The sequence below is a fragment of the Leptinotarsa decemlineata genome, unplaced genomic scaffold (genome assembly GCF_025532065.1).
Source record: "Leptinotarsa decemlineata unplaced genomic scaffold, Ldec_3_MD MMD2_tig00026328_RagTag_RagTag, whole genome shotgun sequence".
NCBI lineage: Eukaryota > Metazoa > Arthropoda > Insecta > Coleoptera > Chrysomelidae > Leptinotarsa > Leptinotarsa decemlineata.
In genome coordinates this window covers 8,852,845-9,876,308 of record NW_027412688.1, presented here as the reverse complement: position 1 = coordinate 9,876,308, position 1,023,464 = coordinate 8,852,845, and the positions used below count along the sequence as shown (strand labels likewise).

Genomic DNA, 1,023,464 nt, shown 5'->3' with positions numbered 1-1,023,464 from the left:
GAATGGAAAAGATCGGTCCCATTTCGATTCAAACTATCTAATGACTAGAGGAAACTTGAACGGATGTGCGATAATGAATTATCTGAAAGCAACGCCCTCGACTGATATTTAGGACTAGTATTATGTCCGTATCATTTTAATTTTCAACGGCCGGCTTGCAAAAAAATTAAAGTACCTACAATTTAATGTAGAGAACAGTGAAACAGAACGTTCACACCAAAATATATCAAACTAAATTTGGATCACTTCCGAACAAGATCAAGGGTCAACTTAACCTTATCTTCAATACCGAGATAAAAACTCATTAATTTGTTCTAGTCAACCATTCTTTCTGTTAGTTCTGTGGTTCGTTTGGGAAAATATCGTCATGTCATCAATAATAATTTGGTGTAACCGAATAGTTATCACAAAAGGTTGTTGATATCATTACTCTAAATATATAAGAGTTCAATGAGCTATCATTTCTCTCGAGCAAGTCTGATCGTTTTCAAAATCGTCTTTTCATAATAAGAATATTGAATTCATAAAAATCAATAACTAATATAGAAAATAATGACCAAGTATAAAACACAGTGTGCTGTTATGATAGTACTTCGATACTATTATTTAGAAGTAGTTACTTATTCTAGAAGATTATTCTAGGAATCTAAATATTTTTGAATAATCTTCTGTTTTCCTCCAGTAACAAATTGAAAATGTTTTATTCTATTGTACGCCAATAAGCATATTTATTTTCATTGATTTTTGTACGAAAAGTTCAATAAATAATATAACTACTAGATATTTAGGGTTGTTGTGAATGAATATTCAATATTTATCGAATAAAAGCAAAATTAAGGATATAAAGATGTGTTTTCTGGGTCTTTTTCAAAATAGGTTATCCATAAAATATTGGGAAATTATCAATGTATCAAGGATCAGCTTTACTTAAAGTTTAAATAAACATTGATTTGAATACAAAGTTCACCCCACTACTACAATTCGAAATTAACACCAATTCATTTAGAATATCTTAGAGACCCACAATAAAGATGTACGTCAGATATACAGGGTGGTCACTTTTTTAATGGGATTGTAATTTGTGTGTAATTTGTTTCAACGGAACAAATGACAAATTCGATAATAGCGATTCCTCGTAAGAAGATTGAGACTGCTTTGGATGATATTCAAGGAGACGAAATAAGCAAATGTTTAACAAGTTTGAGTTCCAGAACCGCAAAGTGCATTTTACAAAATGATGGACATGTCGAACTCTTACTTCACTAATCTTTATTTATTTTCGAACAATCATTTGATTTTCCTTTCAAATAAATGATAGTTTCGTTAGATTATTATGAATTATTATGTTTTTCTCCACTTGAAAATATGTAAATAATTATTACTTGTTTCTTGCTTCGATTCTGATAAATTCCATTCAGTTTAAGATGAATAAGTGTCAAAATCGCCTGAAAATCAACTTTGAAAGACTTTGTATGATATATCATTGAATTCAGCGTAGAAAGTTATTCCGTATTGAAAAAAATTAGGTTGAGGGTGCCCCAGAGAGTACGAAACGTTAGATTCAAAATCTGATTACGTCAAATTGGGGAAAATTTACTATCAAATAAAAAATGCCTGTAATATTTTTTTGATAGTTTTTGAAATAACGTGGGAAAAAAATAAAAATGACAAAATTTACTTTCATTATCATATCTCAATAACCGGCCCTGATAATGCAACTTTTTCTTCATTTGACCGACCTTCTAACTCTTATTATTTAAAAGTTACCAATACAATCCCATTTAAAAAGTGACCACTCTGTATATGTACGATAGTTTCAACTTAATCTATAAAAATTACGTTTTTAAGGCTTTTTTATGATGTGAACAGTTTAAAAAATATTTTCGAGAAATGGTATGTAGGATTTTGCAAACTTTTCAAAAACTTTCAAAGAATTGAAGTGGGGAAAATTTACAAAACAAAAAGTTCAACCTACTGAGAATCTATCTCTATTATTTATAACTTTAATTTAACGTCGAAAATAGGCCTCCCCGGGTGAATTTTGGGATGCGGATGCGACATGTAAAGCGAGTACGTCACAAAAATGTTTTTTTTAACTATTAAATATTAATTTAAAAATTTATAAAAGTTAGGGTATATTCAGAATACTATAAAAATTAGAAAAAATCTTGAAGTGAATTATTAAAAAACTAGGTGATTGTCAATTAACAATATTTTACCTAAATTGCGTCTCTATTGAAGACCACAAAAAAAATTTAAATAATATTCCAATCTGAAAATCAATGAAAAGATAAATTGATAGCGAATCTGCTGTCAAAGAAAATATAGCTGTTTCCAATTGAGGCGTTGTTAACTGGTGAACTTTTTTGGATTTTGATATCGGAAATTGATTATTTTCTGAAAATTCAACGTATGAACTAGCCTATTATATAGTGAAACACGTGTTTCTGTTTTGTAAACTGTTCAGTGGATATCTGATAATGAAGTCGTACTTGACTACGTCAATACTGTAACTAATTGAATAATTAACTGTCTTGAACAAATTCATTTCCAACAATATTTCACTATCACAAACTAATTAAAATTCAACACTTGATTTGAATTCCTTGTTCAATCACTCGATTCATTTTCTGAACTCAACTTCTCTTTTAGGACGAGAAGCCGGCCTTATATATCGGTAACGACCGTTCTAGAATTCTGTAGTCGTTTCGGTACTCAACTAGAGTTTTATCGGCGGTTGCCGACTGCATTCTTTTTGTGGTGATGTCATGTGTTTGTTCGCTGGCCGACATATCGGTCAGGGGCGGCTTCAGATTGGTTACAATACTATCAGTTATTCTTGATATTTCTTTGAAATACCTACTATCATGTTCAAAAGTTCAAGAAGTTCAAAACTCTTGACTTTTATATGGTGTTCGTAGACGCGCATATAAATTAATCACTGCTGGATGGTTGAATATGGAGAAGAGAAGACCTTTTTATTGTGCTTGTTTGTTCCACAAATCTATAATTATCAAAAAACCCTTGTATTTACAACGTAAAACCTCACTTCGCTTTGATATTCATAATGTGAATGAAACATTCAAAGGTACACTAACGCTACCAAAATTCACATATACAACTTTTTACTCGAACTCAAATGTATATCTTTAACAAAATTCAAGATGAAATACAAGAAATACCTTTTTGGTCAATCTCAACTTTTTTATTATTTTTTCGTATTTTTTTTTCCTGGAAGGATTAAAGAAAACGCGTTTGTTCAAAATTAACTTTATTCATCAACTTAATCTCCATTAAGAGCCACACAATAATTTTAGGGCCGCTCTAACATTTCAATACCACTTTTGTAGAACGATTTATCTTTTGCCTCAAAAAAGGCCTCATTTTTTTTGAGGTCTGCGAACAGGTCTGGATGTGGGAGCCATTCGAAGCTCAATTCATGTAGTTTTGTCTTTGTATTGATTGACTTGTGACAGGGTGCTTTGTCTTGATGAGACAAATTTTTTTTCTTTGCCATATGCGTTCGTTATTTGGCAATTTTAGCCTTCACATGATCCAATAATGGTATATAATATTCATTGCTGGTAATATTTTCCTTCTCAAGATAGTCGATGAATACTACATCACGCACATCCCAAAGTACCGAAGCTACCTTTCCAGCCGATTGATGTGCTTTCGGGCGCTTCGGACGAGGTTCACCAGTTGCTCTCCCTTCAGATGATGATCGTTTTGATTCCGGATTGAAGTGATGGATGCATGTTTTATCCATTGTCACATATCGATGCCAAAATTCCAGTTTGGTATCTTTAAACATGCCCAAACACTGCTCAGGATCTCCAAGACGTTCTTGTTTGCGGTCAACAGTGAGTTGGCGCGGCACCCACTTTGAACAGAACTTTCTCATAGTCAAATACCAATGCTATATAAAGCCAATACGGTCTTTCGATATCTTTACAGTGTCAGCTAATTCACGCAACTTCACTTTTTGATCAATCAAAACGATTTTGCGGATTTTTTATGTTTTCTGGTGTTACTGCCTCATTTTCTAGTGTTACTGCTCCATTTGGACGTCCACTGCGTTCTGCATCATCAGTGTCTCTACGACCACATTTGAAGTCAGCAAATCAATGTTTAATTTTTGTTTCTAATGGAGTGAAGTCCTTATAACACTTTCCAAGACATTGCTTCGCTTGAACGGTATTTTTCCCATCAAGAAGCAGTGTAAAATTGAAACACGAAATTGTTTTAAAAATAACAAAAGTAGTGTCATTCTTAGCACAATAACTCATAAAACTTATGGGTAGAATACCATGAAATTTCAACAACTTCCTTTCGAAGGTTAGTACTAACTGAAAAGACGATAAATGCAGTAAGACAAGCGACATCTATGTGTTAGGTCCAGGACTTTACAGTTCATGTAGTATAATGATGCTAATACTTCGATGAGGTTAATAAAGTTAGGACAGCATTTTTGAATCAGAGTGCAAAAATATTTCAGTGGTCTCGTCTCCAAATGAATTGAACTCCGCCTTTTTTTCTTGTTCATCAGTTCATGGTCACAAATATAAATGGGCTTGTTTCACGATTTTTGGTTTAAAGTTCATTCGGTAGTAATTTCAAATTGAAAAATAGTGTACTTTGTTTCAGATCTCTAAATAGCGTTGTTTTCCCGTAATTCATTGTTAAAAATCGGAATTTCTAGGCCCGTGACGTCACGGGCCTAGTCCCGCTTCTTGTTAGATTGATCAATAGGAACAATACAAATAATGAACATTACCAAACTGTAAAATTCACGGAGCGTATAAACAGTTTTTGATTCATTAGTGATTCAAAGTAAAATAGCTAAATCTTAGATGAAAGTGTGAGAAATGCATTGGAAGGGAGAATTGATTATACATGGGACCCAAATAACACAAAATGCAATAAAAACGTTATTTTTGAAGTATCTCCGGAAGCAGACATTTTCCTGTTGATATCACAGAAATTTGAATAATGGAAGTGTATATAAACCCGTTAACGTTTAAATTAATGAAAAAATTCTCCATATGAAATAAAATGTACTCGAAAACCATGGTTCCAAATAGAATTTACCAAGCTATATTTTCAAATGGGTCTCAAAGGCTCGTGAACCCTAATAAAATGAATCAATTATGCATTCATGCCACCCACTAAAAGTAACAAATTCAACGTTATATATTAGCCATACTGCCACCCAGTCAGTTATCTCTTGAATGTATGAGACAATGTACTCTTTTTAATGTTTCATAACTTAGTATTTTTGTTAATATAATTGACACTTGGCAACACCCCTGTAGACACGATCAATTTTATTGGTCAACAGACACGCTGCCAATTTAAACTCTTGCTTCTGGAATGTTTCTTTTGTCTGCAAATATAAAGATTTATTGCGACCGATTAGGCTGAATAAGTATAATATATCCCGAACTCGATCAGTCTATAAGCAAATCAGTATAATTTTCAATTGCATGAAACATGCCCTTTGTACAATTTATGTGAGAAATAAAGGCGATCATTAGTATCATTATTATCATTGATTTTGGTTATTCTACTGATGCCAGAACACCAAAAAACATCACTATTGAATCTCCAAAAATTCTTCGAAATTATTTATTGCATTTTATTACAAATACAATCGCTGTTCTCAGTTCACAACTGAATCCGCCTCTGGCCCATTCAAAGAAAAGAATAATAACGCCGGCATTCAAAAATATGTTCTCTTCGTTCGTGCGGACATCTGGATCTTTCACAGCATCCCAGCTTTTGCTCTGCAAGCATCTGGCCGCACATAGTTTAGTGTGCAGTGTAGTTCAGTAGTCTTTTAGTCGCAAAGCGCGATTGAAGACCGACTTAGTGGGTTATGCGCCATTGTCCACTGCTCAAGAATAGGTCCATTTAGAGAGAATCTTCGCTTAATAGCCAGCTCGGCCAGTTTCTTCGGCTAATCGATTTCGAAAATCTCGAGAATGCGTACATGAGGACGTTATTATTGGTCAGGTACAGTGCTGGTATTCTGTGTGAATTGTGCGAGCTTTTAAAATGTGGATTTTCGCGGCTTTAAGTGTGGTGTCACTTATTTTCAACTGTGTTTGTCAACAAACCCCTGCCATAGGAAACAGGGGGACTAGGTGTTATGACAGTTTCAACAGGCCGCAGGTAAAGTATTACGAAAAACCCCAAAACATTAAATGCGTTTCTGAGAATTATTTTATCTTCCACAAAATATAACGCCACATGAACCTCATTTATCAGAAGTCTGGTTCTTGGCTATGGAAATAGATCGTATTTCACTGAGGGGGTGTTCATTATTCACTGTCACGATAAAGAAGATTTGAAACAAGAACTGATTTTTGTATTTAATATTCGAATTTCTCCAAGAACAAATGAACATAAGTAATGTCAGTTTTTTTGAAAATGGGAACTCCAGTACCGGATTCAGGGGTAATGAATCCAATCGTATTCCGACAATATAACATTTTTTCACGACAATAAATTTTTGAATAACTCTTGGTGAAAAATAAAATTTAGGATTTCACCTTTACTCACTCAAACCTTTCGTAATCTACATTGTATTGAAAAAATATTCAACTTCAACTAATAACAAAATTGTTTGAAATAAAACAGAATGTAGAAAATTATTTTTCGTATGATTCAGCCTTCATATAACTAAAAGTATTTGTTTCGAAAGTCTTTTATTATTTCGTGTAATTCAATGTTTATATGAAAATACCTGTTTTGAGAAGGTTTTTTTTTCTTCCAATTTGTGTCTAATAGTTACTTCTTTGCATGATCTACGCATCTTTGTATATAAAGTTAATTTTTGAAATTGATTGCTTCCCTACTTTATTTTCTTTTCCAAATAACAGTTTACTATGAGATTTTTTCTCAACATTTTACAAAACAGCGACACGTGTTTCACTTAAGAATAACTACTACAGGAGTGTTCAATATATGCAACTTTTGTAAAGTGTTTGAGATGCTTGTTAGCAACATTATTAGCCCCAATCAACACGGTTTCATGAAAGGACGTTCAAACGTCACCAATCTTGTAACAATCACTCGATGTATTGCAGAGGGTATTGATTGTCAGTCTCAGACTGATCTACACTGATTTTTCTAAAGCGTTCGACAGACTTGACCATAGTATCCTGCTCAACAAGTTTCCGACTTTTGGGTTATCCAATGAATTAATTACCCTCTTCAAATCGTATTTTTACAACCGTAAGCAGTACGTCCAACTCATTGGCCTCAAGTCTATCGAATATATAGCCACATCTGGTGAACCACAAGGATCAAATCTAGGACCCCTACTGTTCAATATGTTTCTTACTGATATTGGAGCTGAGATTGATGTCAATTTCCTTTTATACGCAGATGACTTGAAACTCTATCACAATATAACATGTTCTAACGATTACGAACGTCTCGCCCTGAATTTAAATCACGTTGCTACATGGTGTCGGAAGAATAATCTATCTCTCAACATATCCAAAGTAATGTAATGTCTTACTCACTGAAAACGAACATGAATTTATACAACTACGTCATAAACAATCAAGTTCTGGAGCGTCCTGACACACTCACTGATCTAGGTGTTACTTTTGATTCATCCCTCTCTGTCAAGAAACATATTGACACTACTCTAACAGCAGCTTATCGCATGTATGGATTCTCAGTTAGAAATACAAAAGACTTCAAAAAAGCTTCAACATTGAAATTACTTTATTTCACTTTTGTTCGATCTAGGTTGGAATATGCATCTATCGTGTGGAGTCCCTACTATCAGGTTCATATAAATGAACTAGGAGCCCTACAGAGGCGCTTCCTAAAATATATGTCTTTTAAACTTGAAGGCACGTATCCTACTGTAGGAATACCCTATTATGAATTGCTTGAAACTCACAATTTTTGTAGTCTCGAGGTGAGGCGTAAATATTATTCATTTCTTTTTTTATTCAAGGTCATAAACAATATCATGACCTGCTCTCAACTGTTACATATGGTGAATTATTGAGTTCCTAGATGGCCATCTAGGAATAGCGTCATATTTTATCTCAACACCCTGCATACAAATATAATAAAAAATCTTCCAATTTATACAATGTGCAATACCTCTAATTCTGTAGTCATGTCCTAGATATATTCAACTGCCAGATTATACAAATCTAAAGACATTTCTTACCTAACTGACAGTTGTTTTTAATTTTTTTTATATAGATTCACAAACTATATTATGTACATACCACTGTTACTCCCTATTCTGTTATTGGGTTCATCCTGTAGAATAGTGTATGAAATAAATAAATAAATGAATGAATAAATATATAAATATTAACTGTAAAAAAATTGAGCCGTCACGGGCCTGGCAGATGTGAAACAACGGAATTATTCTGTACAAGTAATATGCAGGAACTAATATGGCATAATGTAAGAATAAAATATTACGAATTTTTTCCAGCAATATATCACTAAAGATCTTAAATTATAAATAATAATAAAGCATTTTTCAATATGAATTCCACTATCATTAGAAAATTAAATATTACATACTTCTTCAATTGAGTATTTTAGTGCATTAGTTTTCATTAAAAAAAAAAATTAATGAATAAATAATTTAAAAATATCCTATGTTATGAAAACTGTAAATTTTAATCTACCAAGAGAGTAGATTTTACATTTACTGTGCCATACTGTGATTTTCCTTTTTTTGCAAGAACCTGCTCACTTTCATTTTCTAAATTATCACTGTCAGACATACTTTATTTTTAATAATTTTTAATAATTACTCATTTAGTAAAACACAGGTTATGTATACTGTAGTAAATACAACTGTATACACAATAGGTATCCGAGCCCAGTATGGCGAGGGATCGTAACGCTATACCAGTGGAAAGAGAATCGCACAGTCGCTTGCGCATGGCGGCCCGACGCCATGCCAGCAATCGGTTTTACGTACGGCTATAGATGTTTCACATCAAAAATTCATGATGAGATTCATTTCGATTTTCACTATAAAAGGTTTAAACGTGTTTCGCTAAACAATAGTTTTCTCAAGTAAGATTTAATTGAATTTAGGAAATGATTTGCTTCATCAATTTTGTTCAGAATTTCGAGCAAAATTGAAATATGGAATGATATATAGGGTGTTCTATTAAAGAAGAAGCAACTTTATTTCTTCAAGACTTTTTGACTGATCCTGTATAGTCAATTTGTATTAAGTGTGATAGATTTTGAAAAACTCTAAAACTTTTGTGCCTTAACATTTTTCGCTAGCTATCTTACTTTAGATAATCGACCGTTTTCATACATATCAGCGACCATGTATACAATGAATTATATGACTTTCTAATGACTAATAATCCTTCCTCAGTTTGGGTATGAACTAATTTAAAATAAACATTATAAAAGAAATTTCACCAACATTTTGAAAGGAATCATTGAACCAATTACCACATTGGAAAATAGATTCAGAGGGGACATGGTCAATCATACTTGGTAATTCACTAAATTTTCAAAATTCTTGAATGTGATCATTTCTAAACATTTCAAATATTTCTCTGTCAAATGGAATTCGTCATAATTGTTGTTGAACTTATGCTCCTCCGCCAAAAATTGGTTTGCAAATGTGGAATTGGTCTTCGCGTCTTCTATGTTCTTTTATACTTTGGGAAAATGTTCTTCCCGTTTCGCCAATATAATATTTTGGGAAAGATCCACAAGCCTACTTTTATACTCCTAATATATTCGACACTGTCTTTCAAATACTCGTAAATCTGCCTAAATTATTAGTTATTCTATAAGCTGCGGCCAAGTCTCTCGTTTTCAAAAAACGAGAGATGTTACTGGTGAGTTTAGCAAAGTATGTTAATGTCCTACGACGGTTATTATCGTTTCTTGAAACGGAATAGACTTGGTAAATGACTCGTTTTCGTTGTTTTTTGGGAAGAATGAAGTCAATAATATCTATCTTGTAACCGTTGCTTAGAGCAATATGTTTGATAGAACTCAGTTGCATCTAAAAATTACTTTATGGTAGTTTGTGAAGCAAACTAATGAATTCTGCTACTTTATGCTACTAGGAATGTGTCGAGGAATTTTGTATAACAATTTACGTATAAGATGATTTGTGAAAAATTGCAAAATTAGTTTACTAGTGTAATAGTCAAATCTGGAAATTTTATTGAATTATTCTACTTCACAGGGGTGAATTTGAATTGATGGGTGAATAGAATTGACGAATTCGATAATCTTTGCTGCCTGAATGAAACATTTTATTGAAATTGAAATAATTTACAGATAGGCAAATAGTAAGTAGATCCAAAATTTATTGTTTTACTACAAAATTAACATGGTTTCTGCTGAGGGGTACTCAATCAGCTCACTTGTTTCAATTGGAGGAATATTGGGTAATGAATTTTGCACACCAAACGATACAAACTTGCATGTCTAGTATAAATCTCACAATAAAATGTTACTTAAATACGTTATGGATTTTCATCAGGTATCGACCGATTCCATCACATAACGAAGTAGACTATACCTATTCAAAGAGGATTAGAAATATCTTCTTAATATTTGTAAGTATACTGCTTTATCATCAATTGTAGTGAAAACCATTAAGAAAGGTGTGAATTAAAACCTTGAGTGTGGTTTTAGTAAGATCAACCATTTAAGTATATGACAATCATCTTTGGAATGATTCAATCAAGAGGCACATCTGTTCTAGATCAATCTTGCAGTGTGCAAGGAAGCTTCAAAAGTCAATTTTTGTTATCTGCTTTTCCTGCTGAAGTTCAGTGTTTCTCATACAAGTTAATGTTCCTTGCACACCAAGTTACATTAAGCATGTCACGTTAGCTTTACTTGGTGACTAGATAACCGGTTAACTACATTTTCTATTATGTCAAAGAACCTATTGTCCATCAACTTACGTTTCCCTTCAAACTCATCTCTCGAGCAGGATTGTAGCTGTACATCTTCGTAATTCATTCGAACTTGATGGAGACATCTGCAGTAGCTCACGACTTCTAATGTGACTTTAGTACATAATTCAACGATAACAATGAGTTCGTATAAACTACTGTAGGGTCGTCAGATACCTACTTCGTGACATAGGTGAAACGACATAAGTTGGATACGTTGTTATCCTAGTAGAAGAAAATTGCTGCCGGGTATTCATGATTATTTCTAATGAGAATTCAGAAAAAGCCTACCTGACAACATCGAGAAGAGCCAACTGCATTGCAACATCATTTATTTCTAGTTTTAACAGCTTCAAGTATCATAAAATGATGGAAAATGGATTGGTAGTACAGTTTCCAAACATTTAAATTAAATATTATTGTGTTCTCAAGTTACAACTGAGAACTGAAACGAAAAAATGTGTAATATTCCTTTAGGATATCTAGAAATCAAGGTCAGAAAAGCATGTGAATAAGAGAGTCATCTTTGAAGAAGAGGTTAAAGAAAATTCCCTACTTCGAAACTTATTTAAATTAAAAAAAAGGTCTCTTCTAGCAGGTGAATTCAATTTCCCCCACAAAAAACTGGTTTCCGGTTTCCTCTGGTTCATCGAGACAGTCTAAAGCCGCGGTCAGCAACAAGCGGACCGCGGTCCGTAAACGGCCCCAAATATTGTATTACATACCAAGTACATATAAACATTCGTGATGAGGTATACCATACCTCTATCAATTAAATTAACACAAATAAAATCTAACTTAGTAGGTACTAGTAGCCTAGTTAACCTGTTTTACCAACCACTGATGAGTTTCCTAACTAGCCTGTGCGTGTGTGAATCAGACTGATGCGATTTGAATATTTTCAAATCTCTGTTATGCACACGAAACATTCATAGATTGAACTTCGTACCATTTTTTTGGAAATATATGCGGGAGTATTCTACAGCGCACATCGTACTTACCTTACTTCAGCGTGCTTGCTCCTGTTTTGTTTTGTTGAAACAAGCACGAGCGCGTATCGAAATCGATAGTGGGGGAATGGAAAAGCACTGAAAGCAGACTGCCAGTCATCAGTCGCAACACAAACAACGGAGTAACCGGACATTTCTTTTATGATTTCTGTCGTTTTCATTCGTATGATAAAAAATCTCTCTATACCTACGTTGATATGGACACTAAAAAACGAAAAGTCGACAGTGAAAATAGCAGGTTTTTGGCAGAATGGATTTACGCTGCCTGATATACCTCAAGCGGTTCCGGTGTGCAATAAAACTGTCGCTATTGTTAAAAGTGGAAATTTGAACGACACTACCAAATAACTCATCAGCAATTCCTTAAAAACTTTCCTCTTGGCAGTTAGGCTCGTAAAAAAATTCAGACATATCTCAGTTGTTACAAAATTACTAGTTCGTTGCATGAGCGACCAAGAAAAATCCACAGAAGCAGCGTTACTGTGCTGGACGCATAATAAACACCAGAAAACAATTTCAGATTCTGAGATAATAAAGAAATGTATGTTGGCAGTAGTTACGTCACTTTTTGAAGAACAAAATGATGTCTCTGAAATTCAAAGTATTCCATTGTCAGCGAGTAGTAAAACACTCTTCTTGAACTTCTGCAAAAAGCACCTTGGCTACGCCATAGCACTTGATGAATCATGTGACATTGTTGATGATGAACAAATGTCAATTTTCGTAAGATTTTTAGACATTGTTTCAGATTTTTAGGGAAGAGTTGCTAGCAATATTCAAGGCCATTGATGATTTTATTACGAAATATAACATTATTTATGATAAAATGATTTCGCCTTCAAATGAGAAAAAGGTGTAGTAAAGAGAATCAGAGATAAAAATTCAGGTCTGATATCGTATCAGTGCTCAATTCATCAGGCAGCCCTTTGTGGAAAACTTAGTGCTATACTGAAAGAAGTGATGTAGAGCCTGGTCAAGTTATTAATTTCATGATATCTCATTCTATTCTTCAGGACCGATATTTCAAGAAGTTTCTTTCTGGCAGCGAATTCCGACTTAACTGCAACACGACAAAATGTTCGTTGGCTAAGTAAAGGTCGAGTTATTGAAAGTTTCTGGCTGATAAAAGAAGAAGTAACCTCCTTCTTCCAAAACTTGGGTATGAAGGGAGCCAGAAAGCACTTTGGGTTAATAAAAAACGATCGAAAGATGCTGGTTGTGGCTTTTCTGGAAGATATTTTAAAACATTTGAATGTGCTCAATATAGAGTTACAAGGAAATGGAAAATTAATAAGTGATATGATACAAAGCGTGTCTGCTTTTCGTTGTAAGCTGGATATCATTGAAAAAGATATCGTTAAACAAGAATTTATTCATTTTCCGACATTGGAATTTAAAAAGGAGACCTCTGATGAAGACATTTCAGAGTTTGTAAAATTCCTGGCCGATCTTAAGGACGAATCCAAGACTATGCAGAGATAAGTAAGCTATCTCCGTTTCTTAAATCTCCATTTGAAATTGATGCAGCAGCAAAATGGACAGATGTCCCAGGAAAATATAAAAATTGTAGAAGGCTAGCTATCAATTTGGCCACTATGTTTGGCTCGACATACATATGTGTAACATCCTCAAAGATGAAATTTTTTAAAAACAAATATCGTTCGAGATTAACAGACGCTCACCTAGAAGACACACTTCGAATTTGCTGTTCCTCTGGAGAACCAAACTATAAAAAATCTGGCTCAAGAATGTCGGTGTAGTTTCTCTCATAAGAGGTCTTGTATTTCTTTTATAATTGAAAATGTGATTTGAAACCAAAATAATATGTAGCACTTTATTTTTAATATTTGTTTTTTTTTCTTGACCCTGTTAAAATTTTCCCACAGTATCCGGACCCCACCTAAAACTACTTGCCGACCCCTGGTCTAGAGGTTGTTCTTTTCAATTGATGGTCTCATTTCATGACGTCTGTGGTTGAGAAACCGTTGATCTGAGAAGTCAATCGAAAGTTGTCAATGTTGAAGGTGATACTGTTTGAATAGATGAAAATCTTCTGCCTGGTGGTACATTTATCGCGTTGTCGCGTTTTTATTTTTCTAGATATCCTACAAATAGAAGAAACGTAGACCGTTCCATTCAGAGGACGCGTTACTATTATCAATCAATGACCCCACACCCGCGTAGAAAGTGATCATTCGATTCTGGAGACGTGTTTCCTAGTACAATATAATCTCGGATATAATGACTTCTGTATTTATACAACCAAGGAAATTAAATATGGCTAAAGTGCTCTTCAATTCTTTACCAATCTCTGGACCACTGTAGATATTGTACATTTCATTCCACAACACTTTAAGGAAGATTTTAGGCGCAGACTTCAAAGTCAATCAAATTAAATGAATGATTGGTTTCATTCATCTAATCTCGGAGGGTACCTCAGCCCTTTTTCAGATTTTTTCCAAGCTCAATAGATGTGTTTGTAAAACATCGAAATTTGTTATGTTATACATACTTTTCGAATATAATCGCTGAAGTTTGCCCCATAGAGCGATGCCACATCTACACATCCCACCATTTAAAGCTGGTGTTTATTTTGGTTCGGTTTGAGTATTAGGGTAAAAAAGAGCACCTTTCGGGCTGGTCGCCCGTGGTCGTTATAAACTTGCGCCAAACGTTTCGTCGGCATGGTACATCTTTGGTGGTGTAGGGGTTGACTGCTAGGACGAAATTTGGCAGAGAGTCTCAGAAACGGCTCAGTCGTTTCGTTCTGCCACAACCTACCAGCCCGGTTTTTTTTCTTTCCAATCATGACTCCGGACATGACTATGTTTACATATTTTTCTGGGTATTGCTAAAAGTGTAGGAGTTTTCATCGCTCAATAAAAACAATTTTTCTTATCAACCTCCCCATTCAGATATAATGTACATTCACCTCTGAAATTTTTTTTTCAATGCCTCTAGGCTTAGCATGTGGTGAAATAACTGGTCTTATATTGATGTGATCAAAACTTGCATTTATGGAGAGTCCTACGAGTTCCGATTGTCTACACATCTCCCACCCACATCAACAATACCTGTTCCATTTTCAAGACTTTATTAGTATGCTATGGAGGAGATTCAGAGGAATTTTTGTGAGAAAGAGCTGATTCTGAAGTGAAAAAAAGACATGTTTCGAGGTTTGGTCTTACTATTCTGATAAAGTAGAAAGCCACATCTTAGCTTACCTATCCATTCAACACTTCTGCATCTAGTCAGGTAGGTAAGCAACACAACTGTAACATGTAGTCATCTAGGCCGGAATATGTAGCTCTGGAACCGTACATGTGGACCCTCTATAATATCATATATGAAAAAAAAACTAATTAATACAGTATAAATTATAAATTAAATTAATTCAGTATAAAGGGTTTTACAAAATCCGCGACACGTGTTTCGCTATACAACAGCTTCCTCAAGCGTAAACAGTGTACGCTTCCTCAAGCGTAAACAGTTACATAGCTTCCTCAGGCGTAAACAGTTTACGCTTGAGGAAGCTATTGCATAGCGAAACATTTGTCGCGGTTTTTGTAAAACCTTTTATAGTGAAAAGCATACAATAAACTGTATTAATTAATTTTAATATGGATTTTCATCAAGTATCGGCTAGTTCTATTCAATTATATCATATATGGCCTACTGAAGAGAGTCCGGTTTTTTGGTCAATATTGAGGATGACGAATGTTCAAGGTGGTTCAAAATTTCCGCCTGAATGACCACAGTAACCTTCCTATATGAAAGCATCTGTAAGTCTTCATGTAATACTTCATTAGTATGCTATATATATATATATATATATATATATATATATATATATATATATATATATATATATATATATAAATATATATATATATATATATATATATATATAAATATATATATATATATATATATATATATATATATATATGTATATGTATATATGTATCGTTTATTTAGCACAAGCTAATGCAGTTACAATATTAGTCTTAATCTAATTTAAAAATTTAAATGTCACAATTAAAATTTAAAATTTAAAATCATGTACATTGAAACATATAAATAAAAACAGCACAATGAATAAAATAAAAAGAAGAAAAAAAACTGTATTAGCAGGTTCCTATACTAAACACTTTGTAGGTCTAAAAGGTGCACTTTTAATTTTCTTTTAAATATATTTAGAGAGGTAGCATTCTTAATATCCTCCGGTAGTTCGTTGAATGCTTGAACTCCTTTAATGAAAACTGTATTATTTGAATTGACATTACTAGTCTGACGTATATGAAAGTTATTGCATTTCTTGTATTGTATTCATGATATTCAAAGTTATACTTTAATTTGTCACGTAGATATACAGGAACATCACCAGTTTCAATTTTAGAAATAAATATTAATGCTAAATAACGAAAGTGCAGATTCAGAAGGATTTTTGTGAGAAAGCGCTGATTCTGAAGTGAAAAGACGACATGTTTCGAGAATTGGTCTTACTATTCTGATAAAATAGAAAGCCATATCTTAGCTTATCTATCGATTCAACGCTTCTGCATCTAGTCAGGTAGATGCAACACAACTGTATGGTTTGGAAAGTAGATCCCCTGTGATTCTCTCAAGTAACATGTAGTCATCTAGGCAGGAATGTGTAGCTCTGAAATCGTACATGTGGACCTTTTGTAATATTATATATGGTCTACTGAAGATAGTCCAGTTTTTCTGCCGATATTGTTCAAGGTGGTTCAAAATTTCCACCTCAATGACCACAGTAACCTTCCTACATGAAGGCATCTGTAAGTCTTCATCTTCTTCTCTGATTTGGGAGCGTTTGGTGACCTACTCAGTGGTAGTTCGTTTCCGTCGCTGATGCAGATTTTGCTTCTGTTGATCAATAATTCGGAGCAAAGCAGTTTTATAGGATTTTGAGGAGGCAATGACTCGCTTCCTGGGTACACCACTTTACTGCCTAAGTTTGTTAGTAGACAGAGTTGGAGAAACCCTTGCTCTCGATCCGATGTTACATGGAGATATATGGATCGTTTAGTTGACGTCTATCTCCTCTACAGACTGTAGGTCGGATTCTTCGGTCCATATAGCGTTCCACAGTAGCTAGAAAAAGGAGGTTCATCTCTACCGGTGAGAAAGTTATTAAATTGCTTGAAAATATAGTAGTCGGTTGGCAAGAGGTCTAGGGAGTATGGTGGGTGAAGCAGAACTTCGACGCTCAATTCGTTTTAATTTTCGGACGGTGATTTGTGGAGCAGGATCGGATCTCTTCTGTTAATTAGTGCCGGCTGCTGCTAACGAAAAATTTGGGTACGTTCCTCAGAATAGGACTCTGCTGTTTGACCCGATTGTAGAAAGTTATAGTGAATCACACCAGCCGCTGACCACCATACAGAAACAATGTTTTTTTTTTGTAGGTTTTCACCTTTGGGAAGTGCCTGGGAGGCTCATCGGTGGCCAACCACTGTCCTGATCGTCTCCGGATGTCGTAGAGGATTCACTTTTCAACACATGTAACGATCCGATGCAAAAAAGGGTCGTTTTGGTTGCGAAAAAAAAAATAGACCTCGCAACGTGATCATTTATGTCGCTTTTAAGCCATCAAAATGCGCATGGGATCTGACGCTCTGTTCTTCCACCATCCCATTCACTATTTGTGATGGGTCAGTCTCCACCAGGATCGTCAAACCCTCGTTCTGGATAACTGCAGGTTTACCACTTCGTAGCTCAATTTTAAGGCTAAAATCTTCGGAACGAAATTTCGCAAATCTATACTATCATTACCAAATGCCTGGTTAATTTTTCGCCCTATTTCAGCAGCGCTTTGGTTTAATTTGAACTCGTAGAGAAAAAATAGAAGGAAATCGATTAACGACATTACACAGTAATTAGCTGAAAAGATTTAAACAATCAAAATTTGAAAAACTGAACAGCGTCAGTATATATCGATCAGTATACACCACGACACAGTAGAATGAATATTTATTGAGATATGGAACTACAAAAACATATGACACTGAAACGGACAAAACTTTTAAAACTTTCTAATTACATCATACATCCTTCCTCACTTCCAAATTGAAAATCCAATTATAGTAACAATGAACATAACCAAAACCATATTTCCAAAAGATGTAGGTCGGTAACCGGCCGGTTCGACGTGGGTGTTTTGTTCACTCGTTCAATCGACCGCTGTGTGAGTCGGTCGTTCAAGCCTCAGACTGAACGATCGATTTTCACTTGCTATCGTCCAATTCGTGTTAGGAATCACACGTTAAAACCTCGCACAAATTTCGACTTTTGAGGGTTGTCGTTCGTAGGGGTGCGATAGCTGGTTAACGGAAACAACATATTTTGAGCATATTTTTTTAAATGTTTTTGTAAGATCCGCAAACGATAGTTGTGATGAGTTTTTAATGTCTTGTTTTTGTATGACTGTACTAAGAAATAAGTCGTTTCCGCAACATGAAACTAATTTTTCTGCATTACAGTCATCAATGGATAATGTTGTTTTTATGGTTGATCCTCCGGTAAAAAAAAATCACAACTGTTCGTCCTGTGCCAATTCCTCCCTGGACGTTCCTCATCTCTTTAGGTCTTGTAGAAATGGGAAAAACTGAAATATAATTAAAATGTAATATAAAATACATTTATGCTGATTGCAACGAATAGGAATATTTGCACGTGCAATGAGGTTTTTGACCTTTCATATAGTGTACAGTCGGGATAAGCACTTAAACTAACTACTTCTTTACAATATCGTTATCGATCAACAAACACCATACTGTTTGTATCCAATTTCAGTGGATAATTAAATTTGTTTAGACCCTGTACATATTGTATCAGCGACATTACCTAATTCAATAATAAAACATATATTTGTGCTGGAGTGATTCTAATTTCGGATCATGTGTTTCTTTGTTTTATAAATAAATATTTGATCACATCCTTGTGTGAATGTTCTCCAGATTCTTCTGTTTTAATAACTTGTAACTAATTGGTGTCCGTTTCTGACAAATTGTGAATTGTAACCAGAATATAAATTAACGCATCAGTTAGCTCTCAATTCACTTAAGTGAGTTATTTATATTTCATTATCATATCTTCGATGATATCTGTTTGGTTCTTGATGCCTCATTTGAGAAATAATACATCTCAATGAGTAAGTTTTACTTCTTGAAAATGATGTTTTCCTAATCAGCTGTTCCTTGCTTTCTTTCTGACAATGAAAAAAGATTAAACATACGGTCAATGTCACCATCTTGATATTCAAGGAACAGCTGTTATAATCGTCACTTGGGTTAACATATGGACATTTTACGACTCAACTACAAATATAGCTACATGGAAAACTCTTCACATGATCATCTGAAATTTTATAACTGAGATTCACAAGTGATTATGAAAATTAGCCTTAATACTTTTGAAAATCGTTGACAGTAGTGTCAGCGTAACGTCGTGAAACATTCTCAAATGAATGACTGTCAAATTCTAACTACAGATACAAAAAATGATATAGCCTGAGTCGAAGCTTTTTGCCGGGTTTGTTGACCGTAGTCTGCGGGCTGTTATGTATGACTTTTCGTCTACAACTGCGAGAGACACTTTCAAAGACGATCAAGTATTCAAAGATGTGCTTCAGTTATCTTCCCAATTCATACTGTTTTGTTCTGGATTCGAGTCACCAGTTGTATTTCATTCAATCCAACATTTTCTGAAATATCGAACTAACAGTGAGAATCTGTCATCAGGTTCGAGATCTATTCAAACTTATTGAAACTTTCAGAAAGACAAAGGTTTGCCTAATGAGATGAAATGTTTGTTATTTCCAAAGAATGAAGAAACTGCGACATGGTATAGTTCAAAAAAACTTTATAGTGCAACAACAGCTCCCCTTTAATGATATAGTTAGGGAGCTAACTAACTAAATAATTCCTCTTCCATATTCTCTGTTTCACTCTAGGTATTTGTTAAGCAATTCCACTCATCTTCTGCTCTCCATAAGTGCTTGACGTTTGTTCATTATTTTAAATCTAAATCCTAGTTTCCTTATCCAATTCTGAAGAGTTTTGTCTTCTTCCTTATGATTTCAGTTGAAGGAATCTCATTGCTTTTGTAACAGTCGTATACTGTTTTTTATTTCACTGATTTTATTTGATGAACATTTGAAGGTTTTGGTAATCCTGTATCACACTGCGTCTTGCGTTCATAAGATTTGTTTTTGACTATTTTACGTACAGTTGAGAAAAGAATTTCGGTCAAATCTGATGTTGCTTGTAATAGTTTGTTTCCTTCGAAACCAAACTTGAGATGTAGATCCTTATACACATTGAAACATACTCTCTGCGTTTCAACATTCAAATGCATCCGAATCTTATTCACTGGTATCTCTTTTTCGCGTTGTTCACCATCGCTATTGGAATCACTACACTGGAAACATTCTGCGTTGCTATCACACTCGTTATTACTATTAGTACTTGTCCAAGGATACCACATTTTAAACAGATAACAAACATTTTGAGTAATTATGACTGCACCAATATCGAATTTCAACATTCAAATCGCGATCAGTTCCGGCGATAACCATCCCCGTATTCCCGATTTCTATTCGTCACGGTAACATGACTTCAAATTTAATTTTATGACTTTTCCGCCAATCATAAAACTTGGTTAGCAAAAATATTCAATACGATCCGCCAATTCTGCAGTCAACGTGGACTATTTCGCAGCCGGTTCATTTCTATGTGTTTAAATATTCACAATATCGTTCACTTCGACTATAGTAATGCTATTCTACAGGTTAAACTCGAAGAAAAACATAGACTTATAATACACACATCGGAAAAGTCTAGGGATATTTTTTAAAATGACAATACTTTTTTTTAGATCGCTTTAGGGAAAAAAAGTTGACGGGTGATTATTAAACGAATGTAACTTACAACAAAATTTATTAAATGGTCAAAAATACTGAGTGCGCATATAAGCAAAACTAAAAAAAATATGGCTCTTCTTTGGCACCCCGAAAAAAAATCATAATACAAAAAAAATTGGAATCAGTACAAAGTATGGCCTCCACGCTGGTTTATTACGGCCCTACATCTATCGTGCATCGACGAAATGAGATTGTCAATGTCTTGTTGAGGTACATTTGCCCATTCAGCGATTAAAAGCTCTCTCAATTGAAACGTTGTGTGAATGTTCCCCATATGCGGAGTAATTCTTCGTTGAAGCATGTCCCACACATGCTCGATGGGATTCAGGTCCGGTGATTGTGCTGGCCATGGCAATACATCAACTCCTTCGTTGGTGAGCCAGTCAGTCACTAGACGCGCGACATGTGGACGAGCATTATCGTGCATTAGGTGGAAGTTTTCACCAACAGCACCAACAAACGGACGGACGATAGGTAGAAGAATGGTGTCGAGGTACTGTCGAGCTGTGAGGAAGCGATTTGGAAAAACGAGATCGGTTCTGCCGCCGATCATGATTCCGCTCCATGGCATTACTGTACCACCTCTGTATGTGTGGACTTCCTGGACGTGTCTCAAACGTTCATTATTTCTAGGTCGTCTCCACAGTCTTACTCGACGAGAATCTGGATGAAATCCAAATCTGGATTCGTCTGTAAACAAAACTGTGGCCCAATCATTTGCATCCCAGTTTTGATGTTCTTGACACCACTCTAATCTTTTACCGCGATTGCCTCTCGACAAAGGTGGACATCTAATTGGCCTTCTGTTGTGAAGATCTGCTTCATGCAGTCGATTTCTGGCAGTATCATGACCAATGGTTACCTGGTGCGTCTGCTGCAACACGTTAACCAACTCAGGTGCTGTGATTGTCGGTTGTCTTCTTGCGGTTAAGACCAAAAATCGGTCTTGAACTGCAGTTGTACCGCGTCCTCGCCCTTAATGTTGTTCGGCTGGACTACCAGTTTCACGGAAACGCCGCCATAATCGACTGATAACACTTTGGGAAACCCCAAACGAAGAGCTACATCATTTTGTCGCATTCCACCTTGAAGAAGCCCTACAGCTGTATTCATCACAGCCAATGGTAAGTGATGGAGTTCCATGTTAAAGCACAATATTTCCAGTTTAATTGCTGAGCAAGAGCTGCATAGAAATTACAAACTCGACACCTTCAGATTATTAATTTTAGCCGAAAACCTACAGTTTGTAAAAAACTTGATAAAAGATTAGTTACCGTTTTTGCAGGCTTTGTTCAACCCATAGAAATCTACAGGGTGGTCGAGTGTACCAATTTAATCGAAATTAAACGACTTCATGCATTTATTTTTATGATATTTAGTATGTTATAAAAATATCCCTAGACTTTTCCGATGTGTGTATAATGACTTTACTCGTAATAATAGTTGATTGAAGCTCTTGAAAGATAGCTTTAAATAACTTTAAATAAAAATTATTTTGGGTGTTCTTTCAAAAATCCATGATCTGCAATAGTTGTGAAGAAATTTTTGACTTCTTTCATTCGAGTATAAAATAATTGAGGGTTATATTCCTAGTGTACCAAGTTTATTCGGTTGAAATTTGTGTTAAGTAAATAACGCATTACGTATTTAAAAAACGCACTTTAAGAGATTTTCACTTGATAGTTTACAAAACCGCGACACGTGTTTCGCCATAGACAGTATCTTATAACGTCTCGTGCCAGAAGACGCCATCGCCATCGCTTTCAAAGGCGGTACATTGCAAAGCGAAGCTTTGAAATCGATGGTGCTAGACTGTTTTGGGGCTTTGGTTTCATCTAGTTGCGCTGCAGTGAAAGCTACAGTGAAGAACAGAGAACGAATCTTGTTCGGTGGTCGATGTGGAAGCCTCGTTTATGTTGATATTAGTGGATTGAGTTTGTTGTGATCCCACATATGGCGTTTCCGTACGGAGAGGTGTCATCGCTACTACTAACTCAGGTTTGACCTACAAGGATAGTTTGTTCCAGCAGTACATTTGTGGTTTGTTTGAAGGTGATTGACAATGTTTCATTATGAATTTCATTAGTTCGGACTTCCTTTTTCTGATATTATTTAAAATGATTTGAAATCCCTGAAATAACTAAAAAAGAAAAATTAAAAATGAATAGCTGAAAATAACAATTATATTAAGGAAAAAACCGGAAATGAAATAATAGTGAAATGAAATACAAGTAAAAATAAAACAATTGAACAAAAATAAAAATAAAAAGTTCCAAGAGAGATTCCAAGCCAAGTTACTTCACGACGTTTCGATTGTTAGTATCCACAATCGTCTTCGAGTGATGCCTGGACTGATTCCTCCGAGAGATGACTATTTATTGGTCATTCGAGTACTTTAACTTTCTCCGCTTCACTGGTTTAGTGGTAGATGATCGTTTGGCGGGAGTTGGCCATTTTTCGCTTGATAATGGGTTTCCATATGTTGCGTATCTCTACGCTAGCTTAGCTGAATACGTTGTTGGACAACATATTTGAATTTTTTCCTAGACCAATGTTCCTCTCTGTGTACGATCTCAGCTTGGGACCACTCGATGTTATGTTGATGGGTCCAAACATGTTCTGCTATTCCTGATTTGCTGGTTTCCCCTCGATGTGTGTGTTTTTTGTGCTCGGCAATGCGAACATTTAATGGCCTCTTAGTGTCACCAATATAGGATTTTCCGCACTCACAGGGTATACGGTAAATGCAATTTGGTGGCCTGCTTTTCGTGAGGCTGCTACGTTTAGTGTTTCCGAATCTGAAACAGGTTCTACACTGGAAACATTCTGCGTTGCTATCACACTCGTTATTACTATTAGTACTTGTCCAAGGATACCACATTTTAAACAGATAACAAACATTTTGAGTAATTATGACTGCACCAATATCGAATTTCAACATTCAAATCGCGATCAGTTCCGGCGATAACCATCCCCGTATTCCCGATTTCTATTCGTCACGGTAACATGACTTCAAATTTAATTTTATGACTTTTCCGCCAATCATAAAACTTGGTTAGCAAAAATATTCAATACGATCCGCCAATTCTGCAGTCAACGTGGACTATTTCGCAGCCGGTTCATTTCTATGTGTTTAAATATTCACAATATCGTTCACTTCGACTATAGTAATGCTATTCTACAGGTTAAACTCGAAGAAAAACATAGACTTATAATACACACATCGGAAAAGTCTAGGGATATTTTTTAAAATGACAATACTTTTTTTTAGATCGCTTTAGGGAAAAAAAGTTGACGGGTGATTATTAAACGAATGTAACTTACAACAAAATTTATTAAATGGTCAAAAATACTGAGTGCGCATATAAGCAAAACTAAAAAAAATATGGCTCTTCTTTGGCACCCCGAAAAAAAATCATAATACAAAAAAAATTGGAATCAGTACAAAGTATGGCCTCCACGCTGGTTTATTACGGCCCTACATCTATCGTGCATCGACGAAATGAGATTGTCAATGTCTTGTTGAGGTACATTTGCCCATTCAGCGATTAAAAGCTCTCTCAATTGAAACGTTGTGTGAATGTTCCCCATATGCGGAGTAATTCTTCGTTGAAGCATGTCCCACACATGCTCGATGGGATTCAGGTCCGGTGATTGTGCTGGCCATGGCAATACATCAACTCCTTCGTTGGTGAGCCAGTCAGTCACTAGACGCGCGACATGTGGACGAGCATTATCGTGCATTAGGTGGAAGTTTTCACCAACAGCACCAACAAACGGACGGACGATAGGTAGAAGAATGGTGTCGAGGTACTGTCGAGCTGTGAGGAAGCGATTTGGAAAAACGAGATCGGTTCTGCCGCCGATCATGATTCCGCTCCATGGCATTACTGTACCACCTCTGTATGTGTGGACTTCCTGGACGTGTCTCAAACGTTCATTATTTCTAGGTCGTCTCCACAGTCTTACTCGACGAGAATCTGGATGAAATCCAAATCTGGATTCGTCTGTAAACAAAACTGTGGCCCAATCATTTGCATCCCAGTTTTGATGTTCTTGACACCACTCTAATCTTTTACCGCGATTGCCTCTCGACAAAGGTGGACATCTAATTGGCCTTCTGTTGTGAAGATCTGCTTCATGCAGTCGATTTCTGGCAGTATCATGACCAATGGTTACCTGGTGCGTCTGCTGCAACACGTTAACCAACTCAGGTGCTGTGATTGTCGGTTGTCTTCTTGCGGTTAAGACCAAAAATCGGTCTTGAACTGCAGTTGTACCGCGTCCTCGCCCTTAATGTTGTTCGGCTGGACTACCAGTTTCACGGAAACGCCGCCATAATCGACTGATAACACTTTGGGAAACCCCCAAACGAAGAGCTACATCATTTTGTCGCATTCCACCTTGAAGAAGCCCTACAGCTGTATTCATCACAGCCAATGGTAAGTGATGGAGTTCCATGTTAAAGCACAATATTTCCAGTTTAATTGCTGAGCAAGAGCTGCATAGAAATTACAAACTCGACACCTTCAGATTATTAATTTTAGCCGAAAACCTACAGTTTGTAAAAAACTTGATAAAAGATTAGTTACCGTTTTTGCAGGCTTTGTTCAACCCATAGAAATCTACAGGGTGGTCGAGTGTACCAATTTAATCGAAATTAAACGACTTCATGCATTTATTTTTATGATATTTAGTATGTTATAAAAATATCCCTAGACTTTTCCGATGTGTGTATAATGACTTTACTCGTAATAATAGTTGATTGAAGCTCTTGAAAGATAGCTTTAAATAACTTTAAATAAAAATTATTTTGGGTGTTCTTTCAAAAATCCATGATCTGCAATAGTTGTGAAGAAATTTTTGACTTCTTTCATTCGAGTATAAAATAATTGAGGGTTATATTCCTAGTGTACCAAGTTTATTCGGTTGAAATTTGTGTTAAGTAAATAACGCATTACGTATTTAAAAAACGCACTTTAAGAGATTTTCACTTGATAGTTTACAAAACCGCGACACGTGTTTCGCCATAGACAGTATCTTATAACGTCTCGTGCCAGAAGACGCCATCGCCATCGCTTTCAAAGGCGGTACATTGCAAAGCGAAGCTTTGAAATCGATGGTGCTAGACTGTTTTGGGGCTTTGGTTTCATCTAGTTGCGCTGCAGTGAAAGCTACAGTGAAGAACAGAGAACGAATCTTGTTCGGTGGTCGATGTGGAAGCCTCGTTTATGTTGATATTAGTGGATTGAGTTTGTTGTGATCCCACATATGGCGTTTCCGTACGGAGAGGTGTCATCGCTACTACTAACTCAGGTTTGACCTACAAGGATAGTTTGTTCCAGCAGTACATTTGTGGTTTGTTTGAAGGTGATTGACAATGTTTCATTATGAATTTCATTAGTTCGGACTTCCTTTTTCTGATATTATTTAAAATGATTTGAAATCCCTGAAATAACTAAAAAAGAAAAATTAAAAATGAATAGCTGAAAATAACAATTATATTAAGGAAAAAACCGGAAATGAAATAATAGTGAAATGAAATACAAGTAAAAATAAAACAATTGAACAAAAATAAAAATAAAAAGTTCCAAGAGAGATTCCAAGCCAAGTTACTTCACGACGTTTCGATTGTTAGTATCCACAATCGTCTTCGAGTGATGCCTGGACTGATTCCTCCGAGAGATGACTATTTATTGGTCATTCGAGTACTTTAACTTTCTCCGCTTCACTGGTTTAGTGGTAGATGATCGTTTGGCGGGAGTTGGCCATTTTTCGCTTGATAATGGGTTTCCATATGTTGCGTATCTCTACGCTAGCTTAGCTGAATACGTTGTTGGACAACATATTTGAATTTTTTCCTAGACCAATGTTCCTCTCTGTGTACGATCTCAGCTTGGGACCACTCGATGTTATGTTGATGGGTCCAAACATGTTCTGCTATTCCTGATTTGCTGGTTTCCCCTCGATGTGTGTGTTTTTTGTGCTCGGCAATGCGAACATTTAATGGCCTCTTAGTGTCACCAATATAGGATTTTCCGCACTCACAGGGTATACGGTAAATGCAATTTGGTGGCCTGCTTTTCGTGAGGCTGCTACGTTTAGTGTTTCCGAATCTGAAACAGGTTCTGATGTTGTACTTGGAACCAATTCTTCTTATCCTTTCCAATAATCCTCTGATGTAGGGAAGTGCAAGCACAACCAGGGCGTTGTCGTGGACCAGAATAGAACTTCTTCTGTTGACCAGTGCCGGCTGCTGCTGATGAAATTCCCAGTACAGTTCGTCGATTTCCTCACAATAGGACTCTGTTGCAGAAAGTTGTTGCACCAAAAACCATGGACTTTTTTTGATAGATTTTTGCCTTCGGGAAGTGCCTGGGTTGATCATCTGTCTTAAACATCTCCTGTTGTCATAGAGGATCCACTTTTCAACTCACGGACGATCCGATCCAAAACAGTATCGTTTTGGTTGTGCAAAGAAGAATAGACCCCAAAACGTAACAATTTCTGTCGATCGTTCAAATCAAGGGGCACCCACTTTTTGAGCTTGTTGACCTTTCCAATATGTTTTGCACTATCAAAAACCGCATGGGAGCTGACGCCCAAGTTCTTTTGTCATCCCACGTACAGTTTGTGATGAATTAGTCTTCACAAGGATCTTCAAATCCTCTTCTGGATTTAAAGTATAAAATTTTCTATCGAACAATATATACCACGAAACAGTAGAATACATATTCAATGAGATCGGGAGATACAAAAACAAACGACATTTAAACGGATAAAACTTTTTAAACAACCCAACATTAGCTTTTTGCAAAAGTGATGTATTTCTGATGAATCTCGGGTCTTGGTATTTCACCTTGATATACATATATTTCATAAAACTTATTCCTCAGGTTAACTGCTGAAATAATCATAAACGAACATGATTTTGTTCCAGAGGTGCATACCGGAGTTCGAAAATGCAGCTTTCGGAGTCTTGATGGAGGCAACTAACACCTGCGGACAAAATGGTGAAATGGAATATTGTGTACAAACAGGAGTAACAGGAATTCGAAAGTCCTGCGAAATCTGTTATCCTGGTCAACACGATGCTCGATTCCTTACCGATTTCATGCACCCGGACAACCCGACTTGGTGGCAGTCAGAGACCATGTTGGAGGGGATTCAGTGGCCCAATCAAGTTAATCTGACACTGAAATTTGGTAAGAATATATATTCGTGTTCACCGTTTGGTTCTCTTGATAATGTTTAGGATATATTTTTGTGTTACAGATAAAGCATTCGATATCACTTATGTGAGACTTATATTTTATTCACCGAGACCGGAAAGCTTTTTCATTTCTAAGAAATCCACCAAAGATGGTCCTTGGATTCCTTTTCAATATTACAGGTGAGTTTGTACAGTGAGTTATGGTTTCATATATATAAAACTATAGCGCCGACAGATATGACCATAATATCGCACATGTTCGAAGTTACTACATTTCGTTTTACAATCTGACTCTTTCCTTATTCTCAATGTATCAGACTCTTTATAATTTTTGTAGGGAAATGGATATGTAACAGTTTACAAAACTTCAGGCGTGTTTAATACTAACGGCCAATTCCATCACATATCACAATGTATTCATCTTCATCGAATTTCGAACATAACCCCGTCCTTCTGAAGATGATTTTCCTTTTCAGCCAAGTTTGCTTCACTAGAAAATACTATTGAATTAGTAGTCCACTAAAAACTGAAATGAGAATATTGAAAAACCATCTAGATCGCTCAATGTTTGGCATTACAAATCTGCTACATGGTAATATTTTCAAGACCTCTTCCGAGCTTTAACCTGGCTAAACATGTATTCCATCAACGTGTGCCATCAACGAACCTGGAAACAGTTCAACGTCAACCTGGTAAATAAAGGCGTACTTACTAGATGAATACCAACAAACCTTCTGGTGTTGAAAAAGTAACTGTCATCGCATTTAAAAATGCCCCAACGAACTTGCCTCAGTATTTCTGCAACCTTTGACATGTCCTATAAAGACAGTTTTTTTTTCTTCCTAAGTAAAGTAGTTATGTGAGAGATATTGAAGATCGACAGGTGGTCTTCATTACGTCACCTATCTTCAGTATGATGCAATTAAGTCACAAGAATAGTCTTGATGTTACGCTTGATTGTTCCAATGTAAGTAGAGGCAGTGACATCTTCCAAGGTTTTTTACGGTGTTTGACATGAGGGTTTGTTAATTAAACTTCATTCCTCACAAGAGGAAATTTCATTGTTGGGGATTGATATTGTCTCCAAACATTCCATTTTTCTATTGCACATCAACGAACAATGGAATTATCATAACACTCGCTGAGGGTAGCTCTCGTGAATTTATACAAGCTACCCCTAAGTAAAAGTTTTAAATTTTAATTAGGACTTGGTAGGCAGTAACTTAGGTGGAAACTCCTGCGTCGATTAATTTGATAGTTGCCAATATGTCTTCAAACAATCACGTTTCAGGAGCGAAAGCAGCAATTTTAATGTAGAAATGATCTACCTCAGCAACTTCGAAGTCCTGAGGAAGCTCAAGTAAAGCTCTTAATATTGTTACATCCTAAACAAAAACCCACTTGGTTAAATCACAAGCAACTTTGATAATCTTGAACATCATAGGAAAGTTAGTCTCTTTACGGTGCATCCTCCAACATTATCAAAACTGCTCCTATCCGTTGATTTAATAAAACTATTGTTTCGCAGTTGTAGATCATCTTCAGTATCCAAGGGTTATGTTGACAATTCAGTGAAAAATAATAAAACCCTCCATATGTGAGTTGTTGAAGGTCGTGAAATTCAAGTGATATAGGCTTGTTATACTCTTTTTTAAACATTCATAAATTCAAGACACAATTATTGATGTTATTAATATTGGCACATCAACATTTTTGACAATTACCATAAAAAATACTGTCTGTTCTGTTTTGAAATATGTGGTTTTTATGATCTATAAGCCTTGGTCACTACACTATAAGCAACAATTGTTTACATTTCAATTAAAGCACTTGTGTGAATCACGTATAATTTTTATTTGATCATTCATGCAGAAAGTCAAATCCACAAAGAATTAAAGCAACCACAAATGTCTGAAATATCGCCCTGATAAGGGGTCTGAGTGCAAGTCACAAAAATCTCCATTGAAAGGCAAATCTAAATTCTCGAAAGGTGCCGTTATGTCACTGACCTTTAATCGCAATTCTTTCAGTGCCACCTGCCGAGACACCTACGGCCTACCTGACATGACCCACACGACCAGAGGCGAGGAAACCAGAGCCCTTTGTACTTCCGAATATTCAGACATCTCGCCGTTGAAAGACGGTAACATCGCCTTCGGTACCCTGGAAGGCCGCCCGTCCGCATATAATTTTGACAGCAGTCCTGAGCTACAGGTAAGCACCATCGTTTTGTTATAATCAGAAGCAGTACCGGATTAGCCATTGAATAAAAATGTAAGCCACCTAGTAACGCTGGTTATTATAATTGTATAAGTATATACAAAACTTGAATGAGAAATTCCTTAATAGGGAATAAGATGTCTGTCGCAGTTTTCACAAATCGTTTCGTTTTCTTGTGCTTTCCGTTGCAAAAATTAATATATTTGAACTATTCATCAGTTTCTCTTGTCTATAATAATTCCACCAAAAAACTTTGCTTCCAAAAATTCAAATTGAACAACTCAAATCACTGCAAATCCTAATAAACAAAACCTATGTTTCAAATTCCGTTATTTCGTAATTTACCGTTCAAGCAGCGCCATCATCGGTAAAAATCCTTTCCTTTAGTGATTCCGATTTAATGTGTTTGTAATACAAAAATTTTACATTCAGCTGAGAGTCACGGTGTCAAATCATGTGAGATCATGTATAAACGTATGAATAAATTAAATAAGTTCGAATGAAAAAGAAGGAATTAGGAGGGCTGAAGGCTCGCTAAGCCGGTATCCAGGCCGGATGTCAACGGATTTGAAGAATCTGTCAGTGCCTTGAGAAAGCGTATGGAAGTTATAAAAGAAAGCAATAAATTGAATGTAAAAGTAGTGAAATGAAGACGACAAAAGGAGTACAGTTTTGCGTAAAGCAATGTGCTACCCGGATAAGTTTTCATTTCATTAAGAGAGGTACTGTTCATAATGGCATCGATAGGAAACTGGGTCCATTAATTGAAAAATCAAGCAAACTAATTTGCATGAATCGACCATGTAGAATACTTTTGAAATTGCAGCCCAATATTTTATGTAAAAAATACAGCGAACGGCAACTCTTTAACGGCGAGCAAGCACTATGGGCTCACAACTAAAATTTAAGAAAATTGTATTTGACCGTTTTGAAATCGAATACTAAAATAGTATGTATTGAATATATGTTCAGCTACGCTGAAGATCTATTAACAATAAATAAAATAAACATTGTGCTGCAAATATATTGTTAAAAAAATTATAAAGTCGTATAAAAATTTGAAATGGCAAGTCTGAATGTATACAGCAATAATGTGTGCAGCACTGTGGAATATCAATGGAAAATTAACTTTCTTTAGTAAAAGCAGGATACCCTAATTAATCACCTTAAAAAAATGGATTCTACACAATTGCATACGCAGATGACATAGTTATCTTGCAGACCGGCAAATTTGTAAACACACTGTGCGATAGAGTGCAGGATGGGCTCAAATTAATAGAAACATGGTGTAAGGAACACTCACTGTCAATCAATCCCAAGAAGACTGAGATGGTCCTTTTCACCAGGAAAAGAAGTTTAACGGGCTTAAAACCTCTCGAAATCTTCAAAATCAAACTAAACTTCTCTGAAGAGGTGAAATACCTTGGTACTATCCTCGACAAGAAGCTAACATGGAACTCTCATCTACAGAGTAGAGCAAAAAGAGCATACGTGGCTTATGAGCAATGTCGGAGGACAGTGGGACGCGCATGAGGTCTTTCACCCCGTGTGGTCACCTGGATCTACACTGCAATAATAAGACCTATGTTAACGTATGGAACCATTGCATGGGGACCGAAAGTTCTACAAGCAACGGCTATCCAAAAATTATATCAAATACAGCGACTGGCTTGTTTAAACATCACAGGAGCCATAAGAACAACACCAACCGCGGCAATGGAATTAATCACGGGTCTGACCCCTCTGGATCTGTACGTTAAGGAGGTTGCGTTAATGGCCATGGTACGATTGCGCACGGCTGGTGTAAACCTCGAAGTAGGAATGGGTCAATTGAGGCTGGGCCTATGGCGGGAAGCGCTCAACCTCTGCTGCAGGCAACAAGTGATACAATTGAACCCAAGTTTGTGTTTAATAAACCCTACAAAATACAAATTGATCAGAACACAGAGTCAGATGCTACAAATGCAATACGGATTTATACAGACGGCTCAAAAACCAAAGAAGGCTCAGGATGTGGAGTGTACTCCAGGTCACTAAGCCTAAGGATTGAGTGGGGAATGGGAAGAAATACCAGCGTGGTCCGAACAGAACTGGCTGGTATCTCAATCGCCACAAAAGAAATAACCAAGAAAGGAATTTCTGGCAAAAACATAACAATCTGCACTGATAGCAGACAAGCACTATTAGCCTTGAACAGACAGCGTGTTACCTCAGGGCTAGTACTAGAGTGCCACCAAGATTTAGCCAAAGCCTCGGTAGATAATAACATTATCCTGAGGTGGGTTAAAGGGCACGACAAGAGTAAAGGTAATCGCATTGCCGACTCTTTAGCCAAGGAAGCGGCTGGACTAAGAATTTTAGGACCCAATGGCACCCATGGCCTGATGACTTCGACAATTGCGGAACTAGTCAAATGTTTCACCCATGCTCAATCCTTAAAGAGATGGGATGAAATCAAAGGATGTAATCTTGCCAGGATCACCTTGGGCGACCCTGGGAAGCTGGCGCCGAAGAAATATCTGGCGATGACCAGGAAAAATCTACACCTTACAGTAGGATTTCTGACTGGCCACTGTTAACTAAGGAAACACCTCCATAATATGGGGCTAGTAGACACACCTCTATGCAGGATGTGTGAACAGGAAGATGAGACTGTCAGGCATGTCCTGTGCGAGTGCCCGGAGTTATCGTCAATAAGAGAGTGTGTGTTCGGCGAGTCTTGGCCTACACCTGCCGATATAAAGGAGATGTCTCCCAGCGACCTGTCCACCTTCCTGGAAAAGACAGGATGGACGATGACCTAGGAGGACAACTCCTCGAGAGGATGTACAATGGGTCACATGTGGCCTAAGTGCGTGGGCTTCCACTCACCCTCCCTACTCTACAGATACAGATGTGCCTCGGTAAAACTACTATACATGGACCCAATCAAAAAATATGTAGAGATAGGAATCCATTAGTCAAATCGAAGATTAAATTCCATTTTCCAGTTAATATAATCATAAAACCACGAATAAAATAATCAGCAGATCAGGAAATTTTGAAAAATTCAGTTTTCCTTCATCCAGAGGGAAAAATTACAATTCTTCATGAATGTCCTACGACTTCTGTACACAATTTCGGGATCGTAAAAAAAGAAAAAATCGAATAACGGTATTTCACGGTAATTAATAACTATTTAACAGTTAACATGATATAATCTTACCTTCTATGAACGGTGTACATACAAAATTAATTACGACAATGAAAACACTTACCTTTTCTTTATATTTTACTTTAACTTTGAAAAAGTTGTCACAATATTATTAAATGGAAGCATTCATACACCACCCCTTTTTTTACGGAAATGTTCACTAAAATATATATGTTTTTTCTTGTTAACCAGCTGTCGCATCCCTACGAACGACAACCCTCAGAAGTTGAAACTTGTGCGAGCTAAAGACTAACGAGGTCATACCTTTTAACGTGTGAATCCTAACACAGGTTGGGCAATAGCAAGTGAAAATCGTCTGGCCTGCGGCTTGAACCACCGACTCACACATCAGTCGATTGAGTGTGAACAAAGCACCTACGTCGAACCTACCGTCTACTTACCTACCAAGCACTACAGGAAAATCCTTACGGGACTCTAAGAGCGGTACATGTGCAAAAGTAGCGATTCTCATTGGATTTGAATTGCTGGAGAATAAATCCATTTGGAAAAACGTTCTCAGAAAGATCATTCCACATAAACGCAGTTCTCCAAAGTAAAGAGTTCTTAAACAGTCTACCGCTCTAGATGGAATCAAATGTGCAAAGTCACTTGAACACTTTCTGTAAGAGTACCTATAGAAGAGAGACAAATCTCCAACCTTTCTTCGATGTTCCAGGCTATCAAGGTTGCACGTTCGCGTCTCCAATCAGGCAGGTTGCTCTTTTCTGGATGGAATCCAGTAGCTTCAGAATATGCTTACGGGCGGAGGTCCATACATGAGACAATACTCCAAAGATGGTCTGATCTGAGCTTTATGAAGCATCAAAAGTTGCTGAGTTTTCTGGTTCGGAACAGTGTTCCAAGTTTTTGAGAAACAGCCTTTGCAATTCCAACGACATGATTGTGCCAAGACATATTAGTGTCCGTTTCAACCCCCAACAAACTTATCGAAGCAGAAAGCGGAATTGTCCGTTCTGCTATTATATCCGGTTCGAAGACATTTATCTTTTTGGAGAAAACCGATGCCAGGGTTTTTGTGGCATTAAATTGAACTTGGTTAGTTTCACCCCAATTCGAAATCACTTCTAGATCCTCATTATGATATACAATAAAAGGAGAGATGGAGACAATATGGATCCCTGGCGATCACCAGCATTGATGGTAAAAGAGATATTCATCGACGGCCACTTGCACTTGCTCCACTTGCACGGAGCGTTCCTTCAGGAAGCTGGTAAGCCATACACAAAAGTGATCTGTCAAGCCATAGCATAAGGGTGGTATATGAACGATCCCATTGATTTACATTGTGACAACTTCCTTTAAATAACAGATAAAATAAAAAGTTGATGCATGAATCGGCCATATTGAGTTCAGATACTCGAAAGTTAGGATTTAGGAGCCGTTATGGGCTTGGACCATCGATATGATTTACTCTAGAGACATCCGGAATTTCACATGAAGGATTTATTAGAAATAAAATGGGCTAGTTCTTCTTTTCCAAAACGAGGACTAGTTTAAAGACGTGTCATATCTTTTCCAGGCTGGTCGTGTGAATCCTTTTGTCTTTCTTCCCGTTATCTAGGAAATATCTACCCTTTCAGATATTTCTTTAGTAACCAATCGGAACTAACGACTATTTGAATTCCCCTGGGAAACATTATTTTTTCTGATCTGAATTTGAAGGTACTACCTTTGTAGATAGTCTGTATACAAAGGTACGACTGACTGAACATAGAGTGTACACCAAACGAATAAAGGTTACTATATACTAACGACGTATTGATAACGCCCACATCTAAGAGATGTCGCTAGTGGTATGAATATATGGCAGACATGGTACTTATAATATATTTCGTTACTTAGGGAAGCTATGGATTATGCTGTAGATGACCCCTTCTGATACAGAAGGCCCCGACACTCTGTCGAGTGAGGCCCTCATGTCCTCCGTTAAAAAATGAACAATATCTTCATCCAAACACCCCAGCCAGCTACAGGTTCACGTGAATGGCGGTACTGATATCTGAGGACATTCATGCCGCCATTCCATAAATCAGTCTTGACCCGTTTGTCTCTCTGACGAACACCAGTCAAAAGGGTAAGGGGCCTGGCACCAACCTGTTTCAAGCCATGATGACACGAACAAAATTCATTCCGCAAATGACGAACACATTCCAAAATTAAACAAAAAAAAAATTTGGAAATAAATAAAATGGTGTAAAGAAAGTCATGCTACAAAATCGATACCCTGATATGTTCAGCACGTGGGGTAAGTGATTATTGGGTCCGAGAATCATGTCCCCCAATGAAACGTAGTCCACCAAGAATGGCAGCCTTGTGCACTTGTCTGGCTAAGATTTCTGCCTTAATGCGGCAAGCCCGCATTATTTTGAGATTCGAGAGGGCATCATCCCACCAAGGACTAAAATATCAAAACAACTATCAAGACCGAGTGGTCTGTATAGAGTCTGCGGAGTTCGTAGAGAAAATGTCGATATTTTATCAGTTTTTCCTCCTCTTTTCGGACAAGAGCTGAAAATTCCACGACAAATATCATTTTGCTCTGGTGGTCAAGAAAGACTACATCAGGCTTATTAGCTTGTATGAGCCTGAGGATGGGGAACGAATAGTTTCAATGAATGCAGCACTTCTCGTTACCCACAAATATTCCCCGGAGCATAAGGCAACACCAATGTCTTGTCAATTCCGTAAAAGTGCCGTAAGTGGATATAAGCTAAGACCACATTATGCTGGCCATGCCCAAAGCAAGTGTATTATGGTCTCAGGGCTCAGGCGCTTCTCGGCAGGCCCTACACATTGTGTCAGGAACCTCTATTCTATACACTTACAATTATTAACATCTCAAAGGCCAACTTAGAATGGTCGATCTCTAAATTTTTGTTGTCCAAGATGTTCCCCTCCATTGTTAAAGTATGGCAGTGATGGCAAAAAACTCTCTTGGTGTGTCTCTGATTCACTAGTTTTTCATTAATTTCAATAATCTATATTTATTATATATAAAATTGTTATAGAAAGAAATCGGTTAAATCTTTATTTCATTGAGATAAAATGAATTTATTCACTTTCAGACAGCATTTAATGACGGTCGAACATAAATCACAATCCCACATTACAAAACAATTCACAATTTATCGTATTGCCCCGACAAATACGAGTAGTCCAGATTCTTCAAATGGCCAAACCGAAAACGGTAACAACGCAATACATGGATTTGTTCTCCCACCTCACCGTACAAGTACCATCGGTGGCACTATCCCAGTAACAAGAACTAGCCGTGTGCAATCCAGCGCCAGTTTTCTGCATAATCGAACAGGTCACAACGTATTTGAACTGCTTCTTCATCTTGCTCAGGGCGCTGAGACATTGCTCAGAAACGGTGGCGCTCCACTGGTTTACCTTCTCTTGCTGATACGAAGTACCGCTCAGAACTGTTTCTATCGTGTCTTTAACGATTTTGCTGACGTCGTCGACGATGAATTGGTTTTCGTCATCATCCATTTTGATGACGTTCGGACTGTCGTTTTTAGTTGACAGGTGACTTTGAAATCCGAACATGTTGACTCGATTGCTGGTCTGGGGGTGGATCATGTAACAAAGTAAAGTGAATTCAAAATGTGTTGAAAATAATGTAACTACAGCATGAGAAATAAATAAGTACCTACAACTAGTATTCATTATAAAGTTTCATTTATTTTTATATTTTCAATACTATCTTCGAGAGGTCAAATCTCAATAAACTTCTTTACAATTTTCGGCAATGGACATTTATTCACAAGTTATACACAGCTCCATCACATTCATCGCTGTTTTTCAAGGAATTAAACCTTTAAGCAGCACCGATACGGTAGCGGTAACTCGCTGGGAGAGGAAAAATATACTCCTAGCTTCATTTTGTCTCTCTCTATCTTGGAGGGTAGAAGACTATGGAAGTCGGTCTTTCAGGGATACAGACAGAAACTCAGATGAATCACCCGGGTATCAGATGATACAGTCGACACAACACATTAGAGAAGCACAAAAGTAAAACCCGGCCTTGGAAATGGTCCGAAATGTATTGATGAAGACCAAGAAGTTAGGAGATTCCTGAAATATTTCAAAGATCAAAGGATACTGGATCCAGTATCGAGAGGACTCAATCAATATGTGTACAAATTTCAATTCATTCTAACCAGAAACATGTGTCGAATAGCTTCACGAAGGTCATGTCTCAGATATTTTAGATTCATTGTACTTTGATAAGTGTGCGAGAGAACTACCAGCCTTTTGTGATCAAACATTTTGTGGCCCAAGCTTCCAAAAAAGGCAAAAAATCTGACGCAGTAAAAATATTGAAGCAGTACCTCACTGGTAGCTCCTTTGTCGCAGATGTACAGAAACCACTCAATATTGTGATAATGGAAGCTGCCGTTCTCGATGTTAAAGGACTCAATTTTGGAAGTCTTGTTACGTTTCGTAGTTTTTGTTAAGTTGCTGTGGATTCTGTATCAGGTCATTATGTTAAATTTCGACACATGTCGTTCTGGTTCTGGTATCTGTGGAGTAAGGAGGGTGAGTGTAGACTCATAGCACTTATGCCACATGTGACCTACTGTACATCCTTCCGAAGAGCACCCAGAATATGGATCTGAAGGAAAGACTTTGACTGACAAAGCTGTAGTTCACTACCGTTAGGATAAAGATAATGTTCGATAAAAAATTGATATCAGTATACTTTGAAGAAGACTATACACTGTGCCTTCACCAAGGGCTATGTAAAAAAGTTTTCAGGTGTTGAAGTCCTAATTAGAACAAGCCATAGCATAAACAGATTGAGTCCTTATACTAGCCATGATCCAATCCATTTATATTTTGGATGATACTTCCATGGAGAGATTCAATGTTTTCGAATCAAGGTTGGGGTTGAGATTGAGGAATTGAAGGTGGATGATAGAGGTTTAAACTTTTTATATATGGGATAGATTAGAATAATTTCTGTATGATATGACGAGGTCATCAATCAATCACATATTTGAATCTGTGAGACAACGAGACGAGGCAGAGGATAGGACTAAAGCAAACTAGAGAAAAGAGTAGAAATCAAAAAATCTTCAATAGATATATGACAATAAATTTAGATTCAGGGGAAAGACTACGACTTTTAAATCGAAATGTGTCAGACAAAAAAATGTTGTGAAATATTTAAGATTTTCACGGACATATCTAAAAATTTCAATGAGGTTTTCCTTAGAAGAGATTGATTATTCTGGACCCTCTGACCCAGTTAATAACGTAATCATTTGAACTTTTTTTAAATCGAATTCAAAGTGACACCTCTTCTGAAATACTCATGTTCTATAGATTCTAGTTTACCTTCATTCAAAAAATGTTTTTACGTGAGTAATATGCTGTCTATTAAGAAAATAAGGTGAATTTAAATTTTCTCATGAAGTATTTATTTAATAATAATAAATGCTTTTATTGAAATGTTACTCAGTACAAGAGATACCAATCTAACCTAACAAATGGCAGAATTCAACGCCTGCGCATGATACGTCAAGGCAGAAATTGCTCTTCCATCCAACCAGAAATAGATAACTTATATAAATACCTACACATTATTTGCAATCGAACTTAATGAAAAATAGAAAAAAAAAGGAAAAAGGGGAGAGAAGCAGAAGAAAAAGACAGAAGCAGAAAATAGTGGCAAAAAACGAATAAATGAGAATTTGATGTTTTTTATGTGAAAACTCATGATTTCTACATATTTATGGTGAAAACATATTATGTATTATAGGTGTCTACTAATCAATGTTATAAAAGAAGAGAAACGGTTTGCAGCATAAATCTCTTCAGATTTTTCTTTAAATTAAGTAGTGGTAGGGATTTCAATTCAATGGGTAGCCGATTATATAAGGGTGTAATGTTATTAGAAAAAGATCCTCGAAAAAGAAAAGTTTTATGTTTAGGTGCAGTCGAAAGATGTTTAAATCCCAAAATTTAGATTATGTATATCGGTTCTAAAGGACAGTTTCGTGAATAGGTAGGCAGCTTTTCCAGTGGATATGAACTTATGGAATAAACTAGAAGAATGCAGTGTGCGCCTAGCATCCATGTTCAGCCACCCGAGTTGTTCTAAGTATTGACATACATGCTCACGTCTCCTTACACCAATTTCTATTTCTTCTCTTTCAAAATAGTCCCTCGCAGGTATAATACACTTGTGCCAGCGTTTTTTCCATTCGTCGAAGCAGTTCTGTCTCAAAACACCGTCCTTTGAGAAGTCTCTTCAATATTGTGAACAGGAAAAAGTCACATGGGGGCAAATCTGTTGAATACGGTGGCTGTGACATGATTACGGTGTTGTTTATTGACCAAAAAATTACGAACAAGCAATGACAAGTGAGCAGGTTCAATATCGTGATGCAAAATTCCTTGTTTTTTGAACGTGTCCTTAGCATTGCGGCGCATAATTTCAAAATAATACTCCCTAGTGAGCGTACCATATGGGGACCATATGGCAAGAACTCGCCGTGCATTACGCCATGATAATCGAAGAAAATAGTGAGCAAAACTTTGACATTTAACGATTAGACTTTGATTTCGATGTAATAACCAGATACCCACGATTTGTCACCAGTTATAATCCTTTTAAGCAAATCTGAATATATGTATATACCTTTAATATGGCGTTCTAAAAGCTGTCTCAAAAGTCTAATAAAATGTCGTGTCTGTACCGGAAGTTATACGAGGTCAAAGGTAAAAAATAACAGTTTTTCGCGGTTATCTCAGTTTCTATTGCTCCAATGATGTTAACATCTATTATAAAAATTGTATAGCATAAAATTTGGGATAAATTTTATTGAAGCCTTTTTTCATGCGTTCAATCGTTTTTGAGAGGGCGGTAAACGCGCAGCGCTCTGTTGTGCGTATTGTAATCCAAGGTCAACCGTGAATATCTGTGAATATTATCTTCAATTTTGAATAATTTGAAATAATTATCAGTTGATATATTATATTTAACAACATTTTACAATGCACATATATTAATATTATAATACTCACCTACTTTGTGTAATTAAAAATTCATTATCAAATAATTATTGTACATTTTATTGTATTGAAAATACATTTGAAATATAAAAATAATCAGGTATTTTATCTTCAAAAGGTATAAATTTTTTGATGTTAGATAATATATTATAATTATCACATTATTATATATCTTTCATTTATATCAATTTATTCAAAGGAAATTTTAAGGAAGGGAAGTGAGTTAATATATTTCGATTTTATCTTTTTTCAACAGCGTACATTTCTGACAATTGAAATTCAATTTTTTTGAAAATCTTTAAATTTTTAATAATGTGAAAAAGAAAAGTCTTAGTTTTTTTCTTTTTCATCTTCTGGGCATTCAGGAATTTCAGGGTTAAATGCACTTCCTTTTCACTGTCACTTTGCAATGATAAAAGGTAATAAATGTTTTTAAATAATAATATATTAACTGATGATAAATAATACAAATTATTCAAAATTGAGGAAAATATTCACAGATATTCACGGTTGACCTTGAATTACAGTGCGCACGGCAAAGCGCTGCGCGTTTACCGCCCTCTATCTCAGGTTCCCCTCTATCAAAGGTTCAAATAAAATTTATCCTAAATTTTATGCTTTACAATTTTTATAATAAATGTTAACATCATTGGAGCAATAGAAACTGAGATAACCACAAAAACTTTTTTTTTTACCTTTGACCTCGTATAACTTCCGGTACAGACACGAGATTATATGGGACTTTTGAGTCAGCTTTTAAAACGCCATAATAAAGGTATATACAAATATTTAGCTTATTACCTCTCATTCCGAGGTTAACCCCTTTTTTATGCTAAAGTGACTGGTCTACTATGCCTTTCACCAACAAACTAAACATGCTGAACAGCTGAAACTGTGAATATATGTTCGAGACGAGTGTACCAACATAAAAAATCGCTAATCGAATATACGTGGCCCGCGAAGTTTGAACATTCACCTTATTTGCTGAACATTCCACGTATAAGTATTGTTGTTACTGATCCATCCATTGAATAGTTTTCAATATAGTTTCAATCAGGGAAAATTTACCTTCAGCAAAATTCAATATCTTCTACACAGCCAAGTATTGAATTTCACTTTCACTCACTCACCTTGGATTTTTTCAGTTCTGGTGTAGTTACTCTCGTGACTAGTGAAAGAATGAGCTCCGAATCCTAAAAAAGAAATGCACCGACATAATATTTTACAAAACTAAGAAGCGCCTCTCATACAAAACTCCCACAGTTATGGCACGCGATACGTTTGTTCCATTCTATCTAGAGCTCTATAATAAAGTTTCCGATGGTCTGATATGAAGCATTCGAGAGAGCTGAAAGTTGGATGGAGTTCGGTGTGGAGTTTAGATAATTCAAATTGATTTACGATAAGGTTTCAGAACCTAGCACGCGTAGTGTTGGGATTTGCTGCTGTCACGCACGTTATAAAATGTTGATGTTGCACTAATGTAGGTATTTTAAATTAAATTTGTAATAGGATTACTTGATTTTTCACAGGTTCAATTCAAGTAGAGATATAGAGCGTGGTTCCATTCTTTTGGGAAAAAACAGAAGAATGAATTGACGCTACAAATATCGAGACTATATTTGAAAAGAAAAATATTATACAGTGAATCACCTGTATTGCGTCAAAATATTACAGAAGTCGAAATATTACAGAAGTATTTCGTACATTTTAAATTATTTTTCATAAAAACTAAAGGTTTGTCAAGGGAAGCAACAACACTCAAATTTTCAAAATCTGAAGTAATGGGTATCATATTTTATTAAAATAAGTCTGATGACTGTTTCAAGGAGAGATACATACGCATTAATGTAATGAATATTTGGAAAATGCCAGCAGGCAAACACAACTACTTACCCGACTGATAATAAGATGGACATTGTAGGAAAACTGAATTATTCGGTTGTTTGTAAAGGTATTCACATTCTACAATAGTCTTTCTCAAAGTGGGCGCTGGAGGTCTAAAAGGGGGGCAGTAAAGGGCACAGAGCAGATTGGGAGGCGTTGAAGCGGTATAGAGGGACGATGGCTAATTTAAAAATGTGTTTTTGCTTTCAACACAAACTTTACCGCTCCTTTACGCTTAACGCGCGTTTCCTTGTGTAACGCCATCTAGGGGCCTAGACAGTAACTATTTCCTGTCCGATAGTTGTCAAACTGTACAATAGATGGCGGTAAACTTCAATGCAAAGCGAGAAGTTTCTAGTCTCCATTGTCGAAAGTATTAGGCCCGCCCGCTACCTCATATAAAAGTGCGCGCGCCATCCAGCCAGTAATGTCATTCGACAATATTACGAAAACAAGTGAATTCAGTTAGCGACTAGCTAGGTAAAGTGTTGTACGTGCGGTGGTGAATACTGTGAGTGTTGTCATTAGCAAGTTTTTAATACTCGATTCTTTACTTCGGCATTTTTGAAGACAAAATTATGTCGGAAGCAAAAAAGAAGAAATGGTAGTATAGCGCGGAATATATAAAATATGGATTTATTGAAAATCCCACAAATCCATCTTCGCCTATGTGCCCCTCAAGGCTACAAGATAATTTGAATAAAATGCATTCAGATAAAAAAGACAAACGTATGACTTATTTTCAAGAACTGAAAAAAGAAGCACTCAGCTCAGCCAACTGTGTCAAAACTTTTTTCAGCGGCTTCTAAGCAAGACACGACAGACTCCGAGCTTCCTACAATATCTCCTTGCTAATTGCTCAAACAGGTAAATCTCACAACTATTGGAGAGGATTTAATTTTACCGGCAATAAAAGAAATAATAACTACTGTGCTCTATAAACCAGCGGCAGATATTATCCGAAAAATACCTTTGAGCAATAGTATCGTGCAAAGACGAATTGATGAGATGGCTGAAAACATTGAAGAGTCATTGTGTAATTATCTGAAGAATTCTAAATTCTCAATTCAGTTAAGTGAATCCACATGAGAAAATATATCAAGAACTACTATTCGCCAAAAATTTAGAGACCGATACAAAAGAAAAAACCATATATAATACACTGGAAAAAATTTTGTGATGAGAAAGAAGTTCCACTGAAGAATATTATATCAGCTGCTACGGATGGCGCTGCGGCTATGACAGGACGTCACAAAGGCTTCATAGCGTACTTAAAAAATAAAATTTCAGATGTGATCGCTGTACATTGCTTCATTTATGGGCAACATTTGGTTGCGAAAAATTTGAGTGAGCGCCCCTCTCAATCACTGCAATATATCATCAAAGCAGTCAATAAAATCCGAAACAGCTCTTTAAATGACAGATTATTTAATCAGCTTTGTGTTGCTAATGATGAAGAATACAACCGGTTGCTATTTCACACAGAAGTGCGTTGGTTATCAAGAGGTAACTGTCTGACTCGATTTTACAATCTATTTGACTCTGTTCTTGGAAAACAAAGACAAAGAATTGCACGACAATCTCATCACTTCAAAAAATGATATTGCGTACTTGACAGACGTGTATAAATTATTTAGTGATGTCAATCTCAACTTCAAGGTGACGACTTGAATCTGATTTAAACAAAAAATGTCATTGCTGCTTTTGTAGCCAAATTGCTCTTATACAAAAACAATATCGGCAGACGTGAGTTTCGCAATTTCCCTAATTTGTCAGCAGTATTCTTCAACAACGACGACTTGCTTGTTTACTGCCAACATTTGGAGAAACTCCACAGTGATTTCGCAGAACGATTCCAGAATATTTTAAAATTGGAAATACCGGACTGGGTGTTGGATCCTTTTTCAAATGTCAACACAGCAGGATCACCCCAGTTGGAAGAAGAACTCGTAGAACTGATAACAAACGAGGAAATAAAAATAAAATTCAAAAATGGATATCAAGAATTTTGGCTACAAAAGCCAATCCCGCAATTGTACCCTGGATTATGATCCTTCGTTCAATGATTTTTGATAGCATTCCCATCATCGTATTTGTGTGAACGTGGATTTAGTGCTGTGGCAACGTTGCTAACTAAAAAGAGATCTGTTGCAGATTACCAGACGCGGTGACTTACGGCTGTGTTTGAGTAAATTCCAGCCTAATATTAACAAACTTGTTAAAAATCATCAAATTCATCCTTCACATTAGATCAGTTTTAAAATTCAAATTGAAATGTCTGTTTCAATGACATGAATAAAAGTTTTCCTAATATTACAAAATGGTGTTTTACATTACCCTCATTAGAAAGTCTTATTTTCACATGACACAGATAATTTAATTATTAAAATAATGACTGCAATTGTGATTCTTAAGATGTATTGAAGTAAAAAAATTTGGGGAGCGCTAGAAAAAATAGACAAAATAAGTTTGAGAACTTCTGTTCTACAATGAATTATCGACTCACAACTTCTTTCACAACTATCTTATAAAATCTCTTATAAAACAAAAAATACACTGAGATCTATACTCACACATACAAAACCCAACAACACAGAGAAATGAACAAAAAATTGCATACTAAAGATGCCTTGTTCTTGGGGAAAAATTATATTGTTGAAACTTCAAGACTATTAAAAGTGTGTGGGAATAAACATCGACAAAAAACTATTGCTCACGATAAGCTACTGAATATTAGTTTTTTTTTCTATATTGAGTAGTTTTCATCGTTTTAGTTTCACATTTCATATGGCATAGTATATGGGACAAGTGAATCGGAATCAACATGTATTCCTCAGAATAAGGCATTGAGAATACATTTCGATATTGGACCTTCATCGGATATGTATTAAACTACATAAAGAAGCATATATATAATACTCGTAATTGCAATTTGATTCAGAAAAAAAATTAAGGCTGGTAATATGACCAGAAACTCTTGCGTCACTTTTCTTCATCCCCTGAAGACGCCAACTTGGTTGGTGAAACGCGCTTCGGGAGGAGTATAGCATTTCTGGTGATTGAGGAAAGAGCTCGTTTTTTATTGTTTCTATGCCGCAGGTTCCAGGTTTATCTTGTATCAAAAACTCTTGCTTTAATTTGTACAACCACCTACCTGACAATTTCAAAACTATGAAATCTCATAGTTTCTGTATAATTTCTGAATATATATTTCATTTTCGAAATACACTTTTTTATAATATAGTAACTTTGTATATATTTTATCTTTTTGGTCGTGAGTTCGTAAGAAAATGATAGGGATCCGACCAGGATCCTTACGAATAACGAACATATGCCTATTTTTTTCTGTCACAGTGTCACATCAACTTGTCTATACAGAAGGTTCCTGTGTTTTACCTAGAAGATGTCCTATGAAGATATAAAGGTTAGCAGTTTCGCTATCTAGAGAAGTCTAGAACAGTCAAGAGTATTCGAAAGCATTCCAAAATATCCCAGAATATCCTGGAACACCCTGGATCGCTTTGAAATGTTCGGGAATAGACTGGAACGTTCTGGAACATCCCGATATGGAACATTCTAGAACAGTCTCGAATGCTGTGGAATGTTCTGGAATGTCGTGAAGCCTTTTTGAATAAGTGATGCTACTCATTAGTAGGGATATACAAAACAAGATCTGTCGAACTCTTATACTTTGAATTGTATTCCAACTACCGCATAATATCATTTCATCTTCCTGAGAAAGATCGGGTATCCCAACTACTTAAAAATATGTTGAAATCTGTTTTTCCATTAACCAGCTGTCGCCTTGCTACGAACGACAACTCTCAAAAGTCGAAACTTGTGGCAAGGACTAGCGAGGTCTTGCCTTTTAACGTGTGATTCCTAACACGGGTTGCACGATAGGAAGTGAAAATCGATTGTCCGGCCTTGCGGTTCGAACTACCGGTTCGCACAGCGGTCGGATTGACTGAGTGGAGCTGACCACCCACGTCAACCCACCAGGGTACCTTCCGAGGCTACCAAGCTACCGTAACTAATTATGGTGACCACAACCACACAAACAAAAGTATGTTTCACTATCAATTTTGATTTTGAAATGAGTGAATACGTATCAATCTAAAAACAACACAAAACAAAAATGGAACTTAAAGTTCAAAAATGATTCGTTCACAACATGAAACGAAATCGACGCAATTGAATTCATTTTCTCGGACCATAGTTTTAATTTCGCCAATAATTATTTGAATTGAATGAATTCATTTGATAAGAATTAATATCGTAGCCGTATAATTACCACAATTATCAATATTACCAGAGTTTTTTCCCAGCACCAAATCGTTATGTTCAACACCTCGACATGTGTTTCGATCACCAAGTGATCATCTTCAAAGAGGAAGATTAAAACTAGACACTAACGTGAAGCTAACCCTATTTATGCTATATAGATATCCCATCCAGGTAAACCATCCAGGTGTACCACCCATACAGGTATACCCACCTAAATTAATTTTTCCTTATCTATTATTTTACAATATATGTTATAGCTGTATATAAAACAATTTTTCAGCTATATGAAAATTAATTTCACAATATTGCCTATCTAAATTAATTTTTGCAATGTGTCCTTATGAAGTAATCCGTAAACCCAAAAATATTATTTCAACAAGCTATATAGTATGCTCTTTGGTATAGGTCCGTCATCGTTATTCATAATATTATTGCGTTTACTTATTATAATAATATTATGAATCAGTAAACCCAACAATATTATTTTAACAAGAGCATACTATATAGCTTGTTAAAATGATATTGTTGGGTTTACTGATTACTACACAGAACACATTGCAAAAACAAATTTAGATAAGCAATATTGTGAAATTAATTCTTATATAGCTTAAAATTGTTTTATATACAGCTATAACAGTTAAACATATATTGTAAAATAATAGATAAGGAAAAATTGTAAAATTAATTTAGGCTGGTATACCTGTATGGGTGGTACACCTGGGTGATTTACCTGAATGGGATATCTATATAGCATAAATAGGGTTAGCTTCGCATTAGTTTCTAGTTTTAATCTTCCTCTTTGTAGATGATCACTTAGTGATCGAAACACGTGTCGAGGTGTTAAAAATAACGATTTGGTGTTGGGAAAAAACTCCAGTAATATTCATTACTACACCAAAGATTCCAAACAGTGCATCATAACCACAATTATCAATTGTGTGTGTGACTATTATTTTTAAACATGGAAATCGGCGTAGTTAAGATAGACATATGCCATCATGTACCTTTTTATAGACCTTAAATAAGAAGAACAATATGTTGCAATTTGTTTTCTTTTTTCACAAGTTTGTGTAGATTAAATCGTGAGGTGTACTTTTTGAAATTACTATGGATCTTCATCAAGTAACAGCCGAATCAATCAGAATTTTTTTCTCAAAGGGATAAGGCAGTGTTTTCGTTAAAAGCTCCTACGAATCTTACAAATCATTTGTGCTAACAAATTGATACCAATAAACCGTTAAAATTGTAAAATTATACCTTATTACTAGAAAGGGCATTCTCTATGGTTCTGTGCTTGAATATGAACAAACTATGGGCTTTGGCATAGTGGTAAAATTCAATGTATGTGCACTGAGCTGCATGAGTTTGTTTGTGAACAAAAAAGTATTTTCAGATATCACAGCGACATGGCAATGATAAATAATGCTTCCAAATTGTTTCCTATTTTTCTTTAGATATTAACTTCCTTTGATAACCACACTTTTACATGAAACTGCATTTTCCAACGCTACTAATTAGGGTTCAGAAGGTACATATTTGATACGTTTTCCATAAATAGGACATGCGTTCATGATTTCTTTGAAAGGAACCGATTTGCATTCTGATATTGAACAACAATAGTAGCGGTTAGGCTTTGGATGGTTCACGTTTTGGCCCATTGATGACAGTGCTCCTCCGCATCATTCTTTTATTTTCTTTGAAGTTTATATCAACATTTTCCATAATACTGGATTTGGCATAGTGTAACCTCCAGGGTTACCAGATTTGTTGCATATTGGTTTTGTTTGTAGTGATACCTGAAAAGTAGAAACATACAACCAGAGCCTTCAAAACATTTGCATCAAAAGGTTGGTAAAGCACTCTGGAAATATGTAAGAACATTTCGTACAAAATCTTATTGTATGGAGGCGGATTGTCATCAGTTTGAACACTTGATCAACTGAATAGTAATGAAGTAGTAAACCATTTCAAAATTGAAGACTACCGTGAAAAAAATTTATGAGTAGCATGCAACAATCAAGAAGTTCACATTATTGAGAATTCAGGTCGATAAGTCCTGATTGTGACAGAATTGTGACAGAAAAAGTTGAAAAATGAAGGTGAAAGAAATGAAACAACCTTTTTTTTTCAGAAAAAGCAGGCCAAATTATTGACATAGTAATATTCCGAACAATTCACTATACTGAATTATATCCCAATAAAATCCCATAAGGGACGGCGCCATGGGGGGATGGGGGGAGATTGAAAATAATAATAGTAAAAAAATAAATAAAAATTTAAAAAATAAAAATGAGACAAAAGAAAGGAAGAGGTAATAAGAAAAGGAAAAGAACCAGGAGAAGGCGGGGGTTTTCCTACATGCATAACTTGGAGATGCCAAGTTGTTTGAAAACTTCAAAAAAGTTTAGTTTCTCCCAAGTAAGAGAAGTAACAGTCCTGATCAGTCCACAAATTTTTAAGTGACAATTTTACTACATTCCCAACTTTTCGCTGTTTTTTCGACTTGGAAAAGTTGAGAAATTTCGGGTCGTGAAGATAGAAAAAATAATACTAGAAAACAATAAGCACAATATTATTTAAGTGTTGTTTCCTTTCATTTGTTATGAATATTCCTATACATGGTGGATATGGTGAAAGACCAAGGACCTTGGTCCAAAGTAGAATAATTCCCATTATTATTTTTATAATTAGCAAAACAAAATTTTTGTGCATTCCCTAACGGGCATAAGCATTCAGCCAATTTTTGGATAGCTAAGTAAGAATATTAGTATATTATAGTAGTAACTAATCCCTCGGCTTTCATTTTTTCGAAAGTTGGGAAATTTTATTGGTGGGGTTGGGAAAATTTAGATTCCCTCCCCCTCTGGTTTTTCTTTTCGCTACGGTCCTGAATCCCATAACACTGTATATCAGCATATCAATATTTTTCCGGGCATTTCGGGTAAAGGTTGCGTGCGAGCAGGAAGCACTATTTTTGGAAACGCTGTTTCAGCTATTTCGCTAACTGTCGTTATTATTTTAAAGCTTCCTTTAGACATATTTCAAGTGACAAAAAGTAAACTCTGCGTTTTTATGTGAAACGCATGCAATGCCTGGCACCGTTTTATTGATTTTTTAACGTTTGCTCTGCCTTTGATTCATTACATTCAATTTCTTTCGTTAGTGACTATGTAAAAATAATTCACTGTCAATAAAAGGAAACATAACGATCTGATTCAAATACTGTTTGTCTTTCAAGTGAGTGAAACCATTTCAATAGCGATTTGTCAACAGTATTATTAATAAAGACCGCATGGTAAATTTTAAAGCTGTTATAGTGGATATCTCGGAGATTCAAGAAGATATCAAGAAATGTCAAAATCCATTGATTTAAATTTGGAGATATCAACCTCTCACTCTTTCAGTCCCATCAACAGTGTGTTTCGTACTTTTAGATTTCAGATTACTTCATAAGAAAAATCTAAGAGGATCAACACTGGAGATCTTGGAGGCCACTTGATAGATAAAAAACAATCTCATTGTGAAATTGTAAAACAGCGATATATAACTAAAATCCTGAGGCCAAACACAACGCATTTGTGATCCAACACTGGACGGCGCTGTTTCGATCCTGTGTAGTGGTGCTAGGCTGAATCGCAAATGCATTACTGGACTCAACTGTCCCTGAAGAACAAGCCTGTGTAAGTAAGGGCAACATCTTTTTCCCTTACAGAGGTTGTTCTTTGAGGGCAGTTGAGTCTAGCAATTCATTTGTGATTCAGCCTAGCACCACTGATGATACTTACGGTGGATTGACACAGTTGGAATTTAAATGTGGTATGTTTGGGCTCTAGTTTTCAACTAAACTAAAATTCCATAATAGAAGGCATTGAATTCTCAGAAATATTAATGCATTAGAACGAAAACATTATTGTTAGGTTGTGATTCTATATATTTTATCATCTTCTATTCAAATCATATACACGCAGCTAAATGATCATAGAATAACGGACAACGTGTTTTATTTGTTGAAGAAACTTCCTGTTCCTGCTAATGAAATGTATTCAACAACATCAACGTTTATTAAATCAGTATTAAAAATTTGAATTATATATTCCGTGTTAGGAATCACACGTTAAAAGGTAAGACCTCGTTAGTCGTTAGCTCACACAAGTTTCTCAACTTCTGAGAGTTGTCGTTCGTATTGAGGCGACAACTGATTGACGGAAAAAACAGATTTTCAAACGACTAAAATTTATAAATGGCAACCTTGCGTACACAGAGATGTTTGTGGGACGGAAAAAAAGGCAGAATAAATTTGCCATAAGATAGAGAGAGATATGAATATTGGCCCATCAGCTGAGCGCGGTTGGGTTAACATTCGCTGAATAATACGTAGAGTGAATATTATTTTTATTTTGATCTGTTATTATGATAAAAATGATATTTTTGTATAATACCTACCATAGATAAACATAAAAAAGGAATGATACACTTTCTATAGATTTAATCCATTCCTAAGAAGTTATAATATAGTCGACGTCTCAATATTAGGAATAGTATTTTCATTACCAATTGGACAGCACAGATAAGAATTCCCGCCCCGACATAGGCGTCGGCATATTATTTTTCAGTGGTACTTTTTCAGTTACTTATTCTTACAATCATAGCAATTGATCACCCCATGAAAAAGTTATCTCAACTGAATTTTTCCACCATGGGTAATTATGAAAAACTTCAAAATTTAAGGTAGTTGATTTCCGAGTCGAAAACAAATGATCACACCAAATTCTCGTCAAACATATATTTACAAAATGATAGAGGCCAACAAAATTGCTAGAAAATTCAAAATTCTTCTTCGCTATATTCGGATGAAGTGGAATCATCGTCGGGTTGAATAACGATCGGATTTATGGAACTTTGCACATAATATTTGTTCTCTTCTTTTATAACGTGGGCCACACAGTTCTTCCACACATCACTATTACCTACTTCATTCACCACTCGCCTTATATTGTCAAGCAATATAGCATTCAAAATCGGTGACTGATTACATTTCCGCAAGCTTTCTTCCATTGTGGCCCAAACCATTTCAATTGGATTGAACACACAATAGTATGGAGGCAAACGTAAGAGAATATGACCACGTGTTTCACATATCGAATCAATAATATACTCTTTTTCGAATTTACGTTGTTTTATGGTCGCCAGTAATACCTTTTTCGGGTATTTCCATGTCATGATTTCGCATGAAATCAATAATATCTGCTTTTTTTGTGTTATTGTTTGGTATTGCAGTCAATAACCGAGAATGATACGAAGCGTTATCCATAACAATAACCGAGTTTGGAGGAATATATGGGAGAAGCTGCTCACTGAACCAGGTTTCGAATAAAGCCGCAGTCATATCTTCGTGGTAATCAGCAGACGAATCTTTTATATTTTTGGCCGACAGAAGCAAAGCGTTAGGTACGAAACCACTTTCATTCCCGGCATGCAAAATTATAACACGTTTTCCCCTTGAAGAAGGTGTGTTCAAAGCACAATACTTGGTTTCGTCTACCCAGCCATATTTGACCACATCATGGGTGTTAAACCAAGTTTCGTCGAGGTAGATTATATGTCTGCTGGATTCTCGGTAGCTTTTCATTCGCCTCAAATATTCTTGTCGGAGTTGAACAATGCGTGTCGATTCCATTATGACCATCCGATTGTTCAATTTTTTATAATTGAAACCACAAGACAATAAGACACCTCGTAGAGTTTCTAAAGATTTATTATACCAAATTATTTCCAGGGTTCATTTTTTTGGTATATATAAATTGTTCGCCGAATCACATCTTTTGTAGCACCATCAACGTTTGCGAATTTTGTATTCCTTTGTTTTCGTTTCATTGCATGGTCAATGACATCCCCTATTTTAATGACTCGAAGAACTGTCGAACGAGGCTAACAAGGTTAGCATCTTCAGGAGAAGCAAATTGATACTGAATCTAAAGACAAGGGTTAGCTGTTTATATACCTGAAGTTTTTTGGTCCGATGTGGACTTTGTTTGTTGAATGATGATTATCCTAATTGATTTTTCGGTAATTAAGTAGTGGAACCACTACCTGCAAATTAATTTTTCCGCTTTTTAATCTATTGTTGACGTGCGTCGAGTGCAAAAATATCAGTTTGGTGTTAGGGTAATTTATCTCTAGAGAAAGTTTTCAAAAATCGGTGTGCAAAACCACTCACTACCTCACCTAACCCCACGAACACACGGCACTGATAAAGAAATATTGTGAAACGGACAAAAAATTAGTATTCAGCCAGTCCAGCTAGCCGAGCCTTTATTCCTCAACTACATTTTATAGCACGTTTACTAACTATCTGGGCGACTAGGGGCCACAGGCAAGAAATGTTTATGACTACTCTTATTTTTATTGCCGTTCCAATTGGGAATGGATAGACTATATGTATATTTCTAGTAAAATAATTAACAGTGAATAAAAAATAAATTTTATATCAGGTAAAAACAAAGGAGTTTATTCAAGGACTGAAACAAAGGAAATATGATTATAAATCAGTTTAATTTTTTGCTGTGAACTGAGAAAGATGAAAATGATGAAGTATCTGGAGATATTGAAACTTGAGGAAGAAATCAATTTCAGCTTGATGATTGCACCAAATATGCTATTCGTAGGAAATTTCATTTGTTCTTTTTCCGAAATGAAATCCCAACCTTGAGAAAAGTCGCAACCGAAATAAGTTCCGATGAATCGATACTGTAATAACTGACATTACTCTATTATTTTATTAATAGAGATCCAGGTCGATCACCCGGTTCTTCGGATTAGATATTTTCCCAGTTGAAAAAGCGTTTAACTACTTTATGACTTCGAGTGTCGTTGTGTTCATGTTCAAGTGGGGCTAGACTAAACCAATGTATACACAATATATATTACATCCTGCCGATGATCATACGCTTAGGATGGTTAAAAACGCTGAGATGAGGTTTTTTGTGGCTAGCTTTGCTGACACGAGAGATTCGGAGTTTTTTGCGAGACACAGAAAAGTCGGTCACCCGAGCCCGTCGAGACGAGTTCGGGGGTCTCATCCCTCAGCCTTCGAGGCTGAGGAAGGTGGCCTTAATAGGGGAGTTATTTTGTTTCTAAGCGCGTGGTTCGAAGTTTGAGAAAAATCGGTAGTGAAATCGTAAACCGGTATTGGGTATAGGGAAGTTGAAAATAAAAGTGTTGGTGTTGAAGACACACCGGGTCAACAGAACCTATGGTTGACCATGAACCACCAAAGAGGCGTTATGTGAGTGTTTGTTTTTCTACTAACCACTTGATATTGAGAGAGAGTTCACATATTTTGTCTGAGTTCACTTCCTCTTTGCGAAGAGGTTATAAATTGATGGGTTCCTAGTGCGGGTTGTTTAGCTAGTTCATGTTACAATTTCAAAAAAGGGCGTAAATTTAAAGTTATACACCACTCTCCCTAAAGTAAAACTGAAAGTAATTTGTACTGAGTTGGTGCGTTTGCAGTTGTTTAACAGGTTGAATTATTAGTAAATAGCATGGTCAAATTAGAGGCATTTCCTTTGTTCTATTTTATTTTATTTTATAAAATTTACCATTTTTTTATAAGATTTTACACCTTGTTACCATCCTCGTAGAGTAAGATGAAGTTAAGAAAACGAAAGCAAATTAAAGACTTTTTGTCAATCTATTGAGAAGAGAATAATAAGTGAAAAGCATTTTAACTGAGATTGAAATTCAGTTATGGAGCCATATAATGAGAAAGAGTATAAGTAGGTATATCAAATGATCAGATTTCAAAAAGACCGGCCTTTGTGCGATCGGCACGAAGCCTACAGCTTTTTCAGAATTGCTTTAAATCCAAATTTTGATGTGGAGAAATCTGCATCTGCAAATCTTGCATACATTAAAGCAAATGAACATTAAATTTATGAAAAGAGATAGGGAAAGTGTTCTTATAGAAAGAGAAGAAATTGTTTTTTGTGGCGAAGAAATTACTTGAAAAAATAGAAAGATTTATTATTTAGAATTTTTAGAATTTATTGATTCAAGTCCATACTGTCTGAAAGGTACGGCAAAATTTAGAAATAAAAAGTTGTCGGCCAGCTTGCATTAAAGGCCTCTTAGCTTTTAAAATTGATGAAAAAAAGGCATACTAGTTACTACGATAGAAAATGTTGAGTTATCTGTCGATTCCACAGAGAGTCCACGATTGACAGATAAGCTAATCACGTAACTTCTATTTTATTGGTCATTTTTTATCTTAATTAAAGCAAAAATTGATGCCAAAGTCAAGTTTTGGATAACGCCATTAAGCCACTAACGGTTTCTCGAGGGGTATTGTAGATGACATAATAAAGAATAAGTTTAGGTTAAAAATGAACGAAATCTCGACTTTTGGAAAGGAAAAAAACCAACATAAATATATCTCAGTTCCGTACCACCAATACACGAAGAACTTTGGAAAGATTTTCAAGGAACTAGGCATGAAGGAGGTTTTTAAAACATACACTACAGAGCCTTTTGGGAAGTCCAAAAGGCAAAGTCGAGAATTCGGAAAAGTCTGGAATTTACGAAATTGAATGTAAGGACTGAGATGCAAAATATTATGGATAGACGAAAAGATCTATCAAAATAAATAATGAGGAACACTTAGCATACTCAAAATATGGAAGACCTGAAAAATCAGCAGTCGCCTATCATATTTTGCAACAAAACCATTCCATAGACTTCAGTTCATTAAGATTAGTTAGACAAGTTAACAACAACAGGCATCTAGATGCCTATGAGAGTGTAGAAATAAGTAAACATAAGAATATTATGAATAACGATAGTGGACTAATACCTAATAGTATACTATATAGCTTTTAAAATTATATTTTATTCATTAGATTTACCTGATTATTATATAAGGACACATTGTAAAATTAATTTAAGACAAGTAGATATTACAATACTGTGAAATTAATTTTATATAGCTTGTTCAAGTCAGTCTCGGATATACCTACTCAATAGGTTGAATGGACTGACGCCTATCAGAAAACAACTACTCCACTGGCTAATACCACGAACGGCGTTGGATCTTCACAGAAAATTTCCTGCATATGCAATTGGCAATACAACTGAAAAAGTTGACCTTCAATTTTGGAACGGGCACACTTGCAGACCGGTTTCGGGCTCCTTAGCCGCTCGTCAGTGCAAGATAGTGATCATCATCGACTTAAATTCAATGATATTCCTTAAATGAAAATGCATATGCAGGAAATTTTCTATGAAGATTCCTTCACTGACGCCTGTCGTGGTATCAGCCAGTGGAGTAGTTGTTTTCTGATAGGCATCAGTCCATTAAACCTACTGTGTAGGTATATCCGAGACTGGCTTGAACATTCAAAGTTCATTTCTTTAGATTTGTTTACTGCCTGTCTTCAAGAATAGCCAACTGACTTTAAGACTAGTAGATAAGGCAATATGTGAAATTAATTTAAGACACTCAAGACACACCTTGAACAGGTAGATACATGTATCTATGTATGGTATACCATACATAGTATGGTGAGCTGTATGGTGTATAAATTAGGATAGCTTTGCAAGTATGATTAGTTTGGTCCTCCTCTTGAAGATGATCACTTGGTGATCGAAACACGTGTCGAGGTGTCAAAATAACGGTTTGGTGTTGGGAGAAAAACTCCAGCAATATTTAATACCATTAATAATAATAGTTTCCATATAATACTAGTCACACTGTACATGAAAATATTGAAATAGATATCAAATATCTGAGATTCTCATGGTTGACCATACATTAGACTTATGCATGTATACCGATAAGGCATTATTAATCGTATTGTATCAACAATCTCCCACCTCCCCATTCTTGTTTTTAGTGTCCATATTCTACTGAATTTTCGATTTGATTTCCAGGAATGGGTTACCGCCACCGAAATCATGGTCACTCTCGATCGACTCAACACCTTCGGGGATGAAGTCTTTGGCGACGATCAAGTACTCAAATCTTACTTCTACGCCATCGCCGACATTGCCGTAGGTGCAAGATGCAAGTGTAACGGGCACGCTTCCGAGTGTATCGCCTCCACGGGGGTGGATGGGTCAAAGAGGAGGGTTTGCAAGTGCGAACACAACACCGCAGGTCCGGACTGCAACGAATGTTTGCCCTTCTACAACGATGCTCCCTGGGGCAGGGCCACAGCTCAAAACTCGCATGAGTGCAAACGTGAGTGATTTATTATTGTGATACATGGGATATAGTGGAATTTTGGGTGTCACAAATTGTATTCTATGATTATAAATCGCGCTCCTTACCTATTGAGCGTTGTGCCCCACAGGGTAGGTAGGTAGGTAGGTCTAAAATGAGTGGGTCTATTCGACCCTCCACCGCAACCCATAAGGGTTTATTGTGGCTCACATCTATTCACACTCGGCCAAATCAACCCAGCTTCTTAACGAAGCCGATTAGTTTGTATGGTGAGTGGTATTTCAGGTCAGGTGGTGAGAGTACGGATCTGCCGAACTCAAAGAACCTGATTCGGTCCCCAGCGGGGCAGGCACAAAGTATATGCTCTGCAGTTTCATCATTTTCCAGACACACACTGTCTTCCGACAGTCCCAGTCTCTGCATGTGATGATTCAAATGACAGTGACCTGTAAGAAGGCCTGTTAGACATCGTAGTTCATCCCTACTGTAGTCCAACAACTGTTTGGAATCAAGCTTCGAAGGGTGAATAAATGCCTTGGAGTGAGCCAATCCTGGAAGATACTGCCAGAAGTCCATAACTCTTCTTGCCATCCAGGTGTTAAGTGTTTGTTTGGCAAAGCCCCAGCGATGCCAATGACAGGTTCTGGTCCAATGATGCCGCTTGCAGCACCCTCCTTTGCAAGAGAGTCAGCAGCTTCATTGCCTTCCAGGCCAGTATGGCCAGGAATCCAGACCAGAGACAATTTGTTTAGTCTTCCTATCGAGGAGAGTCTTTTTTGGCAGTTTGCTACCAATTTAGACGTTGCTCGGTGGAGCCATGAGCTTCCAACGCCGCTTGACTGTCCGAGAATATTTTTATTGACTTGTGAGTGAGGTTGGATTTATCCAATCTCTCCGCACACAATTCAATAGCGTAAATTTCCGCTTGAAATACAGTCGCATAAGTTCCTAGGCAGGTAGATAACTCTGTCCTGGGTCTGCGACTGAAAACACCTGCACCAGAACCGGAAGGTGCTTTTGATCCATCTGTGAACCAACAACTATCTGCTCTTAATATTCCCACAAGGAACTATACTGGGACTATTGTTTGTGGTGTGTACGCTTTTACGGTCGATACCTAACAAATTGTCCGATATTTCCGGGTTTATTAGCCATGGTCTGCAGGATTTTATACCTTACGCTTCGTCTGCTACTGCAGCATACATTATCAAAGGTGATGTGTTTGTACTTATGATGGGACTCAGTATTGGACGGCCTTGTGCTCTTGTAGTTGATTGGTTCGACCCTTTTTCAATTATTGGGCGAATATTTCTGTTATAGGACCGGTATCCATGTCTTATTGATGTTCAAGCTCTCTTCCTTACGGTTGAAATTATTCTTATGTGTATGCATTTCTATGGCCTCCCTGAATAGTATCGGATAGTCGCATAGTATCCTCTAGTTTCATCAACAACTTGCGTGCGCTCGAAGGCAACGTCATGGCTGCCCTGTGAGAGAGCGTGTTGAAGCTTTTCGTGGTTCCGACGTACAACGAACCACAACTACACGGTTTTCAGTATACTCCTGGGGTACTTAAGGGATCCCGGATCTTTTGCTGACCTAAGACTATTGTCTATCGTTCTCACGGGCTTGAAAATGGCCTTAACCCCATGTTTTTCGAGGATCCTTCCAGTTCGGTTCGTCGCGTATGCAGTGCAGAGTTTCTGTATGGGTAGTGAGGCTCAGTTGATTTCGGCTTCGTTAAATCCGTTACCCAGAAACGCATTCTTCAGATGACACATCTCCTCATGTAGCTCTTCTAGTTTACAGATACGTCTTGCCCCCTCTACTAGAGTCTTAATAACCCCTCTTTCGGTTTGTTCGAAGCGACAATGTCTCTTGTGTTCAGAGAGACGGGTACCTTTACTTCTTTTCCTGACTCCAATGTAGACTGACCCGCAGCTACAAGGAATCCGGTATATCCTGGGTGTTGCTAAAGGCTCTCTGGGATTCTTAGCTGACCTTAGACTTTCTCTGATAGTTTTCGTTGGCCTGAATATTGGTTTCACGTCGTGTTTCTCTAAAATTGTTCCAATCCGGTCTGTAACATTTTTAATATAGAGAAGGAAATATTTTCCCGTAACAGGACTAACTGAGGATACACAGTTCTAGCACACACATCTGTGTTTGTTAAAAACCAACACAAACACAAGCAAACAGGTACCTGTTACACTGTTACACTATTGACGATAAACTGACCTGGAATAACTCTGAACTCCTCAATAGTGGAGGTTGGTGTAATTTACTCTGATCTCCTCAATGAAGGTGTTCGGTGTAATCTTTCTCATTCGTCAACTGAGAAATTTTACTGGCTTTTCCAATCTGAAATCAGTTTACTTCTGATTTTTCCTTTCACTTGTCAGTTACGAAGTTATATTATGTGGAATTCATCTGGTACAGCCACTACTTACAAAAAATAAAAAAGGTTCCCAGTCAATGGAGATGAAAAGTACTGTGGAAAGTGCCGGCCAGACTTTAGTGCTCAAAGAATAATGAACCTACCGTGCATTTGCATTTTGGGGGTTCTATGACAACAATTTTATCACGAAGGCAGATCCCCAAACTTACTCAGCTAGAATCGCCAACTTGATTAAGTTATCACGTTTGCGCTTGACCAAGTCTTTCAAAACTTTTCTGAACGTCAAACTTCATAATATATTACCTAAACCAAACATAAAGTGAAAATTTATTTGCTAGATCTCTGCTTTCCCACTGAAGAAGAATTTAATTAAATTCGAAACATCACCAAAAAATAAATTCTTTTTAAAGAAAAAAATGATCCTGTTACCCAACTCAATTCAGGATATTTTCGAGTAGCAATATAAAAAAAGTAGAAAAATTGCTAATCACGTATACTGATTTCGGGGATATATCTAACAAGTCTAATGATTATTATATCAAGTTATAATTTTAACATGTAAAAACTCTTTTTCGGTGAGTCATTTAATTTCATCACTTCTCACAAAATTAAAACGACAACAGTTATAAAGTTTATGGCAGGTATGGTTTATAAAATCCATTGTTACAGAGCCTCGAAGAAAAATTTAATGAAATTTGAAACGTTGGCAAGAAAACAGTTGTCTTTCTGAAATAATTTATTCATGTTACCCAAAAAAACCTTTTTTGAAATAAGTATTCAACATTTATGCCCCAAATTTCTCAAAAATATTCGTGACAATCAATAACGAAATTGATGTTAACATAATTGATGATCAACATAAAATAGTTTGTTCCCCTTTGTTGCGCCTTGTGAAATTTTTTGTGTGAAGTTTCAAACACCTATTAGCAAATGTTCAAAGATTTTTAACGTTTGTCTCAAGAAAAATTAGGCCCAACTGCATTATCTGTCTACAAAATGATAAAACGCTTTGGCTGCTTTAACGAAGTGGATCTTCATGTCTATAAACTTGAATAAATAATCTCGCGTCTTCTCAATTTTCGTTATTTGTTCGAGGCCCGTCTGAAGAGCCGCTTTAACTTCGTCGTGCCGAGAAATGCGTAGTCGTTGGTCCCAACTTTTTTATCCCATCGTTTTCAGTTAGTTGAATAAAATAAGACAACTGAGAGAATGCAAAGTTATAGAGAAAATGAAAGTTGAAAATCTGTGGTATTTTTGTGTTGTGACCAGTTGTTATTTTTCACTGTGCGCAGCTTGGGATGGAATGATTCCTTGGTATACGGGAACAAGTAAGTTATCATAATTTTATAGTTTTTTCTTATCTTCGTTTTTAATTTTTCTGCAGTAATGTTCACATTGTTTTCAAATAAAAGCGGTATCTGGTCAAACCCAGGTGATGTTAAAAGACAAATTAATATTATTGAGTCATATGCTTATAGAATGTGAAACTTTCTGTACACAAAATTTGAAGAATTTTCATAAGTGTCGAAGATAATTCGATTTCTACGATTTTTCGATGCATCAAAACATCGATACATGGATTTAAGTTCAAAAATTCTGTAGTTATGTTATATTATATAGATAATGTTTTTATGAACAGTCACACTGAACTCTGTCACCGATTTGGAACCCGTTCAGCAAAAATCTCATATAAAAGCCGCAGACAGAGATCACCTCAAACACAAGGATAAACCAATGCATGGGGTCTTCTTCAATAACATTAGAGACCTTGGCTCATCAAAGCGCCTGACTTTCGCTTTCCTCAGGTCGAATGGGTTGAAGTCGGAAACTGATGGGTTCATCATGGCTTGCCAGGATGGTGTCTTCAACACCTTAGCCTACCCCAGTCGCGTGATGGGTATAGAAGTTCCTGACACAAGGTGCAGGGCCTGCCGCGAGGCGCCCGATACCCAATGCACTTGCTATCAGTTTGTCCAGCATATGCGGTCTCGGTCTACATCCATCGACACAACGCGGTCATAAGAGTGCTATATTACCATCTACGGCACTCTTACGGTATTGGCGAGACACCGTTGTTGCCCTACACTCCGGAGGATATTGAATCCGTTGTGGGGAACGAGAAGTGTCGAATTTACTGGAACTATTCGTTCCCCATCCTCAGGCTCATACAAGCTAATAAGCCTGATGTAATCCTTCTCGACCACCAGAGCAAAACGATATTCGTCGTGGAGTTTTCAGCTCCTGGCGAGACGAGTATCGTCAGTCTGGCGCGAACGTGGTGTGGCGCGACCATGAAAGAGCAGTAATTGGAGCATTTCTCTTTAGGGCAGCTACCCGAGCAGCTGGTGAACTCGGTTTAGTTCTCGTCATTAAACGAGGTGATCACAACTCTGTCACCAAGTTGGATCCCGTTCAGCAAAAGACTCATATAAAAGCCGCAGAGATCACCTCAATTCTGCGGCAACACAAGGATAAGCCAATGCATGGGGTCTTCTTCAACAACATTTAAGACCTTGGGTTATCAAAGCGCCTGACTTTCACTTTCCTCAGGTCGAGGGGGCTGAAGTCGGAAACTGATGGGTTCATCATAGCCTGCCAGGATGGTGTCTTCAACACCTTAGTCTTAGCCTTTATTAGAAATATTCGTGCCCCACCCTCAGTCCTGGTGTAGTCCTTCTCGACCACCAGAGCAAGACGATATTTGTCGTAAAAGTTTCAGCCCCACTTAGGCAGAAATCTTAGCATGACAAATGCAGAAGGCTGTTATTCCTGGCTCAATGCGCTTGCGCAGGGCATATGATTCTGGGACCCAATGATCACTTACCCCACGGTGTGGGGAGTGGCCCTTGGCTGATAATGCTGAATGTATCAGAGCTTCGGGGGATAGGGCCTGACCAGCGCGAACTTAGGTTGGAAAAAAATGAAAAAAGAATAATAATAATAGCTCATGATAAATTACAAGCATTTGTAACTGCTGACCTGAGTTATATCTATGATGCATTCAACCAAATGAGCTTAGTAAATCTAAAAGGCCGTATATGTTAATTCTCGAGAAATGGGTTGGCCTTTTATCATCGTAATGGACGTAATATATAAGCTGCTCCCACAAATTCACTGCCCACGCACATTTATACATTATATTTCTTTCCTTGGGCTCTCAGCGTGTGTTGTACCTGTCTGAAAAGATACAAGTAACAATTCTCAATACTCTTCACGGATTTGTAGACAACCATTTATTATACTTCATTTTATTGGTATGGGAAATGTTATTTCACCTGGTTCTCAATGTAAAACCAGCTGAATCTGTATATGTATTTTTCAATACTTTGTGTGGAATGAAGTCGACTACATCTGAACTCGGAGAAAAGCATTCTGTCGCCTTTAAGTAGGCGCCTTTAATTAGGTCCTTTATTTGGTTCTTGGCTTTCCAAACAACTAAAACATAATCAATGTACAGTGCGATAAAAAAAGTCGGCACTATTGCTAACTTTTTCACTATTGAACATACGGGTTCGGAAAAAATACAGAACCAGTAGTGTTTTTCCGCTAATCAACGTAGTACTAACACAAAAACAACTGAACATTGCGTTTCCGATGCATTTCAAAAATTTCAATTCTTAATGAGACACCCTGTGATCAATTGCCAAGTCTTGAAGGTCATTATGAATTTTATCCCAAAAACAAAAATAACGTAGTTGTGTGTCTTTTTCATTTTTCATCAAGTTTGCAATGAAATTTGAAATTAAGACAAAATAATACATATCGGTTGCAATATTCATTGTTTGAATTATTTCATAAAATTAAATTCACACAACTTGCTCAATACATTTTTGGGCACACTTGAAAACCTTTCTGGTAGCCTTCAAAACGGTATGGTATTTGTTTATTCTGGAGAAATAAAATCCCCCGAAATATAAATCAATAGGTGTAATTTCCGGGAAACGAAAAGGCCGAAGAACTGGTCCTCTAGTAGCAATGAAACGATCATTGAAAAGGTGAATTGAAAAAATATTATCGTTTGAAGTATTTATAAATGCGTGTATTCTTTCATTTATTCATATCCAAACAGACCCAATCGGTTTCATTACATGGATAAATTAAATCTAACTTGAAGCTAACAGAAAACCAAAAAGCATTGTACACTCATATCCAAATATGATACAAGGAAAAGCTTCTAAATTCACTTTGTGAAAAAGTCCAATACAAATCAATCACTGCATTGAAGTGTTGGCAAGTCGACCATGTTTCGAGTTGTTACCAAGCGAGATGTATGGAACATAGATAGTGTTCGAGTTCTACGAAGAGGTACATTAAATTTGATTAAAGATAACAGTTCAGGAGAGTTAATATATTGCTTATGATTTTGTAGAGAAAAAAAACCATGCAAAGGGTAAGCCTATTTTCCAAAGATAAAATTTTAAATTGATTTCTTAAATTAGTTGTTCGTGCTGTATTATGATCTGTTCTGTTATGATATAAATACATGTATCTCAGAAATTTGTTTTATATTTTCCAACCTTCTGAAGTATTGTCCGAATTTCTCTTTACCATAATTTTCAAGCAAATTCTAATTCAGGTCTAACCAGTGTATAGTGAAGACACTTGATTGCAAACGACAAACGTTATTATACGTTACACCTAAACCCTTGACCTCTTGGCAGCTCTCAAGAGTTTCTCCATTCATTATATATTCAAATTCAATATGGTTTTTCATGCGTAATATAATCATTATAGTACATTTTTTAATATTGGAAAATAACATTTTCACAGCTCGACCTATGAACATCATGTAGATCTTTTTGTGATGCAAACTCTAACATTTTTCATGTCTTTGAGAATCTTCAAGTTATCTGCAAACAGCACGCAATCTGAGTAATGAAGTAGCGAAGACAAATCATAATGAAAAGGAGGGGTCCAATATTGGGGCCCTGAGGTATCCCGGGTTGACACCAAGCCTTTTAGAAAAATCACCATCGTGTTCAACAATGAAAAACCTATTTGTTAAGTAATTTTTTATCATTTCGAGAAAACTATCCGCCAACTCAAAACTATTCAATTTATTGAGGAGAACATCATGATCTTTATCAAATGCCTTTTGAAAGTCTGTGAACACTATATCCAATTGTGACTTGCCATATGCACGATTCCATATGCACGATTAGTAAAAAGAAATAAATTATCGACTAAAGGCTTGCCAGGTACAAAACCATGTTGTTGGGGAATAACATATTTCTCAACATGCTGATACAATTCAACGTGAATTAACTGTTCAAATAATTTAGATGGTGCACACATAATAGAAATGCACCTATAATTTATTATGTCTATTCGGGTTGCAGGCTCAGGTATTGGAGTGACTGTGGCCGTCTATATCAAAAGAAACACTTTTGTAGTAAAGGTTCACTCAACCACTCGTTGCAAGCTTTAAGAATATATGGTTGTATAGTGGCGCACCGTCTTGCTGAAAAAACAGTCTTTGGATATTAGCTAAGTTGAGATTATCAAAAAACTATTCCAATATGGTTTCAAGAAACTCAAAATAACGCTCACCTGTTGAAGTAACATCTTGAAAAAACTGGTCCAATGATTTTTGAATCATTAAGACCACACCATACATTTATGCTGAAGCGTATAGTCGAAGTAAACGATATTGTACATACTTAAAGTTAGGCACTCTCAAAGGCCAAAAAAACCAATACATAAAAATGAACCGGCTGCGAAATAGTCCACATGGACCGTAGAATTGGCGTTTCGTATTGGATAATTTTTACTAACCGAGTTTTATGATTGGCTGAAGAGTCATAAAATTAAATTTGAAGTCATGTTATGGTGACGAATAGAATGCGAGGATGGTTATAACAGTCGCTGTAGTGTTCAGTTCAGGAACTGATTGCGATTTGAGTGTTGAAATCCGATATTAGTGCAGTTATAATTACTTGAAATGTGTGTTATCTGTTTAAAAGGTGGCGTCCTTGGACAAGTAGGTACTAATAGCAATAACAAGTGTGATAACAACGCAGATTTTTTCCAGTGTAGTGATTCCACTAGCGATGGTGAACAATGCGAAAAAGAGATACCAGAGAATAAGATTCGGATACATTTGAATATTGAAACACAGAGAGTATGTTTCAATGTATATAAGAATCTACATCTCAGATTTGGTTTCGAGGGAAATAACTAGGTATTACAAGCAACATCAGATTTGACCGAAATTCCTTTCTCAACTGTACGTAAAATATTCAAAAACAAACCTTATGAACGCAAGACGCGATGTGATACAGGATTAACAAAACATTTAGATGTTCATCTAATAAAATCATTGAAAAAAACAATATACGACTGTTACAAAAGCAATGAGATTCCTATATTTTTTTTATTCGTTTAAAAAACCTATCGATGCCATTATGTATGGAATATAAAATTCAAATATAACACCCACAAGAAAAAGTCTAACGGGGTCAAATCGCACGATCTCAGTGGCCATTTCACATCACCACCACGTGATGTGATGTGTGACGTGATGACCATGCCCTCTAATCGCTCGTGAAGAATATCCAATGTGGCATGAGCTGTAGCGCCGTCCTGTTGAAACCACATGCCTTTGGTGTCCAGATCATTCAATTCAGGCCAAAAGAATTATAAACCATCGACTTAGGCCTCTTATATTGCACGTGCAGTTGTGCGGCTTGCAGTTCAACGGCAAAAAACGCTCCAAAATTATGTATGTAGGAGCAAATGCTTCCTTTTATGCAGTTGCGGTCAAGAAATTTGCGGTCGGATGTGGCAAACATGCGGTCGTCCATCTAATCATGCCGTAGATTTGAACCGCAGACGTCCGACCACATTTTGTGGTTATACATTTTTAAATACACGTACCCAGATGGAGGTTATTATGCAGACGTTCAACGTTTTTGTTGGCGCCAACTGTTGCTCTCCCCCAATTCCGACTGAATAGTTTTCAAAATGAGTACAGATGGGGTACACGTCAACACAGCAGTTTATTGAGGAAATCAGATTTAGGACGGCTATTTGGGATGTATGGTCCGAAGATTATAAAGATAGGAATATCAAAAAGAATCAGTGGATGGAAATTTGTCTGATATTTTATCTAGATTTCGAAGAATACGACGCGAAAAAGAAATTAAACTTTTGTAAGTATTAACATGTGTATTTTACATTACCTACCTGATACCTACCGGATACTTTACTGTTCATGTAATTTTCATATTTTTGAATTTTGCCAGGGAACTGAACCAGCAGAACTTACAAAATATTCTGTCAAATCTTGTCTACCACTGTAAGCTTTTTTTTTCTCGGTGCAACAAGAAGTCCTCAACTGTTATCGGTGTCATGTACTCCAACGATTTCCAGTGTATCCTCAAATTGCAAACCGTCTCTGTTTCTAACAAAGTTATGCAATGCACAAGTTGCTTTAACAAAAACAATACAGTTATTTACACTCACGTTCATTGCTTTATGCGATATTCTCCACTTATTTGTGAGTATTCCAAAGGTACATTCTACAAATCGTCTAGCATGGGACAATCGTTAATCAAAAATTTTCTGGCTGTGGTTGAGGCACTTTCTTGAAAATGGACGCATTATGTTGAGGGATATTCCAAAAGCTTCGTATGCAACAAAAACGTAAGGAACAACCTTCGAATCTTCGTTAATTTTTGCTGGCGGTGGGATATGCAACGAACCAGATTCCGAAGCGTTTCCAAAAGAAGACCTCTCAATGATTGTTGAGTCTGCATCTTTCCCATGTGCACCAACATCATTATATATAAATTTATAATGGCTATCAGCAACAGCCATTAAAACGATAGAGGAATTATTCTTATAATTGTAGTACAATGAACCAAATTACTCAGGTTTTATAATCCTTATGTGCTTGCCATCAATAGCTCCAATGCAGTAAGGAAAATTAGCTCGTGCTTTGAAATCCTATTGCCATTTGTTGCCAAACTTTTGAAAATTGTGCTCGCCGTTGACAGTGATGGCCTGGCCAACGAAATATGGACCGATGACACCGCCAGCCCCAAATCCAAACCAATCAGAGACTTTTTCGGGAAGCATTGGATCTCATGTGGATTGGAATCGTTCCAAATTCGACAATTTTGTTTGTTCACATACCCATTCATCAGAATTAGGCCTCATCGCTGAAGATTAATTTTCGATTAAAATTAGGGTCAGTTGACAACTGCTCCAGAGCCCATTCAGTGAACTCACGTCGTTGTCTATGGTCTTTTACCTTCAGTTCCTTGGTCAGTTGAATTTTGTATGGGTGTAGGCCCAAGTAACGATGCAAAATTTGCCAAGTTGTGTTCTGGGAAAGGCCGAGTTCTTGTGAGCGACGGAAAATCGACTGCCTCGGATTCTCCTGCACACTCTAACGGAGGGCGGCGATGTTTCCGGCAGATATTGCGTTTCGTCGACGTACGGGTGTTGGTCGGTCGTTTACTAAACCAGTGGTCTCAAATTTATCTACCGCACTGCGAATAATCCTCTCAGTAGGACGATTATGGCGACCGTAAAATGGGCGAACAGCGCGATACGTTGCCAAAACAGAACACTCATTTTGATAAAACAATGTTATTATTTGCACGTGTTGTTAAATGCTGCATCCATCCATGGTGATTTGGCAAAACAAATTAAAAACATGAGAACTAATTTAACAGATGTAGCTTTAACAAGATGGCCGTTATCAATTGTCAAAGTTCAGAAGTCCCTGTTGGAAGACCTTATAGTTCTATAATATAATAATCTCCGCACTGAATGTTGAAACCTCAGAACCTCATGATATTCATTGGTGCAGATGTTATGGCATTATTTAATACACGGGAATATCTTCAAAATGTTTTACGACTACTAAACGTTACTATTCACTTATTGATACAAATCAAAAAATTATGAAACGACAACAAAAATTAATTGGCGCTCCGGGGTGACTTCATTGAATCCAGTGGAGCATTTGCTTTTTCAGCTGCAGGAAAAACCTGCAGTACCACATCATCTGAAGATCTTCATCTGCCAATGTCATCTCTTTCATAAAACAAAATGTAGGGTGACTCCAGAGGCTCCAATAAATTCAAGACATCGTCAGAACACTTAGTGACACGACTATCGTCAAACATAAACCAGACCGATTCGTCTTTGACCAATGCGTAATAATGACCAGATTCAACCACAGCGAACAATGATTGTATGAAGATTATAATAGTTTAAAATCTGTTTTTCCGTTAATCAGCTGTCGCCCCCATACGAATGACAACTCTCAGAAGTTGAGAAACTTGTGCGAGCTAGGTCTGCTAGATTGAAGTGTTCATCTATTTCGAACCTTCGTAAGAGTTTGGTGCTTCGGTCAGAGATTGAGTCATGTATGAAGATCAGTGTTATTATTAGATTGACTGAGGCCTCAGCAATACTTATTTTCTTATGATAGTCAGTTAGTTTGGCGCATGTTTGGCAATACAGTTGATCATCACCCGTTAAAAGTTCCATTTTCAGATGATTTAATGATAAGCTTTGCACGGACTGGTTATCAGTCATATTAGGAAACGCTAGTTGAAGTTTCACAAAATCACATACGTTTTTGCAACTTCTTAAACATTTACTACAAAGTAAACAAGTGAGGATTTTTCCTGCAAAAGATCTACAAACACAAAACGACATACACTGTACGTAATCATTCAATCCAGAGCGATCAGGAGTATTGATTCTGAAATATTTTTACTCACGAGGAGTATTCAATAAGAACTCCAAAACTCCAGGAAATCGGTTGGTGGGAAAGATAATACATTCTTAAGAAACTGCAACTACAGGAACAATTGTTTGAGTTTGGTGAATAAGTAGGAAACATTATCGGCTCTGTTTTTATTTGTTTTCAGATATTTTCATCCATACTGATATTGAGATGACTTACTCAACTAATTATTTTTTTACAGAATGTAACTGCAACGGATATTCCAACCGATGTTATTTCAACGAGAAACTTTACGAACAAACAGGACATGGTGGTCATTGTTTGGACTGCGCTGCTAATCGGGATGGACCCAACTGTGAAAGATGTAGAGACAATTACTACATGAGGGAAGATGGTTATTGCATACCGTGTGACTGCCACGCTGTCGGATCCAGAAGCCTCCAATGTAACGCAGAGGGAAAGTGTCAGTGTAAACCAGGAGTTAGTGGAGAAAAATGCGACAGGTTTGTAACGCTCAGTGGCATAATTTTCATTCAATGTGGAATTTGATATGCAGGACGAAAATTGAAGACAATTACAATATCTTCCTCATAGACTTCCAGTTTTTATTTGCATTTTTTAAACTCATTCTGTTTTGAATCTGTAGGCATACCATCGTTATTCCACTCTAATAAACACCTTAATCTAACTTGATAATTCACAGATGATATTAAGATGTTTCGGTCCCACTTTCAAAACACATCATCTCGTTTATTAAAATTCATTCCCGAATCGTCTAGATTGGGCTTGAGCTGTGAACTAATTAGATGAAGGGTTGAGTCAATCTGAAAAATAGTGATAATGAAAACTAAAAGAAAAAAATTAAGACAAGATAACTCATTTAAGTGCTGGTAGAAAATCAAAAGAAAGACAAAGAACTACTGAAAGAAAAGTAGAAGGAACGGAAAGGACTTCTGCTGATACAAAATCAGAAAGAAAACAAAGTAATACTGCTACAGAAACAATGAAGACTAGATACTTAAATATTGTTGACGAGTAGAGAAAATATAATAGTATGTTGGTTTAAGAACTTGACTTCACTAACCTGATAAGTAATTGAGAGAAAACTTGAAATTGTGGTATTCAATAAACTAATTATGAAACTAATTATTTTCAACAGTTCATGATTGGAGCTTTCGTTTTGTCAAAGAAATCAATATTAAAATTAACACCGCTTAGTTGATAGAATCACCAAAAACAAGTAAAGCAGAAACAGGAGTTAAAGAATTACCAAAAACAAGTAAAGCAGAAACAGGAGTTAAAGGTTCTGAAAGAACATTTTGAAAGCGGTTCACGTTTATTAACATATTTCAGATAGTGCAGGCAAATTTTGATTTCAATTGCTTCGTGTTTTTTTTTTCTAGTTTAGATTGTTTTTATGGCGGTGTTTTGCAATCTGTTTCTTGATGATGTTCAAAGAGGTCATAGTAACAATGAAAATAATTTTGATCTAGCTGATGTTCAATTATTCCTTGTCGAGGTATTAAAATAACGGTTTGGTATTGGGAAAAAACTCCAGTAATATTTATTCTGTTATTGTATTGCTTACTTCACCTTTGTCTTGCTTCAAAATTCCTTTCACTTTGTATGAAATTCATTAACAGTATTTTTGTTGAATGTTATAGCTTCAGACATTTGTCTAAAAGTTTCAGTCTTTCTGATATCATATCAAGTCATTTCCCGATACTTCGATTGCTAATATCCATAATCGCCCGTTTCCCGTTCAAGGCACTGCAACCCGTTTCCCCATCTAATTTAGAATTTCCACAAAATCCGGATCTAAAGGCAAACTCAGCTGAATGTATCTTTTTTCAATGTATAAGTGGCGTCTTCGAAACAGTATTTCTCCCTATGGATAATCTAAGTTTCAGACTTCTGTCAGTTGTATTAGTAGTTTTAGACGTGCTCCGCTATTCCAGACTTTGCTGGTTTACCTACTTTACTGGGCGCTTCATCAATCCTTCAATAGAAAACATTCAACCCTTTAATAGTAAACATTCAATCTTTCAATAGTAAACACAATTCTTGGAGTTTTTGCTAGCATTACGTGGTTTTTGGCTTTCGTAAGGCTGCTAAATACCGATTTTGTGTTCGAAGCAGATTCTAATATTGAAATCGTTTTCTGTGTACTGTTACTTTGTACTGTGGTACTTCTGTGGTACTTTTACATAAGAAAAATACCATCGTTTGTGATCCTTTTCTTTTTTGGTGTTCCTTTTTTCTGACCAATATTTATTCTACTGGCTTCTTGGAAGTAGTCGAACAAGTAATAGCCTAATCATGGTTCTCTGCGAAGACTTAATACTTAATAATATGAGTACGTTTGCAATACACAGACGTTTCTCACTCACTATCGAAATTCCTCACTTTCACATCCACTTCATGAAAAGCTATTGAGGTGTAGTAGAAATAGATTCAGTTCTGTGTCTCTATTGATCCACCCTGTAAAGGTATAGAGATCCAAAATATGTGATCCTAGTGGACCTAGAAGTAGTTTCGAATCATCAGAAAAAAGTCAGTTATCACCAGAAGATCATTATGGGCACTAACATTTGGCCAGATCATAATCCAGTCATCCTGATGCTGAGTGATTATCCCCCTCCCCAGGATTATCGCATGAGATCATCCACGGATTGGGAAGCCTTCACTAGGCTCACCTAGTGGAGACACGTACAGACCATGAGGCGCTTCAAACTCGACGTGGCAGTGGCAGATTTCGAATTGTCTGTGAACAACGCTTTTCGCGCAGCCACAACCAGCACAGAGTGTCCTTTGCGGAACTACAATGAGTTTCCCTCCGGGATAAAGAACCTTATTCGAGAGAGAAATCGACTCAGATGAGTTTATCAGCGGACTCTCTACCCTGGAGACAAGGTTGCGGCTAACAGGATGGCCAACCAGGTTAAACAGGCAATCACTGACTATAGAATTGAGAGATGGAGCGAGTGTTTGGAATCGCTCGAACCTGGGGGTGTCGAGCTCTGGCGAGTCATCCGCAGACTCGAGAAGAGGAAAACCACTCCCTACCCTCCTTACGGACAGCGCGGCATCTGCTACTCCCCCGCCAAGAAGGCGTTGGCCTTTGCAGACACAATAGAGAGTCAGTTTCAACTTAACGTTGATCCGGATGAGGATATTCACCGTGATATCCGACTGGAACACCGGGTTTGGCGCATCCTTAGGGAAAATGATGACGACGTGATCCGTCCAGCTTCGGAGGAAGAACTGTGGGGGTACATTATGGCCTCCAAACCAGAAAAAGCTCCGGGAATTGATTCAATCAACAACGGGGTGTTGAAGCAGCTCCCGGAGAACTTCATCAGATTCCTGCTGGACATTATCAACAGCTCAATCACTCTCAGATACACCCTTCGAAGATGAAAGCATGCCATAGTTTTCATGCCAGAACCCGCTGTTTCCCCAGAATCATCATCCGATTAGTCTGCTTTTTTCAACGGCTAACTTGGCTGAACGTGTTGTGCTGCAAAGGCTAACAGAAGAAGTTGAAGACCGAAACATTCTACCTGACGAACAATTCGGCTTCAGGAGGGCACACTCCACCGAGCTGCAGGCCCTGAGACTGGTCGAAAATTCCATCTCAGAGCTGAACAACAGGAAGACAGTCTATCTCGGCCTCCTGGATATTTCGGAAGCCTTTGACCGAGTCTGGCACGAAGGCCTGCTACACAAAATGCTCAATTTCGATCTGTCTCGGGGTCTGGTCCGGTGGATTAGGTCCTTTCTGAAAGGCAGAACATTTCAGGTCCGCGTTGAAGGAACCCTGTCTCCCGTCAGGGAAATCCAAGCTGGAGTGCCTCAGGGAGCTGTGCTGTCTCCACTACTGTACAGCCTTCACGTGAGCGACCTTCCGAGGTTCGATCACGTGAAGGTTTCCCTTTAAGCCGATGATACGGCTCTCCTCGCTTCTTCCACGGGTCGGGCGTTGGCGGTCGTCTACATGCAACGCGCATTGGACGACCTCGAACGCTGGTACCTTGATTGGAAGATTCGGGTGAATCCAGAAAAAACTCAGGCGATAGACTTGGGGAGACGTAAAGTTTCTCCAGACACAAGGGTCACGATTTCAGGCAGGGAGATCGAATGGCAAACGCGAGTCAAGTACCTAGGTCTTTGGGTAGACCGCCGACTCACCTGGGCAAATGACAATGATTATATCAAGAACAAAGTGCAGATGAGGATAGCTAAACTCTATCCTCTGGTCAATAGAAATTCAAAACTCAATCTTAAAAATAAGATTTTACTATGCAACACGATGTTCAAGCCTGTCATCATGTATGCTTCAGGTGCTTGGGGACAAACCGCCCCGTCAAACCTCTCCATTTTGGAAAGGTTGCAAAACAAACTTCTCAGGATGCTGGTGAATGCTCCGGATGCTGGTAAATGCTCCATGGTTCGTGCGGAATGAAGCCACCCATAGAGATTTGAAGCTGTTAACTATACGGCAGTCCATTCAGTCGAGGAATCAGAGAGTTTTCGAGTCAGCGGAAACTCATGTTAACCCATTAGTTAGGGAAGCTGTAGATTACACTATAAACAACCCCACTCGATTCAGAAGGCACCGTCGCTCGGCTGAGTGAAGGCCCCACGACGTCTGTTAAAATGAACACTGTTCATCAAATACCCCAGTCAGAAGGGGGTACACAAGGCCAGAGCGGCCTAGAGGTCATTGTCCTTTATGTCGCCACCAAAAACCCTTACGTTATAATAATAATAATAATAATAATAATAAATCTTTATTTCCCGTCGACAGTTACATGTATGGGAATTGTCCAGACTAAATCTAAGGATTCTGTTAAAAAATATAAATATATATAAAATACAGATACAAGATAAGACAGGCACATGCAATGATTTTAATTTTGTGTTAAAAATTCAGAAAGTGAATAAAAACATTTGTCTAATAAAAATTGTTTCAAGTCTTTTTTGAAATGTATCACATTTTTATGTTGTTTTATGGTATCTGGGAGTGTGTTAAAGATTCGTGGCCCCATGTAATTGGGAGCAAAATATGCAATATTCACTTTCGCAAATGGAATGGACATTAATTGTTTACTACGAGTGTCATAACCATGAACATCTTCATTCAATTCGAAATATGGTCTACTTTTAAAAACATAAACAGCCATTTCAAAAATGTAAATGCATGGGAGAGGTAATATTCCGCACATTTTGAAAATAGCTTTACACGAGTCCCTAAATGAAATATGTGCCAAAGTACGCAATATGCGTTTTTGGCTAATGAAAACATCCGATGCCGAGGTGGAATTTCCCCAGAGACATATATTATACCTCAGCCTAGAATCAATTTGGGCGTAGTAAAATGCCAGTAACTGTGCCTTATTGAGAAAATCTCTAAGATTCAAACCATTCGTACTCCTGACGAATCTCAGTTGAAAGGGTAAGGGAAAAAATTCCAACCTGATGAAAATGAAGATGACCAAGAACTAACGTTTGGAACTCTAACATTCATATACTTTGTTAGCGATTCTGAATATCCGCTCAGAGAAATGTATAGATGTAAATAACGAATCAATTGGAAATTAATAAGGAGCCCAGGACTTGGTACAATTGCTGTAGAGATGAACAGGTTCAAGTTATCTCACTCTTGAATAACTCAGTCATCAATAATGAGAATATTCGAAAATGACTTCAATTATAGCTGAAAAAAATGTTTCCGATAATTAGTATGAGTGAAGGAATGGTAAAAAAAGTGGTAAGAACAAATTTCAGTGCTGACTTTATGTTAAAAAAAATGTTATTAAATAATGTTCACGTCTATAAATGTGCATCTCTGACTAGTGATTTACCCTAAGATGTCATTTTTATTTTGGTAACGAAATTTTGTTGGTTTGTAGGTGCGAAGTGAACTTCTACGACTTCTCATCGAACGGTTGCAAAACTTGCGGCTGCCACGTTTCAGGATCTCTCAACAATGAGGCCAACTGTGATCCCATCGACGGGATTTGCCAGTGCAAGGAAAATGTTGAAGGAAAACAGTGTAACGAATGCAAACCAGGATATTTCAACTTGAACTCTGAGAACTACTTCGGGTGTACGCCATGTTTCTGCTACGGCCACTCCGCACAATGCAGTTCCGCTGCCCAATTTTCCAAATACCTCCTAGAATCGTCATTCTCCAAAAGCTCAGAAAGATGGAGCGCAGAAGATGAGTTCAAGAGAAAAGTTGAAATCAAGTACGATCCCCTTACCCAAAGCATCGGCGCGCAGGCTTTGGGTGACGAGGCTATTTATTTTGTCGCCCCAGATAGATTTTTGGGTGATCAGAGGGCTTCCTACAATCAATTGCTGGAGTTTTCGCTGAGGATTGGGGATAACAGACCCGTACCAACTGCTACTGATATCATCCTGGAAGGAGGAGGAGGTGTATCTGTGACAAATACGATTTTTGCCCAGAAAAACAGAATACCTACGTTACAGGTATGTTATCCTCTCAGACAATGAAATAAATTCGCTAATTTTACGCTTGTTCTGTTTTAAATTTTCATCAACATCTCATTCAAATGAAGAAATATCACTTTTGAAATAAACTTGGAATGTTTTTAAAAAGATTGATTATATTTGAAAAAATCACAAAGTATCGAGCTGCAGACAGTATTATATATTTTAATTCCACCGTATAAGAACGATCACCAACTGGGATTTAGGTTACCAGTGTTCTTAACTAACTCGAATTTTAATTTTTCTCTGGATCATTGTCTCATCTTCATTGTGAAAATATGTATTGATATGTATTGATTGATGAATTGATATGATATGATTGATTGATTGATTTGTAATGAACTCCTACTGGCCAATAAATTGAAATCAACATAATCATTTTTCTCCGCTCTACCGATTGTCATGACTACCTAACAATAAAATCCTTCAAAAACTTTTAAACAAAACTTTTGAACAAAAATTTATAATAGCTTGCCTGATATAAAAAACATTATTTTTTTTATTGAACTATATGCCGAAGAAAATAATTTAATGAACATGAAACACATTTGAATTTCATTTAGTTCTACTGAGTATCAATAATTTTTTATAGTTGTTACATATTATTAATTTATCGTTTTTCATTCCTATGCATGTTTTTGAAATTATTACAGTTATTATCATTAAATGTTTCAACTATGGCCAATTCAATAAAAAGTTAAATCATCAAGAATGATATTACCGTTAGTATTTGTTTATTTCAATTTAGCCTCAATTGTACAAATTCCGTCTACACGAACACCCCGATTATGGATGGCAACCGAGACTTCCAGCAAGATCCTTCATTTCTATTTTGACCAACCTGACCGCCATCAAGATAAAAGGAACTTATGCTCCCGAAGGAGTTGGATTCATTGATGACGTTAAACTGGAAACTGCATCCAGAGGAGTGGCTGGAACACCAGCATTGTGGGTAGAAGCGTGCGAATGTCCTTCAGGTATTGAAATTTTAGTCGCTTAATGAGTTTACTTTGGAATGATTCACATTATACTATATTCAACTACAAGGCAAGCTCCGTTATAACAGAAACAAGCTTCAGTTACGTGGACATAAATTAGCCAATATTAACTTATCGCAGGTAGACACAACTCAATTATAAACAATGCCAAACTACATATTCTAATGACGAATCGACACATCTTCTGATGACGCGTTCAGCACTGTTTCGTTCGAGCTTGCGGTGAAAACGAATATAGTATAGATTATAAATCTCAAATGACACATTTCCACTATCTATTGTTTTCAGGTTACGTTGGCCAATTCTGCGAATCATGTGCGCCTGGTTTTAGACATACCCCGGCTTTAGGTGGTCCTTTCATGCCGTGCATTCCCTGTGACTGTAACAATCACGCGAGCATATGCGATTCGGAAACCGGCAGATGTATATGTCACGATAACACAGCTGGAGAAAATTGCGAACTTTGTGCTAGAGGATTCTATGGAAATGCTTTAGGAGGTGAGTATATTTTATCACTGTTTTTTTTCTTGCGTAATATAATAAGTTATGGCATGACAAGGCAATCAAATTTAGGAATGTTCAACTGTTAGCTATCAATAAAACTCCTGGTTTGAAAAGAAATCACAGCAACAACTGAATTTAGGTTCTAAATATCCGAATACATTCTTCAATATTTGCAAATATTGACAATTCACATAATATTTGATAACTCCTGAGGTAACAAGTTCATCAGTAGTAATAAAAGTCACAATTACATTCTCTCGTTGAATATTTAAATTTTTTGTTTCAGGAACTCCAAACGATTGTCTTCCATGTGGTTGTCCCGAAGGTGGTGCTTGCCTGCAAGTCGACGAAGAAAACATCATGTGCATCGAATGTCCGACTGGGTACACTGGGCACAAATGCGATTTGTGTTCGGACGGGTACTTTGGAGATCCAACGGGAAGACTCGGGCAACCAACTCCTTGCAGAGAATGCAAATGTAACGGCAACGTCGACTTGAATGCCATCGGCAACTGCAACACCACGACTGGAGAGTGTCTCAGGTGCATACACAACACTGGTGGGAATCAGTGTGAAGTTTGTTTGCCAGGTATATTATTGAAAATGTTATTTTGAGACTTCTTACCTTCTGTATCTGTAGAGTAGGGAGAGTGAGTGTAGACCCACAGCTCTTAGGCCACATGTGACCCATTGTACATCCTCCCGAGGAGTTGTCCTCCTGGGCCATCGTCCATTCTGTTCTTTTCAGGAAAGTGGATAGTTCAGTAGGAGACATCTCCTTTATATCGGCAGATGAAGGCCAAGACTCGCCGAACACACACTCTCTTTGGCAACCTTGAGGTGTCTCACGGCGGCCTTCGTGAAGGTTTTGGAAGGTGCAGAGACATTACTGTTATTGCGCGGCTTCTTCAACCTTCTTGGGATTCCCTCCGTGGAGGTGCTCAAGTAAGGGAGCTTTCCTGCAGGGCCACCCGCCGTAGAAAGTGTCCTTGCTGTTGGAGGTGGAGTGGGGAAGGAGGAGAGTGCACTTCTAGTTGCTTCCACTCCTGCCCCCTTCGCTGTCTTTCTCCTTTTGGCCTCGGCGCCGCAAATGCGCTTACGCCTTGGCCTTTGTATCATATCATATCACGAGGTGATCTGCCATGTTCAGCCTCATTCCAAATGGTGGACATTTCAGTTCATCCCCAGCCACCGCCATATATTGAGGTGAGCATTTCTGTCCAGCCTCGGGATCGGTTTTTGTTTATTCAGTGTCTGTTTTTGTGTTTGTTTCATTCATGTGTGTTCCCACGAGTAGCAGGGGAAGAGTTGGTCACTCTGGCAGAACCCCGCATTACCAGAGGAAGGCTGATTAAAATGAGGTATCCATTTGTATGTAGAACCAATGGGAAGATTTCTCAGCTCTGTTGTTGCAAATTTCTTTTGCACCGCTCCACGTAAACCAATCTGTTAGTTTCGCTACGTTGGTGACGAAGAAACTGTTCTCCTATCTAAAGCAACACATCACCACGCATGACTCCATAGAGAGGCCATTAAGATGTATAAGCATTCCAACAATGTCAACAGAAAAGAAGAAGAAACGAGGGTCAATAAAACGTGGTATCCAGTAATCAAGAAGGCCAAAAATGAACTTGAATACAACTTCTTAGCGACATTGCACCATTAGTGTACCTGTCAACTTTGTGGACCGATCGGAACAACGCAGTAAAAGTGCGGACAAATCATGAGTGAGCATTCGCAAGGACTCTCCACTCCCACCAACATCCCCAGCATCACTACCACCGCATTCTCATCATCGCCCCTACCACCCTCAAAAATTATGAATACGAGCATAACCTACAAAAATAAGGAAACTATTCTCTCTTTTTATAAAGTCATTCGCTCAGCCTAATATACGCGGTAGTTTACGATCACTCAGCTTATATCTATTTCTACCATCTCACTGAGAGGATGCTCCAATGGATAGTTTTCCGTGAGTAGGTCACTTAGATTCTTCTGATCCAACTCTGGAAACTCTTACCTTATTTGTCTCGTCGTTGTAACTCGTCCTCCATATAGCTTTTTGGCACTACTCAGAATGGTGCGGCCTCAAAAAAATAAATAAATTCAATCAACATTTCGTTATCATTCCCAGTTCCACGATGGGGCCAATTTCAAAAACTTAAAACTCACTATGAAATACTGAGTCTTTGACTTTAAAATTGTTTTTTGTAGGCTTCTTTGGTAATGCCATGGTCCTTCCGAAGGGTGACTGCAAGCCATGTACGTGTTATTCTGTTGGCACTGCGGAAGATCCTTCGGGAGCTTCCATCTGCGACCAAACCACCGGTACCTGCACCTGTAAGGCTCACGTAGTCGGCAAAGATTGCGAACTCTGCGAAGACGGTTATTACAACTTACTCAGCGGAGAAGGATGTCAAACTTGCAACTGCGACCTCGTCGGTTCTTTCAACCAGAGCTGCGATCTACTGACTGGGCAGTGTTACTGCAGACCAGGAGTTACTGGGTAAGATTCCGATAGTGGCTCGACTAATATTAGCATTTGAAACAATGCTGTGACTCATCATGATATGTACATCATTTCTCTTTTACTTTTATTCCAATTCTTTTAAATTTAAAACAATTCTCGTTGTGATTTCAATGATATACTATCTAGCATAAGGAGATGTATGATCAGTATGATATCGAAGATTAGTGAGGGTTAGCTTCTTTCAGGGATTTTCCCAAACAAAAAAACACTCCAGATAATGGATAGCCGAGAACGACACAATGTACCTACGAGAATCAGTCTATATAATCGCCTCATCCCATTGTGTTATTCCCAATTCTACACTCACTGGCTAACCTTATTTATTATTTTTGGAAAATCCTCTCCTCCAATTTTTTTCTTGTATTATCACTTTCTTTGTTCCTGTCAGTCAGCTGTATTTCTACATGAATAATGAAGCACGATAATGTCCAAAAAATCTATATATTGTAGTAGAAAAATATAAAAGCTAAATTTAAATGTCAGTTCAAAAAGAGAAATGAAATGGAAGCAAAGTGAAAGTAGCTTTACCCAAAATTTTGTCTAAATAGCTAACTATCAAATAATATCGATAGTTAAAGGAATGTCGAAGAATTCATTATTTTTTTAAATCAGTTTTCTGTAGAACACCAATAGTATATCATCTAAGCCAGGGGTTCCCAAACTTTTTTAGACACTGTACCCCTTTTTAGCACCAAAAAATTTTAAGTACCCCTTCTCAGTGGTATAAAATAAAACTATATTGAAAGCTTTAAGGTTTTCTATTAAGTATACATTTAACCTTTGTAACTCAATTAGAAATGTTTAAATAAAAACAAAGATTTTTTGGGAAAGAAAATTTTTGGCTTTCTACTACTCCATCTGATACAAAAAAATGGATGAGAGAATCTTCCAAAGAAAGGAAGGATTAATCAATTTGAAAATAAGTAACTCTATACATGGAAAATTAATGGTAATGAGAATACATCGTATAATTACCATTCATTCAAAGTAGAACTCATGTGAATGATATCTGATTCTTATTCCTCCACAGATGTTCGATATACAAACTGAATAGAGAAAAGTATCTTCTGTATAATTCAGTGTTCATATAGAAGTATTTGTTTCGAAAGAATTTTTTTCTTTCGTGTAATTCAATGTTTATATGAAAGTAGCTGTTTCAGGAGGACTTTCTTTCAGTTTGTGTCTGAAAGTTACTTCTTTGCATGATCTACATATCCATGTATAGAGTTACTTATTTTCAAATTGATTAATCCTTCCTTTCTTTGGAAGATTCTCTCATCCATTTTTTTGTATCAGATGGAGTAGTAGAAAGCCAAAAACTTTCTTTCCCAAAAATTAATCACTCCTAAAAATATAACCCTTTCAAATCAAAAACAAAGAAATTTTGCTTACGTAATTTATATTTATACATTTTATACATATTTATATAATTATATGTATACCCATTTATATAGAGATTTATACATAATTTGATTTTGATTGCATTTAAACAAACAAAACAAAATAAAAATATCAAAAAGCGCTTAATTTCCAAACAAAAATTAGTGAGAAGGGTGCGCTTATTTCTGTTTGCATAGATGTTCAATATTGGTTTCTAACTTGGTTAAGTACAATCTCAAGTCATCTTCAACATTTAATTTATGATTTTATTGGACCCCACAGGACATATTTCGGTGTATTCTTTCCGAAGCTCTGGTCTATAAGATATATACTCCTCACAGTCGTAGGGGGCTGTAGATAATCAATCATTCCTCAGAGCCGTAGGAGACTGTGTGGTATGGTCAAGTAGTTAGAAACTCAAGTTTCTAAATGCATAAAATGGAAGTTCCGTTTAAATTATTTCTGTATTTAGTTTTAAGATAAGTTAAACTTGAGAACCCTTTCTCACATAAATACGTGGTACAAAACCCAACAAGAAAATAGCAGTGTGAGACAGTTCTTTGCGCTCCCTCCCAACACAGATCCAAAAATCTAACAATGTAGTTTACTAGGTAGGAAGAAATTTCCTTTTGACGTTCGATCCCCCCACCTCGCCCTTACTTCTCAATGCGCACCTGCTCTTTCCTTCACTTTTCACTATTGAGACTTGAACTCTGCGCTCCCGTATCCCGCTCACATTATAATAAAAAATAATTGTTCTTTTGGTTTTCGTATTCATTTCATTTTATGAATTTATTTTATTTTGATTTAGTCATCATTAAAATGGAAAACAAAAATTTCAGCAAAAACGAAAGGAATGTAACAAAACATATGCTGGAGGTTTATCAAAGTTTTACTTAGGGACACGTCCACCTTGCGTATGTATACCTTAGATTTCAGAGTTTTTTTTTCCTCTATTAAAATTTAATGGTTTGTTGGCCAGCCGCGTACCCCCTAGAAATTTTCGCGTACCCCCATGGGGTACGCGTACCCCAGTTTGGGAACCACTGATCTAAGCAAAACACAATATTTGTAATCGTAGAACAATTAGGTAATTTATATAGGTCACTAATGATATAAAGAACTCTAAATAGAGCAAATCGAGTTTAGGTCCTATGCTGAACTAAAATTTAAACCAAAATAACTCATAGTGGTTTATGCAACAATACCTAAGAACTAAATACAATAACTAGAAACTGAGACTATACCTAAAGAAAGTTCCCAATTTATGGCCACGTTGATATAACCACAGTTATATTTCATTCTATATTTAACTTGAATTTTTTCCATTATTGTAATAGCTACAAATTATAAATAATATTTTTGAAATGTCTCAGGTCAATGACAGTTGTGAATATTTCAATTTGGTGCATGCTCATTTTCGTTTTGACCTAAGCTTTAAGTTAAATGTTGATCAACTTTCTAGGCATAGTTCTTAGTTCAAGTTTCCATGAACGTTCTCGTTGATTTGTTTCTTTGTTCTTAGTCTTACGAGGTGTGTGGCATAAACCTGCTATTACACAATAAAGTTCAAACGGCCTTTTTTCTTACAGGTTGAGATGTGACCATTGCGAAGCCAGAAAATATGGTTTCTCCATCGACGGTTGTAAGGACTGCGAATGTGACGTGATCGGTTCTAAAGACTTGCAGTGTGACGCCTTTGGCCAATGTCCTTGCCTGGAGAACGTCGAGGGCCGCCGCTGCGACAGGTGCAAAGAAAACAAATACGACAGACACCGAGGCTGCATCGACTGCCCGGATTGCTACAACTTGGTACAGAATGCCTACAGATCCCACAACGACAAACTGAAGAGGTTGAGTGAAATTTTGGACGAAATTGAGAGACGACCGACAGTCATAGCTGATGACGAGTTTCCCAAGGAACTGGACAAGCTCAGGAGTGGGATAAGCGAGTTCTACGAGGAAGTGAAGAATGCAACGGGGGATAACAGCGTGTTCCAGAAGGTTAACGACATAAGTGAAAGAGGAAAAGATATAACTAGAACCCTTTCCGAAATTGACGAGAATATCTATCTCGTGGGCGATAAGAGCCACAACGTTGAAATGTATCTAGATCACATCGAAGAAAACTTGGAAGAAGCAGAAGTGAGACTGTCCGACACTGAGCTGGCTTTCGATGCACAGGCCAAAGAGGCATTGGAGAGTGCTTTGCAGAGTTCTCAGAAGGCTGGACAACAATCCGAGAAAATGACCAAGATTGCGCAGGAAGCTCGAGAACTAGCGGATCGACTAGAGGAAGAAGCTGAGGAAATCGAGAAGGTTGCAATGGAGGCTAAAAACAAGTCGATACTGGCCTACAACATCGCCAAAAATGCTACTTTTGATCAAACACTGGTCAGTGAGAAGGCAAGGAATTTGCGGCACGGCATACTGGATGCAGAAAATAAACTGAATAGAACTAAAGAATGGATAGAAGAAGTAGTCGAGCTCTCCTCTAGATCAAAGACTGACGCTCTGAACTTATTAAATGAAGTTAAGAACCTAGAAATTCCACAAATCAACATTCCAGAGCTAAAAGCTAGATCAGAACAACTTCAAGACGAAGCCTATCGCTTGGCCAACCAGACCGATGATTTGTTCAGAGAAACGGAAAGTTTGAGAAATGCTGTGGAGGAGAAAAATCAAGTAGGCAAGGAGTTGCTAGAAAAGGCATATGAACAACAGTACGAGACAGATGAGTTACTCAGTGGAATCTATGAAACCAAAGAAGTTACAGACAAATCCATCAATCGTTGGAACACCATTTTAAATGAGACTGAAAGTATTTACAAGGATCTTAAAGGTTAGTACAATAGTTTATCTACAAATGATCGCTAGTATACATTAGCTAGAAATCAGTCCAAGTTACCAGAGAGCCGCCAGATCTACGCCATTTCAACAAAGCTAACATTTTGTTAATAACCGAACTTACATAAAATTCAAGTTTATTTGCAAAGTTGAGGGACCTTGCACAGTTATCTAGGATTTTTTTTCACGTCGTCATATTGAAAATGTGCACTTGAATTTGAGCATTCTAATGTCATAAACCGAAAAGTAAAACTGGAATTTCTGACATATGATGAATCTAAAACAAACACTGCTCCCAAACACACTAAAGGCAACCCTATTCTTGACGCGCGTTGAAGACGCCAACTTGGTTGGACAAACCTTTGCCGAGAAGATTGTTGCTGTTATCTCGTTTCGACGCAGTGCTTGTTGTCGATTCTAATGTCAGATGAATAACATGATCTTCAGAATAGGACAAAATTCAATGGAAAGGAAATCAGTATCATGACCGAGTTTCAAGACTAAAAAAATATTTCAATAAAATTCAAAACACTCACGTCTAATGGCATTCCTACTAGTTTTGTGACAGAGGATGCTTCTTTCCTGTAGTTAAAATGGCTCCAGTTTCAGAAGAAGGTTTCATACTAGCAGTGGACCTACGATAAAATATTTTCTCATGTACGACGAAGAGTAATATTGTGAAACTGTAGGCGATCTACTTGAGTGATTTCAGTATGGGACTGCTACAGGATCTACGAGAAACGTCCACAAGAATTTTCTCTTCGAGGAAATTTATACAGATATCTGTGGGATGTATCCCAATATATGTCCTGGTATTGGAAAAGGAAGTAGTTATTTCCCGAAAGGCATTTGCCAGATCCTATCGTGTAGGAATGTTGAATGAAAAAACTTATAAAGTTGAATATTTGAAAACGCTAGAAAATATTGTTTATTGAGCTAATTGATGTTTCGGTGATAAAGAATTCGAATTTAGGCACCAATTGCTTGGATTTATATCTGTTTTCAACATATGCATTTAATCATTCACATGTTATGTAAAATATGTCATTATTACTATTTATTTTCTGAGGTTAACTAAGTTTATTAATTACAACTTCACAATTAATCTACGTTACAACACCACATAATTCATATGAATCTTCATTATTATTATTATTATTTCAACTGCATATTCTATTTTTTTTCTGGTTACATGAAAGAGCGGTTTCAGCCGAATATCGCCAAGATATTCCATAAAGATTCCATGAAAATATATTAAAATTATTATTGTCAAAGTACAGATTGAAATGACTTGGTTCTGGCAGCTCTGGGATCTCGAACCATCCTACTTATTTTACACTTTTAAATTTTTGTATTAGATTTCGACTCGGAAACGCAGAAGAGTAAGCTAGAAGCAGACCAAGCTCTAGAAACAATCAAAGACATCGAAGCCATTATCATGGACAGCATGTTGAAAACGGCTGAAGCACAGCAATCGCTAAAAGAATCGACTGATAACGCCAACAGTGCTCTGGAAAAGGCTCTGCAAGCTGACGTCTTAGCTAAAAACGCATCAAGTGCCGCAGAAAAGGTGAAAGAGGAAGCCGGTGTATTACTCAGAAATGCAACCCTTTTGAGCGAAGATTCTGAGCTCATGAGGGACAGAGTTCAGGCCACGGAGGATAAACTTCAAGGACTATTTGACTACACTAAAACTAATGAGTCACTGGTCAACGAAGCCAAGGAAAAGGTAATAACAGTTGTTTAATCAACTAACATAGCAAAATTTTCAAGAGATTTTGCAAGGTTTTGAAAAAACTCAATAATACTAACGTTCATTTGAGAAGTAACAGGACAGCCAAACATTGGCAATATCATAGGGTGTCAGAAACTCCTGAGTAGTTTCTGAGCACTGTATGTGAAAGAACATTAGAACTTCGGCTTTTGATCAATAGATGTCGCTTTTTGTGTATAAATTTTTTATCAAGTATCTGTCAGTTTCATCACATATTTGAAATAATATCATATTTTTTCTAGTTCGGATGAGATTAACTTTTTTTGAATCATTGCAGTCGTATAGTCGATTTCAAAGATATTTATTCAACTTGTAGTTCTGAGATATATGAAATCAATCATAAGTTTGATTAATTACTCCTTACTCGTACATTAACCAACTTATATAATATGATGCGTTGAATTGAATAAATCTGATGATATTGCGTTATTTTCAGGTTGGAACGGCTGGAAAGGACACGGACGAAACTTCCCACAAAGTCGTGGAACTGTTATCAAGTGTCCAGAAGATTATGACGGAACTGGAGAACTCACCAAACATCGATGACGGAGAAATAAACAGGCTGGAAGAAGCTTTACGGTTGGCTGAGGAACAATTGATTACATCCAAACTCGAGCAAAAACTTGCCGATCTTCAGAGGGAGCACTTTTCTCAAGCCAATTTGATTGATCAGTACAAAAACGACATAGTTACCTTGCGGGCCGATGTTGAGAACATTGAAGATATAGTAAACGCACTTCCGGAAGGATGCTTCAGGCGGGTTGAACTAGAGCCTTGAGGTACATCGTCTCAGAGTTTTTTAAATTTTATACCAAAGATGGAAATTCAGTTTTTATTTATTTCAATTTTTGTAAATATTCTTCAATCGATCAATTTTCATGTAGCAATGAAACTGAAAACTTCCATGTTCCTAATGATTAAGTACTTACTCTCTGCTGTTCACGTGGAATTTCATATAAAATATTGAATTTCAAGTTGTGTTTTATTGGCCCCCAAACACTATACTTATTGAGGAAATCGATAAAGAAATATAAGATATACTTCATGTGGTGTTTGACCGATATGTTTTACAACGATTTCCACATATTTTTTTTCACAAAATTCCTGCAAAATAGTAAAATAACAACCGTATTCTAATGATGAAAAATTGATTAGTAAACCATGCCTTGTAGAAGGTTTCTCATTGTTACCTATGTGAAACACCTACGCGCCTCTTTTTAAAAAAAAAATGAGTTGGCAGATAATGTAAATGACGTGATTAGTTTTTAGTTATTTTTCATCCCGACTGCAACAAAAATTGATGCCAAAGTCAAATTTCAAATATTATTATTACACATTTATTCGACGAAAATAAACAACTTACTATAAGGAATGTTACTCAAGAAAGGAACAATGAAGGGCATGAGAGTGAAATGTAAGTAAATAATGCTGTAGATATGCCCTAAAGGCTATTGTATAGCGAAAGGCGTGTTGAACTGTTCAGTCAAAATCTTATAATCAAGAATCATTTGAATAAATGAAGTATAATAAATTCACTTAATTATTTTGCAATAATTTAATTTTGTCACTCATCCTACAATCCTTATTTTTATGCTGTGGTCTGTAATGACGTTTTTCCGACACTTCCGGTTATACCGGAAATAAGCTATTATTGATTCATCAAAATACTTCATTCCATCCTCTTGCAGGAGAAACATTTCTGAAGATATAAAAATGGGGCATAACTCAATTTTTTTTTCAAATGGAACACCCTGGATTTCAGAATAGTTTCAAAATTGCTAGATGGTTTTTGACTCATTTTCATAATACATTTCCTATATCAAAAATGAAACTTTCACGAGATAGGTACCTATTTCAGTTTTTCTTGAAAAAGGTGTAAATCTTCTTCATACACTAATACAAAAAAAAACTAGTACCCAAAGACCAATACGGTTTTTTAAAAAGATATATGAAGTAAAAATAGCATTATAATAATAGCCTTTATATACAGAATAAAAGACTTATAGGCGCAAATATATACAGGAGAGAGATATTACAACATGAGACAATACAAGAAAAGTTAAAAATTTAAAAAATGCAATATAACATACTTTGTCGAAATATTACAATTATTATCTAATAGTGAGTAAGGGCAATGAAATATACCGTTACGAAGATGCCATCTATGGGATCGACAGAGAACTTAATCTTCGAATATCAAAGATAATTGAGGCTTCCCAAGGCGGTCAGTTGTAAAGCCAAGCTTCGAGATCGACTGACGACGAGATTCGTCCTGTCTTCCATAGCAAAACAACAAATTGCTGAAAATCAGAACGCAAACACAACGCATTTATGATTTAACACCAGACAGCGCTGTTTCGACCCATCATACATCTCATCAGTGATGCTAGACTGAACCACAAATGCATTGCTAGACACAACTGTTCTTATGAGACAAGCCTGAGTAAGCAATGAAAGACAAAGGACGAATATCATCGGCGGTAAATGTCGAAGCTTAGTTTTGCAACTGGCCGCCTTGGGGAGCCTCGTTTATCTTTGATACTCTAGAATTGAATCTCTTGTCGATCCCATAGATGGCGTCTTTGTAATGAGAGATGTCATCACATTCACGTATTCGTTCTGGACAGTTGAATCCAACAATGTATTTGTGGTTCAGCCTAGCAACATTGATGAGACCTAAGGCCATAGTATAAAAATAAAGCGGGTCGAATAGCGCTGGCTCCAAAAACTTTTGTAAAATGTATAATAGGGTCTACTAGGTACTACTAATTTGAAATATTCGATGTGAAGATATTGACATTGTTTAAACTAGGAACCATCAACTGGAGTGATCAGAATTAGTCGTAATGTATAATGTATAAGTCGTAATGTATAAGTTAATGTTTATATAGCTTTAAATAAGAATCACTTAGTCTATTCATGATAAGTATTAAAAATGTTCACAACAAAAACTCAATTTCCAATACATGTTTAATTTCAACAGTAGTTTCTTCAGTTGAACTGGTACTGTCAGTTAATAATTATTATCATAAAAAGTGTTATTGATTTTCACCAAGTAACGTGTCAGTGTATTGAAAAAACATTTCAAATAAAACCTAATTTGAATAAACAGTTACCAAAAGCATTACCTCAAATTGGAAATACTTTCTTTTCATCTTTTCCTAATTCATCGGATAGAATCAATGATATGCTACCATTTTACCACAAGTAACTTATTGTATATAGACATTATACACATAATTACACGACCAGATAAAGAGATAATTTTCACATACGAAAGTGTAATTTGACTAACTTTTTGAAGATTTTGTTAAACAAGGATGTTACAAATACAGTAAATTTCCACAAATTCTTAAGGACGTTAAAAATGTGTTTCAGTTTAAAAAAGAGTTGACAATAATAATAATAATAATAATCTTTATTGGTTTCAAAGACCTTAAAGGTATGAAACAAGTCAAAAGAAATTTGAACATAAATAAGGCAAACAATACATGTACTTTAATAGTTATTTATGTATCAAGGGAATTAGGAGGGCCTTAATTACCGATGGCAAAGTTTGCTTCCCGAGGGCCTCTGGCCCGAGGGACAGCAATTGCCTGAGGTTATTAAGGCTCATTAATTCCCGTGGTACATAGATAATTTTATTTCTGACCGATTTCAATAAAATTTTGTTCATTTTTGAAACGGAAAAATGTACCAATTCATTACCTTCCCGGTATATTTGAATCAGGTACCGTTGATTATAGTAGAGTTTTCTTGTTGCTAGGTTGTTGCTATGTTACTTGTTTATAAACAGAACTTTGTTATCAAGCTGTGTTTGCGGTGAAAACGTGTTTTCTACCCCAAATATAATGGAGGATATTTTGAAAAAAGCTGAACAAGCAAGAGAATCATTAATTCCATCGAAAAGTGAAGCCGTATACCAAAAAGCTCCAGCCATACAAAAGAAGAAATTGTTTCCAGTGGCGAAAGTAATTTTTAGGGAACATTTCAAAATTGTACATTTATTATTTGTAATGACGTGAATAAATAAAATATGGTTCAGTTTTCATTTCTATTTATTTTTACTTGTGAAAGGTAGAGGGAATTATAAAATCTATAATGTTCCAAGGGAGTTATGACCCTCTTTATTGATAGCGTAACTATGACGATATAAGCTTATAATATCCCGGTCAGAAATAAAAGCTATTAGTAGCACAGTTCACTACGAAAATAAGAACTCGCCCATTGTATAATACGAGTTATCCAGTATGTTTTCAGCGTTTTTCTGAATTTGAAGTATAAGATACCTACTTCCTGATCGATTTTTGTCAATAAATGGTTGTAAACCCTAATTCCATTGGAAATAGGGCCATACAGGCATATATTCAACTGATTTTGTGGTGTGTAAAGATGATAACTGAATCTTATTGTTGCGTAATTGTGTGTCATTATGACAGGGAATTTTGTTTCTGTTTTTATGAATATAACAGAAAGTTCTATCAATGATACCAATACATCATAAGTCGCTTTTGTAATAACTTTTTCAGGTTAATTATGCCACATACATTTTTTAGTGTAAATCATTGTGATATGTCAGTTACATACGCATGTGAATCCACTTGTTTGTGGATTAGAATTTTCTAATTCATCATCATTTATCTATTTATTCATTCACATAAAAACACAATTGGAATAATAACTGGAACATTGATGAGGTTTATTAGTTATATATATGAATGGTAGGATCCACGGTTTTCTAGTGATAGGAGTGAAAATCTTTCAACAAGAGATCATTTGCAATGCTCCGTTCGAGATAAACTCCATCAATATTGTAATTGATATAATTCAAAAAATATCTTTCGACTAATTCAAACAAGTGTATGCGAGTCGCATATATCGGGGAGCAGATCAGCGAGCCCTACTAGAATTGTGACCTTACATATGAGTTAATATAGCGATGAAACTTTAAGCAATGTTGAAATATTCACAGCTTTTGAAAATCCATTCCAGCCATGGAATTAGAAGCCAAGGGAATAAGTACTCAAATCACCGAGTGACAACTGAAGTATGGTAAACTTGTGTTAAGATAAATTGAAGCGTGTCAGAGTCTTCTGAAAAGGTATTTAACGTGCGGTTTACGAAATCAATATGGTTCAGTGTTCTGTTTTAGTGTTTTAATGATGGTGCAAACAAAAATAAAGCGTTTTTTAGTGTGACATTTCATGGGTAAGTTAATAAAATATTCGTATGTTTACGTTCGAGGCCATAAAAAGTTATAGATAGTATGGACCGTACCCGCTCGAAGTTATATTTCATTATTTTATGCAATATAACTCTGAAATTACACTAAATAACTTAAGTATGCGCACAATAAATTGCCATAATAATAAATTTAGTGTTATATAATCAGCAAAATATTCTCTATTATTTTCTCAAAAATGAATTTCACATGGAAGTAGTGTTTCCATGGAAGTTTATATAATTTTCGCAATAGGTTTATGTATTTGAAATCTGTTCCCGATACTTTGAATACAACAACAAAAATTTCAATAGATACAATTGGAACCTCTGGCGTTGAATGAATCTATTGAATACACTTTTCCCACACCAGAACAGGGGTCTCCAAACTACGGCCCGCGGGCCAAATCCGGCCCGCCAGTGTCATCAATCCCGCCCGCGAAAGCCAATGATTTACTGTCATCAATCTGGCCCGCGACAGCCAATGATTACCTAATTGTTATTACTATCGCTGTGATAAGTTAAAGAAGAAAACACAGAATGATAATTACTCGGTTTTATTTACTTGCAAGGTAAAACTTAACGACAGAAATGATGACAAAGAAAACTTACCTTAAGTATCTAAGTTTGAGCATATTAATAACTAACAAATAATTGAAATGAATCACAGTAAAACAAAAACACTAATGAGATTTATGTAATTGTGATTTTCCACCGATAATAATTTGTAGTTGTGGATCAATTTTACCTACTTGTACCAATTATCAAAAGAGATTTAAGATGCTCATCGGTTAATTGAGATCTGTAAACATTCTTTGTGTACTTCATCTTGGGAAACGTTTTCTCACACAAGTATAAGTAGTACCAAAAACAGAAAACAACCTACGAGCAAATTTATGCAAATTATCAAATTGTTCCAGTGGAAAAGACTCTTATAAAATTCCAACAAAGATGAATTTTGATATTTGTTCTTAAGCATATCACTGCACCGTAAATCAATAATTTCCATTTGGACTTCCGGAGCCAGGGTTTCAATGTCAGAATCAAAAAGATTTTGAAAAAGCTTAATTTCATTCGCAATGACATCAAAATCTAAAAAACGAGTATCAAAATTTATCTTCAAAGCACTCAAAGTTTCGATTGCAAAATTGACGGGAAATTCAGTCTCTGTAGTGTGGCTGAATATTTCACATATTTCAAAATGTGTGAAACATTTTTTTACGTAATTGCGATTGAAATAGTAATATTTTCTGCCTGAAGGATTTGATATTGGTGTATAAATCAGGGAGAAGCTGACTTTCTCCTTGCAATCTCAAATTCAGTTCGTTCATATGATTTGTCAAATCGACATAGAAGGCTAACCTCTACATCCACTCACTATTTTCTAAATCGGTAAATCAAATGGTAAATCATTTTCTCCAATCTGTTGAATAAACTCGCGGAATTGTCGGTGATTCAGCCCAGTGGATCTGATGAAGTTAACAACTGATATGACTTGTTTTAGAACTTCAGACATATCCAAACATTTTCCGCACAAGGACTGTTGATGGATAATACAATGTAAGACTAATGGTTTTGAACCACCATCATTTTCTACAGCCTTTGACACAAGTGCAACCACTCCTTTATTTTTACCATAGATATTTTTGCCTCCATCAGTTGTTATAGATTTCAAATTTCTCCATTGAAAGTTTTTATTAATGGCATTTTCAACTCCCTTGAAAATATCTGCCCCATCCAGTTGTCGTGCCGTGAATACTATCAATATCAAAAAATTCTTTATACACTTCATAGCTTTCATCTACTCCGCGAATAAAAATCAACACCTGAGCAGTATCTGACGCATCCGTTGACTCATCCAATGCTAGAGAAAACCACTCATGATGTCCATTTTTGTCAGACAGTTGAGATGATATATTTTCTGCGATGTCTTGCACCCTCCGAGCCACGGTGTTTGCTGACAAACTGACACTTTAAAATAAATTTACCTTTTCGGGGCATATTTCTTCGGCTACTGCAATCAAGCATTCTTTTATCATTTCTTCATCGATGAATGGTTTGCCATTTTCCGATTTCAAGAGCCATACGAAAGCTGGCGCCAGTTGCAGACTCTTGTTCAGTATTCGCTTTGGTGAACAAAGATTTTAGTCCGCGTTTCAAAGCTTCAAATTTTTCCTTCCGCAAACATCCTGTATACTTGGAGTAACTTTTAAGATGTTTCGATTCATAGTGTCGTTTAATGTTATAGTCTTTGAAAACAGCTATGGTTTCATTACAAATTAAACATAGCGCCTTATTACTGGACTCAATCACAAAATACTGAAAGTTCCATTTTTCTTGGAACGTTCTGCATTCACTGTCGATTTTTCGCTTCTTTTCCATACTAACAAATCACACATAAAGAAAATAAGTCAAATCTAAATACTTTTATTGACGGGTGTTACTTTATTTCACAATAGACAGTTTCGCTTCCTTCGCCTTTCCTACGCAGACTAACTCGCAGTTGCGCCGCTATAGCCTTTTTATATGCAATTATTACTGCCATCTCGAGGTGATCGGAATACACTAGCTAGAACCAGAACTTTCTCGAACCAACGCGGTAATTCCAAATATTTAATTACGCCTAATGCCACCTAGCGGGTAGCTGAAAAAGATAGTACCTAGTACCACTCCTCGCCACTAGATGTCGTTAAGTGTCACAATACACAATAATAATTGAAATGCAAAACAAGCGTAAGTTTGCTTAGGTCACGCACTTTGCGACTATCCTAGTCTAGAAATATAGTTAAGGGCAGAAATTGGCCCTTGGAACAAACTGAAAAAATCATTATGGCCCGAAGGCTTCAAAGTTTGGAGAACAAAAATACGGACTCTCGACGCGCCTTTCGCTAACCAAGTAAGCATCATCAGTTTACTAAAACTAAAATCTACGGTATGTTAATGTTTTCAATATGTATGTGGACTAACCTTTACCCACCACTGTTTTATGAACAGCGACAAAGGTCGCTGTTCATATAATCTTATATGTAGTAGGTAATCCCACATAAAAACCAGGTAAAATTAGAAAATGTAAGGGATAGAGTGAAATACCTAAACAATATGACACAAGTATATCATTATACCTACGTATAATGATATACTTGTGATGCACTGTTTGGAACCTTTGGTGTAGTAATGAATATTACTGGAGTTTTTTCCCAACACCAAACCGTTATTTCAACACCTCGACATATGTTTCGATCACCAAGTTAGCATCTTCAAGAGGAAGACCAAACTAAAAAACTGTACACTTTCTGTACACTATCTGTATACTTTTTGTGATGAAAATTAACAATTCAGCATTTACTAAACTTTACTACCATCTACATTTTACTATTAGACTACTTTTTGATGTAAATTAATTGAAGCTAATGGCTATTGTTACCCCTAATTAAGGGTTAGAACGGTACCACCTAATATTCTTACCAGTTCTAGTCAAACCATGCATCTCAGTATAGGCGTACTAATAATTACTTCTGTTAGTTAAAACGCTTTTTTTCGAGAAATGTACATCAAAAAATAATAAGTCAGGGTACCATTGGAAGCAGAATTGAACTCCAATCAAACTGATGTGCCACTTGGCCCCCACTTACCATTTAAAATTCTAAGGGTAGCATCTACCTCTTCTAGGGATTGAACCACGAAGGCTACAAATAGTCCTTGAAAGTGTCCCCCCATGACAATAAAATTAACCTGTTTTTTCGATTCTCCATATTGTTTACTGGAAGGAGGATATTAAGGGTGGGAAGTAAACATGGAACGGGAGCTGGAATATACCGAGCGGATAGAAACCTAAACTACAGCTATCCGCTAGGACTATACACATCCGTCTTTCAGGCGGAAGTGTATGCTATCTTGCAGTGTGCAAGGCTTATTAAATTGAGACCTCAATGAAATAAGCGGATCAATATTTTTACAGACAGCAGGAGCGCACTAGGGGCTCTGACAGACCCGAAGGTGACATCAAAACTGGTCTGGGAATGCCATGAAGAACTGAATGAACTTGCAAAGAGGAACAAATTAACTTTGTACTGGGTGCCAGGGCATTCAGGAATCACAGGTAATGATAAAGCTGATGAATGCGCTAGACGCGGATCATCAACTTCATATGTAGGTCCTGAATCAGCTCTGGGGGTACCAAAATCATTGGTACGAAACCAGATTAGGACATGGACCAATAAGAAGTACACAGAGTACTGGACAAAAGTACCTGGCAACAAACACAGTAGAACCTTCATTAGGGAACCGTCCGAGAAAAGAACCGAAGAACTACTTCAATATAGTAGGGATCGGCTCAGAATAATTACAGGGTTACTAACCGGTCATTGTCCGCTTAGAGGACACCTGAATAAAATGGGGCTGTACAACGCAGCCGCAGATTATGTATGCAACGAAGGGATAAAACAGCTCTACACATCTTATGCGAATGTGAGGCACTGAATCACAGGAGGCAGGCAATATATGGACGTACAAAATTACGCCCAGAAGAATATGACGAACATCCAACACGGAACCTGTACAAATTAGTACAGGGAACGAGACTGATGGAATGGGTGTCATGAGAAGATGGGTGAATAAACGCAATGAGCCCAAGAGGCTGCAGTGTTTTCTGGAGACTTGGACTAAATGGACAAGTCAGACAGCTCCCAAGGTACAAAACAAAGGGTGGGAAGTTTTCAAATTGACACCCTGTATAAACACTTATACATACCATAGATTTTAGTTTTATAGTCTATTTCAAGAATAAGGTAGAGTAAATTGTCATCACATAAAGACCTGACAGATACTAATTTATTAAATTATCTTTTGATGTAAAAAATTCAGCAGAGATCACCTTGAATTATTTTTCGGAAACGTAAGATCGCATGGGGAATGCAATAATAATCCAACTATGAAACAGTTCAAAAGTATGTACAGGAAAATCGTGAGCCATTTGGAATTGAGGAATAGTTTTAGTGAAAATTGTATACTTTTCCAACAAATATATATTAAATTATTCATCTGCCATACAATGACTAAATAAAACTACAAATAATATTAAATATATTTTAGACATAAATGGCTCTAGTTAATTTAAACCACCTGAGATTTTGACAATTTGTCTGGAGTTGGCAAACAAGTTATTATTGATATAGCGGGATTTATTAAGTCTTTCAAAATTTTTACATTGTCATCAGTGCATTGACAACTTGTTTTCTAATAAAACCAATATGGATTAAGGACAAGGATAATTCAATTTATCCCTCTGAAAGTGTTGTTGAAATTTGTGAACTATGAGGAGGAAAAATTTCGAATGATCTAAATAAACAAAAAATGTTGTATCAAGTGAATATTTAATATAAAGAATATTGAACCTGATTCTATATTTGTATTTGAACTGAGTGTAAGTACAGATTTGTCTTTGGTGCTGATACCCTCTACTGCAATTCAGCTTTTACTTGTATGTGCCTTAGTTTTATTTATGCACAGTCCATTGGTTTTCACTTCCATGATTCCAACATTCTCTTCAATGCCAATAGTTTTGCTTATATGAGTTAAAATTGACAGAATCTAATATTAAGAAGTTGACGAAGAGATATTAAACAGAAATATTAGACAGTAACGGAAGCAATATGTATCTGAAAGTTTATTTGATCATACATAGCAAGAAGGCAGTTTCATCGAATTCAAAAGAGGGATAGAAGGTGATATGATGTGATAATTGTTGAGGGATTTATAGAAGTGGAATTGACATTCATGAATGGAAAAAATAAAAAAAAATATTTTATTTATTATAATTATCAAAACTATTTTATCCGGCATTACATAAAAAAATATGATTAATTTTGCATCATTCACAAAATTTACTGTAGCTGAAAAGCAGTTATCAAAAATCAACACGCTCGAGGTTTTGATTTGAGGATCTTCCTTCAAAAAAATATCAATAACAGCCATGTTTTCAACTCATCAGTAATAAATACGTAGTCATCAATAATTACAAGATATCAACAAAATTTTCGAAAGTATATTGCTAGGTAATGACATGTTGAAGAAAATTTAAATGAAATTAGGAGTAGTCAAAAAAGTTTTACAAAATATTTCATCAAAACCTCCAATAACTGATTTTGAATACACTGCCACATTACTTGGTGAAAATCAATAACACTATTCATGATAATAATCACAGATGTTCACAATATACACTTTATTTCCAATACACGCTTCACTACATAGTGGTTTCCTCAGTTGGACTAGTACTCTACTCTACTTTACGATGTCATTCATATAAATTATTCACCTCAATTAATAGAGATTACTAATTGAAAAAAAGGGAGTTTTTGATTTATTATTATCATGAATAATGAAAATAATACAATGTACACAAGAACGTCATCATTATCTAGGGCAATTTTGGCTACATAAGAAATGTGATAATTGGATTTATATTTCAGAACAAACAATTTCTAGATCACCTTTGATGACAGCTGTATCTCTGATACTTGGAAAATAATACTTAGTGGTAGTAGGTATAACCTTAAGATTAGACAACCTACCCTCTACATTTATAGAATTGGTTTAGTTTCAGTTCTATTTTATCAAGATAGTTGAAAATTTGTTTATTTGCTAGTTATTTAAAAAAATACAAATAATTATTGAACAAATTTAATGTTTGTATAAAGGATTCTTGATAACGTGATCATACCCGTGATACTCAATTTGCTCCACCATATATTTTCTATGTACCCTACAATCAGTTGAACACTTCATTGATTCGCACTTGGGACATTCAAAAAAGCATCCCACACAATCCTCATTCAGACAGTCACAAAGGTCGACTCCAGAACTGATATGGACACCGTTTTCATCGTATATTGCTCCCGCAGGTCTCCTCACGTTGCTAGGGGGGTGAATCTTCCTACTGAGTTTTCTTTTTTCTCTCACACTTGTCTCAGGATTGAAATTTGCCATAAAATGGTCTGATGTAGCTCGCAGGGCCTTCGATGCATTTCTGGCTGCCTGTCTTCTGGTGGAGTAGGGTTGTGTTGGTTGAGACACTGATTTTCGAGCTGTACGATGTTCTCGAGCAGGTGTAGGGTTGTATTCATCGTCGCTGGTTTCGGAACTCATTTCTGAATCTTCCGGAGAAACTGAAAAATATTGAAGGTATACAACCAATACATGGAATAATACACAAGTCCAGTCAAAATATACAAGTTCAACCTTCCTTTGACCCATTTTTATGATAACACTTACCGTTAACGAAAAAAATGCAAAATAAACAGATATTTTTTATCTTTTAGTGCCCAAGTCTGAATGGGGAATTTTGATTTTATTTGTAACAAAGTCTTTAATAGCATAACAATTTTCAATTCTGCAAATTATTGGTAGTTTGCTAATTTTGACTGGATTAATATTTTTATTTACTGAATAACTAACCCATAACTCACTGAAAACAATACAAAAAAAAGTATCAAAAAACTTGCATAATCACATGCAGAATAACGTTCTGCTAGAGAGAATTTGACTGGTATGATGTTAGAAATCATAAATAAGGTTCAGCCTGAATCTCTATTCAGCTAGATTGAGGCAATTGGGCACTAATATTCTATGCAATTAGCATTAAAAGTAAGTTCTTTTTGATTCAAGCGTTCTGAAATATGGACATTGACACGGGCCATATTGACAGTTGACTTGATAATAGAAGTGTTCGTTAAAATCTCAGCGTAATCAATTTGTTACTGTGAGGTTAATATATCTGAGCCACAGTATGATCTTTTAGCATTCTACTGTGTCTGAACGAACTTAATCTTTTAGATCGATTCGCTATACTATGTGTTCGGTAATGCAGATCTGTTGTCTCCGTTACATCTGCTGTGTGCTCGGTATTAACGAGAGCGAGGAAAAAAAATGTAATTGATTAGCTCCGAGATCAACATTATTAGGACCAGAAACGTTTTTTCTTTGACACTTGTCATATTTTTAAAAATATATTGAATTTTAGGTATTTTTCCGAAATTATGGACTTTATTTCAAAAAGGAAATTATATGTTACAGTCTATTCTGTAGAAAAAACCTTTACCAATTATAAGGTTCGTTCCAACCTTGAGTCACAAACAGATTTCCAACTGTTTGTAAATCGTTGAAAACGCGCATGTCTGGTAAATATTGGTTTCTGATTAATTTGAAATTTCTGATTGGAACAGCTGATAGTTCAACTGAAGTTTGGCATGGAATTTCAACATAACCTATAAAAATAATTTGGGAAAGAAAGTTTTTGGATTTCTACTACTCCAACTTAATACAAAAAAAGGGGATGAGGGAATCTTCCAAAGAAAGGAAGGAAGTAATCAATTTGAAAATAAGTAACTCTATACATGGATGTGTAGATCATGCAAAGAAGTAACTTTCAGACACAAACTGAAAGAATGTCCTCCTGAAACAGCTACTTTCATATAAACATTGAATTACACGAAAGAAAAAAAAATCTTTCGAAACAAATACTTCTATCTGAACACTGAATTATACAGAAGATACTTTTCTCTACTCAGTTTGTATTTCAAACATTCCACAACGAATGTCACTTCTAAAAATATAACCCCTTCAATTCTTTAAAAATAAATCTAATCAAGTGTATTTCTGGAGAGTAAAAGAAGGTTGCAGTATTTTATATCTCTATTCTATTTACTTATCAACATGGAACTGGGAGGTCACCGCCATAATTAATTTGTGTAATTAAAGATGTTCATATTATAGGTTCACTTAAAGAATTTCCAATTTTTCCTGCGCCAGCAAATACATAATTTATTTTATAACAATTTTTGCAGGTTATGTTGTTTGTAAGTTGCATGAACATAAAACAGAAACAGTAATACGGAATACGCATGCGTCAGATTGATGGTTAGAAGTAAGATGTCTAAAAACCCTGGTGCATCTACTCATACCTGCAAAAGTTTGGGGTAAAATGAGGGATTTATGGCTAACTTGATTAGCAGAGATCAACGCCGTTTACGCCGTTTTAGATGGCGCAAGCAGTCATTACAGTAAACTGTAATCATAAGATCACACAGGGTGTATTTGTATTTATATTTAATTCCACATTAATTTTTCATACCTACTGTGCTTTTAGGATAACTTAAAAAGTGAGTTAATGAATTTTTTGTGTTTTAAGTGTTATTGACGAATTGTCAGTACCTATTAAATTGAAAGATAAGTGTCCAAGTTCTGGTGAATTATTAGTTGAAGTTTCAACCCAAGCAAAGTTTTGAAGAAATTTCGTGTAATTTTTTGATATTTCAACTCAAGAAATGTTGGCAGATGTTATTATGTAGTTGATATTGGTTGTTTATCGGAACGAATTCCGCAAAACAGGTGGCAGGTGGTAAGTATAAAGAAAATATACTTGAATACATGTTTTTAGTATGGTATTGGAATGGAAAAACAACTGAATAATTCACTGAATTACAAAGAAATATTCCCAGTTAATTCTTTGTCGAACTTTTCGATTACCTGTTAAGAGATCATTTTAATAAGCACCAACTTTTAACCGGTTTTTTTAAATTAATAATAAAAAAAGTTTCCTCATTGATGCATAAAATTTGGAATAAGCGGTTTATATACGAAGAACAATGTAATAACAATGTAGAAACACAGCTGTTTTCTAATAGATATTCAACCAAAATACATCTACTCATAGTGACTATGGATGTAAGTGTATCCCACCTAGCAGTTCTACTCATGAATCAGGACATTGATTTTCTTATACATACACATCTTGTTAAGTACACAAAATCACTCAAGAGAAATAGCACTACAGTCCCACCTTGAACTCGTCATGCAAGCCTTTGGGTTCTGCAAATAACGAGAGAAATTACAAGGCAAAATTTATTAATTTACAATAGATGTAAGATGGTCAATTACCTTCCGTTGATCATCAGATGTATTGAATAACTTCTTTGGTTCAGAAAGAATGTGAACTATTTATTGTCTGTAAAAGTATATTAAAGTATAAGATTTCTGTATTTATAATTATTGAAATTTACAGTTCCAGCATAAATTGAACAAAGTTTAATTCAAATATCTTCCATTATTATTATTTTAATTTGATTTCATTGAGTCATATTTTTTGCTATGATTGCATGTGCAGGTCACCACTGATAGACCAATTTGACACTTGACCCCCATGCCAATTAAAATTTTGAAAAAAGTTGAAGTCCTCCCCCAGCCATCCATCGAGCAATCACAGTGTTTTTTTTTTCAAAAAATAGTATCGGTAATAGCCCCCAAACGTTTTTTTCATGTTTCTACGTCAAACCGTTCAAAAGTTAAGTTAGTTTTTTATCAGTCTGAGGTGAAATTGTATTTAATATCCTTACCAGTGGTAAATTAACTTCCCAGTTTCCTTGTGATGGGATTTCTTTTATATTCAGGTTTCCACGAAAAGTAAAATACCGTAATGTTCAGAGAACACCATGGTTGAATTTCTGCAGACTGCATGAAAGTAGTTTAGTGTCTTTTAGAATACAAATACAAAATGTCTTCTGATATACTTTAATTGCTTACTACAACCTTTTACATTGAGCGTGTAAAAGAGTTCTTTTTTTCAAACAATGTGATCATCAATTATGACATATTCACAGAAATAAGCAAAAGCTTCATCAATACCTGAGAAGTCCTCTTCAATTTTGGAGATAGTTTCTTCTATTTCAATATAGAATATAAATTTTTGCTGTTTTTCTTTCAGATCTCCAATATGAAGAAGGGATTTTTCATCATTTCTCCTCCACTAACATTACTTTCCCTGGGCGGTTTTATCAGAGAATAGAGGGACATTAGGCGGAATATTTGTCCAACTTGAATTGACTCGGGATGAGTATTGCATCCACCTGCAGCTCTCATCATCCCAAAAATGCTGAAAATGATATCAACAAAGTTGACTGGAATTGTTATGGATATATGAACATTATCACCTCCAAATGATTGAATACTGCTAGAATTTGCCAATTGATGTTTTGTGACTGAGTGTGAATCGGGTAGAATACTACAGGATGGACTAGGAAAAACGTTTAGTGGAAGTTCAGGAGCGGTTTCACTGAGAAATAAAAAATATCAAAATACCTATTTTTATTTTAAAAATGACTATCACGTCAATTTCACAATAGAACTTGTCTAAAATCTAAATTTTTCATGATGATCTTCTACCACATAGTAACGGCTATATATCCATCAATTTACTTGTCTAAAACATGTTTTACCCTTTAGATCAATAAATGTTATTTAATTAAATTAATAAAACTATATAAATAATCACACAATCCTTATCAGATATTTGGCAGAAGCTTTATCAAATATTCTTTGAAAAAACTGATCACAGAACTAAATATAGGAATTCAAGTATTTCAGTTGTTCATGTTTCAAACGGAGTTTTTTCCACTGGGTAATCCAACTGCAAACTGAAAAATAAAACCAGTTATAAAAAAATGAAAATCAATCTTTGAATCTGGGAAAATTTCAGCATCCTTCATCAACAATTTTCAATAGCTCATGTAGTATGATTTCATGACTGACTTCAATGTTTTGGTTGGTTTTCGGGTTTTGCTGTTGTCTTCTTTGGTAAACTCCAAACGTTTCAACTGCAACTACGACAGTCAGCGGCGTTGACGAAGTACTCCTCATAAGATATTCATTGAAACTAATTTCAGTATCAACTTTATTCTCTAAGATTACTTCATCAACGCAACTGAATATGATTGTCTCAGTTGCAGTCAAATATTTTTACTGAAAATGATCAGGGCAAAGCCAGGAAACTAACTATTACGAAATTATACAGGATGGGTTTATACATTCAGTTCGATTTTAGAAATATTTCATGTTGATTTCAGAATCGAAGTTACACTAAATCATTATTTTATCTATTCAAAATTATATCTGGTTTCATTGATTGTCCAGAAATTCTCTCCCTTATAACTTCCAACGTTCCATGGAGGTCCATTAGACAAATAAAGCTATTTATTACACCATATCACTTAACTAACTATTGGTATCATTCTCCTTTATCTGAAATGTTGAGACTTGAAAATAACTACTCTGATAAAATCAATTTCTTCTGTAATAATGAAAATATTTTTAAGAATCTCACTCTTTGCTCATGTAAATGTTTTTCATTACTTTGATTGTCCTTCATTCAACACACATAAATGTGTCTATAATAATTATACTAGTAGTAGTATAAGTGGTTACAGTACAAGCTGTCTTTGTTATATAATTTATTGTAAACAAAAATTGGGGTTCACCTATATACAAATGAATAAATTGAGATCCCTGTAAATAAACATGGACAAAAGACTAAAATGGTATTTGTTAAAATTTGTTTTTCTGTTAACCAGCTGTCGTTCCCCTACAAACGGCAGCCCTCAGAAGTCGAAACTTGTGCGAACAGGGATTAACGAAATCTTACCTTTTAACGTGCGATTCTTAGCATGTATACCTAAATATAACCCTTTGTTCGATAACAACTTTTCCATTAATTTTTTTTATACCTACTGGCATTTCATTATTCCCGTCTCACAAGAAAGATTCTAAAAGATACACCTCTTTTTGATTATGTTCTCAGAAGAGGCTGTTTATAATAATGATATCGTATTTATTATTTTCATGTGTAAGCAGGATGCTTACACAGATATTGACAAATATGAAATATCAGGAAATACAGGGTGAAGTTAATGAAGTTAATTTTCTGTGAATCAGGCATTTGTAGAAAATGTTGTTCAACTTTCTTCCACTATCACCTTTTATTATATTAGCATCTATTAGCCCGTATTGAATAATGATGTACTTTTATGAAAGGTATGAAGGGAAAATATGATGTAAAATATTGAACAAAACAGCAGCTGCGATCATTGAAATGAAAAATAATATGAAATGATATAACTAAACTCCACACATTCAGACAATTTGTGACATATCCCTTTTTCAACATGATTCAATTAAATAATTGTTAAATAAATATCTCTTCTCATATTATGTTATCAATAACTTTCTTTAAAGTCCGTTATGAGCCTTATATGAAATTTGTAAAAGGACATTGATATGCTTGAGTTGAACTGAAAACAACAACAATCTTTTATCTTCAAGAGAAATGAATGGCATAGAGTGTTTGTTTCCAACTGCGAACTTCTCAGGGTTACCGTTAGAGAACAGCCGGTTGAAAAGAACCTTTTTTTGTAGATAGGTAAAGCTAGAAGGGGTTATTTATCATTTCATATATGAATAATTTGATATTTATCATTTTGATAACACCAAGTGTTCTCTCTTGATTTGTATGTGATCAAATTTGCTTTTGATACCTTATTCAACGGATACTTTCCAACTATAGAAATTATTAGTAAACTGGTTCTGGAAATGGTGCACGTTTTCTTGAAATTCGTACAATTAAGTACTTCTCTATAAGTGCACCTTGAAAAAATATACAAATCTTTGATAGGATTTATAGGTAGTGCTGTAGAAACTGAATACTCACATGCATGATGGTTTGGCACCCTTCAATAGTTTTTTCTCACCAATGAAATGGATGGGAAAATGCTTTGAGCAAATAAAAGCACCATCAGGCAGATATTTCCTAACAGCATCCATCCACAGTTTCCTCTTGTTTTCATCCTATAAATTACAGTTTCGATCAGGTACAATGCACAAATAAAACCATTCAAATCACCAATTGAGAACAAGTAAAGTTAAAAGAGCATACTGTTTGGTTGCTTGGAATTCTATATGCTAACAATTACTACGAGTATATATTTAAGAGAGCATTAGGTTTCTCATCATACATGAGTAGTCTTTTAACCACCCAATAATTTTTTTTTATACAAGTCCACAGTACAACAACACCCTCGAGTTCTACAATAATTTTCCACAAGATTTCAAAAATATACAACATTCTGTTAGGCTTGGGGAACTATTTGTTTGACATGGAGCCCTACTCAGTCAGTGATTTTCAAACTTAATCTATGATTTATTAATTGTTGATATAGATTTAATTTTTTATTTGTTTTAAATTTTATGCTGATATTAATATCATGATATTTTAAATGGATGTTAAATTTCATGTAACTGTAAACTTACTTACTTCTCATAATAATTCTGTAGAAATGCAATAAATCTATCTGCATACTGTAATATTCATCTGTAGGTATCTATGATTCTATGAGTAGACTTTTCTTGCAACTAGGTATTGAGTTGTATTTAAAAAAATTTAAAAAAATCATAAGTAAATGTTTATTTTCAATTTGATATTATGATTAAGAAAATAATGATACTCTAGTAGCAGAAGGTGGATTTGAAAGGGTGAAGGATTATTCAAAATATAAAGTTGGTTTTTGGTGTAGGCTGATACAAACTTAGTTTATCCGTGGTGGATTGACAGTAATTATAAAATGTTTCATTTACCTTTGGCACTGAATACAGATGATTACTCGAATTTTTACACTGTCCACACATTTATTACTACTGAAAAATGTATCCAAACTAAAATAACTGAGAACTAACGAACGAAAACTATAATAAAAAATGTAATGTAATGTAAAGATTGGGATGACAAAAAATATCAATTTCAAAATACCAAAAGTTGAAAATTCTTTTTGACAATGACAGATAATAATTAATTTGACTGATTCAGCGGGGACTCGAACAGTTCAGAATAGCGCCATCTTGGGAAAACTCTCGTAAGTGTTGTTAAAAGCAACAGGTGGTTCCTTCAAAAAGTTCAAAACAAAATCTAAGCGTTACCAACACCAGGGTTTCTAGGAATCTTAGTTAGAAGATAATCCTCAAACCATTCTGATAGATTTCGAACAGGTTTGAATCTTGGATGGAACAGAAAACTGATAGTTTACTAATGGTTGGAAACTCACGTTGGAACGCAATCACATTACTGCGCAGAATCCTGACTGTCAGAAACTGTTTCTGACGCTGGTTGGAACGAACCTATATTAACTGAAGTTAGATGTTTTGTCACAGAATACCTCCCAGAAGGGACACTCAGCACAGAACAGAAACCATGAACTATTGAGAATCTCTCGGCTCTGAACCTAAAAATTTCGTCCAATGGTTAGTGAATTCGAGCATGGTAAAATTAAGCTAGTCCGATTGAAATTGTCGAAATGTTGGCCTTACAACCTGCCAAGATGACATCGTCATAATTCCTCGACTACAATCTAATTATATTTCTGATAAGTTTCAAATAATTTGAACTTACCGTTAAAAATGACATTGAACACCTCAAACACAGAATATAGGTCACAGAAACTGACTGCTAAAAAGAAGAAATCAGAAATGGAAGGTTATGGTACAAATTATTTTGCAAATGTAAACAATTTCATAAGGATATAAAACACCTGACAAAAACAATCAACATTGCAATTATCATTTACCCCCACCAAAGAGTGAATGTACTACTATAATAATACAATGAACATAATGATATAATGATATTAATAACCATATGTGATACTCATTGAAATATTGGTGTTGTTAAAGATTATGAATGAGATGGAAGTCAAAAAGGAGGATGAAAATTCAAACAGAATCCTGTTGGAGGAAACTTTTTACGTTCTGACAAAGAAAAATTGCGTGTTCAGAGTTCGTTTAACAAGAAAAGGCTTATGTTTAATAAAAGAGAGTGAACATAACATCAAGGAACAACTGATTCCAATTCGCGACATAATCGGTAGCAGGTGTTTACGTAGTAAGAAACAATCGAGACAATGTGTGTGCCATTCTATTCCACGCTCAAGTAGTTTGGAAGTTGTCGAAGAGAGCTCACTAGAACTGGATGACTCCGATTCCAGTGCCTACTTATACATCTACGCCTACATATTCCAAAATTCTAAAGCCTCAAACAAAAGAAGGGAGCGAACTATAATTACCTTGAGGTTCAGATCCTTCGATAAATATGAAGACAACAACAAAGAAGCTCAAAGATGGAGAATGGTGTTGAAAAAATTAATAAGAGGAGAAACAATTTCAAATGCCAGCATAGCAGGTTTCACTCTAAGCCATAAACATAAGGAAAACAAAAGACTGTTAGTGTTATGCAATCCCAAAAGTGGGAAAGGGAAAGGCAAACAAATATTCCAGCAGAAGGTGGCTCCAGTTCTACAAGAAGCGGAAATTCCTTTTGATTTGTACTTAACAAAACATGCAAATTTTGCCAGAGAGTTTGTCAGGACAAGTAACCTATTTCAGTGGAGTGGAATACTTTCGGTAAGATTTAGAATTCACTAAAATGTAATAAGGATGATATTTCTTTCAAAAATAGTATTCAGAAACAATTAAAACATCATGGATTGTGAAATGAAAAAGAACAAAGCACTCAAAAAGGAATACCCAAATAAATAAATACAGAACAAAATTACTGTAAGTATATTTTTGTAGAAATATAATTAAAGGCTGATATATATGAAAAGAATTACAAAATTCATAATTTCATTATAATTCCAACTCTAACATTAATAATTATTTCAGAACACAGAACATAATGAACATAACACACCAGATAACAAAATATTATTGATTGTTGAGGATATTCATAGTAATGTGCCGACAATTTTCTTCTAACACTGGCTTGATAATTGGTTTTGCCCTTTGTATAATAATTTTTATTTATTTGTGATTTACTGCTACAACAAACAGTATTTTGTTCATTATGTGATGAAACGGCCGATACTTGATGAAAATCCATAACTTATTCAAGAAACACTTGCTCATTGATGTCAGGTATCATATCCGTTGTAATTATTTCAAGAATTGATTGGAAATGTTCATTCGTAAGTCTTGTGCGATGTTTGTTTTTATTTATTTTCACGGGGGAAAATATCTGCTCACATAAATAGGTACTACCAAACATGCACAGAATGCGTGCTGCATGCTTTTTCAATTCCGGGTAGTTATCCAAACTCTTGAAATATTGTGTATAAAATGTAACAGTGCTAACCTCTTTGAGTTCTTCTTTCAAAATACTGTCCGATTGAAGATCTATCAACTCCATTTGCAAATGTACTGGTGCCTGAGGAGCATCAAAATTCAATGGAGTGTTGAAAATTGGAAATTCCATTTCATTCATTTTGTTGAAGTCTTCAAAACGATTGTTGAATTCTGTGATCAGATTTTGCAGAAGTTGAGAATATTGATCCATTATTTTTCAGTGATTCCAGAATGGTTTCAACATGAGGATATACATAACAAATATATTACCAAACAGAAAAAAGAAAATCATTTGGAAAATATTTATTGAATCTTTCAAGGATGGTGGAATTTTTGGGAGCTATTCGCTCTTGTTAAGTGGTTGTGGATTTGAGATTTATTTATACAGAATTCTTCAAAATAAGTTGGAAGCAAGTTATGTGTTAGTTTGAAAATTAATATCATTGCTAACAAATACAGTCTCTGAGTCTCTGGAAAACAGACAGCCACTGCAATGTAATTAAATGTTTGATATACTGGATTACCTATTCAATTTTTGAGTACATCGAAAGCTGAAATGAAATTCTTGAGAAAAAATATATTTTTTCAGTAATTTTTTTGTATATATACTTAATCAAAATGAGCATGAAGGAATAAACGATTATCCACCATGAAACCTAAGTATTTGAATTCACTTACGAACTCTATTACATCACCTGCAATTTGTAATCTTATGTTGTGTTTGTTGATGAGTGATAGCTTATAATCAGTTGATAAGATCTATTATTTTGTTATAGAGGTGTTGAGTTTTAGTTTATTGTGATTTATGTACTTGAAAACATTTCTTAGTTCTTTATTCACTTGATCAGCTAGTGTTTCTGTATTTCCTGAAATTGATAACAAAGTGTCGTCTGCAAAAAGGTTCATGAAATCACAACCATGGATGGTATCAATATCATTCAGGTAGATTAAAATAATATAGGTCCCAAAACACTTCCCTGAGGTACCCCGAAAACAACATTGCAAGATGATGACACTAAATCTTTTGTTTTGGTTACCTGTTTGCGTTGTGATAAATAATCAGTCAGCCATAAGAAAACAGTTTCCCTGATACCAATACCTTGCAGTTTATTTAGTAATATGTGGTGATCAATTGTTTCAAAAGCTCTTTAAAGATCTAAAAATACGGCTATAATATAATGTCCCTTATCTATTGATTCTTTCCATTTTGATATTATGACTTGTAATACACATGAATGATGTTTTCTGAAACCTGACTGATATTTTAGTAAAATATCTTTATTTTTTAAATATTCAATGAGTTGATTATAATCTGCGAGTTCTAATATTTTTTCAATACAAGGCAAAGTGTTGATTGGTCTAAATTCCCAGGATTTATTTGTGTTAGGGACTTTGTGAAATGGCACAAGGACACTGGTCTTGAGCTCCTTCCGGAATATGCGAGTGCTCAAAGATGTATTTATAAGGTGCAACAATGCATGTCCTATAACACCAAAAGTTTTTTTTTAATAAGTTTGCGATTAAGTATCTCACTGCTGTATTTCATTTCCACTCCGTTGATCAATTTAGACAAATCTGCTAACTTCAACACTTTGAATTTCGCGAAGGAGTTGTTAATCGATATAACATTGTTCTCATGAAGTGAATCAGATTGATCAATAGTGTGACCATTTATTTTGAAGAAAATGCTCTTACGATAAGAACGCCGGTTGATGAAATACTAAGAGTTATATCCGTTATGTAAAAAATTTTAATTTCATTTCGATTTCTTGCACAAACAATCGGTGAAAAATTTATGTTTCTCACGACAGATAAACAAATTCATGGCCTTGGCTACTTTGATTACAATAATATAGCTGCGGTAGTGAATCTATTACTTCTCCTAGTTGAAATATTTTACAACTAAACCTCACTTGACAAAATCACTGTATTTGTTAAAAAAAATTCCGATATCATTTGTTACTTGATTCTATTGAATAAAGTTTTCCCACACCAGACATAAATATTGTCTGAAGACATGCGTTTCGCTAAAAGTTTTAATCTAAATTTGATTAGCAAAGAGTGTGTCGTGAGACATTATTTTTGTTCTGGTGAGGGATAATTGATATTAATATTTGTCATAACTTTTGTAGATGCTGTGAAATCTGCTCAATTTCCAGGTAGGTGGTGACGGAATACTGTTCGAAGTAATAAACGGCATTTTTGAACGGTGGGATTGGTCTGAAATCATAAAATCTATCCCTGTGGGGGTAGTACCCGGAGGTTCCGGCAACGGTCTGGCCCGTAGCATTGCTCACTATTATTCGGAGCCATACTTGCCAACCCCATACCTTCCATCAGCACTGGCAGCTGTTCGCAACGATTATGCCCAATGGATTTGGTGAGGGTGGAGACCAATGTTCAAATCATGTTCTCGTTCTTATCAGTTGGATGGGGTTTGCTGTCGGACATTGATATTGAGAGCGAGAGATTGCGCTTATTTGGAGGACAGAGGTTGGTGACATGTTCGATTGTCAAAAATGATAGTAACAATAATTTACTTATTTATTTATTTATTTGACACTTTGGTACATTGAGTACATGTGCTAAGTCATAATTAAAAAACAAAAATAAAACTACATAAGTTGAACAATACAAAAACAATAAATATGGTTCACGTCCACAAACTTTCACAACATAGAAGTATTATATAAAAAATCGGAAAAGCTCTAGCAAATACTCTCAAAATGTCATGAAAAAGTGTCGTGCAAGAATTCCTCAAGACTGTAGTAACACTTCTGTAAGAGAAGTTTCTTCACCTCAATTTTAAAAAGTTTATCTGACTCGATTTTCCTAATAGATGCCGGCAAGTTATTATAACAGTTTGTTGTATTAAATAGTGGGGAGCATCTAAAGTGAGCCGTTTTGTATGAGGGGGTTCTTAACAGTTTCCCATGACGGGTGTCTCTACCATGTATATCCGCATTTGTGACAAATTCAGTTATATTGTTACGGGCAAAAGTGACACACTTCAAGATAAATAAAGAAGGTGCCGTCAAAAGGCCCTCTCTTAAGAAAATTGGTCTACAACTATCTTGAAAATCTATATTAAAAATTAGTCTGAGCAATCTTTTCTGAGCAACAAAAACTCGTGGAAATTCCCTTGCACATCCCCAAGAAATGATATTAAAGTTATTCATTATTAACTAACTCATTATTTAGGTTTGTCATTTGGTCCATAGCCAGGCTAATTGGACTCCGAAGTTATGGTGGAAAATTATGGTACTTGCCCTCCGATGTTCCTCCAGCCAGCACGAGAGATTACCACTCGTCCACGTTAAATATTGGCAGTAATTTGGATCTACCTGCAGAAGTCAATTTGGAAACTCAAACTGGTAAGTTGAAATATAAGGTGTCAACAAAGTAAATTTTTTATAATGCTATAAATTCAAAAGTTAGAAACATACATAAAGTATCATAAATCTTCCTAATTCCTTAAACATTTTAATCAAAGGAAAAATTGGATAAAGCACATACTTTTATGTAAATCAATCAAAACTCATTTGTTACCTTTTCATCATTGTTTCTCCACACTGGTATATTTTCGGAGACTGATTTTTTTTATATAAGTTAATTTTATACTGTAGATGTGCAATAAGAAATGATTTTTTAATATTCCAACTGGAGCGCATCTATAAAACACAATTATCTTTTCATCACTGTTTCTCGATGCCCTTCCGATGGGTGGATTTATATTTAGTATCAGCATTGCACCGTGCGGAGCTGGGGCGGATCGCTAGAATTTAGAATTTTATTTATTCGTCACTGAAGAATTTACATATACATACGAGAGAATACATAGATTCATGCAAAAAACTTATCGAACTAGTCACAACGCAAAAAAAGTCAGAAATATACAATTTAAAATATGAAAATTATACATACAGTTGGATCAAAATTGTCTACAATGTAGCGTCTAAAAACTCTTCAATGGAGTTAAAGGATTGATTTATTAGATAACGAGTCAGATTATCCTTCAACACATTTGAACTCGCTGAGCTTAAGTGCGGGAATATATTTATAAGTCGGTTGAAGCACCTGATTCCTTGGTATATGTGAGAGTCCTGACCAATGCTTAATCTTGAGTATGGCTGGTGGATGCTCTCACTATTTCTCGTACTGTATTTGTGTAGATCACATCTTTCACTCAGCTTTTCTTCTTTTATTGACATTGATGGTAATCAAAACTATGTTTAAAAAAAAAACTGTTTTTCCGTTAACCAGCTGTCGCACCCCTACGAACGACAACCCTCAGAAGTCGTAACTTGTGCGAGCTAAGGATTAACGAGGTCTTACCTTTTAACGAGTGATTCCTAACACGGGTTGGACGATAGCAAGTGAAGATTGATCGTTCAGACTAGGGCTTGAACCACCGACCAACACGGCAGTCAATTCGAGTGAGTGAACAAAGCACCCACGCCGAACCGCTTGGCTACCGACCGTAAAGTGAAGGAACTGTTTAAATAGAGAGTTGTGTGAATACACCAGCCATACATCTGATATTTTCTTTTGGATGATGAAGACTTTATTCATGTGTACTGAATTTCCCCAAAAAATCAGTCCGCAGCACAATGCAGATTGTACAAGTCCAAAGTAAGCTCATTTTAGTGTGTCTAACGATATTGTGCCTTGGAGTTATCTGATAATGGAGCAAATTGTACTCATATTATTTGTTAGATTATTGATATGAGGTTCCCATGTCATTTTCTGATCTATTTTGACAACCAGAAATTTAATGAAATTTACCTGTTCTACCGATTTATGATTCACTCGTATTAAAAAACTCATATCACGATTTATATTTTTTGTTGTGAATACCATAAAGGACCATAAAGAATGTTTTTGATAGGTTAACTAATAGTCCATCGAACGAGCACCATTTGTGAAAATCATTACCACAAATGCTTGCTCTGCTCACAGCATTTTTCAATTTATTATCTGATATGAGAATATTAGTGTCATCAGCATACATGTCAATTTTTCGAGCATTGGAACATGAGTACACCATATCATTGATAAAAATTATAGTAGTAGTAGTAATCTTTATTATAGGATACATCCTAATCTTACAAGACATAATAACTAATTAACAATTTAAATTTCTACAGTGCCAAAAATATTAATAAATAATAATGAAGATAAACTAAATAAAAAGATGATAATAAAAAATATACAATTTATAAGACCCAATATTGAAAACCAATATTGATATAGTAACATACATATAATATACATATTTTCCAACTAACAAACGCTCTAGGTATTTCAATAATTTACTTTTAAACCCTCTTACAGTATTTTCCTCTTTAATGGCATTTGGTAAATTGTTAAATTCCTGTAGTCCCTTGTAGAATAAGTTTTTCATTCTGCCACCAGTGTGAGTTCTAAATATATGAAAATTATTATAAGATCTTGTCTCATGTTCATGTATTTGATTATTGAAAACCAAAAATTCATTAAAATATGTTGGTTGGAGACTTTTGGTTATTTTAAATATAAAAACCATTGTTAAAAAGAATAATCGAATTGAAATCGACAGCCATTGTAGTATATTTAACATGTGATCAATGGAAGTATAACGACTGCATCTTAATATAATTCTCATGCTCCTATTTTGGAGTTTTTGAAGTTGGGGAAGCCTATTTTGGTTTATTAAATGCATTAAAGTTGGACAGTACTCAAAATGAGGTTTAATTATACAATTATATGTTGATATTCTGGAGTTAAAAGTCAAATTATTTGCTATCCTAGAAAAAAAATTTAATTTTTTTGAAATTTTTTTTATAACGTATTCAGCATGACTGTTCAAACTTAAAGTGTTGTCTACAATAACTCCCAGATACTTTATTTCAGACACATATTCCAAGGTAGTGTTACCAATTTCAATTTTTATTTCATTATAATTAATAGAGTTCAGTTTATATTTAGTTGTTATCACCAAAGCTTTTGTTTCATCTGCATTTAATTTTGATTTATTCATATGTTTATTCATTCATTTCATTTATTCATATTATAAAGAAAACAGGTCCCAATATTGAGTCTTGAGGGACACCAGTATTAACCACAAGTGATTCTGTCATTCCCGTATCCAGCGGGGCTACGTGGAAGGGCATCCGATGGCCGGTTTGCTCAAACCCCACATCCCAAGCCAATGCACTGACCAAAAACAGCATGCACAGTGGTTCAGGCAGTGAAAGATGAACAAGGACAGCCAACCCGCCACGGAAATACTAACAAGGCCTTTCATTTCTCCTCTGCAAATCAATTTCTAAATCAGTCTTTTAAGATGTTTACAGCACATCGTTTCATAATTTTACGGGCTACGTACATTCGATTAGCGATTTTTTATTTTATATGTTGGTACACTCCTCTCGAACATATGTTCACAGTTTCAGGTGTTTAGTCTGTTTAGTTTGTTGGTGAGAGGCTTGAAAGTTGAAAGGGTTTTGCGTGATTGGCGATTTTCTGCTATCGAAAAAAATGGATCAGAGAATGTGCATAAAATTTTATGTTAAAAATGAAATTAAGGGTTCAAAAACGCTTGAAATGTTGACAGTGGCATACGGTGATTGTACTCCAAGTCAGAAAAATGTTTAGAAGCAATACAAGCTTTTCACAGAAGGTCGAGAAGATGTGAATGACGACGCTACCCTGGACGCTCCAGCACATCAACAACCGTTGAAAATTTTGAGATAGTGTAGAAAATTGTTATGGAGAATCGTCGAATCACTATTAGAGAAGTTGCTGAGGATGTCGGCATATCGGTTGGCTCATGCAATGTAATTTTTTCGGAATTTTTGTGCATCAAACGTGTGGCAGCAAAGTTTGTTCCAAAATTGCTGATTACATGGCATCATCTCCTCATGATGATTGTTTGGTGAAACACGGAGCAAGGAATGTGTATGTTGTTGGATATGAAAACAGTTTATATTGTGTATAGTTTTATATCTATTCAATTATTAAAGGATTCACCATTTAAAATAAATTGACTATAAATTGTATGGGAACAAATGTCATAAATTTAATACCATAGTATTAAATTAGTATTAGGAAATGTGAATTGGTCAGTATTATTTATATAATCCCCATATTGTATACGTGGATTATTGAAATCTGTTATGATAATGAGGTCAGGAAAATTCAGTGGCCTTGAACATTTGATATCTTATCTTTTTCACTTTACCATTGAACGATATACAAATGAAGGAATAAATTATCCAAAATATTTTCATATGTCAATAATATTCTTCAATTTACTATTATATATTTCTAGGTTTTTTAAAAAATGTAACATTTCATAATATTTTATCTTTTTCACTTTACCTTTGAACGGTATACAAATGAAGGAATAAATTATCCAAAATATTTTCTTATGTCAATAATTTTCTTCAAATTACTATTATATATTTCTAGGTTTTCATAAAAAACGTGACATTTCACAAATAAATAATTTTATTCAATTACTCAAAATATAAGTCAGCATACTGAGCTAGCAATTTTACAACTATTTTGAAGTTAGAACTCTGGAACCTTTGGCACCTGGACCTGGCGTCATTTGGAGATGAATTAGTTCATCTCTTGATGACTTGGTTGGTGAAACATGGTCCGAGAAAAGAGTTGCAAGTCTGTGTTTGGAAGCAGTGTCTCTTTGGGATTACATTATTTTCAAATTCGTTAGTTAATTGTAATAATGAGTTGGAACCAATGTGTTTTACAAGTAAAAATTTGTGGTTCTTGTAGTTTTGAAAATGAATCTTCTTGGATTATTGAATTTTCTCCTTCCACAGATGGAGAAAGGTGGAAATGTTCGGAAAGGTTACTAAAAACAATTTAACTTTAATTACTTTATAGGAGAAGTTGTCAATAATATATAATTATTATAACAAGGTAGTTGAATGAATTCAATTGCTACTTTCAATTTTCAGGACAAATTAATTATAGAGGACAAGAGGTTGGATGATATTGTAAATCAATTATGTGATGGAAATAGCCAATACTTATTAGAATCTACGACTAATTCAAGTAACACTTCACTATGAAATTTTCACTGGACAGTTTATAAAACCGCAACAAGTGTTTCGCATACCGACTAAATTCTACTTAATTTGTTCTTTATATAATAACAATTTGAATCATACGACCTTCTTCCTACGTAATGACTAATAATTTTACCTGGGTTAAGGTAAAAATGAATTGAAATTTTTTATGAATTTCACTAGTTCGGACTTCCATTGTCTACTATATAAAATGATTTTAAATCCCTGAAACAACTAAAAAAGGAAGAAATAAAATGAATAGCTGAAAATAACAATTATATTAAGCAAAAAAACCCGAAATGAAATAATAGTGAAATAAAATACAAGTAAAAATAGAACAATTGAACAAAAATAAATAAAAATTAAGAAATGAAAAAAGAAATCAAAAATAGAGAGTTGAGAGATTCCAAGTCACGTTAGTTCACGACGTTTCGATTGTTAGTATCTACAATCGTCTTCGGGTGATAACTGGACTGATTCCTCCGAGAGATGACTATTTATAGGTCGTTCGAGTACTTTCACTTATCCCCGTTTTCCATTTTCCGCTTCACTGGTTCCGTGGGAGATGACCGTTTGGCGGGAGTTGGTCATTTTTCGCTTGATGATGGGTTTCGATATGTTGCGTATTTCTACGCTGGCTTGGCTGAATACGTTGTTGGACAACATGTATGCGGCTTCCTTGAATTTTCTCCTAAACCAATGTTCCTTTCTGTGCAAGATCACACTCAATGTTGTGTTGATAGGTCCAAACATGGTCTGCTATTCCTGATTTTCTGGTTTCCCCTCGCTGTGTGTGTTTCTTGTGCTCGGCAATGCAAACATTCAATGGCCTCTTAGTTTTATCAATATAGGATTTTCCGCACTAACAGGGTATCCGGTAAATGCAATTCTTGGAATCGCAGTCTGCGTTTGGTGGCCTGGTTTTCGTGAGGCTCCTACGGATAGTGTTACCGGATCTGAAACAGGTTCTGATGTTGTACTTTGAACCAATTCTTCTTATCCTCTCCGATAATCCTCCGATGTAGGGAAGTGCAAGCACTGGTTGTGACGGCTTCTCTTCCTTGCGAGGCTCCTGCTGTCTTTTAGCCAAAGTTTTTTCTACCATCGCTTTGGAGTAGCCATTCCGTTGAAGATCATTTTTGATGATGTCTAGTTCCTTCTCGAGACCTTCCTTCGTATTACAGAGCCCTCGGGCTCTCAAGAAGAAACTAGACATCATCAAAAATGATTTTCAACGGAATGGCTACTCCAAAGCGATGGTAGAAAAGACTTTGGCTAAAAGACAGCAGCATGAAACATTGTCAATCATCTTCAAACAAACGTTGACATTTTTTATAACAGAAAATTTCACCAACCATTGAATGGACAAGTCCTAAACGAATTACAATTTGTGCTTTATATAATAACAATTTTAATAATGATATGACCTACCTACTTAATGACTAATGATTTTACCCGAGTTTGCGTGAAAACCATTAAAAATTTGAACATTATAGAAACTACTCCTATGCTCTTTTATTCTTTGGAAAAAAACATTCCCCGTTTGGCCAATATAAAGTTTTGAGCAAGAACAAGTAAACTTATATACTCCTGATATTATTGGTGGTACACCAAAGTGTGTCAATGACGCTGATTATTGTTTATTGAAGTGGGATAGACTTAATAATTTCTAGAGAAATGAACTGAAATATTGTGTTCAAGTATATTAATATGTATATATGTGTATAAATACTAAATTTACATTATATTTTGTGACGAGTCCGATAAGTTATACATTCTGTTCTCTTTTTTGTAATAATTCTAAATGACTTGATTCCGCTTTTTTTTTGATAATATCTACCGAATGAATATTGAATATTCCACTGTCAAAAAGTATTTTTCAGAAAAAACTGAATTTTATCAAACAAATCGCTGTCAATCGTAGCTGCATGGAAAACCATCATATCCAAAGCCAAGGTCAGTACACAATCAACAGCGAACGTATTGCCCGGAACAATAATCAATGTGCCTCCAGTCGAGCGAGACACATCACACCACTCATATACCTCTCTCTCTAAGCAGGCAATGAAATTTCTTTCTTCTTCAATTGGGACCTATCACTACATTCCAGATAACATAAAGTATTTTATTGCGTGAACCATAAGATTCTTTTATGGAAACTCAGTAGATACGGTATATCTGGAATAAGTCTCAAGTGGTTTAAGTCATACTCCTCAGATCGCACCCAGATGGTCAAAACCACTCCATACTAAAATGAAGGCAAAATTACTTGAGGCGTCTCACAAGGTTCGATTCTGGGCCCACTTTCATTCTTAATTTACATTAATGACCTATCGTCTATTAACATCCAAAGTAAATTTTCTTTATTTGCTGATGAAACCGTAATTTTATTGAGAGCGACATCACGAAAGTGAAAGACTGGTTTGACTCAAATCTCTTGAGCTTGAATTTATCAAAAACAAAAGTAGTGTCCTACCGTTACCAGATTCCAACTGTACATTTAAATAATATTCAAATTAACAATGTAAACACTTCTTAGCACGTTCGATGATAATAATTTGAAATTCAACAAACATGTAGATAGTTCGAAATTGAAGCTCTCATCAGGATGTAATGCAATAGGAGTAACTGCATCAGAGCTCGGATCTGCAGTAGCTAGAATGGTTTATCCCATCTTCGTTATGATATTTGACTTCGGGGTGTGTATTCTACCACTTGCTTTCATTCAGTATTATTGGTATAAAAACGCACAATACGGTGCAAATGTAAAGCCAAACCTAAGGACCCTAGTCGGCCTCTTTTCATCTCTAACAGAATCCTAACTGTGGTATCCTTATTTATATATGAAACGATCTGCCTTCTCTTTAAAAATAGAAACTTGTTTAACAACTTGGACGAGCCAGTGTATAGAACCAAGCAAAGATTTAGCTTAAAATTACCGCTGCCTTCTTCGACCCTAGTTAAAGATTCCATTATTTATAACGGTCTCAAAATGTTCAATCATCTTCCTCAAGCTACAAGAACCATAAATGACTTTAGCGCTCTTGAGAAAGGCTTGAAAGACTTGCATTCTGTGAGACCTTATTATAACTTAGCAGAATTCTACGATGATAATTTTAATTGAGTATGATTAACTGTAATATTTACAGTATTTTATTGATTTGATTCAATTTAAATTAATTTATTTTATTTTATTGGCCATGTTCTTATATTCTGAACGTTTCTATTGGATTATTTTTATTTACAGGTCTCTTTTCAGTGCATGTTAACACTTACTTTTTGTGTATTTACTTTCTATGACTTCATTTATATTCTTCACCAGGCTTTGTCAATAAGAATTCATTCTTCGGACAATAAAGTATATTTTTAAATAAATTGAACATGCACTATTTCTTTTGTCAATGTTCGAATATTCTTATTTTCAGGAAGACCAAGAGTTGACTCATGGTACAGCGCCAATTCCCGCAAGAGCGCATATTTCTCAACCACTTGCAGCTCCTATCAATCAACCTCGGACAGCGCTGCGGGGGATGTCCCAGCCGCTACAGAAAAACCAAGAATGTACGGCCCCGCCCCTCAGATACCATGCCTACCGGCCCCTTTGCCTTCCACGTGGAAGTGCATCTCGGGGCGTTTCGTCATGGTCCACGCCTCTTACCAGAGTCACCTAGGAGAAGATTTATTCTTCGCCCCGGAGGCCACTCTGAATGATGGAAGAATATGGCTTCTGATAGTCCACGCAGGCGCAACCAGATCTCAATTGTTGCACTTTCTACTAGGCCTCAGCACGGGCGCTCACGCGGTGTCGAAGTCGCAAGAGGGGGCAATCGAGCTCCTACCCGTGCGGGCGTTCCGGATTGAACCGGACGAAGGAGAGACAGGCTACATGACGGTGGATGGCGAGCAGGTCGAGTACGGGCCAATTCAGGCCGAGATTTTTCCTTCTCTAGGTAAGATTATGGTTCCTTGATCAAAACATTCCTCGAGCAATAACGAAAGCTTGAAAAACAAATCCAAGGTTGTGATTCTGTCAACTTTTGAGCCTCTAATTGTTCGGCTCGATAGTATTTAGCAACGTTTCTGTGATCCCGGCATATTCTCTAGAATCAAAATATTGTTGAGTTAGAATTGCTCTCAAGGTTGTGAAGTTTTATTTTATTGTTATAAGTTGCAAATAATTATAAATTTTTAATTTTGGTATAATTCGAGAAAGATACCCCTTTCTTTAAATATTTTTAATTTTTGTTGGTTGATAACTCAGGGCTGATAAAATTGCATCTGTCCATGATAATAATTATACAATTTCCACAAGACATGTTTTCTTACACAATAGCCTCATCAGTTCAACAGATTAAGCTACTGCGAAAATTGTATATAATTATCATGGATAGTGTTATTCATTTTCACCCAGTAACGGGTCATCGTATTAATAAAATTGCAGCTGTCTCAATTTTTTATGATGGGCAAAAATTCCTGAAAAGTTTAAGCAAATTCTACTGTTTCAAATGTTTCATTATCTCCAAAACTATCACCAATATGATAAAATCAGTTGTTAGCTTTTTTATTATAATATTCTCTACAGAAAAAATCTATCTATGCTTCTTTTTTTGTAGAAGTCACCGTTTCTCAAAAATTTGATGTTCAGATCAAAAGATTCATTCGTTATATAAAAATATAATATCTCTGAAACTTCTAAGTTGCAGTAAGACTCCAGTTATCCAAACTATAAAAGTATACTTGTCAATGGAAGGTAAGGTGATGTACTCCGAATACCATAAAGAAATGAAACATTATTTATGCTGTTTCATACCTGCAAGTGATGTGAACCCTACTGCTACGATAAATCAATGCTACTATTACTGTATTTGAAAAATTGTTGATTGTCCTAATTCTATGCAAACAAATGACCATTGAAAATGTAGGTCTAAATGTCATTTCGGTTTTACAATATTCTCATAGAGGGCATTCCTATGAACATTTTGAATTGTCATAAATTCGGGTACATTTAAGATAAAAGAAAAAAAATTCATATAAACGAGATGTGTGGACTTGAATCGTAAAATATAATACTGCAATGTTAGTAATTTCGTCTCATAAATCTCTGAGAACCACACTTTTAGAATTTTGAAAATTATCAACAAGCAGCAACTTGGAGAGATCTTCATAGAATTATTTATGCAGAATAAAATAAATATTCTCATTCAAGTGTAGCTGACAGATTTCATCTATCATTCTTAGTTTTTGAATTAGATCCTAATTTGACTTCACTAGACAGCATAAAAAAATTCGTTGGAAAAAACAGTTTACATATTCGTATTTTTCACTCAATGTTTAGATAAGTATGTCAAATCCTGAAGCATTTAGAGTTGTTATTCTCTGATTGTAGTTTTCTCCATGGTTTCAATTTGAACTGATCTTCATAAAAATTCAGATTTAGGGTAATATAAAATATAACCAATATAACCATTTTGAATCGACAGAAATTCGCATCCTTTCCCTAAAATTTTATTATCAACTCAAAATGTTTGTTTGAGAACCCTCTATAAGAACATGATAAAACTAAAATGACATTCGGAAGAACATTTTGTTTGTCATATGTTTGGGTACAATTAAAAAAATTAAAGAAAATGGGAAAAAATAATCATTTTGGCACAAAGCAATTTTGGCAGAAATGCTCATTTACATCGGATTCTTGCCACTAATCACTAGAAGAAGGAAAATTTTATTAGGCAGAAGACACGCGTGCTTTGTGATAATAATTTAGTCAGGAAAATGAATGAAAGGACAGTTGATTCAAATAAAGTTCACAATAAAGGTTAGTTTTGAATGGATGAATGCTTAATCAGTGACGGCTCATTCATTGGAGAACAGGGGAGGCTTAAGTCATATAGACTGTATACACACAGAAAAGCTCGCCGGAGGCGCGAAAATTTTTATGTTGTTGCACGCTTTGCCTAATACTAAAGTTAGGGCATGGGCATGACAATGCGTAAAAATTGCATGAGGAGCTACGGACTTTATTTTAGTTTGTAAACCATTTAAATGGCCGGCCACGACCGCAGTCCCATCATAGGTTTGCACAATTAACTTTTACCTAAAATTATAGGTGTCAGACGTACGAATTAAAAAATTAAACAAATCGTCAGCTGTGCGCCCAGATGAAACATCATGAAAACCCATAAAACGTTCTACCACATTACCATCTTTGACATATCTAAAAACGATTGAAAGTTGTGATGTGCAGGTAATATCGGTAGTTTCATCAATTTCCCATGCAAAAAAAGAAACACTTTCAATCTCCTTGCTTATATTTTCCTTAATAATGTATGCCTCACTGTCTATAATAAGCTCATTTTGGATGGTTTTTGAGGTGCCCGAAAAAACGCTACCGTTTAAAAAAGTGCCAAATTGTGAATCATATTTGCCCCATAACACGAGGTAAATTTTTTTAATCGGAGTATCCTATTTTAGACCACGTTTGGTATTCGGTATGTACGGAAAATAAAGGCCAACAAAAAGTTTTTCTTGTTTAATGGAGCCGGTTAACCAATCACATTTATCGTACCAATTAATATTAAATCTACGATTTTGTCGATTATCTGACGATTTAATTGAAATCAAATTTAGTTGAGGCCTTCCCAGAGTTTTAATAATGTAAAATTTATTATCATAAGATAAAGACTTAAAATTATTTGTCAGCAACCAATCGACTATATCGTCTGATTTTTTAATTTCGTCTAACTTATCCATAATAAATGAAAAAAAAAACTTACCGAAAAGTGAAAACTTGAAAACACCTTGAAATTGAAAGAAAACACTTTAAAAACACATTAAAAATATTACCAAAAAGCACTGCTATTATATAATACTGCCTGTTTTATACACAAATAACAAATATTATCAAGAAACACTAAAACAATTTACATTTACAATTTAGAAAAAAAAAATCATAATTATTTGTCAATACCTTTTAATTTATTGCGATGAATAGCCTCCTCTGACGAGCCGCCGCTGAATGCTTTATTTAGAACTAGGATCATCCTACTATACATACATTTTTGATATTGTCAAAAAAGTAAAAATAATTCAGAACATCAAACGTTTTTCATAATTCAGTTTTACAGATATTTTCAGTTGATAGTAATATATTTGGATGAATTTTTTCACTTCAGTTGAGAGGGTATTGAAACTATTTAGTCACTTGAATAATAATGATTTCATTGAGTTTGTATTACGCGCTTGAACTTTTGGGGTAAATATAGGCGCCACTATTATAAGATAAAATTCATTCCCGTTTTTCATTTTATATGATTTATCTGTTAGTCAAGCAGATCTGTATGAGACTAAAAAGTGGCAGTAGGTAGACATTTGAATCAATTTTGTAGAAAACTTTTCTTGGGACATTTTTTTGGTAGAATTTAGACAGTATAAACGATTTTTCGTTATTATATTAATTTCAAGATAATAGACTTAAATCAAAAGCAAGGGTTGTTCAATTGAGATCAGCAAGGGGAAGAGTCATAATAATTGTAATGAAAGTCAGGCAATGGTCTCAATTCAACCTGAAAATTTTCTTTGACTTGCCTCAAGCAAATTTCTGAGGAAGTAATCACAAGAAGAACGGTTCAACTCCAGAGGAGCACTGACATTGTAACCCAATAGCAAACAGCTGATTCAGGATTTTTTATTCTAACGGCACAAAATAAACTTTGCATAGATAGTAATCATAGCTGGTAATCATCATCGGTCTAAGAGGAAACCTCTTCCAGTTCTGTAGAGTAGAGAGGGTGAGTGTAGACCCACAACACTTAGGCCATATGTGACCCATTGTATATTCTTCCGAGGAGTTGTCCTTCTAGGTCATCGTCCATCCTGTCCTTTCCAGGAAGGTGGACAGGTCACTAGGAGACATCTCCTTTAAATTTGTAATAAAGTATATCTTACATTTTTATTTTAACATAATATATAAGTTCTACAAACATTTTGCACCCTCAACAACAAATTTGCTTGAACTTTTCAGGGGTGGTTCACGATAAAATAAAGAGTTAGTGAAACATTTAGAAGGCTACATATGGGCCTCTAGTCCCCTGTGATAATTTGGTATCATTGTCAGAAGTTAAGCTAAATGCTTCCTTTCAATTCGGATTAGCAGGTCTGTAAGAACTTTGTTGACAAACTACTTATTATTTCTTAGTAAAATATAAATGTACCTGTATAGAGATTTGCCAACTTGGGATGATCTTCTTCTCTAAAGCATTGTGCAAAACAGTTAAAAAAATGGAAGCTTAATGGTAACTTTTCGGGAAGGTATTTCTTTAATAGTTTAAGATAAGTGAGACTAAAGACTCATTAAAGTGATTGAAAATTTTGTCTTTGTAAATAATTTTCAACAAAGTCTTTGTTAATTGAATAGAACTGGCCGATACTTGATGAAAATCCATATTAAAAAACTAATCAATACAGTTAATTGTATGATTTTCACTATAAGGGTTTTACAAAAACCGCGACACGTGTTTCGCTATACAATAGCTTCTTCAAGCATAACTAAGAGTTTTTTCTAAATTACACCATTATATACTATAACCTAGTACCTATTCGTCTACCTAAATAATAAATCTACCTGAAAAAGACAGGTATCAATACATTTTTCGAAAGTCTACCTGTAAATATACTATATAACTATTTTTACCTCGCAGGTAGTTATGCTTGAAGAAGCTATTGTATAGCGAAACACGTGTCGCGGTTTTCGTAAAACCCTTTATAGTGAAAATTTTACAATTAAGTGTATTGATTAGTTTTTCAAAGTCTTTGTTATTGTAATATTGCAATCGGACTGGTCTTAACTTAATACTCTTTGTCTGCCTTCTAGATGAATCCAAGACTTTTTAAAAACATGATCCGAAACACTTTCTTGATTTTTATTATTTTTGATAATCAAGCTGTTGTTCAATTTCATGAAAAAAATCCTAATATCTTGTCAGGCGTCTTCAATTACCATGTTTCGTTACAGTAGTTTTTAGGAAAAGACTAAATTATTTTTATTGCTTCTTACTCTTTTTTTGGGTATGTAACCTTCCACAATCTGAAAAATGAACAAAGCTAAATCAATAGAGAAACTGTTGAAGTCTAGAAAATGGCAAACTAGTTCACCCTGAAAAGTTACTGCGTAATATGAGCCACTGAAGAGTCCACATAGTCAGTGATTTGTCTTATTCATAAATTTTACTTTTAGTAGTCAACGTTTTGGAAAATAATCTTTTCCTGTTTTCAAAACCAAAAATTCACTTCAAAACTTCCGCTTCAATTGTGAATAGCTGTATTTCTTGTGACATACGTCAAAAGAATGAAATGTCCGTATGTCACATGTAATAGTTTATATGAATAAATATACAGGATGTTTTTGAGAATTCAGTTGCGATCAATATTTCTGTTTTGAACCTCTTAACAATGGTAACTAGGTACGGTCCGTTTTCATAGGGCTATTTGTTTCTTTATGTTTGTTACATCAGGTGAATGAAGACTTTTATTATCATTAAATATACTTGTTACCTGCTGGAAGAATATATGTGGATTCTTTGAGTTTTCTAATTTTTTCATGAGTTTCTTTGGTTATAATTTTTGTTCCACTCCATTTTATAGTGTGATCACTACATGATTTTATAATATTCTCCACTATCCCCGATCCTGTTATCTGTCTTCTTATATATTCAATATATTCATTTTATCTCACATCTAAGGGTCTTGAGGTTTCACCTATATTACTTTTTCCACAGAAACAAGGAATATTGTAAATATACTCTTTCGTTTTTTCAGATATACTTTCGGGTTTATCTTTCAGATTGTGGAGGGTTATATACACAACAAAACAGTCTTTATACACACAAAAAATGTCTTTGTTGTATGGTGGGATGTTGAAAAAGGGTAATTGATTTACTTTTTTGATCACTGTAGTACTCCATACTTGACTGGGCATACTCCAAATATGTCGACTCAATTTGTGAAGAATTGGCCAAATTTCGGATTTTTGGTTGGTTACCTCGTTCACAGGCAGATGGGGCGATGACAAACATGTTGTTTGTCATTCACTTCAGCCTAGTTCGAAGAATGATATTCTGAAGGAATTCAATTGTCAATTATCGGAAATCATCGACTTTATGTTGGTGATAGACACTTGCACCGACGAGTGGCCAAATAGCCCGAAACCGGTCTGCAAGTGTGTTCCAATAATTTAAAATTGATTGCAGCAGTTTTATCGTCAACACCATATGCAAGAATAACTTCAGTGAAGAATCCTGCACTGACACCTGTCGGATATAATCCAACACCCTTCGTAGTATTAGCCAGGGGAGTAGTTATTTTCTGATGGTTTCAATCCATTGACCTATAGTGTAGGTGATTTGGGACTGGCCTGAATGAATTGTTCTTCAAGCGTGCCCACTCAATTTGTGAAAGATTTTTAAACATTTTTCAATATAATACTGACAATAATGATTCCAAGCTTTCAGAGAGAGGGGTTTTGCATTTAAGGCTCAAAGTTTATTATTTTTTAAGAAATCCCACTTCAGTTTTGTTCTGAAGTAACTGATACGTTCTTGCCACGATTTTATTTTTTTGTTGAAGTGTGAGACATTTAGCCATGATTGTAAATAAAGTGTAAAAATATTGAAATATTCTACTTAAATCCTCATCAAATGACAATGAAATGCATGACACAAAATGGGGTGAGCTCTTTATTTTCAATTGTGGTATCATTTTTTGTTGATGTATGTATTCAGAGTTTGTTATTGTAATATTGTACCTATTCCTCAGTCGATAATGAAAATTAATTTGTTCGATAATTTGAAACTTCAGATCAAATTATAAATCTGTTGAATTGAAAAAACTTCTATTAACATTTGTAAGATTGTGAGATCTAGTCTAAAAACCTGTTGCGAATCGAAAATGAACAAAAGCATGTGTTTTCACTTCGTTAAATAACAGGAATGTTCGATTTCATGTCAACAAAATTTATTCAAACATTATTTTCTGTTAGTTTAATAATTTTTGTGAAAATACATGATTTTTTCATAACGTTTCAGTTGTATAGGATAATATAAATTTGACCTAAGTTTTTATCTAATTTAGAAATAATGAAGCATTTTTAACTCTTGGGATAATTTTCTATGACAGGTAATAATGAACTGATTGAAATATGTAATTGAATTTATTATTGTGGATTAATATTTCTCAACTTATACTCAACAATTTGTCTATAAAATTAAAAACATTTATCAGAGTACAGTTTTTGGGGTTTGAAGTTGAGTTTAGTTCACTAATAGATACAAAAATTATTTTATATAGTTCCTAATTCTTCCACCCATTAGTATTATTTTTATTATTACATGGTTACTACTTTCATTCATATTTTGCCGTTTTTGGCACTTAAAAACTACATGTACCATCTCATTAAGTTCATTTTTTGAGTAAAATATTCAAATAAATCTTAACATAGGTTTGATTATGATATTGGAAAATTTAGTGAAATTTTGAATTGAATATCACCGAAAATTGAGTTCAATTTCAAAGTTATATAAAATGTCCATAAAACTTTATGAAAAAGACATTACAAAGAAAATATATGCAGTCCTAGTAGGAAAGACATAGCGAGGTTACACGGGTCCCAGCACGGAACTATGTATTCCTTAGAGACTGCACCTTTACTTGGTGATGTCTATTTCTCAGAAAACCGATATTATTTTCAAATATTTGTAACAGATTGATGAAAGGGCTTCTCACTGGCCATGAATCAATCCGACAGCTGTACGTAGGTTCTTTTATCAAAAACTTTTTTGAACAAAACAAAGATACTTGGTTGTCGAAGGCTCTCAATGAACAAAACACCATTAAGAAAATCAAATCATATAGTATTCCTCCAATTGAAGTCACTAGGTAATAGAATCAAATTTTTTTCTCAGTAAGCTTTTTACTTTTTAGAATTCTCTAACCTATCTCGTATATACATATACAAATATTGTGATAATTTGTGTTGATTGAAAAACCGATCAGAAAATTGAGGGAGCTTACATTGGCTTGCCAACCCCAAACTCCCAAGTTTTCGATTTCAATGATGAAGCACAATGGTATCAGCCCAGTGATCGATGGGTTTTTGAAATCCCAGTTCTGACACTAAATGAAACAAATCAAAATAATTTCTTTTCATACTTGAAACAATTCGTGAGGAATTGTGTTACACGATATTTCAGTGAATAATCCATTTCTGTTTTTCCGTTAACTAGCTGTCGCTCCCTACAAACGACAACCCTCAGAAGTAATAACTTGTGCGGGCTACGGATTAACGAGGTCTTTAATGTGCGATCTTAACACGGTCACCGACAAATAACTCATCCTTCAACATCACTTGTCATGCTACTTATATATTTCACATTTCTTTACACTCTTATTATTAATATTGGATTTTTAAAAGGAGTTAGTGATGTTTTGGATTCTAGGAACCTTATACGAGGTAGGTCTGAGACAAATCGAAGACAGTTGTGAATGGAGGTGAAGCTGGTAGATTTTCCCAACACCAAACCGTTATTTTAACACCTCAACACGTGTTTCGATCACCAAGTGATCATCAGATCATCTTCAAGAGAAAGATCAAACTGTAGTAGATCTTGTAACATTACATGTAATTCAAAATTCAATGAAGGGTATGTTAGCAATTGGGATTTTTGTATTGTTTTTCTGTCCCTGGTTTCAAAAGGTTCATAATAAGTCATAATGTGCTCAAAAACTAGGCAAATAGTTTTTTTGTATTTTGGCACTATCATTATTAAATGGCTTTTGAAACATAGAATTTAATTTTATCAGAATTAGTGGAGTCGACAATAATAGAAAGCGTCACTTATATTTCTTGAAATTAGATTTGAATTAGACCAATAGTGCTTTTGGATCTACATCTAGCTTTTTAAATTAATTCAACTAAGATTATAAGGTATTTCACAGAAATTAAAAACTTATCCAAAACTTTAATGTGTTATATCATCGTTAATAATATATTGATTGTAATAATAATGAGAGTTGATACTGCTTATTCTTACAAAAAAAATCGGGGAAGACTTTCAAATGTCGCTATAAAGTACAAGTACGTCAGCCTTTACAGAAATTATTATAAAAACCTTTATTGTAAGAATGGTTGGAGTCTTGTATTATAAAAAATCTTTTGATAACCATTGAACTTGATATACTTCAAATATTGGGGAGGGAAATTTTATACCAATACCAATACAGTTTTACCCTTTGATTGGACTAATGAAACAATCTAAAGATTACTATAAGGGATTGCAATATTTCTTTTTTTTTTCAAGAATATGGTTTAAACATTGTTTTATTATCAGGGTGTATGGTTTTTTCGATTTCTTGTAATATAAATTCATAGAATTCTGGATATTTTCCAGCATACCTTCCATTATTTGTGCAATAATACAATGAATGTCAGTTAGAGATGTTGGAAGGTAATTGGCATTAACTGGATAAAACTTGACATTGTGAATGAAAAACTTTTATTAAAATAGGACACCCTGTATGTTATAATCAAAAAACTTTAATATTATTCAAATTTGGCTATCCGTAGCTCCTGTTGTAATATTTGTAGACATTTTGAATATTGTATAGATAGAAATAATCAAAACTATAAAAACATTGTTAATATCCTATTGACGTATTATTTGTTAATAAATATCTTCTTTTGGCATTTAAGCTTTTTCATTTTGAGTGACATCCTCTTCAACTATGAAGTTTTTGACATCAATCAGATTTAAAGAAAAAAATCATTACAAAATTCCTTGTAACTTCATGGATTCCCAGGGTGAATTATCCATATATTTCTGAGGATGCATATAAATTCTTCAGAGATTAGCAATAAATATTTAAGGAAAAGAAAACAAGTTGTTTTTTTCAAGACATTATTAGAAAACAAATTAATGATGTTATAAATTTATGATGAACATGAATTTTTATACTTAGCGACATTTTATTCAACATGAGAGACAAGTTCATTTCCTTCATTATCCTGTTGCCTTCTCACAACAGAATTTGTTCTCATCTTTAGTCAGTAAGGTAGATTAAAAAATTTTGGAATGGAAATTGTTACAAACCAAATAAATTTTTAGATATTACACAAATTATTAAGTGAGAAGAACTACACAGAGGTTCTATGAAGTAATGATTCCTAAGTTATATAACATTAAAAAACTTTGCAAACATGGTACATGTACGATACATTGAAACTTTGGATAACACAAGGTCTCATACCTATTACGAAGTCTGAGAAAAACTCTAAATTAAATCAGATGAACTATAAAAAAGTCTGTCAAATTTAAACTATAATCTGGCCAATAACAAAGACAAGACAAAGCTTTCCATGTTTTCGTGAAAATTGAGAAATAATGCCATGTGAACATTTTTTCAATGATAGTAATATCAGTTCATCAATATTTCTTGAGGCTATATCAAACAACGAAATAACCATTCTCATATCAAACTCAAAAAATAACTTTGTTCCAGGACCAGATGAAATCTTCACGGCTATATTTCTATTTTTTCAGAACATACCATGAATCTGTTTTTTGGACAAAATGCCTGGACAGTAAAAACAATCATCCCAATATTCGAATCTGATATTCAGGGCGAACATGCTAATTAAAGACTTAAAAATTGCACCTAAATTTTAGTCATTACCTGATAATGGTAGGTAGGTAAGTCTAAAGTGAGTGGGTCTATTCGACCCTCCACCGCAACCCATAAGGGTTTATTGTGGCTCACACCTATTCACACTCGGCCAAATAAACCCAGCTTCTTAACGAAGCCGATTAGTTTGTATGGTGAGTGGTCTTTCAGGTCAGATGGTGAGAGTACGAATCTGCCGAACCTGATTCGGTCCCCAGCGGGGCAGGCACAAAGTGTATGCTCTGCAGTTTTATCAATTTTCAGACAGAGACGACACACACTGTCTTCCGACAGTCCAAGTCTCTGCATGTGATGATTCAAATGGCCTGTTAGACATCGTAGTTCATCCCTAATGTAGTCCAACAACTGTTTGGAATCAAGCTTCAAAGGGTGAATAAACGCCTTGGAGTGAGCCAATCCTGGATGATTCTGGCAGAAGTCCATAACTCTGCTTGCCATCCAGGTGTTGAGTGTTTGTTTGGCAAAGCCCAAAGCGATGCCAATGACAGGTTCCGGTCCAATGAAGCCGCTTGCAGATTCAGCAGCTTCATTGCCTTCCAGGCCATATGGCCAGGAATCCATACCAGAGATAATATGTTTAGTCTTCCTATTGAGGAGAGTCTTTTTTGGCAGTTTGCTACCAATTTAGACGTTGTTCGGTGGGAGCCAACGCCGCTTGACTGTCCGAGAATATTTTTATTGACTTGTGAGTGAGGTTGGATTTAACCAATCTCCCCGCACACAATTCAATAGCGTAAATTTCCGCTTGAAATACAGTCGCATAAGTTCCTAGGCAGGTAAGTAACTCTGTCCTGGGTCTGCGACTGAAAACACCTGCACCAGAAGGTGTTTTTGATCCATCTGTGAACCAACAACTATCTGCGCTTAATATTTCCTTCTCCCGCAGAATCCAGTCCTCTCTACTCGGGAATAGTACTTTATGAGGCAGTTTGTAGTTGACAGTTGGAGGCATAAAGTCAGAGGTCATTTCCAGAATGCTGTGACTTCCAATGTCAACCGACAGTCTGTTGCACTCTGCATTGAGTTGATTTGTGCAATTGGCAATGTGCACAAGTCTGTATGCAGTCCATCTAGCCTCTCTTTCCAGAAAAATGTGGAGAGGAAGTAGATCTAGAAGGATCTCCATGGCCGCTGACGGTGTGCTACTGATGGCACCACTGATAGCCAGACAAGCCTATCTCTGTAAGCCAGAGAGCTTCGCTTGGGCCGTTTTCTGTAAAGCCTTCGGCCACCAAGCAATTGCACCATACATGATCATTGGTCTGACAATCATCACATAAATCCAATGGATTTGTTTGGGACCTAAACCCCAAGTTTTACCACAAATCCTTCAACATGTCCATAGAGACAGTCTGGCTTTGTGAAAAACTTTTTCCAAGTGAGCGTTCCAAGCGAGTCTTTTATCAAGGACAATGCCAAGATCTCTGTTTAAAATCTGTTTTTCCGTTAACCAGCTGTCGCACCCCTACGAACGACAACCCTCAGAAGTCGAAACTTGTGCGAGCTAAGGATTAACGAGGTCTTACCTTTTAACGTGTGATTCCTGACACGGGATATTTCACCTCCGTTCCAAATGGAATGACAACACCATTGAGGGAAAGTGGCGTTAGATCGTCCAATTTCCTTCTCTTGGTGAAGGGGATTAACACAGTTTTGCTGGGGTTAACAGACATCTGCTTCCTCAGGCAGCAACTGTGAACAACGTCCAACGCGCTTTGGAGGATATTACAAGCTACCCTTCCCGACGTGGACCTTGCCAGGATGACAAGGTCATCTGCATAAGCTTGCAGATCAACTTTTGTTCTGTCGAGGGCATCAAGCAGACTATCCACCAGGAGCGACCACAGAAGGGGGGATAGTACCCCACCTTGAGGGCAGCCCCTGGTGACCCTGGACCTGATAGCCTCGCCTTGAAGAGTCGTAGTTGCAGGTCTGTTTACTAGCATGGCATAGATCCAGCCAGTTATGGTCGATTCTATACCCTTTCTAGCCAGAGACAATCCTATAGATTTAGGTAGTGCATTGTCAAATGCTTCTTCAATATCAAGAAATACAGCAACCGTAATCTCCTTGTTGTCAAGGGATTAGGAGATTTTCTCAACAAGGTTGTTTATTGCTGAATCTGTCGATTTGTCGGTTTGATAAGCATACTGGTGGTTATTCAGTGGGGATGCATATAATGCTACCCTCCTGATACGTCCGTCCAGTATCCTCTCAAGTCCTTTCAGCAGGAAGGATGTAAGGCTGATTGGTCGTACCGATTTGGGGTGTGGGTCTCTCCAGCCCACTTTAGGTATATATACCACCCTTGCTGCCAACCAACTGGGTGGTATATAGTTCCACGCCAGACTAGCTCTATACAATTTTGTGAGAATAGGTAAAATTATTTCCAGTCCATTTTGAAGAAGAGCTGGAAATATACCATCCTCTCCGGGAGATTTGAAGGGCTGAAAAGACTTGATAGCCCATTCAACTGCCGGTGCTGTGATAACCTTTCTTGCGACGTCCCAGTCGTTCTTTTTTGCCCGTTTAGCGCCCTCAAAGATGGCCGGTCTGTTGTTATCAAGAGTCAGATTTCCAGGAAAGTGAGTTTCTATCAAAAACTCTAACGCTTCTTTACTAGAGGTCGTAAATGTTCCATCGGGTCGTTTAAGCGACCCAATTTCAGCAGTCGGCTCTCTTTAGAGAGAATATTGTGAATTCTTGTGCTGCGAGGTAAATCAGAGATACTCTCACAGAACTTTCTCCAAGACTCCCGTTTTGCCTTTCTAATTTCCTTGTTGTATGACGTTAGAGTGGTTTTATAAAGCTCCCAGTTACCCGACTCTTTAGCTCGATTGAATAGTCGTCAAACTTAATTTAATTTTCTAATTTAGGCAAGGGTATTGAGCAATGCAAGAGTACTAGGCTAGATACAAGGCAAGGGACTAGGCAAAGGTACCTTGCCTAGTCAAATATCATCCTAAATTAGAAAATTAATTGATGATAATTTATTGCAAACAATTTCCCACACCAGGACAAATGTAATGTCTCTCGATGCAGATTTCACTATATTAGCATCATCACCTAATCTAACTTGGTTAGTGAAACTCTTCATCAGGACTAAGACTCCGAGTTATCTCCTGATGCTAATTTGTTGGCGAAACCGCGTAGAGAGACAGTATTTTTGTTCTGGTGTGGGAAAAGTGTTTGCAATAGATTCATATTATGCAATCAAAATAGAATACACATTTTGAATAATTATAAGTATTATTATAATTATTTATACTCATATGGGTTAGTCATCATATTGGAACTTTGGTTCATTTTAATGATTGTGGGGTTTGGAAATTTGAAAACAGAAATTTTAACCTGACAAACAAAACTTTTGTATTGATACAAATGTTTACACAATCAAAAAGTTTTAAAAATCTTTACAATTCTTGTTGCAGTTTATACTTTAAAAAATCAGATGTAAACGAGTTCTCAAGTTCCTAAATATTTTGTAAAATAATTTTATTTCAAGAAATCATCAATATAACAGGTTATATAGGATTCTAAAGGAAATATACATAACAATTTAAGGATTAAAAATGAAATATATGATAAAAACTCAGCATTCACATCATTTTTATTGAAATGAAAACTAGCATCATTCAAATAATACACATTCTGAGATCTAGTCAATATCAGAAAATACTCATTTTCTTGACTCAAAAATATACTATAAGTATAATAAGAATTATAACTCCACTAAAATATGTACAATTTATTCCACTTATGAAAAATCCGTTAATATAAAAGCTGCCTATATAAATAAAACTATATGACTTTTGAACTTAAAATACAGTCCGAAATTATAACTCCACTAAAATATGTACAATTTATTCCACTTATGAAAAATCCGTTAATATAAAAGCTGCCTATATAAATAAAACTATATGACTTTTGAACTTAAAATACAGTCCGATTTTTTTGTAGGACAAACAGTTTTCCATTGATTCAATGAGTAAAAGTATTACAATTTTTTCTTACAAAATGTGAATCAAAACTTTCTATGTTATTATACTACTTTGTGTTTGTAACTAACGTTACTACAGTTTTGTCCTACAAGAACATTTTCAGATGAATACGCAGGACGAAACTGCAATAACGTTAGTTATAAATAAAAAGTGGTAAAAAATCATAGAAAGTTTTGATTATCATTGTTCATGATGGTGTCCTACCACGTAGTAAGGGCTACATTCATCAATTTATTAAAATTCAAGTTGCCTACAACTTGTAAAAACCATGTGAGCTCGTAAATAAAGGTATTTCCTAACCGTACTCATTTCTTGTAAATCATCCAGTAAAAAAACTCTTATAATTTCTCAATTTCTTCCAATAAATTTGCTATTTGTTCCTCCACAGCTTCATCTGGGCCAGAATTCAAAGATAGTTTCATCATTTGTAAATCGTCAACATCAGAACTATTCATTTTCTCCATTTTTTCTTCTATGCCTCTCATCAGTATGGATAATAATAAATCTACCACCTGAAATTATTCGTATTCTAAAAGGGTTACAAATCAGTGTAATTTTGCTAGATTGAGAGAAACATAGTAATTTTCCAGTATCAGAGCTCATTAAAAAAATGGTCAATTTGTATATCGAGCAAACAATGAGTTTGCTGATTAACATGATACAATCTTAAAATTAACATTATCATCCTAGCTGGTTATATATTGAATTCTATTGCTACACTGTTCTTTGAAAGTATTCAGTGAAATTCCTGTAATGTCCAAATTAAGACGGTTGCTTCTCGCATAAACCTTGACATGGTTGAGAAATATCCATAATTAATATGGTGATTAGGGACAGTAAAAAGATCCTTGTTCCTAGTTGAACGAACAGGTACTTGGAATGAGACTTCACTTCATAAATCATTACAATTATTATCACCTGATATAATTTTGAATAAGCGAATGATATCGTTATTATAGTTCTATGAAAAGAAATTGTGTGTCGCAATATCAAGTATAGACAAATAATTATATTCTCCAACTGTGAGGCCAGATTTGAAGGCAACAAGTCTGAGGAATCTATTTTCCACTGCTTCATTATTTATATGTACAGTATAATGAGAAGACCAGACTGGTGATGCATACTCCAAAACAGATCTTATATAGGCTAGGTAAACAATTCTGGTGGTATCCACTGTTAGATCCTTACAATTTAGGAAGACTAAACCAAGAAGTTTGAGTGCTTTGTTGATGTGGGTGGTGAATCAAAGGTTCACGTCAAATATTATACCCAAATCTCTTATCTCATTGAGCCTTTTTATATTGACATTGTCAAGAACATAGTCGAAGACGATTTTGTTATTTATTCTAGCAAACGTTATACAGAAGAAGGTGAAGAGCTGGTGATATTATTAAAGTTGGATGATATTATTTTATTTTGCTCCACTGAGTCTTTTCATTCCACAATATTATAGTATCATCCGCGAATAGAGTGAAACTACCAGTTATGTCAATCATAGAGATGGCATTAATATATAGCAGAAATACAATAGGGCCTAGCACTAAACCCTGTGGTACACCAGATTCAAGTGTTCCGTTGTCCTCATCATTTGACTCCGTCCTGAAAGGTACGATTTGAACCAAGTGTTCGTCAAATCCATATTTATGAAGTTTTTTTGATAAAACTTTATGATTGATGAAATCAATCGCCTTTGAAATATCGCAAAAAGTTGCGGCGGCTACTTCATGAAATATCACAAAAAGTTGCGACGGCAGCTGGTGAAGTAGCCAAAAATTTCATAAATATGGATACAAAGGGGTAACGAACACTTGGTTTGAGTCGTACGATTCGACGGAGTCAAATAGTGAGGACAACGTAACTCTCAGAGAACAAGGCCATTGAATCTGATGTACCACAGGGTTCTGTGTTAGGCCCTATTCTATTTCTGTTATATATGAATGACATCTCTATGATTGACATATCTGGTACTTTCGCTATATTCGCAGATGATACTACAATTTTGAGGAATGAAAAAAAAACTTAGTGGAGCTAAATAAAATAATATTATCCGACTTGAAGAAGGTGAAGAGCTGGTGCGATGCCAATTTACTCTCTCCCAATGCATCCAAAACGAATATATCATTCAAATGTTCGCTTGATGAAATTCCAATAGATGCTGCCATATTACAAAATAAATTAAACACAAAATTTCTCGGTGTATGTATAGCAGGTTGAAATTTGATAAACACCTTAAACAACTAAGAGTAAGATCTCCTCCGGATGTTATGCAGTCAGAGTGGTTTCAAATGAGTTGTTTCCATATAGCTAAGACCGTTTACCATACACTTATTGAATCTCGACTATGTTATGGAATACCTTTTTGGGGAGCATCCCATCTCTCTTCTGTATTGATATTATATAAGAGAGCACTGAGATGTCTCTGTAAAATCAAACTCAGAGAATCGTGCAGGAACTTGTTCACTGCCAATAAAATTTTAAAAGTCATCGCATTTTTCATCCTACAGACGGTTTGCCTTATTTATAAACATAAATTGAAGTCCAATTTTGCATCTACTTCTTATGCTACTCGTAACATCAATTATACCTTTAGACTTCCATGCCAACTTTGAATTTAATCAAGGATTCCATATACTATAATGGTGGTAAGTTGTTCAATAATTTACCATTAGACATGAGATCTGCAAATCTAAGCAACATTGATTTCAAAAAGGTGGTGAAAAACCTACTTGGTAGACCCTATTATAGTTTGAAAGAATATTTTAGCAAATCCTTTTAACAATAAATCAACAGTTCATTCCTTGAACTATGATTTTATACATGGTGGTGTTTTATCTATACATTTTTAGAACTTTTTTTATATTTACATTTATACATTTTTGGAACTTTTTTTTATCTTTACATTTATACTTTTTTAGAACTTCTTCTATATCTACATTGTAAATGTTCGGACAATAAATTTAGAGATTTAACAACATTGTTTTCAGAACAAATATATAGAGAATTGATATCATCCTGTATCTTATGACAATCTTCAATACGTTTGATAGGCAAATATAGCTTTAGGTCATCAGAAGACAGCAAGAATTAACAGTAATGAACTGAATTGTCAACATCATTTATAAATAGGGTAAACAGCAGGGGTCACAAATGAAAGCCCTGTGGTATCTAGTATAAACTGAATCTGAAATATGAGGAAGCAGATTTGACATTTCAATATTTTAGCATAGAACATCATACTGGTTTATTACTACAACTTACTAATTCAGATTATTTTTTCAATGGTGGAAAGTACTTTTGAAGTGACAGAAAAAAAGGGCACTTCTCATCTTCATTTTCAACAGAAAGGAAGGTGGTATTTCTCAACTATTCGATACTCAAAAAAAAAAGTGTTCATACAATAACGTAAATGTTTATTTATTCTCGCAAATGGATGCAACTTGTTAATTCTACTTCTTTAAAAGTTATGAAAGGAAAAATTTAAATGACAGAAAAGAAGGCAACATTTCTCGTCTTCTTCAACCTTAGTTGTTTGTTGAAAAAAAAAAAATTTCTTCATGAAAAATATAGAAGTGACAAGTGAATAAAGGTCCATAATATGTGATAGTAAAAAATGTCATTTCACGAGCTTTTATCATGAGAATTGAGTTCCTGAAATAGTCAAAAGTAGACCAGAATGCCGCAGTTCAACTTCAGATTCATCCATTGAAAATTATTTACATGGAATAATTACCACTAGGACAGAACAAAACAGTAAAAACGAAATGAGACCCAAAACTGTTTTTTTTTTTGATATTCTGGTACACTATCTGAAAAATTTCATACAGAAACTGAATAAAAAAAAATAAGTAGCAACCAACCAACCTGTTTCATTTCTTCTCTCAGTTTTATCATCTCAATTGTTCCTGCTCTCCAACTACTTTGTAGCAGTTTCAACTTACTCGAAGCTAATTGAAAAGCAGTTCGTCCATTATTATCTAGGCTACTCACATCTGCATTTGCGTTTATAAGCATGGATATAATTGAAATGTTATGAAGGCAAACCGCTAAGTGAAGAGGAGTGTTATGTATCATATCCTTCTTGTTTGGATCTGCACCATATTTGAGCAACAATTCCACAATGTCAGCGTATCCTTTGCTGACAGCTACATGTAATACACTTCGCAATTCAAAGTCTGTACTGTTTGCACTTACTCCTTGTTGAAGCAGGTTTTTAACTTTCTCTACATTGTTCAATTCAACTGCTTGAAAAAGCCTGTATGTTTTACAGAATTCTTTTTGTATCTTCTGTATTTCTTCGGGAATTCTTAATTTTCTTTTTGCTTTGAACTCAGCATGAAGTTTTCTGAGACTATGTCTTGAATCATCTTCAGTTTTATTGCTACTGTGAGACATCATGAAATGTATTCTTATATAAACCTACGACTCAAAAATTCATACATTCAATAATTCATTATTTTCTCGGAATATATCTCTTGGATTATCTATTTTAAAAAACAAAGAACAACAGTACAACTGCGTATGCGTAATTTACCTATCTGTTCTCTATTCTCTACTCTTTGACTGGACAATTTTGACAAGTATCGCAGTGTGCCACAGTAGTGACTAGTGACACTTTTTGGTAATGAACACAGACCATATACCCTAGACGGTTCACGTAGGTTATTTCACCTTGAATCCCTTTTTTAGTACCGATACAAATCTTAAGATGGCACTATAAATTTGTTTTTTGGTTTTATGTCACGGACCCACATATATTCTTGTGGTTTGTGATGTATGTCAAAAATAAGAAGAAGAACATGTGCATAATTTTACAATGGTTTAACACAACAAATGTTGCGTTCCTTATTGCAAAAGTATATCTAGTATAAGACATGCGTTCCCTAATCCAGATAAAGATATAAACAGGTTCAAGAAATGGATACTGGTAATTAATAACTTGGAACTGATGGAAATGGACCCAAAAGAAGTTTACGGTTCTAGAAGGCTGTGTGATAGTCATTTTGAGGCAAAATACATTTCTGCTTGGTCTCACAAGTTATTTGGGAACGCTGTTCCAACTCTAAATCTTCCTGGTGAGTACAAATTCACCATAACAACTATCACACATAATTGGTGCAAGCGTGTAAATCAAATTATACAGGGAAAATCGAAATTGTATACAGGTACAAATGTAATTGAATTACAAGCCAATAAAATTCGTTTGAACAGAATAAAGAAAAAGAATTCATATAATCACACAAAATGTTTAATGTTGAAATGTTCTGAATAAAAAATCTATAATAATTCAGCTGTTTTTTTTAAACCTCATTGCCCTGCAACATAAAGCAGTGGTTAAGAATTTGTTCTAACTATAATTTTTACATTGTTTATTGGAAATTTCAGCGTATTTTTAAAGTCCACACAACACTCAATATAAAGTGTAGTTTGAGACTCTAAACAATACGCTGAAATTTCCAAAAAACATTTGAATAAAATGAATATTTCAACTATATACAACATTTGAATATCCCGCGTCCGTCACAATGGTACTGATACAAATCTTCAGATGGCGCTTTTTTCCGTCTCTGTTGTTTAGCATTGCCGTGAACCGTCTAGGGCAGTGGTCGCCAACCTCTTCAATGTGTTGAGCTACTTTGTTAATTTTGGAATAAACAGCGAGCTACCCACACGGAAGCCACGTAACGCAACGTAAATGAAATAATTCACAGTTAATTTATCATTATATGTATTTATTTTACTATTTAACTGGTAATACATAGGTACTAATAATAAACTAATAACAAAATAACTAATATTACTAGTACGTACGTAAAAATAGTTAATAATAACAACAAAAAAGTAACGCACTATCATGAACATAAACATTGAAAAATAAAAAAGCACGTTCAATGAGAAGGCTGACACTCAGACTCATCGATAATTTTTTTAATGTTTGCAGTATAATTTGATGCAGCCATTCGAATACAATTATCCAAATGTTCATCTGTAAGTCGATTGCGATATTTGTTCTTAATAAACTTCATACTGGAAACAGAGGATTCACACAAATAGATTGAACTGAATAACGCTTTCACTCTCAAGGCAACACAGCATAGAACTGAATATTTGTCTTTACTTACAATAGGCCAAATACATTCAGTACTTGAGACTAACTAAGGCTAAATCATTTTGAAACTCAATGACTTCCATTTCTGTTGCAGCGATGTCTTCGCCAAAGTTCTGCATAACACAAGTTGCAAACTGTTGGATATCAATTTCCATAAAGGGTGAAACAACAAACTGCGCTACTAAAGACATTTCATTGAAATCCTTAAAACGATTTTTGAAGTTATTCTTCAGGGTAGAAATTATTTCTACATGATATTTATTGTCATAGGGTTCTAATGGATTTTGAGATATTTTTTCTGAAAAAATAGGAAAATGCTTGGCATCGCTGTTAATTAGGTTTTGTTCCCAAAATTCCAGCTTTTTGATAAATGATTTTATATCAGAAATAATTTCCGCTAGTTCTTTGTATCTTCCCTGGAGCTGCAAATTAAGTTCGTTTAATTTCTCTGTAATGTCCACGAGAAAACCAAAATCTCTAAGCCAGTTTGAATTTTCTAGTTCCGGAGTTGGTTCATCACGTTGTTTGAAAAATTGAACTATGCCAGATAGGACATCATTAAAACGTTTCAGCACCCGTCCTCTACTTAACCATCGGACTTCAGAGTGAAGGAGTAGGTCCCCGTATTGACAGTCAACTTCATCAGCCAATGTTCTGAATAATCTTTTTTGTAACGCTTGAGCTCTAATCTTGTTCACAATTTTTACCACTAGTTTCAGGAAATTTCCACATAATGCTTGCTGATGGATAATGCAGTGGTAACAGAAAAATTGCGGAAAAGTTTCATCTTTACGACATAACGCCACGAGACCCTTATCACAACCCACCATAGCTGGAGCGCCATCGGTTTTCAAGCCTACCATTTTCGATATTGGAATTTTCTCGGAAGAAATAATATTTTTTAAATGAGAAAACAACTCATGTCCAGTAGTGTGTCCTTTCAGTGGAATGAACTTCAAAAGATCTTCTTTAATCGTAAAATCACTAAAAACCATCCTGACGAACACGGTCATCTGGGCAGTCAAAACTATATGCTATTATTTAAATCTGTCAAATTTGGAAACACTCATAGTCTGCATTTAAATTGCATAATGACTGGGTAAAACTTTTGAGGTTAGCAGAAGAGGAAAGTTTGTTGATTGGTCAATTTGAAAAGCTTGTATCATTAGTATTTTATTGAATATAATATAAAACTTATCGCTTGAAAGCTACAAGTTTTCGTTTTTTTTATGAAAAAACTTCATTTTCACACTATGTGACCTATATTGTGTCAAAAGCAAAAAATGTCTTGGATTCCTCATTCTACATCTAACATCTATATTTTAAATCTTTTGTGACTCCATTTTTAATGACAATCACAATGTTGCCATTGAATGAAGGAGTACGAAATAAATTATTGAGATGAATATATCTTTTATCAAAAATGATTATAACATCTTAAAAACTCCTTAATTTTAATATATTGAATGAAGGCAAAGAAAATTTAATATTTATATTCGAACTGATAAATGTTTAGATTATTACGCCTGTAATCCCAAAAAATATCCATTTCTATGTTCCCAGTAGAAATTTGAAGTCTAAAGATTTGTTTCACATAAGGTTCTATACAATAATTGAATAATTCTATGAAAATGTCATTGAATTACGAAGTAATACTATTTCAAAAATTATAGATGCAGTTCAAACATATGACAAATACAGGAAGTGACTGGAATTTGACTCACCAGATTTTTACTAAACATCAGATAGTCAGGGGGGCCCTAAAATATTGAAAATTATACAGTGGAAAATAGGAAGTATTAACGCTTATTATCATTACTTGATAATTATTTGAAAATTCAATTCACATATCAAACTTTCAAATGAAACATGTCTTAAATAAACTCAAACATTTAAAGTAAAAAAATTAAAATATCATTTGACAAGATAGAGAAGACGGCTACGGAGGTATAGCCACAGTATGTTTTTTTTTTCTCACTGTCATTGATGACAGTTTATTTCACGACTTGGCTCTTGGATCACAACTTGTTGTGAGTTGGTGGTCTGTGGTTTAGGATTTGTGTTGATTATGTCTATGATGCTGATATTTTCCTCTGTGATTATTGATAAGTCGAATTACAATATCTAATCAGTATTTTCATGACGACGTGTTTTATTCTAATTAGAATAAGAAATGCAGCACCAGTATTGGGTAACAAAAAAGAGTGTTCTACGAAAACTAGGAGGCAAAGAAGATGAATGTATTGTGTCCTCAGATGCTGAATTGGATGCTAAACTTGAATTATTCAAATCCATAAATGATAGTTGCAATCAGTTACAAAGAGTTATCGATTTGTATCAAGAAAGGCTATGTTATTTAGCTCAGGAAGAAAATGCTCTGGGTAGATACTTGAAAGAATGCGGCAAGAGTGAAAAAAATGTCTCAGCAGGTCAAATAATGTCCGTATCTGGAAAAGCTCTTGCCTATACTGGCCATCAAAGATTGACAATAAGGCCTTCACTGGTTAGATTACATCATGAAGTAGAAACATTCAGAGCAAGAGCTATAACTGACACAAGAGCGACAGTTGCTGAAATGGAAAAGACAAGAACCGAATACAGAGCAGCTCTCAGTTGGATGAAATCTGCTTCTGCCCAATTGGATCCAGATACTGGGCATGGATTGGAAAGGTTCAGGAAAGCCCAGTCTTATGTGAAAACTACCAAAACTAAATTTGATAGGTACACGCTGGCATGCCTACAAAAAGTCGATTTATTAGCTGCAGCAAGGTGTAATATGTTCTCTCATGCTTTAGTACCATACCAAAATTCAATTGTAAACTTTTCCACAAAATCTGCAGAAACTTTGGGTATAGCAGCTGCTAAATTAGAAAGTGTTCAACCATTCGATACCACAGCAATACTGGAACTTGCTATACCGTACGAGAGTGACAAAGACAAGAAAACGTTCTTTAATGCTGACTATTCAGATGAAACGGCAAAAGAACAAACAACAGCAGGAGACACGTCAAAAGGGTAATACTTTTGAATATTTTTGTAATTGCTATAAGTTGAATATAAGAGGTTTGATATTTGACACCCAGTGGATTAATTTTTTTGAATAAATAACAGTACTTGTGATATACATGACTTAATATCCAGATGAGCCCAGAACCACAAACTCATTAATCAACAAGATTTTTTCAAAGAGAATATTTTGCAGTTTCAAAAGTGTCAATAGTGATACCCTTTCAAAACAAGCACTACTTCAAAACACCAGAACTGCAACACTGTTCTCGACGCACATTTCACCAACTACCTTGGCATCACTTCTTTCTACTTACCCTTATTCGAAAAAGATTCTAGATCTTCAACAGATAATAAGCATTTAATTAGCATTATACCTTGAATGGTTCTGCTTCAACAATTCACAGTATGGTTTGCAAAGAAATGTGTCAACTACTCGAGAAGCTTACAAACTAGAGTCGGACATAGTCGATGTGTTGGTAAATGCATTCGACTGTGTTTTCACATACTATTTTGATGTAAAAAATGAGCTAGCTACCTCTGTGTCCAGGACACAACTCTAAAGCTCTTATTTTACAAAGTGGTACCAATATGTTGAAGTAATAAACTGTTGAACATCAAAGAAACACCTGATAAATTAATTGAACTTCGATCTATATAATCATCTTCAGCCATCTGTGAAGTCACTAAACCTTGAACAATTTAAACTACTATCAAAATTTCTCTCCTCTTACGCTGTTTTTATTACATTCAGGAATTAGTTGATGTGGCGGAACCACCAAATAATCTCTTTCAAAACCTATTTTATTGATTTCATATTTATGATTTTAATTGAACCTTTATTATTTTGTAGTAGATGATTTTATCTTGTAACTTGGAACAAGGAATAACTTGCCATAAATGTACTTTAGTAGGTAAAACGGTTGAATAAAGAACTCTACTTCACTCTGTGTTGTGTAATTTGAGATACTGTTCTCCAGAGATGAAAAATATCAAACAACTGTTACTTTCTGTACATCAATAATAATAATAATGAACATGATTAATTGTCTAAAGATTAATATTACTGACACTAAGGATAATGATAATTTATTAAAATTAGTCATCCTCGGGTATATAATGAGTAATTGCAAGGTATATAAGGAAATAATATGAAGAAAGTCAAAATAACATGAAATGTAAAAAAAAACTGTTCTGTGCCAGAGCCACCACACATCACCCCCGACCCTATATTTTTGTCAATTGGGTCTAATTTTGCCACTTTCAATTTTTTTGGTTATGTTTTCAAAATATTAATTTATTAAATAATATAAGTTTATTAACGGTTTGTTTATTCTCTTGATTTTTCAGGGAGAAAACACAACCCTCACCTGAAATACCAAACCTCCTTGATGGAGATTACTCCACCCCACCTACAGAACAACCCACGTCAACAGAAACTGACATTGCAAAACCCAGTTCAGCTCTTCTGGATCTGAACTGGTCGACGAATTCTGACTTCCTTGGCGGTGACTTCATGCCTTCACGGCTCATCCAGGAAGGTTCTTTCAGTTTTCCTACAGTATCTCCCAGCAAAGAGGAATCTAACCAAGAGAAAGTTGATAACAGTGCTTCTAACTCCGCATCACATGATAAGCAAGTGTCTTGGCTTAGTTTATTTGCTGAGCTGGATCCGCTTTCTGGTGCTGCTAATGAAAATGCAACGGCTGGCGACCGGGCATAAATAATGAAACTGGAGAGGTCAGCAAGTGATGTTTGAATAGGTGAAAACTATTTTTGCTTAATCACCTAAGAATCTTAGAGGAATATGTTATTATTAGCGACTCAATTCATTAATAAAAACAATATTTTATTTAGAATAAACTATCTCGAATGTTTTTCAAATACTTGCATTCTCCAAATTATACCACAGGAAATTATTCTGCTGGCCTCCAATAATCAACTTTTTTTTACATTCCCTATCAATACCAAAGATTTTTTAAATTTATATTTGTATTATGTATATTTCATGAAATGAAGTAAACCCAGCTTTCCATATCTCCTAATTAATTATTTAAATTTTAAACCAACCTAGTATAAAGAGGGATGAAAATCTTTATGATTATTCTATGAATTTTGTTATTTTTATCTGCATTTTTCATTGATTTTTTAACTGATAAATTGGCTCTTGCGTGATTTTTCCTCTTAGTACCTTGTGAGAGGTTGTAAACAACCATTCACATATAGATGGGAAATTTAGATTATCTGTTATTGGATCTGCATTACAAGTTACTCTGGAATCTCATAAGGACCAGTTCATCAGTGGAAGACAATGGATTATTTATTAATTTGCTTATAAAAAATTGTTTGCTATAAAACCAAAGATAATTTTAAATAGGAATCTGTAATTGTGAAGAAATTATTTAATTTTCAGTGTGAGTCTTTAAAGACATTGTGTTTGTTAACAGGAATTTTATTCTTAAAATAAAAAATATAATATCTATCAATCATTCTTAAATCTTTGCTTTACTTTCATAGAGAATGGACTATAGTTCATATCAACTAATTCAAGTAAATTATAGTCTTTTCAATTTTGTATCGTCTGTAATCCATTAAAATATAATTTTAGATTCAAGAATATATTTACCAAAGAGTGAATTTTGCTAGACGTTTTTGTCAGTAAATATAATGAAATACATTTATAAATGCACTAATATGTTTTTTCTTCCAGTTGATCATATGCTGTATATAAATAATTTTATCAATTTTTTTCCATAAACATCTGAAGATAACATTATTTCAAATTAATATTGTTTGGAAACATTTGGCTTTCCATAATAAATACTTCAACCGCTCCACAACTGGAAACATTTTTCTGTATTCATTCTATGCAGATTGTGTCAATTGTTATTTTAATTTTTCCTCTTGCTGTCGACAAAAAGTTGCAGACTCTACCTAGACCATCATGTTCTGTAATTGGAGTCCAGAAATCCAGTCGGAGAAATGCAGAAGGCTCGTTGCATCTGCTCTGGGCACTTACTTCACGATGTGAGAATAATGAGTAAAAGTAATTGATATATATGATCGACATGGTACATCAATACAGTTGGAAACTAGATCAAGTGGAAAATAATTTAAATATATTCATGGTTCAACAGCATTTACTCAATTCTTGTGATGAGTTTATGAATTTAATATTGACATACATTCAAAAACTCAAAAGAAATATTTGTCGAGTGACACCTTATTTGAGAGATCTTTCAATTTTGTACGTAATTCCAAAACATTTTTGACATTACAACGTTGAACAATGTCAGATTTCAAATTGGAAAGTGAAACTTCACAGAAAAATGACAGCACCACTCTCTTGAATAAAGTAGTATAATCAAGGGTGTAGCCTATAGCACTTTGTAATTTCTTCCCATAAATTATCTACAGTAGTTGGCCGTCTTGAACATTTTTTTATTTAAAGACTCTCCATAGAAAAAAGTCCAGTGGAGTCAAATCAAGGTATCTGGGTGGTCATTTTGTAGAACCACACCTTCCAATTCATCAGCCATTTTGCAATAAATTATCTAACTGGATGGTGTTGTTAATGTTTGGCTTAACTTTATTCAGCATTTCACCTTTTAGGTTTGCTTCCAAAGATACCACTCAAACTTAGAGTAGAGCCTAGATGATGATAGTACGACCAGCTATTGAAAGCGCTCGCATATAATTAAATAGAAGTTATAAAGCTTCAAATCCTTTTTGTGACTTACATTAATATTAAAATACTGAAAATAAAAGAAAATGGTTGCATCATTCAAAATATATCTATATATAGGAATCACACGTTGAAAGGTAGGACCTCGTTAGTCCTTAGCTTGCACAAGTTTCTCAACTTCTGAGAGTTGTCGTTCGTATGGGGGCGACAGCTGATTAACGGAAAAACAGATTTAAACAGATATATAAAGCTGTAACATGCTTGCTAATGATATTAATATGTCTTGTTATTGGGATCTATTTGTTTAAACATTAAACAATTTTTTTTATTTGTTATATATATATTGTTTGTTATTAATGTTATCAGTTTTCATTCGCTCGTAGTGAAATTCTCAAACGGAAAGAGTTTGTAAATACATTTTGTCTATTTTTTTGAACAACTCCAACATGAGGGAGGAATTTGATGTTCTGAAACATTTACTTAGCCTTTTATTTTTATAGGCGAGGTGTGAAAAATTCAATGAAGGACGAAAGGAAGTTAGCAATGAAACAACAATAAATAACTGGTATAATTAAAGTGCGTGATGAAATATTTAACACAAATATAATCAAACAATGCACAAGGTACTACAGTACTTTCAGAACTCGATTTAAACCTAAAACTTAACTACGCAGATCTTTGAAGGGTTTAAATATTTGTTACATTTCTCAGTCTACAGCACATCACATTGAATTATATATGGGGAGTTTCTGAAGAATATTTAAATTCATACATCAGCGAATTGGGTGAGGGCTGCTTTCACCCTGAAAAAGAAAATGTAAACATTATTAGTAATAGTTAGTCACACTTACACCGATTTATTTTTTACTATTAACAAAACAAATTGTAATTTCTACTTTCCCATTGGCGAAACTACATAGCCCTGAAATTTCAAACTGGAAGATCTGATAATTATTATTGGTTCAAAGAATTATTCATTAATTGTAGAATGTCTCTTCAACCTGCTTATTTTCTGGGAAAATAAATTTCATGATGTTTTCAAGGAATAAAAACAATGATTCAAATTCGGTACAAGTTCACTAAAATATTCAAATTGTATAGAAAAAAAAACACATTTGAATTTACGTTAGCATTTTTTGGAAAAGTTCATTTTCTTTAATGTTGTATGTGATGGAATTGGCTTATAGAATCTCACAACATGATTAATTTCAACACGGTTCAACTACTGCTAGATGAACAAGAAACATGTGCGAGACTAATCTCTGTGATATAATTCAATATCCAGCGTGGTATTAGCCGGAAAAGTAGTTATTTTCCGGCAGGCATTTACTAGAACCTACAGTGTAGGTAGTTGGGAGAGATGTTTATGTCAACAGAGAACATATAGGTTGTGACTCATTATATAGTTCTGATCTGATTGCATTCAATAATTTGCCAAGTCATATAAAAAGCTGTGATTCATGAAATTCATTCAAAAGAAAATGTAGTGAATATATTTCAAGTAATTGTCATCAATAAATAATTTGTCTTGTTTTCTAGTTTCTTGTTTTTAAAATGTGACGTCTGTAATTTTATATATATTTTTTATTGTTTTGTATTTTATAAGTGACTGACGAATGTACTATGAAGAGCATTATTTGCTAATAAAGAGTAATAATAATAAAAATACCCAGTGTTCTAGGGGTGTATAATTTTTTGAATTAAAGATAAAGTGTTTGTTGGTTTGAGTTGTCTTGCAAGTGCACAATGCAACTTCTTCAGTTAATTTTATACCCAAGCAGTTTGCTGTTTGAATCGAATCTTTCCTGCACTGATGAGGGGTAGATCCCCGAAACCACTCTGTAGGTAATCTACTCATTTGATATCAGCGTGGTCCTACTGATAGACGAACGACAAGCATCTGCAAGACTGTCCTCTATCAGGTTAATTGCATAAATGTCTGTAGGATATAATTCAATATCCAGCGTGGTTTTAGTCAGGGAAGTAGATCTTTTCTGGCAGGCATTGACCAGAACTTACGATATAGGTAGTTCGGAGAAGTGAACTTAGAAATTTCATTTCGAAATGTTTATTTTCTAGTACGTATGTATCTCTTCTTCATACAGTCTTCAAACACGGTTTGATCTAACAAAAAATGTTAAAGCAGAAGCTATCACAATTAACACTTTGTACAAAATTGTTTATGCATATAAAAAAAAGGCAAGTAAACAATAAGAAGGTATCAGTAACAATATGTTCCAATTATATAGACTTACCTGTTGAACAGTATCGTATCAGTGGTACTCAACAACTGCTGTAATATATTTACCACTCCCATCTCCTTTAACCTCGTTTGACGTTCAATGGCACCAGGTTCACCTCTCCTTGTCAAATTATTGATGCAAAATACAGCAGATTCTTGAAGGCATGGTGCTGGGTGGGTCATATAATCTGAAAGAATTACATTGATGGATATATGAGAAAAAAACTAAAATAATATTGATTATCATCAAGAGCAATTACCATTTCCAATTCTGAATTCCATAACAAAAATCTTCAAATTATTGAGAATTACCTAGTGAAAAATAATTTTCCTAGAACTCTTGTTAGGAAAATAATTAAAGAACGAAGTTTCTCCTCCCAAACTACAGGTGTGAAACCCAAATATAACAAAATTCCATTTGTGGAAACTGTATCTGATAAACTTGGAATGCTACTCAGTACCGAACAAATAAATGTGGCCTTTTCAAATGAAAATACAGTTGGAAAGCATTTTTTCTCGAAACAAAAAAATACAATCCAATATAGTGTACAAATTGAACTGTGGAAGCTGTCACAAATGTTATGTTGCTCAAACCGGACGGTATCTTAAAACACGAGTTTCAGAACACATGAGAGACTCTAAGAAACTGAATATAAAAAACTTCACAGCTCTCATTGAACATGAAAAAGAATATGGACACATTTTTTATTTTGATCATCCAAGTATTCTAGATGTTCAACCATATTTATCAAAAAGATTTTTGAGCTAAATAATATTCTCAAATGTGATAGTGTTAACACTAGGAGAGATGTCGATGGCCTTAATACTGCATATTTGAATTTGATAAGTAAAATACCAGAATAATTTACCCTTTTTTCATTCTTTTTTTTCTGCCATTGATTAAAAAACAGAATTCACCTTATTAGAATCACAGATAAAACCATAAGTTTGTTATGTCGTTTTGTGTTGGTGTTGTCTCCGAAATTTTGGTTGTTTGCAATGTTTTTTTATTTTTTAAATATGTATCTAATATGTCTGATGGTTTTTAAAATAGTAATATTATCAATACGAAAAAACTACTTTTCGGAGAGTAATTTAATTAAGAACTCATTATATTTTGTGAAATTGAAACGATAATAATCGTATAAGTTTTGTGGAAGGTATGTTTATGAAAATTCATTGTTACAGAGCCCTGAAGAATAATTTACTTAAATTCGAAACGTCTGCAAGGAAAAAAATGATCCTGTTACCAACCAACCTTTTTTCAGAAATATTAATTATAACAATTTGTTTTTCCCAAAAAACATACAATGTTTATACTTGAGTAAAAAGAACAACAGCAAAAGAAACTTCAACTAATTGGCTTTAATAAATGTATGAAATATATAAAATATTGATAGCAATATAATAGTTTATAACAGAAGATCCAATATTGGATCTAATACTTGAAATCCTTAGATTTTTTGAATGTCTTGGTGAATAGTTATGTTGATCACTCTTTATTTCAAAAATCAAATTTAAATGTTTCAATTGGTTTTTCGTCAGATAAATAAAGATGCAAAATTTGAGTTTCTATGACTCAATACTTTTTTTCTTATAATCCAGTTCAAAAACACATTTTGTAACTTAATTTTGCAGGATTTTCAAAGGTTTCAATAAAGCATTTAATGATGCTCTCCAAACTGATATCAAATACTGCAGTTTTTCACTGCAAACCCAGTTCTAAAAATCTCTGTTTTGACGTGAACGATGAACTGATCTCCATACTCTCCTTTCAAATACATGTGTCATGACAGGGGCCCAGCCGTACCAGCAGTAAAATATCAAAACAGCATTTTTTAATCCCCAATAAACTTGAACCGAGCATCGAGAGGACTTCTTACCAATATGAAGTTTCTTCAAACATGTGAATAGTAATTGACATTATGAGCTAGTTTTGCATTATTTATAGGATATTTCACATAATTTAATTGTTTTATAAGGAAATTACAGCATTACAGACTTTCTATGTATTGAAACTAAAAAATATTTTTGGAAAAAAACTTTTTGACTTTCTAGTTCTGTCTTCGAACAAAAAATTCCTGAAACTTAGAAAGAAAAAAAGAAAGCAATTGAGTTGAAAATAAACTTTTATGTAATATCATTGACTTTAGGTCGATGATGGTCACTATCATTGCAACTGACGAGTGGCTAATGAGCCCGAAACCGGTTTGCAAGTGTGTCCGTTCCAAAATTGAAGGTCGACTCTTTCAGTTGTATTACCAATTGCATATGCAGGAAATTTTCTGTAAAGATTCCTGCACTGACGTCTGTCGTGTATAATCCAACGTCCTTCGTGGTATTAGCCAGGGGAGTAGTTGTTTTCTGATAGGCTTCAGTCCATTCAACCTAGTGTGTAGGTATATCCGAGACTGGCTTGAATGTTTAAAGTTCATTTCTTTAGATTTTACAAAGATGTGTAGTTCGTGCACAGATAGTGCTAGTCTAGCGAAGTTTTTCATTACCTGCCCTCATATTTTTCATGAATTGCCTTACTCAATAAAAAAATTAAATCTTGATACTGTTTTCACAACCCGTCAAGAATTAATTATATAAACTCCTAAAGTAATTTTTGATAAAATAATCAATAAGTTAATTGAATGGTTCAATTTTTCAACAAATAAATTATTATGATTGTTTATTGTCACCAAAATTTTAATTTATTAATATCTCCATCCCAAGTATTACTTCGTGAGGTGTTTTTGTTTGTTCATCCCACAGTGTTAGTGTATTATATATAAACGTACATAATGTATAAGCTTTATTATCATTCATTATCATTTTTCTATCATATCAGTAAAATATTTATCCGCCCTATCTACATACCTATGAGTTTCTTCAGAACATCCTCGTTGGACATGATGTGATCCCTGGCCCTCTCTCCATCAGCAATATTTCCAAGAATGCACAAAGCCTGTTCCTTAACATCCGGCATGTGGGGGCCTTCTAGCACCAGCACGACCCCCTGCATCACTTGCGGACCGTGCAGAGCCATCATAGTATCGGTGTGCATGCGGGGAGAAACCAAATTTCGAATCAGACCTAGAGTTTTCATGATAACCTAGTTGAAAACAACTCAATTAATGATTAACTGTAGCGATTGGTGTAGTAAAAATTAGTAAATTAGGAAAAAATATGTGTTATTCAGTTCTGACAAAAAAATAATAAACAGGAAATCCATTTCATTAATAAGAGTAAGTCTTAGCAGTACCGAGCAGATGGATGTAACTCAATTTTTGGAAGTCGCATTAGATAATATAAATACTGTTGAAATCCAGAAACTGGCATAATATGGATTGGTTCAATTAAGTTAAGGCCTTAAAGGATGGTTGGAGTCAAACCCAATACATCATTGTCACTATTTTCCAGGTTTAAAGACCTTAACCAATACATCATATAGCTTTTTCATTTCATCTTTTTGATGATGCACTTATTATTCAAATAGAATTACAATTGTTAAAGAATAATGAAATCTTAACCCTTCTATGGCTGTATACAGGGTGTCCCTGGACTTCCTCTTTTCCTCTCGGGAATGTATAGATGGGGTCAAAATATCACCAGTACTTCATATAACTTTTTTTCCTAAAAGTCTTCATAACCAAGTTACGGGCCCTCGAAGTTACAAAATGAAAAATGTTTTTCTTTGATAACTTTTCAAGTGAATATTCAAAATCATCCAAATTTTGGTAATTGACTAAACAAATGAATTCCGTCGATGAGCTTTCATGCAGGAGTCAGTTGTTTTGCTACAAAGTCAGGAACGGACTACCCCCGATGGTCCACACCCCAAAACTTTGAAATGACAGATATTTTTCAACAAAATAAGGTTACTTGGACAATTTTATGAATAAAAGTACTCGTGTGGAAAGTCGATCGGAGCAACGAGTCTTGATAAAAATGTAGTTCTACTCGACGACATCAAACCCGCTCGTCCACCATTATTTGAAATGAATAATTATCAAAGCAGAAATAATAATGATAACGTTAATTCAACAACATTTATAACAGGAATAATACAAAGTATGCTAAAATGAAGTCGTAAACAAAAAGTACAGTACCTATATGGAAGTTTAAGTCACAATTGTGATAGCAGATATTTTTTCAAAAGAAATATCAAGTTCTGTAGATTCGTGGTGTTTTTAAACTAACAAGCTACTCTACTATGAAATATCGAATTCATTCCATATTTTGTATGTACATAATACGTGTGGAATAATCACGTTTCGTGTTGATCAGTTATCTGAATCTCATGAAACTCAACATTCGAATGTTTCAAATTCTTCTTCACAGCTAAACTGTTGAGGAGTTTCACTGATAATTATAATTTTATGGGAGAAATTCTTTAACACGAATCTAAATTTAGCTGAAAAAACGCACATCGGAAAAAATATTTACTATACTAATAAAAAGCAAACGAATGAACTACAAAAACGGCTGCACATGATCAGGTGAAAAATATCCAGGGAATAATTATGTTCCATTTCTTTCACAGATGTTGACAAAAAAACCTTTTAGAAAGTTTTGATAAAAAATGAGAAACTGGAATGCGATTTTGTTTTGTTGAGTGGTGCGTTGTCATATGACTATCATTGTATTGTCAATATTCTATAGGATATTTTGAATTTTTTTGATATGGCCGAACAGTTTACATTCAATGAATATGCAGATATGCATGTATTTTATGGACGAGCATTTTGTAATGCTGCAGAAGCTCGTCGTCTGTATTCCGAGCATTTTCCCAATCGAACGGTACCGTCAAGAGAAACATTCGAGCGTGTCGATCGCAGCTTGAGGGAGACAGGTATGTAATAATTGATAATTAATTTGAGCACGTTGTTTTATTTCGATATTATTGTAGGTACAGTTTTGCCAAAACGAGGTGGTGAGGGCGCTCCTAGGACTGTACGTACCGTTGTATTGGAGGAAAATATTTTGGAAGCCGTCGCTGATGATCCTTCAATGAGCATCAGAAATCTATCAGAACAGTTCCATACATCCAAGTCCACTATTCATAGAATAATTAGGGAACAACTGCTCCACCCATTTCACATCCAGAAGGTACATGCCATGACACCTCAAGATTTTCCAGCACGACTGGAATATGCCAATTGGTTCATGGATAGGCAAAGAGAGGATATGACTTTTATTAATCGAGTTTTATTCGCTGATGAAACAGGTTTCAGTAGAGATGGAGTTATCAACTCTCATAATCTCCATATATGGGCCGATGAAAATCCCCATGGGATATTGCAAACCAAACACCAACGGAAATTCAACGTGAATGTTTGGGCTGGTATCATAGGAAACCATCTTATAGGACCATTCGTTCTACAGGACCGATTGAATGGAGAACGTTATTTGGAGTTCATTCAGAACGATTTGAATGGACTTTTGGAACATGTTCCATTGCAAACCCGAAGAGATATGTGGTTTATGCATGATGGCGCTCCTCCTCATTTTAGTTTGATTGTGCGTGACCATCTGAACCATATTTTCCACAATAGATGGATTGGTAGAGGTGGGCCATATTCATGGCCATCGCGGTCTCCGGATTTAAATCCATTGGATTTCTTTATGTGGGGGCATCTAAAAAGCCTTGTTTACGCTACACCTATTCACACAAGAGATGCATTGTTGAATAGAATAACATTACATTGTGAAGCCATACGAAACGACCCTGGAATGCTATTTCAAGTACAGAGAGGATGTCTTTGCAGACTAAGAAAATGTATAGAGAGAAGGTGGTCATATCGAGCAGTTTCTGTAGCGGATTTTTCATTTCTGTTTGCTCTTGAGGCTCTTGAGTTTCGTTAGTTAAACGTGTTTGCATTATAAAAATTCGTTATGAACATTTTACCTATCATTTCCATTTTCCTTAAAAACTAATATTTTCGAATAATGGTAGACATCTCAGGATAAATGTTGTTGAATTAACGTTATCATTATTATTTCTGCTTTGATAATTATTCATTTCAAATAATGGTGGACGAGCGGGTTTGATGTCGTCGAGTGAAACTACATTTTTATCAAGACTCGTTGCTCCGATCGACTTTCCACACGAGTACTTTTATTCATAAAATTGTCCAAGTAACCTTAATTTGTTGAAAAATATTGAAAAATATCTGTCATTTCAAAGTTTTGGGGTGTGGACCATCGGGGTAGTCCGTTCCTGACTTTGTAGCAAAACAACTGATTCCTGCATGAAAGCTCATCGAAGGAATTCATTTGTTTAGTCAATTACCAAAATTTGGATGATTTTGAATATTCACTTGAAAAGTTATCAAAGAAAAACATTTTTCATTTTGTAACTTCGAGGGCCCGTTACTTGGTAACGAAGGATTTTAGGAAAAAAAGTTATATGAAGTACTGGTGATATTTTGACCCCATCTACACATTCCCGAGAGGAAAAGGAAGTCCAGGGACACCCTGTATATTTGAAGTTAGAATGGCATTTCAACCAAATATAAAAAAACCACTAAGAATCAAAACATTAATTTATTGGAGCCTCTGGAGACACCCTACATTTTATTCTATGAGAGGACATTAGCAGATCAAGATCTTCAGATGATGTGATGCTGCAGGTTTTTCCGGGATTTCCTGCAGCTGAAAAAGCAAATGCGCCACTAGAATCAATCAAGTCGCCCCGGGGCGCCTATTAATTTTTGACGTTGTTTCATAATTTGTATTAGTTCAATTTAAATATATCCAAGAAGTGAGGAAAAAACATACATATTATGGTTCTAAAAATACCAATAATGTATATGAGTTACTTTGTAAATAAATTTTACCTAATTCTTTTTTATATATTTACAGGGCTATTAAAATTCACGACTTTCCATGAGACTCTTATAAACAGAAGAGATGAGAGAGGGTAAAGTTTGACTATTTAAGAATATTATTGCATGTCATCCAAAAATTGAATGTATTTTGGAGATGTACAGAAATTACCAGAAAATGCGACATTTCATTGGTTTTTTCATTAATTTTAATTTGCAGACTTATTGGTAATCTTTTCAAACTTTGCCATACGAACTTTCAGAATAATGAAAAATTATTTTATTTAAACTTTGTTAAAACTACCTAAGTTTTGACTTCAATTTGCAAATGGATTTATTTTTCCTAATTTGAAGCTTACATGAAGTTACTCATAAAATGTAGAATGCAATTAAAAAAAATAATAAAAAACATTCTGATAATGGATACATCCATTTACGGTACTCTTCCTCAAAGTGGGCGATTACGCCTTCTTGTGGGCGCTGGAGGCCTATAGGGGGGCAGTAAAGGGCACAGAGATTGAGGGGCGTTGAAGCGGTTTGGGGGGAGCGTTGAAGCGGTTTGTGGGGGGGCGATGGCTAATTTATAAATGTTTTTTGCTTTTAACACAAACTTTATCGCTCCTTTATGCTTAACGCGCGTTTCCTCGTGTAAAGCCATCTAGGGGACTAGACAGTAACTATTTGCTAACGTTGCTAACTAAAAGAGAAATGGGTTGCAGATTACCGAACGCGGTGACTTACGGCTGTTTTTGAGTAAATTCGAGCCTGATATTAACAAACTTGTTAAAAATCATCAACTTCATGCTTCACATTAGATTAGTTTTAAAATTGAAATTGAAATGTTTGTTTTAATAACATGAATAAAAGTTTTCCTAATATTAAAAAAAGGAGTTTTACATTTCTCTCATCAGAAAGTCTTATTTTCACATGACACACATAATTCAATTATTGAAATAATGACTGCGATTGTGATTCTTAAGATGTAGTAAAGCAAAACAAATTGGGGGCGCTAGAAAGTAATTAATTATCGAAGTAGGCGGTAGAGAAAATAAGTTGGAGAAACTCTGATTTACGGCATAAGGTGAACCTCGGCTCATTTTTTTTATGAAAGAAGGCATCTATGTCTAATATATAAAAAAGTTGAAACATCTGGTCATGCTAACTTCAGAAAAATTACAGTGCTTTCTGCCTTCTCAAAAATACTAGAAAAAGTATTGTAAATTATTCTGTTGTTTTTTTTTAGATTTTCATAATATACTCAACACTAATATGACTTCAGAATAGGGTTATCCAGCACAAATGCCAAGGTTTTCCTTGGCATTTGTGCTGGATGGTAGAGATGGTAGGATGGATGGTAGAGATAAGGATTAGCGTTCCTGTGTGTGAAAAAGCGTCCGTTAAAATGTGCTAAATAAGGGTGGTGCTACAGTAGCCACATTAATAAAATGATGTTAAAATTAAGAGAGATCCAACAATTGAAAAAAAAAATTCTACACAGCAATTGAAAGAAAATTTTCCAATAGTAACTATTTTAAACTTTATTATTATAAAAAATTGTAAAAAATTATTAAAGAGAGAGAGAGAGAGAGAGAAATACGTTTATTGTCCTAAGAAAGAGTTCTTGTTGACAAACGATTATGAACTATGTCAAAGTAGCAGGGGGAAGTCTGATCAAGTTAGCTTGACGTGTATTATATGTGACTCGTTTACATCATCATGAGCAGATATATTTTTATGAATCAGACTGACTGTTTCAAAAATGAATAGAGATATTATTGTCAGAATTCGTTGTTCAATGAATAATGGTTTGCAGTGATCTTGAAACTTTGTCCCGCACACATACCGGGCAGCTCGCTTCTGTAAAATGAAAACAGTCTGCAGCATACTTTTGCTGCATACTCCCCAGAAGGCAATACCATATCTTCTATGTGCATCCACAAAGGCAAAGTGCGCAGATCTTGCAAAGGTTCTACCCAGTTCCTTCGAAACTGACTTCACTACAAAGCAGCCAGATGCAAGTTTTTTATTCAACTTGATAATATGATCCTCAAATTTAAGCTTATTATCAATGTGAAGTCCTAAGAATTTGGAGGACACATACTGTTGACTGGAAGTACGACAAAGACTGACGTCGATCATCATTTATATGTTTCAATTTACGCCCACTTGGACAACTTCTCACTACGCAAATTTTGCCCATTATTGCTTATAATTTATTACAATGTATTATAACAGTAAGCACTACAAAATCACAAAAAGTGTTATAAGAGCTGATAATAAAATTCAATCGACCTCTCCACATTTTACCACAACAATAAATTTTGGTTGTATTGACGAACTTAATTCATATCATACCCTGAGCCTATGCTAGCGGCATTCTGGAGGGTTTTTGAACTGTTATTTAGTCTGAAAGTTGGATACTTTTTCAAGCTTCCACCCATATGAGAAGGTTTTCCTTACCTCTACCCTCCATACAAAATATATTGAGGATTGTTTTGAAATTGAAGATGAATATCTGGGAATCTTTACTGATTTATCTGCTGATTTGACTTTCAAATTAGGTTTCAAATTTGCAAACCATTGAAGTACGATCCTAAGTGACTCAAAAATAAATTTGGCCAACTACAAACAAGCAAATACCTTGGTATCGGAGTCCGCCAGAAGCCTGAATATCTGGTCGGTGCCCAGAGCAGTGAGAATTTGTGATTTTAGCCTTTGTTCTGCCTGGAAGGCGAGGTTCATGAGAGCCCACACTCCATTCAATCGAAGACTGGGGCTAGGTTGCGATGTAATCGTTGCCAGCAGCTGTACCACTCCTTGTTGTATCATGGGCTCTTTCGCAGGTGAAAACTCCAGCAGCAGGTTGCAGAGCGCAGAAGACGCCGCAGTCAACAACTCGATGCTCGGGGAATCTTCAAAGAAACGACTCATCAAACAGATGGATAATCGGGATTCTGAAAAATACCTGTCAGTAATGCCATCAGGGGTCGCCACACAGAATGATCCTGGAAGGTAGTCCGAAGTTGTTGCACGGATCTGCTCAGAGAATGGAGACATCTCACGGCAGCTAATCTTACTTCTTTATTTTCTTCACTCAAACCAACCACCACCCTTTCCATCAAAAACTTTGTGTCTATTATCCTTTTTCTGATATCTTCATCATTGGCACCCAAAGAAGCGAATGCCCTACGGAAAATAATAATACTCTGAGAAATAGAAAGATTATAGGTCTGGAGCATTAGAATGATGTGTTTGTATAATAAATTGGCATTACACCATTACTACTCCACAGGAGGAGAGGATGATCTGAAAGAAAATATTAGATAGATAGATAGATAGACTTTATTGGCACAGTGGTTTACAGCACGTCACATAGTACAAAAAATATTGAGAGACAATATGTAAAAATGTAAAAACAATCAGGTTATTCACAAAAACTTTTTTTTAATTACATTAAAAAGAATAATTCGAAAATTCTTCTACACTATAAAAACAATTTTTTAGGAGTAGACATTTCACATTAGCCTTAAAATGTCTATCTTTCGGGGAACGCACTTCTGAACTCAACTTGTTATAAAGTTTCAAATTGAGGTAATTTGACCCCGACTTATTTAGGCTGAAACGTTTTAGTGCTATTCTGCCGTGCTAAGGAAGAAGGTCATAACTGCCAATTTGATCATTTTAAGACTTATTTCAATGCCATCCACATTTCTGATAGGAGATTGATTATTCTCGGGGTGGGAGTACATATTGGTGGATGCTATTTTTTCAGTTATATTTCGTTGTAATATTTCAAAAAATTTAAAAATAAATGCAGATACGACTTTTTTTTATAAAAAAATTTGAAAAGTACAATACAAAATGTCGTAAGTAAACACAAATATACAGCGTGACTCACGGTCGATGGTAGGTTAGACGTTTCTGGAAAACGCAAAGCATGATTATTCTGAAAATTTCACCTCTCAAATTTCCTTACCTGTTCTATCGATCTAAAATATTTTCAGCATTGCGGCGTTGCCACTTCTATCAAAAAGTCCTAGCGATTATATTTTTTTAAATGGAACACCCCGTATATTAATACATTTTTGGAATCGCTCTAGTATTTTAATACTTTTTTGTTAATAATGTCCTATACCTATCTCTATCTGTTTCCGAGATGAAAAATAAATTGTGCTAAATATGGTCCAAAACATAGCCTTAATTGAAATTAAGTACATCAGTACTCTCAATTCATGAAAAGTTGATATTATGATGATAGTTTGGAAAAACTCGAAATATTCAAATAACACCAAGAAATCGACTCCATATCATACAGGGCGTGCTAAAATTACTATTATTTCCATTGTGCTTAAAAGTAGTCGAAAGTTCATTTTTTCAAATGAAACCCCCTGTATATTACTCGATAAATTGAAAGATGGTGAAAAATGCTTCAAGGTGATATACATGTCCCTATACGTGAATCGTCAAGTTTTCTTAATAAAGCCGTTTTTGTGGAAAAATAGTTATTCACGTTTTACCTATAAGTGTTGAAAGTGGCATTTTATTTTGTGAGTGGGGATTATTGCAAAACGAGCGTCAGCAAGTGGAGCAAACTCACGAGCAAAATAAAATCACTTTTAACAAATGTATCATACAAATTTTTTTGTATAACGTTACTGCAGATAATAAAAAAAATTATAGGGTCCATGGGATTTGAACACACGATCTTTCGATTACAAGGCATATGTTACAACTACATACGCCAACTCACGTTATTTTAAGGAGGATTATTGGTTAGTCATGAAGGACTTTCTACAGTTGGACTGAATACTACTTCGTCATCGTCAGTAACTTCACAGGGATTTAATATTACCAATAGCACGAACTGCATGTGTGAACTTTTACAAATGATTTTTTGGTAGGTGTTCTGATTAAAGTGTTTCTATCAAAGAGATTTTCAATAACAGTTGTACAAAAATAATTTTTAAAGAATTTTATTTCTAGGTAGTCGTGGAAATATCAAGCTTATGACAGTTTGGTGACTTTTATAAGTAATTGATAAATAGTTATTGACGGTGTTTCAAAAAATCGCCAAAAATGAATCCAAATATTGATTATTCAAACGAAGTTCTTATGAAATTATTTATTATACACGGACAGTGTGATCAAATCATTGCCAGAACTTGTAGAAAATTCAACCAATAGTATCCTGAATTAACACCAATGAACGAGAGGAAGTTTGTAAGATTACAAAATAATTTCCTTAACTATGGCTCCATGTTAAAAGCGCCTTCAACAATATCAAAACCTGTTACTTCAAATGAGGACAATTTGGCATATTTTTTTGCATATCCAGAAGCTTCCATTCGCAGTGCAGAAAAAGATTTAGGTGTATCACATGCTTCAGTACAACGAATTTTGAAAAATCACGGAATGCATCCGTATAAATTTTCCAAAGTTCAAGCTCTAAAAGCAGAAGACTTCGAACGTAGAATGCATTTTTGTGAATCCCTTTTGATTCATACACAGGAAGATCGGGAATTTTTGTCAAAAATAATTTGGAACGACGAATCAAAATTTACGAGGGATGGTATTTTCATAGAAGGAATAAACATTTTTGGGCTGATCATAATCCTCATGTTACAAAAGAAATGGGGTTTCAAGAAAAATTGGACCTGAATGTTTTCTGTATTCTGAAGAACAATAAAATTAGCTTTTTTATTTATGAAGACACACTGAATGCAGAGAGATATCTCCAAATATTAAGGACGACTGTAACCGATTTTCTTGAGAATTTGCCTTTAGAGGAATATAGGAATTCGTGGTTTCAACTGGACAGAGCGCCAGCTCATTCCACCCAGGAAGTTTCCAGGAAACTCGACGAACTCTTCGACGATCGTTGGTTTAGGCGTTTAGGGCCGTGGGATTGGCCACTGAGATCACCCGATCTCACGCCACTTGACTTTTTTTATGGGGTGTTTTAAAAGAAAGGGTATACAGTACTCCAGTGCTTACCAAAGAAGAATTGCGACGGCGAATAGTGCGGAGTATTGAAGATCTGGATCCCCAGGAAATTGAAAAAGCAACCACAAGTCGCGTACAAAAAAACATTTTAAAGTGTTTAGAATGTAATGGACAACATTTTCAGCATTTATTGTAAAAATGTGATATTTTGTTATTCTATTATTTGTTATTGTCTGTACTTTAAGTCTGTAGTTAAGGAAATTATTTTGAAACCTTACAAACTTACTCTCGTTCATTGGGGTTAATTCAGGACACATTTGGTTGAATTTTTTACACGTTCTGACAATGATTTGATCACTTTGTTCATGTGTATAATAAATAATTTCATAAGAACTTCGTTTGAATAATCGATATTTGCATTCATTTTGGAAGATGATTCGAAACACCGTCGATAACTCTTTGTAAATTACTTATAAAAGTAACCGAACTGGTATAAGCTTGATAATTCCACTGCTACCTATATCCAAATTCTAAAAAAAAATAATGTTTCTAGAAGAACAGACTTTATTGAGAAAACTTGACGATTTAGGTATAGGGACATGATATATCATCTTGAAGCATTTTTCACCATCTTTCAATTTACCGAGTAATATACAGGGGGTTTCATTTGAAAAAATGAACTTTTGACTACTTTTATGCACAATGGAAATAATAGTAATTTTAGCACGCCCTGTATGATATGGAGTCGATTTCTTGGTGTTATTTGAATATTTCGAGTTTGTCCAAACTATCATCAAAATATCAACTTATCATGCTTTGCGTTTTCCAGAAACGTCTAACCTACCATCGACCGTGAGTCACGCTGTATAGGGGATAAAATGAAACATAAATATTATATTATTACTGCTCATTATTATATGCATATATGAATAAAAACTAGTGAGAGGATGCAATTTCGGTTATCATGGAGTTATTCATTATCAATAATACTACTCTCCTCCTAGTCGCCGTTCGCTTCAGGAAAATTTTCCCAGAACTGTCGCCTGGTAACAGCTTTTATTTATTTATTATATTATTATTTTCATTTATTTCATACACTATTCTACAGGATGAACCCAATTACTGTCAGTTAGCTAAGAAATGTCTTTTGATTTGTATAATCTGGCAGTTGAATATATCTAAGACATGACTAACAGAATTAGAGGTATCGCACATTGTATAAATTGGAGATTTTTTCATTATATTTGTACGCGGAGTGTTGAGATAAAATGTAACACTATTCCTAGATGACCGTCTAGGAACCCAAAAATTCAACATATGTAACAGTTGAGAGAAGGTGATAATATTGTTTATGACCTTGAATAAAAAAAGAAATGAATAATATTTACGCCTTACCTCGAGACTACAAAAATTGTACAAGCACTTCATAATAGGGTATTCCTACAGTAGGATACGTGCCTTCAAGTTTAAAGAACATATATTTTAGGAAGCGCCTCTGTAGGGCTTCTAGTTGATTTATATGAACCTGATAGTAAGGACTCCACACGACTCCTCTTAGCTTTTTTTGGGAGAGGGGCAACTCAGATCACTTTTCATTTGATTAGCTTTCAGAAAGTTCAATGTGATGAAATCATCTGCAAAAGAATTTCGGTATTGTAAGGTCTTCTCACCCCTTTTTAGCTTCAAATGTACGATATCAGACATATATGGTCTAGGATTCGAATTTTTCAGCTTTGTTAAAGATGTGTGATCTGGCCAGTCGAAAAAGTTTTCAATACTTCTGCTCATGTCGATCACTTTTGCTTTGGGATGAGCATTTTGTACACACTCTTTGAAGTCTTAAAAATCATAGACCTATTTTTTTTCTTTTCAATTGAGTCTGTCGTATCTGCCAATGTATTCGAAGATTACTAAGCAAAATCGTCAATGTTATCGTAGATACGATAATTTTGCTTAGTAATATCGGATACGACATTTTTGCATTGTAAAGTCAGTATAGTTTGTAGATACGACAAATTTCAAACTGAATTTGTGTCTTCAGCTGAATAGCTACGGTATCCAACATTTCTCAGAAGTTGCGTTGGTGGTTGCAGATGCCAAAAATGGCAGTATTTCAATTTTGATGAAATTGTCAGTTACGACCTTCTTCTTTAGCACGGCAGTATTTGGTTTGCTGATCTCGTGTCGTATTTGTGAAGATCTGACGAAACAGTATAGTTTCCTTTGTTTGAGTGTATTTCACAAAAGGTTTGATATATGTAAATGCATGGTAGTGTCATTATTTTCATGTCAGTAAAGAGGGGACGACAGTGTTCTCTTAGTCCGACTCCAGCCAGAAGACGAAAAGCTTTCTTCTGTGATCTGAAGATGTTTAGCGCAGCAAAAATTTATTTACTATTAACACATTTTTTTCTACATATATATTTTTTACATTTGATATTCGATTTTTATAATTTTATAAGAACTCCAACACCCATAAATACGTTTCACTGTACTATAATAATAATAATATTTATTTCTCATGTTGAAACGCATACAATTTCAATTACAAAAAAAATATCTTTTGAAGTTTTAGAAAGTTTTAGAAACGAAAAATAATATTATTGCAACATTAACAAAGGGCCCGGTAGTTAGATAAAGTTGAAGTATACATTTAGAGCAAACTAGAAAGAAGAGGGAGGATATAAATTATTTGGTATTCTTTTGGATGACTTGAACTTTCAACATGAAGTGGAAAATTTATGTATTGTTAGAATTTTTTATCGAGATATTCAATTTGTTGCAAATTTTGGGTCCAAGATACAGGTGACATTATTTCTGATATTGAGTGGTTGAATGAGGACCAGCTATCAATGTATATTATTGGAAATATAAATACAATCCAGCACCTGTGAGATTTTCAGTGACTTATAGGAATTATGATTGATGTCACTCTAGACCAGTGGTCCCCAAACTACGGCCCGCGGGACAAATCCGGCCCGCCAGTGTCATCAATTCGGCCCGCGACAGCCAATGATTTGCTGTCATCAATCCGGCCCACGACAGCCAATGATTACCTAATTGTTGTTACTATTGCTGTGATAAGTTGAAGAAGAAAACACAGAATGATAATTACTCGGTTTTATTTACTTGCAAGGTAAAACTTAACGTCAGAAATGATGACAAAGAAAACTTAACTTAAGTATCTAAGTTTAAGTAAATTTGATCCACAATACTTCGTAGTTGTGGATCAATTTTACTTGTACCAATTATCAAAAGAGATTCAAGATGCTCATCGGTTAATTGAGGTCTGTAAACATTCTTTGTGTACTTCATCTTGGAAAACGTTTTCTCACACAAGTAAGTAGTGCCAAAAAAAAAATCTACGAGCAAATTTATGCAAATTATCAAATTGTTCCAGTGGAAGACTTATAGAATTCCAACAAAGATGAATTTTGATATTTGTTCTTAAGCATATCACTGCACCGTAAATCAATAATTTCCATTTGGACTTCCGGAGCCAGGGATTCAATCAGAATCAAAAGAATTTTGAAAAAGCTTAATTTCATTCGCAATTACATCAAAATCTGAAAAACGAATATCAAAATTTATCTTCAAAGTACTCGAAGTTTCGATTGCAAAATTGACAGGAAATTCAGTCTCTGTAGTGTGGCTGAATATTTCACTTGTTTCAAAATGTGTGAAACATTTTTTACGTAATTGCGAATGAAATAGTATTATTTTCTGCCTGAAGGATTTGATATTGGTGTATAAATCAGGGAGAAGCTGATTTTCTCCTTGCAATCTCAAATTCAGTTCAGTTCGTTTTCCACATCCATTCACTATTTTCTAAATCGGCAAAAGGGCGCTGCTTCTCATTTAAAAAATTTCGATCTCTGCTCGATGATATGATATGATATGGTAAATCATTTTCTCCAATCTGTTGAATAAACTCGCGGAATTGTCGGTGATTCAGCCCAGTGGATCTAATGAAGTTAACAACTGATATGACTGGTTTTAGAACTACAGACATATCCAAACATTTTCCGCACAAGGGCTGTTGATGAATGATACAATGTAAGACTAATGGTTTTGAACCACCATCATTTTCTACAGCCTTTGACACAAGTGCAACCACTCCTTTATTTTTACCATACATATTTTTGCCTCCATCAGTTGTTATACATTTCAAATTTCTCCATCGAAGGTTCTTTTTATTAATGGCATTTTCAACTCCCTTAAAAATATCTACCCCAGTTGTCGTGCCGTGAATACTATCAATATCAAGAAGTTCTTCATACACTTCATAGCTTTTATCTACTCCGCGAAAGAAAATCGACACCTGAGCAGTATCTGACACATCCGTTGACTCATCCAATGCTAGAGAAAACCACTCATGATGTCCATTTTTGTCAGACAGTTGAGATGATATATTTTCTGCGATGTCTTGCACCCTCCGAGCCACGGTGTTTGAATCAAGTATTCTTTTATCATTTCTCCATCGGTGAATGGTTTGCCACGTTTTCCGATTTCAAGAGCCACATGAAAGCTGGCGCGAGTTGCAGACTCTTGTTCAGTATTCCCTTTGGTAAACAAAGATTGCTGCGATTTGAGTCCTTGTTTCAAAGCTTCAAATTTTTCCTTCCGCAAACTTCCTGTATACTTGGAGTAACTTTGAAGATGTTTCGATTCATAGTGTCGTTTCATTACAAATTAAACATAGCGCCTTATTACTGGACTCAATCACAAAATACTAAAAGTTACATTTTTCTAGGAACGTTCTGCATTCACTGTCGATTTTTCGCTTCTTTTCCATACTAACAAATCACACATAAAAACAATAAGTCAAATCGAAATACTTTTATTGACGGGTGTTACTTTATTTCACAATAGACAGTTTCGCTTCCTTCGCCTTTCCTACGCAGACTAACTCGCAGTTGCGCTGCTAGCCTTTTTATATGCAATTATTACTGCCATCTCGAGGTAATCGGAATACACTAGCTAGAACCAGAACTTTCTCGAACCAACGCGGTAATTCCAAATATTAAAATTACGCCTAATGCCACCTAGAGGGTAGCTGAAAAAGATAGTACATAGTACCACTACTCGCCACTAGATGTCGTTAAGTGTCACAATACACAATAATAATTGAAATGCAAAAGGTCAAGCACTTTGCGACTATTCTAGTCTAGAAATATAGTTAAGGGCAGAAATTGGCCCTTGAAACAAACTGAAAAAATCATTATGGCCCGAAGGCTTCAAAGTTTGGAGACCCCTGCTCTAGACCAACAACAATGCTGACTGCATATTTCTGAAGAACTTGGCAATTTCTTTGTTAAAACAAATTAATCAAACGATTTGTATCAAACTTTCTATAAAAAATAAAATAACGTGTGTGAAATATTAACAAAGGCCTATGGTGAGTCTTCTATGAGTACAACCTGAGTTTACGAGATGTTGAAACACGTCAACAACCGATAAAAATTTGGAAAAAGTGATAGCAGTAATTTGAAGTTGCTCAGGAGTCACTAAATAAAATCAAGGAAGAATGACTGAACCATGGGTTTACGTATATGTAGCTGAAACTAAAGCTGTATCATCCCAGTAGAGGCATTCTGGATCTTCAAAACCGAAAAACGCTCAAGTGCGGTCAAACGTGAAGATAATGCATGCTCACAGTCATTTCTTGTTTGTGAATTTTTGGGCAAAACAATACTATAACGAAGCCCCAGCCTTCATATTTCAATTCAAAATCAATTCAAAATATACTTTCTTGTCTGAAGAATGAATTCTTATTGACAAAGCCTTGTGCGAAATATAAATAACATATATATAAAATCACAAAAGTATCACAAAAGTAAAATCACTAAAAGTAAGTGATAGCATGAACTGAAAAGGGACATGTAAATAACAATAACCCAATAAAAACGTTCAGGATATAAGAACACGGTCAATAAAATGAAATAAATCAATTTAAACTGAATTGAATCAAATCAATAAAATACCATAGTCAGTCAGACTCAATTAAAATTATCATCGTAGAATTCTGCTAAGCTATAATAAGGTCTCACAGAAAACAAGTTTTTCAACTCTTTCTTAAGAGCACTAAGGTCATTTATGGTTCTTATAGCTTGAGGAAGATGATTGAACATTTCGAGACTGTTGTAAATAATGGCATCTTTAACTAGGGTCGAAGAAGGCAGCGGTAATTTGAAGCTGAATCTTTATCTGGTTTGATACACTGGCTCGTCCAAGTTGTTAAATAAGTTCCTATTTTTAAAGAGAAGGCAGATTATCTCATATATGAATAAGAAGACCACAGTTAGGATTCCGTTAGAGGCAAAAAGAAGACGACAAGAGTCCCTAGGCTCGGCTTTGCATATGCATCGTATTGCACGTTTTTGTATCAGTAGAACACACACCCCAAAGGCAAATATCATAACGAATATGAGATAAACCATTCTAGCTACTGCAGATCCGAGCTCAAATGCAGTTACTCGTATTTCATAACATCCAGACGAGAGCTTGGATTTCAAACTATCTACATGTTTGTTGAATTTTAAATTATTGTCGATGAACAAGCCAAGGAATTTAGAAGTTGGTACGTTGTCAATTTGAATATTATTTAGATGTACGGCTGGAATCTGGCAATGATAGGACACTTCTTTTGTTTTTGATAAATTCAAGCTCAAGAGATTTGAGTCAAACCACTCTTTCACTTTCGTGAAGTCATTCTCAATAACTTCATACAACGTATGGTTGTTAGCAGCATGCCATAAAATTGTGGTATCATCAGCAAATAAAGTAAATTTTCCTTGGGTGTTAATAGACGATAGGTCATTAATGAAAATTGAGAATAAAAGTGGGCCCAGTACTGAACCTTGCGGGACGCCGCAAGTAATTTTACCTTCATTTGATTATGAAGTGGTTTTGACCATCTGGGTGCGATTTGCTAAGTATGACTCAAACCACTTAAGACTTATTCCAGTTATACCGTATCTACTGAGTTTCCGTAAAATAATTTTATGATTCACGCAATCAAATTAATTAATTAATTAATTAATCTTTATTTAATCTTTAGAAACACATACAGTTTATCGATACGTCAACAAAGTATATCTGAAATAGTCTAAAATTAAAAACATTACAGGTTATTAGCTTAAAATTGAGTAATTAAACAACATTAACATTAACACGCAAGTTAAAAATATCGACTTTATAGACTTGTAACAATATTCATTCAGTCTTTAGGAAACATAGTCAATACAGGATAACATAAATTCATTATTACAATAATAGCATTACAATTGAAAGATATCACGTCAGTTTAATTTTCAACTTAATAATCTAGTAACTATCACATGCTATATATAGCTTTCTACTTTAGGCAATCAATTCGAACAAGTCTCTAACCTCCCAATTACATCAGAAAATTCATTAATGTTATAAATAGGGTTTGTACTCAAAATATTTTTTAACTTACTCTTGAATGTTTTGCTTGGTAGTTGACGAAACTGAGGTGGTAGTAAATTGTATAGCCTGATACCGACATTATCAGTTCTCTTCAATCTATTTAATTCCTGTACAAGATCTGTTTTATGTCTTGTATTGTAATGATGTATGTCTGTGTGCATGGTATGTTTATTTAAGTTTTCCTTAATGTTTAGCAGATTTTCAAATACAATAACTGAATATAGAGTCATAATTTTCATAGCTTTAAATAACGGTCGACAGGTTTCACTGGGTTTACTCGAGGTTATGGCTCTCACGGCTGCTTTTTGAATAATAAATACTTTGTCTAGATGAGTTTTAGATGCTGAACTCCAGCTTAGAATCCCGTATTTCAGAATTGAATGAAAAAGGGAATGATATGTCATTAGTGCTGCATTTTGGTTTATAACTTTTTTTATCACTCTTATTGCATAAATTGTCTTACTTAGTCTATTGCACATATTATTTATATGTTCTGACCATCTTAAATTTGAATCTATATTTACCCCAAGAACTTGACCACCAATCAAATGCTTTGGCTATATCACAGAAGACCGCAGCCACTGTTTCTTTGTCATTTATGTTGGAATAAACATTGTGAAGAAATGCCAAACATGGCTCCATGTGACATTTCCTATTTCCAAAAATTAAGTGAACCTGGAAGGGTCATCTTCCCATAAGCTTGGATGACAATTAAAACGTGTTGCTGAAGGGCTGAAGGCTATCCTAAACATCGAGTTCAAAATGTGTTTTGAGGATTGAAGAAAGGGCTGGCACAAGTGCATAATATTCAATGGCGACTATTTTGAAGGCGACAACTTTAATGTAGATGATTAATTGAACAAGATCCGGTGCCATGGTTTCTCATAAACCTTAAGGACTGACAGTTATTTTCAATTTGTTACAAAATGGATCAGAATGAGAACTACATACGCATGTAGTATCTATAGTGAGACCAATTATTTTTTGTTGTTGGACAAAACTTTCACATCTTTATTCTCAAATATTTGGTGTTAGCAATGAGAATTTGAAACCAAAAGTGCTTAAATTTCAAGCCCACTGAAGTCACAAGGATGCAGGTTAAGAATCACTCAAAAGCGAACAGGGCAGATGGTATGCACACATCAACAGTGTGGGGAAACTATCTTTGGACACTCAACCATTATCAAAAATATCACCTTTTTTTAACATCAAAGATTTCAAGTTGAATATTACAAGACTGAAGTCATGACCGTAGCTACAAACTAGAAATATTATCTCATCAACTTGATACAGTGAATGTTACAATTTTTGGTGACTCAAATGAAATAGTTGAGCAATATAAATATTTGGGTTCCCTCAACAATACTCTAAACTGCAAACAACAATTCCAATATTAATTTCACAATTATTTTTCTTTACCCGTATCAGAAAATATTCAGTTTTGAAATATCAGTTACAGTTTTAAAAACAATAATTCAACCTCACTGCGAATATTGTCTTACATTATCTGTGTTTGATGCTAACTTTTTAGCGTCACTGCAGAAACTGCAAACTGTTTTATTGCGAATACTTTTGAGGTATGATATTCTATCATTACATTAATGCTTCAAGTGTTTCAGTAATAGACTGGCCGTTTTATTTTTTAGTGATATTCATATTCAAATATAAGGACTAACATCTCTATACTTTGACTAATTTCTTTTATTCCAGCAAAATGTTCATAGCTACTTTACAAGAAATAGTAACAGATTACGTATACCCCTTATCAATTGTTCAAGAACAATGAATTCTCGATTCCATAAGTTTTTCCAGAGCATAATAAACTACCAGCCCAACTAAAATAATGTAATACTTTGTCTAACTTCTAGCATGAGAAAATAAACTTCCTTAAATTGAAGTATAATGATTGATTATACTTTAGTGGAGAAATTATCAAGTTTTTAAATGTTAGCACCTAGTAAAGAGTCAATCTATTCCTGTCTAAGGTTTCCATGGCTCCTCACGGGATTCCCAGATAAGTATCAATGTCACTTTTCGGATCACCAGTGCTACAAGCACAGCAGAGGTGTCTGTGAAAATATTGATCCATTCATTTCACTGAAGCCAAAAATTAATGTTCTTTGGACATTGCAAGATTGCATACAAAGTAGGCATACAAGTAGGTAATATGTTAGAGTATGAAGTAGGCTTGGTAAGCTATTGTATAGCGAAACACGTTTTACAGTTTTTGTAAAACCCTTTATAGTGAAAATCATACAATGAACTGTATTAATTGGTTTTAATATGGATTTTCATCAAGTATCGGCCAGTTCTATTCAATAGATTGCATACGTTGGCATGAAAACTTTACTGTCTGTTTTACTGGTACAGATAGGCAATTAGGCAAATTAATTGAATATGTCGATTCCATCCACCCATCAATAAAATTCACCACTGAGAGCGAGGTAAATAATTCAATAAATTACCTTGACTTAACCATTACGAAAATAACAATAAACATGAATTTGCAATTTTCCACAAACCACCTTACATGGAAAATATCATACTAATTCCTCCACACACCCTTACCAGCATATAGTTGCTGCATTCAATAGTATGCTTCACAGACTATTGAATATTCCACTGTCTGAGAGTAATTTCCAGAGAGAGCTGAGTTTGATCAAGCAAATCGCGGTCAACAACGGTTATAAGGTAGATATTATAGACTCCATTCTTTCTAAAAAACTACAAAAGCAAGCCATGGACCAGGTCTACCCAAATTCAAGATGCGATAACGTCATTTATAGGACATTGTCATATTTGGGTGAACCAACCAATAATATTGCCTGTTTTTTGAAGAAAAAATGCGTAAACGTAGCTTACAGAATGAATACTAGTCCAAGTAAATTTATTGAAAACAATAAAGACAAAACTTCGGTGTCGGATAGATCAGGAGTATATAAGATGACTTGTGACTCTTGTTCAAAACTGTATATTGGCCAAACAGGGAGAACATTTTCCCAAAGATTATGGATAAGTTTTGTAAATAGAAAGATCAATTTCACATTTGCAAACCACCTTTTAGCAGAAGGACATGAGTTCAATCATGAATATGATGTGTTACATTTAGAAGAGAAGTGTTTGAAACTCAATCTTCTAGAATGTTTAGAAATCAATAGATTCAGAGTAATTCATTGAATGGTCAATTAGAATTGAATAACTCCCCATTACTAGATATTTTTTCAAATATGGAAACTGGGACATAAGCTCAGGTAGTTTAATTCATTACACACTTAGGTAAAAATCAAGTACTTGAAATATAGGTATTGTAATTGTAAAATTATTTGTAATTGTAAAATTGTAGAATTAGCCGGGCGAAAGGACTTCGGTCAATAGCCAGTTGAGCAAAATTGTAATTTTGTTCAATAAATTACAATTATTATTATTGTAGAATTAGGTATATTAAGCATTGAATATGGAGAATATATTTAGTAAAGACACACGCCATTGTATGGCGAAACAGGTGTGCGTTTTTGTAAAATTGTTTAGTGAAAAGTCTCACAATAAAGTTTTTTTGAATACGTTAGTTATGTATTTTTATCAGGTGATGGGCAAATCCATCATATGTCAAATGGCTAATGTCCCATATTCAGTGAATTAAAAAATCGTAAATTATCCAGCAAACTACATAATACTATAAATACAAATAAATGCAATCAACAGTTTCAACTTTTCAGGGGCTGTATCTTCAAAAGTCAAAAGTTTTGACTTCTGGTTCATGATTAGGGAATAAAAATACATATTTGATTATAAATACTCCAAAAACCGGAGCGAATGTGAAAACAAAATATTCAGTAATAAAATGTTTTTTTGGAAGACACACTTACTTCAAAGCAGCTCCTCGAGCTGAATCACTGGGGCAATTCAACAAATCCACTAAAGCCTCTACAAGCTGATTACTAATGGCTGCTAGTTGCTGTAAATCGCTGTCTACTTCAGTTAAATAAGCCAACGTGTCAGCAGCTATGGTTCTATGAACTTCCGAATACTCTATCTGAAAAAAAAAACAGTCACGAAAAATTGGGGATTAAAAAAAAGCAATCACCTGGCAGAGCCTCACTAAGCAAGGAAGCGTGCGAAAGAGAATCGTTCGATCATATGCTGATATTGCGCCTGCTCGATGTAGATTTGTCATACATTTAGATGCACTCAATTGTACGTCAATAGGGTATTCTCTGGACATAAAAATTATTAGGTGATGGGGAATTATCTTTTGATTATGAGTTGTGTTCTTTATTTCATTTGCAGCAAGAGGGTTATTCAAACACATTGCTGCTAAACAAGTGACTACAGATATCCTCAGAGAGTTATTGGAAACATCCAGTAGAGCCCCTAAAACTGCAGGAGCACCAACAGAGCACACTATATTTTGATCTACTGCAGTTTTGCAAGCAGATGTGAGAATACTAGCAACACATGATTGTCGTTGTAAGCTTTCTTTGGGAGAAGCAAACGTCAGGAGTTTTTGTATATTCCTTATGGTATATTTGACATCTGATGGGTTAGAATGCTGTGACAGAGAGCGGAGGCAACACAGAGCAGCATCAATTAGTCGAGGTTCACTTTCTTCCAAGATATCAAGGAGAATTTGAGAGGTTCCCGAGTGTAAAAGAAGTTCTACATGGTCAGCAGTGCCTTTGGCTAGAGATCCTATTGTTACTGTTGCTTCAATTCTAACTTCTATCTTTGTGTTTTTATCCTTCAGCAGATAAATTAATCGAGGTACTATACCCTGTGCAATTACGCTCCCTTTCTGGCGGTTGGAGCCAATTACAGAATTCTTGATGCATATTATCGAGGACAAGCATTTGTTGGGATCTTGGGAATATAAGTCGTCCATATACGACCTAGTACTTTCTACATTCTGTAATAGAAGACATATTTCTACAGTTAAATGAATAATGGATAGATATATTCAATTCTCACCATGAAGGCTGTGAATGACTGCATCTCTAATAGCATACTATGATTATAAGAATATCTAAGTGATAAATTTCGTACGATGATAAATAATCAACATAAAAAATAAACAAAAGACAAGTCTTCGGCTATTTAAATTATCCAAATCTTTATAAAATAACTATTTTCATATTTTGACAGTAATTGTCAGTCAGGTTCCCTTACTCATCTTCTTAATTTTTCCTATTCATTGAATGTAACGTAGATTAGGTTATGTTATAGATTGGTTTCGAACGATCTTAATAAATTTGCCATGAAAATAAGTAATATGCTGACATCCATTGGGCAGAGTGTGTATACGAGGAATTTGCATTCTGCACATGATGGTCATGATTTAGAATTTTAAGTGCGAATTCCCAGTCGTAACTTTGAGTCTGTTAATTTACAGTTTGTAACTGAGAATTCAGAAGTGTGAATTGTGTAGAAATGATATCGCAAATTAATAGTTATCTTCCTTAAAAATCCAAAACCTTTTACAAAAAATGATTCTTCTAAAAATATACCACTTTTAATTTGAAGTTGGATCTATGAACAAACTTAAAATTATCCATATATACAGAAAAGCAGAAGGGCCATAAATTTTTATTATTTGTTTTTTGGAAGTTAAGAGTTTGGATCTCGTTTTCACTTTAATCTCGAAATTTCGATTTTGAACTCTAAATTACGACTTTTCAACTTCAAATTACAATTTCAGGCTTGAAATTACAAGAATAAAGTCGAAATTTCGAACTTAAAGTCGTAATTTCGAAATTACGAGATTAAAATCTAAATTTCGAGATTGAAGTCAATCTTTCGAAATGAAAGTTGAAATTTCTATTTTCAAAGTCGTAATTTCCAAGAAACAAATAATGAAAATATGTGGCCTTTCTGCGCTTCTGTACATACATAATTATCAAAATATTTTAGAAGTCATGTCTAACCGGACCAATGAGCCTATCGCAAAAAAGTAAAATAAGAAATGGTAACTTGAGTTTGGTTAGAATTTAGGAACTGTCAGAGGGACATCCTGTGATTTGTCAATTTATAATAGATTATACCTGTATACAATGAAAGCGTAGTAGGGCTACAGAAATCTATATTGTAATGAATCTGAAGCCGGCCCTGACCGGTTCCCAGTATGACGCATACCGCGAAAATTTCGGATGTGTCCCGAAATCCGCAGAGGGATCCGGAACGTTCGTTGACGATATTAAAACGTCGCTAATCGTCCCGAAGAGTAGTCTGTACCAAGAAAGCGATTCGAGCGGTTAACAAACGGTGAAGATAAATTAAGCGTTAGTTACTGAGTGGTGTAAATAAATTAGTTGTGATAGTGAAGTATTGTTAAAATAAATTTGTTTAAGACAGTTAATTCTTTAGTTCGTTACAATATTATTTTTCTCCACGGTTATAGCTGTGAATTCACAGTTAAAACTGTGAATTGACAAATTCACACATACAACTGAATTCACAGTAACAACTGTGAGTTATGATCGGCGTCTTCCTCGCATATACACTATATACTGTATATACTCGGCACAATAGATATCAACACGGGCAATATCTAGGGATTTCATTGTTGAATTTTAAATTTTATTACATGAATCTGAATGATGACATACGACTCATACGAATTACGACTTTTAAGACCAGACCCCATCATATCAGAAAATAGGACTAACAATTTTCTCAAGTTTTGTTTAATAGGAGCGTGTCCCCAAACCACGTATCTTAACGTTACTGCCTGCAGGGACGAGAGGTTCTTTTGCAAAATGAATTTTCTTTAATGAGGGGCCAACCAAATTCAATAATTTATTGAATAATGAGAGAGTGAGCTGAAATAGTTGAAATATTTCTCTGGATCACTTATTCTCATTTATTTCAGCCACAAGATTGTGATATTCTCCATAATTTCTTCTATTTTTGAAAATATTTCCCACTATAAAGACGGGGTTTTCTCAATGAAGCTTTTTACGGTGAATTTGATATAATTTGAACAACCTTACACATTCGTCCATTTCGGATTCAATTTCGATGTATGGGCTTTGAAAAACGAGAGTCAAAGCAATATAACTTTGTATGTTGATGTATAACATTTTGCGGAAATCGCACAAAAGTTCAATTTTTTCAACTTTTTTACAATAAACACGACGCCATTTTGAATCGCACTTTTTATGCGATGTTCGTTCCAACACGAACTAACCTTAATTCTCATTTCAGCCACAAGGTTGTGATATTCTCCATATTTTCTTGATTTTGAAAATATTTCTCGCACTATGAAGATGGGGTCTTCTCGATGAAGCTTTATATATACGGTAAAGTTGATATAATTTGAACAACCTGACACATTCTTCCATTTCGGATTCAATTTCAATGTATGGGCTTAAAAAACGAGAGTCAAATAAAATAGCAATATAACCTTGCAGAAATCGCAAGTTCAATTTTTTCAACTTTTTTACGATAAACACAACGCCATTTTAAATCGCACTTTTTATGCGATGTTCGTTCTAACATGAACTAACCTTTAAACTAGCCGAAGTAAGATTCAACTAGTGCAACCACAGGTGCAACTAGAACATAGAAAGCATTGGGAAAGAAAGTTTTTGGCTTTCTACTACTCCATCTTGATTAAAAAAAAAGGATGAGGAAATCTTCCAAAGAAAGGAAGGAAGTAATCAATTTGAAAATAAGTAACTCTATACATGGATGTGTAGATCATGCAAAGAAGTAACTTTCAGACACAAACTGAAAGAAAGTCCTCCTGAAACAGCTACTTTCATATAAACATTGAATTACACGAAAGAAAAAAATTCTTTCGAAACAAGGTTTCGCAAGAATTTTTTTTTTTGTAAAAAGCCAAAAACTTTCTTTCCCAAAAATTAATCACTCCTAAAAATATAACCCCATTAGTTCAAATAGAAAGCATATTTGATTTGTCTTCATTATCCTCAGAAACATTAAATGTTTATGAATAGGGATTAACATACTGATCACTATATGAAAGATTATTGTTTTCCAAACAATATTTTATGCATTAATTGTTCTAAAATATTGGAAAAAATTGATAATACTGAGATTGGGCGGTAGTTGTGAGGATCATTTTTTTGCCATTCTTATAAATAGGTGAAACCTTTGCAATTTTCATATTGTTAGGTATTACAGCATTTTCGAAAGATTTTGAAAAAATAAAGAATAAAATTGGTGGGATTTCAGTTCTGACTGCTTTAACAATATTTATACTAATATCATCAAAGCCAGAAGCTTTTCTTGGATTCAAATATTCTATCATTTTTTCAATTTCAGTTAAACTAAATGACATAAAAAAATGACCTAAAAACGGTTGAATATTTTTTAGATCGTCTTGAAATATTTGGGATGGTAGAAGACAATTTTTTTCCAATCGCAACAAAATAATCATTATTTCGCAAATTTCAGATGAATCGTCAGTTTTATGATCATTCAAATTTTTATTTTTTATATTTTTATTATTATTGAAATTATTTATGTTGTGTAACAGTGATTTTATACCATTCCACATTTTTTTGAGTAGTATTTGTGAATTGTTTTTGATAATACTTGATTTTTTTCTCTTTTAGTTTTTTTTACCATTTTATTGAAGTTAGATATTTTTCATAGATGAATTGTGGATTGGAAAAATTTTTCGAAAAAAAATTTATCACGTTCTTTAATTAATTGTAATAGTTGACTATCAAACCAAGGTTTGATTTTTTTTCTAAATTTCTTATGAAAAAAAAAAGAATCGACAGTGTTTATTAATTTACCATTTGCCTCATATCACCATATCATGACATCTATTATGTCGAGTGCGAAGTGTAGATGTGAAGAGATTCCTGTCTAGAGACGCTTGTCCTAATTTACAGTTATGATTGTGAATTTGGCAATTTACACGTGTAACTGAAAATTCACACTTATAATCGTGAATTCTTACTTATGACAGAGAATTCACAGTTATAAGTGTGAATTCTCAGTTGAAGTTGTTACAGTTGTTACTGTGAGTACATAGTTATGAGTGTGAATTGAGGGAATATATTATTATGGATTCTTGTACGCTTTTTTAGTATTCTATTCACGTATAATGAATTGAACGCGTTTTTGCTTATTGGTTGTAACATTTGCATTCTTTTTCTATCTTCTTGGCTCTGCTCCCTTAGGGTGCTCACTGGGAGGACTACAACTAACATTTATATTTCATCACGGTGTTTACGGAACCTCACGGAACACAACCACTCTATCTAAGATAAAAAAGAAGATGATCTTGTCAAGGTTACTAATGATTAAATGTAAGGTTACTAATCATCTAATCAACAATTTCATTTAATTTTTGTATTCTATGATTTCCGATTGCAATATGATATTGATACAAACTTGAACGAAAAATCAGCGTATTCCCCTGGGAGCTTACGATGAGATCATTTTAAAAAAATATTAAAATATATGAGTATAATTGCTTGAAAATGGGTTCGGAAAGCGACGATCTTCAAATTGAAGATTCCGATGAATCTTTACTGGATCTGAAAGAGGTTTTATTTCATATTTTCGTTTTTTTCATTCCTATTTTGTGTATATGTTTCAGATCAACGATCTAGAATTCGATATCCCCCAAGTTGCTCCCCCATCCCTTGAAAGCGTCTTGTGGGACATGGAATCGGAAGCAAGTGATAATGCTTCCTTGCATTCATTCCAGAGTATGACGAGTAAATTCCGTTCTATGCTATATCACTGTATTTTGAAAGGTGTTTCATCTCAGATCAGCTCAGCAGGGGTAAATATTTAATAGTTGCAGTAAGCTCCCAAAATTATCAGGCTCATAATTATATGTTTCAATGACAAATTAAAAAGTAATTGTTATTAGATTTTCACATTTTTGCTTGCTGATCATGACTCTGAAGTTGTCTATTCGGGGAGATACTGTTAGTCGAAAGTTGAATCTGTTGATTCAATTGGATTTCTTTAATTCGAAACTGTTTATGCTCAAAAGTTTATAGTGGCAAAACATCTAGAAATCTCAAAACCAGAATCTCAGAACACAGAAGAAGTTTGGAATTATAGAAAACCAATTTAACCTATGCACGCCATTTGTTGGAAAACAACTACAACTTTGACATAAACTGTGATATATTACATACAGAAAATTAAAGACAAAAATTAAACCTGCTGGAAACCCTGGAACTCAATAAACGTAAACAATCATATTTCCTGTCAAACGATCAACAATAAGTAAACATTTTTATTTGTGAAATTATAAAACAACGATAAAAATAAAAACAAAAAGTTGAATTTCTCATCACTTATTTTCATGAAAAATTTCTTGGGATTAGTCGAATCATTAGTAAAAATAATTTTATCTGACATGCTGGATACTTGTTCTTAAAACTGCTTATTTGCCAATTAAGGTTGATATATTGTAAAAATTGCATTGTACTGTGGAGTACCGGTCCAACTGAGGTCACTACTATGTACTGAAACACTTATTGGAGATGTATTCCATATCATATATATATATATATATATATATATATATATATATATATATATATATATATATATATATATATATATATATATATATATATATATAATCAGCAAAGTTTATTTGAATCTGTAACAATGTAAATGATTTGGGAATCGAATAATTTCAGGTTATTCAGAAGGACCCTTAAAAAAATCTTTCCTATTTTTCAATGACAAAAGTCTGTGAGAGATCTGTTAAGGTCTTTTTTTTGTGGGGTGGTTTACACCGTGATATGATGATAATCACTGAATTTGGAGCACTTTTTAATATGTTGTTCATATTTTATATTCCTGAGCGTCTTCTATATTCAAATTTTGTAGACTTTGTTTATAAAAGAACATCCTAAGACAAAGTATATTTTAAGTGATTGATTGAAGACAGCCGTCTTTAATGTGAATCACTACATAAATAACAAACTTGTAATCAGTGATGGAGAATAAATTTTCTGAAAGATGAAAGTGGCATTCCTTGCCTTTTCAATAGCCATTTAAATTCGACGACAGCCCTTTCAGTTTTGGTGTAATTATGTAATACTTCCAACATAAACAACAAAACATTTCCTTGTGAAGTTGTCATTTGGTTTTATAAACAATTATGATGTAAGAATGTAAACTTTCATGGCCAGAGATAACTGTCAAAGCTCTTTTTCGGGTTTTTTGACCATAGTATGCAGGTTTTATGCCTGTCGTTTTGTCTACTATTGCGGTAGACATCGAAGGGATAAACTAAAGGTCGAAGTGCTGGAGTTGTTCTCAACGTAGAGAGTTGTAGTTGAGACTACTCAAGCATTGAGATTACTTGAGCTTTGAGAACTACTTGAGCACTTAATTTTTCTCAAAATATTATTTTGGGAAAATTGAAGGTATGGAAAGAAGTGAAAGGAGCAAGTGGAGCAACATCCAGAGCATCTCAATATTTTTTGTTTTTGCAGCATCTATATCTCAAAAAGTAAAAGTGCAAAGTTTTAACTTCAGATTCATGATAAGAGGACAAAAATACATAAGCCTTATACACTTTTTTCCAAGAACAGCGCAAGCTATTAAAACGAATTTTGTAATTGTTCTGTTTTTGTCGTGGAGGAGAGAGTGAATGCTGGGTTACCAACAGCTGTAACAAACAGCATAAAATATATTGCTGTTGGGACATCCCATGGATATATTCTAGCCTTTGACTGTGAGCAGAACTTATGCTGGTGCTGTCATGATATCACAACTTCTGATCAAGGTGCTGTTTCAGCTTTGTCTTTCAATTTGGAATCCACAAGACTTCTTGTAGGGTAAGTCTTTGAATATAATATGTAGGAGTTGTGATTTTATTCTGACCTCAAAGAGCAGTCGAAGTGCAATTTCAAATTGGGTTTAAAAAATTACAAGAGTATTTTTCCAAAACTTAGAAAACAAAATATCATTAAAAAGTACATTCCAAAATCCACTTCTGTAAATTTATGATTCGTATTAACTTATCCTCAATTTTCAATATATATTATAGACGTTTATTCAGCGATGTTTAATTCACATTCAGTACTGAATGTACCAGTTCCTTTTGATATCATTGGGTTGACTACAAAATTTCAGTAAAATTCGTTGTTAGTTTATGTTCAGAAAGGCTCTGGAATTAGTTGTTTTTTTTGTATCATTAGCATCAACTGATATGGTAGTTAGCCTCATGTTCTGAATATGCAATGTTAATAACTTCCCAAGCCACCTAGGAAACATCTTAGCTATTTGCAGTCCTGTCAACAATTGTAACGTTGCTGAATCAACCTAACTTTATCTAGGAAAAATCTCAGAAAAATGTCTGCTCAAAGTTAGATTCTAACCAAGAACAGATTGTAAGTTGGGCATAAGAAAAAAAAAACCTAATTAATAAAGTTTATTGTATGATTATTTCTATAATTCACATTTATAGTGAAAATCATACAATAAACTGTATTAATCAGTTTTTAATATGGATTTTCATCATGATAAGAGGAATCACACGTTAAAAGGTAAGACCTCGTTAGTCCTTAGCTTGCACAAGTTTTTCAACTTCTGAGAGTTGTCGTTCGTATGGGGGCGGCAGCTGATTGAAGGAAAAACAGAAACAGACAGATCAAGTATCGGCCACTTCTATTCAATTATGGGCATAAGGAATTGGGTGTTGAATCCGTTGCTGGAAAGGGTGAATTTGAGCACGAAATATATTATTAATGCAAAGGCATTATGATGCCTGCCAGGAGTTTTTTCAAAAAGTTATTGAAAAAATATTATATCCCGGAGTTGGTTCATAGCTTATAACGTTAAATGGGCAACAAATGCGATCTTTTAATGAATATCACAAAAGAATATTGCCATTTCATTCCAGCATTTGTAAAACATCACTTGTGGAAAGGACAGAATATCTATCTTGTAGGAAATATCTATTGGGATGTTTTTCAGAATGTTAAATTTTCTCGAATGGGTGCAAATCCATATTTTTTTAAATCATCATCGACGTCTGACATCTGAATATTCAAAAAGGTCAATAAAAAACTGATTTTCTTCAACAAAAAATGACTTTCTTTCAATAAAAATTTAATTTGTTCATTCCTTTCAGCTACGAACGGGGTTACATTTCAATGGTTGATGCCTCCTCGGGCGACGTGTTGAGGAGACTTCCAGACGCGCACGCTCCTCAGACTGCTGTGCTCTATTTGAGGTTCACATTTTTGAGTAATCTTGCACTTTGCGGAGATTCCTCGGGTTGCGTGTTCTCTCTGTCATTCAATAGAAGACTAGGCGTTCGATCCTGGGATTCCAAATGTCTCTTTTCCGGGGCTCGGGGCGAAGTTTGCGTTTTCGAGCCGCTTGTGAGGGGACACGACATAAATTTTCTCAGTCGCAACGTTCTAGTAGCGATGGCGACGTTATCCAAGGTAATGAAAGATGTTTTCAGTAACTTTGTAGCTGTTGCTAATATACTCACCTAGTGTAATTTAATATGACTGTTCAAATTTTGAAGAGAGAGAGGAATACGTTTATTGGCCACAAGAAAACATGTTCCTGTTGTCAATTGTTTTAGTATTATGTTAAAACAATGTAATAGTAATTACTATATTCTCATCTACATGTAGTAGATTACGTCATATACATTATAGTTAAACAAATTGTCAGGTAATATTCAAATTAAAACTGTCTTTCAAAATATATAGGTATCACCTTATACAAAGATACTATAAGTCAACTATACAATTCATGAAATGACTCGTCATTATAAAATTCATTTAAATTCATTTCTTCTTGAAAATAATTACAGAGTTCGACTCACACGACTCACAAAGGTAAGACCTCGTTGGTCCTTAGCTCACACAAGTTTCGACTAAAGTTGTCATATTTGAAGGGAAAGACTTATTTTTTTTTAACTGTAACTCTTCAGGTTTATCGGCATTTTATGGTACATTTTTATTCCATTATACATTAACGAATCTTTACCATCGTAATCGTGGGCAGGGGAAGTATGATCAAATTAGTATGTGTTATACTAAAGTGCGACTGGTAGGAGTTATCAAGAATAGATATATTTATATTTCACTATTTCAAGGATCAAAAGAAAAATTAACAAATTTTGCAAATATTGTATCTTGCTCTCTCAAAACTGACTAGATAACGAAATAGCCAGATGCAAATGTTTTCAGTGTTAGAATGCAACTTTTTTAATCACATTGATTATATGCTTCTTAAATCAAGTGACCATCAGTTGAAGTATGTGATTGAAGTTATTTCTGTAAGTGCATCAATCTTTCACCATAAATATGTTAAAAAAAAAGAGAGGAAGATATTGCAAAATTTATAACAAAAAGAATTATGTTGAATTCTAAAGGATATTGTTATGTAGGTGATGGTGGAAATAAGGCTGTTGATATTTCGGGTGGATATAGGTTTATTGACATCGATAATATCCAGAGATATTCACACACATATATACACATCAGGTACGACCATGTTTACATTGTTTGCTTTATACACTTCATAGATACAACCATTGCCGCCAATCAATACTGACCCCACCATTTCCTGATCTGAAGACTGTTCTCAGGGCATGCGCCCTTGGCCCTATACCAGCGGCGTAGCAGCCACATACATTACAGATATAATGAAAGTCCTCTGAGAAATACACCGAATTCTACAGAAGCATTAACTTCATTTCACTTGAATTTTACCGAAGTCGTCAATGAATGCTTTCCCATTGAACAAACATGTATTTTTGAATGTTCTTAAATGTGCAATATATGTGTGTATATACACTCAAGAAAAATTAAATCATAGACACTCGATAATACCTTCTCTTTTATATATATATGTACATATTGGTATAAGTGTATAAATGTGTAAGTATAAGTGTTTGTATTTGTTTGTATATATTATGTTTTGAATCTGTTAAAGCGACAAATTTGTATCATTTTACTTATATGATTTTTTTCTTGACGTGTCTCATAATTTGTAAAAATTTTTTTAAATGGGCCAATAAATTCTATCTATCTATCTATGTATGGAATATAACATCATTCAAATGTCTGTCACGACTTCTCTGGGTGGAGCTCATCCGAAACGTACAATTATTCATGACTCTGGTTCATAAATCAGGCTGCATTTGACCGATGGTGTGGGTTATGTTGGCTTTGAGGACTGTCGTGGTTTTTAGCTTATTCGCATACATATGCGACTTGAGAAAACTCCACAAGGAAAAGTCGGTTGGCCAGTTCACATCATCTCCACGTGAAATGACCATGCCCTCAAATCGTTCGTGCAGAATATCCAATGTGGCATGAACTGTGTGGCACGTAGGACCGCTCCGTTGAAACCATATGTCGTTGGTATCCAGATCATCCAATTCAAGCCAAAAATAAAACAATTTAATTATTTGCACGTGTTGTGGAATGCTATATCCATCCATGGTGATTTTGCGAAACATACTGAATAAATGACAACTAATTTGACAGATGTAGCTTCAACAAGACAGCCGTTACCAATTGTCAAAGTTCGGAAGTCCCTTCTGGGACCCTTTTATGCTTTACGAGGATTTTGAAAGAGCATGGTAGGCCATATGACCAACACTTTTATATACATTATCTTCAATATTTTTAAGAGATACACACAGATAACTAATTTGTTTCTGACATTGATTTTATGAGCCGTCCATGTCAGCTTACAATCTAATGTTACTCCCACACAGTTCACCGGTATTTTGTCCTCCAGAATTGGGTCGTGATTCACAGTGAAGAGTAACTTTAATGTTTTATTATTATTATTCTTATATTTATGAAATAATTCTGAGAACTTTTTGTGTTTGATTTAATATTCTCAAACTGATCAGTTTTCTATTGAAGCTAATAATGTTGTATCATCAGCATATTCATCGTGTTTGGACAAGTATTGAGTAGCGTTATTAATATAAATAATGAATAGTGTGGGTCATAGAATTGATTCCTAGGAAACTCCCCATGTGATTTTCTTTTTGGATGATACATTTCCATTTGAGGAGATACACTGATAACTTCCTTTCAGGTAACTCTAACCTAACAGATCATCAACAAATAGTAACTATTAACAAACATGGTCAAACATACAAATCTGAGAATGCGGCAGTGAAAATAGGAATACCCCAAGGAAGCATTGCGGGACCCTTGTTATTTATTATCTACATAAACGATTCATGTTATAATTCAGACACACATAATTCAATTACAGTATTTGCTGATGACACTAATTTATTAATAGGCCGTGAAACATACCCTGAAGTAGTAAAAACAGGTATGGAAAAGTTTAATGATATAAAAGAATGGTTCACTAGGAATAGGTTAATTTTGAATGAATCTAAAACTAATCTTATGCTTTTTAGAACTAATCAATTACAGATAGAACCACCTCAAAATTTGAATATTGAAAACATTACTATAAAATATTCAGAAAACATCAAATTTCTAGGACTTCATATTGATGAATTCTTGAAATGGAACAAACGGATTGATTATACAGCTAACAAATTGAGCAAAATTTCGTATGAACTAAGGGTGGTTCATAAATATCTCAACAAAGAATCGGTAAAAATTTTATATTTTTTCCAATTTCGAGTCTGTAGCTAGATATGGAATCATATTTTGGGAAAGCAATAGTAATATAAATAAAATATTTGTCGTTCAGAAAAGAGCAATCAGAATGATGATTAATTTGAAGTATAATGAATCGTGTAGATATGTCTTCAAGAATATGGGATAATGACGATATATGCTCTTTATATCTATGGATGCTTAATGTTTGTATTAAAAAATAGGCATCTGTTCTTTAACAATATTAATCAACATTCCAATGGAACAGGAAGAAATGAATGATTTCGTGCTCCCTATATATATATATATATATATATATATATATATATATATATATATATATATATATATATATATATATATATATAGGTTAACCATAACAGAAAAAACTCCTCATTACATGTCAATGAAGCTGTACAATAAATTGCCTAATCGAATCAAAGATTTGAGGAGCATAAATTGATCTAAGAAAGAAATAAAAAAAAAGTTTAATAGATTTAGAACCATATAGTCTTAGTGACTATTTAGACCATACCGAATTATAGAAATGTATGAGTATATGTAGTTTTCTTTTTTTTGTTGACATTATTTCATTCTATGTTGTCTGTGTACAAGCTGTAATAGTCGGCATATTTATGAAATAAAGATTATTATTATTATTAACTGAATAAAAGAAACAGTATAACAACAATGTTTACTATTTTTAAATTCATTTACATTAATAATTATTATACATGTATCAATCAGGGAGAGATCAATTTTTTGGTAAGAAGCTTTAAGGCTTTTTGATTCTTCATCATTAAACAAAAAAATGTGGGAACTTCATTTGTTAAAAATATGAAACTTAGACAATATTTGTTTATTTATATTTAGTGAAAATCTCATAATAAAGTGTTTCTTGAATACAGTTTTGATGATAATGATGCTGTTGACGACGAAAATGATGATGATTATTATTATGTATTGTTTCAGGTTATAGTAATTTCTGTTCGTCCCAAACTCAAAGTACTCTTCAGCCAACAACTGCCAAAAGTATCAACCTCTTTACCTCTGATTTCCTGGCAACTAGTCTCCGTAGGCAAAACATTCCAGCCTGTTCTGGCTTGGGGAAGAGGTCACGACCTTAACTACACCAGAGTCATCACCCACGGTTTCAACAACAACCGGATCAGGTTGTTACCTCTCAGGAGCGTACAGTTGCCTTATATTATGACGGCTCTACATTGGTTAGGAACTCGTCATCTCGCAATACTGGATACCAGCGAGAATCTGAGGCTCGTGGAAGTCAGGACGCAGCGAGAACTCGAAGTGTTGGAAATAGCCAATGCGGGGCTAGTTTATAGTTCAGCTCACTTCAAAGCTCTCGCTGTTGGGGGTGGGGTTAGTGAGGCATTTGCTCTGGCAGGTGGGTCAATCAAATATACAATAGAATAATTTATGTGTCACTCGAAATTTTTAGAATATATAATATTGAATTAAGTTCATTCATGGATGAATACAATAATATTTTAAAATATATACTTTACTAAGAATAAATTAATGTATGCACCTTACGAAGAGAACTTGTTGTAAGGTTAACTCAAAACTAAAAATCAGAACATTCTTTAATTTATAAACATTTGTAAACGTAGAATTTACACATTCTTTAATTTGTTTGAACATTTCAAAAATACTTCGATTTTGGTCATTCAGAAAAATCATAAACAAATTTTCTAGAAGTATCAGTTATCTATTTCTTATTTTTTCTTAAGATATAAAATACGAAATTATATGCACGAAAAAAAATTATTTGACTAGTCAAAATACAACAGTTTAAAATGATTCAAATTTCTCCAGAGCATGTGTAAACATGTATAATCAATACTGAAACATATTTGTCTGAGAAATACATCAATGAAAAGGTATTGTCAAGGTATACTATCAATAGCATTGGACCAAGTACTGAACCTTGGGGTATATCATGCTTAATTTTGTAATCATGGAGTACATACTACAGTATGTACTGCTGTTTATTTGTCAAAAATGTTTCAATAAAAAAAAAAACTGTTAATGTATATCAGTTTGTAATGTATTAACAGTTATACAGATGAAATTCCCTCTGTTTTAATAAAGGAATTTGGTAAAGATATAGTAGGTATTCTAACCCATTTACTAAACCATTCATTTGCATCGGGCATATTTCCAAACTGTCTTAAATCAGCAAAGGTAACTCCAGTGCATAAAAAAAACGAAAAAACTAACATTAATAATTACAGACCAGTATCAGGTCTCTCTCCTTTTGCAAAGGTGAACGAATATTGTATGCTAGACAGACTAACTCCCTTCATCAATAAATACAGACTCATACCAGACCAGCAACACGGTTTTCGGAAGGGAAAATCCACAACAACTGCAACAGTTGACTTTTATAATAATGTATTGTCCGAGATCAACAAAAGAAACTCCCCTGTTGGAATTTTTTGCGACTTAAGTAGGGCCTTTGACTGTATTCCTCATAAGGCACTGCTACAAAAACTTTGGCTTTGTGGCATTCGAGGAATTGCAGCCAAATGGTTTAAATCATATCTTTCTGATAGAAGTCAGTTTGTCCAAATTTGTTTCAAAGAAGTTGACGGATCTATTAGTAAGCACTGCTCAGATGCCTCGCAACTGGAGCTGGGAGTGCCACAGGGAAGTGTTTTGGCCCCATTACTATTTTCTTTATTCATTGCTGACATAGTGGAATTTTTACCTGAGTATAACATCACGCTGTATGCTGATATCTCATCTTTTCTTGTCTCCCAGGAATGCAGTGAAATGACCGAACAAGCTTGTAACCATCTTCTTGGTAAACTAGGTCTATGGTTTTCAGCTAATCAACTACATTTCAATACAGAAGAAACTGAGTATCTAATCTTTCACACCAGACAAAGACTAATAAACAATCCACTCTCGATCAAACTGAATGACTTAAATATTAACAGAAAATCAACAACAAAATTCTTGGGATTAACCCTAGAAGACGATCTCAGCTGGAATGAGCATATTACAGCAACTATAAATAAATTAAATACAAAAATATATCAAATTCGATGTATGCGGAATGTGGTTGATATCGGAAGTTTGAGAAATTTCTACTTTACTGAAATCCAGTCTATTTTACTTTATGACATTTTACTATGGGGAAACTCTCCGGCTGCACAGCATCTATTTCAGAAAAATGCAGTAAGAACTGTAAAAAATGTATCACCCAGGAATTCCTGTAAACCATTGTTTGCCGAATTGAATATTCTTCCTCTGGCCTGCCTGCTACATCCATAAAATAAAAAACACTCTTCCCAGGCATTCGGACATACATGTCTACCAAACCAGAAATAATCAGCTAATCTATCCAAATCATAGCAATCTCCAAATAACATCAAATGGACCACTTTCAACAGGTGTGAGAATTTACAATAAATTATCCACTGGCATTAAAACTCAGCTTACACACTTCAAATTTCGAAACTCCATAAAACGCTTTCTGCAAGAAAATTTATTTTATAGCATTGATGAATTTTTATTGTAACTATTTAAGCAAATAACTTATATCGATGTTCCTTTTGTTGTCTTGTAGTTATGTATGTAGTCTTTACTATATTTATATACATGCACTAAGACATTATATCCTGACATGTTCTATACTCTAATGGGTCCTTTGAATGAATAAACTGATTTGATTCGATTTGATGAATAAAATATTTTATGAGACACTATCGAAGACCTACGACCTCTAACTTAGAATGGGGCACGCAGGAAACATAGATAGTTGATTCCTCTATTTAAAATTATCAACGGACTCAGTACCAGCCCCGAACTTCTCACCAAATTATCTCTACCTGTCCTTGGTTGTTCAACTAGGCAGGTGCAAACCTTTTATGTTTTTTTTTCACAGATTCAGTTACTCATACAACAGCTTTAATCCCAGAACTCTTCGATTAGCTAACTCCTTGTATAACCTTCAAATCTTCAATGAAGACCTTCAATGAAGAGTCAACCCTCTTCAAAAACCATATTCATTAATGAGTGAATTTGATATAATCAAAAGCAGGGAATATTCATGGACGAAGCACTCAAAAAAATAAGCAAACCGCAGACACATTGAACTGTCATCTATATGGAATACCGAACCTGGTTGTCACGCAGGTAGCTAAAGCTGCCTCGTGGTACTTATGACAGCTAATGAGCCTAACACGTGTCTGCGGTTTGCTTATTTTTTTGAGTTCTTCGTCTATAAATTTTCCATGCTTTTTATTATATCAAATTCACTCATTAAAAAATTATCATTACATAAAATTTACTAAGATCCTCCATTGCATGAAATATATGTGACTAAATTGTTCCATCTCAGTACTTTCAATTTGTATACTGTATATAAGTTTTTCAAGATAGAACTTGATAAAGTGAAGTATATTAGGACTCTTTGTCTTGAGAATACCATGGTTTCAAAGGTTTAATATTGATTTCCTGTTTCACACCACTGCTGACTTTAGGATTTTAGATAATTCTCAAATTCCTTTTTCTTGAACTCATTTTAGCTATGTTAGTTGTATAAAAAATTTGGGTAAAAAATGTTTTGAAATTATTACTATTCACTTGGTTTGTTATATACTTCAACAAATTGAAGACACTTCATATTTTCATTTTATAGAGCTTTCTATTGTATTTTCAATCAATACTTTGTTTTTTTTTGAAAACTAGCTGTAACTTGGTATATTTGCTTGTCATTCGCATAAATTGAAGAATAATTGATGGGCTAGATATTTCTAGGCGAAAGGGCTTGCTATAATAGTCTGTCAAGTCGCGGTGACCAGCTCCTCATCTTGGGTACTAAAGCTGTCCACATGGTCAAATTGCGAACATGGCCAGAACGACTGATGTATCTCAGTGACCAAGGTAGATGGGCCGAAGCCCTCAATCTGGCAGCTGAAGAAGGAACCAGCAAGGAAAGGTTCACGTTAATATTGCTGAACAGGTATTTAGAGAATCTGAATCAGAACACAGTCGACAAAGACAGTCTTACAGCTGCCATTAACTGCTGTGTGAAATTAGGTAAAATGTAAGTATTATTTGTATCAGTAATATACTCAAAGAAACACTGTTTATTGACTGATTAATCAGTTTTTTGACTGAGCATAAAACAGTAAATAGTAAGCATTTTGGAATGGCACTTTATAAACTTTGGATAATTTTTAGGAAAAAAGTTTTCTTTTTACTTCCTCATCTTGAAACAAAATAATTGTGGATTTTTTTTATTTGACTGTCACGTCACACTGAATTTCCACTTTTTATAAGAAAACAATAAAAGTTTTGTATCGTCTTTCATATGACAGACACTCCAACGAACCAGGTATACTCAAGTACAAATTCATTTTGGAAGGACAGACTCAAAAGTGCATATTTGATGATCCAAAAAAAATATAATCTTACGTTAACATGGAATTCAAAAGGCCATACTCGTGAAACTAGGCAACTAAATCTATTTAATATCGATGCTGCAAGCTCTGTAGTTGGTTAAAAAAAGATTAACACATGATTCACTTTTCGCTTTCAATAAATTGTCTGAATAAATAAAAACTTGTAATAACTTCATGATATTCAAAATATCATTGAAGTGCTTTGGGCAATAATATTGTAAGAAATTAAAGAATTAACTGTCCTAAACAAATTAATTTACAACAATATTTTACTAATCACCAACTAATTTATTTACAACACTTAGCAACTAACACTTAATTTATTTCCACTATTTGAATATTATCCGCTCGATTCACTCTCTGAACTGCCCTTTTGGGTCGGGAAGCCGGACTTATATCGGTAACTGTCCTTTCTAAAAATTTGTAGTCGGTTCGTTTCTAGAGTTTTACCGGCGGTTGCCGACTGTAGTGATTCGCGGTGATGTCATGTGTTTGTTTGCTGGCCGGCATATCGGCTTCGTTACAATATGTTTATTATTTATATTGATTTATAAACGAACATACATGAATACCAGTATAAATGGCGGATTTACCACCAGCCTGAGTAAGCTTGAGCCTAAGGTGGCAGATTTTTGGTGCGTCAAATGAAAAATAGGAACTTGGCACAAAGTCCTTAAAGCTTTGGAAACAATCAGGAATGATTGCACCGAAAAGCATGTCACACGAAACAAAGCAACGGGAATTTTTTCAAAATAAAAAAAACTGGAAATGGCGTTAATGGTTGTTGTGTGGAATATTTTTTTTTAAATAATGAACAAAGTAAATGTTCAAATTCAGGGTTCTACATTTGATTACTGTAGCTGATCTTTATGAATCTCTTTGCTAGTTTTTCGTAGATCATCGAGAAAACTTCGAGTGTTTCGAAAAAATGGTAATGGAATTAAGTGCGTCAAAGCATCTGGGAAAAGGCAACCGAAAAGAAAAATATTTGCTGAAATATTAAAGAAAATGGGTAATGAGTACGACCATCATCAATTTTCATTTCCTACCAAAATGAACAAATATTCATCATCAACCTTTACGAAAAAGGCTCTTTCCTTTTGAAGAAGTGTATCCTAATGATTTGGAGACTAAGTTAGTTCAAGAATGCATATATTTTTGAAGCCACATGTCTTCGCAAAGCAGTTTGGTTGAACCAGATTCTACATCATTAGAGAGTCTATCTTCGTTTTTGAGAAAACAGAGTTTGCATAACGTTTACCCAAACTTGGACATAACCCTTCGTATGGCCATATGTACACCAGCGACGAAGCTGTTGTACATATGGCCATAGAAGCGATAGAAGCTCTTCTTGTCTAAAAACGGTGAAAAATTATCTGAGATCGACCTTGCGCCAAGTAAAATTAAACGCTCTAACTCTTTTGTGCATAGAGTCGGAATCAATGAATATTACTTACGACGATATCATCGATGATTTGGCCAAAAAAAAATCGTGCAAAAAGGTATTGTAACGAACTTTTATAATTCGAATAAGTTGATTATTCTCAACTGTTTGTAGGCACAATAAAGATGATTTATTCACGTTTAACAAAAGTACATTATTGTGTAAGTAGCATACATTACTCTGCTCGAACATGACTGAACTTTGATTAGCTCAAAAATAGACTCAAAAATTATTTTTCGTGCAATTTCAACGAAATTGTTGGATGGTAAAAATAATGTAGGTCATGACAATTGTGGAGGCAAGGGTGGCAAAAACTGTACAGCCTATACCTTAAAAATTTGTAAATCGGCCACTATAATAATGTAATGAATAGTTTTCGCCAAAAAAAGTTCTGCTTGGTGAGGAATGAATCTTAAGAACATTTTTAGTTTTTGACAAGTCGGCATTGACACAGAAGCACAGACCGTTTTCTTCTTAGGTTTAGTTTGGATGACTAAGTGACGTAATTCTACATTCAATATGGTGGAAAGCCCAAGATGGTGGACTAGTCATTTTTTACGTTGAGATTAAACAAAATATATTGCATTAACTCATAAATGAAATTTATGAAATATAATAATACCTTTGGTCTACGAACAATAAATTTATTCAAACTACCTACGATTTCTGAATTCACAAGAAATAAAGAAAACAATCTATTTTCTTGAGTTTAAAATAATGACTGTTCCATAATTTCTCACCTTGAACTAGTTTTCTCATCAAATTTTTGATATACAGGGCTATTCAAATTCGTTTCTGTACATGGGGATCTCGTAAACGATAAGAGATAGAGTGTCCGTTAAATTGTGGCAAAGTTGCGTATTTTAGAGACCTATTCAATGATGTGAAAAAAATCGAATATAGCTCTTTTGGTTCTGTAGATATATAGGAAAAACCAAAAAATCCCAAATTATTTTTTTGCCTATATCTTCTTCATTCGCAGACATATTGAAAATCTGTCGACATTTTACTATTGGCACTTGATGTGAGCTATCAGAATATGTCCAAGAATCTTTGATATAGGGTGTCATCTGACTTGGGCCACCCCCATCTTTGAATTTTTAAATACGGACCTGTATTTTTTGTTGTAGTTTTTGGATCGTAGACGTTCACTTCATACTGAGAAATTGAATTTTATTTTATATTTGAGGATGTTTCGGTAATATTTGATTATAATTGAGTGAATTATTCCCTTTTAAATTACGGTCCTGAAAATTGGTTGACTGAGTTAAATAAAAACACATTAGCAACTTTTACGTCTCCCTATGTACCATAGAATTTTTAGAGAGTTTTTTTTCATTCTTATTCATATTTCCATTGCTCTGAACGCTTTCTACAATGAACTTCGAATAACAAAACCTTTTATGATTATCTGAAACATATCTACAACAAAAATATATAATATGTGTTTTGATAGGCAGAAAAAGAAATGATAGCAATAATAACATCCAAAATCAACACTATAATTGTAATGAAAATTGAAATGAAGTAATTTATATACACAAAAAAATTAATGGTCCAATAAATGTTCGAATTGGTGTCCTTCCATTTCGAGACAAATACTGGGCCAATATAATGGCCTGCAGGATCACCAGATCTTACTATTTTGGACTATTTTCTATGGGGGACAAAGAGATAGAAAATGTGGAAGACTCGAGATTGAGGATTTTGAATGATTTCGCAACAATGTAGCAAATAAGTGTCTTGAAGGTAATGGCAATAATTTGAAAAACCGAGTTCAAAAATGTCTCGAAATGGAAGGACTCCAATTCCAACATTTATTGCGTCATTAATTTTTTTGTGTATATAAATTACTTAATTTCAATTTTCACTATAATTATAGTGTTCGTTTTGGATGTTATTACTGCTATAATTTCTCTTTCTGCTTATTAAAACACATATAATATATTTTATGGTACATAGGGAGACGTGAATGTTGCTATTGTGTTTTTATTCAACTCAGTCAACCAATTTTCAGATCCGTAATTCAAAAGGGAATAATTCACACAATTATAATCAAATATTACCCAAACATCCCGAAATATAAAATTTAATTTAATTTCTCAGTATGAAGTGAACGTCGACGATACAAAAAATACAACAAAAAATACAGGTCCGTATTTAAAAATTCAAAGATGGGTGTGGCCCAAGTCAGATGACACCCTGTATAAAAAATTCATGGACATATTCTGATAGCCTACATAAAGTGCCAATAGCAAAATGTTGACAGATTTTCAATATGTCTGCGAATAAAGAAGATATAGGCAAAAAAATAATTAGCGATTTTTTGGTTTTTCCTGTGTATCTCCAGAACCAAAAGAGCTATATTTGATTTTTTTACATTATTGAATAGGTCTCTAAAATACGCAACTTTGCCACAATTTACCCGACACTCTATCTCTTATCGTTTACGAGATTCCCATGTACAGAAACGAATTTGAATAGCCCTGTATAATGAACAGAAGTGTACGTTCCTTTTCATAAAGTAATCTTAAAAATATCCTATCTAACATTCAGTTCTTAATTTCCTTTCATTTCATTTAGTGATATTCTATGTAACGAGTTATTAGAAGCCATAACGACTGATGAAAACAATCAAGACTGGTACTATACATTATTGACAGACCACATTTGTACGGGGACTCTGTCCGAACTGAGGCCTTCCGTGGCTCAAACTTTGGTAAAGTATTTAGAAGAGAAAGACCCCTACTCGCTGGAGAAAGTCTTGCTGTCACTAGACATAGCCTGTCTGGATCTGCACCAGGTCCTGAAAATATGCAAGGCTAAGAAATTGTACAACGCTTGGATACATATAACTACGAAAACTCTGAAGGATTTTACCAGCCCTTTGGCAGAATTCGTGGGTGAATTAACTCCAGACAATCACAAACTAGGTGGGTACTATTTTTTATAAAGCAGTATGTTTCAGTCATTTTTTCTTTCCATAATTTTTATCTATTGTTTAAGGAAACATAATGTTGGTGTATGTATCTTCCTGTCTAGCCGGTCTGGGCTATCCTACTGGAAACATACCCGAAGAAGACATTCCGAGAGTGAAGCACGACGTATTAAGGTGTTTAGAAACGGTTCATTCAATTAATTGCCGACCAGATGAACCGACATATCCCTATTTGAGAGCTCTTCTTAAATATAACATTAGGGAATGTTTGAATGTAGTAGAGCTGGCATTTACCGAAGCGGAGTTTGCTGGCGAGATGGGTCTTTTGCAAAGGCAAAGACTTGTGCAGATTCTGCTTCAAATTGTAACCTCTGAAGAATTTTCGGTGAGTTCAAAATATTTTTCAACTACCTACTTTTAAGGATTTTGAGAAGATGAAATAGAAACTTGATTGTATGTGAAGAGATGTGAGAGAGCCAAAGAAAGAGAGAACAAATTGCACTACTTGAACAGTGACAGTTGATTATTTTTCCACCAGTCAAGTAGTTAATAACTCATTTCCATTAGTTATGCCAAAAACATCATCTAGATAGATAGATTGTTAGATAATTACATTCATAGCTTTGATCATAATTTACAATGACATGTTGGAGTCACAATACTTGTCACGCAGGCGATTACTTAATATAAATGTACAGCATATGAAAACATAATTCAAATATAATAGACCTTCACACTTTCCTAAAAAAATGATAAAATCAATATTATCTGTTAGTTCTATAGGACAACGGTTCATTCATCGGGAAGTAACACCCACATTTTTCTATTTCGAAGAAAAATATTTCAAAAATAAGTTTTAAGTCACTACAATTGAGACACCCCCCTCCCTTTTCAAACCATGTTCCAAAATGTATATGATTTTCGTAAAACCGAAAAAATTAATGAGTGAATATACAACATAACTATTGAATTAGTACTACTCAGTCAAATACCTCTTCAACAAAATTTGAAATATAAAGTTGTTGTTTCATAATATGAAATGCTTAATCTCGGACCTAACCATTATGTCGACTCCAAAAACAAGTTGGCAATGTCGCACGTATAGTGAGAATAACAAGAATACAGAAAGAAGAAGATCAAACTATGTAATGTGAATAAGTTTTGCGGTGTTGTCAATTTTATATCAAATGTTAGTGACGTCACGACCATTGTTTTTACTCGATTTTGAAAAACTACTGACAAAAAATTTAAAAACAAAACGAGGTACTATTATACATTGCAGTTATACCGAAATCAGTGTAAAAATCTATTTAATTTCACAATCTCATCTGTAGACATAATTCATGAATACTAAAAAATATATATCAACATTAATAATTTCGCTAAAGAACCAGTATTTAAATTTATTCCCTTAGGAAATTTCATTTCATTTATTCATTTATTCAATGCATACTTGTACTTCGAAATTGGGAGATCCCATGACATGAGATTCTGAACTTGGTCTACTACTGCGTAACTTGAAAATGAACTTTTAATTTTCTGTTATTCAATTATTCAATTTTTATTTTAATTTTCACTTCTCGTAACCTACACTCAAATGAATGATTTTAAAGGAATATTATCCACAAATCCAGTGGCGTAGTCAGATTTTTATTACAAAACGATTGCACCACAAATCTCTCACATTACCATATTTTCAGGAGTTATAACTGTAGAACGCATTGAGCTGTTGATTTCGGATTTTCACTGTACAAATTCACTGGTGTTCTACTTGGTGATGACAGTGTTGTCAGATCTCAAATATGTCTATAATCTGAATAAAAATTACAAACAAATACTTTGTTTCCAAAATTGAAGTTGTTGTAACTTCGTTGTTAACAAATATTTTTTAATGAAAATTTGACAGTTTTGATTTATAACGACTACGAATCCAGTGGTGTAGTCAAATTTGAAAACAAAAATTGCCTAATAAACTTTTGCCATAGACCATAGAGTGCCTTGGAAATGAAACTAAAATTGTGAAAGTTAGTGTCAAGATACAGTTTTTCGTGCTTAATATTTCAATAAAAAAAATTGAGATTGATTGAAAAATGCACATTCTACAGGGGTGGTTCCATTTTAAATGGGTCACACTGTATATATATATATATATATATATATATATATATATATATATATATATATTTGTTCATTGCATATTGGTCAGCCCGATATATGAACGGGGCGTTGGTCCACCCAGCACTTCCCGAATATATTTAGGTATATACTTTTCGGAATACTCTTCAGTGATATGATTTTATTAATAGGCCCATCAGAGGGGTAGATTTTTTCTGAAAATAAAAATTTTACATGTCCTTTAAACCTTTGTCAGCCCCATGCTGTTGGTCAGCCCATAGTTATACAAATCGCTCTATGAAGAGCATCTTGGTCAGCCCGACAATGCTGCCACATCGAAGGGCTGACCAGGAACGCGATCCATTTCAGTGTATCATTGGATTTCATCGTGAGGGTATTAAGTGTTTTTAAAATCCTGGCAAATCTAGTTTTTCAGAGGTAAACTATGTGTTAGTTTACCGGAAAAATATTAGGAAAAGGAAAAGATGCCGTTACTATTGATTATTTATGTTTCATATAGTTTCTGTATTATGTATGATTAATTACTTGTTTATTTTGTGGTAATTCATTATCACTTTAATGAAATGAATAAAAACACTTTTGTCTAAGTACCACTAGTTGATTTTATTTATACGACCAGTTTCGGGTTTGACCCCGCATTATTAAGTATTTTTTCAATACTTCAAATCAAATCAAAAATCTTTATTTCCGTAGACCTAGGGACGGCATGGAAAAAGTCACATAACTCAGTACAATTACAATGAGGTCACAATCATAAAACAACATAATTATATGATATATTACATAACATCCAGACCATAAAAGGGGTACAAAAATTTAAATTTAAAATTCCAAATCAGACTGGAAAAATTCATCAAGCGAATAAAATACCTTTTCACATAATACTTTCTGAACTTTTTGTTTAGAGAGCTTTACACTAGTTATTTTTTAATGGATATTGGGAGCTTGTTGTACAGTTTTTTTGACATGATATGAGGTCCATTAGTCACCTTGGCTAACTTATGACTAGGAATTAAAATGTTATAGTTTTTTCTCAGGGTGAAGCCCGAAAGAAGACATGTACCATCTCTGTTCTGAAACTTGGTGCAATTTGATTTAACGTAGATTACGCAATTAAAAATATACATGCAAGTAACACTTAATATATTCAACTTTGCAAATAGTGGTTTACAGGAATCGAGTTTTTTTTTAAACAAATTGTTCTAATATTTTTTTTCTGGAAAATTAATAAGTCACTGAATCTATTGCAGTTGCCAAAACAAATAATACAGTAATTGAGGGCAGAGTAAATATATGCATAATAGTAACTTTTAAGAATTTCAATAGACACAAAATTACGCAGATTCCATATAACGAAACAATGTGTCGCTAATTTCTTCAGTATGAAATCAACATGATGATTCCAATTGAGTTGGGAATCAATAAAAACTCCTAAAAATTTTTTATGGTTTACCTGTTCAATACTTTTAATCTCAGACCTAACCAATACACTACAATCAGTTTCCTGAATTGTAAAGAAAATGGTGTTGGTTTTAAGATTATTTAGAATCAAGCCATTCTTAGAACAATAATTTTGCATGTTGGATACAGCATCATCTGCTCTTACTGACAATGTTCCACATTCCGAACCACTGACAGTAAAAGATGTGTCATCAGCAAATTGTATAGAGTACTGTGGATGATTAATTTTTGAAAGGTCAATAACAAATAAAAATAAATAGTGTAGGCCCCAAAACACTACCTTGGGGCACACCTGTAACAACGTTTCGAAATTCAGAGAAAAATGACCCAGTCTGAAGCCTAACTTTAACAACCTGTGTACGACCAGTTGAATAGGTTTCAATCAATTTCAGACTTGGACCACGAACGTCCATGTCAAACAGTTTATCAAGAAGAAGACCATGATGACTGGTATCAAACGCTCGTGTCAAGTCGAAAAGAACACTAAGTGATTTTTCATCGTTGTCGAAGTTTGATAATACATGATCATGTAGAGAAAGGATGGCATCCTGGGTTGACAAGCCCACTTGAAACCCATATTGGTTGTCAGATACGATATTGTATTTATTTAAAAAGGACACATGTTTTGATATGATTCTTCAAATATTTTCGAAAATGGAGATAGTAAAGCAATACCTCTGTAGTTCGACATTACATGCTTATCGCTTTTTTTATAGACTGGGACGACCATTGCTTGCTTAAGTCGCGAAGGAAAAATACTTTCAGAGAAAGATAAATTGATTAGATAAATCAGAGTTTCCATTATTTTCAAAGCAGCCTTCAATAAAACATTGCCTGGCAATTCATCAACCCCACTGGAACATGCGAATTTAATTATTTCCACGAGTTCAGTTTCATCTATTGGATAGAGGAAAAGACTCTCAGTTTTTACACAACGATTTTCAATGCCACCCACTGAATCGACAAAGTAGGTAACTACTAAATGCTTGAGATATACCGGGACCATCGTCAACAAGTACACCATCGCCAATGTCTTAGATGAATCGTTTATAATAGTATTTTTCCTGATGATAGACCAGGCAGCTTCAGATTTATGTTGAGCCTTGAGGAATTGATTATTAAAATATTGACTTTTTGAGAGTACAATTTTTTGTCTATGATTTTTTAAGAGTTGCTTATATTGACCCAATAAATGTACATTGGTTTGGCTCTTGTTCAAATTATAAATATCTCTGAGTGATATACCTTCTTCAACGATATCCTTAGTAATCCATGGTTTGTGTCTACTTGAATTTTGATTTTGTTTAATTTTTTGAAACTGTTTAGGAAAGGATATATCAAAAGCTTGAAGAAAAACATCATGAAAATGGGAAAATTTAGTATCGAAGTCAAATATAGTGAAGTATAGAAAATTCCACTTTTCATCCGATAATAAATTTATGAAATGGAGGATATTAGGATCATCAAAATTTCTCTTCAAAAAATAATGTTATATATCAGCGGCGACGAAATTTATAGGTAAGGTAATACTTGATAATGGGGTCAAACCCGAAAACGGTCATATAAATAAAATCAAATATAGGTAATTAGGCAAAAGTGTTTTCATTCATTTCATTAAAGTTTCAGTATTCCTACGAAATCTGCAATTGATTGACACGCGTTAACTATTTTGGCGCGAAACTCTTTGAGAACCGTTACGATGTTTGCAATGGTCCTAATGCTATTTTGTTAATTGGCTTGCCAATATTTTGGTATACTTAGAGAATAATTACAGAATATATGGGTATATGACGATTACAAATAAATAGCATAAAATCTACTTAATTTTAAGTAATTCACTGTTTTCCAATTCCTAACTCAAATGAAATATTATTTTCCTGTGTTTTCATTTTTATTTCAAATGAATGTTCCAAATTTGGTATATCGATTTGATGTGAATGTGTGTAGAAAGTAGCAAGTATTAGAATAAATATGATACTTCACGGAAGCTCATCAATTTTTTTTTATTCAAATAGACGTTACAGTTTGTTCAGGACTGTTGTATTAAATATTCATTATGCATGTATTTCTTCAAGCATTACGATATCCATTTATCACTAGTGAATAATGAAATCATTACAGAAAAGCAAGAAGGCAAGTTCGTTGAATATGTCAATTGCATCCACCCGTCAATAAAATTTACCACTGAGAGGAAGGTAAATAATTCATTGAATTACCTTGACTTAACCATTACAAAAAATAACAATGAACATGAATTCGCAATTTTCCACAAACCATCTTACACGGACATTATCATACATAATTCCTCTACACACTCTTACCAGCATAAAGTTGCTGCATTCAATAATATTCTTCATAGACTATTGAATAATTTCCAGAGAGAGCCGAGTTTGATCAAACAAATCAAAAACTACAAAAGCAAGCCATGGACCACATCTACCCAAATTCAAGATGCGATAACGTCAGTTAAAAGACATTGTCATTTTTGGCTGAACCAACCAATAATATTTTTTTGAAGAAAGAATGCGTAAGCTTAGCTCACAGAAATAGTAATAGTCCGAATAATAGTGTAAGTGCATTTATTAAAAACAATAAAGACAAAACTTCGGTATCGGATAGATCAGGAGTATATCAGGTGACTTGTGGCTCTTGCCCAAAACTGTATAATGGCCAAACAGGGAGATTATTTTCCTAAGAATTAAAAGCTTAGATGTAATTTTGTGAATAGAAAGACCAATTTCACATTTGCAAACCACCTTTTAGCAGAAGTACATGAGTTCAGTCATGAATATGACATGTTATATTTAGAAGAGAAGAGTTTGAAATTCAATCTTCTAAAATGTCAAGCAATCAATAGATTCAAGAATTCGGGTAACTAACTAAATGATCAATTAGAATTGAATAACCGTTACTGAATATTTTTCAAATGTGGGGATTGGGACATAAGCTCAGGTCATTTAATCCATTACAAACTCAGGTACTTGAAATGTAGGTTCTTTAAATTTTAAAATTAGGTATACCAAGCATTAAATTTGTAAAATATAGTAGATAAAGATACGCCCGAAGAAACCATTGTATGGCGAAACACGTGTCGCGTTTTTATAAAACTGTTAAGTGGAACATTTTTGGCTGTGAGTTTTAGAAAGTATTTTGAAGTGTTTTGTCTGAGAAACTTTGCCAATAATCCGACAGATATAATTCAACGCGACAAAAGTTGTTTTCTGTTAGAAACTTGACAATACGTTGCATACGTTTTTGTGAGAGATTGTATCAATTAATCTAAAGAGTCGTTCACTTATACTTCAAGGTCCTTCTTCACAGTAAATTAGAAATCAACCCTGAAAAATCATCGTTGAATTCCTGATAAAATCACTTATCCAATAGATGGCATATATGGGGTTATTTTGTTTGATATTTTGAAGGGGAGTGTGTACGCATCTTAGCGATACCTTATATTATTTCACAAAAATTAGGTGTTTCGGAAATTTACATTACTGTCTTATTTATGGAGATATTGAACGTGGCTCCTTTCGAAAAAAATTCCCTATATGCAATCAATTATTTATATTTTGAGCTGTTTTGGAATCATCCGTATCTCTGAGTATAGGTTGGAAATGAGTCAAATCACTTTTCAGTATCGTCCTTCCATTTTTTATTTTTATTATTCATTTTTGGATCCATTTTCAACCCGTTTGATATCTTGATAAGAGTTTTTCAACACACTGATCTCATTTCAGATCATCAGACACGCACAGTTTTGAAAACAATAAAACCTTCTCAAAAACAAACTTGGTCTGAGGAGCAAAACGAAATATAGTCAAAAAGTTTTTCGCTCCGAAAAAAAAAAGAAGTGCTAGAATTGAATTGAGTTCTTGTTTGTATCTAAAATATAAAGAAAAGAAATATTCATCATTATTAAAAAATAGAAACTGGGCTGCAATCAAAGAATACGTTTACAGTTGTTAACGGAAGAAGAAATAATATTAATATTTTTCATTTGATATTTTTTTACCCTTGTTGTAGGGATTTTTCGAAAAAACTATTGCTAAGAAAAAAAGAATTGAAACTTATTACTAATATCTGTTTCACAAATTATATCTTACCTTATGTTAGTCACTCAGAATTTCGTTTCGTCATAGAAAACATACTTAGTGCGATTTTTACCTAATTTTTGAACTAAATTATATATCGGAAATCCGTAGTGCTGCTGCGGATTTTTATATAGAATTTATTCAAATTGTAGACATTCTGGATAGTCACTATTCATTTCTAAATAAATTCATTACCAGATCATTCATCACATTTTAGATTTTTCGTTTGTAAAAAAAATGTCATTTCTCATCTACTCATTTCTACTCAGTCACACTTCGATTATTTTTGTGCAGTCAGGTTTTCAAATCTACAATTTCAAAGTCAAATCCGAAGTTTCCTGCTTAATGTCTAAAATTGATTTACACAACGCGATTTCTGTTGAGGCGTCCATGCCAAATAATTAGAATTTGAAAATCTACATTTGAAAATACAAACAGGAAACGGTTTGAAATATGTCTTTCGCACCCCTACGAACGACAACCCTCAGAAGTAGAAACTTGTACTAGCTATCGATTAACGAGGTCTTACATTTTAACGTGTGATTCCGAACACTATATTGATATTTTCAACTTATAACATATTCAAATTTTTGTATCTAAGATAGCGCAGAAGTTAAAATTGCTTCGACAAGCTAAATGGAATAACGCACTGTTAGTAATTATATTATTATTATCCTAACTAGAACGGAAACACTGCATTTCCGTACTCGACACCGTTATCCGAAAAAGCTGATTTCGGGTAAGTAGTCGAATGTGGGAAAGTATGAGTTCAGATCAAGCATTTTTCTACAAGTGAATATGTTACGAAGCTCTGATAAAACTTTTATATGTGAAACAATTCCTGATCTAAATTGCTTGTAGATATAGGGTGATGCACGCACACGCACGCTTGTACAAAAAACATACAAAACAGGAACTTTTTCATAAAATTCTACATCTCTCAAAAAATGTTCCATCTCTATTATCGAATTTCTGCACCACGACAATCTAGATAGACTCATGAAATGCAAGTGCAGCGTTGCCCGATTGTGGGCTGACCAACATGCTATCCATTGAAAGTGTTCGTATAAACCTGGGCTCACAAAGACACTATTCACATCAGGTGTATACAATTACACAGCCACGCCTCCTGGCGAAGTTTTGTGAAAGTAAGTGGTGTATCAGCTATGTGTATATGGTGTAATGGTCGGCCCAACCGAAAATTTGCTAAACGTCATTTCACATGATAACATGTCCTAAAAACACTATATACAGTGGGAAACGTTGGTGAGCCCGAAACCGGGACGACCGACGTTTCCAAGGGCTGACCAGAGTTCACATCGTATATTCTACGGGCTGACAAATGACCGTTTACATATATATATATATATATATATATATATATATATATATATAATCTATTCAGCAGGATTATGAATCATGTACTAGTGATGATTTAAGTGAGTTGTTGGCGGGAGAGCTAGAAAAAGCTATATTTTAATTTAAAATATATTGATAGGCGAAACATTATTCATTTTAGAAACGGATTGGGTTTCTTTGTATATGATTTTTCAAGGCAGTTTTGGATTTTCTCATACAATTTATAGTTTTTAGGTTTTCAGGAAGAAGGCTGAAACATTTTGGGCTGTAATAAAAAATACTTCTTTGGGAATGAGTGCATTCAATTTTTTTTTCAATAGAAATAGTTTCATCAACTTTCAATTCAGAAATATTTTTTTCACGATTAGGTTCAGTAGGTAAGCATATTCGATGAGTGGCCTACAAATGAGATTGTGAAATGTGATGCTCTCGCTATAATTGGTATTTTGTTGAGAGCTACATGGATGCTTAAGTTTGGTTGTGTTGTTGAATGTAATTACAAGGTATTTGATAGCAGCTTCTGATGTCATACTATGTTGCTTTACGTTAGCTGACATGATTATGTTAGGTTAGGTCCAAAATTAGTGGGTCTATTCGACCCTCCACCGACCAAATAAACCCAGCTTCTTAACGAAGCCAATTAGTTTATATGGTGAGTGGTCTTTCAGGTCAGATGGTAAGAGTACGGCTCTGTCGAACTCTAAAAACCTGATTCGGTCCCCAGCGGAGCAGACACAAAGTATATGCTCCGCTGTTTCATCATTAATGAGGTAGTCGGATAGTAAAGGTGCAAGATTCCCACGTTGATACCCGCGACAACCTTCCCATATGAGGGTTTTTGCAAGTCAGCTACATCTGAAGATGCTTCAGATTCAAACGTGCAGGGCTTTTTCGCCTCTGGTTTTGGTGAATCATCACTTGAGCGTAAACATTTGCTAACCTGCTCATGGGAAGTTTGTTCCTCCACTTGAGACAGATTCTGCGTACGCCGCTCAAGAATTTGGTGCAAAGCGGTTTCATAAGGTACCCCGCTCTTGAGGAGATGACTCAATCGTTTCCTGGCTGCACCACCAAAGCTTTTTTCAAGGTTCAGTTATTGGATCAGGAGTTGTAGAGTTGAGAAGCTCTCGCTCCTGATCTAAATTTACAGGGAGGTCAGTTGGAGTCGTAAGCTCAACATCCATCTCCTCTATAGACTCAGTGTCAGAAATAATTTTTAAGTTTACTCTGTACATGAAAGTCCCACGAGTAGATAGGGAAAGAAAGTCAATCACGGCAGAGCCCCTCATTACCGTGACAAGGCGATGCTACGACGAGAGGGCGCCCGGTATCTCGAAGGTTCCGTAGAGACAGCTGATAGGCTCAGTGTCATAGGCTAAGCTATCGTTGGGATGTCATTCAGTTAGGAAATAACAGAACCACAAGTGATTCTGCCATTCAAGTGTCCAGCAGAGCTACGTGGAAGCAGGCATCCAATGGCCGGTTTGCTCAACACCCACATCCCAAGCCAATGCACTCGACAAAAACAGCATGTACAGAGGATCAGGCAGTGAAACATGAACAAGGACAGCCAACCCGCCTAACTGATATGGATAATATTGTGAAATTTTATGTTTGAATAAATTGTAATTTTTTAAGATTTGGTCTCAGCCTCTACTTATCAAACCAGATACTTCTTGTTTTGTAAGATTTTGTAATTTCGTAATTACGGTTAGTTTTGTTGATGGCAGGTGCATTAATATGGATAGTTTCGTTGATAGACCTGTGGCTTATTCAAATAAATCATAAATAACCAGTCAGTATAATGATGAACATATGTTTGTTCAGTTTCTAGATAACGCATTTTCTAGTTGTCGATTTTTTCTTTTCTGTCATTTTATCCTGTAGTGAATAACAACTTCAACATGAGTAAGATTAGAGAGAAAAGATGAAATAGAAGTTAGAAATTCTAGTTATACATTTTGTTGGTGACGGGTGATGTCACTGAAATGATCAAAGGAAAATGAAAAAGTAAAGAAAATTGGTGGAAGAGAAACGGATGTAAATTGTCTCATCAATTTTTATAATTCATACTGACATTGATGTAACATTTTCCAGGAGAGCCACGTAATCAACTTGGCATGTTTCATATTGAGACTAGTCATATCAAAAAAACTCAATATTGATCAGCAAATGATGAACATAATCATCGAATCGTTGACACAAGTCGGGAATTCGCTGAGCTTGAGGGACCGCACAGAGCGAGAACAAGCCTGGCTAGACTTGCTGCATGTGAACAAACTGAATCATCTGAAAGTCACCCATCTGCTTGACTTGGCTCTGAGTTCAAAGTGCTACCGGGTCGCAGAATATCTGTATGAAATCCAGGGGGATTACTCCAACATCCTCAGTTGTTACCTAGAAGACCCAATGCGCAGGGGCGAAGTGTTCAATTACATCATAGGATTCATTGGTGTGAGGGAGAGGTGCATCCAGCAACAGTTTTTAGTGCATTTCAAGGAACTAGTGACAATCAGCAGCGAACGTGTAGGGGAAATAGTGACGGAATACTTTCCGGACCTGATCGAAGAGTTGTGCGTTATGCTGGAGGACTCTTTTGACTTGCAGTACGCATTTCTGCGACAGATCGTTACGCACGATATCAAACTCCCTAGTCGCATCGCGGAAAAGTATCTGGAACAGTTGTGCATCAAAGACAAAAGCGAAGTGTGTCCCTACTTGCAGGCAAGTTCGTGTCGCGTAGAAGAAGCTTTGGCAGTGACGAGGAAGTATGAAGTTCATGAAGCGACGGCTTTCCTATTGGAACAGGACGGCGAGTGGATGGAGTCTTTGCAGTTGCTCCTGAGTTGTTCTATGGTTGAGAAGGCGGTGTCATTGTGTGTTCGAGGGGCTGAGCATTTGGACTCTGAAGGTACGGAATATTTTTTGTCGTAGGTCAATATTATTTGAGAAAAATATCCCCAGTAAAAAATAATCGCTGCAAGAAGATTAGATTTTCTGCAAAAAAGATCAAAGGAAGAATAAAACAGTTTATAAAACAATAATATTTCTTTGATGCGAATCGTTATTCAAAAATATAGTGCAAAGCTCGTGAATGAGGTATTTTGTTGATATTTTAATGACTTCCTGAAATGTAATCATATCAAAAGTCTGATTTTGTTCTTAATTTAAATTCAATTTAAACTATGAATAAATTTTGATGATGTATATATTTTGTTAGTGTTGATTATGTCTATTTTGTTATGTAGCGTATCCTTGTAGTCAGTTCAAATGTTATCTAACCTCAATCATTAATTATTTAAATCGAACTGATAAAAAAACATTCTAGAAAATAGCCCAAACAAATTTCCACATGAATGCGCATGAGTAACCTGAACAGTTCTCAACAGTTCAGCCTCGAGAGCAAGAACGATTCGAGACGGTTCAAGACAGTTTAGGATCATTTCGCAGTCGAAACCAGGACAGAGGATTCATCAATCTAAACTTATCCGCAATAAACTAGAAAGCTCTATATCAACTAGAACCTGAATTTCGTAAAACCAGAACAAACCTAATAGAATTTTCTCAATGAATTTTATTTAAAACATGTTTTTATCAGTAACTGATGAAGCTACCGTGTAGTGAAACACGTTTTGAATAAAATTTATTGAGAAAATTTTATTATTATTATTATCATGGATAGTGTTTTTAATTTTCATCAAGTGACAGGTCAGAGTATTCATAATCAATTTATACTTTGTCAATACTTATACAATAAATATAGATTATCCAGTAGATTATAAAATGAATAAATAACATGAATAAATAAATAAAATAAAACATTAAAAATAGAAACACTGATTGATGAGTCAGAACACTGTCTCAAAAGTTCTGGAATACTATATAAAGCCAGATACAGAAGAAAATTTTTCAGATTATTTCCGAGCATTTGTTTCGGTTTCAGTATTTTTTTCAGAATGTTCAATTCTTTTTGGCAGATAACGAATATTTTAGCAGTATTATAAATGCATGACCTTTCTATCAAATTCATTTTTGGAATTGGAAGTTTCATGTCATTTCCATTTGTAATATTGTATGGTGATTTGTTTTTGTATACTAAACAGGCTGGTTCTAGAATGAACAATGTGGGTAGACCGTATGAAGGCAATTTTCCGGGTTTTCTGACCGAGGTCTGCAGGTTTTTATGCCTGACGTTTCGTCTACTGCTGTGGTATACATTTTCAAAGGCGATGTGGAAACGGTCGCAATACCCGAGCTGGTGCTCTGGGTCTTGTTCCTGTTATATCAAAAGCATGAACTACTATTTCCGTACTGGGCGCTCTATTTATGACGTTCTTAATTGTATTACCTATTCGTGTTCGTGTACCTCTAAGGACAGGTAGCTAGGCTTTTATTAATATTCATTGTCTCTTCTTTTTTATTGAAATTATCCCTATGATTTTGAATCTCTATTGCCTCTCTATATATTCTTGGGTTGTAATTTTGGGTACTGTCGAGTATTACCGTGTCTTCGAATGAAATAATGTGGGTACCTTCTTTGTTGGGAGCATGTTTGGCCACAGCCGACTTGTCGGTTTGTCCAAGGCGACAGTTTCTCTTGTGTTGTTTAGTGGTTCTGATGAAGACCAACCTGCAGCTATACGGAATCCGGTACACCTCTGGCATTGCTAGAGGTTCTCTAGGGGTCCTTCGCTGACCTGAGACTTTGCCTGATTGTTTTTGTTGGCCTAAATATTGGTTTCACGTCGTGTTTCACTAAGATTCTTCCCATCTGGTCTGTGACATTTCTAACATAGGGAAGGCCTTGACTGGCCTAGTTGGGGTTGCTTTGGTATTCTCTCTCCTGTGTTGTATGGCCTGCTCGAATTATCTTTCGCTGTACCTATTACGTTTGAATGCATTTGTCAGGTGATTTAGTTCTTCAGGCAAACCCTCAGGTTCACAGATTCGTCGTGATCTCTCAAAAAATATCGATAATATTAAAAAAAAGCTGGCTACCTGTCCTTAGAAGTAAACGAACACGAACAGGTCATACAATTAAGAACGGTATAAATAGAGCGGCCGGTACAGAAATAGTAGTTAATGTGTTTGATACAACAGGAACAAGACCCCAAGCACCAGCTCTGGTATTGCAACCATTACCACATCGCCTTCGAAAATGTCTACAGCAGTAGTAGGCGAAACGTCAGACATAAAAACCTGCAGACCACGGCCAGAAAACCCAGAAAATAGCTTTCATACAGTTATCTACGGCCGTGAAAGTTTACATTCTTCGAATGAGGGTAGAGTTAATTTATGTCTATATATTTATATAGTTTTGAAGCCAATAAATTACCACCATTATATTACTCTGGAGTCCATGTATGTTATGTATCAGTTTTACAAGAATAGACAGGTTCTACTTCGTTTTTAGTACATCAACATAGTTCTGAAACTTCAATTAACTGCATAGTTTTTTCACCAAGTTTATGTATTCAGGTGCTCAGAAGCTCTGGTTGACCCTCCTCCAAAATAAAAGGGACTCCCCTGGAATATCGCTGAGGCAGCTCTTGCACTCGGCAGCTCCGCATGTACCACCAGCAGAACTTCTAGAATTAGTTTCCAACGCCAGCTTTGGAGATGTTAAAGGATTACTGCAAGGAATACTAAACGACTATACCCACGACATTCAAATGTTGTCCACTACTTTCAAACTGTTGGGAAAAGACTTGCATTATGGTAAGTTTGATAAAGAATTGTGGTTACTCTTTTTTTCTTACCCTGTATCTTGTGTAATGGAAGGAGACCATTTATGCTTTCATTATGTATCATCAGTACTATGTCAAAATACTAGAAAGGATGGTGACGATTTCGAATGAAGTAAAGATGAATTGAGTGAGGTTTCCATTATTAGCTTTCATTGTATTGTATTTCGAAGATGTCTTGCTCAGTTTCAGTTGAACTGCAGAGAGAACCCAAGAGATTTTTGTGAAAAAACCTTTTTGGCTTTCTACTTCTCAATCATTAATTATATTTTTTGGAGAATTAGAATACCAAGCAGTTTGAAAAAATCCTCTGAAATATTCCCTTTTCAATTAAAATGAAATTGGAGTGAATTAACTAACCATATGAATGTTGATACGAACTGTCAATATAACAAGAGCAAATTTGTATCTTCCAGTGACATACTACATGTTGTGTAACGTTCCCATGAGCGATAGCTCATTTTAATAGCTCAGTTAAAGATAGATCAGTTGAAGATCAAAAATTAGAACTTCCCATCAATATCGCAAGTGAGTATAGCTGTTTTAATTCCATAAGTGTTTGGAGTACAAACTGGATGGGAAAAAGTAATTTTTTATATAATTCAATGTGAAAGTAGCTGTTTTGAAAGTGTTTTTTCTTCCAGTTTTTTCAATGTTTATTGATGGTGGAGTAGAAAGCTAAAAAGGTTTTTTCCCAAAAAATCGAATCTTTTCTAGAAATATTTCTTTCTCAATTTGAATGCAATTCCTGTGGCTGGGGTTGAATTAACTAACTGCATGAATGTTGTACGAACTGTCATCATGACAAGAGCAAAGTTGCCAATTTCGGTGATGTACAGTAGTAATGTTATGAAAGAAATGAGAGCTTCATCTTGTAATGTTGTTGATGAGGAAATAAGACCCAAAACTTCGAAGTACACTATTTATGATGATAGTGTTAAATATAGAATTTTCACAATAAACTCTATTCAAAACGGGTTTTGCTACAGGTTTGATGTACCAGTAACTGATAAAGCTAGCATGTCAAACATTTTAAATAAAATTCATTGTGAAAATTTTTTAATTATCTATAGCTTTCATGGACAGGGAAAATTGTATCTATTTGTTCATAGTTATTCATTCACAAATTAAGTGAATTTAGTTTTATTTTGTAGAAAGCTTTGAGAAATTTTTCAAATCACTATTCCTACCTTTCAATGGATAAATCCCTTTTAAAATTTCCAATTCTCAATATCACCCATAGAAAATTTTTTATAAAGTCGTAATTTTTTTTATTGAATTGAGTAATGTTATTCGGATTGTTGCTGAAGAGGCATAAGGCAAGTGTCTTATTCCGAAACATTGAATGTCTGCCATTGAGAATGACAATGTTCCATGTAGGTGAAATCTTACCTCTTTCATATACAGTATTGTGTAGCAGTCCTTCCTTTGGAAGATTCCCATATTGAATCCAATTTAAGAGCCACCAGTAGACAGCTGTTTCAGCCTATTGGGCATCGTCAGTACCGGGCACACGGTCTTCGATTGAAGACAAAATGTGAATAACCAAGAAAAGTACATGATAAAAATGATTGTGTAAACGCAAGCGAGACATAAGTGAAACCACCTATTGGTGTGACACTCAAGTCAATTCGCCAAGTTTTTATGTCAGTGTTGGTGGTTTGACCAATCAACCGACAACTGTGGTAGCAGAAATTTGGGAAGCTAACCTGAAATGCCATTGGAAAACGAATCAACATGTTTCTATATATATTATTTTTTTCCAGGTTTGGTGAAATATTTGTCCAAAAATAGAAAAGGCATCTCCGTTACCGATCTCACCTGTAGTTTATGTCTCAAACCCCTTCTGTTCAGGAAAGACTTGGATATGAATCAAACGACAACAGTTTGGGGCTGCGGTCACAGTTTCCATTCTTCTTGTGTCAAAGCTGCAGAAGTTGCTGATACTTGTCCAAAATGTCGATTGAAAGGTGTCCTGTTACCCGAAGCAAAAAAACCCTTGGTTTGTCCTTATGATCCATCAAGCGTTGGCGTACAATGCAGGCCCGATTTAGAAGGTCATTTTTAAAACAGTCTAGTCCAATTTTGAGAGAAATATATTGATTAATTTATATATTTGTTCAGAGCATTTTATGGAACCACATAGAATGTAATAATTTGTGATATTATATTTTTATTATTTATACTGAAATATATATGTTGAAACTTTTGTCTTCTGTTTTCGTTACTCATCTAGATTTTTGAAACATCGGTATGGCGGCTCAAAAATGCTAATATTTTTCACTTTATGTCCTTAATATCAAAGGAAATACAAATGGTTTCAAAATTATTCATTCAATAGCAAACAAAATGTTGAATATTACTGAAGTTTGATCCCAACATCAAACCATTATTTTAACACCTCGACACGTGTTTCGATCATCAAGTGATCATCTTCAAGAGGAAATTTAATCTTCCTCTTGAATTTATGTGGTAAGAATTTTTCTTTATATATTTTTTTTGAAAGTTGTTCACGTTTATTGAATATTAAGTATTTTATTTCAGGTTAATGTTACTTATAGGTAATGGTAATAGGTAATAAATAATAATAAACATAAAGATGAAAATAATCAATAAGGAAGTAGGATTTGACAATGATAAATAAAACATTCAAGATGGTTTTTACATATTTATATATTCCATTAAATTTCAATATACTAGAGTAGAGTGTATTATAAAAATCATTCATGAATTTACAGATTTTCTAGTTTTTTTTCTATTAATATTTGAAGTTTAGTGGACAAACATTTGAACGAAAATGTGTTCTCTATTTCTTGTGTATGTACAAAATGTGGTCAATTCCCTGAAGCTGCGTAATTTTCAATTTAAGATTTGTTAAACGATATTTAAGTACACACTATAACATAATAATAAATTAAATGAGAAAAATTAAAAATCTATATAAAGATATTTGGATGCAAGGTACTTGAAATAATTTCTATCAGCATGCATTGAAAACGATATGAAAATTCAAAATAATGGAATATTGATTCATATTTACACAATATATGTTGCAAAACAACTATAAAAATTCATGCAATCTATCAATAAAGTAGTAAATATATTTCATTTCAGTTTCATAACTTAAATTTAATTGGTATAGTATATCCTGGCACATGGTGTGGTTCGACTTAAAACAGCCAAATAATAATAACAAAAATAAAATAGATTCAATGCTCAAATACTCTAAAGACCAGTAGCGTGTGTTTGCTCTGAAAACTCATCGGACCCCACTGACATATCTGTTATGATGCCACTCTCTGAAAAAAAGTGAAAAAATCAAATGTCAATTTTCATAACCTTGGTTATAAGTAATATGAGTAATATGAATAAATACATATGTATGTTTTTTTAACAGATACATAAATATGTATATGAAATTTGTTTTCCTTTTAGATTAAATTTAACAACATCAGTTATTGTATCTGTCAATATTATATGCTTATTTTGATGTAAAAAATATCATATTTCTGGAAGGGATCAAGCAGTAGTAAACTGAGAATGAAATAAATCGATTAAAATTGTGAAAGACCTAGCAACGCCGAACATAACCCCAAAAATATTCGACATGTAGACCTTCCCACATTGGTGAGCAATGGTGATATTTTTATTCCATTTTTCCAAACAAGATATTTTTTTGGATTACTGGGGTAGATGCACCCATATGGTGTCTTTGAATTGCAATAAAAAATCAGTTTAAGATCGAAAATTAGAACTTCCCATCAATATCGCAAAAGCGTTTATTGAACATTGGTTCAATTTCATTCAGTAACTTCATTCTAGGTTACCTTGAATAGGTATGGCAGGGATTTGGCAAGCAAAAGGTCACAGTAACTTCAAAATAAGCCATCATGAGAAAATTGGCAACACCGCACACCCATGCCTCACATTAGATATATTGTAATTGCAATGATCGCAGATTTTAAGGATATTTGAATAAATTTGTCAAAATTACAAGGGATTATACTAAACTTTCAATTGAAAGAGTACATCCCACTTTCTTGGGGATGTTTTATTTTTTAACACAGTTCTCTAGCTCTCGAATTCACAATTACAAAGGTTTTTTTTACCATAAAACATGTAAATAATCTTCGGCTCATTTCCAATTTCAATTTTCAGTGTTGCATACAAAGCTGAAAATATTCCAGTTTGAAGCAATCAACCAGTGTATACTGCGGTTACTGATCTGGTTATTTTAGTCTAGCCCTTTTACTTTTAACTGATGCATAATCTCTAACTGCGGTGAAAATTCCGTTTATTAATCTCAACAATTTTTTACTTCTTGTGTAGTTCTTATTACTTTACTTTTGGTATACGTTCATATCTTTGGTTTGTCCCTCTGCTTATTTGAACAGAAAAAACATTTGATTATAGACGATGTTTCTGCCCAAAAATATTCATTGGAGCTCACTGTCTATCACAGAGTTTTAAAAATATCCTGATGATGGTAACTTAGCTATCGAAATGCTTGTCGAAAGATAGTGCTTTAGTTCTGTTTGGGAAAATGTTCTCATTAGATTCATTTCACGCCTGACGTTCCAATTCTACCTATATAGGTATTTGAGGGACATTATCCTTGGAGTATGAAACTACAATCACAATTATTAATTTTCATATGGTATATGCCAAGTATCGGCAATAGATTTGAAATTACAGCTTTTATTTTTTTCAAAATGGTATCAAAGATGGTATTTACTAGTTGAAACTGTGATGCATCTAAGGACTCGTTTATGACTTACAATCATGGTATCTACGACAATCCCTTTTAATTGTAATTATTTTTTGTAGCCGCTATATTTCGGTTGATCATTGGAAATTGGCTACAGTGAAAGGTTGATGCTTATAGATATGCGGTTTGATTATATTGAATCAAGCATTCAAGTCGATCTGTGATGGACTTTGCCATATCGATTTTCAGTTATGGAGCATATTCATTACTTTATCATGAATTTTCAATGAATTCTGATGTCTTTCATCAGGATTTTTTTCCAATGATTGTGTTTACTGATGTTGGTGAAATGTTTCAAGAAAATGAGTTATACACATTGCCCAATCATTTGTGGAAAAAACTGTGATAACCATGCTCTCAGAAGTGGTTTTTGATCTACATCCAGATTCCAGTAAGAAATCGACGACAAGTCATATTTGTTTGAAACTGTCTTCATGTTATTGCCGTTTTCGAAGAAGTTCACAATTTCACTTAAAACTAAAACATTTCATTATAAAACACTTCTGAATTTCTTCAAATTACAACTACCTAACATATATTATCAACAACAAATGTGTGAAATTAAAGAAGAACTAGATATTTTTTTATTATTTAATTCAAATAACTCATTACTAATAACCGTATCGAAGACGAAACTTGGTTACAGGCATCACTTTCAGTTTCTAGAGGAGGATTAGGAATTCGTTCAGCCACTTCACTCGCTTTGCCATCATTTCTGTCCTCATTTTGCAGTGTTTCCGATCTGATAGAAATTATCTTACAATACCCAAAGCCAATTTCTGATTGTGTTTTTGATCGGGGAAAATCTCGTTGGGAATCTAGAACTGGCCAAACAATGAAAATTGAAGACATGAAAATGGTTTATCCCATGCCCAGAGGGCATGGGATTCAGAAAATTAGTATTGCCATCCAAAGAGGAGGAAATGCAGCTTCGTTTTTCGGTACTCTCCCCGATTCCAAAAAACTTGATGAAATTTACTTGTTTCATGAAAACCAATTTTATAAAGAAAAGAGAGGTAATAAGAAACCACTTCATGAAATTAAAATGAAAGCAAATGAAAAAAATACTTTATCTCAGCAAAATTCTCAAATGGGTTTCAAAGATATTTCGGATTGTTCAGTGATAAATTCGTCAGTCAAAACCTTTGGGTTAAATGGTTTAAAAAATATTGGTAACACCTGTTTCATGAACAGCGTAATTCAATGTTTATCAAATACGAGATGGTTATTGAATATTTGAAAAAGGATGAATTCATGAAAGATATCAATACTAGTATTTCTAGTATGAAAGGTGCTTTAATAAAATCGTTTGCAGAAGTCATCAAGGAGTTGTGGTCAGAAGATTCATTTGATAAAGTAGTAAATACAGCCTCCTTAAAAAATCAGATTCAAAGTTTTGCTCCTCGATTCATGGGTAATTCCCATCAAGACGCCCAGGAGTTTCTCCGTTATCTTTTAGAAGGATTACATGAAGAGGGTAATATAATTAATAACAAACCTAAACCAATCTTAACGGAGATTGACGAAAAATTGAGCGACAGCGGAAATGCACACGAGTCATGGCTCACATATTTGAGGATGCATAACTCTAAGATTGTAGATAATTTCGTTGGCCAATTGAAATCCACGATGAAATGCACACACTGTGGATACTCTTCAGTAACATTTGATCCTTTCTGGGATTTGTCTCTCTCCATACCACAAAGAACCGACCAATTGAGTTTGTGGCAATGCTTAGATTATTTTACAAGAGAAGAAACTTTGGATGGAATTGAAAAACCGACGTGTTCGAAATGCAAGGAAAGGAGAAAATGCATAAAGTCCCTATCAATCCACAAGTTTCCCTATATTTTAGTAATACATTTAAAAAGATTCTCTCCAACGGAAAGTAGAGGCAAATTGAATGATGTCATCGAATTTCCTCTAGAAGGATTGGATATGGACAATTTTGCAGGAGAAAATGTGGCTACTTGTTATAATCTATATGCACTTTTAAATCACAGTGGGACTACTAACAGAGGACATTATACAGCATACTGCAGACACCCGTATACTAGCGCGTGGCACAAATACAACGATTCACACGTGTCACCAATTTCACCAAAGTCGCTTGTGAGTGGAGAAGCATACGTCCTCTTTTATGTAAAGGATGGAACAAAATCGCGCCTTTAAGATAACCGAGGGAAAGTTTTACTCTTAGTTTCTTCATTTTTGTAATTTCTTATTCAATAATTAGAAATTAGACAAAACTTATTTTCTTTATTCTATAATATAACGTTTCTCATTGTCAACATGTAGGACTCTGAACAGTGTTGCCACTCTCATCATGACCTGTTACTAGAGTTCGCTGTGAGCAATAAAATCTGACGTCATTACTCTAATAGCAATTATTTTCTAAACGACCAAAGATATCTGAAATTGATAAAATGCCATTTCTAACAAATTCATACATACCTACGGAACACTGGCTATTCAACGTGGCTGATTTGTGGTAGGGCTTCGGGCTGTCACATGAGGAATCAAAACTGAGGCCTAGCTGGTTGATCTGTAAAACCGGAGTACCACCGGACGCACCGGATCCGCTGGAGCTGGTGCTCCCAGACGAAATGCTCGACATGGAGATAACGGAGTGCGGCCTCTTGACGATCCTGTAGGCTTCCGCTGCGGGGCCGGCAATAGAGTTGCGGAACCGAGGGACGGCTGTCAACAAAACTGATTGATCATAATATGGTTTTATCACAAAATCATTTAAGGTTAGTAATGTAACGAGTTTCTACAATATCTACATATTGACCATGATAAAACTTTTTTCATAACGACACTATTCACCAGTTTTTTGTAGGTATATGATGATCAGACTGCATATTTTTAAGCAAGAAAAGAAAAAAGCTAGATCGTGCAGAGCAAATTCAATTACACAATATTGCTATGTTGGTAACGATAACAGGTATGATGTTGGTTGAATTAAAAAAGTTACAGAATAAACCAAGACTGAACCTCATTTTGTTAGTGTTTTGTACAAACACTCTTGAAAATTTGAAAAAAAAACAGCTAAATGTTTGAATCAGGCTATAACATTTATTTTTCCCACTGAATATTTATTCAAGTCTCAGTAGTGTTCCTTTGAAGGTTTGCGTAATGGATATGTAGATCAATAACAAGTGTCACTTTATATTATAAAAGCTGGTGCATGGACTAAACTTTTACTTTGATTTTATCTTAAACTTTAATAATGAGGATGGAATTGGTCATTCATATACATTGTTGAAGAAAAAGTGTCGAATGTGGCTGTAAACGAAAATTTAGGGCGTTTTCATTTAACAATTTTTCTTATGAGTTTATTTTTAAAATGGGTGATATTTCCATCATAGAGCCAAGGAAATTGTTGAACATTTTTGATCCTGTTAACATCTAAATCCATTATAATTGAAAACAATCAGTAATTGGAACGGACATTACAGCAGAATGCTATCTCAAAGAACAGGGTTATGTAAGTTTTATGTTATAAATAATATTGACCACACTGTTGGTAAGCACATGGGTGTTCTTTTACTTTACCGATTCCTCAGTTGCGAGGTATCCTGATAGTATATTATATGTCTGGCGTTTTTTACAATAATTTCATTCCAGATCAAAATACATCGAGCAGTGATAAATAAATCTTGGCGGGAAATACAACTGTTGTGTGGCCCGCCAACCATGCGGTTTTTTACATTGCAAAAATTTTTGAGGTCATGAAGAGTTCAATTATGGATACAATATAAACTAATATTTCCTACTGCATCATATTATGAAAACTTTTTATAAAGCAAGGACAAGAAATCAATTACAGATGTTTGATCTCTGACAAGTGCAGATAAATTGCACATTTTCCTTGGCACTTTCCCTTTTACAATCAAATTTCGAAATTATGAAAATTCAATGGATAGATGTAAACATTTTCTTCAACATCTCCAACCTAGAAACAATTATAATATAACACATTGACAATTTGTTTTGTAAACTTCACCTTAATATAATATATCCTTATCTACATCTCAGCTGTCAGATGAATATGATTCGTCTTCACATTCACAACATTCAAAATAAAACATGGTTCCTGATTTCTAGAAGTTCTTACTGTCTACGCATGCATTTGATTCATTTGATTTGGATAAATATGAGGACCCTAAAAAGTGTTAGTTAACGAATCATATTGGGAAAATAGAGACAAAGTTAGCATAGCACTTAGATTAGCTGATGGTTCCATGAAAGCAGGGCTAAGCTACAGTATCATTCAAAAGAGAAGCCTTTGAAGAATTATTTCAAAAATCTTTCAAAATATATATGAAGCTTTATAAGCTGTGCTCTAGTATAGTTATTGAGTAGCTAATTTGAAGCGGAAAAAAGCTGTGAAAATATGTGAATGGACTTACTTCGGCTTAGTTGAGCAAAACTGATAGATCTATCGCTGATCTGATTATCACTCGGCCTGATGTCGAGACACGGTTTATTTCCTATGCCCATCGATGACATTTCCGCCATTCTCACAGCTGAAAATAAACATTTAAAATAAAGTAAGTTTCAATCTGTAGGCGATGAATAATGTATGATTTTCTATTCAATAAAAGGGTTGATTAAGTGATTTTGTGGGGATACTGATTCTGTCATATTGTTTTTGAACATGTTAATGACACCTAGTTCTTCCAAGAAATTGAATTTGGAGAGCTGATTTTTTTTCTTTGAAAGGATTTTTATACACTGCAGGTATAAATAGACTATATATGATTAGAGCTTTTATGTTGAAACGAACTGCCTCAAAATTAATAATTAACTTCGTCGACAAACAAATTGGAATGAAAACTGAAAATATTCTTGAAACTAATGGGACTTTTTTTGTTCCCTCCAAAAAGATGAACATAATAGGTAATAGGTAATAGGAGGTTGGGATTATTTCATAAAGTGAAACGTTCATGAATTATTTTAGAAATAAGTTATCATGGTAGCCAATTATAATCTAGAAAATCATATTGAGTTGAATTCACTCACTATGTGGTGTAGGTTCGGTTGTAGTAATCTTAATAATTGGTAACATATGATAGTTTACAAAAATGTTGAGACATAAAATTGAAAGCACATTTGGTCATATTATTTACATTGCTAATTATGCATATTATTTCTATTGCTAATTAGTGATTAAGAAACCTTGCCGTTTCTTATGTAAGGCTTTAGCGATCTGTGCTTGTCCCACAAAAAATACAATATCTATTACCGAACTATATATTTTTCGCAGATGATATTATCAACAAAAAATCGATAGGATTCATTTGAAAATATGCCATTGGTATGTATCTGAAAATTGCTTACCTCTATTTCTGATAGCCTGTCTCCAGAGGAGCTGCGATAACTCCTCAGCCCAAATCTTTTTCACCTCTTCAGTCATCGACTGAAGAGTGAAAGTGTCATTTGGTTTTCGTTTTCTAAACCATATTTCGAATTTGGTAGGACTGTCACCGATTTTTGCAGTCAGCCCGATGTCGGTCATTTTAATACTATTCTTGTAGATGTACAAGTCGAGATTCTGAAAAAGTATCTATGTAACACTTGTTTCGGATTGAAGAAAGGGTTACCTTTCGGTCTGGAAATCTTCTAGCTTTGCTGAACAGAATCAAATCTTCAAACAGGAATACTTGCCGGAGGGATTTCTTTCCGCTTCGCCCTTCCCACACAAGGAACTCGTTTTGTCTCAGGAGGCGACCTTGTTCTTTGAGATTCACCTGTTTGTAAAGGAAGTCGTTATAACCTCACCAATACCACCGTTACGTGTCACTTACGTCACATTCTCTAATAGAGTCCATTGCGAGCAAATCGTTGCCGTGACGCAACTGGAACCGGACCATTTCCTCTGCTTGCTTCAGATCTTCAACTTCTTGGATGCTACGCTCGGAGGAATTCATCAGAGATATGGCCTTCATCATCTGTTGAAGAAGGAGGGCGTATTTGCCCATTCTCTGGACTGGCTTCAATAGGTAACTGGCTAGGTCCATCTTGTCTTCAAGTTCTATTTGCTTACTCTAGAATCATGAGGATGAAGAGGTGAAGGCTATTACTATTTAAATTTTGAGCGAGTTGATTCGATAATCCCGAACTGTAGATATTACTATTATTATAATGGATAGGAATAGACTCTGCAACAATGTAACTACCATATATATAAAAATGTGTTTGATAAAAAAAATGAGTTTCTAGCTCAATTGGTGAATAAAAACCAAAAAAAGTACTTTTTAACAATCACCAGAACTGCAAGATTGCAGTGTTTGTTGCAGTGTTTGTTTATAATGTTAATAATGCTAAGAAATGGCACTTGGAAGTGAGGAAGACTATGAAGTGTAAAGCTTGTTGCTCACTTGTCCGGCACAGCACATCACAGAGATGTTCGTCGCCTGATGGTAACAGGTAGTAGCATCGCCCACTTATCCAGCTCCAACCAGCATACTGAAGGTGCTCTTTGTTTGATTTCAAGGGAATTACACTTGAAATCGAGCGGTGACAGAAACATGTCTATCACTAGCAGTTCTGACGAAGAAGTCGTCATTATAGTGGCCGCATTATTGAATGTAGAAGAAAATAGTCACAAAAAATAATGTTGTGGGTCGATACCATAAATCAAAAGACGGCATATCTGGGAGAGTTTCATCATCTTTTCAATCTGAAAAAAAACGAGGCGAAATTTTTCCAGTAATTCCGAATGACTCCAGACAAATTTTCAGATCTTCTGGATATTCTAGAGCCTGCCTCAACAAACAACTCAATTTTTCTTCGTCCATTTTCATAGGTACCGTTTGACACTGTGCTGTCAACTGATTGAATAGCAAAACAGAAAGACTGAAACTTCCCAAGCTCTTTCGGACAAGTTTATGCTGGCAAGCGCTGGCCGGCGACGGACGCTCTTGGCTGTGCCGTGCCGAGCTAGTGGGCGGTTGTCCATTCATTTTCATTGTTCCAATCCTATCCATATTGTGCGAAAATTCAAATGGACCTTACATCATTATAGTATTGCAGGGAAGAAGTTGGAATGTGTACAATCTATATGAGATTTGGGTGTTATGATGGATGACACGATGGACTTTCATTCACAGTATGAACACATATCTAACAAAGCGATGAAAATGTTAGGATTTATATGCAGATCAATAAAAGATTTTACCAACATTTTTTCTATTAAAGTACTATACTTTGAATTGGTTAGATCAGTGATTGAGTATTGCACTTGTATCTGGTCTCCGAGACATACTTCAACCACAGTTATGATAGTGAGAAAGTTCAGAATAAATTTCTTAGATATGCTGCCTACAAAATGAACATGCCAGCTAGAAGTCATTCGCTCTTTGAAATTCGCTCTACTATTGGATTGCTCAAACTCAGTACAAGACGGGTACATGCAGACATAATATTCCCACATAAATTGTTGAACAACGAAATTAATTGCCCAACTTTTCTCTGTCAAGTCAATCTGCATGTTCCCCCGAGAAGGACACGTAACAACCAAACTTTCATAGGTGTAATTATGGAAAACATTCTCCTTTGTCCAGAATTCTATCGAATGCCAATGGGACCAATATTGATTTTTTTTCACATCTCTCAGAGCACCCTTAGATATACTCTACGTGGTATAGATTTATAAGACTATTTTTTTTATCACAATTTTATTTTAATATTCTCGTTGTAGGTTGATTTGTTAGATATATAGATACTAGAATAGTTAACTTTCTAAGGTTAATATATTGTATAAAAATTGGGGGTTATTCGTTAATAAATAAATAAATAAATAGATAAATTTTGATGGGACGGGCCGTGCCGTGCTGTGCCGGATAAGTAGGCGATAATCTTTAGTCATATTTAAAATTGTATGTTAATGAAACTAACAGAATGGATATTAAAAGGGATATGAATTATACAGAGAATTTTTTTAATGTAAAGAATATGGTTCTCTTTTCTGTTATATTTCATTATCATTCTTGATGTGCATTTTAGGTTTGTGTAATTCCAACAAATTATGTTGACATATTCGTCTAAAAGTATAAACTTTTGAATATTTTTCATATTTATATAATATAACTTTATTATTATTTATTAATATAAATCATGAGTTTACTCACCTTGAAAAACAGAGACCCGTATTCTGACATCAGGGAATCAGACTTTGGTTTATTCTTATTGTATAAGGCGTACAAATAAAATCTTTTATCGTACTTGAGGAATATTTGTCCCACTTGCAAAGGATTACTGATACACTCTTCCAATTCCTCCAGGAAATGTTGGCTGTGGAATTCGTATATTTTCTCTACATTACCAAAAACCGTGTTTCTCTGACCTCTAAGAGCTTGGGGGATGTCTTCTCTTTGTAGCTCGGGGATATAGTTGACTATTATGTAATCTAGGGACTTGACGTAGTCACGTTCTGTATCTACCATTTCTTTTATGATATACGTTAGGGTTCTGTAAAATAATAATAATGATAATAATTTTTATTCCTTGTTCCAAGTTCGATTTACAATATTTCTGTAAGTAACATGGAAAAAGTTTGGGGGTAGAAATAATTATGGGAAAAAATTATTGTCTGAATGTTATTTGTGGAGGCACATAAGTTATTCCTGCATTTATTATGAAATGAATGAGGGCAAATTGCTGAATTCGCCCAAAACTGTTACAGTGTTTGAATGCAAATTCAGAATATTTATCCAACTTGCCGGTAACAGTTCTTATTTATCAATGTTGCCCAAATACTTGAACAAAAAAAATATATGAATTTTAGATGAAAATATACTTTATTTTTTATTTGGATGACGCTTTATGAATCAATTTTGTTCCACTTTTTAAATCCTGTTAGAAAATACTCAAAACTGGCACACAACGTCATAAATGTGAAATATTTTTATGGAGAATTTTGTAGATATCTACCTATCTAAAATGCCCAAAAGTTTAGTGGAGGTATGTTGATGATGTATTCAAAATTTGGCAACATGGCATTGATGATTCCGAAACTTTTTTCATTTTATCAATAACAGAGATCTCACGAAAAAATTCATTGAAGGAATAGAGAAACTATCATCCGCAATCAACTCTTATCTCTTGATGTACTTATCAATAACAAAAAATGTTCAGATATTTTTAAACAAGTGTCTTTGAAAAGAGGTACACTTTTTTGATAGAGCCAAGTTGATTTCATCAACAACAAAAATTGTGAAAACAAAATTGCCTTCATCAAAATATTTCGATTCCGAAAATTGAAAATGAAACCACACAGCAATGACAACTATTACCACAACTTCGACAATTACAAACATGACCAACACATACACAACAATAAGTAATTTCTTTGAATATGATACCATGGTTCTAATACAAGGTCCATACTATTTTTAATACTCAAAAGCATCTAGAGTTTTCATTATTTCAAAGTAGCGAATGAGAATATAATATTCGGTGTGTTTGTGGTTAGACTCATATTGGTGAGGCTTCAAGACCTTTAAGAAAAAGGAAGAATAGTATAAGAAATCGAGACATGAGGAAATGCAAATTAGCAGAACATAATCTGACGTGAGATGGTGTACATATTATGCTTTGTGATAACGCCAAAATTATGAAGACAGAGCACAACGAAACGAGTAAAAACTAAAAAACAAATGGTAAAATAATAAACATTCAAACTGACATTTGCATAAAGACGGCTTAGCTGGAAAAATTTCATACCAAGTAAAATTATCAAAATCCAGTACACTGTATATAAGAAAAAAACTGTCATTCAATTTCGAAAAACTGTAATACTGAGTATTCTACAAAATTCAATACACATATTTATACTTACTTTTGAGTCTTTGGGTCCATATTATTATACAAGGCATCTGAAGGCAGATCTAGTGTAGAGTCGTGACAGTATAAATGATTATTTGCTGATACTGGAGGCACTTTTCTTCTGTCTTCTATGAAATGGTCATCCTCAATATCTTCACTGCTATCAGAAATACAAAACTTTATGTTACAACTGAAGACGATGTTACATTTACATCAAGAGAAAACATATAGTATTCATAACAGGTAGGTATATATACATATTCATACCGTTTCTGAACCAGACATGAATTGCTGTTATTTTACAAATATAATAATGTAATACAAATATAAAACTGTAGATACATAGGGTGTATCTTAAATGATGTCCTTAATTCCAGGTGGTGATTTCTTGACATATTTTATGAAAAAAAGTTCAAAAACATTGTTCTTTTATAAATAACTCAAAAGTCTATGCATATTTTAACGAAAATAAGTGTGTTAACATAAATTATCCATAATTAGATTACAGATAATAATTCCAGTAGCGTCACGGAGGGTTACCTGATTGATATTTATGGTAAAAATCATTATACGCCACTGCTTTTATCAAAGTTTATATTTTTGTCAGAGTTTAGATTTTTATCAGATGGAACACTTGATGAAAAAGCGTGTTTGAATACAAGCTTAATTAATTAATCGAATTGTGTTACGTTGGCAAAAGTGTACTGATTCAATTGGCGCTCATGTCGATTACATTGAATAAGTATTCACTGACATATTACAGTTCAAATTAGACTTATAAAAACGAACAAAAATTTAAAACAACTTAATACATCACAATTAAGTTATATGTCATTATGAAACCAAGAAACTCCAGAAAATATGTATCAAAGTTTTGGCTAATCAATATAAATTTTGTGATTTTTGTTATAAAAAGCTCCATATATTTTCAGCAAGTAATACTCATAAATATGTTTTCCAATAACTCAATAAAATTTTTAGCCGCCGTATAAGAAAACGTTCACTGAATTTGCCAAATAGTAAGAAGAGAGTAAGGCAGTAAAAAGTAAAAAGGAAAAGAGGATACAAGAGAATGGGTTCAAGAGAATGGGTGATAGAAGATAGAAGTGACTGAAAAGATGAATATAAGCAAACGGCAAAAAGAAAAAGAGACAGAAAGAGGATATCAAGAACGAGAAGCCAAAAAGGACAAAGTGGACCAATGAAGAAAAAGGCGAAGGAATGGAAGATAACTGAAAACGGAAAGACGAAGAAAAAGACGAATAGGACGAAAAACGAGAGGAAGAGAAGGAAGTAGGAGAGGAAATAAGGGGTAACAATAAAATCAAGAACACTAAGATATAGAAGATGGAGCATTCAAAACACTGGAAAGTATTCCCCAATCCTTTCAACAAACCTTTTCATGAATCCGTCACTTCCTTCTTCAATAACGCTATCTTGCTGGTGTTCCGTATGGTCCTGATTGGAGCCCGTACTAGAACTTCCCGCACTACACAAATGACAGCCTTCCCTATAATACTGGCACGAACATGTCCTTTGCAACTTCCGCTTGCTGTACACGATTTCGTCTCCTACCGAATTTTCCGCGGTCGACACTCCGCTATCGCAACGATTGCAATCCGAATCGACTTTTTTCAAAATATTTTCGACACTTTCCCGTTCTTCTTTGATGCCGCCCAAGGTACCGCTATTCTTCCGCTCCAGGCCGTCCTTAAGAAGAAGAAGAGCATTTGTTAATCGTAACATCATCTCACATAAATTCAAAAGATACCATGTTAGGGCTGTCTGATTTGATTGGTTTGTGCCATACATTGATTTTAGATATCAGCAAGTGAAGTGAGATAATTTCATTCCAGGTTAAGACTCTTTGATAATGGGGTACCTCATGGTTCAATTCAGGGACCCACTTTATTTATAGTTTATATGCAGAATCCATGAAATATCATGTAACCGACCTGTTTGTCATTGATGATATTTCAAATGTCATGAAACAATCCGAGTTAGTGCACAAATGTATGGGTGGGTTAATGAATATTGACAAAACAAATCAATCAATTACTCAACATCTTGATCATATCACTTTCAATAACACATCAACTAACTGTATGCAAAATACTGAACTACTTGGACTTGTGGAAGAATTGGGCAGGTTATACTTAATATGTGTTATGTGTTTCCCCAAATAGAACAGCAAAGGTGGTATATGAAGGTGCTCTCTGTATTATGGGTAAACTGAATTCAACTGATACATTTCCAAAAGTAACTGCAATCTTATGACATCATTATATTTATGAAGTATTTTGTTTACAATATATAGTGTTCTGTGAATCAGACAAAGTTGATTATATTTATGAAACTCGAAACAAACAGTTATCAGTACCACCAAAACATTCAACACAAATCTCTACTAGGAAAAATGTATGTTTGAGGAATGTAAAAATAATCTCAAGTTTAAGAAATAAATCAAGGAATTTCTTTTCAGAAAAACCTAATGAAGTGTTGATGAAAGCTTCTGACTTATGAATCTGGCTTTTACTTGTATTTTACCTTCATTTAGGTAAATAACTAAACGGCTAAAATATTTTGCTTGATGATGATGATGAAATTGCCATCTGACTACCATCGGACCAGACCCTGTCATTGGTATCACTTTAGGCTTTGTGCCAAACAAACATTGAACACCTTGATGGCAAGAAGACCTATGGACTTCTGGCAAAATCTTCTACGATTGGCTCACTCCAAGGCGTTGATTCACCCTTCGAAGTTGAAAACCAAACAGTTGTAGGACTACTGTAGGAGTGACTTATGATGTCTAACAGACCTTCTCACAGGTCACTGTCGTCTGAATCATCATATGCAGAGACTCGGACTGTCGGAAGACGGTGTGTGTCGCCTCTGTTTGGAAAATGATGAAACAGCAGAGCACATAGTTTATGCCAGCCTCGCTGCAGACCGAATCAGGTTTTCAGAGTTTGGCAGAGCCGCACTTTTACCATCTGACCTGAAAGATCATCCACCATATAAACTTATCGGCTTCGTTAAGAAGCTGGGTTTATTTGATTGAGTTTGAGAAGGTGTGAGCCACAATAAACTCTTGCGGGTTGCGGTGGAGGGTCGAATTATCCCACTCACTTCTGACGTAACCTAATCTAACGTTACCATGTTTGGGGATATATGAAAACCATATTTTATGAATATCATGATTTCGTTACACATACAGAGTGTTTGTAAAATTAAATAAAGGTTATTCAGAATCATCTGGTTGTCCTTTATCTTCCTGTAACGTATTCGCGTTTCCCAATGAAACGCCCTGTATAAGTAGTGTTGAAAATTATGTTAGTTACAATTTTTTTATTATGATGACCACAATACCTTGCCTAGGGCTGGGCAAGTGCAAGACTGGAGGGTCTGGATGTACTTCCTCTGGAGCTTGTAGGAGACAGTGTTTTCCGTGTCCGATTCACAACAGTTACACATCTCCCAGCTGCGTGATGGTTGCAGTGGTAGATGAACGCCAATGAGCTGACGGATCTTCTTCGGATCTGGGTGTTTTGGGGCTTCACGGGGGTGCTGCAGGCGCTTATCTCGGCTGAGGAGTAGGGCGGGTTTTTGTCTTCTTTGTCGGGCGGTTCGTTCGACACAACCGAAACATCATTTTTCTTAACAGTCTGAAATCAAATTCTCATATTATTAATGTGCATATGATGCTAGCTTCTTGATCATTTGGAAATATTCCAGAACATTCTGGAGGATACCCTTTCAGCTTTATGTAAGACAAGGTGAACCGCATGTCTGTATGTGATGTGGAAATAATGATGATGAATGTAAGAATATCAATGCGTAGATTTTGAAATTCAAAACGAATCTGGTTCATGAAATGTTTTCTATCATTTACTGTGTTGTCATTTTCACATGAATGCTATTTTTTCAATTATCATTATGAAGATTAGGTGTACAAATTTCAAAATGGAAGGAAATTCTTTTCAATTTCAATGTTCGTAGGTGAAAGTTTTTGTTCTACACGAACTTTTTCCGGTTTATATTCGATAACACTCATTTTTTTTCAGGAAGTTCTTTAATTCCAATATATTTTTAGAGATAACCATTTTTACAATAGTATCTGCCATGATTTGAGATGCCCAGTATATATTATATAATATCTCCGAAGAGATATAGAAGGTTCGATTAATCTAGAAATAATAAATGATAACTATAATAATTTATCGCAATAAGGAAACCGTTACAAAATAGAAGTATCACAAGCTAATAATCTAAATAATGTACAACAAAGTGGGGAAACCTGTAAGAAATCAAATTCTTTTATGGGTTGAATAAATGCTGGGTAATAAATATTAATAGTATATATGAAAATAATATATATGGAATATAAGCATTATTCCAAATTTCTAGAAATGATGCAAAAAATTAATTTAAAAAATACATTAAAAAATACAAGAGAAACGATCACTTGAGGTAGAAATGGAAAATATAACTAGTGTTTTAGAGAGTAATTTTCACATATTAACACATGCATGGACAATCTCAGAAAACATATATCATGGAATGGGTTTATAATCAGAAGGGACTTTACTGTTGACCGAAGTACTATATCATGAAGGGGTTTTCGATTTGTAGATGTATATCAACCCTCGAGGTCGATTAGATATAACCTTTCAACTTATTTTTGAATTTTTCGATATTATTAATTTCCGAGATATATTGCGGAAGGCGCCCGTAGTTTCAAGACCAACATGTTAAAATGAAATTTTGATTTTCATTCTTGTCATTGCATTATGGTATTATTCAAAAATCAATATTTTCAGGTATCACTTCAAAATGTGATACCTGAATTTTTCTCAAGAATGCACCCTTTGTGTGGGATAAGAGTATTTTTTAAATGAAATTCGATTGAACTATAGAATGAAACTGTCAAAGAATTTTATTTTTATTCATTTGAATTAAATAATAAACGAATGAATGTTATCTACGTACTGTCATCGATAATATGACGAAAAGTTGTAATTTCATGAATAAATTGAGTGTTTTTTCTTATGATGTTATTCGTATTTAGTACTGAAGAGCCGATAAGCAAAGTGTCTTACGATGAAATATTGGATGTCTACCAGTGAGGATGACAGTGTTCCATATAAGTGAAATTTTTCTTCTTTCAATTATTATATTGTGTAGGAAGGAACCCTGTGTATGATATCTGATTCGATTCCATTACGAATGTGTGGAATACAAACGAAATAGAGAAGAGTGTTTTCGTATAATTCAGTCTTCATGTAAAAATAAAAATAAAGCTTTTTCGAGAAAGGGTTTTTCTTGCAGTTTATGTCTGAAAGTCACTTCTTTGCATGATCTTTGGACAAGTCGGACGCGGCTCCCAAGTAGTAGAAAAAAATACCGGGTCTGATCTGTCTGAAATAAGTTCTCAATGAGAAAAAAATACCAGAAACCGATCATGTTTAGTCTCCTTTTCTGAGAGTTCACTTGTTATTATTAATGTAATTACCTGACAGAGTTGAAGCAGCCTCTCATTTCCAGACTTTTCAGCGAGCTTGACAAATTCCTCTTGCTCTTTGCAGTCGTCTTCTAAAATGTCGTGACATGATTCGAGTAGCAAGAAGCATCTAGAACTATCTTCGATTCTTTCTCTGGCATCTTCAAGCCTTTCTCTGAAAGCCTTCATCTGAATGTGCAAGCTATCCGACAATTCACGCAGATGCTGGCCTTTTGAGTCATTGATGTTCTTACATTCTTCGTAGAGGTCATTGGATTTCTCTATTTGACGCTGAAATATGTTAAAAATAATTTAAGCTATATTTACGATCAGATGGGCGAACTTGAAACTTTAAGCTGATGTAAGCAAATAGTCGTAAAGTCACAACAATTTAAAAAATTGATAAGTTTAATAAAATGTTATAAACGTTGTTGACGATATTATCAAGTTTCTTAGCAGCAACAGCCTCCTCTAGTTCTTTCTTATTGGGTCTAGTAATCGAAAATAATGTTTTAGACGCGATAAAGTTTTTGGAACATTCCAAAACGAATTCAATATTGGAATTATCAAGAAAACTTCACATAATTCATCTTCGAAATGTGTATAACTACTCTTTTTTAGATGATTATAATGCAACACTTCTCTCGACGTGCGTTTCGCCAACCTAGTTGGCGTCTTCAGAAGATGAAGAAAACAGTTTTTCTCAGCAGCTATACTAGCAGAACATAATAAAAATCACCATAAGGAAAAAAATAGAAAGATTAATTCGTTAAACGTTTATTTAAATGAATGCTTCGTCTTACAATTCGTTCATGAGAAATATTAGCCAAATAAAATAATTCAGATCAACATCAATCATGAGCTGATATTATTACTGATGATCCCCAAAATTCTTTAGTTATCCTTATAGTCGTTGAAGACAACAATTTTTCTAATTTCCTGAAGTCTCCAACGCGTGTCGAGAAGAGTGTTCCATTTCTGGTGATTGAGAGAAGTGCTTGTTTGGGATTTATTCTACGCTATAAGTTCCAGTTTTATCTTTCAATTATCATCTAATCTCAATGATGGAACAAATAATTCAGTCTCATTTTTAGTTTTTTGACGAAGAACAATTTGATTTCTACAGAGAACGTTCAATCTGTCTTGAATGTCTCAAAATATTGGGGTATTTGAACATGGCACATGGAACATGACATATTTGGAAGTTTTAAAACAATGGTGTATCTTTGTTTCCCAATTAGAGTAGTGAATCGCAATAATTCAATGACTGAATACTAACTTGTTGAACATGGTGTCCCACAAGGATTAAGTCTGGTGCCATTATTATTCATTATATATATGAACGACATATTCATGAAACACTTTATTGTGAGATTTTTCACTACACACTACACAGTTTTACAAAAACGTAACACGTGGTTCGCTTTACAATAGCTTCTTTGAGCGTGCTTATACTGAATGAAATCTACATATTCAATGATTTATATATAATTTTACAATTGGAAGTATCGGAGTTTCACCCACACAATTGATATTAAAAATGTGTACATAAGAACATTGATTTTACTAACTGATTCAAATGAACACGTAATAAATGAAATTACCTGAGTTTCTGTATCAGTTAATAATCAGTTTCTACATTTGAAAAAATATTCAGTAACGGAAAGTAATTGAATTCAATTTGGTCATTCAGTAAATGACCCGAAATTTCAAATGTATTCATTTCTAAACATGTGGAATCGATCTTTCCATTCCCATGTTCTTTAATTCTTTGGGAAAATATTCTTCCCGTTTGACCAATATAAAGTTTTGGGCAAGAACCACAAGCCACGTCCGATATCGCACACTAGGGTAGGTTAGGTCTGAAGTTAGTGGGTCTATTCAATCCTCCACCGCAATCCGCGAGGGATTATTGTGGCTCACACTTATTCACACTCGACTAAATAAACCCAGCTTCTCAACGAAGCCGATTGTTTTGTATGGTGAGTGGTCTTTCAGGTCAGATGGTAAGAGTACGGATCTGCCGAACTCTAAGAACCTGATTCGGTCCCCAGCGGGGCAGGCACAAAGTATATGCTCTGCTGTTTCATCATTTTCCAAACAGAGGCGACACACACTGTCTTCCGACAATCCAAGTCTCTGTATATGATGATTCAAATGACAATGACCCGTAAGAAGGCCTGTTAGACATCGTAGTTCATCCCTACTGTTGTCCCACAACTGTTTGGTATCAAGCTTCGAAGGCTGGATAAACGCCCTGGAGTGAGCCAATCCTGGTAGATTCTGCCAGAAGTCCATACATCTTTTTGCCATCCAGGTGTTCAATATTTGTTTGGCAAAGCCCAAAGCGATGCCAATAACAGGTTCTGGTCCGATAAAGCCGCTTGCAGCACCCTTCTTTGCAAGAGAGTCAGCACACTATCGTGTAACGCACACTATTGTTTCTTGAAGTTGGATAGACCTGGTCTATGGCTTGTTTTCGTAGTATTTTGAAAAGAATGGAGTCGATAGTATTTATTTTGTAACCGTTGTTGACAGTGATTTGTTTGATGAAACTCAGGTCTCTCTGAAAGGTACTTTCCAACAGACGGAGGAATAGTGTGAAGCACACTATTAAATGCAGCTACTTTAATGCTGATAGGAATACGTGAAGGAATTATGTATGAAAATGCCTGTATAAGATGGTTTGTGGAGAATTGCAAATTATGTTTATCATTAATTTTCGTAATAGCCAAGTGCTAAATTTTATTGATAGGTGAATTCATTTGACATATTCAACAAACTTGCCTAACTGCCTGTACCAGTACAAGAAACTGTTAATCAACTGACTATTATGGATTTCCTTCTCCGTGTCACAAAATGACTTATTAACATCGTGAAATTACTCACAATAAAGCTTGAATTTCCCGCAAATAGATTTTTTTTCATGAGTAACGTTTCAAAAATCAATGACTTTTTATCGCAATGAAAGCGATGAATTCCAAATAGTCTCAGCATATACAATGAAGACGATTGAGTCATAAAACCCTTCAACTGTTCTAACCCCGGGCCAAGCGATTGTTTTTGGGCGTAGCTCTAAGACAAGGATATCTTTGATGAACCTTGGTAAAGATGAATCTGGGTTGTTTCAACCTGAACTGACACAGAGATTTTCCGATTATCTGGACCCAGTTGAATAAGGAACAATATTGCAGCCTTCTTTTTATATTTCTTAAAAACTGCAGGCATTGGTGAACACTATGGGGGTGAATATATCAAAACAATTTGGAAAATCACAGAAATTGGGCGTCAATATTGAAAAAGCTTCATTTGACCCTCTAAGAACATCAGACAATTAATAAACCTTAATGTATAAAACCAAAACACTCGACTTACAAACCAGTTCTGTTGTTATTCGACCAAAAAAGTCGACTGACAAATTTCAAACTATAGTAAAAAAAGTTATCCAAGAAGTTAACTCCCTCATCAGACCAACACAGATACAAATATCTCATGTCAAATCCACAAACTCCACAGCTTATTAATTTCTTTAACTTCATAAACAACATCATCATCCCATGTTGGAAGCACTTAGCTCCTACCGAGCAACGTCTAAATTGGTAGCAAATTACCAAAATCAGCTCTTCTCGATAGGAAGACTCAACAGATTGTCTCTGGTCTGGAATCTTGGCCATACTGGCCTAGAAGGCAATGAAGCTGCTGACTCCCTTGCAATGGAGGGTGCTGCAAGCAGCTCCATCGGACCAGAATCTGTCATTGGCATCGCTTTAGGCTTTGCCAAACAAAGATTGAACATCTGGATGGCAAGAAGATTTATGGACTTCTGGCAGATTGGCTCACTCCAAGGCGTTTATTCACCTTTCGAAGCTTGATACCAAACAGTTGTTGGACTACAGTAGAGATGAACTACGATGTCCAACAGGCCTTCTTACAGGTCACTGTCATTTGAATCATCATATGCAGAGACTCGGACTATTGGAAAACAGTGTGTGTCACCTCTGTTTGGAAAATTATGAAACAGCAGAGCCCATATTTTATGCCTGCCCCGTTTGGCAGAGCCGTACTCTTACCATCTGACCTGAAAGACCACTCACCATACAAACTAATCGGCTTCGTTAAGAAGCTTAGTTTATTTGGTCGAGTATGAATAAGTGTGAGCCACAATAAACCCTTGCGGGTTGTGGTGGAGAGTCGAATAGATCGAGTCATTTTGGACCTAATGTCCTAATGGACCTAATGGACCTAATGTCAAATTGCTGATAAATATCATTAAAAACTACGACCAATTCCTATCTTCGTTGACAATGAAAAACTAATATAGAAAATCTTCAAAATTCACCTCTTACCTAATTCCAAATTATTGATTTCGTTCGATGTCACAAATTTATTTCCAGCCATTCGTCCAGGAGATTATCACAAACTCATAGATGAAATGTTATTAAAAATTATACAAACCAAGAACAAAATCGTTCACCCTGATGTCAGATAAAACAAAAAAAATACTAACGAAATGAACAAGGCATATGACACTATCTTTTTGGGGAGACATATACTCAACAACATGTCAAATATGGACAAAGATAACAAATCAGGAATTTACTAACCCACACGTGGATCATGTCCAAAAGTTTTTATAGAAAGGACTTCAAGAAATTTCGAAACGAGAATCTCCTAAAATAAAAAAAAAAAACTGAACTAAAGAAAACCAATTCCACCTATGTTTGTCACCGGTTAGACAACCACGATTTCAACATGGGCTACGACATATTCCATCTAGAAAATAAAGCACAAAGATTAAATCTGCTGGAATCTCTGGATATCTATAGATACAACATCCAAATTTCCTTTTAAACAGCCAACAAGAAGTTATTGATTCATTATTATAACTTGTTTTCATAAACTGCCAAGAATTGAAATGATTACACATTATCTGTCTTCCTATAATTAATATTCTATCGTTATTGTTTTTTAAAAGCCACCTGTTTCACAGGAATTATTCATTTATCTAATTAAGCTTTGTAATACCTCAAAGACATTGTAGAATATTTAGATTTACTAGTTCAACTGATGAAATGAATGTGTACAACTTGTCAGGGAAACATAGTGGTAATTTGACAAGGATAATGAATATGCTGAATAATAAAGCAGAAAGTTAAGAAGAAACAATTTCAAATTGAATTCAGATAATACATGAAATACTAACTTTCATACCATCCGATTTTACTATGCTATGTATACTCGTCTTCCTGCAAATATAAAGTTTAAAAAACTATTTTCTGTGACATTCATGCTATCAATGAATAAGTACTTACAATTTCAGAACCTTAATTCGACAATGGTTATCCAAGTTTTATTATTTCTTTTCTTTTGTAGTTTAGTAAGGTTTTGTGCTAGATATTGGGTAGATATTTTTTTTGATTGCAGTTATAATGTGATCTATTTCAGATGGTTTATGTTGTTCTATTTAAGAACCAAAGTCTTGATTGCGAAGGATTTGCTGCAAACAAATTTGAATATGGAATGTGAGTTAATTTTACTTTACACTAATTTACTTGAGTAAATCATTTTTGTAAAAAATGAACAAAACAGGATAAACAAATATGTATTCTCATCCAAAACAGGAAACTAGTGAATACGATATCTGTGCGTATTAAAAAATTCTTGCAAGAAATGGCACAACTATCTATGATCTATAAGCATGTTCTCTCTATCCAAACAACAATAATCAAATATTGATTGTTCACATACATTTCACTTCCTGATATTATTATGTTTGATAAATCACTTCCCAATACGAGATCAGGCAATTTTGTTCACGACACTTCGAAGAGAGAGTCACGAGTTCTATTAGAACTATAAAAAATAGCCCGTATAAAAAACAGACACTTGTAGCTGCCGGATTGTAATATGAAAGTGACAGTAATATATGCCAGTAATTATTATTATCATAATGGGAAGTATATCAAATACAACGGTGGATACCAGCATGGGAAGTCTTTCAACAGTTATGTGGAAAACTGTATCAATAATGAATCTCATAAAAATTCACAAATATGATAAAAAATGTATTCAGTTTGAAAGGAATTCTTGATTTGGTTGAATTAGCATATTCACAGATTCTTGATTCGATGTCGAGGAAGGAAAATTCTCAAGCAGAACAAAAGATGTATTGAGAAATTTATGAACATACCCATATAGCAGTTGCACAAGAAACTTGAACTTGCCAATGAACTTAAGGTAGAAAATTGAAGACAGTCAGTATCAACAGCTGAAGGTTACCTCAAAATATGTTTACAGCCTTGGTTTTAGATGTCAAAGGCTTTCGAAGATGAATGTAATAATTAACAATGTTCCCGACAAAATGGCAAAGGCTTTCGCGGCCGAGGTTTTCAGTGTCATTAGAGTCACAGACATAATTGGAAAACTCTTGGGGAAACACAACATTAAAACGGTTTTCAAACCCACCAAGAAGATGCAACAAAGCTTCAGGTCGGCTAAAGATAAAAGAGACCCGCATCATCAGCAGCAGGGGTTTATCGCATGCTGTGCACTTGTGGAAACGTATATATAGGCTCTACTAACAGATCTATGGGAGCAAGGCTGAAGGAGCATGAAAGAAACTGCAGACTAGGCCAAACGGACAAGTTGACTGTGACAGAAACCACAGGATTCTGTTTGAAAACTCATTGCCCCCAACCAGGGACACCATAGCCAACTGGTACGGGAAGCAAACACAACAGAAAAGAAGAAGCTGCGAACCTCAACCAAATATGGAAATCCCATTCTGAGAAGTTCAAGAATAGCAAACAGTATGACGGCAGGTAGAAAAGGGTCAAAGAATGTTGAGATTACTTAGTTACCATACGGTTTCCTTAATTGACTTGTTTTATGAGTTGTATGTTCTCTGGAGGGGAAAAGTTATGTTTGTTTTGTATGGCGTGTGTGTTGCGTAACTTGCATAACTTTCCCCCACCAGAGAACATAAAACTCATAAAACAAGTTAATGAAGGAAACCGTATGGACATCTGGGAAAACTTAAACATACATAAATTTAAAAATCATAATTTACTTATCGAGGAACAAATACAAATCAAAACAGAACAAGACATAACATTCAATATACCTACTATACAATATAATATACACAGAAAAAATTGAGAAAATCCAACACAAAGGATAGTACCTGATGTAACTCAAATACAGGCAAATTTACCTGCAGTACCTGCACTAAGGCGTTCTAACCGCATAAAAGAACAAACAAGAGGATGAAAAGTTCAGTTTGAGTAGAGCCAAGAAGATGATAGCACAGTCAGCTGTCGAAAGCGCTCGCATATAATAAATAGAAGTTATGAAGCTTCGAATCCTTTTTGTGACATATGATGATATTAAAATACTGAGAATAAAGGAAATATATATATATATATATATATATTTCAATATTAAATTTTACAAAAAGGATTTGAAGCTTTATATCTACTATTCATTATCTGCGAGCGCTTTCGACAGTTGGTAGTACTGTCATCTTCTAGGCACTCCTCAAACTCAAATTAGGTTCTACAAAGGGTTAAAAAAATAAGAAATATGAATAATTATTGAAAAATTAAGAAATGTTAATGGCTATTTATAACAACGAATGTTATTGACAATTTACCAAATTCAAGTACAGGTATTAGTACACCAAACTACTTGAGAAGTCAATATAAATAAGCGTTACGCAGCCGTAATATCCAGTCATCGGATATATTAACTCAGGATATACAAACCCCTGAGGAAGCTAGCGAAAAGTCAGGAAAACATTCCAAAAATACACGGTCATTAAATCCGGTGAAAAGATTTACTCACAAAAATTCAGAACGATCTGATTTTTTAGATTTCCAACGGCTTCTATCATAATATAGGTTCATGACACTGTGATACTTTTTTGTTCGAAGATTCGAGAAAGAGAGGATTTAGGAAATCATTCACTCTCCAGATGTTGATTTCACTCATTGTACTAAGTGAGATTTCTGAGAAGTTGAAAGTGTGTATCGCCGGCAAATGATGCCAGTTTGTCAAATACATAGAGATTCAATTAGTCTAGGGGGGTTGTGGTTATAAAATATTAGGACACATTTCACGAAGAGATTTTTAAATTTTTGCGTTACAGAAAAATGGTTTCAATCTGGTAGATTGATAGATATATAAAAGTCGTTGTAGAAAAAGGTTACCATTGATCTTGTGCATATCCTGGAAGAGCTGTTAGAACAATATATTGAAGCAAATGAAATATACTCATATATACTTCTCGATATGCAGAAGTTCAGGAGGAATTTTTTTCGAACCTGTATCAAAATGAGACAAATTAGGGCTTGCGAAGGACAGATAGGTTTCACTCCAGATGCTTATTAAAATTCGAATCAGATTTCAAATCTGACAAAAGAACAATGTGACGTAGAACTTTATTTGGAATTTACCCCGACAACTAGCAATAGGGAAGTTGACTATTCAAATAAAAATATAATTAGAAACGGAAGTCATTTACATAATTTTTGAAATATGGATAATATAAAAAAATAGTTTCAAATGGTTTGGACTATATTAAATATGTATGCATGGGTTCAAACACATTCTAAAAATGGGAACATATTTTTTGAAAAATTCCCCACTCTGAAGGAATTAAATGAAAAAATGAACAGGTGATATAATCTGTACAAGAATGTTGAACTGATCTTTACAACCTGAGTTGTGAATTATGAAGTATCGTCCCAAAGATTATTTTGGAAGATGGATATTGCTCCTGAATTTGGAATGAACTAGCGTCACCATAAAAGTCAGAATATTGCGGATTTGTTTCAGGAGGTAAAATATAATTTTTTAAATGTTGCAAATGTCTTTTTGTGCAACATTTAATTCATGAAGTGAAGAGGACGATGCTGTAACGCTGAAGCTGGCTCTTGGAATTATTCTTTCAGCATTAGCCTTTTTATAAAAAATGGACTGCTTGATATAACCCTCAGATACTGTTGTAGACTTCCATCCTTTGTGCTTCTCAATATACGTTATATTTGCTCCTGATTCTGCTAGCAAAGAAGCAGAATACCTTCTGAAACAGTGACCTATATATTTCTTTGGTTCCGGGAGGTTCAGAAACTCAGCAATGATAGAGGGCATTTTTACAAACGTATTTATACCAACTGGGTTGGCACTGCATTTATTATTTGAGTATTTGAAAAAAACGTTGATTATTGATAACAGAAGGGCGTAATGCAACGTATTTATTAAAATAGTCAATGTTTTTTTTAACAATGCAAAAAAGAACGACCTAGTTTCGTTTTTGTATTTGGAATTTGAACAATCAATGATTTATCCATTAATTTAATGTCCTCCATTAATAAATGGCACTGCCCTTCACGCCGGCAGGCTCCATATATTCCGAAAATAGCAACTTTTATCATCAAATATTTTTCATCTGGCGCCTCATTTATAAACCTCTGGACTTGTTCAAACGTAAGAGTTTTTGATTTTTTGGACCTATAACTTTCATTTTTACGCTTTAAAAAAGCTATTACCTTGAAATATTTGCTTGTATTAATAGGTATTAATAGGTACGAGCGCATTCGACTTCATCATCGAAAACTTGCTCCACAAATGACGAGTTCCATATATTTTTGATTTCTATTCTAGATAGGCCAAGAAGACGGTTTCGCTGAAATTTCCTTCGAAGTTTTTAAGCCTACACCAGCTAAAAAAATTAGAATATGCGATGTCGTACTGCTGAGCAAATTTTTTATAACAATTCAATTGAAGCTCTTTTTGCAGCCTCTTCAATATAGTCAGGACCACACAATTCCTCACTATTGTTCTTCATCATGCAAGACATTAAACACCAGCAAGATGTTTAAATGTGACTTTAAATAAAACGCGTGAGCTGTAAACAATACTGTTTGTTGGTAACCAGGTGATTCGGCGTCACCTGACACGGCTACTTCACAGCAAATGCGATAACATGAAAATAGTTAACTGACTACAGATGTATAAATGTGCCTTTATACAAATATTGAATGTATCTATTTTATTATGAAAACAAACCTTTGTATGATATTTGTGTTAAAAGTAAGTTTAATTCTGTTCGTGAGATTGCTCAACTCGCTATGCTCTTTTTCACTCATGAAATAATACCTTACTTTTAACACTCATATCGTAAATAACTATTCTGTAATTTTTAATTGCCCAATGTTAAATCTGCCTTTTCCCAGTGAATCCAAAAAAAAATGTCTTTAATTTCCAGAAAGTTTTATCTGAACAAATTTATCGTTGTTGTTTCAGAAGTAGTTTGTGAGAACCGAGTTCATACACTTCCTGTGGTGGTGGTTTGAAAAATGAACGTCCGGAAGAGTACTCAATCTTTGGGCTACGATCAACGACAGGATAGACGGGAAATAGTCTGCAAAGAAATCAAGTAAACTTGATATGGATGAGAATGTTAAAGACAATGGGATGGTGATGACTTCGTGAAAGAGGAAGTCAATATTCACTTCATTAGGCAAAAAACTTTTTGTCAACTCTTTTGAGCCACTTGAGAACGAATTTCCGATGATATTTCAGTGGAATAAACGTCCTGGACAAAGACAAGTGGAAAGGTCGATTTTAATATCGAGCTCAAGGAGCCTGAAAATGAAAAAAAAAGTCACACACTTGTTCTCGAAGACCTCAATAATCACGATTTTGAGAGATTTGAGCCTAAAAATATATGAGAGTTTCAGATATGGTGTCGGTTATATCCTCGTTCTCGAAGACCTCAATAAAAACGATTTTGAGATATTTGAGCCCAAAAATATCTGAGAGTTTCAGGTATGGTGTCGGTGTCAACCATTTTCAAAACTTTCTTTTCAATTTTCCTTTGCGTATGCATAAAAATTTTTACATCTAAGTCAGTCAGAAGGAAGGAAAACAATGAAGGTGCGCAAAGATCATACGTTCCTATGAAAAACGCCACCAATTCGACACTGGCATAGGTACAGAGAGATTGAAAGACCTGGAATTCACTCTGGATTAAATTCGACTCCAATTGTATGAAATCCTAGGTATCATGAAATAAGAATGATTTTCTTATTCAACATATACAATTTTCGAAGAGGGTAAGCTTCTTTACAACGAAATTTACACTTTATCAGCTGAGAATAATCAAATAAATCATTTGCTATGACAAACTCATCTCCGATTCAGTGTTGCGATCTCCATTCGGGTTTGAAGGCCGTCGTGGTTTGGAACTGTATCCTAACGTTTCTCCAGCACGAGTGGCTGGCTTCTTCACAGGCCTTCAAACCTGAATGAAGATCGCAATACTGAAAATCTCGGCCGCGAAAGCCTTAACCAATTCATCATCTCCAATTACTCAAAACAATATTTAAGGAACATTGCAGCTTTATCCAGCATATGCAAAATAAGGAACTCACCCACGCGTTGAAGAAAAACTTCTCGAAGTCGTTGGCAACTTCTTTGGCAGCAGCAGCGTCACCGGAGGAACGTAGTAGCAGCGACAGACTGTTGAGAGTATCTTCGCCGACATTCTTAGTCCACGAGAGGAGCTGAAAACAATGTCATATTTAAATCATTTCTCACGAACAACAATTATATAATTAAAGTTTATTAACATCGTTCCAATGAGTATTTCCGTACGGTGGTGTTCACGTCTCGGTTGTCAGATCTCATTAGGTATGTACGAGATCTTTGAAATAAATAGGGAATATATATGCAAGAAGTATGTGAGTAAAATAGCTTTTATCAGCTTCACCTGCATGTATGTATGTATGTTTGTTTGTTTGTAACTCTCAAGTTCGGGATCTGTATTTGACAGAATTATCGACATTATTGCTTGATCTATTCGCGGGCAGATGGCACTGGCTCGATATAATTCGAACTCACTTTACATGTAGTTCTTAATTTGAAAAAACGTATTTTTTTTATTAACACGCGCGCCTGCTGCCTTCTTTGTAACCTTCCTTTGCGTACCTGCTACCTTGGTCTTTGTAGCTGATTTTCAGACTCCCTCTTCGGAATCGGAAAATATCAATGGTCATTTATCTAAATAATATACGGCTGATTGATCTCAAAGTTTAGATAAAATAAATATAGTTTAAAAAGACTAAAAAACACGCTTTTGTAGCATACGAAACGAAAAAAATTAAAAATAAATATAGTTTACAAAACTAAAAAACACGCTTTTAAAGAACATCGAACTAAAAAGTAGAAAATATTTTTTTTAAATAAGCCTAACACAATAACCAACGAAAAATACTAGTATTATTTTGAAAAAGGCGTGGGCGTTTTGTGCCATATTTTTTGTATATCAAGCGCTCGTTCCTTTTTCCATGAAAATACTAATATTTTTCGTTCGTTATTGTTTTAAGATTATTTAAAAAAATATTCTTAACTTTTTAGTTCCATGTTCTTTAAAAGCGTGTTTCTTAGTTTTTTAAACTATATTTATTTTCCTTACAGTTCAGAAGTCAGTAGTTAGAAATTTTCAAAAAAGTAACAATGTTATTCGAAATGATGAGCCACGCTGAATGAATCGTCTCTTTATTAGTAATAATTCATCAATACATATTCGAAACCGGTTCGAAATTTAGGTCTTTTTCAATAAAACATGCGAAGTCAAAAATGGATTGAAACAGCAAATAAATTTATAGTTGTTACCTCTGGAATAAAATGTACTTATTGAAAATTATTTTTTCCTCATTAAAACAGAAATAATGTCTCTCGACGTGCGTTTCACAAAGCAAGATATCATCATCAGGAGGTGACAAACTAAATCGGCTGAGCTATCACCAAACATTATGAGGATGATTGAATCACTTCCTGGTATTACTTATTGTATTATTCTGTTATTGTTATTAATGTTCAATACTACCTGTTTTGATACCTAATATCTACCTATTTTGTGTCTGTAATTATTACGTAAGAACAGGTTATTTTGAATGAACGTAAGAACGGGTTATTTTAAATGAGATTTTTGTCGCTGTTCATAGATGTCATTTCACACTTTCAATTTTCACCAAAAACTTGTTGTCTTATCTTCGCTATTTCCAAGTATCTACAATTGAAAAACAATGGAATATATGAAGGACGCTTCGGAAAAGAAAGTTTTTGGCTTTCTACTACTCCATCTTGATACAAAAAAATGTGGGAATCTTCCAAAGAAAGAAAGGAAGCAATCAATTCTGAAAGTAGTAACTCTATACATAGATGTGTAGATTATGCAAAGAAGTAACTTTCAGTTACAGTGTTCCAAGTAAGTGAATTTTTACCATTCATTTAGTATATTGTGTAGAAATCCTGTGAATGATATCTGATTTATTTCCTTAATGAATGTTTGGAATACAAACTGAGTAGAGAAAAGTGTTTTTTGTATAATTCAGTGTTCATATGAAAGTAATTGTTTGGAAAGAATTTTTCTTTCCTGTAATTCAATGTTCATATGAAAGTATTTGTTTCAGAAGGGCTTTTTCTTCCAGTTAGTGTCTGAAAGTTGCTTCTTTGCATGATTTACACATCTATGTATAGAGTTACTAATTACTACGGATTGGCTGTCGTTGTGAATCTTTCACTGCCTGAACCACGGTGCATGCTGTTTTTGGCGAGTGCATTGGTTTGGGATGTGGGGGTTGAGTAAACCGGCCATCGGATGCCTGTTTCCACGTAGCCCCGCTAGATACGGGAATGACAGAATCACTTGTGGCAGTGGTCTTGGTCCACTGATATTTTTACTGTATGTTATTGATTTTCCTGATAACATAAGTTATGGTAATGTGTACATTTATGCAGACGTCTATCATCTTATCGAGCAAAACACCGGATGAAATGAATACCCAAGTCAACGTCAACACTGTACTGCAAGAATTTAGTGAGTGGTGTTTTGAAAACAGATTGATTGTTAATGTCAATAAGACTGTTTGTATTGAATTTGCATATTCTCCTCGCAGTCTACATAACTTCACCTTCAATTTTCTCAACGAATCTCTGAGATCAACAACTTGTACAAAGTTTTTAGGAACAATGATTGATTCCCTTTTCACATGGAGAGAACACAACATATAGTTTACATCTAAGAAACTGAACCAATCGTATTACCTAATAAAATCACTGAAAAGTAAACTAGATACCAAATCTCTACTAACGGTTTATTACGCATTCCTTAGTATGTTATATCATTGCTGTCTGGGGATTAGTCACTGAAATTGACAGAATATTCGTAAAACAAAAGGCACTGCTACGACTAATTTTTAACCCATTACAGAATGTCGTGTAGAGGAATATTTCAAGAGAATAACATATTAGCTGTGACAAGCATATTTATTTTACAACTCATGACATATATCTATGAAAATGAAAGGCACTTCGAACTACGATTGGAAGTACATAAATATAGTACCTACTAGAAAAAATTATATGCTCACACCTCGAAAACACCTCTATACAAAATATGAACGTATCCCATCTATGTAATGTAACAAAGGATAAATAAATTCTACCTGTTTATCAACCAAAATGGCTCTCAAAATTCATAGTGTTGGGCAACTCAGAAGACAAGACAACAAAGAACAAATCTGGATTTACAAAATAACAATGTTAAATAACAAAAAAAATCAGTACCCTGTCCTCAACCCTCTTCGTCCACAGACATTTTATTACTCTCTCTAGAGGATACTTGAGTCAATAAAGTTCTGCATCTAAATGAAATGAAAACAAGACTTGAATGTCCATGATTATGCAATTCATTATAAAGTAAAGAAACTCGATTTAATCCTCGTTTATCACGATTCCCAATCCGAAATCATGACCTACTGACTGACATGTGTCCGAATCTTCCGCTCTCGAGCAATTACGGAAAGGTAATCCGCTGTAAAATCCATAATTTCTATGTCATTCATGTATAACATAAGGACGGGTGGTGATTTGAATTATATTACCTCTAAACGGTTGTAATTGCGTGTTACTTTCATCTTATGATTGATACATTAATTCTCTAATTGGATCTTCATTTGGAATGGATCGCTTTTCTCCGTCTGAGGTTGTCATTGATTGACACTCGAGAGGAATATACCCAGAAGAGATTTAAAAATATTAGTCAGTTTGCGACACACCCGCATCATGTCGAATTGAAAGTGTAAACGATTGATATATGCGTTGGATTCCACTTGTCTTGACTCAGTTCAAAAGATGCTAAAAGGTATCATTCTTTCAAAAATTCCACCTGCTCAAACACTTTGAAAACAATCAATCACTCAGTTAATCTGTTTAATCATTGTAAATGAGACATTACGAGCCGTATATTTATGATAACATAAAACACATAAACTGAGCTACTTGCACAGACACAATCTGTTCTGAAAACAAAAAACCCAAATGAGTTGAGAAAGTTCAATTCCAGACTTGGACTTTTAACTTCAACACCGAAAATGAATTCGCTAACTGTAAGCGAATATTCAGTACCAGCTTTCAAAATATTGAGTACTATACAGGACAGAAGAACACTTAACACCAACCACGAAGACATTGTTGGACTCAACTGTCCCAAAGGATAAGACTGAAAAAGTAGAAGTGATGAGGAAAATCGTAGGGTGGCAGTGATCAATAATCTCTAATCATTTGGTGAATTTCTTTTTCACTGCAATATCCACAAGATTACTATACGGGACAGATGAACCCTCATTAACACCAAACACTAATATATTGTTGAGCTCAACTGTCCCAAAGAAAAACCAAGAGACAGTGGAGGTGATGACGAACATAGTACTGTGGAAAGAAATCAATAATCACTACTTATTTGGTGAATATTTTGTTTACTGAAATGTCCACAAAAGTACTATACAGGACAGATGAAACTTGATTAACACCAATAACGAATATATGATTGGGCTCAACTGTCCCACAGGATAAACCCAAAAAAGTAGAGGTGATGAGGAAAATAGTACTGTGGTAAGAGATCAATGATATCTACTCATTTGGTGTAACACCCAAAACGAATATATGGTTGGATTCAACTGTCCCAAAGGATAAGCCTGAAAAAGTAGAGATGACGAGGAAAATAGTACTGTGGAAAGAGATCAATAATCTTTAATCATTTGGTGAATATGTTTCTCACTGAAATGTCTACAAGAATACTATACAGGATAGATGAACCCTGATTAGCACCAATAACGAATATTTGGTTGGACTCAACTGTACCAAAGGATAAGACTGAAAAAGTGGAGGTGATGAGGAAAATAGTACTGTGCAAAGGAATCAATAATCTATAATTTATCTGGTGAATATCTTTTTTTACTGCAATGTCCACAAGACTACTATACATGACAGATGAACCCTGATTAACACCAATAACGAACATATGATTGGACTCAACTGTCCCAAAGGATAAACCCAAAAAAGTAGAGGTGATGAGGAAAATAGTACTGTGGTAAGAGATCAATGATCTCTACTCATTTGGTGAATAACCCTTATTAATTCCAATAACGAATATATGGTTGAACTCAACTGTCTCGAAGGATAAGCCTGTAAAAGTAGAGGTGATGAGGAAAATAGTATTGTGGAAAGAAATCAATAATCTCTACTTATTTCATTAGTAAACTTCATGAAGTAATTTCAGTTAAATGAATCACTTAACTTACAAGGAATAATCTATATAATAAGTGATTTTTTTCACCAAAACTGAGTAATCTCAGTGAACATTTGTAGAGGAATATTTGAAAAATACAATTTTATGCCTGTCAATGTAATGTCAATGAAACATGAAAGAGCATCAATGAGAATATGATTCTATGTTGACAACAGTTCAACTTCATACAATTTTAATTGTAATGAAGTTATATGCGATCAGAGACACAATTGAAATTGAAAAACTTCAAAACCTAGTTAGTTGAATTTCACTTTCTGCAGCGGAGGTCTTTAGAATACTCTTGCCGGGTGAAGTGTCACCAGCGGAGGTGAGAATTCCCCTAAATGATGCCGTATCCTACTATGTGTGAATTCGTGCTGATAGGATTTCTGATTGTCACTCCACTCAGTGGGATCCTTCATGACCATGAAGTGATAAAAAAATCTGACCTAAGGACTACAGAGGAGATGGACGTCGACTGAATGACCCCAACCGGCTTGATCGTGTTAACAAATCTAGAACACTAGGTGGTGCAGTCAGGAAACGACTTATCACTTCCTCAGGAGCAGGATATGTTATGAATTTGCCCTGCCTGGAGTAGCAGGACAAAAACCTGCATTAGGAGAGGAAGCAAACATCTCCTGACCAAAACAGCAAACGGTATAGCCGCCGTACAGATGTCCTCATATGGTATGTTGCTGCAAAAATCAAGGTGAGTACCTTGTGCCCTGAACATTCGACAACCTTAATACTGACCAATCGACTGGAATTCTCCAAGGATGACATTATGGCTGCCGTAGAGGATATTTCAGAAGTCTAGTAATGAAAAAGCTCTGCTTAGGAGAATTTAATATGCTGGAGGTATCAAAGAGGAAATCTTGCACTCAGAGTATTCGAGAACTTCAATATTGACCAATCAACTGGAACCTCTTCACGATGCCATTATGATTGTCATAGAGGATATTCCAGTAAACTATCCACAGATAACATTCCACAGCTGCACATTCTGACCTGAATGAATTGCTACAGACTGAGAGGATCAAGAGAACATTTCCTGGCTGGTAAATGCAGTTAGTAAGTACCCTGCAATCGTGGAAAATCGTCTCCTAATAATTCGTGTTGCCTACCTACCTCACTAGACTGAGAAAAATGTACAATGGTTTGTTAATCATAGAGTAGATTATTCTTCACAAGGAAATTCAGGCTTCTGTAGCAGCATTCGGCAAAGTCCCACACTTGCCAGGTGACTTGAAAGATCATAGGTACTCCAAATGAAGTAAGGAGTTGGATAAATTTGATGAAGTTTGATTATGAGTCACGATAAACACTCGATAGTTACAGTGGAGGGTCAAATGGACCGACTCACTTTGGACGTGCCTACCTACTTCGTTGTATTTATACGTTAAATGTATCGAAATTATATTGGTCAAATCAAAAGATCTTTTAAGATTTGTGCCACGAAACATGGTGCCCCATACAAAACAGCAGAAATTCTGGTGTTGAAGCCACTTCTGTAAGATTAATTCAATAGAGACGCTTTGGAAACCTTTGGTTGTGGGAAGTCTTCTTGAAACCCAATGAGACAATAAAGTGAGTGGAACAATACTCGAAGGGTTGATTTTGAGTTCATTTATGTCTTTACCATTATACTTATGTGCATAGTAAATTTGTATTTGAAACTATTTCCTGGAGAGAAGTTTCTTTTGAAATGAAAGCAAGCCGGCCGAATGCTTATCTCAAATTCTCAAATTAAGTTTTCATTTTATGTAATTGAAGAGAGTAATATAATGGCCACGTTTTGACCTGCACGACCGAGGGGTTCCGACTCGACATTTTGTTATGAACAATTTCTCGATTCCTCATTTCGCCTTTGAAACACTTACGTTCATTGGAAATGCCAATTAAATACGGCCAGTTTTCATTAGTACATACTCCTGTCGACAAAATAATTACCGTCATTATTTATCGACAGATCGAAGATGATAGGTGGTAGGCTTCAGGAAAGTCAACGGTCTACTGATTACGTTTGAGAAATTCAAATAGAAACTGAAATTTTACTTTTCGTTATTTCCTCGATGGTAATAGAGGATATTTGCTGATCGTCAGTCAACAAGAAATACCACGCGTTCGTCTACTATACGGGGCTATTCAGCTTATATTTTATGCATGGGGACCTCGTAACCGGTGACAGAGAGTATGTTGCCTATTTTCAGATTGTATGATACCGACAAATCGACTCCAGCTTTTTGGATCCAGAAATATACCAGAAAAACTGAAACTCTCTGAATTCATTTTTTTCTGCCTCTATTATTTACAAAGATATTGAAAATGTATTAATACACTTTACCATTGGAATCTTAATTATATTCTGCTTAACTCCAAGAAGATCAGTTGAAAGGAAAGGATGAAAAGGTTCATAGAGTTGGAATGGGCAGCTTGGGAGATACGATGAAACTATAGTAGACTGCCTAGCCATCAAAGGTGCTGACAAAGTAGATGAAGAATAAGATGTGCACGCGGAAACGTATCCCTGTGCTATTTTGGGTCGTCGGGAACGTGTCCTAGGCCGTCGGGAATATGTCCCGACGTATTGAGTCATCGGGAATGTGTCTGTGTGCCATGTTGGGCAGTTGGGAACGTGTCCCTGACCAGTTTTGGGCCGTCGGAAATGTGTCCCTGTACCGTGTTTGACCGTCGGGAACGTGTCCCAGTGCCATGTTGGGCCGTCGGGAACATTTCCCTGTGCGATAATGGGGCGTCAGGAACGTGTCCCTGTGCCGTATTGGGCCGTTGGGAACGTGTCTCTGTGCCATGTTGGACCGTCGGGAAGGTGTCTCTATGCCGTGTTGGGCCGTCGGGAACGTATCCTTGTGCCGTGTTGGGCCGTCGAGAACGTTTCCCTGTTCCGTAATAGGTCAGCGGGAATGTGTCCCTGTGCCGTATTGGGCCTTTGGGAACGTGTTTCTGTGCCATGTTGGACTGTCGCAAAAGGTGTGTCTGTGCCGTGTTGGGCCGTCGGGAACGTGTTCTTGTGCCGTGTTGGTATGTTGGGAACGTGTCCCTGTGCTGTAATGGATCGTCAGGAACGTGTCCCTGTGCCGTTTTGGGCCGTTGGGAACGTGTCTCTATGCCATGTTGGACCGTCGGGAAGGTGTCTCTATGCCGTGTTGGGCCGTCGGGAACGTGTCCTTGTGCCGTGTTGGGCCGTCGAGAACGTTTCCCTGTGCCGTAATAGGCCATCAGGAACGTGTTCCTGTGCAGTATTGGGCTGTTGGGAGCGTGTTTCTGTGCCATGTTGGACTGTCGCAAGAGATGTGTCTGTGTCGTGTTGGGCCGTCGGGAACGTGTTCTTGTGCCGTGTTGGGCTGTTGGGAACGTGTCCCTGTGCTGTAATGGATCGTCAGGAAGGTGTGTCTGTGCCGTGTTGGGTCGTTGGGAACGTGTTCTCGTGCCGTGTTGGGCCGTCGGAAACATATAACTGTGCCATGTTGGGCCGTCGGGAACGTGCCCTGTGCCGTGTTGGGCCTTTGGGAACGTGTCCCTGTGCTGTAATGGCTCGTCGGGAATGTGTCCCTGTACCGTGTTGGGCCGTTGGGAAGGTATTCTTGTGCCGTGTTGGGCCGTCGGTAACGTATAATTGTGCCATGTTGGGCCGTCGAGAACGTACCCTGTGCTGTGTTGGGCCGTTGGGAACGCGTCCCTGTGTCGTAATGGATCGTCAGGAAGGTGTCCCTGTGCCGTGTCTCTGTGACATGTTGGGCCGTCAGGAACGTGTTCCTGTCCAGTGTTGGGCCGTCGGGAACGTGTCCCTGTATCGTATTGGGCCGTCACGAACGTGTTCCTGTGCCGTGTTGTGCCGTCGGGAACGTCTCCCTCTGTCACGTGATGGGGCCTTTTCTTTGAACTTTTTGATGTCTTTTCTATGAAGAAGTTCTGAAAATTTTGGTATTTTCTCTTTGAATAATGAATGAAAATTCTCTCATCACATCTTTTATTTTCGCTACTGGTTTTTAGAGGAATATTTTTATCAATGCTTGACTTTTTGTTAAGAAATATAGAGATAGTGACGATTCTTTTTCTCAAGAAACTTCACACATGATAAAGAACTATACATGTTAACTCAAACTGGAATTTCAAAATCTATCTGCTCTTAAGCGTCTTCCAGAATCTTTGTTGCAGCAACCTCTTACAACCATAGGATATCAACAAGCTATCATCAAAGGATGCATTTTGGTACAATTCTCATTCCGGAATTATCATTGTTCAAATTTTTAATTCAGATACTAGCAAATTATCTAAAAGAACAATTCATTCAGGCCAATCTCAACTCACCTATACTGTAGGTTAATGGACTGACATCTATCGGAAAACAACTACTCCCCTGGATATACCACCAAGGCTGTTGGATTATTTCCGACAGGTGTCAGTGCAAGATTCTTCACTGAAGTTATTCCTGCATATGCTTTTGACGATACAACTGCCGGAATCGATTTTCTATTATTGGAACACAATTGCAGACCAGTTTCGGTCTGTTTGGCCGCTCGCCAGTGCAAGGTAGTGTTTATCATCAACATGAAGTCGATGATTTTCCATAATTGAAAATCGAATTAATTTTTTACACCATACGATTAGTTTGTTATCACAATCAATAAACTGTGGAAATTTCACATTTCATTGTTAGTAAATTTTATACTGTAATTGTGAATTTTAACCTCAAATTGCGTAAGAATTTGTCTTATGATTCCGGATACTGGAATATTTGAATTGACAGATATCGAAGGATAATTAATAAAGTCATTAATGAAATTGACCAATATAGTAAGATTGAGTTAGTTTTTAGCAAAGTTCATGAAAATAACAATGCTTTATCAACAAATTAGACTGTTCGCAACGATAGCCACGTTATTTCTTTTCAATAATGAGTGACTCGCTTTGGGCGCTTAATTTTTTCAAAGGTGTTTTATCTTCAATGCCATCCAAATGTACAATACTCTGCCTGATGAATTCAAATAATATAAATAAGTTTGAATTGAAGGGGTTATATTTTTAGGGGTGATTAATTTTTGGGAAAGAAAGTTTTTGGCTTTCTACTACTCCATCTTGATACAAAAAAAGGATGAGGGAATCTTCCAAAGAAAGGAAGGTAGTAATCAATTTGAAAATAAGTAACTCTATACATGGATGTGTAGATCATGCAAAGAAGTAACTTCAGACACAAACTGAAAGAAAGTCCTCCTGAAACAGCTACTTTCATATAAACATTGAATTACACGAAAGAAAAAATTCTTTCGAAACAAATACTTCTATATGTACACTGAATTATACACAAGATACTGTTCTCTACTTAGTTTGTATTTCAAACATTCGTTGTGGAATAAAAATAAAATCAGATATCATTCACATGAGTTCTACTTTGAATGAATGGTAACAAATTGAACTTACATGGAACACTGTCATCCTCACTGGTATACATCGATGTTTCGCCTTAAGACACTTGCCCCAGTTCAAATATAAATTACAGCATCATTTACTTGGCAAGCAGTAAGCATATTCATGTGACCAGGCTTAATATTTACTTCAATTACTTCATTTATAGCTCATACTTTATTTTAGTTTATCATGATTTGTATTGTTAGCTATGTATGCACCCATAGTTTACAATTTATAATGTATTTTATCATTTGTTTCACGTTTTTCTATTGATTTTGAGTTTGTCAGTCAATTTGTTAGTATATATAAATATTTTTTTTTCCGTTTGGGCTCTGTCCCTCTGTTGGTTAAGTGGAATACCTTTGAGCTAGACTTTGCCAACAGTCTATGAATGAACCCTTTATAGACTGTCTCGAATAACAATGAAAGACATTTATTATTATTATTATTATTATTATTATTATTGCGTTTCCGGCGATTGGGAATATGGCTTATTTTGAAGTAAATATTTAACAACTGAACATGAGCAACCGCTTGACGATTTCTTCCAATAGATCATAAGAGAGTTGTTGCAAGACTGATTGCTCCAGCATTATATTTTAATCTTTCCGAACACAATATTCATCAAAATCGTGATTGATATTATCACAACACTCTCGTTAATATGGCATTTCGCAAGTGAAACGACAGCTTGCGGTCATTTTGTGCTCCGTGGGTGGCCTCAAGTTGAAACAATAAAAGACGACCGGTAACCATGGTTTACAAGTGGACGAAAAAAAAAACATCTACGGAACTGTATTCATAATTCATTACTGAATATCGGAATAATTTACTACCGTTTTCCGGAGTCGACATAACATGTTATAGTTCTCTAGAAACGATTTTTCAGTTGGAAATGAAAAGAAGTTTATTTGAAAAGTACAAAGCATCAGTTGACAAATTTACACTACTACATAAATGTTTGTTTGATATTATAACGCCTAAACGACTGAACGGATTTAAATGAAACTTTCCGTAAATACAGCTTATATGTATATCATAATAACATATAGGCTACAATTCACGAAGGTTTTGTGTGATTTTGGTCATAATATAACAATAAGTATTGAGTAAGTCGTAAAAATTCTTGCTCTCTAAAAGCTATCTTGGCCTGCGCTGCCTAAACCGTTGAAGTTACATGAAGATAATGTACCGTAAGATTGTTTATCTGAAATAGTTCTGAATGAAAGTCCGCAAAAGCATATATCTACCTCTTATGTAGTAGCCACTATATGCAAAATACCATATATACAATTAAATAGGATACTTTTGTCTTACAAAAGCACATTTTAGAATATCTGTCAAATTCTTATAAACATTTATACAAGTGTCGTTTAAAGTAATTAATATAGATAAACTTAGTCTTGAACACTAAGTAACTTGGATGAATCGTTTGAAAGTTATCACGATAAGATTAACTTGACGCAACGCAGTGAGCCACTACGCGTCGCGTCTACTGTAAGACGGCGGAGAACCATGCGCGGGGGTATGGGGACGGTCTAAGCAATGAAGCGCCATCGCTGAGAACGGGACCCGAACGCGGGCAGAAGTGTAAGGGCAAACGACGGTTGTGTTAGTTTTGCGAATTTATTTATAGCTAAGATAATTCGATTCTCGAAGCTATTCATTACTTAGTGCAGTTGACATATTTTATTAGTTTCTGCATTCATAACGTAAAAATATTAATTATTAGATGTTGTTCGCTCTTATATTTACGTTCAGGAGAAGCTTCTGAACTTAGAATATTGAAATATGCAGGTAGGTTCTTTGTATAGCGTAATTGAGCATCAAGAAAGGGAATCAGGAATTTTCACCCCCAAGAGGTGATTTGTCACGAAACTTAATGTGAAAAACCAAATTCTACGCGGGCGAAACCGCGGGCAATAACGAGTATTTATATAATGCAATGTTCAAATGTTTTAATATGTTAATTTGAAAGGGTTATATTTTTAGGAGTGACTAATTCCACTCCATCTTGATATAGAAGAATGTGGGAATGTTCTAAAGAAAGGAAAGAAGTAATCAATTTTAAAAGAAGTAACTATTTTAATATGGTTCTTTCAAACTCAATTTTGCCAACAATATTTGAATAAATGTTTTGGCAAGGGCCGAAAAAATAGTTGTGTGATCTATTTTTTATATGTTTTTAGGTATGCTATAAATAATATATTTTGAGATTTTAATGTTACCATGAATGATGTCGTTAATTTCAGGTGGTGATTACTTGTCATACTCAATGAAAAAAGTTCATTTGAACGTGTGTCCTAGCTTTTACTAAAAATTTTTTTTTTATTATCAACTCACAATTATTTCTACCGATTTCAACTGAACTACGTTTGTTTGTTATGGGTAACATTAGGCCTCTTTTCATGACATTAGTTATGGAATTTTTAATTCCAGTGGCGTTGCAGACTGTTATTTGATTGATATTCATAGTAAAAATCATTGTAAACCACTGTTTTCGCTTAGTTTGATATTATTTGAAATAGCTAAACTTCATAGAATCACAGTAAGTGGCGCAAAAATGTAAATTACGCACCATTTGAATCAATTTTTTTTATATTCGTCGACATTTCAACAAACTTTGAAATGAAAATCCGTTTAGATAGTAGATGAAAGACGTATTCAAACTGCTAGTCAATTTGTATTTTATTTCGAGAACGCATGCGTTCAAATGTTTCTGGAGTGTTGCGTATGACATTATAATTATGCATAATTCCAGTTCTCAAGTCATTTTCATCGACAACTGGTGTCACATTAACAAGCGATTTCAAGTCTGGAGATCTAGGTGGCCATAGTTGAGGACCCCCACGACCTATCTACTGGTGAGCAAAAGTATCAGTGAGATATTCACGAGTGGTTACACTGAAATGAACCACATATTTCGTCTTATTAGCAATGGTACATACTCTAACAATTCTGAGAATGTGTCTTCTAGAAATTGTCTTTACGTCACATCTGATCACAAAAAATTCCCGCCTAGACGTTCACCGAAAATTTCCGCTGAAAACCACTTGCTACAGTATCATAGGGATTTTCGTAGACCCAAGAATGAAAGTTTTATGATGACATCCTTTGAAAAACTTGCCTCACCTGTGAACGAAACTTCCCAAGTGATACTGGAATTTTGTACAATTCTTTGAAGGAACCACAGACAAAAATAAAGAGCCACAAAAAATCCTTATGGGTTGCGGTTGAGGGTCGAATAGACCCACTCACTTTAGACCTACTGACAAAAATCTATCCGTTTAGGAAAATATCACGGTAACAGTGTTTGCGCCCGTTGCTTGTGGTATGTGGTATTTGTGTGCAAAACCTTCCAAACACTTCGATAACTGACATTGAACTCTGCAGCTCATTTTTGCCGTCAATTTCTTGAAAAAGCTTTCTCTAATTATGCTGTCATTATTGTCCTCCGTGTACCAGGATGCTCAGAAAGTTTCGCTCAGTCTAGTGTGTAAACTGGTTCTTTCTGTTGGAATATCTTTCTTCTAGTCCACAAAAAATGCATTTGAGCTAATTCAGAATTGTTCGAATTTACTTGACAGAATGTACTAATACGTAATGTGTTAGGAATCACACGTTGAAAGGTAAAACCTCGTTAGTCCTTAGCTCGCACAAGTTTCTCCACGTCTGAGAGTTGTAGTTCGTATGGGGGCGACAGCTAATTAACGGAAAAACAGATTTTAAACAGATTTTTTTAAACCGTGTTTGCACGCTAAAACAATTTGATATACTACTTTTCACCTACTGTCAAAAAAAATCATAATACTAGTGAGTGACATCACTGGAATGATTATGCGTAATCTGATTTCATGAAAAGAAGCATCTTGTTACTGCTAACGAACACATCTGGTTTCATTAAAATCGGCGAAAAGATTTTTGAGTTATTATTGAAAGAACAATATTTTTGAAGTATGACAAATAATCACCACCTGAAATCAATAACATCATTTAAGATACACTCTGTATAGTCAACAAAATATTCATCAACATTTTGTGTTGCTTGTAAATGACTGTACTAATAAGAAAATGTGACGATTTGAAGCATTTATATCCACATCACCTAAGGCATAATGTGGATTCTCTAGATCATGAAGACTGGAGAATATGACTCACGTTTCAGAAAAAGTCAGTTACAAATTGGTCAAACGAGATCTTTCAACTAAGATACTGCAAATAGTTTGTAAATCGTGGCGACGGATTCTTATCGGGAAAAAAATTGCAATTTATTGAGTAGCTCGCCTAGAAATGATAATATTTTGCGATAACAGAAGTGTGAAAAAACTATGGTGATAGATTAGATACTCGTCATCAGGTTAAACAAGTTCCCTAAGATTAATATTTTTTTTCCAATTTTGTCTGACTAATATTTGTGAATGACTTTATTGCATATAAAAATGATGAGTTATTCAAATGATCTGCTATGAAATTACAAAAAAATCAAAAGAACCAAGTTGAATGCGGTAATTGTTCAAAATCTGGCAATATTTGTAATTTCATAAATGATGAACAAGGAGAACACGATTGATTATATCAGTTCTCGCGAGTAACTCATAGTAAAGGGTCCACATAGAGTCGCAATAAAGTGGTTGAACGAACCGTTAGGTTAGGTAGGGTCCAAAGTGAGTAGGTCTATTCGACCCTTTACCGCAACCCGCAAGGGTTTATTGTGGCTCACACCTATTCACACTCGATCAAATAAACACAGCTTCTCAACGAAGCCGATTAGTTTGTATGGTGAGTGGTCTTTCAGGTCATATGGTAAGAGTACAACTCTGACGAACTCTAAAAACCTAATTCGGTCCCCAGCGGGGCAGGCACAAAGTATATGCTCTGCTGATTCATCGTTAATGAGGTAATCGGATAGTCAAGGTGCAAGATTCCCACTTTGATACCCACGACAACCTTCCCATATGAGGGTTTTTTGCATGTCAGCTATACCTGACGATGCCTTAGATTCAATCGTGCAGGGCTTTTTCGCCGCTGGTTTTATTGAATCATCACTTGAGCGCAAACGTTTGCTAACCTGCTCATGGGGGGTTTGTTCTTCCACCTGAGACAAATTCTGCGTACGCCGCTCAAGAATTTGGTGCAAGGCGGTTTCATAAGGTAACCCGCTCTTGAGGAGATGACTCAGTTGTTTTCTGGCTGCACCACCAAACCATTTTTTTAGGTTCAGTTATTGGATCAGGAGATTGGAGAGTTGAGAAGCTCTCGCTTCTGATCTAAACTCACAGGAAGGTCAGTTGGAGTCGTAAGCTCGACATCCATGTTCTCTGTAGACTCAGAGTCAGATAGAATTTTTAACTTTACTCTGTCCATAAAAGTCCCACGAGTAGCTAGAGAAAGAAGGTCAATCACGACACAGCCCCGCATTACCGTTTCAAGGCGATGCTACGTCAAGAGGGCGCCCGGTATCTCGAAGGTTCCGTAGAGACAGCTGATAGGCTCAGTGTCATTCATCCTCTCGGCACGGATACACACACCTTAGGATTAAGCCATCATTGGGATGCCATTCAGTTAAAGAATAACAGAACCACGAGTAATTATGTCATTCCTGTATCCAGCGGGGCTACGTGGAAGCAGGCATCCGATGGCCGGTTTGCTCAACTCCCACATCCCAAGCCAATGCACTCGCCAAAAACAGCATGCACAGTGGTTCAGACAGTGAAAGAAGAACAAGGACAGCCAACCGTTCCTAACATTTGTAACCACTTGTATGTTGAAGGGACACTTGAAACCAACCAAGTTATCAACGTTACAAGGTCGATATGTAGCAAATAACGTATGAGGTTGAATATTGTAAACCGAAGCGCAGCCAAGGATTATAACAACCGAATCCATTATTTGCGTATCGGCAGTATGTCAAGACTTTCGTAATCCCCCTGAAAGATTACATTTTGATTTCGAGGAAAGAACAAACCACGTACCTCGTAATGGGGAATGTTCCTCAATTTGGGTTATTACAGCAAACCAAGTTCGAACAAAATAAAGTTGAGTTCAATTAGTAGTTGTTTACAGCTGATTCTCGGCCTCCCCCCACCACTATGACGTATTAATTGCTTTTTTTATTGGTTGTTGTTTGGTGAAGTTTTTTTGTTGTGCAGTGAAGTCAAGACATTGTGACCTTGAAGTGTCTGGTGCATGGATCGTTCAGATTTTTTTTTCATATGAGATTTTGTGTGTTTATGTGTGTGTGTAGGAGAATGCACGGTACAGGGTTTCATCATGTGCTTGTTTGTCTATGTACAAACATACGTCTGCATACTTCGAAGATCCTCCAAGTAATAAATGCTCCATCGGTGTTAGGGCACCAAGTTAGTAGTGGAGTGACGTCACAGCAATAACCGTTCAACGGCTAGAGAGCGACATGTTCACTCCACGACGTGTGGCAGAGTAATGCGTATTCATCGGTCTGCCCTCACCTCTCCTGAAGCGATGAAGGTTCGCTCTAGCCCCGCTATCGATGGTGACACAACGGCAGCCGAGGACTGTTTGCCTAGCGTCTACCCTCTCCGAGACCGCAACGACCACTGCTTGCTCGTACCGGCAACTGTTATCGCATCAAGTTGGGAGATGGGCTTGGCTGTGACGTCAGGCATCTCTAGTGGATAGCAACTAGCAATGTGAATCTTTCACGGTTTCATGGTGGGGGTGACTCACACTGTTTAATATAAAAGAAATGCCTGGCACACTATGAAATCAGTAGACGAATATATCTGCAGCAGTTAGCAATTGGTAGAGTGTTATTCAGTTCGTAATAGAAGGAAGACGGTGAGTGTATTTGTCTGTTGGAAATTGTTTATATTTTCATATATATTTTCATCATGTCCGTTTCAAAAGTAGACTTGAATAAAATTAATAATTTGATTGTACAGGAGGTTGAAATACTAGAGCAAAAGGCCTTATCATCATTGCCAATTGATGAAGTGTACATAATTAAAAATATGTCAACTTATTCTACACGATTTGGTAAATCAATTTTATTAACTTTGCAAGATGTGAGCAATGATAAATTATTTAAAACATGGCTACCAAAACGTATTTCGTTGCAATTCAGTGATGACGATATATCTTGTATCAACTCATCAGGTGGTAAATATACGATGATGTATTTAGGACAGAGCCAACAAAGTTTTGCTGGCATGAAAACGCGATCTCTAGTCAAATTCAATATGATTGAATAATAGTAATAATTTATAGTGAATTTCTTTAGGTCATAGCTTACAAAGTTTTTTTTGGTGTGAAAACGATAACTCTAGTCAAATTCAATATGATTGAATAATAATAGTAATTATAATGAATTTCTTATTGTTTTATTAATATTCATATATTAGATGATAATTATATGGAAATATAAACATTACTAACTTAGTTGAATACACTCACTTTGTAACTACAAGTAAAATGGGAATGTGAGTATTATATCACTGAAAAATTGGAGGTTGCTTATTGTTTTTTTTTTTGTTCGATTTCAGTTCCACCATTTAAAGATGTGGATGCAGTACGCAAGTCAAGATTGGGTCGATATTGTAGATCTCAAATCATCGGTTCAACATTTGTCGTCTAAATTGAAGGTGTTGGGTGATGGAGCCGAACATGCAAGCGTTTATGATATGAGTGTATGCTATGATGAAAAACAAATCGAATTATGCCTTCGTGATGCTGAGAACTATTGGAGTGGTGCAGAAGTTTGCAACAAATTTTTGGATAATGAATTGGAATTGTGGCAACTTTGTGAGGTTATGATTGAACTGAACCTAAGAAGATTCCTGTATAGCCTCCAACCATACTTGCCAGAATGGATTATTCATCACTTTGAATTGAATGATGAAAATCGAGAGGAAATTGAAGATGGTCGCGAAAATGATGATTATGAGGAAGAAGTTATTTTAGATAGTCTGTATGTTCCTGTGAATCATAAATAATGTCAAATAAAAAACTTTGTATTATTTTCATGTTTTATTTATTTAAATCTGATGAAATACAATAGAAAATGATTACAAAACAATAAATATGATATAAAATACAATACATGATATAAGTCAGTTACAAATAAAAAAAAAAAAAGATCATAAAACAGTACATGATAGAGTGAAAAAAAAGTGTCAATATCTGCTATGAACTGAACCATCCAATGCATTGTATGTTAAAACTGTATCATGCAAAATTAATGCATATACTTTAGTGTTGTCTGGAAACTTGGTCTTCCTCGTCTCAAACTCAATCTTTATATCAATAGTTGATGATTTTGTTGCATTCGGTTGATGGGAACAATCGATGACGAATAGTGGATTCTCTCTAAATTGTCCAATGTCCATCAGAGGTTCACTCATATCTTTATCATAATAACTTCGCTGGAAACTCTCAAAAGCATAATAAGCAGGAGCATCAAGTTTTTTATCGAAATTCAAATTCCAACGCTCATATGGATAAACTTCAGAATTCAAGTATACTCGAATACTATTGATATCAGCAGTTGTGAATTTTGTAATATCTTGTGTTCTATCTTCAGATGTGGTAGTACTTTGGAATGCGATGATGACAAAACGAGGAGTTTCCAATGCGTTAGTTGTTTTGATGGCCCATATGTCTGAAGAAGTCCCACGTAATGATGGTAGTTCATAGAGGTCCCACATACGATACGCCAACTTGATTTTGGCATTCAGACCGCTTTTGTTTATTCTACTCAAAAGTTTGAGCTTGTGTTTATCATCTGGTACAATATGCCTTATTTTCCATTCGATTTTATTTATTTCCAAATCAGCATCAACCTCACCTATATATGAGTTTTTGAATGATCGAGCGATAATCAAAATCAATTCCTGTTTGGCATTCAAGATACTTTTGTTGTAATCTTCAGCAAAACCCATCAAATATTTCAGTGGTAGTTTTCCACTAAAAACATGACTGTTTGTATCCAAGATATCTTGCTTCAATTGTGAAAGTCCCCAACCAGATGTCAATAATGTGTTAGCATGAGATTGTCCAAATGATATCATGGTTTTCATTGTAGATGTTATCCCAGGTTTTCTAACAACAGCCACTTGTTCACCTCCCATTTCATAACGAATTTCGTCAAAGAGAAATGCAATTGCATTATTCGAGAGATAGCATGTTTTCGCTACATCTTTGGGGGTGAATTTACCTTCTATGTAAATGAAGCTCTCGGCAATATCTAGTATAACATCTTGATTATTGATTGCAATTCTGATTTCATCCGAATTCCTGAATAGCGGTGATCCATAGGGCTTATATGTGTGCTCATGTAAACTTATGAGAGAATGATCGAGCACTGGTTCATTGAATATATTCAACTTTTCATTGTTTGTTTCGAGCACCATTGTTATTTTCTCACTTTCAATCCAATCGATTTCAAAAATTTAAGATCACTCACAGACAGAGCGTTATGTGCTAACTGTTTAGCATACACTTGTGGAATGAGCTTCTTTTTATGCACACCTTTCTTTTTGATAGTGCAACTCGTTTGGGATTGTTCAATGCGATTTTGTCTATTATAAATGAAACCCATAACAACAGTTATTCGATTTTCTTCAATTCCAAAATAATGAAAATCTCTTCTTCACTTCCAAAATCGATAAGGTTATTTTTTTCATCCAAAATACGCACTGTAATGTTGTGAATCAATTGACGACCTTCTGGACTGACAGGCATATATATAATACTGTGTGGTTCTTTAGTAAGATTGTAGCCAGGTTCAACATCAATATCGAATGAGAAAGAATGTGGGATTCTTCACCATTTATATATGAACCAGATATTATATTGCAATCTAAGCGGATAAGTCTCACAGTTGTAATGTTTATTGGTAATGATGATTCATGTATCTGATTTGGTGGAAATATTTCATGAGCGAACCCCATCATTTCTGCTATTGAATTTGGATGTGTCAGATCAATTTCATATTTGGATCGCATTTCACATTTGAATGTATTATTATTGGCGTGTAGATAGAAAATATCATCTGCAACGACATCATTTGGTTTTTTATCATGAAACAATCTGAACATGATATGTTTCTGTATGACGGCATTGATCTCTTCTATTTCATAAGCACCACATGGAATTTCAATTGTCAACTTTTGGGGTATCGATGAGTTGTCATTACTGATTCTAAAACTAACTAAGTTATTAGCTTCAGTTATATTATTGATTGTATTGCATCCATAGAATCCCAAAAGTCCTAATCCATAACGACTGTTCCTATCCAATTCAATTGGTGGAAAAAAATCCGCACTCAAGACACTTGTCCCGACAGCTTGTAGCTCGAACTTTCGTGACATGACTGATGAATATTTTGAAACACATTTCAATTTATTATTGTACACAGCAACAGCACATTTGAGACAATTTACACTTTTTGGAAGGTGTTGTATTGTAATAAGTATCATTTTTATTGATACCAATATTCACATCCTCTATATTACAAATACAACACATAGATTTCCGAGGTATAGGACCGTCATTAACATCCGATTCTGAATTTTGATCGTGGTGGTGGTGCTCATAACAATATCTATGTTTCATTATATCGATGTCATCTTGCAGATGCTTAGGCAACTTTTCCCAAACATATGCAATCTCATGTGCAACACATGCAAGTATCACTTCCTTAGGCATATTTGCAAGCATCACTTTATCCATTTTTTTCAAGGTACCATATTTTGAAAACATTCTAAGTGAAAACCCCATTCCCTTGATAGCCTCCCGATCCAGTTTTGGTGTTGAATCCATTTTTATTTGGAAAATTATTTAGAGAGAAACTGCAAGCACAAGTGACCACAGAGAACTGTATTAAATTTCTGTTGTCGATCATAGTTATATTTGATTTTTACATTCGAACATTTTCGAAAGAATCGAGTCAATTCCAATGGTGGGGGTAGATCTCCAAAACTATCGAAATATGTGACTTCTTTCCCACATTTTTTATATGCCACCCAATGTGTTCCTGGTCCACTTATTCCATCTAAATTAACAATAGCTGTCTCGTTTTGTTTTGGACCTGAAGATGGTAATCTATCACGCATAAAAACACCACGAAAATGTGGAATTTTCATTTTTTGTGCATAATAACTGAGATCGAGATCAGTAAGAGGCCTCTGAGGTAGGGGTTCAATTAGTTTTTTGTTTTGTTTGTGGCTTTGTATGGTTTTAAATATAGTCCTAAACCTTTACGGTATGGTTTGAGATATATTCCACTTCCGCGTTTGCCTAATGCTACAGCCTCCATGGTTTTATTGTGACGATTGGCTTCCATTAAAGCCGCTCTGCTGGCTTTTGCCGAATTCACGGCCTTGGTAATACCAGCAGCAGCTCCCGCCAAACTTCCTAGTGCGGATAGTCCAGCAAAAATTGGTATCAATGGTAAAAGTCCACCGATCTTGGGAACAGGAATTATGCGTGGTGTGCGGATTTTCTTCTTTCCACCGGCAGCTTTAAGGTATTTACGTGCCGCCTGCAATGCCACAGTGATAGCTTTTTTGCTATTATTCGTCACAAATTGATTCCCACCAGCTTTCTTCAATACATTTCGCACTTTATGGACTATCCCAGCACCAAATGCAACTTTTTTAATTTTATTTTTCTTCGTTTGTTTCCTCTTACATTTTTTCTTATTGGTACTACAACCCATGCCCATATGTCTTTTCGCTTTCATAATGTTGGTGACAAGTAATGCAGCTGCTCTTTCCCCAATACTCGCGTCCTTCGATTTAACCCTATCCCAAGCGCTGTATTCAAGTTCTTTGTCGGCTAAATGTCTTGCTGCAAGATCGGATGGATGCTTAGAATATTGAATATCGTGTTTTTTGCATTCAATATCTAATTTATTGATTCCAGGGTCGTTACGAGCTAAACGTTGTTTCAATTTTGTACCCGGTCCACAGTATTGATAACCTCCGGTAGATGTAATTCGAAAGGAAGTTTGTTTATTAAATCATTAACAAAACCACAACCTCTTTTAATTTTACGATCACTTTCAATACGTCCGTATCGTTTGATGGTACACATTGAAATGAATAAGCTAATAACATTTATATAGTCTCCAACCACGGCACGATGCGCATTGTAAAACAGAAAGAAAAGTTTGCTGTAGATAATCTAGATGAGAAATTTGGTTGTGGATTGAATGGACAAAGGGTATTCAGACATGGTCCACTACTTCCATCATCAGTTCGAGGACTCATTATAGGACCTTCAAATTGTGGAAAGACGAATGCAATGATATCACTATTAACACATCCACAAGGACTGAGATTTAGAAATGTGTATCTCTATTCGAAATCACTCAATCAACCTAAATATCAGTACTTGCGAAGTGTTTTGGAACCTATAAAAGGATTAGGTTTTTATACATTCAGCAATAATGCAGAAATAGTGGAACCCTCCGACGCTAAGCCTAATTCTGTTTTCATTTTCGATGATGTATATGTGAAAAGCAAGATATTATTAGATCATATTTCTGTATGGGACGTCATAAGGATGTTGATTGTTTTTATCTAGCACAGACATATTCACGGGTACCCAAACAGTTAGTGCGTGACAATACCAATTTCATTATAATGTTCAAACAAGATGAGACGAATTTACATCACATTTATTCAGATCATGTTTCACCCGATGTAACATTCAAACAATTCCAATTGATGTGTGTTAAATGCTGGGAGGACCAATATGGATTTCTAGTCATTGATAAGGATAGAAAAATAGATGAAGGTAGATATCGCAAAGGATTCGATAGTTTTATATACCCATGATCTTGTTTTTGGAACTTATTCGATCACTGAATATTGTAGTGGTCACTTCACCAACGAATTAAGCTTTAATTCAAAAAAAAGGGCATTATGAATACAAAAAAAGATCCTGAAAATAAAAACAATGAAATAAATTTGAAACGTCAACTAGTAGAGACAACAGAAGCTGTCAGGCAGAAATTCAACTCTATCAAGAATGATAATATTGAAAATCGTACGACACTTGAAAGATTGTATGAGCCCATAATGAAACCATTGAATGTTTTATCATCAAACGCTACTTCTAAATCACCAGTGTTATCACCAAATCATGGAACTGTTCAATCTACTTCAAATTATCCCATGAGTACTCCAATAGGAAGAAAACAATCTTTTGGTAGTGTATCATCTGTGAATAGTGACACGAGCACACTTCAAGACGATATGAGAACAACTCTATTCGAAACACCATCATCGTCCCACATCGATTCCTCGGATCCTGACATCTCACCTGTTATGAATGAAAGTGGTGAAGATGTTTTGATGAAACATTTGAATAATATAAAATCTAGAAATCCAGCATATGATGGAACATTTGGCGTACGTATGGATCCAATTACACAAAAGCTGAAAATGGGAAGTCTAGTGGTAAATTTCAAAGATGGAAACATTTCATTTTGGGATGCTAATAAAGTGAAAAAATATGAATGCGCAGGTAGTCCAGAATTGTATGATATGATTTTTTTGAAGAATCCACAAGATGTTGATAATGAAGAAACTCGTCAAGTATATTCCAAAATATTGAAAATAACGAATGCTCCATATAAACAATATCATCTGAAGAATGGTTTTAAAAATACAAATTCTAAAAAATTTCGTGAAGTTATCAAACCTCTATTAGACTCACGACAATATCCAATAAGAAGTAGAAGTAAAATTGGTGGAGCACTCAAACGAGTGAAAATGGAGAAAATATATAATTCTAAACCTGTGAATTATGTGTACTGGAATTCACCGAAAGAGTTAGTTGCTCGCCTACGACTATTGGTAGCTTCAAAGTCAGCCGGACATACCGGACATGATAATGAAATAATTTCAATAATTGAAGAATTACGTGAAGAAGGTATAATATATTAACATATTCACATGTAATGATCACTGTCACATCATCATTCAATGCAGTAACATTATCACCTTTTCTCTTTAATCATATTGAAATAGAATGACTAATGAAATAAGTGATGTCAAACGACAAGTTGTTAATGAATTACATAAACCTGCAAGACGTAATTTTCGTAGAAGAATAACCACCATCAAAGGTTTTGCAGATCTATGGCAAATAGATTTAGCTGAACTGCAACCTTATGCAAAAGTAATGAAGGATACCGATATATACTTGTAGTGATAGATTGTTACTCCAAATATCTGTGGACTGTAGCAGTTAAAGATAAAACAGGTAGTACAGTAACTAATGCAATGAAACATGTACTGAAAGAAGCCAAATACTCCCCCAAACACATACAAAGCGATCAAGGGAAAGAATTTTTCAATAAAAGCTTCTCATCTCTCATGCGAGAATATAATATCAATCATTATTCAACATTTAGCACAAAGAAGGCAGCTATAGCAGAAAGAGTGATTCGTACAATAAAGGCATGGCTCTACAAGGAATTTTCGATGAGAGGTCACCACAAATGGCTTGATATTCTTCCAATTATAACTAGTAGATATAATAATAAAGTTCATCGTACAATAGGTATGGCACCCATCAATGTTGATTCAACAACAAAATTAAAATTCAAGGGTATCAATGGAATTGGAGGAAGACAAAGTAAACCCAAATTCCAATTAAATGATATTGTACGTATAAGTAAATACAAACATATTTTTGAAAAGTCTTACACTGCGAATTTTACCACGGAGCTATTCAAGATTGTTAAAATTAATAAAACCATCCCAACGACTTATAATCTTGAAGATATGAATGAACAGCCGATTAGAGGATGTTTTTACGAAGAAGAGTTATTACGAACCGAGAATCCTGACGTATATCTGATTGAGAAGGTGTTGAAGAGAAGAAAAAATAAAGTATATGTAAAGTGGTTAGGCCTTCCTAGCGAACAAAATTCTTGGATTGATGAATCAAATATGGTTTAAATGTATATAATAGTGACTTTTATGAATAAAGTAATATTAAAGTTCATTATTGTTTTCATTTCAATTATAAGTATGTGAACTGAAAAATATTGCAGCGGTAAACATTGCCCCAGCCATTCGCAATGTTCTGTGTATACCAAACCAAATTAATTGTATACTCCATTCCCGCTTATATTTTTCAACTCACGATATTGAAAACACATTATCATTCCCAAAACTAATCGCCGTCACTTTGAAATGCAGTATCCAACTCTTTTTGCCAATTATCTCTCACTGATAATGCTGTCTCATAAAGCTTAGTCGACTCCTCAAGCTCAGCCTGAGCTTGCATTCTCGAACGTTGATGGAATTGCTTATCTTTACCAATTTTTGAACGGAGTTCATCAGCATCTTTAGACATTCTAGCCAATTCAACCTTCGCTAATGCAATCTTGGCATCTAATGCTTCAAGAGTTTCATTATTAGCATTAATAGCTCGCTCACTCTTTTCAAGTTCAGCAATAGTCATCTGTGCCTTTACAAGACGGCATTTTGCTTTCCTTTTCATTTCCCCAAACCGATGGAGGGGGCTGAAAGAAGATAGCGGTTCAGCTTTCAAATCACTCTTCATTTCTTTAGGAGTACCTTTTGGCTTCCTCTTCGATCTGTCACTTTTCGTTGCGGGTTTTTTCTGTCGCACAACACTTTTGGATTCTTTCTTTTCTTTAAAGTCAGTGACAATCGATGAAGATGCCTTAGTAACCTTCCTCTTGATTGTTCTAGATTTCTTATCAACACCAAGAGGAAGGGTAGATGAAGAGTGTTTGAGTGATGATAATTGCGAAACGATCGGATTTTCAATAATAATTTGCTCATTTGGTTCTGGCACATCTGCAAAGTTAACGAAGTCGTTAATATCAAAATCATTTATCGAATCTTGACTCGATAAATGTAATACTGGAATATTTTCAAAATCAGTCTGATCGATATCAACAAGTGGTGAACCATCTTCAGCAATCAATAGCGGCATAGAGCTCATGATTATTAAGGTCTGAGGAATGATATGTGATAGCAATAGAATGTGGATAGGAAAGGTGATGATGTTACTGAGACCTCACCATTTATAGAAGAAAATAAACTAGCGCATGCGCTCTTTCATCAACTGGCACATGCGCTCTCTCACTAAACTATTCACGCATGTAACAATCTTTGTCATTTAAGAGGAAAACTTTGTGTTGCATGCATGTATTTTTAAATGTTAGAAAATAATACAAATAAATTCAAAATATATATATATTTATTAATAATAGAGGACAATAACGATAATAAAAAATGAAAAATGTTAATATGTCTCTGTGGATGTGGAACGTTCTTTGACTCTATTCCTCAATAGTTGTTGCTCGTGCGTCAAACACCAACATTGAAAAAAATGGATTCTCCTATTGGGGTAGAGTTGACCAACCTTCTCACACAGATCCCAAGTACTTCTACATGCATTGCATACATGATTCCAACAATTCATGGAATATGTATCACAACGCAAACAACGTTGCAGTGGAGTTGGAACGGCAGCACAGATACCACAAATATTTCTACAGATACCTATATTGTTAAATATTATAGGTTCGGAACACTTCAGACACTGTAACTGTTGTTGACGATAATCCGATTTTGTTCGCTTCGGTGGATGAGAAGGAGGCGATAGTTGAATCCGCAACACGCAATCACTACACATACCAGTACATGGATTGATTGAATCCTTAGGTCTACTTATTTGACAAAAGTAGCACACAATAGCCCCTGCAATCATCATTGGGTAGACACACACTTTTGGTTTTTCATTCCACTCTTTTGGAAACGGCATTTTACTAATTCGATTAGAAATATAAAGAGATGACTTACAGAAACTCTGAATGCTCTCTCCTATACCTACGATCTCTATTTATACAAATCAACATCATGTGGAAGTATAGTGGGATAACTTCTCCTACTATTCCACTCTAAACGAGTCAAGTGGGAGTCGCATCACCTCCTATATAAGTTGACTTGCAAACCTAGAGTTCATTCATTCACTCTCTACAACTGTGAGCAAACAACAACAAGATGAATTCTGCAAAAATAAATGCTGCATTAAATAGAATAGCTGCTGTTGATGAAAACAATTGGATAGACGAATCAGATGATGAGGATGTCAATGTTCCGCTAGAGGAAGTAATAGTTGAAGCAGAAGATGTTGGAGTCGATGAAGATGAGATAGACGAAGTTGAAAACGAGGCCAACCAAAGCGACGAAGATGATGACGTGATGGAGTTTGAGAGGGTCATGGATGAAGAAGGAGATGATGAAGGGATAGAAGCTGACACAACTGAAGGTGATGGTGCTATGAGGATCGGTATGCGAACACTCAATGTCAGTGAGACACTGGAAGATCCCTTGGATTTGTATTGTGCATTGGATGCATACGTATTGATCAGCACAATAGATGGAGAGAACAAAAAACTATGTTGGTGCTGCTTTCGGTTTTATTCGCATAGAAACAATAATGGAGGGTGGTATGCCCATGTCAACACCCACAACACTGTCTCAATTATGGAAATGGGACAGAATTGGTGTGAAGCTTGCGAGAGGCCACTAACAAACTTCACCCGAGTATCTACATGTATTATATGTAATAATGTCCAACCTGTGGCACAATAACCGTGGACCTACTGGTCAAAAAAAAAACAACAGCCCTTTTCAGGGCTACATTATTCACACAAACAGTAGTTAGTTGTATTAGTATTCATAGATTATGTGACAAATGAATACTTTGATTAATAAAAGTCTAAGTTGGAAATTTGTTAGTCTTTGAATATCTATACATTATATGACAAATAAATTACTACTTTGACTGAAAAGTCGAAATTTGGAATTTGATAGTCATTGAATATCTATGCATATGATGAGTACTACTTTAAATGAAAGTTGAAGTTGGCATTTGTCAATCATTCATATGCATATAATGATGAATACTTTCACATACATATATTTCGTTTGAGATTATAATGTTAACATAATGTTAACAATGGTATGAATCTGTTTCTGTTTGAAAGTATAATGGTAGCTCTGAAAAGAGCTATTTTTTTTATTGTTTCAGTCTTTAATTGTAGCCCTGAAAAGGGCTGTTATTTTTTTATTAATCCATGCAATGATATGGACTAACGCTCCTCATCATCAGAAACAATAATTATGGTATCGTCATCTGAATCAGATGATATACTAATGATATCATCCTCATAGTAGTCATCTGAATCAGATGATATACTCATGATGTCGTCGTCGTCATAATCAGCTGAATCAGATGATATACTAATCACATCATCCGCATTATTATCGTCAACAGCATCTATGTCGTCCTGAATACCTTGTTCCACTCGTTCTGCGAAATCATCAGGAAGATCATAGATTCGCTGCAGAAATTGAGCGAAGGTTGTACTCAAATGATCAGACGTTGAATCTATTTCATGTACTTGGATGGGTCCTGTACTCGACATTGTGGAAGAATGATATAGAACTGGGATTGTTGCTATATTTATATTGGAAGAAATGAAATGGAGGGGGTGAAATGTAGAACAGTGTTTGAGATTCGAAAACATCAAGAATGAAACTCTGAGCGATTATTAGGAGAAATTCTAGTGATTATTATGGAAAAAAAACTAATAAGAGGGAGAGGAAGGGAGGAAGACACTGCCCCAGCCTCGCAGTGCCTCGTGTACACCAACCAAAAAGTGTGTACTCCGTGGAAGGAAAGGAAAGGAAATGATGGACGAGTAGATGATTATATGTCATCATCGGAATTGAGGACATCATCATCGATTAGGATTGGGGATGGCGGAGGACTATCCTCGATGAGGATAGGGGATGGTGGAGGACGTCTAACGTCAAGCTCGTCATCAGCATCATCACCAGAGTCGTCGTCGTCATCATCGTCGTCGTCGCTACTCATTGGGACAATGTCATCATAAGCAGGGTCCCACCATCCGTCAGGATCTGGATATTCCGAGTCATCCAAGTGTCCTTCGTCACTGCCAGTGACATGCTGAACTTGCATCCTGATGTCGTGATCCCGTATTCGTATGGCGGACTGTGGGGTTCCGTGGTGGAAGAGACAACCTGTACCTGGCTGTTATCCCAGTAATTGAAGTTGTACCCCTGATCCGGGCAGCTATAGGGTTCGGAGGTTGAATCGGGTTCCATCTCGATGCTAGCTGATCAACTGAATGTTTCATCAGATGATTTCTACTTTTATACTTTCGAGAGGGAGTGGGAGAGGAGTGGAACATTGAGTAGGGGTAAATTGTAGTGTGACATAAGACATATTCAATGAGTAGGGGTAAATTGCAAAGTGACATAAGACATATTCAATGAAAGAGATACTTGAATGGATAAAATACAAATGAAATATACTTGTCGATTTCACTATGAAACATGTCTATTTTTTTATTTTTTAAATTTTCTTCACATGAAATTATTTACAAGTGATTAGAGAACACAAAAATTGATGTGAGGTATTTGTCTAGAAGAACTTGGAATTGAAATAAAAAAATAATAATGATAATAAGAGGAAGTGAAGAAAAATGCTCCAACCATCGCATTGTTCAATGTGTACCAAACCAAAAACAGTGTACACCCTTTATTTCACTTCCTTTTCCTTTATTCAATATAAACTTAACAAATATAAACTTAAAACTACCATAATTAAATACTCCTAACTAACCTAAAACTAATCTTACATTTACACTTCATCTACAAAAAGAGTGTCCATAACTGTCACTACTTTTTTGTACAGCTCTATCGAAGAGGTCTTTGCTTTACACCTTTCCTGCAGAGATGCATAATTCCGATCTATTTCGGCCATTTCCTTTTGGAGTTCCCTCCGTCGGTTATCCATTTCAGCCATTTGTCGCTTCATGGTAACCAACTCGGCCTCGCTAGATCGGGCAGCTCGTTCTGCTTTCTTGCATCTCTGCAGAAAAACACTCATCTTTTCACTAACCTCTCCGATAGGCTGTGGCACCAACACCTCAGGATCCGCCGGTGTCGCTGGCAGCGGTGGTAGTCGCGTCACCAACGGCGACAATATCACCAACTCCGGAGAAGGACTCCTCGGAATTTCCACTGCTGCTGGTGCTGCTGCTGGTGTGGAGGCCCTCTTACGAGAGGTCGAAAAACTACCTGCATAAGGATTAGTCCTATTGCAAGTAGCTCGGTACTTTGAAATAGGACCAACCTTTGCTGCAGGTCGTTGGCAAACCTTCTTCACAGCCCTGACTTCCTCCTCCTCCTCGAATAAGTCAGGGCTAGAAGATCTGCACCTAACTCGCGAACGCGAAGTGGTTGGCTGGTCAACCGTCACCGCTCTCGAAGATGCTGCCTCCTCCTGGTCAGCGGACACCGGCAGAATAGACGCCACAGCATTATTCACCTCCTGTGTATTGGTTGCCATTCTGAAAAAGAAGAAATAATACAAAGTTAGTTGATATAAAAAATAACATTCCTAATTTACTTACTCAAATATCAAGTTGGTCGTTGGAACGTACTGCCTTGTTGTGGAGTGGACTGCTCTCGATGAGATGACTTCTCGAACTGAATGTTGTGGAGTGCTCTCCGGAGGGTATCGACTTCGATGCGTGAGCGGTGGGAAAATGGTGGGAGCGCACATGCGCGATGAGGGTAGGGGTGTACATGCGCAAATGTTGGGAGTCGGGGGGGCGGGGCTTCGGGGAGGGGAGGGGCGGGGCTTCGGAAAGGGGGCGGGGCTTCGGAAAGGGGCGGGTATCCGAAAAGTTGGTGGCGACGGGGGGGGGGGGGGGGGGGGGCCCTAACGGGCCCCGCCCACTGCCTGGGCTCCGCCCAGGTGGGTGGGGCCTCCGGCCCCAGGTAGGCGGGACATCTGGAGAGACATCTACGCCCTCTTCGCGCGCGCGTTCGTAACATAATATGCAACCGAACACCTAACCTAACGTATTAACGTATTAACGTAACCTAACCTAGTACGCTAACCTACCGCTATGCAACCGAACACCTAACCTATCGTATGTATTAACGTAACCTAACCTAGTACGCTAACCTACCGCTATGCAACCGAACACCTAACCTAACCTAACCTAACCTAACCTAACCTAACCTAACCTAACCTACAGTAACTATTAACCTAACCTAACGAGGGAATACTAACCTAACACCTAACCTAACGTAAGTATGCAGCTAACCTAACGTAGCTATTAACCTAACCTAACGAGGGAATACATTCACCATGTTGGTTCCATTAATACATCATCAGTTGGTTTTGGTTTTGGTTGTATTATTCTATGATTTGGATTAATGTTCAGTCCTGGATATCCCAGTCCACCTGATGATGATGGCCTGACTTTATAGTTTCTCTCCAAAACTTCTTTATGGTTTTTCTCCAATACTTCAACTCTCTGTTCCAGTACATCATACTTTTTCATTGTAGTCCCTGTTATGTTTGACATAGCATCAAATTTTTTATTTGTAGACGCTGTTATGTCAGACATTTTTATGTCTACATCACTTGTAAGTTTGTCAAATTTACGAGTGAAAGTTATCCGAGCCTCTGCAATTTTATCGTTAAATGCTTGCCGGGCGTCCCGAGCAATATTGCCTATTGTGGATTGTATTGCAGCTTGTAGGGCTAGAAGTATAACTTCCTTTGCTCCATTAATTTCCCCCTCAAGATATGATACAGTTACACAATCACTCTTGTCAATTGGTTCACTTGTATTTTTCAATATTTTCCTTTGCATGTCATAATGACCATCTTTTGTTAATTTAAAACCATTCCCAGGAGGACCTCGAATGACATTACCACCCCATTTTCTTTTTCTACCAAACTTATCGATTGTTTTAGACATTGTGCACTCTACGATGATTCTCTTCAAACTGATATTTCTGTCATTTACATTATACTATATATTGCAGTAATTGATTAGGGAAATAGAAATAATACAAATAAATTTTTAATCATTTTATATTCATTACAGTAATACATATACATACATACATAATACATTAATATCACATTACTTCTATCATATATTATTAATTATAAATGGCTACATAAATATCAATATTGAATTTTCCGGTTTTGAAGATATTGAATGATATTTCAATCATTGATCTCGGCAGATAATAAATTAATCAATTGATCCAATGGAGTCTCCTGAGATTGTGATTGTTGAATAATATTACTTATCCAACGAATGTTCTCATTTGGATCGTTTTCATAAAATTCAATATCATTATGACCCCAAGGAAGAGTGTGGGTAGTATTCGGAATGATAAATCGTTTATCATCGTGATATGATAATGCAACTTTATTTTTTAATTCAGTATACATATCATGTAACACGCTTCTAAATGAATTCATCTTTCTGAATATCATACCACCTTGTTCGACGATTTTTTGATAATCTTCGCATGTCAATTCATTCTTTATTACAGATCGTTTAACCCCTTGGCTTTCTTAAATTCACCATCAACAGATTTCACATAATATGCTTTAGCACCTGTACCATAAAACTCATGATTGGATCATTTGGAAATTCATCTTTGAAGTTACCCAACACTGAACTTGTTACTGGAATATTGAATTGGTTAACTATACTGTAATTGGATGTATCAAATCTACTTATGTTAGTTTTTATGAATTCATAAAAATTTTCTGTGTTTACTTTAAGAATGAGCGAGTCGGTATCTGTGTAAAGTAAAGAGACATTTTCATCAAAGTGTTGTTTGATGCATCCATAGAAAAAGTCATACATGACTGTTTTAGATAATTCTAATATGGAAAATCCCAAATATAATGGTTTATCGTAATGAACCTTCACTCTACCCAATTGAATGGCAACGAAATTATCAGTGAAAATTGAACAATTTTTGAAATTTGGTTTGGCTATGAGAGTGCTGGCACCTATATTTTTCTTTATATTTTCCCAATGTGTAACGAGTCTAACATCAATTCGATTATCTACATTCTCCATTGTCTTTCCATACACCGCATTATTCATTAGTTTATAGAAATCTTTAACAGATTTGTTGTTAGACCTATTACGCATTTCAGTATTAAGATCTATATAGGGTTTCATCCAGCATGATTGTTTGAATTTCAATACTCTATGTGTATTCATTACAATCAATCCATTTTTGACAGCTTGCTGTAGATTCCTATAATGAACAATATATTTTCTTTTATCATTCAAATTTGGAATTAATTTGGGAATTTTCGATTGTGTACGAGGTGGTATTATTTTTTCGACTAAAAATGGAAGGTCAGAATGTTTATCATGCAACTCTTGTGGATAATGAATGTCCACTTCAAATACATACCCATACGGACTATCAGTACTCACATCCATCACATCGAGATTAAGAATTTCATTTGGTGTCAACCATGTAAATTCACTTGTTGGTAGAGGTTGTGACATACTGTGACCGTATAGATTTGTTGCATCTAAATATGTAATGAATGTGGAAGGTTCGTTGGGATTATAATTGGGTAAAAATCTATTATTTGCTATATGTTTCCTCTCGCTACATTGACTAATTCCACCTCGTATACCTTTTTGAAAAAAGTGAATCATATCAATGTCAGTTAGTAATTCCAATTCAACATTAGTGAACTTCAACATGGCATCCCATGATAATCCAGGTGCAGTGTAATATTGTGCCGGATCTAAGTTATATATCTCTAAACTTGTGGTGCGGAAGTTTTCAAAAATATCACATAGTAGCAATACATCCGACTTCAAATACAAATCAGAGTATTCCCCCAAATTCTGACACTCGAATAAATTCCAAACTTTTCTAGCCCTATCATAATCAGTTTTCCGATATATGTTCACAATTGAGTGTGTCATAAAACTGATTTTTTGTCGGAAGTAATGGATAATTCAATTTGTCAATGTCATCAACAAAACTATATGGAAATACACCTTTCTGTCTCATCAAATTGAATTTCTCAATTTGTGGGAAATGTTTGTGCATCTCCAAACATTGATCGGAGGTCAAGTTTGCACCCAACTTCTCCAACGAATTAGTCATAAATTTATAACTATCGATAAATCTCATTTTGAGATAATTCTTCCTAACCACACCATCTTTATCGGTATAGCTGTGTGTAAAGAGATGCTTCGTGAAAGATATATATTTCTCTTTAGTTTGCGGGATAACATCAACTTTCTCTTTATTCCTATACAATTCTTTTATGAATAAATGACAATCATAACCACTTAAATTATGAAAAATGATAGGTATGAAGTTTGGTATTTTGAAATTTAAATTACATTTCGAGTGAGCGGCATGTGATCTTTTCTTTCCTGTGACATGACAATGATCTCTTACTTTGACGTCACCATCAGTAAATGCTTTATTACATATACCACAAGTTCTGGCTGCAACAAACTGTTCTTCTTCTTCGACAGTTTGTGTATCCATTGGTTTAGGGTTTCTGAGATGATTTTCATGTATCTCTTTCAAATCATCTTCAATGCTACTCACAAATTTCTGAGCTGCATCTACACCCCTATATGTAACAAATTTTGTCAAATCATCATTATATGAACACTTTATCAAATAAGCAAATGAATATGGGCATGTTTGAATGTTTTAATCGTGTATGAACTTCCAGGATTTGGCTCATTCACATGAATCGGTTTAAGCACTGATTCAAAATCAGCATACACTACAAATGGCACCCTCATTTGCCTCTCAAAGTTTTCAAACATTAGTTTATTTTCCGCAACCATTCTACCATATTTATTGATCTTTAAATTAGTAGTTGGTGTTGTGGTACTAATGTGATTACAATCATACATATTATGACGTAAAAGCAATCTCTCATCAGAAAAATATATCAAACATCCGTCACAAAAATATTTTTTCTGTCTATGAGCTGATAGTTGATTAGAAACTAATCTTGAAAGATCTTTGATCCAACAATAGTGACCATTACCGGAGTCATCAGTTATAAACAACAAATTGACATGTCTCCGGAGTCTTCTCTGTGAGTATCGCAATGGACCAATCACTTCATACTTCATTTTACCCTTCTCAAATGTACTCTCTAAACCGTAAACATTAATTGAAATATCATTCCTATCTTCGAATATTTCGATACTCTTATTATTAACTTTAACCGGAAAATCCATACCTGTGACATCTAAAAACAGTGGAAAAATGTGGATATGACGTAAGTTCGGACACTCGACTATCTGCAGGATATAATGCTGATGTTATAGCCCAAGCAAAACAATATTGATCTTCATTACGAACATTCACAACAGCTTTCTTCCATTGAATACATTGAGGCAGCTTCACATATGAACGTCCTTCCAGTGGACTGTATTTATTAATGTTGACCTCGAGAAACAATATTTTTTCACAAGTCCAACCTGAATTATAAAAAAAAAAAAATATTACTATTCAATCTTATTGAAATTTTTAAAAAATAAATACCTGAGTCACGATCCTGGAACTCAGTCGTTTGTGCCACAATTACATCACGGAATCCATCAAAAACAGCATTCAAATCTGAAGATTGGTCCACTATTTTATTTTGGGAATTAAATGACTTCGTGTCCCTCGAATCATCAGTCTGAAGAATATAATTCCCAAAAACTTCCATATTCACCTTGATGCTTTTATGGATCCTGATGGCTGATTCCAGTAATTCAATGACCTTCTGCCTAATCTTATTGAAAAATGAAATGTAGTCACTGGTTACAATCGAACTCTCCACCCTGTATGTAGCAATGCGGCAATTGAATGCATTCGTTATAATTTGAACACCGTCAGACAATTGAACACATGCATTATTTTTATGACTCATGGTTCTTCGGTGAGAATTCACTTGGCTCATAGGAATTGTCACATTACAACAATTGCACGTATACATAGGTGTTGCATTATCCACTCTCACCCGTTTCACTGCAGGCCCTCCTTGGCAACTCTGGAGCTGATGCCGACGAAGATTATCACTACGAGTGAAAGATTTACCACAGTCACAGGAATACATTTTATATAATAGTTCTCACTAACTCACTTGATGTAAACTGACATAGCCAACACTCGTACGCTTCTTAAATACACTCTGATAGGACCCGTCAAGACGTCATAGCCAACCCCACTTCTCAACTACATGCGCCAAGATTACCTCCCAACTGAATGCGATAACAGATGTCGATATACGAGCAAGCAGTGGTCGTTGCGGTCTCGGAGAGGGTAGACGCTAGGCAAACAGTCCTCGGCTGCCGTTGTGTCACCATCGATAGCGGGGCTAGAGCGAACCTTCATCGCTTCAGGAGAGGTGAGGGCAGACCGATGAATACGCATTACTCTGCCACACGTCGTGGAGTGAACATGTCGCTCTCTAGCCGTTGAACGGTTATTGCTGTGACGTCACTCCACTACTAACTTGGTGCCCTAACACCGATGGAGCATTTATTACTTGGAGGATCTTCGAAGTATGCAGACGTATGTTTGTACATAGACAAACAAGCACATGATGAAACCCTGTACCGTGCATTCTCCTACACACACACATAAACACACACAAATCTCATATGAAAAAAAAATCTGAACGATCCATGCACCAGACACTTCAAGGTCACAACGCCTTGACTTCACTGCACAACAAAAAAAACTTCACCAAACAACAACCAATAAAAAAAGCAATTAATACGTCATAGTGGTGGGGAGGCCGAGAATCAGCTGTAAACAACTACTTCAATTCATGAGTTTTTCAAATTCACTTCGAAAAGTATTCAAATTGATGTTTCAAATGTTGGATTCTAATTTTTGAAGGGATTTGTTTCTAATTCACATATTGGCAACAGCGCCTAGAATGCTAGATCGGAGTTCAGGTTAGTAGTATGCTAGAAGAAGAAGAAGAATCATGTCAATAGTGTCAAATTAGGGCAAAATATAAATTATAGTTCAATACCACCTGTACAAGCCACATAAACAACAGTTGTTTTGTTATTTATTTAAATAGAGGAAGATAGGTTAGGTGCACAAAATGTTATGTCACAGAATGTCTCGGAACTCGGAACATAAGTAAACAGAACAGCACGCCTCTGAAATATGTCATCTTTGTTTGTCTCATACAGGTAACAGATTCATTGTCCTTTATTAGCTATAACCGATGTTGCCAAATGGTGAAATAGAAACGAATCCCTTTAAATGTTGAATGCATTATTCCATTCCTCTTTTTTAAATATTTGAATAATTTTTTAAAGTAAAAGGTTGAAATTATTAGTTTAAAATGCGTTGTTTTAGAGCTCTCTTATGAAAACTACTTGATTTTCATCAGGAGGAACATTCCCCATTCTACAGAAAAATCCCAACATCGTGTTGTCATGGAACAGTTTAATAATATCGCAATACTATTATAAACAACGCTGTTAACATTAACTTTTCAATTGTCATCTGAATACCGTTAAATCAAAATAACAGTGTGGGATTACGAAAAAAGAGTTTTTATAAGTGAAAACAAACACCACACGTAGAAAAATACCCGAAAAACTCTCAAAAAATCCAAACTCACCCCATCAGCTTCTTCCTGCAAAGTCCTGTACCTGGCCAGCTCCTTCAGCCTCTCCATCCTCTCCAGCTTGAGCTGTTCCAGTCTCTTCGTCACTCTCTCTACTGCTTCGAAGGAATCGTATGCTAAACTAGCGTTCCTTTTAACGTCTTTGCTGTTCGCCAACCATTGCCTCCTTTCTGCCAAACTAGTCAAAGTCTTTCTCCCTCTCTTCTCAGCTTCTGGACGTTCTCGGAATCCAGAGCTTTGGAAATTTGCCTGGAAGAAGAAACACGAGTGTTGTGGTTGAGTTAAGGCGGGACAATGTGAATGACGGTACCTTTTCCGCGGTGGATTGTTTTTCTCCATCCCGATTACGTGTTATTCGTATGAGTATGTTATGCACAACTGTTGTTTAGTGAGAAATCGGGTATTCTGATTAGATAGTGAGGTGCATTGTAGTGAATCGATTTAGGAAATATCTGGACTGAATCATATTGATGAGCTATTGGTGCTAGAATGCATTCATATAAAAAGATTTTGTTTGTTTGTACCATGGAAAATGCATAAATTCTAAATGTTTCAAGAATGGAGTTTTATTGTCTGAAATGTATTTATAGATTTGGAATGAAGTAAAGAAACTGATAATAATAATATTTATTAAAAGATAATAAGAGGGTAGTCCTAGAAGTACCCGCCCAACAAAAAAAAACAAAAAAATGTTATTTTTTTTCAACATAATGTCCTTGCAGCTCTATACACTTTTCCCAGCTACGTTCAATAACTTCGATACCGGTTTTATAATAAGAACTGTTTGCTCCTCAAAATAGCCATTAACCACCGACATCACTTCTTCATCGTTGGAAAATCTTTGATCCCCGAGTCATTTTTTCAAGTTTAGGAACAGAAAATAATCTGAGAGGGCTGAATCAGAAGAATAGGGTGCACGAGGTAGCAATTCAAACTTTAATTCGTTAATTTTGTTCATTGCAGATGAGTTCGCATAAAACTCGTAATTGATAGTGTTACTTTTTTCAATGAAAATCATCCCACGCGCATCCCTTTGCGCCTTCTTTGGAGCCGGTATTCCCTTTTGAATCCACGTTTTGATTGTCCTTTTGTCTCAGGTGTGAGGTGATGGATCCATGTTTCATCCATGGTTATGAATCTGCTATGGCTGTAGAACGAGTGAAAGCAGGGAGAGTGGTGAATAAAAGAGTAGCAATGATTCAGAGGATGATTGAGGAGAGAGTATGAGGGGAGTACGTACCCAACTCACACGGAGGAGGGGACGCGATGACATCAGAAACATGAAGAGGCATGGACAAGGGCATGGACAAGGAGCAGGTCTCGTGGAATGTGAGAAAGCTACATTATAAAATGAAGGAGAAGAAACGAATAAAAGAGATTATCAGGAGGGAATGGCAAAGGGAATGGGAGAGAGGCTGGGCGGCTGTTCTACAGATTTTGTAGAACAGTCGTGCATGAATCATTGGATCTGTCGCGGAAGATGGTCCAGCTGCTCACGGGGCATGGGAACTTCCCGGGATACCTGGAACGATTTAACCTGAGCCCGGAGGGGCCCTGCCCTTGTGACTATGGGGAGCCGGAAACGGCAGATCACGTGATTGATAGATACATTCTAGGGAATAGGATTGGATGGCAAGAGTTGAAGAAAAGGATGGAGAGGGTGGATGGAGAAATTATACTGAAGGATACAAACGGAAAAAAGAACGAACGGATACGATTCGCGAATGAATTGGCAGATAGCGTGATGAGGAATGAAAGGAAGGATAGAGGTAAGCTGCCAGTACACAGAAAAAAAAGGGAGAGGTCGCTTCTGGAGGTTGCGTGGTCGTCCTCCTAGTTAGGGCGAGACATGAGTCTGTACAAGTGTTCAAAGCTCCGAAGAAATGTACTATTGTTTATGTTGTAATCAGTGGGAATCATGAGTTGGGCTTAATAAATGTAGGGGAAGAGTCTGATATGTTAATTCATTCCATATATTTTACTTATGCTTGTTTATTTGTTTACAATTGAGGTTGAAAAAGAGGATTGATGTTTTAGTTTATTATTATTATTAGGTCATTATGTTATGGAATGCTGAATACACACACACACACACACACACACACACACATATATATATATATATATATATATATATATATATATATATATATATATATATAAGCGATGGGTAGTCTTGACTGACTAGTTAAGGAGAAATACGGAATAATGTTGGGGATGCAGTCAAAATTGCTGGGCTGTTGTTTAAAGAATACTCTTTGTTATATGGTCGAGCTTTCGAGAATGTTCATTCCCTTTATCAAGACATTAACTTGAGGTTATAGTAAAAAGTCGAACGTTTCACTGAGAAACACACACTTAGTACTTTTCATTATGTAGAAAAGTGTCACACATTAAATTTTTATGGTTTAAAGAAAAAATATATATAAAACTTATTCAGAAGTAACATTTAAAGGATTTGAAATTTTAAATTTTATTTTAACGGCCATGCATGGCACTTACTAGTGGCGTGGTAGCAACTCGTGCTACCACGTGAAATTTGTTGTCAACCATATAGTAATACACTGACAACTTCTTAAAATGAATTGTAGGAAAGACAATCGCACATGTACACTTTTCACTTATTATGGTTGACGCTGAACTTACCTGCACTGATGATTGAGAAATCTGCGTGTTATTTGATGAGGCACCTCTTCGTTTCTGAGCTGTGATAGCGTCGTTAGAAGGCTTCTTCCAGCGATCTTGCAGGCCGCCAAAAAGGTTCCAGTTGCTTGAAAAATTCCACCCACTCGAGCTGATCATGAGTACAAGTTCCGCCGCAACTGGCTGGAGTCTGATCTCGAGATATGTAGCGTCTCAAGTATGATTCCTCTGAGATTAGTGTGACCTGAAGAAAAAACCAGGATGAATTCATTATTGTTTTACTTGTTAGGAAAATAAAATTTTCTGCGAGCGACAATACTTTGTTTCCAATATCGACAAGTGAACACTTAGTATACTTTTTCCAAGACTAAATCATCTACGGATTTCAACAAAAAACATCACATTTAACTTTGAGAAATTAGTGATGCACTGTTTGGAACCTTTGGTGTAGTAATGAATATTACTGGAATTTTTACCAAATATCGACACGTGTTTCGATCACGTGATCATCTTCAAGAGGAAATTTTATCTTCCTCTTGAACGTCTAACTGGCGTTGGGTCATGAATTCACCGATGATTCATCGATGAATCGTCAAGATAAATAACCCTCTGAAGAAGCCAGCCACTCATGCTGACGAAACGTTAGGATGCAGTTCCAAACTTCGACGGCCCTCAAACCTGAATGAAGATAGTAACACTGAAAATCTTGGCTGCGAAAGCCTTAAACAATTTATGAAATGTGGATTTCTTTTATCACAGTGAATTCCAGATTTCGTTTCATGCCCGGTTTTTGACCCGTCAGTATACCAGATGTTTCTGCCAAGTACATTCTCAGAGTGATTGTTCAGTCTCCGTTTTTCGCGATTCAAGACCTTAACCGAAAATTTTGTGTCGAACATGCATTTTGCGAACATATTTGATCTTCGTTAATGCACATACTCCGGAATTTCTGTTATGCCCGATCCTTTTGAACAAATTAAGATGCAATTCAGTCACATTATAGAATAGTATAGAATATATAGAATAGAATAGAATAGAATAGAGTAGAATAGAATAGAATAGAATAGAATAGTATATTCTCAGAGTGACTGTTCAGTCTCCATTTTTCGCGATTCAAGACCTTAACCGAGAATTTTGTGTCGAACATGCATTTTGAGAACATATTTGATCTTCGTTCATGCACAAACTCCGAAATTTCTGTTATGCTCGATCCTTTTGAACAAATTAAGATGCAATTCAGTCACATTATAGAATAGAGTAGAACATATAGAATAGAATAGAGTAGAGTAGAATAGAATAGAATAGTATATTCTCAGAGTGACTGTTCAGTCTCCATTTTTCGCGATTCAAGACCTTAACCGAGAATTTTGTGTCGAACATGCATTTTGAGAACATATTTGATCTTCGTTCATGCACATACTCCAAAATTTCTGTTATGCTCGATCCTTTTGAACAAATTAAGATGCAATTCAGTCACATTATAGAATAGTATAGAATATATAGAATAGAATAGAATAGAATAGAGTAGAATAGAATAGAATAGAATAGAATAGTATATTCTCAGAGTGACTGTTCAGTCTCCATTTTTCGCGATTCAAGACCTTACCGAGAATTTTGTGTCGAACATGCATTTTGAGAACATATTTGATCTTCGTTCATGCACAAACTCCGAAATTTCTGTTATGCTCGATCCTTTTGAACAAATTAAGATGCAATTCAGTCACATTATAGAATAGAGTAGAACATATAGAATAGAATAGAGTAGAGTAGAATAGAATAGAATAGTATATTCTCAGAGTGACTGTTCAGTCTCCATTTTTCGCGATTCAAGACCTTAACCGAGAATTTTGTGTCGAACATGCATTTTGAGAACATATTTGATCTTCGTTCATGCACATACTCCAAAATTTCTGTTATGCCCGATCCTTTTGAACAAATTAAGATGCAATTTAGTCACATTATAGAATAGTATAGAATATATAGAATAGAATAGAATAGAATAGAGTATAATAGAATAGAATAGAATAGAATAGAATAGAATAGAATAGAATAGTATATTCTCAGAGTGACTGTTCAGTCTCCATTTTTCGCGATTCAAGACCTTAACCGAGAATTTTGTGTCGAACATGCATTTTGAGAACATATTTGATCTTCGTTCATGCACAAACTCCGAAATTTCTGTTATGCTCGATCCTTTTGAACAAATTAAGATGCAATTCAGTCACATTATAGAATAGAGTAGAACATATAGAATAGAATAGAGTAGAGTAGAATAGAATAGTATATTCTCAGAGTGACTGTTCAGTCTCCATTTTTCGCGATTCAAGACCTTAACCGAGAATTTTGTATCGAACATGCATTTTGAGAACATATTTGATCTTCGTTCATGCACATACTCCAAAATTTCTGTTATGCTCGATCCTTTTGAACAAATTAAGATGCAATTCAGTCACATTATAGAATAGAATAGAACATATAGAATAGAATAGAACATATAGAATAGAATAGAGTAGAGTAGAATAGAATAGTATATTCTCAGAGTGACTGTTCAGTCTCCATTTTTCGCGATTCAAGACCTTAACCGAGAATTTTGTGTCGAACATGCATTTTGAGAACATATTTGATCTTCGTTCATGCACAAACTCCGAAATTTCTGTTATGCTCGATCCTTTTGAACAAATTAAGATGCAATTCAGTCACATTATAGAATAGAGTAGAACATATAGAATAGAATAGAGTAGAGTAGAATAGAATAGAATAGTATATTCTCAGAGTGACTGTTCAGTCTCCATTTTTCGCGATTCAAGACCTTAACCGAGAATTTTGTATCGAACATGCATTTTGAGAACATATTTGATCTTCGTTCATGCACATACTCCAAAATTTCTGTTATGCTCGATCCTTTTGAACAAATTAAGATGCAATTCAGTCACATTATAGAATAGAATAGAACATATAGAATAGAATAGAACATATAGAATAGAATAGAGTAGAGTAGAATAGAATAGTATATTCTCAGAGTGACTGTTCAGTCTCCATTTTTCGCGATTCAAGACCTTAACCGAGAATTTTGTGTCGAACATGCATTTTGAGAACATATTTGATCTTCGTTCATGCACATACTCCGAAATTTCTGTTATGCTCGATCCTTTTGAACGAATTAAGATTATATAGAATAGAATAGGTTAGAATATAATAGAATTGAAAGGAATGGAATAGAATAGGATAGGATAGAAAGGAATGGAATAGAATAGGATAGAATAGGATAGGATATGATAGGATAGGATAGGATAGGATAGGAAGGAATGGAATAGAATAGAATAGAATAGAAAGGAATGCAATAGAATAGGATAGGATAGAATAGAATAGAATAGAATAGCATAGGATAGGATAGAATAGAATATAATATAATAGAATAGAATAGAATGGAATGGAATAGGATAGAATAGGATAGCATAGAATAGAATAGAATAGAATAGAATAGAATAGAATAGAATAGAATAGAATAGAATAGAATAGAATAGAATAGAATAGAATAGAATAGAATAGAATAGAATAGAATAGAATAGAATAGAATAGAATAGAATAGAATAGAACAGAATAGAATATAATTTGAATAAACATATAAAACAAGGAAATTAAATAATTTAACGTCCAGAGAATTTTGTAATGTTATTTCAAGTCTAAATCTTGACTGTCTGAGTTGTTCCGCATTTCTAGTTTCATAATTATGATGATCTGCGTGTTTGGAGAGTAGTATTTTGTTTGTATGTATTTCTAACAGTGAGTAGAAAAATCAACATACAGGGCAAAGACATTCCCAATTTTCAAAAAGTGGTTGATAGTGTCGAATGGAGCTCCAGCTATAATTCTGATGGATTTTTCTGCATGCGAAAAGCTCTGATCGCGTAAGTAGGTCTACCCCAAAGGAGTATGTCATATGAAAGGTGACAGTGAAAAAGGTAATGACACGAAATGAGAAGTGTTTTATGGCTCAATTCTTTTTTAACTGGCGGAGTAGAAACAACTGTGTCGAGATGGTCAATATGTGATTTCCATCGAAGCGACTCATCTACAATTATACTAACAATTCAACTTGAGCTTCGATTGTTACCCTGGTATTAGAAGATATAGTTGTTTTCTGAGTTTTTTCCCTGTTAAGTTTCAGTTTGTTGGATGTTTAAAATGTGTTTAATCTGTTCAAAATATGTTTTTCCGTTAACTAGCTGTCGCACCCCTACGAACAACAACCCTCAGAAGTCGAAACTTGTGCGAGCTAAGGATTAACGAGGTCCTACCTTTTAACGTGTGCTTCCTAACACGCTTAATCAAAGACTTCATAGAAATAAAATCAGGATACAAGATTAGAAAATGTATGTTACAATATCACGATTCTCAATAGAAGCTGAATACAAGTGCCATTTTCATTTCATTCAACGCCGGGATTTTTATCATAACGTACATAGAAGATGACATATCGTCTCCGCATTTTGATATGTCTCTTTATGCATATTCCAAGACGCTGTGCAATACGGGTCAAAACACCCATGACCCGGAGAAAAATGTTCACCCATCACATTCCGCAGAGATTACCGGACTGCCCATCTGGGTCGTCCTTATTGTAATTCAATGGCCAATTTCGAGCCTAACTCATTATATGGTTAATCGCTGAAACATGATGTTTATATTGGATCTCCCAAGTGCAACTCGACCATTAGACCATAAATCTTGAAGTGTGCAGACTTTTTAATCAAGTGATTGATTACGTTTTAACGTTTACGATCGTTACAGCCGGCTTTCTAATATGTTTGGCTCGACAAGTAATTACTTGGATGGTTCATTTTTACCACGTGCATCTCCTCGGCTTCGATATGCCTCGTTGTGTATGATAACTCAGTTAAGGCTGTTTAGTACAAGGGATACCATCCAAAAAACTGTCTTCAAACAACGAAATTTTTATCTTCACATATAGTCAGTGGGTATACTTGAAGACTGGCTATAAATCAAATCATCTGAAGGAACAATTTGTTAATAATTGAATAGAACTGGCTGATACTTGATGAAAATCCATATTGAAAAATTAATCAATACAGTTTATTGTATGATTTTCACTATAAAGGTTTTACAAAAACCGCGACACGTGTTTCGCTATACAATAGTTTCTTCAATCATAAACTGAGAGTTACTTCTAAATTACACCTATTCGTCTACCTGAATAATGAATCTACCTGAAAAGGTCAGGTATACCTGAAAGTATACCTGTAAATATACCTAACTATTTTTACCTGCGAATGAACAGATTCAATAATGGCGAATTATTCAATTCAGTTTGATCGTTCATAAGATGCTGAGAGTTTTTGAATTTGTAAATTTCCATACTTTCCAACAGGTAAGTTTCAAACCTTTCTTCTGGAAATGGAGGGGTTTGTATTCATGGTTGAACTCATGACCCGCTGAGATTGAATGACTGGCATATGTGGAATTTATTTTTACATTCCGAAAACTATATTTGTGTTCCTTTATGCGGGCTCTGAATGTTCTTCCAGTTTGACCTATATAAAACATCGGACATCATCCACACGATAATTTATACACTCCTGATTTTTCTGAAACTGAACTTTTATCTTTATTATTCTTAATGTTCATGCCTAAGTTGTTGTTGGTTTTGAAAGCAGTATTTACACCGTTGCTGTGCAGAAAATCTGAAATATTTGTAGTGGGATGGCCTGAGTACGTTAAGGTTCTATAACTTTCATCCTCTTCTCTTCGAATTGGGTAAACTTCTTTCAAAGCTTGACTGTATAACTTTTTTGATAATAAAGAATGTATCAGACCACTATCGTAATCATCATTGACGGCTATTTGCTTTATTATATTCAGTTCTTTATATTGAAATTCGCTTCTGACAAGGGTACATTTGTCAGTCTGTGGATCACACTCTTGAAAGCTGTTACCTTATGCTGATATGGGTGAGTGGACGAATTATGAATGATAATATCTGTATGTGCCGGTTTACGATAAATTGAAAAATCATGTTTGTTGTTAACTTTTTTTTTGTTTGTTTGAAGGCGTCGACTACGAGGTCATTGGCCTTCTACTATTAGTTTGTTCAACATTTGATTTCTTCTTCAAATTTTTGAGTATAGCCCAATAGCTTTCATAAATTTGATAATTCTCTCCAGACTTTCATTATGATCTTTCAAACATTCCTTCATTGAATTTGGTATTTCAAATCGTTGTCTAGCTTCAACATATTGGACACAATTTAGCAAGATATGTTTCACTGTTAGCCTCTGTCTACATTGTTGGCATATTGGTTGTTGTTCTCCTGAGAGCATGAATATGTTGGTTGAGTTGGTATGACCTATTCTCAAGCGTGTAATCACAGTTCTCTTCGTGTCTTTGGAATAGAATGCCTCCAGGGTGATTTTTGGCTTCACCTCTTTCAATTTTGCTTCTGTTTCCTCCCATTCAGTTTGCCATAAATCCATAATCCATAATTACCTTTTATTATTGTCAAGTCTAAAAAAATATATAGATTCGTCCTGTTCCATCTCCATTGTGAATGTGATCGAAGGGTGGAGAGAATTGATGAACATCAAAAAGTTTGTTAACTGTCTGTTCGTTCCCGTGACACATACCAGGATATCATCCACATATCTATACCAATACACGAAACTTCCTACCAGTGGGTTACTGTGTATTCTTCTCTCCAAATCGTCCATGAAAATCTCTGTCAGAATAGGACTAAGTGGGTTCCCATTATGAAACCTTTGCAGGATGAGTAAAACGTTTCATTGAATTGGAAGTAATTCTGTGACAAACACACCGTAAGCAAGTCTAATATTTCATTTTTCACTACCGGATTGATAGAGTTTTTGTCCAATAGATTATCCACCAGAGTAATCGTTTCATTCGGAGGGATACTAGGAAACAGATTCTTTATATCGAATGAAATCAATTTGGCATTATCCGGTAGGGTAATATTTTGAATGGATTCCTCAAACTGAATTTTGATTTGAAATTGGTGTTGTTTTGAATGATTGCAATGAGTTTTTCGAATATTTTAACTGACGGAGCTGTGACGAAAGAAACTACCGGTCTTACTCTTTAAAAATTTTGACCGTGGTTAACACCATAGTTGTGTAATTCGTGATATTATGGGCTTTTAAAATGAACTGTCTTATACAGGATGCTGTCTATTTGTCGTTTTAAAATTTTTTTCTTTTCACAGTCCCCATTTAAAAAAAAAAATGTAAAAAATTAAACTTCACTGAGATGGCCATAACTTCCTCGTATCATACGTGTGTTTTACTTTATTTTGTTGGTGCATGTTTAGTTTTAGGGGATGCACAAACTTTTATCAAGATAAATCCTTAATAAAGAAACCCATACGGTGCATACTTTGGGTCATCCCCAAAGTATAAATTGTTGTATATTTAAGGTGGAGTTTGGATTAAACAATTATCTTATTTTCATGAGGTTATGTGAGTCACTAAAGTATGGCAATTTGTTTTTCATTTCGGTCTCTTGAATCTATTTATTGTCTTGGTGAGTTTTATTAGATTCGCATATTCATTTGAGTTGTCTCAGTAGAGTTGGGGTCTCGTCACTGTCATAATCATAATATCAAATTGAACCTGTTAATTTCAGTAGAAAAATGTATGCAAAGTTTCAAAATTTAGTCATAATCATAGTTCAATATTTGATTTCAGGTTGATTAGGTCAGTGACAGTCATTGTAATAGCGATAATGATGAATAACTACGGTCTGAGAGTCACCTATAATTCAAGTATAATTACACCTAGATGTTGATTTCACGGCTGTCAGTTTTATCGATGTTGGGTAGAAACGTTTTATAGCTGTACAACTCTGTTTATTGATATTTCTGGTTGTTTTCTATCGATCCAGAAGATGTTTATGTTTAGTAATATTCTGGCTTGCCCATCAGGAACAGTTTATTTATTTATTTATTCACCCTAACAGACCACATAGGTCTAATTACAAGGATGACCTTATTACATACAATATAATAGATACAATATAATACACTAAAAATAAAAAGAAGTAAAAATTATAAATCAGTTACTGACGGGGTCGATTGATAAGTGTGATGATCCTACAAAGACATTGCCACTAGCTGTATAATGATTGTTTTCCTCAAATTTGTTAGAGAATCTGTCCAATCTATATCAATTATTACATTCAGTTCATTTGCGAGACACAACATACTTGTAAGTGTGGCACCTATGGAATAGACATTTTGTATATAAAATTGTATTTGATCTTGTCCTTCTGGCTGGAACGTGAAAATTAATTGACGATAATATATGAGGTGAGTTGAGCTTATTATTAAGAAGCCGGTGAAGAAATGATATTACACATATTTTGCGCCTATTTTGCAAAGAAAGTATCCTGAATTCATCTCTCAAATGAGATGTTCTCACTAAACGGTAGTCTGGGCATACGTGATATTTTTTGAAGTAAAGATATCTTAAGAATTTATTCTGAAGTTTTTACAATTCATATAATTCATATATTTGATCCAAATTCCAATTTACTTCTAACCAATGTGTAGTACAGTAGTTTGATCGAATGTATATTTCTAGTTTGCCTGATAATAAACCCTAACATTTTTTATTTGCATTTTTTGTAATATTTCTTACGTGATTCTTGAATGATAATGTATTATCATATATGTAATCCCTTTTATTTCTGTATTTCTTTCAAGAGGGTCCCTATTCAGTTCATAACTGAAGAGAATAAGGTCTCTTTTGCGCGTAACCGACATTACTGAATATTTATCAATATTGAAAAATAATTTATTTTCACAACTCCACTCATAAACCTTGTTGAGATCTTTTTGTAGCATTACACAATCCCTCACTGTTTGTACTTGTATATAAATTTTTAGGTCATCAGCAAACATTAGGCATTCTGAGAATTCCAGCACTGATGGCAAATCATTTATAAAAAGAACAAAAAATAAGGGACCTAAATTTGATCCCTGTGGGACTCCAGAGGTAACTTCAAATTTTCTTGAATATGAACCATGATATTTTACAAGGGAATCTCTGTTTTCCAAATAGCTTTTGAACAATTTGAGAGTATTTTTAGTTAAACCATAATGACTCAACTTCAACGATAAAATATCATGATCTACTTTATCGAAAGCTTTTTGGAAGTCTGTATAGATAGTATCCAATTGAGATTTGTTTTCAAGTGCCTCATATGCTTTGTGAGTGTAAGTTAACAGTTGAGCCCAACGTAAGCTTTCGAACTCATAGCAGATAACCACAATAACAAAACTAATCAGTTCAGCCTATTCTCGAATTCTAAACCCTTGATCGATTAGACTGCAGCAAGACTCGGCCTTTTTGCTCTCACAACCTCATCGTTTTCATTTGGACCTAAACCCTGCCTAATAATCCCTCCATTTGATGCGCGAGTTTAATTTCCATTGTTATTGTTCAAAGGTGGTGAAAGGGAGAATCCGTGGATTATTTCTAAAAAACGTTCTGACAATGGAAAACTGAATTCTTTACACCCGTCGAGTTAGGCCAAAAAGAAAATTGAAAAAACTAACAAGTTGTTTTTTTGTCTTCAATGAGTGCCCGAATAAAATAAACAACCTGTTGACAGACTAAGTTTTACGAATACTGCAATGGCAATTCGTCACTTTCCTAGCATCATGAGCTGATTTGTGGGGGAGAGGGTAATTACCCTCCCCGATATCAACTTCCAATACATTTCAAATGAGTATTGTTATATACAGGCTGATTCACGGTGGATGGCACATTAGACGTTTCTGGTGAACCAGACAACGGATCACTTTGAAAATTTAATGGAGGGCATATTCGGACATTCTCTAGCCAACTTAAATATTTTCGACAATGCGGTGTTGCCGCTTCTATTAGAAAGCAGTAGCAACTTTGATTTTTCAAATGGAACACTCTGTATATAATATTATTTTTGAATCTCCAACAATTGCCCGACAACTTTTCTTGATATTTCCCTATACCTATCTGTTACCGTTTTCGAAATAAAAATTAATTTCAATTTTTTTCTTCGAAAATCATGACTTCTAAAAATGCCGATATCTTTTAGTTAAGAAGTACTATGATATCGAAATTTGGTTTGGAGTTAGGTGATACTTGGACACTTCCCGCACGTCAGCCTAATCTCCGTTACTTCAATACAGGGTGGTAAAAAAATACAGTTTTTTCGTTTGCTTGAAAAAGTTGCTGAAATTTGATTATTTTAAATGGAACACCCTGTATATTATTGAAAATTAGGAAAGCTGCTGAAATTTGCTTTCTTTCTATGTATATCATACCTATACCTAACAAGTCAAGTTTCGGACTTATGAACATTTATTTGTGAAAATGTCCCTTCAGAATGGTATTTCCATTCGGTATTTGGTAAGCAGGCCATGATTACTATTTGACAGTAGCGTTGTGACATTCTCCTAATAATATCGACATTTTCGTCACTTCAGAAGTTGCAAATACCTTCAAAACGATGGAACAAAACTATTCAAACGAAGTTCCTATGAATTTGTTTATTATTTTTGGACAGTGTGACAAAATTATCAGCAGAACATGTAGAAAGTTCAATGAAATGTATCCGAATCTACCGCCAATGAACCTCAAGAAATTTATACGAATTCAGAACAATTTCAATATGTTTGGATAAACTTTAAAAAAGCACCAAGAAACTTGAAGTTGGAAATATTGATATGAATAATTATAAGAAAGTAAAACAATCATGTGGAATATTTCAAAATATGTTCGAATCGCTGGCCGTTCACTTCCAAGCACTTTAAAATGCGGGTGTTGACTGCTTTCGTGGTGGCAGATCTGATTTCATTGGGATCCAAATCTTCAAATGTTTGGGCAATCCTTTCTAATAATTCATTTCTCGAACGCACGGGTATTTTGTAAACTTTTTCTTTGAACATTCCCCACAAATAAAAATCTAATGGATTAAGATCGGGTGATCTCGCTGGCCAATTCCATGGTCCCAAGCGCCTCATCCACCGATCGTCAAATAGTCTATCCAGTTCTGCGCTCACTTCTCTTGTGCAATGTGCAGGAGCTCCGTCTAGTTGGTACCAACAGTTTCGATAATCTTCGAGTGGCAGATTATCCACGAAACTGTCTACAGTATTCTCCAAAATATTCAGGTAGCTTCTGGATGTTAATGACTCCTCGTATATCACGTACCTCAATTTGTTGTCCATCAACATGCAGAAGACATTAAAACTAAATTTTTCTTGAAATCCGGCTTCTTTTGTGACGTGAGAATTTTCACTGGACCAATAATGACGATTTTTTCTATTGAAAATCCCTTCTCTCGAAAATTTCGATTCATCAGTCCAAATAATTTTATTTAAAAAAAGTGGATCTTCTTGAATGCATGTTAACAACATTTCACAAAATTCTACTCTCTGTTGAGGATCTTGAGGCTTCATTGCTTGAATTTTGGTGAATTTATAATCATGCATTTTATGTCTTCGCAAGATTCTTTGAACCGATGAATATTTTACACCCAAATCTTCTTCAGCACTTCTTATCGATGACTCGGGAAATGCGTGAAAATATGCTAAGACATTAATCTGGTTGTCTTCGAAAGTTACGGGTCGAGGCAAGTTTCTTGGTGCTTTTAAAGTTGATCCAAATGCATTGAAATTGTTCTGAATTCGTATAAATTTCTTGAGGTTCATTGGCGGTAGATTCGGATACATTTCATTGAACTTTCTACATGTTCTGCTGATAATTTTGTCACACTGTCCAAAAATAATAAACAAATTCATAAGAACTTCGTTTGAATAGTTTTGTTCCATCGTTTTGAAGGTATTTGCAACTTCTGAAGTGACGAAAATGTCGATATTATTAGGAGAATGTCACAACGCTACTGTCAAATAGTAATCATGGCCTGCTTACCAAATACCGAATGGAAATACCATTCTGAAGGGACATTTTTACAAATAAATGTTCATAAGTCCGAAACTTGACTAGTTAGGTATAGGTATGATATACATAGAAAGAAAGCAAATTTCAGCAACTTTCCGAATTTTCAATAATATACAGGGTGTTCCATTCGAAATAATCAAATTTCAGCAACTTTTTCAAGCAAACGAAAAAACTGTATTTTCTTACCACCCTGTATTGAAGTAACGGAGATTAGGCTGACGTGTGGGAAGTGTCCAAGTATCACCTAACTCCAAACCAAATTTCGATATCATAGTACTTCTTAACTAAAAGATATCGGCATTTTTAGAAGTCATGATTTTCGAAGAAAAAAATTGAAATTAATTTTTATTTCGAAAACGGTAACAGATAGGTATAGGGAAATATCAAGAAAAGTTGTCGGGCAATTGTTGGAGATTCCAAAAATAATATTATATACAGAGTGTTCCATTTGAAAAATCAAAGTTGCTACTGCTTTCTGATAGAAGCGGCAACACCGCATTGTTGAAAATATTTTAGTTGGCTAGAGAATGTCCGAATATGTCCTCCATTAAATTTTCAAAGTGATCCGTTGTCTGGTTCACCAGAAACGTCTAATGTGCCGTCCACCGTTAATCAGCCTGTATACTAGCACCTACTTTCATACATTGAATTCCCCCCTCCCATTGATGATTACCACGACCCAGGAAATTCAGAAATTATGATTTTTCGGAATTGAGACCGGAATTTGGTTTATTTACTAACCTGTGCACGACTAGATAATGGCTTCACTTCTTTGTGCTCCTTCAGCCCTGGTGTCCAAATCAGAAACCTATGTATTTTCGCAGAATTCACAATTAGACAAATGGATTTGTCCAATACTTCCAGAACCCTATAGTCAGCTTCGTTTTCGGCTAAAAGAAGTACCGTGAATCCTTTTTCTCGACTCTCCAATCTGAAAATTATATCAGCACATCAAGGATAATGCTGTAAACAGACATTCATCACAATATATTGTATTTTTTAAACAACTGTTCAATTCTCTAGTACAGGGGTCTCCAAACTTTGAAGCCTTCGGGCCATAATGATTTTTTCAGCTTGTTCCAAGGGCCAATTTCTGCCCTTAACTATATTTCTAGACTGGGATAGTCGCAAAGTGCGTGACCTAAGCAAACTTACGCTTTTTTTGCATTTCAATTATTATTGTGTATTGTGACACTTAACGACATCTAGTGGCGAGTAGTGATACTATGTACTATCTTTTTCAGCTACCCGCTAGGTGGCATTAGGCGTAATTAAATATTTGGAATTACCGCGTTGGTTCGAGAAAGTTCTGGTTCTAGCTAGTGTATTCCGATCACCTCGAGATGGCAGTGATAATTGCATATAAAAAGGCAAGCGGCGCAACTGCGAGTTAGTCTGCGTAGGAAAGGCGAAGGAAGCGAAACTGTCTATTGTGAAATAAAGTAACACCTGTCAATAAAAGTATTTTGATTTGACTTATTGTTTCTATGTGTGATTTGTTAGTATGGAAAAGAAGCGAAAAATCGACAGTGAATGCAGAACGTTCCAAGAAAAATGGAACTTTCAGTATTTTGTGATTGAGTCCAGTAATAAGGCGCTATGTTTAATTTGCAATGAAACCATAGCTGTTCTCAAAGACTATAACATTAAACGACACTATGAATCGAAACATCTTCAAAGTTACTCCAAGTATACAGGAAGTTTGCGGAAGGAAAAATTTGAGGCTTTGAAACGCGGACTCAAATCGCAGCAATCTTTGTTTACCAAAGCGAATACTGAACTAAAGTCTTCAACTCGCGCCAGCTTTCGTGTGGCTCTTGAAATCGGAAAACGTGGCAAACCATTCACCGATGGAGAAATGATAAAAGAATGGCTTGATTGCAGTAGCCGAAGAAATATGCCCCGAAAAGGTAAATTTATTTAAAAGTGTCAGTTTGTCAGCAAACACCGTGGCTCGGAGGGTGCAAGACATCGCAGAAAATATATCATCTCAAATGTCTGACAAAAATGGATGAGTCAACGGATGTGTCAGATACTGCTCAAGTGTTGATTTTTATTCGCGGAGTAGATAAAAGCTATGAAGTGTATGAATAACTTCTTGATATTGATAGTATTCACGGCACGACAACTGGGGCAGATATTTTTAAGGGAGTTGAAAATGCCATTAATAAAAAGAACCTTCGATGGAGAAATTTGAAATCTATAACAACTATAACAACAACAAAAATATGTATGGTAAAAATAAAGGAGTAGTTGCACTTGTGTCAAAGGCTGTAGAAAATGATGGTGGTTCAAAACCATTAGTCTTACATTGTATCATTCATCAACAGTCCTTGTGCGGAAAATGTTTGGATATGTCTGAAGTTCTAAAACCAGTCATATCAGTTGTTAACTTCATCAGATCCACTGGGCTGAATCACCGACAATTCCGTGAGTTTATTCAACAGATTGGAGAACACAACTACAAAGTATTGTCGGTGGAAAATCACAATTACATAAATATCATTATGTTTTTGTTTTACTGTGATTCATTTCAATTATTTGTCAGTTATTAATATACTCAAACTCAGATACTTAAGTTAAGTTTTCTTTGTCATCATTTCTGTCGTTAAGTTTTACCTTGCAAGTAAATAAAACCGAGTAATTAACAACAATTAGGTAATCATTGGCTGTCGCGAGCCAGATTGATGACAGTAAATCATTGGCTGTCGGGGGCCGGATTGATGACACTGGCGGGCCGGATTTGGCCCGCGGGCCGTAATTTGGAGACCCCTGCTCTAGTACGAAATTGTCAAACACAGATATTTCAAGAACAGTTTGCATAACCTCAAGACTTGTTTCGTCTGCATCCGATGCATCCTCAGGCGAAACACGTGTTACAGTTTTGCAAATTGTTCGGTGAAAAATCTCAAGATTCACTTGAAAAGAATACTGTTATTCAATATTGATTGAAAAAAGAAACTATTTCTTATAATACAAACATTTGGATAATTTCTGGATTTATTACAATATATTGTTATTATTATAAGTTTCTCTCCATAAAAATATATTCGGTAACAATATATTTAATAACAAAAGTAAATATTCGATTGGGACACTGGTTTATCTCTAAGTCAATAGGTATAGTCGAAGTATCCTTTATTGTGAATATCGCTATCGGCATCTCAAAAGCCAAAAATCCAATACAGAGAAATAATGACGCTGCGAGCTAGTTCACGTGGACTGAAGAAATGACGGTTCGTATTGAATAATTTTTTCTAACCGAGTTATATGATTGGCTGAAGAGTCATAAAATTAAATTTGAAGTCATGTTGCGGTGACAAATAGAAAGCGGGGAATGCGAGGATGGTTATCGCCGTCGTGTTTAGTTCAGGAACTGATCGCGATTTGAGTGTTGAAACTCGATATTGGTTCAGTTATAATTACTTGAAATGTTTGTTATCTGTTCAAAATGTGGCGTCCTTGGACAAGTACTACTAGTAATGACGAGTGTGACAAAAACGCAGGCTTTTTCCTGTGTAGTGATTCCAATAGCGATGGTTAACAATGCGAAAAAGATATACCAGTGAATAAGATTCGGATGCATTTGAATATTGAAACACAGAGAGTATGTTTCAATGTATATAAGAATCTAAATCTCAAGTTTGGTTTCGGGGGAAACAAACTATTAAAAGCAACATCAGATTTGACCGAAATTCTTTTCTCAACTGTACGTGAAATAGTCAAAAACAAACCTTATGAACGCAAGACGCGATGTGATACGGGATTACCAAAACCTTAAGATGTTCATCTAATAAAATCATAAAAAAACAATATACGACGAAGAAAAGAGAAATTGAACTTTCTATGTTTTTTACTACCTTTATTTGTAACTAACGTTACTGCAGATTAGTCCTATACGGACATTTTCAAACTGATACAATAAACTTCATTATGATTTCCTACCACGTAGTAACGACTACATCTATCAATTTATTACAATATACGACTGTTACAAAAGCAATGAGATTCCTACAACTGAAATCATAAGGAAGAAATTTAATACTTCCGGCCATATCGTGAGCTGCTGTGACAAAACTCTTCAGAATTGATGAAGAAACTAGGATTTAGATTTAAAATAATAAACAAACGTCAAGCAGTTATGGAAAGCAGAAAAATAGTGGAATTGCGTAACAAATACTAAGAACAAATAACTAAATATAGACAAGAACAATGGTAAATTTTGTATTTGGACCAAACTTGGTATGATTCTTATATGATCAGAAATGATTATTGAATAACAAAATTAGTAGCACCCTAACTATATTATTAAAGGGGAACTGTTGGAAGGTAGGTTGCACTATATCGTTTACTTGAACTATCCTACTTATTGTTTGTTTATACTTTCTCCAAATATTTTCAAGAAGTTTCATTTGGGTTGCCTTGGAATCAATTAAGGTGTTCGTCAACATCAATTTCTTGAAAAATCCCAACCGAATTATGAAATTCCGAACATATTTTTCCATGGAGAAGTAAGATGTATAGAAAGCCTCGTTTTGGCCTCGATTTGATTTTGTTTTGTAGAAAGCCATCAACTCAATATGGCAACAAAAAATAATAAATGAATATATATGTGTTGCCAAGTGAACAACAAACACTAAAAACATAAAAAGCGCCATCTTGATTAGCTTATCCTAGAATTATCAAATGATCCTCGTACTTATTTATTTGTTTAAAGGTAACTGAGTAACTCAGTTTTCGGATCATTAACGCGTTTTATTTTGATCCATAATTTTGGTCCTTCGAGCCAGATTTCAGAAAGTGAAACATTAAAAAATCAAAACAATTATGGAAAACACTTACGTGGGGATACTAAAATAATACAACAACAGCTTTGCGATTTCGTATTTGTTCAGACCCGCTCTCGAGATACACTCGGCATAGCAGAGTATAATGGGTCGTCCATCAGTGTCGGTAGTTCCTGCAACAAAGAAAAAAAAACGTTGAACGCAAGAAAGATAAACTAAGAAAAACGACAAAATCATCCGATGTGTATGCATATATTCTTTCTATTCATTAAATGGTCGATTGAATGGGCATTCAGTCACAAGTGCTTATGTGTCAGTTTTATACTTCCTGTTGTTTGGTTCACAGCTAGAAAGAACGGCTGTCGTCAAAACTTTGATTGAGATTTCAAGAAAAGACACGTGCTTTGCATGGAATTCAAATGGTATGCTAATGGGGCAAGTGGGCTGCGTTTCCAGATGCCTGCAATGAGGAAGTTTTCAAAAATAATTGAAGATTTCATGCACGACTGTTACGAATTGTAATTATAAATTTGTGATTTTTGATCAAATAAATAGTTTCTTTCAAAAGGCAGGATTATCTATTGATAACACTATTTCTTACATCAGAATAACAATACCGTTTCTTAGTATACGTTTCGCTGATCAAGTGAGCATCATCAGGAAAAGACTAACACTCATTTTTATGTCTTGAGTTATTGTTTCCATATGCATCTAAACAAATCTTTGCCCTATAACACGAAGAGTATCATTGATTTGATCCCTAGTACTTTGTTGTTGTTTCAAGAATCCAATATATTGCTATCCTGACGACAGTACCCTTGTGTCGACATTCCATTTGGATTCCAAAACATTAGCTGTGGATGTACATCTTCACCGGCAGTAAGAAGTTGCGTATCTTAATGAGGATATAAAAGTGATTTCGAATTAGTGTGAAAGTAACCATGTTCAATTCAATGCCACAAAACCCCAGGAATCGGTTTTCTCCAAAAAGATAAATGCCTCTGAACCAGATACATATAATAATATCAGGACAGACAATTCTACTTTCTGCTTCGATAAGTTTGTTGGGTGTTGAAATGGACACCAATATGTCTTGGCACAATCATGTTGCTGTTTGTAAGAATGTTCCAAACCAGAAAACTGTACACACTTTTCTTGATAGTTGACAGTTTGGAACATCGAAGGAAGGTTGGAGATTTATTTCTCATTCATAGATAATTTCACGGGAGATCTATAAGTGATTTGGCACATTCCCATCCCATCCCATCCCGTCCCGTCCCGTCCCGTCCCGTCCCGTCCCGTCCCGTCCCGTCCCGTCCCGTCCCGTCCCGTCCCGTCCCGTCCCGTCCCGTCCCGTCCCGTCCCGTCCCGTCCCGTCCCGTCCCGTCCCGTCCCGTCCCGTCCCGTCCCGTCCCGTCCCGTCCCGTCCCGTCCCGTCCCGTCCCGTCCCGTCCCGTCCCGTCCCGTCCCGTCCCGTCCCGTCCCGTCCCGTCCCATCCCATCCCATCCCATCCCATCCCATCCCATCCCATCCCATCCCATCCCATCCCATCCCATCCCATCCCAAAATCAACAGTTTGACCCATGTAAAAATTAGGGAAAAAATTCAGATAGTTGTCTAGCAATTTGATGAACGGATTCTAAGCGATCGATCTTTCCATTATTGCGCAACGCGTTTGGCGTTCTGATGTAGAAACATCGGGGGTGTAAAGAATAATTTAGACAATGTATTAACGATCATTCCAGCTTCGTTGCATGATCACACATTCCAGTTTGAATACGCATAGAGCCTTTCAATGCCTAAATGGATCCTCACATGATACATCAAAGAGAATTTTATGTCCACATTGCGAGGAGACATGTAGGCGCAGGACACATTTCTTGTTATCATTCTCTTCGCGGAACGCGATTGCCGCTGGTTTTCTCACGGTCCGCGAACAGTTTGACCTTTGCTGATTACCATAGACTTCTGGAATCGAGAAACAGCACTCATCGCATCCTTGTGTGTCGGTCGAGTGCAATGGATCATTGAATCTCTTCTGGCGATAGCTAAAGCCATCGAAAGTGGATCAATAATAGTGATTATTACCTGCTACGTCCGGTCCGACGAACTCGTGGAATGGAGGCGTAGCGTTGAGTTGAGATATATTCAATTCATAAGAAAAGCATCCTATTAGACAAGTCATGAAGAATAAATATTGAATAATAATAAATATGTTTCATTGTCCAAAGAGAAATTCTTATTGACAAAGCTTTGGCAAATATTTGGTAAACATGATACATCTCAACTCAGTGTTCTGTGAAACTAGTTTTTGAGTTGCCTCAACTTCTAAAATGAAAATACCAACAAAAGGCAGAAGCTGGATTCTTTTGAACAAATTACGACCCTCAAGACCCTATGCGATACATTTGCAAACATTGTAACTATTATCATTTGTATTGAAACTATATTCTGGTCTGCAATGGTTTTTCTATGTATGATTAGGTATATCATTCAAAATTTGCTTCAAATGTCTCAAAAAATAACATTATCTGTTGAAATTAATACTGATTTTACCACAAAGAGTATGAAATCTGAGATTTCTATCAACATAAATGCCTAAACATTTTAAACATATTTATATCTACAAGCCTTTTTTTTCTATTTTCGGCAGTTCTGAATATAACTGCTTCCATTCTAAAACGCCCTGTATAAATGTTTAGAATCTGGGGTATTTTAGTTATCACAAGAGTCTTTAGAAGAGTGACCCGATATGTTGTGGTTAGGTATAATTTTTATATGTGTTATATACTTTTCACGTGTCGATCTATGCCATGCTAGTAAACAGAACTACAACTACGACTCTTCAAGGCGAGGCTATCAGGTTCAGGGTCACCAGGGGCTGCCGTCAAGGTGGGGTACTATCTCTCCTTCTGTGGTCGCTTCTGGTAGATAGTCTGCTTGATGCCCTCGAGAGAAGAAAAGTTGATCTGCAAGCTTATGCAGATGACCTTGTCATCCTGACAAGGTCCACGTCGGGAAGGGTAGCTTGTAATATCCTCCAAAGCGCGTTGGACGTTTTTCACAGTTGGTGCCTGAGGGAGCAAATGTCTGTCAACCCCAGCGAAACTGTGTTAATCCCCTTCATCAAGAGAATGAAATTGGACGATTTAACGCCACTTTCCCTCAATGGTGTGGTCATTCCATTTGGAACGGAGGTGAAATATATTGGCATTGTCCTTGATAAAAGACTCACCTGGAACGCTCACTTGGAAGAAGTTTTACACAAAGCCAGACTGTCTCTATGGACATGTCGAAGGATTTGTGGTAAAACTTGGGGTTTAGGTCTCAAACAAATCCATTGGATTTATGTGATGATTGTCAGACCAATGATCACGTATGGTGCAATTGCTTGGTGGCCGAAGGCTTTACAGAAAACGGCCCAAGCGAAGCTCTCTGGCTTACAGAGACAGGCTTGTCTGTCATTGGCATTGCTTTGGGCTTTGCCAAACAAATACTGAACACCTGGATGGCAAGAAGAGTTATCGACTTCTGACAGAATCTTCCAGGACTGGCTCACTTCAAGGCGTTTATTCACCCTTCGAAGCTTGATTCCAAACAGTTGTTGGACTACAGTAGGGATAAACTACGATTACTAACAGGCCTTGTTACAGGTCAGTCATTCGAATCATCACATGCAGAGACTTGGACTGTCGGAAGACAGTGTGTGTCGCCTCTGTCTGGAAAATGATGGAACTGCAGAGCATATACTTTGTGCCTGCCCCGCTGGGGACCGAATCAGGTTCTTTGAGTTCGGCAGATCCGTATTCTCACCATCTGACCTGAAAGACCACTCACCATACAAACTAATCGGCTTCGTAAAGAAGCTGGATTTATTTGGCCGAGTGTGAATAGGTGTGACCCACAATAAACCCTTATGGGTTGCGGTGGAGGGTCGAATAGACCCACTCACTTCAAATCCACCCACCTACACTTATTCGTTATTTAATGAAAAAACTTTTTCCTCTCACTAGAAATGTAGTGTGTAAAATGATCTGTTTGAAACATAAAGATTTCTTTGAACGTGTTTTGAAATCCCTAGACTCTAATTCCGATTCGAAAAGCGTTCTCCATTCTCACTTTCAGTGAGAATGGAGAATTTGGTATGCAAACCATATCGGCTAACCTCTTTCCGTTGACAATTAAGATCAAATGAGTCGTAATTAGTGAGTAGGCATTAAGCAGCTTTCACTGCACCCGCTATCATTGTGGTGCTAAAAAATCAAACAAATTAACGCATCAGATAATAGTAAAGTAATTAGAACTGCGGATACGTGCGAGGAGAATTGGCCTCTGGTTCGAACAAACATGTTAATGTCTCGAAAGTGGATTTGTTTGGACGTTAAATATGAGCTTCGAGTTACCAAGTTTGTGTACAACGACCTCTCATGAAAGGGAGTGTGAAAAATGGTCATGGCGAATAACACCGTGGTTTTTCAGAACTGAAAGAGATGAGTTTTTTTCTTCTATAAGTTCTATTTTCTTCTATAATTTCATCCACATATTCTCATTTGAAATACTGAACAGTTATTTTTTTGAATGAAGGTTCAAAACGATTATTGCTGACTTTGAATGTGTCGGCAGCGATAGACATACATAATTTATTGACTACCAAAATTAATAATTGAGTATCAAACAAAATATGAAATAAGACAATACAGTAGATTTTCAGGTATGTATGTTTGTATGCATGAATTGTTGTGATCGGAATGAAATATTTTTATTTGTGAAAATCATTGTACTCGCAGTTTGAATTTGATCCTATTCACATCCCCCGGCTCAAAACTATAATGGATCTGTGTATCTTTGGTATAGTAGTGAGTATTTTTCTTGGTGTGTTTTTAAAACCGCAACCCGTAAGGGTTTATTGTGGCTCACACCTATTCACACTCGACCAAATAAACCCAGCTTCTTAACAGAGCCGATTAGTTTGTATGGTGAGTGGTCTTTCAGGTCAGATGGTAGAAGTACAGCTCTGCCGATCGGCAGCGGGGCAAGCTCGAAGTATGTGCTCTGCTGTTTCATAATTTTCCAAACAGAGGCGACACACACTGTCTTCCAACAGTCCAAGTCTCTGCATATGATGATTCAAATGACAGTGACCTGTAAGAAGGCCTGTTAGACATCGTAGTTCATCCACGTGTTCAATATTTGTTTGGCAAAGCCTAAAGCGATGACAATGACAGGTTCTGGTCCGATGAAGCTGCTTGCAGCACCCTCCTTTGCAAGGGAGTCAGCAGCCTCATTGCCTTCCAGGCCAGTATGGCCTGGAATCCAGACTAAAGACAATCTGTTAAGTCTTCCTATCAAGGAGAGTCGTTTTTGGAAATTTGCTACTAATTTAGACGTTGCTCGGTAGGAGCCAAGAGTTTCCAACGCCGCTTGACTGTCCGAGAATATTTTTATTGACTTGTGTATGAGCTTGGATTCTTCCAATCTCTCCGCACACAATTCAATAGCGTAAATTTCCGCTTGAAATACAGTCGCATACGTTCCTAGTAATAGGGGAGCCCAAGCGGGGATTTCCGGATTTACTAAAGCGTGGCAGATTAATATACAGGGGGATACCTTGTACCTGGTTAAGTACTTCCACCAAATATGAGCCCCATATATAAGGCCGCCTGTGAGGGATAAAGGATCAGATTAGTAAAGAATTTGATCATCAGAAATTCTCGAGCGCGTCAGATTAAGGAAGGGTGAGTTAATTACCTGATAAAAAGTGTATATTCCAGTAATCTGACAATTTTAGAGTGACGTAAAGAAAGGGAGGGTAATAAAGTTGTAAAAAAATATCGTCATTTCGACATTCTCGAGCGTAGCTATTTTTTTTTATTTTGGAGAAAATAATTCAAAGATAACGAAAAATATATAATCTGACGATTTCCGTAAGCCGAAATAACAAAGATTCGTCGATACAGTTTAATGCGTGCAGCTGTGTGATATCTATAATTTCGTCTCCGAGTTTCTATTCCTCTATTCTCTATTAACTTTTTCTCTATCTATTACTCTCTCACTCCGTCCCCACTCTGTATTCTGTTGCCATCACAGCGGATCACAGAGACTCGTTCGTGATGAAGATGAAGATGATGATTAATTGATCAATTAATTGATGGATGTAGCCGTTACTACGTGGTAGGAAATCATAATGAAGAAAAGAGAAATTAAACTTTCTATGTTTTTTACCACTTTTATTTTTAACATAACATAATATACCATATATAACGTTACAATATATAAGGACATTTTCAAACTTATAAAATATCCTTATACAATATATAAGTTTCAAAATATCCTTATAGGACGAAACTGCAGTAACGTTAGTTACAAATAAAAGTGGTAAAAACATAGAAAGTTTCATCTCTCTTTTTTTCATTAATTAATCAATCGATTATGAAAAATTAAATTTTTTTGAGAATTTTATTAAAATTATTTTCTTATAAATACAAGTATTCTACTTAGAAAACATACACTTATTCATTTGCATTCCATTTCCTGAGCTTTTCAATTAATTAAGTTCAATGAATTAATTTTTTTTATAAATATTGTTTTTGTCAGATTAAGTGAATCCCTCTAGATAATCGTCAGATTATGAGACAGCACGTCTGAAACATGAAGATGAACCAATATATCTTAATCTGACGCGCATGAGTATTCCAAAATGGCGATTTTTTTTGCACATTATAATAATGGCCGCGAGTTTGCGTCAGATCGAAATCGTCAGATTATTGAATGAGAGCTTTTTTTGTTGCACTTAATACCCCTTTAGAAAATCTGACGTGCTTGATTGATTTTTTTTTTGTTTTCACTTTTAACCCTTACGTACAACTACCCACATCATGCAAACGATTAGATTAACATACCAACATTATTTAAAATACGTAGGACATTGATGCTATCAATATCTGACGCGCTCGAGTTTGTCCATGCAACAGTATCTTTTTACATATTTAAAAATCTATAGCCGCTTCCCCCACCGATGAAAAGGTATATATTATATAAATTTTTTTCTTCTTATCATCTAAGCTTTGCAACCTAATATGTCTCAATGACGCTCGAGTAAATCCCCATTTTGCAGGTTGATATCTCTTCTGTTCTGGGTCTGCGACTGAAAACATCTGCACCAGAACCGGAAGTCTTGTTCTTTATGGAAATGTATCTATCTTTTCAAAATAAAGTCGATCAGTTTTGTTTTTTTTTCACTACCTTTCAGAGAAGGATAGGAAAAGTAACTTTTCGATAAATATGGCTCGTTAGTTATATTAGGCGCAGGAAATTATTGAACGATTACTCATTTATAATTGATAAATTAACTTCGCCGACGAGTTCAGGTTTGCCACTGATCCTGTAATTATTGTATTTTGTTTGGATCGGTCCTTTCTATCTGAAAAAAAAAAACATCAAGACTACAAAAATCGGATTTTGATCAAAGACCCTAAACACGAATTCTAAATATCTGATTTGGGAGTTGACAAGAAAAAAAAGAGGGTAAGAAATTTTCCATTCCAGGCAAGGCTGCATGCAGCATAATGACCAATATTGGACATGTTTAATGATTTTTTCAACTGAATAGACGTGGTAGGTAAAAAAGAGCCAGTTGATATTAGTGAAGAGGATAATATTCAGGAATAGTACAGGTGTGATCTATAGAAAGTACAGAAAATTATTCGCAATTGAAAAAGTTGTAGAAATCTCGGTCACTTTCAAAAAGTGATCAAATCAGCATCATGAGGGGATTATTACCAAATTACAGCCCGTGGAATTCGAAGAGAAAATCTGGATATTTCACCCGTTTCTCCATTTTTTTGGAGTATATTCGTCACAACCGGGGCGCAGTTTCTGCTCCAATTGAACAATGTGAGAAATTGAATTGTTAAGAAAGAGATACAAAGTTGATTGCTGTTTACTAAATTCCTTTCTGCCAAGTTCGTAAACCACCGATAGATCTTCCCACACAATTTCTCAAACCGAAACCAAATTCCATCACATATTCGCTTCACAATGCCCATTATTTGCATAATATATTATTCGTTCTGTCGCTGAACGAAATTAGCGAACGTGAGATTCAATTTGCGTTAATAACGAATCCTCCCACAAGTCGCACATGCAAACAGGTTCAATGACGTGTTTAATGAGGCCAGTGTTGCCAGATATTTTTGGAACTCTAGATAATTTGCCTATTGTATATAGGCTTACCGCATTTTATATTTTTCCAGGGCTGAAAACAATCGCGGGATTTTTCAGGAGTTTTATAAGCTTAAGTGTCGGAAGTGTAATTCTATCGATGTGGGACAATGTGGCCAAAATTTCTCAAAACGGTATGTTGAACATGAAAGGTCCTTCAAATGATTTCTTGGAATACAAACACAAGTTCTCGAATCTGAACGATACGGAAATTTTGTAATATGCAGGCAGGGGTTGGAAACCAACTATTTGTAAACTTTGGAAATTCATGGACATAAGCATTGTAGATGTAACATACTAAATGACCTATTTGACCTGATTTACTCGCCGGTTTTCAGACTAGCCTATCCACATTGTTACAGGTAAACAAAATTCAGGTAATAATATCATTAAGGATCATCTGTTATTACCTATAGTAGTTGTATAGGTATACATATAAGGGAATACATTGTTAATCATTTCTGTGTGGTTTGAAAATTTCCTTATATGACGAAATTGCAGCAACGTTAGGTACAAATACAATTGGTAAAAAATAGTGAATTTTTCCCTCTTTTTTCATCAATTATTGGCGCTGATTGTTAATTATGCGCAAATTTCTTGTTTCAAATATTTAAAATATCTCATTTCACACTGCTGTTATACTCGAGTCGTCGTGAAGTAAATTGGTGAAATCTTTTTCAATGTTTCGATTTATTTTTTAATTTTTTTTCTTGTCTAAATTTTTATTCTTTTTCGATTATTTTATTCGATTTATTGAATTTTCATTTCACGTTTTATTGCTTAATATAATTGATATGTTAGCTATTCATTCTAATTTTATTTGTTCCATCATAGATTTCAAATCATATTAGACAATGGAAGCCCGAACTAACAATATTATATTTTAGTTTAATAAAATTTGTTTTGTTCAGTACAAGAAAGCAAGTAGGTAGGTTGAATTCCTCATTGACTAAGGTTTCTTGATGCTGAGAAACCAAAATCATCGGACAACTTGCCCTGTAGGTCTGGAGCAAGTAAATTAAAATTTTGTCCCCACTTATACTTTTTTCCGGAATTAATATTTCATGATTTTGACTCCCATTCTGAGGTAATTTTATATCGAGAGACTAGTCATTGCTCACTTTTTCAGAACATTCTTAAATTTAAAGAAGTTCCGTGTTAGGAATCACACGTTAAAAGGTAAGACCTCGTTAATCTTTAGCTCGCACAAGTTTCGACTTCTGAGAGTTGTCGTTCGTAGGGGTGCGACAGCTGGTTAACGGAAAAACAGATTTTAAACAGATTTAAACAGATTTTTTCATTTGGCAACGCTGCATTGCACGGATTGGAGCGGCACGAGGCCGAACCTGACGTTTCCTTGGGACCCCCACGCAAAATTGCGAATCCACCTGGCGGGTCCGCTAAGGGAGGTCCGAGGATCACCTGTTATTACGAGACGAATCTAGGGAACGTCCCAGACAAGTTTTTTCCTTCTTTGAAAAGTGTAATTACGTGTACTGTGCTGCCTGTGGAAATATCTCACTCGTGAATTCTTGACGGGAGATTTGAATTTTATTGTAACGCCTTTGGATATTCCATTATATTCAGTTTTCTCTTTAGATACCACGTTTATATTTTTTCATAATTTCAATTACACAGTGTCATTATGAAAATATTTTGGAAATTGTATGAAGTTTTACACTGTTTACTTTATAGTACCTTACAAATGGAGAAAAGTGGATACATAGTGGTCGAAACCAAACAATATCTAGTGTCCAATATTTATTTTCATGAGAACCAATCGATAACAAACTTCATCATCGAATGATTTTCATCATTTATTTAGAAAACTTACACTGTTACTTTTGGGCGAGTACACCAACGTTGTTGTGATGAACAAGTCAGAATTTCTTTGATGATTTATTGGAAAGGAAGAAATAATGTGAAATGTTGGAATATTTAGGTATACTCGAAGTAAACGATATTGTGTACATTTGAAGGTGGCGGCCCTCTCAAAGGCCAAAAAAACCAATACATAGGAATGAACCGGTAGCGAACTAGTCCACGTGGACTGTAGACTTGGCGGATCGTATTGGATGATTTTTACTAACCGAGTTTTATGATTGGCTGAAGTCGCCGTCGTGTTCAGTCGTCGTGAGTGTTGGAATTCGATATTTGTGCAGTTATAATTACTTTAAATTTTCGTTATCAGTTTGAAATGTGGCTTCCTTGGACAAGTACTAATAGTATTAACGAGTGTGATAACAGCGCAGACTTTTTCCAGTGTAGTGATTCCAATAACGATGGTGAACAATGAGAAAAAGAGATACCCGTGAATAAGATTCGGATGCATTCGAATATTGAAATACAGATAGTATGTTTCAATGTATATAAGAATCTACATCTCAAGTTTAGTTTCGAGGGAAAAAAACTATTACGAGCAACATATAGTCAAAAATAAAACTCATGAACTCAAGACGCGATGTTATACAGGATTACCAAAACCTTTAGATGTTAATCTAATGAAATCATTGGAAAAAAAACAATATACGACTGTTACAAAAACAATGATATTCCTACAACTGAAATCATAGTAAAGAAATTGAAAACTTCAGGCCATAACGTGAGATGCTGTGACAAAACTATCCAGAATTGGATAAAGAAACTAGGATTTAGATTTAAAATAATAATCAAACGTCTTCTGGAAAGCAGAAGAATAGTGGAATTGCATAAAAAATAATTAGAATAAATGACTGAATATAGACAAGAACAACGGCAAATTTTCTATTTGGACGAAACTTCGTATGACATGACACAGTTACAAAAGGGTGGACTGATGGTTCGAGAATGTATACGCCTAACATGCCAGCAAACAAAGCATCGCGACTAATCATTGTGCATTGTGGAGGAAGTAAAGGATGGGTTTCGAATTCTTTGAAATTATGTGGAAAAAAACTTCAGGACTGCAATGTTGACTATCATAAGAACATGGAAGCTAATATTTTCGAGGAATGGTTTGAAAACACACTGATCCCAAGGTTAGATGCAAATAGTGTAATGGTTCTTGACAACGCTTTCTATCCTTCGCGACAGCTCATCAAAGTATCGAATAAAACTTCGAGGAAAGATGAAATACAAATGGATAACAATTTGTATTTTAAAGAGTACTATACCAAAAACCAACTACTTGAAGTTTTACAGACAAAAACATTTAAAAAAGTGTATGCCCTTGAGAATATTGCTGAAAAGTATGGACAAACCATACTGAGACTTTCCCACTTATTTTGTGTTTTTAATCCCATCGAGTTGATTTGGGGAAAACTGAAACAAAAGCATCGGGCGTAAAAATATTTTCCAAAATTTGATGAGAGGGTGATAGAGCTAATTAAAGAAGAAGACTGGCAGAAAAGGAATAAAAAAGTAATTTTAGTTGAAAACGACTGTATGGAGATTGGACACTTCCATAGAGAAACAGAGAATATGGAAGAGGAACTATCAGAAGCTTTCGAAGAAAGTTGTTGAAGATGTTGCTTGTACTAGTTTGTTTCACTCGAAACCAAACTTGAGATGTAGATTCTTATATACATTGAAACATACTCTCTGTGTTTCAATATTCAAATGCATTCGAATCTTATTCACTGGTATTTTTTTTCGCATTGTTCACCATCGTTATTGGAGTCACTACACTGGAAAAAGTCTGCGCTGTCATCATATTCGTTATTACTATTAGTAATTGTCCAAGGACGCCACATTTCAAACAGATAACAAAAATTTTGAGTAATTATAACCAATATCGAATTTTAACACTTGAATCGCCATCAGTTTCTGAACTGAACACGACGGCGATAACCATCCCTGCATTCTCGATTTCTATTCATCACCGTAACATGACTTCAAATTTAATTTCATGACTTTTCAGCCAATCATAAAATTCGGTTAGTAAAAATTATCCAATACGAAGCGCCAAGTTTACAGTCCACGTGGACTAGTTCGCAGCCGGTTTATTTCTATGTATTACTTTTTTTGGCCCTTGAGAGTGCCGTCAACTTAAAGAGTGCAAAATAGCGATTACTTCGACTATACAAGCAGGGCTTGCTTAGTAGGTTCTTCAAAAAGTCATTTATGAAAGATTTCTACTTTTTGAGTGAATATTTGTAAATCTGCTCCAAACAATTATACCAAGTTACAAATGTGTGGTCGGTCGGTAGCCGGTCGGTTCGATGTGGGTGCTTTGTTCACTCAATCAATCGACCGCCGTAGTCGGTAGTTCAAGCCGCAGGCTATACGATCGATTTTCACTTGTTATCGGAAAAAAAATTTAAAACATACATTTTTTATAACATAAAAAACAATTTTTAGGTTTTTTTTGGGAAAGAAAGTTTTTGGCTTTCTAAAAAGGATGAGAGAATCTTTCAAGATTCTCTCATCCTTTTTTTTGTATCAGATGGCAGATGGAGTAGTAGAAAGCCAAAAACTTTCTTTCCCAAAAAATTAATCACTCTTAAAAATATAACCCCTTCAATCAAATTTTTAGGTATTTGAGTCCGAGAATATTTTTAAGGTATTTGAATTTCTTCAATGTGTTGATTATTTGAAAAACATAACGAACCTTCAATTATGCATGAATATAAAACAAAAGCAAATTGAAATCGAATCGACTCCAAACACCGAAACTCTTCCTAAACATCCAGTTAATTGAGCCAACGATTATAACGGAGCACCCTGATTTTTCTCGTCCTCAATATACCGAGATGAGTCCGTAACCTAGATATTAAATTAATCGAACAGGGAGCACGTCAAAAATCCTGTTCCACCGCCGTCGAGAGGAGACGATCAAAGGAGCATCCGGTCAATCGGTTACAGGTGTGGATGAACTCTGATCTCGAGAGGCTTCCGCATACTTGTCATTACCGTGGTAACATCCCCACTCGCGGTTCTAGGTTAAACGAATCATGAGTCATGTAATACATTTCACTGTCGGGTAGACTCAAGACTGAGTAACCGGTGACAGATGGATGGATGTGTATCTGATACGGAATGTACAGTGTTTAGACGAAGTAAATATCAGTAACACCAAAATAATGTGCAAATCCAATCAGCAGTCTGACATTCAGTATTACGTGTCGCAGATTGTGGAATAGTTAGTCACGCATGCGACTGTGAGTGGCAACTTTTTCTTCGAGAGTAGCGATTTCAACAGTCAAAAATTTTCTCGGGAAGGGGAAACATTATATTTACTTTTCGTATCATGACCCAATTGAAGCTTGGGATAGAATAATGAATTTGCTTCACAATTTATACTTATAAATGCGAAAGGCACTCACTTAACAACTTATTCATCTGTTGAAAGCTGAAATTTCATATATAGGTGCCTCTTAGGTCTTGGATGTGTACTAAGAAAGGATGTTCAAATATTCCTGGGGCTCGTTTACATATGAAAATTACCTATTCATCACTGTTTCTCCGTACTTATCGCTATATTTTTGGAGGCTGAAATTCTGTATGTAGGTTCGTTTTATGTTGTAGATGTGCAATAAGGAAGGGTTTTCAAAAACTCCAACTGAGGCTTCCCTACTGGGGTTAAAAGGGGCGCGATTGCATATGAAAATTACGTTTTCATCACTGTTTCTCCGTAGCGCTATATTTTCGGAGGCTGAAATTCTGTATGTAGATTCATTTTATGTTGCAGATGTGCAATAAGAAAGGGTTTTCAAATATTCCAACTGGGGATAAAAAGGGCGCGTTTGCATATGAAAATTACTTTTCATAACTGTTTCTCCGTACCGCTATACAGGCTGATTCACGGTGGATGGCACATTAGACGTTTCTGGTGAACCAGACAACGGATCACTTTGAAAATTTAATGGAGGGCATATTCGGACATTCTCTAGCCAACTAAAATATTTTCGACAATGCGGTGTTGCCGCTTCTATTAGAAAGCAGTAGCAACTTTGATTTTTCAAATGGAACACTCTGTATATAATATTATTTTTGGAATCTCCAACAATTGCCCGACAACTTTTCTTGATATTTCCCTATATCTATCTGTTACCGTTTTCGAAATAAAAATTAATTTCAATTTTTTTCTTCGAAAATCATGACTTCTAAAAATGCCGATATCTTTTAGTTAAGAAGTACTGTGATATCGAAATTTGGTTTGGAGTTAGGTGATACTTGGACACTTCCCACACGTCAGCCTAATATCCGTTACTTCAATACAGGGTGGTAAAAAAATACAGTTTTTTCGTTTGCTAGAAAAAGTTGCTGAAATTTGATTATTTTAAATGGAACACCCTGTATATTATTAAAAATTCGGAAAGCTGGTGAAATTTGCTTTCTTTCTATGTATATCATACCTATACCTAACTAGTCAAGTTTCGGACTTATGAACATTTATTTGTGAAAATGTCCCTTCAGAATGGTATTTCCATTCGGTATTTGGTAGGCAGGCCATGATTACTATTTGACAGTAGCGTTGTGACATTCTCCTAATAATATCGACATTTTCGTCACTTCAGAAGTTGCAAATACCTTCAAAACGATGGAACAAAATTATTCAAACGAAGTTCTTATGAATTTGTTTATTATTTTTGGACAGTGTGACAAAATTATCAGCAGAACATGTAGAAAGTTCAATGAAATGTATCCGAATCTACCGCCAATGAACCTCAAGAAATTTATACGAATTCAGAACAATTTCAATGCATTTGGATCAACTTTAAAAGCACCAAGAAACTTGCCTCGACCCGTAACTTTCGAAGACAACCAGATTAATGTCTTAGCATATTCTCACGCATTTCTCGAGTCATCGATAAGAAGTGCTGAAGAAGATTTGGGTATAAAATATTCATCGGTTCAAAGAATCTTGCGAAGACATAAAATGCATGATTATAAATTCACCAAAATTCAAGCAATGAAGCCTCAAGATCCTCAACAGAGAGTAGAATTTTGTGAAATGTTGTTGACACGCATTCAAGAAGATCCACTTTTTTTAAATAAAATTATTTGGACTGATGAATCGAAATTTTCGAGAGAAGGGATTTTCAATAGAAAAAATCGTCATTATTGGTCCAGTGAAAATCCTCACGTCACAAAAGAAGCCGGATTTCAAGAAAAATTTAGTTTTAATGTCTTCTGTATGTTGATGGACAACAAATTGAGGTACGTGATATATGAGGAGTCATTAACATCCAGAAGCTACCTGAATATTTTGGAGAATACTGTAGACAGTTTCGTGGATAATCTGCCACTCGAAGATTATCGAAACTGTTGGTACCAACTAGACGGAGCTCCTGCACATTGCACAAGAGAAGTGAGCGCAGAACTGGATAGACTATTTGACGATCGGTGGATGAGGCGCTTGGGACCATGGAATTGGCCAGCGAGATCACCCGATCTTAATCCATTAGATTTTTATTTGTGGGGAATGTTTAAAGAAAAAGTTTACAAAATACCCGTGCGTTCGAGAGATGAATTGTTAGAAAGGATTGCCCAAACATTTGAAGATTTGGATCCCAATGAAATCAGATCTGCCACCACGAAAGCAGTCAACACCCGCATTTTAAAGTGCTTGGAAGTGAACGGCCAGCGATTCGAACATATTTTGAAATATTCCACATGATTGTTTTACCTTTTTATAATTATTCATATCAATATTTCCAATTTCAAGTTTCTTGGTGCTTTTTTAAAGTTTATCCAAACATATTGAAATTGTTCTGAATTCGTATAAATTTCTTGAGGTTCATTGGCGGTAGATTCGGATACATTTCATTGAACTTTCTACATGTTCTGCTGATAATTTTGTCACACTGTCCAAAAATAATAAACAAATTCATAAGAACTTCGTTTGAATAGTTTTGTTCCATCGTTTTGAAGGTATTTGCAATTTCTGAAGTGACGAAAATGTCGATATTATTAGGAGAATGTCACAACGCTACTGTCAAATAGTAATCATGGCCTGCTTATCAAATACCGAATGGAAATACCATTCTGAAGGGACATTTTCACAAATAAATGTTCATAAGTCCGAAACTTGACTAGTTAGGTATAGGTATGATATACATAGAAAGAAAGCAAATTTCAGCAGCTTTCCGAATTTTCAATAATATACAGGGTGTTCCATTTGAAATAATCAAATTTCAGCAACTTTTTCAAGCAAACGAAAAAACTGTATTTTTTTTACCACCCTGTATTGAAGTAACGGAGATTAGGCTGACGTGTGGGAAGTGTCCAAGTATCACCTAACTCCAAACCAAATTTCGATATCATAGTAATTCTTAACTAAAAGATATCGGCATTTTTAGAAGTCATGATTTTCGAAGAAAAAAAATGAAATTAATTTTTATTTCGAAAACGGTAACAGATAGGTATAGGGAAATATCAAGAAAAGTTGTCGGGCAATTGTTGGAGATTCCAAAAATAATATTATATACAGAGTGTTCCATTTGAAAAATCAAAGTTGCTACTGCTTTCTAATAGAAGCGGCAACACCGCATTCTCGAAAATATTTTAGTTGGCTAGAGAATGTCCGAATATGCCCTCCATTAAATTTTCAAAGTGATCCGTTGTCTGGTTCACCAGAAACGTCTAATGTGCCATCCACCGTGAATCAGCCTGTATTTTCAGAGGCTGAAAGTCTGTATATAAGTTCGTTTTATGTTGTAGAAGTGCAATATTTCAATCAGGGCGCCCGTCACGGGGTAAAAGGCACGTCGATAAAACAACATTTTATTTTCATCACTGTTTCTCCATGCCCTTAAATTTCAATTGGATGAATTTATATTTACTATCATCAGCATTGCACCCGTGCGGAGCTGGGGCAATTTAAACTGTCAGCGTCACTGATTAATATGTCGAAGCTATTTTTCGATATGTGATGAAATTGGCTGATATTTAATAAAATTTTGTATCGTGTTCATACTGAAAACGCCTGAGGAAGCTAATATATTGCGAAATACGTGTTGCGGTTTTGTAAACTGTTCAGAAAAATCTCACAACGAAGTGTTACTTGAATATGATGTTTTCTAAGTTTGTTGCCCGTGATTTGGAAGATTCTATGACTGATGGTCCGGCCAAAACTAAACATTTTAAATCAACTTATTTATGTTACAGTGTAACTTTTGGCATATAGCACATGAAGCGCTGTTACATATAAACATATAAAACATATGGAACATATAACATATGGAACATATAAAAAAACTGGAACATGAAGAAATTCATTTAAATTCAATCATTCACTTCCTTTCACATTACGAAATTATAAAGTTATGAATATTACATAACTGTTATGTGGAAAATTGATCTCAAAAATATAAATTTTCAAGTCAGGGTAAAACTGAAAGCATTTATGAACGTTCTGAGGTCAATATCAGTTATTCAACAGCACAATGTCAGTCAGAGACATTCTAGATTATGTAAAACAAGTGTGATTTGCCTTGAGTGACAGGTGTACCGTAGACTTTCGGAAATGTACCCCAAGGCATTACAGAATGTAAGAACTTTTCAGCAAAATTGACAAACTCGTCAACTTTTTTTGGAGCATGAAGCATAGCAAAATATTGAAACCTCCGAGTGGGGGTGTTGCCCCCAGTTTCTTCCAAATGGAAATAGGAGTTCTTAAAAATCGATCTACTCGATTCACTCTTTGAAGTATATGAATCCATAGAAGATATGAAGCATTTGAATACTAACAACAAAACTGAATGTATTAATCAAGTAAATACTTAAACTGTTTTTCGCCAATGTACATGATACGTTCAGTATGATAGTTCAATATGATACAGATCATATCACGTTTGCGTGTATTCATTTCCAGAATTTCCAGCAGGTTTAATTTTTGACCATTATTTTCTGTATGCTCCCAATATGTCGTAGTCCATGCTGAAATCGTGGTAATTCTCTACTAGTTGGCAAACATACGTAGAATTGGTTTTTGTTCAGTTCGAAACTTCTTTTATGTTTTGGCGATTCTAGTTCTGAAATTTCTTCTATCCCTTCATATATAAACTTTTTGACTTGTTGTTCCTTATATGCTCATTCAAGGATTTTCAAAATCCACAATTCAACCACTAACACAAGCGGATGGTTCAATTGCAACAACAGCCATAGAAAAGCCAATCTACTAGTTGAATAATTTGCATCCCACTCCATAGTCGATTTTCTAGAAAAAACACCACTCACTATTACAACACCAGAATCCACAATACCGGAAATTACTTTTCGACAACGTCTAGTCAGACGAATTTTGAAACAACTTAATATCAGTAAGGCGTCTGGTCCTGATGAAGTGTCCGTCATCGTACTTAAAAAGTGCGCCAAAAAACTCACACCAGTATTTTGCAGACTTTTCAACCTGTAGTACAAGAAAGGGGTTTCTATTCCCAAAAAAGGCAAAAAAATCTTACAAATACTAAAGACCAATCAATTTGCAATCGGTGATATCAAAAATCAGGAAGAAAGCCATAAACCACCATATCCTTATATACTTGGAAGGCTTTAATATCTTGAGCGATCGTCAATATGGTTTTCGGAAAGAAAAATCAACAGGCGAGAGACGAACATCACTTGCAACCTTGAAAGTCTGGAACATCGAAGAAAGGTTCGAGATTGGTCTTACTTTTATAGATATTTTCATGGGAGATGCAAGTGAGTTGGTACATTTGACACATCTGAATAAACTTCCGGAGTACGTTTTTCCAAATGAATTTAATCTCCAGCGATTCGAATCCAACATGAATCGCTACTTTCGCACAGGCACCGCTCTTACAGTGCCTTAAGGATTTTCCTGTAGTATTTTGTGTTTTATCCTTGAAAAATATTATTTTTTGTTAGTAGTCTTTTTATTTTATCTGATAATTTTTCTGTATACGTGAGTGTTAGTTTCAATGTGAGGATATACTTGGTTAATAGCCTGTTTGCGAATGTCATCTTCGAGTTGAAGTTGTTGTTTACTGTAATTTGTTGTATAAAATTTGATTCATTTTTAAAATACTCTGTGGACATCGGGTTACTGATGATTCTGCAGATCATTCTATAGTGAGCTGATAATTTATGTTGATGAGGATGATTATAATGGTTATGTGACACAACTGTCATTAAACATTCGATAAATATATGGGAAGAAGAAAGCGAAAAGGACTATTATCACACATTAGATACTTTTTTGGTATAACTATTTTTGATTTTGAACCAGGTGTCTGCCTTTCCGAATATTCTATCCTACATATCTAGGTTACTGTAATAGAAGTTAATAATTGACAGGTTATTTTAGGACAGTTTTTGATCGATTCCCTCTGTATCTGTAGAGGAGGGAGGGTGAGTGTAGGCTTACAGCATATAGGCCACATGTGACCCATTGTATATCCTCCCAAGGAGTTGTCCTCCTGGTCATCGTCCATCCTGTCCTTTTCAGGAAGGTGGACAGGTCTCTGGAGACATCTCCTTTATATCGACAGGTGTAGGCCAAAACTCGTCGGACAAACACTCTCTCATTGACGATAACTCAGGACATTCGCATAGGACCTGCCTGACAGTTTCATCTTCCTGTTCACACATCCTGCGTTGTGGTGTGTCTACTAGCCCCATATTGTGGAGATGTTTCAGAGATGTTGACAGTGGCCAGTTAGAAATCCTACTGTTGAGCGTAGATCTTTCCTGGTCATCGTCAGCTTCCCAGGGTGATCCTGGCAAGATTGCATCCTTTGATTTGATCCCATCTCTTTAGGGATTGAGCATGGGTGTGACGTTTGGCTAGTTCCGCAAATGTCGAAGTCATCAGGCCGTAGGTGCCACTAGGTCCTAAAATTCTTAGTCCAACCGCTTCCTTGGATGAAGAGACGGCAATGCGATTACCTTTACTCCACCTCAGAATAATGTCATTATCTACCGAGGCTTTGGCTAATTCGTGGTGGCACTCTAGTACTAACCCCGACGTAACACGTTGTATGTTCAAGGCTAATAGGGCTTGTCTGCTATCAGTGCAGATTGTTATGTTTTTGCCAGAAATTCCTTTCCTGATTATTTCTTTTGTGGCGATTGAGATACCAGCCAGTTCTGTTTGGATCACGCTGGTATTTTTTCCCATTCCCCACTTAGTCCTTAGGCTTAGTGATCTGAAGTACAGGCTTAGTGATCTGGAGTACTTTTTGATCGATTATCACGCATCCACGATGCACCCACGATGATCAAAGTGCAACATTTACGAAAATCCCTGTACAAGAGTTTTTCCACTTTGTACAAACACCTTAATCTTCCATTCTATGATCACTAGCGGCAGACACAAATCAAAAAGACATTTTGAATATGATTCACTTAGTTATTGAAGTACATAAACCATAACTCAACGAAAAAATTTATTTGAATTTATTCAGACAAAGTCTCCCTTTTCAACCAATGTAGATATTTGCCTTAATAAAGTATATCTGATACCCGGTTGAGCATCACTCTGGCAAGGGATATAGAATAACAATTTCATTTTCCAGATTATAACAGTGGAATCAGGTGAGACATCAACCATACCCGTGAATTACTGAAATAATATGTTACCTTGCGAGTATACTTGATATTTCACAGTCGACCTGCCACATCATCCATTCACTCTGAAAATAAATTGTGTACATCCTTGGTACATCATCACCGCACCGAATGAATTAATAATAATTAGTTGTGGATGTAATTACAGAACGCGAATTAAAGTCATAATTATTGCCGGACTCGTGAAAGGACACCACTGGCCGTTGATTTACTTAGTGCCATTTATAATGGACATTAACTTGTTTATACGTGTAAAGTAACCATGTTGATGAATTATATTCGTACTGCTAATAGTAGAATCGAGTGACATGGTATGGTTTACATATGATATGAATCAGAATTGGTATTCTTGATTCATTAAGAACTTTACCTCGTTCTCACCGTTTCTAGGCTTTACCATCCACAAGCCTAACGCAAATCCTCACACTTTTGGAAGTTGGGCTTTTTAGTATTTTTACAGTTTGCAGGACGTTTCATTGTCAGGATGTGAAAAACTGGCCACTTCACTACTTTCCAACTACTTGTATCCGTAATCAACTTCTAGTCCAATTCAGGACAGGTTTTTCAGTTCAATGAACTGCACTTTTTAATTTCAGGCTACCATATTTCCTATTTTCTGTGCCTGTTTGAGTAAATATGATAGAGAGACTCAAAAATATCTCGCAAAACCAGTCAAATTTCCAAGAAGAATCGAACAGCATCAAACAGATTGCCGTCAATAATGGATATAAAACCTCCATCGTAAACAAAACCGCAAAACTTTAAATTAAATCTTCCCTCTAATCAAAGAAATTAATAACCGTCGTTTTTCGTGTCTAACATATTTCAGTTATTCTACAAACAAAATATCTAGTTTCTTTCAGAAACAAGACATAAACGTAGCATTCAAGATGAATAACAATTTACATTCAATTATTAATAATTCTATGTCAGTACGAGACAAATTAAAAAAATCTGGGGTCTACAAGCTCAAATGCGACGACTGCAATACTTCATATATAAGTCAGATTGTCCGCAGTTTCAACCAGGGATTCAAAGAAAATTCGAGAAGTTACTCATAGAAAACATACAACCAAAAAGTCTGAAATTGAATATATTGGAATCTATAGAAATCAAAATATATAAAATCAACATTGTTTCGTGTAATCAGATAGATATTTATAATTCTCCAGTCATCAGTTATGTTATCAAAAATTTTCCAAATGTCCCTTGATACTTCTTTCTATCTACCAAGTTTATAACTTGATCAGAAGATGACACAGTGTGTCGAAACAGCTGATAGCATTGAATGTTAGTGTAAATTGTGAAGTATTATTTTCACCCTAGCCATTCAATTGAAAGGAATTTACACATATTAAAGGCCGAAACTGTAGAACAACAAATATGTTTTCTAGCACATTTCTCCATTATCTATCTGCTTCAGGTGTTTACAAGGACCCAATCTTGGCCCATTTTGTTACATTCATGATTGAATAATCTTTCGAACTCTATTCTGAACATCTTCTATTCGAAGATTATCTGAAGTTGATGAGCTCAATAACTATTATCATATTAACTTTTTGGTTTTCTTTTTTTGAGAACTATGTTACTACGAAATTTTGACTCTTTTGGAATCAATTTCTTTCTTGTCATGAATATTATTATAAGCACATGAAGTATATTTTCTAGCAGAACGCTTCCAAAAAGCAACCAATAATCTCACCACCCTTTTCCAAAAAGGAGTATCCTTCTCTAAAAGAACTTTCAGGCAGTTTTTCTAGTATATCTATCCAAAGCATTCTGATGAGGGCGGGTAGAATTTGTTGTTCATCACCTATTTTTCAAAAGAATAACTAGGTATTCATTATAGGGCTGATATAATCATCATGACCCACATTGGGCTCACGAAGTTCATATAAAATTTTCTAAGAGACTAATGGGTATGTGAGCTGGAATTTATGGCGTAAGAATTGTTGATACTTTTAACCTAACAGGAGAAATGTACCTACTTGCAATTATTACAATCCCAAATTGACGGATATTCTTGAACATAGAATAACTTGACATTCCAATAAGATACCTCCCCACTAAACTTTTGATGTGTCCCCGTATTTGAATGAAACCTTTCCTGGTAGTTGGAACTGTCGAAGAAAATGGTGGAACGGCTCGTAAGATTACACGATTTATGCCCATTGACCCCGGATCTCATGTACAAATTGAGTATTGGATTCATTAAATTGAAGAAAACTAACAAGGTGAAAATATGAGCGAGGAAATTTCTCAAAGCAAGCTTCGACTTGTCCAAGCGATTTCTTTCAACACCAGACATGACAAATCGGTCTTTTTCCATTTGATTGGTTCACTCTGTTCAGAAAGAGATTTGTTGAATCCTGTAAAAGTACATTTACCCCAATACCAATTTTTACGAAAAACTAGGACAACACTTGTCGTCGATTAAAATAATTGTAAGCTAGAAAATATGCACATGCAGAGGGTATGATTTTGAAAACTTATCGCAGACTTCTGCTTGAACAAATTGACGAAATAACGAATATTTGCATTTCTCACCATTCGAGCAACTGCTAGAATAACAACCATGTACCGTTGGTAAACAGAGCATTCATTAAAGTTAAACCTGTGAATTATGTCATTTTTGTAATAAGCAGTTCATTTTCATGTCTTTCTAATTATCACTCTCTAATTGAGTGTTTGCACAATGTATTTAAAATCAGTTGCGAGTATACTCAGTAGCCTGCACTACACAGGTGTTATGGACCAAGTTTATAGTTGATTTCTTGGTTTAACAACTCCGAGACGAGATATACAGAATTAAAAAATTTCAAAAAAAAAACAAAAGTTCAGAGCCCCTTTACAAAAGTGTGGAACTACTAACCTCCTCAATGAATGTTGAAGTAGGCAAATATCACATTTGATTTCTCAATTTGTAAACCGAACATACGTGTTGGAGTTATTGAAATGAATAACTTCGAACACCAGAACTGTAATATTTTTTTCAACGCGAATTACCACAGTCAAACATCGTCATAAAGTGATCCAAGTCCTTACGTATCGTTTTTTGCGGTTTGGGTGCCTTTCTCTACATATTTTTTTGTATTTCTCATTCCTTTTAATTTTTATTACTAATCATTATTGAAACTCCTTTGGCTCATATTTTTCAGAGTTTCTATGGATACTTTATGATTTTCCACCGTTTCCATTTTTCAAATTCTTTCCATGACTTTTTTCTTCCCTTATCATTTTTGACTTGTTTTGTTGTTATTTATATTTCACAAAGCATTCACACTTCACATTTTTCTGCATCTTTTTTTCATTTGGATATTTTCTACTTCATTTTCATTTCCAGAAGAAAATGATAACGACCTCTGGTCCTAACTTTAATGTCTCCATGCCATGAAATTGACCGCGGTGGTAGTGCGCCCGACTCACGATCGGAAGACCGTGGGTTCAATTCCTGCTTCGACCAGATACTTTTCTAGAGAGAATTTATCTGGTTGAAGCTGTGATGATTTTGCAACCGTGTTAGGAATCACACGTTAAAAGGTAAGACCTCGTTAGTCCTTAGATCGCACAAGTTTCTCAACTTCTGAGAGTTGTCGTTCGTATGGGGGCGACAGCTGATTAACGGAAAAACAGATTTTAAAAACAGATTTTCTCCACGATTCGATACTGATTGACGGGCTATTCTTCCTTTTTTTCAAAGTATCCATTCCATTTTGTAGCTACTCAAAAAGTTAGTCTTTTTCTTCTTCTGCCACATCTTTATTGGTTCCATAAGCTACTATTAATGTATATCCACTCATTATACTTTCCTTCCTTTACACTTAGTCGGGCAATCTTTCATTGATGACATTTTTCTCCATACAAGTCCTTTATCTTGTATTGTTTCATTATAATTTCTCGTTCAGCTCTATCATTTCCTCAATAATGATAACAATAAATGCTTTCACTGAAAGGTTACTCAGTACAAGAGATACTAACCTAACCTAACAAATTGCATAATTCAACATCCGCACATGATTAATCGGGGAACTCATACAAACAGAAAATATTTTGCAATCAATCCTGTATACATTAAGCATCTTTTTCAAACCATTTCTCTTCTTTATTGTTATTCCCACAGAACCCATCTTCATTTTCTTGAGTTCTTACTGTTAATTTTTCTTCTTTTCCTATCAGACCTCCTTCTTCTAGTTATTTGTTCTTTGCTTCCTAGGTTAGGCGTATTTGATCGATTTCAAGTTTAAAATTTTATATTTCAACTAAAGATTAGATTTTCCAAAGAAACACTGAATTGACACACCATATTCTGTTCGATCTTGGTTTCTACACGTGATGATTAATTTGTTTGCAACTCACTCAGTTTTGAACTATGTAAATTCTTACATTCTTGTTCATTTCTCTTGAATATTTGAACAGTTGAGACATCAGCATTATGCGAACAAAATTTATTCAATAACCGACATGATACAATTTGAATTTCCCGCCCACCCGTATCCTAACCTCCTAACGAACTGTCAAATATCATTACCGCACAATGAATATTACCAGCAGCAGTATGTACGATGTCAAAACGACAGTGCAGTTTTGAAACCAATTATGAGAAGTGCACATTCTCGTGCGTCACGCCCTCGCTGTCGTGATATTATTGTTAGGTTGTTAGACTGGTTTCAGCTTTCGCAAACTTACTTTCGGCCGAATATGTTTTGCGAGAATATGGCGCATTTTTCGTTCACAGTCGAATGACAATGCACTTGCACATAAATCAGGATTATTGGGAAGTACTTTTCCAGTTGTTGTATGTGTACGTATACCCAACCCATTTGATTACAAGAAATGTTATGAGAATTTCGCACGATACACTGTCAATGAAGAATGTTTCCGCGTCTATTTCGATTCACACGGGTCTATATTAATGTTATTATTTCCTTTTTTGGAGGTGTGACGGGGAAGGATTATACCATGATTGCTGTAATTGCGTAGTGAAGCAAAAACAGTTGAGAAGAGAAGAAGAAGAAGCGGTCTTCGGGTATGCATTCGTCCTCTTCGATACGTTCTACAATAGACCCTTGCACTAAGAGAGAGAAGAAGGATAAATAGTATTTGTTATTTCAAGAAATGAATCGTTTATACCTATATGAAAAACATGGTTGATATTCCTCTTAAATTCAACACACTGCAATATTGCTCATAAACTGAGCAATATAATTTATGATTCTCAGGATTCTCTGGTCACTTTAGACAATATTGTAAACATTGATAGACTCATTTTGCATGACACAAGTCTTTGTGAAGTGACTGAAGCTCTGAATGATAAGAAACAAAAGTGCAGCTGGATACATGTAGCAGTCCTATGAATATAAGTAATACTTTTCATCTTCCCTAAAAACGCTCATAGTTATCCCTCTACATGAAGGAGAAGATTTGAATAATACCTCCAATTTATTTCTCTAATTACACACATTGCGAAAATCATTGAAAAATAAATCAAGAAATGAATTGACTCTGCATAGTATGGGTAGGAACTACTCGGGTTTCAGGCTGAAAAAAGTACTCATGATGAAATACTTTTCAATTTTGTTGATCATGATGTAATGCTTAGAAAACTCCTTCGATGTGGTTGCAGAGGAACAAATATCAATTGGTTTGAATCATACATATCAGAACGCGATCAAATCGTCAAAAAATCGGAAATTTCAGAGAGAAGGGTAACTGAAACTGTTGTGCCACAGGGTTCCATATGGAGCCCCATCTTGAACTTATTTTATGTGAATGATTTGACAAAGATTGATATATCTGTCTGTTTCAAGCTCTTCGTGATGACACCGCCATCTCATGAAAAGAAAAATAACTCATGTGAACTGCATAGAATGATAGGAGAAAATGACAAGTGGTGCGATGCTAACTTGCCATTCCTGAATATCGCGAAGACTGAAGTGATATCATTTTAATGTTTATTTGAAGGTGGTTGACAATGTTTCATGGTGAATTTCATTAGTTCGGACTTCCATTGTCCAATATGATTGTATTATGATTCGGAGTTTATAAAAGAATAAATGAAATAGCTGAAATGTCAATTATATTAAGCAATAAAACCTGAGATGAAAATGCAATAAAATGAATAAAATAATCAAAAAATTTAAAAATTAATTAATTAATTAATCAATTAATAAAAAAAAATTCAAACCAAGTTAATTAATGACGTTTCGATTGTTAGTATCCACAATCGTCTTCAGACTATTGACTGGATCATTCCTCCAAAAGGTGACTATTTATAGGTCATTCGAGCGCTGTCACCTATCCCCTCTTCACTCTCTTCGATTCACCTGTTTGGCGGGAGATGACCGTTTGGCGTTTTATGCTTGATTACGGGTTTCCATATGTTGCGTATCTCTACGATAACTTGAATGAATGCGTCGTTGGACAACATGTATGTAGATTCTTTGAACTTTCTACTAGTGTTCCTCTCTGTCGATGATCTCAGCTTGGGACCACTTGATGTTCTGTTGATGAGTCCAAACATGCTCTGCTATTCCCGATTTGCTGGTTTCTACTCGTTGTGTGTTTTTTATACTCGGCATTGCAGACTTTCAATGGCCTCTTAGTTTCACCGATATAGTTGAATCATACTAGAATCATAGTAGTGGTACTAGATAGTAGAATCATATTAGACAATGGAATTCCGAACTAATGAAATTCATCAATCTAATGCTTGGTTGATAATTTTTCCGTAGACAATGATATCTTAGTAAATGAATTAAATACAAAATTCTTAGATGTACTCATTGATATTAGGCTGAAATTTGAAAGGCAGTCTGAAAGTGAGATATATTCTTGATGTTATGCGGTGATAATTTTCCCTTCAGATTCGAAATAATTTTGATTAAGTATTGTATTTAGACTGTGTTCCATTTGGTTAATGTAAGTTTTATATATGTTTTGGTGTTTTAGTTTCTCAGATATTATGTTTATACTTTCGTTGACTGGTATATTGGAGTACATATTTTTTATGTCGAACGAGAACAGTTTAGTGTTCGGGCTGACATTTGTCGTTGAGATTCTGTCTGTGAGTTCCATAGATTTTTTGATGCTGTGGTCGTTGTTCCTGTTGATTTTGTTTTTCCGTTCGTCGGCTATGATTTTTGAAATTTTGTATGAAGGTGCACTCAGCAATGAAGCCCGAAACAAAGAACGGAAAGTTATATACCAAATAGCGAACGAAAACGGATACACCCAAAAGACAATAGATAAACTAGAAAACAGAATCAAACAAAAAATACAGAACAAAGATCAAGCCACCTCAACAGACAAAACAACACAACGATTGACAGCATTTACGTACCTAGGACACCAAACCAAAAAACTAACAAACGTCTTCAAACCACTGAACATCAACATCACATACAAGCCAAACACGAAGATAACACGAAATAAACAACTATGAAAAAGAAGAAGACAAAGACCAAAACGGGATATACAGTATACAATGCTCGGACTGCAACAAATTCTATATCGGCCAAACCAAGAAAAAACTGATCAAAAGGTACAATGAGCACAAAAAGGTATATATAAATCCAACAGTATATTTATAAATCAAACCTTGCAACACACGCCATACAAAACAAACATAATTTCCCCCCACTAGAGAACATAAAACTAATAAAACAAATCAACAAGGGAAACCGCATGGACATTTGGGAAAACTTGAACATCCATAAATTCAACCATCATAAATCACTTATCGAGGAACAAGTACAAATCAAAACACAACAAGATCTCACATTCAATAAATATATTAAACAAAACCATACACATTCCTAGAGAAGATCTAACACGAAGAAGAGTACCTGATGCAGAACAAATACAGGCAAATTTACCTAAAGTACCTGAAATACCTGAGTTAAGACGCTTTGACCGTATAAAGAGACAGACAACAGGATGACCAGTTCAGTTTGAGGAGTGCCAGATGATGACAGTACTACCAACTGTCGAAAGCGCTCGCAGATAATAAATAGAAGATATAAAGTTCAAATCCTTTTTGTAGAATTTATATATATATATATATATATATATATATATATATATATATATATATATAATATATATATATATATATATATATATATATATATATATATATATATATAGAATTTACAATTGTCCACCAAAGAAATTGAAGTCAATATGCAGCCTTTCGTTGTTTGAAAAAAATTCGAAATCTTTTCTGTCAGAAAATGTTTTTGTACTCTTGAACAGTTTTCAAATAAGAATAACAATGTGATTTGCTACTGTGTATATTTTTCTTGTGATATACTGTTTGGAACCTTTGGTATAGTAATGAATATTACTGGAGTTTTTTCCCAACACCAAATCGTTATTTTTACACCTCGACACGTGTTTCGATCACCAAGTGATCATCTTCAAGAGGAAGATAAAACTTGAAGATGATCACTTGGTGATCGAAACACGTGTCGAGGTGTAAAAATAACGATTTGGTGTTGGGAAAAAACTCCAGTAATATTTATATTTTTCTTGTTCATTATTGTATATATATTTTGTTTTATCCTTTTATGTATAATGAACGGTTTCTATACTTTGTTTGTCATTTTAAGGCAATAAATGATTTGAATTGAATTTGAAGTGGCTCTTCTGGTGGATTAGTTTGTCAAACCAATAGACGGCAACCAAAATCTGTTTTCCAGCTGCTGCTGAATGGAACGAATTTTCGGGAAATGTATATTTATTTATTTTTCCACAACTTGTTTTACTATTTTTCTGACAACTGTCCGTCAACCATTTTTCTTGTATGAGGTTTTTGAACCACTTTGCTAAATGATGTTAATGAGCCCATTGAATTTTCCACCATCAACACGTACTCGAACCGTCGCTCGTGTCAAACGCGCTTGCAGAAAGCACTCGAAATAAATTATTCCTCCTAGTGTGAAAGTAAATTATTCGAAATCCCGTCAAATTTCTAGAAACACAATCTATTGAGCAATCAAGTGAGCACTTACGAAACAAAGTGCAGGTGGAACATGTAGGAACGTTGAAAACAAGAGAATTACGTGAAATGAACTCTATGAACGACTCGTAGTGGTTAATAAATTGTGTGTAATAGGCCTATGAAAACAATCGAAAGCTTTTCCTAATCTACATAAAAGGCCGCCGATGCTATGTGCGCTTATCAGATATTACACCGCAAGTGTTTGAACATAAATTAGACAATTTACAACGCACGTTGATTACCGCGAATGTGTGGTCTTTCAATAATAATGCGGAGGTGAAAATATTGGTGTTTCTTGTGAACATTGCATCTCTCAACAATATTATGTTTGATAATATGGGCCAAAGTCATTTATTTATTTATTTAGACATAATAACATCCATGGAAAAATCGGAAACGTCGGAGATACAAAGTTTGATAATACAACACAACAAAAAAATATTTTTTGAATGTTTCCTACACTAAATTGGTCAATTTCTACTAATTTTGGGGTGATAAAAACGAAAATAACAATGAAAAATTTTTATTAGCTCTGGTTTTTGAGATACACAGTACTTAATCTTAAAGAGTAGTTATACTATACGTGAAAAGTGAAAGTACATAAAACAATATTGTTATGTTTCTTTTAGAATATTTTAAGTACAAAATTAATAAAAAAAAACATTATTCTTAGTGTTTTGACAAATAAAAGAAGTTTGTACCACCAAATTTCAATTAAGTCCATCCGATTCATTGTAAGATCGCTGTCGTTTAGCTTGTCTTTTATAAAACACTTCTGGAGCATCCCTACACACAGACCAGCAGTAGTCTGCAAGCATTGCTTCATTCCAACGGCCCTGATATCTCTGTTCCATTAAGGCAATGTCTTGATGGAATCTTTCTCCATGTTCGTCACTCACAGCTCCACAGTTTTGTGGGAAGAAATTAAGATGAGAGTGAAGAAAATGAATTTTTAAGGACATGTTGCATCCAAGTTGGTGGTAAGCTTGAAGAAGCTCTTTAACCAATGCTGTGAAGTTATCATCTCTTTTGTTACCTAAAAACCCATGTACAACCCCCTTAAAGGTTTCCCAGGCTCTTTTTTCATTTCCTGTTAAAATCATGTCAAAAGCAGGATCATTTACGATTTCACGGATTTGAGGCCCAATAAAGCTTAAAAGCTTGTCCTTCCTGGTCCATGGCCTTCACAAAGTTTTTCATTAGTCCCAACTTAATATGTAATGGGGGAAGGAGAACATCCTTAGGATCTACAAGAGGCTCGTAAACTACATTTTTCTCATTAGGGTTTAGGTCTCGTGTAGGCCAGTTCATTTTTTTATAGTGAGATTTTCTATCCCGACTGTCCCACAGACACAAAAAACAACAGTACTTGGTGAACCCTAATTGCATTCCTAGGAGTATAGCAATGACTTTCAGATCACCACAGATGTGCCACTTGTGTTGTTCATATTTGATTGATTGGAGAAGTGTTTTCATATTTATATACGTTTCCTTCATGTGAACTGCATGACCTATAGGAATAGAGGGTAGCTGATTTCCATTATGCAGAAGTACAGCTTTTAAGCTTAGTTTTGAAGAGTCTATAAACAGTCTCCATTCAGATGGAGTGTGATCCAAATTCAAGCAGTCCATCAAACCATTAAGATCAGAACAAACTACGAGGTTTTCTTTTTTCTCAAAAAAGGAAGCAAATCTTTTTGACGCTGTCTGTACTGAGATATTTTCACATCATGTTTTAGAAGATTCCACTGTTGTAGTCTTGACCCTAACAGCTCAGCCTTTTCCTTAGATAAGAGAAGATCTCTTATAAGGTCACTCAACTCTGCTTGACTAATTCTGTGCGGATTACTAGACCTATCGCTTACCTCAAAATCAGGGTCATAGGATGTAGAAGGATGGGTTGCTCCTTCTAAACAGTCTTCATCACCTTCCTCTAAAATTTCATAGTTTTGGGGTGGAGAAGGAACTGGCAAATTGTCTGAGTGTGGTACAGGCCGAAGAGCAGATGGGAGATTAGGGTATTTAACCGTTCCTCTTTTCTTCATAGATAAACCTTGCTTAATGGGAGGAGTTTAGCAGAAATAACAGTCGTCTATATGATTGGTAGGCTCACGCCAAACCATAGGTACTGCAAAAGCCATTGCCCGGTTTTTATTTTTCAGCCACTCTCGCAATATGACGGAACAAGAATTACAACATATATGAGGAGCCCATGATTTATCTTGGTCCCCAACTTTCACACCAAAATAATGTTCATAGGCTGTCTTAACGATAGGTGTCATTTTACGTTTCTGAGCCTTAAATGTTATTTCACCACATATATAGTGAAAGCTATCGACAGAATTCACACACTTTCGAGGCATTTCAGATCAGCACTTAAATTAATTTAAAAATCAACTTCACACGATAATTTCAATAGCAACCACGTGCGTATACAATTGACAAACTCACATAGGTTATGTTTACTACTCAAGAACAGCTGATGAGAGGGGTGTTATGTAAACAAACATGTGTACCAACTGTTGGTGATGAAATATTTCATTTGTTGAAAACTCAATATACATACATATATATATATATATATATATATATATATATATAATATATATATATATATATATATAATATAATGATATAATGATATATATTATATATATATATATAATATAATGATACTATATCTTGAAAACAAGAGCTAATATATAATTTTTATGGTCACTTTCGGTTTTAACACGTGGAAATACATTAAAATCATCTAATTTCAACCCCGAAACAAAAACTTTGTTGTGTTGTGATTATAAAAAAATTGATTATATAATCAATTTTTTTATAATCTCATTTGAGAAGATATTAGAAAACGAAAATTTATCGTTTTTTGCCACTTTTCAAACTGGACGAGATAACGTTTACAGAGTTTCAAGCAAAACGTTTTGAAAAACCACCATCACTTTGAAGTTTTTATACCGCCTGTTTTGACAGCAACTTCACTAATGTGTCATCATACTGATTGAATTGATTTTTCAATGCTGGCTATCCTCATGGCAATTTTCATGAATCGATTGGACAATTTTTGTAGGCAATTCAATGGTGATATAGTGATTTAGGTGATTGTTTAGTTCGCAAGAATTTCTGTATAAAAAATGAATAATTGTCGTTCTTTTTTGCTACTTCTGCTGTAAAAAGTTTCTGTTTTCAGTCAAAAAATTGGTTCGCAAATTTGAACGATATGGTAGTATTGTGCATACAGTTGTACTTGATGGACTGTTTAGTGATTACTTTAATAAGTGCATAAAAGTGTGAAAATGATATACATTCTTCAAGGCAACATTGAAATGATTATAATGTATGGGGAAGTTGAAAAGTGCCCACGAAGGACGGTATGTCTTTTTAACGAAATTGTAATGTAAGTCACCGGTATGTGCTTGATTTGGTGAATAAGTTTTACGAAACTGGTTCAGTGACAAATAAAGAAAAATAAGCGATCCCAGAGTACTAAATGAAGCAACTTAAATTGAAGTTTTGGAAACATTTGCTGCAGAGCCCACGAGCTCCTTACAATCAGTATCTGAACAGACAAGAATGTCAGGCGAGACTGTAAAAAAAGCATTGAAAATGCATAAATTTATCCTTATAAAATGCAGATTCTTCAAGAGCCCCACGAGGATGATTATGATAGAAGAATATTATGTGTGATTGATGACTTGTTTACTTTATGGTAATCCATGATCACTTAAATGAAATGAATAAAAACACTTTTGTCTAAATACCACTGGTAAATTTTATTTATACGACCGGTTTCGGGTTTGACCCCATTATCAAGTATAAAACTAAAATCTGAATTTTGAAATATGACATATCGATTTTATTAGAATTTTCAGGTATGCTCCAAGGACAGGTATTTGAGAGACAGGATGCCAACTTGAAATACCATCCTGAAAATTCTAGGGGTTGTTAAACTCATAAATTCAAGATAGGAGACCTACATAAATCAAGTTGGTCGTTTAGGGGTATATGTTTCTGGTTTTTAATTAATTTGTTGATTTCCATGGCCTTCAACAGATTCATTTTCATTCCTTTATTACATATATCTAGGATTTATCTTGTGGTTTGATTCTTGAAGATGTTCGTACATTGCAGATTTCTTGTCCAAACCAGACGTGTTCACGCAGTCTTATTTCAAAATTTCTACCGGTTTGGCCTGTATATACTGCAGATCATTCGCCACATTCTATTCTATATATACCTGATTTTTTTCATTCTATGCCGTTTGAGTTTTGCATTAAACATGGTTCTACCTAAATTATTATTACTTGTGAAAGCTATTGAAATTTTATATTCAGAGAAATAATTTTGAATATTTTCTGAAAGTTTACCTGAGTAATTGATGCTACTCTACTTGACTATATTGTTTCTCGGTAGTTTGGGTATAATTTACTCATAAGTGTTTTGTGAGTTTTACCTGATATTATCTTTTCTATTTGGGAAATTGGTACCTAACTGTTCATTGCAATTTGCCTAATTATTTTAATTTCATCTTGGAAATTCTTTTCCGGTAAAGGGATTGCGAAAGCTCTGTGTATCATTGACCTAAACGCGGATAACTTATGTGAGAGCAGATTGAAAAAGTCAAAGGGAATTGTACAGTCTGTGAACGTGTTTTTCTGATAGATATTGAATTGAAAATCATTATTAACTCTTGAAATATTCAAATCTAAGAAGTTAAGCTCCTTATTTTGTTCGATTTCTACTGTGAACTTAATTTTGTTATGCAAACTATTGAGAAAGTTTAAAAATTGATTAGTTTGTCTGTTTGAACCATCAAAACCAACCAGTACGTCACCAACATATTATCTGAACAAAAACACAATATATTTCTGTGAAATGGGGTATTAAGGATGCGGGTGTCCATGAAAATGTCTGCCAGAATGGAACTTAATGGTAAGCCCATAGGGAGACCTGAGTTTTGCAAGTGAAAATTATTATTATATTTGAAGAGATTTTGTTTCAGATATATACCAAGAAGATTGCAAAATTCGGTGGTTATATATGGATTTGTATGACTCTTATCTAATATGTATTTCACGAGGGGAAGACATTCGTCTGTTGGGATGTTAGGAAACATGTTTTTTGCGTCAAACGATACTAGTTTTAAATTATTTTTGATATTCAGATTTGATAGTTTGTCAGCTAGGTCTACTGAATTTAGAACTGTGTTTGAAGGTCTCTGAATCTTGAATTTAAAAATTTAGACAACTTGCTGGTTGGGACATCTATATATGATACCACGGGTCTGGCTGGAAGTCCTTCTTTGTGGAGTATGATTAATGCATACAATTCTGAAGGCCCTGGGTGCATGCGTATTATCTTTTTTATATCCCATGGTGTGGGAATAGAAGAATATAGTTTTGTGAAATCATGTCTCATCGAGTCAATACCATCCCTAATCTTCTATCAAACATCTGTTGAGTCGATGAGTGTTGATTTTTTCTCAAGGGCAATGTTAATAGACAAAATAGTCGCTATTGGAGTGACGGAAACCTACATTTTTCTCGGGATGGGCATACACAACAGCCACAAATATTTGGGCTGGTATACTTGGAAATGCCATTATTGGTATATTATTTTTGGAAGAAAACTTGACTGGCAATCTGTACCTTGAAATACTTGAAGAGACTATCGATCCTCTTATAACTCACAAGCTAGAAACTCAAATACATTACATTTCCAGCAGGACGGTGCTTCACCTCTTTATTTTCTTCCCATCCGACAGTGGTTGAACGAGAGATTTCCGGATAGATGGATTGGCAGAAGGGGAACAGTTGAATGATCTCCGAGATCACCGGATTTAACACCCTTAGATTTCTTTCTTTGGGAGCATCTTCAATCCGTTGTTTAAAAAACACAACCTTGGGATATTGAAGAACTTAAAAGATGAATTACAGCAGCATGCTAGTCAATTCCTAGTGAAGGTTTCCGTAATGTTGGAGGGGAGTTCAAAAACAGACCACATTTCAAACAGTTTATGAGATAAGCGTGAGTAGATTTTATATTTGAAATGTCATTCTCCCAAATTGAATTTTATTTTGTAAAAGCACAATAACCAATGAATAAAAAATCCCACGCGTAATACATTTGTTCCTGTCATTCAAGGGTTGAAACGGTGTCACTTATTATTCTAACCATTTTTATTGAAAGGAGTCAATACAATAATGCATCTCAGAATAGGCAAATTGTAATTACATGTATAAGTTTAGAATGCATGAATTTTCGGAAAATGCTCATCAAAAAAGTCAGGGTACCTACCATTAGAAGCAGAACTAAACGCCAATCACATGACGCGCCAGTTGACACCCCTTCCCATTTAAGATTCTAAGACTAAGTGTCCCCCTTGACTATAAAATTGACCTGTTTTTTCGATTCCTCATATTATATACTGAAAGGAAGATATTAAGGTTGGAAAATTTTCTAATTGACACCCTGTATATTAATTTGGTAACAGTATTTATATAATTATTACTGTGAACTCCAAGTATACTTTAACAGTCAGTTTAGTCTCGAGAGATACTATTGAAAGTCTAGGTCTTGGTGTTCTTGTTCACTCTCAGAATCGAGAAAGTACTAGAATTGTGGGACTGGCAAAAAGTTCATTCCTGATTCTCTAGTTGTGGACTTCCATACTTTTTGTAGGTGAGATTTTTGGAGATGACAGTTTGCTTCTAATTTTTGTTGAACCATTGTTTGTCGAGGCTTCTTCATGAAAAAAATAATATACACATCCATGTCTGATAGAACAAAGTAATGTCTTTCAAAAGAACATCTAATAAATGTTTAGCCAGGATAAAGTTCAGAAATTATTTTGAAGATCTTGAAGTTGTGACAGAGAGTTTTTGTTACTTAAAAAAAATCAAGAAAATGAAAAATATACAGATGTTGATCTTCCAAAATTATTTTTGAAAATGAAGTGTGAAGTTTTGTTCACTACCTGAATGAATTCAGCAACTAAACTGCTCTACTTATTGGCAATTCATTCGAAACTGAAACGAGTTCATGATCAGCCGACTCCAAACGATAACTTACGATGATTACGTATGTTCAGTATTGGTTGTTGATTATAGATCTGGAAAAATAGGATGATTACGTATGTTCAGTATTGTTTGTTGATTATACATCTGGAAACTAGCAAATTCTCCAGTTCAGTTAGAAGAATCTTTGTTAGCTAGTTTATGAACCGAATAAGGCCATTTTTCATCGCATAAGCCTCGACTTCGTGACTGTTTTCGTCATTTATATTTGCAAATTTTTTGATATTGGACATTGAAATCACCGAATATTGAATTTCGGATGATACAGTGCCCTATTCAATCTATATTTGACCAAAAGAGCTGAATTCATGCATTTGTCCGTTCAGTTTCTGTCCTTGAAATCGAAAAGAGACGACATAGCAACGAAACGTTAGATCCAAACCATCTTCGTGCTGTCTAGCAACGGTATCTCATCAGGTGTCGCTGAGTATCTACCATTTGAATGTACTGCAAACAACGGATAATCATTGATGAGCAACGTGTATAGTTGAAAGAGAATTTTACAGATACATCGATTTCTGCTTATGTCAACAACAAGAAGCATAGTCCAGTAATTGGAAAGGCAGTAGTTCAGTAAGTAGCGTACTTATCTTATTTAAGGTGTTGAATGAAATATTGAATTCATTAAGTGTGCCTCTAATTGAAAAAATCGACGAGGGTTAAAATATGACTAATATTGTTTCATGTGTTATTCAACTGACTTGCATTTTCATCTTTGATAATATACCGATATTACAATATTATCAATTCCAGAGAAATATATCTATATATACCTATATACCTCCTATTTTCAGTCGTGGAAAATAAATGAAATATGTAATTAAAGTATTATGTAATTTTTATTACTGATTTTTTTTCAAAAATGGGATGACACGGGAAATTACCCAAGTTGACAGAGAGTTACAGGAAAAACTTCACCTCTGCGATATATTATTATTGAATTTCTGTGATTTTTGTTAAAATAACACAAGTACCTGGCAAGTTGATTCCTGACATTAGCAGTTTATCTGGTAGTTCGTATATCCTTTTGGGTCTGGCTATTTCCAACTTCTTATTCGATGATCCTGAAACAATTGAAAATGCAAATGAAAATTAGACAGGATTATTGTTCTGAATAACTTGAATAAACATTGATTTTTTACGACTCAAAAAAATCATAATTATTTCTTCTTGGATAAGTAGGCGAAATATTCATAATCTGCGAAATATTCATAACCTACACCTTCAAACCAATCACATTTGAGTAAATTTATCACTTCATAGTCTTATAATTATTTTCAGTTGCAAGCGTACTTTGAGAATTCAGCTACATCAAAATGTATCATCAAACATCGAACTCAATCAATGAAGTAACAGCACGTTTTGAAATATATATTTATCAGAAAAAAAGAATTGTGAAAGAATACAGATTTTTACAGTATTTTAATTTTTTCAATAATACAATTTTCAAACTATTTGAAATTAGATAAAATATCAAATATTTTTGAATAATATTCCAGGCTGCTTTTAGTTTTTAACCTCATTCGGAAAATCATTGAAAATCAATATCATTATGAAATATTCCTGATTTTCAGTTAACATGTCAAGAAGAGAACTTCGACTACGTCACTGAAGATGACTGCGGCAGTTGCAGTCGAAACGTTTGGAAATAATAACCAAAGAAGACCACGGGAAAACACGAAAACCATCCAAAACATTCCTGATAAATGCCATTTGAATGATATAATATTAAATTTAAATATTGTTATGAATTAATGAGTAGGGCTTTCTTCCGTTTATAACAAATGATGAGTTATATTTATATCATGTTTCGTAATTATCAACAGTCGTAAAATGTCGTGAATTATGCAACGTTTCGTCTACAAGCTTTTCTGGCAGCTTCAGTGATACAAACATAAAGAGTTACATTTCTGGCTGTCAATATCTGAAAAATGATGAAGTTTCGATTGTTATCGGAATAGCTGACACAAAAAGTTGAAGTTCTCGCAAAAGAGGACCAAAATTTTTCTGTCGTCTGGAACTTGATCGACTAAGATGAAATAAAGTGCCAGGAGAAAACTGAACAGCTTCAAGGTTTGAACCAAATCGATCTGAGGTTGGCAAAGGAACTCTTCACCGGACATTTTCTACTGGAGTATCACCTCTGTAAAATTGACAGATTATCTGCGATATCGAGGAACTGCTTCTCTATCCACCAGAGGTCTCAGAGGTAGCAGATTCTCCAGGAGAGTTACTAGATGAGGCAGCTTTGCCCAATTCTAGAAATATCTAGAATCTGAAAGTTCCAAATGAGTTCTCTTTATCGTGAAGTTCGATAGTACCTTAGAGATGGACAACGGTGTATTGGCCAAGAACCGCAAATAAAATGAATTTTTGCATTGAAAAAAAGTAATAGTAGGAATAAGTCGGAAACCATAAAACCCGAATACAAAAACATATAAAATGAAAAATAGTTTTCCAACGGCAGTAAGGCAGTATAGATTATTATTCATGAAGGTGCACTAACAAAAAATTGATGACCTGTCTGTGGTTCGGTGTATTCTAATGAGAAGGCTTAGTCGTAAAATTCCACAGCACCGCTCATTACATTTTCTACGATTGTCTCAAGGGCAGCGAACAATGGTCGGTTATACGCCGAAGACAACACAAACAATTTCAACAAAACAGGAAAATCCATGAAACTAGAGTGTGCTGAACAATAAATCTTTGTAAGAGTTCGATAACACCACACAGGAAACTGGTCAACAATTTATTCATGACAGATTCGTTATTTTCGAAGGGGCCCGCTTAAAAATCACGTCGGAATATTGTGTTCAGGATGTCTGACGGTTGAAATGTCTTTTGTGTTGAATACTCAAGTGATAGGTATACGATAATTTTCCAACAACTCTATACAGTGTGTGAAAGCCAAATGGAATACATTCATTATTTCGGTTATTGAACACATTAAAAAATCCCGAAACACGTCAAATGTAAATTATAATTTGACAGTCTTCAACGTAAAAATCCCCTACCTTCAATCCCCTACAATCCTCATTTTTTTAAATGGGAAGTATAGGTTTGTGATATATCGTTTGAAAGGTCTCTTCATTCTTTATTCAAAAATTTTATCGCTCCCAAGTTTATTGCAACAATTGAGATACAACAAATTAAAATCATGTGGTTACCGACATTCGATAGAATACACTCAAAAAGTAAAATGTACTGCAAAACGTAATGAAATGTAGAATATGAAAAAGAACTATGGATGTTAACGAAGTAGATGTTCAAAATGTTCATTGTGAACGTCTTGACAGCATCCCAATCTCAAATAAAACTGTCTTATAACACGTATAAGGCGTGACCGACCGGATCGCAAGCGTTATTCGTTCTTTTAAGTCATTCAAATCTGTAGGTTTCGTTTTGTACACATTGCTCTTTACATATCCCCATAAAAAGAAATTTAATGATGAAAGATCAGGTGATTGCGCTGGACCTTCAATCGATCCTCGCCTCCCTATTCACCGATTGGGAAATATTGCCGAACATTAACTTGGTAATGTGGTGGTGCTCCATCTTGCTGAAACTATATCGTATTCACTGGAACTTGAGGGTTTCCTGGATCAGGATATAAAGTTGCTAAACTTGGAATGACGAATGATATGGTTTCCTATAATTCCTGCTCAAACATTAACATTTGCTCCATCCATCATTTGGTCACAAAAATAAGTTTTTCTATCAAAATCGTCATCTATGAGCTCCTGAGTAGGTATCATTTAATAGGGATGCTTTTATTTTCTTTCATATGTTTACTATCGATGTATGGCTAACATTGAACGTAGTGGATGCCTGTCTACTCGATGTATGTGGGTTTTCCTCAAACTCAAGCATCACCTGTAATTTGAGAATTTGAGTTCATCGCTCATTGCATTGGCAGCTGCATTTTTATCTGCCCCACATGACCAAGCTCGCGAAACTCCTTCTCTATGTTGCTTATTGTTCCTTGAGATATGGGCGGCGAATTAGGAAATTTCTCATGAAATAGGCGAGCTATTTCCTGTTTTGTTCGGCTTTTATCTCGGTAACCAATCATTTGTAAAACTGTTACTTTATGCATTTCCGTTAATCTAACCATTTGTCAGACTTGAAGTTAACGAAATTTAAACTTTAATTAAAATACTGACAAATAATGTTGCAACATACAAAACAAGTTGACAAGGTGTTTCAAACTAACGTTGCCACCGAAATTATTTACGGTATTTTGAAGGATACCATCTAAAAAGAACATTGCTATGGTTTTTGCTTACTTTCTTATCATCAGTACCTCAACACAAAATAAGTTTCGATTATATTGCAATAAGTTTTGACTGTATTTTATAGACTTTCGGTAACCACATGATTTTGATTTATTTTATCTTCATTTTATCTTAATTGTTGCAATAAACTTGAAAGCTATAACATTTCTGAATAGAGAATGAAGAGACCTTTCAAACGATATATCACAAGCCAGTACTTCCCATTAAAAAAATTGGGGGTTGTACCTGTCATTCGACGGGAGTTGAAGGTAGGGGTAGCATTTTTCCGTTGAAGTATGTCTAATTTAAATTAAAATTTGTTTTCGGATTTTGTTAAAATATGTACCGTAACCGATATAATTTACACACAGTATATCCGTCATAATACTTTATTGTTGAGTAAGTAATTCATGATCTGTGTTCGGTGGAGTCATGACTCTTTAATTAAATTCAATTGGCAAACGAGCATTAATCAAAAAGCAATGAATTATCCTGCACAAGAATTTATCGAATTAATTCGAGGTGTATTCTATTTGCCAAGGCGTACTACATACTTTTTCAAAAAGGGTATCGTGATTGTGATAGTTTTGTGTTGAATTTTTTGCGAGGTCAGTTATATTTTTGAAATGAGATGCAGTTAGGAAATCTCAAGCAACCCAGAGTGAATTCTTACAGGTAGGTATTTGTACAACAGAAGTCATCAAGGAGTTGTGGTCAGAAGATTCATTTGATAGAGTAGTAAATACGGCCTCCTTAAAAAATCAGATTCAAAGTTTTGCTCCTCGATTTATGGGTAATTCCCATCAAGATGCCCAGGAGTTTTTTCGTTATCTTTTAGAAGGTTTACATGAAGACTTTAAGTTAATTAATGAGAAACGTAAACCAATCTTAACGGAGATTGACGAAAAAATGAGCGACAGCGGAAATGCACAAGAATCATGGCTCACATATTTGAGGATGCATAACTCTAAGATTGTAGATAATTTCGTTGGTCAATCGAAATTCACGATGAAATGCACACACTGCGGACACTCATCAGTAACCTTTGATCCATTCTGGGATTTGTCTCTCTCCATACCACAAAGAACCGACCAACTGAGTTTGTGGCGATGCTTGGATTCGTTTACCAGAAAAGAAACTTTGAATGGAAATGAAAAACCGACGTGTTCGACATGCAAGAAAAGTTTCCACAAGTTTCCTCATATTTTAGTAATTAATTTGAGAAGATTCTTTCCAACGGAAAGATTTAGAAGCAAATTGAATGATGTTATCGAATTTCCTCTAGAAGGATTTGATATGGACAATTCTGCAGCAGAAAATGTGGTTACTTGTTGTTATAACCTATATGCACTTTTAAATCACAGTGGGACTACTTAGAGAGGGCATTATACAGCATACTGCAGACACCCGTATACTGGCGCGTGGCACAAATACAACGATTTACACGTGTCAACAATTTCACCAAAATCGCTTGTGAGTAGAGAAGCATACGTCCTCTTTTATGAAAAGGATGTATTAAAATCACACCTTTGAGATAACTGACGGAAAGTTTCTTTGTGCAGTTATTATTTATTTGTTGTTAAGTTCAAAGTAGCTAAGTTCTACAACTAATTATAACAATCAAGATCATATATTTAATTACTTACAAAAATGGTTTTATCGATCGTTTTTCTGTATGTCAATTTACAAAATATAGTAGAACGTTGAGGTAATATCTTGCTTTATTTCAGCAAAAGCAGCGGACGTTTTTTAAAAAAAAAACCGGTACTGGGTTCTCTTTCCAATTTACTCTTTAGTTGAATTTTGAATATCCAACAATGATTTGTTGCCAGTTTCAGATATATAATTCAGTCAGGACGAGTTAGATTCTGTTTGCTTCACGCCATTGTTTCACATCAGTTCGGAAACAATAATTTTTTTTCTTGAAGAGGTTTCAAATTAGATCTCTATAACATTCCAGATTAAGTTTTGAGCCTCTGACTCATCTGACGAGATCAATCTTTTAAATAATACTAATAATAGTAATAATAATTATTTAGTTTATTTAACATACCAATTTATAGAAATAGTATACAATTTTTTTTCGGTTATAGATGCCATATTGTTTATTTATACAGAAAATTAGTGCTTCTCCTTCTAATTCCATTGATGTAAACTTTGTTATGATCAGCTCTTTTGAAACCACAGATAGAAAGAAAACAAATTCATCTGAGATGGTTCTGACTCCATCGAAAAATTTTGTTTAATAAACACTGGTTGTCAGAACTCTTCAAACATCATAAATTTGCACAAATACTTTAATCGAAATGTCCTCATTCTCGAATGAAGAAAAACGAGATATGTTGAAACTTTATATAAATTTGATAGGAATAGTACGAAAATAGCACAAATTTATTTTGAATTATATCCGGACAACAGACAACAGCCGGATAGAACATTATTTGGAATTTTGGACAAACACTGTGGTCTTAGAAGAGCAAATCATAACAAATCATACATCAATGAAATCAGACTGAGAAGAACTATTTTTCTGTTTAAAAAATAATATGGCGCTGATATTAAAAACGAACGTTGATGATGATTGCCAGAAGACGGAACGTCGAATAGTAATGTAATGTGTTTTTGGTTTTGAGCTATGTTGTCAAATAACGCCGGAAAAAAAATAAAAACGAAAATTCCGATTTTCAGTTTTTTTCGCACATTTTCAGAAATACTCGGAATTTTTCAACTTTAAAAACAGTATTTTGTTAAGCACAAAAAAACGCAACTTTGCCTCAATTCAAGCTTCGGCGTATCTCTTGTAGTTTAAGAGATCTCAATGGTGGGGGTCGTATTATGAATATAATGGGACCCAAAATCGAACCCTGCGGTTCTTCTTGGATAAATGATCTATATGAGGATGTTTTCTCTTCAGTCCATACTCATGGGAGGCATTAAATATTACACAATTTTAGGAGAAAGAATGAAAGTTACGGCTACCTAAGCAAGCTTGTATTGTTAGGTTACGTAAGGTCAGGTCCAGAGTGAGAGGGTCTATTCGACCCTCCACCGCAACCCGCAAGGGTTTATTGTGGCTCACACCTATTCACACTCGACTGAATGAACTCAGCTTCTTAACTAAGCCGATTAGTTTGTATGGTGAGTGGTCTTTCAGATCAGATGGTTAGAGTACGGCTCTGCCGAACTCTGAAAAACCTGATTTGGTCCCCAGCGGGGCAGGCACAAAGTATGTGCTCTGCTGTCACACACACTGTCTTCCGACAGTCCGAGTCTCTGTATATAATTATTCAAATGACAGTGACCTGTGAGTAGGCCTGTTAGACATCGTATTTCATACCTACTGTAGTCCAACAACGGTTTGGTATCAAGGGTGAATAAACGCCTTGGAGTGAGCCAATCCTGAAATATTCTGCCAGAAGTCCATAAATCTTCTTGTCATCCAGGTGTCTAATCATTGTTTGGCAAAGCCTAAAGCGATGCCAATGACAGGTTCAGCTTTTATTGTAGCCAGCAAACGAAATAGTTATTCTAATCCTATAAAGGTTAGGTTAGGTCAATAGTGATTGGGTATTTTCGACTCTCCACAGCAATAACCAGACATACACATTTTGCAGGGTGGAGAAAGGAAGTGATAGGGAAAAGAAGAGAGAGAGGACGAGAGAGAGAGAGAGGGATCTGTTCGTGATGCGATCTGGAAGGTTATTCCTTATTCAAGTATCAGTAGAAGCATATCATAATTAATGTTAACAAATAAGTACCCCCTCAATCTGAATTGAACTGACTTCTTACGCCAGAGGTTCTGCTTTTACCGTTTGATCCAACATTTTTATGAATTACCATTATGATTATATTATTACTTATGAAAGAAGATTTCTCAATTCTTTATAAACCTCCCAGCCGAAAAAACTTTTAATCGATACATACATAACGTTTATATGAAAGAAATTATTCGTATTTATTCATACCATCTTAAAATTGAATTTATAGTTATTTTGATTTTCGCTGTAGAGATTAGATTTATTGAAAATGTTTGCGCATACTTGGAATATGCAAAAAAAGGGACCAAAAAAAATGTATTTTCTATGCATTTTCTGTTCTCTTATAGAATGATACTGAGAAGTCAACGGTACTCAATGAGATTCTATTATGAATTAAGCAGAAAAATATCAGAACATAAAATATTTGCTAGGTCAGACATTACAGTTCAACATGTGATTGACTTCATTGACATTATGAGACATACGAGTATATTGAATACAAATTTCCAAATTCAAATAAAAACTGACTTCATTTTAACCAACCAGGTATATCGGGTATATCTTCGGACCAGCATTCACACGCTTTCATGTTCAAGTTCAAAAGTGTCATTAAACCCACCACAACATAGTTTTTCTTCAAATTGCTCGCCGAGTACCTACACATCGAAAGTAATCAATGGCCAATAAAAATCCTAGAAAAAAAAGCACCGAAGGTAAAAATGCTAAGTATCCTTTGTCCAGTAGCTCTTATTCGTAAGACATTAATCTTGAGAGGTTTTATTGATCGCAAAACAGCCTATAGCGTCTTGAAGATCATCTTTCATTTTATAATATCACTACTCCATATCTCGACGAACGGATTCTAAAGATATTTATCGTGCACGAGTATAGATGCAATAACGTGGGTCGTTATTGACAAGGTGTTTCACCTAAGATTCAATATTTCAAGATCCAAAAATTATTTGTTGATATTTTAGATCAAGTGATTCAGCTCAAGTGCAATAAAGAAAACTTCATTCAATCAATTTTCTTCATCTCCTGAAGATGACAACTGCAAGTAGCCGTCGATGGATACTTCTCGAATACTTATACCATCAACGGTAGTGTTGTCCAGGGATCCATATTGCCTTCACCCTTTTTTTATTGTATAACAACGATTTATTGAAAAAACCCACAAATCCATTGTAATTACTGCCATTGCGATAATTAACGAAACATATCATTTTATTCATAAAGATCTGGGTCGGTCACCCGGTTTTTCGATATCGATATTTTCCGACAGAGTAAGCGTTGAATTTAATTTATGATTGTTGAACCTTGGCGGCATCATAGAAGTTATGTTTCATTCAGGATAGACTAAACAAACGTATCCTGTTGATAAGTTATAATACTGGGAACGCGAAAAATGCAAGCTACGAGTTTGCATTTCAGCTTCGTGGACCGGAAGTTCGGCCATATCTGAATAGGTGGGCACGAAAATTTATTTAAAGTAAAGAAAATATAGGTCTTGAGTAGGACCAGTTATGGAAAAATTCGGGAATATTAAACAGAGATCAGACCAATCAGGGGACGGTACAAGGAGGAGTGTTAGGGACAGTTTTTCGGACTTGGGAATACTAATGAGACGGTGGCGATCGGACAGTTGCGGAAGAGGGTCGTGAAACGGTCGCGAAAGTCAGTTGCGGAAGAGGGTTGTGTAAAGGGATTTTGCGAAAGGGGATTTTGCGATAGAGGAGTTGCGAAAAGAGGCCTTGGCGAAAGAGAGTTGCGAAAGTTAATTGGGGGACAGTGGCGATCTGACGGTTGCGGAAAGTCGGTCGTGAAAGTGGATTGCGATAGAGAAGTTGCGAAAGTTAGTTGAAAAGTCAGTTGCGAAAAGATCCATTTGCGATCTAGAGTTAATTGGGAGAGTGCGACAAGGGACTTCCGAAAAGGGATTTTGCCATAGTGGAATTACGGTAAGTTGCGATCAGTGAGTTAATTGTTGTTTCGTTTGGTGACACTTGAAACGGATCAGTATTTCACACGGATACCGTACCAGAGAGGGAGACTAGAACTCAGTATAGTATTGTGAGTCAATTTCCAAATAATTTTCGGGTTTGAATCTTGTGAAAGTAACTAACTACTATACTATATAAAAAAACTTCATACTTATCAACCAAATAACTGTTCACCCATCATTACAATGATCAAAACTTCTAACAACTTCCTTTAAATGTTGGATATAAATTTTGTTCTCCCTCTCAAACAAGTTTATCATCATGTAAAAACATACTTTTCGATGACATTTTATTTTGGAGGACTAAAAATTTTATACTGTAAAAGATAAATCAATAGTGAATCTGCTGAAGTGCAGTAAAGGGCAAACTGACTTGTGTCAAAAGGAATTAGGAATATAACAGTTCGAGGCGAGATTTTCATAGTGAATGCAGGTTTTGAAAACAGAAAAGGACCGTTTTCCGAAACGTTAACCACCTAAAAAAGCTTGATTGTTTTCAATTTTGGGGCAGAATTTATGAATACGACAAGTTACTGACTAATTGGACTTTTTACTAGCTGAAAAAACAATATTTTCATTTACTTCAGAATAACGATAAAAATAAAAATAAAAATTAATTGGCGCTCCGGGGTGACTTCATTGATTCCAATGGCGCATTTGTTTTTCAGATGCAGGAGAACCCGGGAAAACCTGCAGCACCACATCATCTAAAGATCTTGATCCGCCAATGTCCTCTCTATCTCATAAATCAAAATGTAGGGTGTCTCCAGAGGCTCCAATAGATTCAATACATCGCCAGAACACTTCGTGACACGACTATCGTCAAACTTAAACCAGCCCGTTTCGTCTTTGACAAAGCGTAATAATGACTAAATTCAATGCCAGAACCATAGTGAACAACGACTTCATGAATATTATAACAGTGGTCTGCTAGATTGAAATGTTCGTCTATTTCGAAACTTCTAAAGAGTTTTTTGCTTCCGTCAGAGGTTGAGTCTTGTTTGAAGATCATCAGTGTTATTATTAGATTGACTCGTGCCTCAGAAATATTTGTTTTCTTAGTTAGTTAGTTTGGCGCATGTTTGGCAATACCGTTGATCATCATCCGTTAAAAGTTCCATTTTCAGATGATTTAACACTACGCTTTGAACGGACTGATTATCAGTCATATTAGGAAACGCTAGTTGAAGTTCCACGAAATCACATACGTTTTTCCTACTTCTTGAATATTTACTACAAAGTAAACAAGTGAGGATTATTTTTCCTGCAAAAGATCTACAAACACAAAAAGACATAGACTGTGCGGAATCATTCAATCCAGAGTGGTCAGGAATATTGATTCTGATATTTTTTTGCTCACGAAGATTATTCAACAAGAACCCCAAGAATTCGGAACAATCCTCTTGTTGTCCTAACAAGTATCTAGTGGACTTCAAAGACTCCAGGAAATCAGTTGGAGGGAAAGATGATACATTCTTACGAAACTGCAGCTGCATGAACAGGTGTTTGAGTTTGATGAATAAGTAGGAAACATTCCCGTTCTCGTTCATCATTAAAACCTCGTTCTTGAAATTCTTCGTCATGAAAAACACTTGTAAAATGCTATTCATGTGGCAAGTGTTTCCTAAATTATCCAATTCAATTTTCTTCTCTGGATTTTCAAGACAACTCTCTACTGATTCGTAAGGAAGAACATGTTTCACAGAATATCTATAAGAACCATTTTTCAAGCTGCGATCGATCCTTCCAAGTGAAGAAGGGTTTCGTAGAGGGATCGATTCGGCTCTTGCTTCATGAAGCTCTTCTAATGAAAGGGAACCAGAACTACAAGGACTGCAACTCATATTTGGGGGCAAGAATGACCTAAGTCCATTGACCGCACTGAAAAAGAAGAAGGTGGATCAATCACTTGTGAATTAAACTTCATAGGAGACTGATGAATATCCACATATCTCGGCTTGTTTCGAAAAGATTTTAGTTCCGTACTGAAATTGGGGCAATTCATGATCTCATAAAAATTATGTGAAGGAGGAATAGTTCCAAGGACCGAAGCAGCATTGCCACGTTGAGTAGCAATACTGTTCTTTCTATAAAAAAAGAGGTAGAACGGTGATCTTTCGTTGCTTGGCCTATTCTCCTTCCGAGTTCATGAACGAATAACAGAGACATAAACACTAAAAGTTTCAACCGCTACTGGATGGAACAGTAGTTTATATTACGCAGTTTCAGGGTGAAATTTTCAGTTTGTCTTTCACTACACTTCAGCAGATTCTTTATTGATTTATCTTTTATTTTTTCACATTATGGAGGGGTATACTTAAAAAACAGCATAAAATACTTTTCAAGGTTATAATAACTTTTTTCTTTTCATTGGGCTTTGTGTGGCAGCTAAAAACAATGTTACTGTATTCACGTATAGATATTAGAGCTCTTATTTATGATTTACTCTTACACTTTTCACACAAATTATTATTCTCATGTAATCTAAAGGAACAATTCGTTCAGGCCAGTCTCAACACCCTACACAGTAGGTTAATGGACTGACACCTATCAGAAAACAACTACTCCCCTGGCTAATACCACGAAGGGCGTTGGATTATATCCGACAGGTGTCAGTGCAGGATTCTTCACAGAAGTTATTCCTGCATATGCTGTTGGCAATACAACTGCCGCAATAGATTTTCAATTATTGGAACACACTTGCAGACCGGTTTCGGGCTGTTTGGCCACTCGTCAGTGCAAGGTAGTGTATATCATCAACATAAAGTCGATGATTTCCGATAATTGAAAATCGAATTCCGTCAGAGTATCATTCCTCGAACTAAGCTGAAGACTACAACAAACAACAGGTTTGTCGTCGCTCCATCTGCCTGTGAACGAGGTAACCAACTGCATATCCAAATTTGCCCAATTCCTCGTAAAAGGAAAAAAATCTTTCTATTAGCCAGGGGAGTAGTTGTTTTCTGATAGGTGTCAGTCCATTAACCTACTGTGTAGGGTGTTGAGACTGGCCTGAACGAATTGTTCCTTTAGATGATTTGATTTATAGCCAGTCTTCAAGTATGCCCACTGACTATACGTGAAATATTTTCATGTAATGATGTTTTCAACTGTTCGAAAATAAATAAATAAATAATTAGTTTTGTCGCAACTTTTTATTCCTGCCTATGTTTAGAATAATTATCAATTCATCCTTGTAATCCCACAGGGGTGTGCTGTGAAAACTATTACTTCCGAATAATGGGCAAGTTTAGAAATGCACGAGTAAACAGTAAACTTTCGCACAAAACCAATACCATTGATTCTGAATAAATATTGCTTTGAACCTGGGAAGTGATGGATAACTATCTCCTGTTCGACAAACGTGGGAAAAGTAACAACTGAATGAGAATTTATATTCGGAACGAAATTACCATAAAAAAGGCTTTTCACGTCGGTAGCTGTTTTCATTCGATCATTGAACAAGTTTAGGGTTCGGCCAATTGATGAAGCTATTGATTTTTGTGGTGAAATGTTTGTGGACAATATTATCTGTAATGATGCTGGAACTGCAATTTCTTTTTTAGGAAACATAATTTAAAACGAACTTTTTAGCGAAAGACCAATATTTTTTGTTTTTATTGTTTTAATTGAAATTAAGAAAAAGAAAGAATATTTCAAAACATATGAAAGCAAGAATCCAAATCAATTTTTTCAAAAGCTTCAAATCTTTAGAGGTATGTCTAGTACATTTTGGAAACTTTTTTGGAATGTTTTGTGCTCTTGAGCTAATTTATCAATAATAAGTCAAGAGATTGCAAAATAAAATAATAAAATGTATATTCAAATTACCATATCTTGAACCTATGTCAAATTTATAGATACTACGTGATCTTTTAGATATTCAGTCCATTTTTCAACTGAAAATGTATTGTTTCATTCATTCTGTTAGAAAAAATTACAAACATTCGTATTTGGATTTCAATCAAATAAATATCATCCATGAGTATAATACAAGACAAGCAAAAAACTACTAGTTAAATCATATCGCTAAACATTTAGAGATAAATCAATATTTTATTTAGGAGTTAAAATATATGATAGTTATCCAAAGAAATTGAAATGAATCAAAAAACAAAATTCAAATCAGAATTGAAAAAGTTTCTGCTTTATTCCTCTAACCAAAATTCTGATTGCCATATTACATTTTTTGTTTTCAATTACCATTATAGTTTAATTATGTATATATGTATGTGTGTATATGTATATGTGAAAATATATGTTTGTATTTATGTATTTATGTGCTGTACATTCAATTGATGAGATAATATTGAAATAATTTATTCAATCATTATTTTAAATTTTATCCCTGTTATAAACATTCTTGTTTCTTGGGATTAATAAAGATTATTGTTATTATTACTATTTTCATTTGATCTGTTCTGTCTATAATGAGTTTGCGACAATGAGACAGTCTGTGGAAGAAGAAATTCAACCTATATGGAATGAAAACTGTTTCAGAATAAAAATAAATAAAGATTATTATTGTTATTACTATTTTCATTTGATCTGTTCAGTCTATAATGGGTTTGTGACAATGACACAGTCTGTGGAAGAAGAAATTCAACCTATATGAAATGAAAACTGTTTCAGAATAGAACCTCTTAAGCTCGTTGATTTGGATTCCGTGAAAATGATGATGGAATACTGCTGTTTCAAAAGTAATTTTCTGGTCTTTCTACTCATAGTACCTATACCGTTTGTACGATATAAATAACTTTAATGAAATATTTCTTACGGAAAGCTTTCGGTAAGTATTGATAAAAATGGAAAATGGAGAAAATGAAATTTTTTGGGGATCTCTTCTTCATAGCCATCATAGCTATCTATGAAGTACTCAATGATATGAAATCGCCAAACAAAGGACCTTAGGAATAGTATGATCTACCACGACGATAATCAGTCGATGACTCTTCAAAATACAAAATGATGACAATAAAATCCTGTTAATTTGTATTCCTACTTATATCGTCTGATTTTCGGTGACTTCCCAGAAGTGTATGTCTGTATTCTATTGTATGCGCTCGAGAAATAGCGATCTATTATTTTTTTCACCGTAGTGTGAGCTGGCCAGGCCCTATCCCCCGAAGCCCCGATACATTCGGGAAGGCGCGCCAGCATTATCAACCAATGACGACTCCGCACACCGTGGGGTAAATGATCATTGGGTCCGAGAATAATGTGACCTGAGCAAGCGCAGTGAGCCAAGAATGACAGCTTTTCTGCATTTGTGCGGCTAAGAGTTCTGCCTTAGTGCGGCAAGCCGGTATGATTTCAAGATTCGAGAGTCGAGAGGGCATCATTCCACCAAGGACTCCAATAATCAGAACAACCATCTTGACAGAGTGCTCTGGATAGAGTCTGCGGAGTTCGAAGAGAAAATCTCGATATTTTATCCGTTTTTCCTTCTCTTTTCCGATGATATTCGCCTCGCTAGGAGCTGAAAACTACATGACAAATATTGTCTTGATCTGGTGTTCGAGAAGGACTACATTATTATTATTATTGACATTATTACATGGGAATGAGAGAAAATGAGGTAGCTGAAGAACTACTGGTTTTTTTCAAACAAAAAGGAGAATCTAGTAAGAACTCGTTTGTAGGTATTTCAATTCTCTATCCAAGATATTTTTTTTGGAAGTCGCATCAGTTGTTCCTGTGTAAAAAGCAGTTTTTTTATCAGTTTCAAGAATTTACAAACACACGAAAAATATCATAATCTCAAGAACAAAAATCTAAACTAACTTCAATCCATTCCAGTTGATGTTTAAATTGGTCAACATTCACTTCCTGACAATAAAGAAGTTTGTTCAAAAATTCATTATGTAATGTTTCTGGAGTAGTTTTGTTGGGAACTCCTCTTCTTCTAACCATTAGTTCTGGTGGAGACTGCGGTTGTGTAACGTGAACTTCTGGTTTCACGCACAAAAATCTAAGGGTGTCATATCAGGTGATGTAGCGGCTCATTCTAAGTGACTGTGTTCATATATCCACTGGTTTGATTAATTGTGATCTAGCCACTTTCAAACCAGCGTATCACCGAAATTCTGAAATGCATTCGTACCCAACGAGACATGGTGATTTGATAAGACTTCGACAACATTCAACCTCGTTTTTTGAAAACTGCCCGTCTTTTGCTGGTGCAAATTTTTTTAATAATCTACCTCTCATAATTAGAAGTGAAAAAAGCGATATTATCTTCGAAGCCAAACTTAAAAAGTTTCTGATTGGCGGTTGCTTTTACAGTATTGCAGAATATTTGAGTCAATGTGAGGACTAATAATAGATGCTATGTTAAGTTCTATTTGCCAATTAGTTTATCTATACCTATATGTATGTACGTTTATTTCCGTTCATTTATACTTATGTGTATGTATTATCTTTATCGTTGCATTTACACTTATATTTATATTTGTATGTATGTATATTTATATTTATGTTTGTATGTATATATTTTATTTTATATAAGACGTATCCTATATCATTTTTTGTGATCTTAAAGGATGTAATAAATATAATATAATAATATCGTAATGATACCTGATCTTGCATACCTGCTCCTAAATAAACCTTAGTTGCAAACGCATTTGGGTTTGACAATTTTCCAAACTGGTAGGCAGCCAAACGTAGTCTCTCGGAAGAGTCCAGTGGATCACCTGATATATCGCCTTTAGATGTTTTTCAGGGAATATGTGACATTTGAAGTCTATGAAACATAACAATAGTTCATTTGTAGAGCTCGTGAAAAACGCTGCCACAAATGTTTTATATCTGAGGGGGACTACTTTGAAGGGGACAATATAGAAATTGATGAATCAATAAATATTTTTGGAGAAAAATGAAAATTCACCTTAATTTTGAATAGACCTCGTATGTGATGCTGACAATACTGTTCACATTTTACTTGAACTACAACTCAATGAACGAGTTTTAATGATTAATTGAAAGGTCTTTCCAAAGTAATAGCTGTGTTTTGTTTCAATATCTGGCAGAGCTCCATACAGCCTACTAGTAACAATCATAAATCATATAAGCGAATATCAAAACGACATCAGCTGTTGCATTATACGCAATTCAATCATTCCTTGTTTAAAACATCATTGTATACCATATCTGTGAACCATCTCAACTCCTTTGTTATTGGACAAGTGTCAGAGCCTACTTGAGTACTGAAATCGTGTTTGCACGGGACGAATTTGTATGTTGTTGAGCACCACGAGGGGAACCAATTGAATGTAATTCAAAACAGCTGAGTCTGATGATTGGCATATGTTTCCGAGAGCTAACATTCGTGTAGTGTGCTAGCATGGTAAGTGATTGTTAAATGAAATTACTAGATGGAATCGCGATCAGGACTGTTAATTGTTTCTTCAACACTGCACACAGGCGGAACAGAGTTATGAGCAGCAGGGAAAGATCCGTTGATTTAAAGTAGTCGAGTGTAGATCACTTTTACAAGCTTTTATTCAACTTGTATGTAGGTATGTATGTTTCTATGGGTCAAATCTCACAACTGAATCTTAGCAGTTATTTTCTATCGATTATTAGCTAAATGACACAGAGGTTGAATAATAATAATAATAATATACTTACTTGTCATTAAGAATGAATCTTGTGGACAAAGCTTGTGAAAAATAAATACAAATGTAAGTATATGAATATAATATGTGAATATAAAAACACCTTCAATAAAGTTGGAACATACACTACAGTACAATGTCAAATTTTGTATCAACATGGTTGTGCATATATTTGTGCATCTATAATAGATATACAAACATATATACTTACATATAATATTACATTTTTGTAATATTATATGTAAGTATAATATTACAAACATATTATTAATATAAACACACCCATTGCACCAGACAATCGAACATTTATATACAAACAAGAATATAAATAAAAATCTTATATAACCCAAATTCAAATATGCACATTTTCTCACGTAAATTCATCATTATCGAACTCTTGCAAATGCTAATAGGTTCTGTCAGCCAGAATGTTTTTACTCTTATTCTAAACATTTTGTTGGTCAAATTAGCACGTCTTATATCTGAAAGCAAATGATTGTAATAAATGTAATTCCTGACCAAATATGATAAAGAAACTGGCAATTTCAACGCGGAGGAACGGGTATTATAAGAATGGCATGAAGCATCAAACAGGACACATTCCAAAATGAACAAAGCAATCACTGTTGAAATCTTTTGCCCAACGAATTTGTGTCTGCATGAATCACGAAGTTTAATTTTACACATATACCTGATAGCCTGTTTCTGCAGTGCTAATACAGACAGAAGTGCTGACAAAAGGAAAATACAATGATCTCACTGTAAGCCCATAATTAGGTTTTCTTAGGTAATATACCTAATTTTTGGGTTCAAGAAAAAATATCAAAGTGACTGAAAACAATATGGCAGCCATACTAATTCAATAAAACCTATAAATGGGCAAATGACCATACAACAACAACACATTAAATAAAATGAACAATTTGAGGTACATGTCCAGTGATAACTAATAAATCAACTTCAAATAAAATCAAATATGGCAATACATTACAAAATGAATATGATATGAAAACTTGACGCAAGATTTACCTGTGCAGTTGAACGATAATACAATATGTAACTTGATACTTGATATAAGTAATTCTACAGTACTTGTTTTTTTATGAAATTGTTAATCTCACAACGATCTTTCATATCACATAAAGAATGAAATTTGAGAAATTGATGGGTTTGACTTATTTCAAAGTTTATTTTTTCAAAAATGTGGATGAAAATACATTGATGGATGTAGCCGTTACTATGTGGTAGGAGATCATGAAAAAGATAAATGAAAATTTCTATGTTTTTTACCACTTTTATTTGTAACTAACGTTACTGCAGTAACGTTAGTTACTGTAGTAACGTTATTGTAACGTAACGGTATTGTGTATTGTTTAAGTTTGAAAATTTCCATATAGGACGAAACTGCACTAACGTCAGTTACAAATAAAAGTGGTAAAAACATAGACATTTTCATTTCTCTTTTCATCATGGATGAAAATAGGTTTTAGAAATTGTTGTTTTAATATTAATTCATTATATTCAATTAGCTCGTACCCCTCAAAAATAATGAATTTTGAAATATCAGCTGAGTTGAATAAACTTTTTTACACTGTGTTTGTGAAGCATAATGTCGGGCCATACTAATATGGCCATTATTGCCTGGTCATTTTCACGTTAAGCAGTAGAGTTTGTTAGAAAAATACTAGATCATACATAAAGAACCGTAGCAAACTACTAGGTAATTTCCACTATTCATAGTCATTTATTACTAATTATATAGGAAAAAACTAAGTCATCAGTAGATTTTAACTCTCATTCATTAGAAGAGTAGGTTGAGAGCCGAATCAGGATATCAACGGCAGAAACAGTATACCTGGCAACACTGAACACGGCGCCTCTCTCGTGCGGTTTCTTCTACATCTGCAGTGGATTAATTCGCAATATTCCGCAACTAAGTTATTCATAGGTATTCTGATACATAATAAAAACTGTTTCGTTCTACTTGAAACCAATGAAATATTTTGTTTCTTTCATTTTTTAAATTTTTGGAATGAATGAAAAGTTTTGGATATACATAGTTCACGGGTATTCAGAAAGTTTTGCTACCATGTTTAGGTTATAGTTGGGCTCTTCTCATTTTTGAAATTGTTTTTCAATCAACTTTATCACTAATTAATAACTTATCGTTTTTCCGTTTTTGTTTTTTTATTATCACTACTTTATTTTTTTTTGTTACTCTAGTTTTCAACTGTATGAGTATATAGATATTTAAAACTGAATAAATGCATTCCTGGGAAAAAGGGGTATATCTTTTCCAGATGTTTTAGATACAATAACATTAGTTATTTGTAATAACTACTTTTTCGTATGGATACTAGAAATTTGTAACTCTCGATTCATACATCAAACATTCATAAAAGAAATTATGAAGAGATTATGATCGCCTAGTAGCAATATTTTGGACAAAATCATTGGGATGTAGAGAGAAAAACTTGTTTTCTCAACGACAGTTTTTATCAAAATTTTTTTCAATTTTTATTTTTTTTTAAACGAATCAATTCTATTTAAAATGACTTTTGATTACACTTGTGACAATGATTATATTTTCATGTATGTTACATGCCTATATGATATAGTCCATTCAATTTGAACAAGAGTTATACGGCGGGAGTTAAATTAAATAACCGTACGTAGTGTCACCGTGTTACGTGTAAATTTCTTTCATCCTATGACATGAAGTCATAATGTTATGAAAGAAATGAGTAATGTTATCCAAAACGCTGCAAATGAAGTTATATACGAGTATAAGACAGGTGGTATAATGTTGTGAAAGTTCGAAATACACCATTAAGGATAGTAGTGTATGTACTAAGGATATATTTCTAATTCAAGTCCATAACGAACGTTTTGAGTACAAACTGCATAGGAAAACGTGATTTTCCTGTAATTCAATGTTCATATGAAAGTGGTTGTTTGAGAAGGAGATTTTTCTTTCAGTTTGTATCTGAAAGTACACTTCTATTTATGCTCTACACATTTTTGTGAAGAGTTTCGTTTCCCATATTTTTTGTATGAAGATGTAGAAGTAGAAAGACAGATAACTTTTTTCCCAAAAATTAACACTCCCAATTAATGTTATTTTAAGTTCTTTTGCCTTAAAAGTGTGTAAATCTGTCAAGGCCAAAACACGCTTCTTCTCTTTCTAGGTTACGGTCAAGAAGCTCATAAATATAACGAGCAACGCAACATAATTGTTACATAAGTAAGTCAGGTGGCCCTTATTCTCATAACGCGTATCACTCCGCGAGTAGGCGTATCACAGAATGAGGTTATGTCGAAAAGAGAACTGGAACCTGATATCCGACGCCTCCTCACTATTGCACCTGATTTGCATTCGCAATTTCGTCAGTCCAAACACGCACCTGGGAAAGGACTTTGAGGCCTACTGCGATGCCCACTCGCAAATAACTCGAGGAAACATTCACCGACATGGTTCTGATTTTATTCGAAAAAATTCAAATATTTTGAATAGGAGTGAAGTAATAGGTGGTTACAGAGTGTTCATTCGTAAACAATTGAAGGTATCATTCTAGAAGCAGATCTATCGAATCAAGATCTCTTTGCTAGGTTTTGAATTTCTCTAGAAAATATTAGCCTCGATTGGATAGTCACAGTAGCAAGAAAATACTGAAATAATAGTACCAGTTTTAGCTAGAAAGCCTTTTAGAGTTTCACTGAAACATATTGATAATTGAAAAATGATATTTTTGGAAAATAATATGAGTTTCCGGCTGTGATTTTTTATACATTGAATTATAATAGAGAAGTTGAAATCCAAACAAATTTAATCTTCTTCTTTATTGCCTATTTTATGTTCCTTCAGGAATCGGCTTCTGTGACTGTGACGGCCCTATATTTCTACCACTGATAATCTTTTCGAAAATGTTTTGCTTTTATTTCCCATGATCAACATTTCACTCGATCATCCTTTACCAAAGTCTTTGTTTTTCTCATTTTTGATTAGTGTTCAATATACCTACTCCTAAATACTATATTTTTATTCTTTTTATCAGTTACTTGTTCATCCTTCAACTCATTCATTACCCGCATATTACTGGAGTTTTTTCCCAACACCAAATCGTTATTTTAAATACCTTGAGACGTGTTTCGATCACCAACTGATTATCTTCAAGAGGAAGATTAAAGTGGAAAGTTTACGAAGCTAACCCTATTTATGCTATACAAGTATACCATACAGGTATACCACACCTTTGGTGTCTTGAATTAATTTTACAATATGTTCTTATGTAATGTTTGAATGTTATAGCTATATATAAAACAATTTTCACGATATATACAAATTAATTTCACAATATTGCCTATCTAAATTTATTTTTACAATATGTCCTTATGTAATAGTCAGTAAACCTAATAATATTATTTTAACAAGCTATATAGTATGCTATTTGGTATAGGTCCGTCATCGTTATACATAATATTATTACGTTTACTTATTTCTACACTCTCATAGGCATCTAGTTGCCTGTTGTTGTTAACTTGTCTAACTAATCTTCATGAACTGAAGTCTATGGAATGGTTTTGTTGCAAAATATGATGGGCGATTGCTGATTTTTTAGATCTTCCATATTTTAAGTGTGCTAGGTGTTCCTTATATCTTACTTCGAAAGATCTTTTTGTCTGTCCATAATATTTTGCATCGCAGTCCTTACATTCAATTTCGTAAATTCCAGACTTTTCCGAATTCTCGACTTTGTCTTTTGGACTTCCCAAAAGGCTCTGTAATATATGACTTGTTTTATAAACCACCTTCATACCTAGTTCCTTGAAAATCTTTCCAAAGTTCTTCGTGTATTGGTGGTATGGAACTGAGATGTATTTATCTTGGTTTTTGTCCTTTCTGAAAGTCGAGATTTTGTTCATTCTTAACCTGAACTTCTTCTTCCTTATTATGTCATCTACAATACCCTTCGAAAAACCGTTAGTGGCTGCTATTTCCTGTGTTGTACGTTTTTCTTTTGTGAACCTCTCATGTGTTAGATGGAAAGTGAAAAAATGACGCAATAAAAAATTCAACCCAGCACGTTTGTGCTGTCCACAGTGATGTTAATTGTGTGATGTGACAAAGTCGTAATTGTTTGAATGAATGGTGTGTTTTTTCTTATAATATCATTCACATTTGGTACTGAAAAGCTGATAAGGCAAGTGTCTTACGGCGAAACGTCGGATGTCTACCATTGAGGATGGCAGTGTTCCATGTAAGTGAAATTTTACCTCTTTCATTTATTATATTGTGTAAGAAGCATGTGAAAGATACCTGATTCAATTTCATCATGAATGTTTTCAGTACAAACTGAATAGGGAAAAGTGTTTTTCGTATAATTCAGTGTTCATATTTGTTTCGAAATTATTCTTCTTTCGTGTAATTGAATGTTTATATGAAAGTAGCTGTTTCAGGAGGGCTTTTCCTTTCAGTTTGTGTTCGAAAGTTACTTCTTTGCGTGATCTGCACATCTTTGTATAGAGTTACTTTTTTTGAATTGAATGCTTCCTTCCGTTCTTTGTAAGATTCCCAAATTTTTTTATTTACATTTTTGCATTAGGTAATCTTGTTAATGTATCACTCTCTTCATTTTTTTCTAATATTGTTGTTACGTATTGCTTCCTGTTTCTCTTCACGTGCTTTATTTGAATATTCATTTAATTTGTACTGTTCAACTTTCCCTATATGAGTATTGCTTCCAGTTTTTTCAGTTATTCTGATAATTCCCAATTCACTATTGATTTGTTGTTACTGAAATGAAATGCTATTTGTTGAATATTTTGAAAGTATAGTCTAATATAATGCCTACAAATTTTTATATTCTTCAATAAAAAATTGCAACAGATAAGTTGGAATATAGAATCAATTTTTCCATTAAATAAAGAAAATATTACCTTCTACATTTAAATTGTCTTCAATTGATAGTTTAGTAATTGCTGGATATCAATTGAATAAGACATGCAATATATGAGTATATTATAGATATATGAATGTAATTGGAGAAGGAGGATGTACAATTTTTCTTCAAGAAAGAAAAAAGAACTTACGTTCAGTATATCGAAAATGTTCAATTGCAGAGGCCTTGTTAAATTTCGAATATATGCTCCCTTGAGCGTAGATTCGGTACCATACAGTATTCATACCTCATTATTTTCTGTAATAATCTCTTCACAGAAATAGCAAAATCATATATAACTTCAATTTTATTTACTACCTAATATCTCAAAACCCACTCTAAAACAAACGAAATAATAATAATACGAAATAATAAGGATCGATAGTAGGTTCATCACAAAATAACATAGTTTAAAAAACTGAAAACACGCTTTTAAAGAACATCGAACTGAATACTTAAAGAAAAAAATTGTTAAATAATCGTCACAATTATTGTGAAAAAAGTGACGGACGCTTGATATACAATATATAAAATATGGCACAAAGCGCCCACGCTTTTTTCACAGTTGCTAGTATTTTTCGTTCGTTATTGTTTTAAGTTTATTTAAAAAAATATTTTCAACTATTTAGTTCGATGTTCTTTAAAAGCGTGTTTTTTAGTCTTTTCAAACTATCTAAACTGTATATTGTTTAGAAAAATAACCATTGATATTTTACGATACCGGACAGGGAGCCTGATAATCAACTACCAAGGCAGCAGGTTAATGAAAAATACTTTTTTCATATGAAGAAATACATGTAGAGTGAGTTCGAATTATATCAACGAGGTAACGTACAGCGCCATCTGCCCGCCAATAGATCAAGCAATAATGTCGATATATCAAAAAGGTTGCGTTCAGCGCCATCTGCCCGCGAATAGATCAAGCAATAATGTTGATAATTCTGTCAAATTCAGATCTCGAGCTTGAGAGTTACAATCAAAGAAACATACAGGTGAAGCTAATAAAAGCGTGTTAAAAATAACACTCAGTGTAGCAGCATGAAATAAAACTGACACACTGCTTCAATTCAACTCATATGTATATTTGTTTGTCTATTAGAATTACTATCGTATAACCACCAAAGTTGTAATCATCGGAAAATGATTTCCACATTCGATAATCAAGTTCAAAGGATTTTTTTTACCAATAACTTTATATTTATGTAGTATATTCCGTAAATTGGACATTTACCAATTTGTCAATTGATTAATCACAAATTGGTGATACATTTTTGAATTTGCAATGTCAATAACATCCGGAGTTTTTTCTTTAGAGGCGCTATTAATATACCAAAGAAACTTAAAGAAAAATGATATATTTTACTAACTCATGACTCTTAATCCAACAAGCGTATTCCTTATATGTTCTTTGTTGGATGACATTCATATTCTTCTGAATATCATATGGAATTCCCGAGTATCTTGGCATCCACTATAGAATCCATTTATTTTTGTTCGCCAGTTTCTCAAATTCTTCACGTCAGTCAGACCAATATCGAAGTCACTCTTAGTCTGTCAATGCCTCGGGTGTAACCTGGCTGTCTGTAATAATATTGATCTGTGTTAGGAATCACACGTTGAAAGGTAAGACCTCGTTAGTGCTCAACTCGCACAGGTTTCGACTTTTGAGAGTTGTCGTTCGTAGGGGTGCGACAGCTGGTTAACGGAAAAACAGATTTAAACAGATCTACTTATTTCGTTGTCGTTTCGTTTCATCTCTTGCGAAGTGCAAGATTGTTCTCATTGAACACATAAATGTTTTGACCAAGTGAATAACTATAATGTAAATGTTTATCAGTACAGTATATTTTAGTCCCGTTTCGTGTTCGGTTTTCGTTCCTTTTGTATACCAAGTATGCTTTTGAGATGATTTTTCATCATCTATTCTTCACGGTTTGTGACTTGTAGTTCGGTGGGTTCTCTAGTCTGGATTGGCCCTCGTCTGTCTTATTATTATTATTGTAAGAGTGGTAGATTAGAAAATGTCTCCAATGCTGCTTCTGGTTTCATTTTCATTACTGCCAATATTCCCAAACAAGTGAGTCGTCACACCTTGTCTAGTTTCTCGATTCATTTATGGGCACCGAATCAAAGAAGCATATGGGTTTAACCACCTCTGAGTATAGTCAATACGTCAAGTCTCATGTCAGCCCTCAGGTCATCCCATCTGAATGCGTTTCGCTGCTATTCTCGCCTTCATTTTCTCCTATCTGAATGTGGGTTCCACAATAGTGGGAAATCTAATATTACTACCAGATATTTAGCCTCCCTCAATAGTTGTATCTCTTCACTTTGGAGTTGTAGAGGTTTTGTACATCTGCCGTAGTCCTCTTACTGAATGCTGCTATAATTGATTTGGGTGGGTTTATGCTAGTCCCTTCATCCGCACTCCAACTTGTTCGCAGCCAGCTGCATGAGTTTTAACCCTGGTCTGGGATAACTGGGTTGTCTATACTTCATACCCATCACTGACCAAGACTCTAGACCAAGACTTTATAACTTTTTATAACTTCTTGCGAAACAAGAGCTCTGCTCTTATCGCCAAAACACTTTGTTCACATATTTTGTTTTAATTGTACTCTAATCTGTATACTTTGTGAATAAAGTTATTACTATTATTATTATTACTCGAAACCCTTTTTCCTCAGGTATCGTTGACTGATTGTATAGAGGTATAATGAAATTGCCACCAATAGCCAAGGAAGCAGCTGAAAGTACCTTTTTTTGTGATCAGAGGTGGAGCTTTCCTTTAACATACCTGATCTGTATGCATATTGATCCCGATGCAGCGGTATGGTAGTATAATACCTGATACGCCGGTCAAGTACTTTTCCGCGCCTAATGTCAATGAGAAAAAATTAAACTTAATTGACTTGAAGGACCTGTATTTCAACTTGTTCAGAGAGATATGCAAGCACAATTGAAATACTTCTCAAGAGATCTTTCAAGAGATTGAAATTTCTTTGATTTCTCGTGATGTAAATAATGGAGAGAAAAGATTAATGCGACCCTCGGGTGTGCGGCGTCCCACACAAGTACTTGGAACAAACGGTGGTTATCGTAAAGTGACATCCATTTATTAATTTGCATAGTCAACATGAAAGAGAGGCTGCAGCTCGTTCCGACTTATATGAAAATGAACGGCATTGTTTGTAGGGCGATTTTTACTTACCTTGCTGCACGAAGTCCAATTCAGTTGTTACAAATTATTCAAAAATGGTTGTTTTTAATTGAATTCATACAGGGTAGTCAGTTTCATATGAAAAATTATCCGTGGGAAATTAGTGGCTATTTTTTTGTAAATTCGATTTAATCGAGTGAAAATTAGGAAATATTTTTATGTAGTTCCGAGTAATTCAAAACGATTGCAGTTATGTATGGAGCAGCAAATGCTCTGCCACCTGAAATTGCCTGCTTCATTTCAAGTCTCAGGAAAGCAGTGCAAACTTATGGTCTATCTATATCCCATATATCCCAAATATATTTTTCCAGTACTCCTTATGTTTCATATCGACCCATTACTTGACATGGTTTAGTACCATAGATTTCGATACCCTCATAGCTGGTTGATGGTTTACATGTGAGATTGATGATCTTTTTAGTAGGTTAAACTTCTTCTTCGATCATCAGCTCCAGAGATTCGGCTATTCAGAACTTGTTTAGATTTTTACTCCCCATAATACAACCATTGCAAAAAAAACATCGCCTTTTGTGGAAAATTCAAGGCATTTTGTCTAACTACTAGGGGCAACTGAGGTCACACAGGAAGACCAACTAATCAGTTTCGACGTGGAAAGCCTTTACACCAACGTTCCGGTCGAAGAAGCACTCCAAATCATACAGAGGAAGCTATCCGAAGACGGGAACCTGGAAGATAGAACGAATTTACCTATATGAGTAATTATGGAACTACTAGGATGGATGCAGTGTACGAATCTGTTATTCTCAACTGAAGGACGAATTCTTCACACAAGATGAGAGACTGCCAATGGGATCGTCACTTTCACCAGTCATAGCAACATATATATGGAGTGGTTTGAAACTCTGGCCATTGAAGAAGCCCATAAGAAAACTCGTGTCTGGTTGAGATGCCTTGACAACACCTTCATAATATGGAACCATGGGAATTCTGAACTAGACAGCGTAAAACACTCCATCACTTTCACAATTGAGAAGGAAGTCCACGACGAATTGCCATTCTCAGACGTACTGGTGAAGACGACCGACACTGAGTGGGAAACATATGTATATCAAAAATCACTCACACGGAACAGTATCTGAACCACGAACCCAACCACCATAAATCGACTAAAAGAGAAATCATGAAGACTCTATTAGACCATGGTTTCGGGCTCTGTAGTACGAAGGAAGGCCTCAAGAAGGAACTAGACATCATCAAAAATGATCTTCAACGGAATTGCTACTCCAAAGCGATGCTGGAACAAATTTTGGCTAAAAGACAGCAGAAACCTCGCAAGGAAGAGAAGCCGTCACAACCAGTGCTTGCACTTCATCACACTACATCAGAGGATCATCGGAAAATATAAGAAGAATTAGGTCCATGTACAACATCACTGCTTCAGATCCGGGAACACCATCCGAGCAGCTTCACGAAAACCAGGCTACCAAACGCTGACTGCGATTCCAAGAATTGCATTTACCGGATACCATTTGAGTGCGGACAATCCTATATCGGTGAAACTATGAGGCCATTGAAAGTTCGCATTGCCGAGCACAAGTGAAGGGAAACCAGCAAATCAGGAATAGCAGAGCAAGCTAAGATCATACAAGGGAGGAACACTGGTTTAGGAGGAAACTCAAAGAAGCCGCATACATGTTGTCCAACAATGTATTCAATCAAACTAGCATAGAGATAAGCAACATATGGAAACCCATAATCTTTCGCTAAACCGGAAAGAGGGAAGCGGAGATAATTGGAGGTAATCGAATAACCCATAAAGAGTCATCTCTCGGAGGAATTAGTCCAGTCATCACCCGAAGATGATTGTGGATACTAACAATCGAAACGTCGTGAAATCACTTGGCTTGGAATCTCCAATTCTTTTAATTTTTTGTTTAATTTTTCTATTTTTACTTGTATTTTATTTCACTGTAATTTCATTTCGAAGTTTTTTGCTTAATATATTTGTTATTTTCAGCTATTATTCTTTCATTTTTTTTTAATTTTTATTTTTTATTGGTTCTCTCAGGGATTTCAAATCATTTTATATAATATTAGACAATGGAAGTCCGAACTGAGGAAATGAGTTTAGTGGTCCAAAATTATATACAAGAAGGAACATTGGTCGAAAGAAAGTTCAGAGAAGTATCATAAGTATTTTTAGTATTTTTGACACATTTGAATTTTTATTTTTTTTATCATTTCCCAATTCATTTATTGAAATCTCCTGATGATGCTAACTTGATAAGAGAAACACCCGTCGAGAGGCAGCATTTTTGATGAGGATTTATATTCTGTCAACATTGTTTGAGAGAACGAAAGTCAGAACAAAGAAGAAGTAAGTTTCTCTGTACCATGCCATCCAAAGCTGGGTGTTCCAATACATGTTGAGCATTATCCTACATCTTAAATTTTAAATCTCCCAGACCCCTCATCACAGGCATAAATAAACCGAAACAAACAAATAACACACTTCATCACATCGTGAGCGAAGTTATCACTTTCCTCCTTTATTTGCGTCGTACAATTTTGGTCCATCTGAAAAATCCGAACATCCCGAAGACATACTAATCAGCATCGAATATCGTGGGTATTCGCATTTCGCAAATAATATAAACAGCGAAATTATGTCGAGAATCCCTTCGAGCATCACGAATATTTAAATATGCAAAAATGTCGAGTCGACAAAGTGAAGCAAAGCATATTGCACGTATTGGGAAAAAATCGAGAGACATGACCCGTTGTGGCTCTTGGGTCTCACGACAGTTAAACGTTTCAGTCGTTTTCACCGGAAAATGGGAATGACAAGATTTGTCTCTGTTTCGGAGATCTGAGTGCACGATACGAGAAACTTACGAAGAAATAAATAATTGCTAATTGACAACAAAAATAATAATAACCCTAGTGAAATTTGCAACATCGGTTATAGCTAATAAAAGACAGTGAATCTGTTATCTGTATGAGACAAACAAAGATGTCATATTTCAGAGGCGTGCTGTTCTGTTTACTTATGTTCCGAGTTCCGAGACATTCTGTGACATATGACATTTTGTGCACCTAGCCTATCTTCCTCTATGTAAATAAATAACGAAACAACTGTTGTTTATGTGGCTTGTGGAGGTGGTATTGAACTATAACTTATATTTTGCCTTAATTGTTGATTTATAAAGATAATTTTCCTTTTTTAAAGTAGAATATCTAGGTACTTATAAATTATTTCAACTTGATATAGGCGCTGTTGCCAATATGTGAATTAGAAACAAATCTAAAAATTAAAACCATTTGAAACATCAATTTCAATACTTTTCGAAGTGAATTTGAAAAACTCATGAATTAAACTCAACTTTATTTTGTTCAAACTTGCATTTGCTGTAATAACCCAAATTGAGGAACATTCCCCATTTCACTTTAAAATCCTGATTTCACCCACATGTGACTGTATCATGGACATGGCCGTGTGTTGTACGTGGCTACGAGTATTTAACGGATATTTTCTACTGGGCAATCCAACGAAAACTTGACCCCCCTGTGAGTCCGAAACGGACGTGTAATCAAAAATTTCAAAGAACACTTCAATTTTTATTTCTAGGGGGACTGATTCTGATATGGAAATCATACCCGAAACTTCACCCCCCCTGCGGTCAGCAACTACCCCCGTATTTTTGGGGGGTCGAGTGATACATCATTGTCCCTCTATTACTTATGTAAATTTTTTAGAAATTTGTTATTGAGAAATTGAATGTTGAACGTTTTATTTAAGAAAAAACAGAAAATTCGCTGTCGCTCATTTTATTGACGAAATCAACGAAAGTAATATCAATGGCAACACAATCAACGGATAAAGTATTCAAAATGACCTGCATCTAGTTCCTTACAATAATATAGTCTACTTTCGACAGCGTTCCTTACATTATTGAAGATGTCCGGAGTCAGAAATCGGCATTCTCGAACAAATCTCTGTCGAGGGTCTTCTAGATTTGTAGACTTAGTAGAGTACACTTTCGACTTCAGGTGTCTCCATGGAAGAAGTCCATCGGTATGAGATCAGGTGATCCAGCTGGACACTCCACTGGACCCATTTGTCCAAAAACTGTCTCACCCGAACATCAAAATGTGGGGGTGCACCATCCTGCCGGAATGTTATTTTATTTTCTACCGAATTGTCATCATTTTCTGAAATTTGTGTAATCATAGGATCTACACAGCCTTGTAGTAAATTCACGTATGTGTCTCCATTGACATTACCTTAAATGAATAATGGTCCAACAATATGATTACCAAGAATGCCGGCCCAGACATTCAATTGTTGTAGAGTTTGTGAATGTGTTTCCATCACCAAATGTGGATTCACATCGCTTCAGTAACGACAATTATGTCTATTCACTTCACCGTTCAACATGAAAGAAATTTCGTCTGAAAAACATATATTGTATAATAGGTTTGGGTTATTGGTCAATTTCTCGCCTGAACACCTCACAAAACTGAAGCCTACGATCAGGATCATCTTCGTTTTATTCCTGAACTAGACTTATTTCGAAAGGATTAACTTTGTAGGCTTTCAAAATGCGAAAAACACTAGTAGCTGATACACCAGATGCTCTAGCTACTTGTCTGATAGATTGTCGAGATCGATTTGTACATGTCCTAAAACTGCAACTTCAACTCCGTCATTTTTAACAGGACGTGATACTTCATGTTTTATGTTGTGAACTTGTAACTTGTAACTTCAAGTAACTCTTGAAAAATGGCCTTATAAGCCGAAACCGGTCGTAACGAATAAATAATCACAGTAGAAACTAGACAAAAGTATTTTCTTTATTCTATATTCATCATGAATTTCTACAAAATAAATAAGTCATCAATCGAACAAGTTCGATTAAATAATTTCTTCATATCTGGAAGGTGATAGAGAATTGTTCGGAAATTCCGATTTCTGACTCCGAACATCTTCAATAATGTAAGGAACGCTTTCAAAAGTAGACTGTATTATTGTATGGAACTAGATGGAGGTCATTTTGAATACTTTATCTGTTGATTGTGTTGCCAATGATAGTACTTTTGTTGATTTCCTCAATAAAATGGGCGACAGTGAATTTATTGTTTTAAATAAAACGTTCAACATTTAATTTCTCCATAACAAATGAACTAATTTCGAAAAACAAATACAAAAGTATTAGAGGGACAAAATATCTTTCAAATGATGATGATAATTCGACCCACTAGGCCATTGAAGAAAATTGGGGAGGTGTAGTTGCTGACCGCAGGGGCGTGATGTTTCGGCTATGATTTCCAAATCAGAATTAGCCCTCCGTCCGTTTCTGATTTACAGGGGGGTCAAACTTTCCTTTGAACGCCCTGTATATAAAATGTTAGCAGTTCACTACTACTGGCACCGTCATTGATCTGCTCGGCTACATTCATTTTTTTTTGTTCCCGGCACTGATTACTCTTGAGATGTCACTTCAAACCAAATACGATCTCTGTATTTGAATTTGCATATAGGTCGACGTTATATGTTTTTTATTTCATATGTTACTGACTGTACCTATTTCAAATCAATGTTTTTTACACACAATAGATATTGTGTATATAAAAAGAAAATTAAATTGGGAATTACTCAGGAACAGCTGATTCGATTTCGAAAACTTCATTATCTTTCTTATCAAAAACTTTTAAAAATGATACATTTCCGTTCGAAAGTAAAAAGAGGAGAAACTTTTTACGTCCGCACTGTAGAAAAGCTCCTTTAGTATTATCTGATGCTGCAATAATTCTATGAGAAAAATAGATGTTTAAAAAAATCGATTTTTATATAATAACATAGATAACCTCCACATTAATTGAACATTAATGTATGTGAAGGCATTGGCCAATACTTGATGAAAGTCCACAACGTATTCAAGTAACACTTCATTGAGAGATTAACTAATTAGTTTACGAAACCTGTTTCACAAAGCTAGACCTAATCCATAATTTTACGCAAGAGAAAATACGTTTTCCATTCGATTGAAAAAGGTGGCTGATTACCATTTCTTTATTCAAAAAATTAACATGAACTTGAAAACTGACCAATACTTGATGAAAATCCACTGTAATGTATTGAAAAAACACAATTTATTGTGAGATTTCAACTTGAAAGTTCATTAACCTGAACTATTAACCTATCTAGGAACAATTCATAACACTGGAGAACTATTAGTAAAATGTTTAACTGGGCTATCATTTTAAGATCTATCCTAATTACTACTTTCCTCATTGCAAACTGAGTTCAATAAAGGGAAACAATTCAACTTTTTTTGATCATTTAACAAATATGCCGATTTTTTACATGTATTGATTTTTAAACTTTCCAAAAGGTTCGGTTTTGAACCTTTTTCTTTCCAATGCAATACATCATAATCGTGATTGAACACGTGGCTCTCTATCAAAAGATGAATCGCAAATGTGGAATTGGTCTCTTCGTTCAAAACACTACTACGCTCTTCCAAAACCCTACGAAAGATGATTCGCAAATGATGAATTGGTCTTTCCATTCGAATAATTACTTCTACGCTCTTTCAAAGAGCACGTCTCTATCAAAAAACTCTTTTGAAGAGCATGTAAGTAGTTTTTGAATGAAAATACCAATTCAACATTTGCGAATCATTTTTTGACAGAGTTCAATCACGATTATGACGTATTGCATTTGAAAGAGAAAGGTTCGAAACTGAACATTTTGGAATATTTAGAAATCAATAGAAATGAAAATACGGGATCTTTGCTCAATAATCAAATAGATTTGAACTGTTTCCTTTTATTAAATTTAGTTTGTAATAAGGAACTTGGCATTTAGAACAGACCTTAAAACTAGGTAAATTGATGTCTCAGGTAAAAATTGTATTCATCATTCTTCAGTCTTATTAGTTGTTCCTAGATAGATAAATAGTTAAGGTAATGAATTTATTATGTTGGAATTTTACAAGAAGCTATAGTCATAATGATTCGAATTACTACAACAGTATGATACAGATTTTTTACAAACAATAGAGGAATGGGCCAACCTGTGGAAGATCAGTATAAACCGTGACAAGAGTTAGGCAATACTGTTCACCCGGAGTATGGTACACCTGGAAGGAAACGTCATCTTCAACAGACAAGAGATTCCGTGGACCAACGAAGCTAGATACTTGGGGGTCAACCTAGACAAAAGATTGACGTTCAGGTCTCACGTACGGCAGAGGATAGAAATGGCGAGATCTTCCCGACAAAACCTATTACCAATAACAGGTCGAAGAAGCAACATGGAACTGAAAGTGAAGCTGCTGATGATAAAGTCTGTAATACTACCGAAAATCCTGTATGCCTGCACTGCTTGGGGCCAGTGCGCAGCGACATAAAGAAGACAGATCCAGTCGTTTATGAACGCGTGCGTAAGGGCCGCCGTAAACGCTCCAAGATATGTACCGAATAGGCACATATTCCGGGATCTAGACCTGAACATATACTACGTAGACGCATACATGAGGAAATTCGCAGAGGACACGTTTGACAGAATTCGATCGTACGAGAATCCAGCGCTAAGCGACCTACATAAAGCACTGAACAGGGATGACCCCAGATTCCGAGAGAAGGACAAACACAGGAGGCCAACGAAGCAGAACCAATGACCACCTCCGAGGGTCGCTGTCAGACTGCTCCAGTAAGTAAAAAAATTTCTTAACCAGACTTGAAATTGATCTCATTTTCAGATTCACTGAGAACCAACACTTGCTCGCGACTAAAAAGACACTAGTCTTCGGTTAGTTTTTGAGGACCCTATGCAATAATTCAGTTGGAAAGTCATGATAAAACAATTCAACAGATCTGAAAGTAAAAGCACAAAGAGGCTGAATTTCGACCTAAGAAGGTCAGATATCAATCTTGCTGAAGTGCCCATCAGCAAGTTGAGGACCGCTCCGGAGGAGCGTTGGTGGATGGACGAGTGGAAATCGCACATTGTGTGTTTTTGCAGACGTTATGGTATTCACGTGTTTACCAATATTGATTAAAAGCTTCATGCGGATTTGCTCAAACTGTTCAGACATGGAAAAAGCGAGTGAAAATATCATTATTATAGAAGTAATGCCATTGCAGTATCTGCATTAGCTTTTGGAGAAATTCCGTAATGTTACCTGAAAATTTTCAACTTTCAAGCTTAAATAAATAATGCAAATAATATATACACCTCCACTGCAGTATATTTATGCTGAAACCCACGCAGTATAGTAGTTCTGTTATCAATTAGGAAAAGTAGTTCCCGGTATTTCCGCTGAACAAACAGCATAACACATTCGAACGAGTTACTTTCCATTTCTCTGAGATACAATTAAAAATGATAAATATACATAGCTTTCCTCTGCCCTTTTTTCAGCCAGGGGCCAATAATTTTCAGTTTAATTTAAATTGAATGATTACTACTTGTGCATAAATTACATGCTCGTTTCTTGCTAGCGAATAAGTGAGATGTGTATTATGCACTTGTTGAGCTGTCGTTGATATACGATCAAAACGGAAGTACTGTAGCTAAATTATTTGGCTGTACTGTATATTAATGCCCACTTTAATTAATGGAGTATATGGAAAACAACAGTGCTTTGCAAGGTTCAGTGACAAGTTCTTCTGATATGTTTCTCTCAACAGAAATGGATTTGATTGTGAACTCGAGTCCAAAAACAACGCATATCTGATTCAACACCAGACAGCGCCGTTTCGATCCACCATAAATCTCGTCAGTGGTGCTAGCAGGAACCACAAATGCACTCAAAAGGAACGAAGGACAATTGAGTCCTTCAGTGAGTGAGGGCGATAACATTTCCCTTTCCGAATACTCCATCTATGGGATCGACAGAGAACTCAATCTTCGAATATCAAAGATGAATGCGGCCCTCAAGGCTATCTGTCGATCCCATAGATAGCGTCTTCGTAAGGGGAGATGTCATCGCTTCCACTTACTTGGGTTTGTGAGCAACTACACGTTAGTTGTAGGGTACCTGCAACAACAAGCAGACAAACTAGATGAGTGGGCCAATCTCTGGAAGATTAGTATCAACCTTGACTAGAGTCAGGCGATACTATTCATCTTCAACAGACAAGAGATTCTGTGAACAAACGGCGCAAGATACCTGGGAGTCACCTTCAACAAATTAACATTTAGGTCCCATATTCGAAAGCAAAAACCGAGCAAAAACCGCTCGACACAACCTCTACCCCATCATCGGACGCAGGAGTAACTTGGATCTCAAATTGCTCCTAATCAAGACCACCCTACTCCCTACCATCCTGTATGTTTCATGAGAAACCACGCCGGAAACATCTTCGAAGTGATCATCTTCAAGAGGAAGATCAAGTTTAACCTTCCTCTTGAAGATGTACACTTGGTGATCGAAACACGTGTCGAGGTGTTAAAAATAACGATTTGGTGTTGAGGAAATAACTCCAGTAATATTCATTACTACACCAAAGGTTCCAAACAGTGTATCACAAGTAAAAAATTGGATAGTCGGTTAAATATTTTTTTCTCATGACATCTAAAGACTCGAAGGTATAACTGAGAAAAAATATTTACATAAGCTGTTAGGCAAGTCCTGTATATTCTATTTGATTCTGAATCAACTCATCATCAACGTTGACCGTTGTTGAAACAGATCTCTTTTAGAGCACTTGGAATTATTCTTCCTCATTTTTCCTTTCGACATATTCATATTCAGGCGTTTGAAGTTTTTTTATGAAAGGACAGTTCTGGAGTTGACAAGTTCGATTTTTTTTTGTAAACGATCAGTGTCTACACGAAGAAGATATAAGAACATTTCTCTTCTAGGTACCAACTCTTAATAACTCATCAATTTGGTTTTGTTTCTATTACTGAAGGGAGTGATACCAGTTCGTTTATGTATGTTTCCAAGAATCATCTTGAAGTGATATAACGTTGTTTCAAATAATCGATTGGCATGATTTACTAGAAAGGGAACAAAGCAGATAAGATCATCGTCGTGCTATATTTACTCAAAAGTTGTTCCAAAAACTTCACAGTATTGGAGTCAACAGGAACCAGTAGCTGAAAAGTCGAAGAAGCCCAAAAAAAATAAACTAGAAAATATGAAGGAATCCTTGGCTATGAAGGCTATGGCTATGCAGATTATGAAAATACATTTGACACCAAATTGAATATGTAGATATATCTTCAGTGGCTGTAGTCCTGGACCATCACCCACTTCTAAATCTAGAAGCCAAATCTACTTTTGAGTTTCAAAGTAAATGAATTATGTCTAGGAAAAAAAGATTTTTTTTTCTTTCCCGAGAATCATTTTTAACGACCCATCAATCATCTTAGTCTTCCTAGGAGGCACAGCAGTGTCCTTGATGAACCCGTATTATTTTAAATTTCTTTTTATGAATCATATTACTTGGTATATTCAAGCTGAAGGCTTCATGGTTAGTGTTGACACCTTTTTTGAATCAGAAATATGAACTATGTGAATGGTCAATTCCACATGTTGACAGATCCAAAAAAAAATAAAGTATTTGCACCTTTCGTTTAGAACTCTGGGGAGTCATTGGGGTTCCGAACTTTATGTCCATTTGCTGAACTCAAAGTGAGAGAGAAACACATTGTGAGATTTAGAATGAGGAAAGCGAGACATAAAGCCAATGGGATCTGGTTTTCACCTTGGCGGGACTTCTTTTGTTTTTTACACAGGGGAACCTGGTTTTCTAAACTTGGTTCGCACGCACCATGTCAGTCATTTGTTCCCCTGTGTTTGATATTTAACGAACCAAGATCGCCACAATTTCTCACGAACTTGGTTTTCCATCGAGTTGGAAAACATTTGTTCGGTTCACCAGCAGGGCGCACCAAGTTCATCTGTATGTGGAGGAGGGGAGCCGTTGTTCGCCATTTTTCCCAGTGCTTGTGGTGATATGGCGCTCGAAAACTTCGAGTCCTCCAAATTTTTTCCAGTAGCTAGGTAGCGAAGTATAGAAACGAGGCGATGTTCAGCCGATACCAACTTTCTCATGTGAGTTGTTTTGATATGCAGAGTCTCACAAGATCCACTTAATAATTGAATTCTGTTTCGGTCATTGTTGAATAATGGTTGTGATCTTTCTCACTGTTCTCCCTAAGATGATATTAGAGATTGAGATTAGACCACTTCTCTCTCATGAAGCCATTACTTGGTCCATTGCGATCTTTTTTCTTTTTCTTGTAAAATCCTCAAAAACCAAGAACTTGGTTCGCCGAACCAAGTTCATCAAACCAGGTTCCCATGCGTGTAGGCCGCTTGCATTTCTTTGAGGAAATAACCCCCTCTCGTTCTAGGAAGGCATAAACTAGCTGACAGGTTGGAAAAATATTTATATTGCTTGTTGATTTTCATGGAGTATTAACAGTACAAGGGGTCAGAGTTATAACTGTACAAATTTACCTTAGCTGTAAATTGTAAAAGGATTTGATAGGAATCTTACGTTTTATTTGGATTCTACAAGCACCAAATTGTCCTGCACAAACATGTATATTCAAGCGACCATTCGTATGTAAAGAGGGGTGTTTGGTAATCATTGTATCGATGTGAAGTGATTGCGAACATTTTAATTGCGATTTATTTGACTGCCGCGCTGTTTTTCGAACGATTGCCCTGAATACATACAGAATCATGTAACGCATTTGAGACACCAACATGATTTCATTTAATTGAAGTCATAATGTGCACCTGGTGACCAGAAGTATCTGGATCATGCAGGGAATAAGCAGATAGTGGGTAATGAAAATGAAAATGACATTTTATTTTAATATATTTGATAGCTAGATGAGATATTAATTCCTATAATAATAGTTATTATATTACAGAGTTCTACATCTCTGAAGACAATAATATATTTTTAGGGGAAAAAAGATATTGACTTTCAACTTATCCGTGATTATACAAAAAATGTGGGAAACTCTCAAAAGAAGAAAGAAAGCAACTATTTTCAAAATTAAAGGTGTGAAAACTCATATATTATCAAAATATGTTATGAATAATTGTATCAAAGCTATTTTTTGAGTTTTCGGCCGTGGTCCGCAATTTCTTATGCCTGCTGTTTCGTCTACGACTGCGGCATACATTATTAAAGTCATAAGGAAATTAATATTTTGGAACATTCATCTCTATCAACGCAAGAGAGTTCAGATATACAAACACTTCGTTCAGTTGATCTGATCCATATTCTATTTTTTGCATCACCAAACTGAAATACAGAGAGATCTGCTTTAGCATATTATCGACAATCTCACAGTTTCTCAGGTATAATCAAATAAAGGTGATTTTCGACACACCAATTTTATGAGAAATTGATCTGCTTTTGCAGACATCAGAACTGTTCATTGAAGTGTTAAAATCATCAACAAATAATGTATTTCAATTCAATGAGTTGTTTAAATCGTTAATGAATGATAAAAACAATGAGGGGCCAAGATTAAAACCTTGCGTGACTAGGTTAGTGTCTAAATACATATTTACAGAAAAGTAATGATAACTTTACGAATGAATAACACGTGACTAATCTTATTGAATGCTCTATAGAAGTCCGTCTACACTACATCCATTTGCCTATACGGTCTAAATATTCACAGAAATATTTATCAAAAACAGCTAGGTTAGTGATAGTTGATCTGGAATTGATGAAATCATGTTGATTACCCTATATTGTAAGTCTAGAGGAACGGTAGTTACGTTGTACATGACTGTTTCTACAAGCTCGAGAGTTGAGATAGGTCTATAATAACAATTTCATTTAGATTTTGGGCTTTATGTATTGAACATCTTTATCAGTTTTCCTTGAATTCTGGAACGTTCTCAAAATGAGGTTAAAAAATTTGTAGGAGTTGAACTGATACCCTTGTATATATTGTCGCATAGAACTGAAATAATTTTTTATATGACCAAATTTTACATTTGCTTTGTTTGTTGTGGTAAAAATGTGTATTTTATCAAATCTTCCAAATAGTTCGAAATCATCCCTGACAAACCATTCGCTACCAAATATATACTGTAATGAATTGAATAAAAACACTTTTGTCTAATTACCACTAGTTGATTTTATTTATTCGACCGGTTTCGGGTTTGACCCCATTATAAAACTTCATACCGGTCGTATAAAAAAAATCAACCAGTGGTAATTAGACAAAAGTGTTTCTATTCATTTCATTAAAGTGATCATGATTACCACACAATAAACAAGTCATCAATCACACATATTATGCGCAACTGTCGGTGCGCATATATATGTAGATAATTCTTTGACAACGTTTCTGTATAATAAAAACTGTAGAACCCCAGAATATCAAACCAAACCACCAAACCACCTTTGATTCTGGAATGGAATTTTTTCGTAACAACTTTTAATGCATACCATTTTTTGCGTTAGTTCGTGTTAATGTATTCAAGTCTGTTTTACAGTCCAACCTATAATCAATCTCAATTCCCAATAATTTATCAAACTAAGATGATGAAAGTGTTGTTCAGTCATCTGTCAAAGTGTACTTATGTTCTGTTGATTGGATCTTATTGATGTTCAGCGTTAGATGAGTTCTTGCAAAAATGCTTTCATAATATTCAGCGCACTGAATACATTTCGATATAGTCCATCACAGTTCGATTAACCAAAAATTATTGTTGTACCATCAGCAAACTGAACAGAATCGAAATTAATGATACGTAGTATCTCGATTATGTAGAGTATGTAAAGCAAAGGACCTCGAATTGATCCCTGAGTAACACCTCTCCGAATTGTGACTTCCATCCGATTTAATGAGTTCATTTCGAATACAGCATTTTTCTACAACTCTCTGTTTTTGTTCACATAAGTATGACTTCATTAATTTATTGGAAATTCCTCTGATACCATAAGCTTCGAGTTTGTGTATTAGTATTTGGTGGTTGACACAGTCAAAAGCTTTCGATGAGTCCAGGAATTTTTACTATCGATTACTGTGCATAATGCTTGTTAGACTGCTTTTGGGGTATTTTTTCCTTTTCGAAAGCTATATTGAATGTCACTTAGGTCTTCAAATATTTTCAGATAATCCATGAGACGAATATTACCGGAGTTTTTTTCCAACACCAAACCGTTATTTTCAACACCTCGACAGTGTTTCGATCACCAAGTGATTATCTTCAAGAGGAGTTTAACGTTCTCTTGAATATGATCACTTGGTGATCGAAACATGTGTCAAAGTGTAAAAATAATGGTTTTGTGTTGGGAAGAAACTCCAGTAATATTCATTACTACACCAAAGGTTCCAAACAGTACAGCACAAGTAATCCATGAGACGATTAAATATGTTTTTCCAAATATTTTACTTGAAATGGATAAGAATGTTACGGGTTTTTAGTTATTCCTTTAATTCTCCACTGATAAATGAATGTAAGCTGATAAAGGATTTACATATCAGTTTTTGGTTTACTGTTTGGGGAGGGAGGGGTCAAGTTTATACTGTCGGCCGAGAAAACTTTCAATCTTTGAAGAACCCTGATTTCAGTACCAAAAAGAATAACTGGGTCCTCTTTCATCTCAGACATTCGGTGTTTGAGATTCGATCCCATAAAATATGTCTGCTTGAGGAAAATCGCCATTGCCAGTTGTTACGAGAAATAAAAATCTATGGCGGTGTTTTTGTTCGATTTATTTTAAGCGTTTCATCTGCTTCCGCAGAATATTATTGATTGGCGTGATCAAAACATCGCTGGAAACCACAGTGAGAACCAGGATATTTCCTACTTATCCCGAAGCCGACACAAAAACTATAATTACCGACCAAATACGACCGATTACAAAACCGTTAGCAGCTGTATATTGATCGATATTTCATGGTGCGTTTGTCTCCTGAAAACATCGCATTTGCATATATAGAGGTGCTAATCAATGAATAATAGTATGCAAATATTTATATTCTCAATTACACCAACTAGTATAATCAATCTACCGCGAGTGGCATTTATCTTAATTGATTCCGGTTTGTACACAAGCGAAGTACAGAACGAAACTACGCCGAGGTGATTAATAATAATACTACGATTTGTTCAGTTCCGAGTTGTCTTTACTTTTCGAAAATAGAAATGTGAATGTGTTTCAGCGTGGGCGCGTTATCAGAGGGGGAATAACGCTCTTAAGGCGCGTTCTCACGAGTCAAGTGCAGTTGACCGATAATAGTTGAATATGACTTGAACTAGTTTCCGATCACAACACAAAATATTTTAATTTATTTAATTTTCAACTCAGTTCGATGTGATTCCGTTGAAAGTATTTTTATGAACATACTGGAGTAGACGTATGTTTTCCATTGACATCACTTATTTCTGAATATTTCAATAATAGCATATTCCATGTCTATACCATTTTATGGAAATTTCCTTCGAAAGCATAGCACTGATTTTTTCAAATCAGTGGTTTCTGCTAGCTTTACCGTTAAGCTGGCAGAACCAAATCGAGATCCTTCACTGCCTGAAAAATTTGAACTTGCAATAACTTTATACTCACTCCATCATTATATTGAACATTATTTGCACTTCGTTTGAATCACGCGCAATAAAAGCGGAGATAATTTTCATGAAAATACTGATTAAATAGCAATTTTAGACTTCTATTGTCTAAAAAGGGGTAAACAGATTTGAAATCTATGAGGAGAAATGAGAAATTGATGAAATATTGGGTAAATAGTGGGTTAATCGATAAAAGAATAAAATAAAAAAGCAGTGAGAATTCAAAAATATAAGACAGCTAATTGGAAATAAGGAATGTGATGAACGATAAGTAATGAATTCAGTGGGTAATAAACAAAAACTCAAGATCAGTTACCACTGTTGCTTGATTTGAAATATTTTCATTTATTCAAATTCATTATTATTTCATTTTTTCACTTCTTCATCATTTAAATATTCATTATTTTAGTTTCATTTTTATTAATTGCACATTATTGATATGTGACTATTTTTTTATTTATCTATTTATCATTCAATATTATTTTAGGTCAAAATAATTCATTTCCTTCACAAATTAGAATTTTTATATTTCCAAACTTCATACTTATTAATATTTTGATATTATCCCTTTTTTCAACCTATTCATCCAAATATTTCGGTCCTACTCCTTTTAGTATTTTCAATTACTCTAATAGTCCATCAATTTTTTACTTCATTTTTCACCTCACCGATTTTAAAATTGTAAACACTCTTTTAGAAAATTGAAATCCAAATCTCTTATATTCACAGATATTTCAAGTGAGAATAAAGTGTTCCAAAAGAAGCACCAAGTTGACATCTTCAGGAGATAAAGTTTACTCAGCTAATGAAACACGCGTCGAGAAGAGTGTTGCAGTTCTACTGTTTGGGAGAACTGCTGGTTTTGGATTTATTCTTCGCCAGAGGTTCAATATCTACCTTGAAAGAATGTTCTCTTTCCATGAAATTAAACAACTCAGATTTGTAACCTCCCTAATTCTCAAGTTGATCTAGGATTTCATTAAAATCGAAAGGCATGTCGACTGAATCAATTGTTTTTCTATTAGACAAATGCCCGCTCGTGTTAAGTAATAAACAAGTTCTTCGTGGGATGTTATCACTGTACCGCTTTTAACAAAATACCGAATGAAATAGACATGTTGGTATCCTTTGTCCACATCTAAATGATAATTACGACGTGGGTATGACTTACATCAAGCATTGAAGTTGAGACATTACTGAAAATTGACGTAACGTAACGAGAACACTTAAACAAATGAGAATCATAAACTACACCCATTAACCATTAATGTTACACATACTTTCAGAGGAGTTATCAGTAACTTACAGACGGAGAAATGTATTGGAGTGCCGGAAAAGGAATGCAGATTTATCAGAGCACAATGCGTGGCATTTGGCATGCTGGAATTTTTCATTCAAATCACCCGTAGCATACATATTTACATACGGTAAAAATATATAGGGCGTGTCTAGGAAAACATGGAAGTCTTAAGGAAATGAAAAAACTGTGACATCAGCAACTTTCTTATCTAAAATTGAAAGAGCTATGAATATAATTGCTCTGAAAATCAAATTTGTCTATTTCTAGTCATGTGTGTCGAAATAACCAATGAAACCATCATTATACTGATAACTACCCATGGATAGTTTTCACGGGTAGTTATCACTTATGTCATGACAATGCTAAGCAACCAACACAATAAAGTTGTTTGACATTTCAGTAATTCAATTTATTTCGAAAATGTCACTTCCTCGCTTTGGTGTTCAAAATGATGCGGCAATTGACAAAATCATTGAAGAAAATACACCAAAAAATACTGTCAATAGTAAAAAATACACTTGGAAAATATTTATGGAGTTTTGTGACGCCAGAAAATATGAATTGGATGGAAATCGTACTCTCGAAGAGCTTGCATTAATACTCAAGGATTGGGCGATTAATATGAGAAAAAAGGATAGCACAGAGTTTAAGGAGGCCTCTGTTAAAACCGTATGGAATATAACAAGCAAATTATTACAAGAAAAGTATTACAAGGAGTATAATATCATGCTAGACCCCTTTAAAAGTGTTGCATTCAAACAAGCGCGGAATGCACGCGACGCAGCACGAAGAAATTTACAAACAGATCCCACTAAACGCAAAACAAGCTCAGTACCATTAACTTCAAATGAAATGAGTAAAATCATAAACTTCTGGGATGAAAATACCCCTATAGGACTCCTACGCAAATTTTATCACATAGCAGCGGTGGAATTGGCTTGGAGAGGTGGTGAAGGTGCTGCTTGCTTAGTTGATTATTTTCATATCGAAAAGGACAACAATGGATCTCCAACTAATAGGATAGAATATAATCCAATTTTCAGTAAAACCTGCCGAGGGGGTTCAAAGAACTGCGCCTCTAGCAAATGGTTAGTTCAAAATAATGATAACAATGCTTGTCCTGTCAGATTATTCATTAAATTATTATCAAAACGAGGCACAAATATCAAGACAAATAGACTATTTTTAAGGCCAAATCGTCACTGGAAGACAGGAAGCGATAACTAGTATGACAATATGCCTCTGGGTAGAAATATAATCAACGGATGGACGAAATCTTCTGCTGAAGCAATTGGCTTGGATACGAAACAGAGGAAAATAACCAATCACTCTAATAGAGCAACTGCAGTCAGTCAACTAGCTAAGAGTGGAGTTCAAGAACAGCAATTGTTGAAAATTACTGGGCACAATAATGGAAATTCCATTAAACCTTATTTGAATATTGATCAGGAACATCATAACCAAATAATCAATAGTATGCGTGGAAACACCTATGCAGTAACCGAGGCAAATACAGCAAGATCAACGGAATATCATTATACGAATTGTTCTTTTAATAACTGTGTGTTCAATAAATAATTTTGTTCGAATTGCAAAAAATTTTCTCACCGAATATCCCTCGAACATTGATAAATAACTCATAATTTTATCACAACTTCCTCAAGCACGTTATTTTAGGTAACATCCCTCCGCCTTCGGCGTCGGGATGTTACCAAATAACGTGCTTTCGAAAACTGTGATAAAATTATTTCGTTAGTTATCAATGTCCTTGGGATATTATAGCTGAAAATAGGTTGTTAATCACCCTCCAAATTCACTTTATGGAAGTTTTCTACCAGAGGCCCCTAAACTCAATGCAGGGTGAGTTACGTGTGGTAATTCACTCCCCAATGGTGATCTTCTTCACCTCAATCAAAATACGGGAAAAATTCCATTATTTCCGTTTGTTTTCGATTAAAAAAAAGAGAAATGCTGCTTCGTTTGCAGGTTCACTCAAATCATATAAAAAGTAAAGTAAGGTCTTCCAGTGTTTCTATGGCCTTTCAGAAGGGACTCAAAAGCAAATAGCTCTTTAATTCTCCTGGTGTTCTTTATCTTCTTCAACTTTTTTGTAAATTTTCAAAAGAGAACTGAATTAGTTATAACTGTGAAGAGATGAAGTGCCATTTTATTTACACAATTTTCAAGGATTTGGGTTAGTATCTCATCAAGGCCCGTTAAGGTTTTGTTTATCACATCGTATTTATCAAGGCAGACAAAAAAATTTGGATTTTGTTGTTTGCCCATTAGTGATCTGTATACATACCACTGATTATTTTTCACAGTGATATTTTCACAGACAACTTGCATTCAAAATATAGTTCTACACACCACTACAATTGAAAACAGAGAAAAGCAGGTCTGTATGGTGAATGGCAGCACCATTTTACAGAGCATGACGAACGCATCTCAGTAGAAGTTATCGCCGAGAAACAATATTGTATAATTTTCAAATGTTTGCTCCTTCATGACATCATCGCAAACATCTGCATTGAAAGGGTTGCTTACTTCTGTAGAATGTCTAGCATGTTCAGATCGTCTTCATCAATGGAATATTGATGGTCTTTTGCACAATCCATAAGAGGCGGGAGGAGAGATCTGCTTTTCCACCAATTCGTTGTCAGATCTCTCCTTCGATGCTTTGGACGTCTAGATATGATACAGTATGATTCTGGCAGTGTATTATCTTCGGATCGGGTGTATACTCTCGTTGCATTGAACATTTTTCCAACTGAAACGGCCAGTCGAGTATCGGTTGCGGTTAGATATATATTTGGCAGTTTTTCTCCCACCTTGTATAAACTCATTTGGAAAGATCAATTGTGGGGATCCCTTCATGGAATACCAGTAACTGAATAGCCTAATAGAATATAGACCAGCTCCGAAGGGAAAGGGTGAATTTTCTCACTCGGTGCGACCGGAGTGCTAGTCTAGTTTTGTATCATTTGCTCGTGCAGAGTAGAGAATGTAGATTGAAATTAGCTGCGAAACTTTCCAACCACTAAGGCAGTATATAACACTAATCTATTCAAGCTTCGAAATATTGACATCGGTAAGTTGATCTGTTTTCTGGGGTAATTCCTTGATATCATAGGTCATCAATATCATCCCTTCAATGAATATGAACCTTTTCAGATCTGGGCTTGGCTTTCGCAAAGCAAAGTTTCTGCACTGCTCAATTTGCCGATTTTACAGAGGGATTATTTTAGTTGTCAGTCTTCTTCGAAAAGTTCCGTTACCAATTTCTGTTCCTGTTGATCTAACCTACATTTTTTTTGTCTTCATCTCAACCATGCATGTGTAACAGAATAGTTCCAGAGGAAGAAAATATAGATACTTGCGCCACGAGTTCAAAATATTCCAGGCAGATGTCTATACCATGCAATTGTGTCTAAAACATGGTGAGGGAGCTCCCGAGCGGTAAGATGTTGGCTTTTGTTCATTGGACGTTTACCAGTCTTTAGTGAGAGCACTACGACAGCTTTCCTCTATATCTTCAAGATACATGCAAAATTGAAACTGGTGTCTAAATAACTTTTTGATGAAGGCACTATGGTTTCGCGAGTATGTAGTAGGAAGATAATTTTGTCCTCAGCTGTCGATTTAGAAGATTTGAATGTTTCGAAAGCCCTATCTATTAGGAAGATACCCCTTTGTTTCTTTTCAATGAGCACTTGCAGTATTTCTTCCACAATTATATTAGTATCCAGAAAATATGTTTCTAATAGTTCATTAACGATTTTCTTAGGCTGTTGCTACATTCTACGCATTGTTTTTCCTACAATTTGGAGCTGATACAGAAATTCACTTACACAATTGTCTCAGATCTCTGTTGTATTCGATAAGACTTTTTGCATCATGCTAAGTTGTAGTTCCTTGGTTGATAGGAGGCTGTTTCTGTTAATTTTTCATCAGCCTCCATATCATTGTTTTTCAAAAATAGAATATTTTTTTGAGTAATAATACGGCGAAAAAGGATCTGAACGATATCATACATGGTGATTTCATGCTTCACTTGCATACGTTATAGAAATCCCAAAAGTTTTATTGTGAGAGAACAAATATTTTCTACGAAACTGCAACTGCACGTCAGTATTGAGAAAAACTTACCTGATTTAACAGACTCCTTGTCATCATCTTCGTCGCTATCGATGTGAGGTATTGATCCGACGAACTCGAACATGGGACTAGTCTGAATGGATGAGTCCTTTTTGGCGACAGGACTTCCGGGTAGTCTACAAGAGCACTGACACACACAAGAAACCACATCGTCCTCTTGCCGGTCCAACGGCAGATACTGCAGGCACTGCGGACACGGGAACGTGAGGTCGTCCAAAGGCACTCTTTTTATGGCGTGCTCGACGGACACCAGGAGGCTATGCAGCATCTCCGGCAAGTCCGTCCCGTCGTAGTCTTCGTAGGAGATTGTCTCCAGATTCGAAGCGGACCGGATGCTCGAACACATTATGTCATCTAAGGAATGTAGAGGATCTCGAAACTCGGCTACGGAGCGGCAGTAGATTTGGTGATGCTGACGCCAGGTTAGGGTCACCTCCAGGCCGGGGGAGCTGCGATTGCGGACGCAGAGGTAGCAGTCTCTATTTCGGAGAACGGACACGTTCAGCGGACCGAGGTGGATCACCACACCTGATCGGCCGAGGCAGAGTGGCCATCCTGATGGAGCAGTGGAGTCGGACGACTGTTCATTCTGAAACAAAAGATTCACTTGTGAACATTTGCCTACATTTCGAATACATTTTTGATTGACTATTTTACATCAAAAATCATGTTTGAAGAAAGTTACTCCTGAAGAACTTGTATACTTAAATTAAGAAGAGATACCATATGATTTTCCTGGACCACTACTTGTACCCTGAACAGTAACGCCGAAAATGCACAGAAGTATCAAGAGGATGAGGTAGGAGGATAAAATGAGGTTAGGTAATGTCCAAAGTGAGTGGGTGGATTCGATTTTACGCAGCAACTTACGATGGTTTATTCTGACTCACATTTATTTGAAATCGACCAAAAAGTCAGTATTTTTACCGGAGAAGATTAGTTTGTCTCGAAATGGCAATAAACGTCAACTATAGTGACATTTATGAATCAAGGAAGTAACATTTTTGATGAATAGGCATTGAAAATCATTTGCTTTTTCCATTAAAAAACATTGCTCTACATAAGCACTCAAGTAGAAAAAAACTTTGATTTTGAATGCAAAAGAATGAAATATTCCTGATTTGTTGAAACGTAAAATTGAAAATAAACAACCCAACCTGAATACAGAGAAATGTAAGATTTTACACGTGAAATCGTTCCTATTATATTTGTTTATACACATGACAGAATCTAAGTATTTGAAAGTCCTCTTTCATTAAAAATTCACTTTTTTGAATCACATTCATAATATCATTTCAAAATCTATAAAAAATCTGGAATTTACAATGAACCCTACTGTGAAAAAATCAGCGAGTATCGATGTTACTAAAAACTGACATACTCGTCATTGTTAACGTCTTGTTCAAAAATTGATTATTGATCAGAAAGCAAACATCGAAGGATGAAAAATATCACTTTAACGTTCACCTTATTTCAAAATTTGACTATAGCACCAAAGACTGTTCTGCAACGTCAATATTTCAAAGATAAGTTGTTCCTTACAAAAATATTTTATGTAACGACATAAAATTATCATAAAAGATCAGGTAGGTAATAATTACGTACTCTTGTCATTCATACGCAATAAAAAGTAATGAGAATTTCCTTGCAAATAAATTGCGTTTGATAAGACAACTATAAATCAATACCTTGCATAAAAACAGGTACGCTCAGTACTTCAGTCATTTCATTAACTATACATTACAGTAATCAATAGATCGCTAGAGAGAGTTACTAATGAAATGAGATGAATTACGATATAGACATAAACGGTGATAGAACTTAGACTATGCTTCCTGCAGAGAAATACAACAACCATTATATATTGAATAGCTGTCGGTAACAAAACGAAAATGAACCAAAGAATCTGAGATTTATGAGTAGAATTCGTAAGTATTGCTACTATCGTCAAACTTAAAAACCAGTCCGTTTTGTTTTTGACCAATGCGTAATAATGACCAGATTCAACCCCAGAACCACAGTGAACTAATTAAACATGATAAAATAAAATTTCCCTATTTCTTTGAAATCTCAACAAACTCATTAAATGGTCACATAATGAAGTAATTACCTATTTCCGCATTAGATTCAGTATGTTTTCATGAGCTATTGATTTAAAAAAAGTAGCTCCACTCATTGACTATTGGCAACTGTTTCACAGGTATAAAATCAAAGCGACACCTGTTGGTATTAATAATGATAATTATCCCAGGTCTTATTAGGCATCATAACATTCAAACGATGTTCTAATTAAGGAGTATGCTTACAATAATTACACTACAACCGACATTAACAAAACGAATAGCTCACTCATTAGAAGTTCTGCGAGTGCATGTGTTGACTCGTAATATCTGAAGATTAGAGACCTTTCGCTGAACCACTACGGGTTGCTTTTTCCGAGCGTTTGGTAACGCAAAAGTCGTGATTGCGTTTTGGAATGATACGGATTTTGAATCTGGTGATGTGGAACAGTCACGGAATTTCAGAAAAAATACACGTTTTGGCGAAAGAGCCGGAAGAAAGGGAATTCTTAGTGAATAAAGAAGTTGGATATTTTACATCCGTTCAGGAGAACTGTAGTATTTTAAATTTATGCAAAACCCAAGCGAAGTACCAAACTATCGACTGATATATCTAATTATCAGTTCAGTAATTTTTTTCTCAAGTATATGGCTTAAAATTATAATTACGAGATCTTGAACAAAAGCATACTTACTGTTGGAATATTGATGCATCAAAGGTTGTAAAATTTAACAAAATGGCGTGCTATAGAAAATACTGCGCTTTCAATTCATATCATTCAGTAGTTATCAGTGTATTTTCTACGAACTGAATCTGCAACCAACTTTAGAGTCATAATTGATTCTATTAAAGATGAAATCACCATAAATTAGGGTTACTTCATGAAAGGTTCCGATGATTTCAATATATTCTGGTTCTGAGGCGAGAGAAAACACTCTATTACCGCACATTGATAACAAAATAATCACTCACTTACTTTGGCAAGTTAATTACAATTGAGTATCGCAGTATAGCAAAATTATCAATTAAATACAATACAATATTGAGTTATAATCGATGAATAATATTTAGTAGATATGTAGGTATAATTTATTTTAATTTTCTTGTATCAGAAAAAATTCATATCATCTGGTTTGGTATATAACTTTGAGACGTTTCAGAAAGGGATATTATTTCATTTCACTCTTGAAGTTATTCGTTCCTTCTGATGCATAACACAGCTCTACAAAAAATTTTTTTTCGTGTTGCCTTGGATATTTTTGCAAATTTTTATGTTTTGAGTGCCTAAATCACGAATATATTTATGAAAGTACTGAATGTGCTCTATTTTTTTATGATTTTTACGTATCTTGTATTTTTGATAATAATCGGCTTGTTAGTAAAAAAAAATTATTTTCTCAGTCATGATTAGGCTTCTGCGCAAATTCTTTGGGCGTACAAACATCACGTGATCCCCAATTCTTGGGCTCCTTGCTCTGCAAAACAGCTGAGAACTCAGTTATTTGATAATATTGAAGTACTAACACGGAAATCTGGATAAGTTGTTATATGTTAATATTTTGTTTCAATTGTTGAGTGTAGACCTCAACGAAATAAGTAGATCTGTTTAAATCTGTTTTTCCGTTAACCAGCTGTCGCACCCCTACAAACGACAACTCTCAAAAGTCGAAACTTGTGCGAGCTAAGGACTAACGAGGTCTTACCTTTCAACGTGTGATTCCTAACACAGATCAATATTATTACAGACAGCCAGGTTACACCCGAGACATTGATAGACTAAGAGTGACCTTGATATTGGTCTGACTGACGTGAAGAATTTGAGAATCTGGCGAACAAAAAAAGATTATTTCTATAGTGGGTGCCAAGATACTCGGGAATTCCATATTATATTCAGAAGTATATGAATGTCATCCAACAAAGGATATATAAGGAATACGCTTGTTGGATTGGGAGTCATGAGTAAGTAAAATATATAATTTTTCTTTAAGTTTCTTTGGTATATTAATAGCGCCTCTAAAGAAAAACTCCGGATGTTATTGACATTGCAAATTCAAAAATATATCACCAATTTGTGATTAATCAAATCAAAAATTGGTAACTGTCCAATTTACGGAATATACTACATAAATATAAAGTTATTGGTAAAAATAACCCTTTGAACTTGATTACACAGCTCTACAAAAAAAAAATTGTGTTGCCCTGGATATTTTTGCAAATTTTTATGTTTTCGAGCGCCTAAATCACGAATATATTCATGAAAGTACTGAATGTGCTCTATTTTTTATGATTTTTACGTATCTTGTATTTTTAATAATAATCGGCTTGTTAGTAAAAAAAAATATTTTCTCAGTCATGATTAGGCTTCTGCGCAACTTCTTTGCGCGTACAAACATCACGTGATCCTCACTTCTCGGGCTCCTTGCTCTGCAAAACAGCTGAGAACAGCAAATATAGTACTGATTTATTCTGATATATTTGTGGTATTTATATATCAAAAAAACAAAAAAGAAATATCACAGACTTTGTTAAGGAAACTTATGCTGAATATTTCGGTTTTAAAATGGACAAATTAGATAAATCATGGGTTCCTAATAAAGTTTGTAAGTCTTGCGTTGAGTCTTTGCGGTTGTGGAAAAAAGGAGAACATTCTGGATTAGACTTTGGTATTCCTATGATCTGGATGGAGCCTAAGAATCATTTCGATGATTGTTACTTTTGCGTAGTAGATGCTAAAGGTTTTAATCGAAATCAAACGTGGAGATATCTAGACTTACAGTCTACAAAATGTCCTGTTTTACACAGTGAAAATCTCCCTCGGCCTATTTATGTTTCAAAAGTAATTCGCATTCCCTCAGAAACAATGATGTTGCCAAATTCACAGAAATCGAATCAGTCTACCAGTGGAAGTGAATGGGAGGATGAAACATCTACGCCAAAGTTGTTTTCTCGAAATGAACTCAGTGATTTAATACGTGATCTAAATTTATCAAAACAAGGATCAGAACTGTTAGCTTCAAGATTGAAAGAAAAAAATTTATTGGCACCGACAGTTACAATTACAACGTACAGAACGCGAGAAAGTGAGCTATTACAATTTTTTGATGAAAATGAAGGGTTGGTATACTGTAATAATATTGCGAAGCTGCTTCTGGACATGGGTTTGAAAGAATACAAACCTTACTGAGTGGCGTCTTTTTATTGATAGCTGTAAAAGAAGTTTAAAATGCGTCTTACTGCATAATGGAAATAAATTTGCATCAATTCCAATTGCCCATTCTACAAAACTCAAAGAAGAATATGAAAATGTCAAATTAGTTTTAGAAAAAATCAATTACTCGGAGCATCAATGGTCGATCTGTGTGGATTTAAAAATGGTTAATTTTTTACTTGGTCAACAAAGTGGATACACGAAATACCCTTACTTCATTTATATATGGGACAGTAGAGCAAATCAACGTCATTGGGAACAAGATGTTTGGCCTGAAAGAAATTCTTTAACTGTCCGTAAAGCTAATGTAATAAGAGAGCCATTGGTGAGCAGAGACAAAATTATACTTCCACCATTGCATATTAGTTAGGAATGATAAAGCAATTCGTAAAAGCTTTGGACAAGGAAGGAGATTGTTTTAAATATATTTGTAGAAAATTTCCAAAACTTAGTATGGAAAAGTTGAAAGGTGGAATATTTGATGGTCCTCAAATACGGCAATCGATGAAAGACACTGATTTTATTAAAGTTATGACTGTTCCGGAAAGAAAAGCTTGTGAAAGTTTTGTGTTGGTAGTCGAAAATTTCCTAGGTAATCATAAAGCACCAAATTATGAAGAAATTGTACAAAATATGCTGACAAACTTTCAGATTCTAGGAGCAAATATGAATATCAAGTTACACTATCTTCGCAACCATTTGGATAAATTTCCAGATAATTTAGGAAATTATAGTGAGGAGCAGGGAGAGCGGTTCCACCAGGATCTAAAAGTAATGGAAGAAAGATATCAGGGTCGATGGGATTGTCACATGATGGCCGATTACTGCTGGTCTTTAAAAAGAGATTGTCCTCTGAAAAATTATGAAAGAAAAGCTCTCAAAAGGCGTTTCATGGAAATATAACATGTTTTCGAAATTTCCCTCTCTATTTACTTCGAAGTATCATATTTTTTTCCAAATAAAACTGAGATTATAAATATATCTGTTATTTCGTTTCTTGTTTTCGAATTTTTGTAATGTAAAATGAAAATAAATATTTAAAAGAAAACGAGAGCAAATCTTACAAAACCATTGATAATTTCATGAATTGTGAGTATAAATACACCCAAAATCAATCTTATATCTAGGGCAACAAAACCACTGTAGACCAGTGTAATTCGTTCTTGCTGATGTATCATTATTTCTTGTGAGTTTGAGCTATCTAGCTCCTCACTGAGAAGAAAGCTATATTGGATTTGAAATGACGTCACCTTGCTTATTATAGTAACTTTCATTTGATAGCTATATTAAAGTTATATCGAAATGAAAAATAACCATTTTATGACGTCAACCATAGTGGATTTTAAATGGCGTCACGTTTTTATTGCATTTCGACCAGCATTTTATGGAATTTGAAATAACGGCACTTGATTTTTGAGAAAGAAAGGTTTTGCCGACGTTTAGAATTTAATTAAATTTTTCTTCAGGCTCTGAAAACAATACATTGTCATAAACATACCTTCTACAAAACTTATACGATTATTATCGTTTCAATTCTACAAGAAATAATGAGTTTCTAATTGAATCACTCACCCAAAAGTAGTTTCTTCATGTTGATAATATTATTATTTTAAAAATTATCAGACATATTAAATACACATTAAATAAAAATAAAAAAACATTGCAAACAACCAAAATTTCCGAGACAACACAAAACGACATGAAACAAACGAATGGCTTAATCTGTGACTCTAATTTAAACAAACTGAAATATCAGATACTTTTCATAGTTTTCATCCAAAACTAAAGTTTCCTTTTGAAATGGAAGAAAACAATTCGTTAACATTTTTAGATACTAAAATAATCAAAGATGCAAACTGAACTTTGAAGGTAAACTGATATCATAAACCCACTTTTTCTGAGACATTTTTAAATTATTTTTCTAAACATAACTTTCAGAGTGTAACTGTACATCACGTATTTTTTTTTATTGAATTTATTGAATTGCTACTATTCAGAATAATGTTTGGATTTTTATTAAAAATGTCTTTATTACATCAACGAGTTTCTATTACAATATTAAGGTCTTTAAATATCTTATACAAATTGTCGATATTCAAGGTGAAGTTTGAATTGAATGATTGTCTTATTTTTGTGAGATTATGTGAATCAGTGTAGTGTGGCAATTCGTTTTTTATTTCGGTCTCATGTAGCTGTTCATTCGAATGGCGAGTTTTTATTTGATTAACAAATTCATTTGAGTGTAATCCAAAATTACTTTGGATTCTGTTATTGCTTCATTATATCAATTTATTAGTTTTCAAATTAAACAATAATTCATTCATATCACTTTCACTTCTTTCTACATGTTCAGCGACGAGAATAACACGAAATAACTGCACAACACCCAGATGAATTATATTTCTGAAGAGTTGTTACTCAAAATCCTGTTATCTGCACCTTTGCACACTTGTGTGGGTGTGTAGTAAAACAAAAGTTACTGTTATTCCGTGTTTGCAGAAAATTTACATCCCAGCCCTAATATAGCAAGAGATCCCAAGGCACATGATACGACTATTCTAATTATGCTAGCTTTCTAAGTAGAGAAAAACCGAAAGATACCACGAAGTGCCATATATGTGAGAAGAGAATTAATGCCTGCGTACAAAGATATCGTATTTCCTACATTTGAAATGTTCTGGTCAATAGATTCAATGGAGATATAGTTATATTTCAAGAATCGACGTATAATGTCGCACAAAATGGGGCACGTTAATTCACTTGCCAATAACTTTCCGATGAAAAATCCGACTTTCTAGATTCTACTAAAGCGGAAAATGTTAGATCGAATTTACATACCCACCTACAACTTCATACATATGTTAAGCATCTGATGTTGATAATTCGACGCTGTCAACTGCGGGCGATATAGTAGGGGATCGTCTAACATAAGAATAAATGACTACAAATTATGAATCTAAGAAAAATGAGGCAGAAAAACTGTTACAATTTGATAATGCAACAGTTATTTGTGATTCAAGGTGGGTTTTGAGTGGGAAACTTCTCCATTTTGCCAATGCCAAGAATGAATGTTTTGGGAAACTAATATTGAACAAGTTTTAAAAACAATACCTATCGAAAATTTTTGGGTTGTACCAAAATTTTGGATAACGATATTGCTATTTTGAGAGTCTCCACTTGTAGTTTTTTCAGAAGTACCTTCATAAGTAACCACTGATCCTAGATACTCTCGCCCTAACGTAGTTCACACTTTAACCAAATCAGTAATCTTAACAGTTCGGAAAGCTTTGTGGGTTCGAGTTCTTCAGTCAATCAAGAAGGAGTTTTTCAATCAACAGAATGCTCGCCTCTAACAATTTTTATATTCAGATTTAAATATATTCATTATTGAGTGTGAACATCTTTAATTTTCGAGGATTGAGTTCCGTGTCGATCCCAAAGATGGCGTCCTCGTAATATGAGAAGTCATCACCATTATGTTTTTCCACTCAATCTTCAAAATATCTCTTTGATGATATTACATACAGAACCATCAGTCATGTACCCATTGGTCCCTCTCAAGGCCAATGATCAGCCAAAAGGGTAGGGGAGCTGGTCTCCAAACCTGAACGAAATTAAGATGGATTTCGTCATTACATACAGAAGGATAGTGTGTTTCTTTTCCTGAAAAGAAAACGAAAGAAAATGTGTGTTTAAAATTAGATCGTATTGACGAATCAAATATCATTTCATACAAACCACTAACGGACTAATGGGACTTTTAGTCAAACACGTTCAAGAAACAAACTTAATCTATTTCACAAATCGCTAAGCTTTCCGGCGTCAGGACGCACAAAAGTGATATAAGATTAAACAAAAATTCAGGTGCATCAGCTCAATATTCTATTGAAACAGGAGACAAAATTGAATTTGATCAAGCAAAAGTTTTATATTCATAAAAAAGGGACAGAGAACAGACATAGAATATCTGAGTATAATTTACAATTATTTACTAGATACAGATGAATCTCGGTAATATTCTCAATTTGAAATAATCACACGTTGTATAAAATTCATTCAATGAGCATTTATGAAATAGAAATCTTTTTAATGATAATGACATTACTGATATCAGATATCTGAAAATTATGACATTATTAACATCAATGTGCAAATTTTGTAAACATTTTTCATCAATATTCAATTTTCAATTGTAAAACTCAGATTACTTGTAAGTATTGTCCATTTTTTTTCAGTTCTTTTCTATTTTATTTCATTTTAGCATCCTGACGAAGTCTCTATTCAGAAACAAAAACTTTGCGATTTGTGAAATAGAGTAAGTTTGTTCGCCGATGTTCATCAGTGAACCATCAAGATGAATAAACCTCTCAAGAAGCCAGCCACTCGTGCTGGCTAAACGTAGGTATACAGTTCCAAACCACGACGGCCTTCGAACTCGAATGAAGATCGTAACAATGAAAATCTCGGCCTCGAAAGCCTAAACCAATTTATCATTCAATAGAATCTTTGAATTTTTAGGTTTCTTAATTTCCATTGCTTCCAAACGATTCAGTTTCAATCCTTTATTTTCTATGTGCAAAATTTCGAACTTTTCGTTAAAGATATGAGTTTCTTCTAGAATATGATTTGAATATGATGAATTTGTTTTCTTGTTTACCGATCTCATATGATGTTCCTGGATTCGATTCCTAAATGTTCTGCCAGTTTGACCAATATATACTTTAAGATACGTTCCACACTTCAATATATATACTCCTGATTTCTCGAATTTAGATGTTTTGTCTTTAATATTTTTAACTAACTTTTTCAAGGTATTACCTGTTTCATATGCAATTTTAATATCTCGTTTCCTCAAAAATGAAGCCACTTTTTTCGTTGTTTGTCCAAAATACGATAAAGCTCTATAATTTTGATTTTGATTATTCAACTTATCAATAGGAAAAATTTCTCGAATCGCTTTTGCGTAGACTTCTTTGGAAAGTATTTTGTTAATTAATTTGGCTTTAAACCCATTGTTTACTGCAATTTGTTTGATGATATTAAGTTCTTTATTGAAACTCTCTATTGAAAGAGAAACATTGACTAATCTGTGAATCGTGCTATTAATAAGTTGCTACTTTGTGTTGATATGGATTGGTAGAGTCGTAATGTCTTGATGTATAGTAATATTCGTATAGGAAGGATTGTTATACATTGAAAAATCATGTTTGTTGTTCATTCTACTGATTGTGAAGTCCAAGAAATTGAGTGAGTTTTGTTAATATCCCTGCAAAGTATTTAATTGTCTCTTAGTATCTGTAAAACATACCAAAACGTCATCCACATATCTATGACAAGACAAGAAATTCTTAATCAAAGGATGTTCAAAAAATCGACTTCTCTAGGTTTATTCATGAACATTTCTTTTTGTTGCAGGATCTTAATTACGCCTTATTTCATTTCGTTATGCTACCCTGCAATTTCATGTATGTCACTTTGGCATTTGTGTTGAATAGATAAAAATAAATAAATACATGAATAAATGAAAATAATCATAAAACCAATGCATGTTTATATTGCAAACCTCTATTCCGGAGAGTGAAAATCATTCTCAAGAGTCGGTTTTGTGGTCTACAAAACGATCCATCATAATTTCAGCGCCCCTACTAATATCTCGTACTAAGCTTCGAATCACATTAGTCGCAGTCCACAGAATAATTAGCTGGTGCTACAGTGATTAACAATCAAGATGTCGTTATACGGTAATCCAATTAATTCTGCTGTTTCCTGAATATTCATAATCGGACTGATTCCAACATGAACAACTTCATGCAAGTACAATCTCGATGAAGATAATTGAAATCGATCATATTTCTCGTCATGCTCATTTGCGAGATTTTCTTTCGTGACGATTTGAGATATGAGAATGGATGGTGTATTTTGTTACACTCGATAACTCTTGATTTCATGTGAATGAAGATGAAATAGAGGAGTGGAAAAGTGAACAAGTTAACCCTGAGCAATTAAATAGGAAATTCAAGTGTAATTATTCACAGGGTAGCTCATGGCGAAGTGGGATTTATAGGAGATATATTAGAGAACTGAACTTTGATTTCTACAGTGTGTAAAAGCCAAATGGAATTAAGTCATTATTTCGGTTATGGTACATATTTTAACAAAATACCGAAACACGACAAATTTAAATTATAATTTGACATATTGCTACCCCTATCTTCCCCCGTCGAATAACAGGTACAACCCCCAATTTTTCAAATTGGAAGTATAGGCTTGTGATATATCGTTCGAAAGGTCTCTTCAACAGCAGGATAGAGCACCAAATTAATGTCCGGCAATACCTCGATGCAACATTTCGCAATCGGTGGATAGGGAGGCGAGGATCTGTTTGAAAAATCTGTTTAAAATCTGTTTTTCCGTTAATCAGCTGTCGCCCCCATACGAACGACAACTCTCAGAAGTTGAGAAACTTGTGCGAGCTAAGGACTAACGAGGCCTTACCTTTTAACGTGTGATTCCTAACACGGTTGCAGAATCATCCCCGCTTCAACCAGATAAATTCTCTCAAGAAAAATATCTGGTCGAGGCAGGAATCGAACGCACGGTCTTCCGATCGTGAGTCGAGCGCACTAACACCGCGGCCTATTCCACATTCGATTGAGTGGCCAGCGCGATCACCTGATCTTTCATCATTAGATATCTTTTTATAGGGATATGTAAAGAGCAATGTGTACAAAACTAAACTTGCAGATTTTTTTTCTTTTTGAAAATAACCGCATTAACTTTATGGTTATTAGCGGCGGAAAAGATATTTACAAGCAGTAACCATATTGATTACAATATTATATTTTGTTAGATAAGTTCGTAGCACTTAAATTATTTAAAATCTTGCTAGCACTAAAATAACTCAAGGTTTCCTGCGATTCCGTCGATATTTTGCACATTTCCCTTTCTTGAAACACTGGACACTGCACTATGATGTGATGTATTGTTAGTGCACCTTCACAAATGTAGCACTGTGGTTGATCTGCTAGAGATATCAAGTATTCGTGGGTTAGTTTGGTGTGTCCTAATCGAAGACGGGTGATTATAATTCGTTCCCTTCTTTTCAGTGTTCCATAGTTTCATGTTCCTACTTTGGGTTTCCATTCTCTCAGTTTGGATGGGGTACTCTGCCATTCAATGTTCCACTTCCTCAACAATAAGCTTTTGAAGTATAGTTTCAGGTCGGTATGATGGCTATACATTGTTATTCCTTGGTTCGGATTATCAATCGCTTCACGAGCATGAAAGTCAGCACTAAACCTTCAGATTTGAATGACTTAAAAGAACGAATAACACTTGCGATTAGGTCGGTCACGCCTGATATTTCAAATAAGAAATGCATGTTAAATAATGTTAGAAGACAGTTTTATTTGAGATTAGGATGTTGCCAAGATGTTCGAGGTGGACATTTTGAACATCTACTTCGTTAATACCCATAGTTTTTTTTCGTATTCTACATTTCATTACGTTTTGCATTACATTTCAGTTTTTGAGTGAATTTTATGGAATTTCGGTAACCACAGGATTTTAATTTATTTAATCTTAATTGTTGCAGTAAACTCGAAAGTGAAAACATTTTTGGATAGAGAATGAAGAGGCCTTTCAAACGATATATTACAAACCTATACTTCCCCATTTGAAAAATTGGGGGTTCTATCTGTTATTTGAAGGGGGTTTAAGGTAGGAGTGGCAAATATGTACCGTAACAGAAATAATAAATTCCATTTGGCTTCTACACCCTGTATAATACTTCAAAATGAGAGAAAACAAACTAGAATCAAATCGTCAGTTTTCTTTATTCTGTGGATCACCATGAATTTTCAGAAATGAAACATCTGTAACATATTTTCATTATTCTGATTTGTAGGTGACCATGTCTCATATTTTGTTTCGAATATATGATTACTGTGTTAAGGCGCGTCCACACTAGGACGCTGTTTCCAAATTGACAAAGCCGAATCGATGTAACTACAACCGTTGGCATGGCTAATAAGCCAGCCGTGTGCCAATGAAAATCGCTCGAGTGTGTGTCTCTTTCAAAGAACGCCAATGAGAACGCAGAGTGGGTAAATTAGTGAATCCTCGTCAGTGAACATTGTGCGACTAAAGTAAATGAATGCCAACATATATGCAGACGTTCTTACGGTCGCTGGCTTTGCCAATCTGGCATTGCCAACGGCAAATCGCGGCATAATGTGGATGCGCCTTCAGGTTCAAGCAGAAAGAAATCTGTTACTGAATTTCCAAATATTTCAGAACTTTCCCCCAGCAAAAATCTACCAAAACAACAAAATTTTGCAACAGAAAACTATCCGATGATTTATCCGTTTGCCTGATACAAAGCATCGAACAATACCCCTTTATCAATAGACATAAAAAAACACGAGTCAATCTACCCATGCACATTAAAAAACATAAATTGCCAATAAATCTAGCCGAACAACTTTGACATCCCATGGTTAGGGTGGCAGTAAAAGTCACTTGTCGGCATGACCTCTTCAATGTGTGGTGGATGATAAACTACGATTCTATAAGTTTCTTTTGTAGATGATACCCCATGTCGAGATGGCTGAGATGTCTTTCATTTCTTTTCCAAGTCGCATCTCCTTTATTTATAGACTATATGAGAATAATAATCTACGAAGGTAATGGCTTTGTCCAGGTATACATATTTTGCTGGAGGGCTGAAGATTAATGGAATATTCTTGTACGAGTTTGTGATCTGATGCACATTAGGTATCATCATTTGTTGTATGACATACTTTGATTCAAAACGAAGAAAATATTAATCTATAATTTGATTACTATAAGAGTTAGGACACCTGTCAATTTTTTTCCATTGGATGTTTTATGAATACATTTCAACTCAGATACTATTCTATGAATTTATTTTTAAGTTGCCTCAACTGGATATATTGCCACCACTGTTGATTTTGACCTTCATGTAAAAACCAAGAAAACTAAACATCCATAAATTTTAATTTTTGAATATTGTCGTTATTCTGTTCCTGCGTTGCATTGAATGACTTTTATTTCAAACATTGACTGAAATATTCAAGACTGATGATTTTGTAATGATAAAAATTTAATCTGTTACCAAGATTGTATTGTCAATTTAACCTAAATGTTTTTTGTACATATATTTTTCCACCATTTGCATACAACCCTAACAGTATTCTGTCAACAGTATGGCCGTATTTTATCATCAATGATTGGTTTGTTTGAAGGTGATTGACGACAATGTTTCATGATGAATTTCACTAGTTCGGACTTTCATTGTCAAATATATGAAATGATTTGAAATCCCTGAAACAACTAAAAAAGGAGAATTAAAAATTAATAATCGACTTTATTGTTACCCAACTGTAGTTATATACAAATATTTAAATAAATTAGGGAGCTAGTTGCTGACATAACAAAAGGCGAAGTTCAACTCAGTTAGCACAAGTACTACTGAGTTGTTCTTCCACTGAAAATACAAAATTATATTGAGCAAAATAACCTGAAATGAAAGAATAGTGAAATAAAATACGAGTAAAAACAGAACGATTGAAACAAAAAATAAATATAATGAAATAAAAATAAACAGTTAAGATATTCCAAGCCATGTTAGTTCACGACGTTTCGATTGTTAGTATCTACAATCGTATCGTTAGTATCTACAATCATCACCCGAAGACGATTATAGATACTAACAATCGAAACGTCGTGGACTAACGTGGCTTGGAATCTCTTAACTGTTTATTTTTATTTTCATTTCATTATAATTTTTATTTTTGGTTTCAATCGTTCTATTTTTACTTGTATTTTATTTCACTATTCTTTCATTTCAGGTTATTTTTGCTCAATATAATTGTTATTTTCAGCTATTAATTTTCAATTCTCCTTTTTTTAGTTGTTTCAGGTATTTCAAATAATTTTATATATTAGACAATGGAAGTCCGAGCTAGTGAAATTCATCAATGATTGTACTACAAGATGTCAAAGTAAACAGTGCGGAATACTTGAAACGGAATGTGTTCAGAATCTAAAACGATTCGCGCGGCCAAAGGAAGTATTCAATTACTCTAACTAAGAATGCCCGCCTCTGGTACTTCAACAAAGACGCAATAATAATTACGTAAGTAAATTTATTTGTCTTAATCACCACCCTCTGTCGAGAGGATAATTGCTATGATGTTATTATTGATTCCAGAAATAAATTGACATAATTATTTCGGATTCAACGAAGTTTATAGAATGAACCGCAAGATGGCGTTATCATTAAACCTGCCGGAGCTGGATCAAATAATAAACCTGTTTCTGTATAGGTAATTATTATTAATTGCCGTAACAGTATTATGTTTGAGATTTTGCTACCATTAATTTTAATTGGATGGTGAATAAACATGAATGAGATGGCTTTGTGCAATGCATTTTAATTTTTCATTCGACAAATTTTTCCAAGTCGAACATATGGCTAGATCTCGTGTGTCGTTGGGATTTGAAAACTTTCATCGCTGACTAGTATACATTTTTATTGAAGGAACATAAAGTGTCTAACGAAACAAGACCACATGATGGGAAGTTATTTGACGCCATGCACAAATAATGTGAGGTGGCAAAGTTTTCTGATAACTGAGAGTTCGTCATACCTGATTTGTTATCACTCAATGAATGGAAGGATCTTAAACAAAAAAGAGGAACATTTAAAAATATGAACGGCAAGTTAAGCATATTGCTCAGTGTTAGGTTAGGTTACGTTATAATAGGGGAGCCCAAGAGGGGATTTCGGGATTTACTAAAGTGCGGCAGATTAATATACAGAGGGATACCTTGCCCTCGGTTAAGTACCTTCACCAAACATAAGCCTCATATATGAGGCCGCCCGTGAAGGATAAAGGATCAGATTAGTAAAAAAAATTAATCATCAGAAATTCTCGAGCGCGTCAGATTAAGGTAGGGTGAGTTGATTACATGCTGAAAAGTGTATATTCCAGTAATCTGACAATCTGAGAGTGACGTAAAGAAAGGGGAAGGCGGCAAAGTTGTGAAAAATAACGTCATTTCGACATTCTCGAGCGTAGCTGATTTTTTTTAATTTTGAAAGAAATAATTCTAGGATAACGAAAAATATATAATCTGACGATTTCCGCAAGCCGAAATAACAAAAATTTGTCGATAGAGTTTAGTGTGTGCAGCTGTGTGATACCTATATTTCCCTCTTCGAATTTCTATTCCTCTTTCACTTTTTCTCTATCTATTAATCTCTCACTCCGTCCCCACTCTGAATTATGTTGCCATGACGCCATCACAGCTGATCAAAGAGCATTCTCCACACTCTGCAGTATATACAGGCCAAACCGGTAGAAATTTTGGAATAAGACTGCGTTAACACGTCTGTTTGGACTAAAAATCTGCAAGTACGAACATTTTCAAGAATCAAACCACAAGATAAATGAAGATAACCTCAAAATCCTGCACATATGTAATAAAGGGAGAAAAAGGAATCTGTTGGAGGCCATGGAAATTAACAAATCAATTAAAAACCAGGAACATATACCCCTAAACGAGCAACTTGATTTATCTAGGTCTCCTCTCTTGAATTAATGAGTTTAACAACCCCTAGAATTTTCAGGGTGGTATTTTAAGTTACATCCTGTCTCTCAAATACCTGTCGTTGCAGTATACCTGAAAATTCTAATGAAATCGATGTTTCAAAATTCAGATTTCAGTTTTATTCATGATAATGGGGTCAAACCCGAAACCGGTCGTATAAATAAAATTTACCAGTGGTATTTAGACAAAACTGTTTTTATTCATTTCATTCAAGACCTCTTTTACTGTCATGTTCATCAACGACATATCTGAGAATATGAAACTTCAGCACTATGATCTTCAATAAGCAAATCTCAGAGTTACCACAATACATAAATAAATGTTTTTGTCATAAAAACAGTTTACATAAATTAATGTACAATTTCTGTTTTCAATAGTGAGAAGTTAAATGACTGATGGCAAAACTGTCAATTATTTTTCTTCTACTTGACCTGGTGAAACAATTAGGAAAACGATACGGAATCAGACAATCCAGGTTATTTTGTAACTGCTTCGACATTGAGTAACTTACTCCTGGTATGAATCGAACAGTGTGTATCCATATCGAAAACGCAGGAATTGAAAAAATGTGATTGCAACCATACTTCACATACATATTTTATGAACAGTGAAGTTTCCATTCCGTATTCCGTTATATATTTTTTTAATGCACCCTGTTCGTTCTTTCACTGAAACAATAAATCGTTACAATTGCAGCTAGTGATTCTATGAAAATACTTTCATGCATTTCAAATAAAAACTACTGTTTGTGTAATGAAAAATATTCAACATTGTAAAAATTATCTGACTGATTCGGCCGCTACTTGATGAAGATCCATATTGATTTCAAAAACTACACTTCACGATTTGATCTCCACAAACTTTATTTGAAAAATATATCACAACATGTTTCGCTAGCACAGTAGCTTTGTTAAGTGATTTGAATACTTCAAGTTGTTTCTTGCACTAATATTTATATACTAAAGGTAACCATTGTAATATTAAATGAAACTCTTGTTCACTAACCGACCGCCTAGACAAAACTGAATAATCCCCGTTCCCTTCGGTTACCTTATCAGGGGTTACTCAATGTCTCATCGATCCATTTATTATTACGAAATACTACAACGGAATAGTACAACAGAATACTACAACCATAATTGAGACTACCTCCAAAAAATTACCTAAACCTCTACCTAAACCTGTTCAATTTTGATCACCTGAAGCATATTACCTCACATCTACATCAATAATAATTCCTTTTCGATTTTTAAGAGAACAATTTCAATACTGGTGATCTATTCAAATCCAGTTGGTCATTCATTAGAATATTTGAATGTTTAAGTTCATTAATCTCCATTGCTTCCGAATAGTTCAGTTTCAAATCTTTATTTTCTAACGAACTCTTCGTTAAATATATGATTTTCTTCTAAAAGATGATTTGAATATGTTGAATTTGTTTTCCAATCTACATAGCTCATCCTGGATTCGATTCCTAAATGTACTGCCAGTTTGACCAATATATACCTAAGGGCACGTTCCACACTTCAATTTATATACTCCTGATTTCTCGAATTTGGATGTTTTGTGTTTATTATTTTTAACTAAATTTACCAACGTATTACTTGTTCTATATGCAGTTTTGATATCTCGTTTCCTCAAAAAATGTGGCCACTTTTTCCTTTGTTTGTCCAAAATACGTTCTAGCTCTTCAATTTTGATTATCTACCTTATCAATAGGAAAAACGTCTCGAATCGCTTTTGCGTAGACTTTCTTGGCAAGTATTTTATTTATTAATTCGGCTTTAAACCCATTGTTAACCGCAATTTGCTTGATGACATCAAGTTTTTTATTGAAAGTATCTATTGAAAGAGGAACATTGATCATCACATTGAACATTAATCTGACTAATTGTAGTAGAATGAACAACAAACAATGATTTTTCAATTTATCACAAACCATTCTATACGGATATTACTATACATTACGATTCTACCCATCCTTATAAACACAAAGTAGCAGCTTATCATAGCATTATTCACAGATTAGTCAATGTTCCTCTCCAATAGATAATTTCAATAAAGAACTTAATATCATCAAGCAAATTGCAGTGAATAATGGGTTCAAAGCCGAATTAATAAACAAAATTCTGTCCAAAAAGCCTACGCTAAAGTCATTCGAGAGAATGAGAGAAAATAAATTCAACATATTCAAATCATCTTCTAGAAGAAAATCATATCATCAACGAAGAGTTCGAAATTTTGAAACTGAATCATTTGGAAGCAATGGAAATTAATGAACTCAAAAATTCAAGCATTCTAATGAATGACCAACTGGATTTGAATAGATCACCATTATTAAACTTGTTTTCTTAAACACCGAGAAAGAATTATTGTTGATGTAGATGTGACGTAAAATGCTTCAGGTGATCATAATTGAACAGGTACCTTAGGTAGAGGTTCTGGTAATTTTTTGGAGGTAAGTCTGATTATGGTTACCTATAGTATATAAATATTAGTGTAAGAAATAACTTGAAGCATTCAAATCACTTGACAAAGCTACTGAGCTAGCGAAACATGTTGTGATATATTTTTCAAATAAAGGTGTAGTTTTTGAAATTGTGAAAGTTCATTACAAAATATTTCCTCATAAACGTGGGACTATGAAAACCGATATTCCTTAAAACAGCAGGAACCAACGATGTCACTATCGTGTTTCACAATACAACGAATGAGAAAACCATACGTACAGCTCTATATAAACGTACAATCTTCGTGATTCCCAAGGCTAAGCAACCTCAAGCGGGAGTAAACTTTTCTTAAATCACACAATTTATTGTGACATAATCTCACCTTTATTCTCGAGACGGACCTACCACATCGCACGGTGTAGTCCTTGTCTTCGGATATTACTTTACCCAGGGTCAGGGACAACAATTCGAAGAACTTGTGTGGCTTTGATAAAGTGAATCTTTTATTGGAGATGAGATGAGACACCTCGAGGCATCTCCCACGAACTCTGATCCTGTAATTGTTAGAATATACAGATATTTCATGGTGTAATGAGGATTTAATCTTGACGGGGTCGATTAAAAAGTTGATTCTGTGAAAGCACTGAGGGTTCCAAAGCCTTCCGAGAAGGTTCTACGAAGTACTTCGACAGAGTACTCGTATTCAAAAGAAATTTGGCCAAAGTCTATAAATTCGGTATTCCAAATTCGATACGAGCTTCTAAGATAATATACATGTAATTATTATTCTTCAGTTTATAAGTAATGAAATCGTTTACCATTGTAATATTCTATTCGATCATCAGAACATGAAAATGTTAGTTTGAAGGTGATTGACAATGTTTCGTGATGAATTTCACTAGTTCGGACTTCCATTGTCTACTATATAAAATGATTTGAAATCCCTGAAACAAGTAAAAAAGAATAATTAAAAAAGAATAGTTGAAAATAACAATTATATTAAGCAACAATAAACCTGAAATGAAATGATAGTGAAATAACCTACAAGTGAAAATATAATAATTGAATAAATAAAAATTAAAGGAATGAAAAAAGAAAGTAATAAAAAAAAATAATAAAAAATAAAAAATAAAAAAAAAACCCATCAACACAACATCGAGTGGTCCCAAGCTGAGATCGTGCACAGAGAGGAACATTGGTTCAGGAGAAAATTCAAGGAAGCCGCATACATGTTGTCCAACAACGTATTCAGCCAGGCCAGCGTAGATATACGAAACATATGGAAACCCATCATCAAACGAAAAATGACCAACTCCCGCCAAAACGGTCATCTCTCACAGAATCAGTGAAGCGGAAAATGGAAAGTAGAGAAAGTGAAAGTATTTCAACGACCTATAAAATTGTCATCTCTCGGAGGAATCAGTCCAGTCATCACCCGAAGACGATTGTAGATACCAACAATCGAAACGTCGTGAACTAACATGACTTGGAATCTCTACATTTTTTTTATTTTTTTATTTTTTATTATTTTCTTTTTTCATTCCTTTAATTTTTATTTATTCAATTATTATATTTTTACTTGTAGGTTATTTCACTATCATTTCATTTCAGGTTTATTGTTGCTTAATATAATTGTTATTTTCAACTATTCTTTTTTACTTGTTTCAGGGATTTCAAATCATTTTATATAGTAGACAATGGAAGTCCGAACTAGTGAAATTCATGAAAATGTTAGGAGTATAAAAACATAGATTGCTATAAACATGGGCGGATAAGTCCCGGTTCTAAGAAAGAAAACGATTTTTTCATCATTTTAATCTCTATCAAGACCCACACAACACTTCAGCGCCGCTCTGACATTTGAATACCACTTTTGTAGAACGATTTATCTTTTGCCCCAAAATAGGCCTTAGTTTCAGCAATCACCTCTTCATTCGAGCAAAAATTTCTTACCGGTCAGTATTTTTTTAAAGTCTGCGAATACCCAGTAGTCGCCAAATCTGGCGAATACGGTGGCTGTGGGGGCAATTCGAAGTTCAATTCTTGTAGTTTTGCCATTGTTTTGATTGACTTGTGACACGGTGCGTTGTCTTGATGAAAGACAATTCTTTTCTTTGTCATATGCGGGTGTTTTCTTGCAATTTTGGCCTTTAACCGCTCCAATAACGCTATACAGTGCATTTTTTCAATGTCCCCCCCTTTTATTTTTTGAACGGGTCAACTCAAAAAATTGAAATTTCTGATAATGGAATCAATGCATGCATACTTCATTTAGAAGTGAAATTGACAGATGAAACACTCTATGAAAAAAAATTAAATGACTTGTGACATATGTCTTGTGACATATAATTTAGAAGCTCCTGACGAATACTTCACAAACCTAGAATATGAAGTCAATATCTTCACCTACTGCAAAATGGTGGACCATTCAATAATTTTCTCAAGACAAACACATTAATATCGATATTTCCGATATTGCCATATGGCAATTCCAACAACCCGATAAGGTTTGTTAAGTTATTTTTCGTTTATCAAAACGACAAAAAATGTCAGTACGACAATGAACATCATTGTTCAGTTAGAATATTCTCATTTGGTTTTCGGTTTTACTAATAGAAAGGTACTACGTCAACAATCTATAATATGGTCAACCCTCGTCCATTGGAGTGAAAAATTTGAAAAGATTTTCATTTACCGTGCGACGCGTAACTTTCACGAGACCGGAAGGATTTTCAATGGACGTTTTCCGAATCGTCCTATCTGTAGAACATATTTGGGGAAACTTGTATCCAAATTCACAACTACCGGTAGTGTACATAACAAAAAACTCTCAGGTCATCCGTCCATTCCGGAAGAACAGCAAGTGCAAATAATTGGTGGGATGGTAGTAAATCCTGAACAGTCTACTTATTCCGTCGCGAATGTTTGTGAGATGTCACCTTCTACTGCGTGGAGACTTTTGAAGAGGGATAGTTATCATCCACACAAAATTAAAATAATGATACACCAATTAACTGATAATGACCCTGATCGAAGAACAGAATTCTGCGAAATCATGACGGAAACCATTGCAAGGTATTCTATATCTCCACAATATTTGTTTGAGTGACGAATGTACATTTTTTAAACGGCAATGCAGCACAGACAAAATTGCCGTTATTGGAGTGACACCAACCGTTCTCCAGGAAACGCATACCCAATATCCAGAAAAAAATTAAAGGTTGGGCAGGAATATTGGAAAATCATGTTGTGAGACCTCTATTTACTTTTCCCGGTCGTTGGATTGGCCGTCAAGGTCCTACAGTTTGCCCAGCCCACTCGCCAGATTTGACATCTTTGGAAAATTTTTTATGAGAATATTTGAAGCAAAAGCTCTACAAAACCGAACCTGCTCCAATATTGGATATACGGCAGAGAATAATAAATATTTGTAGAGATATTGACGTTACTATGTTCGGAAATGTTCGGTGTGAAATATCGAATAGGCTGTTCATATGTTAAGAAGTTCAAGGCAACCATTTCGAGCATCTTCTTAACTGACCTCAAGCTTAATACCTCATATTGTGTAGTTAAATGTCAATGAATTCAGGCAATTATTAAAAGATCCGCCATTTTGTAGTACTTGAAGATAATGACATTATATTCTAGGGTTGTGAAGCATTTTGTCAGGATTTTGAAAATGATGTGTCACAAGACCCCCTTTATGTTTTATTTTTTCTCAGATGGCGCCCAGTCGCCATCTTGAAAGTTTCATCTGTCAATTTCACTTCAAAATAAAGTTTTGATGTATTAATTTCATAATCCCAAATTAAAATTTTTTTAGTTGTCCCGTTCAAAAAATAAAAGGGAGAGACATTGAAGAAAAGCACTGTATAATATTTACTGTTGATGGTATTTCCCTTCTCAATATAGTCGATGGATATTACACCATGCACATCCCAAAATACTAAGGCCATTATAATAAGGGAGCCCAAGCGGAGATGTCGGGATTTACTAGAGCGCGGTAGATTAATATACAGGGGGATACCTTGTACCCGGTTAAGTATCTCCACCAAATATGAGCCCCATATATAAGGCCGCCTGTGAGGGATAAAGGATCAGATTAGTGAAAAAAAATTGATCATCAGAAATTCTCGAGCGAGTCAGATTAAAGTAAAGTGAGTTTATCTGCTAAAAAGTGTATATTTCAGTAATCTGACAATTTGACATCCTCGAGCATAGCTTATTTTTTTATTTTGAAGGAAATAGTTCAAGGATAACGAAAAATATAATCTGACGATTTCCGCAATCTCGAAATAAATGTAGGTATGTACCTATCACATTTTTCTAAATGGGAAATAATTTTTTTCACTGGATGCAGAATTTTTCCCATAAATCGTGCAATATCAAACCAAACAAGAATAAATGAAAAAACATTATGAATATCACTAATTTTTTTTTCATGTTATGGTGTATATTCATGAATTTAGGCCTTAAGTTCTAGATTTTTAAATTTGTCAACTGACAAACTACAACACTAAAAAAGGAAGAGTTTAATGAAGGTTGATAATGAAACTTTTATAAAATATGTTCGACATGTCTTCCATTTTCTTGAATGCAGAGCTGAAGTCTATATTTGTAGGACTGTTCTATCCTGAGCAAGACAGCTGGTGTAATGCTGCCAAAAGCATTCGTTATTCTAAGTCGCATATTTTCGGAAGAAGCTGGTGGCTCGATGTTAACCATATTTTTTATGTATCCGCATAAGAAAAAATCCAGTTTTGTTAAATCTGGTGATGTACCGGGCCACCGTACAGGCCCATTCCGTCCTATACATTTATTGGGAAATACTTCATTTAGATGATCTCTAACTTCTGCCGAATAGTGAGCAGGTGCACATGTCCCTGAAAAAAGTATGGACTAATTACATATTCTCCAATGATGCCTCCTCAGACATTTATTGACCACCTATGTTGATAGTTCACCTGTTTCAATAAGTGGGGATTTTCTGTTGAATAATAATGGTAATTATGTCGATTCACAAATCCATTTTTATGGAATGTCAATTCATCCGACCATAAAATGTTATTGAAAAAGTATTCGTTTCGACGAATTTTCCCCATGGCCCAATTGCAAAATCTCACTCTTTTCTCAAAATCGGCATACAGTAGTATGAGATGGGAGAAAGCGATGTTTCTTCAAAACTGGTTGCACTGATCTCTCACTTATATCCAATATTTCACCAATTTGTCGTTGATCTTCTTCAACAGCAAGAAGAACTTGCAATTGTTACCTTCATTAGTAGCTGGCTTGATGCGCTCATGTTTAGAATAATAGATACATCCAGTTTCAACAAATCGTTTCATTTTATTTTATTCGCTGAACCTTGTTTTAGACCGAAAAAATATGGCACAAATTTCGAGATTATTGAAATTATTGTAATTATTCAAGAACGTACATTTTGTGGTGTAATTCAAAACTTGTTTATCTAGCAACAGGTGATTTAAGGCATGGGGCTATATTTTAAGGAAAGGCTTGGACAAAAACGCATCAAATGAAGAAATTGCACGGTGTTCTATTTAGAGAATGAATGTGTTAGGTATAAACATAACATATATCTCGATTACAGTCGTCACATATGGATTTCACAGTAAAAAAATCATTGATATTATGGCGATACAATAGAGAGTTGTCATTTTTAGAAAAACTATAGGACACGCTATAATGTACAAAATTGAAACAAGTTATCATTTCGTACATTGAAAAAAGTCTTTCATCGAGTTTATGGCGTAGAAATAGGAAGACCATTTTTCGAATAAAATGTTTTTTTTAAGAAAAACTATTGAACCTAGCCATAGGGAATACTTAATGAAATTTGTAGAGGTTTCGTTGACGCTCCTTATGGATCAATAATATATAGGGTGTTTCATTTAAAATAAGGAAGTTTCTGCAAATTTGTATTTACAATATGTGGCAAGCGGTTTTTCATACCCTGTATATCACAGGTAGATTTCAGATATATCGTTTGAGAGAGTTACCAATGTAGAATATTTGAAAAAATAAAAATTCAATTGGACTTGGCACAACTTTATAATTTCAAATATTCTGAGTGACGAATATTGGGAAAAAAACCTGTCATGCTAGATATCTCGAAAACCGTCAATATTCTTGAAGTGAAGATATTCATAAAGTGTCTTTTATTTTCTATGTAGAAACCGAGCAAGCAATAAAAAATATAGGTTGCTATTTAAAAAAACACAGTTGGGATCCGCTCAGAAAAAATTGAACACCCTGTGTAACCGCCAATATTTTTATTTTGTCGAGCTCGTGCAATGAGGTGATATTATAGAAATTAAGATTCCTATCTGTTTCCTAAATAGAGATATGGAACACCGCGCCACTGTTGCAGGACCCTGTATACGAGTATAATCAAGCCGAAACTCTGAGACATATGTGCAGTTAATTGAAATGAATACCTTACATGAGATATAATGAGTATGTATAGACTCATTATAGTTAATTTAATTTCGTGAATAAAAATAAAGATGTTTTGCTAGATATTAAGAGATTAGAGCGATATTCAAGACCAGACTCCAAAAATTAGAACAACCACCTAAACAGAGTGGTGTCACCATAAAAACATCCATTTATGAAAGAAATAATGTCATTCGGACTTCCTTAATTATAAAAGCTGAAAACTATCTCCTCACATTTGATTTTTGAGCTTAAAATAACAACTTTTTAGGCACTCCGCCATTTTTAAAGCACTTACTAATAGTAGCACAATAAAAAACTTCATCTGTTTGAAAGTTCTGAAGTGAAAACGAATTTGTCGTTAAATATGGAAACAACAACCAGGAATTGTAGTTCCCAGAGTTCAGAATGGAACTGGAGTTTTGCCAAATTATTTATCAGACTGGAAATTCAAAGTACGGATATAAACAGAACTTTAGAGTTTGAATTTACGTGTCTGTGTTTTCCGCAGACAATGAGCAGGAAAACTGAATTAATAACTTGAAATGAGGCTGAAATTGTGTTTATTGTCTTCGCTTCCTTGTCCCGCCGGGAAAAGAGGAGGATGTGAATAGAATTCCCTGGGAAATTACAATTTACTGAAAAATAACGGGATTCCAAAATGATGCAATACTTGTCGTGGTATGTAGCCAGGTTAGTAGTGTTTTGAATAGTATCGTTTTCCCCACCCTAGTGGCAAAATAACTTTTGAATCACACATTTCATCTGTATGGTGCAAGTAGAACGTTCTTTTTCTGGTGACGAATTGAAGAAAAAAATACAAAAACCCACATTCAATTTGACATATATCGGCCGAAGAAAGTACTTCAGATAGAGAGAAAATGCGAATTATATCGATACGATGTGTAGTTGAAGTGAAAATAGGTTACGTTATGATTTCAAATTAGGCTGCGGATATAATATGCATAATGTTGTTGTTCTTGTTTATGCCAGTGTTAAAATACAAAAAACGAACAATATATGGCTACAAGAGCACTAGCATGTATTTAGGGCTGAGTTATGAAAATAACACATCTCTCAAGAAAGGGTCAATTCTGACGTCCTAGATCTACTGATCTGAATTAAACTATTCTTTCAAATGAACCTGATTTTTTAAAATCATTTTTCTTGGGATGAGACAAATTGAATGATCCATCCTTTGCGTCAAAAATTGAACATTTTTTGATATCTCAAATCTAGTATCTATAATCTAGTATCTATCTATAAGAAAACCATATTTTTCTTTTTGAAAATTGATAAAAACTTCTCACATATAATTGAAGAGGCAATTAAATTATGTTGAAAGTTCAAGTGAAACTACGTCTTTACACACTTTGGTTAGAAAGACCTCTTCTAACTGGTGGTTTATTTACAGTGTGAGCTAACGAACGAGAACAAACTTTGTAACTTCTTTTCAAGACAATTCTCATGAAAATTCTAAAACACGTCAACTATAAATATTTATGGTGTATATTCTATATTTTTTTTCAGAAAAACCGTCACATGAATTTGACTAGAGACGTAATCGATACATTTTTCGAATGAAAAGATAGGGTTTGTGATACATGGTGGACTAGTTTGTCAAGTGTGAATAGTCGGTCACCTCAATAAGATTATCGTCATGACAAACAAGTCTATGCATTGATAGTATTGATTAACGGGTGAGAAATGTGTTCATTACTCTTGAGAAATTTGTTGACGTGAGTTGAAGGCGAGCATGATGAATCATTCGAGTAAGTAATAACCATTCGTCGTGTGTGAAACACTATACTTTTTCTATGACTCGAACAGAAATATTTCGAAATTACTCTTATTTGTGAAAGATAACTAGAAGCAGATTTAATTTCATAACAAGAAACAACCTAAAAGAGGATTGAAGAATATCCTCATTGTTCAATTTCAAATAGATGAAAAAAAATCATGAGCCTGAGATTGGACCACTGCCACTCAAGTACAACGTTCTAACAACTGTTCCGAGAAGAATATTTGAAGTTAGCGTGGCATAAAGCTGTTTATATTTCAAATAACCCTTCTTTTGCCATTGAGTGGGACACTTTTGAGATTCCTGGTACACCCACTTCCCGAGTCCATGGTCATTCCTATTTTTCGTTAGAAACTATAAATTCCGGAAGAAAATTTCAGTTCAATGAGGTTTAAGAATATTTTTTGAATCAGTAAATTTTCAAGGCTTACTTCAGATTGAAAATATCGAAACACAACTGTACAGTTTTGAATTTACTCATCTGTGATTGGCTTCTAGATAATGAGTTATATGAATCTGATCAACTGTGATTAGTTCGAAGATGTGACTTGTGGATCATTTTGGTTATTCATCCAACAAAAAACTGTTGCATGATTCAAGCTTCTTCCGATAGTCATAGAAAAACTATTTTCATCTATGAATGAATCTCTCACTGAAAGAAAATCGTATTGACGTCCTCCAACTGATCAATCTGAAGAATGCCCATCGTCGAATATCATAATTTTATATGAAACACCGTCTGTTATGATCCGATTAGAAGGTATCGGTTATCTTCATCGACACATGGAAGAACTTCTTAGTTATTACCCTTTGTCCATTCAGAGAGGATGAATGGGCGGTAAGGGAAATAATTATATTATTTTTCTCGCCTCAGGGGGTCACAAACCAGTTGCAATCTCAGGAGCTAGCCACATTCTTATTTCCTAGCGATACTATCTCCAAACAGGTGTTGAATTCCACTTAGATTGTTTTAAATTATGCGATGCCAATAAAGAAATATTTTTGTTTCGGTAGGATTTATTACACAGAAAAAATGCGCTGAATAGCTTCTGAGCTATCATTATTAGCATGTGTGAAGTAACTCGTTAGGCAATGTCAGCATTGAATGTTTATTTATGGGTGGACGAAGATCTGGGAATTTGCAATCGATAGTCTGATTGGAATTGACCAACCAGCCGATTATGTGATTTTTGTTATTTTGTCTTGGTATCATTGCATAACAACAGGTGCTTGAATAAACAATTCTGATACAGCTGATACAAAGTGGTTCAGATAATTCGACAAACACTTCTACAAAATAGGTTATTCGAACTGAAAAATTAATACCTGAACAAATTGAATCTCAATGGAAAAAAAAAAACGAAAAGAAAACAATAATAGAAAGAGCCACTCAATAATTTTGACAGAAAGTTAGGAACTTCGACAACTTTTTTCGATTTACAAAAGTGTTTTGATGTTGTTAACCACCCACTACTGCTGTTGAATATAAAATGAGTAAAAAATTTTGGTAAATTTTCGTTATGAAGACACCCGGCGATTTTGAAAAAATTTTTGACTGTACTTACGTATTTTGATGCGTAGATTACGAATCCGAAAGAAAAAAGCGGCGCTCTCCCTTATTTAAAAAGTAACGGCCCTTCAAAGTTCAGAAAAGGGCAACTTTTCAGCCTTCTTTTTCACTAAATAAACTATTTAAAAACACAAGCATTTATTCAGTAGGTCACCTTTACACCTTATTCCTCCTTCTTTAATACTTTTCACTTCAATAATCAACATTTTTCTTATAAAAATGTTAAAAAATGTACGGAGCTGCTTTTTGGTTACATATCACTGTATTTTACGTTTTTAAGGTTAATGGCATGGTTGGTACGACTGATGCAGTCCATATTCCTAAAGTAATTCAAATGTTTTATACCTACATTCTTTAGATCGTAAATTGGTTTTTGGTGGTGTATTACGAATTTGAAATAGTAGGCGATGGCAAATACCAACCGCTTTTTTCTGAAATTTCACTAGTAACTAACCTAAAAATAGAATAATGTCACCAGGAGAAGCATTCGTTTTTAAATTAAGTTTTTTATAAGAAACATATTGATTATTGAAGTGAAAAGTGTTAAAGAAGGAGGAATAAGCTGTAAAGGTGACCTAGTGAATAAATGCTTGTGTTTTTAAATAGTTTATTTAGTGAAAAAGAAGGCTGAAAAGTTGCCTTTTTCTGAATTTTGAAGGGCCGTAACTTTTTAAATAAGGGAGAGCACCGCTTTTTTTTTCGGATTCGTAATCTACGCATCAAAATACGTAAGTACAGTCAACAATTTTTTTCAAAATCGCCGGGTGTCCACATAACGAAAATTTAACAATACACCAACCCTCCTCAGCAATCTACGGTATTGAATAGAAAAAAATAGTTAGACGTATCATGAACTGAGTAAGTATGTAAATACCACGCTCAACGATTCTATTACTTTCTATTTGATCAATACCGTAGATTGCCCAGGAGAGTGGTGTGATGAATGGTTACTAGGATCTTTGGAGTTATTTTTCAGCTTTTAGTACATTATCTACATCATTATTATATTTTTTTTCAATAAAACTGTCCAAGATATTTTTTTTTCATTTATTTTATTTTCCATTATTTAGTTTCTAATTTTGTTACTCAATTCTTCCCATTCTGTTTATTTTATTTATATGTAATCTACAGAAAATACATTCCCATTGATTGATTACAACTGTTACTAACTTAGTGAGCTACAAAACTAATTATTATAATTAATATAAACAATAATATTACGAAATTACTCTATTGGTATAAATTTCTAAGAGTGAATAGTATCATTATACGATATATATTATACAATACGACAGAAAAAATCGAAATTGATTCTAAACTGACATAGTTTTTAGAGAGGTGTGTTTTTGCCTCGATTAGCATGTTTTCTTTCGTTTGATTTGCTCAATCTCAAGTTACCAATCTGCGATACTGTGAAAATATATTGTTTCTGAAAAAAGGAGGATTTTTTGATATTATGATGGGATCTAAATCATTCATAACTTTGCACAGTCTATAGAGAGGTGCATTTTTACCAAGATTAGTTAGCTTTAAGGAAAGCGAATAGAGATGTGGTTCTGTGATTATAATCAGATTGCCAGTAACTTAATTTTCCTAAGAAATACGAGGAGTCAATTTCATTATTAAATAATTTGTACATAAATAGTACAGAAACAATTTCTCACCTGTGCTCTAGTTTGATGAAATTGAATTCTCTCAAAAGCGTCACGTAAGGTATATCAAAGCACTACACTCCAGTTTTTTCAAATAGAGATATCTTAGAAATTTTTTCAATTTAATTTTTATATTTTTCGTAGTACGGTGACCAGACGATAGAGGCGTATTCTAGTATGCTCCTGACCTAAGTGTTGTTGTATACCATTATCAACGTTTTCATATCTGTGAATCTACAGGAATTCCTAATTACGAATCCTAATATCCTATACCCTCTATTGATTATTGTATACACATAATAATTAAAATTGAGTTCTCTGTCAAAGTGAGCACCTAAGTCTTTCACAACATTTCTATCAGCCAGAATATTATTGTTTATAGTGTACTCGAATTGAATTTTTTTTTCTTGAAAAATACACTGAGAAACATCTTCCTATATTTACTGGTAGTTTGTTGTTTTCTGACCAGGTTGCTTCTGCTTCCAGATCTTCTTGCAGAATATGACAATCATCGATTTGATTGATCTTTCTATATAATATGAAATCATCTGCAGAAATCAAACATTCGGATGATCTTATGCAGTTTGGCAATGTGTTTATCAAGCATAGAAAGAAAAAGAGGTTCAAGTTGGAGCCCTGGGGTACACCTGAGCAAGTGATAAATTTTTCCGAACAATCCCCTTTGAATACCACATACTGTTGGTGGCCCTTTGAATAAGATACGCATAGTTCAATTGAAAATCCTAGCTTACAGAAACTATTGAGCAAAATGTCGTGGTCGACCTTGTCGAATGCCTTCGAAAAGTCTGTATTTATAACATCTAGTTGTCCAGCAAGTTCATTTAGTGCCTCACTATCCCAAGGTTTATTTCCCAACAATTTGTTGTAATTTAACTCCTCAATACATAAATCTTCCGAAGACTTCACTCGACTTAGGGCCACGTTTGCTTGTCCTTCTTCAAAGAATTTTGAGCCTAGGTATATACACAACTGCGTGGTCTACAGTGCTGCCCTGCATTTTGTGGACAGTGGACGCCCATGACAAAATTAAGGATAACATCCTTCTTTTAGCCTGTCCCATAATTGAAGTTTGCTGGAAACTGTATGGCTTTAAGGTGGATAAGTTGTTCGCCGTATCTTCCAGAGTTGATATGAACTGACGGTACACCTGTTTCGTACATTCAAGTTTGACGAAACTGAAGTCAAACAATTTCTGCAATGTAGCCGTTTACCAATTCTTTCCATACGTCATTATTGGACCGCAACATATTGAGGTAGTTGTGAAATAATATGTAATCCGCCATTTTGTAGCAGAGGTTATCTTGAATTCGCATCTTTTTCAAAGTAGTCTACTGGTCAAAATCTCTCATTTGATACCCATTATAAGGTAATTGCAAAAAAATACGCAACCATTTTGTAGCTACGGCCTTCTTGGATTTACAATGATGCAGAATTTATTATATTGTACTGTCATCAAAATAAAATGAGTTTACCAAAGTTCAGATCAATCTGTCAACAGGAAGGGGCCAAACTTCAATTACTCAATTTGACCCAACCAAAAAATTAACAAACAGGGCAAGCAGAATATAACCGTTTAAAAATAGGAAATATTGTAGTTTATTCTAGTTAGATATCTTGTTAGACAGTCATTCAAAAGGAACTTTACTGAAAATTTGATTTTCAATAACCTCTTCTTTGAATAAATCAATCGCTTTACTTCATTTTTCTTCATCAAAAACAACTTCATCTTGTGATTATGTTAATGAAGAAATACAACTAGTCTGCCGCTGTAGAATTCCATTCGTCCCGGTGATTCACTTGGAATTCCTAGCAGTTTATCAACTTATTGAAAATAACTTCCACTCACTCGTTCTGAAATAAAATAATTTGCATTATTCAAAACAGAACCTGTTGATCGATAACTTGAACGCAAGCAGGAATATGATCGGAAAAGGGATGAGTTGTTAGTGGCTTGCAGACAACTTGATGATGGTTGAAGACGAAAAATCAAGTTTCCCTGTGGAAAGGTGGAAGGCGCCATACATTTGTTCGGCGGAAAACTCCAATAGTTCCACACAAGTTGAACCTTATATCATGAAACTACTTCATCTACTCAGGAACGTGAATCAACAGTTGAAAAAATTGATTGAACCTCAATGAAGGTCCTGGATATTCACACCAGCATCAGCAAATTATAAGCAATCCAATTGTAATTTCGCGGTCTATAGTCTGGGCTATAAGTTTAGATTCGTGTTAAATGGACATACTATTAGTAAAATAAAGTGATTAGGTTCATTCGATTCAGAATATTGTCTAGATCATTGTGAAAAAAAAAACAAATTGGTTCATAAAAAATTCTAAAAGTTATAAACAATTAAAGACCCAAAAAAGCAGTGTTCGGTTTTGTTGTTTATAGTTCGTAAACTATAAATATTTTTGAATTTTGAAAAAAAGATTCTTGAAGAGGAGGAAATTTACTTAAAAAAAAACTTCCAACTCCCGAAACGGTATCTTCATTATTTATAATTTTAATTTAACGCTGAAAATAGCCGTCTGCGCGCCATTTTTAGGTTGCAGGCCTGTACGCGAGTACGTAACTTCAAAATATTTCTTTTCAGGTACTTTGAGTACTGCTTCATTATTCTTGATATAATAATAACGAATATTATCCTCGCTAATTGTAATATTACGATTAACATTTTGTACTTGAAAGTAATAAACTGCTTTCAGTTATATAAATATCATATCTACTCAACAATATTATTTCAACTTCGTGTCTTTATATTTTTTAATGGAATTATTGCATGTTTGAAGCATTTTTTTTAAATACAAATTAGAATACAGTGAAATAGTAGTAAGCAATTAGGTGGGAATATAATGATTCCCAAAATTTTGCGAAATTCATTAATAGCTCATAAAAAAATAAACAAATGAACAAATAACTAACTGCAACTGTGAGATAATTTATAGTTCAACAATATTTCTCTGAAATTCAATATCCTATTTCGCATTATTTACTGAGCTGTAAGCCTGAAAAGTTGAATAAACCCGAGAAAATCGTTAATTTTTATTAACAAATGACCAAAACAACAAATTAACCATAACTGAAAAATATATACAAAATAAAATTTGAAAGATAATTATATTATCTACAAAAATGACCTGAATGTTTATTGTCGTATCTCTAATAGTTTAAAAGTTATATAAGCATTAAAGTCAACAAATGGATCAGCTGCTGTAACTTTTGCAGCACGTGTATTCTCAAAATTGAATAAATAATGGAAAAAAAGTGTTTTCGGTATTTTTATGCTGGTGGTTGTTTATGTAATTTTTATACCTTTCAAGAAAAAAATAAAGCTAAGCTAAGACTTTGTTTATAGCAAATTGTTGAGTTAATAAACAATGAAATTGTTACTAAAAAAATATTTTATTTTGGTGATTTGTAGTTAACTGTTAATTATGATTTTAGAAAAGAAAAAATTGACTTAACTAATAATTTAATCAGTAGATATATAAAAAAACCGATTATAAACAATCAAATATTATTATTGAGATTTTTAAAAAAAAAAATCATAATTGACAGTTCTCTATGAAGTTGCAAAAATTTTTTTTTCCAAAATATTGAAATAGTCCATTTGTTAATAAAAAAAATTTATAAACAAATATAGATAAAAATAAATTTGTTTCAGTTTATAAATGTCTTTCATTGACATAAAAATGATTAAATAATGATAAATGAAGGAGAAAAAATTTTTACAACATCATTGTGTTTTTTTTTGTTTACTTTAAAAAATTATTATAAACAAACTATTAAAATGTTCAGTGTTTTTATCATGCAACCTTCTTTTGTATGTATCTAAGAAGGGCTCCACGGAGCGAAAAAATTTTACGGTAATTATTTATTCTACTTTGAACGATAAAGGAAGTTTTAGAAAATTTTGTTAATTACCCGTTGTCTAGATTATTGGAACAATAACTTTATTGAAAAATTCCAACGGAAATCAGTTCTCTATTGTATTTAGATTATAACATAAATTTTAAAATTTTTCTATTTACTTGAAGTACCGTAAAAAAATTATTTTCAAGTTAAGTATTCGCTTACAGGCCGTGCATGTAAAAATTGGCGCGCGGACAGCTATTTTCAGCGGTAAATAAAAATTATAAATAATAGAGATACCGTTTCGGAAGTCGAAATTTTTTTTTAGTAAATTTCCTTCTCTTCAAAGATCTTTTTTTCAAAATTCAAAAATATTTATAGTTTACGAACTATAAACAACAAAACCGAACACTGCTTTTTAGGGTCTTTAATTGTTTATAACTTTTAGAATTTTTTACGAACTAATTTGATTTTTTTCCACAATGATCTAGACAAAATTCCGGATCGAATGAGCCTAACCACTTAATTTTACTAACAGTATGTCCAATTAACACGAATCTAAACTTATAGCCCAGCCTACCCTCTTTGCGCTGATTTTTTACTTTTTCTCAGATTTGCTGATCAAAGTGCTCTCAAAGTATTTGAAATCGAAATAATATATTCTGAGGTCAATTTATAATTTACTATTGAATTCCAGGCCAGTGTTCAGCTACGTCTGACATCATTCTATTTATTGATCATTCTTAATATATTAATGGAGAAAAAAGTACTTTTTCCAAGAGGATTCCTTCAAATTAATATACGAGTAAATAATCAAGTGACGTAAACATTACTATATTTTTGTAATATTCCGTATAAGTAGGGCTTCTTTATGCAGATTTTCTCGCTTCAATACAATGTTAACCTCAACAAACCGGCCATAATATTCTCGAACCTTTGAGACTTCATCTGACATGACTGCATCTAACGCATCTAAATCATCTGCAGATACATATATTTCTTCGAAGAATGGTAGAGTGAAACTGACAGATGAGTGACAGTCAATCATCGGTATGAGTTGCCAATTCACATTCATTAACATGTTCTTGTTACGTTGTTGAGTAACGCCCGTGAAGTTCGTGACATTGACCTCTGCGAATAAAAGAACCGACCAACTGAATAGGTCAAGATTACGTCGCACTTTCCTTTGTTTTTCGGCTCAATTTACAGGTTGTTCTCAAAATGGTGCTGCACATTGCCTCAGGCGTTTCGTCATATGGTCATTCGAGAGGTTAAATTATATTACCGAATTGCTAGGTTATTCAACTCAAGAAAAGAGAAGTTGAAGTGATAAAATAAATAAGATTCTGCAATTGATGGCAACGAGTTATTCAACTCAATTTCTACACAAAAACTACTTGCGAGTGTCTTAAATGAATCAATAATTTGTTAACGTTGAAGGTTTGCCGTTCCATGTTTGATTTTGAGAAGCCACAGTTAATTTCCCTGGAAGTCACACTTGCTTTTAGTGATTGAATTTATAGAATGTGTAGTATTACAGTTGATTGGACTGTAAAAATCTGCGATTTGATGCAAATAGGATGGTTAAAACCCGTCAACTGACATCTCTACATTTTTCTGAAACTTTGATCCAGTTCCGTGAAACAGCTCTGCTTCAATTTGAGTCTACTTGTGTAGATATTTCGGTATACTATCTACGTCTATATTACTTGTGGATGCCTCATTTACAAACCACAAATACTCTCAACTATTTCTTATGTTAGTTGTTAAAATTTATTTACGGAAATCACCATACTTATTTAATAATAATAATAATAATAATAATATACTTTATTCCAAAAAATGCAGACTAATACAGCTGAAGAAGTAATGAAGACATAGAATGAAAAGGCGTCACAGAGAAAAACATTAAACATTTGTATATATAAAATCTAAAAAAAATTAAATATTAAAGTAGATATAAAATATGTTGCAAACATATTCATAAACATATATTGAAGACATATAGAGTTGCCTATCAGCTGGGAAAATTACAATTAAAAATTTCACCAGTATTATATGGTTCATTTTCTATATTAATTTTTTTAATTTCTTTCTTGAATTTGCTGATGCCATTGATTGATTTTATTCGAGCTGGCAATTTATTGAAAAATTTTATACACATGTAGTGAGGACTACTTTCTGTTATAGAGAGTCTGTGTAATGGATACATGATATTTCTCGTTCTTGTTTCATGCACGTGTGAAATATTATAGGTCAAAAAGGTATCTTTATTTTTGAAAAAATATATTAAGCATTCATATATATATATATATATATATATATATATATATATGCCAAAAATTGTCATTATATTATTCTTCCGAAAACACCCTCTACATGATGCTATGTAGGCCATGTTTAACATAACCCGTAAGGTTCTTTTTTGTATTACAAAAATTTTTTGAACATCATGACTACATCCCCAAAACAAAATTCCGTACTTTGCCACCGATTCGAAGCTGGAATGATATATTATTTTCATTGAGTTTGGGTGGAGATATTTGTTGAGAGATCTTATAGCATACAGCACCCTATTGAGTTTCATACATAGATCTTCTATATGTTCTGACCAGGTTAGAAATTCATTGATATATAAACCAAGAAACTTTGATTTTGATGTTATTTCTCTGTCTTTTGTAGCTATTTTAATTGTCGGTGGACATTCCAACTGCAACTGTCTTGAGCGAAACAATACTGTGTGGGTTTTTGATTCGTTAAGAATTAATTTGTTGCTATCAAATCATTCTTTTGTTTTTTTAAAGAGATTTTCAGTATTTTCTATGATTTTTGGGAAATTTTCACCGCCAATCAATATATTTGTATCATCAGCATAGCTTGTTATGAACTGATCATTTCTGGTATTCATTGAGCATAAGTCATTGGTAAAGATTATAAATAGAATCGGTCCGAGAATGCTACCTTGCGGTAGCAATATTTGACAATATTTGATTGAAGTATCTGTGATTTATAAATCATTCCCTCACTTTTAATGGAAACTCTCTGAGTTCGACCATTCAGGTATGAACTAGCCCATTTCAAAGCGTTTCCTCTAATTCCATACTTCTCTAATTTATACATCAGAAGAGATCTGTCCAAACAGTCATATGCTTTGGAAAGATCTAAAAACATTCCTGAAGATAAATATTTTTTTTCAATGAAATTCAATACATGTTGAGTAAATTGGAAGATGGCTGACATTGTAGATCTACCTTGGATGTAACCATGTTGATTCTTACTGAAAATGTTACATTTATTAAAGAAATCTATCAGTTGTTCAGAAAATGCTAATTCAAACAATTTTGAGAAACTAGGAGGTTGACTTATTGGCCTATAATTTTCCATGAGTTCTATATCACCGTTTTTATATATAGGTGTAACTAGACACCTTCAGTTGTTCCTCATCCCCTTGAGAAACATCATCTGCAATATTCTAAACAGCTCATACTTCCTACTTACCGTTTTCCGTGTTCGTGTCTGAGAGTAATTTATTATTACTCCTTCGAATATTGCATCACATAAATCTCCATTTCGTAAACATTTCCAATCGCCAGGATATATTATTACCCCATGGTTCTTAACGAAGAACCGACCCCGCTGGTCATCACGCTACCAACGAATTCGGTGTTCTTGCGTCTCATGAAGCCTCCCCAGTGTATTTACAGGAAGAGTATATCTCTAATTACCTTGATTTTCGGAACGACCATTAGTGGCTACTTGTATGAAAATGAAAAAAAAATTGGTGAACATATTTATTGTCATGTGACATCCTTTCACAACTAAATTAATCTTGTTTGATTCTGAAATTGACTTTTGAAGTGTTTTATTTCATTCTATCCATTCTACATTTCATTATATCTTCTGCCTCTAAATATTCGATCTTCTTTAATTTGGTTAGTTGAAAATATTCCCTGTTGGTCGATTAATATGTTTACCCCAATATGTAATATTCTTTCGTTTTAAACCTTGCCACCTTACCTTGTTAGTGCATCTGCTACTACATTCTCGCTACCTTTAAAATGCTTGATTTCACAATTATGTTCTTGTAAATGTAAAACATTTATATGTTTACGATTATTTTGTTATTTTGAATGTTTTTTATGTTACTATTTACTATCAGTATGATATTTTGAATGTTTCTGTTATTATTATTATTATTATTATTATTTTCACCGTAGTGTGCGCTGGTCAGGCCCTATCACCCGAAGCTCCGATACATTCGGAAGGGCGCGCCAGCATTATCAACCAATGACCATTCCCCATACCGTGGGGTAAGTGATCATTGGGTCCGAGAATCATGTGCCCTGAGCAAGCGCAGTGAGCCAAGAATGACAGCCTTCTGCATCTGTGCGGCTAAGATTTCTGCCTTAGTGCGGCAAGCCGGTATGATTTTAAGATTCGAGAGTAGACAGGACATCATTCCACCAAGAACTCCAATAATCAGAACAACCATCTTGACAGAGTGATCTGGATAAAGTCTGCGGAGTTCGAAGAGAAAATCTCGATATTTTATCCGTTTTTCCTTCTCTTTCGATATTCGTCTTGCCAGGAGCTGAAAACTCCACGACAAATATCGTTTTGGTCTGGTGGTCGAGAAGGACTACATCAGGCTTATTAGCTTGTATGAGCCTGAGGGTGGAGAACGAATAGTTCCAATAAATTCGACACTTCTGGTTCCCCACAACGGATTCAATATCCCCCGGCGCGTAGGGCAACACCGGTGTCTCGTCAATACCGTTAGAGTGCCGTAGATGGTAATATAGCACTCTTAGGGCCGCGTTATGTCGATTGATATAGGCCGAGATCGCATATGCTGGACATGCTGATAGCAAGTGCATTAGAGTATCGGGAGCCTCGCGGCAGGCCCTGCACCTTGTGTCAGGAACCTCTATACCCATCACGCGACTGCGGTAAACTAAGGTGTTGAAGACACCATCCTAGCAAGCCATGATGAACCCCTCAGTTTCCGACTTCAGCCCACTTGACCTGAGAAAAGCGAACGTCAGGCACTTTGATAAGCCAAGGTCTCCAATGGTATTGAAAAATACCCCATGCATTGGCTTATCCTTGTGTTTCCGCAGAAGTAAGGTGATCTCTGCGGCTTTTATCTGAGCTTTTTGCTGAACGGGTTCCAACTCGGTGACAGAGTTGTAGTCACCTCGTTCAGAGTCGAAAACTATACCGAGTTCATCAGCATTATTATTATTATTAAATCTGTCTTGCCCAAATCAGTTATTATTTTGATTATAATCTCTATCACTCTTATATCTCCATTGTTATTACATTAACTATATATTCCTCAGTGAAGTTACAATTTGAATATCATATTGCATATTTATGATATGATATCCCTCTATTTGGATTATAATTACCACCTGAAAATTCGTCTTTCAATATTTTTTGTTGTAAGAATGAATGTTAGAAATTTGCTTGGAAATTCATCAAAATTTGTTGACTCCATTTCCTTGTTGTTGAACCATAATAAAGCCCCATCTTGTAATTGATTTCTAATTATTTCTTTGAAGGTAAGATTTTCATATATATATATATATATATATATATATATATATATATATATATATATATATATATATATATATATATATATATCTGTAGGTTTTCACGGATGGTAGAATATGATGTGTTGTTTTTCCGGGTGTTCATCCGTTGTGTACTATTCGATAGTCGACGTTTCGCCATCATCTCAGATGGCATTATCAAGACGAGTTACAACTCTCGAAGCGAAGCAGTAACTCGTCTTGATAATGCCATCTGAGATGATGGCGAAACGTCGACTATCGAATGAATCAAAAATGAAACAATTAGTGGACATAACACTCCAAAAAGGGGGGCATCATACACACTCGAAAAAATCTTTGTCTGTATTTATATCCTGGACCCGGATGTCACGCAGGTAGCTATAGCTGCCTACGTGGTCATGTTAGATGTAGCCTGGGAATTCTAGGTCTTCTAACTGGAGCCACAAAAGATGCGGTTGGCTCCTGTTGTTGACTCCGTGCATATGTGTTGTTTCCCGCTTTCGGCAAACAAGTGTTGCCCACCTTTACACTTGGCTGCACCGCGCTGATGAAACCAATAGCCAGAAACACGTGTCCGCGGTTGGCCGGTAAATCACAAGCCGTGCATAGCCTACCTCATTTTAAATTCTCGTATTATTGTTTGTATCTTGTTTACTAATTCAAATATATGATATTGTTTTGACTTCGTAATCTTTTATTTGACTCCAATGTTCTTTTCTTTGTTTCATAAAACAGCCACAGCTGTAATGATTCCATTATCTGTTCTAGAGACAAGTGTATTTCGAACAGCTGCTTATAAATGGATCGTATTTGGCTATGCATCTTGAAGATACAGATAGTGGCTAGATGGCAACAGACTAATATCAGAGAACACCTTGATCAACATTGAATGTTTCAGAAGTCAATCAATAACTTTGATGTATTTCACATTTCGAAACTCCTTTGACATCTGTCGAGTTACTTCCGGTGTTTTTTTCACACCTGTGTGAAGTTCTCCTTTACAATTTTCATATTTTTACAGATCGTGAAAGGTGAAAAAACTCTGTTAGTATTTAATGTGTGGCATTCACTAGGTTGACAGATCATTGACACTTGTATACTTATGGAATATGCTCCCTTAAAATAACTATGAACCATTGTCAAATAAAGTTGTTCACCTACTATTTATGTTCCAAAGAATCTAAAACTTATAAAACAAAAATCTTTCTAAAAAACAGTAATATTCTATTTTGTCGACATTTTACTTCTGAGTTGAACAAAAATCATTTTCGAACACTTCCAAATTATTGAATATACACCGATTTACTGCATTTCCTGGTGAAAGTTTTGCTTCGAACTTTTTTCTGTAGACATATTTTAAGGCAGGGGTTTTCCTCTATTCAATAGCGCTACAAAGTATAACTCACGTCGACACTATCGACGGTACAAAGTTGAAGTTTCCCTTCGAACGAAAGAGAAATGTCTGGATTCCTTTCAAAAGCGCCACCGTTACGTGATGCATAGTCGGCGATATAAAGACACGGTAATCAATCATTTAAGGAAGAAGTCACTTCATTTCATGTACCCACGACCCGATCATTCCCACTCTAAGCGTCACTCTGTAAAACTGTTCTCATGTGTTGCTAATCCAGTAATATACCTTTACCGAATGAATTGAAAGTAAATGATACATCTTGGATGCAGTAATGACAGAGGTTCTTAAAAGTCCCCAAGAAAATCGAAAATTGCCGTTTAATTTATTTACACCTACTTTCGTTTGCGAGTGAATGGTGAAAATATTGAACAGAAAGGGAAACTAAACCTCGAATTTCACACATCATTTACGGTTCTTGAAGATGACAATAAAAATTATATTTATTCATAAGGCGCTTTATATGGTCATCGCATATTTTGTAGAAATCTATCGCGTGACACTTGGGTAGTTGATACTGAAAAATGACATGGGACTGAATGCATGGGAAAAGCCTGAGCAAAACTTTCAGTGTTGGTAAAATTCACACACTCATTAATATCACCGATCCCACAGGTCTTTATGATAGGGTCTCACTGATGAAGTTATTCAAAAAAGGCTAGCAGCGTATCTTCAACTCTTAAAACTTTTCCTTAAATTTCGGATATGCAGTTGATTAGTACCTCGTCCACTAGATGGAGTGACCTTTTGTTGTTCGCTCCAACTTAGGAAGAGGAATGAAATACTCTGAAAGAATTCCGATTTTCAATTGTGGAATATCATTGACTCTAGGTCGATGATGGCCACTATCTTGCACTGAGGAGTGGCTAATGAGCCCGAAACCGGTCTGCAAGTGTGCCCATTCCAAAATTGAAGGTCGACTCTTTCAGTTGTATTGCCAATTGCATATGCAGGAAATTTTCTGTGAAGATTCCTGCACCTGTCGAATATAATTCAACGCCCTTCGTAGTATTAGCCAGGGGAGTAGTTGTTTTTTGATAGGCGTCAGTCCATTCAACCTACTGTGTAGGTATATTCGAGGCTGGCTTGAACGTTTGAAGTTCATTTCTTTAGACTTTTTTCCAAAACACTCTTCTACGTAGAATCCAATGGTGTAAAAATCTTATTTTTTCAAATGAGATATCAATAGATGGAAATAGATGGAAAACTATATTTTTAATGAGACACCCTTCACGTATATTTTCGCATAGTTTAATAGAGCTTAAAATGACCTTTCCAAAAATGTAGCACACTTGATGTTCTGCTAGAGTCAAATTTGAAATACAGAGATTTTAGGTTTTTTCATGTAGACTTTGTAACGCACACTTTGATAAAGCAGGCTTTGGATGAAGCAGCGATAAAACAGAAAGACATTGTTTTATAGTAGTTATCATTGTTGAGAAAGCTTTTCACAGCAGTAATTGAAACGCAAAGTTTCAATAAAACCGATAACAATTTATGCTAATTTACTATTAATGAATGAAACTTCAACAATAATAATAAAGATAAAGAATGAACAATGAAATATACTTCTGCAGAGAAGGTGTTGGAAATATCTACCAGCTTCTTCTACACACAGGCGATTCCTTTCCTTTGCCGAATTGATTAGTTCAATAGGAGTGAGAGAAGCAAAACTTAGCATTACTGTCGCTTTCAATTTCTATCTGGAATTGGTTGACAATTTGAAAATTAGATCTTACAACGTTTCCCAGAGGTAAAAGTCGACAGGCCTCAGGTCCGGTGACCCGGCCGGCCAACGGTTGGGTCCTTGGTTGGCTATCCAATTATTACCAAAATTTGCAACCAAAAAAATGGTGACGATTGCAGTGTTGTGAACTGAAGCACCGTCTTGCTGAAAATATATTTTTCTGAACTCCATTAGTGGCAATTCATCAACAAAGGGTTCAATATTTTGCCTTAATATTTCTTAATACCTCTAAGATGTAAGAGTGCCATTATAAATGAACGGGCCAATAATTCTACCCCTGGAAACACCTGCCCACACACTCAATCCAAATCTTCAGTGTTTTTCGGAGATTTGGAAAAAATAGTATAGGTATAGTGAAAAAAATATTGCTGGTGAATAATTTATGAAAATTCTCGATTTGAAATGTTATCGACTGTTAGATTGCTGGTATTTTCATGATTGAGAAATGGAAAAATATTCAAATCACAATTGATTCAATGGTTGAAATAAATGATTATTTTATTCATCTTCATTTACGTATTTATACGTCACTATGGAGTTTTGTTTTCATCGATAGTTGTTGAACGATTTTCACTGAGAGAACATAAAAGCACAGTCAACTTTCCATATCAGCTTCTTCAAACGTCATTTTCAACAGCAACTCTGATATTCCAACTGTAATATACCGTAAATATTGTGAATCTGTGACAGGTGGTAATGATAATGAGTCATACTTTATATAGAATTGAAAAAAAAATTAGTGTTTGTGCTGGATGTCGATTGGTCCTCTCAGAGATTTTCCTTTTTTTGAACGAACCATTATCATTTCAGTGGTAATTTCTCTTTCGCACATCAATCAGCAGAGTAGAAATCTGTTTTCAGTTGCTTGTCCTCTCAAACTTGGTACAATTCCCTGAAGAACTGTGTTATTTATTATCTCCGCGCCATTCCTTTCCCATTTGGGATGGCATGTGTTGTACATTAAGAGTGGATTGTTGAAAAAAATTAATTAATATACATAATGCAGTGTGACATCGTTTTCACTGGGTAATTAGTGCCTCAGATGGAGTAAAACAATACCATTACCAGTTGTGATTCCGATTTGAGTGAATAAACAAAGCAGGATGTGATTAAACATAACAAAAGTCATTAACTCTTTGAATTCCTTTATCATCATGTGATAATGATTTGATTAAAATATACAGGAAGGATCAAAAGGGGCATTGAGAGTTTATCGGTATCTAGGTGTACGTGATTTCTTTTCTTTAATGTTCTGAAAACAATAATGCTCGGGATATGTAGTCCAGTGTAGTTTTTTGATGATTTTAATACACAGTCTTCTGCGATAATTGAAAACTACGAGCCTCTTTGTCTCTTGAAATTCCGATTTTTTTCTGTCTTACTGGCAAGAATGATTGACAAAGTTCTGGAAAGGCAAAAGCTGCGGTCGTTTTTCAAAAAACTTAATTTTATCAATTCGAGAGTATATACGTTCCATTTGAAAACGCGAACATCAGCTGCCAATGCATATCTTTGTCGAAACGGATTGACTTGTCCATTTCATTCAAGTGTCCGTGAAAAACTGACACCCTTTGCAACAATCCATGTTGTCTTCTGAACTCAAGCGAACTAACCAAAAAGCAACATACATCAGTTGCATAATTTAAGGTATCATCAGATGAAATCAGACAAATGACTTTTGAAATAGGTTTCATTTGAAACATTGCGAAAATTGTTAAAATATGCAAAATATTTTCGAATCTAAAAAAAAATGTCAGTGCTGTTTCGGCCTCTTTGTAGATTTACCATAATTAGGGTTTGTATAACTTTATCAGTTCGAATCGTGCTCACGGTTTTACTGGTAGGTTATTAGCTACCCTGCGCGTTTTTAAACCATAATAAAAATTCTAATGGCATCATGAAATTCAAATGGTCCACTAGTTTTTTTTGAGGAAAATATCTTGGCTCCTGATTGATATTCTTTTTTTGGGATGTGTTTTTCTGTTAGCTGTCTCGCAAACTTTCAGCTCTGAATGTGCAACTTTGACGAAATGGAAATCATTTGGAATTTCCGCCAAATTCAAAAGTGTAAATAGTGAATGAAATAGATCCCAGAATTGATCTTAGAGGTATACTTCATCACAACACTCGAGAATCGAAGATAGATGACTTTACGCCTGAATCTACATTTTCTTAGACACAAGCCAAACCACATTGAACGCTTACCAAGCGGCACTAACTTTTGATATTGTCCAGAACTTCTGTGTTAGATTCATAATTTTCAACTCGTGAAGGTACACCTGTGAAAGTTGTCTTGTAGACTTTCCTTTTATTTTCATGTATTTGTTTTAGGATTATTTATTGAGACCTGAGGCCCTTTTGATAGTAACCATGGCCTTTTTTGCTGGGTTTTTGCCTTTGGGAAGTGTCACGATGGCTTATCGGTGTCCAACGACTGTTCTGAAGTTCTGCTGTTGTAGATGATTCACTTTTCATCACACATGACGATCCGATCCATAAAAGGATCGTTCTGGTTGCGCAAAAGCAAAGAACAAACCTGGAAACGTGACATTTTCTGCCGATCGTTCAAATCGTGGGACACACACTTTTCGAGCTTCCTGACCTTTCCAATACATTTTAAACCATGAAGTAGGAGCTGACTCCCAGTTCTCTCGGCATATCATGATGTGTCAGTCTCCACCAGGGTCCTCAAATCCTCGTCCTGGAAAAAATCCGGAACGGAATTTCGCAAACCAACCTCAAACAACAAGTGCCTGGTTGATTTTCCAGGCTGATTTTTAAAGCCAGAATACAAGCATTACAAGAAAATCTTTGAGGCGCTCCCAGAGCGCTGCGAAAATAGCGATTCACATTGGATTTGAATCGCTGTAGATTAAATCTATTTGGAAATAAGGTTCTTCGGAAGGTTATTCTACATGAACACAGTTCTCCAGATGTTGGGGTGTAATGAGTTGAACCTCAAAACGATGAGCAGCCACAGTCCGTCGCGTATATCTGATATGTACCGCTTTTGTTGGAATCAAATGTGCCAAGTTACTTGAATACCTCCCGTAGAAGTATCTACAGAAGAGAGACAAATCTCCAACCTTTTTTCTATGTTTCAGGCTATCAATTTTGCACTGATGTTCGCGTCTCCAATCAGGTGGATGGCTCTTCTCTGGATGGAAGCCAGCAACTTCAGGGTATGTTTGGGGGCGGAGCCCCATACATGAGAACAATACTCCAAGAAAGGTCTGGTCTGAGCTTTATAAAGTATCAAAAGTTGCGGAGGTGTGTACAGTTTTCTGGTTCGGAACAATGTTCCAAACTTTTGAGAAGCAGCCTTTGCAATTTCAGCGAGATGATTGTGCCAAGACATATTGGTGTCCATTTTAACCTCCAACAAACTTATCGAAGCAGAAAGCGGAATTATCTGACATGACATAATTATATCCTGTTCGGAGAAATTCATCTTCTTGGAGAACACCGATGCCTGGGTTTTTGTGGCATTGAATTGAACCTGGTTACTTTCACCCAAATTCGAAATCACTTCTTGAAGATCCTCATTAAGATTTGCAACCTTCTGCTGCCGGTGAAGATGTGCCTCAGCTGCCGATGTCCTGGAATCCAAATGGACTGACGAGACAAGTGTGCTGTCGTCAGCAGAGCAAAGCAATTCTTTTTTTTCCCAATAAGTCGTTGATATACAATAAAAAGAGGGTTGGAGACAATATGGATCTCTGGGAAACATCAGCGTTGATGATGAAAGTATTCGAGAGATATTCATCGACAGCCACATGCAGGGAACGTTCTTTCAGGAAGGTGAGCGGTTATACACAAGAATGAGCCGACAATATCGATTGTCGGCTCATTCCATTGTCGATAATATCGATATCGATTGTCGATAATATCGAAGTTTGAACTGTGTATGAACTAGAGCAGTCTTCCACTAAGAAGGAAAAACCCCTTTCTTGAAGCACAGGTTGGAAAGTCTGCAAAATACTGGTTGTGGAATTGGCCGCGGTGGTAGTGCGCCCGACTCACGATCAGAAGGCCGTGGGTTCGATTTCCGCCTCGACCACATATCTTTCTCGAGATAATTCATCTGGTTGAAGCTGGGATGATTCTGCAACCGTGTTTGGAATCACACGTTAAAAGATAAGACCTCGTTAGTCCTTAGGTCGCACAACTTCTGAGAGTTGTCTTTCGTATGGGGGCGACAGTTGATTGAAGGAAAACCATATTTTTTTTCAAAACAGAGTTCATTTGCGCACTTTTTAAGTACGATGACGGCCACTTTATCGGGGCCAGACTCCTTGTTTTCGGCATTGTGGATTCTAGTGTGGGAATGGTGGTGCCTTTCCCCGAAAATCGATTATGGATTGGGACGCAAATTGTTCGGCTACTAGAGTTGCTTTTTCTGAAGTACAACAATGTATAGAATACAAAATTCTCTATCGATCAGTATATACCACGACACAGTGAAATAAATATTCATTGAGTACAGAGTATCTTGGAATTCCTCGAATTGCTTACTTCGTGAGTCTTCCTCATATTTTCTCAAGGCTTTGTTGTACTCATTTTCATCATTCTTCATTGCCTCCAAGAAACAGGGCCCTCAACTAACATCATACAACTGAATATTAACAGAAAATGAGTTATAATATCTTCAAATAAAAAACATAAGAATAGGTATGAATTTTCTCAATTGGCTTTTAGAAATATATTGTTTATAAGCAGCTGGCAGTTCATTATGAGTAAGTATTACTTTGTTCTGGTGCTGTTGTTTCAGCTCAAAAGTGTTTATGAATGTTTTATGCATTAACCAAGTGTTTTTTAATGCAACAGGGTTGAAGAAATATTTTGGAACCGTTTCGTTTTCTTTCAAACATGATATCAAGACATGTTTTTCATTACAACATATCATACAAACAATGAAAGCTTTAGATGAATATGTAATGTGGAATATTCTTCTTTTGGTTGAATGACTTTTGGAAATAATGAACCAGAGAAGGTTAAAGGCTAGACATTGACGACTCTTTCAACTGGACCAAATATGGAAAGCTAATGGGAATGTGGAGCATACCAGACCAATTTATGATTTTCCCAAGTTCATTACCAACTCTAATATCTCACCCAGTCACAATTGTACCCGAGAACAATTGAAACAAGAACTCAACGTGAACAATGCCATATTCCTGTCACCAAAGAAGAGTGTTTACAATTACTATATACGATTACGTTTGAAATCTATCTCTGTTCAGAATGTAGTCTCCTAATAAGCTAATTTTTGTGCGAGAATAAAATCTTTTCTTTTGACCATAACGGGCAGAAATCGAGACAAACTCAATAGAATGTGGGTCAACAGAATCGCAATGTTATCAAAATATTATACCTTGGCTGACACGGCATCTCCTTTCGAATAATTAGCCGTGCCTTTGCAGGACCGTACTCAATAAAAATTCAAAACAATGAAAACAACATTGAGCGCATACAATATTGTTATAATACAATTTTTCTTGGTTTGGACGGCCATCAAATCAACTTTAGATATCAGTTTATTTCAAAAACAAATTGAACATCGTGAATTGATGTGGATGTTGAAAAAATAACGAAAGGAAGAGAAGACTTCGGCATACTCGTAGTTACAGGAGCGATAAGGATCTTGAGTCTTGAGATTCATAATTTACTATGAAAGTGTTCAAACCAACAGTGTGAAAACAATTTTCCGCATTTTTTAATCGTGGTCTACATATTTTATGCCTGACGTTTCGTCTACTACTGCGGTAGACATTATCAAAGGCGATCTCCATAAATCTACATAAGAAATCTTGTCGATGCAAAAACAACAAGCAGTTTTTAAAATATCAAAATATATTTGAGGGACTCTCGACTAAAAAATTGATCTTCTTTCAGAAATTACAACAGTGAAATAGAGGATGAACCAACCGATCATTTTTGTCCAGATATTTGAAAAATCTTTTCCTACTGCAGTAGTTAGCGGAATCAAGAATAAACAACCCAAATATGACATTTTCCGAAGAGAAAATGCATAACCCAATACAAAGCATAAAAATAGACACCAAGGCTGGGTTAGGTTAGGTCCAAAGTGAGTGAGTCTATTTGACCCTCCACCGCAACCCGTGTATGGTGAGTGGTCTTTCAGGTAAGATGGTAAGAGTACGGCTCTGCCGAACTCAAAAAACCTGATTCAGTCCGCAGCAGGAACAAAGTATGTGCTCTTCTGTTTCATCATTTTCCAAATAGAGGTGACACACACTATCCTCTGATAGTCCGTCCGAGTCTCTGCATATGATGATTCAAATGACAGTGACTTGTAAGAAGGCCTGTTAGACATTGTAATTCATCCCTACTGTAGTCCAACAACTGTTCGGTATCAAGCTTCGAAGGGTGAATAAACGCCTTGGAGTGAGCCAATCGTGGAAGATTCAGCCAGAAGTCCATAAATCTTCTTTCCATCCAGGTGTTCAAATTTTTGTTTGGCAAAGCTCAAAATGATGCCAATGACAGGTTCCAAGGAAGCAGGAAGCTGCTTGCAGCACCCTCCTTTACAATGGAGTCTGAAGCCTCATTGCCTTCCAGGCCAGTATGGCCAGGAATCCAGACCAGAGACAATCTGTTGAATCTTTCTATCGAGGAGAGTCGTTTTTGGCAATTTGCTACCAATTAATACGTTGCTCGGTAGAAGCCAAGAGCTTCCAACGACGCTTGACTGTCCGAGAATATTTTTATTGACTTGTGTATAAGGTTGGATTCTTCCAATCTCTCCGCACATAATTAATTCAATAGCATACATTTCCGCTTGAAATACACTCGCATAGGTTCCAAGGCAGGTTGATATATCTGTTCTGGGTCTGAGACTGAAAACACCTGCACCAGAACCGAAAGGTGTTTTTAATCCATCTGTGAACTAACAACTATCTGCTCTTAATAGTTCCTTCTCCCGGAGGATCCAACCCTCTCTACTCGGGAACAGTACTTTATGAGGTTGTTCGTAGTTGACAATTGGAAGCATAAAGTCAGAGGTCATTTCCAGAATGCTGTGTGACTTTCAGTGTCAACCGACAGTCTGTTGCACTCTGCATAAAATTGGTAATAAGCACAAGTCTATATACAGTCCATCTAGCCTCTTTCTCCAGAAAAATGTGGAGAGGAGGCTAAGTCCCATTGCTATATAAAGCAATGCCAATATTAGAGAATGATAATTCCGAAAATAAAGTGAAAATTTCAAATTTAATGTTGAAATTTCGAGAATAAAGTCGAAATTTTTAGGTTAAAAGCAGAAATTTCGGGATCAAAGTCGACATTTCCAGATTCAAGTCAAAATTTCGTGTTTTTAAGTCATGGTTGCCAAGACAACAATATTGAAAATATTTGGCTCCTTTGCGCTTCCGTAGTTATCCAATTGGTCTGAATATTTTGGTGACCGTCTCTGCATGATCGTGCTTCAAGGAGACGATGGAGACACTAGATAATTGCCGAGAGAAAATGTCTATGGCGTGGAGAAGTCATGGCAGAATGCCTGACCTGAGGACGTGAGGAAATCAAGTTATTGTCAGTCAATGGAAACATTGTCGATACCGACTGTTCATTTATGGGATGGAGTATTGGAATTATAAGGCAAAAAATGAACGCCCAGAGTGTATAACATATCTCAGTTATTCTACAAACAAAATGTCTAGTTTCTTTCAGAAACAAGGAATAGATGAAGCATTCAAGACAGATAACAATTTTGATTCATTCATGAAAAATCTAAGTCAGCACGGGACAAATTCAAGAAATCTGGGATTTACAAGTTCAAGTGGGAAGACTGCAATGCCTCATATTCGACGAGAGAGGAACATTTGAGAAGTTACAGACTGAATGAACAAGATTCCAACTACGTCAATCATCTCATAGAAAACTCCAACATTTTTACTCAAAATCCGAAAATTCTACACATTCAACAAAAAAATCTGGAATTGAATATATTGAAATTTATAGAAATTAAAAAACATTTTACTCATTGAAACCACGTTATTCTGAATGATCAGAAAGATTTTCATATTTTCAATTATCAATTTCTATGTTAGTAGGAATTTTCCAAATACCCCTTGATGCCTCTCTACGAATGAAACTTTTAGTATTTAGGGAAATTACATCATAAACCTAGGTTAGTTAGGAAACACACGTTAAAAGGTAAGACCTCGTTAGTCCTTAGCTCGCACAAGTTTTCCAACTTCTGAGAGTTGTCGTTCGTTTGGGGGCGACATCTGATTAACGGAAAAACATATTTTAAAACAGACAGACAGTTAATAACTCGCTCAGAAGATGACACCGTGTTTTGAAACAGCTGTTAGCATCAAATGTTGGTGTGAATTGTGAAGTATTATTTTTACCCTACCCATTCAATTGAATTGAATTTACACATATTAGAAGCCGAAACTCTAGAACAACATGAAAGGGGTGTGTACGAATGACGCAAGATTGAAAAACTCTGGATTCGTCACAAAAGAGTTTGAAAACCATTGTGATAAACTCAAGGATAACTGTACGAAGAAGAATAGCCTGAAGATGTTTAGAGCCACTGCCAACTAGAGTGGTAGGTAACTAGAGTGGTAGGTAACAACATTATAATGAAATATCAACAAAAATCAATAATGAAAGAACTATATTCAATTTCCACAAGACCAGAAAACAAATATGTTAGTATCAATAATGCCGGTAGAATCTCCGGAAAAATTAAAAGTTATCTCTCAAAATTTAATCAACAAACATCCTTCACAGCCAACGGAAATTTAGGAAACAGATTACTTAATGCCAAACCTAAATTAGACAAAGGGAAGAGATCTGGTAAATATCGACTAGAATGTGGTGAATGCCCCGCCATATATACAGGCCAAACTGGTAGAAACTTTGTTACAAGGTACCATGAACATGTCATTTCGGATACAAAATCATTAATGTACGAACATCTTCAAAATTCGAAATATAAAATAGATACAGATAATTCAAAGATCCTTCACACATGCAAAAAAGGGAAAATGATGAATCTGTTGGAATCTATGGAAATAAACAAGTCAAAGAAAAATCTCAATTCTATTGTCCTCAACGAACAACTTGATCTAAATAATAGTCCTCTCCTGAATCTATAATCCAGTTCCCAAAACCTACATTATATCAAAAACTTTGTTTTGTTATGTTCATGGATATTACAGGTATACAAAATATAGGTACCAAATTATTAATGATAGGATAGGCAACATAGGTATAAATTACTCAGATTTAATAATTTTGAAAAGTTGGTTTTGAAAATGGTGTAATAGCCGAAACTAATCAATAATAAAGAAATATCATGAAAAATAGACAAAAGTGTGTTTTTGTAGTGTATCCTCAGTGAACATGAATTTCCACAAAATAAATAAGTCGTCAATCAAAGAAGTCTCTGCTAATAGTTGTTTTATTTTTTTCCAGTTCTATAATCGATATGAATAATAATTAGCTGACCTTGAAGAAAAATATACAATGTATTATTTATTCATTTAGACTATCAAATATTATTAGTCGTGATCATCAGTTTTGGACTTTGCCTATGAAGAAGTACAAATGAATTCACATGTAACCAAAATTAAGCGAAACTTTTATTGGTCATATATATCATCTTGAACTTCTGATACGGAAGAAGACTGTTAAGTCCATTGCTCCAATTAAAAACCGATTAAACTAAGAGAGAACATTTCTCACGGTTCAATTTCCAGATCTGACTCGTCCAATTGACAAACAATTCAAAGAATCTTAATTGATTACTATCTATAATTACACGAAAATAATGAAATGGACGAGCGATGTATTATTTATAATAGACCCACATACGCTCTGATCAATTGATAACGTGAAGTTCGATAAAAATGCCTCAGTTAATAGTTTTAGGAGTAGAAAAGTATCAATTTGTTCAATTGAAAACTAACTCTATAAATTTCATTTAATGAAAGGAGTCAGAAGAAGTCAAAATTGAACGAACCTTGCTTTAAAAAAACGAGAAATCCTCACGGTGCGGTGGTTTTTTGTAAATCTCAAATAGAAGCATTATATTGATACTTAAGCAAAAGTTTGACCAACTCTGATACATCGAATATATATTTCTCTACTTACTTGCAAACTATTTCTAATTATTGTGATGAGAAAAAACATATTTACGGTAACTCAGTTCGTAGCGAACAACTAAAACATTTATTTTACTCGATTACAATAAAAGAAGTTCCTGATATTCTACATTCTATTGAAACTAATGCATTTGGAGTAGATGATATAAACATTATCATTATCAATGATTGGAAGATCGTACTTTCCAATACTTTGGAAAACCAACTCCGAAGAAAAACAATCCTAAAGAGTTTTCAAATTTCAAAATACCCGAAATATGTTTATACAACCAAAATCTATGAGTACCGAATAATTTACAATCAACATTTTTTTTCTGAAATTATCATAAGACGATCCCAAAGGATTTTGATTCGGTCTAGATGTATTATCAGATTTCTATTTAATGACCACTGCTTTTTATCATATGCACTGCAAATATTTAAAATGAGGTGGAGCATTGTAAAGTGCTGGCTTATGCAGATGATACACAGTTATATCTGAATTTCACCATGGAGAGTTCAGATGCAGCTATTATTAATAGTGAACTCAAAAAGGCAAAAAAATCAGCTGGATAACACTGTCTGGAGCTGACTTTGGATAAATTTAAAATAAGTTTCTTTAGTAATAAAAATAATAGGAATATTCTGAAAAATAACATAGTTATTCGTACAAACAACTGCGTTTCTACTAGTACATCAAAAGTCAGGTAGGCAGAACTTTTGGATCACTTTAACTCATTTGGAGTAATCGGCATATTCTCAATTTCAAATTGAAACGTACACTATGTGAGTCACTTGTTTTGAGTTACTTATGGTCCTTGTGCCTTGGGATGAGAAAATATGAACGCATCTCTCATTAACTCATCACGGAAAATAGAAGTCAACTTCACTCGAGTACTATCCTTAAAAATCTTTTGAATAATTGTGATCCACCGAGCCTGATACCTTGACTCCTCGATCTCAAATCAATTCAGAGAATGTGAGAAACAGGTGTACCTTCATCGTGCCTCAGCAAAGAACAGCAATTTTTCAAAGGTCTTTTGTCTTTAATTCAATCCGTATATACAACTTGTTACAAAAAGGATTCAAAACGTATAATACTAACAAATTTTAATATAAAATCAAAACATTCTTACTTTCCAAACAGTAAAACTCAACAGGACAAACTCTTGAACCATTTTACACATTGCATAAGTATGCGCCAAATCATATGACCTTTCATATCTTTGTGATCTCTCTGATAATGAAGCAGTCAACCATGATTTAGCTGATTGATTCACCATAATAAATCTCTTTTGCTTGACTATAATAGCCACAGCTAGACTTGGCCATCAGTACAGTATATTCATTAAATGAATATTTAAACTACACCACGCCTAGTAAACTACACCACTCTTCCCTCGTTCGATTTTTGACTCCTTAATATGAAGGTTTTCTGCCAAGCACGTTCTCAAGATAAATATCCAAAAATTACTCTTGAGGATTTGTGACTGACAACCGAGCAATTCGTGCTTCTATTTCTTGCAGCTTGCTGAATTATCAAGTCTGAATTGACTAACTTGTGTCTCCTTCATTTCTACAAGATGTAAAAGATGTTTTTTCAATTCATTACAGAGTTGGAAACAAATAATCTGAGAAAGTTTGTATGCCTAAGGAAAATTTATGTAACTCCATTCTTATTTTTTTGCTTATCAACAAACTAAGTTTCTCGTTACCTCGTAGCTAAGTATCATATTAAAAAGGAAGACTCAGTTATGTAGGCAGGTATCGCTAAAAACTTAACAAATAAATATCAACTTACCACTGCGAGGCAAGTAGTCACAGTATCTATACATTCTCACCCAGTTACTATCATTTGTCTTTTTCCAACTCACCTGTAACAAAAAAGAAAAACCTATAGTGAAGGTTTGATTATAACAAATAACAATTAAGTGTATTTTCATGTAAACAATTTACAGAATCGTCATGTATCTAAACCATATATCCCGTATCCAGCCAAATCGAACGCCAGTCGGACACACCCATGTCTTTATCAATAAAATCACCTGTCAATGTATCCTTTTGTGATTCGTGTTCTCAGTAATTATCCTTTGTATCAAGTAAAGTTCAACAGATTAACAAGATATTATACAGTAATTTGCCACTACGAAATACGAGATTAACACACCGGCACCGACATGATCGTTTTGAAATAAATGTCAGCGAGCAATGCGAAAGACTTCAAATCATTGTTTTAAATATCTCCTCCGTTGCATTATGCGTTATCCTTTCTATAAAGGATGATTGCGCAATCTATCTAGTTCTCATGATAATTGAAGCTATGCTGATCTGGCGAAGGACAAAAAGGAACATGAAAAGCATTATTTTTCAGTTAGCAATATTAAGGAAACTAAGGCATAAATAATATCATATGTTTTTTTCAGAATCACTTGAATCATGATGAACTTGTTAATGCTCAGAATAACAAAATATCTCGAAACCTAATTTCTTGTTGAATTTCCAGACAGTGGATACGCGAGAAAGTACAAAATAGAAAAAATTAGGAATTATGAGTTTGAAATTGTTTGTTTCACTAGTGATAATGAACCTTTGGAAGGCACCAAATAATTAACAAAGCTACATTTCATTAGTTTAGACTTCCATTGTCTGATATTATATAAAATGATATGAAATTCCTGAAAGAATCATTGGAATTGAAAAGATCATCTATGAAAAATAAAAACAATATTGAGCAAAAAAATTGAAATTACAATGAAATAAAATACAAGCAACAATTTAAAATCGAACAATTAGCAAAGAATGAAAATGAAAATTAAAATATTTCAAGCAAAGTTACTTCACGACGTTTCGATCATTAGTATCCACAATCGTCTTCGAGTACTTTCACTCATCTCCTCTTTCCTCTCTCCGATTGATCGGTTTTAGCGGGAGCTGACCGTTAAGCGGGAGTTGGTCATTTTCTCATCGATTATAGGTTTCCATATGTTTCGTTCCTCTACGCTACCTGGGCTAAATACGTTGTTAGACAATATATATGCGACTTCTCTAAATTTTTTCCCAAACCAGTGTTCCTCCTTGAAGATGATTTCAGCTTAAAACCACTTGATGTTATTTTGATGAGTCCAAACATTCTCTGCTATTCCTGATTTGATAGTTTCTCCTCGCTGTGTGTGCTTCTTGAGCTCGTCAAAGCGAACTTTCAATGACCTCTTAGTTTCACCCATGTAAGATTCTCGCAGGGTATCCGATAAATGTAATTCTTGGAATCGCAGTCCGCGTTTGATAGCTTGTTTTTCGTAAGGCTGCTACGGATAGTATTCCCAGATCTGAAGCAGGTTCTGATGATATACTTGGACCCAGTTCATCTTATCATTTCCGACAATCCTCTGATGTACGGAAGTACAAGTAATGGTTGTGACGGCTTCTCTTTCTTGTGATGTTCTTACTGTCTTCTAGCCAAAGTCTGTTTCACCATCACTTTGGAGTAACCATTCCGTTCAAGATTCTTTTTGATGATGCCTATTTTCTTCTCGAGACCTTCCTTCGTATTACAGAGTCAGAAAGCACGGTCTAATGAAGTCTTGATTCCTCTCTCAGTCGATTGATGTTCGTTGGATTCCTGGTTCAGATACTGTCCCGTGTGAGTACATTTTCGGTATGCATATGTTTCCCATTTAGTGTCGGTCGTCTTTACCAGCAACGACAATTCGTTGTGGACCTTCTTCTCCATTGTGGAAGGGATGGAATGTCTTACGTTGTTGATGTGCTTCAGGAAGGTGTCTAGACTCGAGGCTACTTGTGTGCTTCTTCAATGGCTAGAGTTTCAAACCACTCCAAACCACTCCATATATATATATATATATATATATATATATATATATATATATGTATATATATATATATATATATATATATATATATATATATATATATATATATATATATTTCAATATTAAATTTCACAAAAAGGATTTGAAGCTTTATATCTTCTACTGATTATCTGCGAGCGCTTTCGACAGCTGGTCGTACTGTCATCTTCTAGGCACTCCTCAAACTGAACTTGTCATCCTGTCGTCTGCCTCTTTATCTATAAAGTTATCTATAAGTTCGTTCTATCTTCTCCAGATCCCCTTTTTCGAATAGCTTCCTTTATATGAAGTGAAGTGCCTCTTCGACAGGAAAGTTGGTGTAGAGGCTTTCCACGTCGAAAGTGATTAGTTGATCCTGCTCTGTGACTTCGATTGCCCCTAGTAGTTCGACAAAATGCCTTAAATTCTTCACAAAAGATGATGTTTTTCCTTGTAGTGGTTTTATTATTGGTAGTAAAAAAAATCTGGACAAATTCTGAATAGCTGAATCTCTGGAGCTAATAATCGGTCTGAGCGGAACATCCTTCTTGTGGGTTTTGGTAGTTCATACAAGTGAGGGAGCTTACTGTGGTGAGGCGTTGGCGATGATCTCCACCTTTCAATTGATTCATGCCGTACGATCTTTGTGTACTGTCCTGTCTGAAGAACCTCTTCGAATCCTCTGTTCGTAGAGAAGTATCCATCAAAACAGTAGCGTTTCCCTTATCTGCAGGTGTTACCTTATCTGATGGTGTTATCTCTACGTAGGCCGTTCAGAGCTCTTCGTAATTCATTGCTGGTGTTAGATGTTGGAACTGGTTCTCGATCTAGCTGTTTTCTGATTCTCCATATAAATTCTTCTGCCTCGATTTGATCAATATAGGAACTGGTGGATTCCACTGCAGTCATTATTTCCAACAAGGCTTCCTCTGTGTCTGTGAGCGGGCGGGAACACATGTTGATGACGTTGGCGGCTTCATAGTTGTCCTGTTTTTGATCTGCCTTAGGGCATTGTTTACTCGCCAATTATCTCAACTTCTTGTTTTGGCGGAACTTCAAGCACGTGCTTTCAATCTTGGCAAAGATTAGTCCATGATTCTCTTCCAAGGTCTCTCTTCTTATTCCTTCGAACAAGGTAATTCTGAATTGATGGAATGCACCATGAAACATTGCCAACCACCTTCAAACAAATTACAAAGCTAGTTGAAACCAGAACCTAAAAATAGAGCATTCCTTATCTAACACCAGATGAGTTTTTTTAATCTGCCTCGTTTATTTTATATTCAAGTTTTCTGTCGATTCTATGGATATCATCCTCGTGAGGAGAGGCTTGTATTCGAACAATTCAATCGTGGTTCAGTCAGTGCTACTGATATTGGATGACAAATGCTTTGAGCCCTGGCTCCATCTAGTTGCCTTGGAGTGAGAGCTACAAATGAATGCATGAAGTGATTGGTGAATTGCATAAATCGTGTATATGTTGACTCAGGTAGTTTGGTGTGCTAATGCCTGTGCCTGGATTAAGATAACGTTTCCATTTTATCAATGTTTCTCCATGCCCTAAAATTTAGGGTGGGTGAATTTATATTCAGTATCAGCACTGCACCTATGCAGAGCCGGGGCGGCTCACTAGTAAGATCATATATAAATGAACAAGGTGTTGGAGTTCGCACGTCCTAGTAAAAACAATTGATGAATTTTTATCGCAGTGAAAGCGACGAATTCCAAATAGTCTCATCACATACAATGGAGATAATTGAGTCATAAAACCCATCAACTGATGTAACCCCGGGGCCAAGCGATTGTTTTGGGCGTAGCTCCAAGACAAGGAGATCTTTATTTCATGTTTTGTAACGCTTTCTTCCATACGGAAAGTGTAAGAAGGAAAAAATTCGTGCTACCCACTTACTTTCAACACTTCCACGAAAAAATGTCATTATCTATTTAAATTAACCGAATTGATTGGGTAGAGTTTTTGTCTGAATAATTCTACTCCTGAATAGATTAACTTTCATGTTTGTCGGATGTTTTGATCATTTCTGTTTTTTTTGCTGGAATTTGAAAACATTCACTGACATTTTTGGCCAGAAGGAATGAGTAGTTATTATAAAACGCGGTAATCAAACTCAGTGCATTGACTCGATTTATTGAATAGAAAACTGAGCTGGTGATTCTGCTGAATTTGCACCATCACGAAAAAATTGTGAGTACAGTCTATATTAACTTTCGTAATGATTACGTTAAGTCCATTTATTACAGTATGACATTCAACTCCAACCTTCGATTACAAGAAATCTTCTACTTTCACAAATTACAGAATTACGATAACCAAATTTTGTTAATGTATGACGATTGACCTCAATTTTTTTAAGTCTCTCAAATACTAAAAGAATTACTTCCATGCATATAGATTTCGATTTTCAGAAGGAATAAATACATTTGAGTTGAAGGGGTTATATTTTTAATAGTGATTAATTTTTAGGAAAGGAAGTTTTTGGCTTTCTACTACTCCATCTTGATACAAAAAGTATTTGTTTCGAAAGAATTTTTTTCTTTCGTGTAATTCAATGTTTATATAAAAGTAGCTGTTTCAAGAGGACTTTTTTTCCAGTTTGTGTCTGAAAGTTACTTCTTTGCATGATCTACACAACCATATATAGAGTTACTTCCTTTGGAAGATTCCCACATTTTTTATATCAAAGTGAAGTAGTAGAAAGCCAAAAACTTTCTTTCCCAAAAATTAATCATTCCTAAAAATATAACCCCTTCAATTCAAATAAGATTCTTCTTGGCTAGGATCTAATCAAATAGGTGAATGAATGTCATTACTATGTCATCGATTACATAAGTAGATCAAAGTTATTCCGTGACATTAAAAATCGTAATTCATGAATAAATTGGGTGTATTTTCTATAATGTTATCCAGTTTGGTACTAAAAAGCCTTAAGGCAACTGTCTTACGGCGAAATATCGATGTCTACCAGTGAGGATAACAGTGTTCCATGTAAGTGCAATTTGTTATCATTCATTTAAAGTAGAACTTCTGATTTTATTCCATAACGAATGTTTGGAATACAAACTGAGTAGAGAAAAGTATCTTCTGTATAATTCAGTGTTCATATAAAAGAAGTTGTTTCGAAAGATTTTTTTTCTTTTGTGTAATTCAATGTTTATATGAAAGTAGCTGTTTCAGGAGGACTTTTTTCCAGTTTGTGTGTATTCATTTCCATGGCTTCCAATGAATTCATCTTCTTTCCTTCATCATATGCGTGTAGTATTTTGAGATTGTTTCTACTTATCTTGTGACTTGTGTGATATGTCCAAGAACACCTCTACTCCTTTGCTGCTGAAAGCAGAGAGATTGGCAGAAACTAACCCCACATATAAATCAATACAAATAATATTCTTGGACAGCTTTCTGGCTTTGTAAGCACTTGGCTGTCACCAAGTAAAGTCCGTGTTGGTAGTAAACTGCTAAAAAGACTCTCCTCAATAGGAATATTCAACAAGGTGTATCTGGTCTGGATTTCTGGCCACCTGATGAATGCTGACTACCTTGCAAGAAATGGTGCTTCAAGTGGTTTCATTGGATTGAAATATGTTATTTTCATCGTTTCAGGCTTTGCAGACGAACACTTAATACGTAATACAAAAAGGGATCCAGAATTCTGGCAAAATTTCAAAAGGAACAATTACAAAAAGAGATCTAGACTTCTGGTACAATTTATTAGGATTCGTCCATTCCAAATGTCCTACGAAGTATGTTACAAAACAACTACAAGAAAAACAATTACAAGAAGAATGAAATCAATTTCAAGAAGAGATCTGGACGACAGAATCCATTGGGATTGGCCCATCTATACGTCCTACAAAGTACGTTACCAAACAACTACAAGAAAAAAAAAAGATACTTTCAAGAAGAACAATTATAAGTAGAGGAATAATCACTATCACAAGACGAGATCTAGACTTCTGACATAATTTATTGGGATAGGCCCATTCCAAACACCCTACGAAGTATGTTACTAAACAATTACAAGAAGAACAATCACAAGGAGACCAATTGCAATTACAAGAAGAGATCCAGACTTCTGGCAGAATTCATTAGGATTGGCTCATTTCAATCGTTTCACGAAGTATGTTTCCAAACAATCACCAGAAAAACAATTACAAGAAAAAGTTCAAGAAGAACACCTACTAGGAGAAGAACAATTACAAAAAGAACGATTAAAGTTACAAGAAGAGATCTATACTTTTGGTAAAATTTATTAGGAAAGGAACATTCCAAAAGTCATATGGAGTATGTTAACGAACAATAAAGAACAATTTCGAAAATGACAATAACGAAAACATTTGAAATTACAAGAAGAGATCCAGACTTCTGGCAGAATTCATTAGGATTGGTCCACTCCAAACGTATGCCTGCCTCACCGCGGGCAAAATCAAGTTGACAATGTTTGGCAGAGTTTTATTCTTGCCATCTGACCTGAAAGATCACCCACCAAATGAAGTGATCGGCTTAATTAAAAAGTTGAACATTCTGACTGAATTTGGATGGATGTGAATTATGGCGAGTTGCAGTGAAGTGTTTAATATGACCTATTTTTAATTACTAGTTTCATGGTTCATAACAAATAAGGAACAAGCAATGAACAACATTATATAAAAAAATTGTTGAACAATCACTTTCATATCATCCCTCGTACCTACGACGTTCTAAGTCCAACGTTTAAATCTTTGATATTTTCCATTTGTTACCCTATTGGCGTATCAGATTCCCTCCAGATAGTCGCACAGAAAGTGCTCAAGATATGGTCAATCTCATACATTACTTTGAGAAATGTTTGCTTTGCATTCGTTGATTCTCTCGAAATGATAGCAACCAACAGGCCGCGGTTTCGCCTACAGACCAACATAGCCCACGACAATCGTGATGATTGTAACCTTGCAAATAATAATAAAACTGTTTCAAATGGTTCTTGAGAAGGCAGTAACTCCAGCTTTATTCAGCACAATTAAAGGAAACTATTGTTTTTCTTTACTGATAATTTGTTGTACAGCGTTAGCGCAGTCATATACATTTTGACAAATATTTGTTAATTGTAAATGATAACATGAATGTTCTAATACAGAATAGCAGAAGCAACATATCAATTTTTGCTTGCGGAACTTGTGGAAACATTTGTTTAAACCTTTATTGCAAAATCGAATTCCTGAAATGAAAATTTTTGAATATTTCATCATAAGAATATGGATACGGTTGATAATAGTTATTTATGATACAAGTGTTGAAAGTAAGGTTTTATTTTGTGAGTGAAAAAGTTTGCGAAACAAGCGTAGCGAGTTGAGCAATTTCATGAACAAAATAAAATTTACTTTTAACACAAATATCATACGAAGTTTTTTGTACAGCTGTGGTGAGCTGAGGTGTAAACAGTATTGTTTACACCTCACACGTTTTATTCAAAGTCACATTTAACGCTTTTGCTGGTGTTCAATGTCTTGCATAATGAAGAACAGTAGTGAGGAATTTTGTGTTTCTGACGATATTGAAGAGGCTGCAAAGTGAGCTTCAATTGAATTGTTACAAAAAAAAATCGGTTCAGCAGTATGACACCGCATATTCTAATTTTCTTAACTGGTGTAGACTTGAAAAGTCGAAGGAAATTTCAGTGAAACCGTCTTCTTAGCCTATTAATAGGGATCCCTAGCGGGGATTTCGGGATTTACTAAAGCGCGGCAGATTAATATAAATGGGGATACCTTGTACCCGGTTAAGTACCTCCACCAAATATGAGCCCCATATATAAGGCCGCCTGTGAGGGATAAAGGATCAGATTAGTGAAAAAAAAATTGATCATCAGAAATTCTCGAGCGCGTCAGATTAAGGTAGGGTGAGTTGATTACCTGCTAAAAAGTGAATATTCCAGTAATCTGACAATTTGAGAGTGACGTAAAGAAAGGGGAGGGCAGCAAAGATGTAAAAAAATAACGTCATTTCGACATTCTCGAGCGTAGCTAATTTTATTTTATTTTGAAGGAAATAATTCAAGGATAACGAAAAATGTATAATCTGACGATTTCCGCAAGGCGAAATAACAAAAATTCGTCGATAGAGTTTAATGCGTGCAGCTGTGTGATACTTATATTTCCCTCTCCGATTTTTTATTCCTCTATTCTCTATTTATTACTCTATCACTCCGTCCCCATTCTGAATTCTGTTGCCATGACGCCATCACAGCTGATCACAGAGACTCGTTTGTGATGAAGATGATAATTAATTATTCAATTGATTATATACAAGTATAAATACAAGTATTCTACCTAACATACACTTTTTTATTTGCATGCTATTTCCTGAGCTTTTCAATCAATTAAGTTCAATGAATTGAAAAAAATTAAAAAATATTGTTTTTGTCAGACTAACCGAATCCCTCTAGATAATCGTCAGATTATGAGACAGCACGTCTAAAACATAAAGATGAACCATATATATCTTGATCTGACGCGCTTTATAGATGACACTGAAAATTAGCCATGAAATTCACTTCTGAGCTATAAATGTTCTTGAAAAGAGTTGCTTTACTTCAAGCAATACATTGACGATATGCATATATATGATTGCCTAATACATACTGAGTAAACCTGTTTTATTCACCAACATTTGATTTGTTTGGTCGAGTAATAGGCTTTGTTGAGATTTGAGCATATACTATCACTACACTCATTCCAAATAAAATCTTAGCGCAAGTGGTGGGCTCTTCTGGTGGAAAAATTTCATAATAACAATTGAAAAATCTGTTCAATCCTACAAACGACAACCCTCAGAAGTCGAAATTTGCGTGAGCTAAGGATTAACGAGGTCATACCGTTCAACATACGATTCCACTGACTGTGTTATTTTCGATATCATCAAATTATTTTTTCGATACGAAGCATAAAATTTATGGAAAACCACTTTTATTTTGGATAAACTTGGTTATTTGCACATTTGACATATCGACAATATAACTGCAAAACATAGTACTTATATCGAATAGTGCTACTTTTTAGGAGATACAAAAAACCGTTATCTATCGTTTATATAACCGAACATCCCATGTTTCGGAATAAGACACTTGCCTTATTGATTCCTCAGCACCATTCTGAAAGTTACTTCTGTTCATGAACTGCATATCTTTGTATAGAGTTAATTTTGAAATTTTGATTGCTTTCTTCCTTTCTTTGGATGATTCCCATATTTTTTGTATAAAGATGAAGAAGTAGAAAGCTAAAACCCTTCTTTTCCATGAAATAGCTGTATATTTTTTATTCAGGTCTGTATTTCAATATACAGTAAATTTCACCTTCACATAATTCAAATTAGGGATTTATTCAGAGAATTTCATTTTCGAACAATTGATATCTTGTTATTGGTGGAAATTGATAACATATTTTTACCAGACAAGTTGCAATACATGGGACTATATAGTTTCTATCAACACGGTTATTCAAACCGTTGCGTTGGTTCGAAAACAGGTGAAATTTAGTTGCAAAACAGCTTATATTTTGAGAATCATTTTATTGCAGAAACTCCTAAAAAGTCATGAATATTTTTTGTAGTAAATATTCGTATGTCTAATCTCAAATTTCGAACAAAAACAAACGAATTATAATGTTTCTCAAGAAATTTAAGACACAATAAAGAAACCTTCGATATTTTCTTTTATTTTCACGAACATAGTACCTTTCAACCTGGATGTTTCTCCAAATTTTCATGTCGCCATATAATTAACGTAATTAACGACTGATGTATCTGCGCTGAGTATGGCGTATGGATAATATACGACACAGTTCTTTGGAAATTGTGAATGGAAACTAGGATATTGAACTAATGTTTGTTTGCTGCACGTCTTGTTGAGTCGGATGTTTGCTTATGATAAGTGAACGATAATGAGTTAAACAGTGCAGAAACGACAAATATTGCCACTTTGTTTATCGTGTGCTTCCAAATGTAGTCCGCATCTATTTGTGGTACTTATCTTCGTTGAAAATTGCCTGATTGAGGTAAAAGTGTTACTAACAAATGGCAATGAAATTAATACTATGAAGCTAAAAAACGCTAATTAAGTGAGGGGTTCTTGGAAAGCAGGGGGCAGTATGAATAGATATTACAGTCTTTGAATGTTCAAAGCAATTCCAAACTAACTGAATAGAACTAGCCGATGAAAATATCATGTATGATTATCACTATGAAGGGTTTTACAAAAACCGTGACACGTATTGCGAAACAGGTGAAAATCATACAATAAAGCATGTTAGTTACTTTTAATAGTACAGGGCTTTTCATGATGAGCGTTAATTAGCCGTTTCTGGCAAACTATTCAACGGATCAACCTGAAAATTTCACAGTATGCATAAGTCAATATGACCTACACGCCTAAAATATTTTAGACGAAGCGGCGTTGTCGCTTCTACTATAAAGTAGCGGCTTCTTTGATTTTTCAAATGGAACACCCCGTATATGTTATCATATTATGATTCATTATCACTTTGTCAACAAATTCATATACTATTTCCCTATACCTATCTATTACCGTATAGAAGATATAAATTAATTTCGATATTTTTTTTTACCAAACATGAACTTTTATAAATGCTGATAATCTTGAACTCTCTTGCACTAAAACGATCAAATTTGAAATGGAGTGGAGTGATACTATGAGGATCTTCACTTCGAGTCATATTTTCATTTGCCTCATACAGGGTCTTCAAAAAATGCAGATACTTTGATCTCATGAAAAAATGAGTGGAACTCAATTTTTTCAAATGGAACACCCTGTATATTTCAACATTTTTGAGCTCTACATCCAATTTTAGATTAACTTTGTTCAGATAATACTATTTCTATTTTGAACCGTTTTCGAGATAAACTGTTTCAAACGGAAATTGACATGGTTTCCTTGTTCATCACTCATTTTTGTAAAACAGATTCAGTTTGATGTTTCTCAATTAGTCACAGATAATACAATGAAAAGATAATTATTAAAATACTCCTCAACCATCGAATGAAACTTATCTTCAAGCAATAGTTTTATTAAAGCTGAAACACGACCTGAAAATAATAAACCCATAAATTAATGAGTTAATTTAATCGTCAGTGTATTTCAGAATATGTTCAGACACATCTCCACCTCTGCTTAAACAAACATGTAATCTCTTCAAAAGATTGTCATGTGTAGCGCTTCTGATCAAGTCTGGAGTCAAACTATTGAAAGCAGTTGTAACTCTCGATTTCATATCTTTCATTGTTGTTATTGGAGTAGAGTAAACCATATTTTTAATGAAACCCCACACGAAATAACCTAATGGATTGCATTTGGTGTTCTAGGAGGCCAACGAAAAGGTCCATTATTACCAATCCATCTGTCTTCGAAGATTTCGGTTAAAGCTTCGCTGACTGAATGAGAATTATGGGGTGGAGCACCATCCATTTCGTACCATACATGTTCTCTTCCTGGTCTATTATTTAAAATCATTTGAATTCCATTCCTCAGTAAATCTTCATACTTTGATGCATTCAAATTATTATCATAAAACTCGATATAAAAAATTGACTCATTCTTTATGGCACAAAATACTTTGAATTACCATCTTTCTTGAAAACCCTTTTGGCGGACAACATGGGGATTTTCTGGAGCCCTGAACTGGAGCCCCGGTAAACTGAATCGATTTGATCATTCAACAGGTTGCACCCGCAATGTTTATGCTTGTGAATTTCCAAAGATTCTAAATAATTGAGTTTGTAACCCTTCCTTGCATAGTGCAAAATTTCGGTATCGTTCAGATTCGGAAACTTGTGGTTGCATGCCAAAGAATGGGTTGAAAACGTCGAATCATTTTATCCTAGTCTGAAGGACCTTTCATAATCAGCATACCTGTTTTGGAAATTGTGACCACATTGTTACACATTAACACCATTTCACACCGGACACTTGAGTTTTTTCTGAAGAAACCCGCAATTATCTCTGTTCTTATACCAAAATATTTTACCATTTCATGATTTCTGATTGTTTGATCTGGAGGTATATTAATCTGTAAGTGAATTTATGGCTTTGTTTTCTGACTAAGTGCTGGATTGTGTCATTTTGAATGTTATAAGAAGTAATGATAAAATAGTAGGAAATTTTTTTCCATGCTAAAACGAAAACCCAATTGAAAAATGAATAGACGTATCAGGTACAAATGAAAAATTAAAAACACTGTAGCAAACAAAATACCTGAGACCACTACAATAGAATGTCGTCAAACAAACTAATGGCTTCACCCATAATTATGTTTAGCTGGTACTAGTTTTTATCGATGTAAGAAATAATTACAATAGAAAAAGGAATTATTTTGGTATTTCATGGAATAAATTGAAATAAACACTATCGTGTTTGAGGATATGAATCATTTCGTTCGAAAATCTTTTAGATGAATATGATTGAATATTTAGAATCGTCTAATGTTCAAAATCAAAAAGTGACCATACTATCTTTCATAATCAAATAGGGCGGTGGGTTCTTTGAAATTCAGTTTTGGGAAAACTCTCTCTAGTGTTTTGAGATGACGTCCGCTTTGGCCAACATATTATTTGTGACAGTTCAATTTGAAAACTATATTAGATTGTAAATCTGGAGGTGTTTCAGATTTTTGTTTGGATAAATATCTTCCAACACTATTCTCATTTGGAAAGGCCGCTTTGATTTATTTGTTACTAAGTAACAGGTCAAGATTTTCAGGCAGATTTTCTAGGTATGAAATTTTATGATATTTTTCGTTTGTCCTGGTATTTTGAGGAGAAGAACTTATGGTGAAACAAGTTTCAAATATAGCATCTGTGATCATTGTGGATTTGATGACATAATTCACTGGAACGGAACTCAGAAGAACAGAATAAACTATATAAAAAATAACATAATAAAAATAGAACAGTATAACAGAAAGCAGATTATTTTGACTTTATAAAAACAACTTCAATTTGTAAGGAGTTGAAACCGATTTGATTAAATTATGGTGGTTTCATCGCACTCAACTTCATTTATTTACTAGTAGTAGGGTTATGTCATGCGAGATACAAGGTCCCAGTATTCGTTCCACCATTCAATCTGAAATTTGACCTCCGTCAAGCATATCAATTTTCTGATTGCATGATTCATAATTGCCAAGAATCACCAGTCGTGTGAATGAAGTTTAGAACCAGTCGGAAATGCAATTTTTTCAGAGTCGTTCAAGTGGATAATGAACACGACTCTTATGCCAATATCTATTCAAAACAGTGATGTTCAAGGTCCCCTGTCATTAGTAGAAAATCTACTGAGAATATTGGCCTATTCAGTTCGAATGAAAATATTTTCGTTGTTTTCAATGAGATTTGTTTAGTATGGAAAAAATATTTTTAGTCTACCTAATCAACAAATTCAAAAACATAAAAATAGAGATAAAGGTCCTAAAAATATGAGCTATAGCTCATTCGATTCGGAATCACCTCTAGAAAAATGTTTTTGAAGGATTTTGGTGCAGGTAAAAAATTGCAATTGTTATTAATAAAATAAGATTTAAAACTCAAAAATGTCCATATTCAAGCAATTTTGAAAATTGACGTTTAATTTGACGTTGAAAATAGGGTTCCGCGCGACTGTTACAGCATGCGCGCTCTGCCGCTAAAGCGGCATTCCATTTTGCAATAGTTATAAAAAATCATAATCAACAAATTAATAAATTTTTATGAACTTTTATCGCCGGATCGTATGAAGTATATATATCAAAAGAGCTCCACAAAGTTTAAAATTTATAGGCCAATTATTTACACCTTTTATCCCATTATTTATGCCAACGGAGATTGGGAATAAATTTGTTAGTTAACAATTGAATAATTTTTTGAAAAATGGTGATGAAACTTTGTTTTCTACGGGACTCGATTCATTCAAGTGTAAAGAAGATACTAGATTCAATGACATTTTATGTTATAAAAAATTATTACTTTTGATAAACTCTCTTTAGCGGCAGCCCGCGCATGCCGTAACAACCGCGCGGAACCCTATTTTCAACGTCAAATTAAAATTATAAATGATAGAGATTAGAGTTTCGGGAGTTGGGACTTTTTTATCGGAAATTTCCTCCTCTTCAACGAGCTCTTTTCAAAATTGCTTAAATATTAATATTTTTTGAGTTATTAACGAAAAACTAAATACCATTTTTTTAAAATCTTATTTTGTTAATAACAATTTTACCTGCACCAAAATCCTTCAGAAACATTTTTCTAGAGGTGATTCCGAATCGAATGAGCTATAGCTCATATTTTTAGGACCTTTATCTCTATTTTTCATGTTTTTCAACTTGTTGTTTAAACTATTTGTTGTTCTCATCTTACAGGGTTGTCGTTCGTAGGGGTGCGATAGCTGGTTAACGGAAAACAGATTTTAAACAGATTTTTTTTAAACATATTTCGTGCTGGAATATAGTTTTCAGATATTCTGAAATTATAATCATGAATCATGACTACAAATTACAATATTGGACCAAACGAATTCTCAATATTGCAACACTGTAATTTTTCATAAAGATGAAAGTTTTTATTGAAGTTAATAAGCTTGCGCTGCACTTATGGTCGGTAGATTTTGAATTGTGGCTGGGAAAGATGGCTGGGGAAGAAAATGTGGCTGGGAAAGATGATATTAATGTGTGTAATGAAATTGAAATTTCTTGCACCCTCCAGTTCAATCAACTAATGTTCTATTTATACAGAGTGGGTCAAATTGGACACTTTTAGAGGGAAACTCCTCTTTCCAAACTAGATGAAAACTGATGACTGTGTCTGAGAGTCACATTTTATGACAAACTCAATGATGAATATTACTGGAGTTTTTCCCTAACACCACACCGTTATTTTAACACCTCGACACGTGTTTCGATCACCAAGTGATCATCTTCGAGGAGAAGATTAATCTTCCTTTTGTCACGTGGAGACACGTGAAACACTCCAGTAATATTAATTACTACACCAAAGATTTCAAACAGTGCATCTCAAAAACTAAATGGTGAAAACCGCATATGGATACATATCATCGTTTCTGACGCGACGCGACGTCCATTGAGTTTATAAACAATAGTTTTCCTTTAAAAGTGTCCAGTTTGGCCAACTGTGTACACGTATTTGAAGTAATATTCTAGGCCTCTAATTGAAACAAAATAGTAGGAGACAATCGTAGATGTGAAGAATGAACTTGAATTAGTATAAAACATATTGAATGAAGTATATTCTGAATATTGAATATAAGTACAAATCGAAATGTTTCATCCAATAATAATAATGATTCATTATTTACCATAACATAAAATATCCTTTTGATCACATAACGAGGTAAATAAATGGATTATGCTAGGTCTTAAAACCAATTCTTCCAAATGAACCACAACAAAAATAAATAAACATTCTAGCTATAGTTACATCAGAATATAAATAGAACTCAAATATAACTAAGGAAATATTCTAAAAAAAATCTTGTTTCATTGCTTCTCAAACAAATGTTTTTTGGCATTTTTTTGTTCTTTTCTTAATCAAGTAATACATAAGTGTATATGTATGAAGTATCTAGTTTTTTATAAAAAAAAAGGAAATAAAATGAACTGACAGACGATTCATTCATTCGATTCACGAATCCGATAACTCGAAATGGGAAATATAAATAATTACAGATTATGTTACATTGAATTCAGACATGTATCTAACAGAAAAAAATACTTCACCAAAACTGAATTCCAAAAACTTTATTGCTGAATTGAATTCTCGTTCTGTTCAAATTAGTCTCTTGATTAAAATTGGTCTCGTTTTCAATCCACACTTCACATAAATATTTGTTGAATCCAATGACGATAAATCAATGATTTCATCATAATATAATCTAAAATGATAATAATATTTTAGGTTCCTTAATATCAAGTGAAGGGAAGTCGAACAAGCATTTATTTTGAACTTAATTTTACAGTAGTTTTGCTGGAATTGATAGGTTTATTTCCCTAAATGAAAAGAACAAATTTAAATACCCGAAATATAATAAGAATCATCTTTTTTTTTCTGTGAAGTGAACCGTTTTCAATTTTCCTCAATTTTTCTCGACATACTTCACCTTAACACAACAGGAAACGAAGTTTAACGTTCATGAAAGATAATATCACCTGCAAATCGCTGCCAACAAAAAATAAAAGAGACGTCAAGTCAAGAGAGCGGATCTTGTAGAGCATCAGCTGCAATTAGAAATTTACATGGTTTCGTTTAAGTCCTTTGTGGGAAATCCACCGCTCTGTCATGAAGTGCATATTTCTATTTGTCCGAGATGCAACAATCAATGCAGCTTGCATGTTCGCGGAAATAAATGGTTTGTCTGTTTTTGTTATCTCAGAACGAATATACTGCGTTACAGATGTTTCTCTCTATATGGAAATATTTGAGGAGGAATCTTGTAAACATTCACCTATATGCAAAGTTTACAAAACGTTTCCGTTTCTCTTCATTCCTTGGCAAAACTAACGGTTTACTCAATGATATTCGAAATTCTTTACGGTATGAGCAATAAAAATTATTTAAAAAAACTTTACAAATAAATCGTTGATATCTACTGGAATTTGTATTATGTGTGCCTCTACAATACTCCCACTTCTCTCCTTTCAGTTATTCACTCCATAAAAAAGTTATTTTCCACAACCTGCATAAACCTTCTTTAGTATATTATATTGAGTGATGATTTTCCTTAAATTCTCACATCAATTACAATAAGATATGGTTTAAAATAAAATAGGTTAGGGAAATAGAAAACTTTATTTCGTATATTTCAAAATATTTTTGGCAAATTCAAATAATTTATTCACATACGTTTTTGGATTACTTCAAGCGAACTGAGGAAAGTTTTGGAAACTGAATCCCAGCCAACTATGCCATAATTCATATGGGATTCTACCAAGCTCTTATAGAGTATAATTCTTTGATTTATTTTCAGAATACCAATGACTTTTTCGAATTTATAAGAATACATCGTAGTTTTTTTATTATGTATTCAATTTGTTGGTCCCATTAGAGGTGGCAGTCTATTATTATACCTAAGTATTTAATTTTTTTTCAGGTTTTATCACGGCTTCTTCATATACTACAAGTCCGTATTTTCGTGAGTTAACATCAAAACTACTAAAAATTATGTAAAAAACCTTTTTTGAAATTGATTGATAGTAGCTTATAGTCAAACCATTTTTCAGCTTCATACATATCTTGTTCAAGTTTGATTTTTGAGTCATACCAATTATTACCACTACATAAAATTACAGTATCGTCCGCAAAAACTGATGATTTTTGAGTGTGTTTTTGTAAGGAAAAGATTATTCAGATATATGTTGAAGAGTTAGGGTCCCAACACCGTTCCTTGGGATACTCCACAATTGTGATACAAAAAAGATCATGCGGTTTGCCTCTTATTCCAAGATAGTCTAATGTATTCAACAGTATATTGTGATCGACGGTATCGAACGCTTTTGTTGGATCCAAGAAAATACCTATTGCTGGCTTGGAATGGTCCATGAAATCATTTATGCTCTGAGTCAGTATTCTTATTGGATCTTGGGTGGATCTTTTTTCTCTGAAGGTATATTGACATTTCGTATTCATCTGGAATATCTCATCACAAAGGGAGACAGAATGAATTTTTGATGATACCTACAAATAAGTTTCTCAAATATGGATTCAATTTTGGAACATGGGATGATAACCTCTCATGTAACTAGAAAAGACACGCCCGAAGAAGCCATGGTATGGGGAAACACGTGTTGCGTTTTTGATAAAAGTGTTCAGTAAACATTTCACAATAAAGTGATTTTTGAATCACTTTACTGTATGTCACTGTATGGGAAAGTTAGTTGAAAATAATAAAGACAAAACATCCAAATTCCAGAAATCAGGAGTACATGAATTAAAGTGTGGAACGTTCCCTAAGGTATATATTGGTCAAACTGACAGAACATTTAGGAATCGAATCCAGGAACACCATACGAAGAGAGAAGAGAAAATAAAGGTTTGAAACTGAATCATTTGGAATCAATGGAAATGAATAAACTTAAAAATTCAAACATTCTAGTAAATGACCAACTAGATTTGAATAGATAACCATTATTGAACTTGTTTTCTTAAAAACCGAGAAAGAATTATTATTGATTCAGATGTGAGGTAATATGCTTAGGTTTAGGTAATTTTTTGGAGGTAGTCTTAATTATGGTTACTTGTGGTATATAAATATTGATGTAAGAACAACTTGAAGTATTCAAATTACTTGACAAAGCTACTATGCCAGCGAAACATGTTGTGATATATTTTTCAAATTAAGATTGTGAGATCAAATCATGAGGTGTAGTTTTTGAAATTACTATGGATCTTCATCAAGTAACGACCGAAACAATCAGAAAAAAAAATACATTTAAATAGTTGAAACATATCAATAAAATAAATCAAGTCACCACATTAAAAAAGGTTTGGCACTTAATTGATATAAGGAAGATTATTTGAATTTACATAATAAAATCGTTACATGGTTTAACATTGTAAAATACTGGTAAAAGCCATGTGGCTTCAAAAGTCAAGACTACAACAGTATGGAGCTACAAAACACATGATATTGAAACAAACGAAACTTCTGACAGAGCCTCATACAACGTATTTCATGCACTATTACTGAGATTACTTGTGTGATTAACTTCTTGAATAGGCAATTTGATCGATTGAATATGTAGTAGTTAATTCGTTTCAAAATCGCGGTTTTTTTTTAATACGTGGCAAGTATAAGTGGAATCGGCCCTCTTCAGTTCCAATTTTCTCTGTGTTCTAAAATTCTCGTTTAAAAATGTACTGATGTTCTTCTTATATAAACTATGGGCTCGATCCGTATAGCTTGTTGTTCTTGGCCATTTTTAACTAGTTGTTCTCTGTATGTCTACCCAAAGAGTTATCAGTTTCATATTTTATGTTATTGTTTCCTTCTTCATTGTCTTTTCATTTAATCTGATGATTTTCTGGTACATATAAGTATTTTCTAGGTATATGTTTTTGTTTATCATTGAATGATACTCCTTCGCGTGAAGATTACATCCACTGAAGGGACAATTAAGTAGAAACTGAAACGACAAAATTTTGGTTATTTGGACAAATATAGGTTCAATATTTTGTTCAAAACCAATTTTGTTTCATCGTCACGCTTCCGCGGAGAACATCCATTAAAACAATTAATCTTCGTTTCGCACGATAGATAATTTCCTAAGACGTAACCTTTCAAACAACTAGACATAAAGATCAATTGAGTATTCCTTTAATCTACCTATGATTAATCACTGTCGTATCAATATGCAATTGTCTTTATAATTTATACGTTGGTTATAATGTAGTTAGCAAGTGAACCGCTGTGAAAGGCCAACATTTTGCATCATTAGATCGAGTAGTTATCTAAAAACACGCCTGGCATTTGAAACTATACCTGAGCCGATCTGATTTCCAAATATGAACTAGAAAAGATAGGATATTTGTAGGGCAGTTATTCCAAGGCTAGAGTGGAAACGCCTGTATGGAAAACAATTAGGCGATATTTGTTGCATTCATTAATATGAAGCGAATCATAAATGGCCACTTAAGGTTTCAACACTTTGATTGTCACCAGTACATTCTAGCATTTCATCATATCTATAAAGGAATTGAAATTGAGAAAATTATATATTTTTGCACTGCTTGGGAGCTGTCTAACTTGTACTTAGTACTTAGATTTCTTGTTCTCTCGAGAAAAATATCTGGTTGAGGTCGGGCGCATTACCACTATGCCAATTCACCGCTGCGCTGATCATATCTTTTAACAGAAAAATTATTATTGAGATAAAAATAACCAAAAACCCAAACCATAGTATTCTTTTCCTTTTTACTCTGGTTTCAACCGAATATATTTATATGCGGAAGGCAAACTGTCAGGTAAGAATTGATCTGGACGTCGCGCTTACATGGTATATGGTTGTTTTGGTAAACGTTGAATCTTTAGAGAAACCTAGAGATGTTTACTGATACGATTTTTTTGTTGCGATTACTAGATTCCTTTTCCATGTAAGTTGGATACGAGTATAACTAAGAATTTATTTGGTTTGGTAACTAACAACACAACAATTTTAACTTAACAAATTCTTTGGAATCAGAGAAAAAAAGTGTTCACTAAGAAGCATGGCAAAACTTGAAAAAATTTATAAGAATTTCAAGACTAAACTTGGAAGGAGAACAAAGTGAAGTTGCCATAGTTATTATTCATCAATGGAGTACTCGATACTTTGCCTTATGATTATTTTGAATTTATGAATGAACAGCAATGAAGAGCAATGAACCATTCAGTTCCTTCATGAAAGAGTAATGACTGTGGAAATGCGAATTCAAAAACGAGTAAAAACTAACAATAGGTCCACTGAAACAACATTAGTAGCATCAAAGAGAGTTCAAGATCGATACCCAGCAAATACATCAACGCTGCACAAGAAACGTAACGTAACGAAGAGGTTCACTTCGAAATGTTATCGATGTTGTGATAGAGAACATTTGAAGGAAGGCTGTACCCAAATACATCAAAACGCATGCAGTTCAAGGGAAGTGTTGGAATATGAACTGAATTGGTGAGGAATTCGACAACAAGAACATGAAGAACATACTCAATGATAACATATCAAAAAATGAATGAAGCAAGACGTCAGAAGATGCTATAGTATAGCGAAACATTTTTCGCGGTTTTGTAAACTTTCAGTGGAAATCTCACATTGAAGTATATTTTTGAATACAATAAAGTAGGTTTTCATGTACTGAGTGTTCAATTTTAATAACCCATATGACTGAATGTGAAATGAAATGAAATGACAGCTTCATATCAGTGACATGAAGCTGTCATATTCAGTAAAAGAATTCAGACCCGATGAGGTATTCAGAATGTTTCTGAATTTTAAATAAATACTGGATGAAGATAGCCTAATTTTAGTATCGCATTCCTATCATACAAGAGCAAACGTAAATGAAAACTCAACTATACCTATATCCTATAAAGCTATTGGGCAAAGATGCCAGTCTTACTTTGGACCAAGACTTTTCAGCACATTGAGTTCAGAACTCAGACAATCCCCTGTTTTTATGTCCAAAAAAAGTCTAAAGAAATACATCACGAGAGTAGATCGAATGAAAATACACGATCTTATTGATATAAGAAATTCCCACCAATTATAACAGGAAATATACATGTGTACACATGTATCATCTAGTTCTTCAATTTTAGAAACAATAAATTGGCTGAATTACCAATCTCAATGTATATATGTACAATTTTGTCTCTAAACATATTCAAAAAAATATTTTTTGATGTGAATTCTGATATGCATTTACTAACCATATATTATATATATAAAATAATTGCTTATGGATTATGTGAAATGTTTAAAAAATCTGTTTAAAATCTGTTTTTCCGTTAATCAGCTGTGGCCCCCATACGAACGACAACTCTCAGAAGTTGAGAAACTTGTGCGAGCTAAAAACTAACGAGGTCTTACCTTTTAACGTGTGATTCCTAAGACGTGTGTTTTATAACTTTTATACTTTAATATACAATATATAATAACCACACTTTGAATTGTAGAGTTTTCCGCTAATAGTACCCCTTTCTATGAAAGCAAAGAAATCATGTCGAGAAACCGCACATAATAACCTTAAGATAAGTGAATAATCAACATTAATCCCTACCTACGTACAAGATTATCTTTTGTAGGGTTCTTGTTTCTTGTAGGTTTCTTGTAATTACTTTATTCTTTGTAAATTTCCAATGTTACCATTGCCTTTCATGGCATAAATTGATTGATTGATATGAAGTTGAGAAAGAGAATAAATGATTATTTCGAGTTCATTTTGAGACTGGAACAAAAACAGGGCTTTCCAAAAGTAACGAGTTTTGATGAAATCAAAATGTATATAATTTGAAACTCAGCGAAATGTGAATAAAGTTCACTTATTTTCTCTCAAAAATCAGTTTTCAGTTTTAGTTGATATAGATACAGAGGAGCAGCAGGGGAAAAACGGAAACCATGAGAGACACAAGCATGTTGAATTAAAAAAAAAGTTGTACATTCCAGAGCTTGCTCAAATTCTGTTATAAAAATTAGTAAATTTTGTCGTTATTAAAGAAGATATTGAAAAACGAGAAAATACTTCATCATAACCACTTGTCAAGCTATACAAGATGGCGTTCACAAAATTTCAATCTGTACGAGTTGAATTTTTTGGAAACTTTTCTAAAATTCAAATGAGCTTCGAAATGGTAAGATTTCTCTTGTAATTCTTTTCTCCTACGATTTCCAATTTTTTCCAGCTCGCCCTCTTTATCTCAGCTACACTCTATAGTGGTCAACTGTTGTCATTCAAAAATTCAAGCAGGTATAAAAGACATGCAGTCTCGCTGACCAGCATGTTGGGCAAACGATTGAACAGGTTCTGAATCATTATAATGTAAATATTTTTATTGGTATGTACACCCCATACCTTGGAACTAATTTATAGATATCCTATTACTTGCAGTTGTAGATATCTTGTGTCTCACCTCCCACGGTTTGTTTCAAATTGCATAAAATAATACTCTCGTATTGTTGTATAGGACTCCTATTCAACACTCACATGTTCCGCAATGCAAGGTGAAAGCAATTACGATTATATTATTATTATATTTCCTCAGCGAAGTTATGACCATTGCCCCTGGAATATGTTTCATTAGATAGTTATTATAGATAATCGATGAAAGACTTATGTCTATTATGTAAGGTTCATTCAGATGAATTTGTTTCATGAAAGAGCTAGATTATGCTTTCTTTTTAGATACAAATTCGACAAAAAACAGCATAAATTTTGAATTGTTACAAAACCTTGCCCACCATGCTGGTACTGCACTTCATTGAGTAAAAGCTTTTATTTATCTAAAAACAAATATATGGAACAAAACTCATAAATAATATTCAGTTTGAATTTTAACTATGAAAGGTTTAAGAAACTGAAGAATATGTAAAAAAAACTGCAATTTCTCTCAATGCTGGCACATGTATGATATTCTCAGAAACGACCCCAACAATTTGTTTCAGAAAAAAATCAAACAAACTCTGAAGAACGTTCAATGTATCATGAATGAAAGAGAAAAAGCTAGATCAGTAGTGATTAATCCAAAACCAGACTAGTGGTTTCTTTGGTTACAGGACATTCAGTGAGAATAATACAACAAAAGTTAATTTCGATAATTCAGAACCATAGTAATTTACAATCCAAATCAAGTTTGAAAGATTCGTATCAATTGATAACTGAAGTTCAACTCCTACGGTTTATGCCGAATTGATTTCGATGCGAAGAATTTGTTCTTCAGCATTCCTCCGATTGAAACTACTAGTCTGGTGGAAAATCTACTGGACACAATGTCAATCAACCCAGAAGTGGAGTATGAACTATTAGACTTGTCTGTGTGTTTGTGGTATAATTATTTTCGATTCAAAGAGATATTTTATTCATTTTAGGAGATAATAATTTTTGGGTTTTGGCTTTCTACTTCTCCATTTTTATAAAAGAAATATGTTTGAATCTTCCAAAGAAATGAAAAGAGCAAATAATTTCAAAGATGACCAGTTCAAGCAGAAAAGTAAGTTTCAGACATAAACTGGAAGAAAAAGCCCTCTCCAAACAACTACTTTCATATAAACGGTGAATGACACGAAAAACAAAATACTTTCGAAACAACTAGTCTCAGAATTGCTACACAATATAGTATATGAAAGAAGAAAAATTTTACTTTCATGGAACACTGTCATGCTCAATGGTGGACAACCGATGTTTCGGAATGAGACATTTGCCTTATTGCCTCTTCGGCACCAATCTGGATTTCTTTACAAGATGAGGCATTCACTTCATTCATAAAATTACAACTTTGTGTCACTAATGAGTAGAATATATTCATATTATCGATGAAAGTATATATTGACATTCAATCGCTTATCTGATTCAATCCCAGCCATATGAATCTTGAATATTACACCAAACCGTTATTTTAACACCTCAACATGTGTTTCGATCACCAAGTGATCATCTTCAAGTAATATTCATTCCAGTAATATTCATTACTACAACAAAGATTCCATACAGTGCATCCTAGGTACATAGGAATCTTGTTTGAATTGTTTATTTTTAGGAAAAATTGATTTTTGGAAAAGACAGGTTTTGGCTTTCTACTTCTCCATCTTTATTCAAAAAAGTTCAAATCTCTCAATGAAAGAAAAAATCAATTATTTTCAAAATAAACTCTATACAAAGATGTGTAGTTCATGCAAAGAAGTAAGTTTTCAGACACAAACCTAAAAACCTTTCTTTGCATGATTTCCACATTTTTGAAGCGATAACTTCTTATGCGAGAGTAAACCGCTAATGCGCAACGGCGCCGGTTTGTCTGGCTTCCTTTTCTCTCACGGATACGTCAGCGGAAGGCAGGCTCTTTCCCTCTCGATGAACAGATGATGATTCATTGTTCATTGTACGTTAGATATGTACTGTTTACAGTATTATAAAAATCTAACCAGCAAGCACGTTATATTTTTTTATTGTGTGAAACGTGGCTTGAAAATGATGATACTAGTTTTGTGTATGTACATTATTAGTATCATTATTCAATCGTATAAAAGTAACAATCAGCTTAAGGTTACTATAATATATGTGCATACACGAAATAATCAATAAAATATTCCATTAATAAATGAACTCTCCTTATATTATCATATTAATATACATAATATACATATATACATATACAAATTTAAGTAATAATCTAAGCTTTACTCGAGTTAAACAATTTTAATATTACATAGTTCAACTAAGATTAATTTGAGTTATCACTTCTGTCGGGCGTCCGAGACGCACACGTTTTTTTTTATAGAAGATGTAGAAGTGGAAAGCCAAAATTCCTTTGTCAAATTTTATTCATCTAATGAAAGCCTCATGATGGAATGTTTTGGGATAAAAAATACACAATAACCCGCTTTTTGGAAATTTATTTCATTGGTATAGATATGTCAATGAAATTCTACAAATAGACAGTTGTATTATTTCGTGTATTAGCGAAACATGTGATATTTTTGAAATGAAATCGTTAGTTGTAGACACGATTTATGTAAACCAGCTCATTTCTTTTAACATTCATAGTTTTTCCACACATCCATATCAACACCAAGTAGAAACACTCGACAGTATGATCCACAAAGTAGTGAATGTTCTTTTGTCGAATGTGAATTTCAAAAAAGAACCTAATCTAATAAAACGGATTGCGATCGGCAATGTTTATGATACAAATTTAATAGATTATCCACTCCCCAAAAAGCTATACAGTCAAGTCACAAAGAAAATACACCCGAAACCAAGATACGAGGTGTTGGAGTCAGATAGTTCAGGAGTGTATAAAACATATTGTCGTTCATGTTCGAAGTTTCACTCAATTCAAACTGGAAGAACATTTGGAGCATGCAAAAAATAGTGGTTCTGTGAATCCTTAATCATGAATTTCGTGTGAACAATGTTAATAATGTTGTCCCAACTTCAATGTCCAGCGTGGTATTAGCCGGGGAAGTAATTGATTACCAGTATGCATTTATCAGAACCTACTGTGGGGAGAGATACATGTTGCGAGATTCCATTTCGAGACATTTATTTTTTTATACATACAGCTTGTCAAATCTAGGAAGCGACTTCAAAGTCTAGGCTTAGGACCTCCTCTAAGATGATCGTGGAAGATAACCCTTAAAGACCCTTAAAGTCTGTGCTCAAAGAAAATGGCATTCGAATCGAAATTGAAACGAAAATTTTGTGTGGTCAAGCAAGAGAAGTGATTGTTAATTAACCTTTTTTATGCAACGAGAAGCTGATAATGGCGTAAGCATGGACCTGAAAAAAGTTCAAGAGCTTTGTGCACAAGCGGCGGGTGTAAGTTTGGGTAGCATTGAAGGAACAGCTCGTGAAATGAAAACATTTGCAAATAGTGAGTCATCCTTTTTTTCAACCCCATGATTTCGATAAGGTCCTTCTTCGTTGATATATAATCGATTATTATATTACTGAGAAAAAAAATCCCACCTTATGCCACGTACAAAAAAAAATAATTGACGAAAATGAAAATGAGTCTCTGAGAAAAGTGATGGAAGAAATGGGGTAGAGATGCAGGAAAATGAACATGCAATACAAAATTGCTCATGAAAAACCGACGATTCAGCATTTGCGAAGAAAATTTCTAACATACATAAGAAATACCTTCACATATACATGAGAAGAGTTGCTTGCACCAATTTCAAAAAGGCACAAACTTGTAATTGTGAATGTATGAGTGGAAAATGGATTTGTGAAAAACTCATATCTAAAATTAATTACGACAATTACAAAAAGTGTTTGCAAGAAATGTTAATTCCCAATCTTCCAGAAAAAATCGTTTTGGTGATAGACCATGCCCCATATCATAATGTTGAGTATAAAAATGCCCAAACGTGTCTTTGAGGAAAGATGGGATGAGAGAACATTCATTTCACGGATGATATGTTAAAAATGGATCTCTAATTCATTATTAAAATCCATAAACCACGATTCAAGTTGTATGAAATTGATAGGATTATGGAAAATCATGGACATACTGTACTCAGATTGCCTTTTTATTATCCAGATTTGAAACAAATAGAATTATTATGGGCATCACTGAAACAATATGTGGCTGATAAAGATGTGTACTTGAATTTCAAATTTGTTGAAAGTTTATGTGACGAATTCTTCACTTCGTTTCCTCAGGAGCAGTGGAAAAAACATTCCATAAAATTTTATGCTTCGAAGAAACTTGTTCTTGATTTCATAATAGACAAAATTATTATAAATGTTCAAGGTGATAGTGACAACGATAGTACCAGTGAGGATAGTGATAACTCTACAAGCGATTCCGATCTGTCTGCAGTTGAAATTTTGTAATTTTTTGATCATAATTTCAATTATATTTATGTTTGAATTCATTCATCCTAATGAATATACTGTTTCCCAAGAAATTTTCATTTTGAAATTTAATCTTCATCCCAAATAAATTACATTTACAGAATAAATATTTCTATCTCTCCTCAATAAACCCGAAATTGAATGCGATGCAGACTGCTGCAAAACAAACTCAGTTAAATTCAAATATGTAAATACCGCATTATCATACACAACTAATAATTGACTATCAATGAAAAAACCATCAACCCTCATTACTACTTGCGGCGAGGACTGTACTCTCAGGCCACTCTAAAACCCAAATAGGCGCACCAATTCGCACGGTGGATGTCATCGTTTTGTATCCTAATACGTTTCCTGCCAAGTAGCGTACGCAGGTAATGATATGTTACAATTCGCTTTCTAGATTTGACAAGCTGTATGTATCTTTCCTCGATACAGTCTTCAGACTTGTTTTGATTCCAACTGATATGAAAAAAACAACATTTTTTAAATAAACTTATTAAAATCAAATTTCTTCCGCACTTCCGCAGAATGCTTGTTGTATGTATTCATTGACTCCACTCTAGTGAAAAAGTGAATGAAAATAGACCAACTTTAATGATCCATTTCTTCAAATTTCAGAACGGTAAACTCGACCATAAACTTCGTCGGTGACACATAATAATGAGAAACTGTATGTTTGATTAATTAAAAATTAACGAATGGTTCGTATCGATCCATTTCTTTCATTCATTAGTTCCACACAACATGAGAAGCATTCAAGGCTAAATGGTTATTTTTAGAATAATTGCCTTGAGGTGTTATTATCTTCGGCACATTGGACTGAAGTAACTTATATTCAATTTACAGTAGGCGGTAGATTGGTCTATGAACTCTTCATTTTAATCAACGGAAGAACAAAATAATTTCTCACAAATTATTTCATCACCAGTGTGTTACTCTGAATATTTTGATCGGTTCAGAATATCTTGGAACAAAACTAAAAAGTGAGTCATTAGAAATGATAGGAAAATTTTGAAAATTGGATGTAACTGGCTGATACTTGATAAAGACCCATATCGAAATTAAATGATAAAATTTTTATTTTGAAACAATAGCTTCATTCTGTTTGAGGAGGCTATTGTAGAGCTGTTTTGTTAACCTTTTACGGGAAAAATTAAAATGAACATTTTATTAGTAAGGAAAATTTTAGTACGTTTACTGTTACATATTATATACTTGTCATCGGCTGCTCGTCGTTTTGAGGTTCAACTCAGTACACCTCGAACTTAACTGTTTAAGAATTATTTCATCTGGAGAACTACATTAATGTGGAATAAACTTCGTGAGAAGGTTTTTCCAAATGGATTTAATCGTCAGCGATTCAAATCCAATGTGAATCGCTACTTTCGCACAGACACCGCTCTGAGAGGATTTTTCTGTAGTGCTTATGTTTTGTTCTTAAATAAATGGCTGCGATTCAATCAAATGAGCGAATGAATGTCATTACGTATTACCATCTATGATATGAGTAGATCAACCTTATTCGGGACAGAAAGTCGTGATTTTATGAATTCAGATTCGGTGCTGAATATACGATAAGGCAAGTGTCTTACGACGAAACATCAGATGTACACCACTGAGGAGACAGTGTTCTATGTAAGTTAAATTTCATCTCTTTTATTTACTATATTGTGTAGCAATCCTGCGAAGGTTATCTGATTCAATTCCATAACGGATGTATGAAATACAAACTGAGTGGAGCTGAGTGTTTTTTGTATAATTCAGTGTTTATACGAAAGTATTTGTTTCGAATGTCTTTTTTTTTTTCGTGTAATTCAATATTTATATGAAAGTAGCTATTTTGAGAGGACTTGTCTTTCAGTTCGTGTCTGAAAGTTATTTCTTTGCATGATCTATAGATCTTTATATTAATTAATTGCTTCATTTCAATTCTTTGGAAGTTCCTCACAATTTTCTGTATAAAGATGGAAAAGTAGAAAGTCGAAACTTTTCTCTCCCATTTTAAGGTGGTGAAAATATTTTGCAAAAAAACATCTTACAGTCTCTTACATCTATTTTCTTTTCAGTAACCTTTCTCGAATACTAAACATTTTCACAAGAGAGCTACACAATTTTTCTCAAGGTCCGTGCTGCGTAAATTTTAATGGCCCTGTGAATTGTGCCTATTGAAAACACTTTTTTCACACTAGAACATAGATTCTGTCTCTATATGCGCATTTCGCTAACCAAGTTAACATCATAAGGAGATGATTAAGATTAACTACTTTCATGTCACGCCAGAGGTTCCAATTCTGCCTATCAAGCTTGTGAATTATATTGGATATCCGATATCGTGAACCTTCGTGAACCTGAACGGTACGGTGCGTTCGACTGAACATTTCTTAAGCGAATAGCGACAAAATTGAAACCGATAAAGCTGTCAGCTGTCAGCCATGAATTTATCATCTATGTGTTATAAAATTGATTTTATTTTAGGAAAATATCTTTCCTCTGTTCTTTTATCGATGTATTCAGCTGAGAATAGTTAAAGAAATTATTTTCACGAATAATTCTCGATCTAAAAATTTTCCCGGAATAATGTCCAATTTTTCAAACCCAAACTTTGTTGCATTTCATCAGTCGGACTTCCATTGTCTGATATAATATAACTTGCTTTGCAATCCCTGGAAGAATCTATAAAAAATTAAAAAGATTTAGCTGAAAAACAATTTTATTAAGCAAAAAACTGAAATAACAATGAAATAACATACAAGCAACAACCAAAAAACCTAAACAATTAAAGTATCAACACGAGCTGAAAAATTATCAACAAGAAATGAAAATTAAAAATATAAAAAAGGTTTCAACTAACGATCGAAACATCGTGAAATAACTTGGTTTGGAATCTTTTAATTTTATATTTTTAATTTTCATTTCATGTTAATAAATTTTTAATTTTTCAGCTCGTGTCAATAGTTCAATTTTTTGTTTTTTTGGTAGTTACTTGTATGTTATTTCATTGTAATTTCAGTTTTTTGCTTGATACAATTGTTTTTCAGCTGATCTTTTTGATTTTTTACAGATTCTTCCAGGGATCAATTTATATCATATTAGACAATGGAAGTCCGAACTGATGAAATGCACCACGAAATATTGTCAACCACCTTCAAACAAACCAAACTTTGTTATTTTTGAGCAATATCAATAACATTTGGTCCAGTGGTTTCATCATACCATTCGTTGTCATGGGATTGCTGAAGAACAGAGTTTTCTTTGAAAAATGAAAATTTATCGATAAAATTTTGAGGTTTTGTGAATTACTTTCGAATATATTTCGAAGTTAGTACGCATGATTTGATGCAAATATAGATACATTTCTGATGTTTACAACAAAAAACCAAGTCAAAAATGGTGATTACCATTGTAATACTGTCGACACTACACTGAATACTTGATTTTTTAGAAATTCTGGAGCTTCAGGCTCTTCTCCAAATACCAATAGTCGTTAGTTTTCAACACGCTTCGAATAAGCTAAATAGTTCATTAACGTCTCCAGGTCATTTATCACGGAATGAAAAAACTAAGTGCGTAGAAGGAAAAAAATACACAAAACTGATTGATTTTAAACAGTTTGAAAAATGAGTTCACCGTTCTACTAATCCAGTTTGGCAAGTAAATAAAATCTTCGCAGACACAACGGAGACAAATATATAATTATCGAGAGAGTAAATTCTATCGTATTACAAGTTCATTGTTCTAGAAACAGTCACTGTTTTCTCACACATATTCACAGTCACGAATGAAACTGGAGAAAAATTGAATTGAAATTAAATTTGCTCACAAGTACTCGTGGTATAGTGAGTAAAATTTCGACATTGAATTTTTTCAGAGGTAAGAACACACTTTGAAAACACTTTCAAGTTTAGCACCCCCAAAAGTTTTGAAACGTGGTCAAAAATGTTTTCATTTGTTTCTTTTGTGACATTCTGCTTTAGTCGACGTGAGCAAAGAAAAAAAAATATAAAATTTACGGATTGAGTAGAAAATCAAATTGAATTCAATTTCACCTCATTCCCCGACAGAAATATATGAATTTTGTTGAGCACGCCAAACATCTGTGTTTTAATACTTCGCAGAAATAATTATTCCAATAGTAACTTTGATAGCCATATGCCATTGAAAGTTCGTTAGGGGAAAACAGCAAATCAGGAATAGCAAAGCATGTTTGGATCCATCATTATAACATCGAGTGATCCCAAGCTGAGACAATACACAGGGAGGAACACCGGTTTAGGAGGAAATTCAAAGAAGTCGCATACGTGTTGTCTTTCAATCTACACAGCCAAGCTAGCATATAGATACGCAACATATGGGTACCCATAATCTAGTGAAATATGGACAACTCTCGCCAAACGGTCATTTCTGGCGAAACCGGTGAAGGGGAAAGAGTAGATAAGTGAAAGTACTTGAATTACCCATACATAGTCATCTCTCGAATGAATTAGTCCAGTCACCACCCGAAGACAATTGTGGATACTAACAATCGAAACGTCGTGGAGTAATTTGGTTTGGAATCTCTTAATTTTTATTTTTCATCTATTTTTTCTATTTTTTACAGTAATTTCACTGTGATTTAATTTCAGGGTTTTTTCGCCTAAAATAATCGTTATTTTCAGTTATCGTTTTTAATTTTTCATTTGTATTGGCCCTTTTAGGTATTTCAAATCATTTTATACCTATAATACAATGCAATGGAAGTCCGAACTAATGAAATTCATTTTGAAACATCGTCAATCACCTTCAAACAAACTTTGATAGCCTTCTTTTTCAACTTTTACATTTTTTTAAATGTCATGGCGTGATTCTTTGAACATGTTCCATCTGAATCTCTAATTTGCTCACGCCACTGATGGAAAATAGTTTCTGTAGTTAGCTGTAGCGAAAAAATTGTCCATAGTTGATTCAAATGTCATCAAATTAGGGTGTAGAATTTTTTAAGTGACACAAATGAACCCTGAGTACAATAATTTGAATCAGTTTCAAACCTCGAGCCGTTTACCATCAAAATAATGTACGTATTCCTGTTTCCGAAACAGAGCAAAAAAAATTTCAGATCGTTACATAGATTAGTTGATGAGATTAAAACTCTTTCATTTCATCTTTCATTTTGAAGGATCCTAGAACCTATTTTTCGAAAAACATTATTTTGAGCAATAACTACATATTAGGTCTTGTTTCCATATGAAAACGAGTGATAATTATAATATAATAATACTTTGATTATTGAAATAAAAAAAACGTCAAAATAGACCTCAATATTCAGTGAGTATCCCAGATCTTTCAAATGTATCTCTACATGATTGTTTCCTATCTATCTATCTAATGAAAAAACATTTAGCTTGGCTTCTAGTGCCCCAACAAATATTCCATATCTGTAGCGTATTACAGAGTCAAATGAATTTTCCTGCCACAGTGACTTGCCATAAACATCAACACATAACAATTATTCCCCAACTTATTGCACAGATTTCCATTGTGTGAGGTCCACGTTGATTTAAAGTCTAGCGTGAGGCCAGATATTTTGCATGTAATTCAAGATTCGGCATACAATAATGGAATATTATCGTAACTATTTCTCTCATTTTCCACAAGTCAGATCATTTATCTTGTCATTGTTACTACTTGTTCATTCAGATTTTGCCAACTTTGTGTGAGGCTTAAAGAATGTAGGTTTCCAACAAGAAAATCTGTTTCATCTTCGGAGATCCCCATATGAAACTTGGTGAGGCTGTGAAGGTTTTTATTATGTCAGCAATAATACGGGTCCTAATATTAGGTGGGAGGAGAAGTTCGTAGTCTAACACACAGATGGTGCTATTAGTACTGTTCATATGATTTTTAGTTAACCCTAACCTTCAAAAGACACGCGTACAAATTTCACGTTTATGGAAAGTGTTGTTGTTGGTTTTGGAAAGTGTTCTTTTTGAATAATGTAGAAATTCAAAGTCAAATCAGATAATTATTTTTTTAAAGTTTGAGTAAATAAAAAATTGCATGAACTTTATCGAATGAAAAGTCAAATCAATTAATTTTTTATTTTGGAGTGAAACTCGATGGAATAACACATTGAAATGAATAATTTGGGAATTTTTCTTGGAACGAAATTCATTGAATAAAAAGTTGAATTGAATACAATTTTTTTTTTAATGTTGTGTGGAAAAGTAAGTCGAACGATTGTTATTGTATGAGAAGCTGATTCAAACCAATTGTCTGGGTTTTCTTTTGAAGTAATTTGAGTGAATTCTGAGGACATCAACAGTTGAATGGACACCTTAAAGGAAAAATAAAGCCAATTTCCGAGAAATAAAGGGTGAAAAAACGGAAGTTAGAAGTTGAGACCGGGAAAAGTAAATAAAAAGTTGATTTCAATTGGGTAATCAAGTAGGGATTTTCAGAGTAGGTTCGTCGGAGAGAAGCCAAAAAAAAGGTAGTATCCCTTTCTAGCTATAAATTTTTTTTGCATGTAAAGTTCACCCACTTATACTAACCCATAAAATAACTACAACGACAGGAACAACTAGTACCACAGGTACTTCACCAATATATACGATGGCCCAAATGATGATGCCAATGGCGTACTCATTGGGAATGATTGCGTCAACCCTGGATGTTTTTTCAGGAAAGGAGAAACAAGTCAGACACTGTTTTTGGAATGGTATACGCATGGAAAAACTTATGGGAAAAGAAAAATTGAAGGAAGATATCAAAATTTACAAGAAGATGGGTGGAGAACATCAAATGGTTGGACCGAGTGTTAGACTCAATCTCACAATAATACAGCGAATAAACCCCAAAAATATATTAACAACGACTGATTATAAACAAATATATAATCTCACAATGGAAGCTAGCACTCTACTGCCGTTATTCGTGTTTCGACTCGCCGGGATGACAAATCCCATTTCGTAACAGTCACAGTTAGTCATCCTCTATTGCTTCTACGTTCACAGGGTGTTTTATGATACTGGGTATCTTACAGTCGGCCACTGCTACAATACCCTCGTCCCGAGGGAGATAATTTTCCGTTCACCTGTAACATAAATTTCATTATAAAATTATTCATAAAGAAGAACGATAATTCCACACTATCGTGGCTTTAGCTCATGGAGGCGTTGCCTCTTCGTAATCGTTTTTTTTTTATGGTCAACGTATTGACTCGCAGCACGTAGTGCGTTTTCTTCTTCGTGAGAAGCGAAATTATTAGCCTCAACCTCGGAGGGGACTTCACTTTCGACATCCCTTATTCGTCTATCATCAGCCGTTTGCTGAACCCTTTTTGAGCTTAGTGAGCCAGCTTTTCGTCTTACGGAACATCTTTTCTGCCTACCTGCGGAGAATGTTCTTCCGACGATCATCTGACCATCAACCAACTGTTCGTGAACAGGTTGATGAACTTTTTCACTGCTCTGAGGGTAAACATTTTCACTGTTCGCAGCATCTCGCACCAGGGTGTGTTCATTTCCGCGTAGCACACCTTGTGCTTGGCCAACGTTTGGCTGAATGAACGCTTCCTGGGCCAGGACGTTTCCTGCTTCTGCAACACATAGTTGTCTGGAGACGTTTTGCTTTTCTTTTTGCGCCTGAGAGTGTTCATTTTCGTGTAGCACACCTTGTGCTTGGCCAACGTTTGGCTGAATGAACGCTTTCTGGGCCAGGACGTTTCCTGCTTCTGCAACACATAGTTGTCTGGCGACGTTTCGCTTTTCTTTTAGCGCCTGAGAGTGTTCATTTTCGTGTAGCACACCTTGTGCTTGGCCAACGTTTGGCTGAATGAACGCTTTCTGGGCCAGGACGTTTCCTGCTTCTGCAACACTTAGTTGTCTGGCGACGTTTCGCTTTTCTTTTAGCGCCTGAGAGTGTTCATTTTCGTGTAGCACACCTTGTGCTTGGCCAACGTTTGGCTGAATGAACCCTCCCTGGGACAGAACGGTACCTTCTTTTGCAACACATTGCTGCTTGGCAACGTTGTGCTCTTCATTTACCAGTTGTTCGTTTATTCTGGTCTGTTCGTTATCGAGTTCGTCGTCACTAACACATTCTAAACTGTCCCTACGGGTAGTAAAGAGCTTCATCTTATCAATTGAACATATTCCGCTATAAGGTTTTTGAGACCTGTCTGCTTTTGGAATATCTTCAATAACATACCGATCATGGTCCAAAATAGCTGCCACTACGTATGGCCCGCTATATTTTGGTAGAAGCTTTTTACTTTTTCCGTCGTTGGAAGCAGTTGTGTGTCTTATAAGAACTAATTGCCCAACAGAGTACTTGAATGATTCTTTTCTCTTAGAGTCGTATCCAGCCTTCTGATTTTGCTGACACTTACTTATTTGATCAATAGCTTCCCGGGTATTTTTTTGCTTGTCAATTTTGTGGTCAGAAATCTGGACTTCATTAGTGAGAAAAGAGTCACACATGCCTCTTGGGTCATAACCAAACATGAGTTCGTGAGGTCATTTTTGTGTAGACTTTTGTATTGAAGAATTTATACCGAACTTGATTCGGCCAAGTTCCTTGTCCCATTCTCGTTCGTCGCTACTCATGGTTGCAAGAGCTGAGAGTATCGTTCGATTATATCGCTCTACTTGACCATTTGCCCTGGGAGTAGCGGTTGCGTTATGCACAACTTTCACCCCAGACTGCCGGGCGAACTCGTTGAAGTTGGCACTCGTGAACGCACTACCCATGTCACAGATGATGCGTCGTGCAACTCCGAACGTTTCGAATATCTCCTTCAGAAACTTAACTACAGGAGCTGCTTTAGTACTCTTGACCGCTTTCATGAACACGTACTTGGTGAAAGCATCCACACATACAATCAAGTAGGAATTATCTAACCTGCTCTTTACAAAAGGACCTAGATGATCAATGTGAATTGTATCCATAGGTACAGCGACCTTTTCTATTGAATGTAACATTCCGCATTTCTTGCCTGTCGGTACCTTGTTGTAGCAACAATGCAAGCAACAACGAATATGTCTAGAAACATACTTTTTCATATTAGCAAACCAATAATTCTGCTTTATAAGAGATAACGTCTTATCAAGCGAAAAATGCCCAACAGAGTCATGACAGTAAACTGTTACGGCGTACCTTCCAGTTTTTGGTACAACCCATTTGAGCCCAGTTGGCGTTACTTTGTATATTCTGCCATTTTTCAGTGTTTATTTTCCACAAAAGTAGATTTATGATCTTCACGATGCGATCGAGGAAACTTTTTGAGCCTAGTCTCACCTACATCGCACCGCAGACGTTCTTCCGGCGCGAGAGATGAAATATATTCACTAAAGAGTGTCTCAGGGTCACAATACCTCCCTGCCTTCGCACCATTTTGTATAACCGGGTCGGTTATGCCATCTATAATCATGGCTACTGCGTTTTTACCTTGTATCTCACATGCCCTCAACAGTTCCATTTTACTAAAATAATATTCAGTCCACGTTTCGATTGGTGACTTAATTCTAGTACTCATTTTTCTGAGTGCACTAGGAAAGTCCCGATGGTCGGGAAAAGCCGCTTCAATTATTTGTTTCCATTCCATCCATGTGTGATCATAGGAGTCTAAACTATTCCACCAAGATTTTGCTAGGCCAGTTAAACGCGACTGCATATTGAGAATTTTCAGACGATCATCCCAACCGTTTATTTGAGCTAGTTGTTCTATTTTATCAAGCCACTTTTTTGACGAGAGATCGGATTTACGTGGACAAAATTCCGGTATGCAATCTGCACGAACAATCAAAGATTTGTTTTCAACATTTGAAGTTTTGCTCATATAATCGGCCAGTATGTTTTCTAAATGCTTTATTTTCTCACCTTGACTCCGCAACATATCAGTATAATTAACAACAGACTCACCATGGGAATTTTCCACCGTTCGGACTTCACTTACGCTTGGATCCTCCTGTGGCGGTTCACGAGATTCGTTATCTCGTGATGAAGAATGTTTCTTGGTTTTCTTTCTGCGACGTCCGCTTTCCCGACGATATCGCCCATAATCGTTATCACTTTCTGATTCCGATGTACCGAAACTTCTTTTTGATTTCCGACCCATTTCTCGGTAACGAATGAAAAAAACGAACTACAAACAAACACTAGTCCCTTCAGATAGAGCGTTGCTATCCCACCGCTGCACTGTTAGACTCAATCTCACAATAATACAGCGAATAAACCCCAAAAATATATTAACAACGACTGATTATAAACAAATATATAATCTCACAATGGAAGCTAGCACTCTACTGCCGTTATTCGTGTTTCGACTCGCCGGGATGACAAATCCCATTTCGTAACAGTCACAGTTAGTCATCCTCTATTGCTTCTACGTTCACAGGGTGTTTTATGATACTGGGTATCTTACACGAGTGGCTCGGGCAAGTTCGACAATTTTATAAAATGTCAAAATGGAACGAGATGAAGACTTCGGAAGAAAAACAACGACTACAGGAACCGACAGTTTTGGTAGAGGAAACGAAAAGAATGGAGAAGAGATTAGTCCGGGAAATGGGGACACAAACCGAAGCAGAAACAGAAGAGGAAGTCCGGGAATCTGATGAAGAATTGAGCCTGAAAATAGAACATCTGAACAAGGCGGAAATGATTATTCAAGAATATGGAGATCGGAGTGAAGATGACTCAGATTACGAGGGGTACGATGGAAATATGACCCGACCAAGATTTACAATGAAGAAAAAGAGGGAAAAACCTCAGCGAGAGGAAAGAAAGAAAAAAGAAGAGTTGCAATGGGAACAAAAGGAAATCCGGAAGCCAAGAAAAAACGACCTTGAAGGAGACGAAGCAATGAAAAAAATTGTATGGAAAATGGAAAAGGTGGGAACAGGAGTTTGTGGAAAGAAATGTTGATTGAGATAGCTAAGGCTCTAGGGATATCAAAAGAATGTGCTGTAAATATTGTGGATGAATATTTAGGTATGCAAAAGCTCTGTTCATAGTGGGTACCGCGCGAGCTTACACTCGACCAAAAACAACAACGAATTCATGATTTTGAGCAGTATTTTTCGGGGAATCTTGGGAAAACCCTGGAGTCTTCATTGTGATTAACACTTCAAGAGTTTGAAAGTGATATCCCTCACACGGGAGCCAGGTAGCCAGACGTTTCGACGTGGGTGCTTTGTTCACTCACTGGAATTGACTGCCGTGTTGGTCGGTGGTTCAAACCCCAGTCTGAACGATCGATTTTCACTTGCTATCGTCCAACTCGTGTTAGGAATCACACGTTGAAAGGTAAGACCTCGTGAATCCTCGGCTCGCACAAATTTCGACTTCTGAGGGTTGTCGTTCGTAGGGGTGCGACAGCTGGTTAATGGAAAAACAAATTTTTCAAAACACCATATCTCAACAGAACTAATCCGTGATTTAAGAAGTCGAATGCCCTAGGAAAGTCAGTAAGTAAGCTACAAATATTCAATTTGTCATCAAGAGCATACACCAAATGTCCACTAAACCCATAAAGAGTGAATCTATGTTGAAAGCGTATTATCTATAGAAAAACAACGTGAGAGATGATTTACCACAATGAACTCAATTTATTTTGAAATACTCGAAACTAAGCAGTCTCCCTATCATTTTCATCCCCTTTTCAGAACTACAATTTAGAAAAAACATAAAACTACAATATTGACAAAAATTTCAATACATTATTGAGGTAAGAAGAGTGTGATAGAATAAACATAGGGAACCTCAAAAAAGCTCGAGAAAGCTTGTCTTTGTTGAGGAGTTGCAGCTCAACATTTGCGAAGATTTCAAAAGGGAACCCCAAAAAAGCCCCGGAAAGCTTGTCTTTCAGGGGTTTTAGCTTAACAGTTGGTATAACTTCAAACTTTCAGTGACTGAGTGAAGAGTCAAAGACTAAGCACCAAAGAAGTGAAGAATATGGTGAGAATACATTGTTATAAGTGATCTTTACTTCATTCAGTAAATATAATATACTTCCATCAATTGAGAAGATCTGTCACTATATATATAATGATTTTTTTTTATCTCCTAAAGATGCCATCTTGATTGGTGAAAGAGGCGTGAAGAAGAGTATCGTTGTTTAAAAAAAGTGCTCGTTTAGGATATGTGATCAATTCAAGAAAAAATATTAGAACATACAGCAAACTTATGATGCACTGTTTGGAATCTTTGGTGCAGTAATGAATATTTCTGGAGTTTTATCCTAACACCAAACCGTTATTTCAACACCTCGACACGTGTTTCGATCACCAAGTGAAATATTAAACAGTTTGAAGATGATCACTTGATGATCGAAACACGTGTCGAGGTGTTGAAATGACGGTTTGGTGTTGGGAAAAAACTCCAGTGATATACAGCAAATGATTTGAGAACTGAATACATGAAACTTCACTATTGAGTAATTGGCGTATTTAGAATCATTTATTCACTTGTGTATGTTGATGTTTTCCACAGCCACCCGAGGAAGTTATTTTCGTCATAGCCAACTTTCCATTTCGATCTACAAACATTACGTTTGAATTATATGACGACTGAAATTGGATCATTTTCATGATCCCAGTGTGCCAACCATGAAAAGTATCAATTCGTCACCAAGATCAGGGAGTGTACCATGAAATATATCAGGAACGTGTTACACTGGAAGTATATTGAATCCGTGACGAGCACCTCCATTGACAAAGGAACAATTAGCATAATAATCTCATCTAAGCTCATATTCGCCGAGGTTCTACTCAAGATTAACACCCACAGATCTGCCAGTTTTAATTAAGGCAGTAACGAATGCAATTCGTTACGTAAATTCTCACAGTAAAAATCAAGGTTGCACTAGAGATCCGGGTAGATTCAAAAAAGGAATAAATTTGAGATGTTGAGTATTTGGAAAAAGAAAGAAAAAGGATTAATTTCAAGATATATGAAGATTCAACTGATATGAAATGAATCGGAAAATAGCAACTTAATAAGTGAGATGTCCAAAATTAAAAATATATTATGAATTACCAGTTTGTATAACGAATATGTGTTTTGTTCTCGACAATTGCGAAAGGATTTGCCAGGAAGTGAGATTACTTCCCAACTGCCCCAAACATACAGTTCTTCAATAATCCTTATGAAGATCTAAATAAAGTTACAGCATCGAAGAGCAGAAAATTTTTATTCAAATCGAGTAGAAATTTGCTACAATGCTCAATGCTACAACCAAAGTGGGTGTAATATTGAAAAAAAACTGCTCTAAATTGAAAGAGTTGGTAATATTTTCAACCGTTGATGTAAAACTGGGTTATGAATCAAACCAAATATACAATTCTTGAATAATCCTTACGAAGTTCGAAATGAAAGTTACAGCATCGAAGATCAGAAAATTTATATCTAAATTGAGTGGAAATTAGCCACTGCTCAATGCTACAACTAAAGTGAGTGTTATATTGATAATAAACTGCTCTAAATAGAAAGAGTTGGTGAAATCTTCAACCGTTGATGTAAAACTGGGTTTTGAATCAAACCAAACATACAGTTATTTAATAATCCTTACAAAGATCGAAATAAAGGTTACAGCATCGAAGAGCAGAAAATTTATATCTAAATTGAATAGAAAATTAGCCACTGCTCAATGCTACAACTGAAGTGAGTATAATATTGATAATGAACTGCTCTAAATAGAAAGAGTTGGTGAAATCTTCAACTGTTGATGTTAAACTGGGTTTTGAATCAAACCAAACACACAGTTATTTAATAATCCTTACAAAGATCGAAATAAAAGTTACAGCATCGAAGAGCAAAAAATTTATATCTAAATTGAGTAGAAAATTACCCACTGCTCAATGCTACAACTAAAGTGGGTATAATATTGATAATGAACTGCTCTAAATAGAAAGAGTTGGTGGAATATTCAACCGTTGATGTGAAACTGGGTTTTGAATCAAACCAAACATACAGTGCTTTAATAATCTTCACGAAGATCGAAATAAAAGTTACAGCATCGAAGAACAGAAAATTTATATCTGAATTGAGTAGAAATTAGCTATATAGAAAGAGTTGGTGAAATCTCCAACCGTTGATGTAAAACTGGGTTTTGAATCAAAAAGAGGTTTTCTTAGTAAAACTCCAGCATATCACCCAGAACTGTATCATGGAGCCTCAAACTTTTGAGAAAACTACTGCTGGGCGTGGACGAAAAATTATAATCAAAAGGGATTTCCTTCGTTGTCAAATTAATTACTGAATCCTACGGAATCATAAAAACGATTTACGTATCTTACAAATAGTTTCCAGAACTTCTTTGTATATTTCGTGTTCTTTATAAAATGATGGAATTTGCTTCAACTCATTCAACCTATATTTTTTGTAACTCCAAACATTACATCTTATTCATTAACTAATATCTATTTCATGTAGGTTATCTTCAGGATAATCCTTTGACCGATGAATTTGTTGAGAGTTTGAGAATAAACTAATTCGTCTGCCAGTGATAGTCTATATTCTTGATTTTTTGCTTCATCTAAAATGCATTTATAGAGTTTCTACTATGTGTTTTTTTCTGTGTCATTCTTTCAAGGCATCAAAATTTACCTTCAACTCAACCTAATACTATGCCATTTATTTCTTCAGTGTCGCTTTCTTGTGTGTCTGCTGAATATTCTGAATAGTTCTATTTACTTGAATAATTAGGAAGTACCCATTTTCTATTCCTCTATCCATAAACAGTTGTCGTATATTCTGAATGGAATAACCTCTATGATATTTGATTTATATGACCTGAGATGAACTTATGCACCAAATTCTTCATTTTTATTTAGATGGTTGTTATATGAATTCGTTCATATCTCTATTAACTTATGACAATATTAGTTTGGTGATATTTATTCAAATAATTAATTGTAACAGTAAGTAAATACCCATAACTTGTTAACGATTTGTCAATCTTTCATTTTACAACGACAAAGGCAATAAAGTACAAGCAAATAAAACACTTATATTTACATTTTTGAGATACGCTGTGAGTCTAGCCAAACACTGGCATCTTTTCAATGGGGAATGTTCCTCCTGACGAAATTCAAGTAGTTTTTATAAAAGAGCTTAAAACAACGCATTTTGAACTTATAATTGCAACCTTTTTCTTCAAAAATTATTTAAAGACTCAAAAAAGAGGAATGAAATAATGCATTCAACATTTAAAGGAGATTCGTTTCTATTTCACCATTTGGCAACATCGATTATAGGTAATGAAGGACAATGAATCTGTTACCTGTATGAGACAAACAAAGATGACATATGTCAGAAGCGTGTTGTTTTGTTTACTTATGTTCCGAGTTCCGAGACATTCTGTGACATAAGACATTTTGTGCACTTAACCTATCTTCCTCTATATAAATAAATAACAAAACAACTGTTGTTCATGTGGCTTGTGGATGTGGTATTGAACTATAATTTATATTTTACCTTAATTGTTGATTTATAAAGATAATTTTTCTTTTTTAAAGTAGAATATCTAAGTACGTATAAATTATTTCAATTTGATATAGGCGCTGTTGCCGATATGCGAATTAGAAACAAATCCCTTCAAAAATTAAAATCCAACATTTGAAACACCAACTTGAATACTCATGAATTGGTCAGTGAATTTGAAAAACTCATGAATTAAACTCAACCTTATTTTGTTCAAACTAGCATTTGCTGTAATAACCCAAATTGAGGAACATTTCCAATTCAGTGATTGACTAATCTAGTCGGTTAAAATTTACCTACTGTTATTCCAAACGAACACTGACAACGAGATAGTTTGCTGAACATTAGTTTCAAAATAGCTCTTGTTCAGATTACATGCTTTCACGCTCTGGTTTCGAGTAACAAAAAAGTTGGAGGTTTTCATTGCCATAAATCAAAAGAGTACTTCGGATATCCGCACTATGTAGCCGAGGTCCAATGTAGAGATTGGCTCCGAACGCTTCACCCATACCATTGAATGCAGCAACTTTATGCTGGTAAAAGTGTTACACGGACATTATCATACATAATTCTTTCACACACGTAGTAAACGTAGCTTACAGAACAAATGATTATCTAAGTGAATTTATTAAAAACAATAAAGGCAAAACTTTGGTGTCGGATATATCAGGAGTATATAAGCTGACTTGTGGCTCTTGTCCAAAACTGTATATTGGCCAAACAGGGAGAACATTTTACCAAAGAATTAAAGATCATAAAAGTAGTTTCATAAATAGAAAGACCAATTCCTCATTTGCAAACCAAATTTTAGCAGAAGGACATGAGTACAATCATGAATACGACGTGTTACATTTAGAAGAGAAGAATTTGAAACTCAATCTTCTAGAATGCTCAGAAATCAATAGATTCCGGAATTTGGGTTATTTACTGAATGATCAATTAGAATTTAATAGCTCTTCGTTACCAAATATTTTTCGGCAGTTTTCTTACTGGTTATTGATTTCCTTGTAATATAACTCTCAGTCTAATGTTATTTCTACCCTAGCTAGTCAATCATTTTCATTCACTGTGATGTATTATATAGCAGTATCTTTCAGAGTCAACTTGTAATTTGTTATCATTTACTTATTATTTTATTTTTTTTTCTTGTACATACCTTTTATTTTTTTGACTTTAAGTTTACTAGGTTAGGTTGTGAAACACCGTAAGCTGAACTTTGCCTTTCATTGGCAATATTGTAACTTGTGTACGATGAATAAAGACCATTTATTATTATTATTACTATTATTATATTCAGAGATGGTCAGATGGAGCACTTTCAATATTGATATTGAATGCATAGCGCCCAATTTCTGTGAATTTCCAAATTGTTTTGATATATTTACCCCCATTGTGTGTTCACCTACGAAGCCTGCCATTTTTAGGAAATATAAAAAGAAGGCTGCATTATTGTACCTTGTCCAGAACTTCCAATTGGGTCTCGATAATCAGAAAATTTTCGTGTCTCATGCATGTCAGTTCAGATTAAAACAACCCAGATTCATCTTTACCACGCACGGTCATCACTTAACACCTGTGGGTAATTTCGCGATGTTATTAAAACATTTTCCGACACGATTTCAATACACCCAACGGATTTTTTGCTAGAGTTATCAAGTCACATGGAGATGCCGATATGAACGTAATCTGTTTCACTTTAACTTTCACATTTACATTAATTGGTCCACTTGCTATCAGCGTACGTAATTTCGTGACCAATGCGCTTGTTTAAGGTCACTGCAAGTTTCAATTTGGGCTGCAGCCTAGTAATAAGAAGGGTTTCGCGGTCGTGTATTTCTCGCATGCTAAATTGCACGATATTTTGCGTATACGCGTGTAATTTCTTCGTTATCAGATGATCCTAGCGAGGTCACGCTAAATTATGTGTTTTGAAAGGAGGTGAAAGGAACCAATTGGATTTCGAGTAATTTTCTCGCCAATCTTGAAATATTTTGAAGAAAGTAATACAAATCATGAAATTATGAAACAATAAAAATTGATTGGCACTCCGGGCGACTTCATTGATTTCAGTGGCGCATTTGATTTTTCAGCTGCCGGAAAACCCGGAAAAACCTGCAGCACCACATCATCTGAAGATCTTGATTTGCCAATGTATTTTATTTCGTAAAACAAAATTTACGTTATCTCCAGAGGCTCGCAATAAAATTTAAACTAGTCTGTTTCGTCTTTGACCAATGCGTAATAATGGCCAGATTCAAGGCTAGAACCACAGTGAACAATGACTCCATGAAGATTATAATAGAGTTCTGCTCTATTCTGCTATCTCGAACCTTCGTAAGAGTTTGGTGGGTCCGTTAGGGGTTGAGTAATGTTTTAAGATCATCAGTGTTATCATTAGGTTGTCTGGTGCCTCAGATATACTTATTTTCTCACAATAGCCAGTCAGTTTGGCGCATGTTCGGCAATACAGTTGCTCATCACCCGTTAAAAGTTCCATTTTCAGATTATTCAACAATAAGCTTTGCACGGACTGGTTATTAGTCACATTAGGATACGGTAATTGAAGTTCCACAAAATCACATTCGTTTTTGCTACCTCTTGAACATTTACTACAAAGTAAAGTGAGGATTTTTCCAGCAAACGATCTACAAACACATGACGAGATAGACTGTTCGGAATCATTCAATACAGAGCGGTTAGGAGTATTGATTCTGCTATTTTTTTGCTCACGAAGAGTATTCATCAAAAACCTCAAGAATTCGGAGCAATCCCCTTGTTGTCCTAACGAGTATCTAGTGGACTTCAATGACTCCAGGAAATCGCAAATTATTCCGAGTAAACGCAAAGTCCAGTGGCATCAATAGAAATTTGATGTGAGGGACGCAATATAGAATATACAAAGAAATGAGAGTGAGGATTCCAAACAGTGAGAATTACTTTCTGTAGCGGTATCTGTCATGCTTGAAGGTCATTGTTCTCTGCATAACAAGAACATCGTTTATTCTAGAACAAGTCCTTCAGCTTATTACCGAGTAGTTAGAAATTGACTGAATGTATGTAGTAATACTTTTTGAGATTGAGAGTGATACGGATTCTTTAAGTTTCCATAGTACAAAACAGTTGTTGGTGTTTTTGTTGCAGATGAAGGCAATTTGAGGACCTCCAATTCGTTGGTCCAGATGAATTCACAAGAATTTGACCACATTACTTTGATTGATATCATGTCAGTCAAATATTAGTTTTCAGGTTTTCCAAAAATAGATCATTGTTTGTGTGCATGCATACATAGCATAACAATGCATAACTGCATCAGTGGCAAATTATACTGTAACATACTGTAATACTGTAACACACATCTGTTATTAGATCTATAAGTTCCTGGAGTCAGTGTGGCTGCGTGCTGACGAACACCTTAGATTTTATGTACCCCTACAGAAAAAGTCCAAAGGTGTCATATCAGGTGACTTAGCTGGCCACTCAATGGGGCTACGTCGGCCTATCCACCGTTTCGGAAAATTCTGGTAAACTCATTCTCGGACAGTCTGCAGTTGTGTGGGAGTGCACCATCTTGTTGAAAGGTGAATTGAATGGTAAATTCATTTGGGTTCACCCCAACTACTTCTTGAATACTGTGTTGGATCTGATTTTGAAGCATATCTGAATATAGATGCCCAGTTACATTTTCTGCCATAAATATTTGACCTATGAGATGGTCACCCAAAATACCAGCCCATACGTTGATTTTCTCTGGAGTATGACCCTGTCGAAAACCGTGCGGATTTACGTCCGACCAATAACGCACATTCGATCTATTTACTGTTCCATTTAGAAAAAACGTACATTCATCACTAAAACAAATAGAGTTAATGTAACCGGGATTTAGGATTATGCGATCAGACATGACTCATAAAACTGCAGTCTTCTATCTGGGTCGTCTTTTGTTAATTGATGCAGAATTTTCAATTTATATGGGTGAAATTTGTGTTTCTTAAGATATTTTTTCACTGTAGTCGTAGATACGTCCCAATCCGTGGCTAACGTTTTCGTTGTTTGTTGTGGAATATTACAGCTGTCAGAATGTCGATTTGCTGTTCTGAAATAGATTTTTTTCCAGATCATTTTTCCCTCGTTACGCAACCAGTCCATTAAAATTTACTGAGCAATTCCCTCAAGTAGTTATACGATATATTGGTTTATTTGGGAAGCGCTCATTAAATATTCTTTCTGCTTCATGGTAATTACGCCTAGCTTTAGCGTAAATTAAAAATGCTTCGGTTTTTTCTTCTGAAGGGTATGAGGCATTTGAAAATTATAAAGAAACGCTGAAATCTATGAAAACTGTCAAGAGTATCGATATGATTGAAATCAATTATAGACTGACATTGAAATGAAATGCTATTTGGAGTCTCCAGCAAAATAACCAAGGTATATAAAACTCGAACAAAAACCACAACTTAAGTACCAATAATATGCGCACCTGTTTTGCCACAAATAATTGGCTTTTGAACCAGAATCAGTAACGGACTTAAAATTCTACTGCAATTAATAGTTGATGTAATTTATTTGCTAAATATTTTAAGCAAATTTCGCTCGCCAGTTTGAAATGGTTTGGCCGATTTTCACAAACAGCGGTGTTGGAGAGAGAATCGGGAGGCCTTCAAAACCAGAAGTCACGTGACCCCTCCTTTACATAAAAAAAAGTTGATGATGCCCACTTGACACTAAGTCACGTGACTAAAATCATTTTTATGCCAAAACGTGGTAGAAGTAGTACCTTTTTACCTGATTTCTACTCGACCTCGATAGCTTGTTCCATTCAAGAGTCAAGAGGAGGGAAAACTTTTTACGTCGTCACTGTGTATATTCTTGTGGAGACATAGAAGATATTGCATTACGAACAATCAAACTACATCTTCTCTAACGTTACACAGATGTATTTTTCGCCTCTTCAAACTTGGAAGTGAACAATGGTATATAATAATTGGTTAACGACGATGCGTCGTAAAAAGTAAAAAAATATAAAAAAAAAGAAACAAAGAACAATCAACACAATAAAAAGGACAAAAGAATGAATTTGTTGGACATTTTCATGCCAATTAAGAGATGGCATTCGAGGTAATAAAACATTGCACAAAAAGTTTCAATACTTTCGTTGAACCCTCTTCGATTTTGCCAGGTATGGAAAGAAAGATGACCCCAATAATAAAATCTCTCCTATTTTATGCATCAAGTTAGAACGCAGTCAGCAAAAGACTTACATGAAAGCCGCAGATATCACTTCACTTTCACGCAACAAGCGGATAATCCCATGCATGAAGACCTTGGTTTATCGAAGCACCCGACCTTCGCATTCCACAAGTCGATTGGGCTGTAGTCTGGAACTGAGGGGTTCATCATGACTTGCCTGGACGATATTTTCATCACCTCAGTCTAGCGAAGTCGCCTGTCACTAGGCCTCTCGCACTCTTATTATGGACATGTGCAGTATAGCCTATATCTATCGATGAAACTCGGCTCGGCTCGGCTCTACGACACCTTCACAGTATTGAAGAGACACCTTTGTTGTCTTATACTGGGAAGATATTGAATACATTGTAGGGACTACGAAGTGTCAAGTTTATTGAAACTATTCATTCCTCACCCTCAGGCTTATACAAACTACTGATCCTGATGAAGTCCTTCAAGACAAACATAGTGAGACGATATTTGTCGTGTAATTTTCAACTGAGAGTGAGGCGACGGATGAAATATAGAGATTTTTTCTTTTAGCTCCGTAGATTCCAGGTAGGCAACTTTATTGAAATGGTTATGCTGATTGTTGGAATCATTGGTGGGATGTTGCTTTTTCTATTTTCGAATCTTAAATAAATGTCGGCTAGCCGCATTGAGGCAGACATCTTGATCGGACAAAAGCAGAGGGCTGTTTCATACTCAGAGCACAAGATGATCGGACCCAAGAATCACTCACCTCACGGTTTGGCAATTATTAGTTGGTAATGTCGTGGCCAAAGTCCTACAAGCGTAACCTTTTTGGAAAAGTAATAATAATGTATATTGTTGTTCTTACGAAAGAATAATATAATTCAGCACATTTTCAAGCAGTTTTTATTTTACAGTTAGTTTATACGCTGGGGTTATTGTTAGTCCAGATTCGTACAAGTCTTCATTTCACTCACATTTGTTAAGAATGTTCTAGTGGAAAAATCATAGTTTTGTTCGAGTACATGCATATAACTAGTTTCGTTCATATGTCTGTCTTATATCATGTACATGATTCATGACGTTTCTAATATTTAGTTGGGAATCTTCCGAATCCGTCTGTTTTTCTACCGTTCATAAAAGTCATTCTACTTTATTTCTCAGCTCTGTTGAATCTTCAGTTTTCAGGAAACATTTATGTATGATCCTGGACTAACTGTGGGACCATGTTTGTAAGAAATAGAGATAAAAGCTCTCTGTTCAAATCGCACGTCTCAACATTTATTATCAGTAATAAATTTTGGATATAATAATAATAATAATACTAATGACTTTTATTGACGAAAAAATATGGAAAATTTATGTTCAATAAATCGTATATTCAATGTGTCGTTTATTCAAAATCAGAATCGTTTATTATTTTTCGACATGTTCAGAAAGCTTTTCAAACGCGTTGCGAAAAGTCAAGACTCACCGTTCTTTCTACACCGTGTCGTTGCAACTTCTACAGTCATAAATTACGAACAGTGGGTGGTGGAATATGAAGGCCATCTGCACCATTACCAGTTGTTACGTATATTTTACGGCATTTATCCGTTTGATAGGTACATTTACTGCTAATTGCTCAATTATTAATAAACTCGAAGTAATTCTATACCGATGAAATTATCCAATAGTCACTTTGTGTTTATTTTCTGAATGGTCAGTTTGATGGAATGAATCAGCAGATATTCAATTTGAAGAAAATAACCATTATTGTTTTCCCGCTCAAAATATCAAGTTCACAAGGTTTCCTTAATATTTGGAGCCAATTTGAGATGAGTTTCACAAAGTTGAAGAGAACCGTCGAAATTTCCTCATTTTCGTGTATGGCTCTCCAGCTTCATGAAAGAACGTTCCCTGCGAGTAATCGTCGATGAATATCTTTCAAATACTTCTACTATCAACGCTAGTGTTCCCCAGGGATCCATATTGCCTCCAACCCCATTTGTATTGTATATCAAGCTAAGATTGAACCTTCTTTGGAGGATTATTCTCATGTATGGATCTCCGCCCCCGAACATTTCCTGAAGTTGCTAGATTTCATCCAAAAAAGAGTCATCCGCCTGATTGGAGACGCGAACATCACGCAACCTTGATAGCCTGGAATATCGAAGAAAGGTTGGAGATTTGTTTTCACGGGAAGTGTTCAAGTGACTTGGCACATTTGATTCCACCAAGAGTGGTACATATCAGAAATACGCGACGGACTGTGGCTGCCCATCGTTTCGAGGTTCAACTCAGTATACCTTGAACTTCACTGTATAAAAACTTTTCCATTTGGAGAACGGGTTTATGTGGAATAAACTCCCTGATAACTTTTTGCAAGGGAGTTAATCTCCAGCGATTCAAATCCAATGTGAATGCCTACTTCCGCACAGGTACTGCTCTAAGAGCGCCTTAAGGATTTTCCTGTGGTACTTGTGTCTTAACCTTGAAAAATTTAACAAAATTCAATATTTATGCTTATCTTTTTTCAGTCGTCGACGTTCAGGAAAACAATCTCTTTCCGTTTTCAAAACCTGAAATTCTCAAGGAATCTTTCGCCTCAAATTGTGAAAAGCTTTGATTCTTTTGATATATGATAAACCCACCTGTGCGTGGGCTATATCATACTAATATACAATAGTTTGTGATGGATGAGATATAAAAATAAGGTTTTGTTCAGTATAAACAAAAAAACACTAAAATCGTATACAGATATCACATTAAAATCACATACAGTTAATATGAATTTAAAAAAATTAGGTTATGTGATAAAACAATCGCAATAGTTAAATTGTATCGAACATCACTCACATATCAATCAAACACCCTTTTTTTTTAAATGAAACAAACAACCAAAACATGGAGAAATTGACTTACTGATTACACAATGCTAACCACATACATCTTCTATAGACATATATACATTGTGGTAATATGTAATTTTCACATCAACATATTGGTGTATCTGTCCTCTAGGCAAACCTGAGAACCAAGCTTTGAGCTTATCTTTGAACAGCTCCTCGGCTGAGTGTTATACTCACTCAGCCGAGGAGCTGAGTGAGTATAACACTTTTGTAAAGTATTTTTCTGTGACTTTGGCACATGGTTGAATTCATTTTGCGGTGAGTTGCATATTGGTTTTCAATTTTTGTAAGTTCATGTTTATTTTTGTGTTGCCTTATAACAGTTTTGAGGAAGTGAAGTTGCCTTATGTCTGAAGTCAATGTTTCCTTGTAAAGCGCTTCTGTGGGGTAAGTTCTTTTTCAATTAAGATTATTTTCAGGGTTAATTTATATATGAGTACTTGCTGATTCCCAGGCAACTATCCCATAGGAGAGGTGAGTTTCAAATAAGGTATAGTATAGCATGAGCATTTGAGCTATATCTAGGAAGGATGTCATGTATTTAAATATATATAATCAAAATACTTTATTTTATTTACTGAAGAAATAGTGAGATTCACATTATCATATTTTATAAGTAGTGATTTGAAACTTGGAAAATGGCTAGCATAAGATGTAAAGGTGATGTGAAATGGCATATTAAAACTCAGTAGTTTACTTTCAAACCATTGAATTATAGCTTTGAAATTCTTTCAACTTTTTCTTTTAGACAACTCCACATTTTCGATTTGTAAATAACTACTCTGTCATCTGCGAAGCTCATACGAAGCTTATGTCCCCTTCCACATCTAGCTCAAAAAGATCGTTTAGGTAGATATTAAAGAGAATTGTACCCACAACTGTTCCTTGGGGTACACCATATTCACTAAAAGTGTTATTGATTTTCACACATTGATTCCTTTCATGAAGATAACTATAGAAAAGTTGGTGAGATGTTCCTTTCAATCCAATACTAGAAGTTGATCATGGCTAACTGTATCAAATGCTTTCTTCAAGTCTACAAGTATAGCGATTGTAATTTTTCGTCTGCATTGATTTTGTTAGTAACGAGTGTTATTGCATTGATTGTTTGATAAGATTTTATATTTTGTCGGGTATTTTTCAATACGTGATTTCAAGATGGTTTCGAATATTTTCGCAGTTCGTAATTATGAATATTGAGCGGTAGTTATCCACTTTGAGTTTATTTCCAGACTTGAATATTGGTAAAATAACAGTACTTGAATGGAGCAGAACATATTCCACTACTGAATGATCAGTTCACTAGGTATGTCAAAGGTATTACTAGTTCTTTTGCTATCAGTTCAATAGTTTCAGCTCTAAGAGTGTCGATTCCGGGAAATTTTTTGTTCTTCAAGTTACCTATGAATAACTTGCAAGACTTCACGTTCAATATTAATATGAAAGTAATTCTTTAGAGTGACTTTTTTTCTATGAAAATTACTTCTTTGCATGATCTACACATCTTTGTGAACAGTTTATTTGATAATTGATTGTTTTCTTCAGCACATTCCCTCATTTCTTTGTATGAAGATGGAGAAGTAGAAGGCAAAAACCTTTCTTTCCCAAAAAACACATTTTTCGGTATTCACAATAGCGAATTATTTGACCTGATACAAACAAAGTATGAAATTAATATATGAAGATACACAAAATCCTCATATTACTGTTCGAACAGTTACTACACCGAGTGTTCTGGAATGATCCACAACTCTAGAGTGGTTCAACATTAGTAAGTAACCTAGTCTGAGCTGTTTACGTCTTTCCTGCCTTCATGTCAAAATCATTTTCGAACATACAATTCACAATATGAAAGGCACTGCTGGTGAGTATTGTTTGTTGATTTTACAAATGGAGAAACGCCCAGCATCTAGTCAATCACGAAAGGAACACGTATATCCATACAATCGCTATTACACAGGTAAAATAGAACGAATACATGTCGAATACCATCTGACGTAACCGTAAAGTCCTAATGAGTATCGTCCCCATGAGCAGCGGGGTCCCGAGAGTCAAATGAATTGACATAACCATACAAATTGACAGCTCGTAGCCAAACTCGACAATCATTATATCCCCGTCTCGACTTCGTAACAGGTGGTCCAAACATCGGAAACAATGACAAAGTTATTATTTCATGAACCTAACTGTTATTTCAAAGTTCAATTCAGTTCCTTTCAAGTTTTATCTTCGAACAATTTGAAAATTACAGAACACGATTAGGAATAACAAATACGCCGACACACATTTTTGTTTGGGCCACCAAAACAGAGTTCTACAGCGATAAAACACTTCTTTCTGAAATCATAAAAACGGACATCTACGTCTTATTATTCTCTAATCATACTTACACAAGTCTCAGGGCCTAGCTATGCATCATTCTTACAATTTCAATCACCGTCACTGTCCTAATCAAATTCAAACAATGGAATCAAATATTCAAATATGATTTTGAGTAAATATCAAAATATTTCATAAATGCTTCTACAGAAATTGACAGGTTCAATTTGATTTATGATTAAAACAGTGACTAGACCGTCATTCTACTGGGATGAATCAAATGAATATGTGAATCGAATAAATACAATGAACAAATACTAGAGACCGAAAGAAAACTGAATATCCACTGTTCACACAACTCTAACTATGTTATTATATAGTAATACCAATCAAGCAAATACCAGACTCAATAACGAAGTTTTCGTAGAAAAATAGAAATTTAGGTATCTTAAAAATTTTGAGGTCTCGCGGTATTACTTTCGATAAAACATTCCATGTAGACCCGTGGGTTGGGCTACCTATCGGGCGCGTCCCCAGGCGGCGGATAGGGGAACGGCCAGGGAACTGGAGGCCCTGTCCGGGAAGTCAATGTGGCCTTACGGACGGGTCGCCGGACTCCTGGTCAGTGGCAGAAATAAGTAGGGTGAGGAAAACTAAAACTCCCCGAAAGCCACTGCGAAACCTGCCACCGTGGACTAGCCTACCCAAGCTGAGGTGTAAGGAATCGTTCCGACAGCTGAATGGCCGCAGGGTGACATGTGGTGATAAACGATCCCTTTGGGGAACTGGGCGAAACCTCATGGTAATCAGCCTACCTTTGATAATGCGAGGCTCTGCCAGAGGTGATCAACTCTTCCCTTGCTACTCGTGGGAACACACATGAATGAAACAACACATAAACAGAAACCACAAAAACCAATCCCGAGGCTGGACAGAAGTGCTCACCTCAATCTAAGGCGGTGGCTGGAGATGAATAGAAATATCCAACCCAATCTACCGCTTGGAGTAAGGCTGGATATAGCAGATCACCTCCAACAGCAAGGGCACTTTCTGCGGCGGGCGCCAGGAGCTTTGCCTTGAATGAAGGCAAGGAACCAGCTGCCTCTGCAGAAAAGCCCCCTCACTTGTGCACCTTCACGAAGGGAACCCCAAGAAGGTTGAAGAAGCCGCGTAACGACAGTAATATCGCTGCACCTTCCAAAACCTTCGCGGAGGCCACCGTGAGACATCTCAAGGTTGCCAAAGAGAGTATGTGTTCGGCGAGTCTTGGCCTGCACCTACCAATATAAAGGAGAGGTATCATAGTGACCTGTTCACCTTCCTGGAAAGGACAGGATGGACGATGACCTAGGAGGACAACTCTTCGGGAGGATGTACAATGGGTCACATGTGGCGTAAGTGCTGTGAGTCTACACTCACCCTCCCTACCCTACAAATACCAGATACAGATTCCATATAGAAACAGCATGAGTTTCAACTGCAACTGCGGCAGTCATCTTCAGTGGTGTGGTCGAAGTACTCTTCTTGACGTATCAACAGTTGATACGCCAAAAATTGACGTCAGCCGTAGAAGCCTACATTCTTATATGCATCAGATATTGTAATTTACTCAAGATTTCGAATTGAACAACATTAATTGAATAGAACTGGTCGATTGTTGATGGAAATCCATATTAAAACTATTTAATATAGTTTATTGAATGATTTTTACTATAAAGGGTTTTACAAAAACCGCGACACGTAGCGTAACGTAGTTTAGCTTGAGGAAGCTATTATATAGCAAAACACGTGTTTCGGTTTTCGTAAAACCCTCAAGCTAAACTACGTTTACGCTTGAGGAAGCTATTTTATAGCGAAACACGTGTATAGTGAAAATCATACAATAAACTGTAGTAAGTAGTTGAAAAAAAATAAGTCATGAGAATATATGTCATATTTAGTAAAGCTTCTTCATTTAACTGCCTAAGAAAGAATAAATTATATCCCTTATCCTTCAATTTAGTGAATATTTACTACGTATTCATTTTTTAATAATTTTCTTCTTTCTTTTGACCTTGTTTCACAGAGAATGTGTTTTGAAACACAGATTTGAAATCGATAGAAGAACAAATTATATTAAAGTGAATGAAGTGTTGGAATTTCTGAAAATACTAAAAATAACCGTACCTAAACAATGTCTCAAAAAAAAAACAAAAATGAATGAGCAATGAACAAAAACTGTAAGGATGCTACTTTTTCTTCTTTATTAAACGTTTCTTTCCCAAAAATTGATATATCCTGAAAATAATAATAATGGTCTTTATTGGGTGAAATAGAATATAAAAACTAAGAGGCGACGTTCAAAACTGCAGTGTAGAACACTACTGGTTTAATTTGAACGGGTTATATTTTTAGGAGTGACTAATTTTTCGGAAAGAAAGTTTTTGACCTTCTACCACTCTATCTTGATACAAAAAAATGTGGGGATCTTCCAAAGGAAGGAAGGAAGTAATCAATTTTAAAAGCACTAACTTTATACATAGATGTGTAGATCATGTGAATGAGTACCTTTCAGACACAAACTGGAAAAAAAGCCTTCCTGAAACAGCTACTTTCATATCAACATTGAATTACACGAATGAAAAATTATTTCAGAACAAATACTTTTATATGAACACTGAATTATACAGAAAACACTTTTCTCTACTCAGTTTGTATTCGAACATTCCTAATGGGATCAAATCAGATATCATTCACAGGATTTCTACACAATATACCAAAAGAAAGGTAAAAATTTTACTACAGATCTGTTCACTTAACCTCCAATACCTCTTTCAATAAAATTAACAAATGTGACCAGTAATGAAATTAAATTGATGAATAGGTTAATCAATAATTGAATGGAAGTGATTATGAAATGAAAATGAAAATGAAATGAAATGAAATAAAATAAAATACACAAGAAAAATATTCTACCACGTTTCAATTGTTACGACACGTCGTAAATCAAATTGGTTTGAAATCTTATCCTTATACTCTCTTATTGATAAATGTTTATCACCTGATTGTATATCAGATGATTGTGGATACTAACAACAAAATAAAATAATTTCTTTTTTTTTTAAATGCGGTTAGTACGAAAAAAAAACGAAAAAAAACTGAATGTTCAAAGTTTTCCTTTGAATATTTTAGTGAAATTCTAAAATATGAAAATATTTGTGGGATACTTTTTTTACTGATAGTCATATTTAAGAAAGGAGTTATAATTCTTAGAAATCGAACATCATCTACATTTTTTCATGAAAAATATATCAGGGGTCAATTTTCTCAACACAATTACTCTATCAAATTTAAAGGGGTATATTTCCAGGGGAGATTATTTTTTGGGTAAAAAAGATTTTGGTTCTCTACTTCTCCATCTTTATACAATTAAAATCTTCCAAAGGAAGGAAGTTAGCAATTGATTTTAAAAAAAACTCTTCACAAAAATGTGTTGATCATGCAAATATTCCATTAAAATTATTAGAAAGTTATGAATTATGTAAAACTGCTCTTCTGAAAATCCCTCCGTTCGATGTTTTTTGAAATTTCAACGCTTTGCTTCTTATCTGATATATTCAAGATGTGTAACTTCTTCTGTTAAAAAAAATTGAGATAAGAAATAAAGAGAAAACAATTTGGCAGAAGCCACTTATACTCTTTTCCTTATAATTCCTCATTAAGAATCGTTCAACATAAACTTTGGGAATTTCAAGTCACGCGAGCTTCTGAAAGTCTTCAGGCCTGGTCACACACGAGAAACATAAAATGGCAGCATATTTCCCACACGAAAAATTCAACTGATAGTTTATGTGCGAAAACACACAGCACGTCTCTCTGGAGCTCCTTCCGTGCTAGCTGGGGTCTTTCTAATGATGTTGAGTTAATAAATTGTGGCGAACGTTATAAACATTCATTGCGCAGGGAAATTAATAAGTATATTCGATAGAATCGGCGATAGAAAGTACCATAAACTGAGAAAGAAGAACCATTAAGCCTGCCTTGAAAACAAAATGAAGAAATGCTAAGTGAATAATTGTGGGTAATGAAACTGGAGTTATACGTGCTGATCGACTGTAAATAAACATTGCTGAGGTGTTAATTGTGACTTGATTGTGTGGAAAATTAAAAATCAGAGGCGCTCGCGCAAAGTTTCAGAAACGAACACAATGAAACAAAACAATTTTCAGCTGATTATAAAACTTGCCTGAGTGGGTATACGTCTCGTGAATATGTCTGTCGTCGAAATGGAAGTGAGATGGTAAAATTATAGACGAGTAAATCTTTGGAAATCGAAAATGAAGGGGTTATCCCAAAGAACCCACACAGCATCAACGAAAGGAAGTGAAGAAGATTCCAAAAGTTCTCTGTCATACAAGGATTCCTCGAAGAGATGATAATTTGTGAATAACTCATCAATCACGTTGTGTCTGGTGAAACAAAAAATGCTTCAAACAGAATCAAGAATGAAATAAGAAAAATAAATTATGCTGAACCTAGGACCTTTCTAATTATTTTTTAGTTTTTAGTAGCTACGTTATCTACATCATTATTATCTTTTTTTTTCAATCAAATCGTTTCAGTTTCTAATTTTGTTACTCAATTCTTCTGATTGTGCTGGTCAAGCTCTGTCAGTTGGTACCCATATTGAGGTAGCTGTGAAAAAATATGTAATCCGCCATTTTGTAGCTGCGGCCATCTTAGATTTAGAATGATACAGAATGTATTGAATTGTATTGTCGTCAAAACTGAATGTCTGTATCAGATATCAGATCAATCTGTTAACAGAAAGGGGGTCAAACTTCAATTACTAAACCGTTCAAAAAATTATAGCACAACTATCGGCAAGCATACATTTTTCAAAATTCTTCTTGACAATAAAAGAACATCAGCCAGTCAGCCTTATTAGGTAATCAAAAGTCAATTTAGATTGCTTCACCTCCCTGAAATATTTGACACAGATGAATTGATATTTTAATTTTTGTGAAAAGTACTGAGCCAATTCCTTTCGGAGGAGTTTTCCATTATTATTTTCCCTAGTGGGAAACCTTCCTGTAGGCTCTTCACAAGCTACATGGGCAAATAAGTCCGACAGGACCAGCCAGTTCTGTTTGGGCCAGCGAGGTCCAATTCGACAACTGCGGAACTAACCAAACGTCACACCCATGCTCAATCCCTAAAGAGATGTTATGAAATCAAAGGACGCCATCTTGCCAGGATCACCCTGGGCGACGGCGGGTTGGCTGTCTCTGTTCATCTTTCACTGCCTGAACCACTGTGCATGCTGTTTTTGGCGAGTGTATTGGCTTGAGATGTGGGGGTCGAGCAAACCGGCCATCGAATGCCTGCTTCCACTTAGCCCCGCTGGATACGGGAATGACAGAATCACTTGTGGTTCTGTTATTCCCTAAATGAATGGCATCTCAACGATGGCTTAATCCTAAGGTGTGTGTATCCATGCCGAAAGGATGAATGACACTGATCCTATCAGCTGTCTGTTCGGAACCTTCGAGATACTGGGCGCCCTCTCGTCGCCTTGTCACGGTCTCTGCCGTGATTGACCTTCTTTCCCTAGCTACTCGTGGGACTTTTATGGACAGAGTAAACTTAAAAATTCTTTTTGACACTGAGTCTACAGAGGAGATGGATGTCAAGCTTACAACTCCAACTGACCTCCCTGTAAATTTAGATCAGGAGCGAGTCTACAGAGGAGATGGAGCGAGAGCTTCTCAACTCTACAACTCCTGATCCAATAACTGATCCTAAAAAAAAAGGTGGTGCAGCCAGGAAACGACTGAGTCGTCTCCTCGAGACCGTCTTGCACCAAATTCTTGAGCGGCGTACGCAGAATCTGTCTCAGGTGGAGGACAAACCCCCAATGAGCAGGTTAGCAAATGTTTGCGCTCAAGTGATTATTCACCAAAACCAGAGGCAAAAAAGCCCTGCACGGTTGAATTTGAGGCATCGGCAGAGACTCTTCAAATGATGTATCACTCTTCCCCCCCATATTGATAAAAAAAAGGAGTTGCCTGCCCACAAGAGCTTGGAACACTGTTCCCAACCAGAAAACCGTACACACCTCAGCAAATTTCGATGCTTTATAAAGCTCAGATCAGACCTTCTTTGGAGTATTCTTCTCATGTATGACGCTCCGTCCTCAAACATACCCTGAAGCTGATTGAAGACAATTTGAGATGAGTATTACAAAATTGAAGAAAACCGCCGAAATTTCCTTATTTTTGTGTATGGCTCTCCAGTTTCCTGAAAGAACGTTATCTGCAAGTGACTTCGATGGATAGCTTTCAAATACTTCCACCATCAACGCTGGTGTTCTAGTCCGGTCAAATTAGACTAAAAAATAAGAGTGAAGGTACTTACATAAATTTACAACAAGTTGCAAATGCGTGTAATTGTTCAAAACATAGTTGAAAATAAGATTTCAAAATTCCGAATGATTGCGATGCCTGGAAAAAAAATATTCGAGGTCAAAAGTCAAAAATCTCGAAAAAAATTGGTTTTTCGCGATTTTCAGATAAAAAATGTAGATCATAGAATTCTCTACAAAAAATGTATCAATACTTTTTTTTTGGGCCACCGTTTCTGAGATACGTCGAGTCAAAAAGTTGTAAAAGTTGTAATCGTCATTATATGCATAAGTATGCCACGTATATACATCTCTGAAGTTGTAATTCAATACAATACTAATACGACAAACATCATTGACAGTGGGAACTTACTACATCGTGTTGTGTGGGATAGTGAAGAAACATTTAGCATAATTTTAGATAAATACGTTCAGTATAGATATTTTGGTGCTAGAATTACGGTCGTATTTGATGGCTATGATGATTGCACGCGAAATATTAAAGCTGCAGAACAACGTCGTCGAACTTAAGCAACATCTTCATCCTCCGATATTCTATTTGATGAACTTATGACAGTTCCTACCAGTCAACAGAAATTTTTTGCAAGTAATCACAACAAATCTCGGTTCATTTCAATGTTGAAGGATAGGTTTATTGGCGAAAATATATTGGTTGAACAGGCTAATAACGATGCCGACGTACTAATTATTGAAACAGCTATAAAGCAATTCAATTTGACAAATACGACTATTGTTTTTGGTGAAGATGTAGACTTACTCGTACTTCTTACTGCTCGAACTCCACCTGAAAAAAACTATTTTCTTTCTAAAGCCAGGAAAAGCTCAAAGTCAAACCGAAATATATTCGTCAAAAAGTTTATCTACTTTTGCAAAGAGTCAAAATCATGTACAATTTTTACACGCAATAACTGGCTGTGATACAACGTCTGCATTTTGAAGGAGGGGTAAAGCAACAGTCTTTAAAATGTTTGGAAAACAACATTTAGTTCAATGTACTGGAGTTTTCAAAAAAAATAATTCGACTCAACAATAAATTATCACCAACGGGATTCAGTTTCTTCTTTCTATGTACAAAGCTCCGAAAAAAACCACCTGCTTAAATAAGTATCGATATGCTAAAAATAAGAAACAGGTGCAATTAGCTTGTCTTCCTCCAACCTCAGTTGCTGCTCATCAACATCTTTTCCGGGTATATTACCAAGTTCAAGTGTGGCTTGGTTATCAGCTAGACCCAAAAGACAGTCGACAATGCATTAGAGCCTATTCAGACTTTACTTCCACCTGCGCCAGAAAAACTGCTGAACACAATTTTTTGCAACTGTAAAAAGGGATGCAGCGCTAAATGTGGTTGTAAAAATGTTGGACTGTTGCTGTTCTAATGCTGAATCACCAATAGTGGAGGATTCATTTGATACCAACGAGGAAACATGCGATACATCACTCTTGACGCAGTTTACCTACACCCAGGATGCACATCAAGAAGAAGAAGAAGATCACGAAGAAGAAGAAGATTGAGAAGAAGAAGACCAAGAAGAAGAACGACAAGAAGAAGTATTTGAAGGTTATGACTCAGAAGAATAAATTTTTAATTTTTTTTAATTTCGATCGCTTTTATAATTTCCAACCCTTCCTAATATATTTTATTATGCAAGTTTTCAATTTGACAGAATCACAACAGACATGTGGAATAGGCCTACTAGGGAAACCACGTTGAAAAAAACGCGCTAAGTACACTACCTCATAGGTGGCGTGGAAACGTGTGCATATGATGACGATTACAACTTTTATAACTTTTGGACTCGTCGTATCTCAGAAACGATGGCTCTAAGAAAAAAAAGTATTGATACATTTTTGTAGAGAATTTTATGGTCTACAATTTTTATCAGAGGTTATTTTATAATAAAACTCACCGTTTTCCTGAAAATCGCAAAAAAACAATTTTTTCGAGATTTTTGACCGTTGACCTCGAATAAATTTTTTTCCAGGCATCGCAATCATTCGGAATTCTAAAATCTTATTTTTAACTATATTTTGAACAATTACACGCGTTTGCAGCTTGTTGTAAATTTATGTACCTTTCAATGTCTAGATTGAACGGATTATTCCTCAAGGATCTATATTGTCTTCAACCCAAGCTCAGATTAGATCTCGTCTGTAGTATTATTCTCATGTATGAAGCTCCGCCCCCAAACACCCTGAAGCTGCTGGCTTCCATCCAGAAAAGAGCCATCCTTCTGATTGGACTTGCAACCTTCATAGTCTGGAGTATCTAAGAAAGGTTGGAGATTTGTTATTCTTCTATAGATACTTTCACGGAAGGTATTCAAGTGGCTTGGCACATTTGATTTCACTAAGAGCGGTACGTATCAGGAATACGTGACGGACTGTGGCTGCTCATTGTTTTGAGGTTCAACTCAGTACACCTCACAGTTTACTGTTCAAGAACTCTTTCATTTGGATAATGACGATGTGGGATAAACTTCCTGAGAACGTTTTTCCAAATGGATTCAATCTCCAGCTATTCAAATCCAACGTGAATCGCTACTTTCGCACAGGTTCCGCTCTTAGAGCGCCTTGAGGATAGTGCTTATATTTTGTTCATGAAAAAAGTTTCAGGTATTCATATTGACAATGAACGCCCCCAAAAAAATCAAATTATTGTTGGAACGCTCTCTATTTTTCAGGTAATAATAAACACTTGCTGACTAAGAACTATCCCATCACCAACTGTTTCTGTGTACTCTATTAATCATATTGTTCTTAGATTCCTCTATAACGTTCCCTTCATCTATAGTCTCAGATGGAAGTTCACTCCAAACTCTTGCGTAAATACCTCCTAGCACTCTGTTCTTCATAATGATATTGCTTCACGCTCCATCGCGGACAAATTTGCCGACGATAAAACGATAACAATCACAAATCCGGCCATTCAGGCCGACATCTTGGTAATTTTTCTTTCCGGATATGCATCGACAATTGTTTCTGAGAATACCTCAACTGTCTACCGTGACTCACCCATCCATCATCTTTATACCGGAAGCTCGAATCGGAATGGTACGTGCCGAACGTTATTTTTCAAATAAGGTACTACCGGTTTTTTATAGCGCCGGCATCGAGCCAAGAGTTTTTGTTGTGTTTACTTTCATCCTTATGTAGAAAAAATCCGAGTCGGTAGGTGTATTCCTCGAAGGTCAATGCCACTGTGAAGGTGAAGAAGTTCAATGAATGCAGGAGAACCACGAGATGAGAGGTTTTCTCAAAAATATTGTTTTTCCAGAAGATAAACGTTCAGGAAAGGAAACAAACGAGATGAATGAATTCGACAAATATAGACTCAAATCAAATCAGTTTATTTCCAGAGACTCTACAGTATGGGAAAAGTCAATTGAACTAAAATATAGAAATTCACAATACAAATAATTATATATATATATATATATATATATATATATATATATATATATATAAAAGAGTAAATATATGAAAATATCAAACAGAAGTATGAAAAAACATGAAACTAAAAAATATGACAATTGAAAATAGTACAGTCTGAACTGTTGAAATCAAGTTATTAATATTTCCAAATCAGCCTGGAAGTATTCATTGAGGAAATAAAATGTATTGTCATTAACAGTTTATTAACATTTTTTTTGAAGAAATGCAGGTTTGATAGCTGTTTAAGAGAGATAGGTAGTTTGTTGTATAACTTGATGGGCATAATTAGAGGGCCGTTTGCTGCTTTCGTCAATTTATGGTGGGGAACAATAAAATTATAGTTAGATCTTAACGTATATCCTGTGGCGAGCCGAAGATTATCTCTTGATTCGAATTTGTCGAGATGAGTTTTGACATAAACAACACAGTTGAATATATATATATATATATATATATATATATATATATATATATATATATATATATATATATATATATATATATATATATATAGTGAAATAATAGTTAGGATATCCAAATCGGTAAACAGCTCCCTACATGAGTCATCATATTTTTTGAAACACATTGTTCTCACTATCTTTTTTGAGCTATTAGTAATTCGTTTATTCTTGTACAGTTACTAAAGTCGATCAGACAATAACTGAATGAAGATTGAATATAAGCATAGTAATAGCTCTTCAATATATTCAATGGAACAATATTACGGAGATTATGAATTACAAAACAATGTTTCGACATTTTACTCAAAATATAATCAATGTGCTTGTTCCAAGAGAGTTGAGCATCAATGTTCAAACCTAAAAATTTTGCAGATGAGGTTTGCTGTATTGACTTGCCATTCATTTTAACCAGAACACGGCGATTATTCTCATGTAGTGAAAAGACGATTGTATTAGTTTTTGAGCTGTTCAGAATGAGACCATTTTGAGAACAATATTTTTGCATATTAGCAACTGCTTGATTGGCCTGACTCGACAATCCCTCATAATCTGAAGACTTCAGAGTGAACGAAGAATCGTCGGCAAATTGCAATGTAAAATGTTGACGATTACTGTTGTTGAAGTCATGTATGAATAAAAGAGAACTGGTCCTAGGACGCTACCCTGGGGAACACCGGTGGGAACGACAAAGGTTCTAGAGTGGAAGGTCCCAGCCTCCAGTTTAACCCTTACAGTTTGCGTTCTGCAATCCAGATAAGATCTCAACCGATCCAGAGATGAGCCACGAATTATTAGACAAAACAGCTTGCTCAAAAGTAAATCGTGATCAACAGTGTCGAAAGCTCGTGACAAGTCGAATAGAACTGATTGGGAACTGTTTAACTTGTCAATTTCTTCCGAGTTTATGGAAAATACTACAGTTCCATGGACTTCCTTCTTACGGAGATAAACGAGCACTACGAGCCCATATTCATAGATTGAGTTATCTGTCAATCCAGTAGATGACGTCTGCATGAGAGTAAATGTCGCTATACAATAGTTGGGCTAAAAAGATCGTATGCAAAAAAATATATGAAGTTTGAATATATTATTCACTATAGTTACAGTCGGCGACAATACAATGATTAAAGTGATCATACAATTTTTCGATACCGTTTTTATAGTATACTACAGTAAAATACAATATCTTTATTCCTTAAAATGATAACTTCACAATGATATAGGAGTCGTCGATGGTAAAAAACATGGAATGTAGGTATTTAAACATTAGTACAACAGTATTACAAATAAAACAATGTTAAAATAAACAATCAAAAGTGTTTATACATGTAGATATTATTTGAAATAGGTAATGCCGGACATGATATTAATTGTTGATTGGCGAATGTGGATATTCAAAATATTCATTAATATTTTAAAAACAACCATTTACGAGATATTCTCTGATTCTCCGTTTGAATATTGAAATTTGATGGTACACTTTTTAGGCCAGAAGGTAGACAATGAAAAATTTGGAACCTGCTCAAATTCCCGTTCCTTGTTGCTTAATTATGACATTGGGAGTTAGTTTCTAATTCGAGTTCGCGTTTTTTCACTGAGCGCAGTTATAAATATAGAAAGAAGGTACTGTTGATATCTTCCTTTGCTTGAAAACAGGCCTACATGAATCAGTATGACGTAGATTGTGAAGCATACGAATTATTCCGCCTTTTTTTTTGATATTAAAAAAGTACTTACAGATGCCTTGAAGCAATGAAAATGGGAGGCGGTCTTACCTGAAAATAAAAAAGGGAAAATTAGGAGAAGAAAACAAAGTGTAACAATTCAATCATCCATCACCGAGTATATGAAAGACAAAATAATCGTACTCGTTTTCGAAATAACTTCAGATATATTCAAGTTGACCTCTTGGAATTGATTGAACTATAGCTATACTATACATAGCTATACTCATGCTGTCCACTGGAAATCTCACAATAAAGTGTTATTTGGAAAAATACATGAAAGGTGAAAGCCCTTTGAAATAACTACTTTCATATGAACACTCAAAAATACAAAAATAAATTTTTTCCATTCAGTATTCACAAGAAACATCCGTTATGGAATCGAAAGGGAGTATTGATATAAAATGTCACTTACATGGAACATCATCCTCGATGGTGTAGTTCGGAATTTCGGGACAAAATACTTGTCTTATCACCTCATCAGCACCTTTTTGATGATTTTACATAATGGAGCACGCATTTCTTCTGATGAAGTAATATGACGAGTAGCTTGTCCCGAAAGATCAATGTACATCATTGTTGATTATAGTGTTCAGAACGTTTTGACATACGCGCGCTATTTGTGTTGTTTACAGTAACTTGAAAGATTCATCTCTGCACAAAAATGGAATTAAATCATGAACATTTTCGTGCGATTATTTTTTACAACTTTCTACGTGCCTTAACTCAGCAACAGTGCATGTATGAACTAGTGTTCATCGACGGTATGGTGAATTCAATCGTGGTCGTAGTTCACTTCAAGACGAATTTCGTGAAGGTCACCCAAAATCAGTTGTTTTTCCGAAAACCATTGATGCTGTTCGCGAACTGACATTGCAAAATTGTCATGTGACCTATCGTGAGATTGAGACAACTTTAGGCATTAGTGGGACCAGCATACAATCGATATTTCTTAAAAATTTTACTGTCAAAAAAATGTGTTCGCGTTGGATCCCACACAATTTGTCAATCGTTCAAAAAAAGGCTCGTGTCGATTGGTCGAAGGAAATGCTCAAAAAATACGATCGCGGTGCTTCGAAACACGTCTATGACATCGTGACAGGTGATGAATCGTACAGTCGACTGTATGAGTGTTTCAAGATGAGCCAAATCCAAGAAAAGTTGTTCGCGCACGAATCACTTCTAAGCAAACGGTCGCCTGTTTTTTCGGAAAAACTGGATATGTCGCAACCGTACCACTACAACAACGCAGAACAGTCAATTCTGGGAAGTACACAACCATTTTTTTGCCAGTTGTCTTCCAAGAAATCAGGAAAACCAACAGGATCACTCTTCACCACGACAATGTCAGCTCTCACACATCGGCTCAAACAACTGCATTTTTGAGCACCCAAAACATCGATTTGATGACTCATCGAATGACTTCTTTTCATTCCCGCACGTAAAAAACAAACTGAGAGGTCAACGTTTTTCGACACCTAAAGAAGCGTTTGCTGCATTCAGAACGCATGTTTTGGAAATACCTCAATCAGAGTGGCAAAAGTGCTTCCGCAATTGGTTCAAACGCATGCAAAAGTGTATAGATCTTCATGGGAAACATTTTGAAAAACAATAAAGTGATTTTCGATGATTAATATTTGTTTTTGTTCTCTTATCCCGAAATATAATAGGCAACCCTCGTATTTTACTGTATTTTACGTTTTTAAGGTTAATGGCATAGTTGGAAGATACAAGCATTCGTTTTTGAATAAAGTTTTTTATAAAAAAAATGTTGATTGTTAATTGAAAAGTGTCAATTATGGAGAAATAAGGTGTAAAGGTGACCTAGTGCATAAATGCTCGTGTTTTTAAATAGTTTATCTTGTGAAAAAGAAGGCTGAAAAGTTGCCCTTCTCTGAATTTTGAAGGGCTGTAACTTTGTAAATGAAAAAGAGCGCGGCTTTTTTCTTTCGGATTCGTAATCTACGCATCAAAATGAGTAAGTACACTCAAAATTTTTTTCAAAATTGCCGGGTGCCATCAAAACGAATATTTTCCACATTTTTTTCCTGAGTAAAATATCATTTAAATTTAGTGTCAGTGTACTCCACTCATCAATCTCACACTTCTTTGAAATAAAAGCATTTCAAATTTCAATAAAATTCAGATTTACATATTGAACATTATTTTGATTCCTTTTAATTTCGCATCGTTTCTGGATAATGCTATGAAATAAACAATGTGATAATAGGTATAACTCAATTCTGTTCACTAATCCTTTAATAAAATGTATTGAATCGTTCTTAATGAATTTCGAATAATTTTTATATAATATAAATTAAATCGTTTCCTACCTACGTCGTGAGAACCTGTCCAATCAACATAACTCAACCAGATGCACAGAACTGCGAATGATTTTGTCCAACGTCCATATGTTGATCTTTATGGGGCCTTGAAGACCGTAACACTTACATTTCCTGGCCATTTTGTATAGTTTGACTTCCTGTTAGTTCTCAAATAAAAGCCGTGGACAAATGTTATATTTGAAGAAGTATTTCACAATAAAGGTTTGTGTCACTAGAAACATTCCTCGTTACGTTAGTGATTGAATTTTTCAAACAAAACTCGTTGGTTACTGAAAAGTTACTACCATGACAATTTCGTTATCGAATGTTCTAATGGTAATTTGAATTTGGAAATTACGATACGCACTCAAAATTAGCATATCTGTGATGGAGGCCTATTATCAACAAATATTCTCACTCACTGTTGTAGGTGAAACAAATATTCTAATTTTCGACGGGTAATGGAATGATAATATGGAAATTGGAAGAAATCTCTCGTTTCGGAATTGAAGTGGAGCAACACGGATCACATAAAATTAATATACCGGAGACATACCAAAGAAATATCTGAAGCCATATTACTTGTTTGAGTGTGACTAGTTGGATAAAATAGGTTCAGCAGGGTTCTATAGACTGAAAATAGTAACATAATATTAGGATTACTCAGAAAAAATACAAAATTTAATGAATGGAATTCTCAGTATCACTGAATATTTTTTTCAGACTCTCCTGAATATTTTGGTAGTAATGATTTCTATTTTATCAATCTCTGCACCCTCAAATTTCAATTCGATTTTTCTAGGCTATGGAAAGTCTTACTACTTCGAAGAACAAAAATTTAGTCAACTAGTTCACCAAAGAAACTTTAAATAAATCTCTATTCATTATGTACTAGAAGTATATGTTTCATATTCAAAATGAGCTTCACAAAGTATATGAGTAAATAACTAGAAGTTTGAATTAAATAAAGATATATATTTAGGAGCAATTAGTTTTTGGAAAATAAATATTTTCGATGTGGAACATCTATACCCGTATATAAAACCGATTGCTGGCATGGCGATGCATACCGTGGCGACGTATGGCCAAGCGCAAGCGACTGTGCGATTTTCTTATCACTGGTTCAGCGTTACGCTACCTCTCTCCTCACACTCATATCACACTGAGCTTGGATACCAATAGTATACACAGTTGTGTTCACTATAGTATACATAACCTGTGTTTAATACAATAATTAAAACATAATAATAATAAAATATTTCTCACAGTGACAATTAATAAAGTGAAAGTGAGCACAAAAAAATAAAGTGAGTGCAAAAAAATAAAATCACACTATGACACACTGTCAAGTAAATAAATTAATTATATTTCTATTGTTTATAACTGAAGTGTGCATTTTTATCTATACATTAGGCCCGCGTATATTTGGTCTATCTCGAGGGTAGGTAAATGTAAAATCTATTCTCTTGGTAGAATAAAATTCACCCTATGCTATGAAAACTTTCATAGTATTTGATATTATTGAATTTATTAATTATTAATTTCAATTTAATTCTTTCAAAAATAATTAAAACACTTGCTTGAAGAATACATGACAGAATTTTCTTATACGTATGTATCTCCTTGATACAGTTTTCAGACTTGTTTTGGTTTCTCTTAAGAAATATTTTTGACTTTTGACACATTTTTTGTATGAAAGGGAGAAGTAGAAAGCCAAATACATATCTTTTCCAATAACTAGTAATGTTTCGAGTATTTGAAATTGTAGTTTGAAACACTTTTTTGGCAAGAAACACATATGTATTACTATTTCGAATGCAAACCCTATAACTCAATAAATATCAGCTCGATTATAATAAACTGTAAATAACCGATTTTTGGTGTAAAATTTACTGAATGAAGCAATTTAGCTGAAACAGATAGCTATATTTACACAATACCCTCAAAAGGTAAATGTATGGGCTGGAATGGTACGAAACCGAATCATTGGACCCTACTTTATCGAAGGTAATTTAAACGGGGCAAAGTACCTTGAGTTCTTAAGGGGGTATCTCATACCTACTTTACGTAATTTATTTGCCAGCAGACGTAATCCTGGAGGTTTTGATGAAAGTTTATGGTTTCAACAGGATGGTGCACCTCCACATTATGCTGTAGATGTTAGAAGGTACGTAGATGAAATTTTTCCGAACAGGTGGATTGGTAGACGTGGACCCACTGAATGGCCAGCGAGGTCACAAGATTTAAATCGTTTGGATTATTTTCTGTGGGGCAATCTGAAGAATGTTATTTATAAAACGAAACCAGCAAATATTGAAGATGTACAAGTGAAAATTCGAACAGAAATAAACAATATTACGCAAGAAACCATACACAAGGTTCAACAAGAATTTGTACACCGTTTGGGTTACTGTCAAATACAGCAAGGGCTGCAGTTCGAACATTTAATATAAAGTCATGTATTCCAGCATATTTTGTCCGCTAGACAATAAGTATTTTCGATAATATTGTTGATTTACCTAATAAAGAATGTTATGCGTTACTTTATTAGCACACACACAACTACTGTATTTTTGTCCACCCTGTACCAATTGGAATCAACATGTGATACATTTTTGGAATCAGCTCAGCTAGAGTAATCCGAAAATTGAGACAAAATGGGGTGTTCCATTTAAAAAAAAATGACGGTGACGTCATTACTCGAACGTAATTCACCCTGTATATTAGATTATTATTTTAAAATACGGTAAATTAACATCAAAAATCGACGTGTTTCAGGATTATTTCTTAAAATGACCTGTTTAGCTAAAAATGAATTTGTTCCATATTTTACGGACACAGCATATAACTCGCTCCAGCAGAATCTCAAAAACCTTTGCAAAGTTGCAAATAATAGAGATAGGCCGATAATTTGAAATATCTCGTCTATCTCCTTTCTTGAAAATGGGACAGACTTTTGATGATTTTCAGATCCTTGGTATTGTAGTCGATCTAAAGCATCAGATATTAATTAGTATAGATAGAGGACGAACAAGCACAAGGGCACAATCTTTTAGGATGAAAGCTGGAATGTCATCTGGACCAGTGGTCTTTTTAGGCTTGAGCGACTATGATAACTATGCGACTGATAACTATGAAAAAAAAGTTGGTGTCAAACACCGAACAAAAAACCCTTCAGCTTCATTATAATAGTAGATATTTCAACTTGTAGCCAATTCCTAGGTTAGGTTAGGTCCAATGTGAGTGGGTCTATTCGACCCTCCACCGCAACCCGCAAGGGTTTATTGTGGCTCAGCCTTTCTCTAAGAGACTGGCAGTAAATAAAAAAAATTAATCTATAGTTTTGTAATATTCACTTTGAGGTTGAAATACAGGGTGTATCTCAAATTATGTCATTTATTTCAGGTGGTAATTACTTGTCATATTTTATGAAAAATACTCCAAATGATCAATATCAATTACCCATAATTATTTTTACCGATTTCGATCAAACTAGGTGTGTTTGTTATGAATAACAAGGGGCTTCTTTTCATGAAAATAGATTTGCAATTCAAATTCCAGTGGCGTCACAGAGGGTTACTTGATTGATGATCATGGTAAAAATCATTGTATGTCACTGTTTTCGCCACTGATGTATAATATTTGATTGTGTCATAATTTTGTCATGAGATGCTGGGTTTGACAGGTAATCAAATCAAAAGTAAATAATTTGTTTTTCTCATTTTAATACATTTTCAATTTTTACTTCGATTCGAAACTATTTGAAAATGAAAATAAAAAAATATATATTTTGAAAGAGTGGCTTTCAAACGAATTACCTGAAAATGAAAAACTAATGTTTATCATTGTTTGATCTAGGTCAAGTCAAAAACCTATATTTAGTTTTGGATTCGTATACAGTAAGGTTATATTGAGATGGGGGTTTGCTATAGGCTTATGCCTCTTCAGGGTTGGGTTTAATGTATGATTCTTGGTTACCTTGTATCTTAGCCTAGGTTTTTCCGTTAGGGAAGTCCGGGTCCGTTGCGGTGGTCGACTTTTCCTTTAGGTTTAGGTGGTTAGGCAGGGGTTGGTAGATGTAAGATCTCAGTTCCTTCCAGGCTGTAGCTGTCCGCTATCTGATTCCCAGTAGGTACTTCTCCACTATGTCTTGCATCTGCTCCGTCGGGTCTTCCATTGGCCTCAATAGTCTGGCTGGGAAAAACCGAGAGCTTCTTCCTTGATATTCTTCTGGGGCCCCCACGGAGTAATATTCATCAAGTTATTTGAGTCTTGAGATGGGTAACGGTATGAGAGTTATGAATGTTACGTAGGATTCTTCTCTCTGTTGTTAGGATGCGGTGTGATCGTCTCTGGTGGAGCGTACAGTAGATCGTGGCTTTCTAATCCAGCATCGGCTTTCGCGGGAAGATTTTGAATAGGTTACAGAATAACCTAAATCGAACAATTGGAAAAATTATTTTTTCTTTTCAATGCAGTACATTTGTATAAACTTGGAGAAAAACAGTGACATACAATGATTTTTATCATAAATAGTGATCAGGTAACCTTTTGTGACCACTAGAATCATTATCCGTGATCTAAATTTATAGAAATAAGCCTCTTTTTACTACTAACGAACACACCTAGTTTCAATAATATCGAGCATAAGACTTTTGAGTTTCCAGTTTTCAGAAGCACGTTGAGACACACATTCATATTGACATTTCACCACCACCTTTCCACCATCTAAAGTTAGTTACATCGTTTAAGATACACTCTGTATATCGGCCAGTTCACGATATGTTTATCTCTGCTACGGATAATTTCCAAAAGGGTTATACATTTATTTTTAACGGGTTTTTATTTGTTGTGGAACAATTTCTATTTAAAAAAATTGACAATTAACAGGAACTGAATTGTCAAAACACATTTTGAAATCAGACGGTGGACATCGAGTTCAATGGAGGAAGACGAGATTGCTAATGAACCTCACTCTAAAAGACGTACACTTGAAGAGTCAGCGTATTTTCTCATTTCTGGAGATGAAGGTATTTCGAACAGCTCCTTAGAAATAACTTGTACTTGGCTACCCGTACAAGTACAATTTGGATGGTTGCGAAATAGCAACATTCTGATATCAAAGAACACATTGTACTACATCGAATGTTTCAGTAGTCAACCAACAACATTGACACAACTACTGATATCAAAGAACACATTGTAGGGCTAAGTGGGGTAAATGTGAACTCGGGGTAATTGGAAACAACTCTGTGTATTATAAAGTATTCAAAATTGTTCACTTTCGCGCGCTAACGCTTGTCGACACACTCCAGCCGGTAATGTAGCCGCATGTCTTCGTTCCGTACAGTTGTTTTTATGTCTGCATTGACGAAAAGTTTTCGATGGTGTTAAAACATTTATAATTCGTTTTGGACACTAGTACCGGTAGTTAGTGTTTAAAGTGCTTCGAGGTGAGTATTCAAGTGAATATTGCTTGCGATGGTAGTGATTTGATGTGAAGAAGTATATTTCATGGAACTAACCTCCAAATTATCATTGTGAATTGAGCAAATGAGTGTTTACAATTACCCCTTTGAAATATGCACAAGGGGTAAATGTGAACGCCAATTTGGGGTGAATGTAAACAACACTTTACCACTACAAAAGTGCATTTATTTAATTCCAGACAAACAGAAGGATGCCTAGAAAATATATAAAGAAGAAGACGACGGAGAGATACTCTAAAGACGATCTCCTGAGGGCAGTCAGTGACGTGAAAAATAAAAATTCAACTCATCGTCAGGCCTCACAAGAATATAATATTCCCGTAGCAGTTATATTCCATAGAATAAAGGGCCGAAATGTACCTGAAACCAAAATGGGAGCAGGACGGTCTACTGCCTTAAGTACCGAAGTAGAGGAGCAAATAGTGGAATGTTTCAAAGCTCGAGCACGGATGGGTTATCCATGTAACAAAGAAGAGTTACGAGACCTCATTGCAACATTTGTCCAACAAAGACATTTGAAAACACCTTTCAAGGATGGCCAGCCTGGCTTAGATTGGTATTATAGCTTCATGAATAGAAATAAAACTTTGTCATTCAGGAAGCCTGAGCATCTTAGAAAATTAAAAGAGGTGGTTATTAAAGAAAAATTGATGATGCTGCATTTGTTTTCAATGCTGATGAAAGCGGTTTTGGAAATGATCCCTCCAGGATAAAGGCCATTGGGGAACGAGGAAAGACCTTGTCAAAAGTTTCTGGTGGGTCTGGAAGGGAGTCAACAAGTGTCTTAGCTTGTGTAGCGTCTGATGGTTCATTTTTGCCGCCCTTTATCGTTTTCAAAGGCGGTGCAGTGCAAGCTAGATGGACCTCACCCAAGGCCTATCCAGGAACTGTTTATTCTGTGTCCACCAATGGATGGATGGAAGAAGCCCAGTTCTTCAACTGGTTTGAAACTGTATTTGTCAAATGGGTGAAAAATTTGAGAGATGTCAAAAATCTACCAGACCAGAATGCGTTACTTTTGTACGATGGACACAAAAGTCACATAAGTTTGAGAATCATTGAATGTGCACTCGAAAATAAAATCATACTATTCAAGTTTCCAAGCCATTTGACAGACAGGCTTCAGCCGTTAGATAAATGTGTTTTCGGTCCGGTGAAAACCTGCTGGGAGAAAAAACTCATTGCCCATGGAAAGAAACACATGGGGCTTGGAGCAGGGCGATTGAAGAAAAATGAATTCACCGAACTTCTGGGGGAGTCTGGAAAGAGTCTTTCACTAAAAAAAATATTATTAGCGGATTTGTTACCACTGGAATATTTCCAGTCAACGCTGAAAAGTTTCCAGAGGATGAATTCAATCCTACTGATCTGATGAGATTCAAAGAACAGCAGCGACAAGCTGATAAACAAAATGGTCAAATTCTACAGTGTGAAATCACTGATGTCGAACCAGAATCGAATGACAGTGAAGAAATTCCAGAAGAAGCGGAAGTGAAACAACTTCAATCAATTCCGTTTACACCTGCTGATTCAAATACTAATCGTATCACTGTAGCTTCAGATATCATTGGTATGTTTTCATCAGCAATCGTTAAAACTTTGAACGTTGACTCTAGCAAAACTTCTGCTGAGCCGAAGAAGGTCATTCCAAGATTGAAACAGGACAAGTATGGAGAGGTATTAATGACTGAAGAAGTTTTAGAGCGATTGAAATAAGCAGAACGCAGGAAAGAAGAAAAAGCCATACGAAAATGTAGACCCCGCATGAAAAAGAATACCAATGAAAAGCTCAAGAGAAAGCGCAAGGAAGATAGTGAAAGCGAGGAAGAGAACGAAGTGATTCCTTATGATGAAGACTCTGAAGGAGATCTCAATGAAGATGAAGGGGCAGAAGAAGTTGTAGCTAAAACCTATCCAGAGGTAGAATATAGACTGCCTGAGTGGCACTTTATTCAGCCTGGAATTTACTTATTAGTTAAATTCCTCGCAGGATCCAGGAGTAGCATATCCTATAAATATGTCTGTCGTGTGCGTGATGTAGATGAAGAAACTGGAGACATTGAAATTGTTGGATTCAGACGCAATGACAGAATTGGAGCTGAATATATTGAGAAAGAAACTGATATCTCTTCAATTGAATTTGAAATGATCGAAGCCTTGTTACCTGATCCAGAAATTTCAATTAAAGAAAGGAAAACAATTCATATATTTCCTGGATCAGTGAGTGTTTTTGAAAAATAACATTTGTTTTGACTCAATTTTGTCATTAAAATGATTTTGTAAGCATTAAACTCGTTTATACTAAACTGACCTTCATTATTTTGGTAAACTGTACGTTATACCGGGGTTCAGACGTAGGTACCAAATATCATAGGGGTAATTGTGAACAGGCAAGTAAAGTATATTATGTGAAGTCAAAATGCTTATTCTCATTGCTGTTCATATTTCCCCCTACTAGATTCACCAATAAAATGATAGGACTCCGAATAACGTGTTTCCATTTACCCCTATATTAGGTAGAGTCTATTTTTTTGATGGGGTAATTGTAAACAGCTGTTGAAACTCAGAAAAACACTCACATGAAGTTGAAATTTGGGAAAAATGTTCGAAACAGATGGAACGGTATGGGTACTATTACAGTTATCAATAATTTTTTGTTCAACTCGACATATTTTATGTTCAATTATGAAATGCAAAAATCGTTTACATTTACCCCACTTAGTCCTACTACATCGAATGTTTCAGTAGTCAACCAAAACATTGACATAATTCACATTTCAAAACTACTTTGTAATCTGTCAAAAAAGTTAGGAAATTGAATAATTAGCTATTTTTTCAACATCCAAAGCTAATGAATAAGGCAAGTGACTGATAAATAGAACTTTTTTGTGAATAATACCTTATTTTACGTAGTAACTTATCGGGGTAAACTAAAAAGTTTGCCCTTTCTACACCTGTATATAGTTTTCAGTTATAATTTTCATATTTTCCAAATTTTGGAAGGTGAAAATAACCAAAAAGGTCAAATTTTCCCCTTGGAGCATTTATGTAAGTACATTTCTCAAAATAATTGCAACAGGGGGGATGCTGAGATTCCCGATTCATTTTTTGTTGTTGATTGTCAGTTGAAATTTTCCAATTGTTCAATTATTCACACAGGTTTTACCTTACATAAGACTACTATTTACCATCCGGTCGTTTCTGTTCATCTCGTATTACATGAATGAGTCACAACCGCTGGTAAGAAGAATGCGAGCTAAGTACTCCAGCAGACAGAAGAATGCGCTCGAACAGGTCCTCAATGCGATATCAGAAAAAATATTCTCGCTACTACTTCGACAGGTGACATGAACTCAATATCTGTTCTACCCACGTCCTCATACGGGCAATTATGTTGTTGTTCGGGATGGGCCCATGAAAATTACTCGAGTTTTAATGGAGATTCCAGTGAGATGTTTCATCTGAGTTCAGTTTTTGAATAGCTGGCCGTTTATGTTTTTCCACTGACTGAAAAACTCTCGAATATGTGAATGCTCCAAGCAAGTACCGCTGATTGAACTTCAGTTCACAATACTGAGTTCAATAAATAGTTTTTTTTACTTACTTGTTTGCAATAATTGGGATATTTTCCAAGTGTAACTGGAAATGCGGTTTGGTGTTTCTGACATCACCGATATTGCAGTTGTATTGAAAAACTGGTTAGATATGAAACACGGTTTCCTGAAAACTGGTGAACTAAACGTCAAAATACTAACCAATATTGTGGTGGAAGTGACAATTGGCAGATGACAAGTTGGAAATATTTCAGGAGGTACTTGTTAGAAAGTACCTCGGTCACTTTTATGTTGCTTTGAGAGAAACAGTAGAAACTTCTTGAACCAAACAGTTTTTTTAATTGAAGAGTAAAAAATTATATTATAATTTTCATACCCAGATGAGGGTTGGGCTATCTATTGGGCGCGTCCCCAGGTGGCGGATAGGGGAACGGCCAGGGGACTGGGGGTCCTGTCCGAGAAGTCAATGTGGTCTTACAGACGGAGTCTCCGGACTCCTGGTCATAGGCAGAAATAAGTAGGGCGAGAGGAACTGAAACTCCCCAAAAGCCTTTGCAAAACATGCCACCGTGGACCAGCCTACCCAAGCCGAAGTATTAGGAATTGTGCCGACAGCTGAATGGCCGCAGGACGAACGATCCCCTTGGGGAACTGGGCAAAACCTAATCAGCCTACCTCTGGTAATACGGGGCTCTGTCAGAGGTGATCAACTCTTCCCTGGCTACTCGTGGGAACACACATGAATGAAACAAACACAAAAACAGAAACAACAAAAACAAAAACCAATCCCGACGCTGGACAGAAGTGCTCACCTTGATCTGAGGCAGTGGCTGGAGATGAACAGAAATGTCTACCCCAACCTACTGTTTGGAATGAGGCTGGACATAGTAGATCACCTCGTGATGTAATACAAAGGCCAAGGCGTAAGCGCATTTGCCAAGGTCAAAAGGAGAAAGACAGCGAAGGAGGCAGGAGTGGCAGCAACAATAAGTGCTCCACTCAACCTCCAACAATGAAGGCAAGGAACCGGCTGCCCCTGCGACAGTAATGTCGCAATGCCCCTTCCAAAACCTTCGCGGAGGCCACCGTGAGACACCTCAAGGTTACCAAAGAGACTGTGTTTTCGGCGAGTCTTGGCCTACACCTGCCAATATAAAGGAGATGTCTCCTAGTGACCTGTCCACCTTCCTGGAAAGGACAGGAAGGTGAATGACCTAGGAGGACAACTCCTCGGGAGGATGTACAATGGGTCACATGTAGCCTAAGTACTGTGGGTCTTCACTTACCCTCCCTACTCTACAGATACAGACAGATACCCAGATGGTTGAAAATTTAATGATTCTCATAGCATTTCATCATTACCATTTTCTAAAACAATATGAAAATTTTTATTTCTCATGCACTTTTTAACTTTGAATAGGTCCGGTTATCTACTAGTGTTTAATTCGAGCAATGAAAACTACCTAGGTTGAAACAGGTTTATTTAGACAATATTGAATGAAGACGAAAACCTAGTAAACGTAGCCGTAAATGGAGTGAACTTTGAAACTAACTTATTGCTGTTCACTGAATTCAAATGTTTCGTCTTCTTCAGCCGGGCCAATGGACCTTTTATCCTTCTCCAACACATTAAAAAAATGTAATATGCGGAAAACACACATTTATATTGTGACCTTATCTTTCATGTAAATACAAAAATTATAATAGATTTACTCGAAAGATAGGCACAATGCCTACGGCAGCTCTTCGTCGGTATGCACTACCGGGTTTCGTTCAAAAAAAAGTTTTCTGTATCCTGAAATTTCAGTAATTGAATATTTTGTTTTCTAAAGATCTAAGTTGAGCGCCACATAGTCAATAAAATGAAAGATACATGATCTGGTCGATTGTAAAACCAAATCTAATAAAATTTAGTTCTCTAAGCCACGGCAATGAAATGAAACTATAAAAATCAGATATTCTGAAGATACTCGACATTCACAGAATACTGGCTGGTGAATTGAATGAGGGTAGAAATCAAAATCCGACAGTGCTCCAAATTTGTCATTTAATCATATGTAAAACAAATTGTTATAACTAAATGTAATTGTAATTGTAATAACTAAATGTATGCGGATGATACTCAGGTGATGTATTCCTTCCACCCATCAGACATTATGAATGGTTGTCAGAAAATCAACGAAGACCTTGATAGAATTTTTAAAATATCCAAAGATCATTCTCTCTCATTGAATCCAAACAAATCTAAGGCAATGCTGTTCGGGAGGCGAAATGACAGACTTCTTCACCAAAAAAATGTTTGTGTTACTATCAATAACATTTCTGTACAGTTTTGTGATGTGGTGAAGAATCTTGGGCTCTGGATAGATTACTCCTTGAGATTCGAAAAGCATATATCGAAATGCATTCGTAAAAGTATCTGGAAACTGAAAATTTTGTTTGGATCTCGAGCCACTTTGAATTTGAATCTTAAAAAAATGCTTTCCGAGCCTCTAGTCCTTTCTACTTTTACTTATTGCGATACAGTCTATAGCTCTTGCCTTACGGCAACATCTATGCAAAAAATCCAGAAAATCCAAAACTATTGTCTCCGTTTCATCTATGGTATTCGTAGGCGTCAACCCATCAGTCATAAGCTACGAGAAGCCGGGTGGCTAAATATGAAATCACGCAGAAAACTTCACTGCTCCACCTTATATCACAAAATAATCACTACCCAAACTCCCTCCCACCTTTATAGAAAGACTGTGTTCCGCACTGACGTTCACAATCTTAATATAAGACCGAAAGGTACTATAACACCACCAATCCATAAATCATCATTGTTTGAGAGAAGTTTTTCCTATAATGTATCGACCACTTACAATGCTATTCCAAATGATTTTAAGAATATGAAACTCTCCTCCTTTCAAAAACATTTGTTTGAATTTATGAAGTCCTCTAATATCTAGAAAGCAGTTATTTGAATAAGCACATATATCTATAGTTTCACTTAATTTTCATTAGTTATCTGCGATCTTTTGTTCTTTTGTTCTTTTCTTCTGTTTGTCCAAAGGTTGAGTGGAAGACCATCTTTGTGCACTCCAGGTGCTCAAGATGAACTCCGCCTTTTCAGTTTGCATTTTCATTATGAATGGATCAACTCAAAATTCAATAATTGTATGTTGATGAAACAGTATTTGTAATGCAAAAAGTAGTAGTTCTTAGGCCAATGTTATTCATCTTAGGCCTTAGACATCTTGATTTTCCATTCACATTCAAAATCAGTATTACCTTCATAGAAAGTGGAATTTTCATATGACAGTCTTTTCCTCTCTCATATCCATGTTAATTAATTCTTTCCAGTTTTTTAACACTTGATAGTGAGAATGTCAAACGTTTTAGCCCAAAACGAAAGTTTAATATTGAAATTCCTCCATCGAAAGACCGATGTGCCGAGTGCCGAGCAATATTTCTACTTGCAGAACAAACAAAGAATGGCAAACATGAGATTGAAGTGGATTCTAGGGAATCTCAAGTCTAGACGTTTCAGACGATATAATTGGAGTACCTGCTAACCGAACATAAATTAACGAAAAAACTTGTATAATTTTAATTTCGGGTTGTTTGAAACGCTATAATTTTTCTGACAAGTGTTACCGAGAAATACTCCTGTATTCTGTATATTTTGGTAGTGGGTGGAAGATCCTATCTGAATTGTCTGGAGGTGATTTGTTGATAATCTTGACCCTTATATGAAGGTTTTGGCGTGTCTGGTTGTAATTGATGGTTTTGCCGGTATCCAAAACTCAATTCAGAGGACGCACCTGAATATTTAATTTTTATTAATCTGTATTCTTTCGATAAAACCAACTGTAAAGTTTTTTCGAAAGTTCAGTCCGTTTTAATGTCAACCCTGAATGCTTTATTTCAGCTCATTACTAAATGATATCGGCAAGGATAGTGTTAATGAACGCACTGTTCAAAATTTCGTTCTGGAGATTTCAGCCCCGAGTAGTCGACCTACAGTAACCAGAATGAGTATTTGAGGACCCTCGTGGAGACTTACCCTTTAACAAACAGTGCGTGGGATGGCGGAAACTGGTTAATGTATCAGCGGCTGATGCGATTCACTATAACTTTCTGCAACCGGGCCAAACCATCACAGCAGAATCCTATTTTCAAGAAATAGACGAAATATACCAAAATTACATCAGCAGCAGCCAGAACTGATCAACAGAAGAGGACTGATCCTGCTTCACGATAACGCCCGTCCGCAAATCACCGTCCGGAAATTACACGAATTGGGCATCGAAGTTGTGCTCCACCCACCATACTCCCCAGACCTTTCGCCAACAGACTACCATCGTTTCAAGCACTTTCTCAATGGCCTTCGTCAACTTCATCGAATCCCAAGTAATCAAGTTTTATTCCGACGGAATTAATCGACTACCATTTTAGAGTAGTATATTTTCATAGTTGTCGAATTGGCCGCGGTGGTAGTGCGCCCGACTCACGATTGGAAGGTCGTGGATTCGATTCCTCGATCAGATAATTTTCTAGTTGAAGCGGGGATGATTCTGCAACCGTATTAGGAATTACACGTTAAAAGGTAAGACCTCGTTAGTCCTTAGCTCGCACAAGTTTCTCAACTTCTGAGAGTTGTCGTTCGTATGGGGGCGACAGCTGATTAACAGAAAAACAGATTTTGAACAGATTCAAAGAGATGTTACTAATCATGTTCTTGTTCAATCGTTTATCAGGAATAATATATCACAATCTATTCGCTTCGAAAATCGTATTTTTTGGTACTCTGCAAAATTTGGAGGTGAAGTTCATATCCTTCAATTGATCAACAGGAATAACACATATCATTCTTGTAGATGTTCAAAGTTAATTTATCATGATATGAATTAATATTACTAAAGTTTTTTACCAACACCAAATCGTTATTTTTACACCTCGACACGTGTTTCGATCACCAAGTGATCATCTTCAAGAGGAAGATAAAACTAATAACTACTCAAAACTAAAGCTACTTATACTAATCAGGTACATCATACAGGTAGGTAATCAGTAATACCACCCATACAAGTGTACCACCCTAAATTAATTTTACAATTAGCCTTTCTATTATTTACAATATGTTCTTATGTATGTTCAAATGTTACAGCTATATATAGAACAATTTTCAGCTATATAAAATTAGTTTCACAATATTGCCTATCTAAATATATTTACAATGTGTCTTTTTGTAGTAATCAGTAAACCCAACAATATTATTTCAACAAGCTATATAGTATGCTATTTGGTATTGGTCCGTTGTCGTTATTCATAATATTATTATGTTCACTATACAAAGGTTCCAAACAGTATATCACAAGTATGATATGAATTCTCAAAATATTTTCACCTCATTTTCACCTGCGCAGATGACCTGGAATTGGAAACAATTTTTCAGTGTTTCAAAAAATGTTCAAAAATGTGGTGTTAGTGATTTGATTCACTTCACAATAATTATTCGTTCTGAAACTGCTTACAAAACAATCACATCAAGCTGAAAAATTTCTCTCTTCAATTATATTGTGACTCACCTCAAAACCGTACCGAAAGCAGTTCACATTACTGATAATCTCCAGAAAAATAAATCTTCTCATAACGCCTCCAACTCTCTCTCTTACACTGGATACCTAGACAATAACTCTACTGGAGCTACTTTCATACAATTTACATTCGATTCTATCAGCTTCATCTACACTTCATTAAATTTCGAAATAATGTGCACGTACAAACAGTCACCCCAGAACTTCAGGCAAAAGAATATGTATGAGTTTTTATCTGATTCGAGACGAGCTTGCCATAAGATATGAATTCACTGTTTTATAAACTTGTTCAGAACTTCAATCAGTAATGGAAAGAACAAAGAGGCGAGGTTGGAACAGGACCGGCCATAACACGGAAAAGTTAGTTTTCCTCATCATAGGAAAAAATCAAGAGGAAGTAGTCTAGCTAGATGAGGCAGATGTTTTAAAATGTTCCAATTAACCTATTTCATTATTGTCAACTTCCAAATCTTCAGAGAACTGAAAATATCTAAACATATAATTTGAATGTATGAATACAGCATTGGCAACGTCATGGGCTTCTTACGTTTTTCATATCATTTTTTCGTGACATTCTCAGATCATTTGTTATATTTTTGGTATGCTCTTCTGATTATAGTTTCAATTATTCATAAATCTTTCATTCCACTTTCGCAGAAAATATGGCCTTTGAACAATTGTTGCATGACCTACAGCTGTGGTCTTCGTTACCTGGGCTGAAAGTCACGGGCCTAAAAAAGAAAATCTGTTTTTTTTTCGAAATTGGCTTTATTTATCAACACCCAATCATTCCAGCGTCGCTCTAACTTTTCAGTACCAGTTTTGTGTAACGATTTATCTTTTTCCTCAAAATAGACGTCAGTTGCAACAATAACCTCTTCATTCGATCGAAATTTCTCAACAGTGAACATTTTTTTGAAATCTGTGAACAGCCAGTAGTCGCTAGGAGTCAAAACTGCCAAATATGGTAAATGTAGGATAAATTTGAAGCCCATTTCACGCAATTTTGACATCGTTTTCATTGATTTGTGGCATTGTGCCTTGTTTGGATGAAGCAGCACTTTCTTTTTTCTTTTAGTGAGATCAGCTCAGCTCAGAATCGTTACTCATGATGGAGCGGAGTCCTTATAACACTTTCCAAGCAATTGCTTCGGTTGAACGGTATTTTTTCCCATCAAGAAGCACTGTAAAATTTACCACAAAATTGGTTCTGATCCATCTCAAAAGAAAAACAGAAGTAGTGTCACTGCTCTTAGCACCATAACTCATAAACTTATGAGTAAAATATGAAATTTCAACAGCTCTCTCCTGAAGGTTAGATTATATTAGATTGTCAGGGAGCTAGCCCATGGCCTGATTCAGTGCCTCCTTTTCAGATCTATTGAGATACTCCTTGGTTATTTGAGCTCATTGTTCAGCTTGATCTCTTTGATGCGACTTCATAGCCTTGAAACTAACCCCTTCATAAACTGGCAGCCTCTGGTTTCTCTCTCTCGCGTCTTGCGTATCTCAGCCTTGCTATCGCTTTGCATTCGCAGAGGACATGCAGTGCGGATGTCTTTATACATGCTTCCGAAACTCCGCAGAAGGGTTCTGGGCCGATTATAAACTTGGATACGCCCAGTGCCGGTTTTACCACTACCAGCGCCCTGGGTAAGCTTTATACGGTGCTGCCTAACTGCAATTCAAACCCATACGAAAAAAGAAAAAAATATATAATGAAATTTTCATTTATCAAAATGAATAACCATTTATAAAAAAAAACTAATGAAGTTTGACTTTTTTAGCCTTTCTGTCAACGAACTCTTTTATTATTTTATCAAAATCGAGGTTTTCAGCAATTTCATTTTAGATTGACAAAGTTGCCAATTTTGTCAATCGGGATTGCGATATTGTCGATCTCCCCACTAGCAACCGTTACAGGTATAGTTAATAAATAATATGCGCATTGCTATCCATACATTAGGATACAGTTCTTGTAAGTTGCGATCTTTGATAAAATTTAAAACAAAGACAGGGCTAGCCACATTCTGATCAGGTAAAAAACATTTCAGACTTATGAGTTCATCACACAACATACACCCATCTATATCTGGTCTACAGTTAATTTCATGTGGAGACCTCCACAGAGTTTGACAAGGTCAGGTTTTTCCAGAATCTGTTTTATATTGTACAAAAAGACCAAAATTTCAAATAGGTACTCATTTAATTGTTCAAATCTTTCATTGACTGAAATTAATGTAGTGTCCAAAAGATAGTTGAAAAACTCAATCTCATTTTTTTTTCGGAGAAGCCGATTTTTTCGCTAAATTTAGTGAATTTACGAGTAAGTAGGCCACGCTCAATGAGAGAGGGCCTCCTCATTGCCCTTGTTACCCTTATGTCCGGGTACCCAAGCTAGAGTGACCCTATTTTGGGTACTTATCTCCTTGAGTGCGCTTAGACAGCTTCCCACCAGTCTTGAGATGACTTGAAATGGACTGAACTGCTTGACTGCCGCCTGGATATCGGAGAGAATAGCAATGGGTTTATTATGCCTGTTTATTTCCTCTATACAGTATTCGATGGCCGCTACTTCTCGTCTTTGCTCTGCCTACGTATATACCGGCTCCCACTCCTTCTTAGGAACACCATGAAATTTTAACAGCTTCCTTTTGAAGGTCAGTACTAACTGAAAAAGCGCCATCTATGTATTAGGCTCTAGACTTTTAGCCTATGTAGTACAACCTGATTCGGCGCAGTCTTCTAAACTAGTGAGTACTGATTCTGATGCTACTCTGAGTGCACCTTGCACGTCTCGAAAAATATTGATCTGCTAACTTCATATGAGAAATAGGAAGAAATGACAACCAATCAATAGGTGTGATGACCTTTGGCACCCTCATTAAGTAGATACTTTCATTTAACAAATAACAGAAACTGCAACAGAGTTATGAGTTCAATCAATGAAAGATTAATTTCTTAGACAACAAACTGTTTTTGAATTACTGAAACGAACCAAAATAATTCACATCTTGGAACGGAAGCATGCCTCTTCAACAATGATATCGAAAGTGGAATTTCCAGTTTTAATTTTCTTAATAAACTGATGATATGATATAATAACTTACTTCTTTCTCATTTACTTACTTCTCCTTGGAGGCTATCAGAATAAAAAAGATGTTTCCAAAAATAATTCAAAAATAATAAACTTATGAACAGATTTACTAAGTTTTGTCCGTTTTCATGAATCTACTTCAAACTGTAATAAATCAGTGAATGAGTAGTCATTCAATTTAATCGAAATGGGTGCCATTTGAATCAGTGTACTTTTGCCAACGCAACACAAGTCGAATGATTCCGTCAACTTGAAAATAATGTACACGGGATTCTATGAAGTCAGCGACGGCCGTTTTTGTCTGATCATGATTGGCGAAGGTTCTACTGGTGAGAAAGTTATTTGTCTGCTCTCGATTGGCAAGAGGTCTGAGGAGTATGGTGGGTGAAACAGATCTTCGACGCTTAATTTTCGGACGGTGATTTGTGGAACGTGCGGACAGGTCTTGTCGTGGAGAAGAATCGGAGAAGAACTGACCTCGAAACGTGACCATTTCTGTCGATCGTTCAAATCGTGGATCACTCACTTTTCGCGCTCTTTGACCTTTTCAATACATTTTGAACAATCAAAATCCCGCATGAGACCCGACGCCCAGTTTTCTCACTATCCCACGCACCGTTTATAATAGGTCAGTCCCCACCAGGATCCTCAAATCCTCATCCTGAATTACTGTTGATAGACTACTTCGGGGCTCATCTTCAAGGCTGAAATCTTCGGAACGAAATTTCGCAAATCAACGACAAACAGTGCGTTCATCAACACTATCATTATCATTACTGGAGTTTTTTTCCAACACCAAACCGTTATTTTAACACCTCGAAACTTGTTTCGATCACCAAGTGATCATCTTCAAGAGGAAGTTAAATATACACACATCGGAAAAGTCTAGGGATATTTTTATAACATACTAAATATCATAAAAATAAATGCATGAGTTCGTTTAATTTTGATTAAATTGGTTCACTCGACCACCCTGTAGATTTCTATGGGTTTAACAAAGCCTGTAAAAACGGTAACTATTTTTTTTATCAAGTTTTTTACAAACTGTAGGTTTTCGGTTAAAATGAATAATCTGAAAGTGTCGAGTTTGTACATTCTATGCAGTTCTTGCTCAGCAATTGAACTGGAAATATTGTGCTTTAACATGGAACGCCATCACTTACCATTGGCTGAGATGAATAGAGCTGTAGGGCTTCTTCAAGGTGGCATGCGACAAAATGATGTAGCTCTTCGTTTGGGGTCTCCCAAAGTGTTATCAGTCGATTGTGGCGGCGTTTCCGTGAAACTGGCAGTCCAGCCGAACAACATCAAGGGCGAGGACGCGCTACAACTGCAGTTCAAGACCGATTTTTGGTCTTAACCGCAACAAGACAACTGACAATCACAGCACCTGAGTTGGTTAACGTGTTGCAGCAGACGCACCAGGTAACCATTGGTCGTGATACTGTCAGAAATCAACTGCATGAAGCAGATCTCCACAACAGAAGGCCACTTAGATGTCCACCTTTGTCGAGAGGCAATCGCGGTAGAAGATTAGAGTGGTGTCAAGAACATAAAAACTGTGATGCAAATGATTGGGCCACAGTTTTGTTTACAGACGAATCCAGATTTGGATTTCATCCAGATTCTCGTCGAGTAAGACTGTGGAGACGACCTGGAAATAATGAACGTTTGAAACACGTCCAGGAAGTCCAAACATACAGAGGTGGTACAGTAATGCTATGGGGCGGAATCATGATCGGCGGCAGAACCGATCTCGTTTTTCCAAATCGCTCCCTCACAGCTCGACAGTACCTCGACACCATTATTCTACCTATCGTCCGTCCATTTGCTGGTGCTGTTGGTGAAAACTTCCACCTAATGCACGATAATGCTCGTCCACATGTCGCGCGTCTAATGACTGACTGGCTCACCAACGAAGGAGTTGATGTATTGCCATGGCCAGCACAATCACCGGACCTGAATCCCATCGAGCATGTGTGGGACATGCTTCAACGAAGAATTACTCCGCATATGGGGAACATTCACACAACGTTTCAATTGAGAAAGCTTTTAATCGCTGAATGGGCAAATGTACCTCAACAAGACATTGACAGTCTCATTTTGTCGATGCACGATAGATATAGGGCCGTAATAAACCAGCGTGAAGGCCATACTTTGTACTGATTCCAATTTTTTTTGTATTATGATTTTTTTTTCGGGTGCCAAAGAAGAGCCATATTTTTTTTAGTTTTGCTTATATGCGCACTCAGTATTTTTGACCATTTAATAAATTTTGTTGCAAGTTACATTCGTTTAATAATCACCCGTCAACTTTTTTTTCCCTAAAGCGATCTAAAAAAAATTATAGCCATTTTAAAAAATATCCCTAGATGTGTGTATTTACAATGTTATCCTTATTTATACCATAGACACCTCTTCTAGGCATCTGCGTCTTGGGTGTCTTAAATTAATTCCACAATATTTGTTTATCTACTAGTCTTAAATTAATATTACATTGTGTCCTTATGTACTAGTCAGCAAATACAATTATCAAAATAATATTTCTACAAGCTATATAGTATTCTATTAGGTATTGGTCCACCATCGTTAATTATAATATTATTATGTTTACTCATTTCTACACTCTCATAGACATATATATGCCTGTTGTTAACTCGTCTAACAAATCTTAATGAACTGAAGTCTATGGAATGGTTTGTTGCAAAATATGATGGGCGACCGCTAATTTTTCTGGTCTTCCATATTTTAGGTGTGTTGAGTATTCCTTATATCTTATTTTAATAGAACTTTCTGTCTGTTCATAATATTTTGCATCGCAGTCCTCACATTCAATTCCGTAAATTCTTGACTTTTCCAAATTCTTAACTTTGTCCTTTGGATTTCCTGAAAGGCTTTGTAGTGTATGACTTGTTTTGAAAACCACCTTCATACCTAGTTCCTTGAAAATCTTTCCAAAGTTCTTCGTGTATTGGTGGTATGGAACTGGAATATATTTATCTTGGTTTCCGTTATTTCAACTATTAAATAAGGACACATTGTAAAATTAATGTAAGAGTAGTAGGTAAGGCGAAATTGTGAAATTAATTTGAGACACTCAATACGCAGGTTCCGAGAAGAGGTATCTATGGTATAAATAAGGATAACATTTTAAGTATATTTAGTTTTGCAAAAGTTACTCACTTGTTTGTACGCAGATGATTCTTCCCTCCTATTTGAAGCAAAACATTTGCCGGAATTACAACAAAATAAATAAATTTTTGAAAGTCTCCAAAACGAAAGCAGTCGCTTTTCATACTGCCCAAAATATTAACATCCGATGCTGAAATAGAAAGGGTTGACAGTATGAAAGTTTTAGGGCTTTTTCTAGATAGCAATCTCAATTTTCGTCAGCACTGCGATAATCTCACTTAAATACTCAATAAGCAGTGTTGTATTAAGAAACCTGAAAAGAATTCTAGACTACTCTGATCTATCTACCATGGACAGATACAATCAAGAATTAACTATGGTATTATTGTTTTTTTGTTGTTTGTTTGTATTTTGTTGTTTGTACCTGCACACAATGTTTTTGTAACGCAGAAGAGAATTATTAGAACCATTATGAACGCATCACGAACATCATCGTGTAGAACATTATTTAAAAAAATTAAAATTCTGCCTCTACCTGCTCTCTACATTTTGAAAGTTTCGTTTTACATCTATAACAATAAAGATTTTTTCAAGCAAAACCAATCTTTTTATGAATATAATACCCGCATCAAAACATATTTTCACATACCCAAAACACGTTTATCTCTACGTCTGAACGCGTAAGAGATTTTAGGGCTGATATTATATAATGCAGTTTTTCAAAATTATATATTACCAAGGAACAAGTATTCAAACATAAAATAAAACGACTACTTTTTGAAATTAGCCCCTATACAAGCAATGAGTTCTCTTTTTATCTACATTAGCAAAAATGTTTTGTATTATTTTTTATTTTTGCTGCTTTGTTCAGTTGTCTCAATATCTCTTGTAATATGAATGTGTTTGTTTTATAGTTGTATTTTATACATGTATCGGATATGTACTGACTTGTCCAATTGCTTCTTTTAGGCTCTTTCTAATGGGTCAATAAAGTATTATTATTATTATATTCATCTTGAAGATGATCATTTTAACACCTCGAAACACGTGTCGAGGTGTTGAAATAACGGTTTGGTGTTCGGAAAAAACTCCAGTAATATTCATTTCTATACCAAAGGTTCTCAACAGTGCATCACAAGAACACTATCATTGACAAATGTCCGGTTAACTTTCGGAAAATTTAAATTTGGAACACTGAACAGTATCAATATATAGAGTAGAAAATTCTCCATCGATCACTGTACACCACAACGCAGCAGCATAAACATGTTTCGATATATGGAGCTACTTGAACACATGACATTGAACTGACATAACTTTTGAATCTAATAGAAATATTGTTCTTTCAAGCAAGTTGACAGGCAGACATTTCGAAGTTCTTTGAAGCTTTGAGATTGAGAAATTCCTGGTTTAAAGAATCTATTTCTGAAGATTCTATCATTTTGTGGGTAGATTTGTTGATGAAAGCATAGAATCAATTAGGTTTCATCCTTTATTCGACAGTATCAACGAGCAAAAAGCTGATTGAAGTCTATATTATAAATTCGTTTCGAAAGGGAACTTGGCGGGCAAATTTCTGAATCCTGTTCTGAACAAGATTTATTTGTAATTCGTAACACGTTCCGACCGGCCATGTGGCATAATTATCCGAGCATGCCGAAAGTTATTTTCGAACAATTCTTGTCGCTAGAAAAATATATGGTCCGTTGCTGTTGAATTACTGAATGTTTAACTTGGTTCTTATCCTTTTTATGCAGCAGATGCCTGAAACTTGGCCAATTAAAAAAAAGTATCGTCAGGCGATTGTTGTATGGCATTTCATCCAAATTATCCGGATTTTCGAGTAGCAGCCTTGGGATCTTGTAACTCGGCTGGGCATTCCTGGTGCAGATATTTATTGTTGCTTATTTGATTTTAGCTATCGAACTAGAGTGTTAACTGCGTCCACATAAATATAGGTACTTTGAAGATATCATACTATTTGGAGTTGCAGCACAGCACCCAAGCAAAATATTTCTAGATTACTCCTATAGTCTATCCAAATCCAAGATAGAGTAAAACAAAACAAAATCGAAGCGTGATGTTCACGTGTCAGATGGAAAGGGCAGCGTTCATTGGTGAATTCGCCTTCTTGGTACGAGTTTGGTACCAGCACAGGGTTGTAATCAGTCATTTGCGTGTTTGTGTGGCGTGCGTTATAGTATATTGTTTAAAATAAAAACATTTGATTGTTGAGATGAAAGAAGTGATTTTAAATGTGTTCAAGAAAGAGATGGAAGAAATTGAGACATCGACTATCGACGAAGTCACATCAAAAGTTTCCGATAAAATTGGAGTGTGTTGCGCTTCCATTAACAATGTTTTACGGGAATATAAAGAAAATCATACATTTTCCAAAACGAATACGAATCAGAATCGTCAAACCATTATAAAATCAATAGATGATGCTGACAAACATGCAATCAGGAGGAAAGTGCATGAGTACTTTTTCAGAAATGAAATTCCCACGATAGACAAAGTACTCACAGAAATAGATGAAGATGTTTTATTGCCAAGTTTTAAGCGGTCAACATTCCATAAAGTATTGAAACATTTGAATTTTATATGGAAAAAACTAGGGCGCAATAGTTTATTATTGGATAGAGAGGAAATTATGTTATGGAGGAGAGAGTATTTGACCAGAATTAAATATTATAGGGAACAACACAGGACAATTCATTATATGAATGAAACCTGCGTTAATGCTGGTCATACTACCCCTAAAGTATGGGTCGATGAAACTGTGACCTCATCTAGGAGGGCCTTTCTAGATGGATCCACCAGATTAACAAATCCATCAGGTAAACTTATATTTATATTAAGACCTGCCTCAATCTCAATATTTAAAAAGTAACCCTCGTATTTGTTTTATTTACTTGCATACCTCTTCATAATTTCAGGTGAAGGAAAACGGCTTATTATTTGTCACATCGGCAATGAGAATGGGTTTCTTGCTGAAGGGCTGTGGTGTTTCGAGTCGAAGAAAACTGGAGATTATCACGAAGAAATGAACGGTGAATCTTTCGAACAGTGGTTTTCCAAAGTTCTACCCCATCTGGAGGATAATGCTGTGATTGTAATAGACAATGCACCTTATCATTCGCGACGGTTATAGAAGATTCCGACAACGTCTTCAAAGAAGGTTAAAATCCAAAATTGGCTGCGATCAAAGAATATTAGCTTTGAAGACTCCATGCTAAGAGTATCTAAAAATTGTCAAGGAGCGCAAGCTTGAATACCAAAAATATATAGTCGATGAGATGGCAGCAGGCCAAAACAAAACTGTCTTTTGCCTGCCTCCATACCACTGCGAGCTCAATCCCATCGAGTTGATATGGGCGGATGTGAAGAATTTTGTAGCTCAGCATAACACCACGTTTAAATTTGCAGATCTCAAAGTACTTTTTGATGAGGCTTTGAAAAGACACAGCGGAGAAATGGGAGAAGTGTGTTCTCGGCATGTGATATCGGAAGTCGAGACAAAGATGTGGAAGCTTGATAACATAATAGAGGCACAAATCGAGCCACTGATAATTCAGATTGGTGAGGATGACACTACTGATGAAGAGACAAATTCATCCAGTTGAATAATTTTCAATAATATTCCTTTTGATTTTACATGAAATAAAAATTATCAATAAAGAAATAATTACGCCTCTTTTCATATAATGCTTAAGTGCGCTGTGGAAAATCCAATGAAAATATTTTCATATTACATAATTATCTGCATTTTTCCCGTTAAACTGCAAAACTTGTGCATTTCACTCGTTATCATAAAAAAGTTTTCCTAAGTATGATATAGCATTTGCGATCAACAAGCTGTTGGTTCTGAATACGACCCTGGCCAATTCTTGGGATTTTCAATATCACGTGCGTAGGGCATGTCAATGTTTACATTCACTCTATCTTGAATTTGAATTTGCTTCACTCCACTAGGTCGAAAAAATTTACCATTTTGGTTCCACATGTGACTAAAACTATAGCCTAGAGTTCTAGCATGTTTCTTGGGCCAAATATATATAACGATCTGCCAATTGAATTTAAACAACCAAAGTCATTATCTCTGTTCAAGAAGAAGCTGTAATTATGGCTGATTTCAAGATCAACAATTTTTACACATCGATTATTTGATATAAAACATACAGATTATGTTATCAATTGAGTTGAGGTTAACTACAATAATTACTTTTAGACAATCGTGTCATTTTTTTTGTGGAAATCTGAGACATGCCATCATCACATCAACACAAGTTATACTTTCCTGAATCTGGTGGTTGCACTTGACCCATATTTCGTGTTTACTTTATTGACATATTATAAGTTTTGAAACGAATTTTTTTGTAATATTCATCCTTACTTTACAACAAATGGTAGTTACAATTCGTATATTCTTCCTGAATACTCCCTTATTGTTATAATATTGTTATAATCTTATTGTTATTATATTACTAATTAGTATTATTACCTTGAGAAAAGTTATATTGTTTACTATTTTCTTAAGCCATTCTTGTTCCAACTATGGTCTACTGCTCTTTTCATAATTGAGCTATATCTAAAAATCTCAACCAAGTTGAAAATACATTCTTCTGGTTAATCTGTAATCTCACTTTTTCTCTTGTTTTTTTCCATTATTTTGACTGTATTCATTTGATTCGTCAACTTCACACCATAAAACTATGTCACCACACACAAGCAGCTTTTGTGGATGTTTTGTTCATTAGCAATCTCATATTATTAAGTTTTATTTGTATTCTTTGATTTTGTGTTGATTGACTTTTTGTATCCTTTTGCTACTTATGAATGAATAAACATTATTATTATCATTACTATTATTTTTTTACCGTAGTGTGCACTGGTCAGGCCCCATCCCCCGAAGCCCCGATACATTCGGGAGGGCGCGCCAGCATTATCAACCAATGACCACTCCCCACACCGTGGGGTAAGTGATCATTGGGTCCGAGAATCATGTTCCCTGAGCAAGCGCAGTGAGCCAAGAATGACAGCCTTCTGCATCTTTGCGGTTAAGATTTCTGTCTTAGTGCGGCAAGCCGGTATGATTTTAAGATTCCACAGTAGAGATGACATCATTCCACCAAGGACTCCGATAATCAGAACAACCATCTTGACAGAGTGATCTGGATAGAGTCCTCCTCTTTTCTGACGATATTCGTCTCGCCAGGAGCTGAAAACTCCACGACAAATATCGTTTTGGTCTGGTGGTCAAGAAGGACTACATTAGGCTTATTAGCTTGTATAAGCCTGAGGCTGGGGAATTATTATTGATATTATTATTATAATGAATATAGCACGAACAAACCATTTCACAAAAAGGCTAACAATATCGTAAATCTACAACAAGTTTATCTTTAATACGAAGATTAACAACTAACATTCCCTTCTTATATGTTATAATTATATACAACTATAATAATATCAAAAATTATTTTGTGAATACTCCTTTACACTGTAAAGATATATAGATCTAAAATATTATTTTATTCTGATTTTAAACACATTAAATTAAGACAGTTTCATTGTTGTAATTTGAATCTTAACGTCATCGTTATTACCGATCAGATTGTTTTTCAAAATCAAATGAATGGAAATAAAAATGTGGTGTAGGCATTCCATAGGAATGTAATGGTTACTCATGTCAAATATATTGATAAAATTGAGTTATTTGAAATGACAACTAATATGATTCTTTTCTTGGGGAAAAGTATGGAGATATTAGTCGACTGTTGTTTACACACCCTGGGTTAATTACATTATAAAACTTGCTATCATATTTACTGTGTTTCAATGATAAACAGATAAGAAAAAATTGAAGACGAATTTCAAAAAATTTGTAGGAACCTCAATTCATAGAGAAATCAAATGATTGAAACTTGAAAAGAAACTAAACAGATAATTGGGTTCAGTAATTAATAAAACATCAGTATGGTGCAAACAATGAAAAAATTGAAATGAACTAATGAAGATGAATGTCGATAATGCAATTAATGATGGAAAAATGAAAAATGAGAAAAATATTCCAAACCAAACTGCTTCACGACATTTCAATAGTTTTCACACTTGAAATATTCTGAACTAACTTTATATGGAATCTTTTCCCTATTTTTGATTTTTGTGCATTTCTTTATCATTATTCTTCATTGATTCATTTCCATTATATTCATTTTTTATTTGATATTTTATTATGAAGGCTTGTCAGTCAGTCTACAATTCATGAAACATTTTATTGGTGAAATCAAGACGTGATGGTTTTGATGGAAGTTTGAGAAAACTAACCAAACCCAATTAGTTTGTGAGTTGCGACTTATTCAAAAAGTTCAAAAAGTGGCTCAACTGAAGAATTTTTCAACATAAACTCAAGTTTTATTTCATTAATCTTCAAATGAAAAGTATTTATTCCATTAATCGTCAAATAAAAAAACTGTGAAACAGTTCAAAGAAAAGTAAAATGGATCTGTCAATCAACCAATTTTATGTGGTTAATCCCACAACAATGTAACTAACCTATTGTTGTAACGAGGTCAATGTTGATATATCAGCAACAGCATCTCATTGAACAAGTGTCAGTCGAACTTTTTATTGAGAGAAGAAATCGTCTTGATAATCCCTATCACATGTTTCCAGAGCAAGTAAAAGTGGAATATTATTACTGGCGCCGACCTAGGAGAATTCTAGGCAATCGTGGGAAGAAATGCAGGTACTCATTAGTTTTTCTCATGTAGTTTGGCTATATAGTTTATAGAAATTTTATTACAATGGGATTTTATTGTCATAAAATTGGATAAAATTAGCTTTTGAAATGATCTTATCAAAACTCCTTTGAAATGTATTGCATTCATTTTCCAGATAGAAAATCATTTGGGAAGTTATTAAAACAAATTATTTTTGATTAATCAACAATTAGTTTGGCTATATAGTTTATAGAAATGTATGTATGACTATATAGTTTAAAGACATTTATATGACAATGGGATTTTATTGTCATAAAATTGGATGAAATTAGCTTCTGAAATGATCTCATCAAAACTCCTTTGAAATGTATTGCATTAATTTTCCAGATAGAAAATCATTTGAGAAGTTATTAACACAAAATATTTTTGATTAAACAACAATTAGTTTGGCTACATAGTAGTTGGCTATATAGTTTATAGAAATGAATGTTTGGCTATATAGTTTATAGAAATTTTTATGACGATGGGAATTTATTGTCATAAAATTGGATAACATTAGCTTCTGAAATTATCTTATCAAAACTCCTTTGAAATGTATTGCATGCATTTTCCAGATAGAAAATCATTTGAGAAGTTATTAACACAAATTATTTTTGATTAAACAACAATTAGTTTGGCTACATAGTAGTTGGCTATATAGTTTATAGAAATGTATGTTTGGCTATACAGTTTATAGAAATTTTTATGACAATGGGATTTTATTCTCATAAAATTAGACAAAATTAGCTTTTGAAATGATCTTATCAAAACTCCTTTGAAATGTATTGCATTCATTTTCCAGATAGAAAATCATTTGGGAAGTTATTAACACAAAATATTTTTGATTAAACAACAATTAGTTTGGCTACATAGTAGTTGGCTATATAGTTTATAGAAATGTATGTTTGGCTATACAGTTTATAGAAATTTTTATGAGAATGGGATTTTATTCTCATAAAATTGGATAAAATTAGCTTTTGAAATGATCTTATCAAAACTCCTTTGAAATGTATTGCATTCATTTTCCAGATAGAAAATCATTTGGGAAGTTATTAACACAAAATATTTTTGATTAAACAACAATTAGTTTGGCTACATAGTAGTTGGCTATATAGTTTATAGAAATGTATGTTTGGCTATACAGTTTATAGACATTTTTATGACAATGGGATTTTATTGTCATAAAATTGGATAAAATTAGCTTCTGAAATGTTCTTATCAAAACTCCTTTGAAATGTATTGCATTCATTTTTCAGATAGAAAATCATTTGAGAAGTTATTAACACAAATTATTTTTGATTAAACAACAATTAGTTTGGCTACATAGTAGTTGGCTATATAGTTTATAGAAATGTATGTTTGGCTATACAGTTTATGGAAATTTTTATGACAATGGGATTTTATTCTCATAAAATTGGATAAAATTAGCTTCTGAAATGATCTTATCAAAACTCCTTTGAAATGTATTGCATTCATTTTCCAGATATAAAATCATTTGGAAAGTTATTAAAACAAATTATTTTTGATTAATCAACAATTAGTTTGGCTATATAGTTTATAGAAATGTATGTATGACTATACAGTTTAAATACATTTTTATGACAATGGGATTTTATTGTCATAAAATTGGATGAAATAAGCTTTTGAAATGATCTTGTCATAACTCCTTTGAAATGTATTGCATTCATTTACCAGATAGAAAATCATTTGGGAAGTTATTAACACAAAATATTTTTGATTAAACAACAATTAGTTTGGCTACATAGTAGTTGGCTATATAGTTTATAGAAATGTATGTTTGGCTATACAGTTTATAGAAATTTTTATAACAATGGGATTATATTGTCATAAAATTGGATAAAATTAGCTTCTGAAATGAACTTATCAAACTCCTTTGAAATGTATTGCATTCATTTTCCAGATAGAAAATCATTTGAGAAGTTATTAACACAAATTATTTTTGATTAAACAACAATTAGTTTGGCTACATAGTAGTTGGCTATATAGTTTATAGAAATGTATGTTTGGCTATACAGTTTATAGAAATTTTTATGACAATGGGATTTTATTCTCATAAAATTGGATAAAATTAGCTTCTGAAATGATCTTATCAAAACTCCTTTGAAATGTATTGCATTCATTTTCCAGATATAAAATCATTTGGAAAGTTATTAAAACAAATTATTTTTGATTAATCAACAATTAGTTTGGCTATATAGTTTATAGAAATGTATGTTTGGAAATTTTATGACAATGACAATTTTATGAAATTTTTATGACAATGGGATTTTATTGTCATAAAATTGGATGAAATTAGCTTCTCAAATGATCTCATCAAAACTCCTTTGAAATGTATTGCATTCATTTTCCAGATAGAAAATCATTTGGGAAGTTATTAACACAAAATATTTTTGATTAAACAACAATTAGTTTGGGTACATAGTAGTTGGCTATATAGTTTATAGAAATGTATGTTTGGCTATACAGTTTATAGAAATTTTTATGACAATGGGATTTTATTCTCATAAAATTGGATAAAATTAGCTTCTGAAATGATCTTATCAAAACTCCTTTGAAATGTATTGCATTCATTTTCCAGATAGAAAATCATTTGGGAAGTTATTAAAACAAATTATTTTTGATTAATCAACAATTAGTTTGGCTATATAGTTTATAGAAATGTATGTATGACTATATAGTTTAAAGACATTTATATGACAATGGGATTTTATTGTCATAAAATTGGATGAAATTAGCTTCTGAAATGATCTCATCAAAACTCCTTTGAAATGTATTGCATTAATTTTCCAGATAGAAAATCATTTGAGAAGTTATTAACACAAAATATTTTTGATTAAACAACAATTAGTTTGGCTACATAGTAGTTGGCTATATAGTTTATAGAAATGAATGTTTGGCTATATAGTTTATAGAAATTTTTATGACGATGGGAATTTATTGTCATAAAATTGGATAACATTAGCTTCTGAAATTATCTTATCAAAACTCCTTTGAAATGTATTGCATGCATTTTCCAGATAGAAAATCATTTGAGAAGTTATTAACACAAATTATTTTTGATTAAACAACAATTAGTTTGGCTACATAGTAGTTGGCTATATAGTTTATAGAAATGTATGTTTGGCTATACAGTTTATAGAAATTTTTATGACAATGGGATTTTATTGTCATAAAATTGGATGAAATTAGCTTCTCAAATGATCTCATCAAAACTCCTTTGAAATGTATTGCATTCATTTTCCAGATAGAAAATCATTTGGGAAGTTATTAACACAAAATATTTTTGATTAAACAACAATTAGTTTGGCTACATAGTAGTTGGCTATATAGTTTATAGAAATGTATGTTTGGCTATACAGTTTATAGAAATTTTTATAACAATGGGATTTTATTGTCATAAAATTGGATAAAATTAGCTTCTGAAATGATCTTATCAAAACTCCTTTGAAATGTATTGCATTCATTTTCCAGATAGAAAATCATTTGGGAAGTTATTAACACAAAATATTTTTGATTAAACAACAATTAGTTTGGCTACATAGTAGTTAGCTATATAGTTTATAGAAATGTATCATCAAAATATTTTTGATTAAACAACAATTAGTTTGGCTACATAGTAGTTGGCTATATAGTTTATAGAAATGTATGTTTGGCTATACAGTTTATTGGATGAAATTAGCTTCTCAAATGATCTCATCAAAACTCCTTTGAAATGTATTGCATTCATTTTCCAGATAGAAAATCATTTGGGAAGTTATTAACACAAATTATTTTTGATTAAACAACAATTAGTTTGGCTACATAGTAGTTGGCTATATAGTTTATAGAAATGTATGTTTGGCTATACAGTTTATAGACATTTTTTATGACAATGGGATTTTATTGTCATAAAATTGGATGAAATTAGCTTCTCAAATGATCTCATCAAAACTCCTTTGAAATGTATTGCATTCATTTTCCAGATAGAAAATCATTTGAGAAGTTATTAACACAAAATATTTTTGATTAAACAACAATTAGTTTGGCTACTTATCAAACTCCTTTGAAATGTATTGCATTCATTTTCCAGATAGAAAATCATTTGAGAAGTTATTAACACAAATTATTTTTGATTAAACAACAATTAGTTTGGCTACATAGTAGTTGGCTATATAGTTTATAGAAATGTATGTTTGGCTATACAGTTTATAGACATTTTTTATGACAATGGGATTTTATTGTCATAAAATTGGATGAAATTAGCTTCTCAAATGATCTCATCAAAACTCCTTTGAAATGTATTGCATTCATTTTCCAGATAGAAAATCATTTGAGAAGTTATTAACACAAAATATTTTTGATTAAACAACAATTAGTTTGGCTACATAGTAGTTGGCTATATAGTTTATAGAAATGTATGTTTGGCTATATAGTTCATAGAAATGTATGTTTGGCTATATAGTTCATAGAAATTTTCATGACAATGGGATTTTATTCTCATAAAATTGGATAAAATTAGTTTCTGGAATGATCTTATCAAAACTCTTTTGAAATGAATTGCATTCATTTTCCAGATAGGAAATCATTTGAGAAGTTATCAACACAAATTATTTTTGATTTAACAACAATTAGTTTGGCTACATAGTAGTTGGCTATATAGTTTATAGAAATGTATGTTTGGCTATATAGTTTATAGGAATTTTTATGACAATGGGATTTTATTCCCATAAAATTGGATAAAATTAGCTTCTGGAATGATCTTATCAAAACTCCTTTGAAATGTATTGCATTCATTTTCCAGATAGAAAATCATTTGAGAAGTTATCAACACAAATTATGTTTGATTAAACAAAAATTAGTTTGGCTACATAGTAGTTGGCTATATAGTTTATAGAAATGTATGTTTGGCTATATAGTTTATAGAAATTTTTATGAAAATGGGATTTCATTGTCATCAAATTGGATGAAATTAGCTTCTGAAATGATCTTATCAAAACACATTTGAAATGTATTGCATTTATTTTCAAGACAGAAAATCATTTGAGAAGTTATTAACACAAATTATTTTTGATCAAACAACAATTAGAAGTACTATCGACAGTTCGAATTGAGATATTGCTAATTATGTTTGAATTAACAATAATTTGAACCGACGGTTTTAGTTGAAATTTGTTTGAATTAGCGATTATAGTTAACTCGCGAACAATTTGAACTGCCGATAGCTTGAACCGACTCAAAAAACGACAATTGACTTTGTGTATTATGAAGATCGATAGTTTGAGGAATCGTCTATTCAAATTGGCGATTTGCCATAATCGTCAGTTTGAATCACAGATTGAAACTAAATTGATATAAATCTAAGTTTGAAATACTGACTGAAGATGATCGATTATTTGGTCGACTAGTGATAATCGACAATTTGACCTATGGTTGAATTGGGGATAAATTGAATTGTAGATTATATACAGGGTGTTCCAAATTGAGTCGGCATCATTGCCATTATTATTATGATTGTTATTATTGATGCTACCAATTCGGTTAAATGGGAAACTAGTAGCATTTGTAATGGCCTTCTTGATGCCGAAAACAAAAAAACGATGGGTTTTCAAAATATATCATAAGATGTTATTTTTTTTATGGAATACACCAAATTTGATCATTCAATCCAAATCATAAAATCATTCCTTAACAACAAAACTCATCATCTTTCTTCCTAAAGTTGAAAATGAGCGACTTATGTGGAAATAGTTATTCATTTTACTAGTACAATTTCTTTGTTTTGGCAAATAAAACCATATGATTGTCCAAACATCAAATTTTGGTACTTATGCGAATGAAAAAAAAGTGATATGTTAGAATCCTACTTGGTTTGACAGAAAAATAGCGTAAGAGCACTTCAACACTACAGCAATTCGTTCCCCAATCGTGACTTACCTTACTGGCGTTTTTTTGCTGTGCTTCATCGTCGATTCAGGCACAATAAAAAAGTTTTTCGGAAGAGGAAAACTTAAAAACGTTTTGTAATATCTGAAGATACAGAAATCAACGTTTTAGCCTGCTTTGAGGTAAATCCAAATAAATACATCAGAGATTCATCTAGAGAAATAGTTGTTCCACCGTCTGTTATTCAACGAATTCTGAAGAAACATGAGATTTCTCCTCATAAGTTAGGACTAGTGCAAACACTGAAACCTGGTCACCCTGAGAGACGATTGGGATTTTGTCGGTGGTTTATGAATAAATTCAGACAAGATCCAAACTTCTATGGACATATTATCTATATGGAGCGATGAGGCTAATTTTTCGAATCGTACGATGTATAATAGTGATCATTTTCATTATTGGAGTAGACATAATCCATTTCTAGTCCCTCTCCACAATCCGCATAGACGATTTAGTACTAATATACATAGAATTGATTCAATACTAATGTTTGGTGTGGTTTATTTGGATGCAGAATTATCGTTTCATTTTTCTACCATGGTTCTTTGAACGGACCCCATTACATAAATTTTTTAACAAGAGTGTTGGAAGAGCTTTTCAATGATCTTGATGTGGAGAGTCGTCAGATGATATATTTTCAGCAGAATGGAGCACCAGCACAAAATTTCAGTGGCGTGGAAAGAATGTTGCGAGACTGTTTTGGAAACAGATAGAGTGTTACTAATTATCCTGGTATGTGGCCTCCTCGTCCACCAGACATGACACCTCTAGATTTTTATTTTTGGGGATTTCTGAAGAATGGGGTGTACAAAATGAAACTCAATACTCTAGACGAACTGTAGATGAAATTATCTTAAAACCATAATCAATAGAATTGATGGCAAAATTGTGATGAAAGCAACACGTAGTGTCAAGAGAATGGTTCAAATATGTGCTCAACAAAAAGGAGTGTTTTTGAATATTTACTCGATATTTTATAGCTCTTTATCGACCAAAACATAGACATTTTTTGTACAAGTGAAAGAAATAAATATTTCCATATAAGTCGCTCATTTTCATCTTTAGGAAGAAATACGATATGAGCATCAATAATTACGGAGTTGGCACTGATACCGACTCAATTTGCAAAACCCTTTATAGTTCGTCGTCAGTTGCCCAAATTGGCACTTTGAGCGACAATGTAAACTGTATATTGGAATTCGACAGATTGAACTATCGACAATGTCAATTCTAACTGTTGGTTATAGTTGTTCGAAAGCTTGAACTGCCGATTAGGGCTAATCGATAGTTTTAACTTCAGATAGTTTGAACTATCGATTATAAAATTTTCCAGGACTCCTAATTATTCTATAATTCCAAATGGAAAATACGTTGCTCATATTACAGCAATATATGTCATAGGGAATCAATGGTTCTTTCAAAACATGGGATTATTTCGAAGAACCATTGACTTAATACGTAAAACTCATCAACTAATAGGTTACTGACTAGTTCTATGAAGATGTTATTATGAACTAACTGTATTTGGGCATCTCACCATGAATTTTTATGAAGTATCGGCCTATTGTATATTGAATAAAGCTGTGCAACCAACTGGAGAACGTTACAATCATGTCATTCTTATTATTTCGTGTGCATCTCGTGTCTCATAATTGGTACTAAAATCAGATCTGGGTTACTATTTTTCTTTCTGTTCATCACTGGTAGCAATTAAACTAATGAGCTTTCATTAGCTCAACTGTTTATATATCTACTTGATTTCTATACTATAAAGCGTTAGTTCTAACCCTACTGGCTTTTTTTTTCTTACGTGTTGTATAAACTTGAATTTGTTTTGAGATTGAATGGTGGAATTACACCCTACCGAAGGAAAGAAAGTGACAGAGATGAAAATATATTCAAAATATTTTCCTCTCGAAATGAAAATCGAATTTACTCAGCGATTTGATGTCTGAACGTTAACTACGGCACTATATAATGTCCAGATATCCCAGCAATAACTACCAGTTCCCTAATCTGCCTGAATACGAAACTTCATGAATTGGATTATCTATAAGGCTGAAAAACTTCAGCTGAACCAAGGAAAATACAGTAGGAAAAACACCAGAAAGTCATGAGATGATATTCGATTTGTCTGCCTATCAGTTATTTCAAACAAATTTGTTCTCGAAATTACTAACTGTTCATCATCTTTGGGCCGTGGTCGAATGAAACTCGAAGTGGTTTCCTCTAATCGACTACATTGGTCATTAGCCTCGTGTCCTGGGTAGGCAACGTTAATGATTCCCCTAGCCACCTAGGAAGCATCATGGCTATTCGCAGTCAGTCAGCCATGTAGAGTTGCAGAATCATTCCAGCTTCAACTAGATAACTTCTCTCGAGAAAAATATCTGGTCACGGTTGGAATCAGGCGCACTACCACTGCCTTAATTCACCATAGTTGTCGTTGTTCCATATTTTGTCACCAAATTAAACAAGCGAATATTATCATGGATTCAACTATCATTTTATATGGCTGGTTTCACCCTCATATAGTACATTACTCCCAGAAATTCAATCTTTCCTGACAGCTGTCTTTTTTTTACAAACGTAGAGGTTCTGAATAATGGATACTATGATTATGGACTGTATGGTGGATTATCTAATATGGTGGAATACCCAAAATGGTGGACTATTAACTTTCTGAACCCCCAATGTTATGGGTATCAAATGAAAGGGGTTTTCTAAAAATTATATAAAAATTACTTGACGCCACTGAGAATCCACTATGGCAGACCGCCTAATATGGCAAGCTGCATCCCCATAATATGTGTAAAAAATTAAAGTGTTTGCTGAAAAGAGTGGGAAGGATAATATGACGTCACTTTAGATCCAAAGTGACGGGATGGTGAACTACTTCTTTCGCACCTCGTGATATGGTGATCAAATGAGAGGGTTCTAGAAAAATAAATTAAAAACGGAAGAGAACAAAATGGTCGCCATATACAGTGCTTTTCAGATAAAAGTATCCACCTTTAATAACTTTTGTAATACTGGTATTTAGGAAAAATCCAAAAACACGTCAATTTATGTTGGAAGGGGCAAGCATTATGGCTTATTTAAACTTACTGGAAAAGCCACCCCCTCACCCCTAGCATCATCCCTTTTTTTAAAATTACTTCTAATATTTTTTATGTAAAATTTGGATACTCCTCTTTGAGCTGATTTCAAAAATGTATAAAACTTGTAGATTGAAGTGGTTAGTTTATGAGATGACCAATTTTTCTTTTAATAGCACAAATTTTACTTATTTTTTACTTTCACCCTATTTGCCTGTACTAAAATGGGTTGTACAACAGTTCAAACTCTTTAATCTGTTTAACTGTGCTATTTATTCTACTTCAAAAATCCAAACAACAAAAAACTCTACTTTTTATTAAAGTTTGACATTGTCAACTATAATTTGTAGTCACTATTGATAGTGTACTTTGATACATTATTTATTTTGTTTCGCTGAAATGGTTTACTCTTTGCAAGAAAGAATTGAAATTGTAGGTTTATACTACCAAAATAATAATTGTGCAAGAGCTGCTGCTAGAATATTTAACGAATTACATGACGGAAGACATGCAACTCATAAGTATGTAATTCAACTGATGGAGAAATTTACCACAACAGGGTCTGTTTGCAAAAAAGTGCATAAGCGAGAGGGACTCGTAAATAACGAAGCAATCCAAGTGGCAATTTTAGGGCAAGTCAGCTTAGAGGCTCAACAACCCCAATCGTTGTCAACAATAAGTAGAGCGATCGGTGTTTCATCTTCTACAGTTTTCCGAGTTCTACATAAATTCAAGTACCACCCATACAAAGTTAAGTTGGTGCACGAGTTGAATGAAGATGATTTTGATCGTCGTCTAGAGTTTTGCGAATCAATGACGCAATTTATCAACAACAATCCACAATTGTTAAACAATATTTGCTTTTCTGATGAATGCTCATTTTCATTAAATGGATTAGTAAATAGGCATAATTGTAGATATTGGGCTGAAAGTGATCCACATATTATGCGTGAATTCCATACACAACATCCCCAAAAGTTAAACGTTTGGTGTGGTATCCTAGGTGACCACATTGTCGGACCTTTCTTCATCAACGGAAATTTAAATGGTAAATCATATCTTGAGTTATTCAGGGAAGGGGTTGACCCACGTATTACAACAATAATAGAAAATGATGATAACCTTTCCGAAGATTTACTGGTATTTCAACAAGACGGAGCTCTCCCACACTATGCTATGCCTGTCCGACAGTTTTTAAACGAAACATTCCCCGCTCTTTGGATAGGTAGAAGAGGGCAGATGATGGAGTGGCCACCTAGGTCACCGGATTTAACACCCCTTGACTTCTTTTTATGGTGGTATTTGAAAACAAAAGTTTATGCTACCCAACCAGAATCTCTGGATGATTTACGAGAGAGGATAGAAAATGAATGTCGACAATTAAATCCAGCCGTATTAAGCAATGTCAGAGAGGCATTTCAAAATAGATTATACCATTGTATGGAAGTGAATGGTACTCATTTTGAACACTTATTGTAACTTCATAATAAATAGCACAGTTGAAAAGATTAAAGAGTTTGAACTGTTGTACAACCCATTTTATCACAGGCAAATAAGGTGAAAGTAAAAAATAAGTAAAATTTGTGCTATTAAAAGAAAAATTGTTTATCTCATAAACAAACCACTTTAACCTACAAGTATTATACATTTTTGAAATCAGCTCAAAGAGGAGTATCCAAATTTTACATAAAAAATATGAGAAGTAATTTAAAAAAAAGGGATGATGCTAGGGGTGAGGGGGTGGCTTTTCCAGTAAGTTTAAATAAGCCATAATGCTTGCCCCTTCCAACATAAATTGACGTGTTTTTGGATTTTTTCTAAATACCAGTATCACATAAGTTATTGAAGGTGGATACTTTTATCTGAAAAGCATTGTATATTTTGAAGAGTTTTGATTCGGATCGTTTGGTGATGCTTGAACAAATGTTCTAGGGATAGACCATGCGAGTACAATAATGTCGCATTGAATGAAAACAACACACCGGGGTATAAAAAAAACTAATTGGTTAAAAAAAAATATGAAACAAGCTTTTGTTCACATGACCTGTTAAAAAAATAAAACGAATCGAATCCATCAATCCATTACAATGCACAACTTATGTGACAGAGCTTTTCGCAAGATTTAGCTTTGTAGATAAACAAGAATACTAAGAATGTAACTAAGAATAAGTGATTATGAAAAAAAAATGTTTTTTTACAAATGAAATGGGCTAATCCTCGACAAGCTTTTAAATATTGGGTAATGCAATGACCTTGTGGGACTGTTTCAATTTGAAGTTCTTTTTAAATGTTTTTTACTATCATTAAACTGTATATGTATATCGATTTCAACTTATTTATACTAAGCAATGTTTCGGCGACTAGACACAACATATTTCTTGATATGAGAAATGATATTACTTAGAAACATATTTGTATTTATCAGGTAATTTGATATTCAAAAACAAGTTGCATGGAAAATTATTCCTTCTTTTGTTTCACCTGCACTGATTATTAATTATTTTTTATAGACTTCACGATGAAATACGTATTTATAATGTTTCACACCGTCATCCGCCGTTAAAGTAAATATACAGTAATAATGTCTTTGTGGTACAATGAAGCAACTGTTATCAGAGCATTGACCTGGTATTCACGTAATTCGATAAAAATTCACTGGAATATAATTATACATTCTAATCAACCAGTAGTAGTGTCAAGGGTCACCAAGTTCTTGAAATACATTTTGTCGTTAGAATTCTCACTTCTCAGTGACCTCCTTACATTGTCTAGTTCAATAAGGTCAAACTTGTTCTTGTAAGATACGACAACTATCAAATGTAATTAAATTTCAAAAAATTATTATCTTTCTACTTCTCCTAAGTAATGATAATGTACATAGCAAGTTCGGAAAATATTGTATTTTGGAAGAGTAGACAACATTTAAAAAATGCTGTTCGAACAAAAGATAGATACTGATAAAAACATTTTATTTTTTATTTAAATCAATATGTTTATGAAAATTAAATGGTTTTTTTATCAGATATTTTTCGAATGGTTTTGGTAAATTTTTTTTGTACCCTTCAGCGACGTTAGTAGACTTCCAGCCACCGTGCCTTTTCAAATTTTTGATGTTTTCACCATTATCAGCAAATAAGGTCGCTGAAGTTCGACGAATTCTAGGGCAATTATGTGGTTTCATATAGTATGAGAAAGCTACTACCTAGTGAAATACTTGTTGAGGTTTTGTAAACTATCCAGTGAAATTCTCACAATGGAGTGTTACTTGAATAAGTTACGGATTTTCATCAACTATCGATCAATTCCATCTCATTATGTCGCATTCAATTTTTCTGTCGACAAAAATTGGAAATCGTTCTATAAACGCGCTTGCTCAGGGCACATGAGTCTCGGACCCCAGGATCACTTTCTCCACGGTGTGGAGAGTGGTCGCTGGTTGATAATGCTTGCGCGCTCTCCCGAATGTATCGGGGCTTCGGGGGATAGGGCCTGACCAGCGCACACTTCGGTACAAAAAAATATTTATTTGCTAAATCTTCTTAGAATTATCACATTGATTATTGAAAGCATAAACGTCCCCTAAGCACGTTTATATATAGTGAACAAATAAAAATAATTGCCACTGAAGTTCACATAGAACCTGTCTGTGGAAACAAATGTTTTTCTTTGTTTCGTCCTATGAGAATGATGATTTTTCTACCTCATCAGTGTATCAGTTTACAGCCTGTTATTGCGAAAACAATTAATTTTTAAACTAATAAGATAGGACCTAAGACGGTGGCTTGAGGCACACCAAAAGATACATTTTTTTTTTCACTCAGTTTGCCATTCATCTGGACTCTTTGGGTACAATCTTCAAGGAAAATACGGAAAAGGTTGTTAACATTACCCCTCACACCCAGATTTTTCAGCTTGCTAAGCAATAGTGCATGGCTCACGGTGTCAAATACCTTTGCCAAATCAAGTAGTACACCTAGTTTTTTTTTCATCAATTCATCTATAGCCTTATATATTGTGGATGTAACATCTGCTATAGCATCCTCGGTTGATCGATGTTCTTGAAATCCGTACTGAAAATAATTATTACCACCTCATGAATCACTTCATGTATGAACTAGTGATATGCTCTAAATGCCTGAGAAAAATTGAGCTCAAAGCGAAAAAATCATTTCTGTATTGTTACAATAAATTGCCTCCTTTCCAAATGGTGTTCAATCGGGTCCATGCACTGCTTTACATGTGCTATCAAGTTGATACCATAACTTTTATGTGGTGATCCATTTTACCCAAGAATTCACTAATATCGTTAACCAAAAAATCCGGTAACTCTCAGTTGTGTAAGTGTCTTTGGAGAAATACGGCTCAACTATCACTGACAGTTTGAAGAAAATGTTATTTCATCTGTTCACAAAATCTAACAAGGAAATCAAAAATTTTTTTTCTCCTTGAAGCCAAAAAGGAAACCCAAATAGAATTTCGAAATCACCTTCTACCAGAGTATTCATAAATTTTGGTTTGTAAGCCCGAAATTGATTAAAAAAAATTGCATAATTGTTGACATAGAATTGAATTTTCTGGATGTCGCTCATAAAAAATATTACCCACTTATCGATATTGTGTTACTACATTTGAAACAATTTTTTTTCCTGAAGAGACAACATTATATAGGAACGAAAATTGAACTCAAAAAACTCAAGTTTGACTAAATTAAACTAGCTGAGTACCACATAGAAAGTTATTATTATTACTTAAAAACCACATCTGATTTCTCAAATCAATTTCTTTTTCAAATGAACACAAATATTTTTCAACATCACCTTGAAACGTAATGAAGAAATGATGGAACCACCTTCTCCAAAATTTCAAGTGAAAGTGACTTTTGAAATTTTTCCATGAAGAAATTGTTATACATAGGTTGAATATCGTGCTTACTCAAAGTATTAGAGCTTTAGCAATTTTCCACTGGGGCATTTTTGGTTTCTATGGCGTTAACTTACGATTGGTATTATTAGATTTTTTCCAAACTTGCATATGGTCCAATCAATGTTCAGTTAGAAATCGTTGAAATTTTGCCAAAGGGAGTGAATGAACAGTTTGTCAATTTGAAAACATATCATCCTCTATATTTTGACCTATATAAAGAATCTGAACATATGAAAAAAAGACGCCATTTCAAAGGGGACATGTTTAGGCTTTTTTTCAATTGAATTGAATCAATCCTCTATCAAAGGCGGACACAAACCTCAAAATGTCCAGTGAAAATGGAGATTAAGTGATACTTGATACATCTGGTGAAAACTGTAAAAGTCATCTTAAGAATTGAAATGAAAGAAACCGAAGTCGTGGTACGTATAGTTGTTGAAAGTTTTTCTACTTACAATATTCAACAAAGTAATGAATGAACATGAAACATATTCCTTTGGAAATCACAATTGAAAAGAATATGTTTGTTTGAAGGTGATTGACAATGTTTCGTGATGAATTTCACTAGTTCGGACTTCCGTTGTCTACTATATAAAATGATTTGAAATCCCTGAAACAAATAATTAAAAAGAATAGCTGAAGATAACAATTATATTAAGCAACAATGAACCTGAAATGAAATGATAGTGAAATAACCTACAAGTAAAAATATAATAATTGAATAAATAAAAATTAAAGGAATGAAAAAAGAAAATAATAAAAAAGTGTAGAGATTCCAAGTCACGTTAGTTCACGTGACTGATGGTTCCAAGTACAACATCAGAACCTGTTTCAGATCCGGTAACACTATCCGTAGCAGCCTCACGAAAACCAGGCCCCCAAACGCGGACTGCGATTCCAAAAATTGCATTTACCGGATACCCTGTGAGTGCGGAAAATCCTATATTGGTGAAACTAAGAGGCCATTGAATGTTCGCATTGCCGAGCACAAGAAGCACACACAGCGAGGAGAAACCAGCAAATCAGGAATAGCAGACCATGTTTGGACCCATCAACACAACATCGAGTGGTCCCAAGCTGAGATCTTGCACAGAGAGGAACATTGGTTTAGGAGAAAATTTAAGGAAGCCGCATACATGTTGTCCAACAACGTATTCAGCCAGGCCAGCGTAGAAATACGAAACATATGGAAACCCATCATTAAACGGAAAATGGCCAACTCCCGCCAAAACGGACATCTCTCACGGAATCAGTGAAGCGGAAAATGGAAAGCAGAGAAAGTGAAAGTATTTCAACGACCTAAAAATAGTCATCTCTCGGAGGAATCAGTCCAGTCATCACCCCAAGACGATTGTAGATACCAACAATCGAAACGTCGTGAACTAACATGACTTGGAATCTCTACACTTTTTTATTATTTTCTTTTTTCATTCCTTTAATTTTTATTTATTCAGTTATTATATTTTTACTTGTAGGTTATTTCACCATTATTTCATTTCAGGTTTATTGTTGCTTAATATAATTGTTATCTTCAGCTATTCTTTTTAATTATTCTTTTTTACTTGTTTCAGGGATTTCAAATCATTTTATATAGTAGACAATGGAAGTCCGAACTAGTGAAATTGAAAAGAATATATTTTACCTAAACTAGTATGGCAGTCACGAATGACAAGTAAATGAAACGGTTGTCATAAAATAAAGAAATACTCGTAAATCACTAATTTAGTTTCTACTATTTTACGATATTTCATCTGTTGAATACGATCCACACACCACATGAAGCTAAAAATTGAAAGTGAAGAAAAAATCATTCAATTAGATTAATGAATGTAGACCCAGTTAAAAGTTATTGCACAGAAAACTACAAAAATATTACACATGTTGTACAGAACCATGAATATGTATAGGTTCATAGACTATCAGGCAAAAATCCAATTTCAAAATTAATCACAGAACGGTATTCCTCAGCAGTATGTATACACAAATTCCGGTACTTATATTCCAGATACTATCAAGAACCCAACCTTAGTTAGCAAATATGGCATTGCACATTGGCCTTTGATGACCCGAGCAGTTATGAGGTTGTGGCATCTTCAAACCGAAAAGGCATCCTTTTGTTTCAATCCCGACAAAAACTGCGAATAGCATACTTGAAAGCTAATCAAATATCTTCGGTGAGAAGCGACAATGAACATAATACAATTGTAAATAATGAAATGAGACATGAAGAACCGAATGTAATATCAAATTATTGTGTCTTTTAACTTTTCGACTGTTATACAGAGTGGTATATCGAAAAATTCTAACGAACATCCAATAACTTGTGAGAGAAACAAGTTTCGATCCAGAAATCCTTACAAAATCTTCATTCCTCTAAGCCTGTCATACCTAAATTTTTCTCATGGGATAGTGGATCGAGTTAAACGTTATTGAAAAAGTTTTCCAATTCCATATCTATTGCTGCTTTACTTTTGGACGATCACTCTCGATAGAAAGCTAACATTTGGGTTCCATACCAGAAAAAGGCTGGATCTGGCGAAGGCCGACCAAACCCATGCTCCGATGCCAAACATACATGGATTTCCAGGTAAAACTACTTCCAATCAAGACAATGTCCCCTCTCATATCATTGTACAGGAACCATCAGGCTTCAGATCCAAACTAGTCCGCGGCTAGCCGTAAACTATCCTAGATACATACTCAACAGGTAAATGTTCATCGACCTAACTGCGCACCCAGTACGTGGATGTACACCTGAGAAAACTCATCGGAAATATTTCTGGCGAATTCTGACACATCCTAACCAAGAACAGCTTGTCCTGTGAAATCCCAATGTCATTGTGAACAATAGATTCAAAACAAAACAGATATATAGATTAGAGAGAAGATATCATCGACTCTGTTCTTGAAAGCATTAATAGATGTAGCACTGACGACTTCTTGACTGAAACCATTCCATGTATCAAAAATCCGGTTGCACAGAAACTGCTGTTGTTGTTTCGTCTTGAATTTTTCGTTTCTCAGTTTCAGGCAACGACCGCGTCATCTATTATTAAAGTTTCGAAAAAAAATCGATCTAGACGAGCACAGTTGTATTTGGGTATGCGGAAGGAGAAGATGAGATCTCCACGGAGTCCAAGCTGCTAGAAAGTGATGCTGTTTGCCTGCAGTCTTCCCGAAAATAAGCGTCGGTTCCCAGTGAAGTTTATGCGTGTAGCACGGCGCTGAACGTTTTCTAGGAGATTTTGACCTGGCACCAGACTGAACGTGTATACTCTATAATGGGGCGGACGTAGGTGTAGATTTCTGTAGATGTCCTGAAAGATACTTGAGAAAATGTTTCGAGGATACGATAAACCAAAGTGTTAGCACATTCGCATGTTGACAAAATATGATTGGACCAGGTTAGATTTGAAGTGATGTTTACGTCCAGGTCTACGTATGTGGTAACTTTTCCTCTGATGCTCTGTAGTGTGTAAGGGGGACAAGGGGACGATGTGCAAGACGACGCATTTACCAATATTTGAGAGGAGGAGCCATTCGCTGCACTATTTAAAATTGGATCTAGGTCTTCTTGGAGGATATAATGACTGGTTTATTGGTTGCAGTAATTATGGTATAATCGGCATAGAAGGACGTGGGATTGTTGATATGAAATGTAATATCGCTAGCGATAGTTATAAAAAGAATCGGCCCAAGTGCATTCAGGCCCTCCACTGGGGACAGCAGTGTCAGAGTGTGTGACCCCAGATCCGAAGATAAGGACAAGCATAAGAGGTAGACGGAGCAAAACAAGCGATTTTGGTAAGTATATCAATACGCAAAATACAGACAGACCAACATAATCCGGTTATACACACACATTAATCCGCGACATATACACACTCGTCACCACTCACGCACAGGGTATAACCATGTAAACACTACTTACAGTAGAGTTTAGTAGAAAATTTCAACAGATAACGAGAAGTCGAAGCAACAGTGCACAGAAAAATATACAATCAAATCTGACACTCCCAAGCACGGTAAAACTCGTGAAGACAAGGAGGCAACTTCTCAAGACGAGTTTTCTATTAGTTAAAGCAGACAAATGACACAAAACAAAAGGAGAATAATTTACGAATCTGTGTCACAGATAAGGAACTGTCTGAGGCACAGAACAGTCGAAAGTTTGGTATCGGAGATCCGATATTTTCACCTTGGTTGTTGTCCAAAAATGGCGGAAGTCGCCGAAATTGGCTTCGTTAAATCAAAGGCACCACTCTCGTGTGTCCTCTTTGATTATTTACTCTTCTGTAACCAGGGATTGAACCAAATGAGATTGGATTTCAATCTTCAAGGTTCAGGACTGCTCGGAAGTAAGCGGGGGTTGATATTATGGAAATTCTAGCTTCTGCACACATATAAGTCATGTGGGGATAAGTTCTGAAGTTGAAGAAGAACTCCATTGGAACAATTTTCAGATTTTTCCATTCAGCGATTATCGGGTTCATACTTGGTACTTTGTCACGTATTTGTTTTGCAATAATCAGTTATGGGGTAACGCAATTTCAAAAAACGTGTAAAAGATTGAACTTCACTTTGAAAAAATGAGGTATTTAACCAACAACATCCTGACAGACATCTCTCTAGAAAAATTATTGGAATAAAAAATTGCAAATTTTATTCGTGTAAGATTCGGTTGAAGCACGCAAGAACTGAAATAGATAACTCTTATTACCACATGCAATTTTGAGAAACAATAAATAAACGATTGCTAAGAAAAAATAATTTCTTATTTGATATATGTTGGGTTATTTATGCAGTACACTCATAAATCTATAGGCTGAAAGTGTATTGGGATTTCCCTCTGGGCCTTTTTTTCCTCAAAATTTAACATTTTCAGGAAAATACTATCGACCCAGCGCTCACTAACATCATGTAGAATAGGATAGGAAAAACCTTCCTTATAGGGAAATTCGCATATATAATGTGTTCAAGGATGAACACAACGCTCTTTTACCTAAACATTGTTGTTCATTCCAATAAGCAAACGCTTAGTTGATGCATTTAGTCATTGCATCAACGAAATGAAAGAAAACAGAAAAAAATAGAGAAAGTAGTACATTGGAGCAATGAATTTGGAAACGAATGAATAGGTGAATGGTCCAATGGATAAGAAAGCCCTAGTGGTAGAAAATATAAACTTCAGTCACTAATAATTATTAACAATTCTATTTGAAGTTTAATCTAGTGTGTGAAACTAGGAACATTTCAACAGATTTGATAAACAGAACATTGTGAAATAAAAACCATACCAAACATGATCACATTTTCCATCAGAGCGAATCCAATCAAGAACATATATTCAATTCGTGATACGTTTATAGACAGGATAGCGTGACAATCAAAACTGTTTTATTCGTACCAAACAGTTTCTATCCATTCAATTGAAAGATAATCTCTTTGCAATTATTATTTCTATGCATAAAATGAAATATTTCGTTAGAAGTGTTGTTACATTCAAAATGTTGTAAGCATACTTTAATGAAAAAATTCGCTTTCTACTACTTATATATTCATAGCTCTGGATACCAATGTTTGAATGAAATAATTTCTCGATTGTCATCTTAATATTTTATCAGAACTGAAACAGAAAGTATTTGATGAATGGCTCAGATATCACGGTGTTTATATTAGATTGAACCAGTTGATAATTTTCGAAATTGCCGGACATGGATTTTTATCAATATATTATCATGTGGCTGATAACATGCAACGGAAAAAAAATTGTGAAATCAAATTCCAAAGTAGCAAAGTTCCTAATTACATTTCAATTCATTGATGTTTCAAATTGGCAATTTGGACAAATATTATACTTACGAAATCATGCCAACAAACAGTAAACAAGTTCTAATAAAAAATCGGGTACCACAAACCAGTGTTCTTGGAGACTTGTTGCATTTAATATACAAACCGTTTATTTTAGATGATATATCAATGGTTCTATTTGGGAATGGTTTGATGACCCCATTTTTTGACATAAATTTCGCTATAATTTCTGAATCTGTTAAAAAAATATCTGTTTTTCCGTTAATCAGCTGTCGCCTCCATACGAACGACAACTCTCAGAAGTTGAAAAACTTATGCAAGCTAAGGACTAATGAGATTGGTCTGTCCCACATTCATTGGACACTGTACATTAGTAATGGCTATTAAAACATAGCTTCCATTAATATCTGAAACTTTTTTCCAAATAATTTTTTGTATCTCTAATAGGGAAACAGTTATCGTCCACCCACTTATCGTTGATACACCCTGTATATTTTTCATCAATAGCTCTTATTAATTGTGATACGTGATTTGTCTCCGGGAAGTTATCTCACTGATGAACCCGTATATTAGAAAAAAATAGCAACACATAATAGTCTGATGCAAATTTTTTTATTTAGATCTATTGTTATTTTTCCTCCACATACGTTTAAGGGATATTTCATTTTTTTTTTCAAAATTCCAACAACAATTTCAGAGGGATGAATTAAATCATATCAATACACTGATGACAATGTAAATCACGCTATATAAATAATAACTTGCTTGCCAACTTCAGGCAAATTGGCGACTACAATTCTGCAACATTTCATGTCTTCGAACATAAATATAAATGCTTTTTCGATTCATCTTACCATAACTTCACCACACATCAGTAGTCACTGGGCAATTTCTATGCTTATTCCCTTGGTTTCTATTTCCAGAGAAGCTTCTATATACATACGCCCTGCATCACTATAACCCCGCAGATACATGTAACTGATTTTGTTTATTTGCCAATACTTGTTGTTACGTAAACCCTCTTATCGATGCAAATGAATATATTATTATTTTTTTTACCGAAGTATGCGCTGGTCAGGCCCTATCCCCCGAAGCCCCGATATATTCGGGAGGGCACTCCAGCATTATCAACCAACGACCACTCCCCACACTGTGGGGTAAGTGATCATTGGGTGCTCTGAGCAAGCGCAGTGAGTCAAGAATGACAGCCTCTTGCATCTGTCCGGCTAAGATTTCTGTCTTAGTGCGACAAGCCGGTATGATTTCAACATTCGAGAGTAGAGTTCCATTCGAGAGTAGAGTTCCATCAAGGACCTCAATAATCAGAGAACCATCTTGACAGAGTGGTATGGATAGAGTCTGCAGAGTTCGAAATTTTATCAGTTTTCCCTCCTCTTTTCGGAATATATTGGTCTCGCCAGAAGCTGAAAACTTTACGACATATATCGTCTTGCTCTGGTAGTCGAGAAGAGCTACATCAGGCTTATTAGCTTGTATGAGTCTGAGGGTGGAGAACGAATAATTCCAATAAATTCGGCACTTCTCATTCCCCACAACGGATTCAATATCCTCCGGAGCGTAGAGCAACACCGGTTTCTCGTCAATACCGTACGAGTGTTGTAAATGGTAATATAGTACTCTTAGGGCCGCGTTAGGACGATGGATACCTTACGAGACCGCATATGCTGGACATGCTGATAGCAAGTGCATTAGGGTCTCGGACGCCTCGTGGCAGGCCCTGCACCTTGTGCCAGAAACCTCTATACTCATCACGCGACTACGGTAGACTAAGCTGTTGAAGACACCATCCTGGCAAGCCATGATGAACCCCTCAGTTTCCGACTTCAGCCCACTCGACCTGAGGAAAGCGAAAGTCAGGCGCTTTGATGAGCGAAGGTCTTTTTATTATTATTATAATTGGTGCTTATGGTCTTTGACTGGAGGTAAAAAGGGCAGCAATTAATTCTACTGATAGTCGGTTCTTGTGAAACGCGTCTGAAAGTGGCTGGTTCTCATAGCAAACAATATTTTTATCGAAATAAATATTGTCAACAAGCCCAGTTTTTACACCAATCTCCGTATCAAAACAATTACTGACACGATTTCCGAAAGTTTGATAATCAACAATGTAATTGGACATAAAACACGGTGGGCTTGGATCAAAATTAACAACTCTCATCGAGGACCGAAAGCATGAAGTGGCGGCTCTTTCTGAAGTTGAAATATTGACGATAATTGATCATTTCAATATTAAGAAAAGACGCGACTTTCAGTCAAGACAGTATTTAATGCAACAATGTTTCATTAAAATAATCACCTGCTTTTATCCACGAGAGGAGGCTTTCCAAAATCCAATCAGAGATGCACGCTTCAGAGAACATCCGTGTCAATTTTTTTGTATGAGCGAAATGAAGATCGAGATTGTTTATAATAATTCAATTAGAATTAACATACTCATCGGGATGTGTGATTGAAGACCGCATCGAATGTGATTATATCTAGAAGCCAATATATGTTATTTGCTGATGTGCGGTAATGACTTCAGATCTAGATTCAATCACGAAGTGAACTCGATTAGGAAAAATTATCGATGTTATAAAAACATCAAAGGATGTATCTTAATTTCTGCTATGCTCATTCAGATCAGTTTGTTATTATTAAGATTAAGAACTTTGCAGTATTCAACAGGTATCTACATAGGAGAAATCGCATAATATAACGTATATCTGTTATACATATTAGGTTAGGTTGGGTTAGATCAAAAGTGAGTGGGTCCACTCGACCCTCCACCGCAACCCCCAAGGTTTCATTGTGGGTCACTGGTATACATGTTAGTGAGAATCATAGTGCAGCTCAATAGTAACTTACTTACCTCTCTAGTTCTGAAAATAGTGACAACTTTCTCTTCTGTACTAACCTAAAACAATAGAAAAAATTATTATTCAACAGAAAATCATCAATTATTACAAAAATGTAATATATTATAATGTGAGTACAATTTATTACCATTCATTCAAAGTAGAACTCATGTGAATGATATCTGATTCTTATTCCTCCACGAATGTTCGATATACAAACTGAATAGAGAAAAGTATCTGCTGTATAATTCAGTGTTCATATAGAAGTATTTGTTTCGAAAGAATTTTTTCTTTCGTGTAATTCAATGTTTATATGAAAGTAGCTGTTTCAGGAGGACTTTCTTTCAGTTTGTGTCTGAAAGTTACTTCTTTGCATGATCTACACATCCATGTATAGAGTTACTTATTTTCAAATTGATTAATCCTTCCTTTCTTTGGAAGATTCTCTCATCCATTTTTTTGTATCAGATGGAGTAGTAGAAAGCCAAAAACTTTCTTTCCCAAAAAATTATAAAAATATTAATGAAAACATGTATTCCTCATATTTGATATACATAATCAATATGGTATGTCATCATGTATATAGTGGGCTGTTCCGAAAATTTATTTTGAGGGTAAGGTAAGATAATTTTTATTTCCTGGTTAATATACAATTTGTTGTATGACATAAATAATCATTGAATTTCAATCATCTTGAATGAGTAATTTTCATCTAAATGCCTGTATTGTGTTATATTACTCATTCAGATGATAGTTCTGTACATACATTTCATAGAATTGAATATTATGGCATGAATATAATAATATTATGACAAACTCAAAGGAAACAGAACCAAAAAAAAATAAAAAAGAGAAAACAAAATTAAAAGGAAAGTATATGTGAGTTGAGTATATGCTTGTATAAGAAAAGATGGTGATGATTAGGTTATTCAATGTAGAAAACTTCTTCTTTTTTTCACAGGTAACTATGTAATGATCTTACGTTAAGTAAATTCGTCTCTCGATATAGATAATCCATTGAGAATCGTCTGTTTTTTTCAATATTATTTTTTAAATTGAGTTCTGCGCTATTTGTAAACTATTAATGTGGTTGTTGAAAGTACCACCCCAAGATGTCATACAATATCTCATGATAGATTCTGCCAAGGACCGATATATTAATAATAATTTTTTTTAGAGAGAATATCTCTGAGAGTATAGAATTTACGCATTAGTAGTCTCATCATTTGTATTACATCTCATATGTTGATCTATAACAAGTCCCAGATATTCAATAGATACTGTTTTTTCTATAACTGGGCATTTACAACTGAAACTATTCGTGCAAGTTGTTTTGTGCAATTTAAGTTCATTACTTTGTGGCTGATCATCTGCATTCAGCGAAAAAAACCATTAATTTTGTTTTTTTAATATTCAAACTCAATAAATTATTATTCAGCCAGAGAATAATTTTCTTCAGATTCATTTCAGAAGTTTTATAGACTTCATCCCAACTTTCACCAGTGAAGATCATGGCCGTATCATCAGCATAACACACTATATGACCGTAAAATTCATCAATCTGTGTTATTGCGTTTATGTAAACAAGAAAAAGGATCGGGCCAAGTACTGTGCCCTGGGGTATACCAGAGGTATACTAGAGATGAATGTTCAACTTTCGCGGACTATGTACATCCAATTAGCAACTTTTTTATGTAGGTATACTTGCCTTGAATATATGTTCTCAGTTTCAACTGTTTAGCATGTTCAGTTTGTTGGTGAAGTGAAGTTAGATGATTTTCTGCTAGCAAAAAAAATGGATCGAAGAATGACGACACTAGCCTTGGACGCCCCAGCACATCAACAACCGACGAAAATGTTGAAATAGTGAAGGAAATTGTTCCTGAGGATGTCGGCATTTCGGTTGGCTCATACTATAGAATTGTTTCGGAAATTTTGGGCATGAAGTGTGTGGCAGCGAAGTTCGTTATGAAATTGCTGAATTTTGACCACAACTCTATCATATTTGAGGGGGAACTACTTTGAAGAGAAAAAAATAGAAATATGATGAATTATTGAATATCTTTTGAGAAATATGAAAATTCACCTTATTTTTCGAACAGAGTAGTACGTAAATGAAAATGTAACGAGTGCAAGTAAAAATATGGTATAGTCAAAGTAAACGTGATAAAAAACAATACATAGAAATGAACCGGCAGCAAACTAGTTCACGTGGAGTGCAGAATTGGCGGTTCGTATTGGATAATTTTTACTAACCGAGTTTTATGATTGGCTGAAGAGTTATAAAATCAAATTTTGAGTCACGTTACGGTGACGAATATAAGTAGGGGATGGTTATCGCCGTCGTGTTCAGTTCAGAAGCTGATCGCGACTTGAGTGTTGAAATTCGATATTGTTGAAGTTATAATTGCTTACAATTTTCCGTATATGTTTAAAATATGGCGTCTTTGGACAAGAACTAATAGTTATAACGAGTGTAATAACAACGCAGACGTTTTACAATGTAGTAATTCCAATAGCGATGGTGAACAATGCGAAAAAGAGATACCAGTGAATAAGATGCTGATGCATTTGAATATTGAAACACAGAGAGTATGTTTCAACGTATATAAGAATCTACATCTCAAGTTTGGTTTCGAGGGAAACAAACTATTATAAGCAACATCAGATTTGACCGAAATTCCTTTCTCAACTGTACGTAAAATTGTTAAGAACAAACCTTATGAACGCAAGACTCGATGTAATACAGGATTACCAGAACCTTTAGATGTTCATCTGATAAAATCAAAGCAATGAGATTCCTACAACTGAAATCTTGAGGAAGAAATTGAATACTTCCGGCCATAACGTGAGCTTCTGTGAGAAAACTCTTCAGAATTGGATAAAGAAATTAGGATTTGGATTTGAAATAAACAAACGTCAAGCAGTGATGCTAAGCAGAAGAATAGTGGAATTGTGCAACAGATACTTAGAACAAATAACTAAATAAAGACAAGAACAACGGCAAAATTTCCATTTGGACGGAACTTGGTATGACACCCACGACACAGTTTTTTTTTTGGTACCTTGGGAGCTGTCTGACTCGTCCATTTAGTCCAAGTCTCCAGAAAACACCGCAGCCTCTTGAGCTTATTGCGTTCATTCTCCTATCTACTCATGACACCCATTCCATCAGTCTCGTTCCCTGTACTAATATGTACAGGTTTACAGTTACGGAAGGGTGGACTGATGGTTCGAGAATGTGTACGCCTAACATACCTAATCATTGTGTAATGCGGAGGAAGTAGAAGATGGGTTCCGAATTCTTTGTAGAAAAAAACTTGAGGACTGCAATGTTGACTATCATAAGAACATGGAAGCTAATATTTACGGGAAATGGTTTGAAAACACATTGATCCCAAATTTGGATGCAAATAGTGTTCTTGACAATACTTTGTATCAAAGTACCGAATAAAAATTCGAGGAAAAATAAAAGTTTTTTAATGGATAACAATTTGTATTTTGTAGATAACTATTCCAAAAACCAATTACTTGAAGTTTCACACACAAAAACATTTGAAAAAGTGTATGCCCTTGAGAGTATTGCTGAAAAGTATACATATACCATACTGAAACTTCCCCCATTTGTGTTTTCAATCCCATCGAGTTGATGTGGAGAAAATTGAAAAAAAGCATCAGGGATGAAAATAACTTTCCAAAATTTGATAATAAGGTAATAGTGCTGATTAAAGAAGAAGTGTGTAATATTAGCGAAGATAACTGGCAGTAAAGGATTAAAAAAGTAATTTTAGTTGAAAAAGACTATATGGAGATTGGACACTTCCATATCAATGGAAATAAATTCATAATTGATTTAAATGACGACAGTGTTAGTGAAGCAGAGAATATGGAAGAGTAATTATCAGAAGGTTTGTTTGAAGGTGATTGACAATGTTTTTATCAATATTTATTATCAGAAGCTTTCGAAGAAAGTTAGTGAAGTGTTTTTGAAGCGATCGATTGTATATATCGAATGATGCAACTAATTTTCCTTTATTTTCAGTATTTCAATAATAATATGAGTCACAAAAAGGATTTGAAGCTTTAGAACTCCTATTTAATTATATGCGAGCGCTTTCGACAGCTGGTCGTGCTGTCATCATCTAGGCTCTACTCAAGTACTACAAGTATCCTCTACTAAATACGTCATTTGAAATGATTCGGATATTTTGAGGACGAATTTATTTCTGTCACAACATTAACTGAATTCGTTAATAATAGGTCTAAACTTTTCGAATAATTCATCCACGTCTTTACGAGTTATGGTTTAGTGTCGTCCGCACATATCAAATTTGCTTTTGTTATATATTGTGGCAGGTCGTTTACATATAACAAGAATATTACGGTCCAAGAAACGGCCCCTGAGGCACTCCGAGGTTCACTTTTTGAGGTTTTGAAAGTGATAAAACGAATCATTGGGAGATAAAACACAAATAATGTAATGAACTGAACTAAACTACATAATTTGCTTGAGGGAATTTTACTGACGTAAAAATTGCATATAAGTCATTGCATATAAGAATAAATCCACTGTCTCCAAACATCTATCGCATAATACCTCCAAAGTCGACTTAGTCAATGCAAAATGAATACATTCTTTCATCCCAAGTGATATTGCAAATCAGAAAGAAAACATCCTGCAGATATCTCTCGTCGTTTATGACTTCAATAATATAATATTTCTTCGGGGAAAATGAGTCGCAATAAGATACATTGTGAAATGTTTGCTTCATTCAAACAATGAAACGTTATTGTTCAGTTTCAAAACACTAAATTTATAACTCGAAAAGACGATATTGCAGTAGGGTGTGTTGAAACTAATTTCAGCGAACAAGTAGAATTCAATTTCATTACTGATTTAATATGAAATATTTTTGGAAGATACAGTGCAACAAAATATGTGTATTTTGTATTATTTCTATTTTTTGGATTAAAAGTATCATTTTCAAATGGTATTCTCACTCTGGTATACGAAGATATTAAAATTGTTTCCAATGCTTACCTATATAGTTACTTTATGTCGGAAATCACGAGAAACCGTGAGAAATGAAGAATCGGTTAAATCACGGGTAACCCCCATTCTGAAGCTCATTCAAATAACGTTTGAAAATTATAATAAGTTTACGAGGTATTCGAAAAGAATGCATAATCGCCAATTTCGTTTTTTGTTTCTGAAGTTATTCAAGAAGATAAAAAAAAACAGAAAACATTTTTTATTGACACTTATCAAACTGTACAGACTAATATTTACAGATGGTCTTGGCACAATCATGTCACTAGAATTGCAAAAGCCGCTTCTCAAAATCTTGAAACACTGTTCAGAACCAGAAAACTGTACCACTTACATGATGCACAGTTTTTTCTGAAGTTCTTTGCATATAGTAATCATTCAGTACCATTGATACAGTTAAAATCAATATGAAAATTGATATATAATAAAATGACCTATAAAATGACCTAAAAAACGTTCAGGCACATTTCAGCATTCGAAGGAGTTGTCCCTCTTTAATACTGAATATATCCAGTTCACAGTTCCTCACTATTTTCGGTTTCCGGTTTCGAGACATTGTTGAAGAGGAGACAAATTGTTTGAGACACGAAATAGATTGTTTCTTCTTCTTAGTCTTACGACAGGTACAATAAAATCAATAGTATAGAGAATTTCAATATTCTAAGAATGTTGAAAACAAAAATTACTTCCGAGGACTCACGGCGGTCTTTCAATGGTTGCATATTAAATTCTTGTGGGTGACTTCCTTCGTGTGAAACTCATTATTTTGCATTCAGCTTCGTTGAGAGATAGGTCAGATAGTGAAAAGTAAGTAGATAGATTATTGAGATGATCTTGAAGCATATCAGAATCTTTTTCGCTTTCGATTCTTCTAAAAAGCTTGAGATCATCGGCATATAGGAGAAATTGAGAATACCTGATATACCAAGAAACGTCATTAACAAATAACACGGAAAGGAGAGGTCCCATAAACGAGCCCTGCGGAACTCCCGAGGCCATAACCTTTCCAGCCAATTGTTGTGCTTTTAGACGCTTTAGTCGAGGTTCACTAGTTGCTCTCCATTCAAATGACGGTCGTTTTCATTCCGAAGTGAGGTTTGCAATCCATTTTTCATCCATTGTCACATATCGACGCAACACTTTTGTTTGTTATGTTTAATCATGACCAAACACTGCTCATGATCATCAAGATGTTCTTGTTTTTGGTCAACAGTGAGCTCGCGCGACACCTACTTGGAACAGAGCTTTCTCATGGTCGAATGCTCATGCAATATGAAGCCAACACGTCCTTTTGATATCTTCACAATGTAATCTAACTCACGCAACTTCAGTTTTTGATTATTCAAAACGATTTTGTGGATTTTTTTATGTTTTCTGGTGTTACTGCCTTATTTGGACGTCCACTGCGTTCTGCATCGTCGGAGTTTCTTCGACCACGTCAGTAAACCAATATTTGATTGTTTTTTCTGATGGAGCGAAACCCTTTCAACACATTTCCAGCCATTGCTTCGCTTGAACGGCATTTCTCCTATCAAAAATCATTGTAAAATTAAAACACGATATTGTTTTTGATGCATTGTTTCGAAAATAATAAAAGTAGTGTCACTCTTAGCATATTAACTTACGAACTTATTGGTAGAATATCATGATATTTCAACAGCTTCTCTTTGAAGGTTAGTTCTGGTTGAGAAAGCGATGAATGCAATAAGACTAGCGCCATCTATATGTTAATCCCGATACTTTTCAGCCCATGTTCTGCAATGCTTTTCTTGGTGTCATTCGCTATATGTGAAAAATAACAGTACTGTCAGATATATTCCTGACACTCCTACATTTGTTAGCGAAAAGAGAAGGCACAGTTGAAAAAATCGTAATTTATACTTGATGAATATGCGATGTATGAACCCATCAGATATAAATGAGCTGTTTGGAAATTAGTTCAGATCATCTTTTGATGAAGCCAACGTGTTGGGTGAAATTCATCTTAAGAAAGTATTAAAATTCTACCGCCAGTATAATGGGTAATGAAATTTGATGAATTTTCGATTTAAAACAGCAGAACCATCTCCATGAATCTTTTGCCGCTCTTCCACGGTTATTCGAAGAACAAAATTCGTTTTCACAACATAATTTATCATCAAACAATTTGTCGTAATTGTTTATCTCAAACAGTAGCTTCAATCTATTTCTTGATGCTCAAATCATTCATACTGTCTTAATAAGACCCTGATGGTTGTAGCTAACCAGTTATTATAATTGTCGAATGAACGAGAAATTTCTTCATCTAATGCGTCAAGAAACTATATTGCGACAATAGTTCCAAGAATCGTGCGGTTCATTTCTCATTAGATACGACGGTATGGAGTGATTTACTTTTAGTATTTTCCTATGAACAATACAAGCTTTTTCAGTCAGCGCCATACTATGTTGATTTATTGCATTCTTGACCCGGGGAACAAATGTCAGTTTTTCCTTTAGTTATTCATTGGCACTTTGCTACGAGCTGTCGAACTATTGGTTCTGACAAATTATAATTCCGTACATGTATTTCCGCTGTACGTCGTTAAATGTGGTAGAACAAAATATAATTTCATTCTTGTTCGAATGTCGTTACCAATGTTGAATGTAAGAGGTTCATGCTTTTGTTGTCTTAATGAATTTTCAGAATTGAAATGAAAAGTAAAGAAGAAGAGGAGAAATTATTAGTTTCATAGAAGTGTATGTTGAATGAGGTAACTCAAGCCAACAATATGTATACGATCCAAAGTTTTGACAGCAGTGAATGTCAATCAAGTTATCTGAAAAATACATCTATCATTTCGTATCTGAAGTACCATTTTGAGGAGCTGTTCGAAATATATTTCTTCACAAATATAAGAATAAAGGCTGATCCTTTGAGTTTACGTTAGTAGTGAAGGTTTCCGACTCAACAAGGTGTTGTTGAGAAGAGTGTTGTGTTTTCCTCGAATGTTAACCATTCGCTTGTGTTGATGGTGGAATTGTGGATATGCTGGACAGGTGGAATTTTTAGTAATATACACATATAAATCAGTCCACAATGTTGTCGCATGTGAAATAATTGTTAATATTATCGAAGAATAATAGTGCCCATCTCTAATACTGCACATCTCTCAATGTCGGTAATGCAGTTTACTGTAAGAATGTTATATGAGTATGTCAATCACTAGTAACGCTGGTTTTCTGCTGTAAGTTGTAGTAGTTGTCTGATGTCTGTTTTCTAGTTTAAATAAAATTCTTCACAACACATTTTTCTTGCCTATAATTCAGTATAATTAATACTAACTCTAACAATAATTATGTATACTTACTCATATACGTTCTTCTGGGTAGTTTGTATGGAAAAGGATATATTTTATTTGAAGAATTTTGAATTGCATCACTGATATTCTTCATGTAGACCAAGTATAACTATGTACTATGTATTCAATACATTCCTTGATACTTCTCTAGCAGTTCTCCCACAACTATAGATGTGTTAGTTATCACTCTTGGCAAGTTACTGACATAGGTGAGTGTTAGTAAATGAGTCAAATATACTTCCTGGGGGAATTCCAAGATCCGTGTCCATCCGATGTGGATATGGTCAATTTTATCAATGCAGATCAAAGAAAATTATTTTTATCGATACGACGCGTGGTATAATTTATTTATTTCAGACATATTTCAAAAAAGTTGAATTTTAAAGATAATGAGAAAATAAAATCAAATGTCTTCGAAACAGTAATGTACGTTCAACGAACGCCACATTTCCGAATAAAAATTCAAGATAGGTCACCACATGTTAACCTGAGTTATCACTCTGTAAAAATTTCAAGAGACTTGTACTCACTAAAACTACATAAGAGACGTGGGACTAAAACAAAACAACACCGTCATCGCTTTATATTTCACACAGCTTTGAATACTTTTTCCTATCTAGACAGCGCTGGCGCCGTAAGAAAATAGCGAATAGTGACGTACAGTTAATGTACCTGATTCCTTCGACAAAGACTGTTATTTATTGCGGATATTCATCCTTTCTTGGAGTTTATGTGGACTGGATTCAAAGGCGTCTTAGTTCAATGGTACTATTTCGATTGAGAGAGATGTTCGGAGAGATATTGCTAATGAATCCGGATCTCATGATGATCCACATTGGACTATTCACGGATAATAGAAGAAGATTTGTGGGGGAGAGGACTAATCCAAATATGTAATGGAAGATGAACCCCTGTAGCTGATGATGAGAAACACTTGGTATACAAATCCTCCTGAAATCTGAACATGGGACGGGAGCTACAATTCACTGTGCGGATTACTCGCACGGTCAATACACGTCTGGCTGAAAAGTATTTATAATTGAGCTACACTTATAGGTTTGTTCTGGTTCTAACATACAAAAATGTTTGGAAACTGCGCAAGACATGATGCGTACAAACAAAAAGTCTCAAACAGTTCGAAATAGTCTCGGACACGGTTAAACTAGAACGCATTTTGAGGAGACACTGTGTCACCTATGGTATGTATACAGCGTGACTCACGGTCGATGGTAGGTTAGACGTTTCTGGAAAACGCAAAACATGATTTTTCTGAAAAGTTCACCTCTCACATTTCCTTACCTGTTCTATCGATCTAAAATATTTTCAGCATGGCGGCATTGCCACTTCTATCAAAACGTCCTAGCAATTATATTTTTTTAAATGGAACACCCCGTATATCAATACATTTTTGGAATCGCTCTGGTATTTTAATACTTTTTTGTTCATAATGTCCTATACCTATCCCTATCTGTTTTCGAGATGAAAAATAAATTGTGCTAAGTATGGTTCAAAACATAGCCTTAATTGAAATTAAGTACACCAGTACTCTCAATTCATGAAAAGTTGATATTTTGATGATAGTTTGGACAAACTCGAAATATACAAATAACACCAAGAAATCGACTCCATATCATACAGGGCGTGCTAAAATTACTATTATTTCCATTGTGCATAAAAGTAGTCAAAAGTTCATTTTTTCAAATGAAACCCCCTGTATATTACTCGGTAAATTGAAAGATGGTGAAAAATGCTTCAAGATGATATATCATGTCCCTATACCTAAATCGCCAAGTTTTCTCAATAAAGTCGCTTCTTCTAGAAACATTATTTTTTTTTAGAATTTGGATTTAGGTAGCAGTGGAATTATCGAGCTTATAGCAGTTCGGTTACTTTTATAAGTGATTTACAAAGGGTTATCGACGGTGTTTCGAATCATCTTCCAAAATGAATGCAAATATCGATTATTCAAACGAAGTTCTTATGAAATTATTCATTATAAACATGAACAAAGTGATCAAATCATTGTCAGAACGTGTAAAAAATTTAACCAAATGTATCCTGAATTAACACCAATGAACGAGAGGAAGTTTGTAAGGTAACAAAATAATTTCCTTAACTATGGCTCAAAGTTTCCAGGGAACAACTGTACCAAAAATCAGTAATTTCTAGGTAAAAAGTAAGATTTTGTGGGCTAAAACGTGAAAGAAAATGTTGTCATATTGAATGTTACATTATAAACACTTTAAAAATTTTTTTTGTGCGCGACTTGTGGTTGCTTTTTCAATTTCCTGGGGATCCAGATCTTCAATACTCCGCACTATTTGCCGTCGCAATTCTTCTTTGGTAGGCACTGGAGTACTCTATACCCTTTATTGTAAAACACCCCATAAAAAAAGTCAAGTGGCGTGAGATCGGGTGATCTCGGTGGCCAATCCCACGGCCCTAAACGCCTAAACCAACGATCGTCGAAGAGTTCGTGAAGTTTCCTGGAAACTTCCTGGGTGGAATGAGCTAGCGTTCCGTCCAGTTGAAACCACGAATTCCTATATTCCTCTAAAGGCAAATTTTCAAGAAAATCGGTTACAGTCGTTCTTAGTATTTGGAGATATCTCTTTGCATTTAATGTGTCTTCATAAATAAAAAAGTTAATTTTATTGTTCTTCAGAATACAGAAAACATTCGGGTCAAATTTTTCTTGAAAACCCATTTCTTTTGTAGCATTTGGATTATGATCAGCCCAAAAATGTTTATTCTTTCTATTGAAAATACCATCCCTCGTGAATTTTGATTCGTCGCTCCAAATTATTTTTGACAAAAATTCTCGATCTTCCTGTGTATGAATCAAAAGGGATTCACAAAAATGCATTCTACGTTCGAAGTCTTCTGCTTTTAGAGCTTGAACTTTGGTAAATTTATACGGATGCATTCCGTGATTTTTCAAAATTCATTGTACTGAAGCATGTGATACACCTAAATCTTTTTCTGCACTGCGAATGAAAGCTTCTGGATATGCATAAAAATATGCCAAAACGTTAACAGTATTGTCCTCATTTGAAGTAACAGGTTTTGGTAATGTTGAAGGCGCTTTTAACATGGAGCCATAGTTAAGGAAATTATTTTGTAATCTTACAAACCTCCTCTCGTTCATTGGTGTTAATTCTGGATATATTTTGTTGAATTTTTTACACGTTCTGACAATGATTTGATCACTTTGTTCATGTGTATAATAAATAATTTCATTAGAACTTCGTTTGAATAATCGATATTTGCATTCATTTTGGAAGATGATTCAAAACACCGTCGATAACTCTTTGTAAATTACTTATAAAAGTAGACGAACTGCTATAAGCTTGATAATTCCACTGCTACCTAAATCCAAATTCTAAAAAAAAATAATGTTTCTAGAAGAAGCGACTTTATTGAGAAAACTTGACGATTTAGGTATAGGGACAAGATATATCATCTTGAAGCATTTTTCACCATCTTCCAATTTACCGAGTAATATACAGGGGGTTTCATTTGAAAAAATGAACTTTTGACTACTTTTATGCACAATGGAAATAATAGTAATTTTAGCACGCCCTGTATGATATGGAGTCGATTTCTTGGTGTTATTTGGATATTTCGAGTTTGTCCAAACTATCATCAAAATATCAACTTTTCATGAATTGAGAGTACTGATGTACTTATTTTCAATTAAGGCTATGTTTTGGACCATATTCAGCACAATTCATTTTTTATCTCGAAAACAGATAGAGATAGGTAAAGGACATTATACCCGTATTAATATACGGGGTGTTCCATTCAAAAAAATAAAGTTGCTACGACTTTTTGATGGAAGTGGCAACGCCGCAATGCTGAAAATATTTTAGATCGATAGAACTAAAAAGGAAATGTGAGAGGTGGAATTTTCAGAAAAATCATGCTTTGCGTTTTCCAGAAACGTCTAACCTACAATCGACCGTGAGCCACGCTGTATATGAAGAGATGAAGACGAGAAAATACTGCTGATTATATCCATTTTGTTATGTAGCGTATCCTTGTAGTCAGTTCAAATGTTATCTAACCTCAATCATCAATAATTTGAACCAGATAAATAAAAAAAAACCTAGAAAATAGCACAAGCAAATTTCCACATGAATGCGCATAAGCAACGGAAACAGTTCTCAACAGTTCAGCCTTGAGAGCAACAACGATTCGGGACAGTTCAAGACAGTTTAGGATCATTTCGCAGTCGAAACCAGACCAGAAGATTGATCAATTCGAAATTATCCTCAATAAACCAGAACGCTCTATATCAACTGCGCATGATCCTGACGTCCTAGAATCTGAATTTCGTTGAACCAGAACGAACCTTTTAAAGTAACTCACTTTACACTCACTCATTCATCTGTTTCTCCGTACTGGTAAGTCATAGGGAGTTAAAAGTTGCTGTATACGTGCTCCTTAGGTCTTAGATGCGCACTAAGAAAAATTTTTCAAAATTTCCAACTGGGGAGACACCGGCGCGGCGGGAAAAAAGAGGCGCGGTTACATATGAAAATTATCTTTTCATCCCTTTTTTCTGTACCGCCAAATTTTCGGAGGCTGAAAATTTGTATATAGGTTCGTTTTATGTTTTATGTTTTCAACTGGGACGCCCACACTGGGGATGATAAAGGCACGTTTACATATGAAAATTACTTTTTCATCACTGTTTCTTTGTACCGCTTTATTTTCGGAGGTTGACGTTTTGTATATAGGTACGTTTCATGTTCAAGGAAGAATTTTTGAATATTCCAACTGGAGCGCCAGCCGAGGGAGAAAAGGCGCATTCATAAAATAAAGTTACCTACCTTTTCATCAATGCTTCTCCATACCGGTATATTTTCGGAGGCTGAAATTTTGTATGTTGGTTCATTTTATATTGTAGATGTGTAATGAGAATATTCCAACTGGGGCGCCAGCCGCGTTCATAAAACAAAATAATTTTTTCATCTCTGTTTCTCCACGCCCTTGAATTTCCGGTAGATGAATTTATATTTATCATAAGCATTGCTCTGGCGTAAACTGAAAACAGTTACCCAACACCAGAACAAAAATTACGGTCTCTAGACGCGCGTTTCGCTAACCGGTACATGACAACAGGTTTCTGAGTGCCTTCCAAAGCTTGAAAATCAAAAAGTACGGAATGAGTTCTACTGCAGTCCAACAACTGTTTGGTATCCAGTTTTGAAGGGTGAATAAACGCCTTGGAGTGAGCCAATCCTGGAAGATTCTGCCAGCATAAATCTTCTTGCCATCCAGGTGTTCAATGTTTGTATGGCAAAACCTAAAGCGATGCCAATGACAGGCTCTGGTCCAATGAAGCTGCTTGTAGCACCCACCTTTGCTGTGCCTTCCAGGCAATGAGGTAAGTTCTCTGAACTTTACTAAATTCAAAAAACATTCAAAGACATTACTTACGGAAAATCCCCTATACGGTATTAAAAACTTTTTCCATTCATTCCGTGGACCATAGAGCAAAGATGCCTTGCACGATTGTATGTATGTACGGTATTATTATTTTTATTGCACAGTTAAGTATCTTCTAAAGATTTTATACTTTACTTTTTTAGCATATGTTAATTTTATCGTATTTTGTGACATGTTCTAGAGTTGTAGCTTTGTTATGAACCGAATAAAATTTGAATTTTAACTGTCAAATGCATGCAAATATTGCCTTGTTTGGTTTGAATCAAATGAGAAGAAAGAAAAAGAAATAAGCGGAAAATTACTACTGAAATATCATATGCACTACGAAAATAGGGATCAATAAGGTCATATTTTTTAACGTGTCATGAGAAGTGCAAGCAGAATGAAAATATTATGGAGGTAATGTTTTTCGTTTTTTTTTGGTCCAAAATTCCACAATGTAAATAATGTACAAAGCTAAATCAATAGAGAATCTGCTGAAGTAGAATAATCAAATTGAATAATCGATGGAAAAATCAAAACGTTAAATAGTTGACGTTTCGAAAAATGATTCTTCTCCGTTTTCAAAACTCAAAACATCCACTCGTAAACAACGTCTCAATTGCAAACATATATATCATCTTTCAAGACACCTTTCAGTTACCTACCTTCGTCTAAGTTTCCTCTCAGAATTCTTACATCCATTTCATAACAAAAATCCATTATAAGGAACTGATCATGGCAAACTCATTTGAATATTTTGAATGAAATTCGTAAAATATTTGATGAAACCCTGACGAATTAGTATTAGTTTCACTGAAGATATAATTGCCGCTTTATCAGAAGTCAGATGCAACGATAAAATTTCCATTTGCTGTACCAGACGGATTATCATGAATGGAGCCATTCAATGAACTTTTTGTGTGGTATGTTTATATCAAGTTGTCAACGAATCAATTCTATTTTGTTTTTCTGATTACATTAAGGTTGCTTTCAATTTCGTCATATGCAGTCGAGATACAAATAATAGATCTTGCTCTCAAGTAACCATTTTATCATTCATTCAATTTTATACTTCTGTAAATCGATTTGTCCATTGAGGAATGATATAGTATCAAACAATTATTTTGAGACAAAGGTCGTTGGTACTGATGAAAGAAAATTAGATGTTTTTTTTTATTTTTTCACCTGACGAATATGGAATTTTCATTTTTATTCTCTCGAAGAAGTTATGTAATCTGCAAAATACAAAGTTTACTAAATCCTGTCAAACTATATATATCAGAGTATTTACCCTACGAAAGAACCATCTACAGGGACACATACATTCTAAAAACGTATTTCTTTATTCTTGAAAAAATAACTACTGACTCATCTTCCGACTGCTTCCGATTTTTAATATCGTGCCATAATTCTTCATCATAGTCTTTATCGGGAAAATCAGCTTCTAATATTTTAACAAGCGAATCCCAATCTCTAATATTACCAGAATCTTTAATATGTCTAAGCCATAGGAGTGCTTTACCTGAGAATAAATCTATTGCAGATTCAAATAACTGTTCTTTTGATACGTGCCTGGCCTCTGATAATTCATTAACTCGTTCAAGAAAATCCCTAACACCCAAAATCAACTTTTCACGTTACAGATTTCAATATTTCATTCAGTTTCCTTTCATTATTTATTCCATAGATTTTATGTAAATGCTATAATATCCCTAGTAATCGACAAATTTCTACATTTTCTACAAAAGTTTTGTCCGTTTTTATGAGTCTACTCTGAATTGTAATATCTTAGTGAATTTTTATTCAATTCAATGGCAATATAATAATAATAGCTTTATTGTCCAACAGTTACCCATTTACAGGGTACAACCATAAACGAAAAATAAAAAGAACAAAAAAAAAAATAATTATAATTACCTTTTCAAGCAATTCTAATAATGTTATGAAAGTTAGTGAGGAATAAATCACCATGGGCACAAATGCTATTGAAATTTGTGCACATAACATATAATGGGGAATTGAGCATAATGTAAGTTCTTGCTCTGAAAGGTCTAAAAATGGATTGAGATCGTGAAGCTGGCCGTGGTACGTTGAAGTTGATTTGTTCGAAAATTTTAGGACAGTCAACTCTCTCATTCACTAACTTGAATGAAAATATGAGCGACGCACATTTTCTGCGATGCTCTAAGTCTAAACTAAAAAGTTCCAAACGTTCATATATGACATCATTACTGATACCTCTCTTAGGGTAAGAACACAATGCAATATGCGACATTGAATCAGTGTACTTTTGAAAACGTACCACAAGTATATTAACTCGCTCAGTATAAAAATTCTGTGCTCGGGGTTCTACAGGTAAGTTATTGAGGTGTTTGAAAAGATGGGAGTCGTTTGGTGAGATGTTGCCAAATGCCTGGTTAATTTTTCGGCCTGTTTGCCAAAAATCGCTCAACAACATCATCTAGTAATAAGCTGAAAAGAGGCAAAACATCGAATTTGGAAAGAAATGAACAGCATCAATGCATAGAGTATAAAACTCTCTATCGATGATTATATACCATGGACACAGTAGAAAAAATATTTATTGAGATATGGAGCTACAGAAAGACATGACATCAAAACGGACAAAACTTTTGAAAGAATCTAATAAATGTGATGCACTTTTTGAACTTTTGTTGTAGTAATGAATATTACTGCAGTTTCATCCCAACATCGTGTGGAATCCGTGCATCTTGTTATCAATTATACTTTCCGTGACCACAGGGTATTAATGCTAAATGATCTCTTACTCAAAAGAATTGCGAAAGCACGCAAAATTTTGAGTCCCCCAATAACGAAAAAAATGAGGTAAGCCCGTTTCCCAAACGAAGTAGATCGTTATCTAATACTTGACATGAATAATTCATGAAAAACACCACCGACTTTTGCTTTTTTAATGAATTTGTCAAGGTTGGAGGTGAGTGAACTTTCAAACTCTATCGAAGAGCTGATATCAGTCGAGAAGTGGCACTATATTTTTTATTGACTTGCGTTTTTATTACAAGACAAGTATATTCACCATTCTTGTTCCTTGTTCTGAGATTGTGATTGTCTTATGCATAATCTTTCAAAAGTCGTGGGAAAAAAGTCAGGAAACGGGTGCAATTTTGAGAACATTTTATTGAAACAACGATAAAAATAAAATAAAAACAACAATGAAAATTAATTGGCGCTCCGAGGCGACTTCATTGATTCCAGTGGAGCATTTTCTTTTTCAGCTGCAGGAAAACCCGAAAAACCTGCAGCACCACATCATCTGAAGATCTTGATCTAACAATGTCCTCTCTCTTATAAAATAAAATGTAGGGTGTCTCCAGAGGCTCCAATAAATTCAATGCATCGCCAGAACACTTCGTGACACGACTATCGTCCAACTTAAACCAGTCTGTTTCATCTTTGACCAAGGCGTAATAATGACCAAATTCAACGCCAGAACCACAGTGAACAATGACTGCATGAATATTATAATAGTGGTCTGCTAGGTCGAAATGTTCATCTATTTCGAACCTTCCAAAGAGTTTCTTGCTTACGTTAGAGGTTGAGTCTTGTTTGAAAATCATCAGTGTTATTATTAGATTGACTGGTGCCTCAGCTATACTTTTTTCCTCATAACAGTCAGTTACTTTGGCGCATGTTTGACAATACAGTCGATCATCACCTGTTGAAAATTCCATTTTCAGATGATTTAACAATAAGCTTTGCACGGACTGGTTATTAGTCATATTAGGAAAAGCTAGATGAAGTTCCAGAAATTCACATAAGTTTTCGGTACTTCTTGTACATTCACCACGAAGTAAACAAATTAGGATTTTTCCATCAAAAGATTTACAAACACTAGACGAGATGGGCTGTACGGAATCATTCAGTCCAAATAAAGTGAAATATCATAAAATTTCGTATGTGATACCATCATCGCCCTTTCAGATTGAATAACGATGTTAATCGACATGTTTATTTGTTACCCGTTTCACCAGTTGATAATGATAGTAACAATAATAATACTTCATTCATTTGCTGAAAATGAAAAGGTGACCTCTCACTTTTTGGGTTTTCAGCTCGACCAAAAATGAATTGTATACATAGATATTGAAAAAATGCATACTTAATACAAAAAGAACATATCAATGTAAATAAACGAGGGGTTTGCTCATTGAAAGTGTATATATTCAATTGTTCAAACTGAGCAAAAATAATGATCATGACTGAACAATATTATACAGGGCCTTCTAGTGAAAACTTGACCCCCCCTGTAAGTCATAAACGAACATGTAATCGAAAATTTCAAAGAACACGTCAATTTTTATTCCTAGGGGGACTAATTCTGATATGAAAATCATACCCGAAACTTCACCCCCCTGCGATCAGCAACTCCCCTCCTATTTTTATGGATGGCATGGGGGTCGAGTGATACATCATTTGATACTTCTGTTATCTTTTACGAAGATCAATAGAGGACAGTAGTCACCAGTAGTGCATATAATTCATAACAAGGAACTACGATGTTGAAATTAGCATTCGAGATGCAAAATGTTCAATTATCTGAAGCATCAATCATCAGAACACTTTGCATACATCTATGAATAGATAATAAAGTAATAAACATGGCTTGTGAGATAACCCAGAACAATCGGAATTATACACCTCGAGAAATGGAAAATGGCAACGCAAGAAAGTCATTAATCACGATATTAGAAATTATTTGCTCGTATTGGAACGAATGTATAATTTTCATTTGTTTTTTCTCCATTGAAATTACGAGTCTGTATTTTTCCGCTTTCACGGATGAAATATCTTTGTTGCTGTTATGTTGAACAATGTAGCAATGAATGACTTGTAATTTGCGAAAACGTTTGTGATTCACAGAGCAGGTCATTTGTAGAGCCGAAATGTGGAAGTAAAAAAATATGTAATAGAAATACTCAATTTTCTAAATGATAGTCAAAATATTACATTCAAAATATAAAATAAATACATTTAATTACATTTAATTAATTACATTTCCATGGCCCTTCCATGGCATTTCCAACACTTAACAAAGGACAGAAACGTAAGAGGATTCAGAACCAATGAAATGAACAAGAAAAATATTTCAAATGATTAAACTGAACCAGTTGCTAATTTTCTCGCATTGAGAGAGACGTATTTACTCAGAAAACATTATATGTATGGTTGGTTGTTAAAACTGTTTAAGATGAAATCAACTACCAGAAAGAAAAGACAGATACACTTAAAATTAATTACCTTGGAAGAAAATTGATTAACAGAAGGATAATAAGAAAAATAGATATATTGAAAAGAAAAGACATGAACAATTTTTAAGAATGTAGGAAGCGATTCACTGACATATTTTTTTTGTCTAAAAATATACTTGTAAGGGACATTTACATAGATTCCAGTCTTTCAAAACGAAAATATATATGGTTATTTTTAGTAATCTGTTCACTGTAGGTACGGACTACAATTTGGGATAAAGTAGAAATTGCTTAGTTTCTGTGCCTCCTTCCGCAAATAGCAGGACTAGTTTAAAAAATGACTGGATGTTTGTGCCTACTACTGCACATAAGTCAGTTATTCTGAGCCGATCCCTGTTCTGTGAAAGCTGTACTTCATTTCTCACTTCAGACAGTCTCAGTAAGTAGCTTTTCTCGAGTATTCTTTATAGACCAACTTTCTAATCTGATCTAGATTTCCCAGTTCTTCACATTTTCAGACTAGTTTCGATGTCACTTTTGGGTTTACCAGTGCCCCAAGACTAGTAGTCTTGTGAAAATATTGATACGCTTATTTCTTTGATACCTGAAGTTAGTGATCTTTCAGCATTTGTAAGATTGGATATCTATTGAAAACACTTTTCAACACCAAAAACAAATTACGGTCTCTCGAAGCGGATTTCGCTAACCAAGTTAGCGTATTCAGGATATTATTATTACTAAATGTTAATACTATGTTGGTATTTCAAGCGGAAATTCATGCTATTGAATTGTGTGCGGAGAGATTGGAAGAATCCAACATCATAAACAAGTGCATAAAAATATTCTCGGACAGTCAAGCGGCGTTGGAAGCGGATGGGGCATTGTATATTTTTAATATCAGTAGTATCGTCCATTCTTTGTAACCAGGTTTGAGGTATAATAAAATGATCTTTGTTTCTTGTATTGTGACCGTGTATATCGGACACAACAGAGTAACTATTAATGTTTTGTTTGACATATAGTAACTTCACAAAAAGTATCAGAGAGTACAGTGTCATTATTCCTAACGTTTTAAAGATTGGTTTGCAGGAGTCTTCAAAATTAGCTCCTATAATAGATATTATAGCCCTCTTCTCAATGACGAATGTAACATTTGAATGGCACTGAGCTGTCGAACTCTAGACAGACAAGCCATATCTAATAATGGATTCGAATAGTGTATAATAAGTAGTTATTGCAGCGGATTGGTTAATAAGTTGTTTAACTTTCCTTATAGCAAATACTGCACTATTTAGTCTCTTGCGAATTGTATGTATATGTATGTTCCATAGATAGATAGATAGATAACTTTATTACCTCATTAGCCACATAAGTGTAGGTTAGTTAGTTACAATCATCGGATAATCCGGATACAATCATTAAAATCTAACATTATATTGAAAAAAATATAAAAAAAAGGTAGAATTAATGATATAAAAATGTTAAAGAAACAGTACAATAAACAAGTATTCTCACCCAGATTTGAATGCAAAATTACTATTTTTTTTGAGTTTTTACAAGCTTTTTGAATCTGTTAACGGTGGTATTTTTTATTTCCTTCTGCAGCAGGTTATAAAAGTGACTTCCTGCCCACTCTGGTGATTTTTTATACGAGAGGTGCTTGAAGCTTCTGAGATGTATATTTTCCTGTTTTCTCGTAGAATATTGATGAAGATCTGAATTTTTTTGTAGGTTGATGATATTCCTATGTGTGTCTATCAATAATTTGAATAAATATATACCTGTTACGGTAAGAATTTTTTGAGATTTAAAAGTTGGTCTACACGATTCACGGTATTCCAGGCTATATATTAATCGAATAATGCGTTTCTGGATCATGAATACCCGGTTCCGTTCTGTAGCTTGTCCCCATGTGGTGATATTATAGCTAATAGCTGAGTAGGCTAAGGCGTAATAAACGTTTAGCAGGGATGATCTGTTCAAGGTTGATTTCAGTGAATAAAGGGCAAAAAACGATTTGTTCAATCTCTGACATACGCTGTTGATTTGATCAGACCACATAAATTTTTCATCAATAATTGTGCCGAGAAAGGTATTGGTCGGGCTGATAGTGACCATAAAATTATCTATTTTGATTGATATATTATTGGACAGTGACCTAGGATTTGTGGAAAATTGCATAATTTTAGTTTTTTCCGAGTTGAGAATTAGACGGTTATTGTCGCACCACCAATGAAATTGTTTGACAACATTGTCGGTTTTGATAGAAATTTCCTCCAGTGTGTGGCCAGTAATCACCATCGAGGTGTCATCAGCATACATGAACAACCTGCCTCCTTCTATGAAGTTTTGTGAGTCGTTCACATATAAGAGAAAAAGAAGTGGTCCAAGGATACTACCCTGGGGGGTTCCAATATCAATAACTTCACCTTCGGAAAGTTCCCTTTCAATTTTGACAAAAATTTGCCGATGCCTTACAAATGACATTATCCACTTATTTGCCCGATCTCTAATACCCAGGACATTGAGTTTAGTTTCTAAAATGTCTAGATTTATCGCGTCAAAAGCACGGGACAAATCAAAAAATATTCCTACCACATAATTATTTACATCCATTTCATCATATATGTATTGCACCAATTTTGACGTAGCACTCTCAGTCGATCTCTTTTCTCGAAATCCATACTGATGGGTAGTTAGCAAATCAAATTTTTTCAAGTAATCTGAAAGTCTCTCATACATGGCTCGTTCGAAAATTTTTGAAAAGGGACTGAGCACCGCTATTCCCCTATAATTGTCAATATTTTCTGGATCACCTTTTTTGTAAACAGGTATTGTCTTCGACACCTTCAAGGCAGTGGGAAATTTGCCATTTTCGACAGACATATTCATTAGTTTCGACATAGTAGCCTGACATCTACATCTACACCCAGAAATTTAGTGTGCAGCATGTCTGAGTCGTTTTCTACATTGTAGGATATTCTGGATTCGAAAAAGAGGCTTTTGTTTTTTTTTCATTGAGTATGAGCTTGTTTGTCAAGAACCAGGTTTTTGCTTGTTCCATAACTTCCCCAAGGATTGTAGCCGGACACTCCCTTTCATTGATACTGATGGCAAATGTGCTGTCATTAGCATACATAATTGTCTGGATATTTGAGGTGAACATATTTGGCATATCGTTAATATAAATATTGAAGAGAAGGAGGCCCAATATTGATCCCCGAGAGGAACTCCTCTACTTATTGTCTGAGGAGTGCTTCTCTGATTTTCAATACAAACTACTTGAAATCGATTGGACAAGTAGGATTCGGTTAGTTTGAGTGCCACTCCTTTTATTCCATAGTACTCCATTTTTCTCAGTAGTATGTCATGATCAATACAATCAAAAGCTGCACATAGCTCTGTGGGGATTCCCAAAAATTTTTCGTTTCTTTCAAAACTGGTTTTTGTGGCACGAGTTAATGACTTGATAGCATCCAAAGTGGACATATTTTTCCTAAAACCATACTGCTGAGGACTCAGGATTTTGTTTTTATCGAAGTAATTAACTAGTTGATTATAAGGGATAGTTTCAAATATTTTTGAAAAGCAAGGCAATAGTGATATTTGCCTGAAGTTTTGAGGTAGTTCTGGGGATAGTTTTTTATAAATTGGGGAGATTTCAGCCAACTTAAGCATTGAGGGGAAACATCCTTCATTTAGAGAGGTATTAATGATATTTTCAAGAACGTCCAACAATAAATTACCACACTTTTTAACAACACTTATTCCACATATATCCTTAGTCTTCTTGTTTCTCAGCATGAGCTGAGAATTATTGAAACTTATGTTTTTTGGATACACCCTTTCTGTACTTTTTTCTCTTTTTCAGTTTTTATGATGTTCCAAATAGTTTTACTGACATTTTTAGAATTTTTAATTTCACTTTCATTAAAAGTTTTACGTGAGTACGTCATTTCATTACATACATTTTTACCAAGTCTATATGCAGCTTTGTTATTTTCGGTCGGGTGGTTTTTATAAAAGCCATATAGAAACAGTACTTACTCTCTAGCTCTAAATCTTCCGGTGTTACCCAGTTTGTACTGTTAGTTTTGAATTACCCTATCAAAGTTAAAGGAAAGGAGTTATTAAAATGGTAAAAGAAAGTCTCATGGAAATTATTATATTTTGTATTAGCAGTTTCAAAGATCTATTTAATTTTTCCATATCATATTCGGAGTACAGCCTTCTGCTATTTTTTATGTGGTCGTAAACTTTTCTTTTTTCTACCTGAGTGGCGTATAGCAGGTCAATCATTTGGCAGTTATGATCTGAAGCAATTATTCGTTCATAAGAAAAAAATTAAAAAAGAATGAAACAAAATATTGTTGCGAACCACTGGAGTATACTTCAATACTAAACTTCAGTAAAAATGAATCAGTGATTAAATAGTTAGATGCAGTGAACTGCGGCCGAATAATCGATAAATGAATGGTGCGTTATAGACGACGATTACTCATTCATTCTGGCGTGCAATGAACGTTTCGAAGAATGTTCATTGAAATAACTATATAGTGACCATGAAGTATGTCTGTGTAATGTTGAATAAAATTGTACCCTTTTTAAAAAAACTCATCAAGGAACAACGAAATTATACGATAAATGTCTATTAAGTGATGTTACAGTGCTCGTTTAACGTTTCGTCTAACTTTCGGACTTGCGAAGAAAATTACTATCTCTCATTTAACAAAACTAATAGGAACACACGTGATATTACACTAGACAATCCTTAATTCCAGTGTGCATTTCACTTCATGAATTTCTGTTTCTGCCGCATAGTCCAGCTCCCATTTGTTGGGAATGTTAATTTCACAAGACTATGTATTGTTCACGAAGTTTCCATACATGTCTCACATGCGTAGAAGTTTTTATCGAGTTAATGCTGAAACGTTATTCTGTAGGAAATCGCATTGTTTTACATGCTCAGCTTTGTTTGAGTTGGAAACATTTTTTTTAATGTACATCTATTAAGGAGTTCCTTTTGTTCAAGGCGATCCACATCCTTTGTATGTCCTTACTAGAACAATATTATTAATTGCGTTTTGTTTTAATGGCCAATAAATGTTCTAATAGTAGTTCAAGGAATCCGATATGGCTCATAGCTGGTTCAGTGGGATTGCTTGTAATGTTTTCTTATTCGTTCCATTTTCATATTGCGTTAGATAGTAATAGGTAATAACTCACTTTTATTTTGCTGTTCCCACTGTATACTGATGAAATTTCGATATCCTATGAGAAGAATATGTTTCTGAAGAATGTTTTATAGGTATTTCAGAACTGCTTCATGATGAATATGGAATACCAAATTTAGATAGTGTAAATAACCTGATGGTACAACTTTAATTCCATGAAGATGTAAAAACCTCAAGTTTGGTATTTCACTTGTTCTGATACCTTAACAGCTTCCGGTATGATTGAGCTTCAAAGAAACTTGGTGCTCTAAGCATAGCGACTGAGAAGTTAATGATCTTCAGATACCAAAATCTCGGTATTAATTTCATTTTCTGCCCTGTGGCAATCGAAGCTTCTAATTCTAGAGTTTTGACGACAAGCTCTTTCCTCAATTTTTCAAAATGCCAGAAAACTGTCAAATACCCAAAGTTATCTAATTTTTTTCTCAGTTGAATGTATCGTTTTTCAAATCGGAAATGCTACTCTAAACGTCAGCTACTGCTGACTTCAAACGTGGTCGTAAAGACACCGATGATGCAGAACGCAGTGAACTTTTAAATGAGGCAGTGCCACTGGAAAACATAAACAAAATCCACAAAGTCGTTTGGAATGATAAAAAAATGGAGTTGCTTGACTTGGCTGACACTGGAAAGATATCAAAATGTGTTGGCTTTACACTGTATGAGCATTTGACTACGAGAAAGATCTGTTCAAAGTGTGTGCCGAGCGACCACAGTTTACTAAAAACAAGAACGTCTTGATGACTGTGAGCAGTTTGGCCTTGTTTAAACATAACAAACTCTGCATCGATACGTGACAATTGATGAAACATGAATCCATCACTTCACTCCGGAATCAAAACGATCGTCATCTGATTGGAGAGCAACTGGCGAATCTTGTCCAAAGCGCCCGAAATCACAACAGTCGGCTGGAAAGGTTATGGCCTAGGTATTTCGGGATGTGCGTGGTGTAATATCCACCGACCATGTTGAGAAGGGAGATATCATCAACAGTGAATATTATATAGCGTTATTGGAGCGTTTGAAGGTCGAACTTGCAAAGAAACAAGGGCATATGGCAAAGACTAAATTGCGTTTCTTCAAGGCAACGTCCCGTACCACAAGTCAATCGAAACAATGTCAAAACTACATTAATTGAACTTCTAATTGCTCCAACATCCACCGTGATAGCCAGATTTGGCTCCCATTGACTACTGGATGTTCACAGACCTCAAAAAAATGCTCACTAGTAAGAAATTTCGCTCGAATAAAGAGGTTATTGCTGAAATTGAGGTTTATTCTGAGGCAAAAGATAAATCGTTCTGCAAAAGTGGTTTTTAAATGTTAGAGCGGCGCTGGAATGATTATGGGGCTCTTGATGGAGATCAAGTTGATGAATAAAGCCAATTACGTTTTCTTTCTGAGGCCCAAGACTTTTCATCCCATGTTATGTAGTGATTGGTCTACAATCTAGATATCCACCAATCAATCATGATTGAAGTTTGTCACTTCATTTGAAATTTTAGATTCTAAAATTAAGGTTTGTCGTGGTTTCAGTAGAAACAATTTTTTTCTCATTTTTGAGAAAGGGAATAGCATGTTTTGAACGAGAGCTCAGTAGAACTTATACAAAAGTGTCCACAGTGTGTAATATTATATTATGGATTTCAATGAGTGTGATATTCAATGTCACTAACAACATTAAATATTCGTATGAAGTTCATTATTACCTATTATCGAAGAAAAAACAAGCTTCTTCTAAATGATGATCTTAAATACGTTATATAAGCTATTTATATACGGAACCGAAATAATCGGCTTTTCATTGTTTGTGAAATGTAGTCTTGAACATGCCTTTAGAAAATCATAAATGACTTCTATCTTCAAATGATTATTTATTTTCTATTTTGTTATAATGCTGGCTCACAGAAAATGATGGGATAGGATATATTTAAGATGTTAAGAGTTTAACCAAAAGTTTCAAGACTGGAAAAAAATCATATATAGTATTTAAACAGAGCAATTGCAGAAGATGGTCATGTATAAATGATATATAATTCATTTCATAAATAATGGCAATATCTTTTTTGCATTCTTCAAATGATGTCTTCAGTTTTTACCTACTCAAGAAAATGTTATTTTAGATTTCTAATAATTTTCATTTTAAAAAATTTGTTTATGTTTGGTCTGTATTTCTGATTATTTTTCTAACGTTGTTAATTATTCAGCAACAAGACAGATTTTCATCATTCAAAAATACATACTTTCATCAGCTTGACGAAAATAATTTTTATTTTTATACCAAATATTTATACAAAATTAATATTTTTATACCGAATATTTCAGTCATTGAAAAAAAGGCATATCAATATCCCATAACAAAAGTCAAGATGACAATAAACTATTTATAAATTATTTCTGTGATCATCTTATTACGAACGTATTTGTTTGGAACTATTTGCAGATGTGTTACGAAAACCGTCGTATGACCGATATTTTGCAAAAATACAATGTTTACCGTGAACAACTTCAAATATCATTGCTACCAAATGGAAATAATAACCATGTAAAATATTTTTTTGATACAAGTCTGAAGAAGGCATTCACTACATCCAAATTACAAATGAAAAATAAAGAAACTAGTCTTCTGATACCAATAAGCAGTTCGAAAAAGACGCGGATAAAGAACGAGAATAAAAAAAAGATCCTTCGAGCCGGATTTGAACCAGCGACCTATGGATGTCTACTTATAATTTTCCACTACAGTCCACCGCTCTACCAACTGAGCTATCGAAGGTTATGAATAACTTTTGTGATGAACATATTTAGACGGTATACAATTTTTACATCAAATTTTCAACAAATTAGGACGGTCGCTAGAACCCTATCGCTCTTAATATCATGTTCAACTCTAATCAAATGTTTGATAAGATGGAAGACAAAATATAAAATTTCGCATAAGTCTGCGATAAACAAAAAATTGTTTTCATTGAAAAAATTTAAAAGTTTTGAATTTTTCATTGAAAATTGCTGAGGTTAAGCAAACTGCTTATATCGTTATAAATACAATTTTATGCTATAGGTACATTAAATTTGCAATCATGTAATTTGCTTAATAATAATTAAGTATAAAAAGTTCTGCAAATGGAACAGATTCACGGTTTATTTTATTCTGGCAGGTTTTCGCTCTGGTTGAGCGAACCTGCCAGTTTTAGGCAAAATGTGATATATAAATAAATTATTTTTAAACTCGAATAAAAGAGAAATATACGCAAAATATGTCCTCTACCAAAACAAATTCCATATGTAAAAGTTCTGTGCTACATTTCCAACATATCTGTTCTACATTATCTTGAAGTAAATAAAAAAAAAATTAGTGACAGAATTTCTAATGATTTAAAAGAACAAACAAAATCAACTTGAAATGTGCTACACTCTCGAGTACTAATCAACTTCTTATGTGATAAATAGGTTCAACATTAGCAGCTCTCATACTGTTTCATTATTTAACCTTCTTAATCAGAAAAATAAATGAAAAATTGTCATGTTTCAGGATACATTGAGCATATACCATTTTCCAAATAAAGTACATACCTACTCCAAAGACTCTTCATGAGCAATGTTTATGAATGGTTATATTAGTGTTGTGATATATAAAGAATCAGCAAAACAATTAGATATTGTCGGTCGTCAGTGGCAATAAAGTGAGGCGATAAATTTTTCTAATAACTCTGAGAGATGTTATTCAAAGTTAATTCCCTTTCCTAAATTTCAAATTGCACCCATCCACAAAAAATAAGATCCTTGATTAGTTTCATGTGGTACCTATAGTTGGTAATTTTTCTCACCCACAGTTATCTTCGATAACCAGCAACTTATTGACTAATTCCAAACTATCACCGATATAGACTTCAGTTTTCTGCCCTTTCCCATTTCCATTAATTGACTTTGCCAGTTTTATCAAATCTTTCCATGAACTTTCTGAAGATTCGTTCATTAGGTTGCCTTCCATCAAGATATCTCTGGCGGTAAATCTCTGATATGGCCAATAAACAGTTTTTATCACTAGTTCCTAATGACAAAAATTTGTTCGAGGAAGTATACAGGGTGTTTATTAAACATGTAGCAAAAATTTAAGGGACTATACCTTGGAATATTCTGAATATATTTTTTCCTTAGCGGATTCTTCATAAGGCGCTTTGTTTCGAAGATACGGAGCGAAAAAAATTTCGACAATAACAATTTATTACTAAAAAGCACATGTAATATCTGCCACCGTTTGTAGTAATCGGAATATTGTTGATAGGTACCAATGGAATTGTTACATTTTTTATTACTTGGTAGGTCCAGTATAGTACGCTATACTTTTATTTCATCTACGTTAATAATTTCAAAATTACCAAAATTGTTATTGTCGGAAATCATTTTCGCCCCGTATTTTTCGAAAAAAAGCCCCCCATCAAAAAACATCAAAGAACAAAATATAGTTAGGACAGTCCAAAGAATAGTCCCTTAATTTTTTGCTGCATGTTTTATAAACACCCTGTATATTTCACGAGTTCCGCGTGTAAGAAGGACAAAGATGATTGTCAATTTGGATAGTAACATATTTTAACACAAATACGTTGGAGAAGTAACAAAATTGATTTGAAAATATTGGTATGTTTCTCTGGAATAAAGCCTGAAGTTCAGTGAAAAAAATATTACAATCCAAAAGGCATGTGATGTCTGATTGACCTTTTACAGAATCGAAGTTTTCAGTCCTTCAGCATGAACGAGAAACACTTATGGATAAGATCGTATTTTTGAAAAGTTGAACCTGGAAGTATCCTTCAAACATTTTTTCACTCCACATTTGTCACTTTTTTCTATATTGGTAATTAAGTACTTTCCAAAAATATTCGGGGTTTGATCAATATTTCAATATTCATCATCAATATTTTTAAATTATTTAACAAACAATGTGCAGGCTTTTTGTGAATTATTTTTTCCTCAAGTATACGCCAGCGCAAAAAACATTCAATATTCAAGGATTTCCAACGAATGAGTCGTGTGAGATTTGTGAATCGCTCGAATGGACTGAATAGCCGGACGCCGTTGCTTGGTGGTTAAATGACATACAGATTACAATAATTTTTTGGAGCAACTCTGCATTAGGAAGCCAAATAAAATTGAGGTTTGTTTACAGATTTAAATGATCTGTTTTCACATGACTATAAGAACCTAACCTAACCCTGAATTTGTTCCTTGATATCATCATGAATAAGAAATTGTATGTTTTTCATTAGTGTATGTATATGTTCTTGTGTGGTCCTCTCATTACCCAACAAATGTGGATATTACCGGAATCGTTTTCTTATTAACACCAGCTGGAAATATGTCATTGCCAAGGCTAGATCCCACATCAAACGTATTATGAGTTGAAATATAACGTTTCTCATCCTCACGTACAAGAACATAAAACTTCTCTTCCTCTAGCGTTGGCATTCGGGACAAATGCAACGAAGATGTATAATACCTACATATTTGAAATTTATCTATTTCAGATGTGAAACACACACAGAATGCCATTAAAATACTGGTATAATGACCTCGAAAGCCATATTTTTAGAAGACTATGAATAGCTGATGCCATCGAGAGTTCAAGTGCCGCATCAAACTATATAGTCTGGTTGACAAGTGTCATTTTGCAAACTTTTGGATTTTTCGAATTTTGACCGATGTGTCATTCGATTCGTAATTTCATAGTCGTATCAGGAAAGATGTGGAACAGACATTTTTCGGACTTAGGGTTTATTTTTTGCATTTGGCAATTCTGCTTTTTCGTATTCTGATTTTTAATTTTTCTGCATTTGTTTATTCAATACAAACGGTCAGCTCCCGCTAAAACCGTTGTGTACTATCGAATAGTACACAACGGATCGAACACCCGGAAAAACAACACATCATATATATGTATATTTATATATATTTCAATCACGTTCAAAAACGGATCGTATCGTGAATATAGTTGCCAGTTAGTACTCACGAAAACATAGGTAGATGTCTTTACTTTTACTCTGTTGGTAATTTTGTGTGAAAAACTGAAATGTTGATTAAATAACTTCAGGGACGGTTGTGCCGACTATCCTCAAAGTTAGCACGTGCGATAATAGGTGTGTTAATTGTGAAAGTCATATTCAGAGAACTGGAGGTCCCGTAAGAAACTTAGGGTGGCAGGGTGGAAACTTAGGGTGGCAGCATTGCATCGAGCAAGACAGCTGCGCCCCCGGACGAAACTTCTGTTCACGATGGTCAGGTGGAGTCTGTGGCCAAATGCGCTCGACTGAGAAGCAACGGTCATATAAATAAAAGAAGAAGATGAAGCTAACTTCAGGGTGTCGATTTTCGTGACGGTGTGCACGCGTATCATTTAAATTTACCCTCATCATTTTACCCTAACGTGCGAAAAGAAGTATAACTTCGAAAATTAACGTTCGTGCAATATTGTTTATAACTTTTGAAGTATTTGTTCGCGGAACTTGGCTCCAGTCATGAATTACTCTGTGTGAAATCACGAATCCAATGACACATTGATCATAATTTTCGATGTAGGCGATGTCAAAAGTTGCGAAATGTCACTTGAGAACAGGACTAATTTGATATAACGTAAACATAAATTCAACGCGTCTTACCGAACTATGTAGATGCATTCCTGGTTTATTGTTTTAGGTTGCGTTATTGAATTTGTGATTGCTGAAGGCGTCTTTTCGATATGTTTAGTGTAAATTGGTTTTGGTGATTTACTGCGAGTGGGCTGGTAGTCAGAAAAGTTGGGTGTAGTTGGGTAATGGAATTTGATTAGATTGCGAAATCGATTTGGCACTTGAAACAATGGGCTTTTGTAGCACTCTGCGGATATAGGCGTGGTGATGGATGTTTAAAAATGGACACAGATTTCAATCATACAAATTATGGTCTTATGTGTGAGTCACCGGTGAATAACATATTACATTTGAAAACTATGAAAATCAATAAATCATTCAATTAGGAAGTTTAATAGGTCAGTTTTTTTGATACGACTTTTTAGTTAAAGAAAGAGAGTATCAACTTTTGAAGGATCTATATTGATTCAACGTATCGAGAAATGAAAAGCAGTGAAGATGCTTATACATGTCATTTCTTTTTAGATGATGCCACTATTGCTACCTCGCAAACGATACGATCTACAAGGTCGGTTAAGTGGACAAAAGTTTCTCATTTTGGAAAACTAGAATATCATCTTTTCAAATCGAGAATATAAATGGGTGTTTTTGAAATAGCAGAGAAACTCTCAATAGAGTTTCATATTTGCTATAATTTGATATAAACCAATTTGCAATGTGATATTCCGTTCATTAAATTCATCATCAACATCATTTTTTGAATTACGACTTTTAGTTTTTTTATCGATTTTTGTAGCCGCTGTAATAACAAATTCAGCTTTATATTACAATGCATGTTTTTCTCATTATCACTGTTAAAATATATGTTAAAATATGTTAAAATATGTTTTTCCGTTAACCAGCTATCGCACCCCTACGAACGACAACCCTCAGAAGTCGAAACTTGTGCGAGCTAAGGATTAACGAGGTCTTACCTTTTAACGTGTGATTCCTAACACGGGTTGGACGGTAGCAAGTGAAGATCGATCGTTCAGACTAGGGCTTGAACCACCGACCAACACGGCAGTCAATTCGAGTGAGTGAACAAAGCACCCACGTCGAACCGCTTGGCTACCGACTGCCCTGACTGTATAGTCATACTATTCCCGGTCAGACCTATCTCCTATTCATTATCCTGGCATAGTCGTATTGAGAAAATCTGCAAATAGTTTGGCGATGTGACGGAGCGCCATCATATTGGAATAACTGATATTTTCTCAGAATATTCGAAGGCAAATCTTCCAGCAACTCAATAAGAGTCTCCGACAAGTTGTTCAAATATAATTTTCCCGTCAGAGATGTACATGTTTTGAACAGTTCTTCATGATTTATACAAAACCCCTGGAATACATGGGTGTTCACCTCTATTTGCAAATTTTCAAAAGATGTGTGGAGTTGATGTATTTTTCAGTGCTAACATATTGGTTTCTACTTTTTTGAGACTACACAGATATTGATGACAAAAGTAGATAAACATATGCACTGTAATCTGTATAAAATCTGTTTTTCTGTTGACCAGCTGTCGCACCCTTACGAATGACAACCCTTAGACGTCGGAACTTGTGCGAGATAAGGACTAACGAGGTCTAACCTTTTAACGTGTGATTCCTAACACGGGAAACTAGTTATACATAGCTGAATTTGTTAAAACAGTGTTTACAGAAAATCAATTGTAAAAACTGTAGGTCCATATTCAAAAGAATAAAGTTGGTGATGAAATCTAATGAACGAAACGACGCATTGCAAAGTAGTTTGTATCAGATTAAAATAAATATGGAACAGTATTGAATGTTTCTCTGCCTTTTTCTATACCATTCTGAATGGAAGCGGTAGAGACAAAAAACGAGATTCTAGTTTTTAGCGAGTATTTCAAAAACATTAGCTGATATTCTCGATCTGAAGAGAATTCTAGTTCCTCAAAATAGGACCTTTTAAGTTTCCGAGATACCACTAGTGGGATCGGCTGAAGAATGAATTGTATAGGAGAAGAGAGGTTCAATTGTTCTGGGGTGAGAAATTTGAAATTCGAAACAAACATATTTTTGTTCAAACTGAAATCAACCCAATTCAAGAATTTTGAATAAGACAATTTTTCAGATTATATGAAAACAAGTAAAATTCTCTTCTCCCTAAATTCAACATTTCGGCAAAGTTTTTGAAATATAATTTTTCACCAATTCACGCTTTTCGTATTTTTTTTTTCATTTCATTTTTTTATTTCATTTTATTTTCAGTTTTTTGCTTGATATAATTGTTATTTTTTCAGTTAACCTTTTTATTTTTGATTTTTTACAGACTCTTTCAGGGATTTCAAATCAATTTATATTATACTAGACAATGAAAGTCCGAAATAATGAAATACAGCTATCACATGTTGAATTTTAGGTTCAAAAAACTGAAATAGATTGTTTTCCGTAACATCAACTCATAAAGAAAGCTGAATTATGGAAGATTACATGAAAAAAATACAAAATAGTTATTTGAATTCAGATGAATAATTATAGTTGTATTTTATTGAAAAGAGTTTGGAGAGATATGCAACAACCTAATTATTTATCCAAATGCAAAAAATTGTATTCTTGAATCGAAATATTCTTGTTTGAGGTGAAATATCAGATGTTCCACCACTGAGGATAACAGTGTTCCATGTAAGTGACATTTTTTTATTTCATCTAGTATATTCTGTACGAATCCTGTGAATGATATCTGATTCAATTCCACAACTAATGTTTAAAATACAAACTAAATATAGAAAAGTGTTCCTATAAAAGTATTTGTTTCGAAACTATCTTTTGTTCGTGTAACTCAATGTTTATATGAGAGTAGCTGTTTCGAAATAGCTTTCCTTTGTCATATTATCATATTCATCATATTAAATAACTTTTTGATCGTTTCTATCCTTTCTTTCGAAGATTCCCACATGTTTTTGTATGAAAATGGATAAGTAGAAAGCCAAAACCTTTTCTTCCCAAAAATAAAAATTTTCTTCTGGTATATATTCTTTTGATCCAAATGAGTAGCTTTCTTACTCGATTCTTATATAACAACATCAGTTCAGATGAATATTCGAACAGTCCTATTACGATAAATGAATGATGACTGATCGTGATACATTTTAGAATGAAAATAATATTTCAGGTTTTGTTATTTGTGATGATATGCGATTTTAGTATCAAATCGAGTAGAAAATGAATCGAAATAATTGAATAAAGTGAACCACTTAAATCACAATTTGTTCGAAACAAATAAAACAGTAGGTTTGCTTCAAATCCATAGATATAATTCGCTATATATAAATGAAAAATTTGTTTGACCGAAATGAAATTTATTTAAATCAATTATGTGTACTAGTACTAAGTGAAGAAGCTCTAATTGACATTAGGGTTCCTTGGAATACAAAACGTTTTTAATAATTTGAGAGTCACAGGAAACCACATTGTTTTTCTATACACTAAATGAAGATTCGTTTTCAATTTGTGACTGAAGACTACATGGTTTTTTCATTGTCATAGTCGATATTGCAAATTACTCTTACTTCGATTCGATCTATCCCAAATTGACTGGCAATTACCATGATAATGATTCAAGAAGACGGCATGACTAATTTGATGGTTGCTGAATAGTTTTTTTATGGCGAACGATTTTTACATATTATCTTTATACTTTGAGCACTCACTGGAAAAAGATACTGTTATTATCAAGCCATATAAGTACACATATTCTGAATGGGATTCCACGCGATTCATTAAAAACGAAGGTTACTGACATAGATGTCCTTCAGAAAAAGTTGTAAGACATCATCCTACTGGGGACTTATAAAGACGCCTTCAGGAAAGTACCCTGAAATTAATTGAATAACAAGTTTTTACTCAGTTCAGTGTAGAAAAAAAGTCAGGCATTTATATTTGAAATCAAGTAAACTGGTTGAACAATTAGCATATTTTTGCAGAATTACTATCCAATAAATATCCAATAATTTATAGTGTTATAAGGTTCAGAATATTGAATGAGATTCAGAAAAAACTATGACAAGTTGATGAAATTTAAAATTATTTGTGCATTTGGAACAGAATTATTGTTATGTACGATGAAATATGATCCACAAAGATTTCAGAAAGTTAACTCTTGAAAACTCATTTCTTAGAAAGTCTGGAGCTAACTGAAGTTATTCTCAATGATAATAATATTATAGATAACAAAAACAATATATTTAAAACAGTAGCTCATAATTAACCTCGCAGATTTACATGGGACAACTAAAAATTATCGAAATCAACTGTATTTTTATTCAAAACTATCTGAGATAATGGAGAATATTTTTCGTGGTTGTATCTGTAGCAAATGCCTGATTGTTAGATACTTGTTCATTATGGAAAGTTCATTGAATACTTAGTGGAATTATATCTCCTGACGTGAAATTATTCTAGTGACAACACTTTCGCTACACCGGGACAAAAATACTATCTCTTGACACGTGTTTCGCTAATCAAGTTAACATCTTCAGATGACAAAGACTAAATCTTACAACTATTTCAATGTTTTTATATGCATTCGGACGTATAAATAACTTACGTAATGTGAGGGAGATGAAATCATACACATATTATCATAACTCATTTCGTAAATCCCCGACTTTATGAGCAGTTCTGAAAACCAAATTTTTTCCAAAATTTCAACCAATCTATCGCTGTATTTTCATTCATATGGAAGGATTTACAAATTTGTTTCCTAAGTAACTGATTGATTCATCAACTATGTTCAGATGATATTCGTTACTTTTAGCATTCAAAAAATAGCTCAATGCAAAGAGATTATTTCAAACAAATTTTCAACTCTATGGAAATTAAAATCCCCAGAGTAATAATAACACAATAAATAATCAAAACTAACAATTACTCATAAAAAACAAATATTTTCTTCGAGAACTTTTTCTAAATACTCGTGATTACAAAATTGTAAAAAAAAATTATAGAATAGACTGTTTATTTGAAAATCAATTATCAACAAATGACGTGAAAAATGTGGCGTTAATTTTTGCCCTCAAAAATTGAGAAAATTTTAATAATTATAACATCAGTGAAAACAAAGTTATAATAAATTATAATAATCAACTTGGGTTTTCTTCATTCATGATAAGATCTTGTCAAGTATACAGGGTGTTCCTTAAACACATGCTAATATTCAAGGAGGTAATTCTAAGACCCATTTTAAGGAAAAAACGTCTTATGGACGCATGTCCTAAACGCCTTAACTTTTGAGATACAGGGTGGCAAAGTTTTCAAAAATAATCAGTTTTTTAATAATAACTGAGATAATTTTGTAGACATCTTTGGCATATTTGGTACATGTGTTCCATGCCTCAAGGCGCATTTTCTGATGTACAATTTTCTTAATTTTCTCTGCCAGTGGCGTACGTACGAGTTTTGAAATGTATATTTTTGGCGAAAAAAATACTATGCCACTGCTTTATCTTGAATTAAAAATTATTTTTAAAATCTCCATACATTTTTGAGCACATTTGATTTGCTGGGTTTTCTTTGTCCGACGCATGGTTTTCGCTCAAAAAATTAAAAATCGCTTCACTTAAGGATAAATTCCTTAAAAATCTGATGCGGTATCGTGCATCGACTGAAAGCAAACTAAGAGATCAGATTTGTTGCAAAATAATTGAGGATCTAAAAGGTATTTGTTTGTTGTCAGATGCACTGTTCTCAATTAAAATTACGTCATAACGCAGCACCGCTTAATAATTTTTGAAAACATAAATTTAGTTATCCTGGAATAAATGACGTGTAGCAGAATTTATTTACTGCACCTCTTGGAAATATGGAGTTTGTCGATACGTGATTTCTATTGAAGATTAAAAGCAGAAAAAAAAGCGTACCCACAATAGCAATAAAAAACGAATTCTCTGTATGTACAAACGTCAGTAGCTAATATTGATGTTGGTTTAAAGTAAGGTGTTGCTGTTAAAAACTGTCACAGCGCGTTTTGATTGATTTTGAAGTGTTATTGAAGTTATTTTGGTAGTCCGCTGTTTTTCTGAATATCAGTAAATATGGTAAATTATACGAATGCGGAAATGTCGCAAATGCATTACGTATATGGCCTTGCCGATGGTAATGCAACAGAAGCCAGGCGCATTTATCAGGAAAGATATCCTAATCGTGCCTTACCAGATAGCCGAACCTTTTCAAATATCCATCGTCGACTTGGGGAAACTGGTAGTTTCAAGAAAGGGACTCCGGAAGGTAGACCTCGTGTAGTAAGAACTCCTGAAATTGAGGAAGCGGTGCTGCAAGAAATTGAGGAACATCCTGAGACGAGTACGAGGAAGATCGCTAGAACTCTGGATATTTGTCATCAAATTGTTTGGCGTATTTTGGTTGATTTTTTGTTATACCCATACCATATTTCAAGTGGTATCTACAAAGTATTGCACTAAATCCGCAGTTTGAGACACAAATTTTGTTCTCGGAATGCCATTCAAAATTTCCATAACAATCATGTGTGGGCTGAAGAAAATCCCCATGCATTAACCGAAACCCATTTCCAACACCAATTTTCGGTTAATGTATGGGCAGGAATTATTGATCGTTGGATAGGTCGCGGAGGACATCAGCAATGGCCAGCAAGATCCCCCGATCTCAACAGTTTAGATTTTTTTTATGGGGTCACCTTAAAACTTTTGTGTATAAAACTCCCGTTAATACTTTAGAAGATTTAAGAGAGCGAATAGTTGCCTCGTGTGAAACTATACGAAATACGCCGGGAATATTTGAAGGGGTGCGTAATTCCATGCGTAGAAGGGCGGAAGCATGCATACTAAATGCAGGTGGCCACTTCCAACAATTTTTATAATCAGTTTTGGTATTTTTACTAATTAACAAATTTGTGCTATTCGTTTAGACTTACTGTCACAAAATAAAATAAAACTTGTTTTTGTGAAAAATTTATTTTTCTGCAGATTATGTTTTCAAATATTATTAAGGAATTGGTAATGCGTTATGAAGCAATTTTCAGATTCTCATTCATTTTAGAATCGATCTAATTTCTTAATTTGCTTTCTGTCGATTTTTATTTTTTTGAGTGAAAATCATGCGTCGGACAAAGAAATACCCAGAGATCAAATTTTCTCAAAAATAAATGGGGATTTTAAAAATGATTTTATTTTGAAAAGAAAGCATTGGCGTAGTACTTTTTCTCCAAAAATATTCAATGCGAAACCCGTAGGGATGCCACTGTTTGATAAAATACAAATTTGTGTACATCAGAAAATGCGCCTTGAGGCATGGAACATATGTACCTAATATGCCAAAGATGTCTACAATATTATCTCAGTTATTATTAAAAAACTGATAATTTTTGAAAACTTTGCCACCCTGTATCTCAAAAGTTAAGGCGTTTAGGACATACGTCCATAGGAAGTTTTTTTGGGTCTAAGAATTACTTCCTTAAATATTAGCATGTGTTCAAGGAACACCCTGTACCTATATATAAGAAATGTTTAGACCTTTTATTCAAACTTTCATGTCGCCATTGTGGAAACATAGTGTGGAAAAAATTGAAAAATCGAAATGATTGTTTTTTTCCAACGAGATGTGATTCATTCAAATTTCAAAACTGATATAAAATACTATAAAGAATATTTAATGTTTCTTCATCGGCCATGCGTCTATGCCATGCAATAACTAAAGGGAGCGCGTAGACCTATTTAGACGTACATAGATTAGCGACAGTTGGGAGATTTTCATTATAAATTTCTTCCTCTTTCAGAATCTTTCATTTTCATTTTTCAAAAATCGATAGTTTGTGAGTTATCGATTTTACCTCAATTTGTTAAGACAACTTCAGTTCTTGTGTACTGTGAAATCGACCTATTACATTTTTTTCTATACATCATTCTGGAACCAATAATTCTGTCGCTTTCAAAAGTATCATTTATATTCAACACGAATTTTGAATTGTGAACTAGATTATAATCATCGATTGGTTTCAGCGATTTATTGCTTGAAATAGAAAATTTATATGATTGACTCGCCAGTCGAATTGAAATATTACCCGTTTGAGTATAAATTATGATAAAAGATGCAATTTTCAGTGCATGGTAAGTAGCTCAGGATCGATCTCAAACATGGTCTGAATGAAGAAAATGTTGAAATAAGTGTCTAATTCAAGACAGTAGATATAGTAAAACTTCTGTACTTCTGTAGGTGGTTTTCATCTATAATGACCTACAGGATTTATTTGGTAAATTGTCAATCTCATAACGAATATTACAGCTAGCTACCCCATTTCCCATACAGCTAGAGACCATATGGATTTATGCCACTATCGAACAATGAATGAATTAGTTAAAATGCCGCAAACTAGAATGTACTAATATTTAGGGCAATTTCGTGATTGATATTAGACCATTACCCATTCGAAAACAGATGGCTGTTTCGATACCAGCTGCCCCTGGACAAACTATTATTGAAACGTTAAATTCACTACATTCTCACATCGAACTTGAGTCTAATCAATAGAAAACATCTGGATATAAAAGAAAATAATATCAAGAGTGATATGAGTGGGATTATTCTAATCTGATGGGAAAGGTTTTATAGTGGTCCGGATTCTGGCATATGTTCAATCATTTCGCAAACTTATAGATTCAATGCAAAAGTTCAGGAAAAACATTAGCTACAAAAACGAGTATAGAAGCCGTAATTTCAATCCAATCGTACTTTTACCGTGAATTCCATCCAGTCATTTATTTATTATATTTGCATGTAACACAAATCTGTATATGTGTAATGAAGAAATTCAAAATCAGCCTAATATTACGCAAATTTAAAGAGAAAGATTTTTATTTAGAAAAATGTTAGACCAAAAAAATCGGTGATATGGCATTAGAATCAATCTTAATTAAATTTTTCTCGAAATTTTCCTAAATTCAGCATATGACCTAAAACTTATTTCCAAACTTCAAAGGGGTTTTTCCATTTTACAAGAGCCAAAGAAAACACTAATTGTACGAACATTAAAGATAACCACCTTATTAACCTTTGTTATTTTTATCATGACACCCATCAAGTAAAAGGAAATAGAAATGTTTAAAGATCAGGAAGTTTCCTATTCCCCGTATAATTCATAAATATTTCAAATGAATGTTGACGCCATAAAATGAATAATAATAAACTTTATGTTCACTCTAGAATCGGAATGATTATTGTAAAACATTATTATTCTTACGCAGCATGAAATGCAGTCATAAATATGATAACCTCTTGATAATTAGTCACGGGAATTATTTATCGTTGATCGATAATTACTTCTTGTTTGTTAACAATCAAGGATATCCTTTTGTTACAAATTATGAAGAATAGAACAATTTCATTTCCCGTTCGTGAAAAAGAAGTGAAAAGTTCTTGATTGATGAAAAGAAGTTAATTTTCAGTAACAATATAGTTTTGTCAGAATTATTGAGAAATTTTCTGAATATTTAAAAAAAAATTGAGAATCAGTGGTACTAGTCTAGACTGCGGATGTATTGCTAGACTCCCCAATATTGATATTCATGGATCGAGTCTTTATTTGATATAATATTTTGAGAATTGTTGAAAAAAGTCATTTTTGTGAAGGAATCAGAGTTTCTATTACCCTTTTCTTAATATGTAAGAAAACTTATTGGATAACTTAATATTGGTTGTGGAAACTCATTCCATTCTTGTAAGTTACTGCTCACAGAAACTGACTTATGGGAATTCATCAAAACGATCCAGTGTCAAGTCGTACTCATGATAATTTGCATCCATTTCCAGATTACATCAGCAAAAAATAACCCTTGATGAAAACTTTGGAATCAGAAAAATTACGATGGACTTTCCTTTCGAAGTGTAACGAAAAACAAAGATGTTGATATTCTTAAAGAAATATCTACAGGTATCTTTGTTGCAATTTAAACTATAATCTCGACTACACTAGTGTCAAAAAGGACAATTTGCCAAAGTTTACGAGGTCGGACGACAGTAGCATGTAATTCTATAAAAAATATCGACATGTTTCAAATTCGTACACGCGGAAAGTAAATACTGCATCAGTTCGTGAAAATAATTATGAGAAAGATGTGAAAGTAGCACAAATGATACAATGAATTAAATTCATTCAGAAATGAGTCAAAAAGACTCGCCAGAAGGTCATATAGTACTGCTTGGCAAATAGATAAGTTCATTTATAGAATTAATTCTTCTTTTAAAATTCTAGAAAAACAGTTGTTGTTAGATTAGTGTTACTCGGAAGTCTATGTTGGAATGTTTTGTGGATTGTATGTAAAAGTCTGGAATTCGACCAGAAATTGTTGACAAAAATCATACAACATATGAATCTAGAAATTAATGTCAAATACTAACGGAAAACAACAACCAATAGCTCAACAGTGTGAACACTTCAATCGAGTCATTAATATTCCAAGTAAAAACAACAATAAAAATTAATATTCCAAGTTGTTTTAGCAATGTTGATGCCTGTTGGTATTGCAACTGATAGAAAATGTTAATATTCTATACGAGACTCCATACTTCAATGATCTTCAATTCACGATTTGAAAAAAAACTACAATGTTTTTTCTTAAATTAACATTTTCTATCAACTGTTGTTTCTGTAGGACAGAATCTAATAATATATTCATGTTATATCATTCGACAATAACTTATGATCATTGTCAATAGTTCAACAATATTATTCAGTTAAGTTTGTGCTCTGTTCGATTTCCAATAGACAAATAGAGTCTCATATCCTACTGAAATACTATTCAATCGAGTATTGAATTATTGAAAAGTTAATGCAAGAAAATGAGTTTTCAAATTAAAAGTAAAATTTTTGATGCAATCATCTTTTATTACTTACATATGGTAATTGAAACTTGGGTTGTTGCCAAAAAATGACGTAAACCTGATTCAAGTACCTACTCGTATAGAATAAATTAGAAATCAGTGGCTAAAATAAATATCCCACTTTTGAATTATAAAAATGAAAATATCAAGTATAAGAGTTTCAATTTGTTGAACTCGTTAAAAAAATATGTAAAACTTGATGATTTTTTTAACAGATTCAACAAAAATAACTGATGAAAAATTGCAAGCATTCTGTTTACTTCTGATGGGCATGAGTGACGTATTATTACTGTAACAAAATTTTCTTTTGAATAGTTACTGAAACTCAACAATGTAAATTACTGTGATTGGAAAATTCAATTGTAGGTACATTTCAAAACTTAACTGTTGAATTTGGATGGTTTCGAAAAGTTTTGGACAGTTTCAAAAAATAAATTTTTGAACAGAAACTCCATTGCAAAGAATATATTGAATTTCAAATTTATTTTAGGAACGCAATTTCGCAATTATCCGATGTTTAAACATATATTTTCACGAAATCAGCAATAAGATTTCAATATATTTCTGATGTATTGGTAGGTATGCTAAAATGATTAATCGATATGGTGATTTTTATTGTTTCATATAAATCATTTGACAAATTTATTCAATTTTTGATGTCGGTATTTGGGTATAATAAGTCTACCAAAACTACCTATAGTTTTTACACACAAAAGTTGGTATAACCAAGAGATGACCTTACTTCAACAGATGATCTACATTGAAATATATCATTTTCATTGATTTAGATTGTGTACTGCTCACTATAATGTTATTCAATTAGTGATAGAAAAATACTATTCTGAGAAAGATGCAAGTGAAAGAATATAAAAAAAGATTTGTTATTTTTGAAATGTACAAGTAGTATCGCACTTCAAAAGTTCTTTCACCTCTAGGAAGCTACATTATAGTAAGAAATAAAAAATATTCAAGTAAGTTAGCCCAAAGTATCGAAAACTTTTCTATAAAAGTCAATTATTGGGTGTGTGCGCCGGGCTGTGTAGATCTTGGTTCAAAATAAATATTCATTAAAATGCTCTCGATGTAATTGTACAGTGAGTATACAAACAAAATGAATTATGTATTGAAGAACAAGGAATTGTAGCATCTCTTTTCTCAAATTCATCATCAAGCCTCGTATCAATTCAATGATTGATATGGATCTCAATTTTCATTTGAAGAAAAGGAGAAAGAAGTTGGTAATTGGATCTTGATAGCAAATTGTAATTAAATGGAAACACTCCTGCATTGAGAACGTGGAAATTTCTTTTTTCGAAACGTGAATACTACCAATTTTAAGTTTAAATGATCACGTTATCTGAAAACAATGAAGTTATTTGTTCTTCAACAGCATTGTAACCAAATTAATGCACCCAAAACAACAAAATTTAATACACTTAGAAATCTGATTTGAAAGTTTTCATTGAAAAAACAATATCTCTGTTGCAGCAAACATCTCACAAAATCTAAGAAGCCGATCTTTACCTTTCGATGAAACTATCCAATGAATGCAAAAATCAGTTCCAAACCCTCGGTCTTCCGACACAATCGAAAACAGTCACAGTCACAATATCACAAATCACTGAAAACCATAACCTGAGTCAACGAAACGCGTCACAACCATCCAGACACCACAACGAAATCCTCGAAAACAAACGATATTGCTCGCTCACGCTGATGCTCTTTGCCCAACGTACGGAGTCGTAATAACATAGTCGGCTGGGAACCGATCAAAGATTGCTGTGAATGCACTCCGCGCGACGACCAGCTTTTGCTCCTTGTCTCCCCCACACCCGTGGACCGGCATCGCTCGCTATCCGCCAAGTGGTAGACAGAAAATGAAAAATGCACGAGAGCCAAGACTCGGCTCTACCCTGATGGTCAAAAAGGCATCAGAGACGGCTTTTTGCCGATTAGTTTCGTATAGGAATGGAAAATCACAGGAGATTATAGATACCTACGCGTATTTCAAAAAACTATGGCCAGAAATTAGGCCAAAAGTATTTATTAATGTAACAGAAATTTTCCTCACAAAATAATTGTGTATTTTCGACTTCCACAATAAAAAAAACAGTCAATGGAAAACCAAGTGACTCTACACACGCCATCACAAATTCAGCAACCACCGACATATTTAACAAGTAACTTTATAACTTATATTCCGGGAATATCTGATAATATAAAGACGACTTGGAAATACATTCTTGCTGGAATATATACTCATACATACAAAACCCAGCAACACAAAAGAAAGGACAGAAAATAGCATTCAAAAGATACTTTGTTCTTGCGATAAAAATTATATTGATGGAACTTCCATTAGAAGTATGTGAGAGTGAATATCGGGATTGCATCAAAACTAGACAATTGACAGGATCAAAATGTCAGAATCCATGCTGAAATCAGACGGTGTGAACATAGAGTCACAAAACGAGGTAATAAGACAAGAAAAATTACCAGTGAACCCAACTGAAAGATATATAAACTGAAAGAATCAACGTATATAGGCCTTTTCATCGTAAGACGAGCGCAAGCGTAGCTGTCATATTGAAATAGCGGTAATTCAAAACATTCGTACTGTTTTAATCTACAATGGCTGGGCAAGGAATATTATCTCTACAAACAAACAAATTATTGGAAAAAATCATTGATGGTGCTTCACTTGTTAATAATTCAGTTGAGGCTCATAATTGTGAACAATTAAAAATGTGGTTAAAACGTCATAGGCGTCCGCAAAAAAGAAAAAAAGTGAGCTGATCAAGAGGTTAGGTATCAGCATTTGTTTACTATCTAAAAACATATAAAAAAATAGTATTTAACAGTTTTATACTTATTGATAATGTCAATTTATTTGATGTAATTGAAAATATATTTCAGTTGACAAGAGTTGTACGTATGGAACTAATAAATAAATCAAGCCATTAATATTTTGAGGCTGTACATTATTAATTAGACAAATATGTAAATACTGAATTGAATATGTTTAGTAATTTTTATAAGAGGGAAATATTTAATACAACATAATATATATGAAATTCACAGTCAAAAATGCAATAAGGAATAATGTACGTATGTTGAAATTCCTGATAGCTTAAAGGATCAGGATTTTGTTCAGTTGAACCACTTTCTCCAATGAAATGTAGTGAGCAAATATAAGTATCCTTGTTAACATCATCAATAGATCTAAAGCCTCGGTCACTCCTGCCACATTTTTTCACTCATAATTCACATTTCGCACATTTTGCACATGCTTTAATATGTAATTTGCTTGATTATTTGATTTTTTTCGATATTCAAGACAAGGCTTTGGAAAATTTATAAAATAGTATGTGTTGGTTTTGAATGATTTGTATCGTGTATCACTTTTACATACTTCATAATAACACCGTTTTGTTGTTCCTTTTCGTACAGATAACATGATTATAATGGAGTATAAAACTTTTTTCTGATCATTTTGACTTACGTCTTTATTTTTTGTTCACTTTTTTTACAATTAATAAACTTCAATTTATATTATAATTTTTAAAACATGAGTTGCAGGCTCTTTAATATGGTTGTTTACAAAAAACAATACGAAAAAGATGGCTGATACTGACGCATGCGCACAAAAAAATTGTGATGAAAAGGCCTATTCTTCAATCATGTTCAAAATTTTGTCCGTTTCAATGTCATGTGACTTTGTAGCTCCATATCTCAATAAATATTCATTCTACGGTGTCACGGTATATATCGATCGATAGAGAATTTTGTTCCTATACAGCATTGTTTGATCTGAAGAACATCTGAAGAACTGCGTTTCCTGAGAACGTTTTTCCAAATGGATATAATCTCCAGCAATTCAAAAGACTGAAAAATTACCCAGATATTTAGCAATGATAATATTAATGAACGCACTATTCGACGTTGATTTGCGAAATTCCGTTCCGGATATTTTAGCCTGCAAGATGAACGCCGAAGTGACCCACCACCCGTAATCCAGGACGAGGATTTGAGGACCCTGATGGAGACGGACCCATCACAAAGAGTGTGTGATATGGTGAATGAACTGGGTGTCAGCTCCTTTGCGGATTTTGAAGTTGAAACGTATTTAAAAAGGTCGAAAAGCTCGAAAAGCGGGTGCCTCATGATTTGAACGATCGACAGAAATTGACACGTTTCGAGGTCTGTTCTTTTTTGCAACCAAAACGATTATTGCATCAGATCATCACACGTGAAGAAAAGTTGATTCTCTACAAGAGACGTTCAGGACAGTGGATGAACACCAATGAAACACCTAGGCGAAAACACACCAAAAAAGACAATGGTACTGTATGGTGGTCAGCGGCTGGTGTGATTCTCTATACTTTTCTGAAACCGTGCGAAATCAGCACAGCAGAGTCCTGTTGTGAAGAAATCGACGAAATATACCGAAAATTGAGTCAGCAGCAGGTAGCACTGGTCAACGCAAGAGGTCCAATCCTGTTTCACAACAACGCTCGTCTGCATGTTTCACAAATCATCTTTCGAAAATTGAACCAATTGAGCGTCAATATTCTGTCTCACTCACTTCACTCCTCAGACATCTTGCCAACCGACCATCATCTTCAAGCACTTCAAGCACTCAAGCCAATCAGTACCAAGCAGAAGCGGCTTTCGACGACTTCATCGAATCCCGAGCACGCAATTTTCATGCTGAAGAAATTCATCGACTTGTGTTACGTTGGCAAAATTGCATTAATTCATCAGTCGAGGAAGTTTAGAAATGAAGCGAATCAGCGAAGAAAAACCTGCGAATAAACTTAGAATTTTTTATATATAAGTATGTGTCTGAGAAATTCTCAGCTTTATTGATTGGCAAAATCAAAAAATACATAGACCATTTTTATTTGCGGAAAATACTGAAATTACGCAGTAACTTATTGGGGTGAACTAAAAAAATTCCCTTTCCACACGTGTGGAAGGTGAAAATACCCCAAGAATATCGATGAAAACTGTGATTTTCTCCACAAAAAATGCCGTTCATTAAATATATTTTACATTGGTCGGTCGGTAGCCGGTCGGTTCGAAGTGGGTGCTTTGTTCACTCAGTCAATCGGCCGATATGTGAGTCCATGGTTCAAGCCCCAGGCTTAACGCTCGATTTTCACTTGCTATCATCCAACCCGTGTTAGGAATCACACGTTAAAAGGTGAGAACTCGTTAGTTCTTAGCTCACACAATTTTTGACTTCTGAGGGTTGTCGTTCGTAGGGGTGTGACAGCTGGTTAACGGTAAAAACATATTTTTAAAAATATAAATCATTTGATATTGAGTATGAAGGAATCATGAAACACGTCAACTTTAGTTTCAATTGAAAATAATAATTGAGTGATAAATTATTTGAAATATTTTTCGTTTATTTGAAAGTGGTGGGCGAAATTTCATAGTGAATTTCATTAGTTAAGACTTACATTGTCTAATATGATTTTACTCTACAGAGTAGAGCATACGTGGCTTATGAGCAATGTCGAAGGACAGTGGGACGCGCATGGGGTCTTTCATCCCGTGTGGTCACCTGGATCTACACTGCAATAATGAGACCTATGTTAACGTATGGAGCGATTGCATGGGGAACGAAAGTTCTACAAGCAACGGCCATCCAAAAATTATATCAAATACAGCGACTGGCTTGTTTAAACATCACAGGAGCCATGAGAACAACACCAACCGCGGCAATGGAATTAATCACAGGTCTGACCCCTCTGGATCTGTACGTTGACGAGGTTGCGTTAATGGCCATGGTACGATTGCGCAAGGCTGGTGTAAACCTCGAAGTAGGAATCGGTCAATTGAGGCTGGGCCTATGGCGGGAAGCGCTTACTCGCAACCTCTGCTGCAGGCAATAAGCGATGCAATTGAACCCAGGTTTGTGTTTAATGAACCCTACAAAATACAAATTAAGCAGAACATAGAGTCAGATGATACAAATGCAATATGGATTTATACAGACGTCTCAAAAACCAAAGAAGGCTCAGGGTGTGGAATGTACTCCAGATCACTAAGCCTAAGAATTGAGTGGGGAATGGGAAGAAATACCAGCGTGGTCCAAACAGAACTGGCTGGTATCTCAATCGCCACAAAAGAAATAACCAAGAAAGGAATTTCTGATAGAAACATAACAATCTGCAGTGACAGCAGACAAGCCCTATTAGCCTTGAACAGACAACGTATAACCTCAGGGCTAGTATTAGAGTGTCACCAAGATTTAGACAAAGCCTCGGTAGATAATACTGAGGTGGATTAAAGGGCACGACAGGAGTAAAGGTAATCGCATTGCCGACTCTTTAGCCAAGAAAGCGGCTGGACTAAGAATTTTAGGACCCAGTGGCACCTACACCATGATGACAATTGCGGAACTAGCCGAACGTTACACCCATGTGCAATGCTTAAAGAGATCGGATGAAATTAAAGGATGCAATCTTGCCAGGATCATCTTGGGCGACCCTGGGAAGCTGCCGCCGAAGAAATATCTGGCGATGACCAGGAAAAATCTACGCCTAATAGTAGGATTTCTGACTGGCCACTGTCAACTAAGAAAACACCTCCATAATATGGGGCTAGTGGACACACCTCTATGCAGGATGTGTGAACAGAAAGATGAGACTGTCAGGCATGTCCTGTGCGAGTGCCCGGAGTTATCGTCAATAAGAGAGTCTTGGCCTACACCTACCGATCTGATGAAGATGTCTCCCAGTGACCTGGGAGGACAGGATGGACGATGACCTAGGAAGACAACTCCTCGGGAGGATGTACAATGGGTCACATGTGGCCTAAGTGCTGTGGGCTTACACTCACCCTCCCTACTCTACACATACTCTACAGACAGAGATGATTCTACTAGGATTCGAAATATATGAAAGAAGAAAAAGCCTCGGCTATCCATTCTGATTTTATTTGTCGAATCATAGTAGAATCATATTATACAATGGAAGTCCGAACTAATGAAATTCACAAAGATCTTTCGATTGTGTATTAAACCTTGTAGCATTTTTGACGTAACTATAAATAACGAAAAAAAAAATTCAAATTTGTATTCATTTTGGAACTAAAAAGTGCAACTGAACAAAAAAAAACACTTTCAGAAATCACCATCAATTTGCATATAATGGTATAGATGAGCTCCATGTTCTAAAGAACATTAAGTATTAGTTGCCTATAAAACCTGGTAATTTTTTCTCGTAAATTATCTGAAGTAGTTGGTTACATCTCGTAGACATTTGATCTTGACTAACTTCATGAATGAAATGTACAGTGGAGTCAAATCGGGAGATTTGAATGGCTTTTCTGTAGAATCATCTCTTCCAACTATCGATCTAGAAAGCTATTACTGGGTAATTATCACACTGTAATCATCACTAAGCAATGAAGAGGAGTCCCCTCTTGTTGAAAAACTACTACATACATTTCTTGACCGGCATTCTAATTGGATGGCGTTGTTATTGCTTGATTATTCAGCAATTGGAAATACCCTTCACTATTTAGGTTTTTCTATACAACGGTTACCCAAAATTTCTGCCAAAAAATTTGGGTATGTATTTGGCGTGCCTTTATTGGGGATTTCAATGATTTAATTGCCCATTCAGATAAAACCTGCATTAATTTAAAAAACATGTGTAATTCAGCTTCGTTGTACATGAAACTGAATTACAGTTGACGCGTTCCAAAGAGATTTCACAAAATTGAATCCATTTCTCGAAATCACAAATGAATGTTGTCACAATTGCAGGCAATTCACATTACACGATGAGTAAATTTTATATGGTCATCCTGAATTTCAAACTTCAAATGAGAATAATTGTGCCTGAATTTCTGAATACTGCTGAATATTGTCAGATAAGTGAATTTACGTTTGAAGGTGGTTGACAATGTTTCTTGGTGTATTTCATCAGTTCGGACTTCCATTGTCTAATGAAATTGATTTGAAATCCCTGAAAGAAATTAAAAAATTAACCGAAAAATAACAATTTTATTAAACAAAAAACTGAAATTACAAAGAAATAACTTACAAGTAACAACCAAAAAATAAAAAATTGAAAGGTTAATACAAGCTGAAAATGAAAAAATTAAAAAATATTATTAACAAGAAATGAAACTAGAAATTAAAGGAGTCTAAATCAAGTTACATCACAATCGTGACGTGACGTGAGTTAAATTTTTTATTTTTTTGGTTGTTACTGGGGTCCGAACTGGTGAAATACAAGTGAATTGACTGCTTTGTTTTTTAACTAACTTCTGGATTGTGTCTGCACAGATAGGCCATAATAATGGTTTCAACGCAAGTTGGAGACATCTGGAGATAAGCTTAACTGTCTGGAGTGTAACAGTGTTTATGTGGGACAATGTGGTCGAAATTTCTCAAAACGGTATGCTGAACATGAAGAGTCCTTCAGACTAGGAAAAATGATTCGACGTTTTCAAACCATTCCTTGGCATGCAACCACAAGTTTTCGCATCTAAACGATACGGAGATTTCACACTATGTAAGGAAGGGTTACCAACTCAATTATTTGGAATTCTTGGAAATTCATAAGCATAAACATTGCGGGTGCAACCTGTTAAATGATCAAATCAATCTAGTTTACTGACTGGTTTTCAAAGTCGCGTATCCACATTGTCACAAGTAAACAAAATTCAGGTACTCAATTAAGCTAAGTACCTATATTATTACCTACAGTGGTGTTATATAAGGGCTATTGTAATCAATCATTTTTGGTGTGATGTGTAAGTTTGAAAATATCCTTATAGGACAAAACTCCAGTAACGTTAGTTACAAATAAAAGTGGTACAAAACATATAAAGTTTCAGTTCTCATTCTTCACTTAGAAAATTGATTCGTTTGAAAGTGATTATGTAGAAATAGGATGTTGTATTAGAATAAAATATTGAGCACTCCTCCAAAGATAATTTTATTTATTACACTCATCTGACTGAACATAGTTTTCTGAGAATCTCCTCAATAATGCCAGCCTATGTATACACACAAATTCCATTCACTTCGACTCCCTCATTTATAACAATCATCGATTAATAAAATTCATCCGAATATTCAAAATTTGGAGCATAAAAACTGATCCGTCGGTTTGCCCTCTGGGCCAACCCCTCGTTAAGTACCACTTTAAAAAACTAATTCGTCAGCCAATTCAGTTAAGTAGGTATTGGGGTTGATACATTAACAAGATTCTATTCTGATTCGTAATTGCTTAGACCGAAATGCCTATTCAACTTCTGAAGGATACACGGGGCTTTGTTCAGTTTGTGAGGGATGTGATAATAAATAGTATCCCAGTGGACACAGTGAAGGTAATTTTTCTAAATTCGTTCTGATGAAAGTAACCAATAAAAAATTACGATTGTGAGATCTTTTATGGAGCTATTGAAATAAGTAATGCAAAAAAATGTTGAATTGCAGGAAAGTCTTAAAGACTCTCCTATAATTTTAATTATAACAATAATGAATATTTATATTGCTCACACTCAATAAAATAAAATCACAATCAAACAAGAAGGCAAAGTTGCAAAATAAAAGGCAAAGCCCAAATTTTTTAACGATCAGTAGTTATTAACCTACTAGTTAGTCTAGTAGGTTACGCATCAATTATTACATATGAATTTATACTATCATAAATGTCGAAAACAAGTATATTTTTTCAGTTTTTCAAAATTACGCTTAAATATACAACTACCTTTTAGTATTGAGGTTATATATTTTTTTTAGTTTTGGAATTATTGTTACATTGAATCGGTACAGAGCAGAAAACTATGTGAAAATCAGCCTCTTGTCAGTCATTCCCATAAGCCTTCCCATAACCACCTACATACCAAAAATTTCAATAGCCTATTGATACCTAATTTGAAATGAGTTTCAATTTTGTATACAATCCTGTAACATAATAAGCGATGTCAGAAAAACTTAAATAATTTTTTTAAGTTTGTATTCGGTTTCCAACTAGAAATTTGGTTTATCAAAAGTTCAAAGTTAGGATCCTCAACCTGCATACAATGTTGTCAAGGAGCTTCTCTTTTCTCTCTTATATTATGAAGGGCGGGTTGGCTGTCGTTGTTCATCTTTCACTGCCTGAACCACTGTTCATGCTGTTTTTGGCGAGTGCATTGGCTTAGGATGACAGAATCACTTGTAGTTCTGTTATTCCCTAACTGAATGGCATCCCAACGATGTCTTGATCCTAAGGTGTGTGTATCCGTGCCGAGAGGATGAATGACACTGAGCATATCAGCTGTCTGTACGGAACCTTCGAGATACCGGGCATCCTCTCGTCGTAGCATCGCCTTGTCACGGTAATGCGGGGCTCTGCCGTGATTGACCTTCTTTTCCTAGCTACTCGTGGGACTTTTTTGGACAGAGTAAACTTAAAAATTCTTTCTGACGCTGAGTTTATAGAGGAGATGGATGTCGAGCTTACGATTCCAACCGACCTCCCTGTAAATTTAGTTCAGGAGCGAGAGCTTCTCAACTCCCCAACTCCTGATCCAATAACTGAACCTGAAAAAAAGAGGTTTGGTGGTGCAGCCAGGAAACGAAAGAGTCGTCTCCTCAAGAGCGGGGTACTTTATAAAACCGCATTGCACCAAATTTTTGAGCGGCGTAAGCAGAATCTGTCTCAGGTGGAGGAACAAACCCCCCCATGAGCAGGTTAGCAAAAGTTTGCGCTCAAGTTATGATTCACCAAAACCAGAGGCAAAAAAGCCCTGCACGGTTGATTGTAAAGCTGACGTTCAAAAACCCTCATATGGGAAGGTCGTCGCGGGTATCAAGGTGAGAATCTTGCACCTTTACTATCCAACTACTCCATTAACGATCAAATAGCAGAGCATATACGTTGAGCCTGCCCCGCTGGCTAGTAAGAGTTCGGCAAAGCCGTACTCTTACCATTCGACCTGAAAGACCACTCACCATATAAATTAATCGGCTTCGTTAAGAAGCTGCGTTTATTTGGTCGAGTGTGAATGAGTGTGAGCCACAATGAATCCTTGCGGGTTGCGGTAGCCTACAGCTCTTGTAATTTCTTCCCGTCAATTACCTATAGTGACTCCCTACAAAAAAAGTCCAGTGGTGTCAAATCGGGAGATCTGAGTGGCAATTGTTCATTAAAAACTCTCGTTTCGAACCATCGACCCAAAAAGTTATTATCTAGGAACTGTTCCACTCTACTACGCAATGAGTAGGGCTCAATCTCGTTGAAAAACTACACCGTTTCGCAATGGAGGCGTTTTTGATACCCAGCAAATTTCATTATTCAACAAATTGAAATATCCTTCCCATTTAGATTTGATTCTGAGTAGAATGGTTCTATGTAATAGGTACCTAAAATGTCTGCTCAAATATTCAGTTTTTGAAGATATTGGGACATTCATCGGAGAAATATGTGGTGTAAAAGAAAACTAGATTACGGTTGATGCGATCAAAAAGGATATCAGAAAATTTAACGTTTTCGTCTAAATCATCTTAGTTTTGTTTAGGTTGAATTTGTATCAATGTTTATACGACTTACTCATGATGCTTGAGACTAAGACAACTTAGTCAAAGACTGCACATTTTTCATGAAGGTAACATGGCCTAGACCTGCATCATTGAGGTCTTCCGTTTCTTGCTATTATTCTCTGTTTTTGAGTCAATCGTTAACTTGGCTTGAATTTCGTACTTCAGATTTTTCATTCAAACTGTTTTGTGTTTTATTGATATGTACCATTTCAAAAAACAATCTTTAAATTTTGTTATTTTCAACCACTGAAGTTTTTTTATCATCACAGTGTGACCCCCCGAAGTATTTTACTAATCCACAAGATATGATATACTGCATATAACGTTAGATTCTTCTTCAGCACTGAGATGAGTTTAAATTTTAGAATAAAGTGAGGAAATCGTTTTGTAAATCATTTTGGAGAGATCACCGATGTCAACATATCCACAAAGAACTGCAAAACGTCATTACAGCACGAACTTGTAGATTGTTTTAAAAGTGTTGTCCGTTTGAATGTCATATGTTTTTGTAGCTCCATATCTCAATAAAAATTCATTCTACTGTGTCATGGTATCTACTTCTCGATAGAGAATTTTGTACTCTATACGTTCATGCTGTTTTCTCAAATTTAAATTTTTTGCCCGTCCGCACGTTTCATGTCCGAAATTCAAACAAATTGAGCGTCGAAGTTTTGCTTCACCGCCATACTCCCCAGACCTCCCACCAACTGACTATCATCTTTTCGAACGCTTCATCGGTAGAACCTTCGCTATTCAGGACTAGACAATAACGGTCTTCATCGACTTCATCGAATCCCTAACACACAACTCTTATGCTGACGGAATCAATCGACTTGTGTTACGTTGGCAAAAGTGCAGTGAATCAAATGGTGCTTATTTCGATCAGATTGAATAAGTACTCGCTGATATATTTCGATTTGAAGAAGACTCATGGAAACGGACAAAACTTTAGAATCAACCTTAAAAAACTGATTGCAGAGTAAATAAACGGTTTTGTGGATTGGCAGACCATGTTACTCCAGAGGGTCATGTGATGGAATATAATAATAAGTACAAATATTTTCATAGTCAAAATAACAAAATTGAAAGATTATTTACTGAAATGGTACATATTAGTGAAACACAGAATTCAAGCAACACTACATTTTTAAATTATTTTTTCAGTTAATGTGACGAATCATTCTGCTTTAGATTCTCTTTTGGCTTATTTCATCTATCCACTTGAATATTTTTACGTACATGTAATTTTTTTAGTTTTTACTGTGATCTAGCTTTGGCCAATTCAATTTATATTTCCATTCATTCATTCATTGGAATAGAAGACTTTTGACTACAACACCCCAAAAGCCAGTTGCTTAAATAAACTTCTCAGATTGAAACCCTTGCGGAGACCGGTGATGAGACCTGGGAAGTAGGCAGATTGAGACCCTGGCCTCAAGTCACAAAACCATTGAGGCGTGTTACTACCTGAGGAGAAAGTAGTGAAGCCATACTTTCTGAACGACGGCAAAACGTCGAAAAACAAAAACTCTAGGTGCAGTCTATCCTGTACTTCAGATTCTCTTATGAATATGTAACAATAAAAACACATCCAAAAACATCATATCATCATTGAACCATTCGTTTACTTTCATCCATCGTAGAGTGTAGTTGGTATTAAGTTTTCAAGAACACCTTATTAGCTGACCTTTCACACCTTCAGAATCTGAACTCTGATGATGTGTTGACATCCAAAGATTTCAATTTTTTCAGCTGGATGAACTTAGTCAGGAACATCTTCATAGGTATGTGAATAGTTTTTATGAAAGTGTAAGATCATCAACTTTCCCAACACCTGTTGTTCCATCAAAACGTATTTTGTAGTTTGATTTTATTGTCTGCATGAATACCTCTTTCAAGATATTCCTGTCTTAGGTGTGTCTGAAACATCATCCCAAATCTGTTTGGAATGTCATTGATTAACTCAGTTTTTTGCAACGAAAATGTTTCCTTTGTTGAGCGAATTTTTTGTTAATAAAAACTTCATACATAAATGAAATATTCGAAGATTGAAAAATCATCCATGCATCTATAGATTAGGAATTTCTAAGATACGTTCTCTCTTTGGCACTCTCCGTGCATAAATATCATACGCATAACATACATATTTTGGTATGTGTTATACATCACATTGATTGTCACAATTTAAATTGATTTTTTTGACGATGAATAATGGTTTTTGTCGTTGGCAAAGAAAAATTATAGCACAATAAACTCCGTCACCCAGATATACGAGTATAGTGATGTGGTGTGAATACTGCGGAAAATAAGTTTGAGAGATTTATAAAATCTGTAATAAACTGTGTTGAAAGCATCAATGCTTGAATAGTTTACATGCATTGAACGGAATCCATATCATATTGATACACACCCAAGTATCTTAATTATTAAAATCACACAAGGCATTAAGTAAAATTACACAAGGTTAGAACTCATTCACAAACTGAAAGTAAAAGGAACTCAAACCATGAAAAGAATATCAATAAAAAATATTTGCTCGACATGGTCGATGCCCTGGGTTATGTTGGCTTTGAAGACCGCTGTGGTTTGTAGCTCATTCGCATACACCTGCGACTTGAGAAAACCCCACAGGAAAAAGTCGTCGAACTAGGTCCCAAATCGCTCCCAAATCGCTCGTGGCATGAGCTGTGTGGTATGTAACCTCGTCATGTAGGAACCACATGTCGTTGGTGAGCCGATCATGCAATTCAGGCCGAAAACAGACAAAAAAATGGACCGATGACAGCCCAAAATCTACACCAAACACTGCAATGGTCGCTCTTGGATCTCATGTGGATTGGTATCGTCCCAAATTCGACAATTTCATTTGTTCACGTACCCATTCATCCAAAAATGTGTCGCATTACGGAAGATGATTTTTCAATGAAAATTAGAGTCAGTTACCAACTGCTCCAGAGTCCATTCAGCAAACACATTTCGTTGTCTATCGTCGTTCACCTTCAGTTCTTGGGTCAGTTGAATGTTGTGCAGGCACAGGCCCCAAGTTCTTGTGGGCGACGCGGAATCGACTGCCTTGGATTCACCTGCTCATTCTTACACACAGTGGTGATCTTTTCGACTGATCTTGCGTTTCGTTGACGTAAGGTTGTTGGTCGATCGTTTACTGAATCAGTGAAATTAAATTTATCCACCACGTTGCCACAGTCCTTTCACTAGGACGATTATGGTGACCGTAAAAAAGGCGTGCGGTACGTTGCCCGAACAGAACACCCATTTTCATAAAACAATTTTTTTTCTGATTGATTCGGCCGTCACTTGATGAAGATCCATAGTAATTTCAAAAACTACACCTGACGATTTGATCTCCACAAACTTTGTGGAATTGTAGTTTTTGAAAATAACAATTTTATTATTTGCACGTGTTACTAAATGCTATCTATACACGCCCATGGTGATTTGGCAAAACAGACTGAATAAATGACAAATAATTTGACAGATGTAGCTTCATTAAGATGACCGTTATCAATAGTCAAATTTCGGAAGTGCCTGTTGGAAGACCCTATATAATCCACTTGCTGTATGTTTATTGCATTTCGGAAAATGGTTTTTATTTTTTGATGGCTTTATTTTTCAAAGAATTCGAAAATAAATTGCACTTACACATTGACACTTTTTCCCTGCTACAAATGGTGTTTTCAGATTTGCTATATGACGTTTCGTCTTCCGGCCACCATCATCAACTTTTTTTTCTTATAGGCGCTACATTGGTTTCTTTCTGTTTTGAATAGAACCAGATTTTACCTATTCAATAATTCATCATTATTTTTCGTTATTGGGGATATTGAAAAAAATCAGTTCTTATTATAATAACCTTTCATTATGATGTTTCTGAATTTGACTTTCAATTTGTTACACTCAATGACATTTTGTTATAGTATAAGTCATTGAATTTTTGGCGGGATTACATTTTCCAGGAAAACAGAAAAATCAGGTTTTCTTATTAGCCAATTACAAAATTCTAATCGCCTTTCGGTATCATCTGGATGCAATTTTTGGGTAAATTTTCGTTATGTGGACACCCGGCGATTTTGAAAAAATTTTTGACTGTACTTACGTATTTTGATGCGTAGATTATGAATCCGAAAGAAAAAAGCGGCGCTCTCCCTTATTTAAAAAGTTACGGCCCTTCAAAGTTCAGAAAAGGGCAACTTTCCAGCCTTCTTTTTCACTAAATAAACTATTTAAAAACACAAGCATTTATTCACTAGGTCACCTTTACACCTTATTCCTCCTTCTTCAACACTTTTCACTTCAATAATCAACATTTTTCTTATAAAAATGTAAAAAAATGTACGAAGCTGCTTTTTGGTTACATATCACTGTATTTTACGTTTTTAAGGTTGATGATGTGGTTGGTACGACTGATGCAGTCCATATTCCTGAAGTAATTCAAATGTTTTTTCATTCTTTAGATCGTAAATTGGTTTTTGGTGGTGTATTACGAATTTGAAATAGTAGGCGACTGCAAATACCAACCGCTTTTTTCTGAAATGTCACTAGTAACTAACCTGAAAATAGAATAATGTCACCAGGAGAAGCATTCGTTTTTAAATTAAGTTTTTTATAAGAAAAATGTTGGTTATTGAAGTGAAAAGTGTTAAAGAAAGAGGAATAAGGTGTAAAGGTGACCTAGTGAATATATGCTTGTGTTTTTAAATAGTTTATTTAGTGAAAAAGAAGGCTGAAAAGTTGCCCTTTTCTGAACTTTGAAGGGCCGTAACTTTTTAAATAAGGGAGAGCGCCGCTTTTTTCTTTCGGATTCGTAATCTACGCATCAAAATACGTAAGTACAGTCAAACATTTTTTCAAAATCGCCGGGTGTCCACATAACGAAAATTTACCAATTTTTGATATATGTGTATTTTGTAACATTTTGAACCGCTTCTTTGAGATGTCTCCAAGCACTTGTATGACAAATATTCACTTCGGAGGAAATTTGACGTGTAGATTTCCCCGGGTTCATGTTTATTTGCAAATTATTAATTTTTATTGAAAAAAACACATTGTCTAACTTACCTCATACAAACCTCATTTATATAATTTTCTTTAGTTTCCTGGTCCATTCTGCCTCCGTATTTTTTCATCGGCTTTTCACATTGGATCAAAATGAATTTGATGCAATAACTTGAACATAGTTCGAAGTGGTTGTCCACTTTCGGGATACAAGTTCGAATAAATTTCCGATGTCCTAACACTGTTTTTATCGTATTTGTAAAAAATTTGTATCATATCTCTTTTTTCTTTATTCGTGAAAGCCATTTTTCGCCAAAAATTCAATGACTTGTACAATAACAAAATGTCATTGAGTGTAACAAATTGAAAGACAAATTTAGAAACATCAAAGTCAAAGCCTGTTAGAATAAAAATTATTTTTTTTTCAATATCTTCAATTTTTTTGAAAAAATTTCAACTTATCATTGAATAGGTGAAATCTAGTTCTATTCCAAACAGAAAGAATCCAATGTAGCGCCCATAAAAAAATAAAGTTGATGATGGTGGCCGAAAGACTAAATGTCATTATGTAATTTATGTGCAATTTATTTTCGAATCCTTCGAGAAGTGAAGTCAGAAAAAATTAAAACCGTTTTCCGAAAGTTCTGTTTTTTTCCGGATATCTCCGGATATACTCGGAATTTCAGAAGTTTGTCAACGACATATTGTTAGTCAGGTAGATGCGCAACTTTGCCACGATTCAACCATCTTCGTTTCTCTCATAGTTTCCGAGATCCCAATGGTGAGGATCGAATTTAAAACACCCGTATATTCTTCAATCGTTGGTAACAGAAAAAGCTACAATGCCTTCTGAGTATTTAGTGATGATCTAATCTTCATTTGAGATTGAATGTAACTTCCATTATATCATTAATTAGTAAAATCATAAAAGAAAATTTAAGGTCAGCTGAAGACCCCAGAGGAGATTTAGCAAGAGAGGAAATATAGCTGTGGGTCGATCTAATTTAAAACCACGGAGGAAAGTGTAAGTATCCGATTCTCTGAACACTAGAGAAACTGTCACCCAGGGCATACCGACAAATCAGCTGTAGTGGAATATGCACTCATAGAAGAGACTCAAGTGATCTCCTGTAAAGTCATCCAAGTCCTTAATAAAACTCAGAACTGATACCTAAGTTTATATGCGAGAGCGATGAACATTCAAAAACATAGAAACAATTTCAGCTGCAAAAAGAGGAAATTAACATCACTCAAGTCTCTCTACCTGCACTGAATTGAATATGTCATTCCATTTAACCGTTAAGAATGAAGCCACGTCCACCACCGATGGAATATACCCGAGGATTCAAATCCTGAATGTAGTATCTGCCGCACTCAGAATAGGTCGCCACGTTATAGCGTTTGGAGAGAACGAAGTGCTTGATAGAATTGGAAAAGCACAGAAACGATTTCAATAGAAACAGAGAGGGGATTAACCTCGATAAAGTCTGACTACCTGCACTAAATGGCACTCGTAAAGAGAGATCATTTGAAATAACGATTTTATGCTCACCACCAATGGATAAAAAACGAAAACTCAAACAATGAATGTTGAATCCGTGGACAATCCGAGCCCTTCGTCCGTTGCTCCATCACCTCCGTAATCTTTGAAGGTGATTGACAATGTTTCATGATGAATTTCACTAGTTCGGACTTCCATTGTCACGTCAACAGCGTGAGACCTTCCATCACTTTCACAATGGAGAAGGAAATCCACCATGAATTGCTATTCTTAGACGTTTTGGTGAAGAGAACCGACACTAAGTGGAAAACATCTGTATAAAGCAGTTTTATAATACAATGTATAATGCGCGTTATTATTTTTTTGAATTTTTTTTTACAACAGTACCTATTATGAATTGAAAAATATCACCCTTCTGATCGTTCACCTTCTAGGTTTACAATTTGGTCATTTTATAGCCCTAACATTATTTTAAAAAAAGTGTCTGTATGTATTTGTGTGTGTATGTGTTAAGTTTTCTTTTTTAGGCGAAACAAGTGCTTCTGCACTTATTGCCATTTTACTTTATTCAGCATAGCTATTATTTGTTTGTATGATTATAATTATTCTTTTTTATGAATAAAGTCATTATTATTATTATTATACCGAAAACCCACTCATACGGGACATTATCTGAACCACGAATCCAACCACCATCAATCGACTAAAAGAGGAATCTTCAAGACTCTGTTAGATCGTGCTTTTGGACTCTGTAATACGAAGGAAGGTCTCGAGAAGGAACATTATCAAAAATGATCTTCAACGGAATGGCTACTCCAAAGCGATGGTAGAAAAAACTTTGGCTAAAAGACAGCAGGAGCCTCGCAAGGAAGAGAAGCCGCCACAACCAGTGCTTGCACTTCCCTACATCAGAGGATTATCGGAGAGGATAAGAAGAATTGGTTCCAAATACAACATCAGAACCTGCTTCAGATCCGGTAACACTATCCGTAGCAGCCTCACGAAAACCAGGCCACCAAACGCGGACTGCGATTTCAAGAATTGCTTTTACCGGATACCCTGTGAGTGCGGAAAATCCTATATTGGTGAAACTAAGAGGCCATTGAATGTTCGCATTGCCGAGCACAAGAAACACACCCATCCAGGGGAAACCAGCAAATTAGGAATAGCAGACCACGTTTGGACCCATCAACACAACATCGAATGGTCCCAAGCTGAGATCTTGGACAGAGAGGAACATTGGTTAAGGAGAAAATTCAAGGAAGCCGCATACATGTTGTCCAACAACGTATTCAGCCAAGCCAGCGTAGAAATACGCAACATATGGAAACCCATCATCAAGCGAAAAATGGCCAACTCCCGCCAAAACGGTCATCTCCCACGGAACCAGTGAAGCGGAAAATGGAAAGCGGGGATAAGTGAAAGTACTCGAACGACCTATAAATAGTCATCTCTCGGAGGAATCAGTCCAGTTATCACCCGAAGACGATTGTAGATACTAACAATCGAAACGTCGTAAACTAACGTGACTTGGAATCTCTCCCTTTTTTATTTTTATTTTCTTTTTTCATTTCTTTATTTTTAATAATTCAATTGTTCGATTTTTATTATTATTTCATTTCAGGTTTATTTTGCTTAATATAATTGTTATTTTCAGCTATTCATTTTCAATTCTTCTTTTTTAGTTGTTTCAGGGATTCCAAATCATTTTATATAGTAGACAATGAAAGTCCGAACTAGTGAAATTCACGGACAGACCACGGACAATAGCTTCGATACAATTTCAAAATGGTTCATTCATGAAATATCAAGCACAATTCCTCCACCAAAAGGAATTCCTGAAATCTGTGATTGTCGGTAACTGTGGTTTGGACAATATTTTTGAATATTTGTATGGAAGTACGCCATATAAAGTATTATGCATCGCAATGAAGCTGATCATTAGTAAGAACGGAACACTAACAGCGCGTTGTTTCCTCATAATAAAAAATTAGGACGACCATTTCTCAAACAATCGGAGCCCACATACGATCGTCAATCAAATAAATAATGATGTGCAACAGCAACGCCATATAGAGGACGTAAATTTTAGGGCCATTAATTTTTTTGGGACGCATTAATTTGTTTGTTTTATAGCGCCTTTCTAAGCCCGAAATTCTCAGTATATGAGTGTTTGCCTACCTTGTTTATTCAACAGAATAGATGTCGAAACGATGGTAATTGCTCTCTTGCTCTCCCATTCACAAACAGGGCTACATAAATCAGTGTGATAACGTTTTCGAAACTAGGTAATATATGCGTGAAGGCGCATTTGACAGACATTTCAAATCTGTTTGTGCTGGTTTGTAAGAAACGTGTCAGTAATTTGAGTAATTAAAAACCACCGGAGGACGTGACGATACACATCATCCTTTTTGGAACATCTTTTAGCGTACAGTGCGTTTTTGTTACTAAATTAAATGGTTATTAAACAGTAGTTACATATTCACGGCATTTCTAGTAGATTGATAAAATATAAAATATATTTTGTGCTGAAAATTACAGCAAATTGAATGACTTGACGTTTATTGAAGGCAGTCCAAAAGTATTCGCTAGATTTTTCACCGATGTAACAAAGAAAGTTGCTATTATTGTGAGCTTCACACCCTGTATCATACCCAACACTTGACACATGAAATGAGAGACACAGTAATTTTTAGGAGATCATTCAACACCAAAATTTTAAAAGTTTTGTCTGTTTCAATTTCATGTGTTTTTTATCTCCATATCTCATTATAGAAAGTAAGATTTTTTAAAAAAGCTCGGACACGTCAGTTTCTAATTAAAGGGGGACACCTTTCAGACTTATCAGATTTTTTGTAGTACGCACCCCCTCGGAGGGGTGCGTCCGACGACCCTTATTTAGATAGGGAGAGTAGGTCGAGTGGCACCTTGTTTAAAAAATCTGTTTGAAATCTGTTTATTGAGTTCAACTCTTTTTAATATGAATCAAATTATTTTTAAGGTACAATTTACGTTCAGAACTTTCATAAAAGAAATAAATTTTTGCTTTTTATGACAACCTGCTAATACGTGTCCATTTGATTTCGTAAAAAAGTAAGAATTATTTGTTTATTACGAGGAGATTTTTTCGGGTGATGGGGTTAGTTACCACCCTTACATTTTAGGTAAATTGAGTGGCACCTCCTTATGAAGGTTGCCTTTTGACGTGGATATTTTATGCTTCTGATAGAAAAGTGAATCATACTAAAAACTTACCTACACAACGAATACAAACTGCTGATTTCCTTGAATGCTGATGACACAGAAAAGTTTAAAAAACTATTTTAATCCATTGCTAATCCATTGTCCTTCAAAATAATTATTCAAAAAATTTCGAACTTGCTGGACATAATGGGGGTGCACCGTCTTGTTGAAAATGGATAAATTCATCTTGATATCTTGGATCCTGTTATTTCAACTATACGAGGTTGTATTGCCTCTTCAAAAGTTGTAAATAAGAATCACCGGTTAAATTTCCATAAATGATAAATGAACCTATAATATGATTGCCTAATATTTCGGCCCAGACATTCAACTTTCGGGAATGTTGGGTATGTATTTCTGCGTATTGTCTTGGGTTTTCATCCGACCAATAACGGCAATTGTGACGGTTCACGCAACCATTTGAATAAAATGAGCTTTCGTCCGAAAAACAGATGTTATAAAACAACTCGGGATTTTGCATTAATCTCTCACTCATGCCCTCACAAAACTCCTGTCTTCGGTCAAAATCATCCTCATTGAGTTCATGAACAAGTTTAATTTTGTAAGGATAGAATTTGTGGTTTTTGAGGATTCTCCATGCGCTCATATGGCTTATTTCGGCCATTGCTGATAAACCTCTGGTACTTAACCTGGGATTGGCGATGACTTAACCAATCACTCCGATCGCATTATCGTAATTCACTACCCTTTTCTGAATACGTTCTGAATTTTGTGACAAAAGTAATATGTTCTATTAGCATTTTGGTCGTTGCCAAAAAAGCAATAACTGAAACCCTTTCAGCAGTAGTGTAAGGCATTTTTAAACAAATAAAAATACGTGACCCAATTAAACAAAACAATCGAACGATGTACTAATGAAAACTGGAAGAAGAGGAGTGGGTATTGATTTAAAAAAAGGGATTTTATTTAACAAAAAACTGATATATTATTAACATGGCAATTTTAACTTCAAATTATCTCGAAAACTAATAGTTACAAATTTTTTTTTTAACAGAGTTGTAAAGGAAGATTAATCTTCCTCTTGAAGCTACACCAAAGGTTCCAAATAGTGTATCACAAGTACATCAAAGGTTCCAAACAGTGCAAGCACAAACTTGCATTATCAAATTAAGAAACATTTTGAAGACTTTGAGTCGCGGGCGACTGTTTTTGACAACAACGAAATATCCCGTCGGCAGGCGGAAATATCAAAGAGTTTCGGTATTTTATCTCTGTTTTTGTAAACAGGGTTCGCTATGAGCAAACGGTCAGCGACAACAACAAGCAACTATTCAGTTCACTATTTTGTTTTTATGAATGGTTTCAAATGACTATTACTTTATTTGAAGTATTAATCTGTGGTGGGTATAAATTTCGATGATCCCAGTTCTCTATTCATTTCTATGTCATCGTCCGCCATAATTTCCATAATCTATTGATTTTCTCCACAATGATCTCATCCAGTATCTTGGTTTTTGTGGCCACCGCTCAAAAGATTAGACTATAAAAAACTCGCTGGCCATTTAAAAAAAACATCTAGAGAAGAAATGATCCGTGTAGTGGAATCGATAAAACCGTTTCAGACTAGTTTTTATCTCTTTGGTGGAATGCGAGTTTGTTTTGGAAACTAAAACAAGTTTTATGTTTTTTTTTTAAACGAAACTAGTCGCAAGCGAGTCCGTTTGGTGGATATCCGCCTTAACAAAAGACGGTCGTTTTGTCTTGGAAGTATCAGCTTAGACTAAATTATTACTCACTTTTCCAAATAGTAATAGTGCTATACCCAAAATTTCAAAGCAAAAACAATTGTTTCAGAAAAAATTTCACACGTTTTACTTTCGAATGCCGATCTGATATGTCGCAATCTTTATCAACGATTGTGTCAATCAAATGGATTCAAACAGGAAACCGGTAATGTTGTTATATTCTTTTTTTATTGACGAATGAAAAGATTATTTTACCGAAGATAACGCCAGCTTCCGCAGTAAACAAGATGTCAGACTAAACAATGGGAGCCGCAGTTCGGTTATGAAAGTGAATTTTAGAACAATGTCAATTTGTATTTCACACGAGTGTTCTTCTCAAGAGATTGCAATGTCGATATGTTGATTTTTTTCATCTGGATGTGCAAACACTGCAAAAATATGTTAAGCGCCCTGAGATTGGGGCCTGTGCGATCAATATTGGGTTGAAATCGCTGAAGATTACAGCCCTTCTGGAAGTTTATTTCATTAGGACGTTGGTTTTCACATGGAATAGTTCTCAGAAAGTTTGGTAGGTACTTGATGTGTTATGAAATTTCTTGAGATTTCATCCAAAGACTTAAACCAACATAACCTCTTCTCGATTTTTTGTAGAGATGACTGGGCACACCCAGGTACACCTAGCTGTACGAATTTCACCCTCACCATATTCAGCACGAACAAGCCATCCAATAGTAATATGTTGTAGAAAGAAGCTCAATACGATTTTATGGATGGATGAATCAAACGTACACGATTATTTAACATATATTGATTTGTGTGAAAAGTTTTGTTCGGTTCAATGTCATGTGTTTCTGTAGCTCCATATCTCAGTTGATATTCTTTCTACTGTGTCGTAGTGTATGCCGATCGATGGAGAATCCACCATACTACCCAGACCTCTCGCCAACCGACTACTATCTTTTCAAGCACTTCGATAACTTTCTCACCGGCAGAACTTCCGCCAATTTGCAGGATCGGGTTTTTGTCGACTTCATCGAATCCTGGGCACACACATTTTATGCTGATGGAATTAATTCATTTGTATTACGTTGGTGAAAGTGCACTGGTTCAAGTGAGTTTTTTTTTGAGTGGATTGAATGCATATTCACTTTGTGGCTCACACCTATTCACACCCGACCAAATAAACCCAGCTTTCTAACGAAGCTGATTGTGTGATTGTGTGGTGAATTTATTTCAGGAGCAAGTCTATACAGAGGAAATGGATGTCGAGTTTACGACTCCAACTGAGCTCCCTGTGAATTTAGTTCAGGAGCGAGAGCTTCTCAACTCTCCAACTCCTGATCCTACAACTAAATCTTGAAAAAAACGGTTTGGTGGTGCAGCCAGGAAACGACTGAGTCGTCTCTTCGAGAGCGGGGTACCTTATAAAACCGCCTTGCACCAAATTCTAGAGTGGCGTACGCCGAATCTGTCTCAGGTGGGGTAACAAACCCCCCATAAGCAGGTTAGCAAACGTTTGCGCTCAAGTGATGTTTCACCAAAACCAGAGGCGAAAAAGCCCTGCATGGCTGAATCTAAGGCATCGTCAGGTGTAGCTGACGTGCAACAATCCTCATATGGGAAGGTTGTCGTGGGTATCAGGGTGGAAATCTTGCAACTTGACTATCCGACTACCTCATTAACACAGCATATACTTTGTGCCTGCCCCGCTGGGAATCCAATCAGGTCTTCATAGTTCGGCAGAGCCATACTCTTACTATCTGACCTGAAATACCACTCACCATACAAACTGATCGGTTTCGTTAAAAAGCTAAGTTCATTTGGCCGAGTGTGAATAGGTGTCAGCCACAAAAAATCCCTGCGGGTAGCGGTGGTGGGTCAAAAAGACCCACTCACTTTGGACCTAACCTAGCCTAACGGCTCTGCCGAAGTCTAAAAACCTGATTTCATCTCCAGCTGGGCAGGCACAAATCATATGCTCTGCTGTTTCATCATTTACCAAACAGAGGTGACACACACTGTCTCCTGACACCGAGTCTCTGCATATGATGATGCAAATGGCAGTGACCTGTTAGAAAGCCTGTTGGACATCCCTAATGTAGTCCAACAACTGTTTGGTAAGGTGCTTCAAATGGTGAATAAACGCCTTGGAGTGGGCCAATCTTGGAAGAATCCACCAGAATTCCATAAATCTTCTTGCCATCCAGGTGTTCAATCTTTGTTTGGCAAAGCCCAAAGCGATGGCAATGGTCCAATTAAGCTGCTTGCAGCACCCTCCTTTGCAAGAGAGTCAGCAGCCTCATTTCCTTTCAGGCCAGTATGGCCAGGAATCTAGACCAGAGACAATCAGTTACGTCCTCCTATCGAGGACAGTCGTTTTTGTCAGTTTGAAGTAAACTATAACTTTCAAAACTTTTGCAACAACCTGATACAATCCACACAATTGGACAGTGAATAACCCAAGACTAGGACGATCCCATCTACCACCAGTTTGGTACTAATTTATGGGCTAATATAATGGATGAAACATCAAATAGCCAATTTGACCTACCAGGAAATTCGGATGGGCAACAGTTTATAAGATTTCTGTAAGTATTTCTTCTATTATATCAGCTTCAAATCCGTTGTTTACTGCAATTTGTTGAATGATATTGAGTTCTTTATTGAAATTATTATCTATTGAAAGAGGAAAATTGACTAATCTATGAATCATGCTATTTTGTGTTGATACGGATGGGTAGAATCGTAATGAATAATAATATCCATATGAGAAGGTTTGTGACAAATTGAAAATGTTTGTTGTTCAATCTGATAATTGTTTAAGAAACTGATTGAGTTTGAATGGTCTGCTTCTACTTCAATAGTGAATTTAATGTTTTCATGAATTTTGAATTTTCACTATGTTTTTTACCACGAAAAAGCTATTGTAATATTTTTGGAAGTTATGAAGGTTATGTGATATTTTTGAAGGTTAAAGGTTTTGAAGATCAAATCGTAAGGTGTAGTTTGTGAAATAACTATGGATCTTTTTTTAAGGCGAAACACAAGCACTACAGGAATATCCTTAAGGCGTTCTTAGAGCAGTGCCTGTACAAAAGTAGTGATTCACATTGGATTTGAAGCGCTGGAGATTAAATCCATTTGGGAAAAACGTTCTCAGGAAATTTATTCCACATAACGTAGTTCTCCAGATGAAAGAGTTTTTAAACAGAGAAGTTCGAGGTGTACTGAGTTGAACCTCAAAACGATGAGCAGTCTGTCTCGTATTTCTGATATGTACCACCCTTGGTGGAACTAAATGTGCTTGAACATTACCCGTGAAAGTATCTGAAAAGAGAGGCAAATCTCCAATATTTCTTCGATGTTCCAGACTGTCAAGGTTGAAAGTGATGTTCGCGTCTCCAGTCAGGCGAATGGCTCTTTTCTGGATGGTATCCAGTATCTTCAGGGTATGTTTGGGGGCGGAGCTCCATACATGAGAACAATACTCCAAAGAAGGTCGTATCTGAGGTTGATGAAGTTGCTGAGGTGTGTACATTTTTCTGGTTCGGAACAGTGTTCCAAGCTTTTGGGAAGCAGCCTCTGGAATTCCAGCGATATGATCGTGCCAAGACATATTAGTGTCCATTTTAACCCCCCAACAAACTTATTGAAGCAGAAACTGAAATTGTCTCGACATCATTATATCCGGTTCGGAGTCATTTATCTTTTATGAGAAAACCGATGGTTGGGTTTTTGTGACATCGAATTGAACCTGGTTACTTCCACCCCTTCATCAAGTAACGGCAGAGTCAATAATAAAAAAAATGCGAAAAGTAAATCAGAGTATGGAATATTTTCGGATGTCATTCATAAACAGCAAGAATAATAGTGGGGTACCCAGAAGTCCAATTTGAAAGCATGGTATTCTCATTATTTATTGTTAGAATTCAACTGAATATTTCAGGTTGAAAATTAAAATATTTCTTATTGAAAATTAATTTTTGTTATTGTTTTATAATTCCATGACTTATATTTTGGAAGTAAATTTTTTGAGAAAAGTAAAATATTATTTCAATACATGAAAGGATTCAATTCTTTGACTATGTTGTTTCGGAGTACAGTCCTTGAAACTATTGCGAATATTCAAAGAACAGAAATGAATGAAAAAAAAGATTGAACTTTTCCATTTTCTACGTACTGTGAAATTTTCACGAATATCCTGCGAATAAAAGTTCAACAATGCTGCTACTTACCTCTGAACAAAAATTGATGAAGTTGTTCATGGGTTTTCTGCCATATTTTTGTAACAAAACAATCACTTCGAAAAACATAACGACTGATTTTGTGTTCTAGTAAAAATGATAAGCCACTTCTAACAATGGTGAAATTTAGTTGTGGGCAGCCAATAAACAAATTAGCGAATCATGTGGTGTCTGAACTTTTCCAACCATATCAAAATGCAGTTAATATTCTTTATTCCCCAGGATACGAACATAATTTTCATTTAACATTCAACTACATCATCGCGCCACACACAGATACACGCTTTGTCCATCTGCATTCGCTATAACTCAATTATTTTAACAATCACGCATTCAATTAGAAAAATATGGCAAGAGCCAAACGATGACCGCACGTTAAACGGTCAACTGGCAATAATTTAATTGTTCTTGAATGAAGTTAATTCAATCGGATTCATTGTCCGCCTGCAACAACTTGGAATTAATCTATTGAGATCAATTGCATAGTGATACGACGATAGCGAAGTAGTAGAATTGACGAGGATATCAAATAACGCTTCATTTCTCTTTCAATTCGAAAAATAAGGAAAAATAGAGATAAAAGTCGTTGAATGCAGTGAATGATTATTCCTGAAACAATTCAAGAGTTATTAAGAGAACATAAACATTGAAAGGCTATATTTTGAGGAGAGGTTAAATGGAATCGAATCAGATATCTTTCACATAATTCCTACACAATATAATTATTGAAGGAAGTGAAATTTCACTTATAAGGAACACTATCATCCTCACTAGTATACACCCGGATGTTTTAAGACATTTGCCTTATTGGTACTGGTATTGGTACTGAAGAGCCAATAAGGCAAGTTTCTTACAGCGAAACATCCGGATATTTACTAGTGAGGATGACAGTGTTCCATGTAAGTGAAATTGTACTTCTTTCATCAATAATTTCGTGTAGGAATCATGTGAAAAATATCTGATTCGATTCATTTACGAATATTTGAAATACAAATGGATTAGAAAAACTGTTATTCGTATAATTCAGCGTTCATATAAAAGCATTTGTTTCGAAAGCACTTTTTTATCGTGTAATTCAATGTTTATATAGAAATAGCTGTTTAGAAAGGGCTTTTTCTTTCAGTTTGTGCCTGAAAGTTACTTCTTTGCATGGTCTTTGTATAGAGTTGTGAGATGGAGTGAGAGAAGTAACAGTTCTGTAGATAATTTTTCAAAGGTTCAATATGGTAGAATAAGGCATCACAACAACATCTTACAAATATTTTTTTTCGAAGCAATAAAATGATGAAAAAATTTAATGCCGGCAATAAAACGCTTCTTCACAATAGAGATAAAACTGACAGCTGTGAAATTAACTTCTAGGTGTAATTATTTTCAAATCATAAGTGACATTCATAACCTAGTTATGCTTCATTCTCACAATTCCAATCACTGTCACTGTCCTAATCAAACTAAACCAATGGAATTTAATATTGAAATATGATTGTGAATAGATATCGAAACTCCACATAAATGTTTCCATTTGATATTATGATTATGATATTGACTAGACCCCAATTCTACTGAGATAACTCTAATAAATATGTTGATCAAATAATACTCACCACTATAATGAACAGACATAAGAGACCGAAATGAAAATAGAATTTCCATGCTTCCTTGATTCAAATAATCTCAAAATGAGATAACAATCCTCCAATTCAAACTCCACCTCGAATACTACACTTCATGAATGACATTTGGAAATTTCAATATCTCTATCGAAACTCATTGATATAATAAGAGGTATTCAATTTTAATCAAAATACTATTCTGAATAGTAGCAACTATTACAGTTAATGCATCTAGCCGCGCGATCTCATGTCAAGGCATGATAGATTTCAACAATGAAATCCTATTGACGTAATCTGTTTATACATTTTCTGTTCAAGCAATGAGGAGAATTTTCATTTTTATCAAAACAATTTTATTTATCCATCAATTTCTATTTTGTTCCGTTCGAAGTAGTAACCCTCAGATATAATACACTCGTACCAGAATCTTTTGAAACTCTCGAAGCAGTTCTGATATGCACTTTTTGGTATGTCCTTGAGCTTTCTCATCGATTTTGTTTTCATCTCATCAATTGTCGCAAAACGCCGTTTTTTATGGGTCTTTTCAATCTTGGGAACAGGAAAAAGGCACAGGGGGCCAAATCTGGTGAATTCGGTGGCTGACGTAGGATTACAGCATTGTTATTGTACGAACAAGCAATAACGAGTGGGCAGGTGCAATCTCGTGATGCAAAAGCCATGAATTGTTTTTTCACATTCGACTTTCTCTTCGTATTGCTTCTGGCAAGCAGCGCATAACTTCAAGGGGTAAAACTGCTTACTGACCGTACCAACATGTGGCAAGAACTCCTGATGCATTACGCCACGGTAATCAAAGTATGCAAAACCTCAACATTTGATCGAACTTGACGTGCTTTTTATAGTCTTGGCTCTCTTTGGCTCTTCCTTTTGGACGATTGAACTTTGGTTTCGAAGTTATAGCTATATACTCATGATTCATCACCAGTTATGGCCCTTTTAGGATGCTCTGAATCGCCTTTGACATCATTCAATAATTCCTGAACGATGCGACGGTTTTTTAATCGAAATTCAGCAATTTTGGAACGAACTTTGCTGCCGCACGATTCATGCCCAAAGTTTACGAAATTGCAGAATATTTCAATTTCAGGCATTCTTTCAACTATGTACCCCCAAAATTGATTGGAAGAACTGACATTTTATTTTTCATTCACACTATACTGAAATAAATCAAAATGGGTACTACTCTAAATATAAATATAGTAATTAAAAACACAAACGAAGCATCACGTTATCAAAATTTCAAGCAAGTTGATCTTAACGAAACAATATTTGTTGTTAAAGCTCTTTTTGGAAAATTTCTGAATGATGACAACGAAACCCCAGTAATTGAGACATATCATAGACATTATTACCGAATCTCAGCTTTCGAAAGATCGTGCAATGATATTTAATAATAATAATGGTCTTTATTGGGTAAAATTTAATATAACAACCAAGAGGCGAAGTTCAAAACTGCAGTGTAGAAAACACTACAGGTTTGTTCTACCACTTGACCTCGTTGTGTGATATGGAGCAGGAAAGAAATTACAATAACGTCTAGATCGGTTAGAAATAACCAAAGAGGATATTCTGAGGCACTGCAAAACATCTTGCAAGGTGTAGGTTCTATGAGTTATATTAGATTCGAAAGGAGCATGTCTAAGGAATCTATTTTGCTTTTTCTTTATTGTTCATATGACATTGCTAATGAAGTGACCGAACTGTAGAGGTGTATTGGAAAATTGAGGCAACAAATGATTGATATTATGTTTTCACTGGTAGTACAGACTTATCTATGTAGTTACGTGAGACGAAACCAAGCAACTGCAAGCCGTTTCTAACGATAGATCATATATGCGGTACATAGAAGCTGATTGTCATTAATAATTCCAAGGTCATGTATTTCTCTTACTCTCTCCAGATTTTTTTGATCGATGGTATCAATGAATCAATTGTATTGATTGGGAGATTTTTTATTCTAGCAAGGGTTATAATAGTAATAATAATAATATGTATTTATTCACTTTCTTGAGACTATTTACAGTAAATATACATGTAGATATAGAAAAGAACAGTGAACAAATAAAATACATCTTACGAGGCAACATGGTCTGCCTGTGTGTAAGGAATGAGAATACTGAATCTGACATTGAATGAGATTCATGGATTGAATTAAGTACTAAGATATGAATTTGAAATAGCTATATTTGACCAGAATACAAATAAATAAAACCAATCAATCTATTGGAATAAGTAGTAGATATAGATAAGAATATAAGTTTGAACTGGAAATATTTAAACAGGTTATGAAGAATTAAAAATAAACTAATGTATTGAATGGTTACTAAGTATGGATAAAAACATAAGTTTGAACTGGACACATTCGAACAGAATATAAGTAAATTAAACAAATAATGGATATAGAGATTTTAATCATAAGGGTTCCAGACTACCAACAAATTAATACACAATATATATATATATATATATATATATATATATATATATATATATATATATATATACACAATCGTGGAGGTAAGTATTTAAATTTATATTTGTCTATGTATCTCTGCTCGTGGTATATTCTTGACAAATAATTTAATCATAGTCATATATTTTTTGAGATTTGATTCGCATCTTAAATTTTCAGGAAGAAAACTGAGGAGTTTTGGTCCTAAATACCGATAGGATTTCTGCCCACCTGATTTAAGCATTAATCGTATGACGATACTATGATTCCGACGTGTAGCATATTCATGGTGATAAGTAGTTAATTATTTTTTGTTTTTATGCTGTACAGCAGTAATATTTATAAAAAACCGCTGTCTGGGATGAAATATTCCAGATTCTGAATGAAGTAGATCGCTGGGGTAGTCGTAACCTCCACATAGGATACATCTGATTCTTTCTGCATAACCTCAAGACAATGTAGACGAGTTTTCGACACTCCACCCCAACCAATTATACCATATCTCAGACGGGGCTCTACCAAACTCTTATATAACATAATTTTGTGTTTTTGATTGAATATGTTTGCTATTCGTTTGAATTTGTAAAGTATGCAACGTAATTTTTTAACTATGTGGTCTATGTGCTGTTTCCATCTGAGATTGATGTCTAAAATTATTCCAAGATACTTTATTTTATTTGTAGGTTTGATGACTTCCGTATTGGAGATTTCGATGTCATATTCTGGTAGAGAGTTGTCATAACTACTGAATGGTACGTAATAGATTTTCTCAAAGTTAATACATAAGAGCCTGCAGTCGAACCACAGTTTAATTTGATGAAGGTCATGTTCTAATTACTGTTTCAAATAAACCAGTTTCCGTCTTCGCAAAACAACACAGTATCATCGGCAAAACTCAGAATGTTGGAGTTGAGGTCTTGTAGAAAAAGGTTGTTCAAGTAAATATTGAAAAGGTTTGGTCCTAACATCGTTCCCTGTGGCACAGTACATGTAATAATTTCCTCTCCACTTATATGATTGCCCAATCTTACCCTTTGCTCTCTGATGTAAAGATAACTTTTGATTAGACTATTCGGTATACCTCTAATTCCCATGGAGAAGTATTTCTTGAAATTCAAAATAATATTGTTCCTAAGCCACCATGAATGTAAAGAGGTCTCTCAAATCACGACGGGTGCGGGTGGTAGCCCTTTAGGTGATATTACAAAAATTTGTTTGGAAAGGAAGCTTTTGATTTTTAAAACTCTGGTTTTGTTCGACAAATAACTTGCTAGACAGTATTACAACCTGTATAAAAATTTTCCATTTGGTAATATCAAAAGTCTAACTTAAAAGAAACGAAATTCTACAATAGTCTTGATGACACGAAGTTCCCAATGAAAAAAATCGAGGTGTTCAGAAGTACGTGCATCCGGCTGCTCACAATTTAGGATTAACCCTTCGGGTGTGGCATAATGATCGCCGTAGCCATAGACGTGCCGAAATAGAAAACAAAACATTCGGGTCAAGGAGGAAAAAAGTAAAATACGTTCACTGATAGTCAGATACTGACCTGGGCATTAAAAATAATGTGAAAGTAAATCACTAATTAGGCAAAACTGGATAATTTTATGAAATTAATATTGTGAGAATAATAAACTTTGTCCTCATTTCGGCTATTTAATTGGAAAAATGAGAATTTTACTGTTTCCGCCTAAGAAAGTTCACTATATTTAATGATATGATATGTGAATTGTTGATTACTTGTTATACATATATTATGACTGTCAGACATGATACGATACTAATTTTAGTCTCTGAAAATAGGAAGTAAAATCATACATAGATATACATAGATGGATTTTCACCGCATTTTGAAAACAAAACCTATATGAAAAAAACACTTTTTCCAACTCGTTTGTAAAAAATCAAAATCAGAACCAACAAATTATCATCGTTATTTGATATCAGATTCTTATATATTAGCGAATAGATATTTACAAGTATAATATATATGTCTCCATTTTTTATCATAATGGGGCCAGATCCTAATTGAATTATTTGAATCATGATTTGAATCGTGATTCTAATCAACTGAAAATCAAAAAATTGTATATTTCTTTACTTTTGAAAAAATCATAAACCATGAAGAATTCAATAAAACTAATGATACTAAACATTTTTCTGAAAAAAAAAAAACATTTATATTTAATAGGTAAATTGAAAGTATGAAAGTCATTTTCACTGTAATGTTCGTATAGAAATACAAATTTTCAAGCTTTCCAGTGCCTATTTTGTTCCTCAACTTCAAATGCACTAAAACAAATTAAAAATCAATACGTTTGGCATCAATCTGATGATGCTGGTATATATAATTTTTTCCCCCATTTTCCAGAACAAATGAATCGAAAAATATACATACTTTTAAACAAAATTTAAAACAATAATTCTGGAGAGAATTTACCCACTTATCAATCAATTTTGTTTTCAAGATATTACTGTTTTATTTTATGTTAAAAATTTTTTGGGGTTTTTTAGGCCAACAGTTTAGATATGTTCATTGAATATGTATACATGAAAATAATCACCTACTATGAGATATATTTTCTCAGTTGTCTCCATTTTCTTACAAATTTCGAAGTTTTTTAATCTGCTCATTATTCTTTGAGTTTTTTTTTTATTATTTGCGAATTGCCTTGTTTGCACTTTTTTTTTCAGTTTTTCCTACGAAATACTACCAAATTGCATCCTCCTTTCTAAACATTATTTATATTCATTTTTATACAAATTAAAACAACTCTTGAACTTTAAACTCAAACACTTATCACCAGATCACGATAAGAATTAAATCGACGCAACGTTTCGATTGTTATTATCCAAAATCGTCTTCGGGAGATAACTATATCATTTTCATTTCTTGTTAATTTTTTTTATTTTCATTAATAGTACGATTTTTTGAATTTTTTAGTTGTTTGCTTGTATTTTATTTCATTGTAATTTCAATTTTTTTTCTTTGTTCAGCTTTCAGTTAATCTTTTTAATTTTTTACAGATTCTTTCAGGGGTTTCAAATCAATTTATATCACATTAGACAATGGAAGTACGAACTAATGAAATGCACCACGAAACATAGTCAACTATCCTCAAACAAAATATAATTGAATATAAGATCATATTTCAGAATTAATAAATTTAAGTTAATCACAAAATGGATATTCGAAAGTTACAAAAGATTGATAATGAAAATAAAAAGTAAAACAGAATTAGTTTTTTCATTATTTATTGAAAAACAAAAACAAAAAATGGGAATTTTGGATTTCTGAATATACGAAATTAAACAATTGTTTTTCATTTAGAAAAATCATGTTTTTGCTAACTCCGTTTATTTTAATTAAATTCACCACCTTCAAACAAATTTATTCATTTCAAGCAAACAAATTTACTCTGTAGATAGATTGCGAAGGACCGTATGAATGCCCAGTAGATATTTTGTGCAAAGAGGCTGACACTTTTGCCATAGTTGTTCAGTTTGCTGGACGAAATTACCTGATGTCAAATCCTTCGCTGCAAAGCAAATGTTATGCAGTTTCGGTGGCAAAGCCGCCATATGCAATATTTTGAAGACGTAATATGTGTCTTGCAAGAAGTCCTATTATCAATATCTGATATACTTCGTCCAATTCCAGAAACTGTCATCGTCATCTTAGGCGATAGGCTAATTGACCTCTTCAGTTGTCTTTGTCCTGGCAATTTTTTTCAGTGGCATTTCTGTTGATCAGTTTCCTATTGTGGGAATTCTTTAAAGTGGTTTTTCGATTGCGGACCAGGGAGGAGTATGGGGATCAACAATATAAGAAACTCGAACTACTCAGGCGGTTGATTTGTGAATGAGAGAAATCAGCGTCAGCTGCCAAATGAAATTGATTTCAGTTTTGAGGCTTGTTAAAAATATTGCTGGAAATAATATACTGATGACATTTCGTAGGTTACCTTACGGATTCAGACCACTCTTCCGAGGTCACTAGATGCACAACTAGTTCCCTTTTAGGTCCTAATTTACATGCTTGAATATAAATTAAATTACTTATTTAAGTGACACTTCACTGTGAAATCTCCACTAGAAAATTTACAAACCCTAAAACACGTGTTTCGCTATATAATAAGCTCTGTTAAGCGTTTTCATACTCACTAATTTCTACTTAATACATACATACAAGCATACAAGAAAGACATTCCAACTAAGTTGGAAGAAAAATGTTGATGCACATTAGAAAACGGATTCAGAAGAGAAGAAGAATCCAATTAAATTTTGGTCATTCAGTAAGTTATCGTAATACCCAAATCCATCAATTTCTGAGCACTCTGAAAGTCAGATTTTTAAACCTCTCTCTTCCATAAGTAACACTTAATAGTCGTTGAACTCTTGCCCCTCTGTCAAAAGATGGTTTGCAAATATGGAATCTATCAAACTAGTCCGATATTCTCTCATACTTTGGGAATAGGTTCTTCCCGTTTGGCCAATATAAAGTTTTCGGCAAAAACAACGAGTCAACCACGACTATGATGTATTACATCATAGGCATCATTCAGTCTGAGATTTCGGCCGGGAACTAACCCTAATTCTGACTCTCCCCGCCACGAGGTTACAATGTTATTTTCTATTTGCTCATTTGATAGTGTCGTCAATAAATTTTATTAATGGTAATCGCTGCGACCGATTAAAAATTCACCTATCACCAGTCCCGATCACCAGTCCCGACAGAATTGAATTATTCTCCTCTCCTGAATTTTTTTTTATTGTGGAAATTGGTAGTTAGTTTATTATCAATTTCCACCTACACTCAGGTAAAGTTATTAGTCGTTATCTAACTAGATATCTCTTGAAATCTAATCAAATCTGTTCTTCCGTTAACCAGCTGTAGCCCCCTCCGGACGACAACCCTCAGAGGTCGAAACTTATATGAGCTGAGGATTAACGAGTCCTTACATTTTAACGTGCGATCTCTAGCACAGATCAAGTAGAATTCATTCAGTATAGAAATGCTTGATAAAGCTATTGCAGGGCGAAACACGTGTTGCGGTTTTGTGAAATGTCTAGTGGAAATAATGTTGGAGTGTTACTCGAATAAGGATATGAAATTTTGCTAATCCCAATGTTGACGATGTTCCGCCTCTGGTTGGTTTGTGAACACTCGCAGTCGTCGGTCGTCCAAAATAAGTAGAATTAAGGGAGAGGGAGCATTAGACGAACCACAAGAGGACAATAGACTAATCGAAAGACCAAACTGACGTAGGGGGCGTCCATAAAGAAATATTGTTGATAGGATGAGTTGAAGTTTTCTCTATCGATAGCCGACTGTTTGTTCCTTGCGGAGTAAATTACTTTAATTTTAATTAACGTCGCTTTCGATTGATTCTGAATCTCTTGATTGGACGATTGCCGTGAATGGGATTGATGAAAACGATTACGGTTGATGAAATCTTTGAAAATGTAAATAGTGGAGGTGGGTTTGAATGTGGTTGACAGTATTTTTGGTTGGACGTTGAACATTTGTACTTTCATAATGTATCCACATTGAAACCTATAAGCAGAGAAATGAAAGTACTATGAAATAAAATCTGGTCTGCGGAGAACGATTGATTGGTTCCTTTAAATTTCTAGAAGTGGTTCCCTTTTTGCCAATAATGAATGAATATTCTCAGTAGTTTCACAAATAGTCAGAAAAAGAATTTTATAAGTTTGCATCTTTCAGATATGAAATTTGGAAAAAAAACACAAAAGACATTTTTCCAAGACTTTCCTAAAATATAAATATTCGTTTTCTAGCTAATTTAGGAATTGAAATATTTCCTGAACAAAAAATCGTGATGAATTTTTGTGTTATTTTTTCGTGTAGAAAGTAAAGGTCATAATAGGTATTTTGTTATTTCAAGAATTTCAAGAGAAAAACATTTACTAAAAACATGAGTTTTTGAACCATTACACTCTCGAGAACTGATAATAATTTTTAAGTGATAGGTATCATATTTCCGTTAATAAGTCTTGTGGATCAAACAGACAGATGGACATACAAACACCCAAAAAGTGGAACTGGGCAAGAAATTGCATTTGAAAAATGTTCATCTCTAGTAACTAGGGCTTCACTATGAAGTTTCGGATCGCTGTGAGATCAAAACAAGATCGAAATTTCTGGATGAGTTATTAATAGAAGTGATGAAATTTATATGAAATATATGATGAAGATACGAAAAAAAAACAATGCGATTCCTCTTGTTCTCGACAAAGTCCATCTCGTTATCTTCTGTAACATGTTTTGGTCTCTTGTCTCGATCTCAGGTCTCGATTCCACGTCCAGATATCAAGCCTCGGTCTCACGTCTTCATTTCTCTATGTAATTATCGAACTGAAGTCATGTGAAATTCTGAAGTGGTTGTCTCAAATATGTTGAGACAACTATGCCTTTTGCAGTTCCACTGTTTTAGCGAGAAACAATGAATCATTATAATTACTTTTACTTTTGCATGATTACAACAATGGAATTTACTAGCCCCTAAAACTAAAAATACTTTATTTACGAACCGTAACCATGAGCTATCCTCGTTTTTTACTATGCAGGATGAAATGTGTGTGTAATTCCAAATGGTGTGATGGAAAAATTAGGATTTGCATATAACCCGGACGAATGACGTTTATTTATAGAGTCGTCTAAAACAAGTTTAAAAGCCGTTCTGCTCCATAATGGTAACAAAAAACCCTCTATTTCTCTTGCACATGCAGTTGCCATGAAAGAAACACACGAAAGTATGTCACTTATTTTAAATGCAATAAGTCATAATACGTATAAGTGGCAAATATGTGGTGACTTGAAAGTCATAGGACTATTACTAAGTCTTCAGGGCGGATTTACGAAGTTTTGCTGTATTCTTTGCCTTTGGAACAGTAAGGACAACACAGAGTCACTATCAAGTAAAAGAATGGTTTCCGAGAGATAAATATATACCAGGTCAAGCTAACGTGAAGAATATACCTCTTGTTAATCCCAAAAACGTTTTGTTACCTCCATTACACATTAAACTGGAGTTAATGAAAAATGTTGTAAGAGCATTAGACAAAGAAGGTGATGCGTTTGAATATCTTAAACACGTTTTTCCAAAATTCAGTGATGCAAAGCTCAAGAAGGTATATTTGTGGGACTACAAATCAGAAAACTACTAAGTGATCAACAGATTGACCAGAAAATTTAGGGGCTGTCATTGACAAGAGGAAAGGTTCCACCAAGACAAACTGACAATGGAGCAACGTTACCATGGCAGATGGGATGCAGCAATGATGGGGGATTATTGTTGGTTCCTTATGAGGGAAAACGATGAAACATATAAACGAAAGTCAACATTTGCAAAAAGGTTATGCATAAAAGACTTCACTTGAATGTTTTTTCATGTGTATTGTGAATAAAGTTTGTTATCCTCGAAATATATTGTTTTTTCTTGTGTTAATCTTATATATCCCTATAATATTCGAAAATAAAAATAACTATAACTCAAAATCTTCACGTGATGGAAAATTTTTGATGTAGAAGTCGTAGTCAGAATGTTTTAAACTCTCATGTATAGCCATTATGATATTAGTCGCAATTTTTTTATTTGTTGCCTATATAGTGTTATTGGATTAGAAATGTGAGAGTTTTTAGTTCGGGTTTCACAAATTTGGGGTTTGTCAACTTTTGTTTGAGATTCAGTCAGTTTATGGGTTTGTTGGTTATATTGCCATGGGTTTGATGTTTGCTGATTGTGGATGTTGTAATTATTAGTTAGAGTATTTTGAATCAGTATTCGAGGTGAGTTGATTCTATCTTCAGGAATTATGAATTAATAGAATGTCATGAGCTTGGAATTGGTGGGTTCATATCAGTAGAAGCTGGTTTCAAGTTGTTCGTAGCTTCAGAAGTTGCGTTTTGTAGGACAAATAGAGTGTTGGTCGCAGACGATTGAAAGATTTGGAGGTTCCAGGTTTGGAGCTTGCTGGTTCTATAATTTCAAAAAGGATTCAATGTCAGGCGAATATAGAAGAGTGGGATTTTATAGTTGATTTGGAGAAAAATAATGAAAATTTTGACAAATATATTCAAAAAAAAACAATTTATATAATGGAAGACTGAAATGTCTCGAGAATTTAAAACATTTTAGTAATTCTGGCATTGGAGTTGGATTCAAAACGTTTTGAAATGCTATCCTTTGGCATCCAAAAAACACTTTATTAAGGAATTTTCACTTAACAGTTTTACAAAAACGCAACACGTGTTTTATCATACAATGGCTTCTTCAGGCGTGTCACGTGTTGCGTTTTTTTAAAATTGTTCAGTAAAAATCTCACAATGAAGTGTTTTTTGAATACTTTATAGATCGTCATTAAGTATCGGCTGATACCATCAAACATCTATACTCTCAAATCATGTCAATGAACAATTTGTTCAGGCAAGTCTCAACTTCCTACCACTTAAAATGAAATGAATAAAACACTTTTGTCTCATTAGCACTGGTAGATTTTATTTATTCGACCGGTTTCGGGTTTGACCCCATAGAAACCAGTCGAATAAATGAAATCTACCAGTCGTAATTAGACAAAGGTGTTTTATTCACTTCAATAAAGTGATCATGAATTCCCATAAAATAAACAAGTCATCAATCAGTTCTCTACACTGTAGGTTAATGGACTGACACCTATCAGAAAACAACTACTCCCCTGGCTAATACCACGAAGGGCGTTGGATCGTATCAGACAGGTATCAGTGCAGGATTCTTCACTGAAGTTATTCCTGCATATGCTGTTGGCGATAAAACTGCCGGAATAGATTTTCAATAATTGGAACACACTTGCAGACCGGTTTTGTGCTGTTTGGCCACTCAGTGCAAGGTAGTGTCTATCATCAACATGAAGTCGATGATTTTCGATAATTGAAAAACAAATTCCTTCAGAGTATCATTTTTTGAACTGGGCTGAAGTGAACGACAAACATCATGTTTGTCATCGCCCCATTTTCCTGTGAACGAGTTAACCAACCGCATATCCGATTTTTGCCCAATTCCTCGTATGAGAAAAAAACTTCACAGATGATTTTTGAGATTCTATAGCAGTCTACATTTCACGATATTGTTTTTAATACGTCCATGAGCTCATCTGTTGAGTATCACTTCTACTAAATGAGTGAACTAATGAGAAGATAGATAGTAATGGATAAATATTTCAGTATATCTGACACATGTCTAAGAAAGTGCCATAAAAACAAGGTTGTAGTGGTCGAACACAGTCATCAAGTGTATCCACAACAAGCTGTAGCCGTTTAATCAGTGCCCACTTAATCACTCAATAAAATAATCAGTTGAAAATTATGATAATTGAAGTGCTCCAGTTTCCTAGTGATGCTGTTGCACGCAAATGAATTCCTGGCGAAAAAACCATAATTGGATATATAATTCATATACTCTTGTAAGTTACCGCCTATTTGTAATAGTAAGCCTATCCAATAAATTACCGAGCTAATACACTCAGAGGTAGTAATTAATGAATGTTTGGAATTCATTCCACGTGATTCATTTCACAATTCTCTGATGAATGCTCTGAGTGTGTTTCAAGAACGTGAGAGGTAGAGATATAGGTTCGTAGGAATCAAGGTGTGTGAAAGTGTTTCGTCGAAAAATCAATCTACCCACCAGAAACCTCTCGTACCACTATTATTTGAACTTGTGGTAGATGAATTGGTACGTCTTCGAGACTGTAGGAACCTTCGTGCTGCGGCTTGCACGTTAATATGTGAGACCCCGTTGATCATCAGCTCACAGAAGTTCAGACTTTGTGAGATCGCAAAGGCTGGTTAACAGATGTACACATTCATATACAAACATAAACATTTTTGTTTAATTGACTTGGCCGTTACTTGACGAAAATCCATAGCGATTTTACATACTACAGCTAACGATTTGATTCACAAACTTTATTTTCAAAAATATCACATGTTTCAGTAGCTTTTTCTTAGCGGATAACTTATTTTTGAAAATGAAGTTTGAGAAGATCAAATCATTAAGTAGTTGTAGTTTATGAAGAAACAAACACATTTTGGATATACAATATTTGGATATGCAGAACACTTCGTCATTCTACTCTAGGGCAAATATATGAATATACATACAGAGGAAACTGAATATAATGAGATAACCTAAACTTTAGGTTCTGCTTCTATATTTATTCGTTGTGTACAAAAGTTCAGAAAATCCACTCTCACACAAGTAACTCGTAACAAATGGCATCAAAAATAGCACGGTTTTGCATCCGATCCAGAAATTATTTGGAGATTTCTCTTTAAAATAATCTTTCGTGGAACTATCTTCTGTAAGGTCAATAAAACTTTCTTTCAGTTCCAATTCATTTGGTGAGGTTCCCGAAAAAGGATTTCTTATCCAGTCCACTTTTGAATAATTTTCAGAGAAATACTTCTGAAAACTTTTTTGAAGGCCTTCCAATTGAACAATGATATCTGCAACTACATCTGAAATGATGATAGAGTAGGGAATGCAGATAAATTCTCCTCCTGTATTTGTGAACAAAACCGGACCAATTTTCTCTTGAAGGAGTTCAATTTGTCACTGGCTGTAAAGGCTGTTGTATTTAGTCCCTAAAGTCCCAAGTTCAGTGTATTGAGTCTATCAAAAATGTTGGCTAGGTAAGCCAATCTTGATAACCATTCTTCATCAGCAAACAATTATTTCATGTCATGATTTTTTTCACTTAAAAACATGAAAACTTCTGATCTCAGTGCAGAGAAGCGGTTCAAAATTTTCCCGCAAGATAACAACCTCATGAAGTTTTGAACTTGCCACCCATTTCTTCACACATCAAGGAGAATAATCTTATGTTTAGAGCCCTAGCCTTTATGAAGTTGATAACTTTCACAGCATCTTACAGAACAGAGTTAAGATTTTTCGGCATACTTCTAGCAGCTAATGTTTCTCGATGGATGACACAATGCAAACTTTTACATTCAGGAGCAACTACCTCCATTTTTGCTGCTAGCCCTGTCAATTTTCCTGACATAGCTTTGGCCTTATCTGTACACAAGCCAATATACTTGGACCAGCGAATGCCTACGTTAAGCACATATTCATCAATTACCTTAAGAATGAGTTCCGCTGTGGTATTTGATTGAGTCGTTTGCAGAAAAAAACTCTTCTATCACCTCTTCATTATAATCAAATCGCACGAAAACAAGTAGCTGCGCCATGTTTATAACATCAGTGCTTTCGTCAACTTGAAGTGCATTCTTGGAGTTTTAAAGCCAGTTGTTCTTCAATATTATTAGACATATCGTCGATCCGTTTTTTTACTGTGTTATTTGACAACGTTTTTTTTTAAATTTCTTTGACTGTCTTTTCTCCTAACACGGTTTGAACCTATCCACAGCGGCTGGCAGCGGCTGGCAGTAAAAGCGTCTTACCTATTGTGTGAGGCTTGCCATCATTTGCAATTCTTAAAATAGCATGGTATAACGTCTTTATCAAGTTAGTATCAGTATTGACAAATTTCGTCAAATATTGGGTTTCTGTCTTTGAAAAATTAGATTTTCTCATAAGAAATTCAATGGGCTTACCAATCAAATCAGGGTGTTAGTATTTTGGTATCGCATCAGTGAAGAAGGCTTCATGGATTGGTTCGAAAGGCTTTCAAGACATACAACACATTGAGGAATAGGAATGTCCTTGCTTTCAGTCTCTGACTTCACTATAAAACCGTACTGTAAGTAGCTTTCATCGTATTTACGATTGGCCGGTTATTGAAGGTTTTTCAGCACAATCTTTTGAAGTAGAAGGGGACGTCAGAAATCGTTTCATAGTTCAGGTTTCTGATACGAAATCAGAATTAATAATTACAACAGCCACAACAAACAAGTAATGCCAAGTGAAAGTAAAAGACAACCCTTTTAAAGACGCACAGGTAAAAAAAATGAAACACCCTTTGTTTACCAATCGTACTATCTGGGGATTCCTAGGTAAAATTCCTGAAGTGTTTTATTACTTAGAAATTATGAATGCCAATGTAATAGAAAAACAAAGATGTCAGGTCGTTCACTGAGATATGGGTATTTCGTTTTTCTAGCGACCCGTGAGCTGAGTCATGTTTGCTATTAACAGCATGTTGCTCACCGGTGGTACGCGTACCACCGGTTGGGAACCCCTGACCTAAAGCAAAAGGTGCTTCACATAAACAGTTTTTAAAAAAAGGTGCTTGGAGAAACATCAGGTATATTAGTGGCAGTGAACATTGATGATATGTCAATGTAGATTCATTATTTAGAAAACTTTTGGTCGTGATAAAAAAGATACACACCTCCAATGTTTATATCTGATAGAGGTCAACCTCCGTTCTCCCTGTTGTCTAATCTCTGGAAATCTATGATGATCTGCTTCAATTTGTACGTCACTTTTCACAAAGAAAGTCGCGGATTCCATACCTAGGTTGAAGTGAATTATTCAGAACGTTTGTTATCTTTTTTGATGAGGAAATAATACCTACAGTAGTCGGAAAAATCAAGGAAAACGAGTCATGGTTCTAATCAAAGAGAAATCATCCTTTTCAACCAACACCTCTTCACATGTGAAGAGGAAAAGCATTGGTAGAGTTATTTCAATAAATCTTTTCATTTTTTGTTTTCTTCTGACTGAAATGTCCAAAACTTTCAGAACCAGGATCATAATTGTGAACATTATTGAACATTTTCAAGGGAGTACTGATTGAGTACTGAAAAAGAACGAATTTGAAAAAAATGTACAAAATATCACCAGAACCCAACAATGTAACAAAACACCGGCGCCCAACATGGGACATTGATGAAATGGAGAAACGATTGAATTTAGGAAATTCCTTGCAGAGTTTCACTGATTACCAACATTTTGGGATTCACTTATCTCTGTTCCAGCTGAATATATGGGAAAACGAATATTTTACCTTTTGAGAAGAATGATTGTCTTTCGGAATCATATGATTCATATGCTATCTATTGTAGAAGTGTATCCACCATTTTTCAAGAGTTTTCTAGGAAAAAATTGAAAAGCTAAATTCATATAATCAACATACCCACCATTTTCTTAATCAAGAAAGTCAAAAATGAAATAAAAAAAGTTAATGTTTGGAATTAGTTAAATTTTTATGGTACCAAATTATGGTACCAAATTATTTTGATGTTTACTGATATAATATCGTAAACAGCAAAAACTTTAAACGACAAGGTACCTTCGACATTCAGATCTGACATCCTGAAAAAATCTGTGCAACAACTACCACAAAACTGCTTTAAAATGAGCAAGTGAAAACATACATGAAACTTGATCTCCTCTCGAATTAACATATCATTGAATAAACATCTTGGCGAGGAAACCCGACCGAGAAAACTTCTAATAGAATTAATGATATAACAATAACTTATATTTTTAATGCGTGTTATGCACGCCATGAAACCGAAGGGCTACTTTTACGTACCATCATTAGTGTCATGATATGTGTTTCAATTCAACAAGATGAGATATCATAGACGCCTCGGGCTCCGCTTGTACCGTTAAAAGGAACTTTATGTTGTATAAGAAGCTCCCGCTAAGTAAGGAGATATGGGTGAAACAGTTCGGTGTTATAATGGCACCTCTGGGACTTGTGAGGTCCTAGGAATTCGTCTCGGTAAGGGTAATAGACCCCACCATTTCGGTGATATTCGAGATGTTTTTTATTACTGCTGCCCGTATAATCTTTCTTTACGGTGTGTTCATTTCGATGTGTTCTACCTGGTTACTTGGCGTTATTTATTAATACTGACAAATAGAGTACTTTTGTAAAACAGTGCATCAACCCGTTATTAATTCAGGGATTAACTTTCTCAGAGAGCGGCTCTTATAAATCGGATTCTGATTTCAATTGAGTATTTTCAAGCTGATTGGTAAAACACTTTAGGCTCTCATTCAAACAAATTATTATATAATTGCCGATTGTGAAGAGTTCCATTCAAAGAAGGTTTATGAATTGCAAACAAATCAGTAATTTAGTGAATTGTCGACGTAATTATTATTGAAAACGATAGAAATATGGAACATAAAATATTTGTAACCTCCATCGTTTGCACAATTCTCGTAGATCATGGTGAAATTTGACCTAATACTCGTAGTACTTTCGTCGAACTTGTGCCAAAGTCATCGAAAATACTCGCTTTGACGTGTGTTTTTGGTATGACCAGTCGATGCACTATCGTTTATTGGTCTGGGTTCTTCTATTTATGAGGCAATAGGCCATAACAAAGGAATAGGGAATCCCACTAAGTGTAGTAAACCTTGGCAGTTGCACTGTACTCGAGGACTCGCTTTCAATCGGATCGAACTCTTTCATTGCTAGAATCTGTTTCCAACCTCTTCGATCATAATACGCATATTTCTTGCTTTATCTGTCTATCGAAGCAATTTGTGATAGTTCCAGGTTTTCTGATCTTTTTTCTTTATGATGATCGTGATTTCTATTTTCTCTTGGTATTGGTGAAATCTTGATCATTTCCGCCGATATCTTTACTTCTCGCAGAATATCAATCCATCATAGAACTCGCTCAATTTTTAGATTGTTTGTATGAGCTCATTTACTTACCCTTCAAAGTTTTTTGATAAGGTTACATTCTCTGCCTCATTAGTGGTTTGATATTAACTCCATATTCTTGCAAGCTGTCCTTTGACTGTTGACTTGATATTTGCTCCATAGTTGGCTCTAGTGATCTTGCTTCAAATGATGTCACTCGTATCTAATTTTTGGAGCTTCATTATCCTCCAATGAACATTATGGCGTCTCTAGGAAATACTAGTAATGCTTGACAACAGTATCAACAGTAATGTTGTGACTCTTTTCTGATCTCATATGATTTTTATTTTTTGTCCTACTTTTTTCCGAACATAGTTAGGTTAGGTCCAAAGTGAGTGGGTCTATTCGACCCTCCACCGCAAACTGCAAGGGTTTATTGTGGCTCACACCTATTCACACAGGCGATTAGTTTGTTGGGTGAGTAGTCAGGTCAGATGGTAAGAGTACGGCTCTGCAGAACTCTAAAAACCTGATTGGGTCCCCAGCGGAGCAGCCACAAAGTATGTGCTCTGCTGTTTCATCATTTTACAAACAGAGGCGACACACACTGTCTTTCGAGAGTCCGAGTCTCTGCATATGATGATTCAAATGACAGTGACCTGTGAAAAGGGTGACCAAGCTTCGAAGGGTGAATAAACGCCTTGGAGTGAGCCAATCCTGAAGGATTCTGCCAGAAGTCCATGAATCATCTTGCCATACAGGTGTTCAATGTTTGTTTATCAAAGCCTAAAGCGATGCCAATGACAATTTCTGGTCTGATGAAGCTGCTTGCAGCATCCTGCTTTGCAAGGGAGTCAGCAACCTCATTGCCTTCTAAGCCAGTATGGCTAGGAATTCAGACCAGAGATAATCTGTTGAGTCTTCCTATAGAGGAGAGTCGTTTTTGGCGATTTGCTACCAATTTAGACATTGCTCGAAAGGAGCCAAAAGCTTCCAACGCCGAGAATATTTTTATTCACATGTGTATGAGGTTGGATTCTTTCAATATCTCCGCACACAATTCAATAGCGTGAACTTCCGCTTGAAATTCAGTCGCATAGGTTCCTAGGCAGGTTGATATCCCTGTCCTGGGTCTGTGACTGAAATCACCTGCACCAGAACCAAAAGGTGTGTTTGATCCATTTGTGAACCAACAACTATCTGCTCTTAATATTCCCTTCTCCCGGAGGATCCAGTCTTCTCTACTCGGGAACAGTACTTTATAAGGCAGCTCGTAGTTGACAGTTGGAGGCATGAAGTCACAGGTCATTTCCAGAATGCTGTGACTTCCAGTGTCAACCAACAGTGTGTTGCACTCTGCATTTAATTGATTTGTGCAATTAGCAATATGCACAAGTCTACCATCTAGCCTCTCTCTACAGAAAAATGTGGAGAGGAGGTAGATCTGGAAGGATCTCCATGGCCGCCAACGGTGTGCTACAGATGGCACCACTGATGGCCAGACAAGCCTGTCTCTGTGAGCCAGAGAGTTTTCCTGGGCCGTTTTCTGTAAAGCCTTCAGCCACCAGGCATAAGTGATCATTGATCTGACAATCATCACATAAAACCAATGGGACCTAAACCCCAAATTTTAGAACGTCCAAGTTTCTCCTCCTGGTGAAGGGGATTATCACAGTTTTGCTGGGGTTGACAGACATCTGCTCCCTCAGGCACCAACTGCGAACAACTTCCAACGTGCTTTGGAGGACATTACAAGTTACCCTCCCCGACGTGGGTCTTGCAGATCTACTTTTCTTCTGTCCAGAGTATCAAGCAGACTTTCCATCAGGAGCAACCACAGAAGGGGAGATAGTACCCCACCGTGAGGGCGGCCCTTGGTGACCCTAAACCTAATGGCCTCGCCTAGAAGAGTTGTAGTTGAAGTTCTGTTTACCAGCATGGCATAAATCCAGTCAGTTATGGTCGATTCTATACAATTTCTTGACAGAGACGATCCTATAGATTCAGGTAGTGCATTGTCAATATCGAGAAATATAGCAACTGCAAACTCCTCGTTGTCGAAGGATTGGGATTTTCTCTGTCGATTTGCCGGTTTGATAAGCATACTGGTGGTTATTCAGGGGGGATGCATATAACGCCACCCTCCTGATGTGTCCTTCCAGTACTCTCACGTCCTTTCAACAGGAAGTTTGTAGGGCTGATTGGTCGTACCGATCTAGGATGTGGGTCTTTCCGACCCACTCCGAACATGGTACGTGCACATCCGTTCTGGGAAAAGTAGTCAATTCATTTTCATGACGATATTATACAGGATAGGCCAAACTGGGGACTTTTAAAGGGAAACTCCTGTTTTTAAACTAGATAGATGAAAACTGATGTCTGTGACTGAGGGTTGAATTTCATCACCGCATATCGATATCTATTGTCGTTTCTGAGTTACAACATGTTTTTCGAAATGCAAATCTTCACTGTAGCTGCCAAATTTTAATTTAAGCAGTGAAGACGCTTTTCAATCAGTGGTTTTTGTTCCATTTTCAAACACATTCGCAATAATGTATGAGAATTATGAAAAATGGGATATGATAGTCTGTTTTATACAAACCGGGGAAAATGTAAGAGCAGCACGCAATTTGTATCACGAGGGGTATCCAGAGGGAAGCAACCTTTCAGAGACATTTTCGCATGAAGCAAATAGTTGATTATAATGCCAAGATATTTGATTTTTCTCAAGTTCCACCACAGTTTGGAAGGATATTGTTAATTCTATTGTAAGGAAGAATAATTCTCATGTAGTCACCTTATGTAGTCATTTCCTCATTTCAAACTCCCAAATTGATTTTCTGGAAAAAGAGAATATTCTACTTCCATCCAGGCCCGGATTACCCGTAAGGCCAACCTAGGCCATGGCCTAGGGCGCAAGCTTGCGGGGGGCGCAGGGGTGGTGGCCGGTGAATGACTCACGATCACGTGTCACTGCTATCCCATCCCGCCGAACCCACGCCCTCTGTGACCTCTGTGAACAGTAGTCAGTAAAAAGCTATCAAGTGCGTGTGGTGTGAGGTTAGGTTATCGTGTGGTGATTTTGTTGTGCATTACGCATTACGATTACGAAGTATTCTTCTTGTTGGATTCTACCCATTTCTAAACGGCTAAGGTAAGTTTTTAAAACAATTCATAAAATACCTAATTTTTTATTTTATAATATTTTATTAAAATTTATAATATTATATAGTATAATACTATTAAGTCATAATTATATAATATAATAGCTATATAATATATAACTTTTATAATTATAAATATTATATAATATATAATATTTATAATTATAATAGTAATAAAATCAGTCTTTGACGAATTTATCAAATTTGTGCCTCAGTTTTGCCTTTTGCCAAATAAAAAATAATACTGTACTGTGCGACTGTGGACGAAGCACGAAGCCAAATAGAGTACAGTAGTATATGATGAAAATATGAATACATTACATTTAAAGTCAAATCAGTTCCAATTCCTTGTTATATGTGGTACTAATAATATCGTGGTTTTTATGCAGGTATTAAAATGAGCCAACCAAAAAAACGCCCATCTGGGGCTGAATTCAGAAAAAGAGCTGAATTGAAAACAGAAGAGAGCAAGAAGTTCTCTGGGACAATGAAAAATTGGCTGTCTTAAGAACAAGATAAGACGCAAACCAAAAAAGATGACGGTTTATTTTTGGACACCAGTACTCCTAGTAGTACTAGTACCTCTGTTCACCTGCAGTTTTTTACTTCAGGAACAGAAACGGAACCGCCGGAACCGGACACAAGATCGTTAGCATTTGAATCCGAACCACAGAGAGACCCCGACCCTGAGAGCCCTTCAAATAGCATTGATAAGCCAACACCACTAGAACATGAACCTGAACTTGAACCATTTTGTTTTGATCCCGATCCAGCAAACTGGGTTGTAAATAATGAACTACGTGATTACGTGTCTCAACATGGGATAATTCAAAATAAAGAAGGAAATTTCTCAAAGGCAAAGAAGGAATATGGCAACCGTTTTTGGAGTTTTTCAAGTGCACATTTTTATAGACATTAAGCAAATGGGGAAAAACAAAATAGAGCATGGCTCGTCTACTCTGAAAGCAAATGTGCAGTTTTTTGTGGCCCTTGCCGTCTTTTCCATTCAGAATCTCAGTCGGAATCATCTTTTGTGAAAAATGGCTTTAGTGACTGGAAAAATGTTACAGCAAGGCTAAAAGAGCACGAAAACAATACAATCACTTTAAAAGAGAGAGGGGAGAAACTAGGAAAGGTTAATTCCCAATTGACTGAAGTGATTGATCAAGAAATGAATTACTGGCAAATGCTACTACAAAGAGTTGTTGTTGTCATAAAAGCTCTAGCTTCACGGGGATTGCCATTTAGGGGGTCAACAGAGTTATTTGGTTCCAACTCGAATGGAAACTACATGATGTTACTAGAATTCCTTGCTGAATTTGATCCCTTTTTGCGTGAACATATCAGAAAGTATGGAAACCCTGGTAAAAGACATATTTCCTATCTTTCATCCACTATTTGTGATGAGTTTATTGAGCTCCTTGGCAAGAAAGTTACAGACTATATATTAGAGGACGCTAAAAGCTCTCAGTATTTTTCATTGATTGTCGATTCAACGCCTGATATTTCCCACGTAGACCAACTATCATTTGTAATACGCTATGTGAAACAACAAAATGGAGAGCCTGTTGAACGATTTCTCAAGTTTTTACCACATATTGGACATAAGGCTCTTGACATGTTTAACTCTGATTGACACTCTGCAACGTTACGGCCTGGACATACAAAAGTGCCGCGGGCAATCCTACGATAACGTTTCGAACATGTCTGGAATATATTCAGGACTACAGGCTAAAATTCTTGATGTCAGTCCACTTGCATCATATATCCCGTGTGCAGGACACTCTCTAAACCTAGTTGGGACTCACGCCGTAGATTCTTGTATTGAGGCAGTGTCACTATTTACTCTGCTTCAAGAGCTGTATAATTTTTTTCTAGCTCTACACATAGATGGGCGGTGTTAAATAATTGCAAAAACACAACACTAACAACCAAAAGCCTTTCCACAACAAGATGGTCTGCTAGACATGACGCTTTAAGAGCCTTACAAGAAGAATGGCCTGCAATTATCAGAGCTCTAGAAATATTGGAAAGTGACACAGATCAGAAGGCTAACACTCGAGCAGAAGCTAAAGGCCTACTAAGCAGATTGAACCGCTTGGAAACAGCTATAATGGTCAAGTTATGAGGTACTATTCTTTTCAGGCTCAATAAGGTTAACAAATATGTGCAAAATGAAGACACTGATGCATTGGCCGTAACAGTTTTCAACTCACTGATATCCTTCTTTGAAGAGCTCAGAAATCAGTTTCACATTTATGAAAACAAAGCACTTGATGTTAGTGAAACCAAAGTTTATGAGTATGATAACAGACGTAAGAAAACAAGAAAACTTCAAGATGATGAGACTCGAGATGGCGAAGTTTCTTTTACTACTGGAAGAGACAGCTTTAGAGTTAACACATTTATTCCGATAATTGATAAAGTTGAACAAGAACTTACAGCAAGAATGCAGCCTATGAGGAATTTGTTACAAGGTTTGTTTCAATAATCAAACTCTCAGATCTCACGACAGAAGAAATTGAAGTTGAGGTTAACAAACTTCTCAGTGTTTTTGAAAATGATTTAGAGCCGGCAATCTTTGATGAACTTGTCCACCTGAGGTCGCACATGTCAACAAACAAAATAGAAAATAAAAATAAAAAGCCGTTGTCTTTGTACAAGTGGATCATAGGAAACAAATTGGAAGATATCTATCCAAATGTCGAAATTTTGCTAAGAATGTTTATTTGTACTCCAGTAACAAACGCATCGGCCGAGAGGTAGTCAAATAATAACAAACCGTTTACTTTGTATTACAATTTCAATGCTCTAGATTTTAATCTAAACTAAAATAACGTAAACAAATATTAAACAGAGTCTACTTTGTACTTTGTCAGCTTCTTGGGATCACACACAGTTTTTCATGGGAAAGTAAGATTCCACAAATTACTCTAACTTTCTAATATACTACATTTTTTATGAATCTTTAATCACTTCATAAAATTGAATAGTCTACTTTTTTATTGCTTTGTTTTCTGTATAATTTTTTTTATAAGTGTCACAATTTAATTGTATTTTTAGGTCATTTTCCTGCTTAAAAAGGATCAAGGAATACCATAGGTCAAACATGATCCAAATAAAGCTCAACTCTCTCGCTCTCCTCAATATTGAAAATGATGTAACCAAAACATTGGATTTCACCAACACCATCCAATCGTTTGCCTGGTCCAAAGCCAGGAAGAGGAAATTTTAAAACGATGTTAAAAGTCATTTCGTTAGTAAATACCGTGTTGTGTTAATTATACAGTATTGTTTGTGTTAATTAAGTAGTGTAGTGTGTTTTATTTTTCAACATAACCTTTTCTGTATTTCCTTTTCACACATTTTGGAATTCCGCTGTTATTGACTGATCGATTTAAATTATTTTCTTGAAAATGAATGTGTAAGATCACTGATAATCTAAATAATAACCGAGATATTTGTAATCTCTCCCACAATTTTTTTAGTTTTGCTGGAAAGGTAGGGCGCACCATTTAATATGCCGAAAATGCCACCCCCCCCCCGAACGTCTGCTGGGAGGGGGCGTAATGTAGATCTCTGGCCTAGGGCGTAAATAGTTGCTAATCCGGTCCTGCTTCCATCTCTATTCACCTATTATCTTTTTACATTTTTTAGTAATCCATTCCTATAATAATGTCTGCCTAGTCTTGGGTTCGAGTCGTCTATACTTGTTTTCTGCTTCCTCTGTCATTCAGTCTGATGTATTTCTATCGGCTTGAAAAATACCGCAAAATTTCCGGTTTAAGAGTTCCTTCTATTGAAACTACAAAATGAAGATACTGAGAGTTCAGGCAGAACATTGGGATATTTGGATTCGATTAAAGAAACCCGATCAGAATCTCCACCGCTAGCAATTTTTCGTTTTTTTAATTTGATTATTATTGTTACTGTTTTGATGAGAAAGAAGCATACAGAACTCAAATTCTTTCATCTTTCTTATTAAATAGTAGTAGTGAAGACTTTCACTGTGACTGAGTAAATCACAGTATGTTGAGAACCGGATCCCAAACTCAAGGCATTTATGATTCAATACGAGACAGCGCTGTGTCGACCAGCCAGTTGCAACAAATGCATTACTGGACTCCACTGTTCTTTGAAGGACAAGCCTAAGTAAAAAAGCTTTGATATCTTTCCTTACGAAGATACCATGTACGGGATCGACACAGAACTCAATCATCAAATATCAAAGATAGATGAAGCTCCCCAAGGCGGTCAGTTGCAAAGCCAAGCTTCGACATCAATTGTCGAAGGCATAAGATCATCTCACAAATTTAATTCACAGTATTTTGAAATTCAACGAAAAGTGAGCTTCGAATCCTGTGAGCTATTAGTTTCATCATCCCACTCTCTTCATTCCGTAACTCCCTGTTCTTTCCCTAGTTATAATCTCTACTCAGAATTTCAAATATTTGATGCCTAGAAGTGGTATAAATCTGTCATGTTTATTGACGCAATTCCTACTGATACACCTTAATTAACGTGGTTGAAGAAAATCTTCTCATATTATTTCATGTATGTAATATTAGCGGGAGACAGGTAATAACACCAAAGTTATCACTTCTGTTTTTAATCGCCAGAGCTCATTAGTATTATTTATTCACTTTCAAACATACCGATGATACCTGAGACATTTGAATAAGTAATTGCATAGAAACAGGACTGAAGAAATGAAAAGATATAGTGGTGGATTACAACAGTGTAATCTTCTGAAATTTTTTGTGTAGATTGGATTACGGGTTATGCGTTAGATATTAAATAAAGAGGATTCTGAAAAAATTGGCCCCTTGTTCCCAAAATTTGGCATTGGAAACATTTCCCCACCAGAGGATTCCAAAAATGATATCAGTGTAGGAAAGTGATTTTTTTTTCAAATTGTACAAGTTCAAAGGGTTGAGCTTTTTCATCATAGTGTCTATTTTATCTTGTAGACTCAAGTTCACCTCGTTAAGAGAACTGGAGATATTAGCCAATGTGGGCCATCGAAAGTTCAATTCTTTTTCACTTTTTTATGGTCTTTGCTTTCCTTCGGCGCAGTATACCATATCGAAAGTTATTGAAGTGATCAGCATGTTCATTGGCGCCGCTACAGAATTCTTCAAAAAAACATTCTGATCTCAGCTCAGCATAACCCTATACACACACTCGCGGATCCCCAGAGATCTGTCGACCACGGATTAAGAAACACTGCGCAATAAAACAGCTTTATCAAACGTCTTCATACTCTTACCTCGATGAGGCTATTGTATCGCATAGCTGAAGCTATTCTTTAGATATTGTATTGTGTGAACTATCTAGTGAAAATCTTTCAATGAAGTGACGCTTGATGAAGTAGAAAATGCCGGACATGAAATTAATTTCAGATTACATGAATATAACAAATATTTGCTAATATCGTAAAAACATACTTCGTTAAAATATTTTGTAGTTCTGAAGTAGACAACTGAACGATTTGGTGATTGCTAGAGATATCGCATTAGAACCACTGCAATGGTTTGCTGAAAACAGCCAAATAAAAATGATTACTCCAATATTAATCTCCTGTCAACCTAGTTGTGGATTCACATTAGACATGCCACCCATGTCCTTGAAAAATGGAAGGCCGAGAAATTTCAGGACCAGAAAAACATTATACATCGATGTCAAGATGGAGGGTGATGTTTCGCTTCAGGATTTTGGAGATAAGGAATATAATACTTCGACAAACAAATTTTCTTCTTCAACCAGTCTTCGTGCATTATTTATTTCAAAATGTGATAACTTTTATGAAGATGGAGAGTATGAAAGAATATTTGATGATTTTTGTGTTTATATTATATTATATTGAACCGCGTCTGAATACTGTATCGGAGAGAGATACATACGTACTGAAAAATAAATATTCTGAAAAAAAAAACTCGAAATATTCATCTCTCCCAACTGCCAACACCGTAGGTTTGATATTATAATTATATCATATTATATTACATTATTATATTATATTATATTATATTATATTATATTATATTATATTATATTATATTATATTATATTATATTATATTATATTATATTATATTATATTATATTATATTATATTATATTATATTATATTATATTATATTATATTATATTATATTATATTATATTATATTATATTATATTATATTATATTATATTATATTATATTATATTATATTATATCATATTATATAATATTACTTTATTCAAAATAAATACAACAATAAAAATTAATTGGCGCTCCGGGGCGACTTCATTGATTCCAGTGGCGCATTTGCTTTTTCAGCTGCAGGAAAACCCGGAAAAACCTGCAGCACCACATCATCTGAAGATCTTGATCCAACAATGTCCTCTCTTTCATAAAACAAAATGTAGGGTGTCTCCAGAGGCTCCAATAAATTCAATGCATCGCCAGAACACTTCGTGACACGACTATCGTCAAACTAAGAACATAGGATTCCATTGCCGGAGTTACGATAAAAATAACAGGACCCGGGATGCTAGGCCGTGGTCGAATGAATTGAATTACCAGTACTAGTTCAAGAGTTCCTCAAATTATTCGAGAGCAATCCTGAGAAACGCAATATTATAGAGAAGATTCAGGAACATGCTGCAATATCCTAGATCATCATGAAATGATGAATAAGTTATGTGGTAATTTCTATCCTCCCATTCATACTAAAACGTTCAAGAACATTGTGGAATGTCCGATAATTATCTGAAACATTTACGAACTACTTCAAACATTCCATATTAGTGTGGAACATTCCAGAACAGTCTTGCTTACTGTAGAATGTTATGAAATATTGTGAACCATTTGAAGCCTTTTTGTATGACTGGGGCTATCTTTTGGCTATTTTTATTCCAACTACCATTCAATATCATATCAATTCCTTGCGCGAAACCAGTTATCACAGTTGGTTACTATAATATTTACTTTGAGAAAAATAAAAAATCATGTGCACAACTATCAATGTCAATTCCAAAAAGGCAATAATCTATCTAACTGAGGACAACACAAAACAAAAATACGACCAATACTCTCTTATTTCCTAAGGGTGAAAATTAATATAAATACTCATCATTAATGCAAAACGCTAACAAACTGTTGCAATAAAAATATGATTTCGTTATGATTTGCCACAGCTTGTATAGGCTGGTTCATAATACTTTACCTGGTCCACCCCATTAAATTTTACTTTCGTTTCAAATTGATCGTATGTTGGCCCAAATTCGAGCATAAGAATGATGGTTTTATCAACCTGTTGCAATTGATTGTTTTTTCTCACGTTGATTATTGGTAGTTTGTACTCTAGCCATTTTTTCAATGATTAAACATCATTCCCAACTATGTTTTCGAGTTATCACCAGTTTTTGCCATTTTGAAAATGACTATGTCATCAGGGAAATCCAAAATCCCACCTGTACTATTCAGTGCAAAAAATTTCAATAACATAAATATCAAACAGAATTGGTCACGAAACTGTACCTTGCAGAACACCTATGTCAATATTCTGTGGGTTTACTCTAAACGTTATCAGCTTTCATCGTTATGGATATCATCGCCAAATAACATCGTCAAACAACTCACACAGAATATTAATGATTCATACACACTAACCTCCATCTTGAATCAGTCCGTTCATTGGTGAAAACCGTATTCAAATCCGTTCGGTAGTTCTTGAGTGTATCACGTTCAGACAGTCGGACACTATGGGGATCTTTGAGTCATAATAAACATTTATTTTTGTTCCACAGAGCACATTAAAAAAAACCCGTTGTTGTTGACTTGATTTTTATCCAATTCACAACTCGTTGCATACATTGCTGAATAAAGCAAACAAAAATACTCTCAACTTCATTAAAAATAATAAAACAGCCAAATATGAACCTCAAGTATCCCGTACAAAAGTTGACTGTTCACTTTCCCAAAATGTATGCCAAAGTATGCGAATCTAAAAAACCCATCAATATTTTTATTGAGAAAACCCATGAAACCTTGTTAGCTCTGGCATGCTTCCCATTGCCGCCAATGGAGTAATAACGTTCATTTCCTCGGGTTAAACATGGTGGCAAGGCTCTGCTTTTCAATATTATATTGGTTGGTCAGACTGTGTCACAAATCCACATTCTTGGTTAATGTCGAGAACAATATGAATTAGTTGGAAACATGAGGGTAATGAGTAACAATTATGGGAAATGTTAACGTGTCCAATATAGAATTGTTCATGCGTTACTAATAATACAATCGGCTACGATAGAAACGATTTTTTCAAGAGTGAATGTGGAAAATATTGTTTTTATATGGTTAGGTACTAGTTTCAATATAAACTTTTCCGTGTGAAATTATTGAAGAATAATTATACTAGATACAATCGATTCGATTGGTTAGATACAATCTGAAATAATAATAATGATAATAATATCGTCTTCATTTTTTTCTATTTTGATACATCTCAATAAAAATATTCCTTCAAAATATATTTAAGAAAATAAAGGGCGAAGAGTGCTACTCCGTTGTTCTTCGCCTCAACCCTGAAAAATACCTATGCGTACCTGTTGAATGATACAAAAGAACAATGTTTAAAAAAATATTAAAAAATGTCTGGTGAAAGCGGCAGTTTTCAACCTTGTTATATGAAAATATCGAATAAAAACCTACTGATAAGTCCTGAATAAAAGATTTTCAAGTTGGGTTCTGAAAGTTTGTATACTTCCTGTTTTGGAATTTGGTAGAATGAGATTATATATCTTGCAAATCTGATAACTAAACGATCTCCTGAAGAGTTCAGTTCTGAGTGGGGGTGGGGACTATATTCCTCGATGTTTAATATTCACATTATGAACATCAGTGCGGAATGTTATTTTCTGATGAAGATAGGAAGGTAAGGATGATTTTATGAAAGAGATTTCCAAAATGTAGAAATCTTCTGTTTTCTATATTCAACCAACCCGTTTCACATATCTTGTTGGAAATTCTTTCTCGCTTCCTTATTCCATATATTAACCGAAGGCAAGAATTTTGTACCTTCTGAATTTTTTGTTTATATTGGTTGGTTAAATTTGGTCCATAAACGGAGTTCGCATAATTGAAATTAGATAAAACCAAGGTCTCGCAGAGTAAGGATTTCAACCCAATGGGAAGACAATGACGTACACCATATATAACTCATAAGGATGAGTATGCTCTTTGCATTAATACATTGACAGGTTTTTCAAACCTCAAGTTGAAATCCAATAATACGGCTTCCAATATGACGGCTTCTTCATTATTAAATTTCAAAAAGATACATTCCGCATTTGTCCATATCCTTCCGTCCATTCCAACTTTACTCAGCGTGAGTTTAAGGAATTTCTGCTGAGCAGGTGTTAAGTCTCCCCTGATCAGAATACCGGTATTCTTCAATTCGTTCTTGTTCTTATAGACAATATTCCTGTAGTGGAGCAACGAAAACTTTACAATAATTGGCCTATTTTTATTACTGATGACCTTTCCAATTCTATAGCTCGCATCTATGGAAGCAGAAATAATATCTAGGTCCATTTTCTTCTGAAATAGCTTCAACGTTGTTTGCAGGCAGTCCTCTGTTCCACTTCCCTCAGTTCCACATGTTAGAATATATGTTTGGTTGGAGAATATGGTTAATATAATTCTTATTTTCAGCTATTCTTTTTGGAATAGATAGATAAAATTCATTCCACTACATTACATAATAAAATGTTTGTAGGAAGTCAAAAAATAGCATAGAAGTAATGGTAAATTGAACAAGTAAAATAGTACAATAAAGAAACACAAATACAAAAATATACAAACAAAATTGAGTATGTTGACATTATAAACATTTGCAATGCTTCACGTATTCTTTGACAGACATACTGAGAATTTTGAAATTATCGGAAAGATAGTTGAAATCCAGAGTGTTCTTTTGTGATTTACTCAAACGATAGCGGTTTGTTCAAATTTTGTTACAATGTCTGGTATCATAGTCATGAAGGTCTGATTGTTCGACTAATGAAGTTAATTTTTAATGAATTTCTATTGTACAAAAATAATATGGGTAACGGCACTTTTCTCAATTTCAAAAATAAAGGTTGACAATAATCTCTATAACCAGAGTTAGTTATTATTTTGAGAGCTTTTTTCTTCAATTTGAAGATTATTCAAGCTCAAATTAAGTTTCCTCAGAGTATATATAGGTATCATAGCTAATGTAAGAATATAAGCGGGAGATATATGTTATTTCCAGTGTAAAAGAACTAGTTTCATTCTTCAACTGACGCAATAAAAAAATGTTTTCAATTGATTAATATGACTAGGTACTATCAACAACTAACCCAAGTAATTTAACGCTGTCTGCAATTGATGTAGCGGCAGAGGTTGCTGAAAACTTCGACTGTTTCATTTTATCTGTATTCAGTTTGGGTCGATTTGTCATAAACCAACTTTCTGCCTTCTCATCGCCTTCATTTGATATTCTGAATAGTTCAATCATATTTTTGTCAGAGTGATAAAGTGTCATCGGCAGATTTATATGAATGCATGAAGTTACTGATGTCATTCACGTGAATTATGAACAAAAGTTGTTCCATTACTGATCCTTGAGAACACCATGTTCAACAAGTTTCAAATTTGAAATGCTATCATTGCTACTGACTGCTTGTTGTCTATTTGACAAAAATATGATTTTATTAGGGATAAAGATACTCCCCTGACGCCATGATAAGTTTAACCACTAATATGTCGTGAGAGACGCAGTTGAATGCCTCAGAGGGATCGCAGAGCGTCATAGCCTTGCTCGTCGACTACTTCATTCACTACATTGAGAACTGCCTCTGTCGCAGAGCAGAGACACACCTGATTTATCATCTCTCCAGCAGCTTTCTGACTAACTTAACAAGATGGAGCACGCTATCATAACATTACGACTTCTTCGAATCGAAAGTGGTAGGTATATTTTCAGTAGAGATACGGGAAACTTCAGAAGGAAGGAAGAAAGTGAATGAGTTCAAAATAAACTTGATTACTTTTTTCTGGAAGTTTTTCGTTGATGATGTCTGCCGCGGAAGCAAAGTTTGGTACATGTTCCACGGCTTATCTCGGATTTTGTTTTCTTTAATCTTAAATTCGGCCATGAAAGCCTATGTTCTAGGATTCATGTTTCTATCCGAATCAACATTCTCCCTTCGACATTTGCTGAATCAGACGTCACATTGTAAGTTCCAAAATGGTGTTACGGTCCTACTCAAGTCCACAGAATCTTCAACAAGAACCACCTTAAGCCCACTATCCGGTTATAGTCGGTCATACAGACCGCTTTAATCTCGTATAACTTTATGTAGATCGAGAGACGAGACTCTTAAATTATGTAATTGCTCCTGGAACCGAAATAAATATCTCGCAGATTAAATGATAATGCCGCAATATCGAATATCAAGATGAATGCGTTCTCTAGCAGCGATTAACATAAGTTATGTTTACGTCTGTGTAGATTACGTTCTTCGGAGTAACTAGCTCTATTCGAAATGCAGCTCAAAATATATATTGAATACACGGAAATATTCAGTTCTTGCATTCTAGGCACATATAAGCAATTATAACGTTGTCAAGCCGGAGGCTGTTGGCGTTATCTTCGCATCTCAACATTGAGGTTATGAGAGTACCACCATAAATAGGTCTCTTACGAGGCGAATACAAAATATTGAGAGGCAAATACAAAAACTTTAGAAGAAGAACTTAAGACTATCATAAAAATAACAATGGTGACCCTGGGTAATAATAATAATATCCATTCGTTGAACACATCATTGAATGCATTTATCACTGTCGTTGTTCATCGGAGAAATTTGTTCGTTTCATCACAGTTTTTATTTAGGTTTACCTGTTCAAATCCCGACTTGTAGTAATTTTTACTTTAATTATTATTGAAAATTATGAATGGATTCATTCAAGATTGTGAAAAGGTTTGGAAGAAAGTAAAATAACCACCACAGTAAATATTTTTCTATGGTGGAATTGGCCGATACTTGATGAGAATCCATAACTAACGTATTCAGAAAACACTTTCTGTTAGAATCTCACTGAAGAGTTTTACAAAAACGCAACACGTGTTTCGCCATACAATGTCTACTTTAGGCATGTGTTGATGAAGACGTGCCTAAAGAAGGCATGTTAGACATCGTAGTTCATCCCTACTGTAGTCCAACAACTGTTTGGTATCAAGCTTCGAAGGTTGAATAAACGCCTTGGAGTGAGCCAATCCTGGAAGAGTCTGCCAGAAGTCCACAGAAGTCCATGAATCTTCTTGCCATCCACGTGTTCAATGTTTGTTTGGCAAAGCCTAAAGTGATGCCAATGGCAGATTCTGGTCGGATGAAGCTGCTTGCGCAGCCTGATCCTTTGCAAGGGAGTCAGCAGCCTCACTGCAATATTCAATAGCGTAAATTTCCGCTTGAAATACAGTCACTTAAGTTCCTAGGTGAGTTGATATCTGTACTGAGTCTGTGACTGAAAACACTGTTGTAATATAATTTCTTATTATTATCATTATTATTTCCTTGTTTCATTATTGAGAATCTAGTTCATGATTTATTTATGTTCATTGTACAATACTTGGTTGAATTTAGAAATGTATGTTTTGTTGACAATACTTTATGAAGTTCGTTGTCGTTATCACCTCATTTTAACTTGTTTAATTTCTATTGGCTAGAATATGAAAGGTAAAACAGTAACTAGCGTCTATGATCACGTGACAAGGAACTTCATAAAAAGCGAGTGTTCTTTTGTTTGGGGGAACACTTACACTTGCATTAGCATTTTGAACAGACGACATGTAAATTGTTTATCAAAACCTGTACTCTATTTCATCTATTCCAGCGACTTGTTGTATTTTTGTGGTGAATAGAAACGTTTTTCTTTTCATTCCAATCATCTCCAACAAAATTTGGTGGCAGCGGTGGGATACGAACCCACGCCTCCGAAGAGACTGGTGCCTCACGAACCTTAAATCGTGCAGAGCAGAATTACAGCACTATTGAACGAGAGTTACTTGCAATAGTGTGGAGTTGCTCTCATTACCGTCCTTACCTTTATGGACGCCCTTTCACAATCCAAACGGATCACAAACCATTGATCTATTTGTTTTCTATTTCTAATCCTTCAAGCAGGTTGATGAGGTTTCGATTAAAACTTGAAGAATTTCAATTTGAAATCCATCACAAACCAGGTGGTAATAATACAAATGCCGACGCACTTAGTCGAATTTGCAAGATTCAGACCCGTGATAACAATGTATCACAAATAAAATCGCCATACCAAAAATTTCTAGACAACATTGAAAGTAAGGTAGTAAACAACAACAATGTTGTTGATTCGGATGAAGATGTCAGCACAGTGTCCAAGGACTATAGTATAATTCATTTTACAGATGAAACTTCTTCAGTCCCTATCGACTATTACAATAACCTTTACGAACTAAAAGCACAAGAAGAAAAATTACACGAGATTGCTTATCTGAAATTCAACGATACATTTTTTCTGTATCTCATCATAAAACGAGAATATTTTCACAAAACCGAATACGAAGATATTTTCGATGCTTTACTAAATTTGAAGTCATTTTGTAATGAACACCATAAAGACAAACTCGCAATATCCAGTAACACTTGTAGAATTGACAAACTAAAACTAGAAACCATTAGAGTAATGTTGAGATATATTTTCAGAGATTCATACACTAAAATCATGAACTAGATTCTCAATAATGAAACAAGGAAATAATAATGATAGTAATAAGATATTACATTACAACAACACCTGCACCAGAAACGGAAGGTGTTTTTGATCCATCTGTGAACCAACAACTATCTGCTCCTAATATTTCCTTCTCTCGGAGGATCCAACCCTTTCTAGTCGGAAACAGTACTTTATAAGGCAGTTCATAATTGACAGTTGGAGGCATAAAGTCATAGGTCAGTTCCAGCATACTTTGACTTCCAGTGTTAACCAATAGTCTGTTGTACTCTGCATTGAATTTATTTGTGCAATTGCCAATCTGCACAAGTCTATATGCAGTCCATCTATCCTCTATCTTCAGAAAAATGTGGAGAGGAGGTGGATTTAGAAGGATCTCCATGGCCGCTGACGGTGTGGTACTTATAGCACCACTGATGGCCAGACAAACCTGTCTCTGTACGCCAGAGAGCTTGACCTGGGCCGTTTTCTGTAAAGCTTTCGGCCACCAGACCGAGGGGAAAGACAACAATTTTTCAGCTCAATCAACTAAAGATACTCCGAAGTGACTGTCGAATTGAAAAACAACGCTTTGCTTACGGATGGAAGAAACGTTTCTGAGTGCAAAAAAAATAGTAACTATCGCAGCAGAAAAAGCACATTTTTAACATTAGCATATAAATGTATACCTATGATTTGAATTCCAAGAATCGGTAAGTATTTTTATATATTAGTGCTTACACTGTGCAGAAATTTTGGTTTCTGCAATTGGATTGAAACTTTGGCCATTGAAGAAGCCCACAAGGAACCTTATTACTGGCTGAGATACGTTGACGACACCTTCATAATATGGAATCATGAGAATACTGAACTAAATGCCTTCTTGAAACACATCAACAGCGTAAGACCTTCCATCACTTTCACAATGGAAAAGGAAGTCCACAACGAATTGCCATTCTTAGACGTATTGGTGAAGAGGACCGACACTAAGTGGGAAACATGTGTATACCGAAAACCCACTCACATGGGACAGTATCTGAACCACGAATCCAACCACTATCAATCAACTAAAAGATGAATCATCAAAACTCTATTAGATCGTGCTTTCGGGCTGTGTAATACGATGAAAGGTCTCTAGAAGAAACTAGACATCATCAAAAATAATCTTCAACGAAATAGCTACTCCAAAGCGATAGTAGAACAGACTAAAAAACAAAACTAAACAAAAAAAACCTGGAATATCTTTGAAACAGTTATCACCCAGTTGGCACATTGAAATGCTTTTATGCAGAAATCCTGGATAAAAATCAATCAATTCAAATCAGAAATCAACCAAAGCTAGTATAACATAACTGTTTGGCATTTCCAAAAAATCCTGCGTTCATCAGGAATTTTATTCATCTTTTTGATACAAGGATATCCTACAAAAATGAATGAAGAAGGGTTGCTGTACAGATCTGGAAAACATTCGAATGAAAATAGTAACGATTCTGTGAGTGAATTTGTGAAATTTTTTGTACGTTTCATTTCCTTTCGAAGATGAAGACATTACTTTTTACTTTTTTCGCCTATCCCTATTCTAGCTCTCATCGTGAACATTATATAAAGCACAGGTTCCCAAACTTTTTTATCATAGACCATTTTCAAAATTTTGATGGTTCCGGTGGACCCCCTGCAGCTACATTTCTACCAAATTCTCAAAACTTGGCAAAAAAATGTGAAGATCAGATCCAACTCTGGAAATTTGCATTGCGGATACGTTCCAACCATCTGACAGTTTTCGAGTGGATAAAAAGCGAGAATTGTTTGGTTTATTGATTAACTGATTGTGATGTGAGTGGATGTCAAAAATAAAATATTAGTATTTATATTGGTGAAGAATCGAGAAAGTTCATACAATATTGTAAGCACACGCATAAGTTGTATTTCGTTGCCTTTGCACGTCTGAACAAACATTGAGGAAGGCAGCCGCGGCGCTTTGCAAGTCTCGACACGCTATACTGAATATGGGATTTGCAAGTTTTTACTTGTAATAGTCGCTGAGTTCTTTGAAATATCATTTGCCTACAATGATAGGTGAAGTCAAGACAACATATTAGTTCTTCACCATCGAAACTAGATGAATTTTGGTGGATCCCCGCTTACAAATTGTGAACCCCCATTTTTCCGTCACGACAACGTAGATCTTCGTCGAGTATCTCGTCGATCCCTGAGGGACCACTTTGGAAATCACTGATATGAAGCTTTCTTGACTATATGAATTGTGAACAGTTTTCCAAAGAGCTAGTAATGCATGAATTCTGGTAATGAGACACTCCATAAAACACTCATATTCAAATCATCAAATTAGACAGAATTCAGTGCCTACCATTTTGGAAACGTTTTGTTCGACAACATCACCTCCATCCTATACTAAAAATAACATTTCTTACCTATTTGACGTTTACGAATGGAAACAATAGTAATGTTTTATGAGCTTCTGCTGTGAAAGATCTATTCGGAGATAACTGTAGAAATGGGTATTTTTCTAAATGGATTACAAGAGCAGATAAAACTTTCTTGGAAGTTTATATACCTAATGAGCGCCTGCGAGCTTTCAAATCAATCGGACCACCCGCAGATTGTTTTATCTTTTTTTTGGCTTTAGTGCCTTCCGACTACAGGTAAACACTTGACTAATGAGTGAAGCCTCGAGAAATTTTTACAATACATAGATTCACTATCAGTTGTCGTGTTTTTAGGTGAAAAGGGTACGCTAAGCAGTACCACATTTTTTTCATAAAATTAAAAGAATTAATCTTCAAAATTGCCGTTGGAAAACTGAAAAAAGTTATTTCACAAGTATTTAATATATTTTCGAAGAATTTAGATTAAACATGGTAGAGGAAAATCGTTTATGTCTAATTCTTTACGTATAAAATATTAAAAGATCTGTCTTGGAAATTCAGATATACGTGATAAAATTCTGATAATTTTGATATGTGAGATCCAAATTTGAACCAAACATCATCGGCAAAATGTTCTATGAGACAACGTCTCTACCGCTGTACTTTTCTCGTAGAAGTTTCCACTTACTTTGCCAAGTTAAATCTCAACCGACATCTTCGATGTAATAGCTATTAGAATAGATAGATAGATAGGTATACTTTATTGTCTCAAGAAGGTATTCTTATTGACAAAGTTTATCTAGCTAAGATATAAAATACATTTGAAAATATAGATTCACAAAAAACAGCAAAACTAGAAATAACATTAACAAATCTTTCTCAGTAAGATTTTTGTCATAGGTACATACAAACATATAGTACAAAATAAATAAATAAATGTCTGCAAAATACGCTCGCACATGTACGAATACATACTATAAGTAAAATAAACAAGAAATATAATTTAGAGATGATCATCGTAAAATTCCTACAAGCTATAATAGGGCCTGCTGATTAAAACTCCTTTGATGTCTTTTCGGAAGTATTCAATGTTCTGATTTGCTTCTTTGAGGCATTCAGGCAGATGATTGTACATTTTAACACCGTTATAAAAAAAGAATCCTTGATTAATGCGGCGGAAAGGATAGGTAGTTTCAGGTTATTTTTGGTACTCATGCGGGTGTTGTAATGGAAAAAATTGTTGTAATATCGCAATATATGTTTTCTAACGAGACACACAGTTTCCAAAATAAAGAGTGCTACCACTGTTATTATTCGTTTTTCTTTAAATATTAGCTTACATGATTCACGTGGATTCATCTTGTATATGTGTCTGATTGCTCTTGTTTATAATTTTAAAATAGAATCAAGAAAGTGGGAACTGCACACCCCCCAAAAAGGTATACCGTATCTCAGGTGCGTCTCTATCATAGCATGATATGCAGTTCTTGCTGTAGAGCTTCCCAGTTCTCTAGATATAACTCTCAGTGCATAGCACCCCGAGGTAACTGTAGCCCTCAGTTTTTTTATGTGGTTTTCAAATTTCAGACCTTTGTCTGTATAAAGTCCTAGAAACCTAGCGCAATCTTTATTTTCAATAGTTCCGTTAGCTAAGGGTAAATTGTCAAGATTTCATTTAAAAGAGATCATATTTGTTTTGCTGATGTTGAATGATAATGAATTTGAATCACACCAAGACTTTATAATTAAAATGTCTCTGGATATGTTTTCATGAAGATTATCCACTGATACACTATGCCACAAAATTGTGGTATCATCTGCAAAAAGAGTTAGTTTGCCAGACACATCTATAGTTAATAAGTCATTAATATATACAAGAGGATCGGGCCTAGTACTGAACTTTGTGGTACACCCGATTTGATTTCTAGTTTTTTTGATAGTTCGTTTGTTCTCACCATCTGACTTCGAACAATACATCGTTTGACAGTGATATGAAAACGTTAGGGTCAGAACGTAACCCTGGATGACTATGTTTCTCGTAGAAAAGCTCTAATTATTGACGAGACAGCATAATTTTTGAACAAGAACATTCCTAATTGTCAACATGCTTGCAAAGGTTTAGCCTTGAGTGTACCTCTGCTTAACTCTCAAGGTTACCAGTGATAATGAAAAGTGAAAATCTGCTCAATCAAATGGGTTAATGAGTCTGTGGCTTGTTAAGAATATCAATTAAGCAAAATATATTTCATCAGTTCGGACTTCCATTGTCTAATATGATATAAATTGATTTTCCTGAAAAAATTCAAAAAGATTAACAATTTCATTAAACGAAAAACTGAAATTACAAAGAAATAACATACAAGCAACAACCAAAAAAATAGTAAAAAAATTGAAATGTTAATAAAAGCTGAAAATTAAGAAATTAGAAAATATTATTGAGAATAAATGAAACTAGAAATTAACGACGTTTCCATTGTTAGTATCCACAATTGTCTTCGGGTGACTATATGTCATTCGAGTGCTTTCACCTATCCCCTCTTCCCTCTCTCCACTTCATTGGTTTTAGCGGGAGATGACCGTTTGGCGGGAGTTGGTCATTTTCCGCTTGATTAGAAGTTTCCATATGTTACGTATCTCTACGCTAGCTTGGCTGAATGCATTGTTGGACAACATATACGCGACTTCTTTGAATTTTCCCCTCAACCAGTGTTCCTTCTTGTGGATGATTTCAACTTGAGCCCACTGGATGTTATGTTGACGAGTCCAAACATGCTCTGCTATTCCGGATTTGCTGGTTTCTCCTCGCTGTGTGTGTTTCTTGTGCTCGGCAATGCGAACTTTCAATGGTTTCTTAGTTTCACCGATATAAGATTCTAACCACCCGCAGTGTATCCGGAAAAAAATTCAAAGAAGTCGCATATATGTTGTCCAACAACGCATTTAGCCAAGCTAGCGTAGAGATACGTAACATATGGAAACCTCTAATCTTCCTCTAAAACCAATGGCACGGAGTGACCTATAAAAAGTCAGATCTCGGAGGAATAAGTCCAGTTATCACTCGAAGACGATTGTGGATACTAACAATCGAAACGTTGTGACGTAACTTGGTTTGAAATCTTTTAATTTCTAGTTTCATTTCTTGTTAATAATATTTTTTAATTTTCAGCTAGTATTAACTCTTCTATTTTTATATTTTTTTTTTGGTTCTTGCTTGTATGTTATTTCTTTGTAATTTCAGATTTTTGTTTAATGAAATTGTCATTTTACTGTTAATCTTTTTGATTTCGTTCAGGGATTTGAAATCAATTTATATTATATTAGACAATGGAAGTCCCAACTGATGAAATACACCACGAAACATTGTCAACCACCTTCAAACAAACGTTAAACAAAATATGTTACTAACGAGGTCTCACCTTTTAACGTGTGATTCCTAACACACTGCTGAAAATAACCATGGATGACTATGTTCCTCTATGTAGGAAAGCTCTTATTACTGACGAGACTCTGCATAATTTTTAAGCAAGAACATTCCTAATTGTCGGCATTCTTGCATAAAGTTTTGACCTTCTGCCTAAGTTTCAAGATCACTAGTGATATCAAAAAGTGAAAATCTGCTCAATCAACTGGGTTAGTAAGTCTGAGGCTTGTTAAGAATCTCAATCAAATATTGAACATAACCCTGGATGACTATCTCGTCCATGTTTTTTTTCTCATACAGTCATCTAAATAGAATCTCAAAACGACATTGATGAGCAGAGGACTGAAGAGGTTGCAGAAAATAGGAAAGAGAATACAAAGCAAATATTAGAGCAGAATGGAGATCATCGAAAGGAATAGAGTGGTTCAAGAGCAGAATGCAGGAAAGCAAAAAGAACAGTAGTACAGTGGGTACTCTGTAGAGAGCATGGAAATAATATAGCTTATGAGAAAAGTTCAGAACCTTATGAAAATAAAAGCGAAGTTTAGGACAAAACAGAACATGAAACCAAAGCCAAATAATGAGTTTTTGATCGTAGTATAAAGCACAGTAAAATGGAGAACCGATCAAAAACCAAATAAAATAGCATTTCATTAGGCAGAGAGCTGGCCTGAGAATATAGTCTAATCAACAATTTCAAAAAATGAAAATAGAGATAAAGGTCCTAAAAATATGAGCGATAGCTCATTCGATTCGGAATCACCTCCAGAGAATTTTTTTCGAAGTATTTTGGTACAGGTATGAAATTGAAATTGTTATTAACAAAATAAGATTAAAAAAAATCGTATGTAGTTTTTCGTTAATAACTCAAAAAATATTAATATTTAAGCAATTTCGAAAAGAGCTCGTTAAAGAGGAGGAAATTTCCGATATAAAAGTTCCGACTCCCGAAACTCTATCTCCATAATCCATAGATTATGAATCTAATTCACATGGGAAGAGCTAAAGCTAAATTAATAATTGTTGAAGTAAAAATATATGGGAATAATCCTAAAAAATAATTAAAAAGAATAAATGAAAATAATGATACAAATATAATAGTTCTACCTTGATATTTAGTAGATATCAGTATTTTAAATTCAGTATGTAATGAAAAAATAATTTTCATTCAAAATATTCTAAGTCGTGAGGGAATAGTTCAAAATAATGGGGGAATAATTAGCAATCCAATTAAAGATCTTAATCAATTTAAAGATAAACTTAAATTAGATGAAGGATCAAAAGAAGAAGATAAATTTATTATCATTTTCAAGAATAATTATTTTTTGTTTTTTTTTATTTATTTTTATTATAAATAAAAATAAAATAGTTTATAATATTGAATATAAAGAATAAAATAATAGAAAATAAAAATAAAGTTAATCAATTTGAGGGAGGAATTAAAAATTATAATTATAATAATTTCAACTTGACAAGTTGATGTTATTTTTTGACTAAATTTTTCAGTAGAAGTAAAATATACTATGGAATGGTTTAAAATTCCATTGCTTATTATCGGCCATCTAATGATGCTCTAGTTATTTTTAAAATTCATTTTAAAACATAATTTTAATTTGACTTTGAAAATAGGGTTCCGCGCGGCTGTTATGGCATGCGCGCGATACCGCTAATGAGAGTTTATCAATAGAAATCATTTTTTTATAACATAATGTGCCATTTTGGAAATTTGAAAAAAATCTAATATCTTCTCAACATTTGAATGAATCGAGTCCCGTAGAAAAAAAGTTTTATCACCATTTTCCAAAGAGTTATTCAATTGTTAACTAACAAATTTTTCCCAATCTCCGTTAGCATAAATAGTGGGATAATAGGTATAAATAATTGGTCTATAAATTTTAAACTACGTGGAGCCCTTTTGATATATATACTTCATACGATCCTGCGATAAAAGTTCATAAAAATCTATTAATTTGTTAATTATGATTTTTTATTACTATTGCGAAATGGAATATCTCAAAATTGTTGATGAATTTTTTTTAATTGATATTTAGCTATGTCTGTTTTCACATTATACAATGGCAGTTATTAACATAGGATAAACATTTTTTTTCAATTGATATTTAGCTATGTCTGCTCTCATATTAAACAATGGCAGTTATTAACATAGGATATGAATTTTTTACGTAATTTGTTTATTAAATTGTTTTGAACAAATAGAGAAATTCTATATTTTTGAAAATTTTTTTTTGCTATTTCGTTGTCCAGAGATAATTATGATCTGAAAACATTTTTTCCCTTAATTTCAATTTTTAATTGTTTGAAATCGATTTTTTTATATTTCGATTATTTAAATAATCAGTTAAGAAATAATTTTGCTTTTAATAATCATAATTCACACTTTTAAATAGATTGTGAAAAAATTGTTGTTATTGATTATTTAACTGTTTATTAGTTTAACAATTTGTTATAAAGGATAACTGTTATAATAATGTTTGTTTATGTAGTATCTTGTTATATGGAATTGAAAATAAAATTGAAATTGAAAATTGAAACAAATATTCACCAACGTTATATTTTTTTTCTGAAGCAGAAAAAAATTATAAAAACAGCTATATATAAAAAAGTGCCATAATTTTTTTTATCTATTATGATACTTTCTAATATCAATCAATCAATAATTTTCATGGCACTTTTTCATATATAGCTATTTTTATAATTTTTTCTGCTTCAGAAAAAAAATATAACGTTGATCGATATTCGTTTACAACAAATTGTTAAACTAATAAACAATTGAATAATAAATAATTTTTTTTGCCAAACTATTCAAAAGTGTAGATTATGATTTTCAAAAGCAAAATTATTCCTTGATTAATAATTTAAACAATCGAAATATAAAAAAATCGAATTTAAACAAAAATTAAAATTAAGACTTTTTTTTCAATCATAATTGTCTCTATACATAATATTAAAACAATATTCTCAAAATATTTGATTTCTCTATTCGTTTATAACAATTTAATGAACAAATTACGTAACAAATTCATATCCTTTGTCAATAACTGCCATTGTTCAATGTTAAAACAGACACAGCTGAATATTGATTGAAAAAAAAATTCATCAACAATTTTCAGATATTTCATTTTGCAATAGTTATAAAAAATCATAATTAACAAATTAATGAACTTTCATGTACTTTTATCGCAGGATCGTTTGAAGTATATATATATCAAAAGGGCCTCCACGAAGTTTAAAATTTATAGGCCAATTATTTATACTTTTCATCCCATTATTTATGCCAACGGAGATTGCGAAAAAATTTGTTAGTTAACAATTGAATAACTTTATGAAAAATAGTGATGAAACTTTTTTTCTACGGAACTCGATTCATTCAAGTGTTAAGAAGATACTAGATTTTTTCAAATTATTAAACTGACATTTTATGTTATAAAAAAATTATTTCTTTTGATAAACTCTCTTTAGCGGCAGCGCAGCGCGCACATGCCGTAACAGCCGCGCGGAACCCTATTTTCAACGTCAAATTAAAATTATAAATAATGGAGATAGAGTTTCGGGAGTCGTGACTATTTTATCGGAAATTTCCTCCTCTTCAACGACCTTTTTTCAAAATTGCTTAAATATTATTATTTTTTGAGTTATTAACGAAAAACTAAATACCATTTTTTTTAATTTCATTTTGTTAATGACAATTGCAATTTTTTACCTGCACCAAAATCCTTCAAAAACATTTTTCTAGAGGTGATTCCGAATCGAATGAGATATCGCTTTATCTCTATTTTTCATGTTTTTGAACTTGTTGATTAGACTAATAGGACAGAGCAGATATAATACTATTATGAAGACGAGATAGACAAATTAAAACGATGGAAGTCCGAACTAATGAAATTCAGAAAACATCGATCACCACTTCCAAAAGCATCACCCGGATACTTCTCTAGCGAGGAACACCAAAGTGGTTATTTCAAGAGCGCAGAATGTATAAACAATAACGAGCCTCATAGAAGGCAGTGTCTAACCGTAATTGTTGCTAATGTTTCCGTACAGTACCGCAGCTTAATTGTAAGGACAACTTTTATTTATACCTTTAAGTCCTTTTTAACCGCCACTTAGAATGACTTCGGCACAATCTTGTACGTCTGCCTTAATTGGTCGACTTCTTTTACGAATAAAAGCCGCAGAAGGATAATAAATCCAGACCAGGTCAGCGAGTCACCGCTGAATCACATGTCAGAGTTGTAGGTGTACGTTTAAGGTCTGTTTGTCACTTCATTTGGAGAGTTAACGTTTTTTTTTTTTATCGAGTTTTCATATATAACAGTGGTGGAATATTGCCGAGAAATGATTTATTGTGATTGAGTACGAACATTTTATACAATCAGATTCTCGCGAAAAGGTTATCCAGAGAAGATGGATGTTTTTCGAAAATAAAGAAATCAAGAGCTTGAAGTGGATAGTTATTGAAAAAATGTTGAATTGCGTAAAGAAATACTTTATTATGAGTACTATGAAGTTTAAAAACAGGTAAAATAGAGAAACTGATGTTCAACGAATCATAAACGAAACGCTTTTTCGTTTTTCGTTTTTTGAATAGCATTGAAAATATAACAAATGCCAATGGAAAATTGATTTTTCTTATCTCTCTAACATTTCTTGTAGAATTTTCATTTATAACTCATCTAAAAGCATTCCAAATTTTTAATCTGTTGTGATATATTTGATGTATGTCAGTATGAAAGAAGTAATATTTCCTATAGATGACGGTTCATATGATGATTCATATATAGTAAATGAAATCAAATGTAAAAATTGAAGTATGGAAATTTCAAAATTTTCATGAATCACTTTTGGATGAATCCTAATCTTCAGTATCGTCTGCTAGAAAAAGAAATGAAAATAATTATAATGGCAACACTGGATGTGGTCCTAGATATAGTGTGAATGATAAAGATTCAGTGAGTTAAATGTTAATTTTATATATTTTCGTTTTATAAAAAATCTTCTCAGACACAAGCACTACAGGAAAATCCTTGAGGTTCAGAGCGGTGCCTGTGCGAAAGAAGCGATTCACAATGGATTTGAATCGCTGGAGACTATATCCATTTGGAAAAACCTTCTCAGGAAGTTTATTCCATAAAAAGGCAGTTCTCCAGATGAAAGAGTTCTTAAACAGTGAAGTTCGAGGTGTACTGCGTTGAACCTAAAAACGAAGGTTGCACGTGATGTTCGTGTCTCCAATCAGGCAGATGGCCCTTTTCTGGATGAAATCCAGCAGCTTTAGAGTATGTTTGTGGGCAGAGCTCCATACATGAGAATAATACTCCAAAGAAGGTCTGACTGAGCTTTATAAAGCATCAAATTTAGCTGAAGTGTGTACAGTTTTATGGTTCGGAACAGTGCTCCAAGCTTTTGAGAAGCAGCCTCTGCCATTCCAGCGACATGATTGTGCCAAGACATATTGGTGTCCATTTCAACCTCCAACAAATTTATCGAAGCAGAAAGCGGCATTGTCTGACCTGACATTACTATATTCGGTTCGGAGGCATTTATCTTTTTGGAGAAAACCGATGCCTGGGTTTTTGTGGCATTGAACTGAACCTGGTTATTTTCACCCCAATTCGAGATTACGTCTAGATCCCTACATTAAGATATGCAACCTCCTGCTGCCGGTGAAGATGTGCTTCCGTAGCCGATGTCCTAGAATCCAAATGGAATGACGAGATAAGTATGATTTCGTCAGCAAAGCAATATATTGGATTTTTGGTTTTTTCCAATAAGTCGTTGATATACAATAAAAATTATTATTTATATGGTGACCAATTGAACCTTGTTTATGTCAGATATATACGATTTGATCATCTATTGAACTGACATCTTCGTAAGGAAAGATACTCATACTCACTCATACTCAATCTTGTTCTTCAATAACAGTTTAGTCCAATAATCTATTCGTGATTCAGCTCAACACCACTGGTGATATCTATATCAATCAAAACCTCGCTGTCTAGTGTTAGATCACCAATATTATGTTTTGAGTTCCGCTTTCGTAACGATGACCGTGTTTGAGTTTTTTGCCGGTCTCATAGAAGTCATCTTTATGTAGTAAACAAGGCAACTGAAGTCTGGTTGAAAAATACTTCAATCATACTTTCTGGAATCACCGAGAAAATATCGTATTTACGCTCATTTTGATACAAATATTTTTTTTTACAATTCATAATTTGGTTTTCGCAGAAATTGTTCTACAACCCTGACTGTTCTCAATGTACTGACTGATGTAGTCAGGATCATGAAGCAATGACACTATGCAACCTTTAAAAGCATCTCTCATGACAAACTATCACAAAAATCAAACTATCATGGATTGGGGACGGTTGCATTTTCTCTTATGAAATCATAAATGTCAAATAGATATCAAGCAGTTGGTGTGAATAAAAAAGTTTCAAATTTTGAATGAATGACGTTCCGCAGGGATCATCCGTACTAAGACTTTTGTTATTTATGAATTATATTAATGGCATCAGTCATAAAACCTCAATTTTTCAAGCTGTAATGCCACATTCAATGTTGACTGGGTATGAATTAGGACAGCACTCTCTCCAGGGTATGTCACATTGAGCAGGTTAAAAGAAAATTATGTTGTATGCAGCACGCTGCATACAACATATTTTTCTCTCGTTCATTTCCTTCAGAGCTATGGTGTCCTTATTTGAGGCTATTCTACTGGCGTTGGAAAAAAGTTTCAAATTATGAAGAAGCAATCAGGATTGCACCATGTTAATTTCTCCATATAAATACGTCAAACTTCGTGCACCTGTGTAAAAAAAACCAATTACATGACCTTTTAAAAAACCTATAACATTGTACCTGCTATTTTTTTCGTGATCTCAAGCTCAATATTTTGATAAATGACCATCAATTTCTGAAGTTATTAGTATCCACGAATAACACCTCATACAAGAACGTTGTTTGACATTTCTCTGATTAATTACCGAAATGGGACCGCTGACCCACGTTTGAGCGCGCACTCTCTGAACTCCACATTAATTACACCGCCTAATTATAAATTACACCATCAAAATATCAATCCCACGCGAGTGTCATGTAACGTTTTGAAAAATGTAAAATGCTTGATTATGAATGCGTCTCGATTTGAAACACTACGTGACTGGACGTGCTGTAAAATATATTGATATTTACCGAGTCACTTCAATTGAAATTAAAAGATAAGCCGGGCCTCATCAAGCACCTCAAAAATGAAGCTTCCATCTCGGCTATCTCGAGAAGAGATCGCTGAATATTGCCACATGATAGAGTATCACTAGCTCTTAGTGGGATTCATTCATTAACTGAAGCAATGAGACAGTGAAAGTTTGTGAGTAGATTGTTGAACAGGTAGGAGTCGAAATGGAACCTCCTCCTTACATGACTTTCAAATGAGACTGAATTTCCTAATAGTTGTAAATGAATCATAAATATTATGAATGATATCAACTGATAGCATGAAATGAATGGTAAACAGAAGAAGATGAATATGAGAGAATATATATGAGATGAATATAATCTCAAGATTAAAGAAAAATGATCCTAGTGATGGAATTTGCTGAAGAAGCTTAGTGAAGAGATTAGTTAGCACTCAAACTAACACTTTAGTGAAACAAAAGATCCATGTTTTCTAATGAATTGCTCAACTCGAAATAATTTTCAATTTACTGACAGATTTCATTCTTGCAGCATAGATATAATAGTTGAAACCCTTTGAGCCCTCTTTCTCGGAAAACCCAAAGACTGAATTCCTTGGTGAATGGTTCAATATTTTGTGAAGATACCGTGATGATATATCTGTTCTACTGGTAAGGGTACCTAGTTGGGTGAGTTTGTTAGTAGAAAGTGATTCCTTGAGCGCCCTTTTGTGTTGGAGGTCAACTGTCAACTTTTTTTATGTAGGTTCATTCTGGTCATTTTCAGTCTTTCGACTTGCAGAAGAATACCCAATTCGAGGTAAGCGTGACATGTGAGTGAGAGGAATGGCAAAATGTGTGTTTGAGGAACGATAAAGATACTAGCAGAAAAACTAGAATTGTTCAAATACTTGTATGTATGTGTATGAGAGAGATTGACTTTGATGAGGGCGCTAATCAAACTCAACCTTTCCAGCCACTTGTGGGGGTGACGATCACGTTTGAATTACTGAATTACTACTGAATTATTAGGCCCATAAAGCACGTCAAAAACTGTTGAGAAAATATCGTTAACGTTTTTGAAAGCTTATTGATGTTTCGTTGGCGCTTTTTGACGGTCCCTTGTCAATTTTTGACGTTTTATTTGAGCCTTTTGCCAGTTCCTTAACACTTTTTTGATGGGTTTTAGATGCTTTCGACGTTTTCCAAATATGTAGGTAGCTCATACTTTCAAACACTAGCACCATTCTTGTTTTTCCGCTAGTATCTTCTATTTGTCTCACTCACCTCACTCCTACTTTGAGTTGGGTGTTCCGTGAGGTTCCTCTAGGTCTGACTGGAATGAACCTACATGAAAATGCACGGTACACACCCTATTTCAAAGTGCGCTCAAGGCACCCTCTTCTTACTATTGTTGAATTTGTCAAATACATCCATTCGTCGATCGAAGTAACCATTGAGATAGAGCAAATAGTCCAATATATTGCTTTGCTGAGACAGCACACTTTTCTCGTCCTTCCATGTGGATTCCAGGATATCGGCTAGAGAGCAACCTTGATATCCTGGAACATCGAAGAAATGGAGATTTGTTTCTTTTCTATAGATACTTTCATGGGAAGTGTTCAAGTGTTCAAATCCAATGTGAATATCTACTTTCGCACAGGCATCGCTCTGAGAGCGCCTCAAGGATTTTCCTGCAGTGCTTGTGTTCTGCCCTTGAAAAAAAAGCTGAAACAACCAATTGGCTCTAAAAATGCAGAACCAATTCAACAATAAACTCTAAACTCTATCCAGTCTCGGATATATCTACACAGTAGGTTGAATGGACTGACGCTTATTGGAAAACAACTACTCCCCTGGCTACTGCCACGAAGTGCAGGAATCTTCACAGAAAATTTTCCTGCATATGCAATTGGCAATACAACTGAAAGAGTCGACCTTCAATTTTGGAACGGGCACACTTGCAGACCGGTTTCGGGCTTATTAGCCACTCGTCAGTGAAAGATGGTGACCATCATCGACCTAAAGTCAATGATATTCTATAATTGAAAATCGGAATTCTTTCAGAGTATTTCATTCGTCTTTCTAAGTTGGAGCGAACTACAAAATGTCATTCCACCTAGTGGACGAGGTACTAACCAACTGCATATCCGAAATTTGCCCGATTCCTCTGAAAAAGGAAAAAAAAACTTTCTTATTAGTCAGTGGGCTATGATTGAAGACTGGAAGTTCATTTCTTTAGATTGGTTTACTGCCAGTCTTCAAGCATAGCCCACTGACTAATAAGAAAATCACCGACACATTTCATGAATAACATCATATCATATGTTAGCATCTGTAAAAAAGGTCAATTAAAATATTATACCTTTCTGAACCTCTTTGAAACCTTGTTGGGTCAAAACAGCCCTGTCTTGCGTTGAAGTTTATCTTCAATCTCACAAACTACACCTAAACGATTTGATCTCCACAAACTTTATTGAAAAAATATATCACAACATGTTTCGCTGAACATTAGCTTTTTCAGGTGATTAATCATTAATCACATGAAAAAGCTAATGTTCAGGGAAACATGTTGTGATATATTTTTTCAATAAAGTTTGTGGAGATCATCAAATCGTTTAGGTGTAGTTTGAGAAATTACTATGGATTTTCCTCAAGTAACAGCTGAATCAATCAGAAAAATATCTTCAATCTGTTCTTAATGAACATCGATATCACATCAGCAGAGACTAATTTGCTATAAACAGTAGATATGTTGAGAATGTCACTTATTGTCACAGTTTTTCAGTTCAGCTTCTTAGTGAAGACGTTTCTTTGCCCTTGTGTCAACGGAATACCCGATTTGGTTGCAGTTTCCACTAATGTATTGCAGTGAGCTTCACTTAACATTGCATTTTTTACTCATCACAATTGAAAAATAACATGTCGCTTTGAGGAATCGCATCATTTGATTCAGTTTTCAATGCTACTTTTGTGATAAGATTTTCTCATTATAGAAATCTCTTACAGAATACTGTAAACACAATTTCTGACTGTTCATGATGATGACTACAGATGTTCACAATAAAGACTTCATTTTCCTCTTTTGTATGTTTTCTGTTTAGGACAATGAAGATTACAGATTATTTTGAGTTTTGCAAACCGTTCTGACATATCCTCTATAACTTCCACTCATTTTTTCTGAAATAACAGAAAGGCAACTGTATTGTTGCATACGGTGAAGGATCAACACATCTTTGTAAAGAGTTTATTTAAGAATTAATTGCTTTCTTCTTCTTCTTCTTCACTAAAAGTTTCCCACAACTTTTTGGATGAAGATGGAGGAGTGAATTCTAAAAAGCTGTTTTGTTACGTTCATATACTTCTTAAATAATCAACTCGAATGGTACAAATAATTCAGTATTTTAAAAAAATTAACATTCAATTGCAATATATTACTCGCTGAGAAAAAAACAAATTCTTAGAAAATTTCATCAATCGCCGATACCAAAATACTCATTTTTACAAAGACAGCCGGAATTTCAATGTTATGAAAAAAAAACGGGTATCGAAAATACTCAAAGGAATATTGAGAAGAGCAGGATGCTGAATAATCATAATGGTGATGGTCGAAATTCACTTTTATATACTGAGAATTCCAAATGAATATCACAAGATTCTCTATTATTATAACAACTTCCTATTATGCCAACTGACTCGAATGTAAAGTCGAAGTAAACGATATTGTGAACATTTGAAGTTGGCGGCACTCCCAAAGTCCAAACAATACAAAGAAATGAACCGGTTGCCAAATATTCCACTTGGACTGCGGAATTGGTGATTCATATTGAATAATTCTCACTAACCATATTTTATGATTGGCTGAAAAGTCATGAAATTAAATTTGAAATCATGTTACGGTGACGAATAGAAATCGGGGATGCGGGGATGGTTACAGCGGTCATGTTCAGTTCAGGAACTGATTGGATTTGAGTGTTGAAATTCGATATTGGTGCAATTATTCAAAATTTTTGTCATCTTTTCAAAATGTGGCGTCCTTGGACAAGTCCTACTGAAAAAGAGATACCAGTGAATAAGATTCAGATGCATTTGAATATTGAAACACATGTTCCAATGTATATAGAAATCTATATCTCAAGATTAGTTTCGAGGAAAACGAACTTTTACAAGCAACAGCAGATTTGACCAAAATTTCTTCCTCAACTGTACGTGAAATAGTCGAAAATAAACCTTATGAACGCAAGACGCGATGTGATATAGGATAACCAAAACAGTTAGATGTTCGTCTGATAAAATCATTGAAAAAAACAATATAGGACTATTACAAAAGCAATGAGATTCTTACAAGTGAGATAGATCATAAGGAAGAAATTGAATACTTCCGGCAATGTTAGGAATCACACGGTAAAAGGTAAGACCTCGTTAGTCCTTAGCTCGCACAAGTTACGACTTCTGAGGGTTGTCGTTCGTAGGGGTACGATAGCTGGTTATCGAAAAAAAACATATTTTTCAAAACATAACGTGTGCTGCTATGACAGAACTCTTCAGAATTGGATACAGAAACTAGGATTTAGATTTGAAATCATAAACGAATGTCAAGCAGTTATGAAGAGCAGAAGAATACTGGAACTGTGTGACAAATATTTGGAACAAATAACTAAATACAGACAAAAACAACGACAAATTTTCTATTTGGACGATACTTGGTACTGAGAATGTGTACGCTCAACATGCCTGCAAACAAAGGATCGCAACTAATCATTGTGCATTGCGGAGGAAGTGAAAGATAGGTTCCAAATTCTTTGAAATCATGTGTAAAAAACTTAAGGACTGCAATATTGACTGTCATAAGAACATGGAAGCTAATATTTTTGGGGTGTTCAGGCGTTCACCCTGTATAGTCACTCCCTTCCCGGATGCCAGACACAACCCTGAGGTCGGCGAGAAGAACAGGCAGACGTTTAGGGCAGAAGCTTACTAGCATTCAAACTGAACAGACACTAAAATTACCATTTCACATTTCTTTCTGTATGTTATTGAATAAATAAGTTTATGTTGTAGTTTTTTACAAAACCAAATTCAGTGCAACTTCATTACAATACCCAACATAATGGTCCTATCGAGCCACATTTGAATCCAGTGAAATTTCAATCATAACACAAATCAAACGGGACAGACAGAAGAAAAACCAACCATATTCAACGACGCAGTGGATCACCGCGATCGCAGAGACGATTCAGCCAGATTCAAGCGTACAACACAGCTGGGCGACTGCACATCTGGACAAGCTGGGGTAAGAGAACCTTTCTCTCATTATAATATTCCTACCTACTTTCTACCAAATTTCCTCAGAAAACTATTGCTTTTGCGTTTTTATGAGTCTATTAGTTCCAAAATAATACATAAGCAATATTTGCCAACAGTAAATATCTAAATTTCATTCCTTTGCAAATAATATTTCTCGAAAACATGAGTTTGGAAGAATATAAAAGAGCGCGGGGAGCAATTAAATCAAAAGTAACCATATTCACGAATTTTCTAAATGAAATAAACAAAAAAACCGAACTTCTCGATATAGACTATATCCAAGTGACGGAGAGACTTTCGAAATTTGAAAATACTCTTGACGAATTTGAAAATATTCAAAATTTAATAGAAAGTTTATCTGACGATGCAGAAGCAAATTTCTCGGAAAGAGAATCATTCACAAATAAATATTTCACTCAAAAATCTATTGCAAAGTCAATTCTTGAAATTAAAACAGTACAAGAGAACTCGAATGCAATTCTTTCAAATTTACCAAATAATACTTATTTAAATTCAATCAAGCTTCCAACTATACAATTACCTAAATTCGACGGATCTTATCAGAACTGGATAGAGTTTCGGGATACTTTCGATTCTTTGATTGACAAAAATACAAATATCAATGACATACAAAAATTTCATTATTTAAGAGCATCCTTAGAAGGCGGTGCTGTTCAGGTTATCCAATCTCTCGAATTTTCTGCCGACAATTATGCAGTGGCGTGGAATATCTTACAGGAGCGATATGACAATAAAAGACTATTAGTACACAATCACGTAAAATCTTTATTCAATTTGGAAATGATTGGAAAGGAATCAGGTGAAAAATTGCGAAAACTTTTGGATACAGTTTCCAAGAATTTGAGAGCGCTTGAACAATTGAAACAGCCCACAAAGCATTGGGATACTCTTATTGTATTCCTGATTCAAACTAAATTAGATTCAGTAACAGTTCGTGAATGGGAAAAATATAGAGTCGATAAAGACGTTCCTACTTTAGATGATCTAAAGAGATTTCTAAAATCTCGAGCTGATTTCTTAGAAACGTTAGAATCAAATCAGAACGAAAGGGTTGTCGATAAAAAATACAATAAGCAGAGCGGTACAAGAGGTTTTCACATCACTAGTACGGAAAACAAACCAAAATGTGTATTTTGCAAAGGAGCGCATTACAGTCAAACGTGTGAAGATTTCTTGAAACTTTCTGTTAGCGAAAGAATCGAACGTGTGAAAAATTCAAAACTATGCACAAATTGCCTTCGTCCGGGTCACTATAGCAAAATATGCCGTTGTTCAAATTGCAAAAAATGCAACGGTAAGCATCACACCCTAATTCATATGGACTACACCCAGAATAATACGCCTGTTCCAATTTCCGATAATTCTCAAACTTCTAATAATGCAGTTTCACATGCATTATCTGCAAATATTGCTAACAAATGCGTATTGCTGTCAACAGCATTGGTAAATATTGCGGATAATGATTCAAACATTCACACCATTAGGGTTCTATTAGATTCAGGTTCAGAATCAAGTTTCATGAGAGAGGATACGTGTAGGAAATTAAATTTAAGCACTTTACCTACTAATGTAGAAGTATGTGGTCTCAATCGTACTACTTCCTACATCAAGTCGAAATGCGAAGTCAATATCCAATCTCAACACAATTCTTTTCGTACAAACATTCACTGTTATGTACTTCCGGAAATCACAGGAAAATTGCCGGATACAAAAATATCAAATCACTTCAGACTAAATATTCCACATGACATAAATCTTGCAGATCCGAATTTTTACGAACCCAGTTCAATTGATATGTTGATAGGAGCGGATCACTTCTATTCTTTAATATGTGTAGGTCAAATTTCTCTGGGGCGTAACGAACCAATTTTGCAAAAAACTCAACTTGGTTGGGTCATCTCAGGGCCCATTAGTAAATCATTCTCGAAAAGAGTTTCTTGTCATTTCACTCACAACCCTGACATTCAGAACCAATTAGCCCGTTTTTGGGAAATCGAAGAGATATTTCCGAACAAAGCTTTATCGGAAGAAGAGAAATTATGCGAAGAGCATTTCCTTCAAAATACTAGTAGACTAAGCAATGGCAGGTTTGTAGTTAAAATTCCATTCAAGAAATCTTTAGAAAATCTAGGCGAATCGCGTGAACAAGCTAGAAAACGTTTCCTTTCCCTAGAAAAAAAGCTTAATGAAAACAGTAAACTCAAATCTTTATATAGTGATTTCATGGCGGAGTATGAAAGTTTAGGTCACATGAACAAGATTAATGAAGATGAAACAGTCAAATATTCCTTTTATCTGCCACACCAAGGAGTTATGCGCGAAGACAGCGTATCGACGAAACTTCGCGTTGTGTTCGACGCATCTGCCTCTACTTCATCTCAATATTCTCTAAATGACCTTCAAATGGTAGGCCCCACGATTCAGAGGGAATTAATTTCTCTAGTTTTGAGTTTTCGCGAGTATGCTTACGTGGTATGCGGTGATATTGCAAAGATGTATCGTCAAGTTCTCATACATCCGGAACAAAGATCTCTTCAAAGAATCCTTTGGCGAAGAAGTCCCGATAATCCTATCTCGGTGTATGAACTGAACACGGTTACATATGGTGAAGCTGCTTCATCATTCTTAGCAATACGGTGTCTTTTTCAGTTAGCCACTGAAAATGAATCAGCTTACCCTCAGGCAGCAGATATCATTAGAAAAAACTTCTATGTAGACGATCTTTTGTTTGGAAGAAATTCCATCGAAGAAGCAGCCCGTCGTTGTAAAGATGTATCTTCCGTACTAAAGTCTGGTTGTTTTGAATTACGAAAGTTTTATTCTAACAATCCGAAGGTATTGCAATACGTTCGTGATCTGCAACATGATTTGAATGTAGTTGATTTTGGAATCAATGAAAATGCTAAAACCTTGGGCTTAGCTTGGCTACCCAATACAGATATGTTGGTATTCAAAATAAATATACCAGATAACAAAAATGCTACAAAACGAACAATTCTCTCTTGCATTTCCACAATTTTCGATCCACTTGGCCTCCTCAGCCCAGTTACAATAACATCAAAAATCATCATGCAAAAACTATGGTTAGAAAAGTTGGACTGGGATGAGCGCCTCCCTACGAATCTCGAGTCGTTCTGGAGCGAATTCAAAGCAGAACTTTCTTCTTTAAATCATGTACAAATTGCTAGGCATGTTCTTTGCAAAAATCCGAAACGAGTAGAAATGCATGGGTTTTGTGACGCATCTCAAAGTGCTTATGGTGCTAGCATATATATGAGATCAGTTGATCAAGATGACGGCATCCACGTCAACTTGTTGTGCTCAAAGGCCAAAGTGGCACCACTACACACTATTACAATACCTAGATTAGAGTTAAACGGTGCGCTCATGCTCTCGAGGCTTGCGGAAAAGGTCTCGGATGCGTTGGATACAAACATTGACAGGAGAATTTTCTGGGCGGACTCTACCATAGTGTTGGGTTGGCTTAAAACGCCACCAAATCAACTAAAGGTATTTGTAGCAAACCGCGTAGCGGAAATACAGCAAAAAACGAGCTCCGATTCTTGGCATCATATATGCAGCGGTGATAATCCTTCAGATCTATTATCAAGAGGCGTAAAACCGGCAAAGCTAGTCTCATGTTCGCTTTGGTGGCATGGCCCTTCTTGGCTCATGCGAAGCGAAAATGAGTGGCCCGTAACAGGCACAGATAACATCAAAGACCTTCCTGAATTGAAGAGAATTGTAAGTTCATTTCATACTGCAAACAAAACGAAAATGATTGATTTCGAAAAATTTTCAAATATAAATAGACTCGAAAGGTGTATGGCTTACATTCTTAAATTCATAAATAATGCGAATAGAACGCGTGGAAAGCAAACACTACCCATAACTCTGAATAATCTCAAGGCGGCGCGTAATGAGCTCGTTAAATTAGCGCAACGTGAATCATTTCCCAATGAACTTAAGAAATTGAAAACTAAAATGCCGCTTGAATCGGGAAGTAGCATCCTCTCTCTCAATCCTTTTCTTGACGAGGAGGAAATCATCAGAGTTGGAGGAAGAATAGCCAATTCCAAATACCCCTATTCTAAAAGGTTTCCGATTATACTCTCACATAAACACCACTTTACAAAATTATTGTTCAATGATGAGCATAAAAGGCTGTTACATGCCGGTCCACAACAATTGTTGTATTCCATTAGAGAAGCCTTCTGGTCCACTTCGGGCCGCTCCATCGCAAGAAAAACTGTGCGCCAATGTATAAAATGTTTCAGAAATAATCCGACGTTAGTGCAACCCATTATGGGAAACTTACCGAGTGAGAGATTGGAACCTCAGCCGCCATTTTATATCTGCGGAGTAGATTATGCCGGACCACTCATGATCAAAAATAAGAAAGGTCGTGGTTCGAAACTTTCTAAATGCTACGTCAGTCTATTCATTTGTTTCGTGACGAAAGCAATACATCTGGAGTTAGTTTCCGACCTAACGAAAGATTCATTTATTTTAGCACTTCGTAGGTTTGTAGCGCGAAGAGGAAAACCTCTAAGAATATTTTCTGATAACGGAAAGAATTTCGTCGCTGCCAGTTCTGAACTAGCCGAGTTGGGTAAGTTCATTCAATCTCACGAACTTCAATTAACAGAATCATTCTCAATCGAAGGTATTGAATGGAAATTCATTCCACCATACTCTCCGCACTTTGGAGGTCTGTGGGAAGCCGGTGTAAAATCCATAAAATATCATATGAAACGAGTCATGGGAAACGCTCACCTTACTTTCGAAGAACTTTATTCTTTATTAACGCAAATCGAGGCAATAGTAAATTCTCGTCCACTCACACCACTTTCCACTCATCCATCAGATCCTCTACCTCTTACTCCGGCACACTTCTTAGTCGGAAGATCACTCATTGGGGTACCAGATGCAGATTTGAGAACTGTACCACAAAACAAATTGTCATCATATGAAAGGATGCAGCAAATCACCCAGCATTTCTGGGAAAGATGGAGCAAAGAGTTCATTTCCGAAGTTCAGCATAGGCTCAAATGGAAAACGTCTCAACAACAATTAAAGACGGGAACTATCGTGCTGATAAAAGAGGAGAACCAACCACCCATGGTATGGAAGCTTGGAAGAATCGAGGCAGTGCATCCAGGCAAGGATGGTATCAACCGAGTGGCAACCATTCTGACTTCAACTGGAATGGTCAAGAGATCTTTCAACAGAATATGTCCACTTCCAATAGAGGAGATTGAAAGCCAGTCCTTTCAAGGTGGGGGCCATGTTCAGGCGTTCACCCTGTATAGTCACTCCCTTCCCGGATGCCAGACACAACCCTGAGGTCGGCGAGAAGAACAGGCAGACGTTTAGGGCAGAAGCTTACTAGCATTCAAACTGAACAGACACTAAAATTACCATTTCACATTTCTTTCTGTATGTTATTGAATAAATAAGTTTATGTTGTAGTTTTTTACAAAACCAAATTCAGTGCAACTTCATTACAATACCCAACATGGGGAATGGTTTGAAAACACATTGATCCCAAATTTGGATGCAAATAGCGTACTGGTTCTTGACATCGCTTCCTATCATTCGAGAAATTCGAGGAAAGATGAAATACAAAGTTTTTTATGGATAGTCGACATTTATGTGAAGGTATGACATTGGTCAAACCAAAAAAATCCAATGATGTTTAACTTTCTTTCGTCGATTTATATGTTCAATTCATTGTTTTTACTCATTTTTACTGTCCTTAAGAAACTTCCCATTCGAAGCGAAAGCTTGGCAAAGTGAATCAGAGTTTTGATTTTTGTCTGAGAGACCCTGTTAATTTATTTTACTGTACATATCTCCAGTCGCTAATATTCACAAATTTAAATATATATATATATATATATATATATATATATATATATATATATATACTGTATTATATAGTTATTGTAATTCGTATATAATCAGGAAAAATTATTGAGTAACGAAATGAGAGGAGCTGTAGGAAGGTAGTTTGCACTATATCGTTTACTTGAACTATATCTCTAATTGGGTATTTTAACCCTATGAATAGTTAAAACACCCAATGAAAATGTTTGATTCATCTTCCAGCTCCTAATTATATTAGAACTAATTTAAATTTCGTTCATAACAAACGATTTTATGTGCATTGATAATTACAACCAAAGTTCTTCGATTATAAGTGGACATCTTGTTCAAACACCGATAATGCCGAATAGACGCCCTTGCAATATTATCTTCCGAACCAGATATAATTAGTGATCAATAACCGTATTTGTATTCGGTCTCCAAAACCCCATTAATATGGAAATCGACGCTTATCTTAATGCAACGAGAGACGTGTATCTTACTATTATTATCATTATAGATGCCCTATTGAATCCTTTGGTACTTAGCATAGAACGTGGCTAAGCGCGGTGCGAATTCAATCCTATTCTTAGGTATATTCCATGAGCAGTGACAAAATACATGCTATTCATATGCAAAAGCTGATAGATAGAGCTGAGATAGGATCAAAATTCCTTTTGAATTATACATAAAAAGGGAATCCACGGTACACGACCAAATCTCGCAAACACAAAGGAATCGTTTCCTGAAATCGATAGTAGTGAACACTGAGAAATAGTGTTATGCCACTGGGAGATCAGTAATTTAAATCAATTATAATTCGTTTACAGAATATTAACAAACTAATAAGACTAATTTCCGACATTTTATGGGCTCTTACTTTCATGAAATCAGGAAACTTTTCATAATAAATGAAATATGAATGGAAAATTAGTAAATTTGGCCAAAAATGTTACAAGTGAACGATATAGTGCAACCTACCTTCCAACAGCTCCCTTTTAACAATATAGCTCTATGCTGTTTTCAGCTCTGAGTGCGGGTTGAATCGACGAGACTTGGGAGCAAGGGAGATTGCGACCTCGTCCTCGAGTCATATAAGTACAGTTTCAAGTGATTCTTGAAAATGGCTCCAAAGCAGGTGCCAAAACGTCGAAAAGATGAGAATTACAGACGCAGTTCAATCCGGACAACATTATATCAAATTACTGACCGCGGTAACCTATCCGATTCAAATAACAGGGTGATAATTGAAAATACATCTGAATACTACTTACTCACATATATGTACAATCGATCGCTTCAAATACACTTCACTAACTTTTTTAAAAAGCTTCTGATAATTTTTTTTCCATATTCTCTGTTTCACTATCACTGTCGTCATTTAAATCAATTATGAATTTATTTCCACCATTAATATGAAAGTGCCGAATCTCCATATAGTCTTTTTTAACTGAAATTACTTATTTAATTCATTTCTGCCAGTCTTCTTCGGTGATTAGATACTTCTTCTTTAACTAGCTTTATTTTTACGCCTGATACTTTGTTTCAATTTTCCCCAAATCAACTCGATGGGATTGAAAACACAAAAATAGGGGGCTTCTCAGTATGGTGTGTCCATACTTTTCAGCAATACTCTCAAGGGCATACACTTTTTCAAATGTTTTTGTCTGTAAAACGTCAAGTAGTTGGTTTTTGGTATAGCTATCTTCAAAATACAAATTATTATCCATTGAAAACTTTGTATTTCATTGTTCCTCGAATTTTTATTCGGTACTTTGATGAGCTGTCGCGAATGATAAGAAGCGTTGTCAACAACTATTATACTATTCGCATCCAAAGTTGGGATCAATGTGTTTTCAAACCATTCCTCAAAAATATTAGCTTCCATGTTCTTACGATAGTCATTATTGCAGTCCTGATGTTTTTTCCACATAATTTCAAAGAATTTGGAAACTTTTCCTTTCTTCGCAATGCACAATGATTAGTTGCGATCCTTTGTTTGCAGGCATGTTGAGTGTTCACATTCTCGAACCATCAGTCCACCCTTCGTAACTGTGTCGTGAGTGAATACCAAGTTTCGTCCAAATAGAAAATTTGCCGTTGTTCTTGTCTATATTTAGTTATTTGTTCTTAGTATTTGTTACGCAATTCCACTATTGCTTTTGTAACAGTCGTATATTGTTTTTTTAATGATTTTATTAGATGAACATTTGAAAGTGTTGGTAATCCCGTATCGCATCGCGTCTTGCGTTCATAAAGTTTGTTCTTGATCATTTTACGTACACATGAGAAAGAAATTTCGGTCAAAGCTGATGTTGCTTGTCATAGTTTGTGTCCCGCGAAACCAAACTTGAGATGTAGATTCCTGTATACATTGAAACATACTATCTGTGTTTCAATATTCAAATGCATCCGAATCTTGTTCACTAGTATCTCTTTTTCGCATTGTTCACCATCACTATTGGAATCACTACACAGGAAACAATCTGCGTTATTATCACACTCGTCTAATAAATAATATATTATTTCAACAGGCTATATAGTATACTATCAGGTATTGGTCCACCATCGTTATTCATATTATTATGTTTACTTATTTCTACACTCTCATAGGCATCTTGATGCCTGTTGTTGTTAACTTGTCTGAGTAATCTTAATGAACTGAAGTCTATGGAATGGTTTAGTTGCGAAATATGATAGGCGACTGCTGATTTTTCAGGTTCTCCATATTTTAAGTGTGCTAAGTGTTCCGTATATCTTATTTTAATAGACCTTTTCGTCTGTCCATAATATTTTGCACCGCAGTCCGTGAATTCCAGTCTTCTCCGAATTCTCGACTTTGTCTCTTGAACTTCCCAAAAGACTCTGTAGTGTATGACTTGTTTCAAAAACCACCTTCATACCTAGTTCCATCTTCCACCATCTTTCCAAAGTTCTTTGTGTATTGGTGGTATGGAACTGAGATATATTTATCTTGGTTTTTGTCCTTTCTGAAAGTCGAAATTTCGTTTATTCTTAACTTAAACTTCTTTTTTTTTATTATGTAATCTACAATACCCCTCGAGAAACCGTTAGTGGCTGCTATTTCCTGTATTTTATGTTTTTCTTTTGTGAACGTCTCATGTGTCAGAGAAAAAGTCAAAAGAAGATGCACCAGAAAATTCAACCCAGCACGTTTGTGCTGTCCACAGTGATGTAAACTGTTAGGAATATATCTGTACATGCTTGTTTCTTTCCTGTATACATCGTATTCTAACCCTCCATATTTACTCCCCATTACAATTTCAGCTGTAATGGACGAAACTACTCTACTAGAAATATTTATAAGATCACAGAATTCAAAAATAGTATGTTGCCAAATACTTGGCAACATAGTTTTTTGTGTCCGCCCAAATAAGCTCTATTGTGTTGAGCTCGCAGTGGTAAAGAGAAAGACGTATTACTATTTTATTATGTGCTTTAGCAATTTCGTTAACAATGTATTTATAATATTTGGTTTAATGTGCATTCACTATTTTTAAAATTTCTGCTTCTGTGTTTTGAATTTAAAACTTACCTTCTATAATGATATGTAGAATGTCAACCTTTTGTAATTTGTTAGATCATGATCATTGTTTACAACTTTCAGAACCTATTGTGAGCAGTTCGTTTCGAAAAATAATGATGTGCTTTCTTTCTAATTGCGTTCAAATCAAAACCGTCTACCTAATTAGTAATTTTGTTTCGTAGGGTTTTTTGTTTTGAAGCCGGAAAAGAATGATTTTGTTTATATTCTCTCATAACTCCATAGACACTAGAATAAGACCCTCTAGCAATGTTTCCTACTTTTCTTACCATTTCATCAATAGATAATAAACTTTCCCAAAATAATAAAGGATTTGCTTCAGTTTATTTTTTAAACGTTCATAATTATATTTTTTTCATCAATATTTAGGTGCAGTATTTTTTGGTATTTTTTAGGTTAGGAACAAATATGCCTTACGAAATTTCCAAGTCCAAGTACAAAATTGTTTACGATTTGTACTGAAAATGGATGTAATGTGAGTTTGACTTATTCTGTGCAAAAATCTGAATACTATCTTATTGAAGAAAAATTTAAACATAGCCATTTTCTCAAAGGTATCAACAGCGAACAGTTCAATAAATTCATTAGGGAAGAAAACCTGCTGTTTTATAGATAATATTTATCTTTACGGTCATCCCATACTCCACATAACAGATTATTCGTGAATTGAAAAAAAAATGTTCAACTCAGCTTGTTCGTATTCATAGTTTTGGGTATATTGGATTAGGAATCACAGACTTTTCAATTTATCCAATTCTAAAAATCTCACAGGCAACTGCATTTGTCGAACTTCAGCGAGGTTATTTGCTGATAATGGTGGAAACATCACAAATATGAAGAGACATGGAGGATGGAAGTACACCAATGTCGCTGAAGGATATAGGTATAGACAATTCAATTACGAACCAAATCAAATTTACCAAGACCATTCAAAAGTTATCAAATGAAAACGACCAATGTGAAACGGAAACTTTACCATCTTGTTCTCACTTCAACAAAAGGCATTTAAATATACCAAGCATTTCAAACTGAATTCCTTCAGTACTTGCAATAGATTAGATTAGATAGAATTAGAATATTTTTGTTGGTACTCATCTTCTGTTTGAATTTCAATGTATATTACAAATAATAATTTGATTCTTCGATATTTTGTTCTACAAAGAAACATAGTGAAGAAATGTGACTCGTTAATTCGTTATTCTACACGATTGCTGAAAAAATAGTGCACGCAAAACGTCCGAAAACAGTTTCTTTGAACTCGCAAACTTGTGTCTACTCGTCCATAAAAACAGTATTTTCCGGACGTATATTACTATTTCAAATTATTGAAATCCAACAAAACATTTTGCACAAATATATACATCAATGCCAGAAGTACTTAACAATTCAGATATATTTATTCATATCTGAAATCTTTCGAATCCGACTCACCTTGAGATGTTGCAGCAGCTTGTTGGCCTGCGTGCAGAATTCATCTTCGAAACGCTGCAGACTACCATGATATTCACATACCAGTAAATCTCGTGCTTGTCTGATTAAACATTTCCTGGAATGTTCGTAATTCTTGTACAAACTACCGAAATATTTGTCAACCAAGCTTTCCACGTCGCTTTTAACCTGTAACAAAATACGACACTGTTTAGTATGTGAAATGTAAATGTTTGTCGGAAACGAAGAGGGCCGAGATAAGACCTTCTAGTATCGAGTTTTTTGTGAGAAAATTCCTGAATTGTATTTTGAAATTTTTAGATTTTTAGTTCTCTTCGACTGGAAAAACAGTCCTCAATATATCAAGTCACTATCACCGTCAATTTCACAAAATAATGTTCCTCGCTGTATCTGTCGGAACGCGATAAACTCAAAAACTACCGAATGGATTGTCATATAGTTTTCACCAATTGACGGAGCCATTCAAGAGGAATGTTTATATTATGTTTAATTCATTGATATTTTGAAATACAATGTTGTTCGTGTGAAGCTGGAGGAGATTGAATCGAAAATGTTGCCTAATCCCTTTGAGGTATAACAAAACCATTCGGTTTATTTCATACTTTTTTATGACTCTACAGAAAAGTCTGCGAAGGCATTTCAATGCTTAAAAAATGGTCACATATAATGTAGTGATTGAAAAATTCTAATTGGTATTATAATGATAAAACTTCCAAAATTCAAATCATCAAATTATAAAACAACAACAAACATTAATTGGCGCTCCGGGGCGAGTTCATTGATTCCAGTGGCACATTTGCTTTTTCAACTGCAGAAAAACCCGGAAAAACCTGCAGCACCACATCATCTGCAGATCTTGATCTGCATTACGAGAAGTGCCACTGTGTGATAGTGCAACTAGTCTTTCACGAAAGTCAGGGAGAGATCCCGAAACAAGAATTCTATGCGTGAAAGTAAGCAAATGGATTGCTCTTAGACATTTGATTGAATAGAACTGGCCGATACTTGATGAAAATTCATATTAAAACACTAATCAATACTGTTTGTTGTATGATTTTCACTATAAGGGTTTTACAAAAATCGCGGTTTATATATATATATATATATATATATATATATATATATATATATATATATATATATATATATATATATATATATATATATATATATATATATATAATAGCCAGAAACACGTGTCCGCGGTTTGCCTCCATATTTCTTGAGTGTCATGTCCACGATTTCCTCCTTTTGATTTATATCATACACACTCAATAATATATATATCTCTGTATCTATATCCTGGACCCGGAAGTCACGCAGGTAGCTATAGCTGCCTACGTGGTGATGTTAGATGATGCTTGGGAATGCTGGGTCTTCTAATTGAAACCACAAATGTGCGGTTGGCTCCTGTTGGTGACACCGTGTATATGTGATGGTTTTTTTTCCATTTTTGGTAACCAGTTGTTGTCCACCTATGCAATTGGCTGCACCGCGCTGATGAGGCCAATAGCCAGAAACACGTGTCCGCGGTTTGCCTCCATATTTCTTGAGTGTCATGTCCACGATTTCCTCCTTTTGATTTATATCATACACACTCAATAATATATATATCTCTGTATCTATATCCTGGACCCGGAAGTCACGCAAGTAGCTATAGCTGCCTACGTGGTGATGTTAGATGATGCCTGGGAATGCTGGGTCTTCTAATTGAAACCACAAATGTGCGGTTGGCTCCTGTTGGTGACACCGTGTATATGTGATGTTTTTTTTCCATTTTTGGTAACCAGTTGTTGTCCACCTTTGCAATTGGCTGCACCGCGCTGATGAGGCCAATATCCAGAAACACGTGTCCGCGGTTTGCCTCCATATTTCTTGAGTGTCATGTCCACGATTTCCTCCTTTTGATTTATATCATACACACTCAATAATATATATATCTCTGTATCTATATCCTGGACCCGGAAGTCACGCAGGTAGCTATAGCTGCCTACGTGGTGATGTTAGATGATGCCTGGGAATGCTGGGTCTTCTAATTGAAACCACAAATGTGCGGTTGGCTCCTGTTGGTGACACCGTGTATATGTGATGTTTTTTTTTCCATTTTTGGTAACCAGTTGTTGTCCACCTTTGCAATTGGCTGCACCGCGCTGATGAGGCCAATAGTCAGAAACACGTGTCCGCGGTTTGCCTCCATATTTCTTGAGTGTCATGTCCACGATTTCCTCCTTTTGATTTATATCATACACACTCAATAATATATATATCTCTGTATCTATATCCTGGACCCGGAAGTCACGCAGGTAGCTATAGCTGCCTACGTGGTGATGTTAGATGATGCTTGGGAATGCTGGGTCTTCTAATTGAAACCACAAATGTGCGGTTGGCTCCTGTTGGTGACACCGTGTATATGTGATGTTTTTTTTTCCATTTTTGGTAACCAGTTGTTGTCCACCTATGCAATTGGCTGCACCGCGCTGATGAGGCCAATAGCCAGGAACACGTGTCCGCGGTTTGCCTCCATATTTCCTGAGTGTCATGTCCACGATTTCCTCCTTTTGATTTATATCATACACACTCAATAATATATATATCTCTGTATCTATATCCTGGACCCGGAAGTCACGCAAGTAGCTATAGCTGCCTACGTGGTGATGTTAGATGATGCCTGGGAATGCTGGGTCTTCTAATTGAAACCACAAATGTGCGGTTGGCTCCTGTTGGTGACACCGTGTATTTGTGATGTTTTTTTTCCATTTTTGGTAACCAGTTGTTGTCCACCTTTGCAATTGGCTGCACCGCGCTGATGAGGCCAATAGCCAGAAACACGTGTCCGCGGTTTGCCTCCATATTTCTTGAGTGTCATGTCCACGATTTCCTCCTTTTGATTTATATCATACACACTCAATAATATATATATATATCTCTGTATCTATATCCTGGACCCGGAAGTCACGCAGGTAGCTATAGCTGCCTACGTGGTGATGTTAGATGATGCCTGGGAATGCTGGGTCTTCTAATTGAAATCACAAATGTGCGGTTGGCTCCTGTTGGTGACACCGTGTATATGTGATGTTTTTTTTCCATTTTTGGTAACCAGTTGTTGTCCACCTTTGCAATTGGCTGCACCGCGCTGATGAGGCCAATAGCCAGAAACACGTGTCCGCGGTTTGCCTCCATATTTCTTGAGTGTCATGTCCACGATTTCCTCCTTTTGATTTATATCATACACACTCAATAATATATATATCTCTGTATCTATATCCTGGACCCGGAAGTCACGCAGGTAGCTATAGCTGCCTACGTGGTGATGTTAGATGATGCCTGGGAATGCTGGGTCTTCTAATTGAAACCGCAAATGTGCGGTTGGCTCCTGTTGGTGACACCGTGTATATGTGATGTTTTTTTTTTCCATTTTTGGTAACCAGTTGTTGTCCACCTTTGCAATTGGCTGCACCGCGCTGATGAGGCCAATAGCCAGAAACACGTGTCCGCGGTTTGCCTCCATATTTCTTGAGTGTCATGTCCACGATTTCCTCCTTTTGATTTATATCATACATACTCAATAATATATATATCTCTGTATCTATATCCTGGACCCGGAAGTCACGCAGGTAGCTATAGCTGCCTACGTGGTGATGTTAGATGATGCCTGGGAATGCTGGGTCTTCTAATTGAAACCACAAATGTGCGGTTGGCTCCTGTTGGTGACACCGTGTATATGTGATGTTTTTTTTTTCCATTTTTGGTAACCAGTTGTTGTCCACCTTTGCAATTGGCTGCACCGCGCTGATGAGGCCAATAGCCAGAAACACGTGTCCGCGGTTTGCCTCCATATTTCTTGAGTGTCATGTCCACGATTTCCTCCTTTTGATTTATATCATACACACTCAATAATATATATATCTCTGTATCTATATCCTGGACCCGGAAGTCACGCAGGTAGCTATAGCTGCCTACGTGGTGATGTTAGATGATGCCTGGGAATGCTGGGTCTTCTAATTGAAACCACAAATGTGCGGTTGGCTCCTGTTGGTGACACCGTGTATATGTGATGTTTTTTTTTCCATTTTTGGTAACCAGTTGTTGTCCACCTTTGCAATTGGCTGCACCGCGCTGATGAGGCCAATAGCCAGAAACACGTGTCCGCGGTTTGCCTCCATATTTCTTGAGTGTCATGTCCACGATTTCCTCCTTTTGATTTATATCATACACACTCAATAATATATATATCTCTGTATCTATATCCTGGACCCGGAAGTCACGCAGGTAGCTATAGCTGCCTACGTGGTGATGTTAGATGATGCCTGGGAATGCTGGGTCTTCTAATTGAAACCACAAATGTGCGGTTGGTTCCTGTTGGTGACACCGTGTATATGTGATGTTTTTTTTTTCCATTTTTGGTAACCAGTTGTTGTCCACCTTTGCAATTGGCTGCACCGCGCTGATGAGGCCAATAGCCAGAAACACGTGTCCGCGGTTTGCCTCCATATTTCTTGAGTGTCATGTCCACGATTTCCTCCTTTTGATTTATATCATACACACTCAATGATATATATATATCTCTGTATCTATATCCTGGACCCGGAAGTCACGCAGGTAGCTATAGCTGCCTACGTGGTGATGTTAGATGATGCCTGGGAATGCTGGGTCTTCTAATTGAAACCACAAATGTGCGGTTGGCTCCTGTTGGTGACACCGTGTATATGTGATGTTTTTTTTTCCATTTTTGGTAACCAGTTGTTGTCCACCTTTGCAATTGGCTGCACCGCGCTGATGAGGCCAATAGCCAGAAACACGTGTCCGCGGTTTGCCTCCATATTTCTTGAGTGTCATGTCCACGATTTCCTCCTTTTGATTTATATCATACACACTCAATAATATATATATCTCTGTATCTATATCCTGGACCCGGAAGTCACGCAGGGAGCTATAGCTGCCTACGTGGTGATGTTAGATGATGCCTGGGAATGCTGGGTCTTCTAATTGAAACCACAAATGTGCGGTTGGCTCCTGTTGGTGACACCGTGTATATGTGATGTTTTTTTTTTCCATTTTTGGTAACCAGTTGTTGTCCACCTTTGCAATTGGCTGCACCGCGCTGATGAGGCCAATAGCCAGAAACACGTGTCCGCGGTTTGCCTCCATATTTCTTGAGTGTCATGTCCACGATTTCCTCCTTTTGATATATATATATATATATATATATATATATAACAGAATAATTAGTGCCTGGATTAACTATAAATCGGTTCAATTGTGAGGTTGCAGTCAATAGCTGGGCTGTTGTTACAAAATAAACTCTTTGTTATATGTCAAACTTCCGGTATATTTCACACCTTCGTCAGGACAACTACAATAATAAGATTATACAGTATCACCGATAAAGTCCGCATCAAATGGGAAACTTTTTTATTTATCGTTTTATGTGAAATTTGATTTTGGCAGTAGATTTTGCTTAAGAAATGATGTCAAATGGCGTCTACAAAATAGGTCACGTGATTTCCTTAACCTGTCAAAATTGACATTAAAAAAAAGAAACATCGAAAAATGACATTATTCTTCAAAATATCCAAAAATATCAAAGGATAAAAACATTTTCTTTTGTAATTGTATACCCACACACTAAGTTTCAAACCCATAATAAGTATTTTATATTTTCACTATTTTTCCGCATTCCTGCTTATTCTACTTATCAAAATTTAAGCACACCTGTACTAAATCATTTATTTTAACTAAACTCGTCACCCAATTTCTTTTTTTGTAATATAATAATATTTTAAGAGCCTCTTTGATGTTAAAAACAAATTTTGAAAAATAAAAGTTGTCAAACTTGATGCAAAGTTCATCTAGTTTCAACGGGGCTTTCAAAACTATAAAGTACTTGAGTTTTTTAATGAGCAAATGGCCTCACAATATGAATTAGAACAAAACGGAACATTAGGAAACATCATTTCGTGATTCTTGAAGCCCATTCAATAAAAGAAAAAAATTCATAGTATTTACATTTACCTACTCCGCTAACAACACTAATTAAAAAAAACTGGGTAGGCTGTGAAAAAATATGAAACTACATAATGTGTTTTAGAAAACATCACTGTCACTGAATAAATTAATGCCCGTTAGTTCAATGTAATGTATAAAAATTAAAATAATATGTTATCTTTACAAGAAAAAATTGAAATTGTGCTAATTTGTGGTGAAAACACATTGCATCGACAAGTGGCTGATATTTTTAACGCAAGACATCCTGGTAGACATGTACAGCAATCCACTGTATGGGATTTTAAAAAAATTTAAACTGACTGGTTCAGTTGAAAATACTTTTTAAAAACGTCATAATCCATCACGCAATAATGATGAGGTTCAGTTGGCTGTCTGCCTGGATGTTATCGAACAGGGAAAATCAAGTATTACCAATATTGTAGATAGAACTGGCGTTAAGAGAGAAAGCATAAGAGCAATTTTACATAAAAATAAATTCAAACCCTACAAACCCAAATTTATAAATACCTTAAAGGAAAGAGATTTCGATGTTCGACTAGATTTCTCTTTCTGGTACCAAGGAGAAGTAGAATTAAACAGAAAATTTCCTTACAAAATCCTATGGACCGACGAAGCTACCTTCACATCGAACGGCGTAGTCAGTTCCCAGAATTGTAGGTGGTGGGCTCAGGAAAATCCTCATTTTGTGATAGAATGTCGGGACCAATATTCATTTAAAACAAATGTGTGGTGCGGTGTTTTAAATAATCAGGTAATGGGACCATTCTTTTTTAGACACAATTTAACTTCTCAGGATTATTTGCAATTTCTAAATACTGAGATCAGTGATATAGTGGACAATATGCCGGTTGAAATAAGACACAGTCTGTGGTATCAATGTGACGGGGCTCCTATTCATAGTTCAAGACAAGTCAAAGAGAAAACTATTAGAAATGTTTAGGGGCAAAGTTATTGGGCGAAATATGGAGCAAATATGGTCGCCTAGGTCGCCAGATTTAACCCCACTAGATTTTTTCTTGTGGGGTTACTTAAAACAAATCGTTTATAAACAAAGACTACAGATGGGTAATTTTGATGATTCTGTTTTTTAATGATTTCATTAAATTGATTTTCATTTTATTAGGATGATAGGAATGGTAATTGATAAATCTATTACTTGATGTTGGTTTTCTGTACCATTCAGTGATGATAATATTTTGTTCTGATCTCAATAACTTCATATCGAGGAAAGGAATAGAGTTCTTTATTTCCTCTTCAGAAGTGAATTGGATATTGAGATAATATGAAATAAATACGTTCAAAATTTCATCTTTTCCATCTGCAGGTATGGTCAGAATCAAATCATCTACAAAACGTTTGATGAATGGAATACGGAAAGATAATTTTTGAATACATTCATCAATAAGCTCATCTAAAACAAAACTCGATAAAATTGGTGAAATGGTGGAACCCATAGGTGTGCCAAATATTTGTTTATAAAATTTGTCTTCAAATATAAAATATGTTGAATCAAAAATAAAATCTAAAATATTCATGAATGTAATTTTGTCTAATTCACAATGTTGTTCAATGTTAGACCAATTTTTGTTCAAAGTTTGTTTCACTATTTTTAACGGTAGGTTTGTGAAAAGTGAAACAACATCTAGGCTTATCAAAACATAATTTTGAGGAAGCTGAAAATTATTTATAAATTCACTAAATGAAAAAGAATCTTTAATATTATAAGGATTATCTGTTTTATAGGAAGTTGTTAAAATATTCGTTAGAAATTTACAAAGTTAGGATGGAAGATACAATTGGTCGCATGGATGAGGTAGGTTTATGAACTTTAGTGTTGGTGGTTTGACCAATCAACCGACAACTGCGGTAGCAGAAATTTGACATAAAAACTTGGCAAGTTGACTTGGGTGTCACACCAATGGGTGGTTCCACTTATGTTTCGCTTGCGTTTACGCAGCTATTTTCATCAAGTACTTTCTTGGTTTTTCTCATTTTGTCTTCAATCGAGGACCGCCTGCCCGGTACTGACGATGCCCAATAGGCATCATATATATATATATATATATATATATATATATATATATATATATATATATATATATATATATATATATATATATATATATATATATATATATATATATATTATATATATATATATATATATATATATATATATATATATATATAAAAGTACACTATACACAACAAGCTTTATAGTACACTATTAGGAATTGGTGCACCATCATTATTATGTTTACTTATTTCTACCCTCTCATAGGCATCTAGATGCCTGTTGTAGTTAACTTGTCTAACCAACCTTAATGAACTGAAGTCTATGGAATTGTTTTGTTGCAAAATATGATGGGTGTGCCGATTTTTCAGGTCTTCCGTATTTAAACTGTGCTCATATCTTATTTCTATAGATATTTTTATCTGTCCATAATATTTAGCATCGCATTCTTTACATTCAATTTCGTAAATTCCAGACTTTTCCGAATTCTTGATTTTGTCTTTCAGATTTCCTAAAAGGCTCTGTAGTGTATGACTTGTATGAGTGTAGTGGTAGTGTATGACAGTTCACATCACTGTGGACTGCACAAACGTGCTGAGCTGAGTTTTCTAGTGCATCGTCTTTTGACTTTTCCTCTGAGAGGTTCACAAAAAAAAAACGTACAATACAGGAAATAGCAGCCAGTAACATGTTGACATGTTCATTACCTCTGCTATCTCTCTCGCTTTGAATCGGCATATTTTGTCTACCGCCCACTTCGAGAATTAATTGTTTTCTAGCGTCCCGCAATTTTTTTTTACTTTACTACATCTTAAGAATCACAATCTTAGTCATTATTTTAATAATTAAATTATGTGTGTCATGTGAAAATAAGACTTTCTGATAAGGGTAATGTTAAACACCATTTTGTAATATTAGGAAAACTTCTATTCATGTTAATAAAACAAACATTTCAATTCGAATTTTGAAACTAATCTAATGTGAAGGATGAATTTGATGATTTTCAACAAGTTAGCAACGTTGCCATAACACTAAATCCACGTTCACACAAATACGATGACGGGAATGCTATTAAAAATCGTTGAACGATGGACCACAATCCAGTGTACAATTGCGGGATTGGCTTTTGTAGCCAAAATTCTTGGTATCCATTTTTTAATTTTATTTTTATTTCCTCGTTCGTTATCAGTTCTATGAGTTCTTCTTCCAGTTGGGGTGATCCTGCTGTGTTGACATTTGAAAAAGGATCCAACACCCAGTCCGGTATTTCCAATTTTAAAATGTCCTGGAATCGTTATGCGAAATCACTGTGGAGGTTCTCCAAATGTTGGCAGTAAACAAGCAAGTCGTCGTTGTTGAAGGATACTGCTAACAAATTAGGGAAATTGCGAAACTCACGTCTGCCGATATTATTTTTGTATAAGAGCAATTTGGCTACAAAAGCAGCAATTACATTTTTTGTTTTAATCAAATTAAAGTCTTCACCTTGAAGTTGAGATTGACATCACTAAATAATTTATACACGTCTGTCAAGTACGCAATATCATTTTTGAAGTGATGAGATTGTCGTGCAATTCTTTGTCTTTGTTTTCCAAGAACTCTATTACAGAGTCAAATAGATTGTAAAATCGAGTCAGACAGTTACCTCTTGATAACCAACGCGCTTCTGTGTGAAATAGCAATCGGTTGAAATTTCATGATATATTGTAGTGATTGAAAGAGGCGCTCACTCAAATTTTTCGCAACCAAATGTTGCCTATGAATGACCCAATGTACAGCGAGCACATCTGGAATTTTATTTTTTAAGTACGCTACGAAGCCTTTGTGACGTCCTGCCATAGCAGCTGATATAATATTCTTGAGTGAAATTTATTTCTCATCACATTTTTCCAGTGTATTATATATGGTTTCTACTTTTGTATCCGTCTCTAAATTTCTGGCAAATAGTGGTTCTTGATATATTTTCTCATTTTTAACAAACCTCACGCATGACAACAACAATGCTTCATTGTTTGGTAAAGTGGACTCCTCTAACTGAATTGAGGATATAGAAGTCTTCAGATGGTTGTATAATGACTCTTCAATGTTTTCAGCCATCTCTTAATTCGTCTTTGCACGGAACTATTGCTCAAAGGAATTTTTCGGATAATATCTGCCGCTGGTTTATGGAGCACAATAGTTATTACTTCTTTTATTGCCGGTAAAATTAAATACTCTCCAATAGTGTGAGGTTTACCTGTTTGGGCAATTAGCAAGGAGATATTTTAGGAAGCTCGGAGTCTGTCGCTGTCTTGTTTAGAAGCCGCAAAAAGTTTTGACACAGTTGGCTTAGTGTTTGTTTTCATATTTTTGAAAATAAGTCACACTTTAGTCTTTTTTATCTGAGTGCATTTTATTCGAATAACCTTGTAGCTTTGAGGGTTTAATAGCTTCATTCGGAAATGTTTTTTGACAAAGAAGGCACATAAGCCAAGATGGATTCGTGGGATTTTCAATAAATCTATATTTTATATATTCCGCGCTATACTGCCGTTTCTTCTTTTTTGCTTCCAATATAATTTTGTCTTGAAAAATGTTCTTTGGGGTTACAAAAATAACAAGTATTTCACGAGATTTTGCGTTACTTCACCACAATTGAAATACTGTGAATCTCGTGGTGCATATATCGTAATATTTTCTCAATTTCCACTACCAGTTCAATTCCCTCACCTCTACCGGAGCCTTTTGAATCAAGTTCTGCATATTAAAGACATAAATATCCATGAACTTTACATAATGAATAGACAGCAAACACGCATATGGAATTATATTAACCCTTTCCACAATTTACGATGCGAAATTAAATAAGGAAACCGAATAGATCACGCGAAAAACAAACATCTTTAATACGCCATTGTTTGAGTACCAGGAGTACTGTCCTCCAGGGACATTTCATATCTAATTTATGTATTTACATTGTTAAAACCGGTGTCACAATAACTGTCGGTAAATTGTAGATATTCTTCGCTCGGTTTAGTCCATTAGAGGGGTTACGGTTAGTTACATTACACGGGGGAAATTTAAAACGCTATAGGGGTTAGTTGTCGAAAGGAGCGATGCTGTTTTGTCTCGTTTTTTTATGTTTTCGAGTTCGTAGTATGGGTAACATTAGATGATGTTTCCTATTTAATGATGATGGGGGATCTTCGTGCTACCCTGAGAATATTGCGATTGAGGTTCATTAGGCTGCGATCATTAATTTACTACAATAGTATGGAAAGTTTTGATTGATTGGTGAAACAGGGGGGTTCAAATTTCATGTTGAGGAGTAGCTGATGAATAATCAGAATACTAACTTTTACCGCGACTTCATTCGACTGAAAAATATTTCTCAGAAAACTAGTTTTTATAACAACCTGGTATTTAACTCATCGAAATACTTCATCCATTAGAGAGTTCCACTGCAATATTTTCCTCCCAAACCGATGGTTATATTTCCAAAAACATATTTTTTATTGAAAATTGAAATTTATTTGTCAGGAAACTGTTTTTGCAAATATGATCTTCCCAAACAGACGGAAATTTTTCTAAAAAAAGGAAATTTTTGGTAGAATTTGTGAGTTATTATTTCTTAAACATTTTCTCTTCAGAGACACGGTCCCTGTTAACCAAACCATTAGTTTTATCGGAAATTTCTCCATTCCATTATAAGTATATTGATTGTAACTGCAGAAGGTAACTTTTTTAGTGCACAGGGTGGCTCAAAAATATGACATATCAAAGTTATGTCCTGGGGTCCTATGTACCTAACTATAACCGTTCTCGAGTTGATAATTTTTTTATGAAAATGTAATATACAATTGGAAACTCAATAACATCGAAATGTTTACAAATCATCCCTTCAAATTTCGACCAAGCATGAAAGAGGTTTCGGACTATCGATTTCGATAAAACCCGTTTTCCAATATTATAAAGAATGTTCCAAAATTATTGTCATTTTTCATAATTTCGCACAGAGATATCATTGTTATTTCAAATAGAACACCCTGTATTTTTTGGTCTGAACAATATAAAATTCAATTATTTTTCATTTTGGGGTTCCTTATATCTAACTTAGATAGTTTTTCAGATATTGGTTTTTTTAAATAGTAGTTATTATTTCAATGCATTCCTTCAATCAAGATAGCTTTGAAACGACATTTGGTTGATTTGCTCACAGAATTTTCATTGACAGTTATTGAATTTCACTTCATCGAAAATATTTACTGTTCACTGATATGTAGCTATCATTTACTTTCATATTCTAACACTAGCTCATTAAACATTAATAGAATACTAGCTATTGCCGCGACTTCATTCGACTGGAAAATATTTCTCAAAAAACTAGTTTTTTTAACAATCTGGTATTTATTTCATAGAAATACTTCATCCATTAGTGAGTTCCACTGCAATATTTTCCTATCAAACCGATGGTTATATTTCCAAAAACATATTTTTTTAAATAAATTGAAATTTATTTATCAGGAAACTGTTTTTTGTAAATTTGATCTTCCTAAACAGACGGAAATTTTTCTATAAAAAGTTAATTTTTGTGAATTCGTGAGTTATTATTTCTTAAACATTTTCTCTTTAGAGACACGGTCCCTGTTAACCAAACCATTACTTTTATCGGAAATTTCTCCATTCCATTATAAGTATATTGATTGTAGCTGCAGAAAGTAACTTTTTTAGTGCACAGGGTGGCTCAAAAATATGACATATCAGAGTTATATTTTTTAAATAAAACACCCTGTATTTCGTTACATTTATGAATACGTGCGAAAACGTGTATTTAGGTGTTATATGGCGCATTAAAGACCTAATGTAACATACAGTTCTTTTGTAAAAAATAATACAAATTTTCATTTAGGAACTTCTTTAAAATTTTTTTTTAACAGACTGTAATATATAACCCAAATCAACATTTTTATTATACAAGGCAAAACAAAATACTAACACATAAGATAAGTAAGTAATAAAACCTAAAAAAAATATTCTACTCATAATCTTCAGCGTCTGATTCATCTTCTCCCACGATTTTCTTTTCATGGGATGCTTCGTCTAACACCTTATCTCGATTTTCTTCGATAAAATGAACAAAAAATTTGATATTGGCTAGTTTTTCAAATTTAAGCTTTATGAAATGATTATAGGCATTCATTGGAAATAAGTTAGCAATAAGTTCATTGTATAAGTTTGAAAATAACCGTATAGGACGAAACTGCAGTAACGTTAGTTACAAATAAAAGTGGTAAAAACATAGAAAGTTTAATTTCTCTTTTATTCATTAGCAATAAGTCTTTGACTTCCTACTTTGTAAAGAGCACAAGAATTTGAATAATTTCCTGTCATAGTTTCTCTAAGTTTAGGTTTATCATTTGTAGGGAACATTACAGATCGACATTTTGAAATTTCTAGAATTGATTGTTCTATTTTAGTCGCATGAAACTGTTTATACTCTCGCACCCTCAACGTTGGGAATTCATCGGAAATATCAGTATTTTTGGTAAATAAGCTATGATCCAAAAACACTATTTCAAAAGTTTATTTATTGTTAGGTTTATCTACCTTTATAGTATTAAGTCTTTTTTTTTCTATCAGTGCAAAGCATCGGTCTATTGGCATCATTGAATGCCCTGGAATAGGATAATAATATATCAAGATCTTTTGAAAGAGCCTAGATGCACAAAGAGAATCCAAATACGTAAACAAAAATTTGTTTTTATTCTGCGAAAAACAGTTGTCGCAAAAAATTGACAATATAACTTGTTTATCGGTTTTGTATTTCTTCAAATAGAAATCTAAAGGCCATTAGGGCCCTTGGTTGCAAAATTTTCAGTAAGAAAAACATTGTGGCGTGATTTGTCACATTATTTATTTTTCATCGTCGTCCGTCGAAAATGGATCTATAAAGGCTATAAAAAAAACATGGCTACTTAATGAAAATAACAACACAATGAAAATAACAAAACACGCACTTTTCTGGATCTGATATCACTTCGGTTCTTTTTGAAACCTCTCGTCACTTTATAAAATGCGATTTAAGAAATGAGGCACTTCGGAGTATTTCAGGCGAAAACTATATAGAGTAATTTATAGAGTAATTTATAGAGTAATTTATAGAGTGATAAAAAGTACAAATTTCGACCAAGCATGAAAGAGGTTTCGGACTATCGATTTCGATAAAACCCGTTCCCCAATATTATACAGAATGTTCCAAAATTATTGTCATATTTCATAATTTCGCACAGAGATACCATTGTTATTTCAAATAGAACACCTTGTATTTTTTGGTCTGAACAATATACAATTCAATTATCTTTCATTTTGTGGTTCCTTATATCTAACTTAGATAGTTTTTCAATTCATTCTTTCAATCAAGATAGCTTTGAAACGACATTTGTTTGATTTGCTCACAGGATTTTCATTGACAGTTATTAAATTTCACTTCATCGAAAATAGTTACTGTTCACTGATATGAAGTTATTATTTACATTCATATTCTGACAGTAGCTCATTAAACATACTATTCAACTTTTTTTTTCAACTGAAACAACAATATATGAAAAACAAAGGTATTTAATTCAAAATAGGTGCTCGAAATGACGACCATCTGAATATGAAGAACCGCTCTCTGTGCTGCTCTCTGCTGAAAGACTGCTTAACATTTAATAACATTTGAGGCATCATTCTTCGAAAAGCAGTCGTTCTCTCTTTCATATTTTCCAGTGTGGTTGGATGAGTGTCGTAAACCTCATTCTCCAAGTATCCCCATAGAAAAAAGTTGAGGCAAGTCAAATCTGGTGATCTTGCCGGTCAATTTTGTATTCCTCTCCTACCAATCCGTTTATTCAAAATATGTCTGACACGGAATTTGAAATGTGCCGGAGCTCAAGAACGGTTATAGTTAGGTACCTAGTACCTTTTATGAAATCATATTAATTTTTCCTGACCTATTCAATAGTGTGACAAAATACAGGGTGCTTCCATTCAAAAAAACACAACGACGATATGTCACACTTTTTCAACCACCCTGTATATTCCAAAATGATTTCTTTTTGCCCTTGATCAATATACATATAATGAAATGGAAACATTCCCAAAAAAATCAATGGTTCAGTATACAGGAACCGTGTCGGATGGCGTGCCCCACCCTGTATATTATTCTTCCAAACCGATGGGACCTCAGAAATGTTCATGGAATCCTCATTTTTCAATTTCGATATGATTTTTAAAATTGAAATCACTTAATTATTGATGAACCACTCAAAACAAATTCAATTCAATTCAGTTCATTGTCCCTAGAAACAATGAATGCTTATAATTAGGGACTATAACTAACTACAAAGTATAATAAAATAACAAAATGAGATATTTTACTATGAACAAATAACATATTTTGAAAAAAAAAAACAATGAAACGCAGTCAAATAATAAAATTGGTTATGAAAAGTATATGTTGAAAACGAATTCAAGTGTCATAGAACTGAAATGTAAACTATAAAATTTCACTCATTAGATTTTTCTCCATTGATACGTGAATTTTCTGATGAAATAATGCTTCTTTCTTTTCTCTGGAATTGTATTATATATAGTGTGACTCACTTTTCATGGAAGCACCCCGTAACTTCCGTAATTATTATGGTACAATGATGAACCTCTCAGAATCGAAGAAAATGCTGAAAATACACTCATTTGCTAAATGGTGTTGGCCTAACTGATATACACTGCCCGCCATTCACGATAGAAGTATCCATTTTTACGGTAAATCATACTAGGGGGTAAAATAGGTCGAAAATACCTCTAGATTCGTATTCGAGACCCCCCAAATTACTACAGGTACATCTTTTTCCTGAAAAACTACCAGCCCTGGAAAATCCAAATTTGTATCACTTTTCATGGACAGATAGCGGCCAGTTATATGCCTTCATTCTTTCTATCACATCAATTTATCAATGAAAACGGTTCAGGTTTTTACTTTTGAAAATACGAGGGTTTGAAGTTTCACCCTCTAGAAAGTTCTAGAATAGTTCGAGAGTATACGAAAGCTTTTCACAACTTTCCATAATATGTCTAGATGTTGCGAAATGTTGAAGAATAGACGGAAACGTTCAGGAAACATCCCAGATAATTGTGAAACGATCAAGGGAGCTATACCGGGTGACAACAAAATCATTGTACATGCAGTTTGGTTGTTTCTAAGGAAAAACATTTGAAATTCCGACAAACGTATAATTCTTTGAAGCCAATATTTCACATGAACAAACAATTGAAAATTATTTTTTGTCATCTGGAAACGAACTGTATATTGATAAAACTATCTGATAATGGTAATGAAAAATTATTTTCCATCGATATAACACAAGTAGGTAATCATCCACATTCAAAATATATATTTTTTATTTTGTCGAAATTCAATATGGCGGTTCAACGACATCTTTGGAATCACTATCAAATAACATGATGGTGCGAGAAACAAAATACGATGTTAGTAAATCTCTTCTTTGATCATAAGTACATCTAAAAACGATATTATTTTATTGGATTGTTGGTTGTTGGAAATTATCGCAAAAATATCTACGCGAAAGCAATTCGGGAAGTTTTTCACACTGATAAGTCAGATAATCAAAATCAAAATTATGAAGCTTCAATATATTTTGGACAAACAAGATATTAAAATTACATATAACGTTGAAAACGTTAGTTGTAAATGATGAAGACAAAATATCCAAATTCGAAAAATCAGTAGTATATATTATATAAATTAAATTGTGTAACATGTCCTAATGTAATATATTGGTCAAACTGGCAGAACATTGCAAAATCGTATCTAGGAACACCATATGAGCTACGTGAATAAGAGAATAAGTTCGAAATATTCAAATCGCCTTTTAGAATAGAATCATATCAAAAGTTTACACATAGAAAATAAAAGGTTTGACACTGAATTATTTGGAGGCAATGGAAATTAATGAATATAAAAATTCCAAATATTTTACTGAATCTGTCTGTTTTTCCGTTAATCAGATGTCGCCCCCGTACGAACAACTGTAAGAAGTTGAGAAACTTGTGCGAGCTAAGGACTAACGAGGTCTTACCTTTCAACGTGTGATTCCTAACACCAATTAGATTAAAATAGATCACCATTACTGAACTTGTTTTCTTAGTAACCGATGTATCTTAAGTCTTCATAGACAGTGTATTATTGATGTAGAATCCCACTTATGTTCACGTTGTTAGAGTAAATGTTATGTTAATCACTACGAAAAAGCTACTGTGATAGCAAAACATGTAATATATCAAAAATAACGTTTGTGAAGATAAAATCGTAAGGTGTAGTTTATGAAAAAACTGAAAATGTAGATTCTCTAATGATTTATTTTTGTTCATTTTTCAGATTGCGGGAGATTATAAATCCATAAAACAATAAGAAATATTGACTTCTTCACAAAACATATCTTTCAAAAAATATTTTCCAACTTCACAGATTGAGCCAATATAATTTCTCTTCATGGAAGTGTTAAAAATTAAAATTATCAACAGCGAAAAACTACGACAACCCCGAGGATTGCATGGCGGCAATCCCCTCTAATTTAGTAGATTCGAAATTTCGATAAGAGATGTAGTTATCACCAAACGAAGCTCAAATATTCCGGAAAGAGATTGTCATCGGAGTGCAAGTATTATCATTATTTCTGATATAATCGGATGTGCCGTGAGCGAGAGGAACTTTTTGTTGTTGTTATTTGAAGAACGTTGTAATTTTGTAATGGAGAGATTGCATAATTAGAAGCTGGGAGTCTATGTAATGACTATCGTTCGAATGGCACATGACGATTACAGATATAAGTAGGCCATATCACATGTGTTCGAAGAACAAGAACAATTGAATGTGTCAACAAAATGTTTCAGATTAGATTGCAAAGTACGATGTGAATATGGCGATCATCAGTATGGTCATTCGAATAATAACAAGGAAGCAATTGCTTCTAATTCAATGAATTACAAAGCGAGTGTATATCCTACCAATTGAGATTCAAAAATACTGCAGTTCTCTGATATGAAAAATATAAAATGATATTTTTCTACGGATGCTAAACAATGTGCCACTTCTCTCATCGCTTTCATACGTTCAAAACGAAAGATTTCTCACGCAGTGAGAAATATCCGCCATTACAGTGAGAAATGAGTCAGTCATGAATTGTTATACGATTCGCGTGCAATATCCAAGTAGCCCATTGTCGGCGTTTCCATAACAACAAAACCGAAGCATTGCATAATTATTGCTGTCCACTTACCCAACGAAAATAGTTTTATTGTTGATTGTTATAGTATAAATAGTTCAGAATTATTAAATATTGAATATAATGGGATACGAAGATTTAGAGTTGGAAAATACACCTCCGGAAATTGTTCAGAAAGCAATAGATGTTTGAAATGATTTGCTACCAAGCACATCAAGAGAAAATTATGAAATCACTCACAGAAACTTTATGGACTGGAAAATAAAAGCCAATGTAAATTCTTGTTCCGAAAATACCTTGTTAGTTTATTTTGAAGAGTTGTCAAGAAGATTGAAATCATCAACATTATGGTCTCAGTACTCAGCTGGGCAGTACCTCAATTATTAAAAACTGTGTTGATATATCATAATATGTAAAACTCGAGCATTTTTAAAACGCAAATCTGAAAAATATGCTCCAAAACAGTCAAAAACATTTAAATTTTAAAGATGCACCCGATGAAAAGTATTTGCTGATAAAGGTATGAATTGAAATTTTTTAAATTGTCGAAAAATGAATGTTTGGTTTTGATTTCAGGCTGCTTTAGCTATTGTCCTTACAGGGGCATGCCGTTGTGATGAACTTCGAAAATTAAAAATTGATGACATAGAAAATCTTAATTCGGCCCTTTTAATAAAATTACCCGACACTGAAACCAAGATTCCTAGAAATTTCACAGTCACAGGAGAATTCCAACAAATTTACAAAAAATATGTGAAGCTTCGACCATGCACAAATGAAACACGTCTTTTTTTTAATTACAAAAATAGCAAATGTTCAAAACAGCCTGTGGGGATGATTAAATTTGGCACCATGGCGAAAGAGATTGCAAAATTTTTGCAATTACCGACCCCTGAATTATACAGCGTGACTGACGGTCGATGATAGGTTAGACGTTTCTGGAAAACGCAAAGTATGATTTTTCTGAAAATTTCACCTCTCACATTTCCTTACCTGTTGTATCGATCTGAAATATTTTCAGCATTGCGGCGTTGCCACTTCCATCAAAAAGTCCTAGCAATTATATTTTTTTAAATGGAACACCCCGTATATTAATACATTTTTGGAATCGCTCTAGTATTTTAATACTTTTTTGTTGATAATGTCCCATACCTATCTCTATCTGTTTTCGAGATAAAAAATAAATTGTGCTAAATATGGTCCAAAACATAGCCTTAATTGAAATTAAGTACATCAGTACTCTCAGTTCATGAAAAGTTGATATTTTGATGATAGTTTGGACAAACTCGAAACATTCAAATAACACCAGGAAATCGACTCCATATCATACAGGACGTGCTAAAATGACTATTATTTCCATTGTGCATAAAAGTAGTCGAAAGTTGATTTTTTCAAATGAAACCCCCTGTATATTAATCGAGAAAAATGGAAAAATGGTGAAAAATGCTTCCAGATGATATATCATGTCCCTATACCTAAATCGTCAAGTTTTCTCAATAAAGTCGCTTCTTCTAGAAACATTATTTTTTTTTTTTTTAGAATTTTGATTTAGGTAGCAGTGGAATTATCAAGCTCAAAGCAGATCGGTTACTTTAATAAGTAATTTACAAAGAGTTATCGACGGTGTTTCGAATCATCTTCCAAAATAAATGGAAATATCGATTATTCAAACGAAGTTCTTATGAAATTATTCATTATACACATGAACAAAGTGATCAAATCATTGTCAGAACGTGTAAAAAATTCAACCAAATGTAACCTGAATTAACACCAATGAACGAAAGGAAGTTTGTAAGGTTACAAAATAATTTCCTTTACTATGGCTCAAAGTTAAGTACAGACAATAACAGAATAGGATGATTCAAAACAACAAAATTGTAAACAAAATATCACATTTTCACAATAAATGCTGAAAATGTTGTCCATTACATTCTGAACACTTTAAAATGTTTTTTTGTACGCGACATGTGGTTGCTTTTTCAATTTCCTGGGGATCCAGATCTTCAATACTACGCACTATTCGCCGTCGCAATTCTTCTTTGGTAGGCACTGGAGTACTGTATACCCTTTCTTTCAAAACACCCCATAAAAAAAGTCAAGTGACGTGAGATCGGGTGATCTCGGTGGCCAATTCCATGACCCTAAACGCCTAAACCAACGGTCGTCGAAGAGTTCGTCAAGTTTCCTGAAAACTTCCTGGGTGGAATGAGCTGGCGCTCCATCCAGTTGAAACCACGAATTCCTATATTCTTCTAAAGGCAAATTTTCAAGAAAATCGGTTACAGTCGTCCTTAATATTTGGAGATATCTCTCTGCATTCAGTGTGTCTTAATAAATAAAAAAGCTAATTTTATTGTTCTTCAGAATACAGAAAATATTCAGGTCAAATTTTTCTTGAAAACCCATTTCTTTTGTAACACGAGGATTATGATCAGCGCAAAAATGTTTATTCCTTCTATTGAAAATACCATCCCTCGTAAATTTTGATTCGTCGCTTCAAATTATTTTTGACAAAAATTCCCGATCTTCCTATGTATGAATCAAAAAGGATTCACAAAAATGCATTCTACGTTCGAAGTCTTCTGCTTTTAGAGCTTGAACTTTGGTAAATTTATACGGATGCATTCCGTGATTTTTCAAAATTCGTTGTACTGAAGCATGTGATACACATGCGAATAGAAGCTTCTGGATATGCATAAAAATATGCCAAAACGTTAAGAGTATTGTCCTCATTTGAAGTAACAGGTTTTGGTAATGTTGAAGGCGCTTTTAACATAGAGCCATAGTTAAGGAAATTATTTTGTAATCTTACAAACTTCCTCTCGTTCATTGGTGTTAATTCAGGATACATTTGGTTGAATTTTCTACAAGTTCTGGCAATGATTTGATCACACTGTCCGTGTATAATAAATAATTTCATAAGAACTTCGTTTGAATAATCAATATTTGCATTCATTTTTGACGATTTTTTGAAATACCGTCAATAACCCTTCATCAATTACTTATATTTGTACAATATATTATATTACAATATATTTGCATTCATTTTTGACGATTTTTTGAAATACCGTCAATAACCCTTCATCAATTACTTATAAAAGTCACCAAACTGTCATAAGTTTGATATTTCCACGGCTACCTAGATATCAAATTCTTTAAAATTTATTTTTTGTACAACTGTTATTGAAAATATCTTTGATAGAAACACTTCAATCAGAACACCTACCAAAAAATCATTTAGAAAAGTTCACACATGCAGTTCGTGCTATTGGTAATATTAAATCCCTGTGAAGTTACTGACGATGACGACGTAGTATTCAGTCCAACTGAAGAAAGTCCTTCATGACTAACCAATAATCCTCCTTAAAATAACGTGAGTTGGCGTTTTCCAGAAACGTCTAACCTACCATCGACCGTGAGTCACGATGTATACTGGCCACTGTTTCCGAAGATCATCTGCGACTATTTGAATTAATGCAGGGGCATATCTTTCAACTTTGAAACACCATGGAGGTTAGAAATCCAGCAATGTTGCTGAATCTTATATCGACAACTCCATAGCAAAATGAAAATTTCAAAAAGTACAGTAGAATCCATTCAGCCTCCAGCGCCATTAGAACCTGAACACAACAATGCTGTGGAAGCTCAGTACGTTTCCCCATCAACTTCAACTTCAAACAAAATGACCTACCAGGAATTACTTTACAAATTTTTTCAAATATAACTGTTAATTACTATTTTAGATAAAATATAAAAATGAGTTAATGACATTATTATATATGTATTTTAATTTTCGTCGAAAACAACGCAACCGTAGAAAAAGTACAGTGTACAATGCGTGAGAAAATGACATATTTGTCACTTGTTGTACAATATACTATTTATTCTCACTAATACAACGTTCTGTTCCGGGGGGGGACGTAAACAGTCTCTCCTCCTTATCTTCTGAACGGGGTAAGATATTGAGGTAAAACAAATTACTCAAGAAAGCCTCATTTTTATCACTTTTCAGTTTTTTTTTTAATTAACTGGAATCCTGTGATACTAAGTGTAATAGGTCTTTCAAGTATCTGACACTGGTTAATATCTGGAGGACCCTCAAGACTACTCAAAGATCGGATCACTTCTCACAAAAGTGATAGTAGATTATACCCTGAGAGATGTGCTCACAATATTGTTTCATATTTGTCATGATCTGATATAAACCAGTTTGCAACACGACGTTTCGTTCATTAGATTTCATCACCTTTATTTTTTTAAATACGGACACATCTAGTAGGACATTAGTTCATATCAGATATGGAACAGTATTGAAAGTTCCTCTGACTTTTTTATATCATTCGAAATGGAGGCCTTAGAGCCAATGAACGAAATTCTATAATTACAGTTTTTGCCGAATATTTCAAAAACAACCTACGATATTTACCAGGATAGGAAACTTCTGTACAATCAACTGACCTTGTAGGTCCAACCGTTTCCGTGATAGCAATAGTGGGATCCGGACTGTATAAAGAGTGTTTATTAAAGATGCAGCGAAACTTCAAGGGACTATTCCTTGGACTAAGCTAAGGATATTTCGATCTCTGATGATTTTTGATAGGGCGCTTTGTTTAAAAGATACGGAGCGAAAAACTATTTCGACAATAACAATTTACAATCAAAAATAACATGCAATGTTTCTTAATCTACAAGAACTGTTGGAAATGACTACCCCCACCTCGAATGCAAGAATCCAATCTTCTCCTCATCGACTCCCAAACTCTTTCAAAAACACCAGGATCGATTCTGATTTCGTTACACCCAGCAATTATTTGATTTCTCAAGTCTTCCACATCTTCCACTGCAGTAGTAAAAACTAATGACTTTAGGTGGCTCCATAGGAAATGATCTAGGGGGTTCAAGCCCAGTGATCGAGCAGGTAATGAGTGAGGTCCACCTCGATCAATCCAGCGATCTCCGTATGTTACTGTTGCAAACTCTCGAGCCATAATGCTAAAATGCGGTTGTGCACCACCGTGCATAAACATTGCATTTCTTGTAACCAGTGGTACATCCTCCAGAAATTGAGGTAGCGTTTGTTCCAAAAAGTTGCGGTATACCACGCCAGTAAGTCTTCCTAGCCGTTTGTAGTAATCGGAATGTTGTTGATAGGTACCAACCGAGTTGTTAGATTTTTTATTACTTGTTAGGTCCAGTGTTAGGTTAGGTTCAAAGTGAGTGGGTCTATTAGACCCTCCACTGCAACTCGCAAGGATTTATTGGGGCTGAAACCTATTCACACTCGACCAAATAAACTCAATTTCTTAACGAAGCCGATTAGTCCGTATGGTGAGTGGTCTCTCAGGTCAGATGATAAGAGTACGGCTCTGACGAACCCTAAAAACCTGATGCGGTCCCCAGCGGAGCAGGCACAAAGTATATGCTCTACTGTTTCATCGTTGATGAGGTGGTCGGAGAGTCAAGGCGCAACATACCCACCTTGATATCCGCGACTACCTTTGAGGATGAGAGTTTTTGCACGTCAGCTACACCTGACGATGCCTTAGATTCAACCATGCAGGGCTTTTTCACCTCTAGTTTTAGTGAATCATCACTTGAGCGCAAACGTTTGCTAACCTGCTCATGGGGGTTTGTTCCTCCACCTGAGATAGATTCTGCGTACGCCGCTCAAGAATTTGGTGCAAGGCGGTTTCATAAAGTATCCTGCTCTTGAGGAGACGACTCAGTCGTTTTCTCGCTGCACCACCAAACCTTTTTGTAGTTTCAGTTATTGGAACAGGAGTTGGAGAGTTGAGAAGCTCTCGCCCCTGTTCAAAATTTACAGGAAGGTCAATTGGAGTCGTAAACTTGACATCCATCTCCTCTGTAGACTCAGAGTCGGAAATAATTTTTGAGTTAATTCTGTCCCTAAAAGTCCCATGAGTAGCTAGGGAAAGAAGGTCAATCACGGCAGAGCTCCGCATTACCGTGACAAGGCGATGCTACGACGAGAGGGCGCCCGGTATCTCCGTAGAGACAACTGATATACTCAGTGTCATTGATCCTCTCGGCCCGGATACACACACCTTAGCATTAACCCATTGTTGGGATGCCATTCAGTTAGGGAATAACAGAATCACAAGTGATTCTGTAGAGGGGCCACGTGGAAGCAGGCATCCGATGGCCGGTTTGTTCAACCCCCACATAACAAGCCAATGCACTCGCCAAAAACAGCATGCACAGTGGTTCAGGCAATGAAAGATGAACAAGGACAGCCAACCCGCCTATGTCCAGTGTAGTACGCTTCACTTTCATTTCGGCTACGTACCAAAGTTGTTATTGTTGAAATTCTTTTTCGCCCTGTATCTTCCAAACAAAGCGCCCTATCAGAAATCATCAGGAAACAAAATATTCTTAGAATTGTCCAAGGAATAGTTCCTGAATGTTTTGCCGCATGTTTAATAAACACCCTGTATATAAAATACCAAAAAGGGAAATAAAAAACGAAAGTTTCCACTACTAGTTCTCACAGGTTGGTTAAAAATGATAAATCATTTCTTCCAAGAATACTAAACAGAGAAGAGACAAGAAAAATAAAATAAAATTACCCTTCCAAGGCCATTGATCATAATCAACTCGATACACTTGATCGTTTTTGAATCCATCACGTATGAACATTCCTGTTGAAAATTTTAATTCAGTGATGAGATCAGATGAAAGATATCTTTCGAATAGAAAATTACATGTAGTTTCGTAGACGCAATAGTTAATTAAAAGGTTCCCGACTGAGTAGATATTTTTCAACACTATTTATAGACACCTGTATCCATTTTCGTTCTCTATCCACCGGCATTTGAACTGATAAAATCGCGCAATTTCACTACGACAATGGTATGTAACAATAATATATTGAATTGAAAAGGTATATATTTTTTAGGAGGCATTGATTTTTAGGAAAGAAAGGTTTTTGACTTTCTACTTCTCCTTCTTGACGAGTACAAAAAATGTGGGAATCTTCCAAAGAAAGGAAGTAATAAATTGAAGAAATTGACTCCAAACAAAGATATGTAGATCATGTGGAAATAGTAACTTTCAGACACAAACTAAAAGAAAAATACTTCAAAAACAAATACTTTCATATGAACGCTGAAATATACGAGAAACACTGTTTTTTTATTCCGTTTGTATTCCAAACATTCGTGATGAAATCGAATCAGATATCATTCATAGGATTCCAACAAAATTCAGCGTTCATAAAAAAGTATATTTTTGAAGGTGATTGAACATGTTTCATGATGAGTTTCATTAGTCTGGACTTCCATTGTCTGATAGTATATGAAATGATTTGGAAAAACTAAAAAAGATTTAAAAATGAATAGCTGAAAATAACAATTATATTAAGCAAAGAAACCGGAAATAAAATAATAGTGAAATAAAATACAAATTGAACAATTGAACAAAAAAAATAAAAATAAAAAGTTAGGAGATTTCAAGCCAAGTTACTTCATGACGTTTCGATTGTAAGTATCCACATTCATCTTCGGGCGATGACTGGACTAATGCTCGGCCATTTTTCACTTGATTATGGGTTTCCATGAGTTGCGTATCTCTGCGATAACTTGGCTGAATACATTGAAGTACAACATGTATGCGGCTACTTTGAATTTCCTCCTCAACCAATGTTCCTCTCTATGTATGATCCCAGCTTGGCACTACTAGATGTTATGTTGATGAGTCACAACATGCTTTGCTATTCCTGGTTTGCCGGTTTCCCCTCGCTGTGTGTGTTTCTTGTGCTCGGCAATGCAAACATTCAATGGCCTTTTAGTTTTACCGATATAGGATTGTCTACACTCACAGGGTATTCGGTAAATGCAATTCTTGCAATCCCAGTACGCGTTTGGTGGTCTGGTTTCCGTGAGGCTACTACGGATAGTGTTTATGGATCTGAAGCAGGTTCTGATATTATACTTGGATCCAATTCTTCTTATCCTTTCCGATAATCTTCTGATGTAGGAAAGTGCAAGTACTGGTTGTGACGGCTTCTTTTCCTTGCGAGGCTCCTGCTGTCTTTTAGCTAAAGTCTGTTCCACCATCGCTTTGGAGTAGCTATTCCATTGAAGATCATTTTTGATGATGTCTAGACCTAGACTTCCTCGAGACCTTTCTTCATATTACAGAGCCCGAATTGATTATTCCTCTTTTAGTAGATTGATGGTGGTTGGATTCGTAGTTCAGATACTGTCCCGTGTGAGTAGTATTTCGGTATACAGATGTTTCCCACTTAGTGTCGGTCGTCTTCACCAATATGTCTAAGAATGGCAATTCGTTGTGGACTTCCTTCTTCCATTGTGAGAGTGATGGAAGGTCTTACGCACTCTCTTCCGAGAGTGCTTTTTTTCAGTTTGTTTCTGAAAGTTACTTCTTTGCATGATCTACACATCTTTGTATGAAATAATTTTTTTGAAATTGATACCTTCCTTCCTATGGAAATTCCCCATATTTTTTTTGTACCAAGATGGAGAAGTAGAAAATCAAAATCTTCCTTACCCAAAAATAAAATATTAATTTTCAACGCGAGTTCGAAGTAAATGGAACGCGTGATTGTGGTGGTTCGATTCGTCATCCGAATCTGCAGCTGGACATAATTTATAATGGAGTCTCGTCTACCTGTCGTCAGATATTAGGTTTATTGCAATCCCCTAGCCACATTTTTGTTCGGCGAAGCTTGCTTTGGAGTACCAGTAAATATTGTGTCAATCTGCCATAAACCCCAAAAGTGGTACTAGATGTATTTATGACCAACACTATACAGCGCTGTTTCGACCCACAAGGTCTCATCAGTGGTGCTAGGCTGAAACACTTAACTTTCCTAAAAAGAACAAGCCTAAGAGTAAAGGTGATGACATATCTACCAACAAAGACGTCATCTATGGGATCGAGTGGTACTAGGTTGGGTCAAACATTCAAATCGATTATTCTCAACAAGTAGGAACTGATTTCGAAAACGACATCTACAGGATTGACAGGGAATTATTATCACCTCCTAACAACTAAGAATTACGGGAGCAATGAAAACTACTCCTAGAGCTGCACTAAAAACACTCTTAAATATTTCTTCTTCACATCTGGTACTAGTGCGGAAAACAAGCGTGGTCCAATTCAGGCTGGAAAACTTACCGAGTTACATGGGACCGGGCGAAGATCCGAGTAGACCCGGAAAAGACTCAGGCGATAACCATGGGAAGATTACTATCTTCTCCGGCCAGAAAAGTGAGAATCTCTGGAAGGGAGATTGACTGGCAAGCGCGGGTAAAGTACCTCGGCCTTTTAATAGACCGTAGGCTCACTTGGAACCCGCACATTATGTACGTCAATTCTAAGATCGCGGGTCGGATAGCCAGTCTGTACCCTCTGATCAATAGAAAGTCAAAGATGAGTTTAAAGAACAAAATTACGATCTATAACACGATGTTCAAGCCTGTCATCATGTACGCTTCAGGCGTCTGGGGACAAGCGGCTCCGTCCAACATTTCCATTTCGGAAAGGTTGCAAAATAAGTTGATTAGGATGACTGTGAATGCTCCTTGATTCGTGCGGAATGAAGCCATCCGCAGAGATTTGCAGCTGCCTTCCATTCGGCAGTCCATTCAGTCGAGGAATGAGATAGTTTTCGAAAAAACGGAAACTCATGAAAACCCGTTAGTTAGGGAAGCCACAGATTATGCTGTAGACGACCCCTCCCGATATAAAAGGCCCCGACACTCTGTCAAATGAGGCCCTCATGTCCCCCGTTAAAGGATGAATAACTTTTTCATCCATCCCACCCCAGCCAAGTAGGGGTATCCCGTGAAGGGCGGCACTGATGTCTAAGGACTTCATGCCATCATTTATCAGTTGTGTGCCCATTGGCCCCTCTCAAGGCCAATAATCAGCCAAAAGGGTAGGGGAGCTGGTCTCCAAACCTGGACGAAATCAGGATGACTCGTCACATGGGACCGGGCAAAAATTTCTGATTATGTGGAGGAACGAACATCAGAAATACATAGTCGACACAAACTTTGCGGTTAAAGTCCTAAATCTCGAAGAGTGGAGAATGAACAGTCATTCTGATAACACGCTCGGCAGAAGGTATAGATACAGGTCGTAAACCGAAAATTGGACGGGAGCTAGAATTTACTAGGAGGGAAAATTTTTCATTTCAGTTCCTCACTCGGTCAGCACACATCAATCTTCCAGGCTAAAGTCTATGCAATATTGCAAGAATCATTAATTTGAAACCTGACTTGGAGCAATGACGTACCCAAAGGTTACATCGACAGGTCTGGTCTGGAATATATTGCCAGAACACTCAGGTATCTATATAAAGGCTCATAACTATTTGTGCAGGTGCTAAAGTCTTTGATACGGAAATAAAGGGTACAGATAAGAAAAAACCTCTACAAAAGGACAGTTCCGTGACATCTAAAATCATTCAACAACCTAAAGGACTTTTGTTAACTGAAACATTTGATATTTTTCACTTCCTCAAGACTCGTGACTCAAACTCGAATGTGAGGTATTGATGAACAGAAAAAAACATACATTCTGCAATGAACCTGTATATAGTGTCATATGGTGAGATTTTTGCCAAAATTTTTTTTCGACTAGTGTTTCTCTAATCAAGTGAGTTTTATTACAGATTTCATTTTTCTTAATATGCTGTCTGAGTAACTATCTACAAAATATTTTTATCCTATCATACTGGTGAATTTTTCTGACTTTGTAATGTCTAATTTTATTTCTACTCAAAATTTTTTGAACTGATGTAGTCGATATAGCACTATGATGTGCAGTCTCTCGTGATGATTCTTCTTCGATCTCAGTTTTTCGGTATTCCATGAATCCTTATTATTACTGAGAATGTTTTCTAAACTAACCCAAAAACGCCAATTTCAGTATGGCCACCTCTTTTAGTTCATATAACTTCGTGTTCTAATAATTGTGTTCTACACAATTATTGATGACGTTTTTACGGAGACGTCGAAGTTGATGATGAAATGAAATGAACGAAACGACGCATTTCGAATTGACTCACATCAGATTATAACCAATATTAAACAGTATTGAAAGTTTTTCTGCATATCTTCATATTATTCTAAATGAAGGCGATAGAACCAAAAAACGAAAATCGACAATTTTATTTTTTGCCTAATATTTCAAAAACAACCACTGATATTCACGATCTAGAAAGATATTTTGTCCATTTTAACCGACCTTGTGGATCTTACCGTATACGACACAGTAATAGTGGGATCAGCTAAATGAAACATCCTGTGTAAATTCATATGGTATTTTTGATCTAATATGAGACTTTTGATGCACTGTTTGGAACCTTTGGTGTAGTAATGAATATAATGGAGTTTTTCCCAACACCAAACCGTTATTTTAACACCTCGACAAGTGTTTCGATCATCTTCAAGAGGAAGATCAAAGTTTGATATTCCTCTAATATGAGACATTAATCGACATTGATGCAAGTCAAAATATATACTGATTTTTGGTTTCATGGATTCAAAGATTTGTTTAGTCGTTTGACAAAACTATACTTTCTGGACATCTTTACTATTCTCTGTAGTACCTACAGTGTAGTGTCTTAAATTCATAAAAGTACCTGAGATTTCCTTCCTTCAATCAGTTATATAAAAACAAAATTATTTTCCGAAACTGGTCACTTCATTTTTGTTACCAAGATGTATTCAGTAAACAAAATAATTGAAAAGGCCCTTTATAATTCTAAAGAAGATCAGATTTAAAACTTGAATATTTCAATGTAGCTTCTCCGGCGGGTTTCGGGCACTAGGCCAGTGTGCCTGTGTCAAAAGAAAGTATTGTTTAGGATTTCGTTTTCACGTTTTCAATTTTTCAGTTTCACTTTCCCACCCAATTCCTAAAATGGATACCTATAATTTTGTATAATATATTAAATTATCTTAATCCGTACGTTTAGTCGTATACAACATTAAAATTTGAGTTTAGATACCACTTAAGATAAATAGACGGTTTCTTACAAGTTGAGTTGCCTTCAGCATTTCGGGCAATGATATATTCTCTAATGATTATTAAATAAACTCACTTATTTAGAAAAAACGCCAATTGCCACAGGGTTTAGCAAAATATGATGTCTGAATACAGGTCTTTTACTAATAGTAATGGGCTTTGGTGTGAAAGGTTAATTTTGAGTATATGTTTTCTGTACGGCAGCAGTTATTACTGTTATAATTCATCTGAATATTGAGGTCATGTATTCTCCGAATTAAAATCCACAAGTTTCATGTTTTGACCATAATTAAACATACTTCCAAACTAGATTTCCATTAAATGAAATAACTGTTGAGAAGATCAGCTTTCTTATATTTTTTCTGTCCGAACTTCTGAAATTTTGGGATCAAGGGAAAACCATTGAATTATAGCAAAATCAATTTTTCTATTCAGTTCATACTCCAACCATTCGTTACGGAATTGATATCATTCATTCGAACACTACACAATCGACCAAAACATGCTTTGCTGAGATGCATTCTTACTGGCAAGGCTTGTTTAGAAAATAACGTGAAAAGTAATCATATATAGATATATAATTATTTCATATCATTTTTAGAAACATGTAGATGGCATTCCATGTTAGCTTCCCAAATTTCTGCTACCGCAATTGTCGGTTGATTGGTCAAACCACCAACACTGACATATAAACTTAGCAAGTTGATTTGGTTGTCACACCAATAGGTGGTTCTACTTATGTCTCGCTTGCGTTCACGCAGTTATTTTTATCGAGTACTTTTCTTGGTTATTCACATTTTGTCTTCAATCGAGGACCGCCTGCCCGGCATTGACGATGCCCAATAGGCTGAAACAGCTGTCTACTGGTGGCTCTTAAAATGAAATCAATATGGGACTGATCAAAATGGTACTTATTCATTGATCTTTTGATAAATGAATATATAAATAAAATCTGATAATGAAAATGCAAATTATCGATTTGATATTTCAACATTGAGCATACCTCAAAAAATTTTACAAATACAAGGAATATAATATGGGTGTTACGTGATGAGGGTATGTTGAACATTTTCCGGTAAATGCGAATTTCAATAAAACCAAGTAGATAAAACAAAACAATGTAATAGTCCTAATACGTAGTCAAATGTCCAAAAAAAGTCTGAAATATTGACATTTTACGTTGATTTCAGTCACGGACACGTCACATATCGAAAATAAAAGTAATAAACAATGAGTTTCTTTTCACCACAAATATGGTAGGTAGTTTGTTTAAAAAGTACTTCCTAGACCACAATTGAGAATTTCATGCATTTTCTCTCTTTCAAGACTAGCGATAAAGTGTGTGAGCTCTTTAATCATTTTTGGAAATGGTTTACATATTTTTATGTTATCCGATGAAGAGTTGTAGACAATCGGTCTCAGAACACTGAATAATTTCTATCCATCAGACATACGAGCGTATGGTACACTATATTTAGTTTTGTTGCGTGTATTGTGATCGTGTTATAGCTTGCTCAATCTATGTATTTCCTTGTGTTGGTACAGTGAAATAGTTTTGTAGAAGAGCCGTCTCAAATCGAGTATACCATCTTCTTCAGACTGTTAGAATAACGGGGGGGGGGGGTAATTCAGAATTGTTTCAGAACTTCATATGAATTGCTTTCATAGAGGAAGGTAGGTTTTTGATACACCGCCCCTTCCCATTATGCAGGGTATTAGATGACTTCGTACTAGTGAATAACGAACTTTTTTTTCAGTATCAAATCAGGAATCTTTGTGAGCTGCAATACAGGCTGATTCACGGTGGATGGCACATTAGACGTTTCTGGTGAACCAGACAACGGATCACTTTGAAAATTTAATGGAGGGCATATTCGGACATTCTCTAGCCAACTAAAATATTTTCGACAATGCGGTGTTGCCACTTCTATTAGAAAGCAGTAGCAACTTTGATTTTTCAAATGGAACACTCTGTATATAATATTATTTTTGGAATCTCCAACAATTGCCCGACAACTTTTCTTGATATTTCCCTATACTTATCTGTTACCGTTTTCGAAATAAAAATTAATTTCAATTTTTTTCTTCGAAAATCATGACTTCTAAAAATGCCGATATCTTTTAGTTAAGAAGTACTATGATATCGAAATTTGGTTTGGAGTTAGGTGATACTTGGACACTTCCCACACGTCAGCCTAATCTCCGTTACTTCAATACAGGGTGGTAAAAAAATACAGTTTTTTCGTTTGTTTGAAAAAGTTGCTGAAATTTGATTATTTCAAATGGAACACCCTGTATATTATCGAAAATTCGGAAAGCTGCTGAAATTTGCTTTCTTTTTATGTATATCATACCTATACCTAACTAGTCAAGTTTCGGACTTATGAACATTTATTTGTGAAAATGTCCCTTCAGAATGGTATTTGGTAAGCAGGCCATGATTACTATTTGACAGTAGCGTTGTGACATTCTCCTAATAATATCGACATTTTCGTCACTTCAGAAGTTGCAAATACCTTCAAAACGATGGAACAAAACTATTCAAACGAAGTTCTTATGAATTTGTTTATTAATTTTGGACAGTGTGACAAAATTATCAGCAGAACATGTAGAAAGTTCAATGAAATGTATCCGAATCTACCGCCAATGAACCTCAAGAAATTTATACGAATTCAGAACAATTTCAATGCATTTGGATCAACTTTAAAAGCACCAAGAAACTTGCCTCGACCCGTAACTTTCGAAGACAACCAGATTAATGTCTTAGCATATTTTCACGCATTTCCCGAGTCATCGATAAGAAGTGCTGAAGAAGATTTGGGTATAAAATATTCATCGGTTCAAAGAATCTTGCGAAGACATAAAATGCATGATTATAAATTCACCAAAATTCAAGCAATGAAGCCTCAAGATCCTCAACAGAGAGTAGAATTTTGTGAAATGTTGTTGACACGCATTCAAGAAGATCCACTTTTTTTAAATAAAATTATTTGGACTGATGAATCGAAATTTTCGAGAGAAGGGATTTTCAATAGAAAAAATCGTCATTATTGGTCCAGTGAAAATCCTCACGTCACAAAAGAAGCCGGATTTCAAGAAAAATTTAGTTTTAATGTCTTCTGCATGTTGATGGACAACAAATTGAGGTACGTGATATACGAAGAGTCATTAACATCCAGAAGCTACCTGAATATTTTGGAGAATACTGTAGACAGTTTCGTGGATAATCTGCCACTCGAAGATTATCGAAACTGTTGGTACCAACTAGACGGAGCTCCTGCACATTGCGCAAGAGAAGTGAGCGCAGAACTGGATAGACTATTTGACGATCGGTGGATGAGGCGCTTGGGACCATGGAATTGGCCAGCGAGATCACCCGATCTTAATCCATTAGATTTTTATTTGTGGGGAATGTTTAAAGAAAAAGTTTACAAAATACCCGTGCGTTCGAGAGATGAATTGTTAGAAAGGATTGCCCAAACATTTGAAGATTTGGATCCCAATGAAATCAGATCTGCCACCACGAAAGCAGTCAACACCCACATTTTAAAGTGCTTGGAAGTGAACGGCCAGCGATTCGAACATATTTTGAAATATTCCACATGATTGTTTTACTTTCTTATAATTATTCATATCAATATTTCCAATTTCAAGTTTCTTGGTGCTTTTTTAAAGTTTATCCAAACTTATTGAAATTGTTCTGAATTCGTATAAATTTCTTGAGGTTCATTGGCGGTAGATTCGGATACATTTCATTGAACTTTCTACATGTTCTGCTGATAATTTTGTCACACTGTCCAAAAATAATAAACAAATTCATAAGAACTTCGTTTGAATAGTTTTGTTCCATCGTTTTGAAGGTATTTGCAACTTCTGAAGTGACGAAAATGTCGATATTATTAGGAGAATGTCACAACGGTACTGTTAAATAGTAATCATGGCCTGCTTACCAAATACCGAATGGAAATACCATTATGAAGGGACATTTTCACAAATAAATGTTCATAAGTCCGAAACTTGACTAGTTAGGTATAGGTATGATATACATAGAAAGGAAGCAAATTTCAGCAGCTTTCCGAATTTTCAATAATATACAGGGTGTTCCATTTAAAATAATCAAATTTCAGCAACTTTTTCAAGCAAACGAAAAAACTGTATTTTTTTACCACCCTGTATTGAAGTAACGGAGATTAGGCTGACGTGTCCAAGTGTCCAAGGGAAGTGTCCAAGTATCACCTAACTCCAAACCAAATTTCGATATCATAGTACTCCTTAACTAAAATATATCGGCATTTTTAGAAGTCATGATTTTCGAAGAAAAAAATTGAAATTAATTTTTATTTCGAAAACGGTAACAGATAGGTATAGGGAAATATCAAGAAAAGTTGTCGGGCAATTGTTGGAGATTCCAAAAATAATATTATATACAGAGTGTTCCATTTGAAAAATCAAAGTTGCTACTGGTTTCTAATAGAAGCGGCAACACCGCATTATCGAAAATATTTTAATTGGCTAGAGAATGTCCGAATATGCCTCACATTAAATTTTCGAAGTGATCCGTTGTCTGGTTCACCAGAAACGTCTAATGTGCCATCCACCGTGAATAAGCCTGTACAATAAACTTTTTTCAACAAGACTTCCACCTTCTTGCGAAAAAGTCCGTCATTAGATGGTTCGATATTTTTCATATTATGAAACAGTTAATTCCTACTGCCTGATGCTGAAGGAATAGGAAGAGTGATATTGTGAGTATTTTTTTGCACGAGGCAAATCGTCAACCCAAATGACACTTGAAAAACATCAAATATGTTTTCGATATATCAAAAGACAATGAATTGTCATCACACTTCCGCTTTACTTTCCCCAAGTCATTTTCAATATTTGTTAGTAATGAATCAACATTATTACTTTGCCAAAGTATAGACGTGTCATCAGCAAAAACTGTGAACTCACCTATTATAGAAATATCAACAAGGCCATCAATATACAATAAAAAGAGCAAAGGGCCGAAGACAGATCCCTGAGGTAACCCACTTTCAATTTTTTTCTTGTCTGATTTCATATTCTTGAAGTGCACCTTCTGAACATGATCTAATGAATATGATTCAAACCATGACAGAATCCTCAAATCCATGGATTGGATTTTTTGCTGCAATATTTCATGATCCACACAGACGAATGCCTTCGGAAATCACAAAACACAGCTATGAAAGAGTATTGATATGGAGTTTTATTTACATGGTATACTTGGGAGTTTTCGGGCCATGAGAATTTTATAAAAACATTTCGGCTTTCTAATCCTCTATCATTGAACAAAAAATGTGGGAAATTTCCTAAGAGAGCAAAGAGGAAAAACAACATTGAAAACACGTTATGAAGATATGTGGAGAATACACAAGAGTTTCTGTCAGAAAACCTTTTGAAACAACTACTTTCACATGAACATTGAATTATACGAAAAAAGGGCCTTCATTTGAACATTGAATGAAATGGATTTTTTTGTTTATTGAAGAAGAAGAGAAAAAATATTTCATTTTCATTTCTTGGTTTATTGGTCATCTTATACCTTAAAGAGAATGTTGAGGAAGTGTATGTGCCAAATATACATATTTATCTTTGAGAAGGGTGTTTCTTCATTTATTTAGTTTTGTTTCTCTTCTTTAGAAGTTTCTCGCTCTTCTCATTGGAGAAATAGAATACCAAAAAGATTTGTGCTTAACTATTCAATATTATTCACGACTGAAACCCAAAATATCCTGACAAAAAATTTATTATTCTTTTGTGATGAATTTGTAACTTTGTACCTCAATAAGATGAAACAGAAAATATTGAAAATCAAGGAAGTATATGCTTCAGTTTCTTCCCATCACCGTTCTCACAGCCCTTGAAAATTACACCTTTCAATCGATTCCTCTCTCCATCGGCTCGTAACCATTTACGAATTATGTGATGAAAAAAAAAACAGACCGTCCATGTTTAACGCATGAGTCCCGTGGCCCATAAATTTTCGGTGAAATGAGTGGTGGACCTATCACTTACAATAACTCATCCTGCAGACAGAATGTACGATTATTGGCGATGGGTATCATCATTTACACCTTATTGAGGTATCCTCAGGGGCGTCGTTATTTTCTCGGGGTGATTTGAAGACAATAACAGGGTTTATGACCCACAATGAGTTTTGGAGTCTAAATGATATTGCATCTTTCCGTACAGGTACAGCTTGACAGATATAGCTGTGTCTCTGAATATCAGATGCGCAGTAGATAAGTCGACGACGTGGGGCAAGAGCTTATTAACATCGAAGAACTCGTATAGTGTACATAGTGCAGTAAGACGAGAAATTTATTCATTATGTAAGGAAAACTGCGAGTTATTTGTTGTCTTTGAAAATGTCTTCGAACAGTAATTTGAAAAACAAGATTCACAGAGAAAGAAGCATAGAAATTGTGAACGATTCATGTAAGCGGAAGCAACAGCAGATTGAGCAAGAATTCTTCTCGCTAAGGTAAGAAGTAATACTAATAGTGAGAGAAATTGTCACCAACATTGTATTTTAACTTGGAAGGTTCAAGAAAGAGTAGCTGAGGCCGCAGGAATTCGCGTGCGAACTGTACTAAAAATCAAAACATAGATGAAAAAAGTAGAAAATGGTGGGGGAAAATATTAGCAACTCCGAATAAAAAGAGATGTATTAAAAATTTCAAAATTGTGATCGATGAAGATAATTTGGCAATGTGACACAGATGTGTGAAACATTTCCATATCAAAGAGAAACGAGTTCCCACTCTTGGGAAAATATATAAAATTTCCATTCGAGATATTGACTATCAGGATATCAATCAATCAATCATGCTTCATTGTCGAAGAAATCCTTATTGACAAAGCTAGTGAAACTTTATGAAGTCAACAATGTTAAAGTTTTTAAAAAATATTGAAATTATGATATACAGTGAACAATCATTATAGGTTTAAAAAATGTACATATACAAATACACATAAATAAAACAATATATGTATAAACCGTTACAGATAATAAATAAATAAATCATTACATATATGTAAGCATCTGAAATACTTACATTTAAAATACATCACAGCAGGGAGTCATTGCGACAGGAAATTCATAAACTTCGATTTCGACGGAGAAAGGTGAAAAGTTCGATTCCTCAGGATAAAACTTTTGAAGAGAAGGATGATGTCGACCTATTATTTATATGGATAAAATACACATTCACGCTACATATACGCACAAAAATAATTGAAGTGATCATACTATGGAAGGTCCCAAAAAACACGTTAGTAAAACAATTTCTGATCATAATACACAGGGATGGTGAAAATAGGTTTATGTCTAATGCCTACATTAAATGAAAATCAAATTGTAATACAGGCGATTATCACAATGAGATGAATTTTGATATTCATAAGTTTTCCTCCAAGCAATGGAAATCTCGTTGTGAACGAGTAAGGAAATTTAAGGGCGATTTAATGTCGAATGGACGCTTGATAGACATCATCATGGATGATCTGATCATTGATTTACATGATGAGGATACCGACACTGCATCGGAACAGGAATATTGAGATGACGTTTCAGAGAATGTGGATGGCAATTTATTCAAGTCGAAATTCCTTTCCCGATTGTACTTTCTGATGAAAGTGGATACTGAACAGTTACCATCTCTCTTTATTGGTCGCGCATCTCAAAGGTACATCTAGATTTGCCAAGCTCTACCTTTGTAGTTCTCTTTGCAGATTATACAAATTACTTTACAGTTCGATCCACCATCCAAAACTTGCACGGTTCTCGAAGTGAAATCATTAAACAAAAAAATTAAGGACAACAGCCGGTCTCATAAAGTAATTTTTCTACACCCGTACTCTAACAATACACTTGTATGACCATAATCCGTTTCATAATGCTATCCATTATGATACAGATTTTTCATAACGATACAGATTATCAACCAATAGAAACCCATAATTTTTCAATCAAGAGTCCTGTTCCTTTGTTTGTCCTAGATTCTAACCTAAGTAACTAATTGCTTTATTTGTCAAAATCAGTTTTCATATTACCTACCTATATTATCAAAATGTCTGAAAACAGCGATATAGAAGGAATACCATCGACTCCGATATTTTTAAAAGATCAGATTAATAACAGTTGTTATATTCAATATAAATATAATTAGAATCTTTATAGTTTTCATATATCCATGATAATACCATTAAGTTTGTGCTTTAAAAAAAAATATGAGTTAATTACTGTAAATGTGTTCAATACAAATATAATATTTATAGTTTTTCATTATTTATCGGGTTTAGAAAAAATAGCGTATGCAACTCTCATGTAATGGTTATTAATACACTCGCATATACCATACAAAACTCGCCTTCGGCTCGTTTCGTATCCCGGTTAATGCTCGTGTCTTAATGACCATCATTACATGATCGTTGCATAATATACTATTACTAGGATGAATCACGTTTGCATTGTTGGACTCAACTGAGAAAAAAATCAGGTGACCCATGACAGAAATCACACGTTGAAAGGTAATACTTCGTTAATCCTAGGTCGCAAAAGTATAGACTTCTGAAGGTTGTCGTTCGTAGGGGGATTTTTTTAACTTTCGTCACAAAACTGACATTTATGGGATCGATGAAAGGCTCAAATAACTATTATCAATGATAAATGAGGCTCCCATGGGCGGTCCATTGCAAAGACAAACTTTTCTTCGTGTAGAAATTGAATTCTTCACAGTTGTTGCTACAATTTAACGAATTATTTATCGATCTGTTTCAAGCTTGCCAATAAGCAAAATATGTATTTTGCTGGCCAGAATCATTTTGGAAAAATGTTTATGAAGTCGAAAAGTTTCCAATAAAGGACATTTTTTAGCCTGTATGCGAATGGAGCACTAAATATTATATTTGTCATTCAATAAAGAAAATAGATAACTTACTGAGTAGGCTCATGAGATGATGCTCAAAAAATATATTTTCAGGTATAATAGAATTTTAATAGTTTTATTACTGAGAATTCAAGATATTTCAGGTGATCTTTTTACGGTTTAACTTCAACTATATCTGTTCCGTTTTTTACTTTTTGTATTATCCGAGTCAGTTCAGGTTTGGAGAAATTTGTATGTATATCAGAGTTATGTTATCGGCATATAAAAATATTTATGAAGAGTCATAAAATTCGTTCAGAAATTATTTCGAAAAATTTGAAAGAATCGCATGGAATGGACATATATCTCAAAAGTGAGAATATCGAATTTTGTAAAATGAGAAATCGTTATATCTGGGGTTTTTTCATTGCGATTTGCGGTATGTTCGTGAAACCTATTTTTTATTGAAATATTCAAGTAGGAAGTGATTTATATTGTAGCCATCCTGTATATTCATGAATCTTCACTAACCACCTTGAAACCCACGGACGTAAACTTCAAGGGATGTGTAATCATGCCTGAAGTACCTACTTATGCATTTATATATAATTCGACCCAACCTACTAACCCAATATTGACTTAATTGACATGAAATCGACAGTAGGCTTCAAATTGAAGATGAATACGCATTTTCCATCATTCTATTCAATTCTATTCAAACGGAGTGGCTCTATAAAGTAACAATTAGAAATGTTTAATGTATGAGGAAACGGTGTTTGTATACCTCTTGAAAATTTCAGGCGTCGGGGCCATTGCCTAGTATCAACTCAGTGGCGGCGATCGGATATATTTTTTAGAGAAAATATTGAAGATGTTAATAAATGTAGACTATGTACACAGATAATTACAGAAATTGAATTGTCTTCACGAAAAGAAATATAAAGAGATTTGATAATTTGAATCAAGAATACAATACCATTTGCTTTCAGGATTTTACCAAAAAAATTAGTATTTTACTACAAATACTTCAACATTTTTATTGCTGCTTGTGATCTCTCTGTGTTCTTCTACACACATGTTTAGGGTCCATATATAGAGTTGTTCATTCCTCTCTCATCAGCTTTTCTCTTTTGCTCAATCGCTAACTACTAAATTTTTCAGTATAAAGTGGACGAAGTCCAATTATACTGAAAAGTACATTATTACAAGATCTGAAAGGAGTCATCATACCAAAGACGCATGCATGATCATAACAATGATTATATCGGTTTTTTCCGTAGCGTCATTGCTCCATTCTTTTAATCATATTTTGAAGTGGTTATAGTTTAGTCTGAGATCTAGCATCTTTGTTGGCAGAACGACAATTCCTGAAATAAATAATACTTCTCACGTTTCGACTGACACTGTTTAACTGAATGGATTGAGTTTTACTTCTTTCCTTAGTTAATGTATATTATGTGTATACAGTGTGTCCAAGATAAGGATCCTAAGCATGGGAATCTCAGTACCTGTTGGAGATACAGCTTAGGTTAAATTAGTAAAAAGTTGTGTTCTTTAAAGCTTATTTATATGCCGTTTAGAAACTTGAAGAATTTTCATGGCCTGCTGAGATATTTGGGAAAAACGAGAATTTGACAATATCAATTTTATTTTTTTCTGACTTTATTTGAAAAGATATCAAAAAACGAATAATACTTTTTCATTGACACTTTTAAGGTACTACACGATGGTATTTTTAGATTTTATATCCGACGTTTTTTTTCAAGAAACCATCATCAACTTTATTTTTTTACATGACCCGAAACAAAAGTACACCCTGTATCTGATTCCATTTTTTATTACGAATTCAACGATGTATCACATGCCATTGTTTTCTTTTTAGTTTAAAGGAAAATTATATTTTTTCTATTTTAAAAAAATCTTTAAGTAGGCGTTGCAAACAAATGCTTTGACGTAAATACCTGTCACCGAGCCTGTCAAATATTATTTAATTACACGATAAAATAGTAATTGTCGTTGTTGTTAGCCTGTTTGTCGAGTTGTTGTTTTTAGAGTTATTGTTACTGTTGTCGTTATTATTGTTTATTGTTGAATAGATAATATTGTGTTATTATCGTCGAATATGCCGGGTGAGCATTATAGCCATGAAGAAAAGTTTGACATGCTAACGTGCCTACATTTTGTGCCACAAAAATACTGTAAATACAGCAGCAATGTATCTTAATACATATCCAGAAAGAAAGCAGCCATGTAAGTCCATTTTCTTAGAGCTGGCTCGAAATTTAAAAGAATATGGTTCATTTAAAAAGCCTGTTTTATCTCGAAAAAAGGAATCTTCAGAAGAAGCCCAAAATAATGTTTTACAAGCAGTTGTTGAGAACCCTGAAATATCAACTAGGCAAATCGATAATAATGTAGGAGTAGCCAAATCCACAGCTCAATTTGTTTTGCGTAAAAATAGATATCACCCCTATAAATTTAGGATTTGCCAAGGACTTAAACCAGGGGATTTCGAACGGTGCCGAAATTTTTGCGAATGGTATACACGCGCGTGTGAAGAAGATTATAATTTCCCTTCAAAAATAATATGGTCCGACGAAAGTATGGTCACTAATAATGGTATCTTCAACCGCCGCAATACGCATTACTGGGCTCAGCAAAATCCGCGTGTTAAGAAAATATCAAGACATCAAGAACGTTTTGGGTTTAATATGTGGTGTGCAATTTTAGGAACTAAAATACTAGGTCCGTTTTTTTACTATAATTCTTTGACCGCCGAACGATACCATCATTTATTGCAAAACTATGTAGAAGACTGTTTAGATAATTTACCTCTGGCACAGGTCAATAACTGTTGGTTTCAACAAGACGGTGCTCCTGCACATAATTGTAGACAAGTTGGAGAGTATCTTTCGCAGCGATTTCCTGGAAGGTGGATTGGAACCTTTAGTGAAGTGTCTTGGCCAGCGCGATCCCAGTTCTACAGTTAGAAGATCATACTTATGTTTGGAAAATAACGGAAACCTGTTTGAACACCTCCTTTGAATTAAATAAAAAATGCGTTAATTTCTTTGTTGTTTTCATTACTTTCAAAAAATCATTATTAACCTACTTAAAAATACATTTTAAAAAAAGAAAAAATGCAATTTTCCCTTAAACTAAAAAGAAAACAATGGCATGTGTTACATCGTTGAATTCGTAATAAAAAATGGAATCAGATACAGGGTGTACTTTTTTTTCGGGTTATTTAAAAAAATAAAGTTGATGATGGTTTTTTGAAAACGAAACGTTGGATATAAAAACTAAAAATACCATCGTGTAGTACCTTGAAAGTGTCAATGAAAAAGTGTTATTCGTTTTTTGATATCTTCTCAAATAAAGTCAGAAAAAAATAAAATTGATATTGTCAAATTCTCGTTTTTCCCAAATATCGCATCAGGCCATGAAAATTCTTCAAGTTTCTAAACGGCATGTAAATAAGCTTTAAAGAACACAACTTTTTCCTAATTTAACCTAAGCTGTATCTCCAACAGGTAGTGAGATTCCCATGCTTAGGATCCTTATCTTGGACACACTGTATATGTGTATATAGTTTCTATCGATGTCTGGCTTTCAGTAGAGTTTGCCGAACCCCTTCGAACATCAATTTCCAACCCAATCAAGAACAAATTTTTCTACAGAAATGGTACACTATACGGTAAGATGATATCCGGAGTTTTTTCAAAAATATTTCATACTAACTAATCCGGCGAACTGTGGACCGCTTCAGAATAATTGAATGATGTTTTGAGTTTGTGCTGAGTTATATCAATTCTGTTTTAAAATCTGTTTTTCCGTTAACCAGCTGTCGCACCCCTACGGAAATCCAATCACACATAAATAGTTGGGATTTTCAGGTCATTTTCATATTCAGCTGTAGATTTTATGCCAAGAAAACAACAGTAGATTGATACAAAAAGCCAAAGAAAATTCATTTCATAAAAACATACACGGTGGTTTTCAGTATTTACTGACATTCAATAACTATTATAGAAGGCATAAGTAGATTTAAACCTTCAAACAATATATCAGTAGTTTGAGAGACAAAACAGAAGATTTAGTGCAAAAACAGTTGAAATGGCAACGCTAAACGTCACGGTCCTCTCGTGCGATTTCTTCTCCATCTGCAGTGAGCTGATTTGCAATATTCCACGGTTCATTTGCATTAGTTAACTATGCATTTTTTTCGCGCACACTATGTTCAATCTTCAATTTGCGACGATTTTGTGACTTGGTTTTATATATCAGATTAACTTTTCAAAGTTGTTTTCATGACATTTATTATCCATCAAAATCATAGTTGTCGTTTGCACCACTCTCTCAATCAATCAACAGTGTCTGGAAATTTTTCGATTTGTAAAGACTTCCACCTGCTTGTCAAAATCGGGAACTTCAAATATATCTTGTATTTTTCTGTTAAAATAACGATAAACCTCATGATCATAAAGCCGTGTGACAGTTACACACTGTTTCTGACTAAAAAATGAATGTCACACTATAAGATGCTACACATTGATGCTGTTCCTCTTTTTTATTAATTTCAATTTCTTGTCTTTTTCAGCTCAGCTTTTTTCAAGCTCTGCCGAAATTGCTCAAAAAATTAACCAGGTATTTAGCAATTATGATGTTAATGAACGCGCTGTTCAACGTTTTAGTTTGTGAAATTTCATTCCGAAGATTTCAGCCTCGAAGATGAGCCATGTAGTAGTCGACCTATAGTAATGTTAGGTTAGGTTAGGTCAGAAGTGACCGCAACCCGTTTCATCATTTACCAAACAAAGGCAACAAGCAATGTCTTCCGAATGTCCGAGTCTCTGCATATGATGCTTCAGATAACAGTGACCTGTAAAAAGATCTGTTAGATACCGTAGTTCATCCCTACTGTAGTCCAACAAATGTTGGGTATCAAGCGTCAAAGGATGAATAAACACCTTAGAGTGAGCCAATCCTGGAAGATTCTGCCAGAAGTCCATGAATCTTCTTGCCATCCAGGTGTTCAATGTTTGTTTGGCAAAGCCTAAAGCGATGCCAATGCCAGATTCTGGTCCGATGAAGCTACTTGCAGCACCCTCCTTTCTCAGAGAATCAGCAGCCTCATTGCCTTTCAGGCCAGTATGGCCAGAAATCCAGACTAGAGACAATCTGTTGAGTATTTCTATCGAGAAGAGTCGTTTTTGGCAATTTGCTACCAATTTAGACGTTGCCTGGTAGGAGCCAGGAGCTTCCAATGCCGCTTGACTGCCCGAGAATATTTTTAATGACTTTTGTATGTGGTTGGATTCTTCCGAACCTACAGCAATCCAGGACGAGGATCTGAGGATCCTGGTGGAGACTGATCCACAAAAGGTACGTAGGATGGTGGTAGAACTGGGCGTCAGCTCCTATGTGGTTTTTGGTGGATTGAAACATAATGGAAATGTCACTTTTCGAGATTTTTCTTTTTTGTTTTTGCGCAATCCAAACGATCTTTCTTCGGACCCCCCCCAAAAAAGATCATGGTTACTGTACGGTGGTCAGCGACTGGTGTAATTCACTATAACTTTCTGCAACCGATCAAACCATCACAGCACAGTTCCATTATGGGAAAATTGACTGCTGTGCAGTGTTAGCTGCTGCTGACGCAGCAGTTGACACTGGTCAACAGAAGAACTCTGATCTTGCTCCACCGTCCGAAAATGAAACGAATTTTACGGGGAAGTTGAGCCACCGACCTCTCGTCAACCGTCTGCCATGATTTCAAGCACTGCGATAAATATCTCCCCGGTAGAACCTTTGCCAATTGGGAACAAGCAAAATCGGCCGTCATCGGCTTCATTTAATCCCGAGAAACCATTTCTTATGCTGACGGAATTATTCGACTCGTGTTACTTTGTAAAAATGCAATGATTCAAATGTCGCTTAAAGTTTGAAGTAGACCCATAAAAACGAACAAAACTGTTGAAACTGTAATAGTTGACAGTAATGTAATCTGCTGAGAAATGTATTAAAAAATTCAAGGTGGATACTTCAGACTTCTTATTTTGGCTTCCCAGGACCCCGAAGAGGCATAAGCCTATAGCAGGGCTCCACACAACACAATACACATTCACAATATTTTGGAAATATTCTTAAAAATCAATAAACATTTTTGACTTGATTTGGCTTCCCAGTTACTTTCGAATTATCCTCCTCAATAAGGTGCCTGGGACACCACTGGCCATGTCAGTGCCTTCTTTTATTCATGAAGCTGATTTTTGGGCAAACGTGGGTGTAGACCCGCAATCAGCTGTCGATGCGTTTTGCATCTGCTGTATTTCACGGTTGGCATGTGGTCAATATTATAGGTGCGCCAGAACCATCAGATGTTTTAATTGTTACGTTTATACTTGGTTATCATAATGAATGAGTGTTTTTTAATCTTCATTACTCCGCAAATGGGGCCGTTTGATTACGAAGTTTGATTCAAGGGTTCATTTATGATGAACAGCTTTCATCTTCACATTCTATATTACTAACGTTGCCTATCTTTCAGAAACTACTTGAATAAGCTGTTTATAGTCACATCATTGAATATGATAATCCATGGGCTGTTGATATGAATTCTTGAACAAAATTGAGCACCTCTTCATTTTTTGATTGAGTTTAAAGTGATTGAAGCTACTATTTCAATAATAGAGATATATATTCTGTGACAATCTAGACACATACTGTTTAAATTTTATTTTTGAAAGTCGCATACGCTGTTTCCTAATAATGGAAAGTGAAAAATGCTCGTTATAAATGGTAAACGTTGAACAAAATTTTCTGATTCAGTAATGATTTGCACAGTGTGTGACATCCTTTATTCCAAATGTCATGTTCCGTCATGTTCCATTGATATAGAAGTATCCAATCTCCATATGGTCTTCTTCAACTAAAACTCGATGGGATTGAAAACTAAAAAATAGGGGGAAGTCTCAATATGATTTGTTCATACTTTTCAGCAATACTCTGAAGGGCATACACTTTTACAAATGTTTTTGTCTAAAAAACTTCAAGTAGTTGGTTTTTGGTAGAGTTATCTTCAAAATACAAATTGTTATCCATTAAAAAACTTAGTATTTCATCTTTCCTCGAGTTTTTATTCGGTACTTTGATGAGCTGTCGCGACTGATAGGAAGCGTTGAAAAGAACGCTTAGTTTCCATGTTCTTATGATAGTCAACATTGCGGTCCTCAAGATTTTCCCCACATAATTTCAAAGAATCCGGAACCCATCGTTTACTTCCTCCGCAATGTACAATGATTAGTCGCGATCCTTTATTTGCAGGCATGTTAGGCGTACACATTCTCGAACCATCAGTCCACCCTTTCGTAACTGTGTCGTGAGTATCATACCAAGTTTCGTCCAAATAGAAAATTTGCCGTTGTTCTTGTCTAAATTTAGTTATTTGTTCTATGTATTTTTTACGCAATTCCACCATTCTTCTGCTTTCCATAACTGTTTGACGTTTGCTCATTATTTCAAATCTAAATCCTAGTTTCTTTATCCAATTCTGAAGAGTTTTGTCACAGCAGCTCACGTTATGGCCGAAAGTATTCAATTTCTTCCTTATGATTTCAATTGTAGGAATTTCATTGGTTTTGTAACAGTCGTATATTGTTTTTTTCAATGATCTAAAGGTTTTGGTAATCCCGCATCACATCGCGTCTTGCGTTCACAAGGTTTGTTTTTGACTATTTTACGTACAGTTGAGAAAAGAATTTCGGTCAAATCTGATGTTGCTTGTGATAGTTTTTTCCCTCAAAACCAAACTTGATTTGTAGATTCTTATATATATATATATATATATATATATATATATATATATATATATATATATATATATATTGAAACATACTCTCTGTGTTTCAATAATCTAATGCATCCGAATCTTATTCACTGGTATCTCTTTTTCGCATTGTTCACCAGCGCTATTGGAATTACTACACAGGAAAAAGTCTGCGTTGTTATCACACTCGTTATTACTATTAGTACCTGTCCAAGGACGCCACATTTTAAACAAATAACATAAATTTTGAGTAATTATAACTTCACCAATATCGAATTTCAACACTCAAATCACGATCAGTTCCTGAACTGAACATTGACAACATGACTCTTCTAACCATCCTTAAATTCTATTGGTCACCCTAACATGACTTCAAATTTGATTTTATGACTCTTCAGCCAATCATAAAACTCGGTTAGTAAAAATAATCCAATACGAACCGCCAATTCTTCAGTCCATGTGGACTAATTCGTAGCGGCATTATTTCTTTGCATTGGTGTTTTTGGCCTTTGAGTTCGCCGATAGCTTTAAGAATTACTAAATCGGTTACTTCGACTATAATCAGCTTGATTGAGTACCTGAATTTTGTTAACTTGGACAATGTGGATATGCTAATTTGAAAACCGGTGAGTAAACTGAATCGAAATTTATATGAACGGTATGCTGAACATAAAAGGTCTTTCAGACTGGGTAAAAATGATTCGACGTATTCAAATCATTCCTTGGCATACAACCACAAGTTCCCGAATCTAAACGATACGGAAAGTTTACACTATGCAAAGAAGGGTTGTGGAATTTACCGCGGTGGTAGTGCGCCCGACTGACGATCGGAAGACCGTGGGTTCGATTCCTGCCTCAACCAGATATTTTTATCGAGATAATTTATCTGGTTGAAGCTGGGATGATTCTGCATCCGTGTTAGGAATCACACGTTAAAAGGTAAAACCTCGTTAGTCCTTAGTTCTCACAAGTTTCTCAACTTCTGAGAGTTGTCGTTCGTATGGGGGCGACAGCTGATTAACGGAAAAACATATTTTAAACAGATTTTTTAAACTCAATTATTTGGTATCCTTAAAAATTAACAAGTATAAACATTGCGGATGCAACCTTTTAAATGATCAAATCATCGATACTCAATCAAACTAAGTACCTTCATTATTACCTGTTAGTTTAATGTATAAATTTGAAACTGTCGTTACAGAATGAAACTGCAGTAACGTTAAGTTACAAATAAAAGTGGCAAAAAACATAGAAAGTTTCAATTCTCTATTCTTCATTATGATTTCCTACCACGTAGTAACGGCTACATCCATCAACTTATTGGAGCACATGTTTCTTTTCTGAATTGGTATCTTTGGTAACTGTCATTTGTGTCAGTTGTCATATGTTGAATTGTATTGTTACATGTGCTCCAAATGATATCCTAATCCGAAACGGATTCTCTGTTCCGTACATCGTATTATTGTAAACGGAACATACCAGTGATGATATCCACAATGAATATACGAGTAATTGCAATTGACCTTCATTTCTATAATGCCCCACGATGCGTGCATTTGTTTCCATTGGCCCGGAAGTCAGACGTCTACTGTCGTTTTTTCGGGCCCGTCAAGTATAAAGTTTCCGGTTCACAACAATGCACTCAATAAGTGAGATTTATTTTCGGCTGATCAACTTGATTCAAAGTTTTGTGGGGATCGACCCCACGTTCATTTTGTATCTAGTGAATCAGGCGACAATGATAGTGGTGCTCAGGGATATGAGGGTTGATTCAGAAGGGTTAGTAATTGCAATGTTATCATTCATCGGAAAACAATACAATCTTGAACACGCTACAAACTTGTCGAAGATTGAAACAACACTTCGAATTTTCGATATTTTAATATTACTATCGGAGAAGTTCGAAGTCTTATTAATTCACTGTGTTTTAAAATAAAATTTTAAAATATAAAATTCATATTCCTGAAATACAGAGTATTCTATTGGAGGTATGACTTATCATTCGTATTGAATCAGAAACTTTCAAATTCATATGCTGTTATTTTGGTGATTTTCAGTTCTTCATATTTACATTTTATATGCTATTGAATGAATTGTTCAAAAGGTCCTGAACAAGTCAACTTGCCAAGTTGGGTGTCACACCAATAGGTGGGTCCACTTATGTCTCGCTTGCGTTCACGCAGTTATTTTTATTAAGTACTTTTCTTGGTTATTCACATTTTGTCTTCAATCGAGGACCGCCTGCTCGGTACTGACGATGCCCAATAGGCTGAAACAGCTGTCTACCGGTGGCTCTTAAATTGAAATCAATATGGAAATGATCAGAATAGTACTTATCTATTTATCTTGTATGTGTGTTCGGATAGGTTTCCGCGGTCAGTTATTTGATATATTGTTGTCCGGGTTGATCCGCCTCTGTAATTTTTATCTTTTCGACGTTTCGGCTTCAAGAATCACTTGGAATTGTACTTACATGACTCGAGGGAGAAGTCGCAATCTCCCTTGCCCCCAAGTCTCGTCACTAGCTCTATGCTTGCTGTGTTCAGCTCAAAGTTCGTACTGGTCACTTTGCTGTTAGGGGCCAAAATTCATATTGTTGGACAGATATAGAAAGGTATAACTCAGGTCCGGTACACCGGACACCTACCACAATAATTTCAAAAATTGACGCATTGGTATTTTATATATATATATGTATATATATATATATATATATATATATATATATATATATATATATATATATATATATATATATATATATATATATATATATATATATATATATATATATATATATATATATATATATTTGATTGATGCAACTAATTTTCCTTTATTCTGAGTATTTCAATATTAAATTCTACAAAAAGGATTTGAAGCTTTATATCTAATATAAATTATCTGCGAGCGCTTTCGACAGTTGGTAGTACTGTCATCTTCTAGGCACTCCTCAAACTCAAACTTAAGGAGTGCCTAGAAGAACAATGAAGCTGAAAATCCAAATCTCAAATACTTTTCCATTCCTTATTGAATTGTCCAGCAAAATCATAAACGTATTTAAACAAAAATAAAATATAAAAATTTCACAAAGGAAAGTTAAACCCTCAACTAAACTACATTCAAAATTGAAAGATGAAGATCCGTTATTTGAAAAGTTACATGTAGTTTACGAAATTCCCTGCAACAATTGTGATAAGATATATATAGGTTGAACAAAAAACAATTTAAAAAACCGCATAGCTCTTCATAAAAGTAATTGTAAAAATTTAAAACGAGATTTTTGTGCTCTCACACAACACGTTCTAGATAATGATCATTCAGTCAATTATACTAACACCAAAATTCTCCATTTCAAACCAGATTCAAATAAAAGGCAATTTCTGGAAATGGCTGAAATCAAAATTAAAGAAAACAATATCAACAAAAAGACAGACATCGACAACCTCAGCAAAATTTATTCATTTTTACTAACAAAAAATATGAATCTGAATACATCCTGAGAAGATGTTAATGACGACGTTCGCTCTGGACGCCCCAACACATCAACAACCGATAAAAATGTCTAGCTTGAGTAAGTTATTGTATAGCGAAACACGTGTTGCGGTTTTGTAGAGTATCTGGTTGAAATCCTACAAAAAAATGTTTCTTGAACCACCATAGTGACTTATCGGTAAGCGATGGGAATACAATTCAACTTTCACCGGATACCACATAAAAACGAATTGCAAGTATTTGCCATCGAATCAAATTACCCTTTCCGTGTGCATTTTCGATGATATCTCCCATATCATTGACTACCTTTTAATTTCATTCATCCGCAAACATCCCATGTTTACAAATTCCGCGGTTTTTTCTTGATATACGTTACGGTCGAACGGACGAATAACTTTCATTTACACGCTCAAATGAAGCCGATGATTCGAAGGGCTTGTGATTATTTCCTAATATGGACAATGGACATGGTTTGTTGAACGGTTCGATGATGTGAATATTTTGTTACCAACATTGCGATATCCCTCAGTCATATGAAAATTTGAAGTATTATCATTACAAGATTGTAATTGCTTGTGAGCATTTTGATTTCTTCAGTTTCCTACCTCAACTTGGAACTCGAACCTCTGGCGTGAAATGTATCGAAAGAAACACCACAAGATCACGAAATGTTATTGATAAGTTTCCATTTTTATTACACACTTTATATTAGCTTCACCTGTATGTATGTATGTATGTTCGTACCTCTCGAACTCGGGATCTGTATTTGACAGAATTATCGACATTATTAATCTATTCGCGGGCAGATAGCGCTGTGCATAACCTTTTTGATATATCGACATTATTGCTTGATATATTCGAGGGCAGATGGCGCTGTACGTAATCTCGTTGATACATCGACATTATTGCTTGATCTATTCGCGGGCAGATGGCGTTGTACGTAACCTCCTTGATTTAATTTGAATTCACTTTACATGTATTTTCTTCATTTGAAAAAAGTATTTTTTTTTATTACCACGCGCGCCTGCTGCCTTATTTGTAACCCTCCTTTGCGTGCCTGCTTTGTAGCTGATTTTCAGGCTCCCTCTCTGGTATCGGAAAATATCAATGGTCATTTTTCTAAATAATATACGGCCGATTGATCCCAAAGTTTGGATAAAATAAATATAGTATGGAAAGTCTAAAAAACTCGCTTTTATAGCATACAAAACTAAAAAATGAAAAATTTATATAGTTTAAAAAACTAAAAAACATGCTTTTAAAGAACATCGAACTGGCAGGTTGCTAATATAATTCCAATTCCAAAAAAGAATGCACCTACCACGTTTAGTGACCTACGCCCTATCAGCATTCTGCCCTCATTCTCTAAAATATTCGAGAAAAATGTTTCCGGTCAAATAAGAGCTTTTCTTGAAGAAAATAGAATACTCCCGTACGAGCAGTCTGGGTTTCGCAAAAAACACGGAACACAGTCTGCCCTCTCGAAAGTAATCGACGATCTTGCGAGATTCAGAGATCAATCGAAAGTCACCATTTTAGTATAGCTTGATCAAAGTAAAACTTTCAATTCAGTTAATTTCGATTTACTCATCAGCAAGCTCAAGTTTATAGGATTCGATGACATTTCTCTTAAATGGCTGGATGACCAGCTATCTCACAGGCCGATCACAGAGGGTCAAACTGGATAATTACTCATGGTCATCCCTAAAAGAAACAATCTCAGGTGTACCGCAGGGAAATATTTTAGGACCCTAGATGTTTTCAAAGTTTATTTTTGATTACCCCACTTTCTTATCACATTGTCAAGTACATCAATACGCAGATGATATACAGTTATATTTGTCTTCTCATAACACCGATACAGAATGTTGCGTGGCCAATATAAACACAGATTTGCACAAAACATTCCTATACTTGGAGAATCATGGACTGAAAATCAATCCAAATAAAACGTTGGCCTTATGCATAGGGTCTCAAAGACAAATAGTAGTAGAAACTCAGTGTAACTTTAGACTGACTCTCGATAACGCAGGCATTGACTGGGTAGACAGTGCTAAAAATCTTGGCGTAACCATAGATAGCTCTTTGTCTTTCCATGAACATGTGACAAAAATTTTCAAAGTATCATTCTTCAAACTCAAAGCAAGTATCAGTTATCAGAAGAAATTAAACTCAGATTAGTTAAAACTCTTATTTATCCCCATATCGAGTATTTTTGTTCGGTGTATTAGAATTTGTTGCCGCAATTTAACAAACAGAAGTTACAACGTATACAAAATGCTTGAATGCTATTCATATGCTGTATACCATATGGTGAACATGTCACCCCATTTTTGTTAAAAATGAAGAAGCAGCATGTCAGGAACAGAGTCCAATATTTGATAAAAATGTTTTTGTTTAAGTTGCTTCAAACTAAAACACCTAGTTATTTATATAGTTTATTAAGCAGGCATTCTAACATACATATGGTCAATATGAGAATTAACTCATTCAACATATCTAGGCACCGTACTTCCAAATTTCAAGGATGTTCTTCTTATATAGCCCCTTCTTATCTGAATGAAATTTTGACCCTTTTAAATCTTAATGTTCATCAATTTAGGAAAGAAATAAAATCACAAATTTAAAATTCAATGTATGGTAGTGCAATGAAATTGTTGAATTGACCAAAATAATGTTAAGAGTTATTAGCAACTATATGATTTATTTTTTTCTCTTCTCTATCATTGTTATGATAGTAAAAGAGTATGTGTATAATTATTTTCTCATACTCACTGTATAATTTTTGGTAGGGGTGGAAGATAGCCTTTGGCTAACCCTTTTCCTTTTATGTATATATGTATTTTTATGCATAATAAACGATATTATTATTATAAAAAGTTGAAAATATTTTTTTAAATAAGCTTAAAACAATAACGAACAAAGAATACTAGTATTATTGTGGAAAAAGACGGCGCTTTGTGCCATATTTTTTGTATATCAAGCGCCCGTTGCTTTTTTCACAATAATACTAGTATTTTTCGTTCGTTATTATTTTAAACTTATTTAAAAAAATATTTTAACTTCGATGTTCTTTAAAAGCGTGTTTTTAGTTTTTTAAACTATATTTCTTCAACAAAAACTTTGTTAGTAAGCAATACCATGAGAACAAAAAGCTGGTTGCTGAAAAATAACAAAGTTTGATATTTGTTGAAAAACATTTTTTGTGGACTCGACACTTTTTTGAGTAAGTAAAAAACCTTGTACAATCTGGAAAATAAAGAATGCTAAATCAATGGAGCAAAACACATATCCGGAGCAGTTCATGGATCGAGCTCTCAATGAAGTTGGTCAAAGCAATACACAATATATACAGATCCCACAATCATCAAAATCCCAACAATGATACACATACCTCAGAACTGAAGTTCTACATTGTTTTCCCGGTATGTCTGAGACGAATCTGTTATCGATATAATATTACCAGAGTTTTACCCCAACATAAAACCATTATTTTTAACACCTCGACACGTGTTTCAATCACCAAGTGATCATCTTCAAGAGGAAGATGATCACTTCGTGACTGAAACATGTGTTGAGGTTTCAAAAAATAATGGTTTCGTATTGGGATTTAACTCCAGTAATATTCATTACTACACCAAAGGATCCAAACAGCGCATCACAAATCGGTATACTGTAAGAACACTTATTAGAATATTTTCTGATACAAACTAAACTCGCAAATACCATTGAAATAAATATAGTTTAAAAAACTAAAGAACACGCTATGAAAGAACATCGAACTAAAATGTTAAAAATTTCTTTTTAATAAACTTATAACAATAACGAACGAAAAATACTAGTATTAATGTGAAAAAAGCAAGGGGCGTTTGATATACAAAAAATATGGCACAAAGCGCTCACGCTTTTTTTATAATAATACTAGTATTTTCCGTTCGGTATTGTCTTAATCTTATTTTAAAAAAATATTTTTAACTTTTTAGTTCGATGTTCTTTTTTAGTTTTTTTAAACTATATTTATTTTCAATTTTTCAGTTTCGTATGCTACGAAAGCGTGTTTTTTAGTCTTTTTGAACTATATTTATTTTATCTTAACCTTGGGATCAATCAGCCGTAAATTGTTTAGAAAAATTGATATTTTTCGATTCCGGAGAGGGAGCCTAAAATCAGCTACCAAGCCCAAGGCAGCAGGCGCGCAAAGGAGGGTTACGAATAAGACAGCAGGCGCGCGTATCAATAAAAAAAAATCCAAATGAAGAAATACCTGTAAAGTGAGTTCGAATTATATCAAGGACTTACATACAGCACCATCTGCCCGCGAGTAGATCAAGCAATAATGTCGAAATATCAAGGAGGTTACGTTCAGCGCCATCTGCCCGCGAATATATCAAGCAATAATTGAGAAGTTACAAACAAACAAACATACATACATACATACAGGTGAAGCGTGTTAATAATATATTTTTCAAATGAAGAAATACATGAAAACTGAGCTTGAGTTATATCGAGGAGGTTATGTACAGCGCCATCTGCCTGCGAATAAATCAAGCAATTATGTCGATAATTGTGGAGTTATAAACAAACAAACAAACATACATACAGGTGAAGTTAATAAAAACGAAAGATTGTATTAACAATATACATTCTTATTGTGAAAAAAAGTAAAACCTAAAGATTCCTAGATGTGAGAAAACATGATCATCGAGACTATAGTACATGGTCTGAAAAAACACAATAACGGCGCTAGTTTTATTGCATTCAACTTTATTTCAGTTAGTACTAATCTTCAAAGGAAAGCTGTTGGAATTTCATATTCATATTCTACTTATAAGTTTGTGAGTTATTTTCTGTTTGAATCTGTTTAAAATCTGTTTTTCCGTTAATTAGTTGTCGCCCCCATACGAACGACAACTTTCAGGCTTTCACCTCTGAGCCCCCTTGTTATGTACCAGTCACGTGGTCCTATTGGTCATCGACAGCTGAGGGAAATTAATTAAAAAAAAAGCGATCGGTACGAGATTCAAACGCAAGTCGTCGGCGTGGTAAACGGGGTTCTCAGCCTCAACACCAACGAGGAATATTGAAAGTAATTGCGAATTGTTCATATTTATCATATGCCTGGATTGTGATCTAGGTAGAAGAAACTGATTTTGTCTTAACAAGTAACTACAATCAATTTTGAATTTGATGATGCTAAAGATACTCTTTGCTAGTGGAATCAGACCCAGTACCAATCATGAAGAAAGTTATTTTTTCTGTGAACAGCTCGCTGAATGAATATTTGGCGAGTACTCATGTGCACTTTTCATGAAATATCTCCTTTTGAGCTTTCTACTTTCCCGTAAGTCTTTTTTCCTACGGATATTGAATTACACAGAAAAACTCATGATTGATCTGTCGTTGTGTGCGAGGTTTCACCTTGCAACGTGTGATTCCTAACACGGTTGTAGAATCATTACAGCTCCAACCAGATATATTCTCTCGAGAAAAATATCTGGTCGAGGCGGGAATTGAACCCACGGCCTTCCGATCGTGAGTCGAGCGCACTACCACCGCGGCCAATTCCACAACCACATTGCTGAAATACTTTTGTTATTTTCAAAACAACGGATCAAAGACAATTTCGTATTCTAAGCTAACACTGCTTCTTGATGGGAAGAAATACCGTTCACGCGAAGCAATGGCTTGAATACTTTGCTCTATCAGCAACAACAATTAAACTTTGGTTTTCTGACAGAACATAGTAGACGTTCAAATGAGGAGATAATACACAAAATCGTTCTGAATGATCAAAAAGTGAAGTTGCGTAAGTTAGTTGACATTATAAATTTATCAAAAGAACGTGTTGGCTTTATGTTGCCTGAGCATTTGACTATAAGAAAACACTGTTCGAAGTGGGTGCCGCGAGCTCACTGTTGACCAAAAACAAGAACGTCTTGATGATTCTGAACAGTGCTTGACCATGTCTGAACATAAAAAACCAAAATTTTTGCGTCATATGTGACAATGGATGAAACATGGATCCATCACTCCACTCCGGAATTAACACTATCATCATCTGGGTGGCGAGCAACTGTTGAACCTCGTCCAAAGTAGTCGAAAGCACAACAATCGGCTGAAAAGGTTATGGCCTCGGTATTTTGTGATGTGCGACTATCTTGAGAAGGGAAATACCATCAACAGTGGATATTAAATAGCGTTATTGGAGCGTTTCAAGGCTGAGATTGCAAAGAAATGACCGCATATGGCAAAGAAAAAAAATGTTGTTTCATCAAGACAACGTACAATGACACAAGTCAATCAAAACAATGACAAAATTACATGAATTGAACTTCGGATTGCTCCCATATCCACCGTATTCGCCAGATTTGGCTTCCAGCGACTACTGGCTGTTCGCAGACTTCAAAAAAATGCTTACTGATAAGAAATTTCGCTCGAATGAAGAGAGAGAAGGGAGGCCTAGTTTGAGGCAAAAGATAAATCGTTCTACAAAAATGGCATTGAGATGTAAGAGCGACGCTGGAATGATTGTGTGGCTTTTGATGGAGAATACGTTGATGAATAAAGCAAAATTTTAACAAAAAAACGAGTTTTTTTTCTTAGAAACGGGATTTTTCAGCCCAGGTGTTTTGAGAAGAAGACAGATGGCAGAATGGGGGATAGCGGAGCATATTCTAAATTCATCTAGTGATCACGCTGAAGAAAGGAATGAAACAGAAACCGTCACCAAATAAACTCATGAAAAAATTAGAAAAGTCAAAGAATCCGCATATAATCTTTTTGCAGTTATTAAGTGTATTTCAAATGGCTCTGTGGAAATGGATCGTACCAGGTTACCTTTACTGAGATGATAGGCTGAAAAGAGAATTATGAACGTTGACTGAATTTTCAAAAAAACATCCAGTATATGTATTCATGTAGACTTGTAGACTATCGCATATGATATATGGACATTTCATTCTTTTGACGTATGTCAGAATGATTAAAGCTATTACAATTTGAGCTGAATTTTTGAAGTGAATTTCAGGTTTTGAAAATAAAAAAAGATTGTTTACCAAATCGTCGACCACTAAAGAAAGCTAAGTGCAGCTAAGTAAGCTACATCAGAGGATTATCTGAAAGGATACGAAGGATTGGGTCCAAGTATAACGTCAGAACCTGCTTGAGATCTGGGAACACTATCCGTAGCAGCCTCACGAAAACCAGAACGCGGAATTCGGTTCTAAGAATTGCATTTACCGGATACCGTGCGAGTGAGGAGAATCATTCATCGTTGAAACTAAGAGGCCATTAAAAGTTCGCATTGCTAAGCACAAGAAACACACACAGCGAGGAGAAACCAGCAAATCCAGAATAGTAGAGCATGTTTTGACTCATCAACATAATATCAAGTGGGCTCAAGCTGAAATCATCCACAAAGAGGAACACTGGTTTAGGAGAAATTCAAAGAAGCCGCGTATATATTGTCCAACAATGCAATTAGTCAAGCTAACGTAGAGATACCTAACATATGGAAACCTCTAATCAAGCGAAAAACGACTAACTCACGCCAAACGGTCGTCTCCCGCTAAAACCAATGAAGCGGAGAGAGGAAAGAGGAGATAGATGAAAGCACTCGAGTGGCCTATAAATAGTCGGATCTCGGAGGAACAAGTCTAGTTATCACCCGAAGACGATTGTGGATACTAACAATCGAAACGTCGTGACATAACTTGGTTTGGAATCTTTTAATTTTAATTTTTCATTTTTTGTTAATACTTATTTTTAATTTTCAGCTTTTATTAATATTTGAATTTTTTGTTTTTTTGGTTGTTGTTTGGTTTTATGTTATTTCTTTGTAAATTCAGTTTTTTTGTTCAATAAATTTGTTATTTCCGGTTAATCTTTTTGATATTTTTCAGGAATTTCAAATGAATTTATATTATATTAAACAATGGAAGTCCGAGCAATATTTTTCCAATTGATTTTTTCAGTTTTTAGACAAAATTCATGAATACGACAAGTTACTGACTATTCGGACTTGTCAGTGGTTATTTTCAGAATGAAATTTTCAGTTTGCTCTTCATTCCACCCTAGTAGATTCTCTATTGATTAAGATTTGTTAATTTTTCAGGTTGTGGAAAATTATATAACCATAAAACAGTAAGAAACAAATTGAAGTGTAAAAAAATGAATATTCATCTGAGAATATTTTTAGGTCGAGTGGTATGCGTGGAGATTGTTTCCTATAATATTCTCAGCTGAATACATCAAATTACATACATTTTTATTATCCGACTTGACATGGCCAGATACATACCAATACGTCGCGTATTCTTCTCGATTTTATTGAAATTCAGAATGAAGTTTTCTTTCTTTCTTTCTTGAAAATGTCTCATAGAGATTTCTAGATTTCGAGATTTCTAGATAATATATATGGATTGTTGATAATCAAGGAGTTTCAATTGAAGGACTGTTGTCTCTTGAATCTGTTCATTTCATTGGTGACTTTCATTTGATTCACATATTCATTTTAGTTGTCTCAAAGAGTCACGTATGCTTTAAGAACAATCAAAATCAAATAAAATGAATTAAAATCATTCATGTGTTTTAGAGAATCTCAACAATTTTAAGATATCATCAATATAACAATAAAAGTATAAATATAAAGAAATTAACTTTTGAATGTTCAAGCCAGTCTCGGATATACCTACACAGTAGGTTGAATGGACTGAGGCCTATCAGAAAACAACTACTCCGCTGGCTAATATCACGAACGGCGTTGGATTATATCCGACAGGCGTCAGTGCAGGAATCTTCTCAGAAAATGTCCTGCAGATGCCATTGGCAATACAACTGAAAGAGTCGACCCTCAAAATTGAAACGGGCACACTTGCAGACCGGTTTCGGGCTCTTTAGCCACTCGTTAGTGCAAGATAGTGACCATCATCGAATTAAAGTCAATGATATTACATAATTGAAAATCAAAATTCTTTCAGAGTATTTCATTCCTCGTCCTAAGGTGTAGCGAACAACAAAATGTCACTCCATCTAGTGGACGAGGTACTAACCGACTGCATATCCGAAATTTGCACGATTCCTCTGAATAAGAAAGAAAAACTTTCTTATTAGTCAGTAGGCTATGCTTGAAGACATCCATTAAACAATTATAAATGAATGAACTTCAAATGTTCAAGCCACTTAACTTACTGTGTAAGTAAAGCCTAGACTGGCTTGAACATTTAAAGTTCATTTCTTTATATTTGTTTACTGCCTATCTTCTAGCATCGCCCCCTAACTAATAAGAAAAAAGAAGTATAACTACAGTTATAATAAAAGACATGAATTTATACACATGAATAAATATAGAATATCAAATTTGTGATTGTTTCATTGTCATTTCGGAAACTCATAACATCAGGAGAGCTTTTTCTTCAAGTTTTGATTGAATCGATACTTTCGAGGTGTCCTGAGTTAAACCTCAGAAATATGAGCAGCCACAGTCTATCGCGTATTTCTGCCATGTACCGCTCTTGGTGGAATCAAATATGCCAAGTCACTTGAACACTTACGGTGAAAGTATCTATAGAAGAGAGACAAATCCCCAACCTTTCTTCGATGTTCTAGACTATCAAGGCTGCAAGTGATGTTCGCGTCTCCAATCAAGCAGATGCCTGTTTTCTGAATGGAATCCAGCAGTTTCAGGGCATGCTTAGGGGCGGAGCTCCATATATGAGAACAATACTTCAAAGAAGGTCTGATCAGAGCTTCAAAAAGCATCAAAAGTTGCTGAGGTGTGTGCAGTTTTCTGGTTCGAAACAGTGTTTCAAGCTTTTGAGAAGCAGCCTTTGCAATTTTAGCGACATGATTGTGCCAAGGCATATTGGTGTCCATTTCAACCTCCAACAAACGTATCGAAGCAGAAAGCAGAATTGTCTGACCTGACATTATTATATCCAGTTCGGAGATATTTATCTTTTTGGAGAAAATGGATACGTCCGTTTTTGTGGCATGGAATTGAACCTGGTAAGTTTAACTCCAATTCAAAATCACTTTTAGATCTTCATTGGGTTATGATACCTCCTGCTGCGAGTGAAGATGTGCATCTGCGGTCGATGTCCTGGAATCCAAATGGAATGACGATACAGGGTCCTGTCGTCAGCAAAGCAATATGTATATTGGATTCTTCGTTTTTTCCATAGGACTTACTATCGATGTTGAACAAAATTTTGAATTAGATTCGAATTATTTTTAATTTTTTCGTATATATTACCCTTGAATTGTGTTTTTTTAGTTTTCTCAAACTATCATTTATTTTGTATCATTCGGTGTTCAAATAAAAGTATTTGTTTCAAAAGTATTTTCATTTCAGGAGGGCTTTCTTTCAGTTTGTGTCTAAAAGTCACTTCTTTGCATGATCTACACATCTATGTATAGGGTTCTTTTGAGATTGCTTCGCTTCCATTCTTTCTTTGGAAGATTCCTACATATTTATGTATCAAGATGGAGTAGTAGAAAGCCAAAAACTTTCTTTCCTGAAAAGTTATCTCTCCTAAAAATTCAATCATAAAAAATTGTTCAGTCAACAAGAATTCCAGAACTTTTTGGAATATATCTATATTGTCAATTTCTTTTAAATATTCAGTTGGATTATTTAAAAATTCGCGAAAAAAACCTAGTCGGTGATTTAAAAGTGATTTTGTATCAAAATTATCTGTTCGTCAGACGAAATGTTAACTTCATGGCTGTCAGTTTGATCGCTGCTGAAAAGAAGAAGTTCATTGCTGTAAAGCTGTTATATTGGCATAGCCTTCAATTTTTCCATAAATTCATTAGCTTGAAGGAAATAGTCGCTATAATATTTTTTTTGGTGACCCAGCCTTTTTCTATCATTTTCATCTGGTAGGAGTTGGGTTTGAACCCTCGATCTTTGGGTCGTGAGTTGGGCACACTACCACCTGCGCCAACTCACCGCTAGAACTATTATTAACTTTTACATCTCAGTTGATTATTGTTCACGATTGTTGTTGTCAATGCAGTGTTTCAAGTTTACTTCAAAATATCATTGAAGCGAATTTCCTCCTCATTTCTAGAGAGAAATGCAACTGAACTACTGTCTCGCACTAATGAATTCCTATCATATTTCGTGCTGCATTTTATACTGAGACCATCGTCAGGTCTGTGAATAACATTAACGTCTGAAATGGTTGAAATTACTCCGAACAAGTTCAAGAGTAGGTAGCTAACCTAAATAATAACATGTTACCATAATTGTACTAATCCTACTTCCAATACCGTCTATGACATAATAATGCATCGACTTATTACGTCGATGAACTCGAACTGTTCGAACAGTTTCCGTCAATTAACACTTCTGAGTCAAATATTTACACTAAGGAATGTGATTATCAGATATGTTTTTCATGAAAAAGGACGCTTACTTTGTCGCAAATACCATTTTATATAATTACAGTTTGCGTTTATTGAAAATTATTATGCGGTGTCATTCGATTTCTGAGTTGAGCTAATATACAGGGTCTTTCACGACGAGCGTTCGTTAGGAATATATGGAGAACGATTCAAAATAAAAACTTGAAATTTTGTGGTGCTGTGTTTTACAAAATGGCCTTCTCAACTAAAATATTTTCAACTTCTGGTATCTTTCCGTTATACCGGAAGTTGAGGGCAACTTTCTTATTTCAAATGGAACACCCTGTATTTTATTACATCTTTAAATTTCTCAGCACATTTAAATCCCACTTTGTGAAACAATGCATATAACCAAATTTGTTAGTTTTCGAGATATTAATTTTTTTTTGAAAAATTTGACAGTTACAGCACCACTCCGGAAAAATCATAACTCATAGACAGTAACAGTTTATTATGTGGAAATTCACAGAAATACACTTCAAGCATCAAGTCATGAACAGGTCCATAGAATTTTCGAAAATAATTTACAGGGTGGTCGAAATTTCCACCGAAAACATAACATCGAGAAAACTGATGAAACACGATGTTTTCAAATGGAAACCATACACTATTCTATTATTTTTGGATACTACGAAAAAAAATATATTAAATTCATGAAGAATGTCCTATACAGGGTGTTCCTTAAACACATGCTAATATTTAAGGAGGTAATTCTTAGACCCATTTTAGGGAAAAAACTTCCTATGGACGCATGTCCTAAACGCCTTAACTTTTGAGATAGAGGGTGGCAAAGTTTTCAAAAATAATCAGTTTTTTAATAATAACTGAGATAATTTTGTAGACATCTTTGGCATATTTGATACATGTGTTCCATATCTCAAGGTGCATTTTCTGATGTACACAAATTTGTATTTTTTCAAACAGTGGCATCCCTACGGGTTTCGCATTGAATATTTTTGGGGAAAAAGTACTACGCCAATGCTTTTTTTTCAAAATAAAATCATTTTTAAAATCCTCATTCATTTTTGAGAAAATTTGATCTCCTGGTATTTCTTTGACCGACGCATGATTTTCACTCAAAAAAATAAAAATCGACAGAAAGCAAATTAAGAAATTAGATCAATTCTAAAATGAATGACAATCTGAAAATTGCTTCATAAGCATTACCAATTCCCTAATAATATTTGAAAACATAATCTGCAAAAAAATAAATTTTTCACAAAAACGAGTTTTAATGTATTTTGTGACAGTAAGTCTAAACGAATAGCACAAATTTGTTAATTATTAATAATACCAAAACTGATTATAAAAATTGTTGGAAGTGGCCACCTGCACTTAGTATGCATGCTTCCGCCCTTCTACGCATGGAATTATGCACCCGTTCAAATATTCCCGGCGTATTTCGTATAGTTTCACACGAGGCAACTATTCGCTATCTCAATCTTCTAAAGTATTAACGGGAGTTTTATACACAAGAGTTTTAAGGTGACCCCATAAAAAAAAATGTTGAGATCGGGGGATTTTGCTGGCCATTGCTGAGGTCTTCCGCGACCTACCCAACGATTAGGATGAACTGTATTTAAATGGACAATTACACTGAAATGAGCAGGGGCGCCATCGTGCATGTACCATATTCGATTCCTTAACGCAAGTGGCACATCTTCCAATAACCCAGGTAAGTCTTCTTCGAGAAAGTGTAAATAAGAACGACCATCAAAGCGTCCTGGTAGAAAAAATGGGCCTATTAGATGATCACCTATAATTCCTCCATACATTACCCAAAAATTGGTGTTGGAAATGGGTTTCGGTTATTGCATGGGGATTTTCTTCAGCCCACACATGATTGTTATGGAAATTTTGAATGGCATTCCGAGAAAAATTTGCTTCGTCTGTGAACAAAATTTGTGTCTCAAACTGCGGATTTAGTGCAATACTTTGTAGATACCACTGACTGAAGTTCACACGCTGTGGAAAATCTCTGGGGAGTAATGCCCGCACTTTTGAAATATGGTATGGGTATAACAAAAAATCAACCAAAATACGCCAAACAATTTGATGACAAATATCCAGAGTTCTAGCGATCTTCCTCGTACTCGTCTCAGGATGTTCCTCAATTTCTTGCAGCACCGCTTCCTCAATTTCAGGAGTTCTTACTACTCGAGGTCTACCTTCCGGAGTCCCTTTCTTGAAACTACCAGTTTCCCCAAGTCGACGATGAATATTTGAAAAGGTTCGGCTATCTGGTAAGGCACGATTAGGATATCTTTCCAAATAAATGCGCCTGGCTTCTGTTGCATTACCATCGGCAAGGCCATATACGTAATGCATTTGCGCCATTTCTGCATTCGTATAATTTACCATATTTACTGATATTCAGAAAAACAGCGGACTACCAAAATAACTTCAATAACACTTCAAAATCAATCGAAACGCGCTGTGACAGTTTCTAACACCAACACCTTACTTTAAACCAACATCAATATTAGCTACTGACGTTTGTACATACAGAGAATTCGTTTTTTATTGCTATGGTGGGTACGCTGTTTTTTCTGCTTTTAATCTTTAAAAGAAATCACATTTCGACAAACTCCATATTTTCAAGAGGTGCAGTAAATAAATTCTGCTACACGTCATTTATTCCAGGATAACTAAATTTATGTTTTCAAAAATTATTAAGCGGTGCTGCGTTATTACGTAATTTCAATTGAGAACAGTGCATCTGACAACAAACAAATACCTTTTAGATCCTCAATTATTCTGCAACAAATCTGATCTCTTAGTTTGCTTTCAGTCGATGCACGATACCGAATCAGATTTTTAACGAATTTTTCCTTAAGTAAAGCGATTTTTAATTTTTTGAGCGAAAACCATGCGTCGGACAAAGAAAACCAAGCAAAAGCAGTGGCGTAGTATTTTTTTCGCCAAAAATATACATTTCGAAACTCGTACGTACGCCACTGTATATCAGAAAATGCGTCTTGAGGCATGGAACATATTTACCAAATATGCCAAAGATGTCTACAAAATTATCTCAGTTATTATTAAAAAACTGATTATTTTTGAAAACTTTGCCACCCTGTATCTCAAAAGTTAAGGCGTTCAGAACATACGTCCATAGAACGTTTTTTCCTCAAAATGAACTAATATTAACTCTGTCGTTGGTAAAAAATAACTCAACATGATGGATGGATTGAAATAAAATACTATAAGAGAGATGAATAATTATATCTTTGTTTATTGAGATCGAATACCGTAATTTCATTTTGTTTATATTTTTTAAGGTTCAACAGATGTTCAAAGACATTGCCGTTTTGTTCTGAACAAGAATATATTCTTTTTTACACACCACTATTTGTAGCTCTCTGTATGGAGTGAGGAATCAAATTATTGGAAGCTCACAGCACGCTTCGTTTCATGTTTTCTTCATCACTCACAGGATCCGCATAAACATTTCCTTTGATATATCCCCAGATAAAGAAATCCAGTGGCGTCAGGTCTGGAGAGCGAGGGGAAAATTTAAATGGCCCATTGTAGCAAAGCCACTGATCTTCGAACGTCCCATTCAGCAACCCAGCAACGGTATCAACCATCCATCTGATACCATAACTTGAAACGGTATTATTCAGAAACATGCCTTATGGATTCACCGACCACATTCCTAATCATATGCGAATATCTATCGCTATTCAAATTCTCTTCATAAAAATATAAACATAAAATTCGGTCTTCCTTTATAGCACAAAAAACATTAAAACTCCATGAATCCTGGAAGTTGCGCTGGCGAACGAGCTTTGGATTTTCTGCTGCCCAAAAATGACTATTATGACGGTTGTACATACCATTGTTGGCAAATTTGGATTCATCTGTCCATATCATGTTATTCATGAACTCAGGGTCTTCCTGTATCTTGATAAGAAACCATTCGCAGAATTCCACTCGTGCAGGTCGTTAGGTTTCAGATTTTGAACCTGGTGATATTTAAAGGGACGCCACTTATGTTTGATTAAAATCCGGTTTATTGACGAACATGAAATTCTAAGTGACTTTTCTGCCTCTTTCAACGAATTTTCTGGATAGGCTGTCAAGTAGGCCAAAACTAAAATTTCGATGTCTTCATTGTTTACGAGTGTTTTTTTTTGTTGATGACAGACGAAAAAGATCCAAAATCACGGCAGTTTCTTAGAAGTCTTCTCAGAATATTTTTATTGGGTTCGTGTAGATTTGGAAATCTTTCTGCAAAAACACGACAAGATCTGTCCATTATCTTATCGCATTCACCATAAATGATTATTAAATTCGGGATATCTTCATCAGAATACCCCAAACGCGATATTTTGCACACAAATAGAAAACTACGAAATACACGTCAATTATGTCGCATCAAATTTTAGCATATTTGTTGTAACTTCATTTGTTTTTAAAGCTCACTTGGTTTGGTATTGCTTCGAATGATTTACATTTCAAATATTTCCCAAAATCGGATATATCTTACCAGGGGTGTATTTTAGGTATAGGACATACTTCATGAATGTATTCTTTTTTTTCGTAGTATCCAAAAATAATAGAATAGTGTATGGTTTCCATTTGAAAACATCGTGTTTCATCAGTTTTCTCGATGTTATGTTTTAGGTGGAAATTTCGACCACCCTGTAAATTATTTTCGAAAATTCTATGGACCTGTTCATGACTTGATGCTTGACGTGTGTTTTTGTGAAATTTCAAATTTTCAACTGTTACTGTCTATGAGTTATGATTTTTTCGGAGTGGTGCTGTAACTCTCAAATTTTCCAGAAAAAAATCAATATCTTGAAAACTAACAGATTTGGGTATATGCATTGTTGTACAAAGTGGACCCAAAATGTGCTGAGAAATTCAAAAATGCAATAAAATACAGGGTGTTCTACTTGAAATGAGGAAGTTGCCCTCAACTTCCGGTATAACGGAAAGATACCAGAAGTTGAAAATATTTCAGTTGAGAAGGCCATTTTGTAAAACCCAGCACCACAAAGTTTTTATTCTGAATCGTTCTCCATATATTCCTAACGAACGCTCGTCGTGAAAGACCCTGTATAGTTCAAATGTTAGAAACAATTCAATTGAACAAAAGTTGAGCATTCACCTAACAATATGCCCTTGAGAAAGTTCTGAAATTCCGAGAATATCCGGAGATATTAGGTAAAAAATTTCGAAAATGGTTTTTAATTTTTCCTGGCTTCATTTTTCGAAGGATTCGAAAATAAATTGCATTTACACATTGGCACTTTATTCCTGTTTCATAATAGTGTTTTCAGATTTACTATCCGTCTTTTCGTCTTCCGGCCACCATCATCAACTTTATTTTTTCTCATGGGTGCTACATTGGATTCTTTCTGTTTTGAATAGAACCAGATTTTACCTTTTCAATGATGTATCATCAGTTATCATTCTTTTTCGAAAAATTGGAAATATTGAAAAAATTAATCATTATAGTAGGCTTTGACTTTGATGTTTCTAAATTTGACTTTCCATTTGACAATTTGATGACATTTTGTTATTGTACAAGTCATTGAATTTTTGGCGAAAAATGGCTTTCACGAATGAAGAAAATTCATTACAAATACGACAGAAACAGTGTTAGAACACCGGAAATGTATTTGAACTTGTATCCCGAAAGACGACAACCACATCGAACTATGTTCAAGTTATTGGATCAAAATCTCACCGAGTTTGTTTCGTTTGAAAAATTGAAAAATACGGAGACGAAATCAACAATCAACATTTGATGAATGAGGCGTGTATGAGGTAAATTAGACATTTTCAATGAAAATAGAACTTTGAAGAAATAACAATAATTAACTGAAATATAAAGACGAAAGTGAATCACAGCAAATACTCAAACTGCTAGACTTGTTCACGATAACAAAACTGTGCCCTTCTTCGAGTATTATTCACTGCACGATTCATTTCCCTCCTCCTCAATCTTCCGAACTCTCTAACAATACTGTGTTGAAGGTCCTCAATATTTTGATATTCCTTCTGATCATAAACTCTATTTTTCAGTATACCCCATAATAATGTATCCATAACACTCAAGTCTGGAGACCTTGCTGACCACTTCACCGGCCCATTATTTCCTATCCATTTATCACCAAACCTTTCAGTCAAGTAATTATGTACTCGTCTGGTAGTGTGCGATGTTGTTATAGTTAGTCAAAGGTAGATCATCCAAATAGTCTTAGATAATCGACATTAAAAACCATTCAGAATTCCGTCAAATAAATGAGGACCCAAAATTCTATATTTGTAAATTCTTGCCCACACGTCAATACTAAATCGCACTTGAGGTCGAATTTCTCGAAAATGCCTGGGGTTCTTTATGCTTCAAATGTGTTCATTATTTCTGCTGAATATCCGACAATTCTAATCGCCTTTCAGGATCACCTAGATGCAATTTTTGAGATACCTATGTGTATTTTGTAACATTTTGAACCACTTTTTTGAAATGTGTCCAAGCACTTGTATAACAAATATTAATTTCGGAGGAAACTTGACCTGTAAATTTCCCCGGTTCCTGTTTATCTGCAAATTATAAATTTTCATTGAAAAGGACACAATGTCTAACTTACCTCATTCATGCCGCATTTATCAAATTTTCTTCAGTTTCTTGGGCCATTCCGTCTCCGTATTTTTTACTCGGCTTTTTAAATGAACCAAACTCGGCGAGATTTTTATCAAATCACTTGAACATAGTTAGATGTGGTTGTCGTCTTTCGGAATAAAAGTTTAAATACATTTCCGATGTTCTAACACTGCTTCTATCGTATTTGTAATAAAATTGTATCATATCTCTTGTACAATGAGTTGTACAATAACAAAATATCATTAAGTATAACAAATTGAAAGTCTAATTTAGTCAAAGTCAAAGCCTTTTATGATAAGAATTAATTTTTATCAATATCTCCAAGTTTTTCGAAAAAGAATGATAACTTATGATACATCATTGAAAAGATAAAATATGATTCTATACAAAACAGGAAGAATCCTTTGTAGAGCCCATAAGAAAAAATAAAGTTAGTAATGGTGTCCGAAAGACGAAACGTCGAATAGAAAATCTGAAAACAACATTATATAGCGGGTAAAAAGTGACAATGTGGAAGTGCAATTTATTTTCGAATCCTTCTGAAAACAAAGCCAGAAAAAATAAAAACCATTTTCCCAAATTTCTGTTTCTTTCAGATATCTCCGGATATATTTGGAATTTCAGAACTTTCTCAACGGCAGGTAAATGCGCAACTTTGCCCCAATTGAACCATCTTCGTATCTCTCATAGTTTCAGAAAGCCCAATGGTGAGGATCAAATTTAAAACACCCTGTATTTGTAAAGTTTAGAAGAGGGAACTATTCATGTCCACAGTGTATATTATTAATTTGTTTATTCTCCTCGAGTGTTGACAATCGTCAATGTTTCGACAATGGAATTCTTTTGTAGTCGGTAACACAAAGACCTAGAAACTTTTGCGGACTCATATTTTGCCATAAAATAATGAGCATGACTTGCAGTTTTACTAGAAAGTATGTTTCACAAAAAATCGCACATAAAATTTGTTCTATTTCTCACCACGGTGCAATTCATGACAATCACATGATTTCATTACCCACACCCAGAAGCTCAATGTTAAAAAAATAATAATATAGATATAATAGCACAAAAAATACTCAATCACCTGCCACTAGTTTTTAGATCAATATCTGATCATTTCAAATTTGAGAGCTGTCGGATATTTCAAATAAAACATTTCATTCGCTCCAGGAGTATTGTGATGCAATATTTTCAACTGTTAATTATAATTGAATTATTGAATTATTTCTATATTTTTCTTCTTTGCTTTTTTCACTATCAGATGAATTGCGATTATAAAAAACAAGGGATAAATGATGGCGGAGTTCAACCCAAAACAAGTAAAGTATCAGGCTCACTGGTTAGGATGATGATCAAAAAATTATTTGAAGAAATGATTGTTCCATGAGGAATAGAAAACAGTATCAGAACTCAATCCAGATCGCTATATTCAATCCATTGAAATATCACGAAGATCGAGCTACCAAACTTGTCGACCAAATAACCTGTGGAAGTGTTAAATCTTTGTTCGGATGAAAATGCTACTCAACTCTTCATTAGAGGGTACAAATATAACAAACAATGAGAGAGAGGCAAGGGTGGCAAAGTGGTCTGGATACAACATCACCACATCAAGTAGTCTGAAATGAAGGTCCCTCATGAAAGAAACACTGGTTACAAACAAAGATCGAACAATTCGTATACATACTGAGCTATAACGTAATTATCATATTCATTGTAGAAAATATGAACACATAAGACCCGCTACTTGGACTCCCAAAAGTCATTTGATGTATGATCTGGTATGATATTTTATTGACTGTAGTATAGCTTTATACTTTACCAGATCGTCTGTTCGGGGCAGCTTTTAAGAAAATATTTTCATAGATGATTCCCCATCAGAAACATTGATCATCAACTATTGTATTCCTCAGGTATTCATATCCACAGAATTATGGCACTCTCAACATATTCAGGATTATTCAATTCATCAATTGGTTCCTTTGAGCTACCTGAAAGATCATGCAAAGCAACCTGCTTACAAGAAGAAGTATCTTCAAACGTTGGTAGGAATATGTGGTTTACCAAATATCTATGTTGCGGAAGTATCTAATATTACCGAAGAAGACTGGCAGAAAAGGATTAAAAACGTGTTTTTTTGAAAAAGACTATATAGCGATTGAACACTTTCATATTAATGGTGGAAATGAATTCATTATTGATTCAAATGACGACATTGATAGTAAAACAAAGAATACGGAAGAGGAATTATCGGAAGCTTTCGCAAAAAGTTAGTGAAGTGTTTTTGGAGCGATATATTGAAAGGTTGAGTTTATTCGACTGGCTTATATAACAATGGGTTATTTTTGAGTGGTTATTTCAGTCAAATCTCTGTGGGCTATAGAAACACTATTTTTTGCTATTCAAGCTTTCGGAAATTTATTTTTTTCTTTATAAAGAATATCTACAAAAAAAATATGATGCAAACATTATATAGTAATGAAAATATTACAAAAGACTCACCAAAGTTAGTTTAAAATATAAAAAGGTATATAAATCCAAACATAAATTTCATTTCTTCTTCTTCTATTTCGTCCAGATCTACGTATCCAGATTGTACTAACCGTTGAGTTCTGAAATAGTTACTAGTCATCAAATATATCATGTTTTGGAGAGAATATAGTTAGATAAAAGTTAATAGTATTTTGTGCATATTTTTGAAGTATATTTCTTAAGGTTATCTTCTTAAGAGGTGCTTTCAGAGATGAAAGCACCTCAGACCTACTTCTTGCCTTAATTAAAAATAATGCAAAATTTCAGCAAAATAATACTGAACATTAACTAAAAGAATTAGATTATTGATAGCACTGAAGGACCATGAACCTATTAGATCTATTATATTATTACCAATTATATCTGTGAGGGATTTATAAAGATTGCAAATTTATTATGGTTCTGCAAATTTATTATCAAAACTGCAGTAACGTTAATTAATAGAAGTGGTATAAAAACGTAGGAAGTTTTATTTCTCACTTTTCCTGAAGATCTACATCATAGTAACATCTACATCCATCAATTGATTAATGTATTTTGGAGTAGGAAAGGCTTACTTACAATTAAAAATAATTGAAACACAATGATAAAGCTACGAATTTGGTCAACTGAGATTGGTGAGTTATGGATCTTTTTGGCTATTTATTCAACAAGAAATGGTCACATTCTGGAAAGAAATAACTTTTCCACAATTTAAAATACTCTCTATCTCCTACCGTTTATGATATCCTCATGCATAGACTCGAATTTAAATAACCATGAATATGTTCTAATACGAGATGCAACACGAGTGTGAGTTGTGTAGATATAAAAATAGTCAAGGATAATATTATATTGGTTCAGCAAACAGCAATTGTAATAATATTGTCGATTCACTGCATACAAAAGTGAATAAAAGGCAAGTGACAATTACCTTGTAAGATTCTGTGAGCGCAATGGAGCCTTGTTGTAAATTCCAGTCATTTTTTGAAAACTACTGAAAATAGAATAGGATGATTAAGCCACTCATTCAATTATTCAAATATTTTATACAATACAATTTTGTCACAGCACCATGTGGCTGAACATGTTATCTCTTCAGATCATGTAATGGATTATGAAAATACATAAATTATAGTAGTTGAAAATAATAAAGTCAAAAGGCTATTTCTGGAAATGGTTCACATTAGTGAAAATAATAATAACTTACAAAAAAAATCAGAAATACAAAATTTAAGTCAAATTTACAATTATATTTTAACTTTTGATCAATAAAATGAAACAAATAATTTCAATAAAAGAAAATTATAGATCACTTACATCATTAAAATCTCACTGTATTTGCAAACATCTTAATAATAACATTTTCTCTGGTGCTTTGACAATATTTTCAACGTCACGTTTGCATTTGACTTTTCGGCTTTTTTATGTTTGGATTTATATGCCTTTTTATATTTTAAACCAACTTTGGTAAGTCTTTTGTAATATTTTCATTACTATATAATGTTTGCATCATATTTTATTTGTAGATATTCTTGATAAAGGAAAAAATAAATTTCCGAAAGCTTGTAAGTTGTTGTTGAGAATCTTAGCGACTGTGAGAAATTTACAGTAAAATGGATTAACGGAGTCTCTCAGTCAAAAAATCAAAAATCGAAACTTTGCTCTACTTTGTCAAGCTTTCGCTTCTGATTGGAAGTTTTTCAGAGCCTGTAATGTATTGAATTGTGGTTTTTTTTGCCAATGAATAACATTACAAATCATACTTACAGTAAAAATGAGTAAAAAACAATGATTTCAACATATAAATCGACGAAAGAAAGTTAGGTAAACATTAATAGATTTTTTTGATTTGTCAAATGTCATACTTTCACATAAATGTCATTTTTCAATGGGCATGATGATTTGATAATCTTTGATTCTAAAGGGAGACTTGATTGATACAATTTTCATTACTATCATTATGTTTTTTGGTGTAGTTCCAATACGTTAACTGTATATACTGCTGAGATTATCAATGTCAGTTCTCTCACTCATGCAATCAGATATTTTGTTCATTGTCATAAAACTTTTCCATCAAAATATGCCAAAAAAATATTAAAACTATAAAGAATTTGAATACTAAATTGAAAGATAAAAAAGATACTACAAAAAAAGTCAAATATGATTTATAACATTCCTTGTAAAAATTGTAATTTGGATTATATTGGAACAACATCTACAGTTCTTGAAGATAGAATACCTTCACATAAAAGTGATATAAAGCTTAATAAGAAATTATGTGCATTAGCGCAACATTCTATAGAAACAGGATATAAACCAAATTACTCTAATATCAAAGTTTTACAAACAGAAAGAAATATATCCAAACGCCTTTTCCTTGAAATGATTTTATGAATAAGAAAACTGTACAGTTAACTTAACTTACAGTAACTTACTGGAACTACACCAAAAACATAATGAAAATTCTATCAATTAAGTCTCCCTTTATAGTCAAAGATTATCAAATCATCATGCCCATTGAGAAGTGACATTTATGTGAATGTATGACATTTTTCAAATCAAAAAAATCCATTAATGTTTAACTTTTTTTCGTCGATTTATATGTTCAATTCATTGTTTCTTACTCATTTCTATTGTAAGTATGATTTGTAATGTTATTCACTGGCAAAAAAACCCACAACTTGATAAATTATAGGTCCTGAAGAAACTTCCAATTGCAAGCGAAAGCTTGGCAAAGTAGAGCAGAGTTTTGATTTTTTGACTGAGAGATCCCGTTAGTCCATTTTACTGTACAATATATTATCATATATATTTTTATTATTGTATATATATTACCTAGAAAGTTATTGTGATTGTTATATAATCAGACATGATTATTGAATAACGAAATTTGTTAGCTCCCTAACTGTATTATTGAAAATATCCAGTTTTTTTTAATCACGGAGTTAGAAATCACTCGGAAACTCTCACGGTCCAAACTTTCTGTTTTAAAATTGGTTAGTTTGTTTTATTTAAGTGCATGAAAAAATCACTGAATATTCAGGGGAATAAGAACGACGCCCGAGTAGAAATGATTATATGCATCTATTGAATAATATGAAATATAATGAGAATTCAAATCCAAAGTTTTGACAATTCTTCTCTATTGAATGAAATTAACTAAGAAATCAAATCAAAAGTTTTGACAATCCTAACTCACACAAAAAACATAATCAGAAGAAAGATTAACCTAATGACCACTCCTCTCAGAGAGATTGTGTTTTGACCATTTCCTTTCCGCAATCAATCAAACTGAAACAAAATTGCTCGAAGTTACTCCCAACAATGATGCTGCAACAAATATACCGGTGATTACGAAAACAAAGTACGAAAAACAAAGAACAGTAATTGTTCGATAATTACGAATCAATAGGTGCATTTGAATTAATTATGCAACAGCTCGGGACTTTAATTAAGATTGAATCGATGTCGAGACAAAGCAAATCTATCTAACAATCGACAATCGAATGCCGGCCGCGTGTATACTCGAGATGAATAAAAGTAAAACGACCTCCGTTATTATTATTTGATCTAGTATATATGCTGGTAGCAGGTTGAAGAAATTATGAAATGATATTGTCGCAACTCAGTTCTCGCTTGGCTATTAACGAGAGGATTTTTATTTGCTGTTTCACCCATTCATTCATTCATCCAAAATAATGAAAGAACTCATTTAAAACTTAATAAAATATTTATTGTAAAAGAAACGGAAAAAATACTTTAAATAAACTCACACTCAAATGTTAATAAAAAAAAATACATTAAAATAATCAAAAAACTTACATTATACTGCCACCCAGCAGGATTGAAAAGAAGGAGATGTGCTGCATTTCTGATGACCCAATCGATACGTAAATGAATACTGTCTGTTGACTGTTAACTGTTAACTATTAACTATGATCTTGACATCCCTCAATATTTATAAAGAATTATACGCTGACATTGCGACTTTGATCCGGTCACTGTACTGAGGTAAAATGCTCAGCATGCAATCTGTGCCAAGTTTGCATATTTGGAGATTGTTTTATATTCCATATCCTGTGATCGGATCAATTTCGATGTCTATGAACTTGAAATATCAAAAGATGGAATTCTGAATACTGAGTGTTCTTGTGTTAAAATATTGAAGTGAGGTTGGAACATCTCTCAATTCATATATTTAATTAAATGAATCTGAATCATTTCATGATTATTTTCTATATTTGACAATATCATTGGCGTCCACGAAGAATCTGTATTGATTTGAAATCGTTACCTGAATTTTCCAAACTATATGTATTTGGATAGAATTTCAATAAATCCCAACGAGATTGGGCCTTTTTCAAGTAAGCGGCAACTATTTATATGTCTTGGAATTTTGCGGAAATTACATTCGAATAATCATTTTTCTTTGTTTGAAGGTGTTTGACAATGTTTCGTGGTGCATTTCATTGGTTCGGACTTCCATTGTCTAATATAATATAAATTGATTTGAAATCCCTGAAAGAATCAAAATATAATGAGATTTGAAATCCCTGAAAAAATCTGTAAAAAATTAAAAAGATTAGCTGAAAAATAACAATTATATCAAGCAAAAAAACTGATATTACAATGAAGTAAAATAAAAGCAACAAACAAAAAAGAAAATAAATTGAACTATTAACACGAGATGAAAATTAAAAAATTATTAACAAGAGATGAAAATAAAAAATTAAAAAAAAATCCACGCCAAGTTACTTCACTACGTTTCGATTGTTAGTATCCACAATCGTCTTCGGGTGATAACTGGACTTATTCCTCCAAGATATGACTATTTATAGGTCATTCGAGTGCTTTCACCTACCCCCTTATCCCTTTCTTCATCGGTTTTAGCGAAAGCTGACCGTTTGGCAGGAGTTGGTCGTGTCCCGCTTGATTAAAAGTTTCCATTTGTTGCGTATATCTACGCTAGCTTGGCTAAATGCTTTGTTGGATAACATATATGCGGCTTCTTTGAATTTCCTCCTAAACCAGTGTTCCTCCTTGTGGATGAATTTAACTTGAGCCCACTTTATGTTATGTTGATGAGTCCAAACATGATCTGCTATTCCTGATTTACTGGTTTCTCCTCGCTGTTTTAGTTTCTTAAGCTCGGCAATGCGAACTTTCAATGGCCTCTCAGTTTCACCGATGTAGGATTCGGCGCACTCGCAGGGTATCCAGTAAATGCAATTCTTGGAATCATATTCCGCATTTGGTGGCCTGGGTTTCGTGAGGATGGTGTTCCCACACCTGAAGCATGTTCTGATGTTATACTTGGACCCAATCCTTCTTTTCCTTTCCTACAATCCTTTAATGTAGGGAAGTACTGGTACTGGTTGTGGCGGCTTCATTTCCTTGTGGAGCTCTTGCTGTCTTCCAGCTGGAGCCTGTTCCACCATCACTTTGGAGTAACCATTCCGTTGAAGGTCATTTTTGATGATCCCTAGTTCCTTTTCGATACCTTCCTTTGTATTACAGAGTCTGAAAGCACGGTTTAGTAATCCTTTCTCAGTCGATTGATGGATGTTGGATTAGTGTTTCAAATATCGTCCTGTTTGAGTGGATTTTCGATATACAGATGTTACCCATTTAGTGTCGGTCCTCTTCTCCAATACGTCTAAGAATAGCAATTCGTTGAGGACTTTTTTCTTCATTGTGGAAGTGATGGAAGATCTTATGTTGTTAATAAGCTCCTGAAAGGTGTCTAGTTCTGCATTCCCATTTTTTTTATTTTAATTTTAATTTCTCATTAATAATTTTTTAAATTTTCATCTCGTGTTATTAGTTGATTTTTTTGATGTGGCTTGTATTTTATTTTATTGCAATCTTAGTTTTTTTGCTTGATATAATTGTTATTTTTCACCAAATTTTTTTACAGATTTTTTCAGGGATTTCAAATCAATTTATATCATCATCAATTATATTTCTGTTGATGAAATTTTCATTACTAAGTCAGTCTACTCAACATCAGATGGGAGTCTAGGCAGTGCAAATAGTAGGCTGTAGCGAATTTTCTTTTCAGCTGTACTAAACTTTCATTAGTTGCAAAAGTATTTTTATAATTATGGCGAAGGAACCGATGACAACGCTTTAATTATACGTGAATCTATTAAAATGAAAGCATTTCTGATCACACGCACGAAATGAGCCAATGAAATCACTTACTACTGATATCAATATCAACATCAAGAGGTTTTTTGATTTGTTGTTTGCTTGTTTGTATGGACAATATGTTTGAAGTAATACAGTTATATGTTTATCGTATGTATATGTATATATGTGTACTTATGGTCTGTGTATATACCTACATTTCATGACTTGTCCTACATCATGTGTATGATCTTAAAGGATGAATAAAGATTATTGTTGATATTATTATAAACATGACTTCCTATTTGTACCGGTACTTTCACATGTTGGAAAGACTCCACCATCACACATAAGAATATTTGTCACTGAAATCCGGACAAAATTATTTCATGATCTAATTTAACTTTGGTTTCAAGTCAATAACGATATTTGTCTATTATTATATTTATTTATCATTATTTCTTTCAGATCCGAGGTTTCCCTATCACCCGAAGTCTGATCACAGACCATATACCCTAGACGGTTCACGGCAATGCTAAACAACAGAGACGGAAAAAAGCGCCGTCTGAAGATTTGTATCAGTACCATTGTGACGGACGCGGGATATTCAAATGTTGTATATAGATAGAATATTCATTTTATTCAAATGTTTTTTGGAAATTTCAGCGCATTGTTTAGAGTCTCAAACTACACTTTATATTGAGTGTTGTGACTTTAAACAATACGCTGAAATTTCCAAAAACAATGTAAAAATTATAGTTACAACAAATTCTTAACCACTGCTTTATGTTGCAGGGCAATAAGGTTTAAAAAAAACAGCTGAATTATTATACATTTTTCATTCAGAACGTTTAAACATTAAACATTTTGTGTGATTATATGTTCAGGTTGCTTAGAATTATTTTTCTTTATTCTGTTCAAACGAATTGTATTGGCTCGTAATTTAATTACATTTGTACCTGTATACAGTTTCGATTTTCCCTGTATAATTTGATTTACACGCTTGCACCAATTATGTGTGATAGTTGTTATGGTGAATTTTATAACAAATGGAATTATATTATTTTTATGTTCCTCTTTGTTGCAAGATAAGAATTCAAAGCTAACCTTGCCTCTTATTGAATTTTCAATTATACGAATTAAATGTTTGGAGTATGGTTTTTTATCTGAACAATAGTTTATCACTTGGACAATATCATAAAGAGAAGTGAGAAATGATAACGTTGGGTAACACAATCTTCTAGTGAAAGATCCACCACATTCTCTAAACGAAATTCACAAATTTTGGTGTGAATGATAAGTCATTGAAAACATACAATTCGATATATGTCTGCATGTTTATATTCATTACCTTCAATACTGTGAGAAGATTCGTTCAATTCTGGAATCTCAATGACTAACTTATTAAATTGAGTACTTTTTTGAGCAGAACTATTTGAAGACTTAGATGTTTATGGAGTATCATATACATCATTTAGGCCTGTTGAACCTATAAAAAAGTCTTGTTTCATTTGAGTTTCACGAATTAAAATTTTTACTCACCAAGAAGATTTAGAGTTGGAACAGCGTTCCCCAAATAACTTGTGAGACCAAGCAGAAATGTATTTTGCCTCAAAATGACTATCACACAGCCTTCTAGAACCGTGAACTTCTTTTGGGTTCATTTCCATCAGTTCCAAGTTATTAATTACCAGTATCCATTTTTTGAACCTATTTATATCTTTATCTGGATTAGGAAATGCATGTCTTATACTAGATATACTTTTGCAATAAGGAGCGCAACATTTGTTGTGGTAAACCATTGTAAAACAACAATCAAAATAACGAAATAAATAATCACTAGGGTACACAGTCAGACAACAACACCACAGACCAACAACACATGAGTCACATGACCATTTTTTATATATTATGCACATGTTCTCCTTCTTCTTATTTTTGACATACATCACAAACCACAAGAATATATGTGGGTCCGTGACATAAAACCAAAGAACAAATTTACAGTGCCATCTTAAGATTTGTATCGGTACTAAAAAAGGGATTCAAGGTGAAGTAACCTACGTGAACCGTCTAGGGTATATGGTCTGTGAGTCTGATACAGTCAGGAGGGAGAGCCAGCTTTATTAACCCACGACCATTGCCCACACCGTAAGGTAAGTGACCTGAGCAAGCGCAGTGACCCAAACATGACAGCTTCATGCGTATATCCGACTAAGATTTCTGCCTTAGATTCGACAGTAGAGAGGGTATTATTCCACCATTGACTCCAATAATCAGAACAACCATTTTTACAGAGTTGTCTGGGTAGAGTCTGCGGAGTTCGAAGAGTAAATATAGATATTTTATTCCATTTTTCTCTTTTTCCCGGGCAATATTTGTCTTGCTAGTAGTTGAAAACTCCACAACAAATATCGTCTTGCTCTGGTGGCCAAGAAGGACTTGATATTAGCTTCTATGAGCCTGAGGGTAGAGAAATAGTAGTACCAATTAATTCGGTACTTTTTGTTCCCCACAACGGATTTAATATCCCCCGGAGCGTAGGGCAACACCGGTATCTCTTCAATACTGCAAGAGTGCCATAGGTGGTAATGAAACATTCTCCAGACCGCATAATGTCGATGGATATACGCTGAGATCGCATATATTGTACATGCTGACAGCAAGTGCATTAGGATCTTAGACGCCTTGCGGCAGTCCCATATCTTGTGTCAAAAACCTCTATACCCATCAGACAACTGCTGTGGACGAATGAGTTAAAACACCATCCTAGCAGGCCTTGTAGAACTCCTACGTTTCCGATATCTGCGGCCTTTATATTGGCCTTTTGCTGAATGGGTTCCAACTCGGTGGCAGAATTAGGAACACCTGGTTCAGTGTAGAAAATGAAACAGAGTTCACCAGCTGCTCAGGCAGCTGCCCTACAGAGAAATGCTCCAATTTCTGCTGACTCATGATGACGGACCAAGCAGGGAAGGTGATCCGGATTTCTGACGAATTTACATGCTCCATCCAGTACCATTCTGTCATGTAGACACTCCAAACTCAAAAGTCCACGGCCTCCCCGTTGTCGAGGGAAGTTCAACCGTGGAACGGACGATTTGGAAGGCAGACTCCTATAGATATGCATCATTTTTCGGGTCTTTGCGTCGAGTTGTTACAGCTCCTCCCGAGTTCACTTCATTACTGCAAACGAATAGAGTAAGATTGAAACAGCAAGAATATTTGTTGAAGCAACATTGTTTTTCCCCTACAGTTCCAAAGACCAGATATGTCGAAGTTTGTGCTGATACTTGTCGCGGAAAGAGTTCACTGCTTTTACCTCTTGTGAGTATCATTATCATTCCAATGACGACAATCGAGTGTAACCCTGGTTGAATCGAGCTTTGCGTATCTAATTGCCCTTTTTTATATAATATAATGTGAAAAATATAGCCAAGATACATCCATACCTATGACAAACTTCGAAGTACATTGTACAATTCTACATACCTGCTTCAGAAATATCCATTCTCAATCATTGGTGAATTTTCCATATAGAACCTTTGAAACTTTTGCACACACTAAACGCTTACATGTACATGGTGGATTGTTTATCGTCGACTTCTTGTGTACCTTCTGTTTCTTCATCTGAGGTAATGAATAGTTTTGCTGTACATAGAAGTCCGATTTCACAGAGAAACTCCCCTATGTGCACCGATCAAGTCTTCACTGGATTGAGAAGAATAAGCCATGATCTGTCAACTTTGGAATGAATTATTCTTCACGAAGAAAACCATGCCCTGATAGCAGAGCACATGCTCTATTCCTTTCCTGTAGCAGAAAGGATCAGGTTGTTAGCTTATCTATCTGTTCCGAAATATCACTCACGAAATGAAGAAATGTGCTTTGTTGAGAAGCTGGATTCATTTGAACAAGTTTGAATAGATTTGAGTCACTATAAAACCTCGCGGGTTGCGGTGGTTGGTCGATTGGACACAATTACTTCGAACATACCCTTATACCTACCCATGGAGCAGAAGCCGACTGTTTTCTTGTTTTTTTTTTCATAAATTGATATTTCATTTACAGGAATACACCTGACCCTCATGAGAGGGTCGACAGTTTGAGAAGTGTTGAGTAATTTCAATAAATTGATGGATGTAGCCGTTACTACTTGGTAGGAGATCATAATGAGAAGAGAAATGAAAATTTCTATGTTTTTACCACTTTTATTATCGTATAAAAGTGGTAACTGCAGTTACCACTTTTATACTTTTTCTTTTTTGATCATTGAGTTATTTCATGCGAAATCGACCTCTTATGTCAAAATACTGTTATAAATTATGCCCTAAAGAAAATAACGCCGGTCGCCACTGGGTAATCTATTGTGACGTGGCGAAGAGCGCGCTCAGTTCGACCGATATTTCTCGGCTATTCTACCGACTTCGAAGGAATTTCGAGGAATTTTCCAGCGCCTTCGATCCCAAATATAAGCGCCATCCACCGCCCATCGAGACAGTCAAGTGGAAGTTACAGTGCGGTACGCGAAGCGATCTAGTAAGGCGATAGACATTCGAGTAATAGTTGAAATTTTAGTTGAAGTGTTTGCTGTATTTGAAGTAAAATTAAGTTAACTTTGATTATTGTTCAATGTAGTCATATATTGGTTGACCCACTTGGAAAAACGTAACAATACATAGCAGCACCCTTTATCCCACACAAATGAAAGCCTTCTCCAATGAAATTTATGACAAGTTAACGTCTTGCATCAACCGAGGTTTCAAAATAACTACCACCCGGTAAGTTCACATCGTTTTCTCAGAATTAAACATGAGTTGAAAGTTGATTAAGCCGCCAGTTCAAATTTGTTATATTTACTAGGTCACATAATCCTACCAATAACTTACACCCGCTATTGTACTGTATACCATATCGATCGTCCTAGTTTCGATAAGAATTGTAATAATTTTCTAAGGATATTGTTTGAGTCTAATAAAAATACTAGTCGTGATGCATATTGCACAAGTATAAGTTGACGGTGGCCATAATTTGTTATTAATTAAAAGGAAAAGTAACCTTATACGGCTGGTATTCATTATAAATCATTTATGAGCAGAATCTAGAATGTAATTAAAGGCGCTGATTGTTGAAAAATGCCCGCTTTGTGCACATTATTCGACATAAATTTTTCAGCAAAATTGCGTAGAAACTCATTAGGTAATAGATAATGATTTATTGACAATTAGTAGAGGATATTTCCAATATAAGTTTCAAAAAATAATGAAAATTGAAGACTATTGAATAATCTACAAGAAAGAATAATCAAGAAGCTGTTGAAAAAGTAACTAGTGAAAGTTTTTATGAGAATAATATTGAAATTACAATATAAAATAGAGAGTAATTTAGCCATCACATTTAAACTAAAATAGATGCAAAAAATCTGAGTCTAGCAAATAGAAATAATATCATCATACACACAATATTTCGAGAAATGCTGTTTCCTGCATTGTGGTGAATATATCAAAAAATAATAATTTACAAAATTATGAATACTGAAAAACACGATATGATAAATTGACAAGGAACAGATCATTTTTCAAACTGATATACAAAGAAGGAATACTCACAAATGCAGGCCAGTTGCCAAAAATTTTTTACCAATAACTTTTCGGATATATTATCAGGCCTCAAGTGGCAAAGTTCCGAAGTTATAATTTGTTTGACAACTGGAAACCATAGACTTGGCTTAGAAGAATCTACACACTACTAGGAGAATGATTTTTGGTGGAACCTATGAAGTCATCAGGAGTTTGCCTGCCTTCTATGTATGGTCAATGAACTTCGAATAGGAGTTTGGAGCCTTTTTATTTCAGACAGCTATTTGAACGAACAATGAATTTGGTTTAAATTTGGACACCGATTGAAAAGATTAAAACTCTGTTACTGAGGTGGAATCTGAGAAGATACTGCAAAAATCAACTTACTGCTGCTGGTCTATAAGACTACGACATGGTATGAGCTCATGACCTAGGCTCATCTAACTACCTTATCTTCATATTTTTCATCTATCAATGTATTGAAATTTACGTTTTCACGGTATTGATAAGATATCGGTGTTACCTCACACATTAGCAGACATTGGATTTGTTATGGAGAAACAGAAGAACTGAATTCATTAGAATTATTACCCTCGGCCAAATGTAACTAGCCTAAGTTATCGTCTTACCTGAAGTTTTCGTCTGCAGATGAGAAGAACATCATTCCAAAAGAGGATTAAAAGTGGGTTGAATATCTCTCGAAAATTATACGCAAAATACTTTGAAAAATTTGTTATTCTCATTTCTATAGTATGTGGGCATACGTGAAGACTGGCTTCAAATCAAATTATCTAAATGAACAATTTTTTCAGGCCAGTCTCAACTCTAAAGAAATGAACTTTGAACGTTTAAGGCAGTTTCGAATATACCTACACAGTAGGTTAAATGGACTGACGTCGGATATAATCCAACGCCCTTCGTAGTATTAGCCAGGGGAGTAGTTGCTTTCTGATAGGCGTCAGTACATTCAACCTACTGTGTAGGTATATTCGAGACTGGCTTGAACGTTTAAAGTTCATTTTTTTTAATTTGTTTACTGCCAGTCTTCAAGCATAGCCTACTGGCTAATGAGAAAATTTTTCTTCCTTATTCAGAGGAATCGGGCAAATTACGGATATGCAGTTGGTTAGTACCTCGTCCACTAGATGGAGTGACATTTTATTGTTTCGCTCCAACTTAGGAAGAGGAATGAAATACTCTGAAAGAATTCTGACTTTCAATTCTGTTAAAAAAATCTGTTTAAAATCTGTTTTTCCGATAGTCAGCTGTCGCTCCCATACGAACGACAACTCTCAGAAGTTGAAAAGTTGTGCGAGCTAAGGACAAACGAGGTCTTACCTTTCATCGTGTGATTCCTAACACGGCTGCAGAATCATCCCAGCTTCAACCAGATAAATTATCTCGAGAAAAATATCTGGTCGAGGCGGGAATTGAACCCACGATCTTCCGACCGTGAGTAGGGCGCACTACCACCGCGGCCAATTCCACAGCACCACAATATCATTGACTTTAAGTGGATGATGGTCATTATCTTGCACTGATGAGTGGCTAATGAGCCCGAAACCGGTCTGCAAGTGTGCCCGTTCCAGAATTGAAGGTCGACTCTTTCAGTTGTATTGCAAATTGCATATGCAGGAAATTTTCTGTGAAGATTTCTGCACTGACGCCTGTCGGATATAATCCATCGCCCTTCGTGGTATTAGCCAGGGGAGTAGTTGTTTTCTGATAGGCATTAGTCCATTCAACCTATATTCGGGCTGGCTTGAACGTTTGAAGTTTATTTCTTCATATTTGTTTACTACCAGTCTTCAAGCATAGCCCACTGACTAATAAGACAGTCTCAACTCACCTACACAATAGGTTAATGGATTGACATCTATCGGAAAACAACTACTTTCCTGTCTAATACGATGAAGGGAGTTGGATTATATCCGACAGATGTCACTGCAGGAATCTTCGCAGAAGTTATATCTGCATATGTTGTTGGCGATACAACTACCGTAATCGATGTTCAGACCGGTTTCGGGCTGTTTGGCCTCTTGTCAGTGCAAAGTAGTGTCTATCATCAACCTAAAGTCGATGATTTCCGATAATTCAAAATCGAATTCCTTTCAGAATATCCTTCCTCGAACTAGGCAGAAGCGAACATCCAACAACATCTGCCTGTCGATGTACTAACCAACTGCATATGGCCCAAGGATAAAAACTTTCAATGATTTAAAGCCAGTCTTCTAGTATGCGCACGTACTATAGGAATGACGGTTTTTTGTCCTTATACCAGGTCTTGGGCCATGTGGATTTGCAGTTGGTTAGTACATCGACAGGCAGATGGGGCGATGACGAACATGTTGTTGGACGTTTGCTTCTGCCTAGTTCAAGGAATTTGATTTTTAATTATTGAAAATCATCGACTTTAGGTTGGTAATAGACACTACCTTGCACTGACGAGTGGCCAAACAGCTCGAAACCGTTCTGCAAGTGTGTTGCAATAACTGAAATTCGATTTCGGTAGTTGTATCGCCAACATCATATGCAGAAATTACTTCTTTGAAGAATCCTACACTGATACCTGTCGGATAAAATTTAACACCCTTCGTGGTAATAGCCATTGTATGAATCAATCTTGCCATGTCCTACTACGGTATATGACAAAACAGTGGAATGTATTTAGCAACTGATACTGCTCTGGACGACTAGAGTTAAAACAGAGCACTTCAGTCCTCTTTTTTATAGTTTACTATTGTCATGATGTCAGTATCTTTTGTATTGGAGACCTCTGTAGGAAAAATCTTTATCGGCTCAAGGATATTGGGAAAGTATATCATGCTATCAGTATGGAATTCGGGATATGAAAATAAGCAAGCTTTTCCCTCAGAAGAAAATGCCTGAAATATTACGATGATGTGCGGCTGTTAGATGAAAGTGTTTCACACCATTTGAATTCTGGATAAACATTTACTCGCTTTGAATTGAAACAACACTATGCACAAAAAATGCAGAAAAAATCTCTGTTGAAGGAGTATCAGAACAAAATTCTTTATCCAACGGCATTATCGAGAAATAACGAAGTTGCTACTGAGACGCTTGCTGTTCAAATACTACTCTACTTCGAAGTGGTGTGAATTTAATAGTGCCATATCAGGTCGATGTCAGGACCCGAAAAAGAAAGCATCTACATATGAATTTGCATCCTTATTCTTCTTTTCCACAGTTATACTTCTCACGTCGAAAAGAAAGTATTAACTCATCAGGAGTTTGCAAACAATTCGCTGGATGGACAGCTACACGAGCGACCAATGAAGTTGTCTTGGTTTTGATACCGAACGAGGTGACACTAACTCTGTCAATGAATTGCAATACGTTCAGAAAAAGATCTACAACGAAGATCCTCAACTGCAACTAGGTAGTAGAAAGATGTAAAGCTTTAGGTTGAAGTTTTGGAAAAAGGCTCACCTCTTCGACCTTCAGAGGAAACGATATTTATTGTAAAGTTTTTGGATCCATATGCGATGAATATTGTGCAATAAGAGGGAAAGAAATTGATAGACAGTCGAGATTTACTCGTTTGACTCCACATACTCTGCACAAATCTTTTGATTTGAAACGTTTTTCTGATTATAGTATTACCTGTTGCAATCATGTATTATATCGAATAGGCAAAAATTTTGGCCGGTGAAATGGAAAATGCTGCCATCCTTATCCAGTACTTCTCCTCATGACAAATAGTGAACAACTGATCATTCACCCCATAGTATGGGGAGTTGTCATAAGTTGATAATATAAGCGTTCTTTCTATTTTCCTGGCATCTCTAGTGAACACTGTCAGCCGCCATTAGCTCCTCTTAGATCTACCTCCTCTACATATTTTCTTTTGAAGAGGAATCAGGTAAAACACATGCAATATTGGGCATATTGCCAATTGCATAAAACTGGATTATGCAGAATGAAGTAGACTATTGATTGACACTGAAAATAACAGCAATCTGAAAATGACGTGTGACTGAATGCTGCCTCCAACAGTCAACTGTGATTCTTCGAGAAGAGCAAATAATAAAAAATCTGTTTAAACCTGTTTGAAATTTGTTTTTATGTAAACCAGCTGTCCCAGCTGTCGCACCCCTACGAACGACAACCCTCAGAAGTCGAAACTTGTGCGAGCTAAGGACTAACGAGTTCTTACCTTTTTGGCGTATGATTCCTAACATGTATTGGTTCACAGATGGTTCAGAAACACCTCTAGGTCCTGGCCAAGATGTATATAGTCGCAGACCCAGGACAGATATATCAACTTTCCATCAGTCAACTATGATCTATGACCTTCCGGGAAGAGCAACTGATAAGATCAGGTAGCTGTTAGTTCGCAAGTGGTTCAAAAACACATCCAGGTTCTGGTGGCAATCGCAGTCGCAGACCCAGGACAGAGATATCAACCTACTTGTGGACCAATGGGACCGCATTTCAGGTGAAAATCTACGCTATTCATAAATATGTGGAGATATTATCGGATGAACAAGTGGCACTTGGCTCTCACCAAGTAAGTTGATAGCGAACTTCCATACTCATACTATTCAGACTGTCCTAAAAGGTAATCAATATACTCCTGAAAAGAAGAGCACTGCAGGTGGCTTCATTGAAAAATGTCAATGAAAAATTGTTATACTATAGTAGGGATAACGTACTGTCGTCTGAATCATTACCTAAAAAAAGTTGAGCCGGCAGAAGACAGTGCGTGTTGTTTTTGTTCGGAAGATGATGAGACAAAAGAGCATAAAATGAAAGGGAACAAAATCTAGTTTGGTAGGCCGTGACTGAATGGTACTTGTAGTGCCAAATGTTTTGTCTGCTACTACGGCAGATACCTCCAGCAATATAAGCGAAGGTCAATGTATTCACAGTGGAAGAAATCCGACAAGTTCCATTCGACGATGGGCTACTAGCTGAATAATGTTTTTTCTCTAACCGTAACTCCGATGTTCTCATGAAGCAGAGTACATACTTTGGTGTGAGTCAGAATAAACCCTCTCGGGTTGGAGGATCAAAAAGACCCACTCACTTTGAACCTATCCTAACTTGAACTCGTATATCATCCTAGTATATCACCTGAAAAAAGTAATGATAACAATTATCATCTGACTGATTTTGAAAAAATACTCTAAGAAACATTCTGTTTACTGATCAATGCGCGACTGGAATATCTAATATCACCCGCCCGATTTTCTACGAATATCGAATAGATTCTTGCTATCTTCTCATGGCCGGCAGTTCGTGCCGGTTATGTTCCGATTGTTCGAGGATTTCTCCGAGTGTCCATTAGGTAATTTATTGTTTCGAAATGGGTTAGTGCGATTTATAATGCATAACTTGCATATCTCATTACCCGGTTGTAGTGTCACACGAATATCGACAAACGTAAAATCTCCCATAGTCTACTTTCAGCACTTTCCACACGAGCAATTCTGCTGGAAAGAGAAGAAGGCGTCATTGATTGAGTTCTGTGGAATGCTGTTCGGTTCCAGAGGTCGAAGTGATGAGTCAAAAGATAATATAGGGTGTTTATTAATCATATATCCTTTGGTAATACCCTAGATATTGTTGTCCTCTATGTACCAATTAGGCATTTTTGGTTAAATATTTGGATATATTTTCTAATCTTGCTGAAATTTACATTTTTTGTTAGTAGAAGAAATCGTCTTGAAATTCCTGAATTTCATTAGTTCGGACTTCCATTGTCTGATCATATATACAAGGCGTAACTGAATAAGTGTAAAACATTTGAGGAGGTGATTCCTCATCGAAAAAAAGATAGGATCTTTCATGTAAAGAAAATTCATTGGAGCATCCCTTGTTAAGATACAGCCCCTTGAAGGGGGTACATAAAATTTGTATAACAATTTGTTTCACAAGCACTGAGAAAGTTACAATATTGAAATTAACCTGACGTTTTGTACTACCAAAAAGACACTTAATCAGTAATTTATTTGGATCACGCCATGGTTTTCAGCAGTGGAAAACGCAACCCCTAAAATTTATTTCCAATGTAACTTTTTGTCTTTTTATTTGTTTACCATTTAAAAATGTATTTCCGATACCCTGTTTCATTTTGAACAAAAAATGTCTCTTGGGTTTTTTGCCCAAAATAAACCAGTTCGCAGCAAAACATTATTTTACGAACAACTACAGAGATACATCGTCATAAATGCGAACTGGATGTATTGTTATTTTGTAGTTAGTACCTGCATTAAACAATCGAAGGGTAATAAACAAAACTAATTTATTAATAACAAAACACACAACATGTAGAAATCATAGTAAATGTTCAATACGTCTACCTTCAGACATTACGCATGCGTCTAGACGTCGGCGCATTGAGCCACGTATTCGCTCAAAAATTCCTGAAGTCTCTGATTACCCTGCAAGAATCGATGATGCGGTTTCTTGAGTCATCTACATCGCGAACAGGAGTACGATAAACCAAATGCTGTAAATGGCCCCAAATAGAGAAATCGAGAGGATTGAGATCCGGGGATCGAGCGGGCCAGTTCTGTGGTCCTCCTCGACTTATCCACTGATTTGCTTATGTTTCAGTTAAATGCTGACGTGCTACTTGACTAAAATGGGCGGTAGCCCCATCATGAATAAAAAACATATCCCTTTTGACGCCCAAAGGAAGTTCGTCCAGCAGTACTGGATGCACTTCTCTTAAAAATTGAACATATGCCTCACCATTTAATCGAGAAGGTAGAAAATGAGGCCCAATTGAATCATCACCAATAACTCCGAGCCACACGTTAAGAGAAAACTGTTCTTGATGGTTAGTTTCGACAATAGCGTGAGGGTTTTCCTCAGCCCATATGTGGTAATTATGAAAATTAATAATCTCATCCCGAGAAAAACTACATTCATCTGTGAATTCTATCGTTTTCAGAAAGTCACAATTTCTTCTAATCATTTCCCGCATCCAATTGCAAAATTCAAGACGGTTCAAAAAGTCTCGCGGTAACAGTGCCTGTTCTCGTTGCAGATGGTAAGGTATAAGAGTTGTTCCTTTAAAATTCGAAATACCGTCATATGATCAACATTTAGCTGGAAAGCAATCTTTCTAGTATTGGTCTTCAATCAAATTAAGTACTGCTTCCTCAAGCTGTGGTGTTCGTTTTTCTCGATGGCGACCACAATCCTGCGTTTTTTTTTTTCGAATGAACCATATTCTCGTAATCATTGATGAAGTCGAGCAAATATTCTATGTGAAGGATGCTGCCGTTAAGGATACATTTCAGCATATCTTCTAGAAGCTTTTAACCCATTCCCCTGCGACAGACCGTAAACGTAATGCATATCGGCCATTTCCTCATTTGTGTATGCCATTTCAATAACAAGTGAATTATTAAAGTAACAAATTAAGAACAGAACAACAACACACAATTAGTATAAATTCAATTTCGAAAATTCACAAACTGACAGCGTTATAACAATTCAATTGTCACTATCGTTAATAGCGACCTACTAGATAGATTAGTTTCGTATTTTCGCATTCATGACGATGTATCTCTGTAGTTGTTCCTGAAATAATTTTTTGCTGCAAACTGGTTTATTTTGGGCAAAAAACCCACGAGACATTTTTTGTTTAGAATGAAACAGGCTATCGGAAATGAATTTTTAAATGGTAAACAAATAATAAGACAAAAAGTTACATTGAAAATAAATTTTATGGGTTGCGTTTTCCACCCCTTAAAACCATGGGTAAACCAAATAAATTTCTGGCTAAGTGTCTTTTTGAAAGTACAAAACGTCAGGTTTCTTTACATGAAAGATCCTATCTTTTTTTCAATGAGGAATCACCTCCTTAAATTTACACATCAAAATTAATGATATTCCTATCGAATATTGCGATGTTGTGAAGAATTTAGGTCTCTGGATGGACTACTCACTGCAATTCGATAAAAATATCTCAGAATGCATTAGGAAAAGCATCTGGAAGCTCAAAATACTATACGGGAATCGTGCCTCGCTGAACAAAAAATATCAAAAAAATGCTCTGCGAATCTCTCGTGCTTTCAACGTTCTCACATTGCGATACTGTATATGGTCCTTGTCTCACTGCAGCTAATGCACAGAGGATACAAAACTATTGCCTTCGATTCATTTATGGAGTTCGTAGGCGTCTGCCTATCACCCATAGATTGAAAGAAGTTGGATGGTTAAGTATGAAATTACATAGAAAATTTTTTGCCAAGAAAATTATCCTATCAAATTTGTCTATTTCTAGTCATGTGTGTCGAAATAACCAATGAAACCATCATTACACTGAAAATTTTTTGCCAAAAAAATTATCCTATCAAATTTGTCTATTTCTAGTCATGTGTGTCGAAATAACCAATGAAACCATCATTACACTGATAACTACCCATGGATAGTTTTCACGGGTAGTTTTATCACTTATGTCATGACATTGCTAAGCAACCAACACAATAAAGTTGTTTGACATTTCAGTAATTCAATTTATTTCGAAAATGTCACTTCCTCGCTTTGGTGTTCAAAATAATGCGGCAATTGACAAAATCATTGAAGAAAATACACCAAAAAATACTGTCAATAGTAAAAAATACACTTGGAAAATATTTATGGAGTTATATCATTATACGAATTGTTCTTTTAATAACTGTGTGTTCAATAAATAATTTTGTTCGAATTGCAAAAAATTTTCTCACCGAATATCCCTCGAACATTGATAAATAACTCATAATTTTATCACAACTTCCTCAAGCACGTTATTTTAGGTAACATCCCTCCGCCTTCGGCGTCGGGATGTTACCAAACAACGTGCTTTCGAAAACTGTGATAAAATTATTTCGTTAGTTATCAATGTCCTTGGGATATTATAGCTGATAACTACCCATGGATAGTTTTCAGGGGTAGTTATCACTTATGTCATGACATTGCTAAGCAACCAACACAATAAAGTTGTTTGACATTTCAGTAATTCAATTTATTTCGAAAACGTCACTTCCTCGCTTTGGTGTTCAAAATGATGCGGCAATTGACAAAATCATTGAAGAAAATACACCAAAAAATACTGTCAATAGTAAAAAATACACTTGGAAAATATTTATGGAGTTATATCATTATACGAATTGTTCTTTTAATAACTGTGTGTTCAATAAATAATTTTGTTCGAATTGCAAAAATTTTTCTCACCGAATATCCCTCGAACATTGATAAATAACTCATAATTTTATCACAACTTCCTCAAGCACGTTATTTTAGGTAACATCCCTCCGCCTTCATAGAAGAGTTCGTTGATTCTGATTCTGTCAAAACATTGGAACAGCAGCGATACACCAACATAGTACTGATATTATATAAAAAATTAATTGAAATCCCTGAAAGAACTAATAAAAAAGAATAATTAAAAATGAATAGCTGGAAATTACAATTATATTGACCAAAAAAACCAGAAATGAAATGAAATGAAAGTGAAATAAAATACAAGGAAAAATAGAACCGAATCGAATCTATCAAAGTGGAAATGTTGCATATCTGAGTGAGATTATTTGAAAATGAAAGCTGTTTAAAATTCCGGAAAGTAAGTTTCTTGACTCCATCTTTCAACACATGTTCATATTACTTTCGTCAATTACATTTCCTTCATTCAAAACGCATTGACAGGTAAATAACACTCAACTAATAAATCAACAAACCTCTATGCAAATCTCGTCGATATGATGCGCGAAACGTTCAAATAACAAACTTCTGAAGTAGATTAATGCAATATTATGTCATTTTGAACGAACAACATACGGAAGAATCGCAAATCTGACAGGAATACTGTCCGTGTTCGCACATGTGCTTGATGATAATTAATATGGGAATTCAGAAGATATAGTTATTCGCTGCAGAAACTTGCACAGGTGTGGTACTTAAGTGGTTCTTACGAGTACGATCGGCTTTGTCGCTGATAAAGAAAGAACGAATGCTAATATTATTAACGATACACTTCCGAGAAGTGGGGTTTTGAAATTCCTAGTGGAGATTTTTTTGTCTTTACTGACCACACGCACTGTGTTGAAAGCGTTCACAGCGATTACCATTCAGAAATTTTGCAATGAGATGTAATTGTATGTGAACACTTCATTTTATCGTTTGCACTCTACAAGTATGAAGGACAGTGACATTTCGAATATTCAATTCGGACACCGACATAACCTATAACTAGACTGCTAATGGTCGTATCCCAGATACTCGAAAAATTCATCCCAATTGAATTTATGAAAACGTATCTGCGCAATGCGCAGAAGGCTCAAAGACTGTCATTTTGTTCATAGGCGTCGTCGGCTTGATAGTTATTCGTGAAAAAATGAGGTGTTTTGTACTTTGGTGTAGGAATTCTTCGTTGAATCACCCAAAAGGTAAGTTGAATCACCCATAAGTAACTCAGTTATAATTCAAAAAACATCAATATCCAAGACAATAATAATTATTTCACAATTTATAGGTTAAAGTCTTTTGAATTATTTACAATAGGTACAACTTTGGATTCACGTAGCTAGTACTAATTTGAAAGTTACCATTATTTCTAAAAAGCAATTGTAGATGTTTACTAACCCAATAAGGATTCATAGAATGGGAAAACTTAAATTCCGCATAATAATATAAGTACAGAAATAAGTGTAGTACTTAGAATTGAAAAGATGATTTGTAATGCTAAAAAAGGATTTTTCTAATAATTAGTGAATGCAAGGCTCTGGCAAGGCTATACATAGAACAAATGAAATTATATTTGACTGTAATTTTATTGCATTATTCTAGGATTCCTGAAAATAGATACAGTGAATGGTGAAAGCCATCAAAAGACCATCAGATACCCTTCCACATTCTTCAAGGAGAATATGTTCTGAACACTTTACTCTCGATAGTTTTATACCTCTACGTGGAAGGCTCAGAACATTGAAACCACATATAATACCAACTTTAAAGTTGACACAGTCACAGTTTTTAATGAGGTAAGTTTTTTTAATAAAATTGGTGAATAAAATATATAATTACGGTAATACATTCACAATTGCTGCTTATTGATTATTTTAAATTATTAAAGATGACACTCCAGCATTACCTACTGAATAATTTTTTTTCAGATCTCGAAATGGTTCTAATAACAACCCTACGCCATATCAGTTTAATAATATTTTCATGAGAATAATGTTATACCATGACATTAAACAAGATGTTTGAGTCTAGACACCACTTCAGTATATCTAAACCAAAACAGAGAGAGGTGTCTATTGATAAGCTGGGTTCCATAGAGGAGTATGGGTTTAATCAGAGGAAGTAATAGATGATCACGATTATGGGCAAGAATTTGCATCCTTTTTTGATATAATCACTGAAAATGTTTTGGTTTACGTAGCTGGTTCTGTAATCAAAAAATTCAAAAATGTCATTTAATGTGCAAAATGTTTATTATCAGTAGAAGTTGTTGTGAATACGACAAAAGATGATTGTATAGATTTTACACATTTATTAATAAGTAGGAAAACAGGGGTGGATTGATCAAACAATCCGATGATAGTGTTTCAGTTATACGTTTTGTAGAATTACAGATCAAAATATTTGTACCAACACCAGGTGATAAATTACCAAATCACAAAAAAAATCCAGAAATTCAATCTTTAATGTTACTTGACATTTATGCGTTTCAAAAAGGATGTGTTTTCAGATCTGGATGATCGCTATCAAGATTCTGTCACTTTTTCAGAAAACCATAAATCAATTCTTATCAAGCTAATAATACAAGTTTAAACCAAATTGAGATTCCATGAAGTTTCAAAGAAACAAACAGAAATTGAAAGGGTGCTGTCATCAGAAAACAATTTTCCAAACTAATATTGTTTCGGAATCAATGAAAATTGGAACAGGATGTTGTTTTTACACTATATTGAGAATAACAGTGCAATTTCCTGACAAATTGCATTTAGTATTTTCCACTAAAAATAAGTGATAATATTCAGTTACATTTCCTATGTGAATTGCTAAGAACTGTGCCTATATGGCCCATTGGAATATTGTATTGTAGTCTGGAACACTTGCTTCTCTATTCCATTAAACAAAATCAAATCCATATTCAATATTCAATCTATTTATACTAATGTATCATTATCATTGGTTTGCAATTATTATGATGTTACATCACAATCTAACTGGAATACAAACTGAGCAGAGAAAAGTGTTTTTTGTATAATTCAATGTTCATATAAAAGTATTTGTTTTAAACGATTTTTTTTTCGTGTAATTCAATGGTTATATGAAAGTAGCAGTTTCAGGAGGGCTTTTTATTCCAGTTTGTGTCTGAAAGTTACTTCTTTGCATGATCTACACATCTATGTATAGAGTTACTTCTTTCAAAATGTATTGCTTCCTTCCTTTCTTTGGAAGATTACCACATTTTTTTTTGTATCAAGATGGAGAGAAAGCCAAAACCTTTCTTTCCCAAAAATTAAGCACTCTTAAACAACATACAACTTACTTACGTTTATGTTATGAGTACCGGGGTGACCGAACTTTGCTTGGTATTAATATTATTACTACTCGCCCATAGATATCAGGAATAGTCATACAGAGTACCTTTTATAATACAAATGTTTATTTTTGTTTCGCAGATTCCTCTATGAACATAAGTATGAAAACCAAGTATTTCACTTGATATCCTTATAAAATCCCCCTTTCCTGCGATACGCCCATGTGATTTGGAAACGTCATGAAACTTCATTGCGCATGCCCTGAAGGCTCACTGAAATTTCGTAAATGGATGAAATTTTGTTATATGGGATAAGCAGTCTAGATTAAGGTTATGTCGATGAGTTCGGAACACCAAAGTTTCATTTTGATACTTTCCCCCTCAGTATTTGCAGAATATCGGTCATGAATATGACATTTATTGTAAGACGTAGGCAGACACACCAAAATAGTTATAAATAAATATGTTTGTACTGAGAAATTAAATAAATTATTTTATAATTGATGTATATATAATAGTCATCTCTTGCTCAAAACTGATGGCATATATTAATTTTTTCAAAGTCATACAAATTGTGAAATTATGAAACAACAACAAAACTTAATTGACGCTCCGAGGCGACTTGATCAATTCCAGTGGCGCATTTGCTTTTTAAGCTGCAGGAAAACCCGAAAAAACCTGCAGCACCACATCATCTGAAGATCTTGATCTGTCAATGTCATTTCTTTCATAAAACAAAATGTTGGTTGTTTCCAGAGGCTCCAATAAATTCAAGGGATCTTTGACCAATGCGTATAATGACCAGATTCAACGCCAGAACCATAGTGAATAATGACTGCATCTCAATTAAATTTGTTGTGAGATAACATGCATAATTTTTTTTTGTTATTGAAATGTTTGGTAAAATATTTTACATCATAAAAACATCGCATATAAATTCATTTTCTTTGAATTGATGAAGATAAACTATGCTGTTAGTTCATTCTACCCTATTTGACACATATTCATAGCTGCAGTATCTTAGAAGGTTATTTCCTAATTCATTGTCCCTGAGTTATAATTTCTTCCTCACTTTAGGTATCATATCCTAACAGTATTTCCGATTTACGCCCAGTAAGTGAGTGGCGTCTTTTATCGAAATTCTTAGAGTAGTTGATTCTTTATCAAATTATTAGGTTTCGTGAAGTATAATACTCTCTGAGCCTCAATCAGGGTTCAGAAAAACATACAGGCCGTTTCATTTATCATGTGGTAACATTGCTATATTCTAAACCATAACAGATACGAAAACGATTAAATGGGAAAAAGGTAATTGTCATCGGGAACAATATCATAGTCGAATAAAATTTACGGGGACTTTAGCATTTCTCGAGTTATATGTGAAAAACAAAAACGCTGTTTTTCATTTTTTTCGAATGGAATTGTTATTTCGGAGAATATCAAAAAATGGAAAAAAAAAGTTGTATTCGAAGTGTACTATGACGATGAATAATAAATATTCGATACAACGTTTCGTGTCATCATGTCTACCATCAACTTTTTTTTTAATACGGACCTGTCGTTTTCATTACAGATATTGATAAAGCGATAAATTCACAATCCAAAGGTGTATCAGATTTGATATTTTTACAGCGTTTCATTTGAAATAACAACCATCATCAGACACAAAATTTTTAAATTGCGGTTCTGTCGTTACTTCTTTTGTAAATTGTTTCGATTTTATTAAAATATAATTCAACTGACCCAATAAATTTGACAGGTAGGTATCTACCTTAACACAATGAAAATTCGTACTTTTTTGTTTCGGAAATTTTTGTATTGCAATAATCCTTCTTTCAAGGCTTATTTCTCCCTAATCGATTATAATTCGTAATATTTTTATAATTCTCAATCCTGGAAGTAACGGAAATATCAATTTTTGGTCAAAATTCGTTTGTTGTATAATTTGGTACGAACAAATAGCATCTCATTTCATTGATCATCTTAAACACGTAGGTTTTACTTGGTTTTTATAGCAGGAAAAATGAATGCGTTGTTGATATCTGTTGAGAACTGTCAGACGTTTATGAACATATCAAAGATGTATTCAAATGATGAAAGGACTGATATACTATTTAGTTATGCAAAATAAAATAGAAATCCTCTTTTGGCAAGGAATATGTATGTTGAGCTATACCCGTATTCCGAACATACAAATGTTTGAGACGATTAGAAAAAGAATTGAGGGACTATGGTGCATTTGACAAAAAAAAAACAAGAAAATGTGTGTTTACTGGAAGGGTGAGGAATCGAATAAATGTTATGGGTAAGCAAATATTACCACATAAAACTTCACACAGAGAAAACATCTTTTTTTTAATATAGGATTGGCCAGCTAATCAATATTGTTCTTTACGAGAAATTGCCCACGCAAAGAGGATTTCTGTAAAATCCACCATAACCTCAATGAAAGGGATTACGGAAGGAGAGTACGATTTGCGAAGTAGTTAAGACGTGAAATAGGGAAGAATCAAAATTCACCAACAATGATTGGTTCAACAGAAATATCCATTATAGGTGGAATAATACAAATGAACATTTATATAGGGAAAACAATTTCCAAGAAAGGTTCGGAATGAATGTTTGGTTGGGAATTGTAGAAACAAACATCCTTGGCCCTTTCTTTTACGAGGATCATTTGAATAGTGAAATATATCTTAAATTAAAGCCATACATTCGATGGCTTCTTAGATGAATTGTCACTGAATATCCGCCATGAAATACAATATTTTCAACAGGACGGCGCTCCTCCCAATAATGCAGCAATAGTAAGGGAACATTTAGATGCAATATTCCCAAGAAAATGGATTGGAAACAATAGACCAATTAACTGCCCAGCCCGATCCCCAGATCTTACTCCTTTGGATTTTTTTGTCACCAAGTAAAGATATCGACAATACTCATACAAAAAATAAGAGATGCATGTATTAGTATTACACCTATTATGCTGGAAAATTGTCACAGAAATTGTCTGGACCGTGCATTCAACAGAGAGGTCGTAAATTCGAGCATTTAATGTAGATTGCAATGTGGCTTTGATTTTCCGTATTGGTTTAATTTTTCCCAAAAGTTCACGATAAAATAAATTGTTTTTCTGTTTGATTGTTGTCACTGATGATGGTGGTTATTTCAAATAGAACGCTATAAAAATATCAAATTTGATATCTCTGTTTAAAAAATCTGTTTAAAATCTGTGTTTCCGTAAATCAGCTGTCGTCCCCATACGAACGACAACTCTCAGAAGTTGAGAAACTTGTGCGAGCTAAGGACTAATGAGGTCTTGCCCTTTTAACGTGTGATTCCTAACACGGTTGCAGAATCATCCCAGCTTCAACCAGATAAATTCTCTCGAGAAAAATATCTGGTTGAAGCGGGAAACGAACTCACGGCCTTCCGATCGTGAGTCGGGCGCACCATCACAGCGGCCAATTCCACCCTTGAATTGTGAATTTTTTGCTTCATCAATATCTGTGATAGAAAAGACCGGTCCGTATTTACGGAAGTGAAATAATACTGAAGTAGAATACAAGTAAAAATAGAACAATTGAACAAAAAATAAAAATAAAAATGAAAAGTTCCTCCAAAAGATGACTATTTATGGGTCGTTCGAGTACTTTCACTTATCACCTCTTTTTTTTTCCGCTTCGCTGGTTCAGTGGGAGATGACCGTTTGGCGGGAGTTGGACATTTTTCGCTTGATGATGGGTTTCCATGTGTTGCGTATCTCTACGCTAGCTTGGCTGAATACGTTGTTGGACAACATGTATGCGGCTTCCTTGAATTTTCTCCTAAACCAATGTTCCTCTCTGTGTATGATCTCAGATTGGGACCACTCGATGTTGTGTTGATGGGTCCAAAATACCGAAAACACATTCACAGTATCTAAATCACAAATCCAACCACCATCAATCGTTTAATAAAGGAATCATCAAGACTCTATCAGACCGTGCTTTCGAGTTCTGTAATACGAAGGAACTAGACATTATCAAAAATGATCTTCAACGGAATGGCTACTCCAAAGCGATGTTAGAAAACACTTTGACTGAAAGACAGCAGGGGCCTCGCAATGATGAGAAGCCGTCACAACTAGTTCTTGCACTTCGCTAGATCAGAGGATTATCAGAGAGGATAAGAAAAATTGGTTCCAAGTACAACATCAGAACCTTCTTCAGATCCGGTAACACTATCCGTAGCACGGATACCTCACGAAAACCAGGTCACCAAACGCGGACAGCGATTCCAAGAATTGCATTTACCGGGCACCCTGTGAGTGCGGAAAATCGTATATTGGTGAAACTAAGAGGCCATTGAATGTTCGCATTGCCGAGCACAAGAAACACACACAGCGAGGGGAAACCAGCAAATCAGGAATAGCAGACCATGTTTGGACCTATCAACACAACATCGAGTGGTCCCAAACTGAGATCATACACAGAGAGGAACATTGGTTTAGGAGAAAATTCAAGGAAGCCGCATACATGTTGTCCAACAACGTATACAGCCAAGCTAGCGTAGAGATACGCAACATATGGAAACCCATCATCAAGCGAAAAATGGCCAACTCCCGCCAAACGATCATAGTCATAGTCATCTCTCGGAGGAATCAGTTCAGTCATCACCCGAAGAAGATTGTAGATACTAACAATCGAAACGTTGTGAATTAGCTTGGCTTGGAATCTCTTAACTTTTCATTTTTATTTTCATTTTTATTTCTTTCTTTTTATGTTTTGTTCAATTGTTCTATTTTTACTTGTATTTTATTTCACTATTATTTCATTTCAGGTTTTTTTGCTTAATTGAATTGTTATTTTCAGCTATTTATTTTCAATTCTTCTTTGTTAGTTGTTTCAGTGATTTCAAATCATTTTATATATTAGACAATGGAAGTCCGAACTAGTGAAATTCGAATATTTTTTATTACATCGTCATAGTACACTTCAAATACAATAACATAACATTTCCCTTTTCCATTTTTTGATATTCTCCGAAATAACAATTCCATTCTAAAAAAACGAAAGACAGCATTTTTGGTTCTCACCGTATAATTCGAAAAGGGCGGAAGTCCCCGAAAATTTTCGTCGACCATTGTATTGTTCCGATGACAGTTACCTTTTTTCCCATTCAATCGTCTTTGTATCTGTTGTTAAAATATTTTTTTTTCAAATCGTCATGGAAGCGTTTCAGTTTGGAGAACTTTATCTGATTCAATCCACAATAAAAAAATAAGAGGTTTCACTTATGTCTCGCCCGGTTCTGACGACGCCCAACCGGTGGTTCTTAAATTGAAATCAAATTGGAAATGATCAGAATAGTACACTCATCTTTATCTTTTCAATTCCATGGATGTATTTTTCAGCAGGTTAACTGCATTAACCTTTTTTGATTTTATATCATTTGTATGGAAACATATGGATTCGTTTTCTGATGGCATTCCAGGAAACTTCCCAAATTCCTTTCAATGCAGTTGTCAGTTGATTGGTCAAACCACCAACGCTGACATAAAAACTTGGCAAGCTAACTTGGGTGTCACACTAATAGGTGATTCCACTTATGTCTCGCTTGCTTCTATGCAGTTATTTTTTATCTTCGTTTTTCACATTTTGTCTTCAATCGACGACCACCTGCCAGATACTGATGATGCCCAACAGGCTGAAACAGCTGTCTACCGGTAGCTCTTAAACGTAGATGAAAGTTGAAACTTTACTTATTGAACCACTCTCGTATGAATCGAATGTAAATAGTTCCCAGACACATTTGGAAACGGAACCATCCCATAACCATCAACGAAAGCGTATTAATTAAACAAAGAAACAAAGAGTCAAAAGGAGCGGCATCGGTCATAAATAAATAAGTGAATTGCTATTTAATTGACCCTATCAACTGATTTACAGCGGTTATTAGAATATGTGAATTGAAAGCAACCAAGCGAAATTGAGTGTTTTGTGTATCGCTTTTATTGTCCCGAGAGATTCTAATCTGGGAGAAAGTTTTACATATTAGGGATTTATAGACTATTATTGGCTGAGAATGATGATTGTGGACCAGATTGTGGATGCAATGCATCTATAATCTTTTAAAGACTGCCTTGTAAGGCGACAAGGACTTTTTGCGTCAATTATTTTTGAGTTTCCCGTTACAAACGGAGTTTTAAGCAATTATCATCTAACGCAGGAAATGAATCTGTATGATAATCGATGTTTTGTTTCAGTCAGTGAGAGTACCAGTGATTATAAGAAACACTGCATCATGACTACATCGAAACTATCATTAAAAAATTGTTTTGTGGAATATCGCACAATATGATTCATCAACAAAAATTATAAAGGGCCTCAATTCAAAATATTCCGTTCGACATATTATATTCGCGTTGGTTGGTTTTTTCCATTGTCTCACTGCTTGCACTACCGCTGGCTACTTTTTGCATAAGTATTAGCTTAGTTTATAGATTGGTCAGCAATCATTAGTACTAACCTTCGAAATACTGGGCTTCCTCAAGGCTTTTTCTTGATTGACATTTTTCCCTATAATCACCAATAGGGTTCTTTATGTACTATTAAGTAACCAAAGAATACCACCCTGAATCTACAAAAGAGATTGACATCGACTGGAAGACCTCAACCCCATGAGTAACTGAGTCGCCTCCTCAAGAGCAAGATATTTTATACCCCAGAAATATTAGTAAAATGAGGGCAAGTAACGGGAGATATTCAGCTATAATGGGAGATATTCAGCTATAAATTTGTATAAACCTTCATTTTGGCACCCTCGAACTTGTTTCAAAACCCAGTTATCGTAGGGTGTCCGCAATTACAGATATTCCAAGGTCAAAGGTCAAGAAATCGATAATTTACACATTTATTGTAGATATCTTTCTTCCTATGGGTTTAATACTATTTGCATTCATCACAAATATATTAAAGGGTTGAATTCTTTAAAACTTTTGTTCAAACATTTCTATTTTGAATCATTTTCGAGATGGAGGCCGGAGTGACAACTATTTAGAGGAGTTTGGGTTAGGTTAGGTCCAAAGTGAGTGAGTCTATTTGACCCTCCACCGCAATCCGCAAGGGTTTATTGTGGATCACACCTGGCCAGTATGGCCAGGAATCCAGACCAGAGACAATCTCTTTCTATCGAGGAGAGTCGTTTTTGGCAATTTGGTACCAATTTAGACGTTGCTCGATAGGAGCAAAGATCTTCCAACACCGCTGGACTCTCCGAGAATATTTCTATTGACTTGTGTATGAGGTTGGATTGTTCCAATCTCTTCGTACACAATTTAATAGCGTAAATTTCCGGTTGAAATACAATCGCGTAGGCAGGTTGATATCTCTGTACTCGGTCTGCGACTGAAAACACCTGCACCAGAACTAGAAGGTGTTTGCTATCGTTCTGTGAACCATCAACTATCTGCTCTCGATATTTCCTTCTCCCGGAGGATTCAGTCCTCCCTACTCGGGAATAGTACTTTATAAGGCAGTTCGTAGTTGACAGTTGGAGGCATAAATTCAGAGGTCATTTCCAGAATGCTGATCTGTTTCAACAGTACTTCCATTCAAAACTTGCAGTGACTAAAATTTTATATTTCATATTTGACCTCCTCCTCTACCATGGTCCAAAACATGTGTACTTTAATGCAGTCGATGACTGTGAGTTCCCAACCCTTGCCTGCATAGTGTAAAATTTTCGTATCGTTCAGATTCAGGAACTTGTCTCAGTTTTGAACTACAAGTTTTCTTATAACTCAAAACTTTTATCGATCACAACAGTTTTGTCAAACACATATTCATGAAATACATGTGTAATTGCCCTTTCCTACAAGAACAGAATGTATTTTCTTTGAATGCTTTTCTTGAACACCAATCGCCCCCTTGTGATATTTCCATTCAATGTCTTTCGACAACTTGGCTCTATCATATTTGTCAATTTTTGTCACTTTTTCTCTGAAATACAGCAGAAATCAAGGCAATCGAAGTGGCCCTAGGGATATGAATCTTGTAAAACCTTTTTTCTCTTGTACAGCAATAAACTACAGAATACTCGTCCTTTCTTTCAATTCAGATTCAAACCCAGTAGGGTTCAAAAATACCCTAAATATGGTAGATTCTATTCCAAATACATCACAAGCAATTTTCATTATGAGTAGTTCTTTCAAATAGTGATTTGAAATAAAATGAGATTTGTGGAATAACGAATTCCTTTGTCCATTCAAAACTTTTTTATTGCGTTTGCCTACATAAAAAACATTTTTCATGACGTTTCCAATAAAACTGATGAATTTCCTGAGAAATAGTTTCATGAAAAACTAATGACTGATATTCTAACTGAAACATGTAATCTTTCATGAATAATGTACATGAAAAAATCGTTCCATCACAACATTTTTCATGAACCTTACCCTAGAAAGACAATGAATTATTTCTGAACATGCAAATATAACTCAGTTCCGCACGAATATTCTCCCAAAACCATAAACACCCACCTACCTTCTCTCTTTACTCGTCCATCATGTATTTCATGTTTGATGTGGCAATCGCATAGTTTACTATCTGTGATTCGGTATTTCTCTCATCCGCGCAGTTTATAGATTGTTTGAACAATCTCCACGAGAAGTGTGTAAAAGAAATAAGGAACGCCCGTCTGCAAGATTACATCTTAATGAGTGTTTTGCACCAAAACAATGAAAACCGTTGATAGACAATTAGGAGAACTGAAAAATGGCTGATTATGTCGTTGACAGGTGTTGAATGAGTGAACATAGAAAAACAAAGAGGCGATTGAGGCCCCTATAGAGAGACCTATCGGTTGTTTTGCTTGGTGATCTCTGAAAGAAGACCATTTTTATTTGAGAACGAAAAAAAAGGAAATGGTGGTTTTGTTGATTATTTGACAGATTTACATCGACAAAACGAATATGGTAGAGTATGGAGCGAGACAGTTGATTGTATTGATATTTTTATTTAAAGTTTTTTGTTTGTCTTGATAAGTATCCCAACATACGACTTGAAGAACTAATTATTATTTCACGAATATGATTTGCAAACGATAAGACACAATTGTATGTCACACCTAGATCCTTTCGCCGTTTATCATATATACAAATTCAACAGGGTTTTTCATGCGTGATAAAGTCATTGAGTTACATTTTTCAATATTGAAAAATAACTTATTTTCACAGCTCCACCTATGGACATTATGTAGATCTTTCTGTAACTTGACGCAGTCTCTAACATTTTTTATATTTTTGAAAATATTCAAGTTATCTAAAAACAACAAGCAATATGAGTAATGGAGTACTGAAAACAAATCATTGACAAACATATTGAAAACAAGGGGTCCAAGATAGGTGCTCTGAGGTTCTCCCGAGTTGACACGAAACCTTTCAGAAGAATCATCATTGTGTTTAACAGTAAAAAACCTATCTTTTGGGAAAATTATTCGGCAACCCAAAACTATTCAATTTATTGAGGGGAATATCATGACCTACTTTATCAAATACCTTTTGAAAATCTGGGAATACTACATCTGATTAAGACTTTGATTTTGATATTTTATATGCACGATTAATAAAAAGAAATGAATTAATAAATTGATGGATGTACCCGTTACTACGTGGTAGGAGGTCATCATGAAAAATGAGAAATAGAAATCTCTATGTTTATTATATACGTTTGGAAATATCATTATAGGACTAAACTATAGTAACGTTAGTTGCAAATACAAGTGGTAAGAAACACAGGAAGTTTCATTTCTCATTTTGCAAGAAATAAATTAGTAACTACAGACTTGCTAGCTACGAAACCATTTCTCAACATGGTTATACAATTTAGTGTATATTAACTATTCGAATGATTCAGACGGTGCACACATAATAGAAATGTATCTATAATTTTTTATATCTATTCAGTATGCAGACTATAACATAAGGTATGAAAAATATAAAAAATTGCACATGTTGGTAGAGAGACTTGCTGAAAAAATTCGAATTCAGAGCTTCAAGGTCCTATATGGTTTATTATATAGATATATTTGAGTGAGTCCGAAACAAAAAATATATATTCTGTTCACTTCATTCACAGTGAACCTAATACAATCAACGAAACATTTGCAAAATATTTTCAAAACGTTGTTCGTACATTGAGGTTTTTAGCCACCGATTCAGAATTGAGAACGATTTTTTCCTGATTGTCAAGTCACCAGGAATTGAAGTAGTTAGTTAGAGCATTATCGTAAGAGAGTAGGAATATACATTTTACCTGATGAAGATGATATTTATGAGATCAACAGAAAACTGTGAATATCAATGATAAACGAGATAGCAAAAGCAAATAGATTACACCAGTTTCCATAAACAATTCCGTTAATGGCGTATTCGTTAAGATAGATGTCCACGTATACTTTCTTATACAGAAGATTGTTCTTAAAGTACGAAAATACATTCTGATGAGACTTTGTGCTCTATTTCTGTCTCGTTGCCAGTGAAAGGAGCAGTGAAATACGAAAAACGAAGCTTGTGGAGCTGCCTCATTTAGTATTTATTCAGTCGATCCCAACGTAGTCACTTCGCTCGTGGACGGACGGAGCAGTTGATAAGCAAATAATTCTCAACCTACCCAGCTTCAGTAGCCCTTCATATGGTTGTGTAAAACCTAAAGCTTTCAGAAAGCTTGTTTCGAACGTAACGGATAATTTAATGTTTTCATTTCTTCTCTTTCGGATTTTTTAAGCAGAAATTTTTGAAACGATGTTCTTCTATTCTTTGGAAAGATATTCTTGCCGTTTAACTAATATAAAGTTTAAAAAAAAAACAATTTTACATATATACTCCAGATCTACCCAACACTTGAGGCTTTTCTTCACTGCTTTGAATGAATTCACTCAAATTATTATTTGGTTTGTAAGCTACGTCCAAGTCTTTATTTTTCAAAAAACGAACAATGTTATTGGTACGTTAGACCTGATATATGGTTTCTTGGAAAGAAACTACAAAAACAAGTTAAGAAACGATAATACGCGTCATAGGACAATGACATACCATGGTAAACTCACCTATAACACCTCCCGTTCAAAAAAACTTGAAGGTCATTTATAGAACAAATAATAATTTCAGCAAATCTATTGAATATAATGAAAACAAAACTTCACTGTCGGATAGATCAGGAGTATATATGCTGATTTGTATATCTTGCCCAAAACTCAATATTGGCCAAACAGAAAGAACCTTGCTCCAAAGAATAAAAGGTCATAGGAGTAGTTTTTTGAACGCGAAGACTAATTTCACATTTGCAAATAATCTTCTGGAGGAGGGACATGAATTCAATAACGACTATGACGTATCACATTTGGAGGAGAAAGGTTGGAAATGCTTGAAAAAAAAATAGATTAAGGAATTCGGAAAATGTCCCGAATTCCTAAACTCAAGAAAATTATTAATCATCAAGGTCATATAATTCAAATTGTTATATAATACAATAAATATGTAGAAGTTAGTCAGCATTAACACGCCTAAAAGAGCTATTGAATTGGAGTATTGAATTTTCATGTATTGTCAGCCAATTCACATTGGATTTGAATCGCTGGAGACTAAAACCATTTGAAAAAACGTCCTCAAGAAGTTTATTCCACATGAAGGCAGTTCTCCAAATGAAAGAGTTCTTAAACAGTGAAGTTTTTGAACAATCTGTCGCGTATTTGTGATATGTTACTCTCTTCCCGTGAAGATATCTATAGAAGAGAGACAAATCTCCAACCTTTTTTCGATGTTACAGACTATCAAGGTTGCAAATGATGTTCGATTCTCCAATCAGGCAGATGGCTTTTTTCTGGATGAAGCAGCAGCTTCAGGGGCGGAACTCCATACATGAGAACAATACTTCAAAGAAGGTCTGATCTGAGCTATATAAAGCATCAAAAGTTGTTGAAGTGTGTACAGTTTCCTGGTTCAGAACTGTGTTCCAAAGCTTTTGAGAAGCAGACTTTGCAATTCCAGTGACACGATTGTGCCAAGACATTGGTGTCAATTTTCATTCCCAACAAACTTATCGAAGCAGAAAGCGGAGTTGTCTATCCTGATATTACTATACAGGGTGTTCCTTAAACACATGCTGATATTTAAGGAGGTAATTCTTAGACCCATTTTAAGAAAAAAACTTTCTATGGACGTATGTCCTAAACGCCTTAACTTTTGAGATACAGGGTGGCAAAGTTTTCAAAAATAATCAGTTTTTTAATAATAACTGAGATAATTTTGTAGACATCTTTGGCATATTTGGTACATATGTTCCATGCCTCAAGGCGCATATTCTGATGTACACAAATTTGTATTTTTTCAAACAGTGGCATCCCCTACGGGTTTCGCATTGAATATTTTTGGGGAAAAAGTACTACGCCAATGCTTTCTTTTCAAAATAAAATCATTTTTGAAATCACCATTTATTTTTGAGAAAATTTGATCTCCTGGTATTTCTTTGTCCGACGCATGATTTTCACTCAAAAAAATAAAAATCGACAGAAAGCAAATTAAGAAATTAGATCAATTCTAAAATGAATGAGAATCTGAAAATTGCTTCATAACGCATTACCAATTCCCTAATGATATTTGAAAACATATTCTGCAAAAAAATAAATTTTTCACAAAAACGAGTTTTATTTTATTTTGTGACAGTAAGTCTAAACGAATAGCACAAATTTGTTGATTAGTAATAATACCTAAACTGATTACTACACTTACTACACGAGGTCTACCTTCCGGAGTCCCCCTTTCTTGAAACTACCAGTTTCCCCAAGTCGACGATGAATATTTGAAAATGTTCGGCTATCTGGTAAGGCACGATTAGGATATCTTTCCTGATAAATGCGCCTGGCTTCTGTTGCATTACCATCGGCAAGGCCATATACGTAATGCATTTGCGCCATTTCCGCATTCGTATAATTTACCATATTTACTGATATTCAGAAAAACAGCGGACTACCAAAATAACTTCAATAACACTTCAAAATCAATCAAAACGCGCTTTGACAGTTTTTAACACCAACATCTTACTTTAAACCAACATCAATATTAGCTACTGACGTTTGTACATACAGAGAATTCGTTTTTTATTGCTATGGTGGGTACGCTGTTTTTTCTGCTTTTAATCTTTAAAAGAAATCATATATCGACAAACTCCATATATCCAAGAGGTGCAGTAAATAAATTCTGCTACACGTCATTTATTCCAGGATAACTAAATTTATGTTTTCAAAAATTATTAAGCGGTGCTGCGTTATGACGTAATTTTAATTGAGAACAGTGCATCTGACAACAAACAAATACCTTTTAGATCCTCAATTATTTTGCAACAAATCTGATCTCTCAGTTTGCTTTCAGTCGATGCACGATACCGCATCAGATTTTTAAGGAATTTATCCTTAAGTAAAGCGATTTTTAATTTTTTGAGCGAAAGCCATGCGTCGGACAAAGAAAACCCAGCGAATCAAATGTGCTCAAAAATGTATGGAGACTTGAAAAATAATTTTTAATTCAAGATAAAGCAATGGCGTAGTATTTTTTTGGCCAAAAATAAACATTTCAAAACTCGTACGTACGCCACTGGCAGAGAAAATTAAGAAAATTGTACATCAGAAAATGCGCCTTGAGGCATGGAACATATGTACCAAATATGCCAAAGATGTCTACAAAATTATCTCAGTTATTATTAAAAAAGTGATTATTTTTGAAAACTTTGCCACTCTGTATCTCAAAAATTAAGTCATTTAGGACATACGTCCATAAGACGTTTTTTCCTTAAAATGGGTCTAAGAATTACCTCCATAAATATTAGCATGTGTTTCGTTTCGGAGACATTTATCTTCTGGAGAAAACCGATACCTGGGTTTTTGTTACATTGAATTGAATCTGGATACTTTCACCCTAATTCCAAATCACTTCTAGATTCTTATCAAGATATGTATATCACTACTGGCATATCAATGTGTGACATTCAACTAGTTTGAAAATGAAGTCACATGTTATTTCATTTCTAATTACAGGTATTGTCTACAAACAGGATACTGACTGCAAATCAAGGCTAAGACAAAAGTTATCAGACACCGATATCAAAATTGAAAAAAGTTCAAAGCACTTTCAGAATATGATCAATTGCTTCTAGATATATTCAGAAATTAGTTTCTCAGTTACCAAAACAGTTACCAAATTAGTGACTAGTTGAATAATATCATTTAAAACTGTGTCGTGAAAACTCAATAATTGATTCTACAATATCTACTTCTGGAGATTTCTACCTGAAATCTTTTCCAATGCTTCACCTAATTTTTTCTAAGAGAGCCGAAAAGCCTTATATAATACTTACTTGAATCCGAAATCAATATTAATAGATATAAAATCGGGTTCACCCGAATGATACAAGTTTCTATTTGCAAAAATTATTGGTTCTCATTACTGCCAAAGTTCCAAGAAACGTCTGCCTACGAAAGCCGCTAAAAACCAAATGAAAGCATTTATCATATGCCGGAACAAGCGATAGCACCTGCGGCAAAGGAACAAACACAAAGACATTAGAAAATGGCACAATTGATACACTAAATAATAATGATCATCGTGACTGAAACTACACGATATATCACTTTTACTAACAGTCGCAAAGAAAATAACTCACCGTTACGTGTATTATAGAATATGTTGCGTATAATGGAGAATCTTAAATCCTTATCTTTGCTGGGAAGACTCGAATGTACACTTGGCGTGGTGTAATCGTTCCGCTAGTGTTTTGTTCAGAATGTCATTGAAATGTCGAAAGTTCGTGTGAAAAGATTTTTTCAGCAACCGTCCAGGATGGACCCACATTTTTTAGAAAGTAACATGGGAATCTTTGGAGGAAGATTCCCTGATTTTTTTTATTGAAGATGGAGAAGTAGAAAGCGAAAAACTTTCCTTCTTGAAAATTAGTCTCTCCTAAAAACATACCTCTTTCAGTTTATGATTTGTTCTCGAAATGAATGAATATGAAGGAATGCAAAACTATTACAGAAGATGTATCATTTACCTATAACCGAGAGGTTATAGGGAGCCAACTCTTAGGTCTCCAACTCTTTTTTTTCAATTGTATATCAACGTCTTATTGGGAAAAGCAAGAATCCAATATATAGCTTTGCTGACGACAGCAAACTTCTTTGTCATTCTAATCGGATTCCAGGACGTTGGTTGCACATCTTCACCGGTAGCAGGAGGTTGCATATCTTATCTAGATGTGATTTCGAATTGGAGTGACAGTAACCAGCAATGCTACAAAAACCCAGGCATGGGTTTTCTCCAAAAAGATAAATGTCTCCAAACCGGATATGATAATGTCAGTACAGGCAATTCCACCCCAGCAACTTTTGATGCTTCATGAAGCTCACATCAGGCCTTTGGAGGCCTTGTTCACGTGTAGAGAGCTCTGCCCCTAAGCATACCCTGAAGCTGCTGGATTCTATCCAGAAAAGAGCCATCCACCTAATTGGAGACACGAACATCACTTGCAACTAGATAGTTTGGAACATCGAAGAAAGGTTGGAGCTTTGCCTCTCATTTATGGATAATTTCATGGAGGTTTTCAAGTGATATGGCACATTTGATTCCACCGAAAGTGGTACATATCAGAAATACGCAACGGACTGTGACAACTCATCGTTTTAAGGTTCAACTCAGTACACTTCGAACTTCACTATTTCAGAACTCTTTCATTTGAACAACTACGTTTATGTAGAATACACTTCCTGATAACGTGTTTTCAAATGAATTCAACCTCCAGCGAGTCAGATCCAATGTGAATCGCTACTTCTGAACTGGCACCGCTCTTAGAGTGCCCTAAGGATTTTTCTGTAGTGCTTGTGCTTCATCCACAAAAAAAAGGAATCAGAACTCTTCAATAGCGATTTCATTAGAGAAAAGCAAATAAAGAAACGTATCTAATGCTCAAGGTAATTTTAACAAAAAATATTACGATTGTAGAACATAAATGTATCAACTTAATTTGCTTTATTATCAGGTAGCAACAATTATTGGGGTAGCCGGTACGTGTAGATGAGAATAAACTAAGAAAAATATGTCAATTGATTTTTAATTGGACAACAAAACACGCTGTTATATAGACAATATTCACATTTACGGCCATCCCATACGCCACATAAAAGATTATTCGTGAATTACAAAAAAGGAAAATTTTCCATTCAGCCTGTTCGTATCCACACTTTTGGGAATCTCGGATTATAAATCGTACGATTCTACCAATGTCGCTGAAAGATATATAGACAATTCTCTCCCAAACAATATTGAAATTGCGAAAACCATTCAAAAATTATCAGATGAAAACAATATGTGAATCGAGAACTTCAACAAAACATTAAATATAGCGAGCATCTCAAACGAATTGAATCCCTTCAATATTGGTAATTGCTCGAATGTTCATATAAATATCAATATGAATGAGAATGAGAATGAGAATGTTTCTGTTTGTCTTCTGCTCGAATTTCAATATTTAATATAAATACGAAATAAAATTTGGAATCAAAATGCAATCTCTCAGAGACATCAAATTGAGAAAGAATAAACGACAAAAATGGTTTTATTGAAGGAAGCATTGATAAGAAATCAAGGAATTCAAAATGGCCTTATGTTATTGCCTAGAAAAAGATGAAGCAGGGTTAATTAGCAGTTAAGATTTTTTCGATGTTGTGAAACATCCTTTATAATCAAAGTAGTATTTTTCCCCATGTTCATGCAAGTTGGCTCTGAAATAAAGTTAGTTTTTATTTCATACAACTCGCTTTCGATAAACCTTACATACACTGTCAATGTTGAAGTTGAAACAAGTATTTTTCATGCGTAAATACTATGACCACACGTAGGTCAATAGATAATATTCTCCAAACAATTCTGAGGATTTTACCATGGAATAGTAGCCGGTTGGGTTGACTGAGGGGCGTTTTACTCATTCAATCGACTGCAATATAAAACGGTGGTTCGAGCCCTACGGCCGAACGATCGGTTTTCACTGCGTATAATTCAAACCGTACTAGGAATGAGATCGCAGATTGAAAGGTAAGACCACATCTGAAGATTATCGTTATAAAAAGGATAGGATAGGAAAGGAAGTTTTGGATAGGTTACATTCACCCATTTTGGTAAAAATTTTGGGTGTACTTACGTATTCTGACGTGTAGATTATGTTGTTTATTTCCAGAATCACAGCCCTCTGAAGTTCCGAAAATTGAAACTTTCCAGCCTTCTTTTTTATTAATTCAAACTATAGAAAAACACAAGTATTTATTCACCACATCACCTTCACATCTTTCACCTTCTTTGACACTCTTCAGTTTAATAATCAATATGTTTTCTGTAAAAAACTTCATTGATTCACAAAGCTGCTTTTTCATGATGCATTTCTCCATTTTACGTTTTCGAGGTTAAAACGTCTTATCTGCCATCACTGATAACTATCAACGTTTCAAATCCAAATCAAATGTGTTGGTTTTCATTATCGACATTTTTGAATGTAATTCCGTTCGAATTCATATTAAAGATATTTATGAATCGTTCACGTCGAAAGAGACATTCAAACCATACGAATCTCGAGTGTCGAGTAGTAGGTAGTCGGTGACACTTACCAACAGTTTTTAATTTTTGAAATGTCACTAGGAATGTCACCAGTGAACGAATCCGTTGTTAAATAAAATTATTCAAATGAGAAATGTTGATTATTTAACCGAAAAGTTTCAAAGAAGGTGAAATAAGATGTGAAGGTGATGTGGCGGATAAACACTCATGCTTTTCTATAGTTTGTATTGCACAAAAAGAAGGCAGAAATATTTCTATTTTAGAAAATTCCACTCTGGAAAGTAAGGGCAATGATTTTTTTTAGGGTGCATAACCAACATGTTAAAATTTGTAATTATACCCAAAATGTTTTTCAAAATCGAAGGCTGCTGTCTATCCAAATTACACAAAAAAAGTGTATGTGTGTATTTATGTTTTTTGACGTAACAAGATGAAACTCTTTCTGAAAATATTATCCTTTGCGTTGAATTACGTTTGTTTAAGAAACGACACTAGTAACAGAAAAAAAAGTATTTAATATATTGAGAGGTTAATTATAACAAATTATTCAATTTTTCTTGACTTTATTGACTATTATTCGTATCTATTATCAATGTGTTAATTTGTTTATATACTTAATTCATATTAAATAATAATATAAAAATTTATTTCAGTTTATGGTGTAAATAAATAATACATACCGTCAACTAACCTCAAATTCTACAAACGTACCTACTCAAAGTAATGTAAAAACCACTTTCATCACAGTAAACTATCTTTGAATCAATGAATTGTTGATGAATATCAGGCACTCCGATATATTATTAAGGTTAGGTTGGCTCCAAAGTGAGTGTGTCTATTCGATCCTCCACCGCAACCCGCAAAGATTTATTGTAGCTCACACCTTGTAGCTCACACCAAATAACCCCGCTTCTTAACGAAGCCGATTAGTTTGTATGGTGAGTGGTCTTTCAGGTCAGATGGTAAAATTACGGCTCTGCCGAACTCTATAAAAACCTGATTGGTTCCTCAGCGGTGCAGGCACAAAGTATGTGCTCTGTTTCATCATTTTCCAAATAGAAACGACACATAGTGTTTTCCGACAGTCCGAGTGTCTACATATGATGATTCAAAATGACAGTGACCTGTGAGAAGGCCTGTTAGACATCGTAGTTTATCCCCACTGTAGTGAATAAACGCCTTGGAGTGAGCCAATCCTGGAAGATTCTGCCAGAAGTCCATAAATCTTCTAGCCATCCAGGTGTTCAGTCTTTGTTTGGCAAAGCCTGAATCAATGCCAATGACAGGTTTTGGACCGATGAAGCTGCTGTAGCACCATCCTTTGCAGAAAAGAATTAGCAGCCTCATTGCCTTCCAGGCCAGTATGTCCAGGACTCCAGACTAGGAACAATCTGTTAAGTCTTCCTATCGAGGAGAGTCGTTTTTGGCAATTTGCTACCAATTTAGATGTTGTTCGGTAAGAGCCAAGAGCTTCCAACGCCGCTTGACTGTCCGAGAATATTTTTTTGACTTGTGTATGAGGTTGAATTCTTCCAATCTCTCCGCACACATTTCAATGGCGTAAATTTCCGCTTGAAATAGGTTTCTAGGAAGGTTGATATCTCTGTCCTTGGTCTGCGATTGAAAACACCTGCACACACCTGCACCAGAACCTGAAGATATTTTTGATCCATCTGTGAATCAACAAATATCTGTTCTTAATTATTCGTTCTCCCGGAGGATCCTGTCCTCACTACTCGGGAACAGTATTTCATAATGCAGTTCGTATTTGACAACTGGAGTCATAAAGTCAGAGATAATTCCCAGAATGCTGTGACTTCCAGTGTCAACCAACAGTCTATGGCACTCTGCATTAACTTGATTTGTGCAATTGGCAATGTGCACACGTCTATATGCAGTCCATCTAGCCTCTCTCTCCAGAAAAATGTGGAGAGGGGGTAGATCTAGAAAGATCTCCATGGCCGCTGACGGTGTGGTACTGATGGCACCACTGGATATATTATTTGATATATTATTCGAAAAAATGTATATTTATGTATATTTATATATATATATATATATATATATATATATATATTTCATTCGGAGTAACACAGAACACGTGTTGTATGTTGCCAGTTCTCACGCAAACATATGACGTAGATGTCTTTACTTTTACTCTGTTGGTAACTTTTTTCTATAAACTTAAATGTTGATTAGCTAACTTCAGGGACTTCCTATCCGATCGCGACAGAGGATGATTGTGCCGATTAAGTCCGTCTTCAAAGAAGGTACGTGGATGTCTAGGTCCGAGTGGAGTCCAAAAGTGAGGTGGTTTTGAAAAATAAAGTCAAGTTCAAATGAATACCTACTGAAGTGAAAGATATTTTGAGGGGACTGGCGGCCCCCTACGCCAGTAATCAAACTGGATGTAGACGGATTCGACGAGGTTGTTAGTGCGATAATATATGTGTTATTTGTGAAAGTCATATTGAGAGGACTGGTGGCTCCCAAATAAAAAATAATGTTTTATAGAAGAAAATGTGATTGAAAAAACTACGCCAGTAATCAAACTGGATGTAGACGGATTCGACGAGGTTGTTAGTGCGATAATATATGTGTTATTTGTGAAAGTCATATTGAGAGGACTGGTGGCTCCCAAATAAAAAATAATGTTTTATAGAAGAAAATGTGATTGAAAAAAGTAAGGGTGGCAGCATTGCCTCGAGTGACACAGCTGAGCCCCGGGCAAAGCATCTGTTCATTGTGGACAGGAGGAGTCTGCGCTCGACTGAGAAGCAACGGCTATTGTCTAATGCCTCGTGTCCACTTGCAAGTAACTTGCGTTTTTTCACCAAGTATTTGCCGGCATGTCTACACTGTAGTCTGATTGTTTTGAAATTTATTGCGGCAAATTACTCTAACAAGTTCGTTTGCTTGAGTAACGTGTACACACACTTCCAGAAAAATGTCGTCTCAGCAAGTGGCTGCTGCTGTTGTAACATATATTCAGTTAAAAAAACAAAACAACAAAGGAAAAGGAAAATGACAAAAAGGATAGAAAAATTTGGGTCAGAATATGGATTCAGCGAAGATCTACGTTAGGCATACTTGAGAAGCTGCTCTCTGAATTGAGAACGGACGATCCTCAGCAGTTAAAAATTTTTTTACGTATGTCTGCGGAAGATTTTGATTTTTTGCTGAATTTGGTGAAAGAAAAAATATATAAAAAAGATACCAAAATGCGAGAAGACATTCCACTCTTTTTCTTTTGAATTTTTGTCCACTCCTGATTTAGTTGTGTTCTCAAGTTATGTAGCTTGCGCTGAATTTCATGTTCAGATGTGTTGAATAGTTCTGCTGATTTTTGAAATGCGCCTTGTTTTTTTACTCTATTTTTAAAATCTTTGCAATGTACATACCATATTTCTGGGTACAGTTCAAAATTTTCAATTAACAGAAGAATTTTTTCTCTATTCCAAACACGTCGTTCCTCCATTTTTGTGAAAAAAATCAGAATTTTAATTCAGATTCGAAAAAAATAAATGAAAGTTTAAAATAGTTCACAACTTGCTGCAAATATTTCGAAACAGTCTCGAAATGATAAAGTGCAAAGTAATTTGCTTAGATTAGCCGTGTACGTTACAAGTTTTAACAAGTCGGCAAGTACTTGGCCCGAGAGTAAACTTTCAGCAAACTTCCTCTTGCGCTGCTGTTTACACGCATTGCAAGAGACTTGTGAGAGTACTCTAGGCAAATTTAATTGCTGGTGGACCCGAGGCTTACGGATTTATAGTCGGTCATCCACAATGTAAAAAGCATTGGATGGAGGTTGCCAGAGCCATCTATATTTATTTTAGTAGAAATTCCGAAATTATATCCTGTAATGTGGCGGCTCCATTGAAACGAAAGCAAAAATTTCATTGAAGTAACGGCAAAATAAAATTATGAATGGAATAATGTTGAACTGAATTAAAGTCGAGATATAGTTTGCATTCAGATGTTTGGACTTACTGAAATATAATATATCGTTTCGAGTTTCGTTTCCACTTATCCAATTATCTTGAAATTTGGCGGGGATACATGTCATTCTAGTGACAATGTAACAATAGAAAAGAGGTTGAGTTTGGTGAACTGAAAGATTTTTATCAACATTCATGATAGATGAAGAGTTTTGTAATTCAATTCCGATTCTGTTGAAAATTGGTATTTTGAAGTCAAAGATTACACAGCACTACAAAAAAAAAATTTGTGTTGCCCTAGATATTTTTGCAAATTTTTATGATTTCAAATGCCTAAATCACGAATATATTTATGAAAGTACTGAATGTGCTTTATTTTTTATGAGTTTTACGTATCTTGTATTTTTGATAATAATCGGCTTGTTAGTGAAAAAAAATTATTTTCTCAGTCATGATTAGGCTTCTGCGCAACTTCTTTGCGCGTACAAACATCACGTGATCCCCACTTCTCGGGCTCCTTGCTCTGCAAAACAGTTGAGAACTCAGTTATTTGATAATATTGAAGTAGGTACTAACACGGAAATCTAGATAAGTTGTTATATGTCAATATTTTGTTTCAATTGTTGAGTGTCCGTTCTAATATATTTATCTTGTCTTTTTAAACTTGAGTTTGTCACGAAGGAAGTGCAAATATAGTAGTGATTTATTCTGTTATATTTGTGGTATTTATATATCAAAAAAACAAAAAAAAATATCACAGACTTTGTTAAGGAAAGTTATGCTGAATATTTCGGTTTTAAAATGGAAAAATTAGATAAATCATGGGTTCCTAATAAAGTTTGTAAGTCTTGCGTTGAGTCTTTACGGTTGTGGAAAAAAGGAGAACGTTCTGGATTAGACTTTGGCATTCCTATGATCTGGATGGAGCCTAAGAATCATTTCGATGATTGTTACTTTTGCGTAGTAAATGCTAAAGGTTTTAATCGAAATCAAACGTGGAGATATCCAGACTTACAGTCTACAAAATGTCCTGTTTTACACAGTGAAAATCTCCCTCGGCCGATTTATGTTTCAAAAGTGATTCGCATGCCCTCCGAAAAAATGATGTTGCCAAATTCACAGAAAACGAATCAGTCTACCAGTGGAAGTGAATGGGAGGGTGAAAAATCTACGCCAAAGTTGTTTTCTCAAAATGAACTCAGTGATTCAATACGTGATCTAAATTTATCAAAACAAGGATCAGAAATGTTAGCTTCAAGATTGAAAGAAAAAAATTTATTGGCACCGACAGTTACAATTACAACGTACAGAACACGAGAAAGTGAGCTATTACAATTTTTTGATGAAAATGAAGGATTGGTATACTGTAATAATATTCCGAAGCTGCTTCTGGACATGGGTTTGAAAGAATACAAACCTACTGGGTGGCGTTTTTTTATTGATAGCTGTAAAAGAAGTTTGAAATGCGTCTTACTGCATAATGGAAATAAATTTGCATCAATTCCAATTGCTCATTCTACAAAACTCAAAGAAGACTATGAAAATGTCAAATTAGTTTTAGAAAAAATCAATTACTCGGAGCATCAATGGTCGATCTGTGTGGATTTAAAAATGGTTGATTTTTTACTTGGTCAACAAAGTGGATACACGAAATACCCCTGCTTCGTTCGTATGCGGGACAGTAGAGCAAAGCAACGACATTGAGAACAAGATGTTTGGCCTGAAAGAAATTCTTTAACTGTCGGTAAAGCTAATTTAATAAGAGAGCCGTTGGTGAGCAGAGACAAAATTATACTTCCACCATTGCATATTAAGTTAGGAATGGTAAAGCAATTCGTAAAAGCTTTGGACAAGGAAGGAGATTGTTTAAAATATATTTGTAGAAAATTTCCAAAACTTAGTATGGAAAAGTTGAAAGGTGGAATATTTGATGGTCCTCAAATACGGCAATTGATGAAAGACACTGATTTCATTAAAGTTATGACTATTCCGGAGAGTAAAGCTTGGGAAAGTTTTGTGTTGGTAGTCGAAAATTTCCAAGGTAACCATGAAGCACCAAATTATGAAGAAATTGTACAAAATATGCTGGCTTACAAAACCATTGATAATTTCATGAATTGTGAGTATAAATACACCCAAAATCAATCTTATATCTAGGGCAACAAAACCACTGTAGACCAGTGTTGGGTATTGTTACAAGTTCAAGATGGCAGATAAGCTATTACGTGATTAATGGTCTGATTCCATTCAGAATTTGTATACAGGTGCTTTTTGGGCCATGATTTTTTATTACGTTTTTGTTTAGACTATGCAACGGCCACATACATTGAAGAAGAATAAGAAACTAACTTCAGGGTATGGATTTTTGGTGACGGTGGGCGCCCGCATTATAAAAAAATACTCTCATCATTTTTTCCTAAGGCGCCAAAATTAGTATAACTTCAATAAGTGAATCCGTTGAACTGAAAACAACGAATACTTGTATACTTTCGATTTCCAACCAATATTCATTCATTATGAAGGGAATGAAGTTATTCACTCTAATAATATACCAAGCGGTTATCATAACCGCATCCTCTCCCAAACCAATCAAACGACCCATTACCATTACCCAGCAGATATTACGATTTCATAACAATCGACAATCGAATTGGCAAATACGAATCCCGCCAAGATATTCTCAATTGTTACGAAATGAGCGTTGAGAAATTACGGAAAACTTCATTCCCAACGACTTCCTTATTGAAACCCCTTATAGGGCAATGGAGTTATAATATATGAAATGAGACATCAGTCAATAGCGAGTGAGCCGGGGTCGGAGGTCACTTGGAGTGAGCCCGGAAGCAGTACTGTGTCGCAGGCACGAGTCCCGTGCACTTTCACCTTCTACCGACGTCAACCACTCATAATCGAAGGCAGGATCATAACTATTCCTGCGGACAGGAATGGGTGCTGGAGAAGGAAAATGTGTGTTCGACAACGAGCTAATATGAGATAATGTCGGTGGAAGCTGGTGAATTATCGCAAACTACTCGATACTAGTATAAATAATTTTTTGATTCACAGCACATTTCAGTGTGAAGGAAAGTGGTCCTGAGCCTTCTACTTTCGTACAAAGTTGAATGACCGTTTATTCAATGTAAAAATGAAAACTTCAAGACAATGAGTTATACAAAATCACATCTTCCATTATTTCTTTTAAAACCTTCCTTAATTTGCACTCAGAAAGCTTTCTCGATCATTTCGAAGTACTGGTTCCATTTCAGGAACCAATTTTTCTTATAGATTGGGAGAATCCTTCCCACCCATCATTTCAGAATTTGATATCTTTGACATTTCTGACTCATTAAGGTATGCATTATGTCTTCAATTAAGACTATTCCTACGACATTTCCAGAACAGGTTAATGAATAACATCTTTGGTTTTCCATCGATCTCTGCTTGTATCTTTTTTGAACAACTATTCAGCTTTCCAGGGATTTCGGTAGGTACAGTAGCCGGTACGGTAGGTCGGGTTAACTTCCAACCCGTGTTAGGAATCACACGTTAAAAGGTAAGACCTCGTTAGTTCTTAACTCGCACAAGTTTCGACTTTTGAAAGTTGTCGTTCGTAGGGTGGTGACAGCTGGTTAACGGAAAAACATATTTTAAACAGATTATTTCATGAAACAGTTTCACTTCCACTTCTCATTGGTTTCAAAATTACCTCTTTCATTGTATTCTTTTTACTCGTTTTGTTCCCCTTTAGGTTTTCCCGAAATAAAGTGTTCAATAAAAACTCTGGCAGAAAGAATCGAATAAAATTGAATCCTCTAAAGTTTTTTTCGTGACTTCTTTTGATTCAGAATTAGCTTCTTTTGGATGAGGTATGACTCTTTCGAAGCTTGCTATCTATTCAAGTTCCATTCGTTCTTCCCTAGATTCACATGATTGACTTGGTTTTTTATTACTGTCTACTATAGTGTCTATTTCTATCGTCTAAATTCGGGCCAACAGGATCATAACTACTCCTGTGGACAGGAATTGGTGTGTTCGACAAGGGACGGTGGGGACTGGGGAATTATCACAGGCTATTTGATATAGGTACAAAAAAATGATTTCCAAATGCACAGCACCTATGATATGATAAACAAAGTAATGGCATTTTTCCTTTCATACAAATCCAACATACGAATCCAACAAATGTATATCTTCTTCTAATTTATTTGGGACATTCTTGAATTTACACTTATTCTTGTTGTTTATTTCAGGGAATTAATTCCATTTCAGGGTCCTTTTTCTTGTAGATTGAGGAAAGTGGCTTCTTCGATTCATCAGAGTCATTAATGTTAGTCTTTTGTAATGTTCTATTTCTGTGTTTTCTGTTTCACTCTTAATAATATTCTCATGTCGTCATAGACAACTAATGATTTTTCAGAATGAGTTTTTGAATTACCCCTTAGATTTCCCTCCAAAAGGTCGAACTTTGCTTGTTTCTTCTTCTGAAATATTCTTCAATTTCCCAGTTTCACCTTCCTCATTTTAAAAGTAAATTGATTAAGTTATCCTCTTTGATTTTTTGTTCCTCATTGAGTTTTCTTTGAAACAGCTATTTGTTCATTTAGATTCTAGAAGTATCATTTCTACTTTTTCTTCTTACATCTGGACCTTTATTGGAGCTTTCTCGAAGCTTGCTATTTATTCAGGTTTCATTCGTTGTTCCATAAATTCACACGATTCACTTGATTTTTTATTTACTGTTTCTCATCTAATTTTGGAAGCATGGTGAACAGTGAGACTGATTGTGTTATCTCTAACTATTACTGCGGACAGGAATGGATGCTGAAGAAGGAGAATGTGTGTTCGACAACGAGCAAATATTAGATATCAGTGGAAGCTTGAAACAGGCTATTCGATACTGGTAACGATTGCGCACGGCCGGTGTAAAAGTCGAAGTGGAAATGGGTCAACTGAGGCTGAGCCTATTGCAAGAAGCGCTTACTGCGCAACCTCTGCTGCAGGCAGCCAGTGATGCAATTGAACCCAGGTTTCTGTTTGATAAACCCTACAAAATACAAATAAAATAAAACATAGAGTCATTCAATACGCATATATACAGACGGCTCAAAAACCAAAGAAGGCTTGGGATGTGGAGTTTACCCCAAATCACTAAGCCTAAGAATTAAGTGGGGAATGGGAAAAAATACCAGCGTGGTTCCAAGAGAAATGGATGGTATCTCAATCGCCAAAAAAATGAATAACCAGGAATAAATAACAATCTGCACTGATAGTAGACAATCCTTATTAGCCTTGAACAGACAACCTGTTACCTCAAGGCTAGTACTAAAGTGCCACCAAGATTCAGCTAAAGCATCGTTAGAGAACAACATTATCCTTAGGTAGTTGAAGGGCACGACAGGAGTAGAGGTAATCGCATTTCCGATCATTTAGCCAAGGAAGCGGCTGGACTAAGAATTTCAGAACCCAGTGACAGCTACGGCCTGAGGACTTCGATAATTGCGGAACTAGCCAAACGTCACACCCATGCTTATTTCCTAAAGATATGGGTTGGAATCCAAGGATGCAGTCTACAGGGTCGCCCAGGATCACTCTGGGCGACCTTGGGAAGCTGGCGCCGAAGAAATATCCGGCGATGACCAGGAAAAACCTACGCTCAACAGTAAGATTTCTGACTGGCCACTGTCAACTGAGGAAACACCAACATAATATAGGGCTAGTGGACACACCTCTATGCAGGATGTGTAAACAGGAAGATGAAACTGTCAGGTATGTCCTATGCGAGTGTCCGGAGTTATCGTCAATAAGAGAGTGTGTGTTCGGCGAGTCTTGGCCTACACCTGCCAATATAAAGGAGATGTCTCCTAGTGACCTGTCAATCTTCCAGGAAAAGACAGGATGGACGATGACCTAGGAGGACAACTTCTCGGAAGGATGTACAAGGGGTCACATGTGGCTTAAGTACTACAGGCCTACACTCACCCTCCCTTCTCTACAGATACAGGGAGATACTGGCAGAAACAAATATTTTTTTTGACATCTTGAAGGTTATGAAAAGAGTTACTGGATCATTTATTTTCATAAAAATTTAAAATTAGTTTGTTGAAACAAAAAGTTTGAGTTCCTTACGAAATTGATACAACAAATATGTTTCTTTCTCTTTGATCTAATAACGCCATCGTAAGATAATTAGAACTAATTTAGCCCATTTATATCTGAGATGATCATACATCAATTATACCTTACGTACAATTTAGTGGAGAAAACAAGTGAACTGTTTGGAATGGAAGTATTGTTATCTTTCAGTGCCACGATTTGGCATTTTCAGATTTTCAAAAGTTTTCAACAAAATGGGATCGATATACATATATCACAAAATTTTAAGTTTGGCGGCTTTATCTTTTTGGCTTCTTGACATTCATCGGGATTATTTGAATTAGTGAACTATTCAATAACAGAGGACGACTATAATTTCACTCAGAGATAGTGGGAAATTCATCATATTATGTTTTTATTGAATAACATTAACAGAGAATTCTGTGCTAATTCCATTATCACAAAGACAATTTTTATCAACAGACTTTTTGTCCCTGATCTAGAATTGTTTCATAGTGCAAAGACTGAAGAATGATTTTGAAGCAAGTGATTACCAACTCAAATGCACGTGAAGTATGAGTTATTGATTTCTGTCTGAAAGCAGTGTTTGGTATCATGCATATATATTTCCAAACGCCACTTTATTAGAAGGTAAAATTACAAGAATTCGATAATGGTACCAATGAAGTTTCAGAAATTCAAATTTTCGAAATTGCTTTCAGATAACTATTGAATCGTTTCTACTTCCGAACTTACCTGGGGCGTGGAAATCACAGCGTGTACATCACGAAACCCCAAATCACTGTCACCATCGATTCCACCTTCTTCCTTGTCTTGCACTTCACTCAAAACAGGAGAGGCGGTCTCTGGTTCACTGTGAGGAGTCTTCTCTTCAGCACCCTCCTTCTGATCATTAGCACTTTCAGAACTGCTCGTGATGGTATCCGAACCCGGAGGACCTCTCACTTCTACGATATTCGCAACTTGAAAAACACCCGTGCACTCGGCAACGTTCAAAGAAACATGAGCGTCTTCGAAAATATCGTCTAGCTCGTTTATCTGGCATACGTTGAGGTTATCTTCTATCTTATCGTCTAGACAGAAGGAAGATCGCTCGTTACCGGAGGAAGAAGAAGAGGGATATGAACCGGTAGACACTTCTAGGCTTGCCGATTTGTTACCTAAGACGTTTTTGCACTTTTTTAAGATACTTTTTACGCGCTTGGATTTGCTATGGCGGACCTCGGTTGACCGTTCGATGTCTTTGAAGGAATCTTCTGGTGATGGTTTCCAGGATTCTTCGTCGTAGGTGACCGCTCGGGTCGACGTCGGTGTAACCTGAAATACAGAAATATGGCGTTGTATGAAAATCATTCGAGTTGAAAAACATTGTGTGACAAATTAACCAATTTGGGGAAATCCGTGGAACATTGTTGTCCAAACTTTGTCTACTAATGGTGTTTATTTTCGCATATGTTAGGTGGTTATAATGATAATATTCACATTTTTCTTTACTATTACATAACGTGAAAAATGGAAACACGGGCGGAGTTGTATAGCTTGGAATTTCTTAGGTTGTTCTACAATACATATAGATGGAAAGAAAAAGGTAACTGAATATGTAAAGATACAACTTTGAATTTTAGAAATTCATGTAAATTATTCAATAGTGCATATATATGGCACTATAAAATGAAAAAATTAGTGGAAGAGTTTATTTGAACTGGATTTTTAATAGTAGTGTTACTTGAAAATGGTTCAATGAACCGAAACAGGTCGTAACGAAGAAAAATCGTGGTAGAATTTAGGCAAAAGTTATTTTTTTATCCTATAATCAGAAGTGTTTTGAGCTTATTCCAAAATACAGAGAAGTGCCTTATTTTTTAAAAACAAAGTGATAGAGTCACTCTGCAACAAAGACAAAAAAGTTTTTATGTACAATAAGTTGATGTAATATAATAAGTTTTTATGAAAAAACTTTGATTGAAAGTTTGAACTGAGTGTTATTCAAATATAGAGTGTCACACATGAAGTCCGCAATAAATAGAAGTTTTTTTAGTAATAACTACATTCAAACTTGATTCCGCAGTCTTAACCTATCAAATTTGACATTTTTTAGAGACTATTCAAAAGTAGTTTTTTACTTCCAAAAAAGTCGACGAGTTCCCAATTCTATAATTTTATACCGATTCCAACGGAACATAATTTAAACTTTATGATTTTGATTAATACGAGATTTTGATGTCTTATCAAGCCCAGAAAATACCATTATCAGAAAAAAATTGAATGAACATCTATAAATTCGTCTTGTTGAATTCGGAACGGATTTTTAGTGTATGGATTTTCAATTTATGTTAGTAATCCAATAAAAGTTCTCTTTATTCTTATTACACTCGTAGTTTTTCACCAAGAATTCAGCAGATGAGTTCGAATCATTTTGATATAGTTAAGCGAGAGACTTGAAAAATAAAAGGAATTGGAAAAAAGTCTGAGTGAAAATAGAGAGTTCAAATTTGAAAAAAAACAATATCGAATTGGATATGGAGCAACTTTTTTCCTTTGGAATTTTTTTGTTTCCAAAATGGGTGACGTATTTTTTTACAATATTTTTGGCTGTGCTGCCCACTGATACACAACTGGAACTGATGATTTCAATCTAGTTACGACTAAATGAGCGTCTCATTTCTTCAAATAACTAGAAAATTTCAAACAAATCGGCGTAAGGATATTTACGATATTTTATAAATACTGTTTTCTTAACCCAAACTACCTATATCTCAGAAACGAAGTAAGTCTGGACATATGTTCATAAGAATTTTTTTTCTTAAGACAACCTAACAAATCACCATATGAAGTTAGGAAACACCTTGTATATAATAGACGCCTAAGAAAGGTCAATCATTCACCTGTCCGTATAGTAAAATTATAGAGGATAACTGTGAATATCGAAAACCACTAGAAGACTTATTGTGTGATAGTTACATAATGCCGTAAGTCTGAAAATAACAGCTACAATATAGAAACACTAAGAACATATTCTTTACTATACTTCAGCTGATTCTCTATTCATTAAGTTTTTCTCATCTCATATCTCAAAATATGTAAGTAGGAATCTTATTTTCTAGTTTTAGGAGAACCATCATTTATTATTTTTTGCCTGAAATGAGAAACGGTAGGTGCTTCATCATCAATCAGTGTTTTTGAAAAGAAACAGGTTTAGTTTTGTAAACATTGAAAAGTATATTTATCATCTCAGGAAAAGAGAATAAAATGCGGTTTTCGAAGTAGATATGATAAAAATTTTGAATATGTCTAAATATGTGGCTTCAACCACAATAAAATGTGTTTTTTCTGAGAACTTCTGCAAAAAATGTCAAAGTTGACAGGTTTAGAGTAGCAAATGTCCGAAGATTCATAACTCAAGCAGAAATTCATTGTGGAATCAAATTTATAAAAATAATATTCGTCATCAAAAAGTATTTGGATATCGTTATTATAATGATAATTATCTCACGGAAATTGCTTTAATAAATTGATGACTCACTAAATATGAATCATTCCAACAATTTGTGAATTAAAATAGCCGATAGAATTCAAAGCATAAAACAATATAATTATGATCTGAACAATAACATATGAAGAAAATAATTCCTGAATAAATAATCAACATAACGAATTGATGAACACAATGACAAAGTTGCGCATCCTTTTTATTGTTATATTTGAAAAATTATTGAACATTAGGTGATCAATTTTTCCAGATGCAGAGTGGCCGAATTATCAAAGTTAGTATGAAATATCAGACATTAACAGGTCTCGTCAGTGGGTCTCATTGATGGACTCCATCTTGGTATATACAAAAAGAATATTTATCGTTCATCTTTTTGATTGACTTGGACTTCTGTTGATCTCACAGATAGTGTCTTATTAGAGTTCATGTTTCAAGTTATATGTTATCATATGTTAAACCTATAGATGTAACCCATAAATTCACATAGATCAACTCCATTATAGGCATTGAACCAGTTATGATAGCTGCGGACTTTGTCTTTGGTACGAAACCAGCTTATCATATTTTATGCGAATATAAGGCATTGGATCACTGAGAGCAACTTGAATTATGTTCAAAAAGATATGCATAAAGGGATATACATCCAGCAAGGGACCTGCATAAACTGTGACAGGGTACAAGATTGGAGCTCTGGTGGTGTCATAAAAAAGATGTAATAAAAATGCAATGAGCCCCTGAAGCTCCATTTTATTCCGAAGACTTGGGAGAAACGGATATGTTAGACGGTTCTCAAGAGAAAGAAATAGAAAAAAAACAGTTGCAATTCATTTGTGGTTCAGCCCAGCATCATTTATGAGATCTATAGTGGGCAGAAATAGTTTTAGGGCTCTGCCGTATACTGGTTGCTTTACAGTGTGAAATATTTGGCGGTAGATATCGAATCTTGGATTGGCAAAATACCGTTTAGGGGAGCCTTGTTCATTTTTGATGTTCCTACACTGAGTCTTCCATTGTTTCCGTGGAGAGTGTTGTCCTAAGGACAAATGTTTTGTGAATATTATCAGCTCAATATGATTAACAAATGTCGAACTCTGCATCTACAGAACGGATAATGACCAGTCAATCAGTTTATGAATTTAAGGTACTCATTAATTTGATAGATCTCAGACAGCAAAATTATTCTACAATATAATAGAATTATTCTCATCGTAGATATTATAGCTAAGATGATTAAGAAAATTGTAAATCAATATTGTATTTCCATGGTTACGTTGAAAAACACCCACGGGTGACACTTCGCCACTTTATCTTTGTCGAATACCTATTATTGTTATCTCTTTACATATGTGTCCAAAGATGAATAAAGACGATTTATTTTTTTTTTCACCGTAGTGTGCGCTGGTCTGACCCTATCACCCGAATGACCCTATGACCACTCCCCACGCTGTGGGGTAAGTGATCATTAGGTCGGAGAATAATGTGCCTTGAGCAAGCGCAATGAGCCAAGAATGACAGCCCTCTGCATCTGTGCGGCTAAGATTTCTGCCTTAGTGCGTCAAGCCAGTATGATTTTAAGATTCGAGAGTAGAGAGCACATCATTCCACCAAGGACTCCAATAATCAGAACAACCACCTTGATAGATGATCTGGATAGATTCTGCGGAGTTCGAAGAGAAAATCTCGATATTTTATCCGTTCTTCCTCCTCTTTTCTGACGATATTCGTCTCGCCAGGAGCTGAAAACTTCACGACAAATATCGTTTTGCTCTGGTGGTCGAGAAGGACCACATCAGGCTTATTAGCTTGTATGAGCTCGGTGACAGAGTTGTGGTCACCTCGTTCAGTGTCGAAAACTATACCGAGTTCATCAGCTGCTCGGGCAGCTGCCTTAAAGAGAAATGCTCCAATTCCTGCTCTCTCATGGTCACGAACCATGCAGTGAAGGGGATCCGAACTCCTGACGACTTTACAGGCTGTATCCAGCCCCATTCTGTCATGTAGACACTCCAAACTCAAAAGTCCACGGCCTCCCTGTTGTCAGGGGAAGTAGAACCGTGGAACGGACGATTTGGGATGCAAACTCCTATAGAGATGCATCATTTTTCGGGTCTTTACGTCGAGTTGATACAGCTCCTCCCGAGTCCACTTCACTACTCCAAACGAGTAGAATAAGATTGGAACGGCAAGCATATTTGTTGCAGCAACTTTTTTCTTCCTCGACAGTTCCGATGACCAGATCTGTTAAAGTTTGGCCTGATACCAAAGTTTACCGAATACTATAAGTTGGTTCACTTCAAGGAATTCGTTTGTCGGTACGGCTCAGGATTGCATTTTTTGCGATTTCCATAAATCATATCGCCGACAGACGATGTCTGGAAGCCGCCGGCCGCATGACAGTTATACGAGGGCAGTTCCTATTCGCGATATCTACAGGGGACGTTCCGAAGTTGAAACTTCGCTTGCTCGGTTGTATCAGACAGATAAACAAAGATACGAAAGTAGTTGTTTGTCGATCAACTTCTAGAAACATGATAGATAAACTCATGAATAAATGATCTAAGAAACAGATCAGAGTGATTTACTGATGAAATGATAAACATACATTCAGAAAAACATGTTTTATTAACAAAAATAATACAATTATATAATGTTATATGTTTATAAATGATTTAAAATATTCAATTTTACATTGCATGATTTATGTTTCCTAACAATCTTCATGTCCTGGTTCATGAATTTTAAAGTAAAGTATATCCGAACTCTTGTATATAAAGATATATAATAATCGAAGAGGAATTTTTGACATGGATGTGAGAAAAGAATTTTCGAATATTTTGTTTTCAAATACTGTCCAATTCCCTTCTCACTGCCGATTTTATCAAAATTTTCAATGAATATGTTTTCCATCTCTATTACATGGTCAACAATATCTCTTGATGGGAACTTGGGAAGCCAACGTGACTTTCATTTTTTGAAAATTATTTCGATAAATGTGGTCATTATTAAGTTTAAGAGCCAATTTATATTGTTTAGTTCTATCATAATTATACATTGTTTCTATGTAATGTTTTCTTGTTTCTCCACCCTGAAGTAAAAACTGATAGGAAAACAAATTGTTTCGTGTCGACTTCAGCAAGTGCGGGATATCAAACAAATATACAAGTTTATGATCGTCTATCAGAAATATGGGATTTTCGTCTGTAACATTCAAAGTTTTCACCAACTTCTGAAAATTTGAACCCTGATCGGAAACCACCCCCATGACATTTAGGCCTATACTTTTGCATCTTCGTACCGTTTTGAACAAAATATCTTTCAAATCATCAGAAGTTGCTGATGTCTTATTGAAAAAGTATGCAAGTGGTATTTTCCAATTGCTTGCCAAACCTCTGACCATTACTGTTAGAGCACTACTTGCTATGTCAGTAGAGGTCCCATTCAAACTTGTTTGGAAACCTACTATTTTGTCTCTGGAAATATCATAATAAAGATGAGATTTCAAAGATATTTCGTCTAGGCATAAAATACAATATCTTTCTTTCTCCTTCATGAGCCCAATCCTGAATTCAATAACACGAAAAATAAAATCGTTGAAGCCTGGTTCAACAATCCAATTTTTCGTGAAACGATGAAGTGTACTTTTTGACGGTAATCTACAAATTGTTGAAAATTTTTTGTATGCTTTCGGACCAAGAAAATAAAGAGTCAATGCAAACTGTTTGAATTCGTCACTATACCTGGACCCTTTTGGTGCTTTATTTATCAAAGAAAGCTGTGCTTTCAAGAGCTTACAATATTGCTCAGGATATTTTCGATCCAGAAACTTGAAAACATCATCCAGAGTAATTCCGGTTTCGTCCAGTGCTCTTTTTGATGTTGAAGCTACTGTTTTCTCTAGTGATACAATTTTTTTTCGTAATGCCACTTTTCTTGGAGTTCCCGAAGAGAGTTTAGCAGATGTTTGGCTGCATTCATCTGAAAGAAAGATGTACGTACTTTCAATAATTGTTTTCTTGTCATCGTTTTTTTTTCCGAAGCATATAAAAATAGATCAGGTAAGTATATAATATAACGAAAAGATATTTCACCTCGTGATCCTAATTGATCCGTTTGAACCTGAGCATCAATGTAAATAAAATCCTTGCTAGTACCGGCAATGGCATCATCATCTGGAAGGTTTAAACAACAAAATTGATATTGTAAATTTCATATGTTAAAAAGTGGAATAAGATTTTTTCATCATTTGAATCTATAAACTTCACTGAACCAACCTTTCTGAGAACCATCTTGAGGCAGACGCAATGAAGGAACATCATAGCTATGAATACGAGAATTCACAATATCATCGGCTCTAAAATGTAAGCTGCAAATTTTAATTCTATTGTGACTCTGCTCTGGGGTAAGAGTAGCATATCTATGATTCCCAATGAAGCCTAATACATTTTTCCAACGTTGACACCTAAAAAAAAATTCAAGTATATCAATCGATAAACTGAACAATTTGAAAAAAGATTGAAATGAGTTTGGATTGGCAAATGCCGGCGGTATATTTCGTTATGAATAATTTTATACAACAAAACCATAAAAGGTATAGATAGGTAAAATAAAAATTAATGGTGAATATATTGAATGCATACCTTTCACTGTACTTTGGGCAGCGGAAAAACGAAATACCTGGGCTTCCCACCGTACTCAGACAACCATCCACTGAGCAATACGTCGACATTTTCACAAAATAAATATTTCGAACTCCGAACGAACACAACACTATCACAATACCAAAGTTTACCGATTCTGTAGTCTTTGACAATACCAAACAATACGGACAACCTTTATATCTCGTGTGCCGACGAGAACTGGTAACTTCAAGCGACACACTGTACTACCTCGGCTGGTAATTACCCGCTGTCGCTAGCGGGCGGCGAGATTTCTCAGATGTCGAAAAATGAGCGAGTGACACGTCTTATAGTATTCTGTAGTCTTTGCTGATACTTGCCGCGGAGAGAGTTTTTCACTGCTGTTACCTCTTGTAAGTGGCGTTGTTCCACATTATTATTATTATATCATCATGTGGACATATTTCATAGTATATTTCATTTGAAATCTTCGAAATTTGAAATCACTTCTAGATCATCATTGAGATATGCAACCTTCTGCCGCCGGTGAAGATGTGCATCCGCAGCAAGAGACAAGTATGCTGTCGTAGCGAAGCAATATATTGGATTATCTATAATAATATCGAAGAAAATATGAAACAGCTTTCTTCATTATCTTTTGGATATAGATTTGAAAAAAATTGCTTGACTGAAAAATGATCTTGAAATCAAGTAACCAAAAAATGTTTTTCAGAATATTTTTTGTTTCAGTTTATTCCTCAAAAGTTTCCCAAATATCATTATTTCAGAATTGATTTCATTTCTGTGTATCTGTGTATGCTTGGTTGAGTGAACTTCGTGAAGTACAATGAAGGATATTTATTATTATTCTCATTATGATTATACCTCTCCGAATCTAGAATATAACGATCATAAATGTCTAATTTCCAAAATAGATTCCCAAGGAAAGACCAAATAGAAGTTTCTGAATAAACGATATCTTGACATTTTCCGCATCATGACTTGAAAATTCCTGAACTGAAATGCGTTTCATCAGAACCGACATGCTCGACATGCTCCTTAGCTATAACCACCTCATACCCTAAAAACCTGACGGAAAATAGATGACAAAAACGATAGTATTGACTGCGAAGCTTTCTAACAGACCTGACAACTACATAACTCATTGTTTCGAGCAAGAGGTAACAATTGAATAACGTGTCCAGCCATTTATTATCCGCCGCATTTTTCCCTGAATCCGGAACTGAATGGGATCCCACGGCCCACTAATAGAAACGTTAGAAATCGCTAAACCGCTTCTTGAATTAACCTAAAAGTGAACAATAGTGTATCATACTTCAGGCTGTCGAAGATTACCTAGTAAGGATCGGGCACTGTCCAAACCGGCTGATCTTTGCATTCGTCTTTTGTGTTTGAAGTTTCTTCGTCTTTATTTAACTTAGCGTGATCAAGCGTGAAAAAATTGTTAGAGATTGCATCTTGATTTTGACACTGGAAGGGAACAATTGAAAGATATAATGATTTTATGAACTCGTTGTGAGATTATTTGATTGGATTGAGATGGATAACGTTTATAAACGATTCATGGTTTATTTGTTTCTCTGAAATTAACAATAGTGCTATTTCTCGAGTTCTGTGATGGTGTATTATTATTCGTGAAGGTCGTTACAATTATTATTCTCAGCATTTATTCGCATTTGAAAGAAAAGGTCATGAACGCGAAGATAATAATATGTATCTAACAAGTTTGATTGAGATGAAAATAGCAGTATTCTGTAATTTCAATCAATACCTTCCATGGAAACGATACATTGTATTTGATAGTTACTTCCAATATAACGATTTGTATATAAAGAAACGAGTAATTTTTACAAATATTTTTTCAAATGATATTTCTATAAATGAGAACGTACCAGAGAACGTACCTCAAAGGATGAGTTACTCTAGTATTCAGGGTAACCGAATTATTTTTTTTAAGATCGTGAAGAAAGTTAGCATTTTTGCACGATCCCATATGCTAAACATTTAATGTCCGCACTAGTACGAAACGTAAATTACTTTTTACACTAGTGCAGAAAGTAAATTAACTTATATTATGTTATTGTCCGTTTCTGTACACATTGGAAATGAAATGAATGCTCCGATATCTCATATTCTAGCCCTGAATTAAAATACTTTTAAGTTTTCTCGACACAAGTATTTCATGAGTTGAGAACAAATGTTTTTCATGGTCATCTTTAACATAATTTTTTAATCACCGCAGCAACAATTATACTATATTTTTCAATCAAGTAACCTATGTACATCTTTTAGCAGCTACGATTTCCGTAATCAATAAGAAGTTGTCAGGTTAAAATTCTGATATTTTGTTGTGAAGCGGATACAATTGAAACAACAAATAGAGCTATATCAAATTCGTCACACGATAATTAAAATAAGAATATGAAACTGGTTTTGTACGGTTTATGAACTGGTGTGAAACAAACTCATTGGGAACTTCAAAGTTCATGTTAAGAACACTGTCCTCCAAAAGAACCCAAGATAATGAAGTTCCCCAAGGAACCTCGCTGAGTGTTACTCTCTTCTTGATGTTATGCTACGATCACCATTGAATTTTATGTGCAGTAGCTTCAATAAAATGTATGAACTTGCGATATTCATTTCGACTCTCTGAATGCTTTGTTATCATATATCAACAATCACTCTTAATAATACCATAAATAATCTTTGTGTCAGTACTACATTGCATGATTCGTAACTTTTTGTGTCATATACTCAATTTTTCATTCCTCTTTTGAAATTCTACATATATGAATATTTCATATATACTTTGTTTTAGCATTTACTTTTATACATTTCTATATTTTATTATTTTTAATATCATATATCATGTATCAATCAATGAAGTCGCCCCGGAGCGCCAATTAATTTTTATTGTTGTATTTATTTTATTTTTATCGTTGTTTCAACACATTGTAATAATTTTATATATAATTAATAATTAAAGTTTTAGTTAATTTGCGTGAAAACTTGAATGTTATTCCGTTATTTCCATTAAAAAATATTTCATATATACTCTGTAATAATAGCATGTCCTGTAACTGGGTACTCCTGTTGGAAATGAATCGTTTTTTTATTGCAATCAACCGTATTATCGATTAATGTGCAGCCCCTCTGAAAGGTAGACTTCACGCAGATTGATCTAGTTTTCTTTGGCAAGAGCTAAAATTTCAAAATTATTTATAGATACTCACAAAATTTCATTTATAAAATAGTCAGCAATATCAGGCATAAGAATGTCTGAGAGCAAGACAATCTGTATCCATTTCACAATAAGACCCAAAGAAAACTTGCTTGAATTACAACTCAACAACAATCATACGAAATTTCTGGGTATGATATTCAATCAAAAACTTGACTGGAATGAGCACATTACATACCTGAAAATGACTTGTTAGAGCGATCTAAACATAATGAAAACTATTGCACTGGAATGAAATGTATAAAAACACTTTTGTCTGAATACCACTGGAAAATTTTATTCATACGACCGGTTTCGGGTTCGATCCCATTATCAAGTATATATCTGAAATCTGAATTTTGAAACATCGATTTTATAGAATTTTCAGGTATGCTGTAAGGACAGGTATTTGAGAGACAGGATGCCAACTTAAAATACCATCCTGAAAATTCTAGGGGTTGTTAAACTCATAAATTCAATAGAGGAGACCTACATAAATCAAGTTGCAGGATACATATATGTAGGATTTTGAGGTTATCTTCATTTATCTTGTGGTTTGATTCTTGAAGATGTTCGTACATTGCGGATTTTTTGTCCAAACAGACGTGATCACACAGTCTTATTTCAAAATGTCCACCGGTTTGGCCTGTATATACTGCAGAGCATTCGCCACACTCTATTCTATGAATACCTGACTTTTTCATTCTATTCCGTTCAGGTTTTGCATTAGGCAGGGTTCTACCTAAATTATTATTACTTGTGAAAGCTGTTAAAATTTTGTATTTAGAGAAATACTTTTGAATGTTATCTGAAAGTTCACCTGAGTAATTGATACTACTGTACTTGACTATATTGTGTTCTCGACAGTTTCGGTATAATTCACTCATTAATGTTTTGTGAGTTTTACCTGATATTATCTTTTCTATTAGGGAAATTGATATCTGATTGTTCACTGCAATTTGCTTAATTATTTTTATTCCATCTTGGAAATTCTTTTCCGGTAAAGGGATTGTGAAAGCTCTGTGTATCATTGACCTAAACGCAGATAACTTATGTAAGAGCGGACTGAAAGAGTCAAAGGGAATTGTACAGTCTGTGAACGTATTTTTCCAGTGGATATTGAATTGAAAACCATAATTAACTCTTGAAATATTCAAATCTAAAAAGTTAAGCTTCTTGTTTTGTTCGATTTCTACTGTGAACTTAATTTTGTTATGTAGACTATTGAGAAAACTTAAAAATTGATTAATTTGTCTGTTTGAACCATCAAAACCAACCAATACGTCATCAACATATCTGAACCAAAATACAATGTGTTTCTGTGAAAGAGGGGTATTTAGGATGCGGGTGTTTTCTAGTGTGTCCATGAAAATATCTGCCAGAATGGGACTTAATAGTGAGCCCATAAGGAGACCTGAGTTTTGCAAGTAAAAATTATTATTATATTTGAAAAAAAAAATTTCAGACATGTACCAAGGAGATTGCAAAATTCGGTTGCTATATATGGATTTGTATGACTCTTATCTAATATGTATTTCACAGGGAGAAGACATTCGTCTGTTGTGATGTTAGGAAACATGTTTTTGACGTCCAACGATACTAGTTTGATATTAATTTTGATATTCTGATTTGATAGTTTGTCAGCTAAGTCTACTGAATTTAGCACTGTGTTTGAAGGATCAAATTTTGTGAGGTCTCTGAATCTTGAACTCAAAAATTTATACAACTTACTGGTTGGGACATCTATATAAACTATTGCATATAGATCATGGAGTGCAGATACAAATATATTTATATTGATCTATAGATCTTTGATTAGATCAAATCGATTCTATTACATGGATCAATAAGTCCCGAGACTAACCCAGAGATGGCGCTCTTAGTAAACCAGTAACCACGTCTTTCTAGAGTACTAACCTTTGCTTGAAACGTGTCGAAATTTTAAGTCGATCGGACCAGAAACAGCTGGGTTATCGAGGTTAGAGTAAAGTCGTTTTGTAGTTTGTTTAAAAAATGGAAAAAGCCGAGTTTCGTGTTCTGATAAAACATTGTTTTTTAATGGGTAAAAACACCGTGCAAGCAAAAGAATGGATTGAAAAATGTTACCCGGACTCTTGTCCATCAAAAGCAACGATTTGTCGGTGGTTTGCCGAGTTTAAACGTGGTCGTACCGACACAAATGACGCAGAACGCTCGGGTAGACCTGTGGAAGCTGTTACACCGGAAAATGTGAGTGAAGTGACAAAAATTGTAATGAAAGATCGTAAAGTGAAGCTCCGTGAGATTGCTGAGATGACACAGATATCATATGGAAGTGTATTTACTATCCTTCATGAAAAACTGAGCATGAAAAAGGTTTTTTCTAAGTGGGTGCCGCGATTGCTTTCGATGGAACAAAAACAGCAACGAGTCGATGATTCAGAAAGCTGTTTATCGCTATTTACTCGCAACAAAAAAGATTTCTTGCGTCGTTACGTGACCATGGACGAAACATGGATACATCACTACACTCCAGAGTCAAAGCGGCAGTCATCTGAGTGGCGCACAGCTGGCGAAAGCCGTCCGAAACGTCCGAAAACGCAGCAGTCAGCTGGCAAAGTGATGGCGTCATTTTTTTGGGATGCGCATGGCGTGATTTTCATTGACTACCTCGAAAAAGGTAAATCGATCAACAGTGATTATTATATTGACTTACTGGTACGTTTGAAGGAGGAAATCGCAAAAAAACGACCGCACATGCAGAGAAAAAAAATCCTTTTTCACCAAAACAATGCACCTTGCCACAGGTCGATGAAAACAATGGCAAAATTAAACGAATTGGGCTTTGATCTGCTTCCCCACCCCCCATACTCACCAGATTTAGCCCCCAGTGACTACTGGCTCTTTGCTGATCTTAAAAAAATGCTCCAGGGAAAAAGATTTGGCTCAAATGTGGAGGTCATAGCTGAAACTGAAACTTATTTTGAAGCGAAAGATACATTTTTTTATAAACATGGTATTGAAAAATTGGAAAAGCGTTGGAACCATTGTATCACCCTAAAAGGAGATTATGTTGATGAATAAAAAAAAATTTTGTAAAAAAAATGTTGTTTTCATTGTTAGTCTCGGGACTTATTGATCCATATGTTACACTGTTCAACTCCGCAAGGAACGGGATCCTGTAAAAACTGTACAACATCCAAAACTGTGCTGTCAAGTCCGGTTGAAAGTTTATACTGTGCGTCAGGAGAACTTCCATTAAACATCCGAAGAAAACAGCTCAGCTCCCTCTACACATGCTGATGCAATCAAATCTAACCCAAATAAACCTGTTTTCCATAAAGTTATAACCCAAAGATTCAGAAATAAATTCGCAAAAAGAAAGAGAGTGGCAGCCCAAAAAATCAAGCACGCATTTGGCAATAATAGTGTTAACAAACGACCAGTTCATCGTTGGTTTGCGAAATTTCGTTCCGGAGATTTTAACCTGGTGGAGACTGACCTATCAAAAACGATGCATGGGCATCGGTTCCCATAGAGTTTTCGATGGTTTGAAACGTATTGGAATGATCAAAAAGTGGGTGTCCCTTGATATGAACGATCGACAAAAATTGTCAAGTTCCGAGTTTTGTTCTTCTTTGCTTTTGTGCAACCGAAAATATTCTTTTTTGAATTGGATGTTCCACCTAGGCACTTTCCAAAGGCAAAAACCCTCCGAAAAAGATCATGGTTACCAATATGATGGTCACTGGCTGGTGTAATCCTATTGTCAGGAAATTGACGAAATGTATAGAAAATTACTTAAACAGCACTTTTTATTTCTCTATCATTGAACAAAACATATAGAAAACTATCGAAGCAAGGAAAAAAATAACCACAATCAAAACTCTTCACGAACAATAATAAACGTCAAAGGACATTGACTTACTTTTTTTGTTGCTCGTGGCTTATAAAACAAATGATAATTTGAGGAAATTCAATACAAACAAACGGATAGATCAGAAGCATTTGGCTGATGGTTCTTGTCCAAATTTTACATTGATCAAACTGGGAGAACCTTTTCCGAAAGAATGAAAGAATATAGAAGGACTTTCTTGAATGTTAAGAGAACAATTACAGATTTTCAGAGGGGCATAAGTTTAATAACGAAGACTATGACGTATTATATTTGGAAGAGAAAGAATTGGAAGTCAGTCGTTTGCAATGCTTGAAAATTAATATATTCAAGAATTCGAAAAATTTTCTCGAAGACTGAATAGAATTGCACTCTTCGCCTTTATTGTATCTGTTTTCTAACGTGGAAATTGTTAATTAGTTTATCAAGAAATTTAGCCAGTGTAACAATGGTGGTGATCCAAAAAGTGGTGATACAGATATTGGACATTGTTTATACTATGTAGTTGTTATATAGATGAATGAAGAGTTTTTCCTGATAGAAAAAAAATGTCCAATTGATGACTTGGAAAAAATTTGTTTTTTAATGTTTAAAAATTCATCATCAGTTTATACCTAAACTTTGGTAAAAGTACTAAGCATTAAGTAGGGAGAAGGTTATATTATATGAAACACAAATTAGGTAGAATCCAGTCTGTATAAACACGCCTGAGGAAGCGTGGTATACAGGGTGATTCAAAAGTACTTTGACAAACTTCAGGAGGTGATTCCTCATAATATTCTAATATGAATTGTCCAAATAAATAAATGTCCGGAAACGCTTCGTTTCCAAGATACAGGATGTTGAAATTTTATTTTTATTTTCGTTTTTTTCAAATAACTTTTGAAATACTGAACTCAAATCAAACGAAACTTGTTAATAGACGTTTTTTGAGGTGTTGAATTCGTACCTGATGTTCTTATTGCTCTTACTCGTAAGTGACGCCACCTACACGTCTTTCTCTTTTTTAAAGATTCATAACTTTTTGGGCGTACTTCTAGCAAATTTTTCAGTAAAAAAATCGATTCCTCTATCATATCTACGTAAATAAGCTACCCTTGTTACTAGTCGCTGTAAGCAACCGTTTTCTAAATATTTGGATTTGAAAACTTCAAGTCGATTATTTGATAATCGATGCATGTTGAAGTTATTACGAATATTTTGCTTTTTCCACAAGAATGCTTTGGAAATGAATTTGACGTTTTACTCGTTTGAAGAGGTCATTACTGTTGGGTACGTTCCTTTATGACATCCTTGAGCGAAATAGTTATTTTTGTATCAAGGGTGCATAATCAGTATTTGTTTTAATAAAATTTGCAAGATATGTAAACATTTTATTTCAGGAAATTTTGAATATGTAGAATAAACTAAAATAAACGAAACTAAATTGTATTCAAATGAATTGTTGGAAGTGTCCACTCTCAGCGAAGTTACAGGCAGTCAGTCGTCTAGTCATTGAATCTCGTACCCGCTCAAAAATTATTGGTGTGTTTCTTATTTTTTCACAGGCGTCTACTATTCGGTTTCTTAGATCTTCCTCCTTCACTACTGGAGTCTTATAAACTAGTGACTTCAAATGTCCCCAAAAATAAAAATCTATCGGGTTCAGATCTGTGGACCTTGGTGCCCACACCTGGTTAGGATCTTCTACACCCCTACCTATCCATCGATATGGATAGACTGTGTTAAAGAATTCCCTGTCTACAACGCTGAAATGGGCCGGAGCCCCATCATGCATAAACAACTTGCGGATACGAATTTCTAATGGTACATTCTGAAGTAGTCCCGGCAATTCATTTTCTAAAAAGAGTCTGTAAGTTGCGCCATTCAGTTGGAGCGGAAGAAAGAAAGGACCTATCAAGTAATTATCAATTATTGCCGCCCATACATTTACAGAAAATTGATACTGATTATGCCTTTTACTAACCACGTGCGGATTTTCGAGAGCCCAAACATGGTTGTTATGAAAGTTTGTGATAGCATTTCGGGAAAAATTTGCCTCGTCCGTGAAGAGTACATATCTTAAATATTGAGGATTTCCAGCCAATTTTCTCAAAAACCATTGACACATAATAATGCGTTGGGGAAAGTCTCGTGGCAATAGAGCTTGTACCCTTTGAATATGGTATGGATAGAACTGTTGATCGTGGATAATTCTCCAAACTGTGGACTGAGTAGAATTGACAGCTTCAGCAATTACTCTTGTGCTTGTTTCTGGATTCTCCTCGAAAGCGTTCAAAACAGCTTCTTTCAATTCTGGTATTCGGACTGCTCGTGGTCTTCCAATAATATCAGCTGCCCTCTTAAAACTACCTGTTTCTGCCAAACGACGGTGGAGACTAGCAAATGTTGGAGCTGAAGGCAGTACTCGATTAGGAAATCGCTCCTGGTAAATACGTCTTGCTTCGCGCGCATTGCCATCCGCAAGGCTATAAACGAAATGCATATCGGCTAAATGAGCATTATTGTTTAAATAATCCATTTTTACAAAATAAGTGTTTTCTACTTCTACTTACGGAAACTTCGACAAAACGTCTGTCACAAAATATGTAATTACCAAAACTACTCACAAACGTCAAATTTATTTCCAAAGCATTCTTGTGAAAAATGCAAGATATTCGTAATAACTTCAGCATGCATCGATTATCAAATAATCGACTTGAAGTTTTCAAGTCCAAATATTTAGAAAACGGTTGCTTACAGCGACTAGTAACAAGGGTAGCTTATTTATGTAGATATGATAGAGGAATCGATTTTTTTAATGAAAAATGTGCTAGAAGTACGCCCAAAAAAAAAATATGAATCTTTAAAAAAGACAAAGACGTGTAGGTGGCGCCCCTACGAGTAAGAGCAATAAGAACATCGGGTTCGAATTCGACACCTCAAAAACCTCCTATTACCAAGTTTCGTTTAATTAAGTCCAGTATTTGAAAAAAACGAAAATATAAATAAATTTTCAACATCCTGTATCTTGAAAACGAAGCGTTTCCGGACATTCATTTATTTGGACAATTCATATTAGAATATTGTGAGGAATCACCTCCTGAAGTTTGTCAAAGTACTTTTGAATCACCCTGTATATCAAAGGGAGTTGACAGCGTTTTCGATGAAAGCTCCCTGACTTCGCATATTTCAAATAATTCCCAAGATATTGTTTTTCTCTTGAATCACTTGATGCATTAGTGAAAACCGTATGAAAATCCGTTTGGTCATTTTTGAGTTCATCGCATCAGACTGATAGAAAAGAGAACTTCATTTTTCAATATGTAGCGATATTCACCACAAGAATATAATTTTAGAAATCCTCTGTGACGAAACTGCGAACATGCTAATGTCTATATTAAGTGTTACTGAACTCAAATCACAATAAAACCAAAACCGAACCTGCGCTGTCATTTCCACCATTCTGATTCGCACCTCGAGACAGAATCGCACATAATACACTTTCCAAGAATTTTCACCTTCGGTAATAATTATAATTGTATAACAGCTTTCCCGAAGGCACAATCATACACATCACTGTCACGCAAGAAAGTCTGCATAATATCGTTTAGAATGGCAAGAGAATTCATTTCCATAATTGTCTATCTCCCTCCCGCATAAGAGGATTAAAGTCACTCACCAGTCGTCCTTTTTTCCACACGCATTATTCCATTGGCGGAAATATAATATGTTTTGATTGAATTACCGTAACGCGATTTTTGTTCCCCCGTGTAAATCATTGTGATTTCCTCGGGCGGGCGGTACGGTAGTGAGATTGGATTTATAACTATCTAATATATATCACACATGCTCTACCTTTTTTGCTTCTAGGAATCAAGAATCGCATTAATGTCTGCTTTCCAGAACATTGAACTGTAGGTATGTTTGTGTGTGAGGCCAACAGATATGAAAAAAACTTGAAAAAGTATATTGTTTACAGTGTCTCCACACTAGACCACTTCATCCGTTGCCTCATCGTCTTTCATAATGTGTACCGCATTCATAGACGAAATGTTAAGCATCAAAACCAGCAAAACACGAATAACATTCCCGAAAAATAGCTCTTCATCAATTGAGGTGTTTATGATTGGAATATATATCGCCTGGTAAGGGCTCTAGAATACATCTGTGAATTGACAGTATAGAAAAAAGAATCAGAGCTTAATTTCATATCTGGTAAATCACTCTTCTAGAGGGATTTTGTTTAGGTATAAGGGAATTTGACAAATGTTTTTAAGATAGAAAACTCATGTAGAAAAATTTCATTTCTTGAGCTAGATCATGATAATATGGTATAGAGGCGCATGCAGTAGAAGCTTGAGGAAGAAGAGCTCAGAATGAACTCCTCCCGTAGTAACATTTAACAAAGGTACTGAAATGGAAGAACTGGGACCTCTACAACTTCGAATCAAGGTCAAATATCTGGAAATCGTTCCGAATCCAGGACTGTTCGTCAACCAACATTCAGAGAAGAACCAGACAGGTGGGGGATAAATCATTGATGACGTGTCAACGGGAACATATGGGAGCTGCAATCAGACCAGATATATAGGCTAGATTCGATGATGATATCTTGTGATAATGCCGGGGGCAAAAATATGTCGATTCAGACTGAAGAATTGATCTAGCTCCAAAGGATTCTCAGCCCCTTTTCTCTCTCTCAAGAGATTTCCAATCCCTATCCTCTACTAAAACTTACGTAATTCGTATTCGAATGGGTTCTCCAATATACAGGGGGTAACTAAATAAGTACAAAACATTTAAGTAGGTGATTCCTCATCAAAAAAAAATAGGATCTTTCATATAAAGAAATTTCATTGGAGCATCCCTTGTCAAGATACAGCCCCTTGAAGGGGGTACATGAAATTTGTATAACAATTTTTTTCACAAGCACTGAAAAAGTTACAATATTGAAATTAACCTGACACTTAGCCAGAAATTTATTTGGTTTACCCCATGGTTATGAGGGGTGGAAAACGTAACCCCTAAAATTCATTTCCAATGTAACTTTTCGTCTTATTATTTGTTTACCGTTTAAAAATTTATTTTCGATAGCCTGTTTTATTCTAATCTCCTGGGTTTTTTGCCCAAAATAAACCAGTTGGCAGCAAAAAATTATTTTAGGAACAACTACAGAGAAACATCGTCATAAATGCGAAAATACGAAACTAATCTATCTAGTAGGTCGCTATTAGCGATAGTGTCAATTAAATTGGTATGACGCTGTCACTTTGTGAATTTTCGAAATTGAATTTATACTAATTGTGTGTTGTTTTTCTGTTCTTAATTTGTTACTTTAATGATTAACTTGTTATTAAAATGGCATACACAAATGAGGAAATGGCTGATATGCATTACGGTCTGTCGCAGGAGAATGGGTTAGAAGCTTCTAGAAGATATGCTGAAATGTATCCTCAACGGCAGCATCCTTCACATAAAATATTTGCTCGACTTCATCAACGATTACGAGAATATGGTTCATTCGACAAAAGAATGCAGGATTGTGGTCGCCATCGAGAAGTACGAACACCACAGCTTGAGGAAGCAGTTCTTAATTTACCTGAAGAACAACCTACTACCAGTACTTGAAAGATTGCTTTCCAGCTAAATGTTGAACATATGACGGAATTTCCAATTTCAAAGGAACAACTCTTATACCCTTACCATCTGCAACGAATACAGGCACTGTTACCGCGAGACTTTTCGAACCTTTCCAATTGGATGCTGGAACTGATTAGAAAAATTGTGACTTTCTGAAGACGATAGAATTCACAGACGAATGTAGTTTTTCTCGGGACAAGATTATCAATTTTCATAATTACCACATATGGTCTAATGAAAACCCTCACGCTATTGTCGAAACTAACCATCAAGAACAGTTTTCTCTCAACGTGTGGCTGGGAGTTATTGGGGATGATTTAATTGGGCCTCATTTTCTACCTCCTCGATTAAATGGTGAGGCATACGTCCAATTTTTAAGAGAAGTGCATCCAGTACTGCTGGAAGAAGTTCAATAGGGCGTCAGAAGAGATATGTTTTTTATACATGAAGGGGCTCCCGCCCATTTCAATCAAGTATCACGTCAGCATTTAACTGAAACATATGCAAATCAGTGGATAGGTCGAGGAGGACCACAGAACTGGCTCGCTCGATCCCCGGATCTCAATCCTCTCGATTTCTCTATTTGGGGACATTCAAAACATTTGGTTCATCGTACTTCTGTTCGCGATGTAGAAGACTTAAGAAACCGCATCATCGATGCGTGCAGGGTAATCAGAGAGACTCCAGGAATATTTGAGCGAATACGTGGCTCAATGCGCCGACGTCTAAACCCATGCGTAATGTCTGAAGGTAGACATATTGAACATTTACTATGATTTCTACACGTGTATTTTGTTATTAATAAATTAGTTTTGTTCATTACCTTCTAATCGTTTAATGCAGGTATTAACTACAAAATAATTTTTTGCTGCGAACTGGTTTATTTTGGGTAAAAACCCAAGAGACATTTTTTGTTAAGAATGAAACAGACTATCGGAAATGAATTTTTAAATGGTAAGCAAATGATAAGACAAAAAGTTACATTGGAAATAAATTTTAGGGGTTGCGTTTTCCACCCCTTACAAGCTGGGGTAAACCAAATAAATTACTGGCTAAGTGTCTTTTTGGTAGTACAAAACATCAGGTTGATTTCAATATTGTAACTCTTACAGTGCTTGTGAAAAAAATTGTTATACAAATTTTATGTACCCCCTTTAAGGGGCTGTATCTTAACAAGGGATGCTCCAATGAAGTTTCCCAATATAAAAGATCCTATCTTTTTTTCGATGAGGAATCACCTCCTTAAATGTTTTACACTTATTCAGTTACACCCCGTATATCATCAAAATCAATATTGGTTTCTATATGATCGTTTCCATCTATGAGAAACCATTCTCAAATACTTCCACTGTAATCGAATGGTTCCACCTATCACAAAACTGTAACAATGTGATCGTATACTTGCACATTTCTCCAAACGGAAACTTTTTCATATGAGAAATTCCATAATAGGTAGAGAACAACTCCATAGAGGACAAAAATGAAATGATCGAGAATAATTAGATTCTTGAGGCTTTCTTAAAAAGTGTCAGTAGAGCTATGAAGACAACTCAGTTGCCTGTAATAATAATGGATTATTTAAAACAATCTCATATGGAACAATCTTATGAGACAAAAATAGAAGGATTTATGAGCAATTGAGTGATTGCAAATTTGAGGTTGGTAAATTGAAAATTACCTTATAAACTCGAGAAACGAAAAATTATTCATCCGCAAAAAAAAGAGTGGCATTCCACATCAAATGTGAATGGAAAAGACTCAACAACTCATCGAGATTGTGTTAACCTAGAACAACATCAAATTCCCAGTGAAATATTACTCGTTACGATACCCAGTTCCAACAAACTAACCGAAACAAATAGAAAATAAATTCGCACTCTGAACACATACGAAAAGGAAAAAGATACCATTTACTCTACCATTTCTATTCAAGGATCGTTATCGGACCTTTTTCTCGATATTACAAGCTCATTCCAGCAATAGATTCATGAAATGTTAAAGAAAATGTAAGAGATCTGTGTCGATAGCACTGTACTGGTCCTCTCTCTTACTCAAGCTTGTTTATTTACACATATTGCTGAAAGTGAAGGCAGGAAGTTTTTGTTGAATCTTACCCACTGACGACTCCATTGACAGTAATAGGATCAAAGTCACTCAGAGCTCATTTGTGTAGAGATAACTGGCGTTTACGTCTGATTTGAAGAAGACGGCCTGCTAATGAAACTCTCAGTAGTTATGCCATAATATACGGGGTGGTATAATGATATTTTTGAAACGAAGTTACGAATACTAGCGAAAAAGGAATTATTGTTGATACTTTAGACAGAAGATACGGATTTGAAAATCCCAAGAAGCTCATGGTGTATTGAGTCTTACATCAATGGGCCATTCAGTGTGCCTCATACTTATAACGTTCTTCATCAAATCAGATGGACTGAGTCAGTAGAAAATTTTCTAGGGAATTATGTATAAAAGACCAAAAAGTCCCGTATCTCTCTTTCATATTCAGGTTTCCAACAAGGAGATATGCTTGGAAAATATTTATACAAGGTGTTTTCTGACTAGAGAGACAGACAGAGGATGATTCGTTGGGTCGATTAAAAAAAGTTTCTATGAATATATGTACGGAGTTGCTTCATTTCTGAGATACAGGGCATTAGAGTTAAAAAAAATGGTATTTATAAAAAATCATCATAAATATGCTTTCACCGATTTCGTTTCAATTTGCTTCAGTTATTTGAAGTAATAAGGCACTAGATTGAAATTATTCGGTCCAGTTGATTCCCAGTGGGCACCACAGCCATCAATATGGGAAAAAAAGCACGTCACTGACTAGTCACTGGAGTTTTTTCCCAACACCAAATCGTTTTTCAACACCTCGACACGTGTTTCGATCACCAAGTGATCATCTTCAAAGAGGATGATTAAAACCATGTTTTTAATCTTTCCCAACATCAAATCGTTAAAAATAACGATTTGGTATTGGGAAAAAACTCCAGTAATATTCATTACTACACCAAAGGTTCCAAACAGTGCATCATAAGTACTGACTAGTTGTTGTAATGTATCATATTTCCTTACAACCGATTTCCTGGAGTCTTTGAAGTCCTCTAGATACTCGTTAGGACAAGAAGATTGTTCCAAATTCTTGGGATTCTTGTTGAATACTCTTTGTGAGCAAAACAATAGCGAAATCAATACTCCTGATCGCTCTGGATTGAATGATTCCGTACAGTCCATCTCGTCTTGAGTTTGTTAATCTTCCGCTGGAAAAATCCTCATTTGTTAACTTTGTAGTAAATGTTCAAGAGGTAGCGAAAACTTATGTGAATTTCTGGAACTTAATCTAGCGTTTTCAATCTAGCAGACCACTATTATAATATTCATGCAGTCATTGTTCACTGTGGTTCTGGTGTTGAATTTGGTCATTATTACACCTTGGTCAAAGACGAAACGGACTGGTTTAAGTTTGACGAGAGTCCTGTCACGAAGTGTTCTGGCGATGCATTGAATCTATTGGAGCCTCTGGAGACATCCTACATTTTGTTTTATAAGATAGAGGACATTGGTAGATCAAGATCTTCAAATGATGTGGTGCTGCAGGTTTTTCCGGGTTTTCTTGCAGCTGAAAAAGCAAATGCGCCACTGGAATCAATGAAGTCGCCCCGGAGTATCAATTAATTTTTATTGTTGTTTTTATTTTTATCGTTGTTTTATCGTTGTTTATCGTTGTTGTGGTTCATAATTTATTTAGATCAATAAACTGAAAATTCAACTTTTTTGTCGCTTGTTTTTTCTTCATATCTAGCTTCGTTCTCCAGAAAAAGAATTGAAGCCACTTTGCATATCATGGACACCTGCTTTGGAGACCAGCTGAGAGTGATAGTGTTGTCATCAGTGAAAGTCAGAATTGTTAATTTGCAGTGATTCCATCATGAATGATTTTACTTACTTTTTTCATGAATTAGCAAATGGAAATGTAGAAGATTGTACTGCAGCTGAAAGTCAGACCAAAAACCTTTTGGACAGTTCTATAAAGGAACCTCCTATACCCATATCACATACAGCTGGTCCAAGTTCTACTGCCTCGGAATGTTCACCCAAGATTAATGTTGTGCATGTGGTTGATTCATACGATGGCTCACAATAATAATTTTCACTAAATATTTTATTCACGGATGAAGGAAATTTTTCACGAGATGCTACTAGAAACTTTCGTAATGATCATTTTTGGGCCGACGAGAATCTCCACGTTATTAGAGAAAGTCATTTTCAGCAACAATTTTCTCTAAACATACAGGTATGAATGAATGGTACCTACCTAATTGGCTCATTTTTTTACCAACAAGATTAACAGATGAATCCTACACCAACTTTTTGCAAGATCATTCACCCGTTTTGTTAGAAGTGCCTGTACTTATAAGAGGAAACATGAGGTTAATGCACGACGGGGCTCTGGATGCAGGACCTCAAAATTAGTCCTGATATGAACCCTCTCTATTTCTATTTACGGGTTCATCTGAAGGCTCTTGTTTGTGAAACTCCTATACTAGATGTGAATGACTTGAGGAATCGAATAATTGATAATTGCAATGTCATAAGAAATACTCCAGGTATGTTTGAACGTGTCTGACAATCAATGAAAAATCGATTGCAGTAGTGTGTTTCATCATCAAGTGGACATTTTGCTGATTTACTTCAAGGTTGAAATTGTTTATTATTTACTTTTGATTTTCATTTTATTTTGTCCATGGATAGGATTAAGTGGTGATTTTTTTTCTCGCAAGCGAAGCTTGATATGAAGATAACACAGGCGATGAAAACACTGTTTTATCAGTTGTCCAATCTAAAAAAATAAAAAACTACAAAAAAACAGTGGCGTTTTTTTTCCTCAGTATTGTTAGCTGTGGTGCTAACTGATATCATAATTTAAATTCAGTTTATGTTAAATAAGTGCCTTATTACTTCAAATAACTGTAGCGAATTTCAACCAAATCGATATAAGTATTATATTTATGATATTTTATGAATACCGTTTTTTTTTAAACTTCAACGCTCTATATCTCAAAAACGAAACAACTCCGGATATACGTTCATTGAAACTTTTTTCTTGACACTACCTAACAAATCACTCTCTGAAGTGTCGTGCCGTAGTTAGGAAACACCCTGTATATGTGTATGGTATTAAAACATTGGACATTGGCAATTGCTCAGGAGTGTGTACTTTACTGATCCACCTTTTGATGAAGTGAACTTTGATCGAGCTGAAGAACCATTGAAAGTCAAACCATACAAGGTGTTTTAAATTCGATGCTCATTGCCCATTGGGATCTCGGAAACTATGGAAGATACGAAGATTGTTGAATTGTTGCGCATTCACCTGACTAACAATAAGCCGTTGAGAAAGTTTTGAAATTTCAAGTATATCCGGAGATATCCGGAAAAAACAGAAATTTCGGAAAATGGTTTTTATTTTTTTCTGGCTTTATTTTTCGAAGGATTCGAAAATTAATTGCACTACCACATTGCCACTTTCTCCCTGCTACATAATGGTATTTTCAGATTTGCTGTCTGACGTTTCGTTTTCCGGCCACCATCATCAACTTTATTTTTTCTTATGGGCGCTACATTGGATTCTTTCTGTTTTAAATATACCCAGACTTCACTTTCACAATTATGTATCATAAATTATCATTCTTTACCAAAAAATTGGAGATATTGAAAAAAATTAATTTTTATCTTAGTAGGCTTTGACCTTGGTGTTTCTAAATTCGACTTTCAATTTGTTACACTCAATGACATTTTGTTATTTACAAGTCATTGAATTTTTGGCGAAAAGTGGCTATCATTAATGAAGAAAAAAAAATTATACAAATTTATTACAAATACGATAGAAACAGTGTTAGGACATCGGAAACGTATGAAATTATATTCTGAAAGACGACAAGCACATTGGTATATGTTCAAGTTCTTGGATCAAAATCTCACCGAATCAACAATGAAATTTGATAAATGAGGTGTGTATGGGGTAAATTACACATTGTGTCTAAATAACAATAATTACTTGAAATTTAAAGACAAAAAGTAAATCACAGCAAATACTCAACATGCTAGCCTTGTTCATGATAACACTACTGTGCCCTTCTTCGAATATTATTCACTGCACGATTAATTTCCTTCCTCCCCAATCTTCCGAACTCTCTAACAATGATGTACTGAAGGTCCTCAATATTTTGATATTCCCTCTGACCATAAACTCTATTTTTCATTGTACCCCATAAGAATGTATCCATAACACTTGAGTCTGGAGACCTTGCTGGCCGCCTCACCGGCCCATTATTCCCTATCCATCTATCACCAAACCTTTCAGTCAGGTAATTAGATACTCATCTGGTAGTGTGTGGTGGAGCACAATCATGTTGAAACCAGATGTTGTTATAGTTACCCTAAGGTAGATCATCCAAATATTTTTCGAAAATCGACATTAAAAACTGGTGATAGGTTTCTCCATTCAGAATCCCGTCAAATAAATGAGGACCCAAAATTCTATCTCGGTAAATTCCTGCCCATACATTAATACTAAATCGCACTTGCCGTCGAATTTCTCGAAACTGCCTGGAGTTGTTTATGCTCCAAATGTGTTCGTTATTATTTCGGTTAAATATCTCATAATTCGTAAAAGTGCTTTCATCGGTTCAAATTACATTTTTCAGGAAAACAGGAAAATTGTGTCTTCTTATTAGCCAATTATAAAATTCTTATTGCCTTTCGGGATCACATGAATGCAATTTTTGAGATATGTGTATTTTGTAACATTTTAATCCGCCTTTTGGAGATATATCCGAGCACTTGTATGACAAATATTCATTTTGGAGGAAATTTGACGTGTAGATTTCCCCTGGTTCATGTTCATCTGCAAATTACTAATTTTTATCCAAAAGGACACAATGTCTAAGTTATCTCATACATACCTCATTTATCAAATTTTATTTATTTTCCTGGTCCATTCTGTCTCCGTATTTTTTGCTCGGCTTTCCAAATGAGATTTTGATCCAATAACTTGAACAGAGTTCGATGTGGTTGTCATCCTTTGGGATTTAAGTTTAAATACATTTACGATGTCCTAACACTGTTTCTGTCGTATTTGTAATGAATTCGTATCATATCTCTTTTTTTTCATTCGTGAAAGCCATTTTTCACCAAAAATTCAATGACTTGTACAATTACAAAATATCATTGAGTGTAACAAATTGAAAGTCAAATTTAGAATCATCAAAGTCAAAGCCTACTATGGTGAGAATTAACTGAAATTACAATGAAATAAAATACAAGCTACAATCAAAAAATTAAAAATTGAACTATTAACACGAGATAAAAATTAAAAATTATTAACAAGAAATGAGAATTAAAAATTGAAATATTCTAAGCCAAGTTACTTCACGGCGTTTCGATTGTTAATAACCATAATCGTCTTCGACTTAATTGGACTTAATTCCTCCAAGATCTGACTATTTATAGGTCATTCCAGTGCTTTCACCTATACCCTATTATCTCTTTCCGCTTCATCGGTTTTAGCGGGAACTAACTGTTTGGCGGGAGTTGGTCGTGTTCCGTTTGATTATTGGTGTCCATATGTTGCGTATCTCTACGTTAGCTTAGCTACATGCCTTGTTGGACAACATATATGCGGCTACCTTGAATTTTCTTTTATACCAGTGTTTCTCCTTGTGGATGATCTCAGCCATAGACCACTTGATGTTACGTTCCAATCATGTTCTGCTATTCTTGATTTGCTGGTTTCTCCTTGCTGTGTGTGTTTCTCGTGCTCGGCAATGTAAACTTTCAATGGCCTCTTAGTTAAAACATGTTTATGTCTGATACTGTTTATTATTGAAAATCAAAGAGTTTTTAAAGAAGCTCAAGCTGATACCTTTCTCCATATTTATTCATTTCAATAATTGCAAAGTGAGGCTAACATAATGATGCTTTTTAATCCGAGAAATGGGTCGGAGAGATAAATTTAAACGTTTCTGTATTCTTCTTCCATCCAAAAAGTTGAGGTAAGGACTCTCATCCAGCATCTGCACATGACTGAAGAGTTTCCCACAATTTTTTGTATACATCAAATCTGATCGAGTGATTGATACGTACCTATAGGAAAGTACTTTCATAGTGAAATACTTGGCCTCTGCCAACTCAAATAGTGTGGTTCAATAAATTCAAACATGTTCATTATTGTTCGTTCCAGTGAAGGGTTTTTGCGTAATGTCTAACCAAGGCTTCGCCATGTGAAATATCCATCGCTACATTTTTGTCGATAATACTAATCTCTTCTGTTAGCATAACACTGGCTTCATGTACTACGTTAATAATATTAATTTCGTGTTTTCCCTGACCACACGATCAGTCTAGGAATATTCAATCCCCATAAATCAAGATTCCATCCAACCTCCTGGATACTTTCTACGAAAAATGATCGTTTCAACTTCGATAGCATCCAGAAGATGTATTTTTTTACTATTAATATAAAACAGCTTTAAGGCGTAGCCGTTGCGTAATCCTTCGGACATAACTGATGGTCGATACCTTGTTAAAATCGATATTCTCATGCACGATGCATGTAAAAATGTAATTATAACAAGTTAACATAGAATAGAAAGTGATGTATTAGACGTGGCGGTATGGGTTTTTGTTGGAGAGTGTCGGCTTTGGCTTTGAGGAGCCAAGTGAATGAATGCCACAATATTGTTTCCTTTACGTCAAATATACAGTGTGTAAAAGCCAAATGGAATGAATTCATTATTTCAGGAATTCCGATATTTTCTTATCATTAGTGATTTTCCTACTTTCATAACGGAAGCAAATATTTTCATGTGTGTAGATAATATATGCAGAATAGTATTTATTGGATGGACCAATAGCTATACTTACTTCAAAAGTCATGAAAATTCTAGAGCAATTCAAGAATTGGTGTTACCAAAACAGGCTAAGGATGGAAGTTAAAAAAACTTTCTGTATTGAATATCACACTACTATCCACTTTCACATTCACTTTCCACCAGTTCAACTAGTTTTTTTTCAAAAAATCCTCCGATGTATTTTTGACCTGTTTCTTTCGCCATCCCACACACCGTTTGTGGTGGGACAGTCTCCACCAAGGTCCTCAAATCCTCAAATCCTCGACTTGGATCAGTGTAGATCGACCACTTCGGGGCTCATCTTCGAGGCTAACCAACGTTGAACGTGTGTTCATTATCATTATCATTGCCAAATGCCTGAATAACACATGTTTGCAAAAAAACTTTTTAAAAAATTGTTTTGATTGCTTCAACTGATCTTTATGTAGTTTTTTGCGCTGATTTCAAAGATGACATTTGTTTTTATCCATCACGTAAGGTTTGCCTACAAAATGAGAATGAAATAATTGAAAAAGTACAAAAAAACGAGAAATTGTGGATTTATTTTTATTATTTTATGAAGTAAAAGCAAAAAAAACAATGCTACATAGCTAAACTGAGCATAATAGTGATACACAAGTGTTTGCAAAGTGATTATAAGTCTTTGTAAAAACGTTTATTTTTTTTGTCAAAGCTTCTTTTGGTACTTTTCCGGCTGTGTTCTTGTGAATTTTTCCTTTTTTAACATCCAACAGTAGTCTGCCATCATGTTAACATTCCACCGAGCTTGCTATCTGCGTTCCATTTCTTTTATGTCTCGATGGAACCGTTCTCCTTGTTCCTCCCTTACAGCCCCTAGATTTTCGGGAAAGTAGTCCAGATGTGAGTGAAGGAAATGGACTTTGACACTCATGTTGCAGCCCAACATTTTGTAGTTTTGTATCAATTGAGCAACCAAAGTTTTGTAGTTTGGGTCTTTTTTGTTTCCAAGAAAACCTGTTAGAACAAGTTTAAATGAATTCCAGGCATTTTTTTTTCTGTCATTTTCATTTTAGTGACGAAGCTTTCATCTTTTGAAAGTTGTCTTATGTCATGCCCAACGAAGACCCCTTCTTTTAGTTTAGCATCGGATAAATCAAGAAACTTTTCAGAAAGATACTTGAAACAATCTCTTTCTTTGTCTAATGCTATCACAAACTGAATTTCACTAGTTCGGACTTCCATTGTCTACTATATAAAATGATTTGAAATCCCTGAAACAAGTAAAAAAGAATAATTAAAAAAGAATAGTTGAAAATAACAATTATATTAAGCAACAATAAACCTGAAATGAAATGATAGTGAAATGACCTACAAGTAAAAATATGATAATTGAATAAATAAAAATTAAAGGAATGCAAAAAAGAAAATAATAAAAATAAAGTGTAGAGATTCCAAGTCACGTTAGTTCACGACGTTTCAATTGTTGGTATCTACAATCGTCTTCGGGTGATGACTGGACTGATTCCTTCGAGAGATGACTATTTTATAGGTCGTTGAAATACTTTCACTTTCTCTACTTTCCATTTTCCGCTTCACTGATTCCGTAAGGGATGACCGTTTTGGCGGGAGTTGGTCATTTTTCGTTTGATGATGGGTTTCCATATGTTTCGTATATCTACGCTGGCCTGGCTGAATACGTTGTTGGACAACATGTATGCGGCTTCCTTAAATTAGGAACTAGACATCATCAAAACTAGACATCATCAACTAGACATCATCAACTAGACATCATCAAAAATGATCTTCAGCGGAATGGATACTCCAAAGCGATGGTAGAAAAGACTTTGGCTAAAAGGCAGCAGGAGTCTCGCAAGGAAGAGAAGCCGTCACAACCAGTGCTTGCACTTCCCTACATCAGAGGATTATCGGAGAGGATAAGAAGAATTGGTTCCAAGTACAACATTAGAACCTGTTTCAGATCCGGTAACACTATCCGTAGCAGCCTCACGAAAACCAGGCCCCCAAACGCGGACTGCGATTCCAGGAATTGCATTTACCGGATACCCTGTGAGTGCGGAAAATCCTATATTGGTGAAACTAAGAGGCCATTGAATGAAGCATACACAGCGAGGAGAAACCAGCAAATCAGGAATAGCAGACCATGTTTGGACCCATCAACACAACATCGAGTGGTCCCAAGCTGAGATCTTGCACAGAGAGGAACATTGGTTCAGGAGAAAATTTAAGGAAGCCGCATACATGTTGTCCAACAACGTATTCAGCCAGGCCAGCGTAGATATACGAAACATATGGAAACCCATCATCAAACGAAAAATGACCAACTCCCGCCAAAACGGTCATCCCTCACGGAATCAGTGAAGCGGAAAATGGAAAGTAGAGAAAGTGAAAGTATTTCAACGACCTATAAAATAGTCATCTCTCGGAGGAATCAGTCCAGTCATCACCCGAAGACGATTGTAGATACCAACAATCGAAACGTCGTGAACTAACGTGACTTGGAATCTCTACACTTTATTTTTATTATTTTCTTTTTTGCATTCCTTTAATTTTTATTTATTCAATTATTATATTTTTACTTGTAGGTTATTTCACTATCATTTCATTTCAGGTTTATTGTTGCTTAATATAAGTTATATTATAAGTTATAGTTATTTTCAACTATTCTTTTTTAATTATTCTTTTTTACTTGTTTCAGGGATTTCAAATCATTTTATATAGTAGACAATGGAAGTCCGAACTAGTGAAATTCATCACGAAACATTGTCAATCACCTATCACAAACTGTTTCATTAGCCCCAATTTGATATGGAGTGATGGAAGAGAGATTTATTTAGGATCTACTAAACTTTGTTTTTCAACATTTTCATCTCCAGGAATAAGACTCTTTCTTATTGGCCACACCTGCTTGACATAGTGTTGATTCCTGTCACAGCTATCCCATTCACATAGGAAACTCATTGTAACTACTTTGTTGAACTAGCAACATTGAAATAACTTTCAAGTCTCCACAAATGGTTCATTTATGATCAGAGTGGCTGAGCTTATTAAAAACAAATTCAAGATTTTCGTAGCATTCTTTCAAATGGACTGAGTGTCCAACAGGCACACAAGCATATTGATTCCCATTCAATAAACCTGAAAAATTATTCAATAATATCCATTTTTTGTACGGCATCTGGAAACGACAGTAATTTTCACTCTTTACAATTTACAATCAAATTGACGTATCAGATAACATTAACCTAAACAAATATGCATTTAACTTTTCCTCAGAACTGCTCATGAATATCATTCATAATTACCCAAAGATTTTGATCAGATTTATTTTTAATGAAGATTTTAAATGTCTTACAAATTTTTGGAATCGATGACCTCAATCTAGGAGCTTAATTTTACGTTCATCATCCTATGGGCCGAATAATTTGACATGACAAAATAAATAACTCTTGTTGATATAAGGAACGACATGGATTTATGACATTTGCACAAGATTTTCATGTGCACCACTTTCAACTGACATTCATTTTGAACTTCAATACTATGAAGATCGTAGATTTTTGAGAGAGATTAAACGACCCCCTGAACTTTAACATGTGTTTGCGGTCTGCAGCAACTAATGTTATATGCTCGTGAAAAAGTAGTCAGAGTTATTGAAAATTTGACGTAAGAGAAGTTCAATGTTTTTTTTTCTGTAAAGTTGTTTTTGAACGTTAATAAATCAAAGTATCCATTACTTCAGGTTTTTATATTTTTGATAGATTTTCTCCCACGCTACATTCATTTTTATTCCATTACATTCTCTGTCGTGTCAAAGAAGTAAACTTTCACTACACACTTCATTCATGAAAAGAGCGGTGTTTATTTTTTGAATTCTTTTCGAAGTCGCCATTCAGACGAGCGTTTGTGTATTATGTTTATAGTATCAGCCGTGTAATTGGTAATTTGTACTCATTTATTGGCAGTAAGCAGTTCCAGTTGCTAGTTGTTAAGACCTTATCTGTCCACATCTCTTGGTATTAATTGATGCCAAACATCTGAATAGAGAAGAGTGGGTTAGTAGGAATAAAGTCCAGTTTCATTTGAAGTCGGTTCTTATTCCTCCGAATCATATTGAGTGTGTGCGTTATAGCTTTAGGTCTTGTCCTGTCCTGGAAACAGACTATGTGAGTCGTATCTACACGGTGAACGATATGGTTATTCGCAAATACACCGCCGGGTATGAAATTAGGGCCACTCTGTAATTTGAGGTTATTTTAAATTCTCTTGATTTTTCGGGTCCCTTCCTGATGTCACATATTTTACCGAATCCTGGTGATGATTCAATATGCTAGGAAATGAATGAACATTTTTACTCTGATATGCATATAATAATAATATTCTTTATTCAGTAGACAACAGGATTACAAAAAAAAAAAATAAAACCTATCAAATACGGTACAACATTTCCTATGCAAACTGAAAAGGTGGAGTTCATCTTGAGCACCTGAAGAGTGCACAAAGATGGTCTTCCACTCAACCTTTGGACAAACAGAACAAAAGAATAAAAGATCGCAGACAACTAATAAAAATTGAATAAACTATAGGTATATGTGCTGATTCAAATAACTGCTTTCTAGATATTAGAGGATTTCATAAATTCCAAACAAATATTTTCGAAAGAGGAGAGTTTCATATTCTTAATATAATTTAAATAGCATTGTAAGTGGTCAATACATTATAGGAAAAACTTCTCTCAAACAATGATGATTTGTGGATTGGTGGTGTTATAGTACCTTTCGATCTTATATCAAGAATGTGAACGTCAGTGCGGAACACAATCTTTCTATAAAGGTAGGGGGGAGTTTGGGTAGTAATTATTTTATGATATAAGGTGGAGCAGTTGAGTTTTCGGCGAGATTTCATATTTAGCCACCCGGCTTCTTGTAGCTTAGATGAAGCGGAGACAATAGTTTTGGATTTTCTGGATTTTTTGCGTGGATGTTGCCGTAAGACAAGAGCTATAGACCATATCGCAATAAGTAAAGGTAGAAAGAACTAGAGACTCGCAAAGTATTTTTTAAAGATTCAAGATTAAGATTAAAGTTGCTCGAGATCCAAACAAAATTTTCAGTTTCCAGATACTTTTACGAATGCATTCCAATATATGTTTTTCGAATCCTAAGGAGTAATTTATCCAGAGCCCAAGATTCTTCACCACATCACAAAACTGTGCAGGAATGTTATTGATAGTAACACAAACATTTTTTTGGTGAAGAAGTCTGTCATTTCGCCTCCCGAATAGCATTGCCTTAGATTTGTTTGGATTCAATGAGAGAGAATGATCTTTGGATATTTTGAAAATTCTATCAAGGTCTTCGTTGATTTTTTGACAACCATTCACTATGTCTGGAGGGTGGAAAGAATACATCACCTGAGTATCATCCGCATACATTTGTAGATAACAATGCCAGACAACATTTTTGAACAATGCTGTGAAAATTACATAGAGAATTGGTCCCAAAATCTTTGAGAAACCCCACATGTCAGTTCTCTTGTTCAAGAAACCCTAGTATTGAGTACAACTCGTTGCTTTCGACCACTTAGATAGCTATCAAAAAACAAAACAGATTCTTCTGAAAGTCCAACATATCGTAGAATATGTTTCAGCGCAAAATGTGAGAGCTTCATTAACGAGTTTTTTCTCTTCTTACAGTGAAAACGAAGGGGCATGTTTTGAATCAGATTTTGGATAACATTCTGCGGAACATTTTCCAATTCTCGTACCAGTATTTCGCGTAGCTCTTTAGGATTTTTGGGAGCTAGCACGTGTCCTCGTAAACATTTCTCAAGCTCAGCTTAAGCATGTTCAATGGGATTCAAATCCGGACTGTGCGCATGCCAAACAAATCGCGTGAGTTGAACCTTGTCAAGATACTGAGTAACGATCCGGGCAGTGTGGTGCCGTGCATTATCATGCATGAATGTTGCGTTGTTTCCAAAAAAGGCAAGTATAGGGAAACATGATCCCATAGAAACTCTATCAGGCACCTATGCGCATGTCTGAGGACTTATGGAAAGGGGCATTAATTTTTTGATAGAGGTGGAAAAGTAGAAACTCATAACCTATTTTTCCCAAAAAATATTCTCTCCCAGAAATATATCCCTTTAAAAAAAAATCTGTTTTAAAATCTGTTTTTCCGTTAACCAGCTGTCGCACCCCTACGAACGACAACCCTCAGAAGTCGAAACTCGTGCGAGCCAAGGATTAACGAGGTCTTACCTTTCAACGTGTGATTCCTAACACGAGAGAATGAATCTCATTACGAACTGTCATCGATGACAGGGTATATTTAACTCATTTGTGATATAATTTTAGGAATGAATTGAGTGCTTTATCTTGTGATGTTATCCAGAATGGTGCTGAAGAGACAATTGGGCAAGTGTCTCATTCCAAAACATCGGATGTTTGCCATTGAGGATGACGATGCTCCATGTAAGTGAAATTTCACCTCTTTCATTTACTATATTGTGCAGCAATCCTGTAGATGTTATCTGTTTCAACTCCGTAACGAATAATTGGAGTACAAACTTAATAGGAAAAAGTGATAATTGTATAATTCAATGTTCAAATAAAAGTTTTTTTGATAAATTGATGGTAGGAGATCATAATGAAGAAAAGAACATTGAAACTTTCTATGTTTTTTACCACTTTTATTTGTAACTGACGTCACTAACTTCGAAAATGTCCTTTAAGGACGAAACTGCAGTAACGTTAGTTACAAATAAAAGTGGTAAGAAACCTAGAAAGTTTCAATTATCTTTTCTTCAAAAGTATTTTCACTTAGTTTAATTCAATGTTTATATGGAAGTAGTTATTTTGAGAGGGATTTTTATCCCAATTTGTGTATGTGCCTGAAAGTTCCTTCTTTGCAAGATCCACACATCTTTGTGAAGAGTTTATTTTGAAATCATTTGTTTTCTTTCTTTCTTCGGGCGATTTCCATATTTTTTCGTATAAAGATAGAGAAGTAGAAAGCCAAAAAAAAACCCTTCTTACCCAATAATGGATGTCATTATGGAAAGGCCCCGTATTCGAAAAGTGAATCTGTCTCTAGACTTGATCTCATGTTTTCTTTCGTGGAAGCATTAAAAATTTCAGTAGCTTATACATTTCTGCTTTAATAACATAATTTATAGTCAATTGGTTTTTATCAAAGAAGTGAATAACTATTCAAACTAACAATAAAAAAATATACTTTTTTCTAATACAAAATGGATAATAATAAATGACGAAAATTTTGTGAATAACTATTGAAAATAACAATACATAAATACACTTTTTTCATATACGAAATAAATAATGATAGATGATGAAAATTTTGTGAAAAAACCAAAATTTCATTCCAAGAAATTGCATTAGAAAAATATTGTGAACATTCAAAATCAAAATTTTGTTTCAAGTTCAGATAAATCAATTGTTCAATAAACTTCACATCTTATCAGCAATGAAAGATCTTGATAAGTATTCTAGACGACAACAAATTACCTTTTTAAACACTTATTGCTCCCATAAATGTGAAAAATATCAAGTTACATCTATAGATTATTTTTTCCAACTTTCTCTTTGAACATTCCCCAAAAATTATATTCTATATACTACTTATGACATATTTCTTGGAATACAGCTCGAATATCTCGTTTCATAATTAGATAATATATATTGATAAATTGATGGATGTAGCCGTTACTACGTGATGGGAAATCATAATGAAGAATTGAAACTTCCTGTTTTTTACCACTTCCCTTTGTAATTACCGTTACTTCAGTTTCGAGACATTTTCAAATTTATACAGTAAACTAACAATGATTCATTATATTAGCCATTATATACCACCCCTGTAAGTACTAATAGAGTTACTTGGCTTGATTGAGTACCTGAATTTACAGTTCACAATGCGGATCTGCCAATTTAAAAACCGATTTGATCATTTAACAGGTTGCACCCGCAATGTTTATGCTTGTGAATTTCCAAGGATTCTAAATAAATGAGTTCATAACCCTTCCTTGCATAGTGTATTCAGAAGTATTTTCTATTATCACCCTGTTATTTGGATCCCGACTTTTCCACTCACCTATACAGTGTCACCGATAAAGTCCGCATCAAATGGGAAACTTTTTTATTTATCGTTTTATGTAAAATTTGATTTTGACAGTAGATTTTGCTTAAGAAATGATGTCAAATGGCGTCTACAAAATCGGTCACGTGATTTCCTTAACCTGTCAAAATTGACATTTAAAAAAAGAAACATCAAAAAATGACATTATTCTTCAAAATATCCAAAAATATCAAAAGATAAAAACATTTTCTTTTGTAATTTTATACCCACACACCAAGTTTCAAACCCATAATGAGTATTTTATATTTTCACTATTTTTCCGCACTCCTGCTTTTTCTACTTATCAAAATTTAAGCACACCTGTACTAAATCATTTATTTTAACTAAACTCGTCACCGAATTTCTTTTTTTGTAATATAATAATATTTTAAGAGCCTCTTTGATGTTAAAAACAAATTTTGAAAAATAAAAGTTGTCAAACTTGATGCAAAGTTCATCTAGTTTCAACGGGGCTTTCCAAACTATACAGTACTTGAGTTTTTTAATGAGCAAATGGCCTAACAATATGAATTAGAACAAAACGGTACATTAGGAAACAATATCTTAGAGTGTTTATTGTTTTTTTAACAAAAAATACAGTGGAATTTAATCTTAATTAAAAGGAACTGAAAATAAACATGTACCTATATCTAATAGCAAAAAAACACGAAAAAAAGACTCACGACATTAAATACACTACATTTCTGTATGTCTTCCATCGCGTTCTATGCAGACAATTGTCCTTCTTGATACATCTTTTATTGAGTTGCTGATACTCACAGGGTTTATGTTTAAAATAGAGTTTCTAATAACAGTTTCTAGGTAATTCACGTCACGAAAAGGTCTTTGTTTATAAACGATTTGTTTTAAGTAACCCCACAAGAAAAAATCTAGTGGGGTTAAATCTGGCGACCTAGGCGGCCATATTTGCTCCATATTTCGCCCAATAACTTTGCCCCTAAACATTTCTAGAAGTTTCTCTTTGACTTGTCTTGAACTATGAATAGAAGCCCCGTCACATTGATACCACAGACTGTGTCTTATTTCAACCGGCATATTGTCCACTATATCACTGATCTCAGTATTTAGAAATTGCAAATAATTCTGAGAAGTTAAATTGTGTCTAAAAAAGAATGGTCCCATTACCTGATTATTATTTAAAACACCGCACCACACATTTGTTTTAAATGAATATTGGTCCCGACATTCTATCACAAAATGAGGATTTTCCTGAGACCACCACCTACAATTCTGGGAACTGACTACGCCGTTCGATGTGAAGGTAGCTTCGTCGGTCCATAGGATTTTGTAAGGAAATTTTCTGTTAAATTCTACTTCTCCTTGGTACCAGAAAGAGAAATCTAGTCGAACATCGAAATATGTTTCCTTTAAGGTATTTATAAATGTGGGTTTGTAGGGTTTGAATTTATTTTTATGTAAAATTGCTCTTACGCTTTCTCTTTTAACGCCAGTTCTATCTACAATATTGGTGATACTTGATTTTCCCTGTTCGATAACATCCAGGCAGACAGCCAACTGAACCTCATCATTATTGCGTGATGGATTGTGACGTTTTTTAAAAGTATTTTCAACTGAACCAGTCAGTTTAAATTTTTTTAAAATCCTACTTACAGTGGATTGCTGTACATGTCTACCAGGATGTCTTGCGTTAAAAATATCAGTCACTTGTCGATGCAATGTGTTTTCACCACAAATTAGCACAATTTCAATTTTTTCTTGTAGAGATAACATATTATTTTAATTTTCATACATTACATTGAACTAACGGGCATTAATTTATTCAGTGACAGTGACGTTTTCTAAAACACATTATGTAGTTTCATATTTTTTCACAGCCTACCCAGTTTTTTTAAATTAGTGTTGTTAGCGGAGTAGGTAAATGTAAATACTATGAGTTTTTTTATTTTATTGAATGGGCTTCAAGAATCACGAAATGATGTTTCCTAATGTTCCGTTTTGTTCTAATTCATATTGTGAGGCCATTTGCTCATTGAAAAACTCAAGTACTGTATGGCTTTGAAAGCCCCGTTGAAACTAGATGAACTTTGCATCAAGTTTGACAACTTTTATTTTTCAAAATTTGTTTTTAACATCAAAGAGGCTCTTAAAATATTATTATATTACAAAAAAAAGAAATTCGGTGACGAGTTCAGTTGAAATAAATGATTTAGTACAGGTGTGCTTGAATTTTGATAAGTAGAAAAAGCAGGAGTGCGGAAAAAGTGTGAAAATATAAAATACTTATTATGGGTTTGAAACTTGGTGTGTGGGTATAAAATTACAAAAGAAAATGTTTTTATCTTTTGATATTTTTGGATATTTTGAAGAATAATGTCATTTTTCGATGTTTCTTTTTTTAAATGTCAATTTTGACAGGTTAAGGAAATCACGTGACCTATTTTGTAGACGCCATTTGACATCATTTCTTAAGCAAAATCTACTGCCAAAATCAAATTTCACATAAAACGATAAATAAAAAAGTTTCCCATTTGATGCGGACTTTATCGGTGACACTGTATAAACGAAATATTCATCACATATATTATTATATATATTTTTATTATATAGTTATTGTGAATCTTATATAACCAGAAATGATTATTAAATAACGAAATTAGTTAGCGTCCTAACTATATTATTAAAGGGGAGCTGCTGGAAGGTAGGTTCAGTATATCGTTTACTTGAACTATACAGTTTAAGACTTTCACTGATAATGATACTTCCAAAAATTGATAAAGAGGAAAATATAATTCAAATGAAAGAGTATTTCGAAGAAAAACAAGTTTTGTGATAAGTATAACAATTTGAAATAATTGATCCAAAGTCTGCGTCAAAATTTTATTTACGATCACATATATGTTTGATTTTTAGTGGCCGTATATCCGAAAATATTCCAAAGAAAAATTTTTATTTGAGATCAGCAAACAACCATACATGGGTCACGATTTCAAAAAGTGAAATAACCACTATTTATTGATTTTTCAGATCCAATGAATCACTCATTGAAAAAAAATAACGGCCAGCATGTGAAATAATGTGAGACCACTGAACCCATTCGTCAGCCCAACAGTCTACTAACACTCACCATTACCAAGCAAATTACGAAAGAAATGCACTTCTGTCTCTTCCGGAGCTTCTAATAGCCATCATTCACGGGTGTTTCCCAATATCCCAGACTAACGTATCAATTAAATTCGGTGATGATAAATTCCACATCCATCTACGGCTGATGGTGAAGGTTGCTTGGAGAAATCAGCTAGTTCTCTAATCATTGATAAATAATTGATTGCATAATGTAATTTCGTTACAACCATATTTGTAGACTTAATCGGTGATCTCCGAAACTATCGAATCCTTTGGTTAGCCGCTTCAGTTAACAACCATCGAGTCGTGTTGAGAATATTCAAATAATCATAATGATGGTTTTTTTTTTCTTAAAAATAATTCCTTGGAATGAAAAATTTATCGATCAGTTGAATCAAGAAACTCGACATGTTGTATTGAAACTTCTGGCTTGAAATGAGTCTAATGAAAATTTCTTTTTTACGACTGATATTTAAATAGAAAATAGAATTGAAAGACTTCAACTCCTGGAGACGCCAACTTGATCGGTGAAACGCGTGTCGAGAAGAGTGGTGTAGTTCTGGTGTCTGAGAACAGTGCTTGTTTTGGTGATATGAAAACTCTAACGAGCACACATGAAACAAGTTCTGAAAGTGTCTAATTTTTATTTTTTTCGCACGATCAGACTGAGTGAAAAATATGTCACACCGATATCTCCGCTGTGAAAGGAAGCTTCGAAGCACAAACAAACATTCACTAAATCTGGATCGAAGGATTTCCGTTGCCAGGTCACCATTCATTTTTAATATCGCTAATCGATACCCTGAAACTCCGTTCATCTGGTTCCTTTATGTTCAAATTTGTTACCGATTCAGAGGTCTTCAATGCCATTTACGAATAAAAAAACTCCAATTGTGTTGATATCTATAATCTCAACAGTAAAACTTGTGATTCGTTTGAAGAACCACTCACCTACTTGTTTAATGTTTGCGGGAGTAACTATGACTCTCTTACAACCATCGCCTCGTCATCATCTAGGTGGTTACGACTACCTCTTCTTTGGCTGTGGTGGAGTTATTGCTACTATAAAGGTCTGGAAACGGCGGCGCAAATTAGCGGTCATGTGTCTCGTGAGAGGGGACACCTGGCCTCTTTTCGCGTTGAAGCCATTTGGTGACGCAAAATGGCGATCCTGATTTTCGTTCATCCGAGCGTCTGGGTCGCCTTTTGCGTTCAAACACTTTGGTGGCACATATTGGCGGTTCAGGTGCTCACTTACCCGAGTGCTTGGGCTGTCTTTTGCATTAAAACTTTTTCTAGATAAATCGGATGACACCTCCTCGTGGTAACCGCCAGGAAACGCTCGTCTAGGCCCATGTCAGCGGCAAAATGAACTAGCCTGTCTCTCAGCCCCCTTGGCAGGATGGTATTTTCGGCAGGTCCACAATAGATCCTGGCAACTGCGGCATACTGGTAGCCGATGGGCCCCAAGAGGTGGTTTAGAACCTCTCCCCCCTTGTCGACGGATCCTGGTGGACAACTACATGCGTAGTGCTGTTCGGAAAAGTCTCCGAGAGGACGGTACTGGAGATCAGAGTAGAAAGGGAGAAGTTCTGAAGGGCCTAGCAAGCCCTCCGGAAAAAATATAAATGGCTCCTGATGATGTAATAGTTGCCTCAGATGCATGTGCTGGCTTGGCTCCCCTCCCAGCACATGACTTACAGGTGGAGCAAGTTGGCGACCCGGCGAACGATGGTGGACCTTATTTGATTCTTGGAATAGAATCAGAAGCTAGATGCAATGAAATGTTTGAGGGGATGGGTTACCCTATCGTGGTATTCTATAGGTTTGCATCGAAATCATGGCCTCTATATCCCCTAGAGGGTCGTAACCTCCTATCACTGGGACCGGCAGACGAGGATCGCCACGTTCAAGATTGGCCCCCGAACGTGGCACTCTCTAGACACATGCGGCATTGCCATCGTGAAGCTAGAAAAGCCGGAATACAATTGAAAACCATCGACGCATTTCTACTGCCCCTATCTTCAGTAAACTTTTTGAAATGGTTTTCTTGGGTCTTGCTCTGGTGTTTAAGCAATTGTTCGTGTAGTGAGAAACATTGTCGATGGCTTCGAGAATGGTCTGCATAGCGCTGGGACGCTGTTTGACTTGAACAAGGCATTCGAATGTGTCTCTCACCACCTACTACTTCATACAATGAATGAATATGGGGTAAGTGATGTGGCTCTTTCACTTCTCACATCATATTTACAAAGTCAAAAGCAATATGTCGATCTAAAAGACAGAACGTATAACTCAGAACCTATAATTGACGGTGTTTCGCAAGGATATATGCTGAGACCTCTCCTATTTATTATTTTCATTGATGCTCTTCTGTTCAAAGTTCTGAATGTGTCGGTTATGCCGATGAAACATTAGTTGTTTGCTCAGATAACAATTGCAAAAATTTATTGAAAATTCAAAAATTTGCTGAAAGCCAGTCTGAAAAATGGTTGGACACCAATTTTCAATTCAACATGGGATTACTCAGAGGCTAATATTTTTTCCAAAAACGAAGTTGTGGATCTGCTGCCCACCTACTTGATATTACTTAGGCCAACTCCCAAATTGGGCGTGTCATATAGAAGAATTGAATATGAAACTATCCGAATATTCATTTTCATTGATGCAATTGAGGAAATGTGTTTCTCTTGACACCCCTCCCGCTACCCACTATGCCTTTTTCCATTCGAATATTAGCTACGGTACGCTTCTTTGGAAAAAATTTGTTTCTGCTGGGAAAATATTTGTAACACGAAAAAAGCAATAAAAATAATGTTCAACGTGGGATATCGTGACACGTGTCACCCATTGTTCAAAGAACTGGAATTCATGACCATTACATCAGTTTTCATTTTTCAATCACTGCTGGAGGTACATAAAATCAAAGGCATTCTTCTAACTAATTCCCACTTTCATAAATATGAAACATGTGGTGCTAATCTTATATAACCTGCTTAGTTGAATCTACAGAAATCCAACAATCATTTGAACAAGATATCACCAACTGCCGTCGAAAACTTATTCCATACACGTTTCAAAAATTACATAAAGAAATTTATCGTCGATGAATGCTTTCATAGTATAGATCAGTATTTAACGGCTGCTTCCATGGTAATGTCTGGATTCACCTTTCTATCAAAACTGTGTGATAATGTTTTACATTATTCGCTCTTTTTTGCTGGGTGCCTTGTTTTTTGTTATATTGTATTGCTATTGTTTCGTTTATTTCACATAGGTACTGATTGAATTTTGACTGTCAAACCATCTCTCAGACTTGCTACAAGAATTTTATACATATACATATTCAAATATAATATATGTATATCTATCTATCTATCATTTGTTTTCCATTTCTACTTTCAGTCTGTCAAAAGTATTTTCAAGTATACGTACACAGTTTAGTACACCACATCCTAGTGATTCCATGATTACTTGTACAGGTAAGTTCGTTCTATTTTCCAGGTCCCTGTCTTCAAATAGCTTCCTTTGTATGATTCGAAGTGCTTTTCAATAAGTGGGAAATAAGTGGGAAACATATGTATACCAAAAACTATCAATCGACTAAAAGTGGAATCATCAAGACTCTATTGGACCGTGCTTTCAGGCTCTGTAATACGAAGAAAGGTCTCGAGAAGGAAGTAGGTATCATCAAAAGGTATCTTCAACGAAATGATTACTCCAAAGTGATGGTAAAACAGACTTTAGCTATAAGACAGCAAGATTCTACAAGAAAGAGAAGCCGTCACAACCAGTATTTGCACTTTCCTACATCAGAGGATTGCCAGAAAGGATAAGAAGGATTGGGTCCAAGTATAACATCAGAACTTGCTTCAGAAGCACTATTAGTAGCAGCCTCACGAAAACCAAGCCACCAAACGCAGACTGCGATTTCAAGAATTGCATTTACCGGATACCCTGCGAGTGCGGAAAATCCTACATCAGTGAAACTAAGAGGCCATTGAAAGTACGCATCGCCGAGTACAGGAAACACGCACAGCGAGGAGAAACAAGCAAATCGAGAATAGCAGGGCATGCTTGGACTCATCAACATAACATCAAGTGATACCAAGCTGTGATTATTCACAGGGAAGAACACTGGTTAAGGAGAAAATTCAAAGAAACTGCATATATGTTGACCAACAACGCATTTAGCCAAGCTAGCGTAGAGATACGCAGCATATGGAAATCAATAATCCGGCAGAAAACCGCCATCTCCCGCCAAACGATCAGCTTCCGCTGAACCGGTGAAGCGGAAAGAGGGAAGAGGGGATAGGTGAAAGCACTTGAATGACCTATAAATAGTCATCTTCCGTAGGAATAAGTTCAGTTATCGTGAAGTAACTTGGTTCGAAATCTATTTCTTTTTAATTGTTCAATTTTCAATTGTTGCTTGTATTTAATTTTATTGTAAGATCAGTTCAGGATTTTTTTGCTTAACATAATTGTTATTTTCATTCATTCTTTTTAATTTTATTGATTCTTTCAGGGATTTCAAATAATTTTATATCATATTAGACAATGAAAATCCGAACCAATGAAACTCGACATTTGCAATGCGTATTTCTTTGACGTATCTGACGCTTTTCTATGTTTATTCAAAAATACCTGTAGAAATAAAGAAACACTACTACTGCATATATCTGTCTCGCATCTGTCCAATATCCGATGTGTAATCAATATCAACTTACTTTTCAGGATATCAAGGAAAATTCGGTTAGCATTAAGTCGCAACGTATAAACAAAGTCCATCAGAAGCAACAAGCACGATCAGTATTATTTAAATACTTCGATACATATCGGTTTTTTCAATTCTGTGAATTTGATCAAAAAAAATTATTTGAAAAATATACTTTGTCAATGCTGAATGTAATAGAAAATCAATCGGTAAGGAAATAGGCAAATGACAGGGGATTAATAAATAATGCATTGATGAATTGCATTACATCAAACTAGGGGAGAATTGCCATGGAGAAGAGTAATCTTCTGTGCTCTTTATGTTCAAACAGCCCAAAGCAGCGGAGTCGTTTTGTATTCGGGGATGATCGATCAACCATCAATGATTCAACGTCCCTTTTCCCCTCAAACACTACTACCATAAAGAAGTTGGAAAGTAAGCAATGGAAACATTTTTAAATGGATCTGAAACTTCACAGATTCACTCGAAATAATGAATCACAAGTCTGCAAAGAATATTGAGCACTGTTAAAACATAATTCTTATGTTTTTGGGTGTACTGGATCCGAAAATGACTTTCATTTCGTCATAAAACGTCACGTTTTCTGACAATGTATCAAACAAGTTATCATCCTCAAGTAAAAGAAAAAAGCAAAAAAAAAATTATAATTGCGCAATAAAACTTATTTCTTCATCTGAAATACATTTAGTAGTGAGCACTTAATACATTTCTTTTTCTCAGTGAGACTCCTTTTGGTACATTTTCGTGTGTACGAAACAACTGGAAGGTTTCAAGATCTCTCTGAATCATCCAGCAGTAGTTTGCCATCATTGAGGCGCCTAATCTTCCCTGATTTCTTTTTTTCCTCTCCTCAATATCTTGGTGGAATCGTTCACCTTGCTCGTCAATCAAATCTCCTCAATTTTCTGGAAAGTAATCGAAGTGGGAATGAAGAAAATGTACTTTTCAACTCATTAGGCAATTCTTTCAACATTTTTCTGACGATTGGTATATAATTGGGCGATTAATCATTCTTTCTGAGGATCCTTCATGGATGTGATGAATTGTGGATCAGCCATAAGCCGTCTAATATTTGATTCAACTAAAACACATTCCTGCAATTTTGCCTCTGGGATGCCAGGAAACTTTGATATTGAGTATTTGAAACAATTTCCATCTCTTGGAAATGACTGTACAAGTTGCTCGACCAATCCCAGTTTCATGTAAAGTGGTGGTAGAAAAACTTTATGAGAAGGCACCAAAAGTTCATGCAAGACGTTCTTTTCGCCAACGTTAAGCTATCTCGGAGGCCACACTTTTTGGTTCAGTGATTTGCTTGGTGTGTACTATTCCACAGACACAAAATTCAGCGTTTTGCAAATCAACTTGACGTTTTGGATTTTTTTTGAGTATTTTTTAGTTTTCAGAACACCTTTATACATAGAAATCAGTTAAAAATATCCAAACAACCTTTTTGTTGCCGGCTCTGAATTTTGGTCAAGACGCGTTTTGATAGGAGGTAGCTTCATCAGATGAACTGGTACTGATATAGATAGATAAATAGATACTTGGTTCTACTGTTATCATCTACAGGAATGTAAGTATTCCTGGATCTAATTTCAATCCGTCAAAAACTGTATATTGCCTTTGAAAATTATATAGCGAGAAATACATTTATTGCTTTTTCCAAATTGGCTTTCCTGACGATATATAAACCAACTTTTTCGAATATGAAAGCATCGAATTAATAAATTTTTTGCAAATCATATCAACTGTCTGTCTGTCAATTCACCTGCCCGTTTCTTTGTTATGAATTGATAATAGAACAAACGGAGTTAGCATATAAAGCAAGACCAGTAAAAAATCTATCGTGATATTTACATATCAGCTGGCACGGTATACTCCAATTTCAGTGGAGTTTCTCCAGATTTCGCATATTGCGTGACCGGATAAGGGTGGATGAACTCGAAATGGGTGTTAAGGGAAACGGAAGGGCGGGTTTGCCAAAACTTCAACATTATCTATGGAAGGTTTCGTGCCAATATATAGCTTGCCCGTTTGAATTCTTTTTGATGTTGCTTTCGATACAAATGACTCAATTTCTTCAGTGGGGAAAAATATACTTAGCATTATTGAAATGAAACTGTACTCAAAAATATTTTCGAAGATTATGGGGGTGCTTTTGTTGCCCATCATTGAAATAATTCACACAATCTCTGGTGAATGACCCTTTGCTCCTCTACAAGAAGTTGAGAGCTACAAAAATAATAAGTAAAGTGTCAGATTACTTCTGGAGACATTATCAAAAAATCTCGCTACATTTTCCACTTGAACACTGGGATTTCATTCTATTTTATATGGGCGTTGAACATTTTTCGAATTGAAAAAATTTATACAAGAACAACTCAGTAGCACTTGCGCTGAGTTGAACTTCGCCTTTTGTTATATCAGCACCTAGCTCTGTAATCGATCTGAATATTTGTATGTAACACAGCTGGGAAACAATAAAGACGATTATTATTATTATCATTATCATTATTTCTCACCGTACTGTGCGCTGGTCAGGCCCTATCCCCCGAAGCCCCGATACATTCGGTAGGGCGCGCCAGTATTTCAACCAATGACCACTCCCCACGCCGTGGGGTAAGTGATCATTGGGTCCGAGAATCATGTGCCCTGAACAAGCGCAGTGAGCCAAGAATGACAGCCTTCTGCATCTGTGCGGCTAAGATTTCTGCCTTAGTGCGGCAAGCCGGTATGATTTTAAGATTCGAGAGTAGAGAAGACATCATTCCACCAAGGACTCCAATAATCAGAACAGAGTGATCTAGATAGAGTCTGCGGAGTTCGAAGAGAAAATCTCTATATTTCATCCGTTTTTCCTCCTCTTTTTTGACGGTATTCGTCTCGCCAAGAGCTGAAAACTCCACGACAAATATCGTTTTGGTCTGATGGTCGCCTCGCGGCAGGCCCCCCAACTTATGTCAGGAACCTCTATACCCATCACGCGACTGCGGTAGACTAAGGTGTTGAAGACACCATCCTGGCAAGTCATGATAAACCCCTCAGTTTCCGACTTCAGCCCACTCAACCTAAGAAAAGCAAACGTCAGGCGCTTTGATAAGCCATGGTCTCCAATGTTATTGAAGAAGACCCCATGCATTGGCTTATCCTTGTGTCTCCGCAGAAGTAAGGTGACCTCTGCGGCTTTTATCTGAGCTTTCTGCTGAACGGGTTCCAACTCTGTGACAGAGTTGTGATCATCTCGTTCAGAGTCGAAAACTATACCGAGTTCATCAGCTGCTCGGGCAGCTGCCCTAAGGAAAAATACTCCAATTCCTGCTCTCATGGTCACGGACAATGCAGAGAAGGGGATCCGAAATCCTGACTACTTCACAGGCTGTATCCAGTACCATTCTGTCATATAGACACTCCAAACTCAAAAGTACATGGCCTCCCTGTTGTCGGGGGAAGTACAACCGTGGAGCGGATGATTTGGGATGCAAATTCCTATAGAGATGAATCATTTTTCGGGTCTTTACGTCGAGTTGATACAGCTCCTCCCGAGTCCACTTCACTACTCCAAATGAATAGAATAAGATTGGAACGGTAAGCTTCTTATTGCAGCAACTTTGTTCTCACCCGACAGTTCCGATCACCAGATCTGTCGAAGTTTGTGCTGATACTTGCCTCGGAGAGAGTTTTTCACTGCTGTTACCTCTTGTGAGTGGCGTTGTTCCACCCCGAGGTAGGTATACGTCTCTCCGGCATCCAGATGGTGTAGGATGCTTCCATCTACGAGCTGCACATCCTCTTCGTAGTCCCCGCATCGTCCTCTTTTAAGATGGACCATTGCACATTTATCTATCCCGAATTCCATACCGATAGCATGCATGTACTCTTCCACCACCCTCAATGACTGATGGAGATCCTTCTCTCCAGAAGCATAAACTTTAAGATCATCCATATAAAACAGATGGGTTACCTTGTGCCTCCGGTTTCCGGGGGTACAGTTATACCCTCGAGTATTTCTGAGCGCAACGGATAATGACAATAGTGAGATGCAGAAGAGAAGGGGACTGAGGGGATCACCCTAGAATACACCCTTTTGAAAGTGACCCACCGTGATTGGACTCTTGTTTGACCAGATGTTACGGTGAAGCGAGTTCGCCAAAGTGGTATCAGTTGTTCAATACATCTCACTATGTTGTCGGGTACCGCAAGGCATCTGAGCAAATGCAAGATGAGCTCATGCGAAATTGTATCAAATGCCTTACGGTAATCGAAAGGTTACGCTTATATTGTATCGAGTGCTGCGTTACACATCTATCGATAAGCAGGTTCTCTTTACATCCAGCGACTCCTCTCTTCGACCCTCTCTGCTCAAATATCCGTTCGAACACTTGCTCAACTGTGGTGAGTATTCGTGAGTATAAGATGCTTGTAAATGATTGTAAATAAATGTAAATGATTTTCAACAATTTTTCTCAATTGTCAAGCACTACAATTAAAGCTGTCGATTCATGGTGTGACAATAAGTCAGAACCGAATGAGCAGACGTGCAAAGTATGTTGTTTCTCTTGAAATTAAGGAACATGAGATGTCTAGAAGTTGAATGATACTCGTATAATATCATCTCATGCCAGCACTGTGAAATATTTAGGAGTTCTTTGTGTTAGTGAATTATATTTTAATGAATACAAGACAATAAGGTAATTTAGTCATTAAGAACATTCAGAAACATATATGATCATTCAGTTTCATTGAGATAATTTAATATGCGAACAATGAAATAACGCCAAATAATCCAAAGTCCCACTTTCTTTTATATACTCTTGTCATACATTATAGCTTCACTTTATTCTACAGACTTCAGCATTACAAAATAGACTTCTTTATTAGTGCAAGAAATATAATTGAATATACTGTCCTCACTAGCAAGAATATAATACAATACACTTTATATTCAGAAATGAATACTTGTACATCTCAGCCAACGATATGATTAGATAGATAATTGGCTAGTCTATATCGAAGTACATATTAAATTTCGTTACTAACTACTTTTATTTGTTCCTCGAAGAGATTTTTTGCTAGGGGAACAGATATTAAAATACATCATGAAAGCTGTTGATTAGGTGTGAAAGAAGTACTAATGTTTCTCTGTAAATGAATAACGAAATGGATACTGAGGTAAAAACTCGAAAAACTGCGACCAACTTTGGTATTTTGTGTAGTTGATTAAAAACATTAAAATAAAAGAACGTGAAATTTCATTGGAAATTTTTGACTTGTATACATACAAATGTGAATCACTGAATTGTTACAATGTTAATAGTGCATATACAAAGCGATAGTTACTAATACTTTGAAAAACACTGAACACAATAATGAAAAACTCTTACCTTTCTGTTTCTCTTGATCATCTTCGGACGTTGGTCATTTTGTTTAACTCAATTTAAAAGTTTCTAATATGTTTTCGAATTAGTATAATGAATGGGTGACTGGGCGATAGAAGAAATGAAAGGATTTCACACTGATTCAATTATAATGATTATACCTGATTTTCCTTTATGGGAAATTTAGTGTTGGTCATATATTTTAACTACATATATCAAACCAAAACAAAGAAATGTGAACAAAACATTAAAAAACAATCAATTGATAAAACTCTTTCGCTAACGTATTCCAAAAACACTTTATTGTGAGATTTTCACTAAATTGTTTTACTTTCTCACAATCTCTCACAATAAATCTCACAATCTCACAATAAAGTGTTTTTGGAATACGTTAGTTATGGATTTTCATCAAGTATCGGCCGATTCCATCATATACTCTTTCGCTAGGTATAATATTGGAATAATAATGAAAAAATACGCTGTTTGATAAAAAATAGGAATGCAATTGATTTCACATCTGAAAAAAGATTGATAATATAATATAATCATTTTTTTCAAATACGTTACATAAAAGGTTATGTTAGGTCAAAAGTGAGTGGCTCTATTCGACTCTCCACCGCAACCCGCAAGGCTTTATTGTGGCTCACACCTATTCACACTCGACCAAATAAACTCATCTTCTCAACAAACCTGATCAGTTTCTATAGTGAGAGGTCTTTCAGGCCAGATGGTGAGAGTACGGCTCTGCCAAACTCTGAAAACCTTATTCTGTTCCCAGCGGGGCAGGCACAAAGTATGTGCTCTGCTGTTTCATCATTTTCCAAAGAGAGGCGACACACACTCAATACAAACTCACAAGATCTATTAAAAATACATTGAATATCAATACAATGAATACAATCATCTTCATAATTCGTTCAAAGACCTCAAAGAAAGCTTCTTCAAAAACAGAGTCAGAACTATTCTCCTGGAAAACTGTTTTTATAGTACTCAGGATTATTTAAGTACTTCAATTATGCAGATTTCGATTTTATTTTATTTCATCTGATATGTGAAGCTCATGTTTATACATAATATTTGTTTTTTGACACTTTAAAAAATGTTAGACTGATTATTGTAATGTTCAAAATTATCTTTCATTTTATTCACAATTTATGATTCAATGTTTTCAACTTGTGACTGGTTTTTTTCTTTTTCTATGTATATTTTAACTGACTTGCAACAAACATTCAAGTATAAAGTTGTCAAATAAGTATATCTATCTATCTATCTATCACTGTCTTTCGACAGTCCAAGTCTCTGCAAATGATGATTCAAATGACAGTGACAAGTAAGAAGGCCTATTAGACATCGTAGTTCATCCCTACTATAGTCCAACAACTGTTTGGTATTAAGTTTCGAAGGATGAATAAACACCTTGGAGTGAGCCAATTTTCTTGCCATCCAGGAGTTCGATGTTTGCTTGGCAAAGACTAAAGCGATGCCAATGACAGGTTCTGGTCTGCTTGCACCCACACAGCACCAGATATTCATGGAATATTCTCTGTATATCATAAAACGAACGTATATATTCCAAATATTCGTAGAATATTCTTGGAATATATACATGCCTTTAGAATATTCATAGAATATGCTTGAATGAATATGGCAGGATTATTCCCGAAAGAATGTGCATAGAATGTCTATAAATGGATTATTCTCCCTTGAATATTCTAAGAATATTGTCGATCGAATATACCATATGGTATATTCTTAGAATATATCCCCACGGTATATTTTGGAATACTCTATACAATGGAATTTTGAATTATCTTATAATAATGTATTCAAATAATTGAATATTATTAAAAACAAAAATATTTGAAGATCTTAATCGAATGCATAACCTAATGTATATAACCCTGATGGTGTTAACCAGTTTTTGAACTCAACGCGAAGATTCTGGACGAATTGCTCCAACAGCAACTGTTGGAAACGACAAAAAAATTTGAATGGGCTAATAAATGAATCAATTGCATCAATAAATTGGTTAATTCTCATCCTATTTCTCTTTTTGTATTTGAAATTATTTAATTACAAAGCGAAAAATCCTGGAAACAGAGAAATGCGGAAGTGAAGAATTGGAGTAAACGTTTCTCATTGGTCAATTGAAGTGTAGCGCGCGACAGTCGAATAAGCTCTGTGAAAGCGGCTGTCCCTTAATACTTGGTACCTTTGCGTTAAATTCGACATTTGATTCAACATGGCGGTTGACGTGGCAGGTTCGCGTGTGTAATGCATGGTGTGTTGGTGTTATCATCAAAGTATAATTCTGTCACGTTCAGTGTACCATTTATAATTTGGGGTTGTCCAATTTGCAGAACAGCGAATAGTTTGATTTTGGATCTTCAAACAGGAGAGTTGCATATATTCAGTCTTCAAGAAAAGTAAGTATAAAATGCAATAGTATCGATAGTAAAGTCATGGTGATTAACCTACTATACCTCATTTTAGGTTCGAGGAGAGTTGGTGTGTGGGATTTGTTGGTTTGACTAAGTACATGTTTGAACTAGATTGATTTCAGTTGTGTATCTTCAATAGAGAAAAGTAAGTGAATGACACATTCTTTTGTATCATTTGTTTTCATAATTTTTATCACTCGTTTTCAAGATAGTATCAATTTGCCCAAAAGGAAACAGAGTGGTACCTGGTACAGGCAGGTGCGCCAAGGAACTGAAAACGTAATGAGTACTTTTCAACAAGACAATGCAAGTTGCTCTCCAAGTCATAAAATGTTGTAAATGTTCATGAGTAACTTATGCGAAAAATATCTATTTGATTTTTATTCCAGTTTTATTGTGCCACTTTCAAATAGTGATAATGAAAGTTAATGCACATTTTGTTCCATGTATTACTATTGAAACACTGGCTGATGCATTGTTGGACAAATATAAGGAAAACTATTCTAGTGAGCAAAGTTTGGATGACTTTAAGTAAGTGAAATTCATTGAAGAACCCATCATACCACTCATTTTGAATACTTCATTTGTGGGTTTATTTTTGTAAGTGAGAAACCTAACCTAACCTATTTCTTGATGTAATTCATTTTTTCTTTTTCAATGAAATGATATATTTATTATTTTTTAATTAGTGCTGATGAATTCACAGATTTGTTATTTTAGCATATTTTTTAGTATACATTTGTTTGAGAGTAGGAACATCCTAATTTGAATACATTTCTAATATTTGTAATATGACAGTATTCAGAAATATTTTATTCAGTGAATAAATATTTTGAATTAGATTTTTTATTTTTAATATTGGTTGAAACGTCAAATATTTCAGTGTATATTGTTTTTAAAATATATTTGTTTATGAATATTATGTGTTTTATTACTTGTGTGAATCTTGCATCAAAATGCAATATATACATGCCTAATAGCGTTTACTCGTCACATTCTTGGAATATTCCAAATATTCCTAGAATATTCATAAAATGTATTTAAAGAATATTCTATGGTGTTTCCTTATTGTATATTCCTACAATGAACTAAGAATATCCTGAATATTTTATGTATATTCCTCGGGTTCTATTCCTGGAATATTCTTAATAAATATACCTTACATATTCCAAGAATATTATAAGATATTCCAAGAATATTCCCTAGGAATATTCTTAAAATATATCAAAGGTTCGCCAGGAGCACTTCCAGGGAATATTCTCCAGAAAATATATATATATATCCATGGCATATTCATAGCATAATACAATATCCTCAAATGTATATTCATGAAATATACCTGGAATATCTATTGCTATGTGGGCAGCGCCCTCCTTTGCAAGAGAGTCAGCAGCATCATTGCTTTCCAGGCCAGTATGGCCGGGAATCCAGACCAGAGACAAGATGTCAAGTCTTTCTTTCGAAGAGATTCGTTTTTGACCATTTACTACCAATTGCCATAATAGGACAGGCATAAGTGTTTTTTCAATATTTATCTGCAAAACACAAAAAGCACTTTTACGAATGACGGTCAATTGTTCCTAAGAAAGATACAGTAATAGAATTTGGCTTCAAAATTTGACATGTGAAAAAGTTTGAAAAAGAGTGGAATTACACTTTCAGGAGGACCCTGATAAGATTCTTCTATTTCTGCGGAAAACCACTATCTTTGATTACTACATATCTCTGGTTCCCTTCAAAGTTATAAATCGTAGTGAACTGTGCAGACATTTTCAATCATTGCCAAAAAACAACCCTAAGCTATATTCCCATAACGCAAATGGAAAGTGCGGAGTGTCTCCCTTCCCATCAATTTATAATATCCGGGTATTTTATATCAATGGATTTATTTCACAGGGTCCATATTCATTATATTCCACGAGAAAAGAGATTTTCAACAGAAACGTAATATTTTTTCACCAAACTATATGGTCTCATACAAATCCTTTCTTAACAAAGTTGGTATGTGTTGATTTGAAAAACACTTCAATTGGAAATTCTCTTTCGAACTGGAAGTGTTTTTCCATTGGAAATAATGAATAATGATATTATGAGAATATTATTCCGAGAAAAAACAAAGCTACCAAAAAGATGATAAACTCAAATGATGGAGAAAAATAGAGCGAGAAACATTCTTCACCAGAAAGATTTAATATATTACTCAATGAATAAATATATTTCCGATAAAAACAAATATGAAGAACTGTATGTTACACACAAAAAACCGTGATAAAGCAAAATCCTGAAACTTCCACAATATCCACAATCAGTAAAAGCTTTAATATTTTTCAAGACTAATGGCAATTTGTCATTTATATACGTTTTTATCCCCATATACTATATGGGCTGAAAAGTCTCGGGCTTGACACATAGATGGCGCTAGACTTATTGCATTCACTGCTTTTTCAGTTAGTACCAACCTTCAGATGAAAGTTGTTGAAGTTTCATGATATTCTACCGATAAGTTTGTAGGTTATTGTGCTAAGATTGATACTACTCTTGTTATTTTCAAAACAATTTCGTGTTTTAATTTTCGACTGCTTCTTGATGGGAAAAAATACCGTTCAAGTGAAGCAATGGCTTGAAAAGTGTCATAAGGACTCCACTACATTAGTAACAACAAAATTTTGTTTTGGTGACTTCAAACGCGGTCGTAAGTGACACCGATAATGTAGAACGCAGTGGACGTCCAAATGAAGTAGTAACACCAGAAAACATAAAAAAATCCACAAAATCGTTTTGAATGATTGAAAAGTGAAGTTGTGTGAGTGAGTCTAATCAACAAATTCAAAAATATGAAAAATAGAGATTAAACGTCCTAAGAATATGAGCGATAGCTCATTCGATTCGAAATCACCTCTAGAAAAATGTTCCTGGAGGATTCTGGTGCAGGTAAAAAATTGCAATTGTTATTAACAAAATAAGATTTGAAAAAAAATGGTATTTAGTTTTTCGTTAATAACTCACAAAATATTTGTATTTAAGCAATTTTGAAAAAAGCTTGTTGAAGAGGAGGAAATTTCCAAAAAAATCCCAAATCACGAAACTCTATCTTCATTATTTATAATTTTAATTTGACGTTGAAAATAGGGTTCCGCGCGGCTGTTACGGCATGCGCGCGCTGCCGCTAAATAGAGTTTATCAAAAGAAATAATTTTTTTATAACATAAACTGTCATTTTAAAATTTTGAAAAAGTCTAGTATCTTCTTAACACTTGAATGAATAGAGTCCCGTAAAAAAAAAGTTTTATCACCATTTTTCAAAAAGTTATTCAATTGCAAACTAACAAATTTTTTCCCAATCTCCGTTGGCATAAATAATGGGATAAAAGGTATAAATAATTGGCCTATAAATTTTATACTTCGTGGAGCCCTTTTGATATATATACTTCATACAATCCTGCGATAAAAGTTCATAAAAATTTATTAATTTGTTAATTATGATTTTTCATAACTATTGCAATATGTTGATGATTTTTTTTTCAATTGAAATTTAGCTATGTCTGTTTTCACATAAAACAATGGCAGTTATCAACATAGGATATGGATTTTTTACGTAATTTGTTTATTAAATTATTTTAAACAAATAGAGGAATTCAATATTTTTGAAATATTGTTTATGCTATTCCGTTGTCTAGAGTTAATTATGATTAAAAAAAATGTTTTTCCCAATTCTGAATTTTATTTGTTCAAAATCGATTGTTTTATATTTCGATCGTTCAAATAATCAGTCAAGAAATAATTTTGCTTTCAAAAATCATAATTTACACTTTTGAATAGTTTGTCAAAAATTTTTTTTAATTTATTATTTAATTGTTTATTAGTTTAACCATTTATTGTGAACAGATATTGACCAACGTCATATTTTTTTTCTGAAGCAGAAAAAAATTACAAAAACAGCTATATGTAAAAAAGTGTCATAATAATGTGTTTTTCATTTATTATAATAGATATTAGAAAGTGTTAAAAAACATAATAAAAAAAATCATGGCATTTTTTATATATAGCTGTTTTTATGATTTTTTTCTGCTTCAGAAAAAAATGTAACGTTGGTCAATATTTGTTTATACCAATTTGTCAAACTTATAAAAATTGAATGATGAATAAAAATTTTTTTTTGGCGAACTATTTAAAAGTGTAAATTATGATTTTTAAAAGCAAAATTATTTCTTGAATAATCATTCAAACAATCGAAATATAAAAAAATCGATTTAAAACAATTGAAAATTGAAATTGGTAATTTTTTTTTCCAAAATCATAATTATCTCTAAACAACAAAAAAGCAGAAAAAATTTTTCAAAAATGTTGAGTTTCTCTATTTGTTCAAAACAATTTAATAAACAAATTACGTAAAAAATTTATATCCTATGTCAATAACTGCCATTGTGTGATGTGACAACAGACATGGCGGAATATCAATTGAAAAAATCAACAATTTTTAGATATTTCATTTTGCAATAGTTATAAAGAATCATAATTGACAAATTAATAAATTTATATGAAATTTTATCGCAGGTTCGTATGAACCAATTATTTATATCTTTCATCCCATTATTTATGCCAACGGAGATTGGGAAAAAATTTGTTAGGTAACAATTAAATAACTTTTCGGAAAATGATGATGAAACTTTTTTTTCTACGGGACTCGATTCATTCAAGTGTTAAGAAGATACTAGAATTTTTTCAAATTTTCAAAATGACATTTTATGTTATGAAAAAATATTTTTTTTGATAAACTCTCTTTAGCGGCAGCGCCATAACAGCCGCGCGGAACCACAGTTTCAAAGTTAAATTAAAATTATAAATAATGGAGATAGATTTTCGGGAGTCGTGACTTTTTTCCTTAACGAACTTTTTTCAAAATTGCTCAAATATTGATATTTTTTGAGTTATTAACGAAAAACTAAATTCCATTTTTTTAAATTCTTATTTTGTTAATAACAATTGCAATTTTCCACCTGCACCAAATTCCTTCGAAAACGTTTTTCTAGAGGCGATTTTGAATCGAATGAGCTATTGCTAATATTTTTAGGACCTTCATCTCTATTTTTCATGTTTTTGAACTTGTTGATTAGACTAGAGTCAGCTGACATTGTAATGGTACCAATAGAACGTCTTGCCTTCATATTGCCTGAGCATTCAACTATGCGACAGCTCTATCCAAAGTGGGTACCGCGCGAGCTCACTGTTGACCAAAAACAAGAACGTGTTCTACCACCTTTACATATAACAAACCGAAATTTTTGCGTCAATTGTGACAATGAATGAAACATGAATCCAACATTTCACTCCGGAATCAAAACTATCGTCATATGAGTGAAGAGCAACTGGTGAACCTCGTCCAAAGCACCCGAAAGCAAAAACATCGGGTGGGATGTGCGTCCGCCAGATTTGGCTCTCAGCGACTACTGGCTGTTCGCAGACCTTGAAAGTAATGCTCACCGGTAACAAATTTCGCTCGAATGAAGCCTATTTAGAGGCCTATTTAGAGGCGAGAGATGAATCGTTCTACGAAAGTGGTATTGAAATGTTAGAGCAACGCCAAAATCATTGTGTGGCTCTTGATGGAGTTTATGATGAATAAATCCAAACAAATTGTTCTCTCTCTTAGGATCGGGACTTTTCAGTCCAGGTGTGCACGATGCTGTCTTTCTGTGATGGTGAAGGCATTGCTCAGCAATGTGTAATACAAACTCAAAAACGTAACGCAATTTTGAAGCAATTTCAAACTTCTTCCAAAAGATGTATCATAACAACACCTTCATATTTGCAAAAAATGGAAAAATTCGCCCTCGCTGATATGTTAATGTACAGTGTAAACATGTCCTCCTAAAAAGGAGAGAAAGCCGTTCATGTCGTGAATCTTGAAGGACAGTTTTGGACCAACCGGTATTAGGAGGACATAACCAGTTTTCCTTCCAGTTCTGTAACAGTTACTGTATATCGAAGCCCTGTTTGTACACAGCACAATAAAGCTCATAGACCTCATAACGGCATCACCTAGAACCGTCATCGACTTCATTGAATTGCATGTTTTTTCTTGGACCCAACATCGAAACCAAAACACATACTTAATATAATCTAACGTTGAAGTTATCTTCAATAATTGACTGACAGTTACAACCTGGCCAAACAATAAACATTTTCCTCGAGGTGTACACGGTCACAACCATCAACTTCAATCATTCATAAATCTTCAAACAACAGGAATGTAGTGTTAAACTACCAGAGGGTCTATTCATATTGCAATAAATTTAATGAGTCACTCCTTCATCTCTTTTTTGTCACAAATGATCATTCAGTGTAGTCATATTCGTATACTATAAGAGGTGTTAAAAGTTTATGATATGTTTGAAATATTCATTTCAGAAACTAATTTTCCAACTGAGCAATAAAAAGTTTATTCTCTCGATACGAAGGCCAACTACAACATTCGGCGAAGCATAACTGCTTTGAAAACAAAAACACAAGTTCATGAATGGGCCAAGTTTCGGTCTCAATTTTTAACCATTCATGCGGGGCTGTCATTCTTTAATTTTTTTTTTCAAATTTATATGAGTCGTTGATCAATGCTTCCGATTTCCTATCTATCACTGTTTGCTGTCGAAAATCAGTTCAATCTTTCAGAAAAAACTTTGAAATGCCAATAATATGTTTTCTGAAATATGCAAAAATTATATCAGTTCCATTTGAAAATTTACCATATCAACCTCCATATTGGAAAGTAGGATTTAGTCCCTCTGGCCTCATTATGCAACGTTGATTAGTCTTGAAGCCTATAGAATCATCAACATAGCTGTAAGAAGTGGTTTTATTTAGCCAACATGGTTGGCGAAATGGGCGTCGAGAGAAACAATTTTTGTTCTGTTGAGAGAAAAGTGTTCTCTATAGACTATTCAAGTTGAAGCTGAATTACCTGTAATTTTTCTTTTCAAAAGATTACATAAGCAAAGGAAATGGCAGAGAGTAATTGATAGAAAATAGTGAGGATCACTAACCCCATTACAGACTGCAAAGAACGGTATTCATTTGTCACGTGGATTCATGTTTTTCGAATCTTACATTTTTCTTGTCTAAAAATTTGATTGAGTACACATTTCAAAAAAGTACACGTTAATGTATTATTCAATGGGCTTCCATCTCTCTTTAGGTATTTGTTCATTAGAATTGGAAATAGTTTTGCTCAGGTATGTGACAGTTTAATCTAGTTTCTCCAGATTTCTATCGTTTCTTGATTCCACAGTAAGATTTACTCCGTTGCATCATTATGATCTTATGACTTCAAAACTAGTTTTGATAGCTCAAAATTCTAGTGGGATGTAAATAACATAAAATTCAAAACCAGCTGAATATTCTTATCCCTCGGGCTCCCCATTGAATCCAATTCCAATTTATTCCTTTCTTTCTTCTACTAGTTGTTTCTACTAGACTTGGTCTAGACAAAAATGTGACTATTTTGCTTTATACTCAGCCATCCTAGGTTAGGTTAGATCCAAAATTAGTGAGTCTATTCGACCCTCCACTGCAACCTGCAAGGGCTTATTGTGGCTGACACCTATTCACACTCGACCAAATAAACCTATCTTTTTAACGAAGCCGATTAGTTTATACGGTGAGTGGTCTTTCAGGTCAGATGTTAATAGTACGGCTCTGCCGAACTCTAAAAACCTGATTGGATCCCCAGCGGGGCAGGCAGAAAGTATGTGCTTTGCTGTTTCATCATATTCCCCACAGAGGCAAAACACACTGTCTTCCGACAGTCCGAGTCTCTGCAGATGATGATTCAAATGACAGTGACCTGTAAGAAGGCCTGTTAGATATCGTAGTTCATACGTACTGTAGTCCAACAACTGTTTGATATCAAGCTTCTAAGAGTGAATAAACGCCTTGGAGTGAGCCAATCTTTCTGCAAGAAGTCCATAAATCATCTTGCCATTGCCATTCAATCTTTGTTTGGCAAAGCCTAAAGCGATGCTGATGACAGGTTCTGGTTGCAAATCCCTCCATTATAAGGGGGTCAGCAGCCTCATTGCCCTCCAGGCCAGTATGGCTAGAAATCCAGACCAGAGACAATCCTTCAAGTCTTCCTATTGAGGCAATTTGCTACCAATTTAGACGTTGCACGGTAAGAGCCAAGAACTTCCAACACCGCTTGACTGTCCGAGAATATTTTCATTGACATGTCTACGAGGTTGGATTCTTTCAATCTCTCCGCACACAATTCAATAGCATACATTTCCGTTTGAAATACAGTCGCATAGGTTAATATCTCTGTCCTGGGTATGCGGCTGAAAACACCTGCACCAGAACCGGAAGGTGTTTTTGATCCATCTGTAAACCAACAACTATCTGCTCTTAATATGCCCTTCTCCAGGAGGATCCAGTCCTCTCTACTTGGGAACAATACTTTATAAGGCAGTTCGTAGTTGACAGTTGGAGACATAAAGTCTGAGGTTATTTCCAAAATGCTGTGACCTCCATTGTCAACCAACAGGGTGTTGCACTCTGCATCCCTGCATTCAAATGATTTGTGCAATTGGCAATGTGCACAAGTCTATATGCTGTCCATCTAGCATATCTTTCTAGAAAAATGTGGAGAGGAGGTAGATCTAGGAAGATCTCCATAGCCGCTGACGGTGTGGTACTGATGGCACCACTGATGGCCAGTCAAGCCTGTCTCTGTAAGCCAGAGAGCTTCGCCTGGGCTCATCCTATCTTTAACTCTGAATTTCTAGATGAAAATCGAAGTTTCCAGTTCAAAATCGTAATTTCGAATTTGAAGTCAAAATATCCATATTGAAATAGAAATTTCGAGTTTAGAGTGAAAAATTCCCAAACGTAATTTCGAGTGGAGGCGATGACATCTCCTCTTACGAAGACGCTGATGACGCTAAACGATAAATAAAGGAGGTTCTCCATGGTGGTTAGTTAAAAACCAAGCTTCGATGAGATCCGTTTTTTCTGTTTTCTACTGCAACTTTCACCACAGGTCAACTAGTTGTAAACTAGAGCCTAAATAGTACGCAATTATGATTTTACACCAGACAGTGCTGTTTTGACTTGCCGTAGGTCACATCAGTGGTGCTAGGCTGGAGCACAAATGCATTGCTGGACTCAACTCTCTTCCAATGTCAAAGTAAGTGAAGGCGATGACATCTACCCTCACCGAAATGCCATGTATGGGATCGATCCCATACATTTTTGTGTTGAATCATGGATGCGTTGTGTTCGGCTCTAGTTTACAGCTAGTTGCATAGCAGTGAAAGGCAAATTATGAATCTCATCGGCGGTCTATGCCGAGGTTTGGCTTAGGAACTGACTGTCTTTGGGAGCCTTGTTTTCTTCGTTCTTTCTGCGCATCTTTCAAGACCACATGAATCAGTGAATAGTTATACTTGAAGAGTGTACCAAGCGGCGGAAAATCATTGAGCAGCCAGTTTGCGCCGTTGAAAAAAGGAGAAGAAAAATGCTCCAGAAACTTGGACCAGCAATTCAAGTTAGTACAAATGATGAAAGCTTCAGCAGGCGATAGCGAGCAAGAAAAACAAATATAAAATAATATTGGTGTACCATCCACTATAAAATCTAGAAAAACACACGAAACATCTATTATATATATATATATATATATATATATATATATATATATATATATATATATATATATATATATATATATATATATATATATATATATATATCAACGCTCCAATGGTTCAAGAATTGTTACAATTTGTCGCACCCTATCTATATGGATAAAGTCATTCTCTCACGTAATGAAGAGATGATTATGGTATAAATACCAATTCTGGAGTAATATTTCAAACACTGACACGAACATACGGTTTGCGTGTTTTAGAACTGACACATTTCTTTCTCGAATATTGATTTAACAACGGCGAATGACCGCATTTCCAGTTCGCCAATAATAAGCTAGGTCAATCAATAAACTTTCAGAAATTTTTATATGAAAACTACTCTTAGTTCCAAATTATTAAAAAAGGCCTTGACGTTTTAGGTTATCTTAAAAACCTGAAAGAGATAACGAACATAATTGTTGAAAAATCACCAGCATCGAACAAATGACAGAGATCAAATTTGTTTCGAATGTTGTTGCAGATGCTTATTGTTTGTTCAGCAATAGAATTTTGCTAAAATCAGTAAATTAATGATCGGTATTGGAGTGTATCCTACACCTTCGGAGCCGTCTGACAGAAACATTTCCTCCGTCTCTGAAAAGCACATCAGCTTCATGGGCTTATGGACTCTTCTCTCAAGTTTTCATTGACCATACTTTTGAACCTTGCACTACTTTTTCACAACCTTCGTTGGTACCACTGAAGCACCCTCACTGTGTTGTAGCCAGGAGGTTCGACGTGGGTGCTTTGTTCACCCACTCGAATTGACTGCCGTGTTGATCGATGGTTCAAGCCCTAGCCTGAACGATCAATTTTTACTTACTATCGCCCAACCCGTGTTAGGAATCACACGTTAAAAGGTAACACCTCGTTAATCCTTAGCTCGCACAAGTTTCGGCTTCTGAGGATTGTCGTTCGTAGGGCTGTGACAGCTGGTAAACGAAAAAACAGATTTTAGATTGGCCTGAACTACTTTCGCAAAAAGAGTCCCCCTCCTTTTGTTTGTACCTATGGTATAATGGGTTTCCACAAGCTCTGACAAGTCATCTGGTATAAGAAGAGTCTCCCTCCTTCAGTTTGTACTTGTGATCTACTGAGTTTCTACAAGTACTGACACGTCGTCTGGTACAAGAAGAGTCCCCCTTCTTTCGTTTGTACTTGGGCTTTACTGAGTTTCCACAAGTTCTGACAAGTCGTCTGGTACAAGAAGAGTCCCCCTCCTTTCTTTTGTACTTGTGGTCTATTGAGTTCCCACAAGTTCTGACAAATCGTCTAGTACAAACAGAGTCCTCCTCCTTTTGTTTGTACTTGTGGTTTATTGAGTTTCCACGAGTTCTGACGAGTCACCTGGTATAAGAACAGTTCCCCTCCTTTTGTTTGTACTTGTGGTCTAATGAGTTTTATACAAGTTCTGACAAGTCGTTTTGTACAAGAAGAGTCTCCCTCCATTAGTTTGTACTTGTGATCTATTGAGTTCACACAAGTTCTGACAAGTTGTCTGGTACAAAAAGAGTTCCCTTCCTTTTGTTTGTATTTGTAGTCTATTGGGTTCCCACAAGGTGTCCTTAGGGGCGGAGCTCCATACAAGAGAATAATACTCCAAAGAAGGTCTGATCTTTGCTTTATAAAGCATCAGAAGTTGCTGAGGTGTGTACAGTTTTCTGGTTCGGAACAGTGCTCCAAGCTTTTGAGAAACAGCCTTTGCAATTTCAGCGACATGATTGTGACAAGACATATTGGTGTTCATTTTGATCGATGCGGGAAGCGGAATTGTCTGTCCAGACATTCTTATATCCGGTTCGGAGACATTTATCTTTTTGGAGAAAACCGATGTCTGGATTTTTATGGCATTGAATTGAACCTGTTTAGTTTCACACCAATTAGAAATCACTTCTAGGATCCTCATTGAGATATGAAACCTCCTGTTTGAAGGTGATTGACAATGTTTCATGTCTCGAGACTCGAGACTCGAAAGTTCTTGTGGGCTTCTTCAATGGCCAGAGTTTCAAACCACTCCATATATATGTTGGCTATGACTGGTGAAAGTGGCGATCCTATTGACAGTCCCTCATGGCAGATATGTTGACGACACCTTCATAATATGGAACCATGGGAATACTGAACTAGACGCCTTCCTGAAACACATCAACAGCGTGAGACCTTCCATCAATTTCACAATGGAGAAGGAAATCCACAACGAATTGCCATTCTTAGACGTTTTGGTGAAGAGGACCGACACTAAGTGGGATGATTATGGTATAAATACCAATTCTGGAGTAATATTTCAAACACTGACACGAACATACGGTTTGCGTGTTTTAGAACTGACACATTTCTTTCTCGAATATTGATTTAACAACGGCGAATGACCGCATTTCCACTTCGCCAATAATAAGCTAGGTCAATCAATTAACTTTCAGAAATTTTTATATGAAAACTACTCTTAGTTCCAAATTATTGAAAAAGGCCTTGACATTTTAGGTTATCTTAGAAACCTGAAAGGGATAACGAACATAATTGTTGAAAAATCACCAGCATCGAAAAAATGACAGAGATCGAATTTGTTTCGAATGTTGTTGCAGATGCTTATTATTTCTTCAGCAATAGAATTACTGAGTTTCCACAAGTTCTGACGAGTCGCCTGGTATAAGAACAGTTCCCCTCCTTTTATTTGTACTTGTGGTCTAATGACTTTCCACAAGTTCTGACAAGTCGTTTGGTACAAGAAGAGTCTACCTCCATTAGTTTGTACATGTGATCTATTGAGTTTCCACAAGTTCTGACGAGTCGCCTGGTACAAGAAGAGTTTCCTTCCTTCTGTTTGTATTTGTAGTCTATTGGGTTCCCACAAGGTGTCCTTAGGGGCGGAGCTCCATACAAGAGAATAATACTCCGAAGAAGGTCTGATCTTTGCTTTATAAAGCATCAGAAGTTGCTGAGGTGTGTACAGTTTTCTGGTTCGGAACAGTGCTCCAAGCTTTTGAGAAACAGCCTTTGCAATTTCAGCGACATGATTGTGACAAGACATATTGGTGTTCATTTTGATCGATGCAGGAAGCGGAATTGTCTGTCCAGACATTCTTATATCCGGTTCGGAGAAATTTATCATTTTGGAGAAAACCGATGTCTGGGTTTTTATGGGATTGAATTGAACCTGTTTAGTTTCACACCAATTAGAAATCACTTCTAGGATCCTCATTGAGATATAAAACCTCCTGTTTGAAGGTGGTTGACAATGTTTCATGTCTCGAGACTCGAGACTCGAAATTTCTTGTGGGCTTCTTCAATGGCCAGAGTTTCAAACCACTCCATATATATGTTGGCTATGACTGGTGGAAGTGGCGATCCTATTGACAGTCCCTCATGGCAGATATGTTGACGACACCTTCATAATATGGAACCATGGGAATACTGAACTAGACGCCTTCCTGAAACACATCAACAGCGTGAGACCTTCCATCAATTTCACAATGGAGAAGGAAATTCACAACGAATTGCCATTCTTAGACGTTTTGGTGAAGAGGACCGACACTAAGTGGGAAACATCTGTATACCAAAAACCCACTCATACGGGACAATATCTGAACTACGAATCCAACCACCATCAATCGACTAAAAGAGGAATCATTAAGACTCTATTAGACCTTGCTTTTGGGCTTTGTAATACGGAAGAAGGTCTCGAGAAGGAACTAGACATCATCAAAAATGATCTTTAACGGAATGGCTACTACAAAGCAATGGTAGAAAAGACTTTGGCTAGAAGACAGCAGGAGCCTCGCAAGGAAGAGAAGCCGTCACAACCAGTGCTTGCACTTCCCTATATCAGAGGATTATCGGAGAGGATAAGAAGAATTGGTTCCAAGTACAACATCAGAACCTGCTTCAGATCCGGTAACACTATCCGTAGCAGCCTCACGAAAACCAGGCCATCAAACGCGGAATGCGATTCCAAGAATTGCATTTATCGGATACCCTGTGAGTGCAAAAAATCCTATATTGGTGAAACTAAGAGGCCATTGAATGTTCGCATTGCCGAGCACAAGAAACACACACAGCGAGGGGAAACCAGCAAATCAGGAATAGCAGACCATGTTTGGACCCATCAACACAACATCGAGTGGTCCCAAGCTGAGATCTTGCACAGAGAGGAACATTGGTTTAGGAGAAAATTCAAGGAAGCCGCATACATGTTGTCCAACAACGTATTCAGCCAAGCCAGCGTAGAAATACGCAACATATGGAAACCCATCATCAAGCGAAAAATGGCCAACTCCCGCCAAAACGGTCATCTCCCATGGAACCAGTGAAGCGGAAAATGGAAAGCGGGGATAAGTGAAAGTACTCGAACGACCTATAAATAGTCATCTCTCAGAGGAATCAGTCCAGTCATCACCCGAAGACGATTGTAGATACTAACAATCGAAACGTCGTGAACTAACGTGACTTGAAATCTCTCCACTTTTTATTTTTATTTTCTTTGTTCATTTCTTCATTTTTATTTATTCAATTGTTCTATTTTTACTTGTATTTTATTTCACTATTATTTCATTTCAGGTTTATTTTGGTTAATATAATTGTTATTTTCAGCTATTCATTTTCAATTCTTCTCTTTTAGTTGTTTCAGGGATTTCAAATCATTTTAAATAGTAGACAATGGAAGTCCGAACTAGTGAAATGAAACCCCCTGCTGCCAATTAATATTTGACAATCACCCGACAGATTCCAGCAAGGTTTTGGTTCTGGACAAATGGGAAGTATTTGTCAAGAAGAAGAGAAATAGTTTTTCTGGCAGGCTGTCACATTTACTGTGTAGAGATGATGTTAGAGACAGCTAGCTATCACTGTTGTTACTGTTCAAAGGTACATTTACTGTTTTAGTCCACCAATCTCATTCTGATTTCATTGATGTATTATTTGTTATAGTTTTCTCGTTTGAAACGACAGGTATAAAAAACTTCATCTGAAATGGTCATGGCTCCATCGAAAAATTTTGTTTAAAAAACACTAGTTGCCAAAACCCAGCCAATTGCTTGTCCAAAATTCCGAATAGTGTTCTATACGGCTGTTGTCTTTCCGGATATAATTAAAAATAAATTTGTGCTGTTTTCGTACTATTCCTATCAAATTTATAATAAAGATTCAACATATTTCGTTTTTCTTCATTTAAGAATGAGAAAATTTCGACTGAAATATTTGTGCAAACTCATAATGGAGTCATGACAAAAACACAATATGGCGCCCATAATAGAAAAAAAAAGTTGATGATGATTGCCAGAAGGCGAAACGTTGGATAGTAAATCTGAATATGAATATTTGTAGCTGAAAAAAAGTGTCAATGAAAATGTGAGCTATGTTGCCAAACAACGCTAAAAAAAAATAAAAACGAAAATTCAGATTTTCAGTTTTTTCCGGACACTTTGAAGACTTTCGGATATTATTTTTAATTGTTTGTATTTTTGATTTATAATTATTATCATATAGGTACTTCCCTTCATTTATGTATACAGTGTGTACTATTCAGAAATAATATTTTTCTTTGTGACATGTATGTTATCATTTGTGTGATACTGGATTTGAATTTATCAATATCACCTTTTTTCGTGAAATTCGGTTGTTGAACACTCAATTGATGAATATATATAATTATTTGAACTGGAATTGTTGAAGTATCAAATAAAAAATTATTATGTTCTTTTTTAGCGCCGTTGTCCTTTCTGAAATGACAAAAAACGTTTAATATTTCTAAAGGAGATAACCCGTTGTTATTTCTTCCGGGGTCACATTTCGCTGAGTGGAATTCACTCAATTCCTCGAGACCTGACCTGAGAAGCACGTGCTATTCTAACCCATAATCGAAACATCGTGGCTTCTTAGTAGCTGTATTAATTTTAATTGTCCTCTATCGAAACCAATTGAATTTACTGTTTTCCTCAAAACGTGTCTCGTTAAATTTTCAATTAACCCATTTAGAGAAAAGACGAAGGAACACGTAATGAACTAATATATCAACGTTCAGACCACAAAACGACATATGGGTAGTTAATTAGGCCACGTGTAACTTTTTAAAAAACGAAAAAAGGTCTTCTGGAAATATTTTTTCAGACGAAAAGGAATTGATAGTAGGAAACATTTTGGTGTATTTACAAATACACCAATTAGTTTGGACTTCCACTGTCTAATTGATTTGAAATCCCTGAAAGAATCTATAAAAATGAAAAAATTAACTGAAAAATAACAATGATATTAAGTAAAAAAACTGAAATTGAAATCAAAAATTATTAACAAGGAATGAAAATTAAAAACTTAAAGATTCCAAGCCAAGTTACTTCACGACGTTTCGATTGTTAGTATCCATAATCGTCTTCGGGTGATAACATTATCTTACACAATTTATTTGGAATTAAAACTTGTCACGAGATTCACTTTCAACAAAAGGGTTTTCTCAAACTACTCACGTCAAGATCAAGTTACAGGTTGTAAACTCATTTCTACGAGTTATTCATCACTGATAACTTGTAGTGTAATGGAATGAAGGGTTTGATGTCAGAGGGACATCATTCCATTTTCTATATTCTTCTCAGCTAACGCTTCTTTTGATTTTCAAATCATGGAGATGCATGAAAAAAACTAGTCCGCCTAATTGGATTTAGAGTGGCATGTTTTCGTTTCCTTTTCATTTGACGCCGTATGTGTCCAATTTGAGCTAGAGAATGAATATTTTCATTTTCTCACCCTTACCATATCAATATCGTCATATATGGGGTCTGTTGAAAACATAAAGTGTATGTTCAAATTTCGCGCGCTACATATATTTGATTAGCGTTTTTTCATGTTGGTATACTCGTCTCGAACATATGTTCACAGTTCCAGCTGTTGCGCATGTTTAGTTTGTTGGTGACAGGCATACAAGTTAGAAGTATTTTGCGTGTTTGGCTATCGACAAAAATGAGTTAAAGAATTTGCATGAAATTGTGTTTGAAAAATGGAATTGAACGATAAAAAACATGTGAAATATTAACAGTGGCATACAGTGATTGTACTCTGAGTCGAAAAATTTTGTACAAGTGTTACAAACCACCACAGGAGGTCGAGGAATTGTGGATTTGGACGCTCACACTGAACGCTCCAGCACATCAACAACCGACGAAAATGTTGGAAAAATGAAGGAAATTGTTATGTAAAATCATCGAATTACTATTGGAGAAGTGGCTGAGGATGTCGGGATATCGATTGGCTTAAATCATGCAATTTTCTCGGAAATTTTTCCCATGCAGCATGTGGCAACGAAGTTCGTTCCAAAGTCGCTGAATTTCATTAAAAAACCCGTACAATATTGCACGAACAATTCATGCCTTTTGCATCACTCACATCACTCGTCATTGGTTGTTCATAATATTTGGCCAAAAACATACCACAGCCACCGTAATTCACCAGATTTGCCCTACTGCGTCTTTTTCCTGTTAACAAGTTCAAAGAGACCCATAACAGGACGGCGATTGAGAAGATAAAAGTCGAATTGGTGAGAGAGCCATGGACATACCGGATAGTGCATATCGGAACTGCGTCGAGAATTGAAAAAAAAACACTGGCACAAAATAAAAATTGAAAAATAAATAAATATTTTCTGAGAAGATTAAAATCACCTCATTTTTTAACAGACCTCGTATACAGTGCATTTTTTCAATGTCCCCCCCTTCTTATTTTTTGAACGGGTCAACTCAAAAAATTAAAATTTGGGATAATGAAATTAATGCATGAATACTTTATTTTGAAGTGAGATTGACAGATGAAATTTTCAAGATGGCGACTGGGCGCCACCTGGGAAAAAAATGAAATAGAAAGGGGGTCTTCTGACACATCATTTTGAAGCTCCTGACGAATACTTCACAACCCTAGAATATGAAGTCAATATCTTTACCTACTACAAAATGGCGGAACATTTAATAATTTCCTGAAGACAAACACATTAATATCTATATTTCTAGAAATATTCCTTTTTATCTGCCATATGGCAATTACAACAATCCGCTAAGGTTTGCTGAGTTATTTTTTGTTTATAAAAACGTCAAAAAATGTCATTACGACAATGAACACCATTGTTCAGTTAGAATATTCTCATTTAGTTTTCTGCTTTACTAGTAGAAAAGTACCACGTCAAAAATATCTTAAATGATCAATTTTCGTCTATTGAAAAAAAATTGAAGCGAATTTGATTTCCGGTGCGACGCATAACTTTCACGAGACCAAAAAGATTTTCAATGAACGTTTTCCGAATCGTTCTATCTGTAGAAAATATATGAGGGAACTTGTATCCAAATTCACAACTACCGGAAGTGTACATACTAAAAAGCCCCCAGGTCATCCATCCATTCCGGAAGAACAGCAAATGCAAATAATTGGTGAGATGGTAGTAAATCTTAAACAGTCTACTCATTCCGTCGCGAATGTTTGTGAAGTGTCTCCTTCTACTATGTGGAGAATTTTGACGAAGAATAGGTATCATCCATACAAAATTAAAATGATACACCAATTAACTGAAGATGACCCTGATCGAAGAACAGAATTCTGCAAAATCATGATGGAAACCATTGCAAGTCATCCTACCTCCACAATATTTGTTTTAGTGACGAATGTACTTTTTTTAAACGTCAATGTTTACAGACAAAATTGCTGTCGTTGGAGTGACACCAGCCCTCATGTTTTCCGGAAAACACATACCCAATATCCAGAAAAAATTAACGTTTGGACAGGAATATTGGAAAACCATACTGCAGGACCTCTATTTATTGTTCAAAATTTAACAGGGGAACTGTATTTGAATATGCTGGAAACTACTGTTGACCCTCTCATCAGTGAAGTCGTCGAAGCGAATCCTAATGAATTCGATATGGATATTGTATTCTAATAAGATGGAGCACCACCAAATTACTCCAGACAAGTAAGAAACTATTTAGATATTGCTTTTCCCGCTCGTTGGATTCGCCGTCGAGGTCCTACAGAATGGCCAGCCCGCTCACCAGATTTGACACCTTGGACTTTTTTATGGGGCTATTTGAAGCAAAAGGTGTACAAAAGTGAATCTGCTCCAATATTGGATATATGGCAGAGAATTATAGATATTTGTAGGGATATTGACGTTAATGTGCGTTATTTCCTTATCCCAAATTTTAATTTTTTCAGTTGACCCGTTCAATAAATAAAACGGGGGGGAGTCATTGAAGAAATGCACTGTATGTTAGTAGACAAAGAACGAATCCCTTCAGTGATGCGATATGCTTGGAGATGAATCATTTTGAAGGTTATGGTCATATTTTTGTGTGTCTTATTTTTGTGTGGTATATTGATATCTATTCATCTATTTTGAAATTAAATTTGATAATTGGGAACATACCCTTGTTTGACAATGAAGTTGATAAATGACACTGAAGAATATAAACAAACAATTTTCACTGTAGTGAAAGTAATATATCGCGAGACTATATGCTTGAAATATTTTATTGAGTATTCAATTAATTTCACGTGTACGTTGTCAATTCCTGAGATGAATAGAATAGAGTGTTAGCAAATAATTGATTTATATAACTTTAAAAAGTTGATTGTGATTTGATTCAACCACTGTTTATTCATATATTCCAATAGCAATTCAAATATTGTCTGAACGGAAGAAATTTAAAAATTATTTTAATTCATTTACTCAGATGGCAAGACGTCCTTGATAGTGTTTGTTATGAAATCATTAGTAATTTAAACAAAACTAATGGAAAACATCAATCATTGGATAGTACGAACACAGATGTGTTGATTAAAGATCTATCCCATCGATTACCTCCACAAGTTTTTTTGGAGATATTCCTGACACCCTAGATTTAATCAAGACGTCACCAGACGAATAATAATGATAATGAAATGCCAAAACTTTCGTTCACTTCGATTCTGAGAAAATTTCAGAATCAAAGTAATACAAATCCAAAACAAACACTATTCCTTAATACCATAACTCAAACACTTTTCTCGATGCGATCAACCAAATTGGCGTCTCCAGGAGATGGAGTTAACTAATACCTAACTCTAAACCCGGCCTCTGTTCATATGTAATATGGTACACTTTTGCTTCCAGATAAAAATCTATGATTTTGGGTAGAAATCCGCAAAAAGTTCCCGCTGATTTTACCAGATCGTTAATGTCAGTTCAGAATCACCAGATCACTTGGGGCAGTTTTCTGCGATGATACGACACTGAAATGGAAGAAGTCTAATTTTGAGTTACTAAAATCAAAAATGGAGGATGATTTGAAGAAGGTAAAACACTGTTGCGACTCCAATCGTCTCTGCTTCAATGCAAGAAAACTAGCCTCCTAACCTTCAAATACATTTATGAATCTCTTATATTCGACACTACAACCATTGAAAACATACTCTGTACCAAATTTCTTTGCATTGAAATAGTAACGTGAAATTTCACATCCACATCCAAAGTCTCAAACGGAAACTGGCTTCAGGCTATTTTGCAGTGAGAGTTGTGTCTGAGGAACTGGGTCTGCCAATGAGTAAGGTTACCTACTGTTTTTCTCTAATCGAATCACACCTGCGATATGGTATTGCATTTTGGGGTTATTGCAGCAAGCAATTGTCCGATTCTTTTTCATCCTGCAGAAACGAGCAGTCAGATTCATGTTCAGAGCCAAATACACCGACCATTGTGAACCGTTATTTATAAAACAGAACATTTTTAATCTAACTTCCATTTTTATACTTAAAACTTTATGTTTGGAGCATAAGCACAAGTCATAACAACAACAAGCCATAATACTCGCCAAATAACGAGAAAAAACTTACCCCTTCCCATCCCCCAATTAGAATTAACGAAAAAATCAATAATGAATGAGAGCAAAAATATATATGACAATTTACCACACTGCTTGAGAGAAATCTCCATACACCATACTTTTCGAAAAAGAGTCAAAAGAATACTTTTGCTCAGATCCTATTATACCCTACAGAAGTTTTAGAATAATGCTAACTTTCTTGTATCGTGATAAATTTTTTCCTTTGTCAACTTATTTTATGTACTAGAAAAATGATTACAAATTCAATTATACATATAATCATTTCAGATTATGATAAGCTATGTAAATAAAAATATTTTTATATACGATGATGCTCACTTTTTGTGTTGTGGAAATTTTTGTATTTGTCGACCTGTGGTATATATAATACTATTTGTCAAATTTAATTACGTAGGTATACTGACTTCAGATTATAGAAACCTTTGTCAATGAAAATATCTTTTCTTGGACAATGAAGTATATTGATTGATTGATTGATTGATTGACATGACAGATTTATCTATTGGTCCATATGGCATATGGACTTGACATCACAAAATACAATAATACTATCGAATCAAATGGTTTGTTTTCCCCCCTAATGGTAAACACTTGGTTGATAAACTTTCACTAAGAAAAAGACTTGAAATTTCTTAAAATGCGAGTTTTTCACAATGACAATGACGCTGAAGTTGAAAAAATTACAATATGTTTTTAAAAATTTCCAGAAAATGTTTCCCCTCGAAAAAATTAACGGCATAGATCAGGTTGATCTGTATCTGACTAGCAAAATATAAAATCTACACCGAAAAAACTACATTTTTTATTCAGTGTGTTTTTTCAACCCTAAAGAAATTAAATAAAACAAAATGAACTGAAAACTGCACCCCAAAAAGTCACAGAGTAATATAAACTTCTGAAGATGAAGTTCAATGTTGATAGAATTCTGAAAAAGTTAAGAGAAAGCTAGAATATATAAGAATTGGTCAAATAGACAAATTTTTCAAAAAGCAAGCTTGATTTTTTTTTAGGAGAATTGAATGGTACATTCAAATTTTGATCAAATAAATCGAGATGATACATGGAGAATTCCACGAGAGAAAGGATGCTGTGCACTAACAATAAAACTAAAATGCCTTTTTACTAACGTCGATATCATAATTTTCTTCATTTCAAAATACCATTTCTAAAATACCTTCTGCAATAGGAATTTGCCATACAATAATGATTATTTTCGTTTCCCTTTTTTTGTAGAGCGTTTGGTTAGTACATATCCTCCATAGGTCTTCTTTTATCAATTTTTCAGAGTTGAGAAAGGTTGAAATTTTTTTAAAAATCGTCCAAGAAATACTACCTGCTCTATGGATCAACAAAAAAGGATTCGAAGAAATCGTATTCGAAGTAAACAGTGAGCAGAATCTTGACATTTGATGGAACTTGGCGTAATATTCTTGGTCTTGGCTCTACTAGGCTATTCCACTGGGACGACTGGACTTTGGTTTCGATGGCATGACCATATACTCATGATTCGTCAACAACGATTTTTGATTCACAGCAATTTTGGGACGAACTCCGTTGCCACAAGCTTCATGCCAAAAAATTTCCGAAAAATGTGTATGGCATTAGGCATGTACTCAGAGTACAATAATCTACGCCACTGTCAACATTTCAATTGTTTTTGAGCACTCAATTTCATTTTCACACAAAATTTGATGCAGATTCTTTGATTAATTTTTTTCGATAGCAAAAAATTGCCAAACACGCAAAACCCTCTTAACTTTTATGCCTCTCACCAGCAAACTATACATGCTAAACAGACGAAAATGTGAACGTATCCCTCAAAATTTGAAGATTCACGTTATTTTTTGAAAAACCCGCTACTTTGAAAACAGCATGTGGAATTCACATGACGGAGCTTCAGTTCACCACACCAAACTAATTTTTCATGGTAATCAAAAATTATGAAGGAAAGGCTTGTGTTGGAATGTTAGTCATAAAAGTGAATTTGTAGAAAATTAATGACAAGGCTTCAATATACAGGGTGTTCCATGTGAAAATTTGAGATTTAGCGTAAAATCGAGAACCCTACTGATCCAAGACAAAATTCCTCCTTTGAGTCACACAATGTCTTTGTTTCCACCAACCCATAAAGAAATAATCGATACCATTAATAGTCTCAAACCTAAAAAATCCCCTGGAATTGATGGTTGAGAGCTGAAACTCTCAAACAAATTGGGGATCTCATTGTTGCTTCTTTTTATTACATAATGAATAAATGTTTTGATTCTGCCTATTTTCCAAAATCCCTAAAAATGGGTATCATTAAACCAATACATAAAGGAGGTAGTGAATGAGAAGTTAGTAACTATAGACCGATATCATTAATTTCAACTCTGTCTAAAATAATAGAAAAAATGCTAAAAAGTAGAATTTTATGCTTCATAAATGCGCACAAAATCATCTCAAGCCATCAATACGGATTCAGAGAAGGTAAATCCACTGAAGATGCTATATATGCCTTCACAAAACTATTATATGAAGCAATGGATAAGAAAAAACCAGCTTTAGGTATTTTTGTGGACCTCTCTAAAGCGTTCGACACCGTAAATCATGAAATTCTACTAAACAAATTATATTCGTACGGCATTAGAGGAAAGGTACATGATCTCTTAAAGAGTTATTTGACTGATTGACAGCAACAGGTATGCGTAAATGGAGTCATCAGTGAGGTGAGAACTGTCACGTGTGGGGTTCCACAAGGAACTGTGTTAGGACCAATATTATTCACTTTGTATATGAACAGTTTATTGTGTATGAATATAAGGGGAACAATTCTCAGCTTTGCTGATGACACAACGATAGTATATGCAGCGCGTTGCTGGGAAGATGTGAAAGTCACGGCCGAAACCGATTTTCAATTAATCAAAAAATGGTTTTAGTTCAATAAACTGACGCTCAATATAGATAAAACCCGTTATCTTCCATTCACATCCTACATTAACAATTTACCTCAACTGGGAAATCTGTATGTTGATAAAAGTACAACAATACCAGAAGCAGAATCTGTCAAGTATCTCGGAATCATAATAGATAGGCACTTATGCTGGGACAAACATACTAATTATATTACAAAAAATATTAGAGGTCTTACTGGTAGATTCAGATGCTTAACACAGTTTTTGGATGTACATCACTTGAAAACCGTATATTACTCATTAATCCAATCCCAATTGACATATGGAATAATGGGCTGGGGTGGAGTACTTGATTGTCATCTGGAAAAGGTGAATGTATTGCAAAAATGGATTCTGAGAATTATTCACAAAAAAAAAGTTACCTTTCCCTCTAACGAACTCTTTCTTTTTAGTGGAACACTAGATATAAGACAATTATACTGCCAAAACGTTATTATCAACATACACAAATCTAAAATTGAACTGAAAGCCATCGATCATAGTTATCCTACTCGAAAAAGAAATACAACTGTGCAAATTCCCAAATGTGAAAAAAATATTGGACAACGATGTACAAGCTTCTTAGGTCATAAATTGTACAATCATTTCCCTCCAGAACTTAAACTGATCAACAACATTAACTCATTCAAACATAAATTGAAAATTTGGATGCAAACCACCGGAAGACTGTTTTTTAGTGATATAGTCAACAACAAAATTTAATGAAAACATAACTCTTGTAAATTATATATTATTCCATAGTCTAATCTGAATATGATGAAATTTATGATTACGACAAAATGCCTCGATTGTGATAAAATTTTCTCGAATATGACAATCTCACTTTTAATGTATTCAATACTCAAATTGAATAGTGAAGTTTCCGCTTTTGACAAAATACCCCGATTCTGACGCAAATTTCTCGAATATGACCCCTCATTATTATCGTATATATTTTAGTTATAAGTGTTATCGTTATTTCGCTTCTACTGTATATATTTTAATTATAAGTGTTGTCAATATATTCAACTATTTTACCGTTTACGTATGTTTCTATATCATGCTTACTGAATATCAACTTACCTTTTCTCACTCACGCACAAGCAACCCCTTGCTTCTGTGAGCATATATGTTTATTATTCTATATTTATTAGTTGTATTAATTTTTTCTATTTGAAATAAACATTATTATTATTATTATTATATATTGCGAATTTTGTGCCGTTATGAAAAAGGAATATATGTAGGATGTACTGAATTTTCTTTCAGGGAATGATTTATTGTTTATAAAAACGTTACCATGCGTTATTAAAGTCCAACACCTTAACGTTTTCATCTAGTTTTCCGGTATACCGTTTTTGCGAATATTTTAATGAATTCTATACATCGTGGCAACACTGTGATTCATATCAAATTGAATTAGGTTACCATATACAGAATGTAATGTGGAATTCATTTATGCATAAGAAGCTTTGTTCGTCATTAAGAAAAATACTTTTTCTTTACCATTTCCCAAGAAACAACTGAACAAGAAACCAACGTTTTAGATCGATTTCGATAATTAATGGTTCATGAATAACAAATGTTCAAAAACTAAAAATTGCCTAAGTAACCTCATTGCCCTCGATAACTTTGAGTGGACGTTTTTCAAACAATTGTGCGAACCAAATATTCACCTTTGCCTTTGTTTTCATTTCTTCCATCGCCACATTTGCGTTAAATCGACAACCCCCAAAGGGGTAACTCAAACGCAACCGAAGCCACCACTTAATTTAATTACCCCACATTCATAGAAACGTTATTTATATCGTCCACAGATAACTAGACACACACGCCCATTTTCGCACGCGACTCTTTTACGCTCGGGTTGAGGGGTAAGTTTTCCCCGAGATGCGAAACACCACCGTAATGTGCATCCGGGGTGCACATACGTCGTTGTGCACGCACTGCGTAGACTTCGAGACGTCGACGATGAGCGTCGCTACGCTCGTTTGGGCAGGCGTCGCCGTGACGATTGACTGCGAGAACGATGCGCCCGCGCTGCTGATGGGATGAATGGGGTTGTGTTTATGTCGCGATGCAACTGGTTGAAGAATGTGACAAACAGGGGATGTTTTTGTAATAACCTGCATTAACACGAAAATTTGAATCATTGTGACAAAAAAGTACCGGAACTCGATCACTTAAAAAGCCGGCGTGAAGGAATTATCGAAATTATTTTTGTGGCTAGATTGGCACATCTGTCCTCTATACTCAGGCGGAACGCCATACGTCATTTAGTTTGTTTACAGTACTCGATTTGCGATTTTTACAAGAGATATAAATATCGAACAAAGAATTTGTCTTGAATGTTACGTTGCGAATGAAATTGCGTATGCCGAAGTCATCAACATCCTCAACTTAACTCAACATACGGCGGTCGTCTTGAGTAATACTGATGTTGCTCAACTTTCAGTCAAAGAAGATCTTAAACAAATTTGCTTGGACCTTGAAATATATTTAACATACAAAACAACCAAAGTGTCTGATATGAACGGCATTCAGCTGCACTTTTAAATGTAAGTTCGATTTTGGATCATGGAAACAAAAGGAACATCAAAGTCACACCCAAAGTACTATTTTGTAAGATCGAAACCCCAAAAGTATAGATTTGTTCCAAAACTTGTGAGTATACTAACAATACCCGTGACAGTTGTTAGGGCTGAACTGAGCTTAGTCAACTTAAGCTTATAAAAACGTGTTGGTGCTCTATAATGGCACAGGAAGAGCTGAAATCTCTCGCCATTCTATCCATAGAGAATGACAAGCAAAAACTTAGACTTCAAAGAAATGGTGAGAACATTTGTTAATGCGAAAGCCAGGCAAATGTCTTTCAAAGTTTAGAGTTTGTATATATGGACCACAAGAAAAAGCACCAAAGACGTGAACAGAGAATGAAAAATCAAAGACTGTGAATAAATGAATCAAATGTTAGTATTAGTATATGTACTTATATAATGTATACGAAATATGTAGTGGAGGGTGGGAGTTCGTGATACCGGATTCTTTCAGTCCGTAACACGGCGGGTCCATAGATGGTGGATAATGAAATGGCTCTAAAGAGCTAGGGTATGAATTCCCCTAAAACCAAAACTGCTCGACTAGTGCCAAAAACCTATACGCTCAATAGCGTGTAGGTCACTAAAGAGGTAAAAGAACGAATCAATGAAAATAAAGGTGACAATCATTATGAACGAGTTTCTGACCAAAAACTCAACGAACCTTATCAAACACCTCATCGTATTCGCCTCATATGGCTCCTACCAAATTACCACTTCGAGGCACCCGATTTCAGTAGATAGATGACATAAAAGAGAATTTGCAGCAATTACAGAAGTGGATTCCATTAAAAAATGGGTTCGTTCAAAAAAATGTTTGATGATTGGATTGTTCGTTGACGTGAGTGTATTATTTTAGAAGGGGCCTACTTTGTAGGCGATTCAATTTTGGATGAATACATATTTTGCGTTTCATCGACCAATTTCCGGTAGTTTTTTGACATAGTAGTACATTATGCTGATATAATAATGATGATTTGGGTTAACTCTGTCATCTCTAGTGATCAAAGGCATGAGGTCACCGACTTGTTCCATATGGATGATCTCTGTCAGTTCTTGACAGTGGCGGAAGGTTATACGCATGCTATCGGTATGGAATCCAGGAATATGCAACGGTCCGCGCTCCAGCAGTTGAGGCCGTTTCCACTGACAGGGGAGCGGAAAGTCAATTTTGTACACAATACCTATCTCAGTTACTGTTCTATGTGAATGTGTGCCATCCGAAATACGTTCATCGCAATCTTATATGTATTGTTGTCCGACGTGATACTATTATCATCATATACGTGCTTCCAAATAGTTTGAGGCATTTAACGTATCACTTCGAGTGGGACATCCTGAATATCACAGGAAGGCAGATGATCGGTTCAACGAAGACTAAGACTAGATAGCAGATCCACAATTAAATTAGCAAGCAAGCGAATGGGCAATGGTTCATCTCACCGTCTGCCACCGTCTGCACTATCTGCACCATCTGGAAACCAAAGGAACATATACCCACCTCCAAAGGAACCTTTGTTGAGAAAATCCGTTGGGTAGTTTTTGAGCTCATCCCATTCTGATATTCAGGCAGACAATGGGAAGAACTTTGTATTTGAATATGCATGGCTTCAAGCCATGCATAAGTCGACAATGACGGCCAGGCTTGATTTTTATGAAGTGTATTTTGCGACCTCGGTAGGGCTTTCGATTGTATCGATCACGACGAATTGTTTCTGGAATTAGCAAATGAAATGTACACAGCATATGCTGATGATTTCACATTAACTCTATCAGATTTAGATAATAACCGTTTGAAAAATGTGATGACTTACCTACATTTCAACCAGTCCAAAACATAAATCATAAGGTGTCATACTAGATAAAAAAAAATCAGCAAAAACTCTCTTTTACATCTGATAATGAACTGCATTTACTGAACTGCATTTACTGCAGAAACTGTAAAATTTTAAGTTGTATATGTTGATGAATTTCCTAGCTGTAAATCTCATTGTGAACAGTGCCAAAGTTAGGTGGCATCATAATTTTATTCAGAATTGCAAACTATGTACTGAAAATTTTCTTATCGCTCTCAAGTAAATTCACAACTGAGGTATGAGTTGTGCCTGTAGAGTACTATCCATGCATGGGATGTTTCCATTCCAATGAAACCGTTTAACATAAATATTTTTTTACTCATCTTATTTTCAAGGTTCCACTTTCTGATTTTGTTAGTCAATTCTTCTAATTCTGTTCAGTTCATTTAGTGCCTCGGTATCACAAGATAACAGGTTGTCTGTCATTTCGTAGCTGCGGCCAGCTTCAATTTGCTCATTTTTTCAAAGTGCACTACTAATCAAGCTTGTCATTTGATTCCATATTGAGATAGTTGTATAAAAAATCTAATCTGCTATTTTATAGCTGCGGCCATCTTGCATTCACATCTTTTCCATAGTATACTACTATTTCACTAGTCAAACCCTGTCATTTCATACCCACATTAAGGTATTAGTAAAAAAAGATGTAATCCCCCATTTAGTAGCTGGGGCCATTTCGAATTTGCATGTTTTTTCAAAGCGTTCTTCTTCAAGCCTGTCATTTGATGCCCATATTTAGATAGTTTCATTAAAATACGTAATCCCTCATTTTGTAGTTGCGGCCATCTTGCATTTGCATCTTTTCCAAAGTGTACTACTATTCTACTAGTCAAGCCCTGTCATTTGATATCCACATTGAGGTATCTGTGAAAAAATATGAAATCCCTCATTTTGTAGCTGGGGCCATCTTGAATTTGCATCTTTTTCAAAGTGTAACAATATTCTACTAGTCAAGATCTGTCATTTGATACCCACATTGAGGTATTAGTAAAAAAAGATGTAATCCCCCATCCATCTTGAATTTGCATCTTTTTTCAAAGCGTTCTACTTGAAGCCTGTCATTTGATGGCCATATTTAGATAGTTGCATAAAAATACGTAATCCGCCATTTTGTAGTTGCGGCCATCTTGTATTTGCATCTTTTCCAAAGTGTACTACTATTCCACTCGTCAAGCCCTGTCATTTGATACCCTCATTGAGGTATTAGTGAAAAAATATGAAATCCCCTATTTTGTAGCTGGGGTCATCTTGAATTTGCATCTTTTTCAAAGTGTAACAATATCCTACTAGTTAAGTTAGTTAAGGTAATAGTAAGAGAAGATGTAATCCTCCATTTTATAGCTGGGGCCATCTTGAATTTGCATCTTTTTTCAAAGGGTTCTACTTCAAGCCTGTCATTTGATGCCCATATTTAGAGAGTTCCATAAAAACACATAATCCGCCATTTTGTAGCTGCGGCCATCTTGCATTTGCATCTTTTCCAAATTGTACTCTACTAGTCAAGCCCTGTCATTTGATACCCATATTGAGGTATTAGTGAAAAAATATGAAATTCCCCATTTTGTAGCTGGGGCCATCTTGAGTTTGCATCTTTTTCAAAGTGTAACAATATTCTACTAGTCAAGCCCTGTCATTTGTTACCCATATTGAGGCAGTTGTGAAACAATATGTAATCCGCAATTTTGTAGCTGCGGCCATCTTATGTTTACAATGATACAAAACTCTATAAATTTTATAGTCATCAAAATAAAATGTGTGTACCAAATTTCAGATCAAACTGTCAACAGAAAGGGGGTCAAACTTCAAGTACTGAATTTGACCCAAACAAATAAATAAATAAACGAACGAACAAACAAGGCAACCTAAATAAAACCGTTTAAAAATGTTTATACTCACTAGATGAGTATTTTAAAAGAGAGTTTTAATATTTATTTGTTCTTGTTCAATGTATTTGCATGTAGTTTTATTGTGACAACTTGTACCTTGTCTGTACCTTACTTTATTTTATTTCTGATTGAAGATCATTATTATCATAATTATTATTATAATCTACACTTCACCACTGATTGATACCTACAGTTTCATGATATATACATCTAGTGAAATAAAACTGCCAATTCACTAAGGCTCAGCTCTTGGAGTCATACCATCAAGTGATTTTTTACTAGGCTGAACCCGTTATATTTTGAAATTTGATTTTTTCTTTTTTCCAGGTACCGGTTCATTAGGTTGAGTTAGCTGTTGGTAGCATGATCTGAAATTCAGAACTTAATAATGATGTAATTAAGTTTTTTTGATAATAATCAAACGTTTAACGTACTGGTGGTCTTCTGAAGACTTATATTTCAACGATATGTCAAAATTTGTCATTTGTATATCAAATTATTACTTTCTTGTTGAGGCTACATTGAATAGAAATTGAATAGGATTGAAGGATTGAATTGTAAATTTAATGTAAAACTGCATCACATTCAGGATGGTGCCAGAAAATCAACACAGACTGCTTTATATCCAGTTCCAAAATCCAAAATCGGGGGTTTCCTGAAATTGGGGTGCTGAATGGCGAAAAATTTAGTTTTCTATTATCAATAATATTTGTTAGAATGAAGTATATATAGGGTTCTGCTTGTTCTACTTTGTAATCAACTGATAAAATTTGTCACTATTCAATAAAAAATTGGTTGTTTACAAAACAATAGTTGGAAATGGGCTCAGACTGGAATTATTATCTGTGAAATCCACATATTTCAGTCATTCCAAACATTTTGGGAAAATTCCCACTCTGAAACGTAGATAAACACTCGGTCTATAATTTACCGTAAAAAATCGAGCAATAATGGTTATATTGGATCAAGAGGCTACGCATTTCTGTCGTAAATAACAATCTCCACATAAGGTTAGAAAATTTCAAAGGCGTACCTGCACTCAAATAAATAATGCAGGAATACATCTCGACTGTCAATGATCTACCTACTATAAAATATTCATTAGTCATTGCCCCTTACTGGAAATAACTAATGTATCATCTTCACTAAAGCGATTCCTGCCAGCGGCGTGCCATGCGACCTGATATTTTGGAGTAAAATTTATAAAAAAAGTAAGTATAAATCATAAATGGTTTACCTCAATCAGTTTTGCTGATTCAGTCATTTTATTTTTTTCTGAAATTATTTCATTACAGAATAGAGTGTTTCTCAAGAACTAATTTAAATTTTTCGGGAAAGTAAGGTATCCTATCGGTATAGGAAAATCTTCAGTTCTCCAAATGAAAGAGTTCTCAAGCAGTAAAGTTCGAGATATACTGAGTTAAATCTCAAAACGATGGGCAGTCACAGTCCGTATGAGTATGAGAATGAGCTTCATAAAGCATCAAAAGTTGCTGAGGTGTTTACAGTTTTCTGGTTCGGAACAGTGTTCCAAACTTTTGGGAAGCAGACGTTGCAATTCCAGCGACATGATTGTGCCCTAACAAATGTTTTGGTTCGTGGTATCGAATTGAACCTGATAACTTCCACCCCAATTCGAAATCACCTCTATATCCTCATTGAGATATGCAACCTCCTGCTGTCGGTGAAGATGTGCATCTGCAGCCGATGATCTGGAATCCAAATGAAATGACGAGACAAGTGTGCTGTCGTCAGCAAAGCAATATATGGGATTCTTGGTTTTTCCAAAACAGTTGGGTCGGAGAATACACATGCTTCATCAGTTCATGACATAGATAACAAACTAATAAAAATGAAACTATTTGTCTACAGCTTTCAACCTATCAATGACGAATAATTTCCAGTTGAAATTCATGAATAACTATGTGAAACTATATTTTATATTTCATTTTTCAACACCGATTTCTGGACATTCTCAATTTGGAGGTCGACATTTTTGATAACAACAAAATTAAGTTTCTGAAAAGAATCAAATACCCACAGTTCATTAGTTGTGTGAACAACCAGGGTTGTGGTATGAACGGATTGAAACCATATCAATTTTTTGATGAACAATATGTTAACAATGTTAACTATCAAATGATGGTTTACGTCATCAATTGTTCTGAAAATCTTAAAAATTGACTCACGTTTGTATATGAGTGCAATCTATCATCCAAATGAGAGCTTTTGCTGATTGAACGCAAATGTTCATTATTATGTTTTTTTTTCATCTTTAGAAGAAATATATACTATACTGAAATACGTATTCCATCGTGTATTTTACTGATGATGCATGTGCATTCTTTCATTGACTCAACTGTATGTTCACATCAGCATTGAAAACCTCATAAAAAATCAAAAAGTATAGTCAGGAGACCAACGAAATTCAATGTAACAGAAAACGCTGAGCTGAAGTAAACACTTTACAACAGAAAGTGACAGATAAATTCAATCTAGCTATCATTGGAAGACTTGCGGTAGAAGGTATTTGGCATAAACTGGCATCGTATCGTTTCTCTCCCTCTAAGGAAGGAACTGAAAGACTAATTCAAATAATACAGTTGAAGGTCATCTTTCATTCAGTACTCATAACTTTGGTTACAAAAATTGTAATTAGAGTATACTATTCTCCTAAAAAAACAAACATGCAGGGATTTCCAATAATGAGAGAGTTATCGGTGATATACCTGAACAATTTTATATATTCCAAACCATTCCTTCGCAGCACGGATCGAAGCGCAATCCACAATATTTTTGAAATTTAATATAGGTATTATTGATGAACTGCAAATATTTAGATTTTTGTATACATATCTTGTTCAAGCAAATTTACATAATTAGTGTTGTGTTGTTCGGATATGCACAAATGCTCATTGAATAGTTATCGTTCATGAGGAATATCGTCTTGCTATGATGGTCGGAAAGAACTACATCAGACTTATTAGTTTGTATGAGCCTGGGATATGGGAAAAGAAAGGTTCCAATAAATTAGACACTTCTTATTCCCCATAATGAATTCAATATCTTCCGGAGCGTAGATCATTACCGCTGTGTCGCCAATACCGTAAAAGAACCGCAGGTGATGATAAAGCACTCTTAGAGCAGGACATGCTAACAGCGGGTGCATTAGATTCTCCGATGTCTTGCAGTTGGACATGCACCTTATATCTGGAACTTCCATACCCATCAAGCGACTGCGGTAGACTGAGGTGTTGAAGATACCATTCTAGTAGGCTATGATGAACCACTAAGTTTTCGACTCCAACACACACGACCTAAGGAAAGCGAAAATCGGGTGTTTTGACGAGCCGGAGTCTTCAATATTGTTGAACATGACCCTACGAGTTGAATTACCCTTGTGTTGCCGCAAAAGTGAATTGATCTCTGTGGCTTCTATATCGACCTTCAACTGGACCGGTTCCAACTAGGTGACGGAGTTGTAATCACCTCGTTCAGTGTCGAAAACTGAACCGAGTTCATCAGCCGCTCAGACAGCTGCCCTTATTAGAAATGATTCAATTTCTTTGCATGGTCCTCAACCATGGCATGAAGACACTAGACACCCAAAAGTCTACGGCCTCCCTGTTGCCGGGGAAGAACAACTCTGGAACGGAAGATTTGGGATGCAAATTGATGCATCATCTTTCGGATCTTTACATCGAGTTGATACAGCTCATCTCGGTTCCATTTCACTACTCCAAGCGAGTAGGTACAAGCTGCGAATATGCTTGCAACGGCAAGCACAAGCTGCCGACAACCTGCTATGAATATGCTTGCAATGACAAGCATAGCATAGCAGCTTGTATCTACTCGCATATTCATAGCAGCGACTTTTTTTCGACAGTTCCGATGACCAGAGTCAAGTTGCGCATACTCGTTTGAGATCGATCGTTGCACATTTGCCTATCCCAAATTTCATGCCGATAACATGCGTGTACTCTTCTACCACCCACAAAGACTGATAGAGATAATTTTCTCCAGAGGCAGTAAGTTTAGGATCATCCATATGATACAAACGGGCGATCTTAAGCCTTTGGTTTCCGGAGATGCCACTGTTTTACCCTCGAGTATTTCTGAGCACAACGGATGATGACAATAGTGAGATGCAGAAAAAAAGGGGACTGAGGGAATCGCCCTGAAAGTGGGTTACCCTGTTTGCACACTAGCCTGGCCAGATCATCATTATTATTATTTTGGAACATCTCAAAATCTTTGAAGTATTTTATACTAATACTGTGTATTGTTGCATATTCATTTCATGAACAGTGAGGTTTCTATTTGTAATTTTTATATTTTTATACCTGATATTGGAAATTCTTCTCATTTTTGAAAAAAGATTTTTATCGTTTATATTCAATACAAAATCGTGAACTCATGTTCATATGTGCTGATGGATATAAATTTCAAATAAATGAGTAGAGAGTTGTCCTGAAAATCTTTAGAATAAAATTGGATTATATAATTTACGAAACACTGCTACATGAATAGCATTTCACAAGTGACGAAGAATTTCAAGAACCAGGTTTCAATGGTGAACGAGAACGAGAATGTTTCCTACTTATTCACCAAACATTTTGGAAGTGTCGAAATATAGTAATACAATGAGAATTATTCGAATTACATTCAATATTCCCTAATAATTTTTTTTCACAAGAACTTTATTTTTCACATTTCCTTTGTTTTTTCTACACCACTGGCCGATAGTAGACACTATTACAGACATATATTTCCCACATTGTTTTCGTAATACTAATCAGCGTTACAAGAGATCAAACATTGATATCGAACCGAAAACTTATATCGTTAGTGACTTTATTGCAACACCATTTCACTTTCATACATCACAAATATTTTATGAATGTTTTGTTGATATACACAATACGTGTATTGTTTAATATCAAAGAGAAAAAGTAGTGCGTCAGAAATAACTTTCATGTGACCAGTTATTTGTATACAGTGTGCTCCAGGTGAAGAACCAATTGGTTTTTTCGTCATTTGTTTCAGTTTGTTCATCTCTTGATATTTGTCTAACTTCTTGTCTCTGAGATTTCTAATATCATCCATTTATGTTCTTCGAAACACCCAATGAATCATAATAGTTTCAAACCATAATAACGTCTGATTATTCAAGTCCACTCGGTACGTTCTGCATTCCAGACCTGCTCCATTACATAATTCAGTCGGTACCTTTGAAAGTACATTATTGTTTGCACCAGAGTATCCGATCTGTGCCATTTCTCTAATATTGTTTATTCTCTTGTCACTCGATCCTTGAACTGATTAATTGCAGTGAAATTACATCCAAACAGTCGCATTATCTAGTAACAATTTCTAGGAAATAATAGCACTGTGACGTTGCGTATAAATAAAACTTTATTGCATTGTTTATATTTCAAGGCTCATTAAACACCGATCATATTGTGTAAATTTACGTACGTACGTGCAAGATAGGCAATTGGGGTGATGTGAAGTCGTTTATTTAGTTGTGCTACTAGCAATTTATTACCATCCACAATTCCAACAATATTTGTACATGATTCATAAAAATATTTCTACAAAAAGTAGTAGGTATATCCATGCATGTTGTTGGTGAATGAAAGACATATCAATAAGACCCATTTCACAATTCATAATTCAAATTTCAAAGGCGAAATTTCGAATTAGGTCGATGACGTCTTCCCTCAAGAAGATTCCATCCATGGGATCAACAGAGAACTCATTTCAATGAACGACGTTTGCAAAGCCATCTGTGGTCGAAATCGACCACAAATGAGAATTTCCAAAGCGATCTAGACAAAGTATTAAGTTATCCTCACATGAATAAAACATTAGGACAAAGAAGTCCAATTTCATTAGTCCGGACTTCCATTGTCTAATATGATATAAATTGATTTGGAATTCCTGAAAGAAAAATTGAAAAGATTGGCTACAAAATAACAATTATACTAAGCAAAAAAACTGAAATTACAACGAAATGAAACACAAGCAACAATTGAGAAATGAACTATTAACAGGAACTGAAAATTAAAAATTATCAACAGGCAATGAAAATTCAAAATTAAAAAATTCCAAGCCACGTTCCTTCACGACGTTTCGATTGTTGGTATCCACAATCATCGTCGCCACAATCATCTCGGACTATTCCTCCGAGAGATGACTATTTATGGGTCATTCGAGTGCTTTCACCTATCCCATCTTCCCTCTCTCTGCTTTATCAGTTTTAGCGGGAGCTGACCGTTTGGCGGAAGTTGGTCGTATTGCGCTTGATTATAGGTTTCCATAGTTGCGGATCTCTACACTAGCTTGGCTAAATGAGTTGTTGGACAACATGTACATGTACAACATGTACGATTTCTCCTAAATCAGTGTTCCTCCTTGTGGATGATTTCAGCTTGATACCACTTGATGTTATGTTGATGATTCCAAACATGCTCTGCTATTCCTGATTTGCTGGTTTCTCCTAGCTGTGTGTGCTTCTTGTGCTCGGCAATGCGAACCTTCAATGGCCTCTTAGTTTCACCGATGTATGATTCTCGGCACTCGCAGGGTATCCGGTAGATGCAATTTTTGGAATCGCAGTCCGCGTTTGGTAGCCTGGTTTTCGTGAGGTTGGTACGAATAGTGTTCCCAGATCTGAAGCAGGTTTTGATGTTATACTTGGACCCAATTCTTCTTATCCGATCTGACAATCCTCTGATGTGGGAAAGTACAAGTAATGGTTGTGGAGGCTTCTATTCCTTGTGAGGCTCTTGCTGTCTTCTAGCCAAAGTCTGTTCCACCATTACTTTGGAGTAACCATCCACTTGAAAGTCATTTTTGACGATGCCCAGTTCCTTCTCGAGACCTTCCTTTGTATTACAGAGCTCGAAAGCACGATTTACTAGAGTCTTGATGATTCCTCTCTGAGTCGATTGATGCTGGTTGAATTCCTGCTTCAGATACTGTCTCGTATGAGTGGGTTTTCGATATACAGATGTTACTCATTTATTGTCGGTCCTCTTCACCAATACGTCTGAGAATGGTAATTCGTTGTGGACTTCCTTCTCCATTGTGAAAGTGATCGAAAAGCTTACGTTGTTGATGTGCTTCAGGAAGGTGTCTAGTTCTGTATTCCCATGGTTCCATATCATGAAAGTGCCGTCAACGTATCTCAACCAGACTCCCATTGGCAGTCCCTCATGGCGTAAAGAACTCGTCCTTCAGTTGAAAATATCAGTTTCGTACACAGCATCCTAGTAATTCCATGATTATTTGTATCGGTAAGTTCCTTCGATCTTTCAGGTCCCCATAATTTTCAGGGATTTCAAATAAATTTATATCATATTAGACAATGGAAGTCCGACCTAATAAAATGCACCACGAAACATTGTCAACCACCTTCGAACAAAAGAAGTCTGACTTATCTGGAACGAGTTCATTACCACAAATAATTTCAACTTTGGAACCTTCGAAAACTTTCGTTAAAAAATTATGTATTGGCAAACAGAATTATTGTGAAAAATTTAATTATTCCAAAAAATGATTGAGAAATGCACCTTGTAGTATGTACTTTAAATATATTGACAGTATGATTAAAGAAAATTACGTTTATTTTTTCATACTTTTAACTTATCTTTAATTTCAACTTACCTCTATACTGTTCATTTTAACTTTTCAAATAAGCTGTGTTCTATTTTAACAAGAGAATTATTATGAATGTATATACATTGTGAGTAAATATCTTTTGATATTTTTGACTTACTTGTCGATACTTCCATTTGTTATTATTATTTTCATCTGTTGTACTATAATGTGCCTGTTTTTGATATTTTTGTTATTATGTTTTTCTACCATGTGTATGGAATGCCGTTTTACTTTTTATTGTCACGAATATTCATTCCTCAGTTCATTCACCTAACAATTTATTTGTTTGAATTTAATTGATTAATGCATTTGTTGGACACATTAAAAACGATTGTTCGCAAAATTTGTTCTATTTCAAATGACACTTGATTTAAAATGTTACATGAATAAAATTGTTATTTGAATAAAAAAGACTAAGGAAATAACTTGAAGTTTATATTGATTCCGAAGAAAAATATTGTTTCAGAGTATTGGAAAATGGAACGCCAATTTACTATATATTATGCTGAAGAATAATTTATATACATATAGTTCAACTCAGCAATGAACAAACATTTTTATACAACAGTCAATGGAATGTATTATTCGAGTAAATTCAACAAACGTTTCAATTAACCTATGATATCTGAATTCACTGGGTAATCCATTTTCCAAAAACCTATCGGATACCTATCTTGTTATTCCACAGAAAACTGATTTTCTGATATCAATTTGCCATAAAAAATTCAAATAATTTTTTTCAGTATAACATCTATCAACGGTTCTAGGACCAAAAAACTATTTGAAATTGGATGAGATACTCTGTAAATAGACTTCCGTTTCTCATTGAAATTAACGGAAGAAAACAATTTACCTGTACCGATAAAGAGGTTACGTCAGAATTTTTTGCTTTTTGTAAAACATGTATAAAGTATTCGAAAGTAAAAGTTGTCTTGGTTTCCGATGAACTTAATTAGATGTTAGGTACTCGTCTTGAGGAGAGTCAGATACAATATTTGCTAACTCCTTCAAATAATCAGTCGACGGTTGTTGATTGCATCCACATGAGTCTAATGAACTCACAAGTAATTGATTTTTTTTAATTATAGATTCTGAAAATGTTGTGATAAGTGTGGAAAAACTTGTCGAATCAAACATCTGCTTTTTGCAGATGTGAATCATATACGTGCATACAGCTTTGATTGTAAACAAATTCAAGCGATATTGGAAAGAAGTTGCTCATTCGTTAAGAGTTCCATCCCAATGAATATTATCGACTATTACGGTCTGGTAGATTATGGTAGTTGACTCCACAAAACTTTCCAAGCCATTCAGGGAGCATCAGGTAATATAACAGAGAAGAATTTTAGTAAAAATAATATCTAGTGAAATTGGTTACAAACCCACGATCTATATATCTCAAGTCAGGTACACACCAGTTCATCACCCAGTTTTGTCTTTCATCAGGTCATTTGAAATAATCTTTTGACGAAATTGATATGACTGTATTTCTTCTCAGGTTCGACAATAATCATACTGTATGATCAAACTGAACTCAATTCCACTACTACACTGAATTACTCTAACCAAACCTAAGACTCATGTTCAAATATTGCTTGTATAAACCGATGAAACTCTTTGGAAGCTTGTGGAACAGCTCTCGAACAGATGCAGCGCTCTAGAAATTTTGAGAGAGATATAAGTGGAGCTGAGTATGACCTTGACTAAGACTCAGTCGATTGAAGTAGACCAGAATTTTACTAGTTCGGACCTCCATTGTCTAATATCTCTGAAAAAGAAATCGAATAAAAAATCAAAACGAATACCCGAAAAAAAAAAAAAACAATACGATTGAGGAATAAATACAGACTAATTCTAGGTCATTCGAACGCCATTTTTCCGTTTGATTGAAGGTTTTCATATGTTGCGTATCCCTACGCTAGCTTGGCTGAATGCGTCGATGGACAACATATATGCAGCTCCTTTGAACTTCCTCTCAAACCAATGTTCTTCCCTGTGGATAATCTCAGCTTGTGACTACTTGATGTACTGTTGATGACTCCAAACATGCTTTGCAATTCCCGATTCACTGGTTTCTCCTCGCTGTGTGTTTCTCTTATGCTCAGCAATGCAGACTATCAATGGCCAATTCTTGGAATCGCAGCCGCGTTTGGTGGCCTGGTTTTCGTGAGGCTGCTACGAATCGTGTTTCCCGATCTGAAACAGTTTCTGATGTTGTATTGTATTTGGACCCAATTCTCCTCATCTCTCCCAACAGTTATCCGATGTAGGAAAGGGTAAGCACTGGTTGTGACGGCTTCTCGTCTTTGTGTGACTCTTGCTTTTTTCCAGCCAAAATCTGTTCCACCATCACTTTGGAGTAACCATTTCGTTGAAGATATTTTTTGATGATGCCCAGTTCCTTCTCTAGACCTTCCTCTTCGTATAACAGATCCCGAAAGCACGATCCACTAGAGTCTTGATGATTCCTCTTTTGGTAAATTGATGGTGGTTGAATTCGTCATTCAGATACCGTCCGTGTGGGTGGATTTTTGCCGTACAGATGTTTTCCACTTAGTGTTGGTCCTCTTCACCAATACGTCTGTGGATGGCAATCCGTTGTGGATTTCCTTCTCTATTGTAAAGGTGATGGTAGGTTTCAAGTTGTTGATGTGCTACAGAAACGTGTCTAGTTCTATATTCTAGTAAAAGAATACACTATCATAGCTTTAAATCTTTCTGGGAACTCTCAACTTCCACAATCAATTATAGTTTTCATTTCCTTCACGAAATGTTCACCATTATAGCCTGCCAAAGTCCAAATAGAATGCATGTACTGAAAGTCTGTGGATCTAGTGGTCTGCTGGAAACCACGCGTTGAAGTTCATTTGGTGGTGTCATCGGTGATATTTGAAAACTTCAATAGGAAAAGGTCACAAAATTGAAATCTCATAATGAATGAAAATATAAAAAGTTGTGTATTGATACAAATCAAGTTACTAATCACAAAATTCTAATATTGTTCAACAAACTCAACTGTCAGTAGCCTGACACCAGGCTACCTATCGAGCAAATTAAAGGAACTGAAGAACAGTTCGCACGAAAAAATATAGAGCTATCATCTCCCGTCAAATTCATTTTGTTAAATGGTAGCAGTACCTATATCAGTTTTACTGTTGTAGTGGTTTTATTCCCACCCCATTTTCCTAGTGAATATTGAACGACAGTCCAGTCAATGACCTTTGGATTTTGCAAAAGATTAACGATCTTCATACACATTTGGAATAAGGTTCTTCTTTTCTTCTTCTTCAAAGCCGACCCTGTACCCTACCCTGGTGGTAGTTGCCACCCCTTCTAAGGGGTGGAAATTGTCACATTAGAAATAAATACAGGACCAAATTTAGTCTAATGAACTTTTGGAACATTTGCAAATTCAATACCTTTAGATTTATTTACGTTTTCAGACGTTTTTTCGTGAATAACTCAAAATGTAAGTATTCTATCGAAAAAATTCATTCTCGGTGAAAATATAATAGAAAAACATAACGAATGGTTGGTTTATGGTGTTTCTGAATCCGGAACGAACGGAGTAAGGGCTTGATGAAGATTGGTTCATATTGCTCATATGCAAAATTGAAAATTTCAACGTCAATTCATGCCAGAGATTCTAATCCTACCTCTCAAAAAAATCATGAAAAGAATACGAAAACTGACATATCCAAAATCAGCATAGTGATTCATCAACAATAGCGCTAATTTTTTTTTTGCGCTCCCATGATGTGGGTATGAAATGAAAAAGTTTGCTGGAATGAATAAAAAACATTTTCTCATTCTTAATTTAACTTACCTTACTTTAAATCCCTTTTAGTCATTATCAGATTAAATTGAAGCCAATGGAAAATAAAATAGCGGGATTCAAACCTTTTAAAAAGCAGATAAGGTCACAAACACCTAATAATGAAGAAAATTGTTATGGAGAATCACTATGAGAGAAGTTATATTTGAGAAAAATCCAAATTCATCAGTTTTTTTGAACAGACAGCGTAAGTAGCCCAAATTTTTTTCATTTCATGACTTTTCCAAACATACGTAAAATAATCAGATTGCTTTCAGGATTGTCTAGTTGTAACAAACCTGGAACCTATCAAATTCATGTCGCTCCATAGGAAGAGTCCCTCATCATTTCTAAATAATGAGACTCTTCCGGATTATCGAACTATTACGCGGTCGATTTAATAGTATTGTACATTGTTTACCCGTTACCATATTCAAAGAAATTTACGAAACTGCAGCTGCCACCTATTACATTTCTACTGAAACACGAGAACCTTCTTCTTGTGTATTCGCAGCAATCTACTTCAAATTGTAGATTTCTATTTCGTGTTTGAGTTCGTTAGGAAACCGTGAAATACGAGGGTACTTCGAAGTGTAGGATAACCGAATTTGAATGGTAATTTTTATTATTTATACATCTCCAGTGATACTTAAATGAAGCGACTAATAATAAATTATATAAAATATGATATGATTCATCATCCACTTATTTGTCAACTAGTTTCAGTTGATTTACATTTGAACTAGTTGTTCTTTTTTCACTTTTGATTTATTTTTTTAATTATTACTTTAGAACTAACCATTTAATTTTGAGACATTTGTTGAAAATTTTCCGTAAATTTTCACTCATTTATATTAAATTTTGTCTTAGAGGTATTTTGTGTCTATTGACCTGAAAATCTAAAAAACGAAAAATAATGCATCATCTTGAGCCGAAAAGCGATTTTGAAATAATTCAGTTCTGTTCACAGATAGCCAATTACCAGGTAAATAAATTAGACAGGTCAAATGGAAACTCAGTATTGCAGTGGGTACATCGACTTCGGCAATGTCTTTTCACGATTTTATTCAATTTCTTTAGATCGATATAGAATTGTACCATTTTTCTGAAGCAATTTTTTGAATGATTATGAATCAACAATTAGTCTGGAATTGAGTTTCAAGAGAGTTTGTATACAGGTATCTCGATAACCAATAGGTAGATGGATTACGAAATTTGTTACATAAAATGATTCGCTTCATGATGATGAAAATTTCGATAATGAATCAGAATGAAATCTGTTAGTTCAGAAAGTTATAGCGACCATGTGGATTGCGACGTGCAAAAATACTCACAAGGACTATCATTTCGACACAGCAAATCTAGATGGTTTAGATTTGGTGACCATGGTAACTACTCTTTAGGTTATTTTATTCCACGTCCTTTATTACTAGTGAAGATGAATATAATGAAATCACGATGAAGATAAATGTAGTGAAAACACGGTATTGATTTTCAAGTGAGTTCATTTCCTAAAAGATTGAACGTTGCTAAAACGAATTTTCTGAATACAATGTAATATTCGGGACTTCCTGTTCCTATAAATGTGCCAATGATGAAAAATCCAACACAAGAATTCTCATTGCAATAACAGTCAATTTGAATCATAATGAACTTTCTCGGTATAGATTGTTTCGTGTCGAGTTTATAGCCAAAAAGGGTTTCAATATTTTTCAGAAAACTATAGTTTATCGACTCATCCTATACAAAACACTCTACTTGTAATTACTCCGACATATTACCTGACGCGGTAAATATACTGCATCGGGTTTTATCTCCACCATAAATATACTGGTGAAATCATTAACACTTTCATATTATTACCTTGTGATCACATTATCTCTCTTACGTATTTTTGAGCAATCAACGACAACTGGTACGCCAAATAACAAAAAAGTACCTCATGCATATTTCATTAGTTCGTTTCATTTGTTGCTACGTATATATCACCTTGACATAAGTACAGTTAATAGACTCGTATGTGCTTTACAGATAAATGGTCTCGCTCATGTATATATGTCAATAGTGCAATTTAATGGGTTATGAAAATGAAAGATGAATTCATAGAGTTTAATATGAATTTGTCGGTATATTTTCACTCAATTAATTTATACCCCATGGTTCTGAAGTTATGATGAGATTTATGTCACAAAATAGGCTTCATTACGATGTAGGGTAGGACCCAATCAAATGAAATGTTTCATTCAAATGCCCCGGTACTTTCATATTCTATTCATAATTCAACCAATTGGCACAATTTTTACAGGGGTAATCAAAAATCGGGATCAATTTTTTCTGATTTTTCAAGAAGAACACCCTATGATCAAGGCCATACCAGATTAGTCTATTGGCGTGAAGTTATCCACAGATTCCTGGCCACACATGCTGACGTAGAGGAAAATAAAAATCTGTGGTTGGGATACGAAATTATTAGCACCCGTACTAATATCTGTGGCTGGAAATACCTATTCACTATAGGGTGAACGTGGAATTATTAAGACTATTTGCTGTTTAACTTTTTTATAGAATCTTGAGTAGATTGACGCGTTGATAATCGTTTTCTCATCAACAATACAAATTTAGGGAAAAATAGAATTGGAAATATTAGACTTACTCTCCAATACCCCATATAGAAATGATATCCGACGATGTGCGTCCATCAAAATCATACAACTTTCATAGTTTCTTGAGTAGATTAACTTGGTGATGACAGTTTTCTTGTCATCTAAACAGATTTCGAAAAAGAAATTGTTGAAACAATCAGACTCATTTTTTGAGATTCCTTGTATTCATGAAAATCACACAAGTCTTATAGAATCTTGGGTAGATCGATATAGTGAAAACTGTTTTCTTGTCACCCATACAGATTTCGATAAAAAAATTGTTGTAACAATCAGACTCATTTTTTGAGATTCCTTGTAGAATTGGAACCAGAACCGTTTTCTTGTCACCCATACAGACTTCGAGAAAAAAATTGTTGAAACGATCAGACTAACTTTTTAAAACATCTTGTAGAATTGGAACCATATGATTTGCGTTCATGAAAATCACACAACTCTCATAGAATCTTGGCTAGATCGATATAGTGAAAACTGTTTTCTTGTCACCCATACAGATTTCGATAAAAAAAATTGTTGCAACAATCAGACTCATTTTTTGAGATTCCTTGTAGAATTGGAACCAGAACCGTTTTCTTGTCACCCATACAGACTTCGAGAAAAAAATTGTTGAAACGATCAGACTAACTTTTTAAAACATCTTGTAGAATTGGAACCATATGATTTGCATTCATGAAAATCACACAACTCTCATAGAATCTTGGCTAGATCGATATAGTGAAAACTGTTTTCTTGTCACCCATACAGATTTCGATAAAAAAAATTGTTGCAACAATCAGACTCATTTTTTGAGATTCCTTGTAGAATTGGAACCAGAACCGTTTTCTTGTCACCCATACAGACTTCGAGAAAAAAATTGTTGAAACGATCAGACTAACTTTTTAAAACATCTTGTAGAATTGGAACCATATGATTTGCATTCATGAAAATCACACAACTCTCATAGAATCTTGGGTAGATCGATATAGTGAAAACTGTTTTCTTGTCACCCATACAGATTTCGATAAAAAAAATTGTTGCAACAATCAGACTCATTTTTTGAGATTCCTTGTAGAATCTCAAAAAATGAGTCTGATTGTTTCAACAATTTCTTTTTCGAAATCTGTTTAGATGACAAAAAAACTGTCATCACCAAGTTAATCTACTCAAGAAACTATGGAAATTGTGTGATTTTGATGGACGCACATCATCGGATATCATTTCTATATGGGATATTGGAGAGTAAGTCTAATATTTCCAATTTCATTTTTCCCTAAATTTGTATTGTTGATGAGAAAACGAATATCAACGCGTCAATCTACTCAAGATTCTATTAACAAGTTAAACACCAAATAGTCTTAATAATTCCACGTTCAACCTATAGTGAATAGGTATTTCCAGCCACAGATATTAGTACGGGTGCTAATAATTTCGTATCCCAACCACAGATTTTTATTTTCCTCTACGTCAGCATGTGTGGCCAGAAATCTGTGGATAACTTCACGACAATGATTAGTCTACACTGTGAGCTTCCAGAAAACGTAGGGTTTGACTACTTGGTTTCGACTGGAAAATGTCTCATTTTGGACGAGAATATAAAAAAGTTGTGCTGTTTTTTATGTTTCTTATCTCAACGCTAGATAAAATAGATAACAAAATGAATTCAAACAATTCCAAAAAATATAAACCCACAAGAAATGTTTAAACAGTCGTACATTTTGAGCCATGAATGCATCGAGTTCAGGTTCTTCACGAATTGATTTGAAAGGGTATATTTTTGGAGGAGATTGATTTTTGGCAAAAAAAACTTTTCCAAAAATCTACTTCTTCATCTTGCAAAAATGTGGAACACATCCAGAGGAAGGAAGAAAGCAAACAAATTAAAAATAAACTATTCACAAAGATGTTTATGTCATGCGTAGAAGTTACTTTCACACACGAACTGAAACAAAAAGCCCTCTCAAAATAACAATTTTCATATAAACATTGAATTACACGAAACATTTTTTTCAAAACAACTACTTTCATATGAACATTGAACTGAATAAAAACACTTCTTCCAGTTCTTTTCCGTGAAACTGTTCACACCTCAGCTACTTTTGATGCTCAGATCACATCTACTTGGGAGTATAGTTCATATGTATGGAGCTCCACCCCTAAGCATAACCTGAAGCTGCTGGATTCTATCCAGAAAGGAGCCATTCACCTGGTTTGAGACACGAATACTTGCAACCTTGATGGTCTGGAACATCGAAGAAAAGTTGGAGATTTTCTCTTTTTTATAGATACTTTCACAGAAAGTGTTCAAGTGACTTGACACACTTGATTCCACCAAGAGCGGTACATATCTCGAACTTCACTGTTCAAGAACTCTTTTATTTGGTGAACTACGTTTATGTGGAAAATACTTCCTGAGAACGTTTTTCCAGATAGATTCAATCTCCAGGGATTCAAATTCAATGTGAATCGCTGCTTTCGCACAGGCATCTTCCTCAGGGCGCTTTGGAGATTTTCATGTAGTGCTTGTGTTTTGTCAAAAAATAATGAAGGCTTCGATTTCCGCTATTGAGAAAGATAGTATTTCATATAAGTGATATTTGATCTCTTTTTCACGCTTAGTGTGTAGCGTTCCTGTGAATGGAATCTGATTCAATATCATAACGAATGCTTGGAGTACCAACTGATAGGAAAAATAATGTAATATTGTTTCGAAAGCATTTCTTCTTTCGTGTGATTAATTTTTATATGAATATAGTTGTTTCGAGAGGGTTTTTTCTTTCTGTTGATGACTGAAAGTTGTGACTGAAACACTAGCACTACAGAAAAATACTTAAGGCGCTCTAAGAGCGGTGCCTGCGCGAAAGTAGTGATTCACATTAGATTTGAATCGTTGGACATTAAATCTATTTAGAAAAACGTTCTCAGAAAGTTTATTCCACGTTTGTGTGAAGGTGTTTGACAATCTTTCATGGTGCATTTCATTTGTTCGGACTTCCATCGTCTAATATGATATACATTGATTTGAAATCCCTGAAGGAATCTGTAAAAAAAATTATAAAGATCAACTGAAAAAAAAACAACTTTTTTAAGCAAAAAACTGAAATTACAATGAAATAACATACAAGCAACAACCAAAAAAAAGCAACATATGGAAACCTATAATCAAGCGGAACACGACCAACTCCCGCCAAACAGTCAGTTCCCGCTAAAAACCAGTGAAGAGGAGAGAGGGAAGAGCAGGGGATAGTCAGATCTCGAAGGAATGAGTCCAGTTATCACCCGAAGACGATTGTGGATACTAACAAACGAAACGTCGTGAATTAACTCAGTTAGGAATCTTTTAATTTTTTATTTTTGATTTTCATTTCTTGTTAATAATTTTTTGGTTTTTCAGCTCGTGTTAATAGTTCTTTTTTATATTTTTTGGTTGTTGCTTGTATGTTATTTATTTGTAATTTCAGTTTTTTGCTTTATAAAGTTGTTTTTTTTTCAGCTGATCTTTTTGATTTTTTTAAAGATTCTCTCAGGGATTTCAAATCAATTTATATCATATTAGACAATGGAAGTCCGAACTGATGAAATGCAGGTTTGTTCCACACTAACGCAGTTTTCCAAATGAAATAGGTCTTGAGCAGTGAAGTTCGAAGTGTATTGAATTGAATCTCAAAACGATGAGCAGCCACAGTCCGTCGCGTATTTCTGATATGTACCGCTCTTGGTGAAATAAAATGTTCCAAGTGATTTGAACACTTCCCGTGAAAGTATCTATGGAAGAGTAACAAATGTCCAACCTTTCTTCGATATTTGAAACTGTCAAGATAACAAGTTATGTTCGCGTCTCCAATCAGGCGAATGACTCTATTCTAGATGGATTCCAGCAGCTTCAGAGTATGCTTAGGGGCGGAGCTCCATACATGAGAACAATACTCCAAAGAAGAAAGAAGGAATACCGTTGCCTGGGTTCTTGTGGCATTGAATTCAACCTGTTTACTTCCACACCAATTCTAAATACTCCCAGATCTTCATCAGAATATGCAACCTCCTGCTACCGGTGAAGTTGTGCATCCGCAAAGTCGTTGATATACAATTAAAAGAGGGTTAGAAACAATAAAGCTGGAAAAGCTGAATACACTTATTTGAATGAATGAATCGAAGAGGTTTCATGTATCAAAGTGTATAATTTTTAAAATTCTTGCAAAGCGCTTTCATATAATACTTTGACTGTACCACATGGCCTCAATCCAAAAATGTATTTTCTTGGCAAGAAGCCCATTTTGTTTTATATAATGAATCGAAGAGGTTTTGTATTGAAGTGTATAATATTTTAAAATTCTTGCAAAGCGCTTTCGACTTTCGTCATCATCAGTGCTCACCTGAAAGTAAGTGATCTAGTTGAAAAGGGAATTTAGTGATAATTGAAGTTGTAAAATTTTTTTAAGGTTAAGAAATTTGGAAAAATTGTTTGAGATTACTTACTTGTCAGGCAACAGGAAGTATCAAAATAAGTGAATTGTTTATTTGTAATATTTGAATTATATAAAACAAAATAGGCTTCTAGCCAAGAAAATACATTTATGGATTGAGGCCATGTGGTTCGGTCAAAGTATCATATGAAGAAGGACAACTTGAGACAGAATGTGTCAAGTGTCATATTAAAATAATGGTACCAACTTGAGGAGTGATCCATTATGGATTTGATTGAATATGTAGAGGAAAAATATTGAATAAATTATATTAATAAACTGTGATTAATTAATAATTCATAATCCTCTTATGAAGGGGAAGGAAATCTCTGTTTAAGTTTACTTGAGTATTCAAACAATGATCATTGTTGGAAAGTTCTTTAGAAACCTCCAACTCTTCAAACAAGTCAAGTCTAAGGAAATTTTTATTATCTAATTTATGTAATATTTTGGAATTTCTATTGGGACTTAAGTTGTGATTGTGAAATTTTATGTGGTGGCCAAAAGCAGATTTGTCAGGTTTTTTTATATGATCATTAATACGAGTGAAAAGAGGTCTACAGGTTCTACCAATGTAAGATGCCGAACAATCAGAACAGTCAAGCTTGTAGACTCCACTTCTGTTTAATTTGTTGATTTTGTCTTTAGAATTTACTAAAACGTTACTTAAGTTGTTTTGAGATTTAAAAGAAATTTTTGTACCAGGTATGGTATTTTCTATAAATTTGGAAATAATAGTACACATATTTTGATCAAAATAAGGTAAGGAAAAATATCTCACAGAAGGTGAATTAACTTAAAGGTGGTAGAGTTGAAGGCCAATCTTCTATCTGATCTGAGTTTGAATTTACTAATTAATTTGTGAATAATGGATGGTTGATAACCATTGTTAACAGCAATCTGTTTTAAAGTATTTAATTCTAAATTGAAATTGGAGGGAGATAAGGGAATGTTCAACAATCTGTTAACATAACAATTGAAGGAAGCCATTTTATGTTGCATGGGATGAAATGAATTGAAAGGAATGGAAAAAATCTAGTTTGTTGTTAGTTTTTGTTATAGTAAGATCTAAAAAGTTTAATTTATTGTCTTGTTCTATTTCAAGTATGAATTTTATTTTTGGATGTAAGTTATTTAAGGAGTCAAGGATATCACGTGCTACATTATAGTTGCCATCTATGAAAACCAAGCAGTCATCAACATATCTGTGCGAACTAAGAATCTTATCAATTTCATTGATAATGAATGAATTTTCTAAATTTTCCATGTAAATGTCAGCCAGGAAAGGTGAAAGAGGGTTACCCATTGCTAGGCCTTCAGGTTGACTGTAAAATTTATTGTTAAAGACAAAAAAAATCTTGGGAAATGCAAAATTAAAGTAAAGTTAATATATCTATTTTGGTAGATTCAGAAGTTAAGTGTTGAGAAAGCAAGTTAGAAACTAAAGGTAGGGTTTCAGATTTTGGAACAGAAGTGAACAAGTTGCTAACATCAAAGGATATCATGAGGGTGTTAGAATTAGGTTGAAAGTTTTTGATTTTATTAATTAAATCTAAAGTGTTACTTACTGAATTGGCAGGTTTGTAGTTGGTTACATTTTTTATCACTTTGACCGAACCACATGGCCTCAATCCATAAATGTATTTTCTTGGCTAGAAGCCTATTTTGTTTTATATAATTCAAATATTACAAATGTACAATTCACTTATTTTGATACTTCCTGTTGCCTGACAAGTAAGTAATCTCAAACAATTTTTCCAAATTTCTTAACCTTAAAAAAATTTTACAACTTCAATTATCACTAAATTACCTTTTCAACTAGATCACTTACTTTCAGGTGAGCACTGATGATGACGAAAGTCGAAAGCGCTTTGCAAGAATTTTAAAATATTTTACACTTTAATACAAAAAACCTCTTCGATTCATTCAACAATATAGAACCCTGGAAACACCAGCGTTGATGGTGAAAGTATTCTAGAGATATCCATCGACGGCCACTTGCAGGAAACGTTCTTTCAGAAAGCTGGAGAGCCATACCACAGCATACCTAACCAGCACGGATACTCCCTTGGGCAGGAAAAGTAAGCGCATATACTTCGTGTCACTATGTCGGCCATGTTGAAAAGGATTGGACCTGTCAAGTTTAATTTTGGTATTAAATTGTTGACATGAAATTTAAAAAACAAGTTACATAATACTCAAAATATATATGATAGATAATATAACTTTCAAAAACTTACTATTTTGTTTAAATGAAACCTTCTTTATTAGATGAAGCTCTCTGAACAGCTGTCATTTGCAAAAACCAATTTGTCTGGGTTACTAGATTACATACAGATTTCCAAGGTTGAATGAATATAGGTATTTAAGAATCACACTATACTTTTCTGTACAGTACGTACATACATGATGTGTAATCTTATAAATGTTATCTGACTGATTCAAGGTACATATGTAAATGATAATAATATACAAACTGTTCAAGTAAAAGTTATTTCATAGTTATGCCTTTAGGAGTAGTATGTATGTTTGTGTGTAGGTACCACTAATACATTTTTTACAATCAACTGCATTTTTATTTGAGAGTTTCAGTTACTAACATTTGTGAGTCGCTTGTTGAGTATGGTTTCTTTTATTCTGATTGATCAATTTTTCTATTCAAGCGAGTTCATACATAATTTCAAACTGAATTTGATCATATTTGGAATTCAGACGACTCCAAATACAAGTTCAAGAACAAATTCAAACAATACTTGATATTTTATTGCGTTTCTGATTTTTTTTTAAATTTCTACCCTGTTCTACACTGTGAAGTATTATGGAACAAAGCTGTTATTATTGATATAAGTGGTGCAGAATTTCGTAACAATTGGATGGTGATATTCAACAAATGAGATATACTGACAAAAATAAGATAATCCCTAGTTGAGGATCATACCAGACTATAATCGCCACTTAATGACACCTTTTAATTAGGTTTGTTTGAAGGTGTTTGACAATGTTTCGTGATGAATTTCACTAGTTCGGACTTCCATTGTCTATTATATAAAATGATTTGAAATCCCTGAAACAAGTAAAAAAGAATAATTAAAAAAGAATAGTTGAAAATAACAATTATATTAAGCAACAATAAACCTGAAATGAAATGATAGTAAAATAACCTACAAGTAAAAATATAATAATTGAATAAATAAAAATTAAAGGAATGCAAAAAGAAAATAATAAAAATAAAAAAGTGTAGAGATTCCAAGCCACGTTAGTTCACGACGTTTCGATTGTTGGTATCTACAATCGTCTTCGGGTGATGACTGGACTGATTCCTCCGAGAGATGACTATTTTATAGGTCGTTGAAATACTTTCACTTTCTCTACTTTCCATTTTCCATCAGTGAAGCGGAAAATGGAAAGTAGAGAAAGTGAAAGTATTTCAACGACCTATAAAATAGTCATCTCTCGGAGGAATCAGTCCAGTCATCACCCGAAGACGATTGTAGATACCAACAATCGAAACGTCGTGAACTAACGTGGCTTGGAATCTCTACACTTTTTTATTTTTATTATTTTCTTTTTGCATTCCTTTAATTTTTATTTATTCAATTATTATATTTTTACTTGTAGGTTATTTTACTATCATTTCATTTCAGGTTTATTGTTGCTTAATATAATTGTTATTTTCAACTATTCTTTTTTAATTATTCTTTTTTACTTGTTTCAGGGATTTCAAATCATTTTATATAATAGACAATGGAAGTCCGAACTAGTGAAATTCACCTTTTAATTAGAGCTCAATTCGCCATACACCATACTTGTACTCGATGCACGTTTCAGTAACCAAATTAGCATCTTAATAATTGATGTTTAATATCAATTTCACTTCTGAAGATGCTAACTTGGATAGTGAAAACGTGCAACAAGTACAAAAATGTTTGAAGTTTCAGAAATTGGGCTCCATTCGAATGTTTCTTCTTCAACACCAAAGGTTTCAGTCACATCTACGGCTCTTAATGTATGAATAGAGGAAAATTTCTGCGTGGGTTGCAATAAATCAAACGAGATGATGTTTTCCGTAAAGTGATCCTCACATTTCGTGCCATGCAAATCTAATTTTGAAAATCCTTAGCTATCACTTCTTACATTATTTGAAAGAATTACAAATAGTATCGTATCAATATATTATTCATTATGGTGAATAAAATAGCAACAATCAAATTACGAACCTTATTTTATTAAATGAAGTCATTTGAAATCAAGTTCAATTTCATGAATTATGAGAAGATAAAATTTCCAGTACGCCTCTGTTATAGACACCATGTCGCAAGTCTGGCTCTGAGTCACAGAATACCTGTAGTTAGGGTGTTCTGTGCCTGAGTAATCCGCTTTTCAAGATGGCGTCTTCATACTTTTTGTCAGGTATGCTGTGGCCATACACAGAAATGATACGACAAGCCATAGCTTCGAAGTTTGGCCAGCAAGCCCTAATGCCACACACGGTCAAAGTCCTTAAAAATATTAAGTCCTACAGCCCTTGACTCTCCATGATTCTCGATTGCGTTACTCCAAATATGGGTGACATACGAAAGAAGGTCACTTGTTGATCTTTGTTTCCGAAAGCCATATTGATAGCTTTAATGGTGAAGAGCTCATTTTGGAATTCATTGCTTTATTCCTTTCTTTGAATGTTCTCCACATTTTTTGTGTAAAGATGGAGATCTCATTTTTGTAGGGTCGTTGGTATCTCACAGTAGATTTATCCCTTGCCATATCTAAAGATGACCACAAGGAGTGATGTTTGAAAACACTGCAGTCCTTTCAGAAATATATCGGAAGCAATTTCCTTTGTACTCAAGTGAAAATTAGAGCTGAAACCTCTGGTGTGGAGTTTACTCAAAACAAGCACTGTTGCCAAACACAAGATCTGCCACAATCTTCTCGATGCACGTTTTTTCCAACCAAGTTGGCTTCTTCAGGAGATGAAGTAAACTAATGTTTGTTGCCAATCAACTTTTTTGCTTGTAGAATACCAGTGAGAGAAATAATTTCTGAGAATCATGATTTCCTGGTTGAAATGTGAAGAAAAAAGTATTCACCAGATTCATTCTACGTCAGAGCTGCCAGTGTTGTTATATACCTAGAAAATTCATTAGTTGCAGAAGTCCCAAGACCAGTCCCTGAGGAACCCCAATATTTGTTTCTTATATATCAGAATTGATATCTTTTAATAATTTCGTCCTAGATTTGGGGCATTCTGTTATAAATGTGAATGATTTTTTTCATGTTCGTTATTTATGTAAAAATTAATAGAAAGTTCAGAAGAAAAATAGCTGGCTAGTCAATATCGCAATTACCGGCCGAATGAAACAATTGAATGGTCTGTATCGTTGTAAATAGTAGAAACACTAACATCTACCTGTAAACTCCGTCGTTATGTCTACCTCTCCTTACCGTTTTGCTAGTATTTGCGTGTGCGAGATATCTCATAGTTTTTGTGGAATAAAAAGTGACATTAACCTATGGTCCTGAAAAAAGGAGCGGCATTGCGCCATTACTGCCTTCTAGGAACAATTCTAGAGCTCCCACTCAGTGGCGGTTCTTTTAATATCTAAATAAAGGAGCGGTTCTTTCGACTCGATGGCCTTATAGTGGTGTTGTTTACGAAACATGTCGATTTTATGACAACTCACGTCCCATTCAATTGTTAATTGGTCGGAGGTCCGTTTATGAATGGAAATGATGAGAGAAAAATAAGAACATGCCGGGAATCATCAAACGGAAGAATGCATTATTTGAGGTCGCATGTTGAAAAGTGAGACCCTTGTATCCTCGTGGCTCCCACAAGATTTCAGACGATTTCTGAAGATATCGCGTTCTAGTAAGCACATTTTGAGGAGGAAATATCCAATAATTTTTCCAAATATTTTCATCGATGATGAACGTACTAACTAACCCTCCCAGATAGCTCGATGACCATTTGGGGACCAATGAGGGACAACGTTAAATCATCCGTTGTGTATAGGTGGGTCAAGAGTACAGAACGGAGATCATTAGATTTACAGGGTGTAACTGAATAAGTGTAAAACATTCAAGGAGGTGATTCCTCATCAAAAAAAAGATAGGATCTTTCATTGGAGCATTCCTTGTTAAGATACAGCCCCTTAAAGAGGGTACATAAAATTTGTATAACAATTTTTTTTCACAAGCACTAAAAGGCACGCACTAAAAGGCACGCAAGGCATCTGAGCAAATGCAAGATGACCTCATGCGAAATTGTATCAAATGCTTTACGGTAATCGATCCAGGCCATAGAGAGGTTACGCTTATATTGTATCGAGTCCTGCGTTACACATCTATCGATGAGCAGGTCCTCTTCACATCCAACGACTCCTCTCTTCGACCCTCTCTGCTCATATATCCGTTTTTAGGGATATGAACGGGTCCGCCCCTCGACAAACCAATCCGGAATCGGCTGCTCTCCGTCCAGCCATGAGTTGAAAACTCTGGCCAGATGGGGGTGGGTACCTTTTTCCACCAATAAGTGTTCAGCCCATCTGGGCCTGGAGCAGCAAAGTTCTTGGAACCAACAAGGGCCCTTCGAACGTCATCCGGGGTTATCGGGGTTATTATTATTATTATTATTACACTCTGTTACATATTCGAAAACTCCCTGAGCAAGATTATTTATTTTGTATCTGCGGCAAGCTTCCTACTCACAGAATAACCAAGGTAAAAACATGAAAGAAATTGTTTTTCATTTCCAGTGCTTTTGTATGAAAGGTATTCTTTGTAAATATTTTTTGTGTAATTTTCATTTTCAAATATTTTCGAATCGAAGTAAAAATTGAATATGTATCAAAATTTGGAAAACAAATTATTTACTTTCGATTCAATTACCTGTCAAACACAGCAATAGTGGAATAACTTACGATAATATTACCGGAATGAAATAAATTCGTAAAGTGAAAATGTTCAATCCGATGAAAATATCAACACACGTGGTTTATTCAGAATCATCGAAACTAATTGTGAGTTTCTAATAAGACAATATTTTCAGTGAAACTGTGACTCCCCGTTACTCGGAAAAGAAGCAAGGTAGGACACACATTTGTATTGACTGTTTCATTAAATATGACAAGTAGTTACCACCTGAAATTAACGACATTATTTAAGATACACCCTGTATACAGTCCTCCTTGCTCCACATGAGGAGCAAGGCATCTATGCGGAGTCCCATAGGAAGTTGTACGAATAATCAAAAGTAGATTTGACTATTTTTTAAAGAAAGAATGTCTATCAAAGACACGATTAGAAATCGCGATCTTGAGGTTAAAGCGGATTCCCAACTTCAACATTAATTTTGCATTTCAATGATCTCAGAGAGCATTGAATTTACGGAAACGGATTATATTCTTTAATCAAATGTGGGAATTATCATGAATGTTGTGAAGCTATAAAACGGTCTTTCTGAATAGAAACAGTTAACATTAATAAAAATGTCACTTCCCAACTATTTTCTCCATTACTGAAAGAGAAAACGATCTCAGGAGTGTTTGAATAATTTCATCTTGGAATTATTACGATTTGAATGGTGAGGATCCACATTGTTTCACATGCGTGCACACATCTTCCAAACATGATTTTTCCGAGTTTATGAACATTATTCTGAAACAAAAACGGTTCTTTAATATACTGTCTGTCCAAGATGAGAAAAGCCAGCATAGAAAAATCGAAAATCGATACAGATACAAAGTAGTTGAATTAGGAGAAAGTAACGTCATCAAATTTAGAAAATTTATATTATTTTTGGGAGCAAAATTGGCCAATTTTGTTTAAACTTTTCTAACGTGATTTTCAAAGATATTGATAACCGAGAAACACTATACCTGTAGGAGATGGCGTTCAGAAGCGTAGGCATGTTTCGCTTGCGTTTACGCAGCTATTTTTATCAAGTACTTTCTTTGTTTTTTCTCATTTTGTCTTCAATCGAGGACCGCCTGCCCGGTACTGACGATGCCCAATAGGCTGAAACAGCTGTATACCGGTGGCTCTCAAATTGAAATCAATATGGGAATGATCAAAGAGTACTTATCTATTTATTTTTTGACTTTCATGGGCTTATTTTCCAGCAGCTTGACTGCATTAACCTTTCTAGATCCTACCGAGAGGACTACCTGTACATCGATTAATCGTAAGATCATGCCGATAACATCGCCGTTGTCTGTCGTCTACAAGAACTCGGCCTTTCACAGACCACAACTTGGCGAATTGGCATCGTGACTTAGGTCTGCAGCCGTACATAATTCAAGTGACCCAGGAACTGAAGATAAACGACCATTGACAAAGATGTGTGTTTGCTCTGGAGCAGTTGGCAGCTGACCCTAATTTCTATCGAAAAATCAAATTTAGCGATGGGGCTCACTTCTGGATGAGTGGGTACGTAATCAACAAAATTGTCACGAGTCCCACATGGGACTCATGAGCGTCTAATCCATCCCGAATAACCCACTATTTGGTTTGTATTTTGGTGTTGCCATCACTTCCAACGGCGAGCACTATAGTTCGGCCTAAAATGGATGATCTGGATGTTAACGACATGTGGTTTCGTCAGGACGGCGCTACAGTCTACACAGCTCTACCACATTGGATATTCTGCACGAGCGATTGGAGGACATCGTCATCTCATGTGGAGGTGATGTGAACTGGCCACCGAGATCGTGCGATTTGACCCCATTAGACTTTAGAATTAGAATTTTTGCTTGTAGAGTTTTCTTGATCGTAAGTATATGCTAATGAACCACAAACCACAGTGATCCTCATCGCCCTCATAACGGATGTCATCGGTCAAATTTAGCCGGATTCATGCACCAAAGTCATAGAAAACTGGACGTTTCTTAGGCGCTCCACCCAGAGGCACAAATAGGTCTTTCAAACGAAATTAATTTCCTTTATATGTCACACACACACTTTATTTTATTTGAATTGGAAGATAAAAAGCGTTTAATGAACGACTCATATAATTAATAACGTATCGCGGTTTTCTGAACTTTCAAGTTGAACTCTCACAATTCACAAATGTTTTTGAAATTAAGACAGTTCCAACGTAACAACGGAAAAGCGCAAAAGTCCTGCTTGAAATATTTGAACATAAATAGCTCTAAGATTGTGGACAATTTCGTTGGTTAATTAAAATCCACTATGAAGTGCACTGTGGGAACTCTACAGTAACTTTCGATCCTTTCTGGGATTTGTCTCTAGCCATACCACAAACAACTGACCAATTGAGTTTGTCACAATGCTTGGATTTCTTCACAAGAGAGGAAGCTCTGGATGGAGATGAAAAACCAATGTGTTTGAGGAGCAAGGAAAAATAAATGCACAAAATCCCTTCCAATCCATAAGTTTCTCCGTATTTTAGTAATTCATTCAAAAAGATTGTTTCCAACGGAAATACTCAGAGGCAAATTGAATGTTACCATCGACTTTTTCCTAGAAGGATTAGATATGAGAAATTATTCAGCAGACAATGTGGCTCCTTGTCGTTATAATCTATATGCACTTTCGAATCACAGTGGGACTACTTACAACGGGCATTACACAGCATGTTGTAGACACCCTTATAGAGAGTGGAACATGGCAGGAATACAACGATTCACACGTGTCTCCAATTTTACCTGAATCGCTTGTGAGTGAGGAGGCATATGTCCTCTTTTATGAACAGGAGGGAACGAAGCAGCACTTTTGAGGTGTTTTTTTTCTTTTCTCTTAAATTCTGTTAATTGATTTGTATTTCATGATTCGAAAAGGAAATAATAACAGAATAAAAAGTGAAAAGTAGAGTGAAAAATTCTGCGAATAATAGGTAGAAATATTTTTATCATTTCTGAAGAATCAAATGTAAACTTTCGGTATTCTAAAAAGATCAAGAACGAACATGTTGAATGGTTCACTTGTGCAGAAGATATTTTCATTCATTGATGTTAGAAATTACACGTTAAAAGGTAAGACCTCGTTAATCCTTAGCTCGCACAAGTTTCGACTTCTGAGGGTTGTCTTTCGTAGCGGTGCGACAGCTTGTTAACGGAAAAACAGGTTTTGAACAGATATTTTGAACAGATTGAATGCAATCCACACAGCATTACATCAGTCATTATTGTCTGTTGTCTGACAGGATATCAAATATTATAAAATATTCAGAACAAAGTGCTCCCTGCCATGGAACATTTCAATATTTCTCTGTTCGTCGTTTCGTTCACAAATTTATTCTATTCCCATCCCATCTCAGGGGACAACAACAATATTCAGGTTACGTTAGTCGAAAGTATTAGGTAGTCATCTTGAAGACCATACTATGCATTTATTATCATAAATCACTTCATAATGCATAATCTAGTTACCATTTGAAATGTGAATGCAGGTATCAGTATACGAGACCCACCCACTCATAGCAAACAATAATTACGAGGTGTTCCAATGGTAATTAACAAAATTTGCAATCCTATATTAGTCGGCTGTTACGCAAGAACTGACTAAGAGTATTTCATCACGGATTAAACTAGACATGCCTCACTTCAAAGATCAAAGTACAGATCATTGATAATTATATAAATATATTCGTAGAAAAGCTATATGACTGAAGAAAAGTTGGTTGGGTAACATAATCAATTTTTTCATGAGAAAACAATTTGGGTCTCGAAAAGTAGTTTTTCATGTTGATATTACTATTTTAAAAACCATTAGACATATTAGATACAATAAAAAAATATTGCAACAACCAGACACCAATATAAAACGACATGAAACAAACGAACTTGTTCCATGTCGTTTTGTGTTGGTGTTTGTTAACAAAAAGAAACTGCTTATCGAGCCCTGAAGAAGAATTTAATGAAACTTGAAACGTCGGCAATAAAACAACTGTTTTTTTAAGAAAAGATTGATCCTGTTACCCAACCAACTTTTCTTCAGGAAAATTATTGGATTACTAAACTAGTCAACTAAAAAGCTATATATTCATTGCTGACGTTTCAAAATTTCATTATCAGATCTTCGAAACAAGGCGCCCTATCAAAAATCATCAAAGGACAAAATATCCTTCGAATAATCCAAGGAATAGTCCCTTGATTTTTTGCCGCATGCCTAAAAACACCCTGTATAAATACATACGAGTATATTGTAAACTCTGCCGTGTCCGTCTGTCTGTCTGAACGCGTTTAACTCATTAACTACCAACGGTATTCACTAATGGACAGAGTGATTCATATGAAAGGTATATGTGTGTGATTTATTATTGTTTCAAATGAATTGGTAGAATTATGAGGATGTTATCCATGATACATCGGGGCGGTAGTGCTACCCTACAAGCTTTCATCGATAACGCTACCAAATTCTATTGGCATATTGTTCTTTTTCAATAGATCAACAAAAATATATACGTCTATCTTTCGAAGATAATCTTTCTACGAGGTATGTTCAAAAAATAAGGTGAATTTTCGAATATCTCGGGCGCCGTACATTCGATTAGAGATTTTTTTTATTTATGTTGGTACACCTGTCTCGAAAATATGTTCACACTATCAGCTGTTTAGAATGTTCAGTTTGTTGGTGAGTGGCATGAAAGTGTTTAACTTGTTGAGAAAGTGAAGAAAATTGTTATGGAAAATCGGCGAAATACTATCAGGGAAATTGCTGAGGATGGCGGCATATCATTTGGCTCATGCCATGCATTTTTTCCGAAAGGGGTGTGGTGTTCCAAATTTGCTAAATTCTGACAAGAAAAACCGTCGCTTGAGCATCGCTCAGTTGAAAGACGTCAAGGGCGATCCAGATTTTCTTAAAAGTGTGACGAATGATGGATAAATGGTTATAACATCGAAAATATAGTCCAATCGTCCCAATGGAAGAGCCCAGGACAGCCAAGACTTGAAGAGCACATCAACTTCGATCACAAGTTCGTAAATTACCATCATACCGTCGAAAGTAAAGGTTGAAAAGTTTCACAACACGTTTAGGTTCTCAACTAAATTATTCTCATCGAGTAATTTTTTCTTTAGATATACTTGTGTCTTTGTCACTTAATGTGTTTGTGATTTGCCATGCTGTTTTCACCGGATTCTCGGAATTGTAAATTTGATTTTGATAACATTGTTTTTTAGTTGAAATATGAAATTTTTCATGTTTCTGTTTGTTGTTTTTCCATAAACTCATAACCACTGGAAAACCCGCCTACCTATTCACTGAATGTTGCTTTGAATTGGAGGTTTGAACATCTTTTTACTGCACCTGAATATAAAATATCTCTTTTTCGAGGGTCATTTTCTCATAACATTGTACGCTTATATGTATAAAGGGCTACTAATCGAAATGAAATCACTACAACACTCAGTTTCAGAAAAAATCTGAAGAGATATATGTTTCAGTCCGGTTCTCTTCTTTTATGAAATTTAATCAGTTGATAGCTACACTTGATATTTATTTACCAAAATATTATCATTATATTATTATAATAAATTTCTTTTATGTTTTTGACATGACTTTTCACATATAAAATATCGAAGTCTCATTTATTGTTTTCCGCCTCTCTTTCCTGCGTTTCACTCTTTCTCTTCCTCTCTTTTTTTTATATCAGTTGATACCTACACTTGATATTTATTTACCAAAATATAATCATTATATTATTATAATACATTTCCTTTATGTTTTTGACATGGCTTTTCACATATAAAATATCGAATTCTCATTTATTGTTTTCCGCCTCTTTCCAACGTTTCACTCTTTCTTTTCCTCTCTTTTTTTTAGATCAAGTTTGACTACAAAATATTTTGTAATAATATGAGTTAGCTGTTGCTAATTGGATGAAAGAGCAGTATATGTCTTGAGTTATTATTTGCAGTTTTTGATTTCTGCCATTTGTCAGGATAGTTTAGATTCTCTTGTACTGAATAGCCTGTCGATTGAAGCATTTATTATTATTATTTTAGCCGTAGTTTGCGCTGGTCAGGCCCTATCCCCCAAACTCCTGATACATTCAGGAAGGGGCACCAGTATTATCAACTAACGACCCCTCCCCACACCGTAGCGTAAGGGGTCATTGGGTCAGCCTTCTGCATCGGTCCGGCTAAGATTTCTGCCTTAGTGCGGGAAGCTGATATGATTTTGAGATTCGAGAGTAGAGAGGTCATCATTCCACCAAGGACTCTCATAATCAGAACAACCATCTTGACAGTGTGGTCTGGATAGAGTCTGCGGAGTTCGAAGAGAAAATCTTCATATTACATCCGTTTTTCTCCTCCTTTCGTACGATATTCGTCTCGTCAAGAGCAGAAAACTCCACGTTAAATATCGTCTTGCTCTGGTGGTCGAGGAGGACTACATCAGGCTTGTTAGCTTGAATGAGCCTGAGGGTGGGAAACAAATAGTTCCAATAAATTCGGCACTACTCGTTCCCCACAACTGATTCAATATCCCCCGGAGCGTAGGGCAACACCGGTGCTGGTCAGGCCCTATCCCCCGAAGATCCGATACATTCGAGAGGGCGCGCCAGCATTATCAAACAACGACCACTCTCCACTCCGTAGGGCAAGTGATCATTGGGTCCGAGAATCATGTGCCCTGAGCGAGCGCATTGAGTCAAGAATAACAGCCTTCTGAATCTGTCCGGCTAAGATTTCTGCCTTAGTGCGGCAAGCCGGTATGATTTCAAGATTCGAGAGTTGGGAGGGGCATCATTCCACCAAGGACTCCAATAATCAGAACAACCATCTTGATGAAGTGGTCTTGATAGTCTGCGGAGTTTGAAGAGAAAATCTCGATATTTCATCGGTTTTTTCTCTCCTTTTCGCACGATATTCGTCTCGACAGGAGCTGAAAAGTCCCCGACAAATATCGTCTTGCACTAGTGGTGGAGAAGGACTACATCAGGCTCATTAGCTTGTATGAGCCTTGAGACTGTTCCAATAAATTCGGCACTTCTCGTTCCCCACAACGGATTCAATATCCCCCGGAGCGTAGGACAACACCGGTGTCTCGTCAATACCGTAAGAGTGCCGTAGATGATAATATAGCACTATTAGGGCCGCGTTATATCGATGAATATAGGCCGAGACCGCATATGCTGGACATGCTGATAGTAAGTGCATTAGGGTCTCGGGCGCCTCGTGCCAGGCCCTGCACCTTGTGTCAGGAACCTCTTTACCCATCATGCGACTGCGTTTCATCAACACACGAAATTTGCAAAGGTAGTGCTACTTCCACTATAGTAGGTTCGCTGTTTCTGGTTCATATGACGTGAAAATTAGACACGTGTCTGACGAAAAAAGAGTAGATTTGGTATTATGTACGACGTACGCACCCACACTATATTTGACAGCTTCAATCATTACGTGTCTTCAACAGTTCGTTTTGGATAATGTTAGAAGTTTATATTGGCATCGGCATATTTCATTATTCATATGGCGTGTCAATGGATTTGCCAAACAAAAACGTCTCTATGAATGTTCCGTATCGTCGATACTTCGGATATTTCACACGTCTCTCTCAGATTTCTACTGACCCGTAGCTGTTTCTCTGTGAACCGTACGGTGGTTTTTAGGTGAAACACCCATTAATTGTTGATGTAATTAATTTAGCATGAATTAAGATTATTCCCACGACAAAAATCGGCCTCAATACGTCCTTTGCTTCCTGTACGGCCAGAATTCAAGTATTCGTTCCAATAATCAAGGTATTTGTGAGATATAAAAACGAAACTGGACAAACTTTCAACATTTGCATGGATTTTGCTAATAAAAGTGATATAAATATAAAACAACAACCTCTGTGAGAAAGGAATCGAAAACATCCTGGGGCTCATGCATTTCAATAATACCAGCAATTATTTTTATTGGAATGATCGAGAGTTTATTGTACTATTGAGGAAATGAACAAATCATAGACAGGAAGTTGTAGCTCTTCACGTACTTAGTGCTCCTTTCAATGAATTGGATAAAACAGACTGTGACTGCACACAATGCACAAGATGCACAAGTGGTGAACAGATCTGTACATAGTTGTCTATAATAATAACAGTGATTATTGTCATATTACTGGCATGGTAGAAGTATATTTAATCATTATACAAAAAATGTGGAAAAAAAAAGGAAAAATGCAATCAACTCCGATAAAAACTATCTACAGAGTACAGAGATATCTAGAACATATACAGAAGTTTCTTATTTGAACATAACATACATAATTGTTTTTTCTTTCGAAGCGCTATTAATCGGAAACTCGTCCTCTGCTAGCTGAAATTTTCATTTCACACATAGTCAGTGGGCATACTTAAAGACTGGCTATAAATCAAATCATCTAAAGGAACAATTTGTTCGGGACAGTCTCAACTCCCTACACTGTAGGTTAATAGACTGAAACCTATCAGAAAACAACAACTCCCCTGACTAATACCTCGAAGGGCGTTGGATGATATCCGACAGGTGTCAGTGCAGGATTCTTCACTGAAGTTATTCCTGCGTATGTTGTTGGCGATACAACTGCCGCAATAGATTCTCAATTATTGAAACACACTCGCAGATCTGTTTCGGGCTGTTTGGCCACGCGTCAGTGCAAGGTAGTGTCTATCATCAACATGAAGTCGATGATTTCCGATTATTGAAAATCGAATTTCTTCAGAGTATCATTTCTTGAACTAGGCTAAAACGAACAACAAACAAGTTATTTGTCATCGCCCCATCTGCCTGTGAACGAGGTAACCAACCGCAAATCAGAAATTTGGCCAATTCCTTGTATAAGGAAAAAACTGTCCCGAACAAATTGTTCCTTCAGATGATTTGATTTATAGCCAGTGTTCAAGTATGCCCACTGATCATATGTGGAGTTTTTTCCTTATACGAAGAATTGGGCAAATTTCAGATATTCAGTTGACTAGCTGGTTCACAGGCAGATGGGGCGATGACAAATCTTTTGTTTGTTGTCTGCTTCAGCCTAGTTCGAGGAATGATACTCTGAAAGAATTTGAATTTTAATTATCGGAGATCATAGACTTTATATTGATGATAGACACTAACTTGCACTGACGAGTGGCCAAAGAGCCAACCAGCTCGAAACCGGTCTGCAAGTGTGTTTCATAAATTGAAAATCCATTGCGGCAGTTTTATCGAATATGCAGAAATAACTTCAGTGAAGAATCCTGCACTGACACCTGTTGGATATAATCCAACGCCCTTCGTGATATTAGTAAGGGAAGTAGTTGTTTTTTGATAGGTGTCAGTCCATTAACCTACAGTGTAGGGAGTTGAGACTGGCCAGAATAAATCGTTCCTTTAGATCAGTGGTTCTTAACCTTATAGTCATGCGGAACCATTTGACAAAATTTAGGTCAGACCATGGATCACCAAATAAATGGAATGGTTGTTCTAATTCATATGTAAATAAAATACGCACAAAATCATTCAATGTCCTTTAATCATTAGGGAAAATCTGTAACTGTTACAGAAATTGCATTATAAATTATCGCGATTTTTGTATTGAATAGTCTTTACTAATCTAATTCTGAATCCTTGATTCAGTGTTACTTAAACTTGAACGCATATCAGCAGTGGCATCCACCCGATTTCGGTACTTGTTTTTAATAATCAGAAGCGCCGAAAACATGAATATGTCGAAGAAAATAAAGTTAGGTAACGAATAGCAATATCTTGAGGTTTTGGTAAAGAAATCGCCTCTTGGTTCCAAAATTCTTCAAGTTTAATTCCTGATGCGAATGTATCTTTTAAGTTGCTGTCATGTAGCATATCAATTACCTCTTTTTGAACTTCATCAGGCACCTTGGAAACGTTTACAATAAATGGATTGCGGATCAGTTTTTGAATACTTTTATCCTCGCGGTCGGGAAAATAGCGATTGAATTCAAGTTTTTTAAATGTAATATGTTCTTTTGTATTTCTTCTTCAATTTCAGCACTCTGTCCATCAATAATTTGATAAGCTCATAAAGCTCTTTCGACATTGTTGATCCATAGCTCGATTTTAGCCATAAACGCACTGATTTTATCTTCATAAGCAAAAATATTGCTCATGCCTTGCAACTTCAAATTTCCTGACCCTTGCAGAAGAAGGTTTGATTTATTCAGTTGCGCAAAAAAATCAACCAAATAAGCAAAATCTATTTGAAATTTGGACTCGCAGAACTGATCAAAGAACTCTTTGTTTTCTGAAAGCGTCTTGGCAGCTAGTGCTTGATGATGAATAACGCAGTGCATCGTAATTGCTAATGGATTTCTGTTTTTTATCAATGCTGCAAGACACATAAGTCCTTGTTTCTCCTTATATTGACTTATTGCATCAATAACATCTGTACCTTGCGACGTCGTTTTAAGTTCTTGAGAAAATGGTAACTCTTCTTCAAACATTTCAGCGGGGGGCGTATTGTATCGAGTCGACCCATCTGGCTCCGCGGACTGCTTGGGATGCTTCCAGGGACCACCAGTGGTTCGCGAACCACCGGTTTAGAACCACTGTTCTAGATTATTTGAAATTTTTATGAATATAATCTGAAATTCAAAGTATTCAGATGATTAACAGTTTTTATAATAAAATAGATACGTAGATAATATCTGAATCTGTTTTACTGGTATAAGATTGCATTCACCCACCAATTAAATTTCTAAACTTGACTACTACTGAAATCAATAGTAAAAATGATTTTGCCATCTTTCACAAACCATCCAATACGGACATTTCCATATCTAATTACTCGATACAACCCTATCAAAGTAAAGTAGCAGCGTTTATTAGTAGGCTCCACAAACTATTGAATGTTACACGGTCAGAAAGTAATTTGCAGAGATAACTAAGTTTTATTAAACAAATTTCTGTCAATAACGGTTAGAAGGTAGATATTATCGACTCCATTTTTTCCGAAGAACTACGAAAACTAGTCATTTATCAGGACTTACCAGGTTCAAGAAACGATAATAGGCGTCATAGGTCATTGACATACCTATTTTGGTGAAGACACCAGTTACATCGCTCGTTTTTTTAAAGAAAGACTCAGACATGGCTTACAGAACAAACAAATTTATCGAACATAAAACTTCAGTATCGGATAGATCAGGAGTATATAAGTTGACTTATTACGGTTCTTACTGAAAACTTCAAATTGGCAAAACTAGGAGAACTTTTTCTCGAAGAAATAAAGAGTATAAGGGGTAATTTCGAGAATGTGAAGATCAATTCCATATTCGCAAAACTACTTTTGGCCACGACTATACCGTACTACATTTGAAAGATAATGATTCAAAATAAAATTTGTTGAGATGTTTAGAAATCAATAAATTCTGAAAATTCCCTGAATGACCAAATAGAATTAATTTTTCCCTCTGTTGAATCTGTTTTCTAATGTGGAAATTGGTGATTAGTTTATTACAGACATGCTCATTTAATGAGTTGGTAATTTTTTTAGAGTGTTGAAAGTTCCAATTAGTTCACACCTAAGCTCAGGAAAAATTATTAGTCAACAAGTAGGCGGAAGGTCTTATGATTCATATTGTTATATGAAGCACTAATTATGTAGGATTTAGTCAGTAGGAACACGCCTGAGGGAGCTATTGTGTAGCGAAATATATGTTGCGGTTTTGTAAACTGTTTTCAATGCTGAACAACTTTTCTAAATAACATTTTCCGAGATTTTTCAAAATAAGAATACTCTACTCGTGTCAAAAAATCAAATATTTGAAGGCTCCTCATATACTACGTGTGTTGTACTGTATTTTGTTGGTGCATGTTTAATTTTTGGGGGATGCATGAACTTTTATCAAGAATAACTTTTTGTCGAAAAACCCTTAATAAATAAGTTTCCCATATGGTGCATACTTTGGGGATGACACTGTATAAGCTTGGTCTGCCCTGTATATCAAGGTTAGGGTTTATTAAATGCAGTCATACTTCCTGTTTACAGCTTATAGTTTTTCATTTGGCATGTCCATAAGTCAATATAATCATGCACTTTTTATTCCATCAACAAAAACTCTACAGCAGTGCTTTCATAACATTCATCGCTAGAGTAGATATAGAATTGTAAATTATTCATTAGATGATATTCACGTCAACTTCTTCATTAGAAAACGATATAGCTTCACATCTCAAGAGTTTTTGAGGTTAGGTTATTTATTATGTTCATTGTAGTGTTCATTTTCCGTATGTATAATTCAATTAGTTTTTACCTAGATTTCTCTACTCAATTCATGAAACCGCATTCAGTAATAATACTCATTTTGGATGTAGTAATTAATTGAGGTTTCATAATTTCAATCAAATCAAATGCAGACGTTACCGTTGCATATTAGAAATTGGCATACTAATCGCAAGAGAGATTTTTTGTGTGACTAGTAAAGTCCGCATCATATGGCATTTTTTATTAACAGCTTTATAGATTTTCCGATCGGGATGAAAAGTAACCCAACAATACTTTTATGATCTGATTTGCATTCTCTGTCAATTTTCATTTGACAATAAACGTAGCGTCGGCAAAAGTCGACGAATGCTATGGCCTGTCTAATTTTCAGGATAAAGTAAATTGAAAAATTTTGCTTTTCTCAATTCAAGATTTCCAAAACTGTGGATAAAAACATGCTACATAGAACATTTTCTTTTTTGTAATCCAAGAATGAACTGTTATGTTTGGTATGGATTGTCCATAAAAATAAGCATTGCCTATACAAAAGCGAGTTTTCTATCCCAATTATAACAACATTTCTCTCAATATTCATTTTGGAATCTGGTATTTTCACAAGCAACATGTTTTCCTTGTCATTCATCAGATCAATCGACATTTTTTTAGACTAACCCAATAATTGTTGCTACCTGAAAAAAATAATCCTGAATCATTAGATATATGGTTCATTATTTGCTTCTCCAATGGATTTGTTGATCTGTTCGCTGTTGAAGACTTCTTTACTATAACCAAAACTCTTCCTTTTGAAGAATGCGATAACGTTTAGTAAAGTGGCTATGTTTACGTTTTTCTAAAGTGAAATGGTATATTTCAAGACTCCACAAGGTAGAGAATTTGACAGTTTCAGATTTTTGCGCCAAATATGCCAAAATTTCTTTATATCCATCTATTAACATTTTCGTACCGTGAGTATATTGGAGATTTCGTAAGATACATTTTCAATTCCACTATTGCTGCTGCTTTATATAGTTTATAGGAATGATTGTGAAAGAACCATTGTACAGAAGAAAATTGGAAGACGGAAAGAACTAACAATGGCAATTGATTCAATGAACAAGAAGAAAAACATGTTCTTTGTGGAAACATCAGGTTCCAAAACACATATTGACAAAACTTTTGTTGTGATTGGGCAAGAAAACCTGTTGACTTGCAGGACTCGCCTACGGCTCTCGTAAAAAAAAATAGTACTTTCCGGACTTGTAACCTGCACGTCGTATTGATTTCAATCAGATTGAAGCCTGGCTCCCTTACCCTTTGGACTGATCAAGGCAAAGTTCAAATTTCAACTTTATGATTATTGATCTGACCTGTGTCAGATCGATGAAATAATCCTAAAAATTGTTTGGTAGGATTCAACCAAATACTAGCGAGACGCCCCGGCTCCGTACGTGTGTAACGCTGATACTAATTATACATACAGTGTGTAAAAGCTAAATGGAGTGAATTCATTATACTTTAACATAATCCCGAAACACGTCAAATTTTAATTATAATTCGACATACTTCAATGGGAAAATGCTACCCCTACATTCAACCCCCGTCGAATGACAGGTTCAACCCCCAACTTTTTAAATAGGAAGTATAGGCTTGTGATATATCGTTCGAAAGGTTTATTCATTCTCTATCCGAAAATGTTATCGCTTTCAAGTTTATTGCAACAATTGAAATGAAATAAATTAAAATCATGTGGAATATTATAATAGCAATGTTCGTTTTAGACGGTATCCTTTGAAAAACTGTAAATAATTTTCATGGCAACGTTGGTTTGAAACGCCTTATTAACTTGTTTTGTATGTTACAACATTGGTTGTCAGTATTTTAATTTGAGTTTGAAGTTCGTTAACTTCAAGTCTGACAAATGGTTAGATTAACGGAAATGCATAAAATACCAGTTTTACAAATATTTGGTTGCGGAGATGAAACACGAACACAAGAGAAAGTAGCTCTCCTACTTCATGAGTAATTTCCTAATGTACCGCCCATATCTCAAGGAACAAAAAGCAAAACAAAAAAGAAATTTCGCGAGCTTGGTCATGTGGGAAGATAAAAAAGGCAGCTGCTAATGCAATGAGTGATAAACTCAAATTAGATGTGATACTTGAGGTTGAGGAAAACTTACATACATCGAGTAGACAGGCATCCACTACATTCAATGTTAGCCATACATCGATAGTAAACATATTAAAAAAAAAATAAAATGCATCCCTATAAAATGATACCTACTCAGGAGCTCATGAAAGACGATTTTGATAAAAGAACTTGTTTTTGTGAGCAAATGGATAACAATATCATGCAATAAGAAGACGTTATATTTTCTAATGAGTGAACTCTGTCTCTTAAAGGTCATGCTAATCGGCAAAATTGCCGCTACTAGTCAACGGAAAATACTAACTGGATAAGAGAAAAATACACGCAATACCCACAAAAGGTTAATGCTTAGGTAGGGATTGTAGGAAACCATATCATTGGTTCTTTTTCCATTGAGGACAACTTGAACGGCGATAATTATTTTGCGCTATTTCAAAATGATGTCATTCCAAGTTTAGCAAATTTATATCCTGATCCAGGAAACCCTCAAGTTCCAGTGAATGCGATATGGTTTCAGCAGGATGGAGCACTATCACATCACCAAGTTAATGTCCGGCAATACCCCGGTAAAACATTTCCCTATCGGTGGATAGGGAGGCGAGGATAGATTGAATGGCCAGCACGATCACCTGATCTTTCATCATTAGATTTCATTTTAAAGGGATATGTAAAGATCAATGTGCACAAAGCTGAGCCAACAGATTTGAATGACTTATAAGAACGATTAACGCTTGCGATTAGGTCGGTCACGCCTGATATGTTAAATAATGTTAGATGACAGTTTTACTTGAGATTAGGATGTTGCCAAGACGTTCACGGTGAACATTCCGAACATCTACTTCGTTAACATCCATAGTTCTTTTACGTATTCTACATTTCATTACTTTTTGCATTACATTTTAGTTTTTGAGTATATTTTATCGAATTTCGGTAACCACAGGATTTCAATTATTTTATCTAAATTGTTGCAATAAACTTGAAAGTAATAACAGTTTTGAATAGAGAATGAAGAGACCTTTCAAACGGTATATCACACACCCATACTTCATATTTGAAAAATTGGGGGTTGTACCTGTCATTTGAAGGGGTGTAATTTTTACGTTAAAGAATGTCAAATTATAATTCACATTTGATGTGTTTCGGGATTTTTTTTAAATATGTACAGTAACCGAAATAATGAATTTATTCCATTTGGCTTTTACACACTGTATAAACGCGTGTGATCGCAGCTAATCATAAAGTGCTATTAGATGAAGCGCGCCCTTCAACGCGCTATTTATAGGCACGAGCCGCCGGCCCCCCGGCTGGTACCGCCGCAATCGTTATGTCCCTGCCTTTCAAATCTGTAATATCTTCGAAAATATTAATTTGAATTCCATGGTGCAAAGGGCCATATTGATCTATATCAAATGCACAATGTATTTAAAGTATTTAGGTAATTGGATGAGGAATAATGCTGTATTGCTTAAAATCGCTTCGTAAATAAGTCCTTATTTCTCGAAGATAAAAAATGGTTATTGTGGATTATCCCTGAGAGATAAACTATGTAGTGATTTAACAATCTCATTTTTTTTAACAGTTGTCCCTAACTGATTGAGCTGAAATTCTGCATACACTTATGGTGTGGATGGTAATTCATGTTAAAAGTGATGTCATTCTACATATGTTATAGCAGACCGCATAATATGGTGGACTAGTTTTTTGTGCACCCCTATGATTGGAGTATCACTCGTATCACTCCATATTCCAATTAGGCTGACCGCCCAAGATTGCGGACTGGTTATTTTTATACACACTGTGATACGATACGTCTAATTCAATTTGAAGTCAATGTTTCCTTTTGAAACATGTCTTGGAAAATATTTTTCACTATTGATTCATTTCACTTGCTATTATCAATTTTGCGAATTAATCTTTCAACTGCCAGAATTTTTATATTTGGAAGTGCCAGTATTCACAATTGCAAGTAAAAATTCAGCAGTATTCATCTATTCATATCTATTGTGATACATTTTTTAAATCAGCTTGATAAAAACAAATTATTGACTGCCAGAATTTTTATATTTATATTTATCTATCTATGATCGTTTGTGAATTTATTATAATGAATAATTTTCTTGTTTCACTTGTACTGATTGTGATACATTTTCTAAATCAGCTTTATAAAAACAAATTATTGACTGCCAGAATTCTTATATTTGGAAATGCCAGTGTCCACAATTGCAAGTAAAAAATTCAGCAGTATTCATCTCTATGATCGTTTGTGAATTTATTATAATGAATATGTTTCTTGTTTCAATTGTACTGATTGTGATACATTTTCTAAATCAGCTTTATAAAAACAAATTATTGACTGCCAAAATATTTATATTTGGAAATGCCAGAATCCACAATTGCAAGTAAAAAAATTCAGCAGTATTCATCTATTCATATCTATGATCGTTTGTGAATTTATTTTAATGAATATGTTTCTTGTTTCAATTGTACTTATTGTGATACATTTTCTAAATCAGCTTTATAAAAACAAATTATTGACTGCCAGAATTTTTAAATTTGGAAATGCCAGTATCCACAATTGCAAGTAAAAAATTCAGCAGTATTCATCTATTCATATCTATGATCGTTTGTGAATTTATTTTAATGAATATGTTTCTTGTTTCAATTGTACTCATTGTGATACATTTTCTAAATCAGCTTTATAAAAACAAATTATTGACTGCCAGAATTTTTATATTTGGAAATGCCAGTATCCACAATTGCAAGTAAAAAATTCAGCAGTATTCATCTCTATGATTGTTTGTGAATTTATTATAATAAATATGTTTCTTGTTTCAGTTGTACTGATTGTGATACATTTTCTAAATCAGCTTCATAAAAACAAATTATTGACTCTTTGAAATGATCTTCAACAATTTTTTCAGAAGACTACTCTGTCCATTCATTGAGAATGCTACTACTTTCCACTATATTAAATTTTTTTCTTGTTAGAGATCTAAACAACGTCTTATCGATGAGCAGCTGTCTACAAATCCGTGCAAATCACAACGCCGTAATGATGGCTCTTCAAAGAATATGCCAGTAACCTGTGCATACAAATGCCTCAATTATTCACCAGTAGCAGTACAAATAAATATAGCTACACTGTAGAAAGTAATCATTGAAAGAGTCATTGTTGAAACCTTGAAAGGCGTTATCAGCGATATTTGCATACTTGCCTTTGTATTCAGATAAATTCTGGTACTTTGTTGATATAGCTGAAATATCAATATTTATATTTCGATACGTACCTGTAGATAGTTGAAAAATGAAAAATATATTCGAATTGAAGGGGTTATATTTTTAGGAGTGATTAATTTTTGGGAAAGAAAGTTTGTGGCTTTCTACTACTCCATCTTGATACAAAAAAAGGATGAGGGAATCTTCCAAAGAAAGGAAGGAAGTAATCTGTTTAAAAAAAAAAATGTTTTTCCGTTAACCAGCTGTTGCACCCCTACGAACGACAACCCTCAGAAGTCGAAACTTGTGCGAGCTACGGATTAACGAGGTCTTACCTTTTAACGTGTGATTCCTAAAACGGGTTGGACGATAGCAAGTGAAGATCGATCATTCAGACTAGGGCTTGAACCACGTCGAACCGCTTGGCTACCGACCAATTTGAAAATGAGTAACTCTATACATGGACGTGTAGATCATGCAAAGAAGTTACTTTCAGACACAAACTGAAAGAAAGTCCTCCTGAAACAGCTACTTTCATTTCAAAGAAAAAAAATCTTTCGAAACAAATACTTCTATATGAACACTGAATTATACAGAAGATACTTTTCTCTACTCAAGTTGTATTTCAAACATTCGTTGTGGAATGAAAATCAGATATCATTCACATGAGTTTTACTTTAAATGAATGGTAACAAATTGCACTTAGATGTAACACTGTCATCCTCACTGGTGTACATCGATGTTTCTCCTTAAGACACTTACGCTAAGGCTCTTCAGTACCAAATTGGATAACATTATAGAAAATACACACAATTCATTCATGAATTACGATTTTGAATGTTACGGAATAAAATTGATCTGCTCATGTCACCGATGACATCGTAATGCCATTCATTCACCTATTTGATTTAATCCCAGCCAAGAGGAATTCAAAATCGTAATTCATGAATGATCTGTGTGTATTTTCTATAATGTTCTCCAATTTGGTACTGAAGAGCCTTAGGGCAAGTGTCTTAAGGCAAAACATCGATATATACCAGTGAGGATGACAGTGTTTCATGTAAGTGCAATTTGTTACCAAGTAGCTGTTTCAGGAGGACTTTCTTTCAGTTTGTGTCTGAAAGTTACTTCTTTGCATGATCTACACATCCATGTATAGAGTTACTTATTTTCAAATTGATTACTTCCTTCCTTTCTTTGGAAGATTCCCTCATCCTTTTTTCGTATCAAGATGGAGTAGTAGAAAGCCAAAAACTTTTTTTCCAAAAAATATATCTTTCAACTCTTTTCATATTTCTTATATTTATCTCGTACTGATAGCTGAGAGCAAAAATTTCGTACAGGTCAGGATTGAAATAGAAGATTTCAACCCTGGGGAACGAGTTCGAATCCGCCTTCGCAAATATTTGAAGGTGAATTGATTTTGCTACAATACATGATTCACGGGATTGCGAATTGGTATGATGCTTCTTAGATGGTGTGAGGAGTTATCAACATAGTCTAACCAGAACACGAGGCAAATGACCGAACTTGTTGATGCCTAAGTGAAAAATATCGAGAAGTGTGGAAGATGTATCTGAAAGTTCAGTAATACAGAAAGACAGATAAAGAAGGATGAATAGAATGTGAAGAATAGAGCGAAAGAGGAAGAGATGAAATAAAATGGAAAGAAAAATACAAAGCAAGGAAAAGAGAGAGTAAGTGATACTTGAATGGGTGACGATGACGTTCTGTCTAGTAACAATATCAAATTTAGTGGGTTTGGAGACTGTAAATGAAAGACTGTGAATGCAAAATATATATGTGTTTCTTACAGAGAACACTGTCGTCCTCTATTCCAAAAACTCAAAATTCTACCCTTGCCATTTATTTTCATACTCTATAACATTTTAGAGATTCACAAAAATAATACTTAGTACCTTACAAATGCTGAATTTCATAATTACCCTACTCGAAGAGGTACACACCTGAGGCCTTAATTTTATAGACTGGATCTATCAGCTCGAAATTCACTCAACTTACATCTATACAATAAAATACCAACAGACATTACCGGTCTGAGTTACAACCGTTTCAAGGCTAGAGTTAAGCACTCACTATTAAGGCACTGTTTCTACTCCGTCGACGAATATTTGAATTGTGAGACATTAATATTTCAATATGTTACATGTGTTTTCAATTATTATTTTTTTTCCATAATAATTGATATGTAATCAGCGTGTATAACAATAACTATTGTTCAATAATTGTTATTCTTGTTTGTCTGTTTGACCTGTCACTATTGTACATTTTGTAGTTATTGTGATGAAATAAACATATTCTAGTCATATTCTATTCAATATTTTCCCGTCAATCACTCTCAATGATATGCCGATGTATAAAGTGTTGCTAGTGTGAAGACTCAGTTTTTTCCGATTAATGAATGACTGAAGTAGGTAACAAACTTCGTATTTTTCGTCAACCAATAAGAGCCCATATTTTCATCGTACCACAAATGAAAAGTTCCATTGATAACTTTTCTATTGCCAAATACACAATGACTACGATACTGTATAAGATTGTTTTTATTCTAGGATTCTTATTTATATCTCATATTGAAGTCTGGAAAACAAAAAACAATCCACTTTCGGAATTGTGTTTTCAAGTTCTCAAAACTCAATGTGTATTGATCGTATAAGAATAAATTTTATATTTTGTGGATGAGTCTTTCCTGGGCATTCGGTATTGTTCAACGCAGATTATTTCAAATGACATACTTTTTACAAGTCATAATATTTTTACCGAGAAACCAATTTTGCAGTTCCCATACGCTACCTGTTTCGGTACAAATGAATTTTTCCTGAATAATATCATACTCTTATTTTACATTTTCTTTGGTATTAATGCTTGTATAGGGACATTTGGCTGATATAATGAGTTTATGTAGAATGATGACTCATTTCTTCGACATGTTTCAATAATATATCGTGTTTTTAAAATGATAACATCGAAATACAGATAAAATTCTTAATATTTGCAATCTGGCAACACTGTTCGCAAATCTCATTCTAAACCCTGTTCGATTGTCCCTCGTCATAAACTGTGGATGGAAAGTTGTGGGTAACTTCACACTAATTAAGAATGGGGTTGAAAGGGTTTTACTACAAACTATAAATCATATTCAAATTTTCTGAATCGTTTTCTTCGGCCACATTTTTGGATGTGTTCAAAATCTGTTTTTCCGTTAATCAACTGTCGCCCCCATACGAACGACAACTCTCAGAAGTTTAGAAACTTGTGCGAGCTAAAGACTAACGACGTCTTACCTTTTAACGTGTGATTCCTAACACGGTTGCAGAATCATTCCAGCTTCAACCAGATAAATTCTCTCGAGAAAAATATCTGGTCGAGGCGGGAATCGAATCCACGGTCTTCCGATCGTGAGTTAGGCGCACTACCACCGCGGCCAATTCCACATCATTCAAGCTTCTCAAATCGTTTTTATTTTACTCAGCAGCTCTTGCTAGCCTCAAACATTCGGTCTCTTTAACTGATCATCACATTTTGGTATCGGAGCAGTCATTTCTACTTTCGTTTTCAAACTTGTGTCATATTCAAGAACTCATTGCCTCATTTGCCGATGAGATGCAATTTTTTCGGACTCTCCTTCAATCTCTCCATTGGAGAATTGAGAAAGCTCGTCTTATTTTTCCTACAAAATATTTCAGAGCTAGATAAAAGCTTGCCCCTCATCAATCTCTTCAATTTTGTTTTTTATTAGCGAGCAGTCGAGTTAGATTCTAACAGGTTGTGCTTTGAGTAAAAGCAAGTAGCTTTTAATAGAATTTGGGAAGTTCTTTCCAAATTTACCTGAACTTCCACCTCGTGTTTCGAATGATGTCTGGCTCACTTGAACTATTCTGCGCCTCTTCATTGAAGACACATTCTACAAGATTGTTGGTCCTTCTAAACAGATCAGAACACGAGTTTTTTCAAGGAATTTATCAATCTCAGAGTATATTGAAACACGGACGTTCATACACATACAAGCAATAGTCCAGAGAAAGTCTTATTTTATTTTATAATAGCATTAGAAATTGCTGAGGTGGCTGGAACTTTCATTCAGAAGTTTCTGAGATACTGCTTTTGATATTTGAGCAATGAGAATATGCCAATACCCAGTGCGTTTTAATTTGATACTCAACAAAACAGTGTTTTGGATTGTTGTTCCTTAAGGTAATTCCAAGGCTCCGACTATATACAATATAACTTCAATTTTATGGCTCTCAAAAATCGTAGTAATCGATCAATCTCTCTTGGATACATTTACATCAGAAACGTATCGCAAAAGACTGAATATCCGCACTTGTCTTCTTTCCATTCAGATATTAGATGCCCGAACATGGTGTGAATTCACCAACTAGCAGAAGTTTTTTATATATTGATGACGTCCTGAATGGACATCAGTTCATTTCTAAGAAGGTAAATGTGAAAGAACTGGACAATTTCGCTACTAGCATTGCTCGATTTATTGGATGCCAAGTTGATATATTCCTAAAAGTGGAGGCAGCTTCTCAGGAACTTGAAGCACATTCTATCTATCTCAGCAACTCAAATTAGACCTTCAATGAAATATTACTCAAATTTATGAATCTAGACTTAACCTGATAAGCTATAACATCGCAGTTTAATTTATAAATCCTCATTCAGACATGGACGAATGTCTTGCCTAGGAAATATTATCACTTTTCTTCGATTGCAGAATTCCAAATATGGATAACATATAAAGGTAATACATAATAATTGCATCATTATTGCAATATGTTGGTTCGTAGCTCCTTGTATAATTTTTATCACTAAATAAAAAGTTACTAGTCTATAGTTAGGTAGATTGTATCCCCACTGTTATGAAACCTCATATCGGATGAGTTACTACACATTTTGGACCATAATATATATAAAGTACTGGGCCAAGCAGACGACTCAGTCATCTTAGTCCACATGCAGCAGACCCAGAATATTATGATAAAATAAACCAATTGAAAGGGCAGAACACCAGCCCAACAAAATTAACTATAGTTAATTGAGACATAGGATTTAGGGCTTAAATTTCGAAGTGGAGAGCTATATTTGTTGTAGGAGTAGAAATATCGTGAAGTGATACTGGGTCCTAAGCTGATCTGGAATGAACACCTGGAAAAAAGAAAAGAGAAGGTAGCACTGATGTTGATGAGTCGCACTCATGGAACCTAGACATGATTTATTGACTCTAGACAATGTTTCAGAACTGAAATGGACTACCGCTAGTATAACAGTCCGATTTTGGTGCAGATACTATATTGTTCAAGAATAACGGAAGAAATGCAAACCACAACAAGAACTATATTGGACACATCCAAGACTGTGTTCTTTCACATCTGGTTATAATGGGGGAAAGCAAGAGAGAACCAATCTGGGCCAGAAAATTCACCAAGTTGCGAGAGCCCGGTCAGAACGGAAATTTCGAAATATGTGGGCAAATGGAGCTTCAACATGTTCTCAGACCTCATGACACCGAAATACATATTTGCGAGTAGCTCAGCGGTTAAATCGGAGCTACTTGCTCGGACAACATACATTATTCTTTCTTGCTGAAATGTATGTGATCTTGGCCTGTAGAGATCAATATTTTCACCGACATCCACGTTGGACTTAGGGTTCTGACGAGGGAAAATGTGGCAGTTCTGGATCAGGACTCTCAGGTATCAAAATTAATGAAGACACTGATTAGTGTGGCAGATACGGATCATCAACTCCATAAATAGACTCTGAATCAGTTGTGAGGTCACCAAAATCTTTGGTGCAGAATGAGATTAGGAAATGGGTCTATAAAAAAGAAGAACATTTTCTGCAACGGGTTAGAGAGCCTGCGAGTTCTGTGTAGTATTTTAATAATTCATCAATTGAGAGAACTACGTCAGTCCTATTATATAGTTATCTGAACGAATCGAACTCATCACCCTTCAATAATGTAAGTCAATACCGGCTTCAATTTCGAGGAAAACGTTTCAGATAATAATAATTCTAGAACAACTAGAGTTTGCTATGCTAATATTTATCATCCGAGAATCATATTGGATGAGAGATCACTAGAGATGGTTAGTGAAGTAGAGGAATGATTGAGTACATTTCTACATATCGATACTCACCCCTGAGCCAGTCAGTCCCAAGCGCACCCTGGAATATTTTTTCAAAACAACCCTCCAAAGGACGTAAGCCATGGTTGGTAAATCCACAAAAGTACACGAGTTTTTCTAAGCTCATCCAAATCAGTTGAAGGTCTCTTAATCACATTAACACCTTCAATTACTTAGTTCACACTTCGTAGACAATATTTAGCAAACAAACACATTACACACAGAAGCACTTCAAAAATAACTATGACACAGGTGAATATTGAATATAGTCGATGTTGTGGTTATTCATTTGTTCAAAACAACTTCACAAAAAACAGCTGACTGTTTATTAATTGTTTCTATTGACGTAACTATAAGGCGGGTTTAAACAATTAAGTTTCTGTATTAGAGTTTTGTTGGATCTCAATTGCCCTCACTAAGTAATTGTATTAAGGAGCACAATAGCACATAATCCTGCTAGGAGTAGTTCAATCGAACACCGTAGCAGGAACACCGACAGCAGGAACAGTTTAAATGGATTTGCCGCGCAAAGAGAGGTAGCAGAAGAGCATCTAGTGCACCGCGCGCCAAATGAACGACTGTCGGACTAATCACACGTGCTTTTTCGACTGGTTACGCTTATCGTCGTTCGAGACGAGGAAATTGTAGAAATTGCGTGAAAGACAATGACAGTCAGTATGGTGGATGCGCCTCCACACGATAATAGGGGTTGTTTGTGCATCGTAAATGATTAATGGGATTTAATCTAGGTGTGTCACCCAGCCATGGAAAGTTTCCAAGTTGGTTTTAATTTCCAGTTATCATGCTTTTCATAATTTTCAGGCTACTCTGGTTATAAATGGAGGATATAAAAAAAATGGGGTCAGTTAAATTATGGAAAAGTTGACTTTTTCAGCTTCTTCAGTTCCCAAAATATATAAGAAAAGCCTGAATGAAAAGATGGTTCACTGCTTATTTTTTATTCGCAGGAAAATTTGAATTTTGTTCGAATTTTACGTCATGAAATGGCTATTAGAATGTATACAAATAACAACTTTAACAATTTAAAAAATGGCACTGTTTATTGAAACAGAGTTTTGTTCGAAAATGTTTGTGAAATATCAGGTAACCAAAAAAAATCATAACTGATTCTTTAAAACTTCTCTTCAACACTCTATTTTTATTTATTATCACTCTCTTCACATATTTTCACGTCAGTTTAAAAAACCCAATTATACTGTTCAATGACTACAAGAGAATTTGGTATTCGATGACATCAACCTACACATGAAGTTATCTCGTTTAATTCAATGCACTGATAAAGTGCATTATTCACGAAAAATAAAGGTTTTGGATTTCTACTTCTCCATCTTTATATAAAAAATTTGGGAACCTTCCGAAGAAAGGAGGAAAGTAATTGATTCCGAAATGAACTGCAAAGATTTGTATTTTATGCAAAGAAAAAACTTTCAGACACAAACCGAAAGGAAATTCCTCTTGGAACAACTACTTTCATATAAACATTAATAATATAATAATAATAATAATTTATTTGTTCTCACATGTATGTTCTTACTAGTATGACCTATATGATTCAAATTGTAACATTATAGAAAGCACTAATTCGATAACAAATGATAACAAATGAACTGAAAAAACCACAAAGTCGAAGACTGTCTGTGGTGTGCGTCTAGCACACCACAGACACCACAGACATATATATATATATATATATATATATATATATATATATATATATATATATATATATATATATACACCTCTCGAAGCGAAGCAGTAACTCGTGTTGATAATGCCATCTGAGATGATGGCGAAACGTCGACTATCGAATAGTACACAACAGCCGGAAAAACAACACATCATATATATTATATATATATATATATATATATATATATATATATATATATATATATACATACATATACATACATACATATACACATACATATATAACAAATAAGGGCAATAATAAACGTATGATAACACTTCCTATACAGCAATACAAACCTCCACAAGTTCATGAATAGTGAGTCTGTTTGAATCAATCAAAAATTTTTTCAGTTTCTTCTTTAATCCTCTATAAGAATGAGTTTCTTTCATTTCGACAGGAATAAAATTGAAAAATTTTGACACCAAGTACGAAAAGCATCGCTGTCCTATAGATTTTGAAGCTAGCGGTGTTCTGAAATAATTGGTCTTTTTTCTTATTTCGTAGCAATGTTCCAGTCTTTTGAGATTAGATTTTTGTTTGAATTCAAAGCAAGATACAACAAAAAATAATGCTGGTGGATGTCAAGGATTCTAGATTCGGAGTATAACAAATCAGATGAATATCGAGAGGGTTTGTTTAGTAATATTTTCAGAAATATTTTTTACAGAATTTCCAACTTTTTAAAGTGCTCTTTGAGTGCACTTCCCTATCCTATTATCCCATATGTCAGATTCGAATACTATGGCGGTTTCATCTGCAAAACTGATGACTTCCCCAGACAGGTTAATACTAAAAAGATCATATATGTAAAGTACAAAGAGCACTGGGCCTAGAACAGTACCTTGCAGTACGTCATAACCAACAGTGCACTCCGTACTCAGACTGCCATTGAGTGATACCTGCTGTTTTCTGTAACTCAGATGATTTTCCATTAGTTTTCTGGCTACTCCACGGAAACCCAAATCATCTAAAATGTCTAATAGTTGTGAGTGGGGGACCGTATCAAATGCTTTAGCAAGATCTAAAAATACACAAGCAGATTTCTTCCCATTATCTAGATTCTTTAATATCTTTGAGGTTAAATACGCAATAGCATCTTGGGTTGATTTATTTTGATAGAAACCGTATTGGCGGGTAATTATCATATCGAATTCCATAGTAAAAGATGTAATTTTCTTTTTTAATGCTTTTTCAAAGAGTTTCGCAATATTAGATATTACAGATATTGCTCTATAATTTTTGGTCAATTTTTTTGAGCCCGATTTATGAATTGGTTTGATTATTGATTTTTTGAATTGCTGAGGGCAAATACCAGATATGAAGATCATATTGATTATGTATGAAATAGGTCCAGAGACATCATTTTTTATTTCTTTCAGAATCTCCGCTGTTATTTGGTCAAAGCCAGTAGATTTATTACATTTCAACTCCGCAATTAGGTGCCAGAAATAAAGATTGCTCTTTAATATTTCTATTTGACACATATTTCGTTTTTTTTTTATCTTGGTAGCTAAATCAGCTCCAACAGAAATAAAGTATTCTGCAAACACATTGGCCATTTCTGAATTATCATCTATAGTTGTAGTATCATTAATATCAAGTTCTTTTATGATTTCTGTTTGTTTTTTCGAGCTTGTTATTTCTTTCACAATATCCCAGACCTTTTTGTTGCTATTTGAGTTTTCCAAAATTTTATTTTTATAATAATCACTTTTGGCTTTTTTAAGTAAAGAATTCAGTTTATTTCTGTATGATAAGAATTGCAATCTTAAGTGATTATTTTCAGGATTCCTCTTCCAAGCTTTGTACATTTTATCTCTATTTTTAATACAATTCAGTATTCCAACATTGAATTAAATGAAAGAAAAATACTTTCCAAATAAATACTTTTATACATATGAACACTGAATTATACAAAAACACGTTTCTTCATTCAGTTTGTAACATTTGTTATGGAATTTAATTAGATATCATTCAAAGGATTGAAAGAGGTAAAATTTCACTTACATGAAACACTATCCTATTCGCTGGTGGACCTTTGATGTTTTGTCTTTGGATAATTTCTACCAGCTAACAAGGAAGCTCAAACCTTCCTTTTTCAATTCGATATTATGATTATGACAGTGACTAGACCCTTCCTCTATTCAACTCAATTTCATATATATGATAAATAAAACTCACCAGTACAGAGTGAGCCAAATTGGATACTTTGAAACTCCTGGTTTCAAACTAGATAGATGAAAACTGATGGCTGTATCTGAGAATCAAATTTTATGACAAACCCAATGTTGAGTTTGGCATATCGATATCTATCATCGTTTCTAAGTTACAGCATGTTTTTGGAAAATGTGCATTTTTGTAAAGTTGCTGTAATTTTTTACCTGACAAAAATTCCTTGTTTCTATGGAAACATTTCCGAAGCACTTTTTGATGTGTAATTTGATGGTGTAAAAAAGTTATTTTTTCAAAGAGACACCTTGTATATTCCTGCATATATTTCAATAGAGCTTGAAATAACTTTTCCAAAAACATAGCACACTTGATATTTTGTTTGCTAGAGTCTGTTATGAAATACAGAGCTTTGTTTTTTCATGTAGACTTTGAAACCGCATACTTTGATCAAGTAGGTTTTTACTGGTAGCTATCAAATTTTCATTTGAGCAGTAAAGACGCTCTTCAATTACTGGTTTTGGTTCAATTTTCAAACACATAGGAATATTATGAAAAATGGGATGTGATAGTATGTTTTATACAAACCGGGGAAAATTCGAAAGCATCAAGCAATTTGTATCATGAGAGGTAAGATTGCGACACAATCTAATTGATGGTGGACAATTTGAAAAGAAAAGGCCAAAATTATATGAATCACATAGGGATAAGTAGTTGGAAAAAATTTTAATTTTAGGAGCTGTTGAAAATAATTCCAAAACGTCAACAGGCCTACCAAAAACACAAATTCAAGCTAAACAGGACCAGAAGGGTTCAATAACTCATGGATTTTTGCCAGTGCCACTTAAATTGTATTTGGACAGACGGCGCTTATGTGAGCCGTGCAGGCATTTTCGACCGCTACAATTATTGGCCCGTACATTCATAATGGCACTCTCACATTTCAAATGTATTTAGAAATTCAAAAGCAAAATATTGAACCCTTTGTTGATGAATTGCCACTAATGGAGCTCCGAAAAATATATTTTCAACAAGACGGGGTTTCGTCTCACAACACTGCTATTTCCACTAATTCTTTTACTGCGAATTTTGGCAATAATTGGATAGCCAACCGTTGACCGGCCAGGTCACCGGATCTTACACCTATGGACTTTTATCTCTGGGGAAGGTTGATATAACACATTTGTGAATTGCCTACCAATTCTAGATATGCATTGGAAGCGGCAGTGATGCAAAGTTTTGCTTCTCCACTCCTACTGAACTAATTAATTTGGAAAAAACGTTCAGATAAGGTGTCGCCTGTGTGTAGGAGAAGCTGGTGAACACCTTGACCACCTTCTCCGAAGAAATATATTTCATTGTTTGTTCTTCATCATTATTATTATTATTATTGAAGTTTCATTTATTGGTAGTTTATATGGTATGATTTTTTATTCAATTACTGCTGTGAAAAGCTTCCTCAATATTTGATAGCTATCAATGAACTTTTTTTTTCTGTTTTATCGCCGCGTTGTCCAAAGCCTACTTAATCAAAGAGTGCGTTTCAAAGTCTACATTAAAAAACTTCAAAGCACTGTATTTGAAAGATGACTTTAACAAAACATCAAGTGTGCCACATTTTTGAAAAGGTAATGTTGAGCTCTATTGAAATATGCAGGAATATACAGGGTGTCTCTTTGAAAAAATAGTTTTTCATCAATAACTATTGATATCTCGTTTAAAAAAAAATTCGTTTTTCACATTATTGAATTTTATGTAAAAAACTTCTTTGGAAATTGTTAAAAAAAAATTACAGAAGGAAAGTTGCAGCAACTTTTCGAGAATGCACATGGTGAAAACCCTCAAGTTTGTCATGAAATTTGACCCTCTCTGGTTTATGAACATATACAAGAGACATAAATGAAAAAATAATTGCCACACATCACTGATTCAAATAACCTCACAAAAGTAATACAACAATTGGAATCGATACATCATTCTGAATAATAACAATTCCATTTAAAAGGAAAATAATTCGCGACATACAGTTGATGCATCTAGCCGCGTCAAGCAAGTCGCGTGACTCGGGACCGGTTCTGCGGTGTTGTATCAAGGCACGAAAGATTTTAACAATGAATTCCTATTGTTGAAAAATACCATTTCAATCATTCAAGTTCATTGTTCAAACGAATGTTCTTGTTGAAATTTCTTGTTATTCAGGTAAGGAAATTGACCTTATTTGAGAGTCGATATTTTTTTCTCACATCGATGGATTCAGCTGAGAATATTCCTTGATATCATCTAGATAAATGCCTATTCAATTCAAACTGTTATTTTTGAGCTATACCAATCAAGCAATCAGTACTATATAAAACCATGATTGTTGCTCTCACGGTATTGTTAAACAAAAATCTCCGTGAAAAATTAAAATTCATGGATGAAATTTCGAGGTCTTGTGGTATTACGATAAAATTTTCAGCAAGATCTTGATATATAGTTACTCCTTGATCCACTGAAATATTCGAATATGTTGACATCGTATTTTTGTCATTTGGGTGTTTCATTTATTCAATCAATTTCACCTTGAATTTTTTTAAATGGTTGGGATGGGCTCCGTTCATTGTTTAAAGACATATTAATTCACTGATACAACCCGTGAAATTAAACATCTGTTATTATTAGTTCCAAGAAGTGAGTCACAAGGATTTGTTTCTCATTCATTTGTTTATAGAAATTCAAGGGAACCAGAATGTGTGGAAATATCTCTCAACGCTATACAAAAATATGGACCTCATTCTACAAGGATTCTGAATTTCCTCTAAACTATCTAGAAAAAAGATTTCTGATAGCTATTTCTACGTGGAAGTTAGTTGCATATCAAATTTTTCTTCATCATAGTGGGGAGCAAAATAGAACTCCAAATTCAAGATTATCATAAAGACAATAGAGATGATAACATTATCCTGAGGGGCACGACAGAAGTGAAGGAAATCACAGTGCCGACTATTTAGCCAAGAAAGCGACTGGACTAAGAATTTTAGGATCCAGTGGCACCTACGGCCTACAGCGATGACTTTGACAATTGCGGAACTAGCCAAACGTGTCACCCATGCTCAATCCCTAAAGAGATGGGATTGAATCAAAGGATGCAGACTTGCCAGGATCACCTTGGGCGACCCTGGGAAGCTGGTGCCAAAGAAATATCTGGCGATGACTGAGAAAAATCTACACTCGACAGTAGAATTTCTGACTGGCCACTTTCAACTAAGGAAACACCTCCACAATATGGGGCTAGTGGACACACCTTTATGCAGGATGTGTGAACAGGAAGATGAAACTGTCTGGCATGTTCTATGCGTATGTTCGAGGTTATCATCAATAAGAGAGTGTATGTTCGGTGAGTCTTGACCTACACCTACCGATGTAAAGGAGATGTCTCCAAGAGACCTGTCCACCTTCCTGGAAAGGACACGATGGACCATTGTCCATCTAGGTCATTACCTAGAAGGACAACTCCTTGGGAGGATGTACAATGAGTTACATGTGGCCTAAGTGATGTGGGCTTACACTCACCCTCCCTACTCTAAAGATACAGATCATAGAGACACTCATCAATAATTAACATAATAATGTAATTCAAATTCAAATTCAAATTCGAATTCGAATTCGAATTCGAATTCGAACTCGAACTCGAACTCGAACTCGAACTCGAACTCGAACTCGAACTCGAACTCGAACTCGAACTCGAACTCGAACTCGAACTCGAACTCGAACTCGAACTCGAACTCGAATTCGAATTCAAATTCAAATTCAATACTATGAGTTTATTGTATTAGTTTGAGAATGTCCATATAGGACGAAACTGCAGTAACGTTAGTTACAATTAAAAGTGGTAAAAAACATAGAAATTTTCATTTCTCTTTTCATTATGATCTCCTACCACGTAGTAACGGCTACATCCATCAATGTAAGTGATAAGAATATTATAATTTTATCAATTTGTTAACGTACTTCAGGATCGACTAGAAAAAAGATATACCACCGAAAAGTATCACAAATTCTCAAACGTTACATCTGTATCCGTTCAGAATTTCATATTATTCGTCGCTTCATGTGACTTGTTCGTGAATCTAATTTTGTATTCAGGCAATAGAAATGAAATTTCTTTTGCAGATTTTGACGAGCCTAGTTCACATTCTTATGCAGAAAATCATTTCCTGAATACTTCTTACCGAATATTCTATTTTTAACCTGATACTACAAATGACGGATACATGGTTGTTATTCTATAGCATATAGACGCGAATATTTCTTTTGGGGACACTCGCTAATTGTGAATTGTTCATTGTTTCTGCAGATTTTCTTTTGTCCTTGTTCTGATCATTGTCGTTTTCTGTGACTGTCGTTATATAGCTTCAAAGTCTTGGAAGATAATTTGATTGTCATTGTGTCTATCATTGTTGTTGGCCCTTGATTTTGTATAGAAATTCAATTATGAGGGCTGAAAGTTTTTATTCGAACGCCATCTACAGATATTTATAAAAATACTCCGTTTCAACACTTGTCACTGTGCACCAACTTAGTTACACTGAAAGGGCATTTTCTGTGCTTGGCTTCATATAGATAGTACGTAGTGGCGATTTGAGTAATATTTTTAAGAATCATTCATAATAATAAATCATTAATTGATATTAAGTCAAAGTGGAATATACAATAGCATTTTTCGAAATTGTTTTTTTTAATTAATCAAAGATTCATTGGGATTTTTTTCACAAAAGTATTTTTCAAGGAAATAAAATTTGTCGAAATGTCGAAATATTAATCCCTCCCAACTACCTATACAGTAGGGTGTGGTTAACGTCTGTCGAAAAAAAACAACTTTTCCGGCTAATACCACGCTGGATATTGAATTATATCCGACAGATATTTATTCAAGATTTCTCACAGAGGCTAGTGTCGCACATGTTTCTCGTTCACCCAGCATCAGGACCATGCTGAAATTATTCAAGTAGATCACCTGGTGACCGCTGTTTCCAGGTATTACCTCTCGTCAGTACAAGAAATATTCGTGGCGGAGCCGTGTTAAAATTGGTCGAGTCCCAGTAGGGACTTTCCTGTTAGGTTAGCTCAAGTTGGGTCCAAAGTGAGTGGGTCTATTCGACCCTCCACCGTAACCTGCAAAGGTTGATTGTGGTGCACACATATTCACACTCGACCAAATAAACCCAGCTTCTTAACGAAGCCAATTAGTTTGTACGGTGAATGGTCTTTCAGGTCAAATGGTAAGAGTACGGCTCTGCCGAACTCTAAAAACTTGATTTGGTATCCAGCGGGGCTGGCACATAGTATGTGCTCTGCTCTTTTATCATTTTCCAAACAGAGGCGACACACAATGTCTTCCGACACTCCGAGCCTCTGCATATGATGCAGAGACATCGTAGTTCATCTCTACTGTAGTCCAACAACTGTTTGTTATCAAGTTTCGGAGGGTGAATAAACGCCTTAGAGTGAGCCAATCCTGGAAGATTCTGCCAGAAGTCCATAAATCTTCTTGCCATCCAGGTGTTCCATGTTTGTTTGGCAAAGCCTGAAGCGATGCCAATGGCAAGTCCTGGTCCGATGAAGCTGCTTCCAGGCCAGTATGGCCAAGAATCTAGACTAGAGACAATCTGTTAGGTCTTCATATCGAGGAGAGTTGTTTATGGCAATTAGCTGTCGGATATAATCCAACGCCGTTCGTGGTTTTAGCCAGTGGAGTAGTGGTTTTCTAATAGGCGTCAGTCCATTCAACCTACTGGGTAGGTATATCCGAGACGGGCTTGAACGTTTAAAGTTCTTTTCTTGAAATTTGCTACCAATTTAGGCGTTGCTCGGTAGGAGCCAAGAGCTTCCAACGCCACTTGAGAATATTTTAATTGACTTGTGCACACAATTCAATAGAGTAAATTTCCGCTTGAAATACAGTCGCATAGGTTCCTAGGCAGGTTGATATCTCTGTCCTGGGTCTGCGACTGAAAACACCTGCACCAGAACTAGAAGTTGTTTTCGATCCATCTGTAAACCAACAACTATCTGCTCTTAATATTTCCTTTTCCCGAAGGCTCCAGTCCTCCCTGCTCGGGAGCAATGCTTCCTAAGGCAGTTCGTAGTTGACAGTTGTAGGTATAAAGTCAGAGGTCATTCCTAGAATGCTGTGACTTCCAGTGTCAACCAACAGTCTGTTGCACTCTGCATTAGATTGATTTTTGTAATTGGCAATGTGCAAGTCTGTATGCAGTCCATCTATCCTTTCTCTCCAGAAAAATAAGGAGAAGGGGTGGATCTAGAAGGATATCCATGGCTGCTGACGGTGTGGTACCGATGGCACCATTGATGGCCTGACAAGCCTGTCTCTGTAAGCCAGAGAGCTTCGCCTGGGCCGTTTTCTGTAAAGCCTTCGGCCACCAGGCAAATACGCCATAAGTGCCCAACTAGCAATTTCGTATTTTATAATAGTTGCGGAAACGTTTCGGAGAAATAAATTATAAAACTGCATTTCTCCCAGAAATGTTTTCAATATGTTCATAAAACTGCTATAAATAGGGAATTGGCACCGTTTTATAAAACATTATAGTTATTATCAATATTTTGTAAGGCCTTTTACAAACACTACAAAACAGTTTTATAAACATTTTGGCAGTTACTATAAAATTAGTCTAACGCTCTTAAAAAGTAGTTTTGTAAAGACTTCCCTTACTGCACTTCTGCAACGTATTTAAGCGATACTTATAAAATAATGAGAAGACAATTTTATAAGAGTTTTTTAGTAGTTCCAAGTAGGCGTTATAAAATATAATAGAGCCGAAAACGATAACAATAAAATAAAAAAGTGTTAAAAATGTTTTCTTGAAGACGCAAGAAGTAATTTTGTATTGGACACTAGGAAAATATAATAGATATGTCATTAACTGAAAACTAACAAATAGAAAGGTTGAAGCCATTTTAAAATTTCACTTCTGCACTCATAAAACTGTTAAAGACATTGTTTATGTTTCGAAGATTGATATTTTTACTGCAAATGAAATGTTATTGACAAATATATAGCCTATTATTAGCAAAATTTAAGCGCGCCACTCATTTATAAATGTTTTCGGTAAAATTATTAATTATACAAAAATTCACTCTGTCGACGTATTAATTTTCTAGTCGCAAACTTAACTCACTTTATTTTAAATAATATAATGTTATAATATTTATGTACTTTTCAGCTGTAAAAATTACTATATGTGCGGTACTTCATATTTTCAACTCATTTAATTTCAGTATCCCGGATCGCTATCATTACAAATGGCGTCGTTCTACAAAATGAATTGGTATTAGTAGTAAGCATTTCAACGTATTTTAGCTACTATGTTACCCCTATAAAACTGTTTAGAAACACTTAGTTCTGGGAGTGATGGTATTGCGGCAGAGTCGGACTACTTTTAAAGCTTTAGGTTTTTACAAAAGTGCTAGAATGAATAAAATATTTCTCACATATAGTTTGGATAAATATTATCTGTCTTTGATGTTTTGGCTAAAAAGTTTCTTTCATCGATTATAAAGGCTAAACGACAGGTTTTAACCATTATCATAACCTTTTCCTGATTTTCTCAAGAAAAAATTGAAGCACTTGGTTAGGTGGGATAATTTAAAGTGTTTTTTTAGTATTTCCAATATACAGGGCGACTCAAAAAGCTTCCAGAAAGTTTTTTTATGGAACACCAAGTCATTTCTTCGTTCGTTTGAAGCACCTTGAACTGAATCTAAAACTATTATATACCCCCCAATAAATGTTCAAAATGGCCGCCATTGAGTTATTATTTATTTTTATTCATATATTCGGGATACAAACAGAAAAATCCACTACAGTATCCACACAATGGAATTATTATCAAATTGAAAGTATAAATTAATACACTAATATATGCATATCATAGTGTCTAAAATTAAGGATGAATTAGAATTGAATACAGTAACAATAGAAACTGATTATTAGTTATTGACAAAATGTATCAATTAATTATAATTTATAAAAATGAGTTTTCAATATTTTTTTGGCCGTAAGCTACAATGTATCGAAAATATGGAAGTATTTTGCAAGAGTGTTACCTCATATTACTAGAGTTTTCTCCCAACACCAAACCGTTCTAGACCCACTATTAAGATTTCCGACCGTATATTTTTTAATAGATGGATTTTCTGAAATAACTGAAACAAAACCAAACCAACCCAAACCAACCATTATCCCTTCTTTCACTAAACAAAAATCTGAAAAAATATTTGTTACAAATAGAGTATTCGAACCCACCACAAAAATTAATCATACGTCAATTGGTCAATATCCCAACATCAGAGTCATTTACACTAACGAATACCTATGGATACGAAAACTGTCACGAATTAATTATAGAAAGCATGTAGCGAACCTATACAATTGAATTTGAACGCGAACGCATACGCCCAAATCACAAAATTATCGGAAACCTAGATACTCCCAAATGAATTAAATTCCGTGAATCACCTTGTATGGTTCAGCTGCTAAAACTGAACTCCCATCCAACCCTAACAATTCATTTCTATATGAAATATTTTTTCGAAACACAACTAAGCATCCCGTTATTTTAATGGTTTTTTTACACAGAATACTAAGAATACGGCCCTATTAATATTTGTTTGCCTTTCTGCTCCGCTGTGGCTCTGCTGTCGGTACACAACTATTGTGATTGTTTATAAGTTAGTTGGCAACATTTTTGCTAATAAATGACACTTTGGTGACTCTTATAATATAAATTACTTATATTCATCACATATTACCTTTTTTATGTTGTCTGTTGTCTAATGCTAAATACATGTTATATTAGACATAACCTATATAAACTCGGATTGAATATTGTTGATATTTAATTTGTCGTGCATTTAGTGGAAATAACGGGTAAGTTTTTGATGTCAGAATATATATTTTAATTAGCTTCAATAATTGACCAGATATTTGATAATTCAGGCCTATATTTTCAGTTGATAGCTTTGTCTTTTCGAAGCTGGATTTGACTCATTTCATCTAAGTTTTAGGTATATATGTTCACCATAGTTCCGTCGTCATGGGTAAATAATAACCAACCCTCATGGCCAAAAATTGATGCTGATAAGCAAATACGAAACCACAATTCTATGCCCGAAGCCAGTTGATGTATAAACTGAAACAAAGTCATTTGATGACCTACCAAATTGCTGAAGAAGAACTATTAGAACGAATGCTGAAGAATGACGATACAGAACAAAAAAAAATTATCAATTCTATGCAACCCAAAAAGCAAGCAGGGTTCTTTTCATTCAAACAAGTTGTCACAAAAAGTGTGAAAAAGCTAGAGTTATGTATCTTTTATGGGACACCGTCTATATGACAGTAGTTATTATTTATTCGAGGAGTTACTTCTGAATATTGGCTGTGAAGCATACCTTGCTGTACCTGAATTTGTCATCATTTAAAGAGTTGTAACACGAAACTGCTTCACTCAGAAAAAAATATCCAGGTTTCCTAAATAGATAACTAAAAACTGAAACTGCAAACCCTTTGTATTTTACAGTCTTCCAAATTGTGAATAATAAGGTTGAGTTAATAAACCCAATGCCTTGAAAATATTGAATTTACTTATGGGGTACCTATATTCAATAAAAATCAAATATTCAGAAGTTGCTGAAGAACTAATTTTCACCACGACATCGATGGTGCCCCACTTGAATAACTTAACAAAAATATTCTTATTAAATACAACTAAAATTTTGAAGAATTCTCCAAAGCTGTGATTAGGAATCGATGTCAGCTGGTTGTTTTTAAATGCTGCATTTTATTCTTGGTGGCAGCAAATATATATTAGCAAAAGCAATTCGATTTTATAACAGTTATATTAGTGTTTTTGAATTGTTGTGAATATACCATACTATAAAGTAGTTGGGAAATTATCATTGAAGTGACAATATGGTAACGAAAATAAAATTGTGTCCGAAAGCATTTTAATAAAATAATTTCATTTAAGCTACAGGAAACAGTTATAAAATAAGCTTGAAATAGTTTTATAACTATCATAAAAATCTCGCAGAAAAGTGTTATAAAACTGCTACATAACAATTCACTTTTATAGGAAAATAAGTTTTATAAGTTAGTTGTAGAAACGTTTCTGTGATAATTTCCTGACTATTTTATAATGGTTTTTTAATTTTATTTCATAAAAATTACTATGAAAAATTTATAAAACACTTTTATTGCCTACAACTGTATTGTGTTCACCGATCATCTAATACAATCAATTAGCATTTTGGAAGTAATTATAAAATACTAATAAAATAAAACTGTTGCAACAGCATGGAATTATAAAACAACTTTGCTGGTTGGGTGATCATTGGTCTGACAATCATCACATAAATCTAATGGATTCGTTTGGAACCTAAACCCCAAGTTTTACCACAAATCCTTCGACATGTCCATAGGGACAGTCTGACTTTGTGCAAAACTTTTTTCGAATGAGCGTTCCAGCTGTTTTTTTATCAAGGCCAAGATATTTCACCTCTGTTTCAAATGGAATGACCCCACCATTGAGGGAAAGTGGCGTAAGATCATCCAATTTTCCCTTCCTGGTAAAAGGGATTATCGCAGTTTTGCTGGGGTTGACAGACATCTGCTCCCTCAGGCACCAACTGTGAACAACGTCCATCGTACTTTGAAATATATTACAAGCTATCGTTCCCGACGTGTACCTTGCCAAGATGACAAGGTTATCTGCATAAGCTTGCAGATCTACTTTACTTCTGTCGAGGGCATCAAGTAAACTATCCATCAGGAGCGACTACATAATATATGAAACCTTCGTAGAGGAGCCGTGTTGAAATTGATCGAGTCCCAGACACTCTGCTGTCTGGGTAGGATCTTTCCCGTACTGACGAGAGGTAATACCGCGAAGCCGCGGTTTGCAGGTGATCTACTTGAATAATTTCAGCATGGTCCCGCTGCTGGATGAACAATCAGCATCTGCGAAACTAGCCTCTGTGAGGCAGCTTGTATAAATGTTTGTCGGATATAATTCAATATCCAGCGTGGTATCAGCCGGGAAAGTTTCTTTTTCGACAGACCTTTACCACACCCTAGTGTTTAGGTGTGGTAATCTCTCCCAACAAGGGGGAGAGTTTAATATTTCGAAAACGATTTCGAAATATTTATCTGTTTTATAGTTTTCTCTTTTGATTTCTGTTAAAGTATTTTTTGTTTCATAGTTTCGCCAGTCAGAATCATCGAAATCATGAAAGCATAAAAAAATAAAAACCGTACATGCATAAAAAGCATACAAGCACAAAAGTATCGAAGCATAAGAACCGCATAAAAACAGAAATGAACTGGACACACCAAGGAGATCGCCTTGGACTTGTCTGGCTGCACCTTCAAAACACAAGTCTCAGGTGGCTACTGCTGGAGACTGCTGAAATCCCGGATCTCATGAATCAGAGCAGTCTATAAGAAGAAATGTAGAAAAACAGCCTTGAGTTTCCTCAATGATTGCTGAAAATTGGATTTCGATCACAAGTTGTAAGGTTTAGTGCATTAGACCCTAGGAAAAAGTAGAAAATTTCAGAATCTTGACACTCTGATTTCTTTATTTAGTGACAGGTCATGTTCAAGATTGATAATTCAGCATTTCAATTCATTCATTCCAAGGTTGGGGATGCAAAACCCCAATAAAACTCCCAAGTGAACCGTATTCCTTTTTTTATTGGTATTGGTATCTCCTATCCCAGTGGCAAAAGTGTATTATATCTGACGAAGATTACTTTGAAGAAGACAAAATGGAAGTTGATAAATAAATCAATATTTTTAGGTAAAAATTTAAATTCCCTCATTGTCTCGAACAGACACCGTATACTAAACCGCTCGTCCTACGGACTCGATGTTTTTTCATGCTTTTTCTTTCCCTGGTATTGCTAAATGATAAAGTTTCCGATAAAATTTTGATTATCACTTTTACTGCATCTAATGAAATTATTTACTGCTCAACTCTCATGGAAGAACAGTGCATACAGTCTTAACTAAAGAAGGCAAGAACCAAAAGTTGAGATTGGAAGTTTGTTCAAAGTTTTAATAATTTCTGAGATATTGTATGCCTGCCCCGCTGGGAACCGAATCAGGTTTTTAGAGTTGGGCGGAGCTGAAACACCAAATGACCTGAAACACCACTAACCATGCAAACTAATCGGTTTCGTTAAGAAGCTGGGTTTATTTGGTCGAGTGTGAATAGGTGTGAGCCACAATAAACCCTTGCGGGTTGCGGTGGTGGGTCGAATAGACCCACTCACTTTGGACCTAACCTATCCGTATTGTATGCTATCTTAAAAATGTTTCATGGTGAGGATGAATTGACTCGCAGACAAGATAAATTTTTATTCAACTTTTTACCTACTAATAATTTGAAACACTCTTTTGTATCATGTAAAATGTGGGATGTACACTTCTATCCAAACCAAATTCACACATTCATAAGGCGAATTTGAGAGTGAAATCCTAGAGAAGTGAAGATAACATGAATTGTTCAAACACATAGAAGATAACATGATACTCATGCAATATTTAGTTGTCCTGACAGGATTTATTGATAATTGTTGTTAATGTAAATATTTATCTAGTTAACAAGCTGGATTATAAATCTGCTGGAAATGAATGTTGCAGAGCAAATTGGACCATTGTTTACGTTTTGGTTGTTCCAATTACAGATACTCGCAGTTTCTCAAAAGAGAGTTATGAAGATATTGAAGAGTAACTGAATGATATATTATATCGACCTTTTCTGGATATTTGTTTCCTTCCACAATCTGAAAAATATAAAAATTATAATGGAGAACTTTATACATTATGATTTTTATATTTTTCAGATTGTGGAAGGTAACAAATACCCAGAAAAGGTCGATAAAAAACATATTATATTCTATTGGGTTTACTATTTGATGATGCCACCTGCCTAATATTACACAGTTGTATGTAACAATTTAACTAATTTGGGAAATATCGATTTGAGAAATGAACTTACCTAAAAAGCATATTTCACTTTTCACAAAGTTCATTCAGATGAAATTTTGAAAAATTTATAAAGGTTCACTTTGTAGGTATTCACATTCACTGTGGATCAATTTTTCTAAATTCAGCATTAATATTGCATACAACTATGTAATAGAGTAATGAAAAACTAAAATTGATTATCACACTAATTAACTGGTGGAACAAAATTGAATATTTTCAAAAGAACTCTAATAAAACTGAGTTTTTTGAAGTACTTGGCAGTTGATAATAACCAAATTTATGATGGATACTTAGTTTTATCTATGTCGAAAGCTAATATATTGAATTAAAACAATTTTTCAATCAACTGAATGTCTATTTCGGTAATGAGTTTCATATCTTCCCGGCTGTTGCATATACTAGCCTTGTATCACCAGCGAAACTGTGAACTGTTCCTCTCATAATCATAGGTGATGATCTGGTTATGTACAATGTGAGTATTATTGGCCCTAATACAGTTCCTTGTGGAACTCCAGGGGTGACAGTTCTCACCTTATTGTGATAACTGCATTAAAGCATTTCTGTTGCTGCCGATCAAGCAGGTGACTATTCAGCAGATCATGCACCTTTCTTTCGATGCCGAACGAATACAAATAATAATAATAATTAGTATTTGTAGTTCCTTATTACATATAAACGCATATTAACACAATATATTTCCTCAGTAGAATTTCATGGTATACCGGTGGGCGAAAATTCAATTGCACACTATTGCTATCTCGGTAATTGTAGAAGTTATTACGTTATTTCAAAAGTTTTGACTGCTTTCATTAATTTACTTCAAACTGTAATATCTTAGTGAATACTTATTCAAGTTAATCGCAGTGAGGGTCATTTGAATCAGTGCACTTTTGCTAACGTAACACAAGTTGATTTATTCCGTTAGCATAAAAATTGTGTGTTCGTGAGGAAGTCGAAGAATATCAAAATATCCGGATACGCTTCATTACCGCTTCAATACTTGGGATCATTCCGATTTCTTACCTTTACACGTTCATTATTAATGTCATTATTTTCAGGTAATGACATTATTACTGAACGTATAATGGGATCAGAAAATCCAAAAAAGCCTTGAAAACTCACATCACATTGGTTTAAAAGCAGTTTGATTTGTAGGTTAATCTTTCTTCCTCGAATCTCTCTTGAGTGTGAAACCTCATTTTGTGTACAATACTGTGCCAATTACTCACATTAACAATATTACGATAGTCGATAAACCTCGCAATCGTGACATGCACGGATTGCAATCACCCCAACATGAATCGCGGTTAGTTGGTACACGATAAGATCGAGAATTAGCTGTATAGTTCGAACCATTGAACTGGTATAATGGGTGTAGTCATTAGGCATTCCAGGGGGTAGTGGCACAAGGCCAGGTCAGACAATGTATACGTAACGTAAGGCTCTCACAACTGTATCACTGAAGTTTCTTTCTTGCGACGTTTCGAAAGGGGTTCAAGGGTTTTTTCAGTCTCAAGTGAAGTGATGAATAAAAAAGTTACTAAGATCCCTCGAGGTAAACTAAGGTGAGATAAGTTGACTGAGGTGTTCTTCAGTCCTTTGATTCTCTAAACATTTGCTGATAGTATCTGATGGTTATACTTGAATGCATTTTAATTCGTAAGAAAGCACATGTTTCACAGAATCTGCATGAGAACCATTTCTCAAGCTGCAATCGATCCTTCCAAATGATGAAGGATTTCGTAGAGGGATTGATTCGGCTCTTGCTTCATGAAGCTCTTTCACTGAAAGGGAACCAGAATCATATTTGGGGGACAAGAATAACCTGAGTCCATTGACCGCAGTGAAAACAAAAAGTGGATCAATCACTTGCGAGTTAACCTTGATAGGAGACTGATGAATATCCACATATTTTGGCCTTGTTTCGAAGAGATTTTAGTTTCGTACTGAAATGAGGGCAATGCATGATCTCATCAAAAGCATGTGAAGGAGGAAAAATGGTCCCAAGAGCCGAAGCAGCATTACCACGTTGAATAGCAATACTAATTCTTTCTATAAAAAAAGAGGTAGAACGGTGATTGGCCTATTCTCCTTACGAGTTCATGAACGAATAACAGATACTCCGAGCCATAAAAACCAAAAGTTTCAGCCGCTACTGGATGAAACAGATAGTTGTTACCAAGATTTTGATATTTTTTTCGTTTCAATTTTTCGCCAGACAATGCTGCAGTTCCAGCAGACTTCGAACTATCGGCTAGATGGGAAGTCGCGATCGTGTCAACGCAAATAAAGTCCCATACCACAGGTTTACCATACCTCCGTGGTATGAGAGACATACGATCTGGTCGTTTACCATCATGTCGACTGGTACCTAAGGGTTCCAGAACTGGAGAAACATCCGCTGAGAGCATAGATCGTTTCAATACGTTGTTCACCTGGTGATGTCGAGATGTACGCCCATCTCTTCTCCTGCAACTCAAACCATGTATACCTCTTTCATCAACTATACTACTGCAAACACAAGTATGAGGCACACAAATAGATAAACACATCCAAAGTCCTACTGCTATTCTGAAAGATTCATCGTATAATAATGTTCCAAGAGCTGCAACAGGTAAAGCATTCAGCCAAGCACCCGATTTCTTGAACATTGCTGCTTTCAGACGAGCCTTATCTTACATACTTGTAAATTTCTGGAGTTTATCAATTATAATGTTCAGAAGAGGTCGGTCCCATGCACTTTGTATTTTCTTTCTATCAGTAAGAGGGTCAATATTACTTGCGGCATGCCAAAGTGATTCACCATCAGCATAAAAAACGTCTTTGATATTGATAATTATGGAAGGAATGATGGAATCGATAAGATCAGAAACACTATAGACTGAAGACAGAAAGCTGGTAAAGCTAAGGAAGAAGCCGAACGTAGCCCTAGTCCGCCAAGATTTACAGGAAGCGTTGCTTGGAGCCATGAATCATTATTGAAATGATTGTTTGTAACATATTCCCGTCGTGTTGCGGTGTCAATTATCAAATTCGTCAATCTCTGACTCGACCAAGTGGGGGAACATCTGAGGGCGAACATGAGTTTTGGAATCGCTAAACAATTTTTCAAAAGAAAAAATGCATCGTGTTTAGGAAGTTCATTCAATCTGGTGGCCAGCAATTTGAGTGATTCCTGTTTTTTTCGAAAATGTTCTGAAAATGAATCTTTAGAAAGAGGAGAACCCAGAAGACTACATTTAGACTTTTTCAAAATTCTTATGCCATGAGCCAATTTCAAAATGATGGATTCGGAAATATTATTCGGAGTTGAAACAGTAATCAACTCGCATTTATCAAAATTTAGTTCAAGTCCAAGATATTTTGAATAATCAACGATTTTTTCTAAATCCTTTGAAAAAATGTTTTCATCGCCAGCGATTGAGCCATCGTCCAAATACCAACGATTAAATTCGGATAATAAGCTTCTTATGAGTTCGTTGATAGTCAGACCTTGTTGAACACCTCTCTCAGACAGAATCAGTTGTTCACCAAAACTCAAATAGGAAACTGATTTATAACACTGACTCATGAAATAATATAATCCTGGAAACAAATATTTAACCTGACGAAGCATGCTATTTCTATCAATCATGTTGAATTCATTTTTGAAGTACATTTTCAGGAAAATTTTTGAATCGGGATTTGGATGAAGATTAATGTATCTACGAACAGCATGAGCAACAGCTTCACATCCACCTGCAGTACCAAAACCAAACTGTAGTGGATGTAACATCAATCCTTGTTCGTCATTAATCCTCATATAACCAAGTTCAGCTACCAATCGACGATAAAGGGTACCGACAGCAATCTGTCCACTCTTCCATTCTTTTTCCGAAGAGGACACAGTGAAGCGCCAAAAAGTATACGACAAATTTCTGGAGTGACCCTACTAGTGTGAATTCATCGTATTCGGCCAACGTATCACTTGAGCTCAAGATTCTGATAGCTGACTTAATGTCACCATCAGCTATTTTACTCAAAAAAAGCTCAGAAAAGTTTTGGTTATATTTCTTTTTATCGATCCGAGACAGAATAACATTGATCTTGGAATTAAGAAGTTTGATGTTTTTCTTCACAAGAGATATGAGAGAAGATCTACGGGAGTTCTTGACATGTGGGATGGAGAACAAAGTATAAAAAAGTTTTCACAGCTTGTTGGAGAGTTTGTATGTGAAAATTCATCTATAATTTCGCAAAGAGCAGAGACAGAACCATTTCTAGCAGATTCAGGAATCCTTTTTATGATGTGACTGGATCGTTTCAATTCGGACAATTTTTCATGAAACGTAGTATTGAATGACACACCTCCATTTGAATGAGGCAACAGAACAGAATTGACAGCTCGTGTGAAAGTTGATTAATTCAAAGAAGATTTTGTATTCGAAATTTTATGAACTCTACCATTATGAATTTTGAGACCTTTCGTTGTTTTGAAGGATTTTTTTACAAATTTTACATAATTTGTTATCAAGAGAAGGGACATCGTCCACAGTCATTGGAATGAATGATATACAACTACGGAATTAACCACAAAAAATGGAATGATTATATGCAAATTGTTAAAAATGAGCAAAATATGCGTTTGATATATTGAAGATTCATTTTAAGAATACTTAGCTTTTGGTTGAACTGGTTCATTAAGTTTTACTTCACTTGAATAGTAATTTAGAAAAATAACAGTTGTCAGAAATTTCTTCAAATAGAAATATTTTCCTTATATCGATGAGAACTGGCCGAACAGCAAATTCTGCAGGTCTCTCTTATAGCTATAAATTGTGAATTATTTTGGCAGTGAGAAAAACTATTTTTTTACGGTGAAAAAACTCATTTTTTCACGGTGAAAGTTTTGTTTTGACAGATGAAGATTCAATGAAGAATTGTCCTGAAAATCTTGAGAATAAAATTGGATTAGATAATTTGAGAAACACTTGCTACATGAATAGCATTTTACAATTGTTGTTCATGACGAAGAATTTCAAGAACGAGGTTTTGATGATGAACGAGAACGAGAATGTTTCCTACTTATTCACCAAACTCAAACACCTGTTCATGCAGCTGCAGTTTCGTAAGAATGTATCATCTTTTCCTCCAACTGATTTCCTGGAGTCTTTGAAGTCCACTAGATACTCGTTGGGAGAACAAGAGGATTGTTCCGAATTCTTGGGGTTCCTGTTGAATACTCTTTGTGAGCAAAACAATAGCAGAATCAATACTCCTGACCGCTCTAGATTGAATGATTCCATGCAGTCTATCTCGACTTGTGTTTATAAATCTTTTTCTGAAAAAATTCTCACTTGTTTACTTTGTAGTAAATGTTCTAGAGGTAGCGAAAACGTATGTAAATTTCTGGAACTTCAACTAGCGTTTCCTAATATGACCAATAACCAGTCCGTGCAAAGCTTATTGTTAAATCATCTGAAAATGGAACTTTTAACAGGTGATGATCGACTGTATTGCCAAACATGCGTCAAACTAACTGACAAATATAGCTGAGGCACCAGTCAATCTAATAATAACACTGATGATCTTCAAACATGATTCAACCTCTGGCGGAAGCACCAAACTCTTACGAAGGTTCGAAGTAGATGAACACTTCAATCTAACAGACCACTATTATAATCTTCATGCAGTCATTGTTCATTGTGGTTCTGGCGTTGAACCTGGCCATTATTACGCCTTGGCCAAAGACGAAACGGACTGGGTTAAATTTGACGATTGTCATTCCACTAAGTGTTATGGCGATGTATTGAATTTATTGGAGCCTCTGGAGACACCCTACATTCTGTTTTATGAGAGAGAGGACATTGGCAGATCAAGATCTTCAGATGATGTGGTGCTGCAAGTTTTTCCGGGTTTTCCTGCAGCTGAAAAAGCAAATGCGCCACTGGAATCAATGAAGTAGCCCCGGAGCACCAATTAATTTTTTTTGTTGTTTTATAATTTCATGATTTGTATTTTGGAAGTTTAATCTTCAGAATATTCCCATAATAAAATCTGTAATCGGTAAACAACTGATGCGTTCCGGTATTACAGTTACCCAATTGATTCTGGTTAAAAATATATCGCGCAGAAAGTATATCTAAAAGGTACATGCTGCTTCAATCACATCCTCCCCTTTCTCTGCCAAATTTATGAATAAGATCAACCGGAGTGAATCTTCAGTAAGTACGTTAATAATTAATGCGTTACTCGTCTATTATGGTAGGCCAACCCATGTTTGTTACCTTTAACCTCTAGCGGTGTTACTCACGAATATGAAACCGAGTGAGGCTGGCTCCAGCCGCAATGACACACCCACGATATGTTATATTTCAATTTCGTCATTAGGATCACGGAGATATATCCCCATCTGAAATGGGATGTAGTAACATTACTCCTATTGCGTTGGTTTTTTATCTCTATTTCATCATGGCGCAGCGTATGACTCAGAAATTTATGTTGAGTGTGACGATGGTCGTTTTCCTATTTTGAAGACATCTTTCTGAAACAATACGGTGTGTACTTTTGTCAGACTTACTATTCTTTTTCCTTTGCTTCAATTTAAAATCTGCTCATGAATGAATCAAGACTTCACGATCCTTTATTTATAAGAACATCAAACCTGAAAACACATCTGGAAATATTCTTCTCACAATCAAATCAAATGCGATGATTTTTAATGATTAGTGAAATATTTGTAGTCGTATTCGTCCTAATATACGAAGTCTGTAGAAAAAATAAGGTGAATGTTAAATTTTAGCGGGCTACATACATTCGATTAACAATTTTTTATTTTCTTTGCATGTTAGTACAGTCGTTTCGAACATACGTTCATAATTTCAGGTGTTTAGCTTATTTAGTTTGTTGGTGAATGACATAAAAGTAAGACATGTTTTGCGTGTTCGGAGAGTTTCTGCTATCGAAAAAAATGCATCAAAGAATTTGCATAAAATCTTGTGAAAAAATTGGAATTGAGTACTCAAAAAACACTCAAAATGTTGACAGTGGCATACGGTGATTTTATTCTGAGTCAGAAAAATATTCACAAGTGGTACACGTTTTTCACAGAGAAGATATGAATGATGACTCTCACTCTGGATGCCCCAGCACATCAACAAACGTTGAAAATGTAGAGAAAGTGAAAAAATTGTTATGGAGAATCGTCGAATCACCGTTAGAGAAGTTACTGAGGATGTCGACATATCGGTTGGCTCATGCCATGCAATTTTTTCAGAAATTTTGCTCATGAAGCATGTGGCAGCAAAGTTCGTTTAAATATTCCTGAATTTCGACTAAAAAAAAACCGTCGCATGAGCATCGCTCATAACTATCGAGTATATAGTTATGACATCGAAACCAAAGTCCAATCGTCCCAATGGAAGAGCTCAGGAGTTCCCAGACCAAAAAAAATTCGCCAAGTTCGTTTGAATATCAAGCTTTAGCTCACTGTTTTCTTTTGTCACCTGGGTGTAGTTAGGTTAGGTTGAGTCAAAAGTGAGTGGGCCAATCCTCCACCTGGCTTACACCTATCCATACTCTACCAAATAAACCCAGCTTCTCAACGAAGCAGATAAGTTTATATAGTGAGTAGTTTTTTAGGTCAGATGGTAAGAGTGTGGCTCTGCCAAACTCTGAAAATCTGATTCAGTCCCAGCGGAGGAGTCACAAAGTTTGTGCTCTGCTATTTCATCATTTTCCAAACAGAGGCGACAGACACAGTGTTCCAACAGTCCGACTCTCTACATATGATGATTCAGGCGACAGTGACCTGTAAGAAGGCATGTTAGACATCGTAGTTCATCCCTACTGTAGTCTAACAACTGTTTGTTTTCGAACTTCGAAAGGTGAATGAACGCTTTGGAGTTAGGAATATTTTGCAGGAGTCCATAACTCTCCTTGCCATCCAGTTGTTCAATGTTCGTACGGCAAAGCCTAAAGCGATGCCAATGTCAGGTTCTGGTCCGATGAAGCTGCTTGCAGCATCCTTTTCTGCAAGGGAGTCAGCAGGCTCATTGCCTTCTAGGCCAGTATGGCCAGGAATCCGGACCAGATACAATTTGTTGAGTCTTCATATTGAGAATAGTCGTTTCTGACAACTTGCCACCAATTTAGACGTTACTCTGTACAAGAAGCCAAGAGTTTCCAACGCTGCTTGACTGTCCGAGAATATCTCCATTGGCTTGTGTTTGAGGTTAGATTCTATCAATCTCTCCACACACAATTCAGTAGCATATATTTTCACTTGAAATACAGTTGCATAGGACCCTAGGCAGGATAATATCTCTCTGTCCTGGGTTTGCTACTGAAAACATCTGCACCAGAACCTGAAGGTATTTTTGATCCATCTGTGAACCAGCATTCATCTGCTCTTGATATTTCTTTCTTCCGTAAGTTCGAGTCCTCTCTACTGTGACTTCCAGAGTTGATCAGCAGTCTTTTGTACTCTGCATTAGATCGATTTGTGCAATTGGCGATGTGCACAAGTCTATATGCAGTTCATCTAGCCTTTTTCAACAGAAAAATGTGTAGAGGAGGTAGATCAAGAAGGATCTCCATGGCAGCTGACGGTGTGGTATTGATGGCATCACAGATGGCCAGACAGCCTACCTCTGGAGGTAGATCAAGAAGGATCTCCATGGCAGCTGACGGTGTGGTATTGATGGCATCACAGATGGCCAGACAGCCTACCTCTGGAGGTAGATCAAGAAGGATCTCCATGGCAGCTGACGGTGTGGTATTGATGGCATCACAGATGGCCAGACAGCCTACCTCTGTGAGCCAGAGAGCTTCACCTGAGCTGTTTTCTGTAAAACCTTCGGCCACCAGCCAGAGAGCTTCACCTGAGCTGTTTTCTGTAAAACCTTTGGCCACCAGACAATTGCACCATAAGTGATTTTTGGTCTGACAATCATCACATAAATCCAATGAATTTTTTTGGGACCTAAGTCTTAAGTTTCACCACAAATTTTTCGACATGTCTACAGGGACAGTCTGGCATTATGTGAAACTTTTTCTGAGAGGTGAATTTTTTATCAAGCACAATGCCAAGATATTTCAGCTTCGTTACAAATGGAATGGCCTCACTATGAGAAAAAGTGGCGTTGAATCGTCCAATTTTCTCCTTCTGATGAAGGGGATTTTGCTGGGGTTGACAGACATCTGCTCCCTCTGGCACTAACAGTGAAAAACGTCCATCGTATGGATGAACTTCTTAGTGCATCAGGAGTTCTTGCCGCATGGTCGTACGGTCAATAAGGAGTATTATCTTAAAGTTATGCGTCACTTGTGAGAAGCATTTGTTAACCAGTTCGTTATAGTTGGTACTTCTATAATGATTACCAAATTGGAAGTGTGAGCACTGTGACGGGGTTTTGGATACTGCCTTGAGGGTTCTTGCCGCATGGTCGTACGGTCAATAAGGAGTATTATCTTAAAGTTATGCGTCACTTGTGAGAAGCATTTGTTAACCAGTTCGTTATAGTTGGTACTTCTATAATGATTACCAAATTGGAAGTGTGAGCACTGTGACGGGGTTTTGGATACTGCCTTGAGGGTTATCTAGCTCGGCAATTTTCGAAAAGACTACCTGGTTGCCCATTTTTCTCAGATCAACTCTCTGTCGCCTTCCTTCAAAGTTTAACTTTAACCACAATAGGGCATTTCCTCTCATTCTCTCCAATATTAAATTCCATTAGTCTATTCGTCATTTCAAATTTTTATTTCTTCTTTAGACTTCAATTTGTTGCTGGTACAAGTCATTGCTCCCGTTTAAATATAGAAATGTCTGTCATCTCGTTACTGAGTGCTTTCATAATATAATGGAGTTCAAACAACCCCTGTGAAATAATCGATATATAGCGGGAGTGCCTGTCTGGGTGGACAGCTAGTTTGTGTGTGAATCATTAACCTGTTACCCGTATGTTCTTTCGCAAATAATAAGAAGCGGTATACCGAATTTATTCATTCTTTGAACTGGAATAATTTCGAACATTATGAAACTAGAATAATTCAAAAAATGCCGAAAACAAACCATTTACCAGGTCTATCTCACTGCAAGAAACAATAACGAGTGGCTTACAGAACAAATTATGACTCAAGCAAATCTATTGAAAGCCAGTCTCGAATATACCTAAACAGTAGGTTAAATGGACTGACACCTATCAGAAAACAAATACTCCCCTGGCTAATACCACGAAGGGCGTTGGATTATATCCGACAGGCGTCAGTGCAGGAATCTTCACAGAAAATTTCCTGCATATGCAATAGGCAATACAACTGAAAGAGTCGACCTTCAATTTTGGAACGGGCACACTTGCAGACCGGTTTTCCGGCTCATTAGCCACTTATCAGTGCAAGATAGTGACCATCATCGACCTAAAGTCAATGATATTCCATAATTGAAAATTGGAATTCTTTCGGAGTATTTCATTCCCCTTTCTAAGTTGGAGCGAAACAACAAAATGTTACTCTATCTAGTGGACGAGGTATTAACAACTGCATATCGGTAATTTGCCCGATTCCTCTGAATAAGGAAGAAAAACTTTCTTATTATTGAAGGTCGACTCTTTCAGTTGTATTGCCAATTGCATATGCAGGAAATTTTCTGTGAAGATTCTTGCACTGACGCATGCCGGATATAATCCAACGCCCTTAGTGGTATTAGCCAGGGGAGTACTTGTTTTCTGATAGGCGTCAGTCCAGTCTTGAATATACCTACACGGTAGGTATATTCAAGACTGGCTTGAACGTTTAAAGTTCATTTCTTTAGATTTGTTTACGGCCAGTCTTCAAACATAGCCCACTAACTAATAAGAAAAAAAATCCATTGAGATCAATGAAGACGGTGTCGGATAGTTCAGGAGTATATGATTGTATGGTTTGTTTTTACAAAATTGAAGTATTGATCGTAACAGTGTAATAATTTTTAGTGTTACCATCGAAGCTCCAATTTTGATTTTTTTTTTCATTTGATTATTAATTTTCAATTGTAAAACTCAGATTACTCCTTCCTGACGAAATCTCTATTCAGATACGAAAGTTTGGCGATTTGTAAAACAGAGGAAGTTTATTTTTTGATTGTGTCTGACTGAATCCCGTTAATCCCTATCTTTTTCATCCTACCTTCAGTCGTTAATCAAAAATCTATAAACATATATACATAAATATGTTGCTAATTGCATAAAATTATGTTCTAAATTTTTTTTTGGTTTCTCGATGGCTCTGGGAGAAACTTCTAATTACAATAGACATGTCGCGGAAAATGTCTTAAAATCAGAACCTGTTGATCAAAACGCTAAAGATAATGAAGTGATTTTTACGATAGCAGAGAAAAGTCTAACGGTTATTACGTTATATAAAAACGACTACGTAGACCAAACTATAGATTTCCTTAATTCAGGGAGTTACGATATTCTGACGAACGATCCTACAACTGTGTACCAGAATGAGATAAAGAAAACTCTTAAGACAATAGAGTATTTTATGGAAGTAATAAATGCATAAAAACAATTTCAGGATTAGACCTATGGTGTCGTTTGTAACGGCTCCGACCGTAAAAATCACAGAAATGCTTATGAAATCAATTCAAACCTATACTTATTTCATGACGCGATTTAGTATAAATAATATGTATCGATTAGTGGATGATATTAAAAACGCAATTCTTCCTGATAACGCTACAAAACTAATTCATTTCTTAGTATTCCGCCAAATGAAACAATTGAGCTGGTTTAGCGTCTCTTAAAAACCATGTGAATCCAACAATCAAACAGGAAGTTTTAGATTTACTTACTACTTGTTTATCTCGAAATCAATTTTCATTCGACGAAAAGTTTTCTTCATGCAGCGAAGGACTAATATAGGATAACCCATTGAGTCCTTTGCTCCCTAAAATCTTGATGGATAACATATATATTGAAATTCATAATAATCGGTTACTTGAAATTTAGGTACTTGGAATTGTACTTTCGATTAGACTATGAATAATGTGGCAACCAAGACAGTCGAATAAAAAAAATAGTTATTCTTTGATAATTTTATTCAGTAATAGTCATACTCATTTTTTCATTTCAATCCTATTGGTATACGTTCACAAACATATTTCACTTGTTAAAATATAATTTTCACCTAGTTATCAAAATTGGTGTAGGTTGGTCTTCCTTGGGATCCTCTAGTGAAGCACTTCTGGAAGTTAATATGTCTATTTCATTCTATTTATGTGATGTTGAATTACCTATTGTCTATTATGGGTTGAATGAGTTTGTTATTATAATTATTCAAGGAGAATATGCAATCAACTTCTTGCAATATACAAAAACGTCTCGGAATAGGTACTCATTAATCTACTGAAATTATTGTATGCTCCTTTAGATAAGCGATGCTATATTATCACTAGAAAACGCTTTAGAGCTAGAAACATCTTGAATCAAAATGTATGATACTATTTGAAGGTGATCAGCTGAAGTGTTGACATTGCCTATGAGTCGATTCCTCATAATAGTAATAATAATAACGCGTCCGCGACATAACGCGGCCCTAAGAGTGCTACATTACCATCTACGACACTCTTACGGTATTGACGAGACACTGGTGTTGTCCCACGCTCCGGGGAATATTGAATCCGTTGTGGGGAATGAATGTGATCAAAAGTGTCAAATTTATTGGAACTATTCGTTCCCCATCCTCAGGCTCATAAAAGCTAATAAGCCTGATGTAGTCCTTCTCGACCACCAGAGCAAAACGATATTTTTAGTGGAGTTTTAAGCTCCTGGTTAGACGAATATCGTCAGAAAAGAGAAGGAAAAACGGATAAAATATCGAGATTTTTTCTTCGAACTCCACAGACTCTATCCAGATCACTATGTTAAGATGGTTGGTCTGATTATTGAAATCCTTGGTGGAATGATGTACTCTCTACTCTCGTATCTTAAAATCATACCGGCTTGCCGCACTAAGGCAGAAATCTTAGCCGCACAGATGCAGAAGGCTGTCATTCTTGACTCACTGCGCTTGCACAGGGCACATGATTCTCGGACTCAATCATCACTTACCCCACGGTGTTGGGAGTGGTCATTAGTTGATAATGCTGGCTTGCCCTCCCGAATGTATGGGGGCTTCGGGGGATAGGGCCAGACCAGCGCACACTACGGTGAAAAAAAAAAAATAATAATAATAAAAAATGGGCTTTATTCATTGACATACATTGTTTATGAAATAGAAGTGGATACAAAAATTAATAAACGGGCGAAGTTCAGCCGAGGCTGTTTTACAACTTAACCTAGGGGATATCATGTATTATACAGAAATACATCGATATACATTGTATTCATGTATACATAGTATACATGTTTACTATGTATACATGTATTACATAGTATACTATACATTCTATACATGTATACATGTATAGAATGTATAGTATACATTGATAGTGAGTAGTTCATTAATCTTTGTAAAACTAAGAAAAAAAGGCTATAAATTTCAAAGTAAATATTAGAAATCTATTTAGTTCTCACACCATAAGATAGACGAATGCAATTGTTTGTATTTTTTGTAAGCGATTCACATCAAACTTTATCAAAGCAGGCCCGTAGTTTATATCGCAATATGCTAATCTAGACAATATGAGGGTTTCGCAAAGTTTCAACTTCAATTTGTAAGTCATAATATTTCTACTTTGATAGAGTTGATGTAAGATACTGTACGAGCTACGACAAAGTGAATTTATATATTTTGAAATCTCAAATCAGCATATAGCCACAAACCCCAGTTCTTGCTTTCTATAATTATTTGTAGTAAGTCTTGTCCAAGATTTATTTCAATAATTCTTCCTTCAATTTCCCACCTTTTGTGTTTCGGGCCAAAAAGTATCAGCTGAGACTTTTTAGAATTCAATTTCAGGTTATGGGCTATAGAGATCCAGTAACTTTTGTAGATCGCTGTTAATTTTTTCCATTGCCACCTGCCAGTTACTTGGAGGAAATCGATAATATAACTGAGTGCCATATACATAATGATGAACTGTGCAATGATCAATATATAGAGAGAACAGAATGGAGCCAATGATAGAGCCCTGGATACTCCATAGTCAACAGGTGAAGCACTAGAACACTTTCCATCCAGATATACTGACTGAGTCAGATTTCTGAAGTAACTTTTCCATAGATCTACAGTATCTTCATTAAATCCGAAAAATTACATTTTCCTATACAGAATGTTGTGGTTTAATGTATCGAATGCTTTACTGTTGTAGTCCAAGACTACCATGGCAGTAACTTCTTTATTATCAGTTGAGTGATGTTGACAAGCGCAGTGATGGTGCTATAGAATGCACGAAATCCAGATTGACCATTTGTTATTCAATTATTATTGTATATAAAAGAATAAATTTGATCTTTGAGAATCCTCTCGAACATGAAATATTTCAATTGGATTTTCACATTTTGGCAAAGGGAGTACAATTGCATGTTTACATACAGAAGGAAAATGATTTGTTTCTATAGAGGAATTGAATATGTGTGTTATGTGGTTGATAAGACAGTTTTCGTTTGTTTGAAGGTGATTGATAATGTTTCATGATGAATTTCACTAGTTCGGATTTCCATTGTCTACTATATGAAATGATTTGAAATCCCTGAAACAACTAAAAAAGAAGAATTGAAAATGAGTAGCTGAAAATAACAATTATATCAACCAAAATAAACCTGAAATGAAATAATAGTGAAATAAAATACAAGTAAAAATAGAACAATTGAATAAATAAAAATAAAGAAATGAAAAAAGAAAAAATAAAAATAAAAAAGTGAAGAGATTCCAAGTCACGTTAGTTCACGACGTTTCGATTGTTAGTATCTACAATCGAAATATCGTGAACTAACGTGACTTAGAATCTCTTCACTTTTTTATTTTTATTTTCTTTTTTTTTCATTTCTTTATTTTTATTTATTCAATTGTTCTATTATTTCATTTCAGGTTTATTTTGGTTGATATAATTGTTATTTTCAGCTACTCATTTTCAATTTTTCTTTTTTAGTTGTTTCAGGGATTTCAAATTATTTTATATAGTAGACAATGGAAGTCCAAACTAGTGAAAGACAATTTTCAATGTACTTCAACATAATGAGAGAAATGCTGTCAGATCATCTATCTATTTACCATCTAAATCTCAGAAAAGTTTTGAATGATGTGCTACATATTTTCATATCCTAGTAAACTTTCTAAAATTTCTATGGCAAGATATAGACACTTTTCTGAATATCTTTGAGAATGAAAGAGATGAAGCCAGAAATAAGATATTGAAATATTCCTTTTTGCTCGGTTTTGGTTTGACTTATGTTATATTCGACATCGATTCAACAGGCATACACATTGAACTAAATATAAAACTTACCTCATAAGAATATTTATAAATTCCGCTCATCTTTGAAAGAACATCTAAGGCCTCTGCGGTCGCTTCAGAGCATTCTCCACAATACATTTTGTTTATTATCACTTCACCACTATAATGAGAGATTTAATGTAATATGAATACTGAGACCCCGTATTTCAAACGTTGAAGGTTCGTGTATTTAAGATTTTCGTTTTAGGAAATAGCCGAAAAATTGGAAAACGTGTCGACCGAGTGTTCGAAACAGGTAGTAGTCTAGAACTATCGGCATTGGGTTTGAAATTGGCACACAAAATCAAGGGTGAACAAATCATATGTAAAAATAGACTTCGTGTGACGTGAGTAAACAAACTGAACTGCAAAATCAAGTTGTTGGGCGGATCACAATGAAAATCAATAATAAAACATTGATGGATTGATTTAGCGATCAGTCATTAGTAGCAAATTTGGCAATGAAATTTTTGATTATACGTAGAATGTAGCATGAGATATCCGTGAAATTAGCCTAGTCAATTGATAAAAAATGATTAAACAGCCATCTCAGACAAAACTATTCAAACAATTCAAATATCATGAAAAATTAAGGATCAATCATCAAGTATAATGAATATGTATACTGAATTGTCTTGACAATACGATTGGGAACAGATGAAAATGCCTGAATTTTCCAGCCTTCAAATTATCCAATTTCACATGTCTCTTTTCTCTACATGATATTTCATTTCACATTCATGACCGAATTCACTACCTCCCTAGGTTGTCACTTGAGTTGAGTAGATTTTTTACTGTAAAAAAATAAGTATGAAAATCAACGTTTTCATTAAAAATTAAAAGATGATAACGATTTGAAATGAAGGGGTTATATTTTTAGGAGTGATTAATTTTTTGAGAAAGAAAGTTTTTGGCTTTCTACTACTCCCTCTGATACAAAAAAAGGGGTGAGAGAATCTTCCAAAGAAAGGAACGAAGTAATCAATTTGAAACTCTATACATGAATGTGTAGATCATACGAAGAAGTAACTTTCAGACACAAACTGAAAGAAAGTCTTCCTGAAACAGCTACTTTCATATAAACATTGAATTACACGAAAGCAAATAATTCTTTCGAAACAAATACTTCTATGTGAACACTGAATTATACAGGACATACTTTTCTCTACTCAGTTTGTATTTCAAACATTTGTTGTGGAATAAGAATCAGATATCATTCACATGAGTTCTACTTTGAGTACAATTTATTACCATTTATTCAAAGTAGAACTCATGTGAATGATATCTGATTCTTATTCCACAACAAATGTTTGAAATACAAACTGAGTAGAAAAAAGTATCTTCTGTATAATTCAGTGTTCATATAGAAGTATTTTTTTCGAAAGAATTATTTGCTTTCGTGTAATTCAATGTTTATATGAAAGTAGCTGTTTCAGGAGGACTTTCTTTCAGTTTGTGTCTGAAAGTTACTTCTTTGTATGATCTACACATTCGTGTATAGAGTTTTAAATTGATCACTTCCTTCCTTTCTTTGGAAGATTCTCTCATCCTTTTTTTTGTATCAGATGGAGTAGTAGAAAGCCAAAAACTTTCTTTCCCAAAAAATGATAACGATGTGGATAGATAATATACTTGAAGCTGAAAATAATTCAGAAGGTCCTAAGTAGCAGTCATCACACCACAGGGCATGCGTGAAAGTAGCGATTTATATTGGATTTGAATCTCTGGAGATTGAATCCATTTGAAAACATGTTCTCAGGGAATTTATTCCATGAAAACACAGTTCTCTAAATGAAAGAGTTCCTAATCTGTGATGTTCGAGGTGAGCAATGATGAGCAACCACAATACGTTTCTGATATGTACCGCTTTTGGTGAAATCAAATGTGTAAAGTCAACATGAACACTTCCCGTAAAAGTATCCATAGAAGAGAGATAAACCCAAACTTTTTTTCGATTTTTCAGACTATCAAGGTTGCAACTGATGTTCGTGTCTCCAATCAGGCGGATGACTTTCTGGATGGAATCCAACAGCTTCAGGGTATGCTTAGGGTATACATGAGAACAATACTCCAAGGAAGGTCTGATTTGAGCTTCATGAAGCATCAAAAGTAACTGAGGTGTGTACAGTTTTCTGGTTCGGAACAGCGTTCCAAGCTTTTAAAAAGCAGCCTTTGCAATTTCAGCGAGATGATGGTGCCAAGACATATTCTTGTCCAACCTCCAACAAACTTATCGAAGCAGAAAGCGGAATTGTATGTTATTTTTTTGAGAAAACCGATGCCTGGGTTTTTGTAACATTGAATTGAACATAATTACTTTCACACTAATTCGTAATAATTTTTAGATCCTCATTCAGATATGCAGCCTCCTGCTGCCGATGAAGAAGTGCATCCGCAGCCGATGTCCTGGAATCCAAATGAAATAACAAGTCAAGTGTGCTCTCAACAGCAAGACAATATATTGGATTCTTCGCTTTTTCTATCGTTGATAGTGAAATTATTCGAAAGATATCCATCAATAACCATTAGCAGGAAACATATTTGCTGTAGTACACAAAAATGATCTGAAAAGCCATACCATCGAAGTTTGGCCAGCAAACCCTATTTGCATATTTACTCAAGTTATTTTATTTTATCAACACCGTAGATTGCTGAGGAGAGTCGTGTGATGACTGCTACCTAGGACCTTCCAAATAATTGTAAGCTTTCAGTACATTATTTACATCGTTATTTTTTTTCAATGAAACCGTTTAAGATAATTTTGTATTTTACTTATTTCATCCTCATGTTTTCAGTTTCTAATTTTGTTACTCAATGTTTCTCATTCTGTTTAGTTTAATTAGTGCTTGAGTATAATAAGGCGGATTGGCTGTCCTTGTTCATCTTCCACTGCCTAAACCACAGTGCATGCTGTTTTCGGCGAGTGCATTGGCTTGGGATGTGGGGGTTGAGCAAACCGGCCATCGGATGCCTGCTTCCACGTAGCCCCGCTGAATACGGGAATGACAGAATCACTTGTGGTTCTGTTATTCCCTAACTGAATGGCATCCCAACGATGGCTTGATCCTAAGGTGTGTGTATCCGTGCCGAGAGGATGAATGACACTAAGCCTATCAGCTATTACTACGGAACCTTCGAGATACCGGGCGCCCTCTCGTCGTAGCATCGCCTTGTCAGGGTAATGCGGGGCTCTGCCGTGATTGACCTTCTTTCCCTAGTTACTCGTGGGATCTTCATGGACAGAGTAAACTTAAAAATTCTTTCTGACGCTGAGTCTATAGAGAAGATGGATGTCGAGTTTACGACTCCAACTGACCTCCCTGTAAATTTAGTTCAGGAACGAGTCTACAGACGAAATGAATGTCGAGTTTACGAGTCCAACTGACCTCCCTATAAACTTAGTTCAGGAGCGAGAGCTGCGTGCAAAAACCCTCACATGGGAAGGTTGTCGTGGGTATCAAGGTGGGAATATTGCAACTTGACTATCCGACTACCTCATTAACAGCTGGGTTTGTTTGGCCGAGTGAGAATAGATGTGAGCCACAATAAACCCTTGCGGGTTGCGGTGGATGGTCGAATAGACCCACTCACTTTGGACCCAACCTAACCTGAGTATGACAAGGTTTATTTGCGGATAATTTGTTGCAATCTAACTCCTCAGTGCATAAACCGTCCAAAGACTTTACTCGACTCAGTGCTACGTATGCTTGTCCTTCTTCAAACAGTTTCGAGCCTAAATACACAACTGCGGGGTCCACAGTGCTATCTCGGGTTTTTGGACAGTGGAAGCCCATGACAAAATTAAGGGTAACATCCTTCTTTCAGCTGTCCCTTAATGGAATTTTGCTGGAAACTATATGGCTTCAGGGTGGAGATGTACGCCGCTTCTTTCAAAGTCGATCTGAACTTACGGTAGCCGTGAAATAATATGTAATCCGCCATTTTATAGCTGCGACTGTATTGAATTTGCATCTTTTTCGATAATACAGAATGTATTGAATTGTATTGTCATCAAAACTACATGTGTGTACCAAATATTAGATCAATCTGTCAACAGGAAGGGGGTCAAACTTCAAATACTAAATTTGACCCAAACAAACAGGGCAAGCTGAATGAAACCGTTCAAAAATACTTCTTGTATGCATATTTATACATTTGTGAAAGCTTTGCGGTTGAGTGCCACTGAAAATTACTGATAAAGATATATTTCTTTCCAAAATCAGCACATTTCCCAATCATTAAAGTGTTTTTTTTGGATTTATTCTACGCCAAAGGTTCTAGTTTCACCTTTAATTTCTTATAGGGGAAGGTGTTGTACCTCGGGACGCATGTACCTCGGGACAAAAGAGCCACAGCCGATATTTCTCGGTAGTCAGCAAAACAGATCGAATAGAGCAACTGTAGTGTGCAGACGTTTGACCTTGCCTTTCTGATTTGAACTCCGAAACGGTACACGTGTTTCAGATAATATTTTTGTTTTTAACCTCAACAAGTTTACTTTTTCATCCTCGCAACTGTACGTGTTTGGATCTTCTTTTGAAATTTTAACAAAGCCGGACAATGTAAGTTTATACTTTAATATCTTCTCTTTTCTTTGATGATATGGAATATCTGTTATTTTTATTGTACACAATTTAATCAACCAAATTTAGCAAAAAAACATAACACGTACCTTGGGACAGTAAATTGCATGAACCTTGGGACTGTCCAAAGGTACATGCAATTTAAGTTATTATAAAAAAAGTAAATTGAGGATGTTTCCTGTGCTGCTTTTTCGCCAACTGTGATTTTTTACAGATTTATCAAGATGCCGCGAAGTAACGCTGGCAAAAAGAAGACTCCTGTTATTATCCCTAACCTTAAGTTAAGTGTTCAAGCCGTGCTTCAGCATAAAGCAAGTATTAGAGATGCAGCAACTACTTACAATGTAAGTAAGTCAACTTTGGCACGCCACATTAAGCTTCATCGCGAATCCGGCAAACCCGACTTTGAATATTCAGCTACCAATGCCGTAAAGAAAATATTCACAGAGGAAGAAGAGAAGCAGCTTGAGGACTATTTATTTTTTTCCTCTCGGCTACATTATGGCTTAACCAAACAAGAAATCCGTAAATTGGCTTATCAGTACGCCGAAAAAAATAACAAAAACATGCCAGAAGTATGGACTAAAGAGAGAAGAGCCGGTAGAGAGTGGCTGCGCTGGTTCCTAAAGCGTCATGAAAAACTATCATTGCAAAAAGCAGAGCCTACCAGTTTATAGCACTCAACGAGTTTTAACAAAAAAAATGTATTCGAATTTTTTGATAAACTGAGAAAATGTCAAGAAAAATATAAGTTTTCGGCAAGTAATATATACAACGTCGATGAAACCGGAAACACGACAGTTCACATTCCACCTCGTATTGTTGCTGCTAAGGGAGTGAAACAAGTAGGTTCTATGACGTCAGGCGAACGTGGAGTCAATATTACGATGATAGCTGGTATTGATGCTGTAGGGAACCATGTGCCCCCAATGCTCATTTTTCCAAGAGTGCATTTCAAAGAGCACATGCTGAACGGAGCGCCTCCAGGCACTATTGGTGCTGCTAATCCTTCAGGGTGGTCTAATGAAGAAAAATTTTTATGTTTTATGAAGCATTTTATCGACCATGTGAAATCATCAAATAACAATCCAGTACTTTTGGTGTATGATAACCATGAGAGCCATATTTCACTTCCTGTAATTGATTTGGCCAAAGCACATGGTGTTGTATTGCTTACGTTTCCACCACACACATCCCACAAATTACAGCCTTTGGATAGGACTGTGTTTGGTCCTTATAAAACCTTTTACAATCAAGCTGTTAATGAATGGATGCTTCAAAATCCAGGAAAACCAATTAGTCTTTACCAAGTCGCTGAAATAATTGGAAAAGCATATCCAAAAGCATTTACACAGCAAAACATCACAAAGATGTTTGCGGTTACGGAAATTTGCCCCTTAAATTCAGATATTTTTGGTGATGACGAATTCTTGAGCAGTTTCGTCACAGACCGAGCAGATCCAACTGAAGTTGTAACAGAAGCAATTGATGATGTTGACAATATTGGGCCATTGCATCAAAACATAGTGACCCCAGAGATGATAAGACCCTTCCCAAAGGCTGCACCTAGGGAGACCAAAGGATGTAGAAAAAAAGGCAAGTCCAGAATATTAACTGAAACTCCCGAGAAGAATGAGATTGAAATGGCGTTTTTGGACAGACAAGCTAAAAAGTCTAAGCCGAAAGTTCGAAAAGTGACAAGACAAGTTTTTAATGATAGCTCAGACGATGATGTAGAAATGTCTGTGCATAACTCTAGTGATGACAGCAACTATTTGGAAAGACTAGTGGAAGCTGAAAATACCGAAAGAGATGAAGAAATAAGTATAAAAAATGAAATAATACTGGAAGGAGACTTCGTGTTAGTAGAACTGAAAGGAAAAAGGTCTGTGCAATACTGCATAGCAGAAATTAAAAAAAATCAGAAGACGGTTTTGATGTTATTTACCTAAAGAAAATCATGAACAGTGGCAAGTTTGTAAAGACTGAGCAGCTTTATGCAATAACAGAATCAGATATTTTAAGAAAATTGCCAAAACCATCGGTAGTGGGTGGATCTGAACGGCTGAATGAACAATTCTCTTTTCAAATAGACTTCATGTCCGTCAACATGTACTAGTTAATAAAAATATTGTGCATATTGGATATTTGTTTTTCGTACTCATCTTGTAACTCTCATTTGTTGGTTTTGTCCCGAGGAACATGCAGGAATGTCTTAAGGTACATGCACCGGTTGTACCTTGGGACAATTTGCAATATGTTTTGTTATTGAAATGTTATGATTATTTTACAACATAAGGTACTCAACGACTTCTTCATGAAGAGCAAAAATACCACTTATCGCATGGAATATGATAAAAGTAATTTTTATTTCAAAATGTCTTTAGCAAAAAATCGTCCCAAGGTACAACACTCTCCCCTATTCATTTGTAACAAGAGAATCCGTATTATTGAAAAATTATGATGGAATTGGCCTATACTTGATGAAATTAACGTATTTAAAAAAAAAACACTTCGTTGTGAGATCTTCACCAAACAGTTTTACAAAAACGCAACACGTGTTTCGTCATATACTGGCTTCTTCGGGCGTGTCTTTAGTGTTCAGGGATTGTTCATGTGGAGGAATGTTGACGATTCCCTGGCTGTATCTTGGGAAGATACATACGTACTAGTATAGATACTTATATATCTCTCAACGATACAAACTTCAATACAGACACGGTTTGATCTCCGTTAGAGTATTGGTACATGGGATGTTTCTTCCCCGCTTGGGGCTCTGTTCACGAGATGGAGCTGTTACAAGTTAACACTCTCTTATACGAATGCTTCCGAGTAGCAAAGTGTCCCAGACACTTTGATGTTTGGGTCGGATATTTCCTGCACTGATGAGAAATAATACCTCGAAACTGGTCTGTAGGTAATCTACTCGAATAATTTCAGTATGGTCCTGCTGGATGAACGGGAAACATCTGCTGAACTCAACTCTGTGAGGTATTTTGCATAAAGGTCTGTCGAATATAATTCATTATTCGGCATAGTATTAGCCAAAATAGTAGTTGCTTTCCGGCAGGCATTTATCAGAACCTGCGGTGTAGGTAGTTGGGAAACAACTCCTTTGCATATAGAATATATCTAGCTCTACTGAATGATTCTGCTTCTTGAAAAAGCGAAACTTGAAAATTTTAATTTCTGTTGATTCAAGCACATAAAACAGTTCTGGTTGAAAATAAATAATGACATTCCAATACTGAGCAGAGTATCACTTTCTATTCATTTGAAGCATCGTCATGAATGTTTTTCCATCCATTCTCTTCATCCTATTATATATGTTTCAGTTTTCGTGTGTACTATGACTAGGTATTTGTATTGATGTATAGTTAGGTTTATTCTGGTTCCAACATCCGAAACTGTTTGGAAACTGCGCAAGACATGTTGCGTACAAGTAAAAAGTCTCAAACAGTCCGAAATAGTCTCGGACACTTGGTTAAACCAAAACGCATTTCGAGGAGACCACTGTTCCACCTATTGTATAAATATATGAAGAGATGAAGACGAGAAAATACTATTAATACTGTCCATTTTGTTATGTAGCGTATCCTTGTAGTCAGTTCAAATGTTATCTAATCATCAATTATTTAAATAAAAAAATACATCCTAGAAAATAGCTCAAACAAATTGCCACATGAATGCGCATGAGCAACGGGAACAGTTCAGCCTCGAGAGCAAGAACGATTCGGAACGGTTCAAGACAGTTTAGGATCATTTCGCAGTCGAAACCAGAACAGAGTATTCATCAATCCGAAATTGTCCTCAATAAACCATAACGCTCTATATCAACTGCGCATTATCCTGACGTCCTAGAACCTGAAGTCCGTAGAACCAGAATAAACCTGTTATGTGAGTATCAGAAATGAATTGAGGGGATTACTGAAGGAATTATTTTTGGTAGACAGGAATCGCACGTTCAAAGTTAAGACCTCAATAATCCTTTCCTTGAAGTTTCGACTTCTAAGGAATATCATTCGTTAGGATGTGTTGAAAACATATGTTTTCAACACATCCTTGGTTGCTTTTCAGAACTTCAAGAACCCCAACAAACCACACTAATGAGATTGAATATGAACTTTCGTTGCTATTCATTGTGGCCAGCAGATGATCCTGTTTGGATAATACTCTTTTCACTCTTTCTACCGATTCTTTGGTATTGGTACACAGAAATGGAGAAGTTAAAAAAAAAATAAGGAAATTAGTATCATCTCAGTTTCGAAATTATATAGTATGTGACACACTCAAAAAGATGAAGACACCCCTGTACTTCAGTCATTTTTGATGGTAGATATTTGATATTTAGTACAGGCGTATACCTTCATGGGCCACACTTATCGCAATACTTAGCCTGATTGACAGCCTTAAATCAGCCTACTGTGATTTGTGAGTTGAAAAAGTTTCCCAAAAATTGATTTTGACCCTTTATAACGAATTTTCATAGTCATGTTTGATATTCAACGAATGGTTCTGAAAAAGAAGCTGTAATAATGATAAAATAGTCAAAATCCATTTTCTAATATGATATAAAATTCCTGAAAAATTAATAAAATGAATAACAGAAAATAAAAATTATATTCAGCCAGAAAATCCTGAAATGAAATTTCAATGAAATAAAATAGAAGCAATAATTGAAAATTGAACAATAAAAAATAAATGAAAATTCAAAGATTTTAAAGCGAATTACTTCTCGACGTTTCGATTGTTAGTATCCAGAATAGTCTTCAATACTGTCGAAGAAAAACCATGTATTGGCCTATCTTTATGTTACTGCAGAAGTAAAGTGTTTGCCTTTTGCTGAACGAGGTATAACTCTGTGATAGTGTTGTGTCCAAAACTAAACCAAGTTCATCTGAAGCTCGGAAATGTACATGAAAAAAAATATTATTTTTATTATAACTATTATTATCATTGGCCGGAGCATCTTAATAAATTGAGTTATTCATACCGAGCAAAATTTTATATTTTGGCTCGTCCTACAACGCCAAATCTTAGAAAAAATTAATTTATCAACGAATATTTGTGACTCTAGTGTGACGTTCTTTTCAACAAACCTAGATGTCGCTCACTTCGTACTGCTTTCGAATAGGTTTTGAAATACACTGGAGTCTACAAATAGTTTGGAGCCCCATCACTAGATGGCGAATTTCTACTGGTTATATAATTCCTGAAATAAATATAGGCTCTTTCTGACATCTATTTTTGTTGGTGCTGTGGGAGGTACGAGAATGAAAACAGTTTACAACAGCATTTTATTACGAAATTCATAATAAGTATCAATATACTGATGAAATTTAAACAAATGAGTAACATTCAATGGCTAGAGTTGTTTACAACAAAAATCTGGATGCTTGATTGAAAAAATAACAGTGACTGAATGACATTTAAATCTCACAAACACTTTTTATTCACAATCAAGATGAATAGTGAGTGTTTCTAACTTCATGACACGTTTCAGTAATTTTTCAAAAAACGATAAGTATTATCAATAATTAGTCAAATCAAGGTATTTAGATTTCATACACGTTTCTTTCAAATGAATTCAAATCAACATTTGCAACATTGAGTATACACAATACAAACTTTAAAGGAATTAATGAAGAGAGATTGTCAAAATTTCTCTATGTATTGAAATTTTTCCTTTATTGAATATATGAATTGAAAGAACTGCATCATTCTGCAAAATATATAAAGGTTCATTCCTTATTGACAGATAAAAAAACCAATAATTTTGATTGTCATTCGATACCAATTCAATAGCAGTTATATTGCAGGCATTACTAGATGCCTTCAAATATTCCAATCCTTCAGTATTCTCATGAAAAATAATATAAACTGAGGAAAAATTGCCTCTTTCTGAAAATGATCAACATTTGTTTATCATCTTTTGATTTTCAAACAAGTGTTGCCAAAATAATAGTGAATAATTTTTACAAAACTCAATGAGATTCCCTGTATATAATTTTAAACAAATTTCTGAGGCCGAAAACTTTTTTATGCTCTCTCAACAATTTATATTTGAGATAGATATATCAAATTGTAGATAGCCAAATGGATGAAACTAGTCTTTTCATATTTCTGCAAAAGAACCTCCTAATACACTTATTTCACTCACGAGGAAATTATTACTTCTAGTAACTATTATTGACATGTCTTCACAAAAAAGTAACAGCAACCATATTGTGATTATTTATTGTGTGCAATTTTCCATTCAAGCGTCACTGAACATGCAAGTTACTACTGAAAATAACTTATTGTCAGAAGTATTTTTTGACATTGCCTCCTCTCGAAGGAATTATACCAATAGTGGAGTTAAAACCATCATTACAAAAGTATCTTTTAAGATTTGTCATTTGCGATGCCTTCTCCTGATTCTACGTAACAACCACTTTGGAATCCTCTTCAAAATCTCTGCTTGTAACTGCCTGTACACCATAATCATCAATACAGGTATGGCCAATAGTTCATTCTTGAATAGATATAACCAACAAGCAACAGCGAACATCGCCAAGTCAGTGATATAATCTACAAATCTATGAACCTTCACCTCTGCCGCTGCAATCAACTTTTCTTGTCTTAGGGATCGTCCAGAAGGTGATGAGGCTCTGGAATAGGAGTCGCTATCTAAAGACATCAACTCATCAGAAGTTTGAGTCATTATTTCCCTGAACATTGGACGTGCCCTTCTGAGAGGAGAAGGAGTGGACCTTCTGCTATAATACATATTTGGTGGTGTTTTACTCAATTGGCTGCGAACTGGGGATGGAGAAGTCCGATTTCTCCTTTGCATAGAGTTACCTAGAGGAATATTTTGTTCATTACTAATAGTAGGTGGTACAAAAGTAGAATTCCTTATTGGTGAAGGAGAAGTTCTTCCTCTTCTGGTCCTGATATCTGACCTTGCTGAATTTATCTTAATGGAAGTATCTAACTTAGGATTTACATAATCCCAGTAATCATCCCTGGGTGAAGAGGAGTTCAAATCGTTTGCATTTGAACCCGTTTTACCATTTCTTGGTGGTGATTTGGAAATGGAACGTTCCTTTATTCTATTGGTTATATCTTCCACAGTTTTCTGTTCAGGGAGAGAATTACTTTTTGTATAATCTTGAAAATGTTCGTATATGTTAGCGAACCTATTTCTATCTTCATTTTTCTCTACGACGCGATCTTGAGTAATATAATTTTCCCTTTTGGGCTTCTGAATAGCCTTATTTCCACCTACATTTGTTTCAGAACTGGAGATAACTAACTCATTTTTGAGAATTCCTTCCCTATATGAGACGTTCTTGGGCTCAGATGTTAAAGACTCCACTTTCTTCAAAGTTTCGTTTTTATAATTTCCTAATTCCTCGGCAGCTTCCTTTAGAGCATCTCTATCCATCAAAATCTGTGGGTTGCTCTTCCTTCTTCCACCGTAGTTCTTGACTATATCACCATAATGATCTATAACCACTTTTGCCTCCTCTGCATCTTTCTGTCTCTCTAGAAGCCTATCTGGTATGACAATACTAGCAGCAGTGATGCCAGTTATCGTTGCTACTGCGGAAATGCTGTGCATTAAAGATGGGGGTTTTTGATTCTGGAGAATGAGAGGTCTATCACTCAAACTGCCTTTTTTAGATAATAGGTCTTCTTGATGTGTGAGAGAAAGAGATCTAGGTCTAGATCCTCCCAGCTTTTCCTCGGGTACTGGTTTCTGTGACGAAGGTAGAGTGAATGACCCCCCTGCTATCGATTGTGAACGTGACCTCTGTGGGCTACCGGGAGACAGAGGAGAATGTGATCCGCTTCTTGGACTTGGGGTCGGTGCCAATGAGTTTGTGAGTTTCAACTCTTTATCGGGTTCTACCTTCTTCAGAATTGGTTTCGGTACAAAGTCGGGACTAGGTGGCTCCTTTCTTTTGGTCAAGATTTCAAAAGGTTCCTTGTCGTTTATCGGATGTACTAACATACCTGTCATCAATCTTGGATGGTATGTTTCCTGCTCTCCTTCGTCATCGTAGAAAGTCTTTTTGTAGTGCTTCTGAATCTCCCTGAGATCATCATCTTCTTCTGATGACTCCGAATCTTCTGTACTGGATTCATAGTCATCAGCCCATTTTTCTTCATCTGATATGCTCATTTCTCGTCTGTTTGTGATTGATTGCTTGGTGAAAACCGTCTTCTGCCTCATTTCTCTGTCTGGAATGTTTTCCTCATTTTCCACAGACTGAGATCTTTGTCTCATCATTGATTCTTGTTTATCCAATAGTGTCCCGGGAAACTTTCTCAACTTCTCTTCAGGACCAAGAGCGCTCTTTAATTCTATCGGACTTACAAGAGTGTGTCTTCGTTGTGACAACAGGGATTGTTTTTGGAGTGGTCCACCTATGGAAAGTCTTCTGATTAACGAGTGCTTCCTTTCCAGACCAACAATTTTCTGGTTGTCCTTGGAGTTTATCTGTATTTTGGGAATTTCGCTTGTAGATGTCTGTTCTTTTTTCTTCAACTCTTCCTCTTCCGCAGCTTCGTACAATCGAAGCATAGTTTTTTCATAGAGAAGTTCGGTAGAACTAGCAGATCTGCGAATATTGTTGAAAATTGACGAATCAGCACCAAGTTCTGGAGCAGACAGAGACATTGGCGGTGGTACAGAATCATTGTCGAATTCAAAGCTGGATTTGCCTAAAAAAGAGGAATTAGTAGACTAGCTAATCTCTGAAAATATTTCAGATAATGATTCAAACATGTAGAACAAGTATCTTCATACAAACATTCATATATTCGTGATAATGAAGTAGACTGGTCTATAACAATTTTTTAATATTTCAACAATTTTAGGATTATGTGTGTGACAAAACCTATAAACATTTGGAATCGATATGACGCAATAGCCCTCTTATAAAATTATACTATCGAAAATAATATTAATATAACTTTTTGATTCAGCACATATGAATTAGTGTTTCTCACCTTTCTCATTCTCACCAGGATATAATACCAACATGAATTCTGAACTGCCAGTGAAATTTTCATTATTTTCCCTAGGTGATTTTTCTTTTGTTTTTTCAGGACTGGGTGACTTATTTTTCACCCCATTTCCACTAGGAGGTTCGATTTTAACCTTGTAAAACTTATGATCACCAGCTTTTCCAGACGTGGGACTAGGAGTTCTGGACTTCTCAGATCCACTGGAGGGGTTGGCATGGAGTAATGTTATTTTCTGGGTATCTCTTTTGAGCCTAATCTCAGGACTACCGTAAGACAATTCTCTAGCCATAGAAGATCTATCGGATCGCTCAAAAAGCTCCCTATTCGCCTTCGCATCAACTTCCCTCTTCTTCACCAAGGGAGACGGCTCTGGGGTCTTAGGAGGGCTCTTGACTTTTGTTCGTTCAGGACGTTTGGGTGCCATCGTAGCATTTGGTACCGAGTTGGGAGTGACATAAGTGCTTTCTACTCTCGAGGAGCTTAGAGAGCGATTTCTGTGCTTTCTCCGGGCGACAGGAGTTATTAATCCATGACTCACCTCACGAGGCTGACTACGGCCCCTTGTCGGAGGTTCCAAGATGCCTCTTTTTGGATCTGGTATGAAAATAACCTCTGTTTCTTCACTGGGTTCACTGATCCCATACGAGCTCTCTGCTTTGACCCTGAATTTATATTCGCTTCCTTCGATTAAATCCCCAAGAACTGTAGTCACTTGCCTACTCGTAGCAGCTTTCAGCCAGACGTTCCAACCAAGTCTATAGTACTCTATTATGTAGTTACCTATTTGATAACCTCCATCATCTTCGGGGGTACTCCAAGACAAAGTTACTGATCTACCTAGGGTCATGACAACCTTTGCCTTGCCAGGGGGCGAGGGTTTATCAGTGATGGTGACCAAAAAGGACTGAATGTCATGCCCGAGTTTATTAACAGCTTTGACTTCGTACTCCCCCCTGTCACTTCTCTCAGCTTCCGCAATTTTGAGAACAGACATTTTGTCGGCGTATTCGATATCGTATCGGTCGTTATTATTGATCGACTCACCATCGTGACTCCAAAACACTAGAGGAGTTGGTCGCCCTGCCACCGAAACCTTCAGTTTGATGCTCTCCCCTATTTCGAAGAGCAACCCCTCTTCATATTGCCTAGGTAGTCGGATGCTCGGAAATGATTCGACGGTAAGTTTCGCTTTGGAGGAGACGTGTCCAGCTCGATTCGTTGCTGTGCATTTGATCTCTCCCTCGTCAGACAGAGAGCACTGATAAATGGTCAAGATGCTTTTGTCGCTCTCAGTGACGATCCTTATTCTCCTGCTGCTGAATATTTCGAACTCGTCCTTGAACCAACATACCCTAGGGGCCGGTTGTCCTAGGAAGTGAACGATAAACTCAGCTTTTTCGTTCTCCAAAGCGGTTGTTTCTTGAACGTCCTGCGTAAATTTCGGGGCAGTGATGGCGGATCGCTGTAGAGTGACAGTTATGGGTTCTGATAAGTCGCTGGGATCAGATATGCCAACAGCGTTCTGAGCGCTGATCCTGAATTGGTAACGCCATCCGGGTTCCAGACCGCTTATGGTTACTTCTGGGTTCGGGACTGGTATGGGAGTCGATCGGACCCAGTGTGGGGATCCTGTTCTCCTATGTTCGACCAAGTATCCCAAGATAGGGGAGCCGCCATCGCTAATGGGTGGTTTCCAGCAGATTGTTACTAAGTCTGGGGTGCTTTCAACTTCCGACGTCAATTGAGGCTTTCCTGGAGGCTGTGGTCGAGCTGTAATCAAATAGTTTTTTGTTCAAAACTTATAATGAAATGAATTTATATATAAATATTTGTCAATGAAAAACTTCCATTAAACCCAAGTTACTCAAACCAACTTCAGTTGAAAATCATCTTCTTACAGGGCAGGAAGTTATTCTGATTGAAATAGTCATATTGATGAAACTGGGTGAATGTACAGAAATTTTACTTCGACTGTAGAAGAACTCGAGATCTGATTGATTCCTGAAGCAAAGTTTCTTTCAGTTGTCAACAGAGAAATAACAACATTCAGTGCTGTGGCATATCTTATAACCGTTGGTCACTTTTGGAGATACATTTCCAGTATGTCCTATACTCTCTTTGAAAATATAGAAGCGTAGAAGTGTATCCATAAACATTTTTCATAATTGCAGTTGAAAGATTTCACAGTATCGTTGAAGACGATTATAAATTGAATATTTCAATTGAAAATTATTGACGACAGGAACAAACACAGATATATAAACTTCAAACGACTCCATACAAGACTCACAAGAGCATACTCAAATATAAGAACAATGAAAACATTTCAAAGTTATTTTGAGGAAACCTTATTATCTAAATATAACACACGGTAATCTGTTCTTCCGTCTGAAGTTCATTTTCGTTAATTTTTGTTGAACGTCTTCAGCGCAGTAAATTAATTTTCAGACTTCAAATCACAAATAGTGCAATGACGAGGATCACGAACCATTAATGAATTTGCGCAGTCTGCCACTTCCAAAGCATTCAGTCACGGATCCTACGATTAAAATCAATAATAATAATAATCCAAGAAAACTCAACTTCAACTTTGATATTCATTTTGAATTTGCTGATCGAGTCGACTTCTCGATCGAATGTTCAACAATGATGTGTTGGATAAGTAAATAAATGTGTCAACATTAATTTATAACCAGTCTTTATTTGAGTAGACTGTCAAAGTTTTGGTAAGATTTTGGATATGCTGCACCCGCCAAAAAAAGGTGCGTACTGTGGACGTGTGGAGTACGGATCCAAAAAAAATTATGGCTTTCTCTTATCTCCACAGTTACACAGCCCAAGGCATACCGACCAATTAGTCTAGTGTCTTTCCTGCTCAAAACACTGAAAAGACTGATAGACAGACACATAAGAGATGAGGTATTATGAATAAACCCTCTCAACGAACGCCAATATGCGTACCAGCCAGGTGAGTCAACAGATCTGGCATAAGATGATCTTAACAGGCTACTAACAAAATCCTTAGAGGATAAGAAGATAGCCATGGCAACATTCATCGACTTCGAGGGTGCCTTTGATAACGCATCTACAGAGTCCATCACCAAAGCTCTAGATAGAAAAGGGGTTCCAACCCTCCTGTGTAGGTGGATGAATGCCAGTCTGGAAACAAGGGTAATCATATCATCCATACGAGAAACCACAGTCACAGCTAGAGCTGGCAATGGGTATCCACAAGGAGTGGTATTATCGCCCCTACTGTGAGCTATCCTAGTGGACGAACTACAAATGAGGCTAAGATCCAAAGGCATGCAATGTTTAGGATATGCCGATGACCTCGCCATTATCGCAAGAGGCAAATTCGCAAGAACTGTCTCGAAGCACACACAAACGGCTCTAAACATAATAAATAAATGGTGCCAGGAGAAGGAACTAACAGTAAACCCTCTCAAAACTACGCTAGTAGTCTTCACAAAAAAGAACGTACTCAGAGGGCTGAAAGCACCAGTACTGCACGGGGTAGAAATTCCAATTGCACAAGAGGCAAAATACTTGGGAGTCATTTGTGACCACAAGTTGACATGGAATCAACACCTACAAAAAATAATCCAAAAAATCACGATAGCCTTCAACTTGTGTAGAAGAATGTGCGGAAAAAATTGGGGTTTACAACCAAAAATGACCATATGACCATATGGCAAGCTTTCCTGGCTGCCACGGGCGCTATGAGAACCACCACAACAGCCGCATTAGAAGTCTTGCTGAACCTAACGCCACTACATCTATATATTCAAGGGGAAGCCATGTCAGTCATCAGTAGACTGACCAGAGGGCAAATGCCTATAAGCATGCTGCACGGTAAGAGGTACAACGAGCTAAACAAAGAGTTGGAAAACGACCCCATAATGGGAATGCCATCGGATGAGATGCTTTTTCAGTATAGCTTCGGAAAAAATTTAAAAACAATTATAACAGGCAGAGAGGCATGGAAGGGAGGACCTCCAATGAATGCAGAGGTTGCCTGTTACACAGACGGCTCAAAAACTGAAGAAGGTGTAGGAGCAGGAATCTATATAACTAAACCAAAGACAAATGTCTCACTAAGCTAAGGTAAAGAAGTGACGATATTCCAGACAGAAACGACAGCACTGCGCAGAAGAGTTACTGAGGCAAGAGTTTAAGGAAAAGACTATTGCAATATACTCTGATAGCCAAGCAGCTATAAAAGCAATTAGCTCCATGCAGGTCAATTCCAAACTGGTCTGGAACTGCCAAGAGAAGCTACAAGAACTAGGTAGTCAAAACAGACTGTCATTAGCCTGGGTACCAGGCCACACAGGATACAAGGGCAACGAAGAGGCTGATTCACTAGCACGAGAAGGAGCACGATGCTCCCCCATTGGCCCAGAACCCTTTTGTGGTACAGCAAAAGCGCAGCGAAAAACTTTCAACAGCAACTGGAAGGAAAAACAATCTCAAAAATGGTGAAATAAGGCGCCGGGTATGAGACAGGCCAAAGAGTTCTTCAAAGAGCCATCGCCAAAATTCATGGAGTACCTACTAAGTCTGAATAGGCGATCAACTAGAGTTCTGGTCGAGCTATTGACGGGCCACTGTAGACTCAACAAACACATGAACAACATCGAACTGGCAGACACAGCCCTATGCAGGCTCTGCCAAGAGGATGAGGAAACCTTCGTACACATACTATGTTATTGCGAAGGTCTGTCAAGGATAAGGTTTGCAACATTAGGGGAGGAAAAACCACAACCCTCTCAATATATGGGGAACTTGAGGTCTGGCCTATGGAGTCTAGTTACGAGGACAGGCCTGTAGTGGCTGTTCAGCACATATTAATCTAATCTAATCTACACAGTTCCCAAAATTTGCAACTTTTCAGCATTCTTTTTGTACAATCGAAACTATTGGAAAGCATGAGTATTTATTAACCACATCACCTTCACATCTCATTCTACCTTCTCAACAGTTCTATGAAAAATTTCTTCAACTGGCGGAACTGCTTTATTCCGAAATGGCACTAGTATATAACCTTAAAATCTAGGGATGTCGCCAGAAAACGAATCCATTATTGAATCAAGTTTTTTATAAAAATGATTTGATTACCAAACTAAAAAGTGTCAAAGGCAGTGAAGGTGATATGGTGAATAATAACTTGTGATTCTGAAGTTTGCATTGTGCTGATAGGAAGCTAAAAAGTTGCAGAACTTTGGAGAGCTAACCATGGTAATGATGGAGAGCACTAATTATTCATTTCGGATTCGTGATCTACATATTAAGATACGTAAGTACACACAAATTTTTTTGAAAATTGGTGAAATTTTACCAAAATTTTGGTTTAGACACTGAGCTCGGGATGTTACAAATGGAATTTTACTCGAAGTTAATCTGTTTAAAGGTTTCTTTCAGATATGAAAGAAAAAATAAATTTGGCCTTTAACCTCTAGAGGTGCACTCAGAGATGATAGAGTTTTCGCGAGTAATTTTTTTTCCATATTGAGGTCTGTTTGTTTCAAACTCATAACAAATATTTGGAGTAAAAACTCAATAGCAAACAGTGGGTTTCATATAACTGAATCTATATCTATATCTATAGTGGTACTCCTCAAAATTTGATTTCTCACTCCACAATCTTTTTTAAACTTTTTCAGAGACTAGAAAATTGAACTTGTCTCGTAACAATTCAAATTAATTGCGAATATAGTCAAAGGCTATAGGAGAGTATTCAGTTCTTTCGAACATAGCCTTAAAAGAGCTGATGGGGTTTTCAACCACATATTTGTGTGAGAGGGCATTCTCTACTTTGTATATTTGAAAAATGAATAGAGAAATAAGTTTTTTTTGGAAAGTGACTTGCGTTTAAAGCTTCAAACTTTCAACCCAGATATAGAATCTTTTGTGAATCGTAAGCACTAGCTCCAAAAGTTACGTTAATAGGTTGAGTTAGGTCTGAAGTGAGTGGGTCTATTCAACCCTCCACCGCAACCTGCCAGGGTTTATTGTGGCTCACACCTTCTCACTCGGCCAAATGAACCTAGCTTCTTAACGAAGCCGATTAGTTTGTATGGTGAGTGGTCTTTCAGGTCAGATGGTGAGAGTACGGCTCTGCCGAACTCTAAGAACCTAATTCGATCCCCAGCGGGGCAGGCACAAAGTATACGCTCTGCTGTTTCATCATTTTCCAAACAGAGGCGACACACACTATCTTCCGACAGTCCAAGTCTCTGCATATGATGATTCAAATGACAGTGGCCAGTAAGAAGGCATGTTACACATCGTAGTTAATCTCTACTGTAGTTCAACAACTGTTGGGTATCAAGCTTCGAAGGGTGGAGTGAACCAATCCTGGAAGATTCTGCCAGAAGTCCATAAATTTTCTTGCTATCCAGGTGTTCAATGTTTGTTTGGCAAAGCCCAAAGCAATGCCAATAGCATGTTCTGGTCCGATGGAGCTGCTTGCAGTAACCTTCTTTGCAAGGAAGTCAGCAGCTTCATTACCTTCCAGGCCAGTATGGCCAGGAATCCAGACCAGACACAATATGTTGAGTCTTCCTATCGAGGAGAGTCGTTTTTGACAATTTGCTACCAATTTAGACGTTGTTCGGTAGGAGCCAAGAGCTTCCAACGCCGCTTGACTGTCCGATAATATTTTTATTGACTTGTGTGTGAGGTTGGATTTATCCGATATTATTTAATATGTGGATCGCGAAAATTCACAATGGAGGTCCCCAGGCAAAAAACTTTGGAAAACGCTGCTCTAGACTATTCTACATAACATTTTTGAAAGTAGACTTCCCTTCAACGTTGAAAATTGCCTGAGATTTTAGAAGTGCTGACATGTCTTGATTAGTAGTATCGAGTAGTATCTAGAAAACATACATCGTATTACGATAACAGTTCACCAAGTATAAACTTTCCTGAGTTGACACCAAAAACTCCCTTGTCTTTTTGATATTTACTCGTATATAGTTTTTGTATATCACCGTTGCTAAACTTGAATCACCTATGAGTGTGTATGGATCCTTTTGACGAAGGCGATTTCTATGGAAACGACAGAAAATTCAAACTAAGGGTATTGAAAGGGCTCCCAAAGACGGTCAGTTATGGAGCCAAGATCTGAAATCACAACAAGCGGTCATGATCGAACACCGCATAGCGTTGTTTCGACCCGCCACAGGTTTCATCAGTGGTGCTAGATTGAATCACAATACATTGTCGAATTCAACTGATCTTGAAGAACAAGCACGAGAATAAGTGAGCTCTTAGAATATGAAGAAATTCTCGTATACCGTATGTGAACCGATTCAGGCTCGAGCCTATAACTTTGAAACATGTTCAAGGAGGTATAATTACACTGATGCCTCAATCTGCCTACTTCCCAGGTAGTGACACGCTTTAAGGGTTTTGTGACTTGACGCCAGAGTCTCATTTTGCCTACTCCCCAGATTTCGTGCGGTCTGATTGGTGGTCTGATTGACTGTATGTTTTGTCTCTGGCGCGCGGGAAGTCCACATAAAATTCAAATCTCCTACCTGTGTAGTCGCGTGGGTAGTGGTCTGAGATGCAAAAGCATGCACTCGGATTAGTTGTTCCGTTGACAGGCGAACGGGTTGTCTACGCTTGATCCTGGTTGTCTGCCTGGTCTGCCTGCTTGAATTATTTATGTCTACAGAAAATTAAAATCTCACGCCTGAGTAGCCACGATGTTCTGAGATGCAGAAGCGTTCGCTTTGATTGGCTGGCGAGCTGGGTGACAGTTTGAAGACACCACGTGACAATTTGGTTCACTCTGATTGGCTGCCTCACCGCCTAGCTAGATATGTAACAGTTTTAGGGCACCACGTGACAACTTGGTGCACTCTGGTTGGCTGCGTGGTCTGTCTGCCTGGTCTGGCGAGTTGAGAGACAACTTGATTGGTGTATTTTATCAGTTCGGACTTCCATTGTCTGATATAATATAAATTGATTTGAAATTCCTGAAAAAATATTAAAAAGATTAACCGAAAATAATAATTTTATTTGAACAAAAAAAACTGAAATTACAAAGAAATAACATAAAACCAAACAACAATCTGATAAAATTGTTATTTTCGGTTAATCTTTTTAATATTTTTTCAGGAATTTCAAATCAGTGTATATTATTTTAGACAATAATTATTAAAATATTAATATTAGAATATTATATTAGTCCGAACTGATGAAATACACCACGAAACATTGTCAATCACCTTCAAACACACCTGATTGGTGTGAATGACGTCACTGTCTCGCTGAACAGACGTAACAACATTTATCGAAAACTATGCATGATCCCACTGAGATATGACTACACGATCACTCCATATTGCTGCTTTTCAGTAGGCCTAATATTGAGTCTACTAATATACTATACTCATTGTACGTAGTGATTTGATTTGAAGGTTGAGACTGGATTTTGTGAGGTGAGGTCTGCAGGTAGATAGGTACTTATCTAATTCAGAATTGAAATCGGTATTTGTGAACATATTTTTGTTTTAATGAACTTTTATCAAAAGTAATTTTCATCAGTTACTAGCTGAGGTATCCGGCTTCGCTTAGGGGGTTGATATGAGAATATCGGGTAGTTGGAATGGAAGAATGAACTTAAATTATAGGAGATTGACAGATTTTGCTTCATATACTCCTATCGATTGGTAGCCTGATCCATATAAAAAAGGCGTCGAATGGTCTACAATGTTCTGGAACAGTATATTCGAAGTTATTCTGTAATGTTCCATCATGATCTGGGATGTTTCGTGATGTTCCAGATCATTCCAAAGTATGTCGGTACGTTCCAGAATATTGTGAAATGCTCTCAAATGGTTTTTGTCCAGACATTTCTGAAGGGCAAACCGTCCGGCTGTCTGCCGTGATTGACCTTCATTCCCTAGCTACTTGTGGGACTTTTATGGACAGAATGTATTCAAAAATCATTTCTGACGCTGGGTCTATAGAGGAAGTGAATGTCGAGTTTACGACTCCAACTGAGCTCCACGTAAATTTAGTTCAGGAGCGAGTCTACAGAGGAGATGAATGTCGAGTTTACGACTCCAAGTGACCTCCCTGTAAATTTAGTTCAGGAGCGAGAGCTTCTCAACTCTCCAACTCCTCATTCAATAACTGAACCTAAAAAAAAGGTTTGGTGGTGTAGCCAGGAAACGATTGAGTCGACTCCTCAAGACCGGGGTACCTTATAAAACCGACTTGCACTAAATTCTTGAGCGGCGTACGCAGAATCTATCTCAGGTAGAGGAACAAACCCCCCATGAGCAGGTTAGCAAACGTTCGCGCTCAAATGATAATTCATCAAAACTAGAGGCGAAAAAGCCCTGCACGGTTGAATCTGAAGCATCGTCAGGTGTAGCTGACGTGCAAATACCCTCATATGAGAAGGTTGTTGCGGGTATCAAGGTGCGAATCTTGCATCTTGTGGCCTGCCGCGATGGGGATCGAATCAGGTTTTTAGAGTTTGTCAGAGCCGTACTCTAACCATCTCACCTGAAAGACCACTCACCATACAAACTGATCGCCTTCGTTAAGTAGCTGGTTTTATTTGGTCGAGTGTGAGCCACAATAAACCCTTACGTGTTGCGGTGGATAGTCAAATAGACCTACTTACTTTGGACCTAACCTAACCTATATCTTCTAAAGCATGTCATTCAAGTGAAAATGGAAACATTTTTCTTGGATAAGGGAAAAAGGATCAATATATTGTAATTGAACGTCTTGTTATTGAACTTTCCTGGTTATTTCAGGACATTTCCATAGTATTCCAGAATGATCCAAAATGTTGTGGAATGTTCTCGAATAATATCGAATATTCTTGGATAATTCTAAAAAATTCTGGAGGGTGAAACTTTCTGACCCTATATCTGGTATCTTGTGGAATGTTTTCTGAATACTCTCGAGTGTTCTCTTCTGTTTCAGAACTTTTCTAATTGTTTGGTATTGGAACTATCAGTCCATACATCTTCAAAAGCTCCCGTTATGAGAAAACGAGAACCTTTTTTATGGACAAGCTGATAAGCCGCGTCGGTTTGCTAGTAAAGGGTAAATTCAAAATATAATTACAAATTCTAACAGAAAAATTATTATTAATTGATTTGCCTTTTATATAGTAAGAAGAAATGATAATTTCAATATTACTTTTGGGAAAAATCTAAGGTTGAATATGATGATAGTCAATTATTAACTCAAGATTCAAATTCTTCCACAACATGGAAGCGATATTCCGTGTTTTTAGAACTGTCACAGTTTGAACTGATTATTTATATGTCCTCGTAAAACTTACTGATTTAGTAGCGTTCCAGAATTGATATTACGTTCTTAACTTGGAAAGTCTCCAGAACTTTGAAGCAAAAAAAGTTAATTACTAAATTCAAGTCATTAGTTCATTAGATTATTACGATGGAAATATATCTTGTACTCAGTTTATGAAACTGAAAATGCATGCATTTTGGCTTTCCATTTTTCCCTCTTCAAACAAAAAATTGTTATGAAAACTGAATTACCTACCTGAAAATAATTTTTTCATTAAATTTTCAATCCTAATATCTTTAATGAAATTGAAACAGATACCACAACGTAATATAAGTGAGAGTATTGACATAAAATTTCATACAGCATGGTGTATAAGTACAAATTCCGGGTTGAAACTACTTTCTCCCATAGCACCTTATTGAACTTTCAAAAATGAAACGATGGATTTCTAACATGAGATTACGACTCCATGTCACCAAAAGAGGCAATTTTGCTCTTTTTTCGTTGAGTTGAAAAAATATTCTCCAAGGATTGAATGGACTGATTATGAAGAATCATGATTCCCTTTAAATTCGACTGAAATAATGATTTTGCAGAAATGAAATCCAACGTCAAGAAGACAATCAGTGAAGAAGTTTGGCCAATTCACCAATATGAAGAATGATGCTTCTAGTAATGTAACCTTTGAGAAGAAACTTTTAGTAATGATCTACACATCTTTGTGAAGTCAGAAATCAGAATCCAAAAGCTTGTTAGAAATACAACACTAAAAATGTTTCAATCCACCATAGGTCTCATTGGTTGTGAGAGTACACGGGAAAACCGCCACATATATTTGAAAATATTAGTTGTCCAGACAACTTTTTAAAAAAATAAACAGCGATAGAATGAAGAATTAATCAACCCCAAGGTCACATCAAACTTGGGAAGTGTAATTTGGAATCAGGTGCTAGATCAAAGCTTTCGTGAAACTAGACTGGTCTAGGTGGTCCAAAAACAAAACTGGAATCATAGATCGTTCACCTAACGAGACTATCTCAAGATTGAAGGCATGAATTACCAAATTGGATAAAATTAGGATGGGGCGAATATGGGTCTTATCCAGGGTAGACTATGCAGGGACAATGTTATGTTCCAGAATTTCCAGAAGCATTCTGTGTCAACAGAAATTCCATTTTGAATGGGTCAAAAATAACTTACAAAATGGTTAGGGCTTTCGTGGCCGAGGTTTTCAGTGTCACTATTTTTCGGTTTTGAAGGCCGTCAATTTTTGTTATTTCTTCCTGACGTTTCGCTGACGCAAGTAGCTAGCTTCTTCAGAAATTTATACATTTAAGATTTATCTTCAATGACTGGGTATTACGACTGCGTAAAGCGTATTTATGTTGACTCAGGTAGTTTGGTGTGCTTATACCAGTACCTAAATCAGGCAAATTGTCAATTTAGAACCATTTTCTACCTTCCGTCATGCTGCTTGTTATTTTTGAACTTCTCAGGATGAGATTCCATATTCGGTTGTGATTCACAGCTTTTTCTTTACTTCTGAAATCATCCGTGTGTTTCTGGATCTCTATCGTCTCTCGTACCAGTCGGCTATGGTATCCCTGGTTGGGGATACCATAAGGATACCGACTTGTTTGAAAACACGAAACTCATTGCCTCCAATCAGAGATACCAGAAGCTGTGAAACTCAACCGAATATGGAATCTCATTCCGAGAAGTTCAAGAATAGCAATCATCATGACGACAAGTAAAAAAAAGGTCCTTATCCTGGTACAAGTATTAGCACACCAAACTACCTGAGTCAACATAGATACGCTTTACGCAGTCGTGAGAGTAACCAGGTTCAATTCAATGCCACAAAAACCCAGGCATCAGTTTTCCCCAAGAAAATAAATGTTTCCGAACCGGATATAATAATATCAGGTCAGACAATTCCACTTTCTGTTTCTATAAGTTTGTTGGGGGTTAAAATGAACACCAATGTCTTGGCACAATCAAGTCGCTGGAATTGCAAAGACTGCTTCCCCAAAGCTTGGAGCACTGTTCCGAACCAGAAAACTGTACACACCTCAGCAGCAGATCAATATTTTTACAGACAGCAGGAGCGCACTAGGGGCTCTGACAAACCCGAAGGTGACATCAAAACTGGTCTGGGAATGCCATGAAGAACTGAATAAACTTGCAAACAGGAACAAATTAACTTTGTACTGGGTGTCAGGGCATTCAAGAATCACAGGTAATGATAAAGCTGATGAATGCGCTAGACGAGGATCATCAACTTCGCATATATAGGTCCTGAACCAGCTCTGGGGGCACTAAAATCATTGGTACGAAACCAGATTAGGATATGGACCAATAAGAAGCACACAGAGTACTGGACAAAAGTACCTGGCAACAAACACGGTAGAACCTTCATTAGGGAACCGTCCGAGAAAAGAACTGAAGAACTACTTCAATATAGTAGGGATCGGCTAAGAATAATTACAGAGTTACTAACCGGTCATTGTCCGCTTAGAGGACACCTGAATAAAATGGGGCTGTACAACGGAGACCTCAGCTGCAGATTATGCAACGAAGGGATAGAAACAGCTCTACAAATCTTATGCGAATGTGAGGCACTGAATCAAAGGAGGCAGGCTATATATGGACGTACAAAACTACGCCCAAAAGAATATGACGAACATCCAACACGGAACCTGTACAAACTAGTACAGGAAACGAGACTGATGGAATGGGTGTCATGAGAAGATGGAAGAATAAACGCAGTGTTTTCTGGAGACTTGGACTGAATGGACAAGTCAGACAGCTCCCAAGGCACAAAAAAACACACCTCAGCAACTTCTGATTCTTTATAAAGCTCAGATCAGACCTTCTTTGGATTATTGTTCTCATGTATGGAGATCTGTCCCCATCTGGATTCCATCCAGAAAAAAGCCATCCGCCTGATTGGAGACATCACTGGCAACCTTCAGAGTCGGGAACATCGAAGAAAGGTTGGAAATTTGTCTCTGTTCTATGGATACTTTCACATTTGATTACACCAAGAACGCTACATATCAGAAATACGCGACTGTGGCTGCTGATTGTTTTGAGGTTCAAGTCGATGCACGTCCAACTTCACTGTTCAAGAACTCTTTCTTGTGAAGAACTGCGTTCATGTGGAATGAACTTCCTGAGAACGTTTTTCAAATTGTATTCAATCTCCAGCGATTCAAATCCAATATGAATCACTGCTTTCGCACAAGCACCGCTCTGAGAGCGCCTCAAAGATTTTCCTATAGTGTTTGTGTTTTGTCAAAAAGAAATTCTGAAAGTCGACGGCCATCAAACCCAAAAAATAGTAACAACTCAAATGTAACTCTTGTTATTTTCGATCTCAATCTCGAATTTCCTCAACGTCAATTTTTATAATATTGACGTATTCAAAAATCATTTTTTCGTGAGATTTTCACTGAACAGTTTCACAAAAACTCAACACGTGTTTCGCCATACAATGCGAAAACGCAACACGTGTTGCGTTTTTGCAAAACTGTTTAGTATAAATCTCACAATGAAGTGTTTCTTGAATAGGTTAGTTATAATTTTTCATCAAGTATCGGCCAATTCCATCGTATTTCCATAATCATGAAATGCCTATACCTTATCAATCGGAAAGTTTTCTATGGAAACCAGAACCTATTTGATTCAACTCACGAAGTAGATAAATGCAAAGAATTATGAAGTTGTCTCAAGTTCACGAGACGGATCGAACTAAATTATCATAACAGGTGACTGAAACAATAAAAAATCGGTGCTTTTCCCATCAATTAATGACATTCTGATACATCCAACATTTTGATTTTGCAGTCAAAATAAAGCAAAGCTTCCAAAAAACGAATTATATTTAGCAGTAGGGATTGTATGCCCAAGGAAATAAAATGTTTCCGTAACTCTGTATTTAACCAAAATTTTCTCATTTTCAGATAGATATTTCAGTTAATTGATGGCAAATATGTGATTTACAGTGCTGCCACCCGTGTATAATTATTATTCCTTAAAATCCCAATGATACCGAAAAGATAGTCTAAAAGTATTTGATAACCGGAAAAATTGCAAATTTCTAATCATTCGCATCTGTCATCGGTTGAACTCGCCCGCAATCAACAATATGTTGCGCGGATAAAAATACAAGCAACAGTCCGACTCAAGGTATCCATAAATAACGCACCATGCTACAAAGAATATAAGCACTGTCTTAAGTTTCAGGAAAAAAACACACGTTACACAAGATATGAAAACAATTACCTGCAGCCCTCCAATGCACTTGTTTTTTGTTTCGTTGTCGTGGATGGGGTTTGACATGTGTGTTCCCCATAGCACACTGTCACTCCGAAAAATTATCATCGAGATACCCAGTCTGATCGGTATATTTAGAACTAGTGTGCCAACATTCGAACGCGAGATGTTCCAGTCTTCCCGCCAAGCAACAAAAAAATTGAAACCACGGTTACTTTGGCAATGAAGTTCAGCAATATTTTGTATTTTCTATTCTCTTTGCCGATACAGTGAAAAATGTATTTTGAAGACATCATGAATATTTGAAATGACGGAAATTATAGAAAATAGTGAAAACTAAATGAAAAATCCGAGTAGTGGGCGGTATACCTCTGTCAACATTTTAATCAGACACCCTGCCACCTGTTTAGTATAGTTAGTATAGTGTTAACAAAAGGAAACGAAGAAATATAGCAGTGACGAAATAAAAAAACTGGCCGTCGGAGGCGGTACAGATCAAGCAATGTATTTATTAGAGTATCTGCCACCTTCATATTTTGTTATAGTGGTCACAACTGGAAATAAAGAAGTATGGCAGAGGTGAAATAAAAAAACCGGCCGTAGGGGGCGATACAGATCCAGCATTATTTTTATTAGAGACTCTGACATCTCCATGTTTTGGTACAGAGTTAAAAAATGGAAATGAATAAATATGTCAGAGGTGAAAGCGAAAAACCGGCTGTCGGGGGCGGTACAGATCAAGCAATATTTTTATTAGAGTATCTGCCACCTTCATATTTTGTTATAGTGGTCACAACTGGAAATAAAGAAATATGGCAGAGGTGAAATCGAAAAACCGGCGATCGGGGGCGGTACAGATCAAGCAATATTTTTATTAGAAACTCTGCCACCTTCCTGTTTTGGTATAGTGTTAAGAAATGGAAACGAAGAAATACATCTCTGCCATATTTCTTTATTTCCAGTTGTGACCACTATAACAAAATATAGAGGTGGCAGAGACTCTAATAAAAATATTGGTGGATTTGTACCGCCTCCGACGGCCGGTTTTTTGATTTCGTCAAAGCTATATGTCTTCGTTTCCTTTTGTTAACACTATAACAAAACTTGTGATGCACTGTTTGGAACCTTTGGTGTAGTAATGAATATTACTGGAGTTTTTTCCCAACACCAAATCGTTATTTTTAACACTTCGACACGTGTTTCGATCACCAAAGAGGAAGATTAAACTAGTAACTAACACGAAGCTAACGCTATTTATGCTATAGATATCCCATATAGGTAAACCATCCAGGTGTACCACCCATACAGGTATACCAACCTAAATTAATTTTACAATTTTGCCTTATCTATTATTTTACAATATATGTTTAACTGTTATAGCTGCATACAAAACAATTTTCAGCTATATAAAAAATCAATTTCACGATATTGCCTATCTAAATTTATTTTTGCAAAGTGTCCTTATGTAGTAATCAGTAAACCCAACAACATTTTTTTTGCTGTTTACTCCAGTAATATACTATAACAAAATATAAAGGTGGCAGGGTGTCTGTTTAAAATGTTGACAGAGGTATACCGCCCCCGACTCGGATTTTTCAATTAGTTTCCACTATTTTCTATAATTTTCGTCATTTCAAATATTAATGATGCCTTCAAACTACATTTTTCACTGTTTCGGGAAAGAGAATAGAAAATACGAAATATTGCTGAACTTTATTGCCAAAGTAACCGAGGTAAAATTGAATAGTCGATTTTTATAATATTGTCATATAGGATGATATGGCTATTTCTTCCCGAACATTTTTGTGGTAATGAAAAATTGGGGTCAACAGAAATACAAATTTCAAAAATTGGCGTTTTTAAACCAGAAGATTTTGCTGTCGCATATTTGCAAAATATTTGGAGCATAACTACTTTGCAGGTCGGCAAGTCAGTAAATTGTTCTCAGTAGACATTGCTTTCGTGATCTTGTAGGACAGAAATTCTTGCAGGTCGGATCTCTCAGATAAGAATCGCGACTAGATTATTCATTTCCGAAAAAAAAAAAAAATTCGAACACCAACCCAAAAATTTCACAATTCTCAAAAAATTGAAAATACATTTTGACGGTCGGCGAAAATTCCTGCAGGTCGGATCTCCCAGATATAAATCTCGTCCAGGTTGATCATTTCCGACAAAAAAATTTGGAACCCTCACTCTTCATTGAGTATCTATGAAAAAATTTTACATTTCTTATAAAATTGAAAAGAAACCTTCCAGGTTGGCAGAAATTATTGCAGGTCGGGTCCGTCAGTTATGGATTTCGACCGGATTATTCTTTTTCCCAACCCCCACCTTTTGTGTATGAAAAAATTCATGTCTGGGAGACCCGAGCTGCAAGAATTTCCGCCGACCTGCAAAATGTATTTTCAATTTTTTGAGAATTGTGAAATTTTTGAATGGAGGTTGGAAATTTTTTTGTGTCGAAAATGAATAATCCGGTCGAGATCCATAACTGTAGCAGACCCGACCTGCAAGAATTTCTGCCGACCTGAAAGGTTCATTTACAATTTTATGAAAAATGTGGAATTTTTCCATACTCAAAGAAGGGGGTTGAATTTTTTTTCGTCGAAAATGATTATTCTCGCCGTGACTCACCTCTGGGAGACCCGACCTGCAAAAACTTCCACCGACCTTCAACATTCATTTTCAAATTTTAGAGAATTGTGAAATTTTTGGGTGGGGTTTCGAAATTTGTTTTGTCGAAAATGAATAATCTGGTCGAGATTTATACCTAGGACTTTCTGTCATCTACAAAATTACGAGAGCAATGTCTACTGAGAGAACAATTTGCTTATCTGCAGACCTGTAAAATAGTTGAAACCCGAATATTTGAACGTATGCTATTCATTAACTATTTGTTTACGCAGATTTCTAATTGAAATAGTTGGTTAATCAGTGTAGTTAAATTTTCGTACCTTCTATATGTGACAAAATTGTCCTAAAATTGATGAAAACATAACTAATGGTGTATAGATAAAAACTGTTGATTTTCAACAGTTTGAATAAAACAAGTACTAATAGGTACAATAAAAATTAAAATAAAACGGAATTCACGTTTTTTTTTTAAATGATTCATTACAATACTCTTGTAGGCTATAATAGGGTCTATCAGCTAGTAAATTTCTAACTGCTTTCTTGAATTGGTCAGATTTGCAGGCTTAATATCTACTGGTAAGTTATTGAATCATTTTTCACCATTATAAAAAATGGAATCCTTGATTAATGTTGAGTTAGGTACAGGAAATCTGATATTAAATATGCTATCACGAGTAGCATAAGGAGAAGAAATAAAGTCAAACTGCGTTTTATGTTTATACACCAAACATACAGTCTTAAGAATAAACAGTGCAATGACAGTTAAAATCTTATTGGTCGCAAAATAATTTCTGCATGATTCCCTAGGTTTAACTTTTCAAAGACACCTCACTCTCCTTTTCTGTAATATCAACATAGAAGAGAGAAGGGTTGCAATGCATGTTCCCCAAAATGGTATTCCATATCTGGGATTCAATTAAAGCGTAGTGAACCGTTTTTGCTGTGTGGAAACCCAACTCATTGAAAGCGACCCTCACCATAACATCTGGAAGAAATTTTAAACTCAAGTTATCCGACGTGTTCATCAAATTTAGGCCTATTATCAATTTGTTTTCTATTGAGAGTTCATTTAGCAGATATTTGAATGTTATTATATTTGTTTAGGATATTTTCAAGGATAATAAATCAGCATCACACCAATCTTTCACCTTTTCTGAATCAGATGATATCTTTTTATGTAGCTCTGCAGAGTTCTTCACCTTTCACAATATTGTTGTATAGTTCCCTGGATCTATTGTGGTCGTCAGTGAATCTTATAGAATGATGTATGAGGGAATTCAGAACGGAATTCAGCTGGGCAGGATGATGATGGGATTTGGAAACCTACCCATACTAACCGCTACCTCAATGCCAAGTCCCATCATCATACTGCCCAGCTGAATTCCGTTCTGAATTCCCTCATATATCGTTCTTTAAGACTCACTGACAACCACAAAACGACCATCCCGTCTCCCAAATACAAAAATCCATCCAGCCACAGCAAACACAAACCCCACCCTACGAGTTACACACCAACCAGACAAAAACTTTTTTCCCCTACATCCATGGAGTTACTGACAGAGTGAGCCGAATTCTGAAGAAACATAACGTAAAGACAGTATTCACAGACAACAACCAAATCTTCACTATGTTAAGAACACCCAAGGACACGATACGCAATGAAGCACAGGCCATATACGAAATACCATGTTCAAACTGCCCCAGAACTTACATCGGCCAGACCAATAGAAGAATTTCCAACAGAGCCTATGAACATGAACTAGCTGTTCGCAAATCAGATCCAGCATCATCTCTCTTCAAACACCACCAGAAAACAGGCCACACAATAGGTTTCGAAAACACCAAGACCATTGCCATGGAGAAAAATCTTCAGGCCAGGATAATCCGGGAAGCAATCGAAATTGAAAAACGCCCCAACTGCCTTAACAAGCGAGATAATTCACAGACACTACCACTAACATGGAAGACACTGTTGTCACGCAAGATACCTGAAATTAATTCAGGTACCCGGTCACGTAAACCAGATACCTGCTATAACAACATAAATATGGGCCCCGAACAACAGAGTGATCAGTACGAACTTAGAGTGGAACACAGCAAACATAGAACTAGTAACGAAACTTGGGGACAAGGGAGATTACGGCCTCGTCCTCGAGTCATGTGAGTACAAATGTAAGTGATTCTTGAGAATGGCCCCAAAGTAGGAGCCGAAACGTCGGAACGATGAAAATTGCAGGCGCAGTTTAACCTCTCTGAATCATGCTAATTCAATAAATTATTACTTAATGATTATCATCAGTGTCAAAAGTTTTCATTCAAAAACTCAATTTAAATTTTTTTATCAACATTAAAAATAAATTCCATTTTTAACAGCAAATACTGTTTTTTATACTACTCCACTTAAAATGATTTGCTGAGAAAGTATATCCTTAGTAGAAAACCTCTACTACCTCAAATTGTATTACTCGTTGCATAATCAATGTTGGAATGATTGAAATATACATTTTTCATACAAATGGACACTGCGAATTTGAGATTCTTTTGACAAATATAATTTCTTCTTGAAATTAGGGTCTTAGGGGAGTCATTTTCAAAAAGAAAGTATTTGTATTAAAACGCTGAAGAGAAAATAGAATATATTCATTATAGTGACATCAAATAGGAATCTAATTATTTGCACCAATGCTATTTTCAGTAAATTCAGTTCATTAAAAAAAATTTACAAGTGGATCATTCTTTATAAAAAAAATTTTTTATTCCCTACTCCTCCAGTATTCACAAAAAAAGAAAGAGAAAGTAATAAATGCCATAGGAAATAATAGTTAATTAGTTTAGTGATCCAATAATTTTTCTGAAAAAAGGGTTGGTTGGGTAACACCCCACATAGCAATAGATATTCCAGGTATATTTCATGAATATACATTTAAGGATATTGTATTACGCTATGAATATGCCATGGATATATATATATATATATATATATATATATATATATATATATATATATATATATATATATATATATCTTGTGGAGAATATTCCCTGGAAGTGCTCCTGGCGAACCTTTGATATATTTTAAGAATATTCCTTGGGAATATTCTTGGAATATCTTATAATATTCTTAGAATATCTAATGTATATTCTATTAAGAATATTCCAGGAATAGAACCCGAGGAATATTCATAAAATATTCAGGATATTCTTAGTTTATTGTAGGAATATACAATAGAGAAACACCATAGAATATTCTTTAAATATATTTTATGAATATTCTAGGAATATTTGGAATATTCCAAGAATGTGACGAGTAATCGCTATTAGGCATGTATATGTATATATGTATATATATATATATATATATATATGTATATATTGCATTTTGATGCAAGATTCACACAATTAATAAAACACATAATATTCATAAACAAATATATTTTAAAAACAATATACACTGAAATATTTGACGTTTCAACCAATATTAAAAATAAAAAATCTAATTCAAAATATTTATTCACTGAATAAAATATTCCTGAATACTGTCATATTACAAATATTAGAAATGTATTCAAATTAGGATGTTCCTACTCTCAAACAAATGTATAGTAAAAAATATACTAAAATAACAACTCTGTGAATTCATCAGCACTAATTAAAAAATAATGACTATATCCTTTCTTCGAAAAAGAAAAAGTGTATTACATCAAGAAATAGGTAAAATAATAAACCCACAAATGAAGTATTTAAAATGGGTGGTATGATGGGTTCTTCAATGAATTTCACTTACTTAAATTTATCCAAACTTTGCTCACCAGAATAGTTTTCCTTATATTTGTCCAACAATGCATCAGCCAGTGTTTCAATAGTAATACCTGAAACAAAATGTACATTAACGTTCATTATCACTATTTCAAAGTGGCACAATAAAACTGGAATAAAAATCAAATAGATATTTTTCGCATAGGTTACTCATGAACATTTACAACATTTCATGACTTGGAGAGCAACTTGCATTGTCTTGTTGAAAAGTACTCATTACGTTTTCAGTTCCTTGGCGCACCTGCCTGTACTAGGTACCACTCTGTTTCCTTTTGGGCAAATTCATACTATCTTGAAAACGAGTGATAAAAATTATGAAAACAAATGATACAAAGAAATGTGTCATTCACTTACTTTTCTCTATTGAAAATACACAACTGAAACCACTCTAGTTCAAACATGTACTTAGTCAAACCAACAAATCCCACACACCAACTCTCCTCGAACCTAAAATGATGTATAGTAGGTTAATCACCATCACTTTACTATCGATACTATTGCAATTTACTATACTTTGATAATAACACCAACACACCATGCATTACACACGCGAACCTGCCACGTCAACCGTCATGTTGAATCAAATGTCGAATTTAACGCAAATGTACCTTGCATTAAGGGACAGCCGCTTTCACAGAGCTTATTCGACTGTCGCGCGCTACACTTCAATTGACCAATGAGAAACGTTTACTCCAATTCTTCACTTCCCCATTTCTCTGTTTCCAGGATTTTTCGCTTTGTAATTAAATAATTTCAAATACAAAAAGACAAATAGGATGAGAATTAACCAATTTATTGATGCAATTGGTTCATTTATTGGCCCATTCAAATTTTTTTGTCGTTTCCAACAGTTGCTGTTGGAGCAATTCATCCAGAATCTTCGCGTTGAATTCAAAAACTGGTTAACACTATCAGGGTTATATACATTAGGTTATGCATTCGATTAAGATCTTCAAATATTTTTGTTTTCAATAATATTGAATTATTTGAATACGTTATTATAAGATGATTCAAAATTCCATTGTATAGAATATTCCAAAATATACCGTGGGGATATATTCTAAGAATATACCATATGGTATATTCGATCGACAATATTCTTAGAATATTCAAGGGGTAATAATGCATTTACAGACATTCTATGCACATTCTTTCGGGAATAATCCTGCCATATTCATTCAAGCATATTCTATGAATATTCTAAAGGCATGTATATATTCCAAGAATATTCTATGAATATTTGGAATATATACGTTCGTTTTATGATATACAGGGAATATTCCATGAATATCTAGTGCTGTGTGGGACGATCAATTTTTTTCTAAAACAATAATTGTTTTTTTGCCGACATTTCGAATTTAATTAAATTCTCCTTCAGGGCTCGAAAAGTAGTTGATAATATTACTACTTTAAAAACCATAAGACATATTGAATATATTGAAAAAAAAAACATTGTAACAACCAAATTTCTGAGACAACACCAACACAAAACCACATGAAACAAAACCAACTTTTGTGACGACATATTATTCACGGAATGTCTTTTTAGATGAATATCGTTGATATTACAATGATCGGTATTGAACGAAGTTGTTAAATTTACGAATAGACCTTCTTATCTTCTTCGCGATAAAATTTTGATTGTACGGTTCATCAAATCGTTCAAAACCATAATTATATGTCAGAGATTGTCGTTTATTTGTAATGACATATCATTTACTATATGCCAGTTCAGATGAATATCAATTATATAACAATAATCAGTTATGCATGACTGTATTTCAAGCGGAAATTTACGCTATTGAGTTGAATTGGGAGAATCCAACCTCATACATATGAAGAGTTAACAAATTGTCCCTGGTCTGGATTCCTGGTCACACTGACCTGGAAGGCAATGAAGCTGCTGACTCCCTTGCAAAGGAGGGTGCTGCAAGCAGCTTTATCGGATCAGAACCTGTCATTGGCATCGCTTAAGGTTTTTCCAAACAAAGATTGAACACCTAGATGACAAGAAGATTTATGGACTTCTGGCAGAATTCATTTACCATTCGAAGCTTGATACCACACAGTTGTTAGACTACGGTAGGGATGAACTACGATGTCTAACAGGCATTCTTACAAGTCATTGTCATTTGAATCATCATATACAGAGACTCGGACTGTCGAAGTAAGTGTGTGTCGCCTATGTTTGGAAAATGATAAAGCAGCAGAGCACATACTTTGTGCCTGCCCCGCTGGGGACCGAATCAGGTTTATAGAGTTCATCAGAGCCGTGCTCTTACCATCTGAGCTGACAGACCACCCACCATAAAAACTAATCGGCTTCGTTATGAAGCTGTGTTTATTTGGTTGAGTGTGAATAATTGTGAGCCACAATAAACCCTTGCGAGTTGTGGTGGAGGGTCGAATAGACCCACTCACTTTGGATCTAATCTAATCTAACCTAAGCAAGCATGACGTTATTGAAGTTCAAAAGCACTCATCTTCTTTGCGATGGAAGCGAATGCTTCCCAGAAATATTCTTTCAAATCAATTACTACACTATATTCTGTGCCTTCACCATCAAGAAATAACGTTATATTTCATCGAAATGGCAGAATTGACACTTTTGCCTCTTTTCCACGAAGAACAGCAACACTCTGTAACCCACATTTTGGTTTCAATTTCCATAAACTCAATAGCCTTGTATTTCCGACAGCTCGACAAAACGATTCGTCTCCATAGCAACGTTATTTATCATCAACAGTTACCGATACATCTGTCAGAAACGTTTGGAGCGGAAGTTTTTTGATAAAATAATATATATCTATAATATCAGTGATTCAGAAAATGAAGTGGGTCCTTTTCTCCAACATCCTGCTGTTATTGGGTATGGAAGTTTGGTCAAAACCCTTTGTTGAAATATCGATTGCTGAAGTAGTCATTGAAGCCACAACAGCTCGTCCCATTTCTGAGGAATTCAAGGACATTTTGGCTTTGATACCAAGAGACCAAATAACCAAACTTGCTGAAGAACATCTAGAAACCGACGAGAGCTTCAAAGCTGCCGTTGAATACATGCAAAGTGATGAGTGGATCCTGCTAGTTGAAACTGTAAAATCAAAACCAGAGTGGAAAGCGTTCAAAACCTTTACGAAGCAATTTGGTGTCGATATAGACACCCTCATCCACTGCTCTGAGGGTTTCATTTTGAATGCAAATGTGACAGTTTCTGATAACGCAACCAGAAGTCTAATTCCATTCATAAAAGACATGCAGAAAGCTATTCCACTGACGAAGATAATAGGTGCTTTCCACGAGAAAATGATGAAGAGCAAGGCTTTCCAAGAGTTTTTCGAAAAAATATCTAGCGAGGAGTCGAAAAAGATTGTAGAGGACGTGATCAATGTTCCAGAAATCGGACTAATGATGAAGGAATGGAACAAAATGGGTTTGAACCTATATGAATTGGTTTCTCTCATGTATAACTTTTTGGGATGGGGGGAATTCAATATTCCCAAGTGAGGATCGATGTTTCTGAGTTGTTGTTATGATAGTTTTTTGTAAGATTCATTTTTTATGTTTTCAATAAAGTTGTTTGCAGTTCGACATTTTATAGATATTTCAATGACTAGATTTGTAGCAAGAACTTTCATTCCCTTCGATTATCTACCCTCAACTTCATAAAATACTTAAATTCAAGAGGATCTGAGCTGTTGATTAAATGATGAACATATTATATTTGAATGTTGGTAGACTTTGACACAATCAGAATTAGTATGTTGTTGAAATTATGTCAAACGTGAAGTAGGTATTTTTATTTACTTTTTTGTGTCTATATACTTCCCATTAACTGAAAAATATAGAAATATCTGAACGAAAACTTCAAATAGGTGTAGAAAGAGCAAAATTCTAGTTCACCCCGATTAGTTACTGCGTAAGTTATTCATACTATTTTGGAAGAAAAATGTTCTGTTCAGTAATTTGACGCAAAATCTATCTATTCTATCGAAAAAATGGGCTAAAACTTTTATTGACGTTTCGGGAACCTAAATCTGGCTTGATATTCAGAATTGAAAATCATATTTTTTGCAAATTTCGACAAATGTCAAAGAAAATTTGAAATATCAAACATTTCAAAGTTTTTGGTCGTCTAAACACTAGATGTAGAAAAAGTAATTCTTTGAAACATGTTTCTTGCCATTCTTTTACTTTTTATATCATTTTTCAAAAACTGTTTGATTTGCAGTACTCGCCAGATAGCAACATACGCTGATTCTTTAAGATTATGCCATTCATTTCAATTTGCAGATCAATATCTTCAGATGATGTGGTGCTGCAGATTTTTCCGGGTTTTCCTGCAACTGAAAAATCAAATCCGTCACTGGAATCAATGAAGTCGTCCCGGAGCGCCAATTAATTTTTGTTGTTTTATAATTTCACAAATAAAGGTTTATATTTCCACCTTCTCAAAAAATGTATTAATGTTTTCAGAGACTTTCACATTCCACAAGCTGAATAAATGAAAATCATTTATTGATAACTCCATACAAGTTAGAGAAAGGCAAATTTCTAATTCACTTCGATTAGTTACTTCGTGAAATAGATAGTTTTTCTAGAATAAAAATGTTCATTCATAATCTGATACTTGAAAATAAAAAAAAAAAGTTCACATGTCCCATTTGAGAATTTTGAATGTGAAAGCTATGTGAAAGCTATTTTCCGAATTACCGGGTAGAATTAATAGCCAAAACTAGTTCCTAACGATTAAATATAGACATTTTATGAAAATAAACTTACTTTTTTGGATATTTTTGGGTAGTTTCACCTTCCACAAACTGAAGAAAACTCTGATTTTCTTCACGACGAGTGATTTTTTGGAAACCCTCCGAAAAGTTTCCATTTCCCGGACGATTTCTCTTAGAGAAAGTAGCACAGTTATTTAACCTGTGGTAGAAGTCCATTATATCTCGAAGTGGAGTGCCGTAGATTTACGAAGCAAATTTTGGAACGGTAAAAGCATCAATCAGTACATGTTTCGAACATATAGGTTCATCATCAGCTAATTATTCAAAATTCTACAATAAAAGAAGTACAACATAACAATAGTTAATACAATGAAGTATAAAAAACTTACATGGAGAAGAAAACTTTATAATGGAGAGAAGAAAATCATGTCACCAATGAATAAATGATCATTACTATTAACATGCCATTGTGGCCATTTATTCATTTGGTAACATCTGATAATTTTCTTTTCTCTAATATAAACTTTTTTCTCCGTGTAAGTGTTTATACTTCATTGTATTAACTATTATTATGTTACTCTTCTTTTATTGTAGAATTTTCAAATAATTACCTGATAATAAACCTATATAGGTTCGAAACATGTACTGATTGATGGTTTTATGTTGTAACATCTGAGGTTGATAATAAATTGTAGAGACGACTGTGAGTTTTTATTCTTAGCAAATGAAATTGACATTTTGATTTTCGACAGTTAGCATGGTTTTTGTTCGCAATTATCGAAATAAATTGCAGAGAGAAGCAGCGAAAGTGAGTTTGAATAAAAATTTCCAAGATCGTTCAAAAGTTATCAGATGAAAACAACGGAAACGGAAACATCACCAAAACAACAACAACAACAACAAAAGGCATTTCAAACAAATATGCGAAAGTAGTTATTAACATTGGATTTGAATCGCTGGAGATTGAATCTATTTGAAAAAACGTTCTCAGGAAGTTTATTCCACATGAACGCAGTTCTCCAAATGAAAGAGTTCTTATTCAGTGAAGTTCAAGGTGTACTGAGTTGAACCTCATAACGATGAGCAGCTATAGTCCGTCGCGTATCTCTGATATGTACTCCTCTTGGTGGAATAAAATGTGCCAACTCACATGGACACTTCCCGTGAAAGTATCTAAAGAAGAGAGATAAATATCCAGCCTTTCTTTGATGTTCCACACTATCAAGGTTGCAAGTGATGTTCGTGTCTCCAATCAGACAGACGGCTCTTTTCTGGATATAATCCAGCAGCTTCAATGTATGCTTAGGGACGAAGCTTCATACATGTGAACAATACTTCAAAGAAGGTCTGATCTGAGCTTTATAAAGCATCAAAAGTTGCTGAGGTGTGGACAGCTTTCTGGTTTGGAACAGTGTTCCAAGCTTTTAAGAAGCAGTCTTTGCAATTCCAGCGACATGACTGTGCCAAGACATATTGGTGTCCATTTTGTCTGCCAGAAAACTTATCGAAGCAGAAAGCGGAATTGTCTGTCCTGATATTATTATATCCGGTATGGATACATTATCTTCTTGGAAAAAACCGATTCCTGGATTTTTGTGGCATTGAATTGAACCTGGTTACTTTCACCCCAGTTCAAAATTACTTCTAGATCCTCATTAGGATATTCAACCTTCTGCTGCCGGTGAAGATATGCTTCCGCAGCCAACGTTCTGGGATCCAAATGTAATGAGTGTACTGTCGTCAGCAAAACAATACATTGGATTCTTGTTTTTTTTTTTCAAAAAGTCTTAGATTGAAAAGACAATATGGATCCCTGAGGAACACCAGTGTTGGTGGTGAAAGTATTCGAGAGATATCCACCGACAACTACTTGCAGAGAACGTTCTTTCAGGAAGCTGAAGAGCCATACACAAAAATGGTCCGACCAGCCATAGCATTGAAGTTTGGCCAGCAAACTCTTATGACACCCACGGTCAAACGCCTTAGAAATATCAAGTGCAACAGTTCTTAACTCTTCATGTTTCTCGATTGTGTTATTCCAAATATGGATGACGTACGATAGAAGGTCACCTGTTGATCTTTGTTTCCTAAAACCATATAGATAATCGCTCAAGATGTTGGAGCCTTCCAAATATTTGAGGATATGCTGGTTTACGGCTTTTTCAATGATTTTTGATATCACTGAAAGCAAGGGGAAAAACCCCTTTTTGTGAGACAGGTTGAAAAGTTTGCAAAATATAGGTGCGAGTTCATTTGCGCACTTTTCAAGTACGATGACAGACATTCATCAGGGCCAGACACCTTGTTGATATTGAGCTGTTTCAAAATTCGCCTGACTAGAGGCTGTCGAAAAACAATTTCCGGCATTGTGGATTTCAGTGTGGGAACAGTAGGTGCTACCTTTCCCAGAAAATCGACTGTGGAGTGGGACACACATTGTTCAGCTAGTAGATTTGCTTTTTCTATGGCTGTTGTTGCATTTGAACCACCAGCTTATGTTAGTGATGGAATTGTGGATTTAGTAAAGTTCTGATTAACAGCTTTACCTACCGACCAGAACGACCTAGACGCGTTGGGATTGACAAGCAATTCATTCCAATTCTCTTTCATTTATCCTAAGTTTGCAGCTGTTGCGAACATTAATACACTTGATTAGATTTTCGACACTGGGATTTTTGCGCCACTGTCGGTAGGCGAGATTTTTGGAGACGACAGCTTGCTCGCAGTTTTTGTTGAACCAAGGTTTGCCGTTAGAGGGTCGTTTCATTGAAAAAGGGATATATTTGATATGAATGATATATACAAATAACACAGCCCACCGAAAAAAATTTTTGTCTTGCTGCCGAAAAAAAAAATCAACTGATTTTGGTTAATTCATCTGTGCTGATTCCAAAAATACAAACCTTTTCTTTGTATCAATCAGCTCCAGTTTTTGAGCTATAAAATACTCATCTAATACTTAAATATTATTACATTTCTGTATATTCTACCACTATCATTTCAATTTGTCTATGAACAAACTTAAAATTCTAAAACAAATGTATTTTAATGACTTTTAATTAAAGTGTACTTATTGGAAATACCCATAATATGAAATTAGTGCTAATTGCTTCTTACCTATTGTCTGATAAGTAAATAGTATCTTCTCTGAAATGGCCTTAATAAATAAATTCCTATAAAGTCGACTGCATTCTATTGCAAAATTTAGTCTGAACTTGAGTTTCGTTGCAAGAGTTTGTTTTTGACAAATGAAAACCATGGCTTCTACAAGCAGGCGTTGTTGTGTGAATCACCCGAACGTTTTTTGCTTCTTATGTGGCGAGTACATTGTAAAGGAAAGTAGAAAACCAGTTTGTGATTTTATAAAAAGGGCATATCAAGCCTATTTAGGTGTTCATTCAGGAAATCAAGATAAATCCAGGGCTCCACATGTAGTTTGCAAAACTTGTCTTGAAAACTTGCGACAGTGGATGAAAGGACAACGAAAGTGTTTGAAGTTTGGTGTTCCCATGGTATGGAGAAAACCAAAAAATCATTTTGACGATTGCTATTTCTTTCTTATGAATATAAAGGGCATCAATCGTAACAATCGACATACGTGGACATATCCTAGATTCAGCAATAAGACCAATTCCACATCAGCTTGAGCAGATACCCAATCCAATATTTTGCAGCCTACCTACGTTATCAGAGGATAATATCGAAACCTTATCTGACGAACTACTGACTAATAGATTTGAGGGAGGCGACAGTGATTTTGAAGGTGATTCAACACTTCCTGAGTGATTAACTCAGGAAGAGCTTAGCAATCTTATTGGAGATTTGAACCTTCCAAAGAATTCTTTCGAGTTGCTTGCCTCCAGACTAAAGGAAAAGATACTTCTTCACCCAAACACCAAAATTACATACTACCGTTATAGAGAAAAAGATCTTCTGCCTTTTTTTTCTCAGCAAAATGATATGGTTTTTTGTAACACTGTTAGAAACTGTTAGAAAAAATGGATGTATCGGCGTCTTTTTATCGACAGTTACAAACGAAGTTTAACGTGTGTCCTTCTATATAATGGCAACAAATATAGAAGTATACCAATTGGGTTCTCTACAAAACTGAAAGTAGAATATAAAATAAAATCGCTAGTGCTGAAAAACATCAAGTATGACCAACATCAGCGGGCGATCTGTGTTGATTTAAAGATGGTGAACTTTCTCCTGGCACAACAACATGGCTATACAAAATATCCTTTTTTCCTGTGTCTTTGGGATAGCAGGGCTAAAGACCAACACTGGAGTAGAAGAAAATGGCGTTCTAGGGATGCTTTAGTTCAAGGAGGAGCTAACGTAGTTAACGAAGCAGTGGTCGACCGAGAGGAAATGATATTACCTCCGTTACATATTAAACTAGGGCTGATGAAACAATTTGTAAAGGCCCTAGACCAGAATCGTCCTTGTTTTGAATACTTGTCCAGCAAATTACCTGCACTTAGTAAAGAAAAATTGAAATCCGGAATATTTGTTGGGCTTCAGATACGACAACTTATGAAAGATTCGCATTT

At 35.0% G+C, this 1,023,464-nt stretch overlaps 13 protein-coding genes, 2 long non-coding RNA genes and 1 other non-coding gene across 24 annotated transcripts; 6 read left to right on the top strand and 10 right to left on the bottom strand.

Moving 5' to 3' along the window:
- The first annotated feature begins 5,747 nt into the window (after positions 1 to 5,747).
- On the top strand, positions 5,748 to 86,593 carry LOC111507753 (laminin subunit gamma-1). The gene is made up of 14 exons (XM_074182626.1): positions 5,748 to 6,174; positions 27,838 to 28,102; positions 28,173 to 28,290; positions 30,141 to 30,324; positions 56,672 to 56,981; positions 69,309 to 69,570; positions 74,983 to 75,565; positions 76,335 to 76,563; positions 76,873 to 77,082; positions 77,375 to 77,677; positions 79,303 to 79,594; positions 82,591 to 83,840; positions 85,204 to 85,574; positions 86,056 to 86,593. The coding sequence occupies exons 1-14, from the start codon at positions 6,058 to 6,060 to the stop codon at positions 86,395 to 86,397; spliced, it is 4,836 nt and encodes a 1,611-aa protein (XP_074038727.1). The 5' UTR covers positions 5,748 to 6,057; the 3' UTR covers positions 86,398 to 86,593.
- Positions 36,571 to 84,408, bottom strand: LOC111511358 (dynein light chain Tctex-type). 2 transcript variants are annotated; one of them, XM_074182628.1, is made up of 3 exons: positions 84,382 to 84,408; positions 41,701 to 41,763; positions 36,571 to 37,114 (listed from the first exon to the last, which is right to left on the bottom strand). In XM_074182628.1, exons 1-3 carry the CDS (start codon positions 84,391 to 84,393, stop codon positions 36,710 to 36,712), a joined length of 480 nt encoding a protein of 159 aa, XP_074038729.1. In that variant the 5' UTR covers positions 84,394 to 84,408; the 3' UTR covers positions 36,571 to 36,709. The 2 variants fall into 2 exon arrangements, with proteins under 2 accessions (XP_074038729.1, XP_074038728.1); XM_074182627.1 differs by lacking the exon at positions 84,382 to 84,408 and adding an exon at positions 45,031 to 45,090.
- A 13,410-nt stretch (positions 86,594 to 100,003) lies between the features above and the next one.
- LOC141485653 (uncharacterized) lies at positions 100,004 to 102,203 on the top strand. Its single transcript, XR_012467330.1, has 2 exons — positions 100,004 to 100,236; positions 101,599 to 102,203. It is a non-coding gene; the product is annotated as an uncharacterized lncRNA (long non-coding RNA).
- LOC141485652 (uncharacterized) lies at positions 101,028 to 105,505 on the bottom strand. 5 transcript variants are annotated; one of them, XM_074182769.1, is made up of 4 exons: positions 105,297 to 105,505; positions 104,374 to 104,510; positions 101,825 to 101,946; positions 101,028 to 101,766 (listed from the first exon to the last, which is right to left on the bottom strand). In XM_074182769.1, exons 1-4 carry the CDS (start codon positions 105,345 to 105,347, stop codon positions 101,753 to 101,755), a joined length of 324 nt encoding a protein of 107 aa, XP_074038870.1. In that variant the 5' UTR covers positions 105,348 to 105,505; the 3' UTR covers positions 101,028 to 101,752. The 5 variants fall into 5 exon arrangements, 3 of the variants coding, with proteins under 3 accessions (XP_074038870.1, XP_074038869.1, XP_074038871.1); XM_074182768.1 differs by lacking the exon at positions 101,825 to 101,946 and having other exon boundaries at positions 101,489 to 101,766; positions 105,297 to 105,435; XR_012467328.1 differs by lacking the exon at positions 101,028 to 101,766 and having other exon boundaries at positions 101,870 to 101,946; positions 105,297 to 105,450.
- Positions 105,506 to 106,227: 722 nt separating this feature from the next.
- On the top strand, positions 106,228 to 129,641 carry Sk2 (Sphingosine kinase 2). The gene is given in 5 exon segments (XM_023163106.2): positions 106,228 to 107,111; positions 109,991 to 110,198; positions 110,201 to 110,324; positions 111,033 to 111,205; positions 119,332 to 129,641. Coding segments are annotated over 5 exon segments (1,773 nt in total). The 5' UTR covers positions 106,228 to 106,388; the 3' UTR covers positions 119,877 to 129,641.
- Positions 129,642 to 134,228: 4,587 nt separating this feature from the next.
- LOC111507760 (uncharacterized) lies at positions 134,229 to 139,244 on the bottom strand. Of its 3 annotated transcripts, XR_012467188.1 has the most exons (3): positions 138,499 to 139,244; positions 134,539 to 135,149; positions 134,229 to 134,423 (listed from the first exon to the last, which is right to left on the bottom strand). XR_012467188.1 is itself a non-coding variant. In XM_023163105.2 (2 exons), the coding sequence occupies exons 1-2, from the start codon at positions 139,030 to 139,032 to the stop codon at positions 134,976 to 134,978; spliced, it is 708 nt and encodes a 235-aa protein (XP_023018873.1). In that variant the 5' UTR covers positions 139,033 to 139,244; the 3' UTR covers positions 134,229 to 134,975. The 3 variants fall into 3 exon arrangements, 2 of the variants coding, with proteins under 2 accessions (XP_023018873.1, XP_074038167.1); XM_023163105.2 differs by having other exon boundaries at positions 134,229 to 135,149; XM_074182066.1 differs by lacking the exons at positions 134,229 to 134,423; positions 134,539 to 135,149 and adding an exon at positions 138,163 to 138,443.
- A 3,500-nt stretch (positions 139,245 to 142,744) lies between these two features.
- On the top strand, positions 142,745 to 146,907 carry ICA69 (islet cell autoantigen 1-like protein). Its single transcript, XM_023163104.2, has 2 exons — positions 142,745 to 143,758; positions 145,100 to 146,907. The coding sequence occupies exons 1-2, from the start codon at positions 142,917 to 142,919 to the stop codon at positions 145,470 to 145,472; spliced, it is 1,215 nt and encodes a 404-aa protein (XP_023018872.2). The 5' UTR covers positions 142,745 to 142,916; the 3' UTR covers positions 145,473 to 146,907.
- Positions 146,908 to 147,993: 1,086 nt separating this feature from the next.
- LOC111507757 (armadillo repeat-containing protein 8) lies at positions 147,994 to 175,059 on the bottom strand. 2 transcript variants are annotated; one of them, XM_023163103.2, is made up of 8 exons: positions 174,852 to 175,059; positions 173,971 to 174,809; positions 173,753 to 173,919; positions 159,457 to 159,677; positions 159,132 to 159,403; positions 152,542 to 152,776; positions 149,690 to 149,864; positions 147,994 to 148,237 (listed from the first exon to the last, which is right to left on the bottom strand). In XM_023163103.2, the coding sequence occupies exons 2-8, from the start codon at positions 174,763 to 174,765 to the stop codon at positions 148,201 to 148,203; spliced, it is 1,902 nt and encodes a 633-aa protein (XP_023018871.2). In that variant the 5' UTR covers positions 174,766 to 174,809; positions 174,852 to 175,059; the 3' UTR covers positions 147,994 to 148,200. The 2 variants fall into 2 exon arrangements, with proteins under 2 accessions (XP_023018871.2, XP_023018870.2); XM_023163102.2 differs by having other exon boundaries at positions 173,971 to 174,789.
- Positions 175,060 to 179,144: 4,085 nt separating this feature from the next.
- Vps8 (Vacuolar protein sorting 8) lies at positions 179,145 to 213,277 on the top strand. Its single transcript, XM_074182625.1, has 11 exons — positions 179,145 to 179,404; positions 179,458 to 179,646; positions 181,476 to 181,672; positions 182,971 to 183,289; positions 187,433 to 187,865; positions 191,249 to 191,537; positions 195,923 to 196,272; positions 196,346 to 196,662; positions 207,422 to 208,235; positions 210,803 to 211,042; positions 212,835 to 213,277. The coding sequence occupies exons 1-11, from the start codon at positions 179,339 to 179,341 to the stop codon at positions 213,134 to 213,136; spliced, it is 3,516 nt and encodes a 1,171-aa protein (XP_074038726.1). The 5' UTR covers positions 179,145 to 179,338; the 3' UTR covers positions 213,137 to 213,277.
- A 446-nt stretch (positions 213,278 to 213,723) lies between these two features.
- LOC111507755 (uncharacterized) lies at positions 213,724 to 947,795 on the bottom strand. The gene is given in 24 exon segments (XM_074182765.1): positions 213,724 to 214,367; positions 218,291 to 218,536; positions 220,252 to 220,368; positions 221,183 to 221,396; positions 221,446 to 221,592; positions 221,650 to 221,889; positions 223,975 to 224,314; positions 225,684 to 225,827; positions 227,067 to 227,380; positions 229,043 to 229,149; positions 229,152 to 229,338; positions 231,186 to 231,464; positions 242,609 to 242,740; positions 280,774 to 280,970; positions 280,973 to 281,028; positions 283,426 to 283,534; positions 283,537 to 283,666; positions 296,139 to 296,328; positions 300,240 to 300,357; positions 337,976 to 338,065; positions 384,796 to 385,393; positions 691,649 to 691,834; positions 815,370 to 815,951; positions 947,235 to 947,795. Coding segments are annotated over 24 exon segments (4,869 nt in total). The 5' UTR covers positions 947,307 to 947,795; the 3' UTR covers positions 213,724 to 214,293.
- LOC141485651 (uncharacterized) lies at positions 272,846 to 273,978 on the bottom strand. Its single transcript, XM_074182767.1, has 2 exons — positions 273,719 to 273,978; positions 272,846 to 273,655 (listed from the first exon to the last, which is right to left on the bottom strand). Exons 1-2 carry the CDS (start codon positions 273,868 to 273,870, stop codon positions 272,944 to 272,946), a joined length of 864 nt encoding a protein of 287 aa, XP_074038868.1. The 5' UTR covers positions 273,871 to 273,978; the 3' UTR covers positions 272,846 to 272,943.
- Positions 474,142 to 476,376, bottom strand: LOC141485440 (uncharacterized). The gene has a single exon (XM_074182186.1). It carries the CDS (start codon positions 475,796 to 475,798, stop codon positions 474,443 to 474,445), a length of 1,356 nt encoding a protein of 451 aa, XP_074038287.1. The 5' UTR covers positions 475,799 to 476,376; the 3' UTR covers positions 474,142 to 474,442.
- LOC141485441 (uncharacterized) lies at positions 474,142 to 477,719 on the bottom strand. The gene is made up of 2 exons (XR_012467210.1): positions 477,216 to 477,719; positions 474,142 to 474,387 (listed from the first exon to the last, which is right to left on the bottom strand). It is a non-coding gene; the product is annotated as an uncharacterized lncRNA (long non-coding RNA).
- On the bottom strand, positions 584,740 to 584,831 carry TRNAY-GUA (transfer RNA tyrosine (anticodon GUA)). Its single transcript is given in 2 exon segments — positions 584,740 to 584,775; positions 584,795 to 584,831. It is a non-coding gene; the product is annotated as a tRNA-Tyr (tRNA).
- Positions 947,796 to 989,420: 41,625 nt separating the features above from the next.
- On the bottom strand, positions 989,421 to 1,007,879 carry MnM (myomesin and myosin binding protein). The gene is made up of 3 exons (XM_023157987.2): positions 1,007,741 to 1,007,879; positions 993,143 to 994,930; positions 989,421 to 992,854 (listed from the first exon to the last, which is right to left on the bottom strand). The coding sequence occupies exons 1-3, from the start codon at positions 1,007,808 to 1,007,810 to the stop codon at positions 990,537 to 990,539; spliced, it is 4,176 nt and encodes a 1,391-aa protein (XP_023013755.2). The 5' UTR covers positions 1,007,811 to 1,007,879; the 3' UTR covers positions 989,421 to 990,536.
- A 9,031-nt stretch (positions 1,007,880 to 1,016,910) lies between these two features.
- On the top strand, positions 1,016,911 to 1,017,772 carry LOC111503631 (protein G12). Its single transcript, XM_023157984.2, has one exon. It carries the CDS (start codon positions 1,017,014 to 1,017,016, stop codon positions 1,017,686 to 1,017,688), a length of 675 nt encoding a protein of 224 aa, XP_023013752.2. The 5' UTR covers positions 1,016,911 to 1,017,013; the 3' UTR covers positions 1,017,689 to 1,017,772.
- Positions 1,017,773 to 1,023,464: the final 5,692 nt, after the last annotated feature.

Coding starts and splice junctions, on each gene's coding strand:
- ICA69 (XM_023163104.2), top strand. CDS start 142,917: ATGCAGCACCAGTATTGGGTAACAAAAAAGAGTGTTCTACGAAAACTA. Junction 143,759..145,099: donor GCAGGAGACACGTCAAAAGG/GTAATACTTTTG, acceptor TTGATTTTTCAG/GGAGAAAACACAACCCTCAC.
- Vps8 (XM_074182625.1), top strand. CDS start 179,339: ATGGGTTCGGAAAGCGACGATCTTCAAATTGAAGATTCCGATGAATCT. Junction 183,290..187,432: donor CGATGGCGACGTTATCCAAG/GTAATGAAAGAT, acceptor GTATTGTTTCAG/GTTATAGTAATTTCTGTTCG. Junction 196,273..196,345: donor TCCAGACAATCACAAACTAG/GTGGGTACTATT, acceptor CTATTGTTTAAG/GAAACATAATGTTGGTGTAT.
- LOC111507760 (XM_023163105.2), bottom strand. CDS start 139,032: ATGATGTCTCACAGTAGCAATAAAACTGAAGATGATTCAAGACATAGT. Junction 135,150..138,498: donor TGAGAGAAGAAATGAAACAG/GTTGGTTGGTTG, acceptor GAATAATTTCAG/GTGGTAGATTTATTATTATC.
- LOC111507757 (XM_023163102.2), bottom strand. CDS start 174,887: ATGCTATTAGAGATGCAGTCATTCACAGCCTTCATG. Junction 159,678..173,752: donor GCTCGAGGAGCTGCTTTGAA/GTAAGTGTGTCT, acceptor TATTTTCCGTAG/GGCATTCGCTTCTTTGGGTG. Junction 152,777..159,131: donor TGGCGGACTCCGATACCAAG/GTATTTGCTTGT, acceptor GTTTTCAACTAG/GTTATCATGAAAACTCTAGG.
- LOC141485651 (XM_074182767.1), bottom strand. CDS start 273,870: ATGTGCGCTCCCACCATTTTCCCACCGCTCACGCATCGAAGTCGATAC. Junction 273,656..273,718: donor ACGACCAACTTGATATTTGA/GTAAGTAAATTA, acceptor CTTCTTTTTCAG/AATGGCAACCAATACACAGG.
- LOC141485440 (XM_074182186.1), bottom strand. CDS start 475,798: ATGTTTGGTTATGACCCAAGAGGCATGTGTGACTCTTTTCTCACTAAT.
- LOC111507753 (XM_074182626.1), top strand. CDS start 6,058: ATGTGGATTTTCGCGGCTTTAAGTGTGGTGTCACTTATTTTCAACTGT. Junction 28,103..28,172: donor TAATCTGACACTGAAATTTG/GTAAGAATATAT, acceptor TTTGTGTTACAG/ATAAAGCATTCGATATCACT. Junction 28,291..30,140: donor ATTCCTTTTCAATATTACAG/GTGAGTTTGTAC, acceptor CAATTCTTTCAG/TGCCACCTGCCGAGACACCT.
- LOC111503631 (XM_023157984.2), top strand. CDS start 1,017,014: ATGAAGTGGGTCCTTTTCTCCAACATCCTGCTGTTATTGGGTATGGAA.
- MnM (XM_023157987.2), bottom strand. CDS start 1,007,810: ATGGGGAACACACATGTCAAACCCCATCCACGACAACGAAACAAAAAA. Junction 994,931..1,007,740: donor AGTGCATTGGAGGGCTGCAG/GTAATTGTTTTC, acceptor ATTTGATTACAG/CTCGACCACAGCCTCCAGGA. Junction 992,855..993,142: donor TCCTGGTGAGAATGAGAAAG/GTGAGAAACACT, acceptor CCTCTTTTTTAG/GCAAATCCAGCTTTGAATTC.
- LOC111511358 (XM_074182627.1), bottom strand. CDS start 45,075: ATGCAATTTTTTGTTCATTTCTCTGTGTTGTTGGGTTTTGTATGT. Junction 41,764..45,030: donor TGTTGTTGGGTTTTGTATGT/GTGAGTATAGAT, acceptor TTTCTTTTTTAG/GATTCGGAGCTCATTCTTTC. Junction 37,115..41,700: donor CAGAACTGAAAAAATCCAAG/GTGAGTGAGTGA, acceptor ATCCACCCCCAG/ACCAGCAATCGAGTCAACAT.
- LOC141485652 (XM_074182768.1), bottom strand. CDS start 105,347: ATGTGTGGACAGTGTAAAAATTCGAGTAATCATCTGTATTCAGTGCCA. Junction 104,511..105,296: donor ATCTGTATTCAGTGCCAAAG/GTAAATGAAACA, acceptor TGTAATTTATAG/GATGAAAACAAGAGGAAACT. Junction 101,767..104,373: donor GGTGCCAAACCATCATGCAT/GTGAGTATTCAG, acceptor TATCATTTTCAG/CATTTTTGGGATGATGAGAG.